Source organism: Giraffa tippelskirchi, chromosome 6, assembly GCF_054371585.1.
Source record: "Giraffa tippelskirchi isolate mGirTip1 chromosome 6, T2T-mGirTip1v1.2.pri, whole genome shotgun sequence".
In the NCBI taxonomy this organism is placed as follows: domain Eukaryota; kingdom Metazoa; phylum Chordata; class Mammalia; order Artiodactyla; family Giraffidae; genus Giraffa; species Giraffa tippelskirchi.
In genome coordinates, this window is record NC_137280.1 from 107,388,487 (window position 1) to 108,541,919 (window position 1,153,433).

The window sequence follows — 1,153,433 nt, forward strand, 5'->3', positions numbered from 1 at the left end:
GTCAAGAAACACCTGGAGTAACAGGCAAATCTGGCCTTGGAGTACAGAATGAAGCAGGGCAAAGGCTAATAGAGTTTTGCCAAGAGAATGCACTGGTCATAGCAAACACCCTCTTCCAACAACACAAGAGAAGACTCTACACATGGACATCACCAGATGGTCGACACCGAAATCAGATTGATTATATTCTTTGCAGCCAAAGATGGAGAAGCTCTATACAGTCAGCAAGAACAAGGCTGGGAGTTGGCTGTGGCTCAGATCATGAACTCCTTATTGCCAAATTCAGACTTAAATTGAAGAAAGTGGAGAAAACCACTAGACCATTCAGGTATGACCTAAATCAAATCCCTTATGACTATACAGTAGAAGTGAGAAATAGATTTAAAGGACTAGATCTGATAGACAGAATGCCTGATGAACTAAGGATGGAGGTTCATGACATTGTACAGGAGACAGGAATCAAGACCATCCCCAAGAAAAAGAAATGCAAAAAAGCAAAACGGCTGTCTGAGGAGGCCTTACAAATAGCTGTGAAAAGACGGGAAGCGAAAAGCAAAGGAGAAAAGGAAAGATATACCCATTTGAATGCAGAGTTCCAAAGAATAGCAAGGAGAGATAAGAAAGCCTTCCTCAGTGATCAATGCAAAGAAATAGAGGAAAACATTAGAATGGGAAGGACTAGAGATCTCTTCAAGAAAATTAGAGATACCAAGGGAACATTTCATGCAAAGATGGGCTCAGTAAAGGACAGAAACAGTATGGCCGAACAGAAGCAGAAGGTATTAAGAGGAGGTGGCAAGAATACACGGAAAAACTGTACAAAAAAGATCTTCATGACCTAGATAATCACGATGGTGTGATCATTCACTTAGAGCCAGACATCCTGGAGTGTGAAGTCAAGTGGGCCTTATAAAGCATCACTACGAACAAAGCTAGTGGAGGTGACGGAATTCCAGTTGAGCTACTTCAAATCCTGAAAGATGACACTGTGAAAGTGCTGCACTCAATATGCCAGCAAATCTGGAAAATTCAGCAGTGGCCACAGGACTGGAAAAGGTCGGTTTTCATTCCAATCCCAAAGAAAGGCAATGCCAAAGAATGCTGAAACTACTGCACAATTGCACTCATCTCACATGCTAGTAAAGTAATGCTCAGTATTCTCCAAGCCAGGCTTCAGCAATACGTGAACCGTGAACTTCCAGAGTTCAAGCTGGTTTTAGAAAAGGCAGAGGAACCAGAGATCAAATTGCCAATATCCACTGGATCATCGGAAAAGCAAGAGCAAGAGAATTCCAGAAAAACATCTATTTCTGCTTTATTGACTATGCCAAAGCCTTTGACTGTGTGAATCACAATAAACTGTGGAAAATTCTGAAAGAGATGGAAATACCAGACCACCTGACCTGCCTCTTGAGAAACCTGTATGCAGGTCAGGAAGCAACAGTTAGAACTGGACATGGAACAACAGACTGGTTCCAAATAGGAAAAGGAGTACGTCAAGGCTGTATATTGTCACCCTGCTTATTTAACTTCTATGCAGAGTACATCATGTGAAACACTGGGCTGGAGGAAGCACAAGCTGGAATCAAGATTGCCGGGAGAAATATCAATAACCTCAGATATGCAGATGACACCACCCTTATGGTAGAAAGTGAAGAAGAACTAAAGAGCCTCTTGATGAAAGTGAAAGAGGAGAGTGAAAAAGTTGGCTTAAAGCTCAACATTCAGAAAACTAAGATCATGGCATCTGGTCCCATTACTTCATGGCAGATAGATGGGGAAACAGTGAAAACAGTGGCTGATTTTATTTTTCTGGGCTCTAAAATGACTGCAGATGGTGATTGCAGCTATGGAATTAAAAGACGCTTACTCTTTGGAAGGAAAGTTATGACCAACCTAGACAGCATATTAAAAAGCAGAGACATTACTTTGCCAACAAAGATCCATCTAGTCAAAGCTATGGTTTTTCCAGTGGTCATGTATGGATGTGAGAGTTGGGACTATAAAGAAAGCTGAGCACCGAAGAATTGATGCTTTTGAACTGTGGTGCTGGAGAAGACTCTTGAGAGTCCCTTGGACTTCAAGGAGATCCAACTAGTCCATCCTAAAGGAGATCAGTCCTGGGTGTTCATTGGAAGGACTGATGTTGAAGCTGAAACTCCAATACTTTGGCCACCTCATGCGTAGAGCTGACTCATTGGAAAATATCCTGATGCTGGCAAAGATTGAGGGCAGGAGGAGAAGGGGATGACAGAGGATGAGATGGCTGGATGGCATCATCGACTCGATGGACATGGGTTTGGATGGACTCTGGGATTTGGTGATGGACAGAGAGGCCTGGTGTGCTGCGGTTCGTGGGGTTGCAAAAAGTTGGACACGACTGAGCGACTGAACTGAACTGAGTTGTTTGTTTTCCTCTTGCTATGATTATGAAAGTTAATTCTTCATTCAATACTTCTCACAATTCCACATTTCCCAATGGCTATTGTACGGATATGGTTCAAAGCATGCCTGTTTGATTCCATCTTCCACCAGCTACAGCTCCCATCTGAAAGAGATGCACATCACTTTCATTCCCATTGTACTGCCCAAAGGAAGTTACAGCTTTAAGGAGGACAAGGAATGAAAATAACTACCGTGTGCCCAGAAGGAGGAGAATCAGAATATAACAGTCAGATCACTGCCACAGTACTTAAACAGTGAATTACAGATGTCATATAACAGGAGTAGAGAAATTAGTGATGCTTGTTATAACCAAATCAAAATTAAATTACTCCACCTAATTTTGGAGCTAACAATTGCATTATTATTCTCCTCACCTAGCACAACTCTGCATGACTCCCTAAGTACAGGTTGTGCCTACTAACGTATGACCTAACAGCCAAATGGCATTTTTATTTCCTTTATTTTCCTTTAGGAAGCCATGATTCTTTTGGTCTACTTTACATTGGAAAATTGGCCATGCAACAAAAAAAGGTCTCATATCTGATGTTTAAAATAAGTTACATTTCAAAAGTATTTCCAACTTTCCTCTTGAATGCTTATGGTGGACAGGGTTCAGACTAGGAAAATTTGTGAATGGGGTATGATTTGGAGCCATTTCATTATTGTTTGCGGATATACTTTCTTTCTACTCTCTACTCCTGCGTTCCAAGTCTTCTACAAGTCTACGATTCACATTTAAGTTTTCAGTTTTCTAAAGAGAAACCCTTATTAGGAACTGTTCCGATCATTCACAATTAAAATTTGACTCTACTGTGACCCATTTCTTTAATGACACACCTCTTTGCTAATCAATATGAAAAAAATAATTTATTATAAAGTGGTCATGGTCAAAAGGAACAGAATATGCGACCCTTTACACTAGAAAATTTACAAATTAACATGAGCTTTCAGTATGTGAAGCCAAAGGAGAGAGAAGCACTAGGAATTTCAGTGGTAGGAAAAGAATTATGGTATAACTTGTTGAATAGAGCTTCCCTTGAGGGTTTCCCTCAACTCACTCCATTGACCTTGAAATGATACTAAAAACATAAATAATATCTCTTTCATTCTCCTGCTACTAAAATAACCTAAATGATACCATCTGATGCTGGCAAGTGTGCAGTATAATGGGCCCTCTAACACAATGCTTTGTATCAGAATAGGATGACTTTGGCTGGAAAGAAAACTTGGATTATCAACTCAACAGATACTTCAAGGTTTAAATCTGATTGCTAATGAATGTTAAGCAAAATGCAAAAGAAACATTCAAATATTCCTACAAGTAAGCCCTTCTGCAGGCACACTGTTTTCTTTCAGTGAGTTGTTCACCACATACATTCCCTTGTTTTTGTGGGTTTTCATATGCCATTAGTAGTGGTTGAAGTGTATCACCCTCTTTCTCTATCCCACCTGACATTTTTGCTGACTAGGTCTGTATTCTTTATTTAAATGTTACTTCTTCTAGGAAGCCCTAGAAGGCTCTGGAATGAGAGGATTGAACCTCATCTATGTGTTTTTACAGCATGTCTGTGTCCCTGTCAAAGCACTGTCTCTTCTATAGATCTGTCTGCAGCATTCACAATAAGGAAAACTTTAATAGGACAGGGGTGGTGTCTCTATAATGTGTCAGGAATAGTACTTGACGTACTGTTCAAAAAGGATATTCTGAGTAAATTAATATATTTAAATTGCAGAGAACTATCTCTTCCTAATACACTGATTTGTTGTACCCATGCCTGATATTAGGGCTTCAAAATTTAACTATTGTAGTAAATCAGTAATAAATAGATAGAGACAGATATATTCTTTAGATAGATCTAGGCAAATTAATAGTCTAGGAATAGATAAATAATACCCCATTAGGTTAAGCAAAATATTTAAAAAGCTATAAGCTCAAAGATGCTCTTAAGATCCTTGTTTATCAAACTTAAATATCAGATTTATTTCATATGGTCACCAATAGGGGATTATTTAAATAAATTATAGTGTGCTCTTGAATGGAATATTATACAGCCACTGAAATGATGATTATAAGAGAAAGGTTTGAGAAGACTATGTCATAACATGGAAAAGCCTCATGATAAAATGCTAAATGATTACAAATTAAGACACTAAATTGTTATGGACATTATTATTATAGCTATGTGAAAACATGCATGGGGAAATAAGTAGATTAGTGATCGCATTAAAGTGGTGGATTGTAGGAAAATGCTATATTTTCCTTCAGTTCATATTTTAATTCACATGACTGTGTTACTTTTATAACTAAACTATGTAATAAAGATATTTGTGACTTTCAAAGCAAATCAATGTACATAATGGGTGACAAAATAAGAGTTTGACTGATCGTTGTGATTCAAAGTTTGAAAGACAAGATGCCAATGATGGAAATTAATACTGACTGGAAAAATGTAGAGAGTTTACTTAGTTTGACAAATTAAAAGAAAATAAATTCCAAGTTTGATAACAGATGTTCCTGTGGCAGAACTTTTTACCCAATAGAATGAAGGCAGCTTCTTGCTTACCAAGCAGGGAGGAAGGCATACCTAGAAAGAGGCAATGCTAATCACAACAGGAGTGCTCGTGTATAATACTTGTCTGATCTTTGTTAACAGAAATGCTAAATTTTTATATGAAACACCTGAACAACTGGGTGCCAAAAGCAGAAGAAATGGAAAGGTAGAACAAGCAAACAGCTAAACAAGGGAGTGTTTTAGAGAGGAAATATCATGTCAGTCTTTGGCTCAAAAGTAAATGGTTTTCTTGTGGAGACAAGTGTTCACAGCCATCTATTAAATGCATACTCAATCCACTCTATCACAAAACAAAGCCATCTGTTTAAAATTAACATTTGCAATAAACATTTTAAAGAGGAGACTGTAGAAGGCATATATACTTGAAAATGAAATCTATACTCTTGGGATAAGTAATAGTTCCTTAAAAGAACTTCAGTGCTCCAGAGCTTATTCTTTATACCAAAAGAAATAACAATTAGATGCACAATGTTAACAGAGGCATATTTAGTTCGAGAGGAAAGTCTATTAAGCTGAGAATAAAACACATGATTCCACTGTTTTGCATGCCAAACTTCCTTAGATGCAACTGACAAAAGAAAAAATATATAACTGGAGTGTATTCTAAAAATTAGAAACACAAATTGCACATCTTAAAGCCATGACTTAGATATATTACACTGTTTGGCTACCCTAAGAAGCTATTTGTCAGGAACTTCAACACAGAATCATGATTTATCAATTTATATTTGGACACTAGCACTGAATGGATTTATAAGCATTTTTTAAAGGGATGTACTAAGAGAGCAAGACTGGGGCAATAGAATAATAAGGCTTAAATTGATGTTTGTTTTTCACCTTTTCCAGTATTTTTATGGCTAGTTTTCATGCACATGGACACAGACCATATTAGATACTTAGCAAGTGGAAAGGAAAAAAATCCTGTTTTTCATATTCCTGTTTTTTAAACTATTCCTGTTTTAAAATATCTGTGTTGAGAAACACACTTTAATAAGTCTGTCCAGTTCTAAAATAGTGGCCTGTTGCACAATGTTGAATGATTGGGAGCTGAGCTATCCAATTTAATAACCATTATAATAGACACATGTAGCTGTTGAATGTTAAGGTAAATTAATTAAAATTAAATGTGACATTTAATTCATTTCAAGTGCTCAGGAGGCACTTGTGATAAACAGATTGTATAGCACAGATTCTAGAACGTTTCCATCACCAGGGTTGGATAGTGCTGATTTAGGGGAAGTTTGAGAGAGAAACTATTCTACAGGAATATTAGATTTGAGGGACCGGGAAATTTCTGAAGAAGGGACAAGGAGATCTGAAGAGTGGGAGTGGAAGCTGCAGTGTGGGAGAGGCAAGGTCCTTATTCGAAAAGAGGTCCTGTTGGCTACTGTCTGGAGTACTTTTACAAACATAGCTAACATTCAGTATTAAGTACTCCACTTCATCCCATCCTTACCCTTTGTGCCAAATCTTCAGGAAATTCTCTGCCCTGTACCCCCCTCCCCAGCAGTATTATTTAGGGGGAGATAAGTTAGCGTCACAGAGTGAAGGTGAAATGAAAAAGTGGAGATTAGAAATTCAATAAAGGTAGCAACTTAAGGTGAAAGACAGGAAAAAAAAAAAAAGACATTCCCTCCCTCCTCTTATTCCAAACCACCCCCAAGGAGGAACCCTTAGAGTGGGGCTTATATCAACTTTTATTGAAACTAATCAAAGGATAGCTAATTACAACTGACCCTAGAATTACTTCAGGTTGCCAGCTGACACATGTGTGGAAAATAATCATCAACTATCATTCTTCGTCTTTATTTTCTAAGACAATAAGCATTTTCTTAGGCAATAAGAGGGATAAAACAAAGAATCCCAATGCATTTTTATCCATTTATCCAGCTGAGAAAGGCTTAAGTTAAAAAGATAAAATTTTTTTTTGAGGTGGGAATTCCTTGCTTGTTGATGAGGGGTCAACTTTGGAAACTTCCTCTTAGCTTTATTCTGTCTCTGTCTACTCTTTGCTACCAGCTTTAGAAACATTAAGAATAGAAAGGGCCTTCGTGCAGGGCCTACTTTCTGGGTGATGTTCCAACTCGGAAATAAAATAAGGCTTATGTCATGAGGTTTCTGGATTGCCAACACCAGAAAGTCCACTAGCTTTGGGGTTGGGTGCAAGAGTGACTGACTGTTCTTTTGTTTTTCAAAAACCAATAACATCCACCATATTAAACAGGAATTTGATGTTTATTTGTGAATTTTTCAAAAAGTCTTTTGGTCAGCCCTGCAAATAATGCAGACTTCCAAAATTAAAGGAATACCAAAATAACTGTGGTATTTCCTCAGTTGAACAGAATGGTTTCTTCAGAGCAGATTTGCTGCATAAACACTAAACATTTTCTTCCCCTCCAGTAACATCTGTGAACAAGTTTACCACTTGGGAAAATGAAGGACTAATAACTACATCCAGACATGGGTGGGTACAGGTGCTTCAACACAGTTCCACAAACACATCCCAGTTCTGACAAGAGGGCTCTTTCTGACTGACCTCTTCCCTTTTAGACTTCAGTCACACTGTGTGTTTGGCCTGGGAGAAAGGTGACCGGCTGGCTGGGTTGTCAGCAGCATCATCTAAAGGGACTGACTTTTTACTGGCAGAGTGCATTCCCTGAACATATTGACTCTCTGAACAGAGGACAACAGCCCAACAATTTATTAAAAGCAATTGTGTGTTTCTTAGGTCTAGCCAAACATTTGGTGCATGTTATACAACCCTCCAAGACCAAACTTCAGTCACACTTCTTTCAAGAAAAGCTTCCCCAAGATCCCAGATTTTGATGAACTTCTGATTTCCCATGGAAACCATTGTCTGGAAAGTTCACTGGACACTTAACCACGCACTGCCTTAAAAGAGGTGCCTCTTTCACTTGTAATAAAAAGTTATTTAAAATTTTTATTCTATTTAATTTCTCTCATTTAGAACTTCATAATCTTTAATGGCAAAGTTAGACTTTTACATTTATTTGTTTGCTAAATAATTCTTAGTATGATAGATTGTACCTAATAGGCCTTAATACATTTTTGTTGATTTTTTATCATAATGATGCATCAAACATATATACATATATATGAAATCAATGCCATAACAGTGAACATGTCATCACTTCTAATGGTTTCCTTGTCCCCTTTGTATGGTTCCCTCCTGCCCCCCATTCAACCTGAATTACCATCCTCAGACAAGTGCTAACCTTCTGACACTATGGTCTTCATTTTCTGGAATTTTATGTAAATGGAATCATATAGAACATACGCTCTTGTGTTTACCTTCTTTCATTCAACAGAACAATTTTGAGATTCACTCATGTTGTATGTTCATAAATGGCTCAGTTTTTGTTTTTATTGCTGAGTAGTATTCCATTCTATGGATACACCAAATTTTGTTTGTCTACTCATGTTTCATAGATATTTGGGTTGTTTCTAGTTTTTTTTTACCATTACAAATAAAGCTGCTGTAAATGTTTATCTATTTATCTGTAAGTCCTTGTATGGACATATGCTTTCACTCCTCTTGAGTAAATGTCTAGAAGTATAGAAGTTGGATTGTAATTGGTGTGTATTTAACTTTTTAAGGGACTGCCAAATTGCTTTCTAAAGCAGTTGTATCATTTTATATAGCCAACAGCAATATATGAGTGTGTAAGGTCCTTGCCAACCCATTATATGATTAGTCCCTTAATTCCAGCTACTCTAATAGGTGTATAGGTGTATCTTGTATTTGTGGTGTTGCTTGCATTTCCTAATGACTAAGGATTTTTAACATCTGTTCAGGTGTTCATTTGCTATTCATAGGTCTTTTTAGTGAAGAGTCTGTTAAAATATTTTCCCAGTTAAAATTTTTGACTGTTCACTCACTTTTTTATTTTTGAGAGTTCCTTATACAATTTGCACATAAGCGCTTTATCAGACATATGATTTACAAATAGTTTTCCTCATCTCTGACTTGTCTTAATTCTCAGAAGTTTTAATTTTGATAGAGTCCAGTTTATCATTTTTGTGTATGTGTGTGGGTCCTGCTTTTGTTATTGTACTTATGATCTCTGCATAAACCAAGGCAACACACACACACATTTTTCTCCTGTGCTTTCTTCTGGAAATTTTACAGTTTTAGATTCTCTATTTGAGTTCATTTTTGTATGTGGTGTGAGATATGGGTTGAAATTTGTCTGCATACAAATAGCCATTTGTTCTAGAACCATCTGTGGAAAAGACATCCTTTCTTCACACCCAGTTGCCTTTGCATATTATTGAAAATCAATTGACCATATACTTGTGGGTCTGTTTCTGGACTCTTTACTCACTTACGTTGGTAAACTGGTTGATCTTTAAAGCAGATCATATTGCCTTGCTTTCTGTAGCTTTAGAAGTCTTCAAATCAGGTAGTGCTTGGTCTCTTGACTTCTTCTCTTTTTTCAAAATTGTTGTGACTATACTGTCTTTTTTTCATGAATTTTAGAATCAGCTTGTCAATTTCTACAAAACAGCCTGTTGAGTTTTTTTGGGGGGGATTGAGCTGAACATATAGATCAATTGTGGAGAATTAACACCTTAACAATATCTTAACATCTTCTAACCTATGAATAAACAATGTCTCCCCATTAATTTCAGTTCAGTTCAGTCGCTCAGTCGTGTCTGACTGTTTGTGACTCCATGGACTACAGCATGCCAGGCTTCCCTGTTCATCACCAACTCTTGGAATTTGCTCAAATTCATGTCCATCAAGTTGGTGATGCCATCCAACCATCTCATCCTCTGTCGTCCCCTTCTCCTGCCTTCAATCATTCCCAGCATCAGGGTTTTTTCCAATGAGTCAGTTCTTTGCATCAGGTGGCCAAAGTATTGGAGTTTCAGCTTCAGCATTAATTTAGGTCCTCTTTAATTTCATTCAACACTGTTTTATAGTTTCTAGTGAATGGGACTTGTATATATGTTGTTAGATTTACCCAGTATCTAAGAATATTGGTAATAATACTGTTTTTTACTTTCAGTTACTGACTGATTGTTGCTAGCATAGAAATACAGCTGATTTCTGTCTACTGATTCAGAATCCTACAGCCTTGTTAAACTCATTTATTAGCTCTTGAACTTTTTTGTGCATTCCAATAGATCTTCTACAAAGATAATCAAGTTGTCTGTTAATGCAGTTTTCTTCATTCCTTTCCAAACTGGATGCTTTTGTTTTTTCCTGCTTTATTGAATTGGCTAGATATTCTAGTATAATGGTGAATAGACATGGTGAGAGTAGACTTCCTTCTCTTGTTGCTGATCTTTGAAAATTCAGTATTTCACCATTAAGATACTAGCTATAGTTTTTGTTTTCTAATAGATGCCCTTTCTCAGGTTGAATAAGTCTCCTTCTGTACCTGCCTGCTGAAGTTTCGGAGACTTGTTTGCTTTTAACCAAGAATGGATGTTGAATTTTGTAAATGATTTTTCTGTGTCTACTGACCTGATGCTGAAGCTGAAACTCCAATACTTTGGCCACCTGATGTGAAGAACTGGCTCCTTGGAAAAGATCCTGATGCTGGGAAGAACTGAAGGCAGGAGGAGAAGGGGACGACAGAGGATGAGATGGTTGGGTGGCATCACCGACTCAAGGGACATGAGGTTAAGTAAGCTTCGGGAGTTGGTGATGGACAGGTAAGCCTGGTATGCTGCAGTCCATGGGGTCGCAAAGAGTCGGACACGACTGAGTGACTGAACTGAACTGATCATATGATGCTTGCTTTGTAGTAATATTTATTTTAATATTTCTCTGCCTTCTTTAGAATTAAATATTTTTATGCTTCCAACTTAGTCTTTTTTTTGCTTATATTTATAACTTCTGCTTTGATCTTTTAGTGGTTTCAGGTTTACAGCATAACACCTTTACTTATCACAGTCTGTCAAGTGATATTATACTACTTTGTATGTAATTTAATAACACTAAAATAATATACTTCTTTTTTCCCCTAGGGACTTCATACTATGGTTTTCATACATTTTTCATACACATATATTATTTAAAAAATAATGATCATTATCTTGTAGATAAATTCAAATCATATGAAAAAATGATATATTAATATTTGCCCATATATACGTACATCTTTTTGGTGCTCTTCTTTTGTGTATTCTATATTTCCACTACTGTTATTTTCTTTCTGAGAGGCTTCCTTTAAAATTTTATATAATGTAGGCTTATTGGTGAGGAGGGCATGGCAATCCACTCCAGTATCGTTGTCTGGAGAATCCCAGGGACAGAGGAGCCTGGTGAGCTACATATCTGTATGAATGTTTATATCTGTATGTTTCCTTTATATCTGTGCTTTAATGGGTAAAGAAGACCAAGACGAGATTATTAAAGCTACTCTGTGCTTTACACTTGGAAGAGATGCATGACGTTAGTGTGGCAGAGTGAGGGGGGCATGCTGAGAGTCAAGGGTAAATAATGTTACCCTGTTTTCCCAGTCTTTGAACTAGAAGGCTTACGTGAGTTGTATTTCTTTCATAATCAATGGGCTGGGTCAGATTTGGATATACCCTTCTTTTTGGTGTTTTTATTACTCAAATTTTTCCTCTCCCAGGAACCCAGCATCCCAGACATCTTTGCTTGCTATTCCTTGGATGAGAACATGGAATGTCTCTGGGAAGGTGTGTACCCGACAGAAACAACAGGGCTGGAAGAAGGCAGGGGGTAATACTTTACCTGGGAAGAATAAGAACTTAAAAAATACCACCTAATATATTTTTTCTCACAGTAATCCAGTTTTTCACCTTCCACTATTGCCCTTTAGCAATTAAAGTTAGACCCAGAGTCTTATTGTCCCATGGAAGGAGTAATAGACAGATCTTCCCTAGACCAAAAATGCCATTGCTCAGATTTGAATATTGAAACAGACTCTTTTGACTCCTTTATGAAATCTAGACCTCACTGAAGCAGTCTTAAAAAAAATAGATTCTAAACTTCCCTTTATATATCAAGAACAAAACATGAGGGGCTGAGAATATTTATTGTAAGCCACAGTAAAGAGAAGAATGAAGATAATTGTAAAGGAAGATTCCATCCAACAGAAATAAGAAAAGATTCTTCTAATTTCTATGGAGCAGAGCCTAGAAGGATGGGTGTTGGGCAAGTGGTCGTATGAAAGAATATCTAGCTCCTCTCTCGGAGAGGATAGGTCAATGTCCCTGGGGTGAGAGGAGTGTTAGTCAACTCAGTCATGTCCCGACTCTTTGCAACCCCATGGAGTGTAGCCTGCCAGGCTCCTCTGTCCATGGGATTCTTCAGGCAAGAATACTGGAGTGAGTTGCCATTCCCTTCTCCAGGGATCTTCCTGATCCAGGGATCAAACTCGGGTCTCCTGCATTACAGGCAGATTCTTTACCATCTGAAACACCAGGGAAGCCCCAGGGTGAGAGGAGGGAAGATATCAAACAGGTTGAGGGATACTTCAAAAGCATGGGAGCTAGTGGTCTATGTTTATAAAACTAGACAGCAAAATCCCATATCCAGTTTGGTGTTGGAGCAATAGGGCTCATATGAGCAAAATAGCAATGGCTAAGTGAGGGGTCTTGAGCTGTCCCACAGAATCTTGTATCCTACAGTCAGGCATGGCAAAGCAGTCAAAGGTCCTGGAGCTTCCTGGTGGGGCACTCATGTATAGGACCAATAGACCAAGGAGGCCTGCAGCATAGGGTCAATGTACATAAAGGCAATGGCTAAATCTATGATCACTGGCCTGTGAATGCCAGCACAATACTACAGAATCAGTCTAGATACCAGCCACAACTCACCAGGCACCAGTGCACAGCCCTCACAGGCTCAAGGCAAAATGAGGGGATCTCATCAAAGGCTAATGAGAAAGAGACTGCCTTCCCCCAAAGCTCTAAGGCTGCTGGAGCTTCCCCTAATACCTGAACACCAGTTTGAGCAGAAAAAAGGGAGTAAAAACCTTGAAAATAATAAACCAGAATTTATAATCTTCAAAATAAATTTGAATTTTAAGAGAATAACTTGCCTTTCATTAGAAAGTGTGATTATTTTTTTGCCATCAGCAGGAACAGGGTTTCTGAGGCAGGATGAGATCTGTTTTAGAAAATAAAGATATTACAATTTGTTGCAGATTTGAATCTTGGTGTATATAGTTCAACCACTCCCCTCACTGCACTACACACTCCTAAGTTTTAGCAGTCACTCCTAATGCAGAGAAGGCAATGGCACCCCACTCCAGTACTCTTGCCTGGAAAATCCCATGGACAGAGGAGCCTGGTAGGCTACAGTACGTGGGGTCGCTAAGAGTCGGACACGACTGAGCGACTTCACTTTCACTTTTCCCTTTCATGCACTGGAGAAGGAAATGGCAACCCACTCCAGTATTCTTGCCTGGAGAATCCTAGGGACGGCGGAGCCTGGTGGGCTGCCGTCTATGGGATCGCACAGAGTCGGACACAACTGAAGCGACTTAGCAGCAGCAGCAGTAGCAGCCTAATGCAGAATTATGCAGGGAGAGAGCTCCAGGGTGATACAGATGCCTGCAGTCTCCCAGGGTCAGACTTACTCCCTTCTCTGAGCAAATGATGCTCTGCCTTCTGCACAAGAAGAATCTCCTGGAACAAGTAAACACAGACAGTGAGGCTTTGTTGAATCAGTTCACCTTCTCACACTTTCACATAAGGGAAAGGACAAGAGAATTAGAGACTTGTTCTATTTTTCAAACATGAAAGAATACATGAAAGAGAAACCCTAAGAAAGTTTATACAAGTCTTTCATACCACTGTTAGTCTTATAAAGTAGTGCTATTTATTCATTTAAAAATGTTAATTGACCACCTTCTATGTACACATGAGCAGTGCAGATCGCTCTAGGATTATCTGTGGTGACTGAATATATATTCAGTCAAAATCTTGGTGAGGGAAACAGACAATTATCAACTCTGTGCTGGATTTTAGCTATATTTTCCTGTTTTGCAGAACAAGTTATACAGCATGCCTCATTAAAATTTTGCTGAAGTTTTGCTTTCTAATAAAAAAATACTATTTATAAGAATAATGTAACTCTATATTCTGATTATTTTAGTTTTATTTTTTATATTGAAGTATATTTGACTTACAATATTAAATTAGTTTCAGGTGTACAGCATAGTGATAAAGTACTTTCACAGATTATACTCTATTTAAAATTATTACAAAATAATGGTTATACGTCCCTGTGCTGTACAATTTATTCTCATTGCTTATTTATTTTGCACATAGCAGTTTGTATCTCTTAATTCCCTACCCCTCCCTTGCCCCTCCCCCTTCCTCTCCCCGCAGTAGCTGCTAGTTTGTTATTTACATCTGTAAGTATGTTTCTGTTTTGTTATATTAATTTTTTCAGATTCCACATATAAGTGGTAACATGCAGTATTTGTCTTTCTCTGTCTGACATTTCACTCAGTATAATATGCTCTGTGCTGTTTAGTCAGTCAGTCATGTCCAACTCTTTGTGATCCCATGGGCTGTAGCCCTCCAGGCTCCTCTGTCCACAGGGATTCTCCAGGCAAGAATACTGGAGTGGGTTGCCATGCCCTCCTCCAGGGAATCTTCCTGTCCCAGGGATCAAACCCAGTTCTCCCACATTGCAGGTGGATTCTTTACCATTTGAGCCACCAGGGAAGCCCATAATATGCTCTAGGTCCATCTATATTGTTATAAATGGCAAACTTTCATTCTTTTTTATGGCTGAATAATATTCCATTGTATATATGTATGTGTATGTCTGTACGTCTACACATACATAATATTCCATTGTATATACGTATGTGTTTACATACATATGTATGTGTATGTGTACATACACATACATATATGTGTATGTGTTACCTCTTTATCCATTCATTTGTTGAAATACACTTAAAGTTGCTTCCATATTATGGCAATTGTAAATAATGCTGCTATGATCATTAGGATGTATGTACCTTTTTGAATTAGCATTTTCATTTTCTTCAGATATATACCAAGAAATGAAATTACTCAGTCATATGGTAGTTCTATTTTTAGATTCTCCAGGAACCTGCAGATTGTTTTCCACAGTGGCTGCACCAATTTACATTCCCAGCAACAGTGTGCCAGGATTCCCTTTCCTTCACATCCTCGCCAACATGTAAGTCATTTATAGCCTTTTTGATGATGGCCATACTGACAGGTATGAGGTGATACCTCATTGTGGTTTTGATTTGCATTTCTCTGATGATTAGTGATGTTGAACATCTTTCCATATGCCTGTGAACCATCTTATACTTTCTTTGAAAAAATGTCTATTCAGGTCTACCACCCATTTTTAATCAAGTTGTTAATTTTTTGATACTGAGTTGTATAAACTTTTTATATATTTTGGATATTAACCCCTCATTGGTCATAGTACTATTTTTTAAATTTATTGATTTCTATAAATAGTTTATTATCACAGTGGGATAGATAAATAAGATAAATGAATTAGTTTTTGGAACTGGTCTAAAATATTAATTATAGAATGCTACAGTCCAAAAAAAATACTTTCAGCTGGGTGGGAGGCTACTGTCAGGTCTGGGATTTGATTTTGCTCTACTTACAAACTAATAAATTAGCCTGTTACTGTTTCATGGATTCTGGCTGAAGACACAAGACTCTTTGATTAGAAACACAGAACTCTATTACTCATGGCACACAAAGGAGTATGAGTGCCAGCATATTTACCAATCCCTGGGTTTCCCTCATCCCCAAAGCCCATCAACATATAACCAATATGCTCAGATTGATCTGATGCACACAGTGGGTTTGCATCACAGCTAAAGTACACTGACCTTGAGGAATCTACTGCTTTTTGAACAAACAGTAAGCAAGCCTATTCTTTATCTGGGGAAATATACTTACCTCTTCTCACAGAAGAGATCAAAAGTCTAATTACATCTTAGACTAGAAACTAGGTTAGGTGAAATTTCTAGTCACTCCCAACTCTGATACGTTTCTCTCTCTAATTGAAAATGGGGCTTTTCTGTTAAAGTCATTCAGTTCAGTTCAGTTCAGTTGCTCAGTCGTGTCTGACTCTTTGCGACCCCATGGACTGCAGCACATCAGGCTTCCCTGTCCATCACCAAGTCCCGGAGCTTACTCAAACTCATGTCCATTGAGTTGGTGATGCCATCCAACTATCTCATTCTCTGTCTTCCCCTTCTCCTCCCACCTTCAATCATTCCCAGCATCAGGGTCTTTTCCAATGTGTCAGTTCTTTGCATCGGGTGGCCAAAGTATTGGAGTTTCAGCTTTAGCATCAGTCCTCCCAGTGAACATTCAGGACTGATTTCCTTCAGGATGGACTGGTTGGATCTCCTTGCAGTCCAAGGGACTCTCAAGAGTCTTCTCCAACACCACAGTTCAAAAGCATCAATTCTTCAGCGCTCAGCTTTCTTTATAGTCCAACTCTCACATCCATACATTACTACTGGAAAAACCAAAGCTTTGACTAGACAGACCTTTGTTGGCAAAGTAATGTCTCTGCTTTTTAATATGCTCTCTAGGTTGGTCATAACTTTTCTTCCAAGGAGCAAGGATCTTTTAATTTCAAGGCTGCAGTCACCATCTGCAGTGATTTTGGAGCCCCCCCAAAATAAAGTCGCTCACTGTTTGCACTGTTTCCCTATCTATTTGCCATGAAGTGACGGGACCAGATGCCATGATCTTAGTTTTCTGAATGCTGAGTTTTAAGCCAACATTTTCACTCTCCTCTTTCACTTTCATCAAGAGGCTCTTTAGTTCTTCACTTTCTGCCATAAGGGTGGTGTCATCTGCATATCTGAGGTCATTCATATTTCTCCCGGCAATCTTGATTCCAGTTCGTGCTTCATCCAGTCCAGCATGTCTCATGATGTACTCTGCATATAAGTTACATAAGCAGGGTGACAATATAGAGCCTTGATGTACACCTTTCCCTATTTGGAACCAGTGGATGTGAGAGTTGGACTGTGAAGAAAGCTGACTGCCGAAGAATTGATGCTGTTGAACTGTGGTGTTGGAGAAGACTCTTGAGAGTCCCTTGGACTGCAAGAAGATCCAACCAGTCCATCCTAAAGGAGATCAGTCCTAGGTGTCCATTGGAAGGACTGATGTTAAAGCTGAAACTCCAATACTTTGGCCACTTCATGCGAAGAGTTGACTCATTGGAAAAGACCCTGATGCTGGGAAGGACTGTGGGCAGGAAGAGAAGGGGACAACAGAGGATGAGATGGCTGGATGGCATCACCGACTCGATGGACACGAGTATGGGTAAACTCTGGGAGTTGGTGATGGACAGGGAGGCCTAGCATGCTGCGATTCATGGGGTCGCAAAGAGTCAGACACGACTGAGCGACTGAACTGAACTGAACTGTTGTTCCATGTCCAGTTCTAACTGCTGCTTCTTGACCTGCATACAGATTTCTCAGGAGGCAGGTCAGGTAGTCTGGTATTCCCATCTCTTTAAGAAAGTTCAAGTCACTAGTCCGAAGAATCCCTATTTCAATCACAATTTTTAAACAGATAAATAGGATTCCCTGGTGGCTTCATATTGAAGAATCTGCCTGACAAGGCAGAAGACATGGGTTTGATCCCTGGGTTGGGAAGATTCCCTGGAGAAGGGAATGGCTACCACTCTAGCATTATTGCCTGGGAAATCCCATGGACAGAGAAGCCTAAACAACAACAATAGAAGATAAAATTTTTCAGTAATATGTTGCACATAATTTCTCATTCTGAGACTCTCCCTTCCCCCCACATTCTCTGTGTGTGTGCTTAGTAGCTCAGTCATGACCAACTTTTTTGGAGCCCACCAGGCTCCTCTGTGCATGGGGATTCTCCAGGCAAGAATGATGGAGTGGGTTGCCATGCCCTCCTTAAGGGGATCTTCCCTACCCAGGGATCGAACCCAGGTCTCCCACATTGCAGGAGGATTTTTTTTTTTTTAATTGTCTGAGCCACCAGGGAAGCCCCTGTGCATTCTACCTGATGCCAAAAACTGAAAGTAAAACTCAGTGATTTCACAGCTATTTAGGTTTAACACTCAAAGACATTGGGCTGCCCCCTTTCGCTGAGTTTTGATGCTTGTAGGGCTTACACAAAGGCTGCTGTTGTAGGAGTGAGGAAGGGAGGGGAGGAGGGTGTTCATTTCCTCACCTGCTTAGGCTCAAGGCTGCCTTCCTGTTTCACACATCATTCCTGTCATGTGCAATCAGGTCATATGCAGGATTCCCTGGGACTGACAGCGAAGTCATGAGAAAAAGAGAAGAGCACACTTGGTAATAAAAGTATTATTCTTCCATACAAGGCTAATTAAATATTGCTTGATGGTCAAAGGTACTAGGGTGAGTGAGGGAAAGAAGACTCTAACTCTTGTAAGGTTAAGAGTCACTTTTCTTAAGATTTCTTTCCTTATATAGGAAGCCCAGCATGGAGTTCATGTATAATTGCACATTGTTGTTTAGTTGCTAAGTCATGTCTGTCTCTTTCGCAACCCATGTACTGCAGACTGCCAGGCTCCTCTGTCCATGAGATTTTCCAGGCAAGAATACTGAGTGGGTTGCCATTCCCTTCTCCAGGGGATCTTCCCAACTCAGGGGTCAAACACATGTCTCCTGCCTTGGCAGGCGGATCCTTTTCTGCTGAGCCACCAGGGAAGCATAGTTGCACATACCATGTTTCATAGAAAAGCAGGTCTAGAGAAAGAATAAGCTTCTGCATGTTACCCACAGTGACCAGGAGAGGGCACTTAGCACAAATGAATGAAACAATTCTGCCAACACCTGGTTTTAAAAGTTCCTCTTTGACTCTACCATCTGTACCTAACAAGTCAATTTATTTTATGTGTCCATGGCAAACTTTTTTTGATCTAAGGATAATTGCAATTACACCTTCCTCTTGATGAGAGTCCCCAAAGTATAATATCCCAGGTGGCTGAGATACTCATTTTCCCATAGAGACACAGGAACAAGTTCATATGAATATGAAAAAATGTCAAAGGAAGGAATTTACTTTTGTAGATAATTTCTCAAATGAAGACTTTAGAGGAACCAAAATGTGAGCAATTTTTTTCAGAAGAAGAAAAACATATACTTATTGAAACTCTGTAAGGAAAGACTTCTGATATATTCCCTTTCCTCTGTCTCTTACATGTACATATGGTTCAGTTCAGATTTTGAGCCCAAAGAATTCACCTTTGAAGACACCAGAACAAGGGAAAGAATACTATTCTATCATAAAAGGAAATGAAACACTGTTTCCTGAGGGGGGAAAAAGACTTGAATTCTATTTATTTACTTTTAGGCTACCATAGACAAACAACAATAAATTGGCCAACCATGCTCTTCAGGCATATAATTTTCTTTCTTCCCAAAGTGGACACTCCCTGGGAAAATACAAATAACTTCTAAGTTCAAAATCCTTCAACACAAAAAGAAAGTAGGCCACCTTGACCAGACCACAAACTAATCTTTTCCAAGAGGACTTGAATGAGTACTTCATTATCCAAGGAAAAAATACATACCAAGATATTTTTAATACTTTGTTTTGCTTCATTTTCAAATACTTTTTATAGCCATGGAAAAATATTGATGAATTTGCTCATGGACATACAGTATTTCCAAATTTGGGGTAATGTTTCCATCCATGAGGCATTAATTTTTACACCATAAAGTTGCCTACAAATGTCAAACTGTTTCTGTCCTACTAGAAATAAAGAAATGTTTATAATCCAAAGAGATTATGGTTTAATTTACATTTAGTAACTGTAACCAATTTCAGTTTGGGAACCTAATTCTTTCTGAGTCAAAGGAAGTCCATTTTGCTCTTGGTTGACAATTCACTCCCATGTCTTTAATAATAATAAACTATACCATTACTGAGCCAATACTTTGTGCCATTATCCTTGCAATTGCCTTCTAAGATAGTATTTATTATCCCCATTTTACCAAAGAAAAGACGGAGGGAGCTCAGAGATGTTGTTGTTTAGTTGCTCAGTCCTGTCTGATTCTTTGGGAACTATGGACTGAAGCCCATGAGACTCCTTTGTTCACGGGATTCTCCAGGCAAGAATACTGGAGTGCGTTGCTATTTTCTTCTCCAGGGGCTCTTCACCACACAGGGATTGAACTCGCTTGGCAGGTGGGTTCTTTACCACTGAACCCTCTGGGAAGCCCCCTTAGAGGTGTCCCTAAATATAGAGCCTTAGTGTCAGAGGCAGAACTGGTGCAATGGTGTCGACTCCTAACCCTTGCTGTCTCTACCATGCCTCACTCTTCTTAATTGCATAAATTATTTTACCAAATTGAAACACAAATGTCATTTTCGCTTACTAGTAACAGTGACTACTTTCTTGAGTTTTTTATTTTTCAATTTTTGGCAAAAAGGGGTTACAAAGTGAAGTAATTTTGTATTGCATCTGGCAAGAATCCAAAAAGTACTAAGAATTTTTCCTATAAAAAAATATACCTCTAATACTAGGCTGAGAACATGCAGCTACATACATTTTCTGAGATCTTGTTATTAATCAATATTAAGGCACTTTGTCGACTTATTTATTTTATTGTAAACCAAGGTAAAAATCTTGTTGTTGGATATAATACTTAATGATCTAACAATCAAGTTCTTGAAGCAACAATACACAGTAATCTGAGCAAAAGTATAGATTTCAGAAGGTTTAAGCAGATTCTCTCAAATATCCTGCATGCACTCACATTCAGAGACCCACACAATTTTTAAAATCACTTTCACATCCTTTACCAAGTTTCAACTAGGTGATATAACAGGCTTTAGAAAATCTAGGGCTTCTTTTTAAAGATTAGGTACATAGAACCTCAGAAGGGCATACAATCCTTTAACGTAGCTGCCATCTTCCTGAGAGCCGTCAGCATCAAAACAACAGGCAAGGTTTTCCATTTGGTCACTGGTAGCCTAAGCCATTCCTTGGCAGGAGTGCTCAAGACCAGCTGAGCTGTGGGGAAAATACCCAGAAGATAGATTTCTGGGAGCCCTAAGCCATCTCAGACTAACCCCTGTGTCTGGTTCTCTCCCTTCCACATGGGTTGTAGCCGAGAGACCCGTAACCTGATCCATGTGTTGAAAGAGCCTGCATACAAGGCTGCTGTGTGTGTCAGAGTGCTAGCGTGCCCAAGCAGAGGCATGATCCAGCCTTTCCTTCGTGTCTCCCTGCCTCCTTGTGGACCCTGGATTAGCTCCTGGTATTCCAGCCAGAGCTGGTGCAGGGGCTGCCTAGCTGGTGGGAACTTGCATTCCCACTCTGGCCAGGCAGTCTACTTGTTCTCTCCAGCGACTATCCCAGTGCCTTAGGGGAAGGAATCTACCACTTTCTGTGCCTCTTACACCCCAGCTCTGTCCTCTATCCTGGGGTTGCTTGTGGGGTGGAAAAGAGAGAGAGCTGCCTGTGGGGAGACATGCCCAGCGAGGACTCAGCCCACGTCACCTGAGTGGCAGGGCTCCCCCAGTCCTCTCATCCTGCCTGCTCACCTCTGAGACCTATGACTTCTGAAGCCCCAACCACTACCTTCAGCCATCACCCCTGCTGTCAATCAGCATCAAATGTCAATCAGTAGAGCTGTTTCAACCCCAGCTTCTGTATTTACTCTCTGTGACAATGGACATGCCTTTGCCTCTTGGCTGAGCTTCATACTTTATGCAATATAGAAGTGAGATGTAACATTGTATAAGTTTAAGTTATACACCAGAGCAAATCAATACAAATAACAAATTAATTAATAATAAGAGAATAATAAAGCTCGACTCTGAGGAAGCAGCTTGAAAGGCACTGATAAATTACTGGACCGTGAGAGACACAAGGCAGACAGAACTATTACATTATTATCTTCTCAAGAAAGCAACACTGCATATTTGTTGAAATGGGAAGTTTTTCTTTTATCTAGAGAGGAAAGGAAAGTGGGAGTCCTAATCTCACTCTTTACACCAAAAAGTCCACCATGTTTTAAAATGCAGCAATAGAAACTATAAGTGAACTGAAAACAAGATTCTGCCTAGAATAACAGTATTGTAAACAAATACTGAATAAGAAGAGGTGGCAAGAATACACAGAAGAACTGTACAAAAAAGATCTTCACGACCCAGATAATCACGATGGTGTGATCACTCACCTAGAGCCAGACATCCTGGAATGTGAAGTCAAGTGGACCTTAGAAAGCATCACTACTAACAAAGCTAGTGGAGATGATGGAATTCCAGTTGAGCTATTTCAAATCCTGAAAGATGATGCTGTGAAAGTGCTGCACTCAACATGCCAGCAAATCTGGAAAACTCAGCAGTGGCCACAGGACTGGAAAAGGTCAGTTTTCATTCCAATCCCAAAGAAAGGCAATGCCAAAGAATGCTCAAACTACTACACAATTGCACTCATCTCACATGCTAGTAAAGTAATGCTCAAAATTCTCCAAGCCAGGCTTCAACAATACGTGAACCGTGAACTTCCAGATGTTCAAGCTGGATTTAGAAAAGGCAGAGGAACCAGAGATCAAATTGCCAACATCCGATGGATCATCGAAAAAGCAAGAGAGTTCTAGAAAAACATCTATTTCTGCTTTATTGACTATGCCAAAGCCTTTGACTGTGTGAATCACAATAAACTGTGGACAATTCTGAAAGAGATGGGAATACCAGACCATCTGACCTGCCTCTTGAGAAACCTGTATGCAGGTCAGGAAGCAACAGTTCGAACTGGACATGGAACAACAGACTGGTTCCAAATAGGAAAAGGAGTACGTCAAGGCTGTATATTGTCACCCTGCTTATTTAACTTATATTCAGAGTACATCATGAGAAATGCTGGGCTGGAAGAAACACAAGCTGGAATCAAGATTGTCGGGAGAAATATCAATAACCTCAGATATGCAGATGACACGACCCTTATGGCAGAAAGCAAAGAAGAACTAAAGAGCCTCTTGATGAAAGTTAAAGAGGAGAGTGAAAAAGTTGGCTTAAAGCTCAACATTCAGAAAACTAACATCATGGCATCTGGTCTCATCACCTCATGGGAAATAGATAGGGAAACAGTGCAAACAGTGTCAGACTTTATTTTTTTGGGCTCCAAAATCACTGCTGATGGTGATTGCAGCCATGAAATTAAAAGACGCTTACTCCTTGGAAGGAAGGTTATGACCAACCTAGATAGCATATTTAAAAGCAGAGACAGTATTCTGCCAACAAAGGTCCATCTAGCCAAGGCTATGGTTTTTCCAGTGGTCATGTATGGATGTGAGAGTTGGACGGTGAAGAAAGCTGAGCACCGAAGAATTGATGCTTTTGAACTGTGGTGTTGGAGAAGACTCTTGAGAGTCCCTTGGACTGCAAGGAGATCCAACCAGTCCATCCTAAAGGAGATCAGTCCTGGGTGTTTTTTGGAAGGTCTGATGTTGAAGCTGAAACTCCAATACTTTGGCCACCTCATGTGAAGAGTTGACTCATTGGAAAAGACTCTAATTCTGGGAAGGATTGGGGGCAGGAGAAGAAGGGGACAACAGAGGATGAGATGGCCGGATCACTGACTCAATGGACATGGGTTTGGGTAGACTCCGGGAGCTGGTGATGGACAGGGAGGCCTGGCGTGCGCGATTCATGGGGTCGCAAACAGTCAGACACGACTGAGCGACTGAACTGAACTGAACTGAAACAAATACTGAGGGATTGATTCCCTGGTGGCTTGGACTAATAGAGTCTGCCTGCAATGTGGGAGACCTGGGTTCGATCCCTGGGTCAGAAAGATCCTCTGGAGAAGGAAATGGCAACACACTCCAGTATTCTTGTGTGGAAAATCCCATGGATGGAGGAGCCCTGCAGTGTACGTCCATGGGGTCGTAAAGAGTCAGACACGACTGAGAAACTTCACTTTAAACAAATGAGGATGTATTGGTAACAGAACAAAATGAAGCTTATTTCATGAATCTATAATTAACTAGCATGAATCAAAGTGAAAGGATTAACAACTCAGGAGATAAAGGATATGAACACTTATGACTGGAAATATTAATTACTTTTAGACTTCAGATGTTCAAAATCAGCTATAATAAAAGAAAAGCAAATTAGGACTTCCCTGGTGTCACAGTTGATAAGAATTTGCCTGACAATGCAGAGGACATAGGTTTGATCCCTGGTCCAGAAAGATTCCACATGCTACAGAGCAACTAAGCCCATTGGCCACAACTACCAAAGACTGCAGGCTCTAGAGCCTGTGCTCTGCAACAAGAGCAGCCATCGCAATGAGAAGCCTGTATACCACAGCAAAGAGTAGCCCCCGCTCTCTGCAACTAGAGAAAGCCCACACACAGCAAAGAAGACCCAGTGCAATCAAAAATAAAATAAATAGTTTTTTAAAAACAAAAAAAGAAAAGCAAATTAAACCTATAAGGAAAATAAGAATTTCCACTTAATCAGGTTGATAAAGATCAAAATGATAAAACCCTGAGTTGAGCAGGATAGTACAAGAAAATAAGTGCTTTCATACATGCTGATAGTAGTAAAGCCTGAAATTATACTTTCAGAAGGCAATTTGGCAGTAACTAACAAATTAAAAGCACACATATCCTTTTATTCAAAAAATTCTCTTTTTAGGACTATATCCTGCATATATAAACCAATATGAGCAAAAAGCTTTCTATACAAGGGTATTTATTCATTGTAGCATTTTTTAAGTTGGAAATAACTTAAAGATGTATAAGTAAGGCTAGTTACACAAATAAAGCTCTATATGACAATAAACACTATATAGATAACAGCAAGGCTTCCCTGATAGCTCAGTTGGTAAAGAATCCACCTGTAACGCAGGAGACCCTGGTTCAATTCCTGAGTCGGGAAGATCTGCTGGAGAAGGGATAGCCTACCGACTCCAATATTCTTGGGCTTCCCTTGTGGCTCAGCTGGTAAAAAATCCGCCTGCAATGTGGGAAACCTGGGTTCAGTCCCTGGGTTGGGAAGATCCCCTGGAGAAAGGCTACCCACTCCGGTATTCTGGCCTGGAGAATTCCCTGGACTGTATAGTCCATGGGGGATGCAAAGAGTTGGACACGACTGAGCGACTTTCACTTTCAGATAATAGCAAAATCAAAAAGACCACACTACTTTACAAATATGTAATGGTTGCCAAAACAGTCAGATGGATATATCTTTTAAAAAGCATAAAATAATCTTATGACACTATCTTTTTGTGTTTTTAGGATAAACATTTGTGTATGCTTATATATATATGTACATATACACAGGGGGAGGAGGGCATGGCAACCCACTATATTCTTGCCTGGAGAATCCCATGGACAGAGGAGTCTGGGGGGCGGTGGGGGGGGCTACAGTCCATGGGGTCGCATGGAGTTGGACATGACTGAAGCAACTTAGCACGCATGTATACATAACAGATTAAATAAGAAATTGGTACAGTAACAGACACCCCAAGTAAACTGGTATTTGAGGGGCAGGGGTGAAAGGGAAATTTACTTTTTACTATATATTCCTTAACTGTACCTTTAAAATTTTATAGCCTATGCATAATTTGCTTACTTCATTTTCTTTAACAGTAGGGGCTTTATGGTCAAACAGCTCTATATGAAGTCCCATTTCTACCACTATAGACAAATTACTTAATCTCTCATCATCTTTACAATGAGGATAATTCCCTAAGTAGAAAACATTTGCCATTTTTAAAAGGGCAAATTTTAAACAATGGTAATTATTTGCTTGTGGTGGATTTTTAGGCTTTATGATGGGGCAGTAGCTTCCTAGATGACATGACAGTTGTTTTGCTACCCAGATTTCCCTTCCCTTCCTCTGGCAATCATATTCAGATATTCCTTTGGAGAACTACCACCTGACCACTTCTCAAACCATTTGCTTTGAGTGGACCTGAGCTTGACACTGAGGGTTGACATTAACTTAGACCTGGCCAAGGAGATCTTTGTATCCCTAAACGTATAAGGCAGAAGCAACAGTTTGGCAAAATTGATACCAGCATACCATGAAGAGTGATATTCCTAGTTGCACCTCTTCCTGCCCAGACCCATATATTCACTACTCACTCGTTGAAAACAGATTCCATGTTCTCTGTGGACCCCAACTCACAAGGAGCTGACTTCTACCTAGTAATATAAGTGCTGTCTTTAATACGTCATTTCATTCTTCTACGAGGCTGTCTGCTTTTGTGCAATGAGGTACACAGTAAGATCTACAAATCTTGTGAGAATCAGCATCTTTCTTTACTTCTTTTAGCAATATTTTTCAGTGTTTTGAAGTACAACATATTTGCCTTTCATGTGTGTCTTTGTAATTGGGTCCCGGCAGGATCAGATTCTACTTACAGGTCCAAAAGAAATGCTTTAAGTAGGATGAAACATGAGGCAAATTAGTATCCCCAGGTTAGGTGACAACTTCACTGAAAGTCACCTTGGCTTTTTAAAGCAAAGGAAAGACTAGAACACAGGACAGAAGGGGCTACATTTGCTCTCAATGGAAGGTCAATGGGCTTAGTTTTGCTGTAAACAGAATTATCCAAATCCTTCGCAGGATCACCTCTCCAAATTTCAGAATCTTACTTTTTTCCCAAGATATGCATTTTCACATAAGAAACCTGACAAGTCTTTGAATTCAACTATGTTGTAATTTAACAAGCTATAGGGTCAGACTCTGGTTTCTCGCTGCCGACAGCCACAAGAAGATTGTTTTAAAGCTAAAAATCTTCTGATTTTCTAACCACATTGAGTGGATAATTTAAAGCATTGAGTTCTTCATTTTTCTTCTTAATCTCTCTAGCACAACATGCAGCAGCCAGTTTACCCCTACTCATCAAGTCTTCATACTGTGCCACCTTATCACTCAGTTAACAAAGCCATGTTTCCTATAGACACCTCAGGCCAGGTGAATACAGGTAACAATTTAAGTAACTATTTCACCACCAGCCACCACAGGTTATTATTATTCCATTATTTAATGGTAGGTCAATCCTCACATCCTTCAAACCTAACCCAAGTGCCTCAAACATTATCATCAGTCAGAATTCAGACACAGATAACAGAAAACACTCTGTTTCAATCAGGAAGTCACAAATCTGGGAATTAGGTACTTATAAATCATTTAAAGAAATGGGGAACTGGGTTCTAGAAACAGTTTCAGACTTATTCTGGCCCACTAAGGGAGCTGTTACCTTGACCATGTTTAGGGAAGCTGGAAAACTGGAAGCTGTCCCTGAAACTACTGCTCCGGAAACACTTAGCTTAGCTGTAATCCAGGGATATGGAAGATGGAGCTGTCAGCTCTGGAAACAGCCTGTACCTCCTCTGCTCCGTACTATACCCTGGCCCTGCAGAGCTACTGAATAGACCTCAGGACTTTTCTTGAAGCAGGGAATCCTAACTCCTGAGCAATCATGCTTACCAGCAAAGGCAGCAGAAACTGAAGAAGGGGAACCGCTGCCTCACTTAAGTTTCTATTTTCTGCCTCCCATCCGATTTCAGAACCTAATCCTTCAACCGTGGCTTCAACAGACTCTGAGAGGTTCAGATTTTAGCTTTCTCACCCCTGCTGTTCAGGAAGTCACATGAGGTGGACCACATTCCCATAAAGTCCTGAAGCAAAATTCTAACAAGCTTGAAACAGATGACCTCACTTATTCTTGGATTTGTAATAAATGTGGTTCTTGGATGCATCATATTTACAAAATGTTAATGAGCTACATTCTCAGCCTAAAATCACTTAGGCACAGTGTTTTTCCCAGCTAACCTCCAAGGAGTTGGGACTATACTACTTGAACTTCCTTCCCTCATGTGGTCAGGGGCTGAATTCTAAGCAATGCAAACTAACTTCTAGGGATTTGTGAACTGAAAGGTTCTATAAATATCCTATTAAACAATGTTTAAATTTGTTTAAAGAAGTTCTAGGGTAAAGTTTCATATGTATCCGTGGAAGGGATAGGGAAACATTTCAGATACTATAGGTATAACAGAGAAATATTGTCTCCTTGAGCACATTTCTTTTCTGTTTCTTAGAAAATTCAGTGATCTTTTTATTTACATTAACTGACAGAGAAGGCAAATATATCCTGATAAGGTACAGTAATCTTCTAAATTAAAGACTATTAAAATGACTTGCGTGCAAGAGGAAAACAATGAATGAGAACCCTGAGCACACAGACATCCCTATGCAGTGTGTGTGTGTGTGTGTGTGTGTGTGTGTGTGTGTGTGTGTGTGTGTGTGTGTGAGTTGCTCAGTCATGTACGGCTCTTTGCGGTCCAAGGAATGTAGCCTGCCAGGCTCCTCTGTCCATGGGATCCTCCAGGCAAGAATACTGGAGTCAGTTGCCATGCTCTCCTCCAGGGGATCTTCCTGACCCAGGGATCGAACTTGAGTCTCTTACTTCTCCTGCATTGGCAGGTGTGTTCTTTATCTCTAGTGCCACCTGGGTAGGCCCACTGCAAAAACAGAACCACACGTGTGCAAAGTCTCAGATGAGATCTGCACAGCCACCTTATGATTTAGTGTTTTTAACACATGGACAAATCAAAGAGTAGAACAATTTTATACTATGTAACAGTTTATGCTAATGGTTTGAGGTTTAAAAGCAAAAATGAACTGTGTACAAATATGTTCAACTGAAATAAAATGCTTATATTTATATTCTAAGTTTCTATAAATTTGCTCCACACATTGTCAACTTGGATAGAACAACATGGAAATTCAGTTTCTACTCAAAGTCAGTGAAAGAAGCATGTAAAAATCCAGACCTGGACCTCATGGCTGGGAACTGAGCGTTCTGTGTTACTTGGCTGAGCGGTGGTGCAGTTGTCCTCTGGTTCCTATTTTGCTCTAGTTCCTCACACTTGTGATTGTTTCCAGTCAATGCATGCTCTGAAATAGAGGAACCCACCCTTCTTAACATGACTTAAGTGTGGCCTTTGTACTTATATATCCAAAGAGTAGAATTTAATAGATGGTTTATTAGTGTGGTATAAAAAACAAAAAAGGCAAGAAGAGTAGGAAAAAGGATGTAATCTGTTAAAAGAGGAACCAATAGGCCAGGTTACTGAAATTCAGTGTTAGCTTTGAAGAAAACATACACCATGTATTTCTTGGATCTCCTGTGTGAATCCATCGATAAATCTCTTCTTCCAGCATATGGGCTTGAACTAACCCACCAACTTTCCAACAGACTAATGCCTCCACCCAGCTACTCATTCCAGAGTTATAGTTATTGAGTCAAATGCCTTGGCCATTCTAAGAAAATTCCACAAGTAACAATTACTGTACTTGGCAGGAAGCCTGGTAATACCCAGCTAGAACTTTTCTGTGTGTTGTTGATTTTAAAATACATTTTTAAAATATTTTTCAGATTTATGGCTACTTAGGAAAGTATGTTATCAAAATATAAAGTGAACAAAGAGCTAAAAAGAAGTAACTTGGGCTAATAAATACATAATGATATTCCAAATCAATATACTACTTAATTGTAACCTAAATATAATTGAATCCTTGTCCCCAGATGGCCTATTCTCAAGTAGTAAATAAAAGCAATTGGAATCTTTGCTAAGTCTCTTGGTGGAGGAAAAATGCCTGAAAACGGATGGTGTTCTTAATATAAGCCACATGACTTTACTTTTTTTTCATTTTGGATAGTTTTCTTGTTCCTCATCTCTTTACAATATTCAACTCAGTCCCTTAACATGGTCCTCCCATTTCTACTCTTTCTCTCTCATCCTCCTCCTTCCAGAGGAGCGATCCGTCTATCAGTCCCTTATTACCAATTGCTTTAGCTGCCTACAGAGACTTTCTCTACTACAAGCAGCCCTCTGTCAAGTTTATTCCCACCCTAGGCTTTGATTGCTTTTCTCCTAAGAACTATCTCATCACTAAAATTCTGCATACAAAATGAGATCCAGCTAGTAGTATTTTTTTCTTCTTGGGAGAAAACAAAGGGGTGAGAGAGGTGATTGATACTTGCAAAGTAATTCTATTTCTCTGTTACTCTTCCCCAGAAGATCATAACCAAAAGGAGAATGCCATGTGGGTCTGTACAACTCACCACTACCACTCATCATATTCCAAAATGCCTTTCTCCTTCTTCAGTATGGTCAGACATGTTTTCCATCAGGCACTCCGCAAAGTGTACCATACCTGTGTCTATCTAAGTTTCTTGTAGAAAGTTAGAAAGGAAATGGATCAGCATTAGGATTTTAATGCCTACCTACTCTCCTGGCATCCTTGTTTTCATAACAAGAGGATGAAGGTAATATCACAGAATTCCTTCCATTACCTAGGCAGTTGACTATTAGATGACATGCACAAACATAACTGAGGAAGGATGGGACCAAGCTGAATAACCAGAGTTTGGGGAAATCGGAAGTAGTCTAGAAAAATTTCCCTCCTGTCTTGGGTACTACAAAATGTAGGGAGTTAGCTGAAAAAATCACACTGGAGTTAAATAAAGGGGGACACCACCCACCCCAGCACTCCTTTGGCAAAACAGGTGCTACTCAGGGTCAGAAATCTCACTGTAGCTCATTGCACTTCAAGAGGCTAAGTCAGTCTTGCCCCATCCCTTCCTCTTCAAGTCTTCTGCAGATCTGGGGTTTGGGTTCATTCATCTGCAATCCTCCTGCAGGGCAGTTTCATTCATCAGTTGGTCCACCTCAGTACTGTTTAGCTTCACTAGCCACCAAAATTTGAGGAGATTCTGGGGGCACTATAATAAAGTTAAAGCTTATTTAAGGTTTTCTCAAGTCTAAGACTAATCATTCTTCATGATCAATCATTGCCTCAGGAACTTGATCCAGAAAATTCTGAGCCTGTATCATACTCTATTGCCCCCTAGAGGATGACTCATTTTAGTGGTTTTCTGTAGGAATGTAAAAGCAGAGTTTTTACCCACTCATAGTTCTGAACCTGACACATGGATTCCATAAAACTCCATCTTTCCATATACTCATTCTGGAGCAGAAAGTTCACTACAAAAAGGAAAAAACTGTGTGGCTTTGAGTCCACCAGACCTATAGACACTATTTTTCTATCTCCAGGGAGGTCTACTTAAGTAGTTTTAAGTTATTTGCTAACCACACCTAAAATTCCACTTCTTGGGTTCCTGATGAGACACCTCCCATGAATTTCTCAAATTCCTAGTAGCAAGTAGCCTGTATCAGTAAATCCAGAAACTGATTTCAAGTCTCTCCATGGAAGCCATATTCAGAAGACATGAGGTTTGGGGACTAGGAGTAGAGACACTAAACTAATAAGCACATGTTTGCTATAATCTTTTTTCCCCCTGTTAGGAATTATAACCAAAAAACGGAGAAAAAGTCCAAGAAATTGAGAACCTGCTGAGAACATATTATAAATCAAGCTCATAGATACCCACAGTACAATTCTGCATAAATTGAATCCACTTTTAAAACATCCAGTTCCCCAAATTGACATTTTGCTTCAGTACATCTTCACAACATTTCATTGGGTTTTAGTATTATTCTAAAACCCACTGGCACTTGTTCTCAGACCATTCTCTCCTTTATATCTATCCTGTTAATAGTTTGGTAGACATGGGGTAAGTGTTTAGTTCTAGCAATTATTACACTCTAGGCTCAAAACCACAAAAAGTAGTCCCTAACTCAAATGTAACTCATACCAACCCAGCAGGATGTCAATTCAATAAACAATGGTCAATCATTCTAATAGTAATTAAGCAATTAGAAACTTCACTCAGTCTCCAAGGAAAATGCCAAAATAGAGAGCACACACTTAAGACAGTTTTCTTTTAAAAGAAAAAAGTCTTCAGACCTCACATTTAGTATCAATATCTAGCCAATGTGAAATAAACATTGAATATTTAAGATATGTCTCCATTCTCTTACAAAGTGCTATAGAGCCATGCAGAAATTAAGTTGGAGTACCATCATTATTGGCTTTATTGACTATGCCAAAATCTTTGACTGTGTGGATCACAACAAACTGTGGAAAATTCTTCACGAGATGGGAATACCAGACCACCTGACCTGCCTTTGAGAAACTTGTATGCAGGTCAGGAAGCAACAGTTAGAACTGGACATAGAACAACAGACTGGTTCTAAATAGGAAAAGGAGTACGTCAAGGCTGTATATTGTTACCCTGCTTATTTAACTTATATGCAGAATACATCATGAGAACCGCTGGGCTGGATGAAGCACAAGCTGGAATCAAGATTGCCAGGAGAAATATCAATAACCTCAGATATGCAGATGACACCACCCTCATGGCAGAAAGTGAAGAACTAAAGAGCCTCTTGATGAAAGTGAAAGAGGAGAAAACTAAGATCATGGCATCTGGACCCATCACTTCATGGCAGATAGATGGGGAAACGTTTGAAACAGCGGCTGACTTTATTTTGGGGGCTCAAAAATCACTGCAGATGGTGATTGCAGCCATGAAATTAAAAGATGCTTACTCCTTGGAAGAAAAGTTATGACCAACCCAGACAGCATATTAAAATGCAGAGACATTACTTTGTCAACAAAGGTCCATCTAGTCAAGGCTGTTGTTTTTCCAGTAGTCATGTATGGATGTGAGAGTTGGACTATAAAGAAAGCTGAGTGCTGAGGAATTGATGCTTTTGAACTGTGGAGTTGGAGAAGACTCTTGAGAGTCCCTTGGACTGCAAGGAGATTCATCCAGTCCATCCTAAAGGAGATTAGTCCTGGGTGTTCATTAGAAGGACTGATGTTGAAGCTGAAACTCCAATACTTTGGCCACCTGATGCGAAGAGCTGACTCATTTGAAAAGACCCTGATGCTGGCAAAGATTGACAGCAGGAAGAGAAGGGGATGACAGAGGATGAGATGACTGGATGGCATCACTGACTTGATGGAGATGAGTTTGGATAAACTCCGGGAGTTGGTGATGGATAGGGAGGCGTGGTGTGTTGTGGTTCATGGGGTTGCAAAGAGTCAGACACAATTGAGCGACTGAACTGAACTGAACCATCATGAAGGATGTACCTTTTGTGAAAGATGATTAAATATAATTAAATATAATGATGAAATCAATGTGAAATATGATGAAATATAATGCAGTATATTTAGCAGTAGTTTATTAGTAGTTCCCTTATATCACACACAAAAAATATGTTATTTACTTCCAGAAAAATCAATTTGATAATATACATTTACTCATAAGGGAATGAGTAAACTGTGCTAATTTTCTCACTAATCACTGATACAGCTAACTATTAGTACAGCTGATTAACAGTACAGAGCTATAGCATAGTAAAAATGTATTGATAAATAAAACAGTAACTTCTGTTTCTTTATTCTTTGTTCCTATAGCTAGTTGCAGGGAATATATTTCTTTTGTGAAAGTAAGCCTTTAATGGAGACACTTAGAGAAAAGACTATTTGACTGTGTACATAAGTGTCAATATAAGTAAAGTCTGCTATAGTAATTTGTGAATTTCCTCTGTGGTTTGCTTAAAAAATCACTAAATGATCATGTACAGCAGCATATAAAAATATTACTATTTGGATTGCAGCTGGAGTTGCTCTTAGCTGGAGCCCTGTTATTTCTAAGAACAAGTCACAAAATTTTTAAGAACTCTATTTCAATGCTCATGCATGCATTCTGCCACATTAACCTTGCAATTTAGTGTTAGATCACCTTAAAGTATTTCTTTTCACCTCATTCACAGTTCACTATGCATTCATTGTTGAGATGCCCAAACACCATTCTCAACAAAAGACAGCTCATAAAAACCAGAGTCCTAAGAAAATGTGGATAACTGCTCAGTTAGGTGAATTATTCAATTTACAAATGAAAATGTAAATGGGATAACTCTAAAACTATTTAGTCTACTATAAAACTACTTTTTTACAATTATGTTACCCTTACCCTTTTAAGGGACTTCCCTGGTGGCTCAGAGGTTAAAGCGTCTGCCTCCAATGCGGGAGACCTGGGTTCGATCCCTGGGTCGGGAAGATCCCCTGGAGAAGGAAATGGCAAACCACTCCAGTATTCTTGCCTGGAGAATCCCATGGACGGAGGAGCCTGGCAGGCTACAGTCCACGGGGTCGCAAAGAGTTGGACACGACTGAGCGACTTTCCTCCTTCCTTTCCTTTACCCTTTTAAAATTAAGAAACCAGTAGATTTTGGTACATGAAATGTGAGGGCCTGACTAAAGCCAGTTTGGTGTGGTCAAGTATTGGGCAAGATTCCCCATTCACCTCCGCCAAGACCTTGTCATTTTAGCGAGATTAAGGTTCTAACTGCTTAGGCCCAAGACCTCTCTGGAGCAGACACTCTGCTATTCTGGTTAAATTAAGCCCGTTTCTCTCCCAAGTGAATAAATACTTAAGTTCCCATGCTAAGACAGCTGAAGTGACTTTTCACTTGGCACACTGATTCCAGGAGTCTATTACATGTTTGTTGAAACCATGCTAAGTTAGGACAAAGTATTTTTATTATTACTACTTATTAATATGTATTGAGAACAGATATTGTACTTGGTCCAGACATAATACCTAAAGGAAGCCATCATTCCTACAGATAGAAATAAACAAATTGGATGAATATATTATTGATTAAACTTATATCCTTATGGAAACTATAGTTCAATTGAGAAGACAGACATTGAACACATAATTATAGATGAGGCTAGTTTTTAAAAAAAGTACAGTATACTATGTGCAAAGAAGAAGGAGTTGACCTTGTCTTGGGGTTAAAGGAAAGTCTCCAGAAAGAAGTTTGCACTGAAGCTTGAAGAATGAGATAAAGTTGGCTAGCTAAAGAGTAGAGGAAATGGTGATTCATGCAAAAAAGACTCTGATGGGAGAGGGTATGACAGTTAGGTCTGGAAACTGCAATGAATAGTAGCAATACAAAGGAGGTAGAGCTGTGGAGAGGTGGAGGTGGTGGTGGCATTGAACCTGTAGAAGTTGGCAACAGCAGAGTCCATTAGGCCATAGTAGGGATTTTCTACTTTATTCTAAGGGAAGTGCGATTCTCCTAAATTGTTTTGATGACAGGAATGACATGGTCATGTGTGTGCTTGTAAAAATAATCACCCTTGCAGCAGTATGGAATATGTGAGGGTGGGCATGGGTGAATGTGGAGAAACTGGCTAGAAGGTTATTGTCCAAGAGAGAGATAAGTGGTAACTTTGTCAGGGTGTTTGAAATGGAGATGGGGAGAAGCAGAAATGTTAAAGGAGGTCCAATGGACCATATTTTAATACGGGTTGTATATTAGGGTAAAGGATAGGGTGACTTGAGGGGTGACCCCCCTCTGGGTTTCTGGACTAGCCAGCTGAAGTTATAGCTACTAAGATAAAGAAGAATAAAGAAAAATAATCAGTTTTGGACATGTTTATTATATATTAAAAATATTGGACCATACCCTGGATATGTTCCAGGGTCTCCTGGTGTATAGTCTATGGGAATGTGAATAGAATTTGTATCCTGCTGTTGTGTGAAAAATGTATAAATCTTAATTATGCTGAATTGGTTCATAGTGCTTTTCAGGTCTACTATCTCCTTCTACTTTTCTATCTATTCATTCTATTAATTTTTGAGAGTTTGATATTGAAATTCCAACTAAAAATCTTGATTTATCTACTTACAAAATTGCAAATATAGTGGAACTATATGTAACTGTATTTTACAAGTTTTCTGTAAATGTATTACATACTTTCATAATTTAAACAAGAAAAAAAGGATAAACAAAAAAGAATTGGACTGTATATATATGGATTATTAACATTGATTTTAAAATATTTCCTTTACATCCATGATTAAACAGACAAATTTCATATATACAAATGCTGCTCCTGATTCCTCTTATGTAAATATTTTACTGATTCCGTGATGGGTGACATTTATTTCAGAAGTAAATAAAATATACCATGCTTCCATCTTGCTTTTTTATTTTGATTTTTTATGAATCACCATAATTATTTGAGAAGTATTAATATTTTATATTAATTAGTAAGTAAATTTTTGATAGTATCTGATTATCTTCAATATTATAAATACGTGAAATGATTTATTCATGTTCTTTTCAATAGATTTTTTTATGGTCAAATTGTTTTCCCCAATAAACTGATTCAATCACAGATAGAATAAAGTATGTACCATGCATGTATCTGAGACAAAGGTACAGTTGAGTGTATCTCTATGAGGGAGCCCAGGTGAAAACAGAATAATCCTTCAGCTGATCCAGTGGATTGTGAAATAATACTATGTGTATTATTTGAGGCACCAGGTTTTGGGATGATCTGTTATATAGCAATAGTTAACAGATATGGTACTATTTTTTCATTACCTACCTTCTAAAATTGTCCATATATAATCATTCCTTGTGATTATATAGAATCATTCTTTTTTCTTCCCTTCTTTGCATCCATCAGTTTTCTTTTGCAGTCTCTTATTTTCCTCTTTAAATCTCAATTTAAAAAAAAGTTTTTAGGATGTTATAAAGTCAGTTTATAAAATCAATTGTATTTCTATAAACTAGCACTGAACAACAAGAGAATTAAGTTTAAATATTTTCATTTATGAGGGCTTCTCTGGTGGCTCAGTTGGTAAAGACTCTGCCTGCAATACAGGAGGCCCAGGTTCAACCCCTGGGTTGGGAAGATCCCCTGGGGAAGGGAATGGCTACCCACTCCAGTATTCTTGCCTAGAGGATTCCATGGACAGAGGAGCCTGGCAGGCTACAGTTCATTGGATCACAAAGAGTTGGACATGACTGAGCTACTAACACTTTCACTTTTCACTTCATTTTCATTTATAAATAATCTCAAAACACATAAAATACTCATAAATAAATTTAACAGATGAGATGCAAATTTTCTCCATTGAACATTACAAAACACTGCTGAAAGATATTAAAGACCTGAATAAGTGGAACTGTATACCATGTTCATGGATTAGAAGATTCATATTGTTAAAGTATAAATTGTCTCTGTACTGATATACAGATTCAATGCAGCTTCCAACAGGTTTTTAGGTAGAAATTATCAGGCTGTTTCTAAAATGTATATGGAAATGCAAAAAATCAAAAACAGTCAAAATATTTTTGGAGGACTTTCACTATCTGATTTCAAGACTGACTATAAAGTAATAGGGCTTCCCTGATAGCTTAGATGGTAAAGAATCTGCCTGCAATGCAGGAGAACCTGGTTTGACTCCTGGGTCAGGAAGATCCACTGGAGAAGGATAGGCTACCCACTCTAGTATTCTTGGACTTCCCTTGTGGTTCAGCTGGTAAAGAATCTGTCTGCAATGTGGGAGATCTGGGTTTGATCCCTGGGTTGGGAAGATCCCCTGGAGAAGGGAAAGGCTATCTGCTCCAGTATTCTGGCCTGGAGAATTCCATGGACTGTATAGTCCATGTGGTCACAAAGGTATGGCTACGACTGAGAGACTTTCATTTTCACTATGAAGTAATAATCAAGACAATGTGGTAATGACACGAGAATAAAAATGTCAGTAAAAAGGAATATGAAATCCAGAAATAGATCTGCATATATACACCAACTGATTTTTGATAGAGATACCAAGGAGTGTCTGGAGAAATAGTCTTTTCAACAAATTTTGCTGAATCAACTGGCTATCCATGTGAGAAAAACCTCAACTCCTGCCGTAACTATACCGAAAGTATTTTTAAATGGACCACAGACTAAACATAAAGCTAAAATTAGAAAGTTTCTAGAAAAAAAATGGAAAAAAATTTTATCAATTTGAGTTAGAAAAAGATTTCTTAGACAAGATGCAGAATGAAAATAAATTGATCAGTTGGATTTTATTAAAATTACAAATGCCTGTTCTTCAAAAGACATTAAGAAAATGAAAAGGTAAGCCCATGGATAGAAAAAATATTTTTAATACATATCTCTCACTTAAGTCTTGTTTCCAGAATGTATTAAAAATTTCTATCCCTTAATAAGAATATAAGAAAAAAACTGGGCAAAAAATTGAGTATTTATTTCACAAATGTGCAGCACACAGAAAAGTAGCATATGAAAGTAATGCTCAAAATCATAAGTCATTAAAGAAATGCAAATTAAAATTACAATGAAATACCTAATGGCTAAAATGGAAAAAGACTGAAATAACAGGGGTTGACAAAGATGTAGAACAATGGAATCTCTGCATGCAGTTGCTGTGAATGTAAAATAGTTTTCTTTGCAGCCAAAGATGGAGAAGCTCTATACAGTCAGCAAAAATGAGACCAGGAGCTGACTGTGGCTCCAATCATGAACTCATTGCCAAATTCAGACTTAAAGTGAAGAAAGTAGGGAAACCACTGACCATTCAGGTATGACCTAAATCAAATCCCTTATGATTATAAAGTGGAAGTGACAGATTCAAGGGATTAGATCTGATAGACAGAGTGCCTGAAGAATTATGGTGAAGGTTCGTGACATTGTACAGGAGGCAGTGATCAAGACCAAAAAGAAGAAATGCAGAAAGGCAAATAGTTGTCTGAGGAGGCCTTACAAATAGCTGTGAAAAGAAGAGAAGCGAAAGGCAAAGGAGAAAAGGAAAGACATATCCATTTGAATGCAGAGCTCCAAAGAATAGCAAGGAGGGATAAGAAAGCCTTCCTCAGTGATCAATGCAAAGAAATAGAGGAAAACAATAGAATGGGGAAAACTAGAGATCTCTTCAAGAAAATTAGAGATACCAAGGGAACATTTCATGCAAAGATGGGTACAATAAAGGATAGAAATGGTATGGACCTAACAGAAGCAGAAGATATTAAGAAGAGGTGGCAAGAATACACAGAAGAATTATACAAAAAAGATCTTCATGACCCAGATAACCACAATGGTGTGGTCACTCACCTAGAGCCAGACATCCTGGAATGCGAAGTCAAGTGGGCCTTAGGAGGCATTACTATGAACAAAGATAGTGGAGGTGATGGAATTCCAGTTGAGTTATTTCAAATCCTAAAAGATGATGCTGTGAAAGTGCTGAACTCAATATGCCAGCAAATTTGAAAAACTCAGCAGTGGCCATAGGACTGGAAAAGGTCAGTTTTCATTCCAATCCCAAAGAAAGGCAATGCCAAAGAATGCTTAAACTACTACACAATTGCACTCATCTCACATGCTAGCAAACTAATGCTCAAAATTCTCCAACACAGGCTTCAACAGTGCATGAACCATGAACTTCCAGATGTTCAAGCTGGATTTAGAAAAGGCAGAGGAACCAGAGATCAAACTGCCAACATCCGTTGGATCACTGAAAAAGCAAGAGAGTTCCATATCTGCTTTGTTGATTATGCCAAAGCCTTTGACTGTGTGTATCACAACAAACTGTGGAAAATTCTTCAAGAGATGGGAATACCAGACCACCTGACGTGCCTCCTGAGAAATATGTATGCAGGTCAGGAAGCAACAGTTAGAATTGGACGTGGAAAAACAGGCTGGTTCCAAATAGGGAAGGGAGTACGTCAAGGCTGTATATTGTCACCCTGCTTATTTAACTTACATGCAGAGTACATCTAGAGAAATGCTGGACTGGATGAAGCACAAGCTGGAATCAAGACTGCCAGGAGAAATATCAATTATCTCAGATACACAGATGACACCACACTTATAGCAGAAAGCGAAGAAGAACTAAAGAGCCTCTTGATGAAAATGAAAGAGGAGAGTGAAAAAGTTGACTTAAAACTCAACATTCAGAAAACTAAGATCATGGCATCCAGTCCCATCACTTCATGGCAAATAGATGGGGAAACAATGGAAACAGTGAGAGACTTTATATTTTTGGGCTCCAAAATCACTGCAGATGGTGATTGCAGCCATGAAATTAAAGGACAGTTGCTCCTTGGAAGAAAAGTTATGACCAACCTAGACAGCATATTAAAAAGTAAAGACATCACTTTGCCAACAAAGGTCTGTCTAGTCAAAGCTTTGGTTTTTCCAGTGGTCATGTATGGATGTGAGAGTTGGACTATAAAGAAAGCTAAGCACTGAAGAATTGATGCTTTTGAACTGTGGTGTTGGAGAAGACTCTTGAGAGTCCCTTGGACTGCAAGGAGATCCATCCAGTCCATCCTAAAGGAGATCAGTCCTGGGTGTTCATTGGAAGGACTGATGTTGAAGCTGAAACTCCAATACTTTGGCCACCTGATGTGAAGAGCTGACTCATTTGAAAAGACCCTGATGCTGGGAAAGATTGAAGGTGGGAAGAGAAGGGGACAACAGAGGATGAGATGTTTGGATGGCATCACCAACTCAATGGACATGAGTTTGAATAAGCTCCGGGAGTGGGTGATTGACAGGGAAGCCTGGCGTGTTGCAGTTCATGTGGTTGGAAAGAGTCAGACACGACTGAGTGACTGAACTGAACTGAACTGAACTACTTACACAAAGATTTGACAGTTTTTTTATAAAACTAAACACATACATGCAGCAGTTCTATTCATATTTACCAAAAATAAATTAAAAATACATCCCCTGAATAACATGTAGTTAATACACATGGAAGCTTTGTTCCCAACCTGGAAAATAAACAAATAAACAAATTATATATCCATAGCATGAAACACTACTCACTATGAAAAACAAATGGACCTCTGACTGAGCAACAACATGCATGGATCTTAGACATGCTGAGCAAAAGAACAGACACAAAAGGATATCTGCTGTATGTGTGTGTGGTATTTGCTCAGTTGTGTCTGACTCTTTTGAGACCCCACGAACTGTAGCCTGCCAGGCTCCTTTGTCCTTGGAATCTCCAGGCAAGAATACTGAGTGAATGGGTTGCCATTGCCTTCTCCATGAGGGGATCTTCTCAACCCAGGGATCGAGCCCATGTCTTCTGCATTGCAGGCAGATGCTTTACCATCTGAGCCACCAGGAAAAGTAATCTAGGGGAAAAAAATCAGAACTGTGGTTTCCTGGGGCAGGGGTGCAGTGGGTTCATGGAGACTTCATGAAATGATGGAAATAATCTTGATTGTGGTGCTGATTACAAAGGCACATACATTTGTTAAAACTGTGTACTTGAAAGTTATACATCTTATTTTATGTAAATTACATCTAAATTAAGTTGATTTATTTTTTTAAAGAATCTTCTTGCCTCAACATAACAAAATAGGCACTTTAAAAATTAAATAATGTCCCTTTTTCCGTGTTTAGAGAAAACGCCTTGCTGCATGATTGTTTACATACATAGTCTTGTTAACTTTTAAATTGCAATGTCCAAGTACCAAGCAATAACAACAGTTATTATCTACTTACTGCCTAAAATAAGCTAGATTCTCTGATGTATACTTACAACAATTCTGCATAAGTCTATTATCTTATATTTGTTTGAGAAACTTTAGTCTAAAAAGAATTAATTTAGCCAAGAACTGCTGTTAGTAAATAGTAGAGGTAACAGTTAGCCAAGAACTGTCTGTCTCCATCAACCAGTTAACTTGCATGTCACATTTATCCCAAAGTCACTTAACTCATAAAGTGAAGTTGCTCAGTTGTGCCCAACTCTTTGCAACCCCATGGACTGTAGCCTACCAGGCTCTTCCGTCCATGGGATTTTCCAGGCAGGAATACTGGAGTGGGTTGCCATTTCCTTCTCCAGGAGATCTTCCCGACCCAGGGATTGAACCTGGGTCTCCCACATTGTAAGCAGATGCTTTACCATCTGAGCCACCAGGGAAGCCTCATTTACTCATAAGCATCAGCTAAACAGCCATTGCTGGTCTTCACATTTAATTGGCCTGGCCACAATCTATTTGTTATGTAAATAAACTTCAGTGAGTCACTAAGCCTAATATTCCAATAATTAAAACAAAGAAAGAAAATGAAAGAGACTAATACTTACCTTTTTTCTACTTCATGTGGCAACAGTAATATAGTGTTTATAACAGGATAAACCTGAGGTTCAAGAACTAGTTCTGTCCATTTTTAACTGAGCATGTTGCTTAATCAAAGTTTCTATTTTCTATCCATAAGATGGAAGTATAAATAACTAGTTCACAGGGTTGTTGTGAGGATAAAATGAGGTAATACATTTAAGCACTTTGCACTGTGCCAGGAACAAAGCAAGTGACAAGAAATAGAAAGGCTTATTATTAATGAGTGGACAGGTATTGTCCTTTAAAGAGAGTGATTAAGTTGCTTATTTTTCTTATTATTGCTCATTTTTTAATTACTTCCTTCCTCTACTGAGCATCTATTTAGCAAGCTTGAAAATAAAGGCCCTGTGTACTCAACTCATTATTTGGTCATGAGAGATTCCTTTGTCACAGATCATTTTGAAGTTGTATACATTCATTTATTAGCTTCACTTAATTTAAGATTTTCATTTAATCAATTCATTTAATATTTTCAAGTATGTCATGGCAGCATAGGCTCTTGCATTAACTATTTGCAAAAACTTATACAAACTGTTGAGAATGAAGTATAAGAGATGTCATTGGAAAAACCTGTCTTATTCTGATCAGTAGCCCAGAATAGTGGTCAAACTATTTACTGCCATTATGTGACCTAGAGGGGACATAGTTACCACAAACAGTATGAGCTTCCATTTTTCTCTTTTTATCTGCTACTTTCTGGAAGGGATGGCTGTGATCCATGAAATAGTTGAAAAGTAGGAAAAGAAAATATGTAGAAGTCAAAGAACCCATGTTTACAACAATGTCATAGCTACATAACTGACTGGGCCTGCTTTAAAAGATTCTCACAACTTTAAGAGCCATAATATAATAGCCTTTGATTAAGGTGCTACATAATCAAGAAGAAATGGGATGGTTAAATAATAATATCAGAAAGAGAAAGAACAATGATTCTCAAAGCTCGTCTCAAGCAAGGATTAGTAAATAGATTTTTACCTTTAGAACCCCATCAAGATCTTTCTTCACTCTGCCTCTACTTTGAATATCAAAATACTCTCAAATGGTCTAACTACTGTTTCACAGGAGAGAGTAAAAAATGTAAAACTCCATTTAATTTGCATTATGTTGTTAGTAATCTGTGGTCTTCGTTATCCTGGACACTAAATGAAGGCAGTGCTCTCTGGGTTACGTTAAAACAAGGGGAAAACAAGCTGATGGTGGAATGCAATCATAGCATGTTACAAGTAGATGGAGACACCTTAGTTAAGCATAAATGTTCTTCTGACCTCTATCCCACCATCTCAGAGGATCAAATCCAGGTAACAGTAAACAACTTTCAGGGTTCTGAGACAGTGAAGCTGAATCCAGGAAGAGCTGAGAAGCAGCCAATAAGGCAAGACATGGACCAAAGGACACACTTCACTGTGTCAATTACAAGCAGGAATGACCCTAGTACAGCTCACAGCACAAAGAACAGTTGACTCTTTGTCATTGGACAGCCCATCACGTCCAATCGAATCACTTGGACTTCACTTGTAGGCAGTTTTGCCAACTGGCTGACCCCTTATTTTTGTGGTCAATACAACTAAATTACTTTGAAATTTGATTAACTGAATTTCAAAGCCTCATTCTCCTGTCATAACTTTACCCCTTCTCATTTTCCCACTTTGTTATAGTGACTAACAATATTTACTTAATCACATATGAATATGCATTAAGACACTAGGAAAAATACTTTTCCATTCCCTGGGGTTAAGCTCCACTTCCCCACTTCCTAGGTGGCCTGAGGGGATCAGTAACCAAACAAGATATATTTAAAATTCATTATTTCTGGGATTCTTCTAGTCTGTTTACTGACTTTTTTTTTTTCATTTCAGTCTCGACACAGAGACAAGTGTGTACTAACTGTCTACTTTTTTTATATTTGGGTGAGTACCTGGAAGTGGTATGTGGCAGAAGAAAAGAATGAGGTGAAAAGAACACAAGCACATTATTAATGTCAAAACCAACTCACTGCTCTCTTCCATTTTACCCCAAGTAAGAAGATTTCTGGTTCATGCTGTTTTCCCTTCTAAATTACCTTCAAAAATGCACTGTCTTCATTCCCCTCTCAATACATTTCCCTTAGTGTTAGATATGACACTGATCTCTTTTCTCAATCATTTCTCACTTATACATCTCCAACTTCGCACTGTCTTTGTTGATTCTATTCTCTATGACGCTTTCAAACTACATGGCACCAAAGCATATATGAGCATTAGTCTATCAATGAACAACATTTTTATGAGCTTCCTGAGCCCCAGACTAAAGAATGCTCAACTCTACGCTCTACTCAGGGTCCTTTGACGAAGGCCTAAGTGTTCTGGTTTTCTGCGTAACTCAACTTTCTGTTTATATGAATTATCCCACATATAGGGCTTCCTTGGTGGCTCAGACAGTAAAGCATCTGCCTGCAGTGCAGGAGACCTGGGTTCAGTCCCTGGGTTGGGAAGATCCCCTGGAGGAGGGCATGGCAACTGACTCCAGTATTCTTGCGTGGAGAAACCCCATGGACAGTGGAGCCTGGTGGGGTGCAGTCCATGGGGTGGCAAAGAGTCAGACACGACTGAATGATTAAGCACATCCTACATACGTGGATACAGTTTATAAATATCAGAACACAGCCTTATAACAATGTTCAGTTCTTAATGGGGCAGATATTGCAGTTTAAATTTTTGATATTGATATTCTATTGATAGAACCTTGAAAGAGCATTATTCCATCTCTCTTCCTCTTATGCTACATACTGCAGAACTGTCCACAAAAGAAGGTCTTAAGGTCAAAGTGGAATCAGTTATGGATCTTGATGTAGTTACAGTTGTTAATGATTATTTCAGTGATGAGTAGAAGGAACTGTTGTTTCTCCAATTTTGTGAATAATAGTTTTGTCATTGAACAGAAGGCACAATGTGTGGCTAGACTGTCTTGTAGCATTTGCAAATACTTTCAGTCTTCCCCAATGTGCAAGCCACATGTTTGTTTTCAGCTGGCTGAGTAGTAAGGCAGAGAGTTTAGAGAAAGTGGAAGAGAAAGAAAATCAACAAAGCATTCGTTAAGAAGTATAACAAAAGGTTTCCCCCGCCCCCACCAAGGCAGTGTCGTATGTGTTTAAAAGAAAATAAAGTGTACACATTGCTATTCTAGTTGCTTTATTCTGACAATTTTTTAAGTCTGTTGGAGTAAATTTGATAAAAAAAGATGAACTTCATTCAGCTATAAATTTTGATATTGAGTTAATCAACTGACATTCATTGAGTGCTCAGGTGTGCAAATCACCATTACAGTATACTACACTTCACAGTATAACAAAATTCAAGAAATTTGTAAATCAAATGTATATTCAACTTCTGGTGGGAAATATGTAAAAATGGAAAATGGCCATCTGCACACTCTTACACATAGACTACATCTAAAGTTGCAAAGTCCAACTAAAGGAGTTATTCAATTAAATATATAATCATAAAGAAAAACTACAGTGAATGAAAGAGCTGATGAATGATATGCTTAGTTGGTTTTCTTCCCCCACTGCTTGAAGTGGGGGAAGTTTCAACAAAGCTCAGTCAGCTCCATCATGCAACTGGGTAGGGGAAGTTTCCAAAAGGAAAATACAGTTGTGATCAGAAAATTCCGGTTACATGAAAGCAACTGGAGTTACTTGGCTATTCACAAAAGTCAGTGGTTTTAAAAGAGGGAAAACGCTTTAGAAAGGATTTGGGTTAATCCTTGAATCCTGCATGTAACTAAGAGTCAGGGAAAGTAAGTCAGCTGTCCAAAGATACACAGTTTTTTATGTAAACACCAGGATTAGAAGCTAGGTATTTTATCCAAGACTCAGGAAAAATTTCCTACCCTTCCATTAAGGGCCACTCTGGTCTGCCACTCTGACAGTCTGAACTCTACGGCAGAGTTCTTCCCTCAGCACTGTGTGGTCAAGCCCTAGTGGTTGTGGGCTTCTCTTTCCTGGGGAATGAGCTCGTCCTGGGTGAATACAGAGCATTCTTCTGATGACAGATAATTACACTCTCTCCCTTCCTGCTTCTCCTATAATTTGGCCTGTCCATCCAAATTATATACACCTGCTTCTTCTTTTTATTCCTTCTCTTAGTGGGTTTGGGGAATTGAGTAGTTTAAGTTCTGCAGTAAGTTTATAAAATGATAGACAGAGATGCCTCTGAACTTCATACAGAGGGATAGCATGGCTGACCTGCCATCCATGGCATTTGCCCTTGAACATTTATCTTCATCATATAAGTAAGACATTTGGGAATACCAGAAAGTTTCCACCTGACACCTGTTTGTGATCACGGATGGTGTGTGGTCACGGTCATAGCAAATCTAGCTTGACTGAGTAACAGTCAAATCAATCACCTTGGATTCAGAATCACTAGATCTGATTAGCTGAGAGAACCATTCTACCTTCGCCTTAGTGTCAGTCAGGGCTCTTGGGTAGAAAACAATAGGAACTGACTGACCATACTCAGCCACAAAGGAATGCAGTGGAAAAATGAAAGGAAAAGCTGAAGAATCAGGTCTTTGAAGATACTGGCCTAAAGAGTATACTTTCTTTCTTTCCTTAAGGGGAATCTGTGTAGCAAGAACTCACAGAAACTTTCTTTACTAGCAGGAAGAGTGAGCTCCAACATTTCTGACCTTTGTGTACTTCTGCTCAAGAGGTGAATTACACGGAGATGGTTTGATGAGCCATGCTTGAATCTCATGTCCACCGCTTGACACAGTGAACTTGAAGTTCTGCACTCATATCATCAATGCAACTGGGTAGGGGAAGTTTCCAAAAGGAAAATACAGTTGTTTCAACCAGAATAAAAGTGAAATGGATGTTGGGAAGTCAAATCAGCAGAGGTTCACGACACAACCAAAATGTGGTGTTTAAACATCGACAGAGACCAAGAGTGATGGGTGAATATTGAAGTATATCTTGACAACGGCCCAATGATGAGACCAGCGAAAAGGTTAATAAAACCTGGTTCCAAGTCTAGTTTAAATCAACCTGTTAATTTTTATTTTTCCTTTGAAATGCTTCCAGCAATGCCCAAACTCTAAGTGGCATATGAACAACTGGTCCACTAAATACCTCTTTCCACTCAGCATTACCTACCTCCTAGCCTCATCCTCCTACTCATTCTCCCCTGGCCACTCTCATTCCTTTGTCTGCACCCAAATCTGAAGCCCAGGACTGTTTCTTCAGCAACCCCTTTGTTTAGCTTGGAAGATCAATAACACCATGGGATTCTTCACTGACTTTTCAACATTTAACAAATGGTTAAGCTTTTTTTTTTTTTAATTCAAAGTTAAACCTCCTTATTAGACATACAAAGAGAAAAAAATAAAAGCAGATGAAATGCTTATTTGAAACTGCCTTCTGAGTGCTCTCTGAGGCAGAATTTGCTCTAGTCCCCTTTGCTGAAACTTCCTCAGAGACACTGTGGAAATGAAAGATGGTTCTTCACTTCCAAAGTACAAATCAGGCCGGCATTTTGAAAGAGACAGGTTTATTCATCACTTCAGCGTTAGCTGGCTTTGCTCCCTGTAAAATTTTACTTTTGGTTATTAAAATATTCACTGTAGGAAATAAATTTGTAATCCATTTCTCATATTACCTACACACAGAAAAACAAAATTTGATATCTTGGGGTTTATTTGCTGAGGGCGCTTCCCATAAAAGCAAGGGGGTGTGCATTGGGAAATGTGTCTGGTTAACTCTTTATGGATAAATTAGTCACAACCTTTCCTCCGCCCACCCCATCCCCCCTTTCCCGACTCTCGCCCCCAGCACCCTCTCCACCTCCCGACTTCCCGCCTCTCCAGGGCTGGTGACCTAATAGCATTTTTCTCCGTGCATATTTTGGCGTCGCCCCACGGCCTGGCTGCCTTTGCCTGTCTGAGTCTTTTGAAATTCCTGCATGTTCGCCCCAGATTAAGCCGAGTGTGTCTCAGGATGTGTGTTCCGTTTTGTTCTTTCCCCTTAACGCTCCCTGTGCAACGTGTCTGAGGGGAGGAGGACAAGACGGGGAGGGGAGGAGAGGGGAGGGAGGGGCAGAGGCGAGGAGCTGTCCGCCTTGCACGTTTCCAATCACATTACGTGAACAAATAGCAGAGGGGCGGCCGGGCCAGAACGGCTTGTGTAACTTTGCAAATGTGCCAGAAAGTTTAAAAATCTCTCCTCCTTCCTTCACTCCAGACACTGCCCGTTCGCCGGGGCCGCCACGCCGCTCCCGTCGCCTTCCAGAAGGACTGAGAAAGAGAAGAGAGTGCCACGTCTCACCAGCCGCCTTTACTGGTGAGGGTCTGCAGCCCACCCTTGGCATTGCTTGGTAGGAACTGAGATACCCGGGCGCCCAGCCCGCCTCCTCTGTAGAAGAGTTCTCCCTCCCTCACGTGACTTGAGCCCCGTTTTGTTTTTTTTTCCCCCCCTCCGAGCTACGTCTTCCCGGAGTGGGGACAGTCCAGGAAAGGGAGCGATGCGCTTCGCCTGGACCGCACTCCTCGGGTCGCTGCAGCTCTGCGCACTCGTGCGCTGCGCCCCGCCGGCCGCCAGCCACCGGCAGCCCCCTCGCGAACAGGCGGCGGCTCCCGGCGCCTGGCGCCAGAAGATCCAATGGGAGAACAACGGGCAGGTGTTCAGCCTGCTGAGCCTGGGCTCGCAGTACCAGCCGCAACGGCGACGGGACCCCGGCGCCACGGCCCCGGGGGCCGCCAACGCCACCGCCCCGCAGATGCGCACGCCAATCCTGCTGCTCCGCAACAACCGCACCGGGGCGGCGCGGGTGCGGCCGGCCGGCTCCTCTGCAGTCGCAGCCGGCCGCCCCAGGCCCGCCGCCCGCCACTGGTTCCAAGCCGGCTACTCGACGTCTGGGGCCCACGACGCTGGGACCTTGAGCGCTGATAACCAGACGACACCGGGAGAGGTCCCGACGCTCAGTAACCTGCGACCGCCCAACCGCGTGGACGTGGACGCCATGGTGGGCGACGACCCGTACAACCCCTATAAGTACACCGACGACAACCCCTATTACAATTATTACGACACGTACGAAAGGCCCAGGCCTGGGAGCAGGTACCGGCCCGGATATGGCACCGGCTACTTCCAGTATGGTAAGCATCCCCAAGTCTCCGCTAACACCCGCGCACCGTTTCCCCAGCTCCGTGTCTCCCCGACGTGGCTGCCTGGGCGCGGCAGGCCTTGGTGCCTGCAGATCCCATCCCTCCCCCTGCGCCGGCCGCGGCAGCCCTGGAATTTGGTGCAAACCGCGCGAGCCTGGCCCCTCCTGCTTCGTTTCCACTTGCAGACCCGGGCGTCCCCATTTTTCTGCTACCCGCAGCCCAACACCGCAGTCCAGCTGACTGAAGGGTGAGGAGTAAGGCACACGGAGGGACCCGGAGCCAGGGTGGGGGCCGCTAAATTGTCTCATTGCTTTGCCCATCGCCTGCTGACGTTTAGGTCTTCCGGACCTGGTGCCTGATCCCTACTACATCCAGGCGTCCACATACGTGCAAAAGATGGCCATGTACAACCTGAGATGCGCTGCGGAGGAAAACTGCTTGGCCAGGTACCAGCTGGGATCTCCTCGGCCTAGCTCCCCCGTCTTGGTTCCAGGGGGCTCTTCAGGTGCTTGGTCCCGACCACTCTTGTTCTGTGCAGACAAGGGTTGGGAAGTGGAACGTGATCTCTCAGGCATGCTGACCTGGATGGAGAATTAAAATTTGGAAGATTTCTGTGGGTTCTGACTTTGAAACCATGGCATAAATCAGGGAGATTAAGCAAACCCTTAGCCTGGAGAGTGGAGGTCTACTATTCTTTTTCCAAGATCCTTAAACTTTGGAGCCAACTGTTTCCAATGACGTTCTATTAAACTTCTATATCCTGGAAAAAATACTGTAATGGAAGAGCTCATTAAAACCCCCTCAAAACAGTGGGGGCCACTTTGCCAGTGTGGCACCCCTCCGTTGGATATCATTGTTTTCTTCTTTTGTTTGAAGTCACAATTAACTTAGTTGCTTTGGCATTACTTTAGCCAAAATAAGATCAGGAGCAAGAGCTTTGTTTTTGCATTAGTCCTAAAATAAAATCTTAGCAATCTGGGGAATGGAATTCCCTGAGTTTGTTGCTGGGAAACCAGCAGAGGGAGTAAAAGATGTTTTGATAAGACACAATTTTTTTAAATGTAAAATAAGGTCATTGATAGTATTTGAACATATATTCACACAAAATATTTTACAAGACACAGAGAAATGTTTATTGTGTCAATTTCTTCCACTTCCTTTATAACTGTCAGGCTAAAAGAAGAGAAGAAATCCAAGCTCATCATTTTCATTCTAGAGTCTCGCATCACACACCATTGCATTCCCTATGGTAGTCTTACAGTAATGCCATTGTTTTAAAGAGAGTTACTAAATTATTTATCTTATCTGGGTATACTCTTTCAGGGTTATTTCCCCAATTTACATCTTCTTTAACTGGGTGAGAAAAAAATGTATGCAAAATGCTCTAGTCTTTTGGAACTGATAACCTCGTTGGGAGAAGAGGACAGTGAACTCTTGGAAGGTTTTGCTTGTAGTTTTGTCTTTAGTTCATATTCTGTGAAAATCATGTTTCTCTCTGTAAAATCACAGCTCAGCATACAGGGCAGATGTCAGAGATTATGATCACAGGGTGCTGCTAAGATTTCCCCAGAGAGTGAAAAACCAAGGGACATCTGATTTCCTACCAAGTCGACCAAGATATTCCTGGGAATGGCACAGTTGTCACCAGTAAGTGGATGGGACTCTTGGGTACTTTTGAGTTGTTTTTTGACTTTACAGGTGATTCTTTTCATGTTTTTTAAGAGTTAACTTTTTTTTTGAACTTTTTATTTTGTAGTAGGGTATAGCCGATTAACAATGTTGTGATAGTTTCAGGTAAACAGTGAAGGGACTCAGCCATACATATACATGTATCTATTCTCCCCCCAAAACCCCTCCTTTCCAGGCTGCCACATACTATTGAGCAGAGTTCCACGTGCTATACAATATGTCCTTGCTGGTCATCCATTTTAAATATAGCAGTGTGTACATGACCATCCCAAACTCCCTAACTATCCCTTCCTCCCCTGGCAACCATAAGTTCATTTTCTAAATTACAGGTTATTCTTGATATGACAAATTCTTACACAAAGGGAGAAAATTGCTGTGATTTACACTTAGAATTTCTCTGTATAATTCGACATAATCAAGGAAATCTATCTTTAGGATAATACATCAGTTACTATATATTGTTATCTTTTAAACTGGAAACTCTTAAGCCCAGCTTATTAAAACTGTTGATAATATTATATCAGTTAGCTTCACTAGAATTTTATCCCAGTATACTACAGGTAGGGCTTCCCTGGTGGTCAGTGGTAAAGAATCTACCTGCAATGCAGGAGACATGGGCTCAATCCCTGGGTTGTGAAGATCCCCCAGAGAAGGAAATGGCAACCCACTCCAGTATTCTTGCTTGGGAAATCCCACGGACAGAGGAGCCTGGCGGGTTGCAGTCCATGGGGTCGCAAAGAGTTGGACACGTCTTAGCAACTACACCACCACCACCAATTCTACAGTACGACTTGGTAACTTGCTTAGGTGTTCATTGCCAGGAAATCCTGTTTTATGTTCTTAAAATTTCCACAGTTTGAGCCATTACTTTTTGTTCTTTTCTTATGTGAGAAAATGAACAGTTCAGCACCTTCACTTAAATGAAATGGAAAAAAAAAAAAGTGAGCAACTACTTTGCTGATAAAGTAGATTTATAAATACAAGTTTATACTAGTTAAATAAGAATGGTAGATAAAACATGCTTTTATTTCTCCTTTGCATTTTAATATGGATTAAAATGTGTGAGAATACAATTTTTAAAAGTTTCACAGAAACCTCCCAAGAGAAAAGTACTCTTCTCTTTTGGAATGAAACATCAGTAGTAGCAGCCAAAGGAGAAATACTAGAGAATATATGACAAGTTTCACTTAAACAAAGATAATTTACTATCTATCTCTATTTAATCTTCAAAGATAAAACAGGGTGAAATAAAAAAGCAGAATACTCAAAATAAGTCTTTTTTTCCTCGTAGCAAAGTTAAAGCCTTACCATTTAGATAGATTTTTGTCCTGGAAAAAAAAATCTAGCATAAATCTAGCTTTAAGAAGGTCAACTTGATCCCAATTTTGATGTGAAAACAAATGTGGGAAGCAGTGGGGAAGTCATCTATACTACTCACTGCTGTCTCTGTATGTTACTGACTGCGGTCTCTGTGTCGTGTGGGACATTAGACATTACCACAGCATGGATGAATTCAGCCACTATGATCTGCTTGATGCAAGCACCCAGAGGAGAGTGGCTGAGGGCCACAAAGCGAGTTTCTGTCTTGAGGACACATCGTGTGACTACGGCTACCACAGGCGATTTGCATGTACTGCACACACACAGGTAGGATGGCAACCTGGAATCAGGAACCCACACGCTTCAGAGAGATAACAGCCATCTTATTTTCTTTCCTCCTGCCCATCTTTGTGAAAAACTATTTTACTCAGGGGGTCATCTAATCCAAATGGTAAATTATTGGGAAAAGGAAAGTGATGCCTTGATGATCCAAATTACTTTTAAAAAGTATTCCATCATCACAGAATGTCAAGGTGCATACTTGCTATATTCCACAATGAAGAGCAGTCATCTATTATCTGAAAAAATCGGAAGGGTTTCCCATTTTTGCACTCATCCTGTATTCTTTAACTCGACTGGTAAGTAACTGTAGAAGCGATATGTTTTGTCACCTGGAAAACTATCTCTCCATCTGAGCTAAAAATAGAATGGTGGTTGGGGTTAGCAAAAGGACAGAAATAAGTTTCTTAAAAAGCACTTTAAAAAAATGTCTCTTTTAATCATGCAGAGAATAGCAGAAGGGCAGTTTCTTTCTCCATGCATATATATTTAAACCTATGGTATAATTGATGTCAGATGTCCTTTGGATGGATTTTTAAAAATAGTGCTGTCCTAAGCAGCTTGTATGTCTTATAATGGGAAAATGTGTGTCAGTTAAAAGCCACGCCAGTATTTCCATAAGAAACCCTAATTTGTAAAAGGACATTATAATTTTACTCCAGCAGAAATCTTGGCAGGGAGTAGTGAATATACGTAACTCAGGGCACAAAAAATCAGCAGCTGGCATCCTGGGAAGCAAATTCCAGGGCTGTGGCAGGAAGCTTTCTGGTGACCTAAATATTATCATTGCTTCTTTCTCTGGGCTTAAAACATCATAGCAATTGGAAGGCGAAAGGTTCAGTTCCTCTCACCCTGGGGCAGCGCTTACTCTAAGAAAAAGAAGATGTAACCTCACATTACACATATGCTTGTGTAGAGATTCCCTTTTCACACAGTGATCCCCAAGTCCCATAGCACCTGCCAGTCCAGGGTTCCTGGAGTTTACTCTCTTCACTTAGAAGAAGAGGCACTCTGAACAACTCAATGCTGAAATATTTGAATCTAAGGCTATAGGCATTTATAGCATGTGAATCCCCCAACTCCTTGGCGGGTGACCCTACTTCGTTTTATGTGGTAGCTTTCTTATTAATTATCCTCCATTTTATATGCTATTTAACAACTAATCACTAGATCTTACAGTACAAATGACTAATATATTTGTGTTTTTCACTACACTGGTTGTCTCTTGAACACAGGCTTCCTTTAAAGGGAAAAAAAAATTCTCACAAAGCCCCAGTGTTGACTTAGTTATATTATGACCCATTTAAATGTATTCAAATATAAAACTAGATATAACTTCTTTATATTTATACTCTCATATAAATTTTTGGGCTTCCCTTCCCTCAGCTGGTAAAGAATCCGCCTGCAATGTGGGAGACCTGGGTTCGATCCCTGAGTTGAGAAGATCCCCTGCATAAGGGAAATGCTACCCACTCCAGTATTCTGGCCTGGAGAATTCCATGGACTATATAATCCATGGGGTTGCAAAGAATTTGCGTATTAAATATATATGAAGCTAGAAATTACATTAACCTCATTCATTTATGTAATAGTTACATTTGGCTAAAACCAAATAGTTAATTTATATAGTCTTGGCTGTGGTTCTACATTTTTAAGTTTTTAAAGTTTGAATACAGGAAATGCCTGTTTGCTTACTGCCCTGAAAAACCCCTTTTTTTGTTTGCCAGTTCAAATAATCAAAACTTGTACTTAAATTCTGCCATCTGAGTAAGGTAGAGTGCCAATGTCAGCATTCTTTAAAGTTCTCTTGTTCACTTGAAGGTAAGATAAACATTATTTAAACCAGTCTTAAATAGGTATCTAATTCAGTGAATCCCTTACAGTGCCCTGAAGGTGGTACCTGAAGGTGGTACCAGTAGTAGAAGTAGCAACGATAATAGCTAACTCTGTGCCAGAATAAGAATTATGTGCTGGAAATCAGAAACTGAAAATTCTTCACAATATATTGACTACTCAGCATAAGGTTAATGAATGATTACAGGTTGGCATGGACCATCACTGCAGTGGCACAGGTCCTTTCTGAGTTTGGCCTATCTGTAATATTGTGTACTGTATGAGAACACAGTGCTCCCCCATTCTTCCCGAATCGAGCCACAGGCAAACCAGCACCGGTACAGGATGCTCCAGATGATTCTGCCCTCTCTCTGGTGGCCAAGGTGATCTTAAGCACCAAACAATATTGAGTTTAAATGACTGCAGCTTATTCTTTTAAATTTACTTTGATTAGTATTGGAATGAAAATACAACAGTGAAAAGTTCTGATAAAGAACCAGTGGAATCAAGAATATACCTATGGATTCCAATTTGAGCAAATTTCTCCAGACTAACTTGCTGGAGGGTAAGGACCATATCTTGGTGGTGTTTTTCTCCTCTCAGCCACTAGAAGGCACTCATTTACTACTGAAGTGAGTATCTGAGCAAGTAGAGTTGACGTGGCATTCATCCCTTTAACACAACAACAAAATATTCAGTGATGATGTGAGAAAGATTACAGCGTGGTGGTTACAAACAGGGGCCCTGGACCCTAAATGCCTAAACTCAAAACCAGCTCAGCCACTTACCAGCTATTTATTCTTGGATGAGCTATTTGACCTTATACAGCCTTAGTTTCTTCATTCAAAAATGCGTTAATACTACCTTCTCCCTTGTGTAGTTGTGAGAAGTAAATTTATATATATATATATAACATGCTTAAAATTGCTCCTGGCATATAATACATACTTCATAAATGTTAACTATTCAAAAATGCAATAAGACTCCATCCTGAGGGAGCTTACAATCTCTAGTAGATTCATGCTTATATAGGATGATTTTAATATAGAGAATAGAAGGATAAATAGCATAAAATATATACACAAACTGAGTATCATGGGCTTTCAGAGTACAGGAAGGTAATTTCCAAGAACAGAAACTGGAGAGAGTTCCACTGATAACAAGACATTTGAGCTAAATTGATTATTATGTGGCCTTTATTCCTGAACTGGTAATATTCAAGGATTTTGGTGGAGGCCTATTTTGTCACTTAAGATTGTATTTATCACTAGTGATTTATTACACTTTTAAGCGAGATGTACTACTACTTATATTAGTCCTGTATTTTTTTTAGCTGGAGGTGCTATAAGGCTGAGTAATATATACTTCTCAAAGGAGATGCAATATAAGTATAGTTTTATGTCAAACTCTTGTAAGTACTAAATTAAAATTTAATTTGCAAATAATAAGCATATTCTTTAGCACACTCTAACCATATACCATCCTTTTAATTTTTGAATTTTATTTGTTTCAGGGCTTGAGTCCTGGCTGCTATGATACCTATAATGCAGACATAGACTGCCAATGGATTGATATCACTGATGTCAAACCTGGAAACTATATTCTCAAGGTAGAGAACTTTGAATATATACCCATAATGTATTTCAATTGAAACTCAGTGGGCTTGTTCTCTGGAGTCAAATGTTAAATATCCATGGTCCTGCAAGCAATTATACATCTTCTAGAACTACTTCTAAACCAACCTAGATATGTTTTAAAAATTCTTATTTGAAAGAACTTTATGGAAAAAGATACAGCCTCCTTCAAAAACTTCTCCAGAGTTGAACCACATGCCTAACTTACACCCTCTTCCTTGCCTGATTTAGTTGAATTATGCTGCCTCTATTTTAGCCTCCATCCTGGAAAGAGGAAAAAAATTAACCAGTAAACACTGCTGATGAAATCTGAAACACAGATGATGTTTGTTTTACCTAGGTCAGTGTGAATCCCAGCTATCTGGTGCCTGAGTCGGACTATTCCAACAATGTCGTCCGCTGTGAAATTCGCTACACAGGACATCACGCGTATGCCTCGGGCTGCACAATTTCACCGTGAGTCCCATTTGCCTAGCTAAGTAATTCTCTTGACGATGAGTTTTAGTTCACTGATAGGCGTTCTACACGAACATCTGTTTTCACTACTACTGCAGCTTCCTTGCGGAGAAGGCACCCCACTCCAGTACTCTTGCCTGGAAAATCCCATGGACGGAGAAGCCTGGTAGGCTACAGTCCATGGGGTTGCTAAGAGTCCATGGGGTTGCTAAGAGTCGGACATGACTGAGTGACTTCACTTTCACTTTTCCCTTTCATGCACTGGAGAAGGCAATGGCAACCCACTCCAGTATTCTTGCCTGGAGAATCCCGGGGATGGAGGAGCCTAGTGGGCTGCCATCTATGGGATCGCACAGAGTTGGACACGACTGTAGCGACTTAGCAGCAGCAGCGGCAGCAGCTTCCTTGTAAAATAGGTCAAAGGTAGAAAATGATAGAGAGTCTGCACTATCATATAATTGGAGCTGATCCTTTTTTGATAATGCTAGAAAACAGTCACAGATTTGATCCCTGGGTCAGGAAGATCCCCTGGAGATGGAAATGGCAACCCATTCCAGTATTCTTGACTGAGAGATCCCATGGACAGAGGAGCCTGGTGAGATATATAGTCCATGGGATTACAAAAGAGACGGATACGACCTAGGAACTAAACAAAAACAAGAGAATAGAGGAGGAGATATGCTCAGGTTTTTAATCACCCTGAAACTTAGCTTTTAAGACAAGACACAACACATTTATTTACCCACAAAGCCTGTGTTGCAGCTGAATCTGTAAAATATGCAGTATGCAGTGTGGGTGACCTTGTGGAAGCCCAAAGAGTTGGGTTTCTGGCCTTTTCCTCACAGTCCATGAAGGAGCTCTGAAAAAATTCCTAGAGTTCTTCAAAATACATTTTGAAAGTCACTGCCTTAAAGTACACAACTGAAGAGGTCAGACCACCTGTTCTGTAGAAATCAAGATTGCACATATTTGAGTTCTACAAACACAAGTAATAGGGAAATATCTTGCAAAAGAAGGGCTGTGTGGCAATGCCTTCATAATTTTTCTAGTTCTAAAGCCCTTCTTTGGATGAAATTTTAGAAGGGGTCCCAGCAGTTATTAGAGACATGGTGCTTTGATGAGAGTAATTAAAGAAAGTTAATTTCTTAGTTTTGCCTTCTTGTGTCTCTGTCCCACCCTTACCCGTTAGGCACTGCCTGCCCTAGTGATGCTGGGTTATAGATTCTAACTACATATGCCACCTGGGAGGGATACCTTCCCAACAATAAGAATACCATTAGAGTGATACTGAACACAAGCCAGGTTTGCTGAGATGTGAGAGAGGCACGAGCTAGTAGAAAGGTGTCTAACAGAACCACACTGGAAACTTAACAGAAACTTTTCCCTGTTACACAAACCAGGGCGACGATTACTGCACATGCACCTATAGTTTGTGGGCTTTCCAAACTCCGCATGAACCTACCTGGTTGTGCATATTTTGCCAACTACTAGGGGGCTAAAAGCCAGGGGAAAGGTGGAGCTTAAAGCAGCCCATGCTGTGCACTGTGGACTGGGCTACATTTACCCTGGAGGGGAGCCTTTTCCTTATTTCCATGAAGGAACAAAGCCTGTGGTTTTTTAAGTGTCATTATAGCATTAGAGACATATGTAGCCTATGACAACAAAGGTGTAGGACTGAAAGAAGATTAGCAAATAAATTCTTCTGAACATGCCTGAAATACAGAAAACCTGGCTGGGTGTATGGCCCACACTGGGTGGAGCTGATCACAGTATAACTGAAAATCCCCAGAAAAGGAATACAACTTAATTTAAAGTTATTAATTTCTCTTAATTTTTATAATTCTATAATTTATTCACTCATTATTTACACACTGGCACTTTAATTTTTGATACAATACTTAAATTCCATGAGAGGGTGCTAAAATAAAATGCATTAGAAACAGGAGGACCTCTGCCATGATAAGCTAAGTGACTCTCAGGTACAACTGCTGACCTCCTATGAGGAAAAAGTCTGAGAAGTGATTCTGTTGTTGTATAGAAAGTGACTTGCTTGTTTATCATCAGTAGAATCCACTGGGTTGGGTACTGACAGACATTTAGAGCAAATAAAAATTGTTACTCTGTTCCAGCAGAGTTCCTTTCTCTTTTTTTATTTTAGCCAGTTGTCACTGACTATAAATTATAAGAGTGGTTGATGAAAAACTAATGACCAATATGGATCAGATGAAAATATGCAAAAGTGAAAGGACCCATAGGTAGTGATTTGTAATTAAATAACAATCTCATACATATCTATGAGTGGAAAATAATGGGAGAAGTACAAAAACCTTGACTTAAACCCCCACCTTCAGGAGAATGATGCTCGCCTCTTATATTTTGACTCTCAGTTCCACCTCCCTTGATAGGGATCAGAGTTCAGAGGAAGGAGAAATTTTCTTTGGCTGGGATTCACGAGTGGCTTTACGACAGCACTCGAATTGGGCCTTGAGGGCTGAGGAGGACTGCACTGGAGAGAGTTAAGGAGGGCCATGCTAGGAGGAGTCAACATCACCCGCAACTACATGGCAAGAAGAAATTGCAGGGCATGTTCAGAAAAGCAAGTTAGCCTTGGCTAAGGCATAAATTTCATGGGCAAAAAGAATGGAAAAGTTGGGATGAGATCAAAGTGAACACTGAAGAGCAGGCTGAAAAGTCTGATCTTCATCCTGGTGACCACGGGGAGTCTCTGAGGTTTCCTGAGCAAGGTGTGTATCTTGCCTAAAGCCACGTGGTCGCTCAGTGACTCTGTAAGCAGCAGTGTGTGTGTCATTCCCTTGGTAATGTTGTTGTAATTAAAAAAAAAAAAACCTCTTAAAGATATATCATCTCTTAGTTCACTGGTTGCTTTTCATGCTAATCAAATATCTGAGAGTGTTCTGTGTGTGTGTATATGTGTGCTTGTCGCTTCAGTCGTGTCCAACTCTTTGCGACCCTGTGGACTATAACCCGCCAGGCTCCTCTGTCCATGGGATTTCCCAGGCAAAAATACTGGAGTGGGTTGCCATTTCCTTCTCCAGGCGATCTTACTGACCTAGAAATCAAACCTGGGTCTCCTGCATTGCAGGCAGATTCTTTACCATCTGAGCCACTAGGTATTGGTGTGTAAAAACACCCAGTAAGAAAGTGTGTGCCTTGGGTGTATCCCCTCTCTCTCATTTTCCTTACTGTAAACCCAGTGAATGACTCAGGTGACTCTGTGGCCCAGTTCAGGTCTAAGATACCATCGTTAGGTTCTTTTTTCACAGAAACTACTTGGGAATAAATTCACAGAAATTATTTGGAAACTGATGGTTTATAATCTGGACTAAGTGATTCTTATTTCATGTTCCTAGGGATCTGTGATCACAATATAAATACAGTATTTGATTTATTGGTTTTGACCCAGTCTTGGCCTATTAGTGTAACAGTCTACATCCAGAACCTTGCTGGGAAACAACCAATGCAGGACAGTATGGAGGTCATGAACCTGCTTCGTGGTGGGCCTGCCACACTAGCTGCATAGAGTGAACTCACTTGGCCAGGGCTGGTGGTCCTGTAAGCCCTGCTTTACTCTTACATGTTTCAGAGGGTGTTTCTTTTAACTCTAAACATCAAGTTTGTAGGTCTCAGGCATAAACTTTCTCCTGTTGACATAGTCACTATCTTCAAATCATGTATTAAATAATGTATTAATGGATATTTCAGAAGGTGGCTGTTGCATAGGTGGAGGGAAATTGTCATATATATATATATATATATATATATATATATATATTTTGAAGGTAACTTTAAACTTGTCTACTATACTCATTCAGAGTATTATCAGGTTAATAACTTGTTTTATTTTGTTTTCTTAATCTAGGTATTAGAAAGCAAGCCAAAACTCCCAAAGGATATATCAGTGCCTGGTGTTCTGAAGTGGAAAAAATAGATTAACTTCAGTAGGATTTATGTATTTTGAAAGAGAGAACAGAAACAACAAAAGAATTTTTGTTTGGACTGTTTTATAACAAAGCACATAACTGGATTTTGAACATTTCAATCGGCATTATTTGGAAAATTTTTAGTATTATTATTCACATTACTTTGTGAATTAACACAGTGTTTCAATTCTGTAATTGCACACTTGGCTCTTTCAGAGAAATCCAAATTTCTTATGCTTCTTCTGAAATTATAGTGCAAAAGGAAAAAAAAAATTTCGATGAATGAGTCAAAATTATTTTAAACTGAGAATTTTCTAAAGTTCTAAAACTTTAGTGAACGGTAATAATAACTGGCTTATATATGTCCTAGCATAGATCACTTCAGAAATGAAGCTCCTACTGGTTAAATAGATATGGACACATTTGGTGCTGAGGGAGGAACAAACAGGTTACCATTGGTGTCAAGAAATGTTACTATATAGCAGAGAAATGGCAATATATGTATTCAGATAGTTACATCCCTATATAAAATTTGTTTACATTTTAAAAATTAGTAGATAAACTCCTTTCTTTCTGTCAAGTGTACAAGTTCATTCTGACTTAAGTCAGCTTTTGTTTTGGAACGAATTAAGTAATTGAGCTGCCCAACTTGTGTCTGACATTTGTTGATGCGCCCCTCTATTCTTTAATTTTACTATGGGCAGAGACCTTTTCAGTGACATTCTTGAAATTACTGTTCTGGGGATCTGCTATACATAGGACAACTGTATCAATGGGAAGTCATTCTGATGATAGATGTGATATATTCAAAGACAGTATGCATTTTAGTATCTTTAACTATTAGCCAAAAAATTTCCTTGCTGATATAAAAATCATACAAATAAGTCCCCAAGACCACAACTGTCTCTAAAATACTTAGAAATATTAGCGAGAAACTTAGGATTTTCAACTTTTCTACACTTTTTAAAATGATCAGCTTTAAAAAGAGTAAGACTAACATTTTTTAAATTATCCAGAATAGATGACATAATGTATATGGATACATGAACATTATCCTAGGTCACCTAGGAATCAGTCATATGTGTTTTTTTGTGTGTGTATCTGAAATATAATACAAACTAGCAAAGCACATAGCATTACATACTTGAGACATTGGTGAATAACGGGGAAAAAAAAAGAACAGCTTTCTGCAAAACCAAGGAGTGTGTTGCATAATGAGACAGCTGTGATTTTATTTTAAACTGTGAAACCATGTGCCACATCAGAATTTGGAGAATTTTTTCTTCCTAGATTCAAAAGATGCAGAAAGAGATCAAATTACACTTTTTAAGTTACTGGTGCTGAAGCAGAAGTTTTCCTCTCTTAACCAGTATTAAAATCTCAAGCAAGGTATTTCCAGTGCCAAGACACATTAGGTAGAATTTTAAAATGAGTGGCATCCCTATATTGTGTCATACAGTTGTAAAGTTAGCACCAGCTACCAACCATTCTTCACTCACCGAGTGCTTTTCCCAGTAAGAAGGGCTATAGGTGGGCAGTCGTCAGGGGAGATAGAGCGGGCTGCAGGAGCCTCATCTGCCAGGCACACACTTACCATGAGACAATACAGACAGCTTGATAGAGACCCAGAATTTCCATTGAGCTAGTATCTGAGCTATGGAATAGCTTCTTTGATGTACCTCTTTGCCTTCGATCGCTTTTACTTTTAAGATTGTAGAATGATCCTTTAAAACTGTAATCTTTTCTAATAGAGATATTTTAATATACTTGCTTTTTTTTTTAAAACAAAAACTACTGTCAGTATTAATACTGAGCCAGACTGGCATCTACAGATTTAAGACCTATCATTTCATCAAGATTCTTACCCCTATAATAAAAGCTAGCTAATATCATGGCCTTTGGATACATATGAGAAGATGTGTTTACTAACATTCCATGGGCCTTCCATCTGTCTGTAAATCCGTCATCATTTGAGGCCCTCAAATATGCTAGGGACTAACATGCTAGGCATTAGGATATGGAAAAGGCTGTTCCTAACCTCATTAAGTATTCAAAATGTCATTATTACTCATTAGGTTCAGCTTATCTCATTTTTAACATCATAAGTACATGTCTAAAAAATTTCTATTTTAAGCACTATTGTTTTTCATGACCATATTTTATTAAAAAATAAGTTTAAAATGAATACATATATGCATGTATGTGTTACTACTAATTAAAACTATGTTTCCAATCCCTGAAATCTCTGCCTTTTAAATATAACACATACTATTTCATTGATTTTGGAAAAAAAATTTCAATTAAACGGTTAAAGATTCTCATTTATTTTTATATAAATATTCCTCCCCACCCCTAATCACTCCTAAACACTCCCAAATAACTCACAAATACTGATTTAACACTCAGTATTTTTGAACCTCAAAGAATCTCTTCTCTGAATAACCACCAAAACTCACAGATAATGATTAGTTGGTAAAATGTATCCATTAATAAAAAACATAATCCAGTCTTACCAAACTCTAAATAAAAAAATCTTTTAAATAGGAAGTAGAAATGAAACAAAGAATTTTGAGTACTGAAAAGAGACTGGTGTTTAAACACAGAATGTGAAAAAACAGGAAGATAACTTAGTGAGTCTTCCACATGCCATATTAGTGGCCTCATAATTATTCAGACCACAGTCTATATTAAAGATGTCTTGCCTTCTAAGGCTAGGATTCAGTCTCACATAACTTGCCTATTTCCAGGAAATCTTTATATTTTTACATAATGACATTCACAATTGCTAATTATTCACTAGACATTATTTTTAATAATGAAGAACAAATTTTTTTTTTCCTCCTTGACCTCATAGGAGATCATCACACTCATAATCTTCTCAATTTTCAGACTGTAGAGGAAATGCAGTTCACTAAAATCATGGTACTTAGAATTTTTCTTTACCAAATTATGTTAAAATACTGAACTTCTGATCAGAAGACATTTTGTTTTAAAAATAACTTGTTTTGATACTAACAGTATAACTAATAAGTAAAAACTACCCTTTTCTATATTTTTATATGTTTAGAATTCATAGCACAATCAATACCCACATTTCATTCCCAGCTACCAAAAGTCTTGGGCCACTTTTGAACGCTTAAAGCATGTCATTTATCCTTCTAATCAAAATGGTGCTGAATTATTTCAACTTGAATGTAAAATGTGTTGTCTTAGCTCACAGGATATAAACATTTAATATATAACTGCTTGCTATTAACTAAGTAACATGTGATCTGGTATTGTAATGTTTTTAATGAAGTTTTAGTTTCTCCCAAATTTTTCAGGAATACTAGTTGTAAAACATTTTTAACTTTTTTTTGAAGAGCTCTTATTTTAAATGCCCAGACACTGGCTTTACAATCTTTACACTCTCACATTCTTTTATTATATGCCTATACTATGATTGCAAGATTATGTAAAAATGCCTTGAATAAATGATTTCAAGTGTCTAGAGTGGTCATTTGTTGTTACATATAAATAAATGATATGAATTTCACTTAGATTAAGATCTTAAAGCCATGTGTATGGTTGGTGATTTTGCTTAGTTGCCTTTTATATTAACAAACTGTTTATCAAGCTCACACAACTTGAAACTTGTCTATGATGGATAAAAATCTAGCTGATGTTTTAAAGAAAAACTGTCATTCCTGAACAGATTCTAACTTTTGTCATCGTTACCAACCACTTCCAAGGATGTGGAACAGGCACAGAAAGAATAACTGCCCTCTGTTTTGACTTGCATTTCTTAGAAATACTCATGAGCATACGTGCACCCAGGGGACATATCTGGCTCAAGAATACAAATTATTTATATGAAGAGAAACATCGCTATCACAGTAATCCTTATTTAAATGTGTACCAGATTAACCTGAAGCTAGTAACCTAAGAAGACAAACAGGCCCCAAACTGTGGGCAAGTGTTTTGGGAGAACAATAATTAATCCACAAACAATTTACCTTTAAGGAGCTCTTGCAGGTAATATAGACATAGGCTTGTGGCTGGCAGTTTTCAGATTTGACAGTAGTAGGACATTAGCGACACTTGAAACCGCCGATTTCCTGCTTTCCTCACCTGCTCAAGGTAAGGTATTAGTGTAAAAGATGATTACTTTGGTCTCATCAGTGTGTGCTGTTTCAGGCACTGTTCATTATTATTAGTTCATTAATCAAAGACACATTCTAAGTAGTCACAGTCCCTCTAGAGTGGGTACAATTCAGTGGCAGAAAAAGTAGGGAATGAAAACCTCAGAGAAAAACACAGCAAAATACTAGTGTTCTGGAAGAACTGCAGCTGTAATGAGAGGGTTGGGTGAGAGTAACAGTAGTCAGCTGTACCCATCCCTCTTGCAGTATTATCTTAGTGTTTTCACCATTCTTTTTAATCCATAATATAGAAAAATTTACACGTGGTTGATGCTGGGGTGAGGCAGGAGTGGCACAACTCATCCCTGACGTTTCTGCATCCCTGAATCCAAGAGCATCAGCAGCTGGGTTAAATTTGCTTTGCAGATGAGAGATCTGAGGGGACGAAGTAAGAGGAATGGGATGGAAAACACATACATGGTGCAACTTCTTCACTGATTGAGGCAACTAGTTCTCTGGAAAGTGACCTATGATGTCAGGATTTTCTCCAAGGCCCAGGCTGACCAGAGATGACTTTTCATCCACAGGGAGTTATCTTGTTACTCTTTCAGAGTTTGAGAAGGCTTATCAGGAGCTAAGCATACAAAGCCTTATTTTCTGCCCCTGGCTCCCCAATTTTCTAAAAGGAATACTTCTGAGTATTAGAAACATAGGAAAAAAAATGTCATCCTCCTTTTCTCTTTCATATACAGGATTCCACAATTTAGCAACAGGTGGTCCTCTGGGATTTTTTTCTCTTTTGATGATCAATAAGAGGCCAATAAGAGTGTTTTAACTTCAAACAGTGGTCTCATTTGAATGTGCTTAGAAAAATATCTCAGGGTTAAGAGTTTGCCTTATCAGAATATTCTAGATTTTCATTCAAAATCAATACTTCCATTATGAAGTCATTTAAAGTTGGTTGTCATCAATAAATAATATTCATTTCACTGCAGTAAAATTAAGGTAACAGTTCCTTAATAGCATCAAATACCTAGTTAGCATTCAAATTTCACCAATTCTCTTAAAATTTTTTTTAAAGTTGATTTGTTTGATTCAGGATCAAACAAGGACACACTGACTTAGTTATTATGTGTTTTAAGTCTCTTTAAAATTTATATATTTCCCTTTTATCACTTTTTTTTGGTCTTGCTATTAAAGTGTGTAGAAAAAAATGTTTTTTTTAATAGAACACCTACTATCTCATAGAATTTTCCACATTCTAGATTTTGAAGACTGGATCCTGGTGGTGTCATTTAATATTAACACATTCTTCTGTTCCTTGTATTTCCAATGAAAAGTCAAATCTGGAGGCTTGACCAGACATAGGTTATGTTTGATTTGGGGGAGCAACAAGACATGATAGATGGTGGTGCATCCTTCATAACTGCATCATACGAGGAAGTCCAGGATGTCTCTACCATCTATCTTTTTGTAATGTTAAAAATGATTAGTGGGCTCACCGTTGTCAGTCTGATACATCCACTATAGAAATCCCCAATAGATTCTTATACCTACTCATTTTTGCAGTCATTGATGATCATTGTTAGACCCATTATCAAATTTCCATATTAGGTGATTTTCTAAAAAAAAGAACTATTGAGTATTCCATAATGGTATACATGCTTTTTAATTTGAACTGAACTGTCTATTTCATTAATGCACTTGACTAAATTAAATAACATTTAACATGAAACTTGATAACTGATCTTTATTTCCCCTCCTTTTAGTAATTTGAGATAGTTCTAGAACCTTATAAAAGACATTCAAGGTGCTGTGCTCTTTCACAATAAAAGCCAAAACGTTGTTTTTGGAGCTGTTTTTCCCATGTGCGTGTATATTTTTCTCCCATTATTGTTAAAGGTAATTTTAACCTTACACAAATGATCTGTTGACTTGAAATATCATGGGAAAACTTTGACCTAGAACATTTTCAATGAGGTTAGTTACTGGAAATACAAAAATCTAAGGACACTTGGCAAGCTGGTTATATTACATGCTTCAAATCTCTACACAAGTACATAGCTTTCTCCATCCTCAGATTTTTCAATTTCCAATTGAGTTTCTCAATTTCCTGTAAACTAAACTTCAAGAACCTTAAATGACATTCAAGGTCTTCCTTTAGCCTTAATTCTCCACTTCATCAGTTTCATACCTACCACTTTTCTGCATTATCTTCTCTAGCCAAACTAGACAACTGACTATTCCCCTTACTCTTCCTGTCTCTCCAGGAGTCAAGTACTCCCTTGGGTACACGTGGGGAGTTTACTTCTCTCTTAAGGTGTTTGTTTCTTTTTATTAATAGATTCACATAAATTCATGCTCTCTTACTAGACCTGTAGAGGACAGCTACTCTTTCTTGCCTAACACCATGTCTTTCTACTATTTAAGAGATATCAGCGCCTTGGTTTCCTTTTGGGAGAATACTTTGCCCACATTGCATTGCTAACCATGATATCCTACACCAAGCAGGACACAGCTCCAGGTCCCATGTTCAATGAATTAAAGGACACCTTCTCCCTAAAATGTTAATTGTCAGCAAAGTGACTAAAAGATTGACAATGTTTATACATGATTAATTGGCAATCAGATGAGTTTCTCAAGAACTAATAGTTATTATTTACCGAGCGCCTGCCAAAGAACCCTATATACTATGTAAGCAATCCATGCTTAGTATTTATTTTGTTGTTTTCAGGGTTTTCCTCACCTTTTCTTTCTCACTTAGCCTCAACTGGTCATTTCTCTACTCCCAGTTCATATTCACTTAGGAACAAACATTCAAAAAACCTTACTCCTTAAGTACCTGATGAGTTCTTATAGCCATACTTGTAGGGTTGTTTTCTCTGGCCTCAAATAAAACAGGAACTGGAAAAAGAAAGATAAACATAGAGTAGGAATTCAAACTGATAAGGAAGATGTTTAGAAAGAGGAAGGACAAGAATTTTCAGAGTTTTGGGAAGCAGAATGAAAGGTTTTCTAATTTTTTACCTACAGGTAACTTGTCATTCAGGCTTCCCCAGTGGTTCAGATGGTAAAAAATCTGCCTGCCAATGCAGGAGACCTAGGTTCAATCCTTGCATCGGGAAAATCCCCTGGAGAGGGGAATGGCAAGCTACTCCAGTATTCTTGCCTGGAGAATCCTATGGGTGAAGGGCTACAGTCCATGGGATTGCAAAGAGCTGGTTACAGCTGAGTGACTAAGCACATACGCAACCTCTCATTCAACAGTCCTGGACACTGGTGGGTCCTCCTGGAGAACGGGGTGAGGGAATTTGGGTACCTTACACAAAGATGAGGATAAAAAACAAACAAAAAACATCCTTCCTGTAACCACAATAAAACTGGAATAAAATGAATGGGAAATACCATTATAAATGAGGCAGAGCTAGAACTGATGTTAATTTTATTTCTTCCTTTCCATTTCTAACTGCACTGGCTTCAACTTTTAAAACAATGTCAAGTGAAAATGTAGTAATAGTATAATGAGAGCCATCCTTGTTATGTTTCTAACTTCCAATATTTCCCCATTAAATGCAATATTGATTATTAGTGTAAGATACCCATTTTTATGCTGAGAAATTAAACTTCTCTTCTTAGATTTTTAAGTGCATTGTGTAGAAAAGGACAGATTAAACGAAAGAGAAACGCAGAGTAGGAATTCAAACTGATAAAGATTATGATTAAAAAGAGGAAGGACAAGAACTATCAGATTGTATACATAGCACTTACAGACCTTAAAAAGTTGATAGGGCTTGTAAATTTCTCCTTTATCACAGGTGGTACCTACGATTTAAAAAAAAATCAGAACTAGTTCACACTTATTTCAGACTTGAGATAAATTGGTTATTGTTGGTGTATGTGAAGACTGTGAACTTCTGCCCATAATAGAGAGAGCTTAGCTAAACAAAGAATATCCATATCATGTTTAGTTTAAAAATAAACACAAATAACACTCCTCCATTCACTGATTCTCTAAGTTTTGGCTGTCTTTACTGAAAAACATCCTTTAATTATATCCTGAAAACAGCATGGAGAATGACTTTCTTTCATAACCAGTTTTCCCTTGAGGGAAAACACATGTTCAAAGTACAAACAACATTCCAGTTTGCGACTTAAGGCTACTTAATTTCTGCACAATGATGTCATATTTAAGACTACTGAGCTTGTGCCTGTTCATATCATTTCTCCTGCAGTTCCACATTTTAGGCCCATCCATGGAAAGAGACTCATCATTTTATATAAGTACAGAACAACAATGAGAACACATTTGAAATACAAATACCTTCCAGGTTACAAAAAATTTCTAAAAGGAATCCAAATTAATATCCCAAGACAATTTTTTGAAATAAAACTTACAAGCTGATTTTAAAATCTGTTGCTAGAGAAAAGATACAAGACTTGCTAAGAAGAGTCTGAGAAAAAAAAAAAAAAAACCTTGTTAAGTAAAAACAGCTACTGGTTGTCTAAGTAAATTACAAGGCTGCAATAATTTAAAATGCAGTATTTGGTCAGAGAAACAGATAAGCAGCAAAGAGAGTGAGTCTAGGAACAAAGGAGTGGTTATTAATATATAGTGACATTTCAAATCAGTAAAGAAGGACAGACAACCCAACTATTCAAAAAAGGCATTGGAACAATATGCATTTTGGAAAAACTAGAATAGTAAGATATCAACCACACATATGTTTTAGAATAATTCTTAGCTGCAGTAACAGCTAACACCCTAAATCTCAGTGACATAATTAAATACTTACTTATCTCTTGTTCATATGAAGTTCAATCGGTGGCTGGATAGGGTTATGGGGATCTGTTCCATGCAACCAAGCAGGGACCCTGGCTGATATTAATAGAAACTTCACCATCTTGTAAATCTGTCTTGTAAGGTTGCCCAAGATGTTTAACATCGAGCTGGAAAACAAAGGGAGAAATGTGGAGATTGCCTGGAAATTTCTGTGGGGCAGGTGAAAATCACGTACCCACATTCTTCTGGCCAGCATTTGCCAACTTCAAGGCGGCTGGGAAGTGTAATTTAGCCAGGTACCTAACTAAAAGAAGAAACAGATTAAGTGAACACTTCTTAGCCAGTTTCTAACACAGTATGTCCTTCTGGTTACCAGGTGCCCTACCTCATAAAGCACACTCCCTCCTTCCCCAAGAGAGAAAACTCAAAATTCCATTCAGTTATCACAATTAGCTCAAAGGCCAAGATCTCTGAATGATGTGTGGTTCTTTCCACCAGTTCTGGATATGGCCACTTGAGGTTCCAGTGACAGTTGCACTAACAACAAAGTTACAGAAATCTCTCTACTGCCACCAGGCCCAATTTACCATGGTAAAGCATGGACAGGAGGTTTGTGATATAAATTGCCAACTGGTAAAGGGAACACGGGAGACACACAGAAGGCACCGGTTATATTATCCTTCTGGTAGGCATTTTGAGATCCTTCTCTTCTGGTAGTGGGCCACTTTCCTGATAGCAGTTTTTCTGTCTAGAAGGAACTACTTACACAGTGCTCTTCATAGCTCTGAATCTACCTTTCTGTTCCATTATTACATTTGAAATAAATGATGAGGCGTTTGCCCTTCCTGGGAGCCTTTAGTTTTTGCAACTCATCTCTTCTCTAAGCAAGTTTGGGATCCCCCAAACACTCATAATGACAGAAAATTCAAAGGCTATCGAAATCCAGACTTCCAATTTCTTTGGCATTACAAAAAAGCAAATTACTATTTTTGAGGGAGAGGTATCTATTCACTCACATATGCTAATAGTATCCTCCAAAGTTCTTTCCTAAATGTAATTCTCAAGCCTGCCTTATTTTTTCCATTTGCCAACATGGCTTAAAGTTATCATGCTTAGGAGGAAATGCCGCATCTTTCTTTACTTAGGTCTGTGTGGACCCAGAAGTCTCAGTGGACATTTGTCCATTATCTCTTATTATTTGGGACTAGATCTTTTTTTTTTCCTGCTTTCAAACTAACAAATTTTTGCTACATCCCATGTTTTTTTTCCTATTACCCTGGTAAGTCCAGAGTAACAATCAACACTCAATACCAGCATTCCATTCTCCAGCCTCTCTCCTTAGTACTACGAGGTCAATCCACCTTTTAAGCAATCCACCTTTTAAGCAATTGCAAATGACCATTCAAAAAAATGTTTTGTCATTGCATCCACAATCTCCAGTTTTTTAGCATTGGATATTAGTTTCCATCTTGATTGTATAGTGGACCAACGCTAAGAATATTTTGGATTTTTGTCATAGGAACATTCTTTTTCTAGCAGCAATTTCTGTATCAGAGTAATACTTATACTATAAAAAAAAAAATTCTCTCTGGTTTTACACAAAGATGTTTGACAGAGGCTGACAAGTCCATTTGGCTTAAGTGGAGGGAAAGGTGGTAAGTATGATTTCCACAGTTATTGAGGTTCCCACATTGATGGTTATTTCATCTTAAAAACAGGGTCCTCCACTGTCTCCCCAGGAATTGACACCTAACTGAGGGTCAAAAGAAGGGTGGAAGATAGATGACGATTTCATGGGGCAGACCTGGAAGTACTTTATATAATTTTCACTCACATTCCACTAATCAATTCTTGTCACATGTCCCCAACCTAACTTCAGGAGAGGCTGAGAAACACAAATTCACTGTAACTAACTGGTTTGATTATTTAGCAGTTTGCCCATCAGGGTAAATTCCAGAAATATTAAGGTTGAAAGGTAAACAAAAACCCATAAAAGTACTAGAGGAAAATGTTTTATAATTATTTAGAGATGTCAAGAGCTCTAAAGGGTATGGAAACTCCATGGGCCTACACTGGGCATTCAGGAGAAAGATCGGGGCAGAGCAAAAACTGTTCTTGATGGTGCAGGCCTGAAACAGGAGAGCTTACTGCTGAAGCAAGGACACAAATACCTACGAGGATACTTCTTCCTTACTGAGAAAAGAAGCCTTAAGCCACAATAAGGTCGTCAAACATTGTTAACCAGAACACAGGTACAAAGACTTGCTGTGGCTTGGGGAGGGGTAAAAGCAAAAATACGAAAAACAAGAAACAACTCTGTATCCCTGGGAAGGGTCAAGGCTTCACCCAAATCTCCTAACTTGGGAAGGAACAAGAAACTCCACCACAGATACAATGAATGTTTAACTGTCACAAGCAAAAGGGGCAGGATCACTGAGAAAGCCACAAACCCAAGATCCAGTCATGTTTAACTATGAAAATCACAGAAAAAAAAATTTAAAGTATGAAAACTACAGAAAAACATTGAATCATCAAGAGCTCAAATAGTTTTTCCATGAGTCCTTTTTGAGGAATGTGCTAGAAAATGAACTTTATCCAACAAAAGATGACTGAGAAAACTTCAGCAATTTAGCTTTAACATAATTGCAAATCTAAGCCTAAAACAAAGGTGGGGATAAGGGTTCAATAATATGTTATATAATAATGCTCTAAGTTATGTGTTGTATCTCCTAATGAAGTAAAAATAATAAAACTAAAAGCTGGAAGAGAATGCAGATGGAAGGAGGAAAGTAAAATAAACCCATTAGCTGTGGTTTAGGCAACAAGTGAAACTTAAGGGATGTCATTGAAAATGGATAATACAGATTGTGAATTAAAAAAAAAAACAAGACTAAAGGCATTAAATAAAGGTAGAAGCACAAAGATAACTACCCAAACGGAAATACTGGCTTTTCTAAACATCAAATTTAGGAATCTCTTTTTAAAAAAGAGAACACAGCATACATTCTGGACAGGAACAAAATGAATATAATAATTATTGCATGAGAGGATGAGCAGGTTGGACAGCATCAATGACTCAGTGGACTTGAAAGTGAGCAAACCCCGGGGACACAGTGAAGGACAGGGAAGTCTAGAGTGCTGCAGTTCATGGGGTTGCAAAGAGTTGGACACGACTGAACAAAGATAGCATAAGATACTCTGAAAGAGTTGAAAGCAATCATATTCATCTTATTAACAACTGTGAAGGGGTTTAATTTGATTATATGGAAAGATTTTCAAGCTGGCTCGTAAAGGCCCAACAATGCTCTTTTGAAGAGACACATCTGAAACAGAATGATTCAGAAAGACTAAAAATCAAAGGATAGTCAAAGGTGTTCCAGACAAATGGAAACACAAAGAAAACATGGACAGCAAAACTGATATCCAAGTAGAAAGAAAGTAGTAGAGTAAGATTTTCTAACTATGATCCCAAATGTACATATAAAAATTAAATAATAGTAAATAAAGAGGAACCAGTACATCTGAATATATCAAATAAGTGACAAACATGATGGAGACATGAATGACAAAAATCAAGACAACTGACAATGGGGCTACTTTCAATAAAACTACATACACATTTACTTTCTGACATAACAGTATTACTTCTAGGAACTTACTTCAAAGACACACCTCCAACAGTATGAAAATACACACTGTTGAAACACTGTTTGTAGTTGTAAAATATGAAAAATAACCAAAGGTCATACGTGGTGGTGGTGGTGGTGGTTTAGTCGCTAAGTCGTGTCCGACTCTTTTGACCCCATGGACTGGAGCCTGCCAGACTCCTCTGTCCATGGGATTCTCCAAGCAAGAATACTGGAGTGGGTTGCTATTTCCTTCTCTAAGGCTCATACATAAATGAGTGAATAAATAGATCTACTCAGTGATGTGTGATGCTGTTTCTAGTCTGTAATGGCTTAAACAAAAATAAACACTATCTAATAGTTGTAAAGTCTGACATGGGTCTCAGTGGGCTAAAATCTGAGTGCCAGCAGGGCTGTGTTCCTCTTAAGAGGCTCTCGGGTAGGATCCTTTCCGTGGCTCATTCAGGTTGTTGGCAGAATTCAGGTTTTTGAAGTGGTAGGCCTGAGATTCCCATTTTCTTCCTGGATGTAAATGGAAGGCTTCTAGAAGCCACCAGCTTTTCTCAGGTCGTGATTCTTTTTCTGTCTTCAGAGCAACCAACAGTGGATACAGTCCCTTTCACAGTTGGCCATACTCCTGGTGCTGTGAACTACATCCTTGATACTTTTTTGTACCTAGCAGTTTGAAACTCTTAATCCCCTTCACCTATCCTGCCCCTCCTCCACCTCTCTCCCCTGTGGCAACCACTAGCTTGTTCTCTTTGTCTGTGTCTATTTTGTTATATTCATTAGTTTTATTTTAAAGAAGGAAGACCTCTATGGGCAGATATGTAGTGATTTCCAGAATATGTTGGGTTGGCCTTTGGTTTTTAACTAAAAATAAGACACATTTTTCATTTTCACCAAGAACTTTATTGAACAACATATTCACTATTTTGTTCCACTACTTTCTCGCATTTTTCAGGCAACTTTGTCATTCCATCATCCCAAAACTTTCTCTCTTTTTGAGCAAAGAACTGTTCCAGGTGCCTTTTCAGTCTTCTAGGAAACTGAACCTTTTTGCATTAAGAGAATTTTGTAAAGACTGAAATAACTGGACACGTGAAGGTGCAACGTCTGGTGAAAATGGTAGATGAATCAGAACTTCCCAGCCAGGCTTTAACAGTGTTTATCTGGTCATCAAAGAAATATGCAGTCTTATGGTAACCTGATAGACTATGCATTTCTTGTTGACTAACTCCAGACACTATTCATTGAGTGCTTTCAGTTGGTCTAACTGGGAGCAATACTTGTTGGAAATAATCACTCGGTTTTCCAGAAGATGCTCATAAAAGGACTCCCTTCCAACCACACCATATACACAACATCACCTTCTTTGGATAAAGTTTGGCCTTTGGTGTAGTTGGTGGTTCATTTTGCTTGCCCCAGGATCTTTTCTGTTCTACAATATTATATAGTATTCACTTTTCATCAGTTACACAATTTGTTTTAAAAACAGAACATTTTCATTACTTTGAAATAGAGAATTGCATGCAGAAATATAGTCATGAAGGTTTTTTCACTCAACTTACGTGGAACCCAAACATCAAAGAGATTAACTTGGCCAAGTAGGTGCAAATTATTTTCAACACTTGAGTTGGATATTTTGGGTATGTTGGCTATCTCCTGTGTAGTAAAATATTAATTATTCTCAATTAATGACTCAATTTGATTGCTATCACTTCAACTGGTCTACCCAAAGACCATGGAGGATTGTTCAGTGAAAAATCCCCAGCACGCAACTTTATAAACCATTTTTGACATGTTTGATCAGTCACAGAACCTTCTTCATACACTGCACGAATCTTTTGGATTTCAGTTGTTTTTACTTGTCTTGAAATAATAAAGCATAATATGCCAAAAACGTTGTTTTTTCCCCCCATCTTCAATATTAAAATGGCTACACAAAAATTCACCAATTTTGATAAGCTTTTTAACGCATGTTGATATGACAGCTGTCACAATACAATCTAACAAAATTGTTTCGAACGATGTTAAAGATAACTAAGCATTAACTAGAGCCATCTTATGGAAAAAAACAAATGAACTTTTGGACCAACCTAACATTTTTAAACGAAGAAAGCAGGGGTTATAAAAGCATCTAGAAAACATCAATTTTTATGTAAGAAGGGGGAAATAAAAATATATACATATTTTTTAATCTGTGCAAATAAAAACACAGGAAGAATAGACTAAAGACAAATGAGACTGATTATCTACATGGGGAGGGAGGGGTTGCGGTGAAAAGGAAAAAACAATTCGAACAGCAGAGCTGCCACTTCTCTGAGTATACTGTTTTATGCAGCTCCAACATACAGAACAATGTTAACGTTTCACATACATAAAAAAAAAAATACAATTACCAAGGATATAGAAAATAATCCTTAAAATAAAATACAATCAGAAATATTTGAACTAAAATGCATTTCAAATGAAGTACTATATGGAAGGAAGAAGAGTGGGGGGAAAAAAACACTAACCCAGGTAAAAATTTATTATTAAAAAAAATGAGATACAATTCACATACAGTAATATGCATTCTTATAAAGCACACAATTCAGTGGATTTTTGTATATTCACAAAGTTGTGCAACCAGCACTACAATATCCAATTCCAGAACACATTCAGTCCTTAAAGAACTGTCACATCCATTAACAGGCACGCCCTATTCCTCTCCCCCTCAGCCCTTCACAGCCACTAATCTACTTTTGATCTCAATGGATTTACCTATTCTCGACATTTCACATAAACAGAACTCTATTTTGTGTCTGATTTCTTTCTTACCATGATGTTTTCAAAATTGATCCATGTCACAATATGTATCAATACTTCATTCTTAAAGGCTCAATAATATGCCACTGCATGTATATACCATTTACCTAGTCATCAGCTGATGGATATTTAGGTTCTTTCCTCTTTTTCTCTATTATGAATAATGCTCCCATGAATATTCGCATTCAATTTTTTTTCCTTTAAATGTTTTCAATTCTATTGGGGGTACATAACTATGATTGGAAATGTGGGGTCATATTAGACTCCCATTATGCCTATATTAACATGATTGATGGTATCCCCATAGGTCTTCAAGAGTCTATTAATTTTCATTATTTATTTTCCCTCTGTTCCTCTAACTGGATAATCTCAACTGATCAATTGTCAGTTTCACTCAATCCTTCCTAACTGCTCAAATGTACTGTCGAACCCTTCTGTTGAAATTTTTGTTTCAGTAATGTATTTTTCAATTCCTAAACTTTTTTCTTTCTTCCTTATAATTTCTATCTCATTACTGATTTCTCTATTTGGTAAGAATAGTTCTCAAACTTTCTCTTAGACTTTTAGATATTGTTTCCTTTTGTTCTTTGAACACATTTAAAATAGCCTATTTAAAGTTTTCATCAAATAAATTCAAAGTTTGGGCCTATTTAGGACCATTTCTATAGATTGCTTTTTCTCCTATATGAGCCATATGCTGAGTATGTTACAACATTCTGTTGAAAACTAGACATTTTAAATAATAATATATGTTGCAACTCTAGAAATCAGATATTCTCTTCTCCTTAGGGTTTGTTGTTGCTATTTTTTGTTGCTGTTTGTCTAGCGACTTAACTATTTTTGTGAAATCTGTATTCTTTGTTGTATATAGTCACTAAAGTCTCTACTTCATTTGCTTCAATTCAGTTCAGTCACTCAGTCGTGACTGACTCTTTGTGACCCCATGAATCACAGCACACAAGGCCTCCCTGGCCATCACCAACTCCAAGAGTTTACACAAACTCATGTCCATCAAGTCGGAGATGCCATCCAGCCATCTCGTCCTCTGTCGTCCCCTTCTCCTCCTGCCCTCAATCGTTCCCAGCATCAGGGTCTTTTCCAATGAGTCAACTCTTCACATGAGGTGGCCAAAGTATTGGAGTTTCGGCTTCAACATCAGTCGTTCCAATGAACACCAGGGCTGATCTCCTTTAGGATGGACTGGTTGGATCTCTTTGCAGTCCAAGGGACTCTCAAGAGTCTTCATTTGCTTAGTGGTATGCTGGAACTGATACTTCACTAACTTTGTTGAGAGCCTGTATGTGTGTTGGGGTTCACCTTCAACACGTGGCCAGGAAGTTGACAATTCCACACTAGCCATCCACTTCCCGCTTATGTAGAACTCCCAAAGTCAACCAGAAGTGAGGGTTTAGGGTCTTCTCAGCACTTTTCTGAATGTGCACATGATCCTGTCATTCATATGACTTTCTTAATTCCAGGAAATATGTCAAAACTTATCAAAGTTCCTAAGGATAGTGAATTTTCCAGATTTCCTTTTAAGCTGTTTGATTAACTTCTTGTTTTCCCCAACTGTTATTCACTGCCTTGGGAAGTTGTGATGTTAAACAGTTGCCTCTAACTGATTTCAAAAAGTAATCTCAGGAAAAAGGCTTTTCACATTGGGCAAGCTCTTAGCCAAGTTAGATAAAGACAGAATTGCCATGGGGTCTTCCAGTGAACTACCTTACTGGTCAAATAAAGATAATTCTCAGGGAATGTGTCTTTGAAAAAGTTCCAACCGTTTTCTGGCTCCTCCAGTATCTGTCAGGCTGCAGGTTTTCATCATGATTGTGGGCTGCTGATTTTCAAGACATCACAGACTTGGGTTGGGGAGTGGGGCATGAGAATAGAGCAAGTTAAAATGTCACAAAGATACTCTCTGTATCAAGATTCAGCCATTTTTAATAAATAACAAACCTTGCTAAGCTTTTAGTTAATTCTGCAGTTCTGAAAACATCAATTCTGACACTATGGACAGCTTTCTGCACTGCTTTTAAAGGAGAAAGGTAATTTTTGGATGTCCTTAGTCAGCCATTTTTGCTAACAATATCCCAGATAACTTGCAAACTTAGTTTTGAAACCATATGCCCTCAGGTTAAAGAAAAAAGAACTTCAAACATAAATTAGTTTGGCTAATAAACTTGTGTTTTGCAGAGGTATCAACCAGCAATTCTGAACTGCACTTCTGCGTACTCTGGGGCTGAGAAAATAAATATATTGTGGAAACTAAGAAACCACCTTCCTCACTACTACAGAAAGGACTTACATGCCAAAAAAATACAGGAAACAACTTGAAGGGGCTTCCACTAACCAAAGTAAGGATAAACCAATCATCGATATAAAGAACTTATATTTCCTACCATTACAAAATAATAGGAATTAGATTTATTTTTCTATATTAAACTAGAAAACTGGACAAAACAGATTTGAAACAAAGGTTTCAGGCAATGGACAAAGAGCAGTACAGGATATTAATACCTGAGAGAAAACACAAATGAGTTGAGTGCTACAAGTGCACAGCTCACTGATCAAAGAGTTTTCAAATTATAATGCAAGATGAAGGGACATCAAAATAGCCCAACAGCTTTACTTAAGGGACAGTTCAAAGTTTAGGTAGGTTTATGTGACTAGAATTTGTGAGGCAAAGAAAAACAGAGGAAAGAGATGCATAGAAGAGGAGTAAGTGCTCTGGAGGTCTATACAGTGATTCCCTGAAATCAATCATACTAGACTGATCTGCATAAAGTATATAAAGAATCTAATAGGGCCAGGGGAAAAAAGTCAATAGACAAGAACTAGTGGAAACATCCTAACATAGGTCCAGGTATAGTCTGCTTTCACCAGACACAACACAAAAATTTCCTAACAGACAAAGAATTAGGCAGAGTTCTTAGAATGGTAATGCCTCAGCAATGGCACCAAATGAGCCCCAGACCAAGATTTCATAACTTTGGTACTGCTAAAATTTTGGGTGTGATAATTATTTCTTGCATATATAATAGAATATTTAGTAGCATCCCTGGCCTATATCCACTAGATGCAACATCTTCCCCAGATGTGACACTTAAAATATCTCTAGACACCGCCAAATATACCTTGTTGGTACAAACAGCCCCAAGAGAATCACTGCAGACAAGATCATTAAAACAGCTATTAATATTCCAGGAAGTAGAGAAAAACATAAACATGATACAAAGACAAACAGAAATTATAGTAAAATCAATAACAATGCACTACAGGGTTAAATGTAGAAGCAAAATGTGTATAAACAATAGCACAAAAGCTTGGGGAGAAATGTGACGTCTACTACAGTAAGGTGTTTGGACCATATGTAAAGTGGTATAAATGCTACTTGAGATGTATACTATAATAAATCTTATAACTCAATAATCAATAAAATGAATAAAAATTAGCCAATTAATAAAAAATAATAGAAAAGGAGAAAAGAAGTATCCATGAGATAATACTGAAATACATTTAAAAGCTCAATGTTCGATGCATGAGACAAGGGCTCAGGGCCAGGGCAATGGGATGACCCAGAGGGATGGGATGGGGAGGGAGGTGGGTGGGGGGTCCAGGAAGGGGAACACATGTAAACCCATGGCTGATTCATGTCAATGTATGGCAAAAACTACTACAATATTGTAAAGTAATTAGTCCCCAACTAAAATAAATAAATTTATAAAAAAAAAAAAGCTCAATTAACAGGAGAAAATGTAAGATTCTCCCTTATTCTAAAAAGCCATCTAATAAGTGTAGAAAAACAGTGAAATAAAAAAAGTCATAATTTAAACTACTACAGCAATAATTATTTCAGGTAAGAATTATGAATGAATGTTAAAACTAGTGCATGAAGGTTTCAAGACAGTTTCACACAGTCTCAAAGTATCTCCCCCCAAGATAATTATTCATTACAAAGAGAAAATAGTAATCGTGCAGTGGAAAAACCATATAAATACCACTTAAAACAAGTAAGCAAAGTTAACACCACCATTAAGGCCCAGCCATATCAACATCATCACCTAACCTCAGATATGATGCACCAGGACAAATGCAACATTCCTGCCAAAAGTGCATAACTTGAATATGACAATGGGAATATTAGACAAGCCCAAATAAAAAGACACTGCAAAATAACTGATCTGAATTTTTGAAAAAGGTCAAGGTCATGAAATCCTAAGAAGACTGAGATGCTGTTTCCAATCAAAGAGAGAGAACTGAATGTAAGGTGACAACTGGATGTAAGGCTTGATGCTGGATTTTTCTGTTGCCGTAAAAAGACAATTGGCAAAATCTTAACATTTGATAACTGGAGTGTGGTAATACAAAAGAACAGAGAATGACTTTGTTTTTAGAGAGAGGCTATAAACAGGGTAGAGAAAAAGAAGAAATGATAAAAGGTTGAGGGGAAGAGAGTAAATGGAGAGGGAGACAGGGGTAAAATGAGGAAAAGAGAGATGAAAGGATAAAGATTGTAAAAAAGGAAGGAGAGAAAGGGGAAAAGGAAGGAAAAAAGGAGGAGAGAAGGGAGTATGAGAGCCAAAGATAAAGTAGATACAGAAAAACGTTAATATTGGGGAATTCAGGTGATGGATGTTGTGTAGTAAAGAATCTGGCCTTGCCCAAAGAGAGAAACGTCCTTTGCCTTCAGCTTCATGGAGGCGCTCTATGTCATACCTGAGGGAATGTCCTTGTTTAGAGCAGGGGTTGGCTGCACTAAAAAAGACCTACCATGTCATTTAGGATGAGTCTTCGGGTCATATGATATTATCAATCCATCTGAAACAATCACATGGGCAATCAACTGAGCATGTCTATATATGAAAGATACAATAAAAATCTGGATACTAAAACTCAAGTGAGCTTTTCAGATTGGCAACACTGTGCATATTGATGCAAGGATGGTAATGCAACTTGAGGACAATAGAAACTTTGCTTTTAGAACCCTCACAGACTTTGCCCTATGCATCTCTTCCTTTGGCTGGTTATAATCTTTACTCTTTCCTTGTAATGAACTATCTGTTGTTGTTCAGTCCCTAAACTGTATAATGAACTGTACCTAGGAATATAATAGGTTTTAGTGAGTTCTGCAGGCAAATTTTTGAATCTGACAGTATTTGGGGAGCCCTCCCCTGCAATCTCCAAACCTGCAGTTGGTGTCAGAAGTGAGTAGTCTTGTGTGGCCTCTTTCCTCTAACTTTGTTGTCAAACCCTAACTCCTTGAAGTTGGGGTTAGAAGTGTTGGGTTGACGAATAGTGCTCTCAACCTCACGGTTTGGCTAAATCTGGGTAGGGATAGAGACATTATTTTTTAACTTTCTTGGAGTATTTTTTCATAATTAAACTTTCAATTCAAATTAATTTCAATTTGATGTAATTTTGTACATAACTGTAAACAAACTTAAGCGAAAAAACAAATTTTGCATTTAACACAATAAAAATAATTTTCTTTCCGTATAATCTCTTGAATTTTACTGCTTTAGTTATCTAAACTCTTAAGCTTTTGAAAAAGATAAAAATGACTTTCCAGAGTTTCTGCCACCAGAAAGGTTTTTTTCATCATTAACAGGATCAGTGCATAGAAAACATAGAATTTAGTTAGCGTTACTTAGTTAATCAAGAACTTTAATTTTTCCCAGTAGCAAGAAGTGAAACATTTGAAGGGATTTTTAAAATCCTGTTTTCCTTTTAAATAACAGTACTATGAAATATAAAGCAGTCCCTTTTTCAGTGAGTTATAACCTCTGCTTAGCTATCAGTGAAAATGCTTCTGTAATCATATCTCCTTAAGAATTTGTTCTTGTAAATTCCAAACCTATGATTCATCAAAAACTGTTTCTATAAAGAACACATGTCTAATATGTTATACATTTGTGATCTGACAGAATTTCATATGCAGTAAAACCAATTTTTGGTTGGTTGCAACATTTGAACATGAATGCTGCCCAAATGACTGCAACATAATTCAGAAATCCAAAATTTTCCTGGGAAACTATATTAAACAGTCAAAAACTAAAAAATTACAAATAATTAAAACTATAATAAAAACTAATATTTACTTATATAACTTATTATCTGTATACCCATAATAAAAGTTATCATCTTAGTTTTGCTAACAAGAGTAACTTCCAGTAAAAATAGTCTGTTTTAAATAGACACATTTTCCTCATTTTTCCAGTATTATTTCAAATATCACTCAACATTTATTTTCAAAGTAAAGAAACATAGAGCTAGCCTAGTGAAATACACTCCATGATAACATCAAATGAGAAAATCTGAAATAGCTATCATCTCAAAATTCTTTTATAGAGGGACAGCAGTCTAGATATATTTAAAATTAAGTATGTACTTGATCTACAGAAGCTTAAACATAACACGGACACACTTAAAAAAATAAAGACAAAACCAACTCATTTCTATAACCCATTCAGAGACTTACTTAAATATATATTTAAATAATGAGCTAGTTTAAAAAATAAGAAGAAAATCAAATTTAGACAGAAAAGTTAACAAAAATATAGTACTGATCAATCATCAAAGGTAATTTTTTTCCCCTGAAACACAGCAATTTTGGATTGCTGTTCTTTTCGCCGCCGGCTTGCTTCCCATGAAGGATGAAGAGGCAGTTGTGATTTCTGTTTTGTATTTTCAAATCCTCTTTGTGCTTTCTTATTAAACTGATTCTTGATCTGAGGTTCAATGTGCTGAAAATCTGCAGGAGAAAACAAAATTAATGAAAACTAAGTCTACACATAAATAGCATTGAAGACAAAAACATTTAATCTTCTCAAACCAGTATTTAAGGAAGAAATTTAGTTTTACTTAAGTAGAATACCTGGAAAAGGCAATGGCACCCCACTCCAGTACTCTTGCCTGGAAAATTCCATGGACGGAGGAGCCTGGTAGGCTGCAGTCCATGGGGTCGCAAAGAGTCAGACACAACTGAGCAACTTCACTTTCACTTTTCACTTTCATGCATTGGAGGAGGAAATGGCAACCCACTCCAGTGTTCTTGCCTGGAGAATCCCAGGGACGGGGGAGCCTGGTGGGGCTGCCGTATATGGGGTCGCACAGAGTCGGACACAACTGAAGCGACTTAGCAGCAGCAGTAGCAGCAGCAAGTAGAATACCTCACCTGTTAAAAAATCTAAGCCCTACTGGGAAGTTTGAAATTGAAATACACATATGGTCAGTGAATTCTGGGACACATGCTTTCTAACTGCTGTCAACAGATGTTTGTTGCATGCCTCCTAGTATATGCTGTTCTGTCTTTTTACACTGACATTAAGAAAGGAAACACAGTGCAGACAACACATAAGGAAACGAAATTTTAAAAGGGGAGTATTTTGAATTTTTAAAGGAATATGATTCACTGGCATATGATATCTGTGTGTGGAGCAATGCAGCCAGAAAATTCACATGTTTTAACTAAAACACTGAATTCAACAGTGTTGATGGGTGAGCTATTTAAAGGGCTACTAATTGATTCCACTCCCTTCTGTTACTGAACAAAAAATTTGTGACTGCAAAGTAACTGCTATATCTACTCAAATTTAAGACACTGTTCTTTTTGAACCATAAAGTTATCCACCAAATATGAGGGTGGCAATTTGTAATCTAGCTGTTACCTCTTTCATTATGAGAAACTTCTATTACATTATTTTGAACAAAGTGCTGGGAGACATACGGGCCTAGAAGGACTGAATCAATAAACATTTATAGGATCAGAAAGACAAGGCAAAAAATTTAATACCGATTTATTAATCAGTCCTAGGGGTGCATAATTTCTCCACTGCTAGTTAGCCATCATGGTCAAGAAGCCTTTTACAGATCTTAAAAAGCAAACGTCATAATGTTATATAAATAAGTGTACAATTGGGATAACATTTCCAAAAGATCACTGCACACAGATTCAAAACATCCCATATCTTATACAAATCACATGTGGTTCAGAAATCTGTCATAATACTCCAAGAGTGCCTCTAGTGATAAAGAGTGAAGAATTAAACTGTTAAATGAAACCATTTCATGTAATCTAAAACTTGAATAAGATAGTATTTCTAAACTGATATGTATTTTAATAACTATGTAAAGCACACTTGCATATGAAAATAAATGGATAAATTAAATATCATAAATTTATAAGCTAAGTAAAAACTAAAACACGTTCTGCTTGGGTCTTCTCATTAGGAGGATGTGGGAATTTCTTTAATTTGCAGCTATTCTGTACTTGTGAATATAAGGCCATGTATTTGCCAAACCTAGTACTTTAATACAGTCAATAAAATAACAAAAATATGGCATGGGTTTTGCACTTCTGTAGTAGGTAGTAAGGAAACGTTATCTAAGGCTGCAAGTGAGTATCCTATGTATGTGTTAGGAAAAGGTAAAACCGTTGCTAGTTAAAACCTGGGAAGCAGGCTACATGCTTATGGAACTGCAGCACAAGTGTCTGGAAAGAATAAAAATATTAGTGTACTGATGGCTCTTTGGCAAAGTACTAAAAAGAAAAAGAGAAGAGTTCAGGAAAGAACTGGCCAGTTCACAGGCAGATACAAAAGGGAAAAGAGGGTACAGATATATGGGAATTTAGGGTTTAGAAAAGCCTTTGGACTCCAAACTGTGAGAGATAAGACTGAGAAAGATTTTAAGCAGTAAAAGCCTACAGAGATGTAGCCCTGGAGCAGAGGTAAGAGTAAAGGTATGGCTCTCTCATAAATGCAAAGAAGAGAAGCAGAAGGCAAAGGAGAAAAGGAAAGATATACCCATTTGAATGCAGAGTTCCAAAGAATACCATGGAGAGATAAGAAAACCTTCCTCAGTGATCCATGCAAAGAAATAGAGGAAAACAATAGAATGGAAAAGGCTAGAGATCTCTTTAAGAAAATTAGAGATACCAAGGGAACATTTCATGCAAAGATGGGCACAATAAATGGCAGAAACAGTATGGACCTAACAGGAGCGCAAGATATTAAAGAAGAGGTGGCAAGAATACACAGAAGAACTGTACAAGAAAGATCTTCATGACCCAGATAACCACGATGGTGTGATCACTCCCCTAGAGCCAGACATCCTGAAATGTGAAGTCAAGTGGGCCTTAGGAAGCATCACTACAAACAAAGCTAGTGGAAGTGATAGAATTCCAACTGAGCTATTTCAAATCCTAAAAGATGATGCTGTGAAAGTGCTGCACTCAATATGCCAGAAAATTTGGAAAACTCAGCAGTGGCCATGGGGCTGGAAAAGCTCAGTTTTCATTCTGATCCCAAAGAAAGGCAATGCCAAAGAATGTTCAAATTACTGCACAATTGCACTCATCTCACACACTAGCAAAGTAATGCTCAAAATTCTCCAAGCTAGGCTTCAACAATACGTGAACCATGAACTTCCAGATGTTCAAGCTGGTTTTAGAAAAGGCAGAAGAACCAGAGATCAAACTGCCAACATCCATCAGATCCTCAAAAAAACAGTGAATTCCAGAAAAACATCTACTTCTGCTTTACTGACTACACTAAAGCCTTTGACTGTGTGGATCACAATAAACTGTGGAAAATTCTGAAAGAGATAGGAATACCAGATCAACTTGCCTGCCTCCTGAGAAATCTGTATGCAGGTCAAGAAGCAACATTTAGAACTAGATATGGAACAACAGACTGATTCCAAATCGGGAAAGGTGTACATCAAGGCTGTCTACTATTACCCTGCTTATTTAACTCATATGCAGAGTACATCATGTGAAATGCTGGCCTGAAGGAAGCACAAGCTGGAATCAAGATTGCCAGGAGAAATATCAATAACCTCAGATATGCAAATGAAACCACCCTTATGGCAAAAAGCGAAGAACTAAAGAGCCTCTTGATGAAAGTGAAAGAGGAGAGTGAAAAAGTCGGCTTAAAACTCAACATTCAAAAAACTAAGATCATGGCATCTGGTCCCATCACTTCATGGCAAATAGATGGGGAAACAATGGAAACAGTGACGGTTTATTTTTGGGGTTCCAAAATCACTGCAGATGGTGACTGCAGCCATGAAATTAAAAAAGACGCTTGTTCCTTGGAAGAATAGCTATGACCAACCTAGACAGCATATTAAAAAGCAGAGACATTACTTCGCCAATAAAGGTCCATCTATTCAAAGCAATGGTTCTTCTAGTCGTCATGTATGGTTGTGAGAGTTGGACTACAAAGAAAGCTGAGTGCTGAAGAATTGACTCAACTGTGGTGTTGGTGAAGACTCTTGAGAGTCCCTTGGACTGCAAGGAGATCCAACCAGTCCATCCTAAAGGAAATCAGTCTTGAATATTCATTGGAAGGATTGTTGCTGAAGCTGCAACTCCAATACTTTGGCCACCTGATGCAAAGAACTGACTCATTAGAAAAGACCCTGATGCTGGGAAAGATTGAAGGTGGGAGGAGAAGGGGATGACAGAGGATGAGATGGTTGGATGGCATCACCAATTCAATGGACATGAGTTTGAGTAAACTCCAGGAGTTGCTGATGGACAGGGAGGCCTGGTGTGCTGCAGTCCATGGAGCTGCAAAGAGTCAGACACGACTGAGTGACTGAACTGAACTTTAATCAAACAGACTCAATATTCCTGATAAGTTTTGTCTGTATCTTTCCTACTGGCAGAACATAGAGAGTAAAAAAAACCACATAAAATAAGAAAACAAAAAACTATACTGATAATTACAAGATGCTCTATTTTCCTTTCTGTGGGTACAGAATTTATTCAGACTACTAAGCAACCAGGCTTCCCTGGTGGCTCAGCGGTTAAGAATCAGGAGACACAGGTTCAATCCCTGGCTTGGGAAGATCCCCTGGAGAAGGAAATGGCAACCCACTCCAGTATTCTTGCCTGGGAAATCCCATGGACAGAGGAGCCTGGTGGGCTACAGTCCACGGGGTCACGAAAGACTCAGACACAAGTCTCAGACACAATTTCATGACTAAATAACAAGTAAGCCATCAGAGTTTTTCTTCTTTCCTCTTTGGAAAAGCACTGCTCAACTGTATGTGGAAGTCAGGTAGTTATTAGTACATACCTGGGGTTTTGTTTCTTGGAACCTGTTCTTTGTGATTTCTAAAAGAAGAAAAACACCATTAGGATATTTAATATTGAAACAAATCCTCTGACTTTAAGAAGACAACATAATAAGAATGTTGATAAAACTCACTTTAAAAACTATCATGCTCCTTTACCTCCCCCACTAGAAACAATAAAAAAATTATGAAAACCCCATGTTTTAGCTACATCAAAGGTTTGTTAGATTCCAATATCACTATGGGCTTCCTAGGTGGCACTAGTAAAGGTGGAAGAGAATCCACCCGCCAATGCAGGAGATGCAAGAGACGTGAGTTTGATCCTTGGGTGGGGAAGAGCCTCTGGAGTAGGGATCAGCAGCCCCTTTTAGTATTCTTGCCTGGAGAATCCCATGGACAGGGGACGCTAGTGGGCTACAGTTCATGGAGTCACAGAGTCAGACACGACTGAGCGACTGAGTACAGTATCACTACAGAAATATGTAGGAATCTTTCTCTCAACATCCTTATAGTGACTTCTGGCTATAAAATATCCTGTCTTGGTTACCTTGGACGCTTGAGAACTATCTAGACAAAGAATTTCAAAAATCTTCTTACTGGAGCAATGAATCCCATGTAACAAAAATTAAGTTAACAATTTTGGGGAGAAGAAAGGGATAGTGGTGTGAAATTTTCAAGTGAGGGAAAACATCTTTTGAAGGCAGAGTTGGGAACTACAAGGACTAATTTAATAATTTTCAAGGCTTCAAAGATGGTTTCTGTGTCTTTTCCATACTCTTACTTTCTGGGAAAATTTCAACATCACTTTTTTTCTGTTTTATTAAAAATTATGCCTATAACCTATAAATTATAGAAAAAGTTTACTGAAGAAAATAGCTAACCATGATTTTTATTCTAAAATGTAAAGATATTGCCTAACATTAGAATTACAAATGAAATTAAACCTATTGATTTACAACACAACAGCTGCAAAAAGCAGTGATTACAGAAGGGATAAGGATGACCACCAAGTATAAGCACCACCAAACAGAAAGCAGTCTGGAGATACTCGGTGTTAGGGCAAGCAAGCAGCCTTATATACTGAAACAGGAAAATGTATAAAACAACTGTTTTGCAATAATGCTCTAGGTCAACAAGAGAAAAAACAAAACAAAACAAAAATTCACCAGTCTTTTCAGAAAGTTCTGTTTAAAAAGTGAGATACATGAGATATTTTCAAAAGTTTTCACCAAAAGCTAACTCAAAAGTTTTAAAACTTTGATAAGTGAAGGAATAAACTTAAATTAGCTAAACATTAAATTAGATAAATTATTTATCTATATTATCTCATTTTCTGATGAGGCTGGAAAAATTTGGCATTATCATACATGTATTTGTATATATTACTCCAATATAAAGTTGGAGAGGGCCAAGTCTAAACACAAATTCTGTACAAATTAGAATTATGTATGAGAGACAGCCATCTCAATGTCAGGATGTGTAGATATTTCATACCTTTCAAAAATTAAGAATTAATAATTATTTCAGAATGAAAAAATACTCTTACCTTTCAAGGCTCTTAGATCCAGATAAAGAATGGAAAAACACTGATTCAAACTTCCTTGCCTCTATACGTGGCTTGTTTTTATCATTTTGTATATTTTGATGGGTTTCAAGTATATCTTCTTCAAGCAACAATTCTTTGAGGGGGTTTTGTTCCTTATTTGAAAAACGACAACTACTTTCCTTCTTTCGTGCCCGTTTGACTTTCCCAATAAAGAAGTCATCACCACTATCACTATCCTCAGACATGGAAGACTGTTTGTAAAACCTTTCTTCTGTGCTATCATCAAAATATTCCTTCTCTTCTTCATGTAATTCTTCTCCATCACTGTCAACATCAAGTGAGCTACTGGACTCTTTCGTTTTTTTGGTTTTACTTAATGCTTTCATTTTGGGGCCAGCAGGTGTCTTCTGGGATGCTAAGGGAGTTGCAGAATCTTTACTGGAAGGCTTTGATAGCGAACTTGGGACGTCCATTGCTTTGGGTGGATCATGATCCATCTTGGCTATTTTTTCTTTTGAATTATTTATCGGTTTCTTTGCCAATATTTTGGCTTCCTTCTCTTTTTGTTCACGGACAATAGTTTCTTCATGCTGTAACTTACTGGCATCATCATTTGAACACAAAGTGTCCTTGGAATGATTTTCTTCTGAAGCACTGTTTGATGTCTTAACTTCAACAACATTTTGTCTTGCATCTTTAAAGGATTTGACAGCAGCTGCAAGAGAAACAACACATGACTTGTTTCAGCACTGAAACAAATAAAAACATCACTGTTTTAGTACCGTATTTCTTAAATTATTTGGAAATACTTAACAGAATGACTGGAATTTAAATTACATATATAATAGATGCAAATTCACAAAGAACTCTATTAACTTCTAGAAAACCAGAACATTTATGAAGTGCTCAGAGATATCTATTTTAAATCTCTAAAATTAAATTTATTCCTTCATGTATGATGTTAAGAACAGTAAAAACTTCACTACAAATGAATAAAATGGCAACTTTAATTTCTATAGCAATAATGTATTAATACAATCACAGGGTATTATAAAGTGTGCTTTCAGACATAAAAATAATTATCTTCTAATCTGTGACAGAAGCATTTAGTTCTTTCATTATATTTTATAATACACAAACATAAATAAAAATTATGTGACTAAATGGCAACGTAAGTAATAATATGAATTACATCAATATTTAGAAAGGGCTTCCCTGGTGGCTCAGATGGTAAAAAAATCCGCCTGCAATGCAGGAGACATGGGTTCGATCCCTGGGTTGGGAAGATCCTCTGGAGGAGGGCATGGCAACCCACTTCAGGATTCTTGCCTTGAGAATCCCCATGGACAGAGGAGCCTGGCAGGCTACAGCCCATAGGGTCGGAGAGTTGGACACAACTGAGCAACTAAACAGCAAAATACTTAGAAAGTCAGTTGTATTTAATATTATCATGAGTATTATCTATTTTAAGAATTTACAAATTTAGGAATTTAGAAAAAATGCAAAAATTTTTAGATATAAAAAGGTTTCAGGTAGTTTCTTACATTTGGAAGCACTTGAAAGGACATTTATAATACAAAAGATCCCCAAAATTAAAAAAAAATATTATTAAAGTAAATAAATTAATGGCCATTTATTCAAATTATTTACTGAAAATGGCTTAAGTCATTTAATTCATACCTTTCAGAACATCTATTTTTTTCTTCAGAAAAGGGTGCACTGCTAGTCTAGCAACTGCTCTTTCAGCCGCAGTTGAATCAGGCTGCAAATTGAAATAATAAACACATGAGAAGAAAAACTAACACTACTAAGAAGTAAATAAAATGCAACTCATTATAATTTTTAAAAGTTAAGAGTTAGGGAACAGAAATTTGTTAATATTCTAACTAGATAACTCACCTATATAATTCATTCCAAAGATAACATGCTGAAAAAAATACTACTGTTCTTGATAGTTAAAATTATGTAATCAATTAACAAATATTCTTTGAGCAATTAATATTGTTCCAGAATTGTGGTAGGCATCACATGTGATATTTTAAAAAATGTAATATAGATTCTGCAGTCAAAGGGTTTAAAAATCTAGTACAGAAGACTAAAATAACATGGAAGAATCAAGTAACATATTAGTACTAAGCTGGGTGATATAATCCATGACTACTATAATGCCTGAAGTTCCATTTACTAGAGACCTAAAATTATCAAATACTATATATTTTTATGTTGAATGACTAATACCACTATTTCAGTCTCAGAACTTTTCACCAGTGTCTCGCTTATAGCCAACACTTTGTAGATGTCTGATGATGACTGAATGGGATTATATACATATAATGATATATGTGTGTGTGTGTGTGTGTGTGTATACACACATATACAAACATACAGACACACACATACATAGTATTTATACATTGAGAAAATTCATAGTTCAGACTACTTTAAATAAACATCATCTGTGGTTGAAACTTCCAAATTTCTACCTCAAGCTCTAACTTGATCTCCAGACTCATATATCCAACTACCTACTCGACATGTTAAAAGAAAATGCTGTGATTGTCTCCTTAAACTTTAAGCCTTTTCCCATCTTATTAGATATAAGTTTAATTTTTCTGGTGATTAAGGGCTAAAACTCATGATTCTTCCATTACGTTTCTCCTTTCTTCACAGCTCTCAATAAATCCTTCAGCAAATCCTGTGATTTCATCTGCAAAATCTATCCAGAACGAGTCACTAATCACCATTTCTACTTACTTCCTTTGAACAAATCACTAACACCTCTCACCTGGACCAATGTAATAAGCCCATAACTGGTCATTCTCCATTGGCTCTTGTGATCCCACAGACTATTTTCCATATAGCAATCACAGTGAGGTTTAAATGTAACCAGATCATGCTACTTCCTTATGGGTTCTTTTGAAAGCTTTACTGCCTTCTGATGCTTAAGCTATTCCTTTGCAAGTTCTTCTCTACTTGGCTGATCATCTCATTGTATTCAGTTCTCTGCTCAAATGTTATCTGAATTAAAACAACACTTTTCATCACCATTTACTTCACATCACAAGAGGCAGGGACTTTGTCTTCCACATTCCTGTAGACCTAGTGCCTAAAACAATAACTGATTATAGTTGGTATTCAATAAACACTCCTTGAAGCATGTAAAAATTTCACTAGTGTGTGAAAGTAGAGCTATCAGCTTTAAACATCTTTACATTTACCCTCATTGTTAATAGCCCCAAAAGGCTTTGTTTCCTCCCAGTAATAAACACAGATGAGTACCTAAGGAAAAGCAAGATAATAGCTTGAAATCTATTCTGTTTGGAGAATTTATCTTGGTAAAAATCACTCAGAAAACAACTTTAGACCTGGTGCAAATCCTGTGCTAGGACCACTTGCTGCCTAATTACCTCTTATCTTGGGTCAAATGGTATTATCCTCAAATTTTATACCTAACAAGAAACTGAAAATGTGATCCTAGTTGGAAATAGGAACAAGGGCAGTGCAGATATAATTAAGAGGACAGCATACTGGTTTAGGATGGGCCTTAAATCTATTATGACTGGTGTCCTTATAAGGAAAACCCTTGGATACAGGGACACAGGAGATAGAAAGGAACAACACTGAAGTAAGGTTGGATGTATCCTCCCACAAGCCAAGTTGGAAGAAGCTACTGGCTCCACTAAAATGAGGAAGGAAACAAAACGAGTGAGGAAGGCATGGATACTAGAAATAGGAAATCCAGGCAAAAGAAATGCCCAGGATGGTGACAGGGGATTTAGATTTATATTTAGAATACCTAGTGTTATTAAATATCTTGAGAGGAGATTTCAAAAACCAATGAAGAATTTGCTTTTACATCAAGTACACAATCAACAAAATAAACATAATAATTACAAACTATAAGTAGAAATATTATACAGAAAAACAAAAGTAATAAATATTCACTACATGACTCATAGCCAAAATAACATAATCTCTAAATGTTCACTTCATCTAAATCTTACCCAAGCATATTAGGAAGACAGAAGGGATAAACAGGGTACATATATGACACAGAGGCTGAAGGAGGAAAGAGATCTAAATCCTTGTAAACCACAGCAGGAAGTCAATAGCTAGTGCTTAAAATGTACTAATATAAACATATTGATGTGGGGGTAAATTCCATAAGAATCAACTGTAATTGAAGGTGGGGGATGACCAATAGAGAACTGTCATTTTCTCTCTCTCTCACACACACACACATCTTGTAGAAGTATCTGATTTTCAAAATTGGTGGCTGGCAAACTAACTCGTGCCAGTTTCCAACCTGCTATCTGCTTTTGAAAATAAAGTTTCATGGGAACATAAAACCAAATTCATTCATCCACATACTATCTATGGCTGCACTATGTCACACTTACATTTGTTCAGTAGTTGTGACAAAGATTGTAAGGCCTAGAAAGCCTAAAATTTACAATATGGTCCTTTATGGAAAGAGTTAATGTTGCTCTATATTACATGCAAGAAGAATCCTCAGTGGGGTTCAACCAAAAACTGATGAAAACAGAAAAAACATTTTTTTTTCTAGCAAGCTCATGATGTCTAAAACTTGAATTTAAAACAAAAATACTGCCATGACAGTTTTGCTGCCAAATTGAGGCAATGGGTTATAGCCCTAAATGCAGTAAATGTGCTTCCTGAACTGTGATATAATAAGATATTCTGGCTTGCTGCTGCTGCTGCTGCTAAGTCACTTCAGTCGTGTCTGACTCTGTGAAACCCCATAGACGGCAGCCCACCAGGCTCCCCCGTCCCTGGGATTCTCCAGGCAAGAACACTGGAGTGGGTTGCCATTTCCTTCTCCAATGCATGAAAGAGAAAAGTGAAAGGGAAGTTGCTCAGTCGTGTCCGACTCCTAGCGACCCCATGGACTGCAGCCTACCAGGCTCCTCCGTCCATGGGATTCTCCAGACAAGAGTACTGGAGTGGGCTGCCATTGCCTTCTCCATATTCTGGCTTAGTAGAAACAATTTGGTATTCAATGCAGAGGCACTATGTCTTAATCCTCAGGACTAATTCTATGTAAAAACACTTATATGTGAAAACAATTACAATTAAAACAAAAACAACTAGTCCTGACAAACATTATACACACCACAAGAATTTTTCTTCAGGTTACAAGGGAAAAGAAGACATTCCAACAGCATCTGTTTTTTCTTTAACTGTTTCTTTCAGTACATTTTCCCTGAGTAGCTACTAAAAATTCAATTCACTTCAAAGAAAATTCCTGATGATATATGAACAACTCTATCTGTAAAGCAGAAAAACTAGAAATTAACTATTTTTATCATGTGAGTTAATTTCACATGTTTTAGATAAGAAGTTCTGGGAATCCAAAATAGATTTTGACTAAATATATTCACGTATAATTGTTCAAAGCCATATTTATTACTGTTTCCAAATCTCTGTTTTGACAACTTGCAAAGAGCTTTAATGACCTGGGCCTTTTTCTTTCCAGAGCTAGCTGCATATTTCCACTTAGTCAGAAAAAGTTTAAAAGAGCAGTGGTATTATGTACATATCTAGTGTAGATGCTAAGTAAAACTACCTTGATAAGAATCACTTTATCTTTGAATTTACTTAGCAATGCTACTTCTGTGCTCTGGAAGATATCTCAGAGTAATCTGACTTAGTGATCCAATTTCAGTAAGTTCTACTAAAAAAAAAGAAAGAGCCCTTGAATAAGATTTAAAATTGTACAATTACATATGAATTACATATTAGAACTCTTCATTCTAATAAATGAAGATTTATTCTTATTTGTTACATATCATTCTCTTTAACTGTATTTTTATGCTGCAACCTTTGCAGTGGACTTATTTGGGAAGAATACCAGGTTAATAAGAAGTGAGACTGAGTAAAAAAGAGTCATTGTATTCCATAATCCTAGGGTTGGCATTCACACTAGTTGTCACAATTGGAGTATATTGCTTATGCACCCAAATATAAGCAGTGAATTCAAACAAAAACATTAAGGCTTGAGTCCACAAGCTACACAGGTCTATAAAACTAAGTAGTTACTAATCAGGTATGATTATGTAACAATAAGTAGAATTATGTATATCACAGCTTTAGGTTCTGTGATTATATGCAATTTGTGTTTTTAAAGAAAGCAGTTAATGATATCAGTAAATAAAATTTTTATTCTTCTCAAAGTATGTTGTTGATGAGTAGTTACTTTAAAATAAAGATATATAACAAATTCTCATTTTTTGTGCTTCCTAGTTTGACAGCTAGTGTGTGATAACAAGCCTTGGTGGCTCAGATGGTAAAGAATGCAATGTGGGAGACCCAGGTTTGATCCCTGGGTCAGGAAGATCCCCTGGAGAAGGGAATGGCAACCCACTCCAGTATTCTTGTCTGGAGAATTTCATGGACAGAGGAGGCTGGCAAGCTACAGTCCATGGAGTCATAAAGAGTCAGACACAACTGAGAGACTAATGTGACGACAATGTGGCTTACTTAGGAAATGTAAGCGTGTGGGCATTTAACTTCTTGTAATCACTATATACCAGAGAACAATTTTATATCTCCGGGCAAGTTTTGAACAGCTTTAAATACAAAATCCAGTTTATACTATGAGGCAGTGCCCATGTTGTTAACAGTAGCTAGGATAAACACTACTCCACTGGTAGGAATACAATTCTGCTTAAAAAACATAAGAAGACGAATGGGTTTCTCTAATGGTTTCTCTAATCAATGGTTTCTCCAGTGCCAATCCTTTTCAAACTCTTTTAGAAAAACAAAAAAAAAAATGAAGGGAGAATATTATTAAAGTACCAAACTTCAGCAACCACCACCCTGATCAGTTAGCAGTCATAAGTTTCAAGGTAAGACCTTCCACTAGCAAAAAGAATACAACTTGCTGAAGACTCATATGATAGCTAGTACTTTTCAGCAATGAAGTATTTTTAAATTAAGGTATGTACATTTTTAAAGACATAATGCTATTATACACTTCATAGCCTACAGTATAGTGCAAACATGACTTTTACATGCACTGGGAAGCCAAAAATTTGTGTATTGTTTTATTGTGGTTATTTGCTTTACTGAGGTGGTCTGAAATTGAACACCCAGTATCCTCAATGTATGCCAGTAGTTCTTAAAATGTTTGATTTGGAAAGAGTCTTTAATATATCAAATTTTATATATTATAGCAATCATTTAAATAAATTTATAAAATTCTCTAAGTAAAAAATTATCAAATTTAACACTTTAAACCTTTAACTTTATTCTTAAGAAAGCAATTAGAAATCATTCATTTAATTTTTTTTTTTTTTTAATTTTAGCTGGGGGCTAATTACTTTACAATATTGTAATAGTTTCTGCCATACATTGACATGAATCAGCCATGGGTTTACATGCGTTCCCCTTCCTGGACCCCCCACCCACCTCCCTCCCCATCCCATCCCTCTGGGTCATCCCATTGCCCCGGCCCTGAGCCCTTGTCTCATGCATCGAACATGGAATGGTGTTCTGTTTCACATATGATAATATACATGTTTCAGTGCTATTCTCCCAGAACGTCCCACCCTCACCTTCTCCCTCAGAGTCCATAAAATTGTTCTATGCATCTGTGTCTCTTATTCTGTCTCGCATATAGGGTTATCGTTACCATCTTTCAAATTCCATATATATGCATTAGTATACTGTATTGTTGTTTTTCTTTCTGGCTTACTTCACTCTGTATAATGGGCTCCAGTTTCATCCATCTCAGTAGAACCGATTCAAATGTATTTTTTTTTAATGGCTGAGTAATATTCCATTGTGTATATGTACCACAGCTTCCTTATCCATTCGTCTGCTGATGGACATCTAGGTTGCTTCCATGTCCTGGCTATTGTAAACAGTGCTGCGATGAACATTGGGGTACACGCGTCTCTTTCAATTCTGGTTTCCTCGGTGTGTATGCCCAGCAGTGGGATTGCTGGGTCATATGGCAGTTCTATTCCCAGTTTTTTAAGGAATCTCCACACTGTTCTCCATAGTGGCTGTACTAGTTTGCATTCCCACCAACAGTGTAGGAGGGTTCCCTTTTCTCCACACCCTCTCCAGCATTTATTGCTTGTAGACTTTTGGATAGCAGCCATTCTGACTGGTGTGAAATGATACCTCATTGTGGTTTTGATTTGCATTTCTCTAATAATGAGTGATGTTGAGCATCTTTTCATGTGTTTGTTAGCCATCTGTATGTCTTCTTTGGAGAAATGTCTGTTTAGTTCTTTGGCCCATTTTTTAATTGGGTCGTTTATTTTTCTGGAATTCAGCTGCAGAAGTTGCTTGTATATTTTTGAGATTAATTGTTTGTCTGTTGCTTCATTTGCTATTATTTTCTCCCATTCTGAAGGCTGTCTTTTCACCTTGCTTATAGTTTCCTTTGTTGTGCAAAAGCTTTTAATTTTAATTAGGTCCCATTTGTTTATTTTTGCTTTTATTTCCAATATTCTGGGAGGTGGGTCATGGAGGATCCTGCTGTGATTTATGTCGGAGAGTGTTTTGCCTATGTTTTCCTCTAGGAGTTTTATAGTTTCTGGTCTTACGTTTAGATCTTTAATCCATTTTGAGTTTATTTTTGTGTACGGTGTTAGGAAATGTTCTAGTTTCATTCTTTTACAAGTGGTTGACCAGTTTTCCCAGCACCACTTGTTAAAGAGATTGTCTTTTCTCCATTGTATATTCTTGCCTCCTTTGTCGAAGATAAGGTGTCCATGTGTGCGTGGGTTTATCTCTGGGCTTTCTATTTTGTTCCATTGATCTATATTTCTATCTTTGTGCCAGTACCATACTGTCTTGATGACTGTGGCTTTGTAGTAAAGCCTGAAGTCAGGCAGGTTGATTCCTCCAGTTCCATTCTTCTTCCTCAAGATTGCTTTGGCTATTCGAGGTTTCTTATATTTCCATACAAATTGTGAGATGATTTGTTCTAGTTCTGTGAAAAATACCATTGGTAGCTTGATAGGGATTGCATTGAATCTATAGATTGCTTTGGGTAGTATACTCATTTTCACTATATTAATTCTTCCAATCCATGAACACGGTATATTTCTCCATCTGTTTGTGTCCTCTTTGATTTCTTTCAGCAGTGTTTTATAGTTTTCTATATATAAGTCTTTTGTTTCTTTAGGTAGATATATTCCTAAGTATTTTATTCTTTTTGTTGCAATGGTGAATGCTATTGTTTCCTTAATTTCTCTTTCTGTTTTCTCATTATTGGAGTATAGGAATGCAAGGGATTTCTGTGTGTTAATTTTACATCCTGCAACTTTACTATATTCATTGATTAACTCTAGTAATTTTCTAGTAGAGTCTTTAGGGTTTTCTATGTAGAGGATCATGTCATCTGCAAACAGTGAGAGTTTTACTTCTTCTTTTCCAATCTGGATTCCTTTTATTTCTTTTTCAGCTCTGATTGCTGTGGCCAAAACTTCCAAAACTATGTTGAATAGTAGTGGTGAAAGTGGGCATCCTTGTCTTGTTCCTGACTTTAGGGGAAATGCTTTCAATTTTTCACCATTGAGGATAATGTTTGCTGTGGGTTTGTCATATATGGCTTTTATTATGTTGAGATATGTTCCTTCTATTCCTGCTTTCTGGAGGGTTTTTATCATAAATGGATGCTGAATTTTGTCAAAGGCTTTTTCTGCATCTATTGAGATAACCATATGGTTTTTTTCTTTCAATTTGTTAATGTGGTGTATTACATTGATTGATTTGCGGATGTTAAAAAAACCTTGCATTCCTGGGATAAAGCCCACTTGGTCATGATGTATGATCTTTTTAATCATTCATTTAATTTTTTAAGTTCAAATTTTAACAAGAGTTTAAAGAAGTAAACAGAATAAAGATCACAGATTTTTCAACAATTAAATTAACAGTATTGACTTAATTTCAAGACCACTTAGCCAGTTAGGAACATGCGAGAACTCAGTCAGGTTTCTAAATTCAATCTAGTATTTTCAACAAGCTTTCTTCTAAACTATTTCAAATAACTTTCCTTCATTTTGTGACCCAATTCCAAGCCACCCTCAAATCTTTTTGCAAAGAAATTAAATATAAACATAAAAACCAAAAGAGGCTTATTAATCAAGTGGGCTAAGTTCATAGCTTTGGCAGTGTTTGGGGTCTGTGCTGCAATAAGAGATGTCTATATTTTCCTAAGGCACTGAGGTTAAGTGTAGGAACTCACAAGAGTAAGTACATCAGTCCCTGCAATAAGGGACTTCCCATCCTTTATCTAACTTCCTTACTTCTTTCCCATCCCTATTCCTTCCTCACTTAAGTTTCTCCCTCTTTATATTTACAGATATTTATATATATGTAGTTAGCAAAACATATATACTAGCAAAGTAATGCTCAAAATTCTCCAAGCCAGGCTTCAACTGTATGTGAACCGTGAACTCCAGATGTTCAAGCTAGATTTAGAAAAGGCAGAGGAACCTGAGATCAAATTGCCAACATCGGCTGGATCATAGAAAAAGCAAGAGAATTCCAGAAAAACATCTACTTCTCCTTTATTGACTATGCTAAAGCCTTTGACTGTATAGACGACAACAAACCAGAAAATTCTTCAAGAGATGGGAATATCAGACTACCTTACTCCTGCTTCCTGATACATCTGTATGTAGGTCAGGAAGCAAGTTAGAACTGGACATGGAACAACAGACTGGTTCCAAGTTGGGAAAGGAATACGACAAGGCTGTATATTGTCAGCCTGCTTATTTAACTTACATGCAGAGAACATCATGCGAAATGCCGGGCTGGATGAAGCACAAGCTGGAATCAAGATTGCTGGGAGAAATATCAATAACCACAGATATGCAGATGACACCACCCTTATGGCAGAAAGTGAAGAGGAACTAAAGAGTCTCTTGATAAAAGTGAAAGAGGAGAGTGAAAAAGCTGGCTTAAAACTCAATATTCAAAAAAGTAAGATCACGGCATCCAGTCCCATCACTTCATGGCAAATAGATGGGGAAACAATGAAAATTGTGACACACTTTATTTTCTTGGGCTCCACAATCACTGTAGATGTTGGCTGCAGCCATGAAATTAAAAGACGCTTGCTCCTTGAAAGAAAAGCTATGACCAACCTAGACAGCATATTAAAAAGCAGAGACATTACTTTGCCAACAAAGGTCCATCTAATCAAAGGTATGGTTTTTCCAGTCGTCATGTATGGATGTGAGAGTTGGACTATAAAGAAAGCTAAGCATCGAAGAATTGATGCTTTTGAACTATGGTGTTGGCGAAGACTTGAGAGTCCCTTGGACTGCAAGGAGATCCAACCAGTCCATCCTAAAGGAAATCAGTCCTGAATATTCATTGGAAGAACTGATGCTGAAGCTGAAACTCCAATACTTAGGCCACCTGATGTGAAGAACTGACTCACCTGAAAAGACCCTGATGCTGGGAAAGACTGAAGGTGGGAGGAGAAGGGGACAACAGAGGATGAGACGGTTGGATGGCATCACCGACTTGATGGACATGAGTTTGAGCAAGCTCTGGGAGTTGCTGATGGACAGGGAGGCCTGGTGTGCTGCAGTCCATGGGGTCTCAAAGAGTCGGACGTGACTCAACTGAATGATATATAAATATGCTTTATTATGCAAAGGTAAAATCTTACACATAAGGATTCAAATATCACCTCTTGAGGCTCACAATCTTTCACTAATTTAAAAGGTTAAAACAAATGCACAAATAACTAGTTCAAAGCAGAATGTGATAAACTTCAGAGGAGAGACTGAAAATGTTGTGGAGGTTTATAGAAGAATTGAAATACAGTCAAACATCTTAAATTTAAATAAAAGTATTTTGAAGCTTGTAAGCCTAAGTAATCTCTATTAACAAATAGTTTTCACACCTGAAAGAAACAGTCATCACAATATTGGGAGATATGCAGGCAACCACAACTTTCGTTATTTGAAGTTGACACAGTGTTTGCCTTGGAACCATCTCAGGAAACTGTGGTTTTCACACACCTCCAGTTTCTTCCATTTCAAATAAATTAAATAAAAAAGGGAAAACACCTCATCTTTGAATGGAAAAATTTTATTTTGGCATATGGGTATTTCTGTGAACACAAAGCATTTGGTGCTCAATTTTGAAAAGAATTTTGAGAATATACATGTAAATATAAACAAGAGTCTAAAAGTGGAAAAGCTCTCTTACATGCAATGTCCATTCCTTTCAAATGTTGTTGCCTTAGAGAAGAACTAACACCTATCTCTGCCCAAACTGTTCTAAAAAATTGCAGAGGGAGGAAAACTCCCAAACTGAGTCTATGAGGCCACCATCATCCTGATACCAAAACCAGACAATGATATCATAGAAAAGGAAAATTACAGGCCAATATCACTGATGAAAATTGACGCAAAAATCCTCGACAAAGTTCCAGCAGACAGAATCCAACACCACATTAAAAGGAACACACACCATTATCAAGAGCGGTTTACCCCAGGGAAGCAAGGATTCTTCAATATATGCAAATAACAAATTCAAATATGCAAATAAATCAAATTTAACAATCTGAAAAGTAAAAATCATATGATCATCTCAATAGATGCAGAGAAAGCTTCTGAGAAAATTCAGCACCCATTTATAATAATAATAATAATAATAATAAAAAACCTCTTCAGAAAATTTGCAGGAGGAACTTTTTACGTTAACATAATAAAGGCCATACACAACATTATTCTCAACAGTGAAAAACTGAAAGCTTTTCCTCTAAGATCAGGAACACTTACCACTATTATTCGGTATAGTTTTGGAAGTCCCAGCCACGGCAATTAGAGAAGAAAAAGAAATAAAAGGAATCTAGATTGGAAAACAAGTAAAACTCTCACTATTTGCAGATAACATGATACTACACATAGAAAACCCTAAAAATACCCAAAATAACTACTAGAGCTGATCAATGAATTTAGTAAAGTCATAGCATATAAAATCAATACACAGAAATCCCTTGCATTCCTATACACCAACAATGAAAAATCAGAAAGAGAAATTAAGGAAACAATCTCATTCACCATTGCAACAAAAAGAATAAAATACCTAGTAATAAACCTACCTAAAGAGACAAAAGACCTGCATGCAAAAAATAAGACACTGATATAAGAAACCAATGACTACACAAACAGATGGAGAAATCTACCATGTTCCTGGATTAGAAGAATCAATATTGTCAAAACGACTGTACTACCCAAAGCAATCTACAAATCAATGCAATTCCTATCAAATTATTAATGGCATTTTTCACAGAACTAGAACAAAACATTTTACAGTTCGTATGGAAACACAAAAGACAACAAATAGCCAAAGCAATCATGAGACAGAAAAACCAAGCTGGAGGTATCAACGTTCCTGACTTCAGACTATACTATAAAGCTACAGTCATCAAGACAGTATGGTACTGGCACAAAACCAGAAACATACACCAATGAAATAAGACAGAAATCCCAGGGATAAACTCATGTACACATGGGCACCTTATTTTTGACAAAGGAGGCAAAAATATACAATGGAGAAAAGAAAACCTCTTCAAATAGTGGTGCTGGGAAAACTGGTCAGCTACATGTAAAAGAATAAAATTGGAACACTTCCTAACAACACACACAAAAATAAACTCAAAATGGATTAAAGACTTAAATGTTAAGACTAGAAACTGTAAAGCTCTTAGAGGAAAACATAGGCAGTTCTCTCAGACATAAATCACAGAAATATTCTCTGACCCACCTCCTAGATGAATGGAAATAAAAACAAAAATAAACAAATGGGACCAAATAAAATTTCAAAGCTTTTGCACAGCAAAGAAAGCCATAAACAAGATGAAAAGACAACTCTCAGAATGAGAGAAAATAACTGCAAATGAAGCAATTGACAAAGGATTAGTCTCCAAAATATATAAGCAGCTCATACAGCTCAATATCAGAAAAACTAATAGCCCAATCAAAAATGGGCAGAAGACCTAAACAGACATTTCTCCACAAAGAAAACATACAGATGGCTAATAAACACAAGAAAAGATGCTCAACATCACTTATTATTAGAGAAATGCAAATCAACACTACAATGAGGCATCACCTCACACCAGTCAGAATGGCCATCATCAAAAAAACTACAATCAATGCTGGAGACGGTGTGGAGAAAAGGGAATCCTCCTGCATTATGGGAAACAGTATGGACATTCTTTAAAAAACTAGAAATAAATCTACCATATGTCCCAGCAAACCCACTCCCAGGACTATACCCTGAGAAAAACACAATTCTAAAAGACACAGGTACCCCAATGTTCACTGCAACAATATTTATAAAAGCTAGGACATGGAAGCAAGCTAGATGTCTATCAACAGATGAATGGATAAAGAAGATGTGGTACATAAATACAATGAAACATTGCTCAGCCATAAGAGGGAACAAATTTGAGTCTGTTGTAGCAAGGTGGATGAACCTAGAGCCTCTTATAAGGAGTAAAGTAAGCCAAAAAGAGAAAAACAAATATCATATATTAACACATATATACGGAATCTAGAAAAACGGTACTGAAAAACCTAGTACAGAACAGACTTGTGTCCACATCTGTGGACTTGTATATATATTGATACTATCATGTGTATCATTCTATCATACTATCATGTGTAAAACAGATAGTTAATGGGAAATCGCTATAAATACAGGGAGCTCAGCATGGTGCTCTCTGATGACCTAGAGGGATGTGTTGGAGTGAGCAGAGGGAAGCTCAAGAGGGAGGATATATATTTATACACAATGATGTGTTGGTTTCTGCCATAAGCAGCATGAATGTTTTCACTTGAAATCAATGTTGTAAGATCAACTGAGATACGGATGTATATGGAAGAACTAAGCAAGCTCTAAGGAGTTACAAAAATCAGCTTGTTCTGCTCTATTCTCATGGTCAGACAGCTTCAAATCAGCTTTATGTAATATCAGCTTTATGTAATAGCCTTATTACTACCTCTTTCAGCTCAGTTCAGTTCAGTCGCTCAGTCGGGTCCGACTCTTTGCGACCCCATGAACTGCAGCACGCAAGGCCTCTCTGTCCATCACCAACACCCAGAGTCTACCCAAACCCAAGTCCATCGAGTCAGTGATGCCATCCAACCATCTCATCCTCTGTCATCCCCTTCTGCTCCTGCCCCCAATCCTACCCAGCATTAGGGTCTTTTCCAATGAGTCAACTCTTTGCATGAGGTGGCCAAAGTATTGGAGTTTCAGCTTCAACATTAGTCCTTCCAATGAACACCCAGGACTGATCTCTTTTAGGATGGACTGATTGGATCTCCTTGCAGTCCAAGGGACTCTCAAGAGTCTTCTCCAACACCACAGTTCAAAAGCATCAATTCTGTGGCGCTCAGTTTTCTTCACGGTCCAACTCTCACATCCATACATGACCACTGGAAAAACCATAGCCTTGACTAGACGGACTTTTGTTGGCAAAGTAATGTCTCTGCTTTTAAATATGCTATCTAGGTTGGCCATAACCTTCCTTCCAAGGAGTAAGTGTCTTTTAATTTCATGGCTGCAGTCACCATCAGCAGTGATTTTGGAGCCCAAAAAAATAAAGTCTGACACTGTTTCCACTGTTTCCCCATCTATTTCCCATGAAGTGATGGGACCAGATGCCATGATCTTAGTTTTCTAAACGTTGAGCTTTTTTTTTTTTTTTTAATTTTATAAATTTATTTATTTTAGTTGGGGACTAATTACTTTACAATATTGTAATAGTTTTTGCCATACATTGACATGAATCAGCCATGGGTTTACATGCGTTCCCCTTCCTGGACCCCCCACCCACCTCCCTCCCCATCCCATCCCTCTGGGTCATCCCATTGCCCCGGCCCTGAGCCCTTGTCTCATGCATCGAATATGGAATGGTGTTCTGTTTCACATATGATAATATACATGTTTCAATGCTATTCTCCCAGAACGTCCCACCCTCACCTTCTCCCTCAGAGTCCATAAAATTGTTCCATGCATCTGTGTCTCTTATTCTGTCTTGCATATAGGGTTATCGTTACCATCTTTCAAATTCCATATATATGCATTAGTATACTGTATTGTTGTTTTTCTTTCTGGCTTACTTCACTCTGTATAATGGGCTCCAGTTTCATCCATCTCGGTAGAACCGATTCAAATGTATTTTTTTTAATGGCTGAGTAATATTCCATTGTGTATATGTACCACAGCTTCCTTATCCATTCGTCTGCTGATGGACATCTAGGTTGCTTCCATGTCCTGGCTATTGTAAACAGTGCTGCGATGAACATTGGGGTACACGCGTCTCTTTCAATTCTGGTTTCCTCGGTGTGTATGCCCAGCAGTGGGATTGCTGGGTCATATGGCAGTTCTATTCCCAGTTTTTTAAGGAATCTCCACACTGTTCTCCATAGTGGCTGTACTAGTTTGCATTCCCACCAACAGTGTAAGAGGGTTCCCTTTTCTCCACACCCTCTCCAGCATTTATTGCTTGTAGACTTTTGGATAGCAGCCATTCTGACTGGTGTGAAATGATACCTCATTGTGGTTTTGATTTGCATTTCTCTAATAATGAGTGATGTTGAGCATCTTTTCATGTGTTTGTTAGCCATCTGTATGTCTTCTTTGGAGAAATGTCTGTTTAGTTCTTTGGCCCATTTTTTGATTGGGTCGTTTATTTTTCTGGAATTCAGCTGCAGAAGTTGCTTGTATATTTTTGAGATTAATTGTTTGTCTGTTGCTTCATTTGCTATTATTTTCTCCCATTCTGAAGGCTGTCTTTTCACCTTGCTTATAGTTTCCTTTGTTGTGCAAAAGCTTTTAATTTTAATTAGGTCCCATTTGTTTATTTTTGCTTTTATTTCCAATATTCTGGGAGGTGGGTCATGGAGGATCCTGCTGTGATTTATGTCGGAGAGTGTTTTGCTTATGTTTTCCTCTAGGAGTTTTATAGTTTCTGGTCTTACGTTTAGATCTTTAATCCATTTTGAGTTTACTTTTGTGTACGGTGTTAGGAAGTGTTCTAGTTTCATTCTTTTACAAGTGGTTGACCAGTTTTCCCAGCACCACTTGTTAAAGAGATTGTCTTTTCTCCATTGTATATTCTTGCCTCCTTTGTCGAAGATAAGGTGTCCATGTGTGCGTGGGTTTATCTCTGGGCTTTCTATTTTGTTCCATTGATCTATATTTCTATCTTTGTGCCAGTACCATACTGTCTTGATGACTGTGGCTTTGTAGTAGAGCCTGAAGTCAGGCAGGTTGATTCCTCCAGTTCCATTCTTCTTCCTCAAGATTGCTTTGGCTATTCGAGGTTTCTTATATTTCCATACAAATTGTGAGATGATTTGTTCTACTGAATGTTGAGCTTTAAGCCAACTTTTTCACTCCTCTCCTCTTCATCAAGAGGCTCTTTAGTTATTCTTCACTTTCTGCCATAACGGTGGTGTCATCTGCATATCTGAGGTTATTGATATTTCTCCCGGCAATCTTGATTCCAGCTTGTGTTTCTTCCAGCCCAGCATTTCTCATGATGTACTCTGCACAGAAGTTAAATAAGCAGGTTGACAATACACAGCCTTGACGTACTCCTTTTCCTATTTGGAACCAGTCTGTTGTTCCATGTCCAGTTCGAACTGTTGCTTCCTGACCTGCATACAGGTTTCTCAAGAGGCAGGTCAGATGGTCTGGTATTCCCATCTCTTTCAGAATTTTCCACAGTTTATTGTGATCCACACAGTTAAAGGCTTTGGCATAGTCAATAAAGCAGAAATAGATGTTTTTCTGGAACTCTCTTGCTTTTTTGATGATCCAGCGGATGTTGGCAATTTGATCTCTGGTTCCTCTGCCTTTTCTAAAACCAGCTTAACATCTGGAAGTTCACGGTTCACGTATTGCTGAAGCCTGGCTTGGAGAATTTTGAGCATTACTTTACTAGCGTGTGAGATGAGTGCAATTGTGCGGTAGTTTGAGCATTCTTTGGCATTGCCTTTCTTTGGGATTGGAACGAAAACTGACTTTTTCCAGTCCTGTGGCCACTGCTGAGTTTTCCAAATTTGCTGGCATATCGAGTACAGCACTTTCACAGTATCAACTTTAATTAACTTTCTTTCCTGTGGCAAACCAATCAGTCTTGTCTCCATGACACTCAGCTAATTTATTAACATATCTTGATACAGAAGAACATTAATTCAATGGGAAGAATATCAGAAATGAAATAAAACAGTAACAAACTAGTTGAAATCAAATAGCTCAGGTGGAATCTGAAACCATTCTTAAACAAGGCAATTTCCCTTGGCTCTACATCCTCAAGGGTTCCATCAAGAACTGTAAAACAGAACCGTCTTCCTTTGTCCTTCTCCACCTCCCTTTCCTTCCTTTCATTTGGAGGAAGGTACCAAAAGGGCAGAAATGTAATGAATTTTTTTTTTTTGCTTGACAACATCCCAGTTTGATCCAAACTTTCTATGTGTTTATTATACATCTCATGACTATAAATCTAGCAATATGCAAATTAATTTACTATTTAGAAAATATAAATGATAAGCAAATACAGACGCATTTCCTCACTTTTAGGACGACACTTCACACACTGGGAGGTTAAACAAAAGGTTGTAAATGAAATAAGATGCACTAAAGAAACCCGATTTTACAAATACTGCTAAGTCACTTCAGTCGTGTCCGAATCTGTGTGACCCCAAAGATGGCAGCCCACCAGGCTCTGCCATCCCTGGGATTCTCCAGGCAAGAATACTGGAGTGGGTTGCCATTTCCTTCTCCAGTGCATGAAAGGGAAAAGTGAAAGTGAAGTCGCTCAGTCATGTCCGACTCTTAGCGACCTCATGGACTGTAGCCTACCAGGCTCCTCCGTCCATGGGATTTTCCAAGCAAGAGTACTGGAGTGGGGTGCCATTGCCTTCTCCGAATACTACACATACATTAACTAACAGTAACCTTCCAAGTGAAAACAATCAGACTGAAAAGTTAAAAAAAAAAAAAAAGACAAAGATATATTATTTTGGATATTTTCAAGTTCAAATTAAAAAACACGGTCAAGCTTTAGTGCTGAAATTTAAATGGAAACATAATATTAGGCAACAAAAATAAATTGGTTTCTATTCTCATCATCAGTTCAGTTCAGTTGCTCAGTCTTGTCTGACTCCTTGCGACCCCATGAACCACAGCACGCCAGGCCTCCCTGTCCATTACTAACCCCATAAATTAAGTATTACTGAGATACTTTTAGGGTGCAGCAACCAGAAAATGAAAAAAATTTATTCTGGTAAAAACCTTAAATTATTATTTTTTTAAACTCTCAAGAGAAAACAAATACATTCTACCATGTTTTTATAGAATTACCACTATTCTATTTAATATGTCATTATTTTGTCAGAAACATATACACCAAGTAAAAAAGTATGACAGAACTAAATTTTTTTCCTCTCGATGAATGAATGCAGAATATTTGAAGTAAGAATGTAATGAAGTAAGAATGTATGAAGTAAGTAAGAATGAAGTAATGAAAGTAATGAAGTAAGAATATTTACTATAGAATCAGGTAGAATCAAAATAAGGAAGCTGTAAAATCATGCTGCTGACTTTGGTGTTGCTTTCCTGACAAGGACTGTAACAACAACAACAAATGTTCCCTCTCCTCAAAAATACAACAATCTTTCATTTTCTGGCCTTCTTACAATAAAATGTTTTAAAATTCTAATGTCTAATATCAATTAATTGCAGAGAAATGAGTACTAGTGTACATAAATGTACAGTAAGAGTATTTTTTTTCCTTAAAGCTGTAACAGGAAAACTGCCATTTATAGCTGTAGTTTCCAACACATCTCTCCTAGTAATCAATAAAACAAGCAGGCAGAAAGTCAGTAAAGCTGTAAATCATCTGTAAAACACCATCCATCAGTTTGACCTAAATGACATTTACAGGACACTGATCTCAATATAGTAATATTATTTTCAAGTGCACATGAAATATTCACCAAGATAAGCCATACTCTGAACAAATAACATAAATACTAAAGTTAAAAGAATAACAACCATAAAAACTATGCTCATGGATCATAAAGAAAACAAAAAGGTATCCCAAACCCTCTAATTGTTCAGAAATTAAGCAATATCCATCTAACTAAACCACAGGTTAAAGGTGACGTTTCAAGGGAAATTTAAAACATTTTAAACTCAAAGAAAATAAAATACAACATATCATATTTATAAGATGTAGCTAAAGCAGTGCTTAGAGGGAATTTTATTGCATTAAATGTTTATATTAGAAAAAAAAAGAAACACCTAAATTAGTAATTTAAGCTTCCAAATTAAGAAACCAGAGGAAAGAGCAAAGTAAACACAAATGCAAGAGGAAGAAATAATACAGATTACAGCAAACGTGAATAAAAGTAAAAACAGAAATTCAATAGTTACAAAAATCAGTTAATTCAAAATCTGTTCCCTGGTGGAACTGTCACGTAGGCTTCAGCTAAGTGGGCAGAAATGAAAAAGAGGGAAAAGCAAGGATGAAGCAAGTGTAGCAAATGCAAGGGGCAGAAGATCTGGGTAAAAGTCCATGTAAATAACTGTGAACATAACAGTGGTGTACTCTTAATTAACTCACTTCTTACTTTCTTAGCTTCAGTTTTCTTACTTATAAAAAGGGGGTAGAAATAATTTCCATAGGATAAATGCAGAGATTAAATATTTATAAAAACTAGTATTTGGAAAAAATAAAAAATCTTTGTTCTAAATAATAAGATTAACAGACTAATTGCAGTCTAGCACACAAATGCCACATTAACTTCAACATACCTTTTAAGGTCCCTGGAGGTATGATATAAGAATAAAGTAAAATTCATTAATTATCATAAAAATATTTTTTGGTAGCAACAGTAGAGCTCAAATAGGGAAAATCATCATACACTAATAGTAACTGGTTTATTCAAGGAAAAAAAATGAAAAGAAAAAATGAGGTCAAGAATATAAATATGGAACTATTCTCAAAAGAAATACAACTTACTGCAAAAGTACCTTTTTGCAGATTTTTTCAAAGTCGATATCTTCACCAAGAGCAGATTTAGTTACTACATCAGGTTTCAACTCCTGTAAAAGAATAAACTAATTTTAGTTATGAGCCTAATTTTAAACTGTCATTATATTATGAGTTGAATTTCTTCCTGTGTTTTGCTTTCAAGGACTGTGTTATTTAAAGAAATTATTACTTATTTTAATGATATTTCAGGATACTGGAAATTCTATCAATTTATAAAGAAAAGCCAATAAACAGAGAAATACTTAATTTTAATCCTTGATTAAACAAAATCTAAACCACAAAATATTTTTCTATTCTGGAAAGGATTAATCTAGTTTTATTTCAGAAAACTAAGAAACACAGAAAAACAAAGAAAAGTAAATAAAATTACTGGCAATGTTTACATAATTATAATTTTATTATATATCCTTCTACAAGCTTCTTTCAGAGTTTAAGTTTGATATGCATTCCACTAAGGAATCGTCAGTACCAAAATTAGACTGATTCTATTCAATGCAGTCGAAGATGGAGAAGCTCTATACAGTCAGGAAAAACAAGACCTGGAGCTAACTGTGGCTCAGATCATCAGCTCCTTATTGCAAAATTCAGGCTCAAATTGAAGAAAGCAGGGAAAACCACAGGCCATTCAGGTATGACCTAAATCAAATTGCTTATAATTATACAGTGGAGGTAATGAGTAGATAAGATTCAAGGGACTAGATCTGGTAGACAGAGTGTATGAAGAACTATGGACATTGTACAGGAGGTGATGACCAAAATCATCCCCAAGAAAAAAGAAATTCAAGAAGTCAAAGTGGTTGTCTGAGGAGGCCTTACAAATAGCTGAGAAAAGAAGAGAAGTGAAAGGCAAAGGAGAAAAGATATACCCAACTGAATGCCGAGTTCCAGAGAACAGCAAGGAGAGATAAGAAAGCCTTCCTAAGTGACCAATGCAAAGAAATGGAGGAAAACAATAAAATGGGAAAGACTAGAGCTCTCTTTAAGAAAACTGGAGATACCAAGGGAATATTTTGTATAAAGATAGGCATATTAAAGGATAAAAATGGCAAGAACCTAACAGAAGCAGAAGAGATTAAGAAAAGGTGCAAAATTACACAGAAAAACTGCACAAAAAACCTCTTAATGACCCAGATAACCACGATGATGTGGTCACTCACCTAGAGTCAGACATTCTGGAGTGTGAGGTCACGTGGGCCTTAGGAAGCATTACTATGAACAAGGATAGTGGAGGTGATACAATTCCAGTTAATCTATTTCAAATCTTAAAAGATGATGCTGTTAAAGTGCTGCACTCATTATGCCAGCAAATTTGGAAAACTCAGCAATGGCCACAGGTCAGTTTTCATTCCAATTCCAAAGAAAGGCAATGCCAAAGAATGTTCAAATTACCATACAACTGCATTCATTTCACATGACAGCAAGATTATGCTCTATATCCTCCAAACTAGGCTTCAATAGTACATGAACTGAGGACTTCCAGATATACAAGCTGGACTTAGAAAAGGCAGAGGAACAAGAGATCAAATTGCCAAAATATGCTGAATCACAGAAAAAGCAAAGGAATTCCAAAATAAACATCTACTTCTGCTTCACTGACTATGCTAAAGTCTTTGACTATGGATCACAACAAACTGCAGACTATTCTTAATGAGATGAGAATACCAGACCATATTACATGTCTCCTGAGAAACCTGTATGCAGGACAACCAGCAACAGTTAGAACTGGACATGGAATAGACTGGTTCCAAATTGGGAAAGGAGTACATCAAGGCTGTAAATCATCACCGTGCTTATTTAACTTATATGCAGAGTATATCATGCAAAATGCCAGGCTGGATGGATCACAAGCTGGAGTTAAGATTGTAGGGAGAAATATCAGCAACCTCAGATACACAGATGGTATCACTTTAATGGCAGAAAGTGAAGAACTAAAGAGCCTTTTGAAGAAAGTGAAAGAGGAGAGTGTAAAAGCTGGTTTAAAATTCAACATTCAAAAAATGAAGAACATGGCATCCAGTCCCATCACTTCATGGCAAATAGATGGGGAAAATGTGGAAACCATGTCAGGTTTCATTTTCTTGGGCTCCAAAATCAATGCAGATGGTGACTGCAGCCACAAAATTAAAAGACACTTGCTCCTTGGAATAATAGCTATGACAAACCTAGACAGTGTATTAAAAAGCATAGGCAACACTTTGCAGACAAAGCTCCATATAGTCAAAGCTATGGTTTTTCCAGTAGTCGTGTTTGGATGTGAGAGTTGGACCACAAAGAAGGCTGAGAACTAATGAATTCACACTTTCGAACTGTGGTGCTAGAGAAGACTCTTGAGAGTCCCTTGGACAGCAAGGAGATCCAACCAGTCCATCCTAAAGGAAATCAGTCCTGAATATTCATTGGAAGGACTGATGTTGCAGCTGAAGCTCCAACAATTTGGCCACCTGATGCAAAGAGCTGACTCACTGGAAAAGACCATGATGCTGGGAAAGACTGACGGCAAGAGGAGAAGGGGGCGACAAAGGATGAGATGGTTGCACGGCAACACTGACTCAGTGCACATGAATTTGAGCAAACGCCAGGAGACTGTGAAGAACAGGGAAGCCTGGAGTTCTGCAGTTCATGGGTCTCAAAGAGTTGGACATGACTTAGTGAATGAACAACAACTATAGCATAATTCAGTGTTTTGGGTCATTTTTAACTTAATTTTTAAAAAATATAACCATATCTCCTATGACATCATACAAAATTTTTAAATGGTGCTTAAGTAACACTGTATAAATAGAAATGCTATGCCATAACTAGAATTTTGGTTCAGAACTATCCTAATTAGACACTGAGGAATTTAATAAATCAACAGTTCATTAGGTAATAAAATATAAATTATGAAGTTATTCTTTCTTTCCTACAGTTTTATTCAGAAAAGATCAGGAACTGCTTTTCAGAAAAGACTCTTTGATATGTTATTCCAAATGGAGAGCAGCACCTCAAATGTTAGTATTCCTTTTAGAAGATAAGATGAAATCTAACCGACAGCCTTTCTCAATTCTTCTAAGAGTCAGTTATGCAGTCTACTTGTGAAGTTCATGATAAACTGCCAAGTCTTTAAAATTGTTGCTCCAAATTCTAAATCTGTATCCATTCTGACTCAGTATATCTAATATACTTTTAAAGGAAGAAGTCTTAAGAAATCATTTTCATTATTCTTGGTTTGGATTTAGTAGTTCTAATGATAGGTTATAATCTAGCCACAAAAACTCAATTTACTCATATTGTAAGAATAAATTACCCTTCAAACTGATTATGAAAGCCAGTTGCTATAGCAAAATTTACTAGGGTCTAACAGATCGGTAATAAAAGCTGCAGGGAATAGTGTAATTTTTTTTTTTTTTTTTTTTTTTTAAATACAAGATCTGAAGTAATCCTCAGTTTTCAAAGAATGCCTTGGATGATGGGAATTTTTTACTGCAGTAAATGGGATGGGAAGTTGTGGCTGTAGTACCTTACCTGACAATTCAGCTACTTTCTTCATTATAAATGAATGGCTTCCCATAAGAGTTTGAAAAGCATGTAAGATTGCAAGCTTTGTACATAAAACTCCAAAAAGCCCTCATTTAGGTAAAAAGTAGAGAACTCTAAAAGACAAGTGGTATTTAGAGGCTTGGACATGAAAGAGTTTCAACAATTTCAGCTTTCAGGCTAACTATTCAGAAATTGAAGTATAATCTAACCAGCATCTTGGGAACACTTCCGCTTCAAGTACATGGGAAGAAGCTAGCTTGAACATGGTTAGGCAGTAAGCCATCTGGTCAAAAGGTCTGAGGAACTACATAAAAAAGTTGGGGAATAATTTGCTTATGTTAATCTTGTCTTTCACTTTCTTGATGGGAAAATGGAATGAGGAGCCTAGAGTATAAGTTTTTCAAGGGTGAGAATGGTTTCTTATTCACCTTTGAGTATCTGATCCTAGTACAATTACAGATTTGTTCAACAGAAATGGACCAGGGCAAAGAAATTTAAAATGCTTATTTCTCAGTGAGAGGTCAGTAAAGTCTCTTATCGACAGAAAAGTCAAATTCAGAATTTCCAAAGAATTTTTAGATGCCAATGTGGGCTTTTTCTTTAGAAAAGCAAAGAAAAGACAAAATACTAGAAAAAACTACTAGGACCTACTCGAGTGTTGCAAAGCAGAACACTACTGCTCAAACACTACCTTAATTTTTATGTATAGCAGGAAAAGGCTAAATACTACTTAAGAACTCACTGAAGCATATAGATATATTGTGAAAGGCCAGGAAACCACATTAGCTAATAAGCCAGGCTGCTGCTGCTGCTAAGTCACATCAGCTCTGCCCGACTCTGTGCGACCCCATAGACAGCAGCCCACCAGGCTCCTCCGTCCCTGGGATTCTCCAGGCAAGAATACTGGAGTGGGTTGCCATTTCCTCCTCCAGTGCATGAAAGTGAAAAGTGAAAGTGAAGTCGCTCAGTCGTGTCCGACTCTTCGAGATCCCATGGGCTGCAGCCTACCAGGCTCCTCTGTCCATGGAGTTTCCCAGGCAAGAGTACTGGAGTGGGATGCCATTGCCTTCTCCAAATAAGCCAGGCAGGTGCCATAGAAGACAAGACTGCTCTTTCTGAGGAAAGACTTCATACTCAAAAATTAAGATTCATTTCTACACCCAGGAAAAGACACTTTTACACAACAGCTCTGTTCCTATTCCAAAGACATTATACATACTCAGTGTAGAAAGGTCATATGATCCCCTCATGCACTAGACTTAAACATAGTGTTAGTCACTCAGTCGTGTCCAACTCTTTGCAACCCATGGACTGTAGTCTACCAGGCTCCTCTGTCCATAGAATTCTCCAGGCAAGAAGACTGTGCCATTCCCTTTTCCAGGGGATCTTTCTGACATAGTGATCAAACTTGGGTCTCATGCATTGAGGCGGATTCTTCAATGTCTGAGCCACTAGGGAAGCCCTCAACATGGTTAAGAAAATACCAATAAAAATGTGAAAGACAAGACATCAGTTCAGTGCTTATATGATAATTTTACACTATGCCAGTTATAGTATATGGGGTTAATGATAAGGAAAATGACCAAGACAGGAACACTTAGCTTTCTTTTATACAAAACTAATTCTAGTATCTTTTTTCAGATAAAAGTATTTTTCTTAAATTTTAGAGCTTTCTCTACTTTAAATTGAATTTAACCATTTCAAAAATTCTGCAACTTTAAATGCAGAACAAGATGCATTATTACAGATGGTAATTTGGAAATTTTATACCAAAGTTATACATTACGGACTCTGGGGTAAAAAAAAAAAAATGCCTAGGTACATTTCAACTTGTGAAAAGAAAATTTTGAACACTTCTAAATCAAAGAATTTTCAATATGACCCAAGCACATTAAAAGGGAAAGAGAATGACAATATTAAAATGCAAAACTACTCTCAATTAGAAAACCATGGATCAAGAAAAAACAATGGGAAAATGAAGATACCAGAACTATGTAACAGGTGTTAAATATTGAACACTTCACTAAACAAGTTTAAAATGAGTGAAAGACTAACATTAAACTAGACAAGTAAAACTTGAGCAATTTTATACAACTGTACAAAAATGCTGCAAAAATTTTTCACTAAAAAAAGATGTTTAAATTTATCATAAGTGCTCAAGAGAAATTAAAAATATCAATAATTTCCTAATCAAATGCTAAATGAACTTAAGCTTCTGAAACTGGGCTTAAGTAATTTTTTCCCCCATAGATTTCCTTAATGTTCATTTCCTTAATTTCCTTAATGTTCATCTTCTGACTTGTACGCTTATTCATTAGTGAGCAGGGTTTTGTATTGACTTGTGTAAGACACACATTCTTTTGTTTTTCGACATTCAATTCAGCTTTGTTTTCTAGCATCGGCATAACTTGTTTCTTTTATTGCAGGTTTCAAATAGTTATAATTATCTAAGCCTTCTTAAAGATGAAATAAAGTATTAACTACTTTACAATATATATGAGTTACTAATCTGTTCATAAAACATCAGAATTATAAGGGACTTCAGCTATCACATAATTCTACACCTGTGTAGGAAAGGGTTAAGTCAGCAGGCCTGGGCTGCTCCAACCACACATTCCTGAGAAGGCCTAACTTCTTCAGGACTGGCCTTTGGCCAGTTCCTAGGAATTAAGTTCTGAGCCCTTGGGCCACAGGCTTACCAAGCTGACCAGGTAGTTTACCCTAGTAATGTGATTTATGGTGACTATGTCTTCACTCTGGGGAGTTGGAGTCTGTGTAGTAGAGAGGAGTCATGCAGATGATTCATGTCTATGTGACTGGCTCCCAATAAAACCCCTGACACCAAGGCTCAAGTGAGCTTCCCATTGCTCAAGGCAACACTTTGCAAGTGTTGTCATACTTCTCTGCTAGGAGTGTGTCCATGTGATCATACTGGCTGAGGGCACCTACAGGCTTATGCCCGATTTTTCCTAGACTTCTCTCATGGGCCTTTTCCTTTTGCTGATTTTAATCTGTATCCTTGAATAGAAATAAACTGTTATTCTGAGTACAAAAGTTTTTTTTTTCCTGAGTCCTGTGAATCCTTCCAGTGAATCATTCAACCCTGGAGACCCTCAACCACTCAATTTTAAAAAGAGAAAATGAGAAGCCAATAAAGTTTAAGAAACTCATTAATTAAAACTAACATTGCTCAAGTTTCCTACATTAAAGATAGCCATTCACTAATCACCAGACCCAGCAGAATATTTCAGTTCCTTATTCCACAGTGCCAGATGCTACCGCTTTGCTTATACTCAAAAGAGCAAACTCAGTGGGAATTATTAGCTAATCTCAAATTTTGATTATTTGGCTATCTCCTTGTCTTTTTACTCTCCAAAGGCTTTCATTTGAACAAATGAATATACCAACTCATAACTAAACATAAAACTAGTGTAATGTTGTCTCTGGCTGAGTGGGAAAAGTATGTTTGCAACCAAACTATTCTGTATCAGGTTGTGGGGAGGGACACTAAGACAAAAAATTACTTGAAGGCATTAATCAAGCTGATGCTTTTAATTGCAAGAGACTCTTATTAAGGTTGGGCTTTTAATGTAATAAAATATAAAACATGTTGGTACTTTCCAAAATGTGATTAAAACTGGAACATGATATTTTAGATTATGAGGGGTTAATCTCTAATACTAGAGACTTACAAGGTGCCAAGAAAAGTCTGGATGCTTGGAGGTATTTTTTGTCTATTTGGAAATGAAGCAAGAAATGCACTTCTCTGAAATAAAGAATCTCAAAAAACTCGTGAGAGAGCTATTGACATCCAAATTCATGCTTTTCCACAGATGGGAATGTCATTATGGTTACCCTTCAGTGACAACAAAAACCCTATTTCCTAAATACTGTTCTACTGTCTCCTAAATACAGTACCAGATGGAACTTCAATAAGGTTATAAGCTGTCATCATATCACCAAGGGATTTTTCCAAATAAAACATCTCTGTCTTTGTCCTTCACCTATTCCTGTGTTATCTATGGCATTTAATGGCGTCTCCAGCCTCTGCCACTCAGGTTAGACAGCTCAGAGTCATCTGATACTGTGGGTCTCCCTGTCATGCCTCGGCTATGCTCCCATCCCCTTTTCCACTTTCTCTGCTGTGGTGTCTGTTGAATTTAGTTCCCTCCTTTGGATTACCATTATTCTACCCACAGAATCAGAACTTCATTATGGATTGTGTGGGTTATAATAATGTAACTGAGTTTCCTGCATCCATAACCAGTAATTCCAAGAACCGTTATGTCACTGTCTTGAATACAGAAAGAAGCCAAAAACCTTTATTCTGGTGTTAAAATCCTTTCATTATCTGGTCTTGGTGCCTCTTTCTAACACTATAATACTCTTTTTCCATAAGTCTTATATGCATTCATTCAGCTTTACACAGATTCCCTGAATAAGTTTCCTATTCTCCAGCCCCAGTATATTTGGTATGTGCTTTAAAAATTTTTATTGCAAAATGTCTTTCTCTAACCAGTCACCTCACTTTCTCCCTCTCTTTCTCCCCAATCAAGATCTACTAATGTTTCAACTCTCTGTTTCCGAGTATCACTGAAACGAAGCAAGGCTTCTTAGAGACATGGTTGATTAGACATCTGAGGCAGAAAAAAGTATAATCCATGCAACATTTTGTTACACCAGGAAAGAAAATTGTGTTCTCTCAAAACCTCATAAAAGATAGTTTAGAAAGGATACTACTGGTCAAATTTGGTGTCAAAAGAATAATGACAGCAAAGAATCATAACCACACTGACCATATAATTAGTTGTTTAAACCAGTACCCATCTGAGAGTGAAATGAGGCTCTATTAAAAATAATGCTGGGACAAGTGATGATTACCAGAACACTAAGGAAATCTCATCATATAGCCACCCTACGCATAATACTTGCCAATTTTTGCTATCTCCAAATGCTCTTTTTCTCTTAAAGCCACTTCAAGCAGACTTTTACCACAATTATCCCCATCAGTCTCATTTTTGTTGTCACCAATCTCCACAGTGCTAAATCTAATGAGCAGACCTCAGCACTCTTACTTGAGGAGCATCAAGTGTATTTTAAGCACCTAGAAAAGGGCATGTCACTTGGTAAATGTTCAGAAATACTTGTTAACAGAATAGATACTGAAGTTATTTTTACCCGTTAGGCATTATAAATTGTTAAACTAAGTATATGTTATCTCAGTATTGTGTATAATATATACCAGTATATAGTATATACTGCTAGTAAACACTGCTCCTGCTCAGGAGCTGAATGAACTACAAGAGAGTACACTTAATAACTATGTCTTTCATTCATCTTTGTTATTTTTTAATTTTCTAAGTTAAAAACAAAATACCCCATTAATCTTTATCCATGACTACCCTGAGATGTGAATCTAAATCACTATCACACATAACATAACTTCATTTAGGCAAACTAGTAAAATAATCTAAAAACTTTGTTAACTCTTGATCCTACAAGTACTTCCTTCACAAATTTTCAAAACAAGCACAATAAAGCCATATAAATTTAAGTCTCCATTCCGTAACCTGTGAAGTTACAGTCAGTTACTTTTTAAGAGTCAGTTTCATATTACAGGAAGTTTTTCTTGAGTCCTCAAAGCAGTACTAAGTGGTGCTCCTCCAATACATCTACCAGTAGATGTACTGTATTGTATTCAATACACTATACTGAAACTGTTTACATGTCCCTGTCTTTCATTAGACTACAAGCTTCTCAAGGGCAAATGCCATACTGATTTCTATTTACCTGTAAATTAGCACAGTATTTGGCATACAAAGTACATACCTAGAACATTTTTGTTGAGCTGAAATAAAGTGCTTTGGCCATCTGGATGGTTCTGAAGTCATTATAAAAATGTGCAAACTCTTCAGGCCAAGTACAGTTCTAAACATACCAGGTAAAACTTTCATTTTTTAGATCCTACAGTACAAAGTAAAAGAGTAAGAATGATTTCTGCACTGGTCTAAAGTCATAATGCAACATGGACAATGATGATGGATTGTGCGGTATGCAACGTCTCCAAAAGACCTCTGGTTCAGGAACTCTCTGTCATTGAATAGTTTTGGCCTACCTTTAAAAAAATGGTATTGAAGACAATAGCTATCTTGAATAATATTTCATCCATGCAAATTATATGGAGTAAAAGACTACAGAGATTCAAAATCTTGGAAAGTTTATTAAAAGAGTACTATACTAGGAACATTGATGTGGCATATTTTATTTAATCCCTACAGCAAATAATTCAGACAGGAATTATTTCCAATTTTAAGGTGAAGAAACAGACTCAAGGACACAAATGAGTTAACGGCACAAAAACAGCATCAATCCAACTTGTTAAAAATTTCAGGAAATAATGCAAATGGCTTTATTCTTCTTCACTGTTAGAATTACACCCTTCTGCATCTTAAAAGCTATCAACTTACTGTTGATTTTTGTTCAAAAATCTATTGAAATTCAAATTCTTAAATCCAAAATTCTTTAATAATAAAATCTCAAACATTAGCATTATATGGAAAATAAGAAAAAGAAACAAAACATTACCAAACAACTTTGATAGAGATCTATCTTCATTTTGATTAGAAAAATTTAATGGTGCTTTGCTATTACCTCTTCATATATCTGTTTATAATAGATGTGCACATTAATATCTGAAACATGTTACTGTTGTGCAGAATATCAGGCACTGTTTAAAAATACAAATAACCAGGAAGAGTAGAGTTTAGTTTTTAAAATAACATGCAAATGACCTGACATAACACAGGAAGATGCACTAAAATAGACTGTTAAAAACTATTACTTAAGTACTATACATACAAAGATGAAGTAGCAGGGCAATTTCTCCTCAGTGTTATAGCTCTCAATGGTGGGAAAATAAAAAGATACTCAAATTACTGGGGACCTTTCTCAAATTGGCCAAACCTCCCATCCATTACAATATGTATCCCAGGCACGAATCTTTGTGCACTTATCCCCTGCCTCCCCCAGTAAAACCACTGTTATAGAGGATAGTGAAGGCTGTGAAAATGATTCACTCTGGTTTTGTAAAGAGCATGTAAGAGGTGGTGAATTCTGTCTTGTTATCAAATAAAGCCAGAGAAACTTAAAAACAGGATAATGTACAAAGTATGTGGAGGAGATATAACGCCGACTGTAATATGCAGACAAAAATGATCAGGAAGAGAGAGACCAACTGATAAAAACCTTTTAATACCCACGAGGAATTAGATCTGGTTTGGTAGACAACAGGAAAAGCTAACTAAGGTTGCTGATTATGAGAATGATACAACAAAACAAAGTAGGTTTACTATTAGAAAATTTTACCAGTTTCAGGTTTTTGTTGGCAGCCAGTTCAAAGCATTACTAAAGATCAACAAATAGTACACTACTCTCCCCTTATCTGTGGTTTTGGTTTCTGCGGTTTCAGTTACTCACTAAATGGCAGTTCAAAAATAAAAAATTCCAGAAATAAACAATTCACAAATTTTAAATTGTGAGCCATCACTCTGAGTAGGGTGACGAAACCGTGTGCCATTCTGATCTGTCCTGCCTGGTACATCAATCATCTGTTGTCCAGGTTTCATCCTCATTAGTCACTCAGAAGCCATTTCCTTCCTATCAGACTGACTGCTGAGGTATCACAGAGCCTCGGAGCAGTGATACTGGCAATTTGGATGTGCTAAAGAGTAGCAATAAAGTGCTTTCTTTAAGTGAAAATGTGAAAGTTCTTGATAATAATAAAAAATTCTGTATTGAGGTTGGTAAGATCCACAGTAAGAACAAATTTTTCATCCATGAAATTATGATGGGGAAAAAAAAAAAGAAATTCAAGCTAGTTTTGCTGCTGAGCCTCAAACTGCAAAAATCATGGATAAGTGCCTAGCTAAAATGGAAAAGGCATTAAATTTGTGGATGGACAACAGGAACACAAAACACATTTCAACTGCCGGCTGTGAGCTGCACCAGAAAGCACTGAGCCTCTAGGAAGACCACAGCCAGAGACTGACTGAGATAGGCTACACCAGCTTTACTGCAAGTAAGGGACGATTATACAGATTCAGTAATGGGTGTGGACTGAAAAATGTAAAAATTACTGGAAAGCTGCATTTGCCAATCAAGAAGCCTCTGCCACATTTTTGGCAGAGTTGAAGAGGTTGATAAAGGAGAGAGATCAACATTCACATAACTTTTATTACAGGCTACTGTTAAAATTGTTCCACTTTATTATTAGTTACTATTAATCTCTTACTGCGCCTAATCTGTAAACTAAACTTTACAGCAGGTATTTACATTTAGGAAAACACACAGTATTTATTGGATTGGTTTGAAACTGTTAGTCGCTCAGTCATGTCCAACTCTTTGCAACCCCATGGACTGCAGCCTGCCAGGCTTCTCTGTCCATGAAAATTTCCAAGCAAGATTACTGGAGTGGATAGCTGTTCCGTTCTCCAGGGGATTTTCCCAACACAGGGATCAAATCTGGGTCTCCTGCATTGCAGGCAGATTCTTTACCATACTAGCCAGCACAGAAGTCCATAGGATTGGATACCATCTGCCATTTTACGCATCTACTGAGGGTCTTGGGATGTCTGCAGATAAAGGACTATTATATTGCCTGACTTTACTTCCAACTTGACTTTCATTCATGTTTAAAGTTGAAGTTTTGTATTTTAAAAACAGAATTCATCTTTCAACTATAAATTATTTTCACCAAGATATGAAAATAATTAGAAACAAAAATAATTACAATTTCAGTGTGCTAAAAACAACTTGTACAATTCCACAGTCCAAACATTTGCATTTCACTTAAAAATAGTAACTAAGCATAAACATTATCAAATAACTTAGTCAAATGAAACTCTAAAACCACCTTATCTCTCACAATAGAAACACTTTTTAGAAAACAGAATAGGACATTTTTATCCTCCTTTTCCCTGATCTAAACTGTTCTTGGCATATAAAATGACTCACTTCTGTCATGTTCAAAGAGGCATGCAGAGAAAACGATATAAGAGTAATTATATCAACCCAAAGACTCTACACAGAACACTTCTGCATTCTAAAATAAGTCAGAGTAAACAGATTTTCTCATTCTAGAGATTCTTTTCTAACAAAATGGCTGGCTTTGGGGATAAAAGTTAATCATTTTTGAGTGGAATCCAAATATTTGCTTAAATGGGCATTATTTTGTGGCAAATTTATAGGGAGTAAACAAAATACTTAAACACCATATTTGGAATAACACGTTGAGAATAAGAACAATTAGAGAAGGTGAGATAATATATAGGTATTATTTTTTATTATTTAGTGTGTATGTCAAAAAAAGGACAAAATTATAGCTTGGTATGAATATATTAAATGCACTTTATTCCTGTATTTTTTTTAATCTACATACCTTTGCAACTTTAGATTTCTTAACCTGACAACAAAGACTTAAGGAAACAAACAAACAAAACCTCAAATTTAATGAATAATTATATAAGCTCATAGCAAATATTCCCCACAGTGTAGCACCTAGAAAATGCATCAAAAGGTGGGAAATTGTATTAGGTGCCTGAGGCAGTATTTCCCTATAATTTTAGAATTATGACTAAGATATAGGGATGTGCTAAAAAGGTTATAGGCATGTGTTAAGAAAGAGAGCAATCTTTAACTGAAAGAATAAGGAACAATCTTTCAAAGTCTCTAGAAAGTCACATTATTTGTTATTACAAGTTCTAATTCCTTCAAAGTATTTTCTCTAGAACCTTCAAATTTGAAGTAATCTTTTCCAAGGGCATATATGATAACAAAATACATACTGATTTCTTAATTATATTTCTAAGTGTTAATAGTTTAAGGAACCTGTATCAAGCAATTCTAGGACGTTACATTCAAGTATGTTTTTAAAGTGAAAGTGAAAGTTGCTCAGTCATGTCCGACTCTTTGCGATCCCATGGACTGTGGACTACTACTACAATCCATGGAATTCTCCAGGCCAGAATACTGGAGTGGGTAGCCTTTCCCTTTTCCAGGTGATCTTTGCAACCCAGGGATCAAACCCAGGTCTCCTGCATTGCAGGTGGATTCTTTACCAGCTGAGCCACAAGGGAAATATAGTGCCAAACTGAGTAGGGAATAAAACTTTTTTGAAATATAATCACTGTTATCAGTACATAATCCCAAGGGAATTATTTTGGTATTTAGCTTCCAGGCATTATTTCTGAATATTAAATTTACATACAAAAGCCTTTATGGATAACAAGACATTCTGTACCTTTAGGAAGACCCAACTACTCTAATTATACCAAATTAAAAATGAATACTATTTTTCAACACAAAGGAGCAATGATGATACAGTATTTCACCAGTATTTTTACTTTTCTATTAAAAACACAATGCAAAAGCACATTTATCATACCTTTATCATTCTTGATAAAATTGTGTACTTAATTCTTAAGAGAGGTTAGGTTAGTAGAGTGTTAAGAACACAGGTTACTGATACAGACAGATATGGATTGAAAAACCCTGGGCAAAGCAATTAACACTTAAATCGCCAGTTTCCACCTCATTAAAATGGGGTTAAACAGGAACCTTTATCAGTTAATAAGATTACAAATACTACATGCAGACTGTAGCAAAGAATGTGACATAGAGCAAGTGCTAAATAATTAATAACTAAAATTATTAAGCTATTTATGAGCAGTATCCTTATATCTGAAATTGAGCTTCACAGTGCTATAAATAATACGTAACTCTTGGATGTGAAGTTGTTACATGAAACACTATCCTTGTTGTCTAATTGGGATTCAATTAAATACTATCAAGGAAATCACATCAATTTGAAAAATCAGTAACATTAATTTTTTTAAAAAAACTTTCCCAAGAAACATTCCCCAATTAATTACTAGCTAAAGCCAATATCTTGCTCTTCCATAATTTTCAGATCCTATCATAACTTGGAGGTACTTGTGCTCTATTTATCTAGTCTACCTTTTTGAAAATAGAATCATACTTATTCTTCAGGTTCCAACTCAGTGCCACTCATTCTGTAAGATCTTCCCTAAGTCCTAAAAGTAATTAAATAAATTGACCCTTTCTCTAGGTTCTTACAACTCTTTGACTGTAACAGGGTATGGCATCTATTAGAGAGACTAACATGTTTTTTCCCCAGAGAACAATGTGTTCCCTGACAGCTGCTGCTGCTGCTGCTGCTAAGTCGCGTCCAACTCTGTGCGACCCCACAGACGGCAGCCCACCAGGCTCCGCCGTCCCTGGGATTCTCCAGGCAAGAACACTGGAGTGGGTTGCCATTTCCTTCTCCAATGCGTGAAAGGGAAAAGGGAAAGTGAAGTCGCTCAGTCGTGTCCGACTCTTAGCGACCCCATGGACTGCAGCCTACCAGGATCCTCCGTCCATGGGATTTACCAGGCAAGAGTACTGGAGTGGGGTGCCATTGTCTTCTCCAGAAATCTATTAATCTACATATATAATAGGTTCTAATTTAAAATACATTTAACCAACTTGAGTATATAATATGGAATTTATAACAGCTGTACTGTAAATTCCTAATCGTTTTTTTTCTTTATACTTTCTTCTTTTCTGGTTGCAAATTTCATGGGTCTTAGAAGATATATGATCATTAATAAACTAGGATGCTATCTTAGATTGTGATGAACAGCAGAAAACTATAGTTACTGATTCACTACAACCAAAATTCATAAGTTCTACTATATTTTAATACACTGAGTTTCAACGAAAATCAAGAATTTTAAAAAGTGAGAATTTCTCTCTCAACCTAACTCATATATAAAATTAAAATGCCTTGTAAAGAGTTTAGTTTTTATAGAAGGGGAGAATAAAAGAGAACTATACATTTTCAATCCAAATTGCTTAAAAAGCATTTTTAATTGAATCAATCACTACTCGGGATTATTTTTATTTCTTCGAAGACTACATAGTTTACATAATTTAGTGGCAGGTAGAGAAAAAAATAAAATTCTTCACAGGCAAGAAAAACAAAGTTTCTCTTGTCACAAAATACTAATTGAGCAGCAAACCACTAACACGAGGTATTCTAACAGAAAAAAATATATAGGGAGCTTCCATTACAATAGAAATCTAGCAACATAAAATATACGTTCAAAGTAAGGAGTTTAAATGTTTAAAAATAATCTGTCTCCATTTAACCCAAAATTCAGGTGATATCTCAGATGAATAGAAAGAAAACCTCATTAAAAGAAAAGTTATTTACTATCCTTATTGCTGCTTTTCTCTGGGGCCCTTTGTCTCCCACTGCATATTTCTAACAAAATATGCTGTAATATTTGCTCCTTTTCTCAGTCACTACATTATTTCATACTGGAATTAGGACAGTAGTATTGGTTGTCCAAATTTTTTAAATTAATAGTTGAAAGGGGCTTTGGATACTTTCACAGTTAGTAGGAACGTCCTGCCAAGGTTGTAAGTTCAAATTTCCAAAATTACAAAACTTAAAAAATCAAATCAAAACAAAACATGAAAAACAACAAAATACATTTTTTGGGGAAAAAAAAACCTCATACTCCTTCCTTCCTACCCCTAAATCCTGTTTACACACTCAGTAGCCTTTGAACTAGGCTTAACCGGACTGAAGCAATTCCAAAGGCAGTTTTTCATTTTAAAATTAAGTGTATATAATGACTCAGTAAGTGGTAATAGTACTTCATCAATTTTACCAACAAGAACTTGTACCTTTTCGTTTTCAAATAAAAGCAAGGAGGTTAAAAAGCAGTGAATGGATACCACTTTTATTTGCTGCAACTGCTCTTATTTAAAACACAAAAAGACTTTAAGGCCACCACAGACTTGACATAACATCTTTAATACAAAAGCAGCTTACAATGAAAACCATGACTCCTACATATTAAAAAATGCAACATTGCTAAGGATTTCAGGAATATGAACTATTCAAAATACTGGCTTCAAGCTGCAGGATCCACATGCCAGGAAAGCAAACTGGAATTCCAATGTGATGATCTGTTACTCAACGCTGTTGTATGAGTGTGGGGAGAGCGGTATATACTGGTCCCTTGCCCTTTTAAAATACCACTATGACTTCCTGTTTATCATTTCTAATGTCACAAGCTGAGTACAGAAGGATATTAAATCAGGGCATCCTACTCAGCCTTCAGAAGCAATAAAAGTTCTCCCTTAAAAAAACAAAACTGAATTAGAAATTAAATGGTCTTAAGAGTGCTGGTTAAGCTGGCTATAAAATGGAGCCTATTCATTCTTTGGTTTCTGATAATTAACATTAAAACCAACAAACAAAAACATACTATCCAAAGTTGACAATTTCTATTGAGGATCTTTAAAGTTACCTAAAGGTTTAAAAATTTATTACTTGATTTCTACAATGCATTAGAGAAAAATAATCTAAATAAAAAGTACAGATTTATAAGAGACTTACAGGTCATAGTGCTGATCCTATAACTATAGAAGACCATAATGTGGGTTATGCTTGAGTATGGAAACCAAACATTCATACTTTCATACTTGGACCAGTGTTTGCAGCTTCTAGGTTTCAGACATAAAGGAAGAAAAGATGAATGTGGAAACATTTCAAACTTTTGAGATTTTAATATCATTTTACAGAAAGAAACAGGACAGGGAAGGGGAAGAATAGAAGCCATGCTTAGGATGACATAAGCAAGAACAAAACCCCTTCTGGTTCTATCAGAACAGTTCTGCAAGGTATTCTAGACTCTAGAATTGAGACAACTTGAAAAATTCATTAATGATTATGACCTAAAAAGTGAGTTTACACTTTACAAATAATATTGCTAATTTTGAAAAAAAGAACAACAGTATCAATATAAACACTTAGTTCATCACTCCGTTCTCTTGAAACAGTTTCTTCACTTGGTTTCCTAGATACCATGCTCTCTTGGTTCTCCTTCTCCTTCACTATCTACACTTTCTCAATCTATTTATTCTATCTCTCTAAGATCTAAACTTACAGTGTTGTGGGGTGCTCAGTCCTCTTCTTTAGCAATTTATAATTACTTTGAAATCTGGCTACTTCCATTTCTGGGGATGACAGACCAAGGTACTAGCAGATAACATGATTTACCGTTCCTTCAAAAAACAAAATAAAGCAAAAATGAAAACTGGGCACACTACAAAAAACCCTCTCTGAAGGTAAAGTAGAGTAAATGAAAGAAGGCAGACTCTGATGCAGTGTCAAAGCACACTAGGAATAAAGATGGAAAGCTGTACAAATAAGTCACCATTTCTTCAGAGTGTAACCTAAAACTAACTGCAGTCTTCATGGCTCAGGAGCAGTGGCCAAGGAAAGAACACATGGAACAGTGAAGCCTGGGTACATTACCCACTGAGAGTAGGGGAAACCTAGAAGAGACAGAACCATACAAGGGGTTCTGAAACTTGAACAACTCATCAAAAAACAGATTCAGTTCATCTCACCAAAAGGCAATAGATCTGAACTGAAGCTAGAGGTGCTATCCAAGAAACACTGTTTGAAATTCAAGTGAAAATGAAAGTCGCTCAGTCATGTCCGACTCTGCAACCCCATGGATGATACAGTCCATGGAATTCTCCAGGCCAGAATACTGGAGTGGGTAGCCTTTCCCTTCTCCAGGGGATCTTTGAAACCCAGGGATCGAACCCAGGTCTCCCGCATTGCAGGCAGAATCTTTACCAGCTGAACTACAGTTTGAAATTAAAGCCTATTCCAAAAGTTAACTGAAAAAGCCACCACTCACTGGAGAAGAATAATCAAACCCTGAATCTCTACTGTTTAATCTTCGTAATGTTCAGAGTACAATTCAAAATTACCCAGCATATGGTAGTTCCCTGGCAGTCCAGTGGTTAGGACTCCACGCTTCCACTGCAGGGGGCATGGGTTCCATACCTGATAAGGAAATAAAGATACTACAGCATGCTGCACAGCACAGCCAAAAACGAAACAAAACAAAAAAACCCCTCAAATTACTCAGCAGATGCAGAACCAAGAAAAACCACCATCTTTTCCTCTCCACTAGCAAAAATGGCTATTATCCCCATCCTATGATGCTTAAAAAAAAAAAAAAAAAATCCTTTCAATGGATTAAAATCTTATGAGAGAAAAAAAAAAAAAAATCCCAGCACAGAAACAGAAACAATAAAAACTGTTAACTGATTCAGTCACAGAACATCAGTCACTGGGTGAAAAGACCACAGGATATTCACATAGTCTCAAAGTTACCACCTTACAGATGAGTTAACAAATGCTAAAACAGAAAAAAGAGACTTTAAAAGGGGGGAATCTGTCAGACAACATCTAAACCAAGTGTTTGGAACTCACCATTGCCAGTAAGGGATAAACATGTATGTGATACAATGTATTATTATTATTACACCATAAATTACAATTTTTCTTTAATTTTGAAATATTTTCCAAAAAGTTAGAGGGAAATACAAACAAAAGGAAAAAAACTGCCAAAAGGCGTAATTTTACAAATCAGAGAAGGAAGAATTAAAACAGCTGCCTTGCCATCTGTTCACTTTTCTTACCAGGAAGAAACTCAGGGAAAAGTAGATGATGGAGTTTAATGTGTAGTTGAAAATCTGGGTATAAGTTGTATATAACTTAGAAACAGGCCATGACGGAGCACAAGACAAAGCAATTTCAACAGCTGATAAAGTGCAAAGGATGCTTTTAATAAGGGACTGAAACATGTAAAAATAGAAAAAGAATGGAACAAAAGGTGAAAGAGTTTTAACACAGAGAAGAGTAGCAGACAGAGCAAGATCTCACATATAAATTATCATTATATATGAATACTTAGCATAAGGAAAATTAATGGCCTCAGAGAAATGAAAAAAAAAAAAAAGCTAAGTGGGTATATTTAGCTGTGAGGAAATAAAGAAACTGAAAACTTTTCACACATCTTTGGACCTTTTTTCCTTAAGAGAGCAAGCTTCATGTTTATTATATTACCTCCTTCCTGGTGGCTCAGATGGTAAAGAATCTGCCTATCAACGCAGGAGACTCAGGTTCGATCCCTGGGTCAGGAAGATCCCCTAGAGGAGGAAATGGCAACTCACTCCAGTATTCTCCCCTAGGAAATCCCATGGACACAGGAGCCTGGTGGGCTATATAGTTTCTCCAGTTTATGGGGTTGCCACGAGTCAGACATGACTAAGTGACTAACACTAACTCATTCAGTCTTTAGGAAATAGAGTCTACATATATTTCAGAAGTTCTCATTTTAATGAAGGAATATAGTGAAATGGCTAACACTATCAACTTTATAGTTAGCTACAACTAGATCATTACCTAACAACTATTTGACCCAGAGCAAGCTGCTGAACTTCTCTAAGCCTGTTTCCTACTCTGTAAGATGGAGATAATGATATCTACCTCATGAGATAGTGAATATAAAACACACAATACAGTGCCTGGCACATAGTAAATAATAAAAGCTAGTTATTTAACCCCTATTATGAGAAAAAAGATTTCTTGTACATTTTTATTAATTTCATTCTATGCTTTAATTTTACCATCTGCTTCTCTAGCTAAACAACCTAGAGACCTGTCAAAGTCAAAAAGCTACCTTAATATCCAAAGAGAAATAAACTGTTTCAGAAGCTAGTGTATATATACCAGAATCAAAGTTAAAAGTGTGAATACTATTAGAAAAGGCAGCAAGATTTCTTTCACATTCATACATTACAGACTATAAAACTGGAATCTATCATTTTATAGTATCATAAAGACCAGGCAATTTTTTTCCTTGACCAGAAAAAACAAACTCCTATTTCTAAAAATATCTCAGGTTTTCTTCTTAAGGAAGTCCTCTAACAACAAAATACCCTATTATCATAGAAAGCAAGTATAGGACAAGACCATAAAAATGTAGTGGTATATGAGCCAAGGAAAAAATTCATCTGGAAAAATGAGTAAGAAAAGGTTTTTCTTCAAATTTAATTGAGACTGTGAGCTTTCTGTTTTGTGACTATTTCTTTGATACTCCCATGTACATGATAAAACATTCCCTTAAGAAATTACAAATGATCTTTCAATTTAAAAATGTTTTATGTATTTGCTTCTTTTAGAAAGAAAAGTAGACCAATTTTGTAAAAGAACCATAACTGAAGAATGAAATTTGACATGTAAGGAAAGCAAACATATAGACTCACTCTTTTTCTGGTTTTTATATTTAGATTTAATCCAGTTTTTAAACAGCACTGTGAAAGTTGAAGGTAGAGCATCCAAATTAAACCACCCTAATCATTGACATTGACTCAAGAAATATATATACTATTAATTATATGAATTCAAGGACTATATCAGGCAATGAATTTTAGCTTTCTATGAGGCAAAAATTCCATAGAGGTCTGTTATAAACACAAGGAAAAATAGAAACAAACAAAACTATAATTATAACAGTAATCTTGTAAATCTATGAACTTTATCAGTGAGTCTGATTTTCTACTGCTGATGAGGTTTAATAATTACAGAAAACAAGTTTCACATATAGATCAAATAGGACAACTTTGTTTCTAATTAACTAAATTAAATTCATTATTGAGTTATGGAAGGGATGTATTTTAGAGATTAATGTTTTGTTTCTAAACTCCTGATACAATGCACAGAGGCTTACTGTATATAATCCATCCTTTCCACAGTAAAATAAAATCAGCAATTATATAGTAGCTCAAAGCCTCTGAATAATTTAGGACTACAAAAATGACTATTCAGAAGAAATTACAGGGGAAAATTTAGGTAAGGAATATAATTTAGTAAGGAGCTTGGTTAAGAGAAAGTGAAAGACAACAGAACAAAGCATAACTTCTTACCTTAGTGTTATCCTCAAAAATCTCTAAAGATTTTATTTCTCATAGGAATTTTATGGAAAAAAAGTCTAAATGATGTATAAAACAAAGTGATACAAATAATAATTAAGAGTCAAATACAGAGTATTTTGAATGAATGGCTGGACAGTAAGAGTATTAAAACTTATGACATATCAAATGGATTCCATGAATTTTTGATAATCTAACTCAATTAACATATTGTTAGAGATTTCTCTTGCTTTTTTATCTATCTCAAAACTTAGAAGTTCTACCAAAATGTAATAGTCAAACATACATGCAAAATGACCCTGCAATTAAAGTAATTGCTGGTACCAAATGTTGTTTTTAAGTTCTTCAATAAAACAGTCTTCCAGACATTTAATAGTATGTCATTTGGTAAATGAAAGTTTCCACAAAGAACAGCGAGAAGACCTAAAAATTATGCTAGCGAAGAGTCTGGCTGAAAGAAACGAAAATACGGATCATTTTGGTCCAATACTAATTTTATTTCAAGTTACTACAGAGCTGAATAAAATGGTGACGCCACCACACAAAAATTTATTGAGCTGGCAATAGGCAAAGCATGATGTCAAGCCACCAATATCACCATCCACATTACCAAACAACAGGAACTTAACTTAGACTTCATGCCTAAACTTTTAGTAAAAATAAAAACCTTAGGCATGAAGCATTATTAAATATAGATAAGTTTAATCTGGCAGTTTTGACTCAAGTTAATCTAGTACTTTAACAACTTCAGTTAAAAACATAAAATAATGCAAACAAATCCAATTTTCTAAATGTAGCGCTACATTCTTCACCAAACAGATCCACACAAACAAGCCTTAGCCAACTCACAGTTATAGTCAATAGATAACACTGAACACACATACACAAAATGCAGCTGACAGGAGACATGGAAACACACATATACACAACTCCACACAAGTTCTTACCTTCATGGCATGAATTTCTTCAAGCAATCGTTGTGCTCGTCTTTGGTTTTTTAACAGTGCATCTTCGGTACCCCTGCAAAAGACATATTACAATATGTAGCCAGAAAAAGCATTTATTTTAGACTAGTATCATAATAAAAAGTCTCTTCATTTCTTTTGGAAAAGCTTAATGATCTCTAAATAACAAGCATTCTGTCATCCGTACTGCCTTTTCCCCCATCCAACACATACCCCAATTCCATCAACAAACCCAAGATTTTGGCATTATATTAATGACTATTATCACTGAAAGCTTGTCTTCTAATTCCTTAATAGGAAAGCCAAATAATACTTTCCAGTAATTAACAGCACATTGAATTTCATGTAAGCAATAAGCCTGGATATAATTAAATAAAAATGTGTTTTCTGGAATTAAATAAATACCTAAAGAAATTCAATATATAATTGTATCAGAGGAGAGTGACCTTATGAAACACACACACAAAAACAAGGAATTAACCAGAAACAAAACACATTTGAAGACTTTGTAAGTATTCATGCTTTAAAGCGTAAGAAGTATAAATAACATACTTTTGTTCTCATACAAGTGATACCCAAAATATAAAACATTATTTTTTCAAAAAAATTAAATGGAACACAATGTTTTGACAAATACTTCCAAAAGGTACTAAAGATTTCAAATTAATCAGCAATTCAAGGAATATGGTGATATAAACTCTTCATAATTGATTCAGAGTATCATTTGATTTGCTAACCTATATGAAAAACATCTTAAAAGAATAACTTCTAATAACATAAAATATATTAATAATTCAAAGACTTTTCAGTTTGACAAAGCCGAAAGAAGAGTTTTAAAAACAGAATTTATCATGTATCTTCAGTGAATATGGCCCGAACTATGTCAGCACATTTTATCTCACTCAGGCTCTGTCTACATATAAAACAAAGTAGTTCTGTATGAGTAAGATATTTAATTACTCTCTAGGTCCCACCCTCAAATTTTGTAAATACTGAACAAAAACAACTTTTGACATTTTATTAGTCACAGGACCATAATGTTAAATGACTAACTTTTTTGACTTTAGTCTGCCAACACTCCTGACAAGTTTTCGGATAACCAAAACTCGGATTCTCTTCACTTCTTTTCTCATCTTCACAACCTTCAAGGAATAAAGCCAAAATTAGAGAGAGTCTTAATTCAAGAGGGAATATACCTTATAGTGAACACCAGTAATACAGAATATGCCTGCCACTTTGGCCGAGTTTCGTTAACTGCATTTATAGCTTGATGAAATCTAACTTCTTCCATTAACAGTGAAGGAATAAGAAATAAACCAACATTCTAAACAAGTGTATGAGGACTTACAAGAAATGTCTCATGATTTAAAACACAAAACAAAACACGGCATTCCCAGTGGCTAGTGTTTTAAATTACACTTTTATCTTGTTGGGTTTGGCACATAATAAACTGTGAACTCACTGAGATCAGAGACCATCATGTTTATCTCTAAATCCTTGTGGTTTAAAACAAAGCTTCACCTATAAACTGTAGGAATTTAATTTACTAAATGAGCATTTGTATTAACAAAAGCAAACGCATCAAAGTGATTTTATTTTACTTATTTTTAGCACATCCCTTTCATTTATATTTAACAAATCATTTTAAGCATAACTTGAAAAACACAAGGGCAGGCACTATGCAGGCACACACAGACACTTTAAATTACCCCATTAGAGAACAATGCTGAGCTCTAAGAATCAAAAAAAAAAAAAACAACAACAAACTGTTGGCCAAGAGAGAGAAATATTCTAATGATAAACAACTACATGTTATAACAGTACTTAGTGCAATGGGATGCTACCATTTTGAGTTCATGTTTTCTCTATTATTGTTAAGAGGCATACATATATAATTCCTCCTGTAATGTCCTTCATCCCATTCTCCACCTTAAGAACTACATGAAATTCAGTTTGGATATAATCATTCCTGTGAAATCTTCAACGACTTCTTCAGTAAGATAACCATTCTATCCCTGGAGTTCCCACTATACCTGTAGGCAGAACCTACCACTGTACTGTTACTAATCACTCATAAACTGGTCTTTTTCTATAATCTCCTGAAGGGCAGTGCCCTTGCAATATTTACATAATGTTTTCGGTGCCTTGCAAGAGTGTCTGGCATGTACAATTCTCAAATTTTTCTTGCCAAAATAACAGTATCAACATCATTCTGTTTTTACAAGGCTCTTGTATTTAGCTGTTACTTTTTTACCCTTCATTAATATCATTCATCCCCTTATTCATTGACAATATGGGCAACCAACCCACAATTTCTCTCCACCGTAAGTTCTGCCATTATTCTGGGTGATGCAGATGTCTACTTGAATAATCCACCCAATATTATAGCCTCACTTCTTGACTTCCTCCTTTCTAATGGCTTTATCTATTCCATCATAGTCACCCATTTTCATGGTCACACTGTAGTCCTTGTCATTGTTCATGATTATTCCATTTCTAAAACCATCAATTCAAATTCTATTCACTGAGATCAAAACTTCTTTCAGTTTGCATGTTCAACTCCACCCATCACAAAGGTATTCAATCTCACTGGAACCACCAGTTCACTGACCCCTATACTTTTCCTCAAACGATTAGTCCTTTTCAATTTTCCTTCTCTTATCTAGTTTAGGTACATAACCAACACTTGCCAATATAGTATACTCATCCCTATGGTTAGTGAATCCTGGATAAAAACAATATTCTGAGTTCTTTATCACAGTACCCCAAGAGCCAGGAAACATTTGAGATATTCTATCTACTAGATATCCATCATAACTAATCTCAAATGGGTCCTTACACTTCTTATCATACATAAATACATACTTTGGTCAATTCACTTTACAATCATTATTTTAAATCTCTGCCTGCTTTCCTAAAACATCTAACCTTTCTTTTCCTCTCTTCTTAACTTCATGAAGAAAATAAACATCAGATGGGAACCATCATCTTTCTACTATCATGAATGTAAATTTACTTGCATCACCCATCCCCCTCCATTAATAAAGTTATGTGCATGCTCAGTCATGTCCAACTCTTCGTGACCCAAAGGGCTATAGCCTGCCAGGCTCCTCTATTCATGGGATTTTCCAGACAATAATACTGGAGTGGGTTGTCATTTCCTCCTCCAATTCCTGACCCAGGGATTAAGCCAGTGTCTCCTGTGGCTTCTGCACTGGCAGGCGGATTCTTTATCACTGAGCCACCTGGGAAGCACTTAATAAAGTTACAATATAAGAAATATTACTAAACTTTTCTGAGGTTAATTTTCTAACTATTTTGGATCTCATCCTTTTCTGCCTTCCTAGAACGCTCACTGCAAACTATGCATTTACTCTAGCATTGTCAATTTCTTAAATGGATGTTTCTCATGCATTTTTTGAAAATTGGGGTACAGTTGCTTTACAATGCTGTGTTAGTGGTGTACAACAAAGTGAGTCAGTTACATGTGTATATATATATATATATTTCCCTTTCCTTTTGGAGCTCCCTCCCCTCATTCCACCCATCTGGGTCATCACAGAGCACTGAGCTGAGCTCCCTGTGCTACACAACAGGTTTCCACGAGCTATCTATTTTATACATGGTAGTTTATCTATGTCAATTCCAATTTTCCAATTCATCCCCCACATCCCTCCCTGCCCCTTGTCCACACTGATTTTTGATCATGCTTGAGTCATTTTCATCAAAACCAGAAACAAAACAACCTCACTACAAAGTTTACAGGAAGCATCCTCTCTCTTCGACTGCCCCAGAGTCAGGTTTTTTACAGATGTTCAAACAGATCACTCCATATATGCATGCCACATAATTCCAGTTTAATTACGATTCCCACCAGTCTACTAAATGCTGTCACAAAGACACCAATGACTTCTAAAAGTCCCTGAAGCCAACAGGAATTTTTCAGACTTATTCTGCTTGAAATCTCAGCAACACTTGATACTGATGAATACTTTCTCCTTCTTAAAATACTCCCCTTTGGCTTGTATACCAGAATACTTATTTTGGTTTTCCTTCTTCCTCTCTAGCCACTTCATCTTTGTCTTCTTTGAAGGCACATCCATCTCTAACCAGTCTTGAACTGATTAGGCCAGCTCTTCCTTTCAAGATATATTTTTTAGCCCTAAGTGATCTTATGTGTATATACAGTTTTAATTCGTCACCTAACAAAGATGACTCAAAAATTTCTACCATCAGCTGAGATCTCTACTTTAGCTCCAGACCTAAATGTGTAACTGCCTACTTAACATTTCAAGTATGCTTAAAATCACCTCCAACTCACACTGAATCCATGTTATTCACTTCCAACTGGATCTCTTCTTTGGTCTTTCATATTTAAGGGAATAGAACAATCTTTTCAATTATAAACCTAACTTTCCTTTCTAAATCCCTCACAATGAATCTATTATTAAGTCCTAATAACTTTATTTCCTAATTATCTCCCAAATTGTACCACTTTTTCTTCTATCTTGACGTTCTTGGCTCTCTCAGCCGAGTTACTGGCAACTAGTTTCTCAATATCATTCTTATCCTTGTCCAATCAGTTATCCACAACTCAATCAGAATACACTTTTTAACACTTAGATCTGATGTAACACCTTTACTTAACTCTCTTCAGTGGTTTCAACTGTTCTTAGGATGGCCACAAGCACCATCTTTTAGTCCATTCTCACCATGCTTACAACTACCACCAATCTTTACATCTGCTGTCTTCTCTGTTAGGAGTACTCTTTCTCCTCATGTTAGCTTGTTAACATCTTATCTGATTTGGCCTAATTGTCATTTCTCAGTAAAGTGTCTCCTGACCTCCCTCAGAGGGTCAAAAAGTGGTTATAGAATTATCATGATCCTTATTTTAATATTTTACTTTTAATCTGATAATGCTTAATGTGTTTTTCTCCCACGAGGCTATAAATTCCATGAAAGTAAAATATCTGGTTTTATTCAACACTGTATCTTAACAGTCAGCATAGAAGATGACATACAATATGTGTTCAATAAATATGTTAGGTAAATGAACAGAAAAGGAGTAATACTCTGTGATCATTCACTGTTTCTAAAGAGTAATATTTTAACAGAACATAATCAGATTTCCACTGTCTACATTAACCTCATTAGAATTTGTTTCAAAGTTAGATCTATTTAGGAAAAAAAAAAAAATCATACCTGCATCAAAAAAAAGCCAATAAGATCAGGTTTAACTGGAAAAATGAACTGCTACACTTCATAAGCAGCCTAATAGTGGATTATGATCCATTTCTGAAAGTCAAGTCATTCATAAAACGAATAGTAAGTGATAAATTATGCATTAAAATATATTAACAAATGTTTCCAATTGCTGTACCCTGCAGGTGCAGGACAAGATTATCCACCATTTGCTAACTGCTGTTAACCAAACTTAACTAATAAACTGCAGGAAGTAGAACTGGTCCTCAGTTACATTCCAATCATGGGAAAGCTGGACTCCAATTTTAAAACTCCAATTTAAGAAGCACTATGTTTGTCATTACTGCATAAGGGAATTCTGAAAAGCAAAGGGAATGCTTCATGTGCTCAGTTTCATGCTGATGCCAAAAAATGCTTTTTAGCCTATTAACTTTTTCAGTTATTTGGTAAGTTTAGTATACTAAAAAAATACATATATTCACTTCATATAAAAATGGAATTATTACTTTTATTTTCCTCACACCGTTTGTCTCAAACACTTAGCTTTCTCCAAGCATTTAAATTTATTTTTTGCACAACTGACAAATAGCTACCAGTAGCCCTTTACTTAGAATTTAAAAGGTTGCCAATTCATTTGTCACCCAGGAATTATGAAGCCGGTTGACAGATAACCCAGACATCAACAAATTGTCCTAAAACACTCAGTACTGTCAGAAGGCCAATGTACTGCTTAAGGGCAACACACTTTGGTGAATTCTTTAACCAAAAGCAAACATAACTGTGATTGTTACAAATGTGAAAAGAGTATAATACTGTTCGGGAGGAAAACAAGGAAAGAGAAATAAAGTGAGCAAGGACAAAACAGGAATAATAATGAAATGTGCTGACAGGAAAGAGACACAATGAAAAAGAAGTAAAAGAGTGTGAAGTCAAAAACTGAAGGACAAAACTCTGTAGTTCATCATTACCAAGACTGGTAAGCCCACACTGAGTGCTTCTAAGCTGCAAAAAGAATGCATTCAGTAACCTGCACGAGCACAAGAAGAAGAGTTAAGACACAGAAACACCCACATCCACACAAAACACATGCACTGAAAGTGAGGTGTCCCCTAGAACCTAGGCACAGTTAACCTGGTGAAATCTGAACACAGTAATGTAACCTGGACCAACTCTTACATAGATAGTAGACAAATTATGATAATTAAATGAAAAGCTAATATACTTGCTTGGAAAAAGACCATGTGAACATATGGGCAAGACTCGATATAAACACAGGAAAGGGAACCACAAAGAGCAAAAGTTGGCAGTATCTGAATAAAGAAGATTCCAGAGAAAGGTTCCCCAGCTCAGAGCCTTGGGAACTCCTATTTGGACTGGAATAACTCAGTTATGGGGATAGATGTTATCACAGCCCAACAGTGAATCATGCAACTAAAACTCTTGCTGTGGTAAATGTAAATGTTACTTTTGAAATGATTCCTAGTTGGAATTGGCTAGTCAGTCAATTAGCCAACCTCTTTTGGTAATGTATTAACTTTGCTACATATATGAATTAGTGAAGTCACTCAGTCGTGTCTGACTCTTTGCGACCCCATAGGCTGTAGCCTACCAGGCTCCTCTGTCCATGGGATTTTCCAGGCAAGAGTACTGAATTGGGTTGCCATTTCCTTCTCCAGGGGATCTTCCCGACCGAGGGATCAAACCCAGGTCTCTCTCATTGCAGGCAGACACTTAACAGTCTGAGCCACCAGGGAAGCCCATGTATCATACTGTATAAATGCAGTATCATATTATGTATCATTCTAAAAGTTACTTTTTCACCTAACAGTATTTTCAGAGTTTATCCATAATACATATAGATGTCTTGCGTTGATCTAAAATAGTACATTGCTTATGCTTTGTTTACATATTATGTGAATTAACTTATAACAAAAATACATGGTTATTAGAAAACAATTATTCAAAGATCCAGCTACTCTGGAGAAGCCTGCAGTGTCAAGAAAAATTTGAGTATTCCTCTGTTTTGTAAGACACACTAAAACTTCTGTTTACTCATTACCTAGGGCTTCCCCGATAGCTCAGTTGGTAAAGAATCCACCTGCAATGCAGGAGACCCTGGTTCAATTCCTGGGTCAGGAAGATCTGCTGGAGAAGGGATAGGCTACCCACTCCAGTATTCTTGGGCTTCCCTTGCGGCTCAGCTGGTAAAGAATTCACCAGCAATGTGGGAGACCTGGGTTCAATCCCTGGGTTGGGAATATCCCCCGGAGAAGGGAAAGGCTACCCATTTCAGTATTCTGGCCTGGAGAATTCCACGGATTGTATAGTCCACGGGGTCACACAGAGTCAGACACGACTCAGCGACTTTCACGTTCATTTTTCACCTGTCAGACTGGCAAATACAAAAGAATATAACACATTCTGCTTGTGAGACTTTGAGCAGGCACTCATACATTGCTGGTCAGAATGCAAATTGGTATACCCCTTCTGGGGGAAACTGGCAATATCTAACAAAAATCCCACTTTCAGGAATCTGTCCAAAGACATACCTCCAGCTATAGAAAAAGGCTATGCACAAGACTACTCAATGTGGCATTCTTACAAAATGTTGCATAAGAGGGAAAATACCAGATATAAACAAAGCATAAGCAATGTACTATTTTAGATCAATGAAGGGATCTATATGTATTATGGATAAACTCTGAAAATAGTGTTAGGTGAAAAGGTAACTTTTAGAATGATACATAGTATGATACTGCATTTATACAGTATGATATCACACATGTAAAGTGTAATACTATATACTGGTTATGAATATGGGTATATATTACAAAAATTATAAAATACATATGAGAAAACACACAGAATGAGTAATGATTACTTCTAACGTGGAAAGGAAGGTAGGTGGAATCAAACATTATGATATGGCAACATACTGATATTTGCTAAATATAGGAAGTAGATTACAAGGATATTTTTTGTATCATTTTTGCATGCATTTGAACTATTTCATAGTTAATAGCATTAACTATAGCTTTATACAGAGGACTTCTAATCTGACCAATTGGATGATATCTTATTACTGAATTATATCTTTTATTTCTGATGAGCAACAATTAAAAAATTCTAGCGTGCTTGGTGATTGTCTACAACTTAATCATAATTGAGTATATGCTGCCACCTAGCATAATTTCCCAGAACTGTTAAAGAATCGAACAGAAAATGATTCTCTTATGACTGACCCTAGCTTAGTATTTCAGTAAAGAATTATTTAAAAAGTATCACATATTTAATTATGAAACTGGAGATTTGCAACTTCAAAAACATATACAAAACCAGTTTTTGACAATAAGCAAAGGCAAATCAGCTTGTTCTCTGGCATTTTAGTTTCTACTATCTTCTTTTTTTTAATTAGTTTATTTTCTATTTTTTAACTTTACACTATTGTATTTGCTTTGCCATACATTGACATGAACCCACCATGGGTGTACATGTGTTCCCCTTCCAGAACCCCCCTTCCACTCTCTCCCCATCCCATCCCTCTGGGTCATCCTGGTGCACCAGCCCCAAGCACCCTGTATCATGTGTTGAACCTGAACTGGCGATTCGTTTCACATATGATAATTTACATGCTTCAGTGCCGTTCTCCCATATCATCCCGCCCTCGCCCTCTCCCATAGAGTCCATAACACTGTTCTATTTATCTGTGTCTCTTTTGATGTCTCACATTCAGGGTTATCTATGAGATTATTTCTCTTAGTTTCCAATAAGCTATTTTATAGTAATGACATTAGCCATTTATCTGTCATATCTGTACTATTTTTCTTCTAACTCGTTGTCTCATTTCTTCCCCCTGGGTTTTTTAATTTTTATGTAAACAGTATGTTTTTCCCTTTGTAGTCGTCCTCCTATTAATTTTAAATTATAACACTTTTCTTCCACCATCACCACTTTCTTTTGTCTTTTTTCCCCTATTTTCATATTTTAACATATAAGATTTACTTCAGTATGGGATGTGTAAACTTCCTAATTTGATTAGTTCATTCAATCATCCAGCAAACAATCACAGACCACATATGGCGCAGGTGACAGACCCACACACAAAAACAGAGAAACAGGTAAACAAATGCTTTCAGCATAGAAAGCATCCTGGTTGCATAAAGAATGGACACCTAGCTCATACTGAGATGAATTGGTGACAACATCCTAAAGGTCAAATTTTAACTGTTATGAAGAGGCCTGGAAACTAGCTAAAAGGAAAAAGAAAGAACCTTAAGTGAAGAGTGGAGTAAATAACCGTAACCACTCTTCAGAGTAATTTCAAAATCGAACGGGAAACTCACTAATTTGCAGTGAATTTCCAAGGACATCACTCTGATTAAGGGCTTTTATACCTCATCTGTATTCTAATGGGAAAAAAGACCACCAAATGCTTTCTGTAACTAGCACAAGCTTAACGTATGGTTATTAATATAAACCAAATACCTTCAAGAGTTCTCCTCTTCAACATACCCTGTTGTCTACTGTCAAGTGATATCCAGACTTATCAACCTGGCAGTAAGACAGTAGTGTGGGCCTTAAAAAGCATCACTATGAACAAACCTAGTGGAGGCAATAGAAGTCCAGTTGAGCTATTTCAAATCCTAAAAGATGATGCTGTGAAAATGCTGCACTCAGTATGTCAGAAAATTTAGAAAACTCAGCAGTGGCCACAGGACTGGAAAAAGTCAGTTTTCATTCCAATCCCAAAGAAAGGCAATGCTCAAACTACTGCACAATTGCACTCATCTCACATGCTAGCAAAGTAATGCTTAAAATACTCCAAGCCAGGCTTCAACGGTACGTGAATCGTGACCTTCCAAATGTTCAAGCTGGATTTAGGGAGAGGAACCAGAGATCAAATTGCCAACATCCATTGGATCATAGAAAAAGCTCAAGGGTTCCAGAAAAACATCTACTTCTGCTTTATTGACTATGCCAAAGCCTTTGACTGTGTGGATCACAACAAAAATTCTTCAAGAGAGGGGAATACCGGACCACCTGACCTGCCTCCTGAGAAATCTGGAGGTCAGGAAGCAACAGTTAGAACTGAACATGGGACAACAAACTGGTTCCAAATAGGGAAAGGGGTACGTCAAGGCTGTATATTGTCACCATGCTTATTTAACTTATATGTAGTGTACATCATAAGAAACGGTGGGCTGGAGGAAGCACAAGCTGGAATCAAGATTGCCAGGAGAAATATCAATAACCTCAGATACGCAGATGACACCACCCCTATGGCAGAAAGCTAAGAAGAACTAAAGAGCCTTTTGATGAAAGTGAAAGAGCAGAGTGAAAAAGTTGGCTTAAAACTCAACATTCAGAAAACTAAGATCATGGCATCTGGTCCCATCACTTCATGACAAACAGATGGGGAAACAACAGCAACAGTGGCTGACTTTATTTTGGGGGGCTCCAGAATCACTGCAGATGGTGACTGCAGCCATGAAATTAAAAGACGCTTGCTCCTTGGAAGAAAAGTTATGACCAACCTAGACAGCACATTAAAAAGCAGAGACATTACTTTGCCAACAAAGGTCCGTCTAGTCAAGGCTATGGTTTTTCCAGTAGTCATGCATGGATGTGAGAGTTGGACTATAAAGACAGCTGAGCACTGAAGAATTGATGCTTTTGAACTGTGGTGCTAGAGAAGACTCTTGAGAGTCTCTTGGACTTCAAGGTCCAACCAGTCCATCCAAAAAAGGAAATCAGTCCTGAATATTCATTGGAAGGACTGATGCTATGCTGAAACTTCAATACTTAGGCCACCTAATGCAAAGAACTGACGCATCTGAAAAGACCCTGATGCTGGGAAAGATTTAAGCGGGAGAAGGTGAGGACAGAGGATGAGAGGATTGGATGGCGTCACCGACTCAATGCACATGAATTTGAGTCAACTCCAGGAGTTGGTGATGGACAGGGAAGCCTGGCATGCTTCAGTCCATGGGGTCGCAGAGTCTGACACGACTGAACGACTGAACTGAAGACAGTAATACATTAGCTTTATTTCCTACTTCATCTCACAAGTTCTCATCGGTAGAGTGTTCTTTACTCCTGTATAACTCAAGGTGTTTCCCACTCCCACTCTTTTTTTCCCCCCATACTTTTAGAGAATTTAATATGCTTTATATAAAAACATAATTCTCAACCATTGCCATATTCATATTACCTTTTTTTCTTTTAACACCAAAAACATTCTTTCTTCGCCTATGTGTCCCTCTGGCTAGAATGCCTTCTTTCCCCTTCATTGAATCACTAAATGCAATCTTGTGTACGATCCTTAAAGATCAAGACCAAATATCATTCATTTCAGTTTGCTTTCTTTGGAAACTTTTTCGCACTAAGTATCTTTTTTTCTGCGAGCATTATGCTGTATCATTGATGGATGCTGCTTACCCTCTCCTACCTGAATACAGGTTGTTTAAAAACATAAAGTATGTCTAAAGAACTGTAATATGAAAAGTGACTTGCTCACAGCAGACACATAACTACTGAATAAATACGAAAAACTTCCTTTGCTGAAGGTGTGAGGTTCTCAACTGACTCCTCTTTTCCAGCCTACTTCAAGTCTTCGATGACTTTTGAATTTCTTGAAGAGAACCAGAAACTAGAAAGGGGATAATGACAGAAACGGTAAGCTAGTGAAATTAATCCGTAATGGTAGAGGTGATGAGGGCAAATGTCTGATAAGACTGGATTTAAGAGAGTTGAGATGCAAATCTAGGGGCAGCAAGTATTAAAATTTTGCTGCAAATGGAAGCAGAGAAATGGAACAAAAGCTGAAAGAAGAAATGAGGTACTGAGGAAGCATTCATCCTTATAAATGATACGGTCTCATTCAAGATGAGCAATTTCCTAGGAAAAGCTACAGCTCTCAACCTCTCAAGGAAAGTACTACCATGAGCTTCGTTTACAGACGGTCACTGAATAGAAAAATTAAATGATCTTCCCAAGGTCCATGGAAAAAAAATTCAAGACAACCGACGGCCAAAGACATTCCAGTCACCTAGACACCAGGAGGTGGAAGAGTAGGGGTGAGGAGTTACGGCTGTCACTCCTCAGAGTTCCGGGAAATTCGCCTGAGCCGTTAGGCGCACTTCCCGCCTCGTCCTAGACCCTTCCAAAAGACGCAGAAAAGCCGTCCTGAGGCCCCTAAAAGTACCCCCACACGTTTCCAGACCTCCGTGCTCACCTCATTATTGAGGTTCAAAGTCCCCGGCTCGGCCATGTTAGCTCTTAGCAGAAGATCCGCCGCTGCTGCACGTGAACCGTAGCTGCTGGAACACGGATGCGTCGTCACGTCCCGAACGGCGGCCTCAGTGGCCCAAAATGCATCCGCTGTCTGCTCAAGTCGACGCATAAGTAAAAGGTATACCGACTTCGAGGGGGAGAGCGGAAGTAACGAAGAACAACTTCCTGCGTAGAGCGCGCCGTACCGGATTTGCGTGTTCCTATGGAAACCAGGCAGCGGCCGGTGGCTGAAGGGGTGTACAAGTTACTGCGCTCTTCAGAAGTTTTTCAAGATGCTGATTTTCTGATATTCCTTTGCAGAACGGGTCTAGCTTTGTAAGGACCTTGTTTTTCTTGTCTCAATGGGAATGAAAGCCTTTATGAAAGGATCACTTGAGCGACCAGTTTTGCCCCGAATTTTTACCTAGCTTTTGTGAAGATTCTGCGCATTTGACAAGCACTTTTGTTAGATTCACCTTTTTTCCTATCCTCACTGTATAGCTCAAGCATGGCCATATTTTTCTGCACACCGAAAGAAGGTTTAAATTAATATAGAGAACATATAAGCAAAATAAGATGTACATTAGCTGCTGCCTGTGAAAATGGCTGTTTTGAAGTATAATGTGCATGCAGAGAACCAAGAAGGAGTGAGTCGGAACTAAATAACATTATTAATAGTTAACACCTGGTAGTATTGAGCTTTATAAGGGGTCTAATGCTAGGACAAACGCTTTACGTGAATTATCTCTAAAATAGTCAAATCTAAAGAGATAGAAACTATTATTCTTATCTTACAAATTTGGAAACTAAATTTTGAGGAGCCAAGTGTCTTACCAAGAGTTGCCCAGCTGGAGCCCACCACTGCTACAGAACCCCAGGGCTGGTGACATAATTTGAGGGGCCCAGGGCAAAATAAAAACGCAGGACACCCCTCCCCACTTCCCCGCCCTCCTGCCCCAATTCAAAAAATGGGGGAAAGTTTCTTCTTTTCTTCTGTGGATCTTTTGACCTGTCATGTGCTTTTTATTTGGTGTTTAATGTGGTGCTCCTTCAAGCAACAGGGATGCCTTGGGGCTAGTGCACACCTTCACAGGTGCCCGGGACCGATGTTTGAGGACCCAGGGAGGGGTGCCTGTACTGGACCAAGATGGCAGCAATTGCTAGGCAGAGACTGGGAAGTAGGAAGCCAGAGAATGGGAATGGGAGTTTGTGGTAGGAAAGACCACACTGACCTGAGACTAAGCTCTTGACATATGTCCCACTGGATTTCACTTAACAAAACTCAAATTCTCAAACTTATTAAGAATTTCAATACTGTAATGAAAGAAAATTTAAGCCAGGCCCACTTTTGAGCTTCTGCCCAAGAAGAGGGTGCTTTGCAGAGTCTATGCTCTTGAATCCTGATTCTGTATTCAGTTTACAACAACTTAGTCTTGTCTTCGAATTGGCATTCTTTAATGTGTGATTTGGGCACAGTTGGATTAACACTACTTCCTGTTTGACTAGTGTTGCATAAAGGTAGTTTTTGTTTTCATAAATCATATGCTGAAATTGTAATTATCTTATTCAGCTAGTTCTTCTTATCAAAACTGATCTCCTGGAGTGAAGGGGCTTTTCACCCCAGTTGGGTAGTAGGCACTTCAGTCATAAAATATATAGGAAAGGATGTTTTAAAGATAAATGTAGAGCTTTATGGAAAATCTGTCTTCTAATTCAGGAAATAGGTATTTTTAGTATGATTCCATAATGCTTTAAAATTATTTTTATTTACAGTTTTCTACTTTATTTTGAAATTTTTTATGTACTGTTTATTCTTTTATGTGATCAGTTCAGTTTACTGCAGCATTATTCACAGTAGCCAAGACAAGGAAGCAACTTAAATGTTCATCAGTGGATTACTGGAAAACAAAAATGCGATTCATGCAAGCACAAAGATATTACTTAAGTTTTAAAAGGAAGGAAATTCTGCCATTTGTAATAACATGGTTGAACCTGGAAGACATCATACTAAGTGAAATAAGCCAGACACAGAAAGACAAATACTACATCAGTTCAGTTCAGTCACTCAGTCATGTCCAACTCTTTGTGACCCCATGGACTGCAGCACACCAGGCTTGCTTCCCTGTCCATCACCAAGTCCCGGAGCTTGCTCAAACTCATGTCCATTGAGTCAGTGATGCCATCCAACCATCTCATCCTCTGTCACCCTCTTCTCCTCCTGCGTTCAATATTTGCCAGCATCAGGGTATTTTCTAAGGAGTCAGTTCTTTGCATCAGGTGGTCAAAGTATTGGAGTTTTAGCTTCAACATCAGTCCTTCTAATGAATATTCAGGACTGATTTACTTTAGGATGGACTGGTTGGATATCCTTGCAGTCCAAGGGACTCTCGGGAGTCTTCTGCAACACCACAGTTCAAAAGCATCAATTCTTTGGTGCTCAGTTTTCTTTATAGTCCAACTCTCACATCCATACATGATGACTGGAAGAACCATAGCTTTGACAGATGGACCTTTGTCAGCAAAGTAATGTCTCTGCTTTTTAATATGCTGTCTAGGTTGGTCATAACTTTCCTTCCAAGGAGTAAGTGTCTTTTAATTTAATGACTACAGTCACCATCTACAGTGATTTTGGAGCCCCCCAAAATAAACTCTCTCACTGTTTCCATTGTTTCCCCATCTATTTGCCATGAAGTGATGGGACTGGATGCCATGATCCTAGTTTTTTGAATGCTGAGTTTTAAGCGAGCTTTTCACTCTTTTCTTTCATCAAGAGGCTTTTTAGTTCTTCTTCCTTGATTTCTGCCATAAGGGTGATGTCATTTGTGTATCTGAGGTTATTGATATTTCTCTTGGCAAGCTTGATTCCAGCTTATGCTTCATCCAGCTCAGCATTTCGCATGATGTACTCTGCATATAAATTAAATAAGCGGGATGACAATATACAGCCTTGACGTACTCCTTTCCCGATTTGGAACCAGTCTGTTGTTCGATGTCTAGTTCTAACTGTTGCTTCTTGATCTGCATACAGATTGCTCAGGAGGCAGGAAGGTGATCTGGTATTTCCACCTCTTGAAGAATTTTCCACCATTTTTTGGGATTCACACAGTCAAAGGCTTTGGCATAGTCAATAAAGCAGAAGTAGATGTTTTTCTGGAACTCTCTTGCTTTTTCTGTGATCCAACGGATGTTGGCAATTTAATATCTGGTTTCTCTGCCTTTTCTAAACCCAGCTTGAACATCTGGAAGTTAATACTACATGATACTGCTTATATCAGGAATCTAGAACTGTCAGACTCATAGAAGCGAGTAGAATCATGATTGCCAGAGGCTGGAGGGAGGGAAAAGTGGGAAAGTATTAGTCAAAAGGCACAAAGTTTTAGTTATACAAAACAAATAGGTGCTATGGATTTACTAAACAGCATAGTTCTTATAGTTAACAATACGTTATTGTATGCTTAAAATTTGCCAAGAGGATGAATCTTGGAAACATTTTAGTATTTTTGTCATCAGAAAAATAATAAAAAGGGCAGGAGGAAACTATTGGAGGTAATGGATATGCTAATGGCATAGATTGTGTTAATGGTTTCACAGTATATAAGTCTCTTCAAAGTCATCAAGTTGTATATTTAATTATTTACAGCTTTTTGTATGTCAATTATGCCTCAATATTTTTTTTTTTAGAAAAGACAACGATGGGATATAAAAAAATGAAGAGAAATACTACACCTTCCTCTCACTTGAATAAGTGGATAAAGAGAACTTACTATTGACAAACCTGTCATTTTTTGAAAGCGTGTTGTTTACAATCTTTAGTACTTGAACTATTATTGTTAATTCACCTCACAACAGGTTCCAACACAACCGAGTATTTCAATCCCAGGTAAGAACCACTGCATTAAGTTTCTCAGTTATTCTGGCTCTGCACTTTGAATCCTCTATCCCCTGGATGGCAGTGTTGTTCTCCAAATTTCACATTACAATAGAAATTTGACATCTTAAAGAAAGCCATCTGAATGAATGGCTTTTGATGATAGCATTTTTGACTTAAAAGGAAAAGAGATGGATCCTTCAGATTTTATATTTTTAATGCCTAAGATTAACACCTCTGGTATCAATTTTTAACTTGAAGTGAATTACCAAACAATAATAAATCCTCAAATTGAGGCACTAAATGAATGTATTCTATTCTGTGTTTTATATACATAACATACTGAAGAGACTAGTTGGCAAGTCACTAGACTAATATATTTAACTAAGTCAGTCCTCTAATCTAACAGATATTTTTTGCCTAAATTGCATGTTAATGTGTATGGGGTGTTTTGGTTAGATTTGTTACTTTGTATCTCTCGGAAATTTAAAGAAAAGTTTCTGTTGTAGGAATTTTAAGCCTTAGAAAATTTTGAAATAGCTAGTTAATATTATGTAGTCAAGTTTTACAAAATCTGAAGGGATGGAGTTGATATTTAGCAGTTTAGCACTTTGTCTAAGAGCTTTGGCTGTGGAATCAGACTGATACCAAATTCTAATTCTGTCTCAGTAGCTATATGCCCTTGGGCAAATTATATCAGCTCTCTGTGACAAGATTTCTGTATTTATGAAAATGAGAATGATAATCACTCTCATAAGATTGTTGTGATGTTTAAATGAAAACACAATCTAGAGTTGAATATTTACCTCTCAATAATTTAATCTGCTATTATTTTCCATTATCCAAATTGATCTTGACAGTGACTTTGGGAGATAGGCTTGGTACATATGAAGGATGCATGTCTTATGAATAACAAATATGCCTGAGGTCAAAGAGGTAATAAGAGGGCAATCCAAGTATCTTGACATAAAACGATGGTGACAGTTTTACAACAACTGTATATGAATGTATAAATTACATTAATAATTTATGACTGCTATTCTTTCCCATTCACCTAATTGTTTATTGATTTTTCAGCAATTAATGAATGAGCTAAGGTATTTTATAAACTATAAATCAACATATATATGATTTATTTATTTTAATTATTACCAATTAGCCCAAGATCGATGCAACAAAACCTATAATAATTTAAGCTACGTATAGAAAGCATTAAAGTTTCCAAAAACATTATTGGGAAGACATAGAAATTAAAACTTTTTAAATTTTTAAAATATGTTCAGTTCAGTCGCTCAGTTGTGTCCGACTCTTTGCAACCCCATGAACCGCAGCACGCCAGGCCTCCCTGTCCATCACCAACTCCTGGAGTCCACCCAAACCCATGTCCATTGAGTCGGTGATGCCATCACACCATCTCATCCTCTGTCATCCCCTTCTCCTTCTGCCCTCAATCTTTCCCAGCATCAGGGTCTTTTCCAATGAGTCAGCTCTTTGCATCAGGTGGCCAAAGTATTGGAGTTTCAGCTTCAACATCAGTCCATCAGGATTGATCTCCTTTAGGATGGACTGGTTGGTTCTCCTTGCAGTCCAAGGGACTCTCAAGAGTCTTCTCCAACATCACAGTTCAAAAGCATCAATTCTTCTGCACTCAGCTTTCTTTATAGTCCAACTCTCACATCCATACATGACCACTGGAAAAACCATAGCCTTGACTAGATGGACCTTTGTTGGCAAAGTAATGTCTCTGCTTTTTAATATGCTGTCTAGGTTGGTCATAACTTTCCTTCCAAGAAGTAAGCGTCTTTTAATTTCATGGCTCAATCACCATCTGCAGTGATTTTGGAGCCCAGAAAAATAAAGTCAGCCTCTGTTTCTGTTGTTTCCCCATCTATTTGCCATGAAGTGATGGGACCGGATGCCATGATCTTAGTTTTCTGAACATTGAGCTTTAAGCCAACTTTTTCACTCTCCTCTTTCACTTTCATCAAGAGGCTCTTTAGTTCTTCTTCAGTTTCTGCCATAAGGGTGGTGTCATCTGCATATCTGAGGTTATTGATATTTCTTCTGGCAATCTTGATTCCAGCTTGTGCTTCATCAAGCCCAGCATTTCTCATGATCTCCTCTGCATATAAGTTAAATAAGTAGGGTGACAATATACAGCCTTGATGTACTCCTTTTCCTATTTGGAACCAGTCTGTTCTTCCATGTCCAGTTCAAACTGTTGCTTCCTGACCTGCATACAGATTTCTCAGGAGGCAGGTCAGATGGTCTGGTATTCCCATCTCCTTCAGAATTTTCCACAGTTTATTGTGATCCACACAGTCAAAGGCTTTGGCATAGTCAATAAAGCAGAAATAGATGTTTTTCTGGAACTCTCTTGCTTTTTTGCTGATCCAGATGATGAAATAATTGTGGTTCTTTTTTGTTGAAATTTGCCATTTGATGTTGAAATATTTTCTAAATAAATGTGGTTATGTTATGCATCACTTTAATGTGCATTTCTTACTTTGTGTTTTTTTACTAATGACTTATTACTTGCTGTTTGTTTTAGACTATGGAAATGATGTTAGACAAAAATAAAATTTGAACAATTTTCTTACTTAAGTTCAAAGTCGATCATATAGCAGCAGAGACAACTCATACATCAACAAACCATTTGGCCCAGGAACTACTAATGAATGTACAGTGCAGTAATGGTTCAAGAAGCTCTGCAAAGGAAACAAGATCTTTGAAGATGAGGAGCATAGTGGCTGGCCCTCAGAAGGTGACAATAATTGACAGCCATTATTGAAGCTGATCTTCTTAAACTACATGAGATGTTGCTGAAGAACCCAGTGTCGAGGTGTTTAAGGTTGTTTGAAGTAAATTGCAAAGGTGAAAAAGCTTGGTAAGTGGGTGCCTCATGACCTGACTGTGAACACAGCAAAAAAAAATCTTTGCTTTGAAGTGTCATCTTCTCTTATTGTCTGCAACTACAATGAACCATTTCTCGAATGGATTGTGACATGAGATGAAAAGTGGATTGTAATACAACAACCAGTGACAACCAGCTCAGCTCAGTGGTTGGAATGAGAAATTTCAAAGCACCTCCCAATGCCAAACTTGCCCCCAAAGAAGGTCATGGTAACTGTTTGATGGTCTGCTGCTGGTCTGATCCACTACAGCTTTCTGAATGCTGGCAAAACCATTATATCTGAGAAGTATGCTCAGCAGATGGATGAGATGCACTGAAAATTTCAACACATTGATAAACAGAAAGGGCACAGTTCTTCATGTCAACACCCAACTGCACATTGCACAATCAGCTCTTCAAAAGTTTAATGAATTGGGCTCCAAAGTTTTGCCTCATCCACCAGATTCTCAGGACAGTCCTCTCACCAACTGACTACCACTTCTTCAAGCATATTGACAACTTTTTGCAGGGAAAATGCTTCCATAACCAGTAAGGGGCAGAAAATGCTTTTCAGGAGTTTGTCAAATCATGTATTTTGTTGTTGTTCAGTCACTAAGTTGTGTCCAACTCTTTGCAACCCCATGGCCTGCAGTACACCAGGCTTCCCTGTCCTTCACTATCTCCTGGAGCTTGCTCAAACTCATGTCCATTGAGTCAGTGATGCCATGAAACCATCTCATTCTCTGTCACATCCTTTTCCTCCTGCCCTCAATCTTTCCCAGTGTCAGGGTCTTTTCCAGTGAGTCGGCTGTTTGCATCAGGTGGATGAAGTATGGGAGCTTCAGCCTCAGCATCGATCCTTCCAATGAATATTCCAATCCTTTAGGATTGGCTGGTTTTATCTCCTTGCTCTCCAAGAGATTCCCAAGAGGCTTCTCCAGCACCGCAATTAAAAAACATCAATTCTTCAGCATTCAGCCCTCTTTATGGTCCAACTCACATCTGTACATGACTACTGGAAAAACCATAGCTGTAAGTATACTAACCTTTGTTGGCAAAATGACTCTCTGGGTTTTTTTTGTTGTTGTTTCTTTTAAAAACATTTTATTTATTTTTAATTGGAGGATAATTGCTTTACAAGATTGTGTTGGTTTTTGCCATACATCAACATGAATCAGCCATAGGTATATACATGTGCCCTCCCTCTTGAACCTCCCTCACACCTCACACCCTATCCCACCCCTCTAGGTTATCACAGAGCACCAAGTTTGAGCTCCTTGCATCATACAGCAAATTCCCATTGACTATCTATTTTATATGTAATGTGTATGTTCCTACTTTTGAATGTGCTGTCTAGGTTTGTCCTAGCTTTCTTCCAAGGAGCAAGCATCTTTTAATTTCGTGGCTGCAGTCACTGTCCACAGTGATTCTGGAGCCCAAGAAAATAAAAATTTGTCACTGCTTCCACTTTTTCCCGATCTGTAGTATTTGTCACGAAGTGATGGGACTGGATGTCATGGTTTTAGTTTTTTTAATGTTGAGTTTCAAGCCAGCTCTTTCACTCTCCTCTTTCTGGACTACTTAACTCTAATGCAATTTTCCCCTCAGAAATTGGGGTAATCTCAGATTTGGGGTTGTCATATTCCTCAGTTTGTATACATTTTCATCATTGGTCAGGACAAAATTTCTTTCTTATTTGAGTTATGTATTTCCTTTACCCACTCCTATTTCCACCCTCCACCCTGGTAGGTAAATATTCTATTGTATTTAATATGTATCTTTTTAGAAGGAGTAGGTGTGTTTACAAAACATGTTATTACCTTATAAATTAAAACATTTTAATTCTCTTTTAAAATCTTCATTGTCCACCATACAGGTCAAACAGAAGATCAAAAACATAAATAATAGTATGATGTAGTTAAAAGAAAATAGAAAAGGTTGAGTTTTGAGTATCTATTACCTTTGTTGCTAATATAGCTTATTTCATAATAAGTTTACATAAATTAAATTTTAATAGTAGTTATGTTTTGAAACAGATTATATATTTTTTTTCCTTTTTTTGTGTATGTTTACTCTTTGAGGAATATCGTCTGCTCCCAATGTTTCACCTTTCTTTTGAAACATTTCCCAAGTAATGTTTCAATATTACTGTGAATATAACAATATTTCACAGTATTAGGTCTAGCTAGAAAAATAGTCTATATTCAAATACATTTGGAATTTTCTATATGATTTATAATGTAAAGTAACATTCATAATGTAAACTAAATCCTATAACTCTGAAGTAATAAACCTCTCAACCATATTTAAACTAATCTTTTCCAATCTCATTGGAGTGTAGGTCACTGTGCATTTACCAAATCTACTAGAACTGTATATACGAGTTTCAGAAATATTGGCATAAAAGTTGATAACTTTTCAATATATGTATCCAGTCTTTCCTTTAATCTGAAATCTAAGACTGAATTTTCAACTGCCTCTTACATACCCAGAAGTTTATATAGTCTGATATTAACAATGATATGAAGCCAAAGACTACCAACATACACTTACAGTTAAATGAGTTAAATTTATTACTGGTTACAGCAAGGGAAAATGCAAAACATAGTGAAATAGGGTGTCTCACAAAGAGTATGTCAGAACATGTAAGATTTTAATATAGTTTGAGTAATTTTGAAGATGATCTAAGGAAGTAGAGGCTAGCTCTAGATTGGATGCTGCCAGAAACAAAGAGCAAATCTATGACTGAGTATCTCAATAAATTTTTTGTGTCAGAGGGCTGGATAGAGTGAGAATAAAGCTATAATTGGTAAAGGAGTAACAGTCACTTATTTTAGCTGGTGCTGCTACTGCTAAGTCGCTTCAGTTGTGTCCAACTCTGTGCGACCCCATAGACGGCAGCCCACCAGACCCCCCCGACCCTGGGATTCTCCAGGCAAGAACACTGGAGTGGGTTGCCATTTCCTTCTCCAATGCATGAAAGTGAAAATGAAGTCACTCAGTCGTGTCCGACTCTTAGCGACCCCATGGACTGCAGCCTACAAGGCTCCTCCGTCCATGGGATTTTCCAGGCAAGAGTCCTGGAGTGGGTTGCCATTGCCTTCTCCAGGGAAGCCCTCACTGGGATCTTAATCATAAGACCGATTGGTGACCACATGGTCAGGAAATAAGCTGAGGTAGATCCCATTATTTGCTATAGCTATCAGATGTTATGTAAAGGCTACTCAATTACTTTCTTCCTCTCTTTTCATAGACTCACTTCAGGCAAATTGAAATGTTACTGCTCCTTAATAGTTTTCCTTTTTCCTAGGAGAAAAACAAAGTGACAGGAATAAGAATCCTAGGGGGAAAAATAGGATAGGTAGGCAGAGGGATATGGATTATCTTAAGCTGGGGATTCACAAACCAATCAGGTTGTTGGGGGAGTCTGTAGTTACATGGCTCTTTGATCAGGCGTTTGATTTCCCAGAGTGGACCAGTGTAGAAAGACCTGGAGAGGGAGAAAATACTGTGTTTTAGACCACAGAAAAGGTACAAGGGAGGAAACTAAACTCTGTTATGATGTTTTAGAAGTGATGACTGGGCAAAATACAGGCAGTAAAGAAAAGAATATTAGAGGCCGCGTAGGCCCTAGGATCAAGAGAAGGGCAAGATCAAAGGCAAAGTCAAAGAATTAAGATAATTGCTTTTAAAAAGTTGGAGAATCCAAGAGTTGCTTTCACTGAGTCAGTTACACAAGACTTAGAAAGGTGTGGGAGGAAAAAGTCCTTAAAATGCTGAAGTGCTCAGCCCTCAATTTATTCTGGAGTGGCCTAATTTATTTCAGATTTGGGGGAGATGGTTGATTATGTTTGATTATATGCTGATTGAAATGCTGTGTATATCTTTATCAGAATAGAGCTCAGTTTTAAATGGAGTTGCTCCAATTTTTACTATTTGGGTGATAAAAAGACTTAATTCTAATACTACTTAAATTAAGCAATCATGAATAATAACCTTTTGTCAGAAATCCTAGATGAAAGGATAACAATTGCTTGACAACATCATCAGCCTGCCATGTTACAAATCCTTCTTTATTTTCAATGTTGAGATTCAACAGCACTAATGCAGTGCTAAAAATGAAAGAAGCCACTAGAATTCTTAAAGTTGCCTTGTGTTGTTATATCTTTTGTAACCAAAATAGGATTGTGTCTTATTTAGCATATGTCCTTAACACATAAGGAATACTAATAATTAAATAAATTCCCCCCACCCCAGTTGCAAATTCAATAGAGGCAAAGAGAGCAATAGTATAAATGATGTTCTTCCAATGGAGACAGATTGAACAGGCAGAACAAAGCTAAAAATCATGGAAAGGTTTGAAAAGAAATGTGTTTTATGTGAGAATGTTAAATGTGTCTACTGCTAATAGTATGTCAAATCCAAATACTGACAGAAGTGGTTTAAAAAATGTCAGCTTTGATTAGAATTTTGACAATTTTCTAGCATTAAATGATTTTATGTCCATCCAGCATAGAATGCTGTATCCAAACAGAAATGGGAAAAATGGACACATGAACTTGGCAGAATGATGACTCATTCATCTATAGTAATATTTTTGTGCCAAAAAAGAAGCCCAAAGCTGTACTTTTATTAACTTTATCTTGTAATTAGGAATTTTTTTCAGTGTTGTATGATTGTATATTCTTACTGGAAAATTATCTCTACATGGATCTACTGATCAGAGAAATTTTATATCTTAACTGTATTAGAATATGATACCAAAAATAAAAATGCATTTATGAAACGGTTCTTAATTTTTTATTCAAGCAACAGTTTCCTATGGTCATGCATATTTAGTATATTTACTAGAGTTTAAGTGCATTCTTCATTGGCTTAGCATTGAGGTTTTCAGGAGAGTACCTCTCTGATGCCAGAGCCAAAAAATTAGGTCATCACTGCTTGTAAAATTAGGGAGCCATGTGAATTCCTAAAGTAATACAAACACAGGTATTGAAATAACATTAAGTTTTGTTCAGTTCAGCTCTGTAGCTATTCTAAGAAAGCAAAGACTATGCTTCCAGTTTGGTTGACTCCATAAGTACATCAAGGAACATATTAGTAATAGGCTCATGATTATAGTTATGGTTCTTAAAAGTGTTACTAAATCAGAAATATTGAGATAATACATCAGAACTACTCCTTTCTAGCTATTTGCAATTTTAACTATTTTGAATGCTACATTTTGTTTTTCAAATGAGAACATCTTACAATGTATTAATCTTGTAAACTTCTCTTGATTTCCGTGCTTCCTTCCTGGTAATTTGCATTCTTTGACTGTAATGTTTGGGCTGGCAGTAGACAGGCAGGGAATGACCAAATTTTAGTTCAATATATAAAAGCTACTTAGTAATCTACACTTATTCCCTGATTCTAAAACCCAAATTATCATTATACAAGTTCACATTTGTATTCAACCTGATGTTACAAAGGCAACCTAATATTTACCTTATTCCAAACCCTCTCAACTTCCATTATGTCCTCAACTTTCATTACTTCCTGTCCTGAGTAGTTATTGGCTCCATGATCATCCCAGAAACCTGAGACTGTCATGAATTTTTCGATTTATCTTACTTTTTGCATCAGTTGCTACAACCTGTTGGTCCCTTTTCCTAAACATGTCTCATTTCTTTCCATGCTTCTCCGTTCCTACTGCCACATTTCTAGCTCAGGCATTAATCTTCTGTCACCTGTCCTTGAAACAATTTCTTAACTGGTCTTTCTGTTTCTAGAATGATACCATCCAATCCAAGTTCTATCCTGAATCCAGAGTAATGTTTGTAACCAGGATATGTTATTACGTCAATGTCACTCCCTTCTGTACAATTTTTCAATGATTCCCCACTATTTACAGGATACATTTGAAACCCTTTCCACATAGCAAATATTACCTTGCCTTTCTTGGAAGCTTTAACTTTTAGAACTTCCACCTTTGCACTAGTAATATACCACATATGTTCAATTGTTTGAAATCCCTGAAACATCAAACTTACAAACGTCTGAGTCTTGCTCAGACTGACCCCACTGCTTGGAAATCCCTTCCTAACCTGTCTGCCTACTAAATATCTACTCTTTCTGCATGTTTTTGGAATGATACCTACAACTCCTTTCTTTCATTCAGAACTTTATCAACTCAGTTGGTCTTGAGACCACCAAGACCATTCCCACCACACCTTTGATTTTTGTATATTCTAGTCCCCAAAGGAAGCCCTGGACTCTATCCCATATGGCTTATGCTTAACCTTATCTGGTTCTACTTTTTACCCATATTCCCAATTTCATTTCCTAGATTCTTATAGCTCACCCTTTGGAACTTGTGATTTGTCCTTATCAAAACATCCTACATCTTCAACCTCTTAATTAAGCACTTCCTTTACCTTCATGCTCTAACCAAGATTTGGTTGTAGCCTTATTACATCTTTTTTTTTAATTTATGTCTTTCAGGTAGTGGTTATTTTTTCTTCTCCTATGGCCCTTGTGATTCTGAGCCTGAAATAGAAATAAATGGCCGTTTTAATTCTCTCTGTTGTATTCAGAACATTGCTTTTCCTTCTTTCCAAAAGGCCTTCAGCACTGAAGCTTCTGCTTTCAGAATGTGTCGCTCATTATTATTTCTGTTGGCTACACACAGACCAGTTTCTCCCATTTCTTGAATACTTAAGTACTGGTTCACTGTCATACCCCAGTACAACAAATACAAAAAACATTCTATCACTTCAGTATCCATATAGATTCAAGTAGATGGACCTTCTATTTCCTTGTCCTGGTTTCTCAATTCTTTGACTTTCCTTTATTAACCACATTTTTCATCTTAAAACAGGCAGCTCTCATGTTCTTACTCTAAACCACCTGTAACCAATAACTGCACTTCCTCCATGCTTCCATGTTTAAGCATACTGCTTTCTTTTCCTTTCCAGAATTGTAATATAAAAAGTTTCCAAACATTCAGAAAAATTAAAAGAATTTTTACAGTAAATATCTGTATATCCACATTTAGATTCCATCATTAACATTTTACTTTATTTGCTTTACAATATAGCTATCTGTCTATTCACCCATCCCTTTCTCCATCATTAATTCATCTTATTTTAGTGCATTTCAAAATAAATTGCAGGCATGAGTAAAACTCCTTTAATACCTCAGAATACCATCTGTGCCACCAGGGAAGTCTAGAATAAATATCACTAACTGTAATTTAATATTTGTTTATGATAATAGTAATTATCATAGTAATTCACACACACAAACCATAGCTTTGACTACATGGACCTTTGTTGGCAAAGTAATGTCTCTACTTTTTAATGTGCTGTCTAGCTTTAGTCATAGCTTTTCTTCCAAGGAGTAAGCATCTTTTAATTTCATGGCTGCAGTCACCATCTGCAGTGATTTTGGAGCCCCCCCAAATTAAAGTCTCTCACTGTTTCCATTGTTTGCCCATCTATTTGCCATGATGGGACCAGATGTGATCCAGTTGTGATCCACACAGTCAAAGGCTTTGGCAAGAGAATTGAGTAGGTGGTAAATAAATGCTAGTTGAATGAATGAAGGTCTCACCTCACAGTAATACCAATATTAATACCAAGTTAAGATAATAGGATAAATCCTACCAGATCACTCAAATCCAGAATTAGATTATCTTGACAAATCAGGCAGAGTACATTGCCAATGATGGGACCAGATGCCATGATCTTAGTTTACTCAATGTTGAGTTTTAAACCAACCTTTTCACTCTCCTCTTCCACTTTCATCAAGAGGCTCTTTAGTTTGTCTTCGCTTTCTGCCATAAGAATGGTGTCATCTGCATATCTGAAGTTAATGATAGTTCTCCTGGCAATCTTGATTCTGGCTGTGCTTCATCCAGCCCAGTGTTTCTCATGATGTACTCTGCATATGAGTTAAACAAGCAGGGTGACAATATACAGCCTTGACATAGTTCTTTCCCGATTTGGAACCAGTCTGTTGTTCCATGTCCAGTTCTATCTGTGGCTTCCTGACCTGCATACAGATTTCTCAGGAGGCAGGTCAGGTGGTCTGGTATTCCCATCTCTTGAAGAATTTTCCACAGTTTGTTGTGATCCACACAGTCAAAGGCTTTGGCAAGAGAATTGAGTAGGTGGTAAATAAATGCTAGTTGAATGAATGAAGGTCTCACCTCACAGTAATACCAATATTAATACCAAGTTAAGATAATAGGATAAATCCTACCAGATCACTCAAATCCAGAATTAGATTATCTTGACAAATCAGGCAGAGTACATTGCCAATGTATCAGGACACTTAAGGATGAGTTCATAAACAAATCAGGTTTTTTCTTGCACCACTTTTCTTACATTTCATTACATCCTGAAGAAGTGACAGAATTGAAATTAATTACATGTCAAGAGGCATAATCCTTAATTGCTTTCTTCAAAAAGCCATGCTTGTTATTGTAGTCACATTTATTTTCTATTACAGCTAAGCAGAGGCTAATATTTGTATTATTAGTTTAGTACGCCCAGAATAATTATAGTTATAGCCTTTTGATGTAGAATTACTTCCAGACTGCATTTTCCCTTTGGGCTTAGTTAAGCAAAACTATATCATATATAACAGAAAGATACCATTAATGAATAAAATGTTCATATCAAATCTTGTTAGGTTACATGGATCAGGCATTTAATAAATGGAATGCAATCTAACTTGGCTTTTACACATCTTGTTGGTTTTCCATGGTTGCCTATAGTAGAAGTTATATTGATGCCATCCTGTTAATGAGAAAATTAAGACTATGTAATATACCATACTCTCAACAATGTAGTTGTATAATTTATACCTCCTGCTAAGAGAATCAGTAAGCTTACTGACTGAACAGATGCAAAGAAAGAGAAATGTGTGAGATGCTCTGACAGAATGACACCATCCACAATACTAAACAAGAAGCATGTGTCATAAATGCAAACCTTATATAATAGAATAACACCTTTCAAAACACAAGTGTGATTGTAAAACCATCTGCTTCATAATCAGCTTCTCAAGTACATCTGGTATTGCTATATTGCTCACTAAATTGTTCCTAAATGCATTTTAAAAACATAAAGTGAATGCAAATAGTCTATGGGATAAGAAACTAAATGTCCAAATGTCTTCCTTTAGTACCTTTCTAATTTCATCATTGTATTTCTTAATTAAACTCTCTCAGTAAGCATGTAACTGTTACTGTTAAAAACACATATTCATTAAATGAGTGTTTAAAGGACTCAGGTAAGTAGTGGTTTCAATTTACCTGTGTAAGTTGAGTATAATTTTATTTCTATGTAATTATTTCTTTTTATTAAAAATAAAGAAAATGCATCACTAGATTCCTTATTTCAACCATAATGTCATATACAGTATGACTGTATTGTTAGAAATAGCAAGACAAAATGATAAATGTAGAGCAGAAATGTAGAGCAGAAAATGGGTTCTGACTTTAAACATTTTTAAAACAACAGTTTAAAACTTAGTCTAAACCCAGAAGCACCCTTAGATTTTATTATTGACTTCAGATAATTTGTTATTGTATTTTTTTAAGAGTAATATTTGTGTTGAACTGTTTCCTGGTTCAATATTTCATAGGCAAAGTTCTTCTTTATACTAGCTGAAGAAAAACTGCAAAGAATCTATGCATATTAGGAGGTTATTTTAATAGTCATGCAAACTACTCTTTTTATCTTATCTTTTCTGTGAGAGTTTGAACTGATTTCAAACTTGATTGAAATTCCTTGATTCAGATTCCAGATTTTCTTTTGCACATGTGTCTCTCTCCTGTCAGTACTATTATTTTCAGTACAATCCATTTTTTTTCCTTCCCATCCTGAGAAGAAAGGCAGGGGTGTTTCTATTAGAATGTTTTAACAACTTTTAAAATAACAGTTTAAAAATATTTAATTTTTTTATCTGGTGTCTAAGATGGTCATGTAGGAAGACCCTCAACTCATTTCTTCCCATGGACACACCTAATCTACACCTACTACATGCAAAGAAATTCCTCATAAAGAATAAATGAGAGCTGATTGAACAGTTTCTATGAAACAAATGATAGAAGAAACACATAGAAGAGATGGAAACATGGTTTAATGGGAACACCCACTCCTGATGTAGTGACCTGCAGTAAAGGGAGATAATACTAAGGGGTCTACATGCAGATTTGCTTGTCCTAGGGCAGAATGAAAAAGAAAGGGCAATAAACTACACATGAAGCAAATCCATTAACTAGCCCTAGATAGTCTGCAAATGGGCCAGGAACTATTGGAACTCGCTTCAGGATCTGAGGCCCCAAGAATGTCATTTTTTGTGCTCTCTGCTCATTTTGGTAGTATAGCTAGAAACATGGCCTATGTACTCTAGCCAGCCTGCTGCTGCTGCTGCTGCTAAGTCGCTTCAGTCGTGTCCGACTCTGTGCGACCCCATAGGCGGCAGTCCACCAGGCTCACCCGTCCCTGGGATTTTCCAGGCAAGAACACTGGAGTAGGTTGCCATTTCCTTCTCCAATGCATGAAAGGGAAAAGTGAAAGTGAAGTCGCCCAATCGTGTCCAACTCTTAGCAACCCCATGGACTGCAGCCTACCAGGCTCCTCTGTCCATGGGATTTTCTAGGCAAGAGGACTGGAGCGGGGTGCCGTTGCCTTCTCCGAGCCAGCCTGCTAGAACTGCCCTATTTTATCCCAGGCTGTCTGCTTATACCAGCTGCAGCCGCATCTCCACAACCCAAGGCAATCCCAGCCCATTCCTGCTCCAACGCCAGTCATTCCTACCAGGTGGCCTTGGTGCAGAGCACTCTGAGACATGCTCAGCCTATGCCTGCTCCAGCTACAACCATCTCACAGGGTGGCCTTGGAGTACAAGGCTGTAGGATCTCTTGGCACATACCTACTCCAGATCAAGCTGTCCCACTGGGTTGGCTCTGGTGCAGCGCACACTGGGACACCATTGGCCTACACTTGCTCAAGCAAGCCCAAGCTGGCCTATGAAGCCTCTTGGTACATACAGTGCACACATGGGGTGCTCTTATACTGGGCCGTGTCTTTGAGGCCAGGTGAGGTACCTGTTTTGCTTAATTCATAGAAACAAACACAGAAAGTCAAACAAACCAAAGAAACATAGGAATACATTCAAAGAAAAAGAAAAAACCCTGATGAAATGGAGCTAAATAATTTCTCTGATCGAGAGTTCAAAGTAATGGTCATAAAAAGCTCACCAAGTTGAGAAGAAGAAGGAAGGAATGCAGTGAGAATGTCAACACAGAATATATGAGAAAGAACTAATCAGAGATGAAGACTATAATGGAAATGAAAAATACATGAGAGGGAATTAGTAGTAGATTATGTGATACAAAAGAACAAATATGTGATCTAAAAAACAGAATAATGGAAATCACCCAATCCTAATAGCAAAAAGAAAAATGAATTTTAAAATATGAGGATGTGTACAAGAACTCTGGGACAACATGACGCATATCAACATTTGCATTATAGAAGAGAGAGAAAAGGGGGCAAAAATTATTTGAATAATGGCTGAAAACTTACCTAACTTGGAGAAACAAACAGATATCCAGGTACAGGAATAATAGAAAGTCTGAAACAAGATGAATCCAAAGAGATTCACCAAGATAGATCATAATTAAAACACAAATATTAGAGTATTAGAGTGGAAAGAAGAGTGCTAGGTGCCAAGAAATTCAGACAGCCTCTAGAAGCTGGGAAGGTGGAATGTTCTGGAAGAGATTAAGATGGCAAAGTAGGAGGATGTGAAAGTCACCTCTGTCCATGAACACATGAAAAATAAATCTTTATGTGGAACAATTCTCACTAAAAAGTAACCGGAGACTACTGGAAATACTCCTATACAACAAAGGCTGTAAAAAAAAGATCCATGTGGATTTGAGCAAGAAGGGAAGAGAAGCAATCAAGTTGGAACCTTTGCTCCTGGGAGAGGATTCAGAGGAAAAGGGAGATTACATGGGTGGAGATCTTTCCTGGAGAGTGAGTGGTTCTAGCCACATATTGAGTGCCCAAGCTCCGGGGCCTAATACAGGGAATACAAGCCCCCTTTGTTGTTTGGAAGCTGGGGAGACTAACAAGAGGGCTGTGGGAAGCCTGAACTTGTTCATAAAAAGCACATACATGTTTTCTTGTTCCCAGAGCAGGGCAGAGAAGTTGGATTGAAATTGCACCAGTGGTTGGATCCGTGATTGCCCTGGTGAATGCTGCAGCCTGAACCAAGCAAACAGTCCAGCCTGATGCTTCACGAAAAAACTCCATACTGGGGCAAGGGCTTGGCTGTGAGACCCAGACACCAAACTGCATCTGAATAGAGTGGAAAAGTGAAAAGGGAGGTGAAAGTGAACGTGTTAGCTGCTCAGTCACATGTCTGACTCTTTTCAACCCCATGGGCTGTAGTCTACCAGGTTCTTCTCTCCGTGGAATTCTCCAGGAAAGAATACTGGAATGAGTAGCCATTCCCTTCTGCAGGGGTTCTTCCTGACCCAGGAATTGAATCTAGGTCTCCTGCACTGCAGGTATATTCTTTGCCGTCTGGGCCCAGCCATTACTGGCACTTATAGAAGCAACGCCATCAGAAGCAGTCCAGATCTTTGACCCAGGTCAGATTGCTGCAGCGTGTTCCCGGACACACACCAAGTAACCACAGCAGACCCTCTTGCTCCAGCACTGTTCCCCTTCTGGGTGAGGATACAGGTGCTAGGAGAGGGGAAAACACACACCTGCTTGGCCATGACGCTCTGGGCTTCTCTCATGCCACTTGGAACCTACCCCTGTTCCTGACAAGGTGGTGATAGCCACTGAGGAGAGGGTTCAGCCCCAGCTTACAACTGGCTCCAGTGCCAGTCCTTCTATTTCCAGCCCCACCTCTCACCAAGGTGATAGCTGGCAGCATACCCAGAGGAAAGATGTGACTTGTGTTCACACCAATTCTAGCTCTCCCATCAAAGTACTGGGCATATGCAGACTATAGGGATGCTCTCATATAAGGAAACCCATTCAAAACCACCAGAGATAACTATTTCACATAATTTTGTAGACAGAAAGGTTAAGCAAAATGATAAGACAAAGGAATTTGTTTTAGTAGAAAGAACAAGAGAAAACCGCTGAAAAAACAGCTAATGAAATAGAAATAGACAATTTATCAGATAATCAAAAGCCTTAGTAATAAGAGTGCTACCTGAGTTAGGAAAAAATAGATGAAAATAGTGAAAAATTTTGACAAGAAACTAGAAAATTAAAAAAAAACAGCAGTCAAAACAGAATACAATTATTGAAATTAAAACACACACACACACTAGGAGGAATTAATAGCAGACTAAGAACATCTAAGTGATCTGGAAGATAGAAAAATGGAAATCACCAACTCAGAACAGCAAAAAGAAAAAAAAATTAATAAAAAGTTTAAAGGATCTCTGAGATAATATCAAGCACACCAACATTCTCATTATAAGTGTCCCAGAAGAAGAGAAAGAGAAGAGGATTGAAAGTATATTTGATAAAATTATGACCAAAATCTTCCCAAACCTGAAGAAGGAAACAGATAATACAGGTACAAAAGGAGAGGGTTCTAGACAAGATGAACACAAATGGACCTACACCAAGATATATTATAATTAAAATGATAAAAGTTAAAGGTAAATGTAATTCTAAAGTCAGCAAGAAGAAACAATCATATACAAGGGATTCCCTATAAGGCCATAAGCTAATTTCTTTACAGAAACTTTGCAGGTTAGAAGGAGTGGCATAAATATATTCAAACTACTGAAAGGGAAAAACCTGCAACATGAGTTACTCTCCCCAGGATTATATTTGGAATTTAAGGAGAAATAAGGAACTTCTTAGATAAGTAAAAACTAAAACAACTCATCAATACTAAACTTAATCTAAAAGAAATTATAGGTCTTGAAGTTGAAAAAAGAAGGGAATAAAAAGAAGTAAGAAACTAGAGGAAATGAAAAATCCCACTAGTAAAGGTAAATATATGATAAATACTGAGGATCAACCACTTAAATAAACTAGTATGAAGATTAAAAGACAAAAAATTATAAAACAACAATTAGTATAATAAGCAGTTAAGGAATAAACATGAAGATTTAAAATGTGACACCAAAGCCCCAAAATGGGGAGGAGAGGAATGAAAATGTAGAACTTTTAGAATGAGTTTGATCACTTCTCAGACTTTTGGCTAAGAACAAGTGTAGGATGAGTTTGAACTTAAAGAAAAACCTATTTAAAATAAGTAGATATAATTATAAGTCAACATTTATGAACCGCATGTTAACCACAAATCACAAACCTACAATAGTTGGGCAAAAATCAAAGGGAAAGGAACATAAGCACAGCACAAAAGAAATTGATCAAACCACAAAGGAAGAAACAAAAATAAGATGAAGAGAACAGAGAACTTTAAAGACAACAGGAAAATTAGTACTAAAATGACAATAAGTATATATCTATCAATAATTACTTTGAATGTCAATAGACTAAATCCTCTAATCAGAAAACATGGGGTGGCTAATTGGATTTAAAAAAAAAAAAAAACAGAACACAGCTATATGCACTTCAGAAAGAAAGACAGAGACTGAAAGTCAAGGGATGGAGAAAGATAGTAATGTGAATGGAAACAACAAGAAAGGGAGATAGCAATACTCATGTCAGACAAATTAGACTTTATTAAAAGTCTGTTAGTTGCTCAGTTGTGTCCAACTCTTTGTGATCCCATGGACCATAGCCCATCAGGCTCCTCTGACCATGGAATTCTCCAGGCAAGAATACTGGAGTGGGCTGCCATTCCCTTCTGCAGGGGGTCTTCCCAACCCAGGGATCAAACCTGGGTCTCCTGCATTGCAGGCAGATTCTTTATCATCTGAGCCACCTGGGAAGCCCCATAAAAAAGACAGAAAGACTTTAAATAATGATAAAGGGATCAATACAAGAAGACTCACTGACATATATGCACTCAATAAAGGAGCTTCTAAATATATAAAGAAATTATGATCAGACACAAAAGGAGAAATTGACAGTGATATAATAATAGTAGGGGACTTTAATACCTCTCTTACATCAATGGAGAGATCATCCAGACAGAAAAATAAAAAAAGTTAACAGTGGTCTAAAATAAAACAATAGATTGGCTGAACTTAATAGATATGTACAGAATGTTTCATCCCCAAAAAAAGGAAAGTACAAATTTTTTTCAAATGTACGTGGGACATTGTCCACAATAGCTAACGTGTTAGGCCACAAATCAAATCTCAGTAAATTCAAGAAAATGGAGATCATATCAAGCATGTTTTCCAATCATAACAATATGAAACTAGAAATATGTTACAAGTAGAAGACTGGAAAGATCACATATATGTGGAGACTGAACAACATGCTACTAAATAACCAATGAGTCAATGAAGAAATCAAAAAGAAAATAAAAAACTACGTGAGACAAATATAAATATAAACTCAATTTTCCAAAATGTATGGAATGTAACAAAAGCTGCTGCTGCTGCTAAGATGCTTCAGTCGTGTCCGACTCTGTACGACCCCATAGACGGCAGCCCACCAGGCTCCCCCGTCCCTGGGATTCTCCAGGCAAGAACACTGGAGTGGGTTGCCATTTCCTTCTCCAATGCACAAAAGTGAAAAGTGAAAGTGAAGTCACTCAGTCATGTCCGACCCTTAGCGACCCCATGGACTGCAGCCCACCAGGCTCCTCCGTCCACGGGAGTTTCCAGGCAAGAGTACTGGAGTTGGTTGCCATTTCATTCTCTGGTAACAAAAGCAGTTCATAGCAATACCAGCCTACTCCAAAAAACAAGGAAAATCTCAAATAAGAAATCTAACTTTACATCTAAAGAAACAAAAAGGATCCAACCAAGCTCAAAGTTAGTAAAAGGAAGGACATAGTAGAGTTGTATTTTGTAAGACAGAGAATAAAAAAAGAAATCAATGAACCTAAGAGATAGTTCTTTGAAAAGATAAAGAAAATTTACAAATCTTTAGCCAGACTCATTAAGAAAAAAAGAGAAAGTGTTCAAATAAATAAAATCATAAATGAAAGAGGAGATGTTATAATCGATCACAGAAATGTAAATATTAACAGATTACTATGACCCGTTATGGAGAAGGCAATGGCACCCCACTCCAGTACTCTTGCCTGGAAAATCCCATGGACGGAGGATCCTGGTAGGCTGCAGTCCATGGGGTCACGAAGAGTCAGACACGACTGAGCGACTTCCCTTTCACTTTTCACTTTCATGCATTGGAGAAGGAAATGGCAACCCACTCCAGTGTTCTTGCCTGGAGAATCCCAGGGACTGGGGAGCCTGGTGGGTTGCCGTCTATGGGGTCGCACAGAGTCGGACGCGACTGAAGCGACTTAGCAGCAGCAGCAGCAGCAGAGGGCTTCCCTGGTGGTCCAGTGGTTAAGAATCCTCCTTGCAATGCAGGGGACACCAGATTCAGGAAGATCCCACATGCCACCGGGCAACTAAGCCCATGCCCCACAATGACCAAGCCCACACTCTGCAACTACTGAAACCCACCCACCCTAGAACCTGTGCTCAACAAGAAGAGAAGCCACAACGATGAAAAGCCCGCACACTACAACAAAGAGTAGCCCCAGCTCGCCAACTAGAGAAAGCCTGCGTGTAGCCAGGAAAACCCAGTGCAGTCAAAATCAAACAAAATAAATAAATATTTTAAAGAAAATGACCCCAATGAGGTAAATCTTTTTCCCCAAGATGCTGAATTTTGCTAATTATCAGAGAAATGCAAATCAAAACTAGGACGATTTATTACCTCATACCCGTTAGAAAAATTATCATCAAAAAGTCTACAAATAATAGAAGTTGTGAAGGATGTGAAGAAAAGTAACCCTGTATACTGTTGGTTCGAAATGTAAATTCGTGCAGTCACTGTGGAAAACAGTGTGGAGTTTCCTCAAAAAACTAAAATAGAACTGCTGTATGATCCAGAAATTCCACTCCTGTGTGTATATCCAAAGAAAATGAAAATACTAATTTGAAAAACTGTAAGCACCCCAAAATTCATGACAGCATTATTTAAAATAGCTGAGATATGGAAGTAACCTAAGCGTCCACTAAAAGATGAATGGATAAAGAAGAGGTGGTGTGTATATGTATATACACACACACACATATTTATATAAATACATGTAAAATGAAATGTGTGTGTGCAAAGTTGCTTCAGTCGTGTCCGACTCTCTGCAACACTATGGACAGTGGCCCACTAGGCTCCTCTGTCCATGGGATTCTCCAGGCAAGCATACTGAAATGGGTTGCCATGCCCTTCGCCAGGGCATCTTCCTGACCCAGGGATCCAACGTGCATCTCCTGCATTGACAGGTGAATTCTTTATCACTAGCGCCACATATTGCTGCTGCTGCTGCTGCTAAGTCGCTTCAGTCGTGTCTGACTCTGTGCGACCCCATAGACGGCAGCCCACGAGGCTCCCCTGTCCCTGGGATTCTCCAGGCAAGAACACTGGAGTGGGTTGCCATTTCCTTCTCCAATGCATGAAAGTGAAAAGTGAAAGTGAAGTCGCTCAGTCGTGTCCGACTCTTAGCGACCCCATGGACTGCACCCTACCAGGGTCCTCCGTCCATGGGATTTTCCAGGCAAGAGTACTGGAGTGGGGTGCCATTGCCTTCTCCGGCGCCACATATTACTTGACCACAAAAAAAAAAAAAAAAAAAAAGAAATGATGCCATTTGCAAAATCATGGATGGACCTAGGAAGCATTATGCATAGTGAAACAAGTTAGAGAAACCAAATACTGAATGTTATTCCTTATATGTGGAATATATAGTACAAAACACATGAATGAATATAACAAAACAGAAACAGGCATATATAAAGAAAACAAACTAGCAGTTACCAGTGAGGTGAGAGAAGAGGAAGGGGCTGGGGTAGGAGAGTAACAGGCACAAACTATAAGCCAGAATATAATGTTAAATAGAGTATTATCTGTAAAAAATATTGAATCACTGTGTTGTACACCAGAAAATAATATATTATAATCAACTACTTTGATTAAAACTAAATAAATAAATTGGAGCCAACAGAACTTTTGCTTTTAGTCCTTCTCACTGACCACTCCTCTGGGAAAAGTGAGCAAGAGATCAAGATGATGGGGTTTTGCTGACAACTGTTGTGTATACATGTTCTGTTTCTCTAACAATTAGCCTTAGTGACTTTGCCAATCCCTTTGCTGTATTGAAGTTGTATACATCTGAGTCTCACTGGACATATATATGATTAATCTTACAAGCCAACTAGAGTGCCTGAGGCTCAGCTCTCTAATTTGCCCCTCAGCTACTGTCTGTCACAATTTTTGTGACAGAGAGTTTTAAAGTATTATTTGTCATTTTTGGCTTACTTCCATGAAATTTATTCCAGTCAGTGCTCACCATTACCAGTAGTTAGCTAATTTTGTAATTTTCCTTTCAGTTTTACTATGTATCTTTCTATCATTTTTCTCAGTGAGTTTAAATTATTGAAGTATCACTACATACATTAAATTATACAAATTTTAGGTGTTGAACCACGTGTGTTATTTGCTTCTGAATTAAGATACTCTTGGGGCTTCCGTGGTGGCTCCAAAAGACTCCGGCTGAAATGCAGGAGACTAGGGTTCAATCCCTGGGTTAGGAAGATCCCCTGGAGAAGGGAGTGGCTACCCACTCAAGTATTGTTGCCTGGAGGATCTCATGGACAGAAGAGCCTGGTGGGCTACAGTCTGTGGGTTTGCAAAGAATCGGACATGACTGAACAACTAAAGCACAGTGCTACAATCCTCTTGGCTTTTGGCATTGAAGCACTTGTATCTAGAATAATTTAATATAGTCTATATCACCAGATGGTCAAAACCGAAATCAGATTGATTATATTGTTTGCAGCCAAAGATGGAGAAGCTCTATACAGTCAGCAAAAACAAGACCGGGAGCAGACTGTGGCTTGGATCATGAACTGCTTATTGCCAAATTCAGACTTAAATTGAAGAAAGTAGGGAAAACCACTAGACCATTCAGGTATGACCTAGATCAAATCCCTTATGAGTATACAGTGGAAGTGACAAATAGATTTAAGGGACTAGACCTGATAGACAGAATGCCTGATGAACTATGGACAGAGGTTTGTGACATTGTACAGGAGACAGGGATCAAGAAAATCCCCATGGAAAAGAAATGCAAAAAAGCAAAATGGCTGTCTGAGGAGGCCTTACAGATAGCTGGGAAGAGAAGAGAAGCGAAAAGCAAAGGAGAAAAGGAAAGATATTCCCATCTGAATGCAGAGTTCCAAAGAATAGCAAGGAGAGATAAGAAAGCCTTCCTCAGCGATCAGTGCAAAGAAATAGAGGAAAACAATAGAATGGGAAAGACTAGAGATCTCTTCAGGAAAATTAGAGATGCCAAGGGAATATTTCATGCAAAGATGGGCTTGATAAAGGACAGAAATGGTATGGACCTAACAGAAGCAGAAGATATTAAGAAGAGGTGGCAAGAATACACAGAAGAACTGGACAAAAAAGATCTTCACAACCCAGATAATGACAATGGTGTGATCACTCACCTAGAGCCAGACATCCTAGAATGTGAAGTCAAGTGGGCCTTAGAAAGCATCACTACGAACAAAGCTAGTGGAGGTGATGGAATTCCAGTTGAGCTATTTCAAATCCTCAAAGGTGATGCTGTGAAAGTGCTGCACTCGGTATGCCAGCGAATTTGGAAAACTCAGCAGTGGCCACAGGACTGGAAGAGGTCAGTTTTCGTTCCAATCTCAAAGAAAGGCAATGCCAAAGAATGCTCAAACTACTGCACAATTGCACTCATCTCACATGCTAGTAAAGTAATGCTCAAAATTCTCCAAGCCAGGCTTCAGCAATACATGAACCGGGAACTTCCAGATGTTCAAGCTGGTTTTAGAAAAGGCAGAGGAACCAGAGATCAAATTGCCAATATCTGCTGGATCATCGAAAAAGCAAGAGAGTTCCAAAAAAAATCTATTTCTGCTTTATTGACTATGCCAAAGCCCTTGACTGTGTGGATCACAATAAACTGTGGAAAATTCTGAAAGAGATGGGAATACCAGACCATCTGACCTGTCTCTTGAGAAACCTGTATGCAGGTCAGGAAGCAACAGTTAGAACTGGACATGGAACAACAGACTGATTCCAAATAGGAAAAGGAGTCCGTCAAGGCTGTATATTGTCACCCTGCTTATTTAACTTATATTCAGAGTACATCATGAGAAACGCTGGGCTGGAAGAAACACAAGCTGGAATCAAGATTGCTGGGAGAAATATCAATAACCTCAGATATGCAGATGACACCACCCTTATGGCAGAAAGTGAAGAAGAACTAAAGAGCCTCTTGATGAAGGTGAAAGAGGAGAGTGAAAAAAGTTGGCTTAAAGCTCAATGTTCAGAAAACTAAGATCATGGCATCTGGTCCCATCACTTCATGGGAAATAGATGGGAAAACAGTGGAAACAGTGTCAGACTTTTATTTTTGGGGGCTCCAAAATCACTGCTGATGGTGATTGCAGCCATGAAATTAAAAGACGCTTACTCCTTGGAAGGAAGGTTATGGCCAACCTAGATAACGTATTTAAAAGCAGAGACATTACTCTGCCAACAAAGCTCTGTCTAGTCAAGGCTATGGTTTTTCCAGTGGTCATGTATGGATGTGAGAGTTGGACGGTGAAGAAAGCTGAGCGCCGAAGAATTGATGCTTTTGAACTGTGGTGTTGGAGACAACTCTTGAGAGTCCTTTGGACTGCAAGGAGATCCAATCAATCCATCCTAAAAGAGATCAATCCTGGGTGTTCATTGGAAGGTCTGATGTTGATGCTGAAACTCCAATACTTTGGCCACCTCATGTGAAGGGTTGACTCATTGGAAAAGACCCTAATGCTGGGTAGGATTGGGGGTGGGAAGAGAAGGGGACGACAGAGGATGAGATGGTTGGATGGCATCACCGACTCGATGGACATAGGTTTGGGTAGACTCCGGGAGTTGGTGATGGACAGAGAAGCCTGGTATGCTGCAATTCATGGGGTTGCAAAGAGTCGGACACGACTGAGCGACTGAACTGAACTGATATTTGCTCTATATTCATAGTATTATAACTTTGCATTTTTCCCTGAAAAGAATGTCTCAAAGTGGAAGCTTATGTCCAAAATAAAAACAATTCATGAGAAATAATTCATGTTTTAGGAATTTTATTTTTAAAACTTAATGTTATTAATTTTCCTCTACTAAATTAAAAAAACCCACAAATTCACAGAATTTGAAGGATCTGTGGGTGGGCAAAATAAAAATTTCACCTAATCTGACTTACAGAAATTAATTCTACCACTTTCTCCTTTGTATTTATTAAATGGAACCTGCCTTTTGTCATGTTCTTATTACAGTGTAGCATCAGGAATGCAATCTACTCTCAGTTTTAATTTCTTTTACATGGTTCCTAATATTTCTGCCTCACATAAATTTCTAGAAAGCCTTTTAAGAAGCATTTATAAATATTTTCAGGCTCTTGGTATTTTTGTCTTTACAGAGTAAAATACATATTTGAGTGGGAGAAAAATCTATAAATATTATACATGATTTAAAAGTTACAGATTTTATTTTTTTGCTTGATTTGCAAAAGATAATGCTTATAATGTCACATTGAATAAAACTTTAACTTTGTGATATGCCTGAAGGTATTATCCTCTAATATGGAACCAAATTATTCTTTTTTTTAAAACTTCAATAACAACTACAAATTGGTTATAGTAATTTAGGTTGGCCTAATCTTGATGCTTCTTTTGAGCATAGTCAACTTTCAATTATTTTAAAATTGCTGTACTAGTTTGCATTCCCACCAACAGTGTAATAGGGTTCCCTTTTCTCCACACCCTCTCGAGCATTTATTGCTTGTAGACTTCTGGATAGCAGCCATTCTGACTGGCGTGAAATGGTACGTCATTGTCATTTTGATTTGCATTTCTCTGATAATGAGTGATGTTGAGCATCTTTTCATGTGTTTGTTAGCCATCCGTATGTCTTCTTTGGAGAAATGTCTATTTAGTTCTTTGGCCCATTTTTTGATTGGGTCATTTATTTATCTGGAATTGAGCTGCATGAGCTGCTTGTATATTTTTGAGATTAATTCTTAGTCCGTTGCTTCGTTTGCTATTTTTTTCTCTCATTCTGAAGGCTGTCTTTTCACCTTGCTTATAGTTTCCTTCGTTGTGCAGAAGGTTTTAATTTTAATTAGGTCTCATTTGTTTATTTTTGCTTTTACTTCCAATATTCTAGGAGGTGGGTCATAGAGGATCCTGCTGTGATTTATGTCGGAGAGTGTTTTGCCTATGTTTTCCTCTAGGAGTTTTATAGTTTCTGGTCTTACGTTTAGATCTTTCATCCATTTTGAGTTTATTTTTGTGTATGGTGTTAGAAAGTGTTCTAGTTTCATTCTTTTACAAGTGGTTGACCAGTTTTCCCAGCACCACTTGTTAAAGAGATTGTCTTTTCTCCATTGTATATTCTTGCCTCCTTTGTCGAAGATAAGGTGTCCATAGGTGCCTGGATTTATCTCTGGGCTTTCTATTTTGTTCCATTGATCCATATTTCTGTCTTTATGCCAGTGCCATACTGTCTTGATGACTGTGGCTTTGTAGTAGAGACTGAAGTCAGGCAGGGTGATTCCTCCAGTTCCATTCTTCTTTCTCAAGATTGCTTTGGCTATTTGAGGTTTTTTGTATTTCCATACAAATTGTGAAACTATTTGTTCTAGTTCTCTAAAAAATACCATTGGTAGCTTGATAGGGATTGCATTGAATCTATAGATTGCTTTGGGTAGTATACTCATTTTCACTCTATTGATTCTTCTGATCCATGAACAAGGTATATTTCTCCATCTATTTGTGTCCTCTTTGATTTCTTTCACCAGTGTTTTATAGTTTTCTATATATAGGTCTTTTGCTTCTTTAGGTAGATATATTCCTAAGTATTTTATTCTTTTTGTTGCAATGGTGAATGGAATTGTTTCCTAATTTCTCTTTCTGTTTTCTCATTGTTAGTGTATAGGAATGCAAGGGATTTCTGTGTGTTGATTTTATATCCTGCAACTTTACTGTATTCATTGATTAGCTCTAGTAATTTTCTGGTGGTGTCTTTAGGGTTTTCTATGTAGAGGATCATGTCATCTTCAAACAGTGAGAGTTTTACTTCTTCTTTTCCAATCTGGATTCTTTTTATTTCTTTTTCTGCTCTGATTGCTGTGGCCAAAACTTCCAAAACTATGTTGAATAGTAGTGGTGAGAGTGGGTACCCTTGTCTTATTCCTGACTTTTGGGGAAATGTTTTCAATTTTTCACCATTGAGGATAATGTTTGCTGTGGGTTTGTCATATATAGCTTTTATTATGTTGAGGTATGTTCCTTCTATTCCTGCTTTTTGGAGGGTTTTTATCATAAATGGATGTTGAATTTTGTCACAGGTTTTCTCTTCATCTATTGAAATAATCATATGGTTTTTATTTTTCAATTTGTTAATGTGGTGTATTACATTGATTGATTTGCAGATATTGAAGAATCCTTGCATCCCTGGGATAAAGCCCACTTGGTCATGATGTATGATCTTTTTAATATGTTGTTGGATTCTGTTTGCTAGAATTTTGTTAAGGATTTTTGCATCTATGTTCATCAGTGATGTTGGCCTGTAGTTTTCTTTTTTTGTGGCATCTTTTTCTGGTTTTGGTATTAGGGTGATGGTGGCCTCACAGAATGAGTCTGGAAGTTTACATTCCTCTGCAATTTTCTGGAAGAGTTTGAGTAGGATAGGTGTTAGCTCTTCTCTAAATTTTTGGTAGAATTCACCTGTAAAGCCATCTGGTCCTGGGCTTTTGTTTGGTGGAAGGTCTCTGATTACAGTTTCAATTTCTGTGCTTGTGATGTGTCTGTTAAGATTTTCTATTTATTTCTGGTTCAGTTTTGCAAAGTTGTACTTTTCTAAGAATTTGTCCATTTCTTCCAAGTTGTCCATTTTATTTGCATATAGTTGCTGATAATAGTCTCTTATGAACCTTTGTATTTCTGTGTTGTCTGTTGTGATCTCTCCATTTTCATTTTTAATTTTGTTGATTTGATTTTTCTCCTTTTGTTTCTTGCTGAGTCTGGCTAATGGTTTGTCAATTTTATATGACCCAGCAATCCCACTGCTGGGCATACACACCGAGGAAACCAGAATTGAAAGAGACACGTGTACCCCAATGTTCATCGCAGCACTGTTCATAATAGCCAGGACATGGAAGCAACCTAGATGTCCATCAGCAGACAAATGGATAAGAAAACTGTGGTACATATGCACAATGAAATATTACTCAGCCATTAAAAAGAATACATTCGAATCAGTTCTAATGAGGTGGATGAAACTGGAGCCTATTATACACAGTGAAGTAAGCCAGAAAGAAAAACACCAATACAGTATACTAATGCATATATATGGAATTTAGAAAGATGGTAACAATAACCCTGTATGCGAGACAGCAAAAGAGACACAGAAGTATAGAACAGTCTTTTGGACTCTATGGGAGAAGGTGAGGGCAGGATGATATGGGAGAATGGCATTGAAGCATGTAAATTACCATATGTGAAACGAATCGCCAGTCCAGGTTCAATACATGATACAGGGTGCTTAGGGCTGGTGCACTGGGATGACCCAGAGGGATGTGATGGGGAGGGAGGTGGGAGGGGTGTTCTGGATGGGGAACACATGTACACCCATGGTGGAGTCATGTCAATGTATGGCAAAACCAATACAATATTGTAAAGTAAAAAAATAATAATAATAATAATAAATTAATTAATGAAAAAATAAAATAAAATTGCTGTTTTTCAAACTTAGATAATTCTTATAGAATTATAAGTTTTGACTTGTCCATTTACCACCTTCCTATTATTTACTTAATAGTTTTTGAAATAACTTTTAAATAGAAAATAATACCTAAGTAATGTTTCAGCCTTTTCCTTATAATAGTATCACAGTTTTGATGTATTAGTAATACACTCTGATATCTGTATTTAAGAAACAGGCACAAAGCAGTGATCCATGAGGGGAATTTAATGAACACATTACCACTAAAATAGAAAATATACTAAAAACAGAACTGTGCAACCCATACCACTGTCTAACTTAGGATCATTCATTCTCATCACTACAAAAAGGAACCCCATGCACATTAGCAGAAACTCCCCAATTTTTCTTCCCTCTCCTTCCAGTCCCTGGTAATTACTAACCTCCATTCTGTCTCTATAAACTTGTTTATTCTGGATATTTCATATAAATAGAACCATACAATATGTGGTCTTCTGTGTCTAACTTCTTTCACTAAGCATAAAATTTTCAAGACTCTTGCAGTGGATTCTTTACCACTGGTAGCCACCAGGGAAATCCCAGATAATGTACTAGTGTCTGTAATTTAGAAACGAATGTTTAGTAATTATTATGCACGTATATTTTAATAAAGCATCTATTTCTATGGAATAAGCTGAGTTGAATAGAAAAACTGGCTCTGACATTTGGTACAGGATGTTTATGAATCTGGTATAAATTGCTAATCGTAATATTCTGAAAAGATTTAGATTCAGCAGCAGTTTTGCTTAATAAAATGGTGGTCTTCTTTCTGCATTTCAGGAATTTCATTTTCCTATTTATAGTCTAGTTTATGATAAAACAAAATGAACATTTATGAACAGCAATGGTCATTAAAATGAGACTTTGAATGGTATGATCATGTTCTCTTTTCAAGCAGTGTGAGTTTGTGACCAAGAGTCTGAATTCAGAAATCAGACAGATCTGGTAGGGCTCAGTTTTTGTCCCTAACCAAATCAAGAAACCCTTTCTAAGCCAGAGTTTTCTCATCTTTGAAATAAAAAGCACCTATTTGATCTGTTTTGTGTAGGGATTAAATGAGGTAATTTGCATAAAGTTCTTGGCATACTCCTTGGGACTGAGTAAGCACTCCACAAAAAGCTTATTTTAAATACAATATAAAAATAATGAAAATGAAGTAAACTGAAACCTATGACATGATTCAAGAAAACATAAAATTTTTATGTAATTAAATAGTATTCCTAGTTAAGATTATTACTGTGCATGCTCAGTCATTCAGTTGTGTAGGCTGCCAGGCTCCTCTGGTCATGGAATTTCCCAGCCAAGAATACAGGAGTGGGTTGCTATTTCCTTCTCCAGGGAATTGTCCCAACCCAAGAATTGAAACCACATCTCCTGCACTGGCAGGTAGATTCTTTATCCCTGAAGAATATTATTACTGTATTGAAAAAAGCTTCATTAGCAGTCTGTCTAAAACATTCAATTATTCATGTAAACAAATTCTTCTTGTGGAGAGCCAAGAGGATAGCTATAAGAGTTGTGAAAGCCAAACAGTAATAGTATAATTTTTGTAACTTATCAATATCCTTTGATGACTGTTGAGAACAGGTAAAAATTAGCTTTTTATTTTGTAATCAATGGCCATCAATTTCTTTAGGTAAGAAACCAGCTCCATTTTGTGCTGCAACTAAATTCTGTATAAAGTAGTAACTCACTGTAAACTTACTTGTTCATTCATCTTTTCTTTTTGCAAAATCTATACAATCAGATTTGCTGCTTCAAATTTATAGTTGCCCCAAGCTGTCCAAAATGTTAGAGAAAAATATATGTAATCCCTAAGTCAACTCATTTACCGATACATTTTAAGAAACAAATATAAAAAATGAAAATAATCACAAATATGAATGATATTCAAGACCAACGTATAGGTGGTAATTGAAATCTTCTTTAAAGGTTTTCTAGAAGCATCTATATTATTATTTAGTTTTTCCAGAAAAACTATAATGATTGTAAAAAATAAGCTTTTTAGTTGTGTATCTTTTCCCTTGTTTTCTGCTTTTACACTGCTCTCTTGGAAATCTATAAAATCTATTGAACTTTTAGGATATTGGTCATCATGCTTGCTGCTTTGATAAAGAAGAAAAAAATTTTTATCTCAAATTTTCGGGTATTCTTTCTCTTCTATTTATAGCTACTGTCAAAAATAAAATCATCTTCTCAATACACTCTTGGTTTCTAGATACATACATTTTATTTTTTTTTTTTTTCCTTTTATGATTTTTCCAAAATATTTAATTTTCATAGAAACAACTATCTTCTTTTTCCTATTTATATTTCTTTTTTTTTTTTTTCTTATAAATTTATTTATTTTACTTGGGGGCTAATTACTTTACAATATTGTAATAGTTTTTGCCATACATTGACAAGAATCAGCCATGGGTTTACATGTGTTCCCCTTCCCGAACCCCCCACCCACCTCCCTCCCCCTCCCATCCCTCTGGATCATCCCACTGCCCCGGCCCCGAGCCCTTGTCACATGCATCGAACATGGAATGGTGCTCTGTTTCACATATGACAATACACATGTCTCAATGCCATTCTCCCAGAACGACCCACCCTCACCTTCTCCCTCAGAGTCCATAAAATTGTTCCATGCATCTGTGTCTCTCATTCTGTCCCGCATATAGGGTTATCGTTACCATCTTTCAGATTCCATATATATGCATTAGTATACTGTATTGTTGTTTTTCTTTCTGGCTTACTTCACTCTGTATAATGGGCTCCAGTTTCATCCATCTCAGTAGAACCGGTTCAAATGTATTTTTTTTAATGGCTGAGTAATATTCCATTGTGTATATGTACCACAGCTTCCTTATCCATTCATCTGCTGATGGACATCTAGGTTGCTTCCATGTCCTGGCTATTGTAAACAGTGCTGCGATGAACATTGGGGTACACGCGTCTCTTTCAATTCTGGTTTCCTCGGTGTATATGCCCAGCAGTGGGATTGCTGGGTCATATGGCAGTTCTATTCCCAGTTTTTTAAGGAATCTCCACACTGTTCTCCATAGTGGCTGTACTAGTTTGCATTCCCACCAACAGTGTAAGAGGGTTCCCTTTTCTCCACACCCTCTCCAGCATTTATTGCTTGTAGACTTTTGGATAGCAGCCATTCTGACTGGTGTGAAATGATACCTCATTGTGGTTTTGATTTGCATTTCTCTAATAATGAGTGATGTTGAGCATCTTTTCATGTGTTTGTTAGCCATCTGTATGTCTTCTTTGGAGAAATGTCTGTTTAGTTCTTTGGCCCATTTTTTGATTGGGTCATTTATTTTTCGGGAATTCAGCTGCAGAAGTTGCTTGTATATTTTTGAGATTAATTGTTTGTCTGTTGCTTCATTTGCTATTATTTTCTCCCATTCTGAAGGCTGTCTTTTCACCTTGTTTATAGTTTCCTTTGTTGTGCAAAAGCTTTTAATTTTAATTAGGTCCCATTTGTTTATTTTTGCTTTTATTTCCAATATTCTGGGAGGTGGGTCATGGAGGATCCTGCTGTGATTTATGTCGGAGAGTGTTTTGCCTATGTTTTCCTCTAGGAGTTTTATTGTTTCTGGTCTTACGTTTAGATCTTTAATCCATTTTGAGTTTATTTTTGTGTACGGTGTTAGGAAGTGTTCTAGTTTCATTCTTTTACAAGTGGTTGACCAGTTTTCCCAGCACCACTTGTTAAAGAGGTTGTCTTTTCTCCATTGTATATTCTTGCCTCCTTTGTCGAAGATAAGGTGTCCATAAGTGCGTGGGTTTATCTCTGGGCTTTCTATTTTGTTCCATTGATCTATATTTCTATCTTTGTGCCAGTACCATACTGTTTTGATGACTGTGGCTTTGTAGTAGAGTCTGAAGTCAGGCAGGTTGATTCCTCCAGTTCCATTCTTCTTCCTCAAGATTGCTTTGGCTATTCGAGGTTTCTTATATTTCCATACAAATTGTGAGATGATTTGTTCTAGTTCTGTGAAAAATACCATTGGTAGCTTGATAGGGATTGCATTGAATCTGTAGATTGCTTTGGGTAGAATACTCATTTTCACTATATTAATTCTTCCAATCCATGAACACGGTATATTTCTCCATCTGTTTGTGTCCTCTTTGATTTCTTTCATCAGTGTTTTATAGTTTTCTATATATAAGTCTTTTGTTTCTTTAGGTAGATATATTCCTAAGTATTTTATTCTTTTTGATGCAATGGTGAATGGTATTGTTTCCTTAATTTCTCTTTCTGTTTTCTCATTATTGGAGTATAGGAATGCAAGGGATTTCTGTGTGTTAATTTTATATCCTGCAACTTTACTATATTCATTGATCAACTCTAGTAATTTTCTAGTAGAGTCTTTAGGGTTTTCTAGATACATACATTTTAAAATATTGGAAACAGTGCAATGCTGGCTTAGATCAAGAAGCATGTTATCTTTCAATAGTAAAATATAGAGGAATGATAAAAACAGATATCAGTATGAATGGTATACCTTATTTGTATGGTAAAACTCCAACCAAAAACAAATATTTGAAACTTTAGTAAGTGATTTGTTTTTAGGCTTTAGATAAGATTTACTTGATTATACTACATTTATAGTAAAGAAAATTTGTAATTTTATTAAACTATGTTTCAAAACTAAAAGGTTAGTGATATTAGTATTGGCATTTTCTGTTAATATTAAACACTTTTTAATCTGTAAAACAATGAACAATATGAAATAATATGCCTCCTAAACAGCTTTTATTTTAATCTTGAACACTGCTAATTTTTTATTCAAAACTCATAAAAACTGCTGTGATGGTGATGATATTCATTTTTTCTGTTAACCTCTGCATTCATCAAAAGAAAGTATAATGAACTGATTACAGATAGCATACTTACATTTATGTAAATATGAGAATTAAGAACTAAGGAGGAGCATACCTGTGTGCTCATTCATCTGTCATGTCTGACTCTTTGTGACCCCATGGACTGCAGCCCTTAGGCTCCTGTGTCCACGGAATTTTCCAGGCAAGAATATTGGAAAAGGTTGCAATTTTCTACTCCAGGGGATCTTCCCAACCCAGGGACTGAACCTGCTCTCCTAGAGATCTCTTCAAGAAAATCAGAGCTACCAAGGGAACATTTTACTCAAAGATGGGCACAATAAAGGATAGAAATGGTATGGACTTAACAGAAGCAGAAGGTATTCAGAGGTGGCAAGAATATACAGAAGAACAATACAAAAAAGGTCTTAATGATACAGATAACCACAGTGGTGTGAACACTCACCTAGGGCCAGACATCCTGGAATGCGAAGTCAAGTGGGATTTAGGAAGCATCACTGCAAACAAAGCTAGTGGAGGTGATGGAATTCCAGTTGAGCTATTTCAAATCCTAAAAGATGATGCTGTGAAAGGGTGAACTCAATATGCCAGAAAATTTGGAAAACTCAGCAGTGATCACAGGACTGGAAAAAGTCAGTTTTCATTTCAATCTCAAAGATAGGCCATTCCAAAGAATGTTCAAACTACTGCATAATTGCACTCATCTCGCAAGCTAGCAAAGTAATGCTGAAAATTCTCCAGGTGAGAGCAACAGTATGTGAACCAAGAACTTCCAGATGTTCAAGCTGGATATAGAAAAGGCAGAGGAACCAGAGATCAAATTGCCAACATCTAGTGGATCATAGAAAAAGCAAGAGAGTTCCAGAAAAACATCAACTTCTGCTTCATTGACTATGCTAAAGTCTTTGACTTTGTGGACCACAACAAACTGTGGAAAATTCTTGAAGAGATGGGAATACCAGACCACCTAACCTACCTCCTGATAAATCTGTATGCTGGTCAAGAAGCAACAGTTAGAACCAAACACGGAACAATGGACTGGTTCCAAACTGGGAAAGGAGTACAACAAGGTTGTATATTGTTACCCTGCTTATTTAACTTATATGCAGAGTACATCATGAGAAATGCCAGGCTGGATGAAGTCCAAACTGGAATCAAGATTGCTGGGAGAAATATCAATAACCTCAGACATGCAGATGACACCACCCTTATGGCAGAAAGTAAAAAAGAACTAAAGAGTCCCTTGATTAAAATGAAAGAGGAGAAAGAAAAACTGGCTTAAAACTCAACATTCAAAAAGCTAAGATCATGTCATCCGGTCTCATCACTTCATGGCAAATAGATGGGGATACAAAGGAAACAGTGACAGACTTTATTTTCTTGTGCTCCAAAATCACTGTAGATGGTGACTTCATCCATGAAATTAAAAGATGCTTGCTCCTTGGAAGAGAAGCTATGATCAACCTAAACACTATATTAAAAAACAGAGACATTACTTTGCCGACCAAGGTCCGTCTAGTCAAAGCTATTGGTTTTCATGTATGGATATGAGAGTTGGACCATAAAGAAGGCTGAGCACTGAAGAATTGATGCTTTTGAACTATGGTGTTGGAGAAGACTCTTCAGAGTCCCTTGGACTGCAAGGAGATCAAACCAGTTAATTCTAAAGGAAATCAGTCCTGAATATTCATAGGAAGGACTGATGCTGAAGCTGAACCTCCAGTACTTTGGCCACCTGATGGGAAGAACTGAATGATTGGAAACGGCCCTGATACTGGGAAGTTTGAAGGCAGGAGGAGAAGGGGATGACAGAGGATGAGATGGTTGGATGGCATCACCGACTTGATGGACACGAGTTTGAGCAAGCTCCAAGACTTGGTGATGGACAGGGAAGCCTGGTGTGATTGAGTCCATGGAGCTGCAAAGAGTTGGACACAACTGAGTAACTGAACTGAACTGAACACTATAATTAAGTTGATCTAAGGACCACAAAGGATGCAGCCCATAGCTTCAATCTCAAAAATGAAAGAATGAACTCTGTTCATTTCCAAGGCAAATCAGTCAATATCACGATAATCCAAGTCTATGCCCTGACCAGTAATGCTGAATAAGATGAAGTTGAACAGTTCTGTGAAGACCTACAAGACCTTGTAGAACTAACACCCCCAAAAGGTGTCCTTTTCATTATAGGGGACTGGAATGCAAAAGTAGGAAGTCAAGAAACACCTGGAGTAACAGGCAAATCTGGCCTTGGAGTACAGAATGAAGCAGGGCAAATGCTAATAGAGTTTTGCCAAGAGAACGCACTGGTCATAGCAAACACACTCTGCCAACAACACAAGAGAAGACTCTACACATGGACATCACCAGATGGTCAACAAGGAAAACAGACTGATTATATTCTTTGCAGGCAAAGATGGAGAAGGTCTATACAGTCAGCAAATACAAGACTGACAGCTGACTGTGGCTCAGATCATGAACTCCTTATTGCCAAATTCAGACTTAAATTGAAGAAAGTAGGGAAAACCACTAGACCATTCAGGTATGACCTAAATCAAATCCCTTACGATTATACAGAGGAAGTGAGAAGTAGGTTTAAGGGACTAGATCTGATAGACAGAGTGCCTGATGAACTATGGATGAAGGTTCATAACATTGTACAGGAGACAGGGATCAAGACCATCCCCAAGAAAAAGAAATGCAAAAAACCAAAATGGCTGTCTGAGGAGGCCTTACAAATAGCTGTGAAAAGAAGAGAAGTGAAAGGCAAAGGAGAAAAGGTAAGATATACCCATTTGAATGCAGAGTTCCAAAGAAGAGCAAGGAGAGATAAGAAAGCCTCCCTCAGTGATCAATGCAAAGAAATAGAGGAAAACAATAGAATGTGAAAGACTAGAGATCTCTTCAAGAAAATTAGAGATACCAAGGGAACATTTCATGCAAAGATGGGCTCGATAAAGGACAGAAATGGTATGGACCTAACAGAAGCAGAAGCTATTAAAAAGAGGTGGCAAGAATACACAGAACTGTACAAAAAAGATCTTCATGACCCAGATAATCACGATGGTGTGATCACTCACCTAGAGCCAGACATCCTGGAATGAGAAGTCAAGTGGGCCTTAGGAAGCATCACTATGAACAAAGCTAGTGGAAGTGATGGAATTCCAGTTGAGCTATTTCAAATCCTGAAAGATGATGCTGTGAAAGTGCTGCACTCGATATGCCAGCGAATCTGGAAAACTCAGCAGTGGCCACAGGACTGGAAAAAGTCAGTTGTTATGCCAATCCCAAAGAAAGGCAATGCCAAAGATACTACCACACAATTGCACTCATCTCACACTCTAGTAAGTAATGCTCAAAATTCTCCAAGCCAGGCTTCAGCAATACATGAACTGTGAAATTCCAGATGTTCAAGCTGGATGTAGAAATGGCAGAGGAACCAAAGATCAAATTTCCAACATTCGTTGGATCATCGAAAAAGCAAAAAGTTCCAGAGAAACATCTATTTCTGCTTTACTGACTATGCCAAAGCCTTTGACTGTGTGGATCACAATAAACTGTGGAAAATTCTTTAAGATGTGAGAATACCAGACCACCTGACCTCTGTCTTGAGAAACCTGTATGCAGGTCAGGAAGCAACAGTTAGAACTGGACATGGAACAACAGACTGGTTCCAAATAGGAAAAGGAATATGTCAAGGCTGTATATTGTCAGCCTGCTTATTTAACTTATAAGCAGAATATATCATGAGAAATGCTGGGCTGGATGAAGCACAAGCTGGAATCAAGATTGCCAGGAGAAATATCAACAATCTCAGATACGCAAATGATACCACCCTTATGGCAGAAAGTGAAGAAGAACTAAAGAGCCTCTTGATGAAAGAGGAGAATGAAAAAGTTGGCTTAAAGCTCAATATTTAGAAAACTAACTTCATGACATCTGGTCCCATCCCTTCATGGCAAATAGACGAGGAAACAGTAGAAACAGTGGTGACTTTATTTTTGGGGCTCCAAAAACACTGTAGATGGTGATCGCAGCCATGAAATTAAAAGACGCTTGCTCCTTGGAAGGAAAGTTATGACCAACCTAAACAGCATATTAAAAAGCAGGGACATTACTTTGCCAAAGAAGGTCCACCTAGTCAAGGCTATGGTTTTTCCAGTAGTCGTGTATGGATATGAGAGTTGGACTATAAAGAAAGCTGAGCCGCGAAGAATTGTTGCTTTTGAACTGTGGTGTTGGAGAAGACTCTTGGGAGTCCCTTGGACTGCAAGGAGATCCAACCAGTCCATCCTAAAGGAGATCATTCCTGTGTGTTCATTGGAAGGACTGATGTTGAAGCTGAACGTCCAATACTTTGGTCACCTGATGGAAAGAACTGACTCATTTGAAAAGACCCTGATGCTGGGAAAGATTGAAGGTGGGAGGAGGAGGGGGCAACAGAAGATGAGATGGTTGGATGGCATCATCGACTCAATGGACATGAAGTTGGGTAAACTCCGGGAGTTGGTGATGGACAGGGAGGCCTGGCGTGCTGCAGTTCATGGGGTCGTAAAGAGTCAGACATGACTGAGCAACTTAACTGAACTGAAGAACCACAGAAACAATAGATCATGAATGTAGTCCTCTTTTAGCAGGAAAGGATGCAGCTGGATTTCTTTCCTTCACTTGAATGGATGAACGGATGGATCGATGGATCAATGGATGAATGGATGAGCCACCAGGAAGCATAGAATAAAATCACAAATTGCTCTGTTACTGGTGGCTTTTTAATGATAAAATGGCACATTTGGTAAATATTATTCTACAGATATAAAATCCTCTTAAATATAATTGTAGTGATACCAAGTGTTATTCCAGAAGTTTTTATATCTGTAGAATAATATCTACCATATATGCTGTTTGATCATTAGAAAGCCACCAGTATTAGAACAATCTGTTATTTTTTCATCCATCCATCTATCTATTCATTCATTAATTCATATATTGAGCTCCTAGTATGTGAAAGCACCTCCACCCTTTTACCGTTCAGTAACCATAAATTTGTTTTCTATGTCTGTGAGTCTATTTCTGCTTTGTAAATAAGTCTATTTGTATCAATTTTTTAGATTCCACATATAAGCAATTTCATCTGGTATTTATCCTTCTCTGTCTGGCTTACTTCACTCAGTATGATAATCTCTAGGTCCATCCATGTTACTGCAAATGACATTATTTACACTTTTTTTTAAATGGCTGAGTAATATTTCGTTGTATATGCGTACCACATCTTCTTTATCCATACCTCTGTCAGTGGATACTTGGGGTTGTTTCCAAATCTTAACTAATGTAAATAGTGCTACATATACATTGTGGTGCATATGTCTTTTCAAATTACAGTTTTTTTTTTTTCCAGAGAAAGGCTCAAGAGTGGGATCCCTGGATCATATGGTGACTCTATTTTTAATTTTTTTAAGGAGGCTTCATACTGTTCTCCTTAGGGGCTGTACTGATTTACATTCCAACCAAAAGTTTATGAGGGTTCTCTTTTCTCCTCAGCCTCTCCAGCATTTATTTTTGTAGACTTTTGGATGATGGCCATCCTGACCAGTGTGAGGTGATAAATCATTGTAGTTTTGATTTGTTTTCTCTAATAATTAGTGATACCAACATCCATTTTTAAGTGGAACATATAAAAGACCAAGTCTCCACTCTGGAGCATCTCATCAAAGTGGCCCATTTGGATCAGGGTAGTGAGAGACAGATGGATTACAGATAAGTGTAAGGCTAGCTGGTTCTTAACACTCTGTGAAAGAGTAACCTAGGTTACAGAAGTTTTGGTTCAGCAAAAAGAACTGAGAATATCTTAATAAAGATGTTGATAATGGCAGTACTTCTGACAGAAATAAGCACTACTAATTAATTTAATATTCAGTGCTCTCAGACCTCAACAAATATAGCATATTGTTAGATAATTGGGAGAACTGGTGCTACTGTATGACACATGTGATAGCTTTAGGGAGAAAATTTTGTGAGAGTAATGCAGATAGTTTGGGCAGAATATTAAGTATAAACTAGAGTAGGATACAAATAGTGTCTACAAAATCAAGTCACATTAATTTATATCATGAAGATTCTAGAGTGTTGTATCTAATTTCAATATACATTAATTTATTAAACAGTTATTGGATAATAGCTTTGTACCAGACACTTTTAGAGTTCTGGAAATATAAAAATAGAAACTGTTTTCTGACTTAAAGGAGCTTATTGTAGAGTGAAGGATGTTCATGATAGCAATAATTACCTTTCTAAAGAACATTCTCTAGTAACTGGAAAACTCATTTGTGTCTCTCTGCAATAAACTCAATGAATTTTAAAAGCTCTTTGTTGACATATTCATATATCTGTGAACCTTTGTCAGTTCAGAACATATTTATTGACCATCTAGTATGTGTGCCAAGCATTTTGTGAGTGGCTAGAGAGATCATGACAAAGATTTTGGTCTTGCTTTCAAGAAACATTTAGTCATATGTGATATAGAGCTGACTACATGCCAGTTTTAAAATATGTTAGTAAGTAAATCCAAACTCAGTCAAAGAAAGGAACAAAATATTATGCACAGTCTTGTTTTCTTCTTTTATATTCCTTTCTCAACTCTTTAGTGCTTTTTGGTCTTCTCTTATGATGTTTGCGTAAGTTTGGATTTGTTTTGTTTAGGTTAGCAAATCAGTTAGGATTCTTGCTGGTGACCAATAGAAACTGCCTTTGATTTACTTAAGCAACAAACAAAAGGAATTTAAAGGACATATAATGCATTACTTATAATGGAAAATGAATGGTTCAAAAACATAGGCTTCAGGAAAGAACAAAAACTCACTGTTTCTCCAGTGATCTCGGCAGTGAGGACCCATAATCATTTTCCTTGGAAATAACTCAGTTCTGTCTTCTAACTTTTATATGTCTCCATCCAATATTCACATTCCTAGGAGAGAGAATTTTGATTGTTCCAATGTGAGTTATGTGCCCATACCTTGGATAAAGGAAAAATAGCAGCATGATTTTTAGTTCTCCTAGAACCACGTGGAGTAGAGGAATGGTTTTTCAAGGGAAGAGTGAAAAGAGTAATTTTTAGTCAATTACTAAAGACAGGACAAAAGATCCTGGGTATATAAGAATGGTGTTTCTCAAAGTTGAGACATGCATGGCCTCTTAAATGAAAAAAAGATGATTGCAGCTCTCCTCAGTGTAGTTTAAAATTATTTTACTTCAACATTATTTTCAATATTTTCAAATGTTCAAAGATTTTATGCTTATAAAAAATATACTACTTCCTTTTATAAGTTTGTTGGATGGGGAAGGATAGAAACATGATCACTATTTTTTGTTTTTTGGTTTAAAACAACATGGAATATTACATGTAATAGTACGGTAATACTGTGTTTCTGTTTTCCTTCCCAATAATTTCCCATAATTTCCATACAACCCTCCTGCATAATCTTCAAAATTATCTTACCAATCAAATGCAAACCAAACTAAAAGAGAACATAAAATTTGTATTTTAAAACATTGCTTGGATGTGACAGACGATGTTTTTTGCTGAAACTTAATCATTGCTCAAAACATAAATGTGAAACCAGCTGCTACAAGGCAGTTTCCTTTAAGTTTGGTATTCACCATATGCTCAGGGATACCTCAAAATCTCCTTCACGTTTCTTCACTGAGACAACTTCACAACCATTGTTTTCAGAAACTTTAGTGACAACCATCTAACCTTCATTTGGCATAAAAATATTTGTATATTAAGTCCACATCTGTGCTTTTGTCATTAGCTTCAACAAATAAAGCTAACTATTTAGTTTCACTGTGATAGTATAGACAAACGCAAAGTTGTTGAAATGATAAAGCTGCTCTTAAGTATAAGGCAGCTATCCAGAATATGCTTGTGTATAAAATTTTAGATTATTATCAAAATAAGCACATTAAATTAAAAGAATTGTCTTGAATAGAAATCACATATCCTAATTGGGCACTGCTTTGGGCAGTCTGGTTGTAAAGGCAGGTGAAGGATAGAAGGATAGGGAAGATAATCACTATGGGCAGGACACTCCCTACATCTCTGCATAGCTCTCCTCTCTTTCTCTTATTCGATCTTGGTTCAGTAGTCTTTAGTGAATTCACACAGCACTGATCAAGTTTTCTTTTTCTTTTACAAAAATTTTTATTAGGTAAATAAGAATGAGAGAAACTATGTATTTTATAAGATGATTTACTATATATTATTTGTTGATGCAAATCAGGAAAACTGCTTCTCAAGAAATAGTAGACATTAATTTATTTATAAGAGAAGACAGTTATCTTGAAATTATACATGTAATAGATCCTGCATCACACTTGGATGGTTCTCCTGCTTTGCAGGCAGATTCGTTACCATCTGAGCCAACAGGGAAGCCCCTTGGATGGTTCTGAAACAATTGTTCTTAGTAAAAATTATTTTAAATTTTAATTTTGTATAAGCAGTTTGTCTCAAGGTGTAATAGAGCAAACAATTTTTTATTAGTAAATATACAACCCCCTTTACAAGGTTGTTGGTTGGAGAAGAATGAAGAATGACTGCCTCTGAAGGAAATTAAATCAGTATCTTGAAGAAATATCGGCACACACATGTTGCATTATGTGTTGCACACATTGCAGCATTATTCACAATACCAATGTATGGATACAACCTAAATGTCCTTTGACAGATGAATAGATAAAAGAAAATGTGATATGTATATGTGTGTGTGTATATATATATATATATATATATATATAATAGAATATTAGTAAGCCATTATAAAGAAAATTCTGCCCTTATCTGTGATAACATGTATAAACTTGGAGGACATTATGCTAAGTGAAATAAGCCAGACAGAGACAGACAGGATCATATGGTATCACTTATATGTGTAATCTTTTTTAAAAAGCTACCTTCATAGAAACAGAGAGAACTGCCAGGAGCTGGGAAGAGGTTGAAATGGGGAGATGTAGTCAAAGGGTAAAAGCTTCCAGATATGCAGATGATACCACACTAATGGCAGAAAGCAAAGAGGAACTAAAGAGCCTCTTGAGGAGGAGGAGAGTGAAAAAACCAGTTTAAAACTCAGTATTAAAAAACTAAGATCATGGCATATGGTCCCATCACTTCATGGCAAATAGAAGGGGAAAAGTGGAAGCAATGACAGATTTCCTATTCTTGGGTTCTAAAATCACTGTTGATGGTGACTGCAGCCATGAAGTTAGAAGACAATTGCTTCTTGGCAGGAAAGCTTCTTTGTCATCAAACCCAGACAGTGTGTTAAAAAGCAAAGACATCACTTTGCTGACAAATGTATGTATAATCAAGGCTACGGTTTTTCCAGTAGTCATGTCCAGATGTGAGAACAGGACAATAAAGAAAGCAGAGCACTGAAGTATTGATGCTTTCGAATTGTGCTGGAAATTACCATGGACAGCAAGGAGATCAAACCAGTCAATCCTAAAGGAAATCAACACTGAATGTTCTTTGGAAGGACTGGTGCTGAAGCTGCAGCTCCAATACTTTGGCCACCTGATGTGAACAGCTGATTCACTGGAAAAGACCCAGTGCTTGGAAAAATTGAAGTCAGGAGGAGAAGAGGGCAACAGAGAAGGAGACAGTTGGATGGTGTCACCGATTCAGTGGACATGAACTTGGGCAATCTCTGGGAGATGGTGAAGGACAGGGAAGCCTTCTATACTGCAGTCCATGGGATCAAGAAGAGGCAGACATGACTTGGCAACTGAACAACAACACAAGCTTCCAATTATAAGAATAAGTTATGAGGATCTAATGTAAATCATGGTGATGATAGTTAATAATATGGCATTGTATACTTAATAGTAGATCTTAAACATTCTCACCAAACACGCATGCGCGCGCACACACACACATTAACTATGTGAAGAGAGACGTGTTAATTATCTCAATATTGGTAGTCATTCCACAATGTATATCAAATAACTGTGCTGTCCACTTTAAACGTGTACAATTATATCTGTGAATTATTCCTGAATGAAGTTAGGGAAAAATGATTGTCTAATTTTTGTTTCTAAAGCGATATGAAAAATTGTCTCTAAGTATAGTAATACTAGGTCTTTCTTGACCCAACTGGCAGCACCATCAGTTGGTGGTGCAAGAATATGTTCCACGCAATCTACATTAGCTTCCATTCAAGCCAATCCAAATGGACATAGACTTTAAATAAAATAGTACACTTATTATGAAATTGTACCTTTAAGACTAGTCCCGTAGTTACACTCAACCATGATGCTGTATTTCTGGTAGAAATTGGTGAGCTTCTGTGGAAATTCTAGAGCTGCTGGTACATAGTCAAGCCTCAAGAAAGCTGGCTGGGGTGATTTGACATGAGAAGACCCACATATCTAGCAAATATTTCATGTTGCTGAAAAAATTTAGCCTTTTAGCAAACTGACATATTTCTCTGTGAAGAAGCCTAGTACATTTACATCCCCAAAAGAGTTTAATAGACTTTGAATGAAAAGAATTTGAATTACACGTATGTGAAATAAACTCTATTTTGAGAGTAACACAATAAAAATAAAAATGAATTTACTTAGAAATGGTTAGTTTAGGGTTTAAGACCTTCCCTTTAATGAAATGGCAAAAAATGTAAACTTCATTTATTCTCACTTAGACAAGAATTTATACTAATTATCTGAAGTCAGAGCTAATAATCCCAATCTGTCAAAGGTGAGCTCTTACATGTGGGTTTTACAGTGTGTAAAAACATCATTTAATGATTTTTCCACTCCAGTAGATTGAACAAAGGTTGACTACTAGCTGCACAGGTTTGTGCAAGGTGCTGTCAGTGAGACAAAGGTAAACAGAGCAAGAAAGCTGCAGATAAGATGCATATACACATTATCATGGCATATTACTGCAGTGCCATGAGAAGTGAGATGGTGGTTCTAGTAGTACAGAACCCACCTGACAATGCAGGAGACTTTAAGAGAAATGGGTTTGATCCCTGGGTCGGGAATATCCCCTGGAGGAGGGCATGGAAACCCACTCCAGTATTCTTGCCTGGAGAATCCCGTGGACAGAGGAGCCTGGTGAGTTACAGTCCATTGGGTTGCAAAGAACCGGACATGACTGAAGTGACTTAGCACAGTTACACATTAGTATAGAAATAGAAACTTTGCACATAGGAACTAAGAAGGGGGAATGATTGCATCCCCAGGTGCTATTAATACAGAGAAAAAATAGATACCAGTCTTTGCCTTCATGGAGCTTGCTGTCTTGTAGCAGAAATAGAAGTAGACCAGTAATTATGCAAATATTTAATCATACATGCTTATGCAAATATTTAATCATACTTGCTTATGAACACCACAAAGGAGAAACACACTGTCAGGAGAATATGAAGCAGAAGACCTAACCTACTCTGAATTTTTAACAAAGTGTTTCCTGAGGATGTGGAATCTGAGCAGAGACCTAAAGGAGCTAGGTCACTAGATTGAATTGGCAAAAGATTAGTTTATGGTATTATTGGGTACACTGACCTCAGGTAAAAAGCTTGGCAGTGAATACATTGGACTCAGCAAAAGAAGGAGAGTTTGCAGGGCAGATCCAAGAAAGCCATCTAATTGTCATCATCATGGCATGATTTGAGGGGAAGCAATGGGAAAAAGTATGGGAGAAGTTGGGGTCAGAACAGTGTGGATTGGAATGCCTTCAGTGAATACTTACCAAGGTACTTGGACTTCATGAAACTTTGAGAAGTCTGAATGAGAGTAACCCCAGTGGAAACGGAAGGAAGGTTGGAGTTAGATGTAAGGGTAAGCGGAGTGGCAAAAGTGACTTCCAGGCTTTGGTTGTTTGATGCCAGTGTCAGAATTTCTGGACACAGGGTATTTGCTGGCTGTACAGTGGTAAGGACTCAGTGCTTCCACTGCAGAGGGCGTGGGTTTGATTCCTGATGAGGAAACTGAGATCCCTCAATCCACAAGGGGATGCCCCCCCCCAAAAAAAGAAGAGTTATAAGACACACAGAAAAAAGTATAAACTTTTGTTGAGATGTGAATAGGGTTTGTGAACCTCAGCTAAGTAAATCCTTTTTTTTTTTTAAAAAGGAAGCAGTAATATCTAATAGGTAGACAGGATGAGTAAATTCATGTGACAGATTTCATTTAATACAAAAGTAGAAAAAAAACTAGTTTTTCTCCTGCAAATCCGCTTATATGAATGAAATATAAATTATATTTTTATATGAATGAAATATAAATTATATTTTTAGATATCACATTAATTTTTAAACATTATTTCTCTTTTTTTTTTCTTGTTTCCCAAAATTATTAACACTCTAGGGTTGTTAAAGAGGCAGGGAAGAAGTATGTAGGAAAGATTATTTATAATGTACTTCCTGCCACTTAGCCAGCAGTTTAGTGGCTATCCTCCAAGGGAGAGGCTGGCAGCTGGTTCAATAATATGAGTCAAAGGGTAGGGTAGAACCAGGTAGCTTGAATGTCCCTTTAATGAAGCATCTTTACATGATATATAGTGGCTTGTTTACTCTTCTTTCAGAAGCTTATTTTGTGACCCCAAACAATTAATGAGTGTTTACTTAATTCATTTAAAAAGAAGCAACAACTAATCCCGTTCTGCCTGTAATAACCAGCCAGTTGAACCAATTCCAGGCCTCTTAAAAAAATTTACTTTGCACTTATACAATTTAAGAAGACTGTCTTGCTAGTCCACAATTGCATTTTATTCGTTCATTCTTGAAAGTCTTATTCCACTCACCCTGTGATACGGATAGAGTTAATGTATTCATTCAACCTGCATTCTCATTTTGTCAACTGTGGAAGAAGTTTAGTGAATTGACTCTCAGTTATTGGATAGGAGAATGGACAGTTCTAGGAATAGTCCTAATGCTGTTCCAGGAAATACACTCCACCCCGCTCATTTACAAGATACTTATGTGCCTGTCCCCTCGTAGATTAAAGGGTTTTAGTTTTAGCTTGGAGCAGCTTTTGGAGCCCACTTGGGGTGGACATGGGGGCCAAATAAGCAAAGATGCTCTCTCAGTATTTAGGAGTGCATCTTCTGAATCTTTTAAAGAAAAAGTTCAACTGCTATAATTAATTGAAGTTTTGGGGTCAGTTTTATATTCATAGTCAACCTGCTTTTGAATTGAGATTTCCATACAATCATTTGGTGACAATAATAGAAAGACTTAACCAGCTAAATAAGACAAAGCATGTGTTTTTGTCTTTGCTATTTTTCCATTTGGAGGATGACGGAGATGAAATCATGTGTAATTGAAGAGAATAAAGGACAACACTATAAAGAAAAGTTGTTCAATCCTTACTGTGCATGAACTTGAACCTGTGTCTATCCTCTTTCCCCTGCGGCACTTATTTACCCTCCCTGTGAACTGAATGTAGTAATCACGGTTCACTTCATTGAGAGCACACTCATGAAAATTTTCTTTAAATGCAATGTTTGGCAGAGTTTTCCCTCCATAAAAATGCTTCAAACACTTCTGATGATACAATTTTAAAAGGAGAGGCTCAAAATATGAAACCTCAAGAAGAGCTTCCACAGAATGGAAATCTAATGAAAGATCATTTGGCAGAAAGCAGAGTAACATTAGCTATTTTCAGAGATTGTCAGTTGAATTGGGACTTGGATAACATTAAGACGATATATTCAGTCAATTAGGGATAAAGAGGTAGATGTAAACTCTATATATCTACAAGTATTGGATTTTGGCTTATTTTGCTCCCTGTATTGTGGTGTGGAAGAAATTTTATTTTACTCTAGGATATTCCACAGGAAAATGGGTTTCTCTAAAATATAGGCAGATTTGGTGGAAATAATACACTCTAGTTGGTTTAATATAGGGATGATGTGAAGCTCTGCAGTTTTGACAATGTGTTCTCATATCTTATCAAAATACGCTTCCTCTCCAATATTCTGTACTCTTAAACACTTTAAAAAGATGCAATCCAGGGTGAAATACTGAAAAAATTATTCATTTTCACCTTTGTTTGCATTATAAAAATCCTGGGGGAAATTGCACAGAAAAATGTGTTTGTAGTGTACCCTATAATGTCAGGTATTGTGCTGTTATGGCTGAAGAATTTCGTAAATACTTCCTTGTATCATCAGAAAGATCAAAATAGTAAATCACCTGGAAAGCTGTTTAAAGTTTCCTTTTCTCCTTTTAAAAATGGCATGCTCTAGTTTAGTAAAATTCAAATAGAAACATAGCGGACAGTTTTTCTTTTTATGTAAATATTCCATTCCTTTCACTGGTGCATCTTCACCTTGAGACAATTTTTCTACTCTGCAATTCAGAAAGTGGCATGGAGGGTTCTTTATGAAGACAAATTATCTACAGTTCCTGCCAGGCAATAGATTAAAAATAAGGTTATTTTTTGAAAGCATGTAGAGGGTATGCGGCCACAATTGAGTAACAGTTAAGGCTATGAAATAATGTATCCACAGTTATATAAAGTGCTAATGAATGTAAGAAATTTGAAAGTTCACTGACTTTCATAATCTGTCTCTTAAAAAGTAAGTCTCATTCTGAAGAGCTGTGGTCTTCCTGCTGTGTGCACATGATTAGCGGTAATGGAAATTAGATAAGCATATGTAGTGTAAACTCATCCTTGCTTTTACATTGTGCTTGTCAAGTGGAGATATAAAATGAAATGCACTTCTGCTTCACTGCTTTGTGGACATATGGTAGGCTTTTAGCAAAGTGGCATCCTGGGAGGATATTTGCTTATTTTTCATGCCTGGCATTGAGACACACAGCATCCTCTCCCCTAATGTCTAGTACAGAGTACTAAGAAAAACAAGTGGCTTGTTTTTTGTACTTATGACCTAACAGAGGGTCCCCATTCATCATAAATTATCTCTAATATAAACCTTCATAACTGAAGTTTATTTAATGTATTTTCAATCTATGGTACTCTTCTTTTTCTGTCCTAAAGTTTTCTAGAAAGGTCTATAATCTCAAAACAAAACAAAAATACTGTCCTGTTACAGAAAGATTGAAGAATGTAGGATTTAGGAGAGCATGTGGTTAATTTTTTGAGAATCTACGAGTCCAGCAATGTTTTAATGTTATTTTGTTTAATCTTTACCATACACTTTTGAGATAGAAATTATTCCCAATTCATAAAATGAAGAAACAAGATGGTTTTGTTCCTTGCCAATAATCACAAAATATGTGAATGACAAAGTTGTAATTAAAACTCAAAGCTGTAGAACTATACTCTTTCACTACAAGTATTGTTCATAGCTCTTAATTCGCCCTTGCCTTTTGCATCCCTGACTTGGAGGGATAAAGTTAAAAGCCTACTAACTTTATACCATGATTCTCTTATCCTGTTACAAAATCACCCTACCAGTGAAAATTCACACTCTATGATTATGCAGTTATTAATCGACATTCAGTTTTCTCCCAAAATTCAGTGGGGATATTGAAATGCATCTGGTACCTATTCTTTGCAAATCTTACTATTATCCTGAGTAATTTCTTTTTTAAAATTATTTTTAATTGGAAGGTAATTTATTTGTGGCCTTGTGTTGGTTTCTGCCATGTGCTGTGCTGTGCTTAGTCTCTCAGTCGTGTCTGACTCTTTGCACCTCCATGAACTGTAGCCCGCCAGGCTCCTCTGTCCATGGGGTTCTCCAGGCAAGGATACTGGAGTGAGTTGCCATGCCCTCCTCCAGGGCATCTTCCCAACCCAGGGATCAAACCCAGGTCTCCCGCATTGCAGGAGGATTCTTTACCACCTGAGCCTACATATGTCTCCTCCCTCTGGAACCTCCCTCCAACCCCACACCTCATCCCACCTCTCTAGGATGACTAGCAGACTCCTGAACATTATCATCATCCAGAATGGCTCTATCTCTAAAATGCTAAATACTAACAGAACCATAGCAAAGATTGCTAGTTACCTAGCAACCAATACTTTTCAATACTTACCTTCACCTTAAGCATAAAACCCATGATTTGTGATAAACATAACTAGAAAAAATATTTTTAATTAATTAATTTTATTTTTGTCTGCGCTGGGTCTTTGTTGCTGTGTGGGCTTTCTCTAGTTGTGGTGAGTGGGGTTAGTCTTCTTTGAGGCGCTCAGGCTTCTCACTGCAGTGGCTTCTATTGTTGCAGAGTACAGGCTCCAGGTGGCACAGACTTCAATAGTTGGAGGCACATAGTTGGAGGCACATAGTCTCAGTAGTTGTGGCACATGGGCTTAGTTACTCTGTGGCATGTGGAATCTTCCCAGACCAGGGATCAAACCTGTATCCTCTGCATTGACAGGTGCATTCTCATCCACTGCACCACCAAGGAAGTCTCCGAAGAAATATTTTTTTCCAGTTTCTCTTATCTCTTAGCCAAATGACAGTTCTGATCAATAAGACATAACATTTGCTTATGCAAACGTTTGTGTAAAACTGTCCTTAAAGGGAGTTGGGGCAAGAGATTGCTCTGTTTCCTACTTCTTACTGGCTTGACAACAAATGTGGTGCCTGGAGCTCCAGTAGCCGTTTTGAACCATAAGAAGGAAAGCAGGAGCTGAAGATGATTGAAGGACAAGAGAGAAGGAGACTGGTCCCCTGATTCTTCGAGAGCTCTTATCAGCTCTGGACTGTCTATTTCTGGACTTGCTTTACTGAGAGAAAGAAAGAACTCTACTTTGTTTAAGTGAGTATTAGTTTATTTCTTCAAATTCAGCCAAGTGTAAACCTGATGTGTTAACTCTCAGACTCAGTATCAAGTTGTCCACTATCCACACTTTGGTGGCTCTCTTCTGATGACCGTTGTTTTCCTAGCCAGTCTAGCACTCACAGTCAAACACATGAACAGCTCTTTCATCAACACTGTAGTTATTATTTCCCAGAAAAATCAAAGAATACCATCCCAGATTTAAAGCAGCAATCTAGGATGGCTTAGATTTTCTAGACTATACGATTTATTTGCACAATAATGTTCCTTGATCTAGAATGCCAACCTCTCCATGACTTTTCAGAAAATCCTAGTCTCTTAAATACCGCTATCTATAGTATGTAGTATATAGTAGGTTGGTACAAAAGTAATTGCGGTTTCGAACCATGAATTTTAAATCATTATGACTAGGCTCAAGGGCTTCTCAGGTGGTCTTAATGGTAATGAACCTGCCAGTGCAGGAGACATAAGAGGCATGGGTTTGATCCCTAGGTTGGGAAGATCCCCTGGAGGAGGACATGGCAACCCACTCCAGTATTCTTGTTTGGAAAAATCCCAGGGATGGAAGAGCCTGGCAGGCTGCAGTCCATAGGGTCGCAAAGAGTTAGACACGACTGAAGTGATTTAGCATATGTAGCACAAAGTAAGTATAAAATAAATAACAAGTAATATGTCATTAGCAAAAAAACATAAAGCGAGAAATATGCATTAAAATGATGTATAATATAGCCACATTTGTTTAGAATGTATTCCAGTATCAAATGGTAAAGTTCAACAATGTAAAACCGCAATCACTTTTGCAGCAACCTAACAATATATAATTATGTAGGTAACATAATCTTTGATTACAACTTTATTGACATGATTATGTACCACTTCCTCCAGGTCCAGGATACCCAGATGTTTATATTGTCAAACTTACAGATTTTCAAAGGGTTTTTTATTTTCAATAAGTCTGACATTTCTAAGTCATCAATGAAATAGCCTATGAATTTCATTGATGCTAATAAGAGAGAGATATATACATGTATCTTCTAGTATTTTTGTAAGGAGAATGTTCAGGGATCATTTGAACATAATGTTCTATATTTGCATTTAAATCTGACAGACATTTTCCTCCTTTGTTTTTAAGAAATTGAAACATTTAAAATGATCTAGTGAAATATGATTTTCAACTTCAAAAATGCATATGTCCACCCTTTATTTAAATTTTGTTGTCGATAATGTCAGACTATTCCTATGTAAATGAAGACAACATCTTTTAATTTAGTTTTGTGTAACATTAAAATGTACAGCATAACATAAATGAAAACTAGATTCTCCTGAAAAGTGTTTATTATCTAGTATAAATATAGAAACCTATATTTCTAAATTCTAGAAAATCTAGAAAGCTGTAAAACAAGATTGGCACTGTCATTGCAAGTTATGTTAAAATCTCTACAGCATTTCTAGGTATGATACTATATCAGGATAAATATTGATATCAATAAATGGTATAAATGCCTGGATTTTCAAGTTATTTACAGAATCCTTAGAAAATCTGACAAAAATCAAATTTCTGAAGAGGTTCAAATGAATCTGTTAAGAACTTAATTATTTTTATGATAATTTCTATTTCATTTGTTTTCTAGTTTCTCACCCATCAGCGATTATTAATAGCTGATTATGTCTCTTACAGACTATAGAAGATTCTTTAAGTAAGATATGATTTCTTTAATCATTAGTAATGATTAAGAAAGTATGTTTTAAAACCTAGAAATATTAGCATTTAACAAAATATAGTTGAGATTACATTTTTACTGATGAGAAATATTAGAAGGCTAGTGAACTGATGGACACTTAGGTTGCTTCCTATCTCGGCAATTGTAAATAATGCTGCCATGAACAGGGGGTGCATGCATCTTTTTGAATTCATGTTTTCCATTTTTTCAGATATATACCCAGGAGTGGAACTGCTATTTTTAGTTTTTTGGGACATCTCTGTACTGTTTTCCACAGTGGTGTACTAATTTATATTATATTCCCACCAACAGTGTATGTGTTCCCTTTTCCCTACTCCATGAAATGGCTATTCATGTTTTTGCCCACTTAAAAATGAGTTTGCCCATTAAAAAATTAATTGTTCTTTTCTTATTGACTTTTAGAAATTCACTGTGTAGTTTGTTCATGAATTCATCACAGTCTGTGCTCTAGGGAAGCAGATACCAAGAATAAAAAATGCGAGTTTTATTAAGGAGTAACACCTTGTAAAGTCATTAGATAGGGACCTCACAACTGAGTGACTCACACACACACACACACACACACACACACACCAAGAAGAGTATCACCTGAGCTACTACAGTCTTAGTCAGTATGACCCTGAAAAAAGCATGATCTTGGTTCACAAGCCGAAGCAGACTCTGAAGGTATTAATAGCTGAAAGCTGACAGGTACCCATACTCTTAGTAATGGGTGAGTTCTTTCTTAAAGGGAATACACATCTCTTCATGTGTTACAGACCCTTTTGTAGTTGTGTGTGTATATATATATATATTGCAGATATCCTGTCAGTGGCTTGTATTTTCACACTTTTAGTGGTGTTTTTTGATGAATATGACTATCTAATTTTAATGCAGCTTAATTTACTAAAATTTCCATTCATGTTAATTTTAAGTTCTGTTAAAAACTGTTTCGAGTTAATTATGGTATTCTCTTAGTGTTACTAGAAGTGTTATTGTTTTGATCTTTTACATTTAGATGTACACACCACGTGGAATTGATTTTGATCAACAGAGAAAAATAGGGGTAAAATTATCTATCTATCTAACATCATCATCATCTGTCTATAACTACCCTTAGACAAGACACAGATAGACATCCAATTAACTCAGCAGAATTTATAGGTGATCATTCTCTTCTACTATACTGCAGCGGCATCTCTGTCATAACTTAATGGTCAATAAATGCACAGGCTTGTTTCAGGGCATTCTGTCTTATTGTATTAGCCTGTTTATCTCTCCCTGTAGTACCATCCCTGACTTAATTTCTGTGGTTTCAGAACTAATCTTATTATCTGCTGATATCATTCCTTGTTCCGTTTCTTCAAAACTTTCTGCCAGTCTTTCTCAATTGATGTCCTCATCTGAATAGAGGAAAAAAAATAATTTGAGTGATAATTTATCAATTCTCTCAAATATGTTAACATTCTAGATGCACAGGAGAGAAGTTATTAATAACTCATGAAATGGAACTTTTAGGGCATTAGAGTTTAATCGTCTCTTGAAACTCTTGCTGAGATATCTGAGAGAGCTGCTCATGGTTCCTTGCTTATTTAAAATAAGCTTGTAATATTTCCAGAAAAATTTTATTGGGAGTTTTATGAGTACAGAATTTAATCTATGCTCCCTATGAAGAAAACCAAAATCTTTACAATATGAAGTCTGAAGTCACTAATATGATATATTTTTCCAATTATTTAGGTCTTCTTTAATTTCTCTTATTAATGTTTTATAATTTTATAAGACCTGATGCATATTTTGTTAGATTTGTTCTTAGATATTCATGTTGAATGCTATGTAAAAGTAACACTCAAAATTTTTAAAATTTTCATTGTTGATGTTATTCAGAAATAAATTGATATTTTAAACATTGACCTAATTCTTAGCCACAATAAATTTACATATTACTTCTCATAGTCATTCTGGGAATTCTTTTAGATTTCTGTGTGCACAATTATCTATTGGATCTATCTGTGAATAACTACAGATTACTTCTTTTCCAATCATTTGTTTTTTTATTTTATGGCACTGGTTGGAATCTTCATTACAGTCTAGAAACAGCAATAATCACACTCATTACCAATTTCTTGAGGGAAAGCTATCAGTATTTTCCCTTTAAGTACAATGTAGATTTCTTTCTACAAAGGATTCTCCTTATTATATTAGCAATGGTCTTTATCCTCTTAATTCCACTTATTTTTATTATGAATGGGTAGTTAGGATGGCCATGTAATTTTCCCCTTTAGAATATTAATGTTATGAAATACCTAAATTTTCAAATGTTAAAATAACCTTGCATTCCTGAAATAAATGCAACATTGTCATTTTTCTCACATTTTTTATCTTATCAGGTTGCTAATACACTGTTTAAGATATTTGTACCTACGTTCTTGGGAGAGATTTGCCTATAAATTTCTTTTCTTAATGGGACTTTCAGTAATTGCTGTCAAAGTTATGCTAGTATTGTGAATTCAAGTGGTCTTATTTTCTGTTCTGAAAGTGATTGAATAAAATATATTTGATCCCTTCTGAAAATATTTCTTAGTTAAATGGTAATATCTTTTGTGCCAGAAGCTTTCTTTGTTTAAAAATGTTTCGTTATGCATTCAATTATTTAATAAACATAGGGCTATTCAAAATTTCTATTTTTTCTTAAGCCAGTCTTTGTAAGTTCTGTTTCCATGAATTTATTCATTTCACTTAAATTGTCATGTTTTGGACACACAATTCTTGGCCTATTTCCATCTTCCCACTATGTAACAATGGCTTTTTGAAGTTTTCAGATTTGATAAGTGTGCTTTTTCCTATATTCCAATGCATATTTTTACATTTTATATTGTACTTTCTAGGTTACTTCAGTTGGGATTAATAGGAAGTCAGCTATACCCAAACACCTCACAAAACCAAATGTTCCTTTTAAAGCACAAAGCTCCTTATTAATAATTTTGAAAGTTAAAATTAAAGTTAAAAAGTGTTAAATGGAACAATAAATAAATGAACAAACAAATAGTGTGTACACACACACACACACACACACAGGATGAGAGAGAAACAAGAAAGCTGAAGCCTGAAAACATTGAATAGGTTACTATGCTTTCTACAAAAGTTTTCCATAATTTTAATATATGCCAACAAGTCTTAACCTAAGCAATTATGTGGATAATGTAAATAGATTGGTAATGTATGAGTTACCCAGGTGTTATTTCCAGCTCTTAATAAAAATATTTCTCAAAGTGTGCCCCCAAATAATCAGCAACTTGAAGGACAGATTAAAATCAAATTCCTGAATCCAACCCCACATCTACCGAATTAGAATCTCTTGGGGTAAAACCCAGAAAACTGTCCTTGTAACCAGCTCTCTAGGGAAGTTTTAGCCACTGATATTTGAAATTAATCTCTTTGAGACTAACTTCTTTAGATTAACCTTCTGCTGGTGTTATACCAGACTGACTTTACCTTTGTTGTGCTGTGCTGTGCTTAGTCGCTCAGTCATATCCGACTCTTTGTGACCCCGTGGACTGTAGCCCGCCAGGTTCCTCTGTCCATGGGGATTCTCCAGGCAAGAATACTGAAGTGGTTGCCATGCCCTCCTTCAGAGGATCTTACCAACCCAAGATTTGAACCCAGGTCTCCCACATTGCAGGCAGATTCTTTACCATTTGAGTCACCAGGGAAGCTCCGTAGAGATACACTTGAGATGCCTTTTGTACAGAGAAAGGAGAGTACCTTGTATCTTACCTGAGATGGAGGATGTGCTGCGCTGTGCTTAGTCACTCGGTCATGTCTGACTCTTTGTGACCCCATGGACTATAGCCCACCAGGCTCCTCTGCCCATGGAATTCTCTAGGCAAGAACATTGGAGTGGGTTTTCATGCCTCCTTCAGGGGTCTTAACAACCCAGGGATCAAACCCATGTCTCCTGCATTGCAGGCAAATTCTTTACCATCTGAGTCACCAGGGAAGCCTGACATGGAGGATAGCTGTCTCTAAAGAGAGAAGATACAATATCCATCTGTACAGATATCTGTACAACTGAGGTTATAAGAGTAAGACATTTTCAGACATTACATTGATCCAGTTTAAAATGGAAATTGTTTACATAACCCCAAGACTGTTTATTTGACTAAAGTCTCATTCTATAATTTTTTTCTGATAAAAAAGAAAATGAGTTACATAATTGTACTAAAACTCAGTCATAATGAATCAATGCTGGATGTGATATGTGTCCAGATGCTCAAAAAGAAATAATTATCATTTGTTACTTCTCAATCTCTACTAAAACAATATCAGTTTAGAGTGGGGGAACATGATCACACAAAATGTATCTTTTTCTAATAATAAATTAAGTTTTATTTTTACATATTGGTGCTTAATGAGTTAACTACTAGTGTGTCAATATGTTTACATTCAAACAATATACCTGATGATAGGAAAGCACAACCATTCTTTCTGTTTTGCCTTGAAATGAAAAAAGAAAAGTTTTCTAAGTTAATATTAGAATTTCTGATGATAGTTTGCAGTGATGATGAACTAACAGCTATTAACCTGGGTACTAGGTGCTGTATGATATTAATAAGCTTCTCTGTAGACCTCATATCTGGGTTTGCTCTACATTGCCTAATGTCATGTGCTGCCTTATGTCATATGTCATAACTTTCTTCAGGACAAAGCAATATAATAAATTTATCTTATTTATACATACTGTAACTTGTATATTCCATAACCAACGGGGTTAAACTGTTCTTGAAGCATTGGATGGTATGAAGCTGAGAGAGTGAGTCTTAACTTCTGCTTTGCTGCTGCTGCTGCTGCTGCTAAGTCGTTTCAGTCGTGTCCAACTCTGTGCAACCCCATAGACTGCAGCCTACCAGGCTTCCCCGTCCCTGGGATTCTCCAGGCAGCAACACTGGAGTAGGTTGCCATTTCCTTCTCTAATGCATGAGAGTGAAAAGTGAAAGTGAAGTCGCTCAGTCGTGTCTGACTCTTCTCGACCCCACAGACTATAGCCTACCAGGCTCCCCTGTCCATGTGAGTTTCCAGGCAAGAGTACTGGAGTGGGTTGAACTTCTGCATTGAGCTTAGCTTATTTATGAGGATAAGGAGATAGCTAGGAGCTATGGGTCAGTTCAGTTCAGTCGCTCAGTCATGTCCAACTCTTTGCGACCCCATGGACTGCAGCATGCCAGGCCTCCCTGTCCATCACCAACTCCCAGAGCTTACTCAAACTCTTGTCCATTGAGTCAGTGATGCCATCCAACCATCTCATCCTCTATCATCCCCTTCTCCTCCCCTCTTCAATCTTTCCCAGCATTAGGGTCTTTTCAAATGAGTCCGTTCTTTGCATTAGGTAGCCAAAGTTGAAGTTTCAGCTTCAGCATCAGTCCTTCCAATGAATATTTAGGACTGATTTCCTTTAGGATGGACTTGTTGGACCTCCTTGCAGTCCAAGGGCCTCTCAAGAGTCTTCTCCAATACCACAGTTCAAAAGCATCAATTCTTCACTACTCAGCTTTCTTTATAGTCCAACTCTCACATCCATACATGACTACTGGAAAAACCATAGCTTTGACTAGATGGACCTTTGTGGGCAAAGTAATGTCTCTGCTTTTTAATATGCTGTCTAGGTTGGTCATAACTTTTCTTCCAAGGAGCAAGTGTCTTTTAATTTCATGGCTGCAATAACCATCTGCAGTGATTTTGGAGCCCAGAAAAATAAAGTCAGCCACAGTTTTCATTGTTTCCCTATCTATTTGCCATGAATTGATAGGACTGGATGCCATGATCTCAGCTTTTGGAATGTTGAGTTTTAAGCCAACTTTTTCACTCTCCTCTTTCACTTTCATCAAGAGGCTCTTTAGTTCTTCTTCGCTTTCTGCCATAAGTGTGGTATCATCCGCATATCTGAGGTTATTGATATTTCTCCAGGCAATCTTGATTCTAGCTTGTGCTTCATCCAGCCCAGAGTTTCTCATGATCTACTCCGCATATAAATTAAATAAGCTGGGTGACAATATACAGCCTTGACGTACTCCTTTCCCAATTTGGAACCAGTCTGTTGTTCCGTGTCCAGTTCTTACTGTTGCTTCCTGACCTGCATACAGATTTCTCAGGAGGCAGTTCAAGTGGTCTGGTATTCCTATCTCTTGAAGAATTTTCCACAGTTTATTGTGATCCACACAGTCAAAGGCTTTGGCATAGTCAATAAAGCAGAAATAGATGTTTCTCTGGAACTCTCTTGCTTTTTCGATGATCCAGCAGATGTTGGCAATTTGATCTCTGGTTTCTCTGCCTTTCCTATATCTAGCTTGAACATCTGGAAGTTCATGAGTCATGTACTGTTGAATCCTGGCTTGGAAAATTTCGAGCATTACTTTGCTAGCATGTGAGATGAGTGCAATTGTGTGGTAGTTTGAGCATTGCCTTTCTTTGGGATTGGAATGAAAACTGACATTTTCCAGACCTGTGGCCACTACTGAGTTTTCCAACTTTGCTGGCATATTGAGTATAGCACTTTCTAAACTGTTAAGATATATTAAAACGCCAAAGTGAGCGTTATAAAATATTCACTCCAGAAATCTTTAAAATATTGTCTAAGATATGCTTAAACTTGCCAATGTAGTATTCAAAGATAACAGGTTACCTTATAATTGAGGTTAGTATTCAGTTTGATTTTGCTTAGTGATTGCCCATTAAAAAATAATCTTGATGTTATTTAAATGAATATACTAGATATTTAATGACAAAGTCATATATTAGATTCTTAAGAAATTGATGGAATTATTTAACAGAAAGGAATGAAAATGATTCCCTCCTTTATTTTCATCTTCCCCTTAGCTCATTATATAGTCATCATTTTTTCCCAAATACATGAATGAGAAGAAAACTTGCAGAATATCATAGTAATTTAATCAAATCCCTTTCAGGAACATTTAGAGACAGTTGCTAAATGCTGTAATCACTTCCTGCAGTCTTGATCTTTGAGGTGTTTATGAGGCAACATAATTAATGTCCTTGATCTTTTGGGAGTTACGTGTAATTATTCTGTGCCTCATCTATCTAGGACTAGGAGCTCGACTCTTTAAGGAGAACTGCTCTTACCTTGTCTGTGCAATGCACTGATAGAGAGTCAAATCCTTTTTCCGAACTTCAGGGATCCATTTCGTGGCATGTATTATTCATTTTAAGTAAGTTAATGTCAGTGGGAGTTAGAGTTTCTGCCTTGTATGATAAAATGATTTTAAGTGAGGTATAGTTAATTGCTTATCACCCATGCCCTGGTGTGCTTTTCCATATGGCCTTTTTTAGCATATGAGTGACAAGAAGTCATCAGGGCAAAATCATAAGCAGAATTTTTATATTAAAACTTTAATGTATCAGTGCCCAGGGCACTAGCTAATTCCAGTTTTCTAGCTACAGAACCTGGGCGAATAATTTAGCATCTAGTGCTTCTCAATATGCTTATTTTAGTTCAACTTTTTCTGTCTCTTAAATACAGGATTATCTCCCAAGTGCTTCAGTTGCATGTGTCAGTGACCTTGAAAGAAAGTTTTATTAACAGAACTCCAGTCTCCTCAAAGGAGACATACCAAAACTTTTAAACTACAACTGTCGGTATAGTTTTGGTGTGAAAAAATCCAAAATGTTCATAGTGGAAAGAAAATTATAACATTTCTTTTAGTTGTCTTGGATTATAGAAAATACGGTAAAATGCTCCTTTACCTTTTATAATTAGGAAAGTGTGCTTTAAAATATCCTTTGATTGACAAATACTTATTCTGGTACAAGTCTTGTCAACCAATACATATAATAATGATTGGAACTGAAGAATTAAGAGTGTGAGCGGTTCAGCTCTTTTCTGTCTACCTCAGGGAAGCTTGGGGACAGCAATCTTGCTGCGTGGGTGGGTTGTGATTGGCATCATGTTGCTCTTACATGTGTGTGTGTGTTTAGTGGCTCAGTCGTATCCATCTCTGCAACCTCATGGACTGTATCCTGCCAGTCTCCTCTGTCCATGGAATTCTCATAGTAGACCACTGTTTTTACTTCGTTGGTTGGTTCATTTGGGAGTAGTCTTGTGTCCTATTGCAAATGTGGTCTAAAACTTCTCCCATAATAGGACATAATACTGCTGTGTCATACTAAAATATTAGATCTAGAAAGGTTTTCAAAATTATTTTAGGGTAACTCATTTTATAGTTAAGAAAACTGAGGGCTAGAAGTTGGAATGATTCAGTCAAGATTACAGTTTAATTCTTCATGGTTTAATGCCATTAAAAAGCTCTCTTAATTCTAAAATAAATGAACACATGTGTGTGATTCACTACTTCTAAATAGGTATCAGAAAACCACAATCAAACCACAATATTTCTTTTTTCTTATTAGGCTTCCCAGGTGGCGCTAGCAGTAAAGAACCCACCTGCCAGTGCAGGAGACATAGAAGACACAGGTTCGATCCCTGGGTTAGGAAGATCCCCTGGAGGAGGGTATGGCAATCCACTCCAATAGTCTTGCCTGGGGAATCCCATGGACAGAGGAGCCTGGCAGGCTACAGTTTATGGGGTCACAAAGAGTCAGACACAACTGAAGTGATTTAACACAGTACAATGCTTTCTCTATGCTGGCTGTAAGAATGTGGTTACCAAGAAGGCTAGTAGCAACATATGTGTTTTTTAAAGCAGAAATTGTATATAATTTAAGCACAAATGTGAAATATATTTGTTTCATAATTTACATATTACATATTAGTGAAGTTGATTTGCCATGCAAAAGGGAATTTGTACTTGGAAAACATTTTCATTACTATTGCACTTGCCTTAGATGTTTATGATGCTGAATGATAGCAGTCTTTCAGTTAAATGAAAAAGGGTGTTTAACTATAATGTTACTTTCCTTACACTGTAGTCATAATTTTATTTTTAAAAATGATACTTTGCATATTGTCATTTTAGAAAGAGATGTTTGATAGAAAGTAATAAAAAAAGAAAGAGATTTAGTTAATTTCCGATGAAATAAAACTTGCCAAGAAATTAAGGCCAAGTCCAATTTAGTAGTGATTAAGTAGCAATTATAATTTTAGAGCTATTAAGGCAACAGTGTGAATTGATTTGGTTTCTATTCACTCCCAAGGAGGGATAGACGCACATTGTGTCAACAGATGCAGTCACTTCACTAAATAATACTCTGGAGGGAAAATAGGGAGAGCTGAATCTATGATCAGCTTTACCAGTGATTTTGCAGAGCTCCTATTTTGCATCACAGAATTTTAATCTATGATTATTATTGTTATTCTTGCCTTTTTCTTGTAGAGAGTTTGATGGACAAAGAATTCTGTGAGAGAGTGGTAAATTTAAACAATGCTTTGCATGTTTTAAAAGCATTTCACTACTGAGAATATAGTTGTTGTTATTGTCCAGTTGCTAAGTTGTATCAGACTCTTTGCAACCCCATGGACTGCAGCATGCGATGCTTCCCTGTTCTTCACTATCTCCCAGAGTTTGCTCAGATTCATGTCCATTGAGTTGGTGATACTATTTAACCATTTTATCCTCTGCCATCCTCTCTGTTACATAGATTAAAGTTGTCTTTTCAGTGATTAAGACTTAATCCAATATCTTTAACAGAAGCTCTTCCTTCTCTTTCTCTTAATTCTTTACGTATTTTCCCTGTGTGTAACTTTCTTTCCTTATTCTCAGCTATCACACAAAGTTCGATATCTTGAAAGTCTCACTTCAGGTTAGTCGCTCTGCTAAGATTCAAGCTCTATTTCTACATACCAGTTTGATCTTTCCAAATAGATGTCTCACATGCACTTGAAACCTACTAAATCTCTAGATTTAACTTTCCTGTTATCTTTGTCATGAAACACCTTTTTTTTCTCCCAGAAACTTATTACTTATGCTAGGAAAGTTAGAACTGCTTTGTATAAAGTTCCTAGCTTGGTGTCTCATATGCCTTAAATTACTAGCAATGATAGCCTTATAAGTACACTATCTTTTCATGAATTTGGCTGCTACAATTATCTCATATTCACTTTGAGTTGCCTTTATAATGCTGCCCAAGGTCTTTATATATATATATACATATATACGCTGTACTTAGTCACTCAGTTGTGTCCAACTGTTTGCAGCCCCATGGACTGTAGCCCTCCACACTCCTCTGCCCATGAAAATTCTCCAGGCAAGAATACTGGAGTGGGTTGCCATGCCCTCTTCATGGGTATATATATATGGTGGTTTAGTCGCTAAGTTGTGTCTGACTCTTGCGACCCCATGGACTATAGCCTGCCAGGCTCCTATGTCCGTGGGATTTTCCAGGCAAGAATGCTGGAGTGTGTTGCCATTTCCTACTCCAGGGGATCTTCCAGACGCAGGAATCAAACCCCGGTCTCCTGCATTGCAGTGGACTCCTACATTGTAGGCAGATTCCTGCATTGTAGGCAGATTCTTTACCAACTGAGCTATGACAGAAGCCCATAGGGACATGAAGGTACTTGTATTCCAAGAGTGGGGAGAAGACTTGTCATGGTGCAGAATGAACCCAGAAACTTGGAGATTGGGTTGGAGATAAGAAAGGATCTTAAATGCCACCAAACTTTAGACAGTTTGAGTTCTTGTAGGTTTTTTAAGCTTGAGAGAGACTCGAACTTGTTTGTTCTGCTTTTCCCATCCTGAATTGCTCTTTCTCCATTTTACTTCATAGCAAAACTTCAGATATAATCATTATATCTGCTTCGAAGTTTTTCCTGACTCCCACCCCTTGTTACACAAAGAGGTGATTACCTCCTGCTCTGGAAATTCTTTATCATTTGTTAACATAGCTAATTCTGATTGTTTACCTTTGTTGACTTTTATCATGTTTTTAATACCTCCGTAAGTGTTTAACATATATAAATTTATGCATACTTTATGGGAAGACACTATTTTTAATCCACATTTTTTAGATGAGAACCTCAGGCAAGGGTGATTAAGAAACTTTGCCTAAGTTCAGACAGCCCGCCAGTAGTGGAGTCAGGCTTTGACCCAGGATGTCTGGGTTCTGTGTCTATGCATTTATCCACTGTTTATTGCCTCCCAATAGTGTTTAACACTGGATGGACTGTCATGTACCCCAGGCATATCCTTGACATTAAGGCAAGACTCCAATCCTATGTAATACATGCATTAGTTTGGCTGTAATAAGTACAATTAGAGGCAATTGAGATGTGAACCCTTTAGGATTATTCAAGTGATAGTTGATTGCAAATGGTTTTCACTGTTAAAGTGCTTTGAAAGTGTAATTATCCATAATACTGAATAATCAACTTATATTACTAAAGGAGTGATTATTCATTTTTGTGACTTGCTTCTTTGTTATTTACTAACTTTTCCTTTGGCCAGTCATCCCACCCACTTTTTTTTGTTTGTTATTCCTCTGCATATTAGTGTACCTAATAGAAGAAAAGAGAGGATACGAATTCTAATCATTCATCCTTGTAAGCTATTAGAGTAGGGGAAGGTTAAACTGTTGGACAACATAATGCTTAGGGTTATAAGGTAAAATTTTATGCATACATACTTATTTTACATTGCTTTACATTACATTACCAAAATTCATTTAAAATTTAAGAACCATGTGTTGAGTATTTACTATCTGCTCTGCTTTGTGGATTACATTAACGGCCATTTTAAGAGCCAGGAAGGGTAAATTTCATCTTATATTTTCACCTTTTATTAACATAGAACCAGTCTGAGAAATCTCATGTAATAACTTTTGACGGTATGTATTAATTAACTTGGCAGTGTTCATAAATACACCTGTACAAAAATTCTGACTTTAGGAAATTTGGTTCATTTTTCATTGGCTAAATATGTCTGAATTCCTTGCTTTGACATTTACAGCCTCCTCTTATCTCGTATATACATTGTGCTTCAATCGCAGGTCCCGAAATCTTCCCCAAGAGCATTCTACTGGCCACACTGAGGGAGTTCCCAAACACATCACATTCATGTGCTCCAGGAAACTTCATTGTGTTACATTTTTCTTTCTTGTGACATAATGATTTATGACACCTTTCTTTTCTTTGACTTACAATCTAGAATATTTTCAGTTTATTTAATATATGTCTAATAAAAATCTATTCCTGTCTCTTTGGGTGGGCACACTCAAAGCCTGGAGTAGGGCTGAATGTCATCAGTGACCCTCTTGTTAAAAAAGACCCTTGAGAAAAATCTGACTCACCAAGATCATGCAATCTCTGCCAGGGGTTGGCATTCACTTTCTTATCTCTTTTGAAATCTACCAAGCCACTTTTATTGGTACCCTTTATATCTTGTCAAGAAGCTAAATGCTTAGTTATCTTAATATTACAAGCAATCTTTTTTTTTACTGTGGGGAGTTGTATATAGTTATTAATAAATTTAAAGCTTCACACTTGCATATTTTGTCCAGAAGATACCTCTTTCCAGCCCTTGTTTGCTTAAAAATGTATCTTTCATTTTTAATCAACTATAAAAATACAAATAAACTCTGTGGGTACATTTTTGAGGAATCGTTTTTAAATAGTAAACATATTAAGATGTATTTTAGCTACAGAAATTAAATTAAATAAATTTCTGCTCGGTTTCAGGTTATTCAGTGAGCTGAGGTCCATGTCATCTAGTCATATCATTTATACTTTTTCGAAATGAACTTTCTCACCCCCTTGAAGAAATGCCTCTATATTCAGGAAGGACTTCAGCAGTTAAGACAAGATTTTCCTTTTCATTCCATCCTCTGCCTTTGCTTGGGTCATTTGATCTGTTTGACCTTCTCAAAACTCTAGCCTTATGATCCTTTGACTTTCTCTAGTTTAAAAATCTTAGAAATCTGTTCCAGTTCATCAGTTTCTACTTAACATTTGAAACTTGCCATCACCTACAACTGCTCAAGTTGAAAGATCTCATGTCTTTGATCTCAGAGCTTTGTTCTTTTATTTCTGCCACAGAACTTGTTCTTTTCCTTCCCTTGACCATTAGTTGCTTCATGCATGCATGCATGCTAAGTTTCTTCAGTCGTGTCCAACTCTTTGAGACCCTACGGACTGTAGCCTCCCAGGCTCCTCTGTCCATGGAATTCTCCAGGCAAGAATACTGGATTGGGTTGCCATGCCCTTCTCCAGGGGATCTTCCTGACCCAGATTAGTTGCTTCACTGTATTACTAATCTCCCATCTGCCAAGCATTTCTAGATTTCACCTGTGTCTCTATTCATCCTAGACTCTCCTAGCAATTGGATCATGCTCTTTCACTCTTATAAACTTTTGGTGTTCCTGCCTTTTCAATATTCAAGCATATGATTTGTTTGTACTTGCCTTCTAGACTTATTTTGTGACCCAAAGTCACATGACTTGAAAAATTATCTCCAGCACAAATCCCATAATTTCCCAATAAGAGTGTTATAAAAAAGCATAGAGTTGAAATTAGATTTTTTTCCCCCTGGAGAAGTGTGAGTTGTTCAGCTTGACACATTTAGTGGAAAATGAAAGAGCATGTAACTGGAAAGATGAATTAGACCTGGGTCACATAATGGTCTAAAATACTCCGCTGAGAAGTTGAAATTCATCCCATAGGTAGGAGGGAGTAGTTGAGAAAAATATAAGTGGATGAATAATATTCTTAAAGCTGCACTTTTAGAAATAAAATGGTGGTAATAGGGAGATTATTAACATGTGAAGAATAATTGAAAGCCATCAGACTTGTTTGGAGGCTATTGAGATTGTACAATCATGAAGCTTTATGGCCTGAATTGGGCAGCTGGGATAGGAATGAAGAACTGTTTCTCCTTCACTGTGTTTTTCAGTAAACTAGCATTTTGCATTTTATTTGTAATGGTCTATAGCTTTATAGGAGAACTTCAGAAAAATCTCTGGTCTCTTTAACAAGATGACATGTCAGTTTATTTTTCTCATGGGAAACAAATGAGTTTATCATACTGACTCTTTTTCCTTGGTAATATCTGCTATGTATCTTTCCAGAAATGGAAATATTATACATACTAGAACAATGGAATTTAACATGTGATGTTTGTAAAAACTTTTGAAAAGTATTTTATTGTGTAGAAGTTATGCCAGCTTGCTATTTAATTTCTATCAGAAAAGAGAAATGGTCTTTCCCCTCAGTGTTTTACATGACGTAAGACCACTGAACCTACCTGAAATGATTTAAGAGGGTTATAATTGAATTGTCACCAAGATCATGCAATCTCTGCCAGGGAGTTAATAAAAATGTTTGGAAGGACTTTCTACTTTTAAAGCAGCCACTGAACTTGACCATATAGCCTGGCTAGGGGTTGTTGGCAGACCCAGTCGGTGACTCCAGTGAGCTGGGCAAGTTAAGAGTCCTGGATAACACTGCTTGAGAACATAAAACTTTAGAGAAAAGATGACAGCAACAAGAATAGCCTGAATGTTCCTTGGTGTTGCCTTGGATAGGAAATAAATGCAGAGTATAAATTCTTATGAAGTATTTTCTCTCTGTTTTTTGTCACCATGAACTTTCCAACTTACTTTAAAAGAAAAAAAATATTCTAAGGCCTAGGCTGAAGAGGAGAGAAATATCTAATTTTGTCAGTACTGTCAGATACCATTATAATTTTATCAGTTCATATAGTCAAATATTTTTCTCTAATTTAAGTTGATTTATTGTCTGCACTGGTAAAATAGAAGTGGCTAGAACCATTCAGGTGGCAACCTATCTTGAAAAAGAATAAAAATAAATCAAAATTATATTCTGATGACTGACTCAAGTCCCTTCCTATATGACCTTAGTTTTGCATTTTTCCATCCTTTTGAATATTTTAGGAGGGTGCATAAGTTTTTATGTTCAGCTGCCATGGAACAGAAATTCAATCATTAACACTTAATAAAGCTTGTGGTGTACATTCATTAATTCAACTTGCTCTAATTTGAATGAAATTGATGCTTTATATAAGACTATATCTCTTATTTTAGTTCTGTTTTTCTTCCTTCTATTAAGGTTTGTGTATATTTGCTATATTCTTTCCAACCTTTTGCCATGTTAGTTGTTGGAAGCAGGGATTGAATCTCTCATTTTGAATCAGTGCAGTGTCTACACAGTATTACTACCTTTTTTTCATTTAATAGGATAAAAACACCATGAAATCTATCTTAATAGTGCAACTGTTATCCCACATGAAAAAGCATTTGTATTAATATGTTAAGTCACTTGGACTTATGTCTATATGGTCATGTAAATATAGGGCATCTTTTACATTTCATTTTATTCAACAACACTGCCTTGAGCACTTAGATTTCAAATTTTTTGTTAGGAACTTGAAATACAAAGAGAGAGAAAATGGTGTCCTAGTTGTCTAATAAAGGTAATACTTAGGAATTGGAAATCCATTTAGTTTTTCTCAAAAAGAATCTGAATTCTTCTCTCAACTAGCTTCCTATTTCATGACATTAGGCAATTACTATGTAGTGGACTTTAGCATGTTAGAAATATGATAAGTAATTATTGCCTAGTAGATTGTGTGGAAAATCAGGTAGTTTATTTGAGTAGAGAAGAGTTATGAGTTCTGATAGTTTTCAGTGTTCCAGAGCTTTTATTCCTTATTTCACACACACATACACACATAAACCTATACCAAAATGGCTTTATATATATGTGTGTGTGCGCACACACACATATATAATTATATGTATATATATACTATATATATATATATAATATATGTATGCTTTTCACCAAAGTTATTTTCATTCTAGCATTATCATTGGAATGGGAGGGAATATAAAAAAGGAAATGTTCTTCTTACTCCCAACAACAAACCCAACTATAGGATGTATGAAATCCTAGGTCAAAATAGATCAAAATAAGACCTACTTGGAAAAAAGGAAATATCTATTGAAATTTTTCATGATTTCAATCAATGAGAGGGTGGGAATGAATATTTATGGTTGAATTGACCTCGAAGAACATGAACTATAGTCATAGCTTAGCTCGTCTTGGGTTTGGATACTTTACATTTTTTATTTCAATAATTTTCCATGGGTCTCATGCATTTCTACATGTCTTATGAACAAAAGCACTGTCTGTTTTATCTTAGACTATCTGCTTAAGGATGTTTGTAAAGCAGATACTCTTAGAAGAAGTGGGCGATGTCTTGCTCCAGAGCAAAGCAGAGTTCCATTCCCTGTAATGTGTCCTGCTCTATGTATGGGTATACCCAGCCCTCTTTGCAGTGACTCATGGGAATTTGGGCTCAGAGAACTGAGTAAAAACAATGATATTCTGGCTACTGCTAGTGCTGTAAGTAACAAACTGTGCATTGTTTCTGGCTCAGGAACATAGTGTCTTGAAACTCTGCCCATCAAACAATGGCAGGCTAACTTGTAAGCTTGCAAGTAGGGTAAAAATCTCAAACCCTTCATGGTTATTAACAGGTACAAGAGGTTGATTTTCTACTATAGAATCATATAAATGGACCATCTTTAACTATTTACCAGTAACTTGATATGGAATTGCTTTTGTCTTTTTCCCCAAAAGTCATACAGCTTTATTAATATAATTATTGTAAATATGACCAAAGCAAGGACAATGGAAGCTGCAGGTAGAAATATTGTCTCAAGAAATATTAAATAGAGTAATTGCATTTTTTTGTTGTTGTTGTTGTTTTAGTTAAACTTTTAGGCTCCTACCCTTCTACACAGAGATCTACTTTATCATTTTCACTGCTTCACAATGCTGTTCCTTTTGAGCTTCTTAGCAGACAAAGTCTAGGTGTATTATAGGAGCTAAATAGAAGTATAAATACAGAGTATTTGCAGACCAACCCTCATCCACAACTCTGTGGGGAATAAAGCAAATGGCAAGAGTGTTCTAAATGCAAAGCTTCTAATTTCAGTCCTCTGTTTTGTCTTTTCTGTAGTAACGTGAATTTCCATCACCTAGTTATTGGAGTCCTTTTTGAAGTGAAACTTGGACAAGTATTTAATTGAACATTATGTAAGGACTGAAAGGAAAACACTGTATGTTTTAAGTGTGTGTGTGTGTGTGTGTGTGTGTGTGTGTGTGTGTGTGTGTTATGAACCTGTTTAAGAAGGCTGACATGATTTCCCTAAGTCTATCATCAGCATCTCTCTTCATAAAGAGAGTTTTTGACAGACAAAAACATAAAAAAGACAATTATTTTTCTCTTTGTCTTCTCTCCATTGTCATTGACTATGGGCTGTTCACTAACATATTTTAAAAATAAGCCTGTGAATCAGATAGTGGGGCAAACCAATTTTTTTTGGTGTGTAATTTGTTTCTGTGCCAATATCAAGTTTTCTTTAGACCAATAACTTTTTGAGGGCAAAGCCTCTGCCTTATTTATCTTTGAATTTTCACCCTTGACTCCACTGGCTCTGGATCACAGGAGGTGTTCAGTGAGTGTTTATTTGTTTGAATTAGTGAAAATAATAACTGAACTAAAAAATAGTAGATGGGTATATTTTCAGCCAAATTATTGTCAAGAGAAAATTAAGAAAATGGTTTACTTCTGGCAGAGTAATACCTCTCATTTCAAATATCCAGGTATGTTTTAAAAATGGGTCTTCAATAATCTTCATCTACTCTTTTTATAATTTTTAATTTTCCTCATTATAATGTGTCAAATAAAGAAGTAATTATAGCAAAAACTAACTGAGAGCTTACCAAGTGCCAGCTACTGTTTTAAGCTTTCTCCATTTTTACCTCATTTACCCATCAAAAAGCTAAAAAAACTATTATCTTTATCTCTATTGTGCAAGTGAGGAAATGGGTTAAAGGGAGGATAGATAATTTGCCCAAGGGCACACAACTTGTTTTCAAGACAATATAGAGTCAAAGAAAGACTGCTTGATTCTTGGTTGGTGTCTTAATCAATACTGCCTCTTAGAGAAAAGTTAAAGTACAAGTGTATCCGTTAAAGATGATCCATATCCGCAGTAACTAGCTGTGTGTGCTGTGTGCTCAATCGTGTCTGACCCCATGTGACCCCATGGACTGTAGCTCATCAGGCTCCTCTGTCCATGGGATTCTCCCGGCATGAATACTGGAGTGGGTTGCCATGCCCTCCTCCAGAGGATCTTCCTGATGCAGGGATCCAACTCAACTCTCTTGAGTCTCCTGCATTGGCAGACAGATTCTTTACCACTGTGTACCTGGGAAGCCCTGCAGCAGCTATTAATAGGTATTAATTGGAAAGGTAAAAAGGAAATTGAAATGTGAACTATTTTGAAACAATTTTCTATTGTAGCAAACTAGCATCTGGCTTTAAAAATCATTTTTGTTTCTTCATCCTTGGCAAAACTTTACTTTCCAGAGATTCTGGCTGGAGGCCATTAAACCTAGATACTGGAAGGGAGAAAATATACATTTTGTACCTGACCTTAGACTGAACTTTATATAAAGATCATGCCACATAACAGGTGTAAAATAAATGCTTTTATGGTAGACTGAGGATAACGTTAGATTCTAAATTGCTATCTCTTTAAACTGATTTGTTTAAACTGATTCCAGTTTACAGACTATCTCATTCCCATTATTCCTTTGATGGAATTTATATCTAAATCTTAGGTGAGAATATGACATTGATTCTGCAGTAAATTTTATATGTGTTTTGTATGGTATCACAGTGAGGAAGTGAAAGTGAAAGTCAGTCTCTCAGTCATGTCTGACTCTTTGCAACTCCATGGACTATACAGTCCATGGAATTCCCCAGACCAGAATATTGGAGTGGGTAGCCTTTCCCTTCTCCAGAGGATCTTCTCAACCCAGGGATGGAATCCAGGTGTCCTACATTGCAGGTGGATTCTTTACCAGCTGAGCCACAAGGGAAGCCCAAGAATACTGGAGTGGGTGGCCTATCCCTTCTCCAGCAGATCTTCCTGACCCAGGAATTGAACCAGGATCTCCTGCACTGCAGGTGGATTCTTTACCAACTGAACTATCAGGGAAGCCCATAAAGTAACTGGTAAACATTTTCTGGTGGTGATTCAATTTTCTGACATTTTAGAGTAATTCTATATGTGTATAAATATATAGGCTAAAAAATAAATAGACCAAGAATCAGAAGTCCTAAAGCTTAGTGGGGATTTCATAATATTATGTAAGGAAATTAACTTCCTCAAAATGGTGTTAATAACTCTGAGTTCTTGGACTTTTAATATTCATATCTAAGGGAGTTCAGGGAGTTTTCAAAAGAATGGCCTCTAAATTTTAAAAATTGCAAATACAAATCTAAAATTAATTGATATAAAAACATCTGGGGATATCTAGAGGACCACGTAATCTAGGATTGAAACAAGATATGACAGTTGGTGGTTGGCTTTTTACCTTGGGAGCATTGTTTAACCTCCACAATAGCAACACTTTGGACTAGATAGCTCTTTGTTGTGGATCTGCCCTGTGTGTTATACCATGTTTAGCAGAATTCCTGGTGTCTAGATGATAGTCTCCCCCTTCCAGTTGTGATAATCAAGTGTCTCATGTTGTCAAATATGCCATGGAGGCAAAATTGCCCCCATGGAGAACCATTATGCATTAGAGTGTAACAACATGTTTAAGTGAAGTGGTACTTTCTTTTTTTTTTTTCTAGTTTGTGTGTGTGTGTGTGTGTTCAGTTGCTCAATCATGTCTGACTCTTTGTGACCCTATGGACTGCAGCCTACCAGGCTCCTCTGGAATTTTCCAGGCAAGAATACTGGAGTGGGTTGCCATTTCCTACTCCAAGGGATCTTCCTGACCCAGAGATTGAATCCAGATCTCCTGCATCTCCTGCATTGGCAGGTGGATTCTTTACCACCGAGCCACCTTTGATTTAAACTATTATATTAGTTTCAGATATACAGCATAGCAATTCAGTTTTTTTAAATAGATAATGATCAATTAAAAGTTTTTGCAAGATAATTATCACAATTCCCTGTGCTATTCAATATATCCTTGTTGTTCATCTATTTTATATGTGGTAGTTTGTGTCTCTGAATCTCATACCCCATCTTGTCCTTCCTCCCTTTCCTCTCCCCACTGGTAATCGCTAGATTGTTTTCTATATCTGTGAGTCTGTTTCTGTTTTGCAATATAATTCATTTTTTTAGAATCTACATATCACTAATAATACATTATTTTTCTTATTCTATCAGATTTATTTCATTGAGCATTTCTCTAGGTCCATCAGAATTCTGCAAATGGCAAAATTTCATTTTTTTTTAAGGCTGAGTTTTATATATATATATATATACACACACACACACACACCACTTTGATGAGAGTTTTTTTTTATCACTAATGGGTGTTGAATCTGATAAAATTCTTTGTTTACCCATATTGAGATTATCATGTGATTTTTATCCTTCCTTTTGCTATGTTCTGTATCATATTGATTGATTTATAAATACTGAACCATACTTATATTTCTGGAATAAATCCAACTTGATCATAGTGTGTAATTCTTTTTACATATTGTTGAATTCAATTTGCTAATTTTTTTTTTTTTGAGGATTTTTGTGCCTCTATTCAGCAAAGATATTTTCCTGTAATTTTCTTCTATTGTAGTCTTTGTATGGTTTTTGATATGAAGGTTATGCTGGTAATCTGTCTTGTAGAAGGGATTTGGGGGTGTTCTGTCCTCTTCAATTTTTTGGGATAAGTATTAGCTCTTCCTCCCTGGTGACTCAGCAGAAAATTGTCTACCTGTCAATGCAGCAGACACGAGTTCCATCCCTGGGTTGGGAAGATCCCCTAGAGGAAGACACAGCAACTCACTCCAGTATTCTTGCCTGGAGAATTCCATAGACAGAGGAGCCTGGGAGATTACAGTCTGTGGAGCTGCAAAGGGTCAGATGTGACTTAGCAATAAAACAACAACAATATGTTTGGTAGAATTCCCCTGTGAAGCCATCTGGTCCTGGGGTTCTATTAGCTGGGTGTGTGTGCACTATTAGCTGTGAGTTTTCTAAATTGCTAATTCAATTTTGCTGTTAATGATGTATGCGTCCTCTAGGAGTGGAATCTCTGTTTCCTCCAATTCTGTGGAACTCCTGTCACCAAGATCCACTAGCCTTCAAAGCCAAACACTCTGGGGCTCCTCCTTCTGATGCCAAACTGCCAGACTGCGGAGGTTGATGCAGAGCTCAGAACTCTCACCCACATGGGAGAACTTCCATAATATAATTCTTCTCCAGTTTGTGGGTTATCCATCCAGGGATATGGGATTTGAATATATTGTGAATGCACCTCTCCTACCATCTCATGGTGATTTCTCCCATCCAAGTACTAACCAGGCCTGACCCTGCTTAGCTTCCAAGATCAGATGAGATCGGGCACGTTCAGGGTGTTATGGCCATAGACTCACTGTGATTTCTTGTCTTTGCATGTAGAAAATATTTTTTAGTAGATTCCAATAATATTTACTGATGATTGTTCAGCAGTTAGTTATGATTTCGGTGTTCTTGTGGGAGAAGGTTAGCCCAAGGCCTTCTACTCCACCATTCTGTCTTTTCTCTCTATGATATTTCTGGAAGAGATGGACTCTGATCCTTTGCCGCAGCTCTGAGGAATTTAGAGCTCAGTTGAAGGACCTACCTGAGTCATGGGAGGTGGAGCTCATAATAGTTTTAATAGAGAAAAATCTTAGAATACTTGAGTCATCAGATATCATAGGATAGTGTAACTTTCTGAAATAAGGTGACAAACCTGTACTGAAGCATTTAAGTATTATATTTACATTTCATTGCAGCATAATAATTTCATCTATCACACTACATTAATGTTGTTAATTTGAATTTTATTGCTTTTATAATTTTGTTTGTATACATTTTTAACTCATTTTGGTGGTAGAATTAAAGCCCTAAGCATAAGCTCTAAGCATTAGGAATTTATATTTATTTGTTGTTGCTGCTCAGTCACTAAGTCATGACCGATTGTGACCCCATGGACGGCAGCAAGACAGGACTCCCTGTCCCTCACTATCTCCAGGTGTTTAAATATATTTAATAAGCATGATAATAAAAATTATCGACACCAGAAAGACTCAAATATGATTTTTAACATTGAAAGGGATTAGTGAATTTCTGAAGTTTGAGAAACACTAGATTTGAAGTATCAGAGGTTGAATGGAGGGAAGGGCAGCAGATCAATGGGGGAAAGCCATCCCTGATAAATTTGGGGAAAAATCTAGACTTAGATGCTGAATTGTGCTGCATCATCTTAATTTATGCCAAGCACATAAGAAATAAAAAACCACAACTTTACACCTAAAGCAACGAGAGAAAGAAGAAATGAAGAACTCCAGGGTTAGTAGAAGGAAAGAAATCATAAAAATTAGGGCAGAAATAAATGAAAAAGAAACAAAGGAGACTATAGCAAAAATCAACAAAACTAAAAGCTTGTTCTTTGAGAAGATAAATAAAATAGACCAACCATTAGTCAGACTCATCAAGAAACAAAGGGAGGAAAATCAAATCAACTAAATTAGAAATGAAAATGGGGAAATCACAAAAGACAGCACAGAAATACAAAAGATCATAAGAGACTACTATCAGCAACTATATGCCAATAAAATGGACAACTTGGAAGAAATGGACAAATTCTTAGAAAAGTATAACCCTCCAAAACTGAACCAGGAAGAAATAGAAAATCTTAACAGACCTATCACAAAAAATCTTCCAAAAAACAAAAGCCCAGGACCAGATGGCTTCACAGATGAATTCTACCAAAAATTTAGAGAAGAGCTAACACCTATCCTACTTAAACTCTTCCAGAAAATTGCAGAGGAAGGTAAACTGCCAAACTCATTCTATGAGGCCACATCACCCTAATACCAAAATCAGACAAAGATGCCACATTACAAAAGAAAACTACAGACCAAAATCACTGATGAACATAGATGCAAAAATCCTCAGCAAAATTCTAGCAAACAGGATCCAACAACACATTAAAAAGATCATGCATCATGACCAAGTGGGCTTTATCCCAAGGATGCAAGGATCTTCAATATTTGCAAATCAGTCAATGTGATACACCGCATTAACAAACTGAAAGAAAAAAACATATGATTATTTCAATAGATGAAGAGAAAGCCCTTGACAAAATTCAACATCCATTTATGATAAAATAAAACCCAGAAAGCAGGCATAGAAGGAACATACCTCGAGATAATAAAAGCCATATATGATAAACCCACAGCAAGCATTATCCTCAATGGTGAAAAACTGAAAGCATTTCCCCTAAAGTCAGAACAAGACAAAGGTGCCCACTCTCATCACCATTATTCAACATAGTTTTGGAAGTTTTAGCCACAGCAATCAGAGAAGAAAAAAGAATAAAAGGATTCCAGATTGGAAAGGAAGAAGTAAAACTTTCACTGTTTGAAGATGACATGATCCTCTACATAGAAAACCCTAAAGACACCACCAGAAAATTACTAGAGCTCATCAATGAATACAGTAAAGTTGCAGGATATAAAATTAACACACAGAAATCCCTTGCATTCCTATACACTAACAATGAGAAAACAGAAAGAGAAATTAGGAAACAATTCCATTCACCATTGCAACGAAAATAATAAAATACTTAGGAATAAATTTATCTAAAGAAACAAAAGACCTATATATAGAAAATTATAAAACACTGATGAAAGAAATCAAAGATGACACAAATAGATGGAGAAATATACCATGTTATGGGTTGGAAGAATCAATATAGTGAAAATGAGTATACTACCCAAAGTAATCTATAGATTCAATGCAATCCTCATCAAGCTACCAATGGTATTTTTCAGAGAACTAGAACAAATAATTTCACAATTTGCATGGAAACACAAAAAAACCCCAAATAGCCAAGGCAATCTTGAGAAAGAAGAATGGAACTGGAGGAATCACCCTGCCTGACTTCAGACTAAACTACAAAGCTACAGTCATCAAGACAGTATGGTACTGGCACAAAGACAGAAATATAGATCAATGGAACAAAATAGAAAGCCCAGAGATAAATCCATGCAGCTATGGACACCTTATCTTTGACAAAGGAGGCAAGAATACACAATGGAGAAAAGACAGTCTCTTTAACAAGTGGTGATGGGAAAACTGTCAACCACTTGTAAAAGAATGAAAGTAGAACAATTTCTAACACCATACACAAAATAAACTCAAAATGGATTAAAGATCTAAATGTAAGACCAGAAACTATAAAACTCCTAGAGGAAAACATAGGCAAAACATTCTCTGACATAAATCACAGCAGGATCCTCTATGACCCACCTCCCAGAGTAATGGAAATAAAAGCAAAAATAAACAGATGGCACCTAATCAAACTTAAAAGCTTTTGCACAACGAAGGAAACTATAAACAAGATGAAAAGACAGCCTTCAGAATGAGAGAAAATAATAGCAAATGAAGCAACTGACAAAGAATTAATCTCGAAAATATACAAGCAGCTCATGCAGCTCAATTCCAGAAAAATAAACGACCCAATCAAAAAATGGGCCAAAGAACTAAACAGACATTTCTCCAAAGAAGACATACAGATGGCTAACAAACACATGAAAAGATGCTCAACATCACTCATTATCAGAGAAATGCAAATCAAAACCACAATGAGGTACCATCTCACGCCAGTCAGAATGGCTGCTATCAAAAAGTCTACAAACAATAAGTGCTGGAGATGGTGTGGAGAAAAGGGAACCCTCTTACACTGTTGGTGGGAAAGCAAACTGGTACAGCCACTATGGAGAACAGTGTGGAGATTCCTTAAAAAACCAAGTAGAACTGCCATTCGACCCAGCAATCCCACTGCTGGGCATACACACCGAGGAAACCAAAATTGAAAGAGACACGTGTACCCCCATGTTCATTGCAGCACTATTTACAATAGCTAGGACATGGAAAAAACCTAGATATCCATCAGCAGATGAAAGGATAAGAAAGTTTTGGTACATATACACGATGGAATATCACTCAGCTATTAAAAAGAATGCATTTGAGTCAGTTCTAATGAGGTGGATGAAACTGGAGCCTATTATACAGAGTGAAGTAAGTCAGAAAGAAAAAATACCAGTACAGTATATTAACACATATATATGGAATTTAGAAAGATGATAACAATGACCCTATATGCGAGATAGCAAAAGAGACACAGATATAAAGAACAGACTTTTGGACTCTGTGGGAATAGGCAAAGGTGGAATGATTTGAGAGAACATTGAAACATGTATATTCAGTTCAGTTCAGTTGCTCAGTCGTGTCCGAAACGACCCCATGTCGTGTCTTTGCGACCCCATGAGCTGCAGCACACTAGGCCTCCCTGTCCAACACCAGCTCCTGGAGTTTACCCAAACTCATGTCCTTTGAGTTGGTGATGCAGTCCAACCATCTCATCCTCTGTCATCCCCTTCTCCTCCTGCCCTCAATCTTTCCCAGCATCAGGGTCTTTTCAAATAACTCAGCTCTTCACATCAGGTGGCCAAAGTATTGGAGTTTCAGCTTTAACATCAGACCTTCCAATGAACACGCAGGAGTGATCTCCTTTACGATGCATTGGTTGAATCTCCTTGCAGTCCAAGGGACTCTCAAGAGTCTTCTCCAATATCATAGTTTAAAAGCATCAATTCTTTGGCCCTCAGCTTTCTTTATAGTCCAACTCTCACATCCATACATGACTACTGGAAAAACCATAGCCTTGACTAGATGGACCTTTGTTGGCAAAGTAATGTCTCTGCTTTTTAATATGCTGTCTAGGTTGGTCATAACTTTCCTTCCAAGGAGTAAGCATCTTTTAATTTCATGGCTGCAATCTCCATCTGCAGTGATTTTGGAGCACCAAAAAATAAAGTCAGCTACTGTTTCCACTGTTTCCCCATCTATTTGTCATGAAGTAATGGGACCAGATGCCATGATCTTAGTCTTTCGAATGTTGAGCTTTAAGCCAACTTTTTCACTCTCCTCTTTCACTTTCATCAAGAGGCTCTATAGTTCTTCTTCAGTTTCTGCCATAAGGGTGGTGTCATCTGCATATCTGAGGTTATTGATATTTCTCCTGGCAATCTTGATTCCAACTTGTGCTTCATACAGCCCAGCGTTTCTCATGATGTACTCTGCATATAAGTTAAATAAGCAGGGTGACAATATACAGCCTTGACGTATTCCTTTTCCTATTTGGAACAAGTCTGTTGTTGCATGTCCAGTTCTAACTGTTGCTTCTTGACCTGCATACAGATTTCTCAAGAGGCAGGTCAGGTGGTCTCGTATTTCCATCTCTTTTGAAATTTTCCACAGTTTGTTGTGATCCACACAATCAAAGGCTTTGGCATAGTCAATAAAGCAGAAATAGATGTTTCTATGGAACTCTCTTGCTTTTTCAATGATCCATTGGATGTTGGCAATTTGATTCCTGGTTCCTCTGCCTTTTCTAATACCAGCTTGAACATCTGGAAGTTCACGGTTCACGTATTGCTGAAGCCTGGCTTGGAGAATTTTGAGCATTACTTTACTAGCATGTGAGATGAGTGCAATTGTTTGGTAGTTTGAACATTCTTTGGCATTGCCTTCCTTTGGGATTGGCATGACAACTGACATTTCCAGCCCTGTGGCCACTGCTGAGTTTTCCAAATTTGCTGACATATTGAGTGCAGCACTTTACAGCATCATCTTTTAGGTTTTGAAATAGCTCAACTGGAATTCCATCACCTCCACTAGCTTTGTTTGTAGTGATGCTTCCTAAGGCCCACTTGACTTCACATTCCAGAATTTCTGGCTCTAGGTGAGTGATCATACCATCATAATTAACTGGGTCATGAAGATCTTTTTTCTATAGATCTTCTGTGTATTCTTGCCACCTCTTCTTAATATCTTATGCTTCTGTCAGGTCCATACCCTTTCTGTCCTTTATTGAGCCTATCTTTGCATGAAATGTTCCCTTGGTATGTCTCGTTCTGTTGAAGAGATCTCTAGTCTTTCCCATTCTTTTGGTTTCCTCTATTTCTTTGCATTGATTGCTGAGGAAAGCTTTCTTATCTCTCCTTGCTATTCTTTGGAACTCTGCGTTCAAATGGGTGTATCTTTCCTTTTCTCCTTTTTTTCCCTTCTCTTCTTTTCACAGCTATTTGTAACGTCTCCTCAGACAGCCATTTTGCTTTTTTGCATTTCTTTTTCCTGGGGATGGTCTTGATTCCTGTCTCATGTATATTGCTGCTGCTACTGCTAAGTTGCTTCAGTCGTGTCCGACTCTGTGCGACCCCATAGACGGCAGCCCACCAGGCTCACCCGTCCCTGGGATTCTCCAGGGAAGAACACTGGAGTGGGTTGCCATTTCCTTCTCCAGTGCATGAAGGTGAAAAGTGAAAGTGAAGTCGCTCAGTCGTGTCTGACTCTTAGCGACCCCATGGACTGCAGCCTACCAGGCTCCTCTGTCCATGGGACTTCCCAGGCAAGAGTACTGGAGTGGGGTGCCATTGCCTTCTCCTCATGTATATTACTATATGTGAAATAGATTCCCAGTCAAGGTTCAATACATGAGACAGGGCACTCAGGGCCGTTGTACTGGGATGATCCTGAGGGATGGGATGGAGAGGGAGAAGGAGGGGGTGTTGGGATGGCGGACACAATGACATCCATGGCTGATTCATGTCAATGTATTGCAAAAACCACTACAATATTTTAAAGCAATTAGCCTCCAATTAAAATAAATAAATTAATTTACAAAAAAAAAATCAATGTTCTCTCTTTTGTAACTAACAAAATTACAAAGACTGCTCATGAGTTATTCTGTATATTTCCTGTTGACAATATAAAAAAGTTTATAAACACACTGTTGCCTTGTATAAACTGCATTGTGAAAAGAATGCTTATTCAAGCAAGATTGCTTCAATTTTGATCGTAACTGAAGACATCGGAAACAGAGATGCAATTGGGTATATTTTCAGGTGACTTTGACAATTTATTGTGTCATATTTTCCAGACAAATCACCCTTGTGATTTTAGAGCAAGTGTAATGGCTTCACAGGCTGAAGATCATGCTCTCTTTATCTGATATGCTCCCATTCTCTTCAGTTGTTGTTACTTTACTTCTCTGTTGTACTGATTTGAAGAACACTTGAGACTTCACTGCCCTATATACCAAAGGAACTGGAAAACCTTCTGCTTCCAGCCATAATAATCCTTTGTCTCTTTTTTCTTTTATTATCTTCTCATGGAGAGTGTTTTGGACTGGTGGTCAGCAAAGTACAAGGGTAAAATTGATCATGAACTTGTCATGGTTGCAGTGGTTGAAGTGGAAGGATTCAGTCCTTCTTACTGAACCCATCTCTCTTTATTCCCAGAGAAGAGAGATCCCTGGAATGACTGACTCCTCCAGCTCCAGGAGAGTTATAGATTATACTCATCCACTCTATGGCCATACCACCCTGAACATGCCCTATTGTGTCTGGTCTCGGAAGCTAAGCATGGTCAGGCCTGGTTAGTACTTGGATGGAAGATTATACTCATCCTGATAAAAATACAGGCAATAAATCAGACAAAAATTTACTACATCATTAGGATTGGCCTTTGCTAGTTAGGCTCACTCCTTCAAAAAGTTAGATGACTCAGGTTACATTTTAGATACAACATTTTGGAAAGAAACATTATTTGGCAATTAATTGGACATAATTATCACAAAGTCTTACTGAAAAGAAGACAGTTTATGCAGTTTATCTGTCACTTTATAAGCTCTAATATATAGTACTTATGCTTTGAGGTCCTGATGTTTGAAAAAGGAAATTCTTCAAATTACTGATTTTGGAATCAAGTCTCTCATTCTTATAAATAAACTATCGGCATTGTTTGATAGAAAAATTTGAGTCCCTGTTTCATAATGTCAGATTTCAGTAAGATAAGTGAAAATGTAGGTCTAGATTCTTGTCAGCATGGTTGCTTTTTATTTTTATTTTTTTTTATAAATTTATTTATTTTAGTTGGGGGCTAATTATTTACAATATTGTAATAGTTTTTGCCATACATTGACATGAATCAGCCATGGGTTTACATGTGTTCCCCTTCCCGGACCCCCCACCCACCTCCCTCCCCATCCCATCCCTCTGGGTCATCCCATTGCCCCGGCCCTGAGCCCTTGTCTCATCCATCGAACATGGAATGGTGTTCTCTTTCACATATGATAATATACATGTTTCAATGCTATTCTCCCAGAACGTCCCACCCTCACCTTCTCCCTCAGAGTCCATAAAATTGTTCTATGCATCTGTGTCTCTTATTCTGTCTCGCATATAGGGTTATCGTTACCATCTTTCAAAAACAACAATACAGTATACTAATGCATATGCATGGTTGCTTTTTAAACCCCAATACTTTCTATGGATGTAAACTGCACTGAGTTTATTAAAGCCATGGAAAGAAATCCCAAGAAACAGGAATAGAGACTTTAACTTTCTTAAAGTTCATAAGCTCATTGAAAATTGTTTGGACATATTTCCGATTATCTTTGTAAAAGAAACAAGGTCCAATTTCTTCCAAAAGACCAGTCTTCCAGGAGATGCACAAATGTGCTTTATGTATTGACATATTTCTCAGAACTTTAAATTGTTGAAACCAAGTTTATCTGAAATTTTATGAAGCAAATTCTCTCTTGACTATATTATTTCTTGTCTCTTGAACTTATATGTGTATTATAAGGGAACAAGCTGTCATGGTTACTTTTAAATTGCATTTTGAAATTCGCTTACATTATGGGTAAATCTGGTTCTATATTGATAAGAAATAAAAAAGTTAAATGATGAAAAATTCATTCCTCTTGAAGATTCAAAAATCACTCCTTTTAAACATTTTTATTTTATGTTTTAAATAGTAGTAACTTCCAAATGGAATGCTTTCAGGTATGTGCATTACAAGCTACCTATTATTTTTTATTCTTGAGGAGGAATTCTTTTCTAAGAAGATAATACTTATGACTGTGGGCATTGAAAGCTGGAATTTCAGGTATCAGACAAGAAAAAATACTTTCAAGCCTTTGATCTGAAATAAAGAGCCATCTGAACAAAGAGACTGATCCTTCATCAACCACAAAGAATCTAGACAACCTTTTCCTGGACTTGGTTTTATAACACTAGAGCACTTTTTCTTCCCTGTTGCAACTTTTCCCCATTGTTCTTATTATGTATGTTTTCCAAGTACAGACTAAAGTACCATGTTTTACTATTTCTTCTCTGCATCAGAGAGGATTACCTAAGGAATACGGAACTATATTTTCGTAGCTAAGTTTTGAGATATATACTTCCTTTCCCCTCTAATTCTCTCCATTTTCCTACCTTTCATCTCATTTTGGGGAGATTTCTTCTCCATCTGTTATAGAATTAACTTTGTGTGTAAAGGAAGGCAATGTCTCAGATGCTAATAAAGTTTAATTTTCACTGAAGCATTTTTCATAAAATTTGAAACATTACAAAGAGATCTAAATAATTCTTGTCAGAGAGGGAATTATAATTCTCATGAATTTGGCAATCATTCATTCAGCAACTACTTCCTGTATGCCTAAGATGTACAGGGCACAGTGTATATAGCTCAGTATATTAATTAGAAATTGTCATCTAAAAAATATAGTCACAACCTGAAAGTAAAGAGTTATTTTATTTGGTGGGAATGTTTATGACTCCAGGCCTGAGAGATAGCATCTCAGTAGCTCTGAGAAAACTGCTCCAAGGAGGCAGGAGGGGAAGTCAAGCCATAAACAAGTTTGCAACAAAGGAAGCAGGCAGTCTGAACATCAAAGATCAGGTATCAAGTTACGGAATTTGGCATTCGATGTATGGGAATATGCCAGCCTCTGTCTCACAGAACTCATTCTTTCCTTATGCACCTCAGCTATCTGAGGCCAATCCTGTTTCCTGTTCACCTTGCTTCTGGCATTCCCTTAGCTCCTCACCTTGCATTCCCCTAGCTCCTCATCAGTCAACGTGGCTGGTGGCAGCATCTGCAGGATCACAGTTTGGGAAACCCTCATTCATATTTGGAGGCCAGAAATCGCTGATGGCTGTGACAATTCTTGTCTATTGATATGGCAGGAGATATTTTTGTTTCACAAAATTGTCCATGTCTTCCTGTAGGAGGAATAAATACTTAACTCAAATTAGAACTATGTTTAGTCAAGGCTATGGTTTTTCCAGTAGTCATGTATGGATGTGAGAGTTGGACTATAAAGAAAGCTGAGCGCCAAAGAATTGATGCTTTTGAACTGTGCTCTTGGAGAAGACTCTCGAGAGTCCCTTGGACTGCAAGATCAAACCAGTCGATCCTAAAGGAAATCAGTCCTGAATATTCATTGGAAGAACTGATGCTGAAGCTGAAACTCCAATACTTTGGCCACTTGATGCGAAGAACTGACTCATTGGAAAAGACCCTGATGCTGGGAAAGATTGAAGGCAGGAGGAGAAGGGGACAACAGAGGACAAGATCATCGGATGGCATCATCGACTCAATGGAAATGAATTTGAGCAAACTCTGGGAGATAGTGAAGAACAGGGAAGCCAGGCATGCTGCAGTTCATGGGGTCACAAAGTGTTGGACATAATGGAGAGACTGAAAAACAAATGTGTCATAAACCCATTTGAAAAGCCAAGAATGCTTCCTAGAAAATAAATGGCATTTGAGCTGGACCTAATATATAAAAAAACAGCTTTACCATGGAAGAACAGAGAAAAGGACATCTTAAGAAAGGAGAAGAATACATTCAAATGCATAGAGGTAATATCTTAGGAAATATCAAGAAGTGTGGTAGATTATATATTTAAACTTTTTTTTCAGCTCAAAACACAGCTTATCACTGACTTCCCACTTTTCACCAACCATCTTTATGCTGTTATAACCAGCTTTTCCCAGCCCTACCTAGTCACCCCAGCTGAAAGAACTGGTGCAGCTTTGCCCAGCCCTTGGAACATTCCTGACCAGAGTTAAAGTCTTATTGACTTCTTTGGTCCCAGCAACAAGGAGAGTCTGAAATCAATCCTGTTATCCTGAATCTAGGTTCAGCTGTGGGGGGGTGGGGAGGTGAGAAGGGGGGCTGAGCTACATACCAGCTCTACCACTTCTTTGGGCCCCTGTGCTAAACTTCAGCCCATGAGATCACTGCCAGTCTCTTCCTCTAGCTTGGGGTCCTACTCCCAGCATCCTCATTCCTGGATGCCCTACTATTTTGAAGGGATTGTTTGGTCCATACTGACAATACAATTGTTTATGTAAAAATATAGTTCCTGCTATTTGTTCTCCTCCCAATGTGCATTTTTCCCTGCTGCAAATCTCCTTTAATGTCAAATGTTGATATAACCAAGACTGATGAGTCCTCATCACCCTGATACTGCTGTTGGAACACTGACTTTGTCTATCAGCATCCCTTCTCTCTATTTTGAGGCCAGTTCTAAACTCAGGCCAGCTTCTCAATGAAACACTTGGGATATTTTTATCAAATTAACAGAAAACTTATTTGAGTTAATCAAAGAGTGAGTGAGACTAGGAAACATTTATTAGAAGAGTATGGGACTTCCTAGGTGGCTCAGTGGTAAAGAATCCATCTGTCAATGCAGGAGACACCGGAGACATGGATTCGACCCTTGGGTCAGGAATATTCCTGGTAGAGGAAGTAGAAACCCACTCCAGTATTCTTTCCTGGAAAATCCCATGGACAGAGGAGCCTGGTGGGCTACAGTCCATGGGATCGTAGAGAGTTGGACATGGCTAAGTGACTAAGCACGCATGCACATGGGAGTTTCTCCCATGTAGACAAAAAAGCTATAGGATTAGATCTTTGCAAAGGTAATATCGAGGCCAGAGGCAGCAGGAAATTATGGGCTGTTTGTTCAGGATGCCATCACCTCATGATGAAATCATCCGCATATCTTATCTCTTGAGATCCTGAGCTCAATTCCAGAGAGAGTTAAGTTCCTTAGAGTAATTGTGTATGTTTGAATGGTCTGGATTAATCTATGTTTTTCCCTTCCGTTTGGGCCCCTTAATTGGTGTCCTACAAAGACCACAGTCAGTGGGAACAGAGTAAACATCTAAACAAAATGATAGTATTACACACAGAAGAAGTTATGGAGATTGGGTGAGCTATTTTGGGCTCCAGAATCACTGCTGATGGTGACTGCAGCCATGAAATTAAAAGACGCTTACTCCTTGGAAGGAAGGTTATGGCCAACCTAGATAGCCTATTTAAAAGCAGAGACATTACTTTGCCAACGAAAGTCCATCTAGTCAAGGCTATGGTTTTTCCAGTGGTCGTGTATGGATGTGAGAGTTGGATGGTGAAGAAAGCTGAGCGCCGAAGAAATGATGCTTTTGAACTGTGGTGTTGGAGAAGACTCTTGAGAGTCCCTTGGACTGCAAGGAGATCCAATCAATCCATCCTAAAAGAGATCAATCCTGGGTGTTCATTGGAAGGTCTGATGTTGAAGCTGAAACTCCAATACTTTGGCCACCTCATGCGAAGGGTTGACTCATTGGAAAAGACCCTAATGCTGGGTGGGATTGGGGGCGGGAGGAGAAGGGGACGACAGAGGATGAGATGGTTGGATGGCATCACTGACTCGATGGACATGGGTTTGGGTAGACTCCAGGAGTTGATGATGGACAGAGAGGCCTGGCATGCTGCAATTCATGGGGTCACAAAGAATCGGACATGACTGAGCGACTGAACTGATTCCAATACTATCAACTGTACTTAGCCTCTCTTTTTGTATATGGTCTAAGTTATTTTCTCCTCACTGGCTGATACTATTTTGGTCCAGTATGCATCAAGAGTAAGCCCTTTCAATGTATGACAATATTGGAAACTAGAGTTGCATTTTCCTTTATGAGGCTTCTTGAAGGATTCTCTTAAAGGTTGGTCATCTAGCTTGCTTCCATGTCCTGGTTACTGTAAATAGTGCTGCAATGAACATTGAGGTATGTGCAAATTATGATTTTCTTAGGGTATATGCCCACAAGTGACATTTCTGGGTCATATGGTAGTTTTATTTTTAGTTTTTTAAGGAACCTCCATACTGTTCTCCATAGTGGTTGTGTCAATTTACATTCCCACACTACTGTTAACAGAGTTCCTTTTTATTCACGCCCTCTCCAGAATTTATTATCTGTACATTTTTTGATGATGGCCATTCTGACCAGTATGAGGTAAACCAGATAGCTAGTGAGATGCTGTTATACAGCACAGGGAACTCAGCTCGGTGCTCTGTGCTGACCTAGAGAGGTGGGAGGGAGGCTCAACAGGAAGGGGGTATATGTATACATATAGCTAATTCATGTGATTCTACAGAAGAAGCTAACACAGCATTGTAAAGCAATTATACTCCATTAAAAAATTATAAATTTCTTCAAAAAAATAAACAATGTTTGGTCAGACTTGGGTTGTTTGCCTAATGGAATTAGAATCCAAAAGTCTGTAGTCAAGGGACCACATTTACTTTACTTCTGTTAGACTTGAGAGGAATAACAAGATATGATGTCATAACTATCTGTAATTAAGAAAACTGCAGTCAGATTTTAAAACTTTGAGTTTCTGAAGCACAGTATCAAGATCTCCTAACCCTCTAAATTTAGATTGGGTTAAAATTAATTATAACTAATTCTGGTAAAATCTACTGAAACCTGAAAATGAAAAAAGTAATTTTAATACAAATCGCATCTGTACCTGTTGTAGTTTAATATATTTTACAACTATTAATTATGTAATTAATAAGATTTGATGTTTCTTACTGTTGACTTGAGAGTCAATACATATTTGAAAAAATTCTTTCTCTTAAACAACAATACTATAACGTTTTAAGTGTATGTAGTCCTTGTTTTCTTAAAAAAATGTTATTTCTAAATATCTGTCCTTAAAGCATTTCTCTCTTTCCAATTGATTAGCCATGAATTTTATTGTTTTACTTCAATTGAACAAAAGCTGAGTGGTCAACATATTAAGACAAGATGATACTTAAAGCCATTTTCAGTTAAAATACCTGTAGTCAGTGATTCTTTGACTGTTCATTAAACTACATTTGTTCATTTATCTTTTCCTCTTGTGATGAGCATCTTCATACATATAAAAGAGTGCTTAATTCAATAAATTACAGCCAACTTTGTCTCCTAATTTTGTTCAACTGTGATGCTCAGTAGGTCAAAGTGGTTAACTTTAGCATTATGTAAACCAGATACTTTTGCAGAGAACTTTTCTCTTTTGATTACTCTCCAGTTATTGGGCTGGCCAAAAGGTTCATTCAATTTTTTTTTCTGGATAGCTCTAGTAGTGATTAGATGTCTTTAACTTATTCAAAACAATTTTGTTAGATTGTATTCTGACAGCTGTCATATTAGCATGCAAAAACAAATTGGTGAATTTTTGTGTAGTCATTTTAATATTGAAGATGGAAGGAAAAAGCAACATTATTGGCTTATCATGCTTTATTATTTTAAGAAAGGTAAAAACACAGCTGAAGCACATAAAAGGTTTGTGCAGTGTATGGAAAACATGCTGTGACTGATCAAATGTGTCAAAAGTGGTTTGCAAATTTCATACTGGAGATTTCTCACTGGATAATGCTCCATGGTCTAGTAAGCCAGTTGAAGTTGATAGCTATCAAATCGAGACATTAATTGAGAACAAACAATGTTCCATGGGAGATAACCAACATACTCAAAATATCCAAATCAAATGTTTATAATCATTTGTACCAGCTCGGTTATGTTAATTGCTTTGATGTTTGGGTTCCACATAAATTAAGTGAAAAAAGCCATTTTTTTACCATATTTCTACATGTTATTCTCTAATTAAACATGATGAAAATGTTCTGTTTTAAAAACAAATGGTGACAGACGATGAAAAGTGGATACTGTACATTAATGTGGAATGGAAGAGATTGTAGGGCAAGCAAAATGAAGCACCACCAACCACATCAAAGGCCAGTCTTCATCCAAAGGAAGTGATATTGTGTATATGGTGGGATTGGAAGGGTGTGCTCTATTATGAGCTCCTTTTGGAAAACCAAAGCATCAATTCCAACAAGTCCTGTTCCCAATTAGATCAACTGAAAGCAGCACTTGACGAAAAGCATCCATAATTAGTTAACAGAAAACGCATTGTCTTCTATCAGGACAATGCAAGACCACATATTTCTTCGATGTCCAGGCAAAAACTGTTAAGCTTGGCTGGGAAGTTCTGATTCATCCACTGTATTCACCAGACATAGACCATCAGATGTCCATTTATCTCCATCTTTAAAAAATTCTCTTAATGGAAAACATTTCAATTTCCTGGAAGACTGTAAAAGGCATCTGAGATGTACTTTGCTCAAAAAGAAAAAGCTTTGGGAAGATGGAGTCCTGAAGTTGCCTGAAAAATGGCAAAACATAGTGAAACAAAATGGTGAATACATTGTTCAATAAAGCTCTTGGTGAAAATGAAAAAAAAAAAAATGTGTCTTTTATTTTGACTTAAAAACTGAAGGAGCCTTTTGGCCAACCCAGTGCATACTGTCCCTCAACCACTTTCTAGATATCAATGCATGTACTCTGTCACCAGGAAAAGGTATATCAGGTGGATGAACAACTCAGCATAACACATAACCAGGAATGGAGAAAAAGCAACTTAGACTTGGTTTTTTTTCCCTCTAACAATAGTCTAGTAATATTATCTCAGTTGTTGGGTTGTAGTACACAAGTGAAATGGTAGCATTGTCAATTTATAAGAAACTCAATTAAAAAATAAATGACAAGACATTTTCAATTCATTTCTTATATTGTAACTACTATTTATAGCAATAATCATCTGGTACTCTTGACTAGAACTTAGCTTTCTGTGCAACACATTTCAGAAATATTTCATGAAAACAAGAAAAGCTATCATACTGTCTTGGGTTAAAAACAGTGTACAAGTAGTAGGGAGGTGGGAGGTGAAAGACACTCCTGATATTAAATATAATAACATTTATCACTGCACTTCTTAGAAAGCAATGGAGCATTTTTAATCTGTGCTCAGCTCCATTGATTTCAATGAATTCTTACCATAAATGCATTGGATCAATCTAGACTCAATTGAAAGCAATAATGTAATATGCGAAATAGTTCTCTCAGTTCTTTGCTGTCAATGAATCAGCTCATGATAAAAAACACTATTGATTTCACTTGAAAAGTTGTTAAGTACATAATATGAGTATATAAAAGTATAATTTAAAAAATATTGCAACCAAGCAGCAAAAATGCTAATATTTGAAATTATGAAAAATGTATATTAGTAATTACCTTAAATTACAGCATATTGAAATACATGACTCTTTTCTATGAGACATATGATAGACATATTTTGTTACAGCAAGAAAGAAATCTAAGAATGGCATGAAAGCAATAGATTAGCGGAAAGTCCTTATGAAAAACACAAATCTATATTAAATACATATTATAGCTCAGCATATTGCTAACATGGTAGGATAATGATTTTCAAAGGGTAGAGATGGGGACGTAACAGAATATGTCATGGATTTTTCAAATACACTTATTTTTGAAAAGAATTTGGAACTATATCCCTGTAATTTACCTTCAATATTTTTGAGTGTGAATAATGTGATCCAATTGTGATTGAGAAAAACGTGAAATGAAAGGTAATTCAAATGAGTTCAAATATTATGTATGTAAAAAATCTTCTACTGTGAATATGAAAAAGGATGTTTATATTTCTGTGAACATAAAAAAAAATCAGGTTTTCTCCATCCAGGGTAAATGTTAAACTTATATATAAGGGCTATGAATTTGATTGAATCCTAGGTTTTTAGTGTGCCTGGACTGTCTTGATTTGCTTCCAACTTATAAATTTGGAATAAAATCTAGTATAAGATGGCCTAGTGCAGTCATTATTAATCGTGACTGATAAGGAAGAATTAAAAGAAATGTTGAGAATTGAGCTGACCCAGAAAGGAAGTTCAGGAATTAATTTAGAAAAGAAAATAAAGGATGATGAGGGCCATATTGACTATTTCCTGAGATGTCTCTTAGTCCATTTGTGAAATGCTTTTGTTTTAGTTAACTGCATTTTTAGTTCAATAAGTTAATAGTCACATGTGTGGCTACAAACAATGCTTTATCAAATTTCCAAAACAGCCAGCTGGCATTTTTGCTTTTTAAAGGATTGCACAACAACAGTAAGAGAGAGACCAAGGGCTTTTCTCTGGTTCCTTCACCAAGACATCTAATCACCTTTGTGACTAAGCTATTTGAATAGTCTGCAGTTTGTTGAACCTTGACCCCACATTAACTGAAGCAGCTTCAAATCCATTACAGGGAAGGTAAGTCACCTTTGCAAGTCAAAGATTATAATTAATTATTTTCATTATAGACTAATGATCTGTGGAGATTCAAGGCTTTCTAAGAGTTGAATGTCCTGTTTTCTGTGTACTGTGGTGCAGGAGGGAAATTACAAATTGTTTTAAACCTTCAGCCATTTAGAGAAAATCATTCAGACTCCATCAAAGTACCATTTTGGACCAGATATTCTGTGGCCATTAGTGAAGAACACCATTATTTCTTTTATAAATATTGTGAATGATGGATATACTCTGGCTTATTTTCAAGTTTGGGAAGAGGTCAAATTAAATAGCATTCATTTATAATAATTATGATAAACTTTGGTTTTTTGCCATATCCCACTTGACACAATTCAATCACTGTGATAAATGCTTTACACAATTTAAAGTAACACTCTTCAGAACCCTTTCAAGAAAATAAGGAAACAAAGAGAGAGAAAGCTCTTTAATTTACCCAAAGCAACACAACTGGTAAGTGAAGAAGTCAGATTTCAAACTCAGACCTGAATTTTAAATCCCTTCCCCATTAAGCGGGTGTAACTGCTTTCCCCAAGTCACATGGCTGATGTGTTAGCCAAGATGGTTTATATAAGTTTTTTAGACCCTGCCCAAAAAAACCTTATGGAAAGGAAAAAAGAAAATATGTTGGGAGAGTGTAGGGGTGATCAACGTCATTTTTAAAAGTGCTAAAGAAACCAGCTGTTTCTGGTCAGGGATTGAAAACAAGAATAAAATTGGATCCATTGCTCTTTTCACTTCCTATATTATGGTGGACAAAGAAATGTGGGGCTTCCCTGGTGGCTCAGTGGTAAAGAATCTGCCTGACAATGAAGGAGACACGGATTCAATCCCTGGGTCAGGAAGATCCTCTGGAGGAGAAAATGGCAACCCCCTCTAGTATTCTTGCCTGGAGATCCCCATGGACAGAGGAGCCTGGAGGGCTATAGTCCATGGGATCGCAAAAGAGTCGGACATGACTTAGTGACAACAAAGAAATTTTACATATAGTGTTTTGTGAAAGTGTTCTATATCTTTGCAAATACTGTTTGGTTAAGCTGCCATTATTCCTTTTGTCAGCTGTGATAACTAAGACAAAATAAGTGAATTGATTTGTCCAAGATGGGTGGCTGTTCCAGAAATAGTGTCCAGCCCTCCAGACACTATGCTCTGCTAATCTATTTCTCTTTCATAAAGTCCTATTGAATCAGTATTCCTATAAGTATTAAAGACTTTTTGATTTTAGTGAGGCTAAGGGAAATGTTAATACATTTTAAAGAGAAAACCAATTTGATATTTGAGATTCTTATATACCTCATATAGAAACTCTTCCTGGTGGCTCAGACAGTACAGAATCTGCCGGCAATGCTTGAGACCATGGTTTGATCCCTGGGTTGAGAAGATCCTCTGGAGAAGGGAATGGCAACCCACTCCAGTATCTTTGCCTGGACAATTCTATGGACAGAGGACCATGACTGAGTGACTTTCACTTTCACTATACCTGAGACATCCTTAGCAATACTGACCATATGAAACCCAGAAGTGTTTGGCACTAAATTATATTGTCAAATAAAAAATAACCTTCATGAATACAGATTTCATTAATTCTCCGGAAATTTTTTTTTTTCATTAAAATGCCTTTATAACACATAGCTATTTTGAAATATAGCATTTGGTTTGTAGCTGATACACATGGGGAAAAATGCTCTTTTGGTAAAAATTATTCAGTATTCCTTTCCTAGTATTTAAATACACTAATAAACATGTTTACTTTGTGAAAACATGCTAATAAAATAAAGACAAAGCTATGGATTTGTTTCTGTGATACTTAGAACATTTTTTACCTTTTGCTTTGTGATTTCAGATAGACAGGTTTCCAAATTAGATGCCTTATCCACAAGAGGGTGTTCTAACATTAACAACCAATAGGTTGAGCTTACAAAAAGTATTGACTTTACTAGAAGAAATGTTTTTCAAATTGAAAATGTCAAGTGCCCATGCATAAAAATAATTACTCCTCAGCCTGTGGTTTTGTGCAAAATATACTTGGGAAAATGTATTGTTCAACTCAATTTGATTAACTCTCATCCTAGATTTGTATTTATTTATGTTAATGCTATACTGGAATACTTAGTTCTTTAACTTCTAATTTATCTAAAACAATGAGGAAACTGTTTTCCTTGCAAATCACAACAAATTTTCAAATGGCACAATAGTTGAGGTTTGTGAAATGTACATTTTTTTTTAATGTCATGAGAAGTACACTTAAGAACTTAAGAGTTTTATATTGTATTTTTAAATTTCCATAATGATTTGCTTTTGAAATCATGGAGGGTAACATTTAGTTAACCTTGCACCTGAATGCATTTAAAATTTGAATATGATCATTTGTATATTGTTTTCTGCTTTTAAAAACTAACATTTATTTCCAGGATCCTGAGAAATCTCTGGTTTTAATAATTCTTACTGGTTATCACTGAATTTTGAACACATATAGACAGTTTCTAATACCAGTTTCTGGGGGAAAAGAGGTTGAATGCATCCTACTACATTTAAGAGAGTCTGAATAAAAAAAGAAATTGTTTCAGATAAAATTAAATAGATTGATAGTCTCTAATTCTGTTTTAATAATAATTTAAAATAAATCTGGACTTGTCCTACATTGAAAGCACTACTTTTTCTTTTAAAAAGGTACTTTCACATGGGAAAATAATCTTAAAAAGACAAGAGATATGTATATGTGTAACTGATTCACTTTGCTGTACACCTGAAACTAATACAATATTGTAAATCAACTGCATGCCAATAAAAACTTAAAAAAAATAAAAGGATAGTTTCCATTTTTTTTAGCTGTTAAAAACTTTTTAAAGAGTGTTTTGGGGACCTTTCTATATTTTCACCCTGAAAAAGAAGTTTCATACAAAATCACTTAACTATGTTACAGGGCAAGAAAGAAGTATGTCAAAGTGAAATATATAGAATCACTTCATAAGTTCTCCGCATTAGTGTGAATTTTATAGAATTTTGAAAATAAATCTGGCAATATATGTTTGAAAAAAGTATATACATACTGCTGAACCTAGTGCCACTATTAGAAATCTATCCTACAGAAATAGAGGTACCATATGATATGGTATGTACAATAATATCCACTCCAGCACTGTTCATGGAAACCAAAATAAAATAGTACTGTAAGGTGGGTCCCCATCCAAAGATGAGTGATTGAATATATTATTATGTCTATACCATGGAATGGGCTTTCCTGGTGGCTTGGTGGTAAAGAATCCTCCTGGATGCAGGAGGATTTGGTTTGATCCATGGGTTGGGAAGATCCCCTGGAAAAGGAAATGGCAATCCAGTCTAGTATTCTTGCCTGGAAAATCCCATGGACAGAGGAGCCTGGTGAGCTACAATCCATGGGGTCACAAAAGAATCAGACATTATTTAGTGACTAAACAACAACAACAATACCTTGGAATATTATTTACCCGCTAAAAGAATGAACTAAAGCTTTGAAGCAATACATGCCTAGAGAAAATCTATACCTATATAGATATTAATACCTGTATATATTAATAGATATAATAGTACTTTTGAATGGAAAATTAAGGAATTTATAATAAGATCTCATTTTAAAAAGCAAAAAACATATATTTATAATATATATGTATATTTATTTGCCCATATGAAATAGTCATGGAAGGAAGCATGGAAGAATTTATATTAGCTTATTTACGTGAGCTCCTTCTTGAGGGTTCTTATTGGTTCCCCAGAAAGCAGACTCTGAGATAGAGATTGGAATGCAGGAAGTTTATGTAGGAGTGGTCCCAGAGTCAACCATTGAAGGGAAATGAAGGAAAGTACAGTAGATTAAGTTGAGGGAAAGACTGGGCTAGGCTGCAATCACAGGAGCAGCTCAGTTGAGACCCCTGGAGCTGGGATGTTCCTGCATAGTCATTTCTAACTGGAGCAAGAGAGTTTTTTTGCTCTACATTCTCTATTTGCCTTCCCCCTCCTAACCCTCCATGTTGACTAACCCTCCGTGTTTGGATGTGGACTGTCCCCAGGAAGGAGGTGTGATATAACTGTAGCTCTGCTCAGCTGAAGGTGGTTCTTAAAAAGGAGGCTTGAGCTGTGAGCATCAATTGTCAACATTCCTAGCAACTGAAGCAGTAAGCGCTTTAGTCCTGAAAGGGCTAAGGAAATTTAGTTGGCACACCATAACATTCTCTAAAGAATAGGGTGAAGAATAATGTGGTTGATTGGAGGAGAGAGGAAGAGGTAATCATACAAGAAAACAGAAAAATAATTTTAAGAAAAGCATTTAAACAAATGGTAAATGGGCATTAATACTGCAGTGGTATGGGGGTACCAAAGCTATGAAAAATTCATCTTATTTTACCTGGAAAAAACCGTCCAAAACCTTTCTTGACCCAATTTTCTGGGTCATTCTTGCTTTTCAATGTACTGTATTTTCTTTGACAACACTGAAGAATACAGTGCTCAGTAACGAAGAATTGAGAAGTAAGCGTAAAGATTTTATTTTCAGAAGGAATAAATGTCTGAGGAAGGAAATTACATTATTCTTTACACTTGCTGCAGTGTTGTGGTCCTTTAATGGACCGGAACTTGGGGGTACAGAGTCGACCGATAAGAAAAGAAGGAAGAAAAGAGGCTAATATTCCCTGGTTTACGCAGTATGCCAATATAACTCGAGGACAAAGAGCTAGCACCGTCTACGTAGGCTCAGGGCGCCCTCTCGAAGAGGTCTTGAAAGCCGGGGCAAATAAGTAGACACGGTGGACACCTGTGCTCCGTGGAAGCAGCCTGAAATGGAGAGAGGGAGAGAGTGGGAGAGCGAGAGCAAGAGAGAGAGAGAGAGAGAGAGAGAGAAAATGAAGAAAGACAGGGTGACCAGTGCTCTGGTGGAACAAAGGCATTTATTCAACATATTGTGGGCATATATATACTCTCTTACCAGATAGCCCTGTTTAGCAGAGATAGGGATCAAAAGTCTAACAAGTCATCTAGAAAGCCGGAGGTTAGAATTATTCTCTACAGAGGGGGTTGTAACAGTTACTTTACATATCAGAAAGGAGAAGACTTGTAAATGTCTGCTGTTCACCGTATGGAATTTCCATATGAATGAGATACATGAATTTCTATTATCCCCAAGCTGGCTTGCCAGCTCTCTGGCACCTGTATTCAGGTGCTGTTAAGGAACATAGAATTCATGCAAGACTAAAAACAGCCCACAGAAAGCCTCCTATTAAATGTATCCTGACACTGCAGTATTTTGGCTATGGTAACTGTATTCTTACTAAGATGCTATATTTGGAGAAAAAAATTGTCTTGGGAAAAGAGATAAACATGCTGATAATCTACTGTGCCTTAATATATAGTATAGTAAGCCTCTGAACTACTTTAGCTAGACTTTATACACAGCTTGTAGTTCTCATTTATTGAATAGCTATCACATGCCAGGCAGTTTATTAGGCCCTGGGGGACTAGAAACTACAGAATAGTGATTCAGAGCCTTGTAGGAAAGACAAATGCATCAAGTCAATCACAGAGCAATAAAGGCCATGGTATAGACAGAGTATTATGGGAGCTCAAATGGCTACCCAAACCAGAAGTTTGCAGGCTGAGGATGTCAAAGCTTTTAGGAAGAGAATATTTCTGAATTGTGGGGGTGGATATTTTGAAAAGTGAATAATAAAGAAGATCTAAGGGTTAAAAGGGCTCCAAAATCATTGCATTAATACTGCAGCCATGAAATCAAAAGACGCTTGCTCCTTGGAAGAAAAGCTATGACAAAGCTAGACAGTGTACTAAAAAGCAGAGACATTACTTTGCCAACAAAAGTCTATATAGTCAAAGCTATGGTTTTTCCAGTAGTCATGTATGGAAGTGAGATTGCCGAAGAATTGATGCTTTTGAACTGTGATGTTGCAGAAGACTTGAGAGTCCCTTGGACTGCATGGAAATCAAACCAGTCAATCCTAAAGGAAATCAGTCCTGAATATTTATTGGAAGGACTGATGCTGAAGCTGAATCTCCAATGCTTTGGCCACCTGATGGGAAGAGCCAACTCATTGAAAAGACCCTGATGCTGGGAAAGATTGAAGGCAGGAGGAGAAGGGGACAACAGAGGATGAGATGGTTGGATGGCATCACCAACTCAATGGACGTGAATTTGAGCAAGCTCCAGGTGATGGTGATGGACAGGGAAGCCTGGGGTGCTGCAGTCAGTCCATGGGGTCTCAAAGAGTCTTACACAACTGAGTGACTGAACAACAGGGAGCTGGAAGCAGTCGAGTATATTTCAGTCAAGACTGTACACTGTTTGGACTGGCATGAGGACATTAGTCTTAGAAGAACATGTTGGAAGAAAAACCATTAGGAGAAGCGGGAACAAGATCATAGTCAGGATCCTGATACAGGGCACAAATAAGATAATTCAGAGAGAGTATAATAAAGCAGCTGTTTATAAAGAAGTGGTGGGGGAGTAGGGCAGGGATTGGACATTTCCACCCCAGGCCTAACACAGCAAGAGATAGAGTGGCTTATTAGAGCCTAGAGAGAGAATGGCTAGGTAGAAGGAGCTGCCTTCCTCACAGGAGGCATTGAGTCTGTGGAGGGATGCTGCAGACCTGCAGTGACATTGAAAGGAGGGAGCTGGGAGAACAAATATCTTGATGGGACCGCAGGGAAACTAAGCCCTTTGTTATGTCCTTGCAGGTTAGAATGGAGAGAGGTGGAGAAGAGAGAAAGCAGTTCTGGAAGGGGCAAAGAGAAGATCTCCTCCCAGCATAAGTGACACTTAGAGAATTGAAGATTAAGTAGGAGGTGAGTCAATGGAAAAGGGAAGGAGGCAAACAGAGCAATATGGCAAGATGCTGTGGCATGAGTGTGCCTGGTGACCCTAGAGACTAAAATAATGCCAGTGCTGCTGGGGTGGAGAGAGCAAGGAGGTGGGATATGAAGTTATGAAGGCAGACTAGACAGGGCCAGTCATGCTAAATTAAATACTTTTGCCTTTATCCCAAGAGCAATGCAACATCACACAGGAGTCTGCTCCTGGATAATATACAGCGGTATGGGGAATAAGTTAGTTTTATGTGAAGGTTCTTTATAAATGACAAAGTACAATGTTAATAGTACTTAGTGTTATTAAACTTTAAGAACACAGTCTCTATTTCTAGTTTTCTTGAATTCACAATAAATTGGTTCCTATTTTACTATCTATAATAATTCAAAGATACTTATTAAATGAATGAAATGCCTGACAAAAATCAGAAAAAGTGTTTTTAGAATGACACTCTTAACAGAAAAATTGGTTTTCTGCTTTGGTGGATATACAGATAATTCTTGTTTTTCAAGGAAGTGCAGGGCTATAAAAATGATCTTGCAAGTTGATACCATCCAAAGTGATCTTAATAATCACTGGGAAATTATGATTATTATATGATCTTTAAATATTTTTTGGCAAAACATGAAATACTCCTTTACTGTTGGTTATAAATGTAAAGGGAAATGAAAAAAAAATGGTAAAGCCAATATTTATTTAATATTCTGAAATTTAAAATATTAGGAACATTGAGATTTAAAGTGTTTTATTTCTTTGAAAAAAGAGACACAAATGGCCTACACAATGAAAAGTCTTACTAGCACTGCTTTCCCAACTACCAGGTTGTCTTCATTGAGGGCAAATGACATTATCCTTCCAGAGGCAGTCTTTGCATATGCAACAAACATACTCACAAATACACTGACAAAATTTTTTCCCTCTTAAAAACACCCATTCTAAGCAGCTAATATTTACTGAGCATTTGCCGTGTACCAGAAAATGTGCTCACCTTTCTATTCTTTTGGAGAAGGAAATGGCAACCCACTCCAGTATTCTTGCCTGGAGAATCCCATGGACAGAGGAGCCTGGCATTGAGCTACAGTCCATGGGATCGCAAGGAGTTGGATACGACTGAGCGACTTTCACTTCACTTCATACTCTTTATTTCATTTAGTCCCCCAATAGATGTTGCAATAGGCTGTCATGGCAGAGGGAAATCCGTCTCTGAAAGTTTAACGTCTTTTCCCAAGATCATGCATTTGGTATGTGGTAGAGCAGTTATTCTCATACAAGTATTTTGAATTCTCGAGTGCAGGCTATTAATAACCAGACTACACTATCTAGGATCTGTGTATAGGTCACGCAATAGCATTTTATTAGTCTGACAGTCCTTTTATGGTAGGGGAAATTCTTTTTTGCTAAATTCAGTCTGTGAAAACATGGTGCTCACGGGGTTTGAGAGAGACTAAGGTTTGTCCAAAAGCATTAGATATCTCTCTCAGGAGATTGTTTGGCCACCAGCTGCACTGGGAAATTGGCCAGGCTGCTTGGAAGGAGTACAGCCCTGAGTGCACGTCTATGTTCTGTTTTCTGAAAACGGTCAGGCAGTCCTTCTCCTTGCTGGGCATTCTCACCCAGCCTGGGAGAGCCCCTGCACTTGCATGCACACACACATGCATTGTTTTGCTCATTACAAAACAAATATACCCAACAAAGTGTCTTAAACTTACATGATAGAAATATGAAGCTTACGAAAACTAACACATGCCAAAGTCCGTGCACCTTCCTGATTTCATAAACTGAGTGCCCTTGGCAGATTATGTTTAATAGTCTGTTGTAAGCAGAGATACCACCCTGGTCAGGTCTGATTAGCAGTTGTGTGTGTTTTCTAGCTGTGTGCTTCCTGAGTGTGTCTCTTGGAGCACTCTTGAAGTGTCTCATGCTCCCTTTTCTCCACCATGGACACCTCACCTTTCTTTGTGACAGTGGTGGTGCTGAATGTTTTCTCTGATGCCTTTCATTTGAGAGTGGAAAGTTTGAAGGTGAAGTTCAACTTTTAAAAAAGTCAAGTGAACTTTATTGGCTTCAGAAACTCTGGGTCCAGTTTCAGTAAGAAATGTATACACCTTGTCCTGAGATACTTTGTCATGCAGACTAAGTGCTTCTCCAAGGAAGCTTTCAAATGAACTGTGCAAAACCCAATTAAGAATTGAATGTGAAGGAGGATGACTTACAATAGATGCTAATGTTAGGGGGAACATGCTATATTTTCCCGCCAATCTGAAGGCCTTGGATCTTGGCATCATTAGGGTTTTGTGTTCAAGAGTAAAACAACGTCTCAGGATATTTAGGTGTTTGGAGTCATTTCTTTCATATACTAGGTTTTTGTTTAGAAATCTAGTTTCCACTTGGTTCAGCTCCAGGCACATGCTTTTTGACTTGTAGTTTTTTATAAATATTAGCAAAGAGTAAAGATTATATCCCATCTGTAAAATGACTTATATTTACTATTTTGTAATGATATCTGGTAAATGAAGCTGTTAGGGGAAGTACACTGACTGAAACTGCCCACCCTGGCCAGGCACCATAGTAACCATTTGCATGAGTTGTTTTATGACAGGAGGTCCTGGTAAGGAACACTGGAACTAATAAGCCACCACCAACCACAAGAGTTCGGGAAAGGTCAAAAGGAGATACCACATGTCCAACCGCCTCCCAGAATCCTTCTTGGCATCCATCTTGGCTGAACAAGGCGTGCACCACCAGGAAGGACTCTGAGTCAGAATGATTGGCTAAGGACAACCCGGAAACTAATCCCATCACCATAAAACCCGAGACTGCGAGACACTGGCAGAGCTCTTCTGGTTTCCCTTACCCTACTGCTCTCCATCCAGGTGCCCTTTCCCCATAAAATCGCTTGATTTGTCAGCACATGTGTCTCCTTGGACAATTCATTTCTGAGTGTTAGACAAGAGCCCAGTTTCAGGCTCTGGAAGGGGTCCCCCTTCCTGCAACAAAGCTAATTAAAATATTTCTAGGTATCTATATCTCAGTAGATGATCTCATTTGCTACTTTTGATCCTGGGTGGCCTTGGCTTGCAGTGGCTTGAAGTCAGGAGTTTGGTTCCGAGCCAGAGGTTGAAGTCAGGCAGTGAGAATGCTGAATCATAGCCTCTAGACCCCCAAAGACCAGTGGCCAGTGACAAGGCCCTTGCCTCTCAGCTGTGTAGAAATGAATTTCCACATAGAGATGGGATGTAAAGAAGCAAGTAAAGTGCTTATTGAGAAGAAAAAGGGTACATGTGGATAGACACACAGGTGGCCTCAGAGAGAGTTGTACCCTTGTGGTAGTTTGAATTACTTTTGTGGGGCATTTCTTCTGTGTTTCTTTCTGCCAATCATCTTGCTTTGCCTGGTTTTGAGTTTGTATTTGGTATATCTCAGGGTCCCCTCGTGTGTTGATGGATCTCTTAGACAGGATGGATTCTAACAAAGAGGGCTATGGGCTGGTTGACATCACTACTCTGGGGTGGCACCCCCTCCCTTTTTGACCTTCAAGAAGCCTTTCTGTGCATGTGTAGGTGGGAAGGTCTCCTTGACTTCAAGAATGAGAAATGTGGTCTTTCATCTGGTCAGGGCTTAGCCCCTCCTCTTCTTCATCTTGGAGTATCTGTCCACAGGGCACAAACTCCAGCTTCTCAGCCTGAGGCCCTTCTATCTCTTGCCTCACTTTATTTGGAAGTTTGAGTTCAGCCAGGGTGAAGTGACTTTCACTTTCATCTTAAAGTTTATGTTAATTTCTTCCTCTTTTATTCTGTTTTTGGAGGACACGTCTTTCCAGGTCATACCAAGGTGTTTTTTTGTTTTTTTTTTTTATCTTGTGCTCCGTTCTCCACTAGAACCTCACTCTATCACTTGCTTCTCAAATATTTCCTTTTTACTAGCTTCTCTTGTTCTGAAAGCATTCATAGCCATTCTGTACCCTCTAGTATCTTCAATTACTTAAAAAAGAAAAAGTTTTCAAATAAGAATTCTATATTCTCTACCTGTTTACGCCCATGAATATGGCTTTCTATCTCCACCACTCCTAAAGCCACTATTCTGAAATAACAAAGGAGTTTCTGATTTGCCAACTCTGACGCCTCTTTTTTTAAATTGAAGAATTAATGATTTACAATGAAAAAAAACAACACTAATAGTTACCAGTTGGGATAGGGGAGGAGGGAAGGGCAAGATAGGGATATGGGCTTTAGAGACACAATCTGCTTTGTGGGGGAAAAAAAAAACAGGCATGTATTTAACAGCACAGGGAAATATAGCCACTACTTTGTAATAATTTTAAATAGAATATAATTTGATGCCTTTCAACCCACAACCTAATTAAGCTCTATAGCTTTTGATGGAAACTCTCTCTACTACTGTGGCTTCCAAGACAAGTGTTTTTTTCTTTTCTTTTTTTTTTTTTTGATATTTTCATGTTCTTTTTCTGTATCCTGTCAAGGTTTCTTCATCTAATATCCCCTAAATATAGAGCTACTTTAATTTTCCAAGTGTCTCTGTCTGGAGCCCCCTCTACTGTCTCTCTTTTTTATTAATATCTCCTCTCTTCTTTGTCATTTCAGCCTTTTCAGTTTTACTTATGATCTCTATGTGGATAACTTTCAGATAACCAGTGTTACAGAAAATAACACAGGGGGATGTAAAGATGGGAGTTTGTACTAAAGGGGCAAGATGAAAATTGTTAGCATTGGTAAGATTCAGGATTTTGCTGAACGTCTGGTATAAGTTATGAGAGAAAGCGAGTGATCAAGAATGACAAGACCCTAGAAACTGGTAGAATGGAATTTTCTTTTATTATGAAGCAAAAGATTTTAACTAGACTGTAGAGGATGGTGAAAACAAGTGTATGTTTTTGATGTCTATGTTTCATAGACATTTCATATTTAATATCAGACCACCTTACCTGCCTCTTGAGAAATCTGTATGCAGGTTAAGAAGCAACAAGACATGGAACAATGGATCGGTTCCAAATCGGGAATGTAGTACATCAGGCTGTATATTGTCATCTTGCTTATTTAACTTCTATGCAGAGTACAGCATGTGGAATCTGGGCTGGATAAAGCACAAGTTGGAATCAAGATTGCCTGGAGAAATGTCAATAACCTCAGATATGCAGATGACACCACCTTTATGGCAGAAAGCGAAGAGGAACTAAAGAGCCTCTTGATGAAAGTGAAAGAGAAGAGTGAAAAAGCTGGCTTAAAATTCAACATTTCAAAAAACTAAGATCATGACATCCAATCCTATCACTTCCTGGCAAATAGATTGAAAAACAATGGAAACTGTGACAGATTTTATTTTCTTGGGCTCCAAAATCACTGCAGATGGTTACTGCAGCCATGAAATTAAAAGATGCTTGCTCCTTGGAGGAAAAGCTATGACAAACCTAGACAGCAGAGACATCACTTTGCCAACAAAGGTCCATCTAGTCAAAGCTACGGTTTTTCCAATAGTCATGTATGGAAGTGAGAGTTGGACCATAAAGAAGGCTGAGTGCAGAAGAATTGATGCTTTTGAGCTGTAGTGTTGGAGAAAACTCTTGAGAGTCCCCTGGACCGCCTGGAGATCAAATGAGCCCATCCTAAGGGAAATCAGTCCTGAATATTCATTGGAAGGACTGATGCTGAAGCTTAAGCTCCAATACTTTGGCCACCTAATGCAAAGAGCTGATTCATTAGAAAAGACTTTGTTGCTGGGAACGATTGAGGGCATGAGGAGAAGGGGACAACAGAGGATGAGACGGTTGGATGGCATTACAGACTCAATGGACGTGAGTTTGAGCAAGCTCCAGAAGATGGTGAAGGACAGGGAAGCCTGGCATGCTGCAGTTCATGGGATTGCAAAGAGTCAGACATGACTGAGTGACTAAATGACAACAATAAAACATCTAAGGGGAAATATCAATAAATATTTACATACATAATTTATTTTTTTAATTGGAGGGTAATTGCTTTACAATGTTATGTTGGCTTCTGTCATACAACAATGCAAATCAGCCATAATTATACATATAACCCCTCCCTCTTGAGCCTCCCTCCCACCCCTCTATGTCATCACAAAGCACCAGGTTGAACTCTCTATATTATGTAGCAACTTCTCACCAGCTGTTTTATTCATGGTAGTGTGTATATCCTGATGCTACTTTCTCCATTCATCTCACTCTTTCCTTCCCTCACTGTGTCCAAAAGTCCATTCTCTATCTCCATTCCTTCCATTCAAACAGGTGCATCAATACCATTTTTTCTAGATTCCATATATATGTGTTGATATGCTGTATTTTTTCTCTTTCTGACTTAATTTACCCTGCATAACAGACTCTATGTTCATCTATTTCACTAGAACTGACTCAAATCCATTCCTCTTTATGGCTGAATGGCATTCTGTTATACATATGGACCACATCCTCCCTATCCATTCATCTGTCAATGGACATCCAGCCTGTTTCCATGTTCTAGCTACCATTTAAAAAATGGGTGTAAGACCTAGACAGACACTTCTCCAAGAAAGACATACAGATGGCCAGAGAGCACATGAAAAGCTGCTCAACATCACTAATTATTAGAGAAATGTGAGTCAAGAGTACAGTGAGGTATAACCTCACACTAGTCAGAATGGCCAATATCAAAAAATCTACATGCAATAAATCCTGGGGAGGACGTGGGGAAAAGGGAGCCCTCTTGCACTGTTGGTGGAAATGTGGATTGGTGCAGCCACTCTGGAGAACAGTATAGAAATTTCTTAAAAAACTAGGAATAAAACTACCATATGACCCAGAAATCCCACTACTGGGCATCTACTCTGAGAAAACCATAATTGAAAAGCACACATGTACTCCAATGTTCATTACTGATGATCTTGACAAAAGACCAAACAAAACAAAGTTGGTGTGGTGAACAGTGAACACAGCCTTACTTGGGAGGTACCAAAGAGAACAGAAAAATTGGAGCCAGGAAGCAGGAACAACTTTTTCAAGAACTTTCATTGTAAAAGAGAGAGTGGTAACTCAGTGTTTGCTAACAAGAATGTAGATCCAAAGATGAAATTTTTTATTAGAAAAAATAACACTATTTTTGTTTCTCATGGGAATCAACCAATAGAAAGTGAAAGGATAATTGTAGGTGTGATGTCCTTTTGTGCTTGAGTGTGTGGGAGGGTTGGGACTCAGGGCACAGCAGGAGATTGGTTTTAGAAAGCAAAATATATGCTTCAACCTTTGTAGCAGAATAAAGTGCTTTGTATGTGAACACACGGGCAAATACATAATCAATTCAATGAGGAGAACGTGTGAAGTTCTTCTGTGATTACTTCCGAATTTTCAGTGAAATAAGAGGATTATCAATTGACAGCGGAGAGGAGATTGAGAGATTTGAGATGAGAATGTATAATAATTTTCTAGGATAATGGCTACTGAATGTTTTTGACAGCAACATAGAACAAGAAATATCACTATCCAAGATGTAAATACATCAAAACACGCACACACTAAGAATTTCAGGAGACAATATCCTTACTTCACTTACTTTCACTTCAATTCTATTTTATTAACAAAAGGTGGATAGTAACTCACTAATCTCATGACACACCTACAGGCTGCAATATACAGTTCAAAATACACTCATCTAGAAGAACTGAAGAGGACATTTTCTGCAGAAATGTAATAGCATTCCTGTGAGGCAAGATAAACCAACTTAAGTATAGACTATATAGTGAGAGTGATACACATAATCAAAAGCAAATCATCATGGACTCTCCTACCTCAACTATCCCTCTTGTTGTGATTCCTGCTTTTTTCAACTTGTCTATTCTCTGGTTTGAACTCTATTAATTTTCTTCCTATACCCCATTTCTGAATTCTTTTCATTGAAGCATCTGCAAAATTAGAAAGATTCTATCTCTAAACTCTCTCCAGCATGTCTTTTCTTCTATATCCTTTGGTTTCACCATGGTTCAGCCCTTTTTTATTTTTATTTTATAGTTTTACTTTTCTATCGTTATGATAATTGGTGACCATGATAAGAAACTTATTTTAAAAAGACAAGTAACTAAAGAAAATAAATATCAAATACAACATCACTAAGAGATTTTCCAGCTACATTTGTTGGTATATATATTCCTATTTTATATGCATATATTTTATATAATTTCTCCTGGAAGTCTATATATATGCAACTATATAATATAACCCTATCTTGTAGTATGCTTATTTTTAAGATAACACATTGTAAATTTCTGTCCACCTCATTATGTGTTTGACAAAATCATATTTAATAGCTGCAGAGCATTTCCAGGTATGTGGTTTTAATTTGTTTTGTTGAGTTTATGCAGTCATGTGTGTGTAGCTCTCAAATGTGGTACTGAAGGGTGCACAATTTGCCAAAGGCTCAAGCTGCTGTGCTCTAAAATCGATCCATCCCTTAGTTTGTTGCAAGGTTGCACTTCCTATGGTCATGCTCAGTCACTCAATTGTGTCCAACTCTTTGCAAGCCTATGGACTAACCTGCCAGACCTGTCTGTCTATGGGAGTCTTCAGGCAAGAATAGTGGAGTGGGTTGCCATTTCCTCCACCACAGGATCTTCCCAACCCAGAGATTGAACCTGTGTCTCCTGCATCTCCTGCATAGGTAGGCAGATTCTTTACCACTGAGCCACCTGGGAAATCCCTCCTATGGGTCACTCCCAGTCAATAACTGAATGCCAGAAATGTATGTAGGCAGGCCCATTTCTTGGATGCTTGGTATTCCTCTGTTGAGCAATTTTAGCTGGAGGTCTCCCAGACAGTCTTGCAGAATTTTCTGGAGAACTATGTACAACTTTGCTTTCTTCCTTTCCTCAGGATCAGACTCACACAGAGTCTGAAGTCTCTCTCTGCTTCTCCCAGCTCTTTTCCCATTTCCTCTCAACATCCTTTATTTTTTCCCTAATACAGTTCTTTCCTACACTTAATCCCATCTTGGCATCTGTTTCTCAGAGGACCCAAACTAACACCAACATTGAGGTTGTTTTCAGATTTTTATTCTTTACAACTAAACTTCTGATTGTTCAACATTTAGCACGGCATTCTTCTGTTGGGATCCCTCTGAAGCACTGCCATTGCTCACTAAATTGAACCTAACCTTTCCTTCTCACCTCCATAGTTGGGCCCATCTTTCCAAACACGACCCAGCACTCTTAGTCTAGCCAAAGGTCTACTGACCAAAATACATTAAGTCCCCTACATATGAACGAGTTCCATTCCAAGGGCATGTTTGTAAGCCCAATTTGTTAGTAAGTCCAACAAAGTTAGCCTAGAAACCCAACTAACACAATCGCATATAGTACTGTACTGTAATGGCTTATACTACTTTTCACATAAATAATACATAAAAAACAAACAAAAACTAAGATATTTCTAATCTTACAGAATAGTACCTTGAAAAGTACAGTAGGGCAGTACCACATCTGGCATACAGGGGCTGGCATTGAGCAAAAAGGCCAAGAAGAGTTACTGACTGGAGGACGGAGACAAGGTGGGAGAAAGCTGAATTGAAGGATCCGTTTGCAATAGGAGATGGAGGACAAACTGCAATTTCACTCATGCCTAGTCTTGACAGCACAGGTTCTGGTTTCTTGCTAGATTCAATTCTACTTAAAAAGATACTGTACTACAATACTCTATGTAGTGTGTGTCTGTGTGTGTGTGTGTGTGTGTGCATGTGCTAGTCACTCAGTTGTGTCAGACTCTTTGTGACCCTATGGACTGCAGCCCACCAGGCTCCTCTGTTTATGAAATTCTCCAGGCAAGAATACTGGAGTGGGCTGCCATTTCCTTCTCCAGGGAATCTCCCTGAACTAGGGATCAAACCCTGGTCTCCCACATCGCAGGCAGATTCTTTACCATCTGAGTCACCAGGGAAGATACTTTATACAGTGCTATACAGTAAAGTACACAAAAGCCCCACCACTTGTAGAGGATGCATACATGTGACAATGCACGCCAAACACATGAACTAACTTAACATGATTGGACATGTGAATGCATGCTTGCATCTTTGAATGCTTGAAACTTTAAAGGTTCGTATGTAGGGGACTTACTGTATTCTCCTACTCACTTTATTGCCCCTTCTTCCGCCTCCCCAAGAAAATATCTGCCCAACTGATGTTTATTTTATTCTGGATCCCTTCTTGACTTTTCCATCCTAATGTTCTTTCAGCTTCATTTTAAAGGCCACAGGAACGTGTTTTCTGCAGTGTATTCACTTTTTTTTTTTTGTATGTTAAAAGGGAGGCTGTATAGTCTATTATCAGATATATAGGTATGGTTATATTATCATTGCTAAAACACACACGAAAAGCTAGCTGAGATTGGATTTGTTTGGGAAACACTGAGCTAAACGAAAAATAATCCAATATTTTTTTTGGTTTGTATTTTGTTTTTAATTTCAAGATTTACCAGAGCCCTTAAAGTGCTAGCACACATTGTGTCTTTCCAAGTTCAGCATTTATACGTTTTTAGCTTTTCTTGAATTTGATCACAAAATCCTTCAAAAACAGATTAAACTTTTAGAAAAGGGTAAAACTTGTTACAGAACTTTGCATGTATTATTTTTGCAGTACTACATATCCTTCATCTTGCTATAGTTATTTGCATATTTATCTTACACATGTTTCCACTTTAGCCTTTAACATAAAGCCTTGAAAACAACAGGCATTTGTTGAGTTGAAATTCATCGATATTTATTGCAGGGTCATGGTCTGGAATAATATTTGGTAACTATAAAAATTTAGTTTGCATCTATTTCAGTAGCTTTTTTGCAGTCTTTTTTATACCATCTCATTCTGGGCTTGGAAAATCATCTTGGTGCTGGGCAAACAGCCATTGCTAACATGGGGCTAAATACATTTTCTCCACAAATCACTTTATTGAGACATTATAAGAGAAGAATATAAAAAGAAAGGAGGAAACAGCTGCCTCTGGGTCCTGGCACACCCCAGTTGTGAAGGCAGCCTATGGGTTAGTTGTGATTGTTTTCATTTCCAAGGGTATGTTTGTCAAAAAGGTACTCTGCCAGACCAGACTCAGGGGCCCCCATCTTAACCAAGTTGTTCACGTGGTCACCTAGTTCTTTGATAGACTTCACCTGCTCATTCAGATAGTGGGTTTCTAGGAAATCGCACAAATGGGGGTCACCTTTGTCTGACGCCAGAGTGTGCAATTCCAGCAACGACTGGTTCACATTCTTTTCCAAGAGCAGAGCACACTCCATGGCATTGAGCCCGCTCTTCCAGTCGTTCTGGTCCGGTTTCTTGATGTCCTGCAGACAGATCAGTCCTCCCCGCTGGTTCTGCAGCCTCATCAGCTTCTCCGCGTGCTCGGTCTCCTCCCGGGACAGTCGAAGGAAATATCTGGCAAAGTTGTGCAAGGCCACGTCATCTCGGGAGAAGTAATAGGCCATGGACAAGTACACGTAGGACGCATAGAGCTCCAGGTTGATCTGGCGGTTAATGGCAGCCTCGGAGTCCGGGTGGAAATTCTGGCGCACCCGGGAGGGGACGCCGGCGGGACCCGCCGGCCCCCGGGAAGAGGCGGCTGCGGCCAGCAGGCGGATGGGGGCGGCGGGCGGGTGGCCCGAGGCCAGCCTGGGGACCCAGCGCGGCAGGAAAGCGAAGCCGTGGCGCACACTGCGCAGGAACACCAACGGTGTGCTGATATGCTTGGGGAGGAACAAGAAACAGGGCAGCATGGCCTCTCCTATTTAGAAGTAGGGAACTTGAGGCCAGGCCGGCTCAGCGCGCGGTCAGGCGCCGCCGAGGCATCAGATCGGAATCAGAACGCAGCCTTAGGCGACGGCGACTGCGTCACACGCCCCTTCGTTTCCACACGCACCGAATTCCAGGCGGAGGGCGGCTGCGGGCGGGCGCGCGTCATTCGCGGTGGGGGAAAGGCTGATAACAGTTATAAGCATTGCCCCCATCGTCGACGCGAGATTTCAGGTCTTGGGCGTTTGTAATTTACTATTTCATCCAAGTTTAAAGTGTTGTCGAAAAAGTAGATGCTGTGACTTGCAAAAGAAAGGATGGAGCCAAACCGTACTTGCCCTCCCTCTCTGCCCAAGGACCAAGAGATGGGGGAGGCAAGGCAGTGAAATAGGGTAAAACAAAAATCAACACCGATTCATCTGAGAGTAAATAAATGTCCACATCCAAAGAGGATGTTTATAAATTGACTTTCTGGTTATTTTAACAAATGTAAGTATGGAAATAGTTGCCAGTATACTGGGTAAATTTTCAAGAGTCTATAAGATAGTGCTTTCTTTAAAAATGACTTATTTTTAGATATAAAATTTATTTTCATTGTAAAAAGTCAGATATTGTAGAAATGTAAGAAAAATATATAAACTGGGGCTTCCCTCATGGCTCAGATGGTAAAGAATCATCCTGCAACACAGGAAACCCAGTTTCATTCCTGAGTCAGGAAGATCCCCTGGAGCAGGGCATGGCAACCCGCTCCAGTATTCTTACCTGGAGAATTCCATGGACAGAGGAGTCTGGCTGGTTACGGTTCATGGGGTTGCAAGAGTCCAACACAGTTGAGCACGCTGGCACACACTCAGGTTTCTGTTTACTCTTGGGTAAATACTTTGTGTGAAAGGGCCAGACCATATAATACACATATGCTTAACTTTTTAAGGAATTTAAAATAAAATTATTTTTCAAAGTAGTTATACCATTTTACAAACCTGATTGGCATTGTATGAGAGTTCAATTCCTTCATATTGTTGCTAACACTCACTGTAGTCATTTTAAAATTTAATTTTATTTATTTTTAAATTTTATTCAGTTCAGTTCAGTCACTCAGTCCTGTCTGACTTTTTGCGACCCCATGAATCACAGCACGCCAGGCCTCCCTGTCCATCACCAACTCTTGGAATTTACCCAAACCCATGTCCATCGAGTCAGTGATGCCATCCAACCATCTCATCCCCTGTCGTCCCCTTCTCCTCCTGCCCCCAATCCTTCCCAGCATTAGGGTCTTTTCCAATGAGTCAACTCTTCACATCAGGTGGCCAAAGTATTGGAGTTTCAGCTTCAACATCAGTCCTTCCAATGAACACCCAGGACTGATCTCCTTTAGGATGGACTGGTTGGATCTCCTTGCAGTCCAAGGGACTCTCAAGAGTCTTCACCAACATCACAGTTCAAAAGCATCAAATCTTCGGCACTCAGCTTTCTTCACCATCCAACTCTCACATCCATACATGACCACTGGAAAAACCATAGCCTTGACTAGACGGACCTTTGTTGGCAAAGTATGTCTCTGCTTTTAAATATGCTGTCTAGGTTGGTCATAACCTTCCTTCCAAGGAGTAAGCATCTTTTAATTTCATGGCTGCAATCACCATCAGCAGTGATTTTGGAGCCCCCAAAAATAAAGTCAGCCACTGTTTCCACTGTTTCCCCATCTATTTCCCATGAAGTGATGGGACCAGATGCCATGATCTTAGTTTTCTGAATGTTGAGCTTTAAGCCAACTTTTTCACTCTCCTCTTTCACTTTCATCAAGAGGCTCTTTAGGTCTTCTTCACTCTCTGCCACAAGAGTGGTATCATCTGCATATCTGAGGTTATTGATGTTTCTCCCAGCAATCTTGATTCCAGCTTGTGTTTCTTCCAGCTCAGCGTTTCTCATGATGTACTCTGCATATAAGTTAAATAAGCAGGGTGACAATATACAGCCTTGACATACTCCTTTTCCTATTTAGAACCAGTCTGTTGTTCCATGTCCAGTTTTAACTGTTGCTTCCTGACCTGCATAGAGGTTTCTCAGGAGACAGATCAGATGGTCTGGTATTCCCATCTCTTTCAGAATTTTCCACAGTTTATTGTGATCCACAATGGCACCCCACTCCAGTACTCTTGCCTGGAAAATCCCATGGATGGAGGAGCCTAGTGGGCTACAGTCCATGGGGTCGCTAAGAGTCGGACACGACTGAGCGACTTCACTTTCACTTTACCCTTTCATGCACTGGAGAAGGAAATGGCAACCCACTCCAGTATTCTTGCCTGGAGAATCCCAGGGACGGCAGAGCCTGGTGGGCTGCCGTCTATGGGGTCGCACAGAGTCGGACATGACTGAAGTGACTTAGCAGCAGCAGCGGCATTGTGATCCACACAGTCAAAGGCTTTGGCATAGTCAATAAAGCAGAAATAGATGTTTTTCTGGAACTCTCTTGCTTTTTCGATGATCCAGCGGATGTTGGCAATTTGATCTCTGGTTCCTCTGCCTTTTCTAAAACCAGCTTGAACATCTGGAAGTTCACGGTTCACGTATTGCTGAAGCCTGACTTGGAGAATGTTGAGCATTACTTTACTAGCGTGTGAGATGAGTGCAATTGTGCGGTACTTCGAGCATTCTTTGGCATTGCCTTTCTTTGGGATTGGAATGAAAACTGACCTTTTCCTGTCCTGTGGCCACTGCTGAGTTTTCCAGATTTGCTGGCATATCGAGTGCAGCACTTTCACAGCATCATCTTTCGGGATTTGAAATAGCTCAACTGGAATTCCTTCTCCTCCACTAGCTTTGTTCGTAGTGATGCTTTCTAAGGCCCACTTGACTTCACATTCCAGGATGTCTGGCTCTAGGTGAGTGATCACACCATCGTGGTTATCTGGGTCGTGAAGATCTTTTTTGTACAGTTCTTCTGTGTATTCTTGCCACCTCTTCTTAATATCTTCTGCTTCTGTTAGGTCCATACCATTTCTGTCCTTTATCGAGCCCATCTTTGCATGAAATGTTCCCTTGGTATCTCTAATTTTCTTGAAGAGCTCTCTAGTCTTTCCCAATCTGTTGTTTTCCTCTATTTCTTTGCATTGATTGCTGAGGAAGGCTTTCTTATCTCTCCTTGCTATTCTTTGGAACTCTGCATTCAGATGGGAATATCTTTCCTTTTCTCCTTTGCTTTTCGTTTCTCTTCTTTTCCCAGCTATTTGTATTCCCAGCTATTTTCCAGCTAAATTTTATTGGAGTATAGTTTATTTACAATGTCGTGTTAAATTTAGTTGTCATATTTCAGCCATTCTAGTAGGTATATGCTTCTCAGATGGCACAATGCTGGAGATGCAAATGCAGGAGATTCAGGAGATATGGCTTTGATCCCTCCATCTGTCAGGAGAATACCCTGGAGTAGGAAATGGCAACCTACTCCAGTATTCTTGCCTAGAAAATTCCATGGACAGAGAAGCCTGGCGGGCTACAGTCCATGGGGAGGCAAAGAGTTAGAGGCAACTAAGCATGCAGTCAGCGTATACTGGTGCGTGCGTGCCAAGTAGCTTCAGTCATGTCCGACTCTTTGCAACCCCATGGACTGTAGCCCACCAGGTTCTTCTGTCCATGGAATTTTCCAGGCAAGAATACTGGAGTGGGTTGCTGTGCCCTTCTCTAGGGGATGCTCCCGACTCAGGGATGGAACTTCGGTCTCCTGTGGCTCCTGCAGTGCGGGCAGATTCTTTACTGCTGAGCCACCAGGGAAAGTGTATACTGGTATTTCATTGTATTTTTAGTTTGCACTTCCATCGTAATTAGTGAGTTTAACTACACTTTCACATATTTCTTGCCAGCCATATGTCTTTGATGAAGTGTATGTTCAAATCTTTTTCTCACTTATATATTGTGTCATTTTTTATTCTTATGTTTGTTTAATTTCTTATGGTTAATATCTGGGTCTTTGATATTAGTACTGCTTCTGTTCAGGTCTTATTTATATTATCCGTATATTACTTTCCTATATTTCTGTTTGCAAGTCAAATTTCCTGTCTAGGTCAGTTTCCTCAGTTGTAAATTTAGGATCCTCCTTGCCTCCAGTGGGTGATTAAAAAGATTAAATAAGAGAACGTATGCAGAGGACTTATCAGAGTGCTTGACATGGGATAAGCACTCAAAATATTCTTTCATAGTTTTTATTGGATAATTTCTATGTGGTTATTCATAATCAATGTGTTATTGAGCAAGTGATGATGGTTATTATTGCATTTGTTAAGACTTACTTATAAAGAATGCTGACATGTATTATATTGTTGCTATCATGTATGGGTAGTGAAGTAGAAATTCTTTTATTATATGAACATATCAAGCTTGTAGCTTTGGAGTAAGCTCCCTAGTCTCAAATGAGCTTCTTAAAGTGTACCATAAATAAAGATGGATGCCTCAAATCTAGGCTTCCCTGATAGCTCAGTTGGTAAAGAATTTGCCTGCAATGCAGGAGACCTCAAATCTAGTGATACTCAATCTCTGCTAGTAGAATGTGATTGATATTCACTGAGAAATTTCTCACTAATTTTTGCTTCTCCAAACCCATTTCTGCTTTTATTTTCCTCAAACTTTTTCTACTCCTAAAATGTAGTTCCCTAAAGAGAGGTTATGAAAATGATTCTTTAGAGTGGTATTAAATGCCAACTGCTCCTACTAGTGTTTTAGGAGAAATGAGGCTCTTCATATAAATGCTTATCCCCAAGGTAATAAAAATCATAGATATAAAACAAATGCAATACATGAGATGTAATGCAAAATAATGCCATAAAATACAATGCACATTTAAATATCCCATGATAACTTGTCAAAAATATTTCCTTTTCTCATTACAAAGTTTGTCATATATTTTGCTAGACTTTGAAAATGTAAAGATCTGGTAGGTGTTATTTTTATCTTATGGACATTTTGATTTCTAGTATTCACAGTAAAATTAATGTTGTTATACCAAAAATATGAAACTAGACCATCACCACCCCTCTTCACAAATCATTTCTTCCTCTGTTTCAATGGCTTCTTTTATTCTTTGAACACCTCCTTAAGCTTTCATGCTTCTCTAGGATTCCCTCTGCTTCTTTACCTTCCTTTCTTCCATTTTTTCACCGTCTCATGAAATCCATCTCATCTTTTAATTTCCCATCAAATATATTACCTACTCCTGTAAGTCTTACATAACCTCATGTAGAATTCATGACTACTTTTTGTTGTTGTTGGCAAAGAGTTTGTTTATATTGAGAGCTTATCATATCATATTATAATTATAATCATTATCATAGTTATAATTCCTTGTGTAAAGTGTAGGTATGTGTCCTTAGGGGCAGAACCATCATCTTATTCATTTTAGAATCCTCAGGCCTAACATAAAGCTTGACTATTTTTAAAAAGCACAAATAAATCCTCTCAGGTGCCAAAATAGATAGGGACAGAAATTCTTACTTCATATTACATACCAGCTTGGTTGGATGCACTTTTATAAAATATATTAGTAGATGGCTTCACTTTAAGTTCTCTGAGCCTGTCCAGAAAAACCTCTGTACTTAAATTTCATTCTCCAAACGAATAACAATATCCACTCAACTCTTTATAGATATATTGGTTATTTATTTTATATGTTAAAATGCTTTGCAAATTGGAAATTAAAAACTATATGAATGTGGATTGTTATTCACTCAGTCATGTTTTGATTTATGTAATATACATAGATCAAATTTTATCATATTATTTCTTTAAAGCATTTGGTTGTAAATGATAAATTTTTTTAAAACTTACCTACTTTGGAAAATATTTAAACAATACTCTACACTTTTGCATAAAATAGATGGAAACAGTGTCATAATAAGGGAAAGAAAAGATGAAAAGTAACTTCACTCTCATATTTGTTTTTATAATAAAGGTATTTATTCTCCTGTTTTCATTTCTTTTTATTCTCATATTTACATTCAAACAAGGTTAGTAGCATAAGCAACTCTCCATTTTCACTGATTCTGGTCTTTTCTAAAATTGCTTTTCTGTGAGACGTGACAAAGCCAAGGTGGAGAGAAGTCCATTGATTACCAAGGATCATGGACTTGGGGTCAATAGAGTATTTGAGAATTTTGAATAGAGAACAATAGAGGAAGTTGTCTTGAAAAAAGAAAAAGTATCATATATGTATTGCTAGTCTGTGTATTATCTCTAGGAAATCTCTCAAAACTCCAAAGGAAGTGTTTAGACTCAGCTGTGGAGTCCTTTCTGGCCTCCCTCCAGGATCCTTGCAAAACTGGGAAACCTTCTGGGTCACCTGGTAAATGAGCCGGAACTGAACTCTCAAGTGCAGTACATGCTGCCTCTAAAACTGGAAGATGTCTAGCAAACTGTTTTATTCATTTTATTCATCTAGGGTCAGAGGGGCAAGGTGCAGTCACTCTTACTTTACCTTGGAAGAGGTATCTGGCAGGGCTCAAACTGTTAGACTCCAAAAACTACACTAGTATTCTAGCCACTGGTTATTTTCCACCCTGTATGCAGAGTATTTCTTTGCTTACCAGATCTGATCAGCTTACTGCCATCATTCTAACATGATGCCCTGTGGAATATTCAGATGAGCCAGACTGTCTTTGGACTTACTGTAACAGAGGGCAGGCAATTTAGCGTATCTCTGAAGCGAGAATGAGAAGACATACTGCTGCCTATCCTAGGTGAGTGTGAACTACTTCAGGTGCTCCCTCCTGGTGGATGTTGCAAATCATACATACTCTAAGTTCAAAAGTCACATACATGAACTAGGGGCTTAGTTGACCTGTTTCAGTAAAGATGCCATACCTAGAACGACAACTTCAATTAGGGCTCCTGCTTGGGTAAGGACACTGTCCTCCATTGTGATTCATGGGATTTTGCAGAGACTAGATTGGTGACTTAAGTGGTGACGTAGTAGGGACCATTACACTTGCCTCATTTAAGTCTTTCGGGATGGCCCTGATTGCTGCCATTCTAGCCAGCGTGTCACGCATTGGCTTTAAGAACTTTGATGGATGGGGGCTTGTTCTCAGCCTTTCTGTCCGCTCTTATTCCGTGTGTCAAGGAATTGGTGTGAGGACCCTGGGACCTGCTAAGTATCCATTCCAATTATGCATTCAGAACGGAGATGATAACAACTAGATAGGTCCAAGGATACATTGGACACAAAGTGAGATAATTCTGGGAACCAAGTCCTTTATCTATAATAGCGCCTTTTCTAGTCAGTCCTGGCCTACATTTCTGAGCTTCTGATGAATGTTGGTGATTGCTTCACCATCACATTCTTTTTTATCTTGTGTAAACAGTGAGTACCACCAGTCAGTGGAATGTTGGATCTTATATACCAGACCCAATCTAGCATGCTCACTTTTTAAACCTTTCCTCACTTAGAATTCTGCATTCTGCCAGCATTTTCTTACTTAGACCATGCTGAGACTTGAGTTTAATTATTCATATAAGGGTGGATGGAATGAATGTGTGTGTGCTAAGTCACTTCAGTCGTGTATGACTCTGTGCAACCCTGTGGACTATAGACCTCCAGTCTCCTCTGTCCATGGGATTCTCCAGGCAAGAATATTGGGGTGGGTTGCCATACCCTCCTCCAGGGAATCTTCCCAATCTAGGGATGGAAACCATGTCTCTTACATCTGCTGCATTGGCAGGAGGGTTCTTTACTACCACCTGACAAGTCCTTTGTAGATGTAATCAAGTTAAAAAGAGACCATGCTGGATTTGGGTGGCAGTGAGTTGGCTTCCCATGTGGCACTAGTGATAAAGAACTCTCCTGCCAGTGTAGAAGATGTAAAAGACACGGGTTTCATCCCTGGGTCAGGAAGATCCCCTGGAGGAGGGCATGGCAGTCCACTCCGCTATTGTTGCCTGGAGAATCCCATTTACAGAGGAGCCTTGTGGACTACAGCCCATAGTGTTACAAAGAGTCAGACATGACTGAAGCGACTTAGCATGGATGCAGCATTTATTTAAGTGACTGGTATCACTAAAAGAAGAGGGCAATTTAAAACAGACACATAGATACACAATGGAGAAAACCATGTAAAGTGAGGAAGAGATTAGAGTGAGAGATTCCTTGGTAAAGGAATGCCAAGGACTGTTAGAGATCGCCATAACTATAAGAAGCATGGAAGGATGCTTCCTTAGCATCTTCAGAGACAGAGTATGTCCCTGCCAATATGTTCCAAATTTCTAGCACCCAGAGCTGCAAGAGAATAAATTTCTGTTGATATAAGACAATTGGTAATACTTTGTTATTGCAAATTATCCAATTGTAATACTTTGTTATGGCAACCCTGGGAAATCAGATTTATGCTGTTCTACAAACCTGGGCTTGTAGGACACCTGCCTCTGTTGATGCCTCTGCATAGACTCTAGACAAGCTAGAGAGGGGCATGCTTCTCCCTTTTAACAGGAGGAAATGGGCTGCTTCTGCAAGCCAAGAAAACCCCTGTAAAATCTGTCAGGCAAATAAACTCGAGTGCATCTTACCCAGATGTCTCCATTCCAACTCTCTGTCCTTCTCTGTCAAAATCCTGATTTTGGTGAGGGCTGCAAATTCAGTCTTCACTGAAATTCTCCCTTTACAATCAAGTTCTGTGTCTTGGATACAGCTCAGGCTACCCTCAGACTCTAGGACAGGGATTTGCAAGTTTTTCTATAAAGGGTCAGATAAATATTTTAGACTTTGTGGGCCATACAGTCTCTGTCACATCTGTCGGCTCTACTGTTATAGTGAGGATGCAGCCATAGACTATACAGAAACGATAAGCATGTCATGTTCTAATAAAACTTGATTTACAAAAACAATAGTTTGTCTCATTGTGATTAGTGCAGGAAAAGTTAGAAAATAGATGGCACACTTAAAAATTAGAATAGTTCTAGAAAAGTTCAATAAAGGGATTATATATGGATATATATGAAGGGAAGATAGAAGAGATAGTTCAGCACCTCTGGAGCCGATCTTGAGAGCAGTGCTGTGCTTAGTTGCTCAGTTCTGTCCGACTCTTTGCAACCCCGTGCCAGGCTCCTCTGTCCATGGGGGTTCTCCAGCCAAGAATGCTGGAGTGGGTCGCCATGCCCTCTTCCGGGGGATCTTCCCAACCCAGGAATTGAACCGCGGTCTCTTGCATTACAGGCAGATTCTTTACTAGCTGAGCCACTAGGGAAGCCCTCAAGAGGAGTACTGGTTACCAGAACCCAGGTGAGATTGTGCTGTTGAGAGAGAACCACTTGGAAAGGAGCAATGACACCTAGTCAAGGGACAAAGCCCATTCAGGAAACCTTGAGGGGAAGAATCCAGGGGAATGAATACTTGACCTCACTCACTTCTTTCCCTTGCATCTGTTGCTAGCGCTCCACACAGGTGTAGCTCCATTTTGCATTCTAAAATGTAGGTATGATTACATCATTCCCTACATCAAATCTTTTACTGATTCTACATTAAACTATAGTCCTGCAAGATACATTCTCCCTTGTTTCTCTGTGACATTTCCTTCTCATTCCCACATCTTTTACACTTCTGAACACTTGATATGCTTCAGTCATTATGAACTTCTTTTTAGACACTGGAATGTACCCTTTGCTCCTTTCCCTAAGGTGTCTATAGGCTGTCTCCTCTACCTGGAGCACTGTTTTGCCCAGAAGTAATCACAGAGGGTTTGTGGGTAGAGGGTTAACAAAATCTTTCCCATTTCTGCATGAGATTGTGACTGCTGATTAGTCTAGTTCTGCTAAGATGTGGAGTGTATGTCTAGACAATCTCGCTTGTGGAAAAATTACCTCTGATTGGAAAATTAACATTCTCACTTCCTGGAGTATGGTGACTCTTATTTCTGGGAATGCCCTTAGTGCATTTGCTACAAGAGAAACTGGCTCCTCTGGGACATGAGCCTAGTAAGCAAGGGCATCTTCCATACTCATTTTATGGGAATCTTGAGAGGAAGCTTGGTATATTCTGATGCCAGGAAGCTGTGGTTCTTTACCTCTGTTCTTCTCGGGGGCATGGCACTAGTCTTGAAATATGAATGTTTAGTTGAATACAAGAAGGCCCTTTGTGGTTGCTATAGGGACTAAATAAATTAACATTAATTTACCTTCTGACCAACCCTTTACTGTTGTTGCTTCCCGTAGTCATGCAACTGTGTCTGCCACTCTTCCCTCTATATCTTTGTCTTCTGGCTAATTTCCACTGTTTTCTCGATTACATTTTAATGATTTTTAGAAGCCTTCAGTGAGCCCCATAATCCCTTTTACTAACCCTAGTATAAGAATAAGTTATAATTGTCTATTTAGGGTTTTTTTAGCCCATTATATTGAAAAATTCTGATTATTAGGAGAATATCCATCTTTTTCGTTCTTGTGTTTCTAGTGTTTAAGATGCACCCAATAATACTGTTAGTAAAGTGAATTAGGGACTACAATTTCCTCAAGTCTCCAAACTTTCTCAGTTCCAAATAATACTTCAGAAATAAACTTAAGGGAGTTATAATTTGTTTGATGGTTTAGTTGCAGTTCATTTAATAGCTTAGTTTTTGTCAAGCTCCACTACTACTAGAGGCCAGTGAATAATTATTAATTTTGAACCTTATATTCTTAGAGGTTGAACATGAGTCATCTTCCATTTGATTTGACTTAATTGGATTCAATTCTAAATAAATATATTGAGTACCTGATGCTAGAAGAGTAAGTATATGATATGGTTGGATACTAAGGCCTTTGCGGATTCAAAAAATTGGTATAGGTGATCTTATTTACAAAGCCAGAAATAGAGACAAAAGTACCAAACAAGGGGCTTCCCTGATAGCTCATTTAATAAAGAATCAGCCTGCAATGCAGAGACCCAGTTCAATTCCTGGGTTGGGAAGATCTGCTGGAGAAGGGATAGGCCACCCACTCCAGTATTCTTGGGCTTCCCTTTTGGCTCAGATGGTGAAGAATTCTCCTGCAATGTGGGAGACCTGGGTTTGATCCCTGGATTGGGAAGATCCCTTTGAGAAGGGAGAGGCTACCCACTCCAGTATTCTGGCCTGGAGAATTACACAGACTTTATAGTCCATGGAGTTGAAAGAGTTGGACACGACTGAGTGACCTTCACTTTTTTTTTTTCACAAGTACAGAACAAATGTATGGATGTCAGGGAGGAAAGTGGGGGGGGGTGGGATGAATTGGGGGATTGGGATTGACATAAATACGCTATTGATTGCTGTTGTTGCTTAGTCACTAAGTTGTGTCCAACTCTGTTGCGACCCAATGGACTCTAGCCCACCAGGCTCCTCTGTCCATGGGATTTCCCAGGCAAGAATACTGGAGTTGGTTGCCATTTCCTTCTCCAGAGCATCTTCCCAACCCAGGGATCAAACCCAGTGTCTCCTGTATTGGCAGGAGTATTCTTTACCGCTGAGCCACTAGGAAAGCCCTGTATACTGTTAATACTATGTATAAAACAGATAACTAATGAGAACCTACTGTATAGCACAGGGAAATCTACTTAGTGCTTTGTGGGGGTCTAAATGAGAAGGAAATCCAAAAAAAAGAGAGGATATGTGTATATATATAGCTGATTCACTGTGTTCTACAGTAGAACATTGTATAAAATGTAATTTTGTAAAGCAGCTATACTCCAATAAAAATTTTTTTAAAAAAGGTAAAATAGAAGAGCCACATTCAATCATTGAAGTTTTACTGCATTAGCATCTCAAACCAAGTTCAGGATTATTAGCGACTGCATTGTATAGAAGATTAGATTTGACTATGGTCTTAAAAGAAGTTGAGGGATGGGAACTCTATGCAGAAAAAACATCATGGGAAGTTCCTAAAGGTGAAAGGATATAGTTTCATTTGGAACAGAAAGAGAGTAGGCAAAACTTCTGTGGCATTTGTTTGCAATACGGACAATGTATACATTGTATCTTAGGAGAGAATTGATTTAATTGGATCACAGTTTTGAATCTTCTAGGTCTAAATAATTTAATGATTGATGCCATCCTTTCCTACTGTAATATGTTGCAGTTTGAAATCTTTTAAAACAATAAAGTGCATAAAACATACTTTTGCTGACCTTTATATATGCTTGGAGTAACTATTTTAAGTGCAAGAACCCTGGGATGCCACTTCCACCAAAGATGTGCTTTTCCACTGTTACTTAAGTTACATAACAAAGGGTTCTTTCAGTTCATGGGTCAGATACCAACAATGATTTATGACAATAAATGTATTCTTTTTAAGCTCCTTGGTCTCTCAATATTAGCTCAGGACTAAATATGTTTGAAAGTATTATTTTATTTCTGAAAGGAGCAGGATCACATACTTACCTCATACAATTTTGCTATAATGATTTATTACTTAATTCTGCTATTGTGAATACTTTTATAATTTAAAACAGGAGATAGTGATACAGTATTTTTTAATTTTATTTTTATTTATTTTTAACACCAAATCATTTTGTATTGGGGTATAGTCAATTAGCAATGTTGTGATAGTTTCAGGTGAACAGTGAAAGGACTCAGCCTTATGTATTAATGTATCCATTCTTCCCCAAAGCCCCCTCCCATCCAGTCTGGCACATAACATTGAGCTGAGTTCCATGTGCTATATGATAGGTTTTTGTTGGTTATCCATTTTAAATATAGCGGTGTGTACATGACCTTCCCAAAGTCCCTAACTATCCCTTCCTCCCTGGCAACCATGAGTTCATTTTCTAAGTCTGTGAGTCTCTTTCTATTTTGTAACTGAGTTCATTTGTATCATTTCTTTTTAGATTCTACATATAAGGGATGTCATATGATATTTCTCCTTAGTCTGACTTACCTCACTCAGTATGATGCTCTCTAGGTCCATTCATGTTGCTGCAAATGAACTTATTTAATTCTTTTTAATAGCTGAGTATTATTCAATTATATATATATATATATATATACGCCACATCTTCTTTATCCAGTGATACAGAATTTAAACATAAGCTCTAAACCTTCTCCAATAATCATGAGAAAGGTAGTAGTCACTAGTTAGCTGTATGTGAGAAGCCCTATGCAAGTTATTCTAAGTACTTTCTCTCACTGTATCTTCACAAAAGCACTGCAGAAAGAATCAGTACATCCATTTTGACTGTTTATAAATTAAAGAGAATATACACACATGTATCTCAAGCTTTACATAATCTGAAGGGATTTAGGAAAAATGTTTCTAATAATTCCATTTTCAATCAAAATAGGAAGAATATTTTAAAAGTTGAATAGTATGGCAATGCTATCTTTAGTGACATGAATTATAGCAGAGAGTTTTAGAACCAGAAAGGACCATAGAGTTTGTCTATTTCACTTATCTGTTTTAAGAACGAAGAAGCTGTGTACTACAGAGTACTGGCACAGAGCAACAAATTTGGATAGCAACAGCCTTGCCATAAGGCAGTATTTTTTTGCAAGTGTACTATAATCACTTAATACATGCTCTGTTTTCCCAATAATGATTAGCATTTTAGAATTCAGCAAAATCATGAGATGCTAGTGCTTACTCAGTGTCAATGCAGTATGGCTGTCCTTTCTATCAAACAGAATAAAACATTACCTTTCAGTAAAGAATTGCCTGTCACCAGAACCTTGTAAACTGAAGCTTTAGATGGCTATGTAGATAGTTTTATTTCTTGGTTGTAGGGAAAAGTGAAATGGCCATTCAGTTGTATTTGTTCAGATTGTTTACTAGGGCCAGTGTAGACAACCACTAATACCATTTGATAACCACCATGGGCTTCCCAGGTGGCTCAGTGGTAAAGAATCCACCTGCCAAGCAGGAGGCTCAGGTTCTATCCCTGGGTTGGGAAGAGCCCCTGGAGCAGAAAATGGTGACCCACTCCATTATTCTTACCTGGAAAATCCCATGGACAGAGGAGCCTGATGGGCTACAGTCCATGGGGTCACAAGAGTTGGACACAACTTGTTGACTAAACAACAGCAACAACAAACTACCATAGTTTAGAATGTTATATGAGTCCTGTAGGAATCTACAAATAAATTCTATCTACAAAAATGTCATAAAAAACTTTTTAATTTAGCAATCCTATTTTGAGAAATTTATTATATGGAAAAATACGGTACATAGTAAGCACATAAACACATGTTAATTGCAGTGTTGTACTTAAAAATAAGACTATCGTTCATTGGAGCGTTGATAAGTTATAAGAGAGTCATACAATGAAACATCATACAGCCCTTTAGTAGAATAAAGTAGTTCTCTTTGTGTTAATATGGAGAGGTATTCAAAAGATATTCTCAATGGAAAAATCAAATTGTGTGTGTGTTTATACACAATTACATATTTGGAAGGAAAAGAGAGTGTATGTATAAGTGTAAAATATTAGTAGAGGATTAATATAGAATAGGTGTGAGAAAGATTAAGAACAAGTGTGCTTACTGGAAGGAGGAATGACAATTTGTGATAGCCTAGAACACAACTGAGCAACTGAACTCACACACACACACACACAGAAACAGAATGTATATTCTAGATAGTTTCCCAGAAATTTAGTGCTGTTGTATGGTTATAGGTGGGTGTTGCAGCGGCTTTGATTTTAATTACATTTTAAAATGTTATTCATATTTTATCAGCATATTTTCTATTACTACCAGTGATATTTTCTATTATTCTTCTTATAATTTGTCCACCTAAATATAACTTATAGTTAAGAGAATATATTTCAAAATTGAAATATAAGCATATTTTTGTTTTAAAAACTAAAAATAATACAAATTTCAGTTCACTAATCTTTACAATAATTTCTTGTTGCCTTTGAACATGAATAAATTTCTATTCAAAAAATCTGCAATGTGTTTTAATAAATCAGAGTTTTGTGGTTCATTTAATTGTAAGCCTAAAGCTAAGTTGTGTATTTGTCTTCATGATATAGAAAAATGGTGTTATCAAACTTCTCACTCACTGAATTGATGACATGCACTCATGCATGCCTACTGGAAAAACACTAACCAAAATAAATGAAATATGGAGTTATTTTAGGATAGTGTATGCAGGACATTTTTGAGACTGTCTCACTTCATCCAATAATCGTTTCTGTAACTGTAGAGATTAGTCATTTTTACCCAACTAATTTAAAAAAGATCTCACTTTATTTTTCATTCTGCATAAAGTAAGATTTTATTGCTTTGTGTTTAGTAAGCACTCACAGGTCTTCCCTGGTGGCTCAGTCGGTAAAGAGTCTGCCTGCAATGTGGAAGACCGGGTTCAACCCCCAGGTTGGGAAAATCCCCTGGAGAAGGAAACGGCAACCAACTCCAGTATTCTTGCCTGGAGGATTTCATGGACGAAGAACCTGGTGGGGCTCCATGGGGTCACAAAGAGTCGGACACTACTGGATGACTAACACTTTCTTTTCACTTTCAAGTACTCAAAGGGTACATGGCATTCATAGTTTAGGTTCCTGTTCATAATCCATTTATGATCCAACCAGAAAATAGATTCCTGGGACAAGCATACTCTAAAGGCACTCTACCTTTCTTCTCCTCTCTAGCAGATGAAAGAGTTCCTTGGGACAAAATCAGTCACAAAGCTTGCAGTAATTTCATTGCTGTGGAATTGACAGTTATTCACATCTTTTGGCTTTGGGATTCTCCTGACTGTTCTCTCTGCTTTCTGTATTGGCCCCCAAATCTCCTACATTTTAACCTTCCTAGCTTAATGTTTTGGATTGCAAGAGTGGCATTAAGTTGGAATGTTTGCTGGGGGCCTGTGTTGCTCCCCAATACATTCTAAGTCCCACCACCTGGAAGAGGACTGCCACATATGATTGTGCAGTTTGAACAAGTGGATATAACTGAGGGATCTATAGGTGGCCAAAATCCTGCCTGTGATTCCTATGTAGGCTGTGTCCCTTGAAAAAGGGGGTGCTCATTGTACAACAGCATTGTTCAAGTGTCAATCTGATACCAGTGGGGTTGGTAGTTTTTAATTTGTACAAAGGCACTGTATGGCTTAGCACTGATCTTGACTTGGAAGAATTTTAGTTTTGATCCACATTTTAATGATATTTACATTGAGATAGTGATTATGTACTTCAATCATAGGTCCAAGGGTCCAAATTTTGAAAGTTCGAATTTGGTTCTCATCTATGAGTTGTTCAGGGACAGGGACCTTCTCTTCGTTGTTTCTGAATTCCCAGTGTCCTGGATATTGACTAGCATATTCAACAATAAGTAGTTGATAAGTGAAAGGGTAAATGAATAAATGATTGATTCATTCAGCTCCAAATATTACATGTATGGATGGATATTTAGGTGATAGGGAGTGGCACCCCTATAGGATAGTAGCCTGGATTGCTGTGAGTGATTGATAAATGTTTTGCTTTATTTTCTGATGTGTAAAGGAAAGGTTAACAGAGTTTACTCTAGAAGTGCCATTAGTTGTTCCAATTATGCAAAGATATGACTCCGTGTATACTTGATCCATACACCAAGACTCTAGTCCAGAGGTAGCTGAAAATCTGTGATGGAGCCTATTAGAGGTGAAGGAATCCTAGAGGGAGCACAGCATTTCCTGTGGGACACTAAAGATTTGACATCCCAAAGAGCCAGCTCTTTAAAATCCCAGCACATTGACTAGTGTTATGGACCGAATTGTTTTCCCTGCAAATCCATATGTTTAAGTCCTAACCCCCAATGTGACTATAGTTGGAGATAGGTTCTTTCATGAGATAATTAGGTTAAACAAGATGATAAGAATGAAGCCCTAATCTGATAGGGTTGCTGTTCTTGTAAGAAGAAGAGGAAGAGACACTGGGATTGAGCTGCACAGAGGAAAAACCACGTGAGTACCTAGGGAGAAGATGATCATCTGTAAGAAGCCAAGGAGGGAGTTCTCACTAGAAACCAACCCTGCTGTCACTTTGGTCTTAGAGTTTTAGCCTGTAAAATATAGGCTTCCCTGGTGACTCAGTAAAGAATCTGCCTGCAATGGAGGAGACCCAGGTTCAATCCCCGGGTGGGGAAGAGCCCGTGGAGAAGGGAATGGCTACCCACTCCAGTATTCTTGCCTGGAAAATCCCAAGGACAGAAGAGCCTGGTGGGCTACAGTCCATGTAGTCGCAGAGTCAGACACGACCTAGCAACTAAACCACCACTACCACTATAAGAAAATAAATTTTTGTTGTTTAAGCCACCTAGTCAGTCTTTGGTATTTTGTTGTGGCAGCCCTAGCAGCCTAACACAGACTAATTTAAAGCTGATGAGTCAAACAGAAGTTAAAAGAGCTATTTTTCTGGTTGAAATTAAACAGGGTGAAGCTTACATTTTAGCACTCATTATTTCCTTTTGACATTGTTTGACTTGCAAATCTTAGCAATTTGATGCAAATAAATTCATACACGGGCCCTTTATGCTTTGGTAAAAGTGTATTTCCTAATCATTCTAAATGAAAAGCTGTTTCATTATTCTTCACATTATGTGCACTCCTCAATATACAATGTGTGTGTGTGTAAATACATTTGTGAACAATTCTTCCATGAACTTGTCTTATAATTTATGAATAACCTCTAAACATTACCTTCTACTTCTATAATGAAAGCAGTTAGGAAAATAAAGTTACCTCTACATTTTTAAAATTATCTAATTCTCAATATTCTCAGCATGTGTCTTACATGATTGTTAGAAAAATTTTAAAATAGCATTCTTGAAAATGATGAATCATTGTAACAGAGGGTATTCTGAAAGCCTTGAGAAGACGATTGTTCTATGAGGTGTGATTTTTGCAGATATCCATAATCATTAGACTCTGTCTCTTGTTACATCCAACAGCTTCAGTTTAGGGCCAGCCACAGGCGAGAGCCAAGTCAGAGAGACAGATGTGAAATGATTTGGTCCTCCAAGCATGACATCCTCTGTAAAACCAACGGGTCACAGGATTGGCCTGACTCCTTTCTACTTAAGAAAAGTAGTAGGGATCTACAGTGATTCTAATGGTCTTGTACCATTCCTTGTCTCAGGAGAGAGAGCTAAAAATGTAACAGCCTGATGTAGAATGTATAGGAAAAGATCCCTTAGAAAGCTGTGAGAGTCAAAAGTGGTAACTCATTATTGAAATTTTAATCTTTGATGATACTTATATAGAAAATAATATAAGTGATTTAGAGCAAGACTTTAAATAAAATTTTTTTACCTTGAGGACAAGATGAGTTGAATGACTGCTGTATGAGTGGCAGATATGGATGTTATACATATTTTTGATTGACACTCTAATTTTTCCATTTCTTATTTAAAAAAATTGGAGGTAATGATATATCTGGGATGAATCAAGTTTTCCAAGTCTTTTACATTTTTGTCTGTTTCTATCTACAATTTAATCCCTTTCTACTGAATCAAAAGAATATTCTTGCCTAACTGAAATGAAAGTTATTCTTCATTAGATTTGGTCTACTAATACTTTACCAGAGTATTTCATAAATCTCATTTCCAAACAGTATAATTTAATATTTAGCCATTATTCAATAAGTGGAAATTACTTGTGAAGGTGATTATAAATAGTGCAAAAAATTCAAGTTGTTTTCTTACAATGTTAAAAATGGCCCACCTTGAAAGATACAACTTACTCCATATGAAAGAATACGTTGTATTTAAGTGTGCTTATTGGAGCCTTTAGTGCAGGAGGTGCAGATAGCTGAATTGGTCATATTGATATAGAATATTTAAATCAATGATCACAAATAATGGCTGCTGATTAAGCACAATTGAAGTTTAGAGGATGTATTTCCAAGAAACTTTCAACACAATATGTGAAACACAGCTTTTACCCCAGATGATCCCTGCTGCTGCTGCTGCTGCTAAGTCACTTCAGTCGTGTCCGACTCTGTGCGACCCCACAGACGGCAGCCCACCAGGCTCCTCAGTCCCTGGGATTCTCCAGGCAAGAACACTGGAGTGGGTTGCCATGTCCTTCTCCAGTGTATGAAAGTGAAAAGTGAAAGTGAAGTGGCTCAGTCGTGTACGACTCTTCGCGACCCCATGGGCTGCAGCCTACCACCTGTTATCCACACTTTTGTATAATACCCTTCCCTTGAGTGTGAGCTGGACTACTTACTGCCTTGCTAATGAACCAAATATGGTAAGCGATATGGGATGTGACTTTCAAAGCTGGATGGAAAAAAGACTATGAATTTTAGTTTGGTTGTTCTCTCGTGCTCTTTCTTGGATCATTTACTCTATGTGGAAACAAATTGCTATGTTGTGAGGCAGACCTGTGGGAAGGGACAAGTGAGCGAGCTTGGATGTAGGTGTTCCAGGGCCTGCCAGCCCCCACCTGATGCACCTTGGAAGGCCGTCCTCTCTCAATCTAGTTTTGTGATAAGAGCTTGACCCCAGGCAGCAGCTTGACTGCAATTTCATAAAGACTCTGAGCCAGAGGCACCAAGCTGTGTTGCACCTGGAGTTGATCCACAGGAACTGGAAGGTAATAAATGTTTGTAGTTTTAAGCCACTAATTTTGTTACATAGAAATGGATAACCAGTACACCAAGTTTATTAATTCATTAACTAATATTAGCTTATTAAGCCATCTGTCACCTTCTTATTTTAATTGATATAATTTCAAATGCTGTCTTACTAAAGACAGCTTGAGTTGAATAATGTAGATATTTGGCATAGCATTTGAATTGATTTATATTACATGTTGCTGGTATTTTTAGGAGAACTTATGTTTATAAGGGAAAACCTTATATTTACTAGAGTGTATTTGATTCTTAAATTTCAGAAATGCTTACATCCAGGGAAGGCAAGGTGAAAAATTTAGAAACGGAAATTGTAAAATGATAAGATTAAATCTATTTGCTTTAAAAGACTATTTGTCTTTTGATCTATCAGATCACCTTTGGAAGTCTTTATCTAAAATTAATTTTGTGTTGCTATTTTTAACATAGTTATGAAAATGTTTATATCCAGAATATGATTTTTCTGGCCCTCCTTCATAACTTGCTTCAGTGGATCTATGCCTACTGCTTCTAAGGATAAATAAATAAAAAATAATAGAAATCTATTTCCAAGTACATCCTATTAAGGGCCTAGGTTACAAAATAATGAATGTTTTACATGGGAATACACTATCTTCTAACAAATTATAGAGTACATAAAATATTCATAGTATTTCTGAATGTATATCGGTATAACAAAAGATGTCAACTGATTATGATAGTTTCCACAGATGATCTCAAAGTACTTTTTCAGAGTCAAATTCCTATTTATGATGCAGTTCCTAAATAGGGCGGTGGCTATTATCTTTACAAAAAATACACCTGAATTTTAAGCTTCTGTCAGTAAAACAAAGAGGAGTAGAGTGAGAAGGATCCAGTGACTTGCACACATGCTTGACAGCTCTCAACTTGCAGTGAGAATCCAAACTTAAATCATAATGATAGTTTAGCTGGATCCAACAGTCACCCTACCCCTAACAGATCATTACTGCATTTTTCCAGTGGCTGCCAATACCGTCTGGTTAGGTCTTCATTTCTAAAAGTGAAGCAAATGCACAATTTCATTGAAATAGGAGTCAAAATATAAATCAAGGAATTTAGACAAAACCTATGACCGTGGAATACAGGTCTCTTAGGAATAAAGAGTAGACAAAGCATATGTGCTTGGCTTTTCTGGTTAAAGTCCACCCTGAATTATCAATTACGTAGGCTGGTCTGGTAGCCAGTATTCTAGCAGCTGTCCATAGTTGTCTGGAAACTGGCTCAGCTGCTGCCTTTGCTTGCTTGCACGCATGCTAAGTCACTTCAGTTGTGTCCGAGTCTTTGCATTCCTATGGACCGCCAGACTCCTTGTCCATGGGATTCTCCAGGCAAGAATACTGGAGTGGGTTGCCATTCCTGTCTCCATGGGATCTTCACAACCTGGGGATCAAACCCAGGTCACCCACACTGTAGGCAGATTCTTTACCATCTGAGCCACCAGGGAAGTCCATGCTGCCTCTGCTTGGTGACTGTCATAAAGTGACCTTCGCTACAAAGTATACATTAAGAAGTCTGTCACTTGCTTCCCCCCCCCCATTTCTTTGTTTGTAGTGTGTTGATATTAGGTGAAATCTCATACCCACAGTCCAGTGTAATCCTAGGCTTTTAGCTTGCAACAAAGCACTGAAATGTCACACTTAATGAGAAGGGAAAGCATCATGCAGACTGTGAGCACTTCCACTCCTTTGGAAAAACATCTTCCTAACCAGGATAATCAGGTTTTGCTGTGACACCTGTTATAGTACAGGAGCATGGGAAGAATCTGTAATGAATTCTTCTTCTTCTCTCCCAGTGCGCTAAATGATCTGTTGGAGGAATCTGTCTTGAAGAAACAGCTAAATAAGTCATAAATCTCTTGATGTGACATGAAACAAAATGTAACAGTGATAATACTCTGTATTAAATCATTGCTTTCTCTGAGAGCTATTAGCAGCCTTCTGCTCTATTATCTCAGTGATGCGACAAAGAACAGTGAGATATGTGAAGCCCTAGATATGAGAGGTGGTGTGGCAGAGCTTTGGCACTTGCTGCTTCAACAGCATTGTCTAAAATCTGTCATAACTGGTCATTTTACTAAGATGTAAACTTGAATTGTGTGCATGGTTTGTTAGGATGAGGTGAGGAATGTGTCACCTAGCTTTCTCAGGAGATTTGTCTAGTTTTGATACCTGCAATTCAAGAAACTTTCACTGGTCCTTACTAGAATTAAGTATTGCTTTGAAGTGCTCAAATATTTGATAATTTAGGGAAAGTGCAAAGTTATTCAGATTAATTTCATAAGAATAGAGACCTGCTAGCAAGCATCACCGATTCAATGGACCTGAATTTGAGCAAACTCCAGAAGACAGTGGACAACATAGGAGCCTGGCATGCTGCAGTTGCAAAGGGTTGGACACAGCTTAGTAACTGAACAAGAACAACTAGCAAGTAGAGTTAAGGCTGATGGAGATCTTCTGAGATCAATGGAACCATCTTCTGGGATTGGACATATTGCTGTTGTTGTTCAATCACTAAGTCATATCTGATTTTTTGCAACCCCATGGACTGCAGCACACCAGGCTTCCCTATCCTCAACTATCTCCTGGAATTTGCTCAAATTCACATCCATTGAGTCAGTGATGCTACATAACCATCTCATCCTCTGTTGCACCCTTCTCCTTTTGCCTTCAATCAATCCCATCATCAGGGTCTTTTCCAATGAGTCAGCTCTTCATATCAGGTGGTCAAAGTATTGGAGCTTCAGCTTCAGCATCAGTACTTCCATTGAATATTCAGGGTTGATTTCCTTTAGGATTGACTGGTTTGATCTCCTTGCCATCCAAGCAACTCCCAGGAGTCTGCTCCAGCACCACAGTTTGAAAGAATCAATTCTTTAGCGCTCAGCCTTCTTTATGGTCCAACTCACATCTGTGCATGACTACTGGAAAAACTTTGACTATACGGATATTTGTTGGCAAAGTGATGTCTAATTTACATGAAATTCTAGGAAGAGATAAGGCCGCTGTGACTGGTTTAGTTCATTCTTTCCAATTAGAGAACTGCACATAAACTGGCCAAAGACAAGGCTGCTTTTTTGAAGATCCATAAGGAGTAAGCTTTCATAACTCTCTGGATACCCTATTATTTGTGTGTTGCTATCCGGAAGGAAGAAAACGGCCAGAGAGTTTTGGTGGTCATAGTTTTAAGTTTATAGAAAATGTAAAATTTTATGTTCTTGCCTTGTATACTTCAAGGTCTACTTAGACAAGCACATTTTCCGGCACTAACAGGGCCCTTGAAAATCATGGTATATTGCTGTTCGGTTTTCTGCAGACATTCAGTGGAAACAATTTTTCTCTCAAACATTTTCAAAACATATTCTTCAAACTAACTTTTGGTGGTTTCCTGGGAGGTAATAACAGCAGCAATTTGCAGAAACTACACCATAACTTTTAAAGAGATAATGCTTTCAGCTGATGCTTTGTAAATCAAAGATAAGCAAAAGACCATTTTGAGAATATTGCCATTGCACTGTTGGGTGATAATCCAAGAAAATATTGACATCCTTGATAGAAACTTACAGTGTATATTTTTTATTTTAGATATCTAGAATTCAAATAGAGTAATGAATGAACAATAAAAAGGGAAAGATAATATTGGGTTGGCCAAAGTTCATTTGGTTTTTTACATGCTATCTTATGGAAAAACCTGAACAAACTTTTTGGCCAACCTCAATCGTTAAATTCAGAGAAGACAATGGCAACCCACTCCAGTACTCTTGCCTGGAAAATCCCATGGACGGAGGAGCCTGGTGGGCTGCCGTCTATGGGGTCGCACAGAGTTGGACACGACTGAAGTGACTTAGCGCAGCAGCAGCAATAGTTCAATCATGCTTAGCAGTGACAATAAGGTTTTGAGGAATATGTGTGATATTGGCAGATACCAAGTGAAGGAAATAGGACTCTATATCCTGGCCAACTTAATGGCCAACTTAATGGTAAATTTACTGTCTTGCTCCAAAAAGGGCAAAGAATTAAAAAAAAAAAAAAAGTCTTAGTAATTTTCTGTCCAGTTCTCAAGTTAGTTGGCTAGGAAATTTCTGTGAATATTGATGGTACAATATTGTGTTGCACAATTTTTTTCTCCATCAAACCTTGGTAACTATTTCTCCCTGGGACAAGAAAAATGTCTATGTTAAAATGGGAAAAATCAAGACAACTGTAATGGCTTTTGTTCTGTAGAAAGGCACACTGAGCAGAATTGTAATATCACTTAATGGTTGCAAGCGATGAGTATTAAGAGTTTCCTAACTCAGCCATTCTTTGAAAGTTCACAAGAAACTTTATGGGAGCTGTCACTTTCCCAGAAAGCAAAGGATATATCTGTTTGCTTATCTCAGTGAAGTCCATACTCCTAATTCGTGTCTGATACTACAATATGCCTGCTCCCTGAAGCTCATGGGCCCCTGAAAGCAAAGGACAAATCGTGTGTTGTTATTTCCCATTAATGGTCCTTTGAGAGGTATATCATCTCTGTTTCTGTGGATCTTCTTTCTCTGTGACAACTCAGTTATGGTAAGTACCCATAGGATTGGCCAAGAGCAGAAACATAAATCAAATTGACATGAGTCCAATTCAAAATCATAAATCAGTTTGACAAAAGTTGAATTTTAAAATGTATGAGCTATCGAAGATTGCCTGTGATCTTTCGAAGCTGTTTCAATAGAAATATTTGGTCATGGTAAAGTCATTTCGGGAAGATTTTAGAAAAGGTTGACTTACAGGCCAAAAACTTGCCTGGGCCTCTAAAAAACTTGGCCATCATTAAAATAACTCCTCCATACAAGTTTTCTTTTTAAAATTGATCATGGAAGCGGTTACAGTGACTTACTCTTACATTTGACCTCACTCAGATATATATTTAGTATATTAGATATTTTCAATGAAAAATCCTATTGTTCAACTTATTTTAAAAGTTTCTGTTTACCTTATAATCTATCCTTAATTTGCAGATGTCTTCTTATTTTATCATGCCATAGTTTCATCCTCATATATATAATTATTGTCCAGGCAGAGAAAATAACCTTTCAAATTTAAGGTTCTAATATTTCAAGTATTTCTACACTCCCTGAATAAATCATTCTGTGCCAGCAGAATCTCTCCAATGACTGAAGCCATGTTCTCGTATTAGGGGATATAATTTTAGACTGCTAGCAAAATACAATTCTGAGAGCCTTGTCCTCCTATAAATCATTGCATGTTGTGTTAACATTGTGATTATAGCTCTTTAAGTCATTTCCTAGAAGCCCATGATGTATCTGGGTTTAGTAGAATGTTGTTCTTCTGGTATATGCATATTGTTTGGAGGATTACTGATACATGACTTCACTTACAGTTTTATTCTCACTCTTTACTACGAAACTGTGGGAATCCAGTTTTTCTCCCTTACATGCTATATACCTTAACATACATATAGAGTACAGTAGCAGAATTCTCTGAAAATTTTTTTGGTATTTGTACTTCTTCAAAATTATAGAAGATGTGAAGATGGATGAAGAGGCAGTTCTTGTAGGAAAATATTTATATGCATTTTAAGAAGATGGAGGTCTTCTCATGCTGGCTGCTGACTTTGGTCTTTTCTTGTAAATCCATTTTCCAGGGGCGGATTATGTCTTGTCTGGATGAAGATGATCATGAACAATATTTCCCGTCTGCTCTTCTCCTCTTCCGTCTCCTTCTCTTCCTCCTACTCCTTCTTTTCTTTGTCCTGTCCCTTCTCCTCCCTTTCTTCTTCTTCCTCTTCTTCTTTCTTTTCAAGGTGAATGTCATGTTAATGAAGAAGCATGTAATGGTAGAATGAAGAAGACTGTGGCAAATGTTAGGCAACTCAGGCCCATGATGGCTTTGAAACTTTGGACAAGTGATTTAACTCCTCTCAGGTCCAGTTTTCTCATTAAGATGATAAATGAAATATTGAATGCTAATCCTTCATGAATCTATGAATTTATTTTGTGGGCTAGAAAGCACCAGGTTTCACCATTTCTCTCCTCTTGCAGCTATGGTTTTTCCAGAATTTGCTTCTATTCTCATCTCCATTTCCTGGTTGTTGCTGTTGTTCAGTTGCTAAGTCGTGTCCAGCTCTTTTTGACCCCATGGACTGCAGCAGCACGCTAGGTTTCCCTGTCCTTCACTATCTCCTGGAGTTTGCTCAAACTCATGTCCATTGAGTCAGTGATGCCATCCAACCATCTCATCCTGTCACCCCTTTCTCCTTTTGCCTTCAGTCTTACCCAGAGTCAGGGTCTTTTCCAATGAGTCGGCTCTTTGCACTGCCTCAGTTCAATGAGCCACTCAGACACTGCAGTAGACAGTGTTGGAGCCCCTCTCCATTCCCTCTGCCCACTCTGACATTCACCTGCAGGGAGAATGTCCATGGCTTTCTGGCTCTGTGCTTGGGGCATTCTTTGATCCTGGGGGTATGCTGTGCCCCCTGACCTGCAGTTCTAGGGAGTTACCTGCCCCATGGCAATCCCAAACCAATGAAGGGTGGGAGTTGGAGAAACTACCTCAGCTTTCTTACCCAGCAGGAGGCAACTCTGAGGGAGTGATCTATTCCATCTCTCAGAGGGTCCCCAGTAGAAATATGTTCCAGTTTTCGACAGGGCAACATGACCCTTATTAGCCTTCTTCCTTTCCCTGTCTCACATCCCCATGAGCTTCGTGCAATAACTTCCAAAACAAACTCCTTGAACCCAAAGACTTATCTCAGTTTTTGTGTCTGGGGAAAATGCTTGTTTGTCTGCTGTCTGCTCCTTCCTGCTTCTGAGACTGCACTGCTTGTTTGCGGTTTTAAGTCATCATATTCTTATGTGTCAGTCGGAACCCACTCCCTTTACCCCAAATTTGTAGTCAGCATCTCTTCAGGAGCCACTACTGCAGCCCAGGCTCTTCTCTCCTCTGGGATTTCCCTGCCCTTCTTCTGGAGAAATGCCTTTTCTCCATGTCTCTGTTCAACCTGTTCTTCTCTCTCCCACAAACCAAGAAACAATTTACTGAAGCAACTCTTGCTCATCCTTGTTAACCATTCCTTCTTTAGGGAAGTCTTTTTACACACTTTAAAGAGGATGATGCCTCCCCACCCCAGGGGCTCCCATTGCCTCCTGTGTTTCTATTATATTATGATATGAATTACATTGGTAATTACTTATTGACTCTTTAGTCCTAATGGCATTATACACTGCATGTTGTTTCTGTTCAGCCCTGCAGTTTCCGGATTTAGTACATTTCCCAGCCTCTAACAGACACTAAGTATACAATTATTTAAGAGTAAGTACCTGAACCTAAAGAATTGCTTAGCTCAAATCTTCATTTTCTAGACTAGAAGGTTAGAGCCCCAAAGACATAAAATTAAGGCAGAGAGTGGAGCTAGAATTCAGAAGCCCTAACTCTCAGCCCAGGGATTATACTAGCATATTCAGTGCTTGCGTGCGTGCTCAGTCGCATCCAACTCTTTGCGACCCCATGGACTGGAGCCCACCAGGCTCTTCTGTACATGGACTACTCCAGGCAAGAATACTGGAGTGGGTTGCCGTGCCCTCCTCCAGGGGATCTTTCTGATCCAGAGATCGAACCCATGTCTCATGTCTCCTGCATTTGCAGGCGGGTTCTTTATCACTGGCGCCACCTGGGAAGCCCAGCATGTAGAGCAGTTCCTCCCATCTGTGTAATATGTTCCAAGACCCCGGGTTGGTGCCTAAAACTATGGATAGTACTGAATCCTATATATACTATGTTTTTTCCTATGCATATATACCTATGATAAAATTTAATTTATAAATCAGGCGGAGTAAAAGAATATCTGAATTTGTCTCATGCATCGAACCTGGAATGGTGTTCTGTTTCACATATGATAATAATATGCTCAGGGCTGGGGCAATGGGATGACCTAGAGGGATGGGATGGGGAGGGAGGTGGGAGGGGGGTTCAGGATGGGGAACACATGTAAACCCATGGCTGATTCATGTCAATGTATGGCAAAAACCACTACAATATTGTAAAGTAATTAGCCCCCAACTAAAATAAATAAATTTATAAAAAAAAAATAAAAGAAAATAAAACAGCCTCAAAAAAAAACAAAGAATATCTGAATTGCCAGCATCACTAGTCTTGCATTCAGGGGCCATTATTAAGTAATATAGAGTCACTTGAACACAAGCTCTCTGATAACCTAGAGGGCTACTTAGGGAGTGGGCAGGATACACTGGACAAAGGATGATTCATGCCTGAGCAGGAGAAAATGGGACAGAGTGAGATTCCATCATGCTACACAGAAAATTCCTGGCAATTTAAAACTCATAGATTATTTATTTCTGGAATTTTCCATTTAATATTTTTGGAGCATGGTTGATTGCAGGTAACTGGAGCCTTAGAAAATGAAACTGTGTATTAAGGGGGACTACAGTATGCTACACAACACTTTTTCCTTTCCATTCGATCTGTAACCGACAACCTTCATGTGCAGTGTTTTGCAAACGAAGTTTCATGAGATGACAGAGCAAGTGAGGGGGCTTGAAGCCTTGGGCTGCCTCCAGTTTCCCTTGCTGGTTTTCTCTGCTCCCTGACTCCCTCCCTCCTGGGCCCTGCCAGCCAGCCTCCTTCTTCCTCACCCTGCGGCCCCAGCCCCTGATCTCTGTCATCATCCATCCCTGACAGGGGCCTGGCTGTAGGTGCAGGAAGGTCGAGGTGGGGGTTTGGAACTTGCAGTGTCTTAGAGCCGGCATGACATTAACTGTCCCCACCAAGACTAGTGACAGTCGCCCTATGGTGCATCCACTGGGTGCTGCGTCCAGCCACTTGACCGCCCTTCATCCAGGTATGAGTGTCTCTCATCACAGAAGTTTAAAGACCCTTCGGGGTCCCCTGTCTGTTGTAGCGGGGGGAGTAGATGTACCAGAGAGACATGGGAGGGAGTTGACTTGTCCAGATCTGCCTGCTCCAAGGCACAGCTCTGGGATCTCCTACAGGCCAGCACTTACGCCCCACATCAATGGACAGCCCCATACCTGTGTCACCTGTTAGAGTTCACACTCGCCCCATAGTCCTTATGCCCCAGGACACTCCCTAGGCTGGCTGTTACCCTGAGGTGGGCCAGGATCCTCTCTTTTTCCTTCCAGATTTTCTGAGTCTTGCTTGCATCTCTCTCACTTCTATCAGTCTGGAAGGAGCCATATAACATGAACTGTGTAATTCTGGTGATTTTGCATATAAGTTTAATGCTTTGATATTTGTGTTTGAAACTAGCATCACATAATAGAAGCAGTAAACATCATGCTCTCATTTAAAATGTTAATTGTTTCTTTGCTGAAAATGGCATGAAATAGCAAATAAAAAAGCAAAAGTTTAAATAATCTGTAAAAGAAAGCAAGCTTCTCATGTGCATTAAGAACACTTTTCCCCTGCCTTCTGAACAAAGGTGCTCACATTTTCAGTTGGCATTGGGGCCTACGTATTACACAGCCATCCCTTCTATTACCTCACAAGCCTGTCCCTGCAGAATGAGGTGGTACACGTTTATGACCTGGTTGGTTTCCCCAGAGCTCCTACAAGTTGAAATAATTGCCTTCTGTAACAAAATAGTTCAGGTAAAAAACAAAGCTCTGGTTGCTCTTTGCTGTAGAACATATTACCCTAAAGCCTAATGACTTAAAACAACAAAATTTATTTGATCTCTTCTGGCTCTGAGAGCTGACTGCCTTTGATGTGGCTCTTCTCACTTAGGGTCTATACGTGCTGCCGTCAGACAGCAGCTGGTGAAGGCTTCCTCATTCACATCTCTGGAGATGAGGTTGGGTGTTGGCTGGGATGTCAGCTGGAGCTGTGTTCTAGAACAATCACATATGGTTTCTGTATATGGGCCTGAATTCCTCAGAGCATGGCTGCTGAGATGCTTTAGAGAAAGAGAGAGAAGCAGAAACAGTATTGTCTTTTCTGAGCTGACCCATCCTGGGAGGTCACACAGCATCACTTTCTCCTCATTCTATTTATTAGATGTATGGAGGCTGTGATTATTTGAGCAGAGGCCCATATAATAATGTATGATTCCTAGGACTCACCAGCAGGGCTCGGCGACCTCTCAGAGAGGAAAAATTTTGTCACATGGTTGGTGCATAACCAATGGCAGGTACTTTTGTCTTCAAAACTCATTTTCTGATGTTAAATATAAACCAGATAACACCTTTACCTTTGGTTATTCAAAGAACACTATCTCTAATATTTGACTTCAAGTGCTTCAAAGCTTCCCTCATGGTTTGGACCGTAAAGAATCTGCCTGTAACACAGGAAACCTGGGTTCAATCCCTGGGACAGGAAGATCCCTTGGAGAAAGGAATGGCAACCTACTCCAGTATTCTTACCCAAAAAGTTCCATAGACAGAGGAATCTGGCAGGGTATGGTCCACGGGGTCGCAAAGAGTCAGACACGACTGAGTGACTAACACTATGTTTCTGGCTCAATCTAACATCTAGCTGTTAGCCTTTACTCAAGTCATTTAAATTTTCTGAGCAGCTGTTTCTACCTAAGTTTGTTGGGCAAATTAATAAAATGTGTGCAAAATCACTTTGTAAACCATTTAGGATGTGAGTGTAAGTAAAAATTGCAGTTCCATTAACAAACTTGGTGGCAGTTCTAATTAGTTCTATAGACTTGAGTTTTGCTTTTATGGTGAACCATTGATTCTTCGTATAGAATTATTAACTTCTGCCCCCTCCTCTCCTTCTCTGTCCCTGCCTATTTGATTGTTTTTAAGAACAGACTATTGATGATACTCTGTTCTCTTATTATTTACTATCTTTATAGCTATGCTAATCATATTACCTTCTACCTTAAAACTGTAAGCTCTTGAGTATTTGTGGTTTGGGGAGTGTGGGATGGAAAAGAAAAGTATTAAGAGCGGTAACGACTTTATCCTTAAAAGAGGGCCGAAGAAGGAATCCCAAGTCAGCTTAACTCTGATACCACCTGCCAACATAAATCTTTTTTGATTGATATTGACCTCCAAAACCCTCATCATTCATCAAAAAATTGACACTTAGCTTGTATTGGGTTTTTTATACGTGTTTTATTCACCAGAGAAGAAACCTAAGCTTCACAGGTTTTGTTTCCTTCTTCCGTACATGCTAACGTGTTCTAGAGTAACTTACATAGCATTGAAGTTCAATACATTCTCCTGATACGTTGCTTCATGTTTATAGTTTCATTATTGTATGCCCCATAGTCTCCTGCTGTTTCACATTAGGTGACTTAAATCCTCTTACAATGAACTCCGAAACCTTTGTTACTAGCATAGTTGAAAATTGTGTCTTCTGCTTTTCTGTTCACTAACTCCTTCTTGGTATTTTAACCCTGCCATTTAAGGAGCTGATATTTCCAACCTGAAAGTAAAGGTAATAGAATGTACTGTAAGATTTAACAACAAATGCTTACTGAACACCTACTATGTCTGAGGCACTGTGTATCAACATCATTTTATCTTACTGGATAAAATAGAGCATTTTTTTTGTGGTTCATTGGAAAAACACTGGCTACAGTATTGTTTTTTGGAGTGTTTCATTATAACTCTGTATGTGAAAATGAGGTTTCTGTTTTCTCTCTAGGGCATTTAACATGCACTTACATTGCAAAGTAGATTGTGTCCTCTATGAAAACAAGAGCTGTGTTCAACTAGATTCTAATTCTCAAAGTGGTTAGTATGGTGCTATTTCCTGCTATTCCCTGTACAGATGCTCAAGTACTGTTAAAAACAGTAGTGTAGACAGTGCCTTGGCAACATTTTTAAGACTGTGATTCTGAATTCCCTTCATCTTTTCCCTACCCCTGCCTTTACTCCGGGTTTAATTTACAAGTGCCTAAATTGGGAAAGTCAGTTTTTCCATTTTACATAAAAATTATTTTCATTCAAGCTCCTTTTTAGAAGAATTTTGCGGCTTTATAAACCTTTATACATTGGAAATGAAATTCAATACTAACCTTTTCTTCTGCCTCCAGTTTTTGGCTTCTTTCTTTGGTAGTTGTCCATTGTGTACTATGTGACATTTCTTGTTCTCTTTACTAAAGCAACAGTTCTGAAAAGAAAGGAAAAAAATACATTTAACATAAGTTATGTGGTAACATACATAAAAAAGTGCTGCCCAAGTGTTTAAAAATTTTTTTCCCAGTATGACAGTAACGTTTGTTGTTTTCAGAAAATAAGACTGAGCTTGCCCTTTTGTATTTTTATTATACGGTCATACCTCAGAGACAGTGCAGGTTCAGTTCCAGACCACCACAATAAAATGAGTTGTGTGATATTTTTGGTTTCCCAGTGCATATACAAGTTATGTTCACACCATACAGTAGTCTGTTAAATATGTAAATAAGTATTTCTAAAAGAGTAATGTACATATCTTAATTAAAAAATACTTTATTGCTAAAAAATGCTAAGCATCATCTGAGCCTTCAGTGAATCCTAGTATTTCTGACACATAATATCAAAGATCACTGATCACAGATCACTATAACAAATATGATAATATTAAAAACTTTGAAGTATTGTAAGAATTACCAAATGTGGCACAAAGACACAAAGTGAGCAAATGCTGCTGGAAAAAAATAGCACCAATAGACTTGCTCAACACTCCGTTGCCAAAAACTCTTACTTTGTGAAAAATGCAAAATCCACAACATGCAGTAAAACCAAGTGAAGTCAAAGGTGGTACGTCTGTTTTGGAACCAGTTCCTAAAATAACTGAAGAATTGTCATTTTCCTTGAAGATAGAACAATGTCATTCTTTTAGAAGTCTGAAAGAAAAGCCCTGAGGAGCACAAATTTGCTGTCAGCCAGACATCTCTAAATTTAGCACACGATAGACACACCTTCAGAGCTGATTAACACACAGATTGCTGGGCTCACTTCCTGCGTTTCTGATTCAGCAGTTCAGGGACATGGCCTGAGAAGTTTAATCTCAACAAGCACCCAAATGACACTGATGCTGCCTTCTGGAGGGCCTACTGGCACAGGCTTGCACCGAGAATCACTTCTCTTGCTTACTCTTGTGGCATTATAAACTGCGAGGCTCTGTTAACAAAAATAATCTATAACAAGAATAGAAAATAGTTTTATTTGAGCCAAACTAAGGACTAGCCCATGACTAGAACTTTCATGACTGCAGCCATGAAATTAAAAGACACTTGCTCCTTGGAAGAAAAGTTATGACCAACCTAGACAGCATATTAAAAAGCAGAGACATCACTTTGAAAACAAAGATCTGCCTAGTCAAAGCTATGGTTTTTCCAGTAGTCATGTATGGATGTGAGAGTTGGACTATAAAGAAAGCTGAGCACAGGAGAATTAATACTTTTGAACTGTGGTGTTGGGGAAGACTCTTGAGAGTCCCTTGGATTGCTAGGAGATCCAACCAGTCCATCCTAAAGAAGATCAGTCCTGAATATCCATTGGAAGCACTGATGCTGAAGCTGAAACTCCAATACTTTGGCCACCTGATGTGAAAAGCTGACTCATTTGAAAAGACCCTGACGCTGGGAAAGATTGAAGGCAGGAGGAGAAGGGGACGGCAGAGGATCAGATGGTTGGATGGCATCGCCGACTCAATGGACATGAGTTTGAGTAAACTCTGGGAGTTGGTGATGGACAGGGAGGCCTGAGATGCTGCAGTCCATAGGGTCTTAAAGAGTAGGACATGACTGAGTGACTGAACTGAACTGAATTCCTGGAGTTGTGTTGCACTCAGCTGGGCTGACTGATTTCTCAGTTGTTAACTGTTAGGCTGTTTGGGGTGTGGCTGATTCTGCATAATTGGATTCACATGTTTGATTCTTGCCTAACTCTCAGATGGGGTATAAATATGACTAGGTCACATGCCTTTTATCAGCCAATAGGCTAATCTAGGTGTATTCACGTGGTGGCAGTTGCAGAAGGCTTTGGAGCCTGCAGCAAATAGGTGAGTTCTAACGTGCAAGAGGTTTTCTACCCAATGCTTGTGTCTTGTGTGTTAGTGTCTCATTTACATGGCAAGTTACATGACCAACCTAGATTCAATCGGTGGGAAAATGAATTCTGCTTTCATGTTAATATGATAGGAAGGATCATTGTAAGCCTTGTAATAATCCACTGCAGCCTGTTCTTTAAACACAATTAATTCACTTTCCTCTCACTTTTAAAATATCTACATCTCCTCTGAAGACTCGTCAAAAGTCTCATTCCGTTCCAACTTTAGGTAGAAGTCTAGAATCTCATGATTTAAAAAAGGTCTGAGTGTGGTTCTTGTATGTGTTTCTGTTGCTCCCAGAAACTAAAGAAAATTGAATTAAAATTACAAGTTGTCTGTCCCCCACATACATTAGTGAGACAAGGATAGATAAAGTAATTATTAATATAACTGACTTCCACTCAAACAAACGAAGAGAAGGAGGCAGATAGCAGGCACTGATTCATGCAATTCTGAAATGCTACAGGGAAAATCCTGCTGTGTCTTCTGACTCTGGAGCCAGGGAATATTTTTATTTTTTTGACTAGGGTTTTGTTCTCCTCAACAGAAGGTACTTCTCAATGCAAAATTTCTAAGTTTGTGTGTGGCTTCTTTATCCATTGTTCTCCGTGAATCTTGACTCCATCATATGGACTCTTGCTTCGGTCTTCTAAAATGTTGCCTTTTCCATGAAAATCGCTTTGTTTGCAACTGAGTAGCTGTCTTAGTTTACTTCCTCCCATAGAAAGTAGACATACAGAGGATTTTTTATTGCTGAAATTTTAACAATCTCAATTTCTTTTCATCTAAAATGGTGGCCCTTTTACTGATATAACTCCCATAAAGTTTTTGTGTTTTTTTTTAGATTCTAGTGTACTCTAATCAATAAAATCCAAAATCTCAAGTGTTTTTGAAACTGCCTCTCTCTGTAGACTTAACAAACACCTTTTTGGGTTTTAAACTTTTGTGTGTATGGGTGCGTGTTAGTCGCTCAGTCGTGTTTGACTCTTTGCGGCCCCATGGGTTGTAGTCTGCCAGGCTCCTCTGTCTATGCAATTTGCCAGGCAAGCATACTGGAGTGGGTTGCCTTTCCCTTCCCGAGAGGATATTCCCAACCCAGGAACTGAACCTGGGTCTCCTGCATTGCAGATGATACTTTACCACCTGAGCCACCAGAGAAGCCCCAAACTTGTGTGTGACCACACCCTTATTATTTTTAGAAGCCTTGTGTAAATCTCTGAAAGGACATTCAGCACTCCTTGAATCTTTCAGGATTTTAACAAAGGCTTTTACAGACACATCCTTGATTTTATCTTTGTTTTCATTTTATTTTGAAATATTTTTCTGGTTGGAGATACTGGAAATGAAAATCAGTTTTGTTTTCTGGGCCAAGTCCTACAGCTTTATTACCCCCTTTAAATTCTGCCTGAGAACAGAATAGGTCTCTTTTAGTTTATCTCTCTTTTGCCGTATCTTATCCTAAAGCTAAAAGAAGCCAGCTGACGCTTTGAACATTTTGCTAGGAACCTATTTATCAGTGCCAGCAAGTTGATCAGGTGATTTTCTGCCTAACGTGTCCAGGTGACAGTTTTGCCAATTGTTCTTCTGCTTCAGCTCTTACAGCTGTTTCCTCACTGCTTTTCCAGCTTCGATTTACCATCCAGTCCTAAATCCAGTGCCATATGATTTCAGGTTAGTTGATAGCAGCACATGCCTTATAGGTACCTATTTATACATCAGCTAATTTGCTTGTGTAACAAAACCCCAAACCTCAAAACTTAGTGCTTGAAAATATAGCCAGTTTTTAGCTTAGGATTCTGTGGGTCTGCAGTTGGACTGGGTTCGGCGGTGGCTCTTTTGATCTGTGGTGGGCTTGGCTCAACTTGATTGGGCTAGCTTATACATCTGCTGTTAGTTGGCAGATTGGTGCGGGGCTGGCTGATCCAGGATGGATCAGATTTTTCTAATGATTGGCTGATTCAGTTCAGCTCAGTCGCTCAGTCACGTCCGACTCTTTGCAACCCCATGAACCGCAGCACGCCAGGCCTCCCTGTCCATCACCAACTCCTGGAGTCCACCCAAACCCATGTCCATTGTGTTGGTGATGCCATCCAACCATCTCATCCTCTGTCGTCCCCTTCTCCTCCTGCCCTCAATCTTTCCCAGCGTCAGGGCCTTTTCAAATGAGTCAACTCTTCACATGAGGTGGCCAAAGTATTGGAGTTTCAGCTTCAACATCAGTCCTTCCAAAGAACACCCAGGACTGATCTCCTTTAGGATGGACTGGTTGGATCTCCTTGTAGTCCAAGGGACTCTCAAGAGTCTCCTCAAACACCACAGTTCAAAAGCATCAATTTGGCGGCACTCAGCTTTCTTTATAGTCCAACTCTCACATCCGTACATGACTACTGGAAAAACCATAGCCTTGACTAGATGGACCTTTGTTGACAAAGTGATGTCTCTGCTTTTTAATATGCTGTCTAAGTTGATTGGCTGATATCTGGACAGATAAGGTAGCTGAGTAATGTGTCTCCTGTCATCTAGTAGGCTAACCAAGGCTAATGATGATGACAAGAGATCCCCAAATGGCAAATGGCTAAGCCTCAACGTGCAAATGCTTTTCAAGTTTCTGCTTATGCCACAGTTTGCTAATAACTCACCTTCAAAAGCAATTCACGTAGCTCAGCCATACTCATGGATTAGGGAAATAGACTTGGTCTCTTCATTGGATAAATGAAGAATTGTTGTTACTTTAACAATCTACTACACTCTGAAAATATTCTCTATGACTACAGTCTATTGTCCACAGTCTAATATTTTCAGTACCTGTGGAATTCAAAAGGGAAATGGGACTTGTCTCATATCTACATTTTTGAGGATGCATTTCCTAGAATAAACTTCAATTCTGTTTATTGTATATGTAAAAATAATCTGAATATGAAATAAAATCAACGCTTACCTGACCTTTTAAATCTTACTATTCTATTGATAATCAATATATGCATTTTCTTGGTAACTATTGAATTCCTCTCTTTGATTACTAATCTAAATATTTACATAAAACAACACAGGCAAAGCATATACATGATAAACATTGCAGAAAATACTATTACTCCACAGGAAGTCAACTTTTAATAAATATTTATGTGTAAATTTTAGTGTTTGTAGTACATAATGGTATGCTGGCTCATGAATTATCTGCTCTGTCTCGGTGTGTTTTCCTGAATTATTGAGGCTTAAAAGGTAAAACTAAATTTTCCAAACTCCTTGCAACTTATGTTCTTCATGTTTATCTGAGGTCTACCAGGCAGATCAACTGTTGAGATTTGGATGCCAGAGATAAGTAGTAATATGTCTTGTTGAATTCATGGAGAGATTACCTTGTGGGGAGGATTTTCATTTTTCTTGGATAGATAAAGATGTCTTCAATACCAAACTGCAAATCTGGTTTTTGGATTTGCGAATCAACAAGAAACAAATGGCACACTATTTACAAAGGAACTAATTGTAAAGGTCTGAGTGGTATGTAAGAGATCCCAATAAATACAGCAAGAACCCTAGTCTAACAGGAGCAGAGATGTATCCCAACCCTATCTCAAGAGATTGAGGAAAGGGGCAAGGTTACTGGAATCCAGAGGGAGAGAGAGTTGTATAAGACAAGCTGCCTTGAGGAACACAGCCATCCTGAGGAAACCTAACAGAACAGGAAGGAACCTAAATGAATAAGTGCCATAAACATACTCTTTATTCTTTCCAGTAATTCTTTCCAGTCTTCTCCCAGTATCCTCCTGGACTATCCAAGGAAAATATATAGAGGTCATTAGCTTGTGAATGGAGTCTGAAAGACTAGCCTCTTATGGCAGAGGGAAGAGTGAAATAGAGCAGAGTGGATCAGGAACAGCAAATGGTGGATATCTGGCACAGATGCCTGGTAGCTGTGAAATATTTGATGAGTGTGGTGGTTGGCTCCCCAGGTGGTGCTAGTGGTAAAGAACCCACCTGCCAATGCAGGAGACATAAGAGATGTGGGTTTGATAATGGTGAATACAGTGGAAGTGAGAAATAGATTCAAGGGATTAGATCTGATAGACACAGTGCCTGAAGAACTATGGACGGAAGTTTGTGACATTGTACAGGAGACAGGGATCAAGACCATCCCCAAGAAAAAGAAATGCAAAAAAGCAAAATGGCTGTTTGAGGAGGCCTTACAAATAGCTAAGAAAAGAAGAGAAGTGAAAAGCAAAGGAGAACAGGAAAGATATTCCCATTTGAATGAGGAGTTCCAAAGAATAGCCAAGAGAGATAAGAAAGCCTTCTTCAGTGATCAGTGCAAAGAAATAGAGGAAAACAATAGAATGGGAAAGACTAAATATCTCTTCAAGAAAATTAGAGATGCCGAGGGAATATTTCATGCAAAGATGGGCACAATAAAGCAAAGAAATGGTATGAACCTAACAGAAGCAGAAGATATTAAGAAGAGGTGGTAAGAATACACAACTATACAACAAAGATCTTCACGACCCAGATAATCACAATGTTATGATTACTCACCTAGAGCCAGACATCCTGGAATGCAAAGTCAAGTGAGCCTTAGGAAGTATTACTACAAACAGAGCTAGTAGAGGTGATGGAATTCCAGTTGAGCTATTTCAAATCCTAAAAGATGATGCTGTGAAAATGCTGCATTCAACATGCCGGTAAATTTGGAAAACTCAGCAGTGGCTACAGGACTGGAAAAGGTCAGTTTTCACTCCAATCCCAAAGAAAGGCAACGCCAAAGAATGCTCAAACTACCACACAATTGCACTCATCTCACACGCTGGTAAGGTAATACTCAAAATTCTCCAAGCCAGGCTTCAACTGTCCATGAACCATGAATTTTGAGATGTTCAAGTTGGTTTCAGAAAAGACAGAGGAACCAGAGATCAAATTGCCAACACCTGTTGGATAATCAAAAAAGCAAGAGAGTTCCAGAAAAACATCTACTTCTGCTTTATTGACTATGGTAAAGCCTTTGTGGACCACAAACTGTGCAAAATTCTTCAAGAGATGGGAATACCAGACCACTGACCTGCGTCCTGAGAAATCTGCATGCAGGTCAGAAAGCAACAGTTAGAACTGGACATGGAACAACAGACTGGTTCCAAATTGGGAAAGATGTACAACAAGGCTGTATATCGTCACCCTGCTTATTTAAGTTATATGCAGTGTATATCATGAGAAATGCCGGGCTGGATGAAGCATAAGCTGGAATCAAGATTACTGAGAGCAATATCAACAACCTCAGATATGCAGATGACACCATCCTTATGGCAGAAAGTGAAGAAGAACTAAAGAGCCTCCTGATGAAAGTGAAAGAGGAGAGTGAAAACGTTGGCTTAAAGCTCAACATTCAAAAAACTAAGATCATGGCATCTAGTCGGATCACTTCATGGCAAATAGATGGGGAAACAGTGGAAACAGTGAGAGACTTTATTTTTTTGGGGCTCCAAAATCACTGCAGATGGTGACTGCAGCCATGAAATTAAAAGAAGCTTACTCCTTGGGAGAAAAATTATGACCTACCTAGACAGCATATTAAAGAGCAAAAATGTTACTTTGCCAACAAAGGTCCATCTAGTCAAGGCTATGGTTTTTCCAGTGGTCATGTATGGATGTGAGAGTTGGACTATAAAGAAAGCTGAGCACCAAAGAATTAATGCTTTTGAACTGTGGTGTTGGAGAAGCCTCTTGAGAGTCCCTTGGACTGCAAGGTGATCCAACCAGTCCATCCTAAAGAAAATCAGTCCTGAATATTGATTGGAAGGACTGATGTTGAAGCTGAAACTCCAATACTTTGGCCATCTGATGCAAAGAACTGATTCATTAGAAAAGACCCTGATGCTGGGAAATATTGAAGGTGGGAGGTGAAGAGGATGACAGAGGATGAGATGGTTGGATGGCATCACCAATTCAATGGACATGAGTTTGAGTAAACTCTGGGAGTTGGTGTTGGGCGGGGAGGCCTGGTGTGCTGCGGTCCATGGGGTTGCAAAGAGTCAGACACGACTGAGTAAATGAACTGAACTGAACTGAAAGGATGAAATATTAAAATTAAATATACTAATAAAATATTATTTAAAATGACCAATGTGTTTAAATAAATCTTGGAAAATGTCCAAAAAAATGTCTCCTATAAAATTTCAGACTTGAGGAATCCTTGAAGTGTATCTGTGAACTCAAAGTTAACATTCCTTGTTCTGAAGAACCATGAATAAATGAGATAATTAGATATATATGAAGGTTGTGGTTACCATATTCAATGCTAATAACCTTTGCTATACCAATGTTAGTTATTATAAAGAGGCACTCAGTTTGTCCAATATGAGCTGGCATATTTTGTGGCACTTATCCTAGTGAGAAAGTATCTTGATCTAGGGGTTTGTCAGCCTATATACATACATACGTTTATATATATACACACACACACACACATACATACATATATATATAGTTTGCTAATGGAAGCTGAGATGGCTCTAAAGTTGTGAAACAGAAGAACTGATCATTTTCTTCTGAGTTTATAACAATTTGAGAAGTGCATGACTTTGCATCAGAAACTATAATTTGCTTTTACTTCAGTTTTGAGCTCAGCAAGTCACATATTTCCTGAAGTCTATTTGAAGGAAGATAGCAAAGCTAGTACAATTTATATTTACAATTAGGGAAACTATATTGAGTATGAGCTATTAAATTTATACTGTGTTTTACATTTTAAAACTGAGCAGTAGGAAGAAAATATGTGGTAATGAATATACATAAATAATGGCGTATTTTGAGTACATTTGAGCATTCTTTTGTCACTAATAAATCAGCCTTGAGCAACATGTCTTCAATAACATAAATGCAAAATATCTGCTATTTTAAATAATCTTGAAGCAAGTAATAGGATATGTGATGCATATAACTGTTTTTCCCCTTCGCCCTCCATGATCCACCACCTGGACTTTCAAGTAGATTTTAGATGGTTGAATAGGCTTTTGTTCTGCATCTTCTGTTTAATTTGTTAAGTGAAGTCACTTAGTCCGACTCTTTGTGACCTCATGGACTTCAGCTCACCAGGCTCCCCTGTCCATGGAATTTTCGAGGCAAGAGCACTGGAGTGGGTTGCCATTTCCTTCTCCAGGGGATCTTTCTGACCCAGGGATTGAACCTGGGTCTCCTGCATTGCAGGCGGACACTTTACTGTCTGCGCCACCAGGGAAGCCCTGCATCTTCTGTTTACTCCTTTTTAAATTGTTTTGTTGAGACAAGACAAGTAAAGATGAAGTGAACTAAAAAACGAAAAATAGTAGAACTGTGCATTAAAAAATGATGTTTTCTGGACTAGAAACTAAAACAAAAGTTACAGGAGTAAGGGGGATATAAGGAATATAATTATTTGATAGGTGGTAATAGTGTCATAATAGTGCCTCCCACTATGTTGACAAGAGATACTATTTTTGCTTTATCAGTATAGCCATTGTAAGTTGTCATGTTTCATTTTTAAAAAATAATCTTTTACCATAAACTTCTGAATTGGCCAAACTGTTGGTTTATTATTCTCTATGCAGCTGCCCTGATCTTCCCACATTATAACTTCTTTTGGAAATTAAACAAATTTTCCTTAGCTAATGACTTCTTTTATATGTAAGTTTGAAAAACGTTAAGTTTGATGCCTTTATAAAAGAAGGAAAATGGAAGGGCAAATTAGTTGGACTTTGAAACTAACTTGTTAATTAAGTTCTTCATCACCATCAATATGCACTTGAGAGACTGAATGTAGAAGTGAAAGTGAAATTCATTCAGTGGTGTCTGACTCTTTGTGACCCCATGCACTATACAGTCCATGGACTTCTCCAGGCCAGAATACTGGAGTGGGTAGCCTTTCCCTTCTCCAGGGGATCTTCTCAACTCAGGGATCTGACCCAGGTCTCCTGCATTGCAGGAGGATTCTTTACCAACTGAGCTATCAGGGAAGCCCCGAATATATAAGTAGGCAATGTATAAAAATAGATCTCTAACCCACAATCTGCAGCAATCAGTTAGAAAGCCAAACAACTCCTATAATAATGAGCAACCAGCCAACCAGTTCTTGATCAGTAACTGACAGCTTCCCTAATGTTTCCCCCTGCTTCCAACTTAGGATCAACTGGAGAGAGCTAATCAATCAAGAGAATGCCCCACTTTTAATTAGTCCACTTATAGCTTCCCCTGCCAATAGCCTCCAATTAGGGCATACCTAAAACCATCCCTTTTTTTCCCCACTATAAAGCTATTCTTTTATCCTACCTGTCTTTAGGTGGCTGCCAAACACAAGTGATTGTAGCTGGGGTGAATTCCTTTCTATACCAAACAATATTGTAATTTGTGTAATCTTTAATTATTTCCATGTTTATTAAGGTTTTCCTCTCTTAGCACTCTGAGAATACATCTTCATTGACTTTCATCATTATAGAGAGAGATAGTCTGCTTACCTGTCTTCCTCATGAGCACGAGATACCCTAGAAGGAAGTGTGTCTCACAATGTCTGACAATGTCTATTATATAGTGCTTTTCTAGTGCTCAGCCTCTCAGTCATATCTGATTCTTTGTGACCCCAGGGACTATCGCCTGCCACACTCCTCTGTCTATGAGATTTCCCAAGCAAGAATACTGGAGCGGGTTGCCATTTCCTCTTCCAGGAGATCGTCTCCACCCAGGGATCAAACCTGTGTCTCCTGCATTGACAGGTGGATTCTTTACCATTGAGCCATCTGGCAATCCCTCTAATTAAATATTAGGTTCTCAGAAATGCTTATCCATTTACTTGTTGAATGGATGGTATTAATAGCAAGACACCAAGTGGTATAATGTAAGGACTCTAATCTCAAAACACTTAAAATTCTCATTATTTTTCCAGGTAAAGCTTGCATAGGCAACTTTTGATGATACCCAAAGATAATTGGCTGATTTCCAAAGACAAGATAGCATCTTACTGGATTTGAGGACTGCTATTTGGATATAGTGTTTTTACTAGCCTCATAAAATTTCATGACTCATTAGACCATTTTACTCTTGCTCAGTTTTAGATCAACATTCTATTTAGTCGTTTCATTTAGGTTTGCTCTTAATGGAAATTTATTCCTGCCAGCCCTTTAAAATCCCAGCGTTCTGAAACTGCAGGTTTAGAACCATATTTATTCTGTTCTCTTCTCCTTTGTAAGGTAGTCTTATGCTAGAATTTATTTATAAATGACTTTAGATGAAAGAAGTTGATCAACATTTTCAGGAAAGATATTATTCCTTGAAACAGCTTCTTCTGTGTTCTTTCTTTGAGGGTGTTCTGTTTCTATTCTATTCTATTCATAGCAATAAACAACAGAGGAGCAAAGCGAACATTTTCTTTGGCTGTATTCATTCTCCTCTGCCTAAAAATATTTTTCTCCCAATTCCTTGTCTATTGAAAATACCACTTTTTTTCATTTTCTTTCCTAACCTCCTCTACTTCCTGTTATTCTTCAAATATATTTGAGCACTTGCTATTTGGTGATGCAGGAATGAACAAGACAGATCCAATCCTTGCCATTCTGAAACTTCTATCAGAATGGAAAAAGATTCACAATAAGTTGACAAATATGATGGCTAAAAATTGTGGAAATTTTTAATTAAATAAACAGGGTAATGCAATAGATAGGATCTAAAGAATTGGTTGCAATAGTTCTTCGGAGAAGAGTGTAAGAGAAAGCCTTTTGGAGGTGCAGATACTTAAGATAAAAACACTTTGCCCTTTTTATTTTTCTTATTCATCAGTTTCAAATAATACTTTACAAAATACAAGGTTCATAGATGACTTTAAATTTTCTATAATTTACATATTATGACTTGACTATTGCAGGATGTGAGCCACAGAAGGGAAACACTACCTGTTTTCTTTCTTCTTGAGAGAGTTATTATATGGTCATTATTTAACCAATAATTTTTTAAAATTGTTTTTTAAGTACAGTTATAGAACATTGCCTACCTCAGTAGACTGGATACTTTAGTTTCCTCAACTGAAGAAAAGCAAAATCAATCAAACTTTTCCTATAATAGGCCATAAGAGCAATTTAGGCTTTCTAAAAAGCCTAAATTATGGTCTGCTACAGCTATCCAAGTCTGCTGTTGTAGGATGAAAACAGCCATAGGCAATATGTAAATGAATAAGGATAACTGTACTACAATAACCATTTAATTACAAAAACAGGCAGCAGGTCATATTTGGCCCTCAGGCTCGAGTTTGGCCACCCCTCACCTCTCTGATGGTGGTTGTGTACTTAGTTGCTCATTTGTGTCCAACTCTCTGTGACCCCATGTTCTGTAGCCTGCCAGGCTCCTCTGTCCATGGGATTCTCCAGGCAAGAATACTGAACTGGGTTGTGATTAAGAGGTAGTGCACTTAAGATACTAATCACAGTGAATGTTACAAGTGTTCAGTAAATATGTTATCACAGATGGTACAATTATGATTAGCATCATTATAGATATTACAAAGACTATGGATGTCAAATGTTGGGCAAAACTCTTAGCTAGATTTTGTTCTGTCTCTCTAGTTTTTCTCTCATTAAATTTCAATCATTGATCACTATTGTATCATACAGACTCGCAGCTCAATCTCACTGTTTTGTTTGGCTGCTGTCCAATCAAAAGTTTGTCAAAATTTGTGTCATTTGGGAATCCATCTAAAGAAAAAAAAAATAGGAAAAAAAATCCACTAAGTTTGCCTGGTGACTCAGACAGTAAAGAATTCGTCTGCAATTTGGGAGACTTAGGTTCAAGGTTCAATCCCTGGGCTGGGACGATCCCCTGGAGGAGGGCATGGCAACCCACTGTGGTAGTCTTGCCTGGAGAATCCCACAGACAGAGGAGAATGGTGGGCTACAGACCATAGAGTCACAAATAGTTGGACACGACTGAGTGACTAAGCACAGCAAAGATCCTTCTTAGTCCTACCATCCTTCTTAGCCTAAATGACTACGATAGGCAAAATGTGAATCACGTAAAAAAATTTTTTTTGAAGATAAAAATGACAACACACAGACAAGCATGTTAAAATAGAGCAAAAAATGAGTCAAACCGTGACAGGAGGTATAGAAGCACCAAAAATTTGAATAACAACTGGATTTTTAAGGGACAACCTTTATTCAATTTAAAGCTTACTTGGCATCATCAATAAATGTCTCATACGAAAGAAATGAAAAGAACCACTTTTTATACCTTAGAGAACAAGCCCAGAGGTGAACATATTTATTGAAAACATAAAAATGAATCTCTCCAAAAACAGAGAAACAAGTCATATAAGTGAACTCATTTTTTAGAAGAAAGCAGAGACTCTGTACAATGTTAGACTTGCTTAAATATTAGATGTTTTCTCACTAAAAAATCCAGTTATATTTGAGTTTCTTTTGTGTATTAGCCGATTGAGCAATAGGTAAGTGTTGAGGAATTAGTGAGTAGTCTTGAATCACTGTTAACCTAAATATATTTTTACTTAAGTTTTTATAGTTAATTTTTAATGGCAGATCAATACTTTAAATAATATTAAGGATAATAAATGCCTTCTTGTTTTGTTCATGATCCCCAAAGGACAATGCACTATAGTCAGTATCCCTGAAAACTACAATTTGTAGTCTACTTGGCAATTCTCTGTCCTCTCTGTTCTCTGGGTCCCTTTTTCCTTTATCTGTGTCAGCTCTTAAAATATGTATCGTCCCTGGACACCTTACATTTTCATTGTCTTCATGTATGCTTCTCCTTTAACCTCATCCATACTGTGCAGTTTAGAAACAGGCAATTTAAAAACTGCTGCTGTAGGTCCTCTGAAATATCCTTTCGAGTTAGGAGGAAAGATTAAAAAACTTTTGCTCTTAAGAAAAACAGAATGCTTAATTAGATTAAGCAGGAATGTTTCTATTTGTACCAATGTTAGATAGCATCACTGACTCAGTGGGCATGGATTTGAGCCAACTCTGGAAGACAGTGGTGGACAGAGGAGCCTGGCATGTCGCAATCCATGGGGTTGCAAAGAGCTGGACACAAGTTAGCGACTGAAAAACAACACGACAATTAATGTATTTTGTGTGACTATATTATTTATTATGAAATGCCTTTGAGCTCATTAAAATATTTGATCCAGAGTGTAATAGGTGGTGGACTTCCCAGGTGGCACTAGTGATGAAGAACCCACATGCCAAAGCAGGAGACATAAGATGTGGGTTCCATCTCTGGGTGGGGAAGATCTCCTGGTGGAGGGCATGGGAACCCACTCCAGTATTCTTGTCTGCAGAATTTGGAAAATGTAAAATGTTTTCAGAATTGTTTGAAGATTTTTTTCAGCATGAGATTAAGCAATTGGCCAAATAGAACAGTGCTAAAGTTAGGGAATATACAAAAACTTACTTTTAAAAGATAAAGTTGCTATTCTTGTTTATTATTATAAATCTTGGTGAAACAATAAATTACATATAATTGATTGCTTGATATGATTTACAATCATGTAAAATTAATTATATAAATTCAGTGTGTTCAGTTTACTAAAAATGCTGTGGTTAGTTACATGCCTCAAAATAAATCTTTAGCAAGTCTGGATGAAAGAAAATCCACAAATGTTTAGAAAGCACATCAAATTGGAATGGTGGGGAAAATCTTCAGTCTGTAAAAGGGAAGACTTTTCATCTGGGAGAGGACAGGATTGCTGCTTTCAAGTTAATAATAATAATAAAAGCCTGATACATTGAAGAGGTATCAGAGTTTTAGACAGTAAAATTCTCAGGGGTATAACTGAGATGTGTGTTTTTGCAGTAAGACAGAATTCATAAAGTAAATCAGTGGTTCTGAATCTGTTTTGAGTCACTGAGTTGATGGAAGATGTACTTGTCAACAATATGCAAATATTTATGTAGGATTTCAGGCTTGTAGATCAACTACTTTGGGGAAGGGGTTTCAATAGATGCCAGATTAAGGACCCCCCTAGAGTAAATGAGACGGAGAAGGCAATGGCACCCCACTCCAGTACTCTTGCCTGGAAAATCCCATGGACGGAGGAGCCTGGTAGGCTACAGTCCATGGGGTCGCTAAGAGTCAGACACGACTGAGCGACTTCACTTTCACTTTTCCCTTTAATGCACTGGAGAAGGAAACAGCAACCCACTCCAGTATTCTTGCCTGGAGAACCCCAGGGACGGCGGAACCTGGTGGGCTGCCGTCTATGGGGTCGCACAGAGTTGGACACGACTGAAGCGACTTAGCAGCAGCAGCAGAGTAAATGAGAAAACTTTCTAACATGGAACTGTTGAAAAACTTAATTGTGGACTCTCTCTTTCATTGCTCTTCATTTGATCAGTAGGTACAGATAAAAAGGTAATATGTTCTACGCATGAGGTTTGTTGAATCTTTCCCTTGAAGCATTTAAGACTAGGATAACTGAATACCTTCATCTAGGAAAAAGTGCCTGAATATAAATGAATCAATCAGTGAGAATTCTTACCAAAAACCATTTGAAATCATTATGGGTACTGAGTGTGCTTTGTATCTAAAACAGTGGAGACAACAGCATTCTAGCATGGATATTGTGTTCATTTGCATTATCTTATCAATTATTTAATTTTAAAGAGAGAGTTCATAAACTCTTCCTGTTTAGAGATTTCTCTGAAGATTCTCCCATTTGACTCGCTAGAGAATTTACAAAACCAATATTGGTTTGAGAATGATTTTTTATTGGAGGGAAGAGGATTCAGAACTCCCATCTAATAAAGAGGCAATGCAATTTGCTTAGATACTATATTAAGCCAAACTTTTGCTTGAATTTTTATATGGTAAAATTGAATGTAGATGCATTATTTAGCATTTTTATTAGTCTACAGTTTTTCATAAAGGTACGTCACACAAGGAAGCAATTACTACCAATTTCTTAAGCATATTCTGAGAGACCACGTTCAGTCAAAATGTAGTCCTTAAACCAGGAGCATCGGCGTCACTTGTAAACTTGTTACAGTGCAAATTTATGATTATTGCCTCAACCTTCTCCCTCAGAATCTCTCCTGATGTGAACAAGCAACTATTTTAACAAGCTCTCCAGGAGATTTTAATGCATGCTAAAGTTTGAGAACCACTCATATAGTTGAACTTATATGGGCTTTGGGGTCAGATAAACCGTCTTTTAATCCTGATTTCTCTATTAACTAATTTTGTAAACTATTGAATCTGTCTATACTTGTTTCCTATAAAGAAGGGGTAATAAAATTTTTTAAGGCTGCTAGAGAATACGTGAAAATGTGTAAAAGTAATAGACTGTTCCCACAGAATAACAGGGTGCACAGTAAATGGCAGGTTTTTCATACTGGAGTCGTGATATATGCTATTAGTTGACTATTTACCTAGTACCAAGGTAACTGCTCTACATGTATTGACTTACTTGATCCTCATAGCAACCTTATTTGGTATGTATTTTTATCCATTTTACAGAGGAAAAAATTGAGGTATAGAATAGTGAATTTTCAGCTCAATGAAAAACTGAAAACTGAATGAAGGTTAATGTAAAACTCAGTGATAAGTATTTGCTTTAACTTTGCAATTTTTAATTTAAAATGTTTGGTAATGGTACTTTGGCTTCTTTTTCGAATCTTAAAAATCCAAAAAAATATTTGTCATTAAGTGCTGATTTCAAATTAATGTTAACCTGCTCATGTTTCACTGTGTCATCTACACAATATTTTGTTCCAGTCCTTTACTTATGCCTAGTTTCATTTCTGATAGCCTTTCCATGAGCTTTAAATCAGTGTTGATGCAGTCAGTTAAATAATATCAGAAATCTGATTGGTAGCTACATTTAATCATTTTTAATATTTGTAATTTGAATAGAACTTCTTTAGTGCATTCTCTGTTTTGTGGTGTGTGGATTGAACCTAGGGTAAACTACATGTTTTAGGCTTAACCACCATTTTGAATTTCAATATATTTGAATTAGAAAGTTCCCAGACTGTTGGGTTCTTTACTGTCATACTAAAAGGATAATCTATTTTCATGAGAAATATGTCTTAAAATCATGGCCTTTTGATGGAAAAAGTGTTGAGTTAAGTTCAAGGCAAATAAATATGTAAAATATTTCTTCAGGACTGGGTCGTGCACTTTTCAAATGAAATGCTCACATGATATTGCTGTGAATTGAAAATTAGTGCCCCCTAGCCTGACATAGTTCTGATGGCACTCTGAGCACTTTTAATCAACACTGCTTTCCTGATGGTGAATAGTGAGAGCTCAGTGATTAGGAATTACTTTTTTCTTGATTCCTAATTTTTCCCCACCTCTTGGCTGCAATTTTTTGCCAGCTCTGTGGGGTATAAACTTGATTAGTCTCAAATTTTTCTGCAATACAGATAGATAGATTTAATTATTTCTTTTGTTTTGAATCTGTGGGAAACTAAAAAGATTTCTAAGTGATCATTCAAAGTTAAATAGGAACTGGTTAAACAAATACATTTTGTGTATTCTCGTGAACATAGGAACAGTAAAAATGAAAACAAATTTCTAGATGAAGCTACTTCATAATTTAGTGTTCTCAATTAGCAAATTAATTTCTTTTGTTTTTATTTGAAGCAAAACAACAAACTATCCCATTGTTGTAGTCAAAATTAATATGCTTGTTGCTGATTTAATATTTGATAAGCACTCATTAATTCTTACTGAATGTATGATTCTATTTCTTTTGCATAATCTTCTAGAATAATCTGTTTTTATATGCAATTTTGATTTTCACCATATAGGAGATATTGTTCTTAAGTATTTATCCAGAGACATTAATTACTTTTATCTATAAATTCACTTTTATTGTTGGGTTTTGTTTTTTTATGGTTGAAATTGTCTTCCTTTTTAATTTTCAGCTTTTTCAAAGACAGTGATTATGATGGTATTTACAGGTAGTATTGTTTAACTATGATAATGGTGAGTTACACACTGATCTTTTTCTATTCTTATTTTTATTTCCATCATTGTCCTTTGGAGTGGGAGTATTTTATACAGAATAGTTTGGTAGAAATTGCAGGTTAATGTTTGCAGATGAACACTTGAAATCAGAAAGCAGAGAGGAAAAGAGGAAGGAAGAAGAATGAATTAAAAAATCATAGTATACAATCTGTGTGAGTGAGGTGGGTCACATGAACACACTCTCCAGTGCAAACTTTGTGGCCTTATGTTAATCTAATCAAGAAACTATTTCCCTCTGGTACTATCTGTGTCTATTTCAGGTTGTGGAAACAAAATATGAGTCAACAGTGCTGAGCTCTCTTCAGATGTCACCATTCTAGGCATGTTGTCATCCCATTTAGAGAATAATCTTGCCTTGGCATTAGAAACTATAGCTAAGATTTCTATTTAGTACAAAAATGACAAAATATGTATCCAAAGCACTCACACAAGCAAGTTCTATCATATTACTAAAGTTTGGCTCTTGAAATTATTGTGTTATAAACATCTTACTGTTGACTAAATTACAATGAGTTAATAAAATTGCTATTGGCTTGAGAGAATTAACACTGGGTCTGTTTCTTCAACTTCTGTTTTTCTACTTAATTTGAAAACTCCATAAATGACTCTATAATCTTTTATCTATCTATGGGTCAGAATTTTGCTATTTATATACTTAAAGAATATATTACTGACTAATGAGAGTACAAACTGTAAGATTTTAACCTATTATCATGCTTATCTGTTAATTAGGTAAATGTGAAATAATAAAATAGGTCTGGAATTATTGAAAGTAGTTTAGTCTCCACCTTCTTTCAGTTCAGTTCAGTCACTCAGTCATGTCCGACTCTTTGTGACCCCATGAATCGCAGCACGCCAGGCCTCCCTGTCCATCACCAACTCCTGGAGTTTACCCAAACCCATGTCCATGCAGTCGGTGATGCCATCCAACCATCGCATCCTCTGTCGTCCCCTTCTCCTCCTGCCCCCAATCCTTCCCAGCATTAGGGTCTTTTCCAATCAGTCAGCTCTTCGCATGAGGTGGCCAAAGGATTGGAGTTTCAGCTTCAACATCAGTCCTTCCAATGAACACCCAGGCTGATCTCCTTTAGGATGGACTGGCTAGATCTCCTTGCAGTCCAAGGGTCTCAACAGTCTTCTCCAACACCACAGTTCAAAAGCATCAATTCTTCGGCACTCAGCTTTCTTCACCATCCAACTCTCACATCCATACATGACCACTGGAAAAACCATAGCCTTGACTAGACAGACCTTTGTTGGCAAAGTAATGTCTCTGCTTTTCAATATGGTATCTAGGTTGGTCATACCTTTCCTTCTAAGGAGTAAGCGTCTTTTAATTTCATGGCTGCAATCACCATCAGCAGTGATTTTGGAGCCCCCAAAAATAAAGTCTGACACTGTTTCCATTGTTTCCCCATCTATTTCCCATGAAGTGATGGGACCAGATGCCATGATCTTAGTTTTCTGAATGTTGAGCTTTAAGCCAACTTTTTCACTCTCCTCTTTCACTTTCATCAAGAGGCTCTTTAGTTCTTCTTCACTTTCTGCCATAAGGGTGATGTCATCTGCATATCTGAGGTTATTGATATTTCTCCCAGCAATCTTGATTCCAGCTGTGTTTCTTCCAGCCCAGCGTTTCTCATGATGTACTCTGCCACCTTCTTTAAACTGTGTTCAATTTTTCCTACATCATTATAAAAGAACACCTTTCAATTTCTGTTTTTATCTTTAGACTCAATAATTCTAGATATAATTGAAATCTGTTATTTTTATATCACTGACTTGAAATAAACTTTTAAAGCAATTAGGCAAATATTTCTTCTCCAGACAAATAATCCTATTCCTTGTATATCCTTGTGACATTTTGTGTTTCAAGTTAGCTCTCTTTAACTAGTTCTAGAAAATCTGACTTTACTTACTATTTCTGGGCTATTATAAAGGATGCAGCTCAGGAACAGCCAGATGGAGGCAAGGTTTATGGGAAAGGGAGTGTGCCACCCTGCTGACACCTCCTTGTGTTCAACTTGGAAGCTCTACAAACCCCATCATTTAGGGGTTTTTGTGGAGGTTTTATTACATAGGCATAATTAAATAATAATGCACCACTGGAAAAAAATGAAAGTCACTCAGTTGTGTCTGGTTCTTGTGATCCCATGGACTATATAGTCCATGGAATTCTCCAGGCCAGAGTACTGGAGTGGGTAGCCTTTCCCTTCTCCAGGCGATCTTCACAACCCAGGGATCAAACCCAGGTTTCCCACATTGCAGGTGGATTTTTTGTTTGTTTCTTTTATATTTTTAAAAATTAATTAATTTTAATTGGAGGATAATTACTTTACAATATTGTGGTGGTTTTTGCCATACATTGACATGAATCAGTCACATGTGTACATGTGTCCCCCATCCCAAACCCCCCACTTATCACCCTCCCCATCCCATCCCTCTGGGTTGTCCCAGTACACTGGCTTTGAGTGCCCTGTTTCATGCACCGAACTTGGACTGGTCATCTGTTTCACATATCGTAATATACATGTTTCAATGCTATTTTCTCAAATCATCTCACCCTCGCCTTCTCCCACAGAGTCCAAAAGTCTGTTCTTTATATCTGTGTCTCTTTTACTGTCTCTCATATAGGTTCATCGTTACCATCATTCTAAATTCTATATATATGCATTAATATACTGTATTGGTGCTTTTCTTTCTGGCTTACTTCACTCCGTATAATAGGCTCCAGTTTAATCCACCTCATTAGAACTGACTCAAATGCATTCTTTTTAATAGCTGAGTAGTATTCCATTGTGCATATGTACCACAACTTTCTTATCCACTCATCCACCAATGGAAGTCTTGGTTGCTTCCATGTCCTGGCTATTGTAAACAGTGCTGCAATAAACACTGGGGTACACGTGTCTCTTTCAGTTCTCGTTTTCTCAGTGTGTATGCCCAGTAGTGGGATTGCTGGATCATATGGCAATTCTATTTCCAGTTTTTTAAGGAATCTCCACACTGTTCTCCATAGTGGCTGTACTAGTTTGCATTCCCACCAGCAGTGTAAGAGGGTTCTCTTTTTCTCTGCACCCTCTCCAGCATTTACTGTTTGTAGACTTTTTGATAGCAGCCATTCTGACCTGCCTGAGATGGTACCTCATTGTGTTTTTGATTTGCATTTCTCTGATAATGAGTGATGTTGAGCATCTTTTCATGTGTGTGTTAGCCATCTGTATGTCTTTTTTGGAGAAATGTCTGTTCTTTGGCTCATTTTTTGATTGGGTCATTTATTTTTCTGGAGTTGAGCTGCATAAGCTGCTTGTATATTTTTGAGATTAATTCTTTGTCAGTTGCTTCATTTGTTATTATCTTCTCACATTCTGAATGCTGTCTTCTCACCTTGCTTATAGTTTCCTTCATTGTGCAAAAGCTTTTAAGTTTAATTAGGTCCCAATTGTTTATTTTTGCTTTTACTTCCATTACTCTGGGAGGTGGGTCATAGAGGATCCTGCTGTGATTTATGTCAGAGAGTGTTCTGCCTATGTTTTCCTCTAGGAGTTTTATAGTTTCTGGTCTTACATTTAGATCTTTAATCCATTTTGACTTTATTTTTGTATATGGTGTTAGAAAGTGTTCTAGTTTCATCTTTTACAGGTGGTTAACCAGTTTTCCCAGCACCACTTGTTAAAGAGATTGTCTTTTCTCCATTGTATATTCTCGCCTCCTTGTCAAAGATAAGGTGTCCATAGCTGCGTGGATTTATCTCTGGGCTTTCTACTTTGTTCCATTGATCTATATTTCTGTCTTTATGCCAGTACCATACTGTCTTGATGACTGTAGCTTTGTAGTATAGCCTGAAGTCAGGCAGGTTGATTCTTCCAGTTCCACTCTTCTTTCTCAAGATTGCTTTGGCTCTTCAAGGTTTTTTGTGTTTCCATACAAATTGTGAAATTACTTGTTCTAGTTCTCTGAAAAATACCATTGGTAGTTTGATAAGGATTGCATTGAATCTATAGATTACTTTGGGTAGTATACTCATTTTCACTATATTGATTCTTTTGATCCATGAAGATGGTATCTTTCTCAATCTATTTGTGTCCTCTTTGATTTCTTCCATCAGTGTTTTACAGTTTTCTATATATAGGTATTTTGTTTCTTTAAGTAAATTTATTCTTAACGATTTTATTCTTTTCGTTGCAATGGTGAATGGAATTGTTTCCTTAATTTCTCTTTCTGTTTTCTCGTTGTTAGCGTATAGGAATGCAAGGGATTTTTGTGTGTTAATTTTATCTCCTGCAACTTTACTATATTCATTGATGAGCTCTAGTAATTTTCTGGTGGTGTCTTTAGGATTTTCTACATAGAGGATCATGTCATCTGCAAACAGTGAGAGTTTTACGTATTCTTTTCCAGTCTGGATTCCTTTTATTTCCTTTTCTTCTCTGATTGTTGTGGCTAAAACTTCCAAAACTGTGTTGAATAGTTGTGGTGAGAGTGGGCACCCTTGTCTTGTTCCTGATTTTAGGGGAAATTCTTTCAATTTTTGCAGGTGAATTCTTTACCAGCTCAGCCACAAGGGAAGCCCAAGAATACTCGAGTGGGTAGCCTATCCCTTCTGCAGTGGGTGTTCCCAACCCAGGAATCCAATTGGGGTCTCCTGCATTGCAGGCAGATTCTTTACCAACTGAGCTATCAGGGAAGCCTAGAATGTGTCACTGGCGGTAAATAAACCTCCAATCTCTCTCCCCTCTTGGAGATCAATAGGTGGGGCTGAAAGTTCCAAGCCTCTAATCATACCTGGTTTTTCTACTGACCAGTTACCATCCTGAAGCTACCTAGGGGCTCACCAATAATCCACTCATTAAAACAAAAGATGCTTCTGTCATTCAGGAAATTACAAAGGACTTGAGAGCTCTATGTCAGGAGTGAGGGAAAAAAAACGAAATACCTGTTTCCCATAATATACCTTCCACAATCAAAAAGTGTACAGAGAAAGGTCATTGGTTGTCCAATGCATGCTGAAACTTGAGAATGCACAAGACTCTTCTTTTTAAGGTTGGTTACAAAAATGACAAACAAGTAACTAGTTTTTAATTCTGGCTAAGTCCTCTCATCCCTTTTCAGTTCCACATTTACAATGGGATGGAAACAAGTTCCCTGTTTTTTATTTCTTTCACAGCTCTTAACCCATTGTCTTGTATAGAACATATTCCCAAAATGTGTTGAATGGATGGGGTCTAAAATAAACACCATAACAGCTTATTGAGGTTCTAATAATTCTTCATGTTAGTAAAACATTAAAAACAACCATAACAACAATAAACGCTTGAAAAAATTGAATGTCACTTATGCACCAAGTACTATGCTAGGTTTTTCTATGCATTTTCTCTAATTCATCAATATTTGAAGATATGCCTTACTTTCTCCCTTTCTATATGTGAAGCTCAAATAGCTTAATTGACTTTTTCATAGCTGAGTTCAAATAAAGGACTATTTGTAACTATTCCCCGTGCCAGAAGCTTTAAAAAATGTTTTGTATATATTAAATGAGTTTTTCACAAAATGAAACAGAGAAAGTCACAGCAATATTTTTACTGCCCTACATTCTCATTCCTCAAAAACTTCAGTCCCTCCCACCCCACGGATTACTGCCTTATGGTTCTACATCTGGCTTATTTTTATCAAACCTAAGATTGATGCCGAGGAGGAAAAATGAAAGTAGATCTGTGTCATATGGTATCACATTGGAAAACCGATGTCAATTAATTGAGTATTTTGCTATAAAATTTAAGGACAAAATGACATTCTCTCTCCCTTTGCAGCTTTATATTTGAATGTAAAGCAACAAAACATAGAGGTGAATGTATATATAGTACAGATCTATTTCTTGTTCTATTTCTAGAGTCTTTCTATTTAGTGCAATCAGTGCCTTCGTGGCATTTTTTGTTTTTTGTTTTTGCAACAGCTATATTATATGCTTTTATAATAGAAATCATTAAATAATCAACGTATTTTATTCCTATCATAGCTAGATGAGAACACCCTTTGCATCATTTATTGTTTGGTAGTACCAGGCTTTTAACACTAGACAGTTTATTGATCAAAGAAAATAGCTATTTGAATAAGAGGTATGGGCAAACTCTCCCTAATAAATGTGGTACAATGATATTGGCAAAGCTTCAGTATACAGTCTGACTTGCAGAATCTCTGCATACAGAGAAAAATCACAGTCTGACAAGCGCTAATGTTTTATGGAAAATTCTTTTCTGAGTTTTACTTTGCATGTATCTGATTAGAATTAAATAGCTTTTTCTAGTCAACTGAGAAATCGATATTCAGAACTAATCTGGTATCAAATTTGGCTCCCAGTTTTAATCCTATGCTTAATTAAAGCTTCTCATGTATGTCTTATCTCTCATTGTCTTCTTTTTTATAATTCTATATAGAAATCATGTTCATGAATTAATGATTTCATCATATAATTAAAGGATAATTTGAAGTGGCATCAGTTTAATGAAAATACAGAACTTTTTTGTGGCATTAAAGTGGATTTAAAAAGTTTCATTATTCAGTTTACTCAGCTGGACTTTTGTCAGGAATTCAGTTCCTCCAGCTTTCCAGTTGCTCTGTGGCATACTCATCATCTTGTGTATAACCTCAGAATATCTCCCCAGGTAGTATGACAGAGTGAAGTTAAAGGGAAAGGAAGGATTTATGGAAGATTGTATCAGTGTTCCCTCAAATTTACTTCTCCTTTTTGAAAGAATATTATGATTCCCATTTCTTTTTTTTTTAATTTTTATTTTATATTGGAGTATCATTGTATGGAGTATATTGTGTTAGTTTCAGGTGTACAGCAAAATGATTCAATTATACATATATATGTATCTACTCTTTGAAATTCTTTTCCCATTTAGGTTGTTGCAGAATATTCAGCAGAGTTCCCTGTGTTGTACAGTAGGTTCTTGTTGGTTATCTATTTTAAAGATAGTGGTGTATATATATTCATTTCAAACTCCCAATTTATCCCTCCCCACAACCTTTCCCCTTTGATAACCATTTGTTTTCTGTTTGTGAGTCTGTTGCTGTTTTGTAAATAAGTTTATTTGTATCATTTTTTTTAGATTTCATATATAAGCAATATCGTATGATATTTGTCTTTTTTTTTTTTTTTTTTTTAAATTTTCAGGGCCTTTATTTCCCCTACCCTTGGTTAAAAATATTCAAAATGTTAAGAACAGTGGCTTGCTTACAGTAAGCCTTCTGCAATGATTTTAGCAATTATTCTTAGATGTTTTAAAATTACATTCTGTTTAATATACACATATAAAGCATAGTTAACACTGGGAAACCCAAAACCCAATTAAACTGACTACTACTGTGTTTTCTCCTGATCCCATCCTTCTGACTTCTCCCCTGGAGATAACAACTATCTTGGATTTTGTGTTTATCCTTCTTTTTCCTAAAAAAATATGTCCTGTTCCACATTGGTACAGGGCCTATTTCTTTATAGGTAAGATGAAGCTTTGGATCAGTGCTCTCTGAACTCCCCTCCAGCTCTGAATATATGAGGTATGACAGGTGGATATCAAACCTACACACCTAGTAGAATTGTATCAATGTTTTTCAAGGCTTTATAAAGCTAGAAAAGCCATATGGTCAGCAGATTTGCATTCGTGTTTACCTTATTTAAAGGTGGTTTTTTGTGAAACTAAAACAGTGTGAGCACTTTTGATGAACATTAAAAAGACATTCAGTTGTTTTACTTTATTCTACTTACATATACACATATATATGGAAGAAATAAATCTATGTTGTGTTAAAAACTACTACATATGAACCCAACCATGCCTCTTAATTTTTATTAAAATACTTGTCACTGAAATCAAGTATACTTTCCCAGCTCATCTGTTTCTGTCCTGTTTCCTCAGGCTTGAGTTTCAGGATGTCATTGGACAGGGTTAGGGGCTTAAATTATTTAGCTCCTTGTGTTGGTTTTCTCTAGAGTAGAACTTGATAGCAGAGGTGCAAACCGAAAGGGATGGAAAGTCTTGATCTTTAGAAGTTCCACTGAGATATTCTTTTGTCGAATTGGAGATTTCAACAGAAGAGTCGGTGTTTTAGCTTTATAAAGCCTTGATATTTGTCTTTGTGTGATTCACTTCACTTAGTATGTAATCTTCCTCCAGGTCAATCCATATTGCTGCAAATGGCATTATTTTACTCTTTTTAATGGCAAAGTAATATTTTTTTTCTTTTTTTTGCAAAGTAATATTTTATTGTATATGTGTACCACACCTTCTTTATCCTTTCATCGATGGACATTTATGTTGCTTCCATGTCTTGGTTATTGTAAACAGTGCTGCAGTGAACACTGGGGTGCATGGATCTTTTCACATTATTGTTTTCTCTGGATATATGCCCAGAAGTGGGATTGATGGATCATATGGCAGCTCTATTTTTAGTTTCTTAAGGAACTCCATACTGTTTTCCATAGTGGCTATCCCAGTTGGGAATGTAATTCTCAGTGTAGGAGGGTTCCCTTTTTTCCAACTTTCTCCAGCATTTGTTTGTAGACTTTTTAATGATGGTCATTCTAACAAGTGTGAGGTGATATCTCATTGTATTTTTGATTTGCTTTTATCTAATAATTAGTGATGTTGAGCATCTTTTCATGTGCTTTTTGACTGTGTGTATGTCTTCTTTGGAGAAATAGCTATTTGGATCTTCTGCCCGTTTTCTGATTGGGTTGTGTGGGGAGAGAGCAGATTAGCCAAGATGGCATGTTCAGGCTCTCTCACCCCACCTTTTATAAATAATGACTGTGTAACAACTGAGATCATTTATAGCAATGTGTATGCGCGTCACGAGGTACTCACTTGGTCACGGGCTACTTTTTACACAGGGTTACTTTATGTGTACGTGTATGTGATCTCCATCTAAGAAGCGCCAACATTACTGCTGGGTCATGGCTATGTCTGTTGGGTCAACCATGAGAGGAGAGAAGATAGTGTGTCTGCTGCTACGGCTGCTGCTACAGCCAGGAGAGAATAAAGGCATCTGCAGTTCCTAGAGCTCCTTGAGTTTTCTTCCAGCTTCCCTGTTTGCACCTTGTCTACCATGGGTTCAATGAACAGTACACACAGTGAGACACAATGAGACTATTGGCGCTGTGAACAGGATCAGCAATACAGTTTGCTTGCTTTTTTTGATATTGAGCTGCATGAGCTGTTTATAAATAGTTTTGGAGATTAATCCTTTGTTGGTTGCATCATTTGCAAATATTTTCTTCCATTCTGCAGGTTTCTTTGTAACTTATTGTGCCTACTGTGTGAAATAGAGATTCTTATTCCATGGACATTGACCTTTGGCCAATGGAATGTGATCAGCAGTTAAATACACTACATCTAAGCGGACATCTTCAACAGCCATTGTGTCTTATTTCCACCAATTCTCTTGTGCTTTTCCCCCTGCTTTGAGAATTTTATGTCCCAGGTAGATGTCTCATCTTCCGCCTGGATGGTTGAATGACGGAACATGTAGAGCAGAGACCCACAGCTGCCAACATGAAAAATGAAGAGTAAAAGGGAATATTTATTATTATAAGCCATCGAGATTTATAGCTTACTTATTACCATAACACAGATAACTGATTCAAAATGGTTGTATGTAACTTCAGGAAATTACAAACAGATTGTGTTTATATCAGTAATGAAAACAAGAAAATGGTAAATTCTTTCTAGTGTTTGGAGTAGAGAAGTGGGATTAATCTCATTTTAGAGCTACTCCACTGTAAACATGGATTCAAGAGTTATAAGTCCAACCTTCAATTGTAAATATGTAGAAATAATGGTTTATCATTTAGAAATTCATTATGTTGTGGTATGAACAATGAATAGTTGCTATTTCAAAGGGATTTGTTTTTCAGTCCCAAAGGCAGACATTTTCAAGTATAATTCCAATCAGATCTAAGAAACTGTCATAGCCTTTTGTTGAGCCAAAATGGAATTTTACTGTATTGAATACTTTAAAAATAAGTAGAACCTCAACTGTAGTTTGTAAATCTTTTCTTATGCTTCACTGTATTTGTTTTTTCTAAATTTAAATTGCATGTAGTGATTATCTGGTCTAGTACACCAAAACTAACAAATCCATAACAAAACAGTTATTGAGGTTTAAAGCAGTGTGGAACTATGAATATTTTGCAGTCATTGGAGTTCCCAATCTAATACTAGCTATAAAGTAACTTATTTACATAGTTTAAAAAACCCCACAAGCTACTAATAATATACAAAGAGTGGAAAATGAAAAGTAAAATATTCTATTTAATCCTATACTCTTACTTCTAAGAGATAATAATCAGCAAACATTTCTATTTTTATTTAAAGTTTTTGTTCCCCATGCCCATAATTCTAAATATCATTCTTGAACCTTTTATTTCTTTCTTGATTTATCAACTTTAGATCTTATCAGTTTACTTGTGATATGGTAAGCCACTAATTTAGATCATAACCAGTTTTTCTCAAGCTTTAATGTAAATACAGATCCTCTGGTGATCTAAAAAAAATGTGGACTATAATTAAGAACATTCAGCCTTTTAATCATACTTCTTGCTATTTGGTCTGGTTGGGATGGACTGTTCTCTAAATCTCACAGAAATGAGTTCTTCTACAGCTTCTTGTCAGCTCTCTGTTGAGTTACTGTCATTATTTCTTGGCTCTCCTATTTCTTTTCTATTAGATTTTCTGTTTTAAATTTTTTTCTTGGGTTTTACTTCAAATAATTTCTCTTTGTCCCTTTTAGCTTCAAATGTCTTTATTTTGTTTTCAAAATCAAAGCTACTAATAGTTTAAGTGTAGAATTTAAGATTTAAAATTTACTGCTTTTGGACTTTTAAAGACATTGCTCTGGTTGCCAGTAATGCTGATGGGAAATTAGATGCAAAATCATTTTTCATACTTTTGAAGGTAAGCTTATTTTTTAGATACTTTTAAAACTTTATTCTCAGAGGTCTGAATCACATGAAGAGGAATCTAGGTTTGGGTTGTTTCAGATTCATTATGCTATGCATTTAATGATTCTTTAGAGGGTAAGATGTAGTTAGGGAGTTTGAAATGGGCGTGTACACACTGCTTTATTTAAAATGGATAACCTACAAGGTCCTATTGTATAGCACATGCAACTCTGCTCAATGATATGTGGCAGCCTGAATGAAAGGGAAATTTGGGGGAGATTGGAAACCTGTATATGTATGGCTGAGTTCCTTCATTGTTAACCTGAAACTATCATGATATTGTTAACAGGCAGTACCCCAATAGAAAATAAAAAGTTTAAATTACAAAAAAACAAAAAAGCCCTTAAAATCTGAAGAATTGAGTTTGGCTTTCAGCTATTGCTTCTTAGATGTCCCTTATTCCCGTTTGTTGTCCTCTACTGTACAATCCAACATCTAAATAGTCTGCCAGTCCAATTCTGTGGATTTTTTTCCCCTGTTTGTTTTCTCCTGTGAGTGTCTCACAATTTTTAATTGATTTTAGACATAATTACTATAACTGACTTTAGACATAATGTCATAATATAGGGCTTCTCTGGTCGCTCAGATGGTAGAGAGTCCACCTGCAATGCAGGAGACCAGGTTTGATGCCTGGGTCAGGAAGATCCCCTGGAGAAGGGAATGGCTACCCACTCCAATATTATAGGAAAGACTGAGTAAAATCATCTTAATGCCTGGCAATGGGCAGGTCTCTTCTGCTATACCCTTGGAATAAAATGTTGAGTCCATATTGCCAGGACTTGAGTGAGTCTGGAATTTTTTGTTGCTATGTTTACCCTCAGGGCACAACCAACTTCAACTGCTCTAGTGTTTCCTAATGTTTAATCTGGGGTTTGCTGGAAAGTGTGTCTCAGTGTTCGCTTGCATTCAGCTTTCTTTCAACTGTGCCACAGTGCACGTCTCCATACTTTTCTTCTCCTCCAGGGGTAGATAGATGTTGCACATTCTAGGTGTTTTCTAGGCTGGTGGTGGGGGATGGGGAACAAGGGGTATTGTCTCTTGTCCTGATTCAGCCTGAGTCTTATATATGCCCTGGGTCCTTGGGTGAGGAGTGTGCCCTCTGATCCCCTTCCCTGTCCCACTGACATCCAATTTATGACTTTTAAATTTTGGAAACTTTGGGCTTTTTTTTTTTTTTTTTTTGGTCTTTCCCCATAAGTAGGAGACCCCAGCTGGTATGGAATTTAGAATATTCCTCGCCTCTCTGTCAGGGGTAGGATTTTCCTCTTTTTCTTTCCTGCAGCCATGCCGAGTCTTCTGTGCCCGGGGTGCAGGGCTTTCTTTTATCCTTTAGACATTTCAGGATTCTGTTTCATAGAGAGGGGTCTAATTAGGACTTCAGGCTTCACTCCTATAGACCTGCAGCACCAACAAAGCCTCTCTTTGGTGTCCCACTTTGCCCCCAGTCTTTTTCATGAGCCCAAGATGGAGGTCATTGGAAAGGAGCCTGTGAATGGAAATAAAATCCCCTTGTGTATACAGCTTCCCAGGGTTCAACATGCTCCTGCTAGCCTAGTTCAGGTTTTTGTAATCATGATGGTTAATCTGATGGGTCAGCTCAGCTGGATATGTAAACACAGTGCCTGGATATTTGGTCAGACATTATTCTAAATGTTTCTGTGAAGATGTTTTTGGATGAGAGTGACACGTAACTAGGTGAATCCTGTGTAAATCCAGGTTGCTCTCTGTAATATGGATTGGCCTTATCCGATCAGTTGAAGGCCCGAATAAAAGTCTTATCTTTTCGAGCAAGGAGGAATTCTGCTGGCAGATGACCTCTGTAATTGAACATCTGCAGCAGCTCTTTCCTGGGTTTCCAGCTTACTGGCCCATCCTATAGATTTTGGGATTGCTAGCCTCCATAACTGCATAAGCCAAATCATAAAATTGTGTGTCTGTCTGTCCCTCTCCAATTCTGTTTCTCTGGAGATTGCTGACTAATATTGCAATGAAAAACAAATTTTCCTTAATTTTAAAAGTCTTAAACTTTGATGGTACCTGATTTCTTCTTCCCATGTTCTGCTACAGGTGAGCAGGAGCTCCCGGTTTATCTCTCTGAGGAAAGACCCATCTTCCCTTGGATTTCAGGCTTCTTCATTACCTTGCAAACTCAATTCAAGAAAAATTATTATTGTTTGAAGTTTACCAGCATCTTCTAGTTTCTATTGTTGGCACGATGTTCTTTTCAGCTCTCTAAATTCTAGACAGAAAAAGAGCTTTCAGTAATGATTGTCTTTAATCTCTCTTGGCATAAAACTAGAGGTATTTATTTTAATTCCTTTTTGCTCCTTTTTGTTGTTGTTATTCAGTCACTTAGTCATGTATGGCTCTTTGCAACCCCATGGACTGAAGCACGCCAGGCTTCATTGTCCATCACCAACTCCCGGAACCTACTCAAACTCATGTCCATTGAGTCGGTGATGCCATCTAACCATCTCATTCTCTGCTGTCCCCTTCTCCTCCTGCCTTCAATATTTCCCAGCATGAGGGTCTTTTCCAATGAGTCAGTTCTTTGTATCAGGTGGTCAAAGTATTGGAGTTTCAGCTTCAGCATCAGTCCTTTCAATGAATATTCAGGGCTGATTTTCTTTACAATGGACTGTCTTCATCAAGCTAAACAACTCTCATTGCTGTGTTAGTCTTTTCTTTTTAAGGTTTGGGTTTGTAATTTTCTCTGGTCTGATTTTTCCACACTTACACTTTCAAGTATATTCTGTCTGCCAGAAATTTTTCCTTTTTCAATGGTATATTTTCTATTTTTAGATTATATATTTTCTTTTTTATGGTATATCTTCACTATCATCCCAGTATAATTTTGGAGGTCAATAAACAAAAATGCTAACAATAAATCCATTATTTTGAATCAGAAGTTTCCTTACAGACTTTTAGCAAAGGATAAATAACACTAATTTTGGTAAGTGTGATTTCAGTTCAGTTCAGTTCAGTCACTCAGTAGTGTCTGACTCTTTGTGACCCCATGAACCGCAGCACGCCAGGCCTCCCTGTCCATCACCAACTCCCGGAGTTTACCCAAACCCATGTCCATCGAGTCGGTGGTGCCATCCAGCCATCTCATCCTCTGTTGTCCCCTTCTCCTCCCGCCCCCAATCCTTCCCAGCATCAGGGTCTTTTCCAATGAGTCAACTCTTCGCATGAGGTGGCCAAAGTATTGGAGTTTCAGTTTCAACATCAGTCCTTCCAATGAACACCCAGGAGTAATCTCCTTTAGGATGGACTGGTTGGATCTCCTTGCAGTCCAAGGGACTCTCAAGAGTCTTCCCCAACACCACAGTTCAAAAGCATCAGTTCTTTGACGCTCAGCTTTCTTTATAGTCCAACTCTCACATCCATACATGACCACTGGAAAAACCATAGCCTTGACTAGATGGACCTTTGTTGACAAAGGAATGTCTCTGCTTTTTAATATGCTATTTAGGTTGGTCATACCTTTCCTTCCAAGGAGTAAGCATCTTCTAATTTCATGGCTGCAGTCACCATCAGCAGTGATTCTGGAGCCCCCAAAAATAAAGTTTCTCACTGTTTCTACTGTTTCCCCATCCATTTCCCATGAAGTGATGGGACTGGATGCCATAATCTTAGTTTTCTGAACATTGAGCTTTAAGCTAACATTTTCACTCTCCTCTTTCACTTTCATCAAGAGGCCTTTTAGTTCCTCTTTACTTTCTGCCATAAGGGTGGTGTCATCTGCATATCTGAGGTTATTGATATTTCTCCCGGCAATCTTGATTCCAGCTTGTGCTTCCTCCATATCAGCGTTTCTCATGATGTACTCTGCATATAAGTTAAATAAGCAGGGTGACAATAAACAGCCTTGACATACTCCTTTTCCTATTTAGAACCAGTCTGTTGTTCCATGTCCAGTTCTAACTGTTGCTTCCTGACCTGCATACAGGTTTCTCAAGAGGCAGGTCAGGTGGTCTGGTGTTCCCATCTCTTGAATTTTCCACAGTTTATTGTGATCCACACAGTTAAAGGCTTTGGCATAGTCAATAAAGCAGAAATAGATGTTTTTCTGGGACTCTCTTGCTTTTTCAATGATCCAGCAGACGTTGGCAATTTGATCTCTGGTTCCTCTGCCTTTTCTAAAACCAGCTTGAACATCTGGAAGTTCACGGTTCATGTATTGCTGAAGCCTGGCTTGGAGAATTTTGAGCATTACTTTGCTACCATGTGAAATGAGTGCAATTGTGCGGTAGTTTGAACATTTTTGGCATTGCCTTTCTTTGGGATTGGAATGAAAACTGATCTTTTCCAGTCCTGTGGCAAAGCTGAGTTTTCCAAATTTGCTGGCTTATTAAGTGCAGCACTTTCACAGGATCATCTTTCAGTCCTGCTTAAAAATATGACAGTCCATCGTACTATCTATTTCTTTGCTATTCGTTCAATAAACATTTGGGGCTTTTTTTATTTATAAGGCACAGTGTAAGGTATGTGTATTTTTGTTAGTGTTTAGTCCCTAATTGTGTCAGTCTCTTTGAGACCCTATGGACTGCAGCATGCCAGGCTTCCTTATTCTTCACTATCTCCTGGATTTTGCTCAAATTAATATCCATTGAGTTGGAGATGCCATTCAACTATCTCATCCTCTGTTGCCCCTTTCTCCTCCTGCCCTCAATTTTCCCCAGCATCAGAATCCTTTTCAATAAGCCAGCTCTTTGCATCAGGTGGCCAGAGTTTTATATGTATAGTGGAGAGCAGACAGATACAAATTAGCTTATGTTTTATTAGGAAAGTAATTAATTATTGATGATTTAATTACAATTGTAATAGATTCTACAAGAAGAAACTAGTTTGGAATGATAGTATTTAATAAGAAACCTAATCTAATCTGGCAGACAGGAGAGATTTCTTCCATAAAGTAAAATATGAGTTCCACTCTAAAGGAGAATGTGTAAAAATTTTTAAGAAAGCAGAGGCTCAGGAAAAAAAGTATTTTAAACTGAAAAAACAGCATAAAACAAGGTCCCCATTGTCCTTGGGATTTAGTGAAATCTACAACCCTCTTCTTGGTAAAGCCCATGATTTCCTTTTTTTAAAAAAATATGTATAACTGTATGCAATAAATTAATGTCAAGGAGTCAAGAGATGAGTCCTAAATGGCAACTATGCTCTGTTTCTGATGAAGTTCTTTATTTTAGGTAAGTTAACTTCATTTCTTGGTGATTTGATGCCCTATTAAATGGTTTAAATTATTATAGTTGCTACGAGAATTTTGGAGAGAAGATATAATAAAGATATTGATAATAATCAGGAGACATAGAAATGTTCGTATGTTTTTCTTAAACACTACTACAGTTATTTAACTCCATAGAAATAATTCAAAAATAGTATAACGCTAAGTGTGCCAAATATTTTTTGAAATATTGTCCACAATAGCAAAATTATAGAAGTAACCTTAATTTAATAACATAAAGGTAAACTATGTTACATCAAATTAGTGAAAATTATTCAGCTACTGAAATGAATGGCTATATGGAAGCATGGGAAACTATATTCTAAACTAAGTTAAAGCAGCAGGTTATATTAATAAGTTTGTATGTGTTTGAATTTGCAAAAGTGAATAAAGTTCTATTGATGCTGCAGCTTCTAGAATTGTATCTTTTTCTCAAGAGTCTTTGATATGAATATAATCATTTAGAAGGAAAAATGACAGGATAGCTATGAAAAATATGCCCCTTCTGACTTGGCTTCTGAGGCCTAATAAAACAAAATATGTCAAGTTCTCTGAACTAGAAATGGCAATTTTTTGATGTTCATGGATAACATAATTCTCATGCTCCAAATACAGAAGATGATATAAAATGAGAAATGGTTACCAAATCTCTTTCTGCATGTGTCAAATTCAATCATCTGAAAAACATTCCTTTGGGCCTTGAGCCTATTTGTTTTTATAGATTTATACTAAAATATAAATGGTCCTGGAAAGAGTAACTCCTTAAGGCATTATTAACTAGCATCTTTGCTGGCCCCAGTTGGTTAAGCCCATAATTCTGTGACAAAAAGTTATAAGGAACTCCAGGGTGAAAATGGAAAGAAGCCAAGTTGATAAAGAGCAGAGAGTAGGAACTACACTGAATCTAGTAGAATGCCCAACAAATGTTATCCCACTGAACAGTCTTGCCTTCGGATCAGTTTCATATTTGTGTTTGCTTTTGCAAAAACATTAGTACCCATCTGCCAATCTAGTATACATCAATCATCTACTTTCTTTTCAACCATGCAACCTGAAGGATATAGGAAGGTATTATATTTTAAAAGAAGTCTAAGTGGGAAATTAAAATCTGGAAAAAATCTACTAGTAGGAAATCCAAATCCTATTTTAAAAAAAGCATAATTATGCTAACAAGGTGAATTAGCAAAGATGTCACAGTTGTGCCTTATCTTTGGCTTGATGTTTTCAGCAAGCCAAAAAAAATAAATGGAGACATTGTTCATCATATATTTCTGATCATAAAACCAGCAGAAAGGAATCATGCTCATTTGACTAGAATCACAGCATCTTATTCAACTGAATGATGAAATATTTTTTGCTCATGGGAGGGAAAACCCATTTTAATTCTTTTCTCAGGCTATTTTTCTTTTCATGTAAGTGCATGACAGTGCACTGTCCCCAAGTTCTGTACTTTGGGAGAATTAGCTCTGGCCACTGACTTGCAAGCCACCTCTTGAGTGAGGACATTATAACTGCTGTCCATTTTTGGCTGCCACCCACATACCAAGCTGATCCATCTCTGAACCAAGCTAGCACTTTTCTTCCCTGGTCAGCCAGTTGTAAAAGAGGCCTCATACGGCCTCAGGCGTGAGCTGAGGGAGAGTTAGTGGTGGAGCAGTGATGACATGAGGTGTGGGCTACAGGCTCCCACGGTGTGCTTGTAACCTCTGGTTCTGCTTGTGCTAGTCCCATCTTAAGACAGATGGCCCACTTTTTCAAATGACTTAATGGGTCTGAAAATACCAAACTCATGTTGGGCAGATTTGGCAACAAGATCACTTAGTACCACATGGGTAAACTATCTTAAGAGCAACCCAGGAGGTATTCTTCAAAAGGTGCATAATTTCAGTTACAGGTAGCATGGCTTTGCTGAAGACTTCTAGCACTCTCCATTTGGCTTGCTGAAAACATCAAGCCAAAGATAAGGCACAACTGTGACATCTTTGCTAATCCACCTTGTTAGCATAATTATGCTTTTTTAAAATAGGATTTGGATTTCCTACTGATAGATTTTTTCCAGATTTTCCTAGGAGTTTTCCCTAAGTTCCACGTGAATGTTTTCCCACCACCAAAATCTTTAATACCATAGGGTTTTCCAGTTGATTTGCTCAAGTACCTGAGCTGCTTACTTTGCAGCTTGAGAGCTCAGCAGGGCCTTTCTTGCTATGGGCCCAAGGCAAGCTGCTTGCTTTTCATTGTTTACAAACTGAGTTCTAAGAAAATCTTATCTTGGCAGAGCAGATCTTTCTTGGTTGAAGGTTTAACCTTCTTTTGAGTTTGGTTACTCCAGCTATTAAGTCTTGGGCCTGGGGCTCAACTTTCTCTGCCCTCTACAAGAGATTAGCTCTGTGAGCTTCCAAGGAGGCCCTCTGGTATTTCACACTTAACTATTAATCGTGATTAAGTACTCAGCTTTTCTTTATCTTTTCTCAGAATATCAATTGTTAGTAATAACCACCCAATTGCATAGTCTTATTTTTAGTTGCTGTTACTCCCATATTTCTCAGATGTTTGATACAGGGCTTCCATAGTGGCTCAGAAGGTAGAGAGTCTGCCTGCAATGCAGGAGACCTGGGTTCAATCCCTGGAGAAGGGAATGGTTACCCACTCCAACTATTCTTTCCTGGAGAATGCCATGGACAGAGGAGCCTGGTGGGCTATAGTCCATGGGGTTGCAAAGACTCGGATATGATTTAGCGAGTAACACTTTCACTTTCTTTCACCAATTAATGTATTTTCCTCCACTGAAATAACATTCAAATTTCTGGCTCTGGAGAGTTTTAACAGTTGGACTGCCACTTGTATCAGAGACTACAGTGTGCCATCTGTGACCAACAGTGGAGATCCTTATCACCAGTGGGTAGCAATTGATTTAGTTACAAAACTCTATCTTAGCTATCTTTTTCTTGGATCACATCAAGAACTGTTGTAGGTGTATTCCCTGGGATGCACTCTCTGAGATTCAATTTTTCTTTTTAAATTTATTTATGATTTATTCAGCTGTGTGGGGTCTTAGTTGTGGCATGGAGGCTCAGTAGTTCCTCTGCGCGTGTGGGATCCTGGTTCCCCGACCAGGGTTTGAACCCGTGTCCCCTGCATTGGAAGGCAGATTCTTAACCACTGGACCCCTAGTCAAGTCCCCTGAGATGCAGTTTTAACATACTCTCGCTCATTCTGTCCAAGATTGGCTTAGCTTTCCTCTATCACTCTTGAATTCCTATCTTTCTGATTGGAAGTTCACAAGTTTTGCTGTGAATTCTTTTATCACAGAGAACTCCCAGAAACCTGTGCTAAAAATCTCAGGAAAACCTTTAAAGCATTATAATAAAAACTAGTTAATCAATTAAAATAATATATTGTCTGTCCAATGTTGACACATATATACTTCCTTATATACAAAATGCTGGAAACGTTTACCTGACTGTAGCTGCCAAATTCATGATGATTAGAAGCATAAATACAGACTTCCATTATCAGGATTTCAGAAAGCTGTTAACATTCATAGAAACTCTATTATTATACTTGGGGAACTTATTATAGACTCTGTCCAGATACAGGCAGTGTGGTCAAGTGTTGGGTTCTATTTATAGTTTAGAAAGTCATTTTCCTAGAAAAATAACTGAATACCTGTACGAGTTTTTTTGGTCTCTAACTATGTAGTAGGGAGCATAATTTATATGCTTACTTATTTCCCAAGAGTAATAACATGAATTATATTACCCATAAAGTATTTGGAGCTTTTAAATGATAAATAGAAAGTATTGTTTGTAAGAATTTTATTTTTTAACTTTGTTCCACAAGTCTAAGCTAATAGTGATTTAAAATTTTTAGTAAAAATTAAAAAAATTCTTGTGAGGTGCTATTAGTTCCTTTGATTAACCCCACTTCTTGCTTTAAGAACTCACCTCTTAAATTCATTTAAGATTAAATGTTAGAAGTCAAAATCTTCTTGAAACTATAAAATGATTTGGGTAACAAATCAGTTAAAATAGGTTATTTTATCAAAAGTTGAAAAAATGTGGTTTATAGATATTTTCTGTAGTGCGGAGGCTGTCAAATTTAGAGAAAATCCAGCATGAATACTGAAAATATAAAAATGGTTTAACCACAAGTATGGTGTCAAAATAATAATTTGGTGATACACCTGCCTTGGGTAATACCAGACTCTATTATGTGTTGCCATTTCTTCCATTTGTGGCTCCGAGGTATACTTTCCACAGTATCCTTAGAATTGTGCTCCTGTGTTCTTTTTCTTTCCCTGTATGATAACTGTTTTGTTTTGGTTTTTTCTCTCTGGGGATATTTGCATTTAACCAAAGCATAGAGTCAATCTAGAGAATAGAGTGAAATATTGGGTGTCAGAGAGCAGTTGGGAGAGTTTGTGAGGGTATTTGGACTTGATGGTCCTTTTTTTCTGTCAAGATCCTGAAGAGTCTGAGGTTTTACTCTGCTTGCCAGTTAACAAGTTATCCTGCCACAGTTTCATAGATGATGGCATAAAACACAAGACTCCTAGGTCAGGGACAGGTAAACAATAATGTGGGATGAATGAGCAAAGATCAGAGGTAGGCCTGTGGCTGACAAGAGAGAAATGTTCAGCCCAGGTGTGAAGGGGGTTGGGGAGGAAAGAGTGGCAAGAAAAAGGGTTCCATGCAGAAACAAATCTGTGCAAACGCATGAGAGCACCAGAGAATCTTGGAATGATCAGCTTCTGCTGTCTCCCGGTTTTTTTTAATACTTATTTGTATATGTATTTTTCAAAAGAATGCAATGTACAATACACTGATTTGAAAGACAAAGGCAAAACAAGGAAACGTGGAATCTCTTTCAATAATCATCTCCCTTTTGAGTGTGATACTTAAGACCCACTGTAGGCATCTTCTGGTTTCTCAAACTTCCATTGTATTAGAATCACCTGGGGCACTTGGCAAAAATAAAGTCTTGGGTCCTTCAATGAACCTCAGTCTCTTTACAGCTTTCAGGTGATTCTGACACACACCAGAGTTTGATAATTGCTGCTTTAGAAGATGGCTAGAAATAGTTTAGGCTTAAGTAGTCCCAGGCCAACGCATACACTGTTAAAACCCCCCAGGGGCAGGCCCAATCCATCAACGGCAGGACAGAGCCTTCCAGACTTCCGTAAGAGGTAGCAGAGTCTTCAGCTTCTCAGAGGAAGGCTAAGTGATCCAAGTAAGTCCCTGGCAGTGGTCACGAGAGCTCAATTTTAATCTTGTGGTCGAAAGACTGATCTTAGACCAGTCCTCTACCCTCGGTATTGGTATTGCTCACTGTCTGCATTACTATGGAAAATTATGCATTGTTTGGATGCTGCAGGAAGAACAAGGTTGGTCTCTCAAAGTACTATGTAAAATAAGTTCTTTTTGGCCCTAGAGCTCTGACTTATCAACTTTGAAGGAGCACAGGTCAAGAACAGGCCCTCTGGGGGACCCTGAATTGTTAGGGAGCAAGCTGGGGTGGGGGAGGGTTGGACTAACTCCCCCGCCACTCCTGGGCTTTCTCTCCCTCACTTCCAGCCCAGGGCGCTGCAGTCACAGGCCAGCACCAGGCGACAGCCCTGCCGCCCAGAGAGTCCAGTGAGGGCATGGAGCATGGCTGGGGACTGAAGCATCGGAGGAGGAACAGCGAGGACGGCCTGGGAAGGGGATGGAAGCAGGCAGGCAAGTGACCAATTCTTTCATGAATTTTGAGAATTGCCTTGCTAGGCACTGTAACCTGTCAGAAGCAAGATTTAAAAATCAGTGTTGAGCGATGGGTGTTGTAATGCAGTGGATTCCATGTTCAGATTTGGTGAAGGGAGTTGGTTGATGAGCAGGGGGCAGTTTCTGCAGCCTCCTCTAAGACTATTTGTTAACTGTGCTGTGACTGAAGCTTGGAGGTTAGTTTCCTTTTTAAAGGGTAATGTAACACTTCAGTAACTATCCTATTATACAGAATCACACTTGAGGGCCAAAAAATAATAATGGTAACTACTCGAAATCAAATTTTGTTTCCTTCAGAGATTTCTGCTTTTGTATTACGCAAAACTTTGAATTTTAATAACAAAATCATCATTCTGCTGAATTTTTTTTTTTTTTTAGCATCCTATACTTGACACCCTACTATCTGTTCTTTAATTTTCCTGGGAGCCATGATCCATATTCATGCCCTCATTTATGGTCTCCCAAATGTTCATGGCTCCCAACTCCTTAATTCACATTCTTAACTGCTTTTTCAACATATCTATTATAGTTTGTTGTACTAGCGGCAGTTAGTATTGTAAATATCCCAAACTGGATTTATCTATTCATTAGAAGACGTTCTTCATCTATATTATTTATTTAATCTGTTACGGTTATCAGCCTGTTACCTAATATTCTTTCATCCATGTATACCTCACCTCCCAAATACTTTCTTTAATTCATATTCTGTCTCAACTGGCTGCCTTGGCAGATTCTCATTTTCTTGCCTATACCACTATGTTGAGAAATTTAAACCTGGAAAACATTAAGGAATTAATTAATTAATGTGCTAGTACTCTGAGAGAGGAGATGTAATTAGAGGAAAGGCAGGCAGGGGAGTCAGCGGTTGCTTCCGTGTTCTGATTGTTGTAAATAGTGCTGCAGTGAACATTGTGGTACCTGTGTCTTTTAGAATTCTGGTTTTCTCAGGGTGTATGCCCAGTAGTGGGGTTGCTGGGACATATAGTAGATTTATTCCTGGTTTTTTAAGGAATCTCCGTACTGTTTTCCATAATGGCTGTATCACTTTACATTCCTGCCAACAGTGTAGGAGGGTCCTCTTTTCTCCTTATCCTCCCCAGCATTTATTGTTTGTAGATTTTCTGATGATGGCTATTTTGACCGGTTTGAGGTCATATCTCATTGTAGTTTTGATTTGCATTTCTCTAATAATGAGTGGTGTTGAGCATCTTTTCATGTATTTATTGGCCATTTGTATATCTTCTTTGGAGAAATGTCTGTTTAGGTCTTCTGTCCATTTTTTGACTGGCCTTTTTGTTTTCTTGATATTGAGCTGTATGAGCTGCTTTTATATTCTGGAGATTAATCTTTTGTCAGTTTTGTTGGAAAATATTTTCTCCCATTCTGAGGGTTGTCTTTTAATCTTGTCTATTGTTTTCTTTGCTGTGCAAAAGCTTTTAAGGTTAATTTGGTCCCGTTTGTTTATTTTTGTTTTTATTTCCATTACTTGGGGTGGGGGGTGGACACTAGTGGTAAAGAACCTGCTTGCCAGTGCAGGAGACATGAGTTCGATTCCTGGGTGGGGAAGATCCCCTGGAGGAGGGCATGGCAACCCACTCCAGTATTCTTGACTGGAGAATCCCATGGGCAGAGGAACCTGGTGGGCTACAGTCCATGGGGTCGCAGAGAGTTGGACTCGGCTGAGTGTCTGAGAATACACACAAGGAGGTGGATCAAAGAGAATCTTGCTGTGATGTATGTCAAATAGTGTACTGCCTTTGTTTTCCTCTAAGAGTTTTATAGTTTCTGATCTTACATTTAAGTCTTTAATCCATTTTGAGTTTATTTATGTGTGTGGTGTTTGCTATAGGCTTTTAAAATGTGTTTACATATTAGCATGAGTAATGTATTGTCTTATAAATATGAGAACAGAATTGACCTTAAAATAACCAATGGAAAGGCCTGAGAAATTCCCTGAACTATTATAGGAGAAATACCCACAACTTTGATTGTTCTTACTGTTTGTATTCTCCTTATAGTAGCTGTGAACTCTGGTTTCTATGAAACATGACAGTTACCCATAATCAATTTCATGTGTGTCATAGAAGTATCCTCCCATAAAAATATAAAGGCAGATTGATTACAGGTAGTAAAGATGACCATTCTGCTTCTATTAATATGTGTTAGAGATCGAGAAATACTGTTCTAAATTGCTAACAAAAGTAATTTGTCAATGAAATACTTTGGTTTTCTTCATTTATTATTTGGAGTGATTTTGAGGGAAAGGAAAATGGAAGAGAGTGATATCTGTAAGTCTTGGAACATTTTCAGAGAAAAACATTAGGCCAATTATTGAGTTGAGAATTAAAAAGTTTTTAAATGGAAGACTTAAACACAGCCTCAGAAGCATAATTGTTACTGTCCATGTAAGTGGATGGTAATAATTTTTAAAGCTCCCCTTTCTGATCAACTACTTTTGCTCTTTTATTTGACTTCTGGACATCTTTATCCTACATTCTTCTAAACTCTTTCTCTATTGACTAAATTGTCTAAGTCACTATTGCAGTATCTTCACATTGGCTCGTCATTTCTTTCCCCTGCTCCCAAGATAAATACCTCCCCAAACTGTGTTATATGCAGGTTGTGTGAAGGACAGTCTTTCTTACTGCAAACACCCAAACTGTGGACTCTTCTTATTTCTGTCTACTTTTTTCAGTCCTCAGTAGCTGCACCTGTGCCTGATGAATCAAATATTCAGAAAGCACAAATTGAGAGATGATTATGTTTTTGTAGGTGTTCTATTGACAAGACTGAGTCTCTGTATGTTACTTGCCACTTATGAAAAGCATGCTTATATTAGGCAGGTGATTCGGGTTTGGGTGATTAAATGAATATTATAGCTTCTTGACTTAAACAGAGGTAAATTGAGGAAAGCAAGGAGATCAAACTAGTCAATCTTAAAGGAAATCAACCTTGAATAGTCTCTGAAGGGACTGATGCTGAAGCTGAAGCTCCAATACTTTGGCCACCTGATGTGAAGAGCCGAATCATTGGAAAAGACCCTGATGCTGGAAAAAATTGAAGGCAGGAGGAAAACTGGACAACAGAGGGTGACATGGTTGGATGGCGTTACCCACTCAATGGACATGATTTTGAGTGAACTATAGGAGATGTTGAAGGACAGAAGCTGGGCATGCTGCAGTCCATGGGATCGCAAGGAGTCAGACATGACTGAGCAACTGAACAGTAACAACCAGAAACTGGGGACATTCAGTTATTGAATTAACAGTAGAAACCTTCTCTTATGAGCCACACGACTTGTCCATTTAATTTTAAATTATGTACATTTAATTATGTACAATATATCCTTATAGCATATTTATCTTATGCATAGTAATCTGTGCCTCTTAATCCCCTATATCTTGCCCATCCCCTCTTCCCTCTCCCCACTGGTAACCACTCATTTGTTCTCTATATCTGTGAGTCTGTTTCTTTTTTGTTTTATTCACTGGTTTTATTTTTTTTTTAGATTGCACATATGAATGACATAATACAGTGTTTGTCTTTCTCTGCCTGACTTCTTTCAGTTAGCATAAGACCCTCGAAGTCCATCCATGTTGTTACAAATGGCAACATTTCATTATTTTTTATAGCTGAGTAGTATTCCATTGTGGACTTCCTTGGTGGCAGATGGTAACAAATCAATCTGCAATGAAGGAAACCTAGATTCAATCCCTGGGTTAGGAAGATCCCCTCTAGAAGGAAATGGCTACCCACTCCAGTATTCTTGCCTGGAGAATGCCTTGGACAGAGAAGCTTGGTGGGCTACAGGCCATGGGTTGCAAAGAGTCAGACTTGACTGAATAACTAACACTTTCAGTATTCCATTGTATATGTTTACCACATCTTCTTTATCCTTTCGTCTACTGAGGTACACTTAGATTGCTTCCATATCTTGGCAATTGTAAATGTTTGGCAGTAAACAGTGAGGTTCATGTATCTTTTCAAATTAGTGTTTTGGGGGTTTTGAGATATATACCTGGCAGTGAAATTACTAAGTCATAAGGTAGCTCTTGGAGAAGGACATGGCAATCTACTCCAGTATTCTAGCCTGAAAAGTCTCATGGACAGAGGAGCCTGGCGGGATACAATCCCTGGCATTGCAAAAAGTCAGATACAGTTGAGCACACACGTGTGCATGGTAGCTCTATTTTTAGTTTTCTGAGAAACTTCCATACTGTTTTTCACAGTGGTTGCACCAATTTAAATTCCTACCAACAGTGTGCCAGGGTTTCCCAAATGCTCATTATTAGAACATTGTAAGGAGTTCTTGCCTGGAAAATCTCAGGGAGGGGGAAGCCTGGTGGGCTGCCACCTATGGGGTTGCACAGAGTCGGACACGACTGACATGACTTAGCAGCAGCAAGGATGTGTGAGAATTATCAAAGAACAGACCAGAGAAGTATACAGAGACTAGATCATGTTTGGTTTTGTAGATCAAGGTTAAGAGTGGTGTTTAAGTGTTAAGGGAAGCTGTTGAAAGATTTTGTGTATAAGAATGATGAGATCTTAATTTTAAATGATTATTTAGGTTAATTATTTCATCAGAATAATTATTTCTGGCTTCTGTGTCATATGTAGGCTGAAACAGATTAAGAGTCTATGGCAGCCATCCTTAGACTATTAGTCCTTAGCTAACAGTCTATGATGAAGGGTCTATGGCAGTTTGGAGAAGAGATTTGAGGATTTGGAATTGACTTTGGATGTTTAAGTTTTTGTTGTGCTTGTTGGACACCAAAGGTTGATACCAAATTAGCCTGTTGGATATACAGGACAGAGTTCAGGTAAGAGTTTAGAACCAGTGATAAAAATAAAGTTTTTCATGTAGAGATTGATTTTAAAACAGGAATGAATCTGATCCCAAAAGGAATAAATGTAAATAAGAGAAGAGATGAGAGATGAAGGTTGAGAGTTAAATTCTTGGGTGAATTCAAGGAGACCATAAAGAAACAGCTGGCAAAGTAGGAGAATCAAGAAAATGTGGTGTCTAGAAAGTCATTTGAAGAAACGATTTCAAGGAAAAAAAAATGACTGTGTTAAAAACACTGAGAGATGGAGGAAGATGGGACAGATAAGTAATTATGGATTTGGCAACATGGAGATCATTGGTGATCTTTGTAAGTGCTTTTAGTGAAGTGTTGAAGAGGAATAGGACAATAGGGAAGAGGAAGTTCAAAACAACAATTGTTAATTCTTACAAGATTTTTGCTATTAGTATTTGGAAGTAAGAGTAATGAAGGAGTCACTTGTAGGGCATAAAGTCAAGAATGTTTACTTATTTTGTTAGATAAGCAGTATTTCAATATGTTTGTATATTGATGGAAATAATTCTATCAATAGGAATGGTGATGTTGCAGGAGAAAGTAATGAATTGCAGAAGTCCTTGACTAGATCAGCAAGGATTGGACCTGTTGCTGAAGTAGAGAGCTTATTTTTTAAACACTGTGACAGAAGTGAAGACCACCTATGGAAAGATACAGAAATTCTCTTTCAATTGTTTATATTTTATCATTGAAATATTTGGGATTCCCAGGTGGCTCAGTGGTAAAGAATCCTCCTGTAATGCAGGAGACACAGGTTCAATCCCTGGGTCTGGAAGATCCCCTGGAGAAGGAAATGACAACCCAGTTCAGTGTTCTTGCCTGTGAAATTCCATGGGCGGAGGAAAGCCCATGGGGTTGCAGAGTTGTATACAACTTAGCAACTGAGTATGCATACACATCAAAATATTTAAAATAGTGTCTGTTGAGAGGGAGGAGGCTTTGGGAGATAGAATGGATAAGAAGAGGTAGTAAATGGTCCACCCTGAGAGAGGCAGTATGGATTGGCCGAAAAAGAAAATAGGGGAAATGATACCTCATTGTGGTTTTGATTTGCATTTCTCTAATAATGAGTGATGTTGAGCATCTTTTCATGTGTTTGTTAGCCATCTGTATGTCTTCTTTGGAGAAATGTCTGTTTAGTTCTTTGGCCCATTTTTTGATTGGGTCGTTTATTTTTCGGGAATTCAGCTGCAGAAGTTGCTTGTATATTTTTGAGATTAATTGTTTGTCTGTTGCTTCATTTGCTATTATTTTCTCCCATTCTGAAGGCTGTCTTTTCACCTTGCTTATAGTTTCCTTTGTTGTGCAAAAGCTTTTAATTTTAATTAGGTCTCATTTGTTTATTTTTGCTTTTATTTCCAATATTCTGGGAGGTGGGTCATGGAGGATCCTGCTGTGATTTATGTCGGAGAGTGTTTTGCCTATGTTTTCCTCTAGGAGTTTTATTGTTTCTGGTCTTACGTTTAGATCTTTAATCCATTTTGAGTTTATTTTTGTGTACGGTGTTAGGAAGTGTTCTAGTTTCATTCTTTTACAAGTGGTTGACCAGTTTTCCCAGCACCACTTGTTAAAGAGATTGTCTTTTCTCCATTGTATATTCTTGCCTCCTTTGTCGAAGATAAGGTGTCCATATGTGCGTGGGTTTATCTCTGGGCTTTCTATTTTGTTCCATTGATCTATATTTCTATCTTTGTGCCAGTACCATACTGTCTTGATGACTGTGGCTTTGTAGTAGAGCCTGAAGTCAGGCAGGTTGATTCCTCCAGTTCCATTCTTCTTCCTCAAGATTGCTTTGGCTATTCGAGGTTTCTTATATTTCCATACAAATTGTGAGATGATTTGTTCCAGTTCTGTGAAAAATACCATTGGTAGCTTGATAGGGATTGCATTGAATCTATAGATTGCTTTGGGTAGTATACTCATTTTCACTATATTAATTCTTCCAATCCATGAACACGGTATATTTCTCCATCTGTTTGTGTCCTCTTTGATTTCTTTCATCAGTGTTTTATAGTTTTCTATATATAAGGTATCATTCCACACCAGTCAGAATGGCTGCTATCCAAAAGTCTACAAGCAATAAATGCTGGAGAGGGTGTGGAGAAAAGGGAACCCTCTTACACTGTTGGTGGGAATGCAAACTAGTACAGCCACTATGGAGAACAGTGTGGAGATTCCTTAAAAAACTGGGAATAGAACTGCCATATGACCCAGCAATCCCACTGCTGGGCATATACACCGAGGAAACCAGAATTGAAAGAGACGCGTGTACCCCAATGTTCATCGCAGCACTGTTTACAATAGCCAGGACATGGAAGCAACCTAGATGTCCATCAGCAGACGAATGGATAAGGAAGCTGTGGTACATATACACAATGGAATATTACTCAGCCATTAAAAAAAATACATTTGAATCGGTTCTACTGAGATGGATGAAACTGGAGCCCATTATACAGAGTGAAGTAAGCCAGAAAGAAAAACAACAATACAGTATACTAATGCATATATATGGAATTTGAAAGATGGTAACGATAACCCTATATGCGAGACAGAATAAGAGACACAGATGCATGGAACAATTTTATGGACTCTGAGGGAGAAGGTGAGGGTGGGACGTTCTGGGAGAATAGCATTGAAACATGTATATTATCATATGTGAAACAGAACACCATTCCATGTTCGATGCATGTGACAAGGGCTCAGGGCCGGGGCAATGGGATGATCCAGAGGGATGGGATGGGGAGGGAGGTGGGTGGGGGGTCCAGGAAGGGGAACACATGTAAACCCATGGCTGATTCATGTCAATGTATGGCAAAAACTATTACAATATTGTAAAGTAATTAGCCCCCAACTAAAATAAATAAATTTATAAAAATAAAAAAAAAAAAAGAAAGAAAATAGGGGAGTGTCAGGGCAGTTTAAACGTCTACTCAAGTTTCATGGGCTTTAAGTTAAAGTCAGAATGGTTAGGTGGCTTTGTTTTAGCCACAGGAGTAAGATCAAAGTCATCAGAATTGGAGTTAATCTTCACTGGAGTTTTTCTACTTGAGTTTGAAATACCAAAGAGTAATGGAGATGTTGAGGGTGAATGAGAAGGTGAATAAAATGATTAACCATGGAAAACCCACTTAGGTAAAAAAGAGAATTTGTATTTCTCCAATGTACTTAATGTAAGTCCCACGTGGCCCAGTGGTAGAGTCTACCTGCCAGTGTAGGAGATGCAGAAGACATGGGTTCAGTCTCTGAGTCAGGAAGATCCCCTGGAGGAGGAAATGAAAACCCACTGCAGTATTCTTGCCTGAAAAATCCCATGGATGGAGGACAGGCCACAGTCCATGGGGTTGTAAAGAGTTGGACCCAACTGAGCAACTGAGCAGTGCAATGCAATGTATTTAACATAATTTTATAACCTTTAATTTCTTTCTTTTTGTGTTGTGCCCTCTGAAATCAAAAGTAGACATTAATCTTACTAGCAGACAGTGCCTAAAGTCAGCTCAATATCCTCCTGTCCAGTAGACTGAGGATTCTACAATGTGTTGACAAGGTCACTCAGGCAATTCTTACATTCAGTAGAGTATAAGAATTACGAAGATGTTTCATGAAACTAGATTCTTTTAGGAACTATGAAGTGTAGCAGTTTTAGAGTGAAAAATACATTTTGATTTTTTTTTTAATCATGTCTCATGAAGGCAACTTGAGCATGCTGAAGAAACTACCAGCTCAAGGAGATCAATCCACTGGTTCTTAGATGTGTCACATCTAAGCAGGGCGTTATTTCCCGGAGCTTGATTTTCTTTTGATGAAACAAAGAATGTTTGTTCTAGTGAGAGCTGTCAGCCCTGAGTTCTATCGTCTGTGAAGCAGTAGGAAGGCATAAAAGCAGCAGGTTTTTACGTGAGGGGATGTCTGAGGATGGAGTGGTGAAGCCGCAGCTCACCGCAGCACACAGCTGGGTCCATGATGTCACACGCAGGCTTTGTGTTCTGGTCTAGTGCTTGGATGTGGGAGACTTGGTGTGTGCACGCCTGTGCTCGAATGGGATACTTCCTCCATGTGAAACTTCTGAATGTCATAAAAAATTGGTATATTTTGTAACACAGATTGATTAAATGCCTTTTGATTCTTGAAAGGATCAACAGCTGTGCTCTTTTATAACTACACAAAAACAGCTGTTTTGTTCTATTATTTGAAAAAAGCTAGTAACAAGGTGTCTTTCTCTTAGCTAGTGGCTTAGGAATAGGATGGAGGGAGCAACCTCTAAGTGTTTTGTTATAAAGGTGGAAGCGTCTATTCCTAATGACACTTGTTTTTGAAAGGGGATTTTGATAAACTTATTAGTGCCAAATGGAGTGTCCTAAATTGATCTAGAATTAAAAATAGATAGCTATTATATTCAGTTTAATATATTTTATATTGGAATCATTTATTCAGCCCTTAGAGCAACCGTAAAATTACCCTCAATAAAGCAACAGATTGTACCCTCTGTGATATTTTGCCAACAGAGATGCTCATGGAGAATCATTCTCATAACAAAATAATTTCTCTGAGTTTCTATAGTGGAAATGTTCTCAAACTGTGGCTTCTTGTGACATTGGAATCCCTGAAATTTTATCTATAATGTGTAAGCCATATTTTCAGGAGAGAAAAGCTAAAGCTTTTTATCAGATTCTCAAAGAAGTCTCTACCTATTTAAAAATGTTAATAAATATTCTAGTTGTAGAACTAAGAAATTATTTCTTTGGGACTGTCTGGATCTACATACAAGAAATATTATGTTAAGAGAAAACTACCACACTGCCTAGGACATAATAGACTTTCAATGAATGTTGGCTAAATTTCCAATGATAGTGCTAAGGCAAAAGTTGCTAAAGATCATTTTGAAACAGGCTATATCAATACACTGGGAAATAAGAAATGGAGTTTTGAATAAAGGGATTTTGAAAGCAAGGACATTTTAAATAACAAAACTATATTAAAAAATACAGAAACATAGAAAGAAATAGAAAGGGAACAATGACTTCTTCCCATTCATCTTAAAATCCTGTTTCCAGTTTTGAAATTTGATATTTAATAAATGTATTATTTATGTATCAGTGGGTTTATATTTTTTCAAATTAAGAGTTGAGTTTAAAGTTGTGATTGTAGACAAGTTTAAAAGAAAGATGCTAGATTATTACCAGGTTGAGTATCATGAAAAAAAAGTTTTAGACATATAGTGGAGAAAAGGACAGATTTTTAATAAATACTTCTGGACTGATGGCATATTTATAGTTTAAAAGTATCTTTATTCCTGTATTATACCATACACAAAAATCAATTTAGGATGGCCTGCAATCTAAATGCAGAGAGCAAACCACTGAAGATTTATAAGTATACAAGAAAACACTTTCATGATCCTTTGTAGGCAAGAATTTCTTAGACACCAAAAAGTGCCCATGATAGAAGTAAGAATTTATAAATTAATCTGTAGTAAAATTAAAGAACTTCTATTTATCAAAAGGTAATATTAAGGGATTGAAAATACTCAGAATGGGAAAAGATACTTTAATATTGATGATGTTTATCTATAAGGTACTTATAGCCATAATTTTTAAGAAATTATTATGAATTAAAGAAAAAGATGGATGACCCTGTAGGAAAATTGACAAAACACTTGAACAACAAAAATATGGCAAATTAACACAGGAAAAGTATTCCAACTCAGTTATCAAAGAAATGCTAACTAAACTGCAATGCCATACCACTGCATACCTGGCAGAATGATTAAAATTTAAAAAATAATATGAAATGTTGATAAGCATGTAAAGCAACTAGAACACTCAATCAACTACTTGAGAGTGAAGATTGATTTAACCAATTTTTTAAACTGATGCATGCATGCTAAGTTGCTTGTCGTGTCCAACTCTTTGAGACCCTATAGACTGTAGCCCGCCACGCTCTTCTGTCCATGGGAATTCTCCAGAAAAGAATACTGGAGTGGCTTGCCATTTCTTCCTCCAGGGGATCTTCCTGACTCAGAGATTGAACCTGTGTCTCTTATGTCTCCTGCATTGGTAGGCAGGTTCTTTACCACTAGTGCCACTTGTTAAGCCCATATAAACTGGTATTACTCACTAATTTTGAACATGCATACACCATAACCCAACAGTTCTACTCCTTGACAAACATCCAACAGAAACTCATACTTATTTTCACTGATAGATACATAAGAATGTTCAGTAAAGCGCAATTTGTGATAATCTCAAACTGGAAGCTATCCAGCTAATCATCAATGGGATAATGGATAAATACGTGGTGACATATTCATCCAATGGAATAGTATGTATAGAATGAGAATGAATGATCTATAATACAGCAATATGGAAGAATCTCATAAACATAATGCTGAATGAAAATTCAGACACAAAATATGTACCGTGTGATTCTATTTATATAAAGTATGAATAAAACAAAACAATCTATTGTGATATAAGTCGGCATAGTGGTAAACTTAGAGACAATGATTGGAAGCAGGGCATGAGAACATCTTCTAGGTGCTGGTAGTGGTCTCCTTTTGATCTGGGCATTGCACAAATGCAGGTAATTTGTGAAGGTTCATAGAACACTATGCTGCTGCTGCTAAGTGGCTTCAGTCGTGTCCGACTCTGCGTGACCCCATAGATGGCAGCCCACTAGGCTCCCCCGTCCCTGGGATTCTCCAGGCAAGAATACTGGAGTGGGTTGCCATTTCCTTCTCCAGCACATGAAAGGAAAAAGTGAAAGTGAAGTCGCTCAGTCGTGTCTGACTCTTAGCGACCCCGTGGACTGCAGCCTACCAGGCTCCTCCGTCCATGGGATTTTCCAGGCAACAGTACTGGAGTGGGGTGCCATTGCCTTCTCCGAACACTATGCTGTGCTATGCTTAGTCGCTCAGTTGTGTGCAACTCTTTGTGACCCCATGGACTGTAGCCCGCTAGGCTCCTTTGTCCTAGGGATTCTCCAGGCAAGAATACTGGAGTGGATTGCCTTTCCCTTCTTCAGGGGATCTGCCCAACCCAGAGATCGAACCCAGGTCTCCTGATTTTCAGGAGGATTCTTTACCAGCTGAGCTACCAGGGATACTTTTAAAATATGTATATTCTCCAATAAAAAGTAACAAACTAATTCAAAATTACCTGGAAATAAAATTAATACTTAAAAAAATCTGGCAATTTAAAAATTGAAGTGCTTTGATAGATTTTAGTACTTTTTACTAGTGAAGAAGGCTGCAGCGTTGGGCAAAGTATAAATGTGCTTTATTATGACCTTCTTTTGCACAATGGAATAGAGGCCACAATATGTTACAAGGGAAGTTTCCTAGGAAAGACTTCGGTAATGATTTATGCTTCTGCAAACACATTATTTGCTGAAATAAACACTTCAACTGTTCTGAGGATTTGGAGAAAACTGTTCATTAAACTGCAAGAGAATGACAAAAGAATTCACTGAACAGAAAATAGCCTGCTATGTAGCTTTTCTCTCTCAGATAACTTGGAGATTAATGAGATTAGATTGCTGAGAATTGCTCTGTTCTTCCCAGCCCAAACCAAATATAAACAAACTAATTGAAAAGCATCTCATATCTGATGTGTTTGAAAGACTTTTTTTTTTTTTAAGAAAGTAACTTTCAAAATGTGTAGTATATTGAACACTCTTAGAAAAACTGCTTGGTGATAGGGTGAGTGGGAATACTTATCCAGAGATGAATTATGGCTTTATTGATGTAACAACTTGAGGCTAACAGCTTCTAAGAAATGAGCAGTCAGTGTGATTCTTGAGCCCTTAGAAAAAGGTTGTTCTGTGTACTTTACTATTTGTATACTTCTGTCTGTGTGGTTCTTTCAGCTAGCCAAGTCTACACCTATTTACGTAGAACTATTTTATATGAACTGTCTTGGGAAAACCTGACTAAATTTCTTGTTTTGTATTTGTCTGCATGTTAATTGAAGTTTAGGCCACTAGTAAAGGAACATAATAATGTAATAAATATCAATATTCAAGCAGGTAAAAGGAACCAGTTAATGAGAAGCTCAAATTATGTTATAAATCCTGTTTTTTTAACTTAAAGTACTGCAGTTGTCTATTCTAAGGCTTGGTGGCTTCCCTTGTAGCTCAGTCGGTAAAGAATCCACCTGCAATGCATGTGGATTGAACCCTGGTTCAATTCCTGGGTTGGGAAGATCCCTTGGAAAAGGAAATGACAACCCACTCCAGTATTCTTGCCTGGAGAATCCCATGGATAGAGGAACCTGGAGGGCTATAGTCCATGGGGTCACAAGAGTCGGACACAACTTAGTGACTATACCACCATCACCACCACCACCCCTCTAAGGCTTAGGCATAGGGAATGAAAGACAAAAGCAAGCCTGAGAATTAAGAGGTCAGTAGGTAAGGGTCTTTCACTTTTCCCTTTCATGCACTGGAGAAAGAAATGGCAACCCACTCCAGTATTCTTGCCTGGAGAATCCTAGGGACGGCGGAGCCTGGTGAGCTGCCGTCTATGGGGTCGCACAGAGTCGGACACGACTGAAGCGACTTAGCATAGCATAGCACAGCATAGGTAAGGGTCTATAGGAGTAGCACTTGGAGATTTTCTTTAAGAAACTTGGGAAATGCTTTGTTTCAATTCAAAATTTTTGAAGTGTGAATTATTACATGTAACTTTTTTTTTAAATAAATTTATTTATTTTAGTTGGGGGCTAATTACTTTACAATATTGTAGTGGTTTTTGCCATACATTGACATGAATCAGCCATGGGTTTACATGTATTCCCCATCCTGAACCCCCCTCCCACCTCCCTCCCCATCCCATCCCATCCCTCTGGGTCATCCCATTGCCCCAGCCCTGAGCATTTGTCTCATGCATTGAACCTGGAATGGTGTTCTGTTTCACATACGATAATACACATGTTTCAATGCTATTGTCCCAGAACGTCCCACCCTCACCTTCTCCCTCAGAGTCCGTAAGACTGTTCTATGCATCTGTGTCTCTTATTCTGTCTCACATATAGGGTTATCGTTACCATCTTTCAAATTCCATATTTATGCATTAGTATACTGTATTGGTGTTTTTCTTTCTGGCTTACTTCAAAATTTTTGAAGTGTGAATTATTACATGTAACTTTTAACTGCTAGTTTTCTGAAATTTTTCTGTAGAAAGCTGGGAAATTTCTTTAGCATCTTTTAACATTACTGAATAATAAGCCTCTGAAAATAATACGTAATGGCTGCTGTTTTGGACAAAACCAGAAACTGAACCAGGAGTGAGCAGAAATAGATAAGCCTGGGAAGAGAAATGTGAGTGGGGACCAGAAAACTCTGCCATTGCAGCTCCTTGTACTTGCTTTCAGCTCATTGAATAGAACCCCCTTCTGAGGTCAAGCAAGGAAGAAGTCTTTATCACTGGCAGTACAATGAATAATCCTCAGGGAATCCATCCTCGTTAGTTTCCTGAGGCTGCTGTCACAAATTACTAGGAATTAGGTGGCTTAAAACCATAACAGTTTGTTCTCTTACAATTCTGGAGGCCAAAGTCTGATGCTCTAGGGGAGAAAAAAAAGTCCTTCCATTTTCTGGTGACCGCATTTTTGGCTTCTTCCATCCATCTTCCTTGGCTTGTGGCCACATCACCCTAGTCTCTGCCTCTGTGATTACAACATGTCATCCTTTTTGTGTGTCTTTTCCTCTGTGCATCTGTCTCAAAACTCCCCCTCTTTCTTTGTATGATTATATTTAGAGCCTACCTGGGTAATCCATATAAATCTATATACTTTAAAAAAGTATACAGCTTCAAGTTTAGAAGCCAAATGAAAACAGTTTGATTTCTTATGATTCACATTATAACCAACTGTGGTCCTATTTAGATACCTTTTCATAGTATTCAAAAGTTTGAAATAGTCAAAGTTTACAGACTTAGGCAGGGACTAGGAGGTAAAGTCCAATTTGCCCATTTCATAAGAAGACCACTGGCAGCTACTTGGTCAGTGGCAAATAAAACAAGGTTATCTGAAGACATGGAATTCCAGTTGAGCTATTTCAAATCCTAAAAGATGATGCTGTGAAAGTGCTGCACTCAATATGCCAGCAAATTTGGAAAACTCAGCAGTGGCCACAGGACTGGAAAAGATCAGTTTTCCTTCCAATCCCAAAGAAAGGAAATGCCAAAGAATGCTCAAACTACCACACAATTGCACTCATCTCACACGCTAGTAAAGTAATGCTCAAAATTCTCCAAGCCAGGCTTCAACAATACGTGAACCGTGAACTTCCAGATGTTCCAGCTGGTTATAGAAAAGGCAGAGAAACCAGAGATTCAATTGCCAACATCTGTTGGATCACAGAAAAAGCAAGAGAGTTCCACAAAAACATCTACTTCTGCTTTATTGACTATGCCAAAGCCTTTGACTGTGTGGACCACAAAAAACTCTGGAAAATTCTTCAAGAGATGGGAATACCAGACCACCTGACCTGCCTCTTGAGAAATCTGTATGCAGGTCCGAAAGTAACAGTTAGAACTGGACATGGAACAACAGACTGGTTCCAAATAGGGAAAGGAGTGCGTCAAGGCTGTATATTGTCACCCTGCTTATTTAAGTTATATGCAGAGTACATCATGAGAAATGCTGGGCTGGATGAAGCACAAGCTAGAATCAAGATTGCCAGGAGAAATATCAACAACCTCAGATATGCAGATGGCACCACCCTTTATGGCAGAAAGCGAAGAAGAACTAAAGAACCTCTTGATGAAAGAGGAGACTGAAAAGTTGACTTCACACTCAACATTCAGAAAACTAAGATCATGGCATCTGGTCCCATCACTTCATGGCAAGCAGATGGGGAAACAGTGGAAACAGTGAGAAACTTTACTTTTTGGGGCTCCAAAATCACTGCTGATGGTGATTGCAGCCATGAAATTAAAAGATGCTTTCTCCGTGGAAGAAAAGTTATGACCCACCTAGACAGCATATTAAAAAGCAGAGACATTACTTTGCCAACAAAGATCTGTCTAGTCAAGGCTATGGTTTTTCCAGTAGTCATGTATGGATATGAGAGTTGGACTATAAAGAAAGCTGAGCGCCGAAGAATTTATGCTTTTCAACTATGGTGTTGCAGAAGACTTTTGAGCATCCCTTGGACTGCAAGGAGATCCAACGAATCAGTTCTAAAGGAAATCATTTCTGAATATTCATTGGAAGGACTGATGCTGAAACTAAAACTCCAATACTTTGGCCACCTGCTGCGAAGAACTGACTCTCTTGAAAAGACCCTGACCCTGGGAAAGATTGAAGGCGAGAGGAGAAGGGGATGGCAGAGGATGAGATGGTTGGATGGCATCACCGACTCAATGGCCATGAGTTTGAGTAAACTCCGGAGATTGGCGATGGACAGGGAGGCCTGGCGTGCTGCAGTCCATGGGGTTGCAAATAGTTGGACACGACTGAGCGACTTTACTGAACTGAACTGAGTCTGAAGAAATAGTACTCGGGACCTTGAATTGTTGTTGTTTCTACTTCATGGAACTGAATGCATGCTAATTGGTTTAAGTAATTTGTTCCTGAAAGTCACTCAGTAAAGATTTTCTTTCTTTTAATTTATCAAAAGAAACTAACAAATGTGATATTTTTATGATTAAGATAATTTGATAATAGTAAACAATCTTAATAATGATTATAATAATATCATAATAATAATGATTGGAAAAGACCCTGATGCTAGCAAAGATGGAAGACAAAAGGTGAAGAGAGCAGCAGAGAATTAAATAGTTGGATGGCATCACCGACTCAATGGACATGAATTTGGGCAAGCTCCAGGATACAGTGAGGGACAGGGTGGCCTGGTGTGCTTCAGTCCATGTGGCCACAAAGAGTTGGACACAATTTAGCAACTGAACAGCAACAACAAAAATAATGATTAGGATAATGTGATAGTAAACGACCTTAATAATACTTAAGGACAAAAGTACAAGTTATGTGCAGTAATAAATGAAATTATAAATTAATTTATAGCACTGTCTCTAAAATGGAAAATATACTAAGCAAACCTTTCAAAGGCATTTCTGTATTTGTCACTTCTCATTTTTATTTTTTTTCCCCATTCAGGCTTTTGTGGTAAAACTTCAAAAGATGCATTACTTTGAAGAAGTTCTTAGATAGTTTTTGTTTTTGCCCTTTGTAAGGTCTATTACTAGCCCACTAGGAATACTAATATGAATTGCTTTGGAAGAATGGCATTGCTCAGAGAAACCATCAATATCTGAACAGAACATACATTTTCATAATGTTAAATTATGCCATTTATTTTCAAAATTATATGAACTTGTTACTCCACATAAAATCACATGTGGTTGTCTTTCCTCATCATGAAGAACTTCTTTTGAAATCAGAGATAAAAGTGGAAGTCAAAGTGAATCCTGTCTACCCATGGGAGAATTCTGGGGTCCACAAGATGAAAATGGAATCCAATTAGAAAAATAAGGAGAAAATGTGTATGCCAGTGAGAGAGGGGAGAAGAGAAGGAGCGATAGATGGACTAAAAGAGAAAGAGAGAGGAACCAGAGCATTATAAATTTGGAGTCCTGGAAAGCATTGTTTAAGGCACTTTAATAAATCATAACCAGTCTGTATATTTTAATGTTTATTTTAAGAGTATTATTTGTAAGTTACTTTTGTAAATAAGTTTAATTTGACTGAGTAAAAGACAGTGTGATCAATTTTGATGTAGATCTGGAATATCCTTTGCCTTCCCACCCCACCTTCAACAAACTGAGATGAAGGAAATAGACTGGTTTTTGAGAGTTAAACTTTTACTCAACACTGTAGGTATTAGGAAAAGGACACCTAAAAATATTTTTTATGTCTCCCAAGCTGCAAGACCTGATATAATCTCTCTGAAGGAACATTGTCAGTCTGAAGTGGTTTTGGAAATGAATCAACTAAATATACCTAGAAAAAAAAGTTACAAGAGATATGGGAAGTTTTTAGTCTTCACATTAGCATTGTCCAGGAAAAAGACTTGGCGCACAAATTTTCAATTTGTATTTCCATTTTGTTGTTATTGAATTCACAAGTTTAATTATACTGAGAGATGCAAAGAAAAGAGAGCCTATTAAAATTTTTTTTAATTATAGTTGGATTTTCCTCATGAAGTTCTTAATTTTGCTGAATGTGGTCATTCCTTGGTATCCTCAGGGTATTCTCTCCAGAATCTGTTTTGGATACCCAAATCTAAGGGTGCACAAGTATCTTATACAAAGTGAAGTAGTATTTGCATATAACCTATGCATATTCTCCTGTATACTTTAAATTTATCTCTAGATGATATATGGTACCTAACGCCATGAAAATGCTATGCAAATAGTTGTTAACACAATGTAAATGCTATATAAACAGTTGCTGAAATGCAGCAAATTCAAGTCTTGCTTTTGGAACTTTCTGGATTTTTTTTTTTTTTTTCCTGAATATTTTCAATCTGCAGTTGGTTGAATCCTTGGTTGTGGAACCTGCAGATATGGAGGACCAACTGTAGTAAGTATATGGGCTGGGTAAAGATTTGACTCCAAAATAGTAATTCAGTGTAATATAATAATGAAAGAAACTTTTAGAAAAATGTTCCATATTAGAATTTATTCTTTTCCCCATTTCTTTTCAAGTGGTATCTGGTCATACGGAGGGGGAAATGACGTGTGTCCTCTTAGCGATAAAGGGAGGGAAAGGGTCCTCTGACTTGTATGGCATCCGCTGGAATCTTGCCAATCTCTGTTGGATGTAGCTAATCTGGGTTACTACCTGACTAATGACAACTAGTGCCTTTCTGTATTGTGTCCAGGCATTTCCCAGGTTTTTCCCAGCTGACCTTGGTTACTAGTGGCACAACCAACTCCCTAATGGAGTGATATGTTCATCCTTCATTTTTTTCTTTGGGATCTCCCTCTCTTTTGCTGCAGGAGACTACCTGGGGCAGGTTCATAAACTCTCAACTCACTTATCTTCCACGGCCTTGAGTCATATGGCAAGCTCTGGGTTTCTATACTCCATGCCGCATGGGAACTAAAGACCCAGCCTTTACTTCATTACTCAGTTTATTTTGAATGGCTGCTTCTAGGTTTGCCTGGGTGTAGTCCCTAAATCCACTCCAGTACGCTTGCCTGGAAAAACCCATGGACGGAGGAGCCTGGTAGGCTGCAGTCCATGGGGTTGCGAAGAGTCGGACACGACTGAGCGACTTCACTTTCACTTTTCACTTTCATGCATTGGAGAAGGCAATGGCAACCCACTCCAGTATTCTTGCCTGGAGAATCCCAGGGACGGGGGAGCCTGGTGGGCTGCCGTCTATGGGGTCGCACAGAGTCGGACACGACTGAAGCGACTTAGCAGCAGCAGCAGCAGTCCCTAAATTAACTTCTGGGATCCCAAATTTTCCCCTTTCTGGGATGTTGACCTTGAGATATGGTATCATGCGTGGGTTGTATCATTACTGAATCCTTACCGTCTTCGGCTTGTGATTTGGCCAGCATCTCCTTAAAATAAAGCTTTTGTATCAAGGTCACCAAGTCAATATCCTTATTACAAAATGGTGATAAAGGGATTTAGAACATTATTTTTCTGTAATAAAATCAGGCTTTTGAACATGTTGTCTTATATCAGAGAGAAATGGATGATCTTTTTCTGTTTATATTCTTACTATGGCAAACTACTAACACTCTCTCCATCTCTATTTAGGTAGACAGAAGCCTTAGGCTGACTTGACAGGTGTCATATGAATAGAGATGCAAAAGAGAAAAACATAATTTAATTCTAAAAATATTCCCCACCCTACAAAGTTTGAGAGCATCCCCACTGAGATAACTCAAGTGAGGTATTAAAGGGTCAGGAGTGATTGGTTATGGTTATCATGAGTTTCAGAGAGAAATGAAGGAGAAGAGGAATACCTGTCCTTAATTTTCCATCCTTGAGATAACTTATATATAATATTGGTATAAATTTCATTTCTTCGATAATCTGAAAGCATTTCATGTGCCTGCTCTGAAAAAATGTTTTAAAGCTGAGAGTTTTCCTACACATGCAGTTTGGTTGGGTTTTCAGTGTGTTTAATCCTGTTGATATGGGAGTTGAGGTGACGGGAAAGCATTTTTTGTGTCTTTGTTTTCTTTTTCTTCTTATTTTAACCATTAACTCCCTTATGTTATTTGAGATTGTAAACAATTTTGGAAACATGCCTTTCAGCGCAAGTTGCCTAATTTAATGTTTTTATGACTCTGTTCTCTACTTCCCTGAATCAATTTTTATTTTGTGCTTTTTCCATATGGCACTGTGTTTTCTGTCTCTTTCAAAGGTAATCAACTTGTGATGGACAATATAACATACTATTTGGGTGATGAAACCTGTCAAATTCTCAATGTGGTTTTTATTATCATTTACACTTTGAGAATAAAGTGTAGGTCCTAAACTCTCAGTTAACTTTTTGCCTCATTCCTGACTTTGGTAGCCTAGAAGATTACTTACATGCATTCCAAAAGTGAGAAGGATGTAGAACCAAAATCTTTAGGCTTTGGTATATTCTCCCTGTGTTTCATCTATTCCAGATATTAAGGAACCAAATTTAAGTATGACCTCTCCAAGACCATCTCAAACCACCCTATCCTATTCTTACTGTCTTAAACCCTGTTGGCCTCATTTGTGTCCTTTGGACTTAAGCAATTCAGTATTCTCTGCCAGGCTTCCGGGGGCCTCGGTGGTAAAGAATCTATCTGCCAACATAAGAGATGGGTGTTCAATCCCTGGGAGGGAAAGAGACCCTGGAGAAGGAAATGGCAACCGGTTCTAGTATTCTTGCCTGGGAAATCCCATGGACAGCGGAGCCTGGCGGTCTACAGTCCATGGGGTTGCAAAAGAGTCAGACAAGACTTAGTAACTAAACATTCTCTGCCATAAATGTGGCTGCCTTGTGTTTTGATAAGGTTTGTTCAAATCAAAATGTCATCTCTTCACACAGCTCTTCTCTGACTTCTCTAACCAAACTGTGTTGCTTTCCACATCAAGCTCCTTTCACCAGTCACACTTTATTAAGTTGTGGCTTTTTTTATTTCCATATAACACTTATCACTGTTGTTTGATAGCATTGCCACAGACTGAGGAAACTTAACAGACTTTTATTTTCTCAGTTTTGGAGGCTAAGAAGTTTGAGATAATTTCTTCTGAGAATTATTTACATGGTTTGTAGATAGCCGTCTCCTTTGTCTTTACATAGTCTTCCCTCAGTGTTAATGTCCAAATTTCCTCTTTCTATAAGGAGACAACAATAACTGCATTAGGGCCCACCCTAATGACCAGATTTTAGTTGAATTAACTCTTAAAGTACATATCTCTGAGAGTAGTCATATTCTGAATTTGGATTCCAACATCAGAATTTTTCAGGGTGGGGACACAATTCAACTATCTATAACAACTAGTAACATCTAAAATAATATGGTCCTCTTTATTTACTTTTTTCCCCTTTTTATCATCCCCACTGGAAATGAAGCATCATGAGGTCAGGGCTTTATCTGTTTTTCTCCATAGTCTACCACTACTACCTATACTAATACCTGACTCAAGAGCAAAGGCTCAAAGTTTAATCTAAATTAAACAAATATAATACATAATCTTGAATTCTAAGATTTACTCATTACTGGCTTTACTAAAATTCTCTGGCTGCTTCCTCTGCTTTGTGAATATAATGAAACATAATACAGGAACATGATGTGAAGTTGAGGAATTTCTTCTTCTGAGCTTATAACCTGAGTGGTTAATGCTCAAGCAATAGCTACCTTTCCCCTCTGTTGGCACCCTTTGTTGTGATTTGATACTATTATACATTTCTAGAGGCCAGATGGCTGGTAAAACATTGTTTTTGGGTATATCTGTAGGGATGTCTCTGAAAGAGATTTGCATCTGAATCAGAAGACTGAGTACAGGAGACTGCCTTCACCAATGCAGGTGGACACGATCTAACCCACTGAGGGTCTGAATAGAACAAAAAAGTGAATTTGTCTCTCTGAGCTGAGATAATCCATCTTCTCCCACCCTTGGATGTAAGTGCTCCTGTTTCCTGGGATTTTGAACTCGGCAGGCCTTGTAATAGAGATCACATGATTCTCAACCCTCCTGATTCAGACTGAATCACATCACTGGCTTTCCTGGTTCTCCAGCTTACTCTTACACATACCTATATAGCTATATCTATCATACTGGTTCTGTTTCTCTGGGGCATCCTGAAAAATCCAGCATCTCTTGTTCTTTCTTGGTTTATTTATTTCTCCCTATAAAATACCTTTCTGGTTAACTTTTGAGAGTCTTGAAAATCTTAGGTGAGAGCTTTCTCCCTATTGGAATTGTCTTCCTCCCCTTATTGATATTTCTACATAAAGTCTCTCCTTAGCTAAACTTGAATTTTTTTTTGGCATGCTGTGCAGCATATGGGATCTTAATTCCCAATCAAGGATTGAATTCAAGCCCCATAAGTGGGACGCACAGAGTCTTAACCACTGAGCAACCAGGAAAGTTCCCTGTATTTGTTTTTTATTTTGTAAGTGTGTCACTGAAAATTCATTTGTGTATTACTTGAAGACAAGAAAATACAGTACATGGATTTGTTGTCCTATAATTTGTCTTGGTCTTTGCATGAGCTAAAAATGAGAAAATAAAGACTGTTCCAAGGACAGTTTTGCTTCTTTCTAACTATTTTTGATAAGCTTAAATTTTAGCAGCTACTGCTGACTACTATATAGAATACATTTGCATTTTAGAATGCACACTACTACTATTTCTTATGTTTTTTCCAAATAAATACTATATCTGAAAATATTTACAACTGAGAATTTGGTCAGGTTAAGGAAAATAGATTGGCTTGATGCTGATTACTGAGTGAATGGTCTTGTTTCAGGAATCAAGATTTCTAACAAAAATTTTGTTAGGTTGCTAATGAGTTAGAAAAGATAATATGAACTCTGAACAACTTTCTGTTGTTAGCTTAAGTATAATAATTTTGTCCTTTTGATGTTTGAAGTTGGCAAACTTTCTCTAAGGAGACAATAAGCTGAAAGGTCCCGGTCACCCTGATTTAATGATTCCCTAGAACTACGAACAGAACTCAGAAAAGCTATTACACCCACAGTTATAGTTCATTACAGTGAAAGAATACATATTAATATGGGCAGAAGTAAAATGTGCATGTGGCAGAGCAGAGTCCAGGAGAAACCATGCTCAAGATTCCAGTTTTCCTCTGTTAGTGGGATTGAATGTACCGAGCTTAATTTCTGCAACAATAATGCCTGACAATATGTATGCAGTCTTGATAATCAGTGAAGCTCACCCAAGCCTTGATATTCAGAGTTTTTATTGTGGTTGGTCTCCAAGTACTCTAGAGGTTTCAAATGGATAATTTGTGACCTAAGGATGTCATAAATAATATTGTTAGCAGAAACCGCCTGGCATGGCCCAAGGTCCTGGATAAACTAAGACACTCGTAGCAGGCAGGATATTCTAAGGGAAGATGTTACCTCCCAGGAGCCAGTCAAGGGCCACATCTTTCTTTGAAAGTTATAGGGTTTGAACACTGCAGACCTGCCAAGTCAGCCCTTGTTCTGTAAAGGCCCAGGTGGTATATATTTTTGGCTTTGTTGGCTTTATGGTCTGTCATAGCTACTCAGTTTTGCCTGTTGATGTAGAAGCAATCATAGTAACACATAAATGAATAACAATTGTCAATAACAATTATTCCAATAAAGTTTTATGTACAAAAATAGAGGGAAGACAAGATTTTGGTTCACAGGTCATAGTTTGCAAACTCCTAGGCTAAAGTATACAAAATAAAATTGAATGTTGTAAATTGGGAGGTTGAATTCCATTGAGTGGATAGCCTTGTTTTAATTTTCATTTCTTTGCATGGAGATTAATGTTAAGATTTTGCAAGTAATTGGTTCTAACATGATGAAGAACCAGTGACCCTTGAAATAAATTTATTCTTTCTTAATAAATTTGAATTTATATGTCTATTACATAAATATTTAATGGCAGTCCCCATTCTTATGCAAATAAATTTGTTATTCTCTTAATGATATTAATCTGAAATGAAGTTAGAGAATGAGGGGTATTTAATTAATTTGGCAATGCTGATAATTATGTCTCATGGTCCATATGGCCTGTTTACTTCTTTGAGGTATCCTTATTTTAATTTTCTTTCATGAATTAATCAAATTTTAGGCTCAGTATAACACAAAATTTTGAACACAGAAAAATTTTGTTATGTGAGGTTTACATATCATAAGCCATCAGAGAAACTATATTACTTGGTTTTATATTCTAAATAGAACTAAGAAATAACAGTCTGAAACCACGCAATTGTTTCTCTGGTACAGAAGATGTGATTCTACTGATGAGAATCTGTGTGTGAAAGGAATAACTTGATACAAAGAGCTTGAAACTCTGGCCTTGGGTAAGATAATGAATTTGGGCATATTTTATTCTTTGCTGAGCCTCAATTTTCTCTTCTATAACACAGATAATATTGTTTTCATAGGTTTGTGAAAGGATTTAATCAATAATTTAAGATTCTTGGTATATAATAAAAACCTAATTGTTATAACTGAAATTTGTTGAGTACTTACTGTGTACTAGGTACATTGCTAAAGTACCTTGCATGCATTTTTTCATTTAATCCTCACAACAACCCAATGAGGCATGTTCTATTGTTACTCTCATTTTATAGATCAGGAGGCATGATTAGTGAGATTCGGAATTGAGCCAAATCAAACAAACTGTTAGGGATAGAGCTGTTAGCTGAGTATTTAGTCATTCAGTTGCTAAGTTGTGTCCGACTTTTGGCAACCCCATGAACTGCAGCACGCCAGGCTTCTCTGTCCTTCACTACCCCCTGGAGTTCACTCAGACTTATGTCCATTGAGTCAGTGATGCCTTCCAACCATCTCATCCTCTGTCACCCTCTTCTCTTGCCCTCAATCTTTCCCAGCATCAGTCTTTTCTGATGAGTCAGATCTTTGCATCAAGTGGCCAAAACATTGGAGCTTCAGCATCAGTCCTTCCAATGAATATTCAGGATTGATTTCTTTTAGGATTGACTGGTTTGATCTCCTTGCAGTCCAAGGGACCTTCAAGAATCTTCTCCAGTGCCACAGTTCAAAAGCATCAATTCCACAGCACTCAGCCTTCTTTATGGTCCAACTCTCACATCCATACATGACTACTGGAAAAACCATAGCTTTGACTATATGAACCTTTGTTGGCAAAGTGATGTCTCTGCTTTTTAATATGCTGTCTAGGTTTGTCATAGCTTTTCTTCCAAGGAACAAGGGTCTTCTAATTTTGTGGTGCAGTCACCATCTGCATTGGTTTTGGAGCCCAGGAAAATAAAATCTGCCACTGCTTCCACTTTTTCCCTGTCTATTTGCCATGAAGAGATGGGATCAGATGCCATGATCTTCATTGTTTAAATGTTGAGTTTTGAGCCAGCTTTTTCATCTCTTCTAGCTGAGGAGTAAATAATTCCATTTAGGGGAGGTGAGTGCTCTGTAGTTTATCACCAATCCTTATTGCCTCTGTTGGCCACGCTAATCATTCTTTTATCTACTACTTCTAAGGCATTTTGGAAGCTTTGCTCTGTTAATGCCTCAGTTTCTTTCCATCAGAGAAGTTAAATGCCTACCTTGTAGCATGTTATAAAATCTCAAAGTAGGAAAGGTTCTGCAGTCATCTTGTTTAGTGACCTCTAAGCTTTATGATGACATGTGTCTATCAAAAATGGTTTTAATTTGAACTTACAATGTGTGTATGTTTCATACATATATTCACTACCATCAGTTCACTAAATGTCAGTAAAATATTTATTTTTAACTTATTTTACATAATTTTTTCTAATATTTTCTTCCTATATTCGAATGATTGTGTTGCCTAGTTCTGGAAAAGTATGCTCCTGCTTTGAAGTTCCCTAACTGGTCTAATCATGGAAGCTAGTGTCTTATCTATAACTAGGTCTAGCGTTACAGATTTCTAATCCAGTCTCCTTGGTTTTGCTCTCTGATTCCCTATAGAATAGTAAAATTTTGTTTTCAGAATCAAAGCTGTGCTATGTGACAGAAATGTTCCAGCCAAAGTTGATTTCTAAAACTTGTTGGTAGAATAAGCCTTGTGCTTGTTTTGACAGGAATATCAAAAAAAATCGGATGATATATTATTACTTGTTTATTATTACCAACTTAAAACTGTGGCTAAGTTCTAAAGTAATTGTTCAAAGACAAATCTTTTTTTAAAGTCTCAGTAATTTTATCTTAGGATAGTATTAACTATCTTGGCACAGTTTGAGATGATGAGAGAAAAAATAATGTTCTTGACCATTTTCTTAACTGTTACTTTGAAAAAAGCTTTCAGGATAATTCATGGTATTACAGTTGGCTCACTTAAAGCTGTCAGTTTTATGAAGTAGATGATACTATCATGCCACTATCTTTATTTAGTACACAGATCACAGCTGCTCTTCTGAAAGAGTTCAGTCAGTGGGCCTGTATTGGTCTCCTAGGATGGCCATTGAATTTGTCTCTTGAGTCTGCCCCAGATGATCGGTGGTGGTGGCTGCCTAGAGCGCTCTCATGAGGAAGGTTCTGAAGCCTCATCTAGACATGATGTCGTTATAGGTCTGCCTATCACACATGGGAATGTGGAAAATTACAAGGGGGTATACCACACTTCCCACATAGCTCAGTTGGTAAAGAATCTGCCTGCAATGCTTGGAACCTGGTTTCGATTTCTGGGTCTGGAAGATCCCCTGGAGAAGAAAATGGCAAACCCACTCCAGTACTCTTGCCTGGAGAATGCCATGGACAGAGGAGCCCGGCAGGCTACATAGGGTTGCAAGAGTCAGACCTGACTTAGTGCCATCTTTCTTTCTTATGCCACACTTCACAGAAGTATATTCAGGAGATACATAGTCTATTTTCATTTAATTAAAAAGCTCTTTTCTCTTAATTTATTTTTAGTTGAAGGGTAATTGCTTTACAACATTGTGTTGGTTTCCTCCATACATCAACATTAATCAGCCATATGTACACATATATCCCCTTTCTCTTGAACCTCCTTTCCACTTCCTACCCCATCTAACCCCTCACATAGCACACTGCACTGGGTTTGAGCTCCCTGCTTCAAACATCTAATTCTCACTGGCTATCTATTCAACATATGGTAGTGGATATATTTCAATGCTACTTGCTCAATTCGTCCCACCCTCTCCTTCCCCCAGGAGGTTTCCTATATCTCATCTTTTCTGAATGATGATGTTGTTTAATTATTTTATCTTTGATGTCTAAGGTAAATAAAATTGATCATTCCTATCTCAATAGCAACATTTACATATAATGTGATGTTGAAAAAGCTTTTCATAAACCTTAAAAACTCTATGTCCTCCCCGAATAAAATGAAGCTAATATTACCTGTTTCATAATGATTTTATAATGATCAAATTAAAAAATATATAAGGCACTTTACACTGTTGGTTAATAATTATTAATTAACCGTTGGTTAATTAACTGCTTGGTTAATAGTTAGTCCATAATAAATGTTAGCTGTAATAATTTTATTCTCCTATTAGTGGTTTAAAGTTTTAAAGAGTATAAGGAGTCTTTACTACTAAATAGGTCTTTGGATTTTTTTTTTTCTCTTGAGGTCATTTCACACAGAGAACTGCTAGAAAGGGAAAATTTGATTTTGTAAAAAGTAAATTGGAAAGTGTCTGTGAGAGATGAGCCTTTATTATAAGTGTTTTGGAGAAGTAAAATAAAAGTAAGAAATTCCAAAGTTTAAATTTGGTTAACTCAAAGATCTGAATGAGTTTTGTAGTTTTAAGTATTAAAGCCACAACCAGACCAAGGCTATATCTGTGTGCTTAGGTCAGGCATATAGCAAGCAGCTGGACACTAAGATGGGTAATCTACCATTTTCTCATAGTCAATTTAAAGAGGATAGGCAGAGAGATATCTCTAGCCTTCAGCTGAAAAACTGACATTCAATATTGAAATAGATGCACGAGCCTTCCTGAGTTGGCACAGAATAATCTGACCCAATGTAAAACTGACCTTATAGTTTGATTGCTTTGCATTCTTCAATAGATGCCAAAGGTAAGCTCTCTGCAGAGAAAAATGTCTCCATCAAAACATTTTAAAAAATATCTGAAATTATGTTCTGCAGAGAATTGAGGACCAGTTAAATATGTATTTCCTCTAAAAGGTAATAGTAGGATATGTGGTTATATACCTTTTGTCATTCACTTAATGAAACATTATGAAGCCATAAAAATAATTATTCAGACTATGTATTAATGAGAAAATTACAATATTAAAATGTTAAATGTAAAGAACAGAGCAAAGCATTGAAATTAAATTTGAACATAACTACATAAAATGTGTGCACATACTAACTGGCATTAGTTAAGCGTTGAGGTGGAAGGGTATGTAATAGTTTTTCCTTTGGACATTAAAAACATTCCGAGTCAGTGATGCTGTTACTTGGTAGTTTTTGTTTCACTTAAAAATTGAAAGATAAATGGAACTGTCTATGATGGATGATCCAAAAATGTTGGATCAAGTTTTTTTGATCCATGTTTTTGTTGCAAGTATATGCTATATAATGAGTATGACTTAAAACTTTTTTCTAGCATAGCAACATTATATTTACTTTTATTCCCAAGCTTCCATGTACCAGCACCTGAAAGAGATGCTTTACATTTTTTACTTTACTAAAGTTACAATTAGAACGGGGAAGTACTGAGACTCAGCTTCTCAAAGGAGCAGCTGCACTGAGTTTTTAGGGTCATTTTTTATAAAATTGCCAAGATATTTGATAACATATTAAATACTTATTTCATGAGCCATTATAAAAAACAGATCTTGCAGTTAAACAGTATGTTTTTATACTGCTGCGGGATGCTGCTGGAGAAGGCAATGGCACCCCACTCCAGTACTCTTGCCTGGAAAAACCCATGGACAGAGGAGCCTGGTAGGCTGCAGTCCATGGGGTCGCTACGAGTTGGACACGACTGAGCGACTTCACTTTCACTTTTCACTTTCATGCATTGGAGAAGGAAATGGCAACCCACTCCAGTGTTCTTGCCTAGAGAATCCCAGGGATGGCGGAGCCTAGTGGGCTGCTGTCTGTGGGGTCACACAGAGTCAGACACGACTGAAGCGACTTAGCAGCAGCAGCAGCAGCAGCAGTGGGATGCTGCATCTAGAGTCATTTTGAGGTCTTAGGAGAGTGAGACAAAACAAAAGTGGGAGAGAGAGAGTTGAGTAGTTATAAAGTAGGAACTGCTTTGATGCCATGTCTTCTAGACCAAAGATTCAGAAGACATTGGTGCAAAGTTTTGAAGAGGACATAGTATATTCTGATTTTGGTTTTGTCATGTATGGGCTTTTTAGGATTTTTTAGAAAATGTTATCTAATCCAATTTAATAAAATCAAATGAATAGTTTGATTCAGGGTTTAAAGATCTGACCAGAACACATTTCTTTCTTTTTTTAAAAAAGAAAAAAAAAAAATTTTATTGAAGGACACAAAGACTTGAATTTGTATTTTCACCCAGTCTTCACAAAGATGCTTCAGATGGGTATTATTTCATCCTTTTATGCCTGGAGATCAGTAAGTGGCTCCAGTCTCCAGAGTGGCAGAGCTCACGTTCAAACCTGGGTCAGCCAGAGTCACGTTGGTGCTCTGTATGATAATTTACACTGGCTGAAAGGAACTGATTAACAAAATGACAAAATGTAATTTCAAGTCTTCCTTTACCCCAAATTATTGTGTCATGCACAACTCAAAATGACAGACTCACAATTACAGGAAGTTTCCCTTTTGGCTGTAAACACAATATGAATCTTATATTTGTGGCAAGAACCATCTAACACCAAAAGGAAATCTAGAGGTTTTGGAGTTAATGTTGATAAGATTCTAAAATGATAACTGATAAAGAAGTGCCTCAGGGCCTTTGCACTTCTTCTTTCCTCTATCTGGAGAGCTTTCCTCCTAGATGTTGACATCACTAGCTTCTTAACTTCTTCAAGACTTTGTTTAAATATTGCCTTCACAAAGAGTTGTACCCTGATCACCCATTTAAAACCATAACTTCTCCTGGCTTTACTAGACAGCTTATTAAAAAAGTGGAGACATCACTTTGCTGACAAAAGTCCATATAGTCAAAGCCATGGTTTTCCCTGTAGTCATGTATGGATGTGAGAGTTGGACCATGAAGAAGTCTGAGCGCCAAAAAATTGATGTTTTCGAATTGTGGTGCTGGTGAAAACTCTTTTTTTTTTTTTTTTTTGCCCTGCTTCCTGCTTCCCCACTAAGGAAAATTAGCACTATTTTCAAGTTGGTTGTCTACTTTTGACTCCAGAGTTGGTTTATAGACGTGCCAGGAGCTAAATTGTACATTTAGAACCAGCAGAAAAGAATACAGCCATTCGGATACTTTTTGATAAAGAAGGAAAAATTTTAATCCACAGGAAATGTCTCTCCAAATCCATTGGATTCTGAATGACTTAATATCCCCATTCTTGTACCAATCACTGTGGCTAAGAAAATGGAGATATGATTATCTTAAACTATGGAAAATTGTCCACTGGAGCAGGGAGTTGGATTAGGTGTATTCTCTAGTGTTATTTAAAAGTTCTGTTGGTGGAAGAAAGGGGATATGGATACAGAGAAGACCACCCACAAAAGTCAAAGTGGATTAGCTATGTGTGTACATATATCCCCTCTTTTTTGGAATTCCTTCCCATTTGTCACCATAGTACATTGAGTAGAGTTACCTGTGCTATACAGTAGGTGAAAGTGAAAGTGAAGTCGCTCAGTCATGTCCGACTCTTTGTGACCCCATGGACTGTAGCCTACCAGGCTCCTCTGTCCATGGAATTTTCCAGGCAAGAGTACTGGAGTGGGTTACCATTTCCTTCTCCAGGGGATCTTCACGACCCAGGGATTCAACCCAGGTCTCCAGCATTGCAGGCAGATGCTTTACCATCTGAGCCACCTACTCATTAGTTATTTTATACATAGTATTGATAATATTGGAGAAGGCAATGGCACCCACTCCAGTACTCTTGCCTGGAAAATCCCATGGACGGAGGAGCCTGGTAGGCTGCAGCCCATGGGGTCGCTAAGAGTCGGACATGACTGAGTGACTTCACTTTCACTTTTCACTTTCATGCATTGGAGAAGGAAATGGCAACCCACTCCAGTGTTCTTGCCTCGAGAATCCCAGGGATGGCGGAGCCTGATGGGCTGCAGTCTGTGGGGTTGCACAGAGTTGGACACGACTGAAGAGACTTAGCAGCAGCAGTAGCAGCAGCAGCATTGATAATATATGGACTTCCCAGGTGGCACTAGTGGTAAGGAACCCATCTGCCAGTGCAGGAGATGCCAGAGACTGGTGTTGGATCCCTGGGTCAGGATGACCACTGGGAGGAGGGCATGGCAACCCACTCTACTATTCATGCCTGGAGAATCCCATGGACAGGAGCTTGGCGGGCTATTGTCCACAGGGTTGCAAAGAGTCAGACACGCCTGAAGTGACTGAGGATGCATGCAAGCATCAATTATATAAATGCTTCCTATACACAGTTATTTTTTAAAATTTCCCTTAAATTTTAATCTCTGAATTTGTTTTGATATGGCTTTCTTTAGCTAATTAATTAATTATCTCCCATTGCAATGTAAACTCCATGAGGGCAGGAACTATACCTTTTTTATTCTCCTCTATAGCCCCACCACTTCTACCAGTGGTAGCTCATAGTAACTTTGTAAAAATATTGAATGATGAATGAGTGGAACAGATTCTGGGGTAACACATGTAGTGATATTATTCTAGGTTGAATTTATATGACATTTTTCATTGCTAAAGCTACCATAAATAAAAATAAAAGTCTCTATAGGTGACCCGTTATACTCTTCTAGAGTTTACAAAATATTTGAAGTTAAGCTTTTAGAAAAAAATCTGAATTACTTTGGTTTCTATTCTGGTAAATTACTAATCTAGCAGTTTTCTAGTGAAGTACTATGATAGCACAACATACAATTAAAAAGCAACTAAAATGGTCATTTGTTATATATATTATATACATATATATATGTGGGTATATATATATATGTGTGTGTGTGTGTGTGTGAATTGTTTTTCTGTACCTTTCAGAGGAAATTCTTGAAGCTGCTTCTCTATCTCTGTCTTTAACATCCTTTACTTTTAGATCAATTTGGATTGTTTTACATATTTATACTATTTTTATTTTTAAGAAATTAACAAGTTAGCTGAGGAGATAGTTAGTTTTCAAATATCCCAGTTTGGTGGTCAGCATTTTTTTTATATTCTAAAATTTGAAAACAGATGGATTCACTAGGAGAATGTGATTACATGTCACATATAAATCAATGGCAAAGATTAAAATAGATGCTAGATTCCTTACTTGAAATTCACTTTCTTCTATATATGTATTATTGAACTGTCATTAATACTAGATTTCTAATTGTGGTGGACTTTAAACAACCTGTGTTTTGTAAAACTCATTTATTAAATAGATTTTATATGAATTTAACATAGTTTATATATTTAGGGAGTTTAGGAAATCTGTTATAAATTTATTTAAAAGAATACTTTACAATATAAATAGTATAGCCTTAAATTAGTTACTTTGTAAAGGATAGGTTAGTATGGAAAGAACGTGAGATTTGAAGTCAAAAGGCTTGGTATTATGTACTATTCCATTGTTCCATTGTTTCACTTGTGATCAATCATTTGCCTTGTAGTTTCCTCACTTAAAAAAATCATAATAATCACTATTTTAGGTTGTGCTTATGAAGATTAAATTATATAATGTATATAAGATGCCTGGCATATATAGGGACTCAACTGTAAAATTGTTCTTTTACTTTGAAAATTTTTTGATTTTAACTAATATATTTTCTTACTATTTTCTTTGCTATAACAAAAATAAAGTAATACAAGAAAATTGTGGGTCACCAAGTTGCAGGAAAAGGAGAAAAAGGAGTACTGAAGAAAGAAACAGGTGGAGGAGAGGGAAATACCCATTTCCCTTCTCTAGCATCTTTCTTCAATACTAAATTATTTCAGTGATTCTTGAGACTAACTTATTTAAGTGGTAAGATCATTGAAAATTTCGAGGTCTGAAATCTTTTCCTGTTCGTGGTGTGGAAAGCATATGTGTGTTTGATGCTTTTCCATTATTTTTATTCAGCATATTTTGTTTAGTACCTACTGTGTGCCAGGCACTGCACTAAACACTGAAGATGTAAAAAAATAAAAACAAAACTGTATCATTCATGCTTCTTAGGGACTCACAGTCTATTGTTCTGGAAAGAATACACTTCCAGCAGCAAATGAGCTGTTTGCTCACTTGGCCTTTGTAGTTTTGTGTCCCTAATTGAACTATCAGGCATTCCTGGTTCCTGTTATTAGTTTCTGAAGCCCACTTTCTGAAACAAACATTCAGATATTTATCTGAAATCAACTCAGACCAAAAGGCAATATGGCTGGATAGATAAAGATGTGTAATGACTTCTGTAATCAAATACACATGCTTGTCAAGAGAAGTAAATTCATAAAATGAGCATAAAATATGAGTACTAAAAGCTGGAAATTGGGGAATATTTATGGGGCAATCTGAAGTTATAGAGTAATAAAAAAATCTCATTCCTATTTATTCCATATAACTGAAAACCAACCCTTTCCCTTGAATTTCTAGAACTTTTATGAGTCTAATCAGCTAATTTTTTGTTCCAGATAACAGATTATCATCCTTGCATCTTAGAATTTGGATGAGTTGAGCTTTATTGGAATTCACCAAAAATATCACTATTTCATTTGTATTTGTGGCTCAGCGGGTAAAGAATCTGCCTGCAATGCCGGAGACCTCGGTTTGATCCCCGGGTGTGGGAAGACCCCCTGTAGAAGGGAACGGCTACCAACTCCAGTATTCTGGCCTGTCCCAAAGAGTCGGACATGACTGAGGGACTTTCACTTCACTTCACTTCATTTGTATTTGCAGTTGAAACGTATAGCACCTTTTCCTTCCCTTTCCTTCTCTTTCCTTCCTTTCTCTTTCCCCTTTTTCTAAAAAATAAAACCAAAGAAAACAATCCTTCATTGTTGCTTTGAGAAAACATATCTTGGGAATCAAAGCATATCTTACCTAACTCAAATTTTACTTTTCATTCTTAGTACTAGGACTGGATGCTGTTCCTCCAGGAGAATGTAAGAATGGTTATAGCTATTTGTGGTATTTTAAGGGCCTTAAATAGTCACCCAATAACACTTAGGTTTGATTTCTACTATCTGTGTTATTACATGCATAACTTCAACATTTTAAAGAGAACTTATAAACCAATATTATTTAAAAGTTCAAAGAGATTATTTTTGAGCATCATTTGCATCCCAAACATTAGAAATACATGTGCAAATATGATGCAGATAGATAGAAGCAAACGACTGATTTCAGAGAGGATTTAGAGAATTACTTATTTCAGTTTAGAATGGAAATGTTTTCCCATTATACAGTCCCAGTGTCTTTGAATGTGGCTAATCTCTTTCAATGTAGACCAGTCTAGACCTGAAGGCTGACTAATGATGGAAATTCTTTGCTGTAGTAGTTAATGAAGAACCCCTAGAACTATGCCACATAGATATGTGGCTTATATTATAGGCAACTTTTGAAATTCTTTTTAAGAAGAGACAAGGCGAGGGACACCATGGAACTCCTCTCTTCTTCTAGACTGAATTTTCATACGGATGTTCATGAATTTGTTCAGCGGGACCAGCATTGCAATTATATTAAAAATGCTTCTTACAGCATTACAGATTTTCTTTTTGGACACAAATATCTGTAAATTCTCTTGGCTTACTTATGCTTGGTCATTTTGGGGGTCTCTGGAGCTTCCATTTCACATCAGCATAAAACTAAGAGCCATCCTGGTTAGTGTGGCTATCTTGCAGTTTTGATTTCACTCCCAGCATTTTCTTCTTGGTATTAGGTCCTGTCAGCCTGGAAGGGAGCCATTTCTGGTCAGTTCTGAGACTTCTTGTTAGGTAGCCCACTTCAGGTCTTTCCATTTTACAGTAATTCTTTCGCATTGACCCACTAATGGAGTGAGTTAAATCCTTGGCAGTTCAGATACAGCTTTCAAGATGGCTGCTGTTCCTTCCACTGAAAACCTGATGGCTGTTTTCAGTCAGACTCCTAGTTGCTTCTCTTTCTATTCTCTCCTATCAACGCTGATATTAAGCTGGTCTTGTGGATGTGGGTGGTTTGTCTGTGTGCTCTTTAATTCTCATGCTTGTCACCTGATTTTACAGTAAACATTTTTGGGGAGTTTAAAATTTTATAGTTTGTTACTCTGACCATTTTGTGTAGAGATTGAGAGAGTGAAAGACTATGGCATCATTACCTCGATTCTTCTTAGAATCTTTTTTATTTTTCCTTCTATCCTTTTGAAAGAGAATTAAAATATAATGATAAATTCCCATTCGACCCATGACTTTATCCTTATTTTAAACACAACCTTGAAATTGTATATAATTTTCATTTTTTAACTTTTACTATGTGTATGGAATAGATCTCAGGTACCTATACTGTGTACCTAATGGGGATATACCTGTGTAATTGACTTTTTAGTCACCTAAAAGTCACCTTCTAAAACAAACTAGGGTTGTTATCATTACTTTTACCACTTGGGCAGATTTTCCAGGAAAAGTCAGGTGGAGCCAAAAGGTTATAAAAGCCCTCATGAGAATCACTGAGCCTTCTTAAGTACTCATCCTATTCACTGGTTTTATTGGCAATAGAGTGATTTCATGGTGACTTAGGATACAGGGTAGCTTCTTTCAAATAGGAAGAATGCTTTTGAGCTTTTGTTTTGAACAGTAATTTTCAAGATATAAATTCTCATAATTTTTACTTCCTTAAAGAAACCTGTAATTTGCCTATGTTTGGTATGTTTCTGTAAATTGCCTTGCTTCTGTGATACACATAAATATCCATATATATATATATACACACACACACACATAGTATTCTGCATTTTCAGTATTTACATAAGCAGAAGCATGCTGTATCTTTGCTTTTGCAACTTGCTTTGCTGCCCTAATATTTTATTTTCAAGTCCATTAATTTGATGTAGATCTAGTTCAATTTACCTGCTATCTGCTGCTGCTGCTAAGTCGCTTCAGTCGTGTCCGACTCTGTACGACCCCATAGACGGCAGCCCACCAGGCTCCGCCGTCCGTGAGATTCTCCAGGCAAGAACACTGGAGTGGGTTGCCGTTTCCCTCTCCAATGCGTGAAAGTGAAGTCGTTCAGTCATGTCCGACCCTTCGCGACCCCTTGGACTGCAGCCTACCAGGCTCCTCCGTCCATGGGATTTTCCAAGCAAGAGTACTGGAGTGGGTTGCCATTGCCTTCTCCGATCTGCTATCTAGAATTCTATAAAAATTCCCTACAGTTTACTTGTCCATTTTTCTTACTAATGTGTGTTTTAATATACATCCTTATATGTGCCCACTGATGAACATAACCCAGGAGTTTCTCAATATTATATATCTGAAAATCTAGGGCATGCACATATTCTAATTTTTTAGTTATTGCTCTCCATAGTAGTGTAATTTAAAAGCCATTCAGCAAGAATTTTTCCAAATTTGAATATAGTTCTTATTACTTACTAAGTTTGATTATAATTCTTATTACTTACTACTCTGATATGTTTGAAATTGTATCCCATTGTTGCTTTAATTGCATTATCTTATTTAATGATGAGGCTGTCCATCTTTTATATATGTTTATTGCAGTTCAAGTTTCCTATTCAAGAAGTGCATTTTAAAAAATGTATGTATTTTTAATTGGAGGATAATTGCTTTACAGTATCGTGTTAGTTTCTGCCATTCATCAACATGAATCAGCTATAGGTATACATATGTCCCATCCCTCTTCAACCTCTCTCCCACCCCATCCCATCCGTCTAGGTTGTCACAGAGCACTAGGTTTGAGCTCCCTTCATCATACAGCAAATTCCCACTGGCTATCTGTTTTACCTATGGTAATGAATATGTTTTCATGCTACTCTCTCAATTTGCCCCACCCTCTCCTTCCACAAGTCTGTTCTCTATGTCTGCATCTCTATTGCTGCCCTGATATAGGTTCATCAGTACCACCTTTCTAGATTCCATATATGTGCTTTAATATATGATACTTGTCTTTTTCTTTATGACTTATTTTACTCTGTATAATAGGCTCTAGATTCATCCACCTCATTAGAACTGACTCAGATGTGTTCCTTTTTTATGGCTGAGCAATATCCCATTGTATATATGTACCACATCTTCTTTATCCTTTCATCTGTCGATGGATAGCTAGGTTGCTTCCATGTCCTGGCTACTGTAAATAGTGCTGCAATGAACATTGGGGTACATGTGTCTTTTTCAATTATGGTTTTCTCAGGGTACATGCCCTGTAGTGAGATTGATGTGTTATACGGTAGTTTTATTCCTAGTTTTTTAAGGAATCTCCATACTATTCTCCATAGAGGCAGTATCAACTTATATTCCCACAAACAGTGCAAGAGGGTTCCATTTTCTCCATACCTTCTCCAGCATTTTTTTGTAGATTTTTTTGATGGTGGCCATTCTGAGCTGTGTGAGGTAATGCTGCATTGTAGTTTTGATTTGCGTTTCTCTAATAATAAGCAGCGTTGAGCTTATTTTCATGTATTTGTTAGCCATCTGTGTGTCTTCTTTGGAGAAATGTCTGTTTAGGTCTTCTGCCCATTTTTGGATTGGGTTATTTGTTTTTCTGATATTGAGCTGCATGAGCTGCTTGTATATTTTTGGAGATTAAGCCTTTGTCAGTTGTTTCATTCGCTATTATTTTTCTCCTATTCTGAGTGTTTTTACCTTGTTTATAGTTTCCTTTCCTATGCAGAAACTTTTAATTATGTCCCATTTGTTTAGTTTTGTTTTTATTTCCATTATAGGAAATAGGTTAGAGGACCTTGCTGTGATGTATGCCAAAGAGTGTTTTCCCTCTGTTAGAAAGCACATGTTTTTAACTTTGTCCATTTCTCTATAGAATTGCTTCTCTTTTTCTTACAGGTTTGTGGAAGTATTTGTTGATTTGCAGGAGTTTTTATGTTTTGGATATCGAACTTCTGTTAATGTGTATCATTGTAAATTGCAAACATCTATATGCTTAACTCCTCAACCTTTCAGCACACATATCATTAACTACACTTAGATATTCACTTACTGATCCTGTTTTTAGGTAAAATTTACATTAAATGAAATGCAAAATTTAAATATAACATTTGATGGGTTTTGAGAAGTGCACACACCTGTGTAACCCAAACCTCTATCCAGTACATTCTGTATGGCTTCTGTATAGAACGCTACCATCAGTCTGGAAAATCACCTGATAGTCCTCCAGACCCACAGAAGTAGCTATTTCTTCTGAAATTTTTTCTTCAGGTAAAATAGGTTAATTTACCTATTTTAGAACTTCATATAAATGGAACATAAAACATATAATGCTTTATAAAAGGCTTCTTTGGCCTAGTTTTGAGATTATTCTGTGTTATGACATGTTGGGAGTCCCTTTTATTACTGAATATTACTCTGTTTTATGGATATAGGCCAATTTTTTCATCCATTCTTCTGTTGATCAATATCTGGCTGTTTCCAGTTTGGGGTATTATGATTAAAGATTCTAAAAACAATTTTTAGAGTGTTTTTGTTAACTTTCATGTTCATTTCATGTCTCTTGGTTAAGTACCAAGACGTGGAAATTCTCATTTAACAAAGTTAATTAACCCTTTTCAAAGATAACTTCTGCTAGTATATTATAGTGGTTAGCCCAGACATACTGTTATCATTAGATACATAACAAAAAATGACTCTATTTTGTTATTTTTGCTAGAAAGAAGGGTATCCAAACACAGAGCACTAGAGATAATCCAAGAATGCCAGGTATTGCTGGTATGTACAGTACAAGATGTGAGGAATAACAGAGCATAAGACTGGAGAAGAAGGGAAGCACCTTGAGTGACATATTTAAACAAAAACGGATTTTATTTTGTAGGTTTTTTGAAGGATATTAATGTTTTTAATGTAGAAAAACAAGGGTAAGCCTCTTTGAAAAATAATTATATTAGCAGTTTATCAGGACGGTTCAGCTAGAGACAGACAAAGAGCAATTAATATTAAAGGTCTAACGTCTGACATTCTACTTTCCCATACTACAAATACAACATAGATAACATTCTTTGTGTAACATTCAATTATTGATATCTACAATATTAATAAATTAATGTGTATAATAATTTATAGCAACATTGTCTCTTATGAATTGTATTTTTGGCATCTTAACTTAAAATCACTTTATGTAACCCAAGGCCAAAAATATTTTCTCCTAATATTTTATCCAATATTTATAGTTTTGGGTTTTGTAATTAACATTATGGTCCATCTACATTGTGAGCTGATTTTTGGTGATGGTGCAAGATAATGATTAAACTCAGTTTTGCTTGTATTGATAGTTGTCCAGCATCATTTGTTGGAAGGAATATCCTCTTTCCTTTAAACTGCACATCTATACAGAGTCAATTGATGATATATGTAGAGATCTATTTATGGAGTATATCTTCTATTCTGTTGATGTGTATGTCCATTTTTTTCCCTAATACAAAACTGTTTTGATAATTGTAGCTTTATGCTAAGTTTTGAAATCCAGTGCAATTTCACCTTCTTTGTTGCTCTTCAAAATTATTTTGTCTATTCCACTTCTTTTGCTTCTCCAGATTTTTGGAATCAGCTTGTCAATTTCCACCAAAAATTGCTGCTGATACTTTAATTAGAATTACTAAATCTATAGTGTCTAGAGAATTGACATTTTAATAATATTAAGTCTTGTAATCCATGATCATAATTTATTTGTACTGTGTTTGTTTAGACTTTTAAAATTTCCTTCATGTGTTCTGAAGTTTTTAATGTGCAGTTCTTACATACATATTACATAATATATTACATACATTTTGTTATATTTATAACTAAATATTTAATGTTTTCTGGACTCTTCAATTCCAATTTCTAATTGTTAAAGGTGGTGTTCCTCCTTAGGAGGAAGAAGTTGGTCTTGGTGAAGAATGTAGTTGGACTTAGGGCTGAAATAGTGAGGCTTTTCAGGTATCTTTAAGTGGTCACTCCCCATGAATTGTCTGGTATGGCTGCCTTAGCGATTAGCCAGACTTTTCAGGATTCCTTCGGTGTATATTCCAAGACAGAGAAAATCAGAAGATATCATTTATTGTCTAATACCAAAAGACACACAACAGACCTTTTGATATCAGAGGCCCTAGACTCTTGAGCCCTACAACATCAGCAAGAAAACATGCGGGATGAAATATGTTGGTGTAACAATATTTGGAGAATACAATCTGCCATAGTTTTGTTAACTAATGCATTCTAAATGTTTATGTCAGTGCGTGGTATAGAGGAGGCACTCAATAAATATTTGTGAAATGAATGGATCATCCATTCATTGTGCCCAGCTGAAACTGACTAGAAATGAAGGTGTCATTCTTTCTGGTAGGACCATGGTCTGGAAAAATGGAGACTCACTCCAAGAAAAGTTATGAACAAACTAGACAGCATATTAAAAAGCAGAGATATTACTTTACCAACAAAGGTCCATCTAGTCAAAGCTATGGTTTTTCCAGTAGTCATGTATGGATGAGAGTTGGACTATAAAGAAAGCTGAGCACCAAAGAATTGATGCTTTTGAACTGTGGTGTTGGAGAAGACTCTTGAGAGTCCCTTGGACTGCAGGGAGATCCAACCAGTCCATCCTAAAGGAAATCAGTCCTGAATATTCATTGGAAGGACTGATATTGAAGCTGAAACTCCAATCCTTTGGCCACCTGATGCAAAGAACTGACTCATTTGAAAAGACCCTGATGCTGGGAAAGATTGCAGGCAGGAGGAGAAGGGGATGGCCGAGGACAAGGTGGTTGGATGGCATCACTGACTCAATGGACATGAATTTGAGTAAACTCTGGGAGTCAGTGATGGACAGGGAGGCCTGGTGTGCTTTAGTCCATGGGGTCGCAAAGAGTTGGACATGACTGAGCAGCTGTACTGAACTTAACTGAACTCCCTAGTGTCCTGAGTAGGTTGGTTTGGTTTTATAGCAATCCAGGCAATTTGTTGCTGAAATTTCTCATTCTCCTTTCTATTGTCATGAAGGGTTTGCCCCACTCAGAGGTAGAAGTAAACAGGGAGTCAAAATGTTAGGTAAATTTATCTTTTATTGAAACGTACTTGGAAATGAAATAAAAAAACACCTTCAGTGAAACTCAAAGTAAAATATTTTGTAGCATTTTAACATCACTTTAGTCAAGGGAAAGATTTTTCCTACACATAATCACCTTTCCTCCAGGAGTCTAAGTTGTTCAAGTGTCTTGGCTCTCTGGATAGCACACTGGGATGGGTCTGACGGAGCATGTGGGAGGGCTGAGTAGAGTCCCAAACTAGTCAACTGATGAACCATGCATTGCTGTTGGCAGTTGCTCATGCCAGAAAGTTATGTGTGAAGTAACACAGTATGGATTCTGCTTGAATTCTTGCCATTGATATGGTTGATGTTACTGGATTCTTTCTCTCTGTTTCTTATAGATGTGGTTTCTCATTCCTCTATTTCACCTTTTCTTGGGATATTTTAAAAATCTGGTCTCCAAAATCAGGCAGAGGGAAAGTTTGCTCTATGTCATTCTAAACCTTTTAGTTCCGTACTTGGTCTGATAGTTTTTAAGCTTTGAAATAGAGGATTTGTAGTCTTCATTTTTGGTTTTATAGTCATTTGTAGTTATATAGACTGAGAAGGGTGGAATGGTGAAGCAGGTGAGGTATGGGTTGGAAGGAATCCCATGATCAGTAACACACACACACACACTCACTCATCCACATTCATATATATGCACAGTGTCAAGATTATTGGAATTTCTCTTCTTTGTGCATGCCCAAAGGGACTATTATTAATAGTTAAATGCTGATAACAAGCATAAACTACTGCTGTATTTGGCAAACTGGGGCTCTGGTCACCTTAATAATAGGGCTTTCCAGGTGGCGATAGTGGTAAAGAACCCTCCTGCCAATGCAGGAGACATAAGAGATGTGGGTTTGATCCCTGGGTTGGGAAGATCCCAGGGAGGAGGGCATAGCAACCCACTGCAGTATTATTGCCTGGAGAATCCCTGTAATATGATGCTGAATTCCAACTGGAAATTCCTTCCACAAATGCATGTTTTTAATGATAAAGTCCTTTAAGGATGGTCATGTTTTATGAATTTTGCACTGAAAGTTCTAAGAGAATCATATTGGCTGGTTGAGCAATGATTCCAATGCGGCAAGGAGATTTCTAAATGAAGGCGATTTCTTGAAACAAATTTCTTGAAACAAATACCTTTGGGTGTGCATCTCTCTTCAAGAATGATATAGAAATTACGGCTCTAATTTAACATTCTCTGAAATTATCATGGACCAAAACAAAATATTGGAAAGTAGGCTTACGTGATTCCTGTGTTTCCAATGTGTTTTTAATATATTGGCCAATATTAGTATATCTGGAGACAGATGCTTGTATTGAAATCTAGGCTCCAATACCTATATCGTTGTGTGATCTTAATTATTTAACTTTCCATGTCTTTGTTGCTGCAGTAGTTAAGTTGGATAGTTATAGCACTTGCTTTGTACAGTTGTTAATAAAGGTTAAATTGCTTAATACAAAAAACAAATACAATACTCCATACAGAGCAAGTGCTTGATTTAGCATTTATTGTGATCTTCTGCCTTAACAAATGGCATAACCAGCTATTTATTGCCAGAGCAAGCAAGAAACCAGGAAATGATTACCACATTCTCCTTTTACTCCTTCTAATCACTGATGTGATTTTTAAGGTGTACCATTCTCTCAGTGAGTTTTCCTCAGTCCACTATTGTTCCCTAACCATGTCATATCCACAGAGCAGCCAGAATGACTTTTATAATGCATACTGTGATAAGTCACTTTTCTACATAAGTTCCTTCAGTAGCTCCTCATCCTTGGAATGGGTGTCCTGGGCTCTTCAAAATATGACTTCTGTTTACTTATTTCCCCAGCCTCATTTCTTGCCACATTTTCCTCATATTTACAGACTCTCTAGACAAACTTCTTGAAGCTCTGTGAAAGACCGCCTCATTTGAGCCTTCCTTCTTTCACATAATACTGCTTGTTTTATTCCTGCTTTCTCTTACTTTGGCCTTAACACCCTTCAGGGCTGAGCTTGTCTATTTCCTCCTTCAGAGCTATCTGGCACTTAGATGTGGTTAGACTCGATGGCCTGTGTATACTTCTGCGTATACAAATGACCTGTATATACTTCTCTCAGAGCTTCCTGCACATTTCTGATATGCGTACAAAGAGTGCACAGTCTTCTCTTTAACAGAGTGTGAACTACTAGGCAGGAGCTAGGATGTTCTTTGTTATTTCTGTTCCCGTGCACAACATATGGCATGTAATGTCTATGCAAAAGATGCTGGTTGAATGAATGCATACCTGTGGTATTGACTAATAAATTACAGGAGGTCATTTTGGGTGTTGGTTTTTGGCTTTTTGAAATAAAAATGCTAGATTTTTTCCTACAGATTTAAAGGTTTTTCTGAAACTACCTTTTAAAAGGTTGAGTTTTTCTACTTAAATTTGTATGATGAGATCAATTCTCATTAAATTTGTAGAGTCTCTCAAGAGATAAGGAGAGAAGAGAGCATAAAAAGTTAATTAAGGAAATACAAATTTATGGAAATGGTATGTCATCCTTGAAATTGCAAATAGGATTGAAAATAACACTAATTCTTATGCCCCATTGCTGTGTATTCTTTTCATTGCATGTACTATTCCATTAGCTTGTCTTCTCTTGTCTTGGAGCCTTATTTCCATAGAGAGGACTGGGACATCTTTAAGCAGAATATACAGCCAGCTAGATGCCTTGAATGAGAGGTCTCAAATTTTTATCTGACAGCAATAGGAATTCAAAACTATAGCTTGTGACTGCATGTTTATACTGGATAACTGAGTATATAAACTTGTTTTTGGTAAGAATTAAAGTGTTTTAAATTATTTTGAGATATTAATAAGCATAAACTTTGTCTTTTTTCTTTCAAGAATATATTCTCATTAGAGAAATAATTCTTTTTATAGGAAATTGATTGCAAATATTCATTCCTCTAAGGCTATGCTTTCAATATGTTAGCCACTAGCCACATGTATTGAACAGTTGAAATGGGCTAGTCCAAAATTAGATGTGCTGTAAAGTTTAATATTCCAAAGAATTTGTTTAAAAAGCAATGTAAATTATTTCAGTAATTTTATATTACTTCAATAATTTTATATTTTATTACATTTATATAATTATTATATCTATATATAATTTATTTGCAGAAGTATTTTTAATATATGTAGTCAAATAATTTTTTCTTCAAATTAATTTCACCTCTGAATTTCTATTTTTTAATGTATACTAGAAAATTTAAAATTACCTATGTGGCTCATATTATAATTCTATTGGACAGCTTTTCTCTAAAGTGCTTTGCATTTTGTAGCTTGTTTTGTGTGCGTAGAGTCCTGAGGAAGTTTGTGATAAAAGGACTTCATGCCAAATACCACCAAGAAAGCTATTGTAATACATTAGTGTCAGTATATACAATACTGTGAATGTGCGTGTCTGCTAAGTTACTTCAGTCATGCCTCTTTGCGACCCTATAGACTGTAGCCCGCCAGGCTCTTCTGTCTATGGGATTCTCCAGGCAAGAATACTGGAGTGGATTGCCATGCCCTCCTCCAGGAAGTCTCCTTTACCCAGGGACTGAACCCATGTCTCTAATGTCTCCTGCATTGGCAGACCGGTTCTTTGCCACTAGTGCCACCTGGGAAGCCCCAGGTTAAATGCACCTGGTACTTAATTTTTTTCTTAAGAATATTTCAAACATGTCAATTATATGATCTAAATTTGTGAATAGCTGTAGTCTACAGTTTATGTCTTGGTCAGAGATTTTATGTTTCAAATATTTTGATATAAAAACTATCCTTCTGAGTCTTCAGTTGAATTATTATGTCTTTTATTTGCTCTAAAATGCTGAAGGAAGTTGGGAAATGGCAAAAAATTTTTTGCACCAACATTTGCTCATCACTGTCAATTTTCCTCCACTCTTTTGGAACAGTGAGTGCATCAGGCTTGGGAATGCAGACCAGGGAACTTTGAGGGTAGGAAGGGACTTGCCTCCTAGAGGCAACGTATGAAGCAAAGCTGCCTGGAAGCATGCCAGAGGAAGCTGAAACCAAAGCCCAGCAGACAGTCCAACTGTGCTATTAGTACCGAGTGACAGATTCCGTATAGGCTGCAACAGTTGGGAACTATGGAAACTAGACTAGAGTGAGAGCAAACAAGGGTGGCAGACAGAGCTGGAAAAGTCCCAGGAGCTGTGGGACCACAGGCAGATGGTATTTTTATGGGGCATTAGAGGCAGTGGGCTGTGTGGTCATTAGGACATCAGCCCGTTTCGGCAACCAATTACAGTTTGTACAGGTTTAAGTGTATTTTACAATATAATTAATGTTTGATACAAACAGAGTGAATTTAATTTGTGAATTATGCCAAGTAGCTTTTCTGCATTACCAAACTGAATCAATAGTTTTACAAAATAAAAAGCTGAAATTATGCCCCACACAAGAAAGAAACCAAACATGATCTTTGGTTCAAAATTCTTCACTTGAGCTCTCATATTTGTTTTCCACTTCAGCACTACCATCAAATGTCAGCCCTCTGGGTTCATTTGTACTTGTTTTTGTAAAATAGATAATAAGCCATTGGGTATCTCTTTAATAATGTACTTCTGTAGTCACAGAAAAACCCCACTACCAACAATTTTTGTTGCTTGTTTGTGTTTGGCTAACATGATAGCAATTTCATTTTTACTTTTTATTTTATACTGGAGTATAGCCAATTAACAATGTTGTGATAGTTTCAGGTGGACAGCAAAGGAACTCAACCATACATATACATGTATCCATTCTCTCCCTGTGTTATTAGGACCTTGTTGGTTATCCATTTAAATATAACAGTGTATACATGTAGCTCCTCAAACCCCTAACTGTCTCTTTCCTCCATTTCTTCCCCCTGACAATCATCAATTCATCCCTAAGTCTGTGTCTGTCTCTGTTTTGTAAATAAATTCATCTGTATCATTTCTTTTTGGATTTCACATTTGAGGAATGTCATATGATATATCTCCTTCTCTGACTTACTTCACTCAGCATGACAATCTCTAGGTCTTCCCACGTTGCTGCAAATGGCATTATTTCATTCTTTTTAATGGCGGAGTAATATACCACTGTATGTATGTACCACATCTTCTTAATACATTCCTCTCCTGATGAGCGTTTACATTGCTTTCATGTCATGTTTTTACTGTTATAAATAGTGCTGCAATGAACATGGGGGTGCATATATCCTTTTGGATCATGTTTTTTTCTGGGTATGTGCCCAGGAGGGAGATGGCACAGTTATGGTAGCTCTGATAGCAGTTTAAACCCTATTTAGATGTACACTGGAAGGAAATGGCAGTCTACTCCAGTATTCTTTCCTGGGGAACTCCTTAGACAGAGGAGCCTGGTGGGCTACACAAAGAGTCAGACATGATTGAGCAACTAACACAGACTTCTTGAGACACAGCTTTAACATAGACTTCTTGAGACACAGCTTTAACACAATCAATTTATGCATGGTAATATTTTAAATCTTAATCAGTTTCTTGGTGATTAGTCTAAGAACATGTAATAAATTATCCTAGTTATTGATAAAAGGATAAAATGGTCCAAAACAAGTGACTCATTCATTAGGTGATAGGAAGGATAGAGTCAAGCTGGAGAGTGGTTAGGGAGGAGTTTCCCATTGGAGTGCTGCATCTTAATTTTGGGTAGACTTGTTGATAAGTTAAGATTTTAACCTTTACAAACGGGAGGAATTTTTTTCTTTATTGACAGTGCCTCCATGAAGTCATGGAAGTTACTCATAGAGATGTCTTCTTGTAGCTCTTAGGAGAGGACTGAGGAGTTAAGCTTTCTATGGCTTCTGCAATGAAATTGAGACTCAGAAGTCCAGGTCATCAAACTTCTTCATTTATATATCAGCATGAGATGGCCAAAGAGGAAGACAGAAAGTCTAGACCCATCTCTCTGGAATTTTAGGAGAGAATCCCTACTGCCAATCTGGTCTCTATTTTTCCCACACCACAGAATTCTGTTTCCAAGGGGCCTTGGGTGTGTGGTTTCCCACTCTTTTGCATATTTACTTTTTGTCTTTCAACATTTAATATACAGATGGATATAATATGGTGGCCCAGTTTAAGATGGACCACAGATGGGTTTTGTTCACTTTCTGTGGCTCTAAGTCAGGAGTAAGGAGAGCTAGAGGCTTTCATTGTGTTGATAAATCATGAACAGACTCATACATATTGGTTAGAACTTGACTCTTAATATTTCCTAGTTGGGTAAATTAACTTCCTTATGTCTGTTTTCTCTACAAAAATGTAGTTAAAAATAACACATGTCTTACAAGGGCTGCTTGAGGATAGACTGATGATTAAATGAAAAATGTTTAGCCAGTTTCTTCCATGTAATATGTATTCAAAAAGGCTGGTTATTGTTATTATCAAAGAGAAAAAAAAGTCTCAACCTACTGCTGCATTTTCTTTGACCTCTTACTGGGCACCTCCTTAGGTAGACAGAGCTGTAAAGAAGGTTGAATATTATGCGATGTAAAGACAGTAAGCAGTTGATAGACAAATGTAATTCCACGTATTCTTAGGAGAATCCTATGTCTAGCATACTTATAGACCTCACATTAAAAGCTTGATAACTATCATCAAGTTTCTGTATCTGCAGAAACACCATGGAACTCAATTATTTTTAATGAAATTCCCACTTTTTCAAAACAAATCATAAACAAGTTTTAAAAAATGAAGGCTGCCTTGGAGACTGTCAAAATGTGACTCTACACTGACTTACATTTATCAGTTCTATTTATTACATCTTTTCTCTTTTAATAAAAAGCTGTTAGTCAATCATACAATTAATTGTACACTGTATCACTTCTGTCAAAACCTTCGATATGAGACAGAAACATTTTCAGCGTTGGAGATATTTTTCCATTGTGTTGGCATCATTTCCATTTATCAGATGAAGTACTTCAAAGAAAATAATGTTTGGTGGATTGAATGTCTATCTTCAGAAAAAAACTTGATAAATCATGGCATAGCAGAAAAGTGAAACCTGAGAAATTACAATTTGTCTAGTGACAAATGAACAGCTAACAAAAAAGAGAAATGAAAAGATGACATTATTTAAATAAATATTCAGGAAAAATTACTAGCATATTTTATGTTATTAAATCTGAACTAGTTCAAAAAGGGGACTGATGGATTTTACAAATCTGCTATTATCTCTTTATTATAAAATATTTTTAAAGACAATTAGCTCCAGAGATTTGCAACTTTTTTATAGAATATTTGAGGACTAAAGAATGATAAACTGTCTACTCTGTTCTCCATGTTTAGAAATACAAACCGGATGCTCCCATAGAAGTAAGACTGCAGTTCTGAGAGATGGTATAGTGGATAAAAACAGTCCTTTGAGGTAGCAGTTTGAGTTAGAAGATACTTTGTTCCTTTGAACAAGTTTAGTAACCTTGAAGCTTCATATTTCTCATCTGTAAAATGGATTTAATAACAGAATCCACCTTACAGGTGGATTCTATATGATTTTTAACAAATCAATTCATTTGAAGTTTTTGAAAAATTTGCCACATACAAGCATTCTGCCAGTTAATATTATCATTATTATTATTGCTACTACTGTTATTCTACATAAAGCTATTGTTTGGCCAAATTTAGGAACTCATTCTTGGCAATTCAAAACTTGCTTTAAAAAAAAAAAACTTACTTTAGGATTAACTTATAAAGTGTTTGTTCTAACATAGCAAGGTTAAAAGAAAAAAAGAGGTGAGATTATAATAGATCAGAGGCTGCTTACTGTCCAAATAAATCACCACTAAAATTCTCATCATTATCAATAACTTTAGAAAAATATGCATTATCATTTAAATTGGTAGCATGTTGTTACATGTATCTTGGACTAGTTATGGAGAAAGTTGGTGATTAATATTTCTTAATTTCATTTCCTACAATGTATATATGTTGGTGTAGTTGGCAACTTAGATTCTGGATGTTGTAGCAAAACCCCTGGACAGCTAAGAAATGAGATCCACGATGAGATACTTTCATTTCATAACTACATGCCTTCAGAAACAGTCTTGAGTATTTATCAAGCCTCTTACAGTTCAAAATTCTACAAGTCTGAGAGTAATGATGGAATTATGGTAAGGATACTAATTCAGAGTAATAACTTAATGTTACATAATTAACTCTAAGCCAAGCTCAAAAAAGCCTTCAATTATACAAAGAAAAATAAGGTTTAAAATATAGGAAAACTTGTTTATGATAAAATAATGTATTGTGTGAATTTTTGAAGTTCTGTTGTAAGTGTTTTAAGTTCTACCACCACATGTTGTGTACAGAGGCAGAGAATTATATATATATATATGTGTGTGTGTGTGTGTGTGTGTATACATACACTTTTAAGTATATTCTATTTCTCCAATTAGGTTGTACATACCTCAAAAAAGGAAGCTCGGGTATGTACCCCCTAACAGGCAAAATAGAATATATTCTTAAAAGCTACATATCCATAGTTTTTTTCAATAAGTAACTGATGTTCTTTTTAAAAGGTATCTCTAAAGTTGTGAAAATATTTTCTATACTTGAAATTGTGTTTTTCTGCTTAGATACATTTAGTGCAGGAAGTATACATCCCAGGCAAGGAAAATGGTGTGAACTAAAGCTTGATAGTAGGGATATATATGGCTCGTGTAGGAGTAGTGTGTAGACTACTTTGGAAGGAACAGAGGGTTTGGGGGAGTGGACAGAGAGCTTCAAACTAGGATGGAGAACATATTGCTGACTGCCTTGAATACCTGTTAAAGACATATAACATAGTTCTCTAGAAAATGTAGAATGATCACAAGTTTTTCCAAAGATTGTAATATATGCAAAGTGTTTTTTTTTTTTTTTTTTTAGTGAAATTAATCTGGCAGCCCTGTGAAGGTAAATTGGATATGAAAGAGAATAGAGTCAATGAGCAAGTTAAGACTGGTTTAGCAGCAATAGAAATGTAGAAGGAGGAATAAATGCAAGTGATGTGAGTCCTGCAGTGCGAATATCATCTTATTCATCATTGCATCTTAAGCACACAATATATAACAGATGCTTCATTTAAGCACAAAAATTTGTTTATTAAATAGGTATTGAAAAATTTTATTTTAAACAGAAAAAAATGTTTTAATTTACACATGAATTCTTATAAAAATGGGACCTAAAAAGTGGCAAAAAGCACTTTTATACTTTTTAGACAAACCACAAATTTCTGAGGAATTGGCAGGATCAAGAAGCTTGGGCTTTTGGTGCATATTTAGTGAAGAATCTAAACAGTCTGGGTTTGAGGCAGTAAATAAAGAAGTAACATGGTTTGTTTATATAGACCTCTTTGACTGAATTCCCAGCTCTGGCAGTAAGGGTGTCCTTCTACCCCCAGATGCAGGGAGGGCACCTTTCACACGAGGGATTCATTTGTGGCTTTTACAGAGAGAGAGAGGAGGGTCAGGGTGTCATTCTTTCATAGGCCATTATTATGTAGTTTTAACTTGACATAATATGCCACTTTGGCATTTGGGGGGGGTGGCCCATCCTAAGCCCCCATGTTGATGAGGATTCACCTCCCCTCTTATTTTGTTCCTCAGCCCTGCAGTGGGAGTGGCTTCCTGTAGTTATTGATATGGGCTACCTTGACATTCCCCTTCATATCCCATTTCCTGTATAACTAACTTTCTGCCTCAAATACCTTCTTTTTAAAAAATTTTTATTTAATATTAGAGTATAGTTGATTTACAGTGTTAGTTTCAGGTATACAGCAAAGTGATACTGTTATCTGCATACAAAGAACTTAGTCATGTCCAACTCTTTGCAACCCCACGGACTGTAGCCCACCAGGCTCCTCTGTTCTTATAATTCTCCAGGCGAGACTGGAGTAGGTAGCCATTCCCTTCTACTTGGAAGCTTCCAGACCCAGGGATCAAACCTGGGTCTTTACTGTCTGAGCTACCAGGTTATATGAGTGTGTGTGTGTGTGTGTGCGCGCGCGTGTGTGTGTGCCCCCCACACACATATACACATACATATATACACACATACATATATATACACACACACACACACACATATATATTTTTCTTCTTCAGATTCCTTTTTCATGTAGGTTATTACAGAGTATTGAGTAGAGGTTCCTGTGCTATACAGTAGGGTATTGTTAATTATCTATTTTATATGTATTTTTTGTGTATTATTATTAATCTCAACCTCCTAATTTTTCCCCACCCCCACATTTTCTGTTTGGTAACTATAAGTTTATTTTCTAGGTCTGTGAGTCTGTTTCTGTTTTCTAAATAAATTCATTTGTTTCATTTTTTAAGATTCTACATATAAGTGATATATGATATTTGTCTTTCTCTGACTTCCTTTAGTATGATAATCTCTAGATCCATCTATATTGATGGAAATGGCATTATTTTATTGTTTTTTATGGCTGAGTAATATTCCACTGTATACATGTATCACATCTTCTTTATCCATTCCTCTGTTGATGGACATTTAGGTTGCTTCCATGTCAGCTATTTCAAAGAGTACTGCAATTAATATTGGGTGCATGTGTCTTTGCAAAGTATAATTTTCTCCAGATGTATACCTAGGAGTGGGATTGATGTATTACATGGTAGTTCTGTTGTTAGTTCTCCATATGTATATTTTCCATAGTGGTTGTACCAATTTACATTCCCACCAACAGTGTAGGAGGGTTCCCTTTGTTCCACACCCTCTCCAGCATTTATTGTTTGTAGACTTTTTCATGATGGCCATTCTGACTAGTGTGAGGAAATACCTCATTGTAGTTTTAATTTGCACTTCTCTGATAATTAGCACTGTTGGCAGTATTGAGCACCTTTTGCTTTTTGGCCATCTATATGTCCTTTTTTTTTTTTTTTCTGGTAATGACTATTTTTTCAGTTAACATAACCAACCTATGATATAGCATACTAAATCATAAAGTACAAATCCAAGTAAGGTAATAGCCTTACTAAGTTAGAAAACTTTGGAAAATCAGTACAGTACTCTTTAACACAATATAATGTACATTTGTTGGAGTCATTTGTTACTTTTGTGATAATTTTTACTCCAAAATAATGTTATCTGAGTAGGAAATGAAAACATTGTGATTTTAATGGTGGTTTATAGCAGAGCGAATTATTTTATGCAATTAATGTCTTTCTAAAATGATGCAGTTTCTCCTTTAAACGTGAGTTCCCTCATGTAAGCTCTCCAAGCTTACTGTAGCAGGGCAGTTGCGCATATACAGAGGGGGCTCTGTTTGGTTCTGGGGTTGGTCCAAAGCCAGATAGAATTCCAATGAATGAAAAGCTTTAAAATTCTACCTTAAGGAGGTTTCATCAGCCAATACCAATTTCCAAACATACTTTTCAAAAACTGTTAAAATTTTGCATATATACTGGAATCCTCAAAATCAGTCATTTCCGACAATACGAATTTCAGCTGATCCCTTTTATTTAGAAACCCTGCACTTCTTTGGTTTGATCAAGTCACATAGCTTTTCTTTAGCTTATTAAAAAGAATTCTACCTAAAATAGAGTTGTATTTTTTAAATAACAAATAAATATACTGCCAGCTTGTAGAGACTTGGGGAACGGGATGCCGTGTATCAACTTTCATTATCATTTCTACACAAATGCAGCTGCTGCCATTGGTGTCTGTCCTCTTCCCCATGCCAAAGCTGTCAGTTCCTCAATTTCAGCATTTAATTTATGTATTACACACTCCATTGATTCTCGGCCTTTATTCAGTTCAGTTCAGTTGCTCAGTCGTGTTTGACTCTTTGGGACCTCGTGGACTGCAGCACGCCAGGCTTCCCAGTCCATCACCAGCTCCTGGAGTTTACTCAAACTCATGACCATTGAGTCGGTGATACCATCCAACCATCTCATCCTCTGTTGGCCCCTTTTCCTCCTGCTTTCAATCTTTCCCAGCATCAGGGTCTTTTCAAATGAATCAGTTCTTTGCATCAGGTAGCAAAGTATTGGAGTTTCAGCTTCAGCATCAGTCCTTCCAATGAATATTCGGGACTGATTTCCTTTAGGGTGGACTGATTGGATCTCCTTGCAGTCTAAGGGACTCTCAAGAGTCATCTGCAACACCACAGTTCAAAAGCATCAATTCTTTGGTGCTCAGCTTTCTTTATAGTCCAACTTTCACATCCATACATGACTATTGGAAAAACAATGGCTTTGATTAGACGGACCTTTGTTGGCAAAGTAATGTCTCTGCTTTTTAATATGCTGTCTAGGTTGGTCATAGCTTTTCTCCCAAGGAGTAAGCTTCTTTTAATTTCATGGCTGCAAATCACCATCTGCAGTGATTTTGGAGCCCCCCAAAATAAAATCTCTCACCATTTCCACTGTTTCCCCATCTATTTGCCATGAAGTGATGGAACCAGATGCCATGATTTAGTTTTCTGAATGTTGAGTTGTAAGCCAACTTTTTCACTCTCCTCCTTCACTTTCATCAAGAGGCTCTTTAGTTCTTATTCGCTTTCTGCCATAAGGGTGGTGTATGGAAATCCACACCACTACTCTTGCCTGGAAAATCCCATGGATGGAGGATGGCGCTCAGCTTTCTTCACCATCCAACTCTCACATCCATACATGACCACTGGAAAAACCATAGCCTTGACTAGATGGACCTTTGTTGGCAAAGTAATGTCTCTGCTTTTAAATATGCTATCTAGTAAAAGTTTATTTACAGAAATAGGCATTGGACTGGATGTGGTTTGCCCTTTATCAGAGCATGCTGTATTTGAGGAATTTAAGCAGAATTGTAGGGCTTGAGCTAGAGAAGGAAATGGCAACCTACTCCAGTGTTGTTGCCTGGAGAATCCCAGGGACAGCGGAGCCTGGTGGGCTGCCATCTACGGGGTTTCACAGAGTAGGACACGACTGAAGCAACTTAGCTGCAGCAGCAGTAGGGCTTGACCAGGTATTCTACCCTGACTCAGCAACAGAAGTACCCAGGGTACTTTTCCAAAGTATACATGCTTGATAGCTTGTACCCTGACATTTTGATTTACTAACTGGGGTGATATCCAGAATCTACTTTTTTGATATAAATATTCTGATATACAACACGAGTTGAGAGTCACTGCTGTGCTTAGTCAAGACTCTTTGAGACCCCCTGGACTGCTGCCTGCCAGTCTCCTCTGTCCATGGGGATTCTCCAGGCAAGAATACTGGAGTGGGATGTCATGCCCTCCTCCAGGTGATCTACCCAACCCACGGATCGAACCCAGGTCTTCTGCATTGCAGGCATATTCTTTACTGTCTGAGCCACCAGGGAAGCCCAAGAATATTGGAGTGGGTAGCTTATCCCTTTTTCAGGGGATCTTCCCCACCCAGGAATTGAACCAGAGTCTCCTGCATTGCAGGTGGATTCTTTACCAGCTGAGATAACAGGGAAGCCCTCGAGAGTCACTAGAGTAAGCTCTAGTATGCTAGGAGATGATGTTTTAAAATGTAGTCATGGAGAAGGTGCTGGCACCCCACTCCAGGACTCTTGCTTGGAAAATCCCATGGACAGAGGAGCTGGGTAGGCTGTGGTCCATGGGGTCGCTAAGAGTCAGACACGACTGAGCGACTTCACTTTCACTTTTCACTTTCATGCATTGGAGAAGGAAATTGCAACCCACTCCAGTGTTCTTGCCTGGAGAATCCCAGGGACGGGGGAGCCTGGTGGGCTGCTGTCTATGAAGTCGCACAGAGTCGGACACAACTGACGCTACTTAGCAGCAGCAGCAGCAGCAGCAAGGACCAGATGGTGAAAAAAGTAATATGTAGACCTTCAAAAACATACTGATTGATTTCAATAATTGAATAAAAATTACAGTTTTCAAGTACACAGACGCAGTATAGTTTTGTGATTTTCTGATATTCTTTCCTTTTTCTCTTTTGCTTTCATAATAACTTGCCTGATTTATCATACAATACATAAAAACTTGTTTCAAGTTAATGATATATTACTATTAATAATGAGACTACTGGATGAAATTTGAAATATTTTTAGTTCTTGTTGCTCCTGGACTAAATCCTATGAAAATGTACATTGCATATACTGTGTTTTATATGCAATTAGGTACATTTGTTTCAGTTTGTTTTCATGTTTTAGAGATTGCTTTTTTATTTTTATTTGATCATTAGAAATCTTTTTTATTGAAGTATAATTGATTTATAATGTTGTGCTAATTTCTACGGAGAAGGCAATGGCACCCCACTCCAGTACTCCTGCCTGGAAAATCCCATGGACGGAGGAGCCTAGTAGGCTGCAGTCCATGGGGTCGCTAAGAGTCGGACACGACTGAGCAACTTCACTTTCACTTTACCCTTTCATGCACTGGAGAAGGAAATGGCAACCCACTCCAGTATTCTTGCCTGGAGAATCCCAGGGACGGCGGAGTCTGGTGGGCTGCCGTCTCTGGGGTCGCACAGAGTCGGACACGACTGAAGCGACTTAGCAGTAGCAGCAGGTTGGTCAAAACCTTCCTTCCAAGGATTAAGCGTCTTTTAATTTCATGGCTGCAATCACCATCAGCAGTGATTTTGGAGCCCCAAAAATAAAGTCTGACACTGTTTCCACTGTTTCCCCATCTATTTCCCATGAAGTGATGGGACCAGATGCCATGATCTTAGTTTTCTGAATGTTGAGCTTTAAGCCAACTTTTTCACTGTCCTCTTTCACTTTCATCAAGAGGCTCTTTAGTTCTTCACTTTCTGCCATAAGTGTGGTGTCATCTGCGTATCTAAGGTTATTGATATTTCTCCCAGCAATCTTGATTCCAGCTTGTGCTTCTTCCAGCCCAGCGTTTCTCACGATGTACTCTGCATATAAGTTAAATAAGCAGGGTGACAATATATAGTGTTGACGTACTCCTTTTCCTATTTGGAACCAGTCTGTTGTTCCATGGGTAGTATAGTTATTGACAATACTGATTCTTCCAATCCAAGTATATGGTATATCTTTCCATCTGTTTGTGTCTTCTTCAATTTCGTTCATATCAGTGTCTTACAGTTTTCAGAGTACAAGTCTTTTGCCTCCTTAGATAGGTTTGCTCCTACTTTTTTTTTTTGATGTGATGGCAAATGAGATTGTTTCCTCTCAATTATCAAAGAAATCATATAATTTCTTTCTGATCTTTCATTGTTAGTGTATAGGAATGCCAGATATTTCTGTGTAGTAATTTTGTATTCAACTTTACTAGATTCATTTATTAACTCTAGTAGTTTTCTGATGGCATCTTTAGGATTTCCTATCTATAGTATCATGTCATCTTGAGACAGTGACAGTTTTACTTTTTTTCCAATTTGAATTCCTTTTTCTTCTTTTTCTTCTGATTGCTGGCCTAGGACATCCAAAACCATATTGAATAGAAGTGATAAGAGTGAACATCCTTGTCTTATTCTTGATCTTAGAGGGAATGCTTTCAGCTTTTCACTGTTAAGTATAGTATTAGCTGTGGGTTTGTAATATATGCCTTTATTATGTTGAATTATGCTCTCTCTATGTCCACTTCCTGGAAAGTTTTTATTTTAAATAGGTGTTGGATTTTATCAAAAGCTTTTTCTGCATCTATTGAGATGATCAGATGGTTTTTGTCCTCAGTTTGTTAATGTGGTGTTTCACACTGATTGATTTGTAGATATCGAAAAAATTATTACATCCCCAGGATAAATCCCACTTGATCATGATGTATCATCCTTTTAATATATTGGATTAATTTTTAAGAGTTTTTGCATCTATGTTCATCAGTGATATTGGCCTGTAATTTGGTGTGTGTGTGTGTGGTATCTTTGTCTGATTTTGAAGGTGATGGTGGCCTTATAGAATATGTTAGGGAGTGTTCCTTCCTCTAATTTTTGGGATAGTTTGATAAGGATACGTGTTAACTCTTCTCTAGATGTTTGATAGCATTTGCCTGTGAAGCCATCTGGTCCTGGACTTTTGTGTTTTGGAAGATTTTTAGTCAGTTTCAGTTTTAGTGCTTGTGATTGGTCTGCTCATATTTTCTATTTCTTCTTGGTTCAGACTTGGAAGATTGTATGTTTCTAAGAACTTTTCTATTTCTTCTAGGTTGTCTATTTTATTGGCAGATAATTCTTTTTAGTAGACTCTTGTGATCCTTTGTATTTCTGTGGTGTCCATTGTAACTTCTCCTTTCTCATTTCTAATTTTATTGATTTGAGCCCTCTCCATTTTTTTTTCCTTGATGGGTGTGGCTAAAGGTTTATCAATTATGTTTGTTTTTTCATAGAACCAGAGTTTAGTTTTATTGATCTTTTCTATTGTTTATTTGTTTCATTCTGTGATATGATTGTATTCCAGTTTGTGAGTCACTCACGCAGTGGGTATAGGATTTGATTGTATCACAAATGTGTCCCTCTTACTATCTCATTGTGGCTTCTACTTTGTCTTTGGAAGTTAACTACCTTTTGTGGTAGGTTCCTGTCCTTTTTTGAATGGTTTTTCAGCGGTTAGTTGTGATTTTGGTGTTTTTATGAGAAGAGATGAGCTTAAGTCCTTCTGCCCCATGATCTTGTCTCCTCCTCCTCCCTCTTCTCTTTTTCTAAAAAATCCAAAAATTTTCCAGTTATGTGATACAGGTGGGATTAAATCCACACAATCACGTTACCAAAACAGAGGATTACATTCCCCTGATCTTCACAATCAGAGGTTGACAAGGGAAGTGGTTGGCTCAAGGAAGTTCATGATTTTGTGTGGTGTTTGCAGGAAGAGAACATATTTCTGCCTTCCTATAAGAGACGTGTAACTCTTGTCAAAGCTGCTATCTAACCTAAAAGTACAAGGATGTTCATGTTTAGATAAAATTTTATATTGTGGAAAAGAATGGAGGGTCAGAATGAAATCAAGAGCTTATTAGTATTATTGGGTCACTACATCTTTAATTTTTCAGTTACCTGAAGCACTAAATACCTTTCTTCCTAATACTTTCAACTGAAAGGAATTTACCTAATACAAAGTCAAATAGGGATTAAATTTCCTGCTACCTCTAGTGCCTTATGAGAATTGGTTTTTGAACACTGTATGTATTTAAACAAATTGAAACAAGATCTCCTATTTATTATTCTTTTCCCTCTTCCTCTTGTATTAGAAATGAACCTTCATAATTGAACAGGATATATGGGAAACAGAAAATAATTGACAATTTTATGGTTAGAATAAGGTATCAGGTGGCATTTTCTATGTACACAGTGATGATTTAAATAAATAAAGATGATTTTATGCATAGCAAAAGACAAGGACAGTTTTATTCGTTGACTAAGTTATACCAGTGTCATCAAATTTGGTTTGTGTGCCAAAATAGCCCAGGTTGGAGAGTATAATTGTTGATAGCAGTTCAAAAGTGATTTTACAATATGCCAAACAACCAAAGATTATGGGTCATTTTTTTAGAAGAAAATCATTTCCTCCTCTCATACTTTTTAGTCATGTCCCAGTGATCTTCTAGAGGAGGTGCCCAGTGAGATCATACTAGGTTCACAATTAATGTACTGACTCCTCCAGGAAACAGGGCTGTGGCGGCTGCTTAACTATTCTGCTGCCATATTCCACAATGACACTTTGGGTCCAAAAAAAGAAAATAAAACTGCTTGTCCCCAGGTATAAATAACAGTTTGGGTGATGAAAAATGAATGAAAATAGCTCAAATCCACCTTTCCCGTAAGTAATGAAATAATTGGTTCCAACAATAAAAGAATCCATTGGCAAAGATAACAATTGCTAAGCCTCCTAGAAATTTCCAGTCTAATATAGTATGTGTTTCCCTAATTTTGAGGGCTTCCCTTATGGCTTAGGTAAAGAATATGCCTAAAATGCAGGAGACCCAGGTTCAATCCCTGGGTTGGGAAGATCCCCTGAAGAAGGGGATGGCTATCCACTCTACTATTCTTGCCTGGAGAATTCCATGGACAGAGGAGCCTGGCAGGCTGCAGTCCATGGGATTGCAAAGAGTTGGACATGACTGAATGACTAACACTTTCTCCCTATTTTTAAGAGAAAATTTGAAGGCTAATTTAAAAAAAATGCATGTATTTGTGTTAGTTACTCAATTGTGTCCGATTCTTTGTGACCCCATGGACTGTAGCCCACCAGGCTCCTCTGTTCATGGAATTCTCCAGGCAAGAATAGTGGAGTGGGTTGCCATTTCCTTCTCTAGGGAAAAAAAAAATGTATACATTATTTCAATTTTATTATTTTAATTTTTATTTATTTTTATCTTTTTATTAAAAAAATATATGCAATTTATAACAGTTGAAGATACCCAACGAAAACAGTGTCTCTTCAATTTTCTAATCTTGATCATCAGCAATTATCAGTTATTGGCTTCTTGTGTATCCTTCTATAAATATTCTACATCCTTCTTCATGCATTTTAGTTCAGATATGTGAATATATTTGTTACATGATTTTGCACTGGATTTCTAGGTCAAGGGTGTTTAAGTCAGGGTAGGCTAAGTTACATTAGAGTAACCAATAATCTCAAAGTGTAAGAGACATAAAACACCAAAGTTTAATTTTGACTCGTGTTACATGTTCATTTACAGTCAGTTGAGGTCTCCATGCAGCCTGGAGTGATGAAGCAGCTAGTGTTGGGAACATTCAGCTGTGGATTTGGTTTCTATTTCTAGTCTATGGTCTGAAAATTTGTCTCAGTCAGTTTAGTTCAGTTACTCACTCATGTCTGACTCTTTGCGAACCCGTGGACTGCAGCATGCCAGGCTTCCCTGTCCATCACCAACTCCTGGAGCTTGCTCAAACTCATGTCCATAGAGTTGTTGATGCCATCCAACCATCTCATCATGTGCTTTCCCAGCATCAGGGTCTTTTCCAATGAGTCAGTTCTTCGCATCAGGTGGCCAAAGTATTGGAGCTTCAGCTTCAGCATCAGTCTTTCCAGTGAATATTCAGGACTGATATCCTTTAAGATTGACTGGTTTTGAGAGTCCCTTGGACTGCAAGGAGAGAGTCTTTTCCAACACCACAGTTCAAAAGCATCAGTTCTTTGGCACTCAGCCTTCTTTATGGTCCAACTCACATCCATACATGACTACTGGAAAAACCATAGCTTTGACTAGACGGACCTTTGTCAGCAAGGTAATGTCTCTGCTTTAATATGCGGTCTAGGCTGGTCATAGCTTCTCTTCCAAGGAGCAAGCGTCTTTTAATTTAATGACTGCAGTCACCATCTGCAGTGCTTTTGGAGCCCAAGAAAATAAAGTCTGCCACTGTTTCCATTGTTTCCCGATCTATTTGCCATGAAGTGATGGTACCGCATGCCATGATGTTCTTTTTTTGAATATTGAGTTTTAAGTCAGCTTTTCACTGATATTTCTCCTGGCAATCTTGATTCCAGCCTGTGCTTCATCCAGCCTGTCATTTCACATGATGTACTCTGCATATAAGTTAAATAAGCAGGGTAACAATACACAGCCTTGATGTACTCCTTTCCCAATTTGGAAACAGTCCATTGTTCCATGTCTAGTTCTAACTGTTGCTTCTTAACCTTGACAGATTTCTCAGGAGGCATGTAAGGTGATCTGGTATTCCCATCTCTTTAAAAATTTTCCAATTTGTTGTGACCCACATAGTCAAAGGCTTTGGCATAGTCAATAAAGCAGAAGTAGATGTTTTTCTGGAACTCTCTTGCAGATTTCCCTACTTGCTCAAATTTATTTGTAACCAACCACCAAGACAATACCCATGGGACTGTTGCGGCCATTCAGACATGCACAGAATGGCAAAAAAATCAAGTCGCCCAACATACATGTTTTCTAGCTGAGATCCAACAAGGTGATACAGTGCCCTCTTGTTCAAGTCTTATACTGTAAACAATTGACTTTTAATGAAGTCTGTTTAGTGCCGTTTTTTGCTTTGTTAGTGATTTTGCTTTTTAAGACAGCCACAAGCCTAGTGCTGAAGTGCTGTCTAATGTTCATAAGCATGAGAAGGCTGTGATGTGCTTTATGGAGAAAATAATGTTTGATAAATTTTATTCGTGTCTGAGTTATAGTGCTGTTGGCTGTGAGTTCAATGTTACTGACTCAACAGTACAGTACATCCAGGAAAAGAAAGAGATTTACATATCTGTATGTAAGCCTGCTCCAGAAAGGGCTAAAGTTAACATCTACAGTATTAAGATTAAAGCTATAAAGTAACATCTGAAGCTAAAGGAAAGATGAAAAATAGTTAAATAGTTAAATTTGTGAACTTATGAGAGGACAATCAATTAAAAAAAAAAGAATAATGGATAGTATTGTTGCAAGGCTGAAAAATAAGATAATTTACAGTCATGTTACCCAGCAGTGAAAACACTCATTTTAGCTGCTACTATTTTACTATAAAGAAAAATTGCATTTAATTTTTTGTAAGAAATATATATTCCATAATATATTTAGGTAGAAACATATATAAAACATGTATTATTAGTTGTATTGATCAGTTGATAGAAAGGAACCTAACCATGTATTTCTCCTAGGAGCTGTGATGTAGGATTTGTTACTTCACTATTCATAGAGATTTTTTAAAATTTATTTATTTATTTTAATTGGATGCTAATTACTTTACAATATTGTAGTGTTTTTTGCCATACACTGACATGAATCAGCCATGGGTGTACATGTGTTCCCCGTAGAGATTTTAACAGAACTACTGTAAATTATTGACTATAGCTTGCATTTGTTCTTAAAGACTAGAAGTGACACACATCCTTTCTGTTCATATATCATTGCCCAAAGCAAGTCATATGACTATTACTGGCTTCCAGGGGGTAAGGAAGGATAATTTTCCCACAGGAAAGAAAAACTCGATATCGGTGAATGGCAATCCATCTACTAAAAGGGTTTGAAATAGCCAAGTATCTTCCAACATCCAAGCCACTTGTATTCCTAACAGCATTTGAGAGTGCCTGTTTCCCACACACTCACATACTGATACTAGGGAGCTGTAAAAGTAGGTCAAATATTGCATCTCTTTCTCCACACCCTGTGTAACTTCTATAAATATGTTTCTGACCAAGGAGAAATATTAATGTTTCTTTGAGAGTTTTTGATAAATTGTTTCCCTCATTGTCTTTTTTTTTCCTTATAAGACTACTCCTACTTCTGTCATGAATGGAGGAATACTGGAAAAAGATTATTTTTCTGGCTAGCAAAATAAGATTACCTATATTTATATATTTTACCTAGATGAAAGTGAAGTGAAGTCGCTCAGTCGTGTCCGACTCTTTACGACCCCATGGACGGCAGCCTACCAGGCTCTGCCGTCCATGGGATTTTCCAGGCAAGAATACTGCAGTGGGGTGCCATTTCCTTCTCCAGGGGATCTTCCCAACCCAGGGATCGAACCCTGGTCTCTTGCATTGCAGACAGACGCTTTACCGTCTGAGCCACCAGGGTGTGTGACCTAGATGAATATCCTTTTAAAAAACTGAACATATTTAGAATCTTAAATTTATTTTGGTATGTAACAGTGTATATGAGCCACTGGAAAGTTGTTGAAGAAATAGCTCCTGCCCTTTGTGTCTGTTTAATGTTTTAAGATCATATAATCATTTAAAAAATTCTTATTCAGAGTGATAATCTGTTCCAACATCAGTCTTTCCTCTCAGGAATTCATAATCCATCTTGTCAGCTTGTTCTATCAATTATTGAATGAAATATATCAATCTCTCTTTGCAGTTTTTGTATTTGTTTTCATTAGCTTTTTTTTTTCTCCAATTTTTCTTTGTATGTTTTGAGACCATGTTATTCTATGGGAAGATTTTAAAATTATTGTATCATTATGGTGAGCTGAGTCTTTTTACTTCATTTTATCCTCTTACAGTCCATTTGTTAGAAATTAATGGTTTTGATTAATATTTACATGATATACCTGATTTCATTTCTTTAGTTTCAGTTTTTCTCTAATTTTGTGCTGTTAATATATCAAATGCATTGTTATACAGTTTGAAAATCTTTGTATTTTTATTGGAATACCGACTACATTTACTGCAGTTACTAATATATTTGAAATTCTGCTACCAAACTATGATCTTCCTTGACTTTCCCAAACTCTTGTTCAGCCAGATAGGCATAGCTTCTTAGTTGTAAATTCCTGAGGTGTGCTTCATATACCAGTCTTCTGCATCAACTAAATTATGGAAGATATGTAGAGTGTCCTTGAGAAGCCTCTTCCTTTGATTTAATGTGGAAGGAAGCCTTCTCTCCCTGTCACCATGGGATAATACTAGCTCACTGGCATGACTTTCCAAGGCAATTCTCTCTGTGAAGATTAAGCTTTAAATTAAAAAAAAAAAAAATTAGGTGAGGTGGCTAACCTTCTAGAACCTCAAATATTTCTCACGTTCTGGCATTGGTGAACTACATCTCACTCTAGGATATATGAGTACTTGGCATATATTCTATAGTTCTCAGCCTTTGAGGCCTTCACTGAAGGCAAGGTAGAAAGATTATCATTTTAAACTCCTATTGCATTACTTTTTTGAGAATGTTTTGGCATCTCTTTTTTATATGATTGCATATAATTTTTAATATAGACTTTTTTATATGATTGCACATTTAAGCTTAAGGATTGGAATAGTTTTTTTTTTATTATTATATCATTTGCCTTGATTGGGTTGCAATCATTTTTTTTTAAATTACAGCTATATCATATCTTTTGTAAAAAGTGTGTCAGAACAGAACAGAACACGTATTATTCAATTGAAATTATAAACCTAGAGTTTAAGGCCATTCTAAAGATTATGTTAATAAAATAAGCTTTAGATTGGTAGAAGTTCAGCTAAAATTCATAACTGAAAGACTGTTGATAATAAGACTCACTCTTGAGTCCTACAATTGAAAAGATATTTTCCTTAAAAATTATCTACTTCTTGCCAAAGGCCATATAAGTTCATCTAGTGAAAATTTCAGATTTGTGATTGCTGTCCCAACTCTTTTGAATCAGAATAAGAGTACATTTTCACACAACATTCAAACCACTAAACTGCAGACTTATATTTTAATCGGCTTGTACACATGTGTGCTCTTTATTTCACATTCTGTCTCTCTCTGTTGCTTGCATAAATACATGTATATTTGAAATAGAAGAAAAACTGCTTGTAATATTTAGAGAATTCTCTCTCATTTAGGATGCTTTTGATTAATTTGTAGAAGGTTGTAGGATTATTGTTAACCACTTAATATTTAAGTTTATAGGTAGAGATAAAGACAGTGATTAGCAAAGTTAAAGGATGTGTCTCTCTTGATTTTGTAATGGAGGCTAAGAATTATGCAAGTTTATTTGGGATAATGCTAGTAGACTGATGCAATAGACATAAACTTGGGCAAACTTCAGGAGATGGTGAGGGACAGAGAGGCCTGGTGTGCTGCAATCCATGGGGTTGCGAAGAGTTGGATATGACTGGGAAACTGAACAACAACGCTAGTGTATCATAATAAAGATGAAATTTGAATTTGCTTTTTTGTGTAAGTCCTACTGGCATCTACAAAATTCTTGTATGCTTCCCTGGCATTCAGTAAGTGTTAGTTGAATTGGAGTTGGACAGCAGAATGGTTCTGAGGCTATCATTGGCATATCTGAATGAGCGTGGTCACCTACCAGCATCGGCTGAATTCCTTTCAACTTCTGCTCTCCATAGATCAGTTTTGCAAGCAGATTTTCTAACACATGTAAGCGAAAGTAGTTTTGCTTTGTCTGCCAAACTTACTGATCCCATATATTTCCTCCATTTCTAGCAATCCCTGTCATTTTTAATGGCTTCTCATAGCCCAGGAGAATGTGGACACAAAATGTTTTTCAATTTGAAAACTATTAGGTGGGCATGTGGGAGGTAAATTGTGAGCTAAATATTGGGATTTATGGATTTTTCTCCCTCCAGTACAGCAATTTGGCTGTAGAGCAAGAAAAGCTACTTCTCATATTCATGCCAAGGCACTCAAAGCATGTGACAGGAAGAAGAGAGAGCCGTTCTGACACCAAATTTGAGGTGAATAACATTTTTATTTTTCTCTCTCCTACATAGATGAATGCAGAAAGGCTTGAGGACTTTGAAATATTTTTTTAAGATCACATGGAAAGATGTTCTTTTCTCGTTTTCTAACTTTATCTTAAGTGATACGGGGCTATATATCTCCAAAGTACCCAGAGGAAATGGCAGTAAGCCCTCTTTTTAGGTGCATATTTAGCAGAAATATCTTAGATTGCAATTAGCATTCAGAAAGGACCATGTAATTTTTAATTTATAAAGGATTTGTAAGATCACCAACTTTCCTAATTCTCTATTCAATTGATAAGGAAATTGCTGTTCCAAATAGCTGGATGATTTCTTCAAGGTCACGCAACTAATTTGCCAGGTATTCTGGTTCCTAGTGCTTTGCCTTTTTTATTGTACCTGTCACTTTGGGGGTTGGATATTTTCCTTCTGACAAGACTCTGCTAATTCTTAGCAATGAACATCTGAGTCTCTTGACACAACCGAAAGAGCTTAAGGTATGTGCCCAATCTAGCCTTGTATCTGAATGTCAGCTCCTGCATTTACTGACTGTGATCTCTTAGCCAACTGATTTTCTTATGAAGCTCAAACTCAGATTGCCGCTGCTGCTGCTAAGTCGCTTCAGTCATGTCCGAGTCTGTGCGACCCCATAGACGGCAGCCCACCAGGCTTCCCCGTCCCTGGGATTCTCCAGGCAGGAACACTGGAGTGGGTTGCCATTTCCTTCTCCAATGCACGAAAGTAAAAAGCGAAAGTGAAGTCGCTCAGTCATGTCTGACTCTTTGCGACCCCATGGACTGCAGCCCACCAGATTACCAACATGTAAAATGAGAATAATGGTACCCGAGTTGGATGGCTGTTATTATATTAGACAATGTATATGTAATGCCCACAAAATAGCAGGCTTACAAAAAAGCATGTATTTTCATCAGTACCTGTTTGTATTCTTCATATTTTTGTGTTATATTTCAAGCAAACTGTATTACAGGCAACAGGATTGAGAGATGTGTAGGGCAGGAAAGTGGCCATGAAAATAATCTAACTTAAGAGGGAAGTTTTATTGGTTTTGTTCAGTTAACTGTATTAGAAAGTCATTGTGAATTCTAATGAAGCAAGTTTGTTTATGGAGTGTAAGGTGGGAGTGACAGACTGACAGAACAGAAGCAGATACAAGAGAAACTCAAAGACAGTCCTTTGTCACATATTGTTATAATCCAGATAAGGAGTCTATTCAGTGGGTCCCCAGTAATGTGGTTGCAAGGTTTAGAGTTCTATGCACAGCTCTGGTCTCAGCAGGGAATAAGAATACTAGGAAGGAAACCAAGACAGAAATTAAATTTCTCCAAAATATTCCAACTTGTAATGAGGGAAATAGGAAGTATTAAAGTACAAAGAGCACACAAGTCCTCAGTACTTATTCTTAGAACAATGGACACTGGGCCTGTTAGCAATACTATCAGTTAATCTGGGGGGGACTGAAAATCCTGATCTAAATATAAATGAGCAAGAATCTGCCTATGAACTAGGAAAGGACTGAGTCTGCAGGCAGCTTCACTATCAAGTCAGCCTGTGAGGGTCTGGGGGTGTCAGGGACTCCTGGGAGGAGACGGAGACTGAGACAGCAGCGTGTTTGTCCCTGCGGCTTTTGCTGTGGTGAAAAGTGAAAGAGAATCAGTTAGCAGTGACTGTCTCTGTTTTTGTTTTTTGACTCTTTGCCCATTTTCAGATAGGAGCAGCTTCTTTTTGCTCACGGGTGACAGAAAAGACTGCTGGGTAATGCAATTCCAAAGCTGCAGAGGCTCTATGGTTGCACTATGTGTTGCGTTAGTTTGTGTGTATGGGAGTGTGTGTGTGTATGTGCTGTGCTGTGCCTAGTTGCTCAGTCGTGTCCAACTCTTTGCAACCCTATGGACTGTAGCCTTCCAGGATCCTCTGTCCATGGGGATTCTCTAGGCAAGAATACTGGAGTGGGTTGCCATGCCCTCTTCCAGGGGATCTCCCCAATCCAAGGATTGAACCCAGGTCTCCCGCATTGCAGGCAGATTCTTTACCATCTAAGCCACCAGGGAAACCCAAGAATACTGGAGTGGGTAGCCTATCCCTGCTCCAAGGGATCTTCCTGATCCAGGAATCGAACTGGGATCTCTTGCTTTGCATGTGGATTCTTTACCAGCTGAGCTGCCAGGGAAGCCTGTGTGTGTGTATAAATATATATAAAATATGTATAAATACGTATATATGTGTTGGTCGAGAAGTTGTGTCTGACTTTTTTGGACCCCATGGACCATATCTCACCAGGGTCCTCTGTCCATGGGATTTCCCAGGTAAGAATGAAGGAGTAGGTTGCCATTTCTTTCTCAAGGGGATCTTCCCAGTTCGGAGACCGAACCCACATCGTCTCCATTGGCTGGTGAGTTCTTTAACCACTGAGCCACCAGGGAAGCCCCTCAAACATGACTAGAATACAATAAGTACTCTAATTTTTGTAATAAGCTATAAAGACTTAAATATATTTGTTATCTTGCTTTTAAAAAGTTACCTTTGATTATAATTTAAAAAGAAAAAGTTTCAAGAATGAGAAAGCTTGCACTCAAGGGAAGTGCATAGACTTAGTTGATTAATGGCAATGAAATGCTCAACTTCTTAGAATTGAAACCTTTCCCTTTCAAGCACAGGTATTTACAAGCCTCATGCATCATTAATAGTAGACAATGCACCATGAGTCATGTGAAAACAACAGAATTACAGACACTTTGTCAGAATTCTTGCAACTATCAAAATAGTTCTGGCAGCAAAAGAATATTTTCTGAATAAACAATTAATGGAGAAGGCAACGGCACCCCACTCCAGTACTCTTGCCTAGAAAAATCCCATGGATGGAGGAGCCTGGTGGGCTGCAGTCCATGGGGTCGCTAAGAGTTGGATGCAACTGAGCGAATTCACTTTCACTTTTCACTTTCATGCATTGGAGAAGGAAATGGCAACCCACTCCATTGTTCTTGCCTGGAGAATCCCAGGGATGGGGGAGCCTGGTGGGCTGCCGTCTATGGGGTCGCACAGAGTCGGACACGACTGAAGTGACTTAGCAGCAGCAGCAGCAGCAGCAAAAAAAAAAAAAAAGCCGTTGGAAGTTAACTAAAATGATACCTAATTTACGAAGAAAAGCAAAACTTGTGTTTTGAATCTTGAAGCTGAAGTCAGAGATACTGAGGCAGATGGGACTGGCTTGTTTTTAACCTTTTAGTTTTGGTCTAAGTCTTTTTTGTACTTATTGTACATTGTACTTATTATTTATTGTTATCTGTGCTTAGTAAATATTTGTGGAAAGAAAAAAAATGGTAGAAAGCAGAGGAGGAAGGATTGGGGAAACAAAACCTCTATAGCAATATAGATGAGAGAAGACAATTTAATATTGAGTAAGCATTCTCAGATTTAGAAGCATCTAAGTTTGCATGAAGTTAATTATAAAATCTGGACAGAATTTCATACTAATTTATACAGTAATACAGAAAACTTAAGGCTTCTCTTATCTCCTTGAGGGACAAGAAGATTTGATTTGTGATTGTCTCCTATATACATTATGAGACTTCACAGTTAATCTCAGCTGTGAGTACAGTTACAGTAGTCATGAGGTCTTGAACTTGCAGTGAAAATCAAAGGATTGTTACTCTTATGTTTTCTAGAGAACACTCTAAGGAGGAGGGGTAGGGAACCAACTGTCTTCTTCCTCTTTATTAAACAAGGGAAATTTGATTTTTGTTTACTAAGGATTTGAATGCAAGGTCATTTTTCCTTCACAAAAGGAGGAAAGGGAAGGAAGGAGAGAAGAAAAGACAGGAGTGAGCAGGAGGGGGGTAGAAGGGAGACTGAACAATGGGAAAATTCACAGGTGAAAAGGCTGGATGTCCCGTAGCAAACTTGGCATCCTTCCATTCCCCTATGGGGAAGTTCCCAGGAGTAGTAGATTTCTGTTCATTGAATCTTGTGAAAAGACAGACAAGCACAAATTAACCTATAGACTCAGAAAAATGTTCCATTGCCCTCTGATCCAACCTCAGAGAAGGGACTCCTGTTTGGGAATAGTCTGTATTTGATTTTGTTGATTTCCTGTTGAGACAGATTCTCTCTTCCCATAGACAAGCAGTAGGAGCTTTGGCATCAAAAAATAAAAATAAAAAAAAAATCTTTGCAACTGTTTTTTTAGTGGAAGAAAACAATTTCTCTCCCCAGTGGTTTTTCACTCCCTACCCACTGTTCTTGCTCTCTCTGTTCCATCCTTGAGTCTTTTTTTTTTTTTTTAAGGGGTCTCAATTTTAATCTCACATGCAGAATGGTAAACAAAGAAATGACAGGAATCTGCCAACGGGATATTCAGAGGATGCTTCTTATACACCCACTTTAGTAGTCACGGGGAATGTGACAGTAAAGAATCTGCCTGCAGTGGCGGAGACCTGGGTTCCATCCCTGGGTTGGTAAGATCCCCTGGAAGAGGGCATGGCAACCCACTCCAGTATTGTTGCCTGGAGAATCCCCATGGACAGATGAGCCTGGTGGGCTACAGTCCTTGGGGTTGCAAAGAGTCGGACATGACTGAGCGACTAAGCACAGCACAGTAGCCTGTTTAGGTTATTCAGTGGTTTGTGAAAAAAGGAAGGAAGGAATACCTTTTCTCTACATGACAGATATAAGGAAGATAATGTGTTCAGATTTCTAGCACCACCTCAGATTTGATGGTAACAATTGTGTTCATTATTTTTTAATTTACTAAGAAAAAATTCGCTCAGAAATCTTTGTCCCAAATGACAAACAACACAACTTACATAGTACAATTTGAGCATCAAATTCTCCTTTGTAATAAAATTTTTTCTTGGTGATTGTAGAGATTCAAGGAATTGTTTCCATGAATACTCCAATTATGACTTGTGGAAAAAAGTTTGTCTCTTACCAAACCAAGAGATAGTTGTCATTTACTATAGAAACTCTTTTCTCCAAAAATCTGTTTTCGTGCTACATTTGCTCCAGAAGAGTTGATTACATTTGAAAAACTATATAAAATTCAGGATTTTTTTTTAACTTACCAGTTCTGATGCCTTGTTTAATAAAATGTACCTTTGTCACTAATAAATTCATTTCTGTTGCAAGGGAAATATTGTTGTAGAGTATAAGATTCTGCTTCCAGAAACTCGGTTTCCTTTGCCACTGAGAACAAGAAATTCTATTTTTTTTTTTTTAATCTGTCATAACCTCCTGGTCTTTAAAATTTCTACATCTGGTAAACTGCCAATGTAATTTATCAAGGTAGCAATGGTGTAGTTATTATTATTACTTTTTTTTACATTCATTCAAATAATTTTAAAACTAGGCCAGTTTTGGAAGTAACATAAATCCCCAAACTTAAGCACATGTGAGGTTTGTCAGTCAGTCCCCTCTGACTGCTAATCCTTTACTTGTCTATTTAGACAGGTGCTAAAAAACACTACTGTACAGTTTCCTTAAAATAAACTTCTGCGATTTGCATATGATAGTCAAGTTGGGTTCAACCAGTGCCGTTTTAACTCAATATCCTTGTTTATCTTTCATGTTAGCAAGCTCTGATTACATATTTCCAACAAAATTATTAGAAAGCTGTTTTGCCAGAGACTTATAGAGAAAAAGGTCAGATTTAGTACAGTCAGCAATAAGAAACTTTATTCACTAAGTTGTAAGAAAATAAGAAATTCTGGGTCCACTTATGTTTTCTTAAATTACTACTGCCTGCTTTTGAAATGAGAGAAAAATGAAGCATGTCTGTAAAATGCTGATTTTCAGAAATTTGTTTCAGAAAACAGATAACCTTTTCTCAGAGATGAGAGCGCCCCTTTTCTCTAGATGATTAAGGCAATTGAGCTTTTATGTGAGAGCCCCCTGATTGGCCAGAATTGCTTCATGTTATACCAGAACTTTGGTTATTGGTTCTTAAAAGAAAACAGATAAACTAATAAATGAACAAAAGTACATGTTTATAGTCTATGAAGATTAATAAATGTCCCACAAATTTAAAAAATCTTGTGTCAAATATGGCTTCCCTTGTGGCTCAGCTGGTAAAGAATCCTCCTGCAATGCGAGAGACCTGGGTTTGATCCCTGGGTTGGGAAGATCTCCTGGAGAAGGGAAAGGCTACCCACTCCAGTATTCTGGCCTGGAGAATTCCATGGACTGGATAGTCCATGGGGTTTCAAAGAGTCGGACATGACTGAGCGATTTCCACTTTTACTTTTCACTTGTGTCAATTATAAATATATATAGCCTGGAAAATTATAATCTATCTGATCATATTTGTTTAATTTGGGGGATTTATCTAGTAACCATTTTGCTCTCAGACAAGTGACAGCAATAAAACTAAACTGATGAAACAGAAAGAAATAGATTTCTGAGTCCTATAAAAATTCCTTACTTAATATTTTCCTTTCATCCTATTTAAACCTCTGTCAACATGCTACACATCTAAATTTTGTTACTATTTATACACACACACACTTTTGACCCCCACAAAAATATGGTATATTTAAAGCAGAGTCTAAGTCATAATGTACATATGCATTTAAAATAATGTATATGTTGATACATGTGTTATGACATATGATAATATATATATGTTGATATTAGTTCTTACTATTCTGTAGCCACCATGAACTTACATAATGTTTTGATGAATAGAATTCCTGGTTAACTAAGAGAACTATATTAAAGGAAAAACATGTGGGCACACTAAACTTCTGACTGTTTATGCATTATTTCCCCTCAGATAAAATGAAAAATAACCCAAAAAGGGTTTTGATTTATCTGGTAAAAGTGAATGACATAAAGAAAACCCTTGTTACCCTTGTTACCTAAGAATAATTCTGTCACCAACAGAATCCATTAAAAATGGAAATGAAAATTTCATGGTGACTAATGAAGAATATTTAATTTGGATTATACTTTGAAAAATAAAGGAAGCATATCTATTATGTACAAATCAAAGTTTCACCCACCCTAATTCTGATGATGAACTTTGAATGTAATTTTTCTGATAAGTTGACAACACACTACTCATTTCTGTATTTCACCTTTGATTTTGCTATGTGACCTTAGGGAATACAATTTATGCCAAAAAAAAAGTTTGAGTTTTATTAATTCTCATAAAGACCACTAACAATTCTTAGATACTCAAATCACTATTTGAAAACACTTCTTTCACCATTTTTGCTGATTTCCTTTTTCAGTATAGCTTTGTTAGATCGGCCTTATATGGAGAATTTTTATATGATTCAAGTTCGTTCTCCAGCACTACTTTTATGTAGTCTTTGACAAGCTTTGCTTGTTTACTTTGGAATTACTTTGGCTTTTTATTTCAGCTTTGGTGTTAATGTTTGAATATTCAACTGTTCATGTGAGAATTCCTGACAAAGGATCCGATAAGATGGGATAAGGTACTAGCAATAAGCCACAGAGGGATATTTGAGTGGACATTAAATATTTATAGATATTCAGCTAATTAGTATAGATATGCAAGTTTTGCAACTGAAGAGACTTGAATAATGAACAGCACATAAAATGGGCAATCTCACAAATTTAATTAATCCTTTAGGACATTAAAACTACGTTCTAAAGTGATGGTAACAACTTATAAATTCTACCAACAATGATCAGGCAAGGTTTATTTGACCTGCTTTTATTGCTTTTCATCTGTAATTATAGTTTTAATTAGTTTTTAAAGGACACAGCTCCCATTATTTCCCTAGATTTTCTTTAGCTCTTCTTAAGTTTTGAATTACAATTACGTTAGCAACCAAAATATGTATTTCAGAATGCAAAAGAGCTAGTAATGATTAATTATGTGAGATTTGAAAAAAATGTGTACAATGTGGACTGTTTTCTTTCATTCACAAAATTATCTTTAGTTTATGAAACATTTTATATTGCAACATTAATTACCTGACTATGATATGAAAATTTCAACAAAAAATAGTTGATCAACTTTCAAAAAACTAGTCAGCAATAAAGGGAAATTGTTTTACTTTAATACAAAATAACAATACTCAGAAAAAATTTGAATACTAGGTATCTTTTAAAAGTCACTAATGTGATATATCGGAGAAGGCAATGGCACCCCACTCCAGTACTCTTGCCTGGAAAATCCCATGGACGGAGGAGCCTGGTAGGCTGCAGTCTGTGGGGTCGCTAAGAGTCAGACATGATTGAGCGACTTCACTTTCACTTTTCCCTTTCTTGCACTGGAGAAGGCAATGGCAACCCACTCCAGTATTCTTGCCTGGAGAATCCCAGGGACGGCGGAGCCTGGTGGGCTGCCGTCTATGGGGTCGCACAGAGTTGGACACGACTGAAGCGACTTAGCAGCAATGTGATATATAGGCTTGAGAACTAATGGTTTTATCTTTCCTAAAACTAGTTTCATCCTAATGTAATTTTTGAAAAAACGACTTCTTCTCCCAAGTGATTTCTTAATACTTTCTCTTAAAAAAGTTTATTTTAGCATACTTTGGTTAAAAGTTATGTTAAAAGTAATGAGAAATTAAAGTTCATATGTGATACCTAAAATGCAGCTAAATATGATTTAATTGTGAGTTTTAGTTTCATGTCAAACAAGAAACAGATGCACAGAGAGAGGCTTAGTCATCTGCCCTTTGCCTACCAAAGTGCTGGGCTCATTTACCTGTCAGATATTGCTTGAAATTTTTGGCTTTATTCTAACTTTGTTAAGAAAATTGGCCTTTGAACAATACAAGTCTGAACTGCGTGAGTCCAGTTATGTTCAGTTTTTTAAAATAGTAAATACAACATGAAAACACAGTCTATGATTGGGTGAATTTGCAGATAGAGAAGAACTGTGAATATGCAGGGCTTACTATAAGTTATGGGTGGATTTTCAACTATGTGCCCCAATGCCCATGTTGTTCAAGGATCAACTTTTTATCTTTGATTCATATCTGTACTCCATTAATAATAACAGCAATCAGCAGGAGATGAAATTAGATATCAGTTTTGCTGATGCAGGGCAAGATGCCAAGTCAGAACTACTGGTCTTTGTGTTTCTTTATTATTTGTTCTTAAAATGTTTAAATAGAAGTGAGGCTTCCCATTATTTGCCTTAAATTTAGTTTCTCTCTGTAGCTAGCTCCTGTTTAAAATGCTGTAGAAAAGAAATAAGATTGCTTATGAAGAAAGACAATATAGAGATATTGTATGTCAGCTTTAGTCATGGCAACAATAAAAATATGACCTTGAATACAATCTGAACTTGGTTGTTTTAGTTTCTTTAAAATTACATTTTCAACTTTCCTGTGTTTGGAGATAAGGGAACCCCACGTGGCAGTTTCTCATATGCCCTTTCCCTTCTGTAATTGCCAAAGTACATTCTGCATTTTTGTGTTTAAAAATATAGGTTATTAGGCTTTTTCCATGGTGAAGGTGTGATGGATATAAATGTAATTTGAGGTAAAATATGCCTGGAAAATCCCATAGACGGAGGAGTCTGGTGGGCTGCAGTCCATGGGGTCGCTCAGAGTCGGACACGACTGAGCAACTTCACTTTCACTTTTCACTTTCGTGCATTGGAGAAGGAAATGGCAACCCACTCCAGTGTTCTTGCCTGGAGAATCCCAGGGACGGCGGAGCCTGGTGGGCTGCCGTCTATGGGGTTGCACAGAGCTGGACACGACTGAAGTGACTTAGCAGCAGCAGCATGTTATTTAAGATAAATGAAAAACACATGTAAAAATTATCAGGTATTCAGTTTAAAATACACGCATTAAATTTTTATTGATAGTGGGACATGGGCAATTTAATTAATTTTTTATTGAAGTATAGTTGATTTACTATGTTATGTTAGTTTCTGGCATAAAGCAAACTTATGGTTACCAAAAGGAAAAGGGATAAAGAGATAAATTAGTAGTTTGGGATTAGATAAACAAGAAAGTCCTACTGAATAGCACAGGGAACTATATGCAACATCCTGTAATAAACCACAATAAAAAACCATAAGTTTGCTTTTTATGTCTGTGAGTCTGTTTTCTGGTTCATAAATAATTTCATCTGTGTCATATTTTAGATTTCACATATAGGTGGCATCATATGGTATTTGACTTTCTCTTTCTCACTTCACTTGGTGTGACAGTCTCTGGTTGAATCCATGTTGCTGCAGATGATGTTATTTCACTCTTTTCTGTGGTTGAGTAATATCCCATTGTGTCCACGTGGCATGTGTCCATACCACATCTTCTTTACCCATTCCCACGTCAGTGGACATATCCTGCCTATTGTAAAGAGCACTGCTGTGAACATTAGGGGCATGTTTCTATTCAAGTCATAGTTACTTCAGATACACGCACAGAAGTTTCCAAGGAGCCTCCCTACTGTTTTCCATAGTGGCTGCACCAATTTACATTCCAGTCAACAGTGTAGGAAGAATCTCTTTGCTCCACACCCTCTCCAGCGTTTGTTATTAGTAGACGTTTTATTGATGGCCATTCTGACTGTTACGAGGTGGTGCCTAATTATACTGGGTTGTCCAAAAACTTTGTTTGGGTTTTTCCATAACATCTTAAAGAAAAATCCAAAGGAACTTTTTTGCCAACCCAATAGTTTTGCATTGCATCTCTCTAATACTTATTGAACATTTTTTCATATGCTTATTGGCCATTTGTATGTCTTATTTAGAGAAATGTCTATTTAGGTTTCCTGTTCATTTTTTGATTGGGTTGTTTTATTTTGTTGTTGTTGAGTTACATGAGCTGTTGGTGTAGTTTAGAAATTAACCCCTTGTTGGTTGTATTGGTTGCAAACATTTCCTCCCACTCTGTAGGCTGTTTTTTGTTTTTTCATTTTGTTCACAGTTTCCTTTGCTGTGTAAAAGCTAATAAATTTGATTAGGTCTCATTTGTTTGTTTTTGCTTTTATTTCTAATGCCTTGGGAGACTGATTTAAGAAAACATTGCTGTAATTTAACATTAGAATGTTTTGACTAGAATATCGGTAATTTAATGTCGCACTTAAAGGTTGCTTTTACCATCTAACTACAATATGCAGGACAATTTGTGTGGGTTTAAAAGGGCCAACAAAGCCTGACAAATGCCTTGAACACCTATCAATTTTGGTAAAATTCTGTGTGGTAATAATCTGAAGGTAGGAACCTATCAGAGCTCTCTAGTTGGATACCATCAGTGACCAAAAATTTACCCACACCTGCACAGCCCTATGCAGACTTATTTTCTGCCTAACATCAGCTTCGTGTAAATCTGTAAACTCTCCTGTATTTTTATCTGGGTCCCTAGTCTTTTAACAGGATGTTTGGATGGGAGATTGAGAAGGAAAGGTAGGATAGATCTGAAAATAGAACGTCCCTGCCTTGGGAGGGCTAACATTTTTTGATCAAAGTCTGAAAAAGTTGAGTTATTTCCAGATTTGTTACACTATAGCCCCCACAAGTGTTGCTAGTTTCCCTGCCCCCAGCCTTGCAGAGAAGATTAAAGCTATCAACTGCTAACTCCTATATATAGCTTAACTTCATCTTGAAACATCAAGAGTTTTATATATATATATATGTATGTATGTATGTATATATATATCTTACTGTTTCAAAGGAAGTTCATATACCTCTCTATATTCTACGTCTAATTCCTTCTCTCTCCATATTACCCTCATCATTATCCCTTCTGTCTCTAGTAATTAATTATTCTCTTCCCATAGACTCCTCCCCTGTGCTTTCCCTCATTAAAAAAAAAAAGCAAAGGTTAACTATCATTCATGCTCATCATGTCATTTATTCATTTATTTAAAAATAAGTGCCTGTTTAATTGCCAGCTGTGTGATTGGCCCATCTGTTAGCACCACCCTAGTCTTCTCTTTCCTTTCTTGGCTCAATGCTTGTGGTAACTGATCAAAATTGTTTCATCTGAATTCCTTATAGCACCATAAAATTTAACTGTATGTTCTATCACACTAATGATGCTTACCTTTTGTAATTTCTATCTATCCTCTAAACAAATTTCTCTTCTGAAAAAAAAAAATTCTGTTTGTAGAATTTGGCACTATGGAATACCCTTAGCTGTTTTTGAATGCTCTTTTTTTTTTTGTATTCTTGTTATTTCTCTATTTTGCTTCCCCCAAAGTAAAGTCTTCTTTCTGCTGTTTCTTCTGATTGAATCTAAATGTGAACATTTCTTAAGACTCTAGCTTTGACTCTTGCTTGTCTTGCGTGCGTGCTAAGTCACTTCAGTCATATCTTGACTGTTTCCCCATGGACACAGCCTTCCAGGCTCCTTTGTCTATGGGGTTCTCCAGGCAAGAATACTGGAGTGGAGTACCATGCCCTCCTCCAGGGGATCTTCCCAACCCAGGGATCGAACCTGCAACTCTTGTGTCTCCTGCATTGGTAGGTGGGTTCTTTACCAGTAGAGCCACTTGGGAACCCCTTTCTTGTCTTGATACACTGTTATTTTGTTGTTGTTGTTTTAACCACTGTTTCTATGAGATTGAAACGTATCTATTCAGATGTGACCTCCAACCTTTGTACCAGTTCCATGTTTCTGCTTGTCTTTCTCAATCACTTTATTTGCCTTTTGTGCCATTAGCTGTATAATCTGAATATCCCTATGTCTTAGCCGATTCCAGATGCAAATGAATTCACAGTAACGGTAATAACTGAGATTTCAGTGGCTGTGACTCCTATATACATAGCCAGGACACCAATACTCTCCCAGAATCCTTCCAGTTTCTGGGGTTCCCTTGATACCGTGCATGTGCTCAAAGACTGTTCTGTCCTGTTCTCCTCTTCTTATTCCCTCATAGGTGTTCATTGTCCACAAAGAACCTGAAGGAAGCTGCTGCTGTTAACACATGTCCCTAGTCAGACACCCTTCCTTGCCAGATACTGTCTGCCCAGCCGCCTCTTCCATACTCTGTTCTCTGTCCCTGTTTTAGTTTTTTTCATAGATCTTATGGATACCAAACATTGTATTTTTTTCTTAAGGTATTTTTTATTGTTGGATTTTTATTAAATAAGACTTTGTCTTGTTTACTACACTATGCCTATAACAGTGCCCATCACTTGAGAGGCTTAATACATACTTCTTCAATGAAGAAATGAATGAATTGATAAGCCTAGAATGCCAAAGTGGTGCCATCTTCCCTACCATTCTCAGTTTATGTATATTCTCTGAGTTAGATAAAGAACTGAGACAAATGCCACTTTCAACACTGTATATCACATTTACTACTTGGACACCAAACATGTGCTTTTGTGTCCCATGCTCCCTGAGGTCCCAAATGACAGCCAAGGGCCAACTTTGAAAGTGGGCCTTTCTAAGGATAGCCGTCTTGGGTCTACTATTTAATCATTAAAAAATGAAATCTAAGAAAGAAAACCTCAATAAAATTATTTAATTGTGTGTGTTATACTGAAGCCTGTGTCCGAAGTAAAAATGGCTAAAGTCCTTATTCTTGAATATACTTCAATGCGGGATGTCTAGTATTTTAGCAGGTTTTCCTCCTCCAGTATTACAGAGAGTGTACCAGGAATTTTTGATGCCCCACAGTTAGTTCTGGGAGTCACTGCCCACATCAGTCTGATGTCACATTGTGGACTAATGCCCAGTGGTCACTTTACCCTCCATTGCTGGTTACCTGCTGCCATTGCAGGGTGAAATGTCTCTTAACTTGCTGCGTCTCTCTCCCACAAGTAATATCTTTCCCTCAAGGATTGGCACACAGTTTCCCTCATTTACTCGGGTTACGAGGAAGATGAGGTTAAGATTGTGACTTGTAAGCAGAATGTAGAAAGTTTGGGAATAATGGAAGGGGAGTCTGGTATAAATAAACTATGATAGCTCCTGAATGTGATGGCATGCAGACACCACCAGATACAACACAGTCTCAGAAGCCTTTCCAAGATATTCTTCGGCTCAGTTGCTAGTCTGGTGACACTTAACAAAATGAAGTTTATGACGAGATATTGATTATTGTTCCCTGTGTTATATAGTAAATCCCTGTTGCTTATCTATTTTACATATACTAGTGTATATCTCTTAATCCCATACTCCTAATTTATACCATCCCCCTCCCTTTCCCTTTGGTAACTATGAGTTTATTTTTTTATGTCTCCGAGTCTTTTTCTGCTTTGTAAATAGATTGATTCATTTGTATTATATTTTAGATTCCACTTATAAGTGATATCATATTATATTTGTCTTTCTTTAAGAGAAAATAATCTGCAAATAATATATATATATATATGCATAGATGTAGCACTTTGCTTTACACCTGAAACTAATACAATATTACAAATCAATTATATTTCAATTTTTAAAAAGTAAGTTTACCCAGAAGGAGTATTGTAACCATTTCTATTCAAAATTGCTCCCAGGATACTGAGAGAGTAATCGGTTTCTTTGGCACTTCGAATTCAAGGCTTACATCTTCATTTTAATTTTTGTCATTGAATGATTAGTGGTCAGAATATCCACTCTCCTTAGTTAAAGTTGCACTCCCATCTACAGGTATGTGGTCTGGTCTTATGCTTCTGGTATAGTAATCTTATATCAGAATATCTACTGAAGTCTGAATTACTCGGCTTTAAGTACAGACATGTGAAGTAGCACCAGTGCATAACAACACAGTCTGGATAGAAGATCAGGCTAGCAGACCTTTTCTGTGGTCTTTTGTGTCTCTGTTCCTGATCCCCTTTAGGTAACTTCTTGTTCAAGGATATATATGTATCAGTTCAGTTCAGTTCAGTCACTCAGTCGTATCCGACTCTTTACGACCCCATGAACCGCAGCACGTCAGGCCTCCCTGTCCATCACCAACTCCTGGAGTCCACCCAAACCCATGTCCATTGAGTCGGTAATGCCATCCAACCATCTCATCCTCTGTCGTCCCCTTCTCCTCCTGCCCTCAATCTTTCCCAGCATCAGGGTCTTTTACAATAAGTCAGCTCTTTGCATGAGGTGGCCAAAGTATTGGAGTTTCAGCCTCAACATCAGTTCTTCCAATGAACACCCAGGACTGATCTCCTTTAGGATGGACTGGTTGGATCTCCTTGCAGTCCAAGGGACTCTCAAGAGTCTTCTCCAACACCACAGTTCAAAAGCATCAATTCTTTAGCGCTCAGCTTTCTTTATAGTCCAACTCTCACATCCATACATGACCACTGGAAAAACCATAGCCTTGACTAGATGGACCTTTGTTGGCAAAGTAATGTCTCTGCTTTTTAATATGCTGTCTAGGTTGGTCATAACTTTCCATCCAAGGAGTAAGCGTCTTTTAATTTCATGGCTGCAATGTTACATCACTTTTTAAAAGAATGACTATAGATTATGTTATCAGATTCAAAGAAATTTTAAAAGCCCTTCAGCTGTTTATTTTTTGAACTGTTAGTTATAAGCCACAATTGTAAGATAAACTGCAAGTAATTTGCCTAAAGAAACTTACTAAATAAATAAAAAGTTAGAATGGTTTTAGAATGCCAGACTATGGATTTCTCTCAAAAACAGCATTTAGCCATTGGCTTGAGGTTTAACTGCAAAAACCAGAAATGTAGGTCAGGCAGAAAAGCTGGGGTCCTGTGACATGAATTTGTGGAAATTAAGCATGTTGTCATTAAAGTTTCCTGGAAATTGAAAGAGCATATGGTTCTCATAGTTTTTTTTTTTTTTTTTTTAATATTGGCCAATTGACTCTCAGAGAGGAATTGTTTCAGTTTGGCTCAAACAGAAGTATTTTAAATAAGACTTGCAGAAAAGCAACAGCATGCTAGCCACAGCTCTACAGTTTGCTGTTTAATTTTCCCCTTGAACTTATGAGAAGTAATGAATGGAAATACTTATGAAATGGAAACTGGTATTGAACATTCTGTTCTACTTTAAGTAAAGGAACAATTTACTGTCTGTGATCACAAGGTAACTTAATTTAGACACAATAGCATATTAGAAGGTTTTGATTATTGTACTTCTTACATTGCTTATTTCTTGATGAAAAATGGATTCCATTCCCATTTGTGGTACAAATGAGAACAAAGGAGAAAGAAACAAATAAGAAAATTCAAATTATTCAGTCTTTTTCTCCAAAGAAGTAAACATTTAAATATGTTTTCTTAAAAGTTTTTGTTCAATGAATGTATTTGAGGGAATGAAGATTTTGCATTCTAGTGCCAGTCTTTCCATTGTCTGGTAAACAGCCAGGCAATAGACAAACATAATTAACCCCTAATTTAAATATAACTTATAATCTACCCCCAGGTCACTGTTTCTTACTCCTTAAAGATTTTAACTTCTTGTTTACTTTCCTTTTCTCCAGTACCACTCCTGTCGCTATTCATGGTGATTGAATATTCATGTTTTGTCTGTTCAAACTTCCTCTCTTCCATTGATCTTGTCCTGCTATCCATCAACCACTCTGTCCTCTGTTTACTCTCTAGATCTTGTCCATTTCAAGCACTACACCTCTGACCACCACCTTCAGTCTTTTTCCACTCACATCCAATCCAAATAATCCTTTAACCCTATCAGGATCTTTAAACCAATGAGCATACTACTTTTTCACTGTTCCTTTTATCTTTTCATGTTCTCCTTTTCCCCCTGGGCTTCCCTTATGACTCAGCTGGTAAAGAATCCTCCTGCAATGTGGGAGATCTGGGTTTGATCCCTGGATTGGCAAGATCCCCTGGAGAAGGGAAATGCTACCCACTCCAGTATTCTGGCCTGGAAAATTCCATGGAATTTTCCATGTAGTCCCTGGGGAATGGAATTCTGTGTAGTCCCTGGGGTGGCAAAGAGTCAGATACAACTGAGCGACTTTCATTTTCACCTTTCCCCCTAAATTGTAAGTTCTTAAATGTCATTGTCTCTCATTTTAATCACTTATTTGCATACCCCCTTATCTTCTTTGTCCTTCTATTGCTTCATCATACTCACTCAGAAGTTCTAGGTAAATCAATCTCTGACATTCCATAGAATTGTGGTAAGAGAAAAATACATAATTAGACAGATGGATCTTACTTTCACCCCATGTTGGCCTTTAGTATGATTAAGACAACCATAATGTTTCCTTCAGATTGACCTAATCTTAGAAAAGTTTCTTCCTGACAGTAAGTTCCTGACCTTTCTTATCTTAGAAAACTTTCAATTATAGAATCTTTCTCTGTTCCTCAGTTCACTTCAGTTCAGTCGCTCAGTCATGTCCGACTCTTTGTGACCCCATGAATCGCAGCACGCCAGGCTTCCCTGTCCATCACCAACTCCCGGAGTCCACCCAAACCCATGTCCATTGAGTCGGTGATGCCATCCAACCATCTCATCCTCTGTCGTCCCCTTCTCCTCCTGCCCTCAATCTTTCCCAGCATCAGGGTCTTTTCCAATGAGTCAGCTCTTCGCATGAGGTGGCCGAAGTATTGGAGTTTCAACTTCAACACCAGTCCTTCCAATGAACACCCAGGACTGATCTGCTTTAGGATGGACTGGTTGGATCTCCTTACACTCCAAGGGACTCTCAAGAGTCTTCTCCAACACCACAGTTCAAAAGCATCAATTCTTTAGTGCTCAGCTTTCTTCACAGTCCAACTCTCACATCCATACATGACTACTGGAAAAACCATAGCCTTGACTAGATGGACCTTTGTTGGCAAAATAACGTCTCTACTTTTTAATATGCTGTCAAGGTTGGTCATAAGTTTCCTTCCAAGAAGTAAGCGTCTTTTAATTTCATAGCTGCAATCACCATCTGCAGTGATTTTGGAGCCCCCAAAAATAAAGTCTGACACCGTTTGCTTTATTGACTATGCCAAAGGCTTTGACTGTGTGGATCACAACAAACTGGAAAATTCTTAAAGAGGTGGGAATACCAGACCACCTTACCTGACTCCTGAGAATTCTGCGTGAAGGTCAAGAAGCAACAGTTAAAACTGGACATGGAACAACAGACTGGTTCCAAATCGAGAAAGGAGTACGTCAAGGCTGTATACTGTCACCCTGCTTATTTAACTTATATGCAGAGTACATCGTGCAAAAGGCTTGGCTGGATGAAACACAAGCTGAAATAAAGATTGCCAGGAGAAATATCAATAACTTCAGATATGCAGATGACACCACCCTTATGGCAGAAAGTGAAGAAGAACTAAAGAATCTCTTGATGAAAGTGAAAGAGGAGAGTGAAAAAGTTGGCTTAAAATGCAACATTCAGAAAGCTAAAATCATCGCATCTGGTCCCATCGCTTCATGACAAATAGATGGGGAAACAGTGGAAACAGTGAGAGACTTTCTTAGGCTCCAAAATTACTGCAGATGGTGACTGCAACCAAGAAATTAAAATACGCTTGCTCCTTGGAAGAAAACCTATATCCAACCTATACAGCATATTAAAAAGCAGAGACATTACTTTACCAAAAAAGATCCGTCTAGTTAAAGGTATGGTTTTTCCAGTAGTCGTGTATGGATATGAGAGTTGGACCATAAAGAAAGCTGAGCACCAAAGAATTGATGCTTTTGAACTGTGGCGTTGGAGAAGATTCTTGAGAGTCCCTTGGACTGAAAAGAGATCCAACCAGTCAATCCTAAAGGAAATCAGTCCTGAATATTCATTGGAAAGACTGATGCTGAAGCTGAAATTCCAATATTTTGGCCACCTGATGCGAAGAACTGACTCATTGCAAAAGACCCTGATGCTGGGAAAGATTGAAGGTGGAAGTAGAAGGGGACGACAGAGGATGAGATGGTTGTATGGCATCACCGACGCAATGTTCACGAGTTTGAGTAGGCTCTGGGAGTTAGTGATGGATAGGCGAGCCTGGTGTGCTGCAGTCCATGGGGTCGCAGAGTTGGACACAACTGAGCTACTGAACTGAGCTGAACTTGCCTCTGTCTAAACCATTCTTTTCTCAGACATTGACTTGACTTTCTCCTTCACTTCCTTCGGATCTTCACTCAGGTGGCACTATCTGAGTGAAGTCAAACTTAGCCATGTCATCACAAGTTTACATATGCTGAACTTCTTCATCCTCTTGCTTTATTTTTCTTCAGAACATTCATCACCTTCTCAGATATATGTTTATTATCTTATTTGTTGCTGTCTTTTGTTGTTGTCTTTTTATCCACTAAAAAGCAAGCTTTCTGAGGATAGGAATTTGTGTTGTTTTCTCTCTGGTTGTGATACCAGTACCTAGAACAGGGACTGTCTCAATAGATGCTCATTATGTATTTGTTGAATGAATGATAGAAAGATACCACAAAGGCTGCAACAGAACACAATCTGACTTAGTCCTTAATCCAAGTTTCACTCTCTTAGAGAAGCTTCTGTTACAGTATGAAAAGAAAGGAAATAAATAATGAGAAATTCAAAGCACTCTATGAAGGAAGAGTTAAAAGTGAGCCATTCTTAGAATTCATACTAGAGAGTCTGCCAATGAAGATATTTGACCCAGAACTAGGCAACAGTAACAGAACTAAAAATCTATGATGTGTGAATCAAGTTATGCATAATGATTTACTGTAATATATCCCTTTGTATTTATTCCCAGGAAAGTGTCTCCAAAGAAAAGCTCTTCATGTGGGTGGGTAAGAATTCAAATCTTAAGTGGAAAATGATTATTTTAATATTTTCTCTATTTCATTGCTTACAGTGTATCATATGTCTGAGTGACTTATAATGCCTTACACAAAACAGTTTATCATGAATGTAAGTAAGATCTTAGAGGACTGTGTGGACTACTTTAAGAAAGCAACAGGGGGAGGTCATACTCTGTACATAGTTTAAATCAGTGCAGAAAATCTGCTTAATTGACGAATTAGTGAGAAATAGAACCTCGAAACAAGAGCAATGCAAAAGATTAGGATATGTTAGAAAAAATGCATGGCTTAGAAGAGGAAATTTTAAGAAGTTTTCATAGAATAAAAAGTGAATTTTCAAACCAGAAATTTCAAGAAAAGTTTAGCTTGATAAAGTTCTGTATTTTAATGGCATATATTGTGATGATTAATATATTGTGTGACATTTAAAGAATCTTTAGTATCTGCAAGGGACTCTCTAGCAATTTGCAGTCATTTTTTTTTTATTGAATTATAGTTGATTTATAATGCTGTGTTAATTTCTGTTAGACAGAAAAGTGATTCAGTATCTACATTATATACATTCTTTTTAAAAAATATTCTTTCTCATCATGGTTTATCATGGGATACTGAATATAGTTCTTTGTACTATACAATAGGACCTGTTGTCTATTCATCATATACATATAAAAGCTTAAATCTGCTTACCCCAACCTCCCACTGTGTTGCTCCTCCTATACTATCCCCCTTGGCAACCACCAGCCTGTTCTTTATGTCCATGATACTGTTTCTGTTACATAGATAGGCTCATCTGTGTCATATTTTAGATTCCACATATAAGTGATTTTGTTGTTTTTAAGTTGCTAAGTCGTGTCTGACTCTTTGCGACCCCATGAACTGCAGCATGCCAGGCCCCTGTGTCCCTCACTATTTCCTGGATTTGCCCAAGTTCATGTCCATTGAGTCAGTGATGCTATCCAAGCTTCTCATCCTCTGCCACCCGCTTCTCCTTTTGCATCCAATCTTTCCCAGCATCAGGGTCTTTTCCAATGAGTCAGCTCTTCGTGTCAGGTGGCCAAAGTATTGGAGCTTCAGCTTCAGCATCCATCCTTCCAGTCAATATTAAGGGTTGATTTCCTTTAGGATTGACTGATGTGATCTCCTTGCTGTCCAAGGGACTTTCAAGTGTCTTCTCCAGCACCACAATTCGAAAGCATCAATTCTTCTGTGTTCATCCTTCTTTATGGTTCCACTCTCACATCCATACAAGACTACTGGAAAGACCATAGCTTTATCTATACAGACCTTTGCCAGCAAAGTGATGTCTTTCCTTTTTAATATGCTCTCTAGGTCACGAATAGCTTTCATTCCAAGAAGCAAGTGTCATCTTGTTTCATGGCTACAGTGGCAATCTGCAGTGATTTTGGAGCCCAAGAAGAGAAAATCTGTCATGCTTCCACTTTTTCCTCTTCTATTTGCCATGAAGTGGTGGGACTGGTTTCCACGATCTTAGTTTCTTTAATGTTGAGTTTTAAGACAAATTTTTCACTCCCCTTTCTCCCTCATCTAGAGGCTCTTTAGTTCCTCTCTGCTTTCTGCCATTAGAGTGGTATCATCTGCATACCTGAGGTTGTTGATATTTCTCCCATCAATCTTGATTCTAGCTTGTAACTTGTCCAGCCTGGCATTTTGCATGATGTATTCTGCATATAAGTTAAATAAATAGTATGACAATATGCAGCCTTTTTGTTCTCCTTTTCCAATTTTGAACCAGTTAGTTGTTCCATGTAAGGTTCTAACTGTTGCTTATTGATATGCATACAGGTTTATCAGGAGACAGGTAGAGTGGTCTGGTATTCCCATCTCTCTAATTTTCCACAGTTTGTTGTGGTCTACACAGTCAAAGGCTTTTATATAGTCAATGAAGCAGAAATAAATGTTTTTCTGGAATTCTCTTGCTTTCTCTAAGATCCAACAAATGTTGGCAATCTGATCTCTGGTTCCTCTGCCTTTTCTAAAGCCAGCTTGTAAATCTGGAAGTTCTTGATTCAAATACTACTGAAGCTTAGCTTGAAGGATTTTGAGCATAACCTTACTAGCATGGGAAATGAGTGAAATTGTCCAATAGTTTCAATATTCTTTAGCTCAGTTGTGAATGTGTCAAGTGGTGAAAGTAAAATCCAATTCTGTAAAGAACAATATTGCATAGGAACCTGGAATGTTAGGCCCGTCCAGGTTCAAGATAAATTGGATGTGGTAAAGCAGATGATGGCAGGAGTAAACACTAACATCTTAGGAATCAGTGAACTAAAATTGACAGGAATGAGAGAATTTAATTCAGAAGACCACTGTATCTACTACCGTGGGCAAGAATCCCATAGAAGAAATGGAGTAGCCCTCATAAGCAACAGGAGTCCAAAATGCAGTACTTCAGTGCAATCTCAAAAATAACAGAATGATCTTAGTTCGTTTCCAAGGCAAACTGTTCAACAAAGTAATCCAAGTCTATGCCCCAACCAGTGATGCCGAAAAGATGAAGTTGACCAGTTCTATGAAGACCTACAAGACCTTCTAGAACTAACACCAAAAAAAGATATCCTTTTCATCATAGGGGATTGGAATGCAAAAGCTGTTGAATGTAGCTTTCTATTATTGTCTGAAGTTTGAGAGGGTTATGCCTCCTGCTTTGTTCTTTTTCTTCAGGATTTCTTTAACAATTCTGAGTCTTCTATGGTTCCATATGAATTTTAAGATTATTTTCATTCTGTGAAGAATGTTTTCATTTTCATCTCTATCAAATGATTTGATAGAGATCTCTTTAAATCTGTGCTTCCCTCATAGCTCAGTTGGTAAAGAATCCACCTGAGAAGCAGGAGACACCAGTTGGATTCCTGGGTTCAGAAGATCTGCTGCAGAAGGGATAGGCTACCAACTCCAGTATTCTTGGGCTTCCCTTGTGGCTTAGCTGGTAAAGAATCTGCCTGCATTGTGGGAGACCTAGTTTAGATCCCTGGGTTGGGAAGATCCCTTGGAGAAGGGAAAGGGTACCCACTCCAGTATTCTGGCCTGGAGAATTCCATGGACTAAGTCCATGGGGTCACAAAGAGTTGGACATGACTGAGCGATTTTCACTTTTCACTTCATTAAATCTGTAGATTGTTTTGGGTAGTATGGCCATTTTAACAATATTAATTCTTCTAATCCAAGAGCATGTAATAGCTTTACATTTCTTTGAGTCATTTTCATTTTCCTTTACTAAGGTTTTATAGTTCTCAGCATATAAGCCTTTCACCTCCTTGGTCAGATTTATTCCTCCATATGTTATTTTTGGGAGTAACATTATAAAAGTTATTGTTTCTTTGCATTCTCTTTCTGATAATTCATTGTTTGTACAAAGAAAGGCAACTGATTTTTGTATGTTAATCTGTATCCTGCTACCTTGCTGAATTCACTTATCAATTTTAGTAGTTTTTATGTGGAGGCTTTAAGGTTTTCTATATTAGTATCATATCATCTGCATATAATGACAGTTTTACATCTTCCCTTCCAATTGGGATACCTTTTATTTCTTTTTCTTGTTTGATTGCCATGGGTGGGACTACCATGTATATGTTGAATGGAAAAGGTGAGAGTGGGCATCCTTGTCTTATTTCATATTTTAGCAGGAACACTTTTAGCTTGTCAACGTTGAGTATTACAGTGGCCATGGGTTTGTTGTAAGAAGATTTTATTATTTGAGATATGTTCCCTCTGAACCCATTTTAGTAATTTTTTTTAAAATCATGAATGGATATTGAATTTTGTCAAATGCATTTTCTGAGTCTCCTGACATGATCATGTGGTTTTTGTCTTTTGTTTATGTGGTGTATCACATTGATTTACACATGTTTAACTATTCTGCTGAATTTGGGATAAATCCTACATGGTTGTGGTGTATGATAATTTTTTGTGTATTGTTGGATTCGATTTGCTAATATTTTGTTGAGAATTTTTGTATAGATATTCATCAGAGATACTGGCTTGTAATTTTCTTTTGTGGTGGCGTCTTTGTCTAGTTTTGGTGTCAGGGTGATATTGGCTTTATAGAATGTCTTTGGGAGTGTTCCCTCCTCTTCAGTTTTTTTTGGAAGAGTTTGAGAAGGATTGGTATATGTTCTTCTTTACTGGTAGAATTTGCCTGTGAAATCTTTGGGCCCTGTACTTTGGATTGTAAGGAGTTTTTCAATAACAGATTTTATTTCACGTATAGTAATTGGTCTGTTCAAATTATCTGTCTCTTACTGATTCAATTTTGGTGGGCCATATGTGAGTCAGGAAGTATCCCCTGGAGAAGGAAATGGAAACCTACTCTAGTATTCTTGCCTGAGAAATCCCAGGGTCAGAGGTGCCTGGCAGGCTACAGCTCAGAGGGTCACAAAGAGTCAGACACAACTGAGTGACTAAGCATGCACACACATCCATCTAGACACTTGTTTATTTGTTCTAGGTTGTCAAACTTTTGGTATTCACTTGTTTTTTATTTTTGGTATTTCTGCAGTATCAATTGTTTTGTCTTCGTTTTCATTTTTTATTTTATTTATTTGGTTTCTCTCTCTTTTCATAGTAAGCCTGGCCAGATATTTGTCAATCTTGTTTCTACTTTCAAAGAACCAACTCTTGGTTTTAAGGATTTTTTTCTATTGTTTTTCTATATTTTTGTGTGTCTATTTTATCTACTCTCTGATCTTTATTATTTCCTTCTTTCTTCTGAATTTAGGTTTTGTTTATTCTTCTTTTTCTGATTCTTTTAAGTAGTATGTTAGACTGTTTGAGATTTTTCTTTTTCTTTCTTTTGAGGAAGGCCTGTATTGCTATAAACTTCCCTCTAAGAACTGCTTTTTCTGCAGCCCATAGATTTTTTTTATGGTTGTGTTTTCATTGTCATTTGTCTTAAAATGACAATGATATTTTAAAATTTCCTCGATTTGATTTTTATTATTGACCCATTGATTTTTTTTTTTCAGTAGCATGTTGTTTAGTCTCCATGTAATTGTGCCCCAATCCCGCACCCCTGTGGTTAATTTCTAATTTCATGCCATTATGGTCAGAAAAGATGCTTGCTGCTGCTGCTAAGTCGCTTCAGTTGTGTCCGACTCTGTGTGACCCCACAGATGGCAGCCCACCAGGCTCCCCCATCCCTGGGATTCTCCAGGCAAGAACACTGGAGTGGGTTGCCATTTCCTTCTCCAATGCAGGAAAGTGAAAAGTGAAAGTGAAGTCGCTCAGTCGTGTCCGACTCTTAGCGACCCCATGGACTGCAGCCTACCAGGCTCCTCCATCCATGGGATTGTCCAGGCAAGAGTACTGGGGTGGGGTGCCATTGCCTTCTCCGAAAGATGCTTGAGATAACTTCTATACTCTCACATTTGTTGAGGTTTGTTTGCACTTTAAAAGAATGTGTATTCTATTTTTTTTTGGATGTATATTCTGAAAATATCAATTAAGTCTAACTGTTGTATCATTTAAGATCTCTGTTGCTTTATCTATTCTCTGTCTAGAAGATCGGCCCTTTGATATTAATGGCACAGATCTCTTAGTATTACTGTATTTCTGTCGATTTCTCCCTTTATGTCTTTCAGTACTTGTTTTTTGACCACTTCCAATTTGCCTTGATTCATGGACCTAACATTCCAGGTTCCTATACAATATTGCTCTTTACAGCATCGGACTTGGCGTCTGTCACCAGTCACATCCACAGTTGGGTATCGTTTTTGCTTTGGCTCCATCCCATCATTCTTTCTGGAGTTATTTCTCCACTGATCTCCATTAGCATATTGGGCACCTACTGACCTGGGGAGTTCATGTTTCAGTGTCCTATCCTTTTGCCTTTTCAAACTGTTCATGGGGTTCTCAAGGCAAGAATACTGAAGTGGTTTGCCATGCCCTTCTCCAGTGGACCACAATCTGTCAGACCTCTCCACCATGACCCATCCGTCTTGGGTGGCCCCACACGGCATGGCTTAGTTTCATTGAGATAGACAAGGCTGTGGTCCGTGTGATCAGATTAGCTAGTTTTCCCTGTCAGCTGCCGCCCCCGGCCCCCGGCCCCCGGCCCCCGGCCCGGCCTAGCCCCTGTCGGCCGCCGCCCCTGGCTCCCGGCCCACCCTAGCCCCTGTCGGCCGCCACCCCCGGCCCCCGGCCCCCGGCCCCCGGCCCCAGGCCTAGGCCCTGTCGGCCGCCGATTTGTTTTTTGTATTTGCATTCTCCTATATTGGGTGCATATATGTTGATGACCATTAAATCATCTTGTATTGATACTTTTATTATTCAATAGTGTCCTTCTTAAGCTTGCCTGGTGGCTCAGACGGTAAAGTCTGCCTGCAATGCAGGAGACCCCAGTTCAAGCCCTGGGTCAGGAAGATCCCCTGAAGAAGGAAATGGCAATCCACTCCAGTATTCTTGCCTGGAGAATCCCATGGACAGAGTTGCCTGGTGGGCTGCAGTCCGTGGTGTCACAAAGAGTCGGACATGACTGAGTGACTTCACTTCTTTATTCTTATTTATGGACTTCCTTTTAAAATCTATTTTGTCTGATATGAGTATTGTGATCTCCACTTTCTTGTCATTTCCATTTGCATGAAATACTTTTTATATCCCCTCATTTCAATCTATGTGTGTTCTGTACCCTAAAGTGGGTCTCTTGTAGGCAGCATATTGTAGGCTGTTTTTTTTTTTTTAATCCAGTCTTCCACTTGGTGTCTTTTGATTGAAGCATTTAGTCCACTGACATTTAATACTATTATTGGTAGATATGTATCTATTGCCATTTTAAACTTTGTTTCCCTTTGATTATGTATTTCTTCCTGTCCCTCTTTTTCTTTTTCCTTTTGTGGTTTGATGATTTTCTTTTGTTTTATAGTTATGTTCTCTTTTTTGGTTTTATGATCTGGTAATTTATAACTGAAGTGAGATATAGACAAACTGGAAGGAGGAATACATAATCAAAACCAAGGAGTAAAGAGTGGCATTAGTAACGATAATAAGAAAGAAAGAAAGTGAAGTCGCTCAGTCGTGTCTGACTCTTTGCAACCCTGTGGACTGTGACTTACCAGGTTCCTCCATCCATGGGATTTTCCAGGCAAGAATACTGGAGTGGGTTGCCATTTCCTTCTCCAGGAGATCTTCCCGACCCAGGGACTGAACCCAGGTCTCCCGCATTGTAGGCAGATGCTTTACCGTCTGAGCCACCAGGGAAGCTGTAATAAGAGGAAAGCCAAAATTAAGTCTTCAGAAAGTCATACAGGAATAATTTAATTGGTTTTAAAGGCCTTCTTGGATAATGCAAACAATATATATTAGATCATTTACTTTTGAAAAAAAATGAACACGCAGCAGTAACACCGAGAAAGAAAAACGACTCAGTTCCAATTCTGCCTTTGTGCTATTAAGGGTAGTGGTTTTAAACCGCAAAACAAAACAACCATAGTTAAAGCTGTCTGAAAGCTAAGTAAAAGGTGGTGTGTTTCTAGTTTGGAGACTGAAGAGAAAGACTCACTGGGAAGGGTTTATCATAACTGTAATGAAGTCAGGAGAAATTTTTTCCTAAGTTCAAACTTTTTATCCTGGACGAACTTAAAAGAGAAAGCTCCTATAAAGTCAACAGTATCATTTGGTGTTCTCTTTTCGTTCACTCCTTAAGATTTTCAATCTTAGATGAATAACACACCATGTAAATCTGAGGCGTCCTGATATCTAGAGCCATCCTGTCCACACTTTTAATATTGTTTCTTTCTAAGAAATTATATTTTCCATCATGGTGTTTAACTCACCAAATCATTCCAGCAATAGTTATACTGTTGACATTTTACAATTTAATTCAAGTGTAATTTATTGTGGGCTCTCCATATCTGTACATGAGGTTTTCTACCGAGACAGAAAATTTCAAGTCATGTTTTAGCTTTGTTTAGATGTTATTTCAGTATGATTTCAGATTCTGCAATTTGGCTCTCAAAATTTTGCTGTACAGTATGTTGTAATACTAAATATAGATATCTAGGTAATAGCTATTTTTTCCCTATCTGGAAGTATAGACTTCCCTGATAGCTCAGTTGGTAAAGAATCCACCTGCAATTGAACCCTGGTTCAATTCCTGGGTTGGGAAGATCCACTGGAGAAGGGATAGGCTACCCACTCCAGTATTCTTGGGCTTCCCTTGTGGCTCAGCTGGTAAAGAATCCACCTGCAATGCAGGAAACCTGGGTTTGATCCCTGGGTTGGGAAGATCCCCTGGAGAAGGGAAAAGGCTACCTACTCCAGTATTCTGGTCTGGAGAATTCTACAGTCCATGGGGTCACAAAGAGTTGGACACAACTGAGCAAATTTCACTTTCATCCTGGAAGTATAATTATTGCTCTGAGGTGAAGCAAAATTAAAGTCAGTTTTTTTAAATTTAGTGAATGCTGTTAGTCATTGTCACTTGATTAAGGTCCTTTTATAAAATTAACTATTTTTATGCTGCTTATTTGTGCTCTTATAAGAGAGAGCATATTTCTATGGCTAATATAGATTATAAACCTGTTAGAGAAGACTAACAGAAGACTGGTTAGTGAAGAGAAGAATGCATGGGTATAAATCCCAATTTAATTAGCAGATACTCTTGAAGTGATTAATTGTTATGGATGTTTATCATTATTTAAACTAAAGGGTAGGTTAAAAGAAAAGTGTGAGAAGCTCCTTTTGCTAATGGTTTTTCTTCATTTAGTAATGATAGAATCCCTAGCAGTTGTTCAGAAAACATTTAATTTATTGGCATGAAAAAGAATTAATAATGTTTGTCATCATCAACTGGGCCTGGGCAAAAAACTCTAATTTATTAAGTTTATTAAGAAAAATAAATTTATAAAAATAATTCATAAAGTAATTTTTATTAACCACCAAAATTCTAATTGCACCTTTTCTTCAGGTCTTAAAAAAATAAACTAAGAAGTGATAAGGTCCTACTCATTGTCGAGTAGCTTGGGACAGGAGGGACCAGTGTGAAGTGGGTTCTACTGTGAAGGCCAGAGAAGAAGTGAGCATTATAAAGGTCTAAGCCCTGAACCCAGATTGAAGCTCCACCTTTGGCTTCATGACCTCCCTTTCAGGATGACCCACTAAGTCTCAGCTATATACCTATGATTTTCCCCAAATGGGAATGTTGAGACTTTCCAAGTTGAGAAGATAATCCAGCAAGAATCATTAACATAGCAACATCTATTCTAGTCTGAAAATGTTAATCACTCAGTCATGTCCGACTGTTTGTGACCCCATGGACTGTAACCCACTATGCTCCTCTGTCCATGGAATTCTCCAGGCAAGAATACTGGAGTGGGTTGCCGTTTTCTTCTTCAGGGGTTCTTCCCAACCCAGGGATTGAACCTGGGTCTCCCACTTTGCAGGCAAACCCTTTCCTGACTGAGCCACCATGGGAGCCCTATTCTAGTCTACATAAACAATATTTTGTTAGAATTCTCCATGCCTGAATCATTGCCATGATCATTAAAAGTATGATGGCAATGATTCAGGCATGGAGAATTAATTGTCCTGAAGCCATGGGTAATGTATTTGTATTCTAGTGATTTATACTACTTAAGTAATGCCAGAAGTCTGTATGAGTGCCTACAAGCACTTGATATGTAAGGAAACATAATTTGAGAGATATATAGGAGGTCCTTGAGGCCAGATTGGGATGTGACAACAATGTATACTTAAAATTAAAAGTTGCAAAGAATCAGACATGAGTGAGTGACTGAACTGAACTGAAAATTAAAACAGGTATCAGCTTTAGCCAGCTGGGTATATAGGAAGTACTTGCTCTTGATTTGTCACCATTAAAATACTGAAAAAACCTTTCAGAGCCACAATTACTATCAGACCTATTCACAAAAATTTACATATTAATTAATAATTAATATTAGCTATTTGGATTAACTGCACTGATTCCATCAGGTAATAATCTAGAACTAAGATATATGCTAAGGAAGCATTAAAATATTCTAGTCTACATGAATAATATTTTAATGTTTCCTTAGCATATAGCTAGTAAAGATATAGCCATACCTTGCCTTATATTTAGATTGTTTAATCATTTGTGAGTTTATTTCCATGGGGGGCATTAAGGAGTGTTCTAATTTCATTCTTTTACATGTAGCTCTTCAGTTTTCCCAGTACCACTTACTAAAGACACTGTCTTTTGTATATTCTTTCCTTCTATGTCATTAGGTGACCATAGCTGTTTGGGTTTATCTCTGAACTTTCTATCCTGTCCTATTGATCTGTATTTCTTTTTTTTTTTGTGCCAGTACCATGATGTTTTAATGACTGTAGCTTTGTATAAATAGTATAGTCTGAAGTCAGGGAGCTGATTCCTCCAGCCCCATTTTTCTTCAACAAGATTGCTTTGGTTTTTCGGGGTCTTTTTTATTTCCATAAAAACTGTAAATTTTTTGTTCCAATTCTGTGAAAAATATCATTGGTAATTTGATGGGAATTACATTTCTATCTGTGGATTGCTTTGGGTAGCATAGTTATTTAGACCATATTTATTCTTTCAATTCAAGAACATGGTTTATCTTTCTGTCTGTGTCATCTTTGGCAACATTTTATACATGTTGTCACAATTGGATGTTAGAGGATTTAAGCATACCCTGTGTAACTCCACTGTGAGAGAACTCTTGGAAACTTGAGCATGGAAGTTTCTTTTTTAAAAAGAAAGTTATTGAAGTATTGGTTTACAATGTTGTATTAATTTCTGCTGTATAGCAAACTAATTGTTATACATGTATATATTCTTTCATATCCCATTACATTATAGTTTGTAACAGGATATTGAATATAGTTGCCTATGCTATACAATAGGACCTTACTGTTTATCCATCCTATATTTGATAGTTTGCATCTGCTAATCCCAAACTTCATTCCATATGCCTTTCCTCCTTGCTGATTTTATCTACCTTTACTACAATAAATCATGGCTACGAATATGACTATATGCTGAGGCCTATGGGTCCATCTAATGAATCACTGAAACTGAGGGTGGTCTTTGGGATTTTGATCATAAGAAGTCAAAAAATTTGTCAGTATTTTTGCTAACTAGGCTCTTTTGGGTGATGAGGAGGAATACATACCAGAATTCTTTGTGAGAATGCTTATTACAAAGCTACATAGGATCATGAAGGATCAAGAAATGTTACAAACCACAGCCCCATTTTTTAGATATTAGTCACTCTGAAACTGAGAATTCCCAGAATTAAACTGTGAAATAGGCAGGGAGAGAAAAAACATGCTGGACTGTTTGATTATTTCTCTGTCAGGTTTTATCACATATATAACACCCATACTGGACAGAATGTTAAGCCAAACTACCTCAGAGATACGTGATCTTTTTCATGACCAGCCTAGGCTCTTTGCCCTTGATTTGGACACAGTTTCTGGTACAGTCATCTGTGGCCAGTGTATCAGAGATAGTATGGCTTATATGTCACAAGGATAACAGAATTAGGGAAAATAAGCCTCTTGGGTTCATACTTCACTGATAGGTGCTTGCTTTGAGGCAGACACTTAGACCTTAAGATCCTCTTTACCAGTACAAACAAGAAGGGGTGTGATGAGTGTATCTTCATTCTCTCTTTATACTGAAGCCAGGACCAGGAACATGGCATAATTAAAAATGAATTAAAGAAATGATACCTATTAAGTTCTCAATAAGAATTTTCTTGATTTTTTCCTAAGGGCAATGAGGCAGAGAAATAGAGGAGAATATAATGTTCTGTGAGAGAAAGGACATGGCATCTGCTCCACCAATCCCCTTCACCCACAAAAATAGTCTCTTGCAGTTTTATCCATTCTTTTAAATTTTGTATAAATTGAATCATATTTTAGTTAGTTTTGGATATTTTTACAATTTACATACAGTAATAGCAACTCTTCCCTGTTCCTGAAATGGACATCATCACATATATCATTCTCTGGCAATAGAGATTCACAACCAGACTAAAAATTTCAACTCCTGAAGTTGCAGGGTTTAGATTAAATTAACAAGGACATGTTTAAAAAGTAACTAGATCCCAAACTATGCTGGAAACATAAGTAGCAGAAGAGAGATGGAATTTGATTATAAAAATAAATTGTTCGGACATTCTGTTCTTTAGAAGGAAGGCAATGGCACCCCACTCCAGTACTCTTGCCTGGAAAATCCCATGGATGGAGGATCCTGGTCCATGGGGTCGCGACGAGTCGGACACGACTGAGCAGCTTCACTTTCACTTTTCACTTTCACGCATTGGAGAAGGAAATGGCAACCCACTCCAGTGTTCTTGCCTGGAGAATCCCAGGGATGGCGGAGCCTGGTGGGCTGCCGTCTATGGGGTCGCACAGAGTCGGACACGACTGAAGCGACTTAGCAGCAGCAGCAGCAGCAGAAATGACAAAACATTCTTGCAAGGATCCTCAGCAGAAATACGTTTCCTTAACTTATAACCATAGTAGATGATTTGAGACAAAGTAAAACAATATGGTCTAGTGAAAGATCATATAATCAATAGAGAATACTGGCAAAATGAAAATAGTGAGGGATGTAGGGACATAAACTATAATGATGGCTTGTGTTGAAAATGCTGATACACTTTCACAATTATTGATGACCCATCTACTTTGTAATCTGTGAAACTTTTCCCAACTCTGACTTCAGGATATTCAAAAAGAATAATTTTATTCATGTCAAGGTCAGATAACTAGTTAAAGTTGCCCTGAGCAATGAAACAAATAATCATCAGAAAACAAAGTGTGAAGTTAAGCAATGAACAATAGACCTTATAATTGTAGAGACTGTAATAATTATCTTGAAAACCATATCATGAGATACAGATGCAAATACGTGGGAATTCTAACTTCAGTACTGCCCTAATAATGCCTAACTTAAGGTCTAGCTATCACCGAGCTAAAATTATACATTGTCATAGTGTTATATCTGAATGGCTAGCTCTCAGAATCCTGAACATTATACAATGGATGTTCTTTTATATACTAAGTTTGGGGTTGTTTATTGCACTAAATACCTGAAACACGAGATTGTGACTCTACTCCCTTAGTTTTCCAGGATCCTTATTCATCCTCCTCAATGATTCTATCATATGATCAACCAGTGCTTCCTAGTAATCCTGGTGGTGGCAGAGACATACCTTTAATCTTCCTTCAGTCCCACTGGGAAGGACTTGCTTCCAGAAGAAGCTTATTTAATGAATTTTAGTTAACCCACCTACCCAACTTCTGTGACAGCACATATACTATTTTTATTTGTTTATTTAGATATTTGCATATATCTTCCACCTTCCCTCTCCACAAAGAACTCTTTCATTCAATTATTCAGCTAGCATTTATTGAAAACCTTCTCTGTGTCAGATAATATTTTTGGCATTATAGAGCTTCCACTCCAAAGAATGATTCAAAAATACCAGACCAGCATCATGGTCTGAAGTCTCTCTCTGCTTATTCCTTCTCTCTCACTTTATCTTTTACAGATAGTACCATTAATTAATCATTTGCATTTCCAATTCCATTTTGGCATCTGCTTCTTAGGATACGCCTTCCTATCCTTGTATATCTGAATAATTTTTATTCAAAATTAAGTATAAAGGAGGGATGAATTGACTAGGCAATGGCACCCCACTCCAGTACTCTTGCCTGGGAAACTCCATGGATGGAGGAGCCTGGTAGGCTGCAGCCCATGGGGTCGTGAAGAGTCAAGACACGACTGAGCGACTTCACTTTCACTTTTCACTTTCATGCACTGGAGAAGGAAATGGCAACCCACTCCAGTGTTCTTGCCTGGAAAATCCCAGAGACGAAGGAACCTGGTGGGCTGCCATCTGTGGGGTCACACAGAGTCGGACACGACTGAAGCGACTTAGCAGCAGCAGAGTTGACTAGACTTTTAATAATGTAATCTAGGTAAGGAAAAGAAAGAAAAGAAAGTGATGTGTTCTCTATCCTTCATTACAGGAGACAAAGATGATACTTATATAAGGGAGCTGATAGTTGAATTGAGTTTTCTACTAAGACTAAGCTTATGCACAAAGTAACTATGGCCAGACCTGTAAACATTAAGCCCATCCATGGGGAGGGTATTAAGTCCAAATGACGGGCTGCATCTTGCAGTGAATATTTTTTTTCCAGATTTTCCCTAGGAGGCACTCAAGTTACTCATCACCCCTGAGATCACTAACATCTCAAACCAGGATGCCATTCTTTCTGTTTTTCAGGATTAGAAGCTTGAATTTGGTACCACTCCCCTGTGTGTTGCGATTAAAGGCTGTCTTACTTGATTTACTATTTCATTTGTTTGTTTATCGTCCAGTGACTCTGCTAGACATTTTCAGAAGAAAATGAAACGACCCAGGCTTTTTGCTACATTCAGTTCAGTTGCTCAGTCATGTCTGACTCTTTTCGACCCCATGGAGTGCAGCACACAAGGCCTCCCTGTCCATCACCAACTCCCAGAGCCTACCCAAACTCAGGTCCATTGAGTCGGTGATGCCATTCAACCATCTCATCCTCTGTCGTCTCCTTCTCCTCCTGCCTTCAATCTTTCCCAGCATCAGGGTCTTTTCAAATGAGTCAGCTCTTTGCATCAGGTGGCCAGAGTGTTGGAGTTTCAGCTTCAACATCAGTCTTACCATCAGTTATTGCAATGACTGGCACACAGTATGTCGCTGATACATCTACCAGAGTGAAAGTGTTTCATTATTGGACTTCTTAACAAATAAACTCTCTTTTTGATCAATTGGATTTTCCTCAGGTGGTGACTTTTCTGCCTTAGATATCTAATTGATTTGTATTAAGAAAGAAGAAAAACAGCAAGAAAAATTTTATTGTAATATGATATTTGAGGCATTTTATCACTGAATTGTTTCTGTGGTAGTGTGTCATTGTCAAAACATGTCAAGGAAATGTAAGTATGAACAAAGACAATATTCAGATTTAGTACATTATTTATTAGCCATACTTCCTCAATTATTGAAAATTAGCATAAGCAATTCTGCCAATACAAAGTGAAAGGTATTTTTTCTCATTAATTATAGAGACGTTCCTTTCTTGTCATTCACTTATTATATTACCATTAAAAAATAGAAATTTAAAATAAAACAACATTTAAGGCTTCAGTTCTGGGTCCATTTCCTCAGAAGGTAGAATTCTTGAACATATGGCTACTTGATTATATAAATTTATGATTGCTATCTATGATATTATATATCCATTAGTTGTACATTTGTCCTTTTATAGAAGTGAATACAAATTTATAAATAGTTCAAAATGGGTAGTAAGGTAAGACTTTGATCTAGGGATAAAATTATCTTGTTTCTATAGGCATTTAAATATTTCCAACGTTGTGATCTGTTTACTGGCGCATCTCACAGGACATGCAGGGGAAGGGCCCATGGAAAAGACTTAGACCATGTGTCCTTAGGGTACAGCATCTTTGGACAGGTCCTGCTAGGCTTGGTTTTAATTGTGAAGCCCAATGAAGTTGCTCTTCTATGCTAATTACTTATAAATCCATCCCTGCTTTTTTTAAATATCTAGAATCCTTTTTTCCTGCAGTTTTGAATGTTTTTATATTCACAGACCCAAAGAGAACTCTTCATATCATTTATTTCAAGATTGGGTAGGGATTTGGGGCTGAGCGTGATGGGAGAATAGAGCTTTCTCTACCCAGCACCACTACTCCAGTGACTACTAGACACCACAACGAGAACTCACTAGGTAGTGAACTATCATAAGAACAAATCACCTTCTTCTAAAACATCAAACGGTTTTCTTAGAAGGAGGAGAGAGATACACAAGTAATACCATCTGGCAGTAAGAAGCACTTCGTACATACCGTAGAGAAAGGGGTGCTAGCACATCCTATACATCATGGGTGCTGAGGCAGGGAGTCACACAAGGTGAAAAGGTGCGGAGGCCCTAATTGCAGGAGAAGTTAGTGCCTCAAGGACAGGAAGGAGCCCCTAGGACACTGATGGCTTTAAATTCTTTAGGTGGAAGGCTCAGACTGTAAAGAATCTGCTTGCAATGCAAGAGACAATGGATTCCTTCCCTGAGTCAGGGATATCCCCTAGAGAAGGGACTGGCAGCCCACTCCAGTATTCTTGCCTGGAGCTTCCCTGGACAGAAGAGCCCTCTGCTACAGCCTGTGGGGTGGCAAAAAGTTGGACACGACTGAGCAACTTAGCACACACACAGTTCATTAGCATGTTCGTGTACCTGAGGTTCCTTCCAGGGATCAGCTACCAGTGGTGGTTTAGTCGCTAAGTTGTGTCCGACTATTGCGACCCTTGGACTGTAGCCTGGCAGGATCTTCTGTCCATGGGAATTCTCCAGGCAAGAATACTGGAGTGGGTCGCCATTTCCTTCTCCAGGGGATCTTTCCGGTATAGTAGGCCAACTTTTATTCTTCTGACTCTATATAATGGTTTTCATATTTTTGTTTATTGAAGCATAGTAAGAATATTTTATATCCTGTTTGATAATTCTAGGATTTAAGTCACTATGAGTCTTTTGCTGGCTTATCTTCTTCATAAACCTGTTTTATGATGTTTTAAAATGCAATTATCTTTCTTGGAAGTTTATTGGTAGGAATCCTCTGATGCTTGAATTGAAAGGGGGTCCTTGTAGAGTTGATTTATATTTGCTTCCATCTGGCACTTAAAAATACTACCTTTCATCAGGGCCACTTTGAGATAAATTTTGACTGTGAGATCTTTCACATAATGTGGGTTCCAGCTAAAAACCTAGGTGAGAGCCAACTTAACGTGATAAATCCTTTGGAGGGATTTTTCCCTTTAGTAAATGATAACTTTTGAGGCAGATTATGTTTTTTATAGCACCCTTTTTAGTACTCCTTACTCTGATGACAAGATCTTTTAGACTGGGTGCTCTGTGGCTTGGTCGTGTCCAACTCTTTGTGACCCCATGGACTGTAGCCCGCCAGGGGCCTCTGTCCATGGGATTGTCTCAGCAAGAATACTGGAGTGAGTTGTCATTTCCTTCTCCAAGAGATCTGCACCACTCAGAAATGGAACTCATGTCTCTTGCGGCTCCTGCATTGGCAGGAGGATTCTTTACCCCTAAACCACCTGGGAAGCCCCTCTTTTGGATTGGGGTTTCTTCTAATAGATGTTATAATTGGGTAGGCTGTGGACTTTTATCCTCATCTCTAAGGCCTCTTGATGAGGGTGAAAGAGCAGAGTGATAAAGCTGACTTAAAACTCATTAAAAAAAAAAAAAGAAAAGAAACAAAAAAACTAAGACCATGGCATCCAGTCCCATCCCTTCATGGCAAATAGAAGGGGAAAAAGTAGAAGCAATGACAAATTTTATTTTCTTGGGCTCCAAAATTTCTGCAGACAGTGACTGCAGTCATGAAATTAAAAGATGCATGCTCCTTGGAAGAAAAGCAATGACCAACCTAGATACCATATTAAAAAGCAGAGACGTCACTTTGCCAACAAAGGTCCATCTAGTTAAAGCTATGGTTTTTCCAGTAGTCATGTATGGATGTGAGAGTTAGATCATAAAGAAGGCTGCTGCTGCTGCTGCTGCTAAGTCGCTTCAGTCGTGTCCGACTCTGTGCGACCCCATAGACAGCAGCAAATAATTGATGATTTTGAATTGTAGTGATGCAGAAGACTCTTGAGAGTCCCTTGCACTGCAGGGAAATCAAGCCAGTCAATCCTGAAGGAAATCAACCCTGAATATTCACTGGAAGGAATGATGCTAAAGCTGAAACTCCAATACTTTGGCTACCTAATGCAAAAAGCTGACTCACTGGAAAAGACCCTGATGCTAGGGAAGATTGAAGGCAAAGAAAATAAGATGATGGGATGGTTAGACAGCATCTCTGACTCAGTAGACATGAGCATGAGCAAACTCCAGGAGATAGTGAAGGACAAGGAGGCCTAGTATTGCTGCAGTTCATGGGGTCTCAAAGAGTGGGACATGACTTAGCTACTGAACAACAAGGCCTTGAAAGGCCATGAAATATCAAGTCAAAGGTATTACATAAGGTAGTTTGCCTTAAGGGGAAAGCTACATTTAGAGCTCCACTTGTGTTCTAGACTGTAGAGCAGGGCTTGGCAAACTATCTTTGGACCATGTAGTAAACATTTTAGAATTAATAGACCACAGACTGACAGGCTACATAATTTCTGTCATATATTCTTCATCTGCTTGTTGTTATTTTTTCTTATAACTCTTTAAAAATGTAAAAACTATTCTTAGCTCTGGGCCATGCTTTTTATTTTACCCATTATTAATAGACTTCTATTTAGGAGTCTAAATTCCTCTTTCATTTAATTTTTGACCTCTGAGATTCTTCGTAGTTTACTGATACATTTTTAAGTCTATGAAAGTTTTCTGGCATTTTTAATAGTTTTCAGGTATATGTCAGTCAGGACACCCCATTACTGCTGGAAATAGAAGTTTTAGTCTTATTGTATGGAGTCTATAAATATTTATTTAAATTAATGATCATATTTGCCATTTTCTATTCTAACTGTGTTTTTATTCTATCTCAGACCTTTTTGGCATGATATTCTTTCTGTTTCAAATATATACTTCAGTTAGAGTTATGTTGGTTAAATTTTTGCAATATGTATTCTTTTAAAAATATTATTTCACTATGCATTCAATTATATGTTCCATTTTATTTTCTTCAACTCTCTGAAGATACTGGAGACTTACTTTTACTTATCCTGAATGGGATGTATTGTGTATTCTGATTCTGGCGATTTATATATTTTTTTATGAATTCTAGGAAATTTTAAGCTATTACCTCTTTGAATTATCTTACCTCATTCTGCTTTGTTCTTTAGAATACTCCAATTAGATATACGTTAGACCTGTCAGTCTTCACTTTCTCTTTCATTATGTCTCCACCTTCTTCTTCCTCTGCTCCCTTTCCTCCTCCTCCAGCTTCCTGGTGTGTTACTCTATCCTAGGGTGTCTGGTTTCCATTCTTCTTTTTCTTTTGACATTTTAAAGTGTTCAGGGAACATTCTATGTGGTAACTCTATGAGTCCTAGAATGAAAATGTTGGCTTTTGCCAGGTGTCTGGGTGCTTTCCCCATATCGGATACTTGATTTAAATTAATTAATTTCTTGATTTAGGGTTTTTAAACCATGTGGCTAGTAAGCCTTTAAATGCCATTTCTACATGTAGTCTGACTTTTGAATACATATTCTCAGGGAGGAACATTCTATTTCACTCTATTCTTAACAAAACCAGGGATTACCAAATTTTGTTGCTATCTCCATAGGCAGAGATGGATTATTTTACCGCTTACTTTTTCACTACAGGTGAACCTCTTCAGGAATATGCACTAAAAGGGTTTTCTCCATTCTATTTTCTATTAGACATTTTTTCCCCCTATAATAAAAGCTCTTTGTTACCAAGAATCTGAAAATGCCCTCAGATGCAGCTTTTTTCAGTAATTTGTGTGTTTGATTTGGTTCTGGTCTCTTGAGGCTATATTCTTTTTTTTTTCCAGCTATACTTTTTTTAAAAATTTATTTATTTATCTATTTTTTTACTTTACAATATTGTATTGGTTTTGCCATACATTGACATGAATCCGCTGTGGGTGTACATGTGTTCCTCTTCCAGAAACCCCCTCCCACCTCCCTCCCCATCCCATCCCTCCAGGTCATCTGGGTGCACCAGCCCCGAGCACCCTGTGTCATGCATCGAACCTGGACTGGTGATTCATTTCACATATGATAATTTACGTGCTTCAATGCCATTCTCCCCTATCATCCCGCCCTCACCCTCTCCTGTAGAGTCCAAAATACAGTTCTATACATCTGTGTCTCTTTTGCAGCTATACTTTTAAAAGGATATCATCGCTATTTTCACTAGTATGTTTGGGAGAATGAACATTTTCTGGATTTGTAGTATTTCCCAGAAAAAGATATTTTGTGTTGGCATCTTCAAAGTAAAAATGATAGTCACTCAGTAATGTCTGACTCTTAGCGACCCCATGGACTGCAGTCCGTCAGGCTCCTCTGTCCATGGAATTCTCCAGGCAAGAATACTGGAGTAGGTAGCCATTTCCTTCCCCATGGGATCTTCCTGACCCAGGGATAGAACCTGGGACTCCTGCACTGCAGGCAGATTCTTTACTGTCTGTGCCACCACGGAGGTGCATTGGCATCTTACTTTAAGGCGTTGACATCTTACTTTAACTCTTTTTATTTTTTTCCTTCAGAGAAGACAAAATACTTAAGATGTAGGATTAAATTCTTCATTGGAATCAGTTACTCTTATCACAATCTTAGGGAATAACTTACATTTAGCATTTCAATATCTGTATCAACTAATTTGGCTTTCCAGGTGGCTTAGTGGTAAAGAATCCACCTGCCAATGTCAGAGAGACATGGGTTCAGTCTTTGGGTCAGAGAGATTCCCTGGAAAAGGAAATGGCAGCCCACTCCAGTTTTCCTGCCTGGGAAATCCCATGGACAGAAGTGCCTGATGGGCCACATTCTTTGGGGTTGCTAAAAGGTGGACACAACTGAGTGACTGAGCACAGCACAGAACACACATCAGCTAATTTAGGGCCCTATTAATACCAGCCTCACAGTGTTGTCGGAGAAGGCAATGGCACCCCACTCCAGTACTCTTGCTTGGAAAATCCCATGGACGGAGGAGCCTTATAGGCTGCAGTCCATGGGGTCGCTAAGGGTTGGACACGACTGAGCAACTTCACTTTCACTTTTCACTTTCATGCATTGGAGAAGGAAATGGCAACCCACTCCAGTGTTCTTGCCTGGAGAATCCCAGGGACGGGGGAGCCTGGTGGGCTGCCGTCTATGGGGTCGCACAGAGTCGGACACGACTGAAGTGACTTAGCAGCAGCACAGTGTTGTAGGTTGGTATAGGCAGTGGGTATTAATATACTTTTCAAAACTATGATGTGCTATACAAACGTTGGGTAATATTATTAACATAATTACCAGTTCAACATTTTTCAATTAAGTAGTTCTCTAAACCACAAAATAGAACTTTTTCTAATATATAATTATAAATTGATGTTTCAGATACAGAAAGATATTCCTTCATGGTCTTATGAAATTCAGAAGCATTTTTTTTTTTTTTGAGAATAAAACAGAAAGAAATACATCTATAATCAGAATGAAAACTTTTTTGTGTTTATCACTTAGAAAAATAACAAAGTCAACTAAAGCCAATAGTTCTTTTATAACACTATGGTTAACTTTGATAATGTCTCAGGGAAGAAATCAAACCCAAATTCTCTTAGTTCTAAGTCAAAGTAAAGCACAAATGTAGACTTCCTCAATATAAGAGGCTATTTGACAAGCAAGTTCAAATTAAACTCCCCTAAAATGTTTAACAAACAGTATATATGGTTCTTATCTTCATATTGTGGTGTATAATACCATTTATTTATACAACTTTTAAGACATTTAATACCACTTTACTATATAGTTCAGCTTTTCCACATTTCTTGCAATAAGTTTTCATATAATTTCAAGTTGTCATTATCTGTACTGCTTATCAATGAAGTATTGTGTTTGGCTGCTACATCATTTACTTGCCTGAAATAGAATTTATTACTTCACCTTCTAGCAAGGGCAATACAGGAAGACAGCTTTCTTTCTTAACCATAAATTGTTCATTTGATCACAAATATGTCTTGTTTCATGATGATCATAGGCAAAGTTATGGCTTCTGTGGAAAATATTGTTTTAATACGTGTTCATTTTTTGTTAATTATTTGGTAAACAAGTCAAGCATTTAATATCGGTGTTACAAGGAATATGATCAATTTAGTTAAACTGAATTTTTCTTCTGATTGTGTAAGTTTAGAAAATTTGAAAGAAAAATAGAACCTGCTTCCAAAAAGCAAATTGAAAGCAGCAATTCATTCTGAATCTGAATTCAATTTGAAACACATTTGCAAAGTTTTTATTTAACTAGTTTTAGGAAGATACTTTAAAAATTCTTCCTTTTCTTAAACATCAATTGAATAACGCTTTTCTTTCAGGTATACTTCTAAGCACTTAATAATGTCAGTATCCTTAAACATCCCAATACCCCTGTGTATCTGTTTCCTGCAGATGAATAAACAAAGAATATAGTGTTAAAAAAACTTGCACGAGGTTAGTTAGCTAATAGATAGCAAAGTCAGAATTTCTACAAAGTTTTGGAGTTTCTATATTGCCTCCAACCAACATTTTGAAAACTTATTTAAAATTTTCTGTTCATATTGAAGAACAGACACTCAGAACTCTTCATTTTTTTATGAATAACTCATCTGAAAATATTTGGATTTTTAAAGAATGCTCGATCAAGTGGATGTTTACTGATGTGACTTCAGTAAATATAAAAAGCAAAATGAAGAATTTGAGGCAACTTGAACACATTTTTGTTCACGGAGAGCACCAGGGGGCATGTTGTTACCAGGATAGTTCTTAAATTTCCAGCTATTCTCTAGTGTCACTGTTCTGACTCTGTTAGTCTCCCTAAACGTGTTGACCAAGACACCCTTAGTATTCCACTCAGCCTCACTAAATTTTAGACAGACTTCTTAACTATAGGACCCTGACCTCTTTTTCTGGGAGCATTTACTTAAGAAAACTTTCCATTGTAACTTCTATCTCTGCTTCTTTGAACTAGAAATCTTTTTTCAGGCTCTTGACAGTTTTACAAAGGGAGACTCTTTCTGGAGTCCCTGGGAACCCTCCCTTTGAAATGTAATCATCAAGAAAGACAGGGCCCCTGTCTTCCACTCTCTGAGGCAGGGTAAGAGCCCAACTTTGATAAGTGCCAGTTAGCAAACACAGAAGACCTAATTATTTTGACCAGCTTCCTCAAAATCCTCTAATTCTTTTCTACTAGCTCATATCTCTCCCTAGTGTTTAAGAATAAAAAGTCTTCTGTTTTAGTTCTTTTCCTCTGCCCCACTGCAAAATCTTGATCTCCATTGCAGTTGATTTGAATAAGGTCTTTCTTGCTGTTTTAAACAAGTGTCCAGTGTAGTTTTTCTTCTACAGCATCACTATAGTGTGCCTTAGCTCTGGAATATGGAGGTAGACTCTACAGGCTCCAGAGATGGAATATTTCTCTTTTATAAGAAAGATTTATGTACATTGTTCACTGTCTAGATTGTTTTTGTTTCTTTTTAGTCATTATCTTAGCTAGTACTATCAGATAATTTTTCTTTGTGATTCAGTATATAGAGACTCCTCCATCAGAGGGCAGACAGACTGAAAACCACAATCACAGAAAACTAACCAATCTGATCACATGGACCACAGCCTTGTCTAACTCAATGAGACTATGAGCCATACCGTGTAGGGCCACCCAAGACGGATGGGTCATTGTGGAGAGTTGTGACAAAATGTGGTCCGCTGGAGAAGGGAATTACAAACCACTTCAATATTCTTGCCTTGAGAACCCCATGAACAGTATGAAAAGGCAAAAAGATAGTAACTGAAAGATGAGCTCCCTGGGTCAGTAGGTGCCCAATATGCTACAGGAGATCAGTGGAGAAATAACTTCAGAAAGATTGAAGAGATGGAACCAAAGCAAAAACAACACCCAGTTGCGGATGTGACTGGTGATAGAAGCAAAGTCCAATGCTGTAAAGAGCAATATTGCATAGGAACCTAGAATGTTAGGTCCAGGAACCAAGGCAAATTGGAAGTGGTCAAACAGGAAATAGCAAGAGTGAACACCGACATTTTAGGAATCACCAAACTAAAATGGACTGGAATGGGTGAATTTAGCTCAGATGACCATTATATCTACTACTGTGGGCAAGAATCCCTTAGAAGAAAAGGAGTAGCCATCATAATCAATGAAAGAGTCCAAAATGCAGTACTTGGGTACAATCTCAAAAACGACAGAATGATCTCTGTTCGTTTCCAACGCAAACCATTCAATATCACGGTAATCCAAGTCTATGCCCCGACCAGTAACGCTGAAGAAGCTGAACTTGAATGGTTCTATGAAGACCTATGACACCTTCTAGAACTAACAGCCAAAAAAGATATCCTTTTCATCGTAGGGGATGGAATGCAAAAGTAGGAAGTCCAGAAACACCTGGAGTAACAGGCAAATTTGGCCTTGGAGTACAGAATGAAGCAGGGCAAAAGCTAATAGAGTTTTGCCAAGAGAACGCACTGGTCATAGCAAACACCCTCTTCTAACAACACAAGAGAAGACTCTACCCATCGACATCACCAGATGGTCAACACCGAAATCAGATTGATTATATTCTTTGCAGCCAAAGATGGAGAAGCTCTATACCATCAGCAAAAACAAGACCGGGAGCTGACTGTGACTCAGATCATGAACTCCTTATTGCCAAATTCAGACATAAATTGAAGAAAGTGGAGAAAACCACTAGACCATTCAGGTATGACCTAAATCAAATCTCTTACGATTATATGATGGAAGTAACAAATAGATTCAAGGGATTATATCTGATAGAGCACCTGAAGAACTATGGATGGAGGTTCGTGACATTGTACAGGAGATAGGGATCAAGACCATGCCCAAGAAAAAGAAATGTATAAAAGCAAAATGGCTGTCTGAGGAGGCCTTACAAATAGCTGTGAAAAGAGGAGAACTGAAAAGCGAAAGAGAAAAGGAAAGATATACCCATTTGAATGCAGAGTTCCAAAGAGTAGCAAGGAGAGATAAGAAAGTCTTCCTCAGTGATCAATGCAAAGAAATAGAGGAAAACAATAGAATGGGAAAGACTAGAGATCTCTTCAAGAAAATTAGAGATGCCAAGGGAACATTTCAGGCAAAGCTGGGCTCAATAAAGCACAGAAATGGTATGGACCTAACAGAAGCAGACGATATTAAGGAGAGGTGGCAAAAGTACACAGAAGAAGTATACAAAAAGATCTTCATGACCCAGATAATCACAATGGTGTGATCATTCACCTAGAACCAGACATTCTGGAATACGAAGTAAAGTGGGCCTTAGGAAGCATCACTATGAACAAAGCTAGTGGAGGTGATGGAATTCCAGTTGAGCTGTTTCAAATCCTCAAAGATGATGTTGTGAAAGTGCTGCACTCAATATGCCAGTAAATTTGGAAAACTCAGCAGTGGCCACAGGACTGGAAAAGGTCAGTTTTCATTCCAATCCCAAAGAAAGGCAATGCCAAAGAATGCTCAAACTACCGCATAATTGCACTCATCTCACACACTAGCAAAGTAATGCTCAAAGTTCTCCAAGTCAGGCTTCAACAGTATGTGAACCATGAACTTCCAGATGTTCAAGCTGGTTTTCAAAAATGCAGAGGAACCAGGGATCAAATTGCCAACATCCACTTGATCATAGAAAAAGCAAGAGAGTTTCAGAAAAACATTTATTTCTGCCTTATTGACTATGCCAAAGCCTTTGATTGTGTGGATTACCACAAACGGTGAAAAATTTTTAAGAGATGGGAATACCAGACCACCTGACCTGGCTCTTGAGAAATCTGTATCCAGGTCAGGAAGCAACAGCTAGAACTGGACATGGAACAACAGACTGGTTCCAAATCAGGAAAGGAGTACGTCAAGGCTGTATATTGTCACCCTGCTTATTTAACTTATATGCAGAGTACATCATGAGAAACGCTGGGCTGTATGAAGCACAAGCTGGAATCAAGATTGCCAGGAGAAATATCAATAACCTCAGATATGCAGATGGCACCATCCTTATGGCAGAAAGTGAAGAATAACTAAAGAGCTTCTTGATGAAAGTGAAAGAGGAGAGTGAAAATGTTGGCTTAAAACTCAACATTCAGAAAACTAAGATCATGGCATCTGGTCCCATCACTTCATGACAAATAGATGGGGAAACAGTGTCAGACTTTATTTTTGGGGGCTCCAAAACACTGCAGATGGTGACTGCAGCCATGAAATTAAAAGATGCTTACTTCTTGGAAGAAAAGTTATGACCAACCTAGACAGCATAAAAACAGAGACATTACTTTGCCAACAAAGGTCCGTCTAGTCAAGGCTATGGTTTTTCCAATAGTCATGTATGGATGTGAGAGTTGGACTATAAAGAAAGCTGAGTGCTGAAGAATTGATATGTTTGAATTGTGGTGTTGGAGAAGACTCCTGAGAGTCCCTTGGACTGCAAGGAGACCCAACCAGTCCATCTTAAAGAACCCAGTCCTGAATATTCATTGGAAGTACTGATGTTGAGGCTGAAACTTGAGTATTTTGGCCACCTGATGCGAAGAACTGACTCACTAGAAAAGACCCTGAGTGCTGGGAAGATTGAAAGCAAGAGAAGAGGACGACAGAGGATGAGATGGTTGTAGGCAATGGACATGAGTTTGAGTAAACTTTAGGCGTTGGTGATGGACAGGGAGGCCTGGCATGCTGCAGTCCATGGGGTCGCAAAGAGTCAGACACGACTGAGCGAATGAACTGAACTGACATAGAGACTCAGATAAATTATAATACTAGTGGAACACAACAATTTAGGCTATGTTCCCAACTGGAAGAAATATGAGCCTTTCGTTTTTTAAAAATTCAACAAATATTTTTATAAGCACTCATTCAACTAATATTAATTGTGCAATTCCCAGGCACCTTTGTAAGGGCCTAGGCTTACATGTAGTGGAGGATAAGTGAGACAAATTTCTTGACCTCAAAGGGCTTATTAATACATTCTAGATGTTGTGAATAACACAAAGCAAGGCTTTCAACACTTTTTTTAAGGGTAAATAAAATTCTAAACTGAAGAAGATATGTATTGTATCTTGAGAATTTGACAATTGTTGGTAAATGTATGCAAATAAGATAAGGTCTGAGGCTTCCCTAGTGGCTCAGATGGTCAAGAATCTGCCTTATTAGGCAGGTGACCCAGGTTTGATCCCGGGATGGTGAAGATCCCCTGAAGAAGGGAATGGCAACCCACATCAGTATTCTTGCCTGGAGAATTCCATGGAGAGAGGAGCCTGGTGGGCTACAGTCTGTGGTGTCGCAACGAGTTGGACACAACTGTGCTAACAAGATTTGCTGTCAGCAAAGGGCTTCCCTGGTGGCTCTGACAGTAAAGAATTCTCCTGCAATTCAGGAGACCTGGATTCAATCCATGGGTTGAGAAGATCCCTGGAGAAGGGAATGGCTACCCACTCCAGTATTCTTGTTGGGAAATCCCATGGACAGAGGAATCTGGTGGGCTATAGTCCATGGGGCTACAAAGACACGACTGAGCCACCAACACCTTTACTGTCAATAAAGCACTACATTTTAGCATTCTTTCTGTATATTTTCTTTATGTTCCCACTCTTATCTTGTACAAAAAGGCCATTAAGTGCTGACATGTATTTGTTATCTCTGACACAGTTCTGGCTTGACATGATTTGCCCTATGCAAATCCTTAGGGCTGCCAAGTGGAGCAGAAGGCTGAGCTCTTGGGAGAGAGATAATCTCACATTTTAGAACCACAGACACAGGCACAAAACATTGAGTTAGAAAGGAGGAAAAAAAAACAACTTTTCATGAGACAAGGAAAGTTAAGGAATAATTAGGAGTTTGTGAAAAGATCAGCTTGTTTCAATCCATGATAATTTCCTGACAACATCCTAATTTGTATATAAAACATCCCTAGAATTTTCTTTCTTAAACATTTACCATCTTTGCATCATGATTGTATTTCTTTAACTTGTTATAAAATAACTAGTTCATCTAAACTCCTGTGTTTTGGAATTGTGATAAAATCATTTTGTCAAATCAATAATGGTATTTATTTTCATTCCCATCCTAAATGTAATGCATGCTCATTACTAAATATATTACAAGCTGAAAAATAATTTGCAGTTTTTGTATGTGTGTCACACAATTTCTTGGTAACATTTCAGTAAACTCATTTATGTGACTGGATAGTATTCTTTAAAAACTATAGTAATTAGAATAAGCATCACTATATTGGTTTATGAATGTTAAATAATGAGAAGGACAAGTCTGAAACTAATTGTTTTTCAGGATAAAAATCTATTTTTGAGGAAAATTTCATGCAAAACAACTTTGTGCTCTAAGCTGTAAATTAAATCTTGTCACCAACTAGAATGTTATAGACTATTGATTGCCTTAGCCATTAATTCCCTCAAAGCATTATCTTAGTCTCTTCAGCATTTAGCTGCTTGAATTTACTTATCAAAGCTAAGGATAATCAGCTTCCTTTCCCCTTTCACTAAACAAATCAACAGAGTAATTTTCTCTAATCATTTACTATTGTATTTCAGGGAAATACATCTCATAGAACGCTGGCTGGTCCTTTCACACACACCACACACACAAACACACACACACACACACAATGTGGTAAAATCATTATTTTAGATTCGTAAGGGGTAACTGAAAATATGGTGAAACCATTGCTTTATATACAGTGACACGTCATTTTTGTGATTTTTTTTCCTTGGCTGGTGTATGTCTCCTGTGTATTTGGCAGGAGTAATGGTTGAAAGAGCTGAAGTACATTAATGTCCTTCATGTTGAATTTGATTGATATCAAGTTCAACATTGATTTTGATTAATATCAAATTCAACTTCTATGATAAAGAAAACAAAACCTATACCCAACACTCAGTTCAGTTGCTCAGTCAAGTCCAACTCTTTGCGACCGCATGGACTGCAGCATGCCAGCCTTTCCTGTCCACCACCAACTCCCTGAGCTTCCTCAAGCTCATTTCTATTGAGTCAGTGATGCCATCCAGCCATCTCATCCTCTGCCATCCCCTTTTCCTCCTGCCTTCAAACTTTCCAAGCTTCAGGGTCTTTTCCAATGAGTCAGTTCTTTGCATCAGGTGGCCAAAGTATGGGAGTTTCTGCTTCAGCATCAGTCCCTTCCAATGAATATTCAAGACTGATTTCCTTTAGGATTGACTGGTTTGATCTCCTTGCAGTCCAAGGGACTCTCAAGAGTTCTCCAGCTATAGAAATCTAAATATTCTGTTGAGATTTTGGTATTCATTCTTCTTTGACCTTTGCCTGAATACTATGAGCCCATTGCTCTTCTTCATTCTAACTAAACTCATCCATGGGCCAATTTTTAACTCTAACCTCAAGGAGACACCCACTAGTCTAGATTATCTACCCTTGAACCTCCTTCAATCTCAGCCATGTAATATTGTAATGGCTAATAATGGAAGCAACAATGAAACCATCTTTTATACATGAGCTATATTTATGTTTCTCCATAAGCTATATGTAAGCTTGGAAAAATATTTCCATGTGTCATTACCATATTTTAACCATGAAATACTTTGATGTTGGTAGAGAAGGCAATATTCTTCCTGACATGTCATCTATGTAGATTCCTTAGTAGTGCTTCAAGCCTAACATTGACAAAGTGACCCCATATGACTCCCCACTGTTCATTTGTATCAGAGGAATCCAGACTAGACAACTCTGTTGCTACTCTATTCTCTTCCTTTCACCTGTTCTGTTAGAATATACTATTGTTTGTTTGATATAGCTCTTCAGTTTGTAGCTTCTCTACTTCCACATCCCTTTGTTTTCAATCTTCATCATTGCACAGTTAACTCATTCTAACAACCTCCTGGCTGTTTCCTCGATTATAGAATTTTATCTCTTTATACTGCATATTAAAACCAACCTATTGTCAGATGTGTGATCTCCAAAGAAGATTTAGCTTCCGGACCAGGCTTGAGCATGTGAACTACAACTTGGCACTTACCAAGAGCATTGCCAATGACTGAACAACAAAGGCATTTGCCATCTGCCTCTATGGAGATTGAACCCCATGCTGCTATAGCTGTTGACCTTCAACAACCCCTGAGGGAGTTCAGGGTGGAGTGAGGCACTCTGTGCTCCAGGGAATCTGGTGGGACAGGTCTCTAGATAGTTGGATGTTTTTAGGAACAGATTTTATGATCTCAGTCTCTTCACATCTAGAGAAGCATTAAATCCCCTCATGGTGATATCAGATCCTCATGAGTAACAAAAAGCCTTTTGTAAAATGAGCTTCATGGTATTGAACTCCCCCTTCACCAAAACCTTATATATTGACTTTCCCTACTGCCACTTTGGAGCAGTCTCTCAGAGCTATCTGAGATGCTGCCTCCTGGGCTGCAGTCCTCATTTTGCCCCAACTACTTAACTCACAGCTCTCAAGTTGTACATCTTTTTTTAGTCAACAGTTATGGCAACTGATGAAGTGATCCAGAGTGGATTTCCTTCCTTCGACTGGACTCCATGAGGAACCAGAATTTTGGTACCAGCAGCGGACCCTTGCGTCCATCCGCCTCCTCGGGGAGTGCAGACGAATTTGGGTAAGTCTCTCCTGGTTCTTGAATCCCCCGTATTGGTTGAGATTCTGAGTTTTATTTGATGGTGGAGCAGGTTACCTTCCCTCTCCTAGTAGACATACTAGAGGGGGCCCGGGTGAAACATCTGGGGCATACCCACTCATGGTCTAGACACTGAGTGGGGCTCTGTAGAAAGATACCGAGGAATTCCCACCCAGTCAAAAGATGCTAGGTGAGGGGCTGGCTGAAAGATACCAGGAGAATTTCCCACCCAGTGAAAAGGTACTGGGTAGGGGGGCTTGATTGGGAAAAAAATCAAGGAATACCCAGTGCTCGGCTGAAAGATGCCGAGGTCGCTCCATCGTAGGGGATTGAATGGTCTTGGTTGAGTGGTTAAGTAAGATGCTGATCTGACACTTTTCCTCAATTTGACTGCCTTTATAGAATTTGTCAGGATAAAAGTGAGGAAAATATATGAGAGCTTTGCTCTGAAGAAAAGGGACAAGACTCTTCCTGGCTGGTTTCGGTTTTCTCAGGTGACTGAGAAATTTACGGGAGTGGTGGAAGCCTAGTTCTCATACCGTGCAGTGGTCCCATAGGGAAACCCACTCATTAATTAAAATACTTGCTTGTCCGGGGGTCACACATAAGAACTGGCCATTTGGTGACCTGAGCAGCCACGGTGGTCTTAGACTGCCGGAGGCAGAATCTGAGACATGTAAGATGAGCTGAAATGACTCTGGAGTGACTACTGGAGGAGTTAAGCTCACAAGCAGCACACGGGCCCACTACACAAGTTCACTAGTGATTTTTATCCCTGACAAATTTAGCTTAAAATGGGAAACAGAATCTCTCAACAGAAATAAAGGGGTGTCAGAAACACTCTAGCCAGATTCATGTACGATACATACGGAGCTCATACTTGCAGGTACCTAATGAATTGGAGAAATTATACTAAAAGAGATCTCAACCTAAAATGGCCAAATTTGGGTTCTTTTTATATTCTAAAATTGATATTTTTATGTGCACAATTAGAAAAGGCCAGCCATGCTTTGACTGGTATCTAGGAGCTTCTAAAACAAGAAATGATAGAGTAACTTCTTCGCAGAAAATCAACAAGAAATTGCTTGAAACTATCAGAACTAAAAAGGCTGACTTTGCCAGGTCACAGGTCTAGTGGAATTGGGAAGTCACATTTGGCATTTATGCAATTTGACTTTTGATTTTTGGGCATCACTTTACCATCTTTTTGGGGCACTCTTGCCATTTGGCTTTTGATTTCTGGGCATCTCTTTGCCTTTTGTTTCTTTTGGAGTGTGACTCCTGGCTGGTGAAGTTCTGGTTTGGTTTGGTTTGGTTTGAGTGCACAGACATCTGGTACAAACTGTCTGAGCTAATATGTGAATTGCTCGCTCTGAGGTTGCACACCCCACCTGGGAATCCCTTGGGAAAATTTTTTAAATGACTGGTCAATCTGTAGCTATGATCCAATGACAAGAAAAATGACCTAAAAATATTATATCTTTATTGACACAGGATAGGAAAATGGACTGAAGTTTCCTTAAGTCCAGGACTTCCTCCTGTAATCAACAGCCAGGGGCTGATCAAACTAAGATCCCTACTTCCCCAGAGGGACAATCCCTGCTGGGACCAATCTGCCGTTGTTATCAGGGCCAAGTTGAGCACTATCTTGTCTGATTTTGGCTATAAAACTATAGTCACAAAAAAAAAAAATACAATTTTGACATTGTGGTCACAATATTCTTCAGACTCCAGAGGAAGCTTGAAGAAAAAATTACCTCTCTAAGAATTCTTGCCCTGAGAAAATAACTCCTCCTATACCTTTAGACCAGAGTTCTCTGGATCACTTATCTAAACCATATCTAATTCCTGAAACCAAAAGGATCAAAAAAGGGGAACAAAGCCTTTTAAAATCTTGCTCCAACCATTTTTTAATAATAACTAAGTTTGGAAAACATAGCTATAGGATCTCTTGTGTCTACTTGTATGCATATATGTCTCAGTGGGTGTCTTTGTTTTTTATGATAATATTGCTGATTGCTGAGATCAGTTTGTAAATGAGCTCTAATCTAACTGGCCTTTAAAAAAAAGCTCTTACAAATCAAATAATTCTAAATACAAGAGAAATTAACCTAAATGAATTTCAGGTTCATGTGAAATGGGAAATATTCAGTGTTAAATATCTGATATTAATGTTTATTTGTTGATCTAAATAATGTAGACATGTCTAAGAGTACTTAACATTAAGCAGAATATTTTCATTGTACCTAGGTTCAGTATAAGTTAAATGTTATTATATCTGTTACAAGTTTGTCAGCAAGGAAATTACCTCGAGTGAAGAGGTAATTTCTGTCCTCTTTTGTGCCCATCTTTGCATGGAATGTTCCTTTGATATCTTTAATTTTCTTGAAGAGATCGCTAGTCTTTCCCATCCTATTGTCTTCCTCTATTTCTTTTCATTGATCACTGAGGAAGGCTTTCTTATCTCTCCTTGCTATTCTTTGAAACTCTGCATTCAGATGATACATCTTTTCTTTTCTCCTTTGCCTTTAGCTTCTCTTCTGTTCTCAGCTATTTGTAAGGCCTCGTCAGACAACCATTTTGCCTTTTTGCATTTCTTTTTCTTGGGGATGTTCTTGATCGTTTCTTCCTCTACAATGTCACAAACCTCCATCCATAGTTCTTAAGGCACTCTGTCTATCAGATCTAATTTCTTGAATCTCTTTGTCACTTCCACCATGTAATTGTAAGGGATTTGATTTAGGTCATACCTGAATGGTCTAGTGGTTTTCCCTACTTTCTTCAATGTAAGTCTGAATTTTTAGTATAATAATTTTGACAATGTTGATTCTTCCTATCTAATAACATGGTATATCTTTCCATCTATTTGGGTCATCTTTGATTTCTTTCATAAGCAATTTAATCATTTTATAGTGTGTGATTCAGTGGCATGTACTTTTAAATTAACAGTGTGGCACCACCATTTCTTCTGTGCATTTCCAGAACATTTTCATCAACCCAAAAGGAAATCCTGGATCCGTTAAGCAGTGGCTTCCTATTTGCCCTCTCCAAATGGACCCTGACAACCACTAATCTTTTTGTTGCTATGGATTCATCATTCTGGATGATTCATATACATGGGCTCATAGTAATCTGACTTTGGGGTCTGATTTATTTCACTTAATATAATGTTTACAAGGTTCAGCCATGTGGTAGCACAGGTCAGTACTTGATTCCTTTTGAACAGTATTCTATTGTTTGGCTATACTATATTTTATGTATGCCTTCAATTCATTAATTCAGTTCTTTCAATTCTTTACATTCCATGCATGTAATTACTGGGCCACATGTTATTTCTACATTTAATTTATTGAGGAACTATCAAACTATTTCCATAAAGGCTGAAAAATTTTACAGCCCCACGAGTCATGCCTGACTATTCTAATTTCACCACATCCTCACCAACATTTGTTTTATTTTTCATGTTTTTTTTTTTTAAATTATTATAGCTCTCATAGTGCTGGAAAGTTTATCTTGTGAGGTTTACATTTGAATTTCCCTAATATGTAATGACATAGAATATTTTCTCATTGTCTATTGGTCATTTATTTATCTTCCTGTTCCTAATATTCTGTATTACCTTTTAATTCTGATTTCTTTAATCTATAGCATAATTCAACCCATATCCTTCCAAGGAGTTTTCTTAGGCTAGTGCTGAAATATGTTCATTTTAAAAGTTTTCTTTTTTTTTTTTTTTTTTACAATTCAGAGCAAAGAACTACCTATATATTTTGATCAAGTGGTTTTTTTGGCTAATTTTATATACTATTTATTGATAATTTTGTGCTCTTCAAATGACATGAAATGAGAAAACATAAAACATATTTTCCTGAAAACTGTTGATTAAAACAAGGTGCAAGTCTCTTGCCATTTTCCCCATTTTTTTTTTGTTGTTGTTGTCGTTGTTTGGTTTTCAAAAAATTTTAACTGAGTTCAATAAACCAGTGGGTAGTTGTGTCTTGGATGCCCTGACACAAACTTGGCAATCTCTTCTCTAAAGACATTTAATAATCAACAATTTTATCTGTAGATTCCCTGACTTTCATTATTCCTTCCTGTTCTATGAATGTTTTTCACATCTCTATCATTTAGTCTGAAACAGATTTGTCTAGTAGACAAATTATTAAGATTAATTATTATTAAGATTATTTTTAATTATTATATTAAAATTATTATTAAATTTAATTATATAATCTTAATTATTATTAAGATTAATGTTCTGTCCAGAGAGGCAAGACAAAATGTATTCTATTCTGATGACTCTCTTTCTCATGACCTTAATTATCTCTCAAATATCCCTTTCATACAAACTTCAACAAATTAGAGACAGCATGAGATAGGGCTTTGCCTATGTTTAGGTAGTTAGTAATGCAAATCTAACTCTTTCAGGTTATGTAACCCAAATTTGGTGGGTTATGGTGTAAAGTGAGGGACTCCCAGCTTTGAGAGTGACCTTTTACATGTAGAGGGGATGTGTTGCAGGAGGCAATGGTGGATCTTTCTTCAACCACATGGACTTCTAGGAGTCTCTTGAAAAGAAAGAGCAGGTGAATTCTGCTTTTACTGCTTATTCCAGATTGTTCTTTGTTTTGACCCTGAGTTTTATATTTTTCCTTATGTGTTTACCACTTTCAAAAGAAGATGATGAATGTCACTATTTTTGCAAAGAAAAGTTAGAGGTGTTTGTTCCCAAATGATTTCTACCCCTCTCCCCTGGTACCAGTTGATACTCATAGTGGGTTGAACTTACATAAGCAATACTGTATGTTTACTGATGTGAAATACCCACATGCTTTAAAGATGAAGCAAATTTCCCTTGTGATATCTGAAACTCTCTATTGTACAGAAAGATCCTGTAGATAATTAATGCAGTTAATTAACAGATGTAATTGACTGTTTTGGAAAGCAATTATTCACTTAACTGTCATATAAGAACAGGAAAGACAAAATACATACAGATTAGAGAGCTGTCATTGTGATTATTTGAGGTTATTGCAGAGACATCTTCTCTCTGTTGGACATTTAACAAGACCCTAAATCAACATAGGAAAATTGGAGATGACTATTTTGAAACTTTAAAAAATATACTACTTTTGGTTTACTCAACCAAGTTTGTTTAAACTTTGAGAAAGCCTTAATATTAGGCAAGTCTAAAGATGTTAGACAACCCTAAGTAATGTTAAAAACAAATTGTTTTTTTAATGTAGTGTTCATTGGGATTACTTCCAGACAATTAGGAATTTAAAGAATTTCACTTCTACTTTAAACTATAGAGATAAAAAAATTTAAATATACAAATATTTATAGCTTAAAGAAAATTAACTTTGGTAACAAGTTGGTAAGTATACAAAGAATTTTCCATTATTCAAAGTTCAAAAACTCTGATTTTTATAGGGTGCAGAAACAAATCACTAGGGGAGAAATCCGTGATGGGTATTAACTATGACAGATGGTCATATACTGAAGTTAATACTTACCATTCCCATGCTTGGAAAGTTCCTTTCCTTTAGAATTAATTTCTAAACTGTGACTCATATGTAACTTACTGGAAAAGATAAAGTATGGGAAAGTTCATTAAGGAAATGAAAGAATAATACATCTGATTGTTTTTGACATATGGTATACCCTTTAGATGATCTCCAAACAAAATAATTATGTATGCTGTGATAAAGGAGTATTAAAACAAAGCCAATTAGTATATTCTACAGAGATTTGTATTATAACTAAGTCATTGGGGCAAATCAGTCAAAAGTTCTATATCAAGACCTTTAGCAAAGTCCCCTGAGTATGCTTCAGAGAGTGAGTGTGCTGAAGACCCAGCTTCACCAGTGAAAGGCCAATGAAACTAGGGACAGTAATAGGCCAAAAGTACCTTTTTTTTTTTTTCTTTTTGCAGGTGTTAAGTCATGTTCTACACAATGACAAGCTTTGTGCAGCATTACTTATTCCTTTTTCCTGGTGATCCATATAACCTTACATAAAATAGTGCTGTTATAAAGGAAGAATCAGTCACAAAGGACGTTAGGAATGTGAAGGGATTGTTAAAGTTTCCCATTCATTCAGTCATTTATATAACAGACATTTTTCAGCATCTGCAGTGGTTAGAAATGTTGTTAGAAATCAATATATCATAATATTTCCTCAAGGCTCTTATAGTCCAGTATAGTGATGCAATCAAATACAACAGTATTTTAGTTTCTAGCAAAAGTATATTTAGAGGATATTACAATAGCATATAAGGAATGGAGAGGCCATTTTTTTTCTGCAAGAGACAGCAAAGACCTTATAGAGAGGTGACAAGAAATGTGTGAATTAATTAAACAATGATTTGTAGATTGTCTCATATTTTCTGCACTGCAGACACAACGAAAAAGCAAGACACAATCTCTGTCTTCAAGGATCTTATAGAATTTTGAAAAATGGATAGTTAGCAAACAAGGGGGATAAAAGTGGAAATATAGAGGTTTTGAGTACATTTGGCTATATTAGTCAATGTGCCTTCCACACCCATCTGTCACTTTGAGATTAAACTTCTAATGCTCCTCTTATCCTGCCCCCAGGGAAATGATGCTCAGTGAGTTTTCTTTTTCTGTTTCATTTTAGTTTTGTTTTCCCTGCATGCTCTGACCGTCAGTCTCAGGTTCAGCCCAAGTAGTGATGAGTTGAACTAGGTTTGTAATTCACTGACCAACAGCAAAATAATCACTAGGCAATGGGCTCTGGAGCAGAGGTGCCTTTGTATAGAGTTGTAAAGTGGGCAGGCTGTTTCATGTAACAAGAGGAGCCGAGGAGAGAAGGCATGTCAAGAATTTGACTCAGGGAGCTGACTGAGGGAGGCAGATATTAGAGACCATGCCATAAAAGGACAACTTAATTATTTTTCATTCAGAGTTTCACTCCCTGTGATCTGATTTGTGCTTATATTATAAATCAGAATCTGTGAGGTATTCATACCTTTATCATTAGCATCTCCTTCCATTGGCTTTAAATGTTTCGGGTGGGTTTCTATCACTTTTATCTAAAAGTAGCAGGGGATATTGGTAAGTCTCTAGATAGTTTTTTGAGGGTGAAAAGTAGAAAACAGAGTCCTGAAAGAAAGACATGACCATAACTAACAGTTTTGTGTGCTGTGATTAGGAATTTGAGATTTATGTTATGAAAATGAAAATCACTGCAGGCTTCCAAGCAAAGTGGCATGATCGTTATATAATGGTGACTTGGGTGCTTTTTAGGAGTCATAAATGGAGGTAGAGGATGACATTGATGAAAAGGACAGTAAAAGTCTGTAGTAAGGCAGAACCTGTAGGAATATAAGGAAGATAATTAAGACATATCAGTGTTGTGGAGTTTACATGACTTGCACACTGATCTCATGAAAGGAATGAAACATTAATGACAAATGAGTCAAATGAATTAATGACAAGTGAATTTCCTCTATTGATAAAGGAAATCATGGAAGTAGTGTTGTATTTGACAGAAGAAAAATGAGTGTAGTTGTCGAGCTATTAATATTGGGATGTTCCCTCACTGAGGATTCAGTCAAGAAAACAAAGGGCGGTAAAAGTAATTTGTGTTTTCAAATGTCTTAGAGTTTCAGTGAAGAGAAGAATTCAATACAGGAGTTAAGCAGGAAAAGCGCAAATGGATGATAAACACTTCCCTAAGATTATTGTTATTCAATTACACCTACTCGTATTATATGGCCTTGCCAGGTGGCGCAGTGGTAAAGAATCTGCTTGCCAATGCAGGATGTAAGGGACTTGGGTCCCTGGGTCTGGAAGATTCCCCTGGACATCCCCTGGCAACCCACTCCAGTCTTCTTGCCTGGGAAATTCCATGGACAGAGGAGCCTGGTGGGTTGTAGAATCAGACATGACTGAGCGACTGAGCACACACACACACCTATCCATTTTGTCCTTTTAAAACTGTGACGGCTGTCATTTGGAGACTTGATGTCAAAAGCTGGATAACAAATTCACATGTGTAATGTTTGATTTTTCCTAGTAATTATCCTCTAAGGCAACTATTAATATCACCATTTTGCAGTTGCAGTAACTTGGCTACACAAAGTCTAACTAACATGCCCAAGGTGATAGTAATATAGTAAATATACAAGCCAATTTGAATATTTGAATATTCAAAGAAGTAACATCTGTCTGATTCTATAGCTTATGCAATGAACGATTGTGCTTCATGTTGCCTTCCAAACACCAGGTGAGCTAAAGAAGGCACAACTGTCCATAACATTCACCGTGAACATCTGTCATTTGAACATTTCAATTCTCATCGGAGACAAGCTTTCCTGTGGGCTGGGTGAGAGTGAGGAGGGTGAAAAGTGAGAAGGTTCCATGGCAGCAAAGCAGGTTCAAGATCAGAAAATGAAATGGTATTTTCCTCCTCTTTAGCTTCTGAGGTTTTAACCACTGAACCTTAGAGCAGAGGAGCTGTGGTGGCCGATACTACCCCAAGTGTCACACTGGACAGGTTGGGAGAGATTTTTGTATGAGATGCTCTTTAATTCTGTAGAATTATTTATTTCTGACAGGTGAGATCATAGGACACAAACTTGAGACCTGATTTGTATTTGTACTTTAAGTGTAAGACCAGTCTTTCTATGCTGCAAAGAGAAGAAAAGTCACTTTTTATTAAATATCCTACAGAGCATGCCTTCAATTGTTAATGTTAATATCATCCTGGGATGTCTTTGCAAATGCCATCCCTTAGCTTGTTCTGCAAATGTAAAGGTTAGAAATGGTTTCAGGAAGCATGGTCACATGTTTTAAATAACTTTTTTCCTTTAAGCAGCATAAATTTATGTACGTAATTCATTGTTTTTCATTAAGGAATAATAGAAGAAAAGTACAGAAATCGAATATTTGTGAGGAGGCAGAAACCAGTGTCTTTTTAGATAGTGTACTGCCTGATGCTTAGGTGGTCTTCTTGGGGGTGCATGCTAAGTCGCTCAGTCATGTCCAACTCTTTGTGACCCTATGGACTGTAGTCCACCAGGCTCCTCTGTCCATGGGATTCTCCAGGCAAGAATACTGGAGTGGTCTGCCATGCCCTCCTTCAGGGCATCTGCCTGACCAAAGAAATGAATCTATGTCTCTTATGTCTCCTGCATTAGCAGGCAGGTTCTTTACAACTAGCACCACTGGGGAAGCCCTTTTTTGGGGTTAGAAAAGAGATAATCTGGTATTGAACTGTCAAATAATGTAACTCTTTAAATAGTTGTGTGTGGCTTTGTGGATTTAAATTAATTAAAATTAACTGCAATAAGAAATTAATTTTCTTACTCATAGTAGGAATTAAGGAAACAGAGAACAGATTAAAATGGTATCAAGGATGAGAGAGTAGCTTCTCTGTCAAAATATACTGCTTAATTAGCCCTTTTATGTATGTGAGATTATGGGTCAAATATATGTTATCTAGTTTTAGACAAACTTCTTCTGCATTCCTTTATTTCTAATTATTTTTTAACAATTACAAATATGTCTCTGTACTGAATATTTTTTCTTTTATTGAAGACAAAAACATTTTTAACAATGAACTGTAACCATTCATCCATTTATTCAGCCATCTATCTGTCATTTATGTTTGTAGAAAGTTTTTGGTTTCATAAACGTACCAAAAAGTAAGCAATAATGGTAATGTACCACTTTCTATCTATTATTTGAATACTTTTAGTTGAGTTGAGTCCTCTATTATACCGCAGGAGATGTATCTCTGTAATCGTTACAGATACAGAGATCAAACAATCTATCAACTTCAATGTCTATGATAATACATATAAAATAGTTATTTATAAAATATTTTCATATACATGCTTATAGATATTCTTTCCCAATTTAGTCTTTATTATATACATTTGTGCATTTGTTTTACATACATATATATGAAAAGATGACATTGTAAAATTAATTTCTTAAAATTAATTTATTTTAATTGGAGGATAATAGCTTTACAATATTGTGATGGTTTTTGCCATACATCAACATGAATTGGTGATAGGTATGTATATGTTTACCCCATCCTGAACCCCCCTCTCACCTCCCTTCCCACCCTATCCCTCTAGGCTATAATTTTAATAACAGTAACATTAACTGAGAAATTGCTAGATCCTTGGTCCTTTCACTAGATCCAATAAGGGAAAATTATTGGCCTTAATATAAACTCAAAACTAATTTCCCAAAGTGAAATAATTTGTCTTATTCAAAACTTTTAGTCATATGGATTCTTACCCACTGTGTGTCTGTTTAAAAATGGTCAGTATATGTTGTTAAAAATACCATCTGTTCCTGATATTACTTCAGGTTCTCTCACTGCATTCCAAATATCCTTCTTTGTTGTTGTTCAGTCGCTAACTTGTCTCTAACTCTTTGTGACCCCATGGGCTTCAGCATGTCAGATTCCTCTGTTCTCCACTATGGAGTTTGCTCAAATTCATATTTATTGAATCAGTAATGCTATCTGATCCTCTGCTGTCCCCTTCTCCATTTCCCTTCAATCTTTCCCAGCATGAGGGACTTTTGCAGTGAGTTGACTCCTCACCTCAGGTGACCAAAGTATTGGAGCTTCAGCTTCAACATCAGTCCTTCCAATGAATATTCGGGGTTGATTTCCTTTAGAAACGACTACTTTGATCTCTTTGCAGTCCAAGGGATTCTGAAGAGTATTCTCCAGCACCACAATTTGAACAGGTTAATTCTATGGCGCTCAGCCTTCTTTCTGGTCCAACTCTCACATCCATACATGACTACTGGAAAAAACACAAGTTTGTCTAGAGGGACCTTTGTCTGCAAAGTGATGTCTCTGCTTTTTAATATGCTGTCAAGGTTTTTCACAGCAGTTCTTCCAAGGAGCAAGTGTCTTAATTTTATGGCTGCAGTCTCTGCAGTGCTTTTCGAGCCCAAGAAAATAAAATTTGTCATTACTTCTACTTTTTCCCCATCTGTTTGACATGAAAAGATGAGATGAGACTGAATGCCATGATCTTAGTTTTTTGAATGTTGAGTTTTAAGTCAGCTTTTTCACTCTCTTCTTTCACCTTTGTCAAGAGGCTCTTTAGTTCCTCTTTGATTTCTGCCATTATAGTGATATCATCTGCATATCTGATGATATTGATATTTCTCCCAGACATCTTGATTCCGGCTTATGGTTCATCCACCCGGTGTTTCACATGATATACTCTGCATAAAAGTTAAATAAGCAGGGTGACAATATAGAGCCTTGCTGTCCTCCTTTCCCAATGTTGAACCAGTCCATTGTTCCATGTCCGGTTCTAACTGTTGCTTTTTGATCTGCATACAGGTTTCTCAGGAGACAGGTGAGGTCGCCTGGTATTCCCATGTCTTTAAGAATTTGCCACGGTTTGTTGACATCCACACAGGGAAAGGCTTTAACATAGTCCATGAAGCAGAAGTAGATGCTAGAAGTAGATCTCACCCATGAGCTCAAGCTGATTATTGTTTGACTTTTAATACCATAAATAAGTAATATGAAATGTAATAGGTATTTAAATGATGATTTATTAACCTGAAGGTTAAAATCATAGGATGCATTTATCTAATAGTTTTGGCCCATTAATTGTTGAATGTTAATTTATAGAGATTAGTATCTACTTTCAATTCTTTATTATTATTTCTGTTGCATTTGTAAATTTGTTCAAATTCTTGCTTTTGTTCCTTTTTTTCTTCTCACTATTCTTGGAAGAATGCATACATTTTATTGCAGTTTAATATAGTTAAATATTTTACAAAATAAGTGAAACTGACTCGAATTATTTAAATTCCTGAATATTGCAGGAATTGGGTGTTAAGATGCTGAAAAAAAGTCAGAATTCTTTTGAATTAGTTCAGTTCAGTCATTCAGTCATGTCTGGCTCTTTGTGACTCCATGGACCACAGCACACCAGGCTTCCCTGTCCATCACCAGCTCCTGGAGCTTACTCAGACTCATGTTCATTGAGTCGGTGATGCCATCCAACCATCTCATCCTCTGTCGTCCCCTTCTTCTGCCTTCAATCTTTCCCAGCATCAGGGTCTTTTCTAATGAGTCAGTTCTTCGCATCAGGTGGCCAAAGGGTTGGAGTTTCAGCTTCAGCATCAGTCCTTCCAATGAATATTCAGGACTGATTTCCTTTAGGACGGACTGGTTGGATTTCCTTGCAGTCCAAGAGGCTCTCAAGAGTCTTCTCCAACACCACAGTTCAAAAGCATCAATTCTTCGGTGCTCAGCTTTCTCTATAGTCCAAATCTCACATCCATACATGACTACTGGAAAAACCATAGCTTTGACTAGATGGACCTTTGTGGCAAAGCAATGTCTTTGTTTTTTAATATGCTGTCTGGGTTGGTCATAGCTCTTCTTCCAAGGAGTAAACGTCTTTTAATTTCATGGTTGAAGTTACCATCTGCAGTGATTTTGGAGCCTGAAAAAATAAAGTCTGTCACTGTTTCCATTGTTTCCCCATCTATTTGCCACAAAGTGATGGGACTGGATGCCATAATCTTAGTTTTCTGAATGTTGAGTTTTGATTTAAGTTGTGTATTATATCAGTGAGGTAAAACAGATTTTAAAATATAGGTTTTCTATTATAATTGTCACTTAGTTCCATTTTAGAACAATAGAAAATCTATTGTTTGAGACTGGGAATCTTGCTGAATTGGTTCCAACCCAAAGTTCATCTGTAAGATGATAGAATACGAAGCATGTGTCTTTCTAAGAGCAAATGCATATAGATTTATAAATAATTAAAGACTTTTTTCATGTGATTAATCTTTGTTGAAAGTCAACACTAATATTGCTAAGCATGTAGATTTTTATTTTCTTGGAAAAGAATTTTGCCCTTGACGTAGCAGAATAGGCATTTACTGGCATTTTTTAGGCTTTTTATTTTGCATGTTAGGTAACTTGACACCTTGTTGATGGAAGTGGAGGAGGCTCACAAAAACTCCTTTTACTAAATCATGCTAGTAATCTATTTATAGGTGCTCAGTCCAAATTATACACTTGAGTTAAACATGGAAATTGTGTATACATACGTATGTATACACACACACACGGATATATATGTATATATAGTTTAAGTCCCCTATATATCAAGATATGTCTTGAAAAACATTACAGATACAAATACCAAATGAATTATCAAGTTAAAGATACATATATAATATAAATTTACCGAATTTTTATAATAAATTTACACTTTAAATATAATTTAATATTATTTACATTTTAAATTTAATTATAGCATTATAATTATAATTAGTGTGTATACATACTCACACACACACACATACATATAGAAAAATAGATAAAGAATCAGCCTCTTTGTGTAACTGCATTCTTAATGATCTCAGGAGCTTTAAAGAGACATTGTATATCAGATAGTATGATGCGTGGGAGAAGCCAGTCTGAAGAAAGAAACACAACAGAAAAAGATGCGCAGAGAAGCAGAAGAGTCTGTCTCTGTGTCTTCAGCAGCATTTAGATCCACGCTTATGTAATCCTGAGGCTCTGCTACTTCTTTCACAGCTCACAGTCATTAGATTCTGAGATAGCCCTACAGCCTCCAGGCAAATGTTCTCTTTTTGTGTAAAACCTCTCTGCATAAAATCAGAGTCCTACGTAACCTATTTGGGAAGAAAATCATTGCTTGAAAGACAAATAACCAGTTATTCTTAAGACGTTTTATGTTTACCATCTATAAGAGCACTGCTGCAAAATAAAAAAATGCATTTTGAGTCTATGGAGAAAGGCTTTATGTGTTTGTCTTTGCATGATATTTAAAGATATTTGAGCTCTGGTGTAGTGTATTTTCATCCAAGATGCTTATAACGGGCCACAGCAATACTGCTGGGGATCTTTGCTCTCTGATAGGCTCAGTAAAATCCATAATAGTGTCATTGTAGTTTGATTATGGGGATGGAGTCTTATCATTGTAGTGAGGGGATTTATTGCTCTCTTTCTTCTTAATCTGCCTTTTTGTAAATATGGAAATAATATTTTGCAAAACTTATTTTGTCAGAGGTAGAACGTAAAAGCTTTTAAGTTTGTCCACTAATGTTTGTTACGTATATGTAGCGATGTTAATAATAATATATATTATTTTTTCAGATTCTTTTCCTTTATAGCTTATTACAAAACATTGTGTGTAGTTCTCCATGCTATACAGTAGGTCCCTGTTGGTTGTCTATTTTTATACACAGTAGTGTGTATATGTTAATCCAAAACCCCTAATTTATTCCTCTCCCCTTTTTCCTGTTAGTAACCATAAGTTTGTATGTCTATGGGTCTATTTCTGCCTGGTATATACTTCATTCATATAATTTATTTTTAGGTTCTACATAAGCAATATTATATGAATATTTGTCTTTGTCTGGCTTACTTCACTTTGCCTTTTGATGATATTGTTAGAAGGTATGTTTTTACATTTTAACCATGTAGGTAAGTTATATAGTGGTATCCTATTGCAGTTTTAATTTGTATTTTCTTGATCAATATCAATGTTGAGTGACATTTAAGATGTTTATTGGTCATTTGGTTTCCTTCTTTTGTAAAGTGCCAGTTCAAATTTCTTGTTCACTAAAGAATTGACTTGTCTTTTCCTTTTTAACTAATAGGATGTCTTTATTATTTCCTTAATATGAGACTCATTGTCAGTTACATTATCAATGTTGTATTGACAATGCTACACTAATTGTCAGTGTTGAATGTAGAATTATTCATTTTGGCTTTGCTGTTTATATTCTTTTTGTGTCTTTTTATAAAAAGAGTTACTAGTCTAATTTATCTGTAGTGTTCTTTGTGTTAGAGAATTTTTTCTTGTTTAACAAATCATCCTATGCTATGAAAACATGATTGTCTTGTTCCTAGAATTTTTATTTTTTTACCTTTCACATATATAGTATCCATTTGGGATTGATACTTGTGTATGTTGTGAAGTGGGGGTTATTTATATCTAACTAGTTAGTTAATTTACAAACTGCCATTTATATGATAGAAAAGACTGTTTTTCACCCCTGCTGTAAATACCAGTTCTGTTAAAAATCAAGGGCCCATTCCTATGTGGGTCTATTTCCGAATTGTCTCTTCAGTTCTATTGGCCCATTCCATCACACTGCCTTAACTAGTAGTGTTATCATGCTTGGTATAGTGTGTTCTTATTTTGTTCTTGGCAATTTTTGGCCCTATTTATATCTATGTTAATATTAAAATCAGCTTGCTAATTTCACAAGAATTCTAGGATTTTATAGGGGTAACATTAAGTCAGTACATTAATTTGAAAATACTTTCAAACAAAAGGCATGGTATTCCCCTTTATTAAGATAGTCTTTAGTTTCTCCCAATAAAGTTTTATATTTTGCTAGTGCAGGGCTTTTGTACATCTTTTATCAGATCTATTCTTTAGAATTGTATGGGTTTTGGTGCTATTGTAAATGGTATTATTTTTAAAGATCTATTTCCTAAAATTTTATTGGTGACTAAATAGAGAAATAGAACTATTTATAATAATTTTACATCTAGATATCCTCATTAACTTCCTAATTCTAACACATTAGGTATAAGTAGATTTCGGATTGTCTACACATCCTCTTCAAATAATGACATTGCTATGTGTTTTCCTATAACCCTAGCTTTAGTTGTATAATGCAAATTTGAATGCCACATTTTCAATATAATTTGGCTCAAAATACTGTGTAATTTCCATTTTGATAGCTTTTTTCACTAATGCACTGTTTAGGTAGTGGATTGTGCGTGTGTGCTAAGTCACTTCAGTTGTGTCTGACTCTTAGCGACCCTATGGACCATAGCCTGGCAGGCTCCTTTGTCCATGGGCTTCTCCAGGCAAGAACACTGGAGTGGGTTGTGATGCCCTCCTCCATGGCGTGGATCTCCTGACCAAGGAGTTGAACTCATGTCTCTTATATCTCCTATGTCGGCAGGCTGATTTTTTACTACTAGCACCACCTGGGAAGCCCAGTAGTGGACTCAGTTCAGTTTAGTTCAGTAGCTCAGTCATGTCTGACTCTTTGCGACCCCATGGACTGCAGCATGCCAGGCTACCTTGCCCATCACCAACTCTCAGAGCTTGCTCAAACTCATGTCCATTGAGTCGATGGTGCCATCCAACCATCTCATCCTCTGTCATCCCCTTCTCTTCCCGCCTTCAATCTTTCCCAGCATTAGGGTCTTTTCCAATGAGTTGGTTCTTCTCATCAGGTGGCCAAAGCATTGGAGCTTCAGCATCAGTCCTTCCAATGAATATTCAAGACTGATTTCCTTTAGGATGGACTGGTTGGATCTCCTTGCAGTCCAAGAGACTCTCAAGAATCTTCTCCAACAGCACAGTTCAAAAACATCAATTCTTCGGTGCTCAGCTTTGCTTATAGAACAACTCTCACATCCATACATGACTACTGGAAAAACCATAGCTTTGACTAGACAGACCTTTGTTGGCAAAGTAATGTCTCTGCTTTTTAATATGCTATCAAGGTTGGTCATAGCTTTTCTTCCAAGGAGCAAGCATCTTTTAATTTCATGGCTGAAGTCACAATCTGCAGTTATTTTGGAGCCTAAGAAAATAAAGTTTGTCACTGTTTCCATTGTTTCCCATCTATTTGCAATGAAGCAATAGGACTGGATGCCATGATCTTAGTTTTCTGAATGTTGAGTTTTAAGTCAGCTTTTTCACTCTCCTCTTTCACTTTCATCAAGAGTCTCTTTAGTTTCTCTTTGCTTTCTGTCATATGGGTGGGGTCATCTGGATATCTGAGGTTATTAAAATTTCTCCCGGCAATCTTGATTCCAACTTGTCCTTCATCCAGCCTGGCATTTCACTTGATGTAACTCTGTATATAAGTTAAATAAGCCAGATGACAATATATAGCCTTGACGTACTCCTTTCCCAATTTGGAACCAGTCTGTTGTTCCATGTCCAGTTCTAACTGTTGCTTCTTGACACCTGCATACAGATTTCTCGGGAGGCAGGTAAGGTGGTCTGGTATTCCACTATAAACAGACCACTATTAAATAGTGGACCACTTAATTTAAATAATACATTAATATTTTCCATTACTTTTTGCTACTTATTTGTAGTTGAATTACATTGTAGGAAGAGAACATCCTGTATATGATTTCATATACATGCACAATTTTTGAGATTATCTAATACCCTAGGACTTCCCTCTTTAATTTTTTCTCCATTAGCCTCTCTAACTACTTTAAAGTAGCTTTCATTCCATCTCAGTCTAATAATTTTTGACATAGCACCATATCCATTTCTTTAATGATATTTATCACAATTTGTAGATGTGTGTGTGTGTATTCTGTGATTTCAGGAACTATGTTTGCTTCCTATAATACTGCTTCCTTTGGCTATTGTGGGACTTCAAATATGTATAGACCCTAAAACCATATTTGATGAATGGATGAATCTATATATCAGTAGTGATTGAATTTCTGGGTGAAGGCAAAATGGGCTGTGGAGAGTATGTGGCATACATAAAGACAACCAAAGGTAAAACTTTAAAGATAGGCAGTCATACGGGAGAATGTAGTGTGGAGAACTGAGAAGAAATGACTTGAGGGATAACAGTAAACTAGGACAGTGTTGTACCATGCATGCTAAAAGAGAAGAAATGTCACAAGACAGCAATCAATAACCAACTGTCACAAGTTGTAGAGAGGTTAAGAATAATAAGAACTGAAGTATGTGCATTTGACTTAGAATTGAGGAGACTGATAACAAGGGTAAAAACTTGAAGTAATGTGGATGCTAGACATTACCAGATTTAAGGTGGTTGCAATGTAGTAGTTTATTCAGATACTTTCTAAAAATGTGTGCGTATGATTTTCAGAAGAATCTCTCTTTTCACTCTATCAATTAAATTGCATGGTTAGGAGAGACCTTAATTTAACTTTTCTTTTTAACAGAGATAAGAACTGAAGGCTGAGATTGTGGAGTCAAAATAGAACCCACATGCCTTGTTCTCATTCCATTCTTTTTTCTCTTATATCAACTGTTGCATGTAAGTTGCTTCCTTTCAGAGGGAAGCATAGTATCATATGAGCGACTAAAGGCAAGGTTATTCTCTTGGGACACAGTAGTTTGCTGTAGAGTACCATTTAGCTGATTGGTTAGTGTGGTTGTTGAAAATACATCATTACTGCTCTTTAAAATTTCCTTTCAATGTCATGCAACCATAAAAAGGAATAAAATGCAGAGTGCATAATATACTGATTGTTAAAATAAGATGGACCATTCAGGAAATAACATACAAATTGAATGAGAAGTTAAAAATGTGAGGTTGTGATCCAGTTCCAGGAAAAAGCAAAGTGGGGAAATAAATCAAGATAACCAGTGGCAACACAGAGGTTTTGAGCTCCTGGGTGTGAGATGGAAGGGAAAGGAGAGAAAGAAAATCACCTTTATTGAGCATCTGTCCTTTAAGGCACTTTGAAATGACTGAGCAATTTAATCCTTAAGATAAATCTTGGAATAGATGCTATTGTTGCTACCTTTGTTTTTCTAAAGGAAATTCCAATATACAAAGAGCTTGTAGAAAGAACTTGCCTAAGAACTCAAGTGAACAAGTGACAGCCCTGGGATCTGAGCCTTAGTGTGTCTTTCTTCAGAGGCTCTCTCTTATCCACTGCATCGTATGGCAGATGAGGAAACTAAGTCTCAGGAAGATTTTTCACTACCTAAACTTGTAGAGTGACAAGAAACTAAATCTGGATCTATGCCCAGTTGTCTCGTTCTGTAGTCTGTGGACCTCCTCCTCCATCTGCTTTGAGAAACTATGCATGTACTCTCTCATTCTTGGGGGGTTCATAATTTAATAAACTGAAAGCTTTGGGAAATCTCGTAAAGAAAAAAAAAAACCTGGTTGTTTTTACTAAATTCAGCTTTCCTGGTGTTTCCAAATTTATTTGATCATATTATGCCTCTTTTACTTGTAGGTTCTATTAACTTTTTACCAATTTCGTGTATTATAGAATGCCTTGAGGAATAGTGCCTCTTGCTAGATGGTGTCACAATTGACCAAAGGATGTTTAATGAAGCAACAAAGACATATTTCACCTAGCCTTTTGATAAGGGCTTTATTGCTGATGATTTAATATGCACCTCACACTGTTAGGGTAGGAGGAGTAAGAATATTCTTTTAAAGGATATTTTAACAGACCAGAGGAGGTAGACTCTGAAATGATTTTTGGTATCTGAAATTCACATGAGTACTGCCTGAAACAGAGCTCTTAGGGGCAGAGCTGAGATTAACATTCAGATCTTGTTCCTGATTTGAGAGTAAGCTGGAATTATGTTGCATTGTGCAATCTTTAACAGCAAATCAGACTTTGTTAAAAATTTCACACTAGGGATGAAAGGGATTTAACTTTTTAAAAACAGATGAACAGGGAACCTGACTGTTGTGGTACAGTGCTGTTATTTCCAGAGTTCCTGAAAATAATCCACTCCCTACATTACCTATAAACAATTTAAATGCAATCAGGTAATATGATGAAGTGTTTGGTGAGCTGTGGCTAACTCCTATTTACATATAACTAAGTTTTGAACGTGATCTGTGTAAAGAAGGACTGAGTAGCTTTGTAAAATGGGAGAGGCTACATATTCTTACATAATTTTGCACCTAAAATTAGTTATTATCTTTCTTGTGACTCTTTCCCCTCCTGTTTTATATCTCCAATTCCCTTGTTGTATATCTTCAACATCCTATTATTCATGCCCCCCTCCCCATCTTAATTTGAATAATGTACTTAATCTGAACAGAGAGAAAGGCAGGAGAGGGAGGGAAGGAGGAAGAGAAAGACACAGACAGAGAATTGTGTGTTACTTTAGGATTAAAAAAAAACAAACTATTTAAGAAAGGGCAAACATCAAGTGTGTGCTGTATAGGTTAGCTGAAACAATAAACATTTAATGTTTGTAGTAACTGGTCTAGGTCACATGGTAGTTAAAGTTGTATGTATAATTATTGAATCACAATCGAGCACTCAATATGGCATCCAGCCATGACAAGATTTACCTGAAAAATATTTAACTTAAATACAATTAAGCATATTTTTCTTTCCATAGTTTTCTTCTTATATATATGTTTGCATTTTCCCATTATATATGTTAAATTCATTACATGGACCATTTTTGAGGGAGCCAAAAAGTCAATTACATTTTATAAGGGAAAAGATAAACTTTATAAATACGCTTTTACAGGAAATATTTCCAAGGATAAATCTATTGCCACAGACCAAGGAAAAGAAAAGAAGTTTCATTTCCATTATGGTTAATAGGTTTTCTATGCTTATCAAAATAAAGATTCATTTTCCAAAGCTAAGAATTTATAGAGAAGTAAGCAAATAAAAAGGTTGGAATTTGCAAAGTTTAGAGGGTATTAATGGAGGAAGGTATTATGAAAAATGAAGTGGTGAAAACATACTCTGAATATGACTGATAAAGGACTTGGCAAATGAAGAAGTTTTGGAATGGTTTTAGATTTGGAGTTGTGGATTTCAAACTTCACCTAAGAGTATGTGAAAAAAGGGGAAGGATTTGGCTTGTTTTTCCATTGTCCATGTATGCAGTCAAATGTGAGTGGAGAAATGAATATATGTATTTAAATTCTCATACTTCCTTTTGCATAGGTATTAAAGGTGCCATTCTTTCTAAAGATAATTTTATGTCATTTTTAAAGAAATGGTCAGAAATGGCAAGGGATGAATCATTATTTCTTTTTTTTTTTCAAGTTGACTTTATTTTTAAAATTTATTTTTAATTGGAGGAAAATTGGTTTACAATGTTGTGTTGGTTTCTGCTGTACAACAGTGTGAATCAACTATAAGTATACAGGTGTCCCTTCCTTCGTGGGCCTCCCCCCAACTCCCAAATCATTGTTTCTTGATCTCAAAGATAGAACAAATATTTAAATAAAACAGATAGATTAGAATACTTTTCTTGTGACTCCTCTGTATGAAATAAAACATTTTTGCTGTTCAATTCTGATCTTGTAAACTCAACTTTTCAGAGCATTGTATTGCTACTTTATGTAGAGATGAGTGATAAGTATTATTCTTTGATAATAAGAGTTGTCAGTAGATTTGAGCATGACTTAGCATCTAGATCGTTCATTAAACTATAGAAATGAAAGCAAACATAGTTTAATGAATATTACAGTATAAAATGTAATAATTTAATAGAATATAAATTGGACAAACTATAGATAGATTTATTGGCACTTTATACCTGTGTGGGGAAATACTTTTTTCAATAAACAGAATAGACTCTTACTTGCAAGTAAGTCAGTCATAAACTATTGGAGCTCTCCATCTGATCTCTTGGCTTTTCCATATATCTTATCTAGCCTCTTAGCTCAAATTTCATGTCTAAACAAGTGACTCTTTAGTAAATATATCTAGCTTGGCTCTCTTGAAAACATTGTTTACATTCACTTATTCATTAATGAAGGGCTTCCCTGGTGGCTCAGCTGGTAAAGAATCTGCTTGCAATGTGGGAGACCTGGGTTCGATCCCCAGGTTGGGAAGATCTCCTGGAGAATGGAAAGGCCACCTACTGTGGTATTCTGGCCTGGAGAATTCCATGGACTGTATACTCCCTTGGGTCGCAAAGAGTCAGACACGACTGAGTGACTTTCACTTTCCACTTTCACTTTCCATTCATTAATGAATTAGGTTAGAAAATACAGTTATACTGCATCACTTGCTTTTGATCATTTGTAGCATTGTAGCTCCTGATACTATGGCAGGACCAACCCTCACATACATTTTTTTTTTTTTTAATAAACACAAAAAAGCCCTGCCCTAAGAAAATGTAGCCCTGTTTTTATAAATGAGAAAAAAAAATCACAAAAAGATAAATAACCTTCCCCCAAATCTGTAACTAGTAATTGTCAGAACTGGTTTTCAAATTATGTTCTGACAGGCTATGTGTCATGGTGTTTCTACTGTACTGTTTCGTCCAAGTAGCACCATTCAAATTTTCTATAGAAATCAGTCACTTTTCTTAATCTGAGGCAAATCAGTGTTTAATAACAATGTATTTAATCATAATGTTATCATGATGGCTATAAAAAATAAAGAATTTCACATATGAAATAAATATTATTTCTTCTATCCTGTTTGGGGATATCTAACTGATTTTTATATCTTAACATACATAACTACAGACTAAGCAATATTCATATCAATAAGGCAATATACAAATAGTATAAAAACAGATTGTCTCTGGGTTAGCATTAACATAGTCCTATCCTGTTTACTCATAATTTTAGTAGTTGAGGTAATCCAAGCCTAGCAGTAGCTATATGGACCTGCTTATTTTTCTGTCTGTGACCCTCTCCTCATCTGTCTAGAACCTTTTGAAAACTGACTTCTCTCTGGCTGTTTCACATTCAGTGATAAGTGCTAGATGGATTATTTGAACAATAATCATAAACATCATTTAAGTTGCTTGGGGTTGCTGTGGAGAGACATAGTTTAATTGAAAGTATCGATGACTTAGTTTTGGAGATTTTTTTTTAAGTATGAGAGATCTGTGGAATATCAGATCCATCTATATTCTCCTAACAAGAGACTCTGAAGTGAAGCAAAAGTCACTCAGTCATGTCTGACTCTTTGCAACCCCATGGACTGTAGCCCACCAGGTTTCTCTGTCCTGGGAATTCTCCAGGCAGGAATACTGGAATGGGTAGCCATTCCCTTCTCCAGGGGATCTTCCCAACCTAGGGATTGGACCTGGATATCCTACATTGCAGGCAGATTCTTTACCATTTGAGCCACCAGGGAAGCCCTTATTCTAAGCTAAAGACACACACAGATTGAAAGTGAGGAGATAAAAAACATATTTCATGCAAAAGAAAATGACAAGAAAGCAGGGACAGAAATATTCATTCAGACAAAATAGACTTTAAAACAAAGTCTATAAAAAAGGCAAAAGTAGGGCATTGTATAATGATAAAGGGGTCAGTAGGAGATATAACACTCGTATGCATGCCTGCTTCCTTGTGTTTAGTGCTCAGTCGTGCCTGACTCATTGTGACCCCATGAACTGTAGCCCACCAGCCTCCTCTGTCCATGGGACTTTTTTCAGGAAAGAATACTGGAGTGGGTTGCCATTTCCTCTTCCAGGGAATCTTCCCAATATAGGGACTGAACTCGAGTCACTGCTGCTAAGTCACTTCAGTCGTGTCCGACTCTGTGCAACCCCATAGATGGCAGCCCACCAGGCTCCCCTGTCCCTGGGATTCTCTAGGCAAGAACACTGGAGTGGGTTGCCATTTCCTTCTCCAATGCATGAAAGGGAAAAGTGAAAGTGAAGTCACTCAGTTGTGTCTGACTCTTAGCGACCCCATGGACTGCAGCCCACCAGGCTGCTCTGTTCATGGGATTTTCCAGGCAAGAGTACTGGAGTGGGCTGCCATTGCCTTCTCTGACTTGAGTCTCTAGTGTCTCCTGAATTGCAGGTGGATTCTTTAACTGATGCTCAGGGAAGCCCACTCATATGCATATATACATGTAATAGAGAAGCACCAAAACATATAAAGCTAATCTTAACAGACAAAGGGAGAACTTGACAATAATACAATAATAGTAGGGGACTTTAATATTTCAGTTACCTCAAGGGATAAAGCATTCAGACAGAGAATAAGTAAAGCAACATTAGTCTGAAATGACATAGCTTGGATTTAATAGATATCTACATTCCATTCGTATGGATGTGAGAGTTGGACCATAAAGCTGAGTGCCAAAGAATTGATGCTTTTGAACTGTGGTGGTTGGAGAAGACTCTTGAGACTCCCTTGGACAGCAAGGAGATCCAACCAGTCATCCTAAAGGAAATCAGCCCTGAATATTCATTGGAAGGACTGATGCTGAAGCTGAAGCTCCAGTACTTTGGCCACCTGATGTGAGGAGCCAACTCAATGCAAAAGACCCTGATGCTGGGAAAGATTGAAGGCAGGAGGAGAAGGGGATGACAGAGGATGAGATAGTTGGATGGCATCATTGACTCGATGGACATGAGTTTGAGCAAGCTCTGGGAGTTGGTGATGGACAGGGAAGCCTAGCATGCTGCAGTTGATAGAGCCACAAAGAGTTGGACATGACTGAGCGACTGAACTGACATTCCCTTTGAACACAGCAGAATACACATTCTTTGCAAGTGTGTATGGGGTGTTCTCCAGGAGAGAAGACATGCTAGGACACAAAACAAGTCTCAACAAATTTAATTAAGAGAATAGAAACTACATCCAGCATTTTTTCCTACCACAATTTTTTGAAACTAGAAATCTATTATAGGAAGGAAAATGGGAAAAACACATATGCAGAGACAAATAACATGCTACTGAAAAAAACAGTAAGTCAGTAAGGAAATAAAAGAAGATATAATAAATTACCTGAGACAAATGAAAACCAAAACACTGTTTTCCAGAATCTATAGGAAACTGAAAAATCAGTTCTAAGAGATTTAGAGTGATTGAGGCCTACCTCAAGAAACAAAAAATTTAAACAAGCAAAATTACAAACACCCTATTCCAACAACACAAGAGAAGACTCTACACGTGGACATCACCAGATGGTCAACACCGAAATCAGATTAATTATATTCTTTGCAGCCAAAGATGGAGAAGCTCTATACAGTCAGCAAAAACAAGACCGGGAGCAGACTGTGGCTCGGGTCATGAACTGCTTATTGCCAAATTCAGACTTAAATTGAAGAAAGTAGGGAAAACCACTAGACCATTCAGGTATGACCTAGATCAAATCCCTTATGAGTATACTGTGGAAGTGACAAATAGATTTAAGGGTCTAGATCTGATAGACAGAGTGCCTGATCAACAATGGACAGAGGTTCGTGACATTGTACAGGAGACAGGGATCAAGAAAATCCCCATGGAAAAAAAATGCAAAAAAGCAAAATGGCTGTTTGAGGAGGCCTTACAGATAGCTTGGAAGAGAAGAGAAGCAAAAAGCAAAGGAGAAAAGGAAAGATATTCCCACCTGAATGCAGAGTTCCAAAGAATAGCAAAGAGAGATAAGAAAGCCTTCCTCAGGGATCAGTGCAAAGAAATAGAGGAAAACAACAGACTGGGAAAGACTAGAGATCTCTTCAAGAAAATTAGAGACATCAAGGGAACATTTCATGCAAAGATGGGCTCGATAAAGGACAGAAATGGTATGGACCTAACAGAAGCAGAAGATATTAAGAAGAAGTGGCAAGAATACACAGAAGAACTGTACAAAAAAGATTCTCACGACCCAGATAATCACGATGGTGTGATCACTCACCTAGAGCCAGACATCCTGGAATGTGAAGTCAAGTGGGCCTTAGAAAGCATCACTATGAACAAAGCTAGTGGAGGTGATGGAATTCCAGTTGAGCTATTTCAAATCCTCAAAGGTGATGCTGTGAAAGTGCTGCACTCGATATGCCAGCAAATTTGGAAAACTCAGCAGTGGCCACAGGACTGGAAGAGGTCAGTCTTCGTTCCAATCCCAAAGAAAGGCAATGCCAAAGAATGCTCAAACTACCGCACAATTGCACTCATCTCACATGCTAGTAAAGTAATGCTCAAAATTCTCCAAGCCAGGCTTCAGCAATACGTGAACCGTGAACTTCCAGATGTTCAAGCTGGTTTTAGAAAAGGCAGAGGAACCAGAGATCAAATTGCCAATATCCGCTGGATCATTGAAAAAGCAAGAGAGTTCCAGAAAAACATCTATTTCTGCTTTATTGACTATGCCAAAGCCTTTAACTCTGTGGATCACAATAAACTGTGGAAAATTCTGAAAGAGATGGGAATACCAGACCATCTGACCTGTCTCTTGAGAAATCTGTATGCAGGTCAGGAAGCAACAGTTAGAACTGGACATGGAACAACAGACTGGTTCCAAATAGGAAAAGGAGTACGTCAAGGCTGTATATTGTCACCCTGCTTATTTAACTTATATGCAGAGTACATCATGAGAAACGCTGGGCTGGAAGAAACACAAGCGGGAATCAAGATTGCCGGGAGAAATATCAATAACCTCAGATATGCAGATGACACCACCCTTATGGCAGAAAGTGAAGAAGAACTAAAGAGCCTCTTGATGAAGGTGAAAGAGGAGAGTGAAAAAGTTGGCTTAAAGCTCAACGTTCAGAAAACTAAAATCATGGCATCTGGTCCCATCACTTCATGGGAAATAGATGGGGAAACAGTGGAAACAGTGTCAGACTTTATTTTTTTGGGCTCCAGAATCACTGCTGATGGTGACTGCAGCCATGAAATTAAAAGACGCTTACTCCTTGGAAGGAAGGTTATGGCCAACCTAGATAGCATATTTAAAAGCAGAGACATTACTTTGCCAACAGAGGTCCATCTAGTCAAGGCTATGGTTTTTCCAGTGGTCATGTATGGATGTGAGATTTGGATGGTGAAGAAAGCTGAGCGTCGCAGAATTGATGCTTTTGTACTGTGGTGTTGGAGAAGACTCTTGAGAGTCCCTTGGACTGCAAGGAGATCCAATCAATCCATCCTAAAAGAGATCAATCCTGGGTGTTCACTGGAAGGTCTGATGTTGAAACTGAAACTCCAATACTTTGGGCACCTCATGCGAAGGGTTGACTCATTGGAAAAGACCCTAATGCTGGGTAGGATTGGGGGCGGGAGGAGAAGGGGACGACAGAGGATGAGACGGTTGGATGGCATCACCGACTCGATGGACATGGGTTTGGGTAGACTCCGGGACTTGGTGATGGACAGAGAGGCCTGGCGTGCTGCAATTCATGGGGTCGCAAGGAGTCAGACACGACTGAGTGACTGAACTGAACTGAACTGAAAGGAATTAGAAAAAGAATAACAAACAAATCCCCAAGTCAGTAGAAGAAAGGAAGTAATGAAGATCAGAAAGGAAATAAAATAGAAACCAAAAAACAATAGAAAAAAAATCAATGAAAACAAGCTGGGCTTTTTGCAAAGATAAGCAAAATTGATAAGCCTTTAGCCAGACTCATCAAGAAAAAAAGAGATCACAAGTAAAATAATAAAGGAAAGAGGAGAAATAACTTATATCACAGAGGTACAAAAATGAGAATACTATAAACAGTTAAAAATGCCCAAAACTTCAACAACTTAAAAGAAATGGACAAGTTTTTAGAAACATAACCTTCTGAGACATTGATGAAGGAAACTGATAATGATACAAATATTTTAGTTATTTCCTTCTTCATCTCTGTTTGGTTATTCTTTATATTTTCTCAGTCTTTGATTTAAAAAAAAAAACAAAACTTCTCTGTGCATCCATTCTTTTCCCAAGTTCTTTGATCATCTTTTCAATCACTACCCTGAACTCTTTCTTGGGTAGATTGCCTGTCTCCACTTCAACTAATTCTTCTGGCATTTGCCTTGTTTGTTTGTTTGGAACATTTTCTTCTATTGCCTCATTTTTCCCACCTTGGAAAAGTGGCCTTTTGCAGGAAACATCCTGTGTTTCCCAGTAGCACACTCCTCTCACATCACTGAAGGTATATGCTCTGGGGATTCCCCTCCTTGAGAGCTGTGTGAATCCTTTAGTTGCGGTAGTCTATATAGGCAGTACTGTTTGTTGCCAGGCCCTGCCTTCTGCAGAGGCTGCTGGCCACTAATTGGCAGGACTGGATTACAAGGTGACTGGCTGTGGAAACTCCTGGCAGCCCTGGGGCTAGTGCTGGCTCACTGGTGCATGGAAGTAGGTTCCAGAAGACTCCAGGGCTATTGCCTACCCATTGGTGGGTGAAGCCAGGTCCTGGGGCTAATGCCAATCTACTGTCTGGCAGAGCTGGGTCCTGGACTCTGATTGCAGGGCTCAAGAGACCCAGAGCTGGTGTCAGATCAATAGTGGAAGATGTGGTTCCTTACACAATTGGCTGTGGAGTCCAGGGTGTCCCTATGCTTGTCTCTCTTATATGTGGGTGCAGATTCCAGGCAGTCTTTAGGGCAGGATGTGGACTGTTGCTAGGCAAGCCAGGTTTGCAGACAGTGGGGCTGTAGTTTTCTTGGGGTTGGTGTCTGCCCTGGTGAGTGGAGCTGGATCCTATGGTCTCTGGCTGGAGGGTTCTAGGGGTTCTGAGTCTAGAGCCTGGTCACTAGTGTGTAATGTCAGGTCCTGGACCCTCTGGTAGGCAGGGTTATGTCCAGGGATGGCTGTGGGCTCTGAGAGTCTTAATGTAGCCTGTCTTCTGGTGGATAGGGCTGTAAGCATTCCCAGTGGCTTGGTCTGAGAGACCTCAGCACAGGTGCCTACTGGCTTTTGGTCCAAGGAGAGGCTGGGTCCTGGAGCTAATAAACTAGAAGGAGAATTCCAAAATGGCCCTGGCGGGCACCAGTGTTCTGGGAAAATGAGCTTCAGAAATGGCCACTGCTGCTATCTGTGTGCCCAGGGTGAGTGTTAGTCTCCTCCTTCTTCTCTGGGAGACTCTCTAAGATCAGCAAGTAAGTCTGACCAAGGCTTATACCAAATTGTTGCTTCTGCCCTGGGTCTGGGAGTGTGTGCGATTTTTGTGTTTGCCCTTTCAGACTGAAGTCTCTGTTTACCCCAACCTTCTGGGACTATTGAAAGTAAGCTCAGCCGGCCTTCCAATCCAAATGCTCTGGCGGCTTGTCTTCCCAGTGCAGGACCCTTGGTCCATGGAGACTGATGTGCTCAGACCTCTGTGTCCTTTGGGAGATCCTCTGAAATTGTAATTATTGGTGGTATGGGACTTGACCATATCAAAACTGTGCCCTTCCTTTCCATCTTTTTGTGGTTCCTTTTTATATCTTTAGTTGCAGATCATTTCTAGTAGGTTCCACTCTTTTTTCATCAATGATTGTCCGGAAAATAATTGTGTTTTTCATGTGCCTATGAAAGGAGGTGTGCTCGGTACTTCTACTCTGCCATCTTGGCTGATCTTTATCTGAGGATCATACAAATACATGGAAAGATATTCCATGTTCATGTATTAAAATAAGTAATATTACCTTGCAAAACAATTTTATGAGTAATAGTGTCTCTTGTGTAATAATGATATGACTGTCTTGGCTGAGGGGCCTCTGAAATAGCTTCAGGATGGGAGCCAGTCACTAGAAGAACTTATCATGTGATTAGAAGGTTGAAACTTTCGGCTTCCATATCCCCTGGCTTCTGAGGGAAGGAGAGGTCTGGCGACTGGGTTAGAAACACTCCTAAATGATAAAGATTTGTAGAGTTTCCAGATTAGTGAACACATCGGCATACTCTCAGAGGAATGTGCATAAAGTGGGTATGTAGGAGCTGTACTGTCCCTGCCTATATACCTTGTAATACGCATCTCTTTTGTTTGGTTGTTTCTGAGGCGTATCCTTTAAAATAAATCTGCAGTAGTAAATATAGCACCTTCACAAGTTCTATGAGTTGTTCTAGCAAATGATCAAACCTGAATGAGGTGGGGGGAGTCATGGAAACCTTTCCATTTGTAGTCAGCCAGGTAGACATGCAGGTAGCCTGGTATCTTCAGGGTAGTCTTGTGGGACAGTGCCCTTTAACCTGTAGGGTCTGGGCTGCCTCTGGGTAGTTAGTGTTGAAATTGAATTGAATTCTTGGACACCCAGTTGGTGTTGGTGAATTAGAGAATTGCTTTTTGATGTTGGAAGACACATCATAGATGGTCATATAGCTGGGATATACCTAAAATATACCTAAATGATCAGCTCACTATGGGACTCTTCTCCCCTAATGATGAGCAGATTTTGGATTTCCTGATATCAAGATGCTTTACATACATACAGGTGGTACTTCCATACCGAAGGAGATAAAATATATTCTCTAAGGCCCAGGTGAGAAAGGAGAGAGGTCTGTATCTGTGACCTCAGATTCCTTTCAATGCATAGGCTTTTCTTGCTATCATGTTGTATCTTGTACTGGAGCTCTTCTCAAAGAATAAGCTGTGTTAGTCCTGTGAATCTATTTAGCAGTTGAGTGGTTAAGCTAGTTAATGCATAATTAGTGCAAATCCTTCCATCAATCTTTGCTAATATTCTTAGACACTGTAGTAGACTGGTAGGTGAAGGGAGAATTCAAGTATATAAAAATCTATCCTGCCTGTGAAATTCTGGTACCGTTAGTTGCTATATATTAATTGGGCTTCAATCTCATAGAATTCCAAAAGTGAAAGTAATCATAATGCCTCTAATTTCTCTAAAATACTGAGTTATTTTTCCTATCAAAAGTATAAAATTTATTTTATTATAGATGGTTGGAACTCAGTATATTCAGAATTACTTTCAGCTAGTCATTGTATTTATTATTTTTTTTCTAAAATTCCACTTTAATAAGGATATAGGGAAAGTATATCACTACTACTACTACTACTACTACTACTACTACTACTACTACTTCTTCATCTCTGTCCATTCATTTCATATACTATTTGAATTACAAAGGAAATTTTGGTAGTCATATAAATTCTATGTTGAGTTTAGTCACATAAGGTTTATCATGCTCATTCATCTTCCTGTACAAGAATAAAGTTTACATTTGATTATTAACTTTGTGAATAGATGTAATTTTACATAATAATGCTAGCTTATTATGGCTATATTTTTAAAAAATGTAAATAACATCTGTATGTATAAATGCCTAATAAAAGGGAGTGTTTACAGCTTGGAATTTAAAAATATTGATATCAATTAAGCACATGTGCAATTTTTTGATATTTAAACACAATAACACAGTGAATAATAATTGCTCTATTTCCTGGTAATGGAATAATGTTGAATATATGTGGTTTTATTTAACCAGTGATTAATTTTCATGTGTCTACTTTGAAGAATTAAGAAAATTCATTTATTATTGCTAATTAAGAATTAGAGGGTTGTTTTCAGTACTACATGCCAACACAACTGTCTCACTGAAATTTCAGTGTCTGTCAACCAGGCAGTCTGTGCATGACAGATAAACCCAAGCAATCATTGTGCAATAGCAGTTTTATATTTTCAGACATTCTGTGGGCATCATCTGCTTTTGACAGACAGCTGTCCTCCTTCATAATCACCCACACATGGTGAGGAATGAAGCAGCAGCACCAGATTCTTTTTTACAACAAACTGGAAGAAAGAATTCCAAATAAACCACTAAATTAAAAGAAGAAAATGGAAAACAAAGTCATTTGGCCATTTGCTCATTGTCATATTCCTTTTCACACATTTGATATTATTTATCAAATATCAGTTTTGCAAAATTATTTATTTGTGTATATTTCTTTGAGTCATAGATTATCTACAAAATAGGGTATTTCATATTTCCTTTGTCGAAATTTTCACTTTCTACTTGCTTCCTGGGTAATTTACTAATGGAAACTTATAAATTTATTTTGGCTTATGCAGAATGTTATAGCTCTAACAGACTTGATAATTGATTTAGGACCATTGATATAAAAATATTGGCTTTTACACCAGAGGATGTATTAACCATAGGATGTTTTAAAAAATGATTTGGTTTATGTCAGTTAGGTGGTTAGAAATAGAGGGTGGTACTCTAAAGTAGAATACATAGTTTCTTCCAAGTTTGAATTTTGATGACTTGAGTTAAACAAAAAATGCTTCTACTATCCCTTTCTGGATGAATGTGGTACTAAACAAAGAGAGTCTCAGAGCATTTATAAAGTGAGCATAGTAGTCACCTCCCTTCTGTGTATCTGCTAAGATTAGTATGTGGATGAAAGCATCCAGTAAAGTTTTTTTATTAAGCTATTCCTCACGCTCTTGGCACTGTTTTTCTTTGTTTACAGTTATCTATGGAAGACCTTATCTTCTGCTATGAATTATAGTTATTTATAGAGTTCCTTTACTCCAGTATCAACATTGAAATTTAAACCCTTTGAGTGTAGAAACTGTGTATTACAAATGTATCTTTATCAATAACAAACAGTGCCTTCTGTCCAACAATGATGATAAAAAATATATATATCACTCTAGGAGTATATTTATATCTGTTTACCAGTATGTTAGAAGAAAATCAACTCATACACACACAACCACACATATATCTGTCTGAGATGTGACTTCTGAGGTGTGACTTTATGTTAAACCATTAGGAAAATTGAAGGCTGAATTTCTTCTTCATCTTCAAGCACACATAACAAGGGGCAAGCTTGGAGATCAACTTTACTGAGTGGTTATTATGTCTGGTGTGAGTTAGATAATTGTACTTTTCTTGCTTCAGAATAATAAATATGCCTGTGTTTGTTTGTTTGTTTTTTTCTGTGTTAAACACACAAAATTTGGAGATGGACAATAGGATGCTTTAGTAAAAGGATTCTAAACTTTTTTCAGGGGAAGAGGGTATACAAGAAAGATAATTGTCCTGGAGGAAAGTGCCCTGGACAGAGAACCAGGAGCCCAATGTTCACAGTAGAGGCTGATTTATTACCTTAGTTACATCCAGTATACTTTCTGTGCCATCATTTCCTTATCCGAAAAATTATAAAGAAGATGGCTTGATCCTGAGACATGCAATGATCACAGGGAACCATAAGAGTGAGAGTGAGATTTTAGTCCTGTTTTTAAATTGAGTCAGATCTTGCATTGTTTCTGAGGGCAGATTAAAAACTAAGAATATATGCACTGAGAGAACAAGTTGACTACTGAGTGTGGCTGTACCCTGGACTGTTGACTGCATTAAGTGAAAAATATGGCATGTGGAAAGAAAAGAGACAGCAAAGCAGTACTCATTTTTTGAAACACTGACCACTTTGCCAAAAGATCTGTGGTTACTAGCCAGCTCAGAACAGACACTTCCGAATTATTGCTGATAATTCTAGAATATCTACCTTTACAGCAATAGAGCCCTTTGACTACCATGATGTTGACAGTGGACACATTTAAATTTATAAGTTTGGTTAATAGTAAAGGATGGAGAAAGATATCGCAAGCACATGTTAATGATGGAATTCAGGACGAAGAATATTACCAGTAGTAAGGAGGGAGATTTCATGATGAATAATAGTTTGCCAGGAAGATATATCGTAAATGCATATTCACTTAAAAATTCAGCTTCAAATATAGGAGACAAAAACTGATGAAACTGGAAAAAGAATATGTACATTCATGATTGTAGTTGGTGATACCAATAATCTTCTCTTAGTAATTGAGAAATAGTCAAAAAAGATCCCGTCCAAAAACTGCAGAAAATATGCTTTTCTAGTGCACAGAATGCATCCACCAAGATAGTAGTTGTTGATAGACAGTAGGTCTGTTGTAGTATGGAAGGTCTCCAGTCATACTCTCAAGTTCAGTAATTTGCTGGAAAGATTCACAGATCTCAGGAAAGCCATTATACTAACAGTTACAATTTATTACTAAAATAATATGCTTATATGATATCTAAAACTCTCAAAGTGAAGCAAAATAATGGACCCAGAGTGTAATATACAGTTTACTAATAAATTTGCCCCTTCTTGAGACTGACCTAAGGTTTCACCTTCTATAGGCAGTGAACATTTGCTCAGTCATGCCTAATCCTATGGCTAAATTAAGTAGAACATCTAACACTGTTAAAGATGAAACTGATCTTTAACTGACTGTCAGAGATTGAAAAGCAATTGTTAAGAACAAAACAATTGTGAAGTGATTTCCCTAAGAAATGTTTTAGCTATAGCATGCATCTGTAGTCTGTTTCTAGACTACCCTACTGGCCACAACCATCTTACTATGAGTTTAAACATCCTTATAAATCCTATAGATGCTCCTTACAAATTCACAAAACTGATCTCCAAGATCCACCCACTTCTTCTGGATGGTCTTGGTTGACAGACTGAAACCCAGTAATTATGAGACAGCATAAGGACTTGGGAAAACAAATTTCTTTAGATTAACTGTCCTTTATTGATGAGCTTTATTATCATCAATAGTTTTGCAAACTCGAGTGGTTTCCCATCCCATGGGAAGAAGAGCTGTACCAGGACTTCAGTTAAAATATTTAAGGCCTTAACGTATATCTTCCTTTACCAAAGGACATAAGATCCAAAATTTCTAGTCACATATATACCTTAATGCTCAATTTTGCAGATTCTACAACAGGCAAGGAGAGATGGAAATGGCAACCCACTCCAGTATTCTTACCTAGAGAATCCTGTGGACAGAGGAGCCTGGTTGGCTGCTGTCCATAGGGTCACATAGAGTCAGACACAACTGAAGCAACTTAGCATGCAAAAAAGGCAAACCTCTCATCGAAAATTTGTAGAACGGAACTGAAAATTGCTTTAAAATATAAACTATAAAAATGAAAAGATTTTTATGTTTTAAAATATAGGAAGTTTAATATTTTTAAGATGGGGAAAATAAATGTTTCCTTGGCTGCAAATGGTACAGTGGGATGTTTCTAATGTTCTTTCAGTGGAAATGCATTTCCTCTACAATATCCAACTTTGATTTATTTTAAATATTAGTAACATAATAACAAAGTCTAAAAACTGGAAGATAATTTTTACAATTAAAATTATGTGGAAGATGTTAAACTATATTCCATTATTTTTACAATCTTTAATGTTTTCCAAACTCTACATCCTTCATGGATATTTATTTCCTACTTTTTTTTAACTGTGGTGGTGAATTCTAGTGGAGAGTATATGTTGATATAAGTACATTTTTTCTGTTAGAAATAATTTTGGAACTGATTGCTTGAAAATGTTTATAGCAGTGACCAGTCATGACAGGTCCTATATTTGGTGCTTTGCATATGAGTCTTGGTAATACATAGTTCAAAACAAAAACAACTCCTTTTCATAAATTTCTCTTCTCACCTAATCTCTTATTGCTCATCCCTTCTCAACTTTTTCTGAAAGATGGGCTTGTGTTTTTAAGAGCAATGCCTCCACCTTTTTTTTTTTTAATTAAGCATCTCCCCTAGACTGGCCTTATCTTCCTTGAGATGACAGAATTACTTTGCTTTTTACTACTGTTGTTTTAGTTTTGAGCAAATGATCATCCAGACTGTGTCATGATTCTGTACCTTTTTATGTTGTTTGAAAATGCACTCACAGTAATTGCTTTTGTGAGAACCACACTGTTTCCCAGAAACAAGATGTTACTTCAAGAAGCTCACATTACATTTTGAAAAATATTTACTTTAGATATGTACCAGAAAAGAAATTTCACACATATAAACAGAATGAAATGCTTTACAATGGACAGTTTTATTATACTTTTAAGAATGTGTAGATTTTATCTCCATTAAAGAAAGTTATTAACTTTTTTCTATGCATTCATCATTTTCACTTCATTTTAAAGAAATTTTTTCAATTAAATTGCTGTTGTTTCAAGATTAGCATTAATGCGTTATACTGCTTTGTTTTAAAATGTGAATTATAACATAAATTCCATCTTAGATGTTATGATCCACAAAAATTATAAAATAATCTGCATCTATCTCCTCCCTATTCTTCTATAAATGATCGTTTTTGATACTCATTTTGCTTTAAAATTCCAGAAATATATAGAATGACATTCATTTTCCTACTTCTGAGGAAAACACAGATTGTGTAAAAATAAGTGATTGAGTGACTAAATTATTTTCCAAACAAGTCTCATTTGTATAACCTTGTATATTAATGAAAAATTATGTATAAACATCAGAAAAATAACTAGCTTTTCTATTCCAGTTTATTTTTCCATTTAGCAGCCAAAATTGCTAGCTGATCATATCCTGTTGCATTCTTATCAACCTCATCCTGTGATGAATGAGTGTTTCTAAATTTCCACTTCATATACTTGTTCTGACTTCAAATAATTTCTTCACTGAAATTAATTATGGGAAAGTATGACATTTCTTAACTGTCCTTTAAGAAAACATTTTCTTAAAGGAGCAGGGTTTATAAAGAAACTGACAATCACAGTGGTCTTCAGACAACATGAAGTGAGGGTACTTGACAACAGTCCACACCACGTAAAATTTTAGTCATGAAAGAGTAAAGAACACACCAGGCTGAAAAAGAGGAAAAACAACTTGGACTGAAAAGAAGAGAAGCAGCCCTCTAATTAATCTGTTTGAGAGGACAGGCACAGATAAAGCCAGCTGTGAAGTTAACTGGAAACGTTGTTTGTCCTAAAGGCAAGATATGCTGCAGCTGGAGAATGCTAAAACCACCCCCTCTTTGAGTGATGACTGCTTTATTATTAATGATGGTCCCACACCTACATTTCTGTGCCTATTACTTTGTTGTTGTTCAGTCGCTAAGTCATGTGTGATTCTTTGTGACCACATAGACTACAGCATGCCACCCTGTCCTTCACCATCTCCTGGAGTTTGCTCAAACTCATGTCCATTGAGTCTATTACTGGGGATGCCAAATTGCTAAACTACCTCCATCACATGATAGTACTCAATCCCTAGTTTATCACCACTTCTGTTAATCGCAACTCAGAAGCAGCAACACATCCACAATCTATCCCTGCTTCTCTTAGACTGACCCCCAAGTTTTTCAGAATGCATCCCAGTCCAAATAAGGGGCTTCCCTTTGCCGTCTTGTGAAATATCATTCAGTAGTTTCTCTGGAATGTTATCCCTTTCTGCAGTGAGCCATACAGAAAACAGTGATACTGTCTAATCGATACATGACTATAAATCCTGGGAAGAAAGCCAATCTGGTAATTCTTCCCTTTTGAATGAAACAGATGTTAACAAATTCAGGGGAAAAAGAGAAAACTGTCTCTAGCAAGGTAAAAGACTCAAAGTTACAGTACCAACAAATCCTTACTGGAGGTGATAAAGAAAAAGGAAAGAGAAGACTTGATTATAAAATCATTCATATAGGCTACTTAGCAAGATGGCTGGAATGCTGGGCTCACTTTGGATTCTGGGATTGGCTTGGTCTTATGTGTTGAATGGTATCCAGAATACATATTTAAGTCAAAACACCCGGTACCTGGAAACATCACCTTCTTTGTAAGTAGGGTATTTGCAGATGCAGTCAAGTTACCGTGAGGTCGTTAGTATTTACCAGTATGACTGGCATTCAATATGTCTGGCATCTGAATAAGTAGAGAGAAATTTGGAAGCAGGGACTCTGGGAGAAGGTCATATGGTGACAGAAGCAGAAACTGTCCTGACACAGCTGCAAGCTGAGGAACAGCAAGGGGGGTGGCCACCACTGGATGCTAGGAAGGGGCAAGAATGGGTTCTATCCAGAGTTTCAGAAGGAACAAGCATGGCTCTGTAGACTTCATCATTTTGAACTGCTGACCTTCAAGACTGCAAGAGAATACATTTCTGTCACTTTAAGGTACCCAGTTTATGGCACTTTCTTATGACAACCCTGGGAAACTAACAGAGCTTTTGATACTGGGAAGTGGAAAAGCGCTGGTGTCAGAAATAACTAGAAATGTGGAAGTGGCTTGGAATTAGGTAGCAGGTAGAAGGTGGAAGTATTTGGAGCACTTGATAGTGAAAACCTAGATTTTCCTATAGAGACTTCTGATAGAAACATATCTGATAAGTGGTTAATATCCAAAATATAGAAATAACTCATAAAACTCAATAGCAAAAAATAAAAACCCACAAAAATTTGATTAAAAAATAAGAGAATTTTAATAGGCTTTTTTTTTTGCCCCAAAGAATACATACAGATGACCACATGAAAAGCTGATTGACATCACCAGTCATCAGTGAATGATAATTAAATCCATTAGAATGGCTATTATCAAAAAGACAAAATAACAAATGTTGGCGAGGATGTGGAGGGCTATGGCACCTTTGTGCACTGTTGATGGAACTGTAAATTGGTATAGCCATTAAGGACAACAGTACAGAGACTTTTCAAAAAATTAAAAATAGAACTACCCTTGAGCCATAAATTTACTCTGGGTATTTATCCAATGAAAATTAAAGCACTAACTAAAGTATATGCACCTCCATGTTCATTGCAGTGGTATTTACAATAGCCAAGATATAGAAACAGCCTAAGTGTCCACTGATGTATATATGGATAAAGGAAATGTGTATATTTGTACAATGGAATATTGACAGCCATAAAAAAAGAAGGAAATCTTGCCTTTTGCAATAACATGGAGAAACTTGAGAGCATTATGCTAAGTAAAATAATTCTCACACAAAAAATCAAATAATGTATGATTTCATTATTTTTATATGAGGGATCTAGAAACAGCCAAAAAAAAAAAGACCAAAAACAAACGTATTGATACAGAGAACAGATTGATGGTTGCTATAACCAGGGAGTGGGCAAAGAGGGTAAAGATGGTCAAAAGGTACAAACTTCCAGTTACAAAATAAATAAATTGTTTAGTCAGGCCACTCAAGATGGCTGTTCTCTTGCTCTCTGTACATCCCCTCCTAGACCAGTGCCTGTTTCACGTACACCCTACTCACATGACTGATCTTCCTACATATTTGCTCCAGGCCTCAACTCAAAGGGGTATTGAAGGGTGTGCCCCTCTACTGGTTTTCCTGGTAACTAATGAGCTCACTTGATGTCTACCCCCCTATAACTGGTAGTCTTCCCTCCCCCACCTCGCAAAGACTGCCACTGCCACTGTCTGTCACACACACCGTGGTGGGGTGTCACTCTACGACCTTTCTTCAGACAGGTAAACTCCTCTATCTATTAAGCCATTGGTCTCTTTGTTGTAGACTCTGAGCTCTTTGGTCTTGAGGCAAGCATAGGCCTGTAAGCCTGTGGGGTGCAGACCAGGATAAGTCATGGGGATGTAATGTGTAGCATGGTGACTAAAGTTATTAATACTGTATTGTATATTTGAAAGTTAATAAGAGTATTAATCTTGACAGTTCTTATCACACCCATAGAATTTGTCATAGAATTTGTAACTATATGTGGTAATGGATATTAACTAGACCTACTGTGATGCTTTTGAACTGTGGTGTTGGAGAAGACTCTTGAGAGTCCCTTGGACTGCAAGGAGATCCAACCAGTCCATCCTAAAGGAAATCAGCCCTGAATATTCATTGGAAGGACTGATGCTGAAGCTGAAACTCCAGTACTTTGGCCACCTGATGGGAAGAGCTGACTCATTTGAAAAGACCCTGATGCTGGGAAAGATTCAAGGCGGGAGGAGAAGGGGACAGGATGAGGTGGTTGGATGGCATCACTGACTCAATGGACATGAGTTTGAGTAGACTCTGGTAGTTGGTAATGAACAGGGAGGCCTGGTGTGCTGCAGTCCATGAGGTCGCAAAGAGTCGGACATGACAGAGCGACTGAACTAAACTGAACTGATCATATTGCAATATATACAAACAAGGAATTGTATTATACAACTGAAACTATATGTCAATTACATCTCAATTAAAAAAGCAACTAGAAATAGAAGGAAAGTTGCTCAACATAATAAAGGTCCTACACGATAAGCCACAATTAACATCATACTCAACAGTGAAAAATGGAAAACTCTAAATTAGAAACAAGGCTAGGATGCCTACTGTTAACCATTTCTAGTTAACACAGAACCAGTTCTAAAAGTGGTGTAAGTCTTTTTCCTGTAAGTCGGCCTTTCCTTAAATTCCATAAGTTCCTGTTAGCATCTAACACAGTGGTTCTCAAGGTGTGGTTTCATGACTGGCAGCATTAGAATCCTCTGAGAACTTGTTAGAATTGTAAATTCTTGTGCTTCACCCCTCATTAGCTAAATCAAAACACTAGGTGTGGATGTCATCAAACATGTTGAACAAGCCTGTCCTGTGAACTGGTTTCACATAGGTTTTAGAACAACTGTTCTATTACCAGCATATACCAAAACGAGTAAAAGTGGAGAATCTAGTGGGGGAAACTGAGACATGACAGCCTGCAGGATTGCTGTTTCTTTTTATGAATAAGAGATAGGGGCAAAGGGAGTGGAAACAGTGAGTGATAAAGTACTGGGTCCAATAATTTAGTCAACCACACTTCCACTAGACTGTCAGACTGATGATGGGAAAAGTCCACGGTCTCTTGTTGACTATCTTTTTCATGGTGCTTGGAATAACATCTGGCACACAGTAAGCTCCCTCAAGTATCTGTTCAGTTGTTTAGTTGCTAAGTTGTGTCCAACTCTTTTGCAACCCCTGGACTGTGTAGCCCGCAAGGATCCTCTGTTCATGGTATTTTCCAGGCAAGAATACTGGAGTAGGTTACCACTTCCTATTACAGTAGATCTTCCCAAACCCATGTCTCCTGATTGGCAAGTGGATTCTTTACTGCTGAGCCACCAGGGAAGCCCATTTGCTAAATAAAGGCAAAGATTTTTGCAAATAATACAGGCTACTCATGTATTTTGAATACAAATGTTTTTTAGGAAATAGTCCAAATATCTGGCTGCACAGAGGAGGGAAGACCAGAATGAATGAATGAATGCTCTCTCAGGAAACAGATCTGAGAAAAGAGAACCTTGAAGGAGCTGTGATTCTAGCATGTGATTTTCTTCTCTGAAATTCAGCAAGATGTATCACTCATCAGCCTTGGAAGGAATTAGAGAAGGTATGGATGACATTAAGATTTTTATTTTAATGTAATCCTTAAAGGAGTAATATCCAAAATCCTGTGGTAGACGATTTTTAGTTTTTTAGTTGTTGCATTAAGACTGTTTTGAAGAGATGTCTGAAGATTAATTGACATAAAATAACAGCACTTATGCAGACTGTACATTTTAAATTCTGTTTTATTTATGCATGCATGAAACAGTCACCACAATTAGGGTAATGAATAATACATCCCCAAAGTTCTCTTGTGCTCTTTTGTAATCAGTCCCTCTAATTCATCTCTGCACTTCCCCATGCCCAGACAAACATTTTTATCTATTCTATCACTATAGATTGAATTTCTAGAATTTTATGTAAATGAAATCATAGAGTATGTGCTTTCTTTGGTTTATTTTAATACTTTGTCTCATAATTTGTGAGTCATTCACACTGTCTTGTGCATATAGCCAATTCCTTTTTATAGGGAAATAGTATTTCATTACATCGATTTATCAGAATTTGTTCATTTACCTTTGTTGGATATTTGATTTATTTCTAGTTTTGGGACAGTTGTAAATAGAGGTGCTATAAACATTCATAAACAAGTCTTTTTGTGAACAGATGCTTTCTTTGATCCTGCTGCTGCTGCTAAGTCGCCTCAGTCGTGTCCGACTCTGTGCGACCCCATAGACGGTGGCCCACCAGGCTCCCCCGTCCCTGGGGTTCTCCAGGCAAGAACACTAGAGTGGGTTGCCATTGCCTTCTCTGCATTTACCCTGAGTAAGTACCTTAAATTTTTATTTATATATTTTTGGCTGTGGGGGCTCCTCATTTCAATGGCTTCTCCTGTTGTGGAACACGGGCTCAGTAGTTTGGGCACACGGGCTTAGAAGCCTGACAGCGAGTGGACTCTTCCCAGAGCAGAGATGAACCCATGTCCCCTGCATTGGCAGCTGCTGGAATCTTAACCAGACCACTAGGGAAGCCGCTGAGTAAGTACCTTAAAGTGTATATATATATTTATATATGCTGTATGTTTCATTTTTTAAGAATCTGCTAAAAATATTTTATAATTTGTTTTTACCATTTTTTATTCCACAATGTTTGAGAATTTCAGTTTCCTCAAATTCCCACTAACACTTAGGATGAGCACTTTAAAAAAATAGTATTCTAACAAGTGTGTACTATTATATCATTGCAGTTTGTCACATTTTCTTAATTACTATTTATGTTGAGCATCTTTTCACTTGGGTATTTGTGATTTGGTATCTACTTTGGTGAAATATAGGTTTAAATATTTTGCCCATTTTTAAACCGTGTTATTGTTAAGTTTTAAGAGTCATATATTCTAAATGGAAGTAGTTTATCAGATCTACAACCTACAACTGTTTTTAACAGTCTTTGTTTTTCATAGTTGTTATCTTATTTTTCATTTTGTAGCAATGTTTTTGAAGAAGTTCTTAATTTTGATGATGTTCAGTTTATAAATTGGGCTGATTTTGCTACTATTACAGGTCATAGTTTGATGCTTCTTTGCATGACTGGGGATATTTTTGTTGGATGCTAGGCTGTGGATTTTGCATTCTTAGGTACTGCATATTTTTGTATTTCTATAAATTCTTATAAATATCCTTAAATATATTTAAGTTGTGGGATGCAGTTAAGTTACTTGGAGACATTTTGATCTTTTGGGATTAGCTTAAATTTTGTTAGGTGGTAATAGGGAAGTGGTTTATTTAGGGGTAATTTTATTTCAGTTGTGAAGCGTGATTCTTCCAAGTTCTTTACTTCTGCATCCTGAATTATAAGTTTTCTACACTGACTAGGGATTTTGTTCCTTGAATGTTTTTAGGTAGGTTTTTCCTGCGTGTTCACATGTATGGTGACCCTCTAGAGATCAGCATCTTTTCTGTATTTGGTACTCTACCAGTGAATTCTAGCTGCCGTGGCCACTTCAGACTTCCAAATCTGATTGCCCAGCTAAGGGACAGTATTGGGCCCTGCCTCTTCCCTGTATGATTTCTTCTTCCCTGTACTACGACCATTGCCATGCTCTTTAGAAGGCAGTAAGCTGGGACAATCAAAGAGATTCTTTCATTTGTTTTGCATATCTCTGGAATCACTGGTGATATATGTTTTGAAAACCTTTGTTTATATATATTTTTTCTTTATGCTTTTCAGGCAAAAGGGTAAATATGATAACTGTTACATTTTGCTTCCCAAAGCAGAAGACCTACTGAATTTCTAATATTAAAAATTAGAGGAATCATAGAGACTCATAAGCCTTCTATATCATTTTGTGGTATTAATTACATGCTGTCTTGTTCAACTACAACTCCTTTAACAAAGATAATACAGTGATGCTAAGTCTTTTATATAAATATATGTAAATTAAATAGTTGCTGTTTAATTTGGTAACCATAGAATTTTATTAGGTAAGTGTGGAATTTTATTAGGGGTCTTGACCTTAACCACAAAATATACGTTTCTGATAAAATATGTAATAGGAAACAATGCATTTGGATTAGAACTTTTAAAAATTCATCATGCCTCTCCCAGGATATAATTCTTTATAAACATAAGATCTGTTGGAAGAAACAGTATCAAATGGATCATAAGTATTTAGAGAAGAAATTGAGATTTAAACTAACCCTAAAATGTAGAATATGGGCAATTCAGTAGTTCTTTTCATACCATTTTCCTTGTGGTCTGTGAGCATGAACATCCTCTGGCACAGAGCTTTCCAGTGTCACAGCACACAGTGGATACATGGATATGTCTGAGATGTTGATATCTGGAACTGTTTACATGTTAGCGTCTGAGGAGGCTGAAATGTATAGAATTCCCTCTAACCATAATCAGCATCAGCTTTCCATACTGTGCCCTACAAATACGGCACTGTGATGCAGAAAGGTTAGGACACACTGTTCCAGTAGGTACGAGTTTCTGTTTGTTTCATCTTCCATAATGCCATGCTCAGTTTATAAATTTGTGCTGCTTTCTTTACTTCAAGGGATGGCTGACTTGCTTAGAAAAGGAATGCAGCCAGTGAAAAGAAGAGGCTTTCTACAACTGTCTTTATTTCTGATCTCTGTTGCCTTGGAGAAGGCAATGGCACCCCACTCCAGTACTCTTGCCTGGAAAATCCCATGGACAGAGGAGCCTGGAGGGCTACAGTCCATGGAGTCAGACACGAATGAGCGACTTCACTTTCACTTTTCACTTTCATGCATTGGAGAAGGAAATGGCAACCCACTCCAGTGTTCTTGCCAGGAGAATCCCAGGGACGAGGGAGCCTGGTGGGCTGCCGTCTATGAGGTTGCACAGAGTTGGACTTGACTGAAGCGATTTAGCGGCAGCAGCAGCAGCTATTGCCTTGGGGAAACTTTATTGTTAAAATGAAAATTCCATGTGTGCCTTTTTACTAATACATATCTGCAGTTGTAGAGTTCGAAAACACTTGGTGATATAAATCAGTATTGTGTATACTTTGTAAAAAAGTGAATCTCATCTTTTAAAATGTCCTTAAGACAATGTGTTCATTTTATGACAGATATTACAGCCTTTGCAAATACTAAGCAGATGAATGTGATACCCATTTAAATCACCTGTCCTGTACTCTGGCTTCCCCTTGAGAAATCTGTTTATAAGATGTAGTTTGCATTTTAGTAAAGAAGAAAGCTTTAGTCATGATATTTGGGGAGTGAAAGGACTTTATTATTCAGCCTGTGTACATTTTCCAAATTTAAGAGTCTGGTGGAGTAGTTGTTCCATGCTGCATTTCACAAGTTCTAGCTGTGCTCTGTTTACAGATGTGGTCTACAGCATTTAAAGGGGCCAACTTTTTTTGTTTTTCCATTTTGGATTAGAATTTGTTCTCATAGGATCAAGAGATTTTAAGATTTTGCATCGTTTTATCTAGTAAGGGAAAGGAAGCTAAGAGAACAAACTGAACCACAGGTTTTGAGATAGTTTCAATTTCTACCTATACCTTTTGATATTGTAATTAGGAGACTTCTTACCTGGGGATTTGTCCCATATTGTGGAATTTACCATTTCACTTTTCACCTGAGTTTTGATACTGGATGAATAGCAGAAATGGAAAAGCATGAGGAAGAGGAAATGATATTATTTTTCTTTATTTAATAGAGGGAAAAGTCAGATGATGGGGTGATTTTACATATTCTGCACTTGTTTGTGTATAAAATAACTATATATAAACAAGCAGCAATGTGATTTTTACCTCCATAACTACTTTTTCCACTTTGATTAAGGTATAATAGGCATACAATAAATTGAACATAATTAAATATACTGTTTATTAAGTTTTGACATGGAAATATCATGAAGCTATCACTGTTATCAAGATAATGAACACATCTGTTACTGCAAAATTTCCTTGTGTTTCTTGGTAACTCCCTCCATCCCACTGAGCTCCCTCAAGACAACCATTCATCAGCTTTCTGCTATTTTATATAAATGTGAGTTTTTGTGCCTTTTCACTTAGTATTGTTTTCAGAATCATCCATATAGCTGCATGCATCTTTAGTTAGTTCTATTTATTACAGAATAATGGTCCCTTTTATGAATGTACTGTAACTCATGATTCATTTGTTGATGGACATTTGTGTTATATCCAGGTGTTGGCTCATATAAATAAGAATGTTATTAACATTCATATACAAGTCTTTGTAGTAACATATGCTTTTGTCTATTTATAGACACATAGCTAGGAGTGGAATGACTAGGTATGTGCCAGATGTATATTTAACCTAAGAAAAGAAAAACTACCAAGCTGTTTCCCAAAGTGGTTGTACCATTTTACATTGCCAATAGTAGTGCTTGAGAGTTTTATTTGCTCTGTATTCTCACCATTGTATTTTGTCTTAATTGTATACATTCTAAAAGGTATATAGAGGTATCTCATTGTGGTTTACTTTGCATTTCACCAATGATGTTGAAGACCTTTGCAAGTGAGCATTTGTGATTAGCACATCTACATTTACAAAGTATGTGTTCAAACGTTTTCCCTATTTTTGTTGGTTTGCTTTTTGCATTTTGAAAGTTATTTTTTCAAGGTATATTCTGGATGAAAGAACTTAATCAGATATATATTTTCCCAATCTAGACTCTTTGTTTTCTTTTACTTCATTTTTACTTATTAATTTATGTCTGTTTTGGGTCTTTGTTGCTTTGTGTGGCCTTTCTCTAGTTGCAGAAACTTGGGGATACTCTTCATTGTGATGTGTGGGCTTCTCATGTGGTGGCTACTCTTGTTGCAGAGCGTGGGCTTGGTAGTTGTGTCTTGTGGACTCTAGAGCACAGGCTCAGTAGTTGTGGCACATGCGTGTAATTGCTCTGTGGCATATGGGATCCTCCCTGTTCAGGGATCGAAACTGTGCCCCCTGCATTGGCAGGCAGATTCCTATCTACAGTGGCACGAGGGAAGTCCCTCTTTGTTTTCTTAACAGTGTCTTTCAGAGAGTAGATACTGTTAAAGTTGATAAAGCACTATATTTTTAAAACGAATTTAGCCTCTGTAGTCACGTCTTTACCTAATCCAAAGTCTCAAAGCTTTTCATCTATGCTTTAAGAAATGATTAATTTTTTATGATTAATTTTGAGTTAATTATTTTACATGATGGGATATAATTTTGGGTTATTTTTCATTGTTGTTGTGCAGTTGGTCAATTGTGTCTGATTCTTTGCGACCCCATGGACTGCAGCATGCCTGGCTTCCCTGTCCTTCATTGTCTCCCGGAGTTTGTGCAAACTCATGTCCATTGAATCAGTGATGCCATCCAACCATCTCATTTCTGTCATCCCTTTCTCCTCCTGCCTTCAATCTTTCCCAACATCAGGGTCTTTTCCAGTAGAGTTGGCTCTTAACATCCAAAGTATTGGAGCGTCAGTATCAGTCCTTCCAATGAATATTCAGAGTTGATTTCCTGTAGGATTGACTGGTTTGATCTCCTTGCAGTCCATGGGAATCTCAAGAGTCTTCAACACCACATTCGAAAACATCAGTTCTTCATGATCAGCCTTCTTCATGGTCCAACTCTCACATCTGGACATGACTGTGGAAAAACCATAGTTTTGACTATTTGGACCTTTGTGGGCAAAGTAATGTCTCTACTTTTTAATGCACTGTTTAGATTTGTCATAGCTTTTCTTCCAAGGAGCAAGCTTTTTTTAATTTCATGGCTGCAGTCACTGTCCACAGTGATTTTGGAGCCCAAGAAAATAAAAGTCTGTCACTGTTTCCGTTGTTTCCCCATCTATTTGCCATGAAGTGATGGGACCAGATGCCATAATGTTAGTTTTTTGAATGTTGAGTTTTAAGCCAGCTTTTTCACTCTCCTCTTTCACTTTAGTTCCTTTTCGTTTTCTACCATTAGGGTTGTGCCACTTGCATATCTAGGTTATTGATATTTCTCCCAGCAATCTTGATTCCAGCTTGAGCTTCATCCAGCCTGGCATTTCTCATGATCTACTCTGCATACATGTTAAATAAGCATTGTTCCTGAATTGATCCTATAATATTTTAAAGAAACTTTTTCCTGTTAAATTGCTTCCATATCTTTTTTGAAAACCAACTGACCGTAGATGTGTTGGTTTATTTTTAGGCTCCATTTTCTGTTTCATTTTTTGCCTTTTATGACCTTACCACACTGTATTACTGGTTTAAAATGATTCTTAAAATCAGGTAGTATAAATTGAGCAACTTTGAATTTCCTTTACTATCATTGCTTTTGAAAGTTCTGGATCCTTTTTCTAATTTTTTTTTTTTTTTATAAAATTTGAAATCCCTTTGTCAATTTATACTTGAAAAATATACTTGAATTTTGATTGGGATTGCATCAGTGCTGTAGAATAGCTTGAAAAGAATCAACATCTTAATATAATACTTCTTAGTTGTCTGATCCAGAAGCACTATATACCTTCTAGTTTCTTTAGTTCATTTTCAGATTTTCTCAGCAATGTTTTGTATTTGGCAATGTATGGGTCTTCTCCATCTTTAGTCAAGTTTGTCTAACACTTGAGAGGTGAGCATATACAATAACATTGAATATCTTCCTTATAGGTAAGCTAGTAAAACAATTTAAAGTTGTCACACTTGCACGGACATGCAACTGAACAGTAAAACTTGTTTGATGTTCTCTAAATCTGACTTAATCTTACTTTTCAATGTGAGAAAAGCCATGTTGTGTATCTGGTATATTTTGGGGGAAAATCTTTTAAAGTCCTTTTCAAGCATATTTTAACAGGCTTCGATTTATTCTGTAAAGGGACCATATTTACTCACCCATTTCCAAGGGAAAGACTTGTTTTTCTATTTTTGATAGTTTTGTATTTCACTTGAGTTATTTCCCCCATAACTTGGAATTAAGATTTTTTTTTTTAAGACACAGTATGTAACATGCTGCTGCTGCTAAGTCGCTTCAGTCGTGTCCGACTCTATGCGACCCCATAGACGGCAGCCCACCAGGCTCCCCCGTCCCTGGGATTCTCCAGGCAAGAACACTGGAGTGGGTTGCCATTTCCTTCTCCAATGCATGAAAGTCAAAAGTGAAAGTGAAGTCGCTCAGTCGCATCCGACTCTTCGCGACCCCATGGACTGCAGCCTACCAGGCTCCTCCGCCCATGGGATTTTCCAGGCAAGAGTACTAGAGTGGGGCGCCATTGCCTTCTCCGTGTAACATGCTAACTTTCATCAAAATCTCATAAAATTTTAATGGTTTTTGTTAAAGCCAAAAATTCTTTGTGCACAACTTTTAAGTTCTAATATTCTATTACTTTTAGAGAAGTTTTCTGACTTTCTATGGTTTTGGTGATCTAAATTTTTTATATGTAATTGATCAAATTTACATTTAAAAATTATGAAACACTATATATTCTTGTTTTTAATTAGTTTATTTATCTATTTTTTAACTTTACAATATTGTATTTGTTTTGCCATACATTGACATGAATCCACCATGAATGTACACGTGTTCCCCTTCCAGAACCCCCCTCCCACGTCCCTCCCCATCCCATCCCTCGGGGTCATCCCGGTGCACCAGCCCCGAGCACCCTGTATCATGCATTGAACCTGGACTGGAGATTTGTTTCACATATGATAACTTACATGCTTCAATGCCATTCTCCCATATCATCCCGCCCTCACCCTAAACTGGAGCCTATTATACAGAATGAAGTAAGCCAGAAAGAAAAACACCAATACAGTATACTAACACATATATATGGTATTTAGTTAATCGGTAAAGATAACCCTGTATGCGAGACATCAAAAGAGACACAGATAAATAGAACAGTATTATGGGCTATATATTCTTTAGAATAGTTTATTGCCTATGCTTTGAAATACACTTTGTTCTTTTAATAGCATTTGCTTTACTTGATATAATTTAACGTTACACAATCTTTTAAATTGAGTACAGATTTTAAAATAATTTTCTGAAGTAACTGCTCCCATGAAAAATTGTGGTAGGGAAAGGAACAAATTCTCTTGTGAAGATTTGTGGCACATTTCTTTCACAGAGTGAATTAATCTGTTTTTAGTCTCTATCTTGATGATTTCTAATTTTTACATTGACTCACAACAAAAGCAAATCATATATGTTTGCCATTTGCATAGCTCATGTCATCCTGAATCATGTCTGACATTCTACTGTGCATGGAATTATTAACTTTTTTCACTCTGTATTATAACACGCAAACCTTATTTTGATTTTTAGTAAATTATGACCTAAAACTTCTGTTTGCTATGGCCAGTAGCCACATTGATTCTTCATAAGAAACAGAATATAAAAGTGTATGTATATATTACTTTTCTGTAATGCATGAAAAAGTAAGGGAAAATTATGAGAACATATTCATGGAACATATAATAAGTGGCATATATAAACAATTACTTATTTGATAAACATTTAGATTCAGCCTTATGTAATAGAAGAGTCACATTTTCATCAAAGTAAAGTGAGTTTGATTTCCATTTCTCCTACCAATTAACTGAACCATCTTTGAAAAATCATGTGGTCAGTTCAAGTATCAGATTCTGCATTTTTCAGTTGCATATTAGTGTATCTACCTCACAGGATTAATTGGAAAATTAACTATAAAAACATATGTAGTAGTGGGAAGTCATGTAATGTCAGTGTTTAAGATCAATATCCTCCCTCCATTCTAGTTTATTCAGCAGAATTCAAAGTATTATGGTTTACTTAGCAGCAATATTGACAATGTAAAATATGTATTAAACTTACAGAAATGTATAACAGTTAAATAATGAGACAAAGAAGATAGATACTTTGGAGGCTTTCAGGAGGGGTAGATCAGGGGAAAAAGAAGCCATGATGGTTTTAGAAAAGGCAGAGTGCCGAGAAATTGATGTTTTTGAACTGTAGTGCTGGAGAAGACTTTTGATAGTCTCTTGGGTAGCAAGAAGATCAAACCAGTCAATCCTAAAGGAAATCAACTCTGAATACTCATTGGAAGGACTGATGCTGAAGCTGAAGCTCCAATACTTTGGTTACCTGATGCAAACAGCCAACTCATTGGAAAAGACCCCGATGCTGGGAAAGGTTGAAAGCAGAAAGAGAAGAGGGCAACAGAGGATGAGATGGCTGGATGGCATCATCAACGCTGTGGACATGAACTTGGGCAAATCTGGGAGATGGTGAGTGAGGGACAGGGAGGCCTGGGATGACACAGTTCACGGGGTCGCAAAGACTGAACAACAGAAAAGATTCAAGTAAATATGTTGTTATATTCATAAAAATTATATCACCTTCCCCACTTAGTTATGATTTCATTTATAATAAAAATTAAAAATAGATCTCCCAAAGGATCCAGCAATTCCGATTCTGGGAGTATATCCAAAAACACCAAAATCACTAATTGGAAAAAATATGCTCTGCTGTATTTATTGTGGCATTATTCCCAATAATGAAAATATGGAAATAACCTAAATTCACATTAGCAGATGAATAGATAAACGAGATGTGGTGTACACACACATACACGCACACATGAATATTATTCAGCCACAAAAAAGGAGAATGTCCTGCCATTTACTACATCATAGATGAACCTTGAGCTCATTATGCTAAGTGGATTAGTCCAATACAAAAAGGCAAGTAGTGTATGATGTCATATCTATGTGGAATCTTAAAAAATAAAACTCATAAAAAGCAAAGTAAAATAGTGGTTACTAGAGAATGGGATAGGGCAATAAGATTGGTGGTGTTTAAAGGCCCCAACCTGCAACAAGTAGCAGGTAATCCATACACATCTAATACACAGTGTAGTGGATACAGTTGTCTTTGGTTGATATCATACTGTAGAAAGAGAAATTGGCATATTCTGTGATATTTTTAGACAAATCATTTATAAAATTTCTCTAAAGTTATTCCTATTTTTGCTTGTAGTTTAGATATTTTTCCACTTAGTGAATGTATTTGCTTTTATGGTTCCCTTTACCTTAAAAAATTACCTCATTGTTGAGTTGTTTATAGAAGAATCTTATGCAATAAATAGCCCAAGTCCATTCTATAATACGAGCAATGTCAGGTAATTGCACCTATGTAACAGAATATGTGAATCACATTGTCTTTTTGAGGTTTATTCTATCTTGTTACATAGAGATTTACTTTAATTTTCGTATGACACTGGTATATGTAGGATACCAGTGAAATACATTTGAATACACTGACTTACTTTTTTCTCTTTAAAATTAATGTAAATTTTATTTCTATTTCATAATTGAACCATGTGTATTTTTTCTCTCCTACTAAGTCTTTTCTTAATTTTTAAATTGAGTTATAATTAATATACAATATTATTATTCCACCCATGGCCAACTTATGTTTAATTATCATGTCTCTATAGATTCTTCTTGGCTGTAAGAGTTCTCAGACTCCTTTTGTTTTTCATGTTCTTGACAGTTTTAAGAAGTACTCATCAGCTATTTTGTAAATGTCACTTTGTCATAATTGTCTGTTTTTCTCATGATTAGACTTGGGCTATACATTTTGGGGCAGAGATCATAGACATAAAATACCACTTTTATCATATCTTAATGGTTTCTGTTGTTGTTCAGTTGCTAAGTTGTGTCTGACTCTTAGTGACCCCATGGACTGTAGCATGCCTTAACATGATATATGGATGTTGATACTGATCTTAAGCACTGGACTGATTCAGTCTTTGCCAAGGTTTTTCTACTATATTTCCCTTTCCGGTCTGTATTCTTTTTAAGGAAGTAATATATACAGTCCACAGTTAAAAGAGTATAGAATTTTGTTTGTATCAGTATAGACTCATTGGTATTTATTTTATAGTTTGTGTTATAAGCCAATACTATTCTTCTTATTTTCTTCAAGTGTTTGGCTTAGGTTATTGCAAGCTCTTTCGTTTAACTCCTGTGTCCCTTTGATGTATCCACAGTGGTTTATGTGTGTGTGTGTGGGTGCACATGTTTTAAACACTTTCTTACTTTCTGTTACGGCAAAATGTCCCCACCTCATGTTATATTGCCTGCTAAGTCCTAAAATTAGACATTTTCCCTAAGAATCTTTGTTCTTTTTATTGGGGAATAGAGTTAGAACACAGTACTGGATGAACTTATTAAGTGTCATAAGTAATAAGTGTCATAAGTAATAAGTGTCATTGTTTTTAAGCTCTCTTATCCAACAGAACAAAGGAATGCATGTGTTTACTCACTTACTATAAATACATATCTACACATATTTCATCAGCCTTATCTGACTGAAGAAGGGACAAGTGCCTGTGTTCATAACACAAAGTAAAAACTATAGCTGTTAATATTTCAGGAAAATATAGTCCATGTTTACATATTTATAAATACATTTATATTTGTGTGTGAACCCGGGTGTGTATTTTTAATGTTACTTTATTATCATTTATTGTATTTGCCCATGCTGACAAATCAGATTATTGGTCCTTCTTATCCTGGATAGAGAACAAAAGGCAAACGTTATTCAATAAGGGAAAATGTTATCTGTGTCTATGTTAAACATGAGCTCATATTGATGTCTCCAACTCTAATTCATCACCACAGAGATCACTCTTCTCTTGCTTTGCCTTATTTGTAAATTAACATGACAGCACTGAGAAATCTGGCTTCTCCCATCTGCCATTCATGTACTTAATTGTTCATTTCTAATATCCATATATAATAGTTTTTGAATTGTTAACTTCTACTCCCTTGTGAGAGAACATTATCAGTCAAAATATATTGCTTACATGAAGTTTCCTATGGTGAAATTTATAGACTCTATTCATTTCCAAAGTTACTTACCATTATATCTCCTCTCATCATCTCCTTTGCCTTCAACTTTTCCACAGTCTACATTCTTTCTCAGTGTCCCATGAGTTGTAAATGATTTTTTTTTTTTTACTTTGTTTAAAGTAAGAATGCTTTGAAGTTTGGTGGGTCTTGATAAATTTATGTCATATATTCACTTTTAGAGTGTCAGTCAGAATAGTGTCTCCTACCTGAAAGTTCCTTCATGCTTCATGTCTTCAGTATTTTCAAACCCCAGCAACGACAGGGTTTTGAAATTTTCCTCTGTATTTTTCCTTTTCCAGAATGCAATACAATTGGAGCCCTATATTGTGTAGTCTTTTCAAAAGTGCTTCTTTCATTCAGCAGTATGCATTTAAACTTAACCCATGTCTTTTATGGTCTGACAATTTATTTTTATTACTGAATAATATTCCATCGTGTGGATGCACCACAGTTTGCTTATCTGTTCACTTATTGAAGGACAATTCACCTGTTTTTAGTTTTTGGCAGCTGTGAACAAAGATGCTCTAAATGTTGGCCCTCAGGTTTTAGTATGGATATAACTTGTCGAATCAGCTGCAAAAAGAGAGTACTGTTGTTGGATTATATGATAAAACTATATTTAACCTTGTAAGAGGCTAACAAACTCTTCCAAAATTGTTGTACTGTTTTGCATCTCCACAAATAGTCAATGAGAATTCCTCTTGCTCTGAGTACTCACCAGCATTCAGTGTTGATCATTCTAATATGCGTGAAATCTCATTGTTTTAATTTCCAATTCCCACATTCCACATGGTGTTGAACATCTCTTCATATCCTTATTTGCCATCTGTGTATCTTCTTTGGTGAGGTATTTAAATTGTGTTCTTTTTTTTCTTATTGAGTTTTAAGATTTCATAGTATACTTTGGATTCGATCCTTTTATCCAATACATGCTTAGCAAGTAGTTTGTCTGATTTTGTGGCTTGTCTTTTCTTGATGCTTTTTATTTGCTTTTAGATTTTAGAAAAACCAGTATGACTGTTTTATAGCATCACTTCTTTTCTGTACCTCTACCCTTACTCTAGTTGCAGTCTACTCTTGATTGGTATTCCTTTCAAGGCTTATGGTGGGGTCAGATTTTTTCTAAATTTCAGCCTCTGTCCTGACCTGTGCTCTAGAATCGTAATGGTTATATTTTTCAGCATTTCTATCCCCTCCCTATTGGTCGTATCCTTGTAACAGTTGAAGGTCTTAGATAAAGCATGATGCGTGCCTTCTCCCATCAAGTGAAAGCAGTCAGTCTTTTGCTTTGGATCAGTTTAGGATCATGAGAGGAGAAGGCAATGGCAACCCACTCAGTACTCTTGCCTGGAAAATCCCATGGATGGAGGAGCCTAGTAGGCTGCAGTCCATGGGGTCACTAGGAGTCGGACACAAGGGAGCGACTTCACTTTCACTTTTCACTTTCATGCATTGGAGAAGGAAATGGCAACCCACTCCAGTATTGTTGCCTGGAGAATCCCATGGACGGGGGAGCCTGGTGGGCTGCCATCTATGGGGTCGCACAGAGTCGGACACAACTGAAGTGACTTAGCAGCAGCAGCAGCAGCAGGGTCATGAGAACAAGTGGATTTTCTGTCACTCCCTCTGTGTGAAATTTCTTTTAGCTCTCCCCAGCGACAGGGGCTAGGATCCCAGTTTTGCCTGGGATCAGGCTGGTTAAGGATTGTTTGCCATTTCTTCAATGGTAGACACCTTTCATTCCTGTCAATGAGCAGCATCCCCGCAACTCCTGCACATATGTGGCCACTTCAGTTTTCCTGCTTTAACCATAACCTTTTTTGTTAGAACTACTTGAGATCCTTGCAAACTGGCTGGAGAGTAGGGAAAAGCAAACTCATGTTTTTTATTGGGGATCTCAGAGAATCTGAACTGCTTCATAGTGAGCTATATATGGCCCATAAAAATGAATTCAAATCTCATTTGTAATTTTTTTAACATGTTTTTATGATGACACCTCTTCCAGAACTTGTCTGTGGGCAAAAGAGTTCATGTATTTTGTCTTTCCTTAGAGGAGATTGTTACCATTTAAAATTCAAATACCTAGTTATCTGATGACCTCAGCTTTCTTATGCAAACCAAAAATAGTTATGATTTTTTTAGATTATTTGACTTTTCCTTGATATTAGTGTAGAGCAACATTCTTTTATGAATCCTACAAGGAAGCAGAACTCTTCAGGTTGTTTCTTATTGTTGTTTAGTGACTAAGTTGTGTCCAGTTCTTTTGTGACCCTATGGACTGTAGTCCGCAAGCCTCCTCTGTCCATGGAATTTCCCAGGCAAGAATACTGGAGTGGGTTGCCATTTCCTTCTCCAAAGGATCTTCCCAACCCAGCAAGTGAACCCACATCTCCTGTACTAGCTGGTGGATTCTTTATCACTGAGTCACCAGGGAAGCCCCTAGATATATAGAGATATAAATGGGTTTCCACAGTATATCAGTAAGATTAAAAATATGTACACATTTTTATAATAAATAACTTTGTATATGAATACATTTGTACACACAAAGGAAAAATATTTGGTATATGTAATTGGACTGGCAAGATTCTGACTGTAGTTTAGATAAATTTATAGTTGTTATTGTTGCAAGAAATATGTCTTAATTTTATAATTGAAAAGACAAATGCCTGCACACATACTTATTTGGTATGCTAATTTTCATGTAGGAATTAAAAGCTTCCTTTTGTGATTCTTATTTTTTTTCCTGTTTGAGCAATGATGAGATACAGCTGTGCTGAAGCTTTTTCATAACTTTAGGGCCATATTTACTACCTTTACATGTTTTGTCATTTGTTCTCACAATCTTATAGCTCTATGTGCACTATAAAATGAGGATCAAAAATCATGTCTGAATAGTTTAATAACAAAGATTTTGCTATTTTGTTTACTCACTAAATATGTATTAATTATTTCAGCATTACCCTTTCAGCAATTGGTAGAATTAAAAAGCCATGAAAATAACTTTGATAAACTTCCAATAAGTAATAATTTAAAAACTACTTGGTTAATGACAGTTAACATATTGATCCTTTTAAAAAATTCTGAAAATATGGGCTCCAATTTGCATCATAGAGAATGTTTCCTGTGTTGGGAAGTGCACACAATAAATACACTGTATGTGTATTTAGATCAGTCTTCCCAGGTGGCACTAGTGGTAGAGAACCTGCCTGCCAATGCAGGATATGTTGAAGACGAGGGTTCGATCCCTGAGTCAGGAAGATCACCTGGAGGAGGGCAAGGCAATTCCTGGACTGCCTGGGCAATCCCATGGCAATCCTAGCAATGCCTTGAGAATCCCATGGACAGAGGAACCTGGTGGGCTATGGTCCATAGGTTCACAAAGAGTCAGACACAACTGAAGCCAATTTAGCACACACGCATATTTAGATAATAGCAGAACCCTTCTTGGCACTCAGTTTTTGACTCTAGTTTTCATGGTGGCTGAGAATATTTCAAAAAATCGCATTCATCATTTATAGTTCTTTTTATCTTGGATAATCCCAGAAGTCAGAATCATGAGCAACAGTGTCATTTCTACCAAGTAGATGTCTGTTAAGGTTTACGTGGTTTTACTGCCTGCATTGGTTACCATGTTGTTATGTTCCATGGGTTCTCTAAGCAAATTGTGAATAAATGCCACATTTCATCTGACAGTCTTATGTGTCTGCCTTTACCTTTTCATCCCCCTTTGTATTCTCCTCTTTTTCTCATTTTTTCCTTATTTCCTTCTTTGTATGTTTTCTCTGTCTCCCTTCCTCCCTCAACCTTTCTTTTCTTCTGGTTTGTTCATTTCATTCACCTGCTCATTCTCTTTATCCCCTTCTTTTTTTCTATTTCCTTCCCTTCTTTTCTTTTAAATTCTTCTCTTATCTTATTTCACTGAGTTTTTCCTTTTCTTGACTTTGGTCTCTTACCTGCAAAATATTGGAGCTAGATAAATTACCTACTACCATAATTCCAAAAACAGACTTCTATTTTAAGATTTAAAACTACCATAGAATCTATTTTTCTCATGAAGGGTTAAATAAATACTACATGGGAGTGGGTAGCTATAGGTAGTTAATCAAGATTTTTTTTTTACATGAGGTAAATATACAGGACTTGGAGAAATTAATGGATGTAAGATTAGAAGAAATTAAGACATGGCACATTTTAATTAATGGGTAGAGTGTAAATAAAAGTGGATTGATTGCACACAGCAGATAATAATTCTTCCCTATTACAATCAGCAGTCATTCTATCCCTTCCTTGAACTAACTGAATTCTATACATTCCTGGTGCTAACTCCATGTTCTGCAGAGGGGCCAGCCCCTCTCTGGCCCTAGGGAGTGAACGGTAGTTGGAATGAGCGGGCATGTGATGCAGTTTCAGATAATTAGTGAGGGTAGGAGGCACACCAGAAGGCTCTAGGAAAGGTTTCCTCGAGTTGTATAACATTTTACAAAGAGACTTTTAAACAGTTCCTCTTTTGCAACTTATCAGTGACATGTCAGTGTGTGGCATATAAAATTTTATCACCTCTCTAGGGCTGTGAGGGAGGCTAAGCTGAGAACATGCTGAGGGAAAAATACAGACTGGAAAAATTGCAGGTACGTGGGTCTTTAAAGAAAGTATTAAGTCACTGTATTAATAAACTTTTATTATTGCCCTGTTTCAGATTTCTGATAATGTAAGATCATGCTAAACCTTGTCAGTTAAGCCTTTTGGAGTCGTTTCCAAGTTATTTGTAATCACCGACTTTATAACAATGTCATAGCAGAAAATATTATCCTATAGATAATAAGATGTTTTGCTGAGGAAGTCAAAGACTATTTTTGTCAAGGAAACTGACATTAAGAAAACTATTAATTAACCATGTAACTGATTCCTTGAGGAGAGAGTTTAGATGTGAAAGGCTTGGCAATACAGACTGATAGTGATGCCCGGTGCTGTGTCCTTAGTCGCTCAGTCATGTCTGACTCTTAATGACCCCATGGACCATAGCCAGCCAGGCTCCTCTGTCCATGGGAATTCTCCAGGCAAGAATACTGGAGTGAGTTGCCATGCCTTCCTCCAGGCGATCTTCCCATCCAAGAGATCAAACCCAGGTCTCCTGCATTGCTGGCAGGTTCTTTACCATCTGAGCCACCAGGGAAGCCAAATAGTGATGTCCTAAATAGTGGGAAAAAACCTGATGAAAAAAGTGTTAGAGTGATTATTGTACCAGTTATTGTAAAATGATTGGAATATAAGGATCTAGATATTTAGGAAGATGTGATTATACAGACTTGGAGTCTCTGTGACATGCAGCCAAAAAAATTTCTATTAATAAGATATCAGAGGTTTTTTGTTGTTGTTGCTATTGTTGTTTGTTTGCTTTAAAGCAGAAATACTGTTTTTGAGATGGCTTAGGTAAAATTTGATGCAGGGGAATATAGACTAAAACAGTTAATATCTTTATGGCCATTCATTTTTTTAAAGTTCAGATATGCTTCACATACTATGTAATTCCCTAATGTACAGTATACAATTCACTTTTGTTTGATATATTCACAGGATGAACCACCATCATCAAAACCTAATTTTAGGGCATTTTCATCACGCTGCCTCATGAAAATCCCTTTCCTTTTACCAGTTATTCCCTAGTCCTTCTCTGCTGTCACGGCACTTCATACCTTAGCCACAGAAAAATACTACTTTCTGCCTCTTATCAGTTGAGTTCAGTCACTCAGTCATGTCTGATTCTGTGACCCCATGGACTGCAGCATGCCAGGATTTCCTGTCCATGACCAACTCCCAGAGCTTGCTCAAACTCAAGTGCATTGAGTCGGTGATGCCATCCAACCATCTCATCCTCTGTCGTCCCCTTCTCCTCCTGCCTTCAATCCTTCCCAGCATCAGGTTCTTTTCCAATGAGTCAGTTCTTCCCGGTGGCCAAAGTATTGGAGTTTCAGTATCAGTCCTTCCAGTGAATATTCAGAACTGATTTTGTTTAGGATTGACTGGTTTGATCTCCTTGCAGTCCAAGGGACTCGCAAGAATCTTCTCCAACACCACAGTTCAAAAACATCAATTCTTTGACACTCAGCTTTCTTCATGGTCCAACTCTCACATCCATACATGACTACTGGAAAAATCATAGCTTTGACTAGGTGGACCTTTGTTGGCAACAAAGTCTTGTCTCTGCTTTTTTTAATATGCTGTCTAGGTTGGTCATAGCTTTTCTTCCAAGGAGAAAGCATCTTTTAATTTCATGGCTGCATTAACCATCTGCAGTGATTTTGAAGTACAGAAAATAAAGTCTGTCACTGTTTACATTGTTTCCCCATCTATTTGCCATGAGGTGATGGGACCTGATGCCATGATTTTAGTTTTTTGAATGTTGAGTTTTAAGCCAAATTTTTCACTCTCCTCTTTCACTTTTATCAAGAGGCTCTTCAGTTCTTCACTTTCTGCCATAAGGGCGGTGTCATCTGCATATCTGAGGTTATTGATATTTCTCCTGGCAATCTTGATTCCAGCTTGTGCTTCATCCAGCTCAGTATTTTGCATGATGTACTCTGATTGTAAGTTAAATAATCAAGTTGACAATATACAGCCTGACATACTCCTTTTCCTATTTGGAATCAGTCCCTTGTTCCATGTCCACTTCTATTGTTTCTTGACCTGCAAACAGATTTCTCAGGAGGCAGAAAAGGTGGTCTGGTACTCTCATCTCTCTTAAGAATTTTCCACAGTTTGTCGTCATCCACACAGTCAAAGGCTTTAGCATAGTCAATGAAGCAGAAGTAGATGTTTTTCTGGAATTCTCTTGCTTTTTCTATGATCCAACAGTTGTTGACAATTTGATCTCTGGTTCCTCTGCCTTGTCTAAATCCAGCTTGAACATTGGAAGTTTCGGTTCACGTACTATTGAAGACTAGCTTGGAGAATTTTAAAGCATTACTTTGCTAGCGTGTGAGATGAGTGCACTTGTGCAGTAGTTTAAACATTCTTTGGCACTGCCTCTAAAGATTTGCCCATTCTACACTTTCACATAAAGGTAATCACATAATACATAGTCTTCTGTGACTGACTTCTTTCACTTAGCATTAAGTGTTCTCAAAGTTCACTCAAGTAGCTTCATTCCTCTATTGTTGAAAAATATTCCATTTTATAGATATGATGTATTTTGTTTATCCATTCATTAGTTGATGGACATTTTGGCTGTTTCCACTTTTTGTTTTTTATGAATAATTTTTCTATCTATAGTCATGTACAAGTTTGTGTGGACACATGTTTGTAGTTCTTTTGAATATATGTCTAGGAGTGAAATTGTTGGGTCATCATTGTAAATAAGCCCCCTGCAATGCAGGAGACCCCAGTTTAATTCCTGGGTCGGGAAGATCTGTTGGAGAAGGGATAGGCTACCTACTCCAGTATTGTTGAGCTTCCCTTGTGGCTCAGCTGGTAAAGAATCTGCCTGTAATGCAGGAGACCTGGGTTTGATACCTGGGTTGGGAAGATCCCCTGGAGAAGGGAAAGGCTACCCACTCCAGTGTTCTGGCCTGGAGAATTTCATGGACTGTATAGTCCATGGGGGATGCAAAGAGTTGGACACGACTGAGCGACTTTCACTTTCACATAATAGCAAAATCAAAAAGACCACAGCTACAAAGTGTCCCACCTTAGTTTGAGCAGAAATATTTGAGCAGAAATAGTGTGACTTGCAAAGAAGACTGGTCAAGTGAGGTCAGACAGGAAAAAGAAAAAGTAGGAGCGAGTATAAATGAACATAAACATTTCAAGGAGGAAATGCTCCTGAAATGTCAATAAAGATGAAGACACAGATGTTACCCTTGGATCTGGTATCAAAGAAGACATTTTGATAAAGTCATTTATCTGTGTTTTAAACAAATTTACTGAAGTAAAATTGAGATACAGTAAATAAACTTCTCATATTTAAAATGTAATCAACTACTTGAAAAATTTTGACACTAAGCATACATCCATGAGGGCTTCCCAGGTGGCGCTAGTGGTAAAGAACCTGCCTGCCAATGCAGGAGATGTAAGAGATGCAGGTTTGATCCCTGGGTCAGAAGATCCCCTGGAGGAGGGCAGGGCAACCCACTCCAGTATTCTTGACTGGAGTATCTCCATGGACAGAGGAGCCTGGTGGGCTACAGTCCATAGGGTTACCCAGAGTCAGACACAACTGAAGCAACTTAGCAGGCATGCAGGCATATGTCCATGGAGCTATCCCTGTGACCAAGATAATTAACATATTTGTGCCCCCAAGAGTTTTGTTCCCCTGAATAGTCCTTCCCTCCTCTTCCTCCCTAGGAGGAATTTGTCCTCATCCTTTTGTCCTCGGCCAAGCACTTACTGACATTGTCACTATGTATTAGTTTGAATTCTTAGAATTTTATATAAATGGAGTCATACAGCATGAATTACTTTTTTTCTGACTTCTCTTACTTGACATAATTTGAGATTCATCTCTGCTTTTGTGTATTATCATCTGCTTTTATTGCAGAGTAGTAACCCACTGTATGAATATTCTACAATGGTTTATCCGTTTATTTTAGAAGGACAGACAGGTTGTTTTCAATTTGGGCTGCTTAAATTAAGGCTTCTATGACAAAAATTAAAATTAAAATCTATGGGTGGATTATATGGTATGGCAAATTGTTTGAAAACCTGACACACTATTTTCTTCTCATGGCCTATGATACTGGTATCATAGTCAAGAAAGTTTTGTATAACCTAAAGTCATCTTCTAGAATCATCTTCTAGTCATCATCTTTCACAGTTTTAAGTTTGACATTTAGTTCTATGGTCCATGTTTTGAATTAACTTTTGAATATGATGTGGAGTATGAATTAAAGTCACTTTTTTTTGCATAAGGACATTAAATTGTTGTAGCAATACTTATTGAAAGTACTGTCTGTACACCACTGAGTTTTCTTTGGTCTTTGTCAAAAATTAGTTGTCCATTTATGTCTGGATCTTTTGGGAACTCTCTGTTGTGTTATATGGAAACAGGCTTTAATGCCAGTATTATACTATCATGGTTATTGTATCTGTAACTCTTTAAGTCAAGTAACATTTGTTCTCAAGCTTTGTTCTTTCTCAAATTATTTTGGCTATTCTAGGTCCTTAATATTTCCTTATAAATTTTAAAACCATTTCATTAATTTCTGTAAAAGTGTCTGCTGTGATTTTGTTTGGGCTTATGTTGAATCTATGTATCAATTTGGGGGAGAATTGACATTCTCAGAGTATGTCTCTATATTTATTTAGAGCCGCCTTTCTGTCAGCAATCTTTTATAGTTTTCAATATACAGTTCTTTGCCATATTTTACTAAATTATGCTAAGTATCTCAAAGTTTTGAATCTTTTATACATTGGATTTTATTGCACTTCACTTTCCAATTGCTTGCAGCCAGTTTCTAGAACTACAGTTGTTTTTCTTTGTATTAACCTTGTAACTTGTCATGTTAATACTGAAATCACTTACTTATTCTAGTAGTGTTGTTGTAGTTCTGTAGGATTTTCTGTGTAGATGATCATGTCATCTGAGAATAATAGAAATTTTATTTTTTCTCTTATCTGATGCTTTAAAATTGGTTACCTTGCTTGATTGCTCTGACTCATATCTCTAGTACAGTGTCTTAGTAGAAGTGATGAAGGCAGACATCCTTGTCTCTTTTCTACTCTTCAGTAGTAAACATTTGGGCTTGACTGCTAAATATTATGTTGAAAGTGAAAGTCGCTCAGTTGTGTCCGACTCTTTGTGACCCCATAGACTATATAGTCCATGGGATTCTCCAGGCCAGAATACTGGAATGGGTAGCCTTTCCCTTCTTCAGGGGATCTTCCAACCCAGGGATCAAACCCCAGGTCTCCTGTGTTGCAGGCAGATTATTTATCAGCTGAGCCACAAGGGAAGCCTAAGAATATTGGTGTGGTAGCCTATCCTTTCTCCAGCAGATCTTCCAGACCCAGGAATCGAATCAGAGTCCCCTGCATTGTAGGCAGATTCTTTGCCAACTGATCTATAGCTGTAGGTTTTTTGTAGATGATATTTATTTATTTGAGGAAATTTTCTCTGTTCGTAGTTTTGCTGTGAATTTTTATCAGGAATGGATGTTGGATTTTGTCAGATGCTTTTCTTGCATCTAAGCAAATATGACAGGTTAGGAAAAATTACCTACGCTTGGTAAACAGTCAAGCCCACCAGCTGGTCCACAAAACTCTTGAAGTGCCCAAGGCCAAGCAGCTAGCTGGGCAGGGACACAATCTCACCTACCTGTAAAGTGACTGCCGTAGGCTACCCTGACTACCCAGCCTTACTCACCAGTGGGCTGAAACCAGTCGTCTAGGATCCTGGGTCTGGCAGTCAGAGATACCTGGACCTATCTCTATCAGTGAGTAACCATAGCCCCAGGACCTGGATGAACCCACCAGTGGGCAGGCATTGGTCCTAGGACCCCACCAGGACCCCATGTCCAGAGATTCCAGAACCCATATCTGCTCACTAGTAGACTGGCACTAGCCTCAGGCCTCTTTGGCCACTCAGCCCGCTGTCAGAACCTGGCTCCACCCACCAGCAGGCTGATATCAGCTCTGGGACCCTGAATGCCACAGCCAGATGCTCCAGGACCCAGTTCCACTCACCACTAGATCAGAACTAGCCACGGGGACCTTGTTGTCCCAGGTCTCTTCATCTAGCTACCTTGTCACCCATGCCCACCTACCAGTGGTCAAGCAACAGGACTGGGAGAACCTGGGCTAGTTGTGCCCAGATGAGCCCCCTTCTCTAGCAACCGGCAGCCTCTGCACTAGGAGGGCGTAGTAAATAACCTGACCAGGGGCCAGCCACACATATCAGGGCTCCCACAGAAGTTAGCCTGACACAGTGGAAGGGACCACACATTTCCCAGAGAGAGCATCACTAGAGCATATGGCTTTGGCAACCAGAGAAGTACGCTGCTGGGCTCCTAGGACAACCCCTACATAAGGACACTTCTCTAAGACCAGGAAACATAAACAACATACCACATACTTAGAAATAACAGCAGAGAATTAGGCGAAATGAGGCAACAGAAGAATATGTTCCAAATGAAGGAATATGATAGAATCCCAGAAAAAGAACTAACTGAATGGGAGATGTGCAACCTAATTGATAGATAGTACAAGGTAATGATCACAAAAATGTTCAAAGAACTTGAGAGAAGAATGAATGAACTTGTGTTCATTTGTAGACATTTGTAAAAAGAGTTATAAAATAAGAACCAAACAGCTGAAGAATACAATTACTTAAATAAAAATTCACTAGAAGAAATCAAGAGTAGATTAGATAATACAGAGGAACAGACCAGTGAATTTAGAAGATACTGTAGTGGAAATCACCCAAGCTGAACAGAAAAAAGAGAAAAGAATAAAAAAGAAATTAGTTTATGAAATATCTGGGACAACATCAAGCATACAATTTCATATTATAGAGGTCTCAGAAGAGAGAGATAAAGGTGAAAAAAACATTTGAAGACATTCTTGCTGAAAAGTTCCCTAACTTGGGAAAGAAAAGAGACATACAGGTCCAGAAAGCACAAACAGTCCCAAAGAAGATAAACCTAAAGAGGATAGCATCAACACATTTAAAAATGAAGAGAAAATGAAAAGCAGCAAGGTAGCTGTGTGGAAGGGAGCTCCCATAAGAATGTCAGTTCACTTTTAAGAAGCAACTCTGCAGTCCAAAAGGGAAAGGCATGATACATTTAAAGTGAAGAAAGCAGAGGTTCTACAACAAAGAATACTGAACTAGCCAAGGCTGTCATTCAGATATGAAGGAGAGGTCAAGAGCTTTGCAGACAAACAGAAGTTAAAAGAGGTCAGCACCACCAATCCAGCTTTACAAGAAATGTTAAAGGGACTTCTCTACGCAGAAAAGAAAAGGTCACAACTAGACTTAGGAAAATTATGAAAGAAAAAAAAATCTCATTGTTAAAAACATATTGCATAGTCAAGCTAGTAGATCAACTAGTTATGCAGCTTGTAGGAAAATAAAAGTAGCAGAATCACCTATTATCCACAATCAGTAGTTAAGGTGGACACAAAACAAAGAGATGTAAAAAAAATACGATGTCAGAAACATTAAATGTGGGTGAGGGATTTTATTATATATATAACTAAATATATCTTTATAATATATTTAATAGTATATCTATTAAATTTATATATTATATATAACATATTTATAAATATTACTATATATAAAGCTCATGTAAATGGAATAAGTGCTCCGATCAAAAGACAAAGACTGGCTGGATACCAAAATAAGACCCATATATATATATACACACACATATATAAGTATCTCCTCAAGAGACTCACTTCAGGTCTAAATATATAAGACTGAAAGTGATGGAATGGAAAAAGTTATCCCATGCAAATGGAAATCAAAAGAAAGCTGCAGTAACAACACTTATATTGTCACCTTAAGAAAATATAAGTATTGGGATGGCAATATAAGTATTGCATATTAGACAACATATTAAAAAGCAGAGCCATTACTCTACCAACAAAGGTCTGTCTAGTCAGAGCTGTGGTTTTTCCAGTAGTCATGTATGGATGTGAGAGTTGGACCACACAGAAAGCTGACAGTCAAAGAATTGATGCTTTTGAACTATGGTGTTGGAGAAGGCTCTTGAGAGTCCTTTGGACTGCAAGGAAATCAAACCAGTCAATCCTAAAGGGAATCAGTCCTGAATATTCATTGGAAGGACTGATGCTGAAGCTTAAGCTCCAATACTTTGGCCACCTGATGGGAAGAACTGACTCATTGGAAAAGACCCTAATGCTGGGAAAGATTGAAGGCAGGAGGGGAACGGGACGGCAGAGGATGAGATGGTTGGATGGCATCACCGACTCAATGGACATGAGTTTGAGCAAGCTCCGGGAGTTGGTGATGGACAGGGAAGTCTGGCATGCTACAGTCCATGGGGTTGCAAAGAGTCGGACACAAATGAGCGACTGAACTGACTGAGCAATACTTAAACCCAACAAAATTGATTTTAAATCAAAGATTCTAACAAGAGACACAGGACATTACATAATGATAAAGTGACCAACTCAAGCAGAAGTTATAACAACTTCCGATGTATCCAACCTAAGACCACTTAAATTCATAAAGCAAATATTAACAGACATAAAAGGAGAAATTGACAGTAACACAATCATAGTAGGGGATTTTAACACCCCATTTACATCAATGGACAGGTCATTCAGACAGAAAATAAATAAGGAAACTCTGGACTTAAATCAGCATTTCTTTTTAAATTGTGTTTATTTTGGTAAGATTCCTCAAGTACATCTTAGTTGAGATATAACTACTACCAAACTAGATTTAAAAAAACATGTTTAACATCTTACAAACATATATGAAGATTTAATGAAGAATCGAAAGTTTTTTGACAGGTTCTGCTTCCAACATTCTTTCTACTTACTATTGAAATATCCTTGCAACTGTCATGTGGGAATGATCTGTGACTGACACATGGAGACTATGAGTGGATCCAAATGAGGAACAGTTGCTAAAGAATGTTTCTAATTCATGGCACACTAAAGATACAACAGTGTTTCCTACACGGTTAACATGACCTTGATAAGATGGTGGTTAGGAGTGGTTTTACATAGCAACACTAGTATGAATTTCTTTAATTTTTAATTTTGAACAAAGCATCTGAGAAGAACTAGAGTAATGGCCTACTGTGCATTTCCTGATTAGGTAAAACACACGTGAAATATACTGCAATGCATCCAATAGATTCACATCTTATTTATATAGTCACCCCTCCCTTCTCTTGCAAGCCTTACTGTCCTAGGTAGCTGTTTCATTCTGCTGAGAGTAACGCTGTGAGGCATTTAATAGCATCAGAGCTTTAAAAATATCTCTTATATGAAGATGGAAAATTCTACTGCCCTATGCTTTCCTGTTTTAAATGCTGTTGCTATTTTATTTAATTTCTCTTTCACATCTTATTCCTTTCTCTTACCTGGCTTTTTGGACTTTTAATACCAGTCATATGTTGTTGAGTGATTGACTAAAAGAGATTTTCCTTTGTAGAAGAAATTTTTATCTTGTAATGTGGCCAAGTTTCCTGATGCTACTTAAGTTTTTATTAAAATCGGCTTCTTCGTGAGCCTTTTTTTCTTTTTTTATTCCCAAGGCTCTTCTTTGGTCAACTACTATGTAAAACAGAATTCTATGAGGACCCATTAATATTTTACAGACATAGGGTTGATGACCTAATTGGATACATGAATGAATTTGAAATGGTCATTTTTATTCTGATTTCTTCAGAACTATTTGTAGAAACAATATAATGTGAGTAAATAGTTTCCTTTATCTAGTCAAGGCTATGGTTTTTCCAGTAGTTATGTATGGATGTGAGAGTTGGACTATAAAGAAAGCTGAGTGCAAAAGAATTGATGCTTTTGAACTGTGGTGTTGGAGAAGACTCTTGAGAGTCCCTTGAACTGTAAGGAGATCCAACCAGTCCATCCTAAAGGAGATCAGTCCTGGGTGTTCATTGGAAGGACTGATGTTGAAGCTGAAACTCCAATACTTTGGCCACCCAATGGGAAGAGCTGACTCATTTGAAAAGACCCTGATTTTGGGAAAGATTGAGGGCAGGAGGAGAAGGGGATGACAGAGGATGAGATGGTTGGATGGCATCACTGACTCAATGGACATGGGTTTGGGTAGACTCTGGCAGTTGGTGATGGACAGGGAGGTCTGGCGTGCTGTGGTTCATGGGGTCACAAAGAGTCGGACACTACTGAGCAACTGAACTGATTGTTATGGAAACAACAGTGATTTCAAATTTATCTTATAAATCTTTTTCTCTGCCTCCCAGAATGTGTAACCATCCATACATTCATATTTCTTATTTTAAAGTAGTCAGTTTTCTGAAGGAAGAAATAAGTAATAGTAAAGAAAGCCTATATTTAAATAAACCCCAAGCTCTTTTCCTAAATATTTTGATCTTCACACTGAACCAATTTGAGGATATATTCCAGGCACAATTGCTGCAAACTGAAAAGAAAAAAAAAAAAGCAACCAACACAGAAATTGCAAAACAAGCACAATGTCCTGCTCTGTGGTTTAGTTTAATCCTTGTATAATTGAAGTCCTTTGATATAATTCCAGAACACTACCAGAAGTATTCCTAAGATGATAAACTCTAACTGTGGAATTATCCATTACAATAAATGTCTCATTAAATTTGAACAAATTTTAAGAAGTTGGGTTTTCCTATGGTGAAAATTCATTTCTCCAGAATACTGATCAAACCCCCCAGATACACTGTTGTTTGTAAGCCGAATTCTCATTCTCTCCCATACCGATTTTATACTGAAGGTAGAGCTCAAATTGGGCCAGGGTGACTCAACATGATTATAAGCTTATATTGGTCAGAGATGCAAACCGTTCATTTACTGGGAATAGTAAATGATAAAACAAACAGATGGCCAAGTGAATGTTTGTTTATGTGCAAAAACAAAAACATTAACAGATACACTCTGGTGTAGAACAACAATTTTTCAAAACCGGTCAGCTCTTGAAAGCCTGAGGCCATATCTGTGCTGTCAAGGCACAGTTTGGTATCTGAAAACATGAGATTACTGTAATCTTTTGATCCAGACATGGTAGATTACTTACAAGAAACCTAGGAATATTATTTTCTGGTAACTATGAAAAAAAATTCTTTTTTCTGACTCACTTTTTGCATGCAACAGTAGTTTTAGTACAGGTTTAGGCAAAACTGGCAAGATGTTTAGGTAAAAAAGACAGCTACCTGCATAGCTGGGTTTTGAGCAGCCTGAGGAGAATGTCTCTCTAACCTTCCACTATACAATAAATATAGAGCCCTTCTCTTAATACTAACTGTATGTCTAAAATCCTCACGTTTTGATTAAGGTTACTTTTAAACTCCAATACTTTGGCCACCTGATGCAAAGAACTGACTCATTTGAAAAGACCCTGACGCTGGGAAAGATTGAGGGCGGGAGGAGAAGGGGCAACAAAGGATGAGATGGTTGGATGGCATCACTGACTGAATGGACATGAGTTTGAGTAAACTCTGGGAGTTGTTGATGGACAGGGAAGCCTGGCGTTCTGCAGTCCATGGGGTCACAAAGAGTCGTACACGACTGAACTGAACTGACCTAAACATCTGCTAATTACTAGCTCTGTGATTTGGGGCATGTGTCTTTATAATTCTGAACCCTAGTGTATCCATTTCTCTATGGGGATAATGTATGAATGTCACAAAATTGTTTTGAGGGCTACGTGAAAGAATTCATATCAAGGGTTCAATACTGTTGCTAAATAGTTTTTGTTGTAATTATTATCACTGTCATCAATATCAGGTCTTTACAGATGTCAATGCTTTTTAGAGTACTCTGTGTTCAGTAGCAGGAGGGGGAAAAGAAATCAATCAATGGAACAAGCAGCTAGGGTTGTTAGTAGCTCAAGCTAATTCAAAACAGTTACCGGAGAATGTGCTTTTCTGTCACTATGGGCTGGGGCTGCTGCCCATATACCAGTGGCTCTACATGGATACCTTTAGATCTGGCACCTGTGCACTGGCTTCCCTCTTGTCAGTGAGTGATGCACAGATCCATATGCATGAAAAAGTTTCCACATGAGGACTTCAGAAAATTTTTTAAAAGCTATCACTTGTGGTCAAAGCACTGTGATTTCACCCATCATCCATAGTCAGAACTTTCCTCTATTTTGCATTGTTGTTCAACTGCTAAGTCATGTCTGACTCTTTGCAACCCCATGGACTGCAGCACGCCAGGCTCCTCTGTCCTTCACTGTCTCCAGGAATTTGCTCAAATTCACGTCCATTGAGTCAGTGATTCTATCCTCTGCCACTCCCTTCTCCTTTTGCATTAAATCTTTCCCAGCATCAGAGTGTTTTCCAATGAGTCGGCTGGGCTGTTCGCATCAGGTGGCCAAAGTATTGGAGCTTCAGTATCAGTCCTTCCAATGAATATCAGGATTGATTTCCTTTAGGATTGACTGGTTTGATCTCCTTGCATAACAAGGGACTCTCAACAGTTTTCTCTAGTGCCACAGTTCGAAAGCATCAGTTCTTCAGGGCTCAGACTTCCTTATGGTCCAGCTCTTACATTTGTATATGACTACTGGAAAAACCATAGCTTTGACTATATGGACCTTTGTTGGCAATATGATGTCTCTGCTTTTTGATATGCTGTCTAGATTTGCTGTCTAGACAGGAACCAGTCTGTTGTCATGTCCAGTTCTTATTGTTGCTTCTTGACCTGCATTTAGGTTTCTCAGGAGATAGGTGAGGTGGTCTGGTATTCCCAGCTCTTTAAGAATTTTTCACAGTTTGTTGTGATCCACACAGTCAAAAGTTTAGCATAGTCAATGAAGCACAAGTAGATGTTTTTCCTGGACTCCCTTGCTTTCTCTATAATCCAATGAATCCTGACAGTTGGATCTCTGGTCCCCCTTGCCTTTTCTAAACCCAGCTTGTACATCTGGAAGTTCTCAGTTCACATACTGCTGAAGCTTAGTTTGAAGGATTTTGAGCGTAACCTTACCAACATGTGAAATGAGCTCAACTGTATTATAGTTTGAGCATTCTTTGTCACTGTACATCACTGCTGTATATCACTCTAACCCAAATTAATGAAATCATTTATTTGTAGCCTATTTCATCAGTGCGTTATTATGTAGAGGAGGATGCCCACAACACCACCAGACAAATTGGACATGTGAAGTTCATTCCTTGTGAGACATTCTTTTACAGTTAATAAACTGGAGCTGTTTTTTTATTGAGATATAATTGACATATATTAGTTTTAGGTATACAACATAATGATTTGATATTTATAAATACTGCAGAGTGATCACCACAGTGTCTCATTAACATCTGTCACCATGCATAGTGACAAAATTTTTCTTGTGAACTTTTAGGATGTACTCATAGCAACTTACAACTATGAAATAAAGTACTATTAAGTATAGTCACCATGGTGTACATTATATCCTATGACTTATTTATTTTACAACTGGAAGTTTGTACCATTTGAATCCATTCAACTGTTTAGTCCACCCCTTACTCCCTGCCTCTGGCAACCACTAACCTGTTGATTGGATCTATGGCCTTTATTTTTTTCTGGAAATGAGATCATATGATAGTTGTGTTTCTCTGTCTCACATATTTCACTTAGCATAATGCCCTCAAGGTCCTTCACTGTGTCACAAAAGGTAAAATTCTCTTTTTTATGGCTGAGCAGTATTTAGTGTGTGTATATACTACACCTTCCTTATCCAGTTATGTTGATGGGCACTTGGGTTGTTTTCATATCTTGGATATTGTAATTAATGCTTCAATAAATGTGAGGGCGCACATGTCTTTTTGAGTTAAATGTTTTCATTTTCTTGGAATAAATACCCAGAAGCAGAATTACTGAATCATATGGTAGTGCTATTTTAATTTTTTTCAGAAACTTCTATGTTTTCCATAGTGGCCGCACCAGTTTACATTCCCACCAACAGTGAAGTAGTATATTTTTCTCCATATCCTTCCAAGTATTTGTTATCTCTTACTATTTTTATAATGACCATTCAGACAGGTGTGAGGTGATATCTCACTGTGGTTTTGATTTGTACTTCTCTGATGATTAGTGATGCTGAGCACCTTTTCATGGACCTATTGGCTACCTATATGTCTTCTTTGAAAAACACCTATTCCGGTCCTTTGCCTATTTTTAATTTGTTATTTGAGGACTTTTGCTGTTGAGTTACAGAGAAGGGAATGGCACCCCACTCCAGTACTCTTGCCTGGAAAATCCCATGGATGGAGGAGCCTGGTAGGCTACAGTCCATGGGGTCGCTAAGAGTCGGACACGACTGAGCGATTTCACTTTCACTTTTCCCTTTCATGCACTGGAGAAGGAAATGGCAACCCACTCCAGTATTCTTGCCTGGAGAATCCCGAGGACGGCAGAGCCTGGTGGGCTGCCGTCTATGGGGTCGCACAGAGTTGGACACGACTGAAGCGACTTAGCAGCAGCAGCAGCAGCAGCTGTTGAGTTATATGACATTTATTTTGGCCGTTAACTTCTTATCACATACATAATTTGCAAATGTTTTTTCACATTTGTAAAGTTGATGGTTTATTTTGTTGAATGTCTCCTTTGCTGTGCAGTGGTTTTTTTAAATTAATGTAGTCCCACTTCTTTATATTAGCTTTTTTTTTTTTTGCCCTTGCATTGGGGTATCAAATCCAAAAACACATCTCAAGACTGAACTCAAGAAGTTTACTGCCTGGATGTAATTTTTTTCTGAGTTTTTGGCATATAGTAGTCTCTCATGGTCCTTTGTAATTTTTGGTATCAGTTGTAACATCACTTGCTTCAGAATTTCTGATTTTGTTTGAGTGATTTCTCTTTTTTGTGGAGATTCTAGCTACAGTTTCATTAATTTTATTTATATTTTCAGGTACCAGTTTTTAATTTCACTGATCTTTTAAATTATCTTTTTAGTCATTGGGTGCCAAGTGTCTCTTTCATTTATTTCCGTTCTGATCTCAGTTATTTCCTTCATGCTTCTAAATTTGGACTTTATCTTTTACAGATACTTCAGATGCACAATTTCACTTGGTATTCATTTGCATGGCATATTTTTTTCATCTTTCACTTTGAGTCTTTATATCTGAAGTTAGTCTCTTGTACACTGCATACAGATGGATCTTAATTTTTTTTTAATCCATTCAGCCACTCTATGCCTTTTGATTGGAGAATTTAGTCTGTTTACTCTTAGTAGTTAATAATAGGTATGTAATCGCCATTTATTAATTGTCTTCTTGCTGTTTTGCAGTTCCTCTGTTGCCTTCTTTCTTGGTCTCTTCCTTCGTGGTGTGATTACTTTCTCTGTTGTATGCTTAGATTCTTTTCTCTTTATCTTCTGTATATATTGTATAGGTTTTTGCTTTTGTTACCATGAAGCTTATATACAACATCTGAAAGTTACAACAGTCCACTTTATGTGATAAACTTAAATTTGAATGTATTCAAAGGCTTTATAATTTTACTCTCCCCTCAAAATATTTTGTTTTTAATAGCACTTTCAACATCTTTTTATCTTGTGTACCCCTTAACTAACTACTATATTTGTAGTTATTCTGGCTGTTTTGGCTTTTAACCTTCATACTAGCTATATGAATAATTGATTCACTACCTTTTACTGAATATGTAACCTTTACAGGTGAGATTTTTACTTCCATAATTTTCTTATTATTAATTAGTAACCTACCTTGTCAGTTAAAAAAGTCTCTTCAACAAATCTTATGCAGCCGATTTATTGGTAATTTCCTCCTTTAGCTGTAGCTTGTGTATAAAACTCTTTCTCTCTCCTTAAATTCTTAGTGATAACTTTGGTTGGAAGATTTTTCCTTCAGTACTTTGAAAATATTATGCCTCTCCCTTATGGCCTGGAAAGTCTGGTAAAAATCTTAAGTAGTCTTATGAGAATGCCCTTGTACAATACATAAAAAGTTGTTTTTCTGTTTCTGCTTTTAAGATTCTCTACTTACAATTAACTTTTGAAATTTTAACTATAACATAACTTAGCATGTATTTCTTTGGGTTGATCTTATTTGGAAATTCTTGAGGTTCCTAGATCAGTATGTCTTTTTCCTTTTCCAATTTAGGGAACTTTTCTGCCATTATATCTTTAAATAAAATTTTCACTCCTTTCTTACTTCTCCTCCTGGGACCCTTATCTTGATCATGAAGATCTTTTTGTACAGTTCTTCTTTGGATTCTTGCCACCTCTTCTTAATATCTTCTACTTCTGTTAGGTCCATACCATTTCTGTCCTTTATTGTGCCCATCTTTGCAAGAAATGTTCCCTTGGTGTCTCTAATTTTCTTGAAGAGATCTCTAGTTTTTCCCATTCTGTTGTTGTCCTTCATTTCTTTGCATTGATCACTGAGGAAGGCTTTCTTATCTCTCCTTTCTATTCTTTGAAACTCTGCATTCAAATGGGTATATTTTTCCTTATCTCCTTTGCCTTTCACTTCTCTTCTTCTCACAGCTATGTGTAAGGCCTCCTCAGACAGCCATTTTCCCTTTTTGCATTTCTTTTTCTTGGGGATGGTCTTGATCCCTGCCTTCTGTACAATGTCATGAACCTCCGTCCATATTTCTTCAGTCACTCTATCAGATCTAATCCCTTGAATCTATTTGTCATGGCCATGGATTACAGCCTTGTCTAATTCAATGAAACAATGAGCCGTGCTATGTAGGGCCACCGAAGACGGATGGGTCATGGTAGAGAGTTCCGGCAAAATGTGGTCCACTGGAGAAGGATGGACTGATTGGATCTCCTTGCAGTCCAAGGGACTCTCAAGAGTCTTCTCCAACACCACAGTTCAAAAACATCAATTCTTTGGTGCTCAGCTTTCTTCAGAGTCCAACTCTCTCATCCATACATGACCACTGGAAAAACCATAGCCTTGACTAGACAGACCTTTGTTGGCCAAATAATGGCTCTGCTTTTAAATATGCTATCTAGGTTGATCATAACTTTCCTTCCAAGGACTAAGCGTCTTTTATTTTCATGGCTGCAATCACCATCAGCAGTGATTTTGGAGCCCCCAAAAATAAAATCTGACACTGTTTCCACTGTTTCCCCATCTATTTGCCATGAAGTGACGGGACCACATGCCATGATCTTAGTTTTCTGAATGTTGAGTTTTAAGCCAACTTTTTCACTCTCCTCTTTTACATTCATCAAGAGGCTCTTTAGTTCTTCTTCACTTTCTGCCATAAGGGTCGTGTCATCTGCATATCTGAGGTTATTGATATTTCTCTCGGCAATCTTGATTCCCGCTTGTGTTTCTTCCAGCCCAGCGTTTCTCATGATGTACTCTGCATATAAGTTAAATAAGCAGGGTGACAATATACAGCCTTGACGTACTCCTTTTCCTATTTGGAACGAGTCTGCTGTTCCATGTCCAGTTCTACCTGTTGCTTCCTGACCTGCATACAGGCTTCTCAAGAGGCAGGTCAGGTGGTCTGGTATTCCCATCTCTTTCAGAATTTTCCACAGTTTATTGTGATGGGTTAATTTAACTCAGGTGACCAATGTATCTACTACTGTGGGCAAAAATCCCTCAGAAGAAAAGTAGTAGCCCTCAGAGTCAACAAGAGAGTCCAAAATACAGTACTTGGGTACAATATTAAAAATGACAGAATGAACTCTGTTTGTTTCCAAGGCAAACCATTCAATATCATAGTAATCCAAGTCTATGCCCCTGCCAGTAATGCTGAAGAAGCTAAAGCCGAATAGTTCTATGAAGACCTACAAGACCTTTTAGAACTAACACCCAAAAAAGATGCCCTTTTCATTATAGGGGACTGGAATGCAAAAGTAGGAAGTCAAGAAATACCTAGAGTAACAGGCAAATTTGGCCTTGGAGTACAAAATGTAGCAAGGCAAAGGCTAATAGTGTTTTGGCAAGAGAATGCACTGGTCATAGCAAACACCCTCTTCCAACAACACAAGAGAAGACTCCACACATGGACATCACCAGATGGTCAGTACTGAAATTAGATTGAGTATATTTTTTGCAGCCAAAGGTGGAGAAGCTCTCTACAGTTAGCAAAAGCAAGACCAGGAGGTGACTGTGGCTCAGATCATCAACTCCTTATTGCCAAATTCAGACTTAAATTGAAGAAAGTAGGGAAGACCACTAGACCATTCAGGTATGACCTAAATCAAATCCCTTATTATACAGTGTAAGTGACAAATATTTAACTGCTTAGATCTCATAGACAAAGTGCCTTAAGAACTATGGACAGAAAATTGTGACATTGTACAGGAGGCAGTGATCAACACCATCCCTAAGAAAAATAAATGTGAAAAGGCAAAATGGTTGTATGAGGAGGCCTTACAAATAGCTGAGAAAAGAAGATAAGCAAGAAAAGGAAAAATATATCCATTTCAATGCAGACTTCCAAAGAATAGAAAAGAGAGATGAGAAAGCCTTCCTCAGTGATCAATGCAAGAAACAGAGGAAAACAGTAGAGTGGGAAAGACTAGAGGTCTCTTCAAGAAAATTAGAGATACCAAGGGAATATTTCATGCAAAGATGGGCACAATAAAGGACAGAAATGGTCTGGACCTAAAAGAAGCAGAATATATTAAGAAGAGGTGGCAAGAATCCACAGAAGAACAATACAAAAAAGTACTTCATGACCCAGCTACCATGATGGTGTGATCACTCACCTCGAGCCAGACATCCTGGAGTGTGAAGTCAAGTGGGCCTTAGGAAGCATCACTATGAACAAAGCTAGTGGAGGTGATGGAATTCCAGTTGAGCTATTTCAAATCCTAAAAGATTATGCTGTGAAAGTGCTGCAGCCAATATGCTAGCAAATTTGGAAAACTCAGCAGTAGCTGCAGGTCTGTAAAAAGTCAGTTTTTGTTCCAATTATTTTTTTCCCCCAAAGAAAAGCAATGCCAAGAAATGTTCAAACTACTGCAAAATTGCACTCATCTCATACGCTGGCAAGGTAGTGCTCAGAATCCTCTAAGCCAGGCTTCAACAGTACATGAACTGTGAAATTTCAGATGTTCAAGCTGGATTTAGAAAAGGCAGAGGAACCAGAGATCGAATTGCCAACATCCACTGGATCATAGAAAAAGCAAAATAGTGCCAGAAAAACATCTACTTCGGCTTTATTGACTATGCCAAAGCCTTTAACTGTGTGGATCACCACAAACTGTGGAAAATTCTTAAAGAGATGGGAATACCAGACCACCTTACCTGCCTCCTGAGAAATCTGTATGTGGATCAAGAAGTTACAGTTAGAACTGGTCATGGAACAACGGACTGGTTCCAAATCAGGAAAGGAGTACATCAAGGCTGCATATTGTCACCCTGCTTATTTAAATTATATGCAGAATACATCATGCGAAATGCCAAGCTGGATTAATCACAAGCTGGAATCAAGTTTGCTGGTACAAATATCAATAACCTCAGATATGCAGATGACACCACCCTTATGGCAGAAGTAAAGAAGATCTAGAGAGCCTTTTGATGAAAGTAAAAGAGGCGAGTGAAAAAGTTGGCTTAAAACTCATATTCAGAAAACTAATCAAGATATCTAGTTGCATCACTTCATGGCAAATAGATGGAAACCAATGGAAAAAGTGAGAGCCTTTATTTTTTTGGGCTCCAAAAATCACTGCAGATTGTGACTGCAGCCTTGAAATTAAAAGAGAAGCTTTGACCAACCTAGACAGAATATTAAAAAGCAGAGACATTACTTTTTCAACAAAGGTCCGTCTAGTCAAAGCTATTGTTTTTCCAGTAGTCATGTATGGATGTGAGAGTTGGACTATAAAGAAAGCTTAGTACCGAAGAATTGATGCTTTTGAACTGTGGTGTTGGAGAAGACTCTTGAGAGTCCGTTGCACTGCAAGGAGATCCAACCAGTCCATCCTAAAGGAAATCAGTCCTGAATATTCATTGGAAGGACTGATGTTGAATTGAAACTCCAATACTTTGGCCACCTGATGTGAAGAACTGATTCATTTGAAAATACCCTGATGCCGGGAAAGATTGAAGGCGAGAGAAGAAGGGGACGACAGAGGATGAGATGGTTGGATGGCATCACTGACTCGATGGACATGAGTTTGGGTAAACTCCAGGAGCTGGTGATGGACAGGGAAGCCTGGAGTGCTGCAGTCTGTGGGGTCGCAAAGAGTCGGACACGACTAAGCAACTGAACTGATTTACAAATGGTCTATTTATAGAGGTTCTTTAATAAGGTAACTACAATTCGTAGTACAGTACCCTTAAACTAACTTTTACCATCCCTAGGCCTAAAGATAAGAAGGTTAATAACTATTAACTGAGAAGTAAAACCCCAGTTATTCTTTCATTCACTTTTATAATCACAAATTTGTACAACCATTACTACAATGTACTTTTAGAACATGTTCATCATCCCAAGAAGAAACCCCTGTACCTATTAGCAGTCATTCTGTATTTCCCTTCCACCCTTTTTGCAAACTGCACCAGTCCCACTTTGTCTCTATGGATTTGCCTATATTGAGTACTGTAAAGATATACCATATTTTGTTTATCCATTGATCAAGTTGATGGACATTTAGTATATTTTCACTTTTTGGTTATTGTGCATAATGGTATGAACATTAATGCACCTGGGTACATATGTTTTCATTTCTCTTGAGTATATATCCCCAGGGAATGGATTTTCTGGGTTATAGGGTAACTTTATGCTTAACACTTTGAAGAATTGTCAAAATATTTTACAATGTGGCAGCATCATTTTACATTCCCACCAGCAATATATGAAGAATATGAATTCTGAACATCTTCACTAATACTTGGTATTATCTTTGATTTTAAACATGCTAGTGGATATCACCCAATAGCTCAGTGTAATTTTGATTTGCATTTTCCTCAATGACATCACTGGGCATCATTTATTTACTGATCATTAGTTTATGTTCTTTGGAGAAATGTCTATTCATACCCCATGCTAGGTATTTAAATTGCATTATTTGTCTTTTTACTTTCTTGGTGTGGTATTCTTTGAAGCACAAAACTTTTAAATTTTGATGAATTTTAATTTAACCATTTTTTATTTTACTGTTTGTACTTTTGGTGTCACATCTAAGAAATCATGGCATAGTATATGGTAATGAAAATGTATTCATATTTTCTTCGAAGAGTTTAACAGTTTTAATTCTTACATGAAGATATGATTTGTGTATATGATTTCATATACCGGTATGGTGTGAGGTAGAGGCTCAAATTCATTCTTTTGTAGGTAGATATCCAGTTGGCACAGCGCTGTTTGTTGAAAAGATTATTCTTTCCCAACTGAATTGTCTAGGCACATTGACTGAAAATCAGTGATAAATGTGAAGGTTTATTTTCTGAGACCTCACTTCTGTTCCATTGATCTATATCACTATCCTTGTATCATTACCATGTTGTCTTGATTACTGTAGCTTGGTACTAAATTTTGAAATAAGAAGAGTGAGCCTTCTAATTTCTTCTTCTTTTTCAAGATTGTTTGGGCTCTCCAATTCCATATCATTTTTAAATCAGATTATCAATTTATGAATTAAACAGCTGAAATACTGATAGGAATTACATTGAATCTGTAGATTAATTTGGGGAGTATTGTCATTTTTAAATGTTCTGGTACATGAATATGAGAAATCCAGTTTTTTTTAGATTTTCTTTAATATCTTGTAACATTTTGTATTTTTCAGTATATAAGTTAGGGGCTTTTCTTTTTGCTAAATTTATTTCTACTTATCTGTGTTTTGGGCTTCCCTTGTGGCTCAGTCGGTAAAGAATCCACTTGCAATGAGGGAGACCTGTGTTTGATCCCTGGGTTGGGAAGATCCCCTGGAGGGGAGGACATGGAAACCCATTCCAGTATTCTTGCCTGGAGAATCCCCATGGACAAAGGAGCCTGGTGGGCTTCAGTCCATGAGGCGCGAAGAGTCAGACACGACTGAGTGACTAAGCACATCTATTTTTTGTTGCTACTATCAATGAGATTGTTTTCTTAATTTCAGTTTTGGATTATTCATTGCTAATATATAGAAATACAATTATTTTTTTATGTATCAATATTTTATCTTTCACATTGTTATACTTGTTTATTCTAATCAGTTTTTAGTTGATTTATTGAGGTGTTTTTAATATAGGATCATGTCATCTGTAAACGGAGAAATTTTTACTTCTTCCTATCTAATCTGAATGTCTTCTATTTCTTTGCATTTTATTACTGCCCTGAGTACTAAAATGTTGAATAGAAGTGGTAAGAGCAGATTTTGTTCTGTACTTCTGATATTAGAGAGAAGGCATCCAGTCATTTCCCAATAAGTATGATGTTCGCTAAGGGTTTTTCATAGAAGCTCCTTACCAGGTTGAAGCAATTCCATTCTCTTCCTAGTTTGTTGGTCTCCATCTGTTGAGATGATCAGGTGATTGCTGTCCTTTATTCCGTGACTGTGGTATAATCATTGATTTTCAGATGTTAAAACTATCCCTTGTAGGGCAAAATGTCACTTGGTCATGGAATATAGCTCTTTTTATAGGTTGCTGGATTGAATTTGCTAGTTTCTATGAGCAATTTTGTACCTATATTTATAAAGGATATTGGTCTGTATTTTTCTTGTTATGTTTTTGTATGGTTTCAGCATCAGGGTGATTGTAGCCTAATAAAATGAGTCAAAAGGTGGGGTTTTTATTTTTTGGAAGAATTTGTGAAGAAATGGTAAAGAATTCTCCTCTAAATACTTGGTAGAATTCACTAGTGAAGCCATCTTGCCCTGAGGTTTTTGTTAGATTTTAATTAATACTTTAATCTCTTTGCTGAGTATAGATCTATTCAAATTATTTCATTCTTCTTGCCTCTGTCTTGGCAATTTACATCTTTCTAGGAATTTGTCCATTTCATGTCAGTTATCCAATTTGTTGGCATATAGTTGTTCAAAATATTCCCTTAATATCTGTTTTATTTCTGAAAAGTCTAGTAATTGTTCCTCTCTCATTCTTTAGTAATTTGAGTCTTCTCTCTCTTCTTGGTAAATATAGCTAAGTTTTATCACTTTTGGTGACCTATTCAAATGTTGTTGTTTTGTTGCTAAGTCATGTCTGACTCTTGGCAACCCTGTGGTCTTAGCCTGCTAGGCTCTTCTGTCCATGGGGTTTCCCAGGCAAGACTACTTCAATAGGTTGCTATTTCCTTCTCCAAACCATTTTATTACTTCAGTGATTTTTTAAGTTGTTTTTACTGTTCTATTTCATTAATTCCACTCTAATCTTTTTATTTCCTTCTTTTGGCTTGGTTTGGGATTAACTTGCTCTTCTTTGGATGGTTTTTGAAGGTGAGGTTTTATATAGTGATTTGCAATTTATTCTTTTTTAAAAAGACTAAATAAATTTACAGCTCTAAATTTTCCTCTAAAAAGTGACTTTGCTGTAACTGCCAAGTTTCAGTAGACTGTGGTTTTGGTTTCATTTGTCTCTTGCTTTCTAATTTATTTTTGCTTCATTTTTTTGACTTATTATTTAGGAGTATGTTATTTCATTTCTACATATTTGTAGATTTAATTTTTTTTTATGTTAGTAAGTTCTAATTTCATTCCACTATTTGGAAAACATCCCTGTGTGATTTCAATGTTTTTCAATTTATTGAGGATTTTCTTATGACTTAACATATGATCTACCCTAAAGACTGTTCCATGTGCACCTGAGCAGAATATATATTCTGCCCTTGTTTTGTGGAGTGTTGTGTTGATGTCTGTCCAGTTTACAGTGTTGTTCAACACTTCTACTTTCCTGTTGTTCTTTTGTCTAGTTATTCTAGTCATTACTGAAAGTAAAGTTTGTAAGTCTCTTATTATTTTCCAAATGTCTCTTCTTTCAATTATGCTTGTTTTTGCTCCATGTATTTTGAGACTTTTTTTTCTTAGTCATATAATTTAAAAATGAGACTATTAGTTGTAGGTGTACAACATAATGATTAGATACTTGTATTTATTGTGAAGTGATCACCACAGTTAGTCTAGTTAACATCCATCACCACACCTAATTGCTATGTTTTCCCTAGTGATGAGAACTTTAAAGACCTACTGTCTTAGAAACTTTCAAACATACACTGCAGCACTGCTGTTTTCCTGATGGATTGACAATCTTGTCATTGTAAAATATCCTTTGTTGCTTCTAGTAACGTTTTTGTGTGGAAATGTATTTGATATTATTAAAGCCACAATATCATCCTTTTACTTACTGCCATCATGCTGCAGTATTTTCCATCCTTTTGTTTTAATCTATTTGTGTATTTGCTTCTACAATGAGTACCCAGTGGAAAGCATCTGTTTTTGTTTAACCAGTGCTGCCAATCTGTCTTTGATTGGTAAAGTTATTCATTTAAATGTAATATTATTGCTCTCAAAATAGGATTTACATCTTCCATTTTGCTACTTGTTCTGTGTATGTCTTAATGTCTTTTCTGTACCTCTATTTGATTCCCGTTTAAAAGATATCTTTGAAAATGTCTGCCTACCTACACATTTTTTAATAAATAGGTATTTATTTTGTTGACATAGAAATTTAAGCTGTACAACATGTTAACTTTATACATTTACACATTGTAATATGATTACCATTGTAGAGATAATTAACACCTCTTTCACTTTATATAATTATCTTTTTTTTTAAAACTGAAGTATAGTTGATGTGAAATGTCAGTTTCACATATACAGCAAAATTATCCACATAAATATATTCTTTATAAGTCTTTTTGCTTATAAGTTATTACAAAATATTGAGTATTTACTGTGCTATACAGGAGGTCCTTGTTGGTTCCCTAATTTATATATATACAGTAGTCTGTATAGGTTAATTCCAAACTCCTAGTTTATCCCTTACCCCCTTTCCTCTTTGGTAATCAGAAATTTATTTTCTATGTTTGTGGGTCCACTTCTGTTTTATATATAGGAATACTTGCATCATTAAGTTATTTTAGATACCATATATAAGTGATGTCATATGATATCTGTCTTTATCTCTCTGGCTTATCTCACTTAGTATGATAATCTGTAGATCCATCCATGTAGCTGCAAATGGCATTATTCCATTAATTTTTATAGCTGCATAATATTCCATTGTATATATGTACCACATCTTGTTTATCCATTCCTCTATCAGTGGACATTTAGGTTACATGTCTAGTGTATACAGTGCTGCAGTGAACTTTGGGGTGCATGTATCTTTTTGAATTAATGGTTTTCTCTGGATATATGTCCAGGTGTGGGATTTCAGGATCATATGGTGGCCTATTTTTAGTTTTTTAAGGAAACTCCATACTGTTCTTCATAATTGCTGTACCAATTTACATTCCCATCAACAGTGTAGGAGAGTTTCCTTTTCTCTACCTGCTCTCCAGCATTTATTATTTGTAGACTTTTTAATACTGGCAGTCCTGCCTGGGTTGAGGTAATACTGCATTTCTCTAGTTTTAGTAGTTTTGGTTTGTATTTCTTCTCTAATAATTAGAGATATTGAGTATCTTCTCATGGGCCTTTTGGCTATCGCTGTCCTTTCTTCTTAGTAGTTGGAATATTAAGTTCTAGTCTCTTAGCAAGTTTGATGGTTATAATACAATATATACTTATCTATATTCATTGTATAGTTGTCTGTATTCATTGCATTGTATCTCTAGGACTTATTTACTACATATTGTAAGTTTTTACCCTTAAACATCTGTCCTATCCCTCCAGCCTCCACCAACTTGGGACCACTATTTTTCCTGTTTTTATATGTTTGACTTTTTAAAATTCTACATATAAGTATAAGCACTTATACTTAGCATACTTCTCAAGGTTTATCCATGTTATCCCATATGAAAGAATGTTTTTCTCTTTCATGGCTGACTACTATTCTATTAATTCTATTATATCTGTACCACCTTTTAAAATATGTCATCATTTATTGATGGGCCCTTACGTAGCTTCCATATCTTGGTTATTGTAAATAATGTTGCAGTGAAAGTGAGAGTGCATATATCTTTCATTTTCTTCAGATAAAAGTGCCAAAGTAAACTTGCTGAATAATAATGATTGTTCTATTTTCTATAATGTGTGCACCAATTTGCATTCCCACAAGCAATGCACAAGGGTTCCCTTTTCTCTACAGCCTCATCAATACTTCTTTACCTCTTGGTCTTTTTAAAAATTATTATAATGGATATAGTGGATTTACAATACTGTGTTCCAAGTGTACAGTGTAGTGACCCAATAGTTTGCAGATTATATTCCATTATGGGTTACTATAAGATAATGTCTATGATTTTCTGTGCTACAGAATACATCTTTGTTACAACCACTTTCGTATATATAGTAATTTTTATCTGTCAATCCCATAATCCTGTTTCTCCCTACCCCTTCCTCTTCTCTTTGGTAATTATAAGCTTGTTTTCTTTATCTGTCAATCTGTTTCTGTTTTGCATATACATTGATTTGTATTTTTAGGATTCTACATGTAATTGATATCATACAGTATTTGTTTTTTCTTGTGTATTTCACTAAAGCATATTAATCTCTAAGTTCATCAATAATGCTACAAATTGACAATATTTCATTCTTTTTTATGGCTGAGTAATAATCTATTGTGTATGTGTGATCTTCTTCATCCGGTCATCTGTTGTTAGGCACTTGGGTTGCTTCTATGTCTTGGCTATTATAAATAGTGCTGCTATCAGCATTGGGGAGCATGTATCATTTTGAATGAGTGTTTTCTGTTTATATATATATATATATATACACACACACACACACACACACATGAGTGAAATTGTTGGATCATATGATAATTCTATCATATTTCTAGTTTTTTAAGGAACCTCCACACTGTTCTCCATAGTGACTGCACCAACTTACATTCCCACCAACAGTGTAGGAAGGTTCCCTTTTCTCTACATCCTTTCCAATATTTTTTATTTGTAGACTTTTTGATGATAGCCATTCTGATAGGGTGTGAGATGGTATCTCACTGTGGTTTTGATTTGCATTTTTCTAATAATTAAAGACGTAAGCATCTTTTTTATGTGCCTCTTAACCATCTGTATATCTTCTTTGAAAAAAAATTTCTACTCAAGTCTTCTGCCCGTTTTTTGATTGGATTTTTTATATTGAATTTTATGAGCTGTTTATATCTTTTGGCTATAAACTTGTTGGTCACATCATTTGCAAATATTTTCAACCATTTGGTACCTTAATGGCTTCCTTTGCTATGCAAAATGTTTTTTAAGTTTAATTAGGTGAAATTTGCTTGTTTTCACTTTTATTTCTTTGCCTTAGGAGACTGATCCAAGAAAGTATTCCTGGAATTTATGTCCAGGAATATTCTCCGTATGTTCTCTTCTAGGAGTTTTATGGTTTCAAACCTTACATTTAGGTTTTTAATCCATTTTGAGTTCATTTTTTATATGGTGAGAGGAAATGTTCTAATTTCATTCTTTTACATGTGCATTTTAATATTGACTGATCCCTTTATCATTATGTAATGCCACTGCCTTTCATTACAGACTTTATTTTAAAGTCTATTTTGTCTGATATGAGTATTACTATGCTTGCTTTCCTGTCATTTCCCTTTGCATGAAATTTCTTTTCCCATCCTGTAACTTTTAGTCTGTGTCCTCATCCTAAAGAGAATCCTGTAGGCAGTGTATGGACGGGTCTTGTGTTTTTCTCTAGTCAATCACTGTGTCTTTTGCGCAGGTGACCTGAAGTCTCATATGTTTTCTTGCCATTTCCACCATGTTGGTTGAGGCCCCTGTGGGTCTCATGTTACCTAAGGGTCTTTGCCCCTCGCGTCTCTCCTCTACACCATCACCGGTGGCCTGTCTAGTCTGCTCAAGCTGTCATAACAAACCACTACAGACTGGGAGGCTGGAGCATACAGTCCATTTCATTTAAAATAAATATTGATAGGTTTGTAATTACTACCATTTTATTACTTGTTTTCTGGTTGCCTTTGTAGCTTTTTTCTGTTCACTTCTTGTTCTGTTTGTTTCTCCCACTGTGACTTGATGATACTCTTTTGTAGTATATATTTGTGTACCTTTTTAATTTTTGCATATCATTGTGCATTTTTATTTGTGGTTGCCATAGGGTTTGTGTGTGTTGACCCATAATTATAGCTAGTTGTTTAAAACTAAAAATCATGTAAGTTCACTTTCTAAAAGACCAGCATTTTTACTCTTACCCCCTCATTCTGTTTTTGATGTCATGTTTTACATTTTCATGCTTATCCCTTTACTATTTATTGTAGTTAAAGCAATTATAACAATTATTTTGTCTTTTAATCTTGGGACTGTCTTATAATCTAGGTACTATCTTATTTAAGTGATCTTCAATCTTTATATTTCCCTTTCCTATAGGCTCTTCTCCATTTAGAGAAGACTTTCCAACATTTATTTTAGGGTAGTTTTAGTATTGCTAACTTCTTTTAGTTTTTGCTTGTCTAAGAAATTCTTTTTCTCTGCTTCTAAATGACAGTCTTTATGGGTAGATTATTTTAGGGTTTGCAGGCTTCCCCCTTTCAGGGCTTTGAATATATCATGGTAATCACTTCATGACTGCAACATTTCTGCAGACAAATCAGCTGATTCCCTTGCATATCACTTTCTGATTTTGTCTTGCTGGCTTTAGAATAAATCTTCTGTTTATTTTTTACTTTTTCCATTTTAATTATGATATATCTTGGTTGAGTCTTTTGGGGTTCATCTTGTTTGGGATCCTCTGTGCCTCCTGTACCTGGATATGTGTTTCATTCTTTAGATTTGGGAAGTTTTCAGCCATAGCTTCTACAAATATAGTTTTCATTACTCCCCTCTCGTCTAGAACCCCTGCAATGCAAATATTAGTAAAATTTATATTATCCCATAGATCTCATATGTTGCTTTCTCTCTTTTTCCATTTATTTTTCTGCCTGCTGTTCTGATTAGTTTATGTCTATTTTTCTAACTTCTAGGTCCCTTACATGTTCTACTGTGTCATTTAGTCAGCTGTTCATTGCTTCTAGATTGGATTTTATAAACTTCAGAAGTTGAATTATCTGTTCTTGATTGAGTCTCCTTTATCATTTCTAGTTCATTGTTAGAATAATTTGTACTTAGATTGGGTCCTTCTCTTAATTTAGTTAGCATTTTTAATACCAACTTTTAAAATTCATAGTAGACTATTTCTGTTTCAGTATTTTTTCAGGCATTTTCTCTTGCTTTTTGAATTGAAATTCCTCTACCTTTTCAGTTTACATTACTTTCTCTGTCTCTATGAATTTAGGTGAAAGCTACCTACTGTGGATTTGAAGGGGTGTTTTTATGTGAAAGCATCTTTATATAGACTGTGCATACACAGTATCCTTGGTGTGAAGGCTAGAAATGAATTGGATGCCAGCATGCTTTTCCTTAGGGTGTGCTGGCTATTACCAACTTGATAGAGGTATGTGGCTGGTGTTGGAGGAATTGGAGCCTGCACTGGATGTGAGGTAGGAGTTTCTTTCTGCTCAGAGGCAGTCCTTACCTTGTCAGGGGCAAGGTCTGCTCCCAAGTTGTTGGAGCAGCATCCCTGAAGCTCACACTTGAGCTGGCTCTATTCCCTTTAAGTGCGTATGCTTTCTCTTCTCTCCACACTGGGACCTTTGCCTCAAAGGAAGAGAGTGCTGAAGTAGGCGTCTGCCATTTGACTCAGACACAGCCCAAGTTGTGCTTTTTCCCTTGTTGCCGTCATCCCGTGTCTTGTACAAGGTTGTCGTATGTAGTGGGTGGAGCAAAAGTGTTCATTCGGCTGGCTCTGGGGATTGGAGCATTGTGGAAACTGAAGCCACTGGAAGTCTGGGCCACTTCTGTGCTACTGTTTGAGTCAGAAGCAACAACAGCCATCACACCCACCTGGACTCCGGGCCCCTGATCCCCCTGCATCCCTCGATCAAGTCCTTGCCACCCTAGATCACTGCCGTGCTGTAGTTTGGGGTGAGAAGGGCTTGGGGGCCTCACTCAGCTTGGGTTGAGTAGCGTGGTAATGTGGTACCTGCTAACAGACCTCTCTCCTCTCTGTCTTGTGGGAAAGCAGCACTATCACACTCCTCACAAGAGAAGTCTAGATTTAGGTTTCTGCAGCTTTCTTTCTGTCACAGTGGCTCTCCAGACAGCCAAGGGGACTTGTCTTCTCCTTGTAGGACCCCAGGACCGGGATGCCCAGTCTGTGGCTTGACCAGCTGACTCCCCAGCATGGATGTCCCCTTGTGTAATCTCCCTTTTCTCCTTATTCCTTTTCCAGGGGCACAAGTACTAACCTGATGTTTTTCTTTTCATCCTACCGAATTATGTGGGAATCTTTCTTTCTGCCTTGGTTGCTGTACGGGCATTCTGAAAGTTTCTAGTTTGTTTTCCATGAAGATTATTCCACATGTGCATGTATTTTTGATGTATTTGTGGGGAAAATGAGCCTTTTACCCTGCCATCTTGATCCACCTCAAGTTCTTGTCTCTCTTCATAGCCATTCTAATAGGTATGAGGTGATATTTCATTGTGATTTTTGTATACATTTCCCTAGTTGTTAGTAATGGTGAGCATCTTTTCACGTACCTGTTGGCCACTTGCATGCCATCTTAGGAAAATTTCTATTTAGTTCTTCGGTCCATTTTTTAATCAGGTATTTGGCTGAGCTTTATGAGATCTTTATATATTTAGGATATTAACCCCTTTTCTGATACATCAGTCAGTCAGTTCAGCCGCTCAGTTGTGTCTGACTCTTTGCGACCCCATGAATCGCAGCACGCCAGGCCTCCCTGTCTATCGCCAACTCCCGGAGTCTATCCAAACCCAGGTTCATCAAGTCGGTGATGTCATCCAGCCATCTCATCCTCTGTTGTCTCCTTCTCCTTCTGCCCGCATTCCTACCCAGCATTAGGGTCTTTTCCAGTGAGTCAACCCTTCGCATGAGGTGGCCAAAGTATTGGAGTTTCAGCTTCAACATCAGACCTTCCAACGAACACCCAGGACTGATCTCCTTTAGGATGGACTGGTTGGATCTCCTTGCAGTCCAAGGGACTCTCAAGAGTCTTCTCCAACACCACAGTTAAAAGCATCATCAATTCTTCTGCACTTAGCTTTCTTCACTATCCAACTCTCACATCCATGCATGACTACTGGAAAAACCATAGCCTTGACTAGACGGACCTTTGTTGGCAAAGGAATGGCTCTGCTTTTAAATATGCTATCTAAGTTGGCCATAAGCTTCCTTCCAAGGAGTAAGCGTCTTTTAATTTCATGGCTGCAGTCACCATCTGCAGTGATTTTGGAGCCCCCCAAAATAAAGTCGGAGAAACAGTGGAAACAATGTCAATCTATTTCCCATGAAGTGATGGGGAAAGTGATGCCATGATCTTAGTTTTCTGAATGTTGAGCTTTAACTCAACTTTTTCACTCTCCTCTTTCACTTTCATCAAGAAGCTCTTTAGGTCTTCTTCACTTTCTGCCATGAGGGTGGTGTCATCTGCATATCTGAGGTTATTGATATTTCTCTCGGCAATCTTGATTCCAGCTTGTGCTTCCTCCAGCCCAGCATTTCTCATGATGTACTCTGCATATAAGTTAAATAAGCAGGGTGACAATATACAGCCTTGACGGACTCCTTTTCCTATTTGGAACCAGTCTGTTGTTCCATGTCCAGTTCTAACTGTTGCTTCCTGACCTGCATACAGGTTTCTCAAGAGACAGGTCAGATGGTCTGGTCTGGTATTCCCATCTCTTTCAGAATTTTCCACAGTTTGTTGTGATCCACACAGTCAAAGGCTTTGGCATAGTCAATAAAGCAGAAGTAGATGTTTTTCTGGAACTCTCTTGCTTTTTCGATGATCCAGAGGATATTGGCAATTTGATCTCTGGTTCCTCTGCCTTTCCTAAATCCAGCTTGAACATCTGGAAGTTCACGGTTCACGTATTGCTGAAGCCTGGCTTGGAGAATTTTGAGCATTACTTTACTAGCATGTGAGATGAGTGCAATTGTGCGGTAGTTTGAGCATTCTTTGGCATTGCCTTTCTTTGGGATTGGAACGAAAACTGACCTTTTCCAGTCTTGTGACCACTGCTGAGTTTTCCAGATTTGCTGGCATATTGAGTGCAGCACTTTCACAGCATCACCTTTCAGGATTTGAAATAGCTCAACTGGAATTCCATCACCTCCACTAGCTTTGTTCGTAGTGATGCTTTCTAAGGCCCACTTGACTTCACACTCCAGGATGTCTGGCTCTAGGTGAGTGATCACACCATTGTGATTATCTGGGTTGCGAAGATCTTTTTTGTACAGTTCTTCTGTGTATTCTTGCCACCTCTTCTTAATATCTTCAGCTTCTGTTAAGTCCTTACCATTTCTGTCCTTTATCGAGCCTATCTTTGCATGAAATGTTCCTTTGGTATCTCTAATTTTCTTGAAGAGGTCTCTAGTCTTTCCCAATCTGTTGTTTTCCTCTATTTCTTTGCATTGATCGCTGAGGAAGGCTTTCTTATCTCTCCTTGCTATCCTTTGGAACTCCGCATTCAGATGGGAATATCTTTCCTTTTCTCCTTTGCTTTTCGCTTCTCTTCTCTTCCCAGCTATCTGTAAGGCCTCCTGAGACAGCCATTTTGCTTTTTTGCATTTCTTTTCCATGGGGATGGTCTTGACCCCTGCCTCCTGTACAATGTCACGAACCTCCATCCATAGTTCTTCAGGCACTCTATCAGATCTAATCCCTTGAATCTGTTTCTCACTTCCACTGTATAGTCATAAGGGATTTGATTTAGGTCATACCTGAATGGCCTAGTGGTTTTCCTTACTTTCTTCAATTTAAGTCTGGATTTGGCAATAAGCAGTTCATGATCTGAGCCACAGTCTGCTCCTGGTCTTGTTTTTGCTGACTGGATAGAGCTTCTCCATCTTTGGCTGCAAAGAATATAATCAATCTGATTTCGGTGTTGACCATCTGGTGATGTCCACGTGTAGAGTCTTCTCTTGTGTTGTTGGAAGAGGGTGTTTGCTATGATCAGTGCGTTCTCTTGGCAAAACTCTATTAGCCTTTGTCCTGCTTCATTTTGTACTCCAAGGCCAAACTTGCCTGTTATGCCAGGTGTTTCTTGACTTCCTACTTTTGCATTCCAGTCCCCTATAATGAAAAGGACATCTTTTTTGGGTGTTAGTTCTAGAAGGTCTTGTAGGTCTTCATAGAACCGTTCAACTTCAGCTTCTTCAGCATTACTGGTCGGGGCATAGACTTGGATTACCGTGATATTGAATGGTTTGCCTTGGAAACGTACAGAGATCATTCTGTCATTTTTGATACTTCATCCAAGTACTGCAGTTAGGACTCTTTTGTTGACCATGATGGCATAGTTTACAATTTTTTTTTCCCAACCTATAGGTGCCTTTTCATTTTCAGTTCTTAGCTGTGGAAAAGATTTTAAGTATAATGTAGTTCCATCTGTTTATTTTTGCTTGTATTATCTGTACTTTTGCTGCTATTGTTGTTTTAGTCACTCAGTCTTGTGTGACTCTTTGTGACCCCATGGACTGTAGCCCGCCAAGGTCCTCTGTCCTCCAGTGTTTCCCAGAGTTTGTTCAAATTCATGTCTGTTGAGTCAGTGATGCTTTCTAACCATCTCATCCTCTGCCACCTCCTACTCCTTTTGCCTTCAATCTTTCTTAGCATTTGTACTTTGGTATCATATGAAAAAATTATCACCAAGACCATTATGAAGGAGCTTCTTCCCTATGTTTCTTTGTGGGAGTTAAAATAAATTAGGTTTCACGTTTAAGTCTTGGATGCATTTCAAATTAATTTTTCTGAGCGGTATACAATAGGGGCTCAGTTTCATTGCTCTGCATGTGTTTATCCAGTTTTCCCAACACTTTTCTGAAGAGGTTAGCCTGTTGCATTTGGTGCTCTTGGACATGAGTTTGGGTAAACTCTGGGAGTTGGTGATGGACAGGGAGGCCTGGCGTGCTGCAGTCCATGGGGTTGCAAAGAGTCGGACACGACTGAGCGACTGAACTGAACTGAAACTATTACTAAATCCAAAATGTGTTCCCCCTTATGGACACTTATTTTGGCTAATATAATGTGTGGCACACTTTCCTGTTGGAAAATTCTGCTTGGTTTGACCAAAGGAGGATTCTGAAAGGATATCAGATACTGTAAGAACAATAAATCAAAGGTTCAGTTGAACCTGCAGTGTATTAGTCCCTTTGCTATGGTGGTAACAGTCAATTATTTTCCTGAAGAATTATTCCTCGCTGAAATAACTAAATGCTGAATACATAATGACATATAAGATAAAAAGCTAAGACCAGATGGAGTCAGAACACACAACAATTCTATAATTTGAAGATAAAGGAGCTTAAACTTTTAGGATCATTAATCTGCTTGGTTTTGAGAGTCTGTTGCCAATATAATTGAACAAAAGAATTAATGCACACCATTGGTTGATTGAGGACAGCTTTTACATGCTTTCCTTTTATCACATTCTTAAAGCATTGCCAGAATTTTGATTTTTATGTTAATGTGGAATGTTCTGTGTGTTGCATTTCTTTTTTCTTTGAAGATGGAAAAATTAATTTAAAAAAAGAAACAGATAATCAATATTACTATATTGTTTTAATCTTAGACTGATAAAAATGCATCCCTGATCATGTTTACAGCCTGTATTTCAAAAGTTTGTATCTTTTCATAGTCCTTATACTGAAAAACTGAAGCTTAAAGAAATTTAATTCTGCATTTCGAAATTGCTAAATTCATTTCTACCTAAGAGATTTTGTATTTCATGGATGAGTATTTCAGAGAGAAAACAGACTGAAGTTTACACATGGTTGGCCTTTTCTAAACATCCAGTTCTTTGTTATTATCGCCTCTTAAAAGGAGGCTTCCTCCGTCAACCAACCAACTACATCATTCTACTCAATGTTTAATGCAGAATTCTGCTTTGTTTTCCTCAATAATGATAAAAAGTACATACTGTCTATTTTCTTCTACTAGAATATAAGTTTCCCAAAAAGAGATCATACCTGTTTCATAAACCTCTTTATTCCCATTGCCTAGAACAGTACCTGACAATAGTGAGTACACAATAATTAATTTATACTAAAAGAATGTATGCATGGTTCTCTTCATAAATAGTACAATTTAAGTTGTAGTTTAAAAAACATCAGTGAACCTAAGCATGTACTTAATGTTGTTTCAAAACCTGCTGAACCCAGGTCTCCCACATTGCAGGCAGATTCTTTACCATTTGAGCCGCCAGGAAGCCCTCAAAAACTACATAACATTCGAAAAGTTTGTTTATAGAGAAAAAGCTGTTTTCATTAGGGAAAAAACAAAACAAAACAAAAAAACAGTAGCTGTCCAAAGCCTTTTTTTAAAAAAAATTTCATTTCACTGACTACTGGTCATAATAGGGCTTCCCTGATAGCTCAGTTGGTAAAGAGTCTGCCTGCAATGCAGGAGACCCCAGTTCGATTCCTGGGTCTGGAAGATCTCCTGGAGAAGAGATAGGCTCCCCACTCCAGTATTTTTGGGCTTCTCTGATGGCCTGGAGTAACTACAAAGATCTTGTACTTACTGCAAAGATCTTGTAGTTACTGTGTTAACGCAGACCTTCAGGGTTAGCACTATAAAATGCTTGACTAGCTGGCTTTGGTACCTATACTCTCTTATGGATTCCAGCTGCTTTTGTCACCAAATCTCTGGACTTGCCAACAGAACTCTTTCAGTACCTTAAGACTATGATCATGAGTGATGAACCTTGAGCAGATATTCTCAAAACCTGGTACTCAGTCCAATGGTAGACCATAAAAATGAATGTATTTTCTTTCATTCTTACAAATAAATGCCATGCATCCTTAACAGCTCCATTCTGTACAGTACATAGGAATGAGGGAGTGTTGGGTAGTAATTTATTATACTTACTGCATTACTACTACTAACAGTGAACATATACAGTACTTCTCTATCAAGTATTGTTTTGAAAACTGTTCATGTTAATCAATTTAACCATTACAAAAATTCAGTGACATAGGGACTTTTTAATTAGCCCCAATTTTTCAAATGAAAAGCTGAAACACAAAGTTAAGATTTACACAAGGATATTTAAGTATTAAAACTAGGATTTTATCTCTTACCTATGAATAACAAAAATGTACTTTCAGCTTTTTCCTTAATCTTTCGAATATCAAATCATGTGATTTTTTAAGTGGTATTTCATAAAGGCCATGGATAAAGCATTTAGGAACTGCTAAATTAGAAGAACATTTCTAAAAGGGAGTGAGAAGATGGAGAGTGTGCTTATATTCCTATGCTTGACTAGTGGCAACAGTGAAACAACAGACAGTTAAAGAACAGGCCAAGAACTGTGGCCAAAGAACAGGCACCAAACAAAACCATGAAAGAAATTAATACCCAGGGAGGCAGAAGCTTAGTGTTGACATTTTGTGATTATATTCATGTCCCTAATTTGTACCCATCACAATAGGGACCCTTGAGAACAGTTTCTTGTAGCTTAAAAATAACTTATGGTCACCATGTAAAATTGTGGCCTAATAGCCAATCAAAAATTTCAGTATATTTAAGAAGAATATAGCTCCCAAATGTGTAGTTTTGTCTTTCAGACTAGGCAAGTTAGGCCATATAATATTACATGAAGTATTCTAATCACGAAGAAATTAAGTGTTTGATAAGCATCTGAAAAAAGTATTTGCTGGGGAATTTGGTATTAAACTTTAGTTTGCAGAGTTGCCATAGTGATTATTTTATTGTGTTAATTCTTAAGTGTTCTGAGAGAGTACTTAATTATTTTCTAGTGTATTTACTCAATGTCCCCAATTAAAGAAACAGCAATATAATGAAATACATACAATTTAAAAGTTGAATTAATAATGGCCATAACCCAATAACATGACCTAGGACCTGGCAGCATCACATAATCACTAATTGTGATCTTATAAAAATAATGGCTGATAGAGTTTACTGCATTAAATTTTTCTCATAATTACATTTGACAGCAAAATATTAAGGAAAGTCAATCTTATAATTTACTGCCAACACAGAAAAATCTAAACAGGTAAGCACTCGGTTCTACAAATTAACTTCAGATAAGGTAACATTTGCCACATTATTTTTTTCTAATTAAAATATATGGAGAAAAAGTAATAATGAAAATTGAAATATTTTGTTTGTTCTATTTAACATGTTATTTTTCCTATATCTTAATTCATTGGACAAGTAAAGCTTATGAGTAATAAGAGATTTACTACTATATTATTGTATCAGTAGCTTACATATCTGTCTTATGCATTGTACTATGAAATTCTTGAGCATGAGTTAGATATTTTTATCTCTAGTTACTATATCTGTGCCTGATATAGACTAGGTATTAAATGAGTTATTAACTTATTTGCAATTAATCCATTTTATACAACTTTGTAAAATAAGGCAAATAAATGGATATGTCAAATTCTGGCTTACAATGATATATGCAATTGTACAATGAAACTATTATCTATACTAACTGGATATTAAAGCTGAAGTAATCATGTTCTAGAGAAGGCAATGGCACCCCACTCCAGTACTCTTGCCTGGAAAACCCCATGGACGGAGGAGCCTGGTAGGCTGCAGTCCATGGGGTCGCTAAGAGTCGGACACGACTGAGTGACTTCACTTTCCCTTTTCCCTTTCATGCACTGGAGAAGGAAATGGCAACCCACTCCAGTATTCTTGCCTGGAGAATCCCAGGGACGGCGGAGCCTGGTGGGCTGCCGTCTATGGGGTCGCACAGAGTCGGACACGACTGAAGCGACTTAGCAGCAGCAGCAATCATGTTTCTGGACCTGGCATGAGCATTCAGAACTAGTTGAATTTCAGCACTATTTCAGTATGGGGAAAAATAATTTTGTTTCACATCTCAAAATACAGTATTGTATCCTAGGGAAAGTTAGCATTAGTGTACAATAAAACTCAGTTTAATTAAACATTAAAAATGCTTCTCCTCATCCTTGTCATCTGACTGATATAAAATGACTTGAATGACAAAAGACCTACCAAGAAGAATAAAGCACATTCCTTCATAGCCTCTCTCCAACATCCACACTGCCTTAGCTCTAGTAGGGTAGATATATCTAGTAGACACTAGGCTATCTTCCTGTGGTATTTAAGCATGTTCACATTTGCCTCTGGATACATGAGCACTGCTGTCAGCTAAGATAAATTCCTTGCACATATGTGCAGATCTGAAGACAGGAACAACATTGTCTCTTGTGACCAAAAGGCCTGTACAGATCTCTCAGTCGTCAATGTTGTTGTTGGTATAGCTACCAGAAGATGAGAGAGTCTCCTCAGTTACTATCATAAAGCAAAGGACCCAGAGCATGAAAAAGGATGTGGTAGACTTCAAACAAAGGAACGTCACCTGTCCAGTTTGCATCAAATCCTAAATTCTCTGTTATGTATGGAGCTTAGCTTTCCTGATACAAGATCTGAGTAGATGACACACATCTGGTAAATATGAACACACAGAGCTATGGAAGTCAACCAACTAACTCAGCCAGAATGGCAGCATAGGGATGAGGATGGTATTATTTTTTATTAACTCTAGTCTAACTAGCAACTCCTAAAAGTTATCCAAGTGTTTAATGTGGGTTGTTCAATTCAGAAAGTAACTCCTTTTCATAATATTCATTTACAACAACCAACAAATTTTTTTCACTTTTGCCTGACATGTAATAAGAATTTAATAAAAGCTAGTTATTATGATCATTATTATAGTGTTTATAAAGGACCTGGTTGAATGTATAAAGATATATAATTTGTGGTCCTGTCAATACAAGGTCTTGCAATCTAGTTGAGAAGACCAAACCCAGAGGCAAAAAATCAGTATACTGCAGGATGTTCAAAAAGACGGGTAATGACTAAGTTATTGAAGAAACGTTTAAAGAAAGATGTACCTCAGTGGGAACTTCAGGAATGGCTTATAGCTTAAAAAGGACTTAAAAAAGAGAAACAGAGGTTTTGAGGACAAAGATTAGCAAATTGAATGAGTATACTATATTCAATTGCATGAGACTGGAAATACAAAAATACTAACTCTGTGCATTAAAGATAGCAAGATAGTCAAATGTATAATTTAATAGCAAATGTTTTTCATATCCCAGGGTCTTTGCTCATATTATTCTTACCACCCTGATATAGCCTTTTAGATCATAGTTTGGGAAGCAGGATATACACATGAAAAGAATGAAATTAGACCTTATTTTATACCATAACAAAAGACAACATGGATTAAAGACTTATGTAAAATCTCAAAATTTCAAACTCTTAGTAGAAAACACAGGGAAAAGTCTTCTTGACACTGATCTGGGCAATGTGACACCAAAAGCACAAGCGACAAAACTTAAAAGACACATGGGGTTACTTAAGTCTAACGGGCTTCTGCAAGAGAAAGGAAAGTGTCAGCAGAGTGAAAACGCAACCTACAGAATGGGAGAAAATATTTGCAAGCAGGGGAAGGAACTCCTACAACTTAATAGCAAAAGCCAAATAATCGTATTTTCAAAATGGGTAAAAAGATTTGAATAGACATTTCTTTGAAGACATACAAATGGCCAACAGGTATATGAAAAGGTGCTTAACATTACAAATCATCAAGGAAATGCAAATTAAAACCACCTGTAAGAATGGCTATCCTCAAAAAGACAAGAAATAATGAGTGCTGGGGAGACTGTGGAGTAAAGGGAACCCTAGTATACTATTGATGGGAATGTACATCGGTATAGCCATTACAGACAATTATATGGAAGTTCATTGAAAAATAACAACTAGAACTACCTTATGATTCAGCAATCCCACTTCTGGGTACACATCTAATAGAAATAAGACCAGTATCTGGGAGAAATCTGAATTTCCAAATTCATTGCAGCATTAGCCAAAATGCAGAAAAATGCAGAAATACCAATGGATGAATGAATGAAGAAAACATAAGTATATTTACACATATACATACAATGGGATATTATTCATCTATAGGAAAAAATAAAATTCTGCCATTTGTGATCAAATAGATATAACTGGAAGAAACAAGCCAAACACAGAAAGATACATACTGCATGACCTAATGTATATGTGAAATCTAAAATAGTCAAACTCATAAAACAAGGGAGTATATTGGTAGTTACCAGGAGCTGGGAGGAAGAAAAAATGAAATGATGTTGGTTAAACCATCAAAACTTTCAGTTATACTAGATGAGTAAGTTCTGGATATCTAATGTGCAGCCTTGTGACTATAGTTATATCAATAATATGTACTTTAAATGTGCTTGGAGGATAGACCTTAAATGTGCTCAAAAGGAAGGAAGGAAAGAAGAAAGGGAGAAAGGAGGGAAGGAAGGATGAAAGACAAGGTGGTCGAGGGGAGGGGAAGGGCAAAAGAAAAGAAAGAAAATGCTAAATAAAACAGTAAGAAAGAAAAATATGTTATATACTTACAATGAAATATTATTCAACCATAAAAAAAAGGAAATCTTGCTATATGCAGTAACATGAATTTGATAACGTTATGCTAAATGGAATAAGGCAGTCACAGAACAACACATACTTGATTATTCCCTTATATGAGGTATATAGTATCGTAATATTTATAGAAGCAGAAAATCATTGCCAGAAGCTGGAGAGAGAAATAAATGAGGAGTTGAACATGTATAAAGTTTCAGTTATGCAAGATGAATAATTTATAGAGATCTACAGCATTGCACTTATGGTTAAAATACTCTACTATATAATTAAACCTTAATAAATAAAATGGTAGGTCTTTTGTGGTTATTCTTATCACAATAATAAATAAACAAAATTTTAGAAGTCCTTGCTAGTATAATGCATACCAGGCATTGCTTCAGAAAGCTCACTACTATTTCTGCAGTTGAAGTACATCAGAACTCATGGTTGATGGGTTTCCCTGGTGGCTCAGATGGTAAAGAATCCGCTTGCAATGGGGGAGAACTCGGTTTGATCCCCTGTTTGGAAAGATCCCTGAAGGATCCCCTGGAGGAGGGTATGGCAACCCACTCCAGTATTCTTGCCTGGAGAGTCCCCATGGACAGAGGAGTCTGGTGTGCTACAATCCATGGGGTTGCTCAGCTGGACACGACTGGGCAACTAGGCACAGAACTCATGGTTGATGAGGTATAAAGTAGTGTTCTGAAGTAGTATAAAAAATGATTACATTTAGGTGTACAAAAATAACATTTAAAATATCTGCAGCCTAGAGATCATATTTAATTCTGTTCATAAACAGAAGCAAAGAATATACTGTTTTTGCCACTTGAGGGATATTATAAAAAAGCCCATATGAATGTGATGAAACAACAGATGAGATCTGAAATCTATAGAGAGCTACCCTTAACAGAGATTTTTTTAGGCTGTTCACATAAAATACTATCTGTTAAGAAAGGAAAGAGATGGACAGATTAGAAATTAACAATGAGTTTCCATATATATGCACTATTATTCTGAATAATGAATTTGTTTTATACTTTTTCTCACTGGCTCCAAAGAAATAAACAACTGTAGGTAATTAATAACATGTACAATTATACATCATTTGTTGTTCAGTGAAAATAACACATTAAATACCAAAATGAGAATGATCCATAATGTGTCTGTCATACATGAAAAATAGAATACATGAACTAATGTGTCACAGTCATAGATTAATGAACTCAAGTCAACTAGCAGTAGCACTTCCATCCATAAGTTATTGTGTTTGGGATAGGAGCTCAAATTCAAGGCATTAAAGTCATCTGAGGCAACAATAAATCAAATTGAAAGACACTATGCACCATAATAAGTTGATGGGATATACTGAAGAAAAAAAAGCCTTATATATGGCATTGTCTTTTCAAAAATCAATCCAAATAATAACAGAAATGAAGACAAAAAAGTTATCTGCAATTCATTAGGAAATGATCACATGCAAGTCATAAGGAAAGCTGATAAGTGCAAGGCCATTTTGATCAAATAAAGGGATAATAGCTGTAGCAGATCATATATGACTAGAGATGCACAGAGTATGTTGAGCATATAGAAAAGCTTATTCAGAGGACCCTTACTTAGAGAGTGAAGTCTAGTATCATTAGCCCAAAAGAGTCTTATGGAGCACATTCTGTCTGCAAAAGGGAAGCTGTGAAGAGGCTAAGAATGAACCATATTGATATAAGTAAAATTAGGTGGGAGACAGCTTTACGGCTGCTACTCATAGAAAACTAAACAAATATCAACAAATGCCAAGTCAGCATATACTTAAGCCCATAATATTCAGGGTTTTATCAGCAAATCAGAGACAGAGAACCCTCATGTCCCATGGGGGTGGTACTGGGCAGGAAGTGAAGAAGTTCTCTGAAAAAAAAAGTGCCAAGATGATGAAATGAGCTACAGTTATGAAAGGGTATTTAAGCACTAAGTTCTTCATAATGTATGATTTATGTATGTTTACAGTTAGTTAATCCTGAAACTATCAATATAACCATTAAAAATATAAGCACAGTGTGATGACAAATCCTAACAGTCATAAAAATTCAAACAAATTACAATAAGTGAGTCCCATTATATAGAGGGAAAATATAAAAATGTAACACTAAGTGTTTAACATAGAGACACTATACTTTAATTCATGAATATATTAAATTGTTTTAAAATATATTTCAAAAGTGGTACTTCGTAACATAGAAGCACCAAGCAATCAGTGACAGGAAATGATCAGTGTTAGTCGCTCTTAGTTTTAAGTTTCAGTTAGGAAATACTCCTTCTGCTGCATTTTTGCACAGCGTTTAAAAGTTGTGTTTAGAAGGTGAATAAATAAATTCCAAAGAAGTGAAAGACTAGAAACAAACTCATACTAGAACTAGGGAGTATGGCAACCTTGGAAATAATGAGCACGCTTAGTCACTCAGCTGTGTCTGACTCTGTGACCCCATGGACTGTAGCCCACCACACTCCTCTCCCCATGACATTCTCCAGGCAAGAATACTGGAGTGGGTTTCCATTTCCTTCTCCAGGGATCTTCCCTACCCAGGGATTGAACCCACATGTCTTCCATTTCCTGCACTGCAGGCAGATTCTTTACCGGCTGAGCCACCAGGTAACTACTGAGGTGGAATATATAGGCTTCAAAATCGAACGTGGATATGGGGTTTCATGTTCTACGTAACTGAAGTGAAACAAGTTAATTCATGCTGTGATAGTGCATATTGCTTTATCCTATATTTCTTTATCCTCCTGCTTATAATTTCTTGATTCAAGAGTATCTTATAGTGGCAAAGAATGGTAGTTTCTTGATCATTGCCTATTCTCATGTTCTGTCAAAATTTAAGCTAACTCTGAACAATACTAGTCAACATTCTAGGAGAAGAGAGGAGAAGGAACATGATTTGATAGAGAACCAAAAATGAAAGAGAATTTTCCTGCAGGAAGATTTGTCTATATGCCCAATAAGCAGTATGCAAAGCACCCAAGACATATCCAGAGAAGTAAACATTTCTCAAAATATATTTATATTGATAGATATATATTCCTTCCCAAAGAAATTATCCAACTCTTTATTTTTATTTTTTTAGTTTTTAACCAAGAGTAGATGGTAAATTTACAAAATGACTTTTTAATATCTATGGAGATAACTGTATGCTTTTCCTACCAATACAGAAAATTATTTGTATAACTCTAGAATTCATAGAAAACCCATACCTGTTAACAGTATATCATTTTTTAGAATGTTTCTGAATTATCTATAGTTGTCTATTTTGTGCTACTTTTGAGTTTTGATACCAATATTATGATAGCACCTTAAAAAGAATTTTAAGACTTTTCTCCCTTCAAATTGTATAAATACAGCTGAAACTTTTATTTCTTAGAAGTGTAATAGAATTGCTCCATGAAAACTTCTAGGTGGCTTTTGGAGAGTAGTTCTTCAATAATTTTCTCTATTTTATTTATTGTGATTGATGAGTTTGCTTTCTGTCTTCTGAAGTTGCTTTGATAATTTTATTTGCCCATAAAGTTGTCTGTTGATATTCCAAAATTTATCTGTATAGTAATCAAGATTTTCTTTTCAGATGCTTTTAAACCAGCTTGTGTTTTGTGTATGGTTATTTCCCTATAAGCATTTATTTTGTGATTTATGCTTTTTTATCATTTTCCCACAAAGATTAATTTTTGCATTAATTTATTAGTGCTTCCATTTTCATTTCTAATTTAAAGTTTTCTATTTTTACCTTTATTAAGTTTTGTTATGCTTTCTTTTATTAAGCTTTAAGCTTTTATGCTTTATTAAGCTTTTGTTATAGTTTCTTTTGTCCTGAATATTCATTGGAAGGACTGATGCTGAAGCTGACTGATGCTGAAGCTGAAACTTCAACCCTGTGGCCACCTGATGCGAAGAACAGACTCACTGAAAAAGATCCTGATCCTTGGAAAGATTGAAGGCAGGAGGAGAGGGGACGACAGAGGATAAGATGGCTGGATGGCATCACTGACTCTGTGGACATAAGTTTAAGTAAGCTCTGGGAGTTGGTGATGGACAGGGAAGCCTGGCATGCTGCAGTCCATGAGGTCGCAAAGAGTCAGACACAAATGAATGACTGAACTGAACTGAAGCTTTCTTTGGATTTGTGGTAGTTGTTACAACTCTAGTTGGTTGCTCAATCCACTTATGTTAATGCCACTGTTTATCTTACATGCTTATCTGAATGCTGCTTTAAGTGTATCTAAGGCTGTAGTGTATAGTTGTTAAGAATCCCAACATTGGAAATAGACTACTTGGGTAAAAATCCTCTTTACTTCATTTGCTAGTTGTGAAATTGGAAAGCAAACCACTATGCCTTGCTGTTGCTGTATTTTCTCATCTATGAAATATTGATAGTTAACAGTTTCTTAACTGAATAGTTATCATGAAAATTAAATGGATTAATGCAAGAACAATTCCTGACACCTAGAGGAACCTTTAAAAATAGTTCTTGAATGAAATATCTACATGATAGATATGTTTAATCTCAACTTTAATTCACATCTTGCAGAGTAGATAAAAAGGCTAATCTATAAACCAGACACAAGGGCTTCCAGCTGCAACATAAATTTCTGGATCTTTAAGCAACATTCAAAATCTAAAACACCCTGAACCTGATGGAACTATCTTGGGTAAAGGACAGCTCTCCTGGAAACTGTACAGACTCAAGGCCAGTGGAGCCTCCCTAGCCTGTTGCAGCATGGTCTGGTTGGAGATTGTGGAATTAAAAAGCAAAAATGACTGAGTTGTATTTTCAGAAGAGGTCAGAATGATAGAAATTCAGAACAAAAATTAACACGGAATGAAATAAATGATTTTCACCTACCCTTTATGACAGTGGCCCCAAAAGAGACCAGATTTAACTCTCTCTCTTAAGCACATAGAAAGCCAAACAAAATATATGAAATGAGTTTTTAAATATTGGCAACTCAGAACTATTATTCTTGAAGAAATAGAGAAGAAAGAAAAACTCTAGAAATATACCACTTGATGGCAGTTCCCAGGGCATGAGATTAACTCCAACCCAAATCCACCTGTTCTGATTAAGACAGATAAGAGTACCAGCATGTGAAGGTGCCTAGAATTTACAAGAAAGAGTACCAGGAAGGAGAGAGCCACACACCAAGAAAAGTCTCTAGAGATGAAGGATTTCCTCCAGGCTTTGGACATATGCCAAACTAGGCTATGAGAAGAAATGTTACTCTCAGGAAAGAACTCACAGAAGTGTAGGCAGGGAAATTTTTGGAGCTCACAAAAGGCGATGAAATGTTGGTGCTTCCAGAAGCCAGAATATAAAGACCTTGTAATACACAAGTTTTGAATAAAATTATCTAAAAGATGTTTACATAGTAGAGGATCAAAGTTAACTCTGTATTAAATTCCCCTCTGTATCTCGCAACAGAATTTAAAAAGAAGCCTGAAAATGACTGAAACTGATTCCAGTTACCTGTATAACAGGGGAAAAAAAAAAAAAACAACAACTTTAAACCAGAACTCACTTAGGGAAAGAGCAAGATGTAACATCAAATAGTGTATAATTTACAGTGACAGGATTCAATTTACAATTATCATTCACAAAAATGAGCAGGAAATATGACCCATTATCAAGTGAAAAATCAGTCAATAAAGCAGACTCAAGGATGGCATAAATAATACAACTGGCAATGAAGTGAAGTGAAAGTCTTTCAGTCCTGCCTGACTCTTTGTGACCCCATGGACTATACACAGTCCGTGGAATTCTCCAGGCCAGAATACTGGAGTGGGTAGCTGTTCCCTACTCCAGGGGATCCTCCCAACTCAGGGATCGAACCCAGGTCTCATGCATTGCAGGCCGATTCTTTACCAGCTGAGCCATAAAGGAAGCCCAAGGATACTGGAGTGGGTAGCCTATCCTTTCTTCAGCAGATCTTCCCGACCCAAGAATTGAACCAGGGTCTCCTGCATTGCAGGTGGATTCTTTACCAACTGAGATATCAGGGAAGCCCAGGTGAGGAGATTAAAAAAGTTTTAAATATGGTTAATATCTCAAAATCTAGGGGAAGAAATATAAATGAAGAGTAGATAAATGGAAGATATTAAATAAACCAAAATTAAATAATGAGTAATGAAAAAAATAGTACCTGAAATGAAAATTAATACTACAAAAGACATGGTAGAAAGAAAGATAAGTGAACTTGAAGACACAGTAATAGAGTCTATCCAGATGAAAAGATTTAAAAAACACCAACAGCAATAAAAAAAATTTCTGATGACCTGTGGTATTAGAAAAATTATCAAATAGTAAAAACATTTCAACAGCTGGTGAAAATTATAATCATACTGGTCTTAGAATCTCAGTTAAGCTCAAAGTTACTATTTAAGAGTGGAACACAAATAAAAAGAGAATTCTTATTAGAAATAATGGAAGCCAGAAGACAATAGAGCAGTATCTTTGAACTATGGAGCAAAGGAAGTGCCAACATACAATTCTACACTCAACAAAAAATGTATCTCCAAAATAAAGGTCAAATAAAGATATTTTAAGCCTAAAATAAAAAGCTGATGCCATTTATCATCAAAAATGTGTAACAAAGATTGAAGAATTTTTTTTTTCAGATCAAAAGGATGGACTTTGGGCCTGTGAAATGTATGAGAATGGTATCACAAAAGATGGGCAGGGAGGTGGATTATACCATAAGCTTCTTTAAAAATCTATGAAGTATACAATTATTGAAGATAGATTGAGTGAAATATATAAATAGTATAAGAATGAAAAAAGTAAAAAAAGTTACATCACTGATAATCTAATAAATAGTAGACAAAAATAGCTTATAAAACATTCTCAATTCATGTAATGGAGGAAAGGAATAATATTAAACATGTAAGAGGAACAAATGGGGATACATAGAAAACCAAATGGAAAACAACAAACCCAAAATATGTCAATATTCATGACTAAATATAAAGGGTTTAAATATCCAAGTAAAAACCAGAGATAATCAGATATGATAAAAGAGCAACATCTAGCCACCACATGCTTCTCTCTGAAAGATCTAGTTTTGCTATAAAGCCACAGATATGTTAAACATAAACTGCTGGAGAAAGATACACCATGCAAACACTAAACACAAGAAAGATGGTATCCCCTCACACTGGTCAGAATGGCCATTGTGAAAAAAATCTACAACCAATAAATTCTGGAGAGGCTGTGGAGAAAAAGAAACCTCCTACACTGTTGGTGGGAAAGTTGGTGCAGCCTCAATTGAGAACAATATGGAAGTGCCTTAAAAAAAACAAAAATAGAACTATATGAACCAGCAATCCCACTCCTGGGCATGTAACTGGAGAAAACCATAATTTGAAAAGATACACGCACCCCTGTGCTCACTGTAGCACTATTTATGATACCCAGGACACGGAAACAACCTAAATGTCCATCAGCAGATGAATGGATAAAGATGTAGTACATATATATAACGGAATGTTACTCGGCCATAAAAATGAATGAAATAATACCATCTGCAGTGACACGGATGGACCTAGAGATTGTCATACTGTGTGAAGTAAGTCAGAGAAAGAGAATATCATATGGTATCACACAGATGTGTTATCTTTAAAAAATAGGGTACAAATGAACTTATTTACAAAATAGAAATAGTCTCAGATGTAGAAAACAAACTTATGGTTACCAAGGGGGAAAGAGGAAGGAGGGATAAACTGGGAGACTGGAATTGACATATACACACTGCTATGTATAAAATAGATAGTTAATAAGAACATATTGTATAGTACAGGGAACTCTACTCAATACTCTGTAATGACCTATATGGGAATAAGAATCTGAAAAAGAGTGGACGTATGTATACGTATAACTGATTCACTTAGTTGTACAGCAGAAGCTAACAACACTGTAAATGAACAAAAGGTCCAATACAAATAAGTTGAAAAAAAAAAGAAAGCTTGTATGATTATATTAATATTAGCAAAGCAGATTTTGGAATAAAAATATATCTAGAGAAAAGAAGGGACACTCCATGGAGATAAAGTGCTCAAGTCATCAAAAGGGTTTCCCAGTTCTACAAGTAGATAAACATTTAACAAAAGTATTAATATATACGCATTTAAACACATGGCAAATCTATTTTATAAATGGAGTTTTGAACTCTCCTTTCTCAATGATCAGTGACATAAATAGGGAGAATATCAGTAAGAATGCAGATGGCTTGAATAGCATTATGAACTAAAGACGTTTTCTCTGACAATGGCAGGATAACAATTATTTGAAGTGCACATAAAATATTCACCAAAATAGACCATATTATGGGCCATAAAATGAATCTCAATTTTTAAAAATTGAAGTCATACACAGTATGTTGACCGCAAGAAACTTGAGATGAAATTAACAACAAAGACAGAAAAAGAGATCTAGCAAAAATATTTCGAAATTGAAGAATACACCTTAAATGAACCATTGACTAAAGAAAAAAAAGTCATGAAAGAGATGATAAAATATTTTTAATTGACCGTGGGACATTAAAAATTAAAGATCTTGACTGTGAAAAATGAATGAATATATATGTATATAAAATACAAAACTTTGAATTGTACATTTAAAATTGGTGATTTTTAAATGAATGTTTTGCCAAAACAAAGTTGAAATACTTAACTAATAACTATTTTTGTCATACTTGAATTTCTTCATGGAATATATCTTGCCGCTAAAACTAAGAAAACTATATTTAAACAGAAATTTAGTAGCAATCATGGGAAAATTACTTTCTCCTCCTTTCCACTCAAATTTTTATTACATTAATTTCTAGCACTCCTTCACTTTAATCACACTTATTTTTGCCACAATTTAATGTTAGTTTTATTGATCACACTTTAATTATACCCAGTCTTTTATTTACATTTACTTCAACCACCAATATTAATTGTTTAGTCATGTATTTGATATCTTCCCTTATGTATCCCAACATCTCACAATTTTGTGGCTTTCTGGTCCAAATATACAGGAAATTAATATTTATGTTCTATTTCTTTGTATCTTATATGGAATATCATATCTAACTCAAATTGTTTTAAGAGTCCTTTCAGTTGAAACATATATGAACCTTGAATCATAATAACACTTTACAAGTTACGTCCAACAATTACAACCCTGCATGCTGATTGCTCAGTCATGTCTGACTCTTTGTGACCTTATGGACTGTAGTCTGCCAGGCGCCTCTGCCCAAGTAATTTTCTAGGCAACAATACTGGAGTGGATTGCCATTTCCTTCTCCATGATTTCTTCCCAACCCATGGATGGAACCCATGTCTCCTGTGTCTCCTGCGTTGCAGGCAGATTTTCTACCACTGAGCCATCTGGGAAGCTCCTAATTAATTATAACCCTGTGAAAGGGAAAATCCCTTAGTAGTGTCTGACTCTTTGGGATCCCATGGACTACAACACACTCCATGGAATTCTCCAGGCCAGAATGCTGGAGTGGGTAGCCTTTCCCTTCTCCAGGGGATCTTCCCAACCCAGGGATAGAACACCAGTCTCACTTTGCAGACAAATTCGTTACCAGCTGAGCCACAAGGGAAGCCCAAGAATACTGAAGTGGGTAGCCCATCCCTTCTCCAGCGGATCTTCCTAACCCAGAAATACAACCGGAATCTCCTGCATTGCAGGCAGATTCTTTACCAACTGAGCTATCAGGGAAGTCCAATTATAACTCTAAGTAACATTAAAAATAAAATGTGAAACTTTCTCAAAAAAGCAATTTCTCATTAAGTTTTCACCCAAAATAGAGAATAAATTTAGTTCTTTTCTATCTTAAGAATAAGGAAAATATCTAGGAAAAATGTATTATATAATGCAAGAATATAGAGGCTATAAACATACATTATAAAGTAAATAGAGCAGAACTTAGAAAAATGTATTCAGCTTTTAGTTTAGAGCATTCCCTGGGTTTGCTTTAAGAATGAGACAAACTGAGGAAGTTAATAAAACAATTGATCCATGCACGCTTCACTCTATTGGAGTCAAATACATTCTAAAATGTTTTAGAAAACAACCAACTAAAAAGTAAAAAAAGAAAAGAAAAAAACACAATGGAGAAATGGTGAATTAAATTATTTGTATTCCCTTCAAGTAAAACAGTATATATAGGTAGGGTTAAGGAAAGAAACCCTAGTGGTTGTACATGCTGAAAACTGCAGTATTTACACAGTACTCAGAATATCACTGAAATAGTAGTGTGAGAGGGATAAAACTGTGTCTAATTTTTAAAACTGCCTAGAACTTGGAGTTAAACTCATTTAGGTACCTGCATTTGTTCTACAAAATAAAACTGACCCTTAAACAACAAAGAGGTTAGGGATGCCAACTCCAGACTATCACTATATAGATGGCCCTCTGACTGTTTTGCCAACTTGTCTACAGTAACAGGGAAAGGTCAAGATCATTCATGGTGAGCATTGCATTTCAGCTATCTCTAGGCATCTTTGATAGTGAGTACAGAAATTACTGACTTTTTAAACATAATTTTTGAGAAACTATGACAGAACATGGTAGAGAGCAAAATATCCAGATCACTAAAGGGAAAAATCCTATGAAATTAATCTACTGCAAGGACATTTTAGTAAATTAGTTTCTTGCTACTAATGGAATATGAATAGATAGGATTCTAAGGAACAGGCATCAAATTATATTTAAGCTGAAGGTGAATATGATAAGGAATGGTGGCAAGGAGACCAAAAACACAAGGAATGTAACCATAATGTAGCCATAGTTTTAATGCACGTTGCTAGATTTATCAATGGCATGAAATTCTTAAGTGGAAAAACTGACAAAGATATGAAAATCATGTGAACAAACAGAAGATATGAGTTACCAGGAGAATAAAAAATATAGTTTTCTAAAGGTGAAGAAAATCTGAAAGAAATCACCATTTTTCAAATAATCAATGAATTGAATCTTAAAGATTCATAAACATGTTTGAGGCACAAGTATATTAAAATCTTACTAGTGGAAAGTAAAAATAAAACAATATTCCTACATAGAAAAAAACCTTTAAACATTCACATTTCTAAACGGGAAAAAATAGTAATAAGTGAATTGCAATTGAACTATACAACCTTGTGTCAGAAAACAAATGCTGCAATATGAAAGTAATGACAAAAACAATTAAAAATATAATTTGTTTGTAAATATTAGAATGTTAGGTATCTTTGCAAAGATCAAATAAATAGACAAACCAGTATCTTCTATCCAGTATCTTTTCTATCAAAGAGATAGAAATTATGAGGTTGCGAATTGGTGTGTATGTGAAAGTGTTTAGAGAGAAAGGGAGGAGAAAAGCAGTAAGAGAAAGAAGAGAGGAGAGGAGAAAGAAAAAAAAACTGCATAATGTACAAAAACAAAACAATTTGAAGTGTTTAAGTAAAATGAGATAGAAAATAAAAACATTATGATAAAATTTTATGTGATTTGTGATAAGTTCTATATCCTATATCAAATAAACTACCAAACTACACGAATAAATGTTAGAAATCTCATTACAGTGACAGTAGAGGATGGGCATTAAATAAACTTTTCAAAGAACTAATTATCCCTGTTAAAATTATTACAGATCACAGGGAAGAAAAGAAAGTTTTCAAATAGTTTTCATGAAAATATCATTTCAAGGAATCTAAAACTAGACAAAGAGTTCATAACATTTAAAAAAAAAATATCGATATCACTGAATATCAGCTTCAGCTTGGAAGCACTGATGCTGAAGCTAAAGCTCCAATATTTTGGCCATATGACGTAAGGAACCAACTCACTGGAAAAGATCCTTATGCTGGGAAAGATTGAGGGCAGCAGGAGATGGGAGCCATAGAGGATGAGATGGTTGGATGCCATTATCGACTCAATGGACATGAGTTTGAAAAAACTCCAGGAGATAGTAAAGGACAGTGAAGCCTGGTGTGCTGCAGTCCATGGAGTCACAGAGTCAGACATGACGGAGTGACTGAACAACAACAATCACCGAATAAAATATTTTTAAAAAATCAAGATTATACATTAAAATTCATGATCGTTTTACATTTAGTATAGAAAAAAAGGTCTATTAGTAACATTTTTCATTCATTCATTCAATTATCTATCTTGTGTATGACCCAAATCTTGGACAAAGTCTCAGCCCTCATGGGATTTATAATTGAATGACTGATAGATAATAGATTATGAATTTACTAATATGTTACTTATAATCATTAATATGAAGAGAGTATACAAGGAAGAGAGATGTGAATGGAGAACGATCGGAGTGTTTAGGGATAGCTTCTCTGATAAGTACAAGTCGAGTGGAGAAATAGACATGTGGGGTAGAAAGCCAAAAATATTTGGGGAAATATTATTAAGCATAACAAATAAGATCCCCCCCATTTCAAAATATGTACCTTTTAAGAATATATGAACAAAAACAAAATGAGTCTTCAGTCAAAAATAAAATCAAAATTTAGAATGCCACTGTAAGCACTGAGGTGCCTAAATAGATGAAATAAAATAAGTGAAATCAAAGAAATGAACAAACTGAGCACACATGATATGTGAGGCACTGTGATAAAACAGTTTAGGTCCTCTTCTTGAAACTCTGGTAGTGTAGAAACCTAAAGGATACAGCCCTGTGGACTGCAGCATGCCCAGCTTCCATGTCTTCCACTATCTCATGGAGTTTGCTCAAGTTCATGTCCACTGAGTCGCTGATGCTATCTAACTATCTCATCCTCTGCCACGCTCTTCTCCTCTTGCCTTCAATCTTTCCCAGCATCAGGGTCTTTTTTTTTCCTCCTAAATTTTCTTAAACAAATTTTTGACACTTCCTATATTACATGCTTTATTTTCAGGCTTCTTTTCTTTTTTGATACTTCTTAGAAACATAGAGAAAAAAACAAAGAATGGCAAAAACAATTCAGAACCTGTAATTGCTGTGGGACAATATCAAATACTCTAACACAAATAAAACGCCAAGATGCCTAATTAAAATGTCAAAAGTGAAAGAGAAGAAAATCTTAAAAAGAGCAGGAGAAAAATGTTATGCACAAGTGAATCTCCGTAAGACTGTCAGCAGATTTTTCAGCAGAAACTTTTGCTCCTTCAAAAGTATTCTCCATCCTCCTCTACATTCTAGGCTTCATTGCCCCCATGTCTTCAAGCTCAGATTGGCCATTAGGAGATCATTCAAAGACTATTAGAAGACCAAATCTGGGGAGAAGAGGAAAGTTGGGATTTAGCCCCTTGGCTCCTTTTCTGCTGTACCATGGCAGCCCCCTTGAAAGAATTCTGGGTCTTGCTGGATTATTACAACTCACTCTTCCTCCTTCAGGCTCAGGGGTGGTATGTTCTTCCTGATGCTGCCAAGCCAGGGATATGTGACCTCTCCTTAATGTTTTTCATTAACCTGATTTGTAGGACTTCCTTGGTGGCTTAGTTGGCAAAGAATCTATTTGCAATGCAGGAGACCTAGGTTTGATCCCTAGATTGGGAAGATACCCCAGAGAGCGAAATGGCAACCCACTCTAGTATTTTTGCTTGGGAAGTCCCATAGACAGAGGAGCCTGTTTGTATTTTGTAAACCACTCCTCCATTATATTCTCTTTGTTACCCATTTTGAGTATGTCATTAAATAATTTTTAAAATTACACTAGATCCTAACATAGAATTTCCAGAAAAAAATAATTATAACATAGCAAAGAAAAAGGTGGAAAATATTAGGGAACTATAAGAGATGTGGATATAAAGTACACCAAGTATGTATCTTATCAAAGTTCCAGAAGGAAATAAGAAAGTGACTGAGGAAAATCATACTAGAAAAGATCTTAGCAAAGAAGTTTTCAGAACTAGTGAAAGATATCAATCCACGCATTCCAGAGTCAAAAGAATTGCTCTAGTCCCAATATTTGTGCCCATCTCAATTCATATGTTGAAACCTAACCCTTAAGTGTGATAGTATTAGGAGTCAGACCAGTTGGGGAGATAAATAGGTCATGAGGGCAGAGCCCTTTTGAGTGGGAGTCTGCCCTTGTAAGAAAGATTTGACATAGATATTTCTCCAAAGAAGACATACAAATGGCTAATAAACACATGAAAATATGCTCAACATAGCTCATTATTAGAGAAATGAAAATCAAAACTACCATGAGATTTCACTGCATACCAGTCACAATGGCCATCATCAAAAAATCTGCAAATAATAAATGCTGGAGAGGGTGTGGAAAAAAGGGAACCCTCTTGCACTATTGGTGGGAATGAATGTAAATTGATACAGCCACTATGGAAGAAGATAGTATGGAGATTTCTTTAAAAACTAGGAATAAAACCGTAGATGATGCAACAATACCACCCCTGGGCACATACCCTGAGAAAACCATAACTGATAAAGACACATGTACCTCAATGTTCATTGCAGCATTATTTACAACAGCTAGGACATGGAAGCAACCTAGATGTCCAATGACAGATGAATGGTTAAAGAAACTGCTGTATGTATACACAATGGAATACTACTCCACCATGAAAAGGAACCCATTTGAGTAAGTGCTAATGAAGTGGGTGAACCCAGAGCCTATTACACAGAGTGAAGTAAAAAAGAGAAAAACAGATATAATATATTAGCACATATATATGGAACCTAGAAAGATGATGGACCTATTTATAGGGCAGCAATGTTGATACAGACATAGAGAATAGATTTATGGACATGGGGTCAGGGGGAAGGAGAGGTGGGACAAATGGAAAGAGTAGCATGGAGACATATACAACACCATATATAAAATAAATAGCCAGTGGGAATTTGCTGTATGATTCAGAGAACTCAAGCTGGGACTCTGTAACAACCTAGAGGGGTGGGATGGGCTGGGAGGTGGGAAGGAGGCTCAAGAGGGAGGGCACATATGTATACCTATGGCTAATTCATGTTGATACATGGCAGAAACCAATACAATGCTCTAAAGCAATTATCCTTCAATTAAAAATAAATAAAGAGAAACAAGAAAGGAAGGTTTGAGAGAGAGTTCCCTTGACCTGTCTTCCATGTGAGGCTACAGTGAAAAGAAATGTGTTGTTTAGTTGATTATAAGCCACTTAGTTTTCATTATAGCAGCACAAATAGACTAAGAGAAAGTCTGAAGCTGGATAAATATAAGAAAACAGACCTAGAGACATTTTGGTAAAACTTCAGACTGTAAAGACAAAATGATAATCAGGGTAGTCAAAATAGTAAATGGAGTATCTTCTTTCAGAAAACAGCATTCAGACTGAGAGATGGCTTCTCAGCAGCAAGAGTTGGAGCCAGAAAACAGAGGAATGACCTTTTATTCTGTGCTGAAATAGATCACCAAGCGATAAATTAATTTGTGAGAAAGATATATTTCTAGAATATGGCCAAGATAAAACTCTTTCAGAAAATAAACTGAGCTAAAGAATTTCTAAAGGCTATATTTTCATCCTAACTGGAAGACTTAAGAGTTAAGGAAGGCTGATGGGCAAAAAAAGTGTTAAAATATTAGTAAAACTATTTAAGTATTGACTATTTAAAAATATGGGCTTCCCTGGCGGTGCAGTGGTAAATAACCTGCCTGAAATGTAGGAGACTGCCTGCAATGCAGGAGATGTGGGTTCAATTCCTGGGTCAGGAAGATCCCCTGGAGAAGGGAATGGCAACCCACTCCAGTATTCTTGTCTGGAAAATGCCATGGACAGAAGAGCCTAGCAGGGCTACAGTTCATGGGTTCACAAGAGTCAGACACGACTTAATGAGTAAACCACCACAACCATTTAAAAATATAAGAATGTATTATGGAAATAAAATCTTTTACAAACCTAAATAGAATGAAAACGTATGTTAAGGTAGGGGAGTCAATACTGCAGAGTAAGAGGACATGTAGCTCACTTCCCTCCAAAAGCAAATCAAAAACAAATCCACATGTGGAATAATTCTTATGGAAAACGAACGTAATAATTCTTATGGAAACTGGCAGAATAACTCCTGTACAACCAAGACTGCAAAAAGATAGCTACATAATCAGGTAGAACAGGAAGAAAAGCATCAGGTCAGGACCTGCACCCCTGGTGGGTGGGTGACTAAGAGGAAGGGGAGACTGCAGAGTTAGGCACTGACTCTGAAGAGTGAGCAGGTCAAGCCAGACTGGGTGTCCCAGTCCTGGGGTTCTGTGTAGGGCAGACAAGCTCCCGTGCCTGCCTGGAGAACTACTGAGACAGACAGAAAGGCTGGAGAAACCCAGACTTCACTAGTGAGGAGTAAGCAGGTACTGGCTTGTCACCAGACAAGGCAGAGGGAGGTCTGCCCCAGTGGCTGCCAACTTGCCAAGCTCTCTGATCTGAGTGAAGGCCCTGGTCCTACTCATTTAATGCCACAGCTTGTCACTGGACACAAGGCTGCCAAGAAGTGGGAAGAGAATCAATCTAGGGACGCAGAGGCTTGGGGAGTGGTCCAGGTACGGTACTGGCAGATGCTATTGGTGCTTACTCAACCAGCGCCCCAGAAGTATACCAGATCTCTGATAGCAGCCCAGCCACCTGAACTCTCTTGACTAACATGGCACAGTCTGATAGCTTCACAGGATAATTTTACTAAACAAATAAAGAAGGGCTAACACCTATCCTTCTCAAACTATTACAAAAAATTGAAGTGGGCACAACACTCCCAATTTCAATCCACGAGGCCACCATTACCTTAATACCACGTCTTCTAAGGCAAAAGAAATAAAATCAGTACAGAGAAAAAAAAAATATAATGGTTAACATTCTTTACATCTAACATATATAAGAAATGAGAGAGGGAAAAAAGCCTAGAACAGGTGGGACATACAGAAAACAGGAATTACGTGATATATAGAATTTATACAGATTAATTTCTACAGGGAAAGACAACAACCATTGCATTAAAACTTTAAGTAATTCAGCTATAAAAATACAACAATGTATTGTTTCTAATCAAAATCTATGAAACACTAGAATGCAGAAAGTTGGAAGAAATAATGGTAGAAGAAAATATTACATGCAGGAATATGAAAATTAGTACCTTCATACAGACAATGCAACTTCTGGGAAATAATGAAAAGAAATGGAGCTAGAGGCAAACTACTCTTGGAAGGTGAGCCACTGCAAGCAAACTTAGAAAAAAGAGTGTTTCTGGCAGGACATTTGGGAGACTGTAGCTTATCAGCCAGTGGAGGCAACACAAACATTCAGACCATAGAACTAAGCAAACCAGAACTACTGAAAGGGCTTCAAGTAGGCTAAATGGGTAGAAACTATATGGTACTGGGTTTTGATCTATTACTTGGAAATGTAATGCTGTTAAAACCTGACATTGGAACAGAACTCTGGAAATAAAGAGCTCATTAACAGGGGTCTTATTTGGGGTAATAATTTGGAAGATTAATCAAATGTGATTTTGTATTTTGACAGTTATGTGAGCAGTCAGGCTAAGGAATGTGCATTCATCTAGCTAAAAAATTAGCTACACATCTGCAAACAAGAGTAAAATAGCACCAAATAAAAAGATGCCAGGCCATCAAGAGAATGTTAGGAAAGCATTTCTCAGAATTTCAGTCTCTAAGTGTTTGAGAGTAGGAGAACTTAAGATGTGACCTACATCAAAAACTGCAGATCAAATATATTGTGGCACTAGGGTAATGAATAAGAAAATGGGAAATGGGAAAACCTGGTGTGCTCCTAGACACTGACTATAAGAGTAAAATTTATGTATTATTGGTTAAGGGCAGAGTAAACTAGACACAAATTAGAGAATCTACTGAGTCACAAGTAAAGCTATAATATTTGTATTTTATAATTGTTTCATACAATATCAGAATTATAATGCTATATTAATACATTTTAAGCTGAAAAAACAAATTTTAGAAGAGGTCTAAAGTCTTAGGAAGAATCTATCAACCATTTTCTTCTTACTGCCTACAAGAAAAAATAGAGACAGTAAACAACAAAGTTTTGATTGATGCTGAAGTTACCTTGCTTATTTGACCTCAACTTTCTTTCTTTCTTTTTCTTTTTTTCTGCCACTATGCAGCATGCAGGATCTTAGTTCCCCAACCAGGGGTCAAACCTGTGCCCCTTGCAATGGAAACATGGTCTCTTAACCACCAGGGAAGTTCCTGATCTTATTTCTTTTTGAAAAAAAAAATCTTATAAACAGAGACAGTTTCCACCACTTGTTCAGTTATTCTTTTTAAAAGAAAAATAAACCATGTGATAACTATAGCATAGCTCCAGCAAAGAAGCTATTTCCAGTTGAGAGTACCTTCCCAATTTCTTAGAAAAGTGTTGCCAAACCTCAGCTGTCATCTCAATTTCATTTTCCAAGTGGTATGCTCAATCTTTGTCATCCTCTCCAAAACATCCTTTCCTCAATATATAACCAAAGAGACTAAAAAAGAAAATGTTTTCTTAAAAGGAAGACCATGGGTTAAGGATACTGACACTAAGAGAAATTAACCTTAAATGGAAGCTTAAGACTTTCTACTTCAAATTGAAAGGGAAAATGGCAAATATAAATGCTCTTCACAGAAGGATTCCACTAACTCTTTCCTCATCTTATATCCAGGATTTGTCTCATGGGAATTTGGCAAGTCTGTATATACCTTCCAAACTGGAAAAAGGTACATCGGAAATTACATTTTTGTATTCAGTTTTGCTCATATTTTCATGTGGGTAGTTTGAGAAATGTTTTCACTTGGTTCCTGCAGTTCATTAAGAAATCACATGCAAGAAGTGAAAAGATATATGACTTTTAGGTAGTAAGATCCCTAAGGACTCAACTAACACTACAAGTAAATTCAGATTATCCAGTCTACATATCAAATTAGAGGTGCTACTCACATGCAGGAGAAGATCATAAAGTTACAGGCCTTCTTATGGGATAAACACTGCCTAGTATTAAGAAGTGCATGTGGGTATTGCCAATTTTACTACAACCACAAAATAAATCTTTCTTAGTAAATGTGAAAAAGGAGTAGGTAGTTGATAATTCTTTCTGTAGTGCGTTAAGGCTAAAATAAAAGAACAACATTGTTTGGGGAGAGTTCAAATAGGTGAGGGAGAGACATTATTTTAATGTTGGTTAATTGATCACATGTGAAAAAAATCTTCATATTGATAATTTTCTAGTGTGACAGGTCCTGACTAAACATCTCCTATGTAATTCCTTTACTTTTCTTTTAGAATTGCAAATGGGAATGAGAAAAAATATTTGGGTAATATAAGATTACATAAATGATAGAAGAAAAAATTGATAATAAGGAATATGTAGAAATTATTCTGTTGTAACAGGTTAAAAGCATACATTTTAACAAGGTTGAACTTTTACATTAAGGTAATGAAATGTCACCCAAATTAAAGTGATATAAAAGGCAGCAAGAAGGCCCCTTCTATCCAGATAAAATTGCTCCGCTATTAAAATTGCTCTGATACATGAAATTCCAGTGTTAGCAGTCCTTTCCTTTCTTATAATGTCTTCCTTGTAGGTTTTACCACAAATTTTCCTCAGGACAGGTAGCAAAACCCTCACATGATTTTTCTGATGACACATGAAGAAACAGTTATTGATAAGAATCGATAAACCAGGTGTCAGAAAAAAGAAAAATTAATTTATGGCAACCTAATTCACTTACTTGAAATTTTATCTAGGGCTTTAGACAGGGATACTCATAAGAAAGTTATCCCATCAAAGAAAACTCCAGAACTTTTGAACAAATATTTTTATATCAAATTTGCCTCTTTGTTTATCACTATGTCCAAGAGTATGGACATGTCCGCAAAGGAAAAATGGGCAAGGCCAAGAAAAGACTAGAACCTTAATTTCCTGATATGTTCATGATGGCAATTAGGGGAGTGGAGAAAGAATGTCAGGGCTGGGTTTCCAGGGAAGCTGACTTGACATAGAAGTTGTCATTGGGGAAGTTTCCTAGGGGGTGCTTCAGGAATCAACATCCATGGGAGGCAGAATAAAGATGCAGAATTGGGTAGAGAGGAAGGCTGGACTATACTGCAGTACCAGAAAGGCCTTGGCCAGCCCTGCAGTGACCTCTGGACCTGAGATGACCCTTCAGATTTGAAGGGTCTGGATTTGGGTTTGGGGCCTGTGTTTTCAGGCTCCTGTGTCAAAAACTCACTGCTGCTGCTGCTAAGTCGCTTCAGTCGTGTCCAACTCTGTGCGACGCCAGAGACGGCAGCCCACCAGGCTCCCCCGTCCCTGGGATTCTCCAGGCAAGAACACTGGAGTGGGTTGCCATTGCCTTCTCCCAAAAACTCACTGGATATAGGCTGTTCCTGGAATGGGGTTTGACCTTGGGTCAAGCTCTCTTCGTCTGAGTTAAGCTTTCTGAGGGGGTTACACACCAAGGGCTGTCAGTCAATAACCTTTCCAGCATCGGGGGCAGAAATCCTTCAGTCCTGATGGTGATCTGGGTGGCAAAAAACAGCGTTCACAACAAAAACGTGCTGCTTTCTTCAAGTTTAGACACGCTATTGATTGTTGACCGTAGACCAAAATGTCACTTTCACTCTTTTATGTTTTCAATATAATCTACACTTCAATAGGCTCCTCTGTTTTCCTGTTCCTTTCCGTTTCCACAAGTCTACCTCCTGCCAATTTAAATGTGTTTATTCATTGTTATCTTGTGTGCCAAATACTTGAATAAACCATTTTAATATATATAGGGAAGACAAAATCATTTTTAAAGGACAATAATATCTTGTACATATTTTCTGTTGTGGTTTGCATTGTGATTTTTTTTTATTCTAAATAAAACTGTAGAATGTCACAGTATCCTGAGTATTCATTTCAGTTAGCCTCATTTTACATGCAGAAACATAATTGTATGTTTCTACATAACTGTAGCCATAATCCTGCTACTATTTATTAGTTTATGGTAGTATTCAAGTATCTGCTCCTTATGACAGAACTGTGAGTGCTTACTTCATTATGCTGTTTTAGAGAGAAATACATGCTGTTTGCTCATTACTAAATGTAAATAGGATAGGTAAGCTTTCTTTCCACAAACCCCTGTCTTGGATTGTCTGAGAAAACATATCGAGAATGTAATACAAGAACTTTTCATTTTATATATAACTTATTCACTGATACTCTGAAAAATATGAAGTTTTACTGTGAGAAATTTTAAAACAGTTAATATCAAAAACCGAATTCTCATTTTTAGTATTGTGTATGAGAATTTTAGAGGTGTATGAGTAATTAAACAGAGTCAATTTTATCACAGATTTATCACAGATTCTTTGGTTGACTGTCATGATCTGTACGGAGAAGGCAATGGCACCCCACTCCAGTACTCTTGCCTGGAAAATCCCATGGACGGAGGAGCCTGGTAGGCTGCAGTCCATGGGGTCACTAGGAGTCGAACACAACTGAGCGACTTCACTTTCACTTTTCACTTTCATGCATTGGAGAAGGGAATGGCAATCCACTCCAGTATTCTTGCCTGGAGAATCCCAGGGACAGGGGAGCCTGGTGGGCTTCCATCTATGGGGTCGCACAGAGTCAGACACGACTGAAGCGACTTAGCAGTAGCAGCAGCAGCATGATCTGTAACACGGTTATAAAACTGTATTTCAAAGGCCAATACATGATGACTTTTCTTGATGGAACACTGATTCTGACAAGTTCTTGATGCATATTCTGAAGACACTGTTTTTCAACTTCCCCTGACACTATCATTTTTATAAGAATGACTCACTCAATCTCACTATTCAGCTATAGAAGGAAATGGCAACCCATTCCAGTATTCTTGCTGGAGAATTTCATGGACAGAGGAGCCTGGCGGGCTGCAGTACATGGGGTCGCAAAGAGTCGGACATGACTGAGCTAACACACACACAAGTATTCCATGCAATGCTGGAAATGCTATCTGTCAGCATTTTGAGTCTCCAGTCTTGTGAGAAACTGGGTTCAGATAAACCCACTTCAGAGAGGAAGAACCTTATCTGCAAGGTAGCTTGTTGCCAAGCAAACCAGGTACATCACTAGAGTTGATCATTAAACAATCCTGCTTTCCTCAAGGCAGAGGTAAGGAGTAGCAGACTACAAGTCAGGAAAAAGAACAGGTACCTGAAGATGTAAAAGAAGGCTGGTGTAGCTGGAGCAGAGATCATCAGAGAGTTCTTAATTATGCTTCATACAAAAGGCCACATGAAGTGATTTGGGGCTTCAAAATCACTGCAGACAGTGACTGCAGCCACAAAATTAAAAGATGCTTGTTCCTTGAAAGAAAAGCCATGACAAACCAAAGTGCATATTACAAACCAGAGACATCACTTTGCCGATGAAGGTCCGTGTGGTCAAAGCTACGGTTTTCCCAGTGATCATGTACAGATGTGAGAGCTGACCATAAAGAAGGCTGAGCATCAAAGAACTGATGCTTTCGAATTGTGGTGCTGGAGAAAACTCTTGAGAGTCCCTTGGACAGCACAGAGATCAAACCAGTCAATCCTAAAGGAAATCAACCTGAATATTCACTGGAAGGACTGATGCTGAGGCTCTAATACTTTGGCCACCTGATGTGAAGAGCCGACAGCTGCAGGAAGCATGCTCAGCCATATTTATACCTTCAGAGAGGTAAGCCAGGGATTTCTGGATCACTTACAAAAGTAGATATGTTCTCAATTGCATTCTTGATTAAAGGCTGGTGTGCATTATAAACATCGACCATCGCATAAAGGAAACAGTTCTGGAACATCCCACCCTGAAGTGCTTCTGCTTCTTCTCACTCTGTTATAGTTTCACTGTGACCCTGCCACTGCTTCAGCACTTCTCTCCATCCCTGGACATAACCTGAGGGTTTTTTTCTCCAGCATTTTATTTCAATCTCTAAATGCCCAGCTTCCCCAGATATTCATACTGCTCCTGGTAGACATTATATAACTTGGATGACAAATACTTTTCTTCCTGAGTACTGAACTTTATAGATCAGTAAGGAGTCCCTGGAGTACTGTGGTGAAGCATCATTTATCTGTGTTGTAAGCTACAGTGGCGGAGAAGGCAATGGCACCCCACTCCAGTACTCTTGCCTGGAAAATCCCATGGACGGAGGAGCCTGGTGAGCTGCCGTCTATGGGGTCGCACAGAGTCGGACACGACTGAAGCGACTTAGCAGCAGCAGCAGCAGCAGCAAGCTACAGTGGGACTGATAGCAAAATGCATTGATGTTCATTATGATGTTAGCTACACAAGGTAGACAGGGTGGGAAAGGAATGACAATTTCTGCTGGGTAAGTTCTATCATATGTAGAGAGGAATTAACATGGACTTTGGCATTAGACCTAAAATTCTGCTCCATGGAATGATGGGTGGAAAAATTCTTAAAAGCTCTTAGGTTGAGGAAACCTAAAAAACATTTTATTACATATAAAATAAGTCTTAGAAGCACCATGTAGCTAACAAGAGAATGAAAGATCTTTGAGAAGACGAAAATCTGCTTGGTAAATGAATAAAGTATGTGGTAATGCTTTTGCACAGTGGGAATTAGCTGATTCAGAGGAGGTAGTGAGGAGTCATTGTATCATTTATTAGGACAGTCTCTCAAAAAGGAAGATACTGCCTCAAGTCCCTGGACTACTTCAAATAGCACAAATTACAGATTTTATCCAGTATCAAGTTGTACTAATAATGTCATGAATATAGAAAGACAGCAGAGCAGGAAGTAGCAACACAGCCCTGCAGGTTCTTTCTTAACACATTGGTGTGCTCTCTCTATCAGTTCAGTTCAGTTGCTCAGTCATGTCTGACTCTTTGCGACCCCATGAATTGCAGCACGCCAGGCCTCTCTGTCCATCATCAACTCCTGGAGTCCACCCAAACCCATGTCCATCGAGTCGGTGATGCCATCCAGCCATCTCATCCTCTGTCGTCCCCTTCTCCTCCTGCCCCCAATCCTTCACAGCATTAGGATCTTTTCCAATGAGTCAACCCTTTGCATGAGGTGGCCAAAGTATTGGAGTTTCAGCTTCAACATGCTCTCTCTATAGGTCAGATGAATTATTATCTGAAATCTCCAAGTTACGGATGTGATAATATCTTCTACACATAAGAGAACAGTCTTAGTGGCAGTATGTCACTGTTTTATACAGGAAGTCCCCTACATATGAATGAGGAATGAGTTCCACTCTGAGAGTGCATTTGAAAGTCTAATTTGTAAGCCCAACAAAGTTAGCCTAGGTACCCAACTAGCATCATCAACTATATAGCACTGTACTGGAATAGGCTGGTACTACTTTTCACACAAGTAATACATAACAAACAAACACACAAAATAAAGAAAACGTTTTTAATCTTACAGTACGGTACCTTGAAAAGTGTAGTAGTACTGTATAACATCTGGCATACAGGGGCTGGCATTGAAACAGGGAAGAAGAGTTATTGACTAGAGGAGGCAGAGAAGGTGGGAGGTGGTAGAGCTGAAGGATCATCAGCAATAGGAGACGGGGGGCAAGCTGCAGTTTCACTCGTGCCTAATGTTGATGGCACAGGCTCTGGTGACTTGCTGGATTCCGTTCTATCTACCCTCTTAAAAAAAATGATCTGACGCTGTCTGGGTAGTAACTCTTTTTTTTTCTTGTCATAGATGACATCCTAGGCTTGAAATTAAGATACTGTCCTCCTTTATGCTATACAGTACTGTAACGCACACAGAAGCACAGCCACTTGCAGCAAACACACAGAGGTGACAGTGTACGCCAGACACATGAACTAGCTTCCGTGACTGGACACGTGAACTCACGTTTGCATCTTTGAAAGATTGTAGCTTCAAGGATGGTAGGTAGGGGACTTACTCTACTGTGATAGTACACATTACTCGGCATTTCTCATGACCCATAAATATACAGATTTCTTATTTGTTTGCCATAAATAACCTAGACAGACCAATTACATAGTATAGAACTAGAATAGAAGTGCCATTAGTGTAGGTGTTTGCCAGGAGGAATATTATTAGCATATTTTGAAGATTTATCTGGGTCAGTTTCCTTTTCCCACTCCCGGGGGCAACTTCTTAGTAAAGGGAGAAACTAGATTCCAAGCCAGCTGCTAACCATTTCCTTCCCATATTCTGACATTTCTTATAGGTGGTAACACAATTAGAAATGTTTCTCTGCTCCAAGATAATAAAATTATCTCTTTTTTTTTTTGCATTTAAACATTTGTGCCATCTGCAAATTGTTTTTTATATAAAAGGTATGAATCTAAATGTATTAGACTTGCATGCTACTCAAGTATTCTAATATTATTGTGTGTGTTAGTCACTCACTTGTGTCTGACTCTTTGCTACCCCATGGACTGTAGTCTGCCAGGCTCTTCTGTCCAGGGAATTCTCTAGGCAAAAATACTAGAGTGGGTTTTCATTCTAATATTACTAGCTGCATACTAATTTGCAGATAAAAAATCATTATCATCTGTACCCTATAAAACTATATAACACCTAGTATACATTCAGGATTAAAACATTATGTTTTACTTCTAGAAAAACCTGAATTTTCTGAAATTATTAAATTTTTAATTGCTTTAGTGATTAACAAAGAACTTTTGTCTTAATGATATAGTATGGCTTTTTTTCATTTCTACAAGTTATTTTAATAAGATATCTTCTTAATATTTATCTTAAAGGACAAGTCCCAATGTTGCTTGCTAGGATTTTTAATATTTCTCCTAATAATAGAGCAATTTTAATAATATAAACCATTTAGTCTTCTTTTCCAGTATGTGCTTGCTGTGTTATTTTATTTTTCCTTTTTAAAGTGAAGTAGCTCAGTCATGCCTGACTCTTTACGACCCCATGGACTGTAGCCTACAAGGTCCCTCCATCCATGGAATTTTCCAGGCAAGAGTACTGGAGTGGGTTGCCATTTCAAATCCAAATTATATTCGAGTTTAGCTTTTGCTTATATTTTTACATTCTTTCTTCTTTATACAACTGATATTTTCCTAAGGCTTTGACTCTGCCTCAATTATCTATTATCTGTTGTACACAAATATCAGATATTTTGAGATTAAATGGCTGGAGTGGGAATGGTAGTCAGAGAACTGCATCTCATCCCATAAATTTCAAACTTAACTCATACTTTAACTCTCATCCTAGACATAGAGTGAAGCTTGCTCAGTTGCATCCAACTCTTTGTGAGCCCATGAACTGTACAGTCCATGGAATTCTCCAGGCCAGAATACTGGAGTGGGTAGCCGTTTCTTTCTCCTAGGGATCTTCCCAACCCAGGGGTCAAACCCATGTCTCCCACATTGCATGCAAATTCTTTACCATGTGAGCCACCAGATATAGAAGGGGTGGACTAAATTGGAATTCAAAGCAACTCTCGATTTACTTAATGACCTTATATTTAATTCAATGCAGTAAAAAGCACTTCAGTATGGTTTTTTCCTTTTTAAATGATCAAATCACATTACTTACACTGCGTCTAATTAGATTGCTTACACTGATATTATTCATTAAGTTCCTCTCTATCCCCTATTAGAATAAAACATGAAGGAGTGAGAGAGAAGAGAAAGAGATTAGGGAAAGAAGTTAATATTTGCTGAAAAATAGGTAGGGTTGTCTAATAAATGTTAAATAAATATAATAAATAATAGAAATATGGGTGATATTGAACAATAATTATTTTTAATTTAAAAGGATATGAACAATGGCTTTATAGATTGGATGAAAATTATAAACTATAACAATTCTCAGCTACTTGAATATTCATTTTTCAAGTTAGACGTTGACCCTCATCTTTTTGAAAAACTTGAAAAAAGTTACATATCATGACATCTATGATAACACATATTTTTATTTTTTAGTTATTGAGGACATATCCCTGTGCTCAAACAACTGCAAAAGTCAGTTAAAATTTAAATGCTTTTTTTCCTTTTAAAGAAATCGTCTACATTTCCGAGTCCTAATAATTGTATTTACAGAAGGAGTTATTCCTTCCATTTGGAGGTTGTATGGAAGTGTCAAGACAGGTATAAGACACGATAAGAATTCCCAGAAAATTTTTCATTTGCTTTTCCTTTATAGAATGATTAAAATGAACTGAATATAGGAGAATAATAAAATTAAAAGTTATATGTATATTACCTTGAAAGTGTTTCACACTAAGTTGCAGGCATCATTATATTTCAACAATAAATACTTCTACAATGAATCTCTCAAAAATGAGATCTCCTTTACATAACTGTGAAATGATTATCAGGTTTAACAAAAGAAGAAATAATTCTCCAATTATATCTAATATCCAATCCGTATTCATATCTTCTCAACGTTCTTCAATATCATTTACAGCTGGGTGAATAGATAATTACCTATGTAATGGTATGCTTTTGGTTGTCATGGCTCTGAAAGCTTTCTTAATCTTAAAGAGTGTTCCCTTTGAGGAATCAGTGCTTTGCTGAAGAGGCAGGATATTTGTTCTGTAGATATTTCTTACCTTCTGTGTTGATCTGATTGTTTTTTCACTGTGGCATTTGACATTTCAACCACCTTTTATTACTGGCAAAATAGATGTTGTACTTAAAGGCTTAAGTAGATTTAGGTTAAGATAATGTTGGCAAGATGACTTAAGAGATGCTGCTGTATGCCATAGACGGCATCACATTAGGAGGCCCATCACACTCGCTTGCCTGAATGTTAGTGATGCTGAGATTCATCTCTGACTTCAAATAGCGACAGTTATTGCTCTCAATACAAACGTACATTCATTCTTTCTATATCCCATAGCCTGATGGATTGGACACCTTGAGCTTGCCATCAATAGTTTGCCTAATGTTTTATGGATGCACTGAAGATCCTACCCATCTCAATATTTTAAGGGCAAAAAAAAAAATTGGCAAATTAGAAATATCACTCTATGTTCACTGCTGTTCTTCAGTAAAGAAGATACTTTTCTCATTTATTGCACGATTTTAACTGCAAAAATACTTCCTATAATAAAGTCAAGATTAATGCATAATTTTCCCCTTATTAATTTTCAGAGGGAGAAAGCAGGTCATTCCTAACAATGGCAATTAAATATTTATTGTTTCTGTTTGCTCACCTTTCACTTCCTCTTTTTGAACATTATTATAGACATGACTTTTCATGTATTTAGTGTGTTTCAAGGTAGTGAATTATTCCTCTAGTAGCTTTTAAATTGGCCATACGCTGGCTGCTACATCTCTTTAGCACCATATGTTTGTTCATTTGCCTTTTGCCTTTCTCATAACAAAGTGTTTCAGGCCTTTCTCACATATTCCTTATTGAAAACTCCAGGCTTTCAGTTCTCCAAGAAGTCCTGATTCTTCTTTGTAAAGAATGTGGTTTATTGACATTTAGGGACAAGGGTTTATTGTCAGTGAGTATTACTGTTTCTAAACTCTTTTGATACAGTAGGAAATTTGAAGAATAACTTCCAGTTTGAATTTAAAATTTCAGGGTTTTAATTTTTATTATTTTGTTGTATATGTATATCTATTTTCTTACATATTAGAAATTTGATTTTAAAAACTTCAGTATGATGATTTATTGTTTATACAACATTGTTTCAAATGACTATAAAAATACTACATTAAGAGGAGGACTACTGAGAGAAACATATCTCAGCATTTCTTTATCTTTAAGCACTGTATTTACTTACATTATCATCTGTTTATTGAAATTTTTGGATCTAGACATATTATTAAAGCATATATTTTCAAAAGTGTGCTTGTTTAAAATAGCAATTATAAATCATCTAGTTAAACTATTTCTAAAACTTTTCATAGTCACAGATCCATTTTTCTGAATCACTTTTCAACTCAGCCACCAAAATCTGTATTGTAGTCTATACTGTCCTGTTAGTCAAAAAATTATCAGTAAAGCAGCATTTCTTCATACACTGCACATGCTAATCTCTGGATTTTTCTTCCAAGTGGCTGGTATCCATTTTGGTACCTAATTGTTGAAATAAACTAAATCTTTTTACTCAAATTGAGCAGAAAGTTTTTGACAAGCTGATGCCCACAGTTTAAAAAGAGAGCCCTGATTAAGGTATGAATTGGTCCCATTAGTCTATTAGCGCTCTAGAAGTCTTCAACTATGTGCTAAGCTCAACAATTACTTCCCTTCAGTTGTACTATTTGGTGTGCACCCCCACATCTTCATTACCACCTCCACACATCACTCCATTCAGATGATAAAAACAAAAACCATTAAGAGGTAAATAGGTAATGATAATAAGGGTATGACCAACTCCTGATCCAATAGAAAGATATCATTATGTGAAGAATACAATCTGATTTCAGAGAGGTAAGAAAAAAAATGCTTACTTTGAAATCTGAGATAAGAAATTGTCAAACGTCATCCATATAAGAATGAATAAAAGGATCTCTTTTCTCATAAGTTTGTTGTCAAACTGATTTATATGACCTTAAGAGATAAGTAAACATGTTTAGTGCTGTTTTAGTTTGATTTTATCTTATCAAGAGTAAATCTGAGCATTGTTTTCATGTGTTTAAAGACTATTGTCATTTCTACAAAAAACCCAGAAACTGGGCAGAAGATCTAAACAGACATTTCTCCAAAGAAGACATACAGATGGACAATAAACACATGAAAAGATGCTCAACAATGCTCATTATTAGACAACTGCAAATCAGAACTACAATGAAGTATTACCTCATACCAGTCAGAATGGCCATCATCAAAAACAAAAAAAAAACAAAAAACTACAAACATTAAATATTGGAGAGGATGAGGAGAAAAGGGAGCCCTACTGCACTTTTGGTAGGAATGCAAATTGATACAGCCTCTATGGAGAACATTATGGAGATTCCTTTAAAAACTACCATATGACCCAGAAATCCCACACTCTGAGAAAACCACAATTCAAAAAGACACATGTACCCCATTGTTTATTGCAGCACTACTTACAATAGCCAAGACATGAAAGCACTCTAGATGTCCATCGACAGATGAATGGATAAAGAAGATGTGGTACAGTGGAATACATACACAACGGAATATTACTCAGCCATAAAAAGGAACAAATATGAACCAGCTGAACTGAGGTGAATCAACTCAGAATCTATTATAGTGAAGGAAAACAGATATCAATATATTAACACATATATATGGAATTTAGAAAAATGAGCCTATTTACAGGAAAGGAATGGAGACAGAGACATGGAGAACAGGCTTGTGGACACAGTGGGGGAAGGAGAAGATGGGGTGGATTGAGAAAGTAGCATTGACATAAATAAACTGCCATGTGTCAAATAGCTAGCTAGTAGGAAGCTGTTATATAACACAGGGAGCCCAACCTGGTGCTCTGTGACAACCTAGAGGGGTGGGATGTGGGGGGTGGGAAGGAAGCTCAAGAGGAAGGGATATATATGTGCATGTGTGTGTGTGTATAAAATGTGTCTGTGCGTGTGTGCGTGTCTGTGTGTGTGTATAGTTATGACTGTTTTCTGTTGCTATATGGCAGAAACCAATACAACGTTGTAAAGCAGTTGTATCCTCCAATTAAAAATTTTTAAAAAGTAAAGACTTATTGGCATTTCTTTAATGATAAATTTTTTTACGTATGTCTTTGTATCATGCATTTGAACTTTTCTTTGGTAATTGATTTCAAAGAGATTTTAATGAGTTTGTGAGATTAACCTCTTGCCTGTCATATAATAATTATTTTCCCACAATTTTGTCTTTTGGTTCACTTATGACATTTTTTCTATAAAAATCTTTTAATTTTACAATCAAAGCAATTACTATCTTCTTGTACTGCTTCTTAAATTTGAATGCTAAAAATATTTTTCCACTCTTAGGTTTATAAAAGTCAACCAATGTTGTTCTAATAACGACATGGTTTATAATGGTATATCTAAATCTCTGACCCATGTGGAAATGATCACAAAGTAAAATGTGACATAACAGTTTACAAGTAGCTACCCAGTTGATCTAACAGCATTTATTAAAAAGTCTACTTTTTTCTCTCATTGATGTGAAATACCATGTCTACTGCATACTGATTCCCTTATGTACTGGATTCTCTATATGGATTTCATATTTATCTCCACTAATCTTCCCATATGTCTGTGCCAAATACAGCAATTTTATTTCTGAAGCTTCATCTTATGTTTTAGTATCTGGTAGGTTTTTTGGTACATGTTACTCAGCTGTTCTAGCATTGCTCACAACTAATGCTGTTTCTCAGGGCCTACTTGCCATTTTCTTCACAGAAGTTTAACCTATTTCTTATTTTCATATTGAAAATGAAGCTTTCTTTTTCATTATGTCTTCTAATTGGTACTGTGCATATATATAAAAATAGATAGATTTAAGTTAATTTAATATCCCGCTCCTTTACTGAATTTTCTTGTGGTAATAGCTTTTGCATTGATTCTTCCTGGTTTTCCTTCTTTATAAAATATAAATCTCTTAACAGAGTTAGTTTTACCTCTTTATACTTGTAATACATATAATTTCTGTCTCCTGTCTAATCTCATTGACTAATATTTCCAGTACATTTAATTTTGTATATTTTAAATATTACAAATACATAGGAGTCCATATTAAACAAGCCTACAGATCAATAAATTAATATAACCCACCTATTTAATCACCACTCATGTAATAAGAATGTTTCACACATCCTCTGGTTGATATTAATGTACCCACATGGGCTTTCTACTGACCAGTTTTTGTATTAAAAGTTTCATTTAGAATACTATATATTTCATGTCTAGAGTTTCTATTTGACTGTTTCTTATAACATCTACTTTGTTCCTTATATGGTCATGTTTTCCTTTTGATATTTGAATATATAAACCATACATATAAATATTTTAAAGATGATGTCTGCAAATTCCAACATCTTTGAGACTGCTGTTTCCATCAACTGATTACCTCCAAAAGGAAACGATATCCTATGTCTTGACATGTCTAGTAATTTTTCATCTGATGCTGGACTTGGTGATGTTACATTATTCAATGCCTGGACTCTGTTGTCTCACTTTAAAGACTGCAGTCTTTGCTCTGGTAGGTAGTTACTGACAAATTAGCTTGATAATTTGGGGACTTGTTTTCAGGCTTTAAAAAGGGATAATCCAGAGTAGACTTATTCACTGGTGAGTTCAACCTCTTTACTACAGTGAAATTCTTCTGGAGTCTCCACTGAATACCCTGTGCATTCAACAAAGTCTACTTTGACTGGTGAAACTCAAGCTGCCACCACCTTTCTGAGACTCTTCATAATTATTGGCTTCCTCAGAAAGTTTTCTTTCTCTGGGAGTTTTTCTTTCTCTGGAGTTTTACCATATAAGCATACATACTGATGTTCATTCAAAGCCTGAAGTGGTCTCCTATGCAGATTTTTAAAACTCTATCTTTGCATGGTTCTCTCCTCTCTCATTCTGACATGCAAATTCCAGTCACTTTAGGCTCACCAAACTCAAATCTGTTGGATTCTCTTTGTGTTCCCTCTCCTGTTTACTGTTCAGAAATTGCCTGAAGGAAAAAGTTCAGAGCAATTGTAGAGCTGACCTCGTTTCTCTGTCCCCTCTTTCCTCAAAAATAATAGTCCTCTGCTGCCCAATGTCCAATGCCTGAGAAAAATTATATTATGTATGTTTTGCAGTTTTCAAATTATTTATGGTAGAATGGTCATTCTGGACTTGTTATTCCAAAATTTTTAGAAGCAGATCTCCGATGAACTTCTTTTGTTGTTTTATAGCAACATATTTCCTGATTGTTTATTGCTCTGTACCATTTCAAATTCAGCAATAAACTGAGATAAAAGCCTAGCAGAAAAACTAGCTGACTTCTGTGAAAATGTGTTTTCCCTGAATCTTGCTACATTTTTGCATATGTTGTAATTTCATTTTTCATGTTGATGCTTGAGTGTGTTTTTTCCTGTATTATCCTTTAGAGATTTATTCTGGTTGGAGGGAGGAAGAGTTTCTATGGTTTTCCATGTTTCCTTAGAGAAGGTTTTCTGTTTCTGTAAAATAGAATGTTTCACTAACATACTGCACTCTTTTTGTTGTTGTTGTTACTTTATTTTATTTTATTTTATTTTATGTTAGACAGGCCCTCCTGCTGTGCTGTGCTCAGGTGCTCAGTTGTATCCAACTCTTTGTCAAGATAGAAAATTGAAGAAATAGAAGGAAAAAATAGGTACTTAATGTGTTATACATGCTTGGTACTGTAGCAAAAGAGACTGGAATAGGGTATAATTTTAAAGTATTCCCTGGCACCTTGTATGTTAGTTTTGTTTAACAAAGCATCTCAATTTCTAGATATTAAGCAATTTCTAGATATTGAAGGTCTTCAGAATGTATCTCTATTCCTGAACCTTGTGCATGACTGATCGGCAGACAAGAAATACTTCTATTGCTATTAATGTGAAACTACTAATTTTTGAATATTTGTATGTCTATGAGGTTGTAATTGTACTAATACTACACATAAAGAAGGTATGAGAAACATAATCTACCCAGTATCAAACCACTGGTAAATACTCCCTTCTGTGTGACTCTAAAGCTAATGTCCTTAATTTCTACATTTGACTCTCTCCAGGCAGACAGTAGCAATTGTTTTGTAGTTCTATAAGCCAAGTACTATGGAATTATCAAGGTGACATAAATTCTTAAGAGTGACCATGCATCATCTTCTCAAAAAGGTTTTTTTTCTTTTAATGGTGGTACACCGTGATGGCAATCAGAAAATTTTTTAAAAAGTCTGAAAGGAAATACATTGACACAGGAAAAGGCAGAGTTTGGGGAGATAAGATGATCAAGAAAGCAGAAACATAAATCGGATAGTAGGTTTATGAATGTGCTTTTCCTTTAAAATAGAGATACATACAATAGAAATGTATTTCAGTGTTGTATATTAATTTTTTTTAAAACTTCCATTTTTACAACCAAATAGTTTATATCTTTCAATAAAGTAAATAATTAACTGTCCCTTTTCTGCTTCTAAGCATTTCTGGAGTTTGGAATCTGGCATCATGTGGTTTCATAGGTAGTATCCTCACTGAAGTTCACATGATGTTTTCATAAGGTGCTACTACTTGGTAATAAAAATTTATTTTATTTGGAAGATATGTGCTGAAATTTAATTTTGCCTTTTAAACTGTTCACTGTTGCACCTGCTGCTGCTGCTGCTAAGTCGCTTCAGTCGTGTCTGACTCTGTGCGACCCCATAGACAGCAGCCCACCAGGCTCCCCCGTCCCCGGGATTCTCCAGGCAAGAACACTGGAGTGGGTTGCCATTTCCTTCTCCAATGCATAAAAGTGAAAAGTAAAAGTGAAATTGCTCAGTCATGTCCAACTTGTAGCGACCCCATGGACTACAGCCTACCAGGCTCCTCAGTCCATAGGATTCTCCAGGCAAGAGTACCGGAGTGGGGTGCCATTGCCTTCTCTGAAACTGTTCACATTCTCCTTCAATTCTAGTTCAACTAAACTAAGGAAAGTCAGAGCAGCAATCACATTAAATTTAAACAGGAAAACAATGTACTACTTTTAGATATAACCATACCAATTCCTATCAATAATTAGCTACTAATTTTTGAGCGTTTATATCTATAGTTTCTTCATACAAAATATGTTTGGTACTCAACAACAAAATTATGCCTAAGTGGTGACTGTTTTATAAAAAGTAAAGAAACATAGCTTTGGTAAATATGAAAAAATAAATGCATGTAAATAAGGCAATTTTCTCTTTTCCAAACTGATTATCTTAAGCATCTATTGTTTGACATAATAGAGTCCCTTAGCTAATAGCAGTATAATGCAGGTTTAATGGATGTCATTTTTCAGGCATTTAGATTTTTAATTGCTTTCCTTTCAGCTTCATTAGCACAATGGCAACTCTTTAGTCATTTCAATTTTAGGTAAAAAAAATTTCTTTTTTGCAACTTTTTTTCTGGTTTCAAGAAAATGTGCTATTAAATAAACACGTCACAGAAATTCACATTTTCTATACATAGCAACAAATTTCAGAGTGGCTGAAATAGGCATCCATTGTTTGGCTTTTCTAACACCTCTTGCCCATAATCTAATAAAATTAATACTGTCTTACTCCAGAAATCACCTCTTTTGTAGCTCCATCTCTTCCAGAGAGTGTGTCTATCGTAATGTCTGGGTCGGCTCCCTAATTCCACTAAAGGTGTGGTTGTCAAAGGTCATGAGATCCAGAAAAATAATCAAGCAGCCCAGAACCTTAGCCCATGAGCTATTAGGACTATGTAAGTGTTATCTGGTTGACAGACATCTTCTCTAACTGTATGTAAGACTCTCTCTCTACACAGAAATATGCAAACAGGGGTTTTTGGAAATAGGGTGAATATTACATTGTTTGGCATGTTAACTGTGCCACACTTTAACTTAGGTTATTAACCTCTGAACTTCCCAGTTATGTGAGTCACTATATCTCTGATTTTGATTTTTGTAACTAGCTCAGGTTAGTTTTCAGGCACAGTGAGTCAAAATCAATTTTCATTAATTCAATCATTTCAGTGAAGTGGCTCAAGAAATCATAATGTGCAGTAGTGGAATCATTGACTAATAGCCTCAAAATGTCAAGGTTGGACGAAAGGCTCCTGTGACAGTACACACCACAGATTTCTCAGGAAGTTACAACATTACAGAACGTTTGTGAACATATATCTGAATTCCTCTGCTCTTCCCTGATTATAAAGTATTGCTAGGTTGATCCTATGAAATCAAATTTATCAACTTACTGACCAATGAACTCATTCAAAAAAAACGCATGCAAGAAAAAGACAACTTGCTTATTTGTCTAAATTACTTCCTAGCTAATTCCTCCTAAATGGATGTTATCTTCAGGTCCCAGAGGCCATCATTGCAGATGTTAAAAAAAAGAACTCTCTGGGAGCCATAGAAAATTGCTTTATAGGCTGCTGCCATAGCTTTCAACTTAGAAAGCTGTTAACCTGAAAAGCAAATGTGACTTTCCATAAGAGCTGTTTCATTATACAGAGTCTGCAAGAAGTAAACTGGCATAAGTCCAGGTGAGAAGACAAGGTGAAAAAGAAAGAATAAACCTTAAAGCTATGAGCTATAGTTAGTGAATTTCATAGAAGACAGAGAATAATTCAATCCAGGAGAAACTGAAGAACATTTAAGACAGTGTGGCAATGGTAAATATGACAAAAACAAGTATATATAAATTTAAAAATTTAATCTTTTCCAAACTTACAGTTTATCTTTTGCAAGGAGTAAGGATAAATTAATGAAAAATTTAACATCTCTAAAAACAACTAATATTATCCAATTTTATATTACCACAAACAACTGAAATCTTTTTGAGGTGGCCTGAATCAGTTCAGTTCAGTTCAGTTCAGTCGCTCAGTCGTGTCCGACTCTCTGCGACCCCATGAATTGCAGCACGCCAGGCCTCTCTGTCCATAACCAACTCCCGGAGTCTACCCAAACCCATGTTCATCGAGTCGGTGATGCCATCCAACCATCTCATCCTCTGTCGTCCCCTTCTCCTCCCGCCCCCAATCCTACCCAGCATTAGGGTCTTTTCCAATGAGTCAACCCTTCGCATGAGGTGGCCAAAGTATTGGAGCTTCAGCTTCAACATCACACCTTCCAATGAACACCCAGGATTGATCTCTTTTAGGATGGATTGATTGGATCTCCTTGCAGTCCAAGGGACTCTCAAGAGTCTTCTCCAACACCACAGTTCAAAAGCATCAATTCTGCGGCGCTCAGCTTTCTTCACCGTCCAACTCTCACATCCATACATGACCACTGGAAAAACCATAGTGTTGACTAGACGGACTTTTGTTGGCAAAGTAATGTCTCTGCTTTTAAACATGCTATCTAGGTAGGCCATAACCTTCCTTCCAAGGAGTAAGCGTCTTTTAATTTCATGGCTGCAATCACCATCAGCAGTGATTCTGGAGCCCAAAAAAGTAAAGTCTGACACTGTTTCCACTGTTTCCCCATCTATTTCCCATGGAGTGATGGGACCAGATGCCATGATCTTAGTTTTCTGAACGTTGAGCTTTAAGCAAACTTTTTCACTCTCCTCCTTCACCTTCATCAAGAGGCTCTTTAGTTCTTCTTCACTTTCTGCCATAAGGGTGGTGTCATCTGCATATCTGAGGTTATTGATATTTCTCCCGGCAATCTTGATTCCAGCTTGTGTTTCTTCCAGCCCAGCGTTTCTCATGATGTACTCTGCATATAAGTTAAATAAGCAGGGTGACAATATACAGCCTTGACGTACTCCTTTTCCTATTTGGAACCAGTCTGTTGTTCCATGTCCAGTTCTAACTGTTGCTTCCTGACCTGCATACAGGTTTCTCAAGAGACAGGTCAGATGGTCTGGTATTCCCATCTCTTGGAGAATTTTCCACAGTTTATTGTGATCCACACAGTCCAAGGCTTTGGCATAGTCAATAAAGCAGAAATAGATGTTTTTCTGGAACTCTCTTGCTTTTTCAATGATCCAGAGGATATTGGCAATTTGATCTCTGGTTCCTCTGCCTTTTCTAAAACCAGCTTGAACATCTGGAAGTTCACGGTTCACGTATTGCTGAAGCCTGGCTTGGAGAATTTTGAGCATTACTTTACTAGCATGTGAGATGAGTGCAATTGTGCGGTAGTTTGAGCATTCTTTGGCATTGCCTTTCTTTGGGATTGGAATGAAAACTGACCTTTTCCAGTCCTGTGGCCACTGCTGAGTTTTCCAAATTTGCTGGCATATCGAGTGCAGCACTTTCACAGCATCACCTTTGAGGATTTGAAATAGCTCAACTGGAATTCCATCACCTCCACTAGCCTTGTTTGTAGTGATGCTTTCTCAGGCCCACTTGACTTCACATTCCAGGATGTCTGGCTCTAGGTGAATGATCACACCATCGTGATTATCTGGGTCGTGAAGATCTTTTTTGTACAGTTCTTCTGTGTATTCTTGCCACCTCTTCTTAATATCTTCTGCTTCTGTTAGGTCCATACCATTTCTGTCCTTTAACAAGCCTATCTTTGCATGAAATGTTCTTTTGGTATCTCTACTTTTCTTGAAGAGGTCTCTAGTCTTTCCCAATCTGTTGTTTTCCTCTATTTGTTTGCACTGATCGCTGAGGAAGGCTTTCTTATCTCTCCTTGCTATTCTTTGGAACTCTGCATTCAGATGAGAATATCTTTCCTTTTCTCCTTTGCTTTTCGCTTCTCTTCTCTTCCCAGCTATCTGTAAGGTCTCCTCAGACAGCCATTTTGCTTTTTTGCATTTCTTTTCCATGGGGATTTTCTTGATCCCTGTCTCCTGTACAATGTCACGAACCTCTGTCCATAGTTCATCAGGCACTCTGTCTATCAGGTCTAGTCCCTTAAATCTATTTGTCACTTCCACTGTATAGTCATAAGGGATTTGATCTAGGTCATACCTGAATGGTCTAGTGGTTTTCCCTACTTTCTTCAATTTAAGTCTGAATTTGGCAATAAGCAGTTCATGATCTGAGCCACAGTCTGCTCCTGGTCTTGTTTTTGCTGACTGTATAGAGCTTCTCCATCTTTGGCTGCAAAGAATATAATCAATCTGATTTCAGTGTTGACCATCTGGTGATGTCCACATGTAGAGTCTTCTCTTGTGTTGTTGGAATAGGGTGTTTGCTATTATCAGTGCGTTCTCGTGGCAAAACTCTATTAGCCTTTGCCCTGCTTCATTCTGTACTCCAAGGCCAAACTTGCCTGTTACGCCAGGTGTTTCTTGACTTCCTACTTTTGCATTCCAGTCCCCTATAACGAAAAGGACGTCTTTTTTGGGTGTTAGTTCTAGAAGGTCTTGTAGGTCTTCATAGAACCGTTCAACTTCAGATTCTTCGGCATTACTGGTCGGGGCATAGACTTGGATTACCGTGATATTGAATGGTTTGCCTTGGAAACGAACAGAGATCATTCTGTCGTTTTTGAGATTGCATCCAACTACTGCATTTCGGACTCTTTTGTTGACCATGATGGCTACTCCATTTCTTCTAAGGGATTCTTGCCCACAGTAGTAGATATAATGGTCATCTGAGTTAAATTCACCCATTCCAGTCCATCTTAGTTTGCTGATTCCTAGAATGTCGACGTTCACTCTTGCCATCTCCTGTTTGACCACTTCCAGTTTGCCTTGATTCATGGACCTAACATTCCAGGTTCCTATGCATTATTGCTCCTTACAGCATCAGACTTTGCCTCTATCACCTGTCACATCCACAGTTGGGTATCGTTTTTGCTTTGGCTCCATCCCATCATTCTTTCTGGAGTTATTTCTCCACTGATCTCCATTAGCATATTGGGCACCTACTGACCTGGGGGGTTCATCTTTCAGTGTCCTATCCTTTTGCCTTTTCATACTGTTCATGGGGTTCTCAAGGCAAGAATACTGAAGTGGTTTGCCATGCCCTTCTCCAGTGGACCACAATCTGTCAAGAGGAATTACCCAAGGCCCAAGGTAAGAGAAACCCAAGTAAGACGGTAAGTGTTGCGAGAGGGCATCAGAGGGCAGACACACTAAAATTAAAACTACAGAAAACTAGCTAATCTGATCACATGGACCACAGCCTTGTCTGTCTCAATGAAACTAAGCCATGCTGTGTGGGGCCACCCAAGACGGATGGGTCATGGTGGAGAGGTCTGACAGATTGTGGTGGCCTGAATAAAGTATAATAAATGGGACAATTTAGAAAGTCAACTATTGATGAATAACCTAGTGTTTACTTTTTCATTTAAAATTTTTTCCTTTTTTAAAAATTTCTATATGTGCTACTGCTGCTGCTGCTGCTAAGTTGCTTCAGTTGTGTCCGACTCTGTGCGACCCCATGAACTGCAGCCTACCAGGCTCCACCATCCATAGGATTTTCCAAGCAAGGGTACTGGAGTGGGTTGCCATTGCCTTCTCCAATATGTGATACAGTTTATGTTTATAACAGTGAATTTAATTATATAATTCTAAGTAGAAACATTGCTAGGAGAAATATCAACAACTTCAGATTTGCAGATGATGCCACCCTAATGGCAGAAAGCAAAGAGGAACTAAAGAGCCTCTTGATGAAAGTGAAAGAGAAGAGTGAAAAAGCTGGCTTAAAACTGAACATTAAAAAACTAAGATTGTGGCATCTGGTCCCATCACTTCATGACAAATAGAAGGGGTAAAAGCAGAAACAGTAGCAGATTTTGTTTTCTTGAACTCCAAAATCACTGTGGAGAGTGACTGCAACCATGAAATTAAAAGACGCTTGCTCCTTTTAAAAGAAGAAAAGCTATGACAAACCTAAACAGCATATTTAAAAGCAGAGACATCTCTTTGTCCACAAAAGTCCATATAGTCAAAGCTATGGTTTTTCCAGTGGTCATTTACAGATGAGTTGAACCATAAAGAAAGCTGAGCACCAAAGAATTGATGATTTTGAATTCTGGTGCTGGAGAAGACTCTTGAGATTCTCTTGGACAACAAGGAGATCAAACCAGTCAATCCTTTAGGAAATCAATTCTGAATACTCATTGGAGGGACTGATGCTGAAGCTCTAATATTTGGGCCACCTAACGCGAGGAGCTGACTCACAGGAAAAGAGCCTGGTGCTGGGAAATACTGAGGGCAGGAGGAGAAGGGGTTGACAGAGAATGAGATGGTTGGGTGGCATCCCCAACTCAATGGACATGAGTTTGAGCAAACTCTGGGAGATAGTGAAGGACAGGGAAGCCTGGCATGCTACAGTCTATGGGGTCACAAAGAGTCGGACACAACTTAGTGACAAAACAACAACAAAACAGAAACATAGACACATTATAAAATATATGGTAAATATCTATGGTTTTCCTTATGTTTTTCAAGAATAAACCGAGCCTGTCCCTTTTGACAGCTCCAAACAAACTTCCTACTTAGAGCACCAGCTTTAGAAAACATTGCAAGTATTTTCTCCTTTCTTTATGGAGAACTAGATGGGCCTTTCGTCAGCTCTGAGACCCAGATATGTCTTTCTCAAGAACCTGGGAACCAACTCTTAGAAATGTAAGTATCAAAAGATACCACCTCTATACCCCAGTTTCTGTGAGAGAGTAGGAAGCCATCTTTGCTCCAAGTCCCAAAGCCACTTTCTGTCATAAAGATATGAGAAGTTATTTTTCTCCTCTGTATTAAGCCAATAAGCTAATATAGAAGTACTTTTCTTCATATTTGACATAGACATTTATGACTTGAGCTAGGGAGCCAGAATGCCTAACTATTAGTTCCAAAGTTACAAATGGATATTTGGAGGTATGTATTTCTGTATACCTATAAGATTACATATACCAAGGGAACATTTCGGGCAAAGATGGGCACAATAAAGGACATAAATGGTTTGGACCTAACAGAAGCAGAATATATTAAGAAGAGGAGGTAAGAATACACAGAAGAACTATACAAAAATATCTTCATGACCCATATAAATACGATGGTGTGATCACTTACCTAAAGCCAGATATCCTGGAGTATGAAGTCATGTGGGCCTTAGCAAGTATCACTATGAACAAAGCTAGTGGAGATGAAGGAATTCCAGTTGAGCTATTTCCAATCCTAAAAGATGATGCTGTACTACACTTAATATGCCAGCAAATTTGGAAAACTCAGCAGTGGGCACAGGACTGGAAAAGGTCAGTTTTCATTCCAATCCCAGAGAAGCAATGCCAAAGAATGATCAAAATACTGCACAACTGCACTCATTTCATATGCTAGCAAGGTAATGCTCAAAATCCTTCAAGCTAGGCTTCAATAATACATGAATCAAGAACTTCCAGATGTACAAGCTGGATTTAGAAAAAACAGAGGAACCAGAGATCAAGTTGCAAACATCTGCTGGGTCATAAAAATCAAGGAATTACAGCAAAACATCTATTTCTGCCTCACTGACTATGCTAAAGCCTTTGACTGTATACATCACAACAAATTGTGGAAAATTCTTAAAGAAATAGGAATACAGACCACCTTACCAGCCTCCTGATAAACCTGTATGCCAGTCAAAAAACAACAGTTAGAACCAGACATGGAACAATGGACTGGTTCCAAATTGGGAAAGCAATATGCCAAGGCTGTATATTGTCACTGTGCTTATTTAACTTACATGCAGAGTACATTATGGGAAATGCCAGACTGGATGAAAAACAAGCTAGAATCAAGACTGCTAGGAGAAATGTCAATAACCTCAGATATGCAGATGACACCACCCTTATGGCAGAGAGGAAAGAGGAACTAAAGAGTCTCTTGATGAAAGTGAAAGAAAGAGGAGAGTGAAAAAACTGGCTTAAACCTCAATATTCAAAAAACTAAGATCATGGCATCTGGTCCCATCACTTCATGGCAAATAGATGGGGGGAAAAAGGAAATAGTGACAGATTTTATTTTTTGGGGTTCCAAAATCAATGCTAACGGTGACTGCAGCCATGAAATTAAAAGATGCCTGTTCCTTGGAAGAAGAGCTATGAACAACCTACACAGCATATTAAAAATCAGACACATCACTTTGCTAACAAAGGTTCATATAGTCAAATCTATGGTTTTTCCAGTAGTCATGTACATATATGAGTGTTGGACAATAACGAAGGCTAAGCACTGAAAAGTTGATGCTTTTGAATTGTAGTGCTGAAAAGATTCTTCAGACTCCTTTGGACAGCAAGGAGATCAAAGCCGTCAACTCTAAAGGAAATAAGTTCTGAATATTCATTGGAAGGACTGATGCTAAGGCTGAAGCTCCAATACTTTGGCCATCTGATGCGAGGAGTCAACTCATTGGAAAAGACCCTGATGCTGGGAAAAATTGAAGGCAGCAGCACAAGGGGGCAATAGAGGATGAGATGGCTGAATGTTATCACTGACTCAATGGAGATGAGTTTGAGCAAGCTCTGGGAGATAGTAAAGGACAGGAAGTCTGGTGTGCTGCAGTTTATGGGGTTGCAAAGAGTTAGACACAACTGAGTGACTGAACTGAACACTACACATTACTATTTCTTATGATGAACTTAAAATTTCAGTCAAATAATTATCCTGGAAAAATATAAATGCAAATAATATATCATAAATGTCAAGTTAGATTTGATTAGTCACTTTATAACCAAAATAAGGGACAAAAATCTGACCTTGCTAGAGTCAGGCCACCTTTTTCACATATCTCCTGTCCCTCAAAATTTCTTCAACTTCACTGTAGGGATGCAGTGGAAATATGGGAGTTATGTGTCTCTATTTCATGCTAACATTTTTAACCCAAAGATGTTCTATTCATTCATTCACTAATTTGATAAATATTGATCAAGCAGTAATTTAACCAGCTATGCACTGAGTATACAGTGGTGAACTCAGAAAATATGGCTTACAGTTTAATAAGAGAGACAGGTCTCAGTCAATGCAACAAGTATATATATAATTTAAACTTGTTTAAAAAAATCTTTGGAAGAAAGGCAAAAATACCCTGCTGTTATATAGAAGCCTGGAGGAACAAATTTAGATGTGGGTCAGAGATGGTTTCTCTTTGGATGAGATTTTGAGACTGTAAGAATCACTGAGAGTGATGGAAGAATGGTAGAGATACCGGTGTGTATGAAAGGATGGATAGAGGAAGAGAATAAAACAAATGTCTAGACTAAATGAAGAAGAGAGGAACAGAAGACTCTGTAGGAGAGGTAGACTGGGGTCAGAAAGTGCCTTAAATACTGTATACTGAAAATAATACATAATACCACTTAACTGCTAGTGTAAGTTAAACATCTATAAACTCATGAATTATTGTCCTCTCTCTGTTCTTGTTAAACACTTGGTGCCTGTCTCAAACTATTCTTGGAAGCTCAAGTGTTGAAGGTTTCTTTCCTATGAGCCTGTATTCCCCAATCAGTAACCCATTTTCCCAGGCCTTTTCTGGTGTCTTAATTCAATCCATCTCAAATTAGACCAGTCCTATTTCATCTCCTTTGAATTTTGGGGAAAAAGTTAATTTGATGAAGTAATATGTGCGAACATGTAAACAGTTGAAAATAACCCGAAGTGTCATCATCCCTGAATATTTCCATTTATGATGCTTTTAAAGGTGCTAACACAAAGAACTGAGGGATGTGAGAACTGCAACAAATTGTCAAGGGACAAATGGAGGTGATATCCTAAGTGAGAAAAGTTTGATCTTAACAAAATGACATCCGTGGCCATCTTCTATCCCTAAATGTGTGTGACCAGTGACATTTTAGCAAAGAACATTTTAAGTAAAATATACTGCCTAAGTAACATTTTTCCAGAATCAAGAATCAAGTAAAATGTTTAGGTCTAGGGATTAGGAACAAATGTCTTTTAGTTTTACTTCTTCTCCACGGCAAATACACTGAAGTATACAAAAAGTAAAATAGTAAAGTATTTACAACACTTTAAATTGCTCAGGCCACAGTATACAAGTCATGAAAAATATCTTTCTCAAAATTCATTGTCTGTAAAAGATGCCTTATATGTGGGGCAGTTAGTATAAGAATACCTTGCTAGATTCCAACACTTGTGAAATACTGAAAAATATTAATGGGGATTCTTAGCAATTTTTATATTTTTAAAAGTAAATAGAAACTGAATACTTACTTTATAATTTAGTGAGGTAATAAAACTATAAGACAGGAATTTCCATGTTTTTTCTGAAACCAAATCTATTTATATTTCTATCAATATTTTCCCTTCCATCTTAAACATCAATCCCATTTTTCCTACCTTTTCAATTCCTTTTTCTTAGTAATTTGTCTCTCTTTTCTATTACTAATTTCTCCTCCTATATGGTCATCTCTGTCCTTCACATCTCTTTCTAGCAAGTTCTGCCAGTTTTTACAATCCAGTGTGCTGTAAGTCTTCATTATTCTACTAAAACTGCTCTACTTCAATGCCCTTATGTAGTGGAATGGATTTATGCACCTTCTGAATGCTAACTCCAAACTCAGATATTCAGTGGCTTACCTGGGATCTACACATCAATATTAAGTAAGTGCATATGTACGAAGTCATTTCAGTCATGTACAAACCTCATGGATTGTAGCCCACCAGGCTCCCCTGTCCATGGAAGTCTCCAGGAAGGAATACTGGAGTGGGTTGCCATACCCTTCTCCAGGGGATCTTTCCAAACCAGGATTAAACAAGTACCTCCAATTTAAGATTTTAAAAAAAATCGTTGAAAAAAACAAAGCGAAACAACAATTAAGAAAATCACTTTCAATGCAGTCTTTAAGACAGAATGAAAAAGATATGAAGCCAGAACTAGAAATTTTAACAATTTCCTTTGGTGATAATGATTAACCAAAATTTAAAAGCAATAAACTGCAATTTGATGTATAAATTCATTTTCATTGCATTTTATTATACTCAAGCAAAACATATTTAAGAATTTATTTAATATAAAATGACACTTAAACTATATCAAGAGATCTAATTTATATTTGTATTCCTTGAAATATATGTTTCTTCTATTTAAAAATGAGATGAAGCCATTTCTGTGTACATGTTTATATATTTACACATATAAACACACAGATTTATACATATGCATATATAAATATATAAAGTTATTTTGAAGGTATTCAAACTTATATTAGCTTCAGAGGCCATTATTATTATTCTTATTATTATTTTTAATAAGAGGACACTTTCTATTTGACCATTTGACCCACATTCTTCCAGCTGGAAAAATAAAATTTCTACTTGTGTTACTTACTTCCTCATATAGTATTGCTGATGTATATACAATTCTTTTTTGTATTTTGCCTATGAATATAGGATTTAAATTTAGTTCTATACACAGTAAGGAAAGATAAATGACATTATAAAAAAATATGTTCTTTAGTAAGGAGAAACCCACTCCAGTATTCTTGCCTGGAGAATCACAGGGATGGGGGAGCCTGGTGGGCTACCGTCTATGGAGTCACACAGAGGCAGACATGACTGAAGTGACTTAGCAGCAGGAAGGAGAAAAGTACAGGTTATTAGTGTATTTACCAAGATGATAAGTTTAATAGGTACATTATTATTGGTCATGGGAGTAATGATCATAACTCAAGAGTAATGAATGATAATAAAACACAAAATATTTGATAAACTTAAGCCATACTAATGCTCAGTATTTTTTAATCTATATTTAAATTTTATACAGCTAGAGAGGCAAACAAGCATATTTACAAGAGTCTCCAATCAAAAAATGGGCAGACCTAAACAGACAGTTCTCTAAGGAAGAGGCAAGTGAAAAGATGCACAATATCACATATTATTAGAGAAATATAAATCAAAACTACAATGAGATATCATCTCATATTGGTCATAATGGCCATCATCAAAAAATCTACAAAAAATAAGTGCTAGAGGGGGTGTGAGGAAAAGGGAATCCTCATTTGTATTGCTGGTGGGAATGTAAATTAATACAGCCACTAGGTAGAACAGTACAGAGGTTCCTTAAAAAACTAAAAATACAACTCCCTAATGACTCAGCCATCTGAACTCCCCAATGACTCAGCCATCTGATTACTGGGCCTATAACATAAGTGATACATTGTCTGGATATTTGTTTTATCTCCTAAAGTATACTTGAAAAAAAAAGACTATTATTTTAGAGCAGTTTCAGATTCATAGGAAAATTAAAGGGAAAAGCACAGAGATTTCCACATACTTCCTGCCTCCACACATGCAGAGATTTCTCCATTATCAACATCCTCAGTCAGAGTGGTAGGTACATTGGTTAAAATGGATGAACCTACATCGACACATTATAATCAGGCAAAGTTGATAGTCTACCTTAAGTTTCACCCTTGGTGCTGTACATTCCATGTTTGGACAAAGGTACAGTGACATATATCCATCACTATTATATCATAGAGTATTTTTGCTAACCTAAAAATCGTCTGTTCTTGTATTTATCCCTCTTTGCTTCCTATAATGAATCACATATTGGTGCCAGGAGTTTTTTGGGTCAATTCTTTTGGATTTTTTGCAGAGAAGATCATTTCATCTGTGAATAAAGATTTTATTTCTTCCATCCATATCTGTATATCATGTATTTCTTTTTGAGTCTTACTACACTGACTCAACGGACATGGGTTTGGGTAGACTCCGGGAGTTGGTGATGGACAGAGTGGCCTGGCGTGCTGCAATTCATGGGGTCGCAAAGAGTCGGACACGACTGAGCGACTGAACTGAACTGAACATTAGCTACTACTTCCTGTATAATGTTGAAAAGGAGTGATGAGAAGGAATATCTTGCCTTGTTCCTGATTCAAGTGGGAAAATTTCAAGTTTCTTACCTTAAAATGTGATATATATGTAATTTTTGTATATATTCTTTATCAAGTTGAAAAGGTTTCTATTTACTGTTAGTACTGAGAAAGTGTTGGGTTTTTTCAAAATATCTTTCTGTATCTATTGATACTAATATATGATTTTTGTTTAGTAGCCTGATGATATGATGGGCTACATTTATATTTTTTCTTTATAGAAGATTTGGGTAACTAGGAATTCCACAAAAATTTTGGATATTAATGACTGGTGATACTGGTTTTTGTTTCATTTTCCTTTCAATTCTATATTTTCTTTTAATAAACAACTTTGACTTGAATGTATAGCAAATATTTCAATCATTTCTTCATAGTTTCATGCCTTTGTCTTAAGAAAGTTGCTGTTCAATTTAAAATTAAAGTGTTCAGAAGTGTATTTGATAAATTAGTTTTATATATGTATATATCTATTTAAATATTAAGTTTAGATACTTTAAAAAGTTTTTTTAAATTGTTTTTGTTGCAAGCAGTGTTCTAAACTGTGGTGAGTTTGGTTATTTGAGTGTTACCAACTTCTTAAAATAAATTTTGTAGCTTTCAGTGTTATTGTCAAATACAAATAGTATATATAATATGCAAAGTTCCTATTGCCTCAAAGTTGGAAGTCTAACTGATAATATTTGGGCTGTGATTTAAGGAAAATAATCTGCTTCTAAAAACCTCAAGGTATTATTACAATGTAATGAGTCTGCTCTTACACTTTTTTTGTTATTATTATAATTGCATGTATCATCTTTCAAATTACCTATTTGGTGATTTAAAATTATTAATATAATATAAAATATTTAATGCCCATATCTGCTTATTAGAATGTCCCTTTCAATTCAATTATAATAATTTTTATTCTCTTCTGCACAGCAAATAATCAACCAAATGATAAGACAGCCTATAGAATGAGAGAAAATATTTGCAAAACATTTATCTAATAAGATGTTAATCTTTAAAATATATAAGAAACTCCTATAACTCAGTAGCAACAACATTTGTAAATCATTTGAAAAATGGGCTAAGAACTTGAGAGTCATTACTTTAAGGAAGACATACAAAAAGACAACAAGTATATGAAAAAATGTTCAACATCACTGATCATCATGGAGATGCAAATCAAAACCACAATGAGATACCACCTCTCATCTATTAGGATGGCTACTATTAAAAAACAAAAGTTAAGTGTTGTAAAGGATGTGGAGAAGCTGGACCACCTGTGCACCATTGGTAGAAACACACAAAAAAAGCACAGCCTCTATGGAAAGCAGTGAGGACGTTCGTCAAAAAATTAAAAACAGAACTACCACACATAATCCAGCAATCCCACTTCTCCATATTTATCTAAAAGGATCGAATCAGGATTTTGAAGAGTTTTTTAAGACTCTTATGTTCATTGCAGCACTATTCACAATAGCCAAGACATGAAAACATCTAAATGTCTATTGACAGATGAAGGGAAAAATGAAGTGTGATACAGATTCCAGTTGAAGATGGTAACACAAAAAGATCTTGAACTCACTTCCTTCCACAATCACACCAAATATTCTGCTACATAGGGACAGTTACCTCTGAAAAAGCTTAAAAATTATTTGAGCCACTCTTATACATCAGGCAAATGAGAAAAAAAAAAAAAAACACATTTAAGCAGGTAGGAGAGGATGAGACACAATCACTTGATAAACACCAACCCCAGCACAGTTGACGCACAACCTGGAGGAAACACCCTGGAGTTTCTCCGGGAGGAATGTAGAGTTTGGATCCCACGTTGGGCACCACAGCTTTTAAGAGTCTACACCTGATAGAGGTAAGTCCCCCAAATTTCTAGCTTTGAAAACAAATGGGGCTCCTATCCCCAAGACCCACCAGGTTAGAGAGAACCAAGGAAACAGTACTTAGAGACAGCATGCTCATCTTCACTCCTACCAAGACCAAGCAAAGAAGCAGAGTTGCACAGACTTTATGTTAAAGAGGTTATGTGCTTATCTAAAAGCAGTGAACACACAGGCAGGCATCTAGTTTGACACATAACTAGGGGTCCACTGAGGTTGGGGGTCAACCCAGTAGGGGTCAACTTCACACTCTTCTGCTGCTGTGGTCAAGCTTCAGATATTTCCTGAAAAGATGTGTGTAACCTCCTCTGGTGCCCTGATATTTGTGACTGCTGTCTGGGTATTATCTCTAGATTTCTTAGCTCTGGTGGCCAGCAGAGCTCATGCTAGAAGATCCCATAGGACTGTAACCAATGCAGGAAGAGTTTCTAAACTACTACTCCCCCCAGGGCCTAGTAAGAGGCAATAATCCCTAGGAGCCTTTGGAGCTCCTCTCAGGAGACAGGGGCTGGTGGACACAATGCTGCCTTCTCCTTCTGCTTCTGCAGTTCCCCGGTGTATCCCAAAAAGGGGCTTGTATCCTTGTCAGACACCTTGAATTTTGTGGCTGCTGCATGCCAGGCTTCCCTATCCATCACCATCTCCCAGAACTTGCTCAAACTCATGTCCATCGAGTCGGTGATGTCATCCAACCATCTCATCCTCTGTCGTCCCTTTCTCCTCATACTTTCAACATCAGTAGGGTACCACCCTCCAGACACAGTGAGAAGCAATGGACCCAGGAGCCCAATCTTTCTGATAAAGAGGCCTATTAGCTTATCTTCATAGATGCTCCTTATGGAGTAGGCCTCTGATTAAACACACATCTGAGGGCTAATGGGAACCTTTTCCAGAGATCATGGACAGGCAAGAGCTACCTTTGGCTCTCCTATGTAGCACTCCAGAGCCTGACTATGTCCTGGAGGGGGGCTTTAACATGTGTCAGGTGCCTCAATTTGTACATCTGGTGCCCTGGTTTCAGAGGCTTTCACCCAGAGGAAACCTCTTGATCACCTGGCTCTTGTGACTAGTAGGTTTCTCAGATTTGACCCCAAAGACCAAGGCAACAAAAGCAAAAATAAACAAGTAGGACAAGATCTACACTTGGTCTTAGCCAAACGATCAAGAAGCAATGCTGGGCAAGATTGAAGGCAGGAGGAGAAGGGACAACAGAGGATGAGATGGTTGGATGGCATCACCGACTTGATGGACATGAATGTGAGCAAGCTCCAGGAGATGACGAAGGACAGGGAAGCCTGGCGTGCTGCAGTCCATGGGGTCTCAAAGAGTCGGACACAGCTGAGTAACTGAACTGACTGAGGACAAGATCAAACTAAAAAGCTTCTGCACAGCAAAGGAATCCATCAACAAAATGAAAAGGAAACATAATAAGTGGGAGAAAATATCTGAAGACCTTATATTTGATAAGGGGTTAATATCTAAAATGTATAAAAGACTCATACAACTCCATAGCAAAAATCAAAGTGAAAGTCACTCAGTCATGTTCAACTCCTTCCAACCCTAGATATAGACTGTAGCTGCCAGGCTCCTCTGTCCATGGAATTCTCAAGGCAAGAATACTGGAGTGGGTAGCCATTCCCTTCTCCAGAGGATCTTCCCAACCCAAGGATCGAACCTGGGTCTCCTGCACTGCAGGTAGATTTTTTTTTTTTTTTTTACCATCTGAACCATAAGGGGTCAAAAAGTGTGACTAAAAAATGGGAAATGGACCTGAATAGACATTTTCCCAAAGCAGACATACAAGTGGCTAACAGGTACATATAAGGTGCTGACCATCACTAATAATGAGGGAAATGCAAATCAAAATAGTGATACTGCCTCACACCTATCAGAATGGCTATTATCAAAAAGAAATAGCAAGAGCTGGCAAGAATATAGAGAAAAGGGAATCCTCATTCATTGTTCGTGGGAATGTAAATTGGTGCAGCCAGTATGGAAGAGTATGGGGATTTTTCAGATAATTAAAAACAAAACTACCATATGATTCAGCAATTTTGTTTGTGGGGTTTTATTTATAGAAAAAGAAAACACTAACTTGCAAAGGTACATGCACTCCCATGTTCACTGCAGCATTATTTACAATAGCCAAGATGTGGAGACAACCTTAGTGTCCATCAATGGATGTGTGGATAAAGTACATGTGAGACACACACACACACACACAGTGGAACAATATTCAGCCATGAAAAAGAAGGAAACCTACCATTCATGGCAACACTGTCCTCGAGGACAATATGCTAAGTGAAATAAGTCAGACAGAGAAAGACTAATACTGTATGATTTCACTTATATGTGAAATCTAAAACAAAAATAAGAGCAAAGAGTTCATAATTAATTATTATGCTGGATGCTTGAAACTAACATAATATTATATGTCAATTATATGTAAATAAAAAGAATGTGATAAATATGTGAAATGAAACACTATTCAATCTCAGAATAAAGGAAATTCTGCAAATTGCTACAACATAGGTAAATTTTGAGAACATTATGCTAAGTGAAACAAACCAGTCACAGAAAAATAAATACTGCATCATTATACTTTTATGAGACATCTAAAGCAGTCAAATTCATGAAATTAAGTGTGGCATGGTGGTTGTCAGGGGCTGGAAAGTGAAGGAATCAAGGAGTTACTAAGGAGGTGATATAAAGTTGTGGTTAAGCAAGATGAGTAAGTTTCAGTGACCTGGTGTACAACAATGTACATATAATTAATAATACTATATTGCATACATACAAATTTATTAGGATGGTAGATTAGGATGGTACATTTCAAGCTATGTGCTCTTCTTACAGTAAACTAAAATTTTAAAAAATTGCTACTTAAAAATTAGAAAAATCTGAAAAATTAAACTTTACCTAAAATAAATTAAGAAAGCAAATATTCTTATTCTATTTTTTCTCTTACCAAATTTTCTAAATATTTTACTATTTTGCTAAGGTGTATTTTGGAAAATTCAGTCATCTAGTTTAAAATTTTACCTTTTTCCCTCCATTATATTTACCTTTCAGTGTAATGAATATGTCCACAATTCTACAATCTCAATTTTAAAATTCTTTATCAAGTTTATATTCTTTGTTTCATAAACATAGATTTAAAAGCATACACTACTGTGTCATAATCATTTTAATATTTTACAAATATTCAATCATTGCAGTGTTGACTTAGTAATTTGTTCACTAGGTATGTATAACACTTGTAACCATTTGTGTAAACATTATATATATATTTGAAAGAAAGGTATGCCCTGTAGAGAACAAAATTTAACATGTAACTATTATTTTAAAATATACTACCCATAATTCTCTGTATTTTCTGTAATAATTTGCCAAATATTAGCATAAATAATACTATGTTTATAAACTCTTTTCTCTGACTTTATATAGGAAATTACATCTGGATAATATTATTATTAGGTAAAAGTTTCATGATTTAGCATCCTCCTTGATTTTAATTACTGTTACTTCAATTACTCATATAATTAAACTTGTTTGTGTTTTACTGTCACACTTTATAATTTTGCATATATTATTCTTCATTACTAATCCTAGGACCAAACTTTGGAATTTTCTGATACGTCTTTTCATATATATTCCTTTTTTCAGTGTGTGCATTACAAAAATCATAAAATTAGACATTTCCTGAATCAAGTTGGAGAAAATGTTAATGAAAGAGAATAATATGTTCAGCTAAGACAGATATATAGCTAAGACAGACAAATAATATGTTTAGCTAAGACAGAATAATATGTTTAGCTGAGACAGATACATTTGCCTTAAATTCCTACCAGGTTCCAAGCATTTTTAAACTGACTTCTGGCTCATTTTCAATGTTATTTTATCCTTTCTTTCATTTAAAAATACTTCTATACTGTCTTGTTGATTTGTTCGTTTCATTGAAGATAAATATTATTTGAAAATTCTATGAATACATTATGTTACATTCACACTGCACATCTGAGATCCATTAGAATATCATGCTGGCTTGATTTCAAACTTCATCCACTGCCACTACTGCCCATATTCTATTCTGAGCAGCTCCCAACTTTTTCTGGTTTTTAATACTAGCTTCCTAATCATTCATGCTGATTTTACCTTTCCTCAGCAGCATGAATAATCCTTTTAAAGCAAAAGTCAAATCAAATCACTTCCCTGTTTGGAATTCTGCAATACTTTTCTTATCAATCAGAGGCAGTAGTGATGTCTAAGTTCTCGCACTGTGTGACTGCACAGTTATACCTTTGATTTACCTTCTTACTAGCCACATCTCTAACTCCATTCTAACCAAACTGGTCTCCTTGATGTACCTTGAACATAACAGACAAGTCTCTACATCTTTGCATTGACTGCTCCTGCTGCTCTAAAACTCTCTTCTCACAGGAAGCTTAACTCCCTCACTGCCTTCATCCTCGGCCCAGACCATTAGAGGTAGCCTGACAGACGAAGGGCAGATGCCTGAGAAGCCTTACCCCTGAGACGCAGACAATTAAGATTGGCTATACAGCCTTTCTTCATGACAGCTCTCCACTTGGCTGTATGTATGTGTGTTTATGTGAAAGTTGCTTAGGCGTGTCTGACTCTTTGCGATTTCATGGACTATACAGTCCATGGAATTCTCCAGGCCAGAGTACTGAAGTGGGTAGCCATTCCCTTCTCCAGGGAATCTTCCCGACACAGGGATCTGAACCTGGCACTCTCGCATTACCAGTAGATTCTTTACCACCTGAGCCATCAGGGAAGCCTGTTTGCCTGGTAAGCACAAAGAGACCATTGGAGAGGGGAACGAGTACAAAGTAAAAAGTGAAGTCGCTCAGTTGTGTCCGACTCTTTGTGATCCCATGGACTTTAGCCTACCAGGCTCCTCTATCCATGGAATTCTCCAGGCAAGAGTATTGGAGTAGGTTGCCGTTTCCTTCTCCAGGGGATCTTCTCAACCCAGGGATTGGACCCAGGACTCCTGCATTGCGGGCAGACACTTTACCATCTGACCTACCAGGGAAGCCTGGTACAAGTGTGAAGAAAAGAAAGGGGAACAAGTGTGAAGAAAAGCGACCTCTAGTGTACAGGTCAATCAGGATGGCCTAAAGCCAAACAGAAAGTATGGAAAGGCAAAAAGATATGACACTGAGAGATGAATTCCTCAGGTGGGTAGGTGCCCAATATGTTACTGGAGAAGAGTGGAGAAATAACTCCAGAAAGAATGAAGAGACAGCCAAAGCAAAAACAAAGCCCAGTTGTGGATGTGACTGGAGACAGAAGTAAAGTCCAATGATGTAAAGAACAATATTGCATAGGAACCTGGAATGTTAGGTTCATGAATCAAGGTTAAGTTGGAAGTAGGCAAACAGGAGATGGCAAGAGTGAACATCGACATTTTAGGACTCAGTGAACCAACATAGACTGCAATGGGCGAATTTAATTCAGATGCCCATTATATATACTACTGTGGGCAAGAATCCCTTAGAAGAAATGGAGTAGCAATCATAGTCAACAGAAGAGCCCAAAATGCAGTACTTGGATGCACTCTCAAAAACGACAGAATGCTCTCTGTTCATTTCCAAGGCAAACCATTCAATATCACAGTAATACATGTCTATGCCTAACCAATAATCCTGAAGAAGCTGAAATTGAATGGTTCTATGAAGACCTATAAAACTTTCTAGAACTAGGGCCCAAAAAAGATGTCCTTTTCATCATAGGGGATTGGAATGGAAAACTAGGAAGTCAAGAGATACCTGGAATAACAGGCAAATTTGGCCTTGGAGTACAGAATGAAGCAGCGCAAAAGTTAACAGAGTTTTGCCGAGAGAACACACTGGTCATAGCAAACACCCTCTTTCAACAACTCAAGAGAATACTCTACACATAGACATCACCAGATGGTCAATATCGAAATCAGACTGATTATATTCTTTGCAGCCAAAGATGGAGAAGCTCTATAGAATCAGAAAAAACAAGACTGGGAGTTGACTATGGCTCAGATCATGAACTCCTTATTGCCAAATTTAGACTTAAATTGAAGAAAGTAGGGTAAACCACTACACCATTCAGGTATGGCCTAAATCAAATCCCTTACAAATATACAGTAAGTAAGTATGTAAGTAAGTGTTAGTCACTCAGTCGTGCCCAACTCTGCGACCCCATGGACTGCAGCCCACCAGGCTTCTCTGTCCATGAGATTTTCCAGGCAAAGACACTAGAGTGGGTTGCCATTTCCTTCTCCAGGGGATCTTCCCAACCCAGGGATTGAACCCAGGTCTCCTGCACTGCAGGCAGATTCTTTACCAACTGAGCTACAAGGGAAGCCTATACAGTGGAAGTGACAAATAGAATCAAGGGATTAGGTCTGATATACAAAGTGCGTGAAGAACTATGGATGGAAGTTCGTGACATTGTACCAGAGGCATTGATCAAGACCATCTCCAAGAAAATGAAATGCAAATAGGCAAAATAGTTATCTGAGGAGGCCTTACAAATAGCTGAGAAAAGAAGAGAAGCTAAAGTCAAAGGAGAAGACAAAAGATACACCCATCTGAATGCAGAGTTCCAAATAGCAAGAAGACATAAGACAGCATTCCTCAGTGATCAATGCAAAGAAATTGAGGAAAACAATAGAATGGGAAAGACTAGAGATCTCTTCAAGAAAATTATAGATTCCAAGGGAATATTACATGCAAAGATGGGCACAAGAAAGCACAGAAATTGTATGGACCTAACAGAAGCAGAAGTTATTAAGAAGAGGTGGCAAGCACACAGAAGAACTACTCAAAAAACAACTTGATGACACAGATAATCACAATGGTGTGATCACTCACCTAGAGCCAGACATCTTGAATGCAAAGTCAAGTGGGCCTTAGGAAGCATCACTACGAACAAAGCTAGTGGAGGTGATAGAATTCCAGTTCAGCTATTTCCAATCCTAAAAGATGATGCTGTCAAAGTGCTGCACTCAATATGCCAGCAAATCTGGAAAACTCGGCAGTGACCACAGGACTGGAAAAGATCAGTTTTCACTCCAATTCCAAAGAAAGGCAATGCCAAAGAATGCTCAAACAAAACTACCATACAATTGCACTCATCTCACAAGCTAGCAAAGTAATGCTCAAAATTCTTCAAGCCAGGCTTCAACAGTATGTGAACCACAAACTTCCTGATGTTCAAGCTGGATTTATAAAATACAGAGGAACCAAAGATCAAATTGTTAACATCCGTTGGATCATCAAAAAAGCAAGAGAGTTCCAGAAAAATATGTATTTCTGCTTTATTGACTATGCCAAAGCCTTTGACTGTGTGGATCACCACAAACTGTGGATAATTCTTCAAGATATGGGAATAACAGACCACCTGACCTGCATCCTGAGAAATCTGTATGCAGGTCAAGAAGCAACAGTTACAACCAGACATGGAACAACAAACTGGTTCCAATTTGGGAACAGAGTACGTCAAGGCTGCACTCTCACCCTGCTTATTTAAATTATACATCATTTGAAATGCTGGGCTGAATGAAGCACAAGCTGGAATCAAGATTTGTAGGGGAAATATCAATAACCACAGATGCGCAGATGACATCACAATTATGGCAGAAAGCAAAGAACTAAAGAGCCTTTGATGGAAGTGAAAGTGGAGAGTGAAGAAGTTGTCTTAAAACTCAACATTCAAAAAACTAATATCATGGCATCCATCCTATCACTTCATGGCAAATAGATGGGGATCCAATGGAAACAGTGAGAGACTTTATTTTGAGGGGCTCCAAAATCACTGCAGATGGTGGCTACAGCCATGAAATTTAAAAGATGCTTGTTCCCTGGAAGAAAAGCTATGACCAACCTAGACAGCATATTGAAAAGCAGAGATATTACTTTGTTGACAAAGCTCTGTCTATTCAAAGCTATGGTTTTTCCATACATGTCCATGTCTAGTCATGTATGGATGTGAGAGTTTGACTATAAAGATAGCTGAGTGCTGAAGAATTGATGCTTTTCAACTGTAGTGTTGGAGAAGACTCTTGAGAGTCCCATGGACTGCAAGTAGATCCAACCAGTCCATCCTAAAGAAATCAATCCTGAATATTCATTGGAAGGACTGATGCTGAAGCTGAAACTCCAATACTTTGGCCACCTGATGAGAAGAAATGACTCATTGGAAAAGACTATGATGCTGGGAAAGATTGAAGGCAGGAGAAGAGGATGACAGAGGATGAGATGGTTGGATGGCATCACCAGCTTGACGGACATGAGTTAGAGCAAGCTCCGCAAGTTTGGGACCGGAAAACCTGGCATGCTGTAGACCATGGAGTGGCAAAGAGACAGACACAACTGAGCAACTGAACTGAACTGAAAGCCAGATGGAGCAGGAACACTGAGTAAACTTCTATGGCAAATAATTTACAAGAAAACTCCAAAGGAACCATCTCCACAAGAGAGGTCTTTTCCTCTTTCCTGTTGCTGTAGGTCTTTACCTATGCCTTGGGCTTCCCCAAGGTGTCTTAAGGCTTTGGCCCACAGAGTAGAAGGATTCAAATAGGGTTTCAGCATCTTCTCAATGGGAGCTGACCCCCTCTTGCAGAGAAGCCCACTCTGGGAAGCTTTCTCCATTGTTTAGTCCTGCCACTAGTTTCTCTCCTGAATGACTAGTAAGGTCTCTACCCTATTACTGGGTGCAAACCCTCCCTTTATATGTTCCATCAAGGTGTTCACTACTTTTATGTTAGCCCACATGCAGCTGTTAGCAACTTGGTAAAAAGGTTAGCTGATCTATTTTCCTTCATATGCACTGTAGGCATGTCTCCCTTCTTCCTCTTTTGCTCTACCGTAGGTAAGGCAGCGCTTGTGTTCTGTTTCTCTCTGAAGTTGCTGACCTTTTAATTTCAGACTAGCTGTTTGCTCTGCAACCTAACCTCTCTGTAGGGTTCAAGGAAAAGTTATGACTTTGCAGACAATCTGCTTTTTTCTTGTCAGGGGAAGCAACAGTCTCTCCAGCTGTCTTTAAGCTGGTGTGACCAAAATCTCACACGGCTTCTTATGTTAGATAGGAATTGTTATGCTCTATTGTATATTTTGTGAAGGCTCCCTGGAAGGCAAAATATCACATTCCTTTCGTTTTAGGTGGATCTGACTTTCTTCATTTGTATGCAAATTTATAAAAAGATAACATGTATTCAGTTGACGAGACTTTTTTTTTCAATATTAATCAATGTCATTTTCTTATTGACTGTAAGAGAGTGGACTTCTGCATAGACTTTTTTTTTCCAGTATTTTTCCTAGTTCCCTGGTTACTCACTGGAGTAAACTGTGAGTTAACCTATTTTCGGTCAATCATTTCTTAATTTTCTTTTCTATTCTATTCTACCATTTTCTATTCTGTTTTCCTATTTCCCAGCAAAGAAGCATTTGCATTTCTTACCTTTATTCCCTAATGAGTCTTAAATGTTCTTCCAGCTAAAGCAGAGGTTGCACTTGAGGCATCTTAAAGTTGTTCTTGAGAGCAATTAAGTAGAGCCTCCTATCTTTCCTCCTATGTATTACAAACAGAAGACTCTACTCCATAGCCTCAAAATTGTTTTGATCTTTGCCAATTGTGTAATTCTTCCCAGTAAACCATCCCAACTACCCTGGATCTTACATGATATGGAATAGTTCTCCCCTATTCTAAGTCTTGGGCTTAAATATATAGAAAAGGAAAAAGAAAGAAAGAGAACTTCTTAAAAGAAAAGTTATTCAATTAAGTTATCGCCTAATAATAGCCTGTTTGGAAAAGTTGTTTTTCTTCCAGTTTATTGATTATTCTTATGCATAGATTATATTGTGCAGGTAAAGTAGTACTTACAGATTCATCAAAGTAAGTGTCATCTTCATAGTATTATTTTTTAGTACAATATAACCATCACCTTTGTGAATTGGTGATAGCAATAGAGGGTCATTTACTTGCATTTACTATGCTGAGGTTCGAGAAGCAATTTCCATATATTTTACATAGTAGGATTCAATTCAAATCAATAAGACTTATTTTCTGACCTGCCTTGGATGTATTCTAAATTCACATATATATCTGGAGTCAAATGCATGCATAACACTAAAGAATGGGGAGACTTTCAGCCCCATATTCTAGGAGGAAAGATGTCTCTATTCATTCTAGCTTTATCTGTGTTGTCCTAGGCCATTTGATCTGAAAGACTCAGATAATCTCATATAGTAGTGTTCCTAAACCAAGGTACATGAACGCCCAATTACTGGAAATTATGGAAAAAATTTAGGCAAATGTTGCAGAAGATTATGACTTATAAACTATATTTGTCTTGGAAAAGATTCACATATATATATATAATCCAAAAGATCTGTAATCCCTCCTCTCAAAAAAGATTGATATCGCATATCTTAATAAAATATGAGTGCACATATAGACTATTTTCTTTTCAATTTTCAAAGTAAAAAATAAAACACAGTATAACTTCCATGGCTTATTTCACTGAAAATTATATTCCTGCACTCTTGGAATTTTGTTCAACTTCCTTTAGTGTTTGTTTCATTCAAGATTCAAGCTGGATCATGTTGCAAGGGTTATACTGAACTTTTCTATAGCAAACTTTATGCTTCTGCTTTCTAAACAGACATAAACTGCTAAAATGGCTTTTTATTCCATAGTTTCTAATTACCATTTCCTATACAATGTTCATAGTAAGGCAAGAGTTAGAATCTATCAGATTTTCAATGATGATCTTGACAAAGTTCTGAGTTACAGGGGACCAATATAGTCATAACTTTTTCTACTTTGTTTCTAAAAAAGCAATTGACCTTATCCACACATTTCACATGAATGATGCTAAGAAGATACTTTTGTTAAAAGAGTAAGAAGTAAAAATGACAGTTTTTTATATGAGCTGTTTATATACAATGAGAAAACCATTTACTGAATGCAAACTTTGTTGAAACTTGTGGCAAGTTTTAAATTTGTGAAGGTTGTCTTGGCTGTGATGCTTCAAATTTAAAATATTAATGTCCAAGGCACTGATGCTATTTGAGTATTTAAAGTCTTGCATCATGATCAAAAGATTAGTGTACCATTTTAAGTTTGGTTGGAGTAGGCTGCAGTTACCGGGGTGTTGGAAAAGATGTCATAATGTGAAATAGTGGCACACCCCAGGGGGAAGCAGTGTGATCAGTTAATCTCATATTGGCAAAAGTTGAGCAATGGCTCAAGCCATCTTCATTATTTTTTTTTTTTCATGTTCTTATCCTTAATTTACAGGTTCATCTCAAAGCCTATCTAGCCAGATTTTCAATTTTATCTGTTCCCTCACTTTCAACATCTGGAGTTATTGACCTTGAGACATTCCCACTTATTTAAATTACATCATTAACCATTGTATAACATAATTTGAAGAAGATAAGAAGAGCCTAATGTAAAATCATGTGAGGACTGGAAATTAATTCTGTTCAAGTGGAATAGTAAGTGTGTGCATGTATATCTTCATACCATTATTCTACTTCTACATTATGTAGTTCTATCTACCTATTTATCTAAGATGTTCTGTCAAACCAATTTTTCAAACAATCCTGTCCCAAATATCTTTTTGAATACATGTTATTTTCTATGTGCAGTGCTCAAAGCATTTTATTTTCTTTTCAAATGGGTTTCTTCCAAACCATCTTGCCATGCTAACACAGGGTAACTGATACAGTAGTTCTCTTCTATCCATAGTTTTATTTCAGTTACCTGTCAACTATGGTTCAAAAATACTAAATAGAAAATTCAAGAAATAAACAATTCATAAGTTTTAAATTGCATATGATTCTGAACAGCAAGGTGAAGTCTGTCCAGCTCTGTCCCACATGGTGGCTGAAACATCCCTTTGTTCAGCTTATTCATGCTGTGCATACTCCCTGACCGATAGTGTAGGAAAATAAATAGCATATATAGCGTTCAGTACTATCTGCGGTTTTGAACATCCACTGTGAGTCTTGGAACATATCCCCTGTGGATAAGGGGGGCTGACATATATGAGTTAATAGATGATTTAATAGAAATAATTACTGACTTCCAGAAGAATGACAATTGTCCTATTGCCCCAAAGAGACAATGTATAACCTTATGTTACATCTAAAATATCAGAAGCATAATTAATATGTATATATATAAAGAACAAATATTTCATGTAATTTTAGAGAGAAACATATCAAAATTTTGAGTAGAAACCATCTGCCTCCCTTAAAAATAAAATGTAAAATTTGTGGCTTTATTTATAGTTTTAAAAGCCTACAGTTAAGTCCTACAATTTACCATTCACTGGGTTACTTTTTAGATATACAATGATTAATGTTTTGTTTTTTACTTCAAAGATCACTTATTCTGGTAGGAAAAACAAACTGACGCTAAAACATAATTACAATTCAATTTCAAAAGCAATACAAAAAGAGCTCAAAGAAAATGAGTTTACCAACTCTGAGGGAGTCAAGGAAATTTCAAAGAATAGATGAACTTGGGCTAAGAGGATCAAAGAAGACTTGGAAGTCAACAGTCAGAAAAAGCAGAAAAGGTAATTCCAGATAAACACATGGAGTTTTGAAAGAACAAGACTTGAATAATCAAAAGTCTATAGTTCATATGGACAGTATATTAACACATATATATGGAATTTAGAAAGATAGTAACGATGACCCTACATGCGAGACAGCAAAAGAGACACAGATTTAAAGAACAGACTTTTGGACTCTGTGGGAGAAGGCGAAAGTGGGATGATTTGAGAGAATAGCACTGAAACATGTATATTATCATATGTGAAATAGATCGCCAGTCCAGGTTCGATGCATGAGACAGGGTGCTTAGGGCTGGTGCACCGGGATGACCCTGAGGAATGGGATGGGTAATGAGGTGGGAAGGGGGTTCAGGATAGGGAACACATATACACCCATGGCCGATTCATGTCAATGTATGGCAAAAACCACCACAATATTGTAAAGCAATTAGCCTCCAATTAAAACAAATTTTAAAAAATAAAGAAAAAAATGTCTATAGTTCATATGGACTGAAGCAGAGAATGGATGGAGGAATTTGGAGGAACTTGCTAAAACTTCTACTAGTGACAAACCACAGTAGCGATGTTGAGCATACTTGTTAATAATTCTAAAGTTTATTTATAAATTTTGCTTCAGATCATTTGATGTGGTTTTCAGTTAGATGCCCTATATTAAGTAAGGACATATCTCTTTATTCTTCAGTTCAGTTCAGTTGCTCAGTTGTGTCCGACTCTTTGCAGCCCCATAGACTGCAGCACACCAGGCCTCCCTGTCCATTATCGACTACTGGAGCTTACTCAAACTTATGTCCATTGAGTTGGTGATGCCATCCAACCATCTCACCCTCTGTTGTCCCCTTCTCCTCCCACCTTCAATCTTTCCCAGCATCATGGTCTTTTCAAATGAGTCAGTTCTTCCCATCAGGTGGCCAAAGTATTGGAGTTTCAGCTTCAGCATCAGTCCTTCTAATGAATATTTAGGACTGATTTCCTTTAGGATGGACTGGTTGGATCTCCTTAGAGTCCAAGGGACTCTCAAGAGTCTTCCCCAACACCACAGTTCAAAAGCATCAATTCTTCAGTGCTGAGTTTCTTTATAGTCCAACTCTCACATCCATACATGACTACTGGAAAAACCATAGCTTTGACTAGATGGACCTCTGTTGGCAAAGTAATGTCTCTGCTTTTTAATATGCTGTCTAGGTTGGTCATAGCTTTTCTTCCAAGGAGCAAGCATCTTTTTAATTTCATGGCTGTGGTCACCATCTGAAGCCATTTTGGAGCCCCCCCAAATAAAGCCTTTCACTGTTTCCATTGCTTCCCCATCTATTTGCCATGAAGTGATGGGGCCGGATGCCATGATCTTAGTTTTCAGAATGTTGAGTTTTAAGCCAACTTTTTCACTCTCCTCTTTCACTTAAATTGCTAATATTTTTAAAAATTCAGAAGTTATCAAATTTTTCTCAAGCATCTATCAAGAAGACAATATGAATTTTCTCCTCCTTACTCTATCATGAATTATTTAAATGGATATATAAAGATTGTTATGAAAACAAGCTAAATGTCCCTCAACAGAGGAATGAATAAAGAAGATGTGGTACATATGTATAATGCAATATTACTCAGCCATTGAAAAGGATGAAACTGAGCCATTTGCAGCAGTATGGATGGACCTAGAGACTATCATACTAAGATATGTATGATAGACTATCATACTATCATCTTTCTGGCATTAAGCCAGAAAGAGAAGGACATATCATTTGATATCACTTTTATGTGGAATCTTTAAAAAAAAAATGACATAAACGAAACTATTTACAAAACTGAAAGAAACTCATAGACATAGAAAAAAAAAAACTTAGAGTCACCAAAAACAAAAATGCGAGAGGAGGGATAAATAGGAGTTTGAGATTAACATATACACACACTACTCTGGATAAAACATATAATCAACAGTCTTATTTAATAACACAGAAAATTATGCTCAATATTTTGTAATAATGTATAAGGGAAAATAATCTGAAAAAAATAGACACATATGTATGTCTAACTGAATCACAGTGCTATACACCTGAAATTTACACAACATTGTAAATCAACTACACTTCAAAAAGTAAATCATAATAAAGATTTTTGTGCTAACCCTTATTATATTCCTGAGATAAAATATATTAATTCATAATTTATTATTATTGCAAAAATGTATATTTCTATATGCAGGTATTTATTTACAACTGGTCATCACTGCTCACAAAGTCAAATTTATGTAAACTTTTAATTTTTCTAACTAATTGTGTCTGATCCTAGAAGAGGCAAAGAAACCAACATGGAAGCAAGATCCTCCATCCCTAGCTTCACCAGCAGGTACTATGTGGACCAGAAAATAAGCTCCCAGACAAAGCCTCTCCAAATTGCTGACTCACAACATCACAGATACATAAAATGGTGGCTTAAAGCCACTAAGTCCTGGGTTAGAGGATAGTTTTGTTACATAACAATAGAGAGCTGAACACTGACTTACCTCTGTAAAGCTTCATTCTTGACAAGTAAATCAGAAACTTACCTTAAGTATTTATGGTCCCCTTGGCACCGATCCATAGTTCATCTTGCAATGATGTCATCATATACAATCATCTAGCTGTATTGTTGTGTGTTGCGGGGAGGGATTTTTTTCACACGCTTTAAAATTTTTCTATATTGTTGCATATTATGTTTCCAACTCAATTCTGAATTAATACTACTGACATATAAGCTCCTTATTTTCAAATTAACATGTAGAAAATATTATGCTGAAAAAGGAAAGTATGCGGTACTTACAATTACTGGCTCATTTTTATTCTCAAGTAAAGAATTTCCTTTGTTCTTACTGCTGGGCCAAAAGGTGTCTTCATCTTTATTCAGTGATGTAAGGTGAACAGTTTTCATCCTGAGAAGTCAAAAAATGAATAAATGAATTTACACATGGAAATGCAGATTTTTGTCAATTTATCATCTCTTTCCCTTTCTATAGATTTGTAACCTTTGTTATAAATGCTCAAATATACCACATAAACAGTTAAAAGAGTTGGCATAGAAATCATAATAATTTGAAGTGTATGTTTTATTATATACATGTACACACATGCTCACATACACACACACAAATAAGTAAGAAAAGGGGAAATTATAAAAGATAAAGTGTATCATTCATTGAAGTAGATGAAAAACTTCATGAAAATAGAGCAATCATAAATATATATGCTTAACAAAATACAAAAAGTGTAAAGCAAAAAATAGACCAAATAAAAGGAAGCAGTGTAATAGATATTTAGAAAATCATAGCTTCAATTAAGAATATCTATATCTATATTAATATATCTATATTTACTTTTCTCAATTTGGGATACGTGTCCCCAGAGGACATTTGAAAATATCTGGAGATATTTGCAAATGTCACAACTTAGATTGTTATATGTTCTTGGCAAACATCGAGAATGCTGCTGAATATCCCACAATACACACGGCAACACATAATTATGCAGCTCAAAATGTTAATATGCCTCTATTAGGAATCTCTGATATCCATCTTGATATGTCTCTGTATCTGTCTATACCTGTATGTATATATTTGACATCCAGAGGCCCCTCAGCCACAATCAGTGGTAAAGATTAATGGAAAACTATATATATGCAATGCAAGAAGGACCATCAAGAGCTCAGATCCCTCTGAATGATAGCTTAGGTACACCAAGTGAGGAATCCATATTAATTTGTTGAAATGATGACTGAAAGCAGGAATATTATTAAACATGTAGGTGAATCAGACAGTAAAGAATTGCCCGCATTGTGGGAGATGTGGGTTCGATCCCTGGGTTAGGAAGATCCCTGGAGGAGGGCACGGCAACCCACTCCAGTATTCTTGCCTGGAGAATCCTCCATGGACAGGGGAGCCTGGCAGACTACAGACCATGGGGTCGCAAAGAGGAGGACACAACTGAGTGACTAAACACACAGCACATTATGGAGGACAACAAATTTCTGTCTTGTGACCAGTTGGAGGGGAAAAAAAAGGACTATAGGACCCAGCTATATGTTTTAATTTGATGTGTTTCTACACTTGAATTTTACTAATAGATCCCCCCTTTTGTCTATTTCTTATTTTTTAAAAGTTTTTTTTTCAGTTTATTAAGATATAACTGACATACAGCACTGCATTGGGCCAAAGCATACATGATTTGATACATATGTAACTTGTGAAATGATTACACAATAAGCTTAGTTAAGATTTATCACTTTACATAGTTATATGACTTACTAATATCCAGTTTAGCACAGATGAAAGGATCCTGGTATTGTGGCACCATGGAGCATCTTTCTAACACTAGGCTACTTCCCTCCAACCATCTCATTTATAAAAGAAAATACATGATGTTGACCTTAAGATGAAACTTTCATTGGTCATTTTCTGTTTCCTATGCAACTAGACATAGAGATAAGGAGACAAAAGGGGACCTGCATAAGTAAGAGGTGCTTGTGTCAAAACCTTTTGATTACCCAAAGAAGAAGGAAGAGAATAAACGGGAGCAGAAGCAGGAGGGGGGTGATGATGTAGAGGGAGATACGACTAAGAAAAAGGCCTCTTTCCTCTTTGTTCCTGCTTGAACACCATTTTTACATGAGCTGGCAAGATATTGTGTCCCTTGATGGCATAATTGAAAAATTTAACCAAATCTATATCAATTTCAAATGTTAAGTTTTGTGGGAAAAATAAATTATAGGTTGTTTATGTCACTGTTAGGTCATCTTTGTTACTTGCAGCCAAAAATATTTCCAACTAGCAACTGTTTTCAAGTGCTGATCACATATTATTACAAACATATTAAATTAGTTCATTAATTTCTAGCTTTTAGGATGTATTCCTATTCAACTTTACTATGGCTTGTACCTTAACTTTTCAATATTTATGCACAATTTATTTATTTTTTCCTTAGAAATGATTCAATTCTATATTTGCTTCTTTGGTCAAAGTCAGCCTTGCCTATAGTCCACACGTTTTTGAATTGCAATAATTCTATGAATTTATTTAATAGATTATGATCTTATAGTTTTCTCTTTACCCTCCAAAAATTACTTAGGTAAACATATATCTTTAAGTCTTCTTCCCTTAAGTTTTCATATTAGCCATATCAGCAATTTTGGCCAAGGTTTTTAACATGTAAAAAATCATTATTTAAAAAATCATAGTTACCTTGGCTATAAATTTCCACTTTCACAGGCTGTGTTTGCATTTGAGCCCAATTCTCTCTCTCCTACCTGAAGTCCAAGTAAAGAGAGTAAGGAAAACTTTATTCAAGGTTCAGCTCCAATGGGGATTTGCGGTAGGGGAGAGAGAATGGGCTCAACTCCAAAGACAAAAAAGGAGAAGGTAGATTTATAGCCAAGGAGTCAGAGGAAAGGAAATTAATAAGAGAAAAAAATATCATGAATAAGAGGGCTTTCTGGCTAAATAGAACTAATGGAATTCTTGAAGGTAGGCCAGGGTGATTAGATATCACCTGGGGGTTGGTGGAGGAGGAGAAATTTGATCAGACATCCAGGGTGATCAGACATCAAGGGTAAGGAGTTTTGCTAAAATGACTTAGGTAAATTCTTACTCTAACTGCTTATGCAGGCCCCAAAATGAGTGAATGCTGAAGCTGAGTCCTAGAATTCTTAGAAGAGCTAGTATAGAGTTTAGTCAAAGAGAGTTTCTGTCAATATGTGCAGCACATATTTTATCTATTGAAAAGAAATATACATATTTTCATAGGAGATCATTTACTTTTCAAAAATGCAACCATCATATGAAGGATTTTTGAGAAACTTTCTGCAATGCAAATTAAGTTAGAACGGGATTTCTTTTGGGAGGATGGTTATGCAGGACATCAACTCTTTAAGTCCTCACAACACAAATGTGGCTCATGAACAAACAGCATTGTATCACTTGGGGATGCTTATTGAAATACTGACTTTCATATCCTGCTCTAGACATACTAAAATGAAATGCATATACTTAAAAGATATTCTCTGTTCAGTGCTCTGTGGTGACCTAAGTGGGGAGGAAATCCAAAGGGGAGGGGATATATGCTACATATAAGTGATTCACTTTGCTGGACAGTAGAAACCAACACAATATTGTGAAACAACTATATACCAATAAAAATTAAGAGAAAATTACACCAATTTAAAAAATTAATTAAAAAAAGAAAATGATCTCTAGAAGATTCCTATACAGATCGAGGTTTGAAAAGAAACTCTTTAAGAAATCAATGAAGAAAATTTAGAAAAATATTATCTGAGCTCCGGTATATGGAAAACAGTTTACTTGTGACCCTCATATTAGAAAGTCAGTGTTCTGCATGCAAGAGCCTTGGCCCACAACTTTGAAAATAAGTGATTAAGAACTATGTACATGTGGTATTTCTTAGTACAGTATATTCAATTAAAGAGATAATGTGATATTTGTGGTAGGTCCAGGCTCTAAGCAGATTTAATGAATCCAATCTCCTGGTTCCTTACTCCACTTAGTAAATAAATCATAGTATAATAAGAACAATCTCCAAGTTGACATTAGATGTATATAACTGAATATAATATTTGAGAGGGAAATTTCGTGTTTTACAAAATGGTTTCATTTTCTGATAATGTAAGTTACTGTATTACTTCAACCTATTTGTTTCTAAATTAACTCAATATATTATGTGTTGAGACTGGCAGATACATAATCATTTTTGTCCCATGTATATTCACTTTGGAAAAAATAATGTCATATGCTGAACCCAGCCCCCTTGTAGAAGTGAAAATAAACAGATTCAGGAGCATCTGGAAACCATGTCTCCCAAGTTATAGAAATTTCAGGTACTATCATTGGTCCCCCCATATTTTTCATTGAGAATATGAGACATTATTACTAAGTATAATATATCCTTCCAATATACTAAAAAAAATTAAGGGTTAAGACCTAAAGGTATATACAATTTGAATGTTTATAAATAGGTATTACATATTATATATTAACTTAGCCAAAGTAAACGAACAGACATAATTCAGAAGCAAAACACGCAAGGAAGCAACAGTGGAGCTCCTCCAGGAATTGGAAAGCTATCAGGATAGCTCTCTGTCTCTCTTCCCTGCTTGCATCCACAAGCATGAGTTTTTTTTTTTTCCCCTGCATGTTGTTTTTATTTCTGCTTACGGACAATGGTTTTTCGTCACTCTGGCAGACCACAGCTTCCCTGGGACCACGGCATTTGCATGTTTAGAAGGTTACCATCACTGGGGGAGAGGAAATCCCCATATTTTCCCTAGTGCCAGCTGGAAACAACAGAGGAATGACACAGGGTGACTTAATTTGACCCTAAGCCTGGGGGATAAGGCATCAGAGTTGATGGAATATGTGCCAAGGTCATTGCAGCTCAGGAAAGTTTGTGACCTTGGTCAGAAACACACAGCTGGATTGCAGAAGTTACTCCCCATGAAAAAGCCACGGTCACTGTTATTGCCTGAGCTGTGCTTTACAACTCTCCCCTTCCAAAATCATATGTTGAAGTCCTCAGAATATGACTGCAATTAAGTTAGAATGAGATCAATAGAGTGGGGCTTAATCCAATGTGACTAGTGTCCTGGTAAAGGAAATTAGAACATAGAGGACAGAGGGAAGGCCACGTGAAAATACCAGGAGAAGACAACTTGGAGAGTGGCCTCAAAAGAATCGATCTCCTAACAACTTGATTTTGGATTTCTAGTCTCCAGAATTGTGAGGAAGTAAATCTGAGTTGTTTAAGGCATCCAATCTGTGGGACTTCTTTATGGCAGCTGGAGGAACCTAATATGATCATTCAAAGAAGGGAATCTGCTTCTATTGCAATGAACCCACCTTCCTTTATAGTAATAAACAGTGATTATCCTGGTAGATTCCATCATTAAGACTACTCAACTATAATATTATGTCTATATGAAAGTATAATGAATTATAAAGCTTTCAAAAATCTTATTCCTTACCCTAAGAAATCACATAATTATTGGTATCCCTACACAGTGCATAATAGAATGGGAAAGACTATATATCTCTTCCAGAAAATTAGATACCAAGGGAACTCTTCATGCAAAGATGGGCACAATAAAGGGCAGAAATGGTATGGACCTAAAGGAGCAGAAGATATTAAGAAGAGGTGGCAAGAATACACAGAAGAACTATACAAAAAAAGATCTTAATGACCCAGATAACCACGATGGTGTGATCACTCACATAGAGCCAGACATCCTGGAGTGCAAAGTCAAGTGGGCCTTAGGAAGCATCACTACGAACAAAGAAAGTGGAGGTGATGGAATTCCAGTTGAGCTATTTCAAATCCTAAAAGATGATGGTGGGAAAGTGCTGCAGTCAATATGCCAGCAAATTTGGAAAAAGGCAGTGGCCACAGGACTGGAAAAGTTCAGTTTTCATTCTAATCCCAAAGAAAGGCATTGTCAAAGAACGTTCAAACTACCACACAATTGCATTCATCTCACATGCTAGCAAAGTAATGCTCAAATTTCTCCAAGCCAGGCTTCAACAGTATGTGAACCAAGAACTTCCCGATGTTCAAGGTGAATTTAGAAAAGGCAGAAGAACCAGAGACCTAATTGCCAACAACCTCTGGATCATCGAAAAAGCGAGAGAGTTCCAGAAAAACATCTGTTTCTGCTTTATTGACGATGCCAAAGCCTTTGACTGTGTGGATCACAACAAACTGTAGAAAACTCTTCAGGAAATTGGAATACTAGACCACCTGACCTGCATCCTGAGAAATCTGTATGCAAGCCAAGAAGAAACCATTAGAACTAGACATGGAACAACAGACTCTTTCCAAATTGGGAAAAGAGTACTTCAAGGCTGTATATTGTCATCCTGCTTATTTAACTTATATGCAGAGTACATCATGTGAAATGCCAGGCTGGATGAAGCACAAGCTGGAATCAAGATTGCCAGGAGAAATACCAATAACCTCAGATATGCAGATGACACCACCCTTTTGGCAGAAAGTGAAGAACTAAAGAGCCTCTTGATGAAAGTGAAAGAGGAGAGTGAAAACTTTGGCTTAAAACTCAACATACAGAAAACTAAGATTATGTCATCTGGTCCCATCACTTCATTGCAAATAGATGCGGAAACAATGAAAACTGTGACTATTTTCTTGGGCTCCAAGATCACTGCAGATGATGATTGCAGCCTTGAACTTAAAAGACAGTTTCTCCTTGGAAGAAGAGCTATGACCAACTTAGACAGTATATTAAAAAGCAGAGACATTACTTTGCCAACAAAGGTCTGTCTAGTCAAAGCTATGGTTTTTCCAGTAGTCATGTATGGATGTGAGAGTTGGACTATAAAGAAAGCTGAGTGCCAGAGAATTGATGCTTTTGAACTGTGGAGTTGGAGAAGACTCTTGAGAGTTCTTTGGACTGCAAGGAGATCCAACCAGTCCATCCTAAAGGAAATCAGTTCTGAATATTCATTGGAAGGACTGATGTTGAGGCTGAAACTCCAATATTTTGGCCACCTGATGTGAAGAACTGACTCATTCGAAAAGACCATGATGCTGGGATAGATTGAAGGCTGGAGGAAAAGGGGACAACAGAGGATGAGATGGTTGGATGCGATGGGCGTGAGTTTGAGTAAGCTCCCAGAGTTGGTGATGGACAGGGAGACCTGGTGTGCTGCAGTCCATGAGGTCGCAAAGAGTCAGACATGACTGAGCGACTGAACTGAACTGAAACATTGCCTGATCCATTCATCTTTTTCCACTGTTTGCACATTTGCATGTTATGTATTTTCTGTATTTTAAACTCATAAAATGATTAATATATTTAATACAATAATTTTGCACTTCATTTAGCACATTAAAAATAACTTGCTCCAATCATCATTCCTCAGAATAAGTGTAGTAACAGTCTGGACCCAAGGAATTTTTCATATAACTTTTCCTCACACCAACTCATCCTTTCTTTCTTAGTTCATGAAAACAGCCATCAAATGCAGTGTCAATTTCTCTAGATTCTAACGAAAAACAAAAATATATGTTCATGTATGAATTATATTAATGGAGAGCAAATACTGAGTATATGTTAAAGACAAGATATCTTTATTTAGCTAAGACTTAAGTGTCATATGATTAACCGAAAACCTCCAAATCAGATTAGAGTAAAATAAAAGACATTATACATTTTGCTTGGTGTTTCAAGAAAGATATATTATTCAATAAAATTGGTTTCACATGTTTATAAACATAAATTTTTGCTGTTATAATTAATTTGGATCATTATTAGAAATTCTCCAAGAAAAAAGTTTGTACCATTTTTTCTCTGATGAAGATGTAAATGAGCTGCAAACAGTTATCTTTGTGGGGGAAAATGCCAAATTCTATACATAAATAAGGAAAAGAAGGTTTTTGCCTGTTGGTTTTATAATATCCAAAGTCTGATATTGAATTTTGGAAGAAGAAACAACAAATTTCAAATGGCATCTAGAGTAATAAATGTCTCTCTCAAAACATATTTAAGAACGTCAATAGGAATAATTTTTACTTAACACATTGCTACTCATAAACAAGTTATTTATACTGACTCTATTTAATGTCTCTGTTATAATGAGATATTATAATTTGGGAAAAACTGAGTATACTAAAGATCTGTCATAGAAGAATAAAGATTGCTTTTTCTCTTAAAAGTCTTCACATGTATCAATAGATTTGTATGTACTCAGTATAATCTTTATATTCTAATGGAATCCCAGGAGCAATTACTGGTATTTGAAATCACATTTCTCTGTTTTAAGGCACATGTAAGCGTGTATGCAACTATCGGGGGATGTTTAAAGGGAGGATTTCTGCGTGGTGTTTCTCATGAATCCTCAAATTATCAGGGGATGTTTAACAGGAGGATTTCTACGTGCTGTTCCTCATGAATCCTCAAAATGTCAGGGAATGTTTAACAAGAGGATTCCTACGTGCTGTTTCTCATAAAACCTCTGTTCCTTATCAAGTGGAACGGCAAGCTGCTCCCAGGACAGAGGTCATGGAATGAGACGGGCTCGGGTCTCCTTCAGTAAACGTTCTCCTTAGGCGAACCTAGTTAGTCTCGGTCCTCTTGAGATATGGTTTGTCTCCTGACCTTGTGATTATTATTATTCCCTTGTTCCCTTGGTAATGGTTGCTGTATGTTTGGTTTTCTGACCTTTGTCATTGTCAAAAGAAATGTTTTGTAACACAGCATATATACACTCATAGAAAGATCATTAAAGTTCCCTTCCTCCATCAGAGGCTTGGGTCCCCGTGTCTTTCTTTCTCTCTCTCTCTTTCCTTTTCTCTCTATTTATCTTTCTCTCTTTCATTTTCTTATCGTCGACTCCGGACCACCAGGTCCCGGTCCATTAAAGGACCCCAGCAGGAACATATTTGTCATGTTTACTTAACAGGAAAACAGATTCTTATTAATAAAAAAATCAATCAAACCTCTTATATTTTTGGTCATTATTTTCCCTTAAAAATCTCAATATACATTTAGTTAGATAACATAAAAGGTAATCTGTAAAATTTATATATTATATTCATACTGGTATAACTAAATAATGAAGATACTTTTGTTGTTCCCGGATGGGTATTTAGGGAAAAAAATATTTACTGTCATTTCTTCTATATTGAGTATCAGGGTAAATAAGTGGTGGTAGCATTTTATCTAAAGTTTTATCCTTTAAAAAGAAATAGCCATAAGCATAGCACAAAGTCAGGCTGAGCGATTTTATTTGAAAGGCAGAACACACCTAAAGGTAAACTATTGATTAGCATTTGGAGAAAAAGTAGAAAAGAGAAGTTTGGTGTCATCTTTTATTTTAGGCCACTGAGTATTAGAACCACATCAGTCCGCCTCTAGACAGGAAAGACACGCCAAATTAAATCAGAATTTTAAACTCCAATTTTATCTAATCTGGTTGTGAAAAGAAGACCTCAAAGTTCCATCATGCCAAATATACCACTTTAAGCAATCTGTTTCCTTATCGTCTTTCTTCTGACATTTTATTATCTGACAGACCAAGAAACACTGGTTTCCCTTGGAGAGTTTAATTCACATCTGGTATCTTTTAGAAGGCTTCCCTGACAGGAATAGCAATCATGATATGAAATCACTCACTTTTAATGACATCTTTAAATATCACATGATTTACTTGCACACAAATTAAAGTTCTGGAAGCAACATGTCACAATGGCTTCAATACGTATAGAGTTAAAGTGCTTCCCAAGGCTTGAAGAGAAACTGAGTGATGTGAGACACAAGTCCAACTTTATCTACAGCGCATCTGGACAGTCATCTGACTGCCCCTGGGGAAACATATGCAGTACAATAGTTTTCAAACTTTTCCACGAAGGACAATTTAAGCAATAGGGACTTACTGAAGAAGATTCCCATGGGGAAGTTGAGACAGATTGAACACAGTGGGGCATAACTAGCTCATTCCATGCAACTCTCCCTGTGTCTTCTCTAAATTATTTTCAGGACAGCAGAAAATGTAGCCCTTTTATTTGTGCGATTATGGGAAATGTTTCAAGTTTATTGGGAAGGAAGTGGAATCTAGACTCTCTGTTCACATATCCCCTGAATTCAGGAAACTCATTTTAGGTGTCCCCGAGAATCACCAAATGCCACTCTGTGGTCATGTCACTGGAGGGAAACATAGGTCTGAATCTTGGCCAACTCTAATGAAGATGTAAGAATCCAGATAATCAGGGTGGTTGGAAATTTTATGGGAGCCCATTTCTCTTGGCTTGGGGTTGGATAGAAGTGTTCCGTACCACTCCCTCAGTGGAAAGGATCAGAAATCACAAGTTTCACCATGTGGCTGATGATTCATAAGCATTATTTTCTCCAGAGTGGTTCCATGACGTGGTTTGTGGCTAATATTTTTTTGCTAAGAACACCCTCTACTCTTTTCCATATTGCTAAAAGATTATAAAAAGATAGATATCCTCTGCCTTCACATATGTTTCTATGTTGACAGGAAAATAGTAGGCTTAATTTTTAGTCCTAAAAAATTTCTGAATCTTTCTGCATCTCCAATTACTTGTAAAGGATCAGTAAAAATTGTACCTACCTCACAGATTTGTTTCAGAAAATGTTCAAGTACTTGGAGAGGCAAGTTCAAAACTAAAGGCATGGAATTCGGGCTAGGACCTAGGCATTAATAGGAGGAGAATCCTTTGGATTCTAGCAAATCAGTAAGAATTCAATCAGTGCTACTCACATTTGTTAAACAAGAAACTAGTCATAAGGATCCAAACTAATTCAAAGTGGTCTAAGAACTCGAGCTTTCCTTGAGTTTGGGGAGAGGAAACAGATCGACAAGGATATAGCCTAATTCTGCCCGGCCTTTCATCATTCAATTAAATATATCAATATATACGACTGAACCAGCTCTTACTTTGTTCATTATCAACTCTGAGAAATAATTTATGTACAGTATCTTTATATTGAACATTTTAATAAGTTTTAACAGTTATATATACCATTCCTGAAACCACCACCATAATTAAATATAGAATACTTCCATCACTGCAAAAGATTTCCAAGCCCCTTTGCATACCATTCCTCTCTTCACCTCTGATCACCAGTACTGATTTGCTTTTTTTGTCATTGTAGATTATGTTGCTTTTTGTATAAATGGAATTATACATAAAGGCTCTGGTTTCTTTTTCTGAGCATATTGATTTTAAGATTCATCTACTTTGCTGTATCTTAGTAGGTCATTACTTTCACTGCTAAGTAGCAGCATTCCACTGGACAGATATATTAAACATTGTCTATTTATATACAGATAGACATAGTTTTTTTTTTTCCAGTTTTGAGCTACTAAGTAAAATTTCAATGAACATTTATGCACAAATCTTTGAGTAGACATATGATTAAAGTTTTCTTGGGTAAATATTTACCCACAAATTGATTATGTGTTATATATGTGACTTGTCACGAAACAGTTAAATGGTTTTCCAAAATAGTTATACATTTACAGACCCATGTCAATGACAGTTTTTACTGATTCACATTCAAATATTTTGTTTTATCAATGATTTTAATTTTAGTCATTCTAAAGGTGTGTACTAGTATTACATTGTAGTTTTGTGTTCCTCAGATTAGCAGTGGTTAAATATGCACTTCATTTTATCTATATACCATCCATTTATACATCTTCTAATATTGTTTCTAATCATTTCACTGGTTTATTTATTTTGATGATATAATATTTCCCTGTTAAATAAATTTTATTTTTCTAATTTTGAAAGCAATTTCTAATTTTTCATGTAGAAAAAATAAAAAAGAATTAACAGAACATTAAAAAACAGAAAAAGAACACTAATATAATCCAAATATCCAGCATTCTTATCTTGATAGCTGCTATACCTATTTTTTAGTTAATTAATTTTTTAATTGAAGGATAATTGCTTTACACAACTTTGTTGTTTTCTGTCAAACCTCAACATGAATCAGCCATAAGTATACATATATCCCCTCCCTTTTGAACCTCCCTCCCATCTCCATCCCCATCACACCCCTCTAGGCTGATACAGTGCCATGTTTGAGTTTCCTGAGCCATACAGCAAATTCCCATTGGCTATCTATTTTACATATGGAAATGTAAGTTTCCATGTTACTCTTTCCATACATCTCACCCTCTCCTCCCCTCTCCCCATGTCTATAAGCCTATTCTCTATGTCTATCTCTCCACTGTTGCCCTGTAAATAAATTCTTCAGTATCATTTTTCTAGATTCTGTATATATGCTTAAGAATATGATATTTATCTTTCTCTTTCTGACTTACTTCACTCTGTGTAGTAGGTTCTAGGTTCATCCATGTCATTACAACTGATTCAAATGCATTCCTTGAGTAATATTCCATTATGTATATGTACCACAACTTCTTTATCGATTTATCTGCTGATGGACATCTAGGTTGCTTCCATGTTCTAGCTATTGTAAATAATACTGCAATGAACATTAGGGTGCATGTGTCTTTTTCAATTTAAGTTTCCTCAAGGTATATGCCTAGAAGTGGGGATGCTGGGTATAATGGTGGTTTTATTCCTAGTTTTTAAGGAATCTCCATACCGTCTTCCATAGTGGTTGTGTCAATTTACATTCCCACCAACATTCCAAGAGTGGTCCCTTTTTTCCACACCCTCTCCAGGATTTATTGTTTGTAGATATTTTAATGATGGCCATTCTGACCAGTGTGAGGTGATATCTCATTGTAGTTTTGATTTGCATTTCTCTAATAATGAGCAATGTTGAGCATTTTTCCACGTGTTTATTAGCCATCTGTATGTCTTCTTTGGAGAAATGTCTGTTTAGGTCTTTTCCCGACTTTTTGATTGGGTTGTTTGTTTTTGTGGTATTGAGTTGTATAAACTGCTTGTATATTTTGGAAATCAATCCTTTGTCAGTTGTTTCATTTGCTATTATTTTCTCCCATTCTGAGGGTTGTTTTTTCATCTTGCTTATAGTTTCCTTTGCTGTGCAAAAGCTTTTAAGTTTAATCAGGTCCCACTTGTTTACTTTTGTTTTTATTTCCATTACACTAGGAGGTGGATCATAGAGGATCTTGCTTTGATTTCTGTCATCGAGTGTTCTGCCTATGTTTTCCTCTATGAGTTTTATAGTTTCTGGTCTTACATTTCAGTCTTTAATCCATTTTGAGTTTATCTTTGTGTATGGTGTTAGGAAGTGTTCTAATTTCATTCTTTTACATGCAGCTGTCCAGTTTTCCCAGCACCATTTATTGAAGAGGCTGTCCTTTCCCCATTGTATATTCTTTCCTCCTTTGTCAAAAATAAGGTACCCATAGGTGCATGGGTTTATTTCTGGGCTTTCTATCTTGTTCCATTGGCTTATATTTCTGTTTTTGTGCCAGTACCATACTGTCTTGATAACTGTAGCTTTGTAGTATAATCTAAAGTCAGAAGGTTGATTCCTCTAGCTCCATTCTTCTTTCTCAAGACTGCTTTGACTATTCTGAGTCTTCTGTGTTTCCACATGAATTGTGAAATTTTTTGTTCTAATTCCGTGAAAATGCCATTGGTAATTAGATAGGGATAGCATTGAATCTGTAGATTGTGTTTGATAGTATAGTCATTTTCACAATATTGATTCTTCCTACCCAGGAACATGGAATATCACTCCATCTGTTTATCTCATCTTTGATTTCTTTCATTAATGTCTTATAATTTTCTGTGTACAGTTCTTTTGTCTCCTTACATAAGTTTATTTCTAGATATTTAATTCTTTTTGTTGCAATGGCAAATGGGATTGAGTCCTTGATTTCTCTTTCTGATTTTTCATTGTTAGTATATAGAAATGCAAGTGATTTCTGTGTAATGATTTTGTATCCTGTAACTTTGCTAAATTAACTGATTAGCTCTAACAATTCTCTGATATATCTATATCTATATATATCTATATCTATATCTATTCTCTTTCTATATCATCTACAAACAGTGAGAGCTTTGTTTCTACTTTTCTGATCTGGATTCATTTTATTTTCTTTTTCTTCTCTGATTGCTATAGCTAGCACTTCCAGAACTATGTTGAATAATAGTGGCAAAAGTAGATACCTTTGTCTTGTTCCTGATCTTAGTGGGAATGCTTTTTCACCGATGAGAATAATGTTTGCTGTAGGCCATCATATATGGCCATTATTATATTGAGGTAGGTTCCTTCTATGCCCATTTTTGGAAGGGTTTTAATCATAAATGGGTGCTGAATTTTGTCAAAGACTTTTTCTGCATCTATTGAGATGATCACATGGTTTTTATCTTTTAATTTGCTTATATGGTGTATCACATTGATTACTTTCTGTATATTGAAGAATCCTTGCATCCCTGGAATAAACCCAACTTGATCATGGTGTATGAGCTTTTTGATGTGTTGCTGAATTCTGTTTGCTAAAATTTTGTTGAGGATTTTTGCATCTATGTTCATCAGTGATATTGGCCTGTAGTTTTCTTTTTTTCTGTTATCTTTCTCTGGTTTTGGTATCAGGGTGTTGGTGGCCTCATAGAATGAATTTGGAAGTGTTCCTTCCTCTGCAATTTTTTGAAAGAGTTTTAGGAGGATAGGCATTATGCTATGCTATGCTAAGTCGCTTCAGTCGTGTCCGACTCTGTGCGACCCCATAGATGGCAGCCCACCAGGCTCTGCCGTCCCCGGGATTCTCCAGGCAAGAATACTGGAGTGGGTTGCCATTTCCTTCCCCAGTGCATGAAAGGGAAAAGTGAAAGTGAAGTCGCTCAGTCGTGTCCAACTCTTAGTGACCCCATGGACTGTAGCCTACCAGGCTCTTCCGTCCATGGGATTTTCCAGGCAAGAGTACTGGAGTGGGATGCCATTGCCTTCTCCGGGATAGGCATTAACCTTTCTCTAAATGTTTGATAGAATTCTCCTCAGAAGCCATCTGGTCCTGGGCTTTTGTTTTTTGGGAAATTTTTGATCACAGCTTCAGTTTCAGTGCTTGCAACTAGGTTGTTTATAATAATTTGTATTTCTTCCTGGTTCAGTCTTGAAAGATTGAACTTTTCTAAGAATCTGTCCATTTCTTCCAGGTTATCTATTTTATTGCCATTTAGTTGTTCATAATAGCCTCTTATAATCCTTTGTATTTCTGCATTGCCTGTTGTAACCTCTCCTTTTTCATTTCTAATTTTGTTGATTTGATTCTTATCTCTTTTTTTCTTGATGAGTCTGGCTAAAGGTTTGTCAATTTTGTTTATCTTCTCAAAGAACCAGCTTTTAGTTTTATTAATCTTTACTATAGTTTCTGTCATTTCTTTTTCACTTATTTCTGCTCTAATCTTTGTGATTTCTTTCCTTCTACTAATTTTGCTGTTTTTTTTTGTTCTTCTTTTTCCAGTTGTTTTAGGTGTAAAGTTAGGTTGTCTATTTGACGTTTTTCTTGTTTCTTGAGGTAAGATTGTATTGCTATAAACTTCCCTCTTAGAACTGCTTTTGCTGCATCCCATAGGTTTTGAGTTGTCTTGTTTTCATTGTCATTTGTTTCTAGAAATTTTTTGATTTTCCTTTTGACTTCTTCAAATGGAATATATATTTCCATCCTCTCACTTTCAGTCTGTGTGTCTTTAGGTCTTAAGTGGATTTCTTGTAGAGGGCATAGGTATGGGTCTTGTTTTTGTATCCAGTCAGCCGGTCTGTGTCTTTTGGTTGGAGCATTTAATCCATTTACATTTAAAGTAACTATTGATATATATGTTCCTATTGCTATTTTTTTTTTAATTGTTTGGGGTTGATTTTGTAGATCTTTTTCTTCTCTTGTATTTCTTGACTATATAAGTCTCTTTAACATTTGTTGTAAAGCTGGTTTGGTGGTGCTGAGTTCTCTTCACTTTTGCTTGTCTGAAAAGCTGGACATGACCTAAATGACCCTGTATGCATAGGCACAATACTTTTTTTGCCTGTGGCAGCTCTGCCCCAGTGAGGGTTAAGCATGAAGGTGTCACAGCTGCTTGGTTTGTGGGGACCGTGGTGGTGCCAAGTGTGCAGGGACATGGACTGCCTCCACCACAGGAGTTATGTTCCTATCAGAGTCTTTTTTCGAGCTTCTAGTAGCTGGTAATCAGAAGGCCTCTTTGGCCAGTCTTTCTCTGTAGATGCACCCGTTCAGTTACTTAGAGGGCTCCCTTGCTTAGGCTCCTCTGTTATTCAGCACATCAAGCACATAGAGGGGCCCCCTGGTTGGGGTCCTACTCTGTAGATCAATGCATCAGTCACTTATAAGGAGAACCCTGGGTGGGGTTCTACTCTGTAGTTCAGTGTGTCAGGCATTTGATGGGCCAGCCTCTCTATTGTTGCTGCTGATGCTGGTTTGTGGGGAGACAGAGAGTATGGTGATGGTTCCACCCCCTATGCATGACTCAGCAGTATCACCTTGCTTCCATGGCTGCCTGGCTTTCCTCCAGAGGCATTTCCCACCACAATCTCCTTCCTCACATCCCCTCGATCCATCTCACTCCAGTCAACAGCAGCCCTTGCCCTGGGATTGCTCCACAATCCCTAAACTCTGGCTCCCAGCTGCTGTGCCTTCTCTGGGACCTGCGTCCCTGTCTGGGGTATATATAGCTGCGGCAAGGACTGTTTGATTCTCATTCCATTTAGGCTGCCACAGATCAGCTGTTTCACTCTCAGCCTTAAATGTTTCTTTTCTGACTCAAATAATTGCCCCAATGTGGGGATCGTACTCCTGCTTCAGTTCCCCCACTCACTGAGGGCAGGTCCAGACCTACTAACACTCCTGTTTTTCCCCCTAGTTTCTTCATCTTGCCAAGTTTTGTGTGGTTCTATATATTCTTTTCTGCTGGTCAGTACTCCTGTCTGTTCTCAGCTGCTGTTCTGCATGCACTTCTGTGTCTGAAGGTGTATTCCTGATGTATCCGTGGAGAGAGATGTACTCCACATCCACCTACTCCTCTACCATCTGGTTTGGGCTCGCTCTATTTTTTTTTTTTTAATTTTTTGTTATGACCAAGAAAATATTGCTAACACCAAGGTGAAACATTTTTTTTTTCCTCTCATACATTTTTTTCTAAGAGTTTTATAATCTTTGTTTTACATTTATGTCTATGATCTATTTCAAGGCAATTTTGTGTGTGGTGTGAATATAGTTGTATAAGCAAAATTTATTAAAAATACAACATTTTCCCCACTGAATTGATTTATCATTAAAAATTAGTTTATCATTTAAGGATGGGTATGTTTACTATGAACTCTATCCTTCTCCATTCATCCTACATTTTACCAAAATCACATTTCCTTTATCAATGTAGTTTTTAAGTCTTAACAGTTGTTAGTGTAGGCCTTTCCATTTTGTTCTTTTTTTAAAAAAATTTAGATGAATTATATTAGTTTGCTTTCATTTTCATATAAATTTTATAACCAACTTGTGAATTTTTTTCTTTTTTTTAGAAAATGCCAGAGTATATTTATTATAAATGCATTGCCTCTATCAGTCAATATGAGGAAAGTTAGTATCTTGTCTTCTAATCCATGAGCAGGTAACTCTCGATTTAGGCCTTTTTTCATAACTTCCAGAAATTGCTACAATTTTCATTTTATGGGATTATATATTCCTTTTTAAATTTATTCATAAATGTTATGATTTGGGGCACTATACTAAAGGATTAACTAAATACTCAACTTTAGGTACTAGTAGAGAAAAATAAAACTGACATTATTTACTTAGTCAAATTTGGTAAAATAAATGATACTTCCTTTACAAGAACATCTGTTTCTTCTTCAGGTTTGGGAATTTTTCAGTCATAGTTTCATCAAATATATTTTTGATACACTACTCCTTTTTTCCTCTAGGACCCCTAAAATAAAGTAAAAATTTTGGTATGCCTAATGCTGTCTCATAGACCCTTATTCTCAATTTTTAAAATTTGTTTTCCTTTTTGCTGTTCTCAGGTGGTGATTTCCATTATTCTGTCTTCCAGACCACTTATATGTTCTTCTGTAGCACCTGCTGTACTATGAATTCCTTCAAGTGTGTTTTTCATTTCCATAATTACATTCTTCAGTTGTGACTGGTTCCTTTTTATATTTTCTAGTTCCTCGTTAATATTCTCACCAAGTTCATCTATTCTTTTCTCTAATTCAGTTAGTATTCTTATTACTAATGATTTGAATTCTTTATCCTGTAAATTGTTTATTTCCATTTCATCAGTTGTTTAGGGGTTTTTCTCTTATTCTCACAATTGAGATAAACTACTCTATCATCTCATTTTTCTTAATTTCCTCTGTCTCTATGAAACTAGGTGAAACAGTTACATATCATGTCTTGAAGATGTGTCCTTACCTAGGAGCTTTCCTATACAATCTGCAGGGCCTCAGTGGCTTTGGTGCGAGAGCTGGATTTGATATGAATACACATCACACCTTTCTCAGAGTATGCTGGAAGCTATCACCCAGGTCGGGGTGGGGGGAGAGGACAGAGATGGAGGGTCTAGGGTCAGAGCCAGGTGTGAGCCATGGCTTATCTTCTGCTTAACAGCTGTCACCACCTTACTAAGGATGGGATTGGGTCCCAAGTTGCTGAAACAGAAGGCCTGGGAGTTGGGTTCAAGCTGGCTCCATGTGCTCTTCTTTCAAAGCACTGGCACCCTCACTTTAGAGGAGAGAAGTACTGGAACAAGAAGGACTCGTGCTAGTGCTCACTGTGAGTCTGGGGATCAGTTTGATATGGCCACAGTTAGAGACCCATGTGCTGCCTGTGTAAGAGCCAACAGTGGCTGCCCGCCACCCTCCATTCATATGCTTTGTCAGGTCTGAACAGAATGGAGCCCAGAAATAAACCCAGGCACTTATGATCAACTAATCTACAACAAAGGGGGCAGAAGTATAAATGAATGAAATAAAGCCTTTTTAGAAGTGGTGCTGGGAAAATTATACAGCTACAGGAGAGTGGAACATTACCTGATACTACACACAAAATCAACTCAAAATGGATTAAAAATCTATGTGTAAGACTAGAAACCATAAAATTTCTACAAGAGAACATAGAATATTTTTTGACATAAAATGTTTTAAATATTTTTGGATACATCTCCTAAGGCAAAAGGAATAAAAGCAAAGTAAACAAATGGGACCTAATTAAACTTAAAAGCTTTTAAACAACAAAGGAAAGCACCGATAAAATGAAAGGACAACCTGCTAACCTACTAAATGGGAAAAAATACTTGCAAATGATAATACCAATTAATATCCAAAATATATAAATGGCTCATACAACTCAATATAAAAAAAATCCAATTGATAAACAATCATAAGACCTGAATAGACTTTTTTTGAAAGGAGAAATACAGATGGCAAACAGGCACATGAAAAGATGCTCAACATTGTTAATCAGAGAAATGCAAATCAAAACCACAACGAAATACACCTCACATCTGTCAGAATGGCTATTATCATAAAAAACACAAATAACAAATGTTTGCCAGGATGCAAGAAAAAGAAACCCTTGCACACTTCTGGAAGGCATGTAAATTGGTGCAGCCACTATGGAAAACAATAGGGAGGCTCCTCAAAAAACTATGATACAGTAATTCCAATCCTGAGTATATATCCTAAGAAATCAGAAACACTAATTCAGAAAAGATACATGCACTCCAACATTCATAACAGCATTAGTTACAACAGCAGGAAGATGTGGAAGAAAGTTAAGTGTCCATCAACAGATAAATAAAGAAGATATGACACACTACTACATTACTACTTAGCCATAAAACAGAATCAAAATCTGTCATTTTTAGCAACATAGATAGACCTAGAGAGTGGTACGCTTAGTGAAATAAGTCAAGCAGAGAAAGACAAATACTCTCTGTATCACTTATATGTAATATCTTAAAAGTAAATGTATGCAAGTGGAGAATAATCTATAAAAAATATTGACACTGTATTATACACCTGAAACTAATATTATAAATCAACTATACTTCAATTAAAAATATGTGGTAGCATTTCCAGAAAAAAAAATATTTTAGTAGTCAAATGGCTTCTAATCATTTGTTTTTAACCAAACTTAGCAAGGTACTGTTTGAATTCCCAACTGATGAATCATTGAAAATAATTCTGTTGAATGATCTCTAGGTGATTTTTAACATACAAGTAGGGAGAAATTCAAAGAATTATTATAAACACCAGTTAATAATGAAGCTCCAAATACCATTTACTTACAGATGCAAGCAAATTTTCTCAGCACATACATTAATTAAAATTAAAAATGAGTCATATACAGGGTGGGATAGAATCTCTACCATTTGATATGCTGTTTCATTGTTTGACCGGTTTTGAATGCTAACTGGAGAGACAGATTGTTGGTTTGACATCTGTTTCTGACTTGCATTGATACAGTTGGTTATGGTTTAAAAGTCTATCTGTGGTAGAACATACAAGATAGCAAAAAATAGGACCGGCTAGTGGTGAACTATGGACACTAGAAATACATCAATATCTCACCACAGAAGAGAAAGACGTGGCAGAAATGACAAGTTCTCCTCATCTGCAGGAATACTAAAACCCTTGGGGGAAGATCATTACATAAATGACCTATCTGGGCCCATGTGGTAGAGGCTGTAGAAATTTCATCAATAACACCTCTGACTAGGAATCTGCTGAGAATGTTTCATTTTTATTATCTTAAAATGATAATAAAAGTATTTAGCTGTTACTCCTTAAAAGAAAAAGTCCCTATAACTTTATCTCTATTAATATCCAGAGTAAAGTACTCTGTCCTCAGTTTGTATCACATCATGGACAAAGTGTCTCCTTTGGTTTAATTTTTCACCTCACCACTCATCTACACATTCAAGTTAACTGGGTTGAGGAATTTCAAACCATTTGAGAATAAAGTTTGATTTATTTCTAATTAAAATGTGGCATCTATCCCACGCAAGGATCCCCTTCCAATAGTAACTCATTAACTGAATTCTCAGTACAATTTCTTAACTTTATAATGAGTTTTGAGTTTCTGAAATACTTTCACCACACTTCTTAAAACTTAGGCTAGCTTTTTTTTTTTTTTTAACTTTTAGTCTCAACTTTTATATAAAGCTCTCCTTATATCTGCTTCTTTCCTTTTATCTTCTATCTCCTTGGAATGGTAAGAAAGAGTTTTGTGAGGATCACAAGAGAAAATACAGAAATATCCTTATATAACTGAAATTGGTTACAGTCTGCTTTCATTCCCAACATCAATCCCCATTTGGCTTGGGTGTTTTAATTACCCTCATTCTCGAGCTGTGGGATTCAAGGAGATGCCCAGGCAAACTTCAAATGGGTAGATCATTCCAGAGCAATTCACTTCAGCACTGATTTTTTAAGCAAGTTGAGTCCTTTTTTAGGCCTGTTCTCCAGCTGGTATTACCCTATACTCTGCTGATGCATATTATTGTTTGCATTTCTTATATGGCCATCCTTGTTTCCTCAACCTTGAGGCAGTAATGTAAGTGTACATATTTGGAATCTGTATTATTTTTTATCTTTGGAGAACTTGTGCTTTTTACTCATATTCTAGTCGCATAGACACTGAACTAGTGTATGAAAGACCAATACCCTCACCTCGTATGGGGCTCCAGGCTTTAAAAATGATTCTTTTGGAATCCAACTCCCTTGGCTTTAAAGAAGGGAAAAACTTCCTCTTATCTCTTATGTGGGAAACAATTCATCACTTTCCATGACAGAATTATTCTACAAATGGACACATCACTTATATCAAGTAGGTTGAAAATGAGTGTTTGCAGAGCTGGCTCTCACACTGCTTATAAAGTCTTACGGAGAGGAAGCTGGTCACAACTTCTGGCAGGTGTATGAACTTAAAAGGAAGGTTTCTGGTGCCTTTTGTTACATGACAGCATGCTACCTACATGCGCGCACGTGCATGCGTGCACACACACACAAATATTTCAGCAGCTCTGCCGTATTCCCTAATACCTCACCAATTACAGTTGAGGAAGAACAATCTCAGATTGCTATTTTTTCTAACCAAGAACATAGGAGCCTGATTATCTACTATGTCTGAGGGGCACAGGATATATCCAAACATATGAAAAAATGAGATAGGTCCCAGTTATTAGATAAGTATTATTTAAGTATGTTAAGGTAAACACTGACACTTCACAATTTTTGCCTGTGAATTCATATTTTGTATACAGACCAACAGAATCATTTCTAAGAAGTACTTCACATCTTACTGAACACTAGAGATAAGGACTGTGATTCGAATCCTTCCAGCTCAGTAGGATGTGCTCAAAAACACATTGTTTTCTCTACCAGTTTTTGAAAAACTTTTCTGAAATCTGATTCTTTCTGAGAAAGAAGTTAAAGAAAATCAAACAGAAGCAAAATGTAATATAAGGTTTATGGCGTTTATATTTTTAGCTGTGTCTCAAACATTTTTGTTCAAGTTTATCTGGGATGTTTTTTATTACTAGCTAAACTTCTCTGCACTTCAGACATATTTTTAACTAAAAATGCTAATTTTGAACTACTTTCATTTCATTTCATATGTTTCCCTATCTTTTCTGTTATCTTGACCCACATTTGACAAAATTAAACATTATAAAAATGCTTAAGAAACTGGGGATAAAAGAAACATATCTTATAATAAAGGCCTGTATGTCAAGTCCACAACTAATATCAAACTTGACTATGAATGGTTAAAAGCTTTTCCTCTAGATCAGGAAGAATATAAGGGTGCCCATTCACACTACTCTGCCCATTCTTACTCCTATAACAAGACAAGAAAAAGAAATAAAGTTAAATCAGAAAAGAAGAAGTAAAACTGTTTTTTTTTTTGATGATACGATCTTATGTTTGGAAAATCACAAAGACTTTTAGAATCAACAAATTCAGTAAAGTTGCAAGCTACAAAATCAGTATACAAAAATCAATCATGTTTCTGTACACTAACAATAAAATATCTGAAAAAGCAACTTAAGAGAATTCTTATCTATAATAGCATTAAAACAATAAAATACTTATGAATAAATTAAACCAAAAAGGTGAAAGTTTTATACAATAAAAATTACAAAAATTTGATGAAAGAAATTGAAGAACACAAAACAAGTGAAAAGATATCTTCTGTTCATTCATGGATTGGAAGTATTAATTTATTTAAATGTCCACACAGTTCAAAGTCATCTAAAAGAGTCAGTGTTTTTCCTATAAAAATTCCAATAGTATATTTCACAGATAGAAAACACAATACTAAAATTTGTATGAACTATCAAGAACTCTAAATAGCCAATACAGTTCTGATAAAGAAGAAGTAATCTGGAAGCACCACACTTCTAGATTTCAAACTGTACTACAAAGTACAGTTTCTGTACTTCTAAATATTAGCTGAATGATGAAGAACAAATGGGGTTAAATTTACTGAACTCTAAATGGATTTTTTGATTATAAAATATAATACATATTTTGTAATATATTACTTGAAGAAATATTGTAAAATGGTAGCTTTTATTTTTAATAAACCTCTAAGCAATTAATAAGTATACCTGCTAGTTATCTTAAATGCTTTCTGAAACCAGGGGAGTTATAAAAAAAAGTAGAGCATTATAACTGTCACCAATTATCTCAAAGAGTTTTTGTAAATTATAAGGGCTTGGAGTTAGGAAAAACAGAATTATCCTAACTTTATTTATAATTCAATATCCAAATATTTTCAATAACTTAACCATGAGATCAAAGATAATTATCCTGCTCTATTTATTTACAACATTATTTACTTAATGTTAGCATTATAAAAACTGTTGAATATAACATTTTAAAACTCTATAACTAGAAAGCAAAATTTGCAATTTTGGTAAACTCATACATACAGCAATAAATTCTAGTCATGAAAATAACCTTGATGATTAGTTTAAGAAATACACTTGAGTTTAAGAATTTAACAAAATATAAGAAAGCGATTCACGTTAGTAATGAAAGCACATGCCCAAAATTTATACCCTATTTTCAATTGAATTGAAAGATGAGAGCATCAAAAATTTTAAAATGTTGTAAATTTATGAATTCTTTATTTACCAACAGGTGTAAGTAAGTGCTTTCCCAAGGCAATTATAAACAATGAAACAACATGCATATTTTATGAGGGAAGTATCAGCAACAGAAAAGTTAGCAAGGACTGGTCCTGTTTTTATCTACATTTAAGAAGAGAAGAAACAACTCAGTTTTTTTTGAATATCATTTTTTATTCAAAGATTAACTCTTATTTAATATAATTAGAAAAATGCTATGAATAATGATATCCTCAAGCTCAAATTATGTTCTGCAAATTAAAATTAGGTCAGAAGTGAAGCCAGGTATGAACAGTCTAACAAGTTTGCTCAGAAATCTTGAAAATGAAGACTAATTTCATTAATTGTAGAAAACATCTGTTTTTAGAAAGAGAGACAATTCTTTTAGAAATAAATGTGCCTCAAAGAGATAGAATTCTGAAGTAGAACTTTGATTTTAATTGATAACTAATGCAATATATTAAAATATATGTGAGTAACATTTTGGAGCACACTTTAATTTGCAGTATTGGTTCTTTGAAGTTACTTTTTAGTAAACTGCTTTAATTCTGTTCCTTTTTCTCCATGACATGGTAAATTGACCTCTTATCCTCTCAAAGCCCATCTGCTTGAGTCTGTTATTTTAATTGGTGACTCCAGTGAACTAAGAAAACAAAGTACTATAATTAAATCGATCACTTTAAAGGGATCATTTTTAGTTAGATTTGATATTTTTTGGCAATTTGAGCCTTGAGGAAGATGGAATGTATTTTACTCCTTAAAGTAGATAGTTTAGCAGAGGACAAAAAGATGTCCAATACTGAGATATCATAGCATATTTCTGCTGATGTAAGCAAATGGAAATCTATATATCTTAATTTATACATGGGTCACCTAATGGGAAAGAGGGGGTTGCCAAGTTTGAAAATTAAAAAATTTCATAATCACATGTGTATGTTTACATCATATTTCACTATGGCATTGCTTTACAATTATACTTTTCCTAGCCACAAAAGCTCTACGAAATATTTGTATCCAATTGTTCAAGTCAGCAATTAGAGCTGGTCTCAGCTAAACTCACTCACTTGACCACAGAAAGAAGCAGGTTGACTGTGGCAAAGTGTGCCCCAGGCTTCTTGATGTCTAGCTTCACACTGGCACATTGTCTACTTCTGCCATATTCCACATTAAAAAAAAAAATAAAAAAGAATAGCATAGGTTCAAGGGATAGAGAAATAAACTCTACCTCTCGATAACACTGTAAGTTAACAGGAAAAAGACATGATTACAAGGTGAGGATAATCCTACAGGTGTATACGTAACCTATAGGTATATAGATAATTGTGTGTCAAAGAAAAATTGCATTAGATGGTATTAAACAGCCAAGACTTTATTCCAGACTATTGCAACAGGAGAGAGAGATTACACTCAACTTCACTGAAACAAAAGACAGAAGATATTTTAAGCACTGGAGTGAACTAGGATCCTGTTTGCTAAATGGTGTGTGTGTGCTAAGCCACTTCAGTTGTGTCTGACTCTTCGCAACCCCATGGACTGTAGCCTGCCAGGTTCCTCCATCCATGGGGTTCTCCAGGCAAGAATACTGGAGTGGGCTGCCATTTACTTCTCCAGGAGATCTTTCCAACCCGGGTCTCCCGCATTGTAGGCAGATGCTTTACCATCTGAGCCACCTGAGAAGTCCTGGTGAAGTCCAGGGAAGCCCAAGCTGAGAAGTTTCTTTCTTTTCCTCCGCTTTCTCCCCAGGCTTCATAGAGATGAAATTTTTCACATAGACTAGTTGTGCTCCTAGATTTCATTCGTCAAGTACAAAGCCGGTAGAACCCAGGTTGTAATCCCTCCACAGAGGAGTCAAGTGTACCTCTTTTCTCCACTAGCTCCACTCTACTTCAACTCTAGCTCACTGTGCAGAACCTCTGAGTCTCATTCAGATTCTCCATCTGTTTTGTGGATTAGCTCTCAACCCCTGACCTCTGCCACACAGTATCATCCCATCTATTGATGAGATACTTGCTAATGCTGCCCCACTGCAACCTCAGTAGCTGTCAACTCTCATCTGCCTTTCCAACTGAGAGAAGAGAGGAACTTTAGAACCTCAGTACAGTACAACAGAGCTACTTCTAGCACTCCCTAGATCTACTCTGCAGTGGCTACTACTATTTGTATGAGACTTTCTGTGGGATGGTCTCTATCAGAGTTCTGGAAAGGGAACAGGAGGGCACTATTCCCCTCTGTTTTGATTTTTTCCTTTCAACTTGAGTTGTGGTAGGAGATTAATAAAAACCTCTTACCTCACTTCTGTCTCATTCCCCTGAAGATCCCTGGTTATTGAGTAAAACCTTTTTATTTATATCTTATAAGGAAGGAACCCACCTTAAGTTCTTTATATCAAAAGTTTATAATTAAGCATCAAGATCCTAGTCTCCAAAGCATGTGTACTATAAAAGGGAGCAATTATAATTTAAAATGGGTAATAAATAACTTACCTGTGCAAAAAAAAAATTATACTTTTAACTTATACTCTACATAGTAAATCAATAATGGATCCATTCTTACAGCCATTAGAGAGCTATGCTCTCTTTACTTTGGCAGAAAGCCTTAGAGTAGCCATAGGTTTTAAAAGTAGATATTCAGGGGAAAGCATTACTTATGGTAAAATATATACATACATTTAATATTTCAAAACATTCATCTCTTTTGCTTCTAGGAAGATGGACAGATGTACTTTTCTCTATTATTCGTCCTAAATATGACTAACATCTTACTTATCATATATAAAACAAATATAAGGAAATTCCAAAAGATAGAGAATATGGCAGCTTAGCTAGAAATTTCAAAGTCCAAGGTACAACATACAGGTGAATTCACTGGATTTTCTTTTTGTCTTGTATGTCCCAGGCTTAGAGCTAAAGAAACCATTAACTTGGAAATACCGAAAAATGGAGAGAAATAAAAAGTCAGAAGACTGCTCTCTTTAGCAGGAGACCAGAAAAGTGACATGTGACAATACAGCAATCTTTTAAACATTAACTACTCTAGTCCATAGAACAGCACAGAAAAACAAGCTGCCCCACATGCACCCCCCCACCCCCAACCAACAAATGCTGGGCAAAGAATCTTGATTTCCATCATTGCAGGGCTGTAACAATCCTCCCCTCCCCTCCGCCCCCAGCCAACTTTCATTGGAGTGGTATCAGAGAAGATCCGAATAGGGAGATGGAATTTCATCTTTTCCATGGAGTAATGATGCCCTCTTCTGCCTGAGGAGTCAGTGTAGACCACAAAGAAAGACTGTACTTCTATTGCCCAGCAATAGTGAGGCATCCAACCTCTCACCCTTCAGTGGATTAAGAGGGGATCTAGTGGAGAGTCAGGACTTTTATCTCCACCAAGTGTGGACACAGCTACCATACTTTCCCCCTGGCAGCAGATGAAGCTATTCAGGGAGCAACAATGACACATTTCTATTTCTCTCAACCAAAGAGGTCTGAGTGGAGGCCAAATGGGAAGCTGACACTTTCATACCCACCAAAAAGTAAGCTCTTCCTCAAAATGTCAGTGAAGGCTGAGTGAGGACACTGAATTCCTATACCTACTTGGCAATAATGAGGCTGTTCCCATACCAGATTGACATCACAGCAAGCCAACCGAAAGAGAAGGTTTAAATCCAGACCCTTTTAATATAATACTCAAAATATCCACATTGCAAAAGAAAATTACTTGTCATACTCAAATTGGATGAAATCAATGAAAAACAAATGAAAAAACCCAAACAACAAAGATGTTAGAACTATTAGAGATTTTAAAGCAACCTCAAAAAATGCTTCACATACAATGATGAACACAGTTGATGCAGATGAAAAAGAAAATAAAAAAACAAAGTCTCACAAACTTAACAAAGTATCAGCAAATAAGTGGAAGATATAACTAACAATTATCAATAAATGAAAATTTCATAACTGAAAAATACAGTGACAAGCAGCTCAATAGATGGGAAAACCAGCAGACTGAAGAGGATAGACAAAAGTATCAGTGAACTTGAAGACAGAAAAATATAAATTACTAAATCTGAAGAAAAGAGAGAAAATAGGCTAGAAAACCATGAACAAGGCCTTGTGGGATTTATGAAATTATGAAAGAAAAAGAATGAATATTCATGTCATTAGTGTCCTGGAAGGAGAAGGAAAGAGAGGAGAACTAGAAAAGTGCATGAAGATATTATCACTGAACTGTAGCAATGAGTTTATCATTCGAATTTTTCAAAAGATACAAATCGACAGGTCTGGTAAGTTAGACAAACCCCAAACATAAAAATATCCCCAAAATACTTGGTAAGGTACAACATAATTAAACTTTGGGAAACTAAAGACAAAAATCTTGAAGTAGTCAGAGAAGCAGCACCTTACTTACAGGGAAAAATTATTAGAATGAAAACATTCTCTTCATAAGAAACCATGGGGGCTAGAAAGAGGTGGCACAATACTTTTTAGTTGCTAGAAGAATGGAGTAGTCAACCTAGATTCCCATACCCACTGAAAATATCTTTTGGGTATAAAGGAAGAATGGGGAATATTCTCAGATGAAGAAAAAGTAAGATAATTTTTTTTTCCAGCCAATACACCCTACAACAGCAGAACACTTCTTTTTGAGAATTCATGGAACATATATGGATGAAAACCATATGCTAGATCATAAAGAACACCTAAAATAAATTTAAAAGAAGTGAAAGCATATGCAGTATATTCTCCAACCAAAATGGAACTCAATAGCAGAAAAATAATAGAAAATTCTCCAAACACTTAGAAATAAAACCATGTACTTGGAAGTATCCACAGTCAAAAAGGATGTTTTAAAATAAATTAGAAAAATATACTGAACTAAATGAAAATAAAACATGAAAATCTGTGGGACACACACAGCCAAAGCGTGGCTGCGGGGGGAATTATAACAGTGACTGCATGCTTTAGAAAGGAGAAAAATCCCAAATCAATAATCCAAGTTCCCACCTCAAGAAACTCGAAAAAGAACAAACTAAAACCAAAGCAAGCAGTGGAAACAATAGAGATAAGAGCAGAATTCAATGAAATTGAAACCAGTAAAACAATAGAAAAAAATCAATGAAACAGAGAGCAGCTTCTGAAAAATATCAATACAGTTCATGAACTTCTATCAAGACCAACAAAGGAAAAAGGGGTAGTAAATATTAACCATGTCTGAAATGAAAAAGAGCTACTACAGACTTTATAGATATGAAAAGGATAATTATAGAATACTATGAAGAATTCTATGTACATAAATTTGACAACTTAGATAGTCGACTATTTCCTCAAAAGATACAAACTACCACAAGTCATACAATATGAAATAGGTAACATGACTATTGTGTTTCTACAGGTCCAGCTGTAACCAAACAGGATTCTAGGCTGTCCCAGAATAGACACCACCACCCTGTGTGCTCCACCTTCCTCTAGTCTGAAGAAAAACTTTAGCCTTCTAGGCCTTCCCTGAGTTATAAAGAATAAATTTAATGAAAGAAGTGAGAAAATGCAGGAGAAAAAGGAAACCAGTTCAATCAAGAGGAAAAATAATAGTTTAGCCATTAAATAACGTCAAGGAGTTTTAGTTCCTCCTCAAGGGCTATCAATCCCTGGGTGGGGAAGTTCCCCTGGAGAAGGAAATGGCACCCCACTCCAGTATTCTTGCCTGGAAAACCCCATGGACGGAGAAGCCTGGTAGGCTACAGTCCATGGGGTCGCAAAGAGTCAGACATGACTGAGTGACTTCACTTTCACTTTCAAGGGCTAGCGATGATATTCTGAGTCATGACCTCTGAGCTATTTTGCAGATATTGAAACCCCCACCAGACAGTTCACTGTACGTTGCCTACAAGAATGTAGGTCCCAGAGCAGTTAGAACCATCAAGTTGAAGATGTTAATTCCTGATTACCTCACCACCAACCAATCAAAATTTCCACAAGCTGATTACCAATCCAGAACCCCCGTCTCTCACCTTGTCTTTAAAAAAATTTTCTCTGAAAGCCTTTGGGAAGTTCAGGTCTTTTAAACACCAGCTACCTAGACTCTTTGCTTGGTGCCCTGCAATGAATGCTGGGCATTTCTTCACCATAACCTGGTGTCAGTAGATCCACTTTTTGCATGTTGGCAAGCAGACCTAAGTTTGGATTGGGAACACAGCTAATGTTCACAGTTTCCAGTGAAACTCACTGGAAAATTCTACCTAAAGTTTAAAGAAGAATCAACACTCAAACCACTCAAACTCTTCTCGAAAACAAGAGGGAACACTTCTAAATTAACTTTATGAACTTAGTTTTACTCTAATATCAAATAAATATCTTTACCTTGATAGCAAACAAATGCAGTACAAAAAAAGAGAAAATCACAAACCAGTATGTCCAGTGAATATATATACAAAAATCTTTAACAAAATGTTAACAAATGGATTTATCATTATATTAATAAAAAGAGTTCTACATCATGACCAAATGAAATTTATTCTAAGGGTGCAAAACTGGTTCAATATATAAAAGCCAAGCAATGAATTCACCGTATTTACAGATGCAGGGAACAGAAGTCACCTGACTACATAAGTCAATGAAAAAATCTTTGACAAAGTTCATCACTCATTCACTACAGAAATTACTCAATTACTTTAAAAATAAAAAAAAGAAAGCAAGCCCAGGCAACCTCCTCAGCCTACAGTTAACAAGAAACCTATTGTTGGACTGCATTACTTTTCCTTTAAGATGAGAAGCAATGCAAAGATGTCCACTATCACCATACTTAACATACAAGTAAAAGTTCCTGCTCGTGCGATAAAAAAGAAAAGGTGTAAAGATCAGAAATGAAGATATAAAACTATGTTTATTTTCAGATAACATGACTACTCAGAAAATCCCACAGGATCCATGATTAAACAATCAGAAACAAATCCAAAAAAAAAAAAAATAAAGGAAACCCTAGAGCTAATAAACAAGCTGAGCAAGGTCATCAGAAATAAAAAAATTATGTTCATACAAAAACCTACACATAAATGTTTATAAAAGCATTATTTGTAGTAGCCAAAATCTAGAAAAAAATGTAGATTTTTCCTAAGCAGATGATTTGTTAAATGAGCTATGATACATCCACACCATATAATACTATCCAACAGTATAAAGGAATATACTGATACTTACAACAACCTGAAGGAATCACTAGGAAATAGTGAAATTGGTGGAAAATAACTGTTATCTAAAGATTACATGCATAGAACACTTTTAAAATATAATCATAGAAACAGAGAACAGATTAGTAGTTTCGAGAAGTTGGGAAAGGGAAGTAGATGTGTCTATAAAAGGGCAATATAAAAGGATTCTATGGTAATGGAAATGTTCTGTATGACATGACTATGTCCATGTTAACCTCCTGACTGTGATACTGGGCTATCCTTCTGTAGGATGTTACTATTGGGGAAACCAGGTAAAGGGTAACATGGTATGGCTGTATTATTTCCTATAACTGCAGATGAATCTACATTTATGTCAAAAATAAAATTTTTCTTTAAAAAAGAAAATATACCCATATTAAAATAAAAATTACATTATTTATGTTATATTCAGAATAAATTTCAGGTGATTTTTAAAGCAATGCAATCAGATATATTGCTACATGGGGTAAATCTTCAAGTTGTATGCAAAATATATGATCTAATTTTGTGTATTATTGAGGATTTAATTATTATCATTGCAGGAGCTCAGTGTTAGTCAGGATTGTCATTAGAATGGGTGCAAAATTAGGGATTTAAAAAATTTAACTGGGCATTCTTCTAAACACCATATTACTAGATATATCTACAGCTAAAATAATTTAACAATTTATCCAAGAACTACTTTGATTATCTATTATGTTAAATTATAAAGAAACACTAAAAACAAACATGAGTTGTGTACCATCTTAATGTGGACCATGAAATGTTGTTTCCTTTTTTTGTTCCTAATTTGTAATTTTAATTACCCTCTTCTAACAAACAAGAGAATCCCAAAGGATAAACTATAGAAGCAGTGCAGCTATAGATAAGGATAATTGAATATGATCTTGTTAAATCTAATTATTATTAGACCAAATTTTCCTACTAAATTTATAGTTGATCATGTAAAAGATTTGTAAGGCTTTATACTCTCACAGTTCATTAATAAGTTATCTAAGCGTAATTTAAGCTGCTTTAAATGTATAAATAATCTGCTACACAAAGGAATTAATAAAAAGCTCAGAAATCAGTGTTTATTAATTTTACATTTGCTGAAAGCAATTTATCAGAAGATTAAAAGGCAAATTAAAACTTAAGTCCCATTATACTGATGTAATAAAGTTTGCCTTGTCATAAAATATGCCTAAGAGCTTTAGAAGTATCAAAACATATTCAAAAGCTTGATACTTGTATGCCTTTGGTAATATTAAAATACATTTGAGTACATTTAATATATCTTTTTTATATATTAATATCATGTCTTCTAAATTAAAAGTACCCTGGTTTGAGAAAAGTTTATTCACTCTTCTTCTGGGATATTCTTTTTAGAAATCCAATTTAAATAAATGTTCCAGATACTTGATTTCTTAGGTTCAATTTATCCATAATTGAACTAATTGACAATTGTTAACCGTAATAAATATGATTCTGCCACCAATTTTACAAACAAAATATTAAATAGACTTTCTCCTTTTCTGGGCAAAGGCAGATGTTGCTTTTCATATCAACATTACTTAGAGAACTATAAATTTATTTCATGATTTGTTCTTTTTAAAAATATTATATTTTCTATCAAAGATGTTGACTAAAACAGACGTGATGTCTTAAATTTCAAAGAGAAATAGACACATAATCTAAACACATATTAAAATTATACACATAGAAGGTATCTTGAATTTCAAACCTGTGTTTTTTACATCATTAAATTTATATTTAAGATATCACATTAATTAAATTGATACTTTACTTAGAATAACAGTGTATATCTACCATTTATTTTATTAAGAAATACATAAGCTCCTGTTATGTGCCAGGCTACATGACTGAGACACATCAGTGAACCAAAAAGTATCTCCTTTCTTCATGGAGCTTATACTCTAGGGAAAAAGAAAATCATGAATATCACTTAAAAGACTTCAGGGTGAACAAGACGGCAGAGTAGAAGGCAGAGCTCACCTCTTGCCATACGCATGCCAACTATTAACAGAGCAACTATCAGTGAGAATGACCTGAAGACTAGCAGAAAGATTTCTTAATTAAAGATTTGAAGAAGCAGTCACAGTGAAACGGGTAGGAGGGGCAGAGATGTATAGTCAAAAGCCATGTCCTTGAGTAGGCAACTCACAAATGGAAGGACAATCACTACTACAGAGGTTCCCTCCATGCTGGGCACCCGAGCCTGGAGGTCCTGCACTGGCAGGATGAGTTCCCAGAAAGTCTGGCTTTAAAGGTCAGTGGGATCTGCATATGGAGAGCCAGAGGATTGGAGGAAACAGAAACTATACTACTAAAGGGCCCATGCTCCCAGACCCAGGACACAGAGTAATTTGAACAGAACCTGGGGCAGATCCACTTGCTAATCTTGCCAGAGAAAGAGAAGGCAACTGGGACTCCCCTCGGGAACACACAGGGTGGCAGCACTCATTTGTGAAAGCTCATTCTATCGTGAAGACACTGGTGCTAGCAAGTGTCATTTTGCAGTGATTTATCTAGCCTATTAGCACCAGGGCCCAGCGGCTTACCTGCCTACCAGTATGGTTCAGCACTAACTCTGGGACTCTTAGACCATAGCCAACTGTGCCATAGAAAGAAATAAATGAAATGGAGACCAAAAACATGATTTAAAAGATCAAGAAAACTGAAAGCTTGTTTCTTTGAAAGGATAAATACAACTAACAAACCTTCAGCCAGAGTCATCAAAAGAAAAAAAAAGAGAACTCAACTCAATAAAATAAGAAGTGAAAAACAGAAGGTACAACTGACACCACAGAAATACAAAGAGTCACAAGAAATTGCTATGGATAATTATGCACCAATAAAACAGACTTCCCTGGTGGCTCAGATGGTAAAGCATCTGCCTACAATGCAGGAGACCTGGGTCCGATCCCTGGGTCGGGAAGCTGCTCTGGTGAAGGCAATGGCAACCCACTCCAGTACTCTTGCCTGGAAAAACCCATGGATGGAGGAGCCTGGTAGGTTACAGTCCATGGGGTCGCAAAGAGTCAGACACGACTGAGTGACTTCACTTATAATAAAACAAACAACCTAGAAGATATGGAAGCTCTTATCTATGGCTGGGGAGAATAAGCTATTCTCAGTTCTACATGGACCATGACATTTTTCAGTCTAGTTTTTCCTGGTGGTTCTCCCTTTTGGTTTCATCTCTTTTACCAGGTGCTGATAGTGGTAAAGAACTCGCTTGTCAACCCAGGAGACGTAAGAGATGTTGGTTTGATCCCTGGGTTGGGAAGATCCCCAAAAAAGGCATGGCAACCTACCCCAGTATTCTTGCCTAGAGAATCCCATGGACAGAGCAGCCTAGTGGGCTACAGTCCGTGAAGTCACAAACAGTTGGACACAACTGAAGCAACTTAGCTCACATGCACATCCGTGAGAGGAATAACTGGTTTCAAATCCTGTAAACACAAAACTATGCTTATAACTCGTATTCCTAGTTTGTATCCTGTAAAATATTCATTCTTTATGATAGTGACAGATGAATTAAAACAAAGTTCGTGAAATATTGAGTAAACAAATGTGAAACAACAAAACAATCCTATAAGCAGTTACTTTGTTTTATTTATCAATCTATGTAGATAAAGGAATAAAGGATACATAGGAGAAGGCAGAAAAGGTCTAGCATGCTCTGTAATAAATAAGCAATCTCACCACCATGAGACATAAGTAATAGAAAAAGAATAAAATCAGAATGGGTTTGCAAATAATGACTTTTCAAGGAATTTTAGAGGGGGGAATGGAGAAAAAGATAATAGCTCCATGTGGTATAGAATTTGGAGATTTATATGGCTAAAGGGCCTTTTACAAAGTGTTACAGCATGAGTCTCTAATACATTCCTTCATGTTTTCAATAAATTTTCACTTAAAGCACATACTACTTTTCAATGTTTTGAGTAAGGATTTTTTTCTTCTTGCATCATGATGAAATTTAAATTAAAAACTTAATCTGAAAGAAGTCTATATTTGCTTGAGTTATATGACATTAAATAGTAGAATCACACCAGTCTGTAATAAATGAATGTATATTACGAGTTTCCAAGAGGGGACTATATTATGCAGCCTGTCTCAACTTACTTAATCACAAATCAAGGAAAATATTGTGAAATAATTTTTGAAGAGTTAGATTGGGTGATACAGCTTCAAAAGGTGGACTAATTTAATAAAAATCCAGACAGGACAAAATCTCAAAGCACTATGTTTGTCAGCTTGGGCTGAGATACAAAAACATACCATATACTGTGTGACTAAAACCAGAGAAAGTTAAAAGTGAAAGTAGTGAACAGGGAAGTTGCTCAGTTGTGTCCAATTCTTTGTGACCCCATGGACTGTAGCCTGCTAGGCTCCTCTGTCCATTGGATTCTCCAGGCAAGAATACTGGAGTGGGTAGCCATTCCCTTCTCCAGGAGATCTTCCCAATCCAGGGATCAAACCCAGGTATCCCGCATTGCAGGTGGATTCTTTACAGTCTGAGCCACCAGGGAAGCCCTAGAAAGGTGAAGTAAGTTAAATTATTCTCTTACACTTCTGGAGGCTGGAAGTCTGAGAGCAGGGTGCCAATACATTCAAGATGCTGGTAGGGACTGTCTTCCTGGCTGAGAGACGGGTGCCTTCTCACTGTGTGTTCACATGGCCTTTCCTTGTTGTGAGAGTGGAGAGAGATATCACTCTTTTTTCCTCTTCTTATAAGTTCACTAATTCTATAGGATTAAGACCACTTCTGTAGGGTTTCAGTTTACCTTAGTTACTTTTTTAAAAACTCTATCTCCAAATATAGTCATAGTTCAACATATGAATTTAGGAGGAATACAATTTAGTTCAGAAAAAGTATCATGAGAAGTACTATTTATGAAAATATAGACATTATTTATGATTGTTGCTCTATTTTATTTTTATATATACATTACTTAACATATGTGTGAGATTCACTAGATTTTAGTTATTAGTTTAAAATTTTTCAGTGTTAGTTAGCATTTTTTTCCTAGAGAAATTTGAAATAAATCTATACTATTGATATATATATATATATATTTAGCTATATATAGCTTCCCTGGTTGGCAATCTGCCTGCAATGCAGGAGACTCAGGTTTGATACATGGGTTGGAAAGATCCCCTGGAGAAAGGAATGGCAACCCACTCCAGTACTCTTGCCTGGAGAATTCTATGGATAGAGGAGACTGGTGGGTTATAATCCATGGGATCACAAAGAGTCAGACACTAATGAGTGAGTGACACTTTCACTTTCACATACACACACAATATAGAGTATTATTCAACCATAAAACAATGAAATTTTGCAATATTCAACAACATGGATCAATCGACAGGGTATTATGCTAAGTGAAATAAGTCAGACAGAGAAAGATAAATACTCTATGTTATCACTTACATATGGAATTTAAAATATAAAAAGCAAATATGTATAAAAAAACAGTAATAGACTCACAGATCCAGAGAACAAACTAGTGGTTACCAGTAGGGAGAAGAAATGGGGGTCGAGCAAGATAGGCATATGGAATTAAGAGATAAAAATTACTATATACAAAATAAACAGCTAGTATATACTGCCCAGGACAGGAAAATAAAGCCATTACTTTGTAATAACTCAAAATGGAATACGACCCATAAAAATATTGAATTACTATGCTGTACACATGAAACTAATTTGTAAATATCCTGTACTTCAATAAGAAAAGAAGCAAGACTGTTCAAGCCTAGGTTTTAAGAGACATTGTGCCTTTCACCCTCTTTGGATGTGGTGACCAAAGTCATAAATCAAAGACTCCTTGATAATAAAAGACCACATGGAAAGAAAATTCAGACTAACAAGCAGAACAGGTAGTAGATACAGTAGTAGGGACACTTTGGAAATACAGACAAATCTGAAAGACTTCATGACTAAATCTTCATTAGGAAATCCAGGCCAAACTGCTGGCCATTAGCTCAAGAAAAAAAAAAAAGATTATTGTCTTAAGATATTTAAGATATACTATGTTAATGGATAGTCTGTTATCCAGCAATAGATAAATAACACAGAAATTGGTAGTTAGCAGTGTAAAAAAACCTAAAAGACAACATATAGCATTGGATTCTGGAATCAGGCAGAAGGAAAAGTCTGAGGAGGAGCATAAGCAAGATGAATAAATGGCAAATTCTTCTGGAGACTGCAAAAGGAAGAAAGAAAGCTGTCACTGGAGCCTCAAAATAGGACAACTGAGCTATTCTTTGGCAGGAAAAAAAAATGGCAAAACGTATGACCTAGGATATGTTGGAAGTTAGAGAACTTATTTAATGGACTTTCTGATCTGGAAAAGGAGGTATCTAGCTAGAATGCTGACCGTCCCAATTGATTTTTTCCTGCTGAGTATGATAAGTTACTTTGAAGGAGAAACAAGGAAAGTAGAAATTATTTAGTGTATACACAAAATTTCAAAGAAATATGAGGACTCAGGGCTGCATATGTGAGACAAGAAGAGACTTCCATTTCCAGTCTCTCTAGCTGTCAAAGATTTCTCAAATAAATGGTGTTAAGGTAAAGATATGATCAAAGTTTTGGCTGCAGGAAAATTTGTTAAGAGTTCCAAATGACTCGAGACCTTGCTTATAGACCCCACTAGCTGGACAGATGGAGAAGGCAATGGCACCCCACTCCAGTACTCTTGCCTGGAAAATGCCATGGACGGAGGAGCCTGGTAGGCTATAGTCCATGGGGTCGCTAAGAGTCGGACATGACTGAGTGACTTCACTTTAACTTTTCCCTTTCATGCACTGGAGAAGGAAATGGCAACCCACTCCAGTATTCTTGCCTGGAGAATCCTAGGGACAGCGGAGCCTGGTAGGCTGCCGTCTATAGGGTCGCACAGAGTCGGACATGCCTGAAGCGACTTAGCAGCAGCAGCAGCAGCTGGACAGATGGCTTGAAAGAATCTTAAGAGTGTTGTTGTCCCACAGCAGGCTAGTACATCCAAAATAGAGGGACATGAGTCTCAGAAATAATTGTGGATATCCTTTGTGGGACATAGAGATTCATAGAAAAATAACAATGTTTTTAAAAAAGTTGTTCTGGCCAAAGCACCAACACCACAGGTGCTAAGGGCCTGAGACACTTAAAAATGAAAAATAAGCTCTTAGCTACCAGTTTATATGGGAATGAAGCAGGTAACAAAGGCTGCTTATTCCAAACATGGGACATTTATTACAGAAAAAACTCTCAGAAGGCTCAGCCAAGAGATGTGGAAAACAATGGATTAAAGGGATGACTCCAGGTAGCAGAATTTGGCTATGGTCAAAGAGCATTCCCTGGCTAACAAGTAGGGGACCTGGGCACTTGTGCTCAGACGGACTTCAGTGTTGTTAAGAGCCAGTGACTCCTAAGATATCTTCCATTTCTACTCTTGCTGAATACAGTTTTTCTGTTCCTATCTCACCACTGTACATGTGGTAAGGACAATGGGGTAATGATGAATAACTTATCTTTTTTAGTTTTCAGTGGCTGAAATGAAGAGGAATCACATGGGCAAAGCTGTAACCCAGAAGCTTCCTTCACACCTGGACCATAAAGATCATAAAACCATGGACTTCAATATAGATTCAGGTGCATGTTCTTTTGAGGAAGTACTTTTCAGAATAAAAGCTGATAAGAAAGAGAGGGAAACAAAATAGGGTAGAGTAAGGGGAAGGGAAATGGGTGGTCTTAGGTGACCTTATCCACCATTAGTCCCTAGAAGTGTAAACCACATGACAGAATTGTCACATCTTGAGTGTTTCTCTACAAAAAGGGTCAGCAATTGACAGCCAACATGCACAGTGACTGGGAAATGAGGATATCTTCCACAAAAATGGAACAAAAACAAGGTATATAATCCAGATTAGACTCCTCCCATTTGTAAAGCTTGTATTGGGCTGGCCATAAAGTTCTTTTGGTTTTTCTCTAACATCTTATAAACAAACCCAAACGAGCTTTTTGGACAAACCATGGTATACATTAGTTATTAGAGATGCCATGTAGTAATAATTCTGACTTTATAATTATAACTCTAGGGTTTAGATATAATTGTTTAGAATCAATTTTTTTCTAGATTTGTATAAATACCATTGTCCTTCTACAACATATTACATACATGAATTTTTAAAAAGTGTTGATTGTGTGCCTAATATGTATAAGAAATTGCTACATGTTCCAAATGAAAGGCTGAATTAGACACAGTCTCTGCCAAATGAAAGTTCATGGTTTACTACCAGAGACTAATTTGAAAGCACATCATTGTAAAAATATTTTAAATTATCAAAAATGAACTGGTCATGCTAGCAGAAAATCGAGTAGGCAAAACTATTATTGACTATTATATCAATATATCAACAAAAACATTAGTTTTTTGAAACTACTTCACCAAATGCATGTTGATCTCAAAGTCAGAAAAGCATTATGAGTAAGAGATTTTGCTTGCATGATATACCACAAAATCACCCTACTGCTAGTCATTGATTATGCTCAAAGTAAAATTATGTTTGCTGAATAAATGTTAGGCCAACAGTCAAAGGAGATGTTGGTGTCTGGGATTCAGTGAACATTTTGAAATAAAAGGATCATTAAATACTTGTTGATCATTTACTGTACAAATATTCTATTGCTGTGTAACAAATTACTACAAGCTTAGTGAATTAAACAACATATATTACCCCACAGTTTCCATCATTTAGGAGTCTATGACACAAAGGTTCCTTCTGCCTGAAATGATATCATGCAACTTTTACCCAGACTTAAGCTATCAGATTGTAGAAAGGAAACAGACTGGAAGAAATACAGTATAAAATTATAGAGGTAACAGATGATTACAAACACTATAAAACAAAGTGCGTGCATGTCTGGCATCCTCAGTAGAACTGAGATCCCACAAAGAGGCTCTGAACTACATGGGAAAAGGACACAAACTCATGGGGGTTTGAAGCTACACAGCTTAGAGTTCAGTTCAGTTCAGTTGCTCAGTCATGTCTGACTCTTTGTGTCCCGTGGACTGCAGCATGCCAGGCCTCCTTGTCCATCACCAACTCTCAAAGTCTACTCAAACTTACGTTGATTGAATCGGTGATGCCATCCAACCATCTCATCCTCTGTCGTCCCCTTCTCCTCCTACCTTCAATCTTTTCCAGCATCAGGGTCTTTCAAATGAGTCAGTTCTTAGCATCAGGTGGCCAAAGTATTGGAGTTTTAGCTAAAAATCAGTCCTTCAAATGAATATTCAGGACTGATTTCCTTTAGGAAGGACTGGGTGGATCTCCTTGCTGTCCAAGGGACCCTCAAGAGTTTTCTCCAACACTGCAGTTAGAAAGCATCAATTCTTCAGTGCTCAGCTTTCTTTATAGTCCAACTCTCACATCCATACATGACCACTGGAAAAACCAAAGCCTTGACTAGACGGACCTTTGTTAGCAAAGTAATGTCTCTGCTTTTTAATATGCTGTCTAGGTGGGTCTTAACTTTCCTTCCAAAGAGTAAGCGTTTTTTAATTTCATGGCCGCAGTCACTATCTGCAGTGATTTTGGAGCCCCTCAAAATAAAGTCTGCCACTGTTTCCACTGTTTCCCCAACTATTTGCCATGAAGTGATGGGACCGGATGCCATGATTGTAGTTTTCCAAATGTTGAGCTTTAGGCCAACTTTTTCACTCTCCTCTTTCACTATCATCAAGAGGCTCTTTAGTTCTTCTTTGCGTTCTGCCATAAGGGTGGTGTCATCTGCATATCTGAGGTTATTGATATTTCTCCCAGCAATCTTGATTCCAGCTTGTGCTTGATCCAGCCCAGCATTTCTCATGATGTGCTCTGCATATAATTTAAATAAGCAGGGTGACAATATACAGCCTTGATGTACTCCTTTTCCTATTTGGAACCAGTCTGTAGTTCAATGTCCAGTTCTAACTGTTGCTTTCTGACTGGCAAAAAGATTTCTCAAGAGGCAGGTCAGGCGGTCTGGTATTCCCATCTCTTTCATAATTTTCCACAGATTGTGGTGATCCACACAGTCAAAGGCTTTGGCATAGTCAATAAAGCAGAAATAGATGTTTTTCTGGAACTCTCTTGCTGTTTTGATGCTCCAATGGATGTTGGCAATTTGATCTCTGGTTTCTCTGCCTTTTCTAAAACCATGGTTCACATACTGTTAAAGCCTGGCTTGGAGAATTTTGAGCATTACTTTACTAGCATGTGAGATGAGTGCAATAGTGTGGTAGTTTGAGGATTCTTTGGCATTGCCTTTCTTTGGGATTGGAATGAAAACTGACCTTTTCCAATTCTGTAGCCACTGCTGAGTTTTCCAAATTTGCTGGCATATTGAGTGCAGCACTTTCACAGCATCATCTTTTAGGATTTGAAATAGCTCCACTGGAATTCCATCACCTCAACTAGCTTTGTTCATAGTGATGCTTCCTAAGGCCCACTTGACTTCACATTCTAGCATGTCTGGCTCTAGGTGAGTGATCACACCATTGTGATTATCCGGGTCATGAAGATCTTTTTTGTACAGTTTTTCTGTGTATTCTTGCCACCTCTTCTTAATATCTTCTGCTTCTGTTAGGTCCATACCACTTCTGTCCTTTATTGAGCCCATATTTGCATGAAATAGTCCCTTGTTATCTCTAATTTTCTTGAAGTGATCTCTCATCTTTCCCATTCTATTGTATTCCTCTATTTCTTTGCATTGATCACTGAGAAGGGCTTTCTTCTCTCTCTTTGCTATTCTTTGGAGCTTTGCATTCAAATGGGTAAAGCTTTCCTTTCCTCCTTTGCTTTTCATTTCTCCTCTTGTCACAGCTATTTGTAATGCCTCCTCAGACAGCCATTTTGCTTTTTTGCATTTCTTTTTCTTGAGGACATCTTGAGACCTGCCTCCTGCACTATGTCACGGACCTCCGTCCATAGTTAATCAGGCACTCTGTCTATCAGATCCAATCCCTTAAATCTATTTGTCCCTTCCACTATTTAATCATAAGGGATTTGATTTAGGTCATACCTGAATGGTCTAGTGGTTTTCCCTACTTTCTTCAATTTAAGTCTGAATTTGGCAATAAGCAGTTCATGATCTGAGCCACAGTCAGCTCCCAGTCTTGTTTTTGCTGTCTGTATAGAGCTTCTCCATCTTTGGCTGCAAAGAATATAATCAATCTGATTTCAGTTTTGACCATCTGGTGATGTCCATGTGTAGAGTCTTCTCTTGTGTTGTTGGAAGAAGGTGTTTGCTATGGCTAGTGTGTTCTCTTGGCAAAACTGTTAGCTTTCCCCTGGTTCATTTTGTACTCCAAAGCCAAATTTACCTGCTACTCCAGGTGTTTCTTGACTTCCTACTTTTGCATTCCAGTCCCCTATAATGAAAAGGACATCTTTTTGGGGTGTTCGTTCTAGAAGGTCTTGTAGATCTTCATAGAACCATTCAACTTCAGCTTCTTCAGCATTACTGGTTGGGGCATAGACTTGGATTACCATGATATTGAATGGTTTGCCTTGGAAATGAACAGAGATCATTCTGTTGTTTTTGAGATTGTATCCAAGTACTGCATTTCGGACTCTTTTGTTTACTATGATGGCTACTTCTTTTCTTCTGAGGGATTCTTGCCCGCAAATAGATAGATATTAGATAGATAGTAGATATAATGGTCATCTGAGTTAAATCCACCCATTAAGTTCATCTTAGTTCGCTGATTCTTAAAATGTCAATGTTCACTCTTGCCATCTCCTGTTTGACCACTTCCAATTTGCCTTGATGCATGGACCTAATATTCCAGGTTCCTATACAATATCGCTCTTTACAGCATTGGACCTTGCTTCCATCACCAGTCACATCCACAACTGGCTGTTGTTTTTGCTTTGGCTCTTTCTCTTCATTCTTTCTGGAGTTATTTCCCCACTGATCTCCAGTAGCATATTGAGCACCTACCGACCTGGGGAACTCATCTTTCAGTGTCCTATCTTTTTGTCTTTTCATACTGTTCACTGGGTTCTCAAGGCAAGAATACTGAAGTGGTTTGCCATTCCCTTCTCCAGCGGACCACATTTTTTCAGAACTCTCCACCATGACACGTCCGTCTTGGGTGGCTCTGTGTGGCATGGCTCATAGTTTCATTGAGTTAGACAAGGTGCCTTGCTGGGAGCTTTGAGTTAGGGCCTTAGAATTTTCTAGAATATTTTGATTCTATATTTATGAATCTTATATGACTTATAGTAGTAAGTAACTGTGAATGTTAGCACAACATGTTCTATATATTACAAGGTCCTGATTCCTTCATAGCGATACTGTGTTCTGGATATTCATTAAAATTTCTTGAGACATTTGAAAGACTTTATGCTTCTAGAAATTGTCATATCTATTTAAATTGAAAATGTCTTAAAGTGAGTGAACTCTTCTGCTGTATTACACTGACTAAATTTATGCTCTAGTTTAAAAAGTAATCTGTATATAGATTTTAATTCCTTTAGTATCTATCATATATTAACCCTCATCCATGTCATATCTTAAGAATACTTTTGAAGTGACCTGAAAATAAAATGTTGATAATATTAATGGAATTCTCTGACAGCATTTCCACCTACCCTTTTTGATGTATTATGGAGACACTGATGACATTTAGGATGTAATTATCTAAAGCAGCAAGAGTTGTTGCTGGTCAGTCTACAATGTTTGATGAACAATGAGACAAAACTGGTATCAATTATGGAGACAATCATCTTGTGTTCATGGTTGCAAGAGCTGAAGAAGAACATCTTGTCCTTGCAAACATTTTGGGCAAATGTTTCACAACTATGTTAAGCTCAAAGACTACTAAATTGCTTTATAGAGGCAAATAGCAAGTTTCACAATTTATTGTCATTTTAAAAACAGTCGTTAAGCGGTCCCATGCTTATATATACACAGACTTTTCCTTTGTCACTGAATGAACTATTTTCTCATGTTCATAATACCATTTTTATGCCAATAATACTTTTAAATCAATTTACCTGCAACATTAAAAAATAATCAGTAATTAAAATCTTTCAATAATGAGGCCCAGTTTTTTAAATTAGTGTCACAATGTGGCTTCCATTTTAGATTGTACCTGTTATGCAGATAAAGTACCGAAGTAGGTGGGGTAAGAAGAGTTGAGAAGTTATAGCACTGATGTGTGCGGCATCTTGACCAAAGTTATGACAATGGAGATAAAAGTTGTCAGATTGTGGAAATTTTTGGAGATAAAGTCAATTGGATTTCCTGACAGATTGAATGTGAAATGTGAGACAAAAAGAACTGCCAAGGATAAATTCCTGACTTTGGGCTTGACCAACTAAAAGGAGAGCACTTCTATTACCTGAGATGGGGAACACAGTAGAAGGAGATTTACGAGTAATATCAGGAATCCTTTGGCTTTGAAATGTCTATTAAACTTTAGGACAGAGGTGAATGTTTTAATCAAGATACAAAAGCACAAATCATAAGTGAGAGGACTGGGAAATATAACTGTATTTAAATATAAGCCCTGAATACAAAAAGTTATTTTCAAATACATGGGAGATTTGTATTTCTAAGGAAGTGTTATTGATTCAGTTAAAAATATCTGCTAGTATCATTTGTGGTTTACTTATGAACCCATGTGTGATTCCTAAGTGTACTGTTGAACTGTAAATTTGGAATAATTTTTCAGATATATTTTCATGTATTTATTTCCAGTTTAATTCTGTTGCAGTCAGAAACATAATAGGAATTTGGATAGGTAAATTTTTATCACCTTTAGTTTTACTTATTCACTGTATCTGTAAAGGCTAACACCCTTTTTAATACCTATTATTTTCAGTCTTATTTTGTCTTTGATTATTCAAACTTTCCAAAGAGTAACTGATGTAATGTAAGTAATTCTTACATTGCTAAAGTTAACTAATGCTAGGTGACAATCTTGTGGTGTTATTCAACTTATGTCTATTTATTTCTTTTTATTACAAATTTCTTGAAAAATTTTATAATAAAATACACCATAAAACAATATGCATATACACACAGCAAGTTATACAATAAATTTAAATATAAAGAATAATGAACACACAAATATCTAAAATATTTTAAGAAACAGAATATTATCATTTCCTTTGAATTTGCCAATATTGCCTCTCCTCAACTTTCCTAGGAATATTGCGGAAAAAAGCAAGTGGGATCTTAGTGGAATCATTTTCCCCAAAGAAACATTTGTTCAAAAAGTTCTTACACGCTGGGACTATCCCTCTCTTACTGTAGTTAGAAAATTTAGATGACCATATGAACAAGCCTGATCTAACTTTCTAGGAAAAGAGAAAAGAAACAGATAAGAAAAGGTACAAAAACCATGTGGATAAGATCTCTGGTGCCTTAGGCAATCAACCTCCAAACACATAGGAACTGCTGTTCTAAGTTATCCAGTTGGCTAAGCAACATGTTAGTTGACTTGAGATGTAAGAGCTGGCCAAGCAGATATCAGATAAGTTGGCCCGTACCAGAAGAATGATCTAGCAATAATTGTAAGAAATCTTAATGATAAGGTCACCAAGTTTTGGGGTGGTTTGTTATAGAGCAAAAGTTGATTATGCGATGGATCACCAATGGCAGATGACAAGGCAGTAAAGTGACTGGAGAAGCTTTAAAGAAAGGCTTAAACTTTAGCTAGATGTTTAGCTCCAAGGAAATGTGTATGAGGAGGAAGCCTCTTGAATAATTAACAAACAGCCTCAAGAAACATTTCAACAGCTGCTATAAGAGAAAATCAATGTTCAGTTACCGTTAAAGAGAGATGTGACAACAGAGTGTTGAGCAAGTTTGGTACAGGAAGTCAAGTAAGAGAAGACTTATGTTCCCCATTTCTATATACATCCCCTAGTCTATCATCAAGTGATAGGTACAAAAAAGGGAGACCAGAATACCAATCAATGCCTTGACACGACAGCTACATCTCTAGACTGGCATTTGGGTAAGAAAAAAGTATTTTGAGGAAACTTTGAGACTTTGTAATGTTACCTCTCTCGGGGGAATTTGCATTTAATTCGGGGGGAAAAAAGTCTATCGGGGGCTTCCCTGATAGCTCAGTTGGTAAAGAATCTTCCTGTAATGTAGGTGACCCCGGTTTGATTCCTGGGTTGGGAAGATCCACTGGAGAAGGGATTGGCTACCCACTCCAGCATTCTCAGGCTTCCCTTGTGGCTTAGCTGGTAAAGAATCTGCTTGCAATGCGGGAGATCTGGGTTCAATCCCTGGGTTGGGAAGATCCCCTGGAGAAGGGAAAGGCTACCCACTCCAGTATTCTGGCCTGGAGAATTCCATGGACTGTGTAGTCCATGGGGTCACACAGAGTCGGACACAACTGAATGACTTTCAATTCAATTCTTAAAGGGTCATCTCAAGAGTTTTGTATTCAAAGGAATCCCTGTTTGAGTGTGAAAACATCCCCAAATCTGTCTTTTCCACAGTCATTTAAGTAAGTTCATCAAAACCAATAGATTTAATGTGTCTGGAGGTTTTGTATTTTCCCTACATCAGGGTACTTGGAAATATTGCTTCACAGAACAGACTGTATGTAGGCCAGTTTTGAACTGAATACAATTTTCTTATAACCTCTGTAAATATACACACACACACACATATAATATATACACACAAAAAAATTCCACGAAATCGAGTTTGGAGACCCCAGAGGCAACTTTCATTCCCTGCAATGATAGCAGAGCCCAACAGGAAGAAGAAAGACTCTGGCAATGGCTCAGTCAATGAAAGCTATGGATTCTGTTTACTACAACCCTCCCAGCTTTTCCCTCTCTATAAAAATGTTCTCCTTCCCTTGCTATATGGGAACTTGACTTGGCTTGACACAGTTGCAATACCTCTAACTGGAATTGTCTGATGATCCTAAATAAACCCATCTTTGCTGGAGAAATACCAGGCAATCTAATTGTTTCAAGTGAACATCTTTTAGTTAATTAGTAACAAGTATCCTCAAATGAGGAGGAAACCCAGTGTTATGGAAACTACCTTTATCTGAATAAAGTTATTTAAATAACTTGTCATTATATAATAAAGCTATTTATTTAAATATTTATTATTTTTAATAATTATTTATTCAAATAACTCTCTTCTCACTTTTCTTTTCAACCCCTTGCCACTCTTGAAAGATTTCCTAAAAGAAACAAAAGAAGGGGAAAATACCTCAAGGTAGACATACTTATACAAAATTAAGTTTTTTTTAATAAACTATGAGGATTATTTCATTTTGCTGATTTTTCATGTCTTTCTCTATCATTGGCAGAAAGCAGAAGAAGTAGACATACCTTAAGTATCTTTTGTGAATTCTAAAACTAAAAGAATTTAGTCACTCCATTTTTCCGCCACAAGTGACACATCAGGCAAATGATACATTTTACTGTGTCAAACCCAAGGGCAGCTGAATTCCACAAGCGTCTTCTTGAATACTTTTAAAATGTAATAACCTGATCAATGGGTTTCCCTGCTGGTTCAGACGGTAAAGAATCTGCCTGCAATGCAGGAGACCTGGGTTCAATTCTTAGGTTGGGAAGATCCCCTGGAGAAGAGAATGGCTACCCACTCCCGTATTTTTCCTTGGAGAATTCCATGGGCAGAGGAGTCTTGGGGGCTACAGTCTATGGGGTCGCAAAGAGCTGGACACGACTGACTAAACTTTCACTTTTTTTCAACCTGATCAATAGTGTTAACACCTAATGCACATGGGTATATATATATATTTATGAGAACATGAACCATTGACTAATTCATTCAGTCAGACAATAAACAAATATTTTGTTCAAAACCAATTATGTTATGGAGTAAGAATAAAATACTAATTGTAAGAAAAGCACTAGAATTCAGAATCCAGTGGATGACATACATAGAAACATATCATTACAAAATTTCAAACTGAAATATTATACAGATTTGAGATGTGATGAGGTGGTAGATAATAAGATAGTATAGAATTGATAGACACAATAGTCTGGCAGAAGCAAGGTAGACACTCAGAGATGAGTGGAGACCTATAGTTATGGGAAGATACATTCAGGGCTTAGAGACTTGTTTGACAGGACTAGAGTACTCTGACTAGTGAGGAAAGGATGGGTATTTAGGGAATTTTATGGAGTTGTTGCAAACAATTCCACCATGTGTCTCTTTTTTTAAATGGTAAACATTTATTACATGATATAAAAATGGGGATGACCTGAATGCTAGAACAATGATAGGACTGTTACTTACTAGACTGAGATGAACATCAGATTTGAAAGAGAATCAACTAGAATTTTTGCATTACGTGTAGTCCTTTATCTGCCACCCTGAATCTGATGCTATTCAGCATCACAATATAGAACTGACATCTGATATATCAAACATTACAAGACAAGACAATATAGCAACATTGACATTTATTTTATAACCGACTGCCATTTTCTCAACTCTATTTATGAAAAGGACTCTTTAGAACACGCTAAAAGTTTCCCTTTACTCTAATTTTAACAATGGGAAATATCGGAGTTGTTTAGTCTAACTGGGAGAACGAAATGATGGGATATGATACTTAAGAGAGAGCAATGATTACATAATGTCGACTAAAATATTTACAGGGCCTTGTCTTAATTGTCTCCTGGCAGAGGATTCTACTCTAACTGCATACAAACAGATTGCAGACAGGCTGTAACCAATCTTTACTTTCCCTTGTCTAACCAACTAAGGAATCCAATTTCTTGGTTTGATTGAGCTTGCCAACAAGCATAAAAAGTCTTGGCAGTGTTTGTGAGAAAATACCTCAGTGGAATTCAGATGAGACGGCCTACAAACATTAAGTTTCATTCCATTAACAAGCAAAGTATATAATAGGCTTTCAAAGAAACATATGATATATCCTAGTTGGAGATTTTTAGTTTGGGCTAATGGGTTCATTACAGTTTTCACAAGGGCACTGTAGGGGATGTGGTTTAGAGGGTAATAACGTGAACTCAAGAGCCAAGATGTTTAGATCTGAATCACATCTTGTCCACTCGTTTCCTCAGTGAAACTGGACTAGTTATTTAAACTGGACTAGTGATTACTTAATCACTATGTGTTTCCATTTTCTTATTTATAAAATGAAGTTAATAATATCCTAGGGCTGCTAGCGAGATAAAATGAGTAAAAAAATTAAGGTCCCTAGAACAGTGTCTGACACAGTAAGCACCATGTAAGTTGTATTAGTTATTTCTGTGTAATAATATTACTGTAAACAAAGTAGTTTAAAATATATCTACATTTATTACATTTATCATTAAATTGATCATTTAAAAATGGTACAGACCTTTCAGAAACAGAAGAGATTAAGAAGAGGAGGCAAGAATACACAGAAGAACTCTACAAAAAAGATCTTCATGACCCAGATAATCATGATGGTGTGATCACTCACCTAGAGCCAGACATCCTGGAATGCGAAGTCAAGTGGGCCTTAGGAGGGACTACTACCAACAAAGTTAGTGGAGGTGATAGGATCCCAGTTGAGCTACTTCAAATCCTAAAAGATGATACTATTAAAATGCTGTACTCAATATGTCAGCAAATTTGAAAAACCTAGCAGTGGCCACAGGACTGGAAAAGGTCAGCTTCATTGCAATCCCAAAGAAGGGGGGTGCTGAAGAACGTTCAAACTGAGGTACAATTGCACTTATTTCCCATGCTAGTAAGGTTATGCTCAAAATCCTTCAAGCTAGGCTTCAGCAGTACCTGAATAGAGAACTTCCAGATGTACAGGGTTTGGAAAAGGCAGAGGAACCAGAGATCAAATTGCTAACATCTGTTGGGTCATTAACATCTACTTCTGCTTCATTGACTACATGGAAGTCTTTATGTAAATCATAACAAACTGTGGAAAATCCTTAGAGATGGAATACCAGACCATCTTATCCATATCCTGAGAAAAATGTATATGGGACAAGAAGCAACAGTTATAACCTTGTACAGAATAACTGATTGGTTCAAAATTGGGAAAGTAGTACGACAAGACCTTATATTGTCACTCTGTTTATTTACCTTATATGCAGAGTACATCACGAGAAAGGACAGGCTGGATGAGTTACACCTGGAATCAAGACTGCCAGGAGAAATATCAACAACCTCAGATATGCAGACGACACCACCCTGATGGCAAAAAGCAAAGCGAAACTAAGGAGACTCTTGATGAATGTGAAAGAGGAAAGTGAAAAAAACTGGCTTAAAACTCAACATTCTAAAAACTAAGATCATGGCATCTGGTGTCATCACTTCATGGCAAATAGAACAGGAAAAAGTGGAAGCAGTGACAGATTTTCTCTTCTTGGGCTCCTGAATCACTGCAGATAGTGACTGCAGCCATGAAATTAGAAGACACTTGATTCTTGGAAGGAAAGTTATGATAAACCTAGATAGCATATTAAAAAGCATGGACATGGCCTTGCCAATAAAGGTACGTACAGTCAAAGATATGATTTTTTTCAGTAGTCATGTACGAATGTGAGACTTGGACCATAAAGAATTGATGGTTTTCAATTGTGGTGATGGAGAAAACTCTTGCGAGTCCCTTGGACTGCCAGGGGATCAAAGCAGTCAATCCTAAAGGAAATCAAACCTGAATACTCATTGGAAGGACTGACGTTACCTGATGCAAACCACTGACTCATTGCAAAAGACTCTGATGCTGGGAAAGATTGATGGCAAAAGGAGAAGAAGGTGGCACAAGATGAGATGGTTGGATAGCAACACCAACTCAACTGACATGAACTTGGGCAAACTCCAGGAGATAGTGAGGGACAGGGAGGCCTGGTGTGCTGCAATCAATGGGGTCGCGAAGAGTTGGACACAACTTAGAAACTCAACAACAACATTAAATTGAGCAACAATCCAGGAAAAACTAGGTAGCCTAGCCCCAAAATTGCCGTATATTTTACCTTCATTTACATTTTATAAAATAAGATAAACACAAAGTGTGGTTCATTCATATATTAAAAAAATAAAAATACTTATGACTTCTACATTAAAATCTTTTAATTTGCAGATACCATAAGACTCCAGGCCAACTTTACTCTTAACATCTGTTAGACAATGTTTCTCTGAAACATGTTCATAAAAAATAATGTTTCTCAAAATGTCTCGCAGGAGTAAATATGCTTCAGGTCTAATTCTTTATTTCTAAAGGATTTATATCCTATCATTGAGAAAGCAGCCGATAATAAACATTAGTCAATCCATCTCTCATGTTTAATTATATATTGTAACATAAGCTCAATGAAAGATACAATAATCCTCACTTATGTTAACAATTCTTCGGACAGGTTACTGTCAAATGTAGCATAATAATGCTGTTATTAATTATTAATATTACTTTTATCATTATTATTTGTTTTTGGTTATTCTCTAATACCTCATAATTTATATCATTATTTAACAAACAATTACTATGAATTCAGCTGTGGGATGTGATTTAGAAGATAATATCCATTTTTAAAATGGGTATATTGTGATTCATTTAGGACTGAAGCAACAGATATTATCACGATCAACTTAAAACTTTGTGGATCAAAGATTTTCCTTCATTCCTGTTGCTTTAGTACAATGTTTCAGTTCAGTGCATGTCCAAAAACTATAAGTATATAAAGTTTCTCTCTGAGTGACAAATAATGGTCTTGCTCAGGAATAGCCATTCCTGTGTTCTGCCTCTGTATGGAAGTTTAATGATCCTGTATGGACATGAATTTAAGACAAGCTCCCAAAGAGAGCAAATTGAAGTTTTCCTTCCTTACACTGGCATAAGGATCTATCTTAAATCAACAATACAGAATACTGTCATAGACAGCAGTTGTTAAAAAAAAAAAAAAAGAATTCCACTATGCATCGGCTGCAATCCAGCACTTTCTGAAAGCTCACTTTGGACTTGAGTATTAGCAAGAGATCAAGAGGGAATCTAAGTTAGTGTTTCCAAATGTGACTGTGAATCAGAAATAATGAGGGAGCTTATTAAAAATATGAACTCCTACATCCCGGACCAGATATATATAATCAAAATCTTCAGAAGAAACAAAAACCTATTTATCTGAAACGTTTTATAGGAGATTTAGAAAACATTACAGGTTAGGGGACAACTTATTGATAGAAGGATACTTACAAATTGTAAATGCTTTATAGTTAAGTAAAAAGAAAGCAAAACACCTGAGGAATTTATTCTTTGATTACTGTGAAAAAAAATCCTCAAAATTAGAATTTATAATTATGCCTTTGGCATTTCATGAAATATCCATTCGAGGAATATTTTTGCAATTTCATAGTCACATATGCTACTAATTGTACCATCCAGTATCTCTTGATAATTTAATTCAATGGCTAACATTAGTGATTCAATATGTAGCAAATATAGGTAAAATATGAACACATTCTACAGCAACAAGACAAAACTCAGTCCGATGATAAATGGATGGTGAGGCCATAGTACTATAACTGAGGAGCAAACAGAAAAACAAAATATTCAGAAACTAGGTATTATGTATGAATTGTGTTTATGCTCCTGTACTGCAAAGGAGTTGGACATGATTTAGCGACTAAACAACAACCATATAACATTATCTGACACCAAGTATCTGGGACCAAGGCGTGGTCTCAGAATGAAAGCAAGGGAAAAAACAGCAGCAATGGGTTTCAGTGAACATAAAGGAGTGATATCCAGTGAAATGATATCATTTAGATAAGTGAGCTATTGGAAAGCACTTTCTACTTTGCACTGGTATTTTATGTCTGCCTAATACAGGAATTTTAAAACTTAGGTTAATAGCTTTTGAAATCAAATTGTGTTTACACATAGCATGATATGTAACATTTAGGAAATGGGCCATGAATGTGGTTTGTATTTAAATAGAATATTTAATCTTTTGAAAGGACAATACACCAGCTTCTTCGGGTAATACAAGCAATGAAATAAACTAGTAATCGTTGTTGAAGTTAACCTTAACTGCTCTACAGAAGTTCTGAATTAGCATGTTACATGACCAGGCACATACAGAAACCTGTACTACAGTGACTCACACTTAAACCTGAGAATAAGACGGATGATAAATGAACCTTGTTCAAGAGCAGCTGGTAACAGCAGTCTCAAAGAGGAATATCAGTCCTCCAAGTTTCTAAAGAACATCCCATTAAACTACAATCCATTGCTGCTGCTGCTGCTGCTGCTGCTAAGTCGCTTCAGTCGTGTCCGACTCTGTGCGTTCTTGTTAATACTTGAAGGGAAATATGGGATCATTTTTTCCCCAAATAAATCAATCAAACACAAATAATTAGTTAATCCATTTGAAAATTTTACCACTTCTATTCTTCCAAAACTTTGGCCACCTGATTTGAAGAATAGACTCATTGGAAAAGACCCTGATACTGGGACAGATAGAAGGCAAAAGGAGAATGGGCAGCAGAGGATGAGATGGTTAGATAGCATCACTGACTCAATGGACATGAGTTTGAGCAAACTCTAAGAGACGCTGGAGGACAGAGAAGCCTGGCGTGCTGCAGTCCATGGGGTCTCAAAGAGTCAGACACAACTTATGGAATGAAAAACAATGGTCTTCCTTCATTTTACTTTTAATGATGGCCATGAATTTAAATACTTCCATCTTTGGTATTGTATCTGATTCTTCTCCCAATGTGGCAGAAGTTTAATCTGCCATATTACTGCCTTTTTAACATAACCATCCAAACTATTCATTATGTTGCTGTACACAGCATTTAACTGTACCAAATTAGTTCAGCATGTAGGAAACAAGATCCAAGAGAGAATATATATCCTTTTGTTCTAGGTTTGTTGAGATATACCTGACATTTAAGGTATACAACATGATACTTTGATACATATATATATATATATATAGTAAAATGAATACCTCTAAAAGATTAGTTAACACATCCATCATCTCTTATAATTTTGGTGGGGGGGAATATATAAGATCTACTCTCTTATCAACATTCAAGTATATAATACAATATTGTTAACTATAGTCATTATGCGGGGCTTTCTCTGGTAGCTCAGCTGGTAAAGAATCTGCCTGCAATGCAGGAGACCCTGGTTTGATTCCTGGGTCAGGAAGATCCCCTGGAAAAGGGATAGGCTACCCACTCCATATTCTTGGGCTTCCATGGTAGCTCGACAGTAAAGAATCTGCCTGCAATGTGGGAGACCTGGGTTCGATCACTGTGTTGGGAAGATCCCCTGGAGGAGGGCATGGCAACCCACTGCAGTGTTCTTCCCTGGAGAATCCCCATGGACAGAGGAGCCTGGTGGGCTACAGTCCATGGGGTTAGAAAGAGTCAGACACAACTGAGCGACTAAGCACTGCACATAGTCATTATGTTGAATATAAGATCCTCATAACCTGTTCGTTTTATGTCAGAAGTTGATACCTTTAATGAATATCTTACCATTTTCCATACCTCAGCTACTGACAACCACTATTCTACTCTCTGCTTCTATGAGTTTGGCTTTTTTCCCCCAAGATATCACATATAAATGAGATAATATAGTTTTTTTCTCTTTGTCTGTCTTCACTCAACATGATATCCCCAAATTCCATCTATGTTGTTGCAAATGTCAGGATTTCCTTTTTTAATGAGTGAATAATATTACTCCATTGTGAGTGATAGTTGCTCAGTCATGCCTGACTCTTTTCAACCCCACAGACTGTAGCCTGACAGGCTCCTCTGTTCATGGAATTCTCCAGGCAAGATTACTGGAGTGGGTTGCCATTTCCTTCTCCATTGTGTATATGGACATATATATGTATATTCCATTGTATGTATACACACATACACACACCACATTCACTTATTCATGTGTCAATGGACACAGGCTGTTCTCAAGTCTTCACTGTTGTGAATAATGCTGCAATAAACCTGAGGGTGCAGGTGTCTCTTCAAGGTAGTGATTTCATTTCCATGAGATACATATGTTGGATTATATGGTAGTTGTTATTTTTTTAATTTTCTGAGACACTTCCATATTGTTTTCCATAAGAGTTGTACCAATTCACATTCCCACTAACAGCGTTATAGGGTTCTCTTTAATCCACATCCTTAAAAGCATCTGTATTTCTTGTCCTTTAGGAAACAACCTTTCCAACAAGTATGAGGTGTGGTTTTGAATCTCCCATCATTGGAGAAATTGAGGATCTTTCCATGTATGTTTTGGCTATGTATATGCCTTCTTTGGGATAAAAAAAAATCTATTCAGGTTTTCTCCCCATTTGAATTTTGTTTTTTTGTTTTGATTGAATTGTGTAAGTTTCTTATATATTTTAGATATTAACCTTTTATCTGATAAATGGTCTGCAGATATTTTCTCCCATTCCTTATGTTGCCTCCACAGTCTGTTGATAGCTTCTTTGGCTCCGCAGAATCTTTTCAGTTTTATGTGGCCCCATTTGTTTATTTTTGCTTGTTTCTTAATCTTTTGATGTCATTCGAAAAAATCATTGCCAAGACTATTATCAGGAACTTTTTTTCTCTCTGTTTTCTTCTAAGCATTTATAGTTTCAGGTCTTACATTTAAATCTTTAATCCATTCTGGGTTATTTATTCGAGTAGTGTAAATGGGAGTTCAATTTTATCCTTTTGCATGTAAATATCCAGTTTTTCCAAACCCATTTACTAAAAACCATTAAACTTCATTTCAAAGTGGCCCTAGTTAGTCCTACGATATGAACAGGAGCACCGAGGAGACAAGCAGAAAATGAGAGGCAAAATGTACCCTGCTTCCTATTCTTAACTATATTTTTTTTTGCACTAGCTTGTCTAGGCTGAGATTTGGGGATTATCTGGAGATAACCTATGGCTATCTTCTGTTCAAGATTTCTACTAGAGCAGATCTAATTGGATAGCTAGGGACTATCACTGGGGAAATCAAAGGCAAGGTTAATTTTAGTATCAATCGCAAATTGGATGGTGTTCTAGGCAGAATGATTGTTCCTCTGCACCAAAGATGTCCATGTGAAAATCCCCAAAACTTGTGAATATGTTCCCTTACATGGTAAAAGAGACTGCAATGCCATTATGTTAGGGTTTTACCATGGGGGGATTATCCATGTAGGCCTAAGGTAATTTAAGATTCCTTATCAGAGAAAGAGAGACAGGAGCGTCAGAGTGTGAGATTCAAAGACGCTATCATGCTGGCTTTGAAGATGAGTAAGGAGCCTTAAGTTAAGGAATGAGGGAGACTTCTAGAAGATGGAAAAGTCAAGAAAAAGGTACCAGCGAATAGCCAGTATCGAAATTCATTCCAAACATTGTATTTAACATTGTCATCTTCAAGATACTTTCATTAAAGACATGAATAAGAAAAGTGTGTTTTTCCAGTTCCAGTTATCTATTGTTACATACTAAACCACCATCAATAATTAGTGATGTAAAGTAACAACAATTGTATGTACATGGGATCTGTGACTTAGAAAGGTGAACTGTACACGAAAGGGATGACTCTCTCTGCTCTGTGATACATGGGACTCTTTGAGAATCACAAATTTCTGGAGACTAGAATCATCTGGTGGTGGCTTCTTTGTTCACATATATATTAACAAGGCTGAGCTCTTCTGGGCCTGTCACCTGGCATGCTTACACATGGCCACTACATGTGGTTTGGGATTCCTCATAGCATCATAGCCTTATGGTACTAAAACTTGTTACACAGCAGATGAGGGAAGCCAGTGTTCCAGTGAATAAGACCTTCCACTGAAGGTCTTTTCTGATGTAACCTACAAAACCACATAGTATCACTTAGGTCATACTATATTGGTCAAAGAAGTCACAAATCCTATCCCACTTCAAAGGAAAGTGCCATTCACTTCTAGCCGGAAATGGAAGAAATGCAACCAAGTATCAAATACTTCACAGCAACTTTCCAAAATCACAGTCACTTATCTTCAACGATGATTTGGAGGTCCAAACCAGGCAAACAGCATAAGAATAAGAAATAAGAATTTAAGAAAGAATGGAACAATATGGTTTTTCCATACAAAGAGAATCTTAGGAAATATGAGTCTTGTTCAAATATAAGACATTTCAGCAAAGTGGCTAGATAAAAAATCAAAATTTATAGATATGGGGAGATGGCCCCATTTACAATAGCAAAAATTTATCTACATGGTGAATATAAAAATTATATCCTTATTTCCCAAGATATACACATTTTAATTCAATATGGATTAATTAGCTAAACGTAAAAGCAACTTAAATAATAGAGGACAAAATCTTAATAATGTTCTAGCAGGAAGAGATTTTTTTATGTGGTACAAAAAAGCAAAGTCCTTTCACAGAGGAAAATAAATGTGACTGTAATGTTTATAAACTATAAAGAACATTAAGAATTTTATGAGAACAAAATGACAAGCAAATAAAGGAGCAAAAATAGGAAAGGTAATTCACTGGGGGAAAAAATCCACAAATGGCTAACACACATATGAAAGGAGATTTTATGTCACTAGTACATAGAAAAATGCAAATTAAATCCATAGTGAGATATTCTCTCATCACCATTAGTATGGCATGCTTACATAATTAAATAGATAAACAGAGAGTTAAGTAAATATACATATATTAAGCTATAAAAACTTGGATAAATCCTACTATTACTGAAACTTTGCAATAAAATTCTCAAGTATTTTTATAATAATTTAATGTGCCAATGAAGTAAACAGATTTTCCCAAAGATACTCCCATAAAGGAAAGTAAAAAAGGAGTTGTAGTATGAAGATATCAGGAACTATTTCATTCTTTATGATGTAAAAAGTGAACTCACAAATAATGATGACTTAAGAGACACTTTGATTTATCTTATGTAATAGGAACTCTGGAAGTAGATTCTATCTGGGTTTAGTCTAGCCCATCAATGAAGTCAAGGGTGTAGCACTTTTTGCTTTTGTGTTCTACCATCCAGGCATGCATGTTTTTCACTCTCACAGAAATAATACATGTGCCAATGCTTGAAGGATCATATCCATACCAAAGGGAAAGGGAAGGGAAGTCGCTCAGTCATGTCCGACTCTTTGCGACCCCGTGGACTGTAGCCCACCAGGCTCCTCTGTCCATGGGATTCTCCAGGCAAGAATACTGGAGTGGTTTGCCATTTCCTTCTCCAGGGGATCTTCCCGACCCAGGGATCGAACCCAGGTCTCCCGCATTGGAGGCAGACGCTTTAACCTCTGAGCCACCAAGGGAATATCAAAGGAATGTAGCTAAGAGACAATGTTTCTGTACACTTAAGCTTATTCTATTTATCCAGGAAAAAAGGTTTTCTCAGAAACCCTGTGGTGAATCTCACTTATGATGCCCTGGGCAAAATCCAGTTGGAATTAGAGAAAGACATTGGGATAATTACACTAATTGATGCTTTCGAACAGTAGTGCTGGAGTAGACTCCTGAGAGTCCCTTGGACAGCAAGGAGATCAAACCAGTCAATCCTAAAGGAAATACACCCTGAATGTTCACTGGAAAGACTGGTGCTAAAGGTGAAGCTCCAATACCTTGGCCACCTGAAGCAAAAAACTGTCTTTGGAAAAGACCCTGATGCTAGGAAAGATTGAGGGCAAGAGGAGAAGGGGGCTACAGAGCATGAGATGATTGGATGGCATCACTGACTCAATGGACATGAGTTTGAGCAAACTAAGTGAGGGACAGAGAAGCCTGGCATGCTGCAGTTTATGGGGTCACAAAGAGTCAGACACAACTTAGTGACTGAACAAGCAGCTCACCCACAGCATCTGCTTACTGTAGTACGAGGTATAAATTAAATCACCCATGTTGATATGCTAGGACTGATGAAATTGACTGGGTCACTTAAAAATCTCCATTTCTTTTGCACTGTATTTCTTTTAACACTGAATATCTTTAAGACATTTGAATAAGAGTTTATGGGATCATATCAAGAATGTGGATCTCGCCTAGCCTGCCCCCACCCCTGAATTACAAAGTCTGAATGAAATAATACCACCTCCCAAGACAATCATATACTTTCCTCTGATGCTCAGTCAATAAACGTACAAAATATAAAACCCACAGTTTAATTTTTGTTATAGTTTTTCTTCCTACATTAAGAAAATTAAAAAGCTACATGTTTATAATGGTATAATGCTTATACCTTCTTCACTATAATTAAACTGAATGTATTTCAATTAGATAGTTTAATTATATTTGTGTATCAGTATTCTTTTAAAACTCAATCTGTAGGAAATAATTGAATCAAGGGTAGAAAGAGAAGATTGTATTATTAATCAATGAAGATACTTTTAGCACTTATGAACATCAAGAACTACAACCATACAGATTTAGGCAGTGATTTAACTTACAGAACTATGGTCTAAGTAATTGAGCAGTTTTATTTATGATTTTTTTCTTTTCTAACATAACCTCAAAAATTAACCTAAGTCTTAATATTCACTTCTGAATTAGTTTTGAAATACTTCATCATTTAATTATATACAAAATATAGAGAAGATTATTGAGGGCAAAGTTTTATAAAAATTTGGGGGACTTTCATAGATACATAGCGAGAATAAAATTAATTAAATTATTCTCTATGTTTGGTCAAATTTGTTTTTTCCCCATTAACTCTGCATATATTTATTTTAGTATTATTTAGTATTTAGTATTATTTATTTACTACTAAACCTGAATGGCTTAGGGTTCAACTTGCTCTTCTCCACTACACAAGAATCAACTTGCTCATTCAACTGTATTTCCCTTATAAGCAATTCTTTAATATGACAATGGTGGGGATTAGAAAATGTATAAAATGCTTGGAAATAGCTTTCACTCAGCAAATACATGCAAAATACAATAGTTTGAGTGATGTGTATAGAGTAAAATCTTCTGTGTATAATCACTGATTATATTCATCAATAATCTCACAGCTTCCTATGTTTCAATAAAGAGAAACAGGATCAATCAACTTCATTATGACTTCTGTGGGATGTTGGCATTTTTGCTTTTTTTGCCCCTTTTTTCCATTCAAACAAATATTAAAATATTCAAAATTATGTTTTATCACTATATGGATATAAAGATTAATATATTAACATTATATATTAAAATATGTTTGACCTAAAAGTTTGATATTTTCTTCTAATTTTGAACTAAATTAAAGCACTTTTGAGAGTTCCCACAAGTAATGAGCATCCTAGCCACGATGTCTAAAGGAAGAGTTGGCCCCAAGTCAATAAGTAAACCTACTTTTTCCTTGAAATACTTTCTGTTTTAATAGAAATTATGATACATAGAGGCTACTTAGAAGTTACACCAAAACTTGATTTTGGCAAAAATGTCAAATCTTCAAAATATTTCCCAGAATTGACCAGAAGTTGTAAAAATGAATGACTTGAAATCCATTCAATCTCCTGTATAATTTATGAGAGCAAAAGAAAATAGAAAATGTGGACGTGTAAGTATGACACAGTAGAATGGAAGTTGTTATGGATTTAAATATTTATAATGAAGATAACTGAATTCTAACAAATGAATAATTATATTTTTACCTACCAAAAAGTTCAACCACTGAAAAATGAGAAACTGTGATTCCCTGAAAATGTGAATTTTATATTCCAATGGAGAATGATTATATATGCTATGAAGTTTTCACTTTTAGTAAAACAAGACTTCTAACAGTAAAACTTATAATAAAAAATTTCTAGCAGTAAAAGGCAAATAGAGCCAAATTGCCGTTCTTGGGGAAAAAAATACCAAATAATATATGCCTTAAATAATGAATTAAAAGAAAAGTAACATGAAAATTGAAGTGATAAAATAGATTATTTCCATGTAAGTGAAAATACCCAGCTTGTTTCTTATAAATCTGCTACCTGCAATATTTTAATAAGGAATTTATGATGTACCATTACTGAACATGACCAAATCAACCAAAGTGCCCTATGAAAACAAGACTTGCATAATACACATTGTGATACATTTTTATCCAATTCCCATTTGCTCTCACCTTAGAAATACTTGTCAGACAGACTATCATGTCTTCAAAACTGGGTTTTTAAAATACTGTTTTCTATTACATCTTCAGACTCCAGAAGAGCACATGAAAAAGTAAAAGATGTTAAACAAAATATGTGGCAAATGGATTAAAGCTTGGATTATTCCCCAATTTGACTTGTCCAGACATGTGATTATATGGAAACTTTATTAACTAAATCAAGAGGTAATAATTACTGTGCAAACTACTTGTTTTATGGGAAGTTGAGTATTAGGGTAGAAGCTGTTAACAAAACATTATAAGTACTTTACAAAATTTAAATAAACTAAAGGAATTAGCAAATATACTGCATACTAAATACCACTACAATTCTGATAGATCTGAAAAACTGTCAGAAATGGACTCAACCGCATACTTTTTTGATTGAAGATGTATTTCTGAGTAAAAGAGGAAATCAGACTATTTTGACATGACATATCAAGTGAGACACTGAACAGACAACCTCAAAGTAAGTGTTTGTGTCTGTGTGTAGGTTTGTTTTCCAACGCAATAGCTAGCTAGCTAGCTAATGGTAACATTGGCTAAATTTATAAAGGACTAATTGCATCTATATGATGCTTCTGATGTTTCAAAATGACTGTGTAATGATCAGGAGCTTAAAAATATAGATGACTCTCTCTCTCTCTCTCTCTCTCTCTCTCTCTCTCTATATATATATATATATATATATATATATATATATATATACACACACACACACACACACACAGATATTTCCTGAGAAAATAAATCAGATATTCTAGATACTGTGTGTATTATCCTATGTCAATCTTAAATGTTTATGAAATATTTGACACCATGCCATATAATATTTGAAAAATTATCTTAAATGGGTTTGGAGAATGATTTTATAGATCGAAAACAGGCCCAAAATTAATAAAGAAAGGGTAATGACATGTATCATTGAATGGGATGTGGAGAATATCAAGGAGAAAGTTTTAAGGGCTAGTGTGAGTGGTAATCTTCTTTAGTACTAAATTAATGATCTTGAAAGGCAAGCAAAGGGCACATTAGAGGGATGCATGAATGATAATAAACTGGCAGGTGTACAAAAGAGTAGAACAAACAGAGAAATAAATTGACCTAGAGAGGTTACAAATACAGTAATAGGTATAAAAAAATGAAATTCCATTTGGAGAAATGCAAATATGCCAGAAAAAACAATCAGCCCAAATAGCAGTATTCATAGAACTTTAAAGAAGAGCACAAGTTAAAACTCAACAACTTTATAGGATAGCTAGTAAACTTAGAGACGAACTGCATCTTTGTGTGAATGTTTAGATTTCATTTTATCTAAGAATATTCAACCCAGCTGCACCAGATTCTTCTCTAGAGCACTCTACATCCACAATTGTTCCCTAATAAAGAGTTGTTGTCATCTAATCACGAAGTTCTGTCCAGCTCTTTGCAGCCCCATGAACTGTAACCACCAGCCCCCTCTGTTCATGGATTTCCAAGGTAAGAATACTGGAGTGGGTTGCCATTTCCTTCTCCAGGGAATCTTGCTGACCCAGAGATTGAACCCGTGTCTCCTGCATTGGCAGGTGAATTCTTTACTGCTGAACCACATGGGAAGCCCCTAATAATCAGCACCTCTTGGCAAGTACATTAGTTAGAATTAAAGGCTTGGGATCTAGGGCTTAAAACAAAATTAGAAAATATATATATATATACACACACATATATATGTACAGAGAGAAAGAGAGAGATAGATAGTGTGTTAAATGTGACAATTCTCCTGCTTAATAGTTATGTTTTCACTTATTTTTACCACCAACATTTTATGTAACAAAGCATCTGAAATTTCCATTTATAGTTTACTCATAACTGATATTTCTATGCTGAATGAAAGCACTTTGATTTTTTAGACATATTTTTTGTTATTTGTCTCAGAACTCTTTACCCTATTCCATATTCTATAATTTCCCACCTACTTAGAAAATAGATATAAAGTGAATAAATCACATCTACTTAATATCTCCAAATGATACGTTAATCAGTAACAAATTTCCTTCTAAACTATTGTATGAAGGTTAATGTTAGTAGTTAAATTAAATGATTTGATTATAAATCTCTCTTTCTGAAAGATAGGTAATTACATAATTAAGACATTCTTCTTTCCTAAAGCTTGATCAATTTGAATTACTTTGTCCCATTTCTCGGAACTCCAAGGATTTAAGATGTCAAGTATTTTCCAGTGACTTGTACATATACAGATTTTTTGATCCACTAATTCAGAATTTCTCAAATATATAATAGATTTACATACATATATAAAGTTATATGTGAGATATATACACACATATATATAACACATATATATGTATATATATTTTTTCAAATAGTTCTGTGATCTTAATATTTGTAGAAATGTGTGTGTAGATTCTTATATATTAATCATACCTTAATCAAGTGGTTTAAAAAAATGTGATGGTGAAGTTCACTTTTTCCTCAAGCATATCATGCCCAAACAGTCCTTTATAAGTAAACTTTCTTAAAAATTGAAAAAAAAATGAACAGAAGAATGCACAAGTCAAGTGTATCATGCAATGAATTTTTGCAATATGGAAATACTAACAAATAGAATCAGATCAAGAAACAAAACATAATAACATATATTATTTATATATAATCATATATAATCACCTTCTTATAAAATCATTTAATTCATGACCTTCCCCACTATCCTTACATGTAACACCACAGAAAATTTTGCCAGTTTTTTAATATAAAAATTCATGGAATGCACTCTTTTGCTGCTAGATTAAAATAAAACTTTTTTTAATTAAACTTTTTATTTTGAGATAATGTAAATTAACATGCAGTTGTAAGAAACAGCTTAGGGAGGTTAGCTATACCTTTCACCTCGTTTTTCCAAATGGTGACACTCTACATAAGCAAGCACAATATAACAACTGAGATATTGACAATGACACCACCCACCAAACTTGTTTGGATTCACCTTTTACATACAGTCATGTGTGTGTGTATGTTTGTATGCGTGTATTTAATTCTGCATAATTTTATCATATATGTGTATCCATGTAACCATAACTTTAGCCAAAATACAGTTCTAAGAACAGTTTCAAAATTATAAGGATACTCATGCTTTTATATCCCTTTGATAACTATCCTTTCCTATAGCATTCTCTCCCACCCTCTTACTTTCCACCCTCATTCCTATGCCCTGGAAACCACTAATCCCTTTTCTATCTCCATAATTTTGTCACTTAAAGAAAGTTACACACATATAATTGCATAGTAACTTTTAAGGTTCAGTATAATACCTTGAGAACCATCTAAGTCACTAGGTTTCTCAGTAGTTTACTTCTTTATAATGCTAAGCAGTATTCTGTAGCATGGATATATGATAATTTGTCTAAAAATTCACCCATTGAAGGATATTTGGGGTGTTTCTAGTGTTCAATTATTATGAACAGAGGTGCTCTGAGCATTCACGTACATGTTTTTGTATGAACTAAGTTTTCATTTCTCCAGGATCACTGAACAAGAGTCTAATTGCTGGACCTTGAGGGAAGTGTATCTTTTGTTTTTTCAGAAAATGCCAAAATAATTTCCCGAGTGGCTATAAAATATAATACTGTCACTAGTGTATGAATGACTCATCTCTTCATATCCTTTGTAACACTTGATACTTTCACTATTTCTTATTTTGCCCATTCTGATAGGAGTGTAATGGTATCTCATTATGGTTTTAATTTGCATTTTCCCGTGACTAATATTGTTGAACATTATATTGTGCTTACTTGCCATCTGTATATATACCTTAGTGAAATAAATGTCTATGTCTTTTGTTCATTTTCTTCTTGAACCATTTATTGCCTTAATGTTATATTTTACATAAGATTACATTGATTCATACTTTTTTATTGAAGTATAATTTACTGTATTAGTTTCAGGTGTACAGCATAGTATCCCACTTAGAGTTTTAACCAAAAAAACAGATGTATTTCCCTGTGCTGTACAACATACCCTTGTTACTTATTTTGTTTGCACATGGTAGTTTGTATCTCTCAATATCTAACAGCCACAGGTTTGTTCTCTATATCTGTAAGTATGTTTCTATTTTGTAATATACAGTGACTTGTTTTGTTTTTTTAGATTCTGTGTATAAGTGATAACTGGAGAAGGAAATGGTGACCCACTCTAGTATTCTTGCCTGGGAAATTCCATGAACAGAGGAGCCTGGCAGGCTATAGTCCTCCATGCAGTTGCAAAATCAGACACGACTTAGCAATAACAATAACATAAGTGATAACAGAGTGTTTGCTTTGTCTGACATATTTCACTAAGCATAATGCTTTCCAGGTCCATCAACATTTTGAAAATTACAAAATTTCATTTTTTTTTTTTTTACCAATGAGTTTTAATCCCTTGTATATGTACAACTGATATCACAGTGTTATAACAAATCGTAAGGGAACACTCCAGTACTCTTGCCTGGACAATCCCACGGACGGAGGAGCCTGGTAGGCTGCAGTCCATGGGGTCGCGAAGAGTCAGACACGACTGAGCGACTTCACTTTCACTTTTGACTTTCACGCATTGGAGAAGGAAATGGCAACCCACTCTAGTGTTCTTGCCTGGAGAATCCCAGGGACGGCGGAGCCTGGTGGGCTGCCGTCTATGGGGTCGCACAGAGTCGGACACGACTGAAGCGACTTAGTAGTAGTAGTAAAGGAACACTGCTGCTGCTAAGTCGCTTCAGTCGTGTCCGACTCTGTGCGACCCCATGGACGGCCGCTCACCAGGCTCCGCCGTCAATAGTTAAATGCTAATAAGTGAACAACCTAGAAGAAATGGGCAAATTTCTGGAAAAACATAATACAATCTTTCAGATTGAAAGAAATAGACACTCTGAACAGACCAATCACTAGTACTGAAATTGAATGTATAATAAATATTCTCCTATAAAACAAAAGTCCATGACCAGATGGTATCACAGGAGAATTCTACCAAACATATGTAGAACTAATATCTATCCTGAAGCCATTCAACAAAACTGATGAGAAGGAAACATTCCCAAATTCATTCTGTAAGACCACCATTACCCTGACACTCAAACCAAAGACACTACAAGAAAAATGTTTTGTCATTATCTCTAATGAATATAAATGCAAATATCCTCAACAAAATATTAACAAATCAAATTCAAATATATATATAAAGACTCATACACCATGATCTAGTTTCATTTATTTCAGGGATGCAATAATGATTCAATATTCTCAAATAAACTGATGAGATACACATTAACAAGAGGAGAAATAATAATTACATGATCATCTCAATAAATGCAGGAAAATCATTTGACAAAATTTAGCATTCATTCATGACAAAAACTGTCATCAAAGTTGGTAAAGATGAAACATACCAACACAATGAAGGCCTTTTTATGACAAGCCCACAGTTAATGACATACTCAATGGTGAAAAGCTGAAAGCCTTTCCTCTAAAATCAGGAATAAGACAAGTATGTCTACACTTGTATTTAACATATCATTGGAAATCATAGCCGCGGAACTCAGACAAGGAAAAGAAACAAAAAAGTACTCAAATTTGAAGGGAAAAAAATAACCCTATCAGTATTTGCAGGTGACTTGATACTATATATGGAAAATCCTGAAGATGACTTGATACTATATATGGAAAATCCTAAAGACTGCACCAAAAATAATTAGAGCTAATAAATGAATTCAGTAAAGTTTCAGTGTACAAGATTAGAATACAGAAATCTGTTGCTTTTCCACTTGTTAGTAATGAAGTAACAGAAATAGAAATCATGGAAACCATTTCATCAAGGAATAAAGTACCTAGCCATTAGGACCTATACCTTGAAAACTACAAAACGATGATAGAGGAATTTGAAAATGATACAAAGAAATGGAGTGATGTGTTGTTGGACTGTAAGAATTAGTTAATATTTTAACAAGAATTAATATTGCTAAAATGTTCATATACCCAAAGCAATATATAGATTTAATGCATCTCCTATCAATACTCATGACAGTTTTCACAGAACTACAACAAACAATCCTAAAATTTTATGACACCACAAAAGCAATTGCCAGAGAAATCTTAAAAGAAAAATTATTGAAGGCATCATACTCCCTGACTCCAGACTATACTACAAAGCTACAGTAATCAAAATAGCATATTACTGACACAAATAAGACCTACAGATCAACGAAAAAGGACAGCCCAGAAATAAAACCATGTGTTCATTATCTATTTGTGACAAAGAAGGCAAGAATATAAAATGGAGAAAAAATAGTTTCTTCAATAAATGAAGTGGGGAAAACTGGAAAGCTACATGTAAAACAATGAGATTAGTAAATCATTTCACACATTAAAAAATAAACTAAAAATTGATTAAATATAAGACATGAAACACTAAAATCTCTAGAAGTGAACAAAGGCAGGAAACTCTTTCACATCGTTACTTTTTGGATCTGTCTTCAAAGACAAAAAAAATAAAAAAATAAACAAATGGAACCTAATTAAACTTAAAAGATTTTTCACAGAATAAAACAAACAAAAAGAGACTGTTAAAATGTATTTATTGTAAGTATCTTCCCTCCACAGGTATCTTATTTCTTATTCAGTATGTGGCATTCTTAAATGAACAGTTTCTTACTTTGAATAAAATCTAAACATATAAAAAGGAGCTTCTCTGGTTGCTCATACAGTAAAGAATCTTCCAGCAATGCAAGAGACCTGGGTTGATCCCTGGGTTGGGAAGATGCCCTGGAGAAGGAAATGGCAACTCACTCTAGCATTGTTGCATGGAAAATCCCATGGACAGAGAAGCCTGCCGGGGGTACAGTTCATGAGATTGCAAAGAGCTGGACACAGCTGAGACTCACACACACACACATACACATGTAAGTACTTATTACATAACCTTTTTGTGTGTGTTCAGAAATTCTTTGTCTAGTTCAAGGTCCTGGATCTTCTTCTAATTCTTTTTCCTTATATATTTTATAAATTTACACTCCATCCTTTTATTAAGTAAATATTTTTCCCACAGAGTACAGATTGAGAAATGTCAGTTTAAATTGCAGAGTTCTTTCCCTGTAATACATTCTCATCATGACCTTACTAATTTTTCCATGACAGATGAATTCATGGGTTTCCCTTTTCTTACAATTAGCACAATTTCAGATGATTACACTATCCAAATTGTTCTCTTATTTGTGAAACAATATCTATATATAGAATAATGCCAAAGCTTTGGGCAATGATATCTGTTTAAGATCTTAATTGAATCAGAATTCTGATTGTTTAAACCTCATTCTGGACTCTGTAATTTTTTTTAATTTTGATTTTCATTTATGTCATTTTTGGCTTACATTTAGATCATGTTATCATGAAAGAAAGAGGGTGGAAAAATATGCATGTGCTCAAAGCTGTAAGATGTAGTTTGGCATCATCCACAGAAGCTCTTATGCTGGGCCTCCAGCTGCTCACAGTGCCCATGCAGTAAAACCAAACCAATTATCATAACAAAGCTCAACTCCTGTTAGTATACTTTTTCTTAGAAATGAAATTAACTTGGTGAGATATAAGGGGGAAAAAGACAGGCTTGATTTAAAAAAAAAACAGACCAACACAACTTATGCACATATTCATGATTACAGTTAATATACATGAAGTGCCTGAATTTTATACATCGACTGTGTATATTGTTTGTCCAGAAATTCAGGCTAGGCATTCAAACCCCTAATTATAAAACCCTCATTACTACAGCGGAGAAGGCAATGGCAACCCACTCCAGTACTCTTGCCTGGAAAATCCCATGGATGGAGGAGCCTGGTAGGCTGCAGTCCATGGGGTTGCTATGAGTCAGACACGACTGAGCGACTTCACTTTCACTTTTCACTTTTATGCACTGGAGAAGGAAATGGCAACCCACTCCAGTGTTCTTGCCTGGAGAATCCCAGGGACGAGGGAGCCTGGTGGGCTGCCGTCTATGGGGTCGCACAGAGACGGACACGACTGAAGCGACTTAGCAGCAGCAGCAGCAGTACCTTTAATAATATACAATTGGCCCTGCAATGAACAGTGATAGTATTTATATGCTACTATATAGTGCATAATTACTATATCGTTTACTATTTGTTACGCTACTAAGTCTTATGCTGAAGAGCTGCACACTAACAGAATTTATTTCTATATTTTATTAAGATTATTTCTATCTCATGACCCCACTACTGGGCATATACCCTGAGAAAACCATAATTCAAAAGGACCCATGTACCCAGAGTTCACTGCGGCACTATTTAACAATAGCCAGGACACAGAAACAACCTAAATGTCCAAACACAGATGAATGGATAAAAAAGATATGGTACGTACATACATACAATGGAATATTACTCAGCCATAATGAGGAATGAAATTGGGTTAGTTGTACAGATGTGGGTGGACCTAGAGTCTATCACACAGAGAGAAGTCAGAAAAACAAATAGTGTATATGTACACATATATATTAAATGTAGAAAAATGGTACAGATGAACCTATTTGCAGGGCAGGAATAATGACACAGATGTAGAGAACAAACATGTACAAACAGGGGTCAAAAGGGAGGGTGGGACAAACTAGGAGGGTAGCAATGACATAATAACATTGCCATGTGTAAATTGGACAGCTAGTGGGAAGCTGCTTTATAGTACAAAGGGCTCAGCTCAGTGCTCTGTTATAACCTAGAGGGGTGGAGTGGGTGAAAGGGGTTCAGAAGGGAGTGGATATATGTATACCTAGAGCTGATTCATACAGTTGTACAAGAGACACAAATACAATATTGTAGAGCAATTATATTCCAATAAAAAAGAAAATGAAACTGTAATATTATATCATTCAGTCCAGGTCAGTTCACTCACTCAGTTGTGTCTGACTCTTTGTGATCCCAGGGACTACAGCATGCCGGGCTTTCCTGTCTATCACCAATTCTCAGAGTTTACTCAAAATCATGCCCATAGAGTCAGTGATGCCATCCAACCATCTCATCCTCTGTCATCCCCTTCTCCTCCAGCCTTCAATCTTTCCCAGCATGAGGGTTTTTCCCAAGGAGTCAGTTCTTCATATCAGTTGGCCAAAGTATTGCAGTTTCAGCTTCAACATCAGTCCTTCCAATGAATATTCAGGCCTGATTTCCTTTAGGATGGACTGGCTGGATCTCCTTGCAGTCCAAAGGACTCTCATGAGTCTTCAACACCACGGTTCAAAAGCATTATTCTTCGGCTCTCAGCTTTCTTTATAGTCCAACTCTCCCATCCATACATGACTAGTGGAAAAACCAAAGCTTTGACTAGATGGACCTCTGTTGGCAAAATACTGTCTCTGCTTTTTAATATGCTATCTAGATTGGTCATAGCTTTTATTCCAAGGAGCAAGTGTCTTTTAATTTCACGGCTCCAGTCACCATCTGCAGTGATTTTGTAACCCCAAAAAAGAAAGTCTCTCACTGTTTCCATTGTTTACCCATCTACTTGCCATGAAGTGATGGGACCAGATGCCATGATCTTAGTTTTCTGAATGTTGAGCTTTAAGCCAACTTTTTCACTCTCCTCTTTCACCTTCATCAAGAGGCTCTTTAGTTCCTCTTCACTTTCTGCCATAAGGGTGGTGCCATCTGCATATCTGAGGTTATTGATATTTCTCCCCGCAATCTTGATTCTAGCTTGTGTTTCATCCAGCCCAGCATTTTGCATGATGTGCTCTGCATATAATTTAAATAAGCAGGGTGACAATATACGGCCTTGACGTACTCCTTTCCTGATTTGGAACCAGTCTGTTGCTCCATGTCCAGTTCTAACTGTTGCTTCTGGACCTGTATACAGGTTTCTCAGGAGGCAGGTAAGGTGGTGTGTATTCCCACCTCTTGAAGAATTTTCCACAGCTTGTTGTGATCCACACAGTCAAAGGTGTTGGCCTAGTCAATAAAGCAGAAGTAGATGTTTTTCTGAAACTCTCTTGCTTTTTCGATGATCCAACGGATGTTGGTTATTGGATCTCTGGTTCCTCTGCCTTTTCTAATCCAGCTTGAATATCTGGATGTTCACGTTTCACGTATTGTTGAAGCCTGGCTTGGAGAATTTTGAGCATTACTTTGCTAGTGTGTGAGATGAGTGCAATTGTGTGGTAGTTTGAGCATTCGTTGTCATTGCCTTTCTTTGGGATTGGAATGAAAACTGACCATTTCCAGTCTTGTGGCTACTCCTGAGTTTTCCAATTTGCTAGCATATTGAGTGCAGCACTTTCACAGCATCATCTTTCAGGATTTGAAACAGCTCAACTGGAATTCTATCAATTCCACTAGCTTTGTTCATATTGACACTTCCTTAAGGCCCACTTGACTTCATTCCAGGATGTCTGGCTCTAGGTGAGTGATCACACCATCGTGGTTATCTCGGTCATGAAGATGTTTTTTGTACAGTTCTTCTGTGTATTCTTGCCACCTCTTCTTTAACATCTTCTGCTTCTGTTAGGTCCATACCACTTCTATCCTTTATCATGCTCATCTTTGCATGAATGTTCTCTTGGTATCTCTAATTTTCTTGAAGAGATCTCTAGTCTTTCCCATTCTCTTGTTTTCCTCTATTTCTTTGCACTGATCACTGAGGAAGGCTTTCTTATCTCTCCTTGCTCTTCTTTGGAACTCTGCATTCAAATGGGAATATCTTTCCTTTTCTCCTTTGCCTTTCTCTTCTCTTTTCCTAGATGTTTGTAAGGCCTCCTCAGACAACCATTTTGCCTTTTAGCATTTCTTTATCTTGGGGATGGTCTTGAGATCTGCCTCCTGTACAATGTCATGAACCTCTGTCCTTAGTTCTTCAGGCACTCTATCAGATCTTATCCCTTGAATCTATTTGTTACTTTCACTGTATAGTCCTAAGGGAAATGATTTAGGTCATACCTGAATGGTCTAGTGGTTTTCCTTGCTATCTTCAACTTAAGCTTGAATTTGGCAATAAGGAATTCATGCTCTAAGCCACAGTCAGCTTCCAGTCTTGTTTTTGATGCCTGTATAGAGCTTCTCCACATTTGGCTGCAATGAATATAATCAATCTGATTTCTGTATTGACCATCTGTGATGTCCATGTGTAGACTCTTCTCTTGTGTTGTTGGAAAAGAGTGTTTGCTGTGACCATTTGTTCTCTTGACAAAACTCTGTTAGCCTTTGCTCTACTTTGTTTTGTACTCCAAGGCCAAATTTGCCTATTACTCCAGGTAGCTCTTGACTTCCCACTTTTGCATTCCAGTCCCCTATAATGAAAAGAACATCTTTTTTGGGTGTTAGTTCTAGAAGGTCTTGTAGGTCTTCATAGAACCGTCCAAATTCAGCCTCTTCAGCATTACTGGCTGCGGCAATCCACAGACTGGGATTACTGTGATATTGAATGGTTTGTCTCAGAAATGAACAGAGATCATTCTTTTGTTTTTGAGACTGCATTCAAGTACTGCATTTCAGACTCTTTTATTGACTATGATGGCTACTCCATTCCTTCTAAGGGATGCTTGCCCACAGTAGTAGATATTAACAGTCATCTGAGTTAAATTCACCCATTCCAGTCCATTTTAGTTCACCAATTTCTAAAATGTTGATGTTCACTCTTGCCATCTCCTGTTTGACCAGTTCCAGTTTGCCTTGATTCATGGACCTAACATTTCAGGTTCCTATGCAATATTGCTCTTTACAGCATTGGACTTCACTTCCATTACCAGCCACATCCACAACTGGGTGTTTTTGCTTTGGTTGCATCCCTTCATTCTTTCTGAAGTTATTTCTCCAGTGATCTCCAGTAGCATACTGGGCACCCACTGACATGGGGCCAAACTTTGGTGGAGGTAATGAAGATAAGGTCCTTCTAAAGGTCCCAGGCATGCACTGTTGCACTCAGTGCCCCTGACACTTCAGCAGGCCACCACCTACCCAGGCTTCCACCAGAGACTCCTGGACACTCACAGGCAAGTCTGGGTCAGTCTCCTGTGGAGACACTGCTCTTTTCTCCTGGGTCTTGGTGTGAACAAGGGTCCGAGGGTCTGTTTCCCCAGTCCTGTGTAAGTTCTGGTGGCTCTATGGTGGGGTTAATGGTGACCTCCTCCAAGAGGGCTTATGCCATACCCAGGTCTGCTGCACCCAGAGTCCCTGCCCCTGCGGCAGGCCACTGCTAACCTGTACCTCCTCAGGAGACACTCAGACACAGTTCTGGCTCAGTCTCTGTGGGGTATCTGGGTCCCAGTGTGCACAAGGTTTGCTTGAACTCTCCAAGCATCTCTGGTGAGTATGGGGTTTGATTCTAAACGCAATTCCATCCCTCCTACCATCTTGCTGGGGTTTCTCATTTGCTCTTAGACACAGAGTACCTTTTTTTGGTGGGATCCAACATTCTCCTGTCAACAGTTGTTCAGCAGTGAGTTGTAATTTTGGAGTTCTAGCAGGAGAAGATGAGTGCATTCCTTATATCATTCAACTGAATGGAAATAATTGCAAGTTTCTATTGTTCTTTATTGTTTCTAATGGTTCTTATAAGCTCCATATATTTATCTGGGTGACTTCCTGTTGGTTAGATTAATATGATTTATGACATTTTCAAGGATGGCAATGATTATGTTATGTAATATAGATGAATATATTGTTTTTAAATACAGCGAGTTCTCTTATTACTGTCAGGGAAAGGTGTTGACAATATTTTACCTTATTTATAATTAGTTCACATCAAACATGAAATATGCAATAGGTCTTTCTAGGATGGATAAACGTAGTAGAAGATTAGAACAAAACAAAATACTTGGTATAAAATTTAATTAAGACATTACATTCTGTATTAAATAGATAATGAGGAAATCAAAGTAAAATTGTTTTACACAAGGCATCACTTTAATCCTAGCCTTACACTAAGCATACATCCCACTCACACCTACCACGCCATCACTAAGGCTGGCATATCTTTAACAAATATCATTAACAGGCACTATAGGACAAAGTTTTTCTAAACTTTTCCGGTACCGTGTATATGTTACAAAGGAACAATCAATAACAGACCCCTTCATTGAACTATCCAAACTTATAAACAAATGGGAAAGCTTACACCTACTCTAGCACAGAACACTTTTCAAAATAAATGGAGCTTATAATGATCTAATTGTTTAGAAAATTATTGTGAAAATTGTATAAATCATCTATCTCTAGCACTTTCATAGAAAGCTTCTGAGACAAAGCTTGTTTATTTCACTTAACAAACAGTTGAGACTTTCATCTTTTTTCTCCCTCTTTTTATTCTCTAAACACTTTCACCACTTGTTTCTTTAAAAATATATTCAGAATTATCGAGAATCTTAACTTATTAACCTAGTCACACAGCTTCCACCAGAACTGTCTTTTAATATGTCCGGAGACTGCATTTTGGAAAGTATAGTGATTGTTTTAAACATACCACTGAAGAAAAGCTAAACTTTGGCAAAGACTAATTCTAGAAAATCAGACACTGGATTTATGTGTTGCTTGTTCCAAAGCCACAATTTAGTGATTACTTAAAAAAAGAGACTGCATTTGCTTGAACAGACTTTTATTATGTATGCCTTTGGATTATAGTTTAATTATGTGCTACAAACAGATGATGTTTCTATTATATTTTATTAATTTAGGGGAAAGCCTAACTTTTATTGTCTCTTAAAGCTTAAAAATTATTTCAACTGGCACATTATTTACCAGATGGTCAAGAAGTATTTCAAGTTGCTTTCTAAAAAAATTTTGTCTAGTTCTTTTGAATTATTGAGAAAATTTTCAGTTATTCAAACATTTATATCATCCCTTGATAAGTCTCTGATTATTCCAGTTCCATGGCATAAATAAAATGATAGTATACTTATTTAAAGTTGGCTTCAAGATACTCTTCAGGCAGTCAATAAATGTTGAATGATTTTATAAAGTTTATGTGACTTACTGCATCAAACTGAAAACCACTTTCTATAGAATTTATGGTTTGCATTAAAATAAATACACATATAAAACAAATGGAAAGTAATTTAGATATGATTTTGACTGCTGTTGTTTGTTGTTCAGTTGCTAAGCCATGTCCAATTCTGTGCAATCCTGAAAAAATTTAACACGAAAGAGTTTCTTGAGAAATTGTGATCTGATCAACTTTTCAAAAAGTCATATAGGGGTGATCAATCTGCCAGATTCACCCTGATTATAGGGTAATCGCCTTATATAGGGTGCTGAAGGAGGCTTCATTAAACTGTCCCTTCTATCATATTCTTTAACTATCAAATACCAAAAGATTCAGAAAACTGTGTGCCTTTAGCTTCTGGCTTCTGGGTTGGCAAGACATTGTTTAGACATATTACACACCTATAGCAAAACCAAAGTAAAATTAACATAGCCACTGCTCTATGCTTCACATGTTCCCTTTATCTTTCCATCCAGAGAAAACTCCATTCTAGGATGTCCTGATATCCAAGTTATAATATAGAGTATACCCACTGCTTTGTAAAATGGCATTTTGCAAGACTGTTGTTGTTTGTTGCTGTCTATCAAGGACAGCACCAAGTGCTTTATATTTATCAGCTATTTAAACTTCATAATATCTCTAAGTTAAGTACTAGGCAACAAATTTCAGATTTAAAATGAGACTTACTATCTAGCACCCTGTGCTCCAACTAATGGGTGTTAATTTGAAAAACTCTTAACATGTATAAAACCCCTTCAACTAACAAAATACTATTCATCCACTTGTCAGATTATTGACATTTTATATAATAGGGAAAATAGAAAAGGGAAGCATCACCAGAACAAAACTTTAAATGACACACATACACAAAAAAACCCTGCAAAAGTGCTACGATTAGATCTTTAATTTTCTGATTCACAGGCAACCTGTTATATACAGTGAAACAAATAAACAGGTAAAAACCCTTGCATAATAACTGGTTCCAATTCTGATTCCATTGCTCTGTAACAAGCTGGCTTTGGCAAATCACCTAGCCTCTGTTGTCTTCAGTTTTAGCATCTGTTTGATTAGCTTAATAACTATCTAAAATTTTGAGGACTGACTGTAATCTAAATATAGAGATTGGCATAGGGTAGCTCTCTCATAAAGAACAAGAAATATGAATTTAAAAGTGTTGCTGTATTCTCAAGAGAGACAAAACAAAATACCCTTCTCCAAAAGTTATGTGAATGACCATTAAGGCCCATTTAACATATGCATCAGCATATGCATATAGTTAGATAAATAGATATAGACATAGATGATACAGGCATTGGGAGCAAATATATTTTTACATTTCCTATAAAGTAATAGGAAAAGAAATCATTACATATAAGTAAAAATCAATCATATAATCAAAATTAAAATATTTAAATGGGAAAAACGTTATTTTAATATTTAAATAAGAACTAGGATTAGAGTCAGAGAATGTTAAATCTGTATCTTAAATATAAGTCAAATAAATTGAAGCATAAAGTTTCTTGGAATATAAAGCAGGAAAATGAATTTTAGAGACAATTAAACATATTTAATGAAGCTGAATTTAGAGATGGATGTAGAAAAGTACAGTGAAATATTTTTAGAACTATAGAGAAATGAAAATCATGGCTGCCTTTAAGATGAAAAATAAAGAAAAAGATTTAACTCAAAGTAACCTAAGTGTTTATCTTTCTTGCTTGGCAAAAGTTGCTATATTGCTATGTTAGATGGGAAGAAAAATGAAAGACTGAATTTCACTTCTTATAAACAAAAGAAAATATTTGAGTTATTGACTCTCAAACTTCCTTTTCCCAAAGAAGGCATTTGATTTCCTTCTTTGAATTTTGATATCTTTGTGATTTTAATTGGGTCCAAGATAAATATTATACTTTTAAAATGTCAAAGCCCTTTCAAATCACTAGCCAATTTCTTACACAGTCAACTGCACTGACCCATGTCTGTATTATAATGATTATATTATTTACTTTGATTTAAAAATGAATTTCCTGTTAATGAAACTGAATGCCCCTGCTCTATTTTTCTTGTGGTGATTTGAAAAGTTGTAGCTTGGTTACATGAACTATATCCATGATGTTTTTACTACTTTAGCTCAGATCCATTGAATTCTCCTTTTCACAGAGCTTTATCTCATACGGAGATGATGAGTTCCTGTTTTTTCAGCTTGATGTGGGCTAGTGGTCACTATTTTTTCACTGACTTATCCAATCTCCTTGTCAAGCACCAGTGTATTTACCTGGGCAGAATGTAGTTACTACAGTAGGGAGAATGAATAAATAAAATTCAAATAAAACTCAAAGTCTATTTTAGTATTCATAAAGATTTCAAAGTAATAGATCCTTTTGGTAATGAACTACATTTTTCATAATTTTCATGGGACAAAGTATTTTAACTATGTAATTAATGGAGCCTTAAATAAGAGTCAGGCACAAATAACAACAAAATGACTTCAGTAAGCCTTACTACCCTGGTATAGTAAGGACTTTAGATTTACACAGCTACTATTCCTACTTTTGTCACTTCAAAATGATAAATGAAAAGTTTGGACATCTCAAACTTTATTTATGTCATTCTATTTATGCCTGTTGTTATATCTGTATTTTCCTTTATAAAACATTTTTGTATAGATGCCTCTTCTATAATCTTTATAACCAGTTCATGAGGTAAACAGTTACTCTGTTCAAAGTGATAAAACTGAAGCACAAAAACTTTCAATGGCTTGATAACATTCATGTAGCTAGAATCAACTGATGAGAATCAAATCAAATCTATAGGTATATACACTTGCCTCCAAGAACTATTTAGCTGATTCTCACAAATTCACATATGCCACAAATTCATTACCAGTCAGGTTAAAACATCTTCTAATTTTTATTGTGATATCATTAAAAAGTAATGGATTATTTAGAAGTGTACTGTTTCATTTGCTAACGTTTAGGGGTTTTTAAATTATCTTTTTTACACTGATTTTTCACCCCTTCTACTGAGGCCAAATGAACTGCTATCACTCCAGTTACTTGAAATATGTTCAGCTTTCTCTAGTCTCTACTATATAGTCAGTATTTGTAATTATCATTTGTACTTCTTAAAAACAATGGTATGGTGCAGTCACTGAATGGCTGTTATGTAAAGCCTATTAAACAGTTGTTTAAATCTTCTTCTGCTCATCAAAAGATATTTGAGTGAAGAGGGACACCACACAGTAAAGAAATGTACAATAAATATGTTTAACGAAGAAACAATAGAGCTTTCCCTTTAAAACTAGGATAAAGACATTACTGTGTAAACTAGTGTTCAGACATTGCTGTTAGATATGAGGCATAAGTAAAATAAGTAAAACATAAGAAGTTTAAGTTTGGAATTGAAATGTAAATGGAATTGGAACACCACCATTATTACGGGCTTCCCTGGTAGCTAAGATTGTAAAGAATCTGCCTGTAATGCAGGAGACCTGGGCTCAAGCCCTAGGTGGGAAAGATCCCCTGGAGAAAGGAATGGCTAACCACTCCAGTATTCCTGCCCACCAAATTCCATGGACAGAGGAGACTTGTGGGCTACAGTTAATGGGGTTGCAAAGAGTTGGACACGACTGATGATTAACATTTACACTTTTATCACCATTATTACAGGTGACTATCACCTGCACAGAAAGGATAGGAAAATAATAGCTACATAGTGTAACAATAATAGCTATGTAGTGTAGAAAAACAATGATAATTCCATGAAGAGTTTTGTACTAATGGGTTACATATTTGGGAAAAAGTAAATTTATTTCACACACCTTGCACTAGAATAAATATAGAAGTTGATTTAAATGTAAATTAGAAGGCTAGTGAGAAAGAGAGGAACATAAAGATGATAGAGGAGAAAATATAAAGATGTAGCTGTTATGATTTAAATCTGTGAGTGGGCATGATCTAAGTGTGACCCCCCAAACCTAGAACACACAGAAAAGAAGAGGAATACATCTAACAAATTAAAAATAATTTAAACATTTTTCATAAAGTTTCTAAAATTAAGATTACTGTCTTGTACACGGGTTTGGGGTGAGGGGAGAAGGTGGGTTGAATGGAGTAGAGTGTCATGGAAACATATATATTTACCATATGTAAAATAGATAGCCAGTGGGAATTTGCTGTGTGACTCAGGGAACTGAAACCCAAACTGGGGCTCTGTGATCACCTAGAGAGATAGGATGGGGTAGGGGGTTGGATTTGGGAGGGAGATTCAGGAAGGAGGGGACATATGTATACCTGTGGCTAATTCAAGTTGATGTATGGCAGAAACCAACACAATATTTAAAGCAATTACCCTTCAATTAAAAATAAATTAAAAGCAAAAATGTTAACAGAAAAAAAGATTAATGTCCCTGTGTTCTCTGTATCAACTAGAAAACAGAAAATAAAACACTCAAATTAGAAAGTGTTTCAAATATCTATTTTTCCTAATAAACTTCTGAATTCCATATAATTGCAACTGTTATAAGAAATTGACTAAATAAATCTCAGTTTTAAGGAGAAAAAGTATATAAAAATTGCTCAGTAACTTTGAAAATGATTAACAAGTAAGATTTTTCTCTGCAATTCATTGAGATAGGCTATAAAATTTCATAGGCTTCCCCAATGGCTCAGCAGGTAAAGAATCTGCCTGTAATGCAGGAGACATAGGAGATGTAGGTTCGATTCCTGGGTCAGGAAAATCTCTGGAGAAGGAAATGGCAACCCACTCCAGTATTCTTGCCTAGGAAATCCCATGGACAGAGAAGCCTGATGGGCTATAGTCCCACAGATCACAAAGAGTCGGATACAACTGAGCAAACACACACATAAAATTTCAAGAATCAAAAAATATGCTAATACTTCTGGAAAAGACAAAATACAAATGACATTAAGGGAGAATTTAGATAGATTCATACTATAACATAATCACACACTGTCAAAAGGAAATACATACTGAATGCATGTGTGTTAATTGCTTAGTTATGTCCGACTCTTTACAACCCCAAGGACTGTAGCCCGCCAGTCTCCTCTGTCCGTGGAATTCTGCAGGCAATAATACTGGAGTGGGTAGCCGATCCCTTCTCCGGGATATCTTCCCAACCAAGGGATTGAACCCTGGTCTCCTGCATTGATTGCAGATAGATTCTTTATCATCTGAGCCACCCAGGGAAGCCCATATAAACTGAATAGAAGATGGTATTTTAAAAGTCACTTATTATAAGGATAAAAAGAAATTTTACATTACTTATTTATTCAATCTGTAAATATATATTGGATACCTTATAAATTCCAAGCTTCACCATCTACCTGACACTGGAGATATATCTGCGAACCAAAGCTGTTAAAGAACTTACATTCTAGTGGAAAAAAACAGAAATTAAATAAATAAATATATGTTATATGACTTGGTGGTATGTGCTATGAGACAAAGTTTGCAAAGAGGCGGGGCAGTCATGATGATGTTAATGGTGGCAGTAAGGCTGTGGCAGGGCTGAGGTTGGAATGGTGGAGAAGGCAGAGAAGCTAGTGGTAATGGAGGTGACTGTTGTCTTGAGGAGGTGGGGAGGTGTTGATTAGATTGAGGTGTGTGGGTAACTCTTTTATCAGTTGTTAGGGAAGACTGCCTGATAGGCATCCTGTGAGCAGAGATAAAAGAAGGAAGTTAGCAAGACAGAGAGTAAAGTATGACAGCAATGTAGTTGAGTTGTGCTTAGCGCTCATAAGGAACTGGAAGGAGGTTTGTGAGCCTGGAGGGAAAGGACGTGAGAGTATTGAAGAGTCAGTCAAAGTCATAGTTACCAGAGAAATGCAGTGAATTAGCAGATAGACAGCAGATGCACACAGGCATGCATATCTAGGATTCTTGCCTGGACAATTCCATGGACAAAGGAACCTGGTAGGCTACAGTCCATGGGGGTCACAAAGAGTTAGACACAGCAGAGTGATTAACGCTGTCACTTTCTTTTTACTGCTCTTCCAATTTATATCAAATCCTTGGAACACTAAGTCTTCAAATCCTCAATTTTCTATTTCTAACACATTTTTTATTTCAAGAAAAAAGACTATGGAACATGCACTAACACAAACGTACTTTTTTTTTTAATGCTAAATCCCTCAATTTTAACAGCTTAGTCAATTTCAAAGGCATGAATTTGTGTCAAATCCTAGTAATTCTTTAAATAAATGATACATTTCTTGCTACTTTTATTCAATATTCATTTTAAATAAACCTAGAGAAAGCCAACAATGGCTCATGAGTCAATAACTGGCTTAGGCCACATTTCTTATTTATGTGGAATAAGTCAGATTTACATAAGTAAGCCCAAATTTCTGGCTCAGAATTGTATTTGATTAAATGGAACACTGCATATTTAAACAAACAATTTTTAAATAGGATTTTGGTGACTCTACTAAGACTCTGTCACTAACGGTTTTCTCTACATCAGTCCCTTTGGTAGCTGAGATAAGTCAATTTTATTTGCACTTGTTTTAAATTGATCTGCAATTTAGTCCAATTGAAGACCATGTAAAAGACAACAAATTTAAAGTTCTTGGGCTGAAAACCACCTTGATGAGAATTCTAGAAGACAAGTGTTATTCCTCATTCCTCTGCCTGATATTAGGGTCATTTACGAAAAAGATATATGGTTCTGAATCCACCTTTCAGCAGACAAGCTCTGGTTAACCTTTTAATATCTGGCAAGCAGCATGAGGCATGTTCTCAGCAACAGGAATAATAACATTTGAAATATACAGATATTACATTAATACTACATTAATGCATTCTCATCATAAAATTAAAAAAACATAGAGATAACACTAAGTACTTTTTTGAGCTCTACTAATCCTCTAACCCCTTATTGAGGTTAACCTAGGTTATTAGTTTTTTTTTTAATATACTTCCAGACATTATTTTATATATTGGCATACAGTAGAAATACTAGACAGATACATGATCAAATGCATCTCTGGTTGATTTGGGACTATTCATCAACCTAGTATGAGTATGAACTGACAATTATTTCAAGTTTCTTTAACTTTTTAAGGTTACTTTAAATATATTTTCTGCTTTTAACATTTATATAGGCAGTTTATATAAACTAGGAAGTTACAATACAGATACAAAGATAAAAATATACTACAGGACTACTATTTTGTGTGAGTCGAAAATGTAAGTTTATTATATCTTATTTATTTTAAAAGTAATGCCAATGTCAACATCAAATATCATGTTCCTTATGCATGCTTCTGCTTCACAAGAACAAGCATCATTTCTGTTCAGCAATGTAAAAATAGCACCGGGCACGTTAACTGTGATACTAGTATAAACTCAAGAATCACTGCATGTTTGAATGAATGCAGTGCAAAAAATTGTTATAAATCAAATGATGTGGAAAATTACTGAGAATATCTTAAATGTCAAACTTACCTTGGTGAAATAATGATGATGATGTGAATAGGATATCACATCATCATCATTAGCAGCAGCAGTACTATTATTTTTATTTCTGGCTGCTATTGCATTACTTTTGTTCAGTTTTTCAGTCACATTTGCTTTAGGACCTTGGTTTCTTAAACTGTGTACAATTTCTACTCTATTATGTGAACAGCCATTTTTGGAACACAAAAATGTCAAAAATAAAAATAGTTAACCAGTGTTATTATTTCATGAATAAGACAGCACTGATTTAATTAACTTGTAATGAAAAGTGATTAGGATATTGTTCAGTATATTAACGTACTTTTCTCTTTTGCACTTCTACGTGAATGTTTTCCATACTCAGCACTCCAAAATGAAATAGCAATTTAGTCACACTACATTCAAGATCCTCCTTAAAAACAACTATCCCATAATCAGTTTTTTTTTTTTTTTTTGTAAAGCTGTTTATCTGTTTTGCATTCAATTTCTGTTGACAACTACATTCCCAGTCTTTGGCAAACATAGGAGGTTTTACTCCCAAACCTCAAGATACTCTACCGAAATTCAGTCAAGGATTCTTAAGGGCTTTACACAGCTCTTCACTCATTTCAAAGATATCAGCCTTTCAGTTACTCAAACAACTGCATCAAAATACCTAGCCAAATGAGGTAGATATTTCCTACAAAGTCCACAAGCCAAATAAATGTTTGCTGCTTTTTGACATCAACTTTTCTTTCAGTATTGAGGGGATAATCCAATATACTCCAGACTTTCACTGGCCCAGGAAGTTCAGTCAAGTGATAAGTCCTTTTATTTTTTGTAGGGTTTCCTTCCCTCATCCCCATTCCCTAGGCATGTATTTTACCAAGTCATTTAGTTCACTTCAGTAGCTTGTGTCCAACTCTTTGTGACCCCATGGACTGCAGCATGCCAGGCTTCCCTGTCCATCACCAACTCCTGGAGCTTGCTCAAACTCATGTCCATTGAGTTGGTGATGCTATCCAAATATCTCATCCTGTGTCATCCCTTTCTCCTCCTGCCTTCAATCTTTCCCAGTGTCAGGGTCTTTCCCAATGAGTCAGTTCTTCGTATCAGGTGGCCAAAGTCAATTAGTGAAAGGTGCTCAGTCATGTCTGACTCTTTGCAACCCCATATACTATATGGTCCATGGGATTTCTCCAGGCAAGAGTATTGGAGTGGGTTGCCATGCCCTCCTCCAGGGGATCTTCCCAACCTAGGGATAGAACCCAGGTCTCCTGTACTGCAGGCAGATTCTTTACCAGCTGAGCCACAGGGAAGCCTAAGAATACTGGAGTGGGTAGCCTATCCCTTCTCCAGCAGGTCTTCTCAACCCAGGGGTCAAAATGGGGTTTCCTGCATTGCAGGTAGATTCTTTACCAACTGAGCTCCCTGGGAAGCCCTCTAAAAAGTTATTTAGGATAACTGCAATTTTTACCTCCAATTTTTATTAGCATGTCAGAGTGATCTCCTTTAAGATAGTAGCAGAAAATGGTTTATGTTGATTAAGTCTTGTCTAAAAAGGATATTGGACTGTTGAATAGCCACAAATTGACACATGCCCACTACAATTTCTTTGTTCTTTTTTCTTTTTGCTGTTATTTATTTATTTATTTATTTTTTAAATAAATTTATTTATTTTAGTTGGGGGCTAATTACTTTACAATATTGTAATAGTTTTTGCCATACATTGACATGAATCAGCCATGGGTTTACATGTGTTCCCCTTCCTGGACCAATTTCTCTGTTCTTCACCAATTTAATTTCACTTCCATAGCCCCTGGCACCTTGATCTGTCCACGAAGAAAATCATATAGCCATAAATGACAATTCAAAATTAATATTAACATTTCAGGTAGCCCCTTTACAAAGAGACTTTCCTTTTACTATTAATGTTCTTCTCATAGTTGCCTGGATTTATCTAATTCAGTCTCAGACTTTGTTGAGTTCTCAGTTCAAACTGTCCCCTTATCCAAGAACCCTCCGGCAGCCCTATCTGAAATGGTACTTAACTTCATTCTGAAGCTTTCTATCTATTGTTGACACTGTGGGCCATTGTATAAACTTAGCTTTAATTTTGAAAACACCCACACAATTATAGTTGTTTCTGTGCATTTTAACCGTCTCTGGTGTTTCCTGTTCTCAATAACATTTAAATCACATCATTATGAAATGTATTTATGACAGGTGATTACTTAGAAAGTATTAGTGAAATATTGCTAATACTTCAGAACTAATAATTGTTCATTAATTAAAATAACTATATAGCCCCTAAGTACTGATTCAATAGCTAAGAAGCAGCATCTTTACAAAATACCTTGAAGTCCATACATTCCAAATATTCCCATTCACAAGCATTTCCAATTTTCATCTCCTTGTCAAAGAATTAGCACTGAAAAATATCTTTTAACAAAACATGGATTAGTTGTGTAGGTTTTTGAACTTTATCAAATGGCATTACATTGACGGTAATGAGATACCATTTCACACCTGTCAGATGGCATTATAAAAGACAATAAATAACAAATGTTGGCGAGAATGTAGAGAAAAAGGAACCTTTTTGCAATGTTGTACAGAAGGTAAATTAGTGCAACCATTATGGGAAAACAAAAAACAGAAAGGAAGTTCCTCAAAAAATTAAAAGTAGAACTACTATAAGATCCAGTAATTCCATTTCTGGGTATTTTTTTCAAAAAAATAAAATGAAATGGTAATTTGAAAGGATACATGCATTTCTGTGTTCATTGCATCATTGTCCGTGATAACCATGATATGCAAGCTATCTAGTGTCCATGGATAGACGAATAAAATGTTAACTATATGACACACAAACACATATATACACATACACACACATGATGCAATATTAGCAAAATGGAATAAAATCTTGCCATTTCTAACAACATTGATGAACCTAATGGGCATTATGCTAGGATAAATAAGTCAGACAGAGAAAGACAAATATCATATGATTTCACTTATGTGGAATCTAAAAGCAAAACAAATGAACAAACATAATAAGACAAAAACAGAGAACTAATAGATAATCAGTTTGTAATGTAGAGAAATGTTGAATCACTATGTTGTGTGCCAGGAACTAACATAGTGTTGTAGACCAATTATACTTCAGAAAACAAACCAATCAACCAGCTCAGAGAGTGGTTACCAGAAGTAGGGCGTGAGGGGAAGGGGAACTGGATGTGATATGAAAGCTCAAAATACATGTTTAGTTGCCCAAAAGAACAGACTTCCAGTTACCAGATAAAGAAATACTAGTGATGTAATATAATTAACACTCTGTATGTTATACAGGAAAGTTGTTATCAGAATAAACCCTAAAATTTCTCACCACAAGGAAAGCATTTTATTTTGTATTTATATAAGATGATAATGTTCATTAAATTTATTGTGATTATCATTTCACATGTAATGTATGTAAGTAAAATCATTATGCTGTATTCCTGAAACTTATACACTGCTGTATGTCAATTATATCTCAATAAAATTGGAAGAAAACAAAAATGTATATTGCATATATTTTTATGATTTGTTTTGATACTTAATATTATGTGACTGAGATTCATGATTCTTGATGCATGTACCAATAGGTCACACTTTTCCAATTGTTGAGAAGTGAACTGACATATCATACTTTATTCTGCCACTCTCCTATATATGGACACTATTGGTTTTTAAGTAAAACAGTATCACTTTTGCAAAGAGTGTTTATATGAGTGTTCTTGTAACTGAACAGTCAGCATAAATATAAAAGAGTGTATATAAGTATCAATATTATAACATTTTAGATGAATTTTCTGGCTGACATTTTAGTTAATTTTTGGTGGTTGTGTTTCTCCACTTTTATTGCAGACAGCATGATGCCTCTTGCTCCCATTCTCTGTTGCAGTTTAAGACAGTTAGTCTGTCCTGTTTTTCTTTGAGGGGACTTGTTCCTCTCCAATTCAGCTTATGTCACTGTTTGAAAATTCAGTTCTCTTATGATTTCAGGAGAAGTTATTAATTGTTTATTTGGATTTTTCTCATAGTTAGAGAGGTAACAACATTCAGTTTTATACATTCTGAGCAAAAAGTTGAAGCTCTATTATTAGATTGTAACAAAATAAAAATATTTGAGGTATAATTTTAAGATATAGGTACTATTAAACATAATGACTTGTGATGAACCTAGAATTCAGCATAGTGGTGTCTGGAAGTTTTTTCTTTCTTTGTGTTTTATTTATTTTTAAAAGGTGAGAAGTCTGAGCCTAAAATGTTTTTAAGGAAAGGTAAGTTTTACTCCCAGAGTTAATCAACTTGATGGTGCGTCCAAATCTGTTAACAGTATTATTCTCTACAGTTTTAAATTCATCCATGTTTGTATATCTGCAATGGTTCTACCTCAAAATAAATAGAAATAAAAAATTTCTATTTGATAATTAGATGATCATTATAAGATCATCTATTATAATATCATTATAACATCATTATAAGAGATACCTGGATAACAGGCAAATTTGGCCTTGGAGTACAAAATGAAGCAAGGCAAAGGCTAACAGAGTTTTGCCAAGAGAAAACACTGGTCATAGTAAACACCCTCTTCCAACAACACAAGAGAAGACTCTACACATGGGCATCACCAGATGGTCAACACCGAAATCAGACTGATTATCTTCTTTGTAGTCAAAGATGGAGAAGCTCTATTCACTTGGCAAAAACAAGACCAGAAGCTGACTGTGGCTAAGATCATAAACTCCTTATTGCCAAATTCAGGCTTAAATTGAAGAAAGTAGGGAAAACCACTAGACCAGTCACGTATGACCTAAAGAAAATCCCTTATGATTATACAGTGGAAGTGACAAATAGATTCAAGGGTTTCGATATGATAGACAGAGTGCCTGAAGAACTATGGACAGAGATTCATGACATTGTACAGGAGGCAGCGATCAAGACTTCCCCCAAGAAAAAGAAATGCAAAAAGGCAAAATGGCTGTCTGAGGAGGTCTTACAAATAGCTGAGAAAAGAAGAGAAGCTAAAGGCAAAGGAGAAAAGAAAATATATAACATTTGAATGAAGAGTTCCAAAGAATAAGAAGGAGAGATAAAAAAGTCTTCCTACGTGATCAATGCAAAAAAATAGAGGAAAACAATAGAATAGGAAAGACCAGATATCTCTTCAAGAAAATTAGAGATACCAAGGGAACATTTCATGCAAAGATGGACACAATAAAGGACAGAAATGGCATGGACCTAACAGAAGCAGAAGATATTAAGAAGAGGTGGCAAGAATAAACACAGAAGAACTATACAAAAATGATCTCATGACCCAGATAAACACAATGGTGTCATCACTCACCTAGAGATAGACATCCTGGAATATGAAGTCAAGTGGGCCTTAGGAAGCATCACTACAAACAAAGCTAGTGGAGGTAATGGAACTCCAGCTGAGCTATTTCAAATCCTAAAAGATGATGGTATGAAATTGTTGCACTCATTATGCCACCAAATTTGGAAAACTCAGGAGTAGCCACAGGACTGGAAAAGGTCAGTCAGTTTTCATTCCAATTCCAAAGAAAGGCAATGCCAAAAAATATTCAAACCACCACACAATTGCACTCATCTCACAAAGAAGAGGAGCTAAAGGCAAAGGACAAAAGGAAAGATACACCCATCTGAATGCAGAGTAATGCTCAAAATTCTCCAAGCCAGGCTTCAACAATATGTGAACCAAGAACTTCCAGATATTCAACTGAATTTAGAAAAGACAGAAGTACCAGAGATCAAATTGCTAACATCTTTTGGATAATAGAAAAAGCAAGAGAGTTGAAAAAAGAAAAATCTACTTCTGCTTTATTGACTACGCCAAATACTTTGACTGTGTGGGTCACAACAAACTCTGGAAAATTCTTAAAGAGATGAGAATACCAGACCACCTTACTTGCCTCCTGAGAAATCTGTACACGGGTCAAAAAGCAAGTTAGAACTGGACATGGAACAATGGACTGGTTCCAAATTGGTAAAGGAGTATGTCAAGGCTGTATATTATCACCCTGCTTATTTAACTTATATGCAGAGTACATCATGTAAAATGCCAGCCTGGATGAAGCACAAGCTAGAATTAAGCTTGCAGGGAGAAATATTAATAACCTCAGATATGCAGATGACACGACCCTTACGGCAGAAAGTGAAGAAATGCTAAAAAGCCTCTTGATGAAAGTGAAAGAGGAGAGTGAAAAGCTGGCTTAAAACTCAACATTCAAAAGCAAAGATCATTACATCTGGTCCCAACACTTCATGGCAAATAGATGGGGAAACAATGGAAACAGTGACAGACTTTATTTTCTTTTACTCCAAAATCACTGCAGGTGGTGACTGCAGCCATGAAATTAAAAGATGCTTGCTCCTTTGAAGAAAAGTTATGATCAACCTAGACAGCATATTTAAAAGCAGAGACATTACTTTGCCAACAAAGGTCCAACTAGTCAAAGCTATGGTTTTTCCAGTGTCATGTATGGGTGTGAGAGTTGGACTATAAAGAAAGCTGAACACTGAAGAATTGATCCTTTTGAACTGTGGTGTTGGAGAAGACCTTTGAGAGTCACTTGGACTGCAAGAAGATCCAACCAGTCCATTCTAAAGGAAATCAGTCCTGAATATTCATTGGAAAGACTGTTGCTAAAGCTGAAGCTCCAATATTTTGGCCACCTGATGCAAGTACTGACTCACTGGATAAGACCCTGATACTGGGAAAGACAGAGATGCTAGGAAAAACTGAAGGCAGGAGGAGAAGGGGACAACAGAGGATGAGATATTTGGATGGCATCACCGACTCAATGGATGAGTTTGAGCAAGCTCCTGGAGCTGGTGATTGTCTGGGAAGCCTGGCATGCTGCAGCCCATGGGGTCACAAAGAGTTGGACATGACTGAGTGACTGAACTGAACTGAACTTATATTTAATCTAATTGTACCTTAGTCCTTATTTTTGTTATCATTTTAGATTGTGAGTCAAAAGGAGGCAAAATTTGTGTATTACTAATTATTATATCCTGACACCAGTGTCTTTTGAATGTTTCTTGATATATTAATATCAAGAATGTGAAGTCAAGTGGGCCTTAGAAAACATCACTATCAACAAAGCTAGTGGAGGTGATGGAATTCCAGTTGAGCTATTTCAAGTCCTGAAAGATGATGCTGTGAAAGTGCTGCACTCAATATGCCAGCAAATCTGAAAACTCGGCAGTGGCCACAGGACTGGAAAAGGTCAGTTTTCATTCCAATCCCAAAGAAAGGCAATGCCAAAGAATGCTCAAACTACCGCACAATTGCACTCATTTCACAAGCTAGTAAAGTAATGCTCAAAATTCTCCAAGCCAGGCTTCAGCAATACATGAACCGTGAACTTCCAGATGTTCAAGCTGGTTTTAGAAAAGGCAGAGGAACCAGAGATCAAACTGCCAACATCTGCTGGATCATCGAAAAAGCAAGAGAGTTCCAGAAAACGTCTATTTCTGCTTTATTGACTATGCCAAAGCCTTTGACTGTGTGGATCACAATGAACTGTGGAAAATTCTGAAAGAGATGGGAATACCAGACTACCTGACCTGTCTCTTGAGAAACCTGTATGCAGGTCAGGAAGCAACAGTTAGAACTGGACATGGAACAACAGACTGGTTCCAAATAGGAAAAGGAGTACGTCAAGGCTGTATATTGTCACCCTGCTTATATAACTTCTATGCAGAGGCCATCATGCAAAACCCTGGGCTGGAGGAAGCACAAGCTGGAATCAAGATTGCCGGGAGAAATATCAATAACCTCAGATATGCAGATGACACCACACTTATGGCAGAAAGTGAAGAAGAACTAAAGAGCCTCTTGATGAAAGTGAAAGAGGAGAGTGAAAAAGTTGGCTTAAAGCTCAACATCAGAAAACTAAGATCACAGCATCTGGTCCCATCACTTCATAAGAAATAGATGGGGAAACAGTGGAAACAGTGTCAGATTTTATTTTTTTGGGCTCCAAGATCACTGCTGATGGTGATTGCAGCCATGAAATTAGAAGACGCTTACTCCTTGGAAGGAAGGTTATGGCCAACCTAGATAGCATATTGAAAAGCAGAGACATTACTTTGACAACAAAGGTCCGTCTAGTCAAGGCTATGGTTTTTCCAGTGGTCATGTATGGATGTGAGAGTTAGACGGTGAAGAAAGCTGAGTGTCAAAGAATTGATGCTTTTGAACTGTGGTGTTGGAGAAGACTCTTGAGAGTCCCTTGGACTGCAAGGAGATCCAACCAGTCCATCCTAAAGGAGATCAGTCCTGGGTGTTCATTGGAAGGACTGATGTTGAAGCTGAAACTCCAATACTTTGGCCACCTAATGCAAAGAGTTGACTCACTGGAAAAGACTCTAATGATGGGAAGGATTGGGGGCAGGAGAAGGGGGTGACAGAGGATGAGATGGTTGGATGGCATCACCGACTCGATGGACATGGGTTTGGGTAAACTCCAGGAGTTGGTGATGGACAAGGAGGCCTGGGGTGCTGCGATTCATGGGGTCGCAAAGAGTCGGACACCACTGAGAGACTGAACTGAACTAAACTAAACTGATACATTAATAAACAAAATGTCATTTCATGTGGTATATTTTCTAAACTTTCCAGGCAAGGCAATTTCATTTCTAATTTAAGAAGTTTTTTTTTTTTTTATTTTAATAAGTAGGAAAATTCCAGCTCTAGAAAATTTTTTACTCTTATTCCATTACAAGGCTATTAAGATTTTCAATGGTAGTGATTTACCTGTACACTCTGTTCCTGTAAAATGCCAAGTTGCTGAGGTTATTCTATTAATTATTATGTCCTGGTGTCCTGGTGATCCCCCTGAGAAATGAACTTTCATATAATTTAATCCCTTAACTTTCTGATGAACACATTTAGACTGCTGGAAATGGAAAATTACCAAATGTCACTCCAGTAATTGTAGCCTTTAAGTAGTATTTTGCATAAAAGCAATTTATCATCAGAAAATAGTTTATCACATGGGATCATCACCATGAATAGCTGTTTCATAGGATTTCTAACTTTGTAAGGAAATACATTTTAGAATGTTATGAGTAAGCGTGTGTGTACTCAATCATGTCCAACTCTTTGCGATTCCATGAAGTGTAGCCTGCTAGGCTCCTCTGTCCGTGGAATTTTCCACTTCTAAACAAGAATACTGAAGTGGGTTACCATTTCCCACTCAAGGGTATCTTCCTGACCAATGATCAAACCCATGGCTTTTACATCTCCTGCATTAGGCATCTAGGTCATTTATCACTAGCCCCACCTGTGAAGCCCCTTTAATCATCATCGTTTAGTTGCTAAGTCATATCCAACTCTTGCGACCCCATGGACTGTGGCCTGCCAGGCTCCTCTGTCCATGGGATTCTCCAGGCAAGAGTACTGGAGAAGGTTGCCATTTTCTTCTCCAGGGGATCTTCCCAACTAGGAATCAAACCCGAGTCTCCTGCTTTGCAGGCAGATAACTGAGTTACCAGGGAAGAACACCCCCCACCCCCGGCGGGAATACTGGAGTGGGTAGCCTATCCCTTCTCCAGTCGATCTTCCTGGCCCAGAATCGAACTGGGGTCTCCTGAATTGCAGGAGGATTTTTCACCAGATGAGCTACCAGGGAAGACCTGAGTAAGAGGTTAAGAGGTATGAGTTATATAGACGTATAAGAGCTATGAATAAGAGGTATAAGTAAATTTGATATGCAAGCTTGAAAGAAGTACTTCATTGTAGATAAAGAGAAGTTCATTATGAAGTTCAGTGGAGTTAATGTCAGTGATGTAAATATTCACAGAATGTAGATGATTTTGCAACCAGTGTGAGAAATAAATCCTAGACAATATTATTATCAGAAAACTAGAAATTAAGTCAATAAACAGGTATTTAATATTTAATACTTGGTTTAGCACTTCCTTATAAACCTGTGTTTCCACTGCCTTTCCAAATAAATAACAGTAATGATAGGCAAAACTCAAAAAAGATTCCTGTCCCTATTCAGGGTTTGAAAGACTCATTACTGTCAAGATATCATTTCTTCCTAATATTATCTATAGATTCAATGCTATTCCAATAAAAACTCATCAAATTATTTGTGGATATCAACAAAGTATCCTAAAGTTTGAGAGGCAAAAGATCCAGAATAACAAACACGATATTAAAGGACATAAGCTAAGTTGGAAGACTGGTATCACGCTACTTCGACACTTGCTATAAAGCTACAATAACCAAAGAGTAGGATATTAGCAAAATAATAGACATGTAGATCAATGGAACAGAATAGAGAACCCAGACATGGAACAACATAAATATAATTTCAGATTAACAGATTTTTGACAAAGGAGCAAAGGCAATAAAATGGAGCAACAGTAGTCCTTTCAACAGGATATGGGAAATATCTGTATACTTTCCTCCCAAATGTGCTGTGAACCTAAAACCACTCTAAAATATAAAGTCTATTTAAAAAAATATAGATTATTACAGCCATATAAGCATAAAATCAATGCTTCATTTTAAACAATTTTTATACTGTGATTTACACCTGAAATATTTAAGCAAACTGTTGAATAAAGGAGAATTGGGATAATAGGGTGATTTCATATACAGCCAACCCTCAGTGTCCATGGGGTTCCAGATGCACTGGCGTACATCAAAATCTGCAGGTGCTCAAGTCCCTTATACAAAAGGCCACAGTACAATTGGTTTTCCATATTTGTGGGTTTCAGGTTTTACGTCCTGTGGATTCAACAGATTTGGGAAGGAAATTTTGATCGGTGACTGGTTGAATCCATGGATGTGAAACCTGCCAATACAGAGAACTGAGTGTATTTTATTGGAAAAAATCCGTCTGTAAGGATATCCACACAATTCAAATCCATGTAGTTCAAGGGTTAACTGTATCTATAAATAAATGGAGCTAAAAATAAACAGATCTTGGCTATAAATAGAGTTAAAGTGGAAACAAAATGAATTTTTAAAAAACCTACAAAATTTACTACTGGGATCATATACAAAATACAATATATCTGTGATTAGGAAATTAACTGAAAATACAAAATTATAGGTAGACCTGGAGGTACTAGATTGATAAACCCTGGGTCTGCATGCAGTCAGCAGAAGATCATGCAGAGTAAAGATCAGAAGTAGAGGTTGGAGAAATAGATCAAGCCTCAGAGTTTGAAGCCAATTTAAGAAGGAAAATTAGCCTTGCTTAAGAAAGAAGCTAAAAATACCACAAAAGCTGAAAAAAAGTCAATATCAATAGCTCCAAATGAACTTCAGGATATTGAGGAATGTTGGAGAAGAGCCAAGCTTTTTTTCAGAACCAAGATGTAAGCTACAATCTCTAGTGGCTCTTGACTGTACCAGTGAAAGCCCTCAGCAAGAGAGTCAGTTCAAATTGCCATTGAGAGGCAGAGACAGAGAAAGAGACAGATTATGAAGGGGTGAAGGGGCATAAAAGGTCCCTAAACCAAGTGTTGCTGCTGTTAATATGAAAGGTAAATCAAGTCATCTTAAAAGGTTTGATTGCCCTGGAAATTCTTGTTAAAGTAAGACAATGTTTTAAGTCAGTTCCTCAAACTACTAAATTCTTTCTGTTAATTTCCATGAATTGATTACTATATTCCACAGAAGACAAAATAGTTTATTCCACATCCTATTAGGCAAAGGGTGAATAAAATATTTAGATTTTGTTCTAAGGGTAATGGAAAAAATGCATGAGATTAGTAAGATTCAAAATGAAGGCTCCTAGTCTCTGGGTGTTTGAACTTCTGGTGATTACATATTTTCACACACTATTCTAGACCCTTCCTCTTATCCTTCTATTTTTCACTTCTCTGCATTTGTTTTTTTCTAAAGTCATTTTCTCTTTTCTGCTCTATATTTTTAGGGAGAAAACACAGTGTCCTCCCATAAAAGCTTCAATTCTAATTATGCTGTGGACCCCACCCTCCTTCTCCAGCTGCCTAAATGATCTTCAATCTATTATCTACTTTCCACCTCTATTGTCAGTAGACAGAGATCTCTACCACCTTAAAACAACAAAATAAAAACGTTCATTGTCTTAGACACTTGGCCTTTTGAGAAAAAAAAAAATATTCCTTTGAAATGTTTCAAAGTAATCTAAATTCATCATCTCTAGATCTTCACATTAGCCTCTCAATTTGGTAGTAGTTTACATATTTTAGAATCCTCGATGTGCTTCTGCAAACTTGGCCAGATACTGGAAACATGAGCATCATCCTTTATAGCTGATTAAGTTTTATCCTGGGTCACATTAATATAATTCTGTGCCACTTCTGAACAACAACAACAACAACAACACTTTAACATCTCTTCATATTATAATGCCAATTTATGTACATATCTATCTATGCCCTGATACAATTTCACTAACTACAACTTAGAATTACTGTGGAACACTTTGTGGCATGAACAAAATTATTTGTTTGAGAGACATAACAGAACAAAAAGAAAATAACATCTTGACTATCCAGTGGTCTACATTTTTAAAATATCAATACTGTCAGACATCTGAATGCAATGTGAAATCTAGAATCACCTCTCTCAAACTCTTTAGCTAAAACTATTAAATGTGTGAGAAACTTCTACCAAAGCTCATTCCACATGTTTTCCCACTCTTTACATTTCCCTTCTCTTCCTTCCCCTGAAGCGTTCAGACGACTTCAATATTCCTCAAATCTATACTCTTCTAATAAAAAGGACCCACATGTTGCCTAATTTAAAACCTTGAAATCCTAATTGTGCTTAATTTTCTGTACCATGGTTAAAGACGTCGTACGTCTCAGGGTGGAAAAGGAAAATTTGTTGAAGAATTCTGCCTTGTCCTGGAAATAAACACTCCAGGCCTCCTTTATCTTTTCAAATCAATTTTTTGGTATAGTGAGAAAAAGAAAAACTTGTCAGTATTATATATAAGAAGGTCACCAGAAGTGTCATTGTCCCATTCCATCCAAAAAAAAAAAGACAAAAGGAACTGGGAAGCCTCTGACAGATTATGAAAAGGCTTCAAGGGGGACAGTGACACTCAATTTCCAATGATATCAGTAAAATTGTCAGGAGAACTAGCAAGAACTATCTTTAATAACAGAAGTCCAGAAAAAATCTTTTAATAGAACAGAGCTTATTTGTCCAGTATAATTCTTTCCATGGTCCCTTTACTACTCCCTGAGAATTATGATTGACAGCCCTCAAGACCTCCCTTCTATTGAACCACTGATTATAACATTCTTTATATCTGGTCATAGGCAGCTCTCATTCATATCCCTTTTTTGGTCCTTTTTTTTTTTCCTGCTTCTTTCTCTCTTGGAAAATTTTGGAGATGAGTTCACCAAAATCCTTTTTCTCTCATTATGTGTGTACTCAAGTTATACCTTATCCAGATCTAACACAACATCAACTTTGACAGAAAGAGCAAATGTTAAACTCCAATGATTAACGTATGTTGGCATGTTATTTTATCTTGCTAAAATCTGAAGCTCATTGGAAAACACTCTGATGCTGTGCAAGATTGAAGGCAGGAGGAGAAGGGGATGATAGAGAATGAGATGGTTGGATGGCATCACTCAATGGATGGCATTGAGTTGGATGGCAAACTCAATGGACATGAATTTGAGCAAGCTCCAGTAGATGCTGAAGGTCAGGGAAGCCTGGTGTGCTGCAGTCCATGGGGTCGCAAAGTCAGACACAACTGAGCGACTGAACAATAACAACAAAAACCTGCATCTTAAAGAAAAACAAAGTTTTCACTGAGAGTTTCATAATGACTTTTATTACTGGCTTTAAAAAGTAAGAACTGTTTGGCTTTCAAAGCTATAGAATAATATTTTTTTAGTTTTTTAAAATTTGGTTTATAATTTTATAGGTTTATAGACTACATTAGAAAAGAAGCCCATGTGCTTTTCCTGATAAAGGGGTAAGTCCCTGGACAAATTAGAATGAATTAATAACTCTGATTTTAAAACACGCATATGGTGAAGTAAATTTCTCCGGGACCACCTCTGTCACAGAAGACAGCTGTGAACTCCAGACAGCACACAAAACTCAGCTTCTAAATGCACTGAAGAGAAACCAGAAGCGGGTGATTCTGTGGCTGACATTTGGAGGAAGAGCGTGGGAAGAGAGTGTATTTCAAATTTCTGTCTTCTGGACTGAAGCCAGGCTTCTTTTAGATTAAGGCCAGACTCCAGTCAGATAACAAGAGACTGCTGAAACTCTTAACTGGCCTGAGGAAATAAACAAATACTAGATAACCAAACCTCTTCTAGAGGTATGGAGAATCATAAAAAGACAAAACTAGAGAGAAGTTGTTCAAAATCTGTACAAAAACTCCTCCTTAATCTCCAAGCAAACCAGTGTCATGCATTGGTAGGTAATACTCTAATCATCCAAGCTAAAGATGGAACAGAACTGAGATTTAAGCTGATGCCCAAATGCCCATGTTTAAAGTTTGAGTCCAGATAATTTAACACCTTCCTGATGAAGTAAAGAAGTCAGCACTCTTCCAAAGAATACAACAGAATCCAGAATCTTCACAGCATGACATTTATATTACATTTCTATATAGTTAAATGTAACTTCTTCCCTCAGAACCCTGATTTTGGTCGATTGACTAATCAGTAGAGAGTTCATCTTGACTTACTAATATGAGGTATGTTCACAAACAAAGCTGTTATTCAAAGGAATACTTTATTATTTAACCAGTGGAATATTCAAGGAAGAGAGCAAAGGATATTATTTTAAGGATGAACAAAGGCCTCTATGTTTAAAAACTTCTTTCAAAAATGACATAGATTTAGCCTTTTGCCCATAAAAAGATTAGGCCATCTATATTTCCTATAAAATGTGTGTGATGTTTCTTTCCATAACTCTTTTGGATTTAAATATTATTTTCCAAAACTTGATCTCTCATAAAGTACTGCAGATTATGTTCCTTTTGATACTAATTTACATCTTCATCCATGATAAAAATAATAATCCAACAGGAAAAATTTTCAAGTAGAGAACTTTGTAATACTATGGAATATTGGGCTTTCTTATTTCTGTCTAAAACATGTAATTGGCCTTATTAGCTATAGCTGATTAGAAGTAATAATTTACTGAAAACTATACATTCTTTGTGAGGGGAAAAAACAGTACAGTCAATTAGAGTTATGTACCATTGGTAAGAGCATTCTGAAAGCGAAATATATTTTACCTTTCTGATGATGGAATTTTAATAGTTTAAATAATAATTAAAATTGAAAAATAATGTTTAAATACAGAGAGTCACATACTATAATTAAGGTCTATTTTGCAAATAGAGTTTAAAAGAAATGATTGAAAGGTGAAGGTTGCTCATTCGTGTCTGACTCTGTGACTCCTTGGACTGTATAGCCAAGCAGGCTCCTCTGTCCATGGAATTCTCCAGGCAAGAATACTGGAGTGAGCTATCATTGCCTTCTCCAGAGAATGTTCCCAACCCAAGGATCAAACCCAGTTCTCCTGCATTGCAGGCAGATTCTTTACCATCTGTGCCACCAGCTTATTTGGTATATTTGGTTATAGATAGAAGCAAAGTTTAAAAATGGTCAACAAAAAAAGAAGCCAGAATACAAGATTTTTGATAGAGATATGATGAAGCCAAATGGGAAACATTTTAACTGAAAAAAACTGAAAGGTAAACATGAACAGAAATTTATGAATATCAATGTGAAAAGCAATAAATGCTAAAAATGTGCTCTTGTACAAACCCACATACATATGCTCAATCATATATACAAGCAAAGACATATATACCTTGGCACCCTAATTCTCATGCTAATTCTTGACTGAGAGCAAATCTAATTTGCAAATGCGTACTTCTATAATATTAAGTTTGAGTAGATGCTAAAATAGATCTAAGTCAACCACATCAAAACATTATTTCATGACATAACATTTTGTTAACATAACAGTGTTACAAGATAAGAAATTTTATAGTGCCATTCTTAGGATGAAACTTGTGTTATCTGTCTACAATTTTAATTAAATAACTGAAGAAAATGTTCACTTAAATTATTCAATAAAAATAGTGACATAACTAAGCAACACTGAAAAGAACTGAAAATAAAATAAACACAAGACAAAGATACAATTTTAGATATCATTATAAAGTTTCATTAATTAAAATGAGAGTTATAGAAATCAGATAATTTTCCTATCTCCTGATACTATCTTGAGAATATTAAAATTATATGCTAAAAATTTTAAGTTCCTATTTCTCTACTATATTTCTCTACTATAATGTCAAAAATGTTGAAAATATATAAATCATTAAAATAATTTCCAAATTACATTGTTCTTGTTCTCTAGAAATTAATCTTATGCCTAACTACAGAATTTTATTGTAAAGAAAGCATCCATCCATTTAGAGTTCCATTGGTTATGCAGTGACAATCTTCTTTCTTCCTTTATTGTGGATTAAAGATTAATACAGAGTTATATAGTTCATGTACATCTTACTTCAAATCTAATGGACCTCCTAGCATTGGAGTATCCCCAAACTCATTTATTTAAACTGATTTTCTTATTTTTAATACCATGTACCTGATGACTACTAAAAAATGTGTAACTCTAGACAGATCTTTTTGATGAACTTTAGCTTCATATATACAGCTGTCTGTTCAACATCTACATGTGAATGCTGACAAATTCCTTAAGTTTAACCTATCTAGAATCTTTCCACTCTCAAATGATGGTGGCTCCATTCTTCCTTTTCCAAACAACAAAAACCTTTGATTCACACTTCATCTTTTTTGTTTCTCTCACCTCATGACTAATGAAGGAGGAAATCCTGTGGGCTCTAGCTTCAAAATATAATACATTTAAAATCTGACCATCTCTCTGACCACATTCACGTTTTACCATCTGGTTTTGAGAAAACTTCATTTTTCTTACAACAATTAACTTCTTACTATTCTTCCTATTTCTATCCCTTTCTCTCCTACTGCCCTTTTCAAGATCAAATATACACAAATTACCACTTCCTATTTCTGTCTTCATTGTCTTTGTCCACACTTAAACATTACAGTATATATATGCTGAGTTACATAGAAGGAAAAGAAGTTTATGTAGAATGTGTAAAAGATTCTTTTAAAAAGCAGTAATTTCTACATTAATGCTAAAAAATTAAAAAAATAATAATAATTCTGGCTTATCAGCTTCCCCGACTCCATCTACACTGAATTCATTAAGGAATTAATGTGCACTTTAGATGGAGAGATAGTGAAAACATTGGGAGTGCTGACTTCTCTGCTTTGGTCAGAGAGCTATGTTCTGAGGGACCGAGGAAAGAATTTGTGAGCTTTCATAGGAGTGGGGCTATCTATGGAATAACATACTTCTCAAGTTGTGGACTTAGGAGAGTTGGTGATGGGACCAGTCCAAGCAACGGAGTCTAGATCTACATGTATTTTTACATAGAACAAACTATGATGGCAATTCTTTGAAACAATGAAGGAATCCAAATGTATGCCATTTATACAGTATTTTTATCATTTCAGTAACTTCCGTCCTCTAGGTCATAAAAATGTCCCCAAAGTAAGGCCATACCTTTCAGCATCCAAAAACATTTGAGTCTCCATAATCACTTCAGAAACAACATCATTTCATTGTAGTCATAAAACAAACCACCCAAGGATAGGTTGCAATAGAAAGTAGAATATTTCATCTTACTTAACTGCATACACAGTGAACTCTGAGAAACTACCTGTCAAATAATGGATATATTTATTGAAGTCTATCTGAGGTGGCTATCAATAAAGCAATGTGCAACACAAATGTGAGACTCCACAAAAAATATGTTTACCTTACATAACATATAATGATTAACTAAAGATTGAAAACTAAATAATTTTATATCATGTGGGTCCAAAGAAGAGAAATGTCACCAGGGCCCTGAGGCCTTTGTGCATTTTCAATTAGCCCAAGGGGTCTGACCATCAGAGGAAAGGAAGAAATACTTCTGCTTGTTCCATTTAACTTTGCCTCCATCATCACAGATCAATTTACTTCAGATGTTTTGGGAACTTTACAAATTAGAGCTTGGAACTATTACTCTCTCCTCCTGTAAACAAAGAGACCTTTACTGATTATCCAGCATCTCAATTTAAAAGCTTCTCTAACTTCAGACAGAGAGTGACAAATTAAGGGGCTGCCCCAGTGGCTTAGATGGTCAAGACTCTGTCTGCGATTCAGGAGTCTGGATTCGATTCCTGGGTCAGGAAGATGCCCTAGAGAAAGGAATGGCTACTCACTCCAGTATTCTTGCTCAGAGAATTCCGTGAACAGAGGAGCCTCGTGGGCTACAGTCCATGGAGTCATAAAGATTTGGACATGACTGAGCAACTAAGCACATATGCATGCAGTGATAATTCAATTCATATATTCGAATAAAATGGGAAGTAATGGCCATAGACAGTTTCCTAAAACTAAATACTCACTCAGACTGTTAGACAACATGTATGAATCAACCAGGAGCTGTGACATGAATGCAGCCTGCTCAAAGCCATCTGCCTCTCCCTCTGACTATTCCTGCTCTGAGAACGAAGTGGAGATTCCCCAAGGGGAGAAGAAAGTAAAGAGGGCTCAGGTATTTGCATTCCCTTGCTCAAAATCATCCATTGGCTTCCTATCTAATTTAGGAAATAAGCCTTACCTCTTCCTACATTCGATGGCCTTGCAAAGTATCAACTCTGATCGCATCTGCCTTCTTACTTTTCTTGACACAGGAAATCTCTAATATCAGTCCCCTCCCCCAAAACTTCACATTTTCCTGGCCCCTCCTGAAGGAAGGCTTTTCCTTTAGATTCCTTTATGTGTCTCCCTCATTTCACTCATGCATATACTCAAATATTGCTTTCTCTGAAAAGCCTTCTCTGACCTCTTCTCTACAGTAACCTCTCACTTTCCAACCACTGTGACTTTCTCTATTACTTCTTATTGCTTTTCCCAATCTTTAATTTCAGTCAAGGCAATTATCACTCTTTAATATTATATTCAGGATAAAATTGTCTGTTTGTCCTTGACCCAGAATACAAAGCTAGGACAAGGGTTCCTGTTGATGCTATTTTCCAAATCCCAGGTGCTAAGAACAATGTCTGGAACTTAGCATTTAACAAAAGTTTTGAATTAACTAACAGTTTAAGGATATGTTGAAAAAGTATGAGGGTAGTTTCCCTACCTAATGGTAACATATTTAGCCTAACCTACTTTAAATTTCATATTCTATGAGACGTGACTGCTTTCTGAAATTTACATCTGATTACAAAATATTATTTGGAAGAAGAGATAAGTCTGTCAATTACTAGCCCAGGGCCATCTTACTCTGGATAGTATTTCCTATTAAAAAATCAGTTCCAAGAAAATATACGAGAACTTCTCAAATTATTTTTTGATAGTTTTGCAAAACTGAAATGTTAAATTTACAGAGAGGAATAAAGATAAAAAGACTAAACTATAAACAATTTGTGATGAAAATGAAGTAGACAATAACCTGATATACCAATTAGTAGCATAGCAAGTCTTTAAGGTGCTATTTTTAAGATACTACCTGGTTATCATAACCAATAGATAGTTACCTAAAAGTGCTATACATTGCATAAAAAACAAAAGAGTTAAACAGTTTGCAATCAAACAATGAATATAAGACATATATTATGACACTGAAAACAAATTCCAAACATTCATGATAAATGGAAAAAAAATACATACTAGCATGGGGTGAGCAGAAGGAAAATCACTATAGGCTGAGAGGGTCAACTGGCAGTAGAATAAGAAGCAAATTGAAAATTATCTGTGGTTTAGGAAACAGATGAAAGAAGAATAATTCATCAAGGGGAGAAAGGGAGGAAAGATCATGTACAGTTCAGGCATTAGTAAGTATGCAGAGCCATTAATGAAGGGGAGTGCTTCTGCAGCATGAAAGAGATACATCTTCACAAGAAATTTTGGCCATATTACTAAAGCGGCCCTTATAAAGTTATGTACCGAAAAACACTTTTGAAAAATGTCTAAAAATGAAATTAAGTAGTATTTAATCTTGCATAAAAAGAAACAAATTCCTTTACAGATTTTCTTATATAATTAACTTCATTTAGATAGTTTTCTTTGTGCTGTGCTATGCCTAGTCACTCAGTCATGTCCAAGTCTTTGCCACCTCATGGACTGTAGCCCACCAGGCTCCTCTGTCCATGGGGATTCTCCAGCCAAGAATACTGGAGTAGGTTGCCATGCTCTCCTCCAGGGGATCTTCCCAGCCCAGGGACTGAACCCAGGTCTCCCACATTGCAGGCAGATTCTTTACCATCTGAGCCATCAGAGAAGCCCCTTTTCTTAGTATTTGAATATATATTTGTTACCTCTGACAGCACCTTTTCTCATTAATAATAATACTTAATATATTTTAAGAATGCGGTTGTGCTCCTATCATAGACTTACAATTTCAGGCAAAATTAGCATAGAAAACTAGAAAAGCTTTATGGATTACTTTGTCTCAGTCATAAGTCAGAAAAATCTTTAAATTTTAATATGACTATAAAACTGTTTTCCAGAAGCTTTCCTAAGCTCTCATGTCTTCAGCAAAGAGAAGAACAATATTTCTTGTAGTATAAAATATCCTTGGCACAGTATGGGATTTGCAGGCTTGAGACCTACTATTTTTCTCTGACATCAAACACAACATTCCAGAGGCAGACTTCTGTTCCCCTATCATTAGCATGAGACAAACTAAAATCCAATCCCAGGTCAAGACTTGGTTACCATTCCTAAAGCCTAGTGGTTTAGGTTCTACACTTTGCTGAACTCATATGCCCAGCTGAGGTAGATTGGGGCACAAGTTGAAAATATGTGATATAGTCCTATTAACTTTATCATATTCATATTGGATTTTACAAAGATCTATTTTTAAATGTATAATATCAGTAAACATTCAACTATTGTCTTACACAGGAATAAAGACATTCAGAATGGAGTTAGAGTACAGCAACTGGGATTCTTGATTAGAACAACAGCCAACCTCCCATGGAACATGAATTCTTAAAGAGAATGCTAGATGTACCTGGATTACAGTTTAAACAATAACATATACACCATATATCACACTGCTTGCTGACATATTTTGAAGTAAATTACAAGTGTCTTTATAAAAAATATACCTTTGAGAGTAAATACAGACTAGAGCCTGTACTCACAGGTGAATACCAAATGACAATAATTATTCTAGTAAAAAATGTGTCCATTTCTAGATACAAACACTAGAAAGGCTAGGATAGTCCCATCTTCTCTTTGTAAAGTGTTTACTGCTTAGGAAAAAGACTAAACATTTTTATAAATGAGTATATTACAAAGTTATATGGGACCAGAGATTTAGAGATTTACAAGTTGAGGTGATGGAGATATTCATTGCTCAGTGGAGTTTAGGTGTACTTAGAAGAAAGAACAGGCAGAAATGAGAGGTAAAAATGATTTTTTTTAAAACACAGAAAGAATGGAAGCAAAGAATAAAGCCACAGAGAACAGCATATTCATTCACATGCTTATTCAAACATTTCTGAATGCCCTGTGCTACGTGCCATCCATGTGAAGAGAACAATCCCTACTCTGTCCAGGTTATGGTGGGGAAAACATCAAAAGACATAAAACACAGTCACAAATATGATTTGAAATACATTATTTATAAAACTCATAGTTATCACTAAAACCAAAATGATTAAAAGAGAGAATAATGTGGAATAGAGGCTAGTTTTGAGTTGGATGGTAATTTAGTCTCTTTCAGAAGATAGCATTCACATTCTGACCTGAAGGAGTTAAAGGAGGCAAACTTGCAAAGGAACAAGAAAATAACCCTTCAGGCAGAGAGGATAATTTCATATAGGGGTCAATTCCTGAAGAGGATATAAGAATCCTTAATATTAATGTACCTAATAGAAGAGCTTCAAGATACAAGATAAGATATATTTCAGAAGATAAACTGATAAAACTGAAAAGAGAGTTAAACAAATCCATAATTACAATGAAATATCTCAACATCACTCTCTAAATAATTGCTAGAATAAAATGACATAAGAACATAAAACCTTGAGCAACATTATCAAACAACTTGTTTAATTGATGATCATAGAATACTCAACAATACCAATATTTTCATGTGAACACAAACCACTTACCAAGCTAGTTCATATTCTAGTCTATAAAAATCACAATAAATACAAAACGATACACATATACATAAGATGCTCATTCTACACAACTAAATTAGAAATCAATAGTATAAAGATAAGCTAGAAATTCTCAAGTATTTGGAAAGTAAATGATACACTTCTAAATAACCAGTGAGTCAAAGGAGAAATATAAATAAAAATTAGAAAATATCTTACACTGAATGAAAAAGAAAACGAAGCACATAAAAATGTATGAGATGTAACTAAAGCAGTAGTAAGAAGGAAATTGATAGCATTATATTACAAAAGGTCTAAAATCCATAACCTCAATTTCTATCTTTGAAAAAAATGGAAGACTCCAAAATACAAAGAAAGAAATTAAAAAAAATGGAAGAAGACTCCAAAATACAAAGAAAGAAATTAAAATCAAATAATAATTATCTGAACGGAAATTAATGAATAGAAAAAATAATAATAGAAAACAGTCAATGAGAAAAAAGAATGGCTCTTAGATCAATAAATTGATCTACCTTTACTCAAATTTATCGAAAATAAAAACAGAAAATAAAGTATCATTAACAGGAACAAGAGAGAGGGCATTAGTTGACTCTACTCTATTATAGAATAATAAAAATATTATGAATTATTTGTGACAAATTTGATATCTTAACTATATAAATAACTTTGATAGAGATATTCCTTCAAAGTCTCAAACTACTAAAGTCCACTAAAGAAGAAATAATTTGAGTAGTCTTGGAGCTATTAAAATCTTCCCAAAAAGAAAACAGCAGAAATAATAATGATTTTATTAGTGAATTCGTCAAAAAACTTAAGATCTAGTTCTACATAAACTCTTCATGAAAATTGAGTTTATTTTCTCTTTTATGTGAGTAAAGAGAGGTTTCATAATTCCCAACTAATTCTTTAGGCCACTATTATGCTAGTAACAAAATCAGACAAAGATACTAAAAGAAAGAAAAACTATAGACTGATATCCCTCAGAAATATGAATGCAAAAACTCTTAATTGGAATATAAGTACAGATTAACATTTAAAATCAATCAATATTACTGATCATATTAGCAAACTGAGAAGGTAAAGCATATGGTCATTGCAACAGACTCAGAAATAGCATTAGATAAAGTCTGACATTCATAAAGACTCTCACTAAACCAGAAATAGAAGGTTATTTCCTAAACCTCAGACAGGGCAATAATACTTAATGGTGAAAGACAATTTTTTTTATATAAAATTAAGTAAACAAGGATGTTTACTCTCAGCCATTCTACTTAGCACCCATAGATGTTTCATATAGTACAGTAGGCAAGAAAAAGAAGTAAAAGTTATCCAAATTGGAAAGTAAGAAAAACAACTCTCATTACTGACAGATGACATGACCATATCATATAGAAAATCCTATGTGGTCTACAAAAAGCAACTAGAATAAATAAACACATTTAGTAAGTTTGCAAAGTACAAAAACAATATAAAAAACTAAATTATATTTCCAAATGCTATGGATGAAAAATCAGAAACTGAAATGAAAATATTATTTACAATAAAATGAAAATTGGAAATAAATACAATCCTTTTAAGTACAATTAAAATCTGAATTTGAAGACTATAAATTGAGTTAAATAGAAAAGATGATGGTAATGTGACTGTTTGAATGTTTCCAGAGTTTGCATTTTAAATCTCCAGGTGACTTAAGTGGCTGCTGTCTTCTAATCAGCCAGAGACTTCTCATTTTTTGATTTCTATTTCTAAAATTTGATCCGTATTTTTTCCATACACATTCATAGAGCTCTATTTCTAACTCTATCCAGCTATTCATCAGTTACATTAAGGTTTCAAATTCAATTTGCAAATGAATGAAAATGGACAGCAGCAAAGGTGAATTTTCCTAATCATATCTTTAAAAGTGAAGAGGATAAATCCTTCAGTTAAATATCTGTATGTTGCTGTGAAAAAACTAGATGTGAGCAGAAGTACATACAAAGAGAGAATTTGGTTCCGAGACCAAGGACTGACCTCCAGGTAGCCTTATGGCATATGGTTGACTCAAGTGCTACCTAGAGTAACACTGACAGTAAGTGGAGGAGAAATGAATACAACACCGAATCAGTCATTATTAGGTATTAGACATCTTCAGACTGTTCATCAGTCATGTAGTGACATATTTAAATTTATTTTTTTAAAGACTCACATGTGCCAAGATTTCTTTTGTCTCATAGTATGAATACTAAAGAACTAAGTTAAGAAAAAATGATAAATTTCATATCTATATATTTGTTTTATTTGTAAAGAACACAGTGCTCTATAAATGAGTTATAAATCCTAATGGATGTCATTTAAATTGCAACTTATTAGGCTAAAGCCTTGATTGTGTGGATCACAACAAACTGTATAATATTCCTGAAAAGATGGGAAGACCACCTTACCTGCCTCCTGAGAAATCTGTAGGCAGGTCAAGAAGTGACAGAATCAGACACGGAACAACAGACTTGTTTCCAAATTGGGAAAGGAGTATGTCAAGGCTGTATTTGTCACCCTGCTTATTTAACTAATATGCAGACTACATGATGCAAAATGCCAGCATGGATGAAGCACAGGCTGGAATCAAGATTGCCAGGAGAAATGTCAACAACCTCAGATATGCAGATGATATCAAACGGCAAAAAGCAAAGAAGAACTAGAGAGCCTCTTGATGAAGATGAAAGAAGAGAGTGAAGAAGCTGGTTTAAAACTCAACATTCTAAAAACTAAGATCATGGCATCCTGTCCCGTCACATAGATGAAGAAAAAGTGGAAACAGTGACAGATTTATTTTCTGGGGCTCCAAAATCACTGCAGATAATGCCTGCATCATGAAACTGAAAACAAAGAAACAAACAAAAAAACCCTTGTTCCTTGGAAAGAAAGCTATGACAAAGCTAGACAGTGTATAAAACAGCAGAGAGATCACTTTGCTGACAAAGGTCTGTCTAGTCACATCTATGGATTTTCCAGTAGTCATGTACAGATATGAGAGTTGGAACATAAAGAAGGCTGAGTGCTGAAGAACTGATGTTTTTGAACTGTGGTGCTGGAAAAGACTCTTGAGAGTCCCTTGGACAGTAAGGAGATCAAATCAGCCAACCTAAAGGAAATCAACCCTGAATATTCATTAGAAGGACTGAGGCTGAAGCTGATGCTCCAATACTTTGGCCACCTGAGAAGAGCCAACTCACTGGAAATGACCCTGATGCTGGGAAAGATCAAGGGCAGAAGAAGGGGGTGATAGAGAATGAGCTGGTTGGATTCACGACCAACTCAGTGGACATGAGTTTGAGCAAACTCCAGGAAATATTGAATAACAGGAAAGCCTGGTGTGCTACAGCTCACGGGGTCACAAAGAGTTGGACATATTTAGTGACTAAACAACAACAACAACAACAATCTAAAGTGATATTATCTAAAATACATCTTATAAATGATTACATTACATTTTTTAACATTGATTTAGTACAAAGCTGCACCTGTGGAAGTGAACTTAAAATGCATATTATTCTAAAATATAAACAGATTCTTGTAACTTTTTTATAAAATAAGAGTTCAAAACTGTATTTTTTAAGAGTAGAAAAATTCAATGTTATTAGGGGAAAGAAAGATGCAAGCTAAATACTATTTATCAATTTATTTAATTAGAGATATTTTTCTACTTGACATTAAATACTTTGATATATAAATTGAGGTTAAATCAAATCATCAGTAACTACCTATCAGCTCGATCATGCTTACAGCTTAATTTGAAATAACATCAACTGCTTTAATTTGTATTACAAGAACATAGTGAATGTTCAATATTATTTCAGCTATGCAAAAATGTACTGTGTATACTTTTATAGTTCATAAGTCATAAAGGTTTTATGCTATTTCTAAATGTGTTTAATGCTGCTCCTCTCCTGAGCTACAGTGATTACAGTGTAGAGATAAGAGTAGTTACCTTTGACATGCAGAAGATTCTCTGCTTCTTTTTAGGGGTGTAGAGGAAGCAGACAGTTATACATCAACATTAGGTCTCCACTGGTAGTAAAGTATCTTTTATGTAAGTATGATAAAATATAGGATTTTAGAATTAGACCAGCAGGAGTTATTTTATTTGTTTTTATAATGACAGTAGTCCTTATTTCAAAAAACAATAATTTCTTGCTTCAGCTGTTTTTGCCATTTAAATTTGACATCACTCTTCCCTTCATTTAAATTCTGCTAAATGTATATTTTTCAGGATAAGTTTTATTTTGTACATACTTCTACAGTAGTAAATATGGTTGGCTCTAGATGACTAAAGCAGACAGTGCTTCAGGTCCACCTTCAGACACTATAGATTATTTCCCTCTGACCCTATCCTAAGAGTAAATTATATCATTTTTTTTTTAAGTGGTTGTTGCTTACCGGAACTCTGTTATTTATTTAGTAAGTAACCTGCCTACTTCCTTTCATGCCTATTATACAATAGGAAAGGAAAAATCTTTTCCCTTCCTGGCCACCACCCATCCCCCACCTGGTTCAAATGTAAACACAGAAAGAGGACAAACTCTTGTCATGGAAATTCATACAGTTTCATTAACTTGCATTTGACAAGGTATCATATTTTACGTGTGGGATGCTGCGTTAAAGATTAAGAATAGGAATGGAAAGAGGAGTAAAACATGACCAAGCAGGCACACTGCTTAATACTTAACAAGAATTATACCATGTGCCTAATAAAAATAACATGTAAATAATTTCCAAACCAAGAAATAATGCCTGAATTCAGTAGTGTTTAACCATACCAAAATATTTGGTTTTTATAATCACCACGCCATCTGGTTATTCTTTGTACAGTTCAGTTCAGTTGCTCAGTTGTGTCCGACTCTTTGCGACCCCATGAATTGCAGCACGCCAGGCCTCTCTGTCTACCACCAACTCCCAGAGTACACCCAAACCCATGTACATCGAGTCGGTGATGCCATCCAACCATCTCATCCTCTGTCGTCCCCTTCTCCTCCTGCCCCCAATCCTACCCAGCATTAGGGTCTTTTCCAGTGAGTGAACTCTTCACATGAGGTTGCCAAAGTATTGGAGTTTCAGCTTCAACATCAGTCCTTCCAGTGAACACCCAGGATTGACCTCCTTTAGGATGGACTGACTGGATCTCCTTGCAGTCCAAGGGACTCTCAAGAGTCTTCTCCAACACCACAGTTCAAAAGCATCAATTCTGCGGTGCTCAGCTTTCTTCACCATCCAACTCTCACATCTATACATGACCACTGGAAAAACCATAGCCTTGACTAGATGGACTTTTGTTGGCAAAGTAATGTCTCTGCTTTTCAATATGCTATCTAGGTTGGCCATAACCTTCCTTCCAAGGAGTAAGCATCTTTTAATTTCATGGCTGCAGTCACCATCAGCAGTGATTTTGGAGCCCCAAAAAATAAAGTCTGACACTGTTTCCACTGTTTCTCCATCTATTTCCCATGAAGTGATGGGACCAGATGCCATGATCTTAGTTTTCTGAACGTTGAGCTTTAAGCCAACTTTTTCACTCTCCTCTTTCACTTTCACCAAGAGGCTCTTTAGGTCTTCTTCACTTTCTGCCATAAAGGTGGTGTCATCTGCATATCGGAGGTTATTGATATTTCTCCGGCAATCTTGATTCCAGCTTGTGTTTCTTCCAGCCCAGCGTTTCTCATGATGTACTCTGCATAGAAGTTAAACAAGCAGGGTGACAATATACAGTCTTGACGTACTCCTTTTCCTATTTGGAACCAGTCTGTTGTTCCATGTCCAGTTCTAACTGTTGCTTCCTGACTTGCATACAGGTTTCTCAAGAGACAAGTCAGATGGTCTGGCATTCCCATCTCTTTCAGAATTTTCCACAGTTTATTGTGATCCACACAGTCAAAGGCTTTGGCATAGTCAATAAAGCAGAAATACATGTTTTTCTGGAACTCTCTTGCTTTGTCGATGATCCAGCGGATGTTGGCAATTTGATCTCTGGTTCCTCTGCCTTTTCTAAAACCAGCTTGAACAGCTGGAAGTTCACGGTTCACGTATTGCTGAAGCCTGGCTTGGAGAATTTTGAGCATTACTTTACTAGCATGTGAGATGAGGGCAATTGTGCCGTAGTTTGAGCATTCTTTGGCATTGTCTTTCTTTGGGATTGGGATGAAAACTGACCTTTTCCAGTCCTGTGGCCACTGCTGAGTTTTCCAAATTTGCTGGCCTATCAAGTGTAGCACTTTCATAGCATCATCTTTCAGGATTTGAAATAGCTCAACTGGAATTTCATCACCTCCACTAGCTTTGTTCGTAGTGATGCTTTCTAAGGCCCACTTGACTTCACATTCCAGGATGTCTGGCTCTAGGTGAGTGATCACACCATCGTGATCATCTAGGTTGTGAAGATCTTTTTTGTACAGTTCTTCTGTGTATTCTTGCCATCTCTTCTTAATATCTTCTACTTCTGTTAGGTCCATACCATTTCTGTTCTTTATCGAGCCCATCTTTGCATGAAATGTTCCCTTGGTATCTCTAATTTTCTTGAAGAGATCTCTAGTCTTTCCCAATCTGTTGTTTTCCTCTATTTCTTTGCACTGATCGCTGAGGAAGGCTTTCTTATCTCTCCTTGCTATTCTTTGGAACTCTGCATTCAGATGGGAATATCTTTCCTTTTCTCCTTTGCTTTTTGCTTCTCTTCTCTTCCCAGCTATCTGTAAGGCCTCCTCAGAAAGCCATTTTGCTTTTTTGCATTACTTTTCCATGGGGATGGTCTTGATCCCTGTCTCCTGTACAATGTCATGAACCTCTGTCCATAGTTCATCAGGCACTCTATCAGATCTAGTCCCTTAAATCTATTTGCCACTTCTACTGTATGCTCATAAGGGATTTGATCTAGGTCATACCTAAATGGACTAGTGGTTTTCCCTACTTTCTTCACTTTAAGTGTGAATTTGGCAATAAGCAGTTCATGATCTGAGCCATAGTCTGCTCCCGGTCTTGTTTTTGCTGACTGTATAAAGCTTCTCCATCTTTGGCTGCAAAGAATATAATCAATCTGATTTCAGTGTTGACCATCTGGTGACGTCTATGTGTAGAGTCTTCTCTTGTGTTGTTGGAAGAGGGTATTTGCTATGACCTGTGGGTTCTCTTGGCAAAACTCTATTAGCCTTTGCCCTGCTTCATTCTGTTCTCCAAGGCCAAATTTGCCTGTTACACCAGGTGTTTCTTGACTTCCTACTTTTGCATTACAGTCCCCTATAATGCATTTTCCCTCTATTTGAATGGAATTCATTTTATGTTCTCATGGCAAACTCGTATTAATTATTTGAGACTCTGGTCAAACATTTTTTACTCTGGGAATCTTCCCTTCCCTTTTTTCTTCTAGAAAAAAGTTGGTCATTTTATGTTTATTATTATACGGCCACAGTAGTTCCATTACAACATTTGCCAAATTCTGAATATCTGCCTTGCCTCTTAGTACATAAGCAGCTACTGGACAGGGAACATTTATCATTCAAATAAATGTTATGAATAAATAACATTTATTCATTAGCACCCAATAGCAACCCAGCACATAGTGGATGCCCCATCTTGCTAATGAATAAATAAATGAATGAGCGAATTCAGTATCACTCTGAGATAAAAGAAATAAATATTAAGTCAGAACTCCATAAACATTATGAATGCTCACTAAGTCATGTATAAGTTGGAGAAGTTTTATCTAGTGTATAATAAATAACATGTTCTATTATATGACTGGCACAGTGCTAACTATATGTATTATGTCATCTAATTGCCACACTTCATAAAGTAAGTATTAACTTCCATTTTAAATCTAAAGATACTCAGACTGAGAGGTTAAATAACTTCTCTTAAGATATGTATGTAAAGGCAATAAAATAAAAAAATAAACAAGTGGGACTACATTAAACTAAAACCTTCTGTACAGAAAAGGAAATCATCAAATGAAAAGGCAACCTACCTGTTGGGAGAAAATATTTGCAAATCATGTATCTGATAAGGGATTAATATATAAACTATACAAAGAACTCATGTGATTCAATAGCAAAAAAAAAAAAACAAACAAACAAATCTAATTTAAAAATGGGCAGAGGATTTGAATCAAAATTTTTCCAAAGAAGATACACGGATGGCCAACAGGCACATGGAAAGAAGTTAACATCACTAATGATGAGGGAAGTGCAAACCAAAACACAATGAGATATCACCTCATATCTTTTAGAATAGCTATTATCAAAAAGACAATAAATCACAGGTTGACAAGGATGTAGAAAAAATGGAACCCTGTACCTTGGTGGGGATGTAAATTGGTGTAGCCACTATGGAAAACAAGATGGAAGTTTCTCAAAACTTAAAAATAGAACTACCATATGATCCAGCAATTCCACTTTTGGGTAAGTATTCAAATAAAACAAAAATACTAAGTCAAAAAGATAGTATGCTCATTTCATGGCAGCACTGTTTACAAAAGCCAAGATGTGGAAACTACCTAAGTGCCCATCAGTGGATTAATACAAAAACACAGTTGCACACACAAATATTGTTCAGTCATAAAAAGAAGGAAGTGTTGTCATTTGAAGCATGAATGAATCTTGAGGGTGTTATGCTAGTGAAATAAGAGAGAGAGACAAAGACTGTATGATCTCACTTATATGTGAAATCTAAAGAATAAAAAAGAAAAAGAAAATTAGAATAAAAAAGAAAAAAAATAAGTCAAAATGAGTAAAGAGAGTCAAAAGTTACAAACTTCCAGTTAGTAAGTTAGTCATGAGGATGTAATATACAGCATTGTGTGTACTTACTAAGTTGCTTCAGTTGTGACCAACTCTTTGCGACCTTAGGGACTGTAGCCCACCAGACTCTTCCGTCCATGAGATTCTTCAGGTAAGAATACTGGAGTGGGTTGCCATGCCCTCCTCCAGGGGATCTTCCTGACCCAGGGATCGAACCCACTTCTCTTAAATCTCCTGCATTGGTAGGCAGGCTATTTACCACTAGAGCCACCTGGGAAGCCTGCATACAGCATGGTAACTATAGTTAATAACACTGCATTGCATATTTGAAAGTTGCTATGAGAATAGATCTTATAAGTTCTCATCACAAAAAGAAATTTGTAACTTTGTATGGTGATGGTGACTCGCAGATATTAACTAAATTTATTGTAGTGATCATTTTGTAATGTATACAAATATCTAATCATTATATTGTATAACTAAGTTAAAATAATATATGCCAGTGGTGAGGTGATTTAGTGGCTCAGTTGTGTCTGACTCTTGCGACCCCATGGACTGTAACCTGGCTCCTCTGTCCATGGGACTTCCCAGGCAAGAATACTGGAGGGGCTTGCCATTTCCTTCTCCAGGGAATGTTCCTGACCCAGAGATCAAACCTGGGTCTCCTACATTGTAGGTAGTCCTGAACTGCACAGATTCTTTACAGACTGAGCCACCAGAGAAGCCCTTAATAATTATGCCAAAGATACCTCAATTAAAATATTCATATATGATATAAGGTGGGATATATATCTCATACATACACACACATACATATATAATTTCCTACTCTACATACGTATGTAGATATCTATTTATCTACTTCTAAATTGAGACCACTCAGATTCCAAAGCCATTATAGACATAGTCATAAAATAATTAAAGATGTTGAAAGCTATAGTGTTGAATTCACATTAGTAAAAAAATCATGTTTTCATCACTGTTTAAAAATCAGGTCACATGAAATATGAGCTTAACCTGAGGTAGAATCTCTCATTAGTACTAAATCAGTCAATTGAGTGTTTCTATTAAGATCTTTCCATACATTCTCTTTTGTACCTGAATCAATGTATAGAAGATATGGAAGAGAACTAAGGACAGTATCACTACTTTATAGGTGAGTTGTAATCCCGTTGGTTAATTACAAGCTATTCAAATAAAACAATTAGGAATAATATAATATTCCCATATGCCTTGGACTTGCTTTTCATTCATTGCTCCCCAACTCTGTCAATTCTAGATCTTTTGATCTGTTCATTTTCTCTTCTCTTTTAGATCTAATGATGTTAAATGTAACTTCTTTCAGGATATCTTAATTCTTAACATAGGTTAGGGTATATTAATATTTTTTCCATAGCAACAATGTCTATAACCCAATGGAAGAATGAATGCTACTACACTGTAATTCTCCCTCATTTCTGGGTTTTGTTTTATTTTTCATTAAATCAGAAGTTCCATAAGATAAGCAGTAACTGTTCAACATTATATCCATAGCACTGAGAAAGTTCTATTAGTGACAGAGAGTTGCATTGCAGATTCATGTAGAAAATAAAATCTATGGGAAGGGGAAAAGGAAAACCAGGAGTCTCATCCAATGAAACCAGTAGTATGTTTGGTTACCTTGGAAAACAAAGGACCAGAGTACAAATGGTGTTGAAAGGTAGGGTTTAAACTCAGAGAGACTCTCATATAGAGTGTATAGCATATAAGTAAACCATAAATCCTATATTTAAATATGAATAATCTAGTAGCCTAAAGAAAAATTGATGGGAGCAGAGAAAGCCTGACACTAGATAAAAACATTAGACTTTGAGGCAATACGGTGCCATCCTCATTATTACAGCTGATATTTTGAGAGAGTACGGTGTGCTATACGTTTTACAAAACCCAATTCACTTACTGTGAGACTAGTTTTATTAGTCCAATTCTACATGCAAAGAAATATGTCACAAGATAAGTGTGGTAAGAACTTCCTAAAATAATCTTCAATTGTTGCCCCCACCCCACCCCACACACACACAATATTCACAACCTCTGTAATCTCTCTCCTTGAGTTTGGCTTAGATTTTCTGAGTTTCTTCCAACAACATCCATAACAACAAGTCAAGACAGAAGTGGTTGGATATTATTCATGAGATTAGATTATATAACTGTATTTTCTGTTTTGCAGGCTCTCTTATTCTCTTTGGATTATTTACTCTTGGGAAAATCAGCTGCCATGTCATGAGGCACCTTGTGGAAAGGGCCATGTGAGTGAGTTTGGAACCAGATACTTTCCCCATCCACAGAAGCCTTAACAATAACTGCAGCCCTAGTCAATATACTAACTACTGACTTCTGAGATATCCTGAGCCAGAACCACCCGGCTAAAGTGTTTCCAGATTCCTGATCCACAGAAAAGAAACTAAGATAGTTTTTTTTTTTTGGTTAAGTATTGGGGTGAATTGTTACACAACTGGTAACTGACTTAGTAAATGAGAAGGAATTTAAACCCAGGCTCCTGAGTTTGAACTTTTCACTGTTTATCAAGATGACATCGAAATAGAATTTCTTAAGGTGAAAAGGTAAAATTTATTTCAAGAGTTGAAATGTGAAGAAATATACATAGAGTCATAAAAGAAGGATGCCTACTATTTAAAATTAATAAACATGCTTATTTTTATTTAGATAATTTTTAAAATTAGAGAAATATAGTATTACCAATAAGCTATGCCGAGTTTACCACATACTGCCTTTATAGTATTTCAAACACAGCAGAATTAAAACTTAAGTTATTCTCTAACTTGAGCAGAGCAAGAGGAAGCATGAGAATGCTGACACATTCAGAGTAATGATAGCGACGTGGGAATTGAATGGAAAATGAAGACGTCATTCCTTGAAATGAATAGTTAATAAAGAAAATTCTTCAGCAACTCTGAACGTGATTACCCAAACTCTTTTAAAAGGTGATTTTTTTTTTTTCCTATAGTGTGAGACCTGATGACTCAGTCAAATTCTGCCTTATGTGTTAACTTCTGACTCAAGCCACTCATACTGACTTTGAGTGAACTGTATAGGCAGTGGGTAAAATGTATGTGTGTGTCCATGTATTTGTTATGTGGGATCAGGTGATCTAAAACTACATGTAAATACTGTTTGCATTCAAATTACCCCAGTTTAACTAAACGTCTACAGAAGCTTCCTTACAATCTCATTCTCCTGACATTGACAATTTCCTTGTTTTTTTAAATGAAAAGCAAGTGTTTTAGATCTCACTTAGGTTTGGATACATTACAGCTATATTCCTGTTATTTAAATGTCTTCTTCAAATATCAACATACATAAATTATATTATTATGTGATTAGATTATCATATAATTTTATATGCATAAATATAAATATTTTTATCTTCATAATTAAATGTGAGTTGTCAAAACAGAAGTTAGATGGCTTTTTTAGTTTGTAAAACAAGTGAAACTTGACAATAAACTATGTGCTTTAAATTTCTTTGATTTGAAGTGCAGTTTATTCCAGGAGCAGTACTGTTCTACTCTACTTACTATTTATTTACTTATTTTTAATTGTGGTAAAAAAAATATGGACCATGAGATCTATCCTCTTAAATTTCTAAGTGTGCAGTGTAGTACTGTCAACTCTAAGTACAATGATCAAGAGTAGATCTCTAGACTTCTTCATTTTGCTTGAGTGAAGCTCTGTACAAATTGAACTATAGTCCCTCAGATTCATCTCCTCTCAGCCCTAGCCAACCACCATTCTACTTTCCATTTCTCTGAGTTTGCCTACATTAGATACTTCATTTAAGTGGATGAATCTTAAGGACATTATGCTAAATGAATTAAGCCAGTAACACAAGTACAAATCCTTCAATTATCATCATCTTTGAATCAACAAATTTCTTCCAATATTTTACCATAAACACAAAAGCGGCACACACACTCCCAAACCAAACCTCATACACAGGCAAACTTCAGAGACTCCCTATTTATTTTCCAATACCAAGCACTGAAAAACAATCAGGATAAAGTCATCAGTAAGTCTTTCCATGTGATAGCTGTGTACCTACAGTCTGAAAGAATGAATTTAGATGGTACAGTCCTTGTATATATTTTAAGATGTATTTCAGACCACTTCATGGTTCATCACTCCAGTTTTACTGATTAAGCAAACAGCTAAGCCGGCGCCATTCCATCCTGTCTTACGATGGGGTAGAGACTAAGGCTTGAATGAGCATTCAATGGGCAAGTACTCGTAGTCATTTCAATAATATGTTGCAGGATATCAGTGTAACTTCAGACATATATTGAACGGAACACAGAACCAGAGCTTAATCTTATAACTTAAAATACTAAAACACTAAACAAAGGGCAGAAGCTAAAGAGGTGATACAAATGCTACTGCACACCTGAAACTTATGTCATTAGACTGTAGCCCTCCCTTGTCCTACACCACTGCACCCATTTAATAAAAACTGAATTCAGGGGAGCACAAAAGCAATGCAAAATGCACCACTGTCTGTTCTTTCTACCATTTTTTACTGTGTGCTATTTTTCTAGTTGCCAGAAGGGGATACTAAAAACTAATTTTAAGACACACATACAAAAAAGAAAAACACAGCTGTTTCCTACCTTGCTAGGTCCTCTGGTTTGCGTGCTCTCCTTTTCCTCAAACCCTGTTATGGTGGACATCTAGGAAAAAAGAAAGGAAAAAGTGGGCAAAGCCTCACAAGTTTCTTCTTCTTTCTAAAGAAAGTATCGTGAAAATTTTCATTTGTTTGTTCTCTTTAATATTTTCAAGCATGCAAGCACAAAATTAGTTTCAGACGGATGACTATTTGGAAAACTGACTGCTTTGCATCGAACTGCATTCTTTCAGACTCATACATGAAGCCTTAACTCTCAAGGAGATGGTATTTGGAGATGGGGCCTTTGGGAGATGACTGGTTTAGATGAGACCACGAGGGTGCGGCCCTAGCATTACTACACTTATAAGAACAGTAAGAGACACTGGAGTTCTCTCTCTCCACCAGATGAAGACAGTGAAAAGGCCACCATCTCCAAGCCAGGAAGAGAGCACTCATCAGGAAGTAAACTGGCTTGTGCCTTGGACTTCCAGCTATCAGAACTCTGACAAATAAATGTGTGTTGTTTAAACCAAACAGTTCATGGTATTTTATTACAATGCCACAGCTGACTAAGCAACTGCCATATACCTTAGTGACAAAAATATTGTAGATTAGAGCATTACCCCAAAGTAACTCATGTAATTTGCCATCTTTCAGTAAGTTTATTTTTAGTATATTTAGTCAGAAAACAAAATGAAAACACCTACAATAGTACACATGTCCTAGATTCAATAGTTTTATTGTTAAAATTTCTTCTATACTACCAAAATTAAGAGTAAAAAAATAGATTCATTAAAACATAATCTTCTGTTTTCCTTACTTTATTCAATTTCCAAGTAAAAGATCTAATCAGTTAAGTAGCAGAAACAATTCATAAGGATACTTTCCCCATTTCATTTATTCAAAAATAACTGTATTCAAATCCAATTTTCTCTTAGTATTGTTCTAAAATTCAATAAAGAATGAAAATAAATTCTTGCATGAATCAAATAAATCATTATAAAACCACAGCAATAACAGATCATTGAAATTTATCATATGATTAGTAACATAAGCGTTTATTTAGTACTCAGATCAGTTCTCATAAGAATAGTTGAAATTTCCAATAATATAAACACTGATCACCATTTCCTCCCTTATAGCTCAGTCGATAAAGAATTTGCCTACAGTACAGGAGACTCGGGTTTGATTCTTGGGTTGGGAAGATCTCCTGGAGAAGGAAATGGCAACCCACTCCAGTATTCTTGCCTGGAGAATCCCATGGATAGAGGAGCCTGGCAGGCTACAGTCCATGGGGTCGCACGACTTGGCGACTAAACCACGACCATTTCCTCCAATTTTTTTGCTTTTTTTTTTTTTCCTTTTTGTTCTTTGTTCCTTCTTTTGTCCCAGAAAGACAGATCACATTAATCCTAGCAGAAGGTTCTAATAAGTCATTAGTTCAACTAAAACACAGACAGGTAAATGATGGCTTCACAGAGGAATCTGTTACTAAGTCAGTTAACTATGCTGATTAGCAAAGCACAGAGAGGGATATTCTTACAAAATTCCAGCAGAAAAGAGAACAAAAGAAGGACACCTTGCATGGTATTTTTCAAAACTTGCTTCGCTATAGATAAAAGGACACAGCTTAAAAAATTATTTCAGTTATTTGAGATATTAAAGTTAATCATAGCTCATAGTGAATGATTTTAAGCTTGCACATATACTTATTCAATTGCAAATATATATGTGTGTGTGTGTATGTATATATATATCATACGTTGTCAAAAGATATATTTTATGTCTAAAATTGGTGATGGTTCAGTCACTAAGTCATGTCCAACTCTTGTGACCCCATAGACTGTAGCCCGCCATGGAATTTTCCAGGCAAGAATGCTGGAGTGGTTTGTCATTTCCTTCTCTAGAGGATCTTCCCAACCCAGGGATAGAACTTGGGTCTCTTGCATTGAAGGAGAGTCTTTACTGACTGAGCCATTACTTTCCATTAATCTTTATTACAAGTATAATATATAAGTATTATGTTAAAAATGTGCAATCTGAATATGTGGCAGAAGGATAAATCCTCAAGTGAAAATACTTAGTTTTAATTAGCATAACTTTGATAGCCTGAAATACTTATTAATTTTAAACTATTTCACTTATGTAGTAGTTAGATATTGCTTATATTCTTGATTCTGGCTTTTTAGGCAACCCAGGAGGTGATAAATTTTGTAATTCAAACACTAAATGACAAACTTCTATATATATCCAAGATAGAATGTCATGTGGAAACCCAAAGAGGAATAGAACTGCTTTCCAGTCTTCCTGAACAAAATGTGCACGTTGTGACTATTAGATTGCATTTAAATTAATGTTCAAAAAACCAAATGCCTACTCAAATCCAACCATATAAACATTTAGAAGGCACTTACAGAGTGCTTAGAGACTATGACACCTGCAGACTTAAAAATTAATGAATTCTGTTACGTCTCCACTGTATACTAGTCTGAGTTATTTAAAGAAGATCCTAAGACATGATTACATGTGCAAGAAATTTGTTGGGGATGTGAGAAGGCGAGCACCTTCAAACCATAATGGAAGTCTGACACTTACAGAAGGAGAAAGAGAGAGAAAGAAAGAGGAGTAAAAAAAAAATTCAGACAGTAGAAACCAAGTTTCAAGAAAGTTTTGGCTAATGCAACAAGTTTTCCTTCCAGAGTTAGCTATTGGAGGAGTTCACATCTTGCCAAAATGAGCCTGCTTAATAGCTCTGCCATGTTCGGCCATGGCCTGGGATCTGCCTGGGGAATGTGTACCCACTGTGTGAAGGCAGCAAGGGACCCGGAGGTGTACAGGTGGGGTCAGTAAATCATGCTCCCCACATAGGAGACTGGAACAACACACTGTCATATTCACAAGGTCTGAAAAATTATTAATCATCTATTGTTTCAAAATGCTGTCTATAATATGTCAGGCCTATTGTAATAGTTTGCTCTTTTGCTAATTCTCTGTAACTAGGAATATATTCCAGGAAATACTGAGATAAAACATTTCTCTTGAAATTACTCTGAAATATTGCTGCAATTGTAATTAGAGACCTATCCAGATATTTTAGTGATAACAATCACATTATCCTAAAATTTATTAGGAGAAAAGAATGTGCAAGAGATTCATGAATGTTATAGGAAAATATAGAAAATACAAAAGGTAAATACAAAATGCTGCATATGTAAAAACATACATTAAAAGGTTAGTGACAAATTGTGTGTTATTACTAAGTATTAAATGAGTACATCAATGTAAAATTTAAAAGTACAAAATTTCTATTTAGAATATAAGAAAAGTCAGCATTTCAAATTTTTGTGAAAAGAGTGTGCAAGATAGCCAGTGTTACCATATATCACTCGGAATAAAACTCAATCTAAAAATCAATTCATAACTGAATAACACTCCATATAATTAGGAATGCATTACAGAAAACAAAAGACAATACATATAAAAAGGATTTGAAAAGTCTTCGTGAACATGATACAAAACAAACCCTGCTCTTTCCTATAATATTACAACAAAATTGGAGAAGGAAATGGCAACCCACTCCAGTATTCTTGCCTGGGAAATCCCATGGACCTGGTGGGCTACAGTCCATGGGGTCACAAAGAGTCAGACACTTTTTATTTTTAAAAAGTTTCTGTTTTCCTGTAAGATTTAAAGACTGCTCCCCATTGAAATTTTAACTGGAAAAACAAGGTCTCTCTCTATCCACTGATAACAGGCTTGAGTAATTAGTTGCTCAGTTGTGTCCTAATCTTTGCAACCCCATGGACTGCAACCCACCAGGCTCCTCTGTTCATGGAATTCTCCAGGCAAGAATACTGGAGTGGGTTGCCATGCTCTTCTCCAGGGGCTCTTCCCAACCCAGGGATTGAACCTGGGTCTCCTGCATCGTGAGCAGGTTCTTTACCACCTGAGCCACCAAGGAAGCCAGGGATATCAGGCTTAGCCAATAAAGTTGGCTTTAACCACTGCCTCTGAGCAGTAGTAACGTATGCCTTAACAAAACAAGAGATGTATGCAATAGTTAGGCGTTGTTTTCAATCTGGATCCTGGAATAGGAATCATACGCACACAGGAAGAAGTGCAGAAAGCTCACCCTTTATAGCTAACCAGAAAGATGAAGAGGAAATAAAGTTTATTTTTGTAAGCTACCATTTTGTGTTTGTTTGTATTACATTACAAAGCAAAATAATCCTGGTGCATATATATGATTTGGAAGAGATAATCCTATCCCTACAATTTCTCAAGACAAAATTATCTCTTCCTTATTTTATGTCTCAAAATTCTTTTGTCTCAATTAGATCTCTGGGTCAGGAAGATGCCCTGAAGTAGAAAATGGCAACCCACTCTAGCTTTCTTGTGTGAAAAATTCCATGGACAGAGGAGCCTGGAGGGCTACAGTCCATGGGGTCACAGAGTCAGACATGACTGAGTGACTGAGCACTCAAAGCGCAGGAACACGAGATCTAATTTTATTTTATTTTTTAAAGCTCAGTGGTTTGGAAACTCCACATTGGCTCTTAAGGGAATAAACTGTTGAGGTTAGAAAACTAGCGCTTTTTTTTTTTTTTTTTTTTTTGTATTTTAAAAAGCATAATATTTATCTGATAACTAAAGGATTTGGAACACAAGTTAATTAGCAAGAGAGAGCAGGACTTTTCTGATGGTACAGTGGCTAAACCTCCGAGCTCCCAATGCAAGGGGTCAGGGTTCGGTCCATAGTCAGGGAGCTAGATCGCATATGCCATAAATAAAAGTCATAACTGGAGGGTCCAGCATGCCACAAAAAAGACTGAGGGTTCTGTGTGCTGCAACCAAGACTTGGTGCAGATAAATAGGAAGCAACAATTTAAAAAACAACAATAAGAAAACAATACAGAGCATTTATATTTGGGCCCAAACCATGGCTTTACTGTAATTTAGGGAGAAATCATAACAAACCTGTGGCTAACTTTCTAGGTTGCCTATGTTCTAACACAGCATTAAATTGGATCTTTTATTTTCCAAGGTACATTCCCAAAAACTGCTCTATGATCAATGTTGTAGGGTCAAATGATCTTAGGAAGTACTCCTCAGCACAATTACCTCTTGAAATTTTAAGTATCCACTGTTACAACTAAAGATCTTATCACCCTGAAGTAAATAAAACTATTTGACTCAGAATTTCCTAGCTTATTATCTTGGGATGTTTTTTAACCAATAACCTGTATTATTCTTCTGCTAAATTGAATTTCCTGTAGCAAATTTTAGAAAATGTGGAATTAGATGATATAAAGAAATAAGATGAAGTCTCATAATTTTAACTTCCCCAGAATTAGCTTCTCTGATTTGTATCTTAGACTCTTGATTTTTACATCTAGACAAAAAGTAAACACATATTTAATAATACATATTTTGGCAAATTATAATAGATGGCTTTTTCTTATATTCTCAATATCTTCGCTATAAAGAATAGAACTATAATAAAATACTCTTGTAATAACAGAAAAATTTTTAATGGTGAACTTGTATATTTTTTAACACAACTAAAGAGTGTTGTTTAGCATTCAGAAAACCCAAGATCTAATTAAAAGCAATTTTTCAGTAGTATCCCTAGCAGTTCATATGTATATATTTTTCTAAATAATAACTGCTTACTTAGAGCTCTGTCTTTACATAGTTAATGAATTTAAAAAATATTATTAAGAACAAATCATATTGTTCTATCAACAGAGCCAAATGCTAGATCTAAAAATAATTTGTATGTAACTTAATTTTTTTTTTTTACTTTTTCTGAGCCTCTAATTCCTCACCTGCAAAACTGGAGTAATGATGAGAACTACTCCATAAGTAGTAATAATTGAAGAACACAAACACGTCATTGCCAGTGCACCCCAGTTCCCAGTTTCTTATCAACAAGAAACCATATACTTTCTTCTCTCTTTCTTATACCCTGTTATAATGTAATTGTGGGGAAATGTCATTATGAAATCAATGAATCTACGTTAAAAATTTTTCTCAAATCTCTCTTTTGTTGTTCTTCTCCTAATACTTTTTGTTGTTTCTATTGTTAGAGTTAGATGAGTATGATCAATATATAAGGAAAAACAATAATAAAACAATAAACTATGCAAATTTTAATAATCATACCATTTCTAAAGAGTCTTTTCAGACTCTTGTGTTCAAAGTACTGCTTTCCTCAATCTTTTATATGACAGTCCAAGAGGTCTAAGTTTATGTACCATTCATACTATTATCATTCAGTGATTTTTACATAAGAAACTAAAACCTATTTCCCTTACCAATGCTCTCCTGTTCACCTAGTGGAAGATAACTCAATCCTGCCTTTCTAGAAGGAATAAAAAGGGCCTTAAATCATTAAAGAACATGCTGAAATGATTTAAGTTAAAAGGAGGATCAAGAATGGAATCCAAAGCTCCTGACACCCATTGCTGTCTCAATCTGTCTGCCTGTTCTGCAGAAAAATGGTTTTACGTTAGCTAAATTGAAGTAAAATGCGGCTTGAGGGAGTCACTGCCCATGATTTCTTCTAAGTGTTCTAATATGCATCTGGCATATTTGGAAACTTTTAAACATTTCTTCCCTTTGAGTGCTATTACTTATTAAAGTGAAAATCTTGCCAGCTAGATATCCTTGGTAGTTTATTTACTCCTGAGACACATGGTTGATGAGATTGCATGTGGCAAAGCCTCTGTTCCACTTAAAAATAGCAGAGAATTTACATGATTGGGATATATAACTCTTTCTGAGCATATAAACCCCCTGCTTCTATGTGTGGAAGCTCATAAAGGACATGTAGAAACTAACTGAATTGGACCCAACGGTGCTCTGCTGCTCTGTCATATATAATAACACAACATCATTTATCCTGATTGTTCCTCACAACAGAAGCAATGCATTTAAGAGGCACATGGGGATACAGAAAGGAATGAGATTTATATTTGCATGTGTTTGTTAATATTGACAATTAAAAGCTGAGTTGAGGAAATAAAACTTGAGAAATAAAATTTTTAGAGGTAAATATTGTCAATTCTTCCTAATAAGCTATTAAAATAATACATACTTTTATTGTTTTTAAAAAATATATTATTGAGGAAAAGTTATGTAAATGGTTGCACCCACAAATTTAAAACACTAGAATTACTTATTAAAAATGTCCTTTGGGCAAAACTCTTCCCAGAGGCATTCCGTCAAACACAGATAATCCTGATATATTTTTGATCAAAGATTTCACACTATAGGAGGAGACACAAGCCATGTAGATAACTACAACCCAAGATAGAATGTGGTGTTTTATTCAAAATTTAAATACGAGAGGGATTAAGAAGAGAGGATCAACATTTGATAAGGCCATTTCTATGTAATTTTACCAGTTTTATTAAGTTTATTTCACATAGATCTGATTTGCCAATAGTTGACATTTTTGAGAGAGTAACAAGGGAACATAATCAACACTGGAAGTGCTAAGTCCCAAACACAGCATCAGCCAGGCTCATAATGATTATGCTCTTTAATTCTTGCAACAAACCTTTAAGGTGTTGTTACTGGCTGCATCTTACTGATGAGGAAACATTGACCGTAATCAAGTAGTTGGTCCATGATTATCAAGTGAGAAAATTAAAAAAAAAAAGCAAGGCAGGATTCTTGGATGTGAAATCTTTTTCACCATCTTGCCTCCTTGTCATGAACTTTTATTTAGAAAAAAAATAGAATAATTTAAAATTTTTCTTCCAAAGATTGACAGTTTCTGTTAAAGGAGCCCAAATATACAGTGAAAAGGCTGTCACAGTTAATTATAAGGAAATGTGCAATTTTGCTGCATTCATAAAAATATTATGAAAATAGTAAGTCCCAAAAAAGCAACAGAAAATAACTGACATATCTGTGGTAGACAGATTCTTAATCTTTTCTTAGTTTTTATATGGAAACATACATACATACATGTGTGTGTATATTTATGGGCATATATGTGTGTGTGTGTGTGTGTGTATATATATATATACATATATATATATATATATATACGTATATATATATATATACATATATATGGCTAGCTATGTATAATTTTCTTTCCTTAATGGGAATAAGGATTGCAGTTCATTTCATTCACTAGTTAGTGAAACTAGACTGACACAAGATAGAGACTTGTGGAAAGAAATAGTAAAATAGCAATTTGTAAATGCAGGTGAGCCGTGTATGGCCCTGCCTTTCTTGTTAGTTGTATGATATATCAATGTTCTAGTTATTCATGAAAATTATATGCCATATTTATATGAAGTAAAAACTGAAACTTGCATCCCTATTAAAATGAGTACATCTGGAGGACCACAATTTCACACACTGAACTCATGGAATTTAAGACAGAAAGAGGAAGAGCAAGCAAGCAGAAGACACTTATACCATCAAAAATCAAGAATTACAGAACCCAGTTGAAACCTAAACTGGAAATTAGGCCTGTCTGAGTATGTTCAAGAAAATGTATGAGTTGTTTAGTCAGAAATCTGTGTTCATGAGCATCTAATAGGACTCTCAGAATGAACTCATCCTCAAAAAAAAGACAGCCAGATATGACAAGCATCGCATATTTAGAAAGCCTTGAGGATATACAGAGAAGAGGGATGCTGAGAATTGCAGTCAATATAATGTGCATTTCATCATGGACTTTTCTGTGGGTTCCAATGAGAAGAACCACTAATAACTATGGATAACATTTTTACTCACAACTCTGGAACACCTAAAAGAACATGCAGCAAAATGTTTATAATCTTGTAAAAAATAATTTTATGCAAAAATGAGGACATGAATCACAAACCCCAGTTAACTAGAAATATCACCCTGAGAATATTAGTACATTATCAAGACTCTTGATTAAGAATATATTGCCTGTGTGTCATAGTAAGGGCACCAGCAGATGTTGCATAGCCTGGAGTGTGCAGGGAAATCCAGCTGAGGTTCAAGTACAATCAAGGGCAAAAGTTGTGTAAAAATCATCTAATAAGATGGCTGACCAGATTTGTACTGTATTGGCCAAAAAATGTGTTCAGATGTTTCCTTAAAATGTTACAGAGAAATCCAAATGAACTTTGTGGCCAACCCAAAACATAAGCACATCTGAGATAATGCTGACCATTTCCATAAGTATGTAGTACAAGGAAAGTGAAAGTCGCTCAGTTGTGTCTGACTCTTCCGGACTCCATGGATTATAGTACACCAGGCTCCTCTGCCCATGGGGATTTTCCAGGCAAGAATACTGGAATGGGTTGCCATGCCCTCCTCCAGGGGATCTTCCCAACCCAGGGATCGAACTCAGGTCTCCCACATTGCTGTGGATTCTTTACCATCTGAGCCACCAGGAATCCCATGAATACTGGAGTGGGTGGCCTATCTCCTCTCCATGGACTCTTCCTGACCCAGGAATCAAACTGAGGTCTCCTGCATTACAGGTGAATTTTTCATCAGCTGAGCTACCAGGGAAGCATGTAGCTATTTTTTATTTGCAATGGGAATTTTAGAATATGATGGTTTTTACGATTTTGTTTTAGAGAGCATTATCAAAGGAGAGGCATGAAATTTTTTTCCTGTCTTGCTCTGCTTTTCAATAAATCAGGGTCTCCTGCATTGCAGGTGGATTCATTACCAACTGAGCTATGAGGAAAGCCCTCTTTCAGTGAAGAGCCAAATTGAAATCAGAGAGATGGTAAAAATATTGGTTTAGTCCAGTCCCTGAGAATATATGCATTTCTACTGATTTGGCAATGCATATATTTCAAACTTAATACTGTGAAGATGCCCAGAAAATTCCACATCCAACACCTCTGGTGATATTTTGTGCCCATGACAGCCTTAATCTTCTCCTCAGCTTGACTATACTTTAGGAAGCGTTCTTCCTGCCTCTAGATCCCGATCTCTCTTTTCTTAGAACATTTACTTTAGAAAGCATTTATTTGTAAATCATTTCAGTGCATCTCTAGATGTAACATGCTTTTAAGATTTCTTGCAAGTTTTACAACCCAGACGTGTCTTTCTCAAGGACCTGGAAGCTCTTTCTTTAAAATGTAATCATCAGGGAACACAGAACCCCTACCTTCCAATGTCTGTGGGAAGACTGGGAGCCTAACTCTGGCAGAACGACTTGCTCCAAGTTGTAAAATTACCTCCTGTCATGAAAATAAGAGAGTTTACTTTTCTTTGGAGCAAAGCCAAATTATCAAAAAAGATGTCCTATGAAATTTCAACCTAGTTTTTAAAAACTCCAGTCCTACACTTCAAACTGCATTTCCACCCTATTTCAGTAAACCTGAATAAAGTCTTCCTTTCTTGTTTAACTTTGTCCAATTTATCTTTAGCAGTTTTAGTTTTTACGTCTGCTAAAATATAAACTCAAACCCTTTTCTATATTTTTAAATCAGTATTCTTAATCATTTGAGATAATTATGATCAAATTCCACTTATGGAATTTTGAAAACTTTTGTTTTATTTGTCCCACTTCTGAGCTTTCAGCCACATACAGAACTTATGTTTTTTCTAAATCCTAGTAGGGAAGCATAAGAAAGGAGACTAGATACTACACACTTTACAAATGCTTACCATTTCTTACAAGATGTTTGCATGTAAGGAAGTGTACAGAAAATGGATAAAAGATGTTTTAAAAATAATCTATAAATTTAATTGTGCATGCTATCTTCCCTTTCCAGCTGCCAAGTTAAATAAAGAACTGCCTAGTTTTATAAATGCTCAAGGAAAGCACATTAAAAATGAATACAAATAGCCAAAGATAAACTAAATGATGACTTAACCCAAATTTTTAAAGCTTATTATTTCCCAAAAAGTCTCAAAATACTTGAGAAATTCAATGACTTTAAGTCAATATACACACAATCTGTCTCATGAAACACTAGCCCTCCAAAACACCTTGGAAAATGTACTTAATTTGTCAAATAATTGTGAAAAAAACAATACATAATATATCACCAATATGAATATTCAAATTGCACATTAGTTATAAAATCTGAGCATTTTGCAGTAATCCATGAGAAGGTATAACTCAGTAATTCCCCATATGTTTTCCTAAGAATTTTTCCAACTGTTTTAAGATTCTGTTTCTTGAGTTCACTTGATACAGAAAGCCAAAAGTACATACTACATATCAAGTAAGTCTATATTCAGTTTTAAGACTTTTTTTGTTGTTTTTTTAAACTACATCTTGGTCACTATGATATTTAGGCCAGGCACAAAGATAAGCTGAGCATTCTTTCTACACTATAACCTGGATTTCATGCTGGAGAGTAGGAAGAACACTAAAAACCACTAAAACTTCGTTGATCTTTAATATTTCAACTGCACTTTTTTTTTAATGGTTGGACTTGGCTCTTTAGTTTTAAAATATCTCAGCTCCTCATTTCTTCTAAAGAAAACCCAGGTATATGCAAAACCTTTTTCCAATCATCCAAACAAGTTAATCTTCTCAAAAATAAATTCCCAATTTTTTTTAAATTTTTTTTCTTTACTGTTGCAAGTATTGCTTCTTCTGCCTAAAATCCCCTCCATTTCCCTTCCTGACACATTCCTTTTTGTCCTTTAGGGCTCAGTGCCTGCATTGTGATACTGTCTATGGCAAAATGGTGCTAACCATCCATCTCAACTTCCTTCTAATGCAAAGGCCTCCTCTGCCAGAGACTGGTATAAACTACATATTCTAGAATTTTGTAGCCAGGGTTGGCTAGAAGGGATCTATCAGTCAAACATGCTCTAAATTTGGAAGTCACAAGGGAGAAAGAGAATTTACTTCTGATGTTATTTTCACTGGCAGATAAAGTTTGGGTGGAGTTTCCTGGAAAAACACCAGCAGCAGTTGTCATGTATAGTCCCTTGGCTTCATGGATGTCACAGGTAGAGGGCATTGGACCTGCTGATGAGGATCACAGGATAGAAACTGCTCCAATTCCTGTCTGCTTCTTGACTGCAGAGTGGTGACTTGGCTCTAGTTTCAGATGTTGCTGAAACTTGCTAGTTTGGTCAGGCAGATTGACGATCATAGAAGAAGATGGAGTTCCTCAATGGGTTAGGACTGGAGTGTGGCTTTGGAGCCATTCTTAACAGCCCAATTTAACTTGCTTCCCCTGCTCTCCTAAAGATTTAGCACATGACCTAGAAGTCGCTCAGTCGTGTCCAACTCTTTGCGACCCCATGGACTGTAGCCTACCGGGCTCCTCCGTCCATGGGATTTTCCAGGCAAGAGTACTGGAGTGGGCTGCCATTTCCTTCTCCAGAGGATCTTCCCGACCCAGGGATTGACCCCAGGTCTCCCGCATTGTCGGCAGATGCTTTACCATCTGAGCCACAAGAGGATCATGACCTAAGCACACAGTAAACACAGCTCTTTCTATTTAAACTAGCCAAAGTAGATTCTGTTCTCTGCAACCAAGTCTTGACTTTTAAAAATGTCACATCCTCTGTGAATCCTAATTTTCTATTTTCTCACAGAACATCATGCACATTAATAGTTTTTTTTTAAAGTGTATTTTTACGTCTCCCAACAGTGACATCTTACTGCCTTGTGTGACTGCTTCCTCTTTCTTCTGTGCTCTCTAAAAGGCACACATTCCTTGTGTCCTGTCTTTTCTCTGAGAGGCCTGCCATCTTTTCTAATTCTCCTGGGTTATCTTGCAACTCAGTTCCACGATGGGCTTAATCAGGTTTTTTTTTTTCTGGTCACACCTCATGGCTTATGTGATCTTACTTCCCAAACCAGAGATCAAGCCCAGCCTGCATAGTGAAAGCATCAAATTCTAACCCCTGGGCTACTAGGTAATCCCCCAGATTATGTTAAAATATTATTATTAAAAATATCTCTTTTCCTTGGTTAAGATGGAAGCAATTTTCTGTTAATTTCTATATTGAGTGGAATCATAAGCTACTTTTGTTTTTATTATTAGAAAGTTATGTTTCTATAATGATAAAATATTTCAAACATGCTATTATACTCATTTACAAAATCAAAAGTGTGTTATGATCATGTGCATAATTTACCTGGAATTTAATACACAAGAGAAAATTATAAATTTTAATTAAATAAAGCTCTCTCATTGATTTGAGATCCCCAAATTTATCATGTGCCAAAATGACATCTACTCTGGACATTCTTTTATGCTCCAGTGGGCATCCAACTCTTCAGATCTTACTACCTTGTTTTTCTTATTGTAATTGGATAATATGTTTAATGCTTGAGAGTACGTTACCAGTCTTACTCATCTTTTTCAAAAACAAAGTTCCATGTATTTTTTTTTTTACTTTTGTTCAGATGAAATTTTGAATTTAGTTAATTTTTTAAAAATTAAATCTAATTGGGATTATATTTATTTCTGAAAATAATATCAAGATTATGCCATCACCACTTTCATAGAGTAGTGTATATGCTCAGTTTCCTTAAATTTTTTATAATTAGTCCCAAGAAGCAAAAAAAAATATACACATATATATATCACTTTAAAATACATACTTGTACACAAGCAAAGTCAAATAATTAACTGAACTGCAATTACTGCTTTTGTTTCAGTGATTTCTTCATTTCTTTAACTCATAAAATAATAGCTATATTCTGGTTTCAGTACATTCATGTAGAAGATAATAGTAACTATTTTGGAGTCTATATCATAGTATAGAGTCACTTTTAATTAAATATTTGAAAATATCACCATTAAACAATTGAAAAATTACCTTGTATGAATCAAGAAAAATTAGCAATATTCTGAATTAGACTACCTATACTTTACTTTAACAAGAGATAAGAATTCACTTCATATTTTTTAAGAGATTTTAGTATCAAACAGTGGTGGATTGGAGTTTCAACTTCCTACTTATTATCTATGTAATCCTGTAAAATTTAGCCCCTAATGCTCCTAAACAGGATTAACTATATTGGCTACCTCATGGAGTTTCTATGAAGAGTTATGTAATTAATGAAAAAAACATTTATCATAGTACCTGGTGTAGACTATCACTCAATAAATGCAAACTGAAGATTGGATTTTATTCTGACTGATTTATACTTTGAAATACAGTTGACCCATGAACTGAGAAGGCCCACTTACACACGGAGGTTTTTGATAAACACGGTATTACAATATCACATGATCCACGGTCGTTGGGATTAAAACCAAGGGACACAAGACATGGAACCAAGAACACAGATGGCCCACTAGAAAGTCATACATGGATTTCTAACTTAGGGGTAGGTCAGTGCACCTAACACTTGTGTTGTTCAAGGGTCAACTGTAGTGAAAACATATCTATGTATTTTATTTGTTATCTATTTTTATGAAAAATTGCTCTTCAAAATATATACAGATCAGGTATGTATCAGAACAGTCACCTGACCAATAAGAAATCCATTATGTCATACTATTAATGTCCACTTGTTAAGTATCATTGATGGATGAAATGTGAAATCTTAAAACTATTTGCTGAGAGGGAGCTTCACGTGTAAAGAAAGCATTCTGCAGTTGTTCTCATGTTAATTGTGTTGTGTATCCTCACACATTCAGAAGTACAAGCCTCAACACATGCCTAGTCACTCAGTCCAACTCTTTGCAACCCCATTGCTGTAGCCCATGAAGCTCCTTGGTACATGGGATTCTCCAGACAAGAATACTGGAATGGGTTGCCATTTCCTTCTCCATCAACACATTTAAGAGGATAGAAATTATTTCCAGCATCTTTTCTGAACACAACATTCATTATAAAACTAGACATCAATCACAGAAAGAACAAACACAAGGAGACTAAACAATGAGAAACTAAAAAAATCAACGAATCACTGATGAAATCAAAGAAGAAATTGTAAATATCTGAAGATAAATAAAAATGAAAACAACTTCACAAATTCCACTGGATACCAGCAAAAGCAGTTCTCAAAGGGGAATTCTACTGAACATACGAAGAACTTATACCTATCCTTCTCAAACTATTCCAAAAATCAAAGCAGGGGAACACTCCCAAATTCATTCTAGGAAGCCTTCATCATTCTGATAACAAAAAAATAAGACAAAGACATTACAAGAAAAGAAAATTACAGGCCAATATCTTTGATGAATATTCTCAGCAGAATATCAAAAATCATCAACAGAAAAGCTGAATCCAACAATATGTATGAAGGATCATACATCATGATCAAATGAGATTTATTCTAGGGTCATGAGAATGGTTTAACATATTGTACTCAATCAATATGACATACTATATTCATTAATATATAAGAGGGAAGAGAAACATCAAAGCATGGAGTTTTAGAGAATTTACCTGATTTACTTTTATTATTTCTATAAAGTTTAAGTCCTGTCTTTTTAAATGTAAATTATTTCACCATTCCATTTCTGTATTCCCAACTCATTTTTTTTTTTTTTCAGATTTAAGTTATTTTACATCTGTCTTTGAGGGTGAAGTTATTCTGCCAAATACTAGGACACCAGGTTACTCTAACAGTTTCTCTCATCCGTTAACAAATGGCTTAGACTGCCTTGATCTGGCTTTCTGAAAATGTAATGGGTATGTTTGTTTTCCTTCTTTTCTGCTCAGTTCTCTACAAATTTTCCAATATCTCTTGAGTTCAGTGGTTGCATAATTAGACTATGACATCAAAAAGATCTAGATATGACTCCTAATTTAGTCACTTACAAATGATCTAAACTTGAGTACAGTTCTTAAACGACATTATTCACCTCATAGAATGAAATTTGAATAAAACAATTCATATAAAAAGTTTAGCATAGTTTTTGCAAATATTGCCTTAAATTAACGATGGCACATTATTATTTGCAAGATGTTTCCTATTTTCTATTTACCTAGAACAAAAGATATATTATTCAGCTCACTGCCTATCTTGTTTGTGCTTTGCTTTTTTGTTTGATTGTACAAATACTTCTGGAGAAGGGAATGACAACCCAGTCCAGTATTCTTGCCTGGAGAATTCCAGGGATAAGAGGAGTCTGGCAGGCTACAGTCCATAGTGTTGCAGAGAATCAGACACGACTAAGTGACTAACATAACACATAAATTTACAATAGAATGAATATTAAAGCCTAACTTGGTATTTCTATAATCAGATGCATCTCCCTAGAGGCCAAACCTTCAGTCCTTTTTAATCACACATTTGTGATTTTATCGTTTCATTTATGCAAAAGAATACACAATATAATTTTACCACAACGAATTAATGATTGAGAGTTCCTGTTGCTGTATATCCTCAACAGCCTTTGGTATTGTCAGATGTTGGTTATTCTAAAATGATTGCAGTGGTATCTCATTGTTTTTATGCTTATTTATCTGATAACATCTTTTTTAATATTTATTTGCTATCTGCATTTGTTCTTTGTGAGGTGTTTGTTAAGGATTTTGAACCATTTTTAATTGGCTTGTTTGTTTTTTATTGTTGAAATTTATAGTTTTTCATCTATTTTTTATCATAGTCCTTTTATCAGATACCTTTTGCAAATATGAGTAAAAGCATTAGGGCTAGAAAAAAGGTCATCTCCACGGAGTTGTGAGTAGCTCCATTCAGTTAAGAGAGTGGCAAGCAAAATGGAAAATAATCATTGTTAGGAGTGGAATAGGATAAATAAAAGTTTGTGTATGTACATATGGGAAATCTGGGAAGAGGTATGTGAACTGAATGCCCGATTAAGGACTTAAGGTTTTATTCAGCAAGTGATGGAGAACAAAATAGGTTCTCAAGCAGGACAGTGACTCACTTAGGGCTGAATCCACCATTTTATTTACAAGTACAATTAACTCTTGATTACCTTCTGCCTTGTTAATATAATGAAGCTTTTAAGCCTGGGTGGCTGAGCACTGGCAGAGAAAATTGCACAATTGTTGGAATTACCGCCACAAAAATTTATCTTCCCCAACTTTGGCAGTATCATCAGGAACAATGTCAGCACTGCTTGCAAGTCCTTTATATACCCCTGGTCGACAACTTTTTTTTTTCCTCCAAAGACCATATGAAACTCTCATCATTAAGCTGTAGTCCTTTATACAGAAATTATACAGCTCCATTTTTTGCTTAACAAAGGTTTTTAATGGAGCTTTTATTCAAAAATAAAAATAGATTTTAAAATAATGCATCTATACAACATCAATTGTACCTTTACAAACTAGTGATCAAAGCAGTTTTAATTATCACCTCAAATAAGTTATTTTGAAGTAAAAATTGATCCTAGTTAATATGAGCAGAACTGTTGCTTAGGTGTGCTTTGGCTATTTCATTTTTTATGTATAAGACCAGTTTCTATCAAGCATCATAAATAAAGCAACTAAAAAACAAAACAGAACAACACGGCCATCCTTGCCTCCTAGTTCTAGAATTCTTGGTGTAAGCAGTAAACTGTCAGTAATGATTTCAGTCACGCAATCTAGACATCAAATGAATGAGAGATTTGCTACATCTCCACTATTCCATGGTGAAGTACTGAAGCACTTTATTCAATACTATACACTTAGCTAAGCACCTTATAAAACCACAATGCATTCTCCAATATAACAACACTGCAATAATTATCCTAAAATATTATCTAAAATATTTTAACCTTACAAGTTCATTTTTTCATCTTTCCAGGGTGAAGAGGCAAGGACAGGTGACATTTTAACTGTAGATTTATAGTTTTATCACTGGACAATATCTAAATTTAAGTCATTGGAAAGCAATGACTAAAGGAATATCCTATATTTGTAGAAAACATATTATGTGCTGCAGGCATCAACTACTAAAATATTACAAGCTATAAAAGAGGTGTACTCTGCTGTGCTTAGTAACTCAGTCTTGTCTGACTCTCTGCGATTCCATGGACTGTAGCCCTCCAGGTTCCTCTGTTCATGGGGATTCTCCAGGCAAGAATATTGGAGTGGTTTGCCATGCCCTTCTTCAGGGGATCTTCCCAATCCAGGAATCGAACCAGGGTCTCCTGCATTGCAGTCAGATTCTTTATGAGCCGAGTTACCAGGGAAGTCCTTAAAAGAGGTGTAGGAACCCAACATTCTCTCTGATAAATTCTTGGGAATGTAACTCATTTTTCTTCTTCAACATCACTTCAGTCAGTCAGAGTAGCTTGTATTTTATACACTGTGATACAATGGGTTCGATCAGTACCAGAATATCCTTTACTCCTGCTGATCCCCCAAAAGTCTATCCTGCTCACAAGACGACTACTTACTCTACCTAAATCTCAATTCCTTTAGAAGCTTTCACTTGAAATATGAGGGCCAGAGTACCTGGAAGTTATTTACAAGCTGAGAATCATCTACTAATTCATATAAATTAGGAGATGTCATCTAGTTTAGCAATACTTAAATAACTTGAGAAACAGGGGGGAAATGCCTTTCATTAGAACCTACCACATAGAAAGTGCTTAATATCCTCATCAGAACTCTCTAAATTAGTATTATTAATAGGAGGAGGAGGAGCCTCCCAAGCATCCCAGCTCCCCTCCTCCACACCACAGACAGAGAACCTACTTATAATCAACACAAACGTAATTATCTCTCTTCCTCTCAGGATCAAGTTTGTCTTGGTTCTTTTCTATTCCTAACTGAGAGAGAAGCCAATACTAAGATAAAGGGCACGTAACTCTGCCCGTGAAAGGGAAAGAACAAGGAGTAACTAATGAGGCAAATTTTTCAACCCTAAAATCTCTACTATTCATTGGCTCCAAGTGGTTAAGAGGAAAGATGATAATGTATGGGTCAGGGGCTGTTTCCCAGCCCCCAGGAAACATCTTGAGTCTAATGAGGAAAATTCTCTGATATCTGCATTTTTAAAAAAGTTCATATTTACTGGGTAATATAATGAAAAAATCATGTGCTTGCAAACTTAAGACATTTCATCTTGGGGATATATGGTATTGATTTCTTACATTCCTCAAATAAGCAGTTGTTAGAATATGGAAAATATGAGGTACAGAATATTAACTCAGGAAAAAAGTGAACAACATTGAATTACTGAATTTATATCATTTCCAAAGAAATGTTTTATCTTTTCTTTGTTGTTGTTCAGTGGCTCAGTCATGTCCAACTCTTTACAACCCCATGAACTGCAAGCACAGCAGGCTTCCCTGTCCATCACCATATTTCAGAGCTTCCTCAAACTCAAGTCCATTGAATCAGGGATGCCATCCAACCATTTGATCCATTGTTTGATCTCCTTGCTGTCTCAGGCACTCTCAAGAGTCTTCTCCAACGCCACAGTCCAAAAGCATCAATTCTTCAGCGCTCAGCCTTCTTTATGGCCCAACTCTCATATCCATATATGACTCCTGGAAAAACCATAACTTTGACTAGATGGATCTTTGTTGGTAAAGTGATGTCCTGCTTTCTAACACACTGTCTAGGTTTGTCATAGCCATTCTTCCAAGGAGCAAGTGTATTTTAATTGTGTTGCTGAAATCACCATCCACACTAATTTTGGAGCCCAAGAAAGTGAAATTTGATACTGTTTCCATGTTTTCCCCATCTATTTACCATGAAGAGATAGGACCAGATGCCATCTATGATCTTCGTTTTTTGAATGTTGAGTTTTAAGCTATCTTTTTCAGTCTTGTCTTTTGCCTTCATCAAGAGGCTCTTTAATTCCTCTTCACTTTCCACCATAAAGGCGGTGTCATTTGCATATCTGAGGTTATTGATACTTCTCCCTGTAATCTTGATTCCAGCTTGTGATCCATCCTGCCCCATATTTCATATGATGTACTCTGCATATAAATAAGGAGGGTGACAATATACAGCCTTAATGTACTCCTTTCCCAGTTTGGAACAAGTCTGTTGTTCCATGTCCAGTTCCAACTGTGTCATCTTGTCCTGCATACAGGTTTCTCAGGATACACATAATATGGTCTGGTATTCCCATCTCATTAAGAATATCCCACAGTTTGTTGTGATCCACACAGTCAAAGGCTTTAGCCTAGTCAATGAAGCACAAGTAGGTATTTTTTTGGAACTCCCTTGGTTTTTCTATCATCCAGCGTATGTTGGCAATTTGATCTCAGTTCCTTTGCCATTTCTAAATCCAGCTTGTACATCTGGAAGTTCTCGTTTCACGTATTGCTGAAGCCTAGATTGAAGGCTAGACTTTTGGATTTGGGACATTACTTTGCTAGCATGTGAAATGAGTAGAATTGTGGGGTAGTTTGAACATTCTTTGGCATTGCCCTTCTTTGGCATTGGAATGAAAACTGAACTCTTCCAGTCCTGTGGCCACTGCTGAGTTTTCCAAATTTGCTGCCATGTTGAGCGCAGCACTTCACAGCATCATCTTTTAAGATGTGAAATAGCTCAACTGGAATTCCACCACCTCCACTAGCTTTGTTGGTAGGGATGCTTTCTAAGGCTCACTTGACTTCACACTCCAGGATGTCTTGCTCTAGGTGAGTAACCACATCATCATGGTTATCTGATTCTTTAAGAGCTGTTTTGTATAGTTCTTCAGTGTCTTCTTGCCACGTTTTCTTAATCTCTTCTGCTTCTTTAGGTCCTTGTCATTTTTGTTCTTCATTATGCCTATCTTTGCATGAAATCTTTTCTAGTAAGGCTGTCAATCAGTCTGTTAGGAAATGTTTAAGGTGTCTCACAACTCTAAGAAGTGTTCTCTTATCAAGGAGGCTTTAAAATTCACTTGATAGCTAGACATTCTTTATGAAAAACTCACTGCTAGTGATTTATGTAAACAATATCACACAGTAGACCTAGGATCACCATGACCATGATAAATAGTGTATGCATCATGGTATTTAAATAATTCATTAGCATCTGAGTCTATTTTGGAAAATCAAATATTTTTATATGCAACTAAGGTTCCTATATATCAACTGGAGAGATTATATAAATTATTTGAGAATCACAATGAAGAGCTAGATCCTAGAAGATAAAGAGCACTGTCTCTAACATGAACCTCTCCTTAGGCAGCACTTTTTTCTGTTTATGTAATTCAAAATCTTTAAAAACCGATTAACAATTATAGAAGTTTTGAATTATAAGGCATATAGTGTCTAACTGAACATATATTGTGAAATACATCTTAAGCAAAGAAATCTTCCTAATCAAGTACACAAAATATTTGCCAATGTTTTGTCCCAAATGTTTGAGCAATTTTTTTTTACTAGAACCTGCTAATATTCAATTATCTGAATTTTGCACTAAATAATCATCCAATCATATAGTTATCCACATGAAAAAACTATAGAGAAACATATATATGAATATATACAGTTCATGCTGCTGCTGCTGCTAAGTCGCGTCAGTTGTGTCTGACTTTGTGTGACCCCATAGACAGCAGCCCACCAGGCTCCTCAGTCCCTGGGATTCTCCAGGCAAGAATACTGGAGTGGGTTGCCATTGCCTTCTCCCATACAGTTCATACATTATTAACAAACATATTAATAGATTTTAGTTCTTTATCACTAGAGTTTCTTCGAAATAAATTTCTTTGTGTATTAATTTCTGCATTGTTTTGCATTGTTACACATGTTTCACATTGGTCTATATCAATTATCATTGTCTATAAAAATATATTATTCTAATAACTTTATAAAAATAAGTTTTTGTGTTAATCTATATATTTGCTCCAGGAGTCTGAAATTAGAGATCTTTATATAGAACACTACCAATGATTCTTCAGGATATTGTAAACTGCATTGATCACCTGTTCTTGTAGACAGACACAGCTCTAAAGATTAGAAGGTTCATTTTAAAATCATTTACGTAATTATTTATGCTATCCAGTATGTATGATCGTATGTATATAACTACCTATCAATTTAACTGTATCTACATGTCTACATCCATTTTTAAAATTGTTTCTAATTAATCCATGCAAAACATCAAATGAAATACATGGTTTAGAAACATTCTGAGTAAATACATAATTGCTGATACTTGTGAGATTTAATTCTGAAGACTTTCTTCTCTCCTGCTGAAAAGTAACTAATGGAATGGGAGTTGATATCTTTTTTTTTTAAACTTAGCAGCACTGTCACCTTGACTGCACATTTTTTTGTAATGCTGGTGAAATTGGGGAAGGACGTGTGGCCCACGGAAATATCATTGTGGTTATAATTTTGGATGCTTTTATACTAATACTTCTAATTGTTAAATTTAATTCTTATTTTAAGTCATGCTGAAAGAAAGATTAATTGTCAAATATATGAAATTATATATGGATATAACTATCTCTGCTTAAGATGAAAAAAGGAAAAATGCACCAGTAGATTCAATCTTTGTTGTTTAACTCCTGAATTTCACAGGAAATCAAGAACACACCATTCTCCCACAACACACACTCACATACTAAAAGGAACACACATTTCCGTACACAACTCAATTTAACAAGTCGTTTGTTCATTAAAACTTGTCCCCCCCTTAACAAAACAATAATGCCCCAGTTCTGATGGCTTTTCGTAAGATTCAGTATCTCTGCATAAGTTCAAAAAGAGTTTGTTATATGTATTAACTTTATTACATCTAGTAAATAAAAGTTCTTCAAAATTTAACATTGTGGTAAGAAAAATAAATTATAGTCATCTTTTGATCATTCTAGTGATTAATTTTATGGATAATTTTTGTCACATGAGCTTTAATTGTTCACCATTTTGCTAATACATTAATGGGGGGAAAAGGAAGATTTGAGATAAATGAATATCAATTATTTTTATATATTCTAGCAACTTTGATAAAAGATTATCATAAAGGATAATATTGAAACCAATAAATGAGGAATTACTTGTACTTTTTATTTTGTACACAAAAAAACAAAATCACTTTTAGGACCAAGGGATATATAATATCATTTCATGGCTTAAGTAAAACAGAGGAAACAAGGGCACACTTTGACCTTCAGTCTGACCCTCACATTTGAAGGAGGCTCAGATTGCGCCTCACCACTTTTTTCCACTCTGCAACAAATTTGAAGCCCGAGTGGGGAAGCCAGTTTCCTCCATCTCCCCGAAGCTCATAGGCTTTGTCTCTGCTTTGCTGTGCCCCATTCTTCTCAACCTCACACTGACAAGCAAGAACTTAAAAGCCTGCCCAATGCACTCTGAGGGATTTTGTCCATGATGGGAAAATCATGGAATCTGTGTAGTCTGCAGTGATATAGTACTTATCCATCAGAGAAATTTCTTATTTGGTAGAATCACCACTGGTGTATCTTGGAAGAAGGAAATCTCCAAGCAGGAGAATGTAGGCATGGATGATTGTTGGATAATAGGAAGTTTTTTTCCTGGGGCCTGTACTCCAATATTCTTGCCTGGAGAATCCCAGGGACAAAGGAGCCTGGTGGGCTGCCGTCTATGGGGTCGCACAGAGTCGGACACGACTAAAGTGACTTAGCAGCAGCAGCAGCAGCAGTACCCCTTTAAGGAAGTAACAAGGAGTGTAAGATTTTCCGAGGTTGCAGGAGTACGAAGCTCTATTGTTCTGAGCTCTGAGCAGTTCCTTAACCAGACTTGTCCTGATGACCAACCTGGCTGTGATTCTTTCAGCCTAAACTCTCTGGCCTCTTGTACAGTTTCCTCATCTGTTTCTCTATCCTTTTGTAAGAAATATTAAAGAATTGGTATTTCTGCTTAGGTTGTTGCAATATATAACTCTTAACTAAAGCATTCCTTCTTATGCAGAGAGTGGGTGAGGGAGAGATTCCAGATGGATGGCTAAGGAAAGAGTCAAGTGGTCATGATCTGAATTTAATGACTGATGAAAGTATAGAGTGTATTTGAGATGACAGTTAATCCAACAGTATAAGTAAATAATTGGACTACATAAATCCTGACTTATATGGTACAGAATGTATGTAATACAGGTATACAGCAAAAGGAACATTTATCATGAAAAACCTGTTAGGTTTTCCTCATTCATTTCTAGACCCACCATTCTAATTTAAAAAAGGAATTATATCTCCATTTCTGTCTCCATCAGTCTGCCTATGTGTGTATATGTACACACATATGTGAAGTGAAGTGAAAATCGCTCAGTTGAGTCAGACTCTTTGTGACCCCATGGACTATACAGTCCATGGGATTCTCCAGGCCAGAGTACTGGAGTGGGTAGCCATTCCCTTCTCCAGGGGATCTTCCCAACCCAGGGATCGAACCTGGGTCTCCCCCACTGCAGGCAGACTCTTTACCAGCTAAGCCACCAGGGAAGCCTATGTATCAGTTCAGTTCAGTCACTCAGTCGTGTCTGACTCTTTGCAATCCCATGGACCGCAGAACGCCAGGCCTCCCTGTTCATCACCAGCTCCTGGAGTTTACCCAAACTCATGTCCATTGAGTCAGTGATGCCATCCGACCAACTCAACCTCTGTCGTCCATTTCTCCTCCTGCCCTCAATCTTTCCCAGCATCAGGGTCTTTTCAAATGAGTCAGCCCTTTGCATCAGGTAGCCAAAGTATTGGAGTTTCAGCTTCAACATCAGTCCTTCCAATGAACACCCAGGACTGATCTCCCTTAGGATGTACTGGTTGGATCTTCTTGCAGTCCAAGGGACTCTCAAGAGTCTGCTCCAACACCACAGTTCAAAAGCATCAATTCTTCTGCCCTGAGCTTTCTTTATAGTCCAACTCTCACATCCATATATGACTACTGGAAAAACCATAGCCTTGACTAGATGGACCTTTGTTGACAAAGGAATGTCTCTGCTTTTTAATAGGCTGTCTAGGTTGGTTATAACTTTCCTTCCAAGGAGTAAGCGTCTTTTAATTTCATGCTGCAGTTAGCATCTGCAGTGATTTTGTATACATACACATGTATTTATATGTATATATATGAATGTGTATCTATATATGTATGTGTATAATTTTGAAAATGACATATAAATTAAAGCATTTGCCATGGCCATAAAAAAGAGCTAGCATTTGATCCTTAGCCATAGCATAAAAGTTGATTTATTTGGTAGGCTTTTAAGTTGAATTTATATTAGGTAATAAAACTATTGCTACTTTAATGTTGTATTAACAAAGCTGATTTTATTCCTCATGGTGCCCAGAAACATTGTGGTTTCCCAAGAATCCTTTTCTCAGCATGCCATTTTTCCATGAAAATATTTTTGCCGTGTGGTTTGGAAAGACACTGACTGCAACAACTATTTGCCAAGTAAATAGCATGCCAGAAATGTTCTGATATTCTGTCAACTGTGCTTATAAAGGATTTCCAGACAGATGTGGAAGACTGTTCAGAGAAACTCTCCAGTGAAAACAGTGTGATCCATGGGTCAGAGGCTTTCATTCTCACCCTCTCTTCAGTTATTTACCCTCTTACCATTACCCAGAAGGAAAATGCAAGATTAAAATAGATGATATACACTAAGTTCACCAGAACTAGTAATTCAACACCAAAAAAAAACCCCAAAAAAACTCACTCAAAATTAACAGAAGACTGAGCTTGTTGTATGTTAATTGAATGCAGACACTATGAGCTATAAACAAGCTTATTTATGTCGCCTGCCCTTGGTTGAAAGTTATAAGTAAACTCTTTAAGGAAAAATACAGGGACATTGAATAACCAGGTATTTTTCAGCCTGACTATCTAGTTTATGAATCAATTGAGGGCTCAGCTTCTAGAGGTTCACAGATGTATTTTGAGTCACATTTTTTTTTTTTAAACTGTAAACTTCCAGTACCTAACTAAATTACTTATACAGCTAATAAGAGAGCAGACCAGATAAACGCCATCTTAATTTATGCTACTCTAACCCTAAGAGAGGGCTTTCCTGGTGGCTCTGTGGTAAAGAATCCACCTGAAATGCAGAAGATGAGGGTTTGATCCTTGGGTAGGGAAGATCCCCTGGAGAAGAAAATGGCAACCCACTCCAGTATCTTTACCTGGGAAATCCCATGGACTGAGGAGCCACGCGGGCTACAGTCCATGGGGTCGAAAAGTGTTGGATACCACTTAGTGACTAAACAGCAACAACAAACCCAAGAGGATGGCATTTTAAATAAGGCATAATTTAAGTAGTAAAGAATCTGCCTGCAATGTGGGAGACCTGGGTTCAATTTCTGGGTTGGGAAGATCTCCTGGAGAAGGGAATGGCAACCCACTCCAGTATTCTTGCCTGGAGAATTCCATGGACAGAGAAGCCAGGTGGGCTACAGTCCATGGTGTTGCAAAGAATGAGCACCTCTGAGTAACTAACACTTTCACTTTCAATTCATTTGATAGTAATAAAAACATGTGGCTTATATGTTAATAGCAACTTTATTCCTAACTGTCCCAAATGGGATACAATTCAAAAGTCTACAAAAAGCCATCAACAACTAATATACTCAACAATGCTCCTTCTGAGTGAAAGAAGCCAGATACAAAACATTACATCTATTTTATTTCATTTATGTAAAACTATCAAATAAATAAAACTACTGAATAGTGATTGAAAACATATCAGTATGCTCCTGGCTTTGAAGCAGGGGAAGTTTGCTGGCCTTGTGAATTTAATATAAAATTCACAAGGAACTCCTGTGATAAAAATGTTCTGTCTCTTGATTGACATGGTGGTAAAACAGATGAATACATTTGTCAAAGTTTATTCAATAGCACATATAAAATGTTTGCATTTTATTTCATGTAATCTATACCTCATAAAAGTTTATTATTGAAAGTTAAAGTAATAAACAATATACATTTAAAATTATCCAAGAAATTTTAATAAGCTTTCAAGCAGCAAGGGTTGAATATCTAGATTTTAAAAGAGCAGAAGACTCAACAGAGTCACACAGACATAATACAGGATCATGAGTGAGAAATAATATTTCTTCTCACCAAAAATATTTAATGTTAACTATTTATTTTATTTAGAGTAATAACTACTATAGTTTAATAGAAACTTTGTTTATATTCATTTCAAAAAAAATCAATTAAAATAATTAACATAAATACTCGTTCTTAGGCCCAAGTTTAAATCACTTCAATGTAAAATATCTGGTATAAAGACAGGGATTAAGGTTTTAAAATGTCAATATCTTTATTTTGAAACAGTTTTAGATTTATAGAAGACTTGTCAAGATGGAACAGAGTGCTTGTATAATATCGAACATAGCTATGCTATATTTATTGAAAGTGACAAATTAACACTGATTTGATATTAATCCAACTAGATATTTTATTTGGATTCCACCATTTTTTCAACTAACTTCCTTTTCTTGTTCTGAAATTAAGGCCATCCTATGGCATTTACTCCTCATGCTTCCTAAGGCAACTCTAATCCATAAAGTTTCCCTGTCTTTCCTTGTTTTTGCTACCTTAGAAACTTTTTTGAAGAGTTCTGGTTAGAATATCCATCTACCTGTAGACCATCCATCTATTTGGGTTTTCTCTTTTCTCATCATTATATTGAGATTGGAACCATTTGTAAAGAACATCACAGAAGTGACATGCCCTTTTCAGTGCATTATATCATGGAATATGTGCCATCAACATGACATTATTAGTGATGCTAACTTGATACTTGGCTAAGGTGATGCCAGTTGATTTCTCCTCTGTTAAGTTTCCCTTTTTTATACTCAGTTAGGACTGATTAAATATGCTCTATCTTTATTAAATAACTGGCAATTAAGATCTACTTTTAAAAGGGAAGAGTTTCTGAGAAATTGTTGACGTAAGTTAAAACCACTATACTGCTGCTGCTGCTGCTGCTAAGTCGCGTCAGTCGTGTTCAACTCTGTGCGACCACACAGACAGCAGCCCACCAGGCTCCTCTGTCCCTGGGATTCTCCAGGCAAGAATGGGAGTAGGTTGCCATTTCCTTCTCCTAAAACCACTATACTAATTAATAAATGTCCTGGGAGATTTTTTGAAACTGCAGCTATCCTGTTTCTGCTTAAAGTTTCATCCACTAATTTTAGCAACTTATTTTAGCATTCATCAGCTATTTTTATGGTGGTTTTCTAATGGTGATTTTCTATTTCCTTTTTGTTTGCTTTTGCAAGGCTTATTGGGAGATCCTCTGTCCATTTATTTACTTATATCAGTGCGGATTCATGGATATTTATTCTTTGGTTATGACCCCTTTTTAGACCCAACTATTTCATCTTTGGCCACTTGGGGCCCTTTCAGATTGTTTTCTGTCTTCTTTTGAAATACTCCATCTATTTTTTGTTTATGTATATTTTTATCATGTGGTACTACAAGATGCACCAGGTTTATTTTACATTTTCCTGTCTCAGACATTGAATCACACATTTCTGTAAGGGCCCAGGTTCTTGTAAAAAACAAGATCTAGGTGAGTTCCTTGCTACTCAGATAGTACTGCTTCTAGGTAACCAGAAAAAAATACATGTACGTATGCTAACTATGCATATGTATGTGAGTATATCTCTGTATCCATCTATTAACAAATATATTAAGATAAGAGTTCATAGTTATATCTTTGACTCTGCTCTGGCACCACAGACTTAATAGCCTTTCTCATGACTATTTGTACTGAAATAAACTCTTTCTCTGGCAATGGGAAACTTGTCTCTCATTATCTACAAATTATTTGCTTATTTGCTCAATCCTAGTGTGTATATAGGAGAAGGCAATGGCAACCCACTCCAGTACTCTTGCCTAGAAAGTCCCATGGACGGAGGAGCCTGGTAGGCTGCAGTCCATGGGGTTGTGTTGAAATTTGGTATCTCTAGTTTACTGAGTGTAACCATAAAAACAACAAGCTTCAGTTCCATCTTGATTCCTGATGAGAATAACATGAATGCTCATACTATATAGAGGAAAATATGTGCTCACTTAGAATCACAAAAATTGTTTTAACTCTGTATCCACTGAACCATACAACTTATCTGCCTTTAAATAAGTAACTGGCACCAGATAGGATAGAAACCCAGTAAACACAGTGTTTTAAGTAAAAAACACAATAACAGAGGTAAAGAATGTTTTTGGTGGGCTCAGCATTAGATTAGCACATCAAAGAAAAATAAGTGAACTTGATGACGTGAAAGTGAAAGTCCTTCGGTTGTGTCCAGCTCTTTGTGACCCCATGGACTATACAGTCCATGGAATTCTCCAGGCCAGAATACTGGAGTGAGTAGCCTTTCCCTTCTCTAGAGGATCTTCCCAACCCAGGGATCGAACCCAAGTCTCCCACATTGCGGGCGGATTCTTTATTGTATGAGTCACAAGGGGAGCCCAAGAATACTGGAGTGGGTAGCTGATCTCTTCACCAGGGGATCTTCTCAAACCAGGGATCGAACCCAAGTCTCTCTCATTGCAGGCAGATTCTTTACCAACTGAGCCACAAGGGAAGCCCAAGAATACTGGAGTGAGTAGCCTATCCCTTCTCCTATGGATCTTCCCAACCCAGGAATCCAACCAGGGTCTCCTGCATTGCAGGTGAATTCTTTATTGTATGAGCCATGAGGGGAGCCCAAGAACACTGGAGTGGGTAGCTGATCTCTTCACCAGGGGATCTTACAATCCAGGAATCATACTGAAGTCTCCTGCATTGCAGGCAGATTCCTTACCAACTGAGCTATCAGGGAACTTGAAAATAGGTCAACAGAAATGAACCCAGCTGAAACGAAAAGAACGTAAAGTGTGAAAGTGGAGAAGGCAATGGCACCCCACTCCAGTACTCTTGCCTGGAAAATCCCATGGACAAAAGAGCCTGGTAGGCTGTAGTCCATGGGGTCGCTAAGAGTCGGACACGACTGAGAGACTTCACTTTCACCTTTCATTTTCATGCATTGGAGAAGGAAATGGCAACCCACTCCAGTGTTCTTGCCTGGAGAATCCCAGGGACGGTGGAGCCTGGTGGGCTGCCATCTATGGGGTCGCACAGAGTCGGACACGACTGAAGCGACTTAGCAGCAGCAGCAGCAAAGTGTGAAAGACAACCAAGAAATGAAACACACAATATATAGAGCAGAGCATTCAAAAATTGTGGAGCAGTACCTCAGAAAGTTTAACATGTGCTTAACAGGAATCCCAGACCCAGGTCATAAATGAGTCTATTTAAAGAAATCATAAATAAAAATACAACATTTTTAAAAGATAAAATAAATTTATATTTCTTTTATTGGTAATTGCTCTAAAAGTGACTATTTAAAGCAAAGTAGTATAATTCATTGTGTTCAGGAATCAAGATGGAACTGAAGCTTGTTGTTTTTATGGTTACACCTCAGTAAACTAGAGATACTAAATTTCTTTTGTGACATCTTATTTTTCAGATGGTTCCTCTTAATATCTCCTCCACTCTTTGACCTGAGTTCTTTCCCTGCACTGTTCTCTGGGGTGATTCATGTGAAAAGCCTGAGAGACAGTTCAACTTTTTATCTGTGGCCACTAGCCACACTCCTGTCAGCCACACTCAGTCTTTGTTAAAATATTTTCTAGCTGAGTCTTCTCCATAGCTTCAATCTACCCAGCAGCATGTGCCTCAGTTATACAAATGCTTGGGCTTCATTTTGTCCAGCAGGCACCTTTCTTTCCTATATTATAGCTTAGTTTTTGCTCTATGCTGTCCATTCTCTTAAGGGTAAAGAAAAGTCCCTTTCAGTTTTCCCATCTTTTTTTTATCTTATCATAAGGTGGAAATAATAGTCTTTCCAGCCCTATGTATCTCTGAGCTGAGCCTGGACAGGGATATTTTTGAGATAATTCAGGTGACAGTTATGTACAGACTGGATTGAGAACCTAAATATTACAATATAGCTCTCAGTCAGAAAAGAGAAAAAATCCTACGTAATGTGGACCCCAGCCTTATTTCTCTCACTTTGTCTCCTCTCATACCTATCCCAACTTTAAATTTCTAGTCACAATAAGCATTTCTTTCTTGGAAAACACAATTCATGCTCCACGCTAAGAGCCTTTACTCTGACTATTCACTACTCCTGCAGAGCTGGTCATCAGTGTTAAGACTTTCTCTCACAAATTCACAAGAACTGTCTATTTGGCGGGTGTGATCAAGTCTGTTAAGAAGTTAATGCCATACTGAATCATTCTTTACTCCCTCTTGCTTTTTCTTTTCAGAATTTGATGAGAAAGAACTCAGAAGTTTTTAGGTAGTGAGACTGGAGAAAAATGCTATTTTAAGAAATAGACTTTAAAATAAGGAAACACAGAAGTACATGACTGGTGACTTTTCCATTGTTGTTTGATATCTACTCATTATTACCATTCAGTTCCGTTCAGTCACTTAGTCATGTCCGACTCATAGCAACTCCATGGACTGCAACACGCCAGGCCTCCCTGTCCCTCACCAACTCCTGGAGTTTACCCAACTCATGTATATCATGTCGGTGATGCCATCCAACCATTTTATCCTCTGTCAACCCCTTCTCCTCCTGCCCTCAATCTTTCCCAGCATCAGGGTCTTTTCAAATGAGTCAGTTCTTCGCATCAGGTGGCCAAAGTATTGGAGTTTCAGCTTCAGCATCAGTCCTTCCGATGAACACCCAGGACTGATCTCCTTTAGGATGGACTGGTTGGATCTCCTTGCAGTCCAAGTGACTCTCAAGAGTCTTCCCCAACACCACAGTTCAAAAGCATCCATTCTTCTGTGCTCAGCTTTCTTTATAGGCCAAATCTCACATCCATTCATGACCACTGGAAAAACCATAGCCTTGACTAGACAGACCTTTGTTGGCAAAGTAATGTCTCTGCTTTTTAATATGCTGTCTAGGTTGGTCATAACTTTTCTTCCAAGGAGCAAGCATCTTTTAATTTCACCATCTGCAGTGATTTTGGAACCCCCAAAAATAAAGTCTGCCATTGTTTCCACTGTTTCCCCATCGATTTCCCATGAAGTGATGGGACCAAATGCCATGATCTTGGTTTTCTGAATGTTGAGTTTGAAGCCAACTTTTGCACTTTGCTCTTTCACCTTCATCAAGAGGCTCTTTAGTTCTTCTTCGCTTTCTGCCATAAAGGGTGGTGTTATCTGCATATGTCAGATTATGGATATTTCTCCCAGCAATCTTGATTCCAGCTTGTGCTTCATCCAGCCCAGCGTTTCTCATCATGTACTCTGCATATAAGTTAAATAAGCACGGTGACAATATACAGCCTTGACGTACTCCTTTTCCCATTTGGAACCAGTCCGTTGATCCATGTCCAATTATAACTGTTGCTTCCTGACCTGAATACAGATTTCTCAAGAGGCAGGTCAGGTGGTCTTGTTCCCATCTCTTTCAGAATTTTCCAGAGTTTGTTGTGGTCCACACAGTCAATGGCTTTAGCATAGTCAATAAAGCAGAAGTAGATATTTTTCTGGAATTCTCTTGCTTTTTTGATGATCCAGCAGATGTTGGCAATTTGATCTCTGGTTCCTCTGCCTTTTCCAAAACCAGCTTGAACATCTGGAAGTTCATGTACTGTTGAAGCCTGGCTTGGGGAATTTTGCTGCTGCTGCTGCTAAGTCGCTTCAGTCGTGTCTGACTCTGTGTGACCCCATAGACGGCAGCCCACCAGGGTCTCCCGTCCCTGGGATTCTCCAGGCAAGAACACTGGAATGGGTTGCCATTTCCTTCTCCAATGCATGAGAGTGAAAAGTGAAAGTGAAGTCACTCAATCGTGTCCGACTCTTCGCGACCCCATGGACTGCAGCCTACCAGGCTCTTCTGTCCATGGGATTTTCCAGGCAAGAGTACTGGAGTGGGGTGCCATTGCCTTCTCCATGGGGAATTTTGAGCTTTACTTTAATAGTGTGTGAGATGAGTGCAATTGTGCGGTAGTTTGAGCGTTCTTTGGCATTGACTTTCTTTGGGATTGGAATGAAAAGTGACCTTTTCCAACCCTGTGGTCACTGCTGAGTTTTAGATCTATGATATCTTCATTTATGTATCAATTACCTTCACTCATTGGGACTAAAATTTGATGAAGCCAATGATCTTAGTTTATTTCTTTATTGATTCACTGCTTTATCCTTCATGTATAGCACCAACTTGATCAGCATCAAGCACATAACTGAAAATTTATACTTACTTAAAATATAAATGGCATATTTCATTTTTTTTAAATATGCCATCTGAATGTCAGAGACTATGCCAGATAAGGACTAATTATAATATTAAATTCAAGGATCAGTCTGTAACATTAAGAATTCAGTGTCTAATTAATGTGAATAACATACAATGGAATGCATAAAACCAAGCTGGGTAAATCTGGGTAGAATTTATCAAACTTTCCCTGAAAGGAGTCCTGAGGTAAGGCTAAAGTGTCAGAGATCATATGACGTATTTTTTCTGTAATGTTTCTGCACATGCACATCAGGTTAAATCACTATTTTAGCAAGAGTATAAATTCTAACCCACTAGATTTCATTGTAGGGGCAAGCATCAATTTCAAAGCACTCAGAAAATGGAAAATTAAGATTTTACTCTAGATCATTAAAAAAATGGTGAGATTTATCTAATGCAAATTTTACCTCCATAAAACTAAGTAAAATCCCTCATAGAATCCTTCAAAATCCTGAAGTATCATACTCCTGAATTATGAACTTTCTCATTCAGATCCTCTGTCTTTGCTATGCTGCTTTCTCTATTATCTCCCCATTTATGACATAAACACTTGAGAGCACTCTCTGTTCCTTGTGCTCACGGCCTCCAAATCACATGCCATGGCACTGCGGAAGGGAGTTTCTCTTCCAATCTCACTGCCTTGTCAGCTGAACTCTAAGTTCCAAGATTAGTTTGTTTTTCTTTCTTCTTGTTTGAAGAATTTTTCCCCCTTTCCATTTTCTCAGTCTCTAATTCTGTAGTTGTTCTATACCCTCACTCTACTTCAAAATGAGCCCAGATAACAGTCATCTGAGAATTCTCAGAGTGGAGAGAGCAAAAGTATAAGTTAATACATGTCTTTGAATTATTTGATAAGACAAGCATAAGAAGGTGAACTCAATGCGACAAGCCATTAGGGGATTTTGCAGGTTTATGAGGGAGATTAGCACAGCAAAAGCAGTGTTTTAGGAGGATTAGTCCGGCATCAGAGGGCTGTGTGTATATGAGGAGGAAAAGCTCTGTTCATAGATAAGTTCTAAGCAGTTACCATGGATCCCATAGCATGAAGTAGGGTAGTGACAGAATTTGATGAGAGAGAAAGAACTACAAGTTTCTATGCCAGGAGACTGAAAAGATGAAAACACTATTTTAAGAAATGCATATTAGAATAACAAAGTACTGAAGTATATGTGTAGTATGTTTTCCACTGTTCCTTCACTTGTATCTATTTGCTTTTCTCTGTGATACCAGAAGGTCCCTGTAATGACTTAACAATTTTTTTAACCTTATCTTCAAAAAAGCCTAACAATAATGATCATTTTAGTGACATAACTGTACATTTTTACAGTGTGATATCTGGCAATTTAAGTGATCTGTCCTAGCCTCAAGAATAAATATTGATTCTATTTAATGTATTATTCTGCTATATGCCTGAGCTCTACAAGGCTCAAAACAAATTTGCTAGACTGGATTATAAAATTCAGCTTTAGGAGATAAACTATTAAAAGAAATTTTATGGGGTATGATATAGCTCATAAATACTAATAATATATTACATGTAAAAGAGCAAATGGTAAGTTAGCTGGCTGCTAAATATAATTCTGTGAACTACATATTGGTGAAATCTGCCAAGAAAGCAGACACATTTGTTGTTCTCTGCCCATTCCACCCAAAATACTGAGATCTCAAAGTTAACTTATTTGATTATCCAAATGGTTTTTAAGTGTTATATTTTTAAAATAATACCCAGAGTAATGTATAATTTAATATTCTTTCTGTCAAGTTAGAAATATTTCCTACAAGTTTCTAATATACCCTAGTGTTTGGAATAACAAAATACTGTAATAATTTTCTAATGATTTGTATATGTAAAGACATTGAAATAAATATTAAAAGTCAACAATTCTCTCCATCTTTCACTCAAGTATTCCTATCTGTTTATACACACTTTTTTCTTTATAGCATTCAAATTTAGGTGATAAATTCAGTCAAAGGAATACAAATATTATTTCATAATGGATATGACAAGGGTAATTATATTTTAAACCTATTGTTTGGTAATACTATACATGTGCCATGTATTTCTGCATGTGTGGATAATAAGACATAATACAAAAAATTGTATATATTTTAAAGGAGAGACAAAGACAGTTTAGACAGGCAAAATTGGTCCCAGGTTGGCAGTCTGGTCTTAACATGAAGTAGCAGAATATTTTTCCTGTTTTGTATATATATATTAGGAATAGCTGATTGCACTTAAGTGTCTCAGTTCAGTTCAGCTCAGTCAGGCTCGACTCTTTGCGACCCCATGGACTGCAGCAGGCCAGGCCTCCCTGTCCATCACCAACTCCCAGAGTTGACTCAAACTCATGTCTATTGAGTCGGTGATATCATCCAACCACCTCATCCTGTGTCGGCCCCTTCTCCTCCTGCCCTCAATCTTTCCCAGCATCAGGGACTTTTCCAATGAGTCAGTTCTTTACATCAGGTGGCCAAAATATTGGAGTTTCAGCTTCAGCATCAGTCCTTCTAATGAATATTCAGGACTGATTTCCCCTAGGATGGACTGGTTGTATCTCCTTGCAGTCTAAGGGATTCTCAAGAGTCTTCCCCAACACCACAGTTCAAAAGCATCGATTCTTTGGCACTCAGCTTTCTTTATAGTCCAACTCTCACATCCATACAGGCCTACTGGAAAAACCATAGCTTTGACTAGACGGACCTTTGTTGGCAAAGTAATGTCTCTGCTTTTTAATATGCTGTCTAGGTTGGTCATAACTTTTCTTCCAAGGAGCAAGTGTCTTTTAATTTCATGGCTGCAGTCACCATCTGTAGTGATTTTAGAGTCCAAAATGATAAAGCCTGTCACTGTTTCCCCCATCTATTTGCCACGAAGTGATGGGACCAGATGACATGATCTTAGTTTTCTGAATGTAAACTAAGTCTAAGTAAGTGTCTACAGCTGCCTATTTCTTACTCTCTGCTTTGCCTTAGCTAAATTATAGTCAGTTTTCTGTCTTCCACCAGGCCCCTGAACTTCCAAATCTGAGCCAGTACTGGAATGGAGAACACTCTCCCTTTAGATCGCATCCCCCAAACGCTTAGCAAGAAACATTTCCTATCAGACTACTCATCACACTGCTCAGGACCCCTGCTTCCCCACTTTTCCTGATAATTTCTTTTATAGGAAAGGATAAACAGCTATTTTGGGGGTTTGATTTTTGATGTGCTGTGATCCTGAAATCAAAGTGTTCTTCATATTGCCATAGTCTTTTGAAAAACAAAATCTCTCCTTCTCTAATTCCAGATTTGTTTTTATTTGACACACTGAAGTATGTACTGTTTTCAAAATCTGTTCATATTTGTACTGTCTCATGCTTTTAGACAATTAATGACTTTGAATAAACCGTGTCCTTATGCTACAGTCTGTGGCAACTTGCAAAAATATGGTCACTTTACTAATAATGGAGTTAAAGCTACAGCTGTTTCTTCTCAGATCATTTTTTTCTCTTAATACAATCAAGTAACAAGTTGATTTTAAATGCTACCATTTCCAGTGTTAGGTTCCAAGGTAAGAAAAGAACTGTTAAGATGGGCAGGGTGAATAGTGCACCCAGAGAATTACTGTACCTCAGATGGTGGCTTGGTAACAGGAAAGTTACTATTTAATCAGAATTTTCCTATAATCCAGGATATAATACATGAAGAAGATAATGCAAACTCTAGGAAGTTTCTGTAAAATTATCTTACTATTAATTTTTCCAATATTATGGTTTAAGAACTCCTTTAGGTTTTCAATTTCCCAGGGAGGTGGCAGTCATTATTTCCCTTGAGAATTATATTAAATTTGCATCAATTTTATTCAAATGTATTTTTTTTTTATAATAAGGAGACCCCAGTTCTATTCCTGGGTTAGGAAGTTCTTCTGGAGAAAGGATAGGCTACCCACTCCAGTATTCTTGGACTTTCCTTGTGGCTCAGCTGGGAAAGAATCCACCTGCAATGCGGGAGACCTGGGTTTGTTCCCTGGGTTGGGCAAATCCCCTGGAGAAGGGAAAGGCTATGCACTTCAATATGGCCTGGAGAATTCCATGGGCTGTATAGCTCATGGAGTCGCAAAGAGTTGGACACAACTGAGTGACTTTCACTTTCAGTTTATTATATCCACACTACTAAAGACAAAAGGATAACACATGAAAAACACTGAAAATTTGATCTGTAAAGATTTACTAACAGAGCTGCACCTTTCCTAATGAACACTTCATTAGAAATTGGGGGTCCAAAATCTGTATAGATACAGTACAAAATCATCTTGATGAACTGCCCTAGTTTTTATGGATTTGAGATCTAAAGCAAAAAGAATGCTGTGACTCATCCTTTATGCAATGTTAACAGGCACGTTTGTAAGCATCCATACACTAGCTGAAGCTGATAGACTGTTCTCAGCATTCATGATTCACCCTTGTGAAGTCTCTGTAGACCCCAACAGCGTCATCACCACCACTACAAGCATAAACTCCCAGATTTCTTATGAGTTTGGAAAGGCCTCTCTTTCCACAAATGTAAGTTTAAGGATCATGTATCTTTCATTTCTTAGAAGTGACAATTATATCAAAGAAAATCACTCTGTAATTCCCTGGTGGTCCAGTGGTTAGGACTCCACACTTCCACGGCAAAGGGCACAGGTTCAATCCCCAGTTGAGGAACGAAGATCTGACATGCCTAGTCACAACCATTAAAAAATAAGAGAGTCCCATCAAGATTGTCATTTACATTTGGGCTTCCCTGCTAGCTCAGATGGGAAAGAATCCATCTGCAATGCGGGAGACCTGGTTTTGATCCCTGGGTTAGGACGATTCCCCTGGAGGAGAGCATGGTAACCCACTCTGGTATTCTTACCTGGAGAATCCCCATGGACAGAGGAGCCTGAAAGGCTACAGTCCATGGAGTCACAAATAGTTGGACACAACTGAGTGACTAAGCACAGAAAATTTATATAAAATCATATTTAACCACTGAATTTTAAATAATGTTGAAAGAGCATAATTACATTTGGTAAAATTAAAATAACAAAATTAAATATTTAATAATAATAATTAAAAACTCAGTTATTATAATTTATAATATACAAAAATAATTATGTCTTGCTTTTAAAGAAACCAATTCTTTACTATATTCTGATACTTAATTTCCTAATATCTTATTTTCTGTGGAAATGGTAACCATATTGGGAACTATTTATTGTTTCATTATTCAGTTTCAGTTCTTAAAATACTTATGAATAAATTTTAAATTTTAGAAGCTACATTTTCCAATTGCAATTATTTTGGATAAATTAAATGTACTTTTTAAACTAAAGAGTCAGTATCAAAAGTATTCACCTATTTATAGGTGCAAATATATTACAGTACTTCACTGGGAGTCATAATATACTTTGGGGATAAAAACAAAACTACTTAACTTCTTAAATAGCTACATCTCATCAATGTATCATTCTTTGAAATATTGTTTAATTTAAATTTTAGGTTTTTTAGAGTTTCAGTAGATTTGGCTCTTCTAGTTTATTAAATGATGGATGTTGTCTACAACACAAATATGTCATACTCTTTCATTATGCAACCTTAAATAGAACTTTCTTATATTGGATGGATGAGAAAAGTAAATGACTTTTAAATTTACATTTAAATTACAGACAACCTGAATATAGGATTTATCGTCAAAAACAGTCTCCTAGATATTGTTCCAACTTTCTACATTGAAATATTTTGCTAACAAATCTCTGGAGACTCTAAAATTTCTTTCCTATCAATAATATTTTTTTCATAGATATCATCACTTCTGTTTTATTCAAGTGAGTTTTGATTACCTGAACATTTTAAGAATATTGTTCATATATAAAATGAGTTTTAATTATTGAATAATTTATCATATACTTTTAGCTAATATGTAAGATAAATATAATAATTTAGTTTGCAATATTAATGCTTCCTACTAGGTCATGCCTGATTAGTACATAAAGCATGTCAATATTTTTAATGCCCTTTAGATATTTATTTTTATTGGCAAATAGTAGACATAGTGTTGTACTAGTTTAAGATGTACAACAGTGATTCAAAATTATTATAAAATATTGAGTACTTTCTCTGTGCTGCACATTACATCCTTATATCTTACTTATTTTATACCTAAGTTTGTAACTTTGAATTCCCTTCCTTGACCTTTCCCTTTCCTGAACCACTCTCCCTCTGAATAGTACTAGTTTATTCTCTATGTCTGTCTCTGTTTTGTTATATTAATTTGTTTTATATTTTAGATTTCATATGTAAACGAAAAATACAGCATTTGTTTTTCTCTGTTTGACTTAAATCACTAAGCATAATATTCTCTATGCCCATGTGTGTTTCCACAAATGGCAAAACTTCGTTCTTTTATGGCTGAGTGATATTCCATTGTGAATGTTTATATATGTACATATATATATGTGTGTGTGTATATATATATATATATGTGTGTATATATATATATATATATATATATATATGTATCACATCTTTATCCATCCATCTATTGATGGACACTTAGGTTACTTCCACATATTGGCTACCATAAATAATGCTGCTGTAAACACTGGGGTGCACATATCTTTTTGAATTAGTGTTTTCAGTATTTTTTGGATACATATCCAGGAGTGGAATTGCTGGATTATATGGTAGTTCTAGTTTTAATTTTTGGAGGAATTTCCACACTGTTATCCATAGTGGTTATAGCAATTAACATTCCCAACAATAGTGAATGGTTTCCCTTTCCCCACATCCTCATTAACATTTATTATTTGTTGTCAGAATAACCATCATTAAAAAGACAAGTGTTAGGTAGTATCATATTGTGGTTTTGATATGCATCACCCTCATGACTAGTGATAGTGAGTTTTTATACACCTATTAGACATCTCTATGCCTAAGTATCTATTTTTAGTCAGGTTGTGGGTTTTTTTGACATTAAATTGTATAAACTGTTTATATATTTTGATTATTAATCCCTTTTCAGACGTATCATTTCCAAAAATTTCTGTCATTCAGTAGGTTGTCTTTTCATTTGTGAATAGTTTCCTTGCTGTGTAAAAGCATGTGAAAATAATTAGTCCTCTGTTTATTTTTGCTTTTGTTTCCTTTGCCTGGGGAGATAGATTCTTAAAACATTGCTAAGACATGTCAAAGGGCATTCTGCATGCATTTTTTCTTTCGTAAGAGTTTTAGGGTTTCAGCTTTTAAGTATTTAGGTCTTCAATCGATTGTGACTTTATTTTTGAATGTAGTATAAGAACATTTTCTAATTTCATTTTTTTACATGTAGCTCTTCAGTTTTTCCATACTCTTTATTGAAGAAACTGTCTTTTCCTTATTGTATACTTTCACCTATTTTGTCATAGATTTATTGACTATACGCATATGAATTTATTTCTGGAATCTCTATACTGTTCTATTTATTTATGTGTCTGTTTTTGTGCCAGTACTACTGCAGCTTTGTAGTATAGTCTGAATTGCTTTTGTTCTTTTTTCCCAAGATTGTTTTGACTATTTAGGATTTATTGTTATTCCACACAAATTTTTTCTAGTTTTGTGAAAAAAAATGTCATCAGTATCTTATCTTAAAGAGATTGCATTAAATCAATAAATTGCTTTGGGTAGTATGGACAATCTAACAATATTAAAACCTATGCTTCCCAGGTGGCACTAGTGGTAAAGAACCTGCCTGCCAATAAAGGAGACGTAAGAGACCCGGGTTCAATTCCTGGGTCAAGCAGGTCCCCTGGAAAAGGGCATAGCAACCCACTCCAGTATTCTTGCCTGTAGAATCCCATAGATAAGAGGAGCCTGGTGGGCTATGGTCCACAGGTTCACAAAGAGTTGGACACGACTGAAGCAACTTAGCACACATGATACTCAACACAAACACTGCTAAGAAGGAAGTTTACAGAAATACAGCATACCTCAAGAAACAAGAAAAATCTCAAACAGCCTAACCTACCATCTAAAAGGATTAGAAAAAGAAGACAGACCAAAAGTAACAGAAGAAATTAATTATTATAATAGAGATCAGAGAGGAAAAAAACAAAATAGAGACCATGAAAGTGAAAGTCACTCAGTTGTGTCCGACTCTTTGTGACTCCATAGGCTATACAGCCCATGGAATTCTCCAGGCCAGAATACTAGAGTGGGTAGCCATTCCCTTCTCCAGGGGATCATCCCAATCCAGGGATCAAACCCAAGTCTCCCAAATTGCAGGTGATTTCCTTATGAGCTGAGCCACAAGGGAAGCCCAAGAATGCTTGAATGGGTAGCCTATCCCTTCTCCAGTGGATCTTTCCAACTCGGGAGTTGAACCCAGGTCTCCTGAATTGCAGATGGACCTCTGCATTGCAGAGACCATAAAGTAAGCAAACAAGCCAAAAAAAAAAACAATGAAACTATTTTTTGAAAAGATAAAGCAAATTGATCAGTCTCTAGGCAAGCTCATTAAGAAAAAAAGAGAACCCAAATAAACAAACTAAGAAATGAAAGAGAAGAAATTACAACAAATATCACAGAAATACAAATAACCAAAAAAGAGTATCATGAACAGTTATATGTCAACAAACTGCACAATGTACAAGAACTGGACAAATTCCTAGAAACATACAATCTTCCATGACTGAATCAGTAACCTATAGATAATCTGAACAGACCAGTTACTAGTATTAAGATTGAATCAGTAATCAAAAAACACTCTGCAAACAAAAATCCAGGACTAGACACCTTCACAGAGAAGGCTTGTCAAATATACAGACTTCAAACCTATTCTTTTCAAACTATTCCCAAAAAACTGTAAAGGAGAGAACACTCTCAAATTCCTTCTATGAGAACACCATTACTCAGATACAAAAAAATGGACAAAGACATTACCAAAAAATTGCAATCTAATATTCATAGCTCTGATGAATATAAATGAAAAAATCCTCACCAAAATATTAGCAAACCAATTTCAAAAAAAAGTGGTTTTGGGTCAATTGGCTAGTCATATGCAAAAATCAATATTGACCTTTATCTCAAATATACATTAGCATAAATTTTAGATGAATTATAGATATCAATGGAAAGATGAACAGTAAGGCCTTTGGAATCAAACATAGGAAAATTCCTCAGTGTTACAATATACAGGTTTCATAAGTAAAATCCCAAACAATAATTCTATCACAAAAACTCATGAAGTTTACCACATTAACTCTAACTATTATTTATCAAAATACACCAAGAGGTGAGAGTGAAGTGTAAAGCAAGAGTAATCATTCACGACACATATATCTAAATGTAATAGATTCTGTGGTGGGTGGGTCACCAGCATTCATTACACCAACGACTGAGAGAGTTAATAGTTGACATTGTACACCTTAGTCTCCCCTCCTGGCAACTGTCCTCAGCTTAAGACAACAAAGTTGTCTAATATCAGACCTCCTCTTATTTATCATGCATCTAATGACCTGATACAGTGATGTAAAGTTTTGGTTCTCATGTTTTGATTTATGAATTTTCTGCAGAGACATCCCAGTTCCGGCGGTCCAGATGGATCGTCTGAAACCTTTTCTGTGACTTCATCATAGCACACTTTCCACTTCTCAGTCCTGCTTCCTTCACTCCCCCTGCATTTTTGATCCTGGGACCACTCCACCATAAGTTTCCTGCCCGCACCTCTACCCTAGGGTCTATTTCCCAAGCAATCAGACTTGTGACGAAGGCAAAGGATTTAAAGCTTATGTAAAGATTTTCAAGTTGGTGAGAAAAAGATCACACTCTACTGGAAAAGGCACTTCATAAAAGGAGATATTCAAAAAGCAAAAGAAAATGCCTAGGATTTTTAGTCATCAGAGGAATTCAAATTAAAACTTGGTATTTCTTCAAACACAGAAACATGGTTACTATGAAAAAGGCAAACAATACAGTATTAGAGAGTCTGTGGAAGAAGTAGTGCTCTCAAATAGTGCTGAATAGAGTGTATAATGGTACAGCTATTTTGGAAAATTGTTAGGTAGCATCTATTAAAGTTGTAACCAGCAATTCTTCTTTTGGAATAAACTCAATAGAATTATGCACACTGAAAGAGATACTCAATGAAAGAAAGTTCCTAGCAACAGTACACACACTAGCAAATCTTAGTGGGGAAATAGCATGGTGTGTTTCCATTACAATACTATACAGCAAGAAAAAATAATAAAATACTGTCACGTAACAATATGAGTGGATTCAGACACTAATAAATTCTATGTTTCTGTTTACATATAAAATTCCAAAGTACACAGCAATAATCAATACAATTAGACATCACTAGATAAAACTAGACAAAACTTTGGTATATTATCATAAACCACAAATCTGGGAGGAAAACTCAGCAGCCTTACTACCAGAGTAGGAAGAATTAATTTGCCATGGAGAGCACAGTAAGTATAAACAGCAAACTCATTAGGAAAGCAATGAGGAAAACATGCAACTCTGCCACGGGATCACCATCGAATTTGGGATGCAAATGACATGGGGTAAGTGACACAGCGTCCAGAATTTTAATGGGGTTTTCAGAAAAGGAGGGAACCTATGAAAGGCAAAATAAGCCATTCTCATACATTTTGCTGGAAAATTCTATTATCTACAAGGAGGATCTGAGAGGACTAAGACTAAAGTAAAACCCAAGACAGAATTTGAATATGGTTGAACTCTGGGTGCAGTTTCCAAGCCTCTCAGAGATTCAACAGGACAGAGTGGAATCCTTCCAGTTTCAAAAAATATTAACATAAATTCTGCCCAAAATAATTAGCTTGCCTCTATGATGTGGGAAACTCCTGAGAAGCAAAGCAAAAACATAAAACTAAGAATTTAAAAAACAAAGCATAGACATGAGCAACACACAGACCAAGGAGGAGACAGAAATTCAGAAAGAAAATTCAGAATCCACAATTGCCACGCCACATTGTCTCAAATGTGTAGTTTCAAGCAAAAATTAAAAGGCTGGCAGAAAAAGTGTGATCCGTATTTAGGGAGTCTCACTAGAGAAATAAAAAGTCATTTTAACAATGAGAACCAAATGCATTACCTATAAAATCCTGCTTATTTTAGGACTAAAGAGCTGATATTGTAAAGTAAGCTAATAAACTAAAATCCAATAGGTAATATATCTCCCTGGTTGTGATGGACACAAGCTGCTTGCTTCTGACTGATCAGAAACAGGAGGGAGAAACCACCAAAGATGCAGAAAATAAGACACGATTAAGTTTCAGGGCATTAGCAAAGGATGAATGAGAGCTCCCTTGAGAGTATGAAATACCTGAGTGCCTCAGATACAAGGCAGGTTTGTACCCACCTGCCAACTCTTTCATAGGCTTCAGTGAAGCTCAAAAATTGTGGGAAGGGGAAGAGAATCAAGAAAGCATCCTGCTGAGACACAGGTGCACCAGGCGGGGTAGAATTCGAGAGGAGAATAGTAAAACCAAGTAAATATTTAAGGTATTCATGGTATGGCAGATAACTGAGTGAAGGCTCTGCTGAGAGTCAAATGGCTCTTTTTGTGTACTATGTGAGGGCAGAGCAAGAATCTGAAAACACTCTACATTCCATGCCTTACACTTTGTGTGAGGTTATTGACAATCTGCAGTGAGAAGGGCAACCAGTTTGTGATATCTGAGTGACAACTGTTTGACATTAGCCCTTTCTGAGCCAAGGACACCCCATCAAGTTCCTTCATTTGCCTCCTCCTAATTCTCTCCATCATTAACTGACACCTCAAATAACCCCACGTATAGGAATACTTATGCTATAATAAATTTAGAAAAAGAAGTTCCCTTTTTGGCAGACCTTCAAGTGCCAGTCACAGGTCAAATATAGCAAATTGGTTGACAACTCACATGCAGTGTAATCCTTCTGTAATTAATGTATAAATACTTTCCCTTCTGTAATCTTGCCTCTTCTCCAATTATCCTGCTACCATCAACCTCAGGATGGTGAAGTCCCTCCTCTGGGAGTCTCCGCTGATGTGGGAGGCACTGATAACATTCATATTGTTTATGTTTGGTGCTTGCCACGTCATTAGCATCGTCATCTGGTAAATTCACAGATTATGAAGTGAGAGATGACTTTGGGGAGGTCCCTTTAGGGTCAACCAAAATACCATCGACCTTTGGAGCAGAGGTAGAAGAACTGGAAGTGGCCTTCCTAAGGTCCAGGAATGGGGGTGGTGGAGTAGTTAAAGTAGGAATATAGGTCAGGAAACCTGAGACAAAACATCCAGCCCTCAGAGCTCAATGCTGATAAAACGGAGCTTATAATCCTATGTTCAAAAATAAACTGAGCTGCACAAACTGAATATAACTAAAGCAAAATAAAATCTAGACCCAGCTAAATTATAGAATAGATGTGACTCAAATCCCCACTCTAGTGAGAAGAATAAACATAACTCTGGGGCCTCCGTATTATTTATCTCACCCCTACTGTCTTTATTTTCCACAAAATGTCCAGGATATAATCAAAAAGTATAAAATGTGAAAAAAGCAAGAAAATGTGACCCATTGTTAAGCGAATGAATAGTCAACACAAAGTGATTAGTCAATACAGCTAGACTTAGAAAAGACTCAGATTTAGAACTGTTAGACCAGAACATTAAAATAGCTAGTGGAAAATTTAGACAATATATATGAACAGGGAAGTTTAGTCAGGTAGAAATCTAAAGAAAAGAATGAGACAGAAATGTTAGATGTGAAATTATGATTATTAGGGATAAAAAATTCACTCGATGGGCATATAATTATGTTAGACATGAGACAGTAGTGAATTTTAGGACATGTCAATAGAAATAATCCAAACTGAAACAAAATGCAGAAAAAGAGTGCAAGAATATTTTCAAAGTCTGAGATCTGCAAGATAATATCAAACAATTCAATATGGGTTAATGAAGTGCCAACAAAAAATGCGGTAGAATAAATATTTGAAGAGATAATAAATTAATACGAGATGTCAACCCACCTATCTGAAGAGCTCATGGCTGTCTAAGCAGGATAAATGCAAACAACAACAAAAGTAACAAAAACAAATTTAAAAAACTATACCTAGCAGAAAATAATCACACTGCTAAAAAACAAAACCTTCAGAACAGACAGAAAGAGAAAAAATAACATATCAGATTCAGTGGAAAAATGCAGTAGATACAGTGAAAGAATCTTAAAAATTATGGCTAAGGCAAGAGACAAAAGAATTAAACCTTTTAGGGATGGAAAGAAGTGTAAGTGAAAGTGAAAGTCCCTCAGTAGTGTCCGATTCTTTGTAACCCCATGGACTGAATTCTCCAGGCCAGAATGCTGGAGTGGGTAGCCTTTCCCTTCTCCAGGGGATCTTCCCAACCCAGGGATCAAGAAGTATAAATCCGGTCAATCAAGAAATTTTTGTTAGCAGAATTATCAAAAGGAAAACATTTGAATTTAAATAAAGGCATTCAGAAATTTAAAAATACTTGCCCTATAAGAAATACTAAATAAATTTTTACATTGGTTGAAACAAAAACTCTAGTTAAAAATCAAGTATTATGGTAATAAATGGAGGACATGAAAATGAATAGATATGCTGATAAACATGAAGGACTTATTTAAAATCTATTTAAACATTACTAATTTTTAACATAAAGATAAAAATAATATTGGGTATATAGAAGTGAATTACATAATATTAATTACAATAGCACAAAGGGTGGAAGGTGATAATTTAAGCACTAATCAACCAAACTGACCTAGCTGACATTTATAGAACACTGAAGCCAATGTCAGAATACATCTTCTTTTCAAGCACACATAGAACATTCAGGGACTTTCTAGGTTTTAATCTTCTAACCAAGTATTTTAAATTCTTCTCTTTAAAAACATTTTTAGATTTAAAAATTGAGTGTGCAGTATTTTCAGGTTATCTAGCAACACAGAATATCTTCTTTAGTATTTCTTAACCTTCACAGATGTATTAATGCAACACATCTTGGATCATTGACCTTTTGAAATTCTCATTTGATTCTTCCTAGAAGAAGTTACAAAGGGACATAGGAACACCTTGACACACCTAATCACAGAAACATATGCATTGCCTTCAATGAACCGTAGAATAGAATTCACTCTATTGAACAGAAATAGCTGAAGAGATGCCCTGGAAAACCCTGCAGCAATTTTTCCAGAGCTCTCATTTCCCTCCCCATCCCCTAGGCATCACTAGCAACATCTTGGAAGGTACGGGAGGTTAATTACATCTCAAAGTGATTATTTCTCTCCTCTTCTGTCTCTTCCTTTGGCTAATGCCTCATGATTCTTTTACAAGACTCTGCTGACATCATGAATGTCAGACAGTCTAGACCTCAGCTTGAAGCTTCATTAAATCACAGTTTTAGATTCCCAAGTTGTTTTTGAAGTAGCCAAAGCTTTTAATGTTTACAAACAAAATTTGTAGAACTGGAGAATAGCATCAAGCACATCAGTTGTTTTAAAGTAATTTACAACTTTCCTTTTTTGAAAATACAGGAACACATTCTTTGTACTCAAAATTTCTGGAATATATGGGAAATGTTTACCAAACAGTGATTTTCAGAGAGCTACTTATTTTGTGCTTCGTGGGCCTATCTTTATATTCACTTGCTTAGGTGAAAAACTGTTCCACCGGTGCCACCTTCCTGCTAAAGCTGTGGAGAGTATTCCTATCAGTGAGAGTGAGAAATGGAAACTAAAATAGTTCATACAGGAAGTTTGTACACATTTGAGTTGATGGTAACAGTCTAGATTTTACGTGTAATTATGTCCTTTAATGTTCTTAAATAAGGATGTAGCAGCTTTCTATAATTACGCATTTATCCTCAGGACACTTATAATAATTGCCAAAAAGCACATAACCTTTTTTAAGAACATCAGTAATTAAACTCAAGATTGCCATAAAAATCACTGCAATTATTTTACTCTGGATTAGATGGTTCTGAATCCCTCCCCAAATCACTGAACAACTCACAGAAGGATGATCTAAATATTTATTCTGTGTTAAGAATTAAACCACTGCTGATGTTTCTAGTTGAGGAGGATTACTACTTGGTCTAGGTCATCCACCAAAGTTCCAGCAAAAAGTGTAATGTAAAGAATTAGCACCAGTTAATGTGGCAATACTCAACTGATAGCACTGACCTTCCTTACATATCAGTTAAAAACACTTTCTTCCTTAAGAAAGAGTAAAGATATTATGTCATAATATATCTTAAGCCCCAGTGATGTTTATTCATCAACCAACCATATACTTATATATTAATAATATAATTTACTTTTAGCTGTCACACAGTGTAGTTTATTTTGCCCTTTAACTATAATAAGGAACTTAAATAAAAAATATTGTCAATACAGATATTCAATAGTAAACAGTTTTGCAGAATTGTAAAGTTAATTTTTGATTCTTAGAATTACACAGTTTTTAGATAGCAAAAAAGACATAATCTATACTATACAACACAAAAACACAAGTGTTATGCATTATATTAATCAGTGAGTTAAACAAAACACCACCAAAAGACGAGAGGGTTAGCTGGTGAGTTAGCGGACTCTGAATCAACTTTTGCCAATCACCTACAAACAGGGCAACAAAATAAAGATGTTTCTACTCCTTTTTATTTCCTTTTATATTTGTTAATAAATAAAGTAGCAAATGATACCAGGAAGAGACCATTAATGGGAAATATTTTATACTGGTGATCTAGTTCCCAAAGTAGGGGATTTATGTACAAATAGAGACAAGATGAACCTTGTGATAGTACATTCTGGAGACTGAAATATAAATTTCTAGTATATTAAGGGATCACAGAAGCAGAAAATGGAAGCGAATAAGAATCTAGATACTTAGTCCATTAGAAATGGAATAGAGCTTTCTAGACAAAGAACAAAATAATGAAGTGATGGCCAACAGCAAGGTTGCATCCCTCAGTGTTATATATCTCAAGTAGAAAGTACCAGAAGCACCACCCAGGCTAAGGCTTCTTGTATTTTTCTGTACTTTACATATTAGCAATCACCCCACCATTATGTTCTTTACCTCATCCTAAGATGAGGGTATTAAAAAAGTGTAAAAATCAAGGGGAAAAAAAGTACTGCAAGCGAAATAACAAGACACATTATCATGAAGAAGTAAAGAATCTACCTGTAAAAAATGAGTACTAAAACCCAGCAGGAGCCTGTGGGGCTTCTGTACGCAGGAGATTTTCTGTTCAGCCTCCATGACCTTCCCCGAGCTCCAAAGGGCAGGTTCAAACAGTTGCTAATCAAGGAAGGAGAGCGGTGCACTGACAAGGGGAGAGCAGTCAAAAATGAATAGTTCAGACTTGGGACAGGATCATGATTTAGTCTCAACAGAATTTCTTTGAGCTCTTCTGCAGAACTAAACCCCCCAACATGTAGACCATGCTAACTACCTAATGAAGAAATCTTCAGGGAAGATACAGAGACCACCTGAGGCTAGATTCAAGGAAACACAGAAGCTCATCAGATTACCTATAGACCATGCTAACTACCTAATGAAGAAATCTTCAGGGAAGATATGGAGACCACCTGAGGCTAGATTCAAGGAAACACAGAAGCTCATCAGATTACCCGAGGCCAGATTCAAGGACTACTGGTATCTGCACAAACTCTGATCCTTATCAGCAACCAAGCCCTTGAACCACTGCTATAAAACTCCTCACCAAATCCCACAGGTTGGGACAGTTTGCAAAGGGCACAAAATGTTCCTCTGCCAGGCAAAGCAATAAAGGTATTTCTTTCCACTCTGCCCAAAACTCTGTCTCAAAGTTTTAATTCGGCACCAGTGCAGAGTACTACCTCAGTCCAAAATCAACACACAAAAGCTGTGAAAATGTCACTGAATCATAAACAGAGTGCAATAAGGATATTCTATATCTTTCTGGTAAAAATAGCAAGCTGATTCTACACTTGTCTGTGAATACAAATATTTGGAGTATGCAAATATAAAATTACTTTCATTACATTTAATTAAATGTATCATTTAATTACAAGTCGTCCAGGCATACAAGTTTTTAGGAAAAAACAAATATGGACAAACACAGCTCACTTACTACAGTGGAAGTGCTCAGGTATGCTGGAGAATGGGCTATAAGGCATGAGTTATCAATGTGTTGTGGGCACTAGTGTGTTTTATAGACGAAATGAATGCCATTTAACCTGATGGACCTTTTAGAAAGGATAAAGGATTCTGTCTTTCTCTCTCTCATGGATGCAAACATATTTGTTTTATATATACATGTGTGTCTTATGTTTAGGCTGTACTTGTCTATTTGTGACTTATACAGTAGGATAAGAAGCAGGGATAAAAGAAAGGAGAAGGGGCCAGGAGTGGTTTTACATGACAAGACTATGCTAGAATCTCATCAAAGAGACCTCTCCCCTGTAGTTCCTATCATGACTGATAACACTAAATATTGTACCAATGACAAATTTTCCCTCAGTCTCTGAACTGTTTTCACCAATATCTTCCCTTTGCCATCTCTTTACTCTTCCAGGGTATCTTCTCATGGTAGGAAGGGTGTACTAAAACTCTACTGTGCCTTTCAGAGCCCCTAGCCTATAGGTGCTCTTACCAGATGCACCTTAGACCAAAGCACTATTGCCCACTCACAGCTTTTAAATGATTTGTGAACCCAGAAATGTTTCCATAACTTAGCAAGAAGTGTGCATAACCTATTTACCTTGGGAATTGCTGACTTACCTAGCAGTTTCTTTTCAAAGCATACGTTTTAATCACTTTACTCTTTCTACTCCAAATTATGTAAGACACCACTAACATATTGCAAGTTGCAAACTATCTCAGTAACTAGGATAAGTTGAAATCTGCAGGACTGAGTAAAAGGCATCAAATGTAAACCAAGTTTGTTTCACTGACAGCACAAAAATAAAGCAAAATAAAATAACTGCAATAGTCTTCATCAGTCACATGCATAATGCAGTATTTATGAAAAAACAGGGATTCCTTGCTGTCTCAGCTGGTAAATCACCGGCAATGTGGGGCACCTGGGTTCGATTTCTGGGTTGGGAAGATCCCCCGGAGAAGGGAAAGGCTACCTATTCCAATATTCTAGCCTGGAGAATTCCATGGACTGTATAGTCCATGGGGTCGCAAATAGCTGGACACGACTCAGCTACTTTCACTTTATGAAAAAACAATACTTCCAAAAGAGAAAAGACTCTGATAAGGACGGAGCTGAGTTACAGTTTTGTTTCATGGCAATGGGTAGCCTACAACAATGAAAATCAAACTAACATACTTTCTGTGATTACTAAAAAGCGTGAGCTTATATTTCAACAATGGATCACCAACATTGTATTTCAACTTTGTTGAAATATTTTCATCCTCTATCAGATTCTGCAGATAGTATCTGTTACACCAGAGCTCTGATCCTTCGTTACAAATTCCCAGTGGACTACATAATTATTGAAATGTTTTCCTTCTGTTTGTTTTACCATTCTGTCATTTTGTACCCCACACACCCTCCCACCAAACTCATCTATATTAACCTACCTTTTCAAATCTGCTATTCTCATAAAACATTAAATATGCCGACCATAAGTATATCTGCTTTGGTACATTATCAATTTCATTTATTTATTAAGTTCTGTTTTAAAAACATGCTAAATTGAGGTATTAAACATGAAGCTGATTCTCTTACCTGTGTAAAAGAACAGTGTACATACAGTTCTGGAGGCATAGATTTCACGGCTATCCCACGGCAGCCCTTTGACCATGGCCAGCTAACCCCACGCGCCCAGACATCTGAAAGGCAACACAGACGCTGGAAGCGTCCTTCCTTAAGTTCACCTGGGTCTGCTCTAGTTCACGCCCTCTCTGCTCATTTCCCTTACTTGCGACACCTGACACCCTACTTCATATTTTGGCAGCTGCTTCTATTGCCTTCACTTTGGGCAAACATTTTCAAATTCTTTTCGGTCTAAGAACTTCAGTTTTCTCACTCAGCTCTTGACTCAATTTTCCCTTAGTTTGGATGGCCTCATTACAGGTTTATCTCCAGTCTCATTCTCAAGTTCTGTTAAGCACAAAGAAGTTCACCAGACAAGACAGAGTGGGAAAAATATTCAGAAATGCAGCAAAACTATTGAGACTATGTGTCAAATATCCCCTCTTTTTATTTCTTTAGAAGATCTCTCAGACAACCCTTGACACACAGAGAAACACACATACATGATATCTAGTTAACAATGTGGTACTGCCTCCGAAACACTCAACCACTCTGCACTGAAGTTGATTTTTATGTTTGCAGGTGGGGAAAGGCAGGCTGTCACATGCGACTGTGAGTTCCTAAAGGATAGAGGCTTCTTCAGTTTTGCTCCCCTTACAATATTCTTTGCCCAAGCATTACTACATATGTATGCAATTAAGCTGAAGTCTGACCATTCAGGGACAAAGGCACAATCTGCGTTTTCACAAGATATACTTCCCCACCTAGAGACAACAAAAAATCTGCAAAACACAGCTGAATAAATGAAGGATTCTGATACAAAAACACACATCCTTATGGGCCCAAACACACATTAACCTTTAAAAATAAATAAATAAACCAGGACATGGTAACAATGCGGAATCTCTAACCTAACTGGAAATTTTAAAATATTTTCATATGTGTCGAATTTTGTTATGCATTACTTATTTTTCCACAATTGTAATAGAATAGTTAAAAAGCTTTCTTTATTTTTTTCCTTTTTTGTCCCCTCGGAGAAAGGTGAAGAATGAGCTAGGCAAAAATTTGTTGTGAAGTGAAAGCCGCTCAGTCATGTCTGACTCTTTGTGACCCCATGGACTATACAGTCCATGTTATTCTCCAGGCCAGAATATTGGAGTGGGTAGCCTTTCCCTTCTCCAGGGGATCTTCCCAACTCAGGGATCAAACCCAGGTCTCCTGCATCACAGGCGGATTCTTTACAGCTGAGCCAGGGAAGCCCTAGAACACTGGAGTGGGTAGCCTATCCCTTCTCCAGCGGATCTTCCCAACCTCAACAGATAATTAAAGGGCAGAAGAAACTCCAAAATCTTGGAGAATGATGAAGCTACAGAGGAGAAAAGAAGGGAAAATCTGAATTTCAAAAAGAAGGAATTGAGGTCCAGCCTAGACATGTTGCTCTTTGTTTGACAGACGGCATGGGTTTTCTCTTTTTTTCCCTTACTTGAAAGATAGGCATTCCATAAGTCATACTAATTCTAAATTTCTATGATGTGATTTTGGAAAGTGCTTTTATAAGTTTGTTTTTTTTTTCTTCCTCCTAATTCTGAGCTATCTTTGGAGACTCACACGCCGATAATACTTACACTGCCTATAGGAAAAGGTGGTAAACATTTTTTTCTTTTTTTTGGTATATCTGGAACAGAGGGCAGAAATAGATGTTAAATAAATATGAATTGGAATAACTTGGCAGACATTCTGGATTTCTTTTCTTCAAAAGAAAAAAAACAACACCTTAGATATGAACTCTATTTTTTATTAATGTGCTTTTTTTTCAGAAACATTTGAAATTATGGAAAAAGCAGCATCTGTCTAAGAACAATATGTGGGTATTTTTCTACTTTGTTTTACGGCTGTACTCAGGAGAAAAATATTAGACAAAACTCATTTTCAAAAGCAGACAGAGTTGTAAGTTTAGATCGAATTTAAAGGAGTGAACTGAAGCATGTGATTTTCCTTTTTTGTTACCTAAGGAATTTTTTCAAACCAACAGAAAGAACTAGGTAAGTTATTCACTAGAGTACTCCATATTTTTTAATGGATATGGCAAGTCAACGCTTCAACATACTACGTTAGAAGTGGCACTACCATGAATATTTTCTAATTTTTAGTCAAAGTACTCAACTATTTTACTTTAGATCTAACACTTATAAGAGCAGACATCTAGAAAATAGAATACCTCATTTTATTTCATTAGTTAGAAGAAATGGCTCATTCCACTTGATTTATATAATTTATTTTTAAATGAGAATTATTGATCTCCTGTCAACATTCATATTTCATTTGGGAATGTTTTGATCATACATTTGATCTGAAAATAAAGAAAACCCATCATTTAAATATGCGTTGGCTACTGGAAAAAACATATTAAAGACAACAGCAAAAGTACACACACAAAAAACCTAGTCTTTTCACTTACTGAGTTTTGATTTCAATATTACTTATTACAACATATATATTGGACATTATTTTCTATCATTATATGATCAAATAATTACTCAATATTGATAAGAAAATAAATGAAGACAGCTATAAAAAATGCTGAGTCAAAAATTAACTGAATAGCAAAAGAAACATTAATTTTTGAAAAAAATAAGTTCCAAAATTATAAAGACAATTCTGTAGATCGTGACAAACTTAGGCTGGTGTTTTTTCTTTGGAAGGGTTCGTGATTAAATTAGTTTTTACCAATAAGAGAATAATAGTATGTATGTGCTGTGGCTGTGTGTGTGTATTTTTATGAAAGTTTATTTCATATATTCTACCATTAATTCAGCAAATACTTATGAATATCTACTTTCTGAGAAGTTATTATAATATGCTTTCTGCAGTAAAGGAACTTAGAATTTATAAAGGGAAAGGTGGAATCTTAAAACTGTGATTCAACATACAATATGAGAATTTTGGAACTGGAATTCAGAGACAGCATGATACATGGGAAACAGTTCATGCTCTGAGTCCAGATCTATCTTTCAAACTGACTTCATCCCTTGATAATGGAAAGTTGGTGAATAAATTAATCTATGTCCTTCAGTTTGTATTTCTATGAATCAAAGAGATTTGAAAACAAATTTAACAGGGTTACTGTGAATTTAACAGGGTTGCTGTGAATAAGGGTTTCCCTTGCGGCTCAGCTGGTAAAGAATCCACCTGCAATGCAGGACACCTGGGTTTGATCCATGGTTTGGGAAGATCTGGACAAGGGAAAGGCTACCCACTCCAGTATTCTGGCCTGGAGAATTCCATGGACAGTCCATGGGGTCGTAAAGAGTCAGACACAACTGAGCCACTTTCACTTTACTTCACTTTACTGTGAACAAGCTTTCAGCATATATTGATTGAATATTATTTCCAACAAATGGTAGAAATTATTTGGTTCATATGTACATGTTTCTGAATTGTGTGTTTTTACTTTTTCTTAATGCTTACCAAAATATTTGTACTCCTTCCTGAATTTTGTCTTTCCTCAGTCAGGCAACTAGAAAGATGGCAACTGTGAAAGAATCCACCTGTAAAGCAGGAGACCCGGGTTCAATCCCTGGGTCAAGAAGATCCACTGGAGAAGGAAATGGCAATCCACTCCAGTATTCTTCATGGAGAATTCCATGGACGGAGGAGCCTGGTGAGCTTTAAAGTCCACGGGGCCGCAAAAGTCAGACATGACAGAGTGACTAACACACACACACACACACACACACACATGGTTTCTATATGGGCTTCCCTCATGGCTCAGTGGTAAAAAATCCGCCTGCAATACAGGAGACGTGGGTTCCCCCCCAGGGTTTGGAAGATACCCTGAGGAAGGAAATGACAACTCACTCCAGTATTCTTGCCTGGGAAATTCCATGGACAGAGGAGCCTGGCAAGCTACAGTCCATGGAGTCACAAAGAGTCAGACAAGATTTAGTAACTAAACAAAAACAAGTAATTCACAATTGTACAACTGAAGAACTATTAAGTGAGGTCATCTCCATGATTACCATCTGGATTAAATAGCTACAAAGCAAGAAGAAAGTCAAACCCATCTAACTGAAAGAAAAAAAAAAAGGCAAAATATATGATGTTATATATCTTCTCATACATCATAGGTAGGTTTTAAAATTATGAAAACAGTCATTTTGATGGAGTAACAGAATACAATGCTTCCTGGAAATGAAAGCAATATTTCTGGTGAGGGGGTGTATCTGTTATGGAAATACGATCTTCTCACATATATCTATGGAGCAGGAAATGGCAGCCCACTCCAGTGTTCTTGCCTGGAGAATCCCAGGGACGGGGGAGCCTGGTGGGCTGCTGTCTATGGGGTCGCACAGAGTCGGACACGACTGAAGTGACTTAGCAGCAGCAGCAGCAGCAGCAGCACACATATCTGAGAATGTAACATGCTATTATTGCCAAAGAGTAGTCTAGAGAATCATTTCTCTCCTCAGACTCTCTATTAGAATTCTTCTCAGTTAACCCAGCTATTGTTCCCATCCCTTTCAGAATTATACTCTCTATCATTCAAACACTGCAAGTGTCACACACCCAGAATAGCTCCCAGCTTGGCCCCTCAGCCCTGGCATCTTTCTCTGACTGAAATGGGGCTTTCAGCGGCGATAACTTAGTGGACTAGCACATCAGGGACTGGTGATATCTATAGACACTGAAGAGTAAAAGAAAGGATCTAGGATGATCGGAGAAGACACACCATGGAAGAGAAAACAAATGGTTAGGTACAGCCAAAAATGATGAAAACACCACCACTGCCAACTTCAAAATGATAGGTAATGGGAATAGAAGCTACACAACCCAAATAGTAACAGTCCCATTTGGCTCATTTATTTCTTTGCAAGGGCTTCAGCCCCTGGTTAATTTTTTTTTTTTTTTTAACATAGTATTACTATCTCACCCTATCTAATGTCTATGTCCTTCTTTACAAAGTCTAATAATGGGTGTTTCAAACTAGGGTTTCTGTCTTAAATATATAGAGAGTAATGTGAAATAATATGTAAGCTTTTTTAGGTTATATATGGAAAAGACAAGAAAAATTAAGTAATGCTGCTGCTGCTGTTAAGTCACTTCAGTAATGAGGAACATCTTAAACACTGTAAGAAAGACAAAAGATTGTAACCATAAACCAGATCAGAACTTACTTCATTCCCATTCACTTTTCATTCATAAAATGCATCACTATATTCTCCAGGATCATAAACTATACATTTATTATTAAAGGAAAGAAGCTTTGTAAGGAGAAGACAAATGGGAGGCAAAAGGCAAAAGAATAAATATGAGTTGAGATGATAAAGAGCTATTCAAACATGAAGGCAAAAAATGTCTTCTCACAGAACATAATACCAAGACAAAGCTGCAACAACCCTTGCAAAGAGGCCAGTGCTAAATAATAAATGAATAAGGCAGTGAGAGAAGTAGATGAGCTTGCGAATAAAACAATACTCTGTAAACATAATTTTTAAAAGACATCTTCAAATTAAAAACCTGGAAATGCGGGGAACCTAGGCCTTTGATGAGAAAGGTGATTTTCCTGCCAGCATATGGATTAAGATATGCATCCACATGTGAAAAATTACAGTGACTGGTAGGTAAGGATTTTAATAAAAATGTAAATTATATTCTTAAAAACAAGCAGAACAGAGGTAATGTTTCTTTTAAACAGGCAAGAGAAGCTTACTGAAATGACAACAGCTAGCAGAGAAAAAAAAAAAAGAAACAATTTTGAAGAAAAGCAGATAAAGAAATACTTATTATTAAAGGAAACTCACTCAACTACATTTCCATGTAGTCAGTTTGGTAAGTGAAAATTATGAAATAATAAGGAAATAGCTAAAGTGAAAGGAATGCATTCTAAACTGATATTTGGGAGGAGTGAAGTAAAGTATTTTATATAGAAAAATGAAAAAATAAGTAATTAACACTCAATAAATATATAAAATTTAATGTATTGAATATCAGTTAAGTTCACTCACTCAGTCGTGTCCAACTCTTTGGGACCCCAAGGACAGCAGCATGCCAGGCTACCCTGTCCATCATCAACTCCCGGAGCCTACTCAAATTCATGTCCATTGCGTTGGTGATACCATCCAACCATGTCACCCTCTGTCGGCCCTTTCTCCTCCCACCTTCAATCTTTCCCAGCATCAGGGTCTTTTCAAATGAGTCGTTTCTTCGCATCAGGTGGCCAAAGTATTGGAGTTTCAGTTCTTCTTCGCTTTCTGCCATAAGGGTAGTGTCATCTGCATATCTGAGGTTATTGATATTTATCCCAGCAATCGTGATTCCAGCTTGTGCTCCATCCAGCCCAGTGTTTCTCATGATGTGCTCTGCATGTAAGTTAAATAAGCAGGGTGACGATATATAGCCTTGATGTACTCCTTTCCTGATTTGGAACCAGTCTGTTGTTCCATGTCCAGTTCTAACTGTTGCTTCCTGACCTGCATACAGATTTCTCAAGAGGCAGATCAGGAGGTCTGGTATTCCCATCTCCTTAAGAATTGTCCAGAGTTTGCTGTGATATATTCTCCTTTGCCTGAAAATTTCATTTTCATCCTAAAAGACAACAGAAATTCTTTTTTTTTTTTTTTTTTTACATTATTCACATTCTCCTTTGTCTGTTCTTCAGGAACACTTTATGCATCCATCCATTTGAACTCATCAAGTTGCTATGATTGTTTGCATACTTGCTCCTCTGTGCTCCTGGGGAGTACTATGAACACAGAAATCTTAGGAAATGCCTGTGCAATGAATATAGAGGAAAGTGAATGGTGCATTTTGCTGGATTATGATCTGATAAACAAATTGTGAAGAGTTGAGAAAGCATCAGTTACTTTGCTGGGTCTGATGACAAAGATTCTTAATTTTATGAATGAACAGTAACTAAAAATGACTCCTTATGATCTATCTATCAAACTGATTGTTCCTATTTATATCTTTTAAATTCTTTAGTATCAATTTAAATACATCATCCATTATAAAACATTCCCTATTTGCTCCACTGCTTTATGACATCCCACGTATGGTTGTTAACAGTTTATAACCTTAAAGGAATACTTTAAAACTTTTCCCATTCTCACTTCTTTTCAACTAAATTATGATAAATATCCTAGAAGGCATTGGCTGTCTCTTTAAGAAAGAGTCCTGTTTGCTTACAAATTAAACTTAGTACTTTACCTAGAACTCAATAATTGTCATTTGCTATTCATTTGAACAAATGGGCCATACATCTAACATTCAGCAAAATCAGAAAACATTATTTGTAAAGAAAATAACTGTGTAAGAACTCATAACTCTCAAGTGTGGGTGTGTATGAAAATAAATATTTTAAAAATGTTTCCTCTCCATTTGTTTTCACTACTTTAAGAAATATAGAAATGTTTTCTTCTAATGAAGTCGGATATGAGATAATGTTTACTGGGAGATCTATTTGTCTCTGGTGTTTTTCTTTTTTATTCCCTATTAGTGCCCTGGACTAAATCTGCAGTAAGCAGCAGCTTGAGAACTGTATTGGAAAACTGGGGTCAAAATCCACCTAGATCTCCTGTGGATACACTTCACTAGGCCCTGTGATTATATTTAGACTTAGCAGCCATTGGGAATTTACTGTGTAGCATGAAAAACATTAAACTCTTTCAGATGCTTGCTCTATATCACATTTTGCAGTTAAAAAACAACTACTTCTTGTCAGATCCAAGTATATAGGTGACCCTTAAATTTTAAACCAAATTGTAGAAGTTTCAATCTAGAAATTGCTTTCATGTTCTATATAAGATAATACTTTTGCCAGCTGATTTACTTTAAATGACATAAATCTAAGGTGAGCAAGTGGTTTGATACCATAGAAATTGACACACAAACCATTATTTTCCAAAACCAGAATATAAAGTTTATCATATATGAAGACTGGAAAAAAAGAGCTGAAAAGTCAGATATAGGCAAAAGAAAAGTTAGACATGAAAACAGAAACAATTGTTTTATTTTATCACTAGCATAGAAGCAGAAAATCAGAAATGGAAGGATTCTTAGGAAGAATGAAGTACCAGTCCTTCATCCACAGGGAAAAAAAAAAAAAGCAACACAAAACGCTGAAGAGAATTAAAATTAATGATTTTCCCTGGGGCATATAGATAAAAATGAAAGGGCAAGAATTTAACACCTTGAAAGTGAAAGTGAAAGTCGTTCTGTCGTGTTCAACTTTTTGCGAAGACTACACAGTCCATGGAATTCTCCAGGCCAGAGTACTAGAGAGGGTAGCCTTTCCCTTCTCCAGGGGATCTTCCCAACCCAGGGATTGAACCCAGGTCTCCTGCATTGCAGGTGGATTCTTTACCAGCTAAGCCGCAAGAGAAGCCCAAGAATACTGGAGTGGGTAGCCTTTCCCTTCTCCAGGGGATCTTCCTGACCCAGGAATCGAACAGGGGATTCCTGCACTACAGGCAGATTCTTTACCAACTGAGCTATCAGGGAAGCCCATGAAATCAGCACAATTCTAATACAAGTACAGTACAATTCGTATGGTACAGTTAGTGCAATTAGTACAGTGCCTGGCTCAGGTATTAGCAAAGATAAGAATGTGGTTTCACAAGCCAGACTTTGTGTGTCCCTAATCAGTATTCTGTCATCTAGTAGCTAGGTTACCTTGGGCAAATTGCAGAACCTCTCTGTGCCTTTGATTATTATGTATAAACAAGGAGAGGAGCATAATTTTTATTATAGCATTATTGGAAAAATTAAATAATACACACAAAAATGCTTAGAAGGGTTCATGACACATAAAACACTCTAATAAAAATTACCTATTAATATATAATAAAAATTATGATTGAGATGATATACTATTTCTTGGCATCTACCTGTTATGAAATGTCCAGTGTCCTTTTTTGGTGCCTTATTTTTCATATGAGATAAATATTAAGGATATTTATCAATACCTTATCAAAACCTGTCAAGAGATATAATCTAAACTGTCAATCTGCAGTAAAAACTTGAATATATTCCAAGAAATTAATTCATGTAATATTTATAGTTACTAATGGCTTAATATATTTCACTTGCCAGATACAGGTTGCAATTTAAGAATCAATCTTTTAACTACTTAAACTGTAAAAGAAATGTGGAGAAAAATATAGGATACTATAGAGGATCAGTAGAGTCTAAGTATACATTAAGGTCTTGCCAGGTGGTAGGTTGCTTTTTCCAGCTGCGAGTAAAACTAAGCATTGTGAATAGACAATAGTCAATTTCATTTGAAGATTCTAATATGGGACTTCTCTCCTAATATGGCAACATGTGACCGATCTCGAAATTACAGAAATTCTATGCAATATGATCAACCAATTGGTCTATAAAATAAAAGCATTTTTAAAATGAAAGCAGAAAATTGATTCACAAAGTCTGTGTATATATTTGGTATATTTTAATAGGTGTATGTGAGTATGTGTATTTAATCAAACACATACAAATCATCATATAATCAAACACACAAGAGAGTTTTTCCTCATCTAACATGCAAAAGTAAAACCATCAAACCTAATTCATTCTGGAGACTTCACTTTAAAACATAAGTATTTTTCAGGCACAGCAATGTGAAAGTTCATAATATTTATATTTTAATATATCTTTCTTTGAAATTGCTTTTTCAGAAACATTCTCCTATTTTCTCTGAAAGCAGTAAGAAAACAACTGTGTTATAAAATAATGAAAATCTAGGCTGCATTGCTAATAACTTCAAAGAGTCATTTGACTTTTTTTCTTATATACCATTAAAACATTTTTTCTTACCTCCAAATTGAATGGCAATATAATGGCAGTGCTCACTGTTTTGTTTTGGTTTTTCTCTCTTTGAGTACCTACCATCTATAACCAACATTGCTCCTCTATGCAAAGTACTAAATGATAGCATGAGCAGGACTCAATTTGAAATATTATTAACTTTAGAAATCATACCAAATAATTTAAGTGATAAATCCCAATTCCTATTAAAGTGACAGAACTGAGAGTTTCTATTTATAACCTAACTGATACACGAACAAGTCTTAAAGGACTATATGCTTTGGGGTGGGAAGCAAGGAGAGAGATGATTAGCTACGTAATGTTAGAAGAAGCTGAGTGAGCATATAATGGCAATGTCAATTTAATCATAATGTAAAAAAAGGGCATTTTAGATAGTGGACATGATTATTTCCATCCCATTGGCAAAACGATTTTTCTTTTAAACTAGAAGATATTTAAATTTGTAATCATAAAATGCCCATATTTTCAGATACCGTTTTCACTTAAGCTTGGAGCATTATTAGATGTGATTTCCCATTAAGTGATATGTTGGCCAAGCAAAGCCCAGTATTTTAGACTATATGATAGTTATATTTCCCATTGTGTAATTTAGAGTGGCATTTGCTTTTTTTCATAGTTCTTGAGAACTTGGTTGACATGACCAGAACTCTGGGAAAGTGTTCAGTTTGCAGACACACATGTGTTTTGAGCTAGACCCCAAATTATGACGTATTCACCAAGGCAATACCACAGAATGGGTCTTATGAGACAGTCAGCTGTTTTTCCCCAGGAGACTCAAGACATCCCCACTGATTGAATGCTTGGTTGTTAATTATTTGTTTTTTAAATGTTATACTGCATAACAATTATGTATTGTAAACACACACCAAAGTATGGAAAGCTAGTTGTAAAAGGTCAGCAATAACAATAATAGTAATAATAAATGACCAACAGTTGAAGTTTACTGAGGCTTTACAGGGATTGGGCTTCCCTGGTGATTTAGCTGGTAAAGAACCCACTGCAATGCAGGAGACCAAGATTCAGTCTCTGGGTTGGGAAAATCCCCTGGAGAAGGGAATGGCTATCCACTGCAGTATTCTGGCCTGAAGAATTCCATGGACTGCATAGTCCATAGGGTCGCAAAGAGTTGGACACGACTGAGCAACTTTCACTTTCACTTACAGGGATTATTGCTTAAGAGAAGTACATTATTATTATCTTCTTATTTTTGATGAGGACATTGAAACCCGAAGAGATTTTAAACTAATTTTCCAAAGTCAAACAGCTAAATGGAAGTGGTCAGAAGTGAAACCAGGTAGTCTGATGAGAGGGCTATTCTATGAGTCACCATGCAATACAGATTTATTTTGTTTGCTAAAAGGGAAGACTCAATTAAGATCATAACATATCCATTGTGTTCAGCATCTGGCATAGTATCTTGAATCCTGAAGAACATGAAAAATTTGTCAGATGGAATCAAAAGAGCATTCAAGATCATTAGGACTATGACCTCAGAAGTGAGCAAGCTGACTAAACAAATAACACTTTAAGTAAAAAATCAGTTCCAATAAGATTTTTATGCCCTTCAAAATAACCAAAAAGTTAAGATATTAAGTTCTGTATATTTAGCAAGCACTTTCCAATGGGTATAATATTTCCTCTATTTCTCTTATGGGGAGTGAGTAGTAACTTTATAATTGTATTATAATAGCTTTTAAAAAGAATTTTGAATGGCCTACAATACTTCTAAATCTCATTAATGAGTCTCTCTACTTTTCATTTTTTTCTTTCCATAATTTAATATACCATTTTAGATAGTCTAAGTATAAGCTGTTCACCCCATTATCAAAGGAAAAGAACATAAACATTATTTATTAACAAATGATATTGTATTATTGTCTTAACCCAGAAACGTCTTAGACAGACAATCCTGCCAGGTAATTATTTCATAAAGAAAGAACACAGATGAGCTATTCCAAAAGTTAACCAATTATTTCTAGTAGATGCTTTCTAATATTAAAATATAGAAATATCAATATTTAATATGAATTTTGTTGGCAGTATTATTATTATGGAGGAAGATGTATGACTATAACAACCTTGATGTTTTTTTGAAAACTGAAATCATTCCTGGCTAAGCTTTATGGCATAGAACTTTTATCATAATTTCACCTATGCATACAAGCAGACTCTATACAATTCTTGAAGAGAATACTGACCCTATCCTTTCCTCCTCTGTGTAGAGTTGACCTTGGTCTTTAGCACAGTTTTCTTGGTCTCCCACTTAAACAAGGGATCACTGACCTCAACTCCAGCCAATAGTCAATCGAAGGGTGTGTGCTTTTACTCAACAGAAAGCTGCTTTTCAGTCACCTGTCACCCCATCTTATCCCAGGGTCAGTTGGGAGAAATCACCTTGAAAGTAGACAGCTTGAAATGTTTCACATTGTACCTATTCAGATCATCAGAAGGGCAAAACTATCCTTCTCTCAGCCACTGGAAGCATTACTAATCTAACTTCATTTTGATGCTATGGCACTAGCTCATGCTGAAAGTCAGAATAAGAAATGATACCATGAAATGAATACGTAAATATACCATATGGAGTTTTTAAGGGGAAATCTAATCTCTTTGTTGTCAGGTCCCCTCTCTGTGGCCCCCTCTGGAAACTTGTAGAAAAACCATAAGCCTTGGAGTATCCTAGGGTGAGGAAGCAAAGTGTGAGGAATCTCTTTTGCTCAGCTCTCTGCTGGGGTCAGCACTGACCAGGAGAATGCATAACGAGGGGTAGCCGATAACTCCACCAGCAGGGGAGGTGGCACTAGCCAGGAAGCTGGAGAGAAGGTACCTGAGGCCAGCTCTCCTCTGGAGCCCATGGGAGGGTGATGCATCCAGGGGTGAAAGCCCAGTTCAAGGCTGGGACAATGCAGGCCCTTCTTCTGCCAGTAGTCATTGCTTCTTTCCTTACATTCATTGCAACACATTTTGTTTATATAGACCACTGGGATAAATTCCCTGTATTCTTAAAACAACAAATATGAGTTTTTTGAGCAATCACTTTGTTTATATCTTTTAGAGGCTCTGGGTTACATCCCTGGGCAGGTTTCTCTTTTTTTGATTGCCTTTGAGAATGTGAGAGCCTAATTTTTGGCTCACACATCAGAGCACATGGGTCATTATGACACGATTTTTAAGCATTTCCTCTGGATTTCATTATAAACAGCCATCAATTTTTTAAATAACTAACTTTACTTTTTGCAATCTTGCGTGTTATGTACTCTTTTAAAGTGCTATTTTTCCTGAATATGTGTATAGGATATCAAGTCAAGTGCCATCATGATCTTATTTTACAATCTGTCAACAGATTTGATCATAAAGTTCTCATCAATCTAAAATCCCTAACTTCATCCTTTTCAATAGCTGTGAATTCTTCTCTGAGGCATCTAGACTGATTTTCCATGATGCTTTCTAAAATTCCTACCAAAGGGTGACAAGGTTCATGATCAGAGGCCATCCATAAGCTCTAGAGCTTCACCTTCATTTGGTGGATGTTAATTCTGAGAGTGAAAGGTAGAGAAGGAAGGAGAATCTGTCATTTGCAGTCAGAAAGATGCTTTTCTGAGATAGCTTGGTGAGCTAAGCACATGATACCCAGGCTGAACACTATGTTGAGAGCAGACAAATCTGAAATAGAAACAAAGCTGTACATGGCTACTAGCACTCATTGGTCCTCACATGAAGGCCAGATGAAATAATGACACAGTATCCAGATCATCTTTACTTTTGCAATCACATGTTACCAGACTCAGTACCGCATTGTTACATCCAATAACCATGAATAAAAACCAAATACTCAAAATTTATCTACTTTTTTTTTAAATTTGTGGCCACGGGCTAGGGAGTGAGTCATTAAGAAGAGGTAATTACAGGGTCCAATAAGGTAATGAAATAAGTAAACTTGGCAGAGTCTGTGGTTAAATGGAAAGAGTTCAGGTTAAAATTGATCTTCGGGTGATTGATGCCATCTGGATAAAAGAACCCTAACATGGCTGATTATCCTGCCAGAAATATGCCAATTTTTAAAAGATATCAAATAATTTTAAAAGTATTTTAAAAATTAAAGTGTCTATGCAGGCCAAAGAAAACAGCCTGCCAGTCTGTGAATTTTAGTTTAAAATGTATATAAATATTCCAGAGGACAGCTTGTGTTTTTTAAATAAAACCTAGAACATTTTGAAAATAGCACTTGGATTTAAACTGCACAGCAAATCATGAAGAGCTTAAAATATTTGTATTTGTGTAGCCATACATACATTCAATAATTCATTAGGTTACACGAGTCTATGCAATGTTGGAGGAAAGAATGAAAATCAGCTACTCTGGAGAATATTGAAACATTATCTGATAATTACAGTGATGCAAGAGTATATGTTTAAAAAGATATTTAACCCTAATTTAGCATATTCTAAAGAGAATGATGATTAAAGTAAATATTGATTTGATTAAAGCTTAGATGTTTCACTCAATAAAAGCAGAAAAAGAGAGTAGTTGGGAATAATGGGTATTGTCTCTGCTTCCTTTTGGGGTATATATTACTATATTTCACATAACTAGGAAATCCATCCCCAACCAACCAGATATATATAATCCAGATTTCGATTTACCACTTTAGCTAGGTCCAAAGTAAAATCATATGTTGACTTGATTTATTTTTTCTCATTTCCTGATCCTGCTATATATCATGCAACATTAGACAAGTTAATTTGAATGCTTCTGCACTGAACACTATTTAGTAGGAAGTATAAATTCTGTGACAATGTCTCTTTATCATTACTATTTAATTCATTCACTTACTTTTTAACCCACATTGCTTTAAGAATTATTTTCAACAGTATGGAGGTTCATCAAAAAAACAAAAACAGAATTAAAATATTATTCTTCAATCCCACTCCTGGGCTTATATATGGAAAAAACAGCAATTTGAAAAGATTCATGTACCCCAATGTTCACTGAAGCACTATATACAACAGCCAGGACATAAAAGCAGAAGAAATTCACGTCTCTGATTTTATTTTTGATACTCATATAAAGAGAGATCTTTACTACAACTCATCAAAGAATTAACCCTATACAATATACCTCCTTTATAATAAATATACAGATAAACTGCATAATTTCTTGCTACATCTGCCAATATAGTCCAAAGGTATCATATCGGCATAGAAACCATGTGCTCTACTAAGTCACTTCAGTCGTGTCCGACTCGTTGCAATCCTGTGGCCTGTAACCTGCCAGGCTCCTCTGTTTATGGGATTCTCCAGGCAAGAGTACTGGAGTGGGTTGCCATGCCTTCCTCCAGGGTACCTTCCTGACCTAGGGATTGAACCCACGTCTTTATATCCCCTGCGCTAGCAGGTGGGTTCTTTACCACTAGCACCACCTGGGAAGCCCTGGAGTAAATCATGGAGTAATCAATATGGCAGCGTATATACAATGTACTAATACACTGTTATAAGATGACTTATACATTTCTAATGGCATAGCTTCACTTTGAGTGAAGAGCCTAGAATATATAAAGCAGGGCTTCTCAACTTTAGTACTATTAACACATTGAGCTTGGTATTTATTTGCTGGGAAGAGCTATGCACTAGATGTTGTTTATCAGCATTTCTGGCCTCAACCCACTAGATGCCAGCAGCTTCCCTCTCCCAATTGTGACAACCTAAAATGTACCTAAATATTGCCAAATGTTCCCTGTGGAGGAAGGCAAAATCACCCATGATTAAGAAGCACTGCCCTAGAGGAATAGAATGATTACACAACATCCTCCACAAATAGTATTTCTTTCAGTTGAGGTTTTGAAAGCTATTACATGGCTGTCAACACAAGCTTATTCTGTCTCAGCAGTAGCTAGAGTACAGGTATTTCTCAGAGATAATAGTGTCAATAAGTGCAGAGATTTAGACTTGAAAAATTAAGTGCATTGATGGTGGCTAAGGGAAAAACACTTACCTGCTTAGTACAAATTCATCATCTCTTCTTGAATATCCAATTAAAGATATTCACAGCCTTTCTTGTAGATAAATTTGCTTGTGTGGCATAATTCTAGTCAATAGAATGTGAGTGGAAGTGGAAAGTACAATTGCTTTGCAAGACTTACAAGTAGTAGCCCTTCTTACTTTTTTCACCATGCTTCTATTTGATGCAGAAAATGATGATCACCAAGGAGATGGTGAAGGCCCATGATGGAAAAAACCCTAGCCCTTGAAAGACAAGTGTAGAAAAACTTACAGTCAACTAGGGACACCAGTCCTAGATTGTGTTGCAAATAAAATTTTAGTGTGTTTGAGCCCACACACGATTTGGGTCTGTATATCACAATGGTTTAACTTATGCTAAATAACACAATAGGTTTAATAGCCTCTTCTGAACATATGAAATATAGACATTTGCATGCCTTTTCATGGTTTTTACACATCAATTTATCACATGGATATTTTTATGTAGTATCATGTGAAAATAAGTTTCATAACTAAGATTTTTAGCCTCAAGGGTATTATTTCAGAATGCAGATGACACAGCTAGACAACACAGGACATGAACACAACAGAATAAAATAGTAAACAAAGAAACAAATAGATTATGCAGCACAAGAAATTTAAAGCTAAAAGTTACAAAACTCCTCAGTTTTATTACTATCAACTTCCAGTCAAAGAATGTTGAAATTCAAGCAACTGGCTTTTACTCTTAAATCTCATCTCCTTTATGAAGTCTTTTATAAATTGATCCCTCTGTCCATATGAATTACTGACTGGTGTTTTCAACTGACTGTGTATCAGTTGCAACCTTGTATTTTTAACTATCCTTTGTCTTGTAAAATAAAGAAAACGACTGTCAGCCCCTTGAGGTTAGAGCCAGGGTCGCAGGCAGTTTGTTTTGAAAGCATAAGGGCTCCAACTGAGAGATTAGTGGGGAAAAAAAAGAACAAAACCAGGGAAGCTGGCCCAAGTGCATGTTTGGTGGGGAGACAAGCAGGGCATAACCTTAGTTGAAAAATACTGCTGAAGTGAAGAGTTCCACAGGTTCTTCCTGATAAGCCCTGAGGAAAATGAAGCCAAAATTTCCCAGTCTCCTAAAAGGAAAATCTAGTGGTGCCTTCTGAAAGCAGTAGTAAATGGGCAGTGGTAAAACCACAAGAAAGCTTTGATTATAGTGTCCCCATTAAGGAATACGTGTGCTAATACAATATGTACCATAAACGTTAATAGTTGAGGTAAATTTATTGAAAACCACACACAGTATAGTCTCTTCCTCCAACTATACCACCTCACTTGAAAAAAAAGAAAATTCAAAAAACTTTGAAATAAATTACTATAATCCAACCAGTATGTTTGGATATTGGTAAAACCATATCCCTTTTACAGGGATCTTTCTGAACTTTATGGGCCTGGTAACCTAGAAAAAATGCCCTTCTTTTGAGGACAGGGACATAACATATTGAATTCACAAACTTCATAAACAGCTGTATTGTCCTGAAAAAGCTATAGCTTCCTAAACATGTATGTAGTATGTAAAACTGAAGTCTCTAAGTATCACTTAAAACCTGAAATTTCTTGTAAAGCTATTAATGGATTACCAATGAAACTGGAAATAAGAATTTATCCCTAAAATTAATGAATTGAAATGCTTTTGTGTCTGTCGTGATTTGGCTCTTGTGGAGTCTGGATGAAGAGTCATCCAACTTTTCTGTAAACAGCTACCTGGTAAAAATTTCAGGTGTTGCAGGTCATTTCTTCTCCATCATGACTACTTAATTCTGCCATTCCACTGTGAAACCAGCCATAGACAGTAAGTAGCCAATGAGTGTGTGGCTCTATTCCAATAAAATTCTGTCTACAAAAACCCAGGGTGGACCGGATTTGGCCTGTGGGCCAGTTTGCTAACACTAAATCTATATCATATTCTCCAAGTTTCTATATCCATGTGAGTTTTGTCATACTCTTTTGCTTTCTTATTCTAGAACAATGAGTCATTTTACTTTAGATAACACTACCCTCTTTTCCTTGACAAAAATGCATTCTTTATTCCTTGCATACCCTTTATATGAAAAATATACATCCCATTTTCTTCCCTTACCTTGTATACAAAATAGTTTCCCATCACCCTTACTCTTTCTAGGCTGAGTGCCAAAGAATTGATGCTTTTGAACTGTGGTGCTGGAGTAGACTCCTGAGAGTCCCTTGGATAGCAAGGAGATCAAACCAGTCAATCCTAAAGGAAATCAACCTTGAATATTCATTGGAAGGACTGATGCTGAAGTTGAAGCTCCCATACTCTGACCACCTGATGCAAAGAGCCAACTTCACTGGAAAAGACCCTGATGCTGGCAAAGACTGAGGGAAGGAGGAAAAGGGGGCAAAAAAGGACGAGATGGTTGGATGGCATCACTGACTCAATGGACATGAGTTTGAGCAAACTCCGGGAGATAGTGAAGGATAGGGAAGCCTGGAGTGCTGTAGTCCTTGGGGTCACAGAGTCAGATATGACTGAGCAACTGAACAACAACAGCTGTATTTTTACAATTGATAACATATTTTAACTATATATACTTCACTTTCCAGTTAAAGCTAGGAAATAGGGAATTGTGAACTATCATATGTTAGCATCCTACAGTAGATTAGCAAGTTTGATAATTACATAAATTATAAAACATATTTTAGAGACAGGTTTTTTAATAATACAACTTTTAAAGTGTATAACATTTATTAATAGACTCACAAATCTTTTGTTTCTCTAAAAATATTGAGAAGTCAAAAGTAGACAAATTTAAATTTATGTTCAGCAATTAATGCCTCTGAAATCATAGTATATTATCTTATTTGGAAATAATCTAGATATTCAATGAATATTCATTTTTTTTAGTTTAACTTAGTATAAACCTTTACTTTTTTACATTTATTTACATTACATATTTTTAACAACAATGCTTAGATTAGATATCAGTTAGCCATCATTTTAGCTTTCTCGTTGACAAATTTTGTAACATAAAAATGAACATGAAAGTGTTAGTTTCTTAGTCATGTCTGACTCTTTGTAACCCACAGACTGGAGACTACCAGTTTCCTCTGTCCATGGAACTTCCCAGGCAAGAATACTGGCATGGATACCCATTTCCTCCTCCAGGGGATCTTCCCAAGCCAGGGATCAAACTCCGGTTTGTCATATTGCAGGAGGATTCTTTACCATCTGATCCACCAGGGAAGCCTCAACATGAGCTTATTTGACTAGTAAACCCAGGTAGAAAAAGTTTTATATTTGTATTATATTTAACATTGAGAATGAGTGTGAATATTAAATCAACAAACTTAAATTAGCTTTTATTTATTAAAGATTATACCAGGTCATGTGAACCTGAGAAAAATTTGGGTTAGTTTCTATATTTCTGGGTGTTTTAAGAATACTTAATCTATATAGATATTTATTTTTAACCCAATTCAATGGAATTGATTTTAAAATATAATTATACATAATATACATATGCACATAAATACACAAAAACATACAACAGACATAAGGTAAAATTTTAGAGCCTTCATCTTTAAATTTTAGTCATGTCTGAGGCACAATAATGCAACACTCGAAAGAATAGCTGGATCTAAATTGTGCTTCTGGCTGACAGACCAAGTTAAGACTAACTGCTCAGAAGGCCAAAGTGTTTTGTTTTGTTTTTATATTGGACTATAGTTGATTTACAATGTTGTGTTAGCTTTAGATGTACAGAAATGTGGTTCCATTTATATATATGTGTGTATATATATAGATATATATACACACATACATTCTTTCTTAAAACCTTTTCCCATTTAGGTTATTATAGAATACTGAGCAGAGTTCCCTGTGCTGTACAGTAGGTCCTTATTGGTTATCTATTTTAAATAAAGTAGTGTATATATTTTGACCAAAGTCCTGTAACTGAAGATTCTTTATCTACACATTGTAAAGATTCTTTTAGAGAGAAACTATTTTTGGAGTCATTTGTCTTTTAGAAACCTCTACCTTTCAATCTAAGATTGCATTCCACACTGTCTCCTAGAAATTCGAGATCTCTCTTTACAAAGACGCCCCTTAAAGTGGGCCAATCTAAATTCAAGTTTCCGAAAAGTGGCTGCTATAATTGCAAATTATCCAAAAGTTTACCCATATTCCAAAGAGGCACAAGATTCTGGTCCATCATAGGTATACCTCCAGGAAGCAGTTGTTTTTGAGAGATGAAAAAAATAGTTTTAGACTCAGTGAAATCCATTTTTGCCTTTAGAATCCCTAGACATCTTAACCGTGAGGGTGCATGTTTTCCAACAGCTGTCCCAAGACATAGGGAATCACGTGTTTCCCAGACCACCTTTAGGACAGGCAAGCAAGAAACTTCAACAAACAAAATACAAGTATGCTCAATGAAATCAGAGAGCTCTAAACACAAGGAGATTGGACCTCTGATTGAAGAGAGACTTACCCTCCAATTCCAGGGTTGGTGAGAAAGCAGTGAGATGAATGGGCTCTGAGGACATAGGCACCTGGTTGCTCATTGTCCTCTGAGTCATTGGGGGTCTTCTTTAAATCCCATTTCTGATGCCATAAACTGTCAAAAATCCAGAAATGGCAAAATTAAAACCCCCAAATTAAGGAATAGTATTTAGGGAAAATTTACTGTGCTTATAAGAACAGTTTGTGAATGAGGAGCCTTCAAAAATAAAAACTTCATCACCTCAAGGGCATGAAGTTATAAGAAGGTTTATAAAGTGAAAATGAGGAAGTTGTTTACCCTTTCCAATGATTGGTTATTAAAATGGAGCTCTCCAGACAGCAGGGGATCAGTTAAAAGTGCTCATCTCATACCAATTTGGGGAAGATGACATAAGTCTACTTTATGATTTTTCAGAGGTTTTTTTATAAGGAATAACATAAATTATGTTCCTGTTCATGAAATAAGATAGATTTAGTTTTGTGTATGTGTTTAAAATGTTATTTTCTATTCAGAAAATTCTCAAGTCTAGTTTCCATTTTGTATTCAATTTTAACATAAGTAATTTAAAGGACTGTTCTTTGATTCGATTTTATTGTGTTTATATTTGTTATTTTTAATATTCCTTAAAAGATTTTGTAGACATTTCCTTTAAAAAGGTCTATCTTGTTTTCCTTGAAAACATGTTACCAAAGTCCATGATTCAATTATAAAGTAAAAAAATAATGCTAATGGTGCACAACAAATAACACCTTTCTGTACTTAACTAATTATCATCATGTAATCATAGAAATTAGATGTCCTTGATGATTCCTACTTGTGGGAAGCTGTAATTTACATGTTACTTCAGCATTTATTACATTAATTTGCATTCAGGTATACGCTTAACCTCAGAACAAGGCATAGTCTATTATATAGTTTACATTCTGCAGATACTTCTCAGTATTAATGTAGAGAACACAAGTCACAGTTGACATATGGAAACATTGTTGCAAATATTTTCCAATCAAATCATGTTAAAAATCACTAGTTTTCTTTTGAGATATATCGTGGGTTACTTATGAGATTTGCCATAAACAAAAGTCTATACAATTGGCATATTTGCATCTATACTTTTGTGTTTGCTTCTGAGAGGACAAGTTGGAGAAACGAATCAACACTTTATATTTCATTTCAGATATAACATTGTTACATTAAAAATTTTTCCATATTCTATGTATGCTTTAAAGTTGACAGTTCCCTGGTCATCAATAAAAAAGAGAAAAAGGGTGCCAAAAATGATTGTATGAAGGATCTTTCCCAATCATTTCAAAATATTGTGAAGTAATTAGCCTCTAATTAAAATAAATGAATTAATTAAAAAAAGAAAATAAACCAAGTCATGTTTATTATTTTTCTTTTTTTTTTCCCCCTGTGGTATTAATAAACATTGCTTACATACACTGCTACTTTTCTTTAGGTCATAATTAATTTTAGGGAGATTAAGCTTATAAAAATTATTTTCATATTTGATATAAATTGCTTTGTAAACAATATCAATGAAAGGTTGTTGCTGAACCATGAAAGACACCGGGATTCTTGGGCTCTGGAGGAGAAGAATTCAATCCGGGGCCAGAGATGAGGCTTGATCACTCAGAGCTTTTGTGTAATAGAGTTTTATTAAAGTATAAAAGGGATAGAGAAAGCTTCTGACATAGACATCAGAAGGGGGCAGAAAGAGTACCCCCCTTGCTAGTGTTAGCAATGGAGTTATATACTCTCCAATTAGTTATTACAATGAATCAAAAGAATGTCTGGAGGTTCCAAAGATCTTACTAGACCCACTCCCACAATCCACATTTCAAGATAACAGGATTAGTCAGAAGGCCCTCAGGAAGGAGAAACTGTCCTCAAGCAGGATACATCACTGCTATATAATCCTTAGTACAGAGTTCAAATGGAGTTGTTTTTCCTGTAATCATCAGCTCCAGGCTTAAAGATAAAAAAGTTTTATGTGACTAAGACTAAGGAATGTGGAGAAAAAAAAGTTTGTCCTTTCCTCCTCCTTGAGAATTCCAGACCCCTATCTCCACTTCGAGAGCCCCAGACCCCTTTCTCCTCTGTGGGGACCCTGGACTTCTTATCAATCTGCCTAGGAATTGACTCTCTCATCAAGTTGAGCAAGCTTACTTGAGAAGAAAAACTAACAACAACAACAAAATGATAACTTGTCCCTTTTGCTCACAATAGCAATCAAATGTGGGTAAATGAGAATAATGCATGTAAATATATAAAATATATGTTCTACTTTCCAATAACTACTATTTGTTAAGCCATTAAAAACCTCCACTTTCATATAGAATTTTTGTTTTTTAGTCAGTCCAATCTTTGTATTTTGTGCAAAGAAATCTTACTAGTTATGTGATTATACAAAAACAGAAGAGAAAATAGTTTTAAAATGACTTCAAACTTTTAGGCTAAATAACTAGTGGAGTGTTTATATTCTTGTTTTAAAAAATAAGGTGAGAAACAAGCTATTGAAAAGAAAATATGAGTTAAGTTTTGAAATAAAGAGTTTGAAGTGATGGTGTTACACCCTTACATAAATCTATATACAAAGTGAACATGGAACTACTGTTTCAGTAAGAGGCTGGGGTTTCTCACTATAAAGTAGGAGCTCAGACTTAATACATGATCTGTTTACCAAGGAGAATACAGAAAAGGAATAGCTGTAATTCAAAACTCAGCTTAGTGTTTGCATGTAGTTAAGGACCGAGATCTGGAGATAGCAAGTGGAGAAAACAAAATTGTATCTAGAGAAAAAGCAGAAAACAATAATGAAATTAATATTAACACATAATATTAAACTATTCTGTACCCACTATTCAAAAATAATACAATGGACTCACTATCAATGGAATATATACTTTCAATAATTTGTTTTATTCTAGTAGTCACGGAGAATACATACTCATTTTCCCTCATGATTCAAAAGCAAGACTCAAAAAACAGATGCGCTAGATTAGAAGTGAAGGTGAGGTCTAGGGTAGAAATAAACCATCTGGCTTTATTATTCCCATGTTGGTTTGGTTCTGCAATTGCTGACTAAACATTCAGTTTATGGACTGTACAGGACAGGAGCAACAGACACAGTGGCTAGTCTAAAGATATTACAAGCTCATGCAGTAAGGAGACATGAGGTCATATTGTTTCTGCAGTAGGGTGAAGCACTATATTAGAAGGGCTGAAATTAGGGGCATGGAAGTTAAGTTGGGTTATGAGCAAACGATTAAAGTGTTTTACACTGTATAAGGAAGACTTTTTTTAAAAGGAAGAACTAGAACTGAGCATAAAGACTGTGTGGAGAAGAATGCATGGATGTTTTAATTACTTCCTATCCGTGCATTTAGTGAAGGAGGGATACCCCCCTAGGGTGCGGGGATGACCAAATACACAATATCCAACAGTGCACAGAAGAAACAGCCGGTTGGGCTAAGTCACTTCAGTTGTGTCCAATTCTTTGTGACCCCATGGACTATAGCCCGCCAAGCTCCGCTGTCCATGGGATTCTCCAGGGAAGAACACTGAAGTGGGTTGCTATTTCCTCTTCCAAGGGATCTTCCCCACCCAGAGATAGAACCTCTGTCTCCTGTGGTTCCTGCTTTGCAGGCAGATTCTTTACCGCTTGAGCCGCCAGCGAAGATCATCAGCCGCGGGTTAGTCATCACATATACTGAGAACTTGGGGGAAAGGAGACAAACCATGTGTCTGTGTGTCCACGTGTGTCCAAACCACGTCCATACCCTGGAGCCACACGAGGGTTACACCTGGGAACACAGTGAGCCACCGGGAGCTGTGGGAGGCAGGCTTGGTGGCATCGAGAGGGTAAGGGGACCCCTGGCTCCTGTGGGGAAGGTACGGTTGATTTATTTGGATAGTTCTGTGGGTTGGCAGAAGACTTAACCCCACTGCTTTGGAATAAGTAAAAATTGTGCCTGATCTCTTTGATAAGGAGGTTGTCTGACTATAGGCCTTTACAGGTAGGAGCATAATGGAGAGATGAATGTGCAGTCAGGCCATCTGAGACCCCTCCTGGATTCACCAGATGTCAAGGCAGCACATAAAATTGAGTCTCATCTCTTGTCCTTACATTGCTATAGAGAGAGAAAACAGAATCACAATGTGGAGATGGAAACATGCATGACAAGTGCATGAAAGACCGAGGCAGAGCCATCTGACACATATTTTGGGAAAGCCCAAAGAACAGTGGAGCAAAAGAGTGTGGTAAGACTATATTATTTCTGACAGCCTCAGTGATGGGTATGAATTTTCTGTCAGGGATTTAACACCTTGTTCATCTTTATTGTGGAATAAAATTTCTTCAAATAATTTTAACAATTTTTTTGTGTGATGGTATTCAAGTAAACCCCCACTCCAGTACTCTTGCCTGGAAAATCCCATGGACGGAGGAGCCTGGTAGGCTACAGTCCGTGGGGTCGCTAAGAGTCGGACACGACTGAGCGACTTCACTTTCACTTTTCACTTTCATGCACTGGAGAAGGAAATGGCAACCCACTCCAGTATTCCTGCCTGGAGAATCCTAGGGACGGCGGAGCCTGGTGGGCTGCCGTCTATGGGGTCGCACAGAGTCGGACACGACTAAAGCAACTTAGCAGCAGCAGCAGCAGCAGCAGCAGCATTCAAGTAAACAGCTGGCATTCTAATTACAGCCTAGATTACGTTTTACATTTTATAAAATGATATCAAATTGGTCTATGATAGTGTAGGGGCTTCCCAGATGGCACAGTGGTGAAGAATCTGCCTGCCAAGGCAGGAGATACAAAAGATGGGGGTTTGACTTCTGGGTCAGGAAGATCCCCTGGAGAAGGAAATGGCAACCCACTCCAGTATTCTTGCCTGGAAAATTCCATGGATAGAGGACCCTGGCAGGGTACAGTCTATGAGGTTACAAAGAGATGGAAGCGACTAAGCACATACATGATGATATACTTTAACTTAGTATTTCTTTACATAATTATCAAAATACATACATTAGCTTATATTTTCATTCAACTGATCTGAATTTATGAGTTTATTGTACTATAACACCTACATAGCTCAAATTAAAGGTTATAATATTAGTGTCTCAGAAATTCTGATTTAAATAAAAACAATTGTCTACATTATCTAGGTTTATTCATAATGCAATTCTAACCAAAGTCAAATTAAATTACCTATGAATCTAATTTGACTTTCTTTGTCTAAAACTATGAGTCAGAAAATTTTTTTTGCAAAAGATTACATTGGGTTGGGCTTCCCAGTTGGCACTAGTGGAAAAGAACCTGCTTGCCAACACAGGAGACATAAGAGATGCAGGTTCAATCCCTGGGTTGGGAAGATACCTTAGAGGAGGACAAGGCAACCCACTCCAGTATTCTTGCCTGGAGAATCCCATGGACAGAGGAGCTTGGCAGGCTACAGTCCATAGGGTCACACCGAGTTAGACATGACTGATATGATTACAATCAATTTTTAGGAATACTCTTTACTAAGAAAAAAAATATGTATATATAGTGTTACTACACTTGGTATGCTTCTCTGACAGCTGTGAAGATGAATAAAATCCTTACTGCTTCTCTTTACTGGGGCACATCTGCTCCTGACTGACTCCAGGGGTGAGACAATAGTACTGATTCCTGTCAGATGTTCCAGAAAGCACTCCTGAGCACTGAGGAGCCTGTCCTTCCATCCAGGCCGGTCTGGAGAGCCCATAGGAAAGATTAATACAAGGCAGGGAAAGAGAGCCGAATGCTCAAGGATCCTCAGGGAGTGGGAAGAGGCTTGCCTCACTTGCTGTGTCATTTAGCTACCACAGCAAGCCAGGCCTTGTCACCTTGGAAAAGACGTCTCACTCCACAGCCACAGAATTATAAACTCCCTGCCATTCTCAATAATAGCAAGAGTGAGTGGTTGAGAGGCTGCTCCTTAATCTGATAGACATCACCACCTGTTATTTACCTAATGCCAAAGGAACTCTCTAGTCCATGTCTTTAAAAGCCCTCGAGGGCTGGTTTACAGTGACTGGAGTGCCAAATTTATTCTGTTAGCAACAGACCCTGGACACCTGGAAAGTGCCTTTGGAAAAGTGTGAGGGACTCCTGTGAGCTAGCATTTTCCTTGCAAAGGTAGAATTAAATTCCAAGATATATATCTTTTTTTTCCTGTTAATAGATGATGTGATCATCATCTGTTAAGTACATTTAGTTATTGAGGAGTTCTGTTACTACATTTCTCATTAAAAATAGTACTCTATGTGTAGTGTGTATTTAAACCTTATTTTTTTGTGCTAAATACAAAGTTTCAATACCCATGCTCTAGAATCATGAGGAAAAAAAAATACAAACTCCAAAGATACACTTTTAAGATGTCCCATGTATTTAATAAAATATGTCCCATGTGTTGTAAATTATATTTTCAAATCCTCTCTAGTCAAATCCTCTCTGCTCCATATCAAAGCAGTGAAATCATTTTGAAGAAGCCAAGTCCCTGACATAACTTGAAACATTATCTTAATGCTCACAGATAAAATCCTTAGATACTCAGGCTTTTAAGTTTAGTATTAAAGGCTCCCTTTGTCTCTGAATAAATAAGAAACCTAAGCTCATTTTTACAAAAGACATATATCTGCAAGAAATTCATTTAAAATACGTAAAACTCATTTAAAATATATTACAATATTTTTTAAAATTTAAAATTATCACCCCCAGGCCAGGCCTCATCTTCAGCCAGTGTCAGTTAATTCTACCCATATACTCAGCTAAGAATCTGTGATGGTGAGAGAGCTAAAGTAAGACAAAGGGACTTTGGAGAAGAAAAATGTCTAGTTAGAAAGCTGATGGTCTCCCTGCACAATGAATGGTAGTTCTCCTTCTCTAGCTTCCCCTTGAAACTTTCAGAAAAGCCAGTATAAGGAATTTGGAATTGACAGGCACACACTGCTATATTTACAGATAAACAAGGACCTACTGTAAAAAAATAAATAAAAATTTTAAAAGACAAAATTCAGAAGCTTTTTCCATAAATGTTATGTACTAGATATAGTTGAGAGATATTCTCAAAATAGCTACAAGCCGAGACAAAAACATCAAAAATATTTTTTACAATGCATGATTGAGCTGGTGGGCAACTAAGAGAAATACTAGAGTACTGAAACCATGAGAAAATAGGAATTTCTAGACAGCAGTAGAGCTAGCATTCATTTCAGAGAACATAGGGTTTGGACTTAATAGGGCTAAAACTTTTTCATAAGCCAGAAAATATACTGTGACACACCCAAGAAAGTTTGCCCAGCTAAAAAATTCATGATGAAGCACAGATCTGCAGAGATGACTATGTCATGGAGTGAAACCAAAAGTCAATTTACAGATAATGGATATACTCACTTGTCTCAGATTCAGCACGAAGAGAGCACAGCAAAAGGAAAAAAAATGTAACCACAAATTCACTATCATTCCTCTTAGGAGCTAAAATTCTCTTCATATGTATTTAAAACAACAGAAACAACACAAGTCAAAAGAGAGTAACAGAAACCAATACAGAGAGGATGGAACAATTTCAACTGATCTATGTTGGCAGTGTCCCTAGGTAGCTGGCAGAAATGCAAATCACATTTGGAGAAATGGACCCTGAATCCTAAAACAATCTGTACATATTAAGTTTGAGACCAGATAAGTTCTGATCATGAGCTCAGTTCAGTTCAGTTCAGTCGCTCGGTCGTCGTGTCCGACTCTGTGACCCCATGGACCACAGCACGCCAGGCCTCCCTGTCCATCACCAACTCCCGGAGTCTACTCAAACTCATCTCTATTGAGTTGATGATGCCATCCAACCATCTCATCCTCTGTCGTCCCCTTCTCCTCCTGCCCTCAATCTTTCCCAGCATCAGGGTCTTTTCAAATGAGTCAGCTCTTCGCATCAGGTGGCCAAAGAACTGGAGTTTCAGCTTCAACAGCAGTCCTTCCAATGAACACTCAGGACTAATCTCCTTTAGGATGGACTGGCTGGATCTCCTTGCAATCCAAGGGACTCTCAGAAACTGTCAAAAATTAGTAAACACGTGAAGAAACACAGCTGACACAATATTAGCAAAATAAATACCAGATTTTTATGTAGGAAACTGCATATATATTGAAATGATCAAGTATGTCTTTTAAAAGCCTTTTACATATGATAAGAAAAATAAAACATTCAGAATGCTTTTATTGCACCGAAAGAATGAGCATCAAAAATAAGCAATCTAGTTTGAGAAAGTGGAGAAGGCACTGGCAACCCACTCCAGTACTCTTGCCTGGAAAATCCCATGGACGGAGGAGCCTGGTAGGCTGCAGTCCATGGGGTCGCTAAGAGTCGGACACGACTGAGCAACTTCACTTTCCCTTTTCCCTTTCATGCACTGGAGAAGGAAATGGCAACCCACTCCAGTGTTCTGCTTGGAGAATCCCAGGGAAGGGGGAGCCTGGTGGGCTGCTGTCTATGGGGTCACACAGAGTTGGACACGACTGAAGCGACTTAGTAGCAGCAGCAGCAGATTGAGAAAGAACCTAAAGGAAATTGTAAAAATTAAATATGTCATATTTAAATTAGAAATCCAATGAACTAGGAAGTAGCACAGGACAAGCAACTTAGAATACCTGTGAATTTCTTAACAAATCTGAAATTATCCAGATAAAGGCACAAAGAGAGATGAAACTGAATAAGAGAAGGAAAATGATCTGAGATAAAGTTTGAGACATCTACCATGTCTAATAAGGTTTTCAGAAAGGAAAATAAAAAGGATGGGAAAGAAGCGATATTTAGAATAATACCTGAAATATGCTTAGAATTGCTGAAAGACATCCAGCCTTAGATTCAGTAAGTCTGCTAAATCCAAAATGAGACAATAAAAACCTAGTATGAAATAAAACCAAAAGCACTAAATGTAGAGAGAAAACATTAAATTCCATCAGATAGGAAGACAATCCACAAAATGTGAAGTTGGCTAATACAGATATTCTAAAGTACAACAGAAAGCTATGATACACAGGACTGTCACCTTAAATACACCTTTCAGTACAAAACTACATTCCCAGTGAAGTAATTTCAGAAATGACAATAAAGTAACTACATCTTTAGACCATCAAAAGTTAAGGAAGCATACTACCAAGAGATCTCAGCTAAAAGAAGTTCCAAATTTGTAAAGAAGAAAAATCATTTGATAAAGTTCTGAGACACAGAAAGAGCCAAAAAACTATATCCAAGGAAACTGACAGTAAAAGATATTTAAAAAGCAAGACAGAAGTAAAATGTAAAACAAGCATTCCTAGACAAAAGTCTATTATAGGTTAAATAAAATAAGTGAGTGATCAGAATTAAAGCTTTCAAAGGGCCTTATATATTTTAAGAAGAGTTTAAATATTTTGATCAAATTGACACATGGTTAAGTGTCTAACTTTAAAAACTAAATTAAAATTCATATTGAAATCTAAGCTTAATTAAAATTCATAAAATTTGCCTTATTATTCAAAATAATGATTTTAGATATCATAGAAGCAAAGAATAATATTTGCCGACAGTTTTTATTGGATTAGAGTAGCATTCATATATTGATGTTTTTAAAAATAAATGTATAAAAAAGTTTTAGTAAAGTATGATTTCCTTTAATTTGTTAATATGATTGATTATATTATATAAGCCTGTACCAGTAATATCTTCTTTTTTAGGCTAAAATTTGCTTTATTATTTTCATAATATATCCACACATGTATATAAAGCTACACTGTAGTTTAATTGCCCATATAAGTATGGGTTTATTTCTGGACTCTATCCTTTTAAAGTGCCTTATGTGTCTGTATTAATGTCAGTTCCATTTGATTACTGTAGCTTTAAAGTGTAGCTTGAAATTAGGGAGTGTGACACCTCCAGGTATCTTCCTTCTCAAGATTTTTTTGACTATTCAGGATTCTTTGTGCTTTCATAAAAATTTCAGAATTACTTGTTCCAGGTCTCTGAAAAATGCCAGTGGTATTTTAGAAGGAATTGCACCAAATGTGTAGATTGTCTTGGGCAGTATGGTCATTTTAACAATATTAATTCTTCCAATCCATGAATGTAACATATTTTTCCATTTGTTTGTTTAATCTTCAATTTCGTTCATTAGTATAATATAGCTTTCTATATGTTTTTAACCTCCTTACACGTTTTTAACCTCCTTACTTAAATGTCAGTTTATTTACTCAATCGTGTCTGACTCTTTGCAACCCCATGGACTGCAGCACACCAGGCTTCCCTGTCCATCACCAACTCCCGGAGTTTACTCAAAATCATGTCTGGAGAGTCGGTGATGCCATCCAACCATCTCATCCTCTGGTCCCCTTCTTCTACTACCTTCAATCTTTCCCAGCATCAGGGTCTTTTCCAATAAGTCAGTTCTTTGCATCAGGTGGCCACAGTATTGGAGTTTCAGCTTCAGTATCAGTCTTTCAGTGAATATTCAGGACTGATTTCCTTTAGGATGGTCTGGTTAGATCTCCTTGCAAACAAAGGGACTCTCAAGAGTCGTCTCCAACACTACAGTTCAAAAACATCAATTCTTCAGCGCTCAGTTTTCTTTATAGTCCAATTCTCACATTCAGACATGACGACTGGAAAAACCCATAGCTTGATTATATGGACCTTTGTTGGCAAAGTAATGTCTCTGCTTTTTAATATGCTGTCTAGGGTGGTCATAGCTTTTCTTCCAAGGAGCAAGCATCTTTTAATTTCATGGCTGCAGTCACCATACGCAGTGACTTTGGAGCTCAAGAAAATAAAGCCTGTCATTGTTTTCATTGTTTCCCCATCTGTTTGCCATGAAGTAATGGGACTAGATGTCATGATCTTTGTTTTTTGAATGTTGAATTTTAAGCCAGCTTTTTCACTCCTCTTTTACTTTCACCAAGAGGTTCTTTAGTTCCTCTTCACCTTCTGCCCTAAGAGTGGTGTCATATGCGTACCTGAGTTCACTTATATTTCTCCCTACAATCTTGATGACATTTATATCACCTCATTTAGCACTTACAGTAATTCCATAAGTATGTCCTATTTTATCCCCATTTTACAGATGAGGAAACTCAAAGAGATTCACTAGCTTATGCAGATGACTTAGGTTCACATTTTGAAATGCGATTAGCCAGTGGTATTTTGGCTAATTTATACTGAATCCCACCACACACATACACTTTATAGACACTTACACACATAGATTCTTTCTTTCCCTCAAACACACACAAACACACATTCACACACAACATCTCTATAGCCCAAACAATCATCTGCTTTTTGTTAAGTATTAATTTTACCATTGTTCAGCGATGTAACCTCAAATGAAATGTGTATTATCAATACATTTTCTAGGACTTCAGCCAAAATATGACATAAACATAGTGTTAAAGAGCCTTAACTTTCTACCTATTTAGGTAGAAAAAGTACAAACATCTGCAGAGAGTTTGTTTTACTAACGCTATTATTAAATCAGATCATTTATTGACAATGAAGACAAAGATATCCATACAAGGGATATATTATCTTGCATTTGAGACCTACAATCAGAAAACTTATGTGTTGATTCAAATAATCATCACTGCTAACATATACAGTAGTAGCATATGTAGGGCAAACCATTGTCCTAAGTTTCCAAGTAAAAAAAATATTCTCTGAAATGATGAGTGCAAAATATCATACATATAATATCTTTGTAAAATTACTAATCATTAAATATTTGTTTTGAATCACGTCTGAATGTATATTACAAAGAAAATTTAGCCCCAGAAAATATCAAGAACAAGTTCATCCATGCAACATTTGAAAATTTCCCTCTTACACATTAGCTTCATTATCACACATCATTCTCCATGTTAAAGAACTGACGTTTTATTCCTTAGTCAAAGTCTCTACCACTTCTCATTCATCTCTGAATTTAATTCAGTCAAGTATTCAGGACAGCACTGGCTTTTAACATAGAATAGGTCTATATCATCCTGCAAGAGACTGAGTTATGCCAGTGAAACTATTTTTTTTTATTCAAAAACAATAGTTAAATCACATTTTAACACCATATTATTTTATGTTTCTGCCCTTTTAGAGTATATGATTTACTCACTTTTATTGTCATTAGATTAGATCTAACTATACCCTGAAAATTTTTGATAGCTCTTGTAAACATCTTTAGAACTAGTGCGGACTAAATGGATAACAAATTAATAAAATATTCTAACCTGTAGAAACTGGCTGTCTTCAAGAGTTGACTTTATTATCTTTTGTTTGAACATTTAGAATAATGGAACATATTCATCCATATTCTATAATTAAATATAATTTTAGAATACCCATCCACAACCTCAAAACTGGAAAAGAAGATGTGGGAAAATTTTTAGCCATTTGCCTATCTGTAGACGATCTTAACTAGCATGGTTAGTGCCTGTGTGCATTTCCTCCTTGAGGAAGGAAAAAATCTATTTCATTTATGTAGATTATACACACTGAATGCAGTTGAAAGCAAATGATTTTTAAACTAACTAAACCTACTTATTTTCCTTAAGAGGCAAGGGTTTTATAAGTCTTTGAATTTCTCCCTAATTTATTTCAAAGAGGAAAAACCTTTTATATCTTATATCTGACTCATTATATTTTAGACATCAGCTTAAAAGATCTCTCTTAGGAGGTTTATAATCTTATAATCCAATCTTTATAATCCAGTGTAAAGGCGTTTTCCAGAAGGTCACTCAGTCATGTCGACTCTTTGTGACCCCATGGACTATACAGTCCATGGAATTCTCCAGGCCAGAATACTGGAGTGGATAGCCTTTCCCTTCTCCAGGGGATCTTCCCAACCCAGGGATTGAACCCAGGTCTCCCATGTTGCAGGTGGATTCTCTAGCAACTGAGCCACAAGGGAAGCCCCATTAACTATCAAATTACCCTAATTTAAAAATTCCTGTATATAACTTAGGGGATTCCGCAGTGGCTCAGTGGTGAAGAATCCACCTACTGATGCTGCAGATGCAGGAGACGCAGGTTTGGTTGAGAAGATCTCCTGGAGGAGGAAATGGCAATACATTGTAGTTTTCTTGCCTGGGAAATCCCATGGAGAGAGGAGCCTGGTGGGCTACAGTCCAGGTGATCGCAAAGAGTCAAACACAATTTAGTGACTGAACAACAACAACAATATATAACTTACTTCTATCTGATTTAAAATTTTTATTTGTATGATTATTGTGTTCCTCTGTCTTCTGAAGTGTAAGCTGCAAGAGAGAAATGACACTTTCTATCTTCTATATCACTATTTCCTCAATGCTGAAAGAATACAAAACTAATCGGATCTTACTACCTGTGAGAGTGAACAAGAAAATGCTGATTAACTCCATGTCTGTCCTATTCTAGACTGGAATAGATGTTGCTTGGAATATAATTTCATCACTGTCTTCATCTATTTTCTTGGAAATACAAACTCTGGCTTTTTTTGGTTAGGCTAAAATTCCTCTGCCTTAAATCACTATTGATGGGGCTGTTGCTGAGATCTCACATTTACTTTACAAAAAAAACAAAAAAACCTTTTAACAGGAAAAAACACCTTTGTCCATTCTGTTCAATTACTTGGCATCTTTCCATGCTTTCCTCATTTTCAATGGCTTAAAACACATTTAAATATCTCCAATTATCTGCTCACTTGGAAGAGAAAAGAGAAAGCTGATTGGAAGTTATCTGGCATCTGAGTGTTCAGCTTTTTAGACCATGAACTCTACTTTAGCTAGAAAATATTTTAAAGGCCAGAATTACACAACTTTGAAGTTTTTAAAAAATCAATTAGCAATAATGATACTATAAAGCTATTACTTGTATGTTGTTTACTCTCCACTAAAACTCTTCAAAGTGTCTTATAAACATTAGCTTATTTTAATATCAATAGCTATCCTATGAAGTTGGTATAATCTGCACATTCATTTTAGAGATAAAAAACTTGAAAAACAGAGAAGAAATATAATCTACCAAATGTTAAACAATTAATGTCTGATATAATCTGAATCCAGGATCTGTGGTTTTAGTAGAAGAGAAGAGATATGATGGAACACCTGCATCCAATTATACAAACAAATTTTATACCAACATCATGAAATCCTGTTTAGTGTATCCAGCATTTGTCATTACTTTGGCTTAAAATTTAAATATCTTTTTTTGGGAAAAAAACACACACACACATTTACATAATGAACGCATTATTGAAATCAATTTATGCAAGACATATTACAGTCATCCTGAATTAATGTATCAGTAATATTTTATGTAAGGAAATATATACTAAATGACACTAAAGAGAATAGTAAATCTGGCAGGATACTTGAGATGTTGTATAATATTAGCACTGAAATTCTCACAGTTCAGGTGGAATATTGCAAAAGAAAAACAAAAAGTAACAAACAAACTTGACTCATTTACATTATTCATTTGGCATAGCAGACTATGTTCAGCTGGTAAGTCACATCTCTGCAAGTGTGAATAGCATGTTCAGTAGGTAGGTATTGGAAGCAGAATTAAAATAAGAGGCCATATATTCTTTTGACAGCACTCGACATGTGAGGGCTTCCCCAAATTATCAAACTACATGCCTTCTGTAAACCATCATTCAAACTTACTGGGTTATTATTTTGTTGACTCATCATTCTAACTAAGGCACAGGGACTAACAGCTGAAAAGTACTTAACTTCTTAGAACATATCTGCATTTTGACAGAGGCCATGACTTATCTATTTTAAAGGAGTAAATATATGGAAAGTTAGGTGTTTAGCAAATGGGATATTTACTGGACATAGAGGTTTTGTGACCTTCAGATTATTAATCTGAGTCAACTGCCTCCAACATATCCATGATAAATTCAATAAAAAAAAATAAAACACACACCTGATTTTAAAAGTGAGCAAGCAACCATTTTAGAATAATAAAGAGTAACAAGGTAATATTCATCTGGTCCATATTAGGATGTATATATATTCACATTAAAACTGTCCAGCAAAATTGCAATTCACTTCAGATTATGATATAACCATATAACTATGCTATTGTATTTTTTGTGCATGGCAGTTGAAAAGAAAGATATTTTAATCCTCAAATGCATTAGTCTCTTAACATAGACTCACAGTAACCTAGATATGGAAGATGGTATAAGTTAATATATGTGGCTGTCTTCATAATCACATTAAAAAATTTTTATTTCTTTAGTGATTATTCTACACTCAGACTATTTGATTTGTTCTTTTGACACACTCCTAGAGGATGACATTTAGACATACAAATTTAGAAAGCTTCCTCATGAAAAGAAAAAGTAAATGCCAAAAGTCACATTGAAACCTTCACTATTCATGGTCAAGTTCTTAATGAGCTCCTAGATATTTTGTCTGAGAGATATTAGATAGATACCAGCCAACTGTTGGCAAAGCACAAAGGAATTTGGAAATACATGTTCAAATACTAATCTAAGTATTTCTGACATTGTCAGAAAACTTCTTTCATAATACTCCTAAGAAACAACTCAGCTTATGTAAAATAAATGTAAAGCAAATTACTTTCCTCTCATACAGTATTATATGAATCTTATTTTACAAATTAGGAAATCTTTGACAAAATGCCACTGAGCAATGTTTAATATCTGAAATTTTTTGAATGTAATCCTTGAACAAGACTGCATATGCTGTGATCTTACCTGACTCCAGATCTTCACATTTTGTAATTTAATTTCTAATCAATGTCTTCAAATTCTTTTTTTATGACTATGAAACTCTGTAACTGATACATTTCCATGAACCACTAGGGTGAAATGCAAAATTCAGGTAAGTTAAAATTATAAAATATAATCCTTTCTAAAAATGTGTAATTTTTAAACTTTTTTAAAGTTGAAGTAACTTCAACTCAGGAAAAAAAAAAAAAAACCCGCTAAAAGGCGCAGAAGATTCCAACTATCTTGTCTTCATTCTTCAAATTTTATATAACAATGCTTGCGTTTCCATTTTCTCTCCCCTTACCTCTTTTTCTCTTCCTGATATTAGTCAGTTTCATTAATCTTTTCAAAAGACAACCAAATCTTTGGCATTATTATGGTTCTCTAATGTTTCCTTGGTTTATCTTTCTTTAATTACGTTTCTTCTGCTTTTGGATTTACTGTGTTGTTCTTTTCTAACTTAACATGGATGCTTAACTTATGAGTTTTTACCCTCTCTTTTATGTTAATGAAAAATTCAGACTTAAATTGAAGAAAGCAGGGAAAACTACTAGACCATTCAGGTATGACCTAAATCAAATCCCTTATGATTATACAGTGGAAGTGACAAATAGATTCAAGGGATTAGATTTGATAAACAGAGTGTCTGAAGAAATATGGACAGAGGAGGTTAGGTGTGACCAATACCATCCCCCAAAAGAGAAATGCAAAAAGGCAAAATGTTTGTCTTGAGGAGGCCTTACAAATAGCTGAAAATAGACGAGAAGTGAAAGGCAAAGGAGAAAAGGTAAGATATATCCATCTGAATGTAGAGTTCCAAAGAATAGCAAATAGAGATAAGAAAGTGATCAATGCAAAAAATAGAGGGAAACAATAGAATGGGAAAGACTAGAGATCTCTTCAAGAAAACTAGAGATACCAAGGGAACATTTCATGCTAAGATGGGAACAATAAAGGACAGAAATGGTATGGACCTAACAGAAGCAGAAGATATTAAGAAGAGGTGGAAAAATACACAGAAGAACTATACAAAAAAGATCTTCATGACCCAGATAATTACAATGGTGTGATCACTCACCTAGACCAGACATCCTGGAATGTGAAGACAAGTGGCTCTTAGGAAGCATCACTACAAACAAGGATAGTGGAGGTGATGGAATTCCAGTTGAGCTATTTAAAATCCTCAAAGATGATGCTGTGAAAATGATGTACTTGATATGCCAGCAAATTTTGAAAACTCAGCAGTGGCCACAGGGCTAGAAAAAGTCAGATTTCATTCCAATCTCAAAGAAAGGCAATGCCAAAGAATTTTCAAACTACTGCACAATAGTACTCATCTCACACGCTAGTAAAGTAATGCTCAAAATTCTCCAAGCGAGGCTTCAACAGTATGTGAACTGAGAACTTCCAGTTGTTCAAGCTGGATGTAGAAAAGGCAGAGGAACCAGAGATCGAATTGCCAACATCAGTTGGATCATCGAAAAGGCAAGAGAGTTCCAGAAAAACATCTATTTCTGCTTTATTGACTATGCCAAAGCCTTTGACAGGTGTGGATCGCAACAAACTATGGAAAATTCTTCAAAAGATGGGAATATCAGACCACCTTACCTGCCTCCTGAGAAATCTGTATGCAGGTCAAGAAGCAACAGTTAGAATCGGACATGGAACAATGGACTGGTTCCATATTGGGAAAGGAGTATGTCAAGTCTGTATATTGTCCCACTGCTTATTTAACTTAATAAAATGATTTAAAATGCCTTCTCCCTTTCTCTTTGCTCTATAATATTTTCTGTAACATAGATACTATCATTCATTTGAAGTTTACAGTCTTGACTATACATAAACACAAGCTGGAATAAAGATTGCCGGGAGAAATATCAATAACCTCCGATATGCAGATGACACCACACTTATGGCAGAAAGCGAAGAACTAAAGAGCCTCTTGATGAAAATGAAAGAGGAGAGTGAAAAAGTTGGCTTAAAGCTCAACATTCAGAAAACTAAGATCATGGCATCTGGTCCCATCACTTCATGGGAAATAGATGGGGAAACAGTGGATACAGTGTCAGACTTTATTCTTTTGGGCTCCAAAATCACTGCTGATGGTGATTGCAGCCACGAAATTCAAAGACGCTTACTTCTTGGAAGGAAGGTTATGACCAATCTAGAATAGCATATTTAAAAGCAGAGACATTACTTTGTCAATAAAGGTCCGTCTAGTCAAGGCTATGGTTTTTCCAGTGGTCATGTATGGATGTGAGAGTTGGATAGTGAAGAAAGCTGAGTGCCGAAGAATTGATGCTTTTGAACTGTGGTGTTGGAGAAGACTCTTGAGAGTCCCTTGGACTGCAAGGAGATCCAACCAGTCCATCCTAAAGGAGATCAGTCCTGGGTGTTCATTGGAAGGACTGATGTTGAAGCTGAAACTCCAATACTTTGGCCACCTCATGCAAAGAGTTGACTCATTGGAAAAGACCCTGATGCTGGGAAGGATTGGGGGCAGGAGGAGAAGGGGATGACAGAGGATGAGATGGTTGGATGGCATCACTGACTTGATGGACATGAGTTTGGGTAGACTCTGGGAGTTGGTGATGGACAGGGAGGCCTGGCGTGCTGTGATTCATGGTGTCGCAAAGAGTCAGACACGACTGAGTGACTGAACTGAACTGAAAAACTTAATTAGTATTGTCTGATTAAAAAATTTTGGGGTGGATTTTTGTATATTTATCACTATCCACATCTTCTAGCATCTCAATCCTGGAAGACTTTATAAAATGAGAATGGTCTATTTTCATTAATTTTCATTATAACTTTTTCATTTATGTGAATTTTATAATCATGATTTTTTTTCCATTTACTTATATATTTTATGAGATTCTTAGGTTGCAATCATTGTTTTTTTACAATTTTAACTTTCACTTGGGTTTTCATTTTTATTAATTGTTTTCCTTTTTATAGCTGATAGTACCAGTTAAAAACATTTGGTAAATGCAAATGACAATTCCTTTTCATAATTCACATTTGCATCCATTTGTTTTCTTGCTGCAGTATAATGTCAAAATTTTAAAAAAGTTCATGGATGGTGAATTGCCTCAGTCTTAAGATATGTGAAAATATATCTGCAGTTCACTCTTTTGTTTGTTTAGCTAGGTTTGGGATTCCACAAACAAAAATGTGTTTCTCTCAGCTCTGTGAAGTTTATTGCAATGGTAAAAGCATGAACACTGGAGTCAAGATGGTTGAGTCTAATCCCAGCTCTGCCAGTTTCTAGTGGTGGGAGTCTTAGGTTACTCGTTTTACTCCTCTCAGTCTTACCTTAACTATGGTGGTTTAGTCGCTAAGTTGTATCTGACTTTTATGACCCCATGTCCATGGGATTCTCCAGGCAAGAATACTGGAGTGGGTTGCCATTTCCTTCTCCAAAGGATCTTGGAGATCCCTTGAACCAAACCCAGGAATCAAACCCAGATCTCCCGCATTGCAGGCAGATTCTTTACCAACTGAGCTACGAAGGAAGCTCAAGACTGTGTAAGAGGCTATAACATTTAAGAACACAACAAGCTATCATGAATTATCAGCTCTATAAAGAATCCCTGCAAGAACTTGTCATGTTCATTGTTGTTTTAAAAGGTTTCCTAGGTACACAAATTAGCCAAATCATCATGTAAGTATCATTTTTTCAGGTGAGAAGATGTACATTTTTTATGTAATTTCATAGCAAATCAAACAACGGAAAACCAGAATTCTAAGTTTTTAGTTCACTACTAGGTCAATGCCTTCAACTCTCCAACTTGGATCAAAGTTCAGTTTCTTACACTTTACTTTCAGGGAAAGCAGGGGGTAAAACACACCAAAAAACTCAATCCAGAATATAAGTGAAGTATAGCCTCCTGTCATTTTTATAATACAAATGACAAAAAGAAATGAATTTGAGACAGTTCCAAATCCTAAATTATATGTTTTCTTCCAGATTTCAATATTTTCTGGGTAAAGTTACCCACAGACAACATTCAAAGGTCCCTACCATAACTGTATATTGACTAATAGTGTTCCATGCTATCTCTGTTGTCCATACCATTGACATGTTACAGTAACTGGGCCATGGTATGTCGAGGACCAGGTCTACTCAACCTGGGCCCTCTCCTGGCCAGCTGCTGAGGAGGGGTGATCAGGCCGCAATGTAGCCGCTTCAAATTCCTCAGGTTCACCAACAGGATTATTCTGCTCCCATCATGTCCTAGTTTGCTGATCTAGCTGGAAAGGCAGAAGATCTTTTAAACAGAGTTGATCAAAGGGCTGCAACAGCTCTCAGTAGAAAAGAGAACACCAGAAACATCATTTATAGCAAAAATACTGACTATTCTAAACTTCACCAGCAAAATACAGACTTATCAGAGAGGATCTAAAGCTACTTACATTTCCTCAGCAGCTGATAACATTAGAAATCAAAAAGCCACCATCTTAGCTGGGACTGCAAATGTAGAAGTAGGATGTAGGACTTTGGGGAAGACCTCCCATCCTATTGAAAATGCATCTGCTCCTAGGCCTTCATCCCAGCTTGTTCAAAGAAAAAAGTCAGAACCTGACAATGAGCTGTTATTTGATTTTCTTAATAGTTCCCCGAAGGAGCCTACTGGGAAAGTGGAAATCAAAAAAGAAAGGGCCAAAATCCCTGTTTTGCAGAGTTCTCGGATATCCATCATCAGTTCTGTGAACATCAGTGTAACCACCATCAAAACCATTGAAAAAAATCCTTCTGGGAGCCAAAGCCACAGTAGTTAATTAGGCCTCAGTTTGTTTTAGAGCTAACCAAACTGGATGTGTCATCATAGCCTAAAATGTACTGGTGGCATTTGTCATCCTCTGGGAGGATGACAGGGGAGGCACTTGTTACCTCTTTGTTGGTAAAAGAGCAGGCTCTCTGAAATGTGTGGTATGTTCATACGTTATGTGGTATGTTCTCCCTTGTTTATACATTAACTGTAACATGTCAGTATTTATTGTATCTCTCCCATAATGGTTTTGAGCAATAAATACATTCTTTGACTTTATGTATGCTGGCTCATCATTTAGCTTAGTAGACTCATTTTTTAGAATTTCTGACACCATAAACTAGAGCTGTTATGCAGCTTTTGTTTTGTATTTTGGGAATACTCTCTGAAAACAGACTCTGACTTTTAAGAATTTATAATCTAAATTCATACAAACTTAAGATACTATGTTCATAGTTAGAGAATAAAAGGAAAACTTAACATCTGGCTGACTGCCCAGTAACAGTTGGGCTTCCCTGGTGGCTCAGCAGTAAAGAACCCGTCTACCAATGCAGGAGACACATGTTTGATCCCTGGTTGAGACGATTTGCTAGAGAAGGAAATGGCTACCCACTCCAGTACTCTTGCCTGGGAAATCCCATGGACAGACGAGCCTGGTGGGCTACACTCCATGGGGTTGCAAAGAATTAGACACCATGTAGCTTCTGAGTACACATGTACCCATAACAGTAAGCATGCTCTTATTTGGAGTAATACTCTTGCTATTGTATAATACATAATATTTTGATATATTATTTGATGATTTCATTGAGTTCTTTAGACACATAATCAATTGTACATGGTCAGGGATATCCCGCCTTTTCTTTTTTTAAAGTTCCCCACAGAATGCATGGACTGACAACATTCTAATAGGTAGGTACTCTGTATATCAGTCCTTCCCCTAAATAATTTATAGTCAGATTAAGATTCCAATTTAAGAAAATTCCCTGAAGACCAGCATTCTTTCAAGGTCTGCTGCTTTTGTCATTAAATTTCAACAAACATGAATAAGATGGCATTATCTATTAAAAAGACATTTTTTTTCTAGCTAGATAGCCATTATTCTTTGCGGTTAGAAAATACATAACCTATGTCAACAACTTTCAATATAGTGGTAGTAGGAAAGAGAATGAGTTATGACTTGGATATATAGCATGGAAAAACCCCAAAGGTTTGACAGAACACTGGTGTTTGGTAAATCAAAACGTTCACAGAATTACTCTGTTGATTCAAAGTACCTTTTACATTTCATTCAGATGGTGTTCTGACTTTATTAATGAGAAGAAATTAGATATCTAAGAATGTATACCAAATTATTAGCCATTTTGTATATGTGGTAAAGAATCCATCTGCCAATGCAGGAGACATAGGAGACACAGGTTTGATCCCTGGGTCAGGAAGATGCCCTGGAGGATAGCATGGCAATCCACTTTAGTATTCTTGCCTGGAGAATTCCATGGACAGAGAAGCCTGGTGGGTTACAGTCCATAGGGTTGCAAGGAGTCGGACACAACTGAGAATAGCATAGAGGAAGTTACAGTAATGAACAAGATGACTGACTGAATAGAACCGTGCTGGAATGTATTTCCTGTCTTCTATGCATGCAAAGGGGAACAACACAACAATGAAAAAGTTCTTTTTGTTTATCACTTAGCACATTCAATTCCATACAAAGTAGACATCCTAGGTGAGGACTTCTGATTTCAAGACTACATTCTTTTATGCATTTAGAAGTTGGAACACACAACATCCCTGCATTAGACAGCCAATACCTTTGATATAATCAGTTATATTCACTTTAAAATTCCTAAAATACTTGGGAAAAAAATAACTTAAAGGGGAAAGGGTTCATCATCTTACTCTTGCTGGAGGCAACAAATCAGTGCAGTTGGAGACCAATTTTTTAAAATCTGGGATTTGTAAAATCTTTTCAAGAAATTTAATATAGAACATGCAAGGGATTTAAAAGGGCAGTTCCTATATTTCTTAAATACACTGAGACAAGAGAATTTCAATAAATCTTACTTCTTCTTAGCAGCCCCCATGATAAACCATATACTATTATTTATTACATATTTTATAACCTAAGTATAGCTACTTATAAAGCTGATCTCTCACAGTTAAAACAGTGCTATAATGTATCTGTGAAGGGACTGGGTCTAGCACTTAATTCTAAAATAAGGTCCTTCACCTTCACTCATGCCTGAAGTTCTAACAATGTCATTGACTTCTTTTGTGTAAGGGTTTTTGTCCAAGGATGACATCTCAAGGTATTAAAAGCTATACCACACTCATAGCATAAATTTCATTGGCCAGATTGGCAGCAAACATGTGCTATGTATATTATTTTCTAATTCCACACAACAACGTACCTTGAAATCCTAAATTCAAACAGCTCGTACTCTTTTTCTCTGGAAAATAGGCCTTGATTATGCTTTCATAGGCTTCAATTCTGAAACACAGTTGGCTCCCTATTTCTATAGGAATTTTTTCTGCCCCTTGGTGACAATTTATTCTCATAAAGTTCATTGACAGACTTTTCACTCCCTGCTTTTCATCACTTCCACTAGAAAATAAGCAAATCCTCCAGACAGAAACATAAGTATAAATTTTAATATAGCATGCAACCTCAAATAACTCATGCAGTGGAAAGATTTGACATATTAAGATAAATCAATCTGAGCAAATGAATTAATATGACCTTTTCCTTAGAGATTTGAAAAGCAGGTGTACAGAGGCTTTATTATGTCTATGAATACTCTGATGGAAGTTGCCATGGTTAAGATACTTTCCTTAACCAACCACAAATCACTGGGTCATCAAGTAAACGTTTTTATAATCCTCATTTTAAAACACAACAATGAGAGCCAGGACACACAGAATTCTCAATACTATCATTCTATTTTCTTATCATCCCATGGATTTCTGTTCCTGTAGTTAAGTTAGGTACTTATCTCAATGTTGATTGTTTCAGCTTGTTAGGGGAATTATAATTTTATATAAACATATGAAATATGATTATAAAAAGAAAAATAGATCCTTTGCATGAAAGTAAAATTAAATGTTTTGAAAGGACTTTACAAAGGTAAGTCACTTAAAATAGTAAAACGAAAAGCATCTGTTGAATTATGTCTGTTAATGTACAAAAGTTTTTAACATGACTTTTGCAAAAATATAAAACGAACAAAAACCACTTGTTATTTAATTCAGTAATGATGCACTAATATATTGACAAGACTGTTTCCAAGAATAGTACAAAAAATTTTGTGAGTATTAAGAAGATAAAGTTAGTATAAGATTACTTGGTAAGCTATAAAACAGAGTCAACATCTTAAGGCACATTAAGACCATCATCTTTTGTCAGAAATTTCCAAGTTAATATGCAATTTTACAATATCTAGGGCTTCCCTGGTGGTTCAGATGGTAAAGCGCTTGTCTGCAATGCAGGAGACCCGGGTTCAATCCCTGGGTTGGGAAGCTCCACTGGAGAAGGAAATGGCAGCCCACTCCAGTAGTCTTGCCTGGAAAATCCCATGGATGGAGGAGCCTGGTATTCTACAGTCCATGGGGTCGCAAAGAGTCAGACACGACTGAGCGACTCCACTTTTATTTTCAGGTTTTAATTAAATAATAAACAGCAAAAACCAAAGCATATGTTCCTAAGAATTAATTAATACTGGGACAGGGCCTATAATTGGAGTCCTAATATGACACTGAAAGAACACACCACCTCCGTGTATTTTCAAGTCTGTAATAGTTTTATTAACATGTGTAGGAGATGGAACTCTAAATCTGGGGAAAGGATCACATAGAAAAACTCTACAATTACATTGCTTTGCACAAATCTTTAGAAACTTGCTCCTTTTCAAAGGAATCCAAACTCAGATTTTCAAACTGTGGTTTATACAAGAAGAAACACTGAAAACTTCTTTAAGGACACATTAATAAGAAGTCTTAGTCTGTACTAGAAGAGTGGCAGACAAATTTAATTCAGTTGCTGTGTGTCAAAGTGATTTTCTTAAAAATATGTATGCATTAATTTTATGATTCTTCATTGGTAATGGATAACCAAGTTGCCCAGGCCATAAAGAGATAAGTAATATACCACTCTATTAGAATCACAAAGAGTGGGAAAACATCTAAAACATGCAATGAAATTCACATTCTTTCATTTTTCAATTATCTTGACCATTTAATAGTTACATGGCTTTGGCACAAGAGCAGGAGTTTTGGCCTTCCCATCAATTAGCTGTGGTATTTTAGTAAGTCATTTGATTTGAACAGGATTCTAAGAATTCAATCCTAGACTGAATATTCTGTAGTCTTGTATTTCTAAATTCTGCAGTATTGTTGAAGGTGGTAAAGAAGGTCTTTAAATAAGATTCAGCAGACTGTATTCAAAAGATTAGACTCTATAACCCAAAATTCAGCATTTGCATTTCATTTCCAATATTTTCTGGTTATTGACTTGGTGGCAATACTCAGCATTTCTGAGTCTCAGTTTCCCTCTCTTTAAAATTGAGAAAATAATGATATGCATTGAAGATATAGTTTGAAGATCCTAAAAATGCACGTTGAGTAAACAATAACTTTGGCAGTTACTATTTAAATACTTCAATAACAGTATTAATAGGTAACAGAATTATCATTGTTGAAGGGTTAAATTTAACCCTGATAAGAAGTTTCATATTTTATGAGTCTTTTTCAGCTTGTGTTTCTGAAGTATACAGAGTGTTTCATAGGTTCTTAAAGATCTAGGACAACTATTTCATGAGGGCACTAGATTACACTCATTCTTGATAACTCTGTGATGATAATCTAGGAATTTTCCTTTCTTCATATCATCCTTCTTTTCCCACTCTAATGGATTTTTTTCTATGGCATTGTTGAGGACCTCATGCAAAAGAGAGAAATAAAAAAAAACAGAAAGAATCTTTAGATGGATTTTATGTGGATCAGATTAATGAATTCTAGCACTTACAGAGGGTGAAATGGATATGACACAAAGACCTATTAGAAAGGGACAGTGGGGTTATAAGAGAGATGGTAGTCAAGTGAATTATGAAATAAACCGTGTATCATTTTCAGAACATCCCTATAGGTATTAAGAGCTCCTTGGAAGAAACGTATTATAATGAAGTGTTTTTCTATTTTTTGAAGTTTTTTAGCATAATAGTCTTAAATGAAAAAAAAAATTTGTCTCAAATCTTTTCAAGGTATTTTAAATGACTCTAATTATATTTAGAAAACATTTGTATTATGCATAATATAAAGGTCCAACTTGTATCCAAAGGTGAACCTGGATTACTTCTATCTTCTACTGACTGTAGACTTTTTCCCCAAAATTTCTCAGGCAGATGGTAAGACTTTTTGAATGCTAAAAGTGACACTTCTCTGTTTTAGTAAAATAAAAATTTTGGCTATATCCATTGATTCACATTTTGGCTTCTGAGATATATCTACTTTCTTTACTATATGAAAGTCTTCCAAATGGTTTATGCGACATAAAACCCCAACAATATCCTAGTTGACTACTTTGATGCACATGAATCTTACTACATAAGGGCCGTTACATAAATTCATATTCACTATTGGAAAATGAAGCTAAAAGAAATCTTATTGATCAATTAGGCCAGCTCTTCTTTTGATAGAGGAAGACACTGAATTCTAGACGTGTGAAACCACAAATCATGCACCTTTTACAGGCAGAAATTAAGAAGACCAATCTCTTTCCTCTCTTTTTAAGAGTGCTTATATTTACACATCCATGCCATGTGAAAGGCTATTTAAAAGAGCTACAGTTGATATACAGATGAAATAGACAGAAAATATACTCATATGACCCTTATAAGAATTCAGATAACACTTCTATTTTCAGTTAACTAAAATTTTTAAAGCTTTATTTTCACATTTTAATATTAGATATATTACAATTTCTGAATTTTATTTTTAAAACTTGAATGTGGGACTTTACACTTACTTATTATAAATTGAACCTGTTATTCTTTATTCATTTTAACTATCTGAAATTTATCTGAACTCTGATTCTGTCTTCCATCATAACTTATAACATGTTTTCTAAAATTACATCAGTATATTTGTTTGAATCATGCCCTTAAATAAAGATTGAATCTTGGAGAACATGACTAACCCTTTCACTAGATGATTCAATGAATAACTGAATCAGATAAATTACATATTCAAATAGAATCCACAAAAATGCTTTGACAAGAAAATGTATTAAAATCAAGCAAACTTCATTAATAAATCTTGCATTAGATTTGGAAACATTTGGAAACACTGGAAACATTTCACAGTAAGATGTGTCACAACACGAACTGGGCATATTAGTAAAAAATTGATAATGGTTTTAAAGAATCAAAGAATGATATTTAGCATGAACTACAGCTTTATTTACCCTGGAAAAGGGCATGGCAACCCACTACAATAGTCTTGCCTGGAGAATCCCATGGACAGAAGAGCCTCATGGGTGGGCTATAGTCCATAGGGTCACAGAGTGGGACACGACCAAAGTGACTTAACATATATACACGGCTTTATATAGAAAATTATAACATTTATATTAAGAATAAATTATAGAAGAGAGAATTAGAAACATTTGTGTATGTTTTTAACTGGGATAGAGCCTCATTTCCAGACTCCCATAGACATCTCAAGCCCTGAATCTCCTATTTAGCTATCAATGACAATTAGCCTGTGTCAAGAAAAAGATATTGGAATAGAACCAACATTCAAATCAACCCTTTTTCAAAAATTCTGATAAATGAAATTTAATTTCATTGTAGCAAATATAAGCCTGTTTTGTCAATTCTAAGATAGAAAATATAACTTTGACTTTCTGTCAATTCATATAATTACACATATATGAGAACTCCTTGTCTTTCCTTTTCCCCTTTCTCCCAGTCTTCAACTTAATTTTGCTTGTCTTATTATATCTAATAAAAATAATGCAGTAGACTATTTTAGTGCACTAGACAACATTTTACTGGAAAAGTTCATTTTAAGCAATAGATGTGATATTTGACTTTTGTTCAACACAATGATTTTATTACTACTTCTAGTTTTGAGGAGGAGAAATGTGCCTGCTTAAAATCTATCACCCCTAAATACACAGGGCCTTGAAAAAACATAGTGTATTAAAAGTTTCTCAAAAAATAAGATACTGCTGTAAACCTTAAATTGAATGTCACATTCTTGTGTTTAAAAGCAAATGGTGGTGCCCTCGATGGTATAATGAATATTAAGCAATGCTGGGAGGTAAACTGCTGCCTATGAAAACGTAGCAACTGTCTATATCCCAAGGGACAAGTGACAATTTATGCCTGGCAAGCACTGCATTAATTTTACTGCCTATGTATCTCCTGGGAGGTAATTGGCAAACTACCACATTTTAAAAAAGCACAAGTTTCCTCTGATCCACAGCCTTTCTTGTTTACAGACATACTTTTCAGTCTGTCAAATTTAAGAGCAAAGCAACTAGAATCTGAGATATCCAAGGCCAAATTTTATGTTTCCTTTTGGATAAGAACTGAATACCATCTTCCTATTTTCCCTTCAAAATGCTTTTTAAAAGGGACTTTTCAGGGAATAGACTATACCTTGTTAGGACCTGTTGTAAACAATGATTAGATATATGAGATATATTCCATATTCCTATCATTTTTTTTATCTTGACTATTGCAGTATCCCTAACTGATGTGCCAACCCATTCCATAACATTGGCAGAATACTTTATCAAAGATGCAACCTGTATTATGCCATGGTCCTGTTAAATTCCTCCCTTGTTTTCCTATATATAATTCCGGCTCTATGCCTCTTGTGCCCCAATGATACTTGTCTTCTTTTTCTCCATTTGGCATCTCAAATTTTAATCTGTGGTAACAGGGTACCATGTATAGTCACACTCTCGTGCATGTGCATGCTTTCTCTCTCAACACACACTGAAGGTGTGTTTGGTTTTAAAAGGATTCTTTACTTGGGTAGCTTACCTCAATGATTAACAATTTACATTTAATCTTGGATTTTGAAAAGATATATAGATATATCTTCTATATCAAGATTAGTTTATAAAAATAGATGGAGTAAACAGAAAGATGTAAACTACTCATACTGTCACATCAGTAGGACATGATGTAAAAGACACTAGAAGGGGGCTTCCCTGGTGATACAATGGATAAGAATCCACCTGCCAATGCAGGAGACACAGTTTCCATCCCTGGTCCAGGGAGATACCACATGCCATGGAGTAACTGGACTGGTGCACCACAACTACTGAGCTTGAGCTCTGGAGAATAAGAGCCACAACTACAGAGCTTGCATGCTGGAACTACTGAAGCCTGCATGCCCTGGAGCCCACACTCTGCAGCAGGACAGGGCACCACAATGAGAGGCCTGCACAACACAGCAAAGAATGGTCCCCATTTGTCGCAATTGGAGCAAGTCCGTGCAACAGCTAAAACCAAGTGCTGCAAAAATAAATATCTATAAATAAATTTTTAAAAAAGATTGTCTCATAAGTATAACTGATTCACATTTTAAAAAAGACACTAGAAGTCATGACATTAATTAAAAATTCCAATCATGGTCACACACATTACTGTTCCTCAAGGATGTCTTTGCAATGATAGCTTTCAGAATGGAAAAGTGGAAAGATAAAGGGGTTTGCCTCCATATGAAATGTGTATCAGTTCAGTTCAGCCACTCAGTCGTGTCTGACTATTTGCAACACCATGAATCACAGCACACCAGGCCTCCCTGTCCATCACCAACTGCCAGAGTTTACCCAAACTCATGTCCATCGAGTCGGTGATGCCATCCAGCCATCTCATTCTCTGTCATCCCCTTCTCCTCCTGCCTCCAATCCTTCCCAGTATCAGGGTCTTTTCCAATGAGTCAGCTCTTTGCATGGCCAAAGTAATGGAGTTTCAGCTTCAACATCAGTCCTTCCAATGAACACCCAGGACTCATCTCCTTTAAGATGGACTGGTTGGATCTCCTTGCAGTCCAAGGGACTCTCAAGAGTCTTCTCCAACACCACAGTTCAAAAGCATCAATTCTTTGGCACTCAGCTTTCTTCATAGTCCAATTCTCACATCCATACATGACCACTGGAAAAACCATAGCCTTGACTAGATGGACCTTAGTTGACAAATGGTCTCTGCTTTTTAATATAACTTTACTTCCAAGGAGTAAGCGTCTTTTAATATCATGGCTACAATCACCATCTGCAGTGATTTTGGAGCCCCCAAAAATAAAGTCTGACACTGTTTCCACTGTTTCCCATCTATTTCCCTTGAAGTGATGGGACCAGATGCCATACTCTTAGTTTTTTGAATGTTAAGTTTTAAGCCAACTTTTGCACTCTCCTCTTTCACTTTCATCAAGAGGCTTTTTAGTCCTCTTCACTTTATGCCATAAGGGTGGTGTCATCTGCATATCTGAGGTTATTGATATTTCTCCTGGCAATCTCAATTCTATCTTGTGCTTCCTCCAGCCCAGCATTTCTCATGATGTAATCTGCATATAAGTTAAATAAGCAGGGTGACAATATATAGCCTTGACGTACTCTTTTTCCTATTTGGAACCAGTCTGTTGTTTCATGTCCAGTTCTAACTGTTGCTTCCTGGCCTGCATACAGCTTTCTTAAAATGATAGGATACAGAAAGATGAACTCCCCAGGTTGGTAGGTGCCCTATATGCTACTGGAGATCAGTGGAGAAATAACTACAGAAAGAATGAAGAGACAGAGCCAAAGCATAAACAATACCCAGTTGTGGATGCGACTGGTGATAGAAGCAAGGTCCGATGGTGTAAAGAGCAATATTGCATAGGAACCTGTAATGTTAGGTCCATGATTCAAGGCAAATTGGAAGTGGTCAAACAGGAGATAGCAAAAGTGAATGTCTACATTCTAGGATTCAGCAAAGTAAGATGGACTGGAATGGGTGAATTTAACTCAGGTGACTATTATATCTACTACTGTGGCTAAGAATCCCTTAGAAGAAATGGACTAGACATGATGGTCAACAAAAGAGTCCAAAATGCAGTACTTGGATGCAATCTCAAAAAAGACAGAATGATCTCTGTTCATTTCCAAGGCAAGCCATTCAATATCACAGTAATCCAAGCCTATGCCCCAATCAGTAATGCTGAAGAAGCTGAAGTTGAATGGATCTATGAAGACCTACAAGACCTTTTAGAACTAAGACCCAAAAAAGATGTCCTTTTCATTATAGGTGACTAGAATGCAAAAGTAGGAAGTCAAGGAACACCTGGAGTAACAGGCAAATTTGGCCTTGGAGGACAGAATGAAGCAGGGCAAAGGCTAATAGAGTTTTGCCAAGAGAACGCACTGGTCATAGCAAACACCCTCTTCCAACAACACAAGAGAAGACTCTACACATGGACATCACCAGATGGTCAACACCAAAATCAGATTGATTATATTCTTTGCAGCCAAAGATGAAGAAGCTCTATGCTGCTGCTGCTGCTAAGTCACTTTAGTCATGTCAAACTCTGTGTGACCCCATAGACAGCAGCCCACCAAGCTCCCCCATCCCTGGTATTCTCCAGGCAATAACACTGGAATGGGTTGCAAGTTCCTTCTCCAATGCATGAAAGTGAAAAGTGAACGTGAAGTCGCTCAGTCATATCCGACTCTTTGAGACCCCATGGACTGCAGCCTACCAGGCTCCTCTGTCCATGGGATTTTCCAGGCAAGAGGACTGGAATGGGGTGCCATCGCCTTCTCCAGGAGAAGCTCTATATAGTCAGCAAAAACAAGACTGGGAGCTGACTGTGGCTCAGATCATGAACTCCTTATTGCCAAATTCAGACTTAAATTGAAGAAAGTAGGGAAAACCACTAGACAATTCAGGTATGACCTAAATCAAATCCCTTATGATTTTACAGTGGAAGTGAGAAATAGATTTAAGGGACTAGATCTGATAGACAGAATGCCTGATGAGCTGTGGACGGAGGTTCGTGTCATTTTACAGGAGACAGAGATCAAGACCATCTCCATGGAAAAGAAATGCAAAAAAGCAAAATGGCTGTCTGAGGAGGCCTTACAAACAGCTGTGAAAAGAAGAGAAGCGAAAAGCAAAGGAGAAAAGGAAAGATATTCCCATTTGAATGCAGAGTTACAAAGAATAGCAAGGAAAGATAGAAAGCCTTCCTTAGTGATCAGTGCAAAGAAATAGAGGAAAACAACAGATTGGGAAAGACTAGAGATCTCTTCAAGAAAATTAGAGATACCAAGGGAACATTTCATGCAAAGATGGGCTCAATAAAAGACAGAAATGGTATGGACCTAAAAGAAGCTGAAGATATTAAGAAGAGGTGGCAAGAATACGCAGAAGAACTGTACACAAAAGATCTTCACGACCCAGATAATCACGATGGTGTGATCACTCACCTAGAGCCAGACATCCTGGAATGTGAAGTCAAGTGGGCCTTAAGAACCATCACTACGAAGAAAGCCAGTGGAGGTGATGGAATTCCAGTTGAGCGACTTCAAATCCTGAAAGATGATGCTGTGAAAGTGCTGCCCTCAATATGCCAGCAAATTTGGAAAACTCAGCAGTGGCCACAGGACTGGAAAAGGTCAGTTTTCATTCCAATCCCAAAGAAAGGCAATGCCAAAGAATGCTCAAACTACCGCACAATTGCTCTCATCTCACACGCTAGTAAAGTAATGCTCAAAATTCCCCAAGCCAGGCTTCAGCAATACGTGAATCGTGAACTTCCAGATGTTCAAGCTGGTTTTAGAAAAGGCAGAGGAACCAGAGATCAAATTGCCAACATCCGCTGGATCATCGAAACAGCAAGAGAGTTCCAGAGAATGAAATGTCTATAGATACTATTTATCAGTATGTTACTTTACTTTTCAAGCTAAGCTTTCTAATCTGCAAAATGAATTATGCTAACAAATGTTCTTTCAGGTTGTTATGAAAATTAATGCTGTTTAAGAAAAATAATTGTGCATAGTTCTTGACAAATAACAGGCTTCCTAGTGGTGCTAGTGGTAAAGAATCCATCTGCCAATACAGGAGATGCAAGAGACGTGGGTTTGATCCCTGGAAGATCCCCTAGAGGAGGAAATGGCAATCCACTCCAATATCCTTTCCTGGAGAATCCCATGGACAGAGGACCCCGTGGGCTACAGTCTCTAGGGTAGCAATGATTCAGACATGACTTAAGTAACTTAGCACACACTACACCTGACAAAAAAGTGATATTCAATAAATACAACTGATACAATTGATTAACCATAACAAGTCATTGATGGCAGAATTAAGAAGATTAAGGTAGCATATAAAAATATGCTACATGTAAGGTGAATAATAAGCCAATTAAAATTCAAACAATGTTGGAATTGTAACTGAGCAGGACCCTATGAGGCCTTCTCAGAATAGACTCCCACTGATGCTGTTCACTTGCCTTCTGTCTCTAGAAAACTACTAGTCAAAGAATATTTATTTCCTCCTCAAGAACAAGTGTAAAGAGTTCAGCTGCAATATGGGAGACACAGGTTCGATCCCTGGGTCAGGAAGATCAGCTGGAGAAGAAAATGGCAACCCACTCCAGTATTCTTGCCTGGAAAATCCCATGGATGGAGGAGCCTGATGGGCTACAGTCCATGAGGTCGCAAAGAGTTGGACACGACTGAGCGACTTCACTTTCACTTTCTTACAAGAACTATAGACAATATTCTGAGTCATGTCTTTGAGCTGTTTTGCAGATACTTACTCATATCCGTAGAAGTTAACCATATGCTGCCCACAAGCACACAGACCTCAGGCCAGCTGGAACCAGAAAGCTGATGATGCTGACTCTAGATTACCTAAGCACCAACCAATCAGAAAAATGTCCACAAGCTGATCACGCCCTGCACTTTGAACACCATAAGACTCTTCACTACCCCTCCAAGTCAGGACACACAGTTTTGAGGGTTTTCACCTTCTGTGGCCTTTCTTGCCTGGCAAAGCAATAAAACTACCTTTTTTCTACTTCACTCAAAAGTCTGTCTCTGCATTTCTATTTGGCACCAGTGAATAGATGCTGAGTTTTGGCAACAGAATCAGTTTAACAATGCAACTATGCTGTGCTGGGCTGTCTCATCAGCAGTGTCCAACTCTTTGTGACCCCATGGACTGTAGCCCCACAGGCACCTTTGTCCATAGGATTTGTCAGGCAAGAATACTGGAGTGGACTGCCATGCCCTCCTCCAACAATGCAAGTATATACATCTTAAAAGAGACTCACTTAAATGTAAAAAAAGACAAATTAAAATGTTAATAGTTGGAAAAATGTATGCCAAAAGACATTAGATAAAGTATTTTAATAAGATTTTAAGGGAAAAAAGAAAACAAGAAATACTTTTGTAAGTTAAAAATACTAGGATGTAAGATATAAAAATGATCAATTTCCATCACCAAATAGGAGCTTCAAAATACATGAAGCTAAAACCGACAGAAAAAAAAAAAGGCAAATCCATAATACTAGAAGTAGATGTTAGTACATTTTTCATAGTAAATGATAGTCTACACAGATAGAGTATCAATTTAGAAAGATGTATTTGAAGATGTAAAGAGATATTAATTTAATTGATATATGTAGAACACCATATAACTGTAGAATACACATTATCATTATATGCAATTTGAACATTTACCAAGATAAGCCATATACTAGGCTACAAAATGTTTTAACATAGTTCAAAGAATTGAAAATATAAAGAACTGTCCTATGATTATACTATATTTAAACTAGGGTTAAATATTTTAAAGACAAACAGAAAGTTCTCTGACATTGTAAATCAGCAGTATACTTCTAAATAAATGATGAGCAAATAATAATTAAAAGTGGTAATTACATTTTTTTACTGAATGGTACTAAAAAAACAGTTTTAATACATGTGGGAAACATCTAAAGCAAAGTTTACAGGAAAATGTATAGTACTAAATGTACATTTTAGAAAAGAAGAGTATCAATGGTTTATAACAGACTACAAGGAGTTAGAAAACACGGAAAAATAAAGAAAATAGCAGAAATCTGTAACATTAAAAAAAAAGCAATACTGCTGAGAAAATCCACAAAATCAAAGTTATTACTTTAAAAAGCTAATAAAATTATTAATTCTCTAGTAAGAATGATAAAGACAAAAAGACAAAAGGTAGATAGAAACAATATTAGGAATGGAGGATCATCACTACAGATTTTTCTAATACATATTGAACAGATAGGAATAGGTACTTTATGAAAAACTTTATGCCAAAAAATTTTGAAATGTCAGTGAAATAGCTGAATACCTTAAAAAACATAAAATAAAAATTACATAAAAAGATGAAAAAGCTATCTTTCCCTCAATTTATGTCTTTCCCAGCATCAGGGTCTTTTACAGTGAGTCAGTTTTTCACATCAGTCCTGAATATTCACTAGAAGGACTGATACTAAAGCTCCAATAATTTGGCCACCTGAGGCAAAGAGCTGACTCATTGGAAAAGACCCTGATGCGGCGAAGATTGAAGGCAGGAGGAGAAGGGGACGACAGAGCATGAGATGGTTGGATGGCATCACTAACTCGATGGACACGAGTTTGAGTAAGCTCCTGGAGTTGGTGATGGACAGGGAGCCTGGTATGCTGCAGTCCATGGGGTTGCAAATAGTTGGACACAACTGAGTGACTGAACTGAAGGTCACATAATCTAGAATCTCCATTCTTTGCAATGAAAGGCACATAATAAATATTTGTAATAATAATACTATCTTGACATGGAATGAAGAAAAGAAGTGACTAGTAATTGACAGGCAAAATGATGAATATAAACAGACCCAGATAGAACGCAAACTTTAAAGTTAGCACTTAAAGATTTCAAAGTAACCATGTTTAATACATGTAAGAAATTAGATTTTTTTAAAAAGCATGCAAACACAGAAATGAACCATGTCTTTGAAAGCATACATTTCAAACTTTTTGCCAATTTGAAAACAGAAATGAAATGTACACATTCCTTGAAAAAAATAATTTGTTATATGAATAAAGTCCAAATAGTGTTTTATCTACTAAATATACTGAATTTATAATTTAAAACCTTCTCAGAAAGAAAGCTCCAGACACAAATAGTCCAGTTCATTCTAAACTAATGAATCCTTTCAAACATTCATGGATGACTATTACCATCCATATAAATTTTTGAAAATCCAGAAACAGAAGAGTATACTATGAAATTTATTTATATGAAGTTCAGGAACAAACCATTCAATGATAATAGAATTGAGCTCTATCTATGTATATACATAGATAAAAAGTACACACATTTTTCAACATGCCCAGTAGAACACATATAAAATATGAGCAGTAATTGTAGAGCAAGGGATTTGAGTCAGGATAGCCCTAATTTGATAGGTCGAGCCCAACTTATCAAGACATTTAGGAACCAGCTGTCACTGGAGACCAGAGATTTTCAGTGGCCTAATTCCATAAGATTGTGCAGATTATTTCTTCTGATTGTGTGGCTTTCTCTTCCATTGCTCAGCACTTCTTACATAAGGAATGTAAGACTAATGGTTGTATTGATCCAAAGCTGAATAGGTAAAGACAGGTGCTCAGGAATCTTAATGGATAAGACAAAGGTTATTAAAGTGATCTGACTGGGCTAGACCAGAGAGGAAAGGAAGGAAACTTAACTGGGATGAATCATCCAAAGACAAGAGCTCTCAATGAGGAGGAAATGTATAGAAATGTTAGCAAGACTTGAGTACTTTCGGTAGTATGGATCCCAACTACCTCTGCAGCTGAGCTCTAAAAGGGTGCCTTGGCCTTAGTCCTGCTAAATGACCAATGGCAGGCCATTCCTTCCCTCTCTGCCTCTGTTCATGTGGTTCTCTATTTCAGGGAGCAATCCCCTCCGAAACACTCCCTCTTGTACAACTATGGACATTTTCTTCTCTCAAATCTACGTGATGATTAAGTCTTTCTATCTCTAGGACAGTGTGGGTGGCATACAGTACAGGCCTGCAATGAATAAATAGGTGGTTAGGTGAATACAAGTATGAATACAAGTGCAAGAATACTCTTTATTTTCTTCTTTCCCTTCTTTTTATTTTCTGTGTGGGTGGTCCTTACTTTAAGTAATATATTAAATAATTAAGCTGAAATTCTCATTTTCATTAGGGAATAGTTATGAAATAAAAATATGTGGTTGTAAGTGAGAGAAAAATGAATTTCCAAAGTAATGTTCTTACACTTTGAAAACATTTTTATGTTTTAATTAGATCTCACATAAAAGCTGAACTACTACAGTGCTGGATATTATAGTTAATACTCTCATTAAAAGAGTTATTAAGCTTCTAATTACATGGGTTTATGTTCCATATATCAGTAAAAAAAAAAAAAAAACCACAAATTGTATAAGCTGAAATAAACTAATTACACGTGTACATTCATGCATGTGCATGCCCTTTTCATGTTGTGACACCTTTCTGGAATGTCCTTTCCCACCTAACATGGCAACTAAAATCCTACTCATAATTTAAAGGTGAGTCTCAAAATCTACAATTCATAGATTTCCCTGATCTTCCCTTGATTTTCATATTTAAACTCTAATCAGTCTTTGTCATTTTAAGTTTTACAGATGTGCTTAAATGTTCAGTAACAATAGTGTCTGGCATAGAATTTAGGAGAAAAATATCTGGAAAATAATTTAATTTTAGGACTTCCAAGTATATGTATAAATTAATTTGTATAATAATAGTATCAGTTACAACAAGCATTTTCCAACATGTTCAGTCACCAAGTCATGTCCAACTCTTTGTAACCCCATAAACTGCAGCACGCCAGGATTCCCTGTCCTTCACTATCTCCTGAAGTTTGCTCAAATTTCCCAGGTGAGGCTAGTGGTAAAGAACCCGCCCACCAATGCAAGAAATATAGAAGACTTGGATTTGATCCCTGGGTTGGGAAGATTACCTGGAGTAGGAAATGGCAACCCACTCCAGTATTCTTGCCTGGAGAATCCTATGGACCGAGGAGCCTGGAGGGCTATGATCCATGGAGATGCAAAGAGTTGGACATGGCTTAAGTGACTTAGAACACACACACGTGCCCACTGAGTCAGTGATGCCACCTAACTATCTTATCCTCTGTCAGCCATTTCTCCTCTTGGCTTCAACCTTTCCCAGCAATAGGGTCCTTTCCAATGAATCAACTCTTTGCATCAGGTGGCCAAAGTATTGGGGCTTCAGCCTCAGTATCAGTCCTTCCAATGAATATTCAGGACTGATTTGCTTTAGGATTGACTGGTTGGATCTCCTTGCCATCCAAGGGACTCTCAAGAGTCTTCTCCAACACCACAGTTTGAAAGCATCAATTCTTCCGTTGTCAGCTTTCTTTATGGTCCAACTCTCACATCCATATATGACTACTGGAAAAACCATAGCTTTGGCTAGATGAATCTTTGCTGGCAAAGTGATGTCTCTGCTTTTTAATATGCTGTGTAGGTTTGTCATAGTTTTCCTTCCAAGGTGCAAGCATCTTTTAATTTCATGGCAACACACTGGGTAAAATATGTGTAGCTCTCATTAAAAAAAATAATAAATTGGAGGGTTCTTATATCTCCATTCAATAAATGATGAAACTGATTTGGAGAGAGAATGAATACTATAGAATTTGTGGAAAATTATTCATTAGCTGGTGAGTAGTAGCTCTAGGGTCTGCTGCTGCTGCTGCTGCTAAGTCGCTTCAGTTGTGCCCGACTCTGTGCGACCCCATAGACGGCAGCCCACCAGGCTCCCCCGTCCCTGGGATTCTCCATGCAAGAACACTGGAGTGGGTTGCCATTTCCTTCTCCAATGTATGAAAGTGAAAAGTGAAGTCGCTCAGTCATGTCCGACTCTTTGCGACCCGATGGACTGCAGCCCACAAGGCTCCCCCGTCCATGGGATTTTCCAGGCAAGAGTACTGGAGTGGGTTGCCATTGCCTTCTCCGTCTAGGGTCTGAACCTGCTGTAAACAGCACCAAAGTCTGTATACTTTTCACCATTTTTCATTGCTCCTCTAGAATCCAAATGTGGCTTCTTCAAATACTACAATACTTCAAATACTACTATACAGATTGGTTCAGGATGGCAGAGCAGAAGGCATGTGCTCACCTCCTCCAATCAACTAGCTGTTGAACAATCACCATCGAGAGGATGCTGGAACCCACCAAATGTTTACACATATATTCTTGTGGAATTGAAATTTTGCAATCATGAGGTTTTTTATAAGAGAGAAACAAGAGGTCCAGGGTTAGAAAGATTTGAAAATGCTACACATGGGATGAAGGGAGTGGCTAAGAGCTAAGGGATGCAGGTGCCCTGTAGAGGCTGACAAGACAAAATAACAAATTCTCTCTAGGGCAGGGATCCCCAACCCCCAGGCCATGGGCCGGTACCTGCTCCTGGCCTGTTCAGAATCAGGCTGCACAGAAAGGGGTGAATGGTGGGTGAAACTGAAACTATCCTCCCACCCCCATCCAAGAAACACTGTCTCACGAAATGGGTTTCTGGTGCCAAAAAAGGTTGGGGACCGTTGCCCTAGAGCATTCACAAAGAACTCATAAGATATCTGGATACTAGTCCAGTAAAGCCTGTCATTTCTGACCTCCAGAACATTAAGATAATAAATTTGTGTTGCTTTAAGCTACAATGCTTGGAGCATTTATTAGGGGTAAACAATTCCTAGAGCGACTACTGTGTTTGCATTAAGTATATGAGGCTAACTCTCCTTTTCCTCCAAAACACATGAGTAAAATTTTGTTTTTCTGTTCACAAAACTAGTCTCAGACCCTAGTGTGACTTAGAAAATTTTTAATCCTTCAAAGTTGTACTGATCATATGAGCTGTAGCACTACAATTTTAAAAAACAATTGCTATGAAAAAAAATTATTCCAGTAGTTTATGTAATTCTCAGAAAATAATTTACACCTGAAATCAACATTGTAAATCAATTATACTCCAATAATATTTTTAAAAAATAGACAAATATTTTAAAAATAATTTTAGAGAGGTGAAGCACAGTAAAGAATGTAAAATAAAATATTTACAAGGCTTCTTAAGGGTTTTGTCCCCAAATTAAGGTTCTATTTATAAAATGTTACACAAAAAAGTCACAATATCTGAGAAGCTTTGGAATAATTATAGCAAAATATGTCAATGTGTTTTCTTAGTACCTGTCTTTTCTGTTTTCTTCAAAGATAATTTAAACTTAATTTAATGTTATTTGTTTTTGTTGTGGTTGTTTTTTCTATGTAGCACAGAGAATTTTATTTAATATCTTGTGATAACCTATAGTGAAATATAATCTTCAAAAAATCATTAGGTTGTACAACTGAAATTAACACAGCATTTTAAATCATAGTTTCTTCAAATGAAAATAAAAGAATTTACTATATATTTTTATGGCTTGATAGCTTACCTTTTTAGTCCTAAACATTATTTCATTCCCAGAATATACTAGAGTATATTTTTCTTTCATCTACTAAAGGACACCTTTGTTTTATTCATCAATTTGATGTTATTTGAATTAAATAATCATAGCATTGGAAGTCACATACTTGCTTTCACATCTTACACTTAATAAGTTTCCATTATTATATTTTTCTTTAAAAGTTAATATATTTTCAAACTCATGCTTTATAAAACTATTCAACATCTTAATGGCTTCATAAAAAATTTAAGATTATTTGCAATGGCAACAAAAACAAAAGTAAATGAGACTACATCAAACTTAAAAACTTTAGCACAGCAAAGGAAATCATCAACAAAATAAAAATTTACTGAATGGGAGAAAATATTCGCAAATCATATATCTGAAAAGAGTTGATATTAAAATATATAAAGAATGCATAGCCATCATTAGAAAGTCTACAGGTAACAAATGCTGGAGAGGGTATGCAGAAAAAGGAACCCTCCTACCCTGTCAATGGGAATCCAAGTTAGTATGGATACTATGGAGAATAGTATAGAGGTTCCTTAAAAAAACCAAAACAGAGTTACTGAATGATCTAACAATCCCACACTTGAGCATATATCCAGAGAAAACTCTAATAGAAAAAGATGCACGGACACCAGTGTTTATAGCACCACTATTCATAACAGCCGAGACAAGTCAGTTCAGTTCAGTAGCTCAGTCGCATCTGACTCTTTGCAACCCCATGGACTGCAGCATGCCAGGCTTCCCTGGCCATCACCAACTCCTGGAGTTTACTCAAACTCATGTCCATTGAGTCGGTGATGCCATCCAACCATCCCATCCTCTGTCATCCCCTTCTCCTCCTGCCTTCAATCATTCCCAGCATCAGGGTCTTTTCCAATTAGTCGGATCTTCACAACAGGTGGCCAAAATATTGGAGTTTCAGCTTTAGCATCAGTCCTTCCAATGAATATTCAGGACTCATTTCCTTTAGGATTGACTGGTTGACTCTTCTTACAGTCCAAGAGACTCTCAAGAGTCTTCTCCAACACTAAAGCTCAAAAGCATCAACTCTTCAGTGCTCAGCTTTCTTTATAGTCAAACTCTCATATACATACATGACTACTGGAAAAATCATGGCTTTGACTAGATGGACCTTTGTTGCCAAACTAAAGTCTCTGCTTTTTAATGTGCTGTCTAGGTTGGACATAGCTTTTCTTCCAAGGAGCAAGCGTCTTAATTTCATGGCTGCAATCACCATCTGCAGTGATTTTGGAGCCCCAAAAATAAAGTCTCTCCCTGTTTAGACTGTTTCCCCATCTATTCGCCATGAAGGGATGGGACAGGATGCCATGATCTTAGTTTTCTGAATGTTGAGTTTTAAGCCAATGTTTTCGCTCTCTTCTTTCACTTTTATCAAGAGGCTCTTTGGTTCCTTTGCTTTATGCTATAAGGGTGGTGTCATCTGCATATCTGAGGTTATTGATATTTCTCCTGGCAATCTTGATTTCAACTTGTGCTTCAACCAGTCCAGCATTTTCATGATGTACTCTGCATATAACGTAAATAAGCAGGGTGACAATATACAGCCTGGATGTACTCCTTTCCCAATTTGCAACCAGCCTTTTGTTCCCTGTCCAGTTCTAACTGTTGCTTCTTGACCTGCATACAGATTTCTCAGGAGGCAGGTCAGACGGTCTTGTATTCCCATCTCTTGAAGAATTTTCCACAGCTTATTCTGATCCAGTGAGAGACTTTATTTTGGGGGGCTCCAAAATCACTGCAGATGGTGATTGCAGCCATGAAATTAAAAGATGCTTACTTCTTGGAAGGAAAGTTATGACCAACCTAGATAGCATACTAAAAAGCAGAGACATTACTTCGTCAACAAAGGTCCGTCTAGTCAAGGCTATGGTTTTTCCATTGATCATGTATGGATGTGAGAATTGGACTATAAAGAAAGCTGAGCACAGAATTATTGATGCTTTTGAACTGTGGTGTTGGAGAAGACTCTTGAGAGTTCCTTGGACTGCAAGGAGATCCAACCAGTTCATCTTAAAGGAGATCAGTCCTGGGTGTTCATTGGAGGGTCTGATGTTGAAGCTGAAACTCCAATACTTTGGTCACCTGATGCGAAGAGCTGACTCATTTGAAAAGACCCTGATGCTGGGAATGATTGAGGGCAGGAGGAGAAGGGGATGACAGGGGATGAGATGGTTGGATGGCATCACTGACTCGATGGACATGAGTTTGGGTGGGCTCCGGGAGTTCGTGTTGGACAGGGAGGCCTGGTGTGCTGCAGCTCATGGGGCCGCAAAGGGTCAGACATGACTGAGCAACTGAACTGAACTGAACAATTCTGATCCACACAGTCAAAGGCTTTGGCATAGTCAATAAAGCAGAAGTAGATGTTTTTCTGGAACTTTCTTGCTTTTATGATGATCCAACGGATGTTGGCAATTTGATCTCTGGTCCCTCTGCCTTTTTAAAACCAGCTTGAACATCTTGAAATACACAGTTCATGTACTGCTGAAGCCCAGCTTGGAGAATTTTGAGCATTATTTTACTAGCATGTGAGATGAGTGCAATTGTGTGGTATTTTGAGCATTTTTTGGCATTGCCTTTCTTTGGGATTGGGATGAAAACTGACCTTTTCTAGTCCTGTGGCCACTGCTGAGTTTTCCAAATTTGCTGGCATATTGAGTGCCGCACTTTCATAGCATCATCTTTTAGGATCTGAAATAGCTCAACTGGAATTCCATCACCTCCACTAGCTTTGTTCATACTGATGCTTTCTAAGGCCCACTTGACTTTGTATTCCAGGATGTCTGGTGAGTGATCATACCATCGTGATTATCTGGGTCATGATTATCTGGCCAAGACAAGGAAGCAGCCCAAATGTCCTTTGATGGATAAATGGATAAAGATGAGGTATATATAAACAAAATGGAATATTGTCCATCCATAAAAGAGAAATAATGCCATTTGTAGCAACATGGACCTAGAGATTATTGTATTATGTAAAGTAACTCAGACAGAGAAAGGCAAATATCATGATGTCACTTATATGTAGAATCTAAAAAAATAATATGGATGAACTTATAAAACAGAGACTCACAGAAATAGAAAACAAACTTATGTTTACCTAAGGGGAGGGGATAGGGGTGAATAAATTTGGAGCTTGGGATTAGCAGATTCAAACTACTATAAATATAAAATAGATAACATCAAGAGCCTCTATAGCACAGAAAACTATATTCAATATCCTATAGTAAATCATAATAGAAAATAATATGAAAATATGTGTGTGTGTATATATAGATATAGCATTACACTAGAGGAAAGATAATGAAATATCCTTTGGAGGTGTTGATTTTCATCTTATAAGATCTGGAATTGTAATATGCAGCATAACATTGAGTAAAATGAATCTCAAGGACAAAAGAAAATGCTAATCCTATGGCATCTTTTTGTCAAACATTAATTCTGAGTAAAATTTTGACTGAAAACATATGAACAGGTGAGATTTCTCAGGAAGCAGACTGATAAAGTAAGGCTACCAAGGGAGAAATGTGACTTCAATCCGTTCTACCAAATAAACTGAAATAAAAGATATGAAAGTTTCAGAATATCAAATTTATCCTAAAATAGAATCTATTTGCTGGAAGAGAAACTGAAATAGAAACCTTTATTTCTTCAGCCAGATATATTTAAATATCTAAATATGATTTTTAAATAAACCTCATAAATCATTAGACTATTATAATTTCTACAAATAAATTCTATGAATGTATAAGACTAGAAAAGCATGCACACATTTCAAAAGGAATATGGATTACATAGGCATTCTTGATAATAAAGGACCTCCTTTAAAGCTACTAATATATTGCTGTTGTTTGTTGTTGTTCAGTTGCTAAGTTGTGTCCAACTCTTTTGCAACCCCATGGACTGTAGCCCGCTATGCTCCTCTGTCCATAGGATTTTCCAGGCAAGAATACCACAGTGTTTTGTCGTTTCCTTCTCCAGGGGATCTTCCCACTAGGGATCCAACCCACATCTCCTGCATTGGCAGGCAGATTCTTTATCACTGAGTCACCAGGGAAGCCCAATCATAAATCACTTTAGTTAAAAATCAAGTTCTAAGATTCTAATTTCCTGATATATCAAGTATTTCACTAATTACTATTTCACTATTTACTGATAAACAGTCCAAATCAAATTCATTTATAATGAAAGATAACCCTAACAAAGTTGCTAATCTACTTATAATGAATATTTAATAAAACATGGTTTTCATAAATATGTTATTATATAAGGCTAATGACTATTTAGACTACAATTTTAAACGTTTTACTCTTATGATGTGGGGCATTCCCTGATAGCTCAGTTGGTAAAGAATCCACCTGCAATGCAGGAGACACTGGTTCGATTCCTGGGTCAGAAGGATCCACTGGAGAATGGATAGGCTACTCACTCCAGTATTCTTGGGCTTTCCCTGTGGTTCAGCTGGTAAAGAATGTGCCTGCAATGCGAGAGACCTGGGCTCGATCCCTGGGTTGGGAAGATCCCCTGAAGAGGGGAAAAACTACCCACTGCAGTATTCTGATCTAGAGAATTCCATGGACTGTATAGTCTGTGGGGTCACAAAGAGTCCGACCCGATGGAGCGACCTTCACTTTCACTATCATTCTTATGATTTAGAGTTTAAATGACTTTAGTTTCCAGAAGACAGCTTTGTCTTTGAAATAACAGTAATGATAGTAGCCAACCCTTTCATAGACAAGGCAGAACATTCCTGTACTTTAATTGTGGTATTTGATATTTAGAGATAACAAACAATGCAGGTTTTTCAGATTTTGCCAAATTTTGTTATTACTCCACACCAGTCAGAATGGTCATCATCAAAATATGTACAAACAATAAATGTTAGAGACAGTATGGAAAAAAAGAACCTTCCAGCATGGTTGGTGGGAATGTAAACTGGTACAACGATTATTGAAAACAGAATGGAGTTTCCCTTAAAAAACTAAACATAGAATTACTATGATTCAACATTTCCACTCCTGGGAATTATATATCAGGAGAAAACCATACTTCAAAAAGACACATGCATCTCAGTGTTCATCACAGCACTCTTTACAATAGCCAAGACATAGAAGCAATCTAAATGTCCACCAAGAGAGGAATGAATAAAGAAGATGTAGTACATGTATATGATGGAATACTGTTCAGCCATGAAAAAGGACAAAATAATGCCATTTGCAGCAATACGGATGGACCAAGATATTATGACACTGGAAAGATTGATGTTGAAGCTGAAACTCCAATACTTTGGCCACCTCATGCGAAGAGTTGACTCATTGGAAAAGACCCTGATGCTGGGAAGGATTGGGGGCAGGAGGAGAAGGGGACGACAGAGGATGAGATGGCTGGATGGCATCACCGACTCGATGGACATGAGTTTGGGTAAACTCCGGGAGTTGGTGATGGACAGGGAGGCCTGGCATGCTGTGATTCATGGGGTCGCAGAGTTGGACACGACTGAGTGACTTAATTGAACTGAACTGAAGTAGTAAGTCAGAAAGAAAAATACCATATGATACCACTTATATGAGGAACCTAATAAAAAATGACACAAATGAGCTTATTTACAAAACAAATACAGATTCTCAGATCTTGAAATCAAACTTACAGTTACCAAAGGGAAAACATGAGGGGAAGGAATAAATTAGGAGATTGGGATTAATTTATACACACTGCTATATATATATAAGATGGGTAACTATAAGGATCTACTGTAGAGTACAGGGAATTTTACTCAACATTCTATAATAAGCAATATGGAAAAAGAATCTGAAAAAGAATGGATAGGTATATATATTTAACTGGTTCATTTTGCTGTATACCTGAAACATTAAAACGTATACATTTAAGAAATCAACCACTAATGTACTGAAACTCCCTTATTAAACTCAAAGCACTGCAATATTCTTGGTAAAATTCTATTCTTTATGTTTTAATTTGAAGGCTAAATGAGAATCAGGTGAAAATGTGGATTTGACTTTGGCTAAAATGTATTCTTTCATTATAAGAGAACACACACACAAAAACACACACATCTAAATCCAACATATTTTATGTTGGGTTTGATTATACAAAGATTATTAATAGCTTCTTCCAAAATGGGGAATTTCAAGATAGTAAGTAATTAATCGGAATCTCATGATAATATAGAACTGTGTCATTTGCTATCTCGAATTACCAAAAAACCCCAAAACAAAATATAATGTTCAAACGTTTAGGACTCAGAAACCCTATTTCTTTATCTCAAGAAGCCATTTCTTCTAACATACTAAAACTTTCAACAGCTTAAGAATAAGAATCTACGATCTACTTGTTCAATTCTTAAGATTTAGTTGTGACAATTACATAATTAATTGTCACATAACCATCTGAACATTTTGGTCAGTCTGCCAAACAGCTCTTAAGGGAGAAAACTTACTTTCATTTTCTCAAGCTTCCATTTGAGAGCTGCAGAAGTACTTAGGGCAAATTAAGAAAGAAAACACTGTTCTCATCAGCTTCAAGGAATCTGTCCTGGGTTCTCCCACTACTTGCTGCTGGAGTCGGAAGTAAAATGTGTCCCAACGGAAATGCAGGGGTTGCATAAATCTGCTGTCATCAGGAGTATATTTACACTCTTAGTTTTCTTTTAGGCCTGTTGATGCTGCCCTCAATAACAGCTTCAATATATCAGTCTTTAGAGTACAGAGTCATAGGGGATGATAAGGCCCTGCATTGCCATAATCCTGAGACTTGTGGTAACACGTGCCACAGAAATAATTTCTCATGAAGTGAGAGGACAGTACAATCCTGTTACCACAGACCCCAAAACAAATGACTCAAGATTGACACAGGTCTTGGTTATTATTTTTTCCTTCTATGTACACACCTGGAACAAATATAAAAGCTTTTTATCCTTTCTGATAAAGTTTTATCTTTAAAATTTATTGATATGCTTGCTAGAAAATAGGCCTTTTAGTAACTATTTTGACTGTTACAGAAAATTCAAATTACCGAAGAGATGAGAGAAAGGCAAATACTGAAGAGTATGTAGTTGTGAACAAAACTTAACTCTCTTAATAGTGAAAATACTGGATTTTCTCAAGTAATCCAAGTCTGATAAAGACAATGTGAAGCACAGTAAATTATGTTGGTAAGAACACCTTTGCTGTCCAGGCAGATTACTTAAAAGGTAAAGAAAAACCTTTGTGTGTAATTTCATGTTAAGAACATATCATAGACTAAGAAAACTTTTTGTTTAACAGAGAAAAAACAAAATTCTAATTTTTTTTTAATTAATTAAATCCATTTAAATCTGAGCCAGTTTGACCACACATAAAATGCCCTTCCCAATATTCTTTTTCCACAGGCCTACAACTTTTTAGAATATCCTTTCAGATTTTGTCCTATGTTTTACATCTTTGACATTCTGAAACAGCCATTTTATTCACCTTACTTTTTATACATGGTCACTTCTTTTGCCCTATAATTTCTAATAGTTTTAACTAGGTATTTACTAGAACTCTTAATCCTTAAAATCCTTAATTCCTAGTGAAAACCGAGAAGTAAATAACTGTAGACTGTTTGTTACACTAGCATTCTGCAAATTTGCAAATTCATAAATACATTTCATAATTTGCAAAAACATATTCTTCCTCACAGTAAATTTTCTTATGTACAGAAAACATGTTTACTAACAAAATCAAATGTTTTAGTTCCTATGTAAATGGAATCAGAGGTGGATAAAACTGTATTAAGTAGTTAATGTGTCAATATTTTATCTTATTTGAAAATGATCTAGATATTCAAAGACTCGCATTTAATTTAGCTCAGTGGAAACAATTTCTATATAGATATAACATAGAACATAATTATTTTTGAAATGTTCATTTATAAACTTTTATCTTACATATATTCACCTACTAACAATTGTGTCTATTCATAAAAAGTTCACAGTTAACCATTGTCTTTCTTGCTGACAAATTTTATAGCAGACATAACATGAGCTTATTTGACTTTTAGTAAACCTAGGAAAAATAAAAGTTGTATGTCAACATTACATTTATTATTGATAACACTAAAAGCATGCCTATTTTAATTAAGCCAAGAAACTTAAACTAGCTTTTGGTTATAAGAGATTGTTCTAAGCCACATGAACTTATAAAACATTTGGGTTAGTTTTTATATCTCTGAGAGTATACTTAGTTTATATAGCACTGCTTTAAGTCAATTAAATAGAGCTCTTTACAAATTAATTTTGGCAATACCATTCAGAGATAGAAAAATATCACAAATCTATAACACATTTACATAGATATACATAAACAAATACAAACAGAGAACTTAACAGCTTTTCTTTTAAAAATCACACCCATGAGACAGGTATGATAATGCAAAACTGAGCTTATGAAAGAACATCTGCATACGAATTGTGTTTCTGGCAGATGGAATCAGTTAAGGTTACCTTCTCAGATGGCGTAAACGTTTTACAAATACTTTTGTTGTAGATTTTAAAGATTTTTCATTCATCTAGTTTCCAAGTAGCCTTTCGCCTTTTTTCCCCTACTAGGTTTTCAGTTTTTCCTTGGCTGTTTAAAGAGAGTAACTGCTACTAGTTTACTGGAGAAGTCCTGGAGTCTCATTACCTCTGGAAGGTGCCAACAAGCGCACCACTAACTTGGTGAACTTTTGTTTACAGTCATAGCCTCTTCGGAGTGTAACAAAATTTAGATAAACTATTAATAGACTGTGAGTATTCAGGTAAAGAGAGAGAGAGAGTAGAGTAGTAACAGTCATGTCAGATTTTTAGTTTTAGGTACCTCTTATGTTTTGTTAGCTTTTTGCAATAAATCTTCCAATGAATCTAGTTTGGAATCTTGAAGTCTCTTGAAGGCTCTAGCTTGTCAATTAAAACAGACATCCCATTCTGTTTGATTGGGGAATACTTGCTTTCAAGTGAACTTCTTAAATGAATAATCTTCTCTAACTGGAACATTCCCCATCATGACCATTGCAATTCTAGGCTGTCTTAGTGAGATTTTGCAATTTTTTGCAGATATCTACAACTTCCAGTGGTGTAGGTAATGGCAACCCATTCCAGGATTCTTGCCTGGAAAAATCCCATGAACAGAGGAGCCTGGTGGGCTACAGTCCATGTCATTGCAAAGAGTCAGACATGACTGAGTGATTGAGCATGTACACACAGTTTCTAAGACCCCAGTTCTTAGAAAACATGCAAGTGTGCAGGAGGTTACACACCTCATTTTTTATAAACCAAGGATTCTATTTCTTTAGCTAAGCTTTGGATCTCCTGGAGGATTAATGCTTAGGAAGGATATGCCATTGGCTAGGGAATTTTGTGGTGCTTTCCAATGTACCTAGTTACAGGGAAATTTTCTTTAGGTTGGTGGGTGAAAGTGCCCAGGCAAGAATACTGGAGTGGGTTGCCATTTCCTGCTCCAGGGGATCTTCCTAACCTAGGGATTGATAAGGTAATGCAAATCTAACTCGTTCAGTGACCAACTTAACAGAGCAAAGGAGTCTTAGAGTTATCACCTACAAAAAAAGTATAACAGCTTTTAAGTGCTCAGCTAGTACTCGCCAATTTTGTATCTTTGGTTTCCAAGAATCTCTTAAGCAATAGATGTGTTATTCCTTTCATGAGAAGATTTCATCAGAGAAGAAGACTTCCTACTCATTTCTAATAATCAAACTCAGGCCTAATTAGATTTTACTGTGTCATTGGTCAAAAAGATGCCAAATTTCTTGTCTCATTTCCTTGAGTTCCCTAGCAGTTTATGCTGTAGACTTACCTCCAAGTATTGTGAGTCCCCTCACAGCTGCTATCTTGCTTGCTGTAGACTGAGGGGTGAAAGTGAAAGTTGTTCAGGGGTGTCCGACTCTTTGAGACCCCAAGGACCAGAGCGCATCAGGTTCCTCTGTCCATGGAATTCTGCAGGCAAGAATACTGGGGTGGATTGCCATTCCATTTTCCAGGGGATCTTCCCCACCCAGGGATCAAGCCCTGCGCTGCAGGCAGATTTTTTACCATCTGAGCCACCAGGGAAGCCCAACGCTGAGGAGTACCCATTATTTTCTCTTAAGTTAATCCTCCTGAATTCAATCAGGTATACAGTTTCTAGATGTCTGAGCACAGTTCCTGAGACCTGTCAGGACCTACCTCCCAAAAGCACTTGCCTTGCAGACTAGTCCTGCCCAAATCCCAATTTTAGCTCACTAAGAATCACTGTAAAATCTTAGAGTCTCTCACACATCAATATTTACCCTGTGAAAATTCTAGGGTCTCTCACATCACATTTTATACCTGGAAGGACTACAACAATCAAACTAGCAGAGCTCAGAATACAAAATAAGAAAGCGTACTGGAGATTCCAGAGAGCAGCTGAAGAGGCAGTCAACCTAAGGGCTCTGCAGTACCTACAGCTGTGTGTGGGAGCCTACCCCAGATTCTTTAGTAGCTGTCTTCAGGTCCTTTATTCATTTATCCATAAATTGAGGGACTACAATGCTCACAAGCAGCATAGTGGAGCTCTGTTCTCCAGAGTTTTGAGACAACAGAAAGTTTTAAAGTGGTTAAGACGCAATATGGAAATACGGCATCATTGCCTAGAAGGTCAGAAGTTTCATGAGAAGGTTAGCAGGTCCTATTTCCCAGAGGAAGGTAAGCTAGCTACAGCTGAGATGGTGGGTTCTGATTGGCGTAAATTAGGTTTTTGACAGGTGTTTACCATAAGCACAGATTCTGGGACAGCCTCCATTTTGTGGGTCCTGATATACTACTTAATGGCACCGGCCTCATGTGTAGAAGACCTTCCAATGATTCTCAGTGCTCTTTTAATCTAGAGGTTAAAAGAACCTGAGTAATTATCCTAAGAACCATTTCAGTGGCATTGGAGTAAGATCAAATCAGTCAATCCTAAAGAAAATCAATCCTGAATATTCACTGAAAGGACTGATACTGAAGCTGAAACTCCAGTACTTTGGCCACCTGATGCGAAGAACTGCCTCACTGGAAAAGACCCTGATGCTGTGAAAGATTGAAGGCAGGAGGAGAAGGGGATGACAGAGGATGAGATAGTTGGATGGCATCACCAACTGGATGGACATGAGTTTGAGTAAGCTCCGGGAGCTGGTGATGGACAGGGAAGCCTGGCATGCTGCAGTCAGACACAACTGAGTGGCTGAACTGAACTGAGACATGTGAATTTCAGTGAGATACAGAAATCTGCAGAAAGCTACTGCACTATCAAAGTTTTTGAAAGACCATTGTGCTGATAACAAGAGAAAGAAGGCTCAAGAAAGAAGGCTTAGAATTATTAGGAAGTAATTTCTCCAAAAGACACATCAGATATCATACGTTTACTTAACCAGCAAGGTTGTTTGGCAAGTCTCATGTACCAAGAGAGAAAGCTGAAAGTGGTCTTTCAAGGACTTAGAAGAATCACATTTATTGGCTTAAATGAAACTGTGTTTCTGTGCTTCTTGTGTTTTGAATATGTGCCCACATGACACACTGATTGGACACACTGCTTAGTATTTTTATTTGTGGTGAGAGCACCAAAAGATTTTGCCTGCTTTTCTAGGACAAGTTCCACACTATGCAGAGCAGTTTCAATATTAAGTTTGATCATCTAAGATGGCCATTAAACTCATAGACCACATCTGAAAAACATTTGTAAGTATTTAGCCACTCCTGAATAGCTTTCACAGCTAGCTAAATCATTTTCTCCAAGTGGTAATTGTTTCATTGTCCCAAGACATTTAAACCTATTAAAGTCTAATGACCCAAGTCTTGCTTTTCTTATAAAGGTGGAAACTTTTTTTGATGCTCTAGCTTTTTCTTTATTAGTGTTTAACTGGCTAGCAGTTTTACAAAATACACAATTATGCCTATCTATAAAGCACAAATCAAATAAATTCAGTGAAGTCATAGGTTAGAAAAGTTCTATTTTTGGTTCATTATTGACTTTACTGAAAATGTTTTATATATAGAAAATAGCCATTTTCATGTTCAAGTGCAATAAGTAAGGGTACAATCAAGTGAGCTGAAAACCTACATGTAGCAGTGGTATTTTTGTGGTTTATTTTACTACTAAGATTTTTAGTGTGTACTTTAGCAGATTTTTGTTCTATTTTGATAAAACTCCTTGTCACAATCATGAAAAAGTTGTACTCTCTGGATACCATTTTATGATTTTCAGGTAATCATCTCTCTTGTAAGAGTGTAATATGGTACAGACTTTCTTATTTTCATTTTTCCACACTATGGACCACTTTGTTATCTATCTTGTGAAAAGACAATGTTATAAATGGTACTTAGCCAATTAAAATGTAAAAGAAAACATGACAGAACACTGAATGAATGAAAAAACAATGCTGGTAATTACACTGAAAATCCACTTAAATTCTCCTTTTATAATGTTTAACTTGAGATATTTTAACTTTTTAAGTACCACTAGCTCAAATATTGTCCAAATTAAGAAAAATGCAAAAAAAAATCACACTAATATTAAACAAAGTGCGTGCATATATGCTAAGTTGCTTTAGGCAGGTCCAGATTCTTTGAGACCCTATGGACTATAGCCTGCCAAGCTCCTCTGTTCATGGGTATTCTCTAGGCAAGAATGCTGGAGTGGGTTGTCATGCTCTCCTTCAAGGAATCTTCCAGACCCAGGGACTGAACCCACATCTCATGTCTCCTGCATCGGCTGCTGCTGCTGCTAAGTCGCTTCAGTCGTGTCTGACTCTGTGCGACCCCATAGACGGCAGCCCACCAGGCTCCACCGACTCTGGGATTCTCCAGGCAAGAATGCTGGAGTGGGTTGCCATTTCCTTCTCCAGTGCATGAAAGGGAAAAGTGAAAGTGAAGTTGCTCAGTCGTGTCCGACTCTTAGCGACCCCATCGGCAGTGCGTGCTAAATTGCTTTAGTCATGTCTGACACAGTGCGACTCTGTAGACTATAGTCTGTAAGGCTCCTCTGTCCATGGGATTCTCCAGATAAGAATACTGGAGTGTGTTGCCATACTCTCCTCCAGGGATCCTCCTGACCTAGGGATCAAACTTGTGTCTTTTATATCTCCTGTGTTGGAAGGCAGGTTCTTTACCCCTAGCACCACCTGGGAAGCCCCATTAACCAAAGTAGTAAATATGAACAATGAGAAAAACAGAATTCAAGCTAAATGTTACACTTCTGTATTTGTCCTTCAGAAAATAATCAGGAAAAATGCATATCTATTCATTTTTTATGGTTGGATCATTTAAATTCTCATTAATAAATTTATCAATTTTAGTGAAGATCATATACATTCTAATTATATCCATTATGTTTTATTAGTAGAGAAGAACAAACATCAAATCCAACATTAGCTTAAATTGTAAGGTATATTTATGAAAAATAGTTACACCGAAATTTTTAGAGAATTTTCTATATCTTACTAGGCTGCTCAATTTGAATGATTATTATATTATCTTAAGCTTACATTTTTCCTAATCATTCACTAGTCAAAGCTATGGTTTTTCCAGTAGTCATGTATGGATGTGAAAGTTAGAACATAAAGAAGGCTGAACACTGAAGAATTGATGCTTTTGAACTATGGTCTTGGAGAAGACTCTTGAGAGTCCCTTGGACTGCAAGGAGATCAAACCAGTCAGTCCTAAAGGAAATCAATCCTAAATATTCATTAGAAGGACAGATGGTAAAGCTGAATTTCCAATACTTTGGCCACCTGATGCAAAGAGCCGACTCATTAGAAAAGATCCTGGTTCTGGGAAAGATTGAAGGCAGGAGGAGAAGGGGACAACAGAGGATGAGATGGTTGGATGGCATCACTGACTCAATGGACATGAGTTTGAGCAAGTTCCGGGAGATAGTGAAAGACAGGGAAGCCTGGTGTGCTGCAGTCCATGGGGTCGCAAAGAGTCAGACACAACTGAGTGACTGAACAACAACAAATCATTCACTGTTTTGGTGTTGGGGGAAAAAAGCATAAAGCATATTATTTTTAGCCAAATTCATTATTTTTTTTAATTACTAATTGTTATTTATTCAACAAATGTTTACTTATGTTTTTGCTAAGAGGCAGTTATATTGTCACCAAACTCAGGCTTGGCTGCTCGCCACTCAAGAGACAAGCACTGATGGAAAGGAAAGGTGGGAGATTGGCACCATCGGGAGAAGGCAGATGCATGTCTAAGAATCAACTTCAAAGACTCTGCTAGACTATGAAAGTACTTTTAAAGGGAGAAAGGGGAAGATAATTGCAGTAAATCATTTGAAGAGGGAGTCAGAGTATTCCTTATCTTCCACCGTGTAGAGAATTTCTTCTGATTGGTTGGTGGTGAGGTAACAGGGCAGTGTTCCAGGAATCTCTTACTCAGCCTGAAGTTACCATCCTCTGCTTATGTGGGGGACTTTTGCTGTTGTTCAGTCACCCAGTCATGTCTGACTCTTTGTGACCCCAAGGACTGCAGCACACCAGGTCTCCCTGTCCCTCACCATCTCCCAGAGTTTGCCCAAGTTCATGGCCATTGCATTGGTGATGCCATCCGGCCATTGCATCCTCTGATACCCTCTTCTCCTTCTGCCTTCAATCTTTCCCAGGATCAGGGACTTTTCCAGTGAGTCAGCTGTTCGCATCAGATGACCAAACTACTGGCACTTCAGCTTCAGCATCACTCCTTCCAATGAGTATTCAGGGTTGATTTCTCTTAAGATTGACTGGTTTGATCTCCTTGCTGTCCAAGGGACTCTCAGGAGTCTTCTGAGGGGGCCTTAGTTTCTGCCAAAGGACTCACAGATATTATTATGTATAACTTGAGGAGGAACCAGGACTGTCTTTTATGACTGCTCCTCCATTGTTTCTGCATTCCCTCCCTTCTCTTATAGGCAACTGTTTGAATCTGCCCTTAGGAGCTCAGGGAAGGTTAAGGAGAATGAATGAACAAGAATCAGGGGACATGAAAAGGATCTGTAACTGTGAGGGCCCCATAGGTTCTTGCTTGGTTTCAATATTAAAGATTGAGTATATGTTGATGAAATACAAAAGAAAATGCTACCATTTAAAATTAGTGATAAATCCATTATAAAGTAAAATAGCTTTAATACAAAAGTATTTCAGTAATTGTAGACCAAGGCAGTTTTCACTTAGTGGTCAGAAAACACTACTTTGTCTGACAGAGGAAATACAAACTATGAGTTAATAAAATTTTACTCTAGTGTTTGAGGAGCCATAACTGAGACTCTGTGTGAAAGTTTGCATTTTTTTTTAAATAACTGGTTCAGCTGTCATAATCAGGAAGAACTATTACTAAATTTGGGAACTCCAGATTTAAAGGATGTTTAGAAAGTTAGACTTGCTTCCAATACCACATTATTATAACAAGGTGAAAATTTCTAACATATGGTACAGCTCCTAAATGAAAATTAATCCTAACAATTGCTGTTTTTCAATGTTTGAAAATCTCACAGACAGGCCTGACAAAACAATACAAATTGAAGAATTCTGAGGAGAAGTTGCATGAGTCACAGTGTGATGAAAACTAATATAGCAGACAGCCACATATTTAACGGGCCTTAATATCCAGATCCAATAGAAACAAATCATAAAATTTCAGCTAAAATTCCCATCATGTCTTCATCAGACTGTGATTCTGAGGAAATTTCTGAGTTGAAAATAAAAGCTGTATGGGTATCAATTAAAACTGAAAAAGTAATTATAGTTTGAAATGGCCAGGAAATCCCTATATACTTAAGCATTTTGTTATTACCTTCTCTTTAGGCCCACATTCTTGAAACCAAGCAGGGCCCTGCAGGATCCTCCCAGGTGTCAAAGCCTTTATGTGTCCCCCATTTCCTTCTTGTGTGAAAATGGCTCCAGCCTTCTAGAACTTCCCTGAGTTTCTAGGGGCAGATTCAAACAGTTACTAATTAGAAAAGTGAGGAAATGCAGAAATAAAAAAAGAGCAGTCACAAACAACAGTGCCGTGATAAAATAGGGTCCAAATTCCTCCTCAATGGATATACGTGGCATTCTGACACGTATCTTTTAGTTCTTCTATAAGAACAAAGGCCCCGACCCAAGTGCAAGATGACAAATTTAGGTCAAGCACAAGATTCCTGGGAACACTGCCCTGTTACCTCAACACCAACCAATCAGAAGAAACACAAGCACCCTGCAACCCTCATCCAAATTTTACCTTTGAAAACTCATCCCTGAAAACCACTGGGAGTTTGGATCATTTGAGCATGAGCCAACTGTACTCCTGCTTGGTCCTTGCGATAAATCTTTCTCGCTCTAAACATGGAGGTTTTGGTTTGTTTGGCCTTACTGTGCATGGAGAACACAAATTTGGATTCAACAACATTCTTTATCTATACCAAATATCCGTTGGGATATCCTACACTAATCATAAATGTAATTGGTCCAATACTCTCATTTCAATTAGACAGTAATGTAGCAAAATGCTCTTGTAAATACCATAAAATGAATCTCTATTTGCCACTATGACTAATGGGAAAACAGTCTGTAGCTTGCTATGTTACACACACACACACAAATTTTATGTACATGAAACAGGACAGAAGGGGCAGGGCATAACCTCTAAAAGAATGACATAACCATAGGACATGATCAAAACTGGTCAGAAACAACAAAATTCAAGATGGTGGAAGATTAGATCTCCAGTAGACTTTGAACCTCATTATGCACTCACTGTAAATATGTTAGCATCTGAATGACACACCATTAGCACCATGACAGTTCTGAGGTCAAGCAAAAGCCAAAAAGCCAAACAGTTCTGAGGTCAAGCAAAAGCCAATTCCTGGAAAACCCAGAACCCTCCCAAAAATAGTTGGAATAATCCTCCCATTAAAACTAGCCTATGAAGTTACCTAGCCCATTAAAACTAACCATGCTATATTTCAGGACCACTCCCACCTTCTGAGAGAGCTAGTCATTAAGACAGTATGATACTGGCACAAAAATGAAAATATAAATTAAAAATATATGTATATATAAATGGAATAGGATAAAAAGCCCAGAGATAAAATCACACACCTATGGTCACCTAATCTATTACAAAGGAGGTAACAATATACAATGGAGAAAAGACAGTCTCTTTAATAAGTGGTGCTGGTGAGGTAGAAATTGTTAGGCAGTTAGTGTAGGAACTCTGAGACCTTGGCCTGTTTCAACAAACATCCCGCTCCATTAACCTAAAACTATACCCTTTGTCCTAATTCCTGGCTCTCAGAGGAATGTGTCCTTGGTCTGATAAATTATCAGCACTCAGATCTAGGAAAGGGTAGTAATTAACTTCTGTTCCATATGTCTGAGAGAGAAACAAGTGGTGATCATTAATCTTTAGCCCATACCTCTTGTCCACTGTAAAGTGGCCAGGGAATCATGAGAAAAGGTTGTGGGATGGTGACTTGATGTCTAAGAAAACTAATAATCTGAGGATCAAAAGAAGCCATAAAGATGTGAAGTTAAACACTGTGACCTTTAAGCAGATTGGTTATAAATGACATATGTTAAAAGTAAGAACCAATCAAAAGTGTAAACATCAATACTAGTAAGGATATAAACTGCTGCAAGTCCTGCCTTTTAGGGGGAACTTCACTCCCTCTCAGTATCTATGCTGCAAGTTTTGTACTTTCTCTCTGAAATAAATCCTGTTTGCCTGTTACCATGAGTGTTTGTGTGTTTGCAAAGTTCATTCTTTGGCTCGGCAAACAAGAACTCGGATTTCCATTTCACTGGGAAAACTGGACAGCTATGTCTAAAATAATGAAATTAGAGCACTTCCTAGCATCACACACAAAAATAAACTCAAAATGAATTAAAGACCTGATGTAAGACTGGATACTAGAAAACTCTTAGAGGAAAGCATAGGAAGAATACACTTTGACATAAATTACAGCAAGATATTTTTTTGACCCACCTTATAGGGTAATAAAAATAAAAGTAAACAAATAGGGCCTGATTAAATGTAAAAGCTTCTGCACAGCAAAAACAAAGAAACAAACATAAACAGATGAAAAGACAACCTACAGAATGGGGAAAAAAAATTACAAACAAAGCAACTGACAAGAGACTAATCTCTAAAATATACAAACACCTCATGAAACTCAATATCAAAAATTAAAAAAAAAATCAAAAAATGGATGGAGGACCTAAATAGACATTTCTCTGAAAAAGATATACAAATGGCCAAGAGGCACACGGAAAGATGCTCAACATCACTAATTAAGAGAGAAATGAAAATCAAAACTACAATGAGATATCACCTCACACCAATCAGTATAGCCATCAAAAAGTCTACATACAATAAATGCTGGAGAGGGTGTGGAGACAAGGGGACCCTCCTACACTGTTGGTGGGAATGTAAATCAGCACAGCCACTATAGAGAACAGTGTAGAGGCTCCTTAAAAAAACTAAACACAGAACTCTTGTATCATCCAGCAATTCCACTCCTTGGCATATATTCAGAGAAAATCATTGTTCGAAAGGGTACATGCACCCAATGTTCACTGCAGTGCTGTTTACAACAGTCAAGACATGGAAGCAACTTAAATGTCCATCAACATATGAATGAATAAAGATGAGGTACATATACAAAAGGGAATATTACTCACCCTCTAAAAAGAATGAAATAATGCCATTTGCAACAACAAGGATGGACTTGGATATTATCATACTAAGTGAGGTAAGTTGGATAGAGAAAGACAAATATCATATGATATTGCTTATATATGAAATCTTTAAAAAATGATACAAATGAACTTGTTTATGAAACAAAAATAGACTCACAGGCTTGGAGAACAAACTTAAGGTTACCAGAGAGGAAACATTGAGAGGATGGATGAATTGGGAGTTTGGAATTGCCATACACATACTACTATATTTAAAGTAGATAACAAGGACCTTCTGTATAGCACAGGGAACTCTGCTAACTATTCTGTAATAATCTAAATGGGAAAAATAATTTGAAAAAGACTCGATACATGTACATGTATAGCTGAATCACTTGGCTATGCACCTGAAACTAACACAGTATTGTTAATCAACTATATTCTAATATAAAATGATAAAAATAAAAATAAAAAATAAAATTAATTTTTAAAAGCACTAATTCATGCTTTTGAAACCCTGAATCCCCAGCCTGAGTATGACTCTATTTAGAGAAGGGCCTCTAGAGAAGTAACTAACATTAAGTGAGGTCATATAGTGGGGCCCTGACTCAAAAGATTTAGTGTCCTTATAAGAGACACCAGAGAACATTTTGTGTGTGTGGATGTATGATTATCTATGCAGTAAATAAATATCCATGTGAGGACATGATGAGAAGGCAGCATTATATAAACCAGGAAGAGAGCCCATCTTAGAAATTGAATTTGGTAGCACTATGATTATGAACTTCTAATTTTCAGAAGTGTGACAAAATAAATTTCTGTCCTGTAAACCACAGTGCTGTTTTGTTAAGGCAGCCCAAGCAAACTAATATACTGCATATCACTGATTTTCTTAATTGCTCATATGTTTTTGCTATTTCAAACATAGTTCCTTATTCATTTCCAAACAACTTTTCACTGAACTATGATTCCAACTTTCTAGCTCTATCCTTCCTAGCAATGTAGAGAAACATGCTCCATGACAAAGTTGTCAGTAATAGTGAATAGTTTTAAGTCATCTTTTGGAAAATCATTGGAATTATAGCCATTTCTCACAGAGACGTATCTGTGCTAGAAGATAAAAATATCTATCCTCTCCAGACATTCCATGTTGTACATTTCTGTGGCACTATATATTTTATAAACAAATGAATAAATATCATCTTAAATTCCCAGAATTTAAACCTATTCCCTGCCTTACTCTAATCTATGTATTTATAGAAACGAAGAATATAACAAAGCATAACTCTTAATTCTATCAGAGAATCGGTCATATCCTTAGTATACTCTTTGACTACAAAGAAAAACTTGAACAATCATAAATTTCGATTGATTGGGTTAGTTTTGTGTAGTACTCAAGATATTAGTGTGATATTCTCATTCATGCACGCATGCATGCTCAGTTATCTCTGATCCTTTGGGACCCCTTCTGGACTGTAGATTGCCAGGCTCCTCTGTCCATGGAATTTTTTAAGCAAGAATCCTGGAATGGGTTGTCATTTCCTCCTCAGGGGATCTTCCTGACCCAGAGATCAAACCCTCATCTCCTGGGTCCCCTGAATTACAGGAGGATTCTTTATCACTGAGCGCCTCACCGTCTATTATTCCCCTTTGTATCATGATATTATCAACGGTGAAAAACACTGCAAATAACAAAAAGGATTGTAAAACATGCTCTAAGTAAAGCATTATGGAAATGATAAATCACAATTGATAGAATACAAAAAGACCATATAAAATTGCATAAATATATTTGAGGTGTGGCAAAGAGCTACAGGTAAGAGTCAGGCAGAACTGCTGAGCAGAAAGGAATTTTCAGATCTTCAGGTTAAAAAGCTTCAATTTACAGATGTATTGACCATTCCCCCATTTGTCTCTTTATGTCCCTCTTCCAGTCTTCTTTAACTTGTTCCAAAACTCAGGATGTTGCTTTCTATAAACAAATACAAAAATATTTTACCCTTTAGATTTGGTTATGTTTGAACAATGAGTTCTAGTCAGGATTCAAAGGTTAGGAGGAGAGAGATGGTGGGATACTTAGTCCCCTAGCTCCCCTCCTGCTGAGGTAGCTAGGCGTCAGCGCAAGTGTTACTAGTGTTAATCTACCAAAGGCTAGGACCCCTGTATAACCATCCTACAGCTCTCCCCACTGGCTCCTTCAAGCCTAACTTACCTTACTGTTAGCCCTGGGCCTATTCACTCTTCCTTGTTGGTTTCTGTCATCTTTTAAAAATACCTTATTAAACTCATGCCAATTGCCCCCTTTTTAGTGCACTGGTCTCTGCTGGAAAATGAACTGATAGGAAAGATGAGATCTCTAAATCCTAAAGAGATAAAAGTGCAAAGACTAATTTATCTTGGTCATATTATCATTTGCTTATGATCGTATAAAAGCAAGAAGCATTAGCATAGCTATTATAAAGGCTGCTCCTCAAGTACTGGATCAAAAATAACATTCAAAATTTCTAGTGTAAGATAAAACCAAGAGTGTTCCTACTTGTTCCACTGCATTAAAATGTTAAGCAAAAAGAAAACACAAAAAGTATAAGTATCAGTCTATTCATAAGTGCCTTTTCATTGTACACTCCACTAGGTATCACAGGTTCTGGAAACCTGATCACAATGACTCGGGTCAGTGGAAGAGCCTAAGCTAGAACTAAGTTCTTTACACATTTGTGCTCTGTGATTCAATCTAGGCACTAATCAGCATAGATGATAAGCTCAATGTTTTTGAGAAACTAAATTATGTTGCCACATGGGATGAGGAAAAGAGAAATCTGGAAAACCGACATGAACAATAAAACGAGTGGATTGGCAAATTTTACAAAAGCAGCAAAAGTCCTTGATGATAATAAAATGGTTAAGTTCAATACTTCTTCTTGCATATTTATCTCAAGGAAGCCACAATGAACATGAACACCAATCCTCAGATTCCTAGTGAAGAGTGAGAGCCTGGGAAACTGATACACACAGTCCAGCTGAAACCACAATGGTTGTGAGGAGGTTTTCTGGAGAAATAACAAGGCCGATTAACGAGAACACACTGGAGGCCTTAATTTTCTGACATCATTGCCAAAAGCCACAAGACAAATCTGTAAATGGCAATGACTCTTCTCCACTAAGTTTTAACTAACAACTTAGTAATAATTTGTTACCAAAACAGCTCCAGTATTCAACCAACTTTTTGAAAGAATAGCGGTTTCATTTCATAAACCATGTCACATCATTATCAACGCAGAACCTTTTCATTTTTATAAACTTGATACATTTCCACAAGGAAAAAATGGATTATATATAGTAATTATAATCATCAACATTTATGGAAAACTGATACATTACTTGATGAAATGAATTTTTAAAACCCATTATATACTTTCTGTGAGATATAAAGGTAATAAACCTAACTCCTTTTATCTCCAACTGAGCTTCATGTTTCTTTACAAAGTTGTTTATATTCTGACTTTTATATGCCTGCTCCAGGAAGGACTGTAACTTTGGTACCCTGACCACCTCAGTTGTGTAACTATGTGATAGTTAATGTATGTAAACATCAGGAAACTGTAACATTTTAGCAGAAAGCAGAGGAAAGCTTGCTAAAATGTTGGAGTTTAAGTTTTTCTTTCCTTTCTAGAATTGAGGAATTCAAAGAATGAGCTATCAGATTTCTGTTCAGCAAGTCACAGTTAAAGACCAGGGGCCTAGAGTTGTTTAATCCATACCAGATGTGGGCAATAAAGGTAGAAATAAGGAAAAAGGAGTCTGAATCCTGAATTGCTATAATTAAAAGAAAACGGAAATATTTTTTTTCTTTTGTATTAGGGCAAAGGAAAAAGTAATACATACTTAAAACTGTACAAGGAAATTTCAATTTTATCACACTAACAATCATTACGCTTTAATAATATACCTGTAATCCAGATAGACTGCTTTTTAACAATTACATCGTGTTATCTGGTTTACATACCCTTTTTTTTTTTTTTAATAAATTTATTTATTTTAGTTGGGGGCTATACCCTTTTTTAAAAGCTGTTGATCTAGGAGCTTTTCTTAGGATCTAGTAATACTAATAGAAACTTTGCAACTGTTCTGATCCTTTTTGGATGTTTCCTTTTAAGATCTATTATTTCTTCAGATTCCTGAAAATTTGTTCAGAATGGAACTGCAATGTTACTTTCATTATCATGTGTGCATGGTCACTTAGTTGTGTCCAACTCTTTGCAACCTCAAGGACCATAGCCCACCAGGTCTCATAGCTCACCAGGCCTCATTGTCCACAGGATTTTTCAGGCAAGAATACAAGAGTGGGTTGCTGTTTCCTTTTCCAGGGGATCTTACTGACCTAAGGATCGAGTCCCCTGAGTTACCTGTGTTGGCAGGTGGTTTCTTTACCACTGAGTGATCTGGGAAGCCCCATCTAAATATAGCAGAAAATGTTTTTTGTTACTCCTTATTGGCTGGTATGAATCCTTTCAATATGTTTTACTTGAGTTTTAAAACATTTTCTTTAATCATTTCTTTAACACTTTTGTTCCTTTTATTCAGTTTTACTCTCTTCATTTTTTTACATCCAACACCAAACTGTAAACTTTTGAGATCTCAATTTTTTTCTCTTTCAGTGGTAGCCCACTTTTATTAGGGAACATTTCATGCAAAGATGGGCTCAATAAAGGACAGAAATGGTATGGACCTAACAGAAGCAGAAGATATTAAGAAGAGGTGGCAAGAATACACAGAAGAACTGTACAAAAAAGATCTTCATGACCCAGATAATCACGATGGTGTGATCGCTCACACCAGACATCCTGGAATGTGAAGTCAAGTGGCTCTTAGGAAACATCACTGCGAACAAAGCTAGCGGAGGTGATGGAATTCCAGTGGAGCTTTTTCAAATCCTGAAAGATGATGCTGTGAAAGTTCTGCACTCAATATGTCAGCAAATTTGGAAAACTCAGCAGTGGCCACAGGACTGGAAATGGTCCGTTTTCATTCCAGTCCCAAAGAAAGGCAATGCCAAAGAATGCTCAAACTACCACACAATTGCACTCATCTCACATGCTAGTAAAATAATGCTCAAAATCTCCAAGCCAGGCTTCAGCAATACGTGAACCTTGAACTTCCAGATGTTCAAGCTGGTTTTAGAAAAGGCAGAGGAACCAGGGATCAAATTGCCAACATCTGCTGGATCATCGAAAAAGCAAGAGAGTTCCAGTTCAGTTCAGTTCAGTTGCTAAGTCGTGTCCGACTCTTTGCGACCCCATGAATTGCAGCACGCCAGGCCTCTCTGCCCATCACCAACTCCCGGAGTCTACCCAAACCCATGTCCATCGAGTCGGTGATGCCATCCAACCATCTCATCCTCTGTCGTCCCCTTCTCCTCCCGCCCCCAATCCTACCCAGCATTAGGGTCTTTTCCAGTGAGTCAACCCTTTGCATGAGGTGCCCAAAGTATTGGAGTTTCAGCTTCAACATCAGACCTTCCAATGAACACCCAGGATTGATCTCTTTTAGGATGGATTGATTGGATCTCCTTGCAGTCCAAGGGACTCTGAAGAGTCTTCTCCAACACCACAGTTCAAAAGCATCAATTCTTTGGCACTCAGCTTTCTTCACCGTCCTACTCTCACATCCATACATGACCACTGGAAAAACCATAGCCTTGACTAGATGGACCTTTGTTGGCAAAGTAATGTCTCTGCTTTTAAATACGCTATCTAGGTTGGCCATAACCTCCCTTCCAAGGAGTAAGCGTCTTTTAATTTCATGGCTGCAGTCACCATCAGCAGTGATTCTGGAGACCAAAAAAATAAAGTCTGACACTGTTTCCACTGTTTCCCCATCTATTTCCCATGAAGTGATGGGACCAGATGCCATGATCTTAGTTTTCTGAATGTAGAGTTTAAGCCAACTTTTTCACTCTCCTCTTTCATCTTCATCAAGAGGCTCTTTAGTTCTTCTTCACTTTCTGCCATAAGGGTGGTGTCATCTGCATATCTGAGGTTATTGATATTTCTCCCGGCAATCTTGATTCCAGCTTGTGTTTCTTCCAGCCCAGCGTTTCTCATGATGTACTCTGCATATAAGTCAAATAAGCAGGGTGACAATATACAGCCTTGACGTACTCCTTTTCCTATTTGGAACCAGTCTGTTGTTAGTGGGAATGTCAGTTGATACAGCCACTATGGAAGACAGTATGGAGATTTTTTTTAAAAAACTAGGAATAAAACCACCATATGTCCCCACAATCCCACTCCTAGGCATATACCCTGAGGAAAACAGGGTTGAAAAAGACACATGTATCCCATTGCTCATTGCAGCACTACTTACAATAGCTAGAACATGGAAGCAACCTAGATGTCCATCCACAGATGAATGGATAAAGAAGTTGCGACACATATACACAATGGAATATTAGTCGACCATAAAATGGAAAGCATTTGAGTCAGTTCTGATGAGGCAGATGAACCTAGAACCTATTATAAAGAGTGAAATGAGTCAGAAAGAGAAAGATAAATATCGTATTCTAATGCACATATACAGAATCTAGAAAAATGGCACTGAAGAATTTATTTACAGGGCAGCAATGGAGAAACAGACATAAAGAATAGGCTTTTGGACGTGGGGAGAGGGGACGAGAGGGTGAGATGTATGGATAGAGTAACATGGAAACTTACATTACCATATGTACAATAGATAGCCAACAGGAATTTGCTGTACGGCTCAGGAAACTCAAACAGGGGCTCTGTATCAACCTAGAGGGGTGGGATGGGGAGGGAGAGGAGAGGGAGTTTCAAAAGGGAGGGGGTATACATATACTTATGGCTGATTTATGCTGAGGTTTGACAGAAAATAACAAAATTCTGCAAAGCAATTATCCTTCAATTAAAAAAAATTAAAGTGAAAATAATAAGAAATTAAAATTCAAAGATATAAAAGACCAAAAAATTAGCAGTCTGGACTCAAATTCATGTGTAAATACCCAGAAAATGATGGGAACCTGGGGTAGAGTGACAAAGCATGTTACATTTTTTATTGATTTGATAAAAATCTATACATGTGCAAATATAAGAAATTTAATATACTCCACTTATAAGAAAGAAAAAGGGAACTTCATGAAGGCATACCATAAACAAGTTGCTTAATGACAGTACTAAATAGAAAGATCATGACTAGTGAAAAAATGTGACATTAAGTACAGAGGAATAAGAATGAGGATAACAGCATTTTTCTTGTAGGCAACAATACAAAGTAGAAGAGGGAGGAGCAGTTATCTCAAAAGTACTGAGACAGAAAACCTGTCAGTTCAGAAGCCTTTGTCAGGAAGAAGATGATATCCAGGGTGAATGAATCGATGTAAACGATGTAAATCACTCTTCCAATGAAGAGTAACTAGAAACACTTGAAACTGAATGATAGGCTCCTAAGTGATCAAAAAGCCCAACCTCAGAAGCCAGGATAAGCCAGAATTTTGCCCAAGAAGATTTTGAGATAATCTACCTCAAATAATAGAATTAAGAACTAACACTTCCACTGGGAAAACTCAGTTGAGGGAAATTATTGAAATGGTCAAAAACGAAGTTTATACATGAGTTACTTTCACTTCAGGACATTAAACGTTTTCATAAAAAGTCGACAGGCAAACATTAAATTGCAAGAAATTCTTTCTTTTATATACACAGGCTCTTAAAAATTGAGACCAAAGCTGAGAAAAAAAAGTCAAAATATATGGATCATTCACCAAAAAAAAGAATGCAAAAAATTCTTCAGTGGAAAAAATATATATCCATTCTCACTAAGACTAAGAAAAACTAAAACAATAGATGCATTATTTATCACCTATATGATGGGCAAAAATACTAAATTCAATAATATATTCTATTGGTGAGACTGGAGAACATAAATTATTTCAGATTATGGCTGGTGGGAATACGTAACAGTTCAAACTCTCAACAGTATAATTTGGTATATCAAGTAAAATTAAAGATACACTTATGTGTTTGACCTTCTAGGATTATAATCCAAAAGTACACATTCACAAAGAGGAGATAATATAGGCACAATGCTTTTATAAAAGCATTATTTATAATATGAATAGATAACTGAATCAATATGGTAATTGGCCTAAACATTTCTCTCAACTAAAGTCATCCAAAATCACTCATATGGCCTATTGAATGGGTCATAGAACAAAAGATCAAGGCCTGCAAATTCCTGCTTCTAAATCCCAACCCCCAGCCCTTTCTACTCCTATAATAAAAGGACTCATAGTCCTACTAGTGGTTTCTTCCATACACTTTTGGATGATTCAGTTACACCCTTCTATTCATGGAAATGTATGAGAGAAGCAAACACTGATACCTGACTTTTCCTTTTCTTTCTGATATTCCTCTTCCAATATTTCACCAACTGGAAAGCCACATCTTCCCACCTCTTCTAACATGTAATGGATATCACTTGCATTTTTTTTTCCTTCTTGGATGATATTCTCTCTTGTTCTAAATGGAATGACTGCAGATTCTGGGGGGGTGGGGGATGAGGTACAGATCGACACTGACATATATTGGTTCAATATTTTCCAAGTTCTACTTGCACTGAACTTAGTTTGTGAAACAGAGTACTGCCTACATCTTGTGTAAGATTGGCAGTGCCAGAAGAAGAGAGAAAACAGACAAGTTAGGGCATCCTGTTTGCTTTTCCTGTTTAGTTCCCACAATGTGTAATCAAGTCTTGATTACTAAGGTAATTTTCTATGGCTTGTGACTATTACAAAAGTTACCATCGCAACTTTCAACTTACAATAATTGAGCTGTTATCTAAAAATGTAACTTCCTATAAATGTGGAGAAGGTAAGGAGTTCTGGTTTCTAAAATTCTTCTCTATTATTTGTGACTTTGAAATGAAGAGGATATCAGAAATGGTATTTTTGAATTGTTCATTCAATAATAAGCAGATACACTTTAATGATCACAATCATTATTATATTTAAAACATATACAATAAAGTGAGGTTGGTACATTGTTCTGTTAAAATAGATTGATAGAAAACCATATGCTCTTATACTTGGTGCTGAGATACTTTTAAAAATTTCAGATAGAGCTTAATAATGACAGCCTGGTAAAGCTAAAAACTCCTTTTTAGAGTAAACTATGTGATCATTGATAAATTCTCAGGTGCTATTCTTGTGGCTGTTGATGAAATGCAGCATCTTCTGTGTGCTTAGTAGCTCAGTTGTGTCTGACTTTTTGCAACTCCATGGAATGTAGCCTGCCAAGCTCCTCTGCCCATGGGATTCTCCAGGAAAGAATACTGGAGTGGGTTGCCATGCCCTCCTCTAGGGGATCTTCCCAACCCAGGGATCGAACCCAGGCCTTCTGCATTGCAGGCAGATTCTTTACCATCTGAGCCACCAGGAGTGGCTCCTGGAGTGGGTAGCCTGTCCTTTCTTCAGGGGAATCTTCCCAAGGCAGGAATCAAATCGGGGTCTCCTGCATTACAGGAGGATTCTTTACCAGCTGAGCTAACAGGGAAGCACCCATATTCTAGAAGTGCCTTATTGCAGTAAAGGTATGACCTACATTTCTGAATGTATTTTATTATATCATCACCAAAATATATATATATATTTAAAACTATATTAATGAGAGTAACTTAATCACTAAAAGGAAATTAAACTACTGTTCATGGGCTTCTAATTGAGTCAACTTGTCCTAAAAACAAAATTTAAATCTTATCAGGTGTTTACTTTTTAGTTGAATTGGTGACACTGAAAGATATTTTAACAAGGCTTGTTTTGTTTGGTCATGAAAGGCCATTATTAATTTACCTGAGAGTGTATATGATTCATGAAAGTTCTTTATGTGTAAAAGATAAACCTATTTTTAAAAGCACATATGTGACCATCTCAAATACTATCCACAATATAGTTTTCTTCAAATGCTAGACAAACATTCTACTGAAGGATCCTTGCGTGTGTGCAGGCTAAGCTGCTTCAGTCATGTCTGACTCTTTGCAACCCCATGGATTGTAGCGCTCCAGGCTCCTCTGTCCATGGAATTCTCCAGGGAAGAATACTGGAGTGGGCTGCCATTTCCTTCTCTAGGTATACCCTTAAATGGGTTCTAAATGTAATATGAACAAAGTACAATAATAAAAATCTCTACTATGTTTCTGGCCTTCGAAAGAAGCCAAAAAAATAAATAAATAAAAGGAAAATGGGGCTTAAAAATAAGTTCATCCTATGGTTCTCAAATATGAGGACTATCAACAGCTGCCTCTGAGATAACTGCAGGTATATCTTAAAGAATTTAGAGGTATTGGGATTACCTAGGTAGCTAACCACTTACCTATATTCAGAACAAACACAAATCTGTCCAGTTTTTCTACTTAAAATCACACAAAAGAAACACAAATAGACCATGCCAGGATGGAACTATTTTATGTACTTTATATCCTCAAGTCTCAGTAGTAGTATGACAGTAATGATATGAATATGGTTTCTTGCAAACAAGAACATGCTAACACAGAACAATGCAGTAGTTACAGGCACTGACCCTCTACCAAGTCAAAAATCCAGGAATTATTTATAGTCCACATTCCAGTAAACTTGGTTCCTCCATATCTGCAGTTCTGTATCCAGCTGCTACTGCTGCTAAGTCGCTTTAGTCGTGTCCAACTCTGTGCGATCCTACAGATGGCAGCCCACCAGGCTCCCCCGTCCCTGGGATTCTCCAGGCAAGAACACTGGAGTGGGTTGCCATTTCCTTCTCCAATGCATGAAAGTGAAAAGTGAAAGTGAAGTCGCTCAGTCAGAGATTCAACCAAATACAGGTCCTGTAGTTCTGTAGTATTTTAGCAAAGACTACGGAACTACATTCCCACATAAGTAGACTCATGCAGTTCAAGGGCATGATATTCAAGTGCAAATTATTTCTAAATTTCTGCTTATTAATAATTATAAGATATGTCACAACTTCAAAATTTTTTTAATTATGCAAAGCATATTAAACTTGAGGATATAAAGTTTGATTTCACTTATTGGTATCACATGAAATGCTGATTAGTTTTTGTTTTTTTCTTTTTTAGAGAGACAAGTTTTTTTAGAGAATTATATTCACAATAAAACTCAGAGAAAGGTACAGAGATTTCACGTATATCCCCTCCCCAACATATGTATACAGAGCCTCCCCCATTAGCAACATTCCCCAGCAGAGTGGTATATTCCTCACAATGGGTGAACCTACACTGGCAAGTCATAATTACTCAGAGTTCACAGCGTACTTTACCTCTTGATGTTGTACATTTTACGGGGTTTATATCCATCATTATAGTATCCTAAAAGTATTTTCACTGCCTTGAAAATTCTCTGTGCTGAGTATTCATTCCTCTCTCCTCTATCTCACTCCAGGCAAACACTAATACTTTTAATGTCTCCAAAGTTTTGCCATTTCCTGAATGTCATAGAGTTGGAATCACACAGCATGTAGCCTTTTTAGACTGGTTCGTTTCACTTAGCAATATGCATCTAAGGTTCCTCCATGTCTTTCCATTCAATAATTCATTTCTTTTTAGCATTGATAAGTTCTTTGGATTTTCAATTAAAATTTTTAAATGGCAAACTATTTTAAATTACTGTATCTATAATGGAGAACATTTTAAAAATTGCCATGAATGAGAAAGTTACACAATATAAAAATAGCATGAATTTAAAACAAAGGTACAACACTGTAATATGAGATTCAATTTTCAATATGTTTAAAACTAAAGAGCTGTCCTTATCACACTAAACAGATAATTTTCCATATTTAAGTTAGTCTGTAAAAGGACTAGAATTTTACAGTAAAAGTATTAAACTATTATAGTTATAAAAGTAGTAGATTTAAAAAAAATTATTTCATAGTACACTTAGCATTAGTTATACTGGGATTGAGGAAGAAAATGGGAAGCATACGATTTTGAATCTCAGCAGCATATAAACATGTACTTTTATAGGCAAATAAAAAAAAACAACTCAATATATGCCATAGATATTAGAATTATTAGCTATCATATGGAAAATAAGAGTAAGAAAGAAATGCCAAAAATGAAATTGGTAGCATGTTAGAATTTTTACTCTCTTTAAACCTTTAACAAAATCCACTGGGGAGCTCTTTAATATATATCACTTTGCAAAACACATGTTATGCTCCCTGAAGAAACATACCTGTTATTAGAGAGATAAGGTATATTTTTTTTTAACAATTAACAGACTGTCAAAACTTATTATTCCCATATGATTCAGCTTCAAACAGCTGTACTAAAAACTGAAAATGAATGAAAAAAATATTTTGAGTATCCATTGTGTGCCAAGTACCCATTTGCAAGGTGGACCCAAAGAAGCCAAAGGCATTGAAAACTGAACTGACATTGAAACAAACCATCACTGCAGAAAATGATACAGAATTTGCACTCTGAAATTCGGCTGATTGCATGTAAAAACATAAAATAAATATCTTCTATATGATTTTAACAAGCCAAAATCATTCTTTGGATTATTAAAAATATGTCAAATACAATTTAAATTACCAAGAAAGAACGATTTCTCAAGGAAGCAGATAACCCAGAGATGCCAATCTTATGATGAAACAGATGTTCAAATTTTCAGAAAAAGACCTTAATGCAGCTATTATAACTGATCGATGAGGTGAAGATGAACACTAATGAGTTGGATGATGCGTGTGTTATTCACTCGGTCGTGTCTGACTCTTTGCAACCCTATGGACAGTACCCCACCAGGCTCCTCTGTCCAGGGGATTGCCCAGGCAAGAATAATGGAGTAGGTGGCCATTTCTTCACTTCCTGCCATAAGGGTGATGTTGTCTGCATGTCTGAGGTTATTGATATTTCTCCCGGCAAGCTTATTCCAGCTTGTGCTTCAGCCAGCCTGGCATTTTGCATGATGTACTCTGCATATAGGTTAAATAAACAGGGTGACAATATACAGCCTTGATGATTCCTTTCCCAATGTGGAACCAGCCTGTTGTTCCACATCCAGTTCTAACGGCTGCTTCCTGAGGTTCATACAGATTTCACAGGAGGCAGGTCAAATGGTCTCTATTCCCATCTCTTTAAGAATTTTCCACAGTTTGTTATGATCCACACAGTCAAAGGCTTTTGGTGTAGTCAATAAAGCAAATGTAGATGTGTTTTCTTTTTTTAATTCTCTTGTTTTTTCTATGATCCAGTGGGTGTTGGTAATTTGATCTCTGGTTCCTCTGCCTTTTATAAACCTAGCTTGAACATCTGGAAGTTCTGGGTTCACGTATTGTTGAAGCCTGGCTTAGAGAATTTTGAGCTAGCCTGAGAGATGAGAGCAATTGTGCAGTAGTTTGAGCATTCTTTGGCATTGTCTTTCTTTGGGATTGGAATGAAAACTGACTATTTCCAGTAATGTGGCTACTCCTGAGTTTTCCAAATTTGCTGACATATTGAGTGCAGAACTTTCACAGCATCATCTTTCAGGATTTGAAGTAGCTCAACTGGAATTCCATCACCTCCACTAGTTTTGGTCCTAGTGATGCTTCTTAAGGCCCACTTGACTTCACATTCCAGGATGTCTGGCTCTAGGTGAGTGATCACACCATCATGGTTATCCATGTCATTAAGATTGTTTTTGTACAGTTCTTCTGTGTATTCTTGCCACCTCTTCTTAATATCTTCTGCTTCTGTTAGGTCCATACCTTTTCTGCCCTTTATTGTACCCATCTTTCATGAAATGTTCCCTTGGTATCTCTAATTTTCTTGAGGAGATCTCTACTCTTTCCCATTCTACTGTTTTCCTCTATTACTTTGCACTGATCATTGAGGAAGGCTTTCTTATCTCTCCTTACTATTCTTTGGAACTCTGCATTCAAATCTTTCCTTTTCACTTCTCTTCTTTTCTCAGCTATTTGTAAGGCCTCTTCAGACAGCCATTTTGCTTTTTTGCATTTCTTTTTCTTGATCACTGTCTCCTGTACAATGCCATGAACCTCCGTCCATAGTTCATCAGGCACTCTGTCTATCAGATTTAGTACCTTACATCTATTTCTCACTTCCACTGTATAATCCTAAGGGATTTGATTTAGGTCATATCTGAATGGTCTAGTGGTTTTTTTCTACTTTCTTCAATTTAAGTCTGAATTTGGCAATAAGGAATTCATGATCTGAGCCACAATCAGCTCCTGGTCTTGTTTTTGCTTGCTGTCTGTATAGGGATTCTCCACCTTTGGCTGCAAAGAATATGATCAATCTGATTTTAGTGTTGACCGTCTGGTTATGTCCACGTGTATAGTCTTCTCTTGTGTTGTTGGAAGAGGGTGTTTCTTACGACCAGTGCGTTCTCTTGGCAAAACTCTATTAACCTTTGCCCTGCTTCATTCTATACTCCAAGGCCAAATTTGCCTGTTATTCCAGGTGTTTCTTGACTTCCTACTTTTGCATTCCAGTCCCCTATAGTGAAAAGGACATCTTTTTTGAGTCTTAGTTCTAAAAGGTCTTGTAGGTCTTCATAGAACCATTCAACTTCAGCTTCTTCAGTATTACTGGTCAGGGCACAGAACTGGATTACTGTGATATTGAATGGTTTGCCTTGGAAATGAACAGAGATCATTCTGTCATTTTTGAGATCGCATCCAAGTACTGCGTTTTGGACTCTCTTGTTGACTATGATGGCTACTCTGTTTCTTCTAAGGGATTCTTGCCCACAGTAGTAGATATAATGGTCATCTGAGTTAAATTCACCCATTCCAGTCCATTTTTTGGAGAAGGAAATGGCAACCCACTCCAGTGTTCTTGCCTGGAGAATCCCAGCGATGGCAGAGCCTGGTGGGCTGCCATCTATGGGGTCGCACATAGTAGGACATGACTGAAGGGACTTAGCAGCAGCAGTCCATTTTAGTTTGCTGATTCCTAAAATGTCAACGTTCATTCTTTTCATTTCCTATTTGACAACTTCCAGTTTGTCTTGATTCATGGATCTAACATTCCAACTTCCTATCCAATATTGCTCTTTATAGCATCGGATCTTGTTTCTATCACCAGTCACATCCACAATTGGATGCTGTTTTTGCTTTGTATCTGTCTCTTCATTCTTTCTGGCTATTTCTCCAATTGAAGATGTTAGTTCTTAACAAAATGATCTGTACATTCAGTGTAAACCCTGTTAAGATCCCAGCAAGATTTTTTAAATATATATGGGCAAGCTTATCTTCAAATTTATGTGGAAACACAAATGAATTAGAATGGCTAAAACAATACTGAAAAAGAAGCATCAAGCTGGAGAAATCGTACCTCCTATTTTTAAGACATAGTCAATATCTACAATAATCAATACAGCATATGATATCAGAGGAAAAAAGAGTAAATCAATGGAATAGAATAAGGAGACCACATGTAGACCCAAACAAGCGAGACAAGCTTCTTTTGAAATGAGAATTCAAAAGCAACTCAGTAGAGGAAGAATAACATTTTTATAAAATTGTGCTGGAACAACCAGACAACAGTGACCAAAAATCCATTTGAACCTTATACCTTGTACAAAAATTAAACAGAACCACAGATAAATTTAAATGCAAAGCTCTGAAACCTTTAGAAGAAAACATAGGAGAAAATCTTTGAGACCCAGAGTTAAGTGCTAAATTCCTAGACATGACACAAAAGGCACCCTCCATAAAAGAAAATAGCTGATATATTTAGTTTCATTAATATTTAAAACCTTTTGATCTACCCAAGACCCTGTTAAGAGAATGAAAAGACAAGCCACCAACTGGGAGAAAATATTTGCAAATTACATATCCAACAAATAATTCATATCCAAAACATACAAATAACTCTCTGAATAAAAAGAAAATAATCTAATTTTTAAATGGGCAAAAGACTTACATAGGTAATCCAAAAAAGACATGCAAATGACAACTACATGAAAAGATGTTCAACATCACAAATCTCTAGGGTAATGAAAATTTAAACAGCCACAAGAGTCTACCACATACCTACTAAAGGCTCTTAAAAATACTTATACTATCAAATACTGGTGAGGATGCAGGAAAACTACACTTCTCATACATTAGTGGGAATATAAAAATGGTTCAACCACTATGGAAATTAGCCTGCAGTTGTTTTAAGAAGATAACACATTTACCATCTAACCAAACAATAATACTCTCAGGCATATATACTAGAAAGATGAAAACATGTTCACACAAAACCTGCACACTAATGTCATAGAAGCTTTATTTCCAATCCCAATAACTTGAAATAACCCAAATGCCTTTAAACGTGTAACACATTTAACTGTTCCACATCATACAATGGAATACTCTTCAGCAATAAAAGTGATAAACTACAATATATGCAACAATTTGGCTCAATATTAGGGTAATCCGGCTTAGCTGAAAATGCCAATTCAAAATTTTACATTACTATATGATTCATTTTGTATAAAATTCCTGGAATAAAAAAAAAAATCGAGAGAGATGCACAGCTATTTCCAGAAGTTAGGGAAACAGGCTGCATGTGCCTGTCAAGGGCAGAATGAATGAAGTACTTTGTGGGACAGAACATGTATGTACCATGACTTCAGTGATGGACATACAAATCTACACGTGTAAAATATAGCATTACACACAAAAACATGCAAAATGTGAGTATTTAAAAAAACACTGAAATCTGAGTAAGGTCTGTTCTGTAGTCTGATTTATCGTATTGTTCTCATCAGTGCCCTTGTTTGATAATGTACTAGAATTATGTTGGGGAAGATGTGTGATGGCTACATGGGACCCCTCTGGACTGTGGACTGTTTTTGAAACTTCTTGTGAGTTTATAATTTTTTCAAAATCCAAAAGATTTTTTAAAGAAGCTTAGCTTAGCTAGTATCAAACAACATAAATTAAAAAAAAAAAAAAAAAGAATCCTACTATACACATCATAATCAAACTGCAGATGCTCATAGGTAAAGAAAGTAAATTTCAAAAGTGAGTGATAAATTATTTTGCTATTTATGTCAGAGGCTATGTTGGGTTCATTTACCCATGTCTTCTTACTCTCACAATCTCCATCATTTTAGGTATTATGATCTCTGTTTTCAAGACAGGAGAGCAGACTCAAAGTACTCAAAGCTGCTAATTAGCAATAAGGGATTTACCAGGCCTAATGTACTGAAGTCCATTTTGTCCAAATAAGTAATTTTGTTTATATGCCCATACATTTTCAATGCACCTTCTTAATTAATCAAGGACATAATATACATACTGAGTATAATTTTATCCCTTAATGTTTCCATATAAAATCAGAGGAATGTAATGTTACTTCTTTCTGGACTGTATCATTTCAATTATTAAAGTGGAAGAAATTATCATGTTGAAGCTAATTTGTATCAATAAAGGTACATTAGGTTACAAACAGCAGAAAATGTCTCAGGCTAACTGAGGCAAACTAAGAATTTATTGAATGGTTAGTGGGGATGCTTAATAAATAAAAAACAGGTAAAACAGCCAGGCCTTTCAAAAAAAGAGGAACTGAAGCATGTCCAGTAGTAGAGGCTCATGGGCCTTAATGTGAGCTGCAAAGGAAAACCCACCACTAACCACCACAAACTTTTTCTTCTATTTTGATTTTCCAAGTTACTAGTGTAGACTGACTGATCTAACATAGACCAATGTTTACCACTAGGTCAATCAGGGAAGCCAATCAGTGAAGTAATGACTTCATTTGGCTAGCCTGACTTGCCCTCATATTTGTTCTGAAGGCAGAACCTCTTATCAAGGGAAGAAAGAAAGTCTTTGGCAGATCAAAGCAAAAGCAACTTAACCCATCTCTTGTCTTCTATGAACTTATACACACATAGGTATACATACAGTTGTTATACATATTATTTATTTATGCAATCTCAAGCTTTAATAATTTCAGTAGGGTAAAAGCTACAAATAATGAAGAACATCATTTGAAAGTTGACCTAATAATATTTTAATTTCCCTTTTCCTATATAGTTTTGTGAATTTTCCATAATACTTTTAAATTTTTATTTCTTGTTTCTGCCCTTATGATTGAAGATGCTGGAGTGACAAAGATTAAAATTAATTTTTGAATGTGCAAAAATTATCCATGTAAATCACATACAAATAATTAAACATGCAAATTACATTTTCCAAAAATTGGTAGCTTTTACAGCTCTAAGGTTATTAAGCTTAAAACTGAATTATGACCTGTATATACATATATTGATTGTCTCAGATGATGTTTACATGTTCCATCATTTCTAATATAAGAAGTGTTTGTGCACCTACACCTACACAAGTCCAGAGAAGCCAAGGGGTGTGTTTTAATTGTTTTGGGCTTTATCCAGTATCTTTTCCTCTCTCAATAGTAAGAATGTCTGTCTTTCAGCCAAGTAACTGTGCAAGTGAGTATGTAAAAGGGAGATATGAGGAAAAGTTTATGTTCATTTAAAGAAAAAGATATGGAACAATAACTTCAAGATAAATGCATGGACATGAGTACATGGGAGAAGGGGTATTACAGTCTGTTCTAAATTCAGCAGGGTCCACACTTGTTTGCATCGTGTATGTGTTCATGGATTTATATGTGGGGGAAGGTAATAAAATTGGAGTTAGGGACAATTATCTGGGCTAGAGAACAAGGCTATCAGCCAGGTGTTCAAGCCCTGTTCTGTGTGAACATTTTCTCCAGGGTTTGGCATCACATTTACCAGGACAACTGATAGGAGCCACAGAGAATCAGGTACATATGCCTTCAGGCCAACCCTACCTTGACGCTGTGATGTTCACAGGGACTGCTGGGCTCTTGTGAGATCACAGGAATGTGCTGGACATGATCGCTTGAAGTCTTCAGGCCACTGGGTCGGTGTCACTGTTTGAAAAATGAATCGGAGAAGGGAATCCACTCAGTGAAGACAGCAGCTTTTCATACTTTAGTGACAAGTGTTTATTGTAACTATTGTGACAATATTGTTATCACAATATTAAATTAAAATATTGTCTCAATATTTCCTGCATGATATAGAAAATTCAGGAAAATTGATAGGTTCCATTCTAATAGTGACTTTTGGAGCATGAGAGAAGAGTCCTTCACTTATTCCATTAACTAAAAAGACACACTCTCATTTACTGTAGTATGAACCTGGCTTTGCAGCTTTGTCTGTATTCAATTCCTCTGCTGTTCAATTAGAATAACATGATTGATGCTATAACAAAGAATAAGATGTAAGAATGATGACCCTTCATAAAAAGATATGGAGGTCCTCCAGGAAGCAATGCATTAAATTAAAAGTTTTCAAAAATGGTTCATGGCATAAGTGTCAGTGACAGTTGACACTTTTGAAGAAACAGCCAGAACTACTGGCTCATAGTATACAAGAAGGGAAACTCTTCCCAGACAAAAAATAAAAATAAAAAAGGATTTGATTAGTTGCTTATTTCAAGTAGTTACACCTCCTCAGTAGTCTCCTCCCAAGTATGAAATCACTAGACAGATACTAAGATATTACTCACACCAAGAGAAAGGGTAGAACCATGACTGGGCTGCACAACAACCCTTCTTCAAGATAGAAGGCCTATCTCTGTCCTGTCCTGTGCCTTCTGGGAGGGAGGCAGGCCAGGGGATAAACCTAGAGGGGATGGGACATTGGTGACCTCTGCTTTATCTAGGAATGGTTGGCCAGGCCTGCTCTGCCCTGCTGAACTGCTTGCCATTAAGTCACTGTCATGTCCGACTCTTTATGATCCCATGGACTGCAGCATGACAGGATTTGCTGTCCATCACTGTCTCCTGGAGTTTGCTCAGATTTATGTCCATTGAGTCGGTGATGCCATCCAACCATCTCATCTTCTGTGGCCCCCTTCTCCTCTTGCCCTCTATCTTTCCCAGCCTCAGGGTCTTTTCCAGTGAGTAGCAGAATTGCTAGTCAGGTATTTTTTCCTATCCCTTCCAAGGGAGTAGACAGGAAACATTCTCATTAATTTGTCATCAACCAAATATTCCACAATATTCCACAAGCAAAGACAGCAAGGAGATCAAACCAGTCAATCCTAGAGGAAATCAACCCTGAATATTCATTGGAAGGACTGATGTGAACAGCTGACCCATTGGAAAAGAAATTGATGCTGGGAAAGATTGAGGGCAGGAGGAGATGGGAGTGACAGGGTGTGAGATGGTTGGATGGCATCATCGACTCAATGGACATGAGTTTAGTGTCCCAGACTATCCGGGAGATAGTGAAGGACAGGGAAGCCTGGCGTGCTGCAGTCCATGGGGTCGTAAAGAGTCATATATGACTGAGTAACTAAACAGCAAAAAAATATTCCACTTCCAAGAATATATTATTCTGAAGGAAATTATTCATTACAGTGATTATGGGATCTTGGGAGGCATTGTTGGTGGATGCCACCTTTCTCAGAATCCTGCATCCTAAATATTCTTGACATGATCTCTTACCCCTCCAGTTCTCACTCCTTCTGCGATCTAGTCCATAGCAGTTTCACTTTTGTCCTTTTCTCACTTGTAGTGGTGGAGATGATATACTGCTGTTCATTTGTCTTTAGTTTGCATAAGGACATCTTGCTCTTCTGCATGGTGAGATCTGCCTTCCTCTCCCCTCTCCTCAGGAGAGTAGTGGATATTAGAATGGGTTCTCTGCTCTTTGGGTGCTGTGCTGACAAAGATGCATAAACAAAGGTAGGTACTATGGCTGCTTAGAGAAGATGAAGCCTCCTCTGTAGAGGCTGGCCTCCTTCATTTCCTTTGTTTTTTAGGGCTGAGAATCAGTGTCTTTGCCTGAGTATGTCTTCATGCCAAAATGTTTTTCTTTGTGGTAACCAGATGTTGCCTTCTTGATATTCTTCTTCCTCCTCCTGTTTTTCTCTTTTCTGTTCTGCCTTCTCTTTATCCAAGCCAAGGCAAGATGGAAAGCATAGCAGTTAAAGCCCTCATGGATCCCATATGCCACGTGCTTCTGAAGGTCCTCCAAGCTGGGGAAGATCCGGTAGCAGCTCATGCACTGGTAGCCACTGTCCAGGGCTGCCAGGCATTCAGGTGTCTTGGCCTTGGAACATTCCTCCAAAGCTCGAGGCTCTGGTGGACTTTCAGCCCTCTCTCTTTCATCTTCGGCTTGGCTATCCCAACTGGACTCACTGTCAGTCAGGAGCTCCTTTGTAGTCATTTGAGAGGGGGTGAATGTTGTATCGATTTTTTCAGGACAGGTCATTTCTTCCATCTGTATCTTCTTTTTGGGGGGCTCCAGTCCTTTCTCTGTATCCTGTAAGGAAGCCACACCCTTTTCCATTTGAACCTGCATGTAGTAAATTTTCATGACTCTTTTCTTTTTCGTATTTACTGACGACATAAATGACTTATTACTATTAACCAAATTAAACGGAAAAGAGATTTCTTGGAAAGGGGAAGAAGTCTCTCCTTGCTCCAAATCCAGGACTAGAGGTATCTCAGTGGATTCAAAACAAGAAACATATTGACATGATTGTTGGACTCCTAGGAAAGAAAATTTCAAACATAAGAAAACTAGGATCAAGTATGTGAAGTCTATAGAAGTTGAGATGGCCATGAAAATACTTCTATATGGGCATGTAGAGTGAAAGTACATATATGTATGTGATATTTCAGAATTCTATGTGTGGCATGTTATATTTGGACTTAAATGTATGCTATAAATATCTGGGAATGAGGGTATGATGTATCTATGTTCTGGGGCATACATGGCGTGTCTAATGGTGAAAGGGGATGGTGAATGGGTGTCTGTGTGTGGCATGCAATGTTTCAGAATACATAAACAAGTTCAAGAATGGTACGTATTCTTATTGTGAGATAATAAGACTTTGAGGAAGTGTATGTGACTTCTCAGAATGTGTCTTTCTATGAAGGACTGAAGGTTTTATGGGTGAAGTGGTGATTAGATTAGAAAGACTGTATATGAAAGTGTATTCCCTTCAGGGCATATGAATTTTCTTGAGTTTGACCTAGCACATAGTGATTTAAAAAAGGTCACATATGTAAAGGGATGTGAATTATTTATGGGATCAGTGTGTAAATATGAATCTGAAAATGATTGGGTGAAAGAATGAGGTATAAATGTATAGCTATGTAATGCTATTAGAGAATGGGAAAGACAGACGGAGGAATGAAGTTGTGTGTATTTGAGAGCAAAAGAGAAAGGAAGGAGAAACAAGGCCATACTTGGTATGAAGGATTCTGTGCACACTGTATGAGTGGATATGAGGATATGAGTTTGTGCTGATCTCAGGGGGAAGGTTCTGATTAAGTTCCCATGTGCATATCAGCACTGACCCCTACCTCACTCATAGCTATCCGAGTTCATATGTTGAAAATCACTGCTGAGAAACTTTGTCTTATTCTTGAAGGCACACTGCCTATTTGTCCCTTGCAGAGACTTCAGTTCTAGTCCCTCTGCCCTGACTTTTCTTGTTTTCAAAGAGAAAGTCAAGTAAATAGGGATTAGCTAAGCAATTCAACTGCACCCCCTTTCCAAGCTCAGAGTCCACCTTTGCATCTTCCTTACCATCCTCATCAGAAGAGACAAGCTCACATTCAGAGGAAACATAAGAGCAATATCCTGCGGAGGCAGAGGAAGTTTCTCCTACTATCTGATTCCCGGCTGGGACCATCACATATTTCTCCGGCTGAGGAGCATCCTCCTGAGTCCTCCAGGATTCTAGGGGATTGAATAAAAAAAAAAAAATGAGAAGCGACATTTTCTGGGATCTTTGTCCATTCCAAAACGGACACATTGAATGGATATAATATGTCAAATATTTCTACCACATGAGTCTTGCTTTCGTAGATATTGGGGTGAATATCCTGTGTGAAACTCCACTTACTCCGAAATGTAAATAAAAATTATCAAAATGGTGTGTGTGGTGTATGTCAGGGATGTTGCATATCTTGTATATGATATTTCTAGAGATGGTTACAGAACATCAAAACCTTAGGCCCATGCCTGAAACACAGTATATAGTTATGAAAATTTGGATATTATCAACTCAATTTTCCTCATCAGAAATTATTCCATTAGGTGATACAGGATACAAGTTTTTAATTATTCTGCATATATGTCTAACTCTATATTTACATTGAAATCTATATTGATATACATATACAGAGAGATACACACACACACACACACACACACACACACACACGGAAAGAGAGACAGATACATAGATATAGATATTGTAAACTAAAGAATGTCTCCCTCCATCTAACCCTACAAGGATTAGGCCATTAGCCACTGCAGTTGCTGACCATTCAGTTCAGTTCAGTTGCTCAGTCGTGTCCGACTGTTTGAGACCCCATGAATTGCAGCACGCCAGGCCTCTCTGTCCATCACCAACTCCCGGAGTCTACCCAAACCCATGTCCATCGAGTCGGTGATGCCATCCAACCATCTCATCCTCTGTCGTCCCCTTCTCCTCCTGCCCCCAATCCTACCCAGCATTAGGGTCTTTTCCAATGAGTCAACCCTTTGCATGAGGTGGCCAAAGTACTGAAGTTTCAGCTTCAACATCAGACCTTCCAATGAACACCCAGGATTAATCTCTTTTAGGATGGATTGATTGGATCTCCTTGCAGTCCAAGGGACTCTCAAGAGACTTCTCCAACACCACAGTTCAAAAGCATCAATTCTGCGGCGCTCAGCTTTCTTCACCGTCCAAATCTCACATCCATACATGACCACTGGAAAAACCATAGCCTTGACTAGATGGACTTTTGTTGGCAAAGTAATGTCTCTGCTTTTTAATATGCTATCTAGGTTGGCCATAACCTTCCTTCCAAGGAGTAAGCGTCTTTTAATTTCATGGCTGCAGTCACCATCAGCAGTGATTCTGGAGCCCAAAAAAATAAAGTCTGACACTGTTTCCACTGTTTCCCCATCTATTTCCCATGAAATGATGGGACCAGATGCCATGATCTTAGTTTTCTGAACGTTGAGATTTAAGCCAACTTTTTCCCTCTCCCCTTTCACCTTCATCAAGAGGCTCTTTAGTTCTTCTTCACTTTCTGCCATAAGAGTGGTGTCATGCGCATATCTGAGGTTATTGATATTTCTCCCGGCAATCTTGATTCCAGCTTGTGTTTCTTCCAGCCCAGCGTTTCTCATGATGTACTCTGCATATAAGTTAAATAAGCAGGGTGACAATATACAGCCTTGACGTACTCCTTTTCCTATTTGGAACCAGTCTGTTGTTCCATGTCCAGGTCTAACTGTTGCTTCCTGACCTGCATACAGGTTTCTCAAGAGACAGGTCAGATGGTCTGGTATTCCCATCTCTTTCAGAATTTTCCACAGTTTATTGTGATCCACACAGTCAAAGGCTTTGGCATAGTCAATAAAGCAGAAATAGATATTTTTCTGGAACTCTCTTGCTTTTTTGATGATCCAGCGGATATTGGCAATTTGATCTCTGGTTCCTCTGCCTTTTCTAAAACCAGCTTGAACATCTGGAAGTTCACGGTTCACGTATTGCTGAAGCCTGGCTTGGAGAATTTTGAGCATTACTTTACTAGCATGTGAGATGAGTGCAGTTGTGCGGTAGTTTGAGCATTCTTTGGCATTGCCTTTCTTTGGGATTGGAATGAAAACTGACCTCTTCCAGTACTGTGGCCACTGCTGAGTTTTCCAAATTTGCTGGCATATCGAGTGTAGCACTTTCACAGCATCACCTTTGAGGATTTGAAATAGCTCAACTGGAATTCCATCACCTCCATAGCTTTGTTTGTAGTGATGCTTTCTAAGGCCCACTTGACTTCACATTCCAGGATGTCTGACTCTAGGTGAGTGATCACACCATCGTGATTATCTGGGTCATGAAGATCTTTTTTGAACAGTTCTTCTGTGTATTCTTGCCACCTCTTCTTAATATCTTCTGCTTCTGTTAGGTCCATCCCATTTCTGTCCTTTATAGAGCCTATCTTTGCATGAAATGTTCCTTTGGTTTCTCTAATTTTCTTGAAGAGATCTCTAGTCTTTCCCAATCTGTTGTTTTCCTCTATTTCTTTGCACTGATCACTGAGGAAGGCTTTCTTATCTCTCCTTGGTATTCCATACCCTAAAATGAGTTCACAGTGGAGACCAGAAAAGAGACACTCTGTGCTGTAGGCCCTCACATAGTTATTTTAATGACAAAATTTTACAAACCCAGTGTCTTGCATTTTCTCATACCTAGAAAAGCACTACCATCATTCATAGAGATATGTGCTCCTCATGACTAGTATCAACCTTCTTGTGACAGGAAGAAACTTTTTACCAAGATGTGTGTTTGATATGTATGTATCCTCTTCATAAAAGCACATATATAATGACCATCCTCTACCTCTTTGCAGCAGTCCCTCGGAGTTATCTGTCTCCTGATCTGTATCTGTCTCCTGATCTCAGGAAGGCCCCAGGAAGACAACTCATATGTTGTGAGCTGTTGTGCTTTTTTCTTTCTGTCAACAATGCCATTTTTTTTTCATAGTTCCCTAGGAATTGGCCATGGTGTTGGAAATGTTCAAATGAAGACTTCATGGACTTGTCCTAGACTCCTGAAAATGCATTTCTACATTTCTCTTCAGTTTGTAACCTTTCCATTCATATCCTTTAAGAGTCTCTTTCAAAGAATACAGGGGACACGTACGTGGTACATTTCTTCCCACTGATCAGAAACAGAGACCTTAAGCACCCATTGAGAAAATGGGTTAACAATGGCCATGATTGGCTTCCCTGCTGGCTCAGCTGGTAAAGAATCTGCCTGCAATGTAGGAGACCTGGGTTGGATCCCTGGGTTGGGAAGATTCCCCTGGAGAAGGGAAAAGCTACCTACTCCAGTATGCTGGCCTGGGAATTCCATTAACTGTACAGTCCATAGGGTCGCAAAGAGTCAGACATGACTGAGCGACTTTCACTTTCACTTTTCCTGGCCATGGTTGAGCAAAGAAGCTCAGTTCCAATTCTAGACCATCATGCTGACTCACTGCCCTGTCTGATTCCTTCTCAGCACCTCCTTTCCCATACCTATACCACTATGAATAAGTTTGTCTACAGAAGCGGCACAGGAGATGTTGTCTCAGTCTGAATCCTCTGCTACCTGGCTGTGGGCCTGGATCAAACTCCAGACAGCAGAGTTTCTTCTTCTGAGCCCATGATATTATTTCCCTTCAACAAGAACTGAAGAAATACCATGTACAATAACACACATGGCACTTATCATCATGAAATTTATGGTCTGGTTTTTGTCCAAAGTTACAAAATACAGGTATACAAATATATTTGCTGGAATCATGTGGCTGATTGCCTATGAGTGGCCTGTATTATTTCCTTCACTTTATGAGAGGCCCCATTTCTTGCATATTGTCAGGTACATGTTGGTTTTCTTACTCTATTTACCAGAAGAATAAATTCAGTGTATGTACACAGGTAAAGCATATCAGATTGTCAGCTATGGGTTATCATATAAAAATCTTATTGCTTCCTGAACGAGTCAGAATTCACAGAAAAGAATCTGCTGACATCTATTTCTAGTCCCCAGCTCCACATTTCACTTATCTGTTCTTGTGGAACCTTACTCAAGAGACCTGAGCTGCCAGAACTTTGGGGGAACTGCTGGGTCCTGAGGTTGAGTAGGAGACTGCAGCGGGATATCCAGGGCTGACTCCAGACTTTTAACTCCCAACATTGGCTACAGCTCCCTTCTCAGGAATTAACTTGGTCATCAACTAACAGGTCATCACTTGGCCTTGTCAGTAATGTCACCTTTCTCAATGATCTCTGCCAACAGGGCTCTGACTCAGCTTTTCATCTATACTCACCATAATCATAGCCTATCTTGAAACCTCATCAATTTACAGATGAATTCTAGGTTCTTGGAACTTCCCCAAATAAATTTTGTATTTCTTGAATCACCTCTATCTATCAATGATCTAAACATATCAAAAACATCCCCAGTCACTTTTCTTACTTCCTGTTAATCTAAGTTTCCAATATACCTTTAAATACACAAGCTTCAGCAAATAGGTAAATTCTTGTTCCTAATAAAATAACAAACACATTAAATCACTCCCTCTGTTTAAAAGTTTTAATTAAGATTACAAGAGAATTTTTACTTCTCAAATATATATACTTTGTCTCTTAGGTCACTGAGGATGTCTGGTACGTCACGTTAGTGTCGAATGGGAAAATGTGGTGTGTATGCTGTAATTTTTAGAATTGCTTCGTATGTCATATTTACTGAGCACAGTTTGATATGTATGTCGGTCAAGCTTTTTCAATAATTTTACATAGTGAATGTGGGGATGAGATGGTCATTGTATGTGAAAGTAGTATGAGTATGATGCGTTGGGTCACACTGCAACAGATAGTGACTGCAGCCATGAAATTAAAAGACACTTGATCCTTGGAAGAAAAGCTATGACAAACCTAGATAGCATATAAAAAAGTAGAGACATTACTTTGTTGACAAAGGTCCATCTAGTCAAAGCTATAGTTTTTCCCGTAGTCATGTATGGATGTGAGAATTGAACCATAAAGAAAGCTGAGTGCTGAAGAATTATTGCTTTTGAACTGCAGTGTTGGAGAGGACTCTTGAGAGTACCCTGGACTGCAAGGAGATCAAACCAATCAATCCTAAAGGAGATCAACCCTGAATATTCATTGGAGGGACTGATGCTGAGGCTGAAGCTCTAATACTTTGCCCACCTGACGTGAAGACCCAACTCACTGGACAAGACCCTGATTCTGGGAAAGACTGAATGCAGGAGGAGAAGGGAATGACAGAGGATGAGATGGTAGGATGGCATTACTGACTTAATGGACATGAGTTTGAGCAAACTCTGGGAGATGGTAAAGGACAGGGAAGCCTGGCGTGCTGCAGCCCATGGGGTCACAGAGAGTCAGACACAACTGAGTGACTGAACAACAAAGGCAGTATGTCTCTCCTGTATCATGAGTGGATCTATGTGTCATGTACTATAAAAGATCAAGTAGTTATCTATCTGTTTGATTTATATGAGAGAGTGCATAGGTATGAGTAATTTTGTGAATCCTGCTGAGATTATGAAAGTGTTACACACTGACCATATGAAGGATACATGTGAGGGAGATCATGTGAGCCCCTAGGTTGTGGAATTGGGACTAAGGAATTGGGAACAGACAGGAATTTTAGAAGGTATCATATGATGCTTTGAGTATTTAAGACTTTATTTTTCATAGTTTTTGACTTTAAAAAGTCTTAATTTCACCCTTTTTTGCTGGAGAGGGACTGTTTCTTAAACACACTATTTTACATTGTTGACATTAGGTTTTTATTTCTATCATCTGAATTACTATGAGAAGCTTAAAGTCTGACAATATCATCATTCTTGTGTAATTATTCTGTGTTCCTCTCTAGTTTTGTTAAGGTCTTTGCTCTTGGGATTCTGAATTTGTGGTATAGTGTACCAAGGTGCAGATTTTTCTTTTTCCTATTCTGTAATGAGCTTTCTAATAACGTTTCTTGATTCCCAAGGATTTAGGTCTTTCATCAGTTCTGAAAAGTGCTTAGCCAGCATCCCTTTGATTATCTGTCTTATTTTCTTCGTTTTACTCAGGAAATTTTTCAGAAACCTCAATACATCATATTTTCACATTTCACCCTCTTTTGTCTTAATCATTCCTTTATAACTCCATCTATTTCTCTGACTTATATAGTAGGTAATCCTTCAGCTCTATCATCTTGTTCATCAGTTTTCTTTTCATCTATGTTTAATTTGCTGTTTAATTCACATACATATTTTATAAGTTGTACAACAACATTTTTTAATTTCTACAACTACTATTTGGCTATTTTTAATGTTTTTTTCTCAATTGGGTTTTGTATTTTTACAGTTTTAATAATTTTGAACATTCTTAGTCACTACTCTTACAACATTGTTCAATTAAATTATCTTCATGGTTAAAACTTGCTGTTCATATTAGAATCTACCTTAGAGTTATATTTTATAGTTTTAGAGTGTGAGCTCATTTTCAGCAAGTCATTATCTATAGGACTCTTTAATGTGGTGGATTGACAATCCACAACTCTTACATTTTCTGCTATCGGATATTACTGGAGTATTATTAGCAACAATTTAGTATTATATTAATTCTTCCCTCTGAGGTTTAACTAGTTATATAACAACTGTGGACATTGTGCCTTGATAAATGACATTTTTCCCCTAAAGATATGCACAGGGTTCCTCACCTACCTCCCAAAAAAGTGAAAAGGATTTTTGATGAGTTCCTATGATGGATCAGAGAGACCTAGACTCCCAAATAAGAGAGAAAGAAAAGACTATGGCTGGACCTCAAGTACATCTTTTCCCCAGCGGCTAGTAGAAATGTTGAGCTGGACTTCTATAGATATGCTCAAACACCCATGCTCTGATCTGTCTAGACTCTAACAATCTTCCTTTCTCCTTACCAGCAAAGAAGGGAGTGTAAAAAGAGGAGTCACTGGAGAGGTATTCTGATTCAGAGGACGTGTCTCTTCCTTCAGGGTTCAGGACACTGGACTCCGAACAGTACCCTGATGGATGATCATATTCATCTAATTTTGAGATTTCTAGAACATGGAATAAAAATCATAAGGATATTAGCTCCATTCTGTTCTTGTACACTCTTCTCCCTAATCTACTTTCCCAACCAACTCCATGGAGATACTTATTTGTACTGAATCTTTAACATGGGTGGGGAATTGCCACATTTCAGTAATCTGTGCTTCCATCTGGCTCCTGACAGCAAAGCACCACATACTCATTTACCTTGGTCAAGATTTTTGGTATCATTTATCTCCCTCTACATTTACATATGGGTTCTATCTCATAGAGATGTACAACCTCAACTGAAACAGTAGGCAAGTTTTTTAAAATTAACTATACTCAATTATTCTGTCACTGTTTCAACATTAACCAACCTCAGTGCCCACTGGTTAACATGCGTGTGTGCTAAGTCACCTTAGGCATGTCAAACTCTTTGTGACCCTATGGAGTGTAGCCCCCAGGCTCCTATGTCCATGGGATTCTCCAGGCAAGAATACTGAAGTGAGTTGCCATGAGCTCCTCGAGGATATCTTCCTGTTCAGGGATGGAGTTCGCATCTCTTAATCTCCTGCACTGGCAGGCAGGTTCTTTACCACTAGTACCACCTGAGAAGCCAGGTGGCTTCAGTTCAGTTCAGTCGCTCAGTCGTGTCCAACTCTTTGTGACCCTATGGACTGCAGCACACCAGGCCTCCATGTCCATTACCAATTCCCAGAGTTTACTCAAATTCATTTTCATTGAGTCAGTGATACCATCCAACCATCTCATCTTCTGTCTTCCCCTTCTCCTCCTGCATTCAATCTTTACCAACATCAGGGGTCTTTTCAAACGAGTCAGCTCTTCGCATCAGGTGGCCAAAGTATTGAAGTTTCAAATTCAACATCAGTCCTTCCAATGAGTATTCAGGACTGATATCCCCTAGGATGGACTGGTTGAAACTCCTTGCAGTCTAAGGGACTCTCAACTTCTCTAACATCACAGTTCGAAAGCATCAATTCTTCAGTGCTCAGCTTTCTTTATAGTCCAACTCTCACACCCATACATGGCTACTGGAAAAACCATAGCCTTAACTAGATGGACGTTTGTTGGTAAAGTAATGTTTCTGCTTTTTAATATGCTTTTCGAGGTTGGTCATAACTTTCCTTCCAAGGAAAAAGTGTCTTTTAATTTCATGGCTGCAGTCACCATCTGCGGTGATTTTGGAGCCCAAAAAAATTCAGTCTCACACTGTTTCCATTGTTTCCCCATCTATTTGCCATGAAGTGTTGGGACTGGATGCCATGATCTTAGTTTTCTGAATGTTGAGTTTTAAGCCTACTTTTTCACTCTCCTTTTTCACTTTTATCAAGAGGCTCCTTAGTTCTTCACTTTCTGCCATAAAGGTGGTGCCATCTGCATATCTGAGGTTATTCATAATTCTCTTGGAAATCTTGATTCTAGCATGTACTTCATCCAGTCCAGCATTTCTCATTATATACTCTGCATATAAGGTAAATAAGCAGGGTGATAATATACAGCCTTGATGTACTCCTTTTCCTATTTGGAACCAGTCTGTTGTTCCATGTCCATTTCTAACTGTTGCTTCCTGACCTGCATACCGATTTCTCAAGAGGCAGGTCAGGTGGTCTGGTATTCCCATCTCTTTCAGAATTTTCCACAGTTTATTGTGAACTACACAGTCAAAGACTTTGGCATAGTCAATAAAGCAGAAATAGATGTTTTTCTGGAACTCTCTTGCTTTTTCGATGATCCAGCAGATGTTGGCAATTTGATCTCTGGTTCCTCTGCCTTTTCTAAAACCAGCTTGAATATCTGGAAGTTCATGGTTCATGTATTGCTGAAGCCTGGCTTGGAGAATTTTGAGCATTACTTTACTAGAGTGTGAGATGAGTGCAACTGGGCGGTAGTTTGAGCATTCTTTGGCATTGCCTTTCTTTGGGACTGGATTGAAAACTGACCTTTTCTAGTCCTGTGGCCACTGCTTAGTTCCCAAATTAGCTGGCATATTGAGTGCAGCACTTTCAGAGCATCATCTTTTCGGATTTGAAATGGCTCAACTGGAATTCCATCACCTTCACTCACTTTGTTCATAGTGATGCTTCCTAAGGCTCACTTGGCTTCACATTCCAGGATGTCTGGCTTTAGTTGAGTGATCACACCATCATGATTATCTGGGTCGTGAAGATCTTTTTTGTATAGTTCTTCTGTGTTTTCTTGATACTGCTTCTTAATATCTTCTGCTTCTGTTAGGTCCATACCATTTCTGTCCTTTATTGAGCCCATCTTTGCATGAAATATTCCCTTGGTATCTCTAATTTTCTTGAAGAGATCTCTAGTCTTTCCCATTCTATTGTTTTCCCCTTTGCACTGATCACTGATGAAGGCTTTCTTATCTCTCCTTACTATTCTTTGGAACTCTGCATTCAAATGGGGATATCTTTCCTTTTCTCCTTTGCTTTTTGCTTTTATTCTTTTCTCAGCTATTTGTAAGGCCTCCTCAGACAGCCATTTTGCCTTTGTGCATTTCTTTTTCTCGGGAATGGTCTTGATCCCTGTTTCCTGTACAATGTCACGAACGTCTGTCCATAGTTCATCAGAGTCTCTATCAGATCTAGTCCCTTAAATCTATTTCTCACTTCCACTGTATAATCATAGAGCATTTGATTTGGGTCATACCTGAATGGTCTAGTGGTTTTCCCTACTTTCATCAATTTAAGTCTGAGTTTGGCAATAAGGAATCCATGATCTGAGCCACAGTAAGCTCCCGGTCTTGTTTTTGCTGACTGTATAGAGCTTTTCCATCTTTGGCTGCAAAGAATATAATCAATCTGATTTCGGTGTTGGCCATCTGGTGATGTCCATGTGTAGAGTCTTCTCCTGTGTTGTTGGAAGAGGGTGTTTGTTATGACCAGTGCGTTCTCTTGGCAAAACTCTGTTAGCCTTTACCCTGCTTCATTCTATACTCCAAGGCCAAACTGCCTGTTACTCCAGGTGTTTCTTGATTTCCTACTTTTGCATTCCAGTCCTCTATAATGAAAAGGACATCTTTTTTGTGTGTTATTTCTAGAAGGCCTTATAGGACTTCATAGAACTGTTCAACTTTGCTTCTTCAGCATTACTAGTCAGGGCATAGACTTGGATTACTGCGATATATTGAATGATTTGCCTTCAAAATGAACACAGATCATTCTGTCATTTTTGAGGTTGCATCCAAGTATTGCATTTCAGACTCTTGTTGACCATGATGGCTACTCCATTTCTTCTAAGGGATTCTTGCCCACAGTAGTAGATATAATGGTCATATGAGTTAAATTCACCCATTCCACTCCATTTTAGTTCACTGATTCCTAAAATGTTGATGTTCACTCTTTACATCTCCTGTTTGACCACTTCCAGTTTGCCTTGATTCATGGAACTAACATTCCAGGTTCCTATGCAATATTGCTTAGCAGTTTAACTCTCAAGTATTCACCAGCCAGAAATATGTCAGAAGGGCAAAATATATATAATATAATATTCATATCACCGTTTATACTAGCCCCAGAATGAAAAGAACCCAAATGGTTCAATGGAAGATATACATCAAGAATGAAGAAACTAAAATCCCAGGCAACATGACATTCACAAATATAGAAATGAGTGAAACCAGGCACAAAGTATAAATTGTACACTTCTATTTACATGATATTAAAAAAAAATGGTAATTAGTCTAGAATTTTAGAAGTGAGAGAAATTATCACTCTTTGTAACTACCAGGACAAAAATAGAGCACAGAGACTTTGGGTGCATGTGGAATATTGTAAGGAAATGAATGATGAGGATAGCTAGTGCAGATTGGTCTGCATACGGATGAATGTGTGAGCACTGGATATGATGGATGTGATGTGGTCTGAACTAGATGACCTCATCTCAAGACTAGATCTTGAGGACACCACTACGTTTTGCCTGTTTTATTCATTTTTATTTGAGAATGATTGCTTTACAATGTTGTGTTGGGTTCTGCCATACAACAATGTAAATCAGCTCTAAGTATACATATGTCCTCTCCCCCCGAACCTCCTTCCCGCTCTCCACCACATTCTAGCCCTCTATGTTGTCACAGAGCATAGGGTTGAGCTCCCCGTGTTATACAGCATCTTCTCACTAGTATCTATTTTACATATGGTAATATGTATGTTTCAGTGCTGCTCCCTCAATTCGTCCCACCCTCCACTTCCCCCATTGTGCCCACAAGTATGTCCTCTGTTGACATCTCTATTGCTGCCCTGCGAACAGCTTCATCAGTACCGTTTTCTAGATACCATATATATACACTAATATATGATATTTGTTTTTCTCTTTGACTTACTTCACTCTGTATAACAGGCTCTAGTTTCATACACCTCACTAGAACCAAATCACATTCATTCCTTTTTATGGCTAAGTAATACTAAATGCACACATATAAATATACATATACCACAACTACTTTAACCATTCATCTGTCAATGGACATCTAGGTTTCTTTCATGTCCTAGCTACTATAAATAGTGATGCAATAAACACTGGAGGTATATGTGTCTTTTTGAATTGTGATTTTCTCAGGGACTATGACCAGTAGTAAGACTGCTGGGTCATATGGTAGCTTTATTCTTAGTGTTTTCAGTTCTCCAGAGTGGCTGTATCAATTTACACTCCCACCAACTGTACAAGAGAGTTTCCTTTTCTCCACACCCTCTCCAGCATTTATTGTTAGTAGATTTTTTTGATGTTGGCCATTCTGACCTGTGTGAGGTGATATCTAATTGTAGTTTTGACTTGCATTTCTCTAATAATGAATGATGTTGAATATTTTTTCATGTGTTTATTGATCATTGGTATGTCTTCTTGGTATGGAGATATACCAAGATCATTGGTATGGAGAAATGTCCATTTATTTGTCTGTTTTAAACTGTTACTGCTTTCACACCTTCCTCATGATATAACATGCCCTTGGAAATATTAAATTCCTTTCATGGGTATGAGCTATCGCTCAAAGCTTTAGGGTAGGCTCCAATTTGTCTTTCTCCTCTCATTGAGCAATGATTACTTCTCATTGTAGTTACGTGTCTACTGTGAACCTCCATAGTAACCATAACTATTTCATTTTCTTTCCCTCCACCCTTTTTTTTTTTAAAGAAAGAGTCCAACTTACTCTTCAAGTCAACTATTTGGTTTAATGGTGTTTTGCATGTGTTGTGTGGATTCTGTTTTCTTTCCTTACATTTCACAAAGGAATGCTCCCATATTACATTTTCATAATCTGAGAAAACAATTTGTCTTTATTCCTGAGTAAATTCTCTATGACTTTATTCTCTCATCCCTGCACAACCAGATTTAATGTTTAAATATTTTTCCCTCTACTTTATGAGTCACACTTTTCTTCTTCATTAACAACAGAAAGTACTATTGGAAAATGTATAAGAACATCACTTATTTAACCCTCACTCTTAGGTAGAAGTCAAATAAAGGGAAAAACATTTTTGAAAAAAATTATACCAATCAACCACTACATACATGACAGTAACTCAAGAGTGATGTGGTATAGGTAGCTCAAGTCCAAAGCAGCAGAGACAAAGACCTGACCATCTAAAATTTCTCTTTACTCTCAGACCACCTGGAGTCCCAGAAAGACCAGCTTACATGCATCTTCCTCTCTCTCTTTCCCTTCCTCCCTTACCACAAATAGGAAATGTTTCCCTTCTTTCTTCAGAACGCAGTTCCCTATGCTCAGTAAATAGGCTTAACACATACCTCTTGACATCTTTGCAAGCCTAGAGGAGTATGTGCTTTCCAAGTGTCCTTTTTTGTTTCTGTTTCATGGATCAGCTCTTTGGAGAGTGATTCAAATCAGGTAACTTTCTCCCTGAAATTCTGTAGCCAGAGAGTCAGCTGAAAATGACAAAGAATCAAATTAGTACATTCAAGAACAACTCATCTGAAAGTCTGTCTCCTCACCAAATCACTGTTCTGACTAGTACTTCAGAGCCATTATGATGTAAGTCATAAGTCACTAGGTTCTCAGCAGGATTCTATGACCTATGGGTTACATCCTTACACTCCAGGGCTCAGCTAGTATTCACAAGATGGCATGACTGTGGCAGTCCATTGACTAGGGTGATTCCTTTTATGCAACAAAAACTCTACCATTAACTTGAATTTTTATTTCTTCCACCTGATACTAAAGCTAGAGGACAGATGACATGGATTAAATGATGAAAATATTTTATGTGTCCAGGGTGATAACCACATTACTGAATTTTCCCAGAGCTGAGGATAAGGCAGTATCTGAGAGTACTAGGCTTAGAACCATGCCTGTCTCACAGATATGTCTACTAATACTTATCGTATTAGTCTACAACTGAACTTTTGTAAAAATATAAGTTATATGTGAGGTGTATGTTGCAATGTAGGTGTAGATGTGAGAATATCTCATAATTCCACACAATTCTAACATTAATGAATTTCCTCCACTATTAAGAATATTCTCGTGAATTTTTAAAAGCTAGTCTCATGTCACTCTCTCTTCACTTTCCCAGAGGTATGGAGAAAGAGAAAGCCCCTGTCTTCACACACCACTGGCCCTCCCCATGAATCATGTCCTTGTGAAGCCTGAAGGTCTCATGTCCTAGGCTTCCTGTTCCAGGCTTCAGTCTACGTCTTCTGGAAATAGCTGGGCTCTGTACAGGATTTGAACTCTACAATGAGCTCCATTCTACCTCCTGCTCACCTCTGAACATGCCTTTTCTCCTAGAGACAATAAATGTTTACTTCCAAGGTCAGCAGTTACAACAGGATCAGCACAGGATTAAGCCTCCCTTCTGTATTCTTTGCCCCCAGTAAACCATACCCCTGAGAGTTCTCTCACTTACCATGGGCTCAGCCTTCTCATTACCACTGAATGGTAGGCACATTTACCAAGAAATTCCTAGTCTTGTTAACTATCAGAAAAAGAAAAAAACAAAAGTTAGATACTACTTTACATACATAAAATTGATAAAAAATAAATCAAACTATACAAATGATTGTCAATTACTTGGTGAAAAAGGAAACTTTATGATCTAAAGTGTGTACTTGTGTTGGAGACCTGTGTACTTGTGTTGGAGAATAAATAGTCAAAATCGAATGAGCTATATCCCATGATACTGTAATCTCATTCCACATAGGAATCTTTACAAGGATAATAATCACAGGATTCAACTAGTAGGGAGTTGAAATTTCAGTTTAGTTTCCAACTTAAGAATGGATAAGCAAAACATAGTAGGTATATACTTTCTTACTTCTGTCTTCAGAATTTCAAGAATAGAAATCAAGCCCATTAAGATATATGCCTGTAGAGTGGGGCATCAAGAAGGAACTATTGATAACAGATAAAAAGAAAGTATAATTCAGCAAAATAATTACAAGTAATCTTAAACAGGCTAGTGACTAAGGAGAATTATTAACTCAAGAGTCAATCATTTTTAAAAAAGGAAAAATAGAAAAAATAATCTGTCCCCCAAGTAAAATAGGTCAGATTAGGTCTAGATTTAAGAAAGACTTGTTCTAAAGATTCCTTACTGTATTAGTTTCTTACTGCTGTTGTAGCAAACTATCATAACTCAGTGGCTTAAAATATAAATTATCTTAAAGTTTTGGAGGTCAGTAGTCCAAAATGAGTTTTATAGCTTAAAATCAGGATGTTAGCAGGATTCATTTTATCTGGAGGTTTTAGGGGAGAATCTGTTCCCTTGCCACTTTCCAGGCTTTAGAGGCGGCCTGTATTCCTTCACTATTGTCTCCTTCCTTCAACTTCAAAACATAACTCTACATTCTGCATCCACTGTTAACATCTACACTCTATTACTCTCCCACTCCCCTCTCATAAGGAAAGACTCTTGTGATTATATCAACCCCAAAAGGTAATACATGATAATCTTCTCATTTTAAAATCCTTAACTTAATCTCATCTGCAAAAGCTCCTTCCACATTTTGATACTTAAGATAACATATTCAGAGGTTTCAGAGATTAGGAGGTTGACTTTTCTTTCCAAAGCACATGAGGAAGAGGGAGTTCTTTAGCTACCAAGAAACCGAGGGAGAAATAGACTGTTAGAGTAAATTCACCTATAGTAAAATATACTAAGGTACAAATATAAATCTCAAATTAAACAAGGGCAACAGGGAAAAAAAATGTGCTCAGCAAATATGCAGATATACTGAGTAAAACAAAGCAAAATGAAAAAAAGAAACTTTGTTTGAAATTTAACATAGTTCAAGGAACAGAAGAACAACTACATGAGAATCTTTTCATGCTATAGAATTTAAGCAACTAGATTCAGTAAAATAAGAACTCTTAAGACAAGCTGATGAGTCAATGAAAAGAAATAAAAATGGAGAATTAAGAGCAGACGAAAATAAAATGTCTGTAAGAGGTCAAAACAGGATAAATAAATCGTAACCAGAAAAGCCAGAATAAAGTTTCAAATTGAAAAACTGGCATAGTGATTTGAGCGTAAAGCAAGAGATAAGTATATAATTAGAAGATAATAGATAAAAAAAGAAAGACCAACTGATGTAACACAGTAATGAGATGAACAAATGAACCAGAATTATTCAAGATAGGATACAGTAAAATATCCCTAGGATAAAGGAAAAACTGAAATTACAAATGAAAAGGATATTTATATATTTTCAGGAAAAAACATAATAGAGGACAACTTACAGAAATGTATAACCTCACTATATATATATTTTTTAATCATAAATAATAAAACAATATTCTTCAAGTATTTTAATAGAAGAAACAAGTCACTTTCAAGCGGTAAGTATTTTACCACTAGCTTTGTTGTTGTTCAGTCACTAAGTCATAACTGATTCTTTGCAACCCCGTGGGCAGTAGCACTCCAGGTTCCGCTGTCCTCCATTGTCTCCTAGAGTTTGCTCAAATTCATGTCCATTGAGTTGGTGATGCTCTCTCTCTCTAACCATCTCATCCTCTGCCATCCCCTTCTCCTTTTGCCTTTAATCTTTCCCAGCATCAGGGTCTTTTCCAATGACTTGGCTCTTTGCATCAAGTGGCCAAAGAGTACTGGAGCTTCAGTTTTAGCATCAGTCCTTTCAATGAATATTCTGGGTTGCTTTCTTTAGGATTGACTGGTTTGATCTCCTTGCAGTCCAAGGGACTCTCAAGTCTTCTCTAGCACCACCAGCACCGGGCAAAGCTGGCTTTACCCTTCCACAAAGCAACATCTATACTTGACGACAGTGGAGAAGTATCCGCAGATACTGGAACAAAGAAGGTGTTACACTGCTTTATTACTTGTAGTCAAGTTGTTTTTAAGTGCAAAAGCTACTGGCAGACACTGTCAAATGTGTCAAAAAGTTTTCAGAGAATATGTGTTATGTGAGAGGTTCTTGAAAAAAAGTCTCAACTCTGTAACACAGTCAATTCAAACATGAATGAAAATACTATGAAAACATTAAAAAAAAATACAATACTTCATGCCAAAGAACAGTATAATACTGGCAGCAAACATCTAATGGTGGAGGTGAGAGTGGAATGGGGACTGACCCAATTATACTCCCAATTATATTATACTATGCTCTATGAATCAGTTTGGATTTGGGAGCTTTCAAGCACTGGTCAAGTTCAACTGCTCTAGACTTTGTCACCTGTTCTGTCTTACCACCTGCTCCAGCACTATCTAACTTTTGATACTACTTCTGTATGATGATTCTTATCTCTCTCTGCTTTGGCCAACTTATTCTTCCTGTTTTGAAAATTAATACAACATCTGGGCTTGACTGTTACTGCATTTAGTCATTTAGTATAGTGAATGGTTGATGGGTCAATTCGGAAGTTTTCTAGGTCAGGAAATTCAATGTATACATCACTGTACACCCAGTTTAGCATGGTAGTGAGTGCTCAGTATCCTCTTTCAAGTAAATACACACACACACACACACACACACATATATATATATATATTTTTTGGATAATTGTTAAATTTTAAGAGCAAACAGAATTCTCAATAATACAATATCCATGAACTTTGCTTGAATCTGCATGCAAAAAATTAAATTGGTATGAAATCCAGCCAAACAAGAAATGATTCAAAAAATTCTTCCATATTCTAAGAATATAGTAAAATGACCGGGGAAAAGCATTGAATCCATTTAAATTTCAAATTAAAACAAAACAAGTATACAGATTACAATTACAAAAGTGAATGAAGATTTATAACACTTTTATAAAGTAGAAATAGGTACAAAAACTAGAAGATATAGAGAGACGAGGTGAGTAAAAATGTGTTAATTTTATCTTTAATGGCAGGATTTTATCAATGCTACCTAAAAACAAAACTTAAAATCTTACCCATCTCAGTATTCTTTTTTTGTCTTTATTCTTAGTTATAAGGGCATTTTAAGTGATAATAAACATGTATTTATGAAACATTTAAAATTCAAAAACACTGTTAGCTTCATTCCTGTTTTTACGTTTTTCTGATAAATTCAAGTGTAATTCACTTTTTTCTGATAAATTCAAGTGTAACTACATTTAATGCAGTATGATTCAAATCCTCCAAAATAACTTTTGTTTCTCTTCTGAGCCATTCACTGATTTATACATCAATCCATTCATTTATCCTTGTACTTGTATACAGGCATAATTATGGATATTCAACAAAGATGATATTAAACTACTGTTGAAAGTGACTAAGTATGAGTAATTTGTGGTAATTTTTAAACTTGAAATTTCTAGAATGTATAATTTCTGTTTTATTTTGTATTACTTATACAAAAACACTAAAGTTACGCTAAAAGTTAAAGAGGGCTTCCCTGGTGGCTCAGACAGTAAAGAATTTGCCTGCAATGCAGGAGACCTGGGTTTGATCCCTGGGTCAGGAAGATCCCCTAGAGAAGGGAATGGCAACCTAATCCAATATTCTTGCCTGGAAAATTCCATGGACAGAGGAGCCTGGCAGGCTGCAGTCCATGGGGACGCAAAGAGCTGGACACAACTGAGTAACTAATACTTTCTTTAAATAATGTAAATCTAGGGAAGATAACTTGAAAACTTTGTATAAATAGTTTGGCATTTTTTCTCTGAGTACCTTTTCTTTTTAAAATATTTATGTTTAATAATAAGTTGTCACATCTTTGAAAGTTTCTGGTTTTTAAAGAAATGTAATAGTCTTGATAAACACTTTCATGTGATTGTCCTGTTGTAAAATACAAGGTGGAATTTATGTGATAACTAATTAGATCATAATTATGTATAACACTAATCAGCCAAAAACACAACCAGAATGTGCTTCTGTACTTTTCTGTTCTGAAAGTACAGAAATATATTCAACAACATTACTGATCTATTTAATTTGGTACACTACTCAATTACAGTGAAATGCATATGAATATAACTATATAACTTATGACTGCCTAATGAGGTACCCTGTCCTGAAGACATTCTCACAGCTAGGTCAAAGATATCTATTTATTTTTCACATATGCCCTTTAACATTTAAAGGTAACTCAGGTCATGGCATAAATTCTTCTATATGGACAGCTACAATTACATATTGAATTGATCTAAGTCAATGATAAATTGCTTCCTATTAAATTTTTAACAGGAAAAGAAGTCCTCTTTAATATGTAAACCAAAATGTAACCCCTGTAAAGGCTTTATTTATGATCTACCTTGTTAATTGCTATATTTCTAGTACTGGCAGCAATAGACATTTTATTGTAATAATAGGGATATATTACACAAAGATATGTATTAACCCATAAATAAGTAAAGATGAATGAATTCATGGTCAAAAGTGTGCTTAGCTTTTCTCTGGCTTTAATTAGTTAATTTACATTAAGCGAAGAAACAATGTATCTCATAACATCCTTCTAACAACAGCTTTGAAATTCACTTAGACACAACATTTCTTCTCATAAATGAGTGCTACTGATCATGATTTATAAAGAGGAAACATTAAGAAAGCCTCAGACAGTTAAGCAATCTTCTTGGTCATATGACTAGTAACTGTGGAATTTCTATACTTAGTTAACATAAAATTAAATGAAATTTGTCTTTCCTTGACCTAGGAGAAACTGTATTCTGTTTTGGATGCTGTCCTTAATAATACAGTGTTACTTAAAGCCATTCCTTATTAGGTTAATATAACAGTGGAAATTTTGACTCAATAAATCAGCTCTGAGATTTTTAATAATCCTTAACTTTTTAACACTCCCAAACAGCAGATTTTGTAGAGGTCAAAAACATTGACTAGAATAGCACCTGCTTGATGCCAGCTCTCAAGAGGAAGCTTAAATAACAAACTTCACACTATACTGTAACATCCAATCTTTATCAAGTCTCTCTGCTGAAGCAAAGCTGTCTGCAGAGAGGTGTGAGGCTGAGTACAAGAAAAATAGAAAATGCCAAGAAGGCTATGAGTTTCTTCACTTGAGGACTTAATTGTTCTAGTTGATTTTTGCCTAGGACAACTGGTGGAAGGTAGAACAGAGACAGAGGACTGGGTCAGCAAGGAACATATTAGATAGGGCTAATATCCACAATCCTTCTTTCAATCTTCTGTTTATAATTCTGCCACATTTCTATATTGAATGGGTAGCTTGAAAGGAAACAGACAAGCGAGGTTAGTTCCTGCAATGACATGACCTGAGTCAGTTTTATGAATGTAAAAGGGAGTAAAGAGCATGGGCTTTAGAGAAAGCTCTTAGTTGAAACTCCGAATCTGTCATTTAGTACCTACTGGAGACTGAGCAAGAATGCTGAATTTCCTACTTTTTCATCATAGAATGATGGCAATCTATAGAGTTGAAGATTATGTGATAAAAATCTTAATATACATCCTGGATGATTGTTAGCACTTGATAACTATGTTTAAAAAGGTGACTCTGTGTTGAGCATTTTCACATAAGATGGTATAAGAAATGATAAATCTAAATTAAATCAAAATGTCTGGTTTAACACTAAAAATCTGGTAAATCCAAACAGAGGACACTTGCTACTTGGAAGAAAAGCTACGATAAATCTAGAGAGCATATTAAAAAGCAGAGACATTACTTTGCCGACAAAGGTTCATCTAGTCAAAGCTATGGTTCTTCCAGTAGTCATGTACAGAAATGAGAGTTGGACCATCAAGAAGGCTGAGCCTCAAAGAATTGATGTTTTCAAACTGTGGTGTTGGAGAAGACTCTCTAGAGTCCTTTGGACGGCAAGGAGATCCAACCAGTCCATCCTAAAGGGAATCAACCCTGAATATTCATTGGAAGGACTGATGCTGAAGCTACAATACTTTGGTCACCTGATGTGAAGAGCCGATTCACTGGAAAAGGCCCTGACGCTGGGAAAGATTCAAGGCAGGAGGAGAAGGGGAAGACAGAGGATGAGATGGTTGGATGGCATCACCGACTAACGGACATGAACTTCAGCAAGCTCTGGGAGGTGGTGAAGGACAGAGAAGCTTAGCGTGCTGCAGTCCATGGGGTCACAAAGAATTGGACATGACTGACTGAAAAACAGAGGACATTAAAAATAGCTAATTTACTTTCAGCACTTACTCTGTTTAAATATTTTCATATCCTCCTTAATTTTAAAGACGGAAGTCATTTTAGTCAATTTCATTTCTTTGTTCTCCTATATTAATCCAAAATGACAATTCTCATTTGCCTTTTACAATCTTATGAAAGAATTGCATTTCTAAAATTCTCTTGAAAATTGGCATTGTGCTGCTTTGATGAGTATGTTTCTGGTTTCATTTAAATGCACTATAAAATAGGTGCTCTGAGAAATCAGATGCAAAATGTTTTATCTGTTATTTGGAAATGGCTGTGTTTTACTATCTTTGGTGCTAAAAACATCTCTTTCTATGGTGATAAAAAGATATTTAGCATTTAATTGTCTCAAATCACCTGTAGTTAAGTCTCTTTATGAGAGTTTGCAAAACAGGAAAAAGTAATGTTGAACAAGTTTTTAATAAACTAAATCACCACAGCAGTAGTTACTAACAGATGATTTCCAAATATACATCTTTTAAAAGAGGAATCATTACTAAAGGCCTGGTGTTAAAACTGAAGATTTCTTAGGAATCTATTTTATTTTTATTTTACTTTATTTTTAAACTGTAATAAAACAATTTTATTTGTATAATTTTTATCTGTATATCCATAATGAGTTACTACCTTAGTTTTGTGAAGAATAACTTTTACTAAAGGTGATACTATTTTTTTTCTTCCAATTCTATCAAGATGTAATTGATATAGAGAACTGTATAAACTTAATGTATACAGCATAATGATTTGACTTACATACATCATGAAATGATTAGCACAATAAGTTTGGTGAATATCCATTATCACATATAGATACAAAATTGTAAAAAAACAGAAAAAAGGTTTTTTTTTCTTGTGATGAGAACTCTTAGGATTTACTCTTTTAACAATTTTCATAAATAACTTAAAGCAGTGTTAATTATATTTATCATGTTGTACATGATAAATGTACATTTATCAGGTTGCACATTACAATACTGGTATTATCTTATAAATGGAAGTTTGTATATTTTGATGATCTTCACCTAATTCCCCCTTTCCTTAATCCTCATTTCTGATAATCTCAAAGGTAATGTCTTTATCCATGAGTGGTTTGTTTTCTTCTTTTTTTTGATTTAATAGAATTTTCTATTAACATATATTTAATAAAAAATAATATCTACTCTGGCTCACTTCTCCATTGCAAGGGGAAGAGTGGTGAGGAGGGGCTGGCACTGCCCACCCCTAGGCATCCGGACAAGCCCTGCCTCCAGGGCTCCACTCTACCCCCCACTTTCCAACAGGCTCTGACGTCCAGATAGACGGAGGTTTAAACTTACAAGTGCTTTAGGCCCTCCCTTGAGCTCCTCCAGCACCCCTGCCTTGTGTAAAATTCAGGGGCCACCTGGGAAAAAACCCTTGCCTTTTCTTATTCTTGGGATCCTTCATTCATGTCAGAAAGAGGATCTGGGGGCAGAGAGTGGCATCTTTGCTGGCTAGGGGGAAGGGAGGGAAGGGACAGTGATGGGGGACAGGACCGAGAAGAGGAATGGCGATGAGGCGGCCTCACTGCAGCCAGTCACTGCAGAACAAGTCCTCCACAGCCAGGTCAGGCAGCAGGACGCAGGGGTCGCTCAGCATGCTGAGCCCCTCCAGGCCCAGTGGCTCCATGCGCAGCTCCTCCTCCAGCCCTAGCCCCAGCCCCAGACCAGCTGCTGACACCTCGAAGCCCAGCACTCAGGCCAGGGCTGCTGCAATCTCCTTGGAGAAGCCTGGGGAGGCGTCTCCCGTGAGGATGATGTTAGGCCCTGAGCCATAATGGGAACAGTGGGTTACGTTCTGGTGGTTGAGGGCATGAGGGTCCTGGGGGACACTCACTGGCCTCTCACCCCGTAAGGATCCAGGTCGATGGGTTCTCCATGCTGAACTGCTCCAGGTTCCCCAGGCTGAAGTCACTCATCAACTGGTGGTAAGACTGTTGCCCATGCTCACGGGGCTGGGGGGGGTACAGTGACCCCTACAGCAGCTGCCTGCCCAGGGGCTGACACCATGAGGGCCAAGCTGAGCAGGCCTGAGAGGGCAGCCCTGGCTGCTGCAGAGGCTTTGGGGTGGGTGGCTAGGTGGGCAGAACCAAACTTGGGGGGCTGTATGGATATGGAGGCAGCCACTGGTTGGTGGGCAGCTTACTGGTATCCAGGGGCACACCCTGAGTGATGGAAGACAAGGTGGGTGACATTGTTGGCGAAAACTGTTCGGGCAGTTGCTGTTGGGACCTTCTGGCATTGGCTGGGCCTGCAAACTATGGGGACTGAGGGGCATGTGGTGGTGGCGGGGGAAGGCCCCGGGGGCAGAAGCTGAGTAAGGTGGGGGTGGGGGTGGGAGGGGTGGCAGGAAGGGCAGAACCAGAGATGAGTCGGAAGAGGAGGAAGAGGAGGAGGAGAGGGCCGGGGCACTGAGCAAGGGGGTGACCCAGGGAGGTGGTAGGCAGTGCATGGTGGGCGAGGGCTGGGGCACTGAGCAAGGGGTGACCCAGGGAGGTGGTAGGCAGTGCATGGTGGGCCAAGGAGGAGGCAAGCAGTCGTGAGGGGTGACTGTGGGAGCCCTGGAGCTGGGGCTGAGGACTGCTCAGGGAAGCCTGGAGGTTGGGATTGCTTAGGGAGGACTGCAAGGATGGGTGACTGAGAGGTGAATGAAGTTCTGGCACATCATGGCCTGGGCCTAGGCCCAGGCCCCCACTGATCCCCAGGTGGGTCATGGTGTGGGTAAAACTGGAGGGACTGTTGCCCCCAACTCAGGCTGAGACAGGCAGTCTCCTTTGGGTCCAGGGGGTGGGCAGTGGTGGGGGAAAGTGCAGCGTGGTGAGGTCAGGTAGGGAGCCTCCCGTGTTCATGGCAGGTAGGAGGTCAGGCACAGTAGCAGGCTTGTCAGGAGACAGGAAGATGTAAATTCCAGGGACTTCACAGGACCGAGGTCGGGAGGAGGATGAGGACAGCTTCTTAGCATCCCATGGTTTCAGCAAGTGCTTACCATCTAGCAAGTTCTCCTCAATAGAAGGGACTTTGGCGTCTATCTCGCCATCCAGAAAACCTCTATGGCGGATTGGCAGGACCCTGGTGGGCGTAGGGCCTAGATAAATGTCCGGAGGGCTGGGGTTCATCATGCTTGTGTGAAGGACAGAGTCAGAGCTTGTTCTGTTAAGTGCAGATAGTAGTGGAAATTTCCCTCTCTGCAGGGAAATTGCCCCAGGGCATTGTCCTCCACTATCTGGACTCCAGGAGAGGAGATAAATAGGCCAGACTACAGGGAGAGCTGTCAATGTGGTGGGGGTAGCGGTGAAGTGGGGACACCATTCCTCGGGGATCTCGCTACACCTGTTCCACCAGCCCATGGTGCCGAGTGCTCCGAGGTGAATCCAGAGGGGAGTGGAAGGGACTGTGTAACTCGGCCAGGCCACAGCCAGTCTGGTTCATGTTGGGCAGAGAGCCACCATAACGGGAGCTCCTTGTGTGTGCCAGCCGCAGTTTTGGGGCCTGTAACTGGGTGGAGCCGATGTCCATCATCACCTCCTCAAAGGCCACCATCTCCTCGGCCTGATACTGCTTCTGCAGCGCGATCTTCTCACTAACCTTAGGCGGATTGGAAGCTGAGGCCGTGGCCGAACCGGCCCATTCGCTACGAATATCGCCATCTTTCTCCCCCTTCCCTCCCCGCCACCCTCCCAATACAAGCCTCCGCCTCGCCGTGGGCCCCAGCCCGGCTCTTCCAGCCATAGCCGCTGCCACCTCTGAATTTTTTCTTTCTTTCTTCTAAAGTATAATTGACCTACAACACTAAGTTATTTCCTGGTTACCACATATTAATCTGATATTTCTAACTATACAAAATGATCACCATGATATCAACATACAAAGAAACTATATTTACTATATTCCCCATATTGTACATTTCATACCTATGACTATTAACTGAAATTTCGTACTTCTTAATCTGCCTATTTCTGTCCCCACCACCCCTCCTCTCTGGTAACTACCTATTTGTTCTCTGTATCTACGACTCTGTTTCTGTTTAGTTATGTTTGTTCATTTATTTTGTGTTTTAGATGTCACAAACAAGTAAAATCATGCACTATTTAGCTTTGTCTGACATTTCACTTAGCATAATACTCTGTCAGTCCATCCATAGTGTTGCAAATGGCAAGATTTCATTCTTTTTTATAGCTGAGTAGTAAGTACTGTGTATGTATAAATATAATATTTTATATATATATATATCTTCTTTATACATTCATCTGTACTTGGGGTGCTTCCATATTTTGACTATTATAAATAATGGTGCTATGAACAGTGGGGTATGCAAGTTTTGAATTAGTTTTTTTTTTTATTCAGATACATACACAGAACTGGAATTGGTGAATCACATGGTAGTTTATCTTTTTAGGTTTTTTGAGGAAACTATATGGTTTGCTATAGTGGTTGCACCAATTTACATTACCATCAATAGCATACAAGTGTTCCTTTTTTGTCATATCCTCTCCAACATTTGTTATTTTTGGGTTTTGATGACAGTCATTCTGAGAAGGGGGAGAAGATAATTCATTTTGGTTTTGATTTGCATTTCTCTGATGATTACTGATATCAAGCATCTTTCTATGTGCCTGTTGGTCATCTGTATGTCTTTTTTGGGAAAATGTCTATTCAGATATTGTCATTTTTTAATTGGGTCATGTGTTTGCATGTTTGACTTGTATGAGCTGCTTAAATATGATAGATTAACTCCTTATTGGTCATGTCATTTACAATTAATTTTCATTCAGTAGATTGCCTTTTCATTCTGTTGGTGGTTTATTTTGCTCAGCAAAAGCTTTTAAGTTGAATTAGGTTACATTTGTTTATTTTCACTTTTGTTTCTTATGCCATAGGAGACAGATCCAAACAAAGAAGGCTATGAGTTACGTCCAATAGTTTTCTGCCTATGTTCTCTGCTGGGAGTTTTATGGTGTCTGGTCTTATATTTAGAACTTTAACTCATTGCCAGTTTATTTTTGTGTATAGTATGAGAAAATGTTCTAATGTCATTCTTTTACATGTAGCTTTCCAGTTTTAGCACAGTTTTTTGAAAAAAACTGTCTTTTCTTCATTGTGGATTCTTGCCTTTTTTATTGTAGATTAATTGACCATAAGTACATAGGTTTATTTCTGGACTCTTCATTTTGTTGCACTGATAAATGTCTGATTTTGTACCAGTACCACACTGCTTTTATTCCTATAGCTTTGTAGAACAATCTGAAGTCAGGGAGCCTGATTCTTCCAGCGATGTTCTTTCTCAAGAATTTATTGGTCTGTGGGATATTTTTTGTTTCCACATAAGTTTTAAAATTATTTGTTTTAGTTCTCTGACAAATATCATTGGTATTTTGATTAGGACTGCACTGAATCTCTAGATTGCCTTGGATAGTATTCTCATTTTAAAAAATATTAGTTATTCTAATCCATGAGCACAGTATATTGTTTCATATGTATGTGTTATCTTCAAGTACTTTCATCAGTGTCTTATAATTTTCCAAGTACAGATTTTTTATCACTTTAATTAAACTTATTCCAAGGTATTTTAATTTTTGATATATATGATATTTTTTCTTAATCTTTCCGATATTTTGCTGTTAATATATATTCAGTAAATACATGACAGATTTCTATATATTAATTTTGTATCCTGTAATTTTACTGAAGTCATTGATGAGTTCTTATAGATTTGTATGGTTTAAGAGGATTTTTTATAGTATCATATCACTTGAAAACAGTGACACTTATATCTCTCCTTTCCGATTTGGATTGTTTCTTTTTCTTGTCTTACCACTGTGACTCACTTTAGTTCAGTTCAGCCACTCAGTTGTGTCCGACTTTTTGCAACCCCATGGACTGCAGCACGCCAGGCTTGCCCGTCTATCACCAACTCCTGGAGCTTGCTCAAACTCATGTCCATTGAGTCGGAGATGCCATCCAACCATCTGATCCTCTGACATCCCCTTCTCTTCCTGCCTTCAGTCTTTCCCAGCATCAGAGTCTTTTCCAATGAGTCAGTTCTTCGCATCATCTGGCCAAAGTATAGGAGTTTCAGCATCAGTCCTTCCAATGAATATTCAGGACTGATTTCCCCTAGGATGGACTGGCTGGGTCTCCTTGCAGTCCAAGGGACTCTCAAGAGTCTTCTCCAACACCACAGTTCAAAAGCATCAATTCTTCAGCACTCAGTTTTCTTTATAGTCCAATTCTCACATCCATACATGATTACTGGGAAAACCATAGCTTTGATTAGAGGGGCCTTTATTGGAAAATTAATGTCTCTGCTTTTTAATATGCTGTCTAGGTTGGTCATAGCTTTTCTTCCAAGGAGCAAGTGTCTTCTAACTTCATGGCTGCAGTCACCATCTGAAGTGATTTTAGAGCCGAAGAAAATAGTCTCTCACTGTTTCCGTTGTTTCCCCATCTATTTGCTATGAAGTGATGGGACCAGATGCCATGATCTTCGTTTTCTGAATGTTGAGTTTTACGCCAACTTTTTCATCAAAAAACCTAGAGAGTTCCAGAAAAACATCTACTTCTGCTGTGGCTAGGACTTCCAATACTCTGTTGAAGAAAAGTGGCAAGATAGGCATCAGTGTGTTGACCCTGGTTTTATAGGAAATGCTTTCATCTTTCACTTTTGAGTATGGTGATAGCTCTGGGCTTATTGCAATGTTCTATATAATCTTGAGGCATATTCTCTCTGTACTGACTTTATCTTTTTAATCACAAATAGATGTTGAATTTTGTCAAAAACATTTTGTATTTATTGAGATGATTGTATTTGTTTTATTCTTCAACTTGTTAATGTCTTGTATTACATTGATTGATTTTTGGATATGGAACTATCCTTACATTTCTGGTATGAATCCATTTGATCAAGGTGTATGATCCTTTTAAAGTGTATTTGAATTTGGCTTGCTAATATTTTCTTGAAGATTTTTACATCTATGTTTCTCAGCGATACTGGCCTGCAACTTCCTTTATTTTTTATATCTTTGGTTTGGTATCAGAGAAATGCTGACCCTGTAGAATGAGTTATGAAGCATTTGTTCCTCTACAGTTTTTGGAATATTTAGAGAAGTATTGGTATTAACTCTTTGATAAATGTTTGGTAGAATTCACTTGTGAAGTTACCTAGTCTTGGATTTTTTGATAGTTGGGATTTTTTTTTTTAAATCACTAATTCAATGTGATTGCTGGTAATTGTTCTGTTCATATTCCTGATTCAGTCTTGTGATACTGTGCAGTTCTAAGAATGTGTCCATTTCTTCTCTGTTGACTATTTTATTGGCATATAATTGTTCTTAGCAATTCCTTATTATCCTTTGTACTTATGTAGTGTTAGTTGTAACCTCTCTTTTTTAAATTCTTATTTTATTGATGTGTACATCTCACTCACTTTTCTTCATCAGTCTGTCTAAAAGTTTAACAATATTGTTTATTTTTTCAAAAAACCAGCTTTGAGCTTCATTGATCTTTTCTATTGTATTTTTAGTATTCACTTATTTTTGCTCTGAATTATAAGATTCATTTCCTCCTACTAACTTGTTGGGTCTTTTGTTGTTGTTGTTTTGCTTTCTTTTTCTAGTTCCTTTAGATGTAAGGTTAGAGGTTTTTTTTTTTAGATTTTTCTTGTTTTCTGATGTAGGCTCATGTCACTATAAATTTTCATTTTAGAACTTTTGCTGCTTCCCAAAGATTTTGGGCCACTGGGTTTTCATTTTCATTTATCTTCAAGTATTTTTGTTTCCTTTTTGATTTTTTCACGGACCCATTCATTGTTTAGTAGAATATACTGTTTAGCCTCCACATATTTGTGTCGTTTGAAGTTTTTTTTTTTCTTGTTTTTGGTTTCTAGTGTCATAGCATTGTAGTCTGAAAAGATGCTTGTTATTATTTCAATCTTCTCAAACTGACCAAGAGTTATTTTGTAGTGTCTCATGTGATCTTGCCCGGAGAATGCTCCATGTGCAATTCAATATGAATTCTGTTGCTTTTGGATGGAATGTTCTTTTCAAATCCATTTGACCTAATTTATCACTTAAACCAGTGTTTCTGTGTTGGCTTTCTGTCTGGATACTCTGTCCATAGATGTACATGAGGTGTGAAATCCCTTTCTATTACATAATACTGCTTGTTTTTGCGTTATGTTTGCTGTAGCGCTCAGTTGGCTCAGTCATGTCTGACTCTTTGTGGCCCCATGGACTGTAGTCCACCAGGCTCCTCTGTCCATGGAATATTCCAGACAAGAATTCTGGAATAGGGTGTCATTTCATACTTGAGAAGATCTTCCCAATCCAGGCATTGAACTTGCATCTCCTGCATTGGCAGGCAGATTTTTTTATCACTAGGCACCGCAACATTTGCTTTATGTATTTAGGTGCTCATATGTTGGTGGTGTGTATTGGAATTATCACTTGATAATTATGTTACATTCTTCATTGGTTTTTACGGTCTTTGTTTTAAAGTCTATTTTGGCTCATATAAGTATTGCTACTTTGACATTCTTTTTGTTTCCATTTCCATTTTCATTCCCTCACTTTCACTGTGGGTCTTTAGATCTGAAGTTAGTCTCCTGTAACTAGCATATATATGGTTTTTGCTTTTGTGTCCATTGAGTCCTTATGTCTTTTTATTGGAGCATTTAGTCCAATTTATATTTAAAGGAATCATTTATAGATATGTACTCACTGCCATTTTGTTGTTTCAGGGTTTTTTTCATGACTTTCTCTTGTTACATTCTTATCTTTCCTTTTTCTTTGCTTGTGATTTGATGATTATCTTAACGGTATATTAGATTCACTCCTGCTCTTACTGTATGTATCTTTTACAGAATTTTAGTTTGTCATTACCATGAATGGCAATATAATTAAATGGCTACATTTTCCTGAGAATTTTATTATTATTTTAAATATATGTTGACAGTTATTTTTCAAGACAAAAAGCATGGAGCTGCACCAGTGAAATACACTTCATGATAAGCACAAATGAGAACCATAAGATAGTTATGATCAAAACTTAGTTCATAGAGGAAATATTTTGGAGCATATTATTAAAAATCTTAGGTATGTGCTCAATTTTTGAAAGGCTTATGTACACATAAATTGAACACACTTAAAAAAAAAAAAAGACAAGAATCAAACATCTCTATAACCTTTCCAAAGAGATTTAGTCAAATATATGTTTAAATAATAGGTTATGAAAAAATATAGAAAATACTCTTTAGATGAAAGTGTTCAGAAAAAGAGTATACTAACAAATTATCAGAAATAATTCCCCCAAAACAAAAATTTTAAATTGCTAGTCTATTTACCACTTGTTTGCTTCTCATGAAGTTTGAAGAGGTACCTATAATTGGTATTTCTCAGTGATCAATGCAAAGAAATATAGAAATACAATAGAATGGGAAAGACCAGGCATCTCTTCAAGAAAATTAGAAATACCAAAGGAACATTTCATGCTAAGATGGGAACAATAGAGTACAGAAATGATATGGACCTGACAGAAGCAGAAGATATTAAGAAAAGGTGGCAAGAATACACACAAGAACTATCCAAAAAAGATCTTAATGACCCAGATAACCACGACGGTGTGATCCCTCATCTAGAGCCAGACATCCTGGAGTGCAAAGTTGAGTGGGCCTTAGGAAGCATCACTACAGACAAAGCTAGTGGAGGTGATGGAATTCCAGTTGAGCTATTTCAAATCCTAAAAGATGATGCTGTGAAAGTGCTGCACTCAATATGCCAGCAAATTTGGAAAACTCAGCAGTGGCCACAGGACTGGAAAAGGTTAGTTTTCATTCCAATCCCAAAGAAGGAAATGCCAAAAAATGTTCAAACTATCACACAGTTGCACTCATCTCACATGCTAGGAAAGTGTGGAAAATTCTTAAAGAGATGGGAATACCAGACTATCAGACCTGCCTCCTGAGAAATCTGTATGCAGGTCAAGAAGCAACAGTTAGAATCAGACATGCAATAACAGACTGGTTCCAAACTGAGAAAGGAGTACGTCGAGACTGTATATTATCACCCTGCTTATTTAACTTATATACAGAGTACATCATGAGAAATCCTGGGCTGGATGAAGCACAAGCTGGAATCAAGATTGCTGGGAGAAATATCAATAACCTCAGATATGCAGATGCCACCACCCTTATGGCAGAAAGCAGAATGGAACTGAAGAGCCTCTTGATAAAAGTGAAAGAGGAGAGTGAAAAAGTTGGCTTAAAACTCAACTTCAGAAATCTAAGATCATGGCATCTGGTCCCATCACTTCATGGCAAATAGATGGGGAAACAATGGAAACAGTGACAGACTTTATTTTGTTGGGCTCCAAAATCACTGCAGATGGTGACTGCAGCCATGAAATTAAAAGACACTTGCTCCTTGGAATAAAAGCTATGACCAACCTAGACAGCATATTAAAAAGCAGAGATATTACTTTCCCATAAATGTCCATCTAGCCAAAGCTATGGTTTTCCAGTAATCATGTATGGATGTGAGAGTTGGACTATAAAGCAAGCTGAATGCCAAAGAATTAATGCTTTTGAACTGTGGTGTTGGAGAAGACTCTTGAGAGTCCCTTGGACTGCAAGAAGATCCAACCAGTCCATCCTAAAGGAGATCAGTCCTGAATATTCATTGGAAGGACTGATACTGAAGCTGAAACTCTAATACTTTGGCCACCTGATGTGAAGAACTGATTCACTGGAAAAGACCCTGATGCTGGGAAAGACTGAAAGCTGGAGGAGAAGGGAATGACAGAGGATGAGATGATTGGATGGCATCACCAACTTGGTGGACATGAGTTTGAGCAAGCTCCGAGAGTTGGTAATGGACTGGAAAGCCTGGCATGCTGCAGTCCATGGGGTCGCAAAGGGTCAGACACGACTGAGCAATTGAACTGAACTTTGGACCATGCTCCATCTTGATGCTTTCTTTCAGATTACTCACTGGTTTCTTTGTCAATATTTTGGCTTCTTTCTCTTTTTGCTCATTGATAATAGTTCCTTCATGCTCTCTATCTTACTGACAGTATCATTTAAAAATAAAGTGTCTTTGGAATGATTTTCCTGTAAAACATTCTCTAATGACTTAACTTCAATAACATTTTGTCTTGTAACTTTTGGACCTTTGACTAGCTTCTATCATCTTTTTTTTTTTTTTTTGACAAAATCCATCAAATCTTGGTGAAAAGAAGACAGAACTTTTATTTTTTTTTTATTCCTAGATTTTTAGTCCAATAATACCTTGAAGCTAACATTTTTAAACTTTGTATATAACACAAGTACAAAGTAAATTACTTTTAGAGTTGAAGAGATGATTGTTGACAGACTTGGAGGAGATTCCAAACCCCTTAATTTCTCTGAAAAAGAGGCAAAGATTTCTTGCATTTTGCTTTTTCTGTACTACAGTTTCTTAATTTTTAAAATTTTTACATATGCCTAAAATTCCTAGGGGCTTCCCTGTTGGCTCAGACAGAAAAGAATACCTGCAATGCTGGAGACATGGGTTCAATCCCTGGGTTAGGAAGATCCCCTGGACAAGGAAATGGCTACACACTCCAGTACTCTTGCCTGGAGAATCTGATGGACAGAAGAGCCTGGAGAGCTACAGTACATGAGCTCACAAGGAGCTGGACATTACTGAGTGACTAACACTTTCTAGCCATAACTCTCTCTCTCTCTCTCTCTATATATATATATATATATGCAAGCTGTTCTGAAAATTTTCATTGACTTCTTTACTTCAGCTTTCTTCTGTCATCTCCCATCTTCATGCAAAGGAGTCACAAGTTTATATCTCCAGCATTCATAGCTCTAGTCTCTCTGAAATTCTAATTTACGTGAGCAAGCACCACAAGATATGTTAATGTGCAGAACAAAACAAAATATATACACAGTCAGATAAAACATGCAAGTATGAGCACAAATAATAAAAGACTTCATTAAGGGGAACTATTACAACAGAGAAAATGCTCTTACCATCAAATTTATAAGTATCTTAAAAATCAGATAGAAAGGGAGTTTGTTTTTTTTTTTTTTTTAGAAAGAATAAACAGAACTAGCAGGAGCTAGGTGTGAGGGAGTGGGATGAGGCAATGGCAAAATCAGAGAGTTGAGCAGCAAATGTTTTCTTTGTAGTTCCTACTCTTGAGAGCTTGCATAAGCTCAAGAGCAAGTCAAAGTTCAAAGGAAAGAAGAAAAGCCTAATTAAATGTTGGATAATTCATATTAGCAGGCATTTTGCTTAGACTGGTTAGTGAGAAAGAACACTGATATTAATTTCTTATTAAGCAAATAATATTCAGATTCTTTAGAGGAAAATTTTAGCGCATCACACCCCAAACTTTTTGGCACCAGGGACTGGTTTCATTGAAGACAATTTTGCTGCAGGAGGGGATGGTTTCAGTATGATTCAAGTGCGTTACGTTTATTGTGCACTTTATTTCTATTATTATTACCTTATGATATATAATGAAATAATTATACAATTCACCATAATGCAGAATCAGTGGAGAAGCTATAAATACAGATAAAGCTTCGCTCACTTGCCCACCGCTCATCTCCTCTGTCCAGCCTGGTTCCTAATAGGCCATGGATGGGTAGCATCCATGGTCTGGCGATTGTGGATCCTTGATTTAGAGCATCTGTCTCTGGCATTGTCATGGTAATCAAAGGGATCATCACCAGGGGTGTAGCTAAGTTATATGAAGTAAGGTGTTTTCCTGGAAAAAAAAAGAGGTAGGGAATTCTTAATCATCACTGGTTTCCAGGTGCACAGGGATCAAGTAAAGTTTAACACTGCCAAAACAAATACCAATTTCTGTTTTACTTCATGGACTACTATTTTACTTCATTAAAATATTTCATTTTTATAGCTTCTCCATTCTCAACAGTAATATTACTAAGTGATCAGCAATTCTGACCAGTACCCACTCAGAGGATCTTTGAAGTGATTGCCCTTGATCAAAAATCATTCCAAATGGAAGCATGCAATGTACGCTTGGGAAAAAATTATTGGCACTTTCTCATTCTCTACCCTCTTTCTGTCAATCAGTGTTACTTGTACAATAACTTTTGGTTTTGGAAGACTGCTATAACATTTCCAGGGGAAGATTAAGTCCAAAATACTTTTCTACAGTCAGATATCTCACTCTACAATGTACTATTCAACATCCATATACTGCTTTGTAATCGCTTTTTTTCTGTCCCAACCTCTTTACATTCCTAAAACCCCTTTCAGTGTGCCTTCTAGAATGCTCCATTGCCAGCAACTCCCTATGCAACCTCAGATTCTTTTTAATCTGTCCTGTGTTCATCACCCTGATGACACTGCTTCCCCTGTGTTCTCTCAAGTAGTTGCTTTTTCTTTCATAACTGAAGTTCCTATAGCTTGAATAGCTCCAGGGGAAAAATATAAGCTCTCTGTCAGTATATTTATCAGGTTAACATTACATTTATAAATTAACCTATGGATAATTAATATCTTTTTATATTAAATCTACATAGCCAAAAACACCAAAAGAATTTTCATTTTTTTAAGTCTCCTTTGGTTCTGTCAGAGCATTTTAATTTTCCCCATATGGATTTTACATCTTTATTAAGTTGATTCAAAGGTATTTTCGTTTACATTGCTGTCTTAAACAGGGTATACTTTTCACTATATTGACTGTGCATGTGAGCTCAGTCTCTCAGTCATGTCCAATTCTTTGCAACTTTTAATTTTATGTAATCATGGTGATCGTATGGGGCTTATCTTTGGATACAATATGGTGGATTTTACTGCCACACTTTTAAGACTGAATAATACTTGTTTCCTTGGAATAATCCCACCTGGTCATAATGTATTGATCTTTGAGATGATAGAGTGCCTTGACCTTTGCTCTTAGTGCATGTAATTTTGATCACCTGTATCCATTCTATAATCTAGCTCATTGGTTCTTGTCCCTTCATCATCTATTTTCTTACTTGACATTTTAAGTCAATACTATTATTGTCTTATTTTTCTTAATTAATGCTTCTAATATTATTCCCTATATTTCTTCTGGTCCTATAAATTTACTTTAAGATTGCTCATTTTATTATCTTTTGGTTATAGTGGTTGCTATGCTACAACACCTTTTTTATATCTTTTTTCTTAATGTACTTTTTCCTGGGGACGCTGACTGGTTGGCCTAGTAATTTGAAGATGAGGTTGTTTCCAAAGGAAGAGAGCCCTCCTGAAAAAGAGAGTTTTCCATGAGGTGGTCACTATCTCTCGTTCTGCTGTGCACACCATAGTTGGGGGTCCCAAAATAATCCTGATGTTGCCCCACTATTCCTAGTCAACACTAGGCTGGATGAAGTTATTTTCTGCTTTAGAAAGAAAGCACTGTGGCACCAATCCACAAAACTCAATGATAAGAAGACAGTTCAGTTCAGTTGCTCAGTCACGTCCGACTCTTTGTGACCCCATGGACTGCAGCATGCCAGGCCTCTGTGTCCATCACCAACTCCCGAAGTGATGGGACTGAATGCCATGATCTTAGTTTTCTGAATGTTGAGCTTTAAGCCAACTTTTTCACTCTCCTCTTCCACTTTCATCAAGAGGCTCTTTAGTTCTTCTTAGCTCTCTGCCACAAGGGTGGTGTCATCAGCATATCTGAGGTTATTGATATTTCTCCTGGCAATCTTGATTCCAGCTTGTGCTTCATCCAGCCCAGCGTTTCTCATGATGTACTCTGCATAGAAGTTAAATAAGCAGGGTGACAGTAGACAGCCTTGATGTATTCCTTTCCCAATTTGGAACCAGTCTTTTGTTCCACGTCAAGTTCTAACTGTTGCTTGTGACCTGCATACAGATTTCTCAGGAGGCAGGTCAGGTGGTCTGGTATGCCCATCTCTTTAAGAATTTTCCACAGTTTCTTGTGATCCACACAGTCAAAGGGTTTGGCGTAGTCAATAAAGCAGAAGTAGAACTGTCTTCTTATCATCTCTTTTTCAGGAGGGCTCTCTTCCTTTGGAAACAACCTCATCTTCAAATTACTAGGCCAACCAGTCAGTGTAGATGTTTTTCTGGAACTCTCTTGCTTTTCTGATGATCCCACTGACGTTAGCAATCTGATCTCTGGATAGGAAGACAAGAACATACTTAAAAACCTTTTCCCAACCACACATACACATATCCTTTGCCCTATTCCACTCCTGGATGTGTTTTAGCAAACATACTGTCACCTAATCATCTTGTATTCGTCACCCTTGGTGTTTCTCATTTTTATGAGTTTAACAAACCCATCAGCCTCCTTAGGCCTTCTGTATCACATCAATAATGGAGACTGTATGAGAACAAAAATTAGATTCGTGCTAGCTTACCATATTTTGAGGAATCATAAATATCGATGCACATTTTCTACTAATAATTTTTTAATCATTATACTGATCCAAAGCAATTGAAATATGAAAACTGATTTAGGCAACGTGATGAAACTCCTAGCACTTGAATTTAAGCACTAGTGCTATGTTTAAAGTAAAGGAGTGACTTAGTTTAGTATTTTACAAGGTCTAATAAGATAACAAGATCAGAACTAAACAATTTCAGAGTATCTAGCCACACTCCATAAGAGCCATAAATAAGCTCATTTGGTCTCCAGATAGCCCCTAATGGCTATCTTTCCTAAAAATCTAAGGAAAAAGTACTAAGTTAGTTCATATTGCTACTGTTGCATCTACTAACATTCTCTGATGGAAGTACTTTTTCTCCCCAAATACAAGTATCCAGTTTGCAGGACTTCCCTGGCAGACCAGTGCTTAAGACTCTGAGCTTCCACTGTAGGAAATATAGGTCCAATCCCTGATCAGGAACCAAGATCCTACATGTCATGTGGTGTGGCAAAAAAAATTAAAAAAATGTATCCAGTTTTCTTGGTGCCTCATGGGCTTTTAGAATATCATTTCTGACACGCTTCATCTGTTTTCATAGTTGTTCTGCCCTCCCTAGAATGTTGCATATCTGTTGCTTTCTAGACCCTATTTGACTGGGGAGTGCCTGCTTCCTTCCCCATACTATCAGTGAGGGAGCATTAAAACTTATTTAATCTATAGTTTAAAAATCAGTTATAAATCATTTATAATTTATAAATTATATATATATATAATTTATAAATATCAGTGTATATGTCCCCTCATTTAATTTACATTTCTACTGCTACAGTTCACTTATAATCAGTCTAATACACGGCTTATTGGAATCTGTGTTTTCTTATGAGGTACAATTGATAGTGGGGTGTTTACTAACAAATATCAGCTGGGCCACATTCTGGATGACTCAAGTTCTGTTCTCTCACCTAAAATTGAAATATCCTGTCCTGGGGTTCTCCCCACACACTGGGGATAAGGTGTGGAATGGTGTCCCCTCTTATTTCAGAGCAGATCTCTTAAGATAACGCTCTGTCCAAGAAAAGCAACCCAGTCATTCAAGTTGGCCTCTTTCCCTCTTCCACCAGCAACAATTTTCAGGTCAAAAAGAAACACAAAAAATAACAGCACGTTAATATGAATTCACAGGTGAGTTTGGGGACTTCACTTGGAAGTCACGATGTACCTGCCTTTGCTAGTTCCAGGTTTGTGTCCTCATTCTTCTCCCCTTCAGTGGTCATCATTCTTGTTTGCTGTAATATCTGGGGATATTATTTAGATGATACTGGTGGTCTTCTCCCACCTTCCCCCACTATTCCTGCCCTCACCCCCACCAGGACTCTTATTTAATTGGTCTGCAACATGACCTGAGCATTGCAATTTTAAAAAGCCCTCTGACCAGATGATTCTAATATGTGTTCAGGGTGACTAGTGCTTCACCAAGTTTTTCTTCCAGTCTGCATCTAAACCCAGTTTTGAGACCAGATGTAGGTTCTTTCTCAGAGATCAGAACCAACTACGTAAATAGCGGCATACTGTGCAAAATTAAAGTACAGAACCCCTTTTTAAAAACTATTAAGAATTTCAAGACTGTGGAAACAGAGCATGGAATCAAGCATGGTTTCCTTCTAGGCATGGGGCCCTGGTCACAGGTATGACATTGATTGAGCTAGTCTTGCCTGAAATTTAGTGGTAATAGTTAAGAGGTTTCCCTCCTGTGGGTTGTATTTTTTCTTCCATACTTCTCTGCTTCCCTATTCAGGCTCTTTTGTCGACTCATATATTACTATGATTGCATTATTCTGCCCCCACACCCTACCTGATTTGGTTGGTAAAGGTGGTATTGAGAGCAACGTGAATTGTGGTAGTGTCTCCTATCTCTTTCCTTGGATACCCGCTTTCTTAAGTGTTATTGTCCTCTTGTTCTTATTTGGTTATTACTAGGAAATTTTAGGGATATTTTTAAGAGTACAGCTTTTCCACATTTTGACCCAGAAGATATTTTTGCAACTTTGATTTTATTTTCATGTAACCTGTTACATTTAAGCAATGAAATCATACTTTTTTGATATGAAAATTAACCAGGACAAAGAGAATGAGAAAATGATCCTAAAGCTGTTCTTGTATAAGCCATGGTTATTCTTAAAACAAGTCTCCCATTGTGTGTTAAAGAAATATGAAGTATAAGGTAACTACTAGATACTTAACATGTATACAAAATTCTGTAAGACTTGCGGGACTAATTTTCCTCTTGCCACACTTGCCCATTTCAATTATAGCTCCCTCCCCTTCCCTGCACTTTCCAATAACTTAAGTAAGGGACAATATAGGACTCATGTCTGGAAAGAGATACAAGAATCATAGAAACATAGTCCATAATAATCATCACATCCTTCAAGATGAAAGCAGCTTTGGCTCTGGAGTCAGGGTTGGAACTGAATTTCAGGACCTAGCATTTCCTTTCCATCAGAAAGATGGAGCTGTCAGCACCTCTGACAGGTCCCTGCATCTAATACTCAGCTGACCTTGCGGCATGCAGTGGATGTACAACACTCAGCGAGTGGGGAAGGAGCCAACACCACTGTGATATAGTGCTATGCCAATTAAAGTGCGAGAAGCCTGCTCAATCTGAATCTCAGGAAGACTTTAATCTTCTAGATTGGAGCTGAAGTTTATATGACATGCAGATGTAAAATCTCTGGGAATTCAGCTGCCAGAGGCTCAGCAAGAACACGCTGAAAAGGAAAATAAAGGCCAGCTGATGTGAAATGTATAATAGTGAGCCTAACAGGTTAATGTGATTCTGGTAGATGTAGGGCAATCCCCTTGCTGATATGACTGCTGAAATAGTGCTTTCCTCTCTTTTTAAGCATGTTCTTTCAATTCTTCAAAGTCAGGCTCAAGTGCAATGCTTAAGTAAAGTTTTTCCTAATAGAATCTAACACTATTTTTTCTTCTTCTGAACTTTTCTCCCTATTGTTGATTCTGCAAGTATATATATATATATATATACACACACATACACACACATACATGTATTCTATTCTGTTAAGTCACTCATTTTTGTATGTTAAAAAATAAATATAAAAGGTATATGAATGGCTTAATATACGTGAAGTTTATATGATGGGAAGAGCTGACTCATTGGAAAAGACTGTGATGCTGGGAAAGACTGAAGGCAGGAGGAGAAGAAGTTGACAGAGGATTAGATGGTTGGATGGCATCACCAACTCGACGTGAGTTTGAGCAAGCTCCAGGAGATGGTAAAGAGACTGAACAACAACAAATATATGCACTCTTTGTCACACCAACTAGAATGCTTAATCCCATGGGCAAAATCATTGTACAAGCCCTGTATAGTCATTTTGTTCCTAATTATGCTGAATGCAATGCTGTGACCCTATCATTCAACGTTCAGTAAAAGTGGGTGTTGTTGGATATATGAAAAGTAGAACAGTTTGTCAATTCTGAACAAAGAATTATTTTACGTAAATATACTCCTTGTGAATTTGGAATAAACTTAGTGAAGCTAACTTTTCTTAACCAGATTTAACCTCTACTTTTTACATGTTTAACTATACAAAAAGGTAAAAAGTAGGGCTTCCCTAGTAGCTCAGTTGGTAAAGAATCTGCCTGCAACGCAGGAGACCTGGGTTCTATCCCTGGGTTGGGAAAATCCCCTGGAGAAAGAAATGGAAACCCACTCCAGTACTCTTGCCTGGAGAATTCCACAGACAGAGGAGCCTGGCGGGCTACAGTCCACAGGATCGCAGAGAGTCGGACACAACTGTGCGACTAACTTTCACTTTCTCTTTCACAAAAAGTAGAAGGAAAGTAGTAAAGAAAAATTAGAAACGCAGTAAAGCATGACACTGTGAGAGGTATATGAAAACATCTCCTTCATTTCCCATACCAATAATTTGAACCAAATCTCAGAGGTTCATTTTTTTTTTCTACTTATGTGGTAGACATATGTTTTAAATGTCCATCCAAACACAGTTTCACAGGAAAATTTTTTCTTATAAGAAACAAGGCAGATATTGGGGTAGAAATTTAATATGAAGTAACAAACCAGACAATAAAAATATCTTTACAAAATACCATAGATCCACCTTGAGGCAAAAGTGTGTTTCCCAGGGCAAACCTAAAAAAGAGGAGTAATGCATTCTTTTTCCTAATTTTAGCATGATGACAAATTTAGTCACTTGAATTCTAGTTTTTATAAGAGAAAATACACCAAATATTTTCTAAATTTGAATTTTTTAAAAATATCATGTTTAATAAGGAAGAAATAACATATTCTGTTACTAGGGATTTATTAGGAAATGGAATGATTGAATAGTTTTAACAAATACAAGAAAGGTATCTTTAAAAATATGGCTTTTAAGAGGTTTCTGTATATTAATTTTGAGTCCTGCAACTTCACTGAATTACTGATGCACTCTAGTAGTTTTCTGATAGCATCTTTAAGGTTTTCTATATATATTATAATGTTATTTGCAAACAGTAACAGTTTCACTTCTTCCTTTCCAATTCGTATATCTTTTATTCTTTTTTCTTTTCTGATGACTATGATTAGGGCTTCTAAAATTACGTTGAATAAAACTCCTGTCTTGCTCCTGAACTTAGAGGAAATGCTTTCAGCTTTTCACCACTGAATATGATATTAGCTGTGAGTTTGTCATATTTGGGCTTTATTATATTGAGGTTTAGTGCCACCATGCCTACTTTCTGGAGAATTTTTATTAGAAATAGATGGTGAATTTTATCAAAAGCTTTTGCTGCATCTATGGAGCTGATCATACAGTTTTATTTTTAAATTAGTTAACATGATATGTCACATTGATTGATTTGAGAATATTGAAAAATCCTTACACTGTTGGGATAAATTACATTTGATCATATTTTATGATCCTTTTAATGTATTGCTGGATTCGGTTTGCTAGTATTTGGTGGAGAAAAATAAATTGTTGGTGGGGATGTAAATTGTTGCAGCCACTGTAGAAAGCAGTATGAAGTTTTCTCAAAAAAAATGACCAATAAAACTACCATATGAGCCAACAACCCCACTCTGGGATATATATCCAAAAGAACAAAAGCGCTAACTGGAAAAGATACATGCATCCCAATGTTGATGCAACATTATTTACAATTGCTAAGACATGGAAACAACCTAAGCATCCATCAACAAATGAATGGGTAAGGAAGATGTGATATATATAATGGAATACTGCTCAGCCATAAAAAGGAGGAATTCCTGCCATTTGCAGAAACATGGATGGACTAGGAGAGCATTCTCCTAAGTGAAATAGGTCAAACGGAAAAAGACAAATACTGTATGTTATCACTCATATGTGGAAGCTAAAAAATACAACAAACTAATGAATATAACAAAAAAAGAAGCAGACTTAGATATTTACAGATATAAAGACAAACTAGTGGTTACCAGTGGGGAGGGGGAGGGGCACTATAGGGGTGGGGAAGTGGGAGATTCAAACTACTGGGTATAACATAGGCTCAAGCATGTATTTTACAACATGGGGAATACAGCTAATAATGTGTAATAACTATAAATTGAAAATAACCATTAAAATTGTGTAAAACTTTAAAAAAATTAAACTCCTTCAGGAAACCAGCCTCTTCATGAGAAAATTAACAAATTATTTGAAAAGGAAAAAAGCAAAGAAAGTAAGAAAAATATACTGTGAAGTAATCTGTGTTCATATAATTCACAAATGCAAGTTGTGGATATCAAAGTATTTTACATACACATAAAACGAGGAGAAAGAAGAAAGTAAGAAATTCACGTTGAGTATTTCCAATGAAAAAGGAAAGTTATAATAATTTAGACTGAATTTTCATAATCATTTCCTTACACCAAAATATGAAATGCTTATAAGCGAAACAACTTTTTAATAGTGATCAAATTAACTCTGGATATTAGAAAAACTCATAAAAACAGTATTGAATCTATTTTAAATACTTTCTAGGATAATATAAATTAATACAGAAGAACATGTTAAAATTAAACATTTACAGTCTAGAATTATCTTCTTTAAAATATAACTCTATTAAAAATGTCAACTCAAATATCATTATTACGTAGATTTAAAGTAATATACCAAAAATTATTTTTTATTAGCATTTTACGCACTTTGTGTACTAAACTGTTACAGGTGTATTCCTGACCTTTTATGTTGAGTTCATAGTATAAATCCTAAGCTAACAAGTCTTTACAGACACTCAAAATGAGTGTTATACACACCATTTTGAGAATCAACAAGTAATTTTACTTTTTAAAAAATGACTTCAATAACTCATTCCAAAGAGATTGCTTCACTCTAATAATAGTGAATTTTAGAAAATATGTGCCACATTTGTTCTGAATTAAAATGTTCTTCTGCTGTTTACTTATTCTTTCTTACTGTTTTCCCTAAGGATACTTATACAATAATGTGTTCACTTATACTGGTTTACCAGAAGGAGGAAAAAAAAGTAAAAATTTACAGTATATTTTATGACCAAAACCTCCAAGATTCTTTCAAATACTGCTGCAGGGAGGCATAACCATTTTTCTTTTTGTGGTAAAATGGAAGCATGTGCTGTTTTCCTTCACACAGAGCAAAATATCCATGGTCCTTTTTTCTTTCTTTAATATATTTCTACTGATTTCCAAAAAAATTTCCACCACTTATCATGAACACATGAAATGGTGCTATGGTTGTGCTAAGGTTAACTCATTATTTCATTCTGTTCTGTGTTTGCTGAGATTAGCATTGATTATTTAACTTAGAATGTTACTTTAAAAATATGTACAGCGAAGTTGCTTTCACCACCATGGTGGGCATATACATAAACATGGTAAAAACTGGAAGCAACCCATGTGTCCATTGATGGATGAATAAACAAATAGATGTGGTGTTTATATATATATAATGGAATATTAAGTCATAAAGAAGAAGGCAATCAGGACACATGCTATACCACAGACGAACCTTGCAGATATTTATTTATATAAAATAAATCAGTTACAATAAAAATTTCTATGAAGGACATAAAGTAGTCAAATTCAGAAACAAAAAATAGAATGGTAGTTGCCAGGGGCCGGAGGGAGGGGGATAAGGAGTTACTGTTTAGTGTGTAGTTTCACTTTTTTTTTTAAATTAGTTTATTGTAGTTTCACTTTTAAAAGATGAAAATATTCTGTGGATGGAAGGTAGTGACAGCAGCATAACAGTGTTAATGTAGGTAACGCCACTGAAATGCACACTCACCAATGGCTAAGGTAAAAAGTTTTATGTGATGTGTATTTTATCACAAATTTTTTTAAAAAGTTAAGTGCTCTGAAAATAAATGAGTATGCTGACCTCATGAGTTGTATAGTTGGATTTAAGATCGATCTTTGGAGTCAGAGTTGTGTTTGACCTTCTTACCACAGAATGACTGTATGTTCTTGGCCTTGATGGTCTTCAATAGCAAGGGAATATTTATTATCGTGCTGCCCTGATACACAAATGAGAAAACATCCAGCCATTTCTCTCACAAGGTCATCTTTTACAAGGCAAACTGTAATATGAACTATTAGGTGATGAAGAGACTATATTTGCTTTATGCAGACTACTCTTTCCTTGATTCAAACTGGATCATATACTTCCAGCCAAAATGAACAACTGTAGCTGGAGCACAGATGCTGTGTTTAAGAAGTGTGTACTTGGTATTCCTAACAATAGACAATAAACATAGAAATTAAGTAAGAAATCTGTGCTACGGAACTGATGGCAAAAAAAGGAAGCCACAAAATTCTTGAACTAAAACTAGACAAAATCAATGCCAGATTTGCTCAGGGAAACTTGGATTTTATGCCTACACACACACACACACACACACACATATATACTTTGTTATTAAAAAGTTATTTGCAAATAATATATCAAATAAGGGGTTTATATACAAACTACACAGAGAACACATACAACTCAATATCTACCCCCCCTCAAAAAAACAGTTAAAAATGGGAAGAGGATCTAAATAGAAATTCAATCAAAGAAGACATAGAAATGGCTAACAAAAAACATGAAAAGATGCTCAGCATCATTGCAGGCAGATTCTTTACCATCTGTGCCACCAGGGAAGCCCAATAATACAGGTGTGGTAGCCTATCCTCTAGGGGATCTTCCTGGCCCAGGAATCAAACTGGGGTCTCCTGCATTGCAGGCGGATTTTTACTAGCTTACCAGGGAAGCCTGATTAAAGTCACTCAGTCATGTCCAACTCTTTGTGATCCCATGGACTGTAGCTTGCCAGGCTCCTCTGTCCATGGGATTCTCCAGGCAAGAATACTGGAGTGGGTAGCCTTTCCCTTCTCCAGGGGATCTTCCCAAACCAGTGATCGAACCCAGGTCTCTCACAATGCAGGTGGATTCTTTACCACCTGAGCCACCAGGAAAGCCCAAGAATACTGAAGTGGGTGGCCTGTCCCTTTCTTCAGAGGATCTTCCCGACCCAGGAATTGAACTGGGGTCTCCTGCATTGCAGGCGGACTCTTAACCAGCTGAGCTATCAGGGAAGCCCTAGTATTATCAGAGAAGTGCAAATCAAAACTACAATGAGGTATCACTTCACACCAGTCAGAACGGTTATTACAAAAAGTCTACAAACAGCAAGTGTTGGAGGATGTGGAGAAAAGGGAACTTTCATGGACTATTGGTAGGAATGTAAATAGATGCAGCCTCTGTGGAAAATAGTATGGAGATGCTTCAAAAAACTACAAATATAACTATTATTATATCCAGCACTTCCACTCCTTAGCATTTATCCAACGAAAACAAAAGTACTCATTAGAAAAGAGACACACATCTCTATGTTCATTGCAACATTATCTACAATAGCCAAGACATGGAAGCAACTTAAGTGTTCATCAAGAGACAAAAAGATAAAGAAGATGTGACATATGTATACAATGGAATATTACTCAGCCATAAGAAGGAATAAAATCTTGCCATTTGTAACATGAATGAACTATAGGGTATTACACTAAATGAAAAAAGTCTGACAGAGAAAGACAAATACTGTATGATTTCTCTTACATATGAAATATAAAAATAAATGAACAGAAACAGAGTTAAAGACACAGAAAACAGGTGGTTGGCAGAGAAGGAAGGAAAGAAATAGGTAGGACAGATGAAGAGGTACAAACTTCCAGTTTCAAAATAAATGAGTCACAGGTATGAAATATACAGGGAAAAATATAGTCAATAATTGTAACATCTTTGTATGCTGACAGATGGTAACTAGACTTATCCTGGTGATCATTTTGAAATGGATGGAAATATTGTATCACTATGATGTGTAATAAGAACTAATGTGGTGTATGGGTCAATTTTATTTCAAAAAGAAAAAAATGCAAAGAAAAATAGATGATATTTGTGGTTACCAGAGGGAAGGAAAATTGGATGAAAGCAATGGAAAGGTACAAACTTCCAGTTATAAGAAAAATAAGTACTAGGGATGTATACATATAATATGATAAATACAATCAATACTGCTTCATATTATATATGAAAATTATTGAGTGAATCCTAAAATTTTTCATTACAAAATAAATAACTTTTTGTATTTCTTTAGTTTTGTATCTATATGAGATGTTGGTTATTTAAAAAATTTCTTGTGGTAAAAATTTCATGGTATATATAAATCAAAAAATTATGCTGTACACCTTAAGTTTATACAGTGCTGTATATCAACTGTAGCTCAATAAAACTGGAAAAAATAAACACCACAGTTCAAAAGCACCAATTCTTCGGTGCTCAGCTTTCTTTATAGTCCAACTCTCACATCCATACATGACTAATGGAAAAATCATAGCTTTGACTAGATGGACCTTTGTTGCCAAAGTAATGTCTCTGCTTTTTAATATTCTGTCTAGGTTGGTCACAGCTTTTCTTCCAAGGAGCAAGCGTCTTTTAATTTCATGGCTGCGGTCACCATCTGCAGTGATTTTGGAGCCCCCAAAAATTCAGTCTCTCACTGTTTCCATTGTTTCCCCATCTATTTGCCATGAAGGGATGGGACCGGATGCTATGATCTTAGTTTTCTGAACAGTCCATGGGGTTGCAAAGAGTTGGACATGACTGAGTGACTGAACATTAACTACTCAGCTAATCAAACAATGAGAAGTATATTCAGTTAAACCTACAGGAAATTACAAATGTAAGTTTTCACAGACTGTTAAAGTACATTCATTTTTTTCCTTATGAGGCTAAGAGACAAAGACGAGATCCCCTCTTTGGAAGACTAAAGATACTTAGATTTCAGAGATTCATTCATATGATATGATGAAATTGTGGGATTTATTGTTATGTTCCTTTTAATCAATAGCTTATCTATTAATATGTTCTATGAACGACATGAAATTGTGTGCTTTGAACCATCTGCACACTCTCATTGATGTTTCTTTTCATCAAATGTCCCTCGTAGCCAAACTCGCATCTTTCCAAGTGTCTTTGAGTGACATATGCAAGGACAGAACAATACTGTTCTTAACTAGACCAGCAGGAACACAATGCTTCTATAATGCTTTCTAGACAGATTTCACCCATCTGGAAAGAATGAAAACAAATTCAAAAATCTAGAGGACAATCCTGTTTTGTTTGCTTTTTTTTTCTCTCTAGCAGAGTAGGGACTGGGATGATACAGTGACGCATCTGCCTTGGCTGTAAAATTTAAGGGTATGCCAGAAAGCTTGGCAATCAAGATAAATAATGCTTAAAGTGATAGTTTAAAAAACTAAAACTGATGCAAAAATCCATGGGAAACAAAACATGAAGATTTCCAATAAAGATCAGTAACAGTGCCTTATAGAGCCATACTAGATCCTGAACCAAAGGAAAAATTAATAACATCAACCTTGTTTTGAATTAATTTTGATTTTTTGTCCATTTAAATTTTGCATCCAGAAGCAGGTGTGTCCCTTACCTCATCCTCATCCCATCACTGTTTTTGCTAGTTAGCTCAAAATTCATCAGATGGTAAATAATTTGAAAAGCCCCTTTGTGAGCAGTTGACTTTCAACAGGGTAACAGAACCTTGGGCAGTTTGCCAACAATAGCACAAGTAGTTGATACTGATACTATCAATATATTCCCTTGACATTTTCTCCCTCAAGACACACAAATAAACAAATCTGATCTTGCTCTTTATATTCAGAGATAAATCAAGGCATGACCTCTGCTCTTAGACCTAGGCGCTCAGTCTTTTGTTATTAGGTTATTTTTTAATTGGGTAATTGGTCCAAGGACAGTGAAATCCCAAGTGACATAAAAATTTTTTTTTTTTTTTTTTTTTTAATAAATTTATTTATTTTACTTGGGGGCTAATTACTTTACAATATTGTAATAGTTTTTGCCATACATTGACAAGAATCAGCCATGGGTTTACATGTGTTCCCCTTCCCGAACCCCCACCCACCTCCCTCCCCCTCCCATCCCTCTGGATCATCCCACTGCCCCGGCCCCGAGCCCTTGTCACATGCATCGAACATGGAATGGTGCTCTGTTTCACATATGACAATACACATGTCTCAATGCCATTCTCCCAGAACGACCCACCCTCACCTTCTCCCTCAGAGTCCATAAAATTGTTCCATGCATCTGTGTCTCTCATTCTGTCCCGCATATAGGGTTATCGTTACCATCTTTCAGATTCCATATATATGCATTAGTATACTGTATTGTTGTTTTTCTTTCTGGCTTACTTCACTCTGTATAATGGGCTCCAGTTTCATCCATCTCAGTAGAACCGGTTCAAATGTATTTTTTTTAATGGCTGAGTAATATTCCATTGTGTATATGTACCACAGCTTCCTTATCCATTCATCTGCTGATGGACATCTAGGTTGCTTCCATGTCCTGGCTATTGTAAACAGTGCTGCGATGAACATTGGGGTACACGCGTCTCTTTCAATTCTGGTTTCCTCGGTGTATATGCCCAGCAGTGGGATTGCTGGGTCATATGGCAGTTCTATTCCCAGTTTTTTAAGGAATCTCCACACTGTTCTCCATAGTGGCTGTACTAGTTTGCATTCCCACCAACAGTGTAAGAGGGTTCCCTTTTCTCCACACCCTCTCCAGCATTTATTGCTTGTAGACTTTTGGATAGCAGCCATTCTGACTGGTGTGAAATGATACCTCATTGTGGTTTTGATTTGCATTTCTCTAATAATGAGTGATGTTGAGCATCTTTTCATGTGTTTGTTAGCCATCTGTATGTCTTCTTTGGAGAAATGTCTGTTTAGTTCTTTGGCCCATTTTTTGATTGGGTCATTTATTTTTCGGGAATTCAGCTGCAGAAGTTGCTTGTATATTTTTGAGATTAATTGTTTGTCTGTTGCTTCATTTGCTATTATTTTCTCCCATTCTGAAGGCTGTCTTTTCACCTTGTTTATAGTTTCCTTTGTTGTGCAAAAGCTTTTAATTTTAATTAGGTCCCATTTGTTTATTTTTGCTTTTATTTCCAATATTCTGGGAGGTGGGTCATGGAGGATCCTGCTGTGATTTATGTCGGAGAGTGTTTTGCCTATGTTTTCCTCTAGGAGTTTTATTGTTTCTGGTCTTACGTTTAGATCTTTAATCCATTTTGAGTTTATTTTTGTGTACGGTGTTAGGAAGTGTTCTAGTTTCATTCTTTTACAAGTGGTTGACCAGTTTTCCCAGCACCACTTGTTAAAGAGGTTGTCTTTTCTCCATTGTATATTCTTGCCTCCTTTGTCGAAGATAAGGTGTCCATATGTGCGTGGGTTTATCTCTGGGCTAAAATTAACACACAGAAATCCCTTGCATTCCTATACTCCAATAATGAGAAAACAGAAAGAGAAATTAAGGAAACAATACCATTCACCATTGCATCAAAAAGAATAAAATACTTAGGAATATATCTACCTAAAGAAACAAAAGACTTATATATAGAAAACTATAAAACACTGATGAAAGAAATCAAAGAGGACACAAACAGATGGAGAAATATACCGTGTTCATGGATTGGAAGAATTAATATAGTGAAAATGAGTATTCTACCCAAAGCAATCTACAGATTCAATGCAATCCCTATCAAGCTACCAATGGTATTTTTCACAGAACTAGAACAAATCATCTCACAATTTGTATGGAAATATAAGAAACCTCGAATAGCCAAAGCAATCTTGAGGAAGAAGAATGGAACTGGAGGAATCAACCTGCCTGACCAAGTGACATAAAAAATTTATTGTTTATCATGGACCTCACTTTTTTCCCCTTTAGCTAACAAGTAGCAAATGGATCTATGTATATTACTTGAAATGTTACCATTTACTGTGCTATGCAGCATTTCAAATGGCTTAGCTAATGTATAGGATATTACATGGCCAGCTTTATCATTAATGAATGAAAAGATAAGGACTTATGGCAATTTCTATTTTAGAGAGTACTATGAAATAATGACCCACAGGTTGGCCCTAACAGCCTTAAAATTCCTCTTAATTTGCTCAGCTTTAGACAGTCTTTTTTCCTAACTAGAGTTCCTAACGGAGAAGGCAATAGCACCCCACTCCAGTACTCTTGCCTGGAAAATCCCATGGATGGAGAAGCCTGGTGGGCTATAGTCCATGAGGTTGCTAAGAGTCGGACACGACTGAGCAACTTCACTTTAACTTTTCCCTTTCATGCACTGGAGAAGGAAATGGCAACCCACTCCAGTATTCTTGCTTGGAGAATCCTAGGGACGGCGGAGCCTGGTGGGCTGCCATCTATAGGGTCACACAGAGTCGCACATGACTGAAGTGACTTAGCAGCCGCAGCAGCAGCAGAGTTCCTAACCTCTCTTTTTTCAGAACATTTACTTTAGAAAACTTGTAATTATAATATTTTTTTCTAACCCTCTGAGATAGAAGTCTTTTCTTGGCCTCTTGTCATATGACAACTCAGAAGTATTTTTCTCAAGGACTTGGAAGCTCTCTTTGAAATGTAATCATGAAGTAAGAAAGTACCTGCTATGGACTGATTGTGTCCTCCCAAAATTTGTATGTTGAAACCCTAACTTTCCCTTCATGGGCCTGTATTAAAGATAAGCCCTTTAAGGAGGTTATTAAGGTTAAACAGAATCATAATCACAAAGCTTTGATACAAAAAAAACCCCACCAGAGATCTCAAATCTCTCTCTCTCCCCACTTTGTGAGGACACAGCATTCACAGTCATCATCTGTAAGCAAAAATGAGAGCCCTCTCTAGAATCCACCCCTGCTGACACCTTGATCTTGGATTTCCTAGCATTCAGAACTGCGAGAAAATAAATTTCTGTTGTTTAAGCATCCCGGCCTCTGGTATTATTTTATGGCAGTCTGAGTAGACTGAGACAGAGCCCTCCCTATGGGAGGGTTGGAGCCTGTCACAGAAGGTTCAAACACATGTCAAAATTCTATTGGCCAGCATCCTTCCTAACTTGTTCCACTCTTTTTCCACTAACTCATGCTAGTGCTTAAAAATTCTCCTGCTTTTTGTCTGAGGCAATTTGAAGTCACTCTCTCTCCCTTACTGCAATAGCATTGGATAAAGTTTTCTTCACCTGTTTAACTCAGTCCAGTGCATTTTTTTCTTTAACAAATTACCCACTGGTAATCTGTGAGGTGAAGAACTGACTCATTGGAAAAGACCCTGATGCTGGGTAGGATTGGGGGCGGGAGGAGTAGGGGACAACAGAGGATGAGATGGTTGGATGGCATCACCGACTCAATGGACATGGGTTTGAGTGGACTCCAGGAGTTGGTGATGGACAGGGAGGCCTGGCGTGCTGCAGTCCGTGGGGTCACAAAGAGTCAGACAAGACTGAGTGACTGAACTGAACTGAATCTGTTTATTCTCTGCAATCTTTTTGCCATTTTTCTTTTTTTACCAACAGTATGATCATTCTAAATATATATGAAACTTTGTTACTAAATTTGTCTAGAATTCTTTGTGGTATTTCCATGAAGAGAATTCTCTTCCTAAAAACACTGATTTCTGATGAGATTGTTCAATTTATCTCATGTACACAAATCTCTCTTTTTTTAATATGCTGGTTGCTTTGTGCTGCACAAAGATTGGAGGTAAACAATCACTTAAAGTTTTCATAAAACAACATTTTCTATTTTCTAGAAAAATAAATTTTTTAAATAAAATAACTTTTTTTTTTTCCCATGAAAGCTTGCAGTATGTTGCCAGAAAGTCTCCGTTTTCCCTAGACTATCTCTGTTTTAGAACTCAAAGTCTAGTTTCCCAGGAAGCTTCAGTCTAAGATAAGCTGGTTTAATATATCTGTCTTCCCCTTTCAGTTTTCTTTAAGATTAGCTATCCCTCTAGGTCATAAGAAACATAGACACTGCAAATGATCAATATGTTTTCTATTGGGCTGATGAACTGCAATAACGATAGTAACAGAGGGAGAGAGGGGAAAAAATGAAGGAAAAAGAGGAAGAAAGAAGAAGAAGAAGGATAGAACATTTTTCTATGTTTACTGCCACATAAGGGAAACTACAATTCTTAACACATATTTTATATATACACACACACACATATATATACACACACACATACATATATATTTACAATTACAAAATAAATATACACAGCTATTGTATAAAAATTGCTACATTTAAACATAATTTCAAATTTACTTATATCCCAGTAAATGTAAAGATATACCAGCATTATATGAGGGATGCCAATGTATCTTCAAACAAAGATAAATGCTTCAGAGCAAAAGTGACTCAGCAAATGCACTTTGCTCAAAAGAAAAATGAAAGACAAGTTTAACAGTGGAACCAATCAATGAAGAATCCTACAACAGTGAAAAAGTGAGTTATTTCTTCTGTGAGTACCCCTAACATTTTTACTAACTTCCAAATGTATAATAATGACATTTCAGGAAAATTACGATACTTAGAGAGAGATTTTTAAAAGAGAAGTTATTCCCTGAGCCCATCTCTCTCTCCAGCTGTAATAATAATAAAACTCCCGTGCCCATGGCACCATTCAGCTAGCTCAACCTTCCTACACATTCAAGTAGAGAGAACCAAGTACACATATATGCACACAGTAAGCTTTCAATAGCTTGCTTGGTTTTATAGGAAAGTATATTTTCATTTTTTATAAGCTATTTTCTCCTATATAGAAAAAGGAAAGAAATATAAAAGCAATGAAAGAAATATCACAATGAAAGAAATTCTCACTTTTATAATTCTATTCAATTCATTCTATTCACTGAGGTAAATCTTTTCAGATGTATGAGTTTAAAAGTAGTTAATATATTTAGGTGTGTATTATTGTTTGAGAAAAAGATCATATGTCTTATTCATATATGTATTATTTTATACAGCACTTAACTTTAGAATATACATAATTTTCTAATCTTACATTTTCTAAAAATCAGCAATAAGCACCACAGTCTCACTTTCATATGTTCTTCTTAATTTGAGAAATTTATAAAAGCAATGGATAATATTGTAAAGAATCAAATATACAGAAATGTTTTCTCTTTTTCACATCTCATCATGCCCCAACATCCAGGTCCCTATTTAGCTTGTTTTTTTTAATCTGGTTCATAGTCCTTCTACTCCATGTATATCAGAAATACCGAGAAGGACTGCCAAGCATGCAGATGTATTTGCCCAATCCCTGAAGAGTTTATTTGATAACAGCCCAGCTATTCTTGCTGACTTTCAGCAGAGCTATCTTAATTAAACAGTCTTTGACAGGTCTGGGTAAATTTCCAAATGATATAACACTTTTCCCCTAAAAAATAAAAACAAAAATACATAAAACAAATGAGCATAATGTTGCTGGCATGTGAAATGAGTGAAATTGTATGGTAATTTAACATTCTTTGGCATTGCCCTTCTTTGGGACTGGAATGAAAATCAACCTTTTCCAGTCCTGTGTCCACTGCTGAGTTTTTCAAATTCACTGGCGTACTGAGTGTGGCACTTTAACAGCATCATCTTTTAGGATTTGAAATAGCTCAACTGGAATTCCATCACCTCCACTATCTTTGTTTGTAGAGATGCTTCCTAAGGCCCATTTGACTTCACAATCCAAGATGTCTGGCTTTAGGTGAGTGATCACACCAACCATGGTTATCTGAGTCATAAGATCTTTTCTGTATAGTTTTTCTGTGTATTCTTGCCACCTCTTCTTAATATCTTCTGCTTTTGTCAAGTTCATACCATTTCTGTCCTTTATTTGCCTGAAATGTTCCCTTGGCATCTCTAATTTTCTTGAAGAGATTTCTAATCTTTCCCATTCTATTGTTTTCCTTTATTTCTTTGCATTGATCACTGAGGAAGGCTTTCTTATCTCTCCTTGTTTTCTTTGGAACTCTGCATTCAGATGGATGTACTTTCCTTTTCTCCTTTGCCTTTCGCTTCTCTTCTTTTCTCAGAAGTTTGTAAGGCTTCCTCAGACAACCATTTTGCTTTTTTGCATTTCTTTTTCTTGGGGATGGTCTTGATCCCTGCCTCCTGTACAATGTCATGAATCTCCATCCATAGTTCTTCAGGCACTCTGTCTATCAGACCTAATCCCTTGAATCTATTTGTCACTTCCACTGTATAATCATAAGGAATTTGATTTAGGTCATACCTGAATGGTCTAGTGGTTTTCCCTACTTTCTTCAATTTAAGTCTGAATTTGGTAATAAGGAATTCATGATATGAGCCACAGTCAGCTCCTGGTCTTGTTTTTGCTGACTGTATAGAGCTTCTCCATCTGTGGCTGCAAAGAATATAATCAACGATTTCAGTATTGACCATATGGCGATGTCCATGTGTAGACTTGTCTCTTGTGTTGTCGGAATGGGTGTTTGCTATGACCAGTGAATTCTCCTGGTGAAACTCTGTTAGCCTTCGACCTGCTTCATTTTGTACTCCAAGAATAAACTTGACTGTTACTTGAGGTATCTCTTGACTTCCTACTTTTGCATTCAAGTCCCTTATGATGAAAAGGACATCTTTTTTTGGTGTTAATTCTAGAAGATCTTGTAGATCTCATAAAACCATTCAATTTCACTAGATGGTACTAAATAATATATGGAAATTATACCAAAGAAACAATATCAGCTCCTGGGGATCAAATAGGTGTGGACTCTGTGCTGGCATGAAAGGTAAAAAAATAAATGTGGATGGAGTCTAAATGGAGCATGATATCAAAAAAAAAAATCCAGTATTAAGAAATCTGTATTTTCACATACCACTCAGATCATATGCTGCATATATGAACACTTCCTTTGAAGGCTACCTTTGATTCTTTTTGCATGGAACTTTTCTTTTTAAAAACAATTTTTGGGGGAGGAAGAAATGAGAAGCTGGTACACAGGAGTGAAGAATTTCCCACAATCTGGCCTCCTTCATTACTATAGCCACACAACTGCATTAACCTAGTGAAGATACTACCTTCACTGCCAAAGATTGCTTATACACATAAAAGTATCCTGTGACCACAGAAAAGTCAATCTGGATTTCTCTTTCCTTTAGTAATAATCCTCCCTATTCCTCACTCTGAAAGTATCTTTATTTTAGTATTTGGACCATATTTGTATCTGAACAAAGACATTAACAAATCCTAAAAGAAAAGCAGAGACATTACTTTGCCAACAAAGGTCCGTCTAGTCAAGGCTATGGTTTTTCCAGTAGTCATGTATGAATGTGAGAGTTGGACGGTGAAGAAAGCTGAGCGCCGAAGAATTGATGCTTTTGAACTGTGGTGTTGGAGAAGACTCTTGAGAGTCCCTTGGACTGCAAAGAGATCTAACCAGTCCATCCTAGGGGAGATCAGTCCTGGGTGTTCATTAGAAGGACTGATGTTGAAGCTGAAACTCCAATACTTTGGCCACCTCATGCGAAGCGTTGACTCATTGGAAAAGACCCTAATGCTGGGAAGGATTGGGGGCAGGAGGAGAAAGGGATGACAGAGGATGAAATGGTTGGATGGCATCACCAACTCGATGGACATGGGTTTGGGTAGACTCTGGGAGTTGGTGATGGACAGGGAGGCCTGGCGTGCTGCAATTCATGGGGTCGCAAAGAGTCGGACATGACTGAGTGACTGAACTGAACCGAAAAAATGTCCTGTACAGATGTGAGAGTGGGACAATCAAGAAGGTTGAGCATCAAAAAATTAATGCTTTCAAATTTCTTGAGAGTCCCTTGGACTGTAAGAAGATCAAACCAGTCAATTCTAAAGGAAATCAACCCTGAATATTCATTGGAAGGACTAATGTTGAAGCACCAATACTTTGGTCACCTGATGTGAAGAGCCATCTCATTGGAAAAGACCCTGATGTTGGGAAAGACTGGGGGCAGGAGGAGAAGGGGATAGCAGCGGATGAGATGGTGTGAGAGCATCATCGACTCAATGGACATGAATTTGAGCAAACTCCAGGAGACAATGAAGGACAGGGAGCCTGGTGTGCTGCAGTTCATGGGGTTGCAAAGAGTTGTACATGACTTAGTAACAGAACAACAACAACAAAACATAAGGTTAGAAAAAGGAAAGCCACTGAATAACATCCATGAAATACATTGAACAAGGGTAAGTTGTAGTAGCTATCATGTCTTTCATCTGCTTCCCTATTACCTTTTTAACTTCGAAGTTCTATTAGACCCTTTGGTTAGATCTGTAATGCTAGTGAGAAATCACTTATTTTTAAGAAGAGAGAAAGGCTTGCTGTTTTGCAATAGTGAAGGCTAAGAGAAAAATGTACTGTTACAAAGCAGAAAGTAGCAAAACTATAGAAACAAAAGTAAATAAAAATGAAATAGAGAAGACTTATTCAAATCATATCTTTAGAGCCACATCACAGAAGGAAATACTCAAGAACATTTGACAACTTTTGTGTCAATATTAAGCTGTGAGTCCTATGATCCAATGGGATTGATTTAAAATTTCAAAGTGTAAAATAACTTTATAATTATTAAGCTTTACTTGTGTATTTTACTGAAAAGTTTTATTTATGGTTTAGATGAACACCTAGCTTTAAAATCTTTAAAGAAAAAGCAAGGTTGGTAGGATCACATTTTCATCTCTGTTATAGAAGTACTTTTCTCCTAACTTCGAGGAGTAGAATCTATCATCAGGAGAAGATAGACCAAAACGAAAGACCAAATGAAAATTTATAATTTAGGAATTTAAGAAATTTGTTGTAAAAATTTAATAAATGGGAAAGCTCTTTTATTGAAATTGCAAAATCTAATCAGGTACCTAATAGACATTTAATTTCTTTTTTATTAAAAGATAATTGCTTTACCATATTGTGCTGGTTTCCACCATACATCAACATAAATCAGCCACAGGTATACATATATCCCCTCTCTCTTGAACCTCCCTCCCATCTTCCACCCCATCCCAATCCTCTAGGTTGTCATAGGGCACTGGGTTGAGCTCCCTGTATCACAGAGCCTAACAGACATTTAATGAAAATGAGTAGGTTTATTGATGCATATTAGTTCCTAATCTACCATTTTTATTGCCATTCTTGATATTACACAGGGATTTATTATTTACTTAAAAAGATACATGAAAGACATTTCCCAAATGAGTATTACTGCCTACAGAGAAGAGTTATACTCTGATAAATTATGTCATAAAGCACTTTCACCTTAAGAAACTAAATTCCTCCCTCCTTACCCTGGGCTAGTAGCTTTTATCATACCATTGAAAATATCTACTTGTGAAGATTTGTTTTTTGCTCTGAAAGAAACAAAGTATGTCTTAAAATGAAATCATTTTATATTATATTCAATTGGCAAGTTATAAAATTCTGAGAGTAAACATGCTAAAATGCTATTATTTCTTTACTATAATTCTAAGGGGACGACAGAGGATGAGATGGTTGGATGGCATCACCGACTCAACGGACATGAGTTTGGGTGGGCTCTGGGAGTTGGCATTAGACAGGGAGGCCTGGTGTACAGCAGCTTATGGGGTCTCAAAGAGTCGGACACGACTGAGCGACTGAACTGAACTGTACTGAACTATTTTCTTTAACACATAGCTTAAGAATATAAGTGAAAAAGACTATATGTTAAATGGAACAACATACAGTTAAAATTTAAACCAAAAAGGAAATTCACAAGACCTCAATAAAAATCTTGCTTCCTAAAAGTATGATTTTCATTAACATAATCTACACAAATGTATTCCTTCATTTTTTGCTATTTTTTTGCATATTATTTTCTTATTTCCCTAGAAACAGTACAAATTATCTCATACCAAGATAACTGTTGTCTCACATTTGCTTTGCTCACTTGTTGACTTTCTCATTGATTTTCCATCTGGCCCAAAACAGTGTTTTCATAAAAGTTTAGAGAAAAGATAAAAGAAGGCTTTTTATAAAATTCTCTCAATATCCTCACCTGCTTATGATGTAGTAAGCCTTCAAAAGGAAAAGAGGAAAGGATAATTGGATTCAAGTAAGAAGAAACAATGAATTAGAGATGACTCATGCTATCTTTAGAAAACACACATAAATTTAATGACAGTTGATGAAGGACTGTGAAGTATCTAAAAACGTGAAATATAAATATTTACAACACAAGGAGTTGCTCCAAAACTTCAACCCCCCCTACTGTGCCCAAAATTATTTTGGACCACTCTTCTCAATTGTACTTCCACAAAGAAGATGGTGCAAAATCCTTATTTTTATAAATCATCACAACAAACCTATTACTTATATTTTACAGATTAAAAAAAAACATCCTCAGAAACGTGTGTTAAATAACTTTTCCTAAAACTGGGGTTTCTAACTCTGTCTTTATATATTAACACCTTCAATCTCATAATATTTGCTCCTGCTTCTCATACATATATCAATCTCAACTCTTTATCTCATGTGCCCATACACTATTTGTCTTTTTTCTTTTCTTCCTTTGAATTCACTCCACACACTCAATTACCTTTACAGGTGATGTCTCCACTATAAGGATTTTATTGTACAGATTTTCCTTTGCCCTAAGGGAGAGAGTACACGGAACTCAGCTCTGTATATACTAGCATCAATCATTTCCCTTATGGCATTTTAAAGATAAAATCAATTCACCTTTTGAAGTAACCCTAATACTTTGATCAACTGTTAAATTTATAGCAAAGACAGAGGATTATATCTTTTTTTCTGAAGTGTTTGGTGTATTATTGAACTCTATCCAGAGCATCTTTTGTATTAAAGACAGTATCTGTGCCATAATCTGTGAATTCAAAATTACAAGCATAGTGCTGGCCCCAGAGCTTGTTAAATAGCTTCCCCACCACACACACACACACATACACACACACACACACACATACACAAAGCCTTATTGAGCTTGCTACTAACCAAAGGCTTATCAAAATTCAACTAGAAAAAAATGGAATCCTTTTGAAAAATTGGCCCAATATTTGACTTGAAAGATTAAAAGCTAAAGAAAATTTATGAAAGATAATGATATAATTAGTGTCCTTGGATAATTCGTTTTCCAAATTTAAGTTTATACCTACAAGCAACATAGAAATTGTTTTCAAAATTTTATTTGAAGGCTCTATAATAAAAAAGAATTGCCATTTTCTTTGCCTGTATCATTATGAAATCTAAAAATATTAATGTACCAAACGCAGCAAAACTCAAAGCAGATATCCCAAATACATAAATTAAAAGCAGAGTTGTCAAATGAAAAACAGCCCTGATGAAGGTCCCTGCATAAGATCTATATATTTCCATAATACACAGAAATTAGTGGATATAAAAGGACAAATATATTAAGGTTAATTGACAGTCATATTCAGAAACATATTTATCTTTTTATCAATCTAAATCCTTTCTTCTGATACAGTTTGTGAAGGAAAGATTTTAGAGGCATCTGTCCTTATGGTATAGCAGAGAACAACTCAATGGAGCTTGTAAAGCTGAAATATTTTATTTCTTCAAATTTTACATCTACATACTTTTATCAAAAAAAATGAAGCCAAACAGATAACTTTGATTAATAAAAATATTACCCAAATCTACAAAATATATTCATATGTAGATATATAAGATTTTAGGTCATAAGGTTAATTGATGACATATGGAATACATATCCAGCCATACAATACAAACAAACATCAACCTAATGAAATCTTTTCTTCTCTGGTTCTGGTCTTTCTATCACTTACAACTGTGACTAAATTTTTAGGCTAGCAAAGTTCTGAGAATCACTATATCATATAAGGAAGAATTAATGAAGAGATAAGACAAAGTGTTGATAGAACAGATTTTCTTAAAGCACATAATAGCAGGCAAGCAAGAGCACAGTTTGAAGAATTAGCCAAGGAAATAGTCGGATAAATTAAAATAATCTTAGATGGAGAGCATCAATCTAGAGAAAATTAGACAACTGAATGGTCTTCCTTGTTGCTCAGTGTTAAAGAACCCACCTGCCAATGGAGGAGACAAGGTTGCAATCCCTGAGTTGGGTGAGAAGATCCCCTGGAGAAGGAAATGGAAAAACCACTCCAGTATTCATGCCTGGGAAATCTCATAGAAAGAGCATCCTGGGTAGGCTAGAGTTCATTGTGCAGAAGAAATTAAAATATAAGACAAACACAGAAACCCTTGGAAAAAGATCTAAAAAGTGTGTGATGACTTGTTTCAAGAGGAAATTTGATTTTGTGAAAATGTTAATGATACAATATCTAAAAATTAATAGTCATAGACTAGATAAGCCTCCTTGCTTCTCACTTAAGTTAAGGTGGTATTAGAAAACTCCTTATTTAGGCTTATACTGTATGGGATATGGAATTAACAGGATTAAGAGTCATTGTAGTTCTGTCTACCAGATCTAATCCTTTACTTTCTGGCTTATCTTCCTAGATGGTACCTATCCCAGGCTGTTTGGATGATCCTTAGAAAATTTACAGTAGAAGAAACTGTAGTTTTTTTCAAACCAACTTTCACTTCACTTCACTCATAGCAGAAAGCAAAGAACTAAAGAGCCTCTTGAAAGTGAAAGAGGAAGGTGAAAAAGCTGGCTTAAAACTCAACATTCAAAAAAAAAAAAGAATAAAAAATAAAAAAAAATTAAAAAAAAAAACCTCAACATTCAAAAAACTAAGATCATGGCATCTGGGCCCATCACTTCAGGGAAAATAGATGGGGAAACAGTGACAGACTTTATTTTCGGGGGCTCCAAAATCACTGCAGATGGTGACTGCAGCCATGAAATTAAAAGACACTTGCTCCTTGGATGGAAAGCTATGACCAACCTAGACAGCATATTAAAAAGCAGAGACATTACTTTGCCGACAAAGGTCCATCTAGTCAAGACTATGGTTTTTCCAGTAGTCATGAATGGATGTGAGAGTTGGACTATAAAGAAAGCTGAGTGACAAAGAATTGATGCTTTTGAACTGTGGTGTTGGAGAAGACTCCTGAGAGTCCTCTGGACTGCAAGGAGATAAAACAAGTCAATCCTAAAAGAAATCAGTCCTGAATATTCATTGGAAGGATTGATGCTGAAGCTGAAACTCCAATACTTTGGCCACCCGATGTGAAGAACTGCCTCCTTAGAAAAGACCCTGATGCTGGGAAAGATTGAAGGCAGGAGGAGAAGGGGATGACAGAGGCTGAGATGGTTGGATGACATCACCCACTTGATAGACCTGAATTTGAGCAAGCTCCAGGAGTCAGTGATGGACTGGGAATCCTGGCGGGCTGCAGTCCAGGGGGTCACAAAGAGTCAAACAAGACTGAGGGACTGAACTGAACTAAACTGGAGTGCAGCACTCCAGGTTTCCCCGTCCTTCACCATCTCCCGGAGTTTGCTCAAATTCGTGTCTCCACTGAGTCAGCGATGCCATCCAACAATCTCATCCTCTGATTAGCCTGATGCTTTATGAAAACACTGACATGTCATTTCCCTTAAAGAAAGCAGTCAGTGTGGAACAGATGGGCTCAGATCACCAGTGTTATACCAGGTCACACCTAAAGGAACTCAATGGCTTTGTCGCCCTGGCTTCCACCACTATGGATAGGAAGATATACCTTAGGATTCCTGTGAGTCTGAAACAACAAGTGTGCCACTTCAGATATGACTCCAACAAATTTACCTTTAGTACAAGCCTGATGGATCAAGAATTGTGTATTCCATTTGTATGACCATTTAGCAGCTATTTTTTTATTTTGTCTTCTGTAGAATTGGAAGATGTAATTGCCCACATCAAAGTCTTAATAAAATTCACCCAATAGGCCTTTGATGATAGTAATCAGGCCATTAACCTACTGAATTCTGACGTCTTTATGATGAGGAAAGTAGTATTACAAAATTCCATGGCCCTTAATATCCTTAACAGCATCTCAAGGAGACATCAGCGCCACCATTCAAACCAAATTCAAACTGCAATTCAAACCGTGCTCTACACCAGATAAATATTCTGATATGACCCATTTAATGACCCACATGGAAACATTTCTGCCTGCAGTGATTCACTTGGTGATTTTTTGATCTTTTAAGGAGCTGGTTTTGTTCTGGAATCTCATGGTTTAAATCTCTAGTTATGACCTCATCTATCCTATTAGCTATGTTCCTTATATCCTGTCAATTTTGTAAGACAGAACTGTTGTTTCTTGCACTATCTACTGTGTAACTAGGTCTTGGACAAAATCAATGATGGCTAAACATCTTTAAGCCATTGATCACATATATAGCTCTATATGGATTGCATAGTCATATATAGACTATATATATATACTATAGACATATATAGACTATAGACATAGTCATATATAGTCCAAATCTTTGAGAGATTCTGGACTGTAGCCCGCCAGGCTCCTCTGTCCATGGGATTTTTCAGGCAATACTGGAGTGGACTGTCATTTCCTCCCTCTGTGTCTCCTACATTGCTGTCATATTCTTTATCTGCTGATGTGGATAGCTGACTCATTGGAAAAGACCCCAAAGCTGGGAAAGAATGAAGGTAAAAAGAGAAAGGGGTGGTAGAGGATGAGATGGTTAGATAGCATCACCAACTCAAAGGACATGAGATGAGCAAACTTCGGAAGATAGTCAAGCACAGCGAAACCTGGCAAGATGCAGGCCACGGGATCGCAAAGAGTCAGATACAACTCAGTGACTGAACAACAACAAATTGCTCTGCGTAAAATTGTAATAGTACAACTCTATACATGGGAAGAAGCATAAAGAGACATTTTCTGGATCATAAAAGACTAGTAAGATAGGATTTAAAGAATTTTAGGTTATTAACAGGGCTTAATCCAAATACAGCACGTGGATGGCCTATCAACTAAATTCTCCCCTGATTTAGGAATAAGTCTTTCTAATGCCATAGGAAAACTGGTGATGAAATATCTCCTAAACCTTAGTCAAATTTAGGACCAATAGAGGGGCAACTGTAAACAAAATAACAAAGAGTGTCACTCATCATTCCATTATACAAACAGTTAAGTCACAACCCACTGCAGTCTCCCATCTCCACCACCAGTGCAATCTGAGGTAAATTCAAGATGAACAATAGGATTAAACTTTCTGTGCTTTGGATATACAGACCCCGAGGTAGTTCAAATGCATATCTAAGGAATTTGACTCCAAATTCTTGTATCTTCCAATACATAGAAAAGCATCGTAATCATTAACTTGAGATATCTATTCTCTGTGCTTAGTGGTAATCTTTTAATAAAATGCATGTTTGATAACATGTATTTAAAAAAAAAAAATACATACACACATATATCACTCCCCAGTTCTTTGAAGCAGTTTTCTCAGATTTACTGAGAAGCTGTTTCCTGGGCCTCATAAGATTACTGAGTAAAACTTAACTCACAACTTTCATGTTGTATATTTTTCTTTACATTGACAAAAGTGTTTCTTATGACAAAGTTGAAGGAGTCTCAAATGAGTAGAAGCAGGGGAGTGTAGGAATGGACAAAAGTGGGGAAGGCCTAGATAGTGTTGAATCTAGAGATGAAAGAGTCACAGTGAAGAAGACGGTTGCATAAGAAGTTTGGAGCTAAGGAATATTAATCATTTTCTTCCTTGAGATTGATTAATTTTATAATTTATTAATAAAATCTGACAGTATTTGCTTTGAATTTTGTTTAAATTTTTGGAAATCAAGCATTATTTAAATTTTGCAATATTTTTAACTAGTTAGAAAAAACAGTAATATATCTTCAAAAAGAGAATTTTATTGTAAAACCTTAGTCTTGATTCTGTTATTGAAAATATTGTATGAAAAGCCAATCATTAAGATTATTTATAGATAATACAAATACTATTTCCCTCTTTTTCTGTCCCACATAAACACAAATACATAATTAATTAAATAATTAAATATTTCACTTATGCGTTCCTCAGGGGAATCTTGTAAGAATATATAGAAATATATGCATTTTTAAAAGTTGATTGCAAATATTTTTCTGCTTATCAACTGCTAAGAAAAATCACATTACATTTATAAACATCACATTAAATTTAGACAGATTTCACTGTGTTCTGGCTTTGGCAATGCTCCTGGCAAAACATTTTAGAATCAGAAAGTGTGAATTTTATTTAAGTGGATTAGGGCAGCTTCAAAGGTGCCGTGATTTTCTTTTGTGACATTTCTTGCAAATTATCAGCTTTTTCTGAGTTTCCAGGGTTGGTTGAATGGTGATGATGGTAAACAGAAAAAAAGGGTCCTGGAAATATCAACTAATTTTAGAGAAAATAACAGCAGATGCTACAAATAAAAAGTCTTCAGAAATCATTTTAGTAGTTCTCAATGTTACAGTTTCAAAGGGGAAAAAAAAACAAAAGACAACAAAAAACTTGGTTTTCTATAAAGTATAACCAGTGTGTAAATACATAACTCTAAACTCTAAAACTACTCTAAAAAGTTAAGTCTATTGATTTTAAAAATAAATAAAAGTAAGTGGTCTCTCCAGATTCTATATAGCTCTTTCAGTGATTCAACAAATAGTTCTGGAAATACAGATATATTTATAATTTACAGAGCTCATTATACAAATACCCTGCCTCTGAGTTTTTCATTAGGAATGGGTGGTGGTGGTGGTGGTTTAGTCACTACATCGTGTCTGACTCTTTCTGATCCCATGGACTGTAGCCTGCCAGGCTCGTCTGTCCATGGGATTCTCCAGACAAGAATACTGGAGTGGGTTGCCATTTCCTTCTCCAGGGGATTTTCCTGACCCAGGGATCAAACCAGGGTCTACTGCATTGCAGGGGGATTCTTCACTAACTGAGTCACCAGGGAAGCCCTAGGACTGGGTATTTAGAAAGAAATGGAGAGGACTTCTGTTTTGCAATATTTTTCAAAAGAGCTTTCAACTTACATTTAACTTTCACAACTAATTTGTTTCCAGTTGAAAATTTATGTCATTTGTTGAAATTGCTCTAAACTAATAGATTATTGGTTCACAGTGTTTTCAGTATTTTCTGGGTAATTTATTTGAGAGAGACTGGTATTTCTCGCTCATCCTATGGGGCGAATGATTCCAAGCAACATTCAGTCAAAAAAATGTCAGGTGAATTATGAAAAGAGCTTCCCTGGTGGCTCAGAGGTTAAAGAATCCTGTAATGAGGGAGACCTGGGTTTGATCCCTGGGTTGGGAAGATCCCCTGGAGGAGGGCATGGCAACCCACTCCAGTATTCTTGCCTGGAGAATCCTATGGACAGAAGAGCCGGGCAGCTATGGTCCATGAGGTCACAAAGATTCGGACATGATCGAGCAACAACTAACACATTAAAGCACGCTCATCCAGTTTTAATGAAATTTAAAAATCATACATATGGACTCATCAGTGAGCTGAGGACAGTTTTATGTCTTTGAGCTTCAGTAGGTCCTGTGATTCTGAGACATTATTAATTCTTGTGCCTTAAAAACACACAAAAAAATTAACAGTCCTCTAAAACATGTTTAAAGGAGAATTCTGCTGGATAGCATGGAGATGCCCTAAATTATATAGTTGCCTACAACCTCACACCAGCAAGTTAAAGGAGAAAAAGAAAATTTCTGCCAAGAAATAACATAGGCCACTTGTGTTTGTGATGATGTCTACTATTCTTGGCACAACTTGATTCCAAAAATCATTTAGAAAATCACGATTACCAAACTGACAAGAGTCTAAGAGTTTTATAGCCATATTGCTTAATTTTATCATTAAAAATGTCAGTAACTGGCTCTGGAATATATTGTCATAGTAACTTTATATCATATTCTTTCTTTACTTGTTTAAATTTTTAAGCAATTGAGTAAATAATAAAATAATATAAAGCATTCAAGTTATTTAAAATGTTATTTTAATAGATAACTAATTGACCCCCTCAGGACATTATAACTAATTTCTTTGAATAAATTAAAACATAATATAATTCATAGTTGGGTCCTTCAAACACCCTAAGATACAGACATTTCATTAAAATATTTTATATTTTTGTTAATGTTTTGATCTTTAACAGTAATAGAAGAAGGACTATCTATTGGCTTATTTGTTTTTAACTAAAATATGACTTGTCAGAATAATATTCTATTATTTGCATAAATTATTCAGAGAGGATTTTAATATTAGTTGTGTAAAACTTCTCAAATTGAGTTACATTAAACTTTGGAGTATGTGTCAAGTACATGTGCATAAGTTATTATAGGACAAACAAAGCATATTTAATTAAAACACGAGTCTTATTCAAAGATTTACAGTGAAAAAGTTAATGCACTTTATAAAAAACCTCTTGATGTATATATTAGGGTAATAAAATGTGTTGCTCTCTGGAGAAAAATGCAAAGATTTTAAGCGTAAATACAAAAGTGCAAAAAAATGTTATTCTCAAAGCAGGACACTTCCAACCCCAGACCAAGCCCCTGGCTCTGTCCTTACAGGTAGGTAGGGAGCCTAGCTTTAATTTGAGAGGAAAATAATAATGGTAATATTATTGATAACCCTGTCCTCTTAAATAAGTCTTAGGAAATGAGACGTCATGGGCTGTAGCATTAAGAAGCGTTAATGAAATTGAATTTATTCATTCAATTATGTATTCCTGCTCCCAATGCATAGGTGTTAAGAATCTATGTATCTTGTGAATTTTGCAAGGAAAAAATAATCTTGATCTCTCTTTTCATAGAACTTACATTCTTAGTGGCCTATACTGTGGCATAAATGGATATAACCACAGAAGACTTTCAGTCAATTAAGTACCACTTCAGAATGTAATTATGTATCTGAGGAGAAAGAGGAACATGAGTATCACAAAGAATGCTGTCTCTTATGTTATTTACTATCAGGACTTTCTCTGCAAGACCCTTTCTTCTCAGACACATGTAATGCCAGACACAGCTACACACATTTTGAATAAAGCAGATAGTACAAGCTCAAACTCACTAGCTATTTAGAGTCTGGGTTTTTCTTGTTGCTACTATACATTTCTGAATTTATGAGCAGTGGTATACTAGTAAATAGTTAACAACTAGCTCTCTGGGGAAAAAGGTACATAGCTATAGACCTACAGATATAGATTTATAGAGATATATCACAAAAGTGTACTAATGTAAAGGATGTGAAGCACACAATCTACAATAACAAAATATATTCATTCTTATAATATCCATATAGCCAATGAATTCTCAAAATGTTTTAGCTGAGTTTTCCCAACCTCTTAAAATTGTTGCCAATTTATAGCTTCAATTGATGAACCAGTGTAGTTGCAACATGAATGTTGGTTGATATTTTTCTTTAATGAGTAAAATGAAACTAAAATAAAACACACGTTGGAACTTCACTCATTTGTCAATGATGTAAGTTACTGTTTGCTGAAGAGTTCTCAAATACTGAATAACATTTCCTTTTTTTTGTGTGTGCTATAAGAGAAACTATGACAAATATAGTCAGTATATTAAAAAGAAGAGACATCACTTTGCCAACAAAGGTCCTTATAGTCAAGTTATGGTTTTTCCTGAGTCATGTACAGATGTGAGAGCTGCACCATTAAGAAGGCTGAGTGCTGAAGAATTGACACTTTCGAACTGTGGGGCTGGAGAAGACTCTTCCGAGTCCTTTGGACTGCAAGGAGATCAAACCAGCCAATCCCAAAAGATATCAACCCTGAATAATCATTGGAAGGGGACTGATGCTGAAGCTGAAGCTTCAATACTTTAGCCACCTGATGCGAAGAGCCAACTCATTGAAAAAAGACCTTGATGCTGGAAAAGATTGAAGGCAAAAGGAGAAGCGGGTAGCAGAGAATGAAATAGATAGCATCGTCGACTCAGTGGACATGAATCTAAGCAAATCTGGGAGATAGTGAAGGACAGTGGAGACTGGCGTGCTGCAGTCCATGGGGTCTCAAAGAGTCGGATATGACCTAGAGACTGAACAGCAACAATACACAGTGTAACACTTACAGACACCATGCACTAGGAAGTTTAATCTGCATTATTAACATCATCCCTGTCATTTTCTAGAGAAAAAAACAAAGCACCTTTCTTCCTATTTCAAGCATCTAGCATGATGTCACTGAATCACAGTTGGCTGGGAAAAGACACAGTTACCCACAATTTTGCAGTATTTCTTCCTAAGTGAAAATGCAAAGGAATAGAGGAAAACAATAAGATAGGAAAGACTAGAGATCTCTTCAAGAGAATTAGAGATACCAAGGGAACATTTCATGCAAAGATGGGCACAACAAAGGACAGAAATAGTATGGGTTTAACAGAAGCAGAAGATATTAAGAAGAGGTGACAAGAATACACAGAAGAACTATACAAAAATGATCCTTATGACCCAGATAACCATGATGGTGTAGTCACTCACTAGAGTCAGACATCCTGGAGTGCAAAGTCAAGTGGGCCTTAGAAAGCATCACCAAGAGCAAAGCTAGTGGAGGTGACAGAATTCCAGTTGAACTATTTAAAATCCTAAAAGATGATCCTGTGAAAGTGCTGTACTCAATATGCCAGCAAATTTGGAAAACTCAGCAGTGGCCACAGGACTGGAAAATGTCAGTTTCATCCAATCCCAAAGAAGGGCAATGCCAAAGAATATTCAAACTACTATACAATAGAACTCATTTCACATGCTAGCAAAGTAATGTTCAAATCCTCCAAGATAGGCCTAAACAGTACATGAACTGAGAACATCCAAATGTACAAGCTGAATTTAGAAAAGTCAGAGGAACCAGAGATCAAATTGCCAACATCCGTTGGATCACTGAAAAAGCAAGAGAATTCCAGAAAAATATCTACTTCTGCTTCATTGACTACACTAAACTCTTTTACTATATGGATCACAACAAACTGTGCTAAATTCTTCAAGAGATGGGAATACCAGACCACCTTACCTGCCTCCTGCAAAACCTATATTCAGGTCAGGAAGCAACAGTTAGAACAGGATATGTAACAATATATTGGTTCCAAATTGGGAAAAGAGTACTTCAAGGTTGTATATTCTTACCCTGCTTATGTAACATATATTTAACCTATATGCAGAGTACATCATGCCAAATGCCAGGCTGGATGAAGCACAAGCTGGAATCAAGATTGCTGGGAGAAATATCAATAACCTCAGATATGCAGATGACACCACCCTAGTGGCAGGAAGCAAAGAGGAACCAAAGAGCCTCTTGATGAAGGTGATAGAGGAGAGTGAAAAAGCTGGCTTAGAACTCAACATTCAAAACACTAAGATCATGGCATCCAGTCCCATCACTTCATGGCAAATAGATGGGGAAACAATAGAAACAGTGACAGACTTTATTTTCTTGGGCTCCAAAATCATATAGATGCTGACTGCAGCCATGAAATTAAAAGACACTTGCTTCTTAGAAGAAAAACTATGACAAACCTAGACAGCATATTAAAAAGCAGAGACATTACTTTGCCAATAAAGGTCCGTTGAGTCAAAGCTATGGTTTTTCCAGTTGTCATGTACAGATGTGAGAGTTGGACTATGAAGAAAGCTGAGCATCGAAAAATTGATGCTTTTGAACTGTGGTGTTGGAGAAGACTCTTAAGAGTCCCTTGGACTGCAAGGAGATCAAACCAGTCAATCCTGAAGGGAATCAACCCTGACGTGGCCACCTGATGTGAAGAGTCGATTCACAGCAGAAAACTGGGAAAGATTGAAGGCAGGAGGAGAAGGGGTAGAGGACAAGATGGTTGTATGGCATCATCAACTCAATGCATATGAGTTTGAGCAGGTTGGATGGCATCACCAACTCAGTGGACATGAGTTTGAGCAAGCTCTCGGAGATGGTGAAGGATAGGGAAGCCTGGCATACTGCAATCCATGGGGTCGCAAAGAGTCGGACATGACTTAGTGACTGAACAACAAGAACTGGATTGATGTAATGAATATAAATAACTTCATAATGAATATAAATAACTTCAAAATCATAGATGAGAGAAAACCATCCTAAAATCAGAAAGCAGTAACTTTTGAGTTAATTATAACTTTTATAATTTAAGTTTTAATGATAGTTGTTTTAAAAATGGCTTGCAAAGTTCCTGAAAATTTAACAATCAGCTCTCAAGAGTGCTTGTGAACCAGCTTTAGCTCAACACTGCTCATGAGCTTCTAGTAAGTCCCAACCACCTGTACACCCATAACACTCTTCCTGGTTTGCTAGGAACTTTCCAGGTTTTACCACTGAAAGTCCCAGATTCCAAGAAACTCTTTAGTCATAGGCAAACTGGGACACTTGGTTATCCTAACCCATGGACTATCCAAAATTGTTATGTAACTGTCTCGTCACTAATAGAGCTGGATTCTTCCTCTGAATTTAAAGTGCTTACAAATTCCTTTCCCCTCAATACTCCTGTCCTTTGCCGCAGCTGTTTGCTAGGATGATAGACTCTGTAAGATAAAGTATTGCCATGGTCCCAGAGACTGTCAGATTTTGAATAGCACAGTTTTCTACTCTTCACTTCATATTTGTTGTAATTCAGGTACACACAGCCTAAGTTCATCATCTCCCTCTGGTTTATTAAAATCAAGTCTTTGGTATCATTAAGTCCTCTTTTCTTCATATAAATGAGGTCTCCAAATATTCACTTGAAAGAGCAATTCTGAAATTAAATAAGGTTATCTTCATACAATGCCTAATAGAGTTGTTCATTAAGTAGTAACTATCAAAACAGTATTCTCAGGATTACTCCCAGTTCCTTCTTGAACCAAACATTTACTTTCCCTGGCAGTCCCTGCTGAGAGCTAGCTTTATCTCACTGTTATTTTTCAAATTTAACTCATATTCACATCTAGAAAGAACATGGGACTAATGCTTGCCAGAGTGAGCAATACTTCCCACCTTGATGTTATCATGTTAGCTGGAAATCTAATCTAGGAAAAGGAGTGTAAAATGTAGGTAGTAAAGAAATCTTCATTTTTTTTCTTTCTTTCTTTTTTTTTTCAGGAAATTGTTTGCAAGCTAACTTGAGAGGGGACCTAAAAGATAAGCCAATTTTCTAGAGTAGAGGTCAGTAAACCTCGGCCAGCCAACATTCTACTGTTGTAAATAATTTTATTGGAACATAGCCCTGCCAATTCATTTACATATTGTGAATAGCTGCTTTTGCACTACAATAGCACACGTCTTTGGGTAGTTGTGACCCAGATAAAATGGCCTATAAAGTCTATATATTTATTGTCAGGCCCTTTATAAAGAGAAAATGTTTGCCAATCCCTGTGCTGGTGCCTAAATGAAGAAATACTTTAATAGTTTTGCCTGGTTAGGGGTAGATGACCTGGGAAAGGGAAATGCTGGTCTCTAGCTCCTTGTTTTTCAAATCAGGAAGAGAACATGCTCTTTTTCCTTCCCCAAATAAATGCACATAGGCTATTGCTGTGAATGCATTTAGAATGCACGGGAGACCAGGACTAAGGCTATTGCTCGCTTTAACAGAATTTTCTAAAACCAAAGCCAGAGAGTCCTAAGAGCCTGCATTGTCAGATATTGATATGTTTATTCTGAAAATGCTGGGATGATTTCTATTTGCCAGGCAGTTTTTGGAACACCATCATTTTCCAAAAACTGTATCTGAATTTGCTGACAGTGAATAATTAATAAGTCCTCGCCTTGAGCCAAAATTAAATTTGCTCTTTCACGGGGAAAAAAAAAAAATCATCTTGTGCAGAAGAGTAATCATGAGTACATGCTAAGAAATTTTTACCATAGGCTGAGATTTCTACAACAAAATGAAGCAAAATAATTTGTCATCGGAAAAAAATGTGTTAATTATACCGTTACTCTTCTATTGTGCTTCGTTGGAAAGCTGCTTGAATTAGAACCATTTCCTTCTCAGTTTTTACATTGTTTTTTCCTTACATTTTCATAAAATAAAACCAAATCATCATGATTATTGAATTTGGAGAAGTATGCTTTAATTGATAGTATATAAAATTAACTTAGACTATCTGGATTCTTACTCTTCAATAGATTTTTTAAAGTATATTTAAATAAGAAACCACATTCTTGCCTGCTGCACTGGTAATATTAGGTGTATGAACGGGGAAGCTCTCCCAAGATTGCATATCATGAGCAATTTTTTCAAAAGAAAGTCAAAAGTCTCTCTTGTTGAGTAGCTGTTCTTTAAGGATTTTCCAGTAGAAATGACAGAATTATTGAGCCAGGCCCTGGAAAGTGGTATGATTTCACCCTTCACAGAGATACGAGAAGAAAAAAAGCCTAGGATAGAATGACAATCTACCTAACAGGCAGATCTCTTTTTCTGCCTCAATGCACAAGTGTGGGGATTGAGGGATACAGGTGGGGGAAGCAAGTTGGTTGGGGTGTAGGGCCAGGCCTGAACAAGTCTGCGGAAGTTGTCATCACCTTCAGGGCTCTACCACCCACAGCCACCCCTGAACACCACAAACACACACATATGCACACATACGCACACATACCGAGTCATTCATGGCTTCAAGAAAATTAAAAGTTAGCTAAAAGTAGTCACTCACAAGTCAATCTGAACTCAACACAGTTAAATACTAATTTTCCTTCACTCTGACTTGCACAGCCCACAGCATGATCCCAGTGGAGCAGACATCCATCTTTACATTGTTACTCTTGACTGGGCTTTAAGCAAAATCAGTTTTAACTTATAGCAGAATCTTGGGGATGCAGGGTGGGAAGAAACGATAGGGCCTGATGAAAATCATAAAGGAAATGGGTCATCTATTCTCTGCTTTAGTGTTCATGTCATCATTGATGACAACAGAGGGAAAAGAAAGACTTTTATCTTTCTTAAAACCATCCCCAATTTTGAGGGCCAATAACGTCCTATTTGAAAAGTATTCCTTCACCTACAGAAGAAAAATTAAACTCTCTTTACTGAAGTACTCAGGAACTCTGATTACAGCTTCATTTTAGCAATTATTACCCTGTGTGACTGATACGTAATGAGACATACATATGATTTGATTACAAGTGAAAATGAGGCAGGGTTTGGGAACAGCAGCAGATACTTGATAATTTATTTGTGAGAATCAACCGCCTCTCTTTTGTTTTGATCTCTGTTAATACACTTCTTTCTCATTCCCCTTAAAGAAAAAACAAACAAGAAAACCCCACTCTATGCAAACTGACTAACAGCCATAGATTTTTAAACAAAGCACTAGTGATTTAAGATCTTTAAAAACTGAGCAGAAAAATTAACACAAAATGAGATTCACTTAAGTTATTTTTCAAGGCAAAATGTTATTAAATTAGTGAATTTAATATATTTATCTATATTTAATATATAATCTATATTTAATATAATTTATCTATACACATAAGTACAACTATGCTGATCATGCACTATCACTGTGGCATCTTTATACCAACAATTTGATGAATGTTTATTGAATGAATAAAGAAAGAAACTACAACATGCATAATACCTATTTAGTGACATGAAGAAGGTCAATCATATGGACAAACCTTGCGCGAGAGATTACATTTTAGTTCCCAAGTCAAATACCTATCCTGTGTAGAGGGGTAATATTCTGAACATTAAATTAAGGTTAATTTTTCCTTTAAAAAATATTGTGAAAGATTTCAAACATTGAGAACATTGACAATACTAAAAGAAAAGAAAAATGTCCATAAATTCATCATGCAGCTAAAACTGTACTTGTCCCCTCAGAAGTATAATTTCACTAAACATTAGACATTTATATGTCTATGTTGAGATAAAGATAGATGTCACTCATTTTAACTGCTGAATACATATCATAATTTATTTTTCATTCCTCTATTAGATGATCAGATGATTTCCACTGAATAAGGTTTGTTATTCTAAAAAACTTTCTCACTGCAATGTGATCTCTGAACACACAGAGCCAGTAGTATCTATTGATCAGGAAGAGAGAATGTGATGCTTAGAAGAAAAAAAATTAATTGCTTGGACTTAATATTTAAGGTGTATTTTAAAAGCTCTTGTCAGAAATAATAGTTTGGAGAGAAATTCATGTATTTGCAAGATTCAGAGCTATGGGACTGCAAAGAGGGCCTTAGAGAGATTAAGAATCCATACTCTGAGAACTATAAAACACTGATGAAAGAAACTGAAGATGATGAAAAGAAACGAGGAGATACCCGATGTTCTTAAACTGGAAGAATAATGTTAAAATATCCATACCACACAAAGCAACCTTAAGATTTAATGTAATCCCTATCAAAATACCCATAACATTTTTCAAAGCATTAGAATGAATAATCCTAATATTTATATGGGACCACAAAAGACCCCAAACTGACAAAGCAACTATGAGAAAAACAACAAAGCTTAAGATGTCAAACTCTCTATCTTCAGACTATACTATGAAGTTACAGTAATCCAAAGAGTATAATATTGGAAAAAGACAGACACACAGATCAGTGCAACAGAATAGAGAGGCTAGAAAAACCCACACACATATGATCAATTAATTTATGACAAAGGATGCAAAATGCACAATTGGAAAAATACAGTTTCTTGTGGTTCTGGGAAAAGTCAACAGCTTCATGTAAAAGAATGAGGTCAGAACATTTTCTCACACAATATACAAATAAACTCAAAATAGATTGACAACCTAAATATAAGACTGGAAACCTTAAAATTCATAGAAAAAAACACAGGCAGAACACACTTTGACATAAGATGTAGCAATACATTTTTTACTCTACCTTCTCAGGCAAAACAAACAAAAACAAAAATAAACAAGCAGACGCTAATTAAATTTTGCACAGCAAAGGAAACTATTGACAAAACGTAAAGACAAGCTACTAAGTAGGAAAAAGTATCTACAAATGATTTATCTGATAAGGAGCTAATATATAAAATATTCAAAGAACTCATACAACCTAATATCAAAAACTGGCAGTTTCTTGGTGGCTTAGTTCCGGGCTTTCACCACCACAGCCCAGGTACAAGCCCTGGTTGGGCAAATGAGATCCTGCATACTGCTCGCTGCCAAACAACAACAACAAACACCCAAAAGCAAATATATATGTACACACACACACACACACACATATATATAAATATATATATATACACACACACACAACTTAAAAACAGGCAGAAGGCCAGAATAGGCATTTTCCCAAAGACCCACAGATGAACAATGAGCATATGAAAAGATGCTCAAGATCATTAATCATTAGAGAAATGCAAATCAACAACCACAGTGAGATATCATCTCACACCTGTCAGAAAGGCTACCTTCAAAAAGACCACAAATAAAAAATGCTGGCGAGGACATAGACAAAAGGCAACCCTTGTGCACTATTGCTACCAACATAAACTGGTGCAGCCACTATGAAAAATAATATGGTGGGTTCTCAAAAAACTAACTAGAACTACTATAAGATCCAGCAACTCCACTCCTTGGTATATTCACTCCTAGGTATATCCACTCCTTAGTATATTTCCAGAGAAAATAAATACATTCATTCAAAAAGACATATGCACCTCAATGTTTATAGCAGAATTATTTACCATAGCCGAGATATGGAAGCAACCTAAGTGCCCATCAACAGATGGATGAATAAAGAAGATGCAGGTATGTGTGTGCGTGCATGTGTGTGTGTGTGTGTATAAGATCTTTCTATTCTCAGAGATTTACAGACTTGATATTTAAATTCAAATACTATTTTATAGCAGGCTATATTCCTTAAGAGCTAAACAGCTTTTTATACATGAAAGTTTATATGATCACTATGTGAGGAATGTAATTCATATAATTTAAGGTTTTAAAACTCATCATTTTACTTTAATGTCACCTTACAGCTGCTAGTCACATTATTACATACCTACCAAAGCTATGTCATTATCACATTTTTAAGAAATGAATCCTAATCATAACTTGCAATCCTGAAATATAAAAGACCCAAACATGCGCAGAAACATAAAAGAAACCAAATCTTGTGAGTGTTCCATATAAACAAACCTCCACTAAGGGCTTCCCAGGTGACTCAGTGATAAAGAATCTGCCTGCCAATGCAGAAGACGTGAGTTCAGTCCTTGGGTTGGGAAGATCCCTTGGAAGAGGAAATGGCAACCTACTTCAGTATTATGTCTGGAAAATTCCATGGACAGAGGAAGCTCCAGTCCTTGTGGTCGCAGAGTCAGACACAACTGAGCAACTGAGAACGCTCATGCATACTGAGGTACTACAGAACCTGTCCTGTGGAACTAACTAAAGGACTGCTGCGCTCCGATGTTTCCCTTTGACTTGGGTCTTTTGACTGACATCCTTTACTAAACAACACTTAAGAATGCAAAGCAATGTAGGCACCCCCTGCACTAAAAAAGGTTATTTGCATGAGATAACACAGTTGGCTCCATTTTTATTTTCTTCATTACTTCATGTGAAAATATTCAACTTAATACCGAACAATTATTTAAAATATTAAATGTATGTCTACTTTGTTTCCATGTCTTAAACATAACCAAATTATAGTTCAAAAATTACACATTTATTATATAAAAATGGCCAAACAAACCAGCTTAGGAGTCTGATAATAAATATGTGCTTTAATCGTAGGTGAAGCATATTAGAAATCATAGATGTATTTGTGGTATTTATTTTAATGTTAACTACTCAAATCCAAGATAGGATGTGTTTTAAATCTTTGTTTACCTATTTTTAACTTCTTTCTCACTTTTTTTTTCTCTCTATAGTATAGCAGTGGAGAAGGAAATGGCAACCCACTCCAGTATTCTTGCCTAGAGAATCCTGTGGGCAGAGGAGCCTGGTGGGCTGCTGTCCATAGAGTCACACAGAGTTGGACACGACTGAAGCAACTTAGCATGCATGCATGCACTGGAGGAGGAAATGGCAACCCACTCCAGAATTCTTGCCTGGAGAATCCCAGGGACAGAGGAGCCTGGTGGGCTGTCGTCTATGGGGTTGCACAGAGTCGGACACGACTGAAGCAACTGAGCAGCAGCAGCAGCATAGTATAGCAGGCAATGTTATACATTCTTCTACATAATACCTAGCATCCTACATTTCTTATTTTTACTAATAAAACTTTACTTGCTGATATAACAAGAATTGTTCCTCTTTGCTCCCTCACAGTAACTTTGTTGTATATTGTTCAGTCACTAAGTCATGTCCAACTCTTTTCGACCCCATGAACTGCAGCATGCCAGATCTCTATCACTATCTCCCTGAGTTTTCTCAAACTTATGTCCATTGAGTCAGTGATGCCATCAAACCGTCTATCTCATCCTCTGTCACCCCCTTCTCCTCTTGCCCTCAGTCTTTACCAGCATTAGGGTCTTTTCCAATGAGTCAGCTCTTTGCATCAGGTGGCCAAAGTATTGGAGCTTCAGTTTCAGCATCAGTCCTTCCAATGAATATTCAGTTCGATTTCCTTTAGGATTGACGGGTTTGATCTCCTTGCTGCCCAAGGGACTCTCAAGAGTCTTCTCCAACACCACAGCTCAAAAGCATCAATTCTTCAGTGCTCAGCCTTCTTTATGGTCCAACCCTCATATCTGTACATGGCTACTGGAAAAACCATAGCTTTGACTATATGGACCTTTGTCAGCAAAGTAATGTCTCTGCTTTTTAAAACACTGTCTAGGTTTGACATAGCTATTCTTCTAAGGCGCAAGCGTCTTTTCATTTCATGGCTACATATAATGTCATTCTTGCATATACTGTTCTTATATACATAATAATCATATAACGACTTATGTCTGCAAAGGGACTCCCAAAGGGCAGATGATTGTTTTCCATTAAAATTTTAAATTTTTAAAATAGCTTTTATTATAGCATGCCCCATTTATATACACCAGTGATAACATTCAGCAGTGGATATAAACAGGTAAATTTTCAGAGAAAAGTGAATATCAGCTATTAGCATTACTTCGTTGTGAGAGATCTTGTTATATATTAAAGACTTCAGAAATGTAATTAGAGGATTGAAATAAAAGAACCGCAAGGGGAAAAAAGCCTATTCTTTGACCTTCAAACACTTCTTGTGTCTGTTGTACTTCTTACTGTATTTTCTAAAAAATTCCTAACAAGACTATATATTGTGAATGTCTAATCCGACTGTGAATTATGGGACAGTGTTTGAATTTTCCATTGTTTTTTGGGCATTCAGTGCATACCAGATTGATATCAATACATATTTCTTTCTAATGGCCAAATATAGATATTATGCCCAAGTGTGTTAATTATTGGTGGAAAATAAAAAAAATATTTCCTATACATTCTTCTTCAAGGAGAGTATATGATAATAATAGACAAGAATTCATTTGATTAAACCAAGACTTCAGTAATTTTAGGGAAGTTTTTTTTTTAAGGTTAAACAACTTTATTATTTGCTATTATTCTCTTTCTATATTTTTAGATATATGACATATTAGTTTCTGGCTTCCCCGGTGGCTCGATGGTAAAGAATCCACCTATCAGTGCAGGAGACGTGGATGCGATCCTTGGTGTGGGAAGATCCCACATGCCTCACAGCAGCTAAGGCCATGAGCCACAGCTATTTAGTTTGTGCTCTAAGCCCAGAAGCAGTGATTACTGAGCTGATGTGCTATAACTACTGAATTCCATGAGGAACTAGAGCCTGTGTTCTGCATAAAGAGAAGTCACTGGAAAGAGAAGCCTGTGCACCACAACTAGAAGTAGCCCCCACTCTTCCACAAATAGAGACAAGCCTGTGTAGCAATGAAGACCCAGCATCATCAAAATAAATAAATGAAATTTGTAAAGAAAGACATATTAGTTTCAAGTCAAAGGTACACAGTTTGTTTCTATCTTTCATCAGTTCTCCCTCATCTTTCTTTCCTTCTTTTCCAAAATAATGGAATTATAGATTTCAAAGCAATGTCTTTCTTTCTCAATTTATGCTGTGGGTAACTAGGAGAGAAATGATCCTTAGGTCACTATATTGTTAGCAAATCAGCAGAAACAGATAGTTACAAAGTCACTGGGAGTTGACCAGGTACAAATTCAAAGAGGTAATAATGGATTTTTGCCAAAAAGTCCTAAAAAGCAACAACTACAGTTTTAAAATAGTAACTAAACCAAAAATAATATTTATGAGATAGTTCTACTCAGTGTGGAAGAATAATGTTAAAATGTTCTCATGCAATGTATCCCCCAGCGTGATTTCTTGGTAAGATTTTCTCTTCTATAATGGTTGTCACTCATCTAGAGCCAGACATCCTGGAGTGTGAAATCAAGCGGGCCTTAAGAAGCATCACTACAAACAAAGCTAGTGGAGGTGATGGAATTCCAGCTGAGCTATTTCAAATCCTAAAAGATGATGCTGTTAAGAATGCTGCACTCAATATGTCAGCAAATTTGGAAAACTCAGCAATGGTCACAGGACTGGAAAATGTCAGTTCTCATTCCAATCCCAAAGAAGGGCAATGTCATAGGATGTTCAAACTGCCAGATGAGTGCACTCATTTTGCATGCTACTAAGGTTATGCTCAAAATCCTCCAAGCTAGGCTTCAGCGGTACATGGATCAAGAACTTCCAGATGTACAAGCTGGGCTTAGGAAAGGCAGAGTGATCAGATCAAATTGCCAACATTCGCTGCATCATAGTGAAAGCAAGGAATTCAAGGAATTCCCAAAAAACATCTACTTCTGCTTCAATGACTATGCTAAAGCCTTTGACTGTGTGGATCACAACAAACTGTGGAATATTCTTAAAGAGATGGGAATAGCAGACCACCTTACCTGTACCCTGAAAAACCTGTATGTGGGTCAAGAAGCAACAATTAGAACCTAACATGAAACAATGAACTGGTTCAAAATTGGGAAAGGACTACAACAAGGCTGTATATTGTCACCCTGCTTATTTAACTGATATACAGAGCATATCATGCAAAATGCTGGGCTGGATGACTCATAAGCTGGAATCAAGAATGCTAGGAGAAATATCAATAATCTCAGATATGCAGATGACCCCAATCTAATCGCAGAGTGAAGAGGAACTAAGGAACATGAGCATGAAAGAGGAGAGTGAAAAAGCTGACTTAAAACTCAACATTCAATCAACTAAGATCTTAGCATCTGGTCCCATCATTTCATGCAAATAGAAGGGGAAAAAGTGGAAACAGTGACAGACTTTATTGTCTTGGGTTCCAAAATCACTGCATATGGTGACTGCAGCCATGAAATTTAAAAAACACTTGCTCTTTGGAAGGAAAGCTATGACAAACTTAGTCTGTTAAAAAGCAAAGATAACACTTTGCCAACGAAGTTCTGAATGGTCAAAGCTGTGTTTTTTCCAGTACAGATTTGAGAGTTGGACCATAAAGAAGGCTGCATGCCAAACAACTGATGCCTTCAAATTGTGGTGCTGGAGATGACTCTTGTCCCTTGGACTGCAAGGAGATCAAACCAGTCAATCCTAAAGGAAATCAACTCTGAATATCCATTGGAAGGACTCAGTCCAATGGATATTGCTGAATATCCAATACTTTGGCCACCTGATGCTGGGAAAAATTTAAGTCAAAAGGAGAAGACGGCTGCAGAGGATGAGATGGTTAGATAGCATCACTGACTCAATGGACATGTATTTGAGCAAACTCCAGGAGATAGCGAAGAACAGGGAAGCCTGGCATGCTGCAATCCATAGGTTTGCAAAGAACTGGACACAATTTAGTGACTGAACAACAACAAATCATGGTATTCCTTCAGTGGGGCTTCCCAGGTGGTGCAGTGGTAAAGAATTCACTTGCAATTCAGAAGATGCAAGTTCAATCTCCAGGTCTAGAAGATCCCCTGGAGGAGGAAATAGCAACTCATTCCAGCACTGTTTCCTGGAAAATTCCAAGGACAGAAGAACATGGTGGGCTATTGTTTATGTTGTTGCACAGAGTCATACACCACTGAATTCACACACACAGACACACCAATGTTCCTTCAGTAGGTAATGAACCCAGAATTCACTTAAAAATGATTCCTGCATGATTGTGTTGAATAAACGTTGCTTTCTTTCTCTCTGGATCATTCCTTCCTTTATTTCTACAATGTTTCCAATATTTCCTGCATCATTTCATGCTTTCCTAAATCAGGTTTTCACTCTCCCTCTTTCTCATATACACATTCACACACACTCACTCCTCCAGTTATATGTGTATCAGTTACAGATCTATAAGTTTACAAACACAGGCATATAAAAAAATCCACATTTACTTGCTTTCTTTATAACTATGCTCTCTGTTTCAAAGAGTAGGATATAAATTTTGATAATACCAAGAACTGGGTTCAGGAACACATCATCCTCATGTGGTACTTTTCTTACTCTAGCTGTGCCCCTGTCTTCCCTATTTTTGAGTCCCTAAAAGAAAAATAAGATAACTGATTTTGCTCTTTGAAATTAACAGCAATGTAAGTAATTTTGTGAAATCTATATTATCTTGATGCCAAATTGGATATACATTTCAACAGAAAAATTGTTGGACAAGTTTACTGTTGAATTTTAATGCAAAAGTCAAATAAATTATTATCAAATTGAATTCAAGAGTATATAGAAATAATTAGGGAAAATCATTACCAAGTATAATTAAATCCCATCAATATAACAGATGTTTTAACCTTGGGCAATTGCTTTATGTAATTCAGCAAACAGCCACAAAATTTTAATGCCTAATAAATGACCATATTAATATGTGTATAAAAAATTGTGGTTAAAGTTTAGTAATTCAGAATTTAAAAAATAATCATAGTGAATAAGGAAGAAATTTATCTTCTTTGATAAAAGATACTTGTCAAAAAAAATCATATAATGGTAATGTCAGAAGATATCTCAAAAGTTAGGAGCAAGACATGGACACCTATTTTTATCATCTTCTTCAACATTGTTCTAGACAACTTTGGTAATACAATAAGGTAGAGAGAATGAGAGAGAGATTAAGAATTAGAATAAATTAAAATAAAGGTTTTGCTCACTTAAATATATTATATATTCATATGTCAAGCCATGAGAACCCACAAATTACTACAACTAGCAAGTTGACTTCAACTTTATACATATGTAAGTTTATTACACAAAAATCAATCATTTCTCTACAAAAAAACCTTCAGGAAATAGATATTTTAAGGTTATTAAAACAGAAATAAAAACTGTAAATCACCTGGGAATAAAATGAACAGAAGTCATGAAAGAATAATGAAAAACCTTTTGAATGTTATGGAAAGACACCAAGAAAGACTTAAAATATAGGAATATTTTTAAGGAATATTCTATCTTTAGGGATTTCTCTGGTGGCTCAAATGGTAAAGAATCTGCCTGCAATGCAGGAGACCTGAATTTGATCCCTGGGTCAGGAAGATCCCCTGGAGAAGGGGATGGCAATCCACTCCAGTATTCTTGCCTGGAGAATTCTATGGATAGAGGAGCCTGGCAGGCTATAGTCCATGGAATCACAAAGAGCTGGACATGAGTGAGTGACTAACACCACCATCAAACTATCTTTAATGGACAGAAAAACAATACAATAAAGATAACAATGTTTATAAAATTAATCCTATCAAACATCTGAATTGAGGTTTTATAAATTTAAAAAATGTTCTCCAAATTCATAAAGGTAAAATACTGAGAAGAAAGAAAAGTACATCCTACATCAAAATTTTTATCGTTTTATTTAAACTATATGCTACTGGCATAAATATAAATACATATACCAATGGACAAAATAAATATTCATTCATTATTAGAAGCTTTGTAGATGGAAGCTGGTGTTACAAATAAGTAATGCTAGAAACCTGGAAATAGTAAAGTTGGATTACTGTTTTACTTTACAAAAACAATTAGCCATGTAACAATCATATAACACAGGAAAGGTTGGGCAAAAAGGAGCTGATTTAATAACTTTGGTAAACCGTATTTCGACGGTATGCCATAAAACTAAAGACAAAAAGAACAGTACATAACCACTGAACTCTAGAGGATAAATTTACTTCTCACAGGGGCAAGAGCTAACATTTCCAGAACTACTGTATGTCTATACTAAGGCTGGAAAAAATAATTTTTAGGTATGTGGAATCAGTTTATCATTGCCATCAACAGATAAAGAGCTACAAATAAGTAAAGGGGAGGTGAAGGAGGATAAGATGACTTTGGGGTGAATTAGAGTCAGAGATAACAGTATTCACTAAAGCTTATGATTATATGCATGAGAAAATATCACAAAAATCTACATTGAGGGACTCAAAAAATATCAATTACTTCTAAAAAGCATCAATGCTAAGAAAAACAAGGAAACACTGAGAAACCTTCACAGATCTTGAGAGACTAAGCACACGCACCATCTAAATGCACTGCATTATCCAGAAATGAATCTTGGAACAGAAAAAGGATGTTAGCATAAAACTGATGAAATCCGAATAAAGTCTGTGGTTTAAGTTAGTAGCCTTGTGCCAATGTTAATTTCTTAGTTTTGATAAAGATGGCATAATTACATAAAGTATTAACACTAAGGGATGCTGGGTAAAAGGTGTACTGGAAACTTCCGTGTTATCTTTGCAATTTGTCCCTAAATTTAAAATTATTTCAGATTAAACTAAGTTGAAACAACTTGGTTTCAATTTTATGGAACTCTGTGGTCCTCATTTCCTCTAAATGTAAGACAGTCAATCAGTCAAGTTTCACAGTAGTGTCTGATTCTGCAACCCCATGGACTGCAGCAAACCAGGCTACCCTGTCCCTCACCAACTCCCAGAGCTTGCTCAAACTCATTCCCATCAAGTCACTGATGCCATCCAACCATCTCATACTCTGTCAGCACCTTCTCCTCCTGCCTTCAACCTTTCCCAGTATCAGGGTCTTTTCTAAAGAGTCAGCTCTTCACATCAGGTGGTAAAAGTATTGAAGCTTCAGCATCAGTCCTTCCAATGAATATCCAGTACTGATTTCCTTTACGATGGACTGGTTGGATCTCCTTGCAGTCCAAGGGACTCTCAAGAGTATTCTCCAACACCACAGCTCAAAAGCATCAGTTCTTCAGTTCCCAGCTTTCTTTACGGTCCAGCTCTCACATCCACACATGACTACTGGAAAAAACATTGCTTTGACTAGATAGACCTTTGTCAGCAAAGTAATGTCTCTGCTTTTCAATATGCTGCCTAGGTTGGTCATAGCTTTTCTTTCAAGGAGCAAGTGTATTTTAATTTCATGGCTACAGTCACCATTGGCAGTGATCTTGGAGCCCAAGAAAATAAAGTCTGTCACTGTTTCCATTGTTTTTCCATCTATTTGCCATGAAGTGATGGGACCAGATACCACAATCTTAGTGTTTTGAATGCTGACTTTTAAGGCAGCATTTTTACTCTCTTTTACTTTAAATGTAAGACAAGCTAGCAGTGAATTATATAAAATGTGAATCTTATTTTTACCTAAGTCATTTGTGTAGACATAGTGTCAGCAAACATGTTTATTTAGCATTTTTTCATTATGTGAAATATGACCTCCTTACACAGCCAAATTTCCTATCAAACGAGAATTCTTTAACTGGGCTATAAAACTAATTGAATGCTTCCTTTTTAGGGAATTTTTAAAATGAAATTACAATATTTTTTTCAAGATAACTGATAAATATTTATGGAGTTAATCCAAATATTTGCTTGCATAAAATAAACAGAAAACCTGTAGAATTAAATGATAATGATCATGTCTTTAGCAATTTTCTCTTTATCCTATTTATTAACACTTTGAGAAACAAGTGCTAATGAAACAAAATTTATGAAATAAGGCTTGCTATTGAATTATGTTTTTAATAATCAAGACAAGAATTACACAGCTAATCCAGAACAACAGAGTCCAAAAGTAACCTCTATTTGTATTTGTTTTATATCTCTCATTTGAATCATGTGTGTGTGTATGCTTATGTGTGTACGTGCATATGTGTCCATGATAGGATTGTATAATAATTATGTTTATTTCATGAGCAGCCAGTTAATGGATATAGATAATAAACTACATTGGGATTTTAATTGGCTTTCAGCCTAAGGCACATAAGAACTAAACTTCATATTAATTATTAATTTTCTACAGTTCAATCAATACCCTCATCTCTTTTACATGCTTCAAGTATTTATCAGGTAATTATATTTTCCCAATTTTGTTTATTATAGAATCTCTGTGCTTTAGTACAATCATTCATAAACTTTAGCATGCATTTAGCATGCACCTGGAGATTGTGTTAAAACACAGTTTGTCAAGTCCCATTTTCAGAATTCCTGAATCAATAGACTGTGAGATAGACTGTGAGAATGTGCAGTTCTAAGTAAGTAGTTCCTAGCTGATAAAGATGCTAGAGGCACGCTGACCATACATTTTTATTGTATCTGCTGGGTGTTTCTGTTTCCAGTTTAAAAGCAAGTATTTCAAGCTTGTTTTTCTTTTTCTTAACATCCACTGTGGCAAGAATGAATTACAAAATGGTACTTCCAAATACTTTCCTTAAAATGAATCAACATTTAAAATGAGAGTAGATTTGCAAAGTAAGAACTGCTATGTTTACAAAGGTCATTCATTTTCTCAAGAATTCTAGACCAAATTAACCATCATTGGATAGGACATCTATTTATCTCTAGAACAGTACATTTTGCAAATCAATATATGGTTGAGTAAAGTATGAATCAGAGAGCTCCTGAGACAAAACAGGATTCTTCTTCTTGTATATTGTCCTGCTTCACCTGGTGAACAATGAGAACCTATAAGTTCCCATGAACAGTGAGAAACATCTGCTAAATAGTAATTTCAAAATGTCCCCATGGACATTGCTTTCTGAGTGGTATATAAGAAAGCTTTGATCAGATGCAGCTTAACTGAAAATAAAATATCTCTTATGTCAAAAAGGCACACTTTGGGATGGCAAATTCTGTAGAATAGGAAGACATTTAATGATTCTATTTAATAGGAGTCCATGTTATATACAGATGTGGGTAGAACATTAAAATGATTATTCACAGCTTTATTTTCAAGTTATCAAGTATAGTGCACATATTTATAGGCAGTCTACATATTTTTTAAGCAAAGGAGGGATATGATGGACTATACTCCTTAAATGATTAATACATATTTTAAAAGGCAGCTTAACAAAGAAAATGTGCCATGTTAAGTTTTTTTAGTTTATATTTCTAAAACGTATATCTGTAAATGGATTTGTATCACATTTCTGCTATTTTTTTTATCATTTTTGTTATTGTTAGTGATCTATTGGCATGGATGAGGCTATCACATCATCAGAGTCATAAGAATTATATTAAAAATACTTTTTTGTTGTTAAGGTGATTTGCTAATATCATTTTATACTAGTTTTATAACAATACTGAAAGAAAGACAGTTTTCCCAAATACCCCCAATCCCCATATATGCATAGCCTCCCCCATTATTCACTTCATTCACAAGAATTATACTTTTGTTTTTTACCATAATGAACCTACATTGACAGAGCATAATCACCCAAAGTTTACAGTGTACCTTAGCATTCACTTGCAGTGTTGTACATTCTATGGGTTTAGACAAATGTATAATGAAATACACTCTTCATTAAAATGCCATACAGAGTATTTTCACTCGCTTGAAAATATTTTTATAGCTCCAACATTTCATCAACTGATAGTTTATGATCCAAAAAGTTCAAGTATTTATCTACTTATGGCATTTCTAATGATTTAATCTAAGACCTGATGGAAATTATCAAACCCTATATAGAAAGATCTTCATCTAATAAAATGAATGCATTTCTTCTTGTCATCTCCTTTGAAAGCTTATGTAATATTTGAAATTACTGCAAATGATCATGGACTCATTGGAAAATATAAAACTAAAATACTAGTTTAGCTATGCGTTGATACTTTCAAATGGCTGTTTCTAAAATTTATTATTAATAGCAACTATTTTTTATTAGATTTTGTTTGACCATGGTGCTAGTTGATTTTTTTCTGAGAATTCTTTTTCTTTGTATTTTCTTTGTATTTTAAAGTTAATAACTGTAAAATTAAATAAAGTTTCTCAAGAATGGCATTTACTTGGAGTTTCCATCCAAATTCTTTTCATATGCTATTTTAAAATACCCTTATAACCATTTAAATAAGCTTAAGAGGAAAGTATTATAATTCTCATTTTGTAGGCAAGGAAAAGGGCTCAGAGAGTGATGTTACCATCACTTGAAGTTTTATAACCCATAAAATTCACTTATCATTGAACACAGGCACACCTTGATTGTACTCATTGTACAAATAAATTAAGGCAATAAAGTTTGGAATGTTTTATTTTCTACCAAGTAACAAAAATATAGAGATTATCTTGGAAATACAATGTTGAGTTTAGTTTTCATTCCTGCAAAGAAGCAACACGTAGTTTCTCAAACTCCTTGAGTCTATGGTATCAAGAGAAATTGATTCTTGAAAGGCATGAGGGGAGATCTCTGTCCTACCTTGGTCTTTTACTTTTGTTTACCTTAAAATCTAAACTATGTTTCGATTTCCCTCTCCTTTTGTTTCATGGTAACTTATGGCTTCCTATTCTTCAGGTTTTGTCTGACATACAATTTATGATTACTCTGACTTTTGCCCAGAAGGAGAGAGTCTCTGGAGATATCTATCTCCTTTGACTAGTAGGTTAGTGTTGTTTTAAGTTCAACTAGTTTCCATTTGAGAATACACATTTAACTTCATCAAATCCTAGATTGCCTTTTGATCAAGTCAGTAGAAATAGCATTTTGCAGGTCTTTAACTGACTTAAAGGGCTTCCCTGATAGCTCAGTAGGTAAAGAATTCGCCTGCAATGCAGGAGATCCCAGTTGGATTTCTGGGTCTGGAAGATCCCCTGGAGAAGGGATAGGCTACCCACTCCAGTATTCCTGGGATTCCCTAGCGGCTCAGCTGGTAAAGAATCTGCCTGCAATGCGGGAGACCTGGGTTCGATCCCTGGATTGGGAAGATCCCCTGAAGAAGGGAAAGGCTACCCACTCCAGTATTCTAGCCTGGAGAATTCCATGGACTCTATAGCCCATGGGGCCCCAAAGAGTTGGACATGACTGAAAGACTTTCACTTTCAACTTAGATACTGACATTGAAAACTTTGGTTAAAGACAGTGTTTGTATAGGCCCATTCAAAAAAATCTTCTTTTGACCTTTATACTATTTCTCCTCTCAAATCTATTAAGATTTTTCCATCACTATTACCCTAGCCAGAGAAGGCAATGGCACCCCACTCCAGTACTCGTGCCTGGGAAACCCCATGGACGGAGGAGCCTAGTAGGCTACAGCCCATGGGGTCGCGAAGAGTCAGACAGGACTGAGCTACTTCACTTTCACTTTTCACTTTCACTTTTCACTTTCATGCACTGGAGAAGGAAATGGCAACCCACTCCAATATTCTTGCCTGGAGAATCCCAGGGACGAAGGAGCCTGGTGGGCTGCCGTCTGTGGGGTCGCACAGAGTCGGACACGACTAAAGCGACTTAGCAGCAGCAGCATTACCCTAGCAAAACTCCAGGTATATTCATTCAGCTGGCAGATATAACCAGAGTTTGAACTTTTAATACATACGCTTATGAAAAAAAACAAAAGAGTGAATGAGACAAAAATAATTTCACTATTTCTATGGCTGCTTGATTTTCCTAAGATATATATGTGTTATTTAATGTCCCGAGTCCAGGAGCCACTGCTGATTAAATCATTATAGTGTCATTTGTTCATTTGCTACTTTTCCATGGTTGACTTAAACTGTTGTTTCTAAAACTTTTGTTTTTCCCTTAACAATTTTCTTTCTGGTGGTTGATCTCCTAAAACCAGGCAAGTGCCACTAGAATAGTATATGCCTGCCAAGCCTTTGAGCTATCTGGGACAAATCAATTATACTTGGATCATTTAGATTTTAGAAACTTAACAACCTCCTCAAACTTGTTCAACTTGCCATCCTAGAGTTTGGGTAAAACAGGCTGCAATGAGCCAGGTATTGCCTTGGAAGAACTCAGAAGATTAAATTCCACTTGAATCAAGACGTTACTTACTTTTGCTTTCTAAGCAGTAATCCCAAAGAGGAAATGACAGAATAAATCTAGTGCTCAGGTAAAAATAAACACTGACCAACAGAAGGCAGGAAGACTCAAATTACTCCTGATGATTAACAGCATCAGCATCAAGCTGCTACTGATCAAGGACAGAAAGGTTTTTTGGTAAACAGAACCTCAGGAAAGAGATAAGAAAGAATAAAAGTAATTAAGGAAAAGTAGTATTTAGCTGTTTCTTTCCTTTGCCGTCACCTACTCTTCAATTTAAACCATTACTCTGCTTCCTCTTATTCTCATTTTCTATGTTTCATGCTTAAAATTCAAAGATGATGTGTCTCAAGGAAGAAAAGCAGGCTGAGCTGTCAGGAGAGGAAAGGAAAAAGTTGCTAACATGATCCGACGCAGCTAATGAGTGTTAGGATGAGAAATTATATAAAGAACTGACTGACTTTCTTTCCAGGCTTCTTGTACTCCAGATCAATTCTTTACCACTAACAGTCTTTCTCCACTGTTCTCCTTCCAGAGAATCCTGAATTCTGAGAAAGCAAGACTCCAAGTATATTGGCCACAAGGCTAATTTGCTTTCTGCATATCTACAGAAAAAAATTTTTTTCTTTATACTTAAAAAATGTTTCCCAGAGACATCCTTGGTGGTCCAGTGGTAAAGAATCTGTCTTCCAATGTAGGGGATACGGGTTCAATCCCTGGTTGGGGAACTAAGATCCCACATACTATAGGACAACTAAGCCTCCACGTCACAATTAGAGAAGACAGCGCACCGCAATGAGAGTCCACGTGCTGCAACAAAGACCCAGCACAGTCAAAAAAAAAATTTTTTTCCCAGAGTCAATAAATATAATATATATGTGTTAAATAACTGCAAACCAAATACAACAGGTTTTCACAGCTTAAAAATATCATACTGATAAATTAACAACACCATAATACAGAATTCAGCCTGCCATGGTGGAAGGGCAATAGGGACCAGAGCCTATGGAGGCTAAAGGGAAAACAAAATATTTCTAGAAGATTAGAAATTATGTTTGAGGTTCAGAAATGGTCATGGTCATTACAGTGTGGCTATTAAGTCTTTAGAGCTATAGAGATGGCTATCAGAAAGACCTAAGATGTTCCCAACCTTTAGGCAAATCAGGTATCTGGGCTTTACATATCACTGGAATTCTACAAATGAATGAAGTATTTATAAATAATATTACAGAAATAGGTTACCAAATATACACCTAAACTGGTCTGGCTGATGACCCAAATTTCTCCAAAATAAATCAACTCTGTTGGCTTGATGCTCTGTAACATTTTGTGCCATTAAAATTTGTTTAGGTTTTAGCTGAATTACAAGTTACAGGTTGATTTCTAACAATAGGGCCAATGGAGAAAAGAAACTGGTGACAGGGAATGTCTGAGAGATGGGGAGAAAGGGACCCCACTGATGTGAAAAAAGGCAATGTATCTTACAGGTGGGTGGTCTGACTACTTCCTAAGTTGATTAAGAGGAAGACTTACAGGAGAATCACCATTATGCTCCAATATTTTTTATTATGCTAGAATTGAATGGTTAAATTTTTAAAATACCTGATTAAAAAATTTAATTCCTGATATTTTATTTGGAATGGTAAGAGGAAAAGTGCTATACTACAATGACTTATTTTTCCTTTCCCCTGTATTCATGGTGGAAAATTTCAAAACTAACATGGTCTATAAAACAGTACAGATGTAGATCATATGTTTATAGTGAATCATCAAGTAAGGAAAGAAAAGACAATAGACACTGTCAATGAATTTTCAAAAGTCCACAAATTGAGTTGTTCATGTTACAAAAAAATATTGTATTATAATGTATATTTATCATATAAGCATAGCTGGTAAAGAGCTTATAACTATTATTATTTTGCATCCTAAAAAGACTACAAGCTAATCTTACAGCTACCTGAAACCTGTAATTTTGAATGACATTCACAGAGAATACAACACTGAAAAATTTTTTTAGATACTAATCAGCCAGAGATGCATTAGGCTTGCTTGAAATTCTAAGAAATTCACTATTTTGAAGTTTTAAAGGTAAAAGCAGTAAACTTTATTTTTTTATTTTTAAAAAGATTTTTTAATTTTATAGACATCCCTAGAAATTAATTTCTTCTTAGCTAATTGTATTTTATCCATTTGGGGAGGAAAATAGTCCAAATGAGATTATTTTTTTAATATAAATTTATTTATTTTAATTTGAGGCTAATTTCTTTACAATATTGTAGTGGTTTTGCCATACATTGACATGAATCTGCCATGGGTGTACATGTGTTCCCCATCCTGAACCCCCCTCCAACCTCCCTCCCCATCCTATCCCTCTGGGTCATCCCAGTGCACCAGCCTCGAGTACCCTGTCTCATGCATCAAACCTGGACTGGCGATCCTTCTCACATATGATAATATAAATGTTTCAATGCCATTCTCCCAAATCATCCCACCCTCGCCCTCTCCCGCAGAGTCCAAAAGACTATTCTATACATCTGTGTCTCTTTTGCTGTCTCGCATGTGGGGTTATCGTTCAATTCAGTTCAGTTCAGTCGCTCAGTCATGTCCAACTCTTTGCAACCCCATGAATTGCAGGACGCCAGGCCTCCCTTCCATCACCAACTCCCGGAGTCTACCCAAACCCATGTCCATCGAGTTGGTGATGCCACCCAACCATCTCATCCTCTGTCGTCCCCTTGTCCTCCTGCCTCTAATCCTACCCAGCATTAGGGTCTTTTCCAATGAGTCAACTCTTCACATGAGGTGGCCAAAGTATTGGAGTTTCAGCTTCAACATCAGTCCTTCCAGTGAACACCCAGGATTGATCTCTTTTAGGATGGATTGATTGGATCTCCTTGCAGTCCAAGGGACTCTCAAGAGTCTTCTTCAACACCACAGTTCAAAAGCATCAATTCTGCGGCCCTCAGCTTTCTTCACCGTCCAACTCTCTCATCCATACATGACTACTGGAAAAACCATAGTCTTGACTAGATGGACTTTTGTTGGCAAAGTAATGTCTCTGCTTTTAAATATGCTAGCTAGGTTGGCCATAACCTTCTTTCCAAGGAGTAAGCGTCTTTTAATTTGATGGCTGCAATCACCATCAGCAGTGATTTTGGAGCCCCAAAAAATAAAGTCTGACACTGTTTCCACTGTTTCCCCATCTACTTACCATGAAGTGATGGGACCAGATGCCATGATCTTAGTTTTCTGAATGTTGAGCTTTAAGCCAACTTTTTCACTCTCCTCTTTCACTTTCATCAAGAGGCTCTTAAGTTCTTCTTCACTTTCTGCCATTAGGGTGGTGTCATCTGCATATCTGAGGTTATTGATATTTCTCCCGGCAATCTTGATTCCAGCTTGTGTTTCTTCCAGCCCAGTGTTTCACATGATGTACTCTGCATATAAGTTAAATAAGCAGGGTGACAATATACAGCCTTGACGTACTCCTTTTCCTATTTGGAACCAGTCTGTTGTTCCATGTCCAGTTCTAACTGTTGCCTCTTGACCTACAGATTTCTCAGGAGGCAGGTCAGGTGGTCTGGTATTCCCATCTCTTTCATAATTTTCCACAACTGATTGTGATCCACACAGTCAAAGGCTTTGGCATAGTCAATAAAGCAGAAATAGATGTTTTTCTGGAACTCTCTTGCTTTTTCGATGATCCAGCGCATATTGGCAATTTCATCTCTGGTTCCTCTGCCTTTTCTAAAACCATCTTGAACATCTGGAAGATCACGGTTCACGTATTGCTGAAGCCTGGCTTGGAGAATTTTGAGCATTACTTTACTAGCATGTGAGATGAGTGCAATTGTGCGGTAGTTTGAGCATTCTTTGGCATTGCCTTTCTTTGGGATTGGAATGAAAACTGACCTTTTCCAGTCCTGTGGCCACTGCTGAGTTTTCCAAATTTGCTAGCATATCGAGTGCAGCACTTTCACAGCATCATCTTTCAGGATTTGAAATAGCTCAACTGGAATACCATCACCTCCACTACCACCTTTCTAATTCCATATATATGAGTTAGTATACTGTATTGGTGTTTTTCAAACAAATATTGCTTGTAAGCCTGAGATGAAATTATATACTATATTTTGCTGTACAAAAGCAGGTTTCAGGAACACAGTCATTTGCCCTTTTTGAAGGCATTCCTAGTTTTACAATAGAGTCACACAACTTATGTTTTGCCCTGTGTGCTATTTTGAGTTTACTGACAAAAGAGCCTTAGAGAATACATTGAATTAGACCCAACTGTGACCTTTTCTTTCATTGGAACCTTCCATGCATAATACACTTTAATACTGGAGTTGCATACAGATTTAGCAACTAAACATATGAACATTAAATATATATGCCTGAAGACAAATCAAACTTGTGCATTGTGACAACCATTAAAACTGTGTTGTGTTGCATTGCCTTCCTTTCTAATCACTGGAAGCTGGAGGAGTAGGAAAGGGGATACTCTCACGGCTGAGAACCAGATTTTCCCCTATATCTACAGAGGTGTATGACACCTCAAAGTTTATGAAGATCATGAGTCACTTTAGGTTCAATCTCACATATGTTTTTCCTTTTTTCCTTGGATTTTAGACCATATTCCATCCATATTTCATAACTTTTGAGTGCTCTGCTTGTTTTATAAAAAAACTGAATTCATTCTTTCTGGGTTTCCATAATGCTGTTCACCTCCTCTTCTCAATATGACAACTGTTCTTCAATCCTCTAGATATAGTCTTCTGGATCAGCATTATCCAAAATGATGTGATAAAGCTGTCCTATGCAGATTAGTTCTGAGATCTGAGTTAGGAAAGACTGAATTCTAGATTCTCCTCTTTTAGATCTAAGTTAGGAAAGACTGAATTCTAGACTCTACTCTCTTAGAGAGTCACCATATACATTCCCCATTAAAGATTTATTTAATTTTCTCAGAAAATTAAAATTAAGAAGAAGTAAAATTGCTATATAAACACATGCTTATCAAATTTATTTGATTATAATTATTTTCCATAACACACATGAAAATCTTAGGGAAAGATATAGTGACAGGAAATACTATCTCAGATTCTAACCTCTTGAACAGCTGCAACTCTCGACTATTGGCTTCTTACATGCAAACTATTCAAAAGGTATACTATTAACAAGAAGATAGTATTCAGAGCAGAGCCAGTATTGTGAATTGCAGACTTAGAGAAAACTGTGGTTTTAATTCCTTCATATCCAATAAGCATAGGCTGCAGTGACTCAGAGATTTTCCACCAATACATAATGTTAAATGAAGACCTTTGAAAGCTTGCCTTATTTTATAGGTATTAAAATAGCCAACATTTTTTTTGCCACTCACTTGGAGATTTTTTTCTACACAAAATAGAAGAGACCATATAAAAATGGAGTATAGTGAAAACTTAACAACCAACAGAATGGGACCTTATCAAGTTAAATGGCACAGTTTGAGCAAATAAGCTATGTAACACCAAACGATATTTTTAAAATAAAAAACACTTTTAAGGTAGTGGAATCCAGCCGCAGATGAACAACTTCCTGAAAACTGCCCCTTATAAACATATAGATAGTTAAAAGACCGATCTTGAATGGCAGCTCTTCTTCACAAATAAGTCTCAGAGAGCTAATTAGAGACTCTTAAAGAGTATATAGTATATTTAAACCAAGAGTCTTTCATGCCAGAATCCTATTTGACTATAGACATAATATAGAGAACATAGACACAACACACATACACACACACCTATTGTGTATTTCAGATTAGTAGTTTTTTTTTGTATGCTCAAAAAATATTTCCTTTTTATGTTAAGGATAGTCTATTCCTATTTTGCACTATAGTGGAGTCTAGCTATGAGTTCTCTTTATATAAAAATAAAGACTATGTTGAGCATCTTTTCATTCTTTAACATGGTAAGCTCCTTCCCATTTCAGGATCTTCAAGACTCTTCTCCCATTTTTACTGGGCTTCCCCTACACTTTTTTTCAAGTTTTAGCATAAATTTTCTTTCAGGACAGTTTTCTCCAAATTCTAAAGTTAATCTGGCACCTATTTTTACTCCTTCATTGCACACTCTATTTTTTTATTTTGTAATACTTGCTGCAACTATAATTAACTAATTATTCTTATAATTATACATTTTGTGGTTATCTCATTATCTAAAGTATTTACATTAAGTTCATAATTATGATCCCCAGTTCTCAGGTTGCCAAGCACAGAATATATCACCAAGAATTTTTTTAAAATAAATAACAAAAGGGAGTAATTATGGTACCTTTTAGTTTTAGTCTACATGATCATATTTATGAAGGTATTTCGCTGTAACATTTACACTTTATCATCCTCTGCTATTTCAATTTTATCAGAGTGTTCGGTAACCTTCCTGTTCTCTCCTCAGACAGTTCTTGGTAGGTAAGATAACTTAGACACTCAGGATAGTTCCACCTTCTTGCTACTACCAGTCAAATGAAATTATGATCCCCATGTCCTTTCTCAGAAAGGGCCAGTAAAATACTATTATTCTTCTCTGCTTTGTACAATTTCCCAGTTAACTCAAACAGGAAGTTTCTTTCTCCTGTCCAAGAGAATAGACGTCTCTTAGCAGTTCTGAATTCTTTTTCCAGTTACTCTCTAAAAATTATACTTGGAGAACTGCTGAGTCCAATGCAGAAAATCTGATATCGGGAAAGACTTCTAACTTAAGGATAAGCATCCTGCAAAGCTGGTTGTCAGTGGTTTGTAGAAATATATTAATGTTTATGCAAAAAAAGTGACGAGATAGATGACACTGCTGATGTCTTTAAAGGAGACAAACTGAAACACAAGAAAGAAATAAAAAACAACCCAATCAAAAAATGGGCAGAAGATGTAAATAGACACTTCTCCAAAGAAGACATGCTGCTGCTGCTGCTGCTAAGTCGCTTCAGTCGTGTCCGATTCTGTGCGACCCCATAGACGGCAGCCCACCAGGCTCCCCCGTCCCCGGGACTCTCCAGGCAAGAACACTGGAGTCGGTTGCCATTTCCTTCTCCAGTGCATGAAAGTGAGAAGTCAACGTGAAGTCGCTCAGTCGTGTCCGACTCGTAGCAACCCCATGGACTGCAGTCTACCAGGCTCCTCTGTCCATGGGATTTTTGAGGCAAAAGAGTACTGGAGTGGGGTGCCATTGCCTTCTCCAAAGAAGGCATACACATGGCCAAAAAGGACATGAAAAGATGCTCAACATCACTAATGATCAGAAAGCTGTAAATCAAAACTACAATGAGGTATCGTCTTTCACTGGTCAGAATGGGCGTCATCAAATAATCTACAAAGCTGAAAAGGGCACACAGGAAAGGGAATTCTCCTACATTGTTGGTGGGAATATAAACTGATACAACCACTATGGAAAACAGTGTGGAGGTTCCTTAGAACTAAAAACAGAACTACCATTTGATCCAGTAATCCCACTCAAAATCCCACACAAAAAATTTCTTTTCCCCAGAGAAAACCATAATTTGAAAATATACATCCACTCCACATTGCTACACTATTTACAACAGCCAAATCATGGAAGCAACCTAAATGTCCATTGGCAGAGGAATGCATCAAGAAGATGCAGTACATATATACAATGGAATATTAGTCACAAAAAAGAATGAAATAATGTTATTTACTGTAAAAAATGATGGACCTAGAAATTACCATACTAAGTGAAGTCAGACAGAGAAAGACAAATATCATATGATATTACTCTTATGTGGAATGTAATTTAAACCTGATATAAATGAATTTACTTAAGAAACAGAAACAGATTCACAGATTTTGAAAACAAACATACAGTTATCAAAGGAAAAACATGGCAGGGTAGGGATAATTTAGGAGCTTGGGATTAACATACACACACTACTACACATAAAATAGATAACCAACAAGGACCTACTGTATAGCACAGGGAACTCCACTCAATATTTCAATATTTTGTATTAACCTATATGGGAAAAGAATCTGGAAAAGGATGGATATATGTATATGTATAACTGAATCACTATTCTATACTCCTGAAAATAACACAGCATTGTAGATCAACTACATTTCAATAAGATTTAAAATAATTTTTAAAAAGAAATAAGAAAATAATAATTCTCAAAGCTCCTCAGATAAAATGACTGAAAGATTCAGGGCATAAGGGGTATGAAGTGTTAACTGCTCAGTTGTGTCCAACTCTTTGTGACCCCGTGGACTGTAGCCCACCAGGCTCCTTTGTCCATGGAATTCTCCAGGCAGGAAGACTGGAGTGGGTTGCCATTCCCTTCTCCAGGGGATCTTCCCAATCGAGGGATCAAACCTGGGTCTCCTGAATTGCAGGCAGATTCTTTACCACTGAGCCACCAGGGAAACCCTAACGCCCTCATATAATTAGCAAAGAGGTGACTTTAACAAAAAATATGAAATTAAGTACAAAACAGGTAGATGATAGACACTGATGAGTAGAATATAATTCACAGTTCATAAATAAAATCATACACTTATGGCCAATTGGATTTTGAGAAGAGTACCAAGTCCATTTAATGGGAAAAGAACGGCTCTTCAGCTAATGGTGTTGGTACAACTGGATTTCCAAATGCAAAAGAATTAAATTTAATTCTTACACCATATAAAAAATTAATTCACAATGGATCAATAACCTACATGGAAAAGCTAAATTCATAAAACTATTAGAATAAAATGTAAGGGTTAATTTTCATTATTTTGATTTGGCAATAGAGTCTTAGCTGTGATACTGAAAGCATGAGCAACAGGAAAAATAATAGATAAACTGGACTCCAAAAGTTTAGAAAAATTTTGGGCATCAAAAGACATTATCAAGAAAGTTGAAAGAAAACTTAGGAGACAGTGTCAATAGGAAATATTTGTAAATCATATAACTGATAAGTGCTTAATAGCAAGATTGCAAACACCTTATAAAATTCAACAACAACAAAACAACTCAATAAAAACCTGAGTAAATCACTTGTCTAGATCAATGAAGATATACAAATGACTGAAAGCTCAAGAAAAGATGTTCAACATCATTAGTCATGAGGAAAATGCAAATCAAAATCACAAGGAGATACCATAACGACAAGTATGGTTGCTATTTTGCTTAGTCATTCAGGTGTGTCCAACTCTTTCTGACCCTTTGGACTGTAGCCTGCCAGACTCCTCCATCCCTAGGATTTTTTAGGCAAGAATACTAGAGTGGGTTGCCACCTCCCTTCTCCAGTGGAACTTGCTGACCCAGGGATCGAACCCATGTCTCCTGTATCTCCTGCATTGCAGGCAGATTCGTTACTTGCTGAGCCATCAAGGAAGTCCCACAAATATAGGTATAAACAAAAAATGGAAAAGAACAGGCGTTGGCTGTGAAGTGGAGAATCTAGAGACCTTCTGTTAATAGATCGCTGCTAGAAGTATAAAATGGTGCCGTCACTGTGGAAAACAGTTTAGCTGGTTCTTCGGAAAGTTAAACATACAATTAGCACACAATCCTGTAACTCTATTCCTAGACATACACCCAAAAGAATTGAAAAGAGGGACTGAAGGAGATATTTCTATATCAGTGTTTATTTCAGCATCATTCACAACAGTTAAAAATTATAAACAACCTAAGTATCTATCAACAGATGAATGGGTAAACAAAATGCATATATCCATACAGTAGAGTTTTATTCAGCCTTAAAAAGAAAGGGCATCTATGATGCTACAAAATGGATAAACCTTGAAAACATGGATGAATATAGCTGGAGACAGAATGACAAATATTCTGATTTCAATGATATGAAATATAAAGAATAGAAAAATTCAGACAGACAGAATGTAGATTAGAGTTTACCAAGGACTGAGTTGAGGAGACACTAGGGAGTTTTAAACAATGATTTTTCATTCCCCCCCCAAAAAATCTGAATGGTTACAGAATTGTTCTTTGGGGTAATGAAAAAGTTTTGGGAATAGATAATGATGATAGTTACCCAACACTGAATATAATAAATGTCTGATTATTTTTGACTAAAAAATAATTGAAAAGGAAAATTTTATATTGTACATATTTTACTATAGTTTATTTAAACTAATATAATTAAAAGGGCTTCCCTGATAGCTCAGTTAGTAAAGAATCCACTTGCAATGCAGGAGATCCCAATTCTATTCCTGGGTCAGGAAGATCCGCTGGAGAAGGGATAGGCTACCCACTCCAGTATTCTTGGGCTTCCCAATAATATAATTAAAATATATTAAATAATATAATAAAAAATAAAAATAAAAGAATATAATTTATGCATATTAATTTTTTTACTAAGATCATGAATAAATTGTAAAAATTCTACTGAAAAACAAAGAGGGAGAAAGACCTAGTCCTTGTTCTTTCTTTCTAGGGAAATTGTTAAATATTATCTCACAGATGTTTACAGTATGAAAAATATGTTAAACTTAGGAAAACCCTCAAAAGCTGATCACAAGAGTAAGTGTTTATTTAGAATAGGAAATGCATCACAACAAATTACACCTTGTAAAAAACTGACAAATATCACAAAAATCTACACACATAAGACATACATTAATTGACCGCTTGATACATACACCTCTATTTTTTTCCTATTTCTTTTTTTCTTTATTCTTTGGAAGTCTCTTAGTAGGATAAGTCTTAGGTGGCACGTGGTAAGAGCCTGCCTACCAGTGCAGGAGATACAAGAAATGCAGGTTTGGTCTCTAGGTCGAGAAAATCTCCTGGAATAGGAAATGGCAACCCACTCCAGTATTTCTGCCTGGAAAATTCCATAGTAAAAAATGATTTGTAAGTTATTTTCTATGGAGGAATAGCAAGATGATTTAGTGTTCTCTGCTTCATTTCTGTATTGGAAAGTTCAGCTGTGTGATACGAGTTTTCATTTCCCAGGAGCTTCAGTATCACTTCAGAGAATCTTTTTTTCAGCAATTGTAGTTTACATTTGCTCACCATCAACAGAACCCTCCTGTCTTGCATGTAAATGCATGTCCTAAGGGCCATGCTCATTAATTCAAGGGACTTAATTTGTGAAAAGTGCAAATGAAGTCGCTCAGTCCTGTCCTACTCTTTGTGACCCCATGGATTGTAGCCTATGAGGTTCCTCCATCCATGGAATTTTCCAGGCAAGAGTACTGGGTTGGGTTGCCATTTCCTTCTCCAGGGGATCTTCCTGACCCAGGGATCGAACCAGGGTCTCCCGCACTACAAGCAGACGCTTTTACCATCTGAGCCACCAGGGAAGCTTATAAATGAAAGTCGCTCAGTCATGTCCAACTCTTTGTGACGATTATACACTCCATGGAATTCTCCAGGCCAGAGTACTGGAGTGGGTAGCCTTTCCCTTCCCCAGGGGATCTTCCCAAACCGGGGATCAAACCCAGGTCTTCTGCATTGCAGATGGATTCTTTACCAGCTGAGCCACACTTAATTTGTATCTCACATTAATTTCTGAGCTTCCTCAGCAGAACCTTATGAGGGTTTCTTTGCCACATCCTCCCCATACACTTCAGTCTCTCAGAGATTTCAGGGTCTCACAGAAGGAAAGATTTCATGAAAACACTGAATAAAGCTCAAAGTGAATCCAAGCAGGACTCTGTGGGGCTACTGAGGAAGCAAGCCTTTCCAAACACTTGCTAATCGTGGAAGGGATGGCATGCAGAGACAAGGGTAGAGCAGCAATAAAACACTAGAGTAGTTTGGGGCAGGATCCTAGTTTTGCCCCCAGGGATACACATAATAGCATCTTTTAGCTCTTGCAGAACTAAACTCCCCACCAAATGGAAGATGTTCTAGAGAGAAAGTCACAGTTTGATAACCTCAAAACTCATCAGGAGAACACATGAGGCCAGATTAAAGGAGTGCAAGCCCTGGACACACTCTGATACTTATCAGTTACACAACCTTTGAACTATTGCTATAAAACTCCTCATCAAATCCTCCTGGATTGGGACACGCAGCTTTTCAGGGCTTAAGCCCACTGTGTGCCCCTGTGTGTGGCAAAGCAACGAAAGTTTTTCTTTACTACTTCACCCGAAACTCTGTCTCTGAGATTCTCTTCAGCACCAGTGCACAGAGGCCAAGCTTTGGATATAAAAATTGACCATGGCAAAGCACTTAGTCAAGGATTTTTTAAAACTTCATTCATGTAAGATTCACCCTCACAATGTTTCAAGATCCATATACCATTTTTACGTTGGTCACCATTTGTTTTCCAGTTTTTTATTACTCAATCACTCATGTTAGCCTGGCCTAATACAATTCTATTCAGAAAGTCACAGGTTTGAATTGCAGTTTATATAATTTCCCCAGCCCCACAATGGGCATTAAAATACATTTATAGCTCAAAAAGATAAAAAAAAAAAAAAAAAAGAGTCCTCCTGGGTCCAGCTAAAATTGTCTGATGCCCTGTGTGCCATCATATTAGATGATGAAACAAAGTAAGTTATAGTGACTGCAGAAGAATAATTTTATTGCGGAAGTTATTGATACAGGCGTAAGAAATTTCAGTGATGAAAACTACATGGAAATCTCGTTATTTTCTAAGGCCAAAGTAATTATCCTTTTTATTGTAGTGAAGTGGTGAAAACAGCTATGCCTGCATTAGTTTGTTTTCTTTTTTCTCTACAAGTGCTTTTTTTTAGACAAGAATAATACTGTTCATTAGATTATAGCAATGCTCAGTGCACTCAGAAGTCATTTTAATGAAGAAAAAAATAAAGAGTGAAATTAAGTAATAAAGAAAGCAAGTGAGGGAGCCAGGCCCAGGGTTAATGAGGGAAATAAAGAAGATCTTGTTTTGGTCACTTCCTCCATGAATCCATAAAAACTTTCCATCTCATTTTGCTAGTCAGTCTCTACAGGCAGACACAACCATCTCATACTTCTTATACTTTATTTCTTACCTTTTTCTCCTACAGTCCATAAGCTTCTGGGGGCACAGAAGAGGCCCTAATTTCATAGATACTCCTGTACCCTGGTATCATGTTAAGTATGTGGTACTTGTTTAATATTGTTGAAAAAATGGCCAGAGAGGGATAAATAAATATATACATATATATATACATACATATATATATATATATATGAATGGACACAAAGATAAATTATTTTAACACATCTTATTAATAATCCTTAATAAAATGGAGAATATTCCTAAAATCAAAGATTTCATGATAAAAACTGAATGAATACAAATTTAAGAGGAGGAAAAAAATAGAAACATTTTTTGTAAATTTATAGAAGACATAGCATGAGTATACATTTAACTTGGTCTTAAATAGTAGCACTTAATTTCTAGTGTCCTGACTCTGACCCTTTCCTAACTGTCCTCTGTGTTCCAATTTGCCCTCTACTCACTGCCCAGTGTCTTCCGCTACAACCCAAAGGTCTGTAGAAGGTCTACAGTTAGTGATGCGGCAGGTAAGTGTGAGATGGTCGTGGACATGAACCTTCTTTGCTCAGCCTGGGGGTCTGTACCACCACATGTGTTCTTTAAGGCCTCACCAGTTAAGTGTGACTAGGACGTGGGTAGTGATATAAATGGATACAGTGCATCAGGCAACAGTGTGCCCAGCTGGAGAATAAATAATCCAAATTTAAACAACTGCTCCTCAGTAACTACCAAAACACCGTCATAAAAAAGTACAGAGCTGATATCATCAAAATTGTGATTTGTTATAGATAAACCCAAAATCTTAACTCGTGAAATTTAACACATATTAAGTCTTCACAATTACTTATTTAGTAACACCATAAAGGCCCGACAAAACACAGTCACAGCTCCAATTTGTCCCTCCAGCCTCCAGTTTGTAAATTGTGGTTTAAATATATCTCAACAAAATTTAAAATTTTATAAGGATATTTTTAACATAGCAATGGTTCTAGACAGTTTTGTGATTAGAGTACAAAATATTAATACATTGAAAAATGTATTAAAACAGGGAGAGGATTACTCCCCAAAATTATATTATACTGATGTTAGACTGCAAAACTCTTGGATACAGGGACTAGCAACTTGTATGTTTTACATGATACATTCTGACTCTTCCTTTCTCCCTCACTCTTCAAAAAAAAGTTAATCATACACCTTAATTCATGGCATTGATCTGTTTCTCTAGTCAATTTTTTAGTATATTTTACCCTTTCCCCACTCCAATTCCATACCGCCCTAAAACAGTAAGCCAGTCTAATGTATTTGGTGCATATACTTGTCTGCTCTGTATTCTAACAAACTAAACTGTTTTTGTTCTTATCTTTTTAACTTTCAAGAAGAGAATGATTTTTTTCTATAGAGCCAGTTGTTTCTAGTTTTCTACTAAGCATGATGTTTTCAGCACGTGTGATCATCTAGTCTATCCTCTAGTGTATCTCTGCAGTGCCCCACAGAGTGCATTCACCAAGTTTACTCACTCATCCTGAAGTTACAAATGTCCACAGACTCTCCAACCTGCTGACACCATAAGCAACACTGCAATAAACAACTTGTACATGTTCCCTTGTACATTTATGTAAGAACGTCTTGGGTCTATATGCCCAGAACTGAGATTGTTGGTTTCTAGGGTGTATGAAAAGGCCTCCCCGGTGGCTCCATGGTAAAGAACCTGCCTGTCAATGCAGGAGACATGCGTTCGATCCCTGGGTCAGGAAGAGCCTCTGCAGAAAGAAATGGCAACCCATTCCAGTATTTTTGTCTGAGAAATCTCATATAGAGAAGAGCCTCGGGGTTACAATCCGTGAGGTCACAGAGAGTTGGACACAACTGAGTGACTAAACAACAACAGTCCTTAAGTTTGTTTTGTCAATGTTCTAATTTATTGAGTATAGACAGCTTCAGCATTAGCAGCTCAAAATTTACTCATTATGTCTTGTTCATATCTCAGATACCTCTAATTATAATTTTCTACTTAATTTATCAGTCTGAGAGATGTGTGTTAAAATGACTTATTTTTTATCAACGTCTTCTGCAGTTAATCTGTTGTTTTATAGCTTTTGAGGCTCTGTACTAACATGTATACATATTTATGACTGATATATTATCATTCTATATTATTCCTTTTTAGTAGGTAATGAATTACTAACATCATCCCTCACAGAAATGAAATAATTGCTTTGCATACAATAAACCTTCAATAATATTTTTAATTGAATTGGGTTAGCACTGAATGAGATAATGCAGCTGGTTTTTAAGAGTGGACAAAATGAAATTGGAGGCCTACAAATTAATTAGAATTACCAATAGAATGTCATTCTTCTCTTGAAATTTCTCTGAAATTGAATGTACCTAAGGGTTCCAAAAGCTTATTTATTTTGAGGTTTAACCTAAGATATTACTGAGTCTATGAACCTAGGGTTAGAACCCAGATCTTCTAGTTCAGTTTGAAAAAGAAAGAAAAAAGAAAAAAGGAAGCAAGCAAGAGAGAAACTAGGAGTCATACGCATGATTAAGATTGACCAAAGACTGAGAAAATCAGAGATGGAAAGGTCAAGAAGAGAGATTGAAAGAGATAAAAAGAGAGAGTGAATATCCCCAATCTTTGACCAATTATTACGTGTCAGGCAGTGTTATATATTTTTCACATATATTATTTTGTTAACATACACAAACATACTCGATAAAACCATTTCTAACAAACAAGAATGACTACTTCTGACAGACAATGTAGATCAGGCTCTTTCCAACATAGCTCTGATATTTATAGCTTAACTCTTCACAGTCAATTTGATTCAGAATGAGGACATGAGTTTTCATAAAGCATAAGCAGGTCTATTTTTAGCAGATTTTTACAAATTTTTACTGCATTTCTAGCAGAAATAATGTACCCAAGAATTATGTCACTGGTTAGTACATTTTAATGATACTTCTACTCTAGTAGTCTCCAAACCTTATTATAAGACCATCCTTAAATGCATAACTAATAGCTGCATGTGGAAGAAATGTACTTAAGAAAAAATTCTTACCTATTGGTAACAAAAACGTTTTCTGACATTATGTAATTACAAAAATTATACTATCATGGCTGCCTAAAATATAAAAAATGAAAAAAATTTACTATATTTATATCATTTACTATGTTATAATTTTTATTCTTTGGTTTTCAGGTTCTTAATCAGAAGTCTATGAATATTTAGGGTTTTCAACTGAACTTCTCACTAAAATCATCTTGAATTGGTTTTATATCACTTCAACTGCTGCTGCTGCTGCTAAGTCACTTCAGTCGTGTCCGACTCTGTGCGACCCCATAGACGGCAGCCCACCAGGCTCCTCCGTCCATGGGATTCTCCAGGCAAGAACACTGGAGTGGGCTGCCATTGCCTTCTCCGTTACTTCAACTGGGAAAGTCATAAATAGTAAATGGGTTATAATGCATGGTTTTTAGGGATTTTTAAAAAATTATTTGCAAATGCTATGTGTGTGTACATGTGTAATGGTGAGGGGTTATTTAAAGAGTAAGATCTGCTTTGATTAGTGACATATTGGACTGTTGATTTTGTTAATATGATATATATATAAAGCTTCAAAGAAGCTAAGCTAAAATAATTAAAAATCATTTAACCATTAACACTTTTCAACACATCATTTATTGTAAATTAATTCATGAGTGTTTTGCAAAGAGACAAAGTTCAGTATAATTGTTTCTTTAGCAGTCAATATTCACGGCGAATGAGAATGTTTATTACTACAACCTACTATCAAAACAGGCATTCTATTCCAATTACACAAATAAATACTTTATACATGAATTTGACGAGATATACAAATATGACATATTCTTTTTATTTAATGTTTAAAAATAAATTCACATTGAAAGATAAACAAAATCATGCACCTTGGTTCATAAAAGACTATACAACAATTTATGAATGTGGCATGATTTTTCAACATTGTCATCTGGAGATAAGAAATTAAACCTCTTAAGAATGGTAAGTTGTTATAGTCACTTGAAAAGAAGCTGGCCCACAAACAACATTCATTACATGTTTCAACGTTTTATTTCTTGAAATTGTGACTAACTGTTACACACAGAAAAATCAGGCATTTCAGGAAATAATAACATTTGTAACATTTATGGAAAAATAAAAGTACACAAGATGTGCATGTGTGCTCAGGCACTCAGTTGTGTTCGACTTCTTGTGACTCCATGGAGTAGCCTGACAGGTTCCCCTGTCAATGGAATTTTTCAGGCAAGAATACTGGAGAAGGTTGTCATTTCTTCCTCCAGGGGATCTTGCAGACACAGGGACTGAACCTGCTCCTCCTGTGTCTCTCCCATTGGCAGGCGGATTCTTTACCACTGTGCCACCTGAGAAGTCGTGCAGCACAAGATGTGACTCATCCTTTGAAATGTTATAAAGCTATTTCCTCATACATATAAATATGTCTTTACAGCTGGACTTAATAACCAATAAGTGAATCGTGACAGTAAGTTGTGTTGTCTGTTTCCACTTCTGAAGGATACTTGTAGAAACATCAAGTTCAAAATAGTTAAAATAATCTATGTTATAGCTCTATACAATAAATTAGAATGAAAGTGCCCATTATTGCTGCTGTTGTTCAGTCGCTAAGTCGTATCTGACTCTTTGTGACCCATGAACGCCAGGCTTCCCTGTCCTTCTCTATTGCCTGGAATAGTCCTTCACTATCTCACAGACATGTCCATTGAGTCAGTGTTCCCATCTAACCATCTTGTCCTCTGTCACCCACTTCTCTTCCTGCCTTCAATCTTTCCTAGCATCAGGGTCTTTTCCAATAAATTGGCTCTTTGCATCAAGTGGCCAAAGAACTGGAGCTTCAGCTTCACCATCAGTTCTTCCAATGAATATTCAGGTTTGATTTCATTTAGGATTGATTGGTTTGATCTTCTTGATGTCCAAGGAACTTGGATGTGTCTTCTCTTCACCACAATTCGAAAGCATCAGTTCTTCGGCACTCAACGTCAGCAGTCAAATCTCGCATCCGTACATGATTACTAGAAAAGCCATCAGTTCAGTCAGTTCAGTTGCTCAGTCATGTCTGACTCTTTTTTTTGTGACCCCACACACTGCAGCACACCAGGCCTCCCTGTCCATCACCAACACCTGGAGTTTACTCAAATTCATGTCCATTGAGTCAGTGATGCCATCCAACCATCTCATCCTCTGTTGTCCCCTTCTGCTCCTGTGTTCAATCTTTCCCAGAATCAGGGTCTTTTCAAATGAGTCAGTTCTTTGCATCAGGTGGCCAAAGTATGGGAGTTTCAGCTCATCAGTCCTTCCAATGAATATTCAAGATGAGTGCAATTGTGTGGTAGTTTGAGCATTCTTTGGCATTGCCTTTCTTTGGGATTGGAATGAAAACTGACCGTTTCCAGTCCTGTGGCCACTGCTGAGTTTTCCAGGTTTGCTGGCATGTTGAGTACAGCACTTTCACAGCATCACCTTTCAGGATTTGAAATAGCTCAACTGGAATTCCATCACCTTCACTAGCTTTGTTCATAGTGATGCTTCCTAAGGCCCATTCAACTTTGCTCTCCAGGATGTCTGGCTCTAGGTGAGTGATCACGCCATCGTGATTATCCGGGTCGTGAAGATCTTTTTTGTATAGTTCTTCTGTGTAGTCTTGCCACCTCTTCTTAATATCTTCTGCTTCTGTAAGGTCTATACAGAACATCTTTAATGTCATTCATTGTGCCCATCTTTGCATGAAATGTTCCCTTGGTATCTCTAATTTTCTTGAAGAGATTTCTAGTCTTTCCATTTCTATTGTTTTTCTCTATTTCTTTGCATTGATCACTGAGGAAGGCTTTCTTATCTCTCCTTGCTATTCTTTGGAATTCTGAATTCAAATGGGTATATCTTTCCTTTTCTCCCTTGCCTTTCACTTCTCTTCATTTCACAGCTATTTGTAAGGCCTCCTCAACTATTTTGCTTTTAGTATTTCTTTTTCTTGGGGATGGTCTTGATGCCTCCTCTTGTACAAAGTCAGGAACCTCCATCCATAGTTCTTCAGGCACTCTGTCTATCAGATATAATCCCTTGAATCTATTTCTCACTTCCACTGTATTTCCAGTGTATTATATACACTTCCACTGTAAGGGATTTTCTTTTGGTCATACCTGAATGGTCTAGTGGTTTTCCCTACTTTCTTCAATTTAAGTCTGAATTCTGAATTTGGCAATAAGGAGTTCATGATCTGAGCCACAATAGCTCCCAGTCTTGTTTTTGCTGACTGTATAGAGCTTCTCCATCTTTGGCTGCAAAGAATATAATCAATCTGATTTCTTTTGTTCTTAGTAATGCTTCCTATGGCCCACTTGACTTCACACTCCAGGATGTCTGGCTCCAGGTGAGTGACCAGATCATTGTGATTATCCAGGTCATTAAGAGTTTTTTGTACAGTTCTTCCACGTATTCTTGCCACGTCTTCTTAATCTCTTCTGCTTCTGTTAGGTCCTTGCTGTTTCTGTCCTATCTTGTGTCCATCTCTTCGTGAAACATTCACTTGATAGCTCCAGTTTTCCTGAAGAGATCTGTAGTCTTTTCAATCTCTTACTTTCATGTTTTGTTGTTGTTTTTTTGTTTGTTTGTTTTGCATTGTTCACTTAAGAAGGCTATCTTACCTCTCCTTGCTATTCTCCGGAACCCTACATTTAGTTGGGTGTATCTTTCCTTTTCCCCTTTGCCTTTTGCTTCCCTTCTTTTCTCAGCTATTTGGAAGGCCTCCTCATGCAATCACTTTGCCTTCTTGCATTTCTTTTCTCTTGGGCATGGTTTTGGTCACAACTTCCTGTACAATGTTACAAATCTCTGTCCATAGTTGTTCAGGCATTCTGTCTACCATATTCAATCCCTTGAATCTATTTTTCACCTCAACTGTATAATCATAAGGGACTTGATTTAGGTCATAGCTGAATTGCCTAGTGGTTTTCCCTACTTTTCTCCATTTAAGCCTGAATTTTGCAATAAGGAGCTGATGATGAACCATAGTCAACTTCGGGGCTTGTTTTTGCTGTCTGTATAGAGCTTATCCATCTTTGGCTGCAAAGAATATAATCAATCTTATTTCAGTATTGATCATCTGGTGATGTCCACGTGTCAAGGCATCTCTTGTGTCATTGGAAGAGGGTGCTTGCTACGACCAGTGTGTTCTCTTAGCAAAACTCTATTAAAATGGCCATATAATTTGTGATACACAGTGGGACAACTTTGAGAGAGTGACTATTATCAGTATTATTGATAATAATTACACTGGGGTAAAAATTGAACCTGTTCCAACAAACTGGCATATAAGATTAACTTAACTACAGTGAACTTTGATCTCTTCACATTTACTTCTTTTGTTCCAGGAGAAAAAGACAAGTGTCCATAAATGCAGCTTTTGGACATTTTCTACAGAAAATTCAGAATGGCAAGCTGGTTTCATTTCAAGTGTCACTTACTGATGTAATGCTTGGGGCACTGGACTGACTGAAAGGCCATGCTGGAACTTTGCAGTAATGCATGCCACGCCCAGTTTTCAGTGGAAGAGCTAAAGCTACAGGTGTGGAATATTTTCTGACTTTCATGAGGGTATGTTTTACTAGTTTAACACTTTCTTTTTCCTCATGCTTCACTGGTTTCTTGACAAAATAAGTCATAATAAAAACATACCAGTATTTTTCTACATGATCTACATTAACAGTCTTCAAAACAACTCCATATGATGGATTAACATTACTGCTCCCATTTTATCAATGAGAAAGCTGAGATACTGAGAATTTTGAAAACTTCCTGAGGTTCCATAACAATCAGTAGGCCTGAGAGCTAGACTCCAGACAGTCTGGCTCCAGATGCCCTATATATGATCAGCATGTTACAATTCCTTTAGATAGTGCTTGAGATACTTGGAACTCTTGGTTATCAATGCCCATAATACAATTAAAATTCTAGTTTGAACACTACATGACAACATACAATTTATATTTCAACTCACTTTAAAACTAACAAAATTCTGTGATCAGAAAAAAAAAAAAGAGGAAAGGAAATACTGAAGTATGGATAAGACTAGAGTCGACATAGTCTACATAGAAGAGTCTACATAGAAGCCTTAAAATCGTCTAAATTTTTTAACCCATTTTGCTTAAAAGAATTACTTGGTTCATATCTGTAACCACAGTAATTAGAAGGACATGTTTGACATGAAAATATGCTCAACATTATTCATTATTAGAGAAATGCAAATCAAAACTCCAATGAGATATCACCTCACACAGGTCAGAATGACCATCATCAAAAAATCTACAAACAGCATTACAAACAATAAATGCTAGAGGGGATGCAGAGAAAAGGGAACCTTTCTACACTGTTGGTGGGGATGTAAATTGATACAGTCACTATTAGGAACAGTATGAAGATTCCTTAAAAAGCTAGAAATAAAACTGCCATATGAACCAGCAATCCCACTATTGAGAATATACCCTGAAAAAACCACAATTCAAAAAGACACCTGTACCCCAGTGTTCACTGCAGCACTATTTACAACAGCCAGAACATGGAAGTAACTTAGATGTCCACTGACAGATGAATGGATAAGAAAGCTGTGGTACAGATAATCAACGAATATTACTCAGCCATAAAAGGAACACATTTGAGTTAGTTCTAGTGAGGTGAATGAACCTAGGGCCTCTAGTTCTTCTAATGAGGTAGATGAACCTGTTATATATAGTGAAGTCAGAAAGAGAAAAACAAATCTCATATATTAACACATATATATAGAATCTAGAAAAATATTACCTATTTGCAGAGAAAGAATGGAGATCATATGTAGAAAACAGATTTGTACACACAGTGAGGGAAGGAGAGGGTAGGACAAAATTGCAAAAGTAGCATTAACATGTATATACTATCATGTGTAAAATAAACAGCTAGGGTAAAGTTGCTATGTATTAATAACACAGGGAGCCCAGCCTGGCACTCTGTCATGACCTAGAGTGTAGGGTGTATATTCTCATTATCTTCCTAAGAGCAGGAAAGCTTCATGAGAGCAGGGACTTTCAGGGTTTTTTTTCCCCCCACCCCTGCTCTAACCTCTAGAGCCTTTCCAGGTGGCACTAGTGGTAAAGAACCCGCCTGCCAATGCAGGAGACATAAGAGACCTGGGTTTGATCCCTGGGTTGGGAAGAAAGGAATGGCAGCCCACTCCAGCATTCTTGCCTGGGAAATGGGACAGAGGAGCCTGGAAGGCTACAGTCCATGGAGTCACAAAGAGTTGGACATGACTGAGCAACTGAACAACAAACAAGCGGAGTGAAATGCCATGGGTGGTCCCTGGTAAAAACCCTGCCTTGAGATATGCAGTCAGTTCTTACATTGCTTCCAACTAGTGGTCTGATCCTAAAATCTGACTTGAAAATATGCAATGTCCCATAAAATTTTACAATTCTAAGTCCATGTTTTCATTCCTAGACTAGTGTTATATTGTTTCAATGTATTAATAAGGACCCTGTCAAAGCAGGAATGGTCAAGGTCTTAAAGCTTCTCAAGCTATTTTGTCTTTTTTCAATTATTTCTTCAATCTACTTTTAGAATATTTCATCAAATTATTATCCCCAATGTTGTGATGCTCCTTAATTACTTAATTAGTGGTTCCCATGGGGCACTAGTGGTAAAGAATCTGCCTGTAAATGCAAGAGACTTAGGAGACGTGGGTTCAATCCCTGGGTCAGGCAGGGCATGGAGTGGGGCATGGCAACCCACTCCAGTATTCTTACCTGGAGAATCCCCATGGGCAGAGGAGCCTGGTGGGCTACATACAGTCCATAGGGTCACACAGAGTCAGACACAAATGAAGCAAATTAGCACACACACTTTTTGATTATTTCATCAAATTATTACCCCCAATGATTGTGATGCTCCTTAATTATTATGAATTGAAGAGAGTATCTAATATTTTTAAGTTTCCATGTTAAAATAATTTTAAGGAAGATGTGCACTTAGCAGAAAAGTCCAATGGATGTTACTGCTTAACAGAATTTGTGTATGGGTAATGACATTAGTGCTATATTTCAATGTTGGCAATTTAGAGAGATTGATCCAACTATTGGTTATTATCTCCATGGTTTAAGGCTATGTCAATTAGCAGACTATGATTCAACACTAATATTCTAATAAAATGAACAGATTTTTCTCGACATGTATTAGCTCTTGAGAATAAACTAAAAAGCCCAGGAAATAAATCTAATTCACTCAAGAGCTCCAATCAAAGAACTCCCATGTAGTCAATTATCAAAATCAGAGTATTTCTTACAGGGATCAGAAGGGGGAATTTTTCTATCTCATACTATTTTACATGTTGTAACAAGTATATATTATTTTTGCAATTTAAAAATGAAGTAAAGATGATTAAATACAAAAAAATGTTTTAAGACTGTAACTAAATTATGACTGGTACATGCAAATTAATTGCTTACTTGATTACCTCATACAACACTCAATAAGGTAGATCCTCTTAAAAATTCCAATTTATAGGAGAGTTAAGAAGATCACGCAATTTGTATATAGATAACCTTTCTGATATCTATTTGCATAACTGAGAGGTAGGAAATTTTCCTGAAGTAGAGTAGCTGAGTCAAAAGTTTATAAGTTTTAATTGTCTCAGCAATTTTGGCCCTCCAAAATTTTAATTCCATTTACACATCCATGATCAAAGACTGCTTGCCTGCTTTCTTACAACATGCATCATTGGTCTTTTTAATTCACCAAACTGAAAAGTGAAAGCGGTACCTAATTCTTCAAAGTCTTATTGCATTTATTTTATTCTTGTTAAGGTTGAACATTCTTTCAGATGTTTGTTGTCAATTTATAATTTATTACTGAAGGCCAATTTCAAGGGAAGAAACACAAATTATCAAAGGTACAGGCAGAATTCATTTTTTTTCCAGTCCTGGAAAGAAATTTCACTTGTGGGATTGTATCTTTAATAAACGAATAGGGTAAAACATCATAACTGACCCCATGGATTGTATTGCGAAAACCGGTATTGAAATGAACTGACTGTGTGCAGTTCATATGATTTGAAGAAAATATAACCCCTACATAATTTTAAATTCTAATCCAAAATTATGGGGCTTCTCTGGTGGCTCAGATTGTAAAGAATCTGCCTGCGATGCGGGAGACCCGAGTTCGGTCCCTGGGTTGGGAAGATCCTCTGAAGAAGGGTATAGCAACTCACTCCAGTATTCTTGCCTGGAGATTCCTCAAGGACAGAGGAGCCTGGTTGGCTACAGTCCATGAGGTCTCAAAGAGTCAGACACGACTGAGCGACTAAGCACACGGTACAATCCAACGTTATAGATAATATTTCTGAAGTGAAATCAGCCACTAGGTATTTTCTCTTTATTTTTTTCTGAATAGTCTAAAATTCGCATTTGAGTTTCAGCTCTACCTCCAAGGAGAAATATCAGTGTGGGCTCCTTACTTAACCTCTTCAAAACTTGGTTTTCTAAATTGCAAAATACAATATAAATCACATGATCTTCTCAATAGATTCAGGAAAAAGTATATTACAAAATTCAAAACACTTTCATGGTAAACACTCTCAACACATTACTTAAAGAAGAAATTTACTTCAACATAACATAACAAAGGCTACATATGACAAGCCCGCAGCTAACATCACACTCAACAGTAAAAAACTTCAAGCTTTCTCTCTAAGATCAGAAACAAGTAAGGATACCTACTCTTGTTAGTTCTATACAATGCAGTACTAGAAATCTTAGAGCAGTTATTCAGGAAAAAGAAATAAAAGACATTCAAATCACAAAGGTAGTAGAATTATCTCTAGTTGCGGAAGACATGATATGATCTTCTATATATAAAACCCTACTAAACACGTCACAAAAAAACTAATAGAATAAACAAGTTCTTAAAAGTTGTAGGACCGAAAAGCAACATACAAATATTAGTTGTGTCTCTATATACTAAGAAAAAACTATTTGAAAAGGAAATTAAGAAAATAATACCATTTACAATAGCATAAAAAAAAGAATAAACTTAATCAAGGATGTGAAAGACTTGTGCACAGAAAACTAGAAAATACTGATGAAAAAATTTAAAAATACATCAAAATTCAAAAAATTAGTTTCATTTAACTAGTAATGATTGGAACTCTTGTTCAAAACTAATTTCCATTATTGTATGGGACTAAGCTTTTTATTTTCTCAATGGCTACTTTAATATTACTAACATAATTAATAACTTTAGGGAAAATATAAAATAATGATGAGTCTAAAGTTATGGAACGAGAAAAGGAAATCATAAGAAAACTTTAATAGACTAATTATAAAGTTAATTTAAAATTCTTCTTTCTAAAAACTAAAACAGTTGAAATATAATTAGTGTATTGCTTACTTATTGAAACAAAATAAATACACTCTAAAAATAGAGCTCAAAATTGTTTTTATTTTTGGCACCAGATAAAATTAAACCATGCATTTTGAGAGGATTAGTGACAAATTTGAGGAAGCAGGTCATATTGCTATGAGTATCCATACAATGTAGACCACACTTGATTCATTTCAGAGCAATGTTGGGTATCCAGGGAAACGAAAAAGTATTTTAAAAGTACCGTGCACCCATTGTGTTTTAGAAATTCACAAATATTTCTCATGCTTAATCTTAATAAAGATCACAAAAATTGGAAAATGCACATTAAAAAATAATCCTGGAAGTTATTCAAACTAGTATAGCAATGAGTAGAAGAGACAACATTCAAATCCATCTCTGAAATTATTATAGAAGGTATTATAAACAATGTGTGTTTTATATGTTGGCTTTAAAATCAAGAACATAAGATATGAGAGTTATACCAACATTTGATTTAATTCTACATAGTAGACTATTGTCCTACTACCCCAATCCACAGCCTCAGTTCTGTTTCCAGACTTTCTTGTGTCAATCTCTAACCCACACATATTGTGTGAAGCTTCAAGTTCTCTTTTGAGAAAGATGATAGTTAAAATATTTGACAACTTGCATGACTTATCACTACCCAATCATAAGTGACATCAAATGCAAATAACCAGATCCTGTGAACATACACTCGATGGATGAATTCAGTATTGCTCCAAGGCACTTTGGTCCTGGCTTTTCCTACTTGATGCATACTTCTCATTCCAGCTCTTCTGTTTAAGTACCAAGCTATGCCATATAGATAAACCAGGGAGAGTGAATGTGTGGGCCAAACAATATAGGATTGGCAGGTTTAAAATAGCACTTTAAAGTACTAAAGAGTTAGACAATTTTCTTGATCTGTATCCCTAATTTAGAAAATTGTTAACAAAAGTAGGCACTCAATTGAGAAACTAAAATGGAAACAGATTATGATTTAAAATATCTTAAAGTGGGCTCAACTAAAAATATCTAAATAGAACTCTGCCTGGCAAAGAGAAATATATTTATTTTCAATACAGGTTTAAATGACCAATGGTGGCATATTTAAAGAAAGACCAAACATCAACCTACTTTGAAGTAAATATTGAAATTAGGGGTAAATAAAATCTTCAGAAAGAAAAAGAAATCTTACCCAAAGTAATAAATTGTGATTTTTATACTCAGAATATAGGAATTGATATGTGTTTAGGCTAAACTGTGTTCTGTATATCAGATGTTTTTCATGTGCTATTTATATGATTCTCCTAATAACACTATATTAAGGGAAATTCTAGTCTCCATTTTACAAGTCAAGAAACTAAAGTCCTGGGACTCTAAATAACTTTACTAGGAATTATTAAATGGCAGAGATAATGAAACGAAGAAGACACTCAAGCTCCTGAGTATGGGAGCCTTTCTGTCAGCCTCCATGACCTTCCAGAGTTCCAAAGGGCATGTTCAAACAGATGCTTATTGGGGAAGGAAAGGGATACAGAGAGAAGGGAGGAGAAGTCAAGAAACAATAGTGCAGCCTTGGCACAGGATACTGGTTCTGCCTCAAGGGACACACATAAAAGTATCCTTTGAACTCTTTATGCAACTAAGGTGTTAGCAGCTCAGTTGAGTCCAGCTCTTTTTGACCCCATGGACTAGAGCTCACCAGGCTCCTATGTCCATGGGATTCTCTAGAAAAAGAATACTGGAGTAAATAGTCATTTCTTTCTCCGAGGGATCTTCCCAACCCAGGGACTGAATCCATGTCTCTTATGTCTCCTGCGCTGGTAGATGAATTTTTTACCATCTGAGCCACCAGGGAAGCCCCCGCCCCCAATAAATAGAAAATGAGGCAATTCTCATTCCAGAGAGGTGGTTATGGTTTTACAGCCTTGAGAACCAGAGAAGCTCTATCTGGATACTAACTGTGGCCAGATAATAGGAGTACAGGCTCTGTACACATTCTAATCTTTTCCAGCAACCCCACCTTTGAATCATTGCTATAAAACTCCTCATCACATCCTCCCAGGCTGGGACATAGTTTTTCAGGGTAGTTACCTGCTGTGTCACCCTTTGCCTGACAAAGCAATAAAAGTATTTTTTTCTACTTCACCAAAACCTCTGTCTCTGAGATTTGATTTGGTACCAAAACACAGAGGTCAAGTTTTCAGCATCAGTAGGACATGCTTTTTCTTTACCTTCTGCAGCACAATTTCTAGAAGTGAGTCTGGACAGAAAGTACTTTTCACAATACAATGGAATAGGAAGAAAAGAACAATTACTGCTAGAGGATATACATGTGGATATATCTAATATCTGAGGGCTTCACCTGGCTAAAACTGAGTCCCAAGATAGTAAACACAGAAATATCCTCACCTGTAGAAAAAAACTTCCTGTTAAATTATGTAATTCATAACTGAACTTATCTCTTTAGGACCCAAAAGATCCTCCCTCTCTTACCCATCCCAGTAGGTTATTGAAATTGCTGGCACTGATGAGTTGTCACTATAAAATCACCTATCTATATGTTGAAACACTCATTAACACTGTCTCTGTGTTTCAGAAAATCTTGGTATCTGTGGGAAATCCAGTGTTTTGCAGTAGGTGGTCAACCAAATATTCAGTGCCCCTCACCCAGAGCAAACTGGCAAAGTCCTATAGAAAAGATTCATCTCTGTCCTGCTTCTCTTTTCAAGTTTTTCTTTAAATCACAGATCTCTAGTAACTACAAATATTATCAGCATCTTGAGCAAAGGTTTTGAACCAGAACTTTCTTTGGATTCATTCTTTCTGAGCATAAAAACTCATGAGTTCAGTCAAAGGCCTTACAGACTGTTACATCCTGAAATACTTCTGGAATATTTTGGAGAGTGATGTTGTTGCCAGAGGGTACTGATAATAAGCTGTGCATTAGGAAGGCAGGCAGCATACTCTAACTCTTCTATGACTGGCATGGCTGGAGCATGTCTTTCCTAAAGAAAGCTTTAACTCCAAGTGAAGTAATAGTCTAGTTGTCACTTGCATATATCTGTTGCACATCCAAACTGTTTTTATTTTGGCCTTCTCAAAGCAAATCTCCTTTTACAAACTGAAATACTAGGAGAATGCTTTTCAGTCTCTAACTGTACTTCTTCTAAGTATTTGATGTTATTTGTCCATTTCTCTTCTGTGCTGCTGAAGCTGGGTGACTGAGCCAGATGCTGAGTCAGTGAATGACCGACCTTGGGTTTTGCGGTCAAGGTCTGAAGTAAGGAAGCAGTTATCACCTGATGAGAGCTGGAATGTCAGGAACAATGTGATAAGCAGACAGTGGAGATGTAAGAATCCAGCTTCAACTCCTGGTCAAGGTCTAACTTTGAAGGACCAGAGAAAGAAAGTGAAAGATCACAAAGTCAAGAATTTAGTAATACGGAAAACAAATGAAAGCAAAATAGGTTCAGAAATAGCTAATACTAGTGCTGTGTAATTTCTCCCCAAACTAACTGAACTCAGCAGCCCTCCTTTTGGAATTCCTAGGTGATTTCAGCTAAAAAAAACACCTTAACTCTTGGCATATGTTTCAGAGCTTTCAAGCCTTTTCCTTGGAGGTAAAGCAAGATATGCGTCAAGCTTTTAAAAGCTCTTTAAAGTTATCATGATTGCCTCCCAGACATTCCTCTTTTCAGAGCTTGAGATTGGTTTTGGTGCTGATGGGGCCCAAATACACTATCTCCACTGTGTATTCTGATTCCCATCATGGGTTCAGTTCAGTTCAGTCGCTCAGTCATGTCTGACTCTTTGCAACCCCATGGACTGCAGCATGCCAGGCCTCCCTGTCCATCACCAACTCCCGGAGTTTACCCAAACTCATGTCCATTGAATTCACTGGAGATGAATTCACTAGGCTGGAAACACAAAACCACTAGCATTCCAACAGAGATGCTGTGGCGCAGGAAAGATGATATAGGTCTAGTAGAGTGTACTCGTGATTTTTGTTTGGTCTCTATGAAGCACTCACTGTTTCTCCTGATGGATCAGATGATGTCCTTCATGGATATACAGGATGTGCACAGCCCTGACCCTGTGAATTCGGGGTTTTATCTTTCTCTAAAGCATCCTGAGGCTTTCAATTCCCCATAGTGTAAAAGTTCAGGATTAAATATCAACCAGACAGGATCTTCAAATCACACATCCACTCTGTCTCCCCTTTTACACACATTTGATTTAGAGATGAGGATTTAGTAACTAATGGACCAACCCAAGACAAGCGTTGGGCCCACTTACTCACAAGTTGACAACAGACCCCACTGCTGGTGCTATTTGCGGTCATAATAACCCCTTATTGGAGAAGGAAATGGCAATCCATCCAAGTATTGTTGCCTGGAGGATTCCATGGTTGGAGGAGCATGGCAGGCTACAGTCCATGGGGTCACAAAGAGTCAGGCATGACTAAGTGACTATCATTAACCCCTTACAGGTACTGGCTTCATAACCACTAAGGTTTTCACCAATTTCACAAATTGTGGAGTAGACTGATTTCTATTAATAGAATTAGAAATCTCGAGGACAAAAAAGCATCAGGGCAGCTGTTTGCCAACTGAAGCTTCAATCTGAAAGCCAGAGGGCCTCTCCTCCATCTTCGGAGGAGATTCTCATCTCCTGAAGGGCAGACTGTGCTGAAAATCAGCCCAAGATACCATCATAATCAGGACAGAATTGCAAAGGAGACTGAATGCACAGTCATTTGTCAAATTCAGATTCTTAACAGAGAAAGAGTAGAACTAAGAAATCTAAGTTAGGGATATTTGTTAGATGAACCTGAGAATCTTGACCCTCCAGATTTTTATCGGAATCTTTTGCATTTGTAGGAATAGCTTTACTTCGACCAGTGATCAACAACTTCTTGACTAGAAATTGTACAATGACTTCAGAGGAGGCAGATGCCTCTTACAAAAATACATGGTCTCTTCTAGATTTTCCCCAGTTGCCCACATTACATTCAGGCAATACTGTCATGCTTAGCACTGCTAAAGTGGTAATGTAAGTCTTTTCTCCAGTAAGAAGCAGCTGACATGCCAAAAAGTGTCGATACTTGGCTAAGTTGTACTGTCAGGAAGCAAGTATACACATACATAAGTGGATCTAGAGAGGCAGACTGGAAGATGAAATAGAACATGAGATTCGATGAAGAAGAATTTTTTGTCATGAGTTCGTGCATGTGTCCATGCTAAGTTGCTTCAGTCAGTCATGTCTGACTCTTTGTGACTCTATGGGACTGTGGCCTGCCAGGCTCCCCTGCCCATGGGATTCTCCAGGCAAGAATACTGGAGTGGGTTGCCATGCCCTCCTCCAGGGGCTCTTTCCAACCCAGGGATTGAACCCATGTCTCCTGTATATTCTGCACTGACAGATGTGTTCTTTACTACTAGTGCCACCTGGGTACCTCACATACACATAAATTGCTATGCAGTGTTCTGACAACATCTGGAAAGTGAAAGTGAAGTCGCTCAGTCGTGTCCGACTCTTTGCGACCCCATGGACTGTAGCCTACCAGGCTTCTCTGTCCATGGGATTTTCCAGGCAAGACTGGAGTGGGTTGCCATTTCCTTCTCCAGGGGATCTGACAACATCTGGAGCAAGTTCTACTCCTTGGAGCAGTACAAAACGAAGACCTTCAAGAAATAAGTGGAGATACTGGACTTCCTTGGTACAAATGTGAGAAACAAGGTCAGAAGAATGGGAGGTAGCAATACAAGGCTTGATTACTGTATGAATTTGGAGGAGATAAAGTCTCTGATTTGATCTTTCTACATTTGTAAATGGAATCTACAGAAGTAAACTATAAACTCCTTGACAGCAGATCTATGTTTTCATTCACTATCATATCTCCTACTTCTTACAAAATAGCACAAACATTTGTTGACTGAGCAGATGAAGAAATAGGATTACCATGAGAAGTCAACTGACACAATGTATGAAAGGGAAAACAAAATCTGGCACATAAAACAGCTCACTACATCGAAGGTCATCCTTCTTCACCTCACCTTCTTCACATCCTTCTTCACTGTCTCATAATCTCTGTCCATTTCACTCTCTGTAAAGAGAACCACATGCTCTGCCCTGTTTGGAACAATTATTATGTTCTGCCTTGTCTGTTAGAATGACTTTTTATCTAGTAACCCCTGCTCCTCTGCCAATGTCTACAGGGCTGTCTGCTGGGATAAGCTTTCTCAGTCTCAGATCTAATCATGCTAGTACTTGCTTTCCACTTACTTTAATACAAAGCCAAAATACTTCATCTGGAAATCAATGCCCTTTATTGATACAGAAGAAACTGTGTGGGCTAAGAGGTGGCAAATGCCTGGGGCATAGCCGCTCATCAGTAAACTCTGGCTAAATTTAATGTCTTAAATCCACTCCCTTATCTGTACAAATTGTACACTACAGTGCATAACACAGAGGCATCATAGTGAAGAATAAGAGGGTTAAAATATGAGAAGAACCCAGGAATGATAGGCATCAGATTAGCTTTAAATATACATGTGTTCATCTCTCTAGTTATATCTTCTGTCATTTCTCTTCAACTCAATATGAGAATCACTCGGAGTATTTCATTTGGAAGATGAAGCTGCCTAAGTCAATCTAGTTACAACCTACAAAATGATTGTTTCTTTGCATTGCTCATGTTGCCCTTTTCCTCTGGAATATACCAAATTCCTTCTTTACCCATAAAATTCTTCTGTTGTATCTTAGATTGTTCCCCAGCTGCCCCGTGAAAAAGCAGTATTTTCTTTTCCCGATTCTACAAAACATACTGGTTAATTCTGCTACAACTCTGAGACGACTATAAAGTAACTGCACGTGCTATTGCCACTGTGTACTCTTTGAGACACCAATTTAGTTATTTCTATATTCCTCCCATATCTTAGCAGATTCTGGCTCACATACTCATGCCTGGTAGATATATCAATGTGACTGAGTGAATGAATAAAAAAAAAAGTTCAAATTTCATCACTTTAGAATAAAAAGTTTTAAATATTTAATGAAAAAGATCAGTTTGGTCAAAACTTATGGGTAAAATACCAAGTATCCTTTATAAACTAATAAAATGAAATCAGTACCATGAAATGAGGGAGCATCATATCAGAAGATATGGGATGAATAAATTGTTTTCTAGATATTGATGAAGTTTTTCCCAAAATCATGAAAATTTTAGCATTATGCAAAAAGGAAGAAAAGTACAAATGTTAAAAGTGAAGGAAACGATCGTAACTATGAAGCTTTAAATTGCTTTATTTTTAATATTTATCTTTACCACTTTCTAAAGAGAGTTACTCTCTTTTATTAACTCACTGACTCACATCCATATGCTTACATTTTGATTAACAGGTCCACTGTAAGAGGAAATAAGAACAAAAGGTTTAAGACTGGGAATTATGGTCTGTACTGAGTTCCAGTCCAGAAGAAATAAAGAGGAAAAATAAGAATACTAGATGTAGAACATATCAACTGATGTGATATACATCATTATCCCTTAAAGTTTTACTGCCACGTGCTTAGCAAGCTTTCTCAAAATCTGAGAGTTTTGAAAAGAATTCTTTAAAAAAATGCTTCAGTTGGCAGTGAAATAAATTCACTTCTTGAATTATTAAGTGGGGTCATTAATGCAAAGAAAGTACATGATAAAAAAAAGGCACTTAGAAGATTCAATTAAAGGTGTGCTTATTAAAAGTTATATAAAGGATTCTGACAGAGAAACTGAGTGGGCTTCCTCAGATAAATGCATGATAAAGAATTTTCCACATGTAAAGAAAACTGCAGCTCAAAGCAAACAGATTGCAAGTACATGGAGCATTACCTGTTTAGCAAAATACACAAACAGAGCCTTTCAGATCTTTTAGAGGGTGTTAACTGCTACAAATCTGGACAATTTGTAAAACAGACTATAAATGGACTCTGCACAGCACTTTAAGGAAATAGGCTAAATGCAATATATTTTAAGTGCTAGTAATTAAGAAGAGAAGTATAAAAATATTAAATATTCTAAAACTGCTTTCCATAGTCACATAGGAAAAAAAAAAAACACATGAATTAAATAAAAAATACAGAAATAATATATTTTCTTTTTTAATCCTTTCTAATTTTAGAAGTAATAACTGTACTGGTTCCATGATAAAAATATTAGTGCAAAAGTAAATTCTGTGTATTAGACTACACAGAAGAACTATACAGAAAGGTCTTAATGAACCAGATAATCACAATGGTGTGATCACTCACCTAGAACCGGACAGCCTGGAGTGTGAAGTAGTGAGCCTTAGGAAGCATTACTATGAACAAAGCTAGTGGAGGTGGCAAAATTCCAGCTGAGCTATTTCAAATCTTAAAAGATAATGCTGTTAAAGTGCTGCACTCAATATGTCAGCAAAGTTGAAAAATCCAACAGTGACCACAGGACTGGAAAAGGTGCTTTCATTCCAATCCCAAAGAAGGGTAATGCCAAAAAAATGTTCAGTTTTTACGTTCTAAGTTGCTTCAGTCATGTCCGACTCTTTGTGAACCCATGGACTGTAGCCCGCCAGACGAATCTGTCAGGGAATTCTCCAGGCAATAATACTGGGGTGGGCTGCCATGTCCTTCTCCATAGGATACTCCTGAAACAGGGACTGAATCCATGTCTTCTGTGGCTCCTGCACTCCAGGCAAATTCTTTACTGCTGAGCCACCATGGAAGCCCCAAAATGTTCAAACTACTATACAATTGTGCTCATTTCACATGCTAGCAAAATTATGCTCAAAATCCTTTATGCTTGGCTTCAGCACTACATGAACTAAGAAATTCCAGATGTACAAGCTGGGTTTCAAAGAGGCAGAAGAACCAGAGATCAAATTGCCAACATTCATTGTACCATGAAAAACCAAAGGAGTTCCAGAAAATCATGTACTTCTGCTTCATTGACTACACTAAAGCCTTTGACTGTATGAATCAAAACAAACTGTGGAAAATTCTTAAAGAGATGGGAATACCATACCACCTTACCTGCCTCCTGAAAAACCTGTGTGCAGGTCAAGAAGCAACTCTTTGAACCAGACATGAAACAACAGACTGGTTTAAAATTGGGAAAGGAGTACAACAAGGCTGTATATTGCCATCCTGCTTATTTAACTTTTATATGCAGAATACATCATGTGCAATGCTAGGCCAGATGAATCATAAGCTGTATCAAGATGGCCAGAAGAAATATCAACAACTTTAGATATATAGATGAAAAACGCTGGGCTTAATAAATCACAATTTGGAATCAAGATTGCCAGGAGAAATATCAACAAACTCAGATATGCAGATGATAATCACTCTAATGGCAGAAAGTGAAGAGGAACTAAAGAACCTCTTGATGAAGGTGAAGAGTAAAGTGAAAAAACTGGCTTGAAAGTCAACATTCAAAAAACTAAGATCATGGCATCTGGTCCCATCACTTCATGGCAAATAGGAAGGGAAAAAGTAGAAGCAGTGGCAGATTTAACTTTCTTAGGCTCCCAAATTAATGCAGTGACTGCAGCCATGAAATTAAAAGACATTTGCTCCTTGGAAGAATAGTTATGACAGACCTAGATAGTACATTAAAAAGCATAGTCATCATTTTGCCAACAAAGGTCTGTATGGTCAAAGCTATGGTTTCTCCAGTAGACATGTATGGATGTGAGAGTTGGCTGAGCCCTTTCAAACTGTGGTTTTAGAGAAGACTCTTGAGAGTTCCTTGGACTGGAAGGAAATCAAACCAGTCAGTCCTAAAGAATCTTATCAACCCTGAATGTTCATTGGAAGGACTACTGCTGAACCTGAAATTCTAACATTTTGGCCACTGAATGCAAAGAGCCTACTCATTGGAAAGGGCCCTGACACTGGGAAAGACTGAAGGCAAAAGGAGAAGGGGGTGGCAGAAAATGAGATGGTTAGCTAGTACCACCAGCTCAATGGACTTGAATCTGAGCAAACTCTGGGAGATAGTGGAAGAGAGAGGACCCTGGTGTGCTTCAATCTATGGGGTTGAGAAGAGTTGGACACAAATTAGTGACTGAACAACAAGTTAGTGTATTATCCTGTGCTTTCAAATGATGTACTTGTGGTTTTAATTAGAACTCTTTCAACATATTACACAGGTTGCCCTTTCTGTTGTTATTTTAGAAGTGTTGCCTATACTATGCAGATGTAGACCTCTATAATCCTACCAGTCTCAGCTATCAGATTTTCCTTATACACGGTGCTTTGTCTTATTTCATGACCTAAGATAAAATAAGAATAGAAGCCTTTATTTTTTATTTCCACTGAACTCCATATTACAACTGTGCATACAGATTTCCAAGTGTGCATACTTCTTTCCAGACTTACATTCAATGATCAATTTTGCTTATAAATCCACTGCTCAGTAAATCCATTAGCCACAGACATTTACACTCCTTCCTCTTTTATTTCCTGTGTGAACTAATCTCAATCATTTTCTTCATATCATAAGCCTTTTGGGGAAGGTACATAATTTCTTTGCTTCAAAGCTGTTAAGGCCCAGATACATCTGCAGCTTCACACGCAATAAATGACTTAGATCAACATTTGAAGTATGTTTTTAAAGCTAGTAAGACGTGAGAACTGAATGCTGAAATACAATCTAATCTAAAGCAGGTGAACTGAACTCTGGAATGGATACTGTGTACCTGTCTTTTCTAAATGTGCAAATCGAACCACCTGGGCTACTCAAATATTTTCAGAAAAGTATCATCTGCCAAAGTAAAAATGATAAACTGACCCATTTTAAATAGAGAGTCTATCTATCACACTTCGTGATCTTACCTATTTTGAGTCATGTGAGGAGCCTAGTGTTTGTGCATCAGTCATACGATGAGGGTCATATACTTATTAACTATATACTTCTCAGCAGTGGGTACCCATTCTCATTAAATGCCATCATAGTCATGAAACTGTGTGCTGTAATCCCTAAGACATTCTAGCCCCCTATGAGCAACTGTGGAGACACAAAATCAAATTTAGTCTTGCCACAGATCTCTGCCCAACCTATATTTAACCTGTAACTTTGGATAGTTGAGAGACCTGGGCTTCCACAGGGTTTTCCCAGGATAGTTAACCCTCATAGACTCTTCCCTTCCAGTATACCCTCCTCCAGAGACAGAGCTACCATAAGCCTTTTGGGTCTTCCACACACTAATAGTAATGTTTAAATCAAATCGGTCCACTTGAGTTCCTTAAGAAGATATATGCTTCTGTTCCAGCTATAAAGAATTTTGGGAGATATACCCAAGTTCACAGACATAGAACTGTAGAGTACAAATGACTCAATAGTATCTCACAATGTACCTTTACTTCCCTGAGCCTACCAAACTAAAGAGCTCACAGACTGGGGTAGTTTAACATGGTGGCATAGGAAAAGCCTGAATTTACCTCTTCCCATGGACACATCAAATATACAACTACCTATGGATCAATTCCCTCTGAAAAAAACCCGAGAACTAGGTGAATGCAACAAAGAATTAAAAAACATATCAAGAGGGCTAGGAGGAACAGAAAATACTGTCACCAAAAACTCCCAGTCCCAGCACTGTGTCTCACAGTAGGAAAGGATCTCATCAAATGAGTGCTTTTCCCAGAAGAAACAGGGGTTGGGGACCCACATCATGAACCCTGGGCCCTAAGATCTACACTGAAGAGACAAGCTCTCAAAATGTCAAATTTAGAAAACCAACAGGACTGATGTTCAACAGTTCCAAAGTGCTGTAGGAAACTGAGACTCCTTCAAGGGATGAATGTGGTCTCACTCATGCCAAGACAAAGAAAATCACAGCAATATGAAAAGTGCCAAGACTATGTAGGAAAGGAAGTCATTTGCAAATCTAAAACCATTGGCTAGAGAGGAAAGCACTAGTGAAAATACTCATCCATGTTCCTCATAGACTGAGGGATTGTCAGACACCACCATCACTATTCCCTTCTAACCTGCTGGCAAAGGAGGGTGAGCTCAAACTCAGGGAAGAGTGATTGAAGCACTATGCGGCCACCCTGCTGATGCCAGAAAGCTCTGGTAGTTGCAGCACTCCCCTGCTCCCTGGCTGGGGCCAGTGGGCACAAATAGTCATGGCATCCTCTTGTTTCCTAGCTACTGTCTGCAAGTATGAGCAGCTGTGACAGTACCCTGCTCACTGACTGGGGCTGGGAATCATTAGAAGTCACGGCACTATTCCTCTCCCAGCCTCAAGCAGAGTTGACATTCCCCTGCCCCATGACTAGGATTGGTGGCTGCAGGCAGTCTCAGCATTCTCCCACTCCTAGCCTTAAGCTGATTCACATACAAGGACAAGGCACTCTCCTCTTGCGTGTCTGGAGCCCACAGGCACAAATCATATTCCTTTTGTCTTTCTGAAGCAAGAAGGCAAGCCTTTCCCATAAGGCCCAGGCTGCCTAGCTAAAGCCAGCAGGCATGCTCAGTCCACAAAAGGGTATCACTTGATCACTCGGCACTGGTGCTCAAGGGTGCCAGTGTTCCTAAGCATTGTGGGACTTGAGCAATCAGAAAGAATTCTTCATGGGCCAGTACTCCCAGCACACTGCACAGACAGCAGACTGAAACACAACTCCAATCTTCCAGTGGTAAAGTCTTTTTTATTTGGTCTGGAGTTTCATCAGGAGGGTCAGGCTTCAGACTTCTCACACATCTAGAGGCTAAAGAGGCAGTCCTGGGGAGACATCTTCTGTGACCACCCCCTTAGTCCACTACAGCTTGACAAAACTCCCCACAAAAGAATATTGTACATTCATCAAAAACCTGAGTTTTGGCAAATGTCACCCAGGACACCTCCAGATCTCCTGGTCTGGAGGACAGAAGGGATTAACACTGTAGCCCCATAGGACACCATATATTTAAAATACATTAAAAGCTGCCGTCTGAAGATCTAGCTTTCAATTAGCCTGAAATTATGTGCTAAATGAGATTCCCTCCTTGGAACACTGACAGGCCTTGGCACACTGTCAACCACAGAGGCATGTCAAGAATAAATCAAGTAGTATAGATGGGTACAAAACACATCTCAATAAATTTAATGAGACTTCCAATTATAACAGTATGAAACCAGAAATTACAAAAAGAAAATTGGGAAAAAAAGCAAACACACGGAGACTAAACAACATACTACTAAAGCATCAATGGGTCAATGAAGAAATCAAAGAGGAAATCAAATAAATACACATTAACACAATGAAAAATGGAAACACAACAGTCTAAAATATATTAAACACAGCAAAAGCAATTCAAAGATGGAAGTTCACAGGCCTACCTCAAAAAGCAAGAAAAGTCTCAGATATACATTTCAAATTTACACCTCACTAAACTAAAAAAAGAAGTACAAAACTCAAAATTAGCAGAAGGAAGGAAAAATAAAGATCAAAGCAGAAGTAAGTGAAATAGAAACAAACAAAAAAAAAATCAATGAAACTGAGAGATAAATCTTTAGCTAGATTCATCAAGAAAAGAAGAAAGGAGGGTGATCCCAAGATGGTGGAGGAATAGGATGGGAAGACCGCTTTCTCCCCCACAAATTCATCAAAAGATCATTTGGATGCTGAGAAACTTCTACAAAACTTCTGAACACTGGTAGAGACACCCAGTAAGGCAGCCCATTCTCTTTGAAAGGAGGTGGGACAAAATATGGGACAAAATATAAGACAAAAAGAGAGACAAAAGAGTTAGGGATGAAGACCCATCCTGGGGAGGGAGTCATGGAGGAGAAGTTTCCACACGGTAGGAAACCCTCACACAGGCAGGTCTGTGGGGAGTTTTGGAATCTCAGAGGGCAACGTAACCAGGAGAAAAGAAAAAACTCACAGAATACGCACCTAATCGCAACTGCCAGTGGAGAAGTAGCCCAGATGCTCCGGTTGCCACCAGCGAGTGGGTGCTGGGCAGGGAGGCACAGGTGGCAGCATCTGTGCTTAGGGTAAGGACCAGGCCTGAATGTCCAGAGGACAATATGAGAGAGCTAATGTGAGACAGCAACCCAAACTGAGAGATCGCCAGAAAGAAAAAAAAAAAGAGAGAGAGAGAGAGAGAGAACTTTACCATGAAAGGCTCTAACACGCAGCCTCGCCCACAAAGGATTGAGCAAATATCAAAGGAGAGCTAGCCCGCTGCATTCAGGCCCCTCCCTCCTGAACCACTCTGCCCCAGGCAGAGAGGTAGGCCGACAGCAGGAGCTGGAAGGCAAGGGGCTGCTACAATCTTGGTCTCAGAGAGGCATCTTCCACCAAATTGTGAGCAGGCTACCAGTTGCTAACCACATCTTCCTGGGATCCTGGATGGTTGACGTCTGCCAGGAGGGTAATAGCCTGAGATCAGCTCCCCAGAGGAGACACGTGGCATACCTGAGACAGTGCTCTCTCAGCACACCAAAGAAACCCAGCAGCCCAGACCGGGGAGGTGACCAAGATGCACGGCCCACCTGGGACAGTGCACTCATCAAGCACCTGATCATCTGAGCTGCTCGAACCTGGGAAGGGCACAAAATGCATGCCCAACCAGTTCTGTGCCCTGGAGGAATACCCAAGAACCTGAGTGGCTTAGACCTGGGAAGTTCACGAAACACAGGGCTTACTTTGGACAGTGCCCTTGCAGAGCACCCTGGAGCCTGAGCAGTGTAGACCTGGAAAGCACATGCCACTGTGAGCTGGGGCAAAGCCAGTGTGTTCCTATACTGCGAGCATTTCCCACATACACGAGTGATATTTATTTGCAGTGTCCCTCCCCACTCACAACACAACTGAACAAGAGAGACTAAATAGGTGGCCACCTTCGCCCCTTTGTCCCAGGGAGGAAATTAGACACTGAAAAGACTTGCAAATAGAGGAGGCCAAAATAAACAAAGAAGAGGGAACCACTCCAAAAGTGACAGATGCAACAAATTAAAATCCTGTAGTTAACATTGACTATGCACTGGAGGGGGCCTATAGACCTTAAGAACAGGTACAATCTAGAAAAAAGAACTATCTGAAATTGAACTGACCCCACACTGCCCACAACAGCTCCAGAGAAATTCCTAGGTATATTTTTGCTATTTTCACTTTTTAAAAGAATTTACATTCTTTATTACTCCTGTAGTTTTCATTTTTATAACCTATTACCTTGAAAAAAAAGACCATATTTTTTAAAGCAAATTTCAGATATATATATATTTTTTTTCTTTTTTAATTTTTGTGATTGATTTTGTTTTGTATTTGTTACATTGTATTTTTGAGAGTCAAACTCTATTCTAGATTTTTAATCTTTGCTTTTTGGTAATTGTTATCAATTTTGCACCTTTAAGAATGTAATCTTCAGTATCCATTTTCACTTAGGGGTTTGATTACTAGTTTGACTGCTCTCTCCCCTTTTGACTCTCCCTTTCCTCCCCCAGGTCACCTCTATCTCCCTCCTCCCACTTCTCTTCTCTACTTAACTCTGTGAATCTCTCTGGGTGTTCCATGCTGTGGAGAACACTTAGGGAAGTGATTACTGGCTAGACTGCTTTCTCCCCTTTTGACTCCCCCTCTTCTCCTCCTGGTCACCTCTATCTCCCTCCTCCCTCTTCTCTTCTCTATGTAACTCTGTGAATCTCCCTGGGTGTTCCAGACTGTGGAGAGGACTTAGGGAATTGATTTCTGACTATACTGCTCTTTCCCTTTTGACTCCTCCCTCTTCTCCTCTTGGTCACCTATATCCACCTCCTCCCTCTTCTCTTCTCTGTGTAACTCTGTGAATCTCTCTGAGTGTCCCTTGCTGTGGAGAATTGTTTCACCATTAACCTAGATGTTTTGTCATCTGTGCTATATGGATGGAGAAGTCTTGAGGCTACTGTAAGAGAAGGACTGAAAGCCAGAGGCAGGAGGCTTAACTCCAAAACTTGAGATCATCAGAGAACTCCTGATTCCACAGAACAGTAATAGACAAGAGCTCACCCAAAAGCCTCCATACCTACACTGAAACCAAGTTCCACCCAAGAGCCAACAAGTTCCAGTGAAAGACATATCACGATAATTCTCCAGCAAAGCAGGAACATAGCCCTGAGCATTAAAAGACAGGCTGCCCAAAGCCATGCCAAACCTGTAGACACCCCACAACTCACTACTGGACACTTCACTGCACTCCAGAGAGAAGACATCCAGCTCATCCACCAGAACACAGAGGCAAGCTCACCTAACCAGGAAACCTTGACAAGCCACTAATCCAACCCCACCCACAGGGAGTAGGCTCCACAATAAAGAGGAACCACAAACTTCCAGACGACAGAAAGGGCACCCCAAACACAGCAATCTAAACAAAATGAAAAGGCAGAGCAATATTCAGCAGGTAAAGGAACACGATATATAACCACCAAACCAAACAAAGGAGGAGGAGATACAGAGTCTACCTGAAAAAGAATTCAGAATAATGATAGTACAGATGATCAAAAATCTTGAAAACAGAATGGAGTTACAGATAAATAGACTAGAGACAAGGATTGAGAAGATGCATAAAATGTTTAACAAGGATCTAGAAGAAATAAAGAAGAGTCAAAAAGCACTCTTGAGGAAACCAACAGTAGAATAACTGAGACAGGAGATAGGATAAGTGAGGTGGAAGATAGAATGGTGGAAATAAATGAAGCACAGAGGAAAAGAGAATTAAAAGAAATGAGGACAACCTCAGAGACCTCTGTGAAAGTGTTAAATGCCCCAACATTCAAATCATAGGTGTCCCAGAAGAAGAAAACAAAAGAAAGGGAAAGAGAAAATACTTGAGAAGATACAGTTGAAAAATTCCCTAAAATGGGGAGGGAAAGAGCCACCCAATTCCAAGAAACCCAGGGAGTTCCAAACAGGATAAACCCAAAGCGAAACACCCCAAGAAACACATTAATCAAACTAATGAAGATCAAACACAAAGAGCAAATATTAAAAGCAGCAAGGGAAAAACAACAAATAACACACAAGTGGATCCCCATAAGGATAACAGCTGATCTTTCAATAGAAACTCTTCAGGCCAGAAGGGAATGGCAGGACATACTTAAAGTGATGAAAGAGAAAAACTTACAACCCAGATTATTATACCATGCAAGGATCTCATTCAAATATGAAGAAGAAATCAAAAGCTTTACAGATAAGCAAAAGCTGAGAGAATTCAGCACCGCCAAACCAGCTCTTCAGTAAATGTTAAAGGATCTTCACTAGACAGGAAACACAGAAAAGGTTTATAAAATTGAACCCAAAACAACAAAGTAAATAACAACAGGATCATACTTATTAATAATCACCTTAAGTGTAAATGAGTTGAATGCCCCAACCAAAAGACAAAGACTGGTTGAATGGATACTAAAACAAGACTCCTATATATGCTGTCTACAAGAGACGCACCTCAAACCAAGGGACATACAGACTGAAAGTGAAGGGCTGGAAAAAGATATTTCATGCAAACGGAGACCAAAAGAAAGCAGGAGTAGCAATACTCATATCAGATAAAATGGACTTTGAAATAAAGGCCATGAAAACAGACAACGAAGGACACTACATAATGATCAAAGGATCAATCCAAGAAGAGGATGTAACAATTATCAATATATATGCACCCAACATAGGAGCACCTCAAAACATAAGGCAAATGCTAACAAGTATGAAAGGGGAAATTAACAGCAACACAATAATAGTGGGAGACTTCAATACCCCACTCATACCTATGGATAGATCAACCAAACAGAAAATTAGCAAGGAAACACAAGCTTTAAATGATACAATGGATCTGTTAGACCTAATTGATGTCTACAGGACATTTCACCCCCAAAATAATGAATTGCACCTTTTTGTCAAGTGCACATGGAACATTCTCCAGGCTAGATCACAGCCTGGGCCATAAATCTAGCCTTGGTAAATTAAAAAAAACTGAAATCATTTAAAGCATCTTTTCTGATCAGAATGTGGTAAGATTAGATGTCAACTACAGGAAAAAAAGCTATTAAAAATACAAACGTATGGAGGCTAGACAACATGCTTCTGAATAACCAACAAATCATGGAAGAAATAAAAAAGGAAATCAAAATATGCATGGAAACAAATGAAAATGAAAACACTATAACCCAAAACCTATGGGATTCAGTAAAAGCAGTGCTAAGGGGAAGGTTCATAGCAATACAAGCTTAACTCAAGAAATAAGAGAAACATCAAATAAATAGTCTAACTTTATACCTAAAGCAACAAGAAAAAGAAAAAATGAAGAACCCCAAAGTTAGTAGAAGGAAAGAAATCATAAACATATACACCCATGGTGGATTCATGTCAATGTATAGCAAAACAAATACAATATTGTAAAGTTAAAAAATAGAAAATAAACTAATTATATAAAAAAAAAAGCCAAAAAAAAAAAAACAGAAATAAATGAAAAAGAAACAAAGGTGACTATAGCAAAAATCAACAAAACTAAAAGCTGGTTCTTTGAGAAGATAAATAAAATAGACAAACCATTAGCCAGACTCATCAATAAAAAAAGGGAGAAGAATCAAATCGACAAAATTAGAAATGAAAATGGAGAAATCACAACAGACAACACAAAAATACAAAGGATCATAAAAGACTACTGTCAGCAACTATATGCCAATAAAATGGACAACTTGAAGAAATGGACGAATTCTTAGAAAAGTATAACCTTCCAAAACTGAACCAGGAAGAAATATAAAATCTTAACAGACCCATCACAAGCATGGAAATTGAAACTGTAATAAAAAATCTTCCAACAAACAAAAGCCCAGGACCAGATGGCTTCACAGGTGAATTCTACCAAAAAATTAGAGAAGAGCTAACACCTATCCTACTCAAGCTCTTCCAGAAAATTTCAAAGGAAGGTAACTCCCAAGCCCATTCTATGATGCCACCATCATCCTAATACCAAAACCAGACAAAATAAATTTGCCACCAAATAAAAAACTACACGCCAATATCACTGATGAGCACAGATGCAGAAATCCTCAACAAAATTCTAGCAAACAGAATCCAACAGTATATTAAAAAGATCATACATCATGACCAAGCGGGCTTTATCCCAGGGATGCAAGGATTCTTCAATATTCACAAATCAATCAATCTGATACACCACATTCAAAATTGAAAGATAGAAACCATATGATTATCTCAATAGATGCAGAGAAAGCCTTTGACAAAATTCAACTTCCATTTGTGATAAAAAAAAAAAACAACTCCAGAAAGCAGGCATAGAAGGAACATACCTCAATATAATAAAAGCCATATATGATAAACCCACAGCAAACATTATCTTCAATGGTGAAAAATCAAAAGCATTTCCCCTGAAGTCAGGAACAAGAAAGACAAGGGTGCCCACTCTCATCACTACTATCCAACATAGTTTTGTTAGCCACAGCAATCAGAGAAGAAAAAGAAGTAAAAGGAATCCAGATTGGCAAAGAGGAAGTAAAACTCTCACTGTTTGAAGATGACATGATCCTTACGTAGAAAACCCTAAATACACCACCAGAAATTTACTAGAGCTAATCAATGAAAATAGTAAAGTTCCAGGGTATAAAATTAATACACAGAAATCCCTTGCATTCCTATACACTAACTATGAACAGAATAAAATACTTAGAATAAATTTACCTAAATAAACAAAAGACCTATATATAGAAAACTATAAAACACTGATGAAAGAAATCAAAGATGACACAAATAGATGGAGAAATATACCATGTTCATGAATCAGAAGAGTCAATATAGTGAAAATGAGTATACTATGCAAAGAAATCTATAGATTCAATGCAATCTCTATCAAGCTACCAACAGTATTTTTTATACAACTAGAACAAATAATTTCACAAATTGTATGGAAACACAAAAAACCTTTAATAGCCAAGCAATCTTGAGAAAGAAGAATGGAACTGGAGGAATCAACCTGCTTGACTTCAGATATACTACAAAGCTACAGTCATCAAGACAGCATGGTACTGGCACAAAGACAGAAATATAGATCAATGGAACAAAACAGAAAGCCCAGAGGTGAATCCATGCACTATGGACACCTTATCTTTGACAAAAGAGGCGAAAATATACAATGCAGAAATGACAATCTCTTTAACAAGTGGTGCTGGGAAAACTGGCCAAACACCTGTAAAAGAATGAAGTTAGAACACTTTCTAACACCATACACAAAAATAAACTCAAAATGGATTAAATATCTAAATGTAAGAACAGAAACTATAAAACTCCTAGAGGAAAACATAGGCAGAACACTCTCTGACATAAATCACAACAAGTTCCTCTATGACCCACCTCCCAGAGTAATGGAAATAAAATAAAAAATAAACAAACGGAACATAATTAAACTTGAAAGCTTTTATACAATGAAGGAAACTATAAGCAAGGTGAAAAGACAGCTTTCAGAATGGGAGAAAATAATAGCAAACGAAGCAACTGACAAAGAATTAATCTCAAAAATATACAGGCAGCTCATGCAGCTTAATACCAGAAAAATAAATGGCCCAATCAAAAAATGGGCCAAAGAACTAAACAGACATTTTGCCAAAGAAGACATACAGATGGCTAACAAACACATGAAAAGATGCTCAACATCATTCTTTATCAGAGAAATGCAAATCAAAACCATGATGAGGCACCATCTCAGGCCAGTCAGAATGGCTACTATGAAAAAGTCTACAAACAATAAATGCTGGAGAGGATGTGTTGAAAAGGGAACCCTCTAACACTGTTGGTTGGAATGCAAACTAGTACAGCCACTATGGAGAACAGTGTGGAGTTTCCTTAAAAAACTGGAAATAGAACTGCCATATGACCCAGCAATATCACACTGGGCACACACACCAAGGAAACCAGAATTGAAAGAGACACATATGCTCCAGTGTTCATTAAAGCACTGTTTACAGTAGCTAGGACATGGAACCAACTTAGATGTCCATCGGCAGATGAATGGATAAGAAAGTTGTAGTACATATACGCAATGGAATATTACTCAGCTATTAAAAAGGATGCATTTGAGTCAGTTCTAATGAGGGGAATGAAACTGAAGCCTATTATACAAAGTGAAGTAAATCAGAAAGAAAAACACCAATACAGTATATTAACGCATATATATGGAATTTAGAAAGATGGTGACAGCAACTCTCTATATGAGATGGCAAAAGAAACACAGATATAAAGAACAGACTTTTGGACTCTGTGGGAGAAGGCGAGGGTTGGATAATTTGAGAGAATAGCATTGAAACATGTACATTACCATATGTGAAATAGATGACCAGTCCAAGTTTGATGCATGAAACAGGGCACTCAAAGCCAGTGCACTGGGACAACCCAGAGGGATGGGATGAGGATTGAGGTGGGAGGGGGTCCAGGATGGGGGGACACATGCACACTCATGGTTGATTCATGTCAATGTATGGCAAATCCCATCCCAATAATATTGTACAGCAATTAGCCTTCAATTAAAATAAATTAATTAATTAAAAAAGAAAGGACCCAGATAAAATATATGAGAATGAAAGATAAGTTACAACTGATACCACAGAAATAGAAAGGATAATAAGAGACAGCTATGAATAATTATGTGGGCTTCTCTTGTAGCTCAGCTGGTAAAGAATCTGCCTGAAATGCAGGAGACCCCAGTTCAATTTCTGGATCAGGAAGATCCCTTGGAGGAGGGCATGACAATCCACTCCAGTACTCTTGCCTGGAGAATCCCAATGGACAGAGGAGGTTGATGGGCTACAGTCCATGAGGGTCGCAGAGTCAATTATGACTGAGTTACTAAGCACATGAACAATTATGTAGCAACAGACTGAACATCCTAGAAGAAATGGATAAATTCCTAGAAACTGATAACCTACTCAGACTGATTCATGAAGAAATAAAAAACCTCGACAGGCTGATTACTACTAAGACAATTGAATCAATAATCAAAAACCTCCCAACAAATGAAAGGCTAAGACCAAACTGGTGATATCTACCAAACATTTAAATAAGAATACCAATCTTTCTCAAACTCTTTCATAAAATAGAAGAGGAGGGAACATTTCCAAACTCGCCTTATGAGGTCAGCATTATCCTGATATCAAAATAGTCAAAGATACCAAGAGAAAAGAAAATTTCAAGCTGATATTCCTGACGAACATAGATGCAAAAATCCTCAACAAAATATTAGCAAAGTGAGCACAATGATGCATTGAAAGAATCATATATCTTGATTAAGTGAGAATTATTTCTATGATATGAGGATAGTTCACAATCCACAAGTCAATGTGACACATCACACTAACAAAATAAAAGCTAAACATAATACAATCATCTCAACACATTCAGAAAAAGCATTGGGTAAAATCCAACTTTCATTTACAATACGATCTATCAACAAGGTAGGTATAAAAGACACATACCTCAACATAATAAAGGCCATATATGAGAGGTATGTTGAGGCGTATACCTCAACATAATAAAGGCCATATATGGCTAACATCATACTCAATGGTGAAAAATTAAAAGCTTTTGTTCTCCTCACTCTTACTCAACATAATACTGGAAGTCTTAGCCAGAAAAATTAGGCCAGAAAAATGGTGGGAAAGGCATCAAAATTAGAATGAAAGACAAAACTGTCATTGTTTGCATATGAAATGATATTATAACATAAAAAACCCTAAAGACTTCACCAAAACACTGTTAGAACTAATAAATGAATTCAGTAGACTTGTAGAAAACAGAATTGATATATATTAATAACAAAATTGTGGGTTTTTTTTACACTAATAATGAGCTATCAGATAAATTAAGGAAACAATATTGTTAGCAATTGCATCAGTAAAAATAGATACCTAGGAATAAATTTATCTGAGGAAGTGAAAGAGATGTACTCTGAAAACTGTGATATACTGATGAAAGAAACTGATGACAACACAAACAAATAGAAAGACATACCATGCTCATAGATTAAAAAAACAATTAATACTGTTGAAATGTTCATACTACAAAAATCAATCTAAAGATTCAATGCAATCCCTCTTAAAATACCAATGGCATTTTCCACTGAACTAGATCAAAGAATTCTCATTTTTTTATGAAAACTACAAAAGACCTCAAATAGCCAAAGAAATCTTGAAAAAGAAGAAACAAGTTGGAGGTATCATACATCTTGATTTCCCCTATCCTACAAAACTATAGTAATTAAAACAACATGGTCCTGGCAGAAAAACGGACACATAGATTAATGGAACTAAATAAAGAGCCCAGAAATAAACCCATGCACATACAGTTGATTAATTTTTTTTTAACAAAACAGGCAAGAATAAACATGAGAGAAAAGACAGTTTCTTCATAAACGGTGTTGGGAAAATTGAACTGATACATGCAAAAGAATAAATCTTGAACTCTGCCTAACATCCATACAGAAATAAATTCAAAACAGATTAAAACCTTAAATATAAGATCTGCAATCATAACATTCCTATAAGAGAACAGGGCAGGAAGCTCTTTGACATCAGTCTTAGTGAAAGTTTTTAAACTTGTATCTTTGGCAAAGGCCAAAAATTAGAAGGCAAGAAAGAAAGGAACATAAACAAATGGGACCACATAAAACTTCTGCAAGGCAGAAGAAACCACCAAAAAAAAAAATGAAAAGACAACCTACTGAATGGGGGAAAATATTTGCAAATCATATATCTGATATGGGATTAATATCTGAAATATGTGAAGAACTTATACAACTTAATATCAAAAATAAGCAATACAATTAAAAATAGACCGAGAACCTGAATAGACTTTTTCTAAAGAAAACATACAGACCAACAGGTACATAAAAAGCTATTTAAAATGACTAATCATCAGGGAAATGCAATTCAAAATCACAATAAGATATTACCTCACCCCTGTCAGAATGGCTGTTATCAAAAGGACAGCAAATAAGTGTTGGGGAGAGTGTGGAGAAAATGAAATCTTTGTGCACCATTGGTGGGCAATATAAACTGGTACAGCCACTATGGACATCATTATAAAGGCTCCTTAGAAAATTAAAAATAGAATTACCACTCAATTCAGCAATTCTATAATACTTCTGGATATTTACTTGGAGAAAACAAAAACATAATTCAAAATGATATACCCACCTCTGTGTTCACTGCTGCATTATTTACAACAGCCAAGATATGGAAACAAGCATCCATTGACAGATGAATGGATAAAGATGTAGAGAATATATATACTTGTATATGTACATGACTACTGGAAAAACAATAGCTTTGAATATATAGACCTTTGTCATTAAAGCAATGTCTCTGCTTTTTAATACACTGTCTAGGTTTGTCATAGCTTTGAGAGTTGAACCACAAAAAAAGCTGAATGTCAAAGAATTAATGTTTTTGAACTGTGGTGCTGGATAAAACTCTTGAGAGTCCCCTGGACTGCAAGATCAAACCAGTCCATCCTAAAGGAAATCAACCCTGGAAATTCATTGGAAGGACTGATGCTGAAGCTGAAGCTCCAATACTTTGGTCACCTGATGGGAAGAGCTGGATCACTGAAAAAGACCTTGATACTGGGAAAAATAGAAAGCAGGAGAAGAAGAGGATAACATAGGATGAGATGGTTGGCTGGCATCACCAACTCGATGGACAAGAGTTTGAGCAAGCTCTGGGAGATGGTGAGGAACAGGGAAGCCTGGCATGCTGCAGTCCATGGGGTCACAAAGAGTCAGACCTGACTGACTGAAGAACAACAAACATAAGTACATACATATGTACATATGTACATGGGCTTTCCTGGTGGTTCAGATAACTGCCTGCAGCGCAGGAGACCAGGTTTGATCCTTGGGTTGGGAAGATCCCCCAGAGGAGAGAATGGCTACCCACTCCAGTATTCTTGCCTGGAGAATTTCCATGGACAGAGGAACCTGGCAGGTTTCAGTCCATGGGGTCACAGAGAGTCAGAAACAACTGAGCTACTAACATTGTCACTCTTCACATATATATGTATATATGTGTGTATACACACACACACAGAGAACATACACAATGAAATATTACTCAGCCATAATAATGAAATCCTGCCATTTGAAATAATACGGATGGATCTAGAGGGTATTCACCTAACTAAAATAAGACAGAGGAAGACAAAGAGAAATCCCATATGATCTCACTTACATGTGGAATCTAAAAACAAAACAAACTAAACAAAACCAGACTCACAGATATAGAGAAGGGGTGATTGCCAGATGGAAGGGAAATGGGGGGTGTGTGCAGGCAAAATAGATGAAGGGAATAAAGAGATACAAATTTCTAGTTATAAAAATAAGCCATGGGGGTGTAATGTACATCATTGGAAATATAGTCAAAATTTTAATAACTTTGTATGGTGACAGATGGTAACTAGACTTACCATGGTGATCATTTCATATTACTATGGGTAGTTCAATTTGTACATTCAGAAAGGGCAGGTACGTGATAAATATTTCAGAGCTCAGTTCACCTGTTTTAGATTAGATCATGTTTCAGCATGCAGGCTTCAAGTCTTACCAAGTTCACAAACATACTTCAAATGATGATCTAAGTCATTTGTTGTGTGTGAAGCTGCAGATGCATCTGGGCCTTAACAGCTTTGAAGCAAAGAAAATATGTAGCTTCCTCAAAAGGCTTATGATCTGAAGAAAATGACTGAGATTAGTTCATATAGGAAATAAAGGGACTTTAAATGCAGCTGATGGATTTACCAAGCATTTCATATTACTGTTACACCAGAAACTAATATAATATTACATGTCAATTATATTTCAACTTAAAGAACTCAGGTATTAGGATCTCAACTTTAGTCAAGTTATATGTGGGTGTAGGCATTTCATGTGTACAAAAGTAAGTAGGAAGGGAAGAAAATCTTCTGAAAGTTTCTCTCTTAAGGTAATGAGTCATGTTCCAGAGAGTATGAAGGCATTGTGATTTTACTGTCATTAAACTGACCCTCTGAACAGACGTTGTCATCAAAAGTTTCCAAACCTGCTGTCTTTAAAACACTGCTGGACTGGTTAGTATTACTAAAGTCTCAATCCTTTGCATTAACAAAGTGGATAAGGATTCTATTCTCTTCCTTCAATCTTGCCTTTTGGATTCTACTGAAATAAACTCCCCATCTTTCTATGGAATCCTAATTGAGTCCAACTCTTTCTAGTTATGTGGGTTAAAAAAATTGTGTAATCTGTTTAAAACTTCTAATCTCTTATCCAAGGAAAAGCTCAACACTTATGTTCCCTTTTACAAATGCTTCCTCTACTACGAAGTTGAAAACAGGAAGGATTATAAACAGTGCAAGTCTCAAATTAGAAAACTTTCTAACACCACACACAAAGATAAACTAAAAATGGATTAAAGACCTAAATGTAAGAAAAGAAACTATAAAACTCTTAGAGGAAAACATAGGCAGAACACTCAATGACATAAACCAAAGCAAAATCTTCTATGACCCACCTTCTAGAGTAATGGAAATAAAGTCAAAAAAAAAAAAAAGGGACCTAATTATACTTAAAAGCTTTTGCACAGTAAAGGAAACTACAAACAAGGTGAAAAGACAACCCTCATAATGGGAGAAAATAATAGCAAATGAAACAACTGACAGAAAGTTAATTTCCAAAATATAAAAGCACCTCATACAATTTAATATCAGAAAAACAAACAACCCAATCAAAAAGTAGGAAAAAGACCTAAACAGACATCTCTCCAAAGACTTACAGATGGCTAATAAACACATGAAAAGATGCTCAACATCACTCATTATTAGAGAAATGCAAATCAAAAAACTACAATGAGATACCACCTCACACCAGTCAGAATGGCCATCATCAAAAAATCTACAAGCAATAAATGCTGGAGAGGGTGCGGAGAAAAGGGAACACTTTTGCATTGCTGGTGGGAATGTAAATTGATATGGCCACTACCGAAGACGGTATGGAGATTCCTTAAAAAGCTAGGAATAAAACCACCATATGACCATAATCCCACTGCTAGGCATACACCCTGAGGAAATGGAAATCAAAATTGAAAAACACCCATGTACCCCAGTGTTCACTGCAGCACTATTTGCAATAACTAGAACATGGAAGCAACCTAGATGTCTATCAACAGATGAATGGATAAAGAAGCAGTGGTACATACATACAATGGAATACTATTCGGCTGTAAAAAGGAACACATTTGAGTCAGTTCCAATGAGGTGGACGAACCTAGGACCTATTATACAGAGTGAAGTAAGTCAGAAAGAGAAACATAAACATCGTGTACTGACACATATATATGGAATCTAGAAAGATGGTACTGATGAATTAATTTTCAGGGCAGCAATGGAGAAACAGACATAGAAAACAGACCTATGGATATGAGGGGAAAGGGAGCAGGGAGAGGATGAGATGTATGGAAAGAGTAACACAGAAATTTACAATACCACATGTTTGGGCTTCCCTTGTGGCTCAGCTGATAGAAAATCTGCCTGCAATTCAGGAGTCCTGGGTTCAGTTCCTGGGTTGGGAAGATGCCCTGGAGAAGGGAAAGGCTATCCACTCCAGTATTCGGGCCTAGAGAATTGCATGGACTGTAAAATATATAGTCAACGGGAATTTGCTGTATGACTCAGGGAACTCAAACAAGGTTCTGTGACAATCTAGAAGGGTGGGATGGGGAGGGAGATGGGAAGGAGGTTCAGGAGGGAGGAGACATGTGTGCACCTATGGCTGATTCTTACTGATGTATGACATAAAACCATAAAATTCTATAAAGCAATTATCCTTTGATTAAAAAAATAAATAAAGTGGCAAAAAATATTAAAAAGTGGAAGTCTCTTTATTGAGTTGCAGACCAGTGCTTTTTGGAAGGCTATTGCTTCTGTGCAGCCTGTGTTCAAACACTCTTTTGAACAAGGCATGGTTGGCTTCTCTGCAATGCACTTTGGGATCTGGAATCCACAAAATTTCTTGTTGTAGGTTATCTGGTTCTAGTTCAAACTCTTCCATTCATAGCTGATCACATACAGCCCTCACTAATGGACTAGTTTGTCCAGTGAGTGGCTTCCTCAGGTTGGATACTTGCAGCGTGATTCATCCAAGGTATAAAGGTATATTTTATGATTTCTGCTTCCCTGGGAAATCCCTCATATCCCAGACTCAAACACTGGGATAACAATAAAGTCTACACCACAGCCACTTCCTGTGACATCTCTAATCTTCTCCTTGGTTCTAGCTGAGCAGACCGCCCTTCTGCTGCTCTTAAGAACTTACACAGAAGCCTTAAACCCAGTTTTCAACTGCTATAACCCCATTAGCGTGGAATAAGACTTATTTTCAGATATGGATTCTGGCAGCCAATTCCAGGAATGTGGAAGAGCCCCTAAAAGCCTGTTATTTTACATCTTAGAAAGAAGAATATTTCTACCCTCTATAGAACATTTCTATCCTTGGCCATACCCCTTAAATAACTCCTCAGTGATGAGAGTAGTTCTGTCTCCCCTCATCATAGTGGCAGAACAGGACAGAACAATTCCTAGCCAGTCTGATTTTAAATTAACATTAGTATCAATGAATGTAATGCATACACTATTTTGTTCCACTTAATTAAAACTCCATTAACGATATTTCCAGATTATTAAAAATTTCTGTGCTTTATGCCCCTGGGAGAAAGAGCTACAAGGATCGTTATCACACAGAACACCAAGCTTGCGTCTAGAGATCATACAGTGAATCTTAGCATTAAGCCTCTGCCTGTGAATTTGGTCATTTTTTTGTTTTGTTTTTTAAAACTGCATATGACAAAGATCTGCTTGAAACTGGTTAGACCAACCCTTCTTCTCTGTAAAAATATAATAAGGAATCTAGTTTTAGGTGCCATTCTTCATCTCAGATGGCTCAAACAGAGCCATTCAATGCTTATTTTGTGTTACTTTATAATAAAAGCAATCTCAATCTCAAGAACAAATCAAAATGATTCTCAGTAAAATATTGAGGGTTTATTTTTCCTTCAATCAGTAGACTAAAAGCCAAACAATAGAAAGCGCTTTCATTTTCTAAATATTAAATTGCATAGTAGTAAAAATTACAAAACTTCAGGAATTACAAAGATGAGTTTATCTTGAAAGGAGACTGACTGCAATCACACTGGTAGAAAGGAGACCTACATAGAGCTACACGCAGCCATGTACACACACCAGTAGAGAATGTGCACACACGCTCACTACCACACTTGTGTGTGGGAGTGAGTCCTGTCCCACCCAAGCTCCCAAGGTCTTTGTGAACACTGAGGTGGCTTTTTTCTCCCAAACCTGAAATGTCCATCACCATATTATGGGTATGACAGGGTATATGCACAGCCAGCTAAGGAGAGGAATTACATTTTAGAAGCTTTTCCTGATCCTTAAAGGTCCAATGCATATGCTCTGATGGTGGATTTTAAAAAGGTTTTCTTTAAAGAAGTGTTTCTTCAAAGAAATGTCGTCTGCTCATTTGCTTTGGTGGGAGGAAGATAAATTAGGAGCTTGGGCTTAACATATACACACTACAATATACAAAACAAATAATCAACCAAGTCTTACTGTAGAGAACAGGGACCTCTGGAAAAGAATCTGAAAAAGAATGAATATATTAATATGCTTAACTAAATGACTACACTGTACATGTGAAACTAACACAACACTATAAGTCAACTATGCTCCAATAGAGTTTTTTAAAAAAAATAAGAAAAAGGTTTTCATATATCAGACCTTTCACATAAATGTACATTAAATTATCCCAAGTAACCCCCTGAGCTCATGATTCCTCCACCTCATAAGTGAGCTGTACTGTGTAGTTCAGATTTTATGACAGCATGCAAACTTTTTTCTTTGTGATGGGAAGTTCCTTTCTGTAACTGTCACAGAGGCAACTTCTGCAGAGTCTTAGCAAAGTCTGTGCTTAAGGGAACCTGAGTCTGCAGAATCAGGGAACGGAAATTGTTCTCAGATTTCTTCAAGAAATAGGAATACTTCAAGTTTTCTAAGGAAGGATATTTTTCATACCAAAGATGAGGATGAGAAATATATAAGGGGGAACCAAGGAAAATAGGCCACAGAAGACCAAAGTGAAACTGTGGGGCTGTGAAAGCATGAATGTTTCACACCCTCTAAGAGCCTAAACTCTCAGCGCTCCTTCCACCACTCCTGAACTCTTTTTGAAGCACGCAGAAGGAATCAGTTAGGCCACAACTGGTAACTGTACTCTCTTGTTTAGCTCTGAGATGCTGATATGATTGTTCACTGAAAAGTAACAACAAAACACACTTTAAACATCTTTCTGGGTCAGTAGTGTGAGTTCTCTTAAGGGAGGCTGAGGAAGAGGTGGTATGTGTCTCCAGTCACCTAGCTGGTCACCCTCCCCACTCAGCTGTGCCCCTCACATGCACTTCCAACTGAACAAACCAGAGGAGCAATTGGTTCTCCAAGCAGGAGAGACCACAGGGTGGTGGTCTCCTTCTTCCTCTCAGAGTTCACCCAGACATCCCACTCTGGGAAAGACAGGACTGGTCACAACACATCAACCCTTCACAAAATTAACAAATAGATCGAGGAAACATTTGGAAAAGGTTGTGTATCCTTTTCAAGCCACTAAACTTAGTAAAGAAACCCACCAGGATATGCCATTCAGCATGTAACAAGACTGATAAAGAACAGCAACCCTTCTTGCTGCTTCTTCCATCTTCCTCTCTTTTTACTGGTTATTTTTCCAGCATATACAAGGTGCTCTGGGATTCCAACCCTGGGATTCCTGGCTCTGCTTCACTACCTGGTTCTTATTTTCTTACCCTCCTGTTTTTCCCATATTTCTTGAAACAATCATCCATACTCCCCATCTCTGTTTCCTTCAATCTCTCTGCATTCAATTAAAAACCCCTTACAATATGATATTCTCCCTTTTCTGTACTTACTCTTCTGACTTAGGTCATCATGGAGCTCCATATTATCAAATGCAATAAATTGGTGGGGGTAGAACTTTATTTTTGTAATTGGTCCACTATCAAAATTCTCTAAGGCCTGAGGGTCCCAGATATTTTTTACCTTTGTAAATTTATGATGCTAGTATCCTTTGTATTTGCTGTGTTCACACTGGGACCCCAGAAATAAGGCCTTGGCCTGTGCTCTTTGCTCTGTGGTTTTATCCAGGCTCAGGGTTTTCACTATACCACCCATGTACTAATGAATCAAAGCTCTAACATGCACATTCTGTCATGATCAGACTCACTCATCCAGGATGTTCTACAGGACCACACATCAACCTGTACACATTCTTATTCATCATCTTTCATCCTAAGTCTTCCTTTATTTTATAATCTTGTACAGTCTCTGGTTTACTCCTCAATCTCCAATATAGTCCATAAATACTTTTAATGAATGAATTCATAATATTTAACAAGAATCAACAACGGCTTATATAAATTAATTATATGAACTAAAGTAATTTATGTGTTTACCCAAAACAACCAAGCTAACTAAGTGTATCCAATATATAGGAATATGTGTATCTATGTGTATATGAATATATAGGATACACTTAGCTTGATTGTTTTGGGTAGGCATGCAAATTACTTTAGTTTATATGATTAATTTATACAAGTCATTACTGATTCTTGTTAAACATTATGAATTCATTCATATACATAGGATCCACAAGGTGACAGAGTAGAAGAATGTGCACTCATCTTCTCCTGTGAGAACTCCAAAATTGCAACTAACCGCTGAACAACCATCGACAGGAGAATGATGGATCCCACCAAAAAAAGATACCCGTGTCCAGGGATAAAGGAGAAGCCCCAACAAGACAGTTGGAGGGGTGAAATAGCATTTAGAATCAAATCCCATATGCACCAAAGATGCTCCAAGGGCTCAAACAAAACCTTGTGTGCACCAGGACCCAGGGACCCCACAAGAGTCTGAGCCAGACCTGCCTTTGAGTGTTTGAGTGTCTCCTGTGAAGGCATGGGCCAGCAGTGGCCTACTGCGGGGACAGATGCTATGACTGAAGCAGACATGGGAGGCATGGCAATTGAGCCCCACCATAAAGTCACCAAGTAGACAACCCACAAACTGGAGAACAATTATACCAAAGAAGTTCTCACACTGTTGTGAAAGTTCTAGGGCCCACAAGAGAATTCCCATCTTGAGGATCTGGCAAACGGACTTGAGAATCCCAGGGAATCTGACTTTGAAGGCCAGTGGGATTTGATTACAGAACTTACACAGGACTGGGGAAACAGATTCTTGGAGGGTACACACAAAACCTTGTGTGCACCAGGACCTAGAAGAAAGGAGAAGTGATCCCACAAGAGACTGAGCCAGACTTGCCTGTGAGTGTCCAGGAGTCTTCAATGGAGGCATGGGTGGACAGTGACCTGCCATGGGGTCAGGGGCACTGACTACAAAAGTCCTGTCATAAATCCATTCAGAAGGAGATTAACAATATTACCCCTACCATAGTTTTGCCTCAGGCCAAACTACAGGGAAGGAACACAGCCCCACCCATCATAGAAAACTGGATTAAAGATGTACTGAGCATGGCCACCATGATCCAAGGAATGTTGGCAATTTCAACTATGGTTCCTCCGCCTTTTCTAAATTCAGCTTGAACATCTGGAAGTTCATGGTTCACATACTGTTGAAGTCTGGCTTGGAGAATTTTGAGAATTACTTTCCTTGCATGTGAGATGAGTGCAACTGTGCAGTAGTTTGAGCATTTCCACAAACTGGAAAATTCTTAAAGAGATGGGAATACCAGATCACCTGACTTGCTTGTCTCCTGAGAAATCTGTATGCAGGTCAAGAAGAAAGTTAGAACTGAACATGAACAACTGGTTCCAAATAGGGAAAGGAGTACGTCAAGGCTGTATATCGTCACCCTGCTTATTTAACTTCTATGCAAAGTACATCATGAGAAATTCTGGAGTGAAGCACAAGCTAGAAACAAGATTGAGGGGAAAAACATCAATAACATCAGATATGCAGATGACACCACCCTTATGGCAGAAAGTAAAGAAGAACTAAAGAGCCTCTTGGTGAAAGTGAAAGAGGAGAGTGAAAAAGTTGGCTTAAAGCTCAACATTCAGAAAACTAAGATCATGGCATCTGGTCCCATCACTTCATGGCAAATAGTTAGGGAAACAATGGAAACAGTGGCTGACTTTATTTTTCTAGGCTCCAAAATCACTGCAGATGGTGACTGCAGCCAGAAATTAAAAGACGCTTGCTCTCTGGAAGGAAAGTTATGACCAACCGAGACAGCATATTAAAAAGCAGAGACATTACTTTGCCAACAAAGGTCTGTCTAGTCAAAGCTATGGTTTTTCCAGAAGTCATATATGGATGTCAGAGCTGGACTATATATTTGAACTGTAGTATTGGAGAAGACTCTTGAGAGTCCCTTGCACAGTGAGGAGATGAAATTCATCAATCCTAAAGGAAATCAATCCTGAATATTCATTGGAAGGACTGATGCTGAAGCTGAAATTCCACCTGATGTGAAGAACTGACTCATTGGAAAAGACCCTGATGCTGGGAAAGATTAAAGGCGGGAGGAGAAGGGAACGACAGAGGATGAGATGGCAGGATGGCATCACCAACTTGATGGATGTGAGTTTGAGCAAGCCCTGTGAGTTGGTGGTGAACAGGGTAGCCTGGCGTGCTGCAGTCAACGGGGTCGCAAAGAGTCGGACATGACTGAGCAACTGAGTGAACTGAACTAAATGTATACACATAGCTCATAAGATTCAAACCATAAAATCACTAACAAGTCTCCTTCTGTGAAGCATTTTGTGCCTCGTCTACCACTCTGCCACCAACAACCTATAGAACACTGGAGAAAAAAATGATAATCTGTGTAAGCTACTATGTGTGCTGAGGTGCTTCAGTCGTGTCTGACTCTTTGTGACCCTGAGGACTGTAGCCCACCAGGCTCTTCTGTCCATGGGATTCACCAGGCAAGAATATTGGAGTGGGTTGCCATTTCCTCCTCCAGAGGTTCCTCCCTACTCATGGATCAACTGGTGTCTCCTGCATCTCTTGCATTGGCAGGCAGGTTCTTTACCACTAGCAGAACCTAATACCTCACAAATAGAAACAGTAGAACTGATCACATTATAAGCAGTTTAGTTACTTATGTGTGTGTCTTACTATAATTTGAGTTTCCTAAAGGCTAACTTTATACACATACAGTTTCATCTTATCTGAGCCTGACATATCTGGCACTTGGTATTTTTGGACAAATAATAGAATCTAGTAGACCTACTTTTAGTGTAGGATGTTCTTCTCACTTTAATTTTTATATAAGATTCTTTTAGAAGATGAACTATTTTCTTAATTTGTTTATTTTAATTGGAGGCTAATTACTGTACAATTTTGTGGTGGTTTTTGCCATACATTGACATGAATCAGCCACAGGTGTACATGTGTCCCCCATCCCGAACCCCCTCTCTCCCCATCCCATCCCTCTGGGTTGTCCCAGTACACTGGCTTTGAGTGCCCTGTTTCATGCATCAAACTTGGACTTGTCATCTATTTCACATATGGTGATGTACAGGTTTCAATGCTATTCCCTCAAATCATCACACCCTTGCCTTCTCCCACAGAGCTCAAAAGTCAGTTCTTTATATATGTGTCTCTTTTGCTGTCTCACATATAGAGTTGCTGTTACCATCTTTCTAAATTCCATATATATGCATTAATATACTGTATTGGTGTTTTTATTTCTGACATACTTCATTCTGTATAATAGGCTCCAGTTGCATCCATCTCACTAGAACTGATTCAAATGCACTCTTTTGAATAGCTGTGTAATATTCCATTGTATATATGTTCCACAGCTTTCTTATCCATTTGTCTGCTTCCATGTCCTAGCTATCATAAACAGTGCTGCGATGAATACTGGGGTACATGTGTTTCTTTCAATTCTGGTTTCCTTGGTGTGTATGCCTAGCAGTGGGATTGCTGGGTCATATAGCACTTCTATTTCCAGTTTTTTAAGGAATCTCCACACTGTTCTCCATAGTGGCTGTACTAGTTTGCATTCCTACTAACAATGTTAGAGGGTCCCCTTTCCTCCACACCTGCCCCAGCATTTATTGTTTGCAGACTTTTTGATGGCAGCCATTCTGACCAGCTTGAGATGGTACCTCATTGTGATTTTGATTTGCATTTCTCTGAAGGTTCCTGACATTGTACAGGAGACAGGAATGAAGACCATCCCCAAGATAAAGTAATGCAAAAAAGCAAAATGGCTGTCTGAGGAGGCCTTATAAATAGCTGTGAAGAAGGGAAGTGAAAAGCAAAGGAGAAAAGGAAAGATACACCCATTTGAATGCAGAGTTCCAAAGAATAGCAAGGAGAGATAAGAAAGCCTTCCTCAGCGATCAATGCAAAGAAATAGAGGACAACAATAGAATGAGAAAGACTAGAGATCTCTTAGAGATACTAAGGTAATACTTAATATAAAGATAGGCTCAATAAAGGACAGAAATGGTAGGGACCTAACAGAAGCAGAAGATATTAAGAAGAGGTGGCAAGAATACACAGAAGAACTGTACAAAAAAAGATGTTCATGACCCAGATAATGTTGATGTGATCACTCACCTAGAGCCAGACATCCTAGAATGTGAAGTCAAGTGGGCCTTAGAAAGCATCACTACGAACAAAGCTAGAGGAGGTGATGGAATTCCAGTTGAGCTATTTCAAATCCTGAAAGATGATGCTGTGAAAGTGCTGCACTCAATATCCCAGCAAATATGGAAAACTCAGCAGTGGCCACAGGACTGGAAAAGGTCAGTTTTCATTCCAATCCCAAAGAAAGGCAATGCCAAAGAATGCTCAAACTACTGCACAATTGCAGTAATCTCACATGCTTGTAAAGCAATGCTCAAAATTCTCCAAGCCAGGCTTCAGCAATATGTAAACCGTGAACTTCCAGATGTTCAAGCTGGTTTTAGAAAAGGCAGAGGAACCAGAGATCAAATTGCCAATATCCGCTGGATCATCGAAAAAGCAAGAGAGTTCCAGATATACATCTACTTCTGCTTTATTGACTATGCCAAAGCCTTTGACTGTGTGGATCACAATAAACTGTGGAAAATTCTGAAAGAGATGGGAATACCAGACCATCTGACCTGCTTCTCGAGAAACTTGTATACAGGTCAGGAAGCAACAGTTAGAACTGGACATGGAACAACAGGCTGGTTCCAAATAGGAAAAGGAGTACAACAAGGCTGTATATTGTCACCCTGTTTATTTAACTTATATGCAGAGTACATCATGAAAAATGCTGGACTGGATGAAGCACAAGCTGGAATCAAGATTGCCAGGAGAAATATCATAACCTCAGATACGCAAATGACACCACCCTTATGGCAGAAAGTGAAGAACTAAAGAGCCTCTTGATGAAAGTGAAAGAGGAGAGTGAAAAAGTTGGCTTAAAGCTCAACATTCAGAAAACTAAGATCATCGCATCTGGTCCCATCAGTTCATGGCAAATAGATGGGGAAACAGTGGAAACAGTGGCTGACTTTATTTTTCTGGGCTCCAAAATCACTGCAGATCGTGATTGCACCATGAAATTAAAAGATGCTTACTCCTTCAAAGGAAAGTTATGACCAACCGAGACAGCATATTAAAAAGCAGAGACATGACTTTGTCAACAAAGGTTCATCTGGTCAAGGCTATGGTTTCTCCATCAGTCATGTATGGATGTGAGAGTTGGACTATAAAGAAAGCTGAGCATTGAAGAATTGATGCTTTTGAACTGTGGTACTGGAGAAGACTCTTGAGAGTTCCTTGGACTGCAAGGAGATCCAACCAGTCCATCCTAAAGGAGATCAGTCCTGGGTGTTCATTGGAAGGACTGATATTGAAGCTGAAACTCCAATACTTTGGCCACCTCATGCAAAGAATTGACTCATTGGAAAAGATCCTGATGCTGGGAAGGATTGGGGGCAGGAGGAGAAGGGGATGGCAGAGGATGAGATGGCTGGATGGCATCACTGACTCAATGGACATGGGTTTGTGTGGTCTCCGGGAGTTGGTGGTGGACAAGCAAGCCTGGCGTGCTGTGGTTTATGGGGTCGCAAAGAGTCGGACACGACTGAGTGCCTGAACTGAACTGATAATGAATGACGTTGAACATCTTTTCATGTATTTGATAGCCATCTGTATGTCTTCTTTGGAGAAATGTCTGTTTAGTTCTTTGGCCCATTTTTTGAATAGGTCATTTATTTTTCTGGTATTGAGCTGCATGAGCTGCCTGTATATTTTTGAGATTAATTCTTTGTCAGTTGCTTCATTTGCTATTATTTTCTCCCATTCCGAAGGCTGTCTTTTCACCTTGCTTATAGCTTCCTTCTTTCATAAAGCTTTTAAGTTTAATTATGTCCCATTTATTTTTTATTTTATTTCCATTACTCTGGATGTGGGTCACAGAGGTTCTTGCTGTGATTTACGTCAGAGAGCATTTTGCCTATTTTCTGGTCTTACATTTAGATTTTAATCCATTTTAAGTTTAATTTTGTTTATGGTGTTAGAAAGTGTTCTATTTGGTTTTAAATATCTTTTAATTAGTATTTACTAAGTCACCCATGGTGCTTAAAAGATATACATAATAGTAACAGCACCTGTTTAAAGACAACCCCTTTGCTGATGGATGGCGAGCTATTAAATATTGAAATGAATGTAGTACAATTCAATTTGAGACACAAGAAAACAAATCTTAACTATTTTAGGAGATTTTTCAATCACATACCACAGATTCTGATGGACAATTCCAGGCATTTTTCTTTTACAACCCTCTAAGAGTCACTGGCAGGAGGGTGACACTGTTACCAACTGGAGTATGCCCTATTTCTCAAATGAATTAGAATGAAAATACATCAAAAAAAAAAAGAAAAAAATGAGAATCACAACATATTATTTTCATCTGCAAATATATATATGTACCTATATTTTTACATACACATACATATATATTTATAAATTATTTTATAAAATTTTCCAAGAATGTATGGCCACCCAAAATAAGCTTTAAACCAACAATAATGATCACAGTATTTTTATTTAATAGTGAAGAGTGAAGTGAAAGTGAAGTCGCTCAGCAGTGTCTGACTCTTTCTTTGAGACCCCATGGGCTGTAGTTCATGGAATGATCCAGGCCAGAATACTAGAGTGGGTTGCTGTTTCCTTCTTCAGGGGATGTTCCCAACCCAGGGATTGAACTCAGGTCTCCCATAATGTAGGCAGATTCCTTACCAGTTGAGCCATGAGGGAAGCCCAAGAATACTGGAGTGGCTAGCCTATCCCTTCTCCAAGGGCTCTCCCCAACCCAGGAATTAAACCTGGGTCTCCTGTATTGTAGGAGGATTCTTTACCAACTGAGTTACAGGTAGGCCCCACAGCTATTTCTATAGATCATATCTAAATTTCTAAATCAGTTTTGTGAACTTCGACCATGATTATCAGTTCGGTTCAGTTCAGTCCCTCAGTTGAGTCCGACTCTTTGTGACTCCATGGACTACAGCATGCCAGGCTTCCTAGTCAATCACCAACTCCTGGAGCTGGCTCAAACTCATGTCCATCAAGTCAGTGATACCACCAAACCATCTCATCCTCTGTCGTCCCCTTCTCTTCCTGCCTTCAATCTTTCCCAGCATCAGGGTCTTTTCCAATGAGTCAGTTCTTTTCATCAGGTGGAGTTTCAGCTTCAGCATCAGGCCTTCCAAAGAATATTGAGGAATGACTTCCTTTAGGGTTTCATCTCCTTCCTGTCCAAGGGATTCTCAAGAGTCTTATCCAACACCACAGTGCAAATATATAGTCCAACTCTCACATCCATACATGACTAATGGAAAAACCATCAGTTCAGTTCAGTCACTCAGTTGTGTCCAACTCTTTGCACAACCCCATGGACTGCAGCATGCCTGCCCATCACAAACCCATGGTGTTTACTCAAACTCATGTCCCTTGAGTTGGTGATGCCATTCAACCATCTCATCCTCTGTGGTCCCCTTCTCCTCCCACCTTCAATCTTTCCCAGCACCAGAGTCTTTTCATATGAGTCAGTTCTTTGCATCGGGTGGCCAAAGGATGGGAGTATCAGCTTCAGCATCAGTCCTTCCAATGAATATTCAGGGTTGATTTCCTTTAGGATGGACTAGTTGGATCTCCCTGCAGTCCAAGGGACTCTCAGGAGGCTTCTCCAATACCACAGTTCAAAAGCGTCAATTCTTCAGCACTCAACTTTCTTTATAGTCCAACTCTCACATCCATACATGACTACCGGAAAAACCATAGCTTTGACTAGATGGAACTTTGTTGGCAAAATAATGTCTCTGCTTTTTAATATGCTATCTAGGTTGGTCATAGCTTTCCTTCCAAGGAGCAAGCGTCTTTTAATTTCATGGCTGCAGTCACCATCTGCAGTGATTTTGGAGCCCCCCAAAATAGCCTGTCACTGTTTCTATTGTTTCCCCATCTATTTGCCATGAAGTGATGGGACCGGATGTCATGATCATAGTTTTCTGAATGTTGAGCTTTAAGCCAACTTCTTCACTCTCCTCTTTCACTTTCATCAAGAGGCTCTTTAGTTCTTCTTCACTTTTTGCCATAAGGGTGGTGTCATCTGCATAACTGAGGTTATGATATTTCTCCCGGCAATCTTGATTCCAGCTTGTGCTTCATCCAGTCCAGCATTTTTCATGATGTACTCTGCATATAAGTTAAATAAGCAGGGTGATAATATACAGCCTTGACATACTCCTTTTCCTATTTGGAACCAGTCTGTTGTTCTATGTCTAGTTCTAACTGTTGCTTATTGACCTGCATATAGATTTCTCAAGAGGCAGGTCAGGTAGTCTGGTACTCCCATCTCTTTAAGAATTTTCCACAGTTTGTTTTGGCATAGTCAGTAAAGCAGAAGTAGATGTTTTTCTGGAACTCTCTTACTATTTATTGAAATAGTATAGAATAGATCTAATGGATGTTGGCAATTTGATCTCTGGTTCCTCTGCCTTTTCTGAATCCAGTTTGAACATCTGGAAGTTCACAGTTCACGTACTGTTGAAGCCTACCTTGGAGAATTTTGAGCATTACTTTACTAGCATGTGCTGCTGCTTCTGCTAAGTCGCTTCAGTCATGTCCAACTCTGTGTGACCCCATAGACGGCAGCCCACCAGGCTCCCCCGTCCCTGGGATTCTCTAGGCAGGAACATTGGACTGGGTTGTCAGTTCCTTCTCCAATGCGTGAAAGTGAAGTCATATAGTTGTGTCTGACTCTTAGCAACCCCATGGACTGCAGCCTACCAGGCTCCTTCGTCCATGGGGTTTTCCAGGCAAGAGTACTGGAGTTGGGTGCCACTGCCTTCTCCATATTAGCATGTGAGATGAGTGCAATTGTGCGGTATTTGAGTTTGAGCATTCTTTGGCATTGCAGTTCTTGCTTTGACTATATGGACCTTTGTCCGCAAAGTAAGGTCTCTGTTTTTTAATATGCTGCCTAGGTTGGTCATAGATTTTCTTCCAAAAAGCAAGTATCTTTTGATTTCATGTCCACAGTCATCATCTGCAATGATTTAGGAGCCCAAGAAAATAAAGTCTGTCACTGTTTCCATTGTTTCCCCATCTATTTGCCATGAAGTAATGGATCAGATGCCATGATCTTAGTTTTTTTGAATGTTGTGTTTTAAGCCCGATTTTCACTCTCCTCTTTTACTTTCATCAAGAGACTCTCCAGTTTTTCTTTGCTTTCTGCCATAAGGGTGGTGTCACCTTCATATCTGCAGTTATTGATATCTCTCCCGGCAATCTTGATTCCAGCTTGTGTTTCATCCAGCCCAGCATTTCTCATGACGCACTGTGGATATAATTTAAATAAGCAGGGTGAAAATATAAAGCCTTGACATACTCCTTCCCCAATTTGTAACCAGTCTGTCGTTCCATGTCTGGTTCTAACTTTTGCTTCTTGACCTGCATACAGATTTGTCAGCAGGCAGGTTAGGTGGTCTGGTATTCCCATCTTTTGAACAATTTTCCACAGTTTGTTGTGATCCACAGAGTCAAAGGCTTTAAAATAGTCAATAAAGCAGAAGTAGATATTTTCTGGAATTCTCTTGCTTTTTCTATGAACCAACGGATGTTGGCAATTTGATCTCTGGTTCCTTTGACATTTCTAAACCCAGCTTGAACATCTGGAAGTTCTTGGTTTGTGTACTGCTGAAGCCTTGTTTGGAGAATTTTGAGCATTACTTTGCTAGCATGTGAGATGAGTGCAAAAAAAGAGCCTGATGGAGGAGTAGAAGGACATGAGCTCATATTCTCCTGCAAGGAATCCCCAATTGCAACTTGCTGCTGAACAACCAACAACAGGAGAACGTTGGATCCCACCAAAAAAAGATACCCCACATTCAAGGGCAATTGAGAAGCCCCAGCAAGACGGTAGGATGAGTGAAATCACATTTAGAATCAAACTCCATACCTGCCACAGATGCTTGGAGGGCTCAAACATAACCTTGTGTGCACCAGGCCCCAGAGACCCCACAGAGACTGAGCCAGACCTGCCTTTGAGTGTTTCAGTGTCTCCTGCAGAGGTACAGGTCAGCAGTGGCCTGCTGCAGGGGCAGGGGCTCTGGGTGCAGGAGATTTGGGTCATACACCATGTGGCATAAGCCCTTTCAAGGTGGTCACCATTAATCCCACCATAGAGCTGTGGAGCAGAAGACCCACAAACTGCAGAACAATTATACCAAATAAATTCTCACACTGTTAAGAAAGTTCTAGGACCCACAACAGATTTCTCAGCCTGGGGATCTGGCAAAGGGACTGAGAGCCCCCAGGGAATTTGACTTTGGGGGCCAGAGGGATTTGATTACAGAACTTACACAGGACTGGGGAAACAGACTCTTGGAGGTCACAAACAAAACCTTGTGAGCACCAGGACCCAGGAGAAAGGAGCATTGATGCCATAAGAGATTGAGCCAGACTTGTCTGTGAGTATCCAGGAGTCTCCAGTGGTGACCATGATTATGACAACTTCTTATGATATGGATCATATTTACTTAGTCTACTATAATCATTTTAAGTCAAATGGCAGACTCCTACCTATATGATTCTATTTTTAAGTCATCTAAAGAAAACCCAGTTAACTATATGGCAACCTAAAGACTTAATCAGCAATCTGTGATTCCTATAGCTAAAATACCAAAAGGACAAAAAATTCATTTAGTGAGGTGGTTCAAATGGTTTCAGGCTCTGAAAAGTTCTATTTATTTAAAATTTCCATTTTATTTGTTGTGGTCAATAACCTGAAAACTGTTTCTGAATGACAGAGTAATTTCATAATCTTAAATATTTTATAAAGTGATTTAAAAAACACACTTCAGGAGCAAGTGACTCACAGATTATCTGTATTAATAACAAAATTAAAGAAAAGCCAATACTTTGATTGTCAAATAAAGTTAAAATTTTATTATTTAAAAAATATAGCTGTCGCATTATTAAAAATATTTATAGCTTCAGAAACTATCAGCCAACAGGGTGATCATTTACTGATAGAAATTTATTTTTCAATATTTACTGCTCAGAATAGACATAGGTCAAATCCCTCTGGATTTAAAAAACAAAAGTAATCCTTCCATAGAAACAGAAATTCAAATGAAAAGTAAAAGATACAAACATGTTTTTACAAGAACTCTCTTGGCATCCTGTAAGAACTTCTCTTGGATAGTCACATAGCTCTACAACATTGCATAGCTGAGTCACTCACTGACTTCTAGTGTGAGTTGCTCTACAAAATGAAAACATAAAAAGTCATGATTTGCTATACCTCAAATCTAAAATATGCCACATATATTCAGGTCATTAATCTCAGTTCCATTTGTGTAAAGAAGAGAAAAAAAATGATTTCCATGGCTGTAAAACATTTAAGCATACTTGATTACTTAACCTTATGACAGTCAAACTTTTCTGAACAAAGTTACTCAATGCTATATGGAAATATGGGCACACAACAATATTCTGAGCATTAGATAAGGTCAGAAACTATGGGTCCTGATTTCAGGAGTGTGAGTCAGTATGGCAAAAGTGGTACAAGCTAACTTTATTTTAGCATTCTATGTGGACATTAAACAGCACGTGACTACACCATAACTCTATATACATAAACAGTCTATTACATTGCTGGGACTGCCAGATTTTCATTTCCTACTGTCTAGACAGCCAGTCTAAACACTGTATTCTTATGCCTCCATGGAGCATAATTCTCCAAAGGCTTCTTAAAGATCCTGGTAGTAACTACGTTAGACAGTCCCATTTTATTGCTTTTCTCTGGTATAATTTGTGTCCAGAAAAACAAAATATAGGATTCCTTAGGAGTAGGGAAAAAAAAGATCCAATCATTCTTTAAGTTGTAAAATCAATAAAGTCTTAACAACCAATCACCCACTCTCAGTCCAAAACCCTCCAGATGGCTTTTAAACTGTGTTCAGCAGTCAGGCTGAGCAGTTTTTAGGAGAGAAAGTATTACATTTTTATGAAATACAGAGTGTATAAAAAGTTTCCTGAGATAGAAACCCCTGGAATTAAAATCAGTGTTCTTCATAGATTATTATAATATTCCATGTACTGACAAGCCTAAAAAGAATGTTTTGAAAAAAATAAGAAAATAAAGTGACATTGTCTTTAGTTTTAACTCCACAGGGAATAGTCAATTATAATCCATTTTAAACTGAAACTAGAAGAAATGGGTTAAATCTGAGGTTGACCAAAATACACCCCGGGATAGTCGGCCAAATTCATGCAGGGCTCCCAAGAAAGTGCTTAATATCAGAATATAACTTAATAATCAGATGGAGAAAACTATCTGGAATAAAAGTCAGACAAAGACCAAGAGTCAGAAAGAAACAGAATCCAGGCCAAAGACTTGTTCAAAAACATTCACAAGAGAATAACAAGACACCAAAATAATGTGAGCAAGAGTTTGACATCAGGAGAACTTCTAAAGTTTATGAGAGCAGATTACATGGAAGTTATTAGTCTCTGTTGGCCTTCCTACAAAATTATGATCAATTTACATGCAGCAATTTTTTTTTCTAAATCCTTATTATAAACCAGGGTTCTTGAAACAACAGTATTCTCAGAAAGTTTGTACAAGATATTAAGTGAAAAGAGGTATGAACAACAGATATAAGCACCAAAATGGTGCTTAATGATACCTGGCTCAGCTCACTTGTGACGGTCTAGAGCTTACAAGTAAACCTTAGCCTGCACCCTGAAGAGAGAAGTAGGTATGGAGCAGTACAGACTAGAAAGGAAACAGAAAATCATCAACTAAGAGAAGACAAATCCTGACATAGGTTTTGCCAAGTACCGGTTAGAAGGACAAAGCACCTGGGTTTACAGTGTATAGAGTAATCCAGCTCTTTACAGTGTTGCACAGGCTAATCTCCCAAACACCATCCCCACTGGAAGTTGCATCAGTCTGTCACTGTTTGTGATTTCATACTGCATTCTCTCTGCTAAACACAAGCATGATATTATGCATTTTAAAATATCTATTTTAATAGTATAATAATTATAAATTCACATGGCTTTAAGAATTCAGCTTCATCCCCAGAGAATCAGACTTTAGAGTCTTAGAATGTCTTATGTCCGAGGGTTAGTGATGAAAATTCATATAATATTTATAAAAAGAAGTAAGTTGTTACAAAGGGTCCCTGTGTTACTTTAAACAGACTTCATTGCAATATAATTTACAGAAGTAAGATGCATCAGTTTTAAATATACTAATTAATTTTATTTTATTTATATAAATTAAATGGATTTGGTCAAAGGTATAAATCTACATAATCAAGAAATATTGTCTAGTTTTCAGTGTACCCTATTATAAATAGAATTGTTTTCTTAAGTCCATTTCTAGATTGTTCAACACCAGTGTACAGAAATAAAATTATTTCTTTCATTTAACTATATCAGGACTTATTTTATTTTCCAGAATATGGTCTATCCTGCTTAATGTTCCAGTGTGTGCTTTAAAATAATATATCTCCTGCTAAACATTTATCAATCAAATCCTGTTAACTGACAGTGCAGTACAAATATCCTTTTATCCTTAATTTTTGTATTATTTCTGTCACTTCCTAAGACAGGAATGCTGAGGCTCCAACAATTGTTCAGTATTCTATTTCTCCTTTTCCTTCTTCATGTATTTTCAAACAACTATTACTAAGATTTTTCCAGGATTTTTATGTAATGATAAAATCACCCTTTATCATTATGAAGTATCTCTATCTCTAGTAATATCCCTCGCCATGAAATCTAATTTGTCTTATTTATATAGCAGTTCCAGCTTTCTTAAGATTAGTGTTTACATGGTTTTTCTTTCTCCATCCTTTTAACTCATCTGTGTTTTTATAGTTAAACAATTTCTGTTGAAAGTATATAATTATGTCTAGACTCATGCTTATCAACTCAGCATGAGACTTACCAACTCATGCTTTGCCACCTTTTAATTAGAGAGTATCATTTACAAGATCACTTAATATGGCTGATTTAAATCTACCATCTTGCTACTGATTTTCTGTATTTTATATTTGCTCTTTGTTCCTTTCCCCCTCTTTTCTGCTGTTTTTTAATTACCTGAGTGTTATTTAGCACTTTGTTTAACATCTTCTTTTGACTTATTAGCCAAGGTTTTCTTTTAATATTTTAAGTTTCTCTAGGGTTTAGAGCAGGCATTTTTCACTTATCATGGTTGGAGGGAAAAATATGTGTATTGTCTTGACTATGGTGATGGTTTCATAGTGTATACATTTATGTATAAAGCTATCAAACTATGCACTTTAAAATGTTTCATTTATTTCATATAACATACACCTTACTAAATCTTATAGTTTAATAGAGTTATAAGTCTATCATATGGTAATAAGTGTTATACTAGAAAAAATTATGCCTAACATAATAATATCTATATTACCTATATACTAAGTAATATTCCTGAGTTTCTATCCTGAGAAATTGGAATACATTTTCTACATTCAAGATAAATCTCTGAAGCATCACAAATAATTTCTGAGACACTGTTGCCTCTAACTATCATAATCAAAGGGGAAACTTGGAAAAAATAACCATAAATTCACAATCTAAAGGAAGCGAAAAATTAAACATTCACCTGTGAACAGTCCATTCCCAAATTTGTTTTCTTATCTACAATTAGGTTCATCTGTTCCATTTTCCCCTTATTTTGCCTCAGTTATGCTATAGAACATAAGTTAGCTTTTTTGTTTTTTTTTCCTGTAAAGGACACAGAGTGGACACAGAGTAAATAGTTTGGAACTTGAAGATCACATACATCCTGTCTCTTTTTTTTTTTTTTTTAAATAGGGCTTTAGAAATGTGAAAACAATTCTTACCTTGAGGGCTGAATAGAAATGAGCCGCAGGGCATAGTTTGCAAATACCTGCTTTATAATAAATTTTTTATTTATGTTCTTTGGGACCTCACCAATTGCCATGGACCATAAGCACTCCAAAGGCAGACATACAATAATTGGGCATGGTAATATAAACTCTGCATGCTTCCTTTTTACATTTCTCCCAAGCATATATGAGCTAATTATTCAAAATCTTTTTCACCTACTCAGTTGGCAGACAGTGAGAACTGACACATTGACATTTTACAGGCTTACTTGAGTTCTAGGTTTGGCTTCTACGTATTTATAAGTTAATGGAAAAGTTGAAAAACCCTGAACTAAGGTAAAAAAGTCAACCATTTTGTATATGCAGACATATTGTAAGCTAAATGAAAACATTTGATTAGCACAGTTTTTTCATTAATTAAAATACATAATTTCCAAAATAAATGTCAAAATAAATGAGGTACAGTGAGTCTTTTTTTTTTTGGAAATGACATAATGTTTTAAATTTTGCATTAAAGGGTATATTTAGAAAGGCTGACAAAAATGTGCAAAACATTTATTCCTATAGTGCACAAGTAGTTTTAAAACTGTCTTACCCAACCTCATTTGATTTGGGAAAATGTGTCGGTGTTATTATTCATATATTCAGCAGATGTTTATTGAACATTTCACCTGTCTACTTAGAAAAGAATGGAAAATAAGACAGGCATAGGTCTTACCGTGATGGAGTCTTTTGTCTTTAAGACTGAGAGGTGATAACAAAGATATAAAAACCAAAATAATTACAGACTATTAAAAGTGAAGGAAATAAACATGACAACCTCACACAGATAGAGTAACCTCCAATATGAAAATAAGGAGGTAAAGCTGGAAGAAGAGGCAAACTTTGAGGACATAACCCTAACCCCAAGAGGACAGCCAGTGACAAGGCATCAAATGGAAGTAGTTTAATGTGTTTAAGGAATTATTAAGAGATCAGTTGTCTGAGGTGGATGTCCATGAACACAAGGCATGAAATAAGACTGATGAGGTAATAAGTCTCACACTGTTACCTGGAGACAAGACTGGAAGAGGAAACAGTGAAAGCAAAAGGGTCAGCAGAGACTCAATATGACCCATTTCCCTTAAGGAAGTTATTCCTCAGATGAGAGTCAACAGTGGTTTAGAGTAGGATAGTGGCAGAGCGATGAAAAGGAGTAAATGGACACACAGACCTGAAACAAAGGGAAGATTGATACTATAGTCCATTCGTAAAACTGTAGCAGTGATCCAACAGAGAGACTACCGAGGCAAAAACAAGAAGAAATAAAGATTCAAAGTGCTTTAGAATTTAAATTGCACAATTTAATTAGCATATGTCTTCCCTGGTGGCTCAGATGGTAAAGAATCCCCCTGCAAAGTGGGAGACCTGGGTTCGATCCCCAGGTTGGGAAGATCCCCTGGAGGGGGGTATGGCAACCCACTCTGGTATTCTTGCCTGGAGAATCCCTATGGACAAAGGAGTCTGGAAGGCTACACAGTCCATGGGGTTGCAAAGAGTTGGATATGCATACATTTTTAGAAGAATAAAGAAGAGGGGGAAAGTTCTTTAAACTCATACAAAATTTAGAAGTGGAGTTTAAAACAAATCGTAAACTCATCCCCTTCTTAAAGTTTTCACTCATCAAATGTATTTGCCACATTAACAGGCCATATGCCAGATCCTGAGAACATAGAGATACATGTTTTTGATATCTATGAGCTTACATTTCTGTGAAATTGTTTAGTATTTTCCATGTATATTTGCTGCTGTATATTAACCAAGTAAAGCAAAGAGATGTTGTAAAAGTGTGCAAGGACTCTTCCTCTTCTTCCTCTTCCACTTTCTTTCCTTTCTTGAATTAATCACTTGTCCAACTGCTAAGTGAAGCAGAGCACAGTATATCTACACTAGGGCCGGAGATGCCATGGGGGCCCAGTGCAAGATGTTGAAATTTTGAGCAGGATGACAAAGACATTTACCTAAGAGTTAGGGAGGAGCTGGGCAGTGTAACATGGCAAGTCAGAGCTAGAAGAGAGTATCTATGCACTGGGGCAGTCCAGGCAGGGAGCCAGATCTTAAGCAAGGTGAAGACAGAGTCTGCACTTGAGAGCATCCTGGTACACAGTGTTGAAGTCCAAGTGTAGAAGGTAAAGCCACAGAGGTATCTACAAAGGGAACAGCCCTCTGTGTGGAATCAGAGTCCAAGCAGAATAACGATGGCATGCATTCCAGACCAGCTAGTGGGTATCTGAGAAGGGTAAGGAAGGATTCTATGTTTGAGGGCAGCCAGATAGAGAATTCGGGAGAAGGCAATGGCAGCCCACTCCAGTACTCTTGCCTGGAAAATCCCATGGACAGAGGCTGCAGTCCATGGGGTCGCGAAGAGTCGGACATGACTGAGCAACTTCACTTTCACTTTTCACTTTCATGCATTGGAGAAGGAAATGGCAACCCACTCCAGTGTTCTTGCCTGGAGAATCCCAGGGACGGGGGAGCCTGGTGGGCTGCTGTCTATGGGGTCGCACAGAGTCGGAAACGACTGAAGCGACTTAGCAGCAGCAGCAGCAGCAGATAGAGAATTCAGAGCCCATAAGGAACAAGCAAGGCATTCATATGAGTAGGCAGTCTGGTGTGAGAATTCAGAGCCTGAGAAGAGTAGAGAAAGCATTTTCATAAGGCAGTAACAGCCCAATGCTGTGCGAGCCAAAGCCAGGTGAAACTAGCCAAAGCCTGGTTCAAATTGGGTTCAGAGGAGAAGTGGCGGTGAAGATGGGAGACTGGATATATACATGGGAACTGATCAACTAAATATATTAAGGAACTAAGGGCCAGGATTCTCATTCTCAGAGAAGAAAAGGAAAGAGAAAAAAACTGAAATGAAATTTAAGGTACCGAATTAAAATTAAAAATGTCAGTATGAACTCATGCCATACAATCTTTATAGAGAGACAGAGAATGCATCTAAAGGACATATAACTTGCCCCAAGAAAACTGTAGATCAAGAAAAGAAGTGCTCACAAAATGCATGTACCCATACCCACACCTACACACACTTACACACATACCTACACACACATATATATACACAGAGCTCTGTCTAAGAACCTGAAAGTAGGAACACCCTGAAGGCAGAGAGCATATCTAGCAAACTGATTGTGGCTTTTGAATATATTCTCCTCTAAAAGGAATTAGGGTTCCTTGGAGATACAGCTAATTCCACTTCTAGACCAGAAAAAGTATGAAATAGACTTGGAATCCACCGCTGTGCCAGAAAGCAAACAAGTGCTTAGGGAAAGACAGTCATGTCAAAAGAACACAGAAGCGCGTTTCCAGGGGTTTCCGCTGGCCAGGTCAACAACCACGTGACTATAATTAAAAAAATTAAACACAGGATTATAAATCACTTAATAGGATGTCATAAATCTATAGAGATATAAACAAAAATATAGAAACCTAAAGTGTGAAAAGATATTTAGTTTTGAAGTACCTCACCACAAAATTCATATTGTTTTAAAAGGAGGAAAGAGACCCTTTACAATAGAGAAACCAGGCAAATACTTCCTTAATCCATAATCAAGTAGTATTATTGTAATAGGGCAAATCAAAATTACATGATATTTGGTAGACTGAAATAATAGCAGAGCAACACTCCTTGTGATATTCCTCCCAAAGGTACATAACCTGAATCCAGTTATAAGGAAATATGACAAGAACAAAAACTGAAGGGCATTCTGGAAAGAACAAATAAACTGGTCTGTAATCTTCAAAAGGGTCAAAGTCACCAAAGCCAGAGAAATGGTAAGAAACTGTTCTAGACTGAAGGATGGTAAAGAAACTTGACAACTAAATGCAATATGTGATTCTAAACTGGATCTTTTGTCATGAAAGTGACTTAATTGAAATCACTGATGAAATTTGAATAGGATTTATGGGTTGCATGGTAGTGCTGAATCAATATAAATTTCCCCAATAAGTACTCTGGGATGGTAGAGCATCAGAAAATCAGTTACTTTCAAATGGTTCAGGAAGGAAATGTTCTTGTATAGTACTCACAACTTTTCTGTAAATTTGAGCATATTTCAAACATTTTTTTTAAAAAAATGGTACCAAATTCAGTGTTGTGGTTTTGATTTCAAATCATGATCCCAACACTGTAAGTATACTATTTAAAATTTTTTAACTAAAAAGAGAAACAGCCTATTTTGATTTAATAGTTGTTTCTATGTTTACTCAGTTAATTCATTTATTTATTTATGTTTATTTTACCTATTCATGCAGCAATTTAACAACTAGTCTGTACGGCGCAGTATGGGATGTTCAGACGTTTATGTATATTTTTCATTTAGTAATTATAATATCCATGCACATTATGAGTTATTATTCTAATCTGTACATGGAAATAATGCTTAGAGAGTTTATCTGACTAATACCACATAAACTATAGGAGAACCTGAGTTTAAGTCAAAGCCTCAACAGTTAACACTTGACTCAGTTAAAGACATTTAAAGACAAATTGTTTATCTTTTTGATTAAATGGCCAGTTAATTAATAATTTTTCAGTTCAGTTACTCAGTTGTGTCCAACTCTTTGTGACCCCATGGACTGCAGCACACCAGGCCTCCCTGTCCATGACCAACTCCCAAAGTTTCCTCAAACTCATGTCCATTGAGTCGGTGATGCCATCCAACCAGCTCATCCTCTGTCATCCCCTTCTCCTCCTGCCTTCAATCTTTCCCAGAATCAGGGTCTTTTCAAATAAGTTGTGGTGTTATATAAAAACCACCTTAAAACTATGGTATCATTAATCTTCTTTACTCAGTATTAACTGTTTCACAGTAACTCTTAAAGAAGAAATGTGATCAGAAAAAAAAATAGAGAAACTAAAATGTTTATTATTACGTGAAAGTATAAAATCTGAAAAGTCTACATACTTATGAGACCAACTTGATGACATTGTGGAAAATATAACAATCAGTTCAGTTCAGTTGCTCAGTTGTGTCCGACTCTTTGTGACTCCATGCACTGCAGCACGCCAGGCCTCCCTGAGATTTCAAAAATCTCAGGAGATTTCTCAAACTCATGTCCATTGAGTCGGTGATGCCATCCAACCATCTCATCCTCTGTCGTCCCCTTCTCCTCTTGCCTTCAATCTTTCCCAGCATCAGGGTCTTTTCACCCAGAGTGAACCCTAATGTAAATGATGGCCTTTGGGTGTTACTTTGTCAGGGTGGGTTCATAGACTTCCCTAAGGTACCACTCTCATAGGGGACATTGATAATGGAGGAGGCTATGCATGGTGGTAGGGGGAGAGGGATATGGGAAACCTCTGTACCTTCTACCACATTTACTGTGATCTTAAAGCTTTTCTAAAACTAAGTGTATTAAAAGATTGTGATCAGAGACCCAACATAGACCTGATACTTCCGCCTCATATCTGCAGCTAGCTGCTAAGTCCCAATAATCCTGAAAACACTCCCAACATGAACCAGGCAAAGACACCTACAGAGATGAGACGATTCCCAATAAACTCTCCAGAAAATTAGGCAAGTATCAAGGTCATACTGTGAGCCAAAGGAGATTCAGTTACAAAAAACAAATGTCATTAATGACTTTTTGTCTCTCCCCTTAGCAAGAAATTATTATGATATCAATTTTTTTCAGGCAATAAAAGGGATTGCTTGCCACTGAAAACATTAAGAACATAAGAATGACTACATTTCCCAGGGAGAATATGCACCAACACGCCTGAGCTAGAGCTCAAAGACAGCAGGAATAGATGGAGGGTCTGGGGATGAGGGTGAACTGCAGTGTGGGGCTGTGAACAGATCCTTCCCTTGTCACCCACTGACATTCAGTAAAGTGGCAGGAGAGATCGCAGTGCTATTGTTGTGAGTTCCTGGGAAAGCTGAAAAGAGATAAAGAATGGAACCAAACTGGGGGACAGAGGTTATAGGAAGTCAGTAAATTTGCACAGGGTGGGAAATTGTGTCTTCCTAAATCTCCAAAAGTCAGGAAAGTCTCTGGAGCCCTTGGGTTGTATAAAAAGTGGCCCACATACATCATCAGATTGCCCTATCAGCATGGAGAGTGAGGCCAGGGAAGAAGCTGAAAGCAAAGGTTGCTCATTCAAATTTTCAGTTTTTCTAAATGTGCTTGAAGAACTGTTGAAATTTTCTTCACATGTCATTTGTGCAATGAAATTATTGATCATATGTGTATAATATTAATACGCATATATTGCTAACATGGCAACCCACTCTAGTACTCTTGCCTGGAAAATCCCATAGACAGAGGAGCCTGGTAGGCTACAGTCCATGGGGTCGCAAAGAGTCGGACACGACTGAGCGACTTCACTTCACTCACTTCATACTTTATCGCTGGAGAAGGAAATGGCAACCCACTCCAGTATTCTTGCCTGGAGAATCCCATGGACAGAGGAGCCTGGCAGGCCATGGTCCATGGGGTTGCAGAGAGTCAGACACAACTGAAGTGACTGAGCACGCGCACTAACATCCCTACACTATCACAAATACATACTCATTTTTTTATACATGTAACGTACATCTACATGTAGGAGATATATACAGAGAACATAAAGTCTCATTTTATGATGAATTTGGTTCCACAACAAGGACTCAAAAGCTCTTTAAAAAGTGTATGCAACAGCATAAAACATAGACCTTCCCTCCTTCATTGTTTATAATACAATACAGTTTCTTAAATTAGGAATAGTATCATTATTTCTTTGACTGAGGACTATATAAAGCTGGCTAATCTCTCTGTCTTTAAACAGGAGAATCACACTTACCTTGGTGGGTTTAGAGAAAAAATTTCATAGGAGATTGGCTAGGAGATAGCAGAGTCTCAACTCCCATCCCTCCTTCTTGGACTAGGGAGAGAATAATCAGTACTACTTAAATCATAACCATTGTTCTTTTTCTGGGAAAAGTATGGAAATATAGATTCCCATAAGTTTAATACACATGATAAAACTATATTCCATTAAAGTGTTTGTATGCATGAATTCTGTCACAAGTGAAAGTGGAGGTTAAGAAAATCCATGAAGAAAAGCTTTAAAAAATATACCAGCAGGAAAATTGTTTTAAAATGAATTTTACCCTGTCACTCACTTCAACAAATAATTATTTCGTGTCAGTCCAACAGTGCACGCCAAGTAGCATGAAAAGTCTCTTACCTAAGGAAGTGTTTTGATGTGAGAATAAATTAAGAAGGACAGGGAGGAAAGGAGGGAGGGAGAAGGGAGGGAGGAAAGCTAACTAAAGAAAAGAAGCTCTAGTTGATAATTTTAAAAGTACTCTTTAACTTTGCTTTTACGGTACTTATAAATTATATGATAAGTTTAACATCAGAATTGTTATTAATTCAGTACACCTGAAAATTCTATAGGCTCACTAGGCAACGATATAAAAAAGAAATCTGAATTAAAAAAAAAAATCAGAAAATTGAAAACACAGGCAGTGTGTTAAATAGTGGGTTAAATAGGATTAGATTAAACAAGATTGAATACAGAACTGAGGAACAAAGGAAGTCATTGCTCATATGTGTTCACCTCTACACGTATAACAATATCCACACCATCCATGCAAGCTTGCATATTGGAAACATGTAGCTTTTAAATAATATAGGCACAAAAATCTTATTCCTTAATCAAAAAACAGACCAAACAAACAAAACTCCAACTTGGCACAGTCTCCGATATCAAATTCATTTCACTCCCCTTGCCCTGCAGGCCCACAGAGCAGTTTCCCCATGCACCAAGCCCATTGCTGATAGCCGTGTGGCAGCAAGTGATATTAGAAGACTGTATAAAATCTAGTAATGGCAGATGAATGGTTATAAATCCCTGCTGAGTCATTATCTATGTCCATCTTATAGACATGCAGAGACAAGGACCATGGCCAGTGACTGAGTTAAGTTTCTGGTTCCAGTTCAGTAATTCTACAAAAGACAAATCCATCTTGTTTCCTATACACGATATCAGAGGGTAAGAGAAAACTCTACAACAGCAGGTATACCTATACACACATATAACCTAAATGTTAGCTGGGGCATTTCCAGCCTTCAAAAGCAAAGTAAACTTATTGTGAAACTCTGTGCAGAAAAACTTAAGCCTCATCAAATTTCCGCTAAGCCCTGAGAATTACCCCTGCATCCAATTTCTATAGTTTCACATATGTTTCTCTTTCACCTTATGCTTTTACATTCATCTCAAATATAGAGGTCTGCAAGGTTTACAAAAAAGATACATTTTAGTAAATTTCACTAGCAAAGATAAAGTATGGAGAAAGTGGGCCACCTGCCCTCTAAATACAACAGATTGCTCTCTCATCTCTCTTTCCTATACCCTTCTCCCACTCAGGATTCAAAACAGAAATTCTTATCACCTAGAGCACAGACAGATTCATGCTCTTCTCCATAAACCCCAGTATTATCTGACACTCAGGCTCACGACAACTCAAATTCTACTTCAAATGAGCTTACCAAGAAATCACTCTCAAATAGTGTGCACTGTAGGGGGAATTCTTATAAGGAGAATGTTCTCGAACTTACTACATTTTACAGATGTAAAAGTTACACACACTTAGTACAAGTATAAAAATCTGTACATGTATGACAACTATCAGGAATTTTAACTAACAGATCTCACAAAGTGTTGAGCAGAGTCAGGAAAGAAGTTTAACTCATGACTTCTGTCTCCAGTGAGTTTACTGACGAAAGTGGCCTGAAATTTGGTGACCTGCTCGTCTCAATTTATTCCTTTTGGAAGCTAAATTTACTCAGCTTTTTATTTCCAGAAACACTGACGATTAATAATCTGAGACCACTCTCTCTGGACAACATCTATTATCAATATTGTTAACACCTGGCTGAGTGCACATGACATTAAAGGAAAACCTATAATAGCCATGATGTTCAGATAGTTTCTTTGACATTCAGTAGTCATAATGTTAGTCGCTCAGTTGTGTCCAGCTCTTTGCATCAACTGTAGCCCACCAGGCTATCCATGGAATTCTCCAAGCAAGAATACTGGAGTGGGTATCCATTCCCATCTCCAGGAGATCTTCCCCACCCAAGGATCAAACCTGGGTCTCCTGCATTGCAAGCAGATTTCTTTACCATCTAAGCCACCAGGGAAGCCCTTCTTTGGCATTCAAGTGTTTATAAAACATGGCTCCAATTCATCTCTCAGCAATGACCACCAAATAAAATTAGTGTCACATTAGAGGGTGAACATTGTTACCTTGGAATCATGCTTTCATGAGATTTTTCTAGAGTTAATACTACTGTCCTCTCTCTGCCCTATCCCTAGCCTCTAATCCCAACTGTTCAATTTGGAGAAAGAAACTGAGTATACCTTAAATGCAACTAAGAGCCCCTCTGTTTTTCCAATCTCCTCAGTCTTGTTGGTGCAAACAGCATGTTCCAGAAAAGAAGACCTGAAATTATCCAGTCATACAATGGTTGCAATATGTTTAGGAGAGAAGTAAAGCATTAGGAAGCCAGCTGTTAGTGCTGTCTAAAACTACATTCTCCAGTTGGCTTCATATGTGTAAAGCAGATAATGTTACACTTCTTTCTCTCCCTCTCATGCCCCCCTTCTTATTTGTTGATGTGTTCGAAATTCTGGGAATCAGAGTAGAATACGAAGACAAGACTTACTGTTCTCCCCAAGAACACTTACTGTGTTCGAAATTCTGGGAATCAGAGTAGAATACGAAGACAAGACTTACTGTTCTCCCCAAGATGCCGACATGATATAATGTAGATCTATGAAACAAATACAATTTACTGTGACTGTCATCACTGAGATGATGTCTGGTCCTAAGCACCCAAGAATTTTCAAAGTCTACAGGCTCAGTATATATAATATAATTTATTTACAAACCAGACTAACTTCATATGCTTTCCAAGCACAGACTACTCCTCTATTGGATATTTGCCATGTTTAATCATCCAGGGTATTCAGATCCATTTTGTGTTTAGAGAATTTCCTAAATTCTAAGTTTGGGGGCTAGTAGGCTCTTCTTTGGGGGTAGTAGGCTGACAAAGGTCCCTATAGTCAAAGCTATGGTTTCTTCAATAGTCATGTATAGATATGAGAACTGGGCCAAAAAGAAGGCTGAGTGCTGAAGAATTGATGCTTGCTTTTGAGTTGTGGTGCTGGGGAAGACTCTTGAGAATCCACTGGACTGCAAGGAGATCAAACCAGTCAATCCTAAAGAAAATCAACCTTGAATATTCATTGGAAGGACTGATGCTGGAGCTGAAGCTCCAATACTTTGGCCACCTCATGTGAACAGCCAACTCACTGGAAAAGACTCTGATTCTGGGAAAGACTGAAGGTAAGAGAAGGGGGTGGCAGAGGATGAAATGGTTAGATAGCATTATGAACTCAGTGGATATGAGTTTGAGCAAACTCTAGGATACAGTGGACGACAGAGGAATCTGGCGTGCTACAGTTCATGGGGTTTCAAAGAGTTGGGCATGACCTAGCTACTGAACAACAACAACAACAAAGGCTCTTCATTGTTAAACCAATACCATCAGCCTCTAAGCGTGGTTCTTTAACTCTCCTAAAATGTTATAACTTTTGCAATATCCTTTAATCAAATCCTTTGTGACCTGAACTATGGTAGATTCTGTTAAATACATCAAAGAACTAGAAAAAAATTCTAATTTTTTCCAGGTAGTCTTATCAAGAACTCCACTATCCCTGCCAGCTGTAGCAGTATGCATCAACCTGAGGCTTTGCTCCTTATGCGCAGTCGCTCAGCTGTATCCAACTCTTTGCGGCTCCATGGACTATAGCCCACTAGGCTCGTCTGCCCACAGAATTTTCCAGGCAAGAATACTGGAGTGGGGTGTCATTTGCTACTTCAGAGTTGCCCCTTATAATATCATTAAATTCAAGAGAGAAGCTTTTAACTAAAGTTCAATATATGTTAGATGTTATTTTTACTTTTCAAGTCTTAGAAGAATTTCCCATCTTCAAAAAGCTCTGCAAACCCTCGTTTGTTATTCGAACTCTGGAAGCACAAACTGCCTACACAATGAGATTGTTCTTACTGAATATAGATTGCTTTTCCATGAGAACAGAGGGAGCTAATTTTCTACTGAGTGTGAACTAGGGATTATACATTCAGATAAATGCTTTATGTACACGATACCCTTTGACTTACCCATTTTAACTCCAAAAATAACATGAGCTTTCCATTTTTATTTTATAGGTAAAGAAAGCAAGGCTCACAGAAATTTAATTTTCCAACAGTCACACAGGCAGGACTCACACACGTCTATGTGATTTCAGTTATTTTCTTTCACTATACTATACAATATAGATCTCATTTTTAGATCCACTTATAAAATACCGAGTACTGTGTCAGGCATAACATGTTGTATTTCAGGCAAAAGCCTCAGGGCAAGATGGTTCCCATGGAAACCTGCACAGTAGAAAAGGAAAAACCCTGAAGCTTGAATGAACTCACACATTGGAATCGGACAGGCCTGGTTGGTAGGTCCTCAGCAGCTGGCTCCTAGGTGCACCACCTGACACATAACAGCTTCCTTCATACAGAAGAGTGTCTGCATTATTCTAACAATGGCCACTAGAGCATTTTTTTCAGTGGCTAGCAGCAAGAAACCAGAATTAGAGCTAGGTATTTATAAGCCATAAACAGACCAGGAGGTCACTTCTTCTCACTCATTAAACTAGTATTAGGTATTGAGAATAGAGAATAATTGATGTTTGAGATTCTGATCATCAGTAGCAGAGATCAGCCATTGAGTCCTAAAATCATAGAAGAATAAAATTTCTAAAAGACTTAGGGGAGGCCTGGATAATCTTATTAAACTATTGAATTTTGTCTTTACTCTTGGTGGAGGAGAGAGAATATTTTATTTTTGAATATAGGTTTCTTATTTGGAAGTGGTGAATTATCAGCATAACAACTGGTTATCATTGGTAGAGTAATCTTATTGAAGACAATCTTTATGCTTTTAAACAAACATGGACCTACTATATCGCTATTGTGTGTGAAATTTGAGAAGATTGTAGAGCTCCTTATGGGTAATATGTATGCTTCTAATGGGTTTTCACATAACTTTTAGATTTTCTAAGTATCTATTAAGTTTCCACATAGGTATAGGTGTCAAAATGCAGGAATCAAATTAAATGCTCAGTCATCATCACCTCAAATGGTTGCATAAAGGTAATATTGAAGGAGAGATATTTCTAATTTATTCTTATCATCCCACATTCAATATCACCTTTATGCAGACAGGTCCTCATCACTGATTTTATACTTTTACACTCTACTTCTTTCTGTATTGTGATCTCTGCAAAATTACCAACACAGATCTCTAATCTAAGACACATATGTGCCTCTTCTAGGTATACACAATACTCTAATTTTATACTGTATTAAATTATAAAAGTGGTAATAATAGTGACAAATTCAAGAACATACACACAAATTATTTAGACCAGGGATCAACAAACTTTGTTCATAGAGGTTCAGAAAAATACACATATTAGACATTGCAAGCCATACAGTCACTGTCACAACTACTCAATTTGTTGCTGTACCTCAAAAGCAACCATGTACAACAAACAAAGGACAGAAATGGTATGGACCTAACAGAGGCAGAAGATATTAAGAAGAGGTGGCAAGAATACACAGAAGAACTGTACAAAAAAGATCTTCACAACCCAGATAATCACAATGGTGTGATCACTCACCTAGAGCCAGACATCCTGGAATGTGAAGTCAAGTGGGCCTTAGAGGGCATCACTACGAACAAAACTAGTGGAGGTGATGGAATTCCAGTTGAGCTATTTCAAATCCTCAAAGGTGATGCTATGAAAGTGCTGCACTCAATATGCCAGCAGATTTGGAAAACTCAGCAGTGGCCACAGGACTGGAAAATGTCAGTTTTCGTTCCAATCCCAAAGAAAGGCAATGCCAAAGAATGCTCAAACTACCGCACAATTGCACTCATCTCACAAGCTAGTAAAGTAATGCTCAAAATTCTCCAAGCCAGGCTTCAGCAATACGTGAACCGTGAACTTCCAGATGTTCAAGCTGGTTTTAGAAAAGGCAGAGGAACCAGAGATCAAATTGCCAATATCCGCTGGATCATCGAAAAAGCAAGAGAGTTCCAGAAAAACATCTATTTCTGCTTTATTGACTATGCCAAAGCCTTTGACTGTGTGGATCACAATAAACTGTGGAAAATTCTGAAAGAGATGGGAATACCAGACCATCTGACCTGTCTCTTGAGAAACCGGTATGCAGGTCAGGAAGCAACAGTTAGAACTGGACATGGAACAACAGACTGGTTCCAAACAGGAAAAGGAGTACGTCAAGGCTGTATATTGTCCCCCTGCTTATTTAACTTATATGCAGAGTACATCATGAGAAATGCTGGGCTTGAAGAAACACAAGCTGGAATCAAGATTGCTGGGAGAAATATCAATAACCTCAGATATGTGGATGACACCACCCTTATGGCAGAGAGTGAAGAAGAACTAAAGAGCCTCTTGATGAAGGTGAAAGAGGAGAGTGAAAAAGTTGGCTTAAAGCTCAACGTTCAGAAAACTAAGATCATGGCATCTGGTCCCATCACTTCATGGGAAATAGATGGGGAAACAGTGAAAACAGTGTCAGACTTTATTTTTTTGGGCTCCAGAATCACTGCTGATGGTGACTGCAGCCATGAAATTAAAAGACGCTTACTCCTTGGAAGGAAGCTTATGGCCAACCTAGATAGCATATTTAAAAGCAGAGACATTACTTTGCCAACAAAAGTCCGTCTAGTCAAGGCTATGGTTTTTCCAGTGGTCATGTATGGATGTGAGAGTTGGATGGTGAAGAAAGCTGAGCGCCGCAAAATTGATGCTTTTGAACTGTGGTGTTGGAGAAGACTCTTGAGAGTCCCTTGGACTGCAAGGAGATCCAATCAATCCATCCTAAAAGAGATCAATCCTGGGTGTTCATTGAAAGGTCTGATGTTGAAGCTGAAACTCCAATACTTTGGCCACCTCAAGCGAAGGGTTGACTCATTGGAAAAGACCCTAATGCTAGGTAGTATTGGGGGCGGGAGGAGAAGGGGACGACAGAGGATGAGATGGTTGGATGGCATCACCGACTCGATGAACATGGGTTTGGGTAGACTCCGGGAGTTGGTGATGGACAGAGAGGCCTGGCGTGCTGCAATTCATGGGGTCGCAAAGAGTCGGACATGACTGAGCGACTGAACTGAACTGAACAACAAACAGAGTGTGGCCATGTTCCAATAAAAAGTTGTCAAGTAGATTTAGTCTGCGAGCCATAGTTTGCTGACCTCCGATTTAGACACAATGTACAAGAACACTGCAGTTATTTAACTGTAATAATTAAAATTTAGGATGCTTTCACTAGAGATGAAAGATTAAAATCAAAAGTGCCAATTATTCCACCTTTAAAGACTACCAAAACATAATCAATTACACACAATCCCTAAGGGTCTAACACAGGTCAATAAAAGCTGCTCTACTAAAGTTATCCACGTCTTCCTCTCTTGTGACTCGCCACTGCTACTTTACACTCCACTTCCTGACAAACTGAAGGGGAGCATGGAATAAAAAAGGAGGAGATATATAACATAAATATCAATGCTTTCCACTTTATAGGAACTAAATGTCAGTGGTGAGAAAAAGTGTCCCTCTGGATATAGTAAGGAAGCATTTCCCATCTCTTCAGGTCAAGTTTCGTGGTAGGAATATCCAGCTTGAAAGTGAAAGTTGCTTAGTCGTGTCCAACTCTTTGTGACCCCATGGATTACACAGTCCATGGAATTCTCCAGGCCATAATACTAGAATGGGTAGCCTTTCCCTTCTCCAGGGGATCTTCCCAACCCAGGGATCGAACCCAGGTCTCCTGCCCTAAAGGCGGATTTGTTACTGTTTGAGCCACCAGGGAAGCCCAAGAACACTGGAGTGGGTAGCCTATCCCTTCTCCAGTTGATCTTCCTGACTCAGGCATCAAACCGAGGTCTCCTGCATTGCAGGCAGATTCTTTATCAGATGAGCTACCAAGGTCAAGCTTAAGCCCTCATAAACATCTGAGGTGCTAAGAAGAAAGGAAGATGATCACTTCATCCCTGGCTGGATAACTCATGTGCTGTAGAATCCTGAATTCCACCCTGAGATATTAATACAATTAGAAGGAGGTTGACCATAGGGAGATAGTTCTTGACATATGACACTTGCAATTTGAGGTAGTATGTAAACATTGAGGGCTTATTGGTAGCTCAGCTGGTAAACAGTGAGCTCAGTATACATTTCTAGTCTATAAATTTCTAGGACTTGAAACTTCTTGGAAATGCTTGGATTAAAAAGTGAATAAAGGAAACAATTATCACATTCTTGTGGAAAAAATATAATCCTCCTCCCCATCTCGAGCTTAATGATTGGAAGCCTTCCCTGAAAACCTGCAGAAAATGAACTTGGCACTTTTGTAAAATGGGCACAAACTTAAGAAGAGGCAGTAAGCACTAGAAAACCCCAGAACCATCAAGTCTACTGTGTAGACAACTTACCCAAGAATGACTTGGACATCTACCACCAGTGAGATTGAAGGAGAGTAAACCAATACCCTCTGAAATGTTCCTCAGTAATGAAAGAGAATTGGATAAAATGGAACACTATTCCCAAAGAAACTCACAAACTTCCTACACAAAATCAATCACACTGATGGAGGTAGAACCCATCAGCAGAAGACAAACTCTGACAAATTGATACTTCTCCATGATCAACGGCACTAGTGGTAAAGAATCTGCCTGCCAATGCAGGAGATACAGGATACTTGGATTCAATCCCTGGGTTGAGAAGATTCCCTGGAGTAGGAAATGGCAACCTGCTCCAATATTCTTGCCTGGAAGATTCCATGGACAGAGGAGCCTGGCAGGCTACAGTCCATGGGGTCGCAAAGAGTCAGACATGACTGAGCACACACATGCAGGCATGATCAATACAAACTTATTTATAATAAGAACAATATTTTCTAAAGTCTGTGTGACTCCAAATCTGGTAATAGCTGAAACATGAGAGATGCATTCATCATAGGTGTCCATGCTTTCCCTCTCAACTTTAAGCAGAGATACAACTCAAGCCTATGATCAGGAAAAGAAGGAAGATAAACCTAAATTCAAATTGAGACTAAACTCTCATAATGATTTAGAGTTTTATTAATTAAAGAAGAAATGAAAATTCCTCTGTTAAGGGATGTGAAGCGCATGCTAAGTTGCTTCAGCCATGTTTGACTCTTTGGGATCCAATGGACTGTAACCCACCAGGCTCCTCTGTCCATGGGATTATCCAGGCAAGAATACTGGAGTGGGTTGCCATACCCTCCTCCAGGGGAATTTTCCCAACCCAGGGATTGAACTTGCATCTCTCACGTCTCCTGCATTGGCACGTGGGTTGTTCACTAATAGCGCCATCTGGGAAGCCCCTAAGAAATGTGAAGGGACATAGTTTTTGTCATGCTTAGAAATAAAAAAATTAATATATTTCATATTCATAAAAGACCAACTCAGTATATAACCCACAGAATGATAGCCAGTTAACTGGAATATTCAAACCAATTATAAGACAATCTACAGAATACTTGTTTCAAAACAGGAAAAATTTCAGCTATAGTGAACATTTATATATATATATATATATACACACATACACACACACATATATTTCATGGAGACAACCAGCCCATAGTGTGGGTCCCTATAATGTATACTGATTTAGCGTGCTCCTTCAAGAAAGGAAGAAAATTGTGAATATATTGCTGTTCCACCCATTTATCATGAATTCTAGAACATCCAGGAGGAATTTCCCTGAAAATATTCATTTATGTATGTCATCTAAAACTTAGATAAGAGTCAAGGAGCAGTTGTTGGGATCTAAACATGCTTGAAGTAGCACTGCATTTTCAAACAATAGAAAAAGCTTATTCTGTGACTATATAATAAAGGCCATGATAGCATCATCATTTACCAAGATGATGGTATACCAGAGCCATTGGTTATTCACTATTTGATAGTTCACAGTAAAGTTTCTTCAATTACTATGGGATCAGTTACTCAATATGAGAGCAGTAAAGAAACCAGACCTTTTAAATACCATGTGAGTATTAAGTACATTGTCTCATAAAATCCTTTAACCAAACAGTTATGCTTTTATGAACAATGTTAATTTCAAACACTGCAATTTACTGCCCTTAGAACATGACATAAAATTATATATGGTACCTAGCAAGGAAATGAAAGATTTTATAACACAATTTTATTCTTTCTATTAGTGAAAGGAAAATTTTTAACATAAAGTATTATGCTGAAGGCATCTAAGAAAAAAATAATCCTATGGTAAAGAATGAGAGGTACATAAAAGCAAAAATACAATCTTTCTTTTCAACAACTCATTACTGTATGAATCTACGACAAGTATGGGTATTCTAGGGATCTGAGCAAAGATATAATTCTGGGTTCCAAGAGAGGAATGAAGAACATAATATATGGGGTAATCTAATAAGTGAACGTCTTCTGAATACTTAGCAGAGATACACAGAATACAAAGCAAGAAAAAAAAAGCAAACAGTTTTAGATACAAATGTGATACCACACGATACAAAAACATTGTAATGATAATACATGGCTATGAGCACGAAGCTTTCAGTTAAATGTGATGGATGAAACTTCTGTTTATAAAACTATTTATTTAAAAGATATAAAGTCATACGGACAAAAGGAAGAAGAATGATGACAAAATGACAGCAAGTTAAAGGTATCAAAAAAAAATGATAGCAGAACTTGCCTGGTGGTACAGTGTCTAAAAATCTGCCTGCCAGTGCAGGGGACATGGGTTCAATTACTGGTCTGGAAAGATTCCACATGCCACAGAGCAACTAAGCCTCAGCACCTGGGCCTGCATGCTGCAACAAAGCCCGTGTGCCTAGAGCCCGTGCTCCACAACAAGAGAAGACACCCTGATGAGAAGTCCCTGCACTGCAACAAAGAGTAGCCCCTGCTCGCAGCAATTAGAGAAATCCCGCCTGCATAAAAGACCCAGCTGAGTCAAAAATAGATAAATAAATCATAAAAATTTAAAAATATAATTTGTAGTTTCTTAAAAAAATGATAGCAGCTTTAAGTTTTAGAAAATAGAAAAGCAGAATAGCTAGAGATAACTGGTGTATCACAAGAGGAAAAAAATATATATATATATGTATAAAATCACTTGCAGATCAGTAAGTCAATCAGAAGCAAACTCATAGCCACAGCATCATTCGGGGACTGGACACTCCTGAACCTCTGAAGAAACAGTGTGAGCTTTGTCTCAAAGCAGAATTTCTTGAAAACCTATATACATATAAGCATCATAAGATTTTTTTTCCCCAACTCCACCCAGCACAGGACTACTTATCATCCATCGTGGCAGACACTTAGAAACTCAATCTATGAAAGTTAGATTTAGAATTTTCTGGACTTGGAGATACTGGGCACAATTGAGTGGGAAGCAGTTATATAAAATATGATGATTCATTATAAATCTAGATAGTGAAGTGGGAAATGTTCCAATTCCCTATGTATGTGTGTGCTTAGTTGCTCAGTTGTGTCTGACTTTTTGTGACCCCATAGACTGTAGCCAGCCAGCCTCCTCTGTCTGCAGGGTTCTCCAGGAAGGAATACTGGAGTGGGTTGCCATTCCCTTCTCCAGGGGATCTTCCTAACCCAGGGATCAAATCCAGGTCTCCTGCATTGCAGGCGGATTCTTTATCAGCTGAGCTTCCCTCCAATTCCTGAGGCAACTCCCCATACAGATTTATCTCCCAGGCTGGAAAATGAAACATTTCTAAAATATCTGACTGACCCATAACAAAATTAAAAAATTAAAAGTAGTGTGATTATGTCAGGACCTGTCATGATTAACTGTATCTTGTCCACTGTGGCCCTCCCTATATTGTGGACAGAAATGTTGACTATGTGATTTGATTTGTTCAATGAGAAGTGACTAGAGGTAGCACTCTCCAATAGAAGTCAAGTCATTTCCTAATTTAACACATTTCTTTTTCCTTTGTTGGGATATCTGGAAGACCTATCAGCCTAGATACCACAGTAAAGACAACACTGAGAGACACACGAGAGCAGCTTTGGACAAGTGGCAGGAGTAAAATAAGGATATGACTTGCAAAAACAAAAATAAAAATAAAATGAACAGCAATCAAAAAAAAAAAACAAAACCCGCAGATCCACACAACTCAAAATACTTCAACTCACAATATTTCAGAATCTAATGATAAAATTAAAGATATAAAAAACTTCCAGAGAGGTAATAGCTATCACACTAATACTTAGTTTTGTGAAAGGCATCAGATTATTCAGCTAACTGTAATACTGCAAGCTAGAAGACAGTGAATCAATGCTTTGAAAATCTTGGTGGAAAATTATTTCCAAACTTGAGGTCTATATTCAGCCAAATTATCCATAAAACATGATAGAGAGATACAGTTTTGGACAATATCTCAGAAAAACCGTATGAACCATGAAAAGCTTCTAGAAGATTCATTCCACCAAAATAATATAAAAACAGGAAAGAGAAAGACGTGGTGGTGTACAATAAAGAATTTGACCTTTTCCTCTGGCTCCTGAAAGGGAGACTAAATCCTTGGAGTGTTTCAAGTATTATAAATACCTATGTTAATCATGAACCCTTAGATCATACATAGTTTATGCTAATGAGATGAGTCCTGGGGGCTGGTCAATAAAAAGGCCAACTATATAATCAGAGTTGAGACTTCGAGACAGCCCAAACTCCAGGAAGGGAAAGGGTACTGGAAAGTGAATTCAATCATGTGGTCAGTGATTCAACCAATTATGTCTACATAATGAAACCAGAAAAAAACACTCTGTACACCCAGGCTCCCTGGAACTTTCCAGTTGGTGAACACTTTGATGTGCTTGAACAGAGATGAACAATGATTCCAATGGAATCCCATGGGAAGAGGGCATGGAAGCTCTAGGTTTGGGGCTCACCCAAATCTTGCTCATTTTATCCTCTATAATTAAAATTTAATTGTTAACAAAAAGGACTTTACTGAGTTCTGTGCTTCATCCTAGTAAATCATTTCATCTGAGGGTATCCTGGGAACCCCTGAATCTATAGACAGTCAAAGTTGCAAGTGACCTGGGGACCCCAAAAGTACAACTAGTATCTGAAGTGAGGACAGTTGGGCACCAAGCCCTTTAATTTGGGGAGTCTTTGTTAACTTTGAGGAGTTATCAGAATAGTATTATAGTACAGCATTCGGTGTCACAATGGTACCAAGGCTATTGTTGCTCCAGAGTCATAGCCCTGCCCCTCTTTTGAAAGGAAACCAATTACTCTAAGCTTCAGGAGGAAGCTGCAAAGACAGTAAAATAAGAACTGGTTAGTATCAACAAGGCCTAAGATGGCAGACCTTGAACTTCATTAGATGTTCACTGAAATACGTTGGCATGCCAGATGACACATTCATCAGCATCACAAGAGTTGACAATTGCCACAACTAGAAAAATCCATACAGGGACTCACAAGGAGAGTTGAATCAGTTCCAGATCAAATCAGTCAATCCTAAAGGAAATCAACACCGAATAATCATTGGATGGATTGATGCTGAAGCTGAATCTCTAATACTTTGGCCACTTGATGCAAAGAGCTGACTCACTGGATAAGACTTTAATGCTAGGAAAGACTGAAGGCAAAAGGAGAAGAGGGCAGCAGAGGATGAGATGGTTAGACAGCATCACTGACTCAATGCACACGAATTTGAGCAAACTCTGGGAGATAGTTTGGAGATAGAAGGACAGGGAAGCCTGGTGTGCTGCAGTTCATGGGGTTGCAAAGAGTTGGAAACGACTTAGCAACTGAACAACAACAATCAGTTCCAGGTTCTAACCATGCCTTTGTTCTCAGATAACTCATGAATATTCCTCCTCCTCTTTCCCATCCGCTCCCTTTTACCAGATTGTGCTATATATTGGGTTTCTCTGCCTGAATTGGGTTGAGAATTTGATCTACTTCCAAATTCTACATTCTATGGCCACTGAGTTAAAGTTTGTGTGCTGTTCCAGTCTCGTTTTTTATCACTGGCTGCATAAATCTGTTCAGAAAGAAAGGCTCCCTGGCTGAGACAAAGGGTCTTGGCCTGGACCTCAGTGCTGGTCTAGTCGACCAATTACAATTCCTTGTAACAAGAATACAAGAAATCCAATAAATGTAAGAGACAATTAGATAATTCCAAGGTTGCTAATGTGAGGAAGCTCCAGGGTTGGTAGCTTGAAGGTTTAAAAAGAAACCATTCCAGAGCAAAGGGTGAAGGAGGGCTCCTAGAAAAACTAAACTGATAGGTGACCTGATGGTTTGGACCACATACAGAGGATATTTTTGATTTCTTGGTAGATTGTGATTTAATTGTTGAAAGTTACATTAAAAAATAGCAAATAATAAAAAGTATTTATTTACTACAGGTAAATCATAAAATTATAGGGAATGAAAAGCATAATATGTGTCTCAGCTCTAAATGATAAAGGCATTAAATTTAATCATCTCCCAATCTGTTTTAGAAATATGGATAGTAAAGGTTTGATATGAGGGAAATAAGTGCCTATCTACCTCTATATTAAGTCAATATGTATTGTCCAAAATTTAAAATTTGATACTATAAAGCAAAATATCTAGATATATGAAGATACAAACCATAAATAGTGAGTAAAAGAGTAGTCAAGGGTGATTTTAGAGCCTGGGTCTCAGTAAACATTCAAATTTACTGGGGATTCAGAACTTATATGAGTTTTCCATTTAGAAAAGCAACAAGTTTTAAGTATAATAAATATTATGTGACACATCCAATGTAGTTTTTGGAAGTACCCTATAACATCTATATTCAAACTTCTTAAGAAAACCATTTGAATGTTCACAGTTCATGGACTACTAAATAAATATATCATATGATTTCCTGAAACTTTAGACAAAATATGGAATTAGTTTTTAAATATATTTTGTTTTTCTAAGCTTTTTTAAAAGTAGAATTGTAGAGAAAAATTTCTTACCTGTTTGAAACTTTTATTTTTAAAATTATGTATATCCTATTATTTGCTAATATACAGATCTTAAAAGATAAATAAAGAGTAAATAATGATATTAGAAAAAATGGAAATGGTTTGGCCTCTCATTTTCAGATAAACATGCAGGCTTATAAAATAGAGTTGGTGAAGAGATGCAAGGAAAGGCAAAAAAAGACAGGTTTGAGTTTTGTGATCCTGATGCTAAAAGGAGCCAGATAAAAAGCAAGCTAATTTAGTTAGTATAAAGGATAGAAAAATACAAAAATTTAAGTGTGTAAAGGTACATTTTTTGGAGTAATATAATAAATTCTATTTATCATCAAAGAAAACATGTTACAAGTTAAACCACATTATATTAAACTTATAAAATATTTAAATGATCAATATATAAAGACCACCTGAATAACTTTACAGAGGTTGAGAGGAACCTGGTTTCAATGAATATTTCTTTACTTAATGATTTTCTTGTATCTAACACATAGTGCTGTTTAGAAAATTGACCAAAATGAAGTATGTGATAAGAGCACTATAAACTCAATAGTGTGGCCAGATATTATCTTTACAATATGTCTATGGATTGCTGAGGTTGCCAACTGGTTCAATTGTTTCTTTCACTCACATCTGATTCCCTCTTTAGTTCCATTTTGAGGAAAGGATCATCTGAGATTTGTGTCTGGACGATGTCCCAGTGCCAAGGAAAAGGACTTTCAGAGTAGTATCATCCTTAACAAGGTAGCACAGGGTCTCCAAGAGGTTTCCCAATGTCACGGTCAATAAATCCCTCTTGAGCAGTGTGTTACCAGATAGGTGGAATGACCCCTGTTCCCAAAGGATTTCTAATTTGAAAAGTAATTAGAGCAGATTCTTTCTTACTAAAGAGCCTTGTTTTCAAGGTTGAGCACAATGTGTGGAGACTAAATTTTTGTGTGTAAACAAACCTGCAACTGCTGTGATCATTAGTTGAATGCCCTGCTCTAATACATAATTGATGGTTTATACTTTTTCTCTTTGAGCAGTTGTTTCCCCCAAGCATGCCCTGCCCCTTGCTGTGTTGTCTGGTCCTTGATCATCTTGTTACAGTAACAAGAATCAAGCCTACAGAAACAGCATCCAGTCTTTCCTTCCTGCTGAGCTTTCGAAGCCAGCTTCTATAAAAATGTATGTTACATGTAGAAAAAGATCTTCATAAGCTGTGAAACGCATGCCTTGAAAATAACATTCTAAGTGAAATCACTGTTTTATTTTCCCAGATCAAAATAACAAATTGTAATTCAGAAAGGAAAACAATTCTGTGTTCTCTATAAACCACCTATTCCTTTCTTTCTTTCCCCAGTATCTCAAATATTGAAGTCTCTATTAAGGGGAGCAGAGTTCAGCCCACCTTCTGCAGCAGGGAGACAGGAAGACATCCCTTACAAAGATAGTAAGAAAGTGCTGGCATGAGTAAAACAGAGCAACAAAGAACATTTGTCTGATCTTCTTCCTCTTTTCCTTATATTTTCTGCTATCTTCTTCCTCTCCTCTTCTATTTGCACCCCTCAGGACTTAAAAACATGAAGGTATTACTGTGGGAAACACAGAGACTATTACCAATGCAAATTCAGTGAAGAAATATGATCATGGATTGCTTACATTCCCAAGGACTATCCTATTAACATGAAGAGTAGCCTAAGAAAAGCAAAACAAAATCAACTTTCTTCAGCATGATTTTACAAAAGTGAAAAATCCAATGCTAAAAACAATCTTATCTGTCAATACTCTGCTAAATTTAGCATCTCATTTTATTTCCAGAACAAATTCCGAGTGTTGCTTTGCATCATATTTCTTCATTCAACAGTAATATTTTGTGTTGTGTCTACTACACGCCAAACACTCTTCTATGCACTCGGGATTTAACAAAACAGACAAACTCTGTCATGATAGAATCTGTGTTCTAAGGAGAAAGATCAGACAACACACAAAAGGCATAAACAGGCTTAGATAGTATGCTTGAAAGTAACAAGTGTTTTACAATGAAACAAAGCAGGTTTATGTGCTAGAAAGGAAGGGAAAGAGCTATAGGACTTGAGTCAGAGAAGTAAGGAAGCTCAGCTCATAGTGGGCCTTGCAAAGGAATCCTTATGACTCTGGCTTTTAATATGAATCAAAGGAGACAGCCATTGGGCTGTTAAACAGATGAGTAACATTATCTAAACTAAGAATTTTTAAAAGATCACTGTGACATGAAATCATTATAAGAAAAAAAAAGTGATACCCACAGTTTCTTCTTCTTTTTAGAAGCCTCAGGAACTAAATTCTTTACAGTGTCAAGTTGAATATCATGGACTAGATCAGCAGACTGGATTTACAAAATCTGGAGGCAAAAGTTTTGGTCCAAAACCAAAAAGAAAAGGCTGAGCAAGCAAATTATTTAGAAAAGCATTCCAGCAGTATCAAGACAAGAAATGGCTTGAAGAAATAAACCACCAGTGGAAACAACCCTTATCTGCTTTCTTCCTAAAGAAGCCTCCTATATTTTTTATTCCTCTCACATCACTCATTCATGGTGGCTGCTGTTCATCCAGGCTTCACAATCTGAACACACCTGCTATCAAGAACATTTTGTGCTCATGCCACCTTAGAGACACATTATTCCCTCATTTCTGCTTCAGCCCAACTTAATTCATTTACTGCAGTGCCCTTTGATGTAGTCATTTTTCTAAAATGCTGTTTTAAGTCTCTAAGAGACTTCTCACTTCTATTCCGTGTTTTGAAGTACTTCTTGTACTTTAACCTCTTCATAAATGTTCTTCAAAGTTGAAGGATCTTAATTAGGCACAAATTAAATTGCTAATATCTTTGATAAAGAGCCCCTTCATGGATCACAGCCTTGTCATGGCGAAGGGGCTTGCTTAACTCAAGGAAGCTCTGAGCCAAGCCCTGCAGGGCCACCCAAGACAAGACAGGTCATAGTGAAAAGTGTTAACAAAATGTGGTCCAACAGAGGAGGAAATGTGGTCCACTCCAGTATTCTTGTCAGGAGAACCCCAAGAACAGTATGAAAAGGAAAAAGATATGACACCAGAAGATGAGCTCCCTAGGTCAGAAGATATCCAATATGCTACTGGGGAAGAGCAAAGGGAAATTACTAACAGCTTCAGAAAGAATGAAGTGGCTGGGCCAAAGTGGAAATGACACTCAATTATGGGTGCATCTGGTGCTAAAAGTAAAGCCTGATGATGTAAAGGACCATATTACACAGGAACCTGGAAGGAATATTACTAGATCCATGAATCAAAGTAAATTGAATGTGGTTGAGCAGGAGATGGCGAGACTGCACATCAACATCTTAGGGATATGTGAACTAAAATGGATGGGAATGGGTGAATTTAATTCAGATGGCCATTGTATCTACTACCGTGGGCAAGAATGCCTTAGAAGAAATGGAGTAGCCCTCACAGTCAACAAAAGAGTCCAAAATGCAATACTTGGGTGCAACTTCCATAACAACAGAATGATCTCAGTTCATCTCCAAGGTAAATCATTTAACATCACAGTAATCTAAGTCTATGCCCCAATCACTGATGCTCAAAAAGCTGAAGTTGACCAGTTCTATGAAGACCTCAAAGATCTTCTAGAACTAACACCAAAAAAAGATGTCGTTTTCATCAAAGGGGATAGGCAAAGGCTAATAGATTTTTGTTAAAAGAACACACTGGTCATAGCAAACAACTTTTCCAAAAACCGAAGAGACATCTCTACACAAGGACATCACCAAAGGTGAATACCAAAATCAGATTGATTATGTTCTTCACAGCTGAAGATGGAGACGTTCTATACAATTAGAAAAAACAAGACTTGGAGATGAATGTAGCTCAGATCATGAGCTTCATATTGAAAAATTCAGCCTTAAATTGAAGAAAGTAGGAAAAATCACTAGGTCATTCAGGTATGATCTAAATCAAATCTCTTGTGATTATACAGTAGAGGTAACAAACAGATTCAGGTGATTAGATCTGGTAGACAGAGTGCATGAAGAACTATCGATGGAGGTTCATAACACTGCACAGGAGGCAGTGACCAAAATCATCCCCAAGAAAAAGAAATGCAAGAAGACAAAGTGGTTGTCTGAGGAGGCTTTACAAATAGCAGAGGAAAGAAGAGAAATGAAAGGCAAGGGAGAAAGAAAAAGATATACCCAACTGAATGCAGAGTTCCAGAGAATAGCAAGGAGAGATGAGGTCTTCTTAATAGCAAGGAGAGATAGGTCTTCTTAATAGCAAGGAAAGATAAGGCCTTCTTAAATGAAAAATAGAGGAAAACAATAGAATGGGAAATACTAGAGATCTCTTCACTAAAATTGGAGAGATCAAGGCATGAAAAAAAAAAAAAAACAGAAATGGTAAGGACCAAACAGAGGCAGAAGAGATTAAGAAGAGGTGGCAAGAATATACAGAAGAACTGTACAAGAAAGGTCTTAATGGCCCAGATAACCACAATAATGTGGTCACACACCTGGAGCCAGACATCCTGGACTGTGAAGTCAAGTGGGCCTTAGGAAAAATTATCATGAACAAAGCTAGTGGAGGTGACAGAATTCTGGTGGGGCTATTTAAAATACTAAAATATAATGCTGTTAAAGTGTTGCACTCAATATGTCAGCAAATTCGGAAAACTCAGCAGTGGCCACAGGGATGGAAAAAGTCAGTTTTCATCCCATCCCAAAGAAGAGCAATGCCAAAGAATGTTCAAACTACTACACAATTGCATTCATTTCACAAGATAATAAGGTTATGCTCAATATCCTTCAAGCTGGGCTTCAGCAGTACATAAACCAAGAACTTCCAGATGTACAAGTTGGATTTAGAAAAGGCAGAGGAACCATATATCAAATTTCTAACATTCGTTGGATCATAAAAAAAGCAATGGAATTTAAGAAAAACATCTACTTCTGCTTCACTGACTATGCTAAAGCTTTTGACTGTGTGGATCACAACAAACTGTGGAAAATTTTCAAAAAGATGGCACTATCAGACTACTTTACCTGTCTCCTGAGCAACCTGTATGTGGGCCAAGAAGCAACAGTTAGAACTGGACATGGAACAACTGACTAGTTAACAATTGAGAAAGGAGCAGGACAAGGCTGTATATTGTCACCCTGCTTATTTAACTTCTATTGATGTACTCTATGATGTAGAGTACATCATGCAAAATGCTGGGTTGGATGAATCACAAGCTGGAGTCAAGACCACTGGGAGAAATATCAACAACCTCATATATGCAGATGACACTCCTCTAATGGTAGAAAGTGAAGAGGAACTATAGAGCCTCTTGATGAGTGTGAAAGAGGAGAGTGAAAAAGCTGGCTTGAAATTCAACACTGAAAAACCTAATATTATGGCATCCTGTCCTATCACTTCATGGCAAAGAGATGGATAAAAAGTATAAGCAGTGACAGATTTTATTTGCTTGGGCTCCAAAATCACTGCAGACCATGACTTCAGCTATGAAATTTCCCTGTAAGAAAAGCAATGACAAACCTAGATAGCATATAAAAATGAGAGGCATCACTTTCCCAACAAAGGTCCATACAGTCAGAGCTATGGTTTTTCCAGTAGTAATGTTCACATGTGAGTGCAGGACCATAAAGAAGGCTGAGCAGTGAAGAACTGATGATTTCAACTTGTGGCCCTCGAAGACTCTTGAGAGTCGCCTGGACAGCAAGGAGATCAAATCAATAACTCCTAAAGGAAATCTACCGTAAAAGTTTATTAGAAGGTCTGATGCTGAAGCTCCAATACTTTGGCCACCTGATGTGAAGAGTCAACTCACTGGAAAAGACACTGATGCTAGGAAAGACTGAAGGCAAAAAGAGAAGGGGGCAGCAGAGAAAGAGATAGTTAGATTGCATCACCAACTCAATGACGTGAATTTGAGCAAACTTTGGGAGATACTGGAGGACAGAGGAGCCTGGCCTGCTATAGTCCATGGGGTCAGAAAGAGTGAAACACAACTTAATGACTGAACAACAACAACAAAGGATAAAGACACACAATTTTCTACTCTTCTACAAAATGTTATAGGAAATTAAACTAGTTCATTAACTAATTAGAGAAGTTTTTATGTACTGCTTAATACATTTACATGCAATCACTGTCCTAGAGTTTTATATTTAAAAATGATGCACTCCTAGCTCTTAAAAGTTCACAGTCCAGTGAAGCATAAAGACAATAAACAGGCAAGTGCAGATAAGAGAGATACTAGCAGATAAGAACTCATAGGACTAGTACCTCCCTCACATTTGACAGAGGGGAGTCAGGAGTTGTCCAGGCAAAGAATACAATTCTAAGTGAAACTGAAAATACAGGTTAAAGACTGAACAAGTTACATGAGACATCAGACAGCTTAAAGAGTCTTTGGACTAAATTGTGTTTCCCTCCAAACCTCTTAAGTTCAGTCATAACCTCAAATGTGACCATAGTTGGAGATAACAGCCTTTGAGAGGGCAGTTAAAGTTAAATGAGGTCATAAAGGTGGAACACAAATATAATAGGAGTGGTGTCCTTATAAGTATATGAAAAGACACCAGGACATGTGCACAGAGAAAAGGCCGTTTGATGACATAGAGAGAATGCTTGTTTGCAAGTCCAGGAAAAAAGCCTCAATGGAAATCTAACCTGCCGGCACTTTGACCTCAGACCTCCAGTCTCCCAATCGGTGAGAAAATAAATTTTCTGTGGTATTTTGTTATGACAACCTGAGCTGACTAAGACAACGAGATCAAAAACAGCCAGGATCAAGGACAGTCAGTAAATAAGACTAGGGCATAGGATATGACAAAGAGACTCGAAGAATGAGAACTGGCTAGCTGCAACTCGGGTAAGATTGGCAGTTGTCAAATCAGGAAGATGGTCTGTAAGTTTGGACTGAAGCCTTAGATAGAAGTCAGACCAAAACAAGTTTAGGGAAAGAGTACTAATTAGTTGCAACTGGTTATGGATTGCATCTTTGTGACACTCCAAAATTCCTATGTTGAAACCCTGATTCCCCATGGCATATTAGGAGGTGAGGACTTCAACAGGTAATTATGTTTAGATGAGGTCATGAGGGTGAAACACCAGGATAGGATCAGTGCCTTCCAGGAAGACAAAAGAGAGACTAGAACTTGATCTCCCAGTCCTGTAAGAAGACTAGAAGGCAGCTGTGTCCTAGGCAGGAAGGGGCCCTCACCCAACACCAGATCTGCTGGCATTTCCATCTTGGACTTCCAGCTTCCATTACTGTGAGAAAAAAATGTGTTGTTGTTTTTGTTTTTTTTAAGTGTGTTTTTTTTAAGTCCACCCAATGTGTGCTATTTTTGTTATAGCAGTCTCCAAATGCTGTCATTACATGACTGAGGCACGACTATTTACAAGTATAATGTAAAAAAAGAAAAAAAAAAGATGTTTACTCTAGACAATTAAGTTCTGCATAAATTGTGCCCAAATAGACAACATGATCAATTCCAGTGATGTTTATACTATATAATAAATGTAGATATGTTTTCAATTATGAAGCAGGAAATATGCTCACTGAACTTTAATTTCTTCATATATACTCAGTTCAGTTCAGTTCAGTCACTCAGTCATGTCCGACTCTTTGCAGCCTCATGGACTGCAACACACCAGGCCTCCCTGTCCATCACCAACTTCCGGAGTTTACGCAAACTCATGTCCATCACAACAGTGATGCCATCCAACCATTCATCCTCTGTTGTCCTTGTGTCCTCCCACCTTCATTCTTTCCCAGCATCAGGGTCTTTTCCAATGAGTCGGTTCTTTGCATCAGGTGTCCAAAGTATTGGAGTTTCAGCTTCATAATCAGTCCTTCCAATGAATATTCAGGACTGATTTCCTTTAGAATAGACTGGTTGGATCTCCTTGCAGTCCAAGGGACCCTCAAGAGTCTTCTCTAACACCACAGTTCAAAAACATCAACTCCTCAGTGCTCAGCTTTCTCTATAGTCCGACTCTCACATCCGTACATGACTACAGGAAAAACCATAGCTTTGACTAGACTGACCTCTGCTTTTAAATATGCTGTCTAGGTTGGTCATAGCTTTTCTTCCAAGGACCAAGTGTCTTTTAATTTCACAGCTGCAGTCACCATCTGCAGCGATTTTGGAGCCCAGAAAAATAAAGTCTGACACTGTTTCCATTGTTTCCCCATCTATTTGCCATGAAGTGATGGGACTAGATGCCATGATCTTAGCTTTCTGAATGTTGAGCTTTAAGCCAACATTTTCACTCTCCTCTTTCACTTTCATCAAGAGGGTCTTCAGTTCTTCTTCACTTTTTGCCACAAGGGTGGTGCCATCTGCATATCTGAGGTTATTGATATTTCTCCCGGCAATCCTGATTCCAGCTTGTGCTTCACGCAGTCCAGTGTTTGTCATGATATACTCTGCATATAAGTTAAATAAGCATGGTGACAATATACAGCCTTGACGTACTCCTTTCCTGATTTGGAACCAGTCTGTTGTTCCATGTCCAGTTCTAACTGTTGCTTCTTGACCTGCATACAGATTTCTCAGGAGACTGGTCAGGTGGTCTGGTATTCCCATCTCTTGAAGAATTTTCCACAGTTTGTTGTGATCCACACAGTCAAAGGCTTTAGAATAGTCAATAAAGCAGAAGTAGATGTTTTTCTGGAACTCTCTTGCTTTCTCAATGATCTGACAGATGTTGCCAATTCGATCTCTGGTTCCTCTTCCTTTTCTAAAACCAGCTTGAATATGTGCAAGTTCACAGTTCACATATTGTTGAAGCCTGGCTTGGAGAATTTTGAGCATTACTTTGCTAGCATGTAAGATGAGTGCAATTGTGCGGTAGTTTGAACATTCTTTGGCATTTCTTTTCTTTGGGATTAGAATGAAAACTGACCTTTTCCAGTCCTGTGGCCACTGCTGAGTTTTCCAGATTTGCTGGCATATTGAGTGCAGCACTTTCACAGCATCATCTTTTACAATTTGAAATAGTTCAACTGGAATTCCATCACCTCCACTAGCTTTATTCGTAGTGATGCTTCTTAAGGCCCATTTGACTTCACATTCTAGGATGTCTGGCATCTACACTTGTTATCACAAAACTCCCATTCTTTATTATCTCTATGACAACTAAGCAAATTAATATACCTATATACAATGAACAGTATGATTAATATTTTTAGGAATTTGCATAAAGATGCAGAATAAACAACACTCAGACAAATAAAAACGTTAGAATCATCTGGATCAGCTCTCTCATCTTAAAGACAAAAATGAGGTTGATGTAAAATAAAAGGTTCAGCGACTTCCTTTATGTTGTGAGGCCATACAGTAGTTAGAGCTTAAGAGGGATTATGCTTCCTATAGTCACGCTTTGCTTATGAACTCCATAAATGCACACACATTCTAACAATTTTTATAATTTTTACCACTAAACGCTAAGTGCTGCATTTTAGAGACTGAATATTTTAGGAACTGTGTAATCTGACTCTCTGTTTCACAGATGGCAGAACTGAGACCCATATATTTAATTAGGGCTTCTCTCACGGTTCAGATGGTAAAGAATCTGCCTGCAATGCAGGAGACCTGCGTTCGATCCCTGGGTCAGGAAGATCCCCTCGAGAGAGGAATGGCAACTCATGCTAGTATTCTTGCCTGGAGAATCCCATGGACTAGAGGAGCCTGGCAGGCTATGGCCCATTGGGTGGTAGACAGTTGGACACAACTGAGGGACTAACACTTCCACTTTTCATACTTAACTGATGGGACACAACATGAAAGAGTAGCCTCCTTATAAGTACAGAGCCAGAACTGAGGTAGATTGCCTTACAGCCTTGTTAGGCAGTACAATGCCTGGTACACAAAACAGTGATGTAGGAAGGATTATGTGGATAGAATAAACAACCACAGGATGCATAATCTGCAGAAAAAAAATAAGCTAACTATACAATTTGGTCTGTTTTTAATTATCACCATGTACCATTAATTCTAAACAACTTCAATGATAAAATATCATGAAAAGAATCTTACTTGTCAACCTCCTAAATAATATCGAAAATTGTATTTAGTTTTTTGCAGTGTATTTATAAGCTTCAAATTTACACATATTTATTATTTATCCTTTAATAGGTATCATGTTCTACATAGTAGGAAATTTGGAGTATTCCCAGTTATCCAGCTCCAAAAGGAGTTTCTGATGCACCTGGAATGATTTTATGTATCAAGAACAATTGAGACTATATTCAGCTATTAAGATGGTAAAAGTGCATCTTGGTTAACAACTTGCCTATAAAGATGATTTCCCTATGTTCGTTCCTGCTTTTATTGGCTTTCATTATGCAACACATATATTAATTTACTATACATAATACATATAAGAAGGGAAATTCAGCAAAAAGTTAAGCATTTTATGGGATAGGAACATTTTATTATGAAATATTGAAAGAAATACTTGAAACTTTTTATAAAAAATAGTATCTACTTTTTTTCTTCAATGTGTTTACCACAAGGGCTCATCTGAGCTGAGCCTGGTGAAAGTAATGTCATGTCAAACAACTTGTCTTCTACCTCCCACTCTCCCTATTCTATCAGAGGATAACCTGATAGAACATACACATAGCCCCCAACGCCTGCTGTATGCCAGAATACTGGAATGGGCAGCCTTTCACTTCTCTAGGGGATCCTCCCAACCCAGGGATCGAACCCAGGTCTCCCACATTGCAGGCAGATTCTTTACCAGCTGAGCCACAAGGGAAGCCCAAATATACTGGAGTGGGTAGCCTATCCCTTCTCCAGGGGACCTTCCAGACCCAGGAATCAAACTGGGGTTATGTGATTAGGGACTCACCCAATTTAACTATATCAATGGACACCCCAAGTCTATTCACAATGGATTATCCAGACAGACTCTTCATAGCAGAAATTTTTAGACTTCGTAAACTCCATAAATGCTCTAATGCTGCATATAAAATGTTACATATATGCAAATCTTTTTGAGAGAAGATCCACAGCTTTCACAAAACTCTTAAGACACTGTCAATCTAGTGAGTTGAGAAGTGAAAACCACATAAGTATTTATTCCTATATTCAAAGAGTAAGGAAATTTCATTTATTAAATCTAGGGCACATAGGATTTGCAGTTTTTCTAGTCATCTGTTCAAAGTGGTTCATAAGCAAGTTTCTAAAGAATGAATTTCTTGAAGACAACGGCAATAAATCAAATTTTCTTCAAATAAATGTCTATCAGTGTTTCATGGTGAGGAGCTATTTATTATGTAGACTTAACTAGATAGACAGACAGACAAATGTGAATATAAAAGATTGTGTACTGAGTCCAGATGTATGTTAATCCCTTATAGGATACAAGAGAGAAGTGAAAAACCTTTGACTGTTTCATCATGGCAAGAGCTGTCACTAAAATCCTGAGACACTAAGTGTGGCTTCTGAGGTCTTTATGAGGACTCCATTCCACGCTGGGGTGGAATCTGTGCTCTAGAGGCAGCGCTGACTGAGAGTCAGTTCAAACTCTTTGAATTAAACATACATTGTTTTATAATTAATAGAAATCAGAACTATTCTTCCCCTTGTTTGAGTAATAATGCTGCTGCTATTTACTTAGTACCTGGACAACTTCATTTGGTTTCTCTGAATGACTGGAAGTCAAAATAAAAGATAGAAGAAAGCCAAGAAGGAAGGAAGACTAGTACATGTTTTTTTGATTAAAAGAAACAAAATTAAATACCCTATACAATACAATCATCCTTACTATTCTATATTTAATCAGCATAAGGCAATTTACCAATAACTAGGTTCATACCAAGTAGAGAAATTTTGGCGTCCTAAATGTCAAAATCACTTATATTATTACAAATCCTAAATCCACAACTTAAGGACTTTAAAATTCAATAGAGTGAGGATTTATAGTATCCTACATGTGGTATTCTAGTTGAAACAAGGGGAAGAAGGCAAAAGCGAATAAAACATCATCCCTCCCCATGTTCTTTTAGAACAACATCTAGAAGATTATGTTCTAGTGAGCAAAAAAGACAGGCAATGTACAAGTTTATTTTTTTCCTCTTTTGAAAATGAAAAATAAAAGCAGATAGTACAATATTCAATTTATCACTCAGATTTAATAGAGGCTAACATTTTTACATATGTAATTTATTTTTAAGAAATAAGATGCTACATATTTTTCAGGATTCCCTTTTATCTACCACTAATAGGCCCTACTTCCCTCAACTCAATCCCTTCCCATCAAGTCACAATTCTGAACTTGTGCACATTCTTTCATGAATGCACTTATATCAATATCAATATACAGTGTTGCTTTGTACACATATACACTGAAAAGCACAGCTTCATTTATTTTCTAGAGAAAGTATTCTAGCCTTCTGTTTAATTATCATTTATCTATTATCAAAATGTCAGTATTGGTTAAAATTTTCTATCTTAGAAAATGAGTTCTTCTTTGTCTGAATGATTGTTATGGACAAAAGTTAATCCACATAAAATAGAAAAAAAAAAGACTAAACAGTGAACAAAAAGATTTATTAGAATATAACCTTTGCACATCAAACTAAAATTATAAAATTTCAGATTGTGATTATTATCTTTAATGTTTTAGAGTAATTATGTTTCAAGTGTTTCCTAGTGTGTTTTTCTAAAAAAAGTTTATAAGATAAATCTACACTTATCTCTTTGCATTTGACTTACTCTATCCTCATTTTGTTTTCATTATTGATTCTTTATCAAATTTTCAGAAAGTCTTCCTTAACCTACTGATACTCAAATCATTCTCTGTTGAAACTCAATTAAATACTCATGTAGATTTTCTCTTTTTCAATTGTAAACTGCCCCATGTCTGCTATAATTTTATCAGTAGCTTTGTTTGTAATTTACACTTAATACCACTTTCATTAACTTTCTAAAAATTTTCAATTTGCAATTAGTTCCCACTGTCTTTTGTGTTCCACATAAAGTATTAACCATACTGGATTATGAAGAAATAAATCAACAAAGATTATTAACAGAATATATGATTGAAATTAGATTTACTTTATAATCATCAAATTCATCATTAAATAATTTCAAAAATGCTATGTTCCCAAATACTAAGATAGCCTAATGCTCCCCTCAGCCTGACAAATTTCTTCCTGACCATGGGTCGGTCCCCTGACCTCCCTTTTCTTAGAAAATTTACTCCAGAAAACATAATACAGCAAATTCTTACTCTGCCACATCTGTAATGGATAAATCTCCTTCAAAAGTCTCTTTGCAGTTTCAAGACTGGGAAAAGTCTTTTGCAAGTACCTGGAAACAATCTCTTTAAAATATAATTATCCAGGAAGATCTAACAGTCTTTGGGTGATGGTAGGTGCCTAATTTCAAGGGACATCTTGCTCCAAATTGTAAAACTCCTACTATCATGAAGATACCAGAAAACACAGCTTACCTTAAGAAAAGAAAGGCAGTTAAGTTGTGTCCAACTCCTTGTGACCTCATGGACTATAGCCTGCCAGCCTCCTCAGTCCATGGAATTTTCCAGGCAAGGATACTGGAGTGGGTTGCCATTTCCTTCTCCAGGGGATCTTCCCAACCCAGGGATCGAACCTGGGTCTCCCACACTGCAAGCAGACTCTTTACCATCTGCGCCACCAGGGAAGCCCATAAGCTTACCTTAGGACAAGGCCAATTAGCAAACTGAAATGACCTGTGTTCTCCACATCCCATTGCAGCTCTTAAAAAGTCTCCAACCCTCGGTACACTTAAGCCCCTTATATGTATACCTATGGCTGATTCATGTTGATGTATAGAAACCAACACAATATTGTAAAGAAATTGTCCTCCAATTAGAAATAAAACAAAATTAAAAAATCTCCAGTCTTCAATTGAGTTAAGCTCAAACTCTTTACCCTACTGCAACAGTTTTGAACAAAGCCTTTCCTGCCTATTTAACTCATGTGATCCAATTTTTCTCTGATAATGCTTTTTCCATTTTATCCCCTTAATTGCCAGGACTCATATATATAACGAATACTTGGCCAACCATAAATTCCTCTATTTCAGTATTAGACAATTTGGGAGGGTCCCATTGTTTTTTTACAAAGCAGTTAAGAAATTTTGGAAAGAACAAGGCTTCATTATTAACATATTTACTGCCTAACTTTAATAGATATGGTGCATTCTTATCATTCAAACTGCAATATTTGATTTTTAAGAGCAAGGGCTCTGCTTTACTTTTTTCTCCATCATGCTTAACACAATACTGACTGCATAAAATGTTTCTAAAAAATGTGGTCCTGTTATGTGCTTATGGCTATTTGATTCCTAAATTTCTATCCCTGAAAAATAGCTGAAATGTAATCACAAGTTATATTAAATTCAAGGTATTTACTTGTGTTTCAGACAACACAGGTGCACAAGAAGTGGGGGGAAAAAAAACCTACATACCCAATTGTAGAGGAGAACTGGTTTAATAAATTATAATAACACATATTTAGTGGGATAATGTGCAATATATATGTCAATATATTTGATTGGAGAAATGGTTAATTACAGACTTGGGGTAGGAAATACAAAAGGTGAGAATGTGTTACCTTATTACTACTGAAAAGGGAAGCTACCAATAAATTTGCATCTAGTCCAAACAGCATAGAACCCAGCTGAAAGGGCCAAAGATGGAATACATTGAGTAGCCAGATAAAACATTAATTAATGCAAATGATCCAACACACTAGCACTAAAACAAACTTTTTAGTTCACAGAGATTTTTCCAAAAAGAACAATTAAGCATTTATCCTAACTTTCTTGCATAAATTATTCAGTGACCAAATAAACTTAGTTTATAAATGAAAATGATTATTTACAGATAAATTCCAACCAATACATGTGCAATGATGAAAATTTTTAAATCATAATTTTTTAACCACTAATGAGATAATTGATTCAGGCAATGTTTATCGATAGATTATGCTAGTACATTATACCAATAGATAAAATGTTACTTGGGATCAAGACACCACCAATTGAACCCAATGATGATTCTCAGCCTCTCTAAGTTATAGCAAGCGGATATCGCACACTGGATGACTACACACAATATGAGTTTAAGACACCACCACCGAAGTATTTTGCCACAGAGAAATGTCTAACCTAAATGTAGTTAAGACTGTAGCTGAATTATATTACAATAAATACAAAGGACCATTTTCTTTACTGAATCAATGGCATTAAAAAAAATTGACAGCATAAATTGTTCTAAGTATATTTGAGAGACATAACAATAAAATATTATATATGGTCCTTTTAAATATCAATCCAAAATTTAAAAGATAATTTTGATAGGTGTGATAGTTGTATTGTGCTCATATGAGAAAATGTCCCTATATTTTAGAAGTATATACTTTATATATAATACAGATACTGAAGTATATATTAAGATTATACAATGTCTACATTGGCTTCAAAAATATCTCAGCAACAACCAAAAAAGTGAGGGTTTCATACCATGACCTCTAAAAGGTAAATTCCTCAGCATCATATGTTGATAAACAATAAACTGAGATTTAAATCCATATCTGTCTGGTTTTGAATCCAACTGTTCTTTGAAATGCTATGCTGGCACTACTCTTTTTACCCCAGGCATAGCACAAACAGGCTTATGTACAGATAGAACAGAGATCAATAAGGAAAAAAAAAGTTAAAGTCACTTGTTTCAGCTGTTTGTTGATCTGGAAAACTGAGTCGCTTCCATTTAAACCCCATTTGCACTACAGATCCCAATAAGCTTTTAAAAAATTGCCACCAATTGAGAAATATTATTTAAAGGAGATTTCCAAATTGGCTCCTTTTTATTCTATAGCAATTATACTCATGGGATGATACACAGTTCCTCCAATTCTGCTTTATCTCTGTAGCTGCATTCTACACATTTATAGATGCTAAGAGAAATGGACAGCAAAAACCCTTGGCTCCCCACAAGGCATCACACATGGTTCCCCAAAGGTCCTTTGGAACACAGAGCATCTAGGTCACATTTCACTTGTCATCATGTTGCTTAAAAGAAAAAAATGGCACCAAGTCCGTTTTAGATAATCATAAGAGAAAGGATGGATACTGTATGAAAAAGAAATGCTAATTATAGAAAGAAAGCAGGTTGCTTCTACTTATCTCAATGAAGCTGACCACTCTGCCTCACAAAAGCAGCTCCTACACCAGATTTCCATGACACAGTCCTTCCACATATCCTTTAAAAATTGAGTCTATCAAAACAAAGGCAAGCATCAAGCTGTATCCATTAAAAACTAAAATTTAATAAGCAGATGAAGAAAATGAACACAAGTTATGTATTCTGAAGATCTATTACAGAATTTCTATGATGTGTTCTTGGTCTTTTAAAACATAGTAAGTTCATACCACTTGAAATCCAAATTTTCAATGAGCCTAATATCTTTCACACTGATTGCACCACAAAAAGTGATATTTCCTCAGCAATGAGCACATTTAGCACACACAACGAATTTCTAAATTATTAGTCTCTAAGCTCTAATTTTTCTTTTTTGGCATTGATGGGTAGAATAGGAAAAAGGAGTCCAGAATGGCAGTGGCTAAAAGACAAAGAGGGGAAAAGCCCACAAAAATAGAACAAAGGAAGGTTCGAGGACCCGAGTGAGGACCTCAGGTAAAACAAACAGCCTCCTGGCTAGCCCAGTTTACATAGGGCAGACTCATAGGAAGAGAAAAAAACATGTAAAAAGAGGAGCCAAAATTGAGCGGGGGGGCCTCTCTTCTCTTTGAGTCTTTTGGTTCAGCATGCCCTCATGCCTCGAGGGTGTTTTTTCCTTTACTTTCTAAATAAAACTAAGCTGTAACACAGAGTTATAACATTGGCCCGCCGGAGGGCTGTCATGCTGGTCATTCCAAGGGCTGTAACGCTGGTCTGTCCATAGCTTCAAATTTTTGTTGCAACGAGACAGAACTGAGGAAATTACAAACTCCCTGACAGCATCACAACATATCCTGAATCCATTCACCTCCTTTGAAACCCTCCTACCAGAATTCCAGTCTCACCATTTTTCACTAGAGCTGTCAAAGTAAATCCCTTAACTATCTACCTGCTTCCAGTCTTACTCTCCTTCAAATCACCTTCCAAAGTAAGATTAGAGTGGTTTTCCAAAAAGCAAAACTGTTCATAAACTTCTCATTAACCACCAGATATTATGCAAGTGATTTATCACGACATCTATTGTCCTTTACGATTATAGCTTTGCCAACTTTTCAACTTCACATCCTACTCCTCAGCCTGTACTCTGCACTGAAATTATCCAAAATCCCTTCTACTTTCCTGAGAAAACTAGGTAGTCTAAAACCTCCTAAATTGACTCCTTTCTGCTCACTTATGCAGCTTCTCCCTACCCACAGACATAAACACTGATCTGTTTCCACTGAGCAGTGCCCTGTGGGACTCTCTCCAGATACTATTAAATACATTCTGTTTGCTCTCCCAATTCATTCCATTAATAAATCCTGTAACACGTCTTTGAATCTCATCCTACTTTTGCTTCTCTACCCTCTTTTCCCAAACCAGAACCTGTCTTGTTCCCCAATTCTGTCCAAGTTACAGCATGATTTAGGTAAAAGAGAGAGCAAGATTCCCCAAAGAAAACTTTTATTGCCAGTTTCAAGAATTCCCACCCCTTTCCACCATCATCATAAGCTACAGAAACTCAAAAGTCTCAAATTAGAAGTCTTCCTTAATATCTCCCATGGAGCAAAGCCTTGATTCTCTCTGCTTCCAAAGCATGGCTTTTATACTTTTATAAAATACGTATGTGTTTGCTTGTCTGTCTTTGCTAGACTGCAAACACCAAGAGAGCAAAAGCCATCTTTTATGTTTGATGCCTAGGCAGGGAGTGAAACAAAAGTGGTGCTTTCCAAGTATTTCTGGGATTAACTTGAAAAAAAAATTATGATCACCTTTTACTCACCATTCTCCTTCTTATTCTCTTCACCTCAAGTCCAGTGTTACGAGTGACTTTGGTTCCAACATGAAGAACTATATTTAAATGAAAAAATACATATTCAAGAAACCTCTCTAGACTCTGAGAGGAAGTCAAAGATGGGTCAATATTTGTTTTATAAAGGACATTAAAGATATTCCTTTAGTAATTTCTATCATTATAAAAATACATTAGTATATACAAAGTTTCCCACTCTGTCTCATATGACAGAAGCTCTCCAAAACATGTGTATTAGCAATATGGAAATTGTACAAGGCATTACCTGTAATGACACACAGCTAACTAGCCTTGGGTGATGAAGCCTGAGAGTATTTTCACAAAGGATGGTTGTTGTTGTTGCATGTACAAACCTTACCTCCTTAAAATATATACACTGGTAATGTGAGAAACTAATATTTACACAATCAGTTGGCAGTTTTTAAATTGCTAGACTCTAGCTGAAGAATGTTTTTCATCTGTGGCCTCTGTATATTAGAGCCTCATTCTTTACCAAAAGGAAAACACTTAGGAAAGAAACATATAGCAGCACATACCATGGAAACTGAAAGTGTTAAAGGCCTATTAATAACATCTTCACTGCTTTGTTTCTAGCCAATCTATATTCCAAACAGAGCAACATAAAATTTATGTTGTCAAATAAAGGGTTTTTTATGCTGTCAAATAAAGGGTTTAACTTTGAATTCAAACATTGATTTGAAATTTTGTATAATTAAAAGACTTTAAAATTTCCAAAAGCCAAGCTAATAGGCTAAATTGTTCAAGGTTCCTTAGATTAAATGATCTCTCCTTTTTATTCACTGATGTGCTTTTTCCATTCTAAGCAAAATTGTTATCTACCTCTTGAACTCTTGGGAAATAGGAGCTGTACACACTCAAATTGACAATAATGGGTTTTGATCTCCTGATGAAACAGGCCAACTGAAAATGTGCTCTGGAAGCAAAACGCTCCCACATGTGAGGATCACCTATATCGGTGTTAGAGAGGTAGGCTGGACCCAGACAGATGGAAGCATTTCTTTTCACTATATATTCTCGATTTTCTTCTGCTCTGATAAACCTGCTCATGCTATTATTTCTACTAGTTCCACTTCTGTGATTTCTGGGTTCTTAAGCCTCATCAGTTCTACAAAAAGCATCACAAATGACACATTAATGGGTATGCCACTTCAACACCCTGGAGTACAAATGTTTCACACCTTTCACAGGATTTGTATCTAAATTTAGCAAATATGATCAAAGTACTCATAGTGAAAATTATACTTAAAGTACCTCAGGAGAGCTCCACTTTCAGATTATCTTTCAAAAATCTTCTCCCACTCAGAAAGACTGCTACTCTTGAGCTTAACAAGAGTAAAGGGATTCCTAGAACCCCATCCCAATATATGTGTCACTAGTCACATGCGATTACTCAGCATTCAAAATGAGGCAAGTGCCACAGGCTGAAGTGAAAATTTTCTTGAATATGTTTGACTCAATGAAATAAATTATTAAAATTAATTGTACCATCTCCAGTTTCTGGCCCAGGATATAAGGAGCCTAGAAGTCACCAATCACTGCCAATAACTGGTAAAAATCTTAAATACTAAAATATCATCAATTCTTCTTAGACTTGTCAGAGATGTGAGGTCACAGAACAAACCACTACCCCCCAATTTGGAGAAACAAACAACAAATGCAAAGAATCCTAATCTACTTTAAGGGAAACCCCTGAGCAGTAACCTTTGCAGGAATCAGCACCAGGTAGGAAAATGCTGGATGATCAGCATGGATAAGGCAAAGAGTTAAAACTTTCAGGAGGACTAGTCATGGGGAGATGCCCAGTTTTTTGAGTTTGACCTTCAGGATTTGACCAAGTTCTCCCAGTGAATATCTGAGAAAAGGTCAAAAAACTTTGCAAGGCATACTAAAAGGTGAAAACACAGTTTGAAGAGACTGAAAAAGCATATGAATCAGAGTCAAGTAAGGCAGGAATGCTGGAATTAACAAACCAGAAACTTTAAAAGTGTATTATCAATGCATTCAGCATTTTAGCGGGAAAACTAGTTAATGGTCTAGATACATGATGTAACCAGAGAGATGGGAATTCTAAGAATCAGAAATGTTGGAGATCAAAAACACAGTAGAGCCATGAAGGATACTTTTGAGGTGTTCAGTAATAGGTTGGACATGGCTAAGGAGAGAATCTCTGAACTTCTGGATATAACAATAGAAACTTCCAAAACTGTAAAGCACATTAATCACAGTTTTAAAAAAAAACATATATACATTTCTGGTTTAGAATAGCTATTATCAAAAAACACAAGAGATAAAAAATGCTGGAAAGGATGTGGAGAAAAGGCAGCCCTTGTGTACTATTGGTGAGAATGTAAATTGGTATAGTCAGTATGGAAAACATTAAAGAGGTTTCCAAACAAATTAAAAATAGAATTACTACATGACACAGCAATCCTATTTCTGGATCAAAAGGAAATGAAATCACTATCTCAAAGAGACAGTAGACTCCCAAACACCCTCAGGTTTGTTGCAGTATTATTCAAAATAGTCAAAACGCGGCTATCAAGTTAGAAATGGATAGAGTGATATATATACACCAAATATTATTCAGGTATAAAAAAGGAAATTATGCCATTTGCAACAACATGAATGGAACTTTAGGACATTATTCTAGGTGAAAGAAGTCAGACAAAAATAAGTACTGTATAATATCATTTATATGTGGAATCCAAAACTGTCAAGTCCATAGAAACAAGGAGTAGTTTGACGGTTACCAGAGGCTGAAAGATAGGGGAAATGTGGAGATTTTGGTCAAAAGGTACAAACTTCCAGTTATAAGATGAATAAGTTCTGAGGATCTAACATGCAGCTTGGTGACTACAGTTAAAAATATTTTATTATATATTTGAAAGTTGCCAAGAAAGTAGATCTTAAATTTTCTCCCCCAACACAAACAAAAGATAATCATGCAAGGTAAGGAAGATTAATTAGCCTCATTTTGGTAACTATTTCACAATATACGCTTGTATCAAACCATCACATTGTATACCTTAAACTTATAAGATAGTGTACATCAATTATATCTCAAAGCTGGGGAAAATGTTATATTTAATATTTAAAAATTAAAATGTATATGCAAGATTTAGTACACTCACAACATAAATCCTGGCAAGAATGTGGAGGAACAAACTTCTCATTACTATTAGTGGGAATGCACAATTGTACCATCTCTTTGGAAGACAGAGTGTCAACATCTCATATTAAAACTGGATTATCTTACAACAAAACAATAATTTTTGTGTAATTCATTGGAGGAAAGAAATTTTGTCACTCTGTTCTAGATGTCTAGAAGTAACCTGCTTGAAAGCAGACCAGTTTTAGGTGTAAACATATATCCATATGATATGTTAGTAGGTTGATTCCCTGGTGGCTCAGACAGTAAAGAATCTGCCTGCAGTGCAGGAGACTCAGGTTCAATCCCTGGGTCGAGAAGATGCCCTGGAGAAGTGAATGGCTACCCACTCCAGTATTCTTGCCTGGAGAATCCCATGGACAGAGGAGCCTGGTGGGCTACAGTCATGGGGTCACAAAGAGTCAGATATGACTGAATGACCAACACTTAACTTTCACTTCAGTGGGTTGATTAATACTCATTAAAATAATATTTGCTTATTTTAAATTTCAGTGTGTAAATTGATTATAATTCACTGCATCTGATAATGGTGAAGTAACTTGAAATAAACACACTTATCAAAAACAAGCAGAAAATAGCAACCAAAGGAACTATGATTTGAACAGGTTAGAATTCTGGAAAGAACAAAAGCTCACTGAAGTGAGCTTGGCATAGAAGTGAACTATACTTTTCCTACAAGCATGTGCTGATTCCTAAGTTGAATATAGCAGAGAGGCTAAAAGACCAAGAAGGAAGCAACAACACCTAGAAGAATTATAATATGAGGTCAGCTTTCAGCAGCCTCATGGAGTTGGAGAACCAGAAGTTAAGAACTCAGGGCTACTAATCAACCAGGAATTCTGAGGCAACTATTTCAGAAAAAAAAGAAAGTACACTATGATAAACAGAAACTATCGTGTTGCTAAGGCATTCACTGATTTATAAGCAGCTTTGTGGTCAAGAGGCTAAGAAGGTAAGGAGAATGCTGGCTAAGAAGAGCCCTTTGGGAAGTTTCATGGAGCAGGTTTAACACAAATTAGGAATTAGAGTTGGCCAAGAGAGAGTGACTTTGGCATACACCTTAAATGTCCACATAAGACTTTGGAAGTGCTATAGCTTACGAATAAGGAAAGACCTGAACACAGACCTACCCCAACAAAAGACTTGATCCTAACTGCACAAGTTCAATCTCAAATTGAATTATAGTAATTTACTCCTACTCTATCTACATGTCAGGCTTTCCTGGTGGCTCAGTGGTAAAGAATCTGCCTACAACGCAGGAGATCCAGGTTAGATCCCTGGGTCAGGAAAATCCCCTGGAGAAGGGAATGGCAACTCACTCCAGTATTCCTGCCTGGAGAATCCCACGGACAGAGGAGCCTGGTGGGCTACAGTCTATGGGGTTGCAAAGAGTCAGCCAGAATTGAGTGCTAACACACACTATCTACATGTCAGAAAGCAACTGGAATTCCTTTTTGGTAAGGAATAATGTTGTCCAGTGTTTCTAACAATCTGTGCAAACATTCATAAGAAATGTTTAATATTCAATCAAAGATTGTGCTGTACTTAGTTGTTTAGTCATGTCTAACTCTTTGTGACCCCATGAAATGTAGCTCACCAGGCTTCTCTGTCCATGGGGATTCACCAGGCAAGAATACTGGAGTGGGTTGCCATGACTTCATCCAGGGATCTTCCCAACCCAGGGGTCATACCCAGGTCTCCTGCATTGCAGGCAAATTCTTTACCATCTGAGCCACCAGAGAAGCCCAATAAAAGATTATCGATTACATAAAGTAAAAAATCAAATGAATGAAAACACCAAGGGGAAAAAACTCCAAAGATTCAAAGGTGATCCAGGTATTAAACCTCTTACCCATGAATTTTAAAATAATAGTGATTAATATATTTTAAAAGATTAGAAGACTGAAATTTAATACACAAACTATGTCTGGTTTAAAAATTAAGAACCACATGGAAATTTTTAAAAAAATAAAATATTATATTTAAATATAATATATTGAAAAAATTGCTAATAGGAGATTAAGTACAATAGATGAGAGGTGACAGAGTAGACAGGTAAATAATAAATATTCAGACAGATGCATGAAGAGTAGTGAAGGATGGAAAACATATGATAGAGCTGATGTGGGCTAATAAAAGTGACCAGTTGGAGACCCAGTAGGAAAGAAGTTGGGGGCGAGTGAGGAAAAAAGAAATAGAGGTATAGGTTCAAATACGTTTTAAGTAATAAGATATTTAAGTCACAGATGTAAAACTCTCAAGAAACAAGAAGGCTTTCTTCTCTCTTGTTATTCTTTGAAATTCTGTATTCAGTTGGTTATATCTTTCCGTTTCTCCTTTCCTTTTCACTTCTGCTCTTTTCTCAGCTATTTGTAAGGCCTCCTCAGACAACCATTTTGCCTTCTTGCATTTCTTTTTCTTGGGAACGGTTTTGGTCACTGCCTTCTGCACAGTGTTATGAACCTCCATCCATAGTTTTTCAGGCACTCTGTCAAATTAATCTCTTGCATCTATTTGCTACTTCCAGTAGAAACAAAACAGGGTAAATATAAAGAAAGCAACACCTAGGCACAACACAGTAAAACTTTTGAAATCCAAATACCAAGAGAGTATCTTAAAAAACAACCAGAAAAAAACTTACATCCTACTGTCAAAGGAGAAACAAATAAGATTGACAAATAAGATTTCTGTTTTTCAACAGAAACAATGGAAGCCAGAGACAAAAGACATTTTTTGTGTTGAAAAGAAAATAATTGTCAGCTTAGAAATCTATAATTAGCAATATTAAATGGTGAAATAAAGATATTTTCAGGTAAAAAAAGACTTAGAATTACCACTAACAGATTAAAACTAAATACTTAAAAGAAATTTTTAAGCAGAAGGAACCTATTTCGGCTAAAAACAAAACAAAAAAGTGCAGAAAGTAATAAACAGTATACAAAGTACACCCATGTCTAAAATGATGATGGTAATGATGATGATATTGGTTTGGGAGTTTAAAGTGTAGAATTATAGTAATTCATGTCAAGAATAATACAAAAGAATAGTGGCTAATAGGAGACAAAATAGCATTCTGTATAGGAAGTGGTAAAAGTACTAATTTGTCTTAGATTCTATTAAACCAAGATTTCAAACTGTAATCTCCTGGGTAATCATTAAAGATGAGTTTATTTTACAAAATTAAAAGGCTCATAAAGGACAAAAATGAAATGATTAAAAACAACAACTTAAACTCTGTATTGACCCAAAGGTAAGGACAAACAAAACAAAACAGAGCATTAAGGAATTCAAGGGGAAATTTTAGATGGTAGATATAACCCAAATATAAGAGCACTTCATTCACTCCAGGCCAAAGATTTCCAATTATTTGGCAGTCAGTCCCTGCTAAAGCTGAACATAAGGATATTCTATCAACTAGTAATTATTCTCATAGTCACATATATCCCACAGAAATGTACATGCACCTTTGTCAAAAGACACACAAACAAGGAAGCTTTATTATTTGCAATAATAATAGCATTATTTGCAATAGCTGAAAACTAGAAACAATCCAAATATTCACCAACAATGAAATAAACTGTGTATAAAAATCTATTAAATTAATAACTCTGTTGCAGATAAAATGAACAAACTACTGCTAGAGGAATCGCATAGCTAAATTTCATAAATAAAATGTTAACTTAAACAAGCCAGACACAAAAGAGTACATAATGGACAACTACACTTGCTTCAAAAAAGTCAAAACAAAGATGTTTAAAATCAGGATAATGGTTAATTTGAAGAGTATGGAACAGGACTAATGTGGAAAGGTATCAAGAAGTTTCTGGTGTGCTGGTAATGCTCTTTGTTGATCTGGATGGTGATCATGTGGGATCTCTTTATGAAAATACATATGACACATTCTTTTCTGAATGACATTATACTTGAATATATGAATTCATCTTTCAATGTAAATAGATCATGAGAGGCTCTCACTGTAAAGTAAATTTCAATATGTGGAATTTTAGAAATTAAACAAAATGAACTTAAAACTTTTAGCCAATTTGTAAACTTCCTCATTCCAAAAATAGCATTGTCTTTCATGTTATCAAAACAAACAAAATTACTCAGGTCTAGATTTCCAATAGTGATGTTTTCTAACAAAATAGTTTTGTGTATCTTTCTTCTAATCTATTTCTTTAACACCTCTTCATTACGTTTTCTGTGGGAAACTTCAGGGGCTTCACAGAAAACAAATGTATAAATAGCATAATAACACTCCATGTTATATGAAATAAAGTGAAGAAATTAAAGATTTTCAATTTTGATTCAATTGAAGATTTTAAATTATTATATTTTTTAAATTGAAGAAAGTAGGGAAAACCACTAGACCATTCAGGTATGACCTAAATCAAATCCCTTACAACTATACAGTGGAAGTGACAAATAGATTCAAGGGATTAGATCTGATAGACAGAGTGCCTGAAGAACTATGGACAGAGGTTTGTGACACTGTACAGGAGGCATGGATCAAGACCATCACCACCAAGAAAAAGAAATGCAAAAAGGCAAAATGGTTGTCTGAGGAGGCCTTGCAAAGGGCTTCTCTTCTAGCTGTGAATACAAGACAAGTGAAAGGCAAAGGAGAAAAGGAAAGATATACCCATTTGAATGCAGAGTTCCAAAGAATAGCAAGGAGATATAAGAAAGCCTTCCTCAGTGATCAATGCAAGGAAATAAAGGAAAACAATAGAATGGGAAAGACTAGAGATCTCTTCAAGAAAATTAGCGATAACAAGGAAAAAGTTCATGCAAATATGGGCACAATAAAGGACAGAAATGGTATGGACCTAACCGAAGCAGAAGATACTAAGAAGAAGAGGCAAGAATACACGGAACTATACAAAAAAGATCTTCATGACCCAGATAACCATGATGGTATGATCACCAACCTAGAGGCAGACATCCTGGAATACAAAGTCAAGTGGACCTTAGGAAGCATCACTACAAACAAAGCTAATGGATGTGTTGGAATTCCAGTTGAGCTATTTCAAATCCTAAAAGATATGCTGTGAAAGTGCTGCACTCAATAATCCAGAAAAGTCAGCAGTGGCCACAGGACTGGAAAAAGGTCAGTTTTCATTTCAATACCAAAGAAGTGCAATGTCAAAGGGTGTTCAAACTACTGCAAAATTTCACTCATCTCACATGCTAGCAAAGTAATGTTCAAAATTTTCCAAGCCAGGCTTCAACAGTGCATGAACTGTGAGCTTCCAGATGTTCAAGCTGGATTTATAAAAGGCAGAAGAATCAGAGATCAAATTGCCAACATCCGTTGGATCACAGAAAAAGCAAGACAGTCCAGAAAAACACCTACTCTGATTTATTGATTACACCAAAGCCTTTGACTCTGAAGATCACAACAAACTGTGGAAAATTCTTCAAGACATGGGAATACCAGATCATTACCTGCCTCTTGAGAAATCTGTATGCAGGTCAAGAAGCAACAGTTAGAACTGGACATGGAACAACAGACTGGTTCCAAATAGGGAAAGGAGTATGTCAAGATTGTATATTGTCACCCTGCTTATTTAATATATGCAGAATATATCATGTGAAATGCCCAGCTGGATGAAGCACAAGCTGGAATAAAGATTGCTGGGAGAAATATAAATAACCTCAGATATGCAGATGATACCACCCTTATGGCAGAAAGTGAAGACAAACTAAAGAGCCTCTTGATGAAAGTGAGAGAGGAGAGTGAAAAAGTTGGCTTACAACTCAACATTCAAAAAACTAAGATCATGGCATCCAGTCCCATTACTCCATGGCAAATAGATGGGGAAACAGTGAGAGACTAAATTTTCTTGGGCTCCCAAATCACTGCAGACAGTGACTGCAGCCATGAAATTAAAAGATGCTTGCTCCTTGGAAGGAAAGCTATGACCAACCTAGATAGCGTATTAAAAAGCAGAGACATTACTTTGCTGAGAAGGTCCATCCAGTCAAAACTATGGTTTTTCTAGTAGTCATGTACAGATATAAGAGTCGGACTATAAAGAAATGTAGTACCGAAGAATTGATGGTTTTGAACTATGGTGTTGGAGAAGACTCTTGGGAGTCCCTTGGACTGCAAGGAGATCCAAGCACTCCATCCTAAAGGAAATCAGTCCTGAATATTCACTGGAAGAGCTGATGTTAAAGCAGAGACTCCAATACTTTGGAAACCTGATGTGAAGAACTGACTCACTGGAAAAGACCCTGATTCTGGGAAAGACTGAATGCAGGAGGAGAGGGGGACAACAGAGGATGAGATGGTTGGATGGGATGACCAACTCGATGGACATGAGTTTGAGTAACCTCCAGGAGTTGGTGATGGAATGGGAGGCCTGCTGCGCTGCAGTCCATGGGGTTGCAAAGTGTTGGACACTACTGAGCGACTGAACTGAACTGGACTTATATGAAATGGACATGAGAGGAAAATGTGCTTCCAGGTTTTCTGTTCTGGTCTTTTCTGATGCTGTATCAAGCATTTCTTCCAAGGATGATACATTCTGTCCATTTAGGAAATTATATTCAAACTGGTTAGCAAATTTTATGTTAGTTGTTATTGAGTTATAGAATCACTTTTGGAGGTATAAAAAAATCGTAAAATTCAAAATTATTTTCTGTTTTTTAAAATGAATTTATTGAAATAAATCTATTATGTCTTCCTGCTAGTAACATTTGAGAAGGAGAAATAAAACAGAAAACATATGGTGAAGAGTTCACGTGTCAAGAAAACAATCCAGAACATTCTTCATGAACTGCTTAGCCAGACTTCATCTCAGACTTCACGGGCAGTACACATTTGAGTTCAAGACTAACATCTGGATGACTATTTAATAGCAGCCTGCAGGGTCTCCTGAGATGGGATGGAAGAAGTCAGATTGCATTTCCACTGCACCATCTTTCACAGCATATGTTAAGTCCAAAATATCCTAGGGAAACATTAAGCCACTTGTTCTACAATTGGAAAAGGGAAAAGGTGTATGCTCCATCTCATAACAATACCCTCTCCAAAGCTCAAGGTCAACTTTTAACCCTTGCTAACTATTAAAGTACAGCTACATCAGCTTTAAAATCCCCCAAATCACATAATGTGTCTCTTTATAGAGTGGGAAAAGCACTATGGGTCTGTGGAAGAGAAAATGTGCTGGATTGAGACCTAAACTCTATCTGAAATTGATTTGAAACTCTTAGCAAATGATTCCTGAAGTGAAATGAAATCTGGAAATGTGTATTTATGAAAATTTGAGGATTCATTTAGAAAAGAGATTCTGTTATACTTAGAAAAGCACATGCCCTCACATCCTACACTATACTCTGCAATAGCTTTTATATTTCATATCTAAACTTACTATCTTATTTTCAATAAGTCAATTGAACAACAGCGGTTGAGGGCCAATCTTCTGGCTGTTGTTATCAATTAAGGAGCTTACAATATTTGTGGATGTTATAAAATAAAAAAGGCATTAAAGCACTCTAATATCATATAGTCAATATAGAACATAATTACAAGGAAATCTTTGTTAAGGTAAATTATAGGCAAGATAAAGAGTATATCCAAAGATCAAAAAATAAAAATGTATCTTAGTATTTGGGAGATAGTGATGCAAAAGTCTGTTGGAAGTGAAAGCTATATGTTTCAGAACTAAGTTATAAAATATAATGAAGCATTAGAGTGCAAGGTATGGCAAACCTTGAATGTCAGAATAAGCATTATGAACTGACTCTGCACTCATTTCTTTGGACAAGGTTGGCTTCAAAGTGTTAAACAGACTAAAAAGAGATGAAAGAAGCCAAAATATGGATGAGCCAGCTGGAACATTTGTTGAGTTGATTCAGGCGTGTGGTCTCGAATACTATTAATAAGAATGAAGAAAAAGAGACCTGTGGAAACTTTAAGACAAACTGCTTAGCAGCTGAAAGGAAAGACAGGGATCAAAGCCAAATTTACTAACCATGCATAATATAGTCTTCATTTGTGTTCAATATTATTAATATAATTAATAATACCACAAAGGTGATTTTTAATAGTAATGACTAACTAAAAGCACTTAACTGAAACGACTAGTTGTTCATGTTCATTTCTCTATGCATGGACATTTCAAATTACACAGATCAATAGGAAATCTTAAGGTGAATAGGAAAGCAGAGAAAAGCTTAATGTCTTAATTTCAGTTCTTTCACTGAGATAAATGATTTTTAAAGGCACATACTGAAATTTTAGAATGTTTTAATGAAAAAACAATAATAAACAATAATAAACAATATTTATGCTGTCCTTACCATGTACCAATAACTATGTTAAGCATTTGAATAAATAATTTCATCTATTCCTCAAAAAATCCCTTTGGGGTAATATCTATACTTAACTTCATATTATAGGAAACAAAATTAATGCTAAGAGAGTCAAGAAAACTGCCATGGTCGTAGAATTGCTAAGCAGCAAAACCTGAAGAGATAGACATAGGTCTATCTGTTGACAAACTCTGCCCTTAAATATAGGCATTGTCCTAAAAAATCTTTTGTCAACCTTTAACAGCACTCTTTGTATTGTGTTGTACTATGCTAAATTGCTTCAGTCGTGCATGACTCTTTGAAACATCCTGGACTATACCCGCCAGGCTCCTCTGTCCATGATATTCTCCAGGCAAGAATACTGGAGTGGGTTGTCATGCACTCCTTCAGGTGATCTTCCAAATTCAGGGATTGAATCATGTCTCTTATGTCTCCTGCACTGGCAGATGGGCTCTTTACCGTTAGCACCACCACGGGACATTTCAAAGACCATACGACAGGAGTAAAGATACCTGAATATTAAACTTTGGTCTGTTAATACTTGTTCTGAGACTTTGGGCAAGTCAATTAATTCATCTTTATGATTCAGTTTCACAAAATGAGACGACTGGGGGATTTGGATTCCTTTAAAAATAACATTAAAAGATTAAATAATATATAATGTGGTGGTGTTGGAGAAGACTCTTGAGAGTCCCTTGGACTGCAAGGATATGTGGTGGTGTTGTGTTGTGGTAGTGTTGGAGAAGAATCTGTGGTGTTGGAGAATACTCTTGAGAGCCCCTTGGACTACAAGGAGGTCAAACCAGTCAATCCTAAAGGAAATCAGTCCTGAATATTCATTGGAAGGACTGATGCTGAAGCTGAAACTCCCAATACTTTGGCCACCTGATACAAAGAACTGACTCATTGGAAAAGACCCTGATGCTAGGAAAGATTGAAGGCAGGAGGAGAAGGGGAAGACGGAGGATGAGATGGTGGGATGGCATCACCGACTCAATGGACATGAGTGTGAGCAAGGTTCAGGAATCAGTGATGGACAGGGAGGCCTGGCATGCTGCAGTCCATGGGGTTGCAAAGAGTCAGAAATGACTGAGTGACTAAACTGAACTGATATGATCAGATAATATTTATCATATAATTAAGTTTTCAAAACTGCAAGGATTTATAATTTTTACTTATTCTGATTTTAGTATTCAGATCAATAATAATTCCTCACTTCCATTTATAGTCAGAGAGTTGGGATACTTGTTGCTTGCTAGCAGCCTAAATTATAATTACTCAGCTTTGTAGTTGTTGATAAATACTTATTTGCTTTTAGAGCACTTTATTTTGCCCTGCTCATTCTGTCTGTTGTATATTTTATTCTGGATAGCACTATACACAAGAGCTTTGCATCTTTACTCTCAGTATTAATACTCAATCATGAGCTTTCACTGAAGCTTCTAATATTACAACAGTAAATCCATTTAGTACATAAACACATTTAGAAAGAACATATTTAGCATGGATTACACTTGCACTCTACAGTTAAGATTCAATCCCTTCCAGAAAATTATAACTATGAGAAAACTGCATGGTGAGGTTGGACAAAGTTTAAATTATGGTTTTTAATTTTAAAATCACAGATATGGATACATACACACTTATATATAAAAGATATTTTTGCTACTCCACATCTGGTAGTAATCTGAGTCACAACTTGCACTTGCTTGAATTTGGCAGCAACTGTTTCTTAAAATGTTAAGCATAAGCTCTCTGGATATGTTCTAAAAGATAATATCAAATACACTTAGGTAACTAATGTGTAAATAAATTACTGGGCTTTCTTGGTGTCTCATTGATAAAGAATCTGTCTGCCAATGCATGAGAAGCAGTTTGATCTCTGGGTAGGAAGATACCCTGGAGAAGGAAATGGCAACCCACTCCAACATTCTTGCCTGGAAAAATCCCATGGACAGAGGAGCCTGGCAGATATAGTCCATGGGGTCACAAAAACACTAGGACAAAACTTAACGACTAAACAACAACAAATAACTTACTAAGATACAGCAAATTTCATGGCATTTATAGTTATAATAAAAGAACTGGACTTCCCAGGTGGTGCTAGTGGTAAAGAATCTGCCTGCCAATGTAGGAGATAAAAGAGACACAGATGCATAGAACAATCTTATGGACTCTGAGGGAGAAGGTGAGGGTGGGACGTTCTGGGAGAATAGCATTGAAACATGTATATTATCATGTGTGAAACAGAACACCATTCCATGTTCGATGCATGGGACACATGCTCAGGGCCGGGGCAATGGGATGGCCCGGAGGGATGGGATGGGGAGGGAGGTGGGTGGAGGGTCCAGGAGGGGGAACACATGTAAACTCATGGCTGATTCATATCAATGTATGGCAAAAACTATTACAATATTGTAAAGTAATTAGCCCCCAACTAAAATAGATAAATTTATTAAAAAAAAAAAAAAAGAGATTCAGGAAGATCCCCTGGAGGAGGAAATGGCAACCCACTCCGGTTTTCTTGCCTGGAGAATCCAATGGACATAAAAACAATTAGCCCCCAACTAAAATAAATAAATTTATTAAAAAAAAAAAAAAGAAAAAAAAAAACAAAAAACAATTTGACATCTACAAAGAGTGTTTAGAGAAGCAGTTGTTATAACTGTGGGGTCGTTTTACTGTAATTATGGTACTGGTAGCTTATTAGGAAGCTGAAGGCACACTAAAAAAACTTTATTATGCTCTCTGTGAAAAAGTGTGTGGTAGATCCCCTTGACATATGATTAAATGTCTATAAAAATAATGTCATATAAACCTTCTACTTCTTTAAAATCAGAACAGACCCATTTGCCAGAATAGCGATGCTTTTCTAAGCCACATGTAGACATAGTATCTGCCCCACATATTGGTTTACGTTTTGTACGACATTGGAAATTGCTGATGGGAAGGATTTCAGTACACCAGCAGCCATGTCCACCAGAGAACAATTCAAAAGGAGTAGTGATTAAGCAATATTACACAGGTTCAACAATTTTGCTCCTAGAAGTATCTACTAAATTAGTAACTTGAGGAGAAAAATTAAATCAATTTGTATAATTCAGCTATTAACAGGTATAATAAAAGGACATTTGGTTTCTTCTCATTATCACTTACTTGAAAAGTAATAATTTGGCTCAGAATTAAATGACATGATGAATCTAAAATGTTAGTTCAGGAATTTGCCTAATCACAGATTCCTTTGTGGAACACAAACATTACTGTAGGATTTGGGCTATAAAAGGATGGAAATTTTTTTAATGGCTACTTCATAAACAATGCTTTTTTCTTTAAAGTGTTTAGGTCAAACTGGAAGCTGGATTGTTCTGCTATCTATCTGTGGTACCTTCATAATAGCATAAGGTCATGAGAACACAGTATGCCTGGCACATATAAACAGTAACTTTCTGTTTGTGTATTTAGAGAGAGATCTCTAAAGTAGCTCCTTGTGAAAAATAGTTTGGAAGATATTAATAAATAATGGATACTTGCTTTGGAAGAGATGACTTTCCAGCAGTACATTTATATGAAACTCTAGAAAACGAAAGTGACCAATTTCTAATTACATCCATATAGCAAGTGGAAAGAACTATAAGTAAGGCCACATGCAGGGACATACCTCTTATTGAAATAGTGAAAAGCAACGTGAACTCCAATGTAAACATCCTATACTTGTGGAGAAGATGATTCAATTTCATTTTTAATATCTTGAAGGTGTTTGTTCTCTTCTCCACCAGTTTTGTAAAGGCTGCAAAAAGATGAGTGCTGTGCTCAAATAAGGGCTTCACTGATGGCTCGAAGGTAAAGAATCTGCCTGTCCATGCAGGAGACATAAGAGACTTGGGTTCATTCCCTGGGTATGGAAGATCCCCTGGAGGAGAGCATGGCTACCGATTCCAGTATTCTTGCCTGGGAAATCCCGTGGACAGAGGAGCCTGGTGGGCTGTAGTCTATAGGGTTAAAACAGTTAGACATGACTTACTGACTAAACAATAAATGCTCATGTAAACGTGCACACAGCTCATTTTGTCTTCCTTAAGTTCATTCTTATATTTCTGTAAATTGCTTGTAGTGTCTTTATTCTTGGTATATTTTAATTAAGGGAATAACAGATGGTTAGAGTTTTACGTGTGCCATTGTTGCTTGTTATAGCATTGAATTGCACTTCATCTTAAAAATATATATATATACTTGGATCCTTGGATATAAGTGAACAAATATTTAAACACAGAACAAAAGAAACCTTGATTTGAATCATTTTTTGATGTAACAGAAATAAAGTGGACAAGTATTACATAGAAGTGCTAGTTCCGGCCACCCTCATGATTCTGCCTGAGGAGATGCTGTGGGTCTGGCATGAAAGATGTAGCTACACAGTGAAAGGCTCTGTTAGATTAACTGTCCTGCCACAGACAACCTGCCAGACCCGGGAATAGAGTGAAACCAGGACAGGACATGGACTGTGAAGCCACAGTCAATCCTCTGAGACTTTCCATGAGAGGAAAATATTGGGAAGAATGACAGAAATTGTTCAAAAATAGCTAGTGATAACAGAAAAAGAAAACCAGGGAGCTGAAAAAATGTAGCATGGTTGAATGGTAGGTAGTATTTTCACGGGGTGTGGAGCACGTATGTGTGTATTTGGGTCTGTGTCTATGTTTACGGGCACGCTGTGTGAGTCAGTCTGTCAGATGTGTGTCTTCTGCGAATTTTCTACTCTACTATTATACATATATTGGGAATATGTGGCCCTTCTGCTTTTGGTCTTTTGGTAATACCAAATTAGTCTTAATGTTAAAGCACATATCTTTGAAGTTATTCTTTATGACTGTATGCTACCTGGAAATGAATTTCTTTCAGAAATTATTTAGAAAGAAAATAAAAATTTTCTTATTTCACAATATCTGATATTTTCTCTATTATAGCCAATAAGATCATGAATGTTCTCTTCAAATATATAGGATACTTTTTTCCCTTCAGCTGGTTCCATTTCAAGAGAAAAAATACACTAAAACTACTGTGTTTAGGATTTTGTTTTTTAGAGTTGGCATTTTCTTAGAAGAGAAATAAGTCTTCTTTAACTAAAGTTCATGCAATTAAAATATGTTCACAGAGAGACCTGAACCAATGCACTTCCAGAGAGAAACTAAAGAGGAAAAGAGAAATGGAACTTCGTGCGGTTATGTAATTTGGAAGGTGGAAATCAGATCAGAGTAGCCTAATAAAGAAAGGTTGGAAAGGGATTCTGGGAAGAACTGGAGACAGACCATGTGTCTGGGCACTGTGTAGAAATTGAGCTAAGATAAGGAAATGCCTGGGGATGGCAGAGGCAAAGGGATACACGGAAAGTAAAATGCTTCATACAGTTTTTAAGCTGATACGATACATATATTTTTCCCCAATTTCCTCTGTGAAATGAGTAACACCTATACATCACTCTGATGATTTTAGAGTGAACTCACTGGGAAAAACTTATATTGGTCCTAAATTTGAAATATGAGTTTGTAGAGGATAAAAGACAGAAGGACAAGAAAATAGCAAATATCTAGAATACATATGTTCTGCAATGTTTTTTCCAGTTTTATTGAGGTATAATTGACTTAAAATATTATGTAAGTTTAAGGTGTACAATGAGATTATTTCATACATATGAGCATATGTGACTCTACATGTAGGCATGTGTATGATTATATATACACACACATAAATATATATATACTTATATCAGAATGTTACCACAATAAGGTTAGTTAGCATATCCTTCAACTCGTAAGATTTGGTTGCAATTGTTATGGTGAGAAAATTTACGTTTCACTCTCATAGCATCTTTCAAATATATTATTGGAAAACTACTAGAGCTCATCAATGAATTTGGTAAACTTGCGGGATACAAAATTAATACACAGAAATCTCTTGGATTCCTGTACATTAACAATGAAAGATTAGATCAAAATATTAAGGAAACAGTCCCATTTACCACCACATCAAAAATAATAAAATACCTAGGAAACTGAGGCAAAAGCCTTGCACTCAGAAAACAGCTGTGGCATGTTACGTGTATGCGTGTGTGCACTCAGTCATGCTCCACTCTTTGCAACCCCATGGACTGCAGCCTGCCAGGCTCCTCTGTCCATGGAATTTCCCAGGCAAGACCACCAGAGCAGCTTGCATTTCCTATGCCAGTGGTTCTTCCTGACCCACACCTTCTGTGTTTCCTGCACTGGCAGGCAGATTCTTTACCACTGAGCCATCTGGGAAGCCCACTCAGAAAACTATAAGATACTAATGAAAGAAATCAAAGGTGACACAAACTGATGGAGAGATATACCATGTTCTTGGATTGGAAGACTCAGTAACATGAAAATGACTATACCAACCAATGCAATCTACAAATTCAGTACAATTCCTATCAAATTACTAAGGACATTTTTTACAGAAATAGAACAAAAAAATTTACAATTTGTATGGAAATACGAAAGAATTCAAATAGCCAAACCAACCAGGTTCAATATCAGGTCAGAGGAGATTAGAAATAGATATAGAATGAAATCATTTGTAGCATTTATTCCATGTAAAAATATCAGCTGGAGACTGGATAAATAACTTTTGGTGTAGTCATATGCTACAATATATTTATACTATGGACATAATAAAACATAAATAAATAAATCATGCCCACTCATAAAACTGGGTGAATCTTAGGAAAAGAATGATGAGAGAAAAAAGCAAGTTAGATGATACAATTCCATTTTTATGAACTTAAAAACCATGCAAACCAAATAATATTCTGTTTAGAGATATAACCATATATGGTAAATATTTTTAATGGTATTAGTTAAGACACTTAGTGAATTTTTATCACTGTGAGTGGAGAAGGATAAGATCTGGAATGGACCCTCAAAGACCTTAAGAATTTGGATAGTTTCCTGTGTTCCTTTTTCCTTTAAGGTTCAGTTCAGTTCAGTCGCTCAGTCGTGTCCGACTCTCTGCGACCCCATGAACTGCAGCACGCCAGGCCTCTCTGTCCATCATCAACTCCCGGAGTCTACCCAAGCCCATGTTCATCGAGTCGGTGATGCCATCCAACCATCTCATCTTCTGTCGTCCCCTTCTCCTCCCGCCCCCAATCCTACCCAGCATTAGGGTCTTTTCCAATAAGTCAACCCTTCGCATGAGGTGCCCAAAGTATTGGAGCTTCAGCTTCAACATCAAACCTTCCAATGAACACCCAGGATTGATCTCTTTTAGGATGGACTGGTTGGATCTCCTTGCAGTCCAAGGGACTCTCAAGAGTCTTCTCCAACACCACAGTTCAAAAGCATCAATTCTGCGGCGCTCAGCTTTCTTCACCATCCAACTCTCACATCCATACATGACCACTGGAAAAACCATAGCCTTGACTAGACGGACTTTTGTGGCAAAGTAACGTCTCTGCTTTTAAACATGCTATCTAGGTTGGCCATAACCTTCCTTCCAAGGAGTAAGCGTCTTTTAATTTCATGGCTGCAGTCACCATCAGCAGTGATTCTGGAGCCCAAAAACGTCAAGTCTGACACTGTTTCCACTGTTTCCCCATCTATTTCCCATGAAGTGATGGGACCAGATGCCATGATCTTATTTAGTTTTCTGAACGTTGAGCTTTAAGCAAAGTTTTTCACTCTCTTCCTTCACCTTCATCAGGAGGCTCTTTAGTTCTTCTTCACTTTCTGCCATAAGGGTGGTGTCATCCGCATATCTGAGGTTATTGATATTTCTCCCGGCAATCTTGATTCCAGCTTGTGTTTCTTCAAGCCCAGCATTTCTCATGATGTACTCTGCATATAAGTTAAATAAGCAGGGTGACAATATACAGCCTTGACGTACTCCTTTTCCTATTTGGAACCAGTCTGTTGTTCCATGTCCAGTTCTAACTGTTGCTTCCTGACCTGCATACAGGTTTCTCAAGAGACAGGTCAGATGGTCTGGTATTCCCATCGCTTTCAGAATTTTCCACAGTTTATTGTGATCCACACAGTCAAAGGCTTTGGCATAGTCAATAAAGCAGAAATAGATGTTTTTCTGGAACTCTCTTGCTTTTTCGATGATCCAGCGGATATTGGCAATTTGATCTCTGGTTCCTCTGCCTTTTCTAAAACCAGCTTGAACATCTGGAAGTTCACGGTTCACGTATTGCTGAAGCCTGGCTTGGAGAATTTTGAGCATTACTTTACTAGCTTGTGAGATGAGTGCAATTGTGCGGTAGTTTGAGCATTCTTTGGCATTGCCTTTCTTTGGGATTAGAATAAAAACTGACCTTTTCCAGTCCTGTGGCCACTGCTGAGTTTTCCAGATTTGCTGGCATATCGAGTGCAGCACTTTCACTGCCTCATCTTTCAGGATTTGAAATAGCTCAACTGGAATTCCATCACCTCCACTAGCTTTGTTCCTAGTGATGCTTTCTAAGGCCCACTTGACTTCACATTCCAGGATGTCTGGCTCTAGGTGAGTGATCACACCATCGTGATTATCTGGGTCATGAAGATCTTTTTTGTACAGTTCTTCTGTGTATTCTTGCCACCTCTTCTTAATATCTTCTGCTTCTGTTAGGTCCATACCATTTCTGTCCTTTATCGAGCCTATCTTTGCATGATTTTAAGGTACCTTTAAGGTAGACAGTGAATAAAAGGGAGTTTGTATTGTTATTCTTTATATTGAATCATAGGTCATAGATATTATTTTCTATATATTCAACTTTCATACTAGCAATTTTGAAAAAAGCAAAATAAAAAACTAAGGGTAATCATAACTAGAAAATAATTAATATGTAGATTTTTAAATATTACTGGAGAAGGGAAGATCAAAGAAATAGCTCCATCCAAATTCAAAAACAGGAAAGCTAAAGCATGAAAAAATAATTAAGATCTCAACAAGCATAAAGTGAAAATATGCAAGGTTTCCTTTGGATTAAGGAAAACAGCTGTCAGGGAAAGGCAGAAAACTGGTGGCTTTAGTGTGGGGTGGAAGAAGTGAGCCTGAAAATAGACATGCCAACCTGAAGGGAATATTGTGTTCAGTTAATCAGTTTATGAGGTCTGTTTTTGGTTTCTTTTGTTTTAGTACATTAAGATTTTTAAAATAGCATATCCTCAATATTTTATGTTTGAAAGCCAATTGTTTGTCCTGTGGAAGAGAACTGGAAAAAGTTCAGAAAACAGGAAGAACAGTGAAGGGCTCAGTATCATTGCGACTTACTTTCCACATTTAATGCAAGCACTGTTTTCTAGCGTTTATGTTTAGACCTTCCACAGAAAATATACTTCTGCATTGTGACTGGAATCAAGATTGCTGGGAGGAATATCAATAACCTCAGATATGCAGATGACACCACCCTTATGGCAGAAAGTGAAGAAGAACTAAAGAGCCTCTTGATGAAAGTGAGAGGAGAGTGAAAAAGTTGGCTTAAGGCTCAACATTCAGAAAACTAAGATCATGGCATCCGGTCCCATCACCTCATGGCAAATAGATGGGGAAACAGTGGCTGATACTATTTTGGGGGCTCCAAAATCACTGCAGATGGTGATTGCAGCCATGAAATTAAAAGATGCTTACTCCTTGGAAGGAAAGTGTTGACCAACCTAGACAGCATATTAAAAAGCAGAGACATTACTTTTCCAACAAAGGTCCGTCTAGTCAAGGCTATGATTTTACCAGTGGTCATGTATGGATGTGAGAGTTGGACTATAAAGAAAGCTGAGTGCTGAAGAATTGATGCTTTTGAACTGTGGTGCTAGAGAAGACTCTTGCGAGTCCCTTGGACTGCAAGGAGATCCAATCACTCCATCCTAAAGGAGATCAGTCCTGGGTGTTCATTGGAAGGACTGATGTGAAAGCTGAAACTCCAATACTTTGGCCACCTCATGCGAAGAGCTGACTCATTTGAAAAGACCCTGATGCTGGGAAAGACTGAAAGCGGGAGAAGGGGACGACAGAGGATGAGATGGTTGGATGGCATCACCGATTCAATGGACATGAGTTTAGGTAAACTCTGGGAGTTAGTGATGGACAGGGAGGCCTGGTGTGCTGCAGTTCATGGAGTCGCAAAGAGTCAGACACGACTGAGTGACTGAACTGAACTGACTGAGTGTAACTGGATCAATACCCTGGCTCTATAACTTGAGGTATTTCTTCTGCATTTTAAATTGTTCCAGTCTAAAATATTTACTCTAGTAAACAAACATTGTTGATTTCTTTCCTCAGAAAGCTCAAAGGAAAAAAAAAAAGTTAAGATGGAGAAACCAAACGAAATTCAGGTAAGGAAAGAAGAAAGAGTGAGCAATAGATAACCCAGTAGGAGAGGGCAAGAACAGCAGGGGCCTGGGAACTAGAATACAGAGCTCAGAGAGGTTAACCTTTGCTGCCTTCAGTTTCCTTACCTACAGAAAGAGAAGTTCAGCTGGATGACTCCAATCCCCTCCAGAAAAATAAATGCATGATTTATTCTGTGATAGCATGACTCTATTACACAATATGATTCTACTAAAAAGGTACAAAATCATTCATGGAGAGCTTTCCTTGAGTTTAAGATACTAAAGTAAGTATTAAAACAATGTGACAAATACACTATACAATTATATATTTGAATCAACTTTAGCTTGATAGTTTTGTATTTTTCAGGGATTTAATCTGGATCGAAGAACAACAGGAAACATTAATATCTGCCCCAATCTCCTGGGAAGTTATTATTCTGTGACAGAGAGCAAGAGGAGGAATGCAATGATTTGCCCAGCACTGCTCATCATCACATGTTGTTTTTGAGACTAGAATTCAGGAATATTTTTCCCCTTTGCTGTATGAAAGTGACTGCATTTTTCTGAAAACATACAGGGTTTTTAATCCTGTAAAGATTAGCCTATTTAAGGTACTATTTCAAAAAGAACAGTCATTCTCAAAAGCAGCAGAGTGTTTTTGCCTGGAGAATCCCAGGGACAGAAGAGCCTGGTGGGCTGCCGTCTAAGGGGTCGCACAGAGTCAGACACGACTAAAGCGACTTAGCAGCAGCAGCAACTGGAAGATTTTTATGGGTAAAAAAATATTAATCAATCAAAATGAATACCATTAATAAAATGATAATGGAATGAAATACTAGTATAGTCATCACAATTATAAAGGATTGTGGAATAAAATAGCTATATTTGGGAAGAATCTATTAAATTATTTTTATTCTTTCTTTTCAACTCTAAAGCAGAAAAATATTTGTTGACTGACAGTTTGTTTTGTTTTTATATTTTATGTATACTTACTGTAGTAAAAGGAAGATTCCCTGAAGTAAGAAATGGCAATCTGCTCCAGTATTCTTGCCTGAAAAATTCCATTGACAGAGGAGCCTGGAGGGCTACAGTCCATGGGGTTGCAAAGAGTTGAACATGACTGAGCACACTCTGTAGTAAAGTCCTCTTTTGTTACAGTGTCTTGCTAATAAAATTAAAATTTTAAATTGCTTTTAAATGAAATATTAATTGCTTATAATTGCAAAAAACTCTTAAAACTGTAAAACAAAACTTGATTGCTAATAAAGTAAAAATGACAAGTGTGATTTAAAATAGCTAATATTTCAGATAGCTTATTTGTATCAGACATTTAGTTACATTATTGTGATTAATGAGCTTCCCTCATAGTTCAGTCAGTAAAGAATTTGCCTGAAATGCAGGAGACCTGAGTTCAGTTACTGGATGGGGAAGATCCCCTGGAGAAGGAAATAGCAACCCATTCCAGTGTTCTTGCCTGGAGAATCCCCATGGACAGAGGAGCCTGGAGGGCTACAGTCCATGGGGTCGCAAGAGTCAGACACGACTTAGTGACTAAATCACATTGTGATTAATGCAAATAGTCTCCCTTTGAACAAACTCAATTCTTCTGACTCCTTGTCAACTAGGCCTAAACCTTGATCTATAAAGATGTGACAACCAACGAAGTTTCTATCAGCTCATGGACACATCCCTAGGATGATCTAGTTGCACTAATAATGTGTGCCTACAAAAACTTAAAAAAAAAAACCTGCCAACAAAATTTACTGTTTGTTCCAGTCAATACCTGAAGCTAGGGCTCCTGTCTCTCAGTCTCCATGGGAAGACAGATGCCTACCTTCTGTAAGCTTATGGTTAGCAAAACCATATTGGTTTCATATAGACCAATCTTCATTCCCTGATTTTTACAATTTTTCACTTTCCTGACTCTACTGAACCCTGTCCACCTCCTTCCTACTGCCTCCTTCTCCCTTTAAAACTCTGGGTCACCTCTGTACAAATGAAAGTTGACTTCAATTCACACTAGACTCTTTCCCCTATTTCCCTATTGCTGATTAAAATCTGTCCTTACTACTTTAACTTGTATCTAACATTGTTTATTTTTTGACCCTAATAATGCTTACTTGTTGATGAAGAAATTAAGCCAGATAAGTAACTTACTTTGCAAGACAGCAAAATTAGGAAGTGGTAAAACCATAATTTCAATCTAGACCTGTGTGATAATTACTCTTTGCTAACTACCTTGCTTCTCATTTGGACAAATATGTGCAACTTTTCTTAAAAACTGAGAATATATCCTATCTTGAAGGTTAATCAATGATACAACACTTTAAAATATGAGATATCAGTTTCTGAAAGTCCATTTGCCATTAGAATTCACAACTGAGAAGCCAACTTCTGTTAAAAATTGCATTAAAATAATTCATAAAGGAAACTATAAAAGACTAAAAATGTATCTATATAAAATAAAGATTTAAAAGACAGCATGTTAAATAAAAAGAACATTGACATGTTTTATTTCTGGATTAACGGAATTGGTAATTGAAGAAAATGTTTCCTCATAGAATTTCAGTTAGATGTTTATAAATTCCTTCAGCAAAAGCTACAAACAGAAACAGTATAGACTTGGGAATCAAGGAGACTAAAGTTCTAATCATAGTTCTGCATTTATTAATTATGTAACTTGAGCAAATTACTTAATTCTCTGAGTCTCAGTTTCTTCAGGTACATAGTAAACACAACATTGTGATAGACAAAATTCTAAGATATTCCCCAAGATTTCTAGTCCTTTCTGTACATGCCCTATATGACATTTTTGTTGTTTAATCTGTGAGAGATCTATAAATATGATGCATTTCCATGATTAGGTTCCATTATATGCTAAAATGATATTATATAGATGTAATTAAGTTCCCCAATCAGTTGATTTTGACTTAATCAAAGGGAATATTATCCTAAGTCAGCAGCTGTTCTTAAAAGAGGGTATAGATGTCATAGAGATGTAGTTCTGTTGGCTTTTTAAAAACAGGAAATTGTTACGTTGTGCAACGATAATAAGTAGGCGACCTCTTGGAGTTGACTTGCAATCTCCAACTGCCAGCCAGGAAGAAACCTCAGCCCTACAACCACAAGGAACTGAATTCTGCCAGTATCTGAATCAGCTTGTAGGAGGACCTCTAGCTTCCAAAGAGACCACTTCATTGGCTCCAAATTGATGTTATTCTGGTGATACACTAAGCACCAGGCCTAGCTAACTCATACCCATTCTCCTTTGGATAGCCGAATCACTCTTCTGGTAGAAAAGGAATCTCAGATTATAAAGCCTGAGTTACTTTAAAATGTCTCAGGTCTTTCTCTTATAACAAAGGAAAGGAGACTATAAGATACCACATTATAAGGTACCATATTTTTAAAAATTTCATTTATTTATTTATTTATGGTTGTGCTAGGTCTTCATTGCTGTGTGGGCTTTTCTCTAGTTGCTGAGAGTAGGGGGCTACCCTCTAGTGGCGGTGTGCACGCTTCTCATCGTGGTGGCTTCTCCTGGTGCTGAGCACAGGCTCTAGGGCTCACAGGGTTCAGGTAGTTGTGGCACAGGGGCTCAGTAGTTGCAGCTCCTGGGCTCTAGAGCACAGAATCAACAGTTGTGGCATACTGGCTTAGTTGCTCCACAGCATGTGGGATCTTCCCAGATCATGGATCGAAATGATGTCTTCTCCATTGGCAGGTGGAATCTTTACCACTGAGCCACCAGGGAAGCCCACAACCATCAAATTTTTAATGACATACTATCCTTTCTTCTATTCATAAGATAAACAAAGAAAAATGCATTCCAGAAAGACTCCTTTTTAGCTACCATTGGGTTCCATGACTTTTACCAAAGGAGCATGGGATGGCTATTTTTGGCACAGACCAATACAGTTCATTTCATGGTGATGGATACATTGACATCCAAACACTAGTGTTTCAATCCATGTTAGATGTCTCTTAACATGGAAAACCAGAGAAATGGCTATTTAATGACTACCTTTCTAGGGGTCTTTTCTCAGGGTTGTGCAAGCTAAGGCTGCTTTTGCTGACCATTTGTCTTACCCTAGAGCTTGGGATAAATTCTGAATGTCCTGTGGTATGGATTAAGGAATGACTTAACTGAGAAAAGGGGAAATGTATAAAGCTATGTGCTTATAAGAGAAGGTAATTACCCTCCATCTTCCAATAATTCCCAAAGAACAGTGTTGAGGCCTGGAAGATTTGCTGGAACAAAGTACAGGTTTCTGTTTCAGTGAAGGGACCTCATTCCTCCAATACTTTTCTTATCAGTCAAAGGATACACAAACTCCATGGACACCAAGATTTTGGTGCTCAGTTTTTATAGGACCTTTATGGAAATGATAGCTGCCCAGCACCTCATAATGAGTTTTATAAGAAATCGCAATCTTCCTGCATAAAAGAGAAGCTCACCATTACCACAGAAACTTTTTTTGGATACAGCACTTTCACTAGAAAGAGTTGAATGGATTTGTTCCAGCTGGCTTATTTCCCAGGCAATCCAGAATGAAATATAATCATTTTCTGATAATTCTTCCCCAAGGTTTCATCAAGTATAATTTTTACCTTGGGAATTAGCCTGTCCACATGTTGAATAGGAATAGAGTTCTATTATTTGTCATACCTTCATCCTAACCTCCTATTCCCTGTTTGACTTTGGCATCCAAACTGAAGTTTATCATTCTCCATGGGGGTGTGTCAAAACTGTCTTCTTTTAACATTTTGTTCTGGTATTACATAATAAGCTCTGTGAGGATAGAAGAGTTTTATTTTGTCATCACCACTGACCGCTCTAAGAACAGGGGAAGATGAGTGGAAAACCACCCAGTGCAAAGCCAATTTCTACTCAGGTCCATTCAGATACAACCTATCATTTTCTTGGCTCCCCTGGTGGCTCAGCAGTAAAGAATCCACATGCCAATGGAGGAGACATGAGTCTGATCCCTGGGTTGGGAAGATCCCTGTAGAAAAAAATGGCAACCCACTCTAGTTTTCGTGCCTGGAAAATCCCATGGACAGAGGAGCCTGGCAGGTTACAGCCCAAGGGGTCACAAGAGAGTCAGACACAACTTAGTGACTAAATAACAATAGCAAATAATTTTCTCATTTAGGTCAATGTAATGAAGAAATTTATTGTCTCTTTTTATCCCTTACTCATAGATTTCCAAGTGTCTGGGAGCCCTGCCTGGGAAGACAGTTCTATTTGCTCCCTCAATGGGCCCTTCTTTCAATATACCAACTGAGAAATCATTAATTTGATGTGCCTCAAAGTTTCACCTATTGGTGATACTAAAGCCGGTGATGCCAGGAATGATCTTCTGAAGTCACAATTAGCTCTGATAGTTTCAAACACTGATGACAGTGCTTTCTGTGTAGATAAGTATCACTCCTACCCTCCTCAAGCATTGTGAGTGCAGATGGCGATGATCCCAGTTCCTGAGATGCAGAGGGCCACAATGCAGCAACACATGTCAAGGTTCAGGTGCTGATTTCTACACAAAAGCCAACAACTTCATTTGCAACTGCATTTCCTCACACAGATTCTAAAAATTCAGACACCTTAAACTCTAAGTCTTTTTAGTTCTTGCTTGTTTTTTTTTTTTTTCTACAATTTTACAACATTATGATTTTGTCATTTTGGGCAGGAAGCTAATTTGAGTGAAATTACTTGACTCTAATAGTTTCTCCATATCAATTATCTGTCTTTTTCAGTTAGCTTCCCTTATAATTAATTTTTTATTAGAAGTCTCCTCATTCTCCCACATAAATTGATAAATACCTGCCCTAAACCATTAGTTTTCCAGGTATTCCTGAATGCTGGGATGAATACAGCATTGGCTGAAGTTAGTGATCCCCCTTCTTCCCACTCACGAGATTAGAATCTTAAATATCCCTTTCCAATATGTACTATTTTTCACCTGTTTCCCTACATTGATTGTTAGTAAATTTCCTGAAGAATAAATATGACCAAGTGACTATCTTTAAGCATATCAATGAAAGGATAACACTCTCCCAGATGTATTTCTGCATTGCTGAAAAGTTTTTTAAGAGTATACCATATTTCTGTCCTTTCAAAAAATATAAAACAAAAAATGAAAAAGGATAGGATACTTAGAAATAGGGAAGAAATGCAGCTTCAGGATATAGGCAGACCGGTGACAGATGCTGAGTGAAAAGAGGAAGCTGAACTTTGGGACTGAATATGTAGTTTCCTATGATTCTGAGTGGAAATCTACAACTGATCAACAGAAATGAGCCTACCCCTTTCCCCCATATCTCCTTCCCCAGCCCCATAACTTCCTCACATTCTTTTCAGATCAAAATCTCTATATTCTTCATCTAGAAAGGACTATTTCCTTTTCTCTTCAAACAAAAGGTTCATTTATGTGAACCCTGAAACCATATTTATGATGAAGAGAATGTAGTGCTCTAACCTCCCATGAGACTGTCCTTTAATGGCACCTTCTGGAACAAATATATTCAGGGAACAGCAAGATTTACCAAAATAAAAACAAAAACACAGAGTGGCAAACTGACCTGAGTTTTCTGCCCTTCCATGAAATCGTCTCCCCTAGGCAACTTGAAAAACATTAAGAAAATGAGGAAAAGAGACTGCCAATCAAATATAAACTGGAATAAAATCACTTGCTAGAGCTAAAAGCAATCTTAGCAGATGGTGACTGCAGCCATGAAATTAAAAGACGCTTGCTCCTTGGAAGGAAAGTTATGACCAACCTAGATAGCATATTAAAAAGCAGAGACATTACTTTGCCAACAAAGGTCCATCTAGTCAAGGCTATGGTTTTACCAGTGGTCATGTATAGATGTGAGAGTTGTACTGTAAAGAAAGCTGAGTGCCAAAGAATTGATGCTTTTGAACTGTGGTGTTGGAGAAGACTCTTGAGAGTCCCTTGGCCTGCAAGGAGATCCAATCAGTCCATCCTAAAGGAGATCAGTCCTGGGTGTTCATTGGAAGGACTGATGTGAAAGCTGAAACTCCAATACTTTGGCCACCTGATGCGAAGAGCTGACTCATTGGAAAAGACCCTGATGCTGGGAAAGATTGTGGGCAGGAGGAGAAGGGGACCACAGAGGATGAGATGGCTGGATGGCATCACCGCCTCGATGGACATGGGTTTGGGTGGACTCAGGGAGTTAGTGAAGGACAGGGAGGCCTAGCGTGCTGCGGTTCATGGGGTCACAAAGAGTCGTACATGACTGAGCGACTGAACTGAACTGAAAATTAAATCAATAAAATTTATATTTTAAATTGCATAAGCAATGTTCTTGCTTTTTATTTTTCTATGAAAAATAAGGGAGATTATCTTATTCAAAGCATACTGCAACAAAGAGTGAAACAAAAATGCTAGAAAATCCTCCCTTTTCATGCAGTGAAATAAATGAAATTTCTACCTGGAAAATTATGATCTCATTAGCATCACTGTCATAGATTAATGGCAGTTTTTTGTATGTACCCATTGATAAAAGACTCTTTCTGGCTTTTAATAAAGTACTGTTTATTCCATAGAGTATTTTATAATCTCCCAACCTGATTCTTTTTAGAGTGTTTCAGTTGTTTTTTCCACTGGAGTAATTTTCATTCATTCTCCAAAAAATAATAATCTAAAGTACACTCTGGGTAGCACTGTAGACTTAGATTATTAATGGACTTTTAACTGTCCAAGTTTGTTTTTTTTTAACATAGCAATTATCAAGGGTTAACTATTTCCCCATTAATAAATATTCCTTGACCAGAGAGAAACATTTATGTTATGAACACTTTTATTATTAAAGAATGTAGTACCTCCCAATACCCCGTATAACTTAATGCTATTAGTTGAATATTTTTCCAAACCTTCAGTACAACTGAAATCATCAGGATCAGCTATTCATCAAGTTTTAGATACTTATTTTTAAAAGCAGAAGCTATTCTGATTGTACAAGGTGGACAATGTCATTTGTTCTTCAGTTTAAAAATCAGTGAAAAAAAAAAAAGTATTTTTCATGCCTTTTTGCCTTCTTTCTCTCTCTTTATCTGTTCAGAAGAAAAATTAGTATTGTCAGTAGGCACTATGTACCTCAGGAAAAGTAGAATCCCTTGACAGATGTGCTGCTGCTGGATAAGAGGAGATGATGGACGAAAGTCACTTTACAGAAAGAAGTTTCCAAAATAAGCCAGAGGAAGACATCCAGGATCTATTGGATGAGCTGCTGTGAAGATAAGGCCACAGCCCTGTGCCTTAAAGGAATGAGACCTGGGAGCAGCAGGCAGTTGGCAACTGGATTTAATAAATTTAATCACCTCCTACTTCAGGAACTCTGAATTCACTGAAAGGACACTAAAATGGATTTCTTCTATTAAAATTTAATTTAATAAAATGTCTGAGGCTTTTGCTGCTTACAGGGAGAAACTCTGTTTAAACATTCATGCATATCAGAGGTGACAATCAGTACAACACTCATCAATCAGCAAGAACATTAGTGACTGCATGAATTCAGAATCCTTGAAGTGCCCTGAATTATACCAGGTACTAATCCTCCAGAGAGTGATCATGGAGACTCGGGGGATCTCTGATATAAAAGGTTAGTAAATATCTACCAGGTTCAGTGTTTATTATCAGTGCCTTCTGAATGAATATAAGCCCCATACAGCTTTTGATTTTGTACATACCTATTCCTTCTAATAGATAATGTTCAGGTTCTTTTCGACTAATGTCTATTTCTTCCTATACTCCTAACCCTGATGCATTTTTATATAGGTGATAGTTATTCACTATCCAGTTACAGTGCTTAGATACTACACCCTTATGTTTTCCTCTCACTTCATATTTTGAGATTAACTTCCACAATGACACTATTGTCAAGGAATATGAAGTGATCCCCCTGTAGGTTGCATTTTCATCACTGATACCACTTTTTCTCACTATGGAGTTTGCAGATCACCCCCATTCTCCCTCCTGCAAATTCTGATTATTAAACTCACAAGAAATGTTTAATCAACTTACTTCACAAGCCAGAAATTAAATCTTATGTAGAAAGATACATAATAATCAAAAATCAATATGAACATCTACACTCCCATCATCTTCCCACACTTACCTTCATCTTACCTGGGGGAACATTTTACTTAGAATATTTCTCCCTTCATCTGCTTAACGTGCTAATAAAATTAATGAGGACAGTATTTTGGGGCAGGGAAGAGAACCAGAATTGAATACTCATATCATAATTCCTCTTACACACATACATCTTGAATATGATTATCTAAACTGACTGAGATACTAAAACTTGAAGGCGCCTTGCATGCCACAGATGTTGAATGTGGATTTGTGAGGGAAAAAAAAAAAAAAAGAACAGAAAATAGTTCTGTCTAGGAAGAACTCTCCATCCACTAGATACCTCTGCGCTTCTCAAGTTATTGGTGCTATGTCACGCTGTGTAGTCAGCCACAGGTGTGGCCAACTATCAGAACTGGAAAAGAAATATAAATGAACTAAGTTCCTTTAGACTTGCAGATGATTTTTGCACACATTCTAGAAATGGTACTATTCTTTCCTCTTTTAACTGAATCTCCTAGGATGATAGAGTGAGTGCAAAGCTAGAAGAAAAAAAGAACATTATTGAATTCATTCAATAAATGCTTTTCAGTACCTACAATGGGCTGACATGAAATCACTTGAAATCCCTTTGAGAAGCAGGTAAAGAAGGATACACCAGATACTGGTTAGCCATTAGAGACACTAGACACACAAAGATGATTATAATACAGTACTGGTAAGTACCAAGATGGGGATAAACAGCTGGGCTATTAGCTATCAGAGTAACACAGGAAGACAGCCCATGCAAGGAGAGGGGATAACTTTGGAAGCTTTCTGGAGTTACTGTTGCTGAGCTGAGTGACGACTAGTGAGCCCCTCAAAGGGAAGGTGGAAAGGATGCTCCAGTCAGTGGAGGTTTGAACTAGTTATAAACGAAACAGGCTGTAAAGTTGTACAGGGCAAAGGAGGATCTGAGTCTGAACTCCCTGGTTTAACACCTACTGGGCAGATGACTTTCTTCTAAGTAGCTATCCACCCACTGGCAGCTTTAAAGAGAATGAGAGAGTGAAAAAGAGAAAAAAAAAAAACAAAACAATACTTAGCAGCATTTTACGTACTTATACTCAGGATCTCTATATGCCTGGAGCAAAAAATATTAAAGTTAGGTAATGATTATTGAGGTAGAAAAGAGAGTTGAAGGTTAAAGGACTTTCTGCTAGGAATTACTAGTTGTCGCAGGTTGTAATTTACAGAAGCAGATACCAAGCAGAGTATGGGATACAAGATGTTCATAAGGGATCAAAACATATGAAAGAAATGGTGAAATAGGATAAAGCAGAGGAAGAAGTCAAACTGCGAGGCAAGCACAAGAAAGCCCTGGACAGCCCAGCAGAGAATTTGCAAGTGAGCAGTGCCTTTCAGTTATATACATGGGCCAAAATGGCCATGTCTTTATCTCTTTGCCTCACTCAGCTACAAGTGGACTGTCCCAGGAAAGACATGATGTCAGACAAGGCAGCTCCCAGCTCCCATTTGCTGAGACATGAATTCTCTGCAGTTAGGTAGCAAGTATTTCCTTGAAGGGGGATCTGGGAGGCACATCTCTGCATCTATTGCAACAGTGTTTCCTAAAAGCATGTCCTTCCCTATTCTGGGTGAAAGCAAGATGGCACTTCTCAGACCCTGACAGATGGGCCGGGCACCTGACTGTAGACAATGGAGACCGTACTTGCAAGTCTGTTTCTCTCCTGCACCAAGGAGACTGTATGTTCCGTATGGCAGAACCAAAGGGCAGAGGAGCCACCCTCCACCTGCATTAAAGACCAACTACATGGACATGATTCCGAAGAGTTCAACCTTCAGATGTAATACAATGAGGAATTGTGTGATAAGCTCTTAAGGATGATGGTGACATGATAAGATCTGCCTTTAGAAAGATCAATTTGGCTACAATATGCAAAATTTTGGAAAATCAACGAGGCAGACAATTCATTAGTTACTACTGTTGGAGTGAGACAAACAGGGTAACAAGAGAAAAAGATTTCCAAACAAAGAAAGTGAAGCCAGCTAGGGCTAACTATACTACTGATGACAGGTTGGATGAAGGTCAGAATATGTAGTTTGTGAAGCTGGGGCCTCCTACTGTATTTCCCATAAGATCAGCTTGATAAAACAGTAAGAACATTAAATATTAACTAAATGCCTTTGTGAACTAGTCACTCTGCTACTCATTTTGCATGCATTGCCCCTTTAGCCATCATAGTCATCCTATCTGCTTTGCTGGCAGGAACCCAGCTTTATGAAGGAGCTAGTTTTTTGTGAATCTTTAGGGGCCTTGCCTATCTCCAGGGGTAGATGTTCATCGGTCTATGCCAGTCACGATAATTTCATTTCCCTTATCATGTCTCAGAGAAACAAGACAAAGAGGAAAGCCTAGTGAGAGGCTTCTGGGATTGTTTTATTCATAACTAACGAAAGGGAAATAAAATAGGGATTCACTTGTTCCTGCCTTTGCCACCGCCATGTGATGTCTCTATGTTGGGAGCTATTTGTATTCTTTCTGGGCTGAAAGAGGGAAAGTCTAGAGACTCCCACAGAGAGTGACCAGGAACCCTTACACCATGGAGCCAAGAAGGTAACCAACTCTGATAGAGCCGACCTTGGGACTTTCAGCTATGCAATACAGCACATTCACATTATTCTCATTGTTTAAGCCACTTTTAGTTTATTCAGTGATTTCCACCTAAAGGATCCTAACTGATACACATGTTTTAGTGTTAACAATGTTTGGTGGAGGTAGGAGAAGGAGCAAGGGAATGACCCAAGTTCCCCAAACCTACCAAAAAGAATAGGAAATCCTTTCACAATTTTGGTAGGCACCCCAGTGGAAGGACTAAAAGTTTAAATGCAAGTATTTGCGAAAATAATTTGCTTTTTTCACTTTCTTTTTTCCTGAGACCTGAGCTCAGGCTTTCACAACCTCAAGTTTACTTCTCATATGTAAGACACCTTTTGTTTCATGGGATTTTAAAGTCACTTCATGCTCTGGCCCTTAAATATTTCACTGGCTCCATTCACCACACCATGTGAAGAGTTGTCCTTAGCTCCAAACGTAGCTGGTCAAGAACTGACTACAGAAATTCAATCTTTCACTAGTGACTGGTGTGCAATTCTGTAACACCTAACAGTCTTATGCTCTGTAGATCACAGGACTGGGAATGGCAGTTTCTGTGGCTGCAGATTTTTGAAGGACTATGTTCTTTTGAACAGAAGACCCTGCAACCAAATTCTCAGTCTGTCTTTTGTTTCCACAGTCTCATCTGCTGTTCAGTCTCATCTGTTTTTCCATCAGCATAAAATTATTTGTTTTTTTCCTTCAATAAATACAATCACAAATAGTATAAACTTTAGAAAATGCATTCTTTTTATTTTCACTTTATAGTATCTAAGGCAAGATATTCCTGAAGAATATATAGAACTGGGAAAATTATGTCAGAAAATAAATCAGAGAATGTTAACCAAATCTTAACTCGAGCCCAAACTTATTTTGTTGATTTTCTTTTGGTTCTAAATTGAGCACAAAGATATCAATACATTCTTTTAGCATGATGTTATGTATCCCAAAATGAAATACTGTATTAATTATATATTAAATTTCTCTACTTGGGGTTTACATCCCATGGCTTCTCAAAGACTTTCCTCAAACACTCCCTCTCCTGCATCAATCATTTCTCATTTCTTGGTAGAAAATTACCACCAGCGTACAACTAAGCACTAATACTGGTTTTTTAAAAACTAATCAAATAAAACCTCCCATGACCTTGACCTGAATTATCTTCCTACCACTGTTTCATTCCTTCTCAATTCATTGTAAATTTTTTTGATAAAGAGTCATGTCATAAGATCTTCCATATCCAATTCAATCAAGTTTTCATCCCCTCTATTCCAGAGAAAAACCTTGTCAGCATCACAAAAACAAAGATCCAGTGGTTACAGTTCATTACTTAACCAGATCTTTCCACTGCTTTCTACATAGCTGCTCACCTTTCTTACTAAAACTCTCTCATCCCTTAACATCTAGGACCCTTGTAACTGAGCATCTGAACTGTTAGCTGTTTCATCTCTTCTTTGCTGCTTCCTCTTCTCTTCAACCACTAAATGTCCTAGGCCCTCTAGGAACTTGTTTACTATGACTTCCACATCTGTACCTTAGTATCCAGACTCCAGAATCATATATTCAATATCCACTGAATATTTGTCCACAGGCATTTTAAAAAGCAGCTTAAGATTAACATAGTCAAGATAGAACTCTTGATTTTCCATAGAACTCAACTACCAAACTAGCTGTTTTCTCAGATTAACTTTTTTGAATAACTCCATCCAATTTAAGCCAGACTTTCAGGGATTTTCGTTATTTCTCATTATCCATCAGAATCCTCACTCTCAAATGTACACATACAAATTATCAAGAGATTATGTACAATTTGCCTTCAAAATGTATCCTAAATCTGTCGTTTTCCATTTCTGTTATGTAAACCATCATTGTTCAGATTATCCACAGCACCCTAGCTAATCCCTCTGCTTCCATTCTTCTTTTAACACAATAGCTTTTTGGTTTGGTTTTGTTTTTACTCATTAAATTACTGAAATGTGATTTACATTCGATGAAAAAGCACCTATTTTAAGTTTACAATTTGGTGAGTTTGTCAAATGTATACACCCATATGATCATCAACCCTATGAAGATACGGAATATTTCCATGATAATCCCCTGCCAATTTTCCTTGTTTCCATTTTATCCACCCTCACCTCTGGCTTAGGCAATAACTGACATGCTGCTACTATGGATTAGGTTTACCTACTTTGTAATAGTATATACATGGGTTCATATAGAGTGTGTTCTTTTGTGCCCTAGGTAGCTCAGCACATTTTTTGATATTCATAAATGCTGTGTGCCTAGTAGTTTCAATTTATTGTTTGGATATACCACAATTATTTTAAGAAAACATCAAACAAAATTTTTGTGATCTTAAAGGATAAAACTATTAAATAGGCTATAATTAAAAATATCATCACATGAACTGCCCAAAATTAATGCAACCTAAGAGCCCAGGGAGATGATGCTAGGGAATATACCAAACAAACCATTCATTCTAAAAATCACATAATCAAAAGGATGTATACTTCTGAGCCCATTCTTCAGTGGGGAAGTACTAAGATAGAGTAATTGAACATGATTAATAAATAGTGAATTTGAGGGGAAAGAGATTCTTTTCTAGGATAATCAGCTTGTAAGTAACAAGCTAAAAATGGCATAAAATTCCTTGAAATTTCTTACATAAAATTACAAAGTATCTGAGGCATCCACATTGGAGAAAATATGCCCTACCAGTTAAGGAATGGAAAGTTAGTCATAAGAGCATTTCCAACTAATGTAGTCAATACTACTGTAGTATTAAGCAGACAGAAAGTCCTGCTTTCAAAATGAAATTGCTCCTGTTATCTTTAATAAATGATGTGAGTACTTGAAAGTCTGGATAACCACATAAGGAGTCATTCCCATAACACGTTTCCATTTAATGTGAAATCAGATGGAAGGTGTCCCAAACAACTGTTCAGTATCATTTTTTCAGTTAAGCATTAATCAATTTTATGTTCCACTTGTTGAAAGTGCTCTTTGAAAACACTTTGTATGTTCCATTGTTGGGTGAATTATTCTATAAATTTCAATATGACCTGTTGATTGACAATTTATTCAAGCCTTTTATATCCTTGTAACTTTCTGCAGAAATTTCAACCATAATTGTGGATTTGCCTAATTTTGTTTATAGACTTTTTCAATTTTTGCTTCATAAGTTTTTGAATCTCTATTATTAGAGTTTCAGAATTATTATGTTTTCATGTTGAGCTGACACTTATTTTTTTATGAAATGCTCCTTCTCGTCTTTGTTAATACTCCTAGTTTTGAGGACTTCACTGTATATTTTTCCATCCTTCTCTTAGACAATCTGCAACTTCATATTTTAAATTCATTTTCTCTAGACGACATACAATTAGATTTAGATTTAAAATGCAGTGTAATATTCTTTGGCATTTATTTGAAAAGTTTAGCACATTTATAACTAATCCAATAGTTTATATGGCTGTTTTTAAGTATGATCTGGCTATTTGTTTTCAATTTATCCCATATATATATTTTCCTTTTTAGTTTTATGATTTTATTAACAGAAATGCAGTGTTCACACAAGCTATCCATTCATTTTCTTTGCTGTGCAGACTGGCATTGGGATTGGTGACTCTGACGGCCAGCCAGGCTGCTCTTTCCAAAATGGCTTTGAGTTTCTTGGAGGAGACGATGTGAGCAATCCCAGCACAGTAATGTGTGTTGCGCTATCAGCAGCATTTCAAGTTCCTTGACACTGTGGATGAGGAACTGCCAGAAGCCACTGGGCAGCATGTGCTTTGTCTTCTTGTTTCTCCAATAACCAATGCTGGGCATCAAGATCTGGCCCCTGAATCTTCCATGCACCTTACTATTGATTTCACTGGGTTTCTGCCAATTCCATTTAATTTTGACATAATCGGTCTGACTGGTACTGGATGGACTTCTTGCTCCTCTTTTTGGTAATCTTTGACTTCATGAGAGGTCTGAGGGTGCCCATGATGCCAAAGAGATGGCTACCACCTCCACAGCAGCACCAAGAAAAAGAGTGTGCCATATTTTTTGTTATTAATCTCTGAATTCTTTCTGACTATTTAAATATTTTCATTACTCATTTTTCTCTACCATGGTCTTATCTTACTAGCTTAGCTATAATTTTTAAGTTTATACAGTAGAAGCTCTAGGATTTGCAATATGCCTCTTATCACAGTCTTTCTTCAAGTAATATTATGTCTCTTCAGTATAAAAGGAATATTACTATTATACCCACATCTACTTTTTACTTTATTGTGAAACAATCTACATCTACCTATGTCATAAACCTCACAAATATATTATTTTTTTTAATTTAAACAATAACATATTTTAAAGAAATGGATGTTCTGGGATTTGTGCTGGTACTATCTTAGCTCATGTTTCCTGAAAATGTGCATTTTTAACAGAAAAGTTGCTAGACAGTGTTCTTGGGAAGTTCACCTGTAAGAATGTGAGAAAGGCAAGATCTGGCAGAAGGAGAAGCTGAATCACAATGTACAGTTGACCCTTGAACAATGAGAGCTGTTAAACCACCCTCCACACAACTGAAAATCTGAGTCCAACTTATAAACGGCTCTCACCCTATGTGGTTCCTTCTTATATACTGTTCTGCATCCACAGATTCAACAACCACAGATCATGTAGTACTATAGCATTTATGACTGAAACGTATTCAAATAGAAGTATGTGCATGCTCAGCCACTTCAGTCATGTCTCTCTGTGACTGTATGGACCATAGCCCGCCAGGCTCCTCTGTCCATGGAATTCTCCAGGCAAAAATATTGGAGTGGGTTGCCATTTTCTTCTCCGGAGGGTCTTCCTGACCCAGGGATTGAACCCAGGTCTCCTGCATTTCTGGCAGACTTTTTACAGTCTGAGCCACCAGGCATATGTATATCTATAACTTCTCTTTATACCATGAATTTCTAAAAAGCAGGAACAATCTCATTTCCTTTTGATCTTTAGTAACTAGTTAAGGGACAGTTATCAGGTTAAGTTTAAGGCTTATTTTCTGATTTTGATAAATCTGTGTTATTCATATGTCACCCTTAATATAAAATGACAAGGCTAGGTTTCTAATCTTATGTTTTTTATATGCTGGTAGCTTGCCAGTATCAAGATTCTGGCAGTAATGAATTAGTCATGTTAAGTGGCAATCCTATTTTACACTCATAGAACACTATATTTGAACTTTATAGCTTGTTTCACAAATATAATGAATTGGATGTATATTTAGCTCTTTGCTATTATTTACTCTAGTTCTACAAGGATAGAGTCTACGTATGTTCTATTGATGACTACAAATCTTATACCCAGTACAATGCCTTGCCTTAAAAAGGCACTCAATTTTGTAAGAAATTATACATATGAAAAAGTTGCATTTGCAGATCTATAAAACACTGCTCAGATCATGAACTGCTTATTGCCAAATTCAGACTTAAATTGAAGAAAGTAGGGAAAACCACTAGACCATTCAGGTATGACCTAGATCAAATCCCTTATGAGTATACAGTAGAAGTGACAAATAGATTTAAGAGACTAGACCTGATAGACAGAGTGCCTAATGAACTATGGACAGAGGTTCCTGACATTGTACAGGAGACAGGGATCAACAAAATCCCCATGGAAAAGAAATGCAAAAAGCAAAATGGCTGTCTGAGGAGGCCTTACAGATAGCCTGGAAGAGAAGAGAAGCGAAAAGCAAAGGAGAAAAGGAAAGATATTCCCATCTGAACGCAGAGTTCCAAAGAATAGCAAGGAGAGATAAGAAAGCCTTCCTCAGCGATCAATGCAAAGAAATAGAGGAAAACAACAGATTGGGAAAGACTAGAGATCTCTTCAAGAAAATTAGAGATACCAAAGGAACATTTCATGCAAAGATGGGCTCGATAAAGGACAGAAATGGTATGGACCTAACAGAAGCAGAAGATATTAAGAAGAGGTGGCAAGAATACACAGAAGAACTGTACAAAAAAGATCTTCACGACCCAGATAATCACGATGGTGTGATCACTCACCTAGAGCCAGACATCCTGGAATGTGAAGTCAAGTGGGCCTTAGAAAGCATCACTAGGAACAAAGCTAGTGGAGGTGATGGAATTCCAGTTGAGCTATTTCAAATCCTGAAAGATGAGGCAGTGAAAGTGCTGCACTCGATATGCCAGCAAATTTGGAAAACTCAGCAGTGGCCACAGGACTGGAAAAGGTCAGTTTTCGTTCCAATCCCAAAGAAAGGCAATGCCAAAGAATGCTCAAACTACCACACAATTGCACTCATCTCACATGCTACTAAAGTAATGCTCAAAATTCTCCAAGCCACGCTTCAGCAATACGTGAACCGTGAACTTCCAGATGTTCAAGCTGGTTTTAGAAAAGGCAAAGGAACCAGAGATCAAATTGCCAATATCCGCTGGATCATCGAAAAAGCAAGAGAGTTCCAGAAAAACATCTATTTCTGCTTTATTGACTATGCCAAAGCCTTTGACTGTGTGGATCACAATAAACTGTGGAAAATTCTGAAAGAGATGGGAATACCAGACCATCTGACCTGTCTCTTGAGAAACCTGTATGCAAGTCGGGAAGCAACAGTTAGAACTGGACATGGAACAACAGACTGGTTCCAAATAGGAAAAGGAGTACATCAAGGATGTATATTGTCACCCTGCTTATTTAACTTATATGCAGAGTACATCATGAGAAATGCTGGGCTGAAAGAAACACAAGCTGGAATCAAGATTGCCGGGAGAAATATCAATAACCTCAGATATGCAGATGACACCACCCTTATGGCAGAAAGTGAAGAAGACCAAAGAGCCTCTTGATGAAAGTGAAAGAGGAGAGTGAAAAAGTTGGCTTAAAGCTCAACATTCAGAAAACTAAGATCATGGCATCTGGTCCCATCACTTCATGGCAAATAAATGGGGAAACAGTGGAAACAGTGTCAGACTTTATTTTTTTGGGCTCCAAAATCACTGCTGATGGTGATTGCAGCCATGAAATTAAAAGTCACTTACTCCTTGGAAAGAAGGTTATGGCCAACCTAAATAGCATATTTAAAAGCAGAGACATTATTTTGCCAACAAAAGTCCATCTAGTAAAGGCTACGGTTTTTCCAGTGGTCATGTATGGATGTGAGATTTGGACGGTGAAGAAAGCTGAGCACCGCAGAATTGATGCTTTTGAACTGTGGTGTTGGAGAAGACTCTTGAGAGTCCCTTGGACTGCAAGGAGATCCAATCAATCCATCCTAAAAGAGATCAATCCTGGGTGTTCACTGGAAGGTCTGATGTTGAAGCTGAAGCTCCAATACTTGGGCCACCTCATGCTAAGGGTTGACTCGTTGGAAAAGACCCTAATGCTGGGTAGGATTGGGGGCAGGAGGAGAAGGGGACAACAGAGGTTGAGATGGTTGGATGGCATCACTGAATCGATGGACGTGGTTTGGGTGGACTCCGGGAGTTGGAGATGGACAGAGAGGCCTGGCATGCTGTGGTTCATGGGGTCACAAAGAGTCGGACATGACTGGGCGACTGAACTGACTGAAAACACTGTTAGAGAAAAAAATACAACATTTCATATATTCATCACAGAAGATAAATTTTTGGCCGATTACTTTGGGTATTAACTGCCAATTAAAAAATATAATCAGTGATTTACATTGAAGTAGCACTTTAAAAAGAAAGAACCAGCCTTCTCTGAGAAAAAAGCATGTAGATTTTGAGGCTAAGATCTTGAGATAAAAGAATAGTCTTTGTGAGGACTAGATGTAGTTACTGACCAGTTATTAAAATTTCCAAATATTCTAAATATTTAAAGTACTGAATGACTTCAGTCAGAATTTAGTCACAAACAACCACATACTTAGAAAACATATAGATCCCAAGGAAATAAATGTGACTAGGATAAACAGTTATTTTATGAAACAAATACCAACACTATCCACACAGAAGGAAAAAGGCAAAGCTCTGTGGAGGCTTTTTAAGGTAATACATTTGGTAAAAGGAAAACAAGAGTTGCTTACTAACTTAGTGAATGATAAGAGTACTAACTAAAATGTCAGTGGATAAGAAAGTGGTAAGGATTATTATATGTATTAATATGCTACGTTAAATATGTTATGTTTACATGTTTTTTCAGAAATGCAAAAGAAAATTTTTAAATGAATTAATTTCAGACTTAATCAATTGCTTATTGTTAATCATGAAAATCAGCTGAGCTCAGAATTGTCCATTCATCCCATCTCTGTTCATTCCTCTACTGAGTCTCTCCTTCAGTTGACAACTAATGAAGCTATGTAATACTGGTTCCTACTAAGAGTATATTTGATGGAGGAAACTGGGTCTTATAAACTAAACCCAATGTTTGGCTTAAATTATGATAGGAACTCAAATCTCCATTAGCCAAAGGACAGTTATAAATACACGGAACCCATCAGAGCCTCTGATAATTGATGGCTCAATATGCTGAAATAAACAGGGATGACTCACATTCCAGTAAATCATCATTACTGTGAGCAAACCAGGCTGTAACTTTTCAGTGTTCTTAGAAAAAATTGCTTATTGATCATAAACAAAAATCACAGAATTTGATATAAACGTAATGAAACGAGGAGGGACGTATTCTTCATGTTAAAGGCAGTTGACACTGCCATGGACCTTCTTTTGAAGTAATTCATATCTACTTTAATGGGATTTTCTCCCACAAGAAACATTTTCCAAATCCTGAAATTTACTGCGTTCATTCCCTGTGATGTGTGGCAGGATTTATTTTCTAGAATAATGGCTTTAGGCCCATACAGCCTTCTTCCATTTCAGACTTATAACCTTCTTGTTCTTATTTCTTTCTTAGCTTATGATTAAATGGAATAGCACATATAAATCTCCACAATTAATCATTAATTTCTTTTAGGCATTTTTCCTATGCAGCTTCAAAGTAATTTTCAGACATGTAATATTAAGTGTAACAATATGCCTTTCAAAAATACTAAGCAAAATGTGTCCATTGCTATATCTCCAAACATCTAGATTACAGTTTTTTTTCCATGAAATTTCTTTTTACATTAGAATTTAATATCAAGTAACAATTGATGTTTTAATACTAAAATAAGGAGTTGAAAAAAAGGTTTTATAAAAACTTCACTTTAATAATGACTATGCATGGCTCAGTATAGGCTGAGATATGAATGGAAGTCTCCCCTTTAGTACCTTAAAACACAAAAATTATGAATAAAATAAAATAAATATGCTTCATAGGAAAAGATAATTAGCTTATCAATGAATTGCCTTCTAAATAAGGTTTAACTACAAACTACATCAACTTAAAAAATAATTTATATTTTCAGTTCAGTTCAGTCACTCAGTCATGTCAAACTCTTTGCAACCCCATGAACTGCAGCACGCCAGGCCTCCCTGTCCATCACCAACTCCTGGAGTCCACCCAAACCCATGTCCACTGAGTTGGTGATGCAATCCAACCATCTCATCCTCTGTCATCCCCTTCTCCTTCTGCCTTCAATATTTCCCAGCATCAGGGTCTTTTCCAATGAGTCAGTTCTTCACATCAGGTGGCCAAAGTATTGGAGTCTCAGCTTCAACATCAGTCCTTCCAATGAACACCCAGGACTGATCTCCTTTAGGATTTATATTTTAGGCAGAAATACATCCATATGAATGTGTAATGTGAGTTCAAGTTTTTGTGTTAAATTAAAATGCAGAAATATTATAATTTGTTAATATTAACACTGCAAGGAAGACATTTGTTTAAACTCATAAATTCTAAAAATGGATCAACAACTATTATTTTTCAAATCTTGAACAAGAAACATATTATTATAATTAGCTTTTGTTTTGCCATGACATGTGGTATATTTGATTTAGCCTTAAGTATAACTGTAGAATAAATATAGTACTTGAAGATTTAAACATAGTATTATAAAATATAATTAGAAATAGTATGGAGAATATTTGATGAGAATGAAATAAACACAATTAACCTTATAAACCAATCAGGAAAAAGGATAAAAAGATAAAATTATCAAAATTCAGAATATAAGAAGAATATTTTTATAGATTCTTTGGACTTAAACTAGGAGACTATTAGCATCAAATTTATACCAGTAAGCTATATTACACAGATAAAATGGAAAAATTCTGTAGAAAGCTTACTTACCAAAAATGACATAAGTTGATACAGAAGCTTTTAGTATCATTGTAAATACTACAGAACTTGAATTAATTAAAGAAATCATTCCACAAACCTCATAGCAGTCCACTGGTGAGTTCTATAAAACTTGCAAAAAGCAAATACCACAACATCATACAAAAAACATGTTTAAAGATTGCAGAGGAAGAAACACTTAACAATTTATGTGGCCATCATAACCCTTATACAAAAATTCACTCTGCAAAAAGTTATTTAAAAATGCAGCTAAGACCATATACCATGGTGAAGTATTGAATTTTCCCTCCTAAAGATCAGTAACACTGCATACATGTCACATATACTGTAGGTTCTAGCAATGAAATGAGATGATAAAAAATAAAAGATCAGAAAGGAAGAAAGAAAACTGTCTCCATATTTGAAAATGACATAACTGCCTGTGCAGATAATTTCTCTAATTTCCAAATCAATTACCTCAACTAATAAGTAAGACAGAAAGGTTTCCAGGTATAGTCAGTATACAAAAAAATCAATGATATTTTTATATAATTGCAGAAAACTGGAAAAATTTTGAGTTGTATTAACAACATTGTCATATAATACACTTGAATAATTTGCTTTCAAAAATATAAAAACTTTTCACTGAACATACTGCTAAGACAAAAAGAAAAGTAGAGATGTACCTTTTTTATGTATTAGAAGGCTCACTATAGTTAAAAACACAAACCACACCAAAATGCAATACTGCTGCTGCTGCTGCTGCTAAGTCGCTTCAGTCGTGTCCAACTCTGTGCGACCCCACAGACGGCAGCCCACCAGGCTCCCCCGTCCCTGGGACTCTCCAGGCAAGAATACTGGAGTGGGTTGCCATTTCCTTCTCCAGTGCATGAAAGGGAAAAGTGAAAGTGAAGTCGCTCAGTCGTGTCCGACTCTTAGCAACCCCATGGACCGCAGCCTACCAGGCTCCTCTATCCATGGGATTTCCCAGGCAAGAGTACTGGAGTGGGTTGCCATTGCCTTCTCCCAAATCCAATCAATAATCCTAGCTGTTTTGTAATACCTGACAAGCTAATTCTAAAATTTAAATGAAAACATGAAGGGCTTACAATGACCTGAACAATTTTGGAAAAGAAAATAAAGGGCAAAGTTAGAGGACTAATGATATGGATTTAAAGTTTAGCGTAGCATTATAATAATCAAGACAAAGGCATTAGCCTAAAGAGAGGCAAATAGATCAATGGAACAGAAAAGTGACCAGAAATGGACCTACATTTAAAATTCCAATTGAATCAAAGTAATTTAGCAGTGTGTGGATGCAAAAATCTTTAAAACAAATGATGCTGAAACAAATAGATATCAATATTTGGGGAGAGTGGACAAAGATCTTGACTCAACTCACATCAAATTCAGAAACATAAATTTAAGGTGTACTACAGGGACTTCCTGGACAGTCTAGTGATTTAAGACTTTGCCTTCAAATGCAGCCAGTGGGGAGGTTCGATCTCTATTCAGGGAGCCAAGATCCACACGACTTGACGCCAAAAAGTCAAAATATAAAAAATAGAAACAAAGGTTTCCCTGGCGGCTAGGTGGTGAAGAATCTGCCTGCGAATGTAGGAGACACAGGTTCAATCCCCATTTCAAGAAAACCACACATGCCACCGAGCAACTAAGCCAATGTGCCGCAACTACTCAGCCTGTACTCTAGAGCCTGTGGTCTGTGACAACAGAAGCCACTGCAATGAGAAGCCCCCACACTGTAACTGGTGAGTAGCCCCAGCTTGCCACAACTGGAGAAAAGCCTGAGCAGCAACAAAGACTCAGCACAACCAAAAATAAACAATTAAATATATATATATATATATAGTAATAAATTCAATAAAAACTAAAAATGATTCGCATCAAAAAAACAGATGTATTACAGTTCTAAACATAAAAGCTAAAATTATAATGCCCTAGACGAAATGATGTAGAAATATATTTATGGCATGAGAGCAGGTAAATATATCTTTAATAAGACACAGGAAAAGAATAATTTGAAAAGGAAGAAAATAAACTAACCATCAAAATTCTTAAAAACCTGTTAATCATAGGATACTATACCAATTGAAGTAGCAACCGCAGATGAGGAAAAAACATGGCAAACATATATCTGATAAAATTTTTATATTCAAAATGCATAAAATAATTCTACAATGTGATGTTTAAAGCAAATAATCCAATAAAAAGCAGGAAAACCACTATAGACACTGTACAAGGGAAGGTATATGAATGCTAAATAATCCTATGAAAAAATGTTCATGTTTTTAATCATAGAAATTTAAATTAAATATACTACATACCCACTAAAATGGTAGTTCAGTTCAGTTCAGTTGCTCAGTCATGCCCGACTCTTTGCGACCCCTGAACCACAGCACGCCAGGTCTCCCTGTCCATCACCAACTCCTGGAGTTCACCCAAACTCATGTTCATTGAGTCGGTGATGCCATCCAACCATCTCATCCTCTGTCATCCCCTTCTCCTCCTGCCCTCAATCTTTCCCAGCATCAGGGTCTTTTCAAATGAGTCAGCTCTTGGCATCAGATGGCCAAAGTATTGGAGTTTCAGCTTCAACATCAGTCCTTCCAATGAGCACCCAGGACTCATCTCCTTTAGGATGGGCTGGTTAGATCTCCTTGCAGTACAAGGGACTAAGGCTAACTTTATGTAAAAAATTTTAAAAGACCAACAACTCAAGAATTGTCAAGAATGAGAAGTACACAAACTCTCACACATTTCTGGTGAAAGTAAAATAATTAAAAAATCTTTGAAAAACTGCAGTTTCTTTAAAAGTTAAACATAGACCTACTTTAAGACCCAGAAATTCTAATCGTAGATATTTATCCAAAAGAAATGAAGATGTATGTTTACAAAAAAAAAAAAAAAAACTTGTACAAAATATGCATAGAAATGTCCACAGCCAAAACCTAATAAAAACAACCCAAATGACCACCAACAGAAAAATACATGAACAAATTGATTGTGGTGTGATTATATTATGGAATACTATCCAGCAACAAAAATGAACAAATTACTTACACATAAAACAACATGACTGTATAAGTAATCTCAAAGACATGTTGAGGAAAAGATATTGAATACAGGAGACTACATTCTTGATTCTATTTATATAAACTTCTAGAAGACTCAAAACTAATCTATAGTGAAAAAAGTCAGAGAAGTGAGTGCATATTGAGTCGCAGGGACTTGAAAATTTCTGAAATGATGGAAATGTCATGTATCTTGACAAGGTTGCACATTTGTCAAACTCACCAAATTATTAATAAACACTAAGATTTGTGCATTTTCTATGATTGATGAACCTATAATGACACATTTGTTTATTTTTGCTTTTATTTCCATTACTCTGGGAGGTGGGTCATAGAGAATCCTGCTATGATTACATTGCTTGGTATCTAATAAATGCTTAATATACATTAGCTAAAAATGTGAAAAGTGAAAGTGTTAGTTGCTCAGTCATGTCTGACTCTTTGCGACCCCATGGACTGTAGGCCACTAGGCTCCTCTGTCCATGAAATTTTGCAGGCAAGAATACCGGAGCTGGTTGCCATTTCCTACTCCAGGAGACCTAATTAAACATAAAAGATTTTGCACAATGAAGGAAACTATAAGCAAGGTGAAAAGACAGCCTTCCGAATGGGAGAAAATAATAGCAAATGAACCAACTGACAAAGAATTAATCTCAAAAATATACAAGCAACTCCTACAGTTCAATTCCAGAAAAATAAGCGACCCAATCAAAAAATGGGCCAAAGAACTAAACAGACATTTCTCCAAAGACATACAGATGGCTAAAAAAACACATGAATGGATGCTCAACATCACTCATTATCAGAGAAATGCAAATCAAAACCACAATGAGGTACCATCTCAGGCAGGTCAGAATGGCTGCTATCAAAAAGTCTACAAACCATAAATGCTGGAGAGGGTGCAGAGAAAAAGGAACCCTCTTACACTGTTGGTGGGAATGCAAACTAGTACAGCCACTATGGAGAACAGTGTGGAGATTCCTTACAAAACTGGAAATAGAACTGCCATACAACCCAGCAATCCCACTTCTGGGGATACACACCGAGGAAACCAGAACTGAAAGAGACTCGTGTACCCCAATGTTCACCTAGATGCCCATCAGCAGAGGAATGGATAAGGAAGCTGTGGTACATATACACAATGGAATATTACTCAGCTATTCAAAAGAATGCATTTGAATCAGTTCTAACGAGGTGGATGAAACTGGAGCCTATTATACAGAGAGAAGTAAGTCAGAAAGAAAAACACCAATACAGTATATTAATGCATATATATGGAATTTAGAAAGATGGTAACGATGACCTTATATGTGAGACAGCAAAAGAGATACAGATGTAAAGAACAGACTTTTGGACTCTGTGGGAGAAGGCAACGATGGGACGATTTGAGAGAATAGCATTAAAACATGTATATTATCATATGTGAACTAGATCGCCAGTCCAGGTTTGATACATGAAACAGGGTGCTCAGGGCTGGTGCACTAGGATGACCTTAAGGGATGGGATGGGGAGTTCAGGATGGGGAACACATGTACACCCATGGCTGATTCATGTAAATGCATGGCAAAAACCACCACAATATTGTAAAGTAATTAGTCTCCAATTAAACTAAATAAATAAATTTTTAAAAAATTAAGTGTCCTTTTTTTCCTATCTCAGTAACCTCATGGCGTTCTGCTGTTCATATCCTAAATAATGCCCTATGTAGCATCCAGAATGGCAGTCTTAACTCCAAGCTTGTCAAGGGTAGGAAAGCTAGAGGAAGATTTGATCATGCCTGAACTAGCTGAGTACTGCCGTAGCCAGCCTGACTTCTAGACAGTTTGCAAAGAAGAGAACTAAGGAGGACAGAAAGACAGATTAAGGAAAGGCAGTCTCATTTATGGAACCTGGAGGGAGAATGAACACCAAAGCAACATGGTTGAATGGTTCAAGTTTGATCCAACAAAGAATCTTGATTGATCATCCATTATCAATCCACCCTGATGAAAAGATCCTTACAACCCACTCCATTCACATACTGTTCCCAAGTTTTTACCCAAATTCACCAGACAACCTTCCACTTGGAACCCTAAATTTTGGGTCTGTCACCCCACCTTTTTCTATTTTACCAATAATCCTCTGGCCTTCCCATTGTGCAGGAAAGCAGCACAAACGTTAGCCCTGCAAAGAGGACTTTATTCCCTACGTAATAACACCCCAACAACCAATTACTGGGTGCTTCTTCTTGTGCCTTCATACTTTGTCTTTTCTAATAAATCACCTTTAGTTGTTTCTTTTAAGTTAAACAATATAATACCTGCTCTAGTTTTATGGGCAACCTGGATGCCTTTTTACTCTTCCAGTGTGGATAAAATATGGCTCATAACAGAGTAGCTCATAAATATCACTTAAATTGAATTGGCTGGAGTTTGTGGAGGCTGAGAAATTTGAAAGTGACCATTTACCAGATCATAGTCTCAGACAAGCATCCTTACTCCATAGCCAGATGGAATATGGGCCACAGTGACCACCATGTGTAGTCTACCCTGTTCTCTCACCAGTGGGAAGCTGCCCAGTGTCTTCCTAACACGTGTGAGCATAGAGGATACAAGTAGATTGCCTTCAGATTGACCACTACGCTTTCTGCTAAAGTAAGTAGGATTATTTCCATGTCATTTGCAATTTGCCCTCTTAAACATATATTGTTGTCATTCTAAAGTTCTCTTTGTTTTCTTCGATCTTACAAGTCCAACATTTATATATTCCTCTGTAGCTTCCTCCTCATCTCCTTGATTTCTAAATACTGGAGCACCCACAACTCCGTTTTTGAACTTCTCAGTTTGTACACTTTCCTTAAATGGCCTCATCTAGTCCCATGGATTTACTCATAATCTACATTATGATGTGGTAAGTGACAAATGTGTATCCCTATCCTCTATCTTACTTGGAATTCTAGATGCCCCTCTTGACATGTCCACATAGCTATCTATTACACATCTTCAGTTCAGTTCAGTTCAGTTGCTCAGTTGTGTCCGACTCTTTGCAACCCCATGAATTGCAGCACGCCAGGCCTCTCTGTCCATCACCAACTCCCGGAGTCTACCCAAACCCATGTCCATCAAGTCGGTGATGCCATCCAACCATCTCATTCTCTGTCGTCCCCTTCTCCTTCTGCCCCCAATCCCACTCAGCATTAGGGTCTTTTCCAATGAGTCAACTCTTCGCATGAGGTGGCCAAAGTATTGGAGTTTCAGCTTCAACATCAGTCCTTCCAGTGAACATCCAGGATTGATCTCCTTTAGGATGGATTGACTGGATCTCCTTGCAGTCCAAGGGACTCTCAAGAGTCTTCTCCAACACCACAGTTCAAAAGCATCAATTCTTCGGCACTCAGCTTTCTTCACTGTCCAACTTTCACATCCATACATGACCACTGGAAAAACCATAGCCTTGACTAGACGGACTTCTGTTGGCAAAGTAATGTCTCTGCTTTTAAATATGCTGTCTAGGTTGGCCATAACCTTCTTTCCAAGGAGTAAGCGTCTTTTAATTTCATGGCTGCAATCACCATCAGCAGTGATTATGGAGCCCAAAAAATAAAGTCTGACACTGTTTCCACTGTTTCCCCATCTATTACACATCTTAGTCTTACCATATCCCCAAACAAAACCTGATTCCCCCTCTCAAATCTGCTTTTCCTTCGACTTCAGTCTTACTCATCTGAATAAACAGCAATTTCATTATTCTACTTGCTCAGAATCCGAAAAACCAAATACGTGGAGTTAATTCTGACATCTCTCTTTCTCTCATAACCCATAACCTAGAAATCTATAAGCAAACACTGATGGCTAAATTTTCAAAATATATCCCAACACTGAATACCTCTATACCACCTTCACTATGATCCACCTTGATCCAGAACGATGTATTATCTCTTCAGGATTATTCTAGTAGTCTCAGTTGTCTCTTGGCTTCAAATCCTGTCCTAAGTCTCAACCATATGTCAGAGTCACATTTTTGAAAGATAAATCATCTTGCTCCTTAGCTCTTACTTCTTAGATATAACCTTTTAATAACTTCTCATTTTACTCAGAATAAAGTCCAAAGTGCTAAAATCACTACAAGATTCCACAAAACCTGACATAACCCTTACAACAACGTGACCCATCTCCCATTACTCTTCCCTCACTCACGCTAAGCCAAACAACTTTTCCACACTTGACACAGGGCCCTCACTCATATTCTTTCCTTTCCTGAAATCCTCTTCTCACAGATCACACAAATCTGGCTCCACAAATTCCTTTGGATCTATGTTCAAATGTCACCTTATCAAGTGCTCAATAAAATAGCATCTTTACAACCCTGTCTTTCCCAACCTTCGTCATTTCCTGTTCCCATATACCACTGTATTTTTCTCCAGATATTTTATTAACATAAGATTTTGCCATTTGCAACAACCTGGATGGACATGGAGGGCACTATGCTGAGTGAAATAGGTTGGACAGAGAAAGACAAATACTATATGATATCACTTATATGTGGAATCTAAAATATACCACTAATGACTCACAGATACAGAGAACAAGCTAGTGCTTACTACTGGGGAGAGAAAAGAGCAGAGGGGCAACGTAGAGGTAGGGAAGTAAAAGGTACAGACTTATGTATAAAATATACATAAGCATACACTGTCGGAGAAGGCAATGTCAACCCACTCCAGTACTCTTGCCTGGAAAATCCCATGGATGGAGGAGCCTGGTAGGCTACAGTCCATGGGGTCTCTAAGAGTCGGACACGACTGAGCGACTTCACTTTCACTTTTCCCTTTCATGCACTGGAGAAGGAAATGGCAACCCACTCCAGTATTCTTGCCTGGAGAATCCCAGGGACGGCGGAGCCTGATGGGCTGCTGTCTATGGGGTCGCACAGAGTCGGACACGACTGAAGCAACTTAGCAGCAGCAGCAGCAGCAGCAAGCATACACTGTACAATATATATCCAATATAGCTAATATTTTATAGTAACTATGAGTAGAATATAACGTTTAAAAATTGTGAATCTCTACATTGTACATCAGTAACTTGCAACCCCTCAAACTCTGAAAAAAGACATAGTCTATATGTATTGTATTTACTTGATCTGCCTATTTCCATCAGAATGCAAACACTGTTTTTTTCCTACGTATTATTATATCCCAGTTCTAAGAATAGTACCTTGGCCTAGTAGACAGTGATTAAATATTTGCTGACTCCATTAATTAATTTTATAGAACTGGTAGCCTGGCTTCTTGAAATTCTAACAGATTTGTTTCTTCTAAAATTAATATACTTCTCAAGTAATCAAACATACTATATTCTCTCAAATTATTTCTACTCATCTAACTGTGTAAATATCTGGTTACTGTGTCTTTGTCACTCCCAGTAAACGTTGGAATTTTAGCCATTAATATGAACAGAACAACAGATATCCAAATACATTGTTTTCTCAAATAAAACACAGGAAGTAAAAACAAAAACAAGGTTAATGTGCAGGTTAATCATCTTACCATAAGAGGTCACAAATTCATTTATAAAAGTCTATTTACCTGAGTGCTAATGTAATTGGAAGAAAACACGCAAATGAAACAGAACAGCAGCAACAAAATCATTACTCCCAGTTCTACAACTTCTGAGGAGTTATTCTGAACACATAAAAAATAAGTATTTCTGCTGCAATCCTACCAGGTTCCTAAAAATCTCCTTGGGTTAATGAGTACTCTCTTAACTTTTAAGTTTCAGTAGGAAGCTTGGTAGAGACAGGTCTTTATTGAAGAAAATATCTCAAAAAGGGTCTTAATGGTCAACTGCGATATATCATAAAGTGACAATAACTGGGGGTTGAAGGCAGCTAGAAGGGGAGAATAAAGGTCCTAAAGAGAATTGGCTGAGAAGATGGCTGTAATTTGGAAAAGGAAGGAAGAAGAAAAGCGGGGTCTAATCAAAGAGAAGTCTCCCCTTGTGCATTATCAAATGTGAAATTTTAGGTTACTATCATGTAAATTATAAATTAAAATGAGTGCTGGCACTTGAGCTAGCCTAAAATCCTCCACCATCTCTCCTTAGTTTTCATAAAACATTCTAGACTTGGAAAGTCTTGTGCTGCTTATGCTTTGGCAAGAACAGAACAGGTGCAGTGTTCAATCTGAGGAGAAAAGCTGTAAAGAACATCAGGTCCAGGGGACAAGATGCAGAATCAACAGATCAGTGACCATGGGCAAGGGCAGCAGCTGGGAGTGAGGAGAAATACACACTTCACAGACACTCTGGAAAGAAGCTGGCTTTTCCCACAATGTGAAAGAGATAAGAGTGAGGTTATTCAGGGTGACAAAACAAATCCAGAGGATCTGGGAACTCCCAGGCAACCTAAGTTTGGCTTATACAGAAGATGGGCTTACACACTGAGTCCTCCAGTTATTCCAATGTTTGGTCTTGGAAAAATAATAAACAGACTGCATTAGCCTACTAACTCACAAAACTCCTCTTACTGAAATGCACTGTACTTCCAGGAAAAGCTCTCGGCTTTTATTTAATTTCTTGACAGTTTGTCTTCCTCTTTCTACAAAGTATGTGGCTTTGTGAAGGAGATAACAGCAAGACATTAAACTGGATCTATCATAAATTCAAGGATCATGGCTCTGCAGGAGAAAGTACAGATGGCCTGAAAGTTTTAGATTATAAGTAGACTCAAGGAAGTCATTTCTCATAAGTTGGGATAACTGTTTCCAGAAGAGACTGAAAGGGAATACCTTAGGGTGTCTTTCAGTAATTTAATATCTAGGTTATCTCAGCCAGAATCTCTAGTGAAAGTGAAAAGTGAAAGTTGCTCTGTCGTGTCTGACTCTCTGCGCCCCACGGGCTGTACAGTCCATGGAATTCTCCAGGCCAGAATACCAGAGTGGGTAGCCTTTCCCTTCTCCAGGGGATCCTCCCAACCCAGGGATCGAACCCAGGTCTCTCACACTGCACGCGGATTATTTACCAGCTGAGCCACAATGAAAGCCCAGTATGTCTAGCAGGTCATGTTGACAGATCTTTTCTACTGTGAAAGATTTAAATCTAAAAGAGCCTCCTCACAAAAAAAAAAAGAGGCTGTTTTTCAAATTTTATTTGAAAGAAACCCTTTTGCTGCTTCTTTCTTTTGCTTTTTTGCTTGCTCCAGTTATTGTAATTTTCTCAGTAAAACTGCATTATTTTACTCAAGAAAGCATTTGAGTGTCCAAGTTATATCACACATGCTGGAGAAAAAAAGATATGCAAAGGAAAATCTATTGGCAAAGGCCACTTTTATTTCACTATGCCTCTTTTTCTACTCTCTAATGGCTTTCTGCTTTGATGGAGGAGTTTAGGAATTTAGAAAAGAAACTTTCTTTTTCCTTTCTTTTTGGTGGGGAAAGGGTGGTTAGGGTGCATTTTTAACTGAGAAAATTAGATGGTTTTATTCTAAAAGATCTATTAATTCTTCACAATAATTTTCATACCTACCTATGGTGTTATTATTTGGGGGGACACTAATACATAACATTAATAATGTAAATGTACAAATAGAATCTTCTGACATTTGAAGTTCAAATATATTATATATTTTCATTTAAAAGAAGTGTTAGGCTACCTAAGGGGATACGTTAGTTTTGTACAAAACAAACACAAAAAACAAACCAAAAAAACCCTCAGTTAAATACAGACGCCTCAATTAGAAACACTTGGGAGACCAGAGGGCTTCCCAAGTGGCTCAGTGGTAAAGAATCTGCCTGCCAGTGCAGGAGACATCTGTTCAATCCCTGGGTCAGGAAGATCCTCTGGAGAAGGAAATGGCACCCCAACCCAGTATTCTTGCCTGGAGAATCCCATGGACAGAGAGGTTTTACCGGCTACAGTCCATAGGGTCTCAAAGAGTCAGACATGACTGAGCATGCACGCACAGGATACCAGAAGGGGCAGCTCTCACAAGAGGAAGAAGAAAATCTTTTCTTCTTTTCTGCCAAGAACTTAACCAATAAAAAGACATGCACCGTTTTCTACAGCCCTCCCAACTTCCCCTTCCTCTCTAAGAAAGCATTCTTCTTCCCTTGCCATCGAGGGACCTGCACACGGCTCACGAAGTTTGCAGACCTCAAACTGCAATTCTCTTCTGAATCCAAATCAACCCATCTCTGCTGGAGGAATAACTGACAGTCAACTTGTTTTAGGTCAACTGTTTGTTCTTCATTAATTACTATATGTACTCTCCTTCGGTAAATGATGATTTCTAAAAGAGGCAATTTCATGACTAAAACAGTTTTGATAAATTATCATGCAGAAAAATACATCTTCCATTTTATACTATAACAGAACAACTACTTTATCTCAAAAACATAATATCATTTCAGAAAATTTTAACGGCATCTTTAAAAGGAAGATGAAATATTAACTCAACATTAACTGAAACCACACATTTAACAAACATAGTAGTTTTCAATGTTTTGTAAGCATAATTAAGGAGCATGTTTTGCTTTTTGAAATGCATTTATCTCCGGTCTTCATGTTTCCTAAACTAATGCCTGCATCTATACTTTTGGAAAGTAATAATTACTCCACCAAATGGCACTTTTCCAGTGAAATCTCCTATTACCTTCCAAATCTAGTTCATACTTTCTTCTTAGTTTCATTTTCTGTTAATTGAGTAGATTTCCTGATATGAAAAAGAGACTTCACATACCACTATTACTACTATCAAATAATAATAAAATTTGAAATGCTATAATATTGGCCATGTGTGTTCAAAGAAAAAAATGAATTTCAATTTCCACCTTAGTGTACACGTGCACAGAAAATCAGCTACAACTGGTGCTGCATGAAGAACTGATTATAAGAGCAAAAAACAAGTAAACTAAAAATGTAAACACAAAGAAGTGAATAATTAAAACTGGATAGGGAATTACCAGGAGATACAAACAGCGATGTGAAAAGATCTTTAAGGTTGATTCTTGAACAATAGAAGCTCAGGTTGTAAAACATTATATAAATTATGATGCCATTCATAGAAATCACACATATACTCATATCAATATGCACATCAATAAAGTATTTCTCTATTGGTATAGGTATCTATGCCAAAGGTTACAGTGGTCCCTTTGGAGACTGGATGGGAGTGGGCAAATGGTGGTATGTGGGAAATTTTATACAGATTATTTTTATGGTAATAATAAATTATAAATAATTTTAAAATAAAGCGAAAACTGCATACTTCCTCATTTTATGCCTAAGTTCCTTTTCCTCAATTTCTAAGTATTCAAAATTAAAGTGTTAAGAATGTTACTCTAATGTATATCAAAACCACAATGAGGTACCACCTCACACCAGTCAGAATGACAGTCATCAAAAAGCCTACACATAACAAATGCTACAAAGAGTGCAGAGCAAAGAGAAAACTCCTACGCTATTGGTGGGAATATAAATTGGTGCAGCCACTATGGAAAACAATACGGAAGTTCCTCAGAAAACTAAAATTAGAATTACCATATGATCCAGCAATCCCAGTCCTGGCATATACATGAACAAAACTATAATTCAGAAAGATGCATGTACTCCTTTGTTCATAACATTATTCACAATAGCCAAAATATGGAAACAACTTAAATATCCATCAACAGATGAATGGATAAAGAAGATGTGGTGTACACACACACACACACACAATGGAATACTACTCAGCCATAAATAAAGAATTAAATAATGCAATTTGCAGCAACATGAAGGCAACTAGATCTTATCAAACTAACTTAAGTCAGTCAGAAAGAGAAAGACAAATACCATATGATATCACTTACATGTGGAATTTATAATATAGCACAAATGAACCTATCTACCAAAAAGAAACAGACTCACACACGTAGAAATTAGACTTGTGGTCGCCAAGGTGGGGAAGGGGAGGGAGAGTGATAGACTGGGAATTTGAGGTTGGCAGATGCAAACTATTACATTTAGAAAGGACAAACAAGGTCCTACTGTATAGCACAGGTAACTATATCCAATCTCCTGGGATAAACCATAATGGAAAATAATTTTTAAAAGAATATACATATATGTGTGTATATATATATATATATATATGGGTGCATGTGTGTAAAACTGAGTCACTTTGCTGTACAGCAGAGAGCAGTAAAATATTGTAAATCAACTATACTTCAATAAAAAAGAGTATTTCTTTAGATTATGGTAACATATTGTGTATTTCCTTCCTGATAATCTTCCAAAGAAATTGTTAATGCACTAAATGATATTCACTTATGCAGCCTTATTTTCATGTTTCATTAAAAAGTTACTCTAGGGGCTCCCCTGGAGGCTCACTGGTAAAGACTCTGCCAGCCAATGCAGGAAACATGAGTTCCATTCCCGATCTGGGAAGATTCCACATGCCACGAGGCAAAAAAGCCCATGTGCTACAACTACTGACTACTGAGCATGTGCTCTAGAACTGGGGAACCACAACTACTGAGCCCATGTGCTGCAACTACTAAAGCCCACGTGCCTAGAGCCTGTTCTCTGCAACAAAAGGAGCCACAACAATGAGAAGCCTAAGCGCTACAACTACAGAGTAGCCCCCTCTCTGCAACTAGAGAGAAAGCCTGTGCAGCAATAAAGACCCAGCATTGTCAAAAATAAATAAATTATAATAAAAAGAGACTATAAAAAAGTACTCAATATTTTATTTGCATTCAATATAGGAACAAAAAATGATTCAGAAAAATATATCAGGTTAGCAAATTGACTATTCAATCTGTACATTAGGTAAAAAACACTTTTTGAAATATTTAAATACTTCCTCAGAAAAAGTGAAGGGAGCTAACAGAGCACATGTTTCCATGTTGTAGAAAGCTCACTGTGGTTGGTTCAATTGTCATTTACAGATTAGCTTTATTTTATGATTAAAAAGACGGCCATAACTTGGAAAGTGTGGACTACCCTCTCACTAACAGATGACGCTGCATACAATAACGTGCTGTTTCTCACCTCTAAATGTCAAATTATCTCAAATACATTTATTAATAGCTGTTACTGCATGCATGCATAACTGGCAAAGGACCAAAAATGTCTCTGACTTGTTAGGGAAGTGTACACATCTGTGGAGACCTACATTTTCTATGGAAACCCATAAATCTACTTTCTTAAATATTTACTTTTTAATTTTCTGGTGTATTGATTTCATCTATTAAAGCCTTTGAAAGATCTGAATCTTGTCACCACAACCAATGAACCAATATCTCTTTAGGGCTTCCCTGGTGGCTCAGACAGTAAAGAATCTGCCTGCAATGTGGGAGACCCAGGTTTGATCCCTGGGTTGGGGAGAGCCCCTGGAGAGGGGAAATGGCAACTCACTCCAATATTCTTGCCTGGAGAATTTTATGGACAGAGGAGCTTGGCAGGACAAGAGGAGCTTGGCATGGACAGAGGAGCAGGCAGTCCATGGAGTTGCACAGAGTCGGACACGACTCAAAACCAATGAAAAAACATCTCTTTAGCTATGCTCAAACCGAAAAAAAAAGAAAATGCTTTCTTAGAATGAGCATAAATAAATGAGTCCCCCCAAACTCAGGTGCCTATTAAGAAAAAAGATTTGAGACCTCAAATTCCCATGTTCCCTTTTTCCAAAAAACAACTGATAAAACACTCTAAGGTGTGCACAAATGAGATACTGATAAATTGTACTAACCAACACATTACAATACCACAACAATGAAGTGTAAAAATCTCCAAGAGTCAAAATCTCTTATATCATCTATAAATGCACATTATCTTCTGGACCAGAATCACAATCAGTGTGATGAGATGTTCACAACAGGAGACATATAGAGGTTTTTCCATATCATTACCTATCTTGGGTATATGTTTACAGAAAGGGATAGACATGAGTATAGTAGAATTCATAAAAATTAAATGTTCACAGGATATGACTCGACTATGTTATTTTGCTCCTGGAGAGATGAGTTGAAAATTTTATTTCCTAAGTTCTGCATACCATTTAGTGTCTAATATCTCCAACACTTAGGGCTTCCCTGGTGATCTAGTGATAAAGAATCCACCTGCCAATGCAGGGGACATGGGTTCAATCTCTGGTCTGAGAGGATCCTACATGCCTCTGAACAACTAGGTCCACGAGCCACAATTACTGAAGCCTGGGCACATTAGAGCCTGTGCTCCACCACAACGAGAAGTCCGAAAATCGAAATAAAGAGTAGATGCCGTTCACCACAAGAGAATGCCCATGCTCAGCAAAGACCCAGTACAGCGAAAGATGAAATTAATAAATACATTTAAAAAAATAAAATAAAATCTCCAACACTCAATTCACGGCATGATGAACTGGTACATTTCTAACGTCTTGTGGCAGAATTAGACAGTTGTGTACACTATCATTCATTCTCCCCAGCCTCTGTAATGTCCCATTACCAAGTTTAAGGTGGCAATGTGCCCACCCAAGGGACTATATTCCTCACCTCCTTATGCTGGTGTGGCCAGTTGGAACAAGAACAAATATACCAAAATATTGTGTGAACACATTTTAGCAAGTTTCCTTAAGGAGGAAGTGAGCTCTTTCTTAATCATGCTGGTTTGCAGTCAGTCAGACATACTTTAACCCATTGTTCTATTGTGCAACTGCATGCGTTATTTTGTTTGGGAGTAGAAATAAAACCTTTGTATGGCAGGGAAGGAGTGGGATCAGCTTTAGTCTTTTCAGTAATTAAACCCACATTTGTTACAGCAGATACTTATGCTATTACTTCTATATACTTACTATTTTTACCTTTCATGATGCTTGTTTTCTGCTTTACTAGGTAAGATCTGGCTTCTATTTCACCAGTTTTCCCTGTGCTACCCTTTTTTACTCTTTGCTTCAAGCTAATTGTTTTCAGGTGGTCCGACATCCTATTTTCATGCCCCTTTCCACTGCTTTGCCCATGATTTTGCCCCCTTTACCAATTTAGTCATCCTTCAGATCTTATTCCTAAGTTTACTTCCCTCATTGAGTAAGATCCACTGGTTACATGGTCTGGACATATTGCATACCTTTCTGCATAGAACTTAGCATAGTTGTACTTTTTTTGTTAACTGGTGAAATTACATGTTAAACGTATTTCTCTCCAACTAGATTTTAAATTCCACTAAAACGTGATCTGCGTCTTTTTCGGTAATCTGTGTTTTTTCCTAGTGCTCAACACAATCCATGTTCCAGAGTGAGCACATAGTAAATAAAGAGAATTTCTTACCCATGTTAATAAACCTGATAATTACATGAAGTGGGGCCAGCAAGGAGAGAGGTGCATGCAAATGTAACACACCTGTACTCTAAAAGCAACTGCAAGGAAACAGCTATTACCTACATTGACATTCTCAATTCTAAAAGTATGTATAAGTTGTACTTTTCAATGGACCTGAAGACTGTTTAATAGATTTTGCAAAATTAATACTGAATTGTGAAGACAGCAAAGCTACCCTCTTGAAGAGGATGAAAGAAGATCCAGTGGTGGACAAGTGAAATTGCTTGGAAAGTAAACCTAACTTAAGTTGAAGAGAATAAATAAACTTAATTCAAGGAAAATTTTGGACTTTTTTTCTGATCTGTGCCCCATCTTCCCTAGCCTCATTCCCTTTATAAATTACTACCAGTTATCCTGCTAAATAGCACTCCTGGTTATGTCACATCTTTGTAAAATCTTTTAGAGGTTCTCCATAGCCTACAGCAGATATATCACTGTGTACTGTTAAGAATACTCACAAAATGAAGAACTATACTTTTTAACATTCATTCTTAATGGATTTTATTGTTAGATGTTTGGAGAGTAGCTTTCTATTTACAGTTTTAAATAATTCACAGCTCACAGCAATCAGCATGGATTTTAAAAGACTTTGAAAGAGTCCAGGTGTCTATACTTTAGTGCCTCACACCCCACAAGAACTGGCAATCTGATTCTTAGCTGGATTATTCTCATGTACAATGTCTTCATTTTCAGGAGTTGAAACCATGCATGACAAACTAATTTTCCTCATTATGTTACAGGATACTCTAAGTACTACCAAGAGAGATCGCAGAGAGTAAATCAATTTAAGTGTGAAGAACAATATAATGAAAATTTAGTTTCAGATCATACTTTGGGAATAAACCTAAATACCTACACTTTTATTTGTTAAACATAATTTGTTTGTGGTTGTTGGGGGTTCCAGTGCAAGATAGCGATGCAGGAGTCCCAGGAGGCTTTGGACTCATCTCTTTCCACAAACACACCGAATCTACATACTGAACAACTTCCTCTGAAGAAAAGCTAAAAACCAAGCAACTTATTTGCATAGGCTAATAAGAGAAAGCCCACAGTGAAGCTGGTGGGAGAGGATGGAACACAATCTCACCATAAACGCCACCCATAGAGCAGAGACCCACAATCTGAAGCAAACTCAATCAAGAGCTTTTCTCCCTGTGGAACAAAGAGCTTGAACCCCACATTGAGCACCTCAATTTTTAAGACCTGCAGCTGAGAAACAAGGCCCCGAAACATCCAATTTAAAAAACCCACCTCCACAAGACTACTACAAACTGAGGAACGCTTTTAAATGGCTCATTTGACTCACCCGACCAAGGGCTCAATGCACAGGCTGCCAACCCAGAAACTTCAGATTTAAGTGAATAAGACTCCAATCTCGCTCACTAATCTTAAAGCAACAGCCTGAGGGGTAGGCATCTAATTGAGTTCACATCCCAGGGACCTGCTGGTTGGTGGCACCGCCTTCAACAGTTCCTCTTCCTTGCTCTGTTGCTCTGTCTAGCAGGCACCATCCTTTTTTTTTTTTTTTCTTTTAAGCGTTGCTTTTTTGGATCCCCTCCAACATTCTGCTTAGGTGGGTTTTTTCCCCAGCTGGAGCCACTTATATGCTCCGCCCCCTGCCTCCTTTTACCTAGCAGACGCCATCTTTTTTTTTTTTTTAATTCTAAGCTTTTCTTTTTTCACCATAGCGCCTTCTACACTCTCTCTCTGCCTTCCTCCCAAACATAAATATCTCTCAGAGGGGAGTTTAACACACATCTAGTGCTCTCGGTTTGGGGAGGTGGGGATGGGCTGCCGCTCAGGGGACATCCCTTGATTGCCTGGCTCTGGAGGCCACGGGGATATATGATCCTGGGCTCAGCCAGAGAACCATTTCTTGGCCAGCTACCACCCTCTAGGCACTGCACAGAGACCAGAATGAAACACACCCCCAGTCTTTCTGAGAAAAAGGCCTACTTACCTCTCCTGGAGCGTTTGCTTGAGGGGAGGGCTTCTAGTCCAAAGCACAGCTTACCGCCTAGGAAGGGCCTGGGGTAGGTCTGTACGCAGACAGTTACACAGGCAGTCTTTGCGCTCTCCCTCTGCCTTGCTCCAGCTCCCTGGTGCGTCCCCTAGAGGAACTTGTGTCCTTGTCCAACAACCCAAGTTTTGGGCCTGGTACCAGAGATCACTTCTACATTGCCTTGGCTTTGGTGGCCAACGGAGCTTATGCTTGTGGGTCCCACGAGATTTCAATCAAGGGAAAAGGAGTTCTTAAAGGGCTACCACCCCCAGGGCACAGCAAAAGGCAACATAAACAGGAGATCAGTCTTTCTATGAAAGGACCCTGTTCACTTACTAACAGGTTTTCTGAGAGTCTCTCACAAAATACTCACCTAAGGGTTGAGTGTAATCCTTTCCAAAGACCTCAGAGTACTGGTGCTATGTCTTCCACTCTCCAGAGCATCACAGACATATCCATAGTTAATAATACTCTACTGTATATTTAAAAGTAGCTAGGAGAAGGGGTCTTGCAAGTTCCCATCACAAGAAATAAAATGTGTAACTATGTGTGCTGACAGATGTTACCTAGATTTATTGCAGTAATTATTTTGCAATATACACAGATATCAAATCATTATGTTGTACACCTGAAATTAACAATTTTATCAATTATATTCCAATTTAAAAAAAAGAATAATTTGTGGGATCTGCACACTACTTACTGGTGATAGCAAAGATCATAAATATAGGCTCCAGCTGATGAGTTGCAAGTAAGGATGAGAACTTTGTGGGCACTGAATTAGCCCTTGTTGATGAGAACACTGTTTTTGCTCCAGTATAATTGCCTAGTCATTTTTATACACAATGATGGAAGTTCTCAGCAGACCTCTGAGTAGGACTGAGGACTCATTAGATATGATTAATGGCCTATATATATATTATATATATATAGACACACACACATATATATATATATAATCTTCTTTTAGAGCAGAATTTCAAAAAGACAATATAGAGGACATCCTTATTGATAAAATACTTTTTTTTTTCTTTTCCAGCAATGTCCTCAGTATTTTAAAAGTAACTTCAGATAGCCTAATTAGAATATTAAAAATAACCCTTGACAAGAAAGTTCTAATGAAAAATATATCAATTCTTCTTCAGAGTTTAGGGAATAGAAAGCACAATTTTATACCACAAAATATTTGAAATTTTAGTATTGCATAAGTTCTGAATTTGCATGACAAAAGCTTGCCTATGTCCAAAGAAAACTTATCTTCCAGGTAATGAAAACCAAATTGAATGAGCAACTACGAATAATACAAACAACACATTTATTTAGAAAAATAAACTGAAAATGCTGTTTGTCTAGTACATTTCCCCATGAGGCATAGATAAATGGCTATAAAAATCTCTTATATGTCAAATACAAATTACAAATGATTTTCTTAAGTAAAAGAACAGATAGATGTTCAACACAGATGTTTAGTGTACAGTTCACTGTATTTGACTTCTTGGCTGTTAATGATATAAAATTATCCTCACTAAAAAAAAAAACAACTTTTGATCCCTTATTCATTCATTTGACCACTCTGATGCTTTTTCATTATTATTCTGTAGTTCTTTAATCTGAGACAAGTCCAGTTTTTTTATAACTGATTTTTTTTATAGAAGGAAGAGAAATCAATGCCTGGAAAATTCTTACATTTCCTTTTTGGACTCCTGCAAGAAACTGTTTGTTGTGGTCTCAAAACTCATGGGACCATCTGTGCAAATAACAGCACACATCATTACCCTGAATGGAAGTGACAGTGCAAATAGTAGAAGTGCATTGAGAAGTAATCAGTAAGAACTGATCTCCCCTCTCTCAACCAGTATGGAGTGAAGGATTGAATGCAGAAACTTTTCAAGCAATTGACAACAATACTCTTACACCATTATGGCTTTGAAGGTGTACACAGATGGCAAATGTCCTCTCTCTTTGCAAACAGCAACTTTTCATCCTTATACTGTTCATTGTGGCAATATTCCTCTCTTCGGTTTTTGTTATTGTTTTTGTTTTGTTTACATATTTTGAAATGCTGAGTAGTTCTAGCTATAGACACCCATTTCTATACTTTCACCTTCCCAAATGATACATCAATTTATAATTTACTGGTTTAATTACTAAATATAAATTTTGGCAGGGTCACATCTGGGGATAATTTCAATGATAAGTGAGATGAATTTGTTTGTTTGCTTTTTGGTTTTTTGTAGGCTTGCTTATTTAGTCTTTTTCTTCTTCTTTTTTTTTAATCTTCTTAGTAATTTCTGAGTGAAGACATTTAAGGCTGTGGCTTTTTTTTTTGCCCCCAGGGCTCTGCTCATGGCTGTCAGACTAGAGGCAGATAGTTTTAAGCAGACCATATCAGTGATCATTTGTGCTCCAAGTTGGGTTTGCTGCTCCAAGATGGACAGTTTTCTGGCTATTTCAAAATTAGATCTGGCATCAAGAAGTCATAATGATGAATCTGAAGTGAGAAAAATGAACTGACATGCCTCCAAATAAAGGTGTTCCTTCCAACCTGAAGGAGCTGTCAGAAAAAAGAAAACAAAAGACAAAATATCAGTTTAAATACCAAGTATAGTTTAATAAAGCATATAAAAATTATTTAAAATGAAGAAATAATTTGTTAGTGGTATGCAATTTAAAGTTCTTTGAATTATTAAGGATTTTACTTTAAACATATAATCACATTTTGAACATATATTCCATTTAAATTTTATATATAAAAATAATATCTGATAACAGTCATCAAAATTTAGTAGCAGCATGTTTATATTTCAATTAAAAGATCTTCTCTTACCTCTGACAGTTTTTAAAACTTTGGATAAATTTGTCCACTTGTACCAAGTTCTCAAAATAGTTCATAAATTTTAAGACAATAAACTTTTCAACATGCATGACCCTCAAAAAAGAGTTAATGAATAAATCAGATCTATTAAGGTAGAGCCTTCATTTTCAACAACAAAAAGAATATTTTCAAAACATTTTGCTTAATGTATTGTTTATTGCAATTTATATAGTCTAAATATATTATCAAACTGCCAAAAGACACCCTTTTTCATTCCAGGTTCGATGCATGAGACAAATGCTCAGGGTTGGGGCAATGGGATGACCCAGAGGGATGGGATGGGGAGGGAGGTGGGAGGGGGGTCCAGGAAGGGGAACACATGTAAACCCATGGCTGATTCATGTCAATGTATGGCAAAAACCACTACAATATTGTAAAGTAATTAGCCCCCAACTAAAATAAATAAATTTATTAAAAAAATAAATAAATAAAATGCAAAAGTCACATTAAAAAAAAAGAGAGAAAGAAAAAAAAAAAAGGACGCCCTTTTTCATGATGTACTGCAACTGCCCAAGAACTATTTAGAATCTATGGTACTTTCAAATTCGCACCTTAAAATAACTTATATCCACATTTGTAATTAATGAATAAATTTTTCTGAAAACACTGGAAAATGAAACCTAGCCATAATTTTCACCCTGCCCTCCTGCCATCATACAGGCTTAGCACCACTTAATGTCGAGCAAGTATGGTCTTCTCTTTACATTATGATGTAATAGAGAATATTTCTGCAATGACTTATTATAATAGATCCCAAAAGTTATTAAAATAAATCTTGTGCCATAATTGAGTAGCAAGTGATTAGAAATCTCAGAGACAGAGTAATGGCTTTAAGTGTATTTTTAATCCCTTAAATCCATCTGAGACCCCCCTGTTTTAAATCTTTTCATTTGAGGGTAGATGAGGCCCAAGTTCAAGATATTTTCTCCAATACACAGACATATATATAGACAACAGCATAAATCTTTTAGTCCTTCTTTGAGAAACCCTTAATCATTACCGTCCTATTGGATGAACTAGAATTATTTTCGTTTTACTCTCAACTACCAAGATACAGTCCCACAATGAAATAATTTAAATAATCAAAATGAAAAAAACAATGCTCTCACTCAACTCTAAAATTAAAACTAAAGAAGTCACCCAACATAATTAGTAAATGTGTGTTGAGGATTTAATCTGGCTCATCATTAAAGATGTTTTATGAAAGAGAAATCGTAGAAGACAAGCTTTTGTTGTGTAGTTGTTTAAGATGATGGAAGACTGTATCAGTACAGAGGAGTGGAGAAGGCTGGACTGAACTGGCCTAACCTGTACTCATGTGCAGCATGGCTTGTATCTGCCTGTGTCATTTTTGTATCACCTAGAAATATAAATTTCCTTTATATATGTTTTTCTTTTGCTTATATAGAGGAAATTGACATTCAAACAATTACTAATGTATTAGCAACAGTTCTACAATAATTAAACTTTCAGTTTTACTATTAAAAGTATGCAGAATACACAAAGGTGACTTTCTACAAATAAACAGCAACATAATGCATGTACTTGGGACCAAGACAATTCAACGTACCAATTATATTTTCATAGCTCTGTGATATAGAACTCCTTAGCAGGCTACATCATTATTTATTACAGCTTATTGAAACTGGTAAAACAATCTATTATTAATTCTAAAATATGTATTCACCATCTATTGTATACCAAATATGATCTAGGAATCAGAGATTCAAAAATGTAATCTCCTGCCCTCAAAAAGATGAGTACCAGAAGGTAACAGTCATAGTAAAAGAAGAGTTGTGCCATAAAATATATTTAAAATAATGAATGGGAGCATGGGAGTAGAAGCCTACAGAAAAAGGCATTTGAACTGAGACTTGATGGATGAGTTGGAGTTTGCAAAAGTAATACGTTGCTATTTATTATGAAATGCAAGTATTGCAAATGGAGAGAACTGTATGGGCAAAGGTGCAGAAGTAGGGGCGAGTGTGGCACCTTTAATATTGTATAGCATAGAAGTGGAGGGAGAAAATATGAGGCTAGCAGGGGCTAAAAATGTCCTTTTATTCAATGTAAAAATATTTAGATTTTTATCTTAAATGTAATAGGAATGACTGAAGAATTCTGATGAGAAGAGTGGCTGGAGGAAATGTGGAAAGTACAGTGCAAGGGAAGAGGGAATGCGTATGGCAGACGTTTACAGGAAAACAATGTTACAGCCATTGGCTGAAAGCAATAACTAAAAATTCCAGTTGCAGATGCTTTTTTAGTGGCACACTGAAGAGAGAAAAATAACTCATTCTTTCTTACTTCATTGGGACAGGGTTTCATTCATTTTCTACCTACTTATGATAAGAGCAAACATTATTTATGAAACTTTCCTTGATCCACCAAGTTTTTCATGGAAGCAGATACTACCTCTGAGCCCTAAGTAATCGTACATTTAAAGTAGAGAATAAAATCTTCTATTCAATAACTAGTACAAGTCTAAATCCTCAATTGGATTCTAAGATTGGGTATTAAGGAATACATTTAAGTCTTACTGAGTTTTGAAGATGCATTGCCAATATCCAGGCTTTTCACTGTATGGTATTAGATATCAATTCAATCTGTTAATCTCAGGCTCAAATATTTCTTCCCACTAAAGAAAAGCCCCAAATAACATTTTGTGTATAATTTCCCAATTGAAAATTTTCATTAATTTTCATTATTACAGGCTTAAAATACAAACATTTTTAAATCTCAGAATTCTCTTTTTATGTTTGCTTCAAATATGGAAACATGTAATACACCATCACAATTATACAAGTTAAATAAATTTACTCATCATTGAAATATGAAACATAAATAACATATACCAAAATCTTGTATAATCAATAAGTTGAAGTGCTCATGGAAACACTTTCTGATCCATTCTTCAGATTGGTAGGTTAATTGCTTTGTAAAATTTTTAGGCTTTGAGTCATTAAATGTCAAGTTACTTTATGTAAGCAGCATCTTAAGTGACTGAGAACATTTCTACGCAGCAAGGACAACAAGATTTTAAAATGTCAATGATAGCAAATAATGCTAAGAAAAAACTGAAAATAGGAGCCTGCTAGGCTCCTCTGCTCATGAAATTCTCTAGGTGAGAATACTGGAGTGGGTTGCCATTTCCTTCTCCAAGGGATCTTCCGGACCCAGGGATTGAACCCGTATCTCCTGCATTGCAGGCAGATTCTTTACCTCTGAGTCAGCAGGGAAGCCCCTAATGAAGCAGATGTTCTAACTAATTTCCAAGTATGGACATTCTCGCTCTGTTGAGACTAAATCAAGGTCAGCACTACAAGCTGAAGCCAGATTCACTACCCCCACACCATTTGGCACTATCACTATAGAGATGACTATTTGTAACAAAGAGTAGGATCCACACAGACTGAAATATTTGCTATCTGACCCTTTATAGAAAAAGTTTGTCCATCCTGGTTGAATCTATCTAACTTGTTTGTTGTAGTATTACTTATGAACATAACTTCATATTTTCCAAATGGATTGCCAACTATTTTAACTATGGTTACTGAATTATCTAAACCTTGTTGTATTTTGATATGCTATTGTTATCATTGAACAAGTCACATACATACATATTTTTGGACACTAGTCATCTCCAGTATACATTTCAGATTCAGATATTTTTTTCTTTTAGCAAAATTTTAAAATTCTATGGGTCAGCATGGGATTTATAAACTAACTGGGGCAGAACTGACATCTTCATTACAATATTAAAGTATTAATATGAGAAACATATTGGATTATCACAACTATTTAGACTCCATTTTAAGTGGCTCAGTACTATTTTATTCATAGACATCTTTAACATATCTTGTTAAATTTATTCCTGATAGTATATAGCTGTTGTTTCTATTTTGAGAGAATATCTTAAATCATATTTTGTGTTAATTACTGGTATAGAAGACTATGTTGAATTTTTAAATATCCTTAAATCTAGCTAATTTAACTACTTTCTCTTATTGGTACTAAAAAGTGAAGTGAAGTGAAAGTTGCTCAGTCATGTCCAACTCTTTGCAACCCCATGGACTATACAGTCCTTGGAATTCTCCAGGCCAAAATACTGGAGTGGGTAGCCGTTCCTTTCTCCAGGAGATCTTCTCAACCCAGGGATGGAACCCAGGTCTCCAATATTGCAGGTGGATTCTTTACCAGCTGAGCCACCAGGGAAGCTAATAGGTTTTCTCCAATTCTCTTGGATTATCAAGATAACTAATCATATCATCTATAAATACTGAGTTTTGTCTTTTTTTTCAAAGTTTAGAGCTTTTGTGGTTTTTATTTTTGTCTTTTTTCATTTGTTTAGTGTCTCTAATAAAATGTTAAAACAGTATCACTGATACAAGTGGTTCATAAAATTTTTTTATTATGATGCCTATAATATGGGCAAGTCTTGACTGATTTTTGTTTTCTTGTTATTGTTTTTTAAAATGTTTCTTGAGGCTTTTGGTTATTTATCTTTCTTCTATAAAATTAACTGTTCTACCTACACTGAAACATAGAAACCCTTTAAGTGCTTTTCCTTCTGATTCCTAAAGTTCCTCATTTATTTTTTTCTTCCTCATCTTCAATGGCATGATAGACTGAGTAATTGTGTCCCTCCAAAATTCATACATTGAAACCTAATCCTCAATCTGATGGCATTTGGAGGTATGGTCTTTTGGAGGTGACTTAGTAATGAAGGCAGAACCCTCATAAATGGGATTAGTATTCTTATAGAGAAGACAACAAAGAGCCCTCACCCATTCTGTCCTTTGAGAAATACAGGGAGAAGAAGTAACCAGGAATTGGGCTTTCACCAGACTCTGAACCTGCAGGTGCCTTGATCTTGGACTTCCTGACCTCCAGTTGTGAGAAATAAATGTTTGTTGTTTAGGCCACCCAGTCAAATATTTTTGTTAACACCAGCCCTAATAAATTTAGGCATTTGGCAAAGAGAATTATTTTGACATTCTTTTCAAAACAAAACAAATTATTTTTAATCAAATATTCATTTTTTTATAGTTCGATAATTTTTGTTAATTTTGTTTTTATCTTTATTAGTTTTTCTTACCAACTTTTCTTGAGAACATTTTATTATTCTTTTTTCAGTTTTCTGAGTTATATTATAGCTATCATTTTGAATTTTATTGCATTGAAAGTCAGAGAATAAAGCCTGTTTGGTAATTCAAATTCCCAATATTTGTGTTTTCTAATATGAATGGAGGGATGGCAAAATATTTTCTCCTCCTTTATGAAAAGAAATATGACCTTGAGTTAACTTTCTAGCTTAGTTTCCATGGAAACCTAATACTGGTAGAATGTCAGCTGTATTATCAGGCTAGATTGCTTATCATAAAAATAAGCCCTGATTTGTGAACTGAATCTGGTCTGGGGGGTACTGTGGATAACTATAAATACCTTGTGGAATTTCTTGAGTGAGGTACATTTTTGTAACTGGCAATATTTTTTGCTTATGTGCTATTATAAAAGATACTGATTCCTATTTGGGACATGGAAAATGTTAGACTAGGTCTCATCCTTACCCATGATCTTATATTTATACTTGAGCTATCATTTCACAGTGCTGGAGAAAGACTTTAGCCCTAGACACTTGTGGGAACTGTTATGTTAAAGAATCACCTGATTGTGCCCACTGATTCACTTTGTTTATTGCATTATATCCTTCTAATGAAACCATTGTCAAGTGTGGTCTATTAGGGTCATGTGAGACTGACTGTCCAGTTGAGCCTAAAACCAGCAGTGAGTGTTGTACACATGGAGGTTCTTTTTCATCCATGCATTTATAAAAATGTAATTGGCTTCAATATTCTGTGATGTATAGATGGCTAAGCATGGTCAGGAGAAGGTTTAAGGGAAACTGGTTACCTCCTACATCTTGTCCTATAGTCTGAAGATGTAACTAACACCTGAGTCCCCTCTGGATGATGCCAGAGTTGTCTTAGTCATGATATGCCTGCAATAACAAAGCCTGATGCAAATGAGAATTTTGAATGAGATTAAATAACACTCTTTCAGAAAGAATTAACAAAAATGAACAAGCCACTATAGCAAAAGAAGTTGGACAGAGTTGTTTTTTTTTTTGAAGATGTGCAAAAAAAAAAAAAAGTGTTTCAAAAACCTTTTAATGATAAGAATTCTGCTGCTGCTGCTAAGTCGCTTCAGTTGTGTCTGACTCTGTGTGACCCCATAGACGGCAGCACACCAGGCTCCCCTATCCCTGGGATTCTCCAGGCAAGAACACTGGAGTGGGGTGCCATTTCCTTCTCCAAAGCATGAAAGTGAAAAGTGAAAGTGAAGTCGCTCAGTCGTGTCCGACTCTTGGTGACCCCATAGACTGCAGCCCACCAGGCTCCTCCGTCCATGGGATTTTCCAGGCAAGAGTACAGGAGTGGGTTGCCATGGCCTTCTCCTAAGAATTCTGAGGCAATCTTTTTCTCAAAAGATAGGTAAGCAATGTGTTACCTGTTTGAAAGAGAATGTAGATGAAGAATTCTAAGTACACAGATAAAAAGACCTAGGTGGACTTTTAAAAACATTACGTGCTATTTCCTCTCACTCATGTAGTATGCTTTACATTCTGCCCATGTATTGAGTCCAAGTTATAAAAAGTTTAATTGTTTTAGTCATTACACAGATACACATATAACTTGGTCTAAAACAAATTAGGAAAAGCCAGTTATGGATGTACTTCATTGTCATCTTTACGTCCCATTAAACATCTAGCTAGTTTGGCGTAACATTTTATTTCATGCTTCACAATCTATAAATACTGAGAAAATTACCTTGAAAATGTTTATTCTGATATGAAGAAAAGCATACTGCTAATTCCAGCATCATGTTTTACGTTGGCACAACTAATTTCTTCTTATGAATTATCTGTGACATTTTCTAAAATATAAGTGTGATTCTCTGATAACAGCCCTGTTTTTCATATCCCAGAACAGTGCAGATACTGATTAAGAAATCTGTAATTCTATGAGCAGGAAATACTGAACAAACTAGGAAATGCTGGACTTATTGAGGATATTTAGTAAGTACGTATGTGCCTGACAAAGCAACAGTTTAGAGAGGTGATATTTAAGCCTTTAGGGCCAGATGTCATTTTCTAAAAGAAGTACCTGATACCCTAAAAGCCAGGCCGGGCCAGGGGCCGGGGGCGGCGGCCTACAGGGCCTAGGCCGGGCCGGGGGCCGGGGGCCGGGGGCCGGGGGCCGGGGGCGGCAGCCAACAGGGAAAACTAGCTAATCTGATTACATAGACCACAGCCTTGTCTATCTCAATGAAGCTAAGCCATGCCATGTGGAGCCACCCAAGATGGATGGGTCATGGTGGAGAGGTCTGACAGATTGTGGTCCACTGGAGAAGGGCATGGCAAACCACTTCAGTATTCTTGCCTTGAGAACCCCATGAACAGTATGAAAAGGCAAAAAGATAGGACAATGAAAGATGAATTCCGCAGGTCAGTAGGTGCCCAATATACTAATGGAGATCAGTGGAGAAATAACTCCAGAAAGAATGATGGGATGGAGCCAAAGCAAAAACGATACCCAACTGTGGATGTGACTGGTGACAGACGCAAAGTCCAATGCTGTAAAGAGCAATATTGCATAGGAACCTGGAATGTTAGGTCCATGAATCAAGGCAAATTGGAAGTGGTCAAACAGGAGATGGCAAGAGGGAACCTCGACATTCTAGGCATCAGCGAACTAAGATGGACTGGAATGGGTGAATTTAACTCAGATGACCATTATATCTACTACTGTGGGCAAGAATCCCTTAGAAGAAATGGAGTGACCATCATGGTCAACAAAAGAGTCCGAAATGCAGTACTTGGATGCAATCTCAAAAATGACAGAATGATCTCTGTTCGTTTCCAAGGCAAACCATTCAATATCACGGTAATCCAAGTCTATGCCCCAACCAGTAATGCCGAAGAAGCTGAATTTGAACGTTTCTATGAAGACTTACAAGACCTTTTAGGACTAACACCCAAAAAAGATGTCCTTTTCATTATAGGGGACTGGAATGCAAAAGTAGGAAGTCAAGAAACACCCGGCGTAACAGGCAAGTTTGGCCTTGAAGTACAGAATGAAACAGGGAAAAGGCTAATAGAGTTTTGCCACGAGAACACACTGGTAATAGCAAACACCCTATTCCAACAACACAAGAGAAGACTCTACACGTGGACATCACCAGATGGTCAACACCGAAATCAGACTGATTATATTCTTTGCAGCCAAAGATGGAGAAGCTCTATACAGTCAGCAAAAACAAGACCGGGAGCAGACGGTGGCTCGGATCATGAACTGCTTACTGCCAAATTCAGACTTAAATTGAAGAAAGTAGGGAAAACCAGTAGACCACTCAGGTATGACCTAGATCAAATCCCTTATGATTATACCATGGAAGTGACAAATAGATTTAAGGGTCTAGACCTGATAGACAGAGTGCCTGATGAACTATGGACAGAGGTTCGTGACATTGTACAGGAGACAGGGATCAAGAAAATCCCCATGGAAAAGAAATGCAAAAAAGAAAAATGGCTGTCTGAGGAGGACTTACAGATAGCTTGGAAGAGAAGAGAAGCGAAAAGCAAAGGAGAAAAGGAAAGATATTCCCATCTGAATGCGGAGTTCCAAAGAATAGCAAGGAGAGATAAGAAAGCCTTCCTCAGCGATCAGTGCAAAGAAATAGAGGAAAACAACAGATTGGGAAAGACTAGAGATCTCTTCAAGAAAATTAGAGATACCAAAGGAACACTTCATGCAAAGATAGGCTCGATAAAGGACAGAAGCGGTATGGACCTAACAGAAGCAGAAGATATTAAGAAGAGGTGGCAAGAATACACAGAAGAACTGTACAAAAAAGATCTTCACAACCCAGATAACCACGATGGTGTGATCACTCACCTAGAGCCAGACATCCTGGAATGTGAAGTCAAGTGGGCCTTAGAAAGCATCACTACGAACAAAGCTAGTGGAGGTGATGGAATTCCAGTTGAGCTATTTCAAATCCTCAAAGGTGATGCTGTGAAAGTGCTGCACTCGATATGTCAGCAAATTGGGAAAACTCAGCAGTGGCCACAGGACTGGAAGAGATCAGTCTTCATTCCAATCCCAAAGAAAGGCAATGCCAAACAATGCTCAAACTACCGCACAATTGCACTCATCTCACATGCTAGTAAAGTAATGCTCAAAATTCTCAAAGCCAGGCTTCAGCAATACGTGAACCGTGAACTTCCAGATGTTCAAGCTGGTTTTAGAAAAGGCAGAGGAACCAGAGATCAAATTGCCAATATCCGCTGGATCATCGAAAAAGCAAGAGAGTTCCAGAAAAACATCTATTTCTGCTGTATTGACTATGCCAAAGCCTTTGACTGTGTGGATCACAATAAACTGTGGAAAATTCTGAAAGAGATGGGAATACCAGACCACCTGACCTGTCTCTTGAGAAACCTGTATGCAGGTCAGGAAGCAACAGAAGTGGACATGGAACAACAGACTGGTTCCAAATAGGAAAAGGAGTACGTCAAGGCTGTATATTGTCACCCTGCTTATTTAACTTATATGCAGAGTACATCATGAGAAACGCTGGGCTGGAAGAAACACAAGCTGGAATCAAGATTGCCAGGAGGAGTATCAATAACCTCAGATATGCGGATGACACCACCCTTATGGCAGAAAGTGAAGAAGAACTAAAGAGCCTCTTGATGAAGGTGAAAGAGGAGAGTGAAAAAGTTGGCTTAAAGCTCAATGTTCAGAAAACTAAGATCATGGCATCTGGTCCCATCACTTCATGGGAAATAGATGGGGAAACAGTGGAAACAGTGTCAGACTTTATTTTTTTGGGCTCCAAAATCACTGCTGATGGTGATTGCAGCCATGAAATTAAAAGACGCTTACTCCTTGGAAGGGAGGTTATGGCCAACCTAGATAGCATTTTTAAAAGCAGAGACATTACTTTGCTAACAAAAGTATGTCTAGTCAAGGCTATGGTTTTTCCAGTGGTCATGTATGGATGTGAGAGTTGGACGGTGACGAAAGCTGAGCACCGAAGAATTGATGCTTTTGAACTGTGGTGTTGGAGAAGACTCTTGAGAGTCCCTTGGACTGCAAGGAGATCCAATCAATCCATCCTAAAAGAGATCAATCCTGGGTGTTCATTGGAAGGTCTGATGTTGAAGCTGAAACTCCAATACTTTGGGCACCTCATACGAAGGGTTGACTCATTGGAAAAGACCCTAATGCTGGGTAGGATTGGGGGCGGGAGGAGAAGGGGACAACAGAGGATGAGATGGTTGGATGGCATCACCGACTCGATGGACATGGGTTTGGGTAGAC

At 37.1% G+C, this 1,153,433-nt stretch overlaps 5 protein-coding genes, 2 long non-coding RNA genes and 2 pseudogenes across 10 annotated transcripts; 3 read left to right on the forward strand and 6 right to left on the reverse strand.

The window, feature by feature from the left end:
- The first annotated feature begins 43,751 nt into the window (after window positions 1-43,751).
- On the forward strand, window positions 43,752-63,748 carry LOX (lysyl oxidase). Of its 3 annotated transcripts, XM_081499053.1 has the most exons (8): window positions 47,863-47,884; window positions 48,126-49,039; window positions 49,386-49,494; window positions 50,558-50,695; window positions 52,228-52,384; window positions 55,743-55,838; window positions 56,204-56,319; window positions 60,200-63,748. In XM_081499053.1, exons 2-8 carry the CDS (start codon window positions 48,406-48,408, stop codon window positions 60,204-60,206), a joined length of 1,257 nt encoding a protein of 418 aa, XP_081355179.1. In that variant the 5' UTR covers window positions 47,863-47,884; window positions 48,126-48,405; the 3' UTR covers window positions 60,207-63,748. The 3 variants fall into 3 exon arrangements, with proteins under 3 accessions (XP_081355180.1, XP_081355181.1, XP_081355179.1); XM_081499055.1 differs by lacking the exon at window positions 60,200-63,748 and having other exon boundaries at window positions 47,220-48,524; window positions 48,645-49,039; window positions 56,204-56,323; XM_081499054.1 differs by lacking the exon at window positions 60,200-63,748 and having other exon boundaries at window positions 43,752-49,039; window positions 56,204-56,323.
- A 17,493-nt stretch (window positions 63,749-81,241) lies between these two features.
- Window positions 81,242-144,274, reverse strand: SRFBP1 (serum response factor binding protein 1). Its single transcript, XM_081499052.1, has 8 exons — window positions 144,103-144,274; window positions 132,717-132,805; window positions 131,646-131,718; window positions 109,287-109,358; window positions 89,907-89,988; window positions 88,227-88,941; window positions 86,683-86,720; window positions 81,242-82,349 (listed from the first exon to the last, which is right to left on the reverse strand). Exons 1-8 carry the CDS (start codon window positions 144,268-144,270, stop codon window positions 82,165-82,167), a joined length of 1,422 nt encoding a protein of 473 aa, XP_081355178.1. The 5' UTR covers window positions 144,271-144,274; the 3' UTR covers window positions 81,242-82,164.
- Window positions 144,275-144,342: 68 nt separating this feature from the next.
- Window positions 144,343-548,581, forward strand: LOC145509774 (uncharacterized). The gene is made up of 8 exons (XR_014056401.1): window positions 144,343-144,476; window positions 147,822-148,020; window positions 244,276-244,383; window positions 327,561-327,704; window positions 442,878-443,016; window positions 483,384-483,565; window positions 484,168-484,326; window positions 544,913-548,581. It is a non-coding gene; the product is annotated as an uncharacterized LOC145509774 (long non-coding RNA).
- On the reverse strand, window positions 255,132-256,338 carry FTMT (ferritin mitochondrial). The gene has a single exon (XM_081499057.1). The coding sequence runs from the start codon at window positions 256,162-256,164 to the stop codon at window positions 255,436-255,438; it is 729 nt and encodes a 242-aa protein (XP_081355183.1). The 5' UTR covers window positions 256,165-256,338; the 3' UTR covers window positions 255,132-255,435.
- Window positions 286,811-852,032, reverse strand: LOC145509773 (uncharacterized). 2 transcript variants are annotated; one of them, XM_081499063.1, is made up of 6 exons: window positions 851,900-852,032; window positions 845,925-846,064; window positions 723,893-723,952; window positions 605,643-605,751; window positions 287,739-287,833; window positions 286,811-287,143 (listed from the first exon to the last, which is right to left on the reverse strand). In XM_081499063.1, exons 4-6 carry the CDS (start codon window positions 605,748-605,750, stop codon window positions 287,122-287,124), a joined length of 225 nt encoding a protein of 74 aa, XP_081355189.1. In that variant the 5' UTR covers window position 605,751; window positions 723,893-723,952; window positions 845,925-846,064; window positions 851,900-852,032; the 3' UTR covers window positions 286,811-287,121. The 2 variants fall into 2 exon arrangements, with proteins under 2 accessions (XP_081355189.1, XP_081355188.1); XM_081499062.1 differs by lacking the exons at window positions 286,811-287,143; window positions 287,739-287,833; window positions 845,925-846,064; window positions 851,900-852,032 and adding exons at window positions 641,234-641,349; window positions 775,649-775,730 and having other exon boundaries at window positions 605,294-605,751.
- Window positions 559,125-564,818, forward strand: LOC145509776 (uncharacterized). The gene is made up of 3 exons (XR_014056403.1): window positions 559,125-561,292; window positions 562,687-562,958; window positions 564,234-564,818. It is a non-coding gene; the product is annotated as an uncharacterized LOC145509776 (long non-coding RNA).
- Window positions 852,033-856,539: 4,507 nt separating the features above from the next.
- Window positions 856,540-890,394, reverse strand: LOC145509778 (protein FAM170A-like). The gene is made up of 6 exons (XM_081499065.1): window positions 890,167-890,394; window positions 884,277-884,417; window positions 877,364-877,516; window positions 875,269-876,318; window positions 873,583-873,684; window positions 856,540-856,738 (listed from the first exon to the last, which is right to left on the reverse strand). The coding sequence occupies exons 1-4, from the start codon at window positions 890,174-890,176 to the stop codon at window positions 875,582-875,584; spliced, it is 1,041 nt and encodes a 346-aa protein (XP_081355191.1). The 5' UTR covers window positions 890,177-890,394; the 3' UTR covers window positions 856,540-856,738; window positions 873,583-873,684; window positions 875,269-875,581.
- A 9,114-nt stretch (window positions 890,395-899,508) lies between these two features.
- On the reverse strand, window positions 899,509-901,598 carry LOC145509086 (CREB-regulated transcription coactivator 2-like; annotated as a pseudogene).
- A 213,523-nt stretch (window positions 901,599-1,115,121) lies between these two features.
- Window positions 1,115,122-1,115,573, reverse strand: LOC145510877 (large ribosomal subunit protein eL32 pseudogene; annotated as a pseudogene).
- Between the last annotated feature and the right edge of the window lie 37,860 nt (window positions 1,115,574-1,153,433).

Bases quoted from the DNA above. Each gene is read 5' to 3' on its own strand.
- LOC145509773 (XM_081499062.1), bottom strand. From the start codon at position 775,687: ATGCCTCCAGAACTGTATGTACACTGTTCTTTTACACAG. The intron at 641,350-723,892 runs GTAGGAAACAGC...TCTCACAACAAG, and splicing joins AAACCAGAGGACCTAGCAAG to GAAAGGCCATGTGAACACAC. The intron at 605,752-641,233 runs GTAAGAGAATAA...TTGACTTCTCAG, and splicing joins GACTTCCAGCCTCCAGAAGT to GATGAAAACTGTTCACCTTA.
- SRFBP1 (XM_081499052.1), bottom strand. From the start codon at position 144,270: ATGCGTCGACTTGAGCAGACAGCGGATGCATTTTGGGCCACTGAGGCC. The intron at 132,806-144,102 runs GTGAGCACGGAG...TATTCCTTGAAG, and splicing joins CTTTGAACCTCAATAATGAG to GTTGTGAAGATGAGAAAAGA. The intron at 88,942-89,906 runs GTATGAATTAAA...TTTCTCTTGCAG, and splicing joins AAAAATAGATGTTCTGAAAG to CTGCTGTCAAATCCTTTAAA.
- FTMT (XM_081499057.1), bottom strand. From the start codon at position 256,164: ATGCTGCCCTGTTTCTTGTTCCTCCCCAAGCATATCAGCACACCGTTG.
- LOX (XM_081499053.1), top strand. From the start codon at position 48,406: ATGCGCTTCGCCTGGACCGCACTCCTCGGGTCGCTGCAGCTCTGCGCA. The intron at 49,040-49,385 runs GTAAGCATCCCC...GCTGACGTTTAG, and splicing joins CACCGGCTACTTCCAGTATG to GTCTTCCGGACCTGGTGCCT. The intron at 49,495-50,557 runs GTACCAGCTGGG...GTAAAATCACAG, and splicing joins GAGGAAAACTGCTTGGCCAG to CTCAGCATACAGGGCAGATG.
- LOC145509778 (XM_081499065.1), bottom strand. The intron at 877,517-884,276 runs GTAAGGAGAAAG...TCAATCCCCTAG, and splicing joins TTACACTCCCTTCTTTGCTG to AATCCTGGAGGACTCAGGAG. The intron at 876,319-877,363 runs GTAAGGAAGATG...TTTCTTTCCTAG, and splicing joins TGTCTCTTCTGATGAGGATG to GAGTCCAACAATCATGTCAA.